The sequence below is a fragment of the Dendrobates tinctorius genome, unplaced genomic scaffold (assembly GCF_039654945.1).
Source record: "Dendrobates tinctorius isolate UK_male_01 unplaced genomic scaffold, ASM3965494v1 ptg000018l, whole genome shotgun sequence".
Classification (NCBI taxonomy): Eukaryota; Metazoa; Chordata; class Amphibia; order Anura; family Dendrobatidae; genus Dendrobates; species Dendrobates tinctorius.
Genome location: NW_027361686.1, coordinates 8,059,295 through 9,140,030, shown reverse-complemented (window position 1 = coordinate 9,140,030; position 1,080,736 = coordinate 8,059,295). Strand labels below are relative to the sequence as shown.

At 45.0% G+C, this 1,080,736-nt stretch overlaps 2 protein-coding genes across 5 annotated transcripts; both read right to left on the bottom strand.

Annotated features, from left to right (window-relative positions):
* Window positions 1–227,358: 227,358 nt before the first annotated feature.
* On the bottom strand, window positions 227,359–251,390 carry THY1 (Thy-1 cell surface antigen). The gene is made up of 4 exons (XM_073566435.1): window positions 251,297–251,390; window positions 239,999–240,054; window positions 239,053–239,400; window positions 227,359–233,589 (listed from the first exon to the last, which is right to left on the bottom strand). The coding sequence occupies exons 2-4, from the start codon at window positions 240,033–240,035 to the stop codon at window positions 233,483–233,485; spliced, it is 492 nt and encodes a 163-aa protein (XP_073422536.1). The 5' UTR covers window positions 240,036–240,054; window positions 251,297–251,390; the 3' UTR covers window positions 227,359–233,482.
* Window positions 251,391–442,486: 191,096 nt separating this feature from the next.
* NECTIN1 (nectin cell adhesion molecule 1) lies at window positions 442,487–985,111 on the bottom strand. Of its 4 annotated transcripts, none has more exons than XM_073566434.1 (10): window positions 984,634–985,111; window positions 894,527–894,653; window positions 876,786–877,136; window positions 856,807–857,109; window positions 855,711–855,828; window positions 839,507–839,658; window positions 540,567–540,714; window positions 537,412–537,499; window positions 529,237–529,347; window positions 442,487–444,262 (listed from the first exon to the last, which is right to left on the bottom strand). In XM_073566434.1, exons 3-10 carry the CDS (start codon window positions 877,036–877,038, stop codon window positions 444,044–444,046), a joined length of 1,392 nt encoding a protein of 463 aa, XP_073422535.1. In that variant the 5' UTR covers window positions 877,039–877,136; window positions 894,527–894,653; window positions 984,634–985,111; the 3' UTR covers window positions 442,487–444,043. The 4 variants fall into 4 exon arrangements, with proteins under 4 accessions (XP_073422535.1, XP_073422532.1, XP_073422534.1 ...); XM_073566433.1 differs by lacking the exon at window positions 894,527–894,653 and adding an exon at window positions 461,472–461,650 and having other exon boundaries at window positions 444,150–444,262; window positions 984,634–985,110; XM_073566431.1 differs by lacking the exon at window positions 894,527–894,653 and having other exon boundaries at window positions 984,634–985,110.
* Between the last annotated feature and the right edge of the window lie 95,625 nt (window positions 985,112–1,080,736).

Sequence of the window (1,080,736 nt, the reverse complement as noted above, 5' to 3'; positions counted from 1 at the left end):
CATTGAATGAGTTTCTACTGTTACAGTCCAAGGGTCTCCTTTTTTTGCCGTCAACTGTACGGTCTGTGATGCTATCAGCTCCTCGGACATGCCGACTATTGTACTATTTCATGCCTGAGGAAAAGTATCAGCGTGTCCTCTCTCAAATTTACACATCTCACGGGCACTTCCCCATCTTGTACGGTAGCCATTGTTCGGGCAATTAGGAGTCCAGGTGGTAGGTTCTCTATAGCTGCTGGTTCTAGTTGTACTTCCACTCCTTCCAGAGGGGTGCAGGCCCGGACAGGGACAGAGAGCATGGTCTGCCCTGGAGGTATTTCAAAACTGTTCGCAGCCGGAATGACCACTCTGCCCAGCACTTTTCCATCGCAGGATGATTCATCATCTCCCTCCTGTTGGGCAGGGCCTTGGAGTGGGCCACCTCTCTGTGGGAGCGTGGGGATCCCCTGGTACAGAGTGCCACCCATTTTCTGGTCACTCTGATAGTTACTATCAGAGTGGTGAATGGTGCGACACTACTGTCCCAGATCTCCCACCAGACGGCTCTACTGAGGCTCTTACTGTCTCCTTCTCATCAGGAGATGTTATCTCTCCTTGTTATGCCCTAAGGTATCGACCAGGTCCTCTTAGGGGTTCCCTGGCTACGATTTCATTCTCATATAGAGTGGTCCTCGGGGAAAATTCTCGGTTGGAGCAAGTCCTGCGAGGGTAGGTGTCTGAGGGACTGCGTACAGGTCGCTACCTCTGAGGTTCCCGCAGATCTCTCCTCGCTTCCCAAGCCCTATCGGCAGTATGCAGACGTTTTCTCCAAGAAGGCGGAGGAGACCCTTCCACCGCACCGCCCTTACGACTGTCCTATTGACCTTTTGCCTGGTGCTGATCCTCCTCGGGGTCGAGTCTACCCCCCTGTCTCTCCCAGAGACAGAGGCCATGTCTCATATATTAGGGAGAATCTGGCAAGAGGATTCATTAGGAAGTCAGTGTCACCGGCGGGAGTGGGATTCTTCTTTGTCCAAAAGAAGAATGGAGAATTACGCCCCTGCATCGATTACAGCGGCCTTAACGCCATAACCGTTAAGAACAAGTATCCTCTGCCCTTGATATCAGAACTGTTCGATAGGTTACGTGGAGTGAGGGTATTTTCCTAGTTGGATCTGCGGGGAGCCTATAATCTGATACGTATTCGTGCGGGAGCCTATAATCTGATACGTATTCGTGCGGGGGATGACTGGAAGACGGCCTTTAACACCAGGGATGGCCACTATGAGTATCTGGTCATGCCCTTCGGCCTCTGTAATGTCCCAGCCGTCTTCCAAGACTTTGTAAATTACGTCTTCGGAGATATGCTCTCCACCTCAGTGGTGGTCTATCTGGACGACATTCTTATCTTCTCTCCAGATTTGGCTTCACACCGGAGAGACGTCTGCAAGGTCTTCGACCGCCTGCGAGCGCACTCCCTCTACGCCAAGTTGGAGAAGTGCCAGTTTGAGCAGGAGTCCTTGCCTTTCCTGGGCTACGTCATCTCGGCCCAGGGTTTGGCTATGGATCCGTTCAAATTGCAGGCAGTAATGGACTGGCAAGAACCCCACTCGCTTAAGGCGGTGCAGCGCTTTTTGGGGTTCGTTAACTATTATCGCCAGTTCATTCTCCATTTTTCCACCTTGGTGGCTCCTTTGGTTGCCCTTACCAAAAAGGAAGCCAATCCTAAAGTATGGTCTGAACAGGTCTCCGAGGCCTTTTCCGCCATCAAGACACATTTCGCTGGCGCTCCCATCCTCCACCATCCCAATGTGGATAAACCATTTATCCTGGAGGTAGATGCCTCGTCCGTCGGTGCCGGAGCGGTCCTTTATTGGAAGGACGCTCAAGGTCGGAAGCATCCCTGCTTCTTCTTTTCTAAGACCTTTTCACCGGCGGAGAGAAACTATCCCATCGGAGACAGGGAGTTGTTGGCCATGAAGTTGGCCTTTTCTGAGTGGAGACTCCTTCTGGAGGGTGCGCGGTTCCCCTTCTAGGTGTACACCGACCATAAAAACCTTGTATATCTACAAACGGCCCAGCGGCTGAATTCCTGCCAGGCCAGATGGTCGCTGTTTTTCTCCCGATTCCATTTCACCCTTCACTATCTGTCCGGTGAGAGGAATGTCCGGGCCGATGCTCTCTGTCACTCCATGGTGTCACTGGAGGAAGAGGAAACTGAGCCTTGGCTAATCGTCCCATCTGAGAGCTTGAGGACTGTGGCCCCGGTCGCTCTAGAATCGGTGCCCCAGGGCAAGACCTTTGTCCCCGCCCGTCTGCGGCCAGAGGTTCTCTCTTGAGCCCACGTATCCAGGGTGGGAGGTCACTTTGGGATGAAGTGGACCACCGAACTCTTGGCGAGGACATATTGGTGGCCGCACATGGCACGAGACGTGGGACATTATATTCGGGCATGTGTTTCTTGCACCCAGAACAGGTCTTCTCATCAGGGGCATGCTGGGCTACTATACCCCCTGCGGGTGGCGGACAGACCTTAGGAGATGGTTGGCATGGACTTTGTGGTCAGCCTGCCCAAGTCCAGTGGCAGCACGGTCATCTGGGTTGTCACCGATCATTTTTCTAAAATGGTGCACCTGGTACCACTCTCGCGGCTACCTTCTGCACAAGGCCTGGCAGCCTTGTTCATAAAACACGTCTTTCGCCTGCATGGCATGCCGGACAAGATAGTCAGTGATCTGGGGTCCCCAGTTTGCGTCTCGATTCTGGAGAGAGCTCTGTAGTCTGCTCAGTATTTAGCTAAATCTCTCCTCAGCCTACCACCCCGAGACGAATGGGCTGGTTGAGAGAGCCAATCAGACCCTGGTCACACAGCTTTCACATTTTGTCTCAGCCAGATAGGATGACTGGGCATCCTTGCTACCATGGGTGGAGTTTGCGTTGAACAACGCTGTGGCTGTCTCCACTGGTCAGACGCCGTTCCTCCTTAACTACAGCCAGCATCCATGCATCCCTGTCCCTATGCCCATGTCCACTGATTCCAGGGTGGCAGACTGGGCGGTGGAGGCTCGTGACATTTGGGACCACACTCAGGATGCCATCCGGGCCTCTAAGGAGAGAATGAGGGCTTCCACCGACACGCATCGGTGCCCTGCTCCGACCTTTGCTCCTGGCGACTTAGTGTGGCTTTCCGCCCGTAATATCAGGCTTTGGGTTGAGTCCACTAAGTTCACTCCTCGCTGCATTGGCCCCTTCAAGGTTCTTGAGCAGATACTGTAAATCCTGTGGTCTACCGTCTGGCCCTTCCACCACACTTGGCTATCTCTGACACCTTCCGCGTGTCCCTCCTTAAACCTGTTCACATGTCCCGGTTCTCCGAGTCATCTGCCGAGACATCAGACCTGTCTTCGGACGAGTTTGAGGTCAATGCCATCGTGGGATGCAGGGTGGTGCGTGGTAAAAAGTTTTATTTGGTGGACTGGAAGGGTCATGGTCCAGAGGCTCGGACCTGGGAGCCAGTGGAGAACATCCACGCTCCGCTTCTCATTGAGGCATTTGAGCGTAGTGAGGCTCAGAGAGGAAAGGGCCCTGGGGGGGGTAATGTTAGGCATGGGGTTTCTGTAGCTGCACAGCAGATATCCCGAGTCTTGCATTCGGCGGTCTCCCATTCCTCTCCGGCCGCAGAGGAGGCTGCTCAGCAGACTCGTCGATCCAGGTGCTCTGCTCAGACCAGCTCTGTAGGTTTGGTTGCTGCTGCCACCTCTGGTCCAGCTATAGCAACGCATGCTGATCAGTAGCGAGCTACTCCAGGGACTAAGTCCTCCTTTCGGTCCACTGCTCTTGGGACGATCTCTCATTGGAGATCGGAGGTCACATGCTCAGGTCCTTCTCCAGCTCGGATTGGACCATCAAGAAGGTCCTGGAAGGACACTGCTATAAAAGAGCCGCATGGCCGCACGGCCATGCACTAGTAAAGACTCTTATGCTGATTTGTGTGTATGATGATGGATGCATGTATCTGGTGACTGACTCATTAAGAATCCCCTCCCTTTGATACGCATATTGGTTAGGGGTTCAGAGTGAGAGTCAGCGCCAATGGGTGGCTATGCTCATGCCACTGTGCTCCCAGTAGTATATGCACACTAGCGTCTGACTGTGCCTCCCTGCTACGGGCACTGTCATACCGCACCAGGTAGCTGTGACCGCCGTGCGATGCCATGCGCATTTCTAGCGCTTTCCTCCCCGTCCTGGGTAGTTAGAGGCGTCCGCCGAAGCGGCACTGTATGCACTTGGTGCGATTAAATATATTATTACCTTTTGCTAGCACCACAGCTGCGGCACCGAGCGCCGAAGGTCTAGAGGAGCTCTAATCCGGTGTCTCTAGGACAGGGCTCTGTGACCCTAATTAGCGCTCACTCAGCCGAGCTCTGTGAGTTTAACAGGCTCCAGCGTTTGTTTCAGCGGCTCTGTGAAGTAACAGAGTTAGCCTCTATTCACACTGGGTGAAGTTAACCCACGTGTAAGCAAGCGTTTAGCCACCATCTTGTTCCCCCATTACTCAGCAGCAGGTTCCATCTCAGCACAGTGGACCCCGGGCTGCAAACGCACCTCATATCTCCTTTCATATTATTTGGTGCGTTCCGCAGTCCCTAACAAAGGGGTCCAGTATGGTCTTGGAAAAGATGGCGTCCTGGATCCTGGCAGCGGCGGTGATTCATCGTGGTCCAGTGTAGTCCTGGAAGAGATGACATCTTGGCTCCTGGCGGCGACGGGGATTCCTTGTGGTCCAGTCGGTGATTGGTGTGTCAGGAAACGATGAGCCGGACAGAGCACAGTCTTTCCCCCTGTCAGCGTACAGGGACAATGAGCAACTCGAGTCACGTACAAAGGGAAACCCCTCACAGCGGGTGTCCCAATTCTCCCGTCAGTGCGTGCGCAGGCTTATGTCCTGACTGGGCGTCCTGTCACTCATGGTTAGTGATGTCAGCGGGGACCAGGTACGTCGTTGTCGGCAGTCTCTGTTAACAGTTTTTAGCCTCTGCTGGTTTTTGCCCGCTCTGGCAGTTGGCCCCTCTGCAGAAGTCCTGACACTGCCCTCCTGTGCAATGCACGTTCCCACAGCAACTAACTGATTTGCCGCGCACTGTGGCATTTTTATCTTAGCCACACCCCCTACTCCTAGGTGCAGAGATCAGTCCGGGGCATTAAGGTTTCCCCTGTGAAACCTGGGTGACAGCCTCGACAGTTCCGGATCCATCACAGAGTAGGTAGGCCTGGCCCGGGTCTTCTCCTTACAAAAGCATCACCTGAGAGAGGGTATCAGCCCATCATGGACAGGAAACCTAATAAATAAAAGGCTGGTTCCTCTCCTCTGCATCAGTTTTGATATCCTATCCTTGAAGGAACATAGAAGGAAGCAGTATGAGCTAATCCAGGTCTGGCGGTGTCTGTGGGATTCGGGATACCGTCGGGCCTGGAGATGTCACCTGGGCCAGGAGCTCAGGTGTGCAGTTGCGTTCAGGAGGAGACCTATTTGTAAAATGTCTCCTACTGACATGATATCCTGGGTCTGCGCATGCTGGGGTGCGCTGGTTGGTGTGCCCCATGGTTGAGTCCGCTGGTGACATGCTGCCTGGTCTGCGCTCACGCAGGCCGTGCTGAGGAAATATCCAGTGGTCCCTGGTGATGAAGCATGCCGAAATAGCAATGGCCGCCCAGGTCTGCACGCGTGTAGGACACGCTAGTGGAATATCCAGCACACCCTGATGATGCAGGAAACCAACACAGCCATCTAGGATTTGCAGATGGCCCCCTTCACACACCGCACTGGGGAAAAAATAGTCTAACCCGGTGATTCCTTGGGTGGGAACGGAAGGAGAGCAGGAGGAGTGTCTATGGTGTCACTCCATTATATAGTGGACTGATAGCCATAGGATGGCGGAACCTGCTGTCATCCTCTCAGTATGGAAGTACCTGAGAACCAGCAACGGCAGTAACCACAGCCTCCATTGCAGCATCATCATCGTCAGGGGCACAGCAGGAGAAGCCGTACCAGTGGTAGCAAGCCCAGCCAAAAGATCAGGACAGGTCATGAGTCCACCACCTCCAGGGGAGAACGATCATGTGAACTGATCCAACCTCCATTTCTTGTACCCTAGACTGAACGACAAGTAGGTTTCTTGTCCTTGATGAGTGCAAGCAACTCGGCATTTACCCTCAAACCCCTGAACAGGTATCTGGTCTTAAAACGTAGTCCACTGTATTGCTTCCATGGAAGAGCTGCTATCTGGTAGAGTGAACCACAGGCAAGAGAATAGTTGAAAAGCTGGATCAGAACCAGGAGGTCGGTGTAGGGACAAAATCGTACTGAAGGAGAATAGTCAAAAATTAGGACTGTCCAGAGGGAGACTGGCAAGGCACAAGCTACGCAGAAGCAAGTCAGAGTATAACTGGCAGAGGGCAGCAGGAGTCCAGGAGCTTAAATAGCTTGTGACCCCACCCAAACGACACAGCAGTTAACTCTATATCTTCCAGTCTGGATGGCACTACAAGTCCTAGAGGACATAAAACTATAACTATCACCCAGCTTCTCCCGTAACAAGAGTGCGGCGCCACCTGGCGGCATAAGCAGAGGCAGGAATGGCAGGTATCGATACAGATATCACAATTATTATATTCTTGTCCCATGAAATATGACTGTGTAGCCCAAACAAATCTATATGTTTTTTTAAAGCAAGTATTGTATTAAAATCCTACAGCAGTTTACAATGTATAGAAAACTTGGTAATGTAAAACATAAATAGAGATAAAGGAAAAATAATAAAATTACTTTCTCTGATTCTGTCCAGTCACACGTTCCCCACCGGAATAGATACGGTACATCTACCACTGGAATTTAGTTTTTAAAAACACTGCAATCCCTGATACCACATGAGACATTGAGAAATCTTATCCAGTGTCTGACCGCGGCGGGTTGGTCATCATGTAAAATATGTCTGAAATATTTCGCAACATTTTCAAGTGCACAGAAGAGTTGGAAAGTTATGGCAGTAAATAACTTCAGTAATTTGTCTCCTTGCTTTCTAGTCCTCGTATATAGTGAATCCAGACAGGAGACAGGAGTGCACAGAGCGAAGTATGTATCCAATAGAGAGCTCAGGCTTCATTGTCCATGCGGTCTATTGTATCTGTTCCCTGCCTACGTATACGTATGTAAGGTTCAGCCAGGACTGTAGTCGTGGCCGAGGACTCCAGGGCAACAGAGTCCTGGCCTCCCCTCACATAGACATGATAGTTTTCTGTCAGCATACCTGTCGCTTTCTTCAGCTCCCCCTCAGGGCTTTCTGTTATGCGCTGCGCATTCTCCTCAGACGATGTGGAACAAACAGTCACAGTCCTGTTCAATACTTGAACAATCAACCTTAGTGTTTCCTTTACAGAGCTCATACATATTCACTCCAGCATCAGCATCAGGGTTGGCAATAGACATTTTCTCCTCTGTCCCTGTCTTTCCCTCTCTCCCACTAAGCTCGCTTCCGGGACGGACCGTGCTCTCTGGTCTTTCAGCATCAACTCTGCTCAGCCTAAGGGTGTGTGCACACGTTGCGGATTCTGCTGTGGAATTTTCCGCATAGATTTGTCTAAATACGCAGGTACATCGGCAGGTCAAAAGACCTCCGGTTTATCTGCGGATTTTCTGCAGATTAGCCTGCGGTTTTCCCCTGCGGTTTGACACCTGTCATGGAGCAGGTGCCAAACCGCTGCGGAATCCGCACAAAGAAGTGACATGCTGCGGATTTAAAACTGCAGCAAATCCACGAGGAAAATTCCGCACCGTGGGCGCTGCGGATTTCGTTTTACATTGTCTTAAATGGTACTGTACACCGCAGCAGAAACTGCTGTGGATCCGCAGGGTCATTTCCGCTGCGGATCCGCAGCAGAATCCGCAACGTGTGCACTCACCCTTACTCCAGTAGGGGACCCTATTAACCGTTTAGCCCCGGTCTCAAGAATATCCACATATGAAATAAGCCGCCACATTCTGAGTGACCTGCCTGTACTGCTTAGTCTTCTTCTGGCAACTGCAGACCCACTAATTCTGCACTGTCAGCACTTCTCCTGGTGTTACTCCCCGATAAGATACTGGCCTGAATTCTGTATGACTGGGCTCTTGACTTTAACATTATGGAGCCAACAGTCCTGTCAGGGTGCTACTGCCCAACTGATTCAAATTCCACATGCTCCCTGGCTTAACTGCTGTTAGCCCCTCCTACTTTAACTGTTTACAAGCTGAGCATCTCTAACCCAATCTAGTGGGAAAACTAGGTACTACACTTTCCCTATCTATATAACAATATCCAATGTTAAATACATGTAACAGATACAATAAATAGACATTTACATGGTAAGTACAATAAATACAAATAAAGGGAAAGGGTACATAACATCGGACATTAAATATATACACTGCTCAAAAAAATAAAGGGAACACTTAAACAACAGAATATAACTCCCAAGTAAATCAAACTTCTGTGAAATCAAACTGTACACTTAGGAAGCAACACTGATTGACAATCAAATTCACATGCTGTTGTGCCAATGGAATAGACAACAGATGGAAATTATTGGCAATTATCAAGACACCCTCAATAAAGGAGTGGTTCTGCAGGTGGGGACCACAGACCACATCTCAGTACCAATGCTTTCTGGCTGATGTTTTGGTCACTCTTAAATGTTGGTTGTGCTTTCACACTCGTGGTAGCATGAGACGGACTCTACAACCCACACAAGTGACTCAGGTAGTGCTGCTCATCCAGGATGGCACATCAATATGAACTGTGGCATGAAGGTTTGCTGTGTCTGTCAGCATAGTGTCAAGAGGCTGGAGGCGCTACCAGGAGACAGGCCAGTACACCAGGAGACATGGAGGGGGCCGTAGGAGGGCAAAAACCCAGCAGCAGGACCTCTACCTCAGCCTTTGTGCAAGGAGGAACAGGAGGAGCACTGCCAGAGCCCTGCAAAATGATCTCCAGCAGGCCACAAATGTGCATGTGTCTGCACAAATGGTTAGAAACCGACTCCATGAGCATGGTCTGAGGGCCCGACGTCCACAGATGGGGGTTGTGCTCACAGCCCAACACCGTGCAGGATGCTTGGCATTTGCCACAGAACACCAGGATTGGCAAATTCGCCACTGGAACCCTGTGCTCTTCACAGATGAAAGTAGGTTCACACTAAGCACATGTGACAGACGTGACCAAGTCTGGAGATGCCATGGAGAGCGATCTGCTGCCTGCAACATCCTTCAGCATGACCGGTTTGGCAGTGAGTCAGTAATGGTGTGGGTGGCATTTCTTTGGAGGGCCGCACGGTGTTGGGTTGTGAGCACAACCCCCATCTGTGGACGTCGGGCACTCAGACCATCCTCATGGAGTTGGTTTCTAACGATTTGTGCAGACACATGCATATTTGTGGCCTGCTGGAGATCATTTTGCAGGTCTCTGGCAGTGCTCCTCCTGTTCCTCCTTGCACAAAGGCTGAGGTAGCGGTCCTGCTGCTGGGTTGTTGCCCTCCTACGGCCCCCTCCACATCTCCTGGTGTACTGGCCTTTCTCCTGGTAGCGCCTCCAGCCTCTGGACACTACGCTGCCAGACACAGCAAACCTTCTTGCCACGGCTCACATTGATGTGCCATCCTGGATGAGCAGCACTACCTGAGCCACTTGTGTGGGTTGTAGAGTCCGTCTCATGCTACCACGAGTGTGAAAGCACAGCCAACGTTCAAAAGTGACCAAAACATCAGCCAGAAAGCATTGGTACTGAGATGTGGTCTGTGGTCCCCACCTGCAGAACCACTCCTTTATTGAGTGTGTCTTGATAATTGTCAATAATTTCCATCTGTTGTCTACTCCATTTGCACAACAGCATTTGAAATTGATTGTCACTCAGTGTTGCTTCCTAAGTGGACAGTTTGATTTCACAGAAGTTTGATTTACTTGGAGTTATATTCTGTTGTTTACGTGTTCCCTTTATTTTTTTGAGCAGTGTAAATATACACGTATATATCTGTACACTTACGGACACTCCTTTGTGTCCCTTAAGCCCCCTTCACACATAGGGAGATCGCTATCGATATCGCTAAAGCGTCACCGATTTTGTGACACAACAGCGATATCGGTAGCGATCTCGCTACATGTGACACTTACCTCCAACCCGGCTCCCTGCTGGATATCGCAGATTGCGCAAGATCGGCCTGGTCCAATTCTCGTCACCAGCTTCCTGCTGGCGCCGACGAGCGACTACGTGGACACAGGCTGAAGACGTCACCCTCGCTGTGTGTGACATGTAAGTATCGACCGCCGACCGCTGCTGCATCGCTAGTGAGATCTGCCTGTTTGGCAGCTCACTAGTGACCATTTAGCGATGCACCAGCGATCCTGACCGGGTCGTATCGTTGTCGGGATCGCTGGTGCATACCAAAATGTAACAGGGCATTTACACGTATGTCGGCCTGTGTGCTCAGACAGAAGCTCTGCACTCCTGTCTCCTGAGCTTTATATCCTGAGTATCTACTCTCTGATAGCTATTCCATGATAGGTAGGTGTCTCAGGACCTGGACCTCCACCAATCTGCAAGCAATTCAAGTACCTGCTAAATATGAAAAATCAGGAAAAAAGTTTAGTAACTCTTCTACACAGCGTCTTTGATTCATTAAAGTGTTCATGCCAGAAAATTGAGATAGAACTCTTTGAAATTTTTTTGCCCATATTTTGCCACCTTTACCATTTTTCACGCCTGTTTCGGACAGCTCAGCCAAAATAGGTGGAGAGAGGGAAGGAAGGGGTGGCACCAACAAATCTAATTTATGACCAGATTTATGCCACAAACCTTACTTAGGTCCCTGATTGGAGTAATATTTGTGGTGAGGCACACGAGGGTGCACACCACTTTTAAGACACGCCTGATTCGTTAAGTGGTGTGTGCCTCTTCACGAATCAAGAGCATCTGACTCCAGTGTTCCTCCTCATTCAGACCAGTGTGAACATTGCCAGCCTTGGTGATTCGGGCCATTGTCATATTTAAGGGGTGTTCCGGGACCGCGTGATGCTACACTCCCTTTCCTCATGTTGATATTACCTTGTTCGTATAATTGTATATATAATTACCTGATGATGCTATGTGTGTGTATATATATATATATATATACTGCTCAAAAAATAAAGGGAACACTATAACATAGGATGTGGTATTTTAGTGTTCCCTTTATTTTATTATTTTAGTCTACAATTTTTCTTTGAATTGGAGTGCTGCCTGATTTTTTTCCATTTATATTTTGCGCTGGACAACCGCATTACTCAGGAAGTATTGCACCCAAAATTTGCTCAAGTTTGTGCTGCTATCTGTTTTTTCTATTCAGTATATATAAATATATATATATATAGATAGATAGATAGATACATACTGTGTAGATAGGGACAGTAGTTATAGGGTTAGCCACTAGAGGGGACATAGTAGGATAGCAATTGGAGTTTAGTATAAGAAATAGTTAACTTAAGAGGGGCATACTGTGGGTAAGACAAGAGTATTTCCTGATTGTAGTCAGTAGGGCCAGAGAGCCCAGACAGTCCTGTAGGGCCTTAGAGCCCGGGACAACACAGTGACCACGCAACGTTTTCAAGCTAGGAGCCCAGTCGTCCAGGGCTTGGGAACTGAAGGATGCAGCAACAGTGAAATTCAGGGCAGCACAAAGATTATGTCTGTGGTGAAACGAACAGGGGAACTCCTGAAGGTAGTTAAGCTGGACAGAAGGAACGCTGCGGTACCGGACGAGTCGGTACGACCCAGGAGCATTCTAGAAGAAGTAGGGAAAAGCACAGGAATAGAAAAGGATGTGTACTGTGATGCTGTAACTGAACTGGATGTACTGTGAAGGAATTCAAGTAAAGTTGTCTGTTACAAGTTGAAACTGGACTCTGTCTCGCTTTGTGTGAAACCAATTGGAGTGAACCCACAGCAGATCAGATGGGACCCTGATGGTACAGAAGGCGTTAAAGAAGGTAAGCTGCAAAGGGGACATTGTATGTATGCATGGGAGACCAGGGCGTGTTTTAGCAATCTATGTCAGCAACAACTACGGCCCTAGTTCCCCTCACACATACATGGCAGGAAGGGTGAGAATAATCCTTATTTTACAAAACGTTCTTACATTTTTGGATACAGAGCTTAGGGGGAATCATTATCCTTGACATGTGCGATCAGTTAAATGTCATTATTAAAACAAATGTATCGAGTGGGAGGAAAACATCATCAGCACATTTGTCTGTGTCAGTGGGAACAATTAGGTGATTTGAGGTGTGGATTAAAGAAATGTTTAGGGTGAATGTTTAGTGAGAAGTCAGTGAGGTGAAAAACAGCGGTCACACTGCCGGTCTACTTCCTTGGAAGGCCGCGGTCGGTCGTACACTGTGTTCTCGTCGTGATTGCAGAATAAACACAGCGGGCAGAAGACGGTCTATCAGGATCAGGCAGGAGCAGCAGTAAAAGATTTAATGCATTTCAGGCAGGTATACAGATTTGTCTCCAGGTTGATAAACCTTCCTATACGCCTAGTGTTGGGCTTTACACGTATTGTACCAGTGTTTAACCCCTTCCTGACATCCGACGTACTATCCCGTCCATGGGACCCGGGCCCCTATGCCCATGGACGGGATAGTACGTCTACCGCGATCAGCGGCACCCACGTGGTGAGCGCCGCTGATCGCAGCCGGGTGTCAGCTGATTATCACAGCTGACACCCGGCACTATGTGTCAGGGGAGGTCACGGACCGCCCCCGACACGTTAACCCCTTGCACACCGCGATCAAACATGATCGCGGTGTACCGGGAGTTAAAGGGAAGCATCGGCAGGGAGGGGGCTCCCTTCTTGCTTCCCTGAGCCCCCCACGGCAGCGCAATGTGCAGCGCTGCTGCGGGGGGCTCCTTTCCTCCAGGCCCCCGAATCCAAGATGGCGACGGGGGCCTTCGGGGGCCTGGAGGAAGCTGGCTTCCTCAGTGCCTGCAAAGCGCAGGCAAGAGGAAGTCTTCTTCAATGCCTGTGACAGATTGCTGATCTGTCACAGTGATCTGTGATGTGACAGATCAGCGATCTGTCACAGGACAGTGATGTCCCACCTGGGACTATGTAATAAAGTAAAAAAAAACTAAAAAAAGTGTAAAAATAATTTTAAAAAAATCGCCAAATAAATTAGTAAAAAAAAAAAAAAAATATTCCCCAATAAATTCATTTTTTGAAAATAAAAAAAACCCAAAACAATAAAAGTACACATATTAGGTAACGACCCGCCCTATAAAACTGTCCCATTAGTTAACCCCTTTAGCGAACCCCTTAAAAAATAAAAATAAAAAACGAAGCAAAAAATAATGATTTATTATCATACCGCCAAACAAAAAGTGTAATAACGCGCGATCAAAAAGACGCATATAAATATCCATGGTACCGCTGAAAACGTCATCTTGTCCTGCAAAAAACGAGCTGCCAAACAGCATCATCAGCAAAAAAATAAAAAAGTTATAGCTCGCAGAATAAAGCGATGCAAAAATAATTATTTTTTATATAAAATAATTTTCATTGCATAAAACCGACAAAACATAAAAAACAACCTAAATGAGGTATCGCTATAACCGTACTGACCCGAAGAATAAAACCGCTTTATCACGCGGAACGGTGTAAACGCACCCCCCAAAAGAAATTCATGAAACGCTGGTTTTTGTTCATTCTGCGTCCCAAAAATCAGAATAAAAAGCGATCAAAAAATGTCACATGCCCAAAAATGGTACCAATAAAAACGTCAACTCGTCCCGCAAAAAATAAGACCTCACATGACTTGGTGGGTCAAAATACGGAAAAATTATAGCTCTCAATATGTGGTGATGCAAAAACTATTTTTACAATAAAAAGCGTCTTTTAGCGTGCGACAGCTGCCAAAAATAAAAACCGCCATAAATAGTAAATCAAACCCCCCGTTATCACCCCCTTAGTTAGGGAAAAATAATAAAATTAAAAAAATGTATTTATTTCCATTTTTCCATTAGGGTTAGGGTTAAGGCTAGGGTTAGGGCTAGGGTTAGGGCTAGGGTTAGGGTTAGGGCTAGGGTTAGGGTTAGGGTTAGGGCTTGGGTTAGGGCTAGGGTTAGGGCTGAGATTAGGGTTAGGGGTGTGTTGGGGTTCGGGTTGGAGTTAGAATTGGGGGTTTCCACTGTTTGGGCACATCAGGGGCTCTCCAAATGCAACATTGCGTCTGATCTCAATTCCAGCCAATTCTGAGTTGAAAAAGTCATATGGTGCTCCTTCCCTTCCAAGCTCTGCCATGCGCCCAAACAGTGTTTTACCCCCACATGTAGGGTATCAGCCTACTCAGGACAAATTGCAAAACAATTTTTGGGGTCCAATTTCTCCTGTTACCCTTAGGAAAATAAAAAATTGGGGGCAAAAATATCATTTTTGTGAAAAAAAATGATTTTTTTATTTTCACGTCCGAGCATTATAAACTTCTGTGAAGCACTTGGGGGTTCAAAGTGCTCACCACACATCTAGATAAGTTCCGTGGGGGGGTCTAGTGTCCAAAATGGGGTCACTTGTTGGGAGTTTCAATAGTTTAGGTACATCAGGGGCTCTCCAAACGCACATGACACCCGCAGACCATTCCATCAAAGTCTGCATTCCAAAATGGCACTGCTTCCCTTCCGAGCCCCGACGTGTGTCCATACAGTAGTTTTCTCCCACATATGGGGTGTCAGCGTACTCATGACAAATTGGACAACAACTTTTGCGGTCCAATTTCTCCTGTTACCCTTGGGAAAATGAAAAAATTGGGGACTAATTGATCATGTTTGTGGAAAAAATACGACTTTTTTATTTTCATGCCCGGGCATTATAAACTTCTGTGAAGCCCTTGGGGGGTTCAAAGTGCTCACCACACATCTAGATAAGTTCCTTAGGGGTTCTCGTTTCCAAAATGGGGTCATTTGTGGGTGTTTCCACTGTTTAGGTACATTAGGGGCTCTCCAAAGGCAACATGACACCCGCAGACCATTCCATCAAAGTCTGCATTCCAAAACGTCACTACTTCCCTTCCGAGCCCTGACGTGTGTCCATACAGTAGTTTTCTCCCACATATGGGGTATCAGCGTACTCAGGACAAATTGGACAACTTTTGGGGTTCAATTTCTCCTGTTAGACTTGGGAAAATAAAAAAATTGGGGACTAATTGATCATGTTTGTGGAAAAAATACGATTTTTTTATTTTCATGCCCTGGCATTATAAACTTCTGTGAAGCCCTTGGGGGTTCAAAGTGCTCACCTCCCATCTAGATAAGTTCCTTAGGGGGTCTAGTTTTCAAAATGGGGTCATTTGTGGGGAGTTTCCACTGTTTAGGTACATTAGGGGCTCTCCAAAGGCAACATGACACCCGCAGACCATTCCATCAAAGTCTGCATTCCAAAATGGCACTGCTTCCCTTCCGAGCCCCGACGTGTGTCCATACAGTAGTTTTCTCCCACATATGGGGTGTCAGCGTACTCATGACAAATTGGACAACAACTTTTGCGGTCCAATTTCTCCTGTTACCCTTGGGAAAATGAAAAAATTGGGGACTAATTGATCATGTTTGTGGAAAAAATACGAATTTTTTATTTTCACGCCCGGGCGTTATAAACTTCTGTGATACACTGGGGGGTTAAAAGTGCTCACCACACATCTAGATAAGTTCCTTGGGGGGTCTAGTTTACAAAATGGTGTCATTTGTGGGGGGTTTCCACTGTTTAGGTACATCAGGGGTTTTCCAATCGCGACATGGTGTCCGATCTCAATTCCAGCCAAAAACGTCAAATGGTGCTGCTTCCCTTCCGAGCTCTGCCATGCGCCCAAATAGTGGTTTACCCCCACATGTGGGGTATCAGCGTACTCAGGACAAATTGCACAATAACTTTTAGGGTCCTGTTACCCTTGGGAAAATAAAAATTGGGGTGAAAAGATCATTTTTGTGGAAAAAATATGATTTTTTAATTGTACCGCTGTACGTTATAAACTTCTGTAAAGCCCTTGTGGGTTCAAAGTTCTCACCACATATCTAGATAAGTTCCTTGGGGGGTCTAGTTTCCAAAATGGGGTCACTTTTAGGGGGTTTCCAATGTTTAGGTACATCAGGGACTCTCCAAACGTGACATGGCGTCCGATCTGAATTCCAGCCAATTTTGCATTGAAAAAGTCAAACGGCGCTCCTTCCATTCTGAGCTCTGCCATGCGCCGAAACAGTCGTTCCCCTCCACAAATAAGGTATCAGCGTACTCAGGACAAATTGCACAATAACTTTTGCAGTCCAATTTCTCCTGTTACCCTTGGTAAAATAAAAAAAATTGAACCTGAAGTATTTTTTTGGGAAAAAAAGTTAGATGTTCATTTTTTTTTAAATATTCAAAAAAATTCCAGTGACGCACCTAAAGGGCTAATAAACTTCTTGAATGTGGTTTTGAGCACCTTAAGTGGTGCAGTTTTTAGAATGGTGTCACTTTTGGGTATTTTCTATCATATAGACCCCTCAAAGTGGCTTCAAATGTGATGTGGTCCTAAAAATAAAATGGTGTTGTAAAAATGAGAAATCGCTGGTCAACTTTTAACCCTTATAACTTCCTAACAAAAAAAAATTTTGGTTCCAAAATTGTGCTGATGTAAAGTAAACATGTGGGAAATGTTAGTTATCAAGTTTTTTGTGTGCCGTATCTCTGTGATTTAAGGGCATAAAAATTCAAAGTTGGAAAATTGCAAAATTTTCAAAATTTTTGCCAAATTTCCGTTTTTTTCACAAATAAAGGCAAGTTATTTGAATGAAATTTTACCACTAACATGAAGTACAATATGTCACGAGAAAACAATGTCAGAATCACCGGGATCCATAGAAGCGTTCCAGAGTTATGACCTCATAAAGGTACAGTGGTCAGAATTGTAAAAATTGGCCCGGTCATGAACGTGCAAACCACCCTTGGGGGTGAAGGGGTTAATATTTCATATTCTGCATGAAATATTGTGGTTCTACTGAGCTGAACTTACGGTACAATGGATCCCTATGATGCTCAAAGCTTACTTCAGTAGAAACAAATTGTTTGGATGACATGGATTATTAAAGTGAATCTGACAGCAGGATCTTACTATTTAATCTGAGAGCAGCATAATCTAGGGGCAGAAAGCCTGATTACAGTGTTATGTCACGTATTAGGCAGGGTGCTGTAATTTCAGTAAATCAATGTTTTATCAGCAGGAGATTATCACTAGAGGACAAGTTTCATGTGCATGGCAGACTAGCTAATTAGCGTAACCTCGCCCTCACCACTGATTGGCAGCTTGCTTTAGGGATTCGAGAGGGTTTATACAAAGCATTGTGATCACTGCTACATCTACAGAAGAGAAAATGGGGATTCTATCAAAACTAGAGCGATCATCCCAGTAAGTGACACATCACTGGAAACAGGGTCTCTACCCTTACATTATTCTGCTCTCAGACTACATAACCAAAACCTGCTGACAGATTCCCTTTAAACCTGAACACAGTATACTGTATCCTTTACTACAAATACTGAGATGGAGATGTGATATGGTAATATTTAAAATCGACAAGATTTATTATAAAAATAAAAAGTCAGGGAAAAGAAGTTATTCCAAGTAGAGATACAACCGCTTGTACAATTACAAGGGTTAGCTTGGGATATCAGAGATCATGGGACATTAGTGTTTCTTACACCCAGGCCCTTGGGCTGGTGGATTATTTTGGGTCGTGCACAAGCTCAGCTACATACTGTCTCACTTGCTGATTTTTTATATCCCTATGTCATAATAACATCAGACATTGTGAGTTGGAGATAGATTTTAACCTCTCCCAAATTGAACTATGGTAAATGTGGAAAACAAAAGTGAAAGGTGATCTTTCAGGCCAAGGAATGATCAGTCATTGTTCAGACACCACTAAGTTTAGTGTAAGTTTCCTAGTGCTGGTTTATTCTCCCACGTGCAGGGACTTAAAGGGAATCTGTCGCCCCTTTTTTCGACTATGCATCGACCGACATCAGGGGCTTATCTACAGCATTCTGTAGTGCTGTAGATAAGCCCCAATGTAACATGAAAGATAAGAAAAAAGAGTTAGATTATACTCACCGGGGGGCGGTCTGGTCCGATGGGTGTCACCGTCCGGTCCGGCGCTTTCCATCTTCTAACGGTGACATCCTCTTCTTTGCTGCCTGTCGTGGTTCTGGCGCAGGCGCACTGCTCTGCCCTATTGAGGGCAGAGCAGAGTCCTGCAGTGCGCAGGCGCCGAGACAGGTCTTGCGCCTGCGCACTGCAGTATTCTGCTCTGCCCTGATGAGTGCGCCTGCGCCCGAGCCACGACAGGCAGCAAAGAAGAGGACGTCACCGTTAGAAGACGGGAGACGCCAGACCGCAACAACCATCGGACCAAAACTGGACTGTCCCCCCCCAGTGAGTATAATCTAGCTTGCTTTTCTTAGGGTACATTTACACATAACGATGTCCCAGCAATCCCACCAACGATCCGACGTGGATGGGATCTCTGGGTCATTGTTAGCTGATCACTCGTGAGCTGTCACATAGACAGCCCCTCCAGCGATCAGGACCAGCGAGCAAGCTGGTTACCAACATAAACATCGGGTTTCTAAGGGCTGTGGGGCCCTTAGAAACCCGATGTTTACCCTAGATACCAGTGTGCACTGTAGGCAGTGCGGGAGGTGGAGGCAGAGCGGCGCAGACAGACTAGCGTAGCACTGCTATCTGCTACTCCGGTCTGTGCGCCGCTCTGCCTCCACCTCCCGCCCGGCCTGCAGTGCACGCTGGTATCTAGGGTAAAGATCGGGTTTCTAAGGGCCCCGCAGCCCTTAGAAACCCGATGTTTACGTTGGTAACCAGCGTGCAGCATCGGTCATCGCTGGCTCCCGCTGCCACACGCAGCGATGCGCGCTGGCCAGCGGGAGACCAATGATGAAAAAACGGGCCAGGACGATCCAGCACGATCAGCGACACCCCGCGGGGGGCTAATCGCTGCTGGATGTCACACACAGCGATCTCACTGGAGAGATCGCTGATGTGTCACAAAATCAGCGATCTCGCCAGCGAGATCGCTGTGTGTAAATGGCCCTTTATCGTTCAGGTTACATCGGGGGCTTATCTACAGCATTACAGAATGCTGTAGATACAGTTGTGGCCAAAAGTATTGACACCCCTGCAATTCTGTCAGATAATACTCAGTTTCTTCCTGAAAATGATTGCAAACACAAATTCTTTGGTATTATTATCTTCATTTAATTTGTCTTAAATGAAAAAAAACACAAAAAGAATTGTCGTAAAGCCAAATTGGATATAATTCCACACCAAACATAAAAAAGAGGGTGGACAAAAGTATTGCCACTGTTTGAAAAATCATGTGATGCTTCTCTAATTTGTGTAATTAACAGCACCTGTAACTTACCTGTGGCACCTAACAGGTGTTGGCAATAACTAAATCACACTTGCAGCCAGTTGACATGGATTAAAGTTGACTCAACCTCTGTCCTGTGTCCTTGTGTGTACCACATTGAGCATGGAGAAAAGAAAGAAGACCAAAGAACTGTGTGAGGACTTGAGAAACCAAATTGTGAGGAAGCATGAGCAATCTCAAGGCTACAAGTCCATCTCCAAAGACCTGAATGTTCCTGTGTCTACCGTGCGCAGTGTCATCAAGAAGTTTAAAGCCCATGGCACTGTGGCTAACCTCCCTAGATGTGGACAGAAAAGAAAAATTGACAAGAGATTTCAACGCAAGATTGTGCGGATGTTGGATAAAGAACCTCGACTAACATCCAAACAAGTTCAAGCTGCCCTGCAGTCCGAGGGTACAACAGTGTCAACCCGTACTATCCGTCGGCGTCTGAATGAAAAGAGACTGTATGGTAAGAGACCCAGGAAGACCCCACTTCTTACCCCGAGACATAAAAAAGCCAGGCTGGAGTTTGCCAAAACTTACCTGAAAAAGCCTAAAATGTTTTGGAAGAATGTTCTCTGGTCAAATGAGACAAAAGTAGAGCTTTTTGGGCAAAGGCATCAACATAGAGTTTACAGGAGAAAAAAAGAGGAATTCAAAGAAAAGAACACGGTCCCTACAGTCAAACGTGGCAGAGGTTCCCTGATGTTATAGGGTTGCTTTGCTGCCTCTGGCACTGGACTGCTTGACCGTGTGCATGTCATTATGAAGTCAGAAGACTACCAACAAATTTTGCAGCATAATGTAGGGCCCAGTGTGAGAAAGCTGGGTCTCCCTCAGAGGTCATGGGTCTTCCAGCAGGACAATGACCCCAAACACACTTCAAAAAGCACTAGAAAATGGTTTGAGAGAAAGCACTGGAGACTTCTAAGGTGGCCAGCAATCAGTCCAGACCTGAATCCCATAGAACACCTGTGGAAAGATCTAAAAATGGCAGTTTGGAGAAGGCACCCTTCAAATATCAGGGAGCTGGAGCAGTTTGCCAAAGAAGAATGGTCTAAAATTCCAGCAGAGCATTGTAAGAAACTCATTGATGGTTACCGGAAGCGGTTGGTCGCAGTTATTTTGGCTAAAGGTTGTGCAACCAAGTATTAGGCTGAGGGTGCCAATACTTTTGTCTGGCCCATTTTTGGTGTTTTGTGTGAAATGATCAATGCTTTTTGCTTCATTCTCTTTTGAGTTTTTTCATTTAAGATAAATTAAATGAAGATAATAATACCAAAGAATTTGTGTTTGCAATCATTTTCAGGAAGAAACTGAGTATTATCTGACAGAATTGCAGGGGTGTCAATACTTTTGGCCACAACTGTAAATCCCTGATGTCGGTGCCGGCAGCTCATAGTTCAAAAAAAGGGGTGCAGATTCCCTTTAAACATAACATTACTTTCCTCCTTTGTCTCTCTGACAACACTTTGTAATGTTCGTTCTTCTTTTAACCCCTTCATGTAAAAGGACATAAATATATGTCCTTGCAGGGGTCTTGTGTGTGGGGGGGGGTCAGGAGCTCCGGTTGAAGCTCGCTGTTATATAGTCGATATCTGTCTCTAGAAGCAGCGGCCAGAGCTAAGCTCTGATTGCTTGTGTTAACCATTTAGATACCACTGTCAATTTCTGACAGTGACATATAAATGGAGTGGTCACAGCCTGTGTGTTACCATGGCTAACGGGACTTTCTGAAGAACCTTATGGCTGCCGTCTTGGTCACTAACAGTGTAGGAAAGACTAAGTGCAACCCCTAGGCAGATCTAAAGTCACACTGTCTGCCCTATAGGTCCCTATATAGGTTCTGCACCTATCGCCGAGCAGGAGCCTAATCCCTACCTGACCCTGGCAATAAGTCCTACTTACGGAATGATGGGGTGGGCACTAGTCAATCCCTGCTACCACTAAAGACAGCTGGGGTAGACGAACAAGGGAAACACTTATCTTGAGTAGATTCAGAGAGGTAACACTGCCGTCCTCCAGCACACCAAAGAGGAAGATAGCCGACTGCTATAGCTCCAAACCTCAACAGGGGGAAATGGGAATATCACCGGCGATTCCCAGAAGCAGATAGGAAGTCTATAAACACCCAGGTCTAGGTGTGTCAATTAGAGACAAAGAAAGATTGCCACTGGGTCAAACAGGGGAACTACAGTGGCTCAGTAATTAGAACTGCAGCCTTGCAGCACTGGGGTCCTGGGTTCAAATCCCACCAAAGGCAACATCTGCAAGGAGTTTGTATGTTCTCCCCATATTTGCGTGGGCTTCCTCTGGGTTCTCCAGTTTCCTCCCACATTCCAAAGACATACTCATAGGGAATTTAGATTGTGAGCCCCATTGGGGACAGCGATGATAATGTGTGTAAAGTGCAGCTGAATATGTTAGCGCTATATAAAGATTATTATTATTAAGTCAGAAGAGTTAAGAAGGTGAGACCTTCTGCAGCCAGATGCAGTGCAACTGTCTGCAGCCTCTGACACACCAATGACAATATCTGTGAAGCCCAGCCATTGACTGGGCTTCATAGCTGACCTTCGTTTTCACTGTATACTACAGTACAAGACGCAAGCAACCAAATGATCACGTTCAAATGCCCTAACAGGAGTAAAAAATAAAAGAAAAAAAAAATCAAAATGTCAGAATTACAATTTTTCGGTCACACTTCCCTAAAAAATACAATAAAAAACAAAGTTGTATGTCCGCAAATTGGTGTGAATAAAACTGTCAATTCGCCATGCTTAATAGAAACTCTCACAAGTGAATTGACTTACAAATAAAATAATTACAGGTTGTGAAAAAAGGGGTCGCAATGCAAATGTTTTTGCTTACAAATCCAGAATTTTTGTTTATCACTTAAAGAAGCACTCCCAAGAAAATGAGCAATTGTAAGTACACAGTTAGAGTTGAGCGAAACGGGTCGAAAAAATTCAAAAGTCGCCGACTTTTGGCAAAGTCGGGTTTCATGAAACGAAACCCGACCCTAGGATGAGGTCGGCCACGAGGTCGGCGACTTACGCGCCAAAGTCGCGTTTCAAAAGTTTGTTTTGCGCTCTTTTTCAGCCAATCAGGATCCACGGACACTGTGGGCAACGTGATGACATAGGCAGGGGTCACCACCATCTTTCAGAAGGGCATGCAAGTGATTGGCTTGCTTTGGTGGGCGTCACAGGGGGTATAAAAGGGCGTGCACGCCGACCACCATCTTACTTCTGCCGATCTCAGTATAGGGAGAGGTTGCTGCTGATTCTGTAGGGAGAGCGTTAGGCAGGGAAGAAGACAAAAAAACTGCTTCTGCTGCTAGCGATTTGGCCTGCACAACACACCAGTCACTGTGTGCAGTGCAAGGGGAGGCTATATAGTGGTGTATCAGTGGTGTTGGTTGTTGGGCTGCCTTCTAAGGCTTCCTGACATTCCTGCATTGCTGTTTACCCACTGCTCCGCAAACTGCTTTTTTAAAAGCAATCCCAATTTTTTTTTTGTCCTGCTGAGAAGAAAAAAAAACTGCTTCTGCTGCTAGCAATTTGGCCTGCACAACACACCAGTCACTGTGTGTGCAGTGCAAGGGGAGGCTATATTGTGGTGTATCAGTGGTGTTGGTTGTTGGGCTGCCTTTTAAGGCTTCCTGACAGGCTGGCATTGCTGTTTACCCACTGCTCCGCAAACTGCTTTTTTAAAAGCAATCCAATCTCCCTTATCCTCTAGTCACTTTTGTCACAGCTGTGCCATCGAGCCTGTCACATAGCGCTCAGATATTCATTGGGCCTCACACAATCCAAAAGTGTCCAGTGTCCAAAAGTGTGTGCAGAGATTCAAAATCTCCCTTATCCTCTAGTCACTTTGGTCACAGCTGTGCCATCGAGCCTGTCACATAGCGCTCAGATATTCATTGGGCCTCACACAATCCAAAAGTGTCCAGTGTCCAAAAGTGTGTGCAGAGATTCAAAATCTCCCTTATCCTCTAGTCACTTTGGTCACAGCTGTGCCATCGAGCCTGTCACATAGCGCTCAGATATCAGTGGGCCTCACACAATCCAAAAGTGTCCAGTGTCCAAAAGTGTGTGCAGAGATTCAAAATCTCCCTTATCCTCTAGTCACTTTGGTCACAGCTGTGCCATCGAGCCTGTCACATAGCGCTCAGATATTCATTGGGCCTCACACAATCCAAAAGTGTCCAGTGTCCAAAAGTGTGTGCAGAGATTCAAAATCTCCCTTATCCTCTAGTCACTTTGGTCACAGCTGTGCCATCGAGCCTGTCACATAGCGCTCAGATATTCATTGGGCCTCACACAATCCAAAAGTGTCCAGTGTCTAAAAGTGTGTGCAGAGATTCAAAATCTCCCTTATCCTCTAGTCACTTTGGTCACAGCTGTGCCATCGAGCCTGTCACATAGCGCTCAGATATCAGTGGGCCTCACACAATCCAAAAGTGTCCAGTGTCCAAAAGTGTGTGCAGAGATTCAAAATCTCCCTTATCCTCTAGTCACTTTGGTCACAGCTGTGCCATCGAGCCTGTCACATAGCGCTCAGATATTCATTGGGCCTCACACAATCCAAAAGTGTCCAGTGTCCAAAAGTGTGTGCAGAGATTCAAAATCTCCCTTATCCTCTAGTCACTTTGGTCACAGCTGTGCCATCGAGCCTGTCACATAGCGCTCAGATATTCATTGGGCCTCACACAATCCAAAAGTGTCCAGTGTCTAAAAGTGTGTGCAGAGAATCAAAATCTCCCTTATCCTCTAGTCACTTTGGTCACAGCTGTGCCATCGAGCCTGTGACATAGCGCTCAGATATCAGTGGGCCTCACACAATCCAAAAGTGTCCAGTGTCCAAAAGTGTGTGAGGAGATTCAAAATCTCCCTTATCCTCTAGTCACTTTGGTCACAGCTGTGCCATCGAGCCTGTGACATAGCGCTCAGATATCAGTGGGCCTCACACAATCCAAAAGTGTCCAGTGTCCAAAAGTGTGTGCAGAGATTCAAAATCTCCCTTATCCTCTAGTCACTTTGGTCACAGCTGTGCCATCGAGCCTGTCACATAGCGCTCAAATATTCATTGGGCCTCACACAATCCAAAAGTGTCCAGTGTCTAAAAGTGTGTGCAGAGATTCAAAATCTCCCTTATCCTCTAGTCACTTTGGTCACAGCTGTGCCATCGAGCCTGTCACATAGCGCTCAGATATCAGTGGGCCTCACACAATCCAAAAGTGTCCAGTGTCCAAAAGTGTGTGAGGAGATTCAAAATCTCCCTTATCCTCTAGTCACTTTGGTCACAGCTGTGCCATCGAGCCTGTGACATAGCGCTCAGATATCAGTGGGCCTCACACAATCCAAAAGTGTCCAGTGTCCAAAAGTGTGTGCAGAGATTCAAAATCTCCCTTATCCTCTAGTCACTTTGGTCACAGCTGTGCCATCGAGCCTGTCACATAGCGCTCAGATATTCATTGGGCCTCACACAATCCAAAAGTGTCCAGTGTCCAAAAGTGTGTGCAGAGATTCAAAATCTCCCTTATCCTCTAGTCACTTTGGTCACAGCTGTGCCATCGAGCCTGTCACATAGCGCTCAGATATTCATTGGGCCTCACACAATCCAAAAGTGTCCAGTGTCCAAAAGTGTGTGCAGAGATTCAAAATCTCCCTTATGCTCTAGTCACTTTGGTCACAGCTGTGCCATCGAGCCTGTCACATAGCGCTCAGATATTCATTGGGCCTCACACAATCCAAAAGTGTCCAGTGTCCAAAAGTGTGTGCAGAGATTCAAAATCTCCCTTATCCTCTAGTCACTTTGGTCACAGCTGTGCCATCGAGCCTGTCACATAGCGCTCAGATATTCATTGGGCCTCACACAATCCAAAAATGTCCAGTGTCCAAAAGTGTGTGCAGAGATTCAAAATCTCCCTTATCCTCTAGTCACTTTGGTCACAGCTGTTCCATCGAGCCTGTGACATAGCGCTCAGATATCAGTGGGCCTCACACAATCCAAAAGTGTCCAGTGTCCACAAGTGTCTGCAGAAATTCAAAATTTGTATGTTGGATTTTGTCTACATTTCTACCAAAAATGAGGAAGGCTGGTGGAAGAGGCCGTGGAATTGGGCGGGGGTTGGCAGCTGGTAATGATGGTGTTGGTGGTGGATCTGATGGTAGTGGCCAGAGCAAATTAGGACCGAATGCAGGAGGTGCTGAGCCTGCGTCATCGTCTGGCTACATAAGGCCTCGAACGCTTAGTTTTCAAGGAGTTGGCAAACCGCTTTTAAAGCCAGAGCATCAGGAAAAAGTTTTGTCTTACATTGCTGACTCAGCCTCCAGCTCTATCGCCTCCTCTTCTTCAGTTGTAAAAAGTAAAAGCACTGAGTCGTCATTGGAGGCTCATGTTCATGAACCACACCTTTCCTTGTGTCCTTCACCCCAACCAAGATTGAAGGATGACGCAGGCCATACTACTGATTACTCCATGGAGCTGTTTTCACATACCATGCCTGGATTATCAAGTGAAATGGTGAATTACCCAGGCCAAGATGAATCTGACATGGAGTGCACTGATGCACAGCCGCTGATGGATGATTCTGCTGGTACATTCACTCAGAGCACTACATTGTCCTCGCAGTGTACAGAGCCAGATTCTGACCCTGATGAGACTCAGGTGCCCCTTCCCGCACACTATACCACCATACACGGTGACACAGAGGAAGGTGCACATGACATAGAAGAGGAGGTGATGGATGACCCAGTTGTTGACCCAGATTGGCATCCATTGGGGGAAGAGGGTGCTGCTTCCAATAGCTCAGATGAGGAGCATCCACAGCAGACATCGACATCGCAACAGCTGTTATCTGGCAGGCCCGGAGCACTCCAAAGACAGGTTCCAAACATCAAAAGAGTTGCTGGACAGCTTGTCCAGAGGGTCAAAAGATCACAGCGTGCTAGGCCGCAAAATGTCTGCCAAAGTAGGAAGAGTGCAGTGTGGCACTTTTTTGAACAAAATCCTCATGATCAGGCCAAGGTTATCTGTAAGAAGTGCGCAAAGACCTTTAGCCGAGGGAAAAATCTGAAAAATTTGAATACCAGTTGCATGCTTAGACATTTAACCACCATGCACTTGCAAGCGTGGACACAACACCAAACCTCAAGTGCCACATGTGCAACTGATCACAACGAAGGTAGTCAGCAACGCTACATTGTTTCCCCCACTGTAAGCCCACCGGTTAGCACAGCAGCAAATGTTGAGGTGTCGTTGCAAGGCCACAGCAGTCAGGGAATCCCACTGTTATATCAACGAAAGACTGATTCTAGGCCATCAGAAAGAACACCAACTCCATCACCATCATCAACCCTCTCTCAGTCCGCCCTGTCCACCGCTACTTCCACCATATGCCGCTCTCAAGTCCAGCTCACCCTCCCAGACACTATGAGTAGGTCAAGAAAGTACTCAGTCTCTCATCCGCGTACACTGGGTTTGAACGCCCACATTGCCAAACTAATCTCGTTTGAGATGATGCCCTTTCGGTTGGTGGAAAGCACAGCTTTCCGCGAACTCATGGCCTATGCAGTACCACGCTATGACCTACCCAGTCGCCACTTCTTCTCTCGCAAAGCCATCCCAGCCCTCCACCATCATGTGAAAGACCGCATTGTCCATGCCCTCAAGCAGTCAGTGAGCGGAAAGGTGCACCTCACAACTGATGCATGGTCCAGTCGGCATGGCCAGGGCTGTTACGTGTCCATCACTGCGCACTGGGTTAATGTGGTGGATGCAGGGTCCACAGGGGACAGCGGTGGTGGGACAGTGCTGCCTAGCCACGGTATAGGAAACAGTTGGCTGTAGGCGTTCGACCCTCCTCCTCCTCCTCCTCCTCCAGAAGCGAAAGCTCGTCCACAGAGCGCAGTCGTACGAGCACTCCATCTGCAGCTGCCACTGTTGCACACGATGTGTCCCCCTATCGAGCAGCTAGTGGAAAGCGTCAGCAGGCTGTGTTGCAGATGATGTGTTTGGGCAACAGACACACCGCCGAGGTGCTGGCCGAGTACTTGAAGCGACAAACTGAGTCATGGCTGGGCAGTGTACATCTTGAGGCAGGCAAGGTAGTTAGTGATAACGGCCGTAATTTTGTGGCAGCCATAGCCCTTTCAAAACTCAGCCACATACCTTGCTTGGCTCACACCTTGAACCTGGTGGTGCAGTGCTTCCTCAAAAATTATCCGGAGTTAACAGCCCTGCTCCAGAAGGTGCGAAGACTGTGCGCGCACATCCGCCGGTCGCCTGTACACTCCGTTCGTATGCAGAAGCTGCAGCGATTGCTCCACCTTCCCAACCACCGCCTCATTATCGACATTGCAACAAGGTGGAACTCCACCCTGCACATGGTGGAGCGGCTGTGCGAGAAGAGGCAGGCCATAATGCATTTGTGGGAGGATACACGGCCAGGCACTTTGAGAGCAGACATGGAGTTGACAGGTGTGCAGTGGTCGAAGCTGAAAGACCTCTGTAAAGTCCTTCAGTGTTTTGAGGAATGCACACGGCTGGTAAGCGCAGACGACGCCATCCTAAGCATGAGCATCCCACTTATGCGTCTGCTCATGCAAACTTTGACGCACCTTAAGGAGCAGGCTTCTGCAGCCAATGTTGATGAGGAGGAGGGATTCCTTGATGACATTCAGCCATTGTCTGCTCAGGGACCTCTCCTGGACGAGGTGGAGGAAGAAGAGGAGGAGGAGGATGATGGAGATGATTACTTAGGGGAGGAGGATGCATCTCGTGGGGCAAGTGAAAATGTTGGCGTGGCAAGGTCTGGTACAGGGTTTGTGCGTGACTGGAGGGATGTGGATTTGCCAGAAAGTGCTCCTCCAACCAGCACTCGCAGTGCATCATTGACACCGGGAACATTGGCCCACATGTCAGATTATGCCTTGCAGATCCTAAAAAGGGACCCCCGCATTGCCAAAATGATGAACGATGATGACTACTGGTTGGCCAGCATCCTGGATCCACGCTATAAAGGCAAATTACAAAACATCATGCCACAGGAGAACCTTGACCTAATATTGGCTAATAAACAAGCAACTCTGGTAAATCGGTTGCTTGAGGCATTCCCAGCACACAGCAGCGGTGATGGTTCTCACACGAGCCGTACGGGCCGGGGGCAGCTTGGCAGAGGTGTTCGTGGTGCACACAGCAGAAGTGGCGTTGGAGACAGGGGTTTCATGACAATGTTGTGGACTGATTTTTCAAGTACCGCTCACACAACTGGTAATACTGCATCGATGGAAAGTGACAGGAGACAGCAGTTGTCAACTATGGTTACAAACTACTTTTCCTCCCATATCGATGTTCTCCCACACAGGTCATTCCCCTTTGACTATTGGGCCGCTAAACTGGACACCTGGCCTGAATTGGCACAATATGCCTTACAGGAGCTCGATTGCCCAGCTGCAAGTGTGCTATCGGAAAGAGTCTTCAGTGCAGCTGGATCAATCCTGACAGAAAAAAGGACCCGTCTGTCAACCCAAAATGTGGATGATCTAACCTTCATTAAAATGAACCATGCATGGGTTTCCAAGGATTTTGTCCCACCTTCCCCTGATGACACATAGGGTGACAGAAAAATGGCTTGCTGTCCACCTCCTCCTGGGACTTCACCTATTTCGCCTTTTGCATCAGCTGAATGTCCAACATCAACATATGCCACTTTCTAAAACTCCCTAACTGTGCTGCCTCCCCCCCCCCATGGCCGGGGTCACCACCTAGCGCACGACACCGTGCGAGTGCCGTTGCCCTGAACAGGTGGGTAGGCCGACTCTTGGGCGCGGGCACTGGCACAGGGTCCCTCATAGTGCAATCAAGTGTCTCTGACGGTGGTGGTGCACACCCGCCGTCAGACACACCGCTGTACTATGAGGGGCCCAGTGCCAGTACCGACGCCCACGAGTGGGCCCGCCTTGCTTGGGCAGGGCCCCAGCATTTGCAATCTTTACCTCTCCCTGCTCCTCCGCTGTGTAATCTGGGCCGTCAAATCCATACTGTGCCTGACACCGTCTGAGCCTGCCTCCTGATGTATAGACATATATTTTGAATGTGTACGCTATCCATACATGTTATCCGGGGAAACGGTACCCTTTCTAACCTTTGTGCAATCACGTGCAATCCATACTGGGCCTAACACCGTCTGAGCCTGCCTCCTGAGACATATATTTTGAATGTGTACGCTATCCATACATGTTATCTGGGGATACGGTACCCTTTCTAACCCTTTGTGCAATCACGTGCAATCCATACTGGGCCTGACACCGTCTGAGCCTGCCTCCTGATGTATAGACATATATTTTGAATGTGTACGCTATCCATACATGTTATCCGGGGATACGGTACCCTTTCTAACCTTTGTGCAATCACGTGCAATCCATACTGGGCCTAACACCGTCTGAGCCTGCCTCCTGAGACATATATTTTGAATGTGTACGCTATCCATACATGTTATCCAGGGATATGGTACCCTTTCTAACCTTTGTGCAATCACGTACAATCCATACTGGGCCTAACACCGTCTGAGCCTGCCTCCTGATGTATAGACATATATTTTGAATGTGTACGCTATCCATACATGTTATCCGGGGATACGGTACCCTTTCTAACCTTTGTGCAATCACGTGCAATCCATACTGGGCCTAACACCGTCTGAGCCTGCCTCCTGAGACATATATTTTGAATGTGTACGCTATCCATACATGTTATCCAGGGATACGGTACCCTTTCTAACCTTTGTGCAATCACGTGCAATCCATACTGGGCCTGACACCGTCTTAGCCTGCCTCCTGAGATATATATTTTGAATGTGTACGCTATCCATACATGTTATCTGGGGATACGGTACCCTTTCTAACCTTTGTGCAATCACGTGCAATCCATACTGGGCTTAACACCGTCTGAGCCTGCCTCCTGAGACATATATTTTGAATGTGTACGCTATCCATACATGTTATCCGGGGATACGGTACCCTTTCTAACCTTTGTGCAATCACGTGCAATCCATACCGGGCCTGACACCGTCTGAGCCTGCCTCCTGATGTTTAGACATATATTTTTAATGTGTACGCTATCCATACATGTTATCCGGGGATACGGTACCCTTTCTAACCTTTGTGCAATCATATGCAATCCATACTGGGCCTGACACCGTCTGAGCCTGCCTCCTGAGACATATATTTTGAATGTGTACGCTATCCATACATGTTATCCTGGGATACGGTACCCTTTCTAACCTTTGTGCAATCACGTGCAATCCATACTGGGCCTAACACCGTCTGAGCCTGCCTCCTGATGTATAGACATATATTTTGAATGTGTACGCTATCCATACATGTTATCCGGGGATACGGTACCCTTTCTAACCTTTGTGCAATCACGTGCAATCCATACTGGGCCTAACACCGTCTGAGCCTGCCTCCTGAGACATATATTTTGAATGTGTACGCTATCCATACATGTTATCCGGGGATACGGTACCCTTTCTAACCTTTGTGCAATCACGTGCAATCCATACTGGGCCTAACACCGTCTGAGCCTGCCTCCTGAGACATATATTATGAATGTGTACGCTATCCATACATGTTATCCGGGGAAACGGTACCCTTTCTAACCTTTGTGCAATCACGTGCAATCCATACTGGGCCTAACACCGTCTGAGCCTGCCTCCTGAGACATATATTTTGAATGTGTACGCTATCCATACATGTTATCCGGGGATACGGTACCCTTTCTAACCTTTGTGCAATCACGTGCAATCCATACTGGGCCTAACACCGTCTGAGCCTGCCTCCTGAGACATATATTTTGAATGTGTACGCTATCCATACATGTTATCCGGGGAAACGGTACCCTTTCTAACCTTTGTGCAATCACGTGCAATCCATACTGGGCCTGACACCGTCTGAGCCTGCCTCCTGAGACATATATTTTGAATGTGTACGCTTTCCATACATGTTATCTGGGGATACGGTGCCCTTTCTAACCTTTGTGCAATCACGTGCAATCCATACTGGGCCTAACACCGTCTGAGCCTGCCTCCTGAGACATATATTTTGAATGTGTACGCTATCCATACATGTTATCTGGGGATACGGTACCCTTTCTAACCTTTGTGCAATCACGTGCAATCCATACCGGGCCTGACACCGTCTGAGCCTGCCTCCTGATGTTTAGACATATATTTTGAATGTGTACGCTATCCATACATGTTATCCGGGGATACGGTACCCTTTCTAACCTTTGTGCAATCATGTGCAATCCATACTGGGCCTGACACCGTCTGAGCCTGCCTCCTGAGAGATATATTTTGAATGTGTACGCTATCCATACATGTTATCCTGGGATACGGTACCCTTTCTAACCTTTGTGCAATCACGTGCAATCCATACTGTGCCTGACACCGTCTGAGCCTGCCTCCTGATGTATAGACATATATTTTGAATGTGTACGCTATCCATACATGTTATCCGGGGATACGGTACCCTTTCTAACCTTTGTGCAATCACGTGCAATCCATACTGGGCCTGACACCGTCTGAGCCTGCCTCCTGATGTATAGACATATATTTTGAATGTGTACGCTATCCATACATGTTATCTGGGGATACGGTACCCTTTCTCACCTTTGTGCAATCACGTGTAATCCATACTGGGTGTGAGAACGGCTGGCGAGCTGTTAAGCAAGCTACAGCACCTGTGGTTTGCACACGTAAGTTTTTCATTTTTTCAGGAATGACGGTTAGGCCTAATTCCGGAACTGCGGTTGACCTGCACTTACTGGGAAATCATTGTTCGCGGGTAATAATTGTAATCAGTGATCCCCATCACTAACGTTGTTCAGCGGGTTATCTGCACCTGTAAGCGACAAACGCTGGCCTTTTCAGTGTAGCGCACATGCAGCCACGGACATGTAAGGGCATGACACACCAGTTATTGGCCAATCTCATGTGCCAGAGCCTCACGTGTCCCTCTAGTAAGCCGGACTCGGACCGCGGGGCATGACGGAGTCTCGTTCGTTAACGAATTAAGCTTGCAATGTGTGCATCTGTTCTGTAGCTGGCATGGTTGAGGTTTCCCAGGTGGAGTCGAATTTAACCGTAGGCTCCACTCCTGGTGGTGCCCTTCTGGACATTCCTTTAAGGTTCAGCTTTGCAACCATACTGCCCACGTAAAACAAACACTTTGCCTTCATGAACGCTGTTTGGAGGGTCATGACTCGTGGGAATAACGCCGCCCAATCAGTTAACCTGCTAGAGAGATCCTTCGTTGCTCCCAAGCATGACATCACACTCCCTAGGAAGAAGGTAATGCCACTGTGGCGACCGTACTCCTGGGGGCGACACAAGTGCACTGATGCCCAGCCACTGCTCGATGAATCTGCTGGTACATTGACCCAGACCACTACATTCCCCTCGCACGCTACCCGGCCTGAATCTGACCCTGATGAAACTCAGGTTACCCTTCCCATATACAGTTCCATCTTACACGGTGACAAACAGGAAGCTGCAGATGAAAGTGCAGGTTCGGCCCACCCGCCATCAGACACACCACCGTACTATCAGGGGCCCTGTGCCAGTGCCGTCGCCAACGAGTGGGCCCCCCCTGCGTGCCCAGGATCACAGCACTTGCAAAGTTGAAATACTGTGCAGTGAGATGGAAGATGGGGACGACGAGGAGTCTAGACTAGTACAGGGATTCCCTAGCGAGGAGACTTATTTGATTGTTTTCAATGTTGGGACAGCAATTTTTGGGGAGCACTATACTCTGGAGAATGATAGATGGGGCCCACCATACACTGGAACATTCCAAAGGTGGACATCAGACACTGGAGCAGCATTTACAGGGCCCATTATACACTAGAGCATTAGAAATGGGGCCCATTATGTTTGGAGCATTATTTGGGCCCATAAGACAGTGGAGCTTCATCCATGGGGACCAACATATACTGTAGCATTATGTGGAGCTCATCATATACTGTTTCAAACATTATATGGGACCAATGATTCTGTATGGAGAAATAGATGGGCCTCGTCATGAGATGTAAAAAGTGAGGTATTTTTCATTGTACTATACCGCTATTTCTCTGCCGTATCGGAGCATGATGAGTTGTGGTATGTGTTAAAGGGGCGCTCTTTCGCTCAGGGCACATGAAAACCTGGAGCCAGCCCTCCCCCCCCACAACTTTAGCCAAATAACCCCCATTTTTCAGTGCGTAACTTGTATTATGAAGTTAATTAAGGTTGACAAGCTTAAGTAAGAAGAATTGATGCTTTTGGCATTCAAATGGGCACTGTAGGTGTGTTTCCTGTCCTCCTCTCACTGCCGACTTTTATTCCCCATTGACTTACATTGGGTTTCGTGTTTCGTGACGACCCCGACTTTTCCCTATAATCGGACGATCTTGCTCGACCCGACTTTTGGAAAAGTGGGGTTTCACGAAACGAAACTCGACCCTAAAAAACCAAAAGTCGCTCAACTCTATACACAGTGCCATATAATGTGATGATTGCAGTATATTAAGAGGATCAAAATTTTAATGAGAGCGCTTTTTTAAATAAAAAAAGTTCATGCACATTTGGTATCACAGTATTATACTGACCTAGAGAATCATGTTTCTGGGTCATTTATATCGTGCAATGAACATTACAAAAAAACAAAATCCCCCCCAAAAATGTTAGAATTGCATTATTTTCACCATTTTATCCTACATGGAATTAATTTCAATTTTATTTAGTACATTATATTGTAAATTGAATGTTGTCTTTCAAAGCTATAACTTTTCCTGCAATCCTTAAAGGATTAATTTCAACTTGCCTCTAGAACACATTCAGGTGTCAGTGGTTTGTTCGAAGCCTACACTGCTGTTTATTACTTATTTATTTAGCGCCATTAATTCTACAACGCTTTACAGTTATTATAACACTGGATTTATATAGAGAGAGATAACAGGGCATTTAAAAACACACTCTGCTCTGCACCGTGATTAGCAGAACTGCACTGAAAGCTGTGGGGCTGGTGATTTCATAAGATTTATAACAGCAGATAGTCAGGAGCTGAGAGGAAGTGGGACAGAGGGGAGCAGCTTACTACTGTATCGAAATCAGCTGGCGAGTGCTGACAGTGCTGTTAAGAGTTAGCTCATCTTCTAAAATGTAGCTACTGCACACACTCAGCCAGGATTTGCGCAAGTACTAGCCACTGAGCTCCATGGAAACCAGCTACACACTATGAAAGATAAAAGCTCTCATTGTAGGAGAATGACGGTAGATAGAACAAGTAAGTCCTTTGGAAACTGGCTTATTTTTATAATATCTAACTAGAGCAATTTAATAACATAAGAATACCCCTTTAAGAGGTTTTCAGAAATGGAAGTCATTATCCCTTTTAGTGACATAGTGTGTCTGTGTTTACTTTGTGTTCTGATGATTTTGACTTTTCCGAGTGTGTCCAGTCAGGTATTTACAGGACTTTCCCATTATATGAATACATCAAATCATACATCAGCTTGATCCTATGGAGCCCTCAGGGCAGAATCGAAAGCTCAGTTACATGGAAAAGGCACAAGTCCATAAAGTTCACCTTCTGCTGCAAAGTCACAACATCCCTGACCCCATCGTCATCTCTTTCCAGTACAGTTCCACTATTCTCTGCTCTCTTGAGCCCTGCACTTGTTTATGGCCCTGTCATCTCTATACACATCTATAGTGATAGCAGTGTAGACTTCAGAGCAAGCACTGATATACCATTATTGTGACACAGGAGCATAAGCCTGGAGGTGAATCAATCATGCTTTGGGGTTGTGTTGCAGCCTATAGCACAGGGAACATTTCACTGGTAGAGGGAAGAATGGATTCAATGAAATTTCAACAAATTCTAGATGCAAATATAATACCATCTGTAAGAAAGCTGAAGTTAAAAAGAGGATGGCTTCTACAAATGGATAGTGATCCTAAACACGTCATAATCCACAATAGACAACCTCAAAAGGCACAAGCTGAAGGTTTTACAATGGCCCTCACAGTCCCCCGAACTGATCATCATTGAAAATCAGTGGCTAGACCTCAAAATAGCAGAGGATGCAAGACGACCCAGGAATCTCACAGAACTGGAAGAATTTTCCAAGGAAGAATGGATGAAAATCCTGCAAACAAGAATTGTTTGATTAGTTCCCTAATCAAAGTCCTTTTTATATATAGTCCATTTTCTGCTTCTCTGAACCTAATTCGCCATGAAACTCCACTGCACCCAAAAGCACTACAAATATTGACTGGTGACCAGCTCATGCAGCCTTTATCTATCCTCCATTCCCTCAAAATGGCTGGACCATCATTGTAATAAATAAGCACCTGTACTTTTTGGCCTGGTAGTTTACCTGTCCTTCCTTAACAGATGTGTTTTTAGGTAGCGCCTAACATTGTTTAAGTCGTGGTTAGTTGTTGTGAATTCCCTGGCTCAGACCTCTGAGCCGAAGCTCCCCCTGCTCCCTCCAGTGGTTACTGGAGGCAGTGGAGTTGGCCAGATTGACAGAGATTTGCCACCTGATGATGATAATGATGATTGGAGATCTGGGGTTACGGATTGGAGTATTTAAGTCTGCAGACTTCCTGCAATCCCTGCTGGTGATTGCTTTCCTGTGCATTCAAAGGTCTGATGTCTCCTGCCCTGTTCCTGTATTGTTCAGCTAAGTGATTCATTTGCTAATCCTTTGCATCTGATCTGGTTTTGTCTATCTCTGCTTGTTGTGTGGGTTCAGCTTGCTCCTGCTGGGGGCTGTGCTGGACCACCACTCCATATGTTACTGCTTGTGTGCCCTGTTATATTGGTCTCTTTTGCTTTGCTTCCAGTTAATACTGGAGTGCTGATATAGTGGGGGCGAAGTCGTGTGACTTCAGTGTTTTTGTGTACATCAGATGTGTTAGATTTTTCAGGTTTTTTTTGCGTGATTGCAGACAGTGTCTTTTCTTTCCTATCCTGTCTAGCCAGTTTGGGCCCCATCATTTGCTCAGTCTATTTTTCTGCCTGCGTTTGTGTTTCATCTTGTCTCACCGACAATATACAGTTAGGTCCATATATATTTGGATAGAGACAACATTTTTCTAATTTTGGTTCTAGACATTAACACAATGAATTTTAAACAAAACAATTCAGATGCAGTTGAAGTTCAGACTTTCAGCTTTCATTTGAGGGTATCCACATTAAAATTGGATGAAGGGTTTAGGAGTTTCAGCTCCTTAACATGTGCCACCCTGTCTTTAAAGGGACCAAAAGTAATTGGACAGATTAAATAATTGTAAATAAGATGTTCATTTCTAGTACTTGGTTGAAAACCCTTTGTTGGCATTGACTGCCTGAAGTCTTGAACTCATGGACATCACCAGACGCTGTGTTTCCTCCTTTTTGATGCTCTGCCAGGCCTTCACTGCGGTGGTTTTCAGTTGCTGTTTGTTTGTGGGCCTTTCTGTCTGAAGTTTAGTCTTTAACAAGTGAAATGCATGCTCAATTGGGTTGAGATCAGGTGACTGACTTGGCCATTCAAGAATATTCCACTTATTTGCTTTAATAAACTCCTGGGTTGCTTTGGCTTTATGTTTTGGGTCATTGTCCATCTGTAGTTTAAAACGACGACCAATCAATTTTGCTGCATTTGGCTGGATCTGAGCACACAGTATGGCTCTGAATACCTCAGAATTCATTCGGCTGCTTCTGTCCTGTGTCACATCATCAATAAACACTAGTGACCCAGTGCCACTGGCAGCCAGGCATGCCCAAGCCATCACACTGCCTCCGCCGTGTTTTACAGATGATGTGGTATGCTTTGGATCGTGAGCTGTACCACGCCTTCGCCATACTTTTCTCTTTCTATCGTTCTGGGAGAGGTTGATCTTGGTTTCATGTGTCCAAAGAATGTTCTTCCAGAACTGTGCTGGCTTTTTTAGATGCTTTTTTAGCAAAGTCCAGTCTAGCCTTTTTATTCTTGATGCTTATGAGTGGCTTGCACTGTGCAGTGATCCCTCTGTGTTTACTTTCATGCAGTCTTCTCTTTATGGTAGATTTGGATATTGATACACCTACCTCCTGGAGAGTGTTGATCACTTGGTTGGCTGTTGTGAAGGGGTTTCTCTTCACCATGGAGATTATTCTGCGATCATCCACCACTGTTGTCTTCTGTGGCCGCCCAGGTCTTTTTGCATTGATGAGTTCACCAGTGCTTTCTTTCTTTCTCAGGATGTACCAAACTGTAAATTTTGCCACTCCTAATGTTGTAGCAATTTCTCGGATAGGTTTTTTCTGTTTTTGCAACTTAAGGATGGCTTGTTTCACCTGCATGGAGAGCTCCTTTGACCGCATGTTTCCTTCACAACAAAACCTTCCAAATGCAAGCACCACACCTCAAATCAACTCCAGGCCTTTTATCTGCTTAATTGAGAATGACATAATGAAGGGATTGCCCACACCTGTCCATGAAATAGCCTTGGAGTTAATTGTCCAATTACTTTTGGTCCCTTTAAAAACAGGGTGGCACATGTTAAGGAGCTGAAACTCCTAAACCCTTCATCCAATTTTAATGCGGATACCCTCAAATGAAAGCTGAAAGTCTGAACTTCAACTGCATCTGAATTGTTTTGTTGAAAATTCATTGTGGTAATGTCTAGAACCAAAATTAGAAAAATGTTGTCTCTGTCCTAATATATATGAACCTAACTGTATGTTTTGGGGCTATCTATTCCTTTGGGGTCTGCTCCGGGGCAGTTTAGATTTCACCTTTCTTACTTTAGGCTTAGTTAAGCTCTCCGGCTGTGCCGAGGCGTCTAGGACATCGTAGGTACGCTCCACGGCTTCTGCTAGTTGTGTGGATAGGATCAGGGCTCTGCAATCCGCTTAGTTACCAACCTCTCCAGTTTTCTGGTGGCTTAGCCTGTTCCTGCCATCCTCCTCTGTGACCCATTCAGAACAGTTAGTCCTAATTTCTAGGAGTTCGGCACTCCTAGATCGTCGGTGAAGAAATCGAGTTTGCGATGTGAGGCAGGGCTGTTTTACTCTGTGTTTGGAAGTTCTGAAGGTCAGGAGCTCTAGTTGGCCCGGGGTGCTTCTGAGAGTGTCATTGTAGGGGTGTACAGCCAGATCAGGACAGGAAAAAGAGGAGATTGGGGACAGTGATGAGTGTAGAGAGTCTGTAAGTTTATGAGGGTTAATAGTTTGTAGATTTCTGAATGTGTGATAGGTACGAGTATCCTGGGGTTGGCAGGATTTGTCAGCAAGAAGGAGAGCTTGTGGTCAGAGAGGAGAAGAGATCTTTTATCTAGGTAGGAGATTGAACATAGCTGGACAAAGACCAGATCAAGGGTGTTACCATCTTTGTGTGTCTCAGAGGTTGAGAGCTATGAGAGGCCAAGAGAAGTGTTTAGAGATAGAAGCTGGGATGCAGCTGGGTAGGTGGGTCTGTTTATGGGAATGTTGAACTCTCCCAGTATAAGGGTTAGTAGTTCTAAGGACATGAAGTGCAGCAGCCAGTCAGAAAAATAGTCAAGGAACTGGGTCGGTGAGCCTGCAGGACGATATATGACCACTACTCTGAGGGAGAGGGAATGGAAAAGCTTGATGGTGTGAACGTCAAAGCAAGAGAATGAGAGTGATGGAACTGGGGGGATGACATGGAAAGTGCATTATAGGGACAAGAGTAAAGGCCCCGTCACACTAAGCGATCTCGGTAGCGAGATCGCTGCTGAGTCACAACTTTTGTGACGTAACAGCGATCTCACCAGCGAGATCGCAGTGTGTGACAGCGATCAGCGAGCGGCCCCCCTGCCGGTATCGCTGATCGCTGGAAGAAACCTCTGGACATTTCTTTGGTCGCTGGTCTCCCGCTGGCCAGCACGCATCACTGTGTGTGACAGACAGGAGACCAGCGATCAGGTGTAAAAAATAATAAAAAAAATAAAAAATATAGTTATTCTCACCTTCCGACGTCCTGTTCAGCCATCCTGCCTCTCTCCACGCTCTGGTCCTAGTGATTCTTTGCACGAATGACCGCAAGACTTTGTTATCCCTCGAGACCGTGACATCTCACGGTCATTCTCGCAAAGGATCACTGGGACCGGAGCGTGGAGAGAGGCAGGATGGCTGAACGGGACGTCGGACGGTGAGAATAACAATATTCTTTATTTTGATTCTATTTTTACAGGGATGGCCAGCGATGCCGGGCGCTCGGCATCGCTGTGCTAATCGCTGGTGAAGCTGTCTGTGTGACAGCTCACCAGCGATCACATAGCGACTTACTAGCGATCCTGACACCTTGATATCGGTGTCGGGATCGCTGGTAAGTCGCTTAGTGTGACGGGGCCTTAAGCCGACTCCACCACCATGTCTGTTCGCAGGTCTCGGGGAAAAATGTGAGCTGCCATGAGAAATAGCAGAAGGGCAAACATTGTCAGAATGCTGAATCCAGGTTTTGGGGAGGGCCAGCAGATTAACTCCTTTCTGTCATATAATGTACTATCCCGTCCATGTGCCCTGGGACTTAATTCCCAAGGATGGGATTGGGTCGCCCTCCCAGGGCTGGCGGGGTACTCGGAGCCGGGCCCGTTGCTTTCAATGGGAGATGTCACGGTAGCTGCGACCCGGTCCATGGCGCTTGGCGCCCATTGTAAAAGGGAAATGTCGAGCTTGTGGGTGATGATTAGAGTTTGTGAATAAATGATTCGTGACGCCACCTGTGGTGTTCGGCAATGAAGATGTTAAGCCGACGCTGCAGACAGATCCTCTGGGACAGATGGTGTGGTGCAGCAATGATGGTGTGGCCCTCCACAGGTAGGGCAGTAGTCCCAGGGCAGTGTAGGTGAGGCGATAGGGAGGAGACGTGGATGGTGCAATGTTAGGCACAAAGATGTAGCAGTGCTGAATGTGTTGGCGCAGGGATAAGTGGAGGACACCAGGGCATGTAGTTCCAAAGCTTTACTCACAGTCTGTTGTGCGTACAGGTGCCCGTGTCATCCAGGTCAGGAACTAAGCCAACATCCAGGCAAGATGAAGTGCTTCTTTCCAACACTCCGCCAACATATGCCTTTTCTGAACATCTCCCTTTTGCGCCTGTAGTGAAGTACTCACAGTACTGAGTTACACAGGAGTTCCTCCTGTCAGATGTTCGTATGAACTCTACTTGTACAGCAGACAGCTGTAGCCTGCTTCGGGAACTCCTTGCTACCTAGTCCCGGCTCACTCACATTGCTGTTGTGCCCCCCAAGTCTGGTGTGGGAATAAAGTGGTGACAACTTCTATTCCTCCGGTGTCTGCTGTAGGACCATCAGTATCCATACAACCTCGGGGACCGGACCCCGGCCTTGCGCTGTGAACTTGGGAAGGGTTCTGCTCTAACCCTAATCCTTAGTCCTCCTCTCCTTACGTTCTGTACTAATCCTTCTTTCTTATGGAGAGAGTCAGGCTTTCCATCAATGTCCCATTCCTGTGCCAGCGGACCCAGGTCACTGAGGTCAGCTGCAACACTTCCTTCATCCATCCCACTCAGGGGATCTTCTCTCTTCCACTGACTCTGTCAGACCGACCAAATCCTAAACTCTTCCCGCTCTTTTGGTGCTCACTAAACTCCACCCGCCTCCCAGCACGCTTCGTGTTCCAAGCAGGGAGCCACCAAAGGGTGCTTTGCTACACTACTGTGTTGTGTGGGATGCAGGTGTTGGAGTGTGGTCAGGTGTCTCCACCTTACCTGGATGGTGGGGTACCACACCTCAGGAGGAGGTGCAGTACCTCTGTGGCGACTAAACCCTTCAGGGGCGCCACAGGATAGTACGTCATAGCCGATCAGCCATGCTCACAGATGGCTCCTGGCACATTAACCCCCAGCACACTGTGATCAAACATGATTGTAGTGTTCTGGTGGCATAGGGAAGCATCGCGCAGGAAGGGGGCTCCCTGCGTGCTTCCCTGAGACCCTCAGAACAACGCAATGTGATCGCACTGTTCAGAGAGCATCCTCCCTGCAGGCCCCCGGATCCAACATGACCGCGGGGTCCTTGCGGGTCGTGCAGGGAGGTGCCTTCTCAGTGCCTGCTGAATTCCTCAATAAAGAAAAAAAAATATTCCCTAATAAATTCATTACTTTATGTAAATAAAAAAAACAATAAAAGTACACATATTTAGCATCGCCGCGTCCATAACGACCTGCTCTATAAAACTGTCCCACTAGTTAACCCCTTTAGTGAACCCCTAAAAAGAAAAAACAAGGCAAAAAACAATGCTTTATCATCATTCCACCGAACAAAAAGTGCAATAACACGTGATCAAATACATGGATAAAAATAAGCATAGTACCGCTGGAAACGTCACCCTGTCCCGCAAAAAACAAGCCACCAAACAGCATCATCAGTGAAAAAATAAAAAAGTTATAGCTCGCAGAATAAAGCGATGCAAAAATGATTTTTTTTTATATAAAATTGTTTTTATTTTATAAAAGCGCCAAAACATAAAAAAATATAAATGAGGTATCGCTATCATCGTACTAACCCAAAGAATAAAACTGCTTTATCAATTTTTCCACACGCGGAACGGTATAAATGACCCCCCAAAAGAAATTCATGAATTGCTGGTTTTTGTTCATTCTGTGTCCCAAAAATTGCAATAAAAAGCGATCAAAAAATTTAATGTGCCCAAAAATGGTACCAATAAAAACGTCAACTCTTCCCGTGAAAAATAATACCCCACATGACTCTGTGGGTCAAAATATGGAAAAATTATAGCTCTCAAAATGTGGTGATGCAAAAACTATTTTTTGCATTAAAAAGTGTCTTTTAGCGTGAGACAGCTGCCAAACATAAAAACCCGCTATAAATAGTAAATCAAACCCCCCTTTATCACCCCCTTAGTTAGGGAAAAATAATAAAATGAAAAAATGTATTTATTTCCATTTTCCCATTAGGGTTAGTGTTAGGGTTAGTGTTAGGGTTGGAGTTAGAATTGGGGGGTTTCCACTGCTAAGGCACATCAGTGGCTCTCCAAACGCGACATGGCATCTGATCTCAATTCCAGCCAATTCTGTGTTGAAAAAGTCAAACGGTGCTCCTTCTCTTCCGAGCTCTGCCATGTGCCAAAACAGTGGTTTACCCCCACATATGGGGTATCAGCGTATTTAGGACAAATTGCACAATAACTCATGGGGTCTAATTTCTTGTTACCCTTTGGAAAATAAAAAATTAGGGGCAAAATATCATTTTTGTGGAAAAAAATATGATTGTTTTATTTTTATGACTCTACATTATAAACTTCCGTAAAGCAATTTGGGGTTCAAAGTTCTCACCATACATCTAGATAAGTTCCTTGGGGGGCCTAGTTTCCAAAATGGGGGCACTTGTTGGGGGTTTCCAATGTTTAGGCACATCAGGGGCTCTCCAAACGCGACATGGCTTCCGATCTCAATTGCAGCCAATTTTGTGTTGGTGCGTTGTAAAAGTCAAACAGCGCTCCTTCCCTTCTGTGCTCTGCCATGCACCGAAACTGTGGTTCCCTCCTACATATGGGGTTACAGCGTACTCAGGATAAATTGCACAATCACTTTTGGTGTCCAATTTCTCCTATTACCCTTGGGAAAATAAAAAAATTGGACCTGAAGTAATTTTTTAGTGAAAAAAGTTAAATGTTCATTTTTTTTAAACATTCAATAAATTCCTGTGAAGTATTTGAAGGGTTAATAAACTTCTTGAATGTGGTTTTGAGCACCTCACCTTGAGGGATGCATATTTTAGAATGGTGTCCCTTTTGGGTATTTTCTATCATATAGACCCCTCAAAGTGACTTCAAATGTGATGTGGTCCCCCCCAATATAATGGTGTTGTAAAAATGAGAAATCGCTGGTTAACTTTTAACCCTTATAACTTCCTAACAGAAAAAAATTTGGTTCCAAAATTGTGCTGATGTAAAGTAAACATATGGGAAATGTTACCTATTAAGTTTTTTGTGTGCCATATCTCTGTGATTTAAGGGAATCAAAATTCAAAGTTGGAAAATTACAAAATTTTCAAAATTTTCGCCAAATTTCCGTTTTTTCACAAATAAACACAAGTCATATCAAAGAAATTTTACCAATAACATGAAGTACAATATGTCATGAGAAAACATTGTCAGAATCACCAGGATCCAGGGAAGCGTTCCAGAGTTATTACCTCATAAAGGGACAGTGATCAGAATTGTAAAAACTGGCCTGGGCATTAACATGCAGACCACCCTTGGGGGTAAAGGGGTTAAGAGAATTGTTCAGAAAGTAGTTGTGCAGGTACCTAAGCTTGTTACATACAGAGCGTGGATTCCAGAGTTCACAATTAAAATAGGGAGATAAAGGAGTACAACTAATGTTAATAAGGTTAGCACGATTTTGATGTGAGGTGGGAGATAGGTTGGAGTTGGCAGAAGGTGGACTGGGGTTAAGAGAGCTATCCCCTGAAATAAGTTGTAGCAGTAAAAAGAGAAAGAGCAAATGATTTTTGGCATGGTTTAAGAACATGTGAGGTGTACATGGGAGAGGGAAGGGGAGAGGGGGTAATGTGGATGAGTGGTGATGGAGAGGAGATGTATAGGTGAATGTGAATGACAAAAGCACACAAAGAAAGATAGACTTAAAAATTAGCACATTGTTAAAAGGGAGTACAAATTGTGGGTTGCATGCCCTTACTTATTGCGAATGAAGCTTAGAAATTCTTCCATAACCAATGCCATCAGTATGTTTTGCAACAATAAAGTAGGAAAGGTCTTAGGGTGTGTGCACACGCTGCGGATTCTGCTGCGGATCCGCAGCGGATTTGGCCCTGCGGATCCGCAGCAGTTTTTTTGCTGTGGTGTACAGTACCTTTGCGACCTATGGAAATCAAAAACCGCAGTGCACATGCTGCGGATTTGAAACCGCAGCAAATCCACACGGAAAATTCCGCTGCATGTGCACTGCGGAATCCGCAGCGGTTTCACACCTTCTCCATTGTAGAGGTGTGAAAACGCAGGGTAAACCGCAGGCTAATCCACAGATAAACCACAGGTCTTTTGACCTGCGGATTTTGCTAAATCCGTGCAGAAAATTCCGCAGGTGATACCGTAGCTTATGCACACAGCCTTAAGACATTTCACTGGTTTTACCCATCATGAGATGTTTCTTGTGTGGCACCTTGGTAATGAGACACCTTTTTATAGTTCATCAGTGGAACCAGCTGATATTTTTCATTAAGTGGGAGGCATGCTTTCTAATTACTGATAGATTTCAGTTGGTGTTATGACTTCCTAGGGCTTTTTACACCTCTCTTTCTTGATATGTTCAATACTTTTCCCTGTGTCATTTCACATTGTTACACATAACTTATGTACATTTATAATAATAATTTTATTTCTATAGCGCCAACATATTCCGCAGCAGTTTACATTATAGAGGGAACTTGTACAGACAATAAAAGACATTACAGAATATCAATCTAATATATAAAGCTCAAAGTGTGTATGTATGTGTGTATGTATGTATGTGTGTGTGTATGTGTGTATGTATGTGTGTGTGTATGTGTGTATGTCCGGGATAGGCATCCGCACCGTCGCAGCTACAGCCACAAAATTTGGCACAGTCACACGTCTGGACCCCGAGAGCGTCCTAAGCTATGTTGTGAGGTGAAATTTTAACCCCGCACGTTCCAATTCACCAAACAATTTTGCCCCTATCTACATACTGGGGGGAAAAGTGTGTGCGTGTCAAGCCCCGCCCCTCATTATGATGTCACAATGTCCCTATTTGCATACTGGGGAAGCAGTGTGTGCGCGTCAAGCCCCGCCCCTCTTTATGATGTCACAATGGTTGCCATGGCGACGGTGATGTCATCATAGGTTGCAAGCCCCGCCGCCGCTCATTATGATGTCATAATGGTTGACTATGGAATGGAGGATGTGTGATGAGTATATGGGCACCGGACTATGGGATGGAGGATATGTATGACAGGTATATGGGCACGGGACTATGGGATGGAGGATATGTATATGGGCACGGGACTATGGGATGGAGGATATGTATGATGGGTATATGGGCACGGGACTATGGGATGGCGGATGTGTATATGGGCACAGGACTATGGGATGGAGAATATGTATGATGGGTATATGGGCACGGGACTATGGGATGGAGGATGTGTGATGGGTATATGGGCACTGGACTATGGGAGGGAGGATATGTATGATGGGTATATGGGCACGGGACTATGAGATGGCGGATATGTATGATGGGCATATGGGCATGGGACTATGGGATGGAGGATATGTATGATGGGTATATGGGCATGGGACTATGAGGTGAAGGATGTGTGATGGGTATATGGGCACTCGACTATGGGATGGCGAATATGTATGATGGGTATATGGGCATGGGACTATGGGATGGAGAATATGTATGATGTGTATATGGGCATGGGACTATGGGATGGAGGATGTGTGATGGGTATATAGGGACTCGACTCTGGGATGGAGGATATGTATGATGGGTATATGGGCACGGGCCTATGGGATCGTGGATATGTATGATGGGTATATGGGCACGGGACTATGGGATGGAGGATAATTATAATTTTCTATAACTAACCACAGTTAGTTACTATGCCCGGGCAGCGCCGGGCTCTTCAACTAGTAGTCACATAAAGCAACAGATACCAAGAGGAATGAGGGCCCTGCTTGCAAGCTTACAATTTATGAGGAAATAGAGAAGACACAGTGATGGTAACAATTGTTTGTATTGTACAGTCCAGCCATCAATATAATAAACTAGATCGGGTATTCTAGATAAAAAAAATTAAAAAAAGGTTATTCTCACCTTCTGATGGCCCCCAATCTACTCTCAACACTCCCAGCTTCTTCTGGTCCCAGTAATGCTTAGCGCGAAGGACCGGAGATGACGTCACTCTCGCGAGAGCGCAATGTCAACAGCGGTCTTTCACGCAAAGCATTACTGGGACCGGAAGATGCCGGGCGCATGGTGAGAGGAGGGAAAGAGTCCGGGGGCCGTCGGAAGGTGAGTATATCACTATTTATCTCCTCTCCACGCTCCCGGCATCTTCCGGGGCCAGTAATGCTTAGCACGAAGGACCAGAGATCACTCTCACGAGAGCGGGGGCCGTCGGAAGGTGAGTATATCACTAGTTTTTATTTTAATTCTATTTTTTACAGGTTTATGGTATCCAGGGTCTGGAGGAGAGTCTCCTCTCCTCCGGACCCTGGGTACCATCCGCACATTGAGCGCTGCGCCGGTGATCTCCCAGCTGCGTCGCCGCTGACCTCCGTGCGGCAGGACATGACCCGCGGCAACCGTCGGGAGATCAGAGGCTAGCGCCAAAGATCTCCCAACAGTAGCGGTGGCGTGCGTCATTCGAATGCCGCGCCAATTCGCGGCCGGACTGCGCCTGTCACTCATTGGTTGCGGCCGGCCGGGCGCGACCAATCAGCGACGCGGGATTTCCGTTACAGACAGACAGACAAACAGAATTAGACGATTATATAGTAGATAAGTGTTCACGTAATGCTTAATGAACCAGTATGTATACAGACACAGAGGACTATTAAGTACATGTAGAGGACTATTAAGTACATGTAGTGTGTGTGAACAGATGATGAGGGTCCTGGTTTTGCAGAAAAATTTGTATGGGCAAAACAGGTATAGTTAGATAAATATGTTGAAGCGATAGGTCAGTCTAAAGGAATGTGATTTTAGGACACAATTAAAACTGTTGTTATTGGGGATTAATCGATGCGTCCTGGGTAGTGCATTTCAAAGAATTGGCGCAGGTTTAATTAACATAAGCGGTTTTACTTCTTTGCTTGTGTGGATTGGATGGCTTGTTACCAACATTTGATGAGAATTTCATGACAATAGCACTTTTAGAAATATATTTATTTAGAAAATTGGTGACTTATTTTACCTACTGTATATATACAGACACCAGGGATTTCAATAAATAAAATACAAGTTATAATGAATATTTTCCAAGAGACCTATATATCATTCTGCTCAACGTCTCCTTTGCTCTACCCTGTAGTCCACAGATCGAACTGCATGTACAATGTGGCACCCCTGAGGGTTCAGTCACCACAGAGGTACTGCATCTCACCCAGAGGTGTGGTACCCCACTCTCAGGTAAGGAGGGAGCACCATCCAGGAATCCAGGACTCTAACACCTGCACCCAACACAGACTATTGCAGCAGGGCACCCTGGATATACCCTAAGGGAGGATGGTCTCATCCCAGGCTGGGTAGAAAAGGGTGTTGAGGGAGTGTGTGGAGAAGGTAGGAAGAGAGAGGAGAAGCTAACAGAGCCAGAAAGAATAGTGCAGAGAGAGTGCAAGGGAGATATCAGGAGAAAGTGAAAGTAAGCAGATGTGCTGTGAGGCTTCTCCCTGTTAGGAGGAGCTGCAGAGAGAAAGCTGAAAGGGAGAGACAGAAGGAAGCTCCCAGAAGAGAGAAGGGGTCCTAGGGGTACAGATAGTGAGCATTCCATCTGTGGGGCCCGATCCAAGAGTGGAGGGACCAGGTCGCAGTGGGGTACCAGCCCCCCAAGACTAGTGGGAATCACCAGACTCAGCTAGCAAGCCGTAGGCAGGGGCACCTCTAGGTGCTTCAGCCACAGCCACAGTTATATCGCTGAAAAGGCAGCCATATAGGAGCAAGGGGATGCAGAGAGGACATCACCCGACAAGATCCGTGGCTGCCGGCTAGTGACACTGACTGTGAGGTGTTGGGCAGAAAGGGAGGACAGCCAGCACAGTGAGACGGCCAGGAGAAAGTGAAAGTAAGAGATGTGCTGTGAGGCAGCTCCATGTCAAGAAGGAGCTGCAAAGAGAGAAACGGAGTGAAGGAAGCTCCCGGAAGGCAGAAGGGGTCCTTGGGGCACGGGAAGTGTGGAAGCCACCCATGGGGTCCATATCCAGCAGTGGAGGGACCAGGTCGCAGTGGGGTACTGGCCCCCGAGATTAGTGGAGAATCACCTGACTCGACTAGCAAGCCAGAGACAGGGGCACCTCTTGGTACTTCAGCCACAGCCACAGTTATTTCGCTAAAAAGGCAGCCATATAGGAGCAAGGGGACGCAGAGATGACGTTGCCCGACAGGGTCCGCAGCTGCTGACTTGGGACACTGACTGTGAGGTGTTGGGCAGGAAGGGAGGAAAGCCAGCACAGTGAGTCAGCCAGGAAAGGTATATACTGAGAGGAGTCCTGGAAAGGTGTATCCTGATCTACCTGGGAGTTTGGGTGAGTGATACATCATCTTCTTAAACTGCGGCGCCATTTCCAACCAACTCCATGACCAGCATCTTGGTTAACACAAATTCAGGTTGAAGTACAGTGTCAGTCCAATCCAGTATGTCAGTCACATCCAGTGGTACACGATTTTGCACAATTTCTTCTTGGCTAGATTTCAGGGGTACATCTTCCATCCCCACCTCACTTTTCATCTTCCTCTTTGCGGGCTCTCCACTTGGTGAGGTAGATGCATCCTGCCGACTAGGCCAACTGTAAGAGGGGGCAGGACGGTAGTCGTAGCCGAGGACATTGGGTCTTGGGTGTCCTGACCTCCTCCCACAGACAAATCATCAGCTTCTACCGGCGTACCTGTTCTAGATGCTGGTCCACCAACAGGGATTCCACAGCAGTGTGGCCCAGCTCCTGCACTATTGGTTCTAGTGCACAGAGCTGAAATAATGGACACAGATACCGGTTCTGATGCCAAATCAACAGTTTTACTTTCTTCTTCAACGCTCCCGGACACATCAGTTACGTTACCGTTCACACACAGCCTTCTTCCTGCACTGTCCCTTGCTTAGTTTCTACGTCCTCATGTACAGTCCAGGGTAGTACTGCCCTAGGCGTTACCATCACTCCAGTGAGACCTCAATGCATAGGGGAACCCGGTCATCTACTTCTCAAATTTGCAGGCGTCAGCCCTACTTAAGATCTGCTACATGGTGAATCCTCTGCACCCTGCACGACTCTTGGACCACTTTCTACTTCTCGCTCTTGCTGCTGTCATAAACTTTAAGTTCTACTGGTGCTCTGCTCTTATACAGCACCCGTCTGCCTGTGCCCGTGCTTTTCTGCTTGCTTCAAAATGTTACACAGCTGCTGAGCCTATAGCCCTTGTGGACTTGGGTGTGCTCGCCCTTCTGAGATACCCCTAAAACCTACACTAACTTAACCCACAGCAGCTCCTCCTACAGTTAACCCTTTTGTAACCTATCTCTGAACTATACCTAACAAGGCGCACTAGTATGCCTCCAAATAACGCCTACCCAGTCTATGGAACTATATACTAACAGTGCCCTCCACTACTGAACCCGAAGGATGCACTGACTTACCCTAATCTTATACATTAATATACAGCAGAGAATACAATATATTACAATATGGTAACACATAAAGTGGCAGAACCAATGAACAGGAGGTAATACACCGTAGTGTAGCAGTACCGAAACATCATAAAATCTGTACATTATTTAAAATACGTATTAACATTAGAACTCCTTAAAGAGGAAGTGGCATTAAAGGGATATTCTTCTCACTCTCACATTCCCCCTTTCCTAAAATTTTTCTACCATTAATGTAGTAACAAGATGAAAATGATGAACCAAGGTGAAATGATTTTTAAGCTTTCTTAAAGTTAATCATTCTCGGCAGCACATTGTCCTGTGTAAACAGGACTCGTGCTGCCGAGAACAATGACAGCATATCTATTGCAGATTGCTCGCTGTCCATCTGGAGAGCAATGTGCCTGTGATCTACAAGTAGCTGATCCGCAGTTGCTTAGTGCCACCAGTCTATATAAAGACCCCTAAACAGAAAACTATTTGCTAGCTGGAGGTCCTTAAGCGCTGTATATTGACTAATGTAAATGAACCCTTAGAGCAGCAGAAGCAAATCTAGAGATTACAATATTTGGTGCCAATTTCCATTGTATGCAGCTCATTAGTGGAGTAGCCTATCAAACCATGGGACTGAAGAAGAAGAAACTGGATGCCTCACATAGGCTCAGCTTCTTGAAATGCGCTGACTTGGTGCATGACTGCGGAACAGAAAGTGACTGCTGGCAGATTTAGGAGATCACAAACATTTCACAGAATAAAACACCCCCATACACATTGAACTAACAGCAGTCGCACACGAAAATATCAACGGGGTCAACCACCAGTCTATTGTGTATGGGAATGTGGGCCAACTGATCATTAGGGGAGATGTTGATAGGACAGGTCTGATTTCGGAAGGCCAATTGCTTTGATCTCCTGGAGAAAAGTCACTAGATGTCTGTGGGGGCTTTCTTAGAGATCAGCAAATGTGATTGGCTGAACGAGCATGCCTGAGTATGGGAGAGGCGACTGAATATAGTTTGCCTGACAGCCATCGAACGTCATGGGGGCTTTAAGGCTCTTCTGACTGTTTTATCTAAGTTCTATGTGCTCAATGTAAGGCGTAATGAATGACTGCTGGACATTCTCCCATCAATAATCATTGATGACTGACCGTTTATGAGGCTGAAGTGGCTTCACGGTGGAAAGAGATGACGGTGAAACAACTCTGGTAAGTCTAAGGAGTGAAAATTATACAAACTGATGTTTTTATGCTACAGAGATGAGTATAAGGACAGAATGAAGAGCTCTAGTGGCTTCCATCTATTGTACCTGGGGACCTAGCAATACACACTGATTTCTTTTAACATCTAGTTCTTCTTCATCTTGTTTCACATCATCAGACGATTCCATTTTCCTTCTCTGGAGAACCTACACTTGTGGCTCTCTTAATCTTCCAGAGTTTTCTAAATAATGTGAGAACTGTTATTACATTTACCTAGAGGAACTGGCAGATGGGATGTAACCTGTGCAACCATCATAGGCTCTACGAATCTACCATCTTTGAATACCTAGGGAAATCTGCTCCATACCAGATCTCAGAAGAGATGACGGTTTATGCAAAAAGGCTAAACTTTTAGTAACTCCCAAAAGGACTTTTTTTCTTTTCCTTATTATTAGACACACAAACATCTATACAATTCTGTGTCTCAAGTTTGTACAAACATTTGAATTTTCTTCATAGTAAATTTCTTGCCAATTCCACTCTACAAAGTTCATCAACAGTATGCAAGACATACGATTCTCAGTGACCAACCTAATAAACTAAACACCAGTGGAACCTAACAGAAATGGGTGAAAATGGGTGGGTGTAGGAAATACCTCTAGATCTGAGCTCCTGTACGGTCATTGTGTAATCGCTATGATGATTACATCTTTATATATTAACTAGATGTAGGGCGTTAACGTCACGATGGGGGCAGGCTTTGCAGTGTTGAGAATCTCTCCCCCCATGTGCTCACCCACCTATCCACTCTCTATTTCCCCATGTGCTGGCTTCTCCCATCTGTGCTCTCTTCTTTGACCTGTCTACCCCATGTGCTCTCCCCCTTGTCTGCTGTCTCTCTCCTTCCTGTGCTGTGTTCTCCCCTCATGTTCTGTATTGTTTGAGCTGTCTCCCCCTGTGCTCTGTCTCTCTCAACCCTGTGTCTGACAGTGTACAGAACATACCACAGCTCCTGGGCAGGGGAGGAAGCAAAAGACAATACTGACATTACAGCAGGAGATCGCAGAGGATACATTTTGTGAGGTAAAATATTGTTTAAAAACAGTCAGTGAAATATTTTACCTCACAAAATGAATCCTGTGTGATCCCCTGCTGTAAAGTCAGCATTGTGCTTTGCTTCCTCCCCTGCCCAGGAGATGTGGTATGCTCCGTACATGGTTAGACACAGACCATTTTTAAAATGAACTTTCATTCGTGGGAAATCCCCTTTAATGTGACCGGCTTCCTCTGCCTGTAGACACATCACGTATCTGCCACCTGGATGAGACAAATGATTTACTGCGCCAGCCTGTTCCACTGGTGGTACTGTGCAAGAGGCTGTGTGTGAGTCAGAGTGTGTGAGTGTGAGAGTCTGAGTGTGAGAGAGTGTGAGTGTGTGAGTGCGTGTGTGTGGTGCGTGCGGCGTATAGAGTGTGTGTGCGTGGGGCGACGGTGTTCCGCTGGTGGCATTGCGCAATAGTACCAGCAGCAGTTTCCATATTGAGACACCCATCACTTGGGTGTCCCAATATGGCGGTTGGTGAACTTCCTCTGCTTGTAATTCTGGGATACGGTGACATCTGGACAGAACAGGAAATGAAAACATTACAATGTTTTTATGTTGATGTTGCATATTTTATGTTGATGTTACTTGTTTATACTGTATATTGATGTTTTATGTTCTTATATTGATGTTACATGTTTTTATGTGGATTTTACATATTATATGTTGATGTTACATGTTCTTATACTGATGTTACATGTTTTTATGTTCATGTTACATGTTTTATGTGGATGTTACATGTTCTTATACTGATGTTACATGTTTTTATGTTGATGTCCATCTGGATGAGATCTGCATGCATTTTATAGGGACTATGGAGTTTTATCATTTACATTGCACTATACTCTAAACCACTTAACAGCTTCAACATATGGGATTTCCACCCTGATATTACAGCTAAATGGAATGTTATGCCACATGGTCTCTATTCTGGATGCTAACTACAGCGTTGTCTTTTCTGATAGTAGACTTTAGCATTGTTCATTAATACATTAGTGTACTAGTATATTGTATTTTTGCATGTATTGATGGTAGTTGATTTGGTTGGTCACAGCCCCAAGCGGAGTCTTTTGAATTTTTTTTTAAATTTTAAATGTTTTTAACATGTGGTTAGGTTTTTGCATATACTAAATAAACATTGAATATTGTATGGTGATCTCTGTGCTTTGTTTCTTTTCTTTTGGTACAATTATGTTTTTATGTTGTTGCTACATGTTCTTATATTGATGTTACATTTCTTTTATATGGGTGTTACAAGTTTTTATATTGATGTTACATGTTCTTATATTAGATGTTACATGTTTTTAAATTTCTTTTAAATTGGTGTTACACGTTTTTATATTGATGATACATGTCTTTTATTTTGATTTTACATGTTTTTATGTTGATATTACATGTTCTTATATTGATGTTGCATGTTCTTATATTGATGTTACATGTTTTTATGTTGATGTTACATGTTCTTATATTGATGTTACATGTTTTTATGTTGATGTTACATGTTCTTATATTGATGTTACATGTTCTTATATTGATGTAACATGTTTATATGTTGATGTTACATGTTTTTATGTTGATGTTACATGTTCTTATATTGATGTTACATGTTCTTATATTGATGTAACATGTTTTTATGTTGATGTTACATGTTCTTATATTGATGTTACATGTTTTTATGTTGATGTTACATGTTCTTATATTGATGTTACATGTTCTTATATTGATGTAACATGTTTTTATGTTGATGTTACATGTTCTTATATTGATGTTACATGTTTTTATGTTGATGTTACATGTTCTTATATTGATGTTACATGTTCTTATATTGATGTTACATGTTCTTATATTGATGTAACATGTTTTTATGTTGATGTTACATGTTTTTATGTTGATGTTACATGTTCTTATATTGATGTTACATGTTCTTATATTGATGTAACATGTTTTTATGTTGATGTTACATGTTTTTATGTTGATGTTACATGTTCTTATATTGATGTTACATGTTCTTATATTGATGTAACATGTTTTTATGTTGATGTTACATGTTCTTATATTGATGTAACATGTTTTTATGTTGATGTTACATGTCTTTTATTTTGATGTTACATGTTTGTTATGTTTGCATGCATAGATTTTACTTTGTTTTACATTTTGCTGGAATTATTTGAGCCCTTAAAGTAGTAAGTTTGACACACAATAAAATAAGTGAGCAGCGAGTCCAGCAAAGTAGATGGTCATGAACGGGTAGGGATAATCTCACCTTCTTTATGTTTGCTGCTGTTTGTGGTTAGATCGCAAACTCCATAAACGCCATTCGCCTTTTTTCAAGCAGAAATCTACGGCAATGTGAAGGATCTCCAGCAGATACTAGATCTGTCCTGCCAGGGTCTTGGAAACTGTGATCTGCTCTTCCCCCTGGAATCTACTCCTGTTACAGAAAGGATATATATAGCTGCTGACTCTGTGCACACTATCTCAAATTCCAGCCTTTCACGGTAATTAACCACTCATCTTCCAGACAGAGGACTGAAAATAATTAATATACAAAAACATAAGCATATGACTTTAAGAAAATGGAAGTCAATGTGATTTAGTTTGTTTTTCTTCACTTTAGGATATATATACTGCAATGTTGGTGGGTTTTTATGCTACACCACAGTGACTTGTTGCAATTCCTAGTCATGTAGCATACTTGGTTTGTTTATGGGTGATAGTATTTATTTTCTTTCATAATTTCACCATATCTCCCATATTTCTCATCATAACAGACATACAGGGATAGCAATGTATCAGTAACATGACACTGGATGCACATCCCACCGCTCAGTACTTATTACTTACTACAGATCTACTATGCTATAAGTTGGAGTTGTGTTATCCCAGGGAGAGAGGTGTACTGAGTATATATCACTCAGTATTAGCATAAAACATGGATGGAAACAATGGCTGCTGATTGATGAGTACTGCCTTTATATTAACTTGAAGGAGCAAAATTGAAGGACCATTTCTAGAAATGTGGAAAAATGTAACAAACCTGACTTAGAAAATAGTGCAAATAATAACCCCCCCTGTTAAGTTGATTTCATACATTGACATTTCAGGGCCTGTGTGTTGTCAGCAATCTCTGGACCAGTTGTTAGTCTTCTGGACCAAACTAAAGCCCTCATATATGTCAAAGAAGAAATTAGATTTGGCCAGAGAACCCATGTCCAATTTGTAAGTACAAAGAGCTTTAAATGCAGATGTGAGAAACTGGCGTTATTGTACTCACTTTAAAATCACTTTTTTAAAATAAATGTTAAAAATTTTGAATATATTTAATACTGAATCGGGTAGACTTAATGTGTTTAGTCTTCTGAATGAAAGGATCTCACAAACTGAGATTTCCTCTTTGTTAAAAGTGCGTTTGGTTTCACACCCAGCACTGCTGCTGAGTTTCCTTCTCCTTTGGTTCTTTTTCATAAATAATGCAGCCTGTTTAAACCATAGGCAAATATTGTCTACCATTATGTCAATGTACTATTTTTTTGTGGCATTTTAAAATACGACATGCCCTTGCAAACACAAAAAAATATATCATTTCACCACTAATACAAGAAATGCCAGAAGGTGAATAGTGTAAGTAATGCATGGACTCTCCAGGCCAGCAAATTGAAATGGAAAAAAATTGATCGTAATCCAGCTCCGCAAAGTAGTTAAAAGGACAAGCTTTAATGAACAATTGTCTGTATAAAATAGATACAAAAATCTATTAGGAAACAAAAATAGTCTATAACGCATTAGACTGTGTAGAGCTGGCATCCCTACATGCTGTTCCTTTCCTCCAGCAGGGACGCCGACTCACTCACAACTATGGCCTCCGTCCTGCACCCCCTCATCCTTCCTCATCAGCTGCAGCCTGGGGTACTCTGACAGCATGCAGATCCAAGGGCACCGGGCTTAGGGCGCTCTACCTCCCTCGTAAAGGAGCCACACGCACTGTCATAAAGTGTCCCCAGCCAATGGCTAGGAGACACTTATTATTTAAGGCACTTCCACCTGCATGGAGGTGTCTGTGCAACATTGTTAGCCTGTTCCCAAACACAATTGCTAGTTCTCAGGTCCCTGTCCACTAGTTACTGCTAGTCCCGCTAGTGACTGTCTGTCGCTAACCTCCTTGGTAGTATTTGCCTTGTCAGTCTGTATATCAGCCGGACCGGCCTGCACCTGCTGTGCCAGTCTGTATATCATCCAGATCCGCCTGCAGCTGCCATGCCTGTCTGTGTATCAGCTGGACACACCTACACCTACCGTGCCTGTCTGTATTACAGCCAGACCTGTCTGAACCTGCTGTGCCAGTCTGTATATCAGTCGCATCGGTCCGTGCCTGCCTGTATCATCTGTCATCTTCTTCCGGGCCATTTCAGCTATCAGTCCCTTGGGGGTCAGCTGCCATGTGTTCATGGTCTGTCCTGGAGTAGCACCTGGTGTTCATCGGGAGTCAAGCCTAACCCCACCATCAGAGGATCTAGTGAAAAGTCAGGTGCTCACCTAGTTATGCCCCTCCAGGTTCTCCATGGACCACGGCACAGTGGTTCCACCACTTCTGTTAAAGACATATATAATTTTCACGTTGGATTTTTACCTTTTTTATGGAGACACTTGTTCATCTTTTTAACGATTTTTGGAGTGCTGGATTACGATTTTCTTCTAAAAAAGTAATCGAAAATACTTGCAGAAATGGCATTTAAACCATGTATTTGTAACACTGCAAAAAATCTCTGTAAAGAGGTTCTGAACTTATAAAATTATTAATTACTCTTTACATAATAGCATTATATTTTTATGTTGTTTTGATTTCCAGGATTGCTGTTTAGAAAATATCCCAAAAATGTAAAACTGGAGCTCAGTGGGAGTTTTCTGTCATTGATATGTGCCATGAACACTCCTCTGCTGTGTGCTCACTATCTCATGACAGAAAACTGCACTGTGGCGCACACTAGCCTCCTCTCCCCCAGCAGTGTCTCATTGCTCCCGCACTGAAGGGGACACTACTTCCTACCCTGTGTCCTACTACAGACTGCAGTGTCTCCTCAGTTGTCACTGCAGCCCGCTGTGTGATATCAGAGGCAGCTTTGGGATCAGTCGCGAGATAAAACAGTGTGTGCAGGGTTATCTACTTCTCCTGACCGAACCTGACTACATGGGACACTTTTTGTAGCCCATATGCGCTAGTTACCCTCAGAGTTCTGTACAGCAGAAACAAATACAGTGATATAACAGACATCTTTATTTTATGACATTTTATGTTATAAATGCCTAGCACGTTCAGAATTTTAAAAAATATATGCCAGGGCCCTAGAAAAACACACTGAAATTGTTGAAAAACACACCGAAAAATTTAACTGTTTGTAATACCTTTTATATTTTCTTTTTGACATGAAGCCATCATATAATTCAGATTCCATGATTTCTAAAGGGAAAAATTGTACTGTAGGTCATGCGTTCAAGGGGTTGTCCACTAGAGATGATCACATGATAGCCCCCCTGACTGGCAGGGATAGATCATGTTATGTGATAGCTGCAGGGAATTATGTGGAAGCCAGACTGGCCGCGCCTGTCGTCAATAGCCCGCATTATGTGAAATGACGCAGGACATTTTTTGTTTTTGATCCGCATCACGCAAATTGAATCACAAACTGTTCAAATTTCTGGAAACTTGTGAATTTCAGAGAGTTTGATTTGCATTCGATTCGCAGTGGATCAATCCGATCATCTCTATTGTCCACTACCCCACTCTTGTCCATTACCGCACTATTGTCCACTTCCCCACGATTGTCCACTATGTAGGGTAGATCATCAATATAAGATCATTGATTTAATGCTGACTTCTGGCTGCCAGCTACGTTACATCGGCCCCTACTATCTTCAATAGTAGCTGATCTTCAGTACGTAGTAGCTGCCATTAAACTACCCAAATCTGAAATGTTCTCTGTACAATGCTTACATCCAGCCCTCGGTGATACCAGCTGATTGGTGAAGGTGCTAGGTATTAGACACCAACCCCTCAGGGATATGTCATCAATATAAAAGTAGTGGACAACCCCTTTATAAACACATTTCTTTGGCAAGTCTTATATGCAGGGTTGGACTGGCCCACCGGAGGACCGGAGGATTCTCTTGTGGGCCCCGGCACTGACATCTGCTGGCACAGTGAACATAAGTCACCTGTGCCAGCACTGTGTATACTGACCGCTTTCCTCAGTTGTCTTACTGGGCGGAGCAGTGACATAAAAAGTCATCAGAATGCAAGAGCGCTCTATTACTTACAAATAGTGCGCCACAGTGTGCAGCAGGAGAGCGTGTCAGCTGTGTTATCAGTGACGCCCGCACTGCTCACTGATTAACTGTGGGAGGAACCACAAGCAGGATGTAAGCAGTGTATTACCGCTGACTGCGCCACCTCCACTTGTATCCTCCTGATTGAGCCTTTCTCCCCCTGTATCACCCCTCACTGCACCCCCTCCATTTGTATCATGCCTGATTGAGCCCCTCTCCCACTGTATCACCCCTAACTACACCCCCTCCCTTTGTGTCATGCCTGATTGAGCCCCTCTCCTCTTGTATTACACCTGACTGATGCTGTCCCCTCCCCCTTTATCACCACTGACTAAAACTTTTTTCCCCTACTACTAACAAAATGAGGCCCTTCATAAAACTTTATGGCCTTATAGGTGGCAGAGAGATTTCTGTAAAACGTGTATGGGGGATTTGAGGCAAAGCGCTTTCGATATTACTAAAATATCATACATAAGTAATAAATAATAATAATAAATTTTATTTCTATAGTGCTGACATATTCTGCAGCACTTTACATTTCAGAGGGGATTTGTACAGACAATAGACATTACAGCATAACAGTAATCACATAGATTATAACAAATACCAAGAGGAATGAGGGCCCTACTCGCAAGCTTACCGTCTATGAGGAAAGAGGTAGACACGAAAGGTGGGTGGTAACAGTTGCCCTGATTGTATGGACCAACTATAATGCTAAGTGTGTAACAGTACAGACACAGAGGGCTAATGGATGCATAAAGCATGTGGGAACATGTTGCGGGGAACCTGGTTATGGTAAAACTTTTGGCTGTGCCACACAGGGATAGATTAGGTTAATGTGTTGAGGCGATAGGCCAGTCTGAACAAATGCGTTTTCGGGGCACGCTTAAAATTGTGGGGATTGGGGACTAATCGTATTGACCTGGGAAGTGCATTCCAAAGAATTGGCGCAGCACGTGTAAAGTCTTGGAGACAGGAGTGGGAGGTTCTGATTATTGAGGATGCTAACCTCAGGTCATCAGCAGAACGAAGGGTGCAGGTAGGGTGGTATAATGAAACAAGGGAGGAGATGTAGGGTGGTGCTGAGCCATGGAGAGCTTTGTGGGTGAGGGTAATAAGTTTGTACTGGATTCTGGAGTGGATGGGTAGCCAGTGTAATGACTGGCACAAGGTAGAGGCATCGATGTAATGATTGGTGAGGAATATGATCCAGTCTGCAGAATTCAAGACAGATTGGAGAGGGGAGAGTTTAGTAAGAGGGAGACCGATTAGAAGAGAGTTACAATAGTCGAGACGAGAATGAATAAGAGAAACAGTAAGAGTTTTTGCAGAGTCAAAAGTAAGAAAAGGTCGAATTCTAGAAATGTTTTTGAGGTGCAGATGACCAGAGCGAGCCAGTGATCGAATGTGGGGGGCAAAGGAAAGCTCGGAATCAAGTATGACCCCAAGACAGCGGGCATATTGCTGGGGAGTAATAGTGGAACCACACACAGAAATGGCAATGTCGGGTATAGGTACATTAGTAGAGGGAGGAAACACAAGGAGTTCAGTCTTTCACAGGTTCAGTTTCAGACATAGTGAGGACATGATGTTAGACACAGTGTTTAGACCATCGCCGGTGTTTTCTAGAAAGGCTGTTGTGATGTCAGGAGAAGAAGCATATAATTGGGTGTCATCAGCATAGAGATGGTGCCAAATCTACTGATTGTTTGACCAATAGGGGCAGTGTACAAGGAGAAGAGGAGGGGGCCTAGAACCGATCCTTGAGGAACCCCAACAGTAAGGGGAAGGTGAGAGGAGGAGGAACCGGCAAATGATACAGTAAAGGAGTGGTCAGAGAGATAGGAGGAGAACCAGGAGAGAACGGTGTCCTTGAGGCCAATGGAACGTAGCATAGTGATGAGGAGCTGATGATCCACAGTGTCGAATGCTGCAGAGAGCTCCAAGAGAATTAGCATGGAGTTAATGACCATTTGATTTAGCTGTTAGTAGATCATTCGAGACTTTAGTGAGGGCAGTTTCAGTAGAGTGTAAAGAGCGGAAACTGGATTGGAGAGGGTCGAGAAGAGAGTTATCAGAGAGATAGCAGATAAGACAGGAGTGGACCAGGCGTTCCAGGAGTTTAGAGATGAAGGGAAGATTAGAGACAGGTCTATAGTTAGCGGCACAGTTTTGGTCGAGGGATGGTTTTTTAAGCAGTGGATGTATGATGGCATGCTTAAATGAGGAGGGAAAGATACCAGAAGAGAGAGAGAGGTTAAATATTTTAGTTAGGTGAGGGGTGACAGCAGGGGAAAGGGACTGGAGGAGATGTGACGGAAATGGGTCACTGATGCAAGTGGTTGGGCGAGAAGATGCAAGGAGCCTGCTTACTTCTTCTGGTTCAAAATCAGAGAGTGAGCTAGATGCAGTGGGGGACGGAGGACAGTGCATGGTATGAGGCGATTGGGAGATAATTTCCTGTCGAATCTGGTCAATTTTTTCTTTGAAGTAATTGGCCAGATCGTCAGCTCGGAGCTCCGTGGTTGGGGCCTGTACTCTTGGGTTGAGTAGAGAATGAAAAGTGTCAAAGAGACGTATCGGGTTATTGGACAGTGAGGTGATGAGGGTGTTGAAATAGGTTTGTTTGGAGACGTGAAGAGCAGTGTTGTATGTTCTAAGCATAAACTTATAATGGATGAAATCTTCGTGTAGATTGGATTTTCTCCACAGACGTTCGGTGCACCTGTAGCACCGCTGCAGGAAACGTGTTTGCAGGGTGTGCCAGGGTTGTCGCCGTCTGTGTTGTGGTGTTCTATTTATAGGGGGTGCAAATTCATCCAGGGCATTTTGAAGTGTTTCATTGTAATGCTTTAGTGCAGAATCAGGACATGAGAGGGAGGAGATAGGGTCCAATGAAGACTGCAAGTTCTTCATAAGTTTCAGGGTGTTAATGGCCTGTATGTTTCTATAAATATGGACAGTGGGGGTGACCTGAGCAGCCTGGCAGTTCTTGATAGAGTATGAAAGAAGATTGTGGTCAGAGAGCGGGAGAGGGGAGTTTGCAAAATCATCCACTGCACAAAGCCGAGAGAAGACCAAGTCGAGGGAGTTTCCGTCTTCATGCATTGGAGAACTAGTAAGCTGCGAAAGGCCAAACAAGGAGGTTAGAGATAAAAGGTGAGTAGCAGATGGGGAGAGGGGAAGAGCAATGGGGATATTGAAATCTCCCATGATGAGGGTAGGGATGTCACAGGAGAGAAAATGTGGAAGCCAAGTGGCAAAATGATCCAGGAACTGATGGGAGGGGCCGGGAGAACGATACACCACCACCATTCGCATGGAGAAGGGGGTGTGGAGTCTGATGGCATGGACCTCAAAAGAAGGGAAGACTAGTGAGGGTAGTTGAGGGATAACCTGAAAGGTACATTTTGGTGATAGGAGCAGACCAACGCCTCCACCTGCTCTATTGTCTGATCTTGGGGTATGAGAGAAGTGTAGTCCCCTGTATGAAAGAGCAGCAGCAGCGGTAGTGTCTGACTGCTGGATCCAGGTTTCAGTAAGAGCCAGGAGGTTAAGAAAATTAGAAAGGAAAAAGTCATGAGTGAAGGAGAGTTTGTTACACACTGAGCGAGAATTCCAAAGGGCACAATTAAGAGAGACAGATGGCATGCAGGGAATATTAATAAGATTAGAGGGGTTTCTGAGTGTAGCAGTTGGGGGTTTGACATTCTATAACATGGAGGACCAGGGTTGGGAGCAATGTCTCCTGTGACTAGGAGAAGGAGGATAGAAAGAGTGAGCAGATGGTTAAGTGATTTGTGAGAGCGTCTCCTATGTTGAATGGTGGGACTGACTGGATCTGTGCAATTTAACAATGTGAAAAGAGCGTGAGTGCTATACATAGGAAAGGAAAGGAGTGAGGGACCGATATGGATGGAGTGTAGATAGTTAATGGCAGGGCGGTGGATGTGTGTGAATGCAGCGGCCAGGATATAAATTACACAAATGCATATGGTATATATTTGTTGTACTCCAAATGTACAGGGAATAGATTTGTTTGTCTTACCTGTCTCCTGCCCTGTCTAACTGCCATGTTATAACTGCCAGTACTTTGATACATGTACTTCGATTACATGTGCATAAATGTCCCCTGCATAAATGCCTTCCCCAAGCTATATCTGAATATATAGGAGGATAAGGCTTAGATTTTTTTTTTTCTTACACTCTCTCTTCTCTTTAATCAATCAAACTAAATTGAGACAGCAGGACCCAATAAAATGTTGTGGTCAGATAAACAGATGTCCAGCACTACATGGATCATAAAGCACTTTGAAAAGTTTCTTGACCTCACAACATAAGGGGACAAGCAGAGGAAGTTGAAATAACTATATACCAGATATAAGCTTGCATAGTTGAAAACACATATATAGCATTCAGGATTAACTGCTTGCTGACATTAAATGGAGTGGAGAAACACAGGAGTTGATTCAGAGCAGAGATTTAGGACTCCCAACACTAGAAGAGGGGACATTCACATAATGTATTTGCTGCAGAAATCAAACAGCAAATTAACAGCGGAAATATCCACACAGATATTGTGCAGATATTGCTGCGCTTACTACTATGTAATGTCGCACCTTTACCACTGACCTGATTGTTTGTATTGCAAAGGATGAAATCGGTGGGGAATATCCGCAGCATGAATTGACACATTGTTTCTGTTAAATCTCCATTGTTTAATTCACACCGTAGATTTTCTCAGAGTATACAGTTGTGGCCAAAAGTATTGACACCCCTGCAATTCTGTCAGATAATACTCAGTTTCTTCCTGAAAATGATTGCAAACACAAATTCTTTGGTATTATTATCTTCATTTAATTTGTCTTAAATGAAAAAACACAAAAGAGAATGAAGCAAAAAGCAAAACAATGATCATTTCACACAAAACTCCCAAAATGGGCCAGACAAAAGTATTGGCACCCTCAGCCTAATACTTGGTTGCACAACCTTTAGCCAAAATAACTGCGACCAACCGTTTCCGGTAACCATCAATGAGTTTCTTACAATGCTCTGCTGGAATTTTAGACCATTCTTCTTTGGCAAACTGCTCCAGGTCCCTGATATTTGAAGGATGCCTTCTCCAAACTGCCATTTTTAGATCTCTCCACAGGTGTTCTATGGGATTAAGGTCTGGACTCATTGCTGGCCATCTTAGAAGTCTCCAGTGCTTTCTCTCAAACCATTTTCTAGTGCTTTTTGAAGTGCGTTTTGGGTCATTGTCCTGCTGGAAGACCCATGACTTCTGAGGGAGACCCAGCTTTCTCACACTGGGCCCTACATTATGCTGCAAAATTTGTTGGTAGTCTTCTGACTTCATAATGCCATGCACACGGTCAAGCAGTCCAGTGCCAGAGGCAGCAAAGCAACCCCAAAACATCAGGGAACCTTCGCTATGTTTAACTGTAGGGACCGTGTTTTTTTCTTTGAATGCCTCTTCTTTCTCCTGTAAACTCTATGCTGATGCCTTTGCCCAAAAAGCTCTACTTTTGTCTCATCTGACCAGAGAACATTCTTCCAAAACGTTTTATGCTTTTTCAGGTAAGTTTTGGCAAACTCCAGCCTGGCTTTTTTATGTCTCGGGGTAAGAAGTGGGGTCTTCCTGGGTCTCCTACCATACAGTCCCTTTTCATTCAGACGCCGACGGATAGTACGGGTTGACACTGTTGTACCCTCGGACTGCAGGGCAGCTTGAACTTGTTTGGATGTTAGTCGAGGTTCTTTATCCAACATCCGCACAATCTTGCGTTGAAATCTCTTGTCAATTTTTCTTTTCCGTCTACATCTAGGGAGGTTAGCCACAGTGCCATGGGCTTTAAACTTCTTGATGACACTGCGCATGGAAGACACAGGAACATTCAGGTCTTTGGAGATGGACTTGTAGCCTTGAGATTGCTCATGCTTCCTCACAATTTGGTTTCTCAAGTCCTCAGACAGTTCTTTGGTATTCTTTCTTTTCTCCATGCTCAATGTGGTACACACAAGGACACAGGACAGAGGTTGAGTCAACTTTAATCCATGTCAATTGGCTGCAAGTGTGATTTAGTTATTGCCAACACCTGTTAGGTGCCACAGGTAAGTTACAGGTGCTGTTAACCCCTTCATGACCCAGCCTATTTTGACCTTAATGACCTGGCCATTTTTTGCAATTCTGAGCCTTTATGAGGTAATAACTCAGGAACGCTTCAACGCATCCCATCGATTCTGAGAATGTTTTTTCGTGACATATTGAGCTTCATTTTAGTGGTAAATTTAGGTCGATAATTTTTCCGTTTATTTGTGAAAAAATCAGAAATTTGGCAAAAATTTTGAAAATTTTGCAATTTTCACATTTTGAATTGTTATTCTGTTAAACCAGAGAGGCATGTGACACAAAATAGTTACTAAATAAGATTTCCCACATGTCTACTTTACATCAGCACAATTTTGGAAACAAATTTTTTTTTTGTTAGGAAGTTATAAGGGTTAAAAGTTGACCAGCGATTTCTCATTTTTACAACAAAATTTACAAAACCATTTTTTTTAGGGACCACCTCACATTTGAAGTCACTTTGAGGGGTCTATATGGCAGAAAATACCCAAAAGTGACAACATTCTAAAAACTGCACCCCTCAAGCTACTCAAAACTACATTCTAGAAGATTATTAACCCTTCAAGGGCTTCACAGGACCCAAAGCAACGTGGAAGGAAAAAATGCACAATTTAATTTTTCCAACACAAATTTTCTTTTAGCATAATTTTTTTCATTTTCACATGGGCAACAGGATAAAATGGATCCTAAAATTTGTTGGGCAATTTCTCCTGAGTACACCGATACCTCATATGTGGTCATAAACCACTGTTTGGGCGCACGGCAGGGCTCAGAAGGGAAGGAGCACATTTGACTTTTTGAATGGAAAATATGCTGGAATATTTAGCGTTTGCCATGTCGCGTTTGGAGAGCCCTTGTGCGTCTAAACATTGGAGCTCCCCAACAAATGACCCCATTTTGGAAACTAGACCCCCAAAGGAAGTTATCTAGATGCATAGTGATCACTTTGAACCCCCAGGTGCTTCACAAATTGATCCGTAAAAAAAAGGACTTTTTTTTCACAAAAATTATCTTTTAGCCTCAGTTTTTTTATTTTCACATGGGCAACAGGATAAAATGGATCGTAAATTTGTTGGGCAATATCTACTGAGCACACCAATACCTCATATGTGGTCACAAACCACTGTTTGGGTGCACGGAAGGGCCTGGAAGAGAAGGAGAACCATTTGACTTTTTGAATGGAAAATTAGCTCCAATCGTTAGCAGACACCATGTCACGTTTGGAGAGCTCCTGTGTGCCTAAACATTGGAGATCCCCCACAAGTGACCCCATTTTGGAAACTAGACCCCTTAAGGCACTTATCTAGATGTGTAGTGAGCACTTTGAGCCCCCAAGTGCTTCACAAAAGTATATAACGTAGAGCAGTGAAAATAAAAAATCATTTTTTTTCCTCAAAAATGATTTTTTAGCACGCTATTTTTTATTTTTACAAGGGTAACAGGAGAAATTGGACCACAAAAGTTGTTGTCCAGTTTGTCCTGAGTACGCTGGTACCCCATATGTGAGGGGGAACCACTGTTTGGGTGCACGGCAGGGCTCAGAAGGGAAGGAGCACCATTTGACTTTTTGAAATGAAAATTAGCTCCAATCGTTAGCGGACACCATGTCGTGTTTGGAGATCCCCTGTGTGCCTAAACTTTGGAGCTCCCCCACAAATTACCCCATTTTGGAAACTAGACCCCCTAAGGAACTTATCTAGATGCATAGTGAGCACTTTGAACCCCTAGGTGCTTCACAGAAGTTTATAACGCAGAGCCGTGAAAATAAAAAATATTTTTTTTTCCTAAAAAAATTATTTTTTAGTCCACAATTTTTTATTTTCACAATGGTAACAGGAGAAATTGGACCCCAAAAGTTGTTGTACAGTTTGTCCTAAGTATGCTGGTACCCCATATGTGGGGGGGAAACACTGTTTGGGCACACGTCGGTGCTCAGCAGGGAAGTAGTGACATTTTGAAATGCAGACTTTGATGGCATGGTCTGCGGGCATCATGTTACATTTGCAGAGCCCCTGTGTGCCTAAACAGTGGAAACCCCCCACATGTGACCTCATTTTGGAAACTAGACCCCCAAAGGAACTTATCTAGATGTGTGGTGAGCACCTTGAACCCCCAAGTGCTTCACAGAAGTTTATAACGCAGAGCCGTGAAAATAAAAAATCATTTTTTTTCCTCAAAAAAATGATTTCTAGCCCGCAATTTTTTTTTTCACAAGGGTAACAGGATAAATTCGACCCCAAAGGTTGTTGCCCAGTTTGTCCTGAGTACGCTGATACCCCATATGTGGGGGATGACCACTGTATGGGCACACGTCAGGGCTCGGAAGGGAAGTAGTGACATTTTGAAATGCTCACTTTGATGGAATGGTCTGCGGGCATCATGTTACATTTGCAGAGCCCTTGATGTACCTAAACTGTGGAAATCCCCCACAAATGACCCCAGTTTGGAAACTAGACCCCATAAGGAACTTGCCTAGATGTGTGGTGAGCACCTTGAACCCCCAAGGGCTTCACAGAAGATTATAACGCAGAGCCATGAAAATAAAAAATCAATTTTTTTCCTCAAAAAATGATTTTTTAGCTCGCAATTTTTTATTTTCACAAGGGTAACAGAAGAAATTGGACCCCAAAAGTTATTGTCCAGTTTATCCTGAGTACGCTGGTACCCCATATGTGGGGAGGAACCATTGTTTGGGCACACATCAGGGCTCTGAATGGAAGTAGTGACGTTTTGAAATGCAGAATTTGATGGAATAGTCTGCGGTCGTCATTACGTTTGCAGAGCCCCTGATGTGCCTAAACAGTGGAAACCCCCACAAGTGACCCCATTTTGGAAGCAAGACCTTCCAAGGAACTTATGTAGATGTGTTGTGAGCACTTTGATCCTCCAAGTGCTTCACAAAAGTTTATAATGCAGAGACGTGAAAATGAAAAAATCATTTTTTTTCCACAAAAATAATTTTTTAGCCCCCAATTTTTTATTTTCCCAAGGTCAACAGGAGAAATTAGTCCCCAAAAGTTGTTGTGCAATTTTTCCTGAGTATGCTGATACCCCATATGTTGGGGTAAACCACTGTTTGGGCACACGTCGGGGCTTGGAAGGGTGGGAGCACCGTTTGACTTTTTGAACGCAAAATTGGCTGGAATCAATGGTTGCACCATGTCACGTTTGGAGACCCCCTGATGTGCCTAAACAGTGGAAACCCTACAATTCTAACTTCAACCCTAACCTCAACACATCCCTAACCACAGCCCTAACCCCATCACATCCCTAACCCCAACCCTAACCATAACCCTAACCCCAACACACCCCTAACCCTAATCCCAACCCTAACCATAACCCTAACCACAAGCCTAACCCTAATTCCAACCCTAACCCTAATTCCAACCCTAACCCTAATTCTAACCCTAATTCCAACCCTAACCCTCTTTCCAACCCTAACCCTCTTTCCAACCCTAACCCTCGTTCCAACCCTAACCCTCTTTCCAACCCTAACCCTAACCCTCTCTCCAACCCTAACCCTAATGGAAAAATAAAAATAAAAATATTTTCTTTATTTTATTAGTTGTGCCTACCTATGGGGGTGATAATCGGGGGGTTTATTTACTTTTTATTTCATCTTGATTACTGTGAGAGTGATCAAAATGAAAGAATGGAATCTGCAGCCGGCAGATTCAGGCGGGCGCACTGCGCATGCGCCCGCCGTTTTCCAAAATGCCCACGATCCGGACCCGCGGGACACCGGGAGCGACAGGGGGACTCAGGAGGTACCAGGGGGGTGAGGGGGTGATCGGAAGCTGGCGGGGAGCAGAGGGAATGGGAGGGGGGGCAGATGATGACAGCGGCAGCAGATCGCCGCTGTCATTCAGTGGCGGGGGGGCGATCGCCGGTGGGGGGGGGATCGGATGGGTGTCTCCAGGCATGTCCGATGCTACAGCAGCATCGGCCATGGCTGGATTGTAATATTTCATCAATTTTCATTGATGAAATATTACTATCGCTCTGATTGGCTGTTTCACTTTTAACAGCCAATCAGAGCGATCGTAGCCACGTGGGGGTGAAGCCACGTCCCCTGTGGTGAATTACAAAGTCCCCTGTATCTGCGGGTCAGGTGACCTTTCATTGACACAGGTCACCCGACCCGCAGTGGGGCTTTGAAGTCATGACACAGGGTATGCGTCATGGGTCAGATTGGCACCGACTTTCATGACACATACGCTGTGTCACAGGTCGGGAACCGGTTAATTACACAAATTAGAGAAGCATCACATGATTTTTCGAACAGCGTCAATACTTTTGTCCACCCTCTTTTTTATGTTTGGTGTGGAATTATATCCAATTTGGCTTTAGGACAATTTTGTTTTGTGTTTATTCATTTAAGACAAATTAAATGAAGATAATAATACCAAAGAATTTGTGTTTGCAATCATTTTCAGGAAGAAACTGAGTATTATCTGACAGAATTGCAGGGGTGTCAATACTTTTGGCCACAACTGTAGATGAGATGTCATAAAATCCCCTCCACTACACCGGTGCTGTAAAACATTGGTTTAGTGGTTAATGAACATCAGGGGACATATATCATTGAGTTTGCACCAAAATGTGGGCGCCAACCCCTGCTATATCATTAAGACGTGTACTATCTTATGTTATGCCCTGATATTAGCGTGTTATATTGCACAATCGGTGGTCTTGTATTTATTTCTTTGTAGCTATAAAGTGGACTCCAAGAATGATTTTCTCTGGTGGGCCTGTGAGGAGACTGCAGGCACGTAGGATGCAGTAACAGACTGTACACAGACCAAGGGGGAAAGGGGTTTATTATACAGTAGAAACTCCACGCAGGGAGAAAACGGAGGGATAATATTCCCTAATACAGCAAAAGGCTAATGGGGATAACTTAAGGAACAGGGACAAGTAAAGCTGACAATACAATAAAATAAAACTTATCACTCAGGCGCCAGTCATGGTAGAATTTCTGTCTGTGACTGGTGCTGCCTAGATTGCATCGCAGTGGGGGTCTGTCACAATCCTGAAGTAAATGACAGGGCCGCCATCAGGGCATTACTGCCCTGACTGGCATATGGGGCCCGGTGGGCAGAGGGGGCCCGCATCGGGCCCCGTCTCATCTGCTCACTGGGCCCCTACCGGCACGCTAAACCGGGCCCTTAGCGGCGCTGCGCTGTGGCAGCTGAATGCCTTTGACATGCGGGCCCATCGGCCCGCACGTCAATAGTTAACAGCAGCCAGCCAATCGGAGGTTGGCAGCTGACGTCAGCTACAGCGCGCCTGTCGCCGGCGTCTGACGTCACGTTCAGTCGCCGGTGAGTGCGCACTTCGGCAGCATGGAGGGAGCACGAGCGTCGCCGCTGGAGCGCGGCCAGGTAAGGAAGAACTTTTTTTTAATTGAAAGCGGCGATCCGGGGGGCCCGGGACAGAATGCTGGACATAATGGGGCAGATTGCTGGACATGATGGGGCAGATTGCTGGTCATGATGTGGCAGAATGCTGGACATGATGGGGCAGAATGCTGGACATGATGGGGGCAGATTGCTGGACATGATGGGGCAGATTGCTGGACATGATGGGGCAGATTGCTGGACATGATGGCAGAATGCCGTACATGATGGGTCAGATTGCTGGACATGATGGGGCAGAATGCTGGACATGATGGGGCAGATTGCTGGACATGATGGGGCAGATTGCTGGACATGATGGCAGAATGCCGTACATGATGGGTCAGATTGCTGGACATGATGGGGCAGAATGCTGGACATGATGGGGCAGAATGCTGGACATAATGGGGGCAGAATACTGGACATAATGGCAGATTGCAGACATAATGGGGGCAGATTGCAGACATAATGGGGGCAGAATGCTGGACATGATGGTGTCATGATTCATGCTGGATCATGGCAGATAAAATGCACTAGTAATCTTTTTTTTGCTTAAGCTGTGGTGCTTAAAGATAGTTTTGCCCCCGGTGGCCATTAGCGTCATTGCACTGTGATGGTTTCAGTTCTAGTTTTGCCCCCGGTGGCCGTTAGGGTCATTGCACACTCTAGTTTCTTTAGTTTAGTGCATGTGATTATAGTGCAGGTGTGATTGCTCTGGCTCTGCTATAAAAGAGTGTCAGGTGTTGCAATCACGGTTGGTGATATTACTCATTTCAAGACTGGTGAAGGAAGGAGAGAGAGAGTTCCTGGCAGCTCAGTCAGAGTCCTGGTGTGGAAGGAGTCAGAGAGGATTTCCTTGCAGCTCTGGCAGAGCTTGGTGGCAGCTATTCAGGAGGAAAGCTGAATTCTGGTGGTGGACTCTGTTGCTGGGAGCAAGAGCAACAGAGCAAAGCTAAGTGGTGCCTCCCTGTTTGTATTTTTCCTTGGTGTGTATTAGTACAGCGGTGGGGCCAGTGCCTGCACCACCCAGCTCCCTAGCAAGGGATAGGTGTAGGGTGTGCTAGGGTGACAGGTTCCGGCTCGGCGACAGGTGAGGAGCCTGTATAGGGAACGTTAGGAGTGTGAGGGACACTGACTCAGGGGAGTGCAGGACGTCTCCACGTCCCCATTCCCTATCGCAGGGCTCACCATTGTACCTGTTTTTCCTTCCCCCGTGTCTTGTCTTTTTAGTTACCGGCCTGCGGGTCGTGTCACACGGGACAGGTACACGTGCTGTGTCTTGTTGTCTTAGGTACTGGCCTGCGGGCAGTGTCACACAGGACTGGTCAAAGTGACAGATGGGGCAGATTGCAGACATAATAGGGGCAGAATGCTGGACATAATGGGGGCAGAATGCTGGACATGATGGGGCAGAATGCTGGACATGATGGGGCAGAATGCTGGACATGATGGGGCAGGTTGCTGGACATGACTGCAGAATGCTGGACATGATGGGGCAGAATGCTGGACATGATGGGGCAGATTGCTGGACATGATGGGGGCAGACTGCTGGACATGATGGGGCAGATTGAAGACATAATGGGGGCCGAATGCTAGACATGATGGGGCAGAATGCTGGACATGATGGGGCAGGTTGCTGGACATGACTGCAGAATGCTGGACATGATGGGGCAGATTGCTGGACATGATGGGGTAGATGGCTGGACATGATGGGGCATGGGGCAGAATGCTGGACATGATGGGGGCGGAATGCTGGACATGATGGGGGCAGATTGCTGGACATGACAGCAGAATGCTGGACATGATGGAGCAGATTGCTGGGCATGATGGGGTAGATTGCTGGACATGATGGGTGCAGAATGCTGGACATGATGGGGGCAGATTGCTGGACATGATGGGGGCAGATTGCTGGACATGATGGGGGCAGAATGCTGGACATGATGGGGGCAGAATGCAGATGGGGGGCAGAATGTGACAGTGAGACACAGGAGGGGGCAGAATGGACACGGGGCAGAATGTGACAGTGAGACACAGGAGGTGGCAGAATGTGAGGCACTGGGGCAGAATATGGCAGTAAGACACAGGAGGGGGCAGAATGTGGCAGTAAGACACAGGAAGGGTGCAGGATCATGGGGCAGGATGGATATGATGGAGACAGATGGGGAGATCATATGGGGCACAATGGATACTCATGAGGACGGGATGGGAGAACATGTGGCTGAAGCCAGGAATGAGACACACGGGAGCCAGGATGGGGAATATTATTACCATAGGGGCTAATTAAGGGATATTATTACTGCAGTGATGTCTTTATTTTATTTTTTGAGTATACTGTTTTAAATGGGGGGATGGTTCTGTTACTGTGTACAGTGACACTGTTGCCTTTTTTCTTCATGTGATGTAATGTAGAAGTTGGGAAAAAAAATAAGAAATGTGTTCTGCAAGCGGAGCTCTAGATAACTGTTTTATTTCCTGCAGACGAGTCCTGGCTGGAAGACGTGATGGCGATCTGTGCTGGATGAAAGATGAAAAGCAAAGATGAAGGACTTCACCTAGATACATCACTGGTGAGTTAGTGTGATACCTATACACTGACACTATATACTGTATACTATATACAGAGGTCCTGTGTATAATGTCACCAGTGATCACTGTATTACCTGGATATTATACACAGAGCTCCTGTGTATAATGTCATTGATCACTGTATTACCTGTACACAGACACTGCATACTAAGTACAGGTCTCCTGTGTATAATGGCACTTATGGTGATGGTATTGTGTTTTTTTATTACTGATCAGCATTGTAGTATTCAGTCTCTATGTGGTGGTAATATGTGATCTGGACATGGTGTTGTCTTATTTGTCCCTTGTATGTGCTATTATTTGGTCACTTTGTGGTGGTAATATGTGGTCTGGTCATGGTGCAGTGGTATTTATTCCTTGTATGTGATATTATTCGGTCACTATGGTAGTAATATGTGGTCTGGTCATGGTGTGGCGGTATTTGTTCCTTGTATGTGGTATTATAGGTCGCTATGTGGTGGTAATATGCGGTCTGGACATGGTGTGATGGTATTTGTCCCTTGTATGTGATATTATTGGTCATTTTAAAAATTGAAAAATAAATAAAAATATACTGTACCTAAATTGTATTGCTTATTTTAACAAATATTTAATAGGTTACAGTAGAGTAGGGGTCGGCCAAAAGTGTCTACAGTGTTGTGATGGCGGCTTAAAAAATCTTTTGTCCAAAGCCAAAGCTGCCGGCTATATGTGTGATCTGGTGATGGGAACTGTTAGTGTGTGAGAAGTGGAGTTTTTCCAAGAGAGCGGTGGGACTGTGGTCAGTTTGAGGAGTGGAGGCGGGGCTGGGGTGGAGCCTGGGTGGAGTCTAAAGGGGACCCCGAAAATTTTGCCAGTATGGGGCCCCCCGAAATTCCTAGTGGCAGCCTTGGTAAATGATGTAGTATCTTTTGACGTTGGCAGTGTCCTCCCGTGGTCCTGACGATGACGGCGAATCCTCGGGTTCCTGAAGCGGGTCTTGGGTCCAGCAGATGAGGTGATGAAGAGGGATACGTCCTTATCCTCAGCGGTGAGTGTCCCAACACTATGGAAATTTGCAGTACTGCCCAAACACAGTTTACAATGGGCAGCCCGGTTCCCGTTCACAGACCTGGTATCTCACGGCCAGTACTGTCAGCGGGGGCGGCTGTGGCAGGGTTTTCGATTGTGTCAGCAGTCTCAACAAGGGCAGTGATGTCGGCTGGGACAGCGGTACTCAGTCGACGGTCTCCTGTGAAAGCGCTCTGCCGTCCCAGGCTCTGCTCTGCTCTGCCCAGATGCCTCTCAGCTAATTTTACCTCACAGGCATCCCATGCGCCTGAAGTTCCCACCCAAACTGGTCACTCGTGCACTGCAGCTCTGTCCGCTTAGTCACGCCTCTTTTCTCAAACACAGAGTACGGTCTGGAGTCTCAATCTTTCCACCCTGCAATATAGGTGACAGCCCCGACGGTTCCAGACCCTTCACGTAAGACGTGTACTACCTTATGTTTTGCCCTGATATTAGCGTGTTATATCGCACAATCGGTGGTCATTTATTTTTTTCTTTGTAGCTATATAGTGGACTCCAAGAATGATTTTCTCTGGTGGGCTCAAGGTGCTACAGTCTGCCGCTGCTTATATGACATCTTTATGATCTATGACTACACATGGGAGAATCAATATGCAGGTCTGCGGTCCATCAGCCAGGTCGGTAACCTGCTACCTCTGTACTGGAGGTCTTTGACACTCTTTACCACCCAGTATTCCCCACTCTTCTTTTGATTAGCATAACGTCATGTGGGCTTCATGCCACAATGATGGCATCATGCCAGAATGGCTAATCAAAAGAAAAGCCAGTCACACATTGCTGACCAGGTGGATGGACCAGAGACATGCAAATCAATTCTCTTGTCTCTATCTGTTATGACCCATACAAAACCTGATCTCAGATATCATCACATTAGTCAGACTTGTCATATTTGTCAAAACATCACATCTGCACGTTTTCTGTGCCGCACAGGTATTGGCTGGATGATAGGTTCATGCAACTTTATTGATACTTCTTTTTTCCAGAAAAAGCTGCCGCTCCCCAGTACGAAATAGTCACCGCTACGTGTCACACGTAGCAAGATCGCTGGTGAGGTCTCTGTTGCGTCACAAAATTGATGACGCTTCAGCGATCTCGCTATGTGAGACAGGGCCTTAACAGATCGTTCAGCGCTCATAGGCTTTATGAGAGAGATCTCAGCATAGGTTTATCTTGTATACAGCATCTGAAGTATTTCTAAGGACAACTCCACTATATGGAAGATAAAGATTTTATTTTAGAATGATCATAACAGATGAAGATGAGACTTGATTGTACCCCAACAAAATAATATATCTTATTGGTCTTAAATTTGTGTGCGTACTGAAGGCCATACACATTAAATAGAAAAAGGTTCTGATAGAACAACTAAAACAAATTATTATCTTGTATACAATTGATTAGCTAGCACAGCCTTAGTGGCCATTACAGTCGTTCTGATGGACCATACATGATCAATGACATGGGGCAAAGAATGAACATTTTTTCTGGCAACATTTTGGGAACGATCAGATGCAACGATTAGTTGAAAACTTCAAACATGGCTAACTTCTTTCTCATCTGTCAACAAAAATTTCAACTTCAACAATTAACTTTTTGTTTGAAATCAATCATTTTGCTCAACTTTAAGCTAAAGTATATTTCGCTATAAACCCAGGTTTAGCATATGATTGTAAAATAAGACCCAAGTACCAGCACCATAAATGGCAGAAAATATATATCACAACAATCAGCAAACATTATATATAGTTCCACTATACAGTGTCCACATAACATCAATCCTCCTGGCTGAAACACTGCAGCTATAGTTCTTACTAGAGTTGAGCGAAACGGGTCGAAAAAATTCAAAAGTCGCCGACTTTTGGCAAAGCCGGGTTTCATGAAACGAAACCCGACCCTAGGATGAGGTCGGCCACGAGGTCGGCGACTTACGCGCCAAAGTCGCGTTTCAAAAGTTTGTTTTGCGCTCTTTTTCAGCCAATCAGGATCCACGGACACTGTGGGCAACGTGATGACATAGGCAGGGGTCACCACCATCTTTCAGAAGGGCATGCAAGTGAATGGCTTGCTTTGGTGGGCGTCACAGGGGGTATAAAAGGGCGTGCACGCCGACCGCCATCTTACTTCTGCCGATCTCAGTATAGGGAGAGGTTGCTGATTCTGTAGGGAGAGCGTTAGGCAGGGAAGAAGACAAAAAAACTGCTTCTGCTGCTAGCGATTTGGCCTGCACAACACACCAGTCACTGTGTGTGCAGTGCAAGGGGAGGCTATATAGTGGTGTATCAGTGGTGTTGGTTGTTGGGCTGCCTTCTAAGGCTTCCTGACATTCCTGCATTGCTGTTTACCCACTGCTCCGCAAACTGCTTTTTTAAAAGCAATCCAATCTCCCTTATCCTCTAGTCACTTTTGTCACAGCTGTGCCATCGAGCCTGTGACATAGCGCTCAGATATCAGTGGGCCTCACACAATCCAAAAGTGTCCAGTGTCCAAAAGTGTGTGCAGAGATTCAAAATCTCCCTTATCCTCTAGTCACTTTGGTCACAGCTGTGCCATCGAGCCTGTGACATAGCGCTCAGATATTCATTGGGCCTCACACAATCCAAAAGTGTCCAGTGTCCAAAAGTGTGTGCAGAGATTCAAAATCTCCCTTATCCTCTAGTCACTTTGGTCACAGCTGTGCCATCGAGCCTGTGACATAGCGCTCAGATATCAGTGGGCCTCACACAATCCAAAAGTGTCCAGTGTCCAAAAGTGTGTGCAGAGATTCAAAATCTCCCTTATCCTCTAGTCACTTTGGTCACAGCTGTGCCATAGAGCCTGTCACATAGCGCTCAGATATTCATTGGGCCTCACACAATCCAAAAGTGTCCAGTGTCCAAAAGTGTGTGCAGAGATTCAAAATCTCCCTTATCCTCTAGTCACTTTGGTCATAGCTGTGCCATCGAGCCTGTCACATAGCGCTCAGATATTCATTGGGCCTCACACAATCCAAAAGTGTCCAGTGTCCACAAGTGTCTGCAGAAATTCAAAATCTCCCCTGTCCTATAGACACCTTGTACCTTGTTTTACATTACTATATAGTTTGTTGGATTTTGTCTACATTTCTACCAAAAATGAGGAAGGCTGGTGGAAGAGGCCGTGGAATTGGGCGGGGGTTGGCAGCTGGTAATGATGGTGTTGGTGGTGGATCTGATGGTAGTGGCAAGAGCAAAATAGGACCGAATGCAGGAGGTGTTGAGCCTGCGTCATCATCTGGCTACATAAGGCCTCGAACGCTTAGTTTTCTAGGAGTTGGCAAACCGCTTTTAAAGCCAGAGCATCAGGAAAAAGTTTTGTCTTACATTGCTGACTCAGCCTCCAGCTCTATCGCCTCCTCTTCTTCAGTTGTAAAAAGTAAAAGCACTGAGTCGTCATTGGAGGCTCATGTTCATGAACCACACCTTTCCTTGTGTCCTTCACCCCAACCAAGATTGAAGGATGACGCAGGCCATACTACTGATTACTCCATGGAGCTGTTTTCACATACCATGCCTGGATTATCAAGTGAAATGGTGAATTACCCAGGCCAAGATGAATCTGACATGGAGTGCACTGATGCACAGCCGCTGATGGATGATTCTGCTGGTACATTCACTCAGAGCACTACATTGTCCTCGCAGTGTACAGAGCCAGATTCTGACCCTGATGAGACTCAGGTGCCCCTTCCCGCACACTATACCACCATACACGGTGACACAGAGGAAGGTGCACATGACATAGAAGAGGAGGTGATGGATGACCCAGTTGTTGACCCAGATTGGCATCCATTGGGGGAAGAGGGTGCTGCTTCCAATAGCTCAGATGAGGAGCATCCACAGCAGACATCGACATCGCAACAGCTGTTATCTGGCAGGCCCGTAACACTCCAAAGACAGGTTCCAAACATCAAAAGAGTTGCTGGACAGCTTGTCCAGAGGGTCAAAAGATCACAGCGTGCTAGGCCGCAAAATGTCTGCCAAAGTAGGAAGAGTGCAGTGTGGCACTTTTTTGAACAAAATCCTCATGATCAGGCCAAGGTTATCTGTAAGAAGTGCGCAAAGACCTTTAGCCGAGGGAAAAATCTGAAAAATTTGAATACCAGTTGCATGCTTAGACATTTAACCAGCATGCACTTGCAAGCGTGGACACAACACCAAACCTCAAGTGCCACATGTGCAACTGATCACAACGAAGGTAGTCAGCAACGCTACATTGTTTCCCCCACTGTAAGCCCACCGGTTAGCACAGCAGCAAATGTTGAGGTGTCGTTGCAAGGCCACAGCAGTCAGGGAATCCCACTGTTATATCAACGAAAGACTGATTCTAGGCCATCAGAAAGAACACCAACTCCATCACCATCATCAACCCTCTCTCAGTCCGCCCTGTCCACTGCTACTTCCACCATATGCAGCTCTCAAGTCCAGCTCACCCTCCCAGACACTTTGAGTAGGTCAAGAAAGTACTCAGTCTCTCATCCGCGTACACTGGGTTTGAACGCCCACATTGCCAAACTAATCTCGTTTGAGATGATGCACTTTCGGTTGGTGGAAAGCACAGCTTTCCGCGAACTCATGGCCTATGCAGTACCACGCTATGACCTACCCAGTCGCCACTTCTTCTCTCGCAAAGCCATCCCAGCCCTCCACCATCATGTGAAAGACCGCATTGTCCATGCACTCAAGCAGTCAGTGAGCGGAAAGGTGTACCTCACAACTGATGCATGGTCCAGTCGGCATGGCCAGGGCCGTTACGTGTCCATCACTGCGCACTGGGTTAATGTGGTGGATGCAGGGTCCACAGGGGACAGCGGTGGTGGGACAGTGCTGCCTAGCCCACGGTATAGGAAACAGTTGGCTGTAGGCGTTCGACCCTCCTCCTCCTCCAGAAGCGAAAGCTTGTCCACAGAGCGCAGTCGTACGAGCACTCCATCTGCAGCTGCCACTGTTGCACACGATGTGTCCCCCTATCGAGCAGCTAGTGGAAAGAGTCAGCAGGCTGTGTTGCAGATGATGTGTTTGGGCAACAGACACACCGCCGAGGTGCTGGCCGAGTACTTGAAGCGACAAACTGAGTCATGGCTGGGCAGTGTACATCTTGAGGCAGGCAAGGTAGTTAGTGATAACGGCCGTAATTTTGTGGCAGCCATAGCCCTTTCAAAACTCAGCCACATACCTTGCTTGGCTCACACCTTGAACCTGGTGGTGCAGTGCTTCCTCAAAAATTATCCGGAGTTAACAGCCCTGCTCCAGAAGGTGCGAAGACTGTGCGCGCACATCCGCCGGTCGCCTGTACACTCCGTTCGTATGCAGAAGCTGCAGCGATTGCTCCACCTTCCCAACCACCGCCTCATTATCGACATTGCAACAAGGTGGAACTCCACCCTGCACATGGTGGAGCGGCTGTGCGAGCAGAGGCAGGCCATAATGCATTTGTGGGAGGATACACGGCCAGGCACTTTGAGAGCAGACATGGAGTTGACAGGTGTGCAGTGGTCGAAGCTGAAAGACCTCTGTAAAGTCCTTCAGTGTTTTGAGGAATGCACACGGCTGGTAAGCGCAGACGACGCCATCCTAAGCATGAGCATCCCACTTATGCGTCTGCTCATGCAAACTTTGACGCACCTTAAGGAGCAGGCGTCTGCAGCCAATGTTGATGAGGAGGAAGAGGAGGAGGGAATCCTTGATGACATTCAGCCATTGTCTGCTCAGGGACCTCTCCTGGATGAGGTGGAGGAAGAAGAGGAGGAGGAGGATGATGATGGGGATGATTACTTAGGGGAGGAGGATGCATCTCGTGGGGCAAGTGAAAATGTTGGCGTGGCAAGGTCTGGTACAGGGTTTGTGCGTGACTGGAGGGATGTGGATTTGCCAGAAAGTGCTCCTCCACCCATCACTCGCAGTGCATCATTGACACCGGGAACATTGGCCCACATGTCAGATTATGCCTTGCAGATCCTAAAAAGGGACCCCCGCATTGCCAAAATGATGAACGATGATGACTACTGGTTGGCCAGCATCCTGGATCCACGCTATAAAGGCAAATTACAAAACATCATGCCACAGGAGAACCTTGACCTAATATTGGCTAATAAACAAGCAACTCTGGTAAATCGGTTGCTTGAGGCATTCCCAGCACACAGCAGCGGTGATGGTTCTCACACGAGCCGTACGGGCCGGGGGCAGCTTGGCAGAGGTGTTCGTGGTGCACACAGCAGAAGTGGCGTTGGAGACAGGGGTTTCATGACAATGTTGTGGACTGATTTTTCAAATACCGCTCACACAACTGGTAATACTGCATCGATGGAAAGTGACAGGAGACAGCAGTTGTCAACTATGGTTACAAACTACTTTTCCTCCCATATTGATGTTCTCCCACACAGGTCATTCCCCTTTGACTATTGGGCCGCTAAACTGGACACCTGGCCTGAATTGGCCCAATATGCCTTACAGGAGCTCGCTTGCCCAGCTGCAAGTGTGCTATCGGAAAGAGTCTTCAGTGCAGCTTGATCAATCCTGACAGAAAAAAGGACCCGTCTGTCAACCCAAAATGTGGATGATCTAGCCTTCATTAAAATGAACCATGCATGGGTTTCCAAGGATTTTGTCCCACCTTCCCCTGATGACACATAGGGTGACAGAAAAATGGCTTGCTTTGGTCCACCTCTTCCTGGGACTTCACCTATTTCGCCTTTTGCATCAGCTGAATGTCCAACATCAACATATGCCACTTTCTAAAACTCCCTAACTGTGCTGCCTCCCCCCCCATGGCCGGGGTCACCACCTAGCGCACGACACCGTGCGAGTGCCGTTGCCCTGGACAGGTGGGTAGGCCGACTCTTGGGCGCGGGCACTGGCACAGGGTCCCTCATAGTGCAATCAAGTGTCTCTGACGGTGGTGGTGCACACCCGCCGTCAGACACACCGCTGTCCTATGAGGGGCCCAGTGCCAGTACCGACGCCCACGAGTGGGCCCCCCTTGCTTGGGCAGGGCCCCAGCATTTGCAATCTTTACCTCTCCCTGCTCCTCCTCTGTGTAATCTGGGCCGTCAAATCCATACTGTGCCTGACACCGTCTGAGCCTGCCTCCTGATGTATAGACATATATTTTGAATGTGTACGCTATCCATACATGTTATCCAGGGATACGGTACCCTTTCTAACCTTTGTGCAATCACGTGCAATCCATACTGTGCCTGACACCGTCTGAGCCTGCCTCCTGATGTATAGACATATATTTTGAATGTGTACGCTATCCATACATGTTATCTGGGGATACGGTACCCTTTCTAACCTTTGTGCAATCACGTGCAATCCATACTGGGCCTAACACCGTCTGAGCCTGCCTCCTGAGACATATATTTTGAATGTGTACGCTATCCATACATGTTATCCAGGGATACGGTACCCTTTCTAACCTTTGTGCAATCACGTGCAATCCATACTGTGCCTGACACCGTCTGAGCCTGCCTTCTGATGTATAGACATATATTTTGAATGTGTACGCTATCCATACATGTTATCTGGGGATACGGTACCCTTTCTAACCTTTGTGCAATCACGTGCAATCCATACTGGGCCTAACACCGTCTGAGCCTGCCTCCTGAGACATATACTGTATTTTGAATGTGTACGCTATCCATACATGTTATCCAGGGATACGGTACCCTTTCTAACCTTTGTGCAATCACGTGCAATCCATACTGGGCCTAACACCGTCTGAGCCTGCCTCCTGAGACATATATTTTGAATGTGTACGCTATCCATACATGTTATCCGGGGATACGGTACCCTTTCTAACCTTTGTGCAATCACGTGCAATCCATACTGGGCCTAACACCGTCTGAGCCTGCCTCCTGATGTATAGACATATATTTTGAATGTGTACGCTATCCATACATGTTATCTGGGGATACGGTACCCTTTCTAACCTTTGTGCAATCACGTGCAATCCATACTGGGCCTAACACCGTCTGAGCCTGCCTCCTGAGACATATATTTTGAATGTGTACGCTATCCATACATGTTATCTGGGGATACGGTACCCTTTCTAACCTTTGTGCAATCACGTGCAATCCATACTGTGCCTGACACCGTCTGAGCCTGCCTCCTGATGTATAGACATATATTTTGAATGTGTACGCTATCCATACATGTTATCCGGGGATACGGTACCCTTTCTAACCTTTGTGCAATCACATGCAATCCATACTGGGCCTAACACCGTCTGAGCCTGCCTCCTGAGACATATATTTTGAATGTGTACGCTATCCATACATGTTATCCGGGGATACGGTACCCTTTCTAACCTTTGTGCAATCACGTGCAATCCATACTGGGCCTAACACCGTCTGAGCCTGCCTCCTGATGTATAGACATATACTTTGAATGTGTACGCTATCCATACATGTTATCCGGGGATACGGTACCCTTTCTAACCTTTGTGCAATCACGTGCAATCCATACTGGGCCTAACACCGTCTGATCCTGCCTCCTGCTGTATAGACATATATTTTGAATGTGTACGCTATCCATACATGTTATCCAGGGATACGGTACCCTTTCTAACCTTTGTGCAATCACGTGCAATCCATACTGGGCCTAACACCGTCTGAGCCTGCCTCCTGAGACATATATTTTGAATGTGTACGCTATCCATACATGTTATCCGGGGATACGGTACCCTTTCTAACCTTTGTGCAATCACGTGCAATCCATACTGGGCCTAACACCGTCTGAGCCTGCCTCCTGATGTATAGACATATATTTTGAATGTGTACGCTATCCATACATGTTATCCAGGGAAACGGTACCCTTTCTAACCTTTTTGCAATCACGTGCAATTCATACTGGGCCTAACACCGTCTGAGCCTGCCTCCTGAGACATATATTTTGAATGTGTACGCTATCCATACATGTTATCCGGGGATACGGTACCCTTTCTAACCTTTGTGCAATCACGTGCAATCCATACTGGGCCTAACACCGTCTGAGCCTGCCTCCTGAGACATATATTTTGAATGTGTACGCTATCCATACATGTTATCCGGGGAAACGGTACCCTTTCTAACCTTTGTGCAATCACGTGCAATCCATACTGGGCCTAACACTGTCTGAGCCTGCCTCCTGAGACATATATTTTGAATGTGTACGCTATCCATACATGTTATCCGGGGATACGGTACCCTTTCTAACCTTTGTGCAATCACGTGCAATCCATACTGGGCCTAACACCGTCTGAGCCTGCCTCCTGATGTATAGACATATATTTTGAATGTGTACACTATCCATACATGTTATCTGGGGATACGGTACCCTTTCTCACCTTTGTGCAATCACGTGTAATCCATACTGGGCATGAGAACGGCTGGCGAGCTGTTAAGCAAGCTACAGCACCTGTGGTTTGCACACGTAAGTTTTTCATTTTTTCAGGAATGACGGTTAGGCCTAATTCCGGAACTGCGGTTGACCTGCACTTACTGGGAAATCATTGTTCGCGGGTAATAATTGTAATCAGTGATCCCCATCACTAACGTTGTTCAGCGGGTTATCTGCACCTGTAAGCGACAAACGCTGGCCTTTTCAGTGTAGCGCACATGCAGCCACGGACATGTAAGGGCATGACACACCAGTTATTGGCCAATCTCATGGGCCAGAGCCTCACGTGTCCCTCTAGTAAGCCGGACTCGGACCGCGGGGCATGACGGAGTCTCGTTCGTTAACAGAATTAAGCTTGCAATGTGTGCATCTGTTCTGTAGCTGGCATGGTTGAGGTTTCCCAGGTGGAGTCGAATTTAACCGTAGGCTCCACTCCTGGTGGTGCCCTTCTGGACATTCAGCTTTGCAACCATACTGCCCACGTAAAACAAACACTTTGCCTTCATGAACGCTGTTTGGAGGGTCATGACTCGTGGGAATAACGCCGCCCAATCAGTTAACCTGCTAGAGAGATCCTTCATTGCTCCCAAGCATGACATCACACTCCCTAGGAAGAAGGTAATGCCACTGTGGCGACCGTACTCCTGGGGGCGACACAAGTGCACTGATGCCCAGCCACTGCTCGATGAATCTGCTGGTACATTGACCCAGACCACTACATTCCCCTCGCACGCTACCCGGCCTGAATCTGACCCTGATGAAACTCAGGTTACCCTTCCCATATACAGTTCCATCTTACACGGTGACAAAGAGGAAGCTGCAGATGAAAGTGCAGGTTCGGCCCACCCGCCATCAGACACACCACCGTACTATCAGGGGCCCTGTGCCAGTGCCGTCGCCAACGAGTGGGCCCCCCCTGCTTGCCCAGGATCACAGCACTTGCAAAGTTGAAATACTGTACAGTGAGATGGAAGATGGGGACGACGAGGAGTCTAGACTAGTACAGGGATTCCCTAGCGAGGAGACTTATTTGATTGTTTTCAATGTTGGGACAGCAATTTTTGGGGAGCACTATACTCTGGAGAATGATAGATGGGGCCCACCATACACTGGAACATTCCAAAGGTGGACATCAGACACTGGAGCAGCATTTACAGGGCCCATTATACACTAGAGCATTAGAAATGGGGCCCATTATGTTTGGAGCATTATTGGGCCCATAAGACAGTGGAGCTTCATCCATGGGGACCAACATATACTGTAGCATTATGTGGAGCTCATCATATACTGTTTCAAACATTATATGGGACCAATGATTCTGTATGGAGAAATAGATGGGCCTCGTCATGAGATGTAAAAAGTGAGGTATTTTTCATTGTACTATACCGCTATTTCTCTGCCGTATCGGAGCATGATGAGTTGTGGTATGTGTTAAAGGGGCGCTCTTTCGCCCAGGGCACATGAAAACCTGCAGCCAGCCCTCCCCCCCACAACTTTAGCCAAATAACCCCCATTTTTCAGTGCGTAACTTGTATTATGAAGTTAATTAAGGTTGGCAAGCTTAAGTAAGAAGAATTGATGCTTTTGGCATTCAAATGGGCACTGTAGGTGTGTTTCCTGTCCTCCTCTCACTGCCGACTTTTATTCCCCATTGACTTACATTGGGTTTCGTGTTTCGGGACGACCCCGACTTTTCCCTATAATCGGACGATCTTGCTCGACCCGACTTTTGGAAAAGTCGGGTTTCACGAAACGAAACGCGACCCTAAAAAAACAAAAGTCGCTCAACTCTAGTTCTTACCATTTACTGCATTCACAGCCAATAAGTGTTTGGCTACAATCAATCTGTATTTGGTGCTCATCTTTAAATAAGTGTCATAAACGTAGCAATCATTTGTGTTTTTTATTTTATATATATATATATATATATATATATATATCTAATATATAAAGCTCAATGTGGGTGTGTATGTTTATATGTATGTGTGTATGTCCGAGATTGGCATCCGCACCGTCGCAGCTACAGACACAAAATTTGGCACAGTCACACGTCTGGACCCCTAGAGCGTCATAGGCTATGTTGTGAGGCGAAATTTTAACCCCGCCCGTTCCAATTCACCAAAAAATTTTGCCCCTATCTATATAATGGGGAAAAAAGTGAAAGGAAAAGTGTTGGAGGCAAATTGACAGCTGCCAGATGTGAACAAGGGGGACTCAAAGAATGAGAGCGATGGCGCCAAAGAGTATATACCGTACAGTTACTAAGGTGGGGCCCTGACATGAGATACTCACCACACATGGAGATATGAACACACACACAAAATGCGCCACACACTACCACATGCTTCAACACATATACCACCCTCAGCACACATTTCACCACACATACACCAACCTCGCCACATAAAAGTTGAAACACAAAAGTCGCCACTCAAAACTCACCACGCTGTCCCAGAGCTGTTTAAAAGATGAAAAATGAGCTGTGATTGGTTGCTATCAGCAACAGTTTTCTTTGTAGACAGTTGTAGTAACTGAGGCCTATTATTCTTATCATTTCTATGGTGTTATCGTCCTTCTGTAAAGCTGGGAATAACACAATTTATTACCGTGCCAACACAGACCACCCTCTGACACAGACTGCAGGGGGAGCCCAGTATCACACAGGATAGGATTAGATACACGGCTCAGCAGTCAGTATCACACAGGATAGGATTAGACACACAGCTTAGCAGTCAGTATCACACAGGAGAGGATTAGATACACAGCTCAGCAGTCAGTATCACACAGGAGAGGATTAGACACGCAGCTCAGCAGTCAGTATCACACAGGTTAGGAATAGATACACAGCTCAGCAGACAGTATCACACAGGATAGGATTAGATACACGGCTCAGCAGTCAGTATCACACAGGATAGGATTAGATACACAGCTCAGCAGTCAGTATCACACAGGAGAGGATTAGACACATGGCTCAGCAGGCAGTATCACACAGGATAGGATTAGATACACAGCTCAGCAGTCAGTATCACACAGGATAGGATTATATACACAGCTCATCAGTCAGTATCACACAGGTTAGGAATAGATACACGGCTCAGCAGACAGTATCACACAGGATAGGATTAGATACGCAGCTCAGCACACAGTATCACACAGAATAGGATTAGATACATGGCTCAGCAGTCAGTATCACACAGGATAGGATTAGATGCACGGTTTTTATGTGCAATGTAATCATTATAATTTGTTATAACTAACCACAGTTGGTTACTATGCCCAGGCAACGCCGGGCTCTTCAGCTAATATATATATATATATATATATATATATATATATACACACACACACACATACAGTGGGTATGGAAATTATTCAGAACCCTTTAAATTTATCAATCTTTGTTTCATTGCAGCCATTTGGTAAATTCAAAAAAGTTTATTTTTCTCATTATTGTACACTCTGCACCACATCGTGACTGAAAAGAACAGAAATGTGAACATTTTTGCAAATTCATTGAAAAAAAATTAACTGAAATATCACATGGTCATAAGTATTCAGATTCTTTGCTCAGTATTGAGTAGAAGCACCCTTTTGAGCTAGTAAAGCCATGAGTAGTGTTGAGCATTCCGATACCGCAAGTATCGGGTATCGGCCGATACTTGCTGTATCGGAATTCCGATACCGACTTCCGATATTTTTTCAATATCGGAATTCGGCATCGGAATCGGAAGTTCAGTTGATTGACGGCCTGACGTCATCATGATGCGCGGTGTGTGCGCATCATGATGCGCCGTCATTTCGGGCCTTCCGGGGGTCTCTGCCGGCCTGCCGGGGGGCTGTGCCGGCCTGCCGGGGGGCTGTGTGGACTGCCCGGGGTCTGTACCGGCCTGCCGGGGGGCTGTGCCGGCCTGCCGGTGGTCTGTGCACCCTGTGGGGGTCTGTACCGGCCTGCCGGGGGGCTGTGCCGGCCTGCCGGGGGGCTGTGCTGATGTCCGGGGGTCTGTGCAAGCATCGTCCGATGGGACTATAAGTCCCATCGGGCGATGCCTGCTACCATGACAGTGATTGACACATTAGCCAATGATGGGACAGTAGTAGTCCCATCATCCGGCTAATGTGGTAAATGTTAAAAAAAAAAAAAAAAAAAAAAATACTACATACATACTACATGCATGCTACATACATACTACATGCTACATACATACTACATATATACTACATACATACTACATACATACTACATATATACTACATACATACTACATACATGCTACATACATACTACATACATACTACATGCATGCTACATGCATGCTACATGCATGCTACATACATACTACATATATACTACATACATGCTACATACATACTGCATGCTACATACATACTACATACATACTACATACATACTACATGCATGCTACATACATACTACATATATACTACATGCATGCTACATACATACTACATACATACTACATACATACTACATACATACTACATGCATGCTACATACATACTACATGCATGCTACATGCATGCTACATACATACTACATGCTACATACATACCACATACATACTACATACATACTACATACTACATATATACTACATGCATGCTACATACATACTACATGCTACATACATACCACATATATACTACATACATACAATACATACTACATACATACTACATACCAACTACATGCTACATACATACTACATATATACTACATGCATGCTACATACATACTACATGCTACATACATACCACATACATACTACATACATACTACATACATACTACATGCTACATACATACTACATATATACTACATGCATGCTACATACATACTACATGCTACATGCATGCTACATACATACTACATACATACTACATGCTACATACATACCACATATATACTACATACATACAATACATTCATACAATACATACATAGACATACAGTACATATAACATAGAGTAACATACTTACCAATACTTGTCACATTGTTCCCCGAAGCCATTGTCTTTTCCGGAATAAATATTAACATAACAAACCACAAAAATACTCACCCACGATCCGAAGCAGTCCACGAGTGTGTCCCACGACGATCTTGGGTAGAGAACGGCAGCATCAGATGATGCTGCCGTTCTCTACGGGCTGCAGGAATCCAATGACGGAAGGTAGGTATCCTTCCGCACTGTATTCCTCCGCCACTTAAAAAAAAAAAAAGTCCCTAGTCTCACTTTATGCCATTGCTGCGTGGGAATTTCCCACACAGCAATGGCATAAAGTGAGACTAGGGACTTTTTTTTTTTAAGTGGCGGAGGAATACAGTGCGGAAGGATACCTACCTTCCGTCATTGGATTCCTGCAGCCCGTAGAGAACGGCAGCAACAGCTGATGCTGCAGTTCTCTACCCAAGATCGTCGTGGGACACACTCGTGGACTGCTTCGGATCGTGGGTGAGTATTTTTGTGGTTTGTTATGTTAATATTTATTCCGTAGACGACAATGGCTTCGGGGAACAATGTGACAAGTATTGGTAAGTATGTTACTCTATGTTATATGTACTGTATGTCTATGTATGTATTGTATGAATGTATTGTATGTAGTATGTATGTAGTATATATGTGGTATGTATGTAGCATGTAGTATGTATGTAGTATGTATGTAGCATGCATGTAGTATATATGTAGTATGTATGTAGCATGTAGTATGTATGTAGCATGCATGTAGTATATATGTAGTATGTATGTAGCATGTAGTATGTATGTAGCATGCATGTAGTATATATGTGTTATGTATGTGGTATGTATGTAGCATGCATGTAGCATGCATGTAGTATATATGTAGTATGTATGTAGCATGTAGTATGTATGTAGTATGTATGTAGCATGCATGTAGCATGCAGTATGTATGTAGCATGCATGTAGTATATATGTAGTATGTATGTAGCATGTAGTATGTAGCATGCATGTAGTATATATGTAGTATGTAGCATGTAGTATGTATGTGTTATGTATGTAGCATGTAGCATGCATGTAGTATGTATGTAGTATATATGTGGTATGTATGTAGCATGCAGTATGTATGTAGCATGCATGTAGTATATATGTAGTATGTATGTTGCATGTAGTATTTATGTAGTATGAATGTAGCATGTATGTAGTATGCATGTTGTATGTATGTAGCATGTAATTTTTTTTTTTTTTTTTTACATTTAACACATTAGCCGGATGATGGGACTACTACTGTCCCATCATTGGCTAATGTGTCAATCACTGTCATGGTAGCAGGCATCGCCCGATGGGACTTGTAGTCCCATCGGACGATGCCTGCACAGACCCCCGGAGCCTGCACAGACCACCGGCAGGCCGGCACAGCCCCCCGGCAGGCCGGCACAGCCCCCCGGCAGGCCGGCACAGCCCCCCGGAGCCTGCACAGACCACCGGCAGGCCGGCACAGACCACCGGAGCCTGCACAGACCCCCTGGCAGGCCGGCACAGCCCCCCGAAAGGCCCGTACAGACCCCAGAGAGGCTGTACAAGGGCAGGAAAGGGTTTTTCTTATTCCGATACCGGAAGTCCCATAGACTTGAATGGGACTTCCGGTATCGGAATCGGCGATACCGATACTTTTTTTAAAGATCGGCCGATACCATCCGATACGATACTTTGAAGTATCGGACGGTATCGCTCAACTCTAGCCATGAGTCTTCATGGGAATGATGCAACAAGTTTTTCACACCTGGATTTGGGGATCCTCTGACATTCTTCCTTGCAGATCCTCTCCATTTCTGTCAGGTTGGATAGTGAACGTTGGTGGACATCCATTTTCAGGTCTCTCCAGAGATGCTCAATTGGGTTTAGGTCAGGGCTCTGGCTGTGCCAGTCAAGAATGGTCACAGAGTTGTTCCAAAGCCACTCCTTTGTTATATTAGCTGTTTGCTTGGGATCATTGTCTTGCTGGAAGGTGAACCTTTGGCCAAGTCTGAGGTCCAGAGCACTCTGGAAGAGGTTTTCATCCAGGATATCTCTGTACTTGGCTGCATTCATGTTTCCTTCAATGGCAACCAGTTGTCCTGTCCCTGCAGCTGAAAAACACCCTCAAAGCATGATGCTGCCACCACCATGTTTCACTGTTGGGATTGTATTAGGCACGTGATGAGCAGTGCCTGGTTTTCTCCACACATACCACTTAGAGTTATCACCAGAAAGGTCTATCTTTGTCTCATCAGACCAGAGAATCTTATTTTTCATAGTCTGGGAGTCCTTCATGTGCTTTTTAGCAAACTCTGCAGGCTCTCATATTTCTTGCACTGAGGAGAGACTTCTGTCGGGCCACTCTGCCATAAAGGTCTGACTGGTGGAGGGCTGCAGTGACAGTTAACTTTGTGGAACTTTCTCCCATCTCCCTACTGCATCTCTGGAGCTCAGAGGTCTTGGGGTTCTTCTTTACCTCTCTCATCAAGGCTCTTCTCCCACGATTGCTCAGTTTGGCTGAATGGCCAGATCTAGGAAGACTTCTGGTGGTCCCAAACTTCTTACATTTAAGGGTTATGGAGGCCACGGTGCTCTTAGGAACCTTGATGTCATGGAGTGACTGACCCAGCATGAAACGACCCAACAGTAGGTAGGTCACCTACAGTACAACAAACAAGGGAACACCAGGGACACAATTACAACAGTGGGCCCTGTCAGTAGGGGGTGGGGAAAATGGACACCTTCTGCACCCACCTGAGGAAGTGCCCTGATCTCACTAACGTCCCTATACAGGTTCTTTCAACCTGTTGCCAAGCAGGGTACTTAAGGGTGTGTGCACACGCTGCGGATCCGCAGCAGTTTTTGCTGCGGTGTACAGTACCATAATATCCTATGGATATTAAAAACCGCAGTGCAGACGGTGCGGATTTTTCCACGCGGTTTTCCTGCGGTTTCTAAACCGCAGAAAGAATTGACATGTCAATTCTTTCTGCGGATTCCGCTGCGGTTTGCCATCTCCTCCATTGTGGAGATGAAAAACCGCAGGGCAAAATTGCAGGCTAATCCGCAGGTCTTTTGACCTGCAGATTCACCTGCGGATTTTACAAAATCCGCGTGGCCAAATCCGCACCCCAATCCGCAGCGTGTGCACATACCCAAAGCCCTCGCTTGCCCTGCACCTATCCCCAAGTAGGGAATTGGCAAGTGAGGACACTGGTCCCACCGCTGCACTAATACAACACAAAGGGAAGGTGTGATAGACAAGGTAAAGGAAAACAACACTTAGCTCTCTGCTGCAAAGCACTGCACAGCAGGAATGAAACACCAGATACCCCGGACTCAGCTGATGAACAACTGCTCCCAGCAAGCTCCTTCTCCCAGCTAGGTCGCTGCAGAATGAACTCTAACACCGAAGGTTAGCTGATGCATCAGATGACGTTTTGAAGGATGGTGGGAGTGGTCACCACCTGCATCAGCAAACTCAGCAGCAATATAATTACACCAGCGGCCACCGGGGGGGAAAAACTGACATTAACCCACGATGGCCTGAAAGGAAAAGAGTTTTAATGTGAGAATCCAGATCTGCCACAGATCCAAAAATGGATCGTGACAGTACCTCCCCTTCAATGAGGGGCCTCTGAACCCTCAAGACCGGACCCCACCTGAAAACAATCTACGGTGAGGACGCCTCAATCCACTAAAGTTCACCTTGGCAGTACTCTCACCCTCAGGTATATGGTGAACGCAGACAGATGGAAGTGACAACAAAGTATGCTCTGGAGGCACCACAAATCTCCAGAGCGCCGACCTGGGAAATGAGTTGTGTACGGGCCTTACTGGGGGGTAACTCCAGCTGGAAAGTCCCTGGACCGAGAATGGCCAACACCTGATAGGGCCACATCACCTGAGAACTCCAGGCCCCAGCAGCACACTTCCACTGGATGTCTTTGGTGGACACCCATACGTATTCATTCACACACAGGTCCGGAACTGAACGTTAATTGCCACGCACACGTTTGCCACAAGATGGTGAACTCTTTACAGGACTGACAACAGAGGCATCCCCCTGTGTTGTCACACTCATACCCCCACTATGCACAGAGGGAACCACCAACCTCCTCTGACCTCTCCTCCTAAGAGGTCTCTGACACACAAAGTTAGCTGGTAGTGAGGGTAGAGTCTTGCCCCTACTCCTTGGCAGCACTTCTGCTAACCCCACTAACGATGAAGGGGTAGGTTGTAGAAGGATGGAAGAGATCGTAGCTCCCGGGCAGCAGTCCTTACACAGTTGACCCCAGCTGACTACTTCACTGGACCGTCAATCTATGACCGGGTTGTGTTTTTTCAACCAAGGGAGTCCTAAGACTATGGTAGTTGACATACCATCCAAGACGTAGCAAAACAGGGACTCTTCATGACAAGCCCCTATACGCAGATGTATATTGTCTATGACTTGGGTTTCCCTACCCTGGCTGAGTGGGACGCTTAGGGGTCTCGCTAGCTTCCTACACCTCAGGCCATGGGTTTGGACAAAGCGAGCATCCACCAAATTGACTCCTACTCCACTGTCCACAAGCATCGATATATTCTCAGTTACCCCACCAACAACCACCTCAGCAGGTGGGTAAGGTACACTGAGATGAGGAAATGGAGGAAATATACACACCCTGGTCGCCTCCCTCCACATGACCAGGGGGATGTGGCTTTTTAGATGGTGCAAATACTTTGGCGTGCGCAGGGCAGACATTGATATAATGACCAGTTTGCCCTTTAACAGCTTGTCCCTCCCCCGGCCTGTGTTCCTGGACTTTAATATAATCAGGCCTAGGTCCACCTCACTTGTACTGCATCTAGTGGGGGATTCTGTCTTTGTTCTTCTCAGCATGGGACTTAGTCAATACACAAACCTGTAAGATAGAATGGAGCTGGTAGCTTCTGGAAGCTTCTCAATATAGCCACATGTTAAAAGTTGGTGTGAACCTCCCCCCTAGATGGGCTGATCTCAGGACACAGGACAATAGACTCATATGTTGGCTGAGTCAGTTGTGTGGTGACTTGCGAAGGGCTGGGATCTTATGCTGAGGCGAGAGCCTAGTGAGCTTGTGTATGGTTAGAAGCTGCCATGTGGGACTGTGTTGTGTCCCTCATAGAATCATAGAATTGTAGAGTTGGAAGGGACCTCCTGGGCCATCTGGTCCAACCCCCTGCTCAAAGCAGGTTTCGCTAAATCATCCCAGTCAGCCTTTTGGAAGTGCATTGAGCAGCAAGGTGGTGTGCTGGTAAAAGGGAAAAAAAAAAAACTCTTTTAAATCTTTTTCCTGAGCGAGTGTGAACGAGCTGAGTGTGACCTGAGCGTAAGTGCGAACTGTGGTAAGTGTGTGACTTGAAATTCAGTGAAGAGGTATTTGGAAAACCTATAACAAATACCTGTGTGAGTTGCTGAATTGTAAGTTGCTGAGTGCTTTCTACCTGTTCAATTTTTGCAGGGCTTTGGGGGCTTGTTTAACCTATATTTTCTCTCTTCAGGGTTACTCTCATTTTTTACTATCTGTGTTTTTAAGGGTAAACTATATTGCATTTAAATCTTGAGGTGTAACTATATTCACAAGGGGTTAATTAAGGGTGGGAGTTCATACAGTAATTAAGGGTTTATAAGGGGCAGCTGGTTGGGGCTCAACTCCTTTTGGAAGTGCATTGAGCAGCAAGGTGGTGTGCTGGTAAAAGGGAAAAAAAAACAAAAAAAAACCTCTTTTAAATCTTTTTCCTGAGCGAGTGTGAACGAGCTGAGTGTAACCTGAGCGTAAGTGCGAACTGTGGTAAGTGTGTGACTTGAAATTCAGTGACTTTAGATTCAGGGAGTTTCCAAGGGAGGTCTTACTGAATTGCTGTTATATTAATACTTTTTTTTTTTAATTTATTTTTGCTTATCTTATTGTGTGGTGCAATCCCCATTAGGATGTGCTCCACTATTGCCAATGCCATCCAGTGCACGTCTTGCCGCATGTATGAAATCCTTGAACAGCCGGTCGAGGGTGCATACTGCTGTGCAAGATGTGAGCACGTTGTGCATTTGGAAGCCCAGATACTGGATCTAAATGTGCAGCTGGCAACACTGAGATCCATAGACAATATGGAAAGGAGTCTTCTGCTCACTGAGCAGACGCTCAATGGGATAGATGGGGGGAGATGCTAGGTTGGAGCTGCAGGACAATGAAGCAGCTAGCTGGGTGACAGTTAGAAGGCGGGGTAGAGGGAAGAGCACCAGGGAGGCTAGTCCTGATCTGGCACACCCCAATAAGTTTGCTAAGTTGGCAGATGAGGGGAGTGTTAGTGCAGGAGTAGCACTGCTGCTGCAAGGCATGTCCTCTGAAAGCTGGAGGAGTGTCTGCTCCAGTAAGGGGGGAAATAGGAGAGCAGGGCAGGCCAGACAGGTTCTGGTAGTGGGAGACTCAATTATTAGGGGAACAGATAGGGCAATCTGTCACAAAGACAGGGATCGTCGAACGGTGTGCTGCCTACCTGGAGCTTGAGTCCGACACATCGCTGATCGGGTTGACAGATTACTGGGAGGGGCTGGTGAGGATCCAGCGGTCATGGTGCACATTGGCACAAATGACAAAGTTAGAGGTAGGTGGAAGGTCCTTAAAGATGATTTCAGGGAATTAGGCTGTAAGCTTAAAGCAAGGACCTCCAAGGTGGTATTTTCAGAAATACTTCCTGTACCACGTGCCACGCCAGAGAGGCAACGGGAGATTAGGGAGGTTAATAAGTGGCTCAGGAATTGGTGTAGGAAGGAGGGGTTTGGGTTCCTGCAGAACTGGGCCGACTTCTCAGTTGGCTACAGGTTCTACGCTAGGGACGGGCTGCACCTCAATGGGGAGGGTACAGCTGTGCTGGGGGAGAAAATGGCTAGAAGGTTGGAGGAGTGTTTAAACTAGGGACGGGGGGGGAGGGTATTCCTTTTATAGGAGGGGAAGACAGTGCAGATAGAGACCTGGGCACAAATAATGACATTGGGGGTGGAGGTGGCATGGGGGGTGGGGTTAGAACAGTTAATAATTTAAGAAAGAATAGAGGTACAGAGAGATACATAAAGTGCATGTATGCTAATGCCAGAAGTCTCGCCAACAAAATGGAGGAATTGGAGTTAATGTTGTTGGAACATAATTATGACATGGTGGGGATATCTGAGACATGGCTGGATGAGAGCCGTGACTGGGCTGTTAATTTACAGGGCTATAGTCTGTTCAGAAATGACCGTACTAATAAACGAGGGGGAGGCGTGTGTTTATATGTAAAATCATCCTTAAAACCCATCCTTCGTGATAATATATATGAATCTAATGAAAATGTAGAGTCCCTGTGGGTAGAGATAAGGGGAGGGGGGAAAAATAATAAATTACTGATAGGGGTTTGTTCTAAGTCTCCAAAAATAATGGAAGCAACAGAGAATATCCTCATTAAGCAAATAGATGAAGCAGCGACTCAAGGAGAAGTCATTATTATGGGGGACTTCAACTACCCTGAAATACATTGGGGAACCGAAACCTGCAGTTCCAGCAAGGGTAATAGGTTTCTGACAACGATGAGAGACAATTACCTTTCACAACTAGTTCAGGACCCAACAAGAGGGGGGGCACTGCTAGACCTAATATTAACCAACAGGCCAGACTGCATATCAAATGTAAGGGTTGGGGGTCACTTGGGTAATAGTGATCACAAATTAATAAGTTTTCATGTATCCTTTAATAAGATGTGTAGTAGAGGGGTTACAAGGACACTAAACTTCAGGAAAGCAAATTTCCAACGGATGAGAGATGATCTTGGTGCAATTAACTGGGACGATATCCTGAGACATAAAAATACACAAAGAAAATGGGAGACATTTATTAACATCCTGAATAGGACCTGTGCACAATATATACCGTATGGGAATAAACATGCGAGAAATAGGAGGAAACCACTATGGCTAAATAGAGCTGTAAGGGGCGCAATAAGAGATAAAAATAAAGCATTTAGAGAATTAAAGCAAGTAGGTAGTGATGAGGCATTAAATAAATACAGAATATTAAATAAATTCTGTAAAAAGCAAATCAAGACAGCAAAGATTGAGACAGAGAGACTCATTGCCAGAGAAAGTAAAAATAATCCCAAAATATTCTTTTACTACATAAATAGTAAGAAGCTAAAAAATGATAGTGTTGGTCCCCTTAAAAATAGTCTGGGTGAAATGGTGGATGAGGATGAGGAAAAAGCCAATATGCTAAATGACTTTTTTTCAACAGTATTTACACAAGAAAATCCCATGACGGATAACATGATCAGGGATAAAAATTCTCCATTAAATGTCACCTGCTTAACCCAGCAGGAAGTACGGCGGCGTCTACAAATCACTAAAATTGACAAATCCCCGGGCCCGGATGGGATACACCCCCGAGTACTGCAGGAATTAAGCACAGTCATAGATAGACCACTATTTTTAATCTTTAAAGATTCCATAATAACAGGGTCTGTACCACAGGACTGGCGTATAGCAAATGTGGTGCCAATATTCAAAAAGGGGACAAAAACTGAACTTGGAAATTATAGGCCAGTAAGTTCAACCTCAACTGTGGGTAAAATCCTGGAGGGTTTTCTAAGAGATACTATACTGGAGTATCTGGAGAAGAATAACCTTATGACCCAATATCAACATGGGTTTACAAGAGACCGTTCCTGTCAGACTAATCTGATAAGCTTTTATGAAGAGGTAAGTTCCGGACTGGACCAAGGGAATGCAGTGGACGTGGTGTACATGGACTTTTCAAAAGCTTTTGATATGGTGCCACACAAAAAGGTTGATACATAAAATGAGAACAATGGGGATAGGGGAAAATATGTGTAGGTGGGTTAAGAGCTGGCTCAGGGATAGGAAACAAAGGGTGGTTATTAATGGAGCACACTCGGACTGGGTCACGGTTAGCAGTGGGGTACCACAGGGGTCAGTTTTGGGCCCGCTTCTTTTTAACATATTTATTAATGACCTTGTAGGGGGCATAGAGAGTAGAATTTCAATATTTGCAGATGACACTAAACTCTGCAGGGTAATTAATACAGAGGAGGACAATTTTATATTACAGGAGGATTTATGTAAACTAGAAGCTTGGGCTGATAAATGGCAAATGAGCTTTAATGGGGATAAATGTAAGGTCATGCACTTGGGTAGAACGAACAAGTTGTATAATTATGTGCTTAATTGTAAAACACTGGGCAAAACAGTCACTGAAAAAGACCTGGGTGTATGGGTGGACGACAAACTCACATTTAGTGGCCAGAGTCAAGCAGCTGCTGCAAAGGCAAATAAAATAATGGGATGCATTAAAAGAGGCATAGATTCTCATGAGGAGAACATAATTTTACCTCTATATAAGTCACTAGTGCGACCACACTTAGAATACTGTGTACAGTTCTGGTCTCCGGTGTATAAGAAAGACATAGCTGAACTGGAGCGGGTGCAGAGAAGAGCGACCAAGGTTATTAGGGAACTAGGGGGTCTGCAATACCAAGACAGGTTATTACACTTGGGGTTATTTAGTTTGGAGAATCGAAGGCTTAGGGGTGATCTTATTACAATGTATAAATATATGTGGGGACAATACAAAGACCTTTCTAATGATCTTTTTACTCTTAGACCTGTGACGGGGACAAGGGGGCATCCTCTACGTCTGGAGGAAAGAAGGTTTAAGCATACTCACAGTCGCGGATTCTTTACTGTAAGAGCAGTGAGACTATGGAACTCTCTGCCATATGATGTTGTAATGAGTGATTCACTACTAAAATTTAAGAAGGGACTGGATGCCTTTCTTGAAAAGTATAATATTACAGGGTATATACACTAGTCTCTTTAATATTGCGTTGATCCAGGGAGCTAGTCTGATTGCCGTATGTGGAGTTGGGAAGGAATTTTTTTCCCCAATGTGAAGCTTACTGTTGCCACATGGGTTTTTTTTGCCTTCCTCTGGATCAACATGTTAGGGAAAGTTAGGATAGGCTATGGGTTGAACTAGATGGACTTAAAGTCTCCCTTCAACCTTAATAACTATGTTACTATGTTACTATGTAGATGTCTGTCCAGCCTCTGTTTGAAGACTTCCATTGAAGGAGAACTCACCACTTCTCGTGGCAGCCTGTTCCACTCATTGATCACTCTAACTGTCAAAAAGTTTTTTCTAATATCTAATCTGTGTCTCCTCCCATTCAGTTTCATCCCATTGCTTCTAGTCTTTCCTTGTGCAAATGAGAATAAAGTTGATCCTTCTACAATGTGACAGCCCTTTAGATATTTGTAGACAGCTATTAAGTCTCCTCTCAGTCTTCTCTTTTGCAAACTAAACATTCCCAAATCCTGCAACCTTTCCTCATAAGACAGGGTTTGCAGACCGGTCACCATTCTGGTCGCTCTTTTCTGAACTTGCTCCAGTTTGTTGATGTCTTTTTTAAAATGTGGTGCCCAAAACTGGACACAATATTCCAGATGAGGTCTGACCAAAGAGGAGTAGAGGGAAATAATGACTTCACGTGATCTAGACTGTATGCTTCTGTTAATACATCCTAGAATTGCATTTGCCTTTTTTGCTGCTGCATCACACTGTTGACTCATATTCAGTCTGTGATCTGTTAGTATACCCAAGTCTTTTTCACATGTGCTATCACTTAGCCCTATTCCTCCCATTCTGTATATGCTTTTTTCATTTTTATTGCCCAGATGTAGAACTTTGCATTTCTCCCTGTTAAAAACCATTCTGTTAGTTGCTGCCCACTTCTCCAGTTTATTTATATCTTTTTGAATCCTCTCTCTCTCTTCTCTAGTATTAGCTATCCCTCCTAGCTTTGTGTCATCAGCAAATTTAATCAGTTTACCCTCAATTCCTTCATCTAAATCGTTGATAAAGATGTTGAACAATACAGGGCCCAGGACAGAGCCCTGTGGTACCCCACTTGAGACATTCTTCCAACTGGATGTGCAGCCATTTACGACCACTCTTTGGGTCCGATCACTAAGCCAGTTATGAATCCACCTAACAGTTGCCTTGTCCATTCCATACTTAGTCATTTTTTCAATAAGGATTGTATGAGAGACTTTGTCAAATGCTTTGCTGAAGTCAAGATATACTATATCTACAGCATTTCCTTGATCCACCCAATCAGTGATTCCGTCATAGAAGGAAATTAAGTTAGTCTGACATGACTTATTAGTTACAAACCCATGCTGACTCTGTTTAATCACTTCATTCTTATCCAGGTACTGACATACATGTTGTTTAATAATTTGTTCAAAGATCTTTCCTGGTATAGAAGTCAGACTCACCGGCCTATAGTTGCCTGGGTCCACCCTCTTCCCCTTTTTGAAGATAGGAACAACATTTGCTCTTCTCCAGTCTTCTGGCACTTCTCCTGTTCTCCAAGAATTTTCAAAGATTATGGAGAGGGGTTCAAAAATTTCTTCTGCTATCTCCTTCAGTACTCTGGGGTGTAATTCATCTGGACCTGGAGACTTGAATTCATTTAGGCTAGCTAAGTGTTTCCTCACTATCTTTCTGTTTATAGATATCCTGGATTCTTCTATTCCCTTAATAGGACAGTGAAGAACAGTCGATGTTACATTTCCTTTCTGAGAGAAAACAGATGCAAAATAGGAATTTAAAAGTTCAGCCTTCTCAGCATCCTGTCTTACCATTTCATCATTTTCATCCTGTAAAAATCCTATAGCATCTTTGACTTTTCTTTTACTTTTGACATATCCCCAAAATCCTTTATTATTGCTTTTAACATCTCTTGCAAGCCTCAATTCATTTTCAGCTTTAGATAATCTGATTTGTGCCCTGCAGGTTCTGCATACAGCATTATATTCTTCTTTAGATATGCCTCCCTCTTTCCATTTTATAAACATTTTTTTCTTCCTTTTTAGCATGTGCTTAAGTTCTGTGTTCATCCATCCTGGTTTCCTTAAATGCTTCCTATTCTTCCCTCTTTTCGGAATTGTTAACAACTGTGCTTTGAGAATTTCATTTTTCAAGATTTCCCATCCTTCCTGGACATTTTTGTCTTTAAGGATATCCAGCCATTGGATCCCTCCAATTCTCTTTCTGAATCCCTTAAAATCTGCCTTTCTGAAATCTAACCTTGACGTCTGAGTCTTCACAGGTCTTCCGCCTCTAGTTATCCAAAATTCTAAAATAGCATGGTCGCTACCTCCTAGGGTCCCAGCCACTTTTACCTCCTCAACCATTTCCTCCCTGTTTATAAGGATTAGATCCAAGGCAGCAGTTCCCCTTGTTTTCTTCCCTACCTTTTGGAAGATAAAGTTGTCAGCAAGAGAGGATAAGAATTTCCTTGACCTGTTAGTTTTGCCTGAGAGAGATTCCCAACAAATGTCTGGATAGTTGAAATCTCCCATGACAACTATGTCATATTTTTTGGAGAACTTGGCCATTTGATGCATAAAGAGTTCATCCATATCTTCAGCTTGCACAGGCGGCCTGTAGTAAATGCCTACAATGGTGTCCTTTCCATTGTTCTTTCCTTGTATTCTTACCCAAACAGTTTCCACAGATCCATTGAATTCACCCAAGGACTATTTCTATTTTCCTGACATCAGATTTTCGAGTGGCGTCCCCGATCTGCTCCCTTTGTGTGGACTCATTGTAGACTCATTACGGACGCTGAAATACAACAAGAAAACACAAAATGACAAATTTGCAAAAAATACTCTGCAGTAAAAAATATGGCAGAGAGGGGTGGGGTCTCCCAAACCATGCTGAGCAAGGAAAAAATGGATTAAAAACATATGTGACATGCACAAAATGTGAACAAGTCGGTCAGACAGTGCTCACGCCACCCAATGGCTGAAATACAACAAGAAAGCACAAAATGACAAATTTGCAAAAAATACTCTGCAGTAAAAAATATGGCAGTAATCAGCAAGTGCTGGATAACAAATACAGTGTATTTAGTCGATACGTTTTTTGCAAAAAATATATGCCAAGCTGCTCCACCACGTCACGGTAATGTCACTGCACCAAATCTGCTGCTGAGTGAAGACATCAGTGACACAGAGCTGTCTCATTCACACAGCAGAGGCTTTGTCACACAACAGATTACATCAGTGACTGCCATCCCCTGTGCAGATTAGAATACAGTTTGATTTTACCTCCTCCTCACTGGTTTCACTTTCCATAGATATAGATAACTGTGTGTGTCTGGGGAGGAGCAGCTGGGTGGTCTGCTCTCTGCAGTGAGGCTACTGGAGGGGAAGAATTCATTACTGTGTGATGAGGGCTTCTTCATGTGGACGGGGAGGGCCTGTAGCTATGGAGGGTTGGGTTGTTGCTATAGAGGGCAGGTTTGGAGGAGAGTAGGAGGTTATGACTAGTTCTCATTTCAATGCCATAACACCCCTCCCCCTTGGACGTTCTGTTCAGAATATCTAGAAAACCGTGCAAACTAGTGACAGAAAGTAAATTACTTATTGTCATAATTCTACAGCCCAGATATGTACTGAGATTATGTGAAAAGCCCGGACAACCCCTTAAAAGGCTTTGGAAGCAGCTTGCCTGCAAGATGGCACTGAAGAAGGATTCCCAGAGCAAAGGGAGGAAAGACAGGAGCTGCATGTAAATACCCAAAAAAGTCTAAGGGTTGTTTGTACGAGGAGGAGATGGCATTGCTTGGAGAGCAGGTCACCATAGAATATAAGATGTAGGCCATTCATAGAGCTCAAAAGAGGGCATTGCTGGAGAGACAACTCACTGTGGAAGCAGCTGGAAGACACAGACAGACTATGTCCACAGCATCCACCATGAGAGAATTCCTCAGAGAGTCCCGCAAGGACTTCAAGCCATTTAATAAGGCTGCAGGTGACATTGAGGGCCTCTTCCAGGACTTTGAACATCAATGTCGATTAATGGAAGTCCCAGAAAGGGAGCGACTCAGACTTTTATTCACCATTGACTTACATTGGGGTCGGATTTCGGACGAAACTCTGACTTTTTTTGCCCTAGTCGGATCTGTTTCATCCGAATCAAATTTTGTTTCATTCGGGTTTCACGAAACCCGATCCGACCAAAGTTGCTCAACTCTACTGGTGGGGTTTTTAGAGGGTGGAGCTGATGAAGCCTATAGAGCTATGGACCCTCGGTGAAACTGAGTATGGGGAGGTAAAAGAGGTCATTGTAGAACATTATGCCCTAACCCCAGACACATACAGGACTCAGTTCCGCTCCTTAGCCTGTGATGGGGAAGTGTCTTTCAAGATTTATGCCCACAGGCTCAAGCAAGTATGTCATCGCTGGCTGGAGGGAGAGGAGGCCTTAACTTGGGATACTTTCCTCCAGGTCATCCTAAAAGAACAGTTTTACGCCAAATGACCCGCTGAGATCCGGGAATGGGTGCGTGAGAGGAAACCAGCGACAGTGGAACGAGCTGCTGCTCTAGCTGATAAGGTTCTCACCATCAAGCTGCAGTGGAAAAAATTACTGGTGGATGGAGTAAAAACTACCAGTCCCCCACCACCTGTGGTACCTTTTCCTTCAATCCCCATCGTATGCTGTCCCACTAGACAACCACCTAGTGGTGATACCCATGTGCATCACCTTTCAAAAAGTCCTGCCTCCTCCTCTGAAATGTGACAAGGAGAGAAAGTGGTGGAGTGCAGGTGTTATAGATGTGGGCATCCCAGGCATCTGCAGGCCACATGCCCAGCTGTACAGTGGAGAAATCGGTCTCAACCCCATCAACTACCTCATGCACATTCACATGGATATCAACCTCCAGGTTCCCTTACCTCCGTCCCTAGAGTGCACATGGGAATGAGTGCAATATTGTGCAGATGTTACCAATGTGGGCAGCCTGGGCATCTGCAAGACACCTGCCCTCAGGGTTAATTAAGGAATAACCCCGCACCAAATCGGCCTATCAATTATTTACGGCCAAATACCAAGGAGGAAGAGGTGCCACCCCTACAAATTGACTTGCCTAATGGCTCAGAAACCCAGGCTCGATCATTAGGGGTTTATGGGGTGCAGGCCACAGCCATGAGTTCCTTTAATCCTCAAGGGAAGCACTTACAGGAGGTCATGCTGGACGGTTGGAGAGTTCTTGGGTTTTGCGACTCTGGAGCATTTCTCACCAAAGCTGATCCTAGAGTGGTTCGGCCAGAGGCAATACAGCAAGGACCTGGGATTACCATTGAATTAGCTGGAGGCCAATGGAAGATTATCCCAAAAGCAAGTGTGGAACTGGACTTTGGCTTTGGGGTCAAGCAATGTGTGGTTGGAGTGATGAGGGGCCTGCCTGCGAATATTGTCCTAGAAAATGATGTTGCAGAGCTACAATGTCGATTTGTGGGTGCAGGAAGCAGAGTTTAAGTCAAAGAGGATGTAAAATGTAGCTCGAGCTTCAACCCTACAACTTCCCCATACAATAAAGAAGAGATAGTCAACACCAAAATGCTGATGGATTGCCAAGGCAGGAGGAGCCATGTGTCATGTTCGCCATGACCATGAGTACTTGACCAGTAACCTGTGGAGGTTACTAGTCTGTACACAAATTGAAGGGGGATGGGGTTGTAACAGCATGTCCCTCCCCCGGCCTGTGTTCCTGGACTGTAATATAATCAGGCCTAGGTCCACCTCACTTGTACTGCATCTAGTGGGGGATTCTGTCTTTGTTCTTCTCAGCATGGGACTTATCAATACACAAACCTGTAAGATAGAATGGAGCCGGTAGTTTCTGGATGCTTCTCAATGTAGCCACATATTAAAAGTTGGTGTGAACCTCCCCCCTAGATGGGCTGATCCCAGGACACAGGACAATAAACTCATATGTTGGCTGAGTCAGTTGTGTGGTGACATGGGAAGGGCTGGGATCTTATGCTGAGGTGAGATCCTGGTGACCTTGTGTATGGTTAGAAGCTGTCACTTGGTACTGTGTTGTGTCCCTCATCTGCTGGATCCATTGCATTCACCCAAGGACTATTTTTATTTTCCTAGCGTTGGATTGCCGGGTGGCGCCCCTGGATCTGCTCCCTTTGTGTGGACTTATTACGGAAGCTGCAGAATTACTCTAATTTGTGTTGCTCCAGTACACTGTTCCAATAAATCTTGTTGGATTGTTTATCGGCCTGGTGGCTTTTCATGCTCTGTGGCATACCCCGTCACATACCCACAGTAAAAACATGCCCTCACTCCACGGTGAACCCCTTTTCGGAACCGACTCCTCCCACCTGCATGCATTCGTCCCCCTGCTCAGAAGTGTCCTGCTCCCTAGCAAGCACTACAGGGGGCACATTTGGTGTATGCCTCTCCCTCAAGTGTCTATCCATCCGGATGGCAAGGGACATTTTGGCCTCCAATGACCTGGGGGCGGCATACTGCATAAGAGTATCCTGCAACTTTTGGGACAGACCCTGTGCGAAATGGCTCCTAAGGGCAGGGTCATTCCACTGAGTGTCAGTGGCCCAACTCCTCCACTCAGAGTAGTACTCCTCAGCCGGCCGGCCCTCCTGCTTGATTTTACGAAGTCGGGATTCCGCCAGGGAGATGCCATCAGGATCTTCATACACCAGAGCCAGAGCTTCAAAAAACTCATCAACTGACCATAGAGATGGAGAACCGGTCGGCAGGGAGAAGGCCCTGGATTGGGGATCTCCCTTAAGAAGGGAAACAATGATTCCCACCCGTTGTTCCTCACTCCCTGCTGAATGAGGGCAAAGCCTGAAGTATAGCTTGCAGGCTTCCTTAAAAACAAAAATCTTTTTCTCCCACCATAGAACCTGTCAGAGAGAGATAACTTGGGTTCTGGTTGAGCCTGTACCTGAGCCGAGGCCCAGAACCCCAACAACTGCTGCAGCACCTCACTGTGCAGCTCCTTATACTCAGTGGTGAGAATCTGAAGCAGTTGGGCCGAAGCCTGGATTTGGGCCATAGCTCACCATAAAAAATGGGAAGATCGGTGTTAATGTCATGGAGTGACTGACACGGAATGAAATGATCCAACAGTAGGTCGATCACCAAACAGCACAACAAACAAGGGAACACCAGGGACACAATTATGACGGTGGACCCTGTCAGTAGGGAACGGAGAAAATGGACACCTCCTGCACTCATCTTAGGAAGTGCCCTGATCTTACTAACATCCCTATATAGGTTCTTTTAACCTGTTGCCGAGCAGGATACCTAAGCCCTCGCTTGCCCTGCATGTATGCCTCATAGGGAATTGGCAAGTGAGGACACTGGTCCCACCACTGTGTAATGACCAGAGGTCCAAATAAGATCCTGTGGGTCACATACCGAGACTGAGGCAGAAATCCCAAAAGAGTCTTTACTCAAACAGATAACGTAGAACTTAGTATATGGAAGAAACAGATTGAATACCCTTATACAGTACACGCACTCAGCTGGAGCAGAAATCACTCTGCCAATCCAAGGTTCCCTGAAGAGTGTATTACACAGGGATTTGAAATAAATTTACCTATCAGAAAGGTCAATTCAGGTACTCATAGAACAGGTGTAAATAAAATGTAGTGATATCAAGGGACCCTCTGGAATGGCACACTGAGTATAACCTACACAAATCTACATTAACAATACATATAAATATAATACAAAGGTCCTTAAGCGCTTCAACTAGGGATACCCAGGTATCTATGACTATGGTACCATTAACCTAAGGTGAGTCTCCTCTCAGGCATATAAATTGCATAGGCTGCAGCCAGTCTCAAATCTTCAGCACCAATCAGTTGCAACAACCCAAGGTTCCTCGTCTTGTTGGCTGGTGCCGAGCCCAAATGCCGGGGACTTATAGTTCTGTAGCCTCAAGATGCCATCTCTCCTCCTGTAGTCTTCACGAATTCTCCTAGAAGCAGTACGCCTGTTTCTGTATAAAATGTCTGTCCAATATTGCTTCTCAGCTCATCACAACAGGGACTCCACAGAGCTCCACAGTCACGCAGCTCTCAGGAACGCTCAGTCTTTGTTCCACAGCAAGGTCTCAGGCTCCCAAGATGAAGGGTTGCAGTACACAGTCTCTTAAAGCGTTCAATCTCTTTGCTTCTCACAAGATGCTCCACACACACACAGTGTCTCTCAGGGCAGTCTTTCTTCTTGTTCTGGAAGTTTCCCTTACAGCTCTAGACAGCCAACACTAGGCCCCACCCCCCAGCACACACAGATTCTCGGGCACTGGCAGCACCTGCTGTTAGCTGCTGCAGGCAAACATCACAGGGTCCTAGTGCTCTCCTGGTGTAATCACAGTTCACCCTCTTACAGCTGCACTAATACAACACAAAGGGAAGGTATGACAGACAAGGTAAAGGAAAACAACACTTAGCTCTCTGCTGCAAAGCCCTGCACAGCAGGAATGAAACACCAGATATACCGGACTTAGCTGACAAACAACTGCTCCCAGCAAGCTCCTTCTCGCAGCTTGGTTACTGAAGAATGAACTCTAACACCGACGGTTAGCTGAAGCATCAAGTGACCTTTTGAAGTATGGTGGAAGTGGTCACCACCTGCATCAGCAAACTCAGCAGCAATGTAATTACACCCGCGGCCACTGGGGGAAAAAATCTGACATTATCCCTGATGGCTTGAAAAGAAAAAAGTTTTAATGTGAGAATCCAGATCTGCCATGGATCCATACATGGATCATGACACTTGAATATTGCAGAAATTCTTTTGTAACCTTGGCCAGATGTGTGCCTTCCCATTTCTGACTCTGAGTGCCTTTGACCAGTTCCTTTGACCTCATGAGTCTCATTTGGTCTGACATGCACTGTGAGCTGTGAAGTCTTATATAGATAGGTGTGTACCTTTCCAAATCAAGTCCTATCAGTTTAATTAAACATAGCTGGACGCCAATGAAGGAGCAGAACCATCTCAAGGAGAGTCACAAGGAAATGGACAGCATGTGACTTAAATATGAGCGTCTGAGTAAAGGTTTTGAATAATTATAACTAGGTGATATTTCGGCTTTTCTTTCTTAATTTGCAAAAAATGTCAACGTTTCTATTTTTTTTCAGACAAGATGGGGCACAGAGTTTACATTAATGTGAAAAAATTGAACTTTTTTGAAGTTACCAAATGGTGGCAATGAAACAAAGAGTGAAAAATGTAAATGAGTCTTAATACTTTCCATACCCTCTGTATATACTGTATATATACAATGGCCGTGGCCTCGCTCCATACACTTGTATTTAGAGAGGCCGTTCCCCTTCTAGAAACACAGCTTTAGTTTTGGCCAAAAGATTTTTTAATCCACCACTACGACAAGGTAGACTCTTTTGACTGTGCTCTATGCTACTGTAACTTATTAAACATTTGATAAAATATCCAATAAATTTTATGTATATTTTTATTTATTTTTCAATTTTTAAAATGACCATTAATATCACATACAAGGGACAAATACCACCACACCTCACCATACCACATTTCACCACCACAGTGACCAAATAATAGCACATACAAGGAACAAATACCGTTACACCATGACCAGATCACATATCACCACCACATAGTGACCAAATAATACAACATACAAGGATGAAATACCATCACACCATGACCAGACCACATATTACCACCACATAGTGACCAAATATTACAATACTGATCATTAGAGTTGAGCAAAACGGGTCAGTCAATTTCAAAAGTCGCCGACTTTCGCAAAAGTCAGGTTTCATGAAACGAAACCCAACCATAGTGTGAGGTCGGCCACAAGGTCGGCGACCAGAGCGCCAAAGTCGCGTTTCAAAAGATCCTTCCAGCGCCCTTTTTCAGGCAATGATGGAGGGCGCACACTGTGGGCAACGCGATGACATAGGCAGCGGTCACCACCATCTTTGAGATGGGCATGCAAGTGATTGGCTTGCTTTGTGTGGCGTCACAGGGGCTATAAAAGGGCGTGCACACCGACCGCCATCTAACCTGCTGATCTCAGAATAGGGAGAGCTGCTGCTGATGATTCTGTAGGGAGAGCGTTAGGCAGGGAAGAAGATACAAAAAACTGCTTCTGCTGCTAGCGATTTTGCCTGTACAACACACCAGTTAGTGTGCAGTGCAAGGGGAGGCTATATTTTGGTGCATCAGCTCTGTTGGTTATTAGGCTGCCTTATAAGGATCCCTGATAGCTGCATTGCTGTTTGCACACTGCTGTGCAAACTGCTTTTTTAAAAGCAAAAATACTCTTCATCCTCTTTTTTGCCCAGTTACCAAGCGTTCTTTTTTCCACACTTTTGTGTGCAGCAGTCCTGCTTATTAGGCTGCCTGCTGCCATACTTGGGATTGAGAGCATCATTGACAGCTTGCTAAAATCTCTAGGGAGATTCAAATTCTCCACAGTCCTATATAGACATTTTATACACTATCCAATTTCAGCCTATTATATTGAGGTGTAATCTACACTGGGCCTGAGATATTAGTTCAGTGTCCTCAAGTCTCTAGGGAGATTTAAATTCTCCCCAGTCCTATATAGACATTTTATACACCATCAAATTTCAGCCTGTTATATTGAGGTGTAATCTACACTGGGCCTGAGATATTAGTTCAGTGTCATCAAGTCTGTAGGGAGATTCAAATTCTCCCCAATACTATATACACCTTGTACCTTGTTTTACAGTTCCATATTGCTGGTGGTATTTTGGGTACATTTTCCCAAAAATGAGGAAGTGTGTTGAAAGGCCGTGGAAGTGGGTGGGGGTTGCCAGCTGGTAATGGTGTTGGTGATGGATCTGCTTGTAGTGGCAAAAGCACAATAGCACCTAATGCATGAGGTGTTGAGCCTGTGTCATCGTCTGGCTCCACAAGGCCTCAAAGGCTCCCTTTTCTGGGAATAGGTAAACCGCTTTTAAAGCCGGAGCTTCAGGAACAAGTTTTGGCTTACACAGCTGACACAGCCTCCAGCTCTATCGCCTCCTCTTCTGAACTTTCAAAAAATAAAAGCACTGAGTCGTCATTGGAGGCTCATGGTCAGGAACCACACCTTTCCTTGTGTCCTTCACCCCTACCAAAAGTAAAGGATGCGGCAGGCCACACTACAGATTACTCCATGGAGCTCTTTTCACATACCATGCCTGGGTTATCAAGTCAAATCGTGAATTACCCTGTCCAAGAAGAATCTGACATGGAGTGCACTGATGCACAGCCACTGCTAGATTTATCTGCTGGTACATTCACTCAGAGCTCTACATTGAACTCGCAGTGTACTGAGCCAGAATCTGACCCTGATGAAACTCAGGTGCCCCTTCCCGCATACTATACCACCTTACATGGTGACACAGGAAGGTGCACATGACATTGAAGAGGAGGTGACGGATGACCCAGTTGTTGACCCAGATTGGCATCCATTGGGGGAAGAGGGTGCCGCTGCCAATAGCTCAGAAGAGGAGGAGGAGCATCCGCAGCAGGCATCAACATCGCAACAGCTGTTATCAGGCAGGCCCGGAGCAGTCCAAAAACGGGTTACAAAAACCAAAAGAGTTGCAGGACAGCTAGGGCAGACGGTCAAATTAGCACAGCGTGCAAGGCCTCAAAATGTCTTCCATAGTAGGAAGAGAGCAGTGTGTCACTTTTTTGAACAAAATCCTAATAATAACCTTTGCCTTATCTGTAAGAAGTGCGCAAGAACCTTTAGCCGAGGGAAAAATCTGAGAAATTTGAATACCAGTTGCATGCTTAGACATTTAACCACCATGCACTTGTAAGCGTGGACGGACTACCAAACCTCACGTACCACATGTGCAACTGCTCCCAATGAAGGTAGTCAGCAACGCTACATTGTTTCCCGCACTGTAAGCCCACCGGTTAGCACACCACCAGCTGCAAATGTTGAGGTGTCGTCACAAGGCCAAAGCAGTCAGGGAATCACAATGTTATTGCTACGAAAGACTGAATCTAGGCCATCAGAAAGAACACCAAATCCATCACCATCATCAACCCTCTCTCAGTCCGCCATATCCACCGCTAGTTCCACCATATGCAGCGCTCAAGTCCAGCTCACCCTACCAGAGACTATGAGTAGGACAAGAAAGTACTCATCCTCTCATCCGCGTACACTGGGCTTGAACGCCCACATTGCCAAACTAATCTCGTTAGAGATGATGCCCTACCGGTTGGTTGAAAGCAAAGTTTTCTGCGAACTCATGGCCTACGCAGTACCACGCTATGACCTACCCAGTCGGCACTTCTTTTCTCGCAAAGCCATCCCAGCCCTTCACCTTCATGTGAAAGACCGCATTGTCCATGCACTCAAGCAAATCAATGAGTGGAAAGGTGCACCTCACAACAGATGCATGGTCCAGTAGGCATGGCCAGGGCCGTTACGTGTCCATCACTGCGCACTGGGTTAATGTGGTGGATGCAGGGACCACAGGGGACAGCGACGGTGGGACAGTGCTGCCTAGCCCACGGTATAGGAAACAGTTGGGTGTAGGCGTTCGACCCTCCTCCTCCAGAAGCGAAAGCTCATCCACAGAGCGCAGTCGCACGAGCATTCCATCCGTAGCTGCCAGTGTTGCACATGAGGTGTCCCACTATCGAACAGCTAGTGGTAAGCGTCAGCAGGTTGTGTTGAAGATGATGTGTTTGGGGGACAGACACACCGCGGAGGTACTGGCCGACTACTTGCAGCGACAAACTGAGTCATGGCTGGGCAGTCTACATCTTGAGACAGGTAAGGTAGTTAGTGATAACGGCCGGAATTTTGTGGCAGCCATAGCCCTTTCAAAACTCCGACACATACCTTGCCTGGCTCACACCTTGAACCTGGTGGTGCAGTGCTTCCTCAATAATTATCCGGAGTTAACAGGCCTGCTCCAGAAGGTCCGAAGACTGTGCTCGCACATCCGCCGGTCGCCTGTACACTCCAGTCGTATGCAGAGTCCTGCAGCGATTGCTCCAACTTCCCAAGCACCACCTAATTATCGACGTTGCAACAAGGTGGAACTCCACCCTGCACATGGTTGAGAGGCTGTGCGAACAGAGGCAGGCTGTAATGCATTTGTGGGAGGATGCACGGCCAGGCACTTTGAGGGCAGACATGGAGTTGTCGGGTGTGCAGCGGTCGAAGCTGAAAGACCTCTGTAAAGTCCTTCAGTGTTTTGAGGAATGCACACGACTGGTAAGCGCAGACAACGCCGTCATAAGCATGAGCATCCCACTTATGCGTCTGCTCACGCTAACTTTGACGCACATTAAGGAGCAGGTGTCTGCAGCCGAGGAGGATGAGGAAGATGAGGAGGGAAGCCTTGATGACAGTCAGCCATTGTCTGCTCCGGGACCTCTCCTGGACGAGGTGGAGGAAGAAGAGGAGGAGGATGATGATGGGGATGATTATTTAGGGGAGGAGGATGCTTCTCGTGGGGCAAGAGAAAATGTTGGCGTGGCAAGGTCTGGTACAGGGTTTGTGCATGACTGGAGGGATGTGGACTTGCCAGAAAGTGCTCCTCCACCCAGCACTCGCAGTGCATCATTGACACCTGGAACATTGGACCACATGTCAGATTATGCCTTGCAGATCCTAAAAAGGGACCACCGCATTGCCAAAATGATGAACAATGACGAATACTGGTTGGCCAGCATCCTGGATCCACACTATAAAGGCAAATTCCAAAACATCATGCGATAGGACAACCTTGACCTAATATTGGCTAATAAACAAGCAACTCTGGTAAACCGTTTGTTTGAGGCATTCCCAGCACACAGCAGCGGTGTAGGGGGCAAAATGGAAGAGGTGTTCGTGGTGCACACATCAGAAGTGGCGTTGGAGACAGGGGTTTCATGACCATGTTGTGGACTGATTTTTCAAGTCTCGCTTACACGACTGGTAATACTGCATCGACTGAAAGTGACAGGAGACAGCAGTTGTCAACTATGGTTACAAACTACTTCTCGTCCCATATCGATGTTCTCCCTCACAGGTCATTCCCCTTTGACTATTGGGCCTCTAAACTGGACGCCTGGCCTGAATTGGCACAATATGCCTTATAGGAGCTCGCTTGCCCTGCTGCTAGTGTGCTATCTGAAAGAGTCTTCAGTGCTGCTGGCTCAATCCTGACAGAAAAAAGGACCCGTCTGTCGACCCAAAATGTTGATGATCTAACCTTCATTAAAATGAACCATGCATGGGTTTCAAAGGATTTTGTCCCACCTTCCCCTGATGACACATAGGTTGCCAGAAAAATGGCTCGCTTTTGTCCTCCTCTTCCTCGGACTTCTCCAATTCCTCCATTTGCAGCTGCTGAATGTCCAACATCAACTATGCCATGTTTTAAACCTCCCTAACTGGGCTGCCTCCCCCCCCATGGCCGGGGTCACCACCTAGTGCTCACAACCGTGCGAGTGCCATTGCCCTGGACAGGTGGGTGGGCCGACTCTTGGGCGCCGGCACTGGCACAGGGTCCCTCATAGTACAATCAAGTGTCTCTGACGGTGGGGGTGCACACCCGCCGTCAGACACACCGGTGTACTATGAGGGGCCCAGTGCCAGTACCGACGCCCACGAGTGGGCCCCCCTTGCTTGGGCAGGGCCCGAGCATTTGCAATATTTACCTCTCCCTGCTCCTCCGCTGTGTAGTCTGGGCTGTCAAATCCTTCCCTGGGACTGCCACTACAAATTTGGCGAACTGATAGATGATGGTTAAGACGTAGCTATGCCCTGTCCTGCTGGCCGGGCTCTAGCTTCAGATGATCAATGGCTTCCATTTCTTATGGACGTCGACTCACAATGAGATGCAGTGGTGGTGTATCATCAGCTTTCACAGTTTTCCTACTCACAGACGTGTGACATTCCTGCCCACATTTTTAAATGTGCCCTCTCATGCCAATCCAATAGAATCGCCTACAGCCTGTGCCTTCTGTCTTTTACACTCCAAAGTGACCAGACACATCATGATAGGCAGTGAGGACCATGTCTACATCTCTCCCTGTGATCAAAATTTGATCGAGATGAGTAACGGTGATGGGATCAACGGTACTGCGATACAGCAACCCTTTCTTCACAAAGAACTGTTTTCGCTGTCTCCACACACAAAGTAATTGAGGGTCAGCATCGCCTCTGAGAATTCTCCTGGGAGTTTTTCCCCTGATTAGTAATTCCTAAATTTCTGCAATCACTCGACCTTATGTCTATACTTTTATCCATCTTGTTTCCTCTTGCGGAGAGTCTGGACTGTCTTACTGAGACAGAAATATATATGAAGATTTAAAAATACCCCAACAGTGTATACTGGTGTATGCTTCAAAAACATTTCCTTTTTTCTACTTTTTAGATTGTTGTCTAATCCATACTGAGGCTGTGAGTGTCTTTGTCGGACTCCGGAAATAAACACGGAGATTTTAAATGTTTAAACTATGCTATATATACCTGTTATATGGTGATACTGTACCCTCTCAACTTTCTGCAATCTTGTCGAATCCATACTGTGCCTGAGACCGTCTGAGTCTGCCTCCTGATTACAGATGAGTGGTGTTTGAGTGGAACTGTTGGCCAAGTTCAAATTCTAGCTGTTTTGGGCAGTGTTAGATCCGTTCGTCGAACTACAACACTTTGATTAAAATTCGGCTGTTCGAGTTTCCGTTCGAGAAGGTTTCGTCAAACAAAAGCATATTTTTTTTCACATTAATAATGGTTTTCAATGATAATAGACAGTTCTAGGGCATAATAGCGGTGTCTGGTAGCCAGCGGTGTAGTACACCTGTGAAGGAGCTACACCGTGTGTGCTTCTAATAATTTTTTACCGCATATTGTCCTGATAATCCTTTTGGGCCTAGTAACTGTGTCTGCTACTCAGAAGAGGAGCCCACCCGTGAACTGAGCTATGCCGCCTGTTTATGAAAGAACCAGTTTTTGACTGCATTTACACCACTTAATACTTTGGGCCTAGTAACTGTGTATACTACTCAGCAGAGTTGGCCACCCGTGAAACAAGCTATGCTGCCTGTTTATGTAAGAACTGTGTGCTACTCAGCACAGGAGCCCAGCTGTTAAGCAAGCTACAGCACCTGTGGTTTGGACACTTAATTTTTTCACATTCTTTCTAGAATGCCGTTTAGGGCTAATTCCGGAATTACGGTTGACCTGCACTTACTGGGAAATGCTTGTTCGCCGGGAAGAACTGTAATCCCAGATCCCCATCACTAACGGGGTTTAGCGTGTTATCCGCAACTGTAAGCGATACATGCTGGTCCTTTCATTGTAGCACGCGTGCAGCCCCGGACATGTAAGGGCATGACAGACATGTTATTGGCCGATCTCGCGTACCAGAGCCTCGCGTGTCCCTCTAGTAAGCTGGATGCGGACCACGGGGGCATGCCTGAGTCTTGTTCGCTAACAGAATTAAGCTTGCAATCTGTGCAGCTTTTTTGTGGATGGCATGGTTGAAGTTGCCTGTGTTGAGTCCAATTAAGCCGCAGGCTCCACTCCTGTTGGTGCCCTTCTGGACTTTCCTTTAAGGTTCAGCTTTGCAACCATACTGCCCCCGGAAACCAAACACTTTTCCTGACAGTGACATTCTGGTCAAAGAGAGATGGAAGATGGATACGACGAGGAGTCCAGACTAGTACAGGGATTCCCTAGCGAGGAGACTTATTTAATTGTTTTAAAGGTTGGGAGCAATTTTTGGGGAGCACAATACTCTGGAGAATGATATCTGGAGCCCATCATACACTGAAGGATTCCAAAGGTGGACATCAGTCACTGGAGCAGCATTTACAGGGCCCATTATACACTGGAGCGTTAGAAATGGGGCCCATTATATATGGAGCATTATTTGGGCCCAAAAGACACTGGAGCTTCATCCATGGTGAACAACATATACTGTAGCATTATGTGGAGCTCATCATATACTGTATGGAACATTATATGGGACCAATGATTCTGTATGGAGAAATATATGGGCCTCATTACTCTGTATGGCACACTATGCGGTGGCCATAATACTGTATGGAGGAATATACTGTCTGTTTTTGGAGCTATTGGAGAATTTAAAAAGGATATCAGTCATGTGATGTAAGAATTGAAGTATTTTTCATTGTACTGTACCGCTATTTCTCTGCCGTATCAAAGGATCATGAATTGTGTCATGTGTTAAAGGAGCCCAGTGACACTCTTTGGCCCTGGGCCCACGAAAATCTGGAGCCAGCCCTACCCCCCCGCAACTTTAGCCAAATAACCCCCAGTTTTTAATGCCTAACTATTATTATATAGTAAATTAAGGTTGACAAGCTTAAGGAATAAGAATTGATATTTTTGGCATTAAAACGGGCACTCTAGATGTGTTTCCTGTCCTCCACTCACTGCCGACCTTTCTTCCCCATTGACTTACATTGGGTTTCGTGTTTCAGTCGGCCTTCGACTTTTCACGATAATCGTCCGATTTCGTTCGACCCGACTTTTGCAAAAGTCGGGTTTTGTGAAACCCGACTCGACTCGAAAAAAGGCAAAGTCGCTCATCTCTACTGATCATGAATAAACAAAAACACAATACTAATGCCATTATACACAGGAAATCTGTACTTAGAACACAGTGTCTGTGTACAGGTAATACAGTGATCACTGGTGACATTATACACAAGAGCTCTGTATGTAGTGTACAGCTAATACAGTGATCACCAGTAACATTATACACATGCACTCTATATACAGTGTCAGTGTACAGTGATCACCAGTGACATTATACACAGGAGCTCTGTATATAGCATATAGTGTATAGTGTCAGTGTACAGGTAATACAGGGATTATCAGTGACATTATACACATGAACGCTATTTATAGTGTACAGGTAACACACTGACTCATCGGTGACGTCTCTAGTTGAAGTCCATCATCTTCGCTTTTCTTCTTCATCCAGTTCAGACTGTCATCACTTCTTCCAGCCAGGACTCATCTCTGCAGAAAATAACACAGATATCTAGAGCACATTCCTCAATTTTTTCCCAACCTCTATACTACACCAGATGAAGAAAAAACGACCGTGTCGCCTTTCACAGTAACAGGATCTTTCCTCCCCCACACTAAAAACAATAGCCTCAAAAATAATATCCTTTAATTAACCCCTACAGTAATAATATCCCACATTCTGGACCCCATGTGCCCTCCCATTCTGGACTCCACGTGTCCACCCATTCTGCCTCATGTCTCTCCATATTGCCCCCATAATCATCCATAATAGTTTAATACATCCTGTAGTCATATATAGTAGTACATGGTGGGCCATTTATATGGATACATCTAAATAAAATGGGAATGGTTGGTGACCCAGATCGGCGTGCTGAATTGCTGAATTTGCAGAATGGGCAAAGCAAAAATTGGAACAGGACCCTCAGTTTATACAGAACATTATGTTCAGTGATGTGATGAAGCAAACTTTTTTGGTTGGGCCATTTATATGGATACACCTAAATAAAATGGGAATGGTGACAGTTTTCTTGCGTAGGGTGTCTTGCATTGAAATCTGCTGCAATGACCTGGGTAATGCATTCACCAGACGTCAACACAATTTCTATCCGCTCCTCACGTGTTAAACTCTGTGACATGTCAATGGCTGTAAACAAAGAGAAACTTGAAAATAACTCATGAAAGAATAAAGTTACGTTAAAACCAAGCACACCATTGTTTTTCTTGTGAAATTCTCAATAAGTTTGATGTGCACATGACCCTCTTCCCATTTAAAAAAATAAAGATGGATCCAAAATGGCCAACTTTAAAATGGCTGACATGGTCACCACCCATCTTGAAAAGTTTCCCCCTCTTGTATACTAATGTGCCACAAACAGGAAGTTGATATCAACCATTCCCATTTTATTTAGGTGTATCCATATAAATGGCCCACCCTGTATAATGCAACCCCATAGTGGTATAATGAAGCCCCATAGCTGTATAATGCACCCCCATAAGGGTATAATGCAAAGACATAGTAGTATAATGCACCCCATGGTAGTATAATGCACTCCCATAGTAGTATATTGCGCCCCTTAGTAGTATTATGTACCCCATAGTATAATGCAGATCCATAGTAGTAAAATGCGCCCCATAGTAGTATAATGCACCCTCATAGTAGTATAATGCAGCCCCATAGTAGTATAATGCACCCCCATAGTATAATGCAGCCCCGTAGCAGTTTAATGCACCCCCATAGTACTAATACTGACCTACAAGGCCATCTATAACCTGTCTCCTCCATATATCTCTGAACTAATCTCCCGATATCTTCCCTCACGTAATCTCCGATCCTCCCAAGACCCCCTTCTCTCCTCCACACTTATTTGCTCCTCACCCAACCGCCTCCAAGACTTTTCCCGAATAGCCCCCATCCTCTGGAAATCTTTGTCCCAACACGTCCGGCTATTATCCACACTCGGATCCTTCAGACGGAACCTGAAAACCCATCTCTTCAGGAAAGCCTACAGCCTGCAATGATCCCCACTACTGTAGCTACCGCCTCACCATCACTGGAACTGCAACCCCCCTACTGTCTCCTTCCCCACATCCTGTAGAATGTAAGCCCGAAAGGGCAGGGTCCTCTCTCCCCTCTATATCAGTCTGTGATTGTTAGATTGTTTACTGTAAATGATATCTGTAATTTGTATGTAACCCCTTCTCATGTACAGCACCATGGAATCAATGGCGCTTTATAAATAAATATTAATAATAATAATAATAATAATAATAATAGTATAATGAAGCCCCAGAGGATAATGCACCCTATAATATAATGCACCCCATAGTATAATGCAGCCCCATACTGTATGGAAAAGAGAGCTAGAGGGCACCACTGCTTGAGATCACCCGTTACATGCTAAAGTGATACGTAAACAAACAACAAGAAAAGTAGCATGCAGATAACAGGGATCACCAATTAGATAATATCAAAAAATCTTTATTGAGATGACAACACAACAACACTGCAAAGTTAAAAGCATTTAAAATTGCATAATGCAAAGAAAACTGTACAATGGCCTATAATAGGGTCGTGCCCCTGCCCAACCCCAGATGATCAATATCCTCCTTACTACATCAAGAGCATAGCATTAGTGCTAATCCAAGTTACACACAAGCAGCATATATAAATGGTGAAGGTAAATAGGCTGCTGTCCAAATAATACAGCTAAATGGTTAAAGGAAAGCTGCCCAGAAGATAAGAGAAATGGGTAGAAAACAGAGATAAAAAACAGTCCACCATCTGTCACCATCCATTTTCGGATCTGTGGCAGAGTCTGGACTCTCTTATATGAACCTTTTTCCTTTCTGGCCTCGGGGGTTAATATGGAGTTTTGCCCCCGGTGGTGTTACCACAACTGTAGTTGGTCGGTTGCTTGGTTTTTGCCCCCGGTGGCCGCTGGTGTTACTACATGTTTAATTAGTGAGCAGGTGGTGACCTACCCCCTCCTTCCTATAAAAAGTCATCAGCTGCTGCTGCTCCCTGTTGGTAATACTGGTCATTCATTAACCAACCTTTGAGAAGAGAGGAGCTATCTGGAGCAGTGCTTTTTGCAGCCTATCTGGAGCAGTGGTGTTTCTGCTGAAATCTGAGTTCAGGTGCCATACTTCTGCTGCCTCAGAAGCATTGGCAGCAAAGAAAGCTAAGTTGTTTGTTTTTCCCTTGTCCGTTATTTTTCCTTGTATTTTACTAGTACAACGGTGAGGACCAGTGTCCGCACTTGTCAGTTCCCTAGTAAGGGATAGGTGCAGGGCAAATGAGGGACTGAGGTATCCTGGTCGGCGACAGGTTGAAAGAACCTGTACAGGGAATGTGAGGAGAGTTCAGGGCTCTTCCTTAGGGAGTGCAGGAGGTGTCCACTTCCCCGTTCGCTATTATAGGGCCCACCGTAGTAATTGTTTCCCCGGTGTCCCCTTGTCTGTCTTGTGGTTTTGTGACTGACCGATCGTTGGGTCGCGTCATGCAGAGCCAGACATACCATGACAATACCGTGACATTATCAAAGAAAGTGGTGTAGAAAAAAACCTCTCTCAAAGGCCAGGGTGAGCTTCTGCCAAATAATGCAATAATCCCCAAAATAAGGTGGCTGGAAAGTCTCATACAACTAAGCCTGGTACAGGTATCGCCCACGTGGAACAGTTGATGCTTAAAATGCTGATGATGCTGTGGGTAGGAGGAGTGGAGGAGGCAAGGGCACAGGGGTGCCTAACGCGTGTCGCCAGGGAACCTGGCTTCTTCAGGTGCAGTGTATAATGCACCTCCATAGTATAATGTAGCCCCATAGTAGTATAATGCACCCCCATAGTATAATGCACCCCCATAGGGGTATAATGCAGCTCCATAGAGGTATAATGCACCCCATAGGGGTATATTGCACCTCCATAGGGGTATAATGTACCCATATAGTGTATAATATGCCCCATACCACGGATTTACAAAAAAATAAAAACGTTTCTCCTTACCTGGCCAAGATCCATCAACTTGATGCATCTGAGGTGTGGACTGGCGACATGCCTGCTGACGTCAGCTGCTGGCCTGTCAATGGCTGATGGCTGTTAACTGTTGCCATGCGGGAGGAATCTCCCGCATGGAAACAAATTTTAACTGCAGATGCACAGGCACTTAATTCAGCTGGCAGAATCCTGGGGCACGCTGGGCAAAGCCCTCTGCTCATCATTGCCCATACGCCAGTAAGGGCAGTAATGCCCTGATGGCAGCCCTGGGTTTGGCCTCCAAATTAATTTGCTGGTTTCTAAATTATACAAACTCCCGGTCAGAGCCTGTCGAGTGGGCGTGGCCTCACTCTACACTTATTTTGATCAAGGCCGCGCCCCTTCTAGAGACACAGCCGTACAGTGGGCAAGGCCTCGCTGCATATCGAGGAAGGCCACATCCTCTAGTCGGCCACGCCCACTGTACAGCTGCATCACTAGACGGAGTGCGGTATTGTGATGATTGCAGTATATTCAAATGATAAAATCTTTGATGAGTGGAGGAGTGGTAAGTAAGGTCTGGAGGCCTGTGGTTGGTTGAAAACATTGTGGATAGGCTACAGAGCCGTCCTTCCATTATATATTGGAGCAATAGTAAGAAAATAAAGGGGGCTAATTAAGGGCTCCTGGCAGCAAATAATGAGATGCTGAAGTTTCATCCATTATAATAACGCAGGCGGTGTCGGTGAATTTCTGTGAATTTTACTACTTTGAACATAAGTCACATCATTCATTCCAAAGCAGCTCAGAAATAAGTAACTAACACTGAGGAATAACAAGTATAAGACAAAATGTTCATGTACACAGTGCTTAGCATTACGTTTCCAAAAATGTTTTCCTAGTGACAGCTACTGTATATAACAGCGAAATAACAGAAATCATTACGTAAGGCTGAGTCAGACAATAAATCATTAATGTCCCTGTACAGGAAAGACGGGTAGTACAGTATGGCTGTGTGCCAGGGCGCTCACCTCTATGGGGAGCAGTACGAGGACTGCATGTCATCTTCATTAGTAACTTTTCCCCTAGTTAACTCCTTCCGTGAACACAGTAAAAAATAAATAAAAAACAAGGCAAAAGCAATGCGATCAAAAAGACGAGTATAAGTAAAATGTTACCGCTGAAAACATCACCTTGTCCAGCAAAAAACAAGCCATAATACAGCACCATGAGCAGAAAAATAAAAAAGTTATAGCTCTCAGAATAAAGCGATGCAAAAATGATTATTTTTTTCTATAAAATAGTTTTTATTGTGTAAAAGCTACAAAACAAAAAAAAAAACATAATTGAGGCATTGCTGTAATCATACTGATTTGAAGAATAAAGCTGTTTTACCAGTTTTACTATACTCGGAATGGTATTACAAAAAAAACGCAATTCCTGAATTGCTGGTTTTTGTTCATTCTGTCTCCCAAAATTTGAAATAGAAAGCGATCAAAAAATGTCATGTGCCCAAAAATTGTACCTATAAAAACATCAACTCGTCCTACAAAAAACAAGCCATAACATGACTCTGTCGGACGAAAAATTATAGCTTTCAAAATTTAGTGATGCAAAAACTAGTTTTCGCAATAAAAAGCGTCTTTTAATGTGTGACAGCTGTCAAACACAAAAACTCGATATAAATCTGAAATTGCACCGACCTGAAGAATAAAGTCGCCTAATCACTTATACGGAATGAGGAGCAAAGTAAAAAATAAATAAAACCAATTCTTCACATGATGTTGATGTTTTCATTCTGCCTCCCAAAGATCGCAGTAAGGTTCAGCACACATTTATCCTGCGCTCTGCGCTGAGCGCTTACACTGGGGTTTCTGTGTAAATCTCTGAAATATGTGATTTAGACGGAAAATCCTGCAGAAAAATCCCTATAATGAGGCAGATGGAGGCACTGTGAATGCCATAGGACCTGTGATCCTGCGGTGTCCTCATTTTTAGGATTGTATAAAAGTGCCAACAGCCACAGTTTTGTGCACTTATGAAAAGAAGGACACCACTGAACAGAGGCCAGACGGAGTCCAGAGTAACTCTGCTGCTTAATTATAGTAAATGGATCCATCGAGTCACGTCACTTGAAGATTTAGATGGAAGCCACGATGTAAAAGTGATAAGCGTAGAGTGCCGGATAACCATGATCCCAAACGTTATGTAAAATGTTCCCAATAAAAGCTTCCATTCGATCCACAAAAAAGCAAGTCCTCACTCAGTTCTGTCATCTGTTCACAGTAATATAGGTGGCTTCCACAATACTGGTAGCACAAAAGTCTCTGGAAATTCAAAATGGCTCCATATCCTTCCAAAAGAAATTCATTAAATTCTCCACTCCCAAATCCAAATGCCCACCAACCTTCTGAGCCCCAGTGTGTCTAAACCACATTTAGCACCCACATGTTTGTAATTTCTGTAGTGGTGAGTAGAGTTGAGAGACTTTTGTTTTTTTAGGGTCGCGTTTCGTTTCATGAAACCCGACTTTTCCAAAAGTCGGGTCGAGCAAGATCGTCCGATTATAGGGAAAAGTCGGGGTCGTCCCGAAACACGAAACCCAATGTAAGTCAATGGGGAATAAAAGTCGGCAGTGAGAGGAGGACAGGAAACACACCTACAGTGCCCATTTGAATGCCAAAAGCATCAATTCTTCTTTCTTAAGCTTGTCAACCTTAATTAACTACATATTACAAGTTACGCACTGAAAAATGGGGGTTATTTGGCTACAAACTGTGGGGGGGGAGGGCTGGCTCCAGGTTTTCATGTGCCCTGGGCGAAAGAGCGCCCCTTTAACACATACCACAACTCATCATGCTCCGATACGGCAGAGAAATAGCGGTATAGTACAATGAAAAATACCTCACTTTTTACATCTCATGACGAGGCCCATCTATTTCTCCATACAGAATCATTGGTCCCATATAATGTTTGAAACAGTATATGATGAGCTCCACATAATGCTACAGTATATGTTGGTCCCCATGGATGAAGCTCCACTGTCTTATGGGCCCAAATAAGGCTCCAAACATAATGGGCCCCATTTCTAATGTTCTAGTGTATAATGGGCCCTGTAAATGCTGCTCCAGTGTCTGATGTCCACCTTTGGAATGTTCCAGTGTATGGTGGGCCCCATCTATCATTCTCCAGAGTATAGTGCTCCCCAAAAATTGCTGTCCCAACATTGAAAACAATCAAATAAGTCTCCTCGCTAGGGAATCCCTGTACTTGTCTGGACAGGTGCTGTAGCTTGCTAAACAGCTCGCCAGCCGTTCTCACGCCCAGTATGGATTGCTCGTGATTGCACAAAGGTTAAAAAGGGTACCGTATCCCTGGATAACATGTATGGATAGCGTACACATTCAAAATATATGTCTATACAGCATGAGGCAGGCTCAGACGGTGTTAGGCCCAGTATGGATTGCACGTCATTGCACAAAGGTTAGAAAGGGTACCGTATCCCTGGATAACATGTATGGATAGCGTACACATTCAAAATATATGTCTATACAGCATGAGGCAGGCTCAGACGGTGTTAGGCCCAGTATGGATTGCACGTCATTGCACAAAGGTTAGAAAGGGTACCGTATCCCCGGATAACATGTATGGATAGCGTACACATTCAAAATATATGTCTATACAGCATGAGGCAGGCTCAGACGGTGTTAGGCCCAGTATGGATTGCACGTCATTGCACAAAGGTTAGAAAGGGTACCGTATCCCCGGATAACATGTATGGATAGCGTACACATTCAAAATATATGTCTATACAGCATGAGGCAGGCTCAGACGGTGTTAGGCCCAGTATGGATTGCACGTCATTGCACAAAGGTTAGAAAGGGTACCGTATCCCCGGATAACATGTATGGATAGCGTACACATTCAAAATATATGTCTATACAGCATGAGGCAGGCTCAGACGGTGTTAGGCCCAGTATGGATTGCACGTCATTGCACAAAGGTTAGAAAGGGTACCGTATCCCCGGATAACATGTATGGATAGCGTACACATTCAAAATATATGTCTATACAGCATGAGGCAGGCTCAGACGGTGTTAGGCCCAGTATGGATTGCACGTCATTGCACAAAGGTTAGAAAGGGTACCGTATCCCTGGATAACATGTATGGATAGCGTACACATTCAAAATATATGTCTATACAGCATGAGGCAGGCTCAGACGGTGTTAGGCCCAGTATGGATTGCACGTCATTGCACAAAGGTTAGAAAGGGTACCGTATCCCCGGATAACATGTATGGATAGCGTACACATTCAAAATATATGTCTCAGGAGGCAGGCTCAGACGGTGTCAGGCACAGTATGGATTTGACGGCCCAGATTACACAGAGGAGGAGCAGGGAGAGGTAAAGATTGCAAATGCTGGGGCCCTGCCCAAGCAAGGGGGGCCCACTCGTGGGCGTCGGTACTGGCACTGGGCCCCTCATAGTACAGCGGTGTGTCTGACGGCGGGTGTGCACCACCGCCGTCAGAGACACTTGATTGCACTATGAGGGACCCTGTGCCAGTGCCCGCGCCCAAGAGTCGGCCTACCCACCTGTCCAGGGCAACGGCACTCGCACGGTGTCGTGCGCTAGGTGGTGACCCCGGCCATGGGGGGGGGAGGCAGCACAGTTAGGGAGTTTTAGAAAGTGGCATATGTTGATGTTGGACATTCAGCTGATGCAAAAGGCGAAATAGGTGAAGTACCAGGAAGAGGTGGACCAAAGCAAGCCATTTTTCTGTCACCCTATGTGTCATCAGGGGAAGGTGGGACAAAATCCTTGGAAACCCATGCGTGGTTCATTTTAATGAAGGTTAGATCATCCACATTTTGGGTTGACAGACGGGTCCTTTTTTCTGTAAGGATTGATCCAGCTGCACTGAAGACTCTTTCCGATAGCACACTTGCAGCTGGGCAAGCGAGCTCCTGTAAGGCATATTGGGCCAATTCAGGCCAGGTGTCCAGTTTAGCGGCCCAATAGTCAAAGGGGAATGACCTGTGTGGGAGAACATCGATATGGGAGGAAAAGTAGTTTGTAACCATAGTTGACAACTGCTGTCTCCTGTCACTTTCCATCGATGCAGTATTACCAGTTGTGTGAGCGGTATTTGAATAATCAGTCCACAACATTGTCATGAAAACCCTGTCTCCAACGCCACTTCTGCTGTGTGCACCACGAACACCTCTGCCAAGCTGCCCCCGGCCCGTACGGCTCGTGTGAGAACCATCACCGCTGCTGTGTGCTGGGAATGCCTCAAGCAACCGATTTACCAGAGTTGCTTGTTTATTAGCCAATATTAGGTCAAGGTTCTCCTGTGGCATGATGTTTTGTAATTTGCCTTTATAGCGTGGATCCAGGATGCTGGCCAACCAGTAGTCGTCATCGTTCATCATTTTGGCAATGCGGGGGTCCCTTTTTAGGATCCGCAAGGCATAATCTGACATGTGGGCCAATGTTCCCGGTGTCAATGATGCACTGCGAGTGCTGGGTGGAGGAGCACTTTCTGGCAAATCCACATCCCTCCAGTCACGCACAAACCCTGTACCAGACCTTGCCACGCCAACATTTTCACTTGCCCCACGAGATGCATCCTCCTCCCCTAAGTAATCATCCCCATCATCCTCCTCCTCCTCCTCCTCTTCTTCCTCCACTTCGTCCAGGAGAGGTCCCTGAGCAGACAATGGCTGAATGTCATCAAGGATTCCCTCCTCCTCTTCCTCCTCATCAACATTGGCTGCAGACGCCTGCTCCTTAAGGTGCGTCAAAGTTTGCATGAGCAGATGCATAAGTGGGATGCTCATGCTTAGGATGGCGTCGTCTGCGCTTACCAGCCGTGTGCATTCCTCAAAACACTGAAGGACTTTACAAAGGTCTTTCAGCTTCGACCACTGCACGCCTGTCAACTCCATGTCTGCTCTCAAAGTGCCTGGCCGTGTATCCTCCCACAAATGCATTATGGCCTGCCTCTGCTCGCACAGCCGCTCCACCATGTGCAGGGTGGAGTTCCACCTTGTTGCAATGTCGATAATGAGGCGGTGGTTGGGAAGGTGGAGCAATCGCTGCAGCTTCTGCATACGAACGGAGTGTACAGGCGACCGGCGGATGTGCGCGCACAGTCTTCGCACCTTCTGGAGCAGGGCTGTTAACTCCGGATAATTTTTGAGGAAGCACTGCACCACCAGGTTCAATGTGTGAGCCAAGCAAGGTATGTGGCTGAGTTTTGAAAGGGCTATGGCTGCCACAAAATTACGGCCGTTATCACTAACTACCTTGCCTGCCTCAAGATGTACACTGCCCAGCCATGACTCAGTTTGTCGCTTCAAGTACTCGGCCAGCACCTCGGCGGTGTGTCTGTCGCCCAAACACATCATCTGCAACACAGCCTGCTGACGCTTTCCACTAGCTGCTCGATAGGGGGACACATCGTGTGCAACAGTGGCAGCTGCAGATGGAGTGCTCGTACGACTGCGCTCTGTGGACGAGCTTTCGCTTCTGGAGGAGGAGGAGGAGGAGGGTGGAACGCCTACAGCCAACTGTTTCCTATACCGTGGGCTAGGCAGCACTGTCCCACCACCGCTGTCCCCTGTGGACCCTGCATCCACATTAACCCAGTGCGCAGTGATGGACACGTAACGGCCCTGGCCATGCCGACTGGACCATGCATCAGTTGTGAGGTGCACCTTTCCGCTCACTGACTGCTTGAGTGCATGGACAATGCGGTCTTTCACATGATGGTGGAGGGCTGGGATGGCTTTGCGAGAGAAGTGGCGACTGGGTAGGTCATAGCGTGGTACTGCATAGGCCATGAGTTCGCGGAAAGCTATGCTTTCCACCAACCGAAAGGGCATCATCTCAAACGAGATTAGTTTGGCAATGTGGGCGTTCAAACCCAGTGTACGCGGATGAGAGACTGAGTACTTTCTTGACCTACTCATAGTGTCTGGGAGGGTGAGCTGGACTTGAGAGCTGCATATGGTGGAAGTAGCGGTGGACAGGGCGGACTGAGAGAGGGTTGATGATGGTGATGGAGTTGGTGTTCTTTCTGATGGCCTAGAATCAGTCTTTCGTTGATATAACAGTGGGATTCCCTGACTGCTGTGGCCTTGCAACGACACCTCAACATTTGCTGCTGTGCTAACCGGTGGGCTTACAGTGGGGGAAACAATGTAGCGTTGCTGACTACCTTCGTTGTGATCAGTTGCACATGTGGCACTTGAGGTTTGGTGTTGTGTCCACGCTTGCAAGTGCATGCTGGTTAAATGTCTAAGCATGCAACTGGTATTCAAATTTTTCAGATTTTTCCCTCGGCTAAAGGTCTTTGCGCACTTCTTACAGATAACCTTGGCCTGATCATGAGGATTTTGTTCAAAAAAGTGCCACACTGCACTCTTCCTACTTTGGCAGACATTTTGCGGCCTAGCACGCTGTGATCTTTTGACCCTCTGGACAAGCTGTCCAGCAACTCTTTTGATGTTTGGAACCTGTCTTTGGAGTGCTCCGGGCCCTGCCAGATAACAGCTGTTGCGATGTCGATGTCTGCTGTGGATGCTCCTCATCTGAGCTATTGGAAGCAGCACCCTCTTCCCCCAATGGATGCCAATCTGGGTCAACAACTGGGTCATCCATCACCTCCTCTTCTATGTCATGTGCACCTTTCTCTGTGTCACCGTGTATGGTGGTATAGTGTGCGGGAAGGGGCACCTGAGTCTCATCAGGGTCAAAATCTGGCTCTGTACACTGCGAGGACAATGTAGTGCTCTGAGTGAATGTACCAGCAGAATCATCCATCAGCGGCTGTGCATCAGTGCACTCCATGTCAGATTCATCTTGGCCTGGGTAATTCACCATTTGACTTGATAATCCAGGCATGGTATGTGAAAACAGCTCCATGGAGTAATCAGTAGTATGGCCTGCGTCATCCTTCAATCTTGGTTGGGGTGAAGGACACAAGGAAAGATGTGGTTCATGAACATGAGCCTCCAATGACAACTCAGTGCTTTTACTTTTTACAACTGAAGAAGAGGAGACGATAGAGCTGGAGGCTGAGTCAGCAATGTAAGACAAAACTTTTTCCTGATGCTCTGCCTTTAAAAGCGGTTTGCCAACTCCTAGAAAACTAAGCGTTCGAGGCCTTATGTAGCTAGACGATGACGCAGGGTCAGCACCTCCTGCATTCGGTCCTATTTTGCTCTTGCCACTACCATCAGATCCACCACCAACACCATCATTACCAGCTGCCAACTCCCGCCCAATTCCACGGCCTCTTCCACCAGCCTTCCTCATTTTTGGTAGAAATGTAGACAAAATCCAACAAACTATATAGTAATGTAAAACAAGGTAAAAGGTGTCTATAGGACAGGGGAGATTTAGAATTTCTGCACACACTTGTGGACAGTGGACACTTTTGGATTGTGTGAGGCCCACTGATATCTGAGCGCTATGTGACACGCTCGATGGCACAGCTGCCTGTGACCAAAGTGACGAGAGGATAATGGAGATTTTGAATCTCTGCGTACACTTTTGGACACTGGACACTTGTAGATTGTGTGAGGCCCACTGATATCTGAGCGCTATGTGACACGCTCGATGGCACAGCTGCCTGTGACCAAAGTGACGAGAGGATAATGGAGATTTTGAATCTCTGCGTACACTTTTGGACACTGGACACTTGTGGATTGTGTGAGGCCCACTGATATCTGAGCGCTATGTGACACGCTCGATGGCACAGCTGCCTGTGACCAAAGTGACGAGAGGATAATGGAGATTTTGATTCTCTGCGTACACTTTTGGACACTGGACACTTGTACATTGTGTGAGGCCCACTGATATCTGAGCGCTATGTGACACGCTCGATGGCACAGCTGCCTGTGACCAAAGTGACGAGAGGATAATGGAGATTTTGAATCTCTGCGTACACTTTTGGACACTGGACACTTGTGGATTGTGTGAGGCCCACTGATATCTGAGCGCTATGTGACACGCTCGATGGCACAGCTGCCTGTGACCAAAGTGACGAGAGGATAATGGAGATTTTGATTCTCTGCGTACACTTTTGGACACTGGACACTTGTAGATTGTGTGAGGCCCACTGATATCTGAGCACTATGTGACACGCTCGATGGCACAGCTGCCTGTGACCAAAGTGACGAGAGGATAATGGAGATTTTGAATCTCTGCGTACACTTTTGGACACTGGACACTTGTGGATTGTGTGAGGCCCACTGATATCTGAGCGCTATGTGACACGCTCGATGGCACAGCTGTGACAAAAGTGACTAGAGGATAAGGGAGATTGGATTGCTTTTAAAAAAGCAGTTTGCGGAGCAGTGGGTAAACAGCAATGCCAGCGTGTCAGGAAGCCTTAGAAGGCAGCCCAACAACCAACACCACTGATACACCACAATATAGCCTCCCCTTGCACTGCACACACAGTGACTTGTGTGTTGTGCAGGCCAAATCGCTAGCAGCAGAAGCAGTTCTTTTGTCTTCTTCCCTGCCTAACGCTCTCCCTACAGAATCAGCAGCAACCTCTCCCTATACTAAGATCGGCAGAAGTAAGATGGTGGTCGGCGTGCACGCCCTTTTATACCCCCTGTGACGCCCACCAAAGCAAGCCAATCACTTGCATGCCCTTCTGAAAGATGGTGGTGACCCGTGCCTAGGTCATCACGTTGCCCACAGTGTCCGTGGATCCTGATTGGCTGAAAAAGAGCGCAAAACAAACTTTTGAAACGCGACTTTGGCGCGTAAGTCGCCGACCTCGTGGCCGACCTCATCCTAGGGTCGGGTTTCGTTTCATGAAACCCGACTTTGCCAAAAGTCGGCGACTTTTGAATTTTTTCGACCCGTTTCGCTCAACTCTAGTGGTGAGAGTCTGCCTAATTTACAGGTGCATGTCTCCAGAAGTACATTCTGGGCATAACGTACTGGTCGCTAAAACGGCAGTTTGCAATTTTCACTCAGCAACATCCAATGCTGCTTGTTTCTGGAAAACACCCATGGAGTCAAAATCGTCACTACATCTGTAGATAAATTCCCAAACGGGTATAATTTCCAAAATGGGGTCACTTGAGGGGAATTCTGCTTTTCTAGCACTTAGGGCTCTTTATATGGAATCCGCAAACTATCTTCGCTCCAGGAGGCAAATAGCGCTCCGTTCCTCCCGAGTCACTCTGTATGGCTAAGTAGTACTGTACAGCCACATTGTGCTGCTTCAACGCTGTGATGCGCAACCTCCACCAGGGGTTGTTGGTGGAGGAGGAAGGTTACACTAACAGTGGAGCATCACAACGCCACAGCACACGTGCCTCTAGGTGGCAGAAGAGTAGTCAGACAGGCCAGGTCTGAAACCAACAGGAAAAGTAGTACCAGAGGACAGAGCAATACACATGGTCACAAATAAGCCAAAAAGTCAGAGCAGAATGAGAGCAGGAACGCCAGTGATGGGAGACAGACAAACAGGTCAGAGGACAAGCAGGGTCAAATACCAAGGGGTCCCAACACGAAGAGCAAGCACTAAGACGAGCGTAGTCACAGGAGATTGCGAGAACGGGACCTAGGTAAATGGGCAGAGAACAAATCAGGGTATAACGCGGTCAGTCGTTCAAGCCGGAGGCAGGAACTATAACTGATGCTGCCTGCAGGCGGCAGCAGGCTGAAATAGCCAAACAGATCCCAAAACGAGGCAGGGAAAATTTACCCCAGCATGACCCATGACCAGACCGAGGAAAAGATAAACAAAAACAAACTCCAACTTGGATCATGACACACATGGGGTATTGCCACATTCAGTAGAAATTCTGGGACAAATTCTGGTGCCATTTTTACGCATTTCCCTGTGTGAAAATGTAAAACTTGGGGCTAATACACAATCTTGGTGGTAAAAATGCAAATTATTTTATTTTCACTGATCAGTAGTATAAAAGTCTGTGACACACCTGTGTGTCACGTGGACCTGTCCTGTGTGAACGCGACCAGTAGGCCAGTAACTCAGACAAGACACGGCACGCGTAACTGTCCTGTGTGACACGGCCCACAGGCCGGTACTAAAACAACAAGACACGGGGAAAGGGGCAACAGTTACAACGGTGGGCCCTGCGATAGGGAATGGGGACGGACGTGGAGACCTCCTGCACTCCCGAGTCAGTGTCCTTCCACTCCTAATGAACCCTAGGCCGGTTCTGCACCGGGCGCCGATCTGGATACCTGTCACCCTAGCACACCCTACACCTATCCCTTGCTAATACACACCAGGGAAAAATACAAACAGGGGAAACAAAAAGACTTATCTTGCTCTGCTGCAGAACCAGGCAGCAGACTGCATCACCGGATTAACTTTTCGCAGTGGCTCGACACCTCAGAGCCAGCTGCCAGCTTAACCATCTCACTCTGCTGCGGACACTGGGCAGCCAGAGTTCAACACCAGTTTCAGCAGTGGCTCCAACCTTCAAGCCAGCTGCTAATTTCACCAGGTTTCTGCAGTGGCTTCAGACCTCAGCCAGCTGCTCCCTTCACCGTGGTTGGAATCCCAAAAAGATGCTATCACCAACACCTGCTCATGGATCATGTTACCCTATATAGGAAAAGGGAATGGTCAAATGATCAGGGGCTAAAGGCTGCTATAATCCCAGTGACCACCGGGGGCAAAATGCAAAGCAAAGAAAACATCAAGTGTAATGACCCTAGCGGCCACCGGGGGCAAAACTAGAACTGAAACCACCACAGTGCAAGAAAAAAAAAAGGTTACTAGTGCTTTTTATCTGCCATGATCCAGCATGGATCATGACACTGTGGTGTTAATATAATAACTGCACCCCTAGATGACTTCATTAAGAAGTTTAGTTTGTAAAATGGTGTCACTTATGGGGTTTTTTGCTGTGTCGGCACCTCTTGGGCTCTGCCAATGTAACATGGCACCCTCAACCAAGTGCAGCAAAATCTTCTCTGTAATATGGCATTTCTTCCCTTCTGAGCTTTACACTGTGCCTCAAATGTAGTTTTCAACGATATATGGGCTATCAGTGAATGCAGGAGAATTTTCTCCTGGTACCCTTATGAAAATACAATATTTCGAGCTGAAAAAGATTTTTGCTGGAAAAATGTGATTTTTTATTTTCACGGCTTAACGTTATAAAGTTCTGTGAAGCACCTGGGGGTTCAAGGTGCTTAATACACATCTATATAAGTTTCCTAAGTGGTATAGTTTCCAAAATGGTGTCACTTGTGGGGGGTTTCCACTGTTTAGGCACATCAGGGGCTCTCCAAACGCGATATGGCGTCCACTAATTATGCCAGAAAATTTTACATTCAAAAAGTGAAATGACGCTCCTTCCCTTCCGAGCTCTACCATGCGCCCAAACAGTTGTTTTTCCCCACATAGGGGGTATCGGCTTGCTCAGGAGAAATTGCACAACAAAATGTATGGTCCATTTTCTCCTGTTCCCTTGTCAAAGTAAAAAAAAATAGGTATAAAGGAAAATTTTTTGTGAAAGAAAAGTAAATGTTTATTTTTTCCTTCTACATTCCAAAAATTCCTGTGAAGCACCTGAAGGGTTAATAAACTTCATAAATGTGGTTTTGAACCATAAGAGTTTCATGGAAACAATACCCATTTAAAAAGTAGTAATAGATGAAAAAATATACACTCAGGTATAATACTATGTAATGGGTCTATGAATGGACATAGTAGGACAATCGCAAAAATTATTGCATATAAAGAGAAAAAGGAGCGATCAAAAAGTCCAATACAATATGAAAATACCAAAACAATTTTATTAAAGTCAAATGACCACAAAAAGCACAAGGGCAAAATGGGGCACAAGTAGGGTAAAAGGCTTTATGATTTTGCTTTTAACCGCACATAGCGGTGCCGCCGGGCTACATCGCATATTAATTACTCCTTCTTCCCCTCCTGCTTTATTGTTGCTGTATATGGCACATATTAATTTGGTGGGGCACTATGTGTTATACAGCGGGTGTTTCCATGGTGACAAGCGCCATTTTATGGGAGGGATATTAGATACATGAAAATATTGGTTTATTTGATCACGTGTGTAAGCTACACAGTCTAATTCGTGGACTTTATATTTTAAATACCCCTTGTTTCCTACTTCCTATCACCCCTTGATAAAGGCCATCTCGCCGAAATGTGCGTGGGGGGGGCACGCCAGAGTGGACCTCATCTACATACCAGTCAAGATAATATACAGTATATACCTAGTCAATTTATCCCTTGCTATTGCCACATCATTTGTATACCACGTTTGGTTGTACTATAGTGACTTGGGTTAATACAATATATGTTTTGACTTTGCATACCATGACTGGCTATATTATTGTGATTTAGGATAATGCAATATATTTTTGAATTATGCTACTATGCTATGCTATGATTAATTATCATCCCCTTGGTCCTTTTACCCTCTGTGTGGCCCACTTTGCCCATGTGCTTTTTGTAGTCATTTGAATTCTATCCCACCATTTCCTTTTTTCCTGTTAAACTTTAATAAAATTGTTTTGGTATTTTCATATACAGTTGTATTGGACTTTTTGATTGCTCCTTTTTCTCTTTATATGCAATAAATGTGGTTTTGAGTATCTTGAGGGTGCAGTTTTTTGAATAGCATCGCCGGGTATTGTGTGCCATAGACTTTATTGAACTGTGTAGTTACAGCCATTACAGCACCATGCGGCGCGCGGGAAGCAGATGGGGCCTGCTGTTGTGGGTGTAACCCAGAAGAAAGAGCGCGAAGTGAAGCTCAGGGCACGCTCTGTTGTGAGCGGGTGAAAAGCAGGAAGCCCCGACTTGGAGACCGGAAGGAGTTCATCCAGACCTCCAGAGGAGCAGCTGCTGATTATGGTAACAATACCCAGAGTCTGGCTGAAGTTCACTGGGGGGGAAAGAACATATCCATCTCAGATGGAGATCTAGTGGCGGATGCAGCCGCAGCCCCCTTAGTGCCGCAAGATTCAGTGGCAGACGCAGCTGCAGCCCCTAGAGTACAGCAGAATCCGGCGACCACCACCGCAGTCCCTGTAATGCCGCTATACCATACATACCGGGAGCAGCCTGGTTACCGCAATACTCAGGGGAGTCGCACACCCTGAGCTATTTCAGGGAGAGACTATGTAGTTTGTTCAAAGTGTACCTGGAGCGTCCCGCCGCGTGCTCAGCGTAGCAGCACAGCAGCAGGTCTGTGGAGTACTCGGTACCGGGCCCGTCGACTTCAATGGGAAACAGTGTCACCCGGTCCATGAACCTGAGGCGTCTATTAAATAATAAAATAAAATATGGCAAGGGGAAAAGTTGTTTGATGTTGCTAAATGTGGTAAATATGAAGATAAAGTTTATAGATGATTAAATACGTGACGCCACCTGTAGTATTCTGGTCAGAGGTGACCAGCGCTGCGGTGTTGTTCCCCTGAGACTGTTGGTGTGTCGCAGCTGAGGTGAAAATATCTCCCCACAGGTAGGGCAATAGTCTCAGGTCAAAGATGCTAGATTAATAGTTAAGATGGCGGTGAACGTTGAGGTGCAGAGAAATGAGAGACGGACACAGAGAGGTGCAGTTTCATTACCTTTTAGGCTGAGTTCACACGTGGCTTTTTTTCACGTTTCCGCGGCGGTTTTAACCGCGCGATTTTGCCGCGAAAACGCGAAAAATAAGCATCCCATGCATTCCTATGGGATTCCGCAATGCTGTGCTAATGCTGCGGTTTTTACCGCGGCGGAATCGCTTCGCGGTAAAAACCGCAGCATGCTCATTAATTGGCGGAATCGCGGCGATCCCGCACCCATAGGAATGCATTGTTCCGCTTACTTCCCGCATGTGGCTGTGCACACCATGCGGAAAGTAAGCAGAACAATTGCGGATGGTACCCACGGTCTGGAGGAGAGGAGACTGTCCTCCGGGCTTTGGGTACCATATCCCTGTAAAAAATAGAATTTAAAATAAAAAATATTGTTATTCTCACCCTCCGACGTCCAGCGCAGCCTTCCCGCTTCTCTTCACGCTCTCGTTCCCAGTAGTCCTTTGCGAAAATGCTCGCGATGACGTCCGTTCTCGCGGGATCGCGAAGTCTCGCGGTCATTCGCGCGACGTCATCGCGAATTACCGCGAGACGTCACGATCCCGCGAGAACTGACGTCATCGCGGGCATTTTCGCAAAGGATTACTGGGAACGGATGCGCGGGACGTCGGAGGGTGAGAATAACACCGTTTTTTATTTTTTTTTTACATTCTATCTTTTACTATTGATGCTGCATAGGCAGCCTCAGTAGTAAAAAGTTGGTCACACTCGTCAAACACTATGTTTGATGAGTGTGACCAACCTGTCAATCAGTTCTCCAAGCGATGCTACAGATCGCTCGGAAAACGCTAATATTTTGCAAGCTAAATACGCTTGCAAAATGCTAGTTTTTCCGCGGGAAAATCGCGGGAATTTAAAATGCGATTTTCCCGCGGAATGGAATTCCGGAATTCTCGCGGTAATTTCCGCGAGAGTTCCGGTACGTGTGCACTTAGCCTAACTGGCAATTGGCTGCAATCCGGAATACCACATACAGGTGATGGAATGAGTCCGGCTTGCCTGGAGGCATTCAGGGGATCCACCCTGCCAGGTGGGGGTTTGGGATCTTCTTTCTGCGCTTTGTGTGCGGGTCTCTGCTGCTTATAACTAAGCTGAGACCCTCTATTTCGTGATGGCTTCTCTAACCTGTACGGCTGTCAGCTTGAGCCTATTCCACGGGTACTGTCCTTTTCACCGTCAGCCCCGGGCTCCTTATCTGCTGCCGTGCCCTCAGGTGTTCAATGTTGCACATGAGCTTACAGTCCCCAGTACTTTCAGATTCAGCAGTCAGGACATACAGCTCCTGACCACCAAGGACTCTGACGTCCCTTTTCTCTCTATTAGCGCTTCGCTCTGGGGTCTGCTATACGCAGTTTTTTAGCTTCCCCCGAGCCTCTCGGTCTCTGCTCAAGTCCTTTCCCTCTTCACAGATCAGCTCCCTTTCTTCAACTGACTGGACCTTCCAGAAAGATCTTTTTACCTCACGTTTAACTGTCTTGTCATTTGCTCACAGCTCACAGCTGCTCCCGTTTCCATGACAACTCCCTCAGCTCATTTCTAGCTGACTCACCAACCCCATCTGCTGGCAAGAATTTATAAGGCAACTCCCTTTTCTGACCTGCAGCAGGAATTGTGATTTAATCTATGTTACCTGGCATGGGGGCCCCCCTCCTGCCTCCAAACATTACTTCACCTCTTAGAGGGAGGCAATGTCATTGTGACAACCAGACTCTGGGGTGTCACATACCCCCTTTCTGAGGATCAAAAAGTCAACATCCCCATTGGTCAGTTAACTGGTGCGGCCCAGAGGGAAGTAAAGTCATGGCCTGGCATTGATAAAAGAACGGTCAAGCAAATCTTGGCCAGGCTGAAGGACACCTTTGACACCAGCACTGCAGCAGAAATAAAAATGAGATTCTTAGGGTGCAAACAAAAGGGTGCAGGACAGCAAAAGGAACTATGCTCTTAACCTCCAGGAGGTGTTACGGGCCATGAAGCAGGTTGACCCTGACAGTGTACAAGATGAGGATAAGTTGCTAACAGAGCAGTTTATAGAGGGACTCCTGTCTAACACCCAAAGGACACAGTTGCGCATTATAGCCCTACAAAACCCTAACCTGGGCTTTGCACACTTTAAAGATAGGGCCATACGGGCCATCCGGGTGCTGCATGAACCAAATTCCAGCGGCACAGCGACCCTAGGCACCCAGCAATTACGTACCAGCAGGAGTCAGCATCCTTTCCTCGGACCCTCGTTGGTGCCGCCGCACCAACCCAAGATACTGACTACTCTGCAGACCTACGTCACCAGATCCAGGCGCTGACTAAAAGTGTGGCTGCACTAACCAAAACTATGCAGTCCATGCATGTGTCCCCAAAGGAGAAGATCCAGCTGGCCTCTAGTCTAGATGACGTTCTGTGGCGACACAAGAAGAGGATCCCACCGACCAGAGGGAGAGACAACGATTGCTATGACAAGGATAGACAGCCTATTTGTCGCCACTGCAACAAAGCGGGGCACATTGCGAGATTCTGCAATATAAACTAGCGACCCCTGGGGCAGAGGGCCAACCCCCAGGAGTAAGAAGACCAGGCGGACAAAGCTGGCGAGACAAGTACGTGGGAGGACGGCCAGTCCTGCCCATTGTGATTGATGGTTTCCCAATGAACACCTTGCTGGACACCGGCTCCCAGGTGACAACGATGCCATATGTCCTCTTTAAGCGGTACTGGGCTGATTCAGTTATTACTCGCAGCTCACCTTGCCATCTTTGCCAGTAATGGTCAGCCCTTGCCTTAGGGTTTAAAGAGGTGACCATTAAGATTGGCCGAGTAGAGTTGCAGTCGCAAGGTTTAATTGTAATATAATAGTTTCATGGAAAATAACCCCATTTACATAAGTTAGACAATTATACAACTATGAAATACCATAGAGGATGGGTACATAAATGGACATAATAGGACTATCGCAAAAATATATAAAATATATGAAAGGAAAAAAGCGAAAGAAAGTCCAATGCAAAAAATTTTTGTACAAAAATACAAAGATAATTTTATTGAAATAAATCCAAGGTACAGGAAACAGTGAGATAAGAGTCAATAATGACCATAAAAAGCACATGGGCAAAAGATGGGGCACACACAGGTGTATAGACACAGGGATAATAGTGATTACAGCAATAAACAATACAAAATTTAAGAATCCTACATCATCCCTTAGTAATACAAACAACCAGTCATAATGTATATTGAGGCACATAGGTATCATTACCCCCCGTGGTGGAACCTGCCACCACACATACTATACACTGAACATGTGAGTATACAAGAAAAAGTTTTTACTACATAGTATTACCTCAGACTGGTCGATGGTGACGGTCCTGCCTGAGTGTACCCCCAAGGTTTAATTGTAGTTGATATTGACAAACAAGAATGCCATCCTATGATAACTCTAGACACTAATATAATAGAAAATTGTCTTACAGAAATTATTGTTTTGTTGCAACAGGTAGCTGACCGCCAGTTCCAGTCAGCAGCGTGACCTGCAGAAGGAGATCAAAGCACTGATGTAGAGACAACAGGTAAAGCTGTCTGGTGGAGAGGTCGGCAATGTCAGAGTGAGTGATCCATTCCCCATTGCAGTACCCCCGAAGGAGTGAAATGTTAATTTGGTGTTGGGCAGCAATAGGCCTCAGGGGTCAAGATTACCAGGCCCTGGTAGAACCAGTGTACTATGAAAGTAGGCCCACTGTCCTGACAGTCAGGGGGGTAGAGTACCGATATGCATCCTGAATTGTGGGGAAAAAGAGCTCCATTTACCCCGATATGCCACCCTTGCTAATCTGTTCACTGTCAGTAACAATGCAACAGAGGCAGCAAAACCCTTGCTTCCGTACGAACAGGTGGAGGACAATGGCTCTGAGGGGCAGCTTGAGGATTGGTGTCAGCAGCTACACCTGGGCACTGACTCCACCCCTTCGCACCAAAAGCATGGGGCTTATCGGGTGGTTCGAGAGTATGAGCGGGTTTTCAGCAAACACCCTCTAGACTTTGGACAGGCAAAAGGGTTTCAACATCATATTACCACAGGAGATCATCCATCCATTAAAGAGAGGTACCCGTCTTACCTCCAGCACACTATCAAATGTGTCAAGAGTATGTTATGGGTGATGAAGGAGGCTGGGGTAATCCGAGACAGTTGTAGCCCCTGGGCAGCACCATTAGTCCTCGTTAAAAAGAAAAATGGTACTATGAGAATGTGTGTTGACTACAGATGGATTAACAGCATTACACATAAAGACGCTTACCCATTACCTAGAGTTGAGGAATCATTGGCTGCACTGAGATCTGCTAACTATTTTTCGACTTTAGATTTCACCAGTGGGTATTGGCAGGTTCCCGTGGCAGAAGCAGACAAAGAAAAGACAGTGTTTATAACACCAATGGGACTCTGTGAGTTCAACTACTTGCCATTCGGACTCTACAGTGCACCGGGGATGTTCCAACGGTTAATGGAATGCTGCCTAGGACATAAAAGCTTTGAAACCGTTCTGCTGTACCTAGATGACATCATCGTCTTCTCCAGAACCTATGAGGACCACCTGAACCACCTAGCCGAAGTGTTCAAAGCCCTGTCCAATTTTGGCTTGAAAAGTAAAATCATCCAAATGTCACCTTTTGAACCCCAAGGTGCAGTACCTAGGCCATATGGTAAGCGTGGAAGGCGTGGCACCAGACCCTGACAAAGTCACCGTTATCCGGGACTGGCAAAAACCCAGCAACATTAATGATGTATGGAAGTTTCTTGGCTGGTGGGCTACTACCGGAGATTCATCAAGGGTTTCACCAAAATAGCTGCATGCCTGCAAGACCTGCTAATGAGCAAATCCAAGAAGACCAAGAACAAGAATCTTCAGTTCGAGTGGAACAACTAGCTAGAAGAATCCTTCACATGGTTGAAACTGTTTCTCACGGGAGATGAAGTCCTGTCCTATCCTGACTATGATCAACCATTTGTGCTTTACACTGACGCCAGCAAAGTGGGATTGGGAACAGTGCTGTCACAAGTGCAGAAAGGCAGAGAGAGAGTGATTGCTTACGCCAGCAGGAAGCTTCGTCCCACTGAAAGGAACCCCGACAACTACAGTTCCTTTAAACTGGAGTTCCTCACCATAGTCTGGGCAGTAAGAGAGCGCTTTAAGCACTACCCATTGCCCACCATGGGTGGGCAGAGATGCAGGATAGCGATCCAGCATTTTGCCTAGTAAAGGAGTTACTGACACAAGCTGACTCACCTCCTGGTCCAAATGCTCCACAGGAAGAGAAGCAATTGTGGAAGGAGAAGGGCAAGCTGTTCATCTATGAGGGTAAGCTGTGTTGGAGGAACATCAACTCACGCACTCATGAACTGGTCTGGCAGGTGGTAGTCTTGAAGTGGGTTGCGCCAATGGTCTTGGAGGAGTACCACGATGGAGTACGACATTTTGGGTGGAAGAAGTTGGAGGTCCTATTTCGTGAAAGATTCTACTGGGTTGGCAAGAGTAGAGCTATTGAGAAGTGGTGCCGAGAATGTGGCCCATGCAACCAGCCTAGGAAAGACTGCAACAGCCAGTGAGCCCCATTAAAGCCCATAGTCACCAAACAGCCGCTTGAACTGGTAGCTTTGGATCAAGTGAAGTTGACTTCGAGCAGGATTGGCTACACCTACGCTTGACCATCGTCGACCATTACTCAAGGTTCTTGGTAGTCGTGAAAGTCAAAGACCAAACAGCAAAGACGGCAGCCAGAGTGTCACGTCGCCGTCAGACTCGGGGCCTGCTGTTCCGCCCTCAGCCACTAGGAGGCGACGGACTGTCACGCCGCCCTCGGGCTCAGGGCCTACTGTCCAGGCCTCGGCCACCAGGAGGCGCCGGACTGACATGTCGTCGTCGAACTCGGGGCCTGCTGTTCCACCCTCAGCCACTAGGAGGCGCCGTGGCTCGCGCCCGAGTGATGGCGGCAACAGTGAAAGGGCTTCTGCGCAGGCGTCTAGTGGACGCAGACTCCGCTCCTCTGTCAGTCATGAAGGGGTTGGTGCATCGTCATCAGGTCTGGTCCTGGGGGCGGTCCTGATGATATCATCAGCCCGGGAGCCTGTGAGGGATGACCTGATCCCTCAAATACCTTGGGACTGGGCTTGCAAGCCGCCGGATATATTCTTGGTTCCCCTGTGTGTTACTGTGTGAATTGCTATAGTTGACTGACTCTGACCTTGGCCTGGACTTCTGACTCTGCTTCTGCCTAACGATTCTGTACCTCTGCTGCCCTCCTGGTTTATGACTGTGACCTTGGCCTGAATCTGACTCTGCTACTGTCTACTGTTTTTGTACCTTGCTGCCCGACTGGTTTAGACCTGGATACCACTACGTTTTTGTCCTGTTTTGCAACACCTTTCTGGCGACCGTCCTGCTCTGGCCACTGCTCCTATTCAGACAGCGCCTCCTGGGCTCTGCTATAAATCCAGATCCCTGTATAGGGGTAAAGGGTATCAGTGTTTCTCGGGGTGTTGGCTGGCTGCAGCCCAGACCGCAGACGGACGTCACACAGAGCGTTTCAAGAATACTTTTGTCGACTGCACGGTTACCCTGAACAAGTGCTCATCGACCAAGGCTCAGCCTTTGAGGCAGAAGTGTTCCAGGAGTTATGCAACCTGTACGGCTGCAAGAAGATCAGGACGCCACCGTACCATCCACAGACAAATGGCATGTGCGAGATGAACCAGGTGGTAATTGACCTATTGAAGACCTTGCCTCTGGGAGAGCGAAACCTATGGCCAGAAAAGTTGCCAGATCTGGTAGATTTATACAACCATATTCCAGTAAATTCCACCAACTGCACACCAGCCTACCTGATGAGGGCAAGACCTGGCAAGTTACCCATTGATTTGGACATGGGAGTTTTAACACCTGATGTGACATCACCAGATGCAGACTGGGATACAGAGCGGCAGCAGCAATACCGCAAAGTGCAAGAATGTGTGGAACGAAGTTTGTCCCGTGCATAACAGAAGCAGTAAAGAAACTTCAATCAGCACGCCCTTGCAGTTCCCTTGTCAGCTGGAGAACATGTACTCAAAAGGAAGAGACGAGTGCACAAACTAGATGACCAAAGGGAGGCTGAGCCATACACCATTTTTTAATGGAGCACACTCAGACTGGGTCACGGTTAGCAGTGGGGTACCACAGGGGTCAGTATTGGGCCCGCTTCTTTTTAACATATTTATTAATGACCTTGTAGGGGGCATAGAGAGTAAAATTTCAATATTTGCAGATGACACTAAACTCTGCAGGGTAATCAATACAGAGGAGGACAATTTTATATTACAAGAGGATTTATGTAAACTAGAAGCTTGGGCTGTTAAATGGCAAATGAGCTTTAATGGGGATACATGTAAGGTCATGCACTTGGGTAGAACGAGCAAGATGTATATTTAGGTGCTTAACTGTAAAACACTGGGCAAAACTGTCACTGAAAAAGACCTGGGTGTATGGGTGGACGACAAACTCACATTTAGTGGTCAGTGTCAGACAGCTGCTGCAAAGGCAAATAAAATAATGGGATGCATTAAAAGAGGCATAGATGCTCATGAGGAGAACATAATTTTACCTCTATATAAGTCACTAGTGCGACCACACTTAGAATACTGCGTACAGTTCTGGTCTCCGGTGATAAGAAAGACATAGCTGAACTGGAGCGGGTGCAGAGAAGAGCGACCAAGGTTGTTAGGGAACTGGGGGGTCTGCAATACCAAGACAGGTTATTACACTTGGGGTTATTTAGTTTGGAAAATCGAAGGCTTAGGGGTGATCTTATTACAATGTATAAATATATGCGGGGACAGTACAGAGACCTTTCTAATGACTTTTTTGCTCTTAGACCTGTGACGGGGACAAGAGGGCATCCTCTACGTCTGGAGGAAAGATTGTTTAAGCATAATCACAGATGCGGATTCTTAACTGTAAGAGCAGTGAGACTATTGAACTCTCTGCCATATGATGTTGTAATGAGTGATTCCCTACTAAAATTTAAGAAGGGACTGGATGCCATTCTTGAAAAGTATAATATTACAGGGTATATACACTAGTTTCCTTAATATTGCGTTGATCCAGGGATCTAGTCTGATCGTCGAATGTGGAGTCGGGAAGGGATTTTTTTCCCCAATGTGAAGCTTACTGTTTGCCACATGGGTTTTTTTTTGCCTTCCTCTGGATCAACATATTAGGGCAAGTTAGGATAGGATATGGGTTGAACTAGATGGACTTAAAGTCTTCCTTCAACCTTAATAACTATGTGTTACCATTTACTTTGATAACCCCAAGGTGTGCCTCATTAGTAAGAATGGAGGAAAAGCTTCAGCAGTAGTGTCAAGAGATCATCTAAAGCAGTGCCCTGACCAACTAAAGGAAGGGACTGAAGACCTAGACATTCCTCAGCCCATGGAAAAGGTAGAGAAAAAGATCAGCACAGTACTCGGAGAGTTCCCTCCAGATTGGACAAGACTGAATCAGGCCATATTTTTGCCCGTCTTGATCTTTGCCCAGCCAGTAGTGCCAGGAGATACCACTCAAGACCAGCAGCCTCAAGCAGCAGATACTACACCAGCAGAGGATCAAGAAAACTTAACCCCTGCCTGTGGCGAATCTGTCATGCCCACAGTGAGCATCAGTAGTCGTAGAAAATCAGGTATACCTGTACTACGTAAAGTCACTCGTAACGTAGCTGAAAAAGAATGCACTACACCAGTGGTAGCAAGCACAGTGAATCCAGCTAGGTCACCAGCAATACCAGTGCTACGAAAGTCTACCCATAGTACCCAAGTTAAAACCCCCATAAGGTTCCGCATGTAAGTAAATTGCTCAAGAAAAGATGTGTAAATATGTAATGTAAATACGTAACTTTCAAGCAAACGAGTATACAGAGACTCTGTAAGAATTGTTGAGTAATCTTATTTTACTTGTTTTGATGGACAATTGGGCCACAGGACTATGTGTGGCTAGGACTTTACTTGTATAGAGTTACCAACCTGCTCAGGAGTGGACCATAGACAATGATGCATGGACTAATCGTCACAAGGACTAATTCTGAGCTATGGTTTTTGTAATTTTTCATTTTTGAATTCTTGTAATAGTTATAATTGTTCATTTGTTAATATGTTTCTTTATGTTTCCTCAATCCGGGAATTATGAATTTCACTAGGGGGGAAAATGGCACCCCAGAAGTACGATTGCCACAATTGCATTGCTTCCCTCACAGGGGATGATGTCAGGCCTGAAGCAAGGAGGGATCCCCTGATAAGGTATGCACAGCATGTAATACAGTTCTTGCTATGTGCCAGCAGGGAAAGCGCTGAACCCGACTTCAGAGGTGCTGCTCTCTCTGGTCAGGAGGAGTTTCAGTCAGTCAGTGCTGGGAACTGGATGAGTGAGAAGCTTGTCCCCAGACTGGAGTGTGTTATGAATGGGTCACCGAGGAGGAAAACAAGACCAAGCCCAGTCACAGAAAACCAGAGAGGTTGGTAACTACGCCGATTGCAGTTCCCTGATACTAACCACACAACTAACAGCAGCCGTGGAGCATACCTACGATGATTCTAGACACCCCGTCACAGCCAGAGGACTAAATAGAATCTGCGGTATTGCTGGTGATTCTGTTATGAATGGGTCACCGAGTATGAAAACAAGACCAAGCCAAGTCACAGAAAACCAGAGAGGTTGGTAACTACGTGGATTGCAGACCCCTGATCCTAACCACACAACTAACAGCAACCGTTGAGCATACCTACAATGATTGTAGATGCCTCGTCACAGCCGGAGGACTAAATAAGCCTAAAGCAAGAAAAGGGGAAATCTAAAACTGCCCCAGAGCAGACCCCAAAGGAATAGACAGCCCCCACACATGTACTCACAGTGAGACAACATGAAAACACGAACAGAGGTAGGAAAATAGGCTGAGAAAACGATGGGGCCCACACTAGCTAGAAAGGACAGGAAAGGAAAGATACTGTCTGCAATTACGCCAAAAAACCCTGCAAAAATGTCCAACACTTCTGATAGCAAAAAATACCCTGAAGTCACTAGACTTCTTCCACTATATCAGCACTCTCGCATATTCTGAGAACAGAGCAAAAAGAGGCTAATCTAATAAATGACAAAAAGCAAACTGGCACATACAGTGACATGAGAGTGGACATTCAGCACAGCCCCATCCGGGGCTGGCTGACCACACAAAAAACTGAATAGACCAAACCAAATCAAATGTGAACATTAGCAAAGACAACTTAGCTTGAGAAGGCAGGAACTGAGCTGGAAACTAAGACCTCAGGAGGCAGGAAAAAATCACCAGCATGGGAATAGGGAGTCAGCTGCCTTAAATCCAGTCTGAGACTCCAGATGTCCACTCCTCTTCCTCATTATCAGGTGGCAGGTCTCTGTTAATTAGATCAGCTTCACTACCTCCTGCCACCACGAGAGGGAGTCGGGAAAGAGATCTCACAACTCCTCTGTCAGCACAACCAGCTCCCTCACCAGAAACTAGAGGAAGACCAGAAAATGAGTTCACAACAGTACCCCCCCTTGAGGAGGGGTCACCGAACCCTCATCCACACCACCAGGCCGATCAGGATGGGCCCGGTGAAAAGCACGAACCAATCTATTGGCATGAATGTCAGAGGCAGAGACCCAAGAATTATCCTCCAGGCCATAACCCTTCCATTTGACCAAATACTGGAGTCTCCGTCTAGCCAAACGAGAATCCAATATTTTCTCTACCTCATATTCCACATTGCCTTCCACCAATACAGGGTCAGGAGGCGCCGCCACAGGAACTACTGGCTCAACAAACCTCTTCAACAGAGATTTGTGAAATACGTTATGGATCTTAAACGTAACTGGAAGAGCCAATCGAAAAGATAGAGGATTAAGAATCTCCAAAATCCTATAAGGTCCAATAAATCTTGGCTTGAACTTTGGAGACGCAACCTTCATAGAGATATTCTTTGACGACAACCAAACCATATCACCCACTTTAAACCGGGGGCCAATGGTCTTATGCCGGTTGGAAAAACGCTGGGCCTTTTCCTGAGAGAGTGACAACTTATCCACCACTTGGTCCCAAATCTGCTGCATTCTCTCTACCACAGTGTCCACACCTGGGCAGGCTGAAGATTCCACTTGCCCTGAAGAAAATCGAGGATGAAACCCAAAGTTACAGAAAAAGGGCGACATCAAAGTGGCAGAACGAGCTCTATTGTTTAGCGCAAATTCGGCCAAGGGCAGAAATGAGACCCAATCATCTTGATCAGCAGATATAAAACATCTCAAATAGGACTACAAAGTCTGGTTTGTTCTCTCAGTCTGCCCATTGGTCTGAGAATGAAACGCAGAGGAGAAAGATAACTGAATTCCCAGATTGGAACAAAAGGCTTTCCAGAATCTGGAAACAAACTGGACTCCTCTGTCCAACACAATGTTCTCAGGAATCCCATGCAACCGAACCACCTGTTGTAAAAACAAGGGCACCAACTCTGAGGAACATGGCAACTTTGGGAGTGGTACAAGATGGATCATCTTAGAAAATCTATCACAAATCACCCAGATAACAGTTATTGTCTAGAGACAGGAAGATCAGAAATAAAATCCATTGAGATATGGGTCCATGGCCTCTTGGACACCAGCAGGGGCATCAACAACCCACTAGAATGAGAACAGGGTTTGGACCGAGAACAAGTCCCACAGGACTGCACAAAATTCCTGACATCACGAGATAAGGCAGGCCACCAAAAAGACCGACTCACCAAATCTTGGATACCAAAAATACCTGGATGACCAGCCAATGCGGAGCAATGAACTTCAGACATCACTCTCTTCCTCCACTGGTCAGGAACATACAATTTTCCAATAGGACAACGCTCAAGTTTATCCTCCTGAAATTCCTCCAGGGCGCATCAGAAATCGGGAGAAATGACAGAGAGAACTACCCCCTCACCTAGGATGGTAGTAGGCTCAGTCACAATAAGAGAATCAGCAAAGAAACTCCGAGAAAGGGCGTCCGCCTTAACATTCTTAGTGCCAGGAAGAAAAGAGACCACAAAATTAAAACGCGTGAAAAACAAGGCCCACCTAGCCTGTCTAGGATTAAAACATTTGGCCGATTCAAGATAAATCAAATTCTTGTGGTTGGTGAGGACCACAACTTGATGTCTAGCTCCCTCCAACCAAAATCTCCACTCTTTAAATGCCTATTTCATGGCCAACAATTCCCGATTCGCCACGTCATAGTTGCGTTCAGATGGGGAGAACTTTCAAGAAAAGAAGGCACAGGGATTTTTAGAAGTCACAGGATCTTTTTGGGACAAAACAGCTCCCGCACCAATCTCAGAAGCATCTACCTTCACCTGAAATGGAAGTGAGACATCAGGTTGCCGTAAAACCGGAGAAGTGAATCTCCGCTTAAGCTCCTGAAATGCCGAGACAGCCTCTGGAGACCAATTCAGCACATCAGCGCCCTTCTTGGTCAGATCAGTCAGTGGTTTGACAATACCAGAAAAATTACCTATAAATTTACGATAGAAATTAGCAAAACCCAAAAACTTCTGGAGAGCCTTCAAAGAAGTGGGCTGAACCCAATCATAAATGGCCAGTTCCTTGGCCGGATCCATTTCAATAGTCGACGGAGACAAAATAAATCCAAAAATGAAATCCTCTGTACACTAAAGAGGCATTTTGATCCCTTAACAAACAGGGAATTCTCCCTCAAAATCCGGAACACAGTCCGGACATGTTCCACATGAGAATCCCAATCACTGGAAAAGATCAAAATATCATCCAGATAGATGATCAAAAACTTATCCACAAAGTCCCGGAAAATATCATTCATAAAGGATTGGAAGACAGAAGGGGCATTAGTGAGCCCAAAAGGCATCACCAGGTACTCAAATTGTCCCTCCGGAGTATTAAATGCCATCTTCCATTCGTCCCCGTGCTTGATGCGAATAAGATTATACGCCCCCCTGAGGTCAAGTTTAGTAAACCAACAGGCACTTTTAACTCTGGAGAATAAATCAGACATCACGGGTAACGGGTACTGATATTTAACCGTCATCTTATTAAGGGAAAGATAGTCAATACAAGGTCTTAATGAACCATCGTTCTTGGCCACAAAAAAAACACCAGCACCTAAGGGTGAAGAGGATGGTCTAATATGACCCTTCTCCAATGACTCCTTAATATAGGATCGCATAGCATCATGTTCGGGTACTGATAAGTTGAAAAACCGACCCTTGGGAAATTTACACCCAGGCATCAACTCAATTGCACAGTCATAACTCCTATGAGGAGGCAAAGACGCAGACTTACTCTCACTAAATACATCAGAAAAATTAGCCAAATAATCAGGAATAGAGTTGAGCGACTTTTGTTTTTTTAGGGTCAAGTTTCGTTTCGTGAAACCCGACTTTTCCAAAAGTCGGGTCGAGCAAGATCGGCTGATTATAGGGAAAAGTCAGGGTCGTCCCGAAACACGAAACCCAATGTAAGTCAATGGGGAATAAAAGTGGGCAGTGAGAGGAGGACAGGAAACACACCTACAGTGCCCATTTGAATGCCAAAAGCATCAATTCTTCTTACTTAAGCTTGTCAACCTTAATTAACTTCATAATACAAGTTACGCACTGAAAAATGGGGGTTATTTGGCTAAAGTTGTGGGGGGGTAGGGCTGGCTCCAGGTTTTCATGTGCCCTGGGCGAAAGAGCGCCCCTTTAACACATACCACAACTCATCATGCTCCGATACGGCAGAGAAATAGCGGTATAGTACAATGAAAAATACTTCACTTTTTACATCTCATGACGAGGCCCATCTATTTCTCCATACAGAATCATTGGTCCCATATAATGTTTGAAACAGTATATGATGAGCTCCACATAATGCTACAGTATATGTTGGTCCCCATGGATGAAGCACCACTGTCTTATGGGCCCAAATAATGCTCCAAACATAATGGGCCCCATTTCTAATGCTCTAGTGTATAATGGGCCCTGTAAATGCTGCTCCAGTGTCTGATGTCCACCTTTGGAATGTTCCAGTGTATGGTGGGCCCCATCTATCATTCTCCAGAGTCTAGTGCTCCCCAAAAATTGCTGTCCCAACATTGAAAACAATCAAATAAGTCTCCTCGCTAGGGAATCCCTGTACTAGTCTGGACTCCTCGTCGTCCCCATCTTCCATCTCAGTATTTCAACCTTGCAAGTGCTGTGATCCTGAGCAAGCAGGGGGGGCCCACTCGTTGGCGACGGCACTGGCACAGGGCCCCTGATAGTACGGTGGTGTGTCTGATGGCGGGTGGGCCGAACCTGCACTTTTATCTGCAGCTTCCTCTTTGTCACCGTGTAAGATGGAACTGTATATGGGAAGGGTAACCTGAGTTTCATCAGGGTCAGATTTAGGCCGTGTAGCGTGCGAGGGGAATGTAGTGGTCTGGGTCAATGTACCAGCAGATTCATCGAGCAGTGGCTGGGCATCAGTGCACTTGTGTCGCCCCCAGGAGTACGGTCGCCACAGTGGCATTACCTTCCTCCTAGGGAGTGTGATGTCATGCTTGGGAGCAACGAACGATCTCTCTAGCAGGTTAACTGATTGGGCGGCGTTATTCCCACGAGTAATGACCCTCCAAACAGCGTTCATGAAGGCAAAGTGTTTGTTTTACGTGGGCAGTATGGTTGCAAAGCTGAACCTTAAAGGAATGTCCAGAAGGGCACCACCAGGAGTGGAGCCTACGGTTAAATTCGACTCCACCTGGGAAACCTCAACCATGCCAGCTACAGAAAAGATGCATACATTGCAAGCTTGATTCCGTTAACGAACGAGACTCCGTCATGCCCCGTGGTCCGAGTCCGGCTTACTAGAGGGACACGTGAGGCTCTGGCACATGAGATTGGCCAATAACTGGTGTGTCATGCCCTTACATGTCCGTGGCTGCATGTGCGCTACACTGAAAAGGCCAGCGTTTGTCGCTTACAGGTGCAGATAACCCGCTGAACAACGTTAGTGATGGGGATCACTGATTACAATTATTACCCGCGAACGATGATTTCCCAGTAAGTGCAGGTCAACCGCAGTTCCGGAATTAGGCCTAACCGTCATTCCTGAAAAAATGAAAAACTTACGTGTGCAAACCACAGGTGCTGTAGCTTGCTTTACAGCTCACCAGCCGTTCTCACGCCCAGTATGGATTACACGTGATTGCACAAAGGTGAGAAAGGGTACCGTATCCCCGGATAACATGTATGGATAGCGTACACATTCAAAATATATGTCAATACATCAGGAGGCAGGCTCAGACGGTGTTAGACCCAGTATGGCTTGCAAGTGATTGCACAAAGGTGAGAAATTGTACCGTATCCCCAGATAACATGCATGGATAGCGTACACATTCAAAATATATGTCTATACATCAGGAGGCAGGCTCAGACGGTGTTAGGCCCAGTATGGCTTGCACGTGATTGCACAAAGGTGAGAAAGGGTACCGTATCCCCGGATAACATGTATGGATAGCGTACACATTCAAAATATATGTCTATACATCAGGAGGCAGGCTCAGACGGTGTTAGGCCCAGTATGGATTGCACGTGATTGCACAAAGGTGAGAAAGGGTACCGTATCCCCGGATAACATGTATGGATAGCGTACACATTCAAAATATATGTCTATACATCAGGAGGCAGGCTCAGACGGTGTTAGGCCCAGTATGGATTGCACGTGATTGCACAAAGGTGAGAAAGGGTACCGTATCCCCGGATAACATGTATGGATAGCATACACATTCAAAATATATGTCTATACATCAGGAGGCAGGCTCAGACGGTGTCAGGCACAGTATGGATTTGACGGCCCAGACTACACAGCGGAGGAGCAGGGAGAGGTAAAGATTGCAAATGCTGGGGCCCTGCCCAAGCAAGGGGGGCCCACTCGTGGGTGTCGGTACTGGCACTGGGCCCCTCATAGTACGGCGGTGTGTCTGACGGCGGGTGTGCACCACCACCGTCAGAGACACTTGATTGCACTATGAGGGACCCTGTGCCAGTGCCCGCGCCCAAGAGTCGGCCTACCCACCTGTCCAGGGCAACGGCACTCGCACGGTGTCGTGCGCTAGGTGGTGACCCCGGCCATGGGGGGGAGGCAGCACAGTTAGGGAGTTTTAGAAAGTGGCATATGTTGATGTTGGACATTCAGCTGATGCAAAAGGCGAAATAGGTCAAGTCCCAGGAAGAGGTGGACCAAAGCAAGCCATTTTTCTGTCACCCTATGTGTCATCAGGGGAAGGTGGGACAAAATCCTTGGAAACCCATGCATGGTTCATTTTAATGAAGGTTAGATCATCCACATTTTGGGTTGACAGACGGGTCCTTTTTTCTGTCAGGATTGATCCAGCTGCACTGAAGACTCTTTCCGATAGCACACTTGCAGCTGGGCAAGCGAGCTCCTGTAAGGCATATTGTGCCAAATCAGGCCAGGTGTCCAGTTTAGCGGCCCAATAGTCAAAGGGGAATGACCTGCGTGGGAGAACATCGATATGGGAGGAAAAGTAGTTTGTAACCATAGTTGACAACTGCTGTCTCCTGTCACTTTCCATCGATGCAGTATTACCAGTTGTGTGAGCGGTACTTGAAAAATCAGTCCACAACATTGTCATGAAACCCCTGTCTCCAACGCCACTTCTGCTGTGTGCACCATGAACACCTCTGCCAAGCTGCCCCCGGCCCGTACGGCTCGTGTGAGAACCATCACCGCTGCTGTGTGCTGGGAATGCCTCAAGCAACCGATTTACCAGAGTTGCTTGTTTATTAGCCAATATTAGGTCAAGGTTCTCCTGTGGCATGATGTTTTGTAATTTGCCTTTATAGCGTGGATCCAGGATGCTGCCCAACCAGTAGTCATCATAGTTCATCATTTTGGCAATGCGGGGGTCCCTTTTTAGGATCTGCAAGGCATAATCTGACATGTGGGCCAATGTTCCCGGTGTCAATGATGCACTGCGAGTGCTGGTTGGAGGAGCACTTTCTGGCAAATCCACATCCCTCCAGTCACGCACAAACCCTGTACCAGACCTTGCCACGCCAACATTTTCACTTGCCCCACGAGATGCATCCTCCTCCCCTAAGTAATCATCCCCATCATCCTCCTCCTCCTCTTCTTCCTCCACCTCGTCCAGGAGAGGTCCCTGAGCAGACAATGGCTGAATGTCATCAAGGATTCCCTCCTCCTCTTCCTCCTCATCAACATTGGCTGCAGACGCCTGCTCCTTAAGGTGTGTCAAAGTTTGCATGAGCAGACGCATAAGTGGGATGCTCATGCTTAGGATGGCGTCGTCTGCGCTTACCAGCCGTGTGCATTCCTCAAAACACTGAAGGACTTTACAGAGGTCTTTCAGCTTCGACCACTGCACACCTGTCAACTCCATGTCTGCTCTCAAAGTGCCTGGCCGTGTATCCTCCCACAAATGCATTATGGCCTGCCTCTGCTCGCACAGCCGCTCCACCATGTGCAGGGTGGTGTTCCACCTTGTTGCAATGTCGATAATGAGGCGGTGGTTGGGAAGGTGGAGCAATCGCTGCAGCTTCTGCATACGAACGGAGTGTACAGGCGACCGGCGGATGTGCGCGCACAGTCTTCGCACCTTCTGGAGCAGGGCTGTTAACTCCGGATAATTTTTGAGGAAGCACTGCACCACCAGGTTCAAGGTGTGAACCAAGCAAGGTATGTGGCTGAGTTTTGAAAGGGCTATGGCTGCCACAAAATTACGGCCGTTATCACTAACTACCTTGCCTGCCTCAAGATGTACACTGCCCAGCCATGACTCAGTTTGTGGCTTCAAGTACTCGGCCAGCACCTCGGCGGTGTGTCTGTCGCCCAAACACATCATCTGCAACACAGCCTGCTGACGCTTTCCACTAGCTGCTCGATAGGGGGACACCTTGTGTGCAACAGTGGCAGCTGCAGATGGAGTGCTCGTACGACTGCGCTCTGTGGACGAGCTTTCGCTTCTGGAGGAGGAGGAGGAGGCGGGTCGAACGCCTACAGCCAACTGTTTCCTATACCGTGGGCTAGGCAGCACTGTCCCACCACCGCTGTCCCCTGTGGACCCTGCATCCACCACATTAACCCAGTGCGCAGTGATGGACACGTAACGGCCCTGGCCATGCCGACTGGACCATGCATCAGTTGTGAGGTGCACCTTTCCACTCACTGACTGCTTGAGTGCATGGACAATGCGGTCTTTTACATGATGGTGGAGGGCTGGGATGGCTTTGCGAGAGAAGAAGTGGCGACTGGGTAGGTCATAGTGTGGTACTGCATAGGCCATGAGTTCGCGGAAAGCTGCGCTTTCCACCAACCGATAGGGCATCATCTCAAACGAGATTAGTTTGGCAATGTGGGCGTTCAAACCCAGTGTACGCGGATGAGAGACTGAGTACTTTCTTGACCTACTCATAGTGTCTGGGAGGGTGAGCTGGACTTGAGAGCTGCATATGGTGGAAGTAGCGGTGGACAGGGCGGACTGAGAGAGGGTTGATGATGGTGATGGAGTTGGTGTTCTTTCTGATGGCCTAGATTCAGTCTTTCGTTGATATAACAGTGGGATTCCCTGACTGCTGTGGCCTTGCAACGACACCTCAACATTTGCTGCTGTGCTAACCGGTGGGCTTACAGTGGGGGAAACAATGTAGCGTTGCTGACTACCTTCTTTGTGATCAGTTGCACATGTGGCACTTGAGGTTTGGTGTTGTGTCCACCATTGCAAGTGCATGGTGGTTAAATGTCTAAGCATGCAACTGGTATTCAAATTTTTCAGATTTTTCCCTCGGCTAAAGGTCTTTGCGCACTTCTTACAGATAACCTTGGCCTGATCATGAGGATTTTGTTCAAAATAGTGCCACACTGCACTCTTCCTACTTTGGCAGACATTTTGCGGCCTAGCACGCTGTGATCTTTTGACCCTCTTGACAAGCTGTCCAGCAACTCTTTTGATTTTTGGAACCTGTCTTTGGAGTGCTCTGGGCCTGCCAGATAACAGCTGTTGCGATGTTGATGTCTGCTGTGGATGCTCCTCATCTGAGCTATAGGAAGCAGCACCCTCTTCCCCCAATGGATGCCAATCTGGGTCAACAACTGGGTCATCCATCACCTCCTCTTCAATGTCATGTGCACCTTCCTCTGTGTCACCGTGTATGGTGGTATAGTGTGCGGGAAGGGGCACCTGAGTCTCATCAGGGTCAGAATCTGGCTCTGTACACTGCGAGGAAAATGTAGTGCTCTGAGTGAATGTACCAGCAGAATCATCTATCAGCGGCTGTGCATCAGTGCACTCCATGTCAGATTCATCTTGGCCTGGGTAATTCACCATTTCACTTGATAATCCAGGCATGGTATGTGAAAACAGCTCCATGGAGTAATCAGTAGTATGGCCTGCGTCATCCTTCAATCTTGGTTGGGGTGAAGGACACAAGGAAAGGTGTGGTTCAAGAACATGAGCCTCCAATGACGACTCAGTGCTTTTACTTTTTACAACTGAAGAAGAGGAGGCGATAGATCTGGAGGCTGAGTCAGCAATGTAAGACAAAACTTTTTCCTGATGCTCTGGCTTTAAAAGCGGTTTGCCAACTCCTAGAAAACTAAGCCTTCGAAGCCTTATGGAGCCAGACGATGACGTAGGCTCAACACCTCCTGCATTCGGTCCTACTTTGCTCTTGCCACTACCATCAGATCCACCACCAACACCATCATTACCAGCTGCCAACCCCCGCCCAATTCCACGGCCTCTTCCACCAGCCTTCCTCATTTTTTGTAGAAATGTAGACAAAATCCAACAAACTATATAGTAATGTAAAACAAGGTACAAGGTGTCTATAGGACAGGGGAGATTTTGAATTTCTGCACACACTTGTGGACACTGGACACTTATGGATTGTGTGAGGCCCACTGAATATCACAGCGCTATGTCACAGGCTCGATGGCACAGGTGTGAAAAAAGTGACTACAGGATAAGGGAGATTTTGAATTTCTGCACACACTAGTGGACACTGGACACTTTTGGATTGTTCGAGGCCCACTGAATATCAGAGCGCTATGTCACAGGCTCGATGGCACAGGTGTGAAAAAAGTGACTACAGGATAAGGGAGATTTTGAATTTCTGCACACACTAGTAGACACTGGACACTTTTGGATTGTGTGAGGCCCACTGAATATCAGAGCGCTATGTCACAGGCTCGATGGCACAGGTGTGAAAAAAGTGACTACAGGATAAGGGAGATTTTGAATTTCTGCACACACTAGTGGACACTGGACACTTTTGGATTGTGTGAGGCCCACTGAATATCAGAGAGCTTTGTCACAGGCTCGATGGCACAGGTGTGAAAAAAGTGACTACAGGATCACAGAGATTTTGAATTTCTGCACACACTTGTGGACACTGGACACTTATGGATTGTGTGAGGCCCACTGAATATCAGAGCGCTATGTCACAGGCTCGATGGCACAGGTGTGAAAAAAGTGACTACAGGATAAGGGAGATTTTGAATTTCTGCACACACTAGTGGACACTGGACACTTTTGGATTGTGTGAGGCCCACTGAATATCAGAGCGCTATGTAACAGGCTCGATGGCACAGGTGTGAAAAAAGTGACTACAGGATAAGGGAGATTTTGAATTTCTGCACACACTAGTGGACACTGAACACTTTTGGATTGTGTGAGGCCCACTGAATATCAGAGCGCTATGTCACAGGCTCGATGGCACAGGTGTGAAAAAAGTGACTACAGGATAAGGGAGATTTTGAATTTCTGCACACACTAGTGGACAATGGACACTTTTGGATTGTGTGAGGCCCACTGAATATCAGAGCGCTATGTCACAGGCTCGATGGCACAGGTGTGAAAAAAGTGACTACAGGATAAGGGAGATTTTGAATTTCTGCACACACTAGTGGACACTGGACACTTTTGGATTGTGTGAGGCCCACTGAATATCAGAGAGCTATGTCACAGGCTCGATGGCACAGGTGTGAAAAAAGTGACTACAGGAGCACAGAGATTTTGAATTTTTGCACACACTTGTGGACACTGGACACTTATGGATTGTGTGAGGCCCACTGAATATCACAGCGCTATGTCACAGGCTCGATGGCACAGGTGTGAAAAAAGTGACTACAGGATAAGGGAGATTTTGAATTTCTGCACACACTAGTGGACACTGGACACTTTTGGATTGTGTAAGGCCCACTGAATATCAGAGTGCTATGTCACAGGCAGAAATTGGCTAGTGTATCACAAACTACAAGGTGTATGTAGAGTTGGGCAGAATAGGAATCTCCCTAGAGTGTAGGTCTGTAAGAATGGAACAAGTCCTCCACTTATCCTTCCACAGTGACACACAGATAGCTTCACTGTGGCCGTGATAACAGCCGTTACACGGTACTGAGAGGAGCGTGCACGTACACGGCTGTCCGGTGTACGTAAAATTGTCAAGCTCCGTGTTTTTTAAGTATACGGACTGACACACGCTGTCTCTCTATAGTTTTGAATGTGATCAAACAGCAAATATATTTAACTGTTTGAAAGCTAGACAAAACTAGTAGGTGCAGGTCTGTAAGAACGGAACATGTCCTCGACTTATTCTCACAGAGTGACACACAGATAGCTTCACTGTGGCCGTGATAATAGCCGTTACACGGTACTGAGAGGAGCGTGCACGTACACGGCTGTCCAGTGTACGTAAAATTGTCAAGCTCCGTGTTTTTTAAGTATACGGACTGACACACGCTGTCTCTCTATAGTTTTGAATGTGATCAAACAGCAAATATATTTAACTGTTTAAAAGCTAGACAAAACTAATAGGTGCAGGTCTGTAAGAACGGAACATGTCCTCGACTTATTCTCACAGAGTGACACACAGATAGCTTCACTGTGGCTGTGATAACAGCCGTTACACGGTACTGTGTGAGGAGCGTACACCGCTGTATGGTGTGAAAAAATGCACGCTCAGTACCTCAGCAGGACAAAAAAAAAAATTGGGATTGCTTTTAAAAAAGCAGTTTGCAGAGCAGTGGGTAAACAGCAATGCAGCTGTCAGGAAGCCTTAGAAGGCAGCCTAACAACCAACACCGCTGATCCACCACAATATAGCCTCCCCTTGCACTGCACACAGAGTGACTGGTGTGTTGTACAGGCAAAATCGCTAGCAGCAGAAGCAGTTTTTTTTTCTTCTTCCCTGCCTAACGCTCTCCCTACAGAATCAGCAGCAGCAACCTCTCCCTATGCTAAGATCGGCAGAAGTAAGATGGCGGTCGGCGTGCACGCCCTTTTATAACCCCTGTGACGCCCACCAAAGCAAGCCAATCACTTGCATGCCCTTCTGAAAGATGGTGGTGACCCCTGCCTATGTCATCACGTTGCCCACAGTGTCCGTGGATCCTGATTGGCTTAAAAAGAGCGCAAAACAAACTTTTGAAACGCGACTTTGGCGCGTAAGTCGCCGACCTCGTGGCCGACCTCATCCTAGGGTCGGGTTTCGTTTCATGAAACCCGACTTTGCCAAAAGTCGGCGACTTTTGAAATTTTTCGACCCGTTTCGCTCAACTCTAATCAGGAATATCATGAGACTGAGGAGAGATGGAGAAAACAGGAGTGTCCCTAAGAACACACTGACAACCCCAACTCTCCACAGACACAGATTTCCAATCCAAAACTGGATTATGAGTTTGCAACCAGGGAAAACCCAGAACAATAGTTTCATGAAAATTGTGCAGCACCAAAAATTTATAATTTTCTTGGTGGTCTGGGGCAACTCGCATTATCACCTGGGTCCAAAACTGAGGTTAATTCTCCGCCAAAGGAGTAGCATCAATACCCCTCAAAGGAATAGGCATCAGCAGAGGTATCATAGGAAAACCACAACGTTTAGCAAAGTCCAAATCCATCAGATTCAAAGCTGCTCCTGAATCTACAAAAGCCTTAGTGGAAAATGTGGATAAGGAGCAGATCAGAGTAATTGCCAAAAGAAATCTTAGGTTGAACACTGCCCAAAGCAAATGTGTGTGCAAATCGTCTCTCGTTTAGGGCAGACAGAAATAGTATGAGAGGCGTCTCCACAGAAAAAACACAGCTTATTACGCCTTCTAAACTCCTGACATTGCGCCCTAGACAAAACCCTATCACATTGCATAGGCTCAGACGTTTGTTCAAAAGGTGGCAACGCCTCTCGTGTAGTTTTACGTTCACGTAAACGCCGATCAACTTGAATGGCTAATGACATAGAATCATCAAGACCAGAGGGAACAGGAAATCCCACCATCATATCTTTTATGGTCTCTGATAAACCCTTCCGAAAGAGAGCTTCCAATGCACCATCATTCCATGTAGTAAGGACCGCCCACTTTCAGAATTTTTGACAGTATAACTCTGCAGAATCCTGACCCTAATTCAATGCCAATAGGGTTTTCTCAGCATGATCAATATCATTAGGTTCATCAAACAACAACCCCGAGGCTTGAAGAAATGCGTCCACATTAGTCAGAATAGGATTTTCAGGTGTCAGAGAAAAAGCCCAATCCTGAGGATCGCCGCGCAGCAAGGTGATGACAATTTTAACCTGCTGCACAGAGCTCCCTGATGAGTTAGGCTTCAAGGCAAGAAATAATTTACAATTATTCTTAAAATTCAAAAATTTAGACCGATCCCCAGAAAACACATCAGGAGTAGGGATCTTTGGTTAAACAGCATGTGACTGAGCGAGATAGGCGGAAATTCCCCGCACTTCAGCAGCGAGCTGCTCCACACGATCAGACAATTGTTTAATCTCCATTAGAGAAAAAATCCTCCTACGGCCCCAAAGAAAAAGAGGAAAAAATACATATAAAAAAAAAATTCTGACACTTTTTTTCCTTTATCAATTTTTCCCTGCTTTTGAGTACCCTAGAATCTGCGGTATGGCTGGTGATTCTGTTATGAATGGGTCAACGAGGAGGAAAACAAGACCAAGCCAAGTCACAGAAAACCAGAGAGGTTGGTAACTACGCAGATTGCAGACCCCTGATCCTAACCACACAACTAACAGCAGCTGTGGAGCGTACCTACGATGATTCTAGACGCCTTGTCACAGCCGGAGGACTAAATAAGCCTAAAGCAAGAAAAGGGAAAATCTAAAACTGCCCCAGAGCAGACCCCACACATGTACTGACGGTGAGACAAGATGAAAACACGAACACAGGTAGGAAAATAGGCTGAGCAAACAATGGGGCCCACACTAGCTAGAAAGGACAGGAAAGGAAAGATACTGTCTGCAATCACGCCAAAAAACCCTGCAAAAAATGTCCAACACTTCTGATAGCAAAAAATACCCTGAAGTCACTAGACTTCTCCCACTATATCAGCACTCTGGCATATTCTGAGAACAGAGCAAAAAGAGGCCAATCTAATAAGGGACAAAAAGCAAACTGGCACATACAGTGACATAAGAGTGGAAATTCAGCACAGCCCCAGCTGGGGCTGGCTGACCACACAACAAACTGAAAAGACCAAACCAAATCAAATGTGAACATTAGCAAAGACAACTTAGCTTGAGAAGGCAGGAACTGAGCTGGAAACTAAGACCTCAGGAGGCAGGAAAAAATCACTAGCATGGGAATAGGGAGACGGCTGTCTTAAATCCAGTCTGAGACTCCAGATGTCCACTCCTCTTCCTCATTATCAGGTGGCAGGTCTCGGTTAATTAGATCAGCTTCACTACCTCCTGCCACCACCAGAGGGAGCCCGGAAAGAGATCTCACAACTCTTCTGTCAGCACAACCAGCTCCCTCACCAGAAACAAGAGGCAGACCAGAAAATGAGTTCACAACAGGAGTGCATTCTGAGTCAGAGTAGAAGAGAAAAGTATAGGAAAGCTCAGGAAGAGGAGCTGTGACCATGCTCATCCTAGACCTCAGTGCCAGAACTGGACACTTGAGTTCGTGGCTGCAGAGCACTACGGTCTCATCAGCTAAATCCGGAGGGCAGAAGATTGCAGGTCTTCTGGCCCCCATCACACACCTGAAGGCACAGCAGCCGGTTAGAGCCTGGAGACGCCACGAGGAGTGACACCTGTGACAGGCCAAAGCTGCCTGACATGCGGGTAACTTTTTCTGACAGACAGTGAGAGGAACAGAGGACTGAGCAGAGCTTTAGGCAGCAAGGACCTCAAATAGAGAAGTGCAGTAAGGAGGTCTCCAACCCACCTGGCTGAGAGGATCATGAGTTGCTTTGTGTTGCCCGGGCCTCCATTGTCACCTGTAACCAGTGCTCCGGTCTGCACCTCTATACATCCAGTAAAGGTAAAGGAAACTACAAACCCGCTGTGTCCTCAGATTTGTTTGCTATACCATCTGCCCTGCAATCACCATCATCATCTCATCACTTACACAAACAGTTGCCTTGGGGCCTAGCGCTACCTGTGGAGAGCTGTAACAACTCTGCTGCATCACCATCAGCCCCAGCGGACCCTGAAGCAGCGTCGGCTAACACCTTATTTGCCAAATACCACAGGTGGCGTCTCGAACTAATTCCCTTTTAAATCATCCCCTTTAAACTTTATTGAACATTTTCAATGGACGCCCACGGCTATGCACCGGGTCTCGCTGTCGTGAGACTTCCCCTTTAAGAACTGCACTGTACCGACTACCCCACGGCCCTGGCGGGAACTCCATGTACCGCTGTGTACTGGTGCTGGAAGGTGTTGGGGTCCAGTGTCCACTGCCGTAGCTGTTGGACCTAAAGTGGAACCAGAGAGCGAGGAGAGTAGGATTTATTATCATAAAGGGACAACGCTCACACGTAATCTGGTTACACAAATCTCCTATATTTAAAGGCAGTCCGTCACCCCTAAATTGCCAACTAAGACACTTATACTAGTAAGAAGGGAGCACAGCCCCTATAAAAGTTCATGTCTGTAGTATTGCTTTTAGTGCTTTACAGTAGTTGGCATAAAAATTTATTTGGTTTGTATGTAAATCAGAGGGCCTCGGCGCACCCATAGTGTGGCCAAATGCACTGTGTACAAGGCCCTTATTCAAATTGCGTACTTAGCATTGCAATATCTTGAGTGACAGTTGCCATTACAGCCGCCCTCACATAATGCTATGGCGGCTCTCATTGCTCCTGTCTACAGCACAGTACTGAGATGTGGCAGCAGACAGGAGTCGGGGATCAGAGGCAGCAATAACCCTATAAGCGTGGATGCAGCGCATGTGTAGATGTGCAGAGCATGTGCTGACGTGTAGAGCATGTTTGAACGTGCAGAGCTGCTGATTGAGTTTAACGTTGTCAATTAAAATATGATAATTCGCACCTCTGCTCCTCAACACGGACACTGCGGCTGCTCGGTGCTGTACCTCAGACAGAATCAATGACAGAACCAATGAACCAAAAGCATGCGATAACTGAACACCGCCATGATTCAGGAGTCTGCAGTCTCATAAAGTAACTGCACTCTTGTTTGCTCAACCCCTTTATTGTAGAGAACATTGTAAAATTATAAAAGAACATACTAATCTGTTAATTCCCTCACTGATCCAGTGTCACTGCTCCTCTGGTCCCTGTCAGACTTTCATTTGTCCTGCGGTGGTGGTGTGGAATCCATCACTGATATCAGCACTGAGCTCAATCATTGTCAGCAGTAGTCACATGTGCATGTAAATTAAATCATTACTGGAGCTGCAATGATGGAGTCCGAGGAAATATGCCATTTTTTATTTTATTTATAATATTCCCCGCTTTAACTACATCATACTGTACATTTTGTTGTGGACTCAGGAAGGGCTGGTACTTGGTTACTGCTCTCTGCTAAGAGGATGAGTGGGGTGACGTATCCCACTATACCAGAAGATAGGGCATGGGTTCTTCTCACTACTCAGCAGATGTCCATCTTGGGGCTGCGTTAAACTATTCCAGGGACCTTCTTCCTCTCCTATTAACAAAGGTCTGCTCCTCAGCTCCGTCCAGTCTCTTCCCCATGCACAGTCACATATGGCCAGAACTTCCCCATGGCTCAGGGTGAACTAACATGTCAGGAGCTTACTCCAATGAAACGACATAGAGCGCTTATATAGGATGGGTGGGCAATGATCAATGAGGCTCTCATCAGTCTGAATGGGAAAGCTCACATTGGTCAGTGTTCTTACTGTGTGTTCTTGCATGGCACATGTGCCACCCGTCAGGATCTTGCACCCGTCATCACGACTCTAGTGTATCCATGCTAATCACAATTCAGTGTTGGGGCGGCTGAACTCCTTTACCTTTCTACAGCTGTGAATTGATCATTAGATGCTTATCCCACACCTTGCACGCTACTTCTAGCACTGCATCGATTGATCCGTTTTTTATACGAGAATTGCGCCCCTCTTTGCCTAAAAGTAGGTGGTGCCCTAGGTGACAACATACTATCGTATACTCATCGTCCCCACTGTGGTAGTAGGGACAAACATGTAAAGGTTAGGAATATTAGGACTGTCCTTATTTCAATCTAAAATGTCAAAATGCCAATTAGATCCTTTATTAGTAACGTGAAGTCTTAGCGACGGCTAGCACTGGTGTAACTTATGTCGGCACCAATGCAAAATCTCAAATAAGGACCCAAGTATCAATGGTCTTTAAGTAGTATTTGTCTTCTCATATGGCCCCCATATAGGCTGCAAGGTCCGAGTGCGACTACAACGCCTGCGCAGTCACATAGTCAAAGTCAGGGACGGACTGGGACTAAAATTCAGTCTTGGCTTTTGAAAGCACACAGGCCGATGCTGGCTCCATCCATTTCCCCAGATTGGGTTCTCCATTACCTAAATTACCGTGCCTGTAGGAAATCAAGATTTACTACTACCTATATTTCCAATAACACTTCCAGCGTCGGACTGGAACACCTTGGGCCCACCAGAGAAAATCATTCTTGGGGCCCACTATGTAGCTGCATAGAGTTAAATACCAGACCACCAATTGTGCAGTAAAACACGCTAATATCCTGGTATAATATAAGGTAGTACATGTCTTAATTATGTAGCAGGAGTTGGGGTAGCCCCCTCATAGAATATAAAGCAGCCCCCTCATAGAATATAATGTAGACCCCTCATAGAATATAATGCAGCCATCTCATAGAATATAATACAGCCATCTCATAGAATATAATACTGCCCCCCTCATAGGGTATAATGCACCCCCTCATAGGGTATAATGCACCCCCTCATAGGGTATAATGCACCCCCTCATAGGGTATAATACTGCCCCCCTCATAGGGTATAATACTGCCCCCCTCATAGGGAATAATGCACCCCCTCATAGGGTTTAATGCACCCCCTCATAGGGTATAATGCACCCCCTCATAGGGTATAATACTGCCCCCCTCATAGGGAATAATGCACCCCCTCATAGGGAATAATGCACCCCCTCATAGGGTATAATGCTGCCCCCTCATAGGGTATAATACTGCCCCCCTCATAGGGTATAATACTGCCCCCCTCATAGGGAATAATGCACCCCATCATAGGGAATAATGCTGCCCTCCTCGTAGGGTATAATGCTGCCTCCTCATAGGGTATAATACTGCCCCCCTCATAGGGAATAATGCTGCCTCCTCATAGGGTATAATGCTGCCCCCTCATAGGGTATAATACTGCCCCCCTCATAGGGAATAATGCTGCCCTCCTCTTAAGGTATAATGCTGCCTCCTCATAGGGTATAATACTGCCCCCCTCATAGGGAATAATGCTGCCCTCCTCATAGGGTATAATACTGCCTCCTCATAGGGTATAATGCTGCCTCCTCATAGGGTATAATGCTGCCTCCTCATAGGGTATAATACTGCCCCCCTCATAGGGAATAATGCACCCCCTCATAGGGTATAATGCATATAGATATATAGATATAGAGTTAGATAGATATAGATAGATAGATGTAGAAATAGATAGATATAGAGATAGATAGTAGATAATGGATAGAAAGTAGATAATGGATAGATATAGGTAGAAAGATTCATAGAGATAGATAGAGATAGATAGAGATAGATATAAAGATAGATATAGAAAGAAATATAGATAGATAGATAGATCGATAGGTAGATAGATATAGAGATAGATAGAAAATAGATAATGGATAGATAGATAGATATAGAGATACATAGCTATAGATAGAAAGATATAGAGAGATAGATATATAGATAGAGATAGATAATAGATAGAGATAGATAATAGATAGAGATATACAGATATAATAATAATAATAATAATATAGACATATATAGATAGATATAGAGATAAATATATATAGATAGATGGCTATAAATAAAAATAGATATAGAGATATATATAGAGATAGATATAGAGATAATAGATAGAGAGAGATAGATAGATATAGAGATAGATATAGAGACAGATAGATATAGAAAGATAGATATAGAGATAGATATAGAGATAATAGCTAGATATAGAGATATGTATAGAGATAGACAGATATAGAGTTAGAAAGATAGATAGATAGATAGATATAGAGAGAGATATAGAGATAGAGATAGCTAGATAGATAGATGGATAGATAGATAGATATAGATAATAGAGATAATAGATAGATGTAATAGATAGATATAGAGATAGATATAGAGATAGATGGATAGATCAATAGATAGATAGATAAAGAGAGAGAGATAGAGATAGATAGATAATGAGATATAGAGATATAGTGTTAGATAGAAAGATAGATATAGAGATAGATAGATATAGAGATAGATAGATAGATAGATATAGAGATAGATATGGATATAGAGATAACAGATAGATATAGAGATAGATAGATATAGAGATAGATAGATAGATATAGAGATAGATAGATATAGAGATAATATATAGATAGATAGATAGATAGATATAGAGATAATATATAGATAGCTATAGAGAGAGAGATATAGAGATAGATATAGAGAGAAACAGATATAGATATAGAGATAGATATAGAGATAGATAGATATAGAGATAGATAGATATAGATATAAAGATAGATAGAGATAGAGAGAGCGGTAGATAGAGAGAGAGATAGATATAGAGATAGATAATAGATAGAGATAGATAGATAGATAAAGATAGATAATAAATATAGAGATAACAGATAGATATAAAGATAGAGTAAGATAGAAAGATATAGAGATAGGTAGATATAGATAATAGAGATAGCTAGATAGATAGACATAATAGATAGATATACAGTAGATAGAGATAGATAGAAAGATAGATATAGAGATAGATGTAGAGATAGAAAGATAGATATAGAGATAGAGCGATAGATAGATAGAGATAGATATAGATAATAGATAGAGATAAATAGATAGATAGATAGATAGATAGATAGATAGAGAAAGATAGATATAGAGATAGATATAGAGATAGATAGATAGATATACAGAGAGATAGATATAGAGATAGAGATAAATAGATAGATAGATATAGAGAGAGATATAGAGAGAAATAGATATAGATATAGAGATAATAGATATATATAGAGATAGATATAGATATAGAGAGAGATACATACAGAGAAAAGATATAGAGATAAATAGATAGAGAAATATAGATAGATATATAGATATAGAGATAGAAAGATAGATATAGAGATAGAGCGATAGATAGATATACAGAGAGATAGATATAGAGATAGATAGAGATATATAGATAGATAGCTATAGAGAGAGATATAGAGATAGATATAGAGAGAAATAGATATAGATATAGATATAGATAGAGATAGATATATAGATATAAAGATAGATATAGAGATAGATATACAGCTAGAGCGATAGATAGCGAGAGATATAGAGATAGATAGATACAGAGAAAAGATATAGAGATAGATAACGGATAGATAGATATAGATATTAGATAGAGATATATATAGATAAAGATAGATAGATATAGATGGTAGCTAGATAGATAATAAATATAGAGATAATAGATATAGAGATAGATAGAGTAAGATAGATAGATATAGAGATAGATAGACATAATAGATAGATCTAGAGATATATATAGAAAGATATAGAGATAGATAGATAGATATAGAGATAGATGTAGAGATAGAAAGATAGATATAAAGATAGAGCGATAGAGATAGATATAGAAATAGATAGATATAGATAATAGATAGAGATAGATAGATATAGATAATAGATAGAGATAGAAAGCTAGATAGATATAAGAGAGATAGAGAGAGAGATATATAGAGATAGATAGATAGATAGAGAGACAGAGAGAGCGAGAGAGATATAAAAAAAAAAAAAAACACAATACTCACCTCTCCTCCTCGCTCCCACGCTGATCCCGGCTTCAGTGTCAGGAGCTGCCCCCTCTGCCAGACACACAGCGGGTGCGCGATGTAGTGACGTCATCGCGCACTGGCTGTGAGCCAGGAGCAGAGAGGACTGAGGGCGGCGCCGGCCCTGATGCAGAGCAGCTTACTGGGCTGGGGGCGGGGCCTCTGGGGGTGTAGAGTCCTGAAATGATATTCACTGCTTCGCAGTGAATATTCATTTCTCTTTAGTAGCGGGGACAGGGGCTCCTGCCTCCTGACACCCGCTGCTGTTCCGCTGGCAGGGGCCCCCATAGCAGCTGCATGGTGTGCGACACACCACTGGCTGGGGGCCCCTGGAGCAGCGGGGGCCCTAGGCAACTGCTGGCCCTGTATGCCTGCAGGTGCCAGGGCCCACCAGATGCCAGGGCCCACCGGAGAATCCTCCGGTTCTCCGGTGGGCCAGTCCGACGCTGAACACTTCTATATAAGATTGGATAATAATAATATTGCAATGTAGCAGACAAATAGCACCAGTATATACAACAGTGATAATACTCCCATACTATTAACCCCTTCGTGACACGTGCCTAGTGACTGAGTTAAGATGACTGCTGTCTCTGACAGCAGATAAATAACAAAAGACTGACCATCACTTCCAAACAGAAACCAGGTGAATACAAGTGCAAACTAAGAGCAGCCATCTCCATATACAACTAACAAATAAAGTAGCACTCTGTAGCTCTAGAGCATGAAAACATGAAATATATGAAATATGAATTGCATTACTGCTCTAGGAAATAGGAAAAATTGAGAATACTTAGCACATACATTAGCCAATTCCTGTGTGCCCAGCAGCCAGATAAGGCAATTCTCGTTGCTGAAAAACTATCTGATGTGAATCCTCTACTAGGCTGAAGCCTGTATTTAAATGGGTAGATAGAAACCTGCTATGATCAATCTGCAATGTGACAATACATTTTTGGTAAAAAGAAAATCAATGTGACGTGCTATGTTTGGTGCTGTCTGAGACAGCACCAGTTACAGCAGTCACAATGGATGGGGTGATCATGATGTCACCTCAACTTTTGGTGCTGATTGGCTGAACAATAATTACTCACCAATCGACACCAAAAGGGTGCAATCACCACTCTGTACGCCATCTTTTCCTCAGAGCTGGCGTGCAGAGCAGTTGTAGACTCCCTCTGTGTTCCTGAGAGAAAGGAATATCATTGGTTGCCAGTGCGATCCTCCTGCGATCTCCTGTGTCTCCTACCTCCTGCGATCTGTCTCCTATGCTGTGCTGTCTGTGTACTGTGTGCTTGTGTAGCGCCCCTGCAATCTCAGTCGCCACAGGGTACTGCACTTCATCCAGACGTGTGGTACTCTGCTCTCAGGTAAAGAAGGGGCACTGCCAGTACTCACACATCAGCACCCATCTTAAGCTTAAGAAAGTGACAGTTGGTGGGAGAAGTTAGTGCTGAGGTGAAGAGATTGTTCTGTAAAGAGTCAGTCAGTCATAGAGTGGTGTGAGAGGACAAAAGTCAGTCGAAGTCGCTTGTGGAGATTAAAGCTGAGTGAAGCTTGTCTCCAGACTAACAAGAGTGAGAGAGACAGAATGAAGATAGAGAAGAAAAGAAGGAAAGGTCCAGGAGGAGAGGAAGAAGAGGTCTTAGGGGCACGGATAGTGAGAGATCCATCCGTTGGGCCCACATCCACCGGCGTGGTCGGTGGAGGGACCAGGTCGCAGATAGAGGACCAACCCCAAAACTAATGGAGAAACTAAGGACTTAGCTAGGAAACCAGGGCAGCGATCGACAGGCTCCGGACATCAGGCTGCACCTCTCGGGTGCCAGCCACAGTGGACACCCGTGGCCCTGGAACTGCCAATCATCCCGTGGGCTCCACGGCAGCGGAGTTCCCTTCGGCCTGTGGCAAAGGCCGGCTGGCAGGAGACAAGAGGGAGCACCGCTGAATCATCAGACTGCGGGACTACTGTGCACGGTTGAGCAGCATGGGGACTGTTCCGCGTCCCCTCGGGGTAAGAAAAACCCTGGCTCCAGAAGCATGGACATATGCTGTACTCCCCACAAAGGAAGGGGGAGCACTACTTTTAGAAAATGGTAAAAATGTTCAAATGTTGAAGGTGTTGTAAAATGTTAAAGATGTTGAAAATGCTGAATATATGCTTTTGATAATTTGTAAATTGGTGTAACAGTTCAGCCCACGTATTGTGTCCTTGGTGGGAATACCCCAAATGGGAAAAGGGGAAACAGGCCTGGTAGGCTCCACTGCAGCCTCAGTTGTTCCACTCCACCCCTAAATTGAAAGACACGGATTATCGGTTGTAAAAGTGTAAAACCCTATAATGTACAGAAGGGGAAGCTTCCCACTGAGGAGTCCAGGTTGTCCTACCCCAAGCAGCAGGGTTGTGTTTAAAGAGTAAAGAGGGGGGAGACTTTCTGTTGAGGAGTCCGGGTTGTCCTACCCCAAGCAGCAGGGTTGTGTAAAAGAGTAAAGAGGGGGGAGACTTTCCATTCAGGATTCTGGATTGTCTTAACCAGTGGCGTTCCATATAAGGTAAATAGGGGGAGACCTCCCGTTGAGCCCAACCTGTGTCTGGGTCATCTTACCCCAGAGAAAAGTGTGGGAATTGTCATATAGGCGCAAGCGCCTGCGGGTAGCCTTTAGCTACTCAGAGCTTAAGTGCTCCAGGCTCTGCCCAGCACCCTGTGAAGAGCTGAGTTGCTCCAGGCTCTACTCAGCAACCTGTCTTCCAAGACAAACAGAGAATGGAAAAAAGGGGATACACTAAAAAGAGGAAAGGTACGGGATTGTCAGGGACGACAATGGTCAAAGGAAGGGAGTATGTAGGAGGGTGGACTAATAAGTGGACTAGGACAACTGTATATAGTTAATGTGTATATATGATGGGTGACCTATATCTCTGTAACTGTCTCGTGTAAACGTTAATGTTTTGTGCATACTGTGTATAAGATAGGAACAGTACAGTTCAGGATCCGGCCACTAGGGGGAGACATAACACCAGGGAAGGTCTGAGAACAGTCTGGAAGGTGGGCTGAGCAGGTAGGGGATTTCCAGATTCAGGGGATAAAAAGGGGAGGTTCCCAGACCTAGGGAGCTCAGAGAGGGGGGTGGCCCCTGGTAGACAGCGGAAGGAAAGGAGTGCCTGGGGTACTGGAGTGTTGGAGAGCTGCACACTGAAGAGAAATAGGTGTGGCAGCGGGTGGATGGGCAGAGTAGGTGATCGCTGTGGCCGGTAAACTTAGGCAGGCGCAGTGAAAGAGGCTGAAAAGATGTCGCACCGGGAAAGAGGAGGAGGGAAGGAGGAAACGTGTTACAGGTACCCAGGCAGCTGTCTGAACAGTTGCTGTGCTCTAAAGAAGAATAAACAGAACTGTTTGAAGTACTCCTGGCTTCGGTCTCCAATCTGTTGTACTACGAGGAATGGAGCGGCGGACGGAATCAGGAGTACAGAGTGTGCTCTATGGGCTACCCCCCGGTCAGCACACATATCTACACAAACACAGCGGCGTTACATGGACATTGTACTGCCACATGCCGGATTAAGTGATGGCGCTCGAAGCGGAGGCTTTGTGTTCTGCCTCAGCTGTTAACAGTACTGGCGTTCTGAGGATGCCGATACCGTTAGCAGAGACGCAATTGATATGGCCCACAGCTAATCTGACCCTGGTCACAGCCCTGCTGGCTAAAGGGACTAGTGGAGTCAAACATCAAAGTATTTCTAAATATTATTCCAATACTAGTAACCATCTTCCAAAAAGGCCATTTGTATGTACAGTATGTAATAAATTAAACAATAATATATTTCTGCTTATTGGAGTATTTGTATAAGAATTTCTTATCATATATGACAGCTACAGTATTAATTGCAACAAAAATGCACTTCACAATTAGTAACTGACTGCTAAATAATATAAATCTAATGTAGACCTATCAGCCATAAGAATAAATCCACTGATAGATGAGCGGGATAACACTGATTAATGGTTAAGCAGCAGAAGATCAAACAGTTCTTAAAGTAACTGACTTGGAGCAAAAAAGGACAAGTGACTTAGCCAAAGTCCGAATTGTGATGGCTAAAAAACTTATGTCAGAGTATCTCCAAAATGGAAGGCATGGAGTGTTCTAGGTTTGCAGTGGGTAACACGTACCAAATGTGGTGTAAGGAAGGATAACTGGGTAACTGACAATGGGATCATGGACTCCTAAGGCTTATTCATGCTTGTCTGCTCCAATGTCACACAAGGGCTGTATTAGCTGAAATTGTTGAAAATGATAGCCATAGAAAAACACTCTATGCATCACACCTTGCTGCATTGGGGGCTGCAGAGCTGCATACTGCTAGACGTGACTATTCTGACCAGTGTGAAACACCGGAAGTGACCATGCTGGGAATATGCGCATAAAATTGTATAATTGAGCAATGAAAAAAAATTAGCTTAGTCATAATTCATGTTTTTTCTTATGCATATGGATGACTGGCTATGTATTGCTTGTGTAGGGAAGAAGGCATGCTGGTAGAGACAGTATGTAAGAAAACTTGGCACTCATAGTAGATGGAATTAAAAAAATGATTTAATATGTAGTCCTACAATAAGGGGTTAACAGACATTTCAGTCTACATTAGACCTTCCTCAGTGTGCTTATTGTCCAATTGAAAAGATATTAGATTACGTTTTATCCCCAGGGTCAGGTGGGAAGTGCTGAGTGCGGTGTCCACAGTTGGTTCAAACACCACATTCAGTTTTTCCCCTTTTGATATAAAATAAGTTTCGGAGGCAGATTCTCATACAGATAAGTGTCTGACCCATAGTTCTAAACAGCTCATTTACATGTTTAAAAAACATGGATTACGCTGAAATAAAACATCTGATTGCAGATATTAACATATCATTGAATTCAGCTTTCTGTGCCCTGCGTGGCCAATATTGACGGCTTAGGAGGGTTGATCTAATTGACAGGTTCCTTTTAAGGACACGTTGCTAACATCCAGGGTCGGCATTATGGGGAACCAAACTGAGCAATTGCCCAGGGTCTGCATTCCCTTAGGGGCCCCTACTAGTGGTGTGCCACTAATAGTGGCATACTACGTGGCTGCTATGGGGCCTGTGATTCAGGGGGTGCCTGGTAAATGTGCCTGCTCCTGGCACTTCCCCATCCGGCATCGTACATTCAACTGTATCGGCATCAGGATGTCAATACAGTTGAAATCAATGATGAGGAGGGAAAGCTTTATACTCCCTCCCCATCATTCTCCCTCAGCGTCTGACATCTGAGCCAGCAGGCGCAATGACGTCACTTCATCACGCCACATTGTTCCAGGTAGTGGAACTCCTGAGTGAGTGCACTGTGGAAATTGAAGCAGTGGGGGAACTGGTAGAGGTGAGTATGTATTTATTTTTTTAAATCAGTGAGTACTTTATGGTGATCATAATGCTGTGTGGTGGACTATGGGATGTGCATTATACTGTATATAGGATTGTGGGGAGAGCGTTATACTGAGTGATAACTATGGAGCACATTATACTGCATGTAGGACTATGGGGTGTGCATTATACTGTATGGAGTACTGTGGGGTGCATTATACTGTATCAATGACTATAGCGTGTGCATTATACTGTATAGAAAAGTTTGGGGGTACATTACACTATATGAAGCACTATGGGTAAATTATAATATATAGAGGACTATTGGGGAGCATTATACTGTATGGAGAAATATGGAGTGTGCATTATACTATATAGAGGACTATGGGGAAAGCATTATACTATATAGTGAACTATAGAGCACATTATACTATATGGAGGACTATAGAGTGTGCATTATACTATGGAGGACTATGGGGGTGCATTATACTATATGGAGATCTATGGAAAGTGCATTGTACTATATAGACTACTATAGGTGGTACAGTATACTATACGGAGGACTATGGGGAGTGTTTTATACTATATGGAAGACTATACGGAGTGCATTATACTATATGAAGGATTATGGAGCCCATTAGACTATTTGGAGGACTATGGGGTCTATTATACTATGTCTCTGTATGTATGTACTCCGTCAATGCATGTGTTGATATGTATGTGGTCTGTCTATGCACGTGTCTGCATGTATGTGCTTTGCCCATGTATGTGTCGGTATGTCTGTCTTCCACAAACTCTTGTGTCTGTGTGTATGTGCTCCATGTGTGCTTTTGTCTGTACGTGCACTGTATACATGTATACATGTTTGTGCCTGTATGTATGTGCTCTGTGTATACATTTATTTTGTATGCATGTGCTCTATGCCTATATATGTATATGTGTGTGTGCTATGTGTACATACCTATGTGTGTAACATGCAGTTTGTATATAAGTATGTGTCACATACTGTGTGTGTTTAGCATCAAACTGGTAGAAAAATGTGTAACCAGCTCTCCTGGTTAGCCCAAGGCATGTAGAAGCAGGAAAATGTGTGACCGCACGTAGATAATCCAGTAAAAGGTAGGAGATTCCAGCTTCTTAAAATTACAAATTTATTTAAACACGTTTAAAAATTAATTGAATGAATTCCTAATGTGATGAGGAGCAACTTGTTTCAAACACTCTCCGGCATTCTTTCTCATTAGCGTTTGAAACGCGTTGCTCCTGATCACATTATGAATTCATTCAATTAATTTCTGTCCCCATCATTCTTCCTCAGCTATGTAAAGAGGGAGCGAGAACTTTAATATTGTAGATCTCGCTAGTTTAATGGCCTGAACTCAGGTAGTGCAGGTGTCCTTGCACGCTTCCCTTCTCCCCCGGCAGGGACTCTGACTCACTCGCCACCGTGGTCCCCATCCCGCACTTCCTCCTTCTACTACTACCTGCGGTCTGCGCAAAGCTCGCAGATCCCTTGGGCACTGTGCGTAGGAGCTCGTGCACACCATCCCTCTTAAAGGGACAGTGCAAGGCGCCTGTACCTGTTTTCCTGTATCTGCTGTGTGTTACCGTATTTCAGCCGTGCCTGCGCACACCTGCCTCCCTGTATATCAGCCGTACCAGCCGGCACCTGCTAGTTCATGCCTGTATACCAGCTGTACCTTCCTGCACTGGCCAGTGCCCGTCTGTATACCGGCCATCTCCGCCAGCACCTGCCGATCCTGTGTTCTTTCCGATCCTGTCTGTACCAGCAGATCCTTTCTTCTGGGCCTTTCCAGCTTACTGCCCTTTTGGAAGTCAGCTGCCAAGTGTCTGAGGTGTGTCCTGGTTTAGCATCGGGTGTCTGTCTGGAGCCAATCTAAAGCCCCTGTCACACACAGCGATCTCGCTAGCGAGATTGCTGCTGAGTCACAAATTTTGTGACGCAACAGCGATCTCACCAGCGAGATCGCTGTGTGTGACACCTATCAGCGACCGCCCCCCTGCCGGGTATCGCTGATCATTGTGGAAAGCCCTGGACATTTTTTGATCGTTGGTCTCCCGCTGGCCAGCTCGCATCGCTGCGTGTGGCAGGCGGGAGACCAGCGATCAGCGAGCTGGTAACTAAGGTACACAGAGGGTATCTAAGAGCCGCGCGGCGAGCTGGTATCTAAGGTACACAGCGACGCAACGCTCGTCGTCGCTGGTGCTGATCACTGGTGAAGATGCCTGTTTGGCAGCTCACCAGCGATCATGTAGCGACACACCAGCGATCATGACAAGTTCATATCGTTGTAGGGATCGCTGGTGAGTCGCTATGTGTGACGGGGCCCTAACCCCACCATCAAGGGTTCTAGTGAAGAGTCAGATGTTCACTTAGTTACGCCAATCTAGGCTCTCCTCATGGCGCAGTGGTTCCATCACTCCCGTTAGACCATGTAAATGCAATGTAAAAGATTCTGTGTGATTTAAACGTTTTCCCAGTACCTCGTTTTGTCTAAAACCGGCCATGCTTACACCTTGGTGCCAGATATCACAGGACAGCCTCTATGGTCTTCTGGCCTCTGTGTCTTGATGGGTCAAATGCTTTGTAGGCACAAATGGACCCAACCTAACACAATATTAGTCACATCGTCATTACCAGTACATGCGATCATCAGAATTCTGCCTGAATACAACCTCATTTTCCTTTATTCTGGTTCTTAATGTGCATTTTTTTCCTATATACTGCATGTTCTTATGTTCTGTTGCACTGGACCTTCTTTATGGTTTATCTCCCTCTAGTGGATACATGGGGTTATAACAACTTTGTTGCAGTGTTTTTACTCTTTATAGGTTCTGAAAACGACATCGTTGCCTCTACAAGTTCCCATCAGTTTTATGGAAATGTGTCTTACGTAGCTGGACAGGTTCTTTATGTGTTCATTAACGATGTATAAAGATAATAACTCCAATAATGGCCCATTTAGTACTAACAGCCTTGACATTAGCCTGTATGGCGGCTCATGATGTGAGTCACCTAACTCTCACCGTTATTATACCGGTTATAAAAGCACTTTCATTTTTCCTAATGGCTTCTCATCATACTTTACAGCATATTTGTGCTCCACTTCGGAGAATGAGGGCTCTGACTTCATGGTGGCTTGTATAATTATTCTGCACAGTACAGTAAAATGAATGAGATCCTGGCGGAATAGTCATTTTCTGGGCTCCTACACCTCTAGCGCTTGTGGGTATCTGTGACCCGCCAATCATATTTTTTCTACTGAGAGGATAGCCAAATATTGCTAAAGCAGCTGTAAATCACATTTCTGAGAAAATGATATCCACTCTTAGGCTCCCGGATTTCTTATCCTGGTCACAGCCTGGTATAGCCCTATAATCAGCATCATTTGTGACGAGAAGCTCTTGGTCTATAAGCTGACCCTATCAGAGACTCATTAACCCTGTCAGGACTGTCTCTTATGGCTCGCTGGGACACTCTGCATTGAAAATGGATTAGTGAAATGTAGTTTGCTATTCCATACGAAGGTACATCGTTAGAGAGAAGGGCATAATGCATGGTCTATGTATATGCTATGGGAACCTATTAGCCACTAATCACACTGCACACCGGTGGATTACATTGTAGCTTTCATTTGCAGTATGTGTCAGGAGATCCTCAAGAGGTATACCTCCACCATGATGTCTTAGGGTAATATGAACAGAGTCTTTATAGGGATTTTGTCCTCAGGTTTTTGCCATGTAATCTGAAAGCACTATGAAGTGGGGAGAGAGACCCTGATTCCAGTGATGTGTCACTTAGTTGCTGGGTTCTGCAGATAGAGTCACAGTTTCCTCTGCTGCAGATGCAACAGAGCTCAGTTGTTGAGCGGCGTAAAGCCTCGACCAACACCACAGCTCTCTGTGTACATTGTATACTAACAGAGAGCTGCTAATCAGTGCTGGGACCATGGTTGGACTAGAATGCACGAGGCACCTTGTCCAGTAGTAATAATATCCTGCTGATAAAATACTAATTGCATTTAAACATCAAAGTCAGCCTAGTAAGTGTGAAAAAGACTTGGGTATACTAATAGATCACAGACTGACCATGAGTCAACAGTGTGATGCAGCAGCAAAAAAGGCAAATGCAATTCTAGGATGTATTAACAGAAGCATACAGTCTAGATCACGTGAAGTCATTATTGCCCTCTACTCCTCTTTGGTCAGACCTCATCTGGAATACTGTGTCCAGTTTTGGGCGCCACATTTAAAAAAAGACATCAACAAACTGGAGCAGGTTCAGAGAAGAATGGAGACTGGTCTGCAAACCCTGTCTTATGAGGAAAGTGTTATGATTGAGTCACCGTAGGAGGCAAAAACAGAAATGCTAGCTAAGTCCAGAAAACCAGAGAAGTTGGCAGCTATCGGATTGCAGACCCCTGAACCTATCAACACAACTAGCAGTAGCCGTGGGGGGTTCCTACGATGCCCTAGACCCCTCGATCACAGCCGGAGAATTAAATAGGCCTAAAGAAAGAAAGGGAAAATCTAAACTGCCCCAGAGCAGACCCCAAAGCAATAGGCAGCCCCCAACATATAATGACGGTGAAGCAAGATGAAAATACTAACACAGGCAGAAAGATAAACTGAGCAAAGAGGGGCCCAAGCTAACTTGATAGAAAAGGACAGGAAGGCTGCTGTCTGCAATCCGTGAAAAACCCTATGAAAATAAGAGCCAACAAACTGACAGTGAAAAAGGCCCTGAAGACGCTAGGCTTCAAAAAGCTATGTTAGCACTCAGGAATATACTGAAGACAGAGCTACAGGCAAAAGGAGATTCAGCTCACCCCAGCAGGGGATGGCAGAATACTGAAAAGCAAGGAAAACAAAAAACAAAACAAAAAGGCTAACAGCCAAAACAGAAAACTTAGCTTTAGGGAGCAGGAATCAGACTGGTGTCCTAGAAGTCAACAGAGAAATCACCCCCAGGGCAGAAGGGCGTCGGCAGCCTTATATCCAGTCTGTGACTCCACTCAGCCAGTCATCCTCATTAGACTCAGGTGCCTGATAATCAGGCTTACTACCTTCCTTCACCAGAATAGGGAGTTCACCAGACCCCAGTGACGAAGGGGAAAATGAACTCACAACAGGAAAGGTTGCAGGATTTGGGAATGTTTAGCTTGCAGAAGAGAAGACTGAGAGGAGACTTAATAGCTGTCTACAAATATCTCAAGGGCTATCACATTGTAGAGCAGAGGTCTCAAACACTAGGCCCGCAGGCCACATGCGGCCCCTGAGGCAGTCATCTGTGGCCCGCGGTGCACCAAATGTCTCACCCCCTGAGGCAGGTAGAAGGGGGAAGGCATGCAGCCATCCAGGAGCGCGCGATGGCTGTGTGTTCTGTGTGCACAGGACCTGTGATGAGGTCACAGGAGGGGGAGGAGTTAGGGGGTCACATGATCAGGGGCCTCAGAGTATGCAGAACGCAGCTGTCTTTGTCTGTACTGGTTGTCATGGTACAGGGTAAGTTTCTGTGTGGGGTCAGGAGAGGGTTTACAGGGTGGATGTAGCAGAGCTGTGTGTACGAGGTGTACGGAGCGGAGCCGTGTGTACAAAAACCGAGGTGTGCGGAGCCGTGTGTGTACGAGGTGTATGGAGCGGAACCGTGTGTGTATGAGGTGTACCGAGTGGAGCCGCGTGTGTACGAGGTGTACGGAACGGAGCCGCATGTGTACGAGGTGTAGGGAGCGGAGCCGTGTGTGTACGGGGTGTGCGGAGCAGAGCCGTATGTGTATGAGGTGTACGGAGCGGAGCCGCGTGTGTGTACGATGTGCACGGAGTGGAGCCGTGTGTGTACGAGGTGTATGGAGCGGAGCCGCGTGTGTGCGAGGTGTACATAGCGGAGCCACGTGTGTACGATGTGTACGGAGCGGAGCCGTGTGTGTACGAGGTGTACGGAGCGGAGCCGCGTGTGTATGAGGTGTACGGAGCAGAGCCGTATGTGTATGAGGTGTATGGAGCGGAGCCGCGTGTGTGTACGATGTGTACGGAGTGGAGCCGTGTGTGTACGAGGTGTATGGAGCGGAGCCGCGTGTGTAAGATGTGTACGGAGCGGAGCCGTGTGTGTACAAGGTGTACGGAGCGGAGCTGCGTGTGTGCGAGGTGTGCTGAGCGGAGCCGCATGTGTACGAGGTGTACGGAGCGGAGCCACGTGTGCACGAGGTGTACGGAGCGGCGCCACGTGTGTACGAGGTGTACGGAGCGGAGCCGCGTGTGTACGAGGTGTACGGAGCGGAGCCGCGTGTGTACTAGGTGTACGGAGCGGAGCCGCGTGTGTACGTGGTGTATGGAGCAGAGACACGTGTGTACGAGGTGTGCTCAGCGGAGATGTGTGTGTATTTTGGTATGGGGGGCTCCATTTGAAAGTTCGCACCAGGGCCTATACCTTCGTAGTTACGCCACTGCTCACGCTAGAAGAGAGGAGGAGTGCGCCGCTCCGTAGTGGCTGTGGCCCTGCGTGATGACATCTCTCTGGTGCTGTGTAATGACATCACGCCAGCGTGCAGAGAGCGGAGGTGTGACTTTCCCCCCATTGTTGGATTTTGCATGTGACTGTGGCTGTGCGTGTACAGCGAGATGATAGCCCCGGCTCACATGCAGAGCCGACACTATCATCTGTTGAGGTAAGCTGTACATCGCAGCTGACAACCTATTTGAATGGCCACGATCGGTATTAGCGCCGATCGCGGCCGTTTAACCCCTTAGATACCGCTATCAATTGTGACTGTATTAAGTTTGAAAGGAATGCGACCCGCCAGCTTTAATTTTTTTTATGTGCAGCCCATTTACTCTGCCGAGTTTGAGACCCCTGTTGTAGAGGGATCATCATTATTCTCATTTGCAAAAGGAAAGACTAGAAGCAATGGGATGAAACTGAATGGGAGGAGACACAGATTAGATATTAGAAAAAACTTTTTGACAGTGAGGGTGATTAATGAGTGGAACAGGCTGCCACGAGAGGTGGTGAGTTCTCCTTCAATAGAAGTCTTCAAACAGAGACTGGACAGACATCTGACTGGGATGATTTAGTGAATCCTGTATTGAGCAGGGGGTTGGACCAGATGACCCAGGAGGTGCCTTCCAACTCTACAATTCTATGATTCTATGACATAGCTGGAATCACGGTCTCTGCCCCTACATCATGGTGTTCCTAGACTGCATAGCAAAAACCTTGTGACAGGTTCCCTTTAACTACTAGCTGATAAAGCAGTTGTATGAAGAAGGATGTATGACGTATTAAAGATTTTCTGTTCTGGTAGGATATAGGCTTCGGACAGTGGCAGATCGTGATCTCCGTGAGTAGTCTACGTGGCCTGTGACTATGGGGTACCTGGTGACGGAGATCCTTCCGCTAACTGCTGTGATTGAAGTCTATTCTGATTGCAGCAGCTTAACCTCTTAGGCCTGTTTCACACATCCGTTTTTCAGCTCAGTCGAAATCCGCTAAAATGGCGGAAAACATCCGTAGGCGGATTGAAAGAAACGGGTGGCACCGGACCGTTGTGTTGACGGATCCGTGTAAGGTTGAATTTTAAAGGAACCCATGCCTGGAAAAAGGAGAGAGAGAGAGAGAGAAAGGTTGAATTTTAAAGGAACCCGTGGAGAGAAAGAAAGAGAGAGAGAGAATTTCTCAGCCGCCAGAACGGGATTTAGGGTTAAATTTCTGGCAAAGGCAATTCTTCCGGGCAAATGCGGATCCGGCCAGCAAAAAAACGTTTCAGTGTCCATCCAGTCATGTCAACAGACGCCAAAATTTTGGCGGATCCGTGAAAAAACGGAACCTACGGATAACCATCCGTCAAGATCCACGAATAATGCAAGTCAGTGGGAAGAAAATCCGTTTTTTTTGCAAAACGGCGGATTTTGACTGATGGTGACAGACGGATGTGTGAAAGAGGCCTTAGATGCCTCTGTGGTTAAATAGGGGGCATTTGCCAGAAGCTGACAGGCTGTTTCATGGCAGCTGGAGGCCTATTGGGGGCTGGGACATTTGCTATGGGTTCCCTGGATTTCTATGTACGCCCCTGGCAGTGGGCTGTTGACTTATGTCCTGTCTGTCTTACATTTGTTAATTTCAGGCAACTGATCAACTATGACTGTGGCACCCCTGAGGGTTCAGTCGCCACAGAGGTACTGCACCCCCTCCTGAGGTGTGGTACCCCACCATCCAGGTAAGGTGGAGACACCTGGCCACAGTCCAACACCTGCATCCCAAACAACATAGTAGTGTAGCAAAGCACCCTTTGGTGGCTCCCTACTTGGAACACGAAGAGTGCTGGGAGGTGGGTGGAGTTTAGTTTGCACTAAAAGAGCGGGAAGAGGATAGGAGTTAGGCAGTTAGTCACAGGACTCTGATGAGGTCGGTCTGTGAAAGGAGATCCCCTGAGAGGGATGGATGAAGGAAGTGCTGCAGCCGACCTTAGTGATCTGGGTCCGCTGGCACAGGAAAGGAACACCGATAGAAAGCCTGGCTCTCCATAAGAAGGAAAGGATTAGTACGGAACGTGAGGAGAGGAAGAGAGCCAAGGATCAGGGTTAGAGGAGAACCCTTCCCAAGTTCTAAGCGCAAGAACCGGGGTCCGGTCCCCGAGGTTGTTTGGATACTAATGGTCCTGCAACAGACACCAGAGGAATAGAAGTTTGTCACCACTTTATTCCCACACAAGACTTGGGGGCACAACAGCAATTATAGTGAGCCGGGACTTGGTAGCAGAGAGTCCCCGAAGCAGGCTACAGCTGTCTGCCGTACAAGTGGAGTTCATAGGAACATCTGACAGGAGGAAATTCAGTGTAACTCAGTACTGGGAGTACTTCACTAATAGGCGCTAAGAGGGAGACGTTCAGAAAAGGCACATAAGTTGGCAGAGTGTTGGAAAGGAGTGCTTCACCTTGCTGGAAGTTGGCTGAGCTCCTGACCCGGAGGACACGGCACTGATGCGGGCTCTGGTGCCACAATAGACTGTGAGTAAAGCTTTGGAACTACATGCCCGGTGACCTCCACTTTTTCCTGCGTCAACCTGCCCAGCACTCCTACAACCCCTGCGCCCGACACTACATCATCTAAGTGTCACTACATCTACTCTGCCCTGGGACTACAGCCCTGCCTGTGGAGGGCTATAACATCATTGCTGCACCACACCATCTGTCCCAGAGGATCTGTCTGCAGCGTCGGCTTAAAATCTTCATTGCTGAACACCACAGGTGGTGTCACGACTTATTCATTCACACTGAACATTTTTGCCTTGTTACAATGGGCGCCCAGGGCCACGGGCCGGGTCCCAGCTGCCGTGACATCTCCCATTGAGGCTCATCGGGACCGGTACCAAAGTACCCCACAGCCCTGGGTGTGAGGGCGTCCCATGACCACGGTACAACACATATTGTCCTCAGCATCTCCTTCTTTGTTATTTCACATGTGTAGGAGAATAATGTATAATTCGTCATTAGGATGGACCAACCACACACCTACTGTATGTTTATACAACTGCTGCAGTGGTTTTAAGGAGTGTTTGCTGCTGCAAAAATTCTCATAAACCAATATCTGATACATCATATATTGTATACTGTAGTAAATCATATAATGTACAATTGAAATCGACGTATCCATTGGTTATGGCATCTTTGTGCAAGGCTGCATGCCAACTATGGTGGTGGCACGTGTTGCATGACCAGAGAGGACTGGATGCTTCCGCTTCATAGAACTAACATGCAAGTTAATGGGGTTGCACTGTGACCTGCCAGGTACTGCGACCTCAACAAGCAAGTTGTACGAACTGAATCATTATGACTTTTGGCACCTTGACGTCGTGGTCGCAGTATCTTTCAGGTCACAAGGAGACCCCATTAAGGGTACTTTCACATTGAGTTCCAGTCTCGTCAGGGGTTACATCCGAACCCCCGGTAAAACAGGATCCGCACGTATACGCCAACGGGGCCATAGACTGTAATAATGCCGACAGAGAGAATGAGTGCTCTGCCGTAGATCATTTTTGAGCGTGTACGAAAATGACTGCATCTGAGTTTTTCGCCCCTTGTAAGCGTACACTCCCAAAAATGATGTGTGTCAGAGCACACAATCGCTCTGCCGGCGCCATTACCATGGACACACATGTTCGGATCCCATTTTGCTGGGATTTCGGATTTATACTCTGATGGGATCAGCAAACGTGATCCTAGATGCAATATAAAAGCACCCTTCATGAACATTATGCTGCAATGTAGAAAGGGAACACAGGGATCTATGACCGCGCAATATGTTTTTAGTTCAGTGTTGCCGTATGGCTGCAACTAAAGATGGAGACATCACTTTTACTTCCTTGGATCTTCATGCTGGACGATCGTGCTTTAACTGTGTTTCAGAATATTTTAGATAAATCTGTTATACTCAGAGTCAGTTTTAGACATAATTTGAACTTGGGCAACTTTGGCCCCAAATGCTCACATATCATACCATCATACAGAAACATTTAGGGTGTGATCTGATTTCATGCAGTTATGTCCCAACACTGTATCATGAAATCTGCTGCACAATCTCCTGTGTACATGGGGCAATGTGTTGCTGAGAACATTGATTTTTATCCCAGCAAAAATTATATTCAAAAACCAAGACCAATATCACCGCCATATGGTGACCGTATAGTGGTACAGTATGTAAGCAGAAGGACCGGGCTGGGGGTACCTTTCCTGTGCCGGGTCCGGAACTGTCAGTGCAGTCTCCTCTGTTTTCCGGGGGAAAGCTTAAAGAACCGGACCAACCTTTACACTTGGCAGCAGGGGGCGTGTCTGAGGCTATAAAGCAGAAACAGGGAGACTTGGCGGGAACTGACAGCACGCAGCAGGGGGAGGTGAGTGCTCCATCCCTCGAGCACTGTAGCAGCGCAGGTCTGCGCTCCAGCATCCCCGCTGCTGCCTCCGTAATGCAAGGTGCCAAACGCTCCAGGCTCGTGACTACCACGCGTGTCGCCTAAGAAGTACCAAGTGTGTGACCGTGAACTGAATCCTGACCCCCCGATACATGTTTGTCAGGCCAGGTTGGGCTCTGACATTGCTGTGGCCTGTGCCTTACCCTCCATAGCATCCGCTAGACTGAGGATCCCGCAGAAGACACCAGAGACTCACCGCTGTCATTCTGTGCTCTGTTTGTGTTTGAGTCAGTGGGTGGTATGAACAGTGTCATGCCGACTTGTTCATATGTGTGCATGTCACATGTGTTTTTAACCCAGTCTTTTCCGTGCATATGCATGATTTGAGAGACCCCACCCCTCTCTTGTGTGACATGCACATAAAGAGCTGGCTTACACCATGTGCCCATACTAGGAAGCGCCTGTCTTCATCCTGTTCATTTAGACACTGTTCACATGTTCAGGTTTTAAATACATTAGATAGGGACTGCTTCAATAGGGGTTACCTTGACACGGTGGAGCAGCTTGGTATTCATTTTTTTGCAAAAAAACGTATTGACTAAATACCCTGTATTTGTTATCATCTTTTTAGCAGCACTTGCTTACTACTGGTATATGTTTTACTGCAGGATATTTCTGCACAATTGTCATTGTGTGCTCTGTTTGTGTTTGAGTCAGTGGGTGGTATGAACAGTGTCCTACCGACTTGTTCATATGTGTGCATGTCACATGTGTTTTTAACCCAGGATTTGTCCGCGTTCAGTTTGGCCTGCAGCAGCAGGCATTTTCCAGGGGCACCACAAGGAGGAGCGGACTCACTCCCATACACTGCTTAGACTTCTTCTGCTTATAATTTAGATAATATCTTTTGCTCTGATTTTTAGTCTTATGCTTAATGTTCTTCTGCTTTTTGTTCTTCTGCTTCTTGGTCTTCTGCTTCTTGGTCTTCTGTCACTTGTTGTTCTGTATCTTGGTGGTTGTCTTCATGTTCTTTGTCCTCTTGGTCATCTTCTTCAGGGTCATCTTTTTGGTCTTCTTCAGGGTGGTCTTCAGGGTCGTCGTTTTCAGGGTCATCATCTTCGGGGTTGTCGTCTTCTTCGGGGTGGTCTTCAGGGTCATCGTCTTCAGGGTCGTCATCAGGGAGATCCAGAGTGATTATCAAAAAAACATTTCAAAAAGCTTGAACTTGGAAATGTAGCAGAAGGTAAAAGAAGGCTGAGGAACTGCCGAAAACCAGCTGGAACCCGGATAGGTAGCAGAAGGAACAAGAGCCAATGGCACTATCGAGGACCAGCTGATGGTATTGGAACCCAGTAACTAAGCAGGAGGTACCTGTGCTAGAAAGCACTACCAAGGACCAGCAGACGTTGCCGGAACTCGGATACCGAGAAGGAGGCACCTAAACCAAAGGCACCGCCGAGAACCAGCTGACGGTACTGGAACCCGGATGGGTATCAGAAGCTACAAGAGCCAATGGAACTACCGAGGACCAGCTGATGGTGCTGGAACCCGGAGGGGCAGCAGAAGGAACAAGAGCCAATGGCTCTACCGAGGACCAGCTGATGGCACTGGAACCCGGTTACTAAGCAGGAGGTACCTGTGCTAGAAAGCACTACCAAGGGCCAGCAGATGTTGCTGGAATTCGGATACCGAGAAGGAGGCACCCTAACCAAAGGCACCGCCGAGAACCAGCTGACGGTACTGGAACCCGGATGGGTATCAGAAGCTACAAGAGCCAATGGAACTACCGAGGACCAGCTGACGGTGCTGGAACCCGGAGGGGCAGCAGAAGGAACAAGAGCCAATGGCTCTACCGAGGACCAGCTGATGGCACTGGAACCCGGTTACTAAGCAGGAGGTACCTGTGCTAGAAAGCACTACCAAGGGCCAGCAGATGTTGCTGGAACTTGGATACCGAGAAGGAGGCACCTAAGCCAAAGGCACTGCCGAGAACCAGCTGACGGTACTGGAACCCGGATGGGTAGCAGAAGGTACCCATGAAAAACAAAGTTGCAAGGCCACGAGCCGGCCGCAGTTACCGAAACCCTCAGTCCAACAGGGGGTGATTGTCCTATTGGCACTACGTAACCAGCCTTTATTGCCAGATCCCACAGCCCACATAGGAAGCACCTAAACTGCAGGCACCATAGAGTCGGCTAACCCGACCGAAACGCGACAGAACAACGTATTGGTGGCAAAGTGACGTTGACACTACCCGGAAACAGCTGGCGTGCTGGAACCAGGCTGGGCAGGAGGGAGTACCCGTGCCAAAGACACTGCCGGGAACCAGCCAGCGGTGCTGGAACCCAGGATAAATACTACAAACAGAGTGGAGACAGAGGCCTAATTGGAGTAAGTTTAAAATCTGTAGTTGTGTGAGTGTGGACAGAGCAGGAGAAATTGCTGGACACACAGCTGGGGTTCAGCTGACATTACTGAACCCCAATAACACTGGAGCATATGTTGACTATGCAGACGGCACTTCTGAGCAGCAACTGGCGGTGTTGGAGCCCAGGGTCAATCAGGGTGTAGGCTGAGGCCTAATTGGAGCAAGTTTAATATGTGTGGTTGTGTGAATGTGGACGGAGCAGGAGATATTGCCAGACACACAGCAGGGGAGCAGCTGGCGTTACTGAACCCCACTAACACAGGAGCTAGTGGTTCGCCCTCCCAGGGCTGTGGGGTACTCGGTACCGGGCCGGTGTCAGCGGGATATGTCACAGCAGCGGTGACCCGGTCTGTGGCCCTGGGCGCCCAATTAATAGGGGAAGTTGAATGGTGGAATGTAGTTAATGGAATAGTTCGTGACGCCACCTGTGGTGTTCGGCAAGTGAGATGTTAAGCCGACGCTGCATGCAGATCCACTGGGACTGATAGTATGGTGCAGCAAAGATGTAAACGCTCCCCACAGGTGAAGCTGTAGTCCCAGGGCAGTGTAGATGTGGTTGGCACGAGGATGTAGCAGTGCCGGAAGGGTAGGAAGCAGACAAAGACACAGCGGGGTGCAATTTCTGTACCTTTACTTGATAAATGCAGTCCAGGGTCCTGATTACAGATGGTACCGGAGCAGGCTAACCTGTAAGCAGCTCAGGGATTCTCTCTCAGCAGATGGGCTATGCAGTCTCCTTCTTAGCGCTTATCTAAGTGATGTACTCCTAGTACTGAGTTACACTGAAGTTCCTCCTAATTCTCTTCTACTAGCACTCCTCGTATGGCAGACGGCTGTAGCCGCTATTCCTCTCTTGGCTCACTCCGTGCTGTTGTGCCTCCGAGTTTTAGATGAGGGTAGGGCATTTACAGCCTCCTACTCCTCTGGTGTCTGTTGCAGGACCGTTAGTATCCGTACAACCACGGAGACCAGGCTGCAGTTCATGTGCGCTCGCTGTGAGTGAGCGCTCTTTCCTCAGCTCAACCTCCAGCTTCTCTCCACACGTCTGCACACGTGGACCTCCTCACACTAACTGACCACTCCTTCCTCTTGGCCCTCAGAGAGCACTCCTCCCTTCAATTCCGGTTCAGAGTCCCCCCTGCTGGCCTGGAGTGGAACTGTGTTGCATGTATAGGTTAACTGCGAGAGATACTCTTCACTGCTTCCAAGCATGACATCACCCTCCCTGGAGGAAGGCAAAGTCACTGTGGTGGCCATACCCCTGGGGGCGCCACACTAGTGTTTTTCTCTGTGCAGACGGCACTTCTGAGCAGCAACTGGCGGTGTTGGAGCCCAGGGTCAATCATGGTGTAGGCTGAAGCCTAATTTCAGCAAGTTTAATATCTGTTGTAGACTACTACTGTGGGAATGTGGACAGAGCAGGAGAAATTGCCGGACACACAGCAGGGGATCAGCTGACGTTACTGAACCCCAGTAACACAGGAGCAAGTGTTGATAGTGCAGACGGCACTTCTGAGCAGCAACTGGCGGTGTTGGAGGCCAGGGTAAATACTAGAGACAGAGTGGAGCCAGAGGCCTAATTGGAGCAAGTATGAAATCCGTAGCAGTATGAATGTGGACAGAGCAGGAGACATTGCCGGACACACAGCAGGGGAGCAGCTGACGTGAACCCCAATAACACAGGAGCTAGTGTTTTTTTGTGCAGACAGCACTTCTGAGCAGCAACTGGCGGTGTTGGAGCCCAGGGATTACAGTTCAGGTGGTAGAAACATGAACACAACTGGAGACCTGGATACTGTTGCCAACCAATTATTTAATCTGGAAGAGGACTGGCAAATTCCTGCGAGATCCAGATCTTGTTCATTTTCAGAAAAGTAAGCCGTTCAACGTTATTGGAGGATAGTCGCATGCGACAGTCTGTTAGTACACCACCTGCGGCACTAAAGACGCGTTCCTATAATACACTAGCAGCACCTCCAATGCATACTGGCTAAGCTCTGGCCATGTATCCAGCTTAGAGACCCAAAACTTGAAGGGGGAAGAGCCGTCTGGGAGTACACTGAGAGGGCAAGACATTTAGTCTGTCACCATCTGACGGAAACGTTGCCTCCTGCTGACTGGAGCCGTCTGTGATGGTGTAGACATTTGTGGCAGGGACACAAAACTTTTCCACATTTGGGCCATACTGGTCTTGCCTTGTGCTGAGGCGCTGCTTCTGCTCCCTCTTTGGGCAGAGCTTCCTCTACTGCCTCGACGCACAGAGCTGCTTTGTAAAGCACTAGCAGCACTGCTCTCAGGTGGAATGGAGAACATGATGGAATGCACCAGTGTGTCTTGGTACTCCCGCATTTTACGCTCCCGGTTCAACGGTGTTATGAGGCTTTGTAAGTTGTCCCGGTAGCGAGGATCTAGGAGGGTGTACACCCAATAATCAGCCGTGTTGAGAATGTGGGCGATGCGGCGTTTCTCAGGCACTGCAGCATGAAATCAACCATGTGCTGCAGACTCCCAACTGGCCAAGAAATGCTGTCCCCTGCTTGAGGCGTCATCTCTGCCTGCGCTGCATCACCCCACCCTCGCTCTACATACTGACTACTAGAGCACTGTGTACCTCCCTACTCTGGAGAGATGTCTTCCTCCTCCATTGACTCCTCCTCATCCTCCTCACAAAGTGTCCCCTGCCTAGGCCTTTGTGAGGAACCACGTTGCGCAGACTGTCCAGAAGCAGATGGCATTTGTGACTCCTCATCCTCCACCTCTTCCAAAACCTCCTCCCTTAGTGCTTGCAGTGTTTTTTCAAGCAGGCAGATAAGGGGGACTGTCATGCTGACTAGGGCATCATCTGCACTCGCCATTCGCGTGGAATCATCGAAGGCACGCAAAACGTGGCAGATGTCCTTCATAGAGATCCACTCAGTGGTGGTGAAGTGTGAACGGCGCACAGTGCGACTTGTTTGCGCCTGATGCAGCTGGTACTCCATTACTGCTGCTTGCTGCTCACACAACCGCTCCAACATATGTAACGTTGAATGCTGGAACGCCGCAAGTGAGCGCACTCTATGCGGACCTTGTGCAGTAGTGCATCAAGATCCGGATAGTCCCTCAAAAAACTCTGCACGACCAAGTTGAGCACATGTGCCAGACATGGGATGTGAGTGACGTTGCCTAGGCCCAGAGCTGCGACCAGATTTCGGCCATTGTCACACACTACCAAGCCTGGCTGGAGATTCGCTGGCACAAACCACACGTCGCTCTCCTGCTTGATGGCATTCCAGAGCTCCTGCGCTGTGTGGCTTTGATTCCCCAAAGAAATTAATTTCAGTACGGCCTGTTGACGTTTGGCCATGGCTGTGCTCATATCGGTCGTAACAGGTAAGCGTTCACGGGTCCATGTGGATGTAGACCGTGACGGTTCCTGCAGCGCTGATTCAGAGGAACTGGAATATGAGGAGGAGTCAATGTGTACAGACTGGATTCCTGCAATCCTTGGAGTTGGCAGAACACGTACATCGCCACTCTCAAGATCTGTACCCGGCTCCACAACATTTACCCAATGGGCAGTGAGGGAAAGGTATCGTCCCTGGTCCATGGTTACTGGTCCACGCATCGGTGGTCAGGTGGACCTTGCTACTGACGGCGTTTAGTAGCGCATGTTTAATTTTTCCCTCCACATGCTTTTGCAGGGCAGGGACGGCTTGACTGTTGAAATAAAAGCGGCTGGGCACGTTGTATTGTGGGACTGCCAATGCCATGAAGTTACGGAAGGTGTCAGTCTCCACCAGCCTGAATGAGAGCATTTCAAGGGACAATAGTTTTGCAATACCAGCATTCAGAGCCTGTGCTTGGGGATGGTTTGCCGAGTATGACCGCCATTTCTCCCATGCCTGTGCTACCGATGGCTGTAGAGTGGCCTGGGAGTGTGAGGATGACAAGGAACGTGGTGCTGTGAGTGGAATTACACTGGGTCTCTGTACAACAGTGCCAGTGGTTCTTCCATGGCAATCCTGTGAGGAAGCCGAACCAGCTGTGTGTGAGCTGGAGGAAGAGGCTACAACACGAGCTGAAGAGGTGGTAGGTGGTGCTGTAGGTTGGCCTACGCCTTCAGTGTGTCTTTGTAACTCCACCACGTGCTTGGTCCGCACATGTTTCCACGTATTTGTGGTATTGAGGTTGCTGACACTTTTCCCTCTTTTGACTTTCTGATTACACAGCTTGTATTTGACAAAGCAAATGTCATCTGCAACTGTGTCAAAAAGGGACCACGCACTGCAAGTCCTGGGAGCGCCCGTTTTGGGTTTTGGAAGAGGAATGCTCCTAATGGGTGCCGAAGTGGAGGCTACAGGCAACCAAGTCTGCCCCCTCCCTCTCCCTCCTGTTTTGGCCGTTCGGGGAATCTCTTCCTCAGAGCTGTTCCCACCATCTTCCTGTTCCTCACGCCATGATGGGTCAAGGACCTCATCATCTACACTACCCTCTTCAAACACCTGCTTCTCCTGGGTAGTCTCGCCAGCACAGTACGCACCAGAAAGTGGCACCTGAGTCTCATCATCAGATGCGTACTGAGGTGTGCTGACCATAGGTACTGGCCCACCCACCTCTTCAGATTCAGAGAGACAAAGCTGTTACGCATCACTGCATACTTCCTCTTCTTCACATTCTAGAATGCTGCTTGGCTGGCCCCCTGTTTCCAAGCCAAGAGATTCAGGGAACAGAAGTAGAGATGGCTCCTGTCCAGGGCTCTCTGACTGCCTGGGCAATTTGGCAGGTGGTGAAGAGACAGATGGTTGCTCTTCAGTGCTCTGGACCTGAGAGGATGTGGAAGTAATTGAAGTCGATGCGATAGCTGCCATCCATCCGACAACGGCTTCAATTTGTTCCTCCCGCAGCAGTGGGGTACGGCAAGCTCCTACAAAGCTGCGCATAAAGGACTGTTCCCTGGGAAAACTGGGGGATGCTAAGTCACTGGTGCCCGCAGCAGGCACAGAATCCCCACGTCCTCTCCCTGCTGAAACTCCACGCCCACAACCACGTGCCTTACTCCCTGCCTTCTTCATCTTGGTAGACTAATAAAGATAGGCAGAAAAGTGAAAAGGGGCGGCTTAGTGTGCTTATTCCTGAACAGCTGCTAACAGGTATAAGAAACACTAATTTTATAAAGTGTGGACTACACTTTAATATGAGCTAATGTAGCCTACACAACTGTAAATTGGAGTGTTTGGTGAACTTCTTTTACGTGTTTTTTTTTCACAAAAAAAAGGATGTGACCAAAGATGTAAAAGCGATAGTATCATAAACTTTTTGTAGCTATTACAATGCAGGAAGGTAACCCACAATGCAATAGATGAGGCTACAAAAAATAGGCTAATACTAATCTGGCTGGGGCTGCAGGGCACAAGACAGCAGAAAGGCTCCTCTATCTACTCCTATATAGTGTTTGCAAGCAATCTAGCTGGATACGGATGGAAGCACACTAAGCTGAGCGGACTACAACCAGAGGTGGTGCAGAACACACTACAGTGTGAGCTGCACTCACACACAGAGAACTCACAGACTGCCATGAACAGTGCAGAGAACTGGGCACTAGCACTGAAAGGCTGCAGAAAGGCTCTGCTATCTACTCCTATAGTGTTTGCAACCAATGTAGATGGATACGGATGGAAGCACACTAATAGGAAAAATCAGGAAAAATGAGCAGCAATAAAACAAAAAAAGAACTATGTATGAGGCAGTGACGCACGCTGAGTGGACTAGAACCAGAGGTGGCTGCAGAACACACTACAGCGTGAGCTGCACTCACACACACAGACCTTGCAGACAGCTGTAAACAGCGCTGCAAGGCAAAAGAAAGCTTCACACAGTGGTTGCGTTGCTGGGTAAAGCACAATATAGCTAATCGATATTTCTAACTGTCCCTCAGAGTCTTGAACAGCAGCGTCCTGTCCCTAACTGAATTCACAGCAGAGTGAACCCAAAATGGCGGCGGCGGCTTTTATAGTGCATCATGACATCATTTCAGCAGCCAATCACAGCCATGCCATTAGTTAATGGGTCGCCCTCCCAGGGCTGTGGGGTACTCGGTACCGGGCCGGTGTCAGGGGGAAAGGTGTCACAGTGGCGGTGACCCGGTCCATGGCCCTGGGCGCCCAAATCAATGGTGGTTTGTGATATAGTTTATGTGATAGTTCGTGATGCCACCTGTGGTGTTTGGCAAGCAAGATGTTAAGCCAACGCTGAGTGCAGATCCTCTGGGGTTGATGGTGTGTTGCAGCATAGATGGTACAGCTCCCCACAGGTGAAGCTGTAACCCCAGGGCAGTGTCATGGCAATAGATGAGAATAGGCACAGGCGGTGTGAGGAATGCTGGTACCCAGATGTAACGGTGCTGACGGTGTTAGCGCACAAATGAATGGAAGACACCAGGGCTTGCAGTTCCAAAGCTTTACTCACAGTCCATGGTACACACTGGTGCCTGCCTCCGTGCTATGTCCTCTGGGGCAGAGACTCAATCAACCTCCCGGGCAAGTCAGGATTCTCCTCTCCAACGCTCCGTCAACATGTACCTTTCCTGAACGACTCCTCTATTGCGCCTTAAGGTGTGAAGAGCTCCAATATCCTGGTACTCTGAAGTTCCTCCTGTCAGATGTTCCTAACAACTCTACTCGTATGGCAGACAGCTGTAGCCTCTCTCGGGGACGCCCTTCTCCGGAGTCCTGGCTCTCTATTCAGTTGCTGTTGTGCCCAAGTATTAGATGGGAGTAGTGCATTTACAGCCAACTACTCCACCGGTGTCTGCTGCAGAACCATAAGCGTCCATACAACCTCGGGGACCGGGCCCCGGCCTTGCGCTGAGAACCTATAGGCAGGGTTCCTCTTCCGACCCACAACTCCTCTCTGTTCTCCTACTCCTTCATTCTGCACTGTTCTTTCTCTCTCTTATGGAAGCTTAGGTTGCGGTTCTACGTCTTTCTCCTTCTTTTTCTTTCCTGTGCCAGCTGGCTCAGATCACTGAGTCAGCTGCAGCACTCCTTCTTCTTGGACCCGTCCTCAGACTCTCTTGACTGACTGTCCAGACTGTTCTGTAATTCTAAACCTTCCCAACCTTTTATATGGATCTCAACTCCACCCACCTTCCAGCACATCCAGTGTTCCAAGCAGGGAACCACCAGGGCATTCCTAATGTCTAGGAGGAGAGAGAACCCTCACTGTGGTTGTACTGAACTACCCTCTTGTGTGGGATGCGAGTGTTGGAGTGTGGAAAGGAGTTCCCAACTTACCTAGGTGGTGGGGCACTACACCTTAGGAGAAGGTGCAATACCTCTGTGGCGACTGAGCCTCAGGGGCGCCACATTAACATGCCTACATGCCTAACAGGAAGTGCCCACACGTCTTAGGATTCCTCATTGGCTTAATCAAATCACACTGGCTCATAGCATTATGGGAACTTCCGATTCCAGTATTCGATATGCAAAAAGTATCGGAACTCAGTATCGGAATTCCGATACCGCGAATATCGGCCGATACCCAATATTTGAAGTATCGGAATGCTCAACACTAGAGTTGAGCGACTTTTGTTTTTTTAGGGTCGCGTTTCGTTTCGTGAAACCCGACTTTTCCAAAAGTCGGGTCGAGCAAGATCGTCCGATTATAGGGAAAAGTCGGGGTCGTCCCGAAACACGAAACCCAATGTAAGTCAATAGGGAATAAAAGTCGGCAGTGAGAGGAGGACAGGAAACATACCTACAGTGCCCATTTGAATGCCAAAAGCATCAATTCTTCTTACTTAAGCTTGTCAACCTTAATTAACTTCATAATACAAGTGGGGGTTATTTGGCTAAAGTTGTGGGGGGGGAGGGCTGGCTGCAGGTTTTCATGTGCCCTGGGCGAAAGAGCGCCCCTTTAACACATACCACAACTCATCATGCTCCGATACGGCAGATAAATAGCGGTATAGTACAATGAAAAATACCTCACTTTTTACATCTCATGACGAGGCCCATCTATTTCTCCATACAGAATCATTGGTCCCATATAATGTTTGAAACAGTATATGATGAGCTCCACATAATGCTACAGTATATGTTGGTCCCCATGGATGAAGCTCCACTGTCTTATGGGCCCAAATAATGCTCCAAACATAATGGGCCCCATTTCTACTGCTCTAGTGTATAATGGGCCCTGTAAATGCTGCTCCAGTGTCTGATGTCCACCTTTGGAATGTTCCAGTGTATGGTGGGCCCCATCTATCATTCTCCAGAGTATAGTGCTCCCCAAAAAATTGCTGTCCCAACATTGAAAACAATCAAATAAGTCTCCTCGCTAGGGAATCCCTGTACTTGTCTGGACAGGTGCTGTAGCTTGCTTAACAGCTCGCCAGCCGTTCTCACGCCCAGTATGGATTGCACGTGATTGCACAAAGGTTAGAAAGGGTACCGTATCCCGGGATAACATGTATGGATAGCGTACACATTCAAAATATATGTCTCAGGAGGCAGGCTCAGACGGTGTTAGGCCCAGTATGGATTGCACGTGATTGCACAAAGGTTAGAAAGGGTACCGTATCCCTGGATAACATGTATGGATAGCGTACACATTCAAAATATATGTCTCAGGAGGCAGGCTCAGACGGTGTTAGGCCCAGTATGGATTGCACGTGATTGCACAAAGGTTAGAAAGGGTACCGTATCCCTGGATAACATGTATGGATAGCGTACACATTCAAAATATATGTCTATACAGCATGAGGCAGGCTCAGACGGTGTTAGGCCCAGTATGGATTGCACGTGATTGCACAAAGGTTAGAAAGGGTACCGTATCCCTGGATAACATGTATGGATAGCGTACACATTCAAAATATATGTCTCAGGAGGCAGGCTCAGACGGTGTTAGGCCCAGTATGGATTGCACGTGATTGCACAAAGGTTAGAAAGGGTACCGCATCCCTGGATAACATGTATGGATAGCGTACACATTCAAAATATATGTCTCAGGAGGCAGGCTCAGACGGTGTTAGGCCCAGTATGGATTGCACGTGATTGCACAAAGGTTAGAAAGGGTACCGTATCCCTGGATAACATGTATGGATAGCGTACACATTCAAAATATATGTCTCAGGAGGCAGGCTCAGACGGTGTTAGGCCCAGTATGGATTGCACGTGATTGCACAAAGGTTAGAAAGGGTACCGTATCCCTGGATAACATGTATGGATAGCGTACACATTCAAAATATATGTCTATACAGCATGAGGCAGGCTCAGACGGTGTTAGGCCCAGTATGGATTGCACGTGATTGCACAAAGGTTAGAAAGGGTACCGTATCCCTGGATAACATGTATGGATAGCGTACACATTCAAAATATATGTCTCAGGAGGCAGGCTCAGACGGTGTTAGGCCCAGTATGGATTGCATGTGATTGCACAAAGGTTAGAAAGGGTACCGTATCCCTGGATAACATGTATGGATAGCGTACACATTCAAAATATATGTCTCAGGAGGCAGGCTCAGACGGTGTTAGGCCCAGTATGGATTGCACGTGATTGCACAAAGGTTAGAAAGGGTACCGTATCCCTGGATAACATGTATGGATAGCGTACACATTCAAAATATATGTCTATACAGCATGAGGCAGGCTCAGACGGTGTTAGGCCCAGTATGGATTGCACGTGATTGCACAAAGGTTAGAAAGGGTACCGTATCCCTGGATAACATGTATGGATAGCGTACACATTCAAAATATATGTCTCAGGAGGCAGGCTCAGACGGTGTTAGGCCCAGTATGGATTGCACGTGATTGCACAAAGGTTAGAAAGGGTACCGCATCCCTGGATAACATGTATGGATAGCGTACACATTCAAAATATATGTCTCAGGAGGCAGGCTCAGACGGTGTTAGGCCCAGTATGGATTGCACGTGATTGCACAAAGGTTAGAAAGGGTACCGTATCCCGGGATAACATGTATGGATAGCGTACACATTCAAAATATATGTCTCAGGAGGCAGGCTCAGACGGTGTTAGGCCCAGTATGGATTGCACGTGATTGCACAAAGGTTAGAAAGGGTACCGTATCCCCGGATAACATGTATGGATAGCGTACACATTCAAAATATATGTCTCAGGAGGCAGGCTCAGACGGTGTTAGGCCCAGTATGGATTGCACGTGATTGCACAAAGGTTAGAAAGGGTACCGTATCCCTGGATAACATGTATGGATAGCGTACACATTCAAAATATATGTCTATACAGCATGAGGCAGGCTCAGATGGTGTTAGGCCCAGTATGGATTGCACGTGATTGCACAAAGGTTAGAAAGGGTACCGTATCCCTGGATAACATGTATGGATAGCGTACACATTCAAAATATATGTCTCAGGAGGCAGGCTCAGACGGTGTTAGGCCCAGTATGGATTTGACGGGCCAGATTACACAGCGGAGGAGCAGGGAGAGGTAAAGATTGCAAATGCTGGGGCCCTGCCCAAGCAAGGGGGGCCCACTCGTGGGCGTCGGTACTGGCACTGGGCCCCTCATAGTACAGCGGTGTGTCTGACGGCGGGTGTGCACCACCACCGTCAGAGACACTTGATTGCACTATGAGGGACCCTGTGCCAGTGCCCGCGCCCAAGAGTCGGCCTACCCACCTGTCCAGGGCAACGGCACTCGCACGGTGTCGTGCGCTAGGTGTTGACCCCGGCCATGGGGGGGAGGCAGCACAGTTAGGGAGTTTTAGAAAGTGGCATATGTTGATGTTGGACATTCAGCTGATGCAAAAGGCGAAATAAGTGAAGTACCAGGAAGAGGTGGACCAAAGCAAGCCATTTTTCTGTCACCCTATGTGTCATCAGGGGAAGGTGGGACAAAATCCTTGGAAACCCATGCGTGGTTCATTTTAATGAAGGTTAGATAATCCACATTTTGGGTTGACAGACGGGTCCTTTTTTCTGTCAGGATTGATCCAGCTGCACTGAAGACTCTTTCCGATAGCACACTTGCAGCTGGGCAAGCGAGCTCCTGTAAGGCATATTGGGCCAATTCAGGCCAGGTGTCCAGTTTAGCAGCCCAATAGTCAAAGGGGAATGACCTGTGTGGGAGAACATCGATATGGGAGGAAAAGTAGTTTGTAACCATAGTTGACAACTGCTGTCTCCTGTCACTTTCCATCGATGCAGTATTACCAGTTGTGTGAGCGGTATTTGAAAAATCAGTCCACAACATTGTCATGAAACCCCTGTCTCCAACGCCACTTCTGCTGTGTGCACCACGAACACCTCTGCCAAGCTGCCCCCGGCCCGTACGGCTCGTGTGAGAACCATCACCGCTGCTGTGTGCTGGGAATGCCTCAAGCAACTGATTTACCAGAGTTGCTTGTTTATTAGCCAATATTAGGTCAAGGTTCTCCTGTGGCATGATGTTTTGTAATTTGCCTTTATAGCGTGGATCCAGGATGCTGGCCAACCAGTAGTCGTCATCGTTCATCATTTTGGCAATGCGGGGGTCCCTTTTTAGGATCCGCAAGGCATAATCTGACATGTGGGCCAATGTTCCCGGTGTCAATGATGCACTGCGAGTGCTGGGTGGAGGAGCACTTTCTGGCAAATCCACATCCCTCCAGTCACGCACAAACCCTGTACCAGACCTTGTCACGCCAACATTTTCACTTGCCCCACGAGATGCATCCTCCTCCCCTAAGTAATCATCCCCATCATCCTCCTCCTCCTCCTCTTCTTCCTCCACCTCGTCCAGGAGAGGTCCCTGAGCAGACAATGGCTGAATGTCATCAAGGATTCCCTCCTCCTCTTCCTCCTCATCAACATTGGCTGCAGACGCCTGCTCCTTAAGGTGCGTCAAAGTTTGCATGAGCAGACGCATAAGTGGGATGCTCATGCTTAGGATGGCGTCGTCTGCGTTTACCAGCCGTGTGCATTCCTCAAAACACTGAAGGACTTTACAAAGGTCTTTCAGCTTCGATCACTGCACGCCTGTCAACTCCATGTCTGCTCTCAAAGTGCCTGGCCGTGTATCTTCCCACAAATGCATTATGGCCTGCCTCTGCTCGCACAGCCGCTCCACCATGTGCAGGGTGGAGTTCCACCTTGTTGCAATGTCGATAATGAGGCGGTGGTTGGGAAGGTGGAGCAATCGCTGCAGCTTCTGCATACGAACGGAGTGTACAGGCGACCGGCGGATGTGCGCGCACAGTCTTCGCACCTTCTGGAGCAGGGCTGTTAACTCCGGATAATTTTTGAGGAAGCACTGCACCACCAGGTTCAAGGTGTGAGCCAAGCAAGGTATGTGGCTGAGTTTTGAAAGGGCTATGGCTGCCACAAAATTATGCCCGTTATCACTAACTACCTTGCCTGCCTCAAGATGTACACTGCCCAGCCATGACTCAGTTTGTCGCTTCAAGTACTCGGCCAGCACCTCGGCGGTGTGTCTGTCGCCCAAACACATCATCTGCAACACAGCCTGCTGACGCTTTCCACTAGCTGCTCGATAGGGGGACACATCGTGTGCAACAGTGGCAGCTGCAGATGGAGTGCTCGTACGACTGCGCTCTGTGGATGAGCTTTCGTTTCTGGAGGAGGAGGAGGAGGAGGAGGAGGAGGAGGGTCGAACGCCTACAGCCAACTGTTTCCTATACCGTGGGCTAGGCAGCACTGTCCCACCACCGCTGTCCCCTGTGGACCCTGCATCCACCACATTAACCCAGTGCGCAGTGATGGACACGTAACGGCCCTGGCCATGCCGACTGGACCATGCATCAGTTGTGAGGTGCACCTTTCCGCTCACTGACTGCTTGAGTGCATGGACAATGCGGTCTTTCACATGATGGTGGAGGGCTGGGATGGCTTTGCGAGAGAAGAAGTGGCGACTGGGTAGGTCATAGCGTGGTACTACATAGGCCATGAGTTCGCGGAAAGCTGTGCTTTCCACCAACCGAAAGGGCATCATCTCAAACGAGATTAGTTTGGCAATGTGGGCGTTCAAACCCAGTGTACGCGGATGAGAGACTGAGTACTTTCTTGACCTACTCATAGTGTCTGGGAGGGTGAGCTGGACTTGAGAGCTGCATATGGTGGAAGTAGCGGTGGACAGGGCGGACTGAGAGAGGGTTGATGATGGTGATGGAGTTGGTGTTCTTTCTGATGGCCTAGAATCAGTCTTTCGTTGATATAACAGTGGGATTCCCTGACTGCTGTGGTCTTGCAACGACACCTCAACATTTGCTGCTGTGCTGACCGGTGGGCTTACAGTGGGGGAAACAATGTAGCGTTGTTGACTACCTTCGTTGTGATCAGTTGCACATGTGGCACTTGAGGTTTGGTGTTGTGTCCACGCTTGCAAGTGCATGCTGGTTAAATGTCTAAGCATGCAACTGGTATTCAAATTTTTCAGATTTTTCCCTCGGCTAAAGGTCTTTGCGCACTTCTTACAGATAACCTTGGCCTGATCATGAGGATTTTGTTCAAAAAAGTGCCACACTGCACTCTTCCTACTTTGGCAGACATTTTGCGGCCTAGCACGCTGTGATCTTTTGACCCTCTGGACAAGCTGTCCAGCAACTCTTTTGATGTTTGGAACCTGTCTTTGGAGTGCTCCGGGCCTGCCAGATAACAGCTGTTGCGATGTCGATGTCTGCTGTGGATGCTCCTCATCTGAGCTATTGGAAGCAGCACCCTCTTCCCCCAATGGATGCCAATCTGGGTCAACAACTGGGTCATCCATCACCTCCTCTTCTATGTCATGTGCACCTTCCTCTGTGTCACCGTGTATGGTGGTATAGTGTGCGGGAAGGGGCACCTGAGTCTCATCAGGGTCAGAATCTGGCTCTGTACACTGCGAGGACAATGTAGTGCTCTGAGTGAATGTACCAGCAGAATCATCCATCAGCGGCTGTGCATCAGTGCACTCCATGTCAGATTCATCTTGGCCTGGGTAATTCACCATTTCACTTGATAATCCAGGCATGGTATGTGAAAACAGCTCCATGGAGTAATCAGTAGTATGGCCTGCGTCATCCTTCAATCTTGATTGGGGTGAAGGACACAAGGAAAGGTGTGGTTCATGAACATGAGCCTCCAATGACGACTCAGTGCTTTTACTTTTTACAACTGAAGAAGAGGAGGCGATAGAGCTGGAGGCTGAGTCAGCAATGTAAGACAAAACTTTTTCCTGATGCTCTGGCTTTAAAAGCGGTTTGCCAACTCCTAGAAAACTAAGCGTTCGAGGCCTTATGTAGCCAGACGATGACGCAGGGTCAGCACCTCCTGCATTCGGTCCTATTTTGCTCTTGCCACTACCATCAGATCCACCACCAACACCATCATTACCAGCTGCCAACCCCCGCCCAATTCCACGGCCTCTTCCACCAGCCTTCCTCATTTTTGGTAGAAATGTAGACAAAATCCAACAAACTATATAGTAATGTAAAACAAGGTACAAGGTGTCTATAGGACAGGGGAGATTTAGAATTTCTGCACACACTTGTGGACAGTGGACACTTTTGGATTGTGTGAGGCCCACTGATATCTGAACGCTATGTGACAGGCTCGATGGCACAGCTGTGACCAAAGTGACGAGAGGATAAGGGAGATTTTGAATCTCTGCGCACACTTTTGGACACTGGACACTTGTGGATTGTGTGAGGCCCACTGATATCTGAGCGCTATGTGACAGGCTCGATGGCACAGCTGCCTGTGACAAAAGTGACGAGAGGATAAGGGAGATTTTGAATCTCTGCGCACACTTTTGGACACTGGACACTTGTGGATTGTGTGAGGCCCACTGATATCTGAGCGCTATGTGACAGGCTCGATGGCACAGCTGCCTGTGACAAAAGTGACAAGAGGATAATGAAGATTTTGAATCTCTGCGCACACTTTTGGACACTGGACACTTGTGGATTGTGTGAGGCCCACTGATATCTGAGCGCTATGTGACAGGCTCGATGGCACAGCTGCCTGTGACAAAAGTGACGAGAGGATAATGGAGATTTTGAATCTCTGCGCACACTTTTGGACACTGGACACTTGTGGATTGTGTGAGGCCCACTGATATCTGAGCGCTATGTGACAGGCTCGATGGCACAGCTGCCTGTGACAAAAGTGACGAGAGGATAATGGAGATTTTGAATCTCTGCGCACACTTTTGGACACTGGACACTTGTGGATTGTGTGAGGCCCACTGATATCTGAGCGCTATGTGACAGGCTCGATGGCACAGCTGCCTGTGACAAAAGTGACGAGAGGATAATGGAGATTTTGAATCTCTGCGCACACTTTTGGACACTGGACACTTGTGGATTGTGTGAGGCCCACTGATATCTGAGCGCTATGTGACAGGCTCGATGGCACAGCTGCCTGTGACAAAAGTGACGAGAGGATAATGGAGATTTTGAATCTCTGCGTACACTTTTGGACACTGGACACTTGTGGATTGTGTGAGGCCCACTGATATCTGAGCGCTATGTGACAGGCTCGATGGCACAGCTACCTGTGACAAAAGTGACGAGAGGATAATGGAGATTTTGAATCTCTGCGCACACTTTTGGACACTGGACACTTGTGGATTGTGTGAGGCCCACTGATATCTGAGCGCTATGTGACAGGCTCGATGGCACAGCTGCCTGTGACAAAAGTGACGAGAGGATAATGGAGATTTTGAATCTCTGCGCACACTTTTGGACACTGGACACTTGTGGATTGTGTGAGGCCCACTGATATCTGAGCGCTATGTGACAGGCTCGATGGCACAGTTGCCTGTGACAAAAGTGACGAGAGGATAATGGAGATTTTGAATCTCTGCGCACACTTTTGGACACTGGACACTTGTGGATTGTGTGAGGCCCACTGATATCTGAGCGCTATGTGACAGGCTCGATGGCACAGCTGCCTGTGACAAAAGTGACGAGAGGATAATGGAGATTTTGAATCTCTGCGCACACTTTTGGACACTGGACACTTGTGGATTGTGTGAGGCCCACTGATATCTGAGCGCTATGTGACAGGCTCGATGGCACAGCAGCCTGTGACAAAAGTGACGAGAGGATAATGGAGATTTTGAATCTCTGCGCACACTTTTGGACACTAGACACTTGTGGATTGTGTGAGGCCCACTGATATCTAAGCGCTATGTGACAGGCTCGATGGCACAGCTGCCTGTGACAAAAGTGACAAGAGGATAATGGAGATTTTGAATCTCTGCGCACACTTTTGGACACTGGAAACTTGTGGATTGTGTGAGGCCCACTGATATCTGAGCGCTATGTGACAGGCTCGATGGCACAGCTGCCTGTGACAAAAGTGACGAGAGGATAATGGAGATTTTGAATCTCTGCGCACACTTTTGGACACTGGACACTTGTGGATTGTGTGAGGCCCACTGATATCTGAGCGCTATGTGACAGGCTCGATGGCACAGCTGCCTGTGACAAAAGTGACGAGAGGATAAGGGAGATTGGATTGCTTTTAAAAAAGCAGTTTGCGGAGCAGTGGGTAAACAGCAATGCCAGCGTGTCAGGAAGCCTTAGAAGGCAGCCCAACAACCAACACCACTGATACACCACTATATAGCCTCCCCTTGCACTGCACACACAGTGACTTGTGTGTTGTGCAGGCCAAATCGCTAGCAGCAGAAGCAGTTTTTTTGTCTTCTTCCCTGCCTAACGCTCTCCCTACAGAATCAGCAGCAACCTCTCCCTATACTAAGATCGGCAGAAGTAAGATGGCGGTCGGCGTGCACGCCCTTTTATACCCCCTGTGACGCCCACCAAAGCAAGCCAATCACTTGCATGCCCTTCTGAAAGATGGTGGTGACCCGTGCCTAGGTCATCACGTTGCCCACAGTGTCCGTGGATCCTGATTGGCTGAAAAAGAGCGCAAAACAAACTTTTGAAACGCGACTTTGGCGCGTAAGTCGCCGACCTCGTGGCCGACCTCATCCTAGGGTCGGGTTTCGTTTCATGAAACCCGACTTTGCCAAAAGTCGGCGACTTTTGAATTTTTTCGACCCGTTTCGCTCAACTCTACTCAACACTACTCATGACTCACACTATGGATGCAGATGTAGCCCTCATAGCCCTGGATGGGGAGGCAAGGAGTTCTGTGATGCTCCGGCCCCCCTGTGAATGAGACACTTTTGACAAGGTTCTGAAAATTCTGGAGGAAATGCACGGAGACCCCACAGATGTTGTAAAGTTGCGCATGCGGTTGTTTGGCCGTGTTCAAAGGGAGGGGATACTGTGACCCACTACGTGAATGCGCTGCAGGAAAAGCACGCTGCAATTGCTAAGCTAGACGGTGTAGTTGTGGGCTCTCCTAATATAGTGCTGCGACACCAGTTAGTGACAGGCCTTAGAGATGAATTGCTGAAACAGGACTTGCATGAGCTCTTGCGGGTAAATCCGCGCATGACTTTTTTATAAGTTGGAGGCGAAACGCACGCAAGCAAGAGTAAGGGCTGACAGTCTTGACAGGGAAGGTCCGAGGCGAGGAGGTATCTATGCTACTGAACATCGAACCAAGTTGGGTGAGAGAGATGCGGAAAGAGATTTAGGATATGCGAGAGGAATGGTCTGACTTGAGGAAGAAATCGATGGTCCCATCGAACCCTTCTGGGTGCAGAGCTGGTCCTGAACCTCGTCGGGAGGTGAGAACGCCCTGCATGGAAGGACAACCCACTTGCTATAACTGTGGGGAAATTGGATATTTTGCTGGGGGATGTGCCCGGTGGGGAAGATCCTTTCAACGCCGTCCACTAAACTAAGAGGCTCCGTGGCTGGAGGACACCGCCCGGAGCCTGAGCAGTCAAGAAAGAGAGCAGGAAGCCCCACAAGTTTACCTTCCCTGAGTCCTCTCATTTGAGTCGAAATGGATGGTTGGGCCATTCGCTGTTCAGTTGACAAGTAACCACGATGCATGAGACCTACTGTACTTCAGGCGACACTTCTCCGGGATGATAAGGCCCGAATTGGGTTCGGTGATCAGGTTGACTGCTGCTAATCAGTTACCCATCCCGGTCACTGGAGTCGTCTGGATGCAAGTAACCGTGTGTGGCAAAAATGTAGGACAGAAAGGAGTGGTGCTGCTGACCGCTGGAGACCCTGGCAAATTCCTTGCTGTGACTCTGGGGATGAATGTATTGAACTAGGAAATCTCCCGATTACTGAGTCGACAGATGTGTTTCTAAAAAAAGGTGGAGCCCTCACACCCCTCAAAAGAAAGTGTTCCAACAGTTAATCTGGGTGGTTCAGGCCCGAGAGGCCTCCAGTGCAGGAAAAACATTGGGAAAAGTGACCGTCCCCGATGCAGCCAAACGTATTCTACCACCAGGGCAAACTGTGCTGACCTTACTCATTCGAGCCTGTATTCCGCTGGAAGGAGTTGAAGTACAGATAGAACCAGCCTTAATGGAGCAGATACATCCAGGGCTCCTCGTTGCATGGACGTTAGCCACTGTTCACGATGGTAATGTGCCAGTACGATGTGTCAATCTCGGGGAGGGCGATCTCACGCTTCAGCCCAAGAGTGAAATAGTGCAAATCCTGGGCAGGCTGGAAGAGCTGATACCACCGAAGGCTGACCAGCTGACAGTAAAACATGGAGACCCCTGGACAGTGGTCGTAGACGTAAAGATGAAGAAGAACAGCATCTCATCCGGGTGAAGAGTATATAAACATTTATTGTGCCATGACAAAATGCGACGTTTCGACCATCACATGGTCTTTTTCAAGCATAACATACAGCAGGATATGGCGGTCTTAAATAGGCCAATATGGCCAATCAATAACAAGTATCCGCCCACTTTATATGAAAATAACATAAAAAATATAAATAGAACATATAAATTACATTATACATACATAGTAATATAGTGCAAATACAACCATGTAACATTTAAAAAGAATTATACAGCATGTTGGCACATGGTGAAAATAAACAAACACACGGCGACCAAAGGGATGTTAGTATTCCCATATCGCCTAGCAACCCCAGCACCAATAACCAACATACATACATAAAGTGTCAACAACCAACCACCTCAGCCAATGATTATATTTCCTTATCAGGCGCCAAAGATCAATAGCCTATCAAAATTATCGGCACAAACCTGAGTGCCAGACTTCCCATCGCTAGCGTTCCATATCATCGCCCTCAGAGTGATCAAGTGACGTCACCCGCTGTCGCATAAAAGATGATGCACCTCACTCTCGCGATATCGCATCAGGGGATCGCACATGCGCATTGGAGCTCCATAGTGACACAGTCTACATTCCAGGGTACCCACAATCCACTGCAGACGGTCACGTGATTAATCACCTGGTCACATCTCCACCAACCGCAACACAGAGCGGTCCCATGGCGAAATCACATGACCGCACTCCCCGAATTTCAAACATATGCATCCACATATAAGAAAGAAATTATATCCAATGTATGTATAGCGATTCAAACGGGCACTTAACATACTCACTGAAAAACTCATGAGGGAACAAAGATATATGACCCCAAATAATCTAAATATATAATCAGTCATGTTGCCATAATGCTGGTAGTAACATAGTTATAAATAAGAAAAGATTCTACCAAATCAGCAGAATCCAAAATTCACTCATAGCAACATGACCATAACCAAATATATACTGTATAGTAATAAGTAACTCCCAAAATAGGAGATCTTATAGAGGCCAATATGGTGATGTCCACAAAAGAATGTCTAGCTACCATAATCCAATGGTCTAGATCCTCAATCTATCCTATATTCATGCTATAAAAAAAATATAATATAAATTATCAAACAAAGCGACAGAAAAAAGAAATAACTTTATTAACACCAAAGTGTACAGACAAGAGGGCACGGGGAATGAACCAAGGAACATATATGTCGATTCAATCACAATCCACAGAATTTCAGGACAATTCAGTCCCCATGTCCACAGAATTTCAGGACAATTCAGTCCCCATGTCCCCCGGTCATACCAACGCACCAACCTAAAAAGACAAAACAAAAAATCAAAATCAAAACCGCTATCCAAAAACCAGAAGAATGATGCTGTTGAGGCTACTATGGATCAATTAGTGCAAATTTGTAGGTTGTATTCAAGATTCAAACCTTTCGGCTGTAGTGTATCAAGAGTAGAGATCCACTTCAGCTCCTTTCTTTTCAACAATAACATCCTATCTCCACCTCGTCTCAACACAGGAACCCCATCTATCACCCTAAAACGCAACTGATTCACAGAATGTCTAAATTCTACAAAATGCTTCGGTATCGGTAAATCAAGAAGTTGTGTTCTAATTGTACTCTTGTGTTTACTGATGCGAGCTTTGACCTCCATAGTTGTCTCGCCCACATACAGCAATCCACATGGACAAGTGATCACATAAATGACAAAACTGGAGGTACAAGTGTAATATTCCTTTATCAAGAATCTCTTGCCAGTATGTGGGTGATAAAAACTATCTCCCTTGATCATATTACCACAACATGCACAGCCAAGGCACGGAAAACTACCACAACTCAAAGGGCCTAATGTCAGCTGTCGTAGAATCTTACTAGGTCCAACATCCGCTTTCACTAATTTATCTTTCAAGTTAGCTCCACGTCTATAAGACAAAATAGGTCTGTTAGTAAATTCAGGGACCTCTGGTAACCCCTTCCGCAGTAGACCCCAGTGCTTATTCAAAATACCACCAACTTTATTACTAATGGGACAAAAAGTTGATACAAACGGAACCCGCTTGATAGCAATTTTATCACGTTTACAATGAAGAGCTCCATCAGTCAAGTTAATGGCCCTCTCTTTGAACTGTGTAACTTTTTCAACAGGATAGCCCCTATTAATAAACTTATGGCACATTTCATCAAGTCTGTTAACCAGTTTGTTCTCATCTTTAACTATCCTCCGCACTCTCAACATCTGACTCCAAGGTAATGTTTCCACCATCCTCCTGGGATAGTTGCTGTTGTATAGCAGTAGACTATTTCTGTCTGTTTCCTTCACATAGAGATCCGTAATTAGCATATTCCCTTCTTTATATACCAATGTGTCTAGAAATTGAACTTGAGTTAAGGATTCCATTAGAGTAAACTTCAACTCTGGATAAACACCATTTAACTCAGTCTGAAATTTATATAGGTCCTCCACACTACCATCCCAAACACAGAAGACATCGTCGATGTAATGCCACCAGGCGCGGACGGAGCCCCAGTAGATGGATTTGTACACATAATGATCCTCGAATACCGCCATATAGATGTTAGCGTAAGTTGGGGCCACATTGGACCCCATGGCGGTACCCCTCACCTGCAGGAAGTAATCATCCCCAAAAAGAAAATAATTCTTCCTAAGGATGAAATCCAACAGGGAAAGGATCATCTGTGCACAATCTGGGGCAACGTCCGAGCCCGATAGCATCACATCGACAGCCTCAAGACCCCTCTCGTGCTGGATGGAGGTATACAGTGAAGCCACATCAAAAGAGGCTAACACTGTATTAGAATTAACCTGAATGTCCTTGATCTTGTCAAGGAAATCATTCGTATCTAGAATGTAGGATCGTGCTGTTGTTGCAAATCATCGTAAGATCTTATCCAAAAAAATAGCTACTTTATTAAAAAGTGAACCCCTCCCGGATACAATAGGCCGTCCGGGAGGGTTAAAAAGATCTTTGTGGATCTTCGGCAAAGTATACAGAATAGGTGTTACTGGACTATCCACAATCAAAAAATCAGACAACTTCTGATCTATGAGCCCATTCACATGGGCCTCATTTACCAGAAGTCGCAACTCTGAAAGAAAACCTGAGGTGGGATCACCAGCCAGTTTCATATAGACATCACTATCGGATAATTGGGTCATAATCTCAGCCTTGTACCTATCAGTATCCATAACAACTACAGCACCACCCTTATCCGCACTCTTAATTATGAGGGCTGTGTTATCAGATAATTGCTGTAAAGCTTGTCTAAGGTTACCTTTAACTGTAAAACATGTATTTTTCCTCAATAGTGTAATGTCCCTCTCTACAAGCTGTATGTAAGACTCTACAAAGCTATTTTTAACAGGGGGCTGAAAACTGCTTTTAACATATAGACCCACACCATGAAGTGTAAACATAGATACATCACCCTCCGGTAGTGCACTAGAAGTCTGGTGTTTATCAGAAAAATAAGATGTCAAACGTAATCTCCTAAAGAATGCAAATAAATCGCATTCAATCTCAAACCAATTAGGGGAATTCACAGGACAAAACGACAATCCCTTGGAAAGAACATCATAATCAACTTCAGTCAATTCACAGGATGAAATATTTACCACCAAATTATCATGTCCTATGGGCCCTTCCTCTTCCCCTCCATATGGCGAGTTTTCATTGGGGGGATATATGTCTTCCCCTGCTTGTGCACAGCCCTTCTTTCTCCTGTGTTTCCTACCACCTCTCCGGTTCCTTCTCTTCCCGTAACTCTGTAGACTGTATCCTTCCCTAAAAAAAGAGAGGAAGAAGAGGCTCCAATATTGGAGTCATCAGTGGAGTCTGACTCAGCTGTAGTAAAGCCGAAGTTCTGTTGTCGCTTATCATGTGGTTTCCTCCGGTTACGTGTTTGTCTCGGCCTATCCCTCCTATAATAAGAAGGAACACCAGCCACCACTTGCCACGAAAAAATACAGCCCACTCTATAATCCTCTGCATCACAAAACCACTTAGTCCTCTTCGTCCTTTCAATATCAGCACGATATTTCAATAGTTTTTCATCCAACTGGGTCTTATAGAGTTCCACCTCCTGTGTCGTCATCTGTGTCAATAATTGCTGTTCAAGGTCCATAATTGATTTTCTGACCACTTCCATCTCTAGTCGGAGAAACTCAATATTAAGAAGCATTAAGTCAAATGCATATTTATTTGTGATTGACTCAAACCTGTTGCAGAAAAGTGCATTGTCCGCAAGTAGAGTCGGACGTAAATGAGGTCTCAACCCACGTGGAATTCTATGTAACCTATAATATTCACAGAGGGTTGTTACATGCAGCTCAAAAGAGATGAATTTCCTTTTCTCATTCTCAAATCTTTTCTTAAGCATATCTGCAGTCGGTTTATTCAAAAATGACATATCTGTTTGGGATCCAGAAAGGATCCGTAAAGCATCATCTTCAGTATAAGAAAAAGTCATGGCATTGTCCAGTTCACCCACCTCTGGAGTAGCAGTATCCATATTGGAGATCCGGTGCAAGTCTGCCAGGGTCCAAATTGATCAGTAAGAAAAGAAAAATGGCTGACAGCAACTCATTGATCCAAGAGAGGCACGTTCAAAGTCCAAAGACCCAGTTGGACACAAAATCCAAAAGATGAAGAAGAACAGCATCTCATCCGGGTGAAGAGTATATAAACATTTATTGTGCCATGACAAAATGCGACGTTTCGACCATCACATGGTCTTTTTCAAGCATAACATACAGAAGGATATGGCGGTCTTAAATAGGCCAATGTGGCCAATCAATAACAAGTATCCGCCCACTTTATATGAAAATAACATAAAAAAAATATAAATAGAACATATAAATTACATTATACATACATAGTAATATAGTGCAAATACAACCATGTAACATTTAAAAAGAATTATACAGCATGTTGGCACATGGTGAAAATAAACAAACACACGGCGACCAAAGGGATGTTAGTATTCCCATATCGCCTAGCAACCCCAGCACCAATAACCAACATACATACATAAAGTGTCAACAACCAACCACCTCAGCCAATGATTATATTTCCTTATCAGGCGCCAAAGATCAATAGCCTATCAAAATTATCGGCACAAACCTGAGTGCCAGACGCTAGCGATGGGAAGTCTGGCACTCAGGTTTGTGCCGATAATTTTGATAGGCTATTGATCTTTGGCGCCTGATAAGGAAATATAATCATTGGCTGAGGTGGTTGGTTGTTGACACTTTATGTATGTATGTTGGTTATTGGTGCTGGGGTTGCTAGGCGATATGGGAATACTAACATCCCTTTGGTCGCCGTATGTTTGTTTATTTTCACCATGTGCCAACATGCTGTATAATTCTTTTTAAATGTTACATGGTTGTATTTGCACTATATTACTATGTATGTATAATGTAATTTATATGTTCTATTTATATTTTTTATGTTATTTTCATATAAAGTGGGCGGATACTTGTTATTGATTGGCCACATTGGCCTATTTAAGACCGCCATATCCTGCTGTATGTTATGCTTGAAAAAGACCATGTGATGGTCGAAACGTCGCATTTTGTCATGGCACAATAAATGTTTATATACTCTTCACCCGGATGAGATGCTGTTCTTCTTCATCTTTTGGATTTTGTGTCCAACTGGGTCTTTGGACTTTGAACGTGCCTCTCTTGGATCAATGAGTTGCTGTCAGCCATTTTTCTTTTCTTAGTGGTCGTAGACGTGTCCTCTGAACCGGAGCCCCATCACCTGCAGGAGGGATGCCGAATCCTAGAGCAAATGCGGGCTGAATTAACAGAGCTTTCACCACAGCAGGTGCGACAGGTGGAAGCTCTGCTCGGGCGGTACCAGGACGTATTTGCCCGCCATAATGATGATTTTGGATGTACTACAGCAATTACCCATGAGATTCCAACAGGAAATGCCGCACCCATTAGACAGCGATATCGGCAGATCCCACCACAACTCTACCAGGAAGTGAAGGGAATGTTAACATATACTGCAGAATGGAGTTATCCGAGAGAGTCAGAGCCCATGAACTGCCCCGATTGTACTCGTACAAAAGGAGGACGGGATTCTGCATTTCTGCGTAGGTTATCGGAAGCTGAAAGCCTGCACCGTGCGAGACTTGTATCAACTGCCAAGGATTGAGGAATCGTCTGCTCAGGGAAACGCAAAATACTTCTCGTCATTGGATTTGGCCAGTGGGTACTGGCAAGTGCCCATGTCCGAAATGACCAGGTGAAGACAGCATTCATACCACCTATGGGACTGTTCGAACTCAACAAGATTGCTTATAGGAAGGGAGCTGAGAACACACACGCTGACGCCCTATCCAAAGTAAAACATGAGCGACCTGGGCCTAACCAGGATGAAGAGTTGGAGGCGGAAGAGATTCCAGATTTCTGTAGCTCCGACCAGCACAGTGGCAGCCACGCTGGAACAGGTCCAGGCATCACCCAAAGAATACACCCTGGGGCAATCCTGTGACAAGTGGGTTTGACTCCAACATGAAGATGGGGAGGGTGCTCAGATGAGACATTGGGTGGCTCTAAAACAATTTCTCAACCAAAGGGAAAGAGATGCCCTGTCCCCGGGGACTCTGCAGATCCTTCGACAGTGGGAAAGGCTCCAGCTCCAGGAGGGTCTCTTGTACCGGAAGGTCCAGCTGAACCAAGAACTGGGGATCACTTGGCAAGTGATACTCCCCAAGACACTGCTTCTCAAGGTGGCTACGGAGGCTCATGAAAGGGGGGCCATTTTGGCCCAGAGAAGACATTTCAGTGGCTACAGAACCCTCGACTAAACACTGCAGTCGAATAGGCCTGCCGGCAAAGTAGAAGCTGCGAGTTAGCTAAACCTCCGGAACAGAGAGCTTCCACGCAAACCATTGTGACTTTGGCTCCCCTAGAGGTGTTGATGATAGATTACCTGACTATCGGCCCGTTTCACATGGGATACGAACACTGTCTAGTGATGACTGACCACTTCACCAAGTTCGCTGTAGTGATCCCATCCCAGGATCAGACTGCCAAGTCAGTGGCCCAAGTCATTTGTAGAGATTTCACCCAAGTGTACGGTTGTCCAAAGAGGATTCATTCTAATCAAGGTGCCTGTTTCCAGGGACGACTAATGGAAGAACTATATCGCATGTATCAGATTGAGAAATCTCAGACAACGCCTTATAATCCCCAGGAAAATGGAGCCTGTGAGTGGTTCAATCAAACCTTGATCCAGATGCTAAGGATGTTAGAAGACGACCGGAAAGTCAGCTGGCCTGAGTTTGTGGCTGAACTAGTCTGGGTGTACAATAATCGAGTACATCGCACCGCTGGGGACACACTTACACCCTGCTGTTTGGCAGACCGGGGCGAAAAATCACTGAGCTGGAGTTGGATCCAGAGGAGGACTAAGGCCTCTTTCACACATTTTGACAAAAACCGGATCTGGCGAAATGCAATGCCGGATCCGGTTTCCCCCCCCATTGACTTGCATTAGAGCCGGATGGCCATGCGTTTCATCCGATTTTCGCCGGATCCGGCAATGTGACGCGATCCGGCGTCTGGAAAAAACGGCTACTGTAACGTTTTTTGTCTCCGGCGAAAAAGCCGGACACGCCGGATCCGGCGTGTCCGGCTTTTTCATACAATGAAAGCCTATGAGCGCCGCAATGCGCCTGATCCGGCGGTTTTTTTGGTCTGAGCATGCTCAGTAGCTCTGCCCACAAGACATATATAAAAGCAAGACAGTGGGACCCTCAGCCACACCCAACATGCCACCCAAGCCAAGAACCAGGAGCAGGAGAAGGCAGCAGACATCTGCAGCAGCACCATCAGCACCACCCCAAATGGAGCAGCATGCTGAACAACGGGAGGGGAGTCCAGCAGCAGATGAGAGACGGTAATTATCAAATCCCCCATTCCTCCAAACTAGGGCTATGGAATATCAAGATATTCATTGGCCCTTTGTTTCTCTTTATTCAACAGCCGCCCAATAGATGCAGCAGCAGCAGCAGCAATGGCAGCAGCAGGAACACCACCCACAGCCATGGAGTCTGGCCAGCAGGAAGACAGCACATCTTCTTCTGGGAGCCCTCCCTCGCATCGTCAGCGTTTGACGGTAAGTTTTTATTTCCAAAATCCATCATCTCTGTAATATATGTCTATTCATTGCCTTTTATTTCAAAACAGGAATCACAAGATGAAGAGGAGCTCCCAGAAGAAGAAGGAAGGGGTGGACAGACACTTGGAGTGGGCTCACAATTGGTAAGTTTTTTGCATCAAACGCAGAAACACAACGTCACACTACACACAACACATAGAAAACAATGTTCTGCAGACCACACACAGCAAACAAATGCCTACATCCAAAGACATAACATTTTTTGTTTTCTTCTCTAGTCTTCCCAATCTGGTGCTCGGCCAAGAGGTCCTCGCAGTGCCTCCCAGGGTCGTCGGCGACAGCAACGCGGCGGTCACCAGCGTGTAAGTATAAATATTTTTGCTTTGTTTTTTTGCACTTTCTATTTCATTTCTTTTGTGGAGGCTAATTATGTTATTTTTGTCTTTTTCTTTAACAGCCTTCACAGCGTGCTCCCGACTCTGACGGTGAGGATGGAGGAATCGATGTGGACCACCTCATCGATCTCGTCAGAGAAAGGGAGCCGCTCTGGAATATGGCTGACCGCCGCCACGCTGACCTTATCGTTACCCGACGACTCTGGGAGGAAATCTGTTCGCTCCTTGTGGACCGCTGGGAGGACCTCGAAGCTCGGGCCCAGATTAAAGAGCGTAAGTATATACAGTACCGGTTGCTTGATTTAAACCAGTGTTTCCCGAACTCCAGTCCTCGTGGTCCCCACGGATCATGTGTTCAGGATTTCTATTTACTTTGGAAATCCTGAAAACATGACCCCTGGGGACCATGAGGACTGGAGTTTGGGAAACACTGATGTTGTATACTAACCACTTTGTCCTTTCTCGTTTCAGGGGAGAGAATTGTGAAGCGGTGGCGGTCTGTGAGGGATCGTTTCAAGAAGGAGTTCAATAAAGAGATGCGGGCCCCGAGTGGATCTGGAGGACGCAGGAGCAAGTACAAGTACAAGTACGCACGAGCCCTGTCGTTCCTCCGGGATACAATGCTCACCAGAAGGTAAATATTACACACCACATGTGACAAAAAAATGTTTAGATGTAACTTTTTTTTTTCAGCCAGGGCCATACCATGTCACTATTTTAATTGTTTTTTTTCTCTTTATTCCACAGCACGGTGAGCAGCACTCGGGAGCCTGCACGATTGGACCCTTCTGAGGCGATCCCTGAGGAGACCGGCACCGAGGGACACTTCGACCGCCCCGGTACATCTGCACCTTCCCAGCCTTCCCACACATTCGACCCATCTGTCCCATCCACCAGCACAGGAGCATCGTGGCCGCCTACATTACATGAAGCTGCTGGTGAGGAGATCGCTTTCCCTTTACCCCACCCTTCTGCCCCTGCCACCTCTAGTACACCTGCGGGTACTGGGCGGCAGCGGCAGAGGGGTCAGGAAAAGAGTTATGCGCCAGAGTTCTTGCATCTGAATGCATCTTTCCAGAACTGTCTAAAAGTCTTGTCAGAGCAAATCTCCGCAGGCTTTCAGCAGATCAACTCCAGCATTCTGGAGGTGAAGACACTTCTGCAAACCATGCATTCAGAAGCAAGATCTTCGCCAAACCACACCTTTTTCAGGTCTGTTGTGGAGCGCATGGCAACACTATCTCCTACCCAGCAGATGCATGTAATGCATTCGTGCCACGTTGCTCTACAGCAGGTTACCTCCCAACCTCCACCTCCCACCACTGTAGTTCCTCCACCTGCACCCCCTCCAGCCACTTTCCATCCTTCCCCTCCTATTACATCTGCATCCCCTCCAGCCACTTTCCATCCTCCCCCTCCTATTACATACCAGCAACCTCCCCAGTACCAGCAACCTCCCCAGTACCAGCAACCTCCCCAGTACCAGACATCTCCCCACTTCCAGCAACCTGCCCCTTACCAAACTCCTTCCCCGTACCAAACTTCTTCCCCGTACCAAACTCCTTCCCCATACAACTTTCCATCAACATCATCTGCTCCTACAGTCCCTGCCCAACCCTCCACTCCACCGCCCACCACCTCTTCTGCCTCCCACATGTCCACCCATTCTGTAGCTTTTTCCACACCATCACCTCTAACTGTTCCTTCCCCACCACGATCCCAGTCCTCTCTCCACACTCCCAGTGTCGAAGTGTCCCACAGCCCCTCCAGCAGTATTTCCACCCCACACTACACAGATTTATGATGTGTTTTGTAATAAAAATGCCCAGTTGGTTTCAAACCTTTATTAAAAAAGTTTTTTTAACTTTAAAAACAGTTTACAAAAAAAAAATATTTTAAATAAAAGTTAAATTATTGTTTACACTGGTTGTCTGTCATTTCTTTCTGCGGCGAAATTTGTTTAAAAAAAAGGTTAAATACAGGGTATTTAAAAGGTAAAAAGGTATTCAAAACCAGGTATATAACTGTGGGTAAATTTTAGCTTTTTGCCACAGTTGTGTTCCTGGTTGTGTTTGAAGCAAAGTATTTCACCTAAAAAGTTGTGTTTATTGTTGGTGATTTCCTAACAATGTACACAACTTTTGTTAAAAGGTGAAATACTTTGCATAAAACACAACCAGGTACACACCTGTGGCCTAAAGCTAAAAATAGAGACCATGACAAGATAGCCAACTTTGGTTGGCAAAGGTGTATACTGTTGGTACAGAAGGTACACAAGTTTGGTTAGGGCACAAATCTTTCACACTCTGTCATCCTGCCAGTGTACTCTGCCTTGAGGTGACATAAAGTATAGTGCAAAATTGTCCCTCATTACTAAAACCGTCACAGAACTTCTAGTGGTAATGTCATGGTAATCTTGCAAGGTGGTTTCTTCAGAGGTGTCCTCAATGGAAATGGGTTCCTTGCAGATAACAAAATTGTGGAGTACCACGCAAGCTTTGATAACCTCGTCAACAGTTTCTGTCTTGAGGTTGATCGCAGTCAATAGGACCCGCCATTTGGCTGTCAGAATACCAAAGGTACATTCAACCATTCTTCTTGCTCTTGTGAGGCGGTAATTAAAAATGCGTTTTGGTCTTGTCAATCCTCTGCTAGAGTACGGTTTCAAAAGGTGTTCTGACAGCTGGAAGGCTTCATCCCCTACACAGACAAATGGCATAGGTGGACCAGATGTTTGCGGCAGCGGTCTAGGTGGTGGGAACTGGAAGGTGTTTCCATACAGTTTACGCCCCATGGCAGACAGTTTGAAAACTTGAGAGTCATTGGAGCGGCCATAGGCCCCAATATCAACAGCAATAAATTTGTATTCCGCGTCAGCGATGGCCATGAGGACAATTGAAAAATATTTCTTGTAATTGAAATATTCCGATCCCGATCCGGCTGGCTTTACAATGCGGATATGTTTCCCGTCCACAGCGCCCAAGCAGTTGGGAAACTGACATATCTGTTGAAACTTGTCAGCAATTTCAATCCACCTCTCTGTTGTGGGCTCTGGTAAAAACTCTTCAGCTAAGGAGTCCCACAGTGCACGGCATGTGTACTTCACTATTCCAGATATGGTGGAAATCCCGAGTCTGTACTGGAAATGCAGTGACGAAAGGGATTCTCCAGTTGCAAGAAATCTGTGGGGAATTAAAAAACAATAAATTAGTTTTAAATCACAGCATTACATACCAAAACTCAGCTATAACACTTGGAGATACAAACTACCACCAACAAGATTGCAGTGAAAGTGTGCTCTGATGCGATCACATCCAATAAATGTGGCTTACCTTAAAGTCACCATCAGACGCTCTGCGGGTGAAACAGAGAAGTGGCAATAGGTGTCCGCTTTTCTTATGAGGTGTGCAATGCGCTCCACCAAGTAATCAAAATTCTCCATTTTCATCCGAACATATCCAAAAAATGTATCCGGGTTTCGTCGAAGGTCCATGCAGAGTGTAGAATAGACCCCACGCGTCATTCTCTTGGCTGTGATGGGGTGGATCCACAAACGTCGTCTACGATGCCTGATGCGCTGCTGTCTCGCTCTCTCCTCCAGAACAATCACCCTCAAACGATTCGCCTCCGCTATAAAATCCGCCAAATTCTTCAAAATATTTCCAATCACAACATCCATCTTCGCCAGTAACTTGCTCTTCTCTCCAACCTGCACTTTCTCCTCTACAACCTGTCAAAGAAGGGCTGTAGGAACATGCTATATATAGTTTTCCAGTAGCCAATCCCATTCGGAAGGCCACAAGGGTCAATTTTAAAAACCGGATCCGGCGTAATCCGTCAAAAAACGGATAGAAAAACGGATGAACCGGATGAGACGGATCCGGTTTTGTCTGTCAAGAACAAGACGGATCCGGCAGAAAACCGGATCCGTCACATCAGGTTTTACAAAACATTTGCCGGATCCGGCGTTCCGGCACGACGCCGGATCGCGCCTGACACCGAAAACCTGATGTGTGAAAGTAGCCTAACCGCGGATGGGGGTGTCCACCTGGGTTCAAGAACATCGTCATCATTTACAGACACTACATTGGCTCGTGAAAACTAAGTTTCGGGAACTAGAACATCCTGAGGTGACTCCCCTGCGCGGGACAGCTCTTAAGGTAGGAGACCATGTGTTAGTCTGAGACAAACGCCCCCGAGGCAAATTGGAGTACCAGTGGAAGAAGACCCCGTATAGGATAAAGCGAAGAATCAGCTCTGAAGGTCCGGTCTATGAAGTTCAACTGGAGGGAAAAGAAGACACCCCTGCTCGAATCATACATCGGAATATGCTACGTCCTTGCCCGTCAAGGGACCCTGACCAAAGGGAAGAGACGCAAAGTGTACCTGAAGCTTACGCCGCACTGAATGAACAACAGCTGGAATACCCCCCAACAGATACAGTCAATATCAATTTATTTGGCAGAGATTTGTCCAGGAAATGGAAGAATGTCAGCGGTTACTGCAAGAACTCTTGCCCGTGGAATGGCAAGCAAAAGGAGAGGGGGGGGTGTAAGCAGAAGGACTGGGCTGGGGGTACCTTTCTTGCACCGGGTCCGGAACTGTCAGGGCTGTCTACTCTGTTGTCCAGGGGAAAGCTTAAAGTACCGGACCAACCTTTGTACTTGGCAGAAGGGGGCGTGTCCAGGATCAAAAAGCAGAAGCGCGTGCGGAAACAGGAGACTGGGCCGGAACTGACAGCATGCAGCAAGGGGAGGTGAGTGCTCCATCCCTCGAGCACCGAAACAGCGCAGGTCCATGCTCCAGCATCCCCGCTGTCGCCTGCAGAGACTGTGAACTGAGACATACTGTGTGCCCATTGACCCCCGCAAAGCAAGGTGCCAAACGCTCCGGGCTTGTGAGTACCGCGCATGCCGCCTAAGAAGTACCGGGTGTGTGATCGTGAACTGAATCCTGACCCTCTCGATGCATGTTTATTGGGCCACGTTGGGTTTCGACATTGCTGTGGCCTATGCCTTACCCTCCACAGCACATGCTGGACTGAGGATCCTGCAAGAGACCCCAGAGACTCACCGCTGCTGGAAGGACGTAGATCTTCAGGATTAACATCGGATTAACATCTGATTAACCCCACGCTAACCGTTGTTGGCGGCAATGCTTGTTTCGTGGACTCTACAGCCTGGAAGTCGGCGTATCGGATATATGATGCCTTAAGAGCTGCTACCGTCATTGCCCCCCTGTATTTTGTCCAAACTGCATACCATTCATTACCTGCTACCTGCATTATCCTTGTTTAACTCTTTATCTCCCTGCGTGAAGTACATATCTGTTAAAGTAAAATACGTTAACCCTTGCTCTGTCTCCTGTCCATCACTGCATCCCCCAACCTGCTCGCACAGTACATACCAGTTCTGAAGAACATGCTAAGAGACTACAGAGCAGATATAGATGGTGACCTAAGGTGATGTAATTTCTCACGGAATCATTATCGTTTCCCATGTTTTCCATCTGGCTCAAACCATCATAGCTTCTCATCTGTAGAGTTTACATCAAAGACATTTGACTTCACATTTCCAGGACCATCCCCAGCTATTCCCAGCCTACACAAACTCTCCATCCTGGTGATACCTCTCTAGATTGTAAAATGTCTCCCTAGAAAATATTAAAACCCTCTGTGAGAGCCCTAGAAAGTAATATTATTCACATTTTGCCCAAAGAAAGTAATACTGCCAATATGTGCCCCATTGCCTTTAAAAAGTAATAACATCCAGTTATGCCCCAACAGTACCCCTAAACACAGTATGATGGTTCCTCACAGCTACCCTATATACAGTAGGATGTCTTCCTCAGCTATATACAGTACAATGTCACCCACAGCTCTCATATGCACAGTAAGATGTCCCTCACTGCTCCCTATACACAGTATGGTATCCCCAGAGCTTCTTATATACAGTATAATGGTCCTACAGCTCTATTTACAGTATAATGTCCCCATATTTTGTGTACACAGTATAGCGTCTCAAGAGCTCACTAAATACGGTATGATGGCACTTACAACCCCATATATACAGTATGATGTTCCCACAACCCGCTACACTCAGTCTTATGTTCCACACAGCCCCCTATGTAGAGTATGATGCTTCTTTAGCCCTCTATATACAGTATGATGGCTCCCACAGTTACGCATTCACAGTATAATGGCCTCCTCAGCTTAATATATAAATTATGGAGCCCCACAAATTCTTATAAATAAACTATAAGTCCACCACACACATTATATACAGTATTATATCCCCCATAGCTCCCTATGCAAAGTAAAATGGTCCCCACATTTTCCAATATTAAGTATGGGGTTCCCTTAGATTCCTATATAGAGTATGGAACCCCCACAGATACCCATATTCATATGCAGTATAATGTCCCCATAGCTCCCTACATAAAGTATGCAATCCACCACAGCTCTCTATACATAGTATGATGTCCCACTCTCTATATACAGCATGGGGTAAACACAAATCCCTATATATAGTATGATGGTCCCACAGCACCATATATGCAGAATAATGTTCCCACAGTTTTTTTATATACAGTGTGGTGTCCAAAGCCCACTCTACACGGTATAATGGCTCCCACAGGCCCCTATACTGTATATACAGTACGGAACGTATTCAGACCCCTTTACATTTTTCACTTTTTGTTTCATTACAGGAATTTGGTAAATTCAAAAAAAATTCACTTTTTCACATTAATGACACTCTGCACCCCATCTTGACTAAAAAAAAAACAAAACACAGAAATGTAGAAATTTTTGCAAATTTATTAAGAAAGAAAAACTGAAATATATGGTCATAAGTTTTCAGACTCTTTGCTCACACATATTTAAGTCACATGCTGTCCTTTTCCTTCTGATCCTCCTTGAGATGGTTCTACTCTTTCATTGGAGTCCAGCTGTGTTTAATTAAACTGATTGACTTGATTTGTAAAGGCACGCACCTGTCTATACAAGACCTCACAGCTCACAGTGCATGTCAGACCAAATGAGAATCATGAGGTCAAAGGAACTGGCCAAGGAGCTCAGAGAGAGAATTGTGGCAAGGCACAGATCTGGCCAAGGTTACAAAAGAATTTCTGCAGTACTCAAGGCTCCTAAGAGCACAGTGGCCTCCATAATCCTTAAATGGAAGCCATTTGGGGTCACCAGAAGTCTTCCTAGACCTGGCCGTCCAGCCAAATTGAGCAATCGTGGGAGAAGAGCCTTGCTGAGAGAGGTGAAGAAGAACCCCAAGATCACTGTGGCTGAGCTCCACAGATGCAGTAGGGAGATGGGAGAAAGTTCCTCAAAGTCAACTATCACTGCAGCCCTCCACCAGTCGGGCCTTTATGGCAGAGTGGCCCGACGGAAGCCTCTCCTCAGTGCCAGACATATGAAAGCCCGCATAGAGTTTGCTAAAAAACACATGAAGGACTCCCAGACTATGAGAAATAAGATTCTCTGGTCTGATGAGACAAAGATAGAACTTTTTGGTGATAATTCTAAGCGGTATGTGTGGAGAAAAAAAGGCACTGCTCATCACCTGCCCAATACAATCCCAACAGTGAAACATGGTGGTGGCAGCATCATGCTATGGGGGTGAAAAACACTGCAGGTGTAATAAAGTGCAGGTGTTGGGTGTGCCACCACGGAACAGACATACCAACAGTTAAAGGGGGGTTTATTTACAGGGGTTAACACTGGCAATATAACAGTGTGAGTATAAGAAAAGTGAAACAGGTTATCAGATAGGCAAATGATATGAACAATCATTAATGGTATCTCTTGGAAAGAACTTACCAGTCTGAAAGGGACTTGCTTGCAGGGTCAAACTTCTCCCACGTTGGCGCCGAACAACAGCGGCACTTGTCGTCTCCAGTCTCTGTGAACTCTGTGGTCTTTAATAATCCTCAGCAGGGGTCTCGGGTTACTGTGGGAGACAGAGGGGGTACGAGGCAAACGGGGTCCCCTCTGCTCCGAGTCCTTTGCTCCAACACTACAGTTAAGTTTCTCCACAGGAATCAGGGGCTCTGCACTAACACTGCGGGGACCGGGGCTTCGCGCGGGGGTCACTGTCTCTGCACGGGCCACAGTCTCTGCATGGGCCACAGTCTCTGCACGTGCCACAGTCTCTGCACGGGGGTCAGGACACACCTTTACTGTCACTGCAGACTGCGTCTCCACGTAGTCACGAGATGCAGTCTCTCTGTGCAGTCACCTGGTATTTGACTTCTGAACGGGAGTTCTTTCTCCTCAGAGCGTGGCTGCATCCTGTCTTGACAGCTGCACAAGCTGCTCTCTGCTCAGCATGCCTTGTCTTCCCGCTATCTGACCTGCTTCCTTCCTGTGCAGCACAACTTCCTCCTCCCCACTGCTACTGACAGGCCCATGATGCAGTCGGTCCAGTTCCAAGAATCCTCCCCCTTGCAACCCTACTGCACAGCTATATGGTTCCAGGCATGGAGCAGAGGAGGTAAACCCTTTCTTGTCCTTCTTATACTTCACCCCCTTACATTCTCCCTCTCTTAAATCTCACCATTCCATGGGCGAGGGGGCGTCGTACTCCACTATGTTCTGCCGAGAACGAACAACTGCCCACATCCTTCGCAACTCCTCTTTTTCTTCTGGCTCTAAATTCTTCAAGTGAGGCCAGTCGAAGATATCCCCATCTTCCTCCTCATCTTCATCAGCCGCAGGGGAAAATACTTTGGAAGAACTTGGCTTAGAATTCTTCTTTTCCTTCTTTCTTTTTGCCTTGCTGCTGGCAGCCGCTTGAGTAGACGATTCTTCCCTTCCTCTGTCGTTATTAACAACCTCAGGGGTTCCTTGCTTGGGTCCCTCGGTCTGGAAGCTTAGTACAAGTGGCACTTCTACACAGCTCCCCCCTCTTTGACAGGGGCACTCTTGTCCAAAATAGGACCGGATGGATTTAGACCATGCAAGGGGGAACCTTCACCATCTGCGCCGGGCTCTGCGGGTGTCACTTCCCAGGGCTTCTCAGCTACACTCCCTGTCTCACTCAGCTGTTCCATCTCCTTTGTCCAGCCAGGATCTTGTGAGCTGACAGCCGGCACATTCTCCACCTCAGAGGATGACACTAGCGGCTCCTTCTCATTGACCAGAACTGTAGGAGTGTGTGTCTCAGAAACACTTATCACCTCTTCTCCTTTGTCAGTAGCTTGTGGCGGGCCTATTAGTAACTCACTTTGATGGGCTGCTCGGGCAATCGTCTCTTCCTCCTCTTCGGGTTGAACCTCACCGTCGTGACCTCTAGACCCTGGTTGGGGTTCTACTAATCCGGCCTCCACATGTCGGAACAGTACAGACATTTGTTCGTGGTCAGTCGACATCCTCTCTACATCTTCTCGGCATCTGACACCATAACACTATCTTGCTTTGAGTGGAGCTCTCCTTCTCCCACCGTACCATTCTCTCCAGGGGCGATGCTCCCTCCAATTAGCAGGACCCTCAGAGGGGTTAGCGGATCTCTGCCACAGTCTTTCTTGGGTAGGGCTATTTCTGGACAGGTGTCCCACTCTTCTGCATGCCCAGCACTCACGTTTATGTCTGTCTGGCAGGCGCTTTGGTCTGGATCGTTGACCTCGGTGGGAAGCATCGCTCATCGCTGGTTGCTCTTCACTCCAGGATACGTGGTTACACTCTAGAACCGCCACTGAAGTCTTCCTCATGCTCCGCACCTCTCCTCTGTCTTCCTCTTTCTGCTTCCACATGTTACCCTGGGGCATGCCGCTGGTCCCCAAGACTTTGGTAAGGGCTCCCCCCAGACTCTCAATCTTCTCCCAGATTCTTGTTATCTTCAGCCGGAAATCCCGGGTCCCTGCTGTCTCTTCTTCATTCGGGCTGACTACTCCATAGTTGTAGCATGTAGATAGTCTCCTTCGCCGAGTGGCACTAGTCTTACATTGGGGGGGCAGTCTCTACAGCAGGGGCCCTGTTATATTCAGCCATTTCCTCACAGACCCGCTTAATCCCTTCTTTCAAGTCTTCTACCCATTGAGGGGTAGCTCCTTCCTCGCTCCATACCTTCCCCACCGGTGCCATTGAGGGGCAGCTCCCTCCTTGCTCCATACCTTCCTCACCGGTGCTATCACTCCCTGCTCCTGCTCGCGCGTGCGCGCCTCACTCCCAACCTGAGAGAAAGTCATGTCTGGCTTTTCCCGCATGCGCTCTCGCAGGGCCTGCTTCATCAACACGTCTCCCAAGCCCATCACCAATTGATCTCGTAGCACAACGTCAATTGGCCCTACACCTATGCCGTCCTTCCGTACGATGGCAGTATGGAGTTCCTGCAGGGCATTCATAAACTGCGTCACAGTCTCTCCCTTCTTTGTACCCGGCGAAACAGTCACATGTGCAGCTCTCCTACGTCAGTGGGGTCCCCATGCGTCTCTTCAAGTATCCGTAATACTTTGTCCAGGGTATCTCTCTCCCAGGGGGACCTATGCATGACAGAATCCTGTGCCTCCCCCACCAGGGCCATCAATGCAATTTCTGCCTCCAGAGCTGGTGTCATGGGATGCATCCGCATAATTCCCTGGATACGCTCCGTCCATCCCCACAAAATCACATTGCTCCCAGTAAACCTCGGCAAATTATTCAACATGGCTCCCAGGGGAATGCTAGTCCTGGGGCCTTCCCTAACTGCTTGGTCTGCCCCTTCCGCACCACCATGTGACATCCTGCCGACTACGCCAAATGTAATAAAGTGCAGGTGTTGGGTATGTCACCATGGTACAGACAGACCTACAGTTAAAGGGGGGTTTATTTACAAGGATTAACACTGGCAATAAAACATTGCGAGTATATGAAAAGTGAAACAGGTAATCAGATAGGCAAACGGTATGAACAATCATAAACGGTATCTCTTGGAAAGAACTTATCAGTCTGAAAGGGACTTGCTTGCAGAGTCGAACTTCTCCCACGTTGGCACCGAACAACAGCGGCACTTGTCGTCTCCAGTCTCTGTGAACTCTGTGGTCTTTAATAATCCCCAGCTGGGGTCTCAGGGGTTACTGCGGGAGCCAGAGGTGGTACGAGGCCCCCTCTGCTCCGAGTCCTTCTCTCCAACACTACAGTTAAGTCTCTCCACAGGAATCAGGGGCACCAGGGATTCACACGGGGGTCACTGTCTCTGCATGGGGCACAGTCTCTGCACAGGCCACAGTCTCTGCACAGGGGTCAGGACACACCTTTACTGTCACTGCAGACTCCGGCTCAACGTATTCACGAGATGCAGTCTTTCTGTGCAGTTCCCCGGTATTTGCCCTCTGAACCGGAGTTCTTTCTCCTCCCCAGAGCGCGGCTGCGTCCTGTCCTGACAGCTGCACAAGCTGCTCTCTGCTCAGCGTGCCTTGTCTTCTCGCTCTCTGATCTGCTTCCTTCCTGTGCAGCACAACTTCCTCCTCCCCACTGCTACTGACAGGCCCATGATGCAGTCGGTCCAGGTCCAAGAGTCTTCCCCCTGGCAACCTTACTGTGCAGCTATATGGTTCCAGGCATGGAGGAGAGGAGGTAAACCATTTCTTGTCCTTCCTATGCTTCACCCCCTTACAAAGGGACAGGACGACTGGTTCCAATTGAAGCAAACATGAATGTGGCCAAGTACAGAGAAATACTGGATGAAAACCTCTTCCAGAGTGCTCTGGACCTCAGACTTGGCTGAAGTTCACCTGCCAACAAGACAATGACCCTATGCACACAGCTAAAATAACAAAGGCGTGACTTTATAACAACTCTGTGACTATTCTTGACTGGCCCAGCCAGAGCCCTGACCTAAACCCAATTGAGCATCTTTGGAGAGACCTGAAAATGGCTGTCCACCAACGTTCACTATCCAACCTGATGGAACTGGAGAGGATCTGCAAGGAAGAATGGCAGAGGATCCCCAAATCCAGGTGTGAAAAGCTTGTTGCATTATTCCCAAGAAGACTCATGGCTGTATTAGCTCAAAGGGGTGCTTCTACTCAATTCTGAGCAAAGGGTCTGAATACTTATGACCACGTTAGATTTCAGTATTTCTTTTTTAATAATTTTGCAAAAATGTCTACATTTCTTTTTTTTTCAGTCAAGATGGGGAGTGTACATTAACGAGAAAAAATGAACTTTTTTGAATTTACCAAATGACTGCAATGAAACAAAGAGTGAAAAATTTAAAGGGGTCTTTATACTTTCCGTACCCACTGTAGTAAATTACCGTACATTTCCTGAAATGTAGTGACTTGTACCGACAAAAAAAATAATATATACACACCTACTCCTGAGTCTCTGGAACAGTCAGAGTCATGTGGTGACGTCGTCCCTGCAAGTGCGTTGGGACGCTGACGTTCTATGTGCGCTCCCAGCGTTCTGTAGACTGCTTTACAGAACGGAGCGCAGTAGGGAAGGGAGATTTGTTCATTTGCTCTACTGGAGAGTTTAAAGGGGTTGTCTGCCACTAGGACTAAACAAAATTTTCGGCTCTGATAAAATAGATTAACCTATGCTCACCTCCCTTACCAGCTCCGTTCCATTATTGTCTGCACTTGCGGTCCCAGGGCTGTGATGGGGTGAAAAGAAACGTGATGTCTGGCGCACAATCAGAGCTGGCAGCATTATCTCCACCTCCTGTCGAAATAAATATGAAGAGGAAGTCTGAGATCAGCTGCAGCCCGGTCTTCTGCTTCATGTTTAGTTCGTTTGGAGGTGGAGACAGTGACGACAGCGCTGATTATACGTCAGGCAACACGTATCATTTTACCGCATCACAGCCCGGGACCCAGAGTGCTGACACTGGAGCCAGCATGGGAGTTGAGTATGGGTTTATTTATTTTATCGGAACCAAACAATAGTTTATGAAGGGGTAGTCCTAGCGGACAACCCTTTAACTGTTTTGGTTTGCTGTGCATACCAATATAGTTATAAGTGGTGGTTGCTCCAGGTGGGCCCCTCAATGCTCGTGAGCATATGGTGATTGCTCCATCTGATCTCTATTGCTTGAGGGTAGGGATGGTGGCCCTGGGCAATTGCCCAGCACCCCTCACATGCCCTTGTTATATTTTTGTAGATGGTCTGTACATGTAGATATTATGCTAATATTGTGCAGACATGACGTCAGGTGTCAATGACTGTTCACACACACTTTTGGTAACATATTTATTTGCCACAAGTTGCACTAGAAAACAAATGACAATTTACTGGAAGCATGCAGGGGTTTCCAAGCACCATATTTAATCCAACACTATTTCATTCTTCTCCTTTTTAAGTTAAAGGGACTTTCCAGTGGAATGTATATAAAGTGCATATAACCATCTATAGTACAGGGCCATAAATAAGGAGAGGTAGAGAAAGGCATGAACACTCCTACTGTGACATGTAAATATATATACTTCATTTACCAAGCACAACATTTCAAAGCACAACACCGTATATTGCAAATAAGTATGTGTGTATATACAGTATATATGTACATATATATCATATATATATATATATATAAAATAAACACATGTGAAACAAACCAATATATGTGTTAAACCTCAGATTCTACAAAGTACTGCTCCGTTACTCTGATGACAGATTTACACACCCTTGGAATTCTCTCGAGCAACTTCATCAGGTCTTCACCTGAAATGACTGAACACAGTATTGAAGGAGTTGTCAAAGGAGCTGAGCACTTTTTGGCTGCTTTGATTTCGCTGTGTCCAACTCTTTTCAAACCATCTCAGGTGAGTGTGGAGGCCATGCCATCTGACACAGCACTCCATCCCTCTCCTTCTTGGTCACATAGCCCTGTAATAGCTTAGAGGTGTTTTTGGTCATTGTCCTGTTAATCATATATTTTCAAAATGCTGTGGTCGTCATGCTGGGTAAGTATATTCCTTAAATTTGGAATAAATCATCCACAGTGTCACCAGCAAAGTACTTCCACATGATTACACCTCCCCCTGTTTCACGTTAGGCACCACACCTGTAGAAACCATTCACTAATTCTAGTTTCACATTAGCGTTTATGTCTGCAGCGTGATGCTGCGGACTTCTTTCCTTAAACTCCGCCTACTTACGCATGCATCCTGCGTACCTATCTTTAACATTGTGCATGCAGGGACATGCGTTGTATGCGGATGCGTCCACGTGCGTCGTTTTGACGTGCCCGCCAAACGCAAGAAAATGCATCATGTTGCGTTTGGAGGGCACTTCAAGACGACGCACGTGGATGCATCCGCATACAACGCATGTCGTTGCATACACAATGTTAAAGATAGGAACGCAGGATGCATGTGGAAGTAGGCGGAGCTTAAGGAAATAAATCCACAGCACCACGCTGCAGACACAAACGCTAATGTGAACCCTGCCTCGCCTTTTCTGCATCTCACAAGATATGGCATTGTCTCCCCAGACTACATTTCAAACTTTTACTAATCTTCGGTTCAATTGTTATGTTGCGTGGTCGATACTGTAGTGGCATGTTTGCAGCAATTTGATTATAAACGCTTGCTTTTTGCAGTCTACCATGGACAGTTGATCCAGAGATGTGTCTGCTCCTTGATGTCTATGCATTATTTATGAGGACTATTTTCTGAGGTGCTGTCAATTTGTGTTTTCTGAGTTTAGTAACTCTAATGAACTTATCCTCTGCAGCAGAGGTAATTCTTAGTCTTTCTTTCCTGGGACTGGTAAAAGCCAGTTTCATCATAGTGATTTCTGGATTTCATGACTGTATTTCAGGATACCTTCAAGCTTCTATCAATTTTTCAGATTTACAAAACTTCATGTCTTAAAGCAATAATGGACTTCTGTCATCTCTCTTTACGTCATTGAGTGGTTCATGCCATATTGTGACTTAGAACAGTTTTATAATAGAGCTCAGCAATGTATGGAACCGTGTACCAATATTGCTTCTACAAAACACACCTCATGATTGCAAGCAGTATCAGCACGATGACTCATAGGATAGCATTATAACTTTGATAATGGGTCCAGAGTTCGCATCCCATCAAGAACAACCTCTACATGGAGTAGTTTGTATGTTCTCCCCATGATTGCATCAATTTCCTTTAATACTCCAAAAACATCCTGGTAGGGAATCTAGATTGTGAGCAGCAGTGGGGAGAGCGATGTTAATGTCTGTAGAATGCAGAGGAATTAATGGTGCTATATAAGAGAGTAAAATAAATAGAAAAAAAAGTTTCTGAAGGCAGATAATTTCACAATTAAATTTTGACAAAGTCATTCAAGATGACGACCCGATGAATTTGTTTGAGAGAATGCCAGGAGAGTATTTAGTCTTCATCAGAGTAAAACTTTGAGGACCCTAAAACATTTTCTCATGTTTTCTTCACTCCTTGTTTCCATATATGTTATTCCATGATTACATATACATACATACATTATAATATAGTATAATATACAATACTGTGGTGTTCAGGTGGTTTCTATGGTCCTGCTTTTAACTATCCATGCAAAGTGACTTTTTTGACTTATTCCATTCTTCACATTGTTCATTTTCTTTAGAGTTTCTTAAAAAGTGTTTATTTTGTGTCCTTTGTGTAGAGTTGTGAAGCCATACAGCAATACACTGCCATATAATGCTATTAAATGACAATGTAATTCTCTCTTATTCTTGTGGGAAAATGGCTTCATGACACAGCATCCAATAGAGCATGACATGACTCTGTGTGTGTACCCCTCGAGTGTGGTCACAGTTGGGGTATTTAGGGTGTTGTTGAAGTACAAAATGATGGGATATTCATTAAAATCTCCTCGTTTGGACGTACACATCTCCCTAATAACTAGATGTGTAGCTAGACCACTGGTGGTTTTTGGTTAGTAAACATAAAATCTTAATGAAATAATTTTTAACGTAACAGATCTCCCTCACTTTAATGTCATATAAAAGAGGATCATAGGCTGACTTTATATACTGTATGCACATAGTATAGATATATTTAATAATAAAAAAATATATACAAAGGACACTTATATGAAAAAAAAACGACAAAGCAACGTACATAATACACGACGGTGATTTTCTGCGAAAGGTTATATATTCTAATCTCCATACATTGTATACTACATTGTGTATATATAGTATAAGATCAAAGATATCATATAGGAGACTGACAAAGTTACCATTTAGGAAACTAACATTCTTGTAGATGAACAGAAAGGGGAAATTTTGGGTTGTACATTTGTTACATTTGGTGACAACATCAAATGTGACTTTTTACAAGATAATCATTAATGTTATTACTTGATTATGTGATTATGTCTTTCATAGAGCGGGGTTTTTCACTACTAGGACAACATCTTCTCAATCAAAATGTTTGGCCCCTATAAAATAATAAAGCTTATGCTCTCCATCCGTGCTGGCGCCATTCCCGCGGTGTTGGCACTCGTCCTCCTGATGCTCTCATGCGGTGTTGTGACACGTGATGCTAGTGCCCAATCAGAGCTGGTTTCACTATCTCCGCCTTCGGAGAAATCGAACATGAATGGGCTGCAGCTGATCTTGGACTTCCTCTTCATTGGACAGGGGCGGAGACAGTGACATAGGTGCTGAATGGGAACCAGAGTCACGTATGACAACAACAGCATGGGAGCCCCGTGAGAGTGAATGTTGACACCGTGGGAACGGTGCCTGCACAGGAGGTAAGTATAGACCAAGCGAGGGGTATGACAAGAAGTTGGCCAAGTAGTGGGCAACTTCTTCAATATTGCAACTCACGCAAGGACAGTAAAAACATATTTTGAAAAACAATGATGGTATTTTAAGATATGCACTGAATTAAAAGGTTGTATATTTCTTAGTTTTTGTGCAAAGTTAAAAGCGATTTTCCTTTTTGAAATATTTTTATTCCATAAGCCCAGTGACCTATACACTTAGATTTACTAAACCTCCCATGATCCAGTGATGCCACTCTGCGGCTGCTCCAGTCTTTGTTGATTGGCTGCAGACGTAATGTCACATCGAAGGTGCTGCAGTCAATGACTCAGCTCAGTGGCATATGCAGTGTACAACGGCTGAGCCACTGAGCTCAGTGAAGGGCTGCAGCACTGTCAAGGTGACTTTATCTTTGCAGCCGATCAACAAACACTTGAGCAGCCACAAAGAGGCTTCACTTGATTCTGGAAGGGTAAGTAATGCTCTTATTGTAATTTTAGAAGTCACTGGGACAATGGACTAAAATATTTCAAGCAGGACAACTTTTTACTTTATTATTTTACTTTTTCTCATTTTTCAAGGTGACCATGATCTACTGATGGCCCTTTTTTACAGGCAGAGCAGCGGCGCGTAAAACATGCTGAATCATGGCTTGGTTACGTATTGGCTTAAAAAATGACCACATATCCTTGTGCAAACAGATTTCCAGTGAAAAAAGTTTGAATAGTCGCAATTGTTTTGTGCAACACAAGATTCTTTTGGTCGATTTCATGCTATTTTTACCCAACTACAGCAAATTGAGTAGAACTGGAGTAGGACAGGGGAGTGGTGATCCTAACTCATCAAATTCATGGACTGGAGTAAGATTTGTTGTGATTAAAGCACACACAATAGCATTCCACTACGTGCCTCGTCTGATCTATTAAGAGGCAAACTACTCTTAACGAATCAGGGGCATTCTCCCTAACATGCCCATCATCAAGACCAGAAAGAAAACTCTGATCTTGATGAATCCAGGTCTGAATCTTTTCATTTAGTTCTTGGAGCAGAAACTGAGTCGAAACTCCAAGTTTTTAAGGACTTTAATCTTCTGAGAAGAATTTCTAGACTTTTTGCTCCTAAAATGTTGCTTCTAATGGATTGAGCACCCGTTCATTGCAGTGGGGTTTTATGGCAGTATAGTTGCTACGTGTGTTTTCTGCCTCTGTGATCCAGATAGAGGTTAAGGAACAACAGTGGTGCTTAGTGCTTTGCAACTTTGTATCGTTACTAACCTCAGAAGACTCAACCTCCTCTGACCTGCACTTACACACTAATCTTCTATGTCAGCCATGAATGGCAGAGATGGGAATGTCCATCTAGTTCACATTATGAAAGCTTTTTCTGCCATGGATTTTCCTGCAAATTTAACCTTATGCATTACAGCAATTCTGCAGTATGCAATTTCACTCAAAAGGAGATTGTTTTAGAAGGAAATAAATATAGTCTAAATGCAATATATATTCATTTTATTACATGTTAAAAGTTTGGCAAAGTCAGAGATAAATCCTACCTAACTACTGAGTAGTAAGCTCTGCAATTCTCTCATATACCTACTTTGCTATTTAGCTCTCTCACCGGATATCACTTTGGGAAATCTACTCTCCTGCTTGAGTTGCATACTTGCATTAAGCACAGTTGATCCTTGTTAAGGCTTTTCCATAATCTTCATAGTGAATTTTGCATTGACCAATAATAATATCAAGTTGCTATGATCCTCTCTCTCTCATTAGGAAAACTGTTTAGTTCTATGATATCATTCATCCCTTTGCTTTAGACTCTGCTATTTATTTAGTTACGGTATATAAAGTTACATTTTTCTTATCTTGCTTGATTATATAGCGCTAACATACTCTGTATTGTTAATATATTCTGCAAAATAAATTGACGCTGAGATATAAATATTTGATACACTGCCAATTTTGAAAGTTTTCCCACCTACTGAGAATGGAGAGGTCTGTAATTTGTATTGTAGGTACACTTCACCTGTGAGAGACAGAATCTAAAAAATAAAATCCAGAAAATCACATTGTATGATTTTTACACAATTAATTTGCATTCTATTTCATGAAATAGCTATTTGATCACCTACCAGCCAGCAAGAATTCTGCCTCTCTTAGACCTGTTAGTTTTTCTTTAAGAATCCTCCTACTCTGCACTCATTACCTGTCTTAATTACACCTGTTTGGTCTCCAACATTTCCACCATGGCCAAGACCAAAGAGCTGTCTAAGAACATCAGGGACAAAATTGTAGACCTGCACAAGTTTGGGATTGGATACAGGACAATTGGCAAGCAACTTGGTAAGAAGGCAACAACTGTTGGCACAATTATTAGAAAATGTAAGAAACACAAGATGACTGTCAATCTTCCTTGGTTTGGGGCTACATGCAAGATCGCGCCTCGTTGGGTAATGATACTGAGAAAGGTTAGGAATCAGCTTAGAACTACATAGGGTGACCTGGTTAATGACCTGACGAGAGATCGGACCACAGTCTCAAACATATGTGAATACAAGGTCCCCGTACTCATGTCCAGGCCCGTTTGAAGTTCGCCAATGACCATCTGGATGATCCAGAGTAGGCATGGGAGAAGGTCATGTGGTCAGTTGAGACGAGAATATAACTTTTTGGTATCAATGCCACTCGCCGTGTTTGGAGGAAGAAGAAGGATGAGTTTAACCCCAAGAATGCATCCCAACCAAGGAGCATGTTTGGGGAAACATCATACTTTGAGGGTGCTTTTCTGCAAAGTGTAAAGGATGACTACACCGTATTGAAAGGGGGATAGATGGAGTAATGAATCGTGAGATTTTGGATAACAACCTGCTTCCTTCCCTCAGTAAGAGCATTGAAGTTGGGTCATGGCTGCATGACAATAACCCAAAACACACAACCAGGGCAACTAAAGAGTGTCTGTGAAGAATTTCAAGGTCCTAAAATGGCCTAGCCTCCAGACCTAAACCCAATAGAAAATCTTTGGAGAGACCTGAAACTCAATGTTGCCCAGTGACAGCCCTGAAACCTGAAAGATCTGGAGAAGATTTGTATGGATGAGTGGGCCAAATTCCCTACTGCAGTGTGTGCAAAGTTGGCCAAGAACTACAGGAAATCTCTGACCTCTGTAATTGCAAACAAAGGTTTCTGTACAAAATACTAAGTTCTGTTTTTCTATTTTATTAAATACTTATTTCACGCAATAAAATGCAAATTAATTATGCAAAAATCTTACAATGTGATTTTCTGTCTCTCAAAGGTGAAGTGTGCCTATGCTAAAAATTACAGATCTCTCAATTTTTTGTAGGTGGGAACACTTGCAAAATCGGCAGTGTTTCAAATACTTATTTTCCCCACTGTAATTGAGATTTATATCTGTTTTGAACTGGAAGACATACATTTAGCACCATTTACGTCCGTTTATCTAGGGTCACATCAGACAGAATCAGGCCAATTATGTTAATCACACTTTAATCAGTGTTTGATCAGATCAGAGTTTGATCACAGTATGATCTAATTTTCTTGGATAAGGAGAAGATGGAAAAAAAATATCTCCATCTTCTCCATTGTGTCAGTCTGTGAAAATTGGTCTACACTCAGATATCATCCAAGTGCAATCTGATTTTTTTCCATGCACTCACTGATTTGCATGGCCGACTATCATCTGAATATCAGATGCAAATCAAGCTTGCTGTGAGGAAAAAATCAGACATGTTAACGTCCCCATAGAATAAGATTGGTGTGAGTACGATCTGATGTTTGTCAATTTGCACTTGGACCAAAATATGGTCATCTGTAAGAGCCCTTGGGGTGTAGATGGCAGGGTGACCATCTAATGGGAATTGGGGCTTCCTTACTTTAACACAAAGGCAAAAGTCAACAAAAATAAGGATCAGACAGTTGTATTTCAACAGCATTTTGTTTTCAGGAAGAAAAGCCCCAGTAAGGAGTCTGACAGCTGTGGAATACCCCCTTTCTACTACTAATATATGTAGGTTCGGCCAAGCTATGTAGGCTTGTAGATGGGCGGGGAGAAAAAGTCAGGAGAGAAAGTTGTTGGCTGATCTAGCATTTGGCCAACAGCTATCTGATATGTAATTCCAACCATAAAGAGATTGTCCACTACTTTATTATTGATGACCTCTGGAGCTGCTCCGTCTTCTGATAGTGGATGCAGAACCCTGCTGTGGCCACTATCAAAAGATCGAGCAGCTCTGCAATTGAGAATCTCCGTCTGGCTGCCGTCGACACCAAGAAGGGCTGATCGGCGGGGGTGCCGAATGTCGGACTCTGACCAATCAGACATTAATGGCTTGTCCTAAGGATTGGTCATCAATGATAAAGTAGTGGACAACGTCTTTAAGTCCCCCATCCATACATATGAGATGAATGTCCGAACCCATCAATTTCACTCGACAACCATTGGATGTGTATGGGGCTTCCTGACAGATGATGTTGGGGAGAGAAGGATAGGGAAGTTCAAATTTTAATGCCTGATCCTTTTTTTCAGGTAGCAGCTTTCTCTGCTTTACTTGCAGCAGCACATGAACACTCGTGTGTATGGAGGAACCGGGAGAGACAGCTGTCTGCCGAATGACACATTGTATGGCCAACTTTATCCGGTGAGTTAGTGAAATTGATACAAATCGAAGACTTTACAATATAATGTATAAAGAAGACATTAGAGAGATGGAGAAGAAAAAATATATAAAAATGTAGTTTAAAAGTAATACTGGGTTTTTATCATATATTTATATTGCATTATTAGAACTTTTCTTTTTACATTGATAACAATTGCTGTATGAAAAAGTGTCAGCATTACCCAGAGCAACTGTACCAATTTTTCAAGGGTAAGGCTGAAAATCAAAGCAGTATTATGATGAGTTGCTTTTCATACAGCGATTTTTATGCCAGAAGCCTCTGGAACCTCGGGCTTCAAAGTGTCTCCGAGACCATAGAAACTTGTTAGACATTGGCTTATTTTTTCCTAACTTCATTGGAAACTAATCTCCAGTTGCAATGGGTAACGAGACCTAATTTTTGCTCATACAGTTTTAATATATGAGATCCATCTTGTAACCTACAAATGTTCACATCTGACTATTACTTTTGCATATAGTAGTGAATGTTTACCTGATTTATTTCATATGCATTGCACTGAATAAAGATAGGACAAGGGCATAAGAATTTTCTGGTAATGACATTGGAACATTTTTCATCTTGTCCAATACCATAATGAAACAGAAAGAAATGATTTCTTGAAATGTTGACCAATCTTTACAGGAAGCCACCAGCTTGAAGTAAGGGCAGGAATAGGAGTGAGATGAGAGTCCATGATGTATTTAGGACAAGGAGACTGACTGCACCACATCTCTCCAGCCTCTCTGCGTAAGAAGAAAAAGAAGGAAATGTGTCAATCATTTGTTCACTTCGAGTTGAATACATAGAATCACTGTGTCAAGTCATACTGCATATTACTATATGACAAGTCCTTATTAATAGTCCCCACGTGCAGCATAACATAAAAAAACTATAAAAGGACCAAAGAGGCCTCATACATGAAAGCTGTAGGCCGAATGATTTTTGAGTGACGGTTCAGCTGGCAGCTATCTTTGCCGACTCTCCCATACAAATGAGCGCCCGCTCTGCCTAGTGATCCTGTGTTCTCTATGAGTGCCTCTGTCAGAATCCTAGGCTTATCTTGCTTAGAACAAAAGGATTGGCAGTCTGATGTTGAACATGCCAGATCCTTATTTCACATAGCATCATCTATCTGGTGAGAAATGAGAGGCTCCCACACACATCGAATTATTGAGTGAACCCAAATATCAGTGAATTTGAGTGTTGTCAGTCTAATGTGTAAGGGGGCCTTAAAGGGTATCCTTTAATAGGATCAGCTCTCCTAAGTCATCTATATGGGCATGTAGGTCATAGAAAGTTGAACAAAATGATACCTTAAAATCTGTGATACTGTCACGTGGACCCGTCCCGTGTGACGCGACCAGCAGGCCGGTAACTAGAACAACAGGACGTGGCACGTGATACTGTCCTGTGTGACACGGCTCGCAGGCCGGTAACTAAAAAACAAGACAAAAGGGAAGGGAAACAGTTACAACGGTGGGCCATGCAATAGGGAAAGGGGACGTGGAGACCTCCTGCACTCCCCTGAGTCAGTGTCCCTAACGCTCCTAACGTTCCCTATGCCGGTTCCGCACCAGGCGCGAATCAGGAATCTGTCGCCCTAGCACACCCTACACTTATCCCTTGCTAGGGCACTGGCCCCACCGCTGTACTAATACACAATAAGGAAAAACACAAACAGGGAAACACCACTTAGCTTTACTCTGTTGCACTTGCTCCTGGCAACAGAGTCCACCACCAGCATGCAGCTCTCCTGCATCGCTGCCACCAAGCTCTGTCAGAGCGACAAGGAAATCCCCCATGACTCCTTTCACACCAGGGCTAAGACAGTGCTGCAAGGAACGCTCTCCAGCTCCTTCCTCCACCAAGGATGGTTGAAATGAACACTATCACCAACACTGATTGCAACACCTGTGACTCTTTTATAGCAGAGCCAGCAATCACACCTGCATTATAATCATGTGCAGTTAACTAAAGAAACTAGAGTGCAATGACGCTCACCACCACCGGGGGTAAACTTAGAACAAATGACACCACAGTGCAATAATCCTAATGGCCACCGGGGGCAAAAACCAAACTTAAGCATAGCTTAAGAAAAAAAAAGGTTACCTGTGCTTTTATCAGTCCTGATCCAGCATGGATCATGGCAGTACCCTCCCCTTAATGAGGGGCCTCTGGACCCTCAAGACCGCTCCCCATCAGGGAAACACCTACAGCGGGGATGCCCAGACCCAGAGTTCTCCCCAGCAACTACCTGCATGTCAGGTTGATGAGAAACGAGCCCGCTGGTTTTGGCAACGTATGTTCTGGAGGCAACACACATCTCCAAAGCACTGACCTGGGGAATGGGTTGTGTATGTGTATGTTTGGTATTAGCTGGTAACACTCCACAACACACTTCCACTGGATGTTTTTTGGTGGCCACCCATACACGCTCATTCATACACAGGTACGGATGTGAACGTTTATTGCCACTCGTTCGTTTGTCACCACTTGGAGAACTCTTTCTGGGATTGACAACAGAGGCGTCCCCCTGTGTCACCACACTCACACCCCCGCACCTCACCAAGGGGTACACCACTCTCCAACCCCTTCCACCACGAGGTCTGCGCCTCCCAGGGTTGGCCAAGGGCGAGGGTTGAGACTTGCACCTACGCTCCTGCAGGACATCTGCTGCCCTCTCTGGAGAGGAAGGGGTCCGTTGAAGAGAGACAGCAGAGACAGTAGTTCCTAGGCAGCAGCCCTCACACGAGTGCCCCCAGCTGACCACTTTCCTCGCCCGCCAATCTATTACCGGGTTGTGTCTCTTCAGCCAACGGAGGCCTAAAGCAATAGGTACTGGCATTCCCTCCGAGACGTAGCATGACAAGTACTCCTCATGATGTCCTATACGCAGATGGATATTCTCTACGACCTTGGTCAAGCTCCCCTGGCTCAGTGGAACAGAGTTTATGGCCTGGACGCTTATAGGCTGGGTTAGCGTCCTACACCTTATACCATGAGTCTGGACAAAGCGAGCATCCACCAGACTGACTCCTGCTCCGCTGTCCACAAACACCAGTATCACCTCCGGTACCCCGCCAGTCAAGACCTCTGCTGACATGGTACTTTGGGAGGGCAAAATGGAGGAAATGTATACTCCCTGGTCACCTCCCTCCAAGCGACCAGGGGAATGTGGCTTCTCAGATGGCACAGATAATTTCGAGCGCAATAGGCAAGCCTTCAGGACATGACCAGTCTGCCCACAGTACAAACATGCCGACACCACTCCCCGAACCGTAGGCAGCTCCGAATACAAACTAGCTCCTCCTACTTGCATGGGTTCGTCAGGAGACTTGGCATGAACTTGGCAGGCTCTCATAAAATGGCCAGGCTTCCCACAGGAAAAGCATACCTCCCCACCACGACAAGCCGCAGACACCCCCTTTTTTGTATCAACAACACTGGGCTGTCTGGGTTCCTCCGTCCGCACTGGTGGGTCCTCCTCCCTAGCGAGGACATCAGGGGGCACTTTTTGTATATGTCTCTCCCTAAGACGTCTATCCACCCGGATGGCAAGGGACATGGCGGCCTCCAGAGACCTGGGGCGGCGTACTGCACCAGAGTATCCTGCAACTTTGGAGACAAACCCTGCACAAATTGACTCCTAAGTGCAGGGTCATTCCACTGAGTATTAGTGGCCCATTTCCTAAACTCTGAGCAGTACTCCTCAGCGACCTGGGCTCCCTGTTTACACCTACGGATTTGGGATTCCGCCAGGGCGACGCCATCAGGATCCCCATACACAAGCGCCAAAGTCGCAAAGAACTCGTCCACGGACTCTAAAGATGGAGAATCGTCTGGTAGGGAGAATGCCCAGGATTGGGGATCCCCTTTAAGAAGGGACATAATGATTTCCACCCGTTGCTCTTCACTCCCTGATGAATGAGGGCGCAGCCTGAAATACAATTTACAGGCTTGTTGAAACACCAAGAATTGATGTCTCCCTCCAGAAAATCTGTCAGGGAGGGATATCTTGGATTCTGGCTGAGCTTGTTCTTGGACCAAGCCCCCAGAGCCCACCAACAGCCGCAGCTGCCGCACCAACCCTGCGCGCAGCCCCCTAATCTCATTAGTAAGGGTCTACAGCAATTGGGCAAAGGGCTGAACTGGGTCCATGGCTCAGAAGAAAAAAAAGTTTGGTTGGTGATAATGTCACGAGGACCCGTCTTGTGTGACGCGACCAGCAGGCCAGTAACTAGAACAACAGGACGCAACACGTGATACTGTCCTGTGTGACACGGCTCGCAGGCCGGTAACTAAAACAGCAAGACAAAAGGGAAGGGAAACAGTTACAATGGTGGGCTCTGCGATAGGGAAAGTGGACGTGGAGACCTTCTGCACTCCCCTGAGTCAGTGTCCCTAACGCTCCTAACGTTCCCTATGCCGGTTCCGCATCGGGCGCCAATCAGGAACCTGTCGCCATAGCACAACCTATACTTATCCATTGCTAGGGAGCTGGGTGGTGCAGGCACTGGCCCCACCGCTGTACTAATACACACTAAGCAAAAACACAAACAGGAAAACACCACTTAGCTTTACTCTGTTGCACTTGCTCCTGGCAACAGAGTCCACCACCAGCATGCAGCTCTCCTCCTGCATCGCTGCCACCAAGCTCTGTCAGAGCTACAAGGAAATTCCCTATGACTCCTTTCACACCAGGGCTAAGACAGTGCTGCAAGGAACGCTCTCCAGCTCTTTCCTCCACCAAGGATGGTTGAAATGAACACTATCACCAACACTGATTGCAATACCTGTGGCTCTTTTATAGCAGAGCCAGCAATCACACCTGCATTATAATCATGTGCACTTAACTAAAGAAACTAGAGTGCAATGACGCTCACCACCACCGGGGGCAAACTTAGAACAAACGACACCACAGTGCAATAATCCAAATGGCCACGGGGGCAAAAACCAAACTTAAGCACAGCCAGAGAAAAAAAAAGGTTACCTGTGCTTTTATCAGTCCTGATCCAGCATGGATCATGACAGATACAATGTTTTATTCAGCAGAAATCACATTTTTTCTTAATATATAAATGAGCTGTTAAAATCTATGGGCCGGACACTGATCTTCTCTTCTTTTTCTTATGAAAGGGGGAGTTACCAAAGTGAGACATGTCATAGCGGATATTTAAATGAGCTGCTAAAATCTATGGGCCAGACACTGATCTTCTCTTCTTTTTCTTATGAATGGTGGAGTTACCAATGTGAGACATGTAATAGTGGACAGTTATAATCACATGCAGCAGTATTGCTCTTTGTCTCATTACAAACACATCTACAACAGCAGTTGTCCGCTCATAGTGCTGTTAGCTCTGCTGCAGAGCTGTACCTCACTGCAACTGACACTTATTCAAGTTCAGTCTCACAGATAGCCAGTGTTGGGGAGAGGGATTACAAGTGAGCTGACAGTAGGCGAGGAGAGCTACTGTACAACTGCAGTGGTGTTTGTAATGAGACAAAGTTCAGTTAGCTGTAATCACTCACAGCTTTGCAGTGAGATCAGGACTGTCAGTCATTACATGTCTCACATTGGTAACATTCCCTTTCATATAAAATCATCTATGATTGCAGATTCTTGGGGAAATCTATGTCCAGCCCATAGGTCTGAACAACTCATTTACATAATAAGAAAAATGTGAATTTCTCTGGAATAAGACATTGGATCATAGATATTAAGGTATTATTTTTTTCAGCTTCCTATGACCAGCGTGCTCATGTAGATGGGTTAGGAAGGTTTTTACTGACAGGTTCCTTTTAAAGATCAGGTAGTTCACCTGCCGATCATGTTCTCATGGAGAAAAGCGACTCCATAGGTTTCTAACAGCAGCTTACTGCACTTTTACAACGCAGAACACATGCACACATGGCTAAACTAAGCATGCATGAAATATCGCTGTCCACCACAGGAGTATTTGGCTGGCAGCTAATTAATGTGTATGTCTTAATTCTGCCATGAGTACATATGATCTTAATAAAGAGAGAAGAAAATCCACTCCTTGACCCCAGGATCAGACATTTTGAAATCCATTGGCCAATCCTCCTCTTCTCTGAAATCTGTTGCCAAAGGAGAACGGGAGGACCCCATACACTTCATTATGATACTTTGTGACATGCACAGAATTTGTTCAATTAGCCTTGGCTCAATGTACCGCTCAATTTACCTTTACTGACGTTGATGGAGACTGTTTGGTTGATGGTGAGGTCTTCAGGGATGTTTAAATTGCAAGTATACTGGCCCAAGTCAGAGGTGTTGTAACGCTGAATGTGCAGCTGCACTAGGCCACGCTCAGTATACACACTGGCACGGTTATGATATTTGTCATTGAAGTGATGAAGGTTTATGGTACTCTGGATGATCTCAGGCTCTTTTCTACGCTTCAGTCGGAATTCGTAGCGCAGAATATTGTTGGTAATGTTCATATAACGGCAGTCTAACCGGAGCGTTGGGCCACGACCCATCAGGCAAGCTGTGAACCTGGTAATTTTCTGAGCACTGCATGCCTGCAGTACTGCAAAATAATGATTAAAAGATAAAAAATAATTAAAAAAAGTTATGCTAAGTGTAATTTTTTTCCCAGGCATTAAAACTCTTTTTTACTAAAAAAAGCTTAAAGATTGTGCCAAAATACTGCTCAGCCAGCCCTCCATTACCCACACCTTCCACATTAGGGTACAGGCCTCTGTTATCTTGTACTGTGGGCATACATATTATACCTGTGCTATAACTATCCTCCAAAATAGCCTTTTAGTGGACACAGATCTCTTTCAAATAGCAAAGGGTTGGCCCTGGTGCTTATTCACACAGACAAGAGAATCTCCCATCTTCATAGATGGATATTGTGTGGTAGGCTTTGTAATAACAGCACTTTTGCAATTTACTGTTTACTAAAAGTTGAAGCCATTTTTAAGATAGTAACAGTTTTGTTTAAAGCTAGTTGCCTAGGAAACCGACCACCGCTGCTGTCTAGCTAGTAAGCACTGTGTTAATCTGGCAAGGATTAGGAGGTGACAGCACTCTCCAGAGGTCCTGGCCAGCTTCATAGCTCAATGACCTGGTGATGTCTCTTATTTATAAAGACAATTTTATCCTCATTTTCTATTACTTACAAGCAACTAGTGTCATCATTGGCAGTAAATAATTCATGTTTCTTCTTTATTGGCACCTAAGCAGAAAAAAAAAGAAATCTTAAATATATTAACTAGTATATACTTTTCAGTTAATCATGAAAAATGAAAGAGGAAAAAAAATCTTCAGCGTGTAATCCAATAAAATCAATTCTTTTATTCAACACATATTAAAATGTATGTATCAAAAATACAAATGAACAAAGGAAAGGAAGAATGGGGTCCCCATAACAACCAACGCGTTTCAACCTCTTGCAGTCTTAGTCATGGTATGACCGCAAGAGGTTGAAACGTGTTGGTTGTTATGGGGACCCCATCCTTCCTTTCCTTTGTTCATTTGTATTTTTGATAAATACATTTTAATATGTCTTGAATAAAAGAATTGGTTTTATTGGATTACACCCTGGAGATTTTTCCTCTTCCATTTTTCATTGTGAACCATGCCTCTGATCAAGGCAGCTCAGTGCGTACTCAATCAGAGAAACCTGCAGAAGACTTGTGAGCTGACTAGTTTCCTTTTCCCCTTTAGCTATGCTATTGATTTGAGTTAATCATGTTTCAGAATGAGAACTACTATGTTCAAGACAATTCATACAAATATTCAGAAACCATCTCATCATAGTTATAGTGGTTAGAGACATATATAATCTAGGTAGATTTCATTAAAACCAGCTTGTCCATTTAGGTGTCTCCCCTTGAGAAAGCAATAATGCGACACGCGCGTTGGGGTGGTCATGGCAAGCACTCACAGTCTGCTGATCCTATCATGGGTAAGCAATGAATTTAATTTTGCCTAAATAGACTAGCTGGTTTTGATGAAATCTATCTAGATTATATATTTATTGGGAATCTGGCCCGTATTATTTGTTTGGCATTGCACAACAACTATTAGAATACCCGTGACCAGTCCTGACTTACCACATCCTTTAACCACATCCTTTATCTACACTTGATCTATCTCCTTTTCTGAATCCTTATGCAAGCATCATTTATTGATAAGCACACTACCCCAGCCCATTTCCTTCACTGAGGAGTGGGCCACACTTTAAATATCAATAGAGCATACTGATCCTTGTAGAAATTAAACTACATCCGGAAAAGTGTGATAGAAACACTAATTAATTAAAATGCAAATTTTATTTCAACAACATATAAACATTTAATAAAACAGGATGCCTCATACCATAGAAAAATCAGAGTTTAGCATATGCACAAGTTAGGAAACATAGGAAAAATAATTAGAAAAATCAGAGTTTAGCATATGCACGAGTTAGGAAACATAGGAAAAATAATTAGCATATTTTAGCAAATATATATCTGTCAGAATTCGGTATATAAAGTCATAATACTAGGAATGTTTCCTTTTAGCGCTCAAAGAGGATTGTTATAAAATAAACAACCCCACGGCCTCATAAGATATAATTTACATAGCACTAAATAGTTAAATTGGTGCTTTAATACAAAGGTATGATATTACAAAAAAACGCAGGGTCTCACAAACTGCATTTGCATAATTTTTCACATGAGTAAAAGGCGCATTATTAAGCTGCAATTACTAACATAGTTTACCAGAGAAACTTTTTCCTCATTTTATTCTATATGTATGCTCATTAGAAAAAGGTTCCTTATTTAGCGCTCCTCTTTTTTTATTTATATTGCAACATGCCACATGTCCTCATAAATACGATTTGTATAACATGCACTAAAAATTAGCACTTCAGTTCAAAAACATGACTTTGCAGTAAACCGCATAGCTCAATGGAGTACATGCTTTACACATGGGCAAATGGGCGCACTTAAACGGTGCAAATACTGCCGTGTGCTTCACATAAACTGAACCATGTCGCAACTCACCGACAGATATATAGAAAACACTTTTTGTCTCATAAAATACATATTACCTGTTCCCAACTTTTTGCACGTGTACATGCCAAGTGGCCCGCTTAAACTTCTGAACCCCGACGTGTGTTTCACTGTCAATGATTCCTCAAGGGGGTGGAGGAAGCATTGACAGCGAAACGCACGTCGGGGTGAGGAGTTTAAGCGGGCCACTTGGCATGTACACGTGCAAAAAGTTGGGAACAGGTAATACGTATTTTATGAGACAAAAAGTGTTTTCTATATATGTGTCAGGAATGCCAGTTGACTGTGAATGGTGACCAAGTGACGGGACTTCTGGACTCAGAAAGATTGGCGACCTTGGTAAGGGCCACACTTTTGCATGTACGAGTCCCTGGGAAGGGGGTGGAGTTATGCTGTATCCATAGAGATTCTAAGAACTATCCCATAGCCCAAACTGATGAACGCACAGACTGTGGTTATGTGTCCCACCAAGTGTGAGTGGTCAAGTTATTTTTCATCTCTTACAGGTCGGATCGGAGGCTTATATGCACCATTATAGAATGCTGTGTATAAGCCCTGAAAGGTGATTGCCGTATCTTATATCAGCCACAACTGCTGACAGGTTCCCTTTAAATGGTTTTACGAGGAGACAGGAGCCAATATTCGGTTTCCACAAGAGACCAGATATAATTATAGGTTGAGTCGTGGGTCCAAAGTGAAGGGACAGGTAAAAGAGAGCTTCTTCAAAGCCCAAGAAGTAAAATCCTGGTGATATAATCGGTTAGTATGAGTGAGACAATTTAAGCCTAGGGATCGGGTACTTGTGTTAGTGCCCTGTTAGGCCTCTTTCACACTTCCATTTTTGACAATCAGTCAAGATCCACCGATTTTGAAAAAAAAACGGAACCGCCATTTTTTTGCGGATCCGTTTTTTCCCCCATTGACTTTCATTATTGGCGGATCTTGACGGATTGCCGTCCGTTGCAACCGTTTTTGTGCGGATCCGCCAAAATGTTGCTGTCCGTCAACATCCTCAAAGATTTCCAAACGGAGCTTGCAACGTTTTTTTGGCCGGCGGATCCTCCAGACACTGATTTAACCCGAAATTTTGTCTGGGTGCCGGACAAAAAAAACCTCTCTCTCTCACTCAGTCCTATGCTGCCTGAAAGGCCGTCGAGTGCTTCACCTTCCTCCTAAAGGACTGGAGGGCAAAGCAGAGTGCAAATTATGAAGAAACATAACATAAAGATTTATTGAAACAAACTGCAAAACAAATTAAAAACATTTAAAAATGTCCATGATTGACATAAGAAAAATACAAAATTCCACAATTTTAAAAGCCAGACAGTCTTACGGCCTGATAGAAAGTATCAACTAGGCAATACAAAAAATAGTGCAACCCAGAACCTGGAATCAGCCAGAAAGTATAGGCAGTCCATGAAATCCCCCACAAGAATCCCACAATAGAGATGTCCAATAGTATGTCCTGCAAATACAGATTAGATCACATGTCAAACCATGACTTACTGTACCCCTATTAGAATGAATAGCTGGCAAAAACAGCTAAGTGCAATAAACACCTAGAGAGACATGTATATACAACCACAATCAATGAAGCTGCAATTTGTGCAGTGGTCTCACCACAAGCTGATTTTAGCAGTAAATGTAATAAAGCCTGAATAAGAAATGCTGTAGCTGGTTTCAGTGGGAATCCTTCTTATCCTCATCAATGTGCCAAAATATGCTAAGATAATTGCTACCTTATCCTTTTACGATTTATGATATTTGATATGCCGGTATCATAGTTCATACTCCGTTTGCCTTAGTGATTTGTCCTCATGGTCCTTATAAACATTTCTTCTCTTTTCTCTCTCTTCTTCTTCTTGTTATTTAGTTTAACAGGTTGTCAATTGTCTTTTGCAAACTACTGTTGATACTGTATGAAGTTGTTTTTTTTCATGTAACTAAACAATTCTGTATTTCAATAGTTACTATTCCATATTGTGTGTTCGTTTGAACCTGTTGATATGTTTGTTTTAGCTGTGTATTGTATTATAAAACAATAAAAATTTTGAATAAGAAATGCTGTAGCAAGGGTTCTGGGAAAAAGACAGGGATAAAAGGAGTGGCAGGCCTGTGGTGAGACTGTTGCACAAATTGCAGCTTTTAGTGATCCTTGTGTTCATAGCATGTGTCGTTCATTTTTTTGTATCTTCATACTTGCAATTTACACATGCTGCGGGTTGATCCCCAATATTTGGTGATGCCCTCTTCATTGTTTTTGTTTAACAGAGTGCAAATTACCTACATAAGGGAAAGTCTGCTGAAACAGAAGAGATTTCAGAGTAAGCAAAAGAAACCACAAAATAAAAAATAAAGGATTAAATACGTACTGTTAGAGACAATACTGCCTACTTCCTAAAAAGAAACAGAAGATAGGTGCAGGGTAAAGAACATAAACAGCAAAAAGATAAACCCTTGCTAGTCTTTTACTGACTGGCTTAATCTGCAACAGTATGGCTGGACATCCAAATGAGACTATCACTAGCAGTGGGGAAAGTATAAAAAGCTGCACCTGAAAGGTGATAGGGCAGGTGAATGAGTAAATAAAAACACATGTTACCCTAAAAAGACTGAAGCAAGGATAACAGAAACTAAACAACAAAAGAAAAGGCGTATCTGCTGTGGCTTGGTGGACAGAGAAGCTGACCACAAAGCATAAGCTCAAAGGTTCGAACCCAAATACATAACATACCCATGGGGAGAACAAGTTCCTTACCCAATGGCAGGTTCTGGAAAAGGTGGGAGAGGTCAATTGTAAAGTACACCAGCCAAGGAAAAGGAATACCTTTACCATATATTGGCAACCTACTAAAGCTCTGGAAGAAAAGGGAATTGCTCAAAATCTCTGGCTGGTTGGCCCGATCAGAAGCCATCCTTCCAGATCTGAAAGTAGCAGGAAATTTGTCACCTTCCCAAAGTCAATATGGCCGGCAAACTGCTACCCAAAAATAGAGGCAGGCTCTTGGAGTTAAACTTGTGTCATCAAACATGACGCTCGTGCTCGGATTTATTTAAAGCCCTGTGCAATTCCTGAGGGTCAACTAGAGGTAGTCTCAGAGAAGGCAATCCAAAACTGGCTAGCCCCCTTACAAAGTCAGTTTTGGTAAAGTGGACCCCTGTAGGCAGATGGTGCCATACCCTCTGCTTTGGGCAGAGTGGAAGGGTTTGTAGCAATGCCAAGTAGGCTAGGGTTAAATCCTAGCTCATCATATGAACAGGCTTGGTAAGTCCGTCAGCTCTGGGAAGCTGCGCAGACTGGATGTGTCTTGGAGCTGAAGAAAGAGGCAAGCCAGAATCCCACTCTGAGAAGTGTCTGCAAAGGCCTTGTGCAGAGAACTGCAAATATCAGTGGTAGCTATGGACAATAACTGTTTTGTTTGACTGAGTTGGAGCGAGCTCAGCTGTGTATGAGTAGTTTGTTCTGTTTAGGTAGCATCTGTAAAAGGTTAGGGATTTATGTTTATGAGTTTGCTTTGGTGCTGTGCAACCTGTAAAACGCAATAACTGCATGTGTTTGACCCATAATTGCATTGGCTGTGTGAATGCTGCCTAAGGCCTAATGTCTACCATAGAGAGTGAATCCCTACAGTATCTAGAACACGTTTTCTAAGGTTTTCTGCTTTTTCTTAAAAAGAACAGGTTTGTCAGTAACCAGGCTTTATGTGTCTTTATTTAATAGTCATTAACCCTATTAAAATCACACTACCATTCTTATCTCCTTAACTGAAACAACTTTTACAAATCTTTTGAAAAAGTCATTAAAGGGAAGGTGCCACAATTTTTCATTTTGTATTAATAATTATTGATTTTATAATCTTTTTTTTTAATACAAAATTAAATGTACAACTTTAATCATTTTTTAAATTATTTTTTATTTCAGTCGCTGGGGGCTGCCATTTGTATTTGGGAGGTGTAAGTGTCTGAGTATGACACTTGCACACCTCAAATAGGGCAGCCCTTGGGCAAAAGAGCCTGCGGTCGCCGTCAGACCGCATCTCTTGCATTGAGGCTGCTTCTGCTGCCTCTAGCTGTGACTTGGGCTGTGCAGGTCACAGCTGTGGCAGGAGATTGGGGCCTATTTGTTGTAGCCTGCAGCATTTGCTGTGGGCTTTATTTTCCCTGTCATTGCACACACTGCTCAGTGCATGTGATGACATTAGCCAACGGGGAGAGGAGGTGCCGGGGGAGCAGAGGTTCAGGGTGAGATGAGTGTTTGCGGGGAACAGTGATCGCAGACTGTCATCAGTATTACAGTACAGGCTGCAGATCACCGCTCACAGAGCAGCTGAGATATGGTTAAACTTGATAAAATAATATTATACCATTTGCTAGGAAAAAGACACAGAAATCACCATAAGCTAGAAACATGTTGCAAATGTTTAACTAGAATATGTAAAAAAAATGTACTGGGCATTAAGGCTCATATGCTAATAAGAAGAGGAGTGAGGCTTTATAACCCCTTTATGCTCTGAAACTATTTTGTTTGAAATTTGGAGTAGCTCATCAGCTGGAGCGCTGTTTACCCCAGTCCTGCACAGTCTGCTCCTTCTGATACTAGTTTTCTGTCTTGTGAACTGAGTGCTCCAGGTTCTTGTAATTAGTAATAGCAGAGACGGAAAACATTAAAGATTGTGGCACCTTGTATCACATAATTTCTTCACAGCATTTCCCAACGTTGGGCGCAGCTCACCCGTCTCATCATGAGTGGAAGTTTAAATAAAAATCAAATAAAACAGTATAATTTTATGAATTTGAACATTTCGATGTTCAGAATGGCAATAATGGATAGAAATATCTTCAGTGTGCCATGTTGCACTTAGGGGCTTGCACAGAAATAACTGTACCCCCTAGCAAAAATACAAATTAAGCTACACCTATCCCTCTTATATATAATGGAGTAGGCGAGGTCATAGCACATTAGCATTGTTTACAGATAAAGACACTCACAACAATGACCCTTTCATATCGCCAATAGAGTATTATGCCCCCATTGACATTGTATAATAACCTTCCAATGAATTCCTCCACATAATGTGCCCTCACAGTAATGCCAAATGTACAGTATGATGACCCCACAGTAAGCCCAGCAAAGTATGCCACCGACAGTGCACCCAGCACAGTGTGATGACTTTTTTTCTATCAAATACAGTAATACCCCAACAGTTCCTCCACACACATCATGAAGCCTCCACAGTAACCTTCCCACAGTGTGATACCTCCACAGTTTCACCTCACAGATTATAAGGCCCACACATTGCCCCCTCACAGTTTGTTGCTCTTACTGTGACCTCCACACAGTATGGTACATACAAAGATAGCTCTCCACAGGTAGATGCTCGAATAGTGACCCCCAGACAGTATCATGTTTATGCCTCCACAGTGCCTTACCTAGAGTACGAATGCACCACAGTGACTGTTCAAAAGTATGAAACCCTTAAAGTGGCCTCTCCCCACTGTATAATGGTCCCAAAGTGATTTCTCTCCACAATATGATAACCTCAATGGCCCCACCATAGTATGATGCTCTTACAGTGCAGGGACCCCCACACAGTATCATGCTAATATCCCCACACTTACCCTTTCGCAATATAATGCCCCCAAAGTGACCTCTCCCACAGTGTGATGCCCCCACAGTGACGCCTAACAGTGTGATGCCTCCACATTGAATCTCCTCACAGTGACCCTCCCACAGTATGATGCCCCCAGAGTTCTCCTACAAACAGTATTATGTTCCCATAGTTCTGAAACACACAGTATGAAGGAATAACAGCCACCCTCATACAGTATGATGTCCTCACGGTTCTCCCAAACACAGTATGATGCTCACATAGTTCCACTGCAAACACTGATGCCCCATAGTAACACCGTTACACAATGATGCTCTAAGAGTGACCTAGAAAAGAGTCCCGCTGACTTTAGTAGGCATTCTTAGGTGTTCGGCGCACAGGAAACGCTGTGTCAAGGCGTGGAGCAATCAAAACAAGAGAAATCCAGGTCAACGAACTTGTGAACAAATTTCTTTCCTTATGCTCCAAAAAGTGCTCAGCAGAGTGTAAAACAACATCAGCGTTGACAGTTGCATGATATGTGACATCAATCATGTAACTGTTAACGCTGAACTGTCAACTGTCAATGATGCCCACCTCTGCTGAGCACTTTTTGGTGAATAAAGAAAGAAGTTTGTTCACATGTCCGTTGAGCTGGATTTCTCTTGTTCTAATAGTGACCCCCTTCAGTATCATGATTAAGTCCCCACAGTGATCCCTCATAGTTTGATCCCCCCACAGTGTAATGCACCCAAATTGACATCTTCACCACAGTGTGATGTTCTTACAGTCAATGCGCCAACGTAAGATGTATTTACAGTGAATCCACTACAATATCATGTGTATGCCCTCACAGTGACCCCTTCACAGTATGATACCCCGAATGTGACCTCTACCCACAGTATGATGGCCCATCACGATTCTTCACAGTATGATACCTCCATAGTAATCCTTCCCCCAGTTTAATGCCCCCACAGACACTCACACACAATATGATGCCCACACAGTTTCCCTAAATAGTATGATTCCTCCACAGTTCTCGCACACACTGTATGATTTCCAAACAGTGTCCCTCCACAGTATGATGGCAAAGTCACCCACACACAGTATGATACCCTTACAATACCCCACACACAAAGTATACAGTATGCTCTCTCATTTCTCCAGAACACAGTATGATTCCCCCACAGTTCCCTGGCAAATAGAATGATGCCCACCACTGAACCTTCTATACACAAAGCATGATTCCCTCACAGAAGTATCGGCTAGCAAATTAAAAATACTCACCTAACCCTGTTCCCCTAATTCACTGTGCCAGTTTGTGCTTTGAGGGACTGAGGCTCCACTCAGCAGGCATACGCTAGTGATGTCATTGCGCCTTCTGATCTCAGACTCAGACATACTGCATTTGTTGTATTCACTTGTATCCACATTGTGGGGATGCAGATACAATTTTAAAACTGAGTGTCTGATTGTGAGGTGGGGTAACATTACTCAACACTGGGCTCCGCCAACTCAATTTTTATAAGTCGAGACATTATAGTATACGGATGGGGAGGAGGGGAGTTATGAACATCATGTATTGTGAGTAGTGGATTCTTTGTTGTCTATACATAGGCGTTACCTTACATTAAATTCATAATGACTGCTGAAAAGTGATCTCTACATAATAAGAAGTGTCAGCTTATTGTTAGGCTTAATAACCAGAGTAAAAATTGCACAATTCCATTTTGTAATAGCCACAGTTATTGTTTGTTACAATTCTTTTTTAGGAGTCCTCCGTATTAAACACTTTGGGCCCGATTGATTGTTGTATTTGTACCTGACATTTTTTATATTTTTTGTTTCATGTCGTTGGGGTTCATTTGCCCTTATTCTATTAATTTACACTTTTTAAAAAGCCTATTTTATGTGTTTGCCTATTTTTTCTTTATGTTCGCCATTTTGGGAGCAGATTGGGATTTCCAGATCTTTTCACTTGATTCATCAGTTGTAGTAACAATTGTCGCAAATGTCCTCCAATTTCCCCTGGACTGATTTTGACATATGCCACATATTTTTAGTGCCACTTGTGTGACAATTTGCAAAACAAGTAACTTTTTATACTAAAAACCCAGAAAATAAGGCAAAGGGAAAAAGAAAAATTGACTTTGTGCAAAGTTCATGAACTGTGCGTGCCAAAAACTGGCAACAAGGCAACGCAAGAATACAGGAAAGTGACATAAAAATCCCTGCAAAGGATGAATAGGGAACATTTTATTTAAACAATATGTCATTATATAATAACACATTTCCTTTCCAGATAATAAACCTTCTTTGTGGCCAGGCGGCCGATGTGCCTCATGCTGTGTGTACCTTGATTTTCATGGACCATGCACACGCTGCGGATTGTCCTGCGGATTTATCCATGCGGATTTGTCAAAAACCGCAGGTTAATCCGCAGGTCAAATGACCTGTGGTTTATCTGCAGTTTTTCAGCGGGTTTCCCCTGTGGTTTGACACCTGTCATGGAGCAGGTGCCGAACCGCAGCGGAATCCGCACAAAGAATTGACATGCTGCGGTTTTGAAACCGCAGCAAATCCGCGCGGAAAAATCGGCACTGTCTGCACAGCGGTTTTAATTTTGCATTGATTTTAATGGTACTGTACACCGCAGCAGAAACTGCTGCGGATCCGCAGGACCAAATCCGATGCAGATCCGCATCAGAATCCGCAGCAGAATCTGCAGCGTGTGCACACAGCCTTAGGGACATATAGTGTGCCAGCTTACAATGATAGCATGGGCCACGATAAGAAATATAATAAAACTACTGCTAGCTTGTAATTAGTAAAATATCTTTTACCAAGAACTCTCCCAGCATGACACATGTGGCCACAACTCCTGACTTTCAGGAAATCTATATACTTTTTTTGCGTAAAACTTATCATTAATAGAAATGCTAAAAAATCCTGAATAATGAATATTCATACATTTGTACCCAGAGTTTTGTTCATTAGAGATGAAGGAAGAATTTTTATTTTTTGAAGAATGACAACCTGCTTTATATGTGCTTTAATATAATATATATCTTTTCTCAATAACATTTATATAAAAAACAAATATTTCAAGAAAGGTATCAATACAAATATTTCTAGTTACAACAGATACCAGACACTCGTTTCTACATATTTCTAGTATTCTGTTTCCTGCTTTCTGTAGATTTTTGCATTTTTTTTTTCTTGTGTTTTTCTAACAGGAAGGATTATGTTTTCTACCTACCATATGATATGTAGAAAAGACTAAAAGTGCAATTCAATCTGTCCCTTGATTGTCCTTTGTAATATTTTGACCTATTTGTGATTTTTTTTATTAGCCTTTCGTTGTTGCTCTATCGCATATGGAGATTGAAATCAATGTGATGACGGTTTTTCGATGTCTGTTCGGAGCATCCTGTCTCCTGACAGAACAGAGATATCTGCCAGATGAAATAGAGGCATTTCTGAAGGTCAATCTGTCCTTAGGTCTTGTCCACATGTTTCTACGTCAATCACATGTACATGCAGATATAGCCGTGATGGATTGTCATTTAACCCTTTGTATTTAGTAGACAGTCGTAGCACGTGGTGATACAATATCAAGATACGGAGTATGTCGGATTGTCTTGTCTTCCATAATTGAGTTTAGAATTTCTTGACCCCTCTACATACCCCCTTGGTCTCATGCATATATGTGAGTCATCCCAACACAAAGATACAGATGGTCTGTGATGACCCTTACAGTGTGCTGTGCATGGTCCTCATGTGTGTCCTACTTGGTACAATGGCATGCATGCATCTTTGCTCTCTTTACCTTGTTCCCTGAGTCTGCTCACAGGTTCTGTGACTGCAGTAGTCAGACCGCTGCCTCCCTCTGCCGCAATGTGCAGCTCCTTACTGCAGTAAGGGGAGGGATTGCTGGACCACATCCAGATGGGATGGGAGGAGGGGGGTGCTGTGAAGACACTGGAACTTTCTAATATGGATGTTTTAGGAAATATGCTTCATTTTGCCAGGCAGAATTGGTTGTATTCTAAGAGATAATGATGATATCATTCATACGCGCTTTAAAACAACACCATTTTTGATAAATATATCAGCAATTAGTGAAATGACAGTGTAGGTGTAATGCATCCAAATCACTGATGTCATGCATCGCTACATCAATATAATTACTATGGACTTTATGACTATGACTTTAGGACTAGTATGATTATAGAGCAGAAAGAATTATTTTCTCCTTTTGGGCAGCTGTGATACAGGAGCTTCCCAGGGTGAAAACTGGAGCATGGGCGTTCTGTGTATAACATGGTTAAAATGTCCCCAGTAGCAGCACCAAGGCAGCTTCTGTTATACTATTGCCCAAGACGCCATGTGGCAACGGAGTACTCTGCCAAGTCTGCAGCATTACATGTTAACTCATTCTCGGAGTGTCTTGTATGGGAGGAATGCTGCTGTCGTTTGGTCCCTCAGTCCATACCATTATATCACTGTGCTCTTGCGGGGGCCCAGCTTTATTTGCCTGGGGCCCCCTGACTGGCCAGCCCAGTTTATGATGGGGATTTTCACCCCTTTCTTCCCCCTTTTCCTCTGGGACGTGAGGAAGGGGTTAATGGCAATTTTCTCCTGCTGTATGATAGAGTGAGGCAGACAGTGTCACTTCCTGGATCGGGGTTCCCCCCCCCGGTGGGTACATAAAGAATTGCCTGAGGCGTTTTCTGCTTCTTTGAACCTGGAGCAGCGAGCTGAGCTGGTACCTGGTGTGAGCGCATCCTGGTGAGGCATGTCATCCTCCCTTGATGCTGTCGTTAGGGAGAGGGTTCAGAGGGAGTGAGCTGCTTGGCTCACAGCCATCTTGCCAGAGCTGGGTGCAGTTGCCATGGCCCTCATATGGCGCTTGGCGGTCTGTCTGAGCCCATTCCTTCGTCGGCCATCTTGCCTGGGTATCGCGGGTATCTCTTGGCCTGACGTTATCACCTGCGGATGATGAAGGTGCTTCTTTTGTTCCCCCGCCCCGCAGCCATGTTAGAGGCAGGAGGGGCGGGAACACAGTGAGGTGCAGTGGACTCGGTCAGCGAGGTCCTGGGTCCCTTTTCCCTCAGACTGTGTCACAGTGAAGAGCACCGGCTGCTTGTGTACTAGGAGCCGCTGTGGAACCAAATGCCTTGTTAGCCCATGGTTTAACCGGTCAATATATTAAAACTGGGGGTACTCTTCCTCTATGGAGGAGGCTGGGCATGGGAGGGGGTCTAGTCAGCAGCCATGTTCTTTACCTCAGTCAAATGGTGAGCGCTTTTTAGCTTATTCAGCGCTTGAAGGGAGTGAACCAGTACCAATTAACCATTATGTAGCCCCCCTTCCTCATAATTTGGGCATGGTTACCTCACATTCGACTCCTTTACAGCAGGTTGGAAGCAGCCAGCAGACTTTACCCCACATGTCTTTGGTGTCCCACCTGTCTAACCCTATGCAGCCAGTTACTGCACCTCCTTTGTCAGCAGGTTTGGGTACCTCTGTTCAAGTTGCTGGTGTTTTACCACTGGTGTCTGATACACACTTGCAGCCTGGGGCTCCATGGGGGACCTGGTGGCCAGTTCGGGTCTGGCTGGTAATTCATGGTCATTGGGTATTTCCCAGCATACAGGAGTGATGGCTGCTTCATCATCTGGGGCAGCCCCTTTAGTATTAGCGCCTACTGGAAGGCCAGATGACCATCCAAGGCAGAGGAGTGGCAGAAGAAGGAGAAGTTACAGGTTCACTTTCACGTCTTCTGATTCTGGTAGAAGATCTAGATGCCTTAGTCCTCACACCCATCGACGAAGGAAGAGATCAGTTTCTAGATGCAGTCGGCGTTCACGGTCTTCGCGCTATCATTCTTCATCTTCATCGGGGTCTCATGGTCGTAGTCATGTAAGGAATCAGCAATCTCTTAGAACATCTCATAAGGAACAGAGAGGACACAATGTTGAGGCGGTTCCTGCCCCTGAGGCGCAGACTGGTTACGTCTTATGATGTGCCAGACGAGCATGCAGCCCTTTCACTACAGGGCCCCTGGCCAGCAGACAGGCTCGGGGCCAGTCCCGTTTTGTAAGTTTCAAAAACTGACCGTCATATCCAAGCATAAAAATTGTGTAAACAGGTGCTTAGCCTAGAGTCACCAACTCATATGCATTCAAGCAAAAAAGGAAGCACACTGTAGCCCCATAACATGCAAAAATGAAAAATGAATTGCATTACTGAGTTCAATTATGCGGGAGCATGGGGGTTCAGGTTTTTGGGTGGAGATTGAACCCAAAATTCTTGTCCAAGGTCAAGATTGCTACCCCCCTTCCACCTTCGCGTTCCGATATTCATAGGGACGTATTTTATTGTGGTGTTGCTCCTTTGGGCTCTTATTTAGATCAGGAGATGTTAGAAAAAAATTTGGTCTAATGATTACATAGATGTTTGGTCACTTCTGTCTCCTGAACAAAGTTCAGTAGATCGTGAGCGGAGAATGGCTGACAGGCCGTATGAGAGTCGCCCAAAAGTGGCAAAATTATAAATAATTGGCTTCGGGCCTTTTTGTGTTAGGCTGTGTTATGGGTAGGAAACACCCGGAGCATTGCTCAAAATTGTTCCTTTATATGGGCACTAGAGTTGAGCGATACCGTCCGATACTTCAAAGTATCGGATCGGAATGGATCGGCCGATCTTAAAAAAAAGTATCGGTATCGCCGATTCCGATACCGGAAGTCCCATTCAAGTCTATGGGACTTCTGGTATCGGAATAAGAAAAACCCTGTTTTTGCCTTGTACACCCTCTCTGGGGTCTGTACGGGCCTTTCGGGGGGCTGTGCCGGCCTGCCAGGGGGTCTGTGCAGGCTCCGGTGGTCTGTGCCGGCCTGCCGGGGGGCTGTGCCGGCCTGCCGTTGGTCTGTGCAGGCTCCGGTGGGCTGTGCCGGCCTGCCGGTGGTCTGTGCAGGCTCCGATGGGCTGTGCCGGCCTGCCGGGGGGCTGTGCCGGCCTGCCGGTGGTCTGTGCAGGCTTCGGGGGTCTGTGCAGGCATCGTCCGATGGAACTACAAGTCCCATCGGGCGATGCCTGCTACCATGACAGTGATTGACACATTAGCCAATGATGGGACAGTAGTAGTCCCATCATCCGGCTAATGTGTTGAATGTAAAAAAAAAAAAAAAAAAAAAAATTACATGCTACATACATGCTACATACATACAACATGCATACTACATACATGCTACATTCATACTACATACTACATACATGCTACATTCATACTACATATATACTACATGCAACATACATACTACATATATACTACATGCATGCAACATGCATACTACATATATACTACATGCAACATACATACTACATATATACTACATGCATGCAACATGCATACTACATATATACTACATGCTACATACATACTACATATATGCTACATACATACTACATATATACTACATGCATGCTACATACATACTGCATGCTACATACATACTACATGCTACATACATACTACATATATGCTACATACATACTACATATATACTACATGCATGCTACATACATACTGCATGCTACATACATACTACATGCTACATACATACCACATATATACTACATACATACTACATGCATGCTACATGCTACCTGCATACCACATACATACTACATACATACTACATACATACTACATACATGCTACATACATAACACATATATACTACATGCATGCTACATACATACTACATGCTACATACATACCACATACATACTACATACATACTACATGCATGCTACATACATACTACATGCTACATACATACTACATATATACTACATGCATGCTACATACATACTACATGCTACATACATACTACATATATACTACATGCATGCTACATACATACTACATACATACTACATGCATGCTACATACATACTACATGCTACATACATACCACATACATACTACATATATACTACATGCATGCTACATACATACTGCATGCTACATGCATGCTACATACATACTACATACATACTACATGCTACATACATACCACATATATACTACATACATGCTACATACAATACATTCATACAATACATACATAGACATACAGTACATATAACATAGAGTAACATACTTACCAATACTTGTCACATTGTTCCCCGAAGCCATTGTCTTTTACGGAATAAATATTAACATAACAAACCACAAAAATACTCACCCACGATCCGAAGCAGTCCACGAGTGTGTCCCACGACGATCTTGGGTAGAGAACTGCAGCATCAGCTGATGCTGCCGTTCTCTACGGGCTGCAGGAATCCAATGACGGAAGGTAGGTATCCTTCCGCACTGTATTCCTCCGCCACTTAAAAAAAAAAAAGTCCCTAGTCTCACTTTATGCCATTGCTGTGTGGGAATTGTCAATCAACTTTGAACTTCCGATTCCGATGCCGACTTCCGATATTGAAAAAATATCGGAAGTCGGTATCGGAATTCCGATACAGCAAGTATTGGCCGATACCCGATACTTGCGGTATCGGAATGCTCAACACTAATGGGCACCATATATAATTCGTATAAGACGCACAGGGGTTCTGCGTGGTGGAGGTATAAGGATTATAGGCGGCGTTTGGCCATCAACCCGCATCTTGGTTGGGGAGTTAAGGCTACGGACTCTTGGTTACGTCTTATTATGTCCCAGACGAGCATGCAGCCCTTTCACTATGGGGCCCCTGGCCAGCAGACAGGCTCGGGGCCAGTCCCATTTTGTAGACCCGGAACTTGTTGGCTGTTCAGTGATGGCCACTGCAATTTTTTCCGGATTATGTAAACATAGGCATGAGTCCTCGGCATGTGGTGGATCGCACTCAGTCACTAAAAGCCCTCGTCCCGCCACAGAATTCATTCTCACAAGGCCGATTACCCAACATGAGAATAAGAACCCCAGTGAGTATCACAGCGATGGAGCCGTGGCTAAGTGAATATCATGATAAAGGGGCTGCAACTAGAGTTGAGCGACTTTTGTTTTTTTAGGGTCGCGTTTCGTTTCGTGAAACCCGACTTTTCCAAAAGTCGGGTCGAGCAAGATCGTCCGATTATAGGGAAAAGTCGGGGTCGTCCCGAAACACGAAACCCAATGTAAGTCAATGGGGAATAAAAGTCGGCAGTGAGAGGAGGACAGGAAACACACAGTGCCCATTTGAATGCCAAAAGCATCAATTCTTCTTACTTAAGCTTGTCAACCTTAATTAACTTCATAATATAAGTTACGCACTGAAAAATGGGGGTTATTTGGCTAAAGTTGTGGGGGGGGAGGGCTGGCTGCAGGTTTTCATGTGCCCTGGGCGAAAGAGCGCCCCTTTAACACATACCACAACTCATCATGCTCCGATACGGCAGATAAATAGCGGTATAGTACAATGAAAAATACCTCACTTTTTACATCTCATGACGAGGCCCATCTATTTCTCCATACAGAATCATTGGTCCCATATAATGTTTGAAACAGTATATGATGAGCTCCACATAATGCTACAGTATATGTTTGTCCCCATGGATGAAGCTCCACTGTCTTATGGGCCCAAATAATGCTCCAAACATAATGGGCCCGATTTCTAATGCTCTAGTGTATAATGGGCCCTGTAAATGCTGCTCCAGTGTCTGATGTCCACCTTTGGAATGTTCCAGTGTATGGTGGGCCCCATCTATCATTCTCCAGAGTATAGTGCTCCCCAAAAATTACTGTCCCAACATTGAAAACAATCAAATAAGTCTCCTCGCTAGGGAATCCCTGTACTTGTCTGGACAGGTGCTGTAGCTTGCTTAACAGCTCGCCAGCCGTTCTCACGCCCAGTATGGATTGCACGTGATTGCACAAAGGTTAGAAAGGGTACCGTATCCCTGGATAACATGTATGGATAGCGTACACATTCAAAATATATGTCTCAGGAGGCAGGCTCAGACGGTGTTAGGCCCAGTATGGATTGCACGTGATTGCACAAAGGTTAGAAAGGGTACCGTATCCCCGGATAACATGTATGGATAGCGTACACATTCAAAATATATGTCTCAGGAGGCAGGCTCAGACGGTGTTAGGCCCAGTATGGATTGCACGTGATTGCACAAAGGTTAGAAAGGGTACCGTATGCCCGGATAACATGTATGGATAGCGTACACATTCAAAATATATGTCTCAGGAGGCAGGCTCAGACGGTGTTAGGCCCAGTATGGATTGCACGTGATTGCACAAAGGTTAGAAAGGGTACCGTATCCCCGGATAACATGTATGGATAGCGTACATATTCAAAATATATGTCTCAGGAGGCAGGCTCAGACGGTGTTAGGCCCAGTATGGATTGCACGTGATTGCACAAAGGTTAGAAAGGGTACCGTATCCCCGGATAACATGTATGGATAGCGTACACATTCAAAATATATGTCTCAGGAGGCAGGCTCAGACGGTGTTAGGCCCAGTATGCATTGCACGTGATTGCACAAAGGTTAGAAAGGGTACCGTATCCCCGGATAACATGTATGGATAGCGTACACATTCAAAATATATGTCTCAGGAGGCAGGCTCAGACTGTGTTAGGCCCAGTATGGATTGCACGTGATTGCACAAAGGTTAGAAAGGGTACCGTATCCCCGGATAACATGTATGGATAGCGTACACATTCAAAATATATGTCTCAGGAGGCAGGCTCAGACGGTGTTAGGCCCAGTATGGATTGCACGTGATTGCACAAAGGTTAGAAAGGGTACCGTATCCCCGGATAACATGTATTGATAGCGTACACATTCAAAATATATGTCTCAGGAGGCAGGCTCAGACGGTGTTAGGCCCAGTATGGATTGCACGTGATTGCACAAAGGTTAGAAAGGGTACCGTATCCCCGGATAACATGTATGGATAGCGTACACATTCAAAATATATGTCTCAGGAGGCAGGCTCAGACGGTTTTAGGCCCAGTATGGATTGCACGTGATTGCACAAAGGTTAGAAAGGGTACCGTATCCCCGGATAACATGTATGGATAGCGTACACATTCAAAATATATGTCTCAGGAGGCAGGCTCAGACGGTGTTAGGCCCAGTATGGATTGCACGTGATTGCACAAAGGTTAGAAAGGGTACCGTATCCCCGGATAACATGTATGGATAACGTACACATTTAAAATATATGTCTCAGGAGGCAGGCTCAGACGGTGTCAGGCACAGTATGGATTTGACGGCCCAGATTACACAGCGGAGGAGCAGGGAGAGGTAAAGATTGAAAATGCTGGGGCCCTGCCCAAGCAAGGGGGGCCCACTCGTGGGCGTCAGTACTGGCACTGGGCCCCTCATAGTACAGCGGTGTGTCTGACGGCGGGTGTGCACCACCACCGTCAGAGACACTTGATTGCACTATGAGGGACCCTGTGCCAGTGCCCGCGCCCAAGAGTCGGCCTACCCACCTGTCCAGGGCAACGGCACTCGCACGGTGTCGTGCGCTAGGTGGTGACCCCGGCCATGGGGGGGGAGGCAGCACAGTTAGGGAGTTTTAGAAAGTGGCATATGTTGATGTTGGACATTCAGCTCATGCAAAAGGCGAAATAGGTGAAGTACCAGGAAGAGGTGGACCAAAGCAAGCCATTTTTCTGTCACCCTAAGTGTCATCAGGGGAAGGTGGGACAAAATCCTTGGAAACCCATGCGTGGTTCATTTTAATGAAGGTTAGATCATCCACATTTTGGGTTGACAGACGGGTCCTTTTTTCTGTCAGGATTGATCCAGCTGCACTGAAGACTCTTTCCGATAGCACACTTGCAGCTGGGCAAGCGAGCTCCTGTAAGGCATATTGGGCCAATTCAGGCCAGGTGTCCAGTTTAGCGGCCCAATAGTCAAAGGGGAATGACCTGTGTGGGAGAACATCGATATGGGAGGAAAAGTAGTTTGTAACCATAGTTGACAACTGCTGTCTCCTGTCACTTTCCATCGATGCAGTATTACCAGTTGTGTGAGCGGTATTTGAAAAATCAGTCCACAACATTGTCATGAAACCCCTGTCTCCAACGCCACTTCTGCTGTGTGCACCACGAACACCTCTGCCAAGCTGCCCCCGGCCCGTACGGCTCGTGTGAGAACCATCACCGCTGCTGTGTGCTGGGAATGCCTCAAGCAACCGATTTACCAGAGTTGCTTGTTTATTAGCCAATATTAGGTCAAGGTTCTCCTGTGGCATGATGTTTTGTAATTTGCCTTTATAGCGTGGATCCAGGATGCTGGCCAACCAGTAGTCGTCATCGTTCATCATTTTGGCAATGCGGGGGTCCCTTTTTAGGATCCGCAAGGCATAATCTGACATGTGGGCCAATGTTCCCGGTGTCAATGATGCACTGCGAGTGCTGGGTGGAGGAGCACTTTCTGGCAAATCCACATCCCTCCAGTCACGCACAAACCCTGTACCAGACCTTGCCACGCCAACATTTTCACTTGCCCCACGAGATGCATCCTCCTCCCCTAAGTAATCATCCCCATCATCCTCCTCCTCCTCTTCTTCCTCCACCTCGTCCAGGAGAGGTCCCTGAGCAGACAATGGCTGAATGTCATCAAGGATTCCCTCCTCCTCTTCCTCCTCATCAACATTGGCTGCAGACGCCAGCTCCTTAAGGTGCGTCAAAGTTTGCATGAGCAGACGCATAAGTGGGATGCTCATGCTTAGGATGGCGTCGTCTGCGCTTACCAGCCGTGTGCATTCCTAAAAACACTGAAGGACTTTACAAAGGTCTTTCAGCTTCAACCACTGCACGCCTGTCAACTCCATGTCTGCTCTCAAAGTGCCTGGCCGTGTATCCTCCCACAAATGCATTATGGCCTGCCTCTGCTCGCACAGCCGCTCCACCATGTGCAGGGTGGAGTTCCACCTTGTTGCAATGTCGATAATGAGGCGGTGGTTGGGAAGGTGGAGCAATCGCTGCAGCTTCTGCATACAAACGGAGTGTACAGGCGACCGGCGGATGTGCGCGCACAGTCTTCGCACCTTCTGGAGCAGGGCTGTTAACTCCGGATAATTTTTGAGGAAGCACTGCACCACCAGGTTCAAGGTGTGAGCCAAGCAAGGTATGTGGCTGAGTTTTAAAAGGGCTATGGCTGCCACAAAATTACGCCCGTTATCACTAACTACCTTGCCTGCCTCAAGATGTACACTGCCCAGCCATGATTCAGTTTGTCGCTTCAAGTACTCGGCCAGCACCTCGGCGGTGTGTCTGTCGCCCAAACACATCATCTGCAACACAGCCTGCTGACGCTTTCCACTAGCTGCTCGATAGTGGGACACATCGTGTGCAACAGTGGCAGCTGCAGATGGAGTGCTCGTACGACTGCGCTCTGTGGACGAGCTTTCGCTTCTGGAGGAGGAGGAGGGTCGAACGCCTACAGCCAACTGTTTCCTATACCGTGGGCTAGGCAGCACTGTCCCACCACCGCTGTCCCCTGTGGACCCTGCATCCACCACATTAACCCAGTGCGCAGTGATGGACACGTAACGGCCCTGGCCATGCCGACTGGACCATGCATCAGTTGTGAGGTGCACCTTTCCGCTCACTGACTGCTTGAGTGCATGGACAATGCGGTCTTTCACATGATGGTGGAGGGCTGGGATGGCTTTGCGAGAGAAGAAGTGGTGACTGGGTAGGTCATAGCGTGGTACTGCATAGGCCATGAGTTCGCGGAAAGCTGTGCTTTCCACCAACCGAAAGGGCATCATCTCAAACGAGATTAGTTTGGCAATGTGGGCGTTCAAACCCAGTGTACGCGGATGAGAGACTGAGTACTTTCTTGACCTACTCATAGTGTCTGGGAGGGTGAGCTGGACTTGAGAGCTGCATATGGTGGAAGTAGCGGTGGACAGGGCGGACTGAGAGAGGGTTGATGATGGTGATGGAGTTGGTGTTCTTTCTGATGGCCTAGAATCAGTCTTTCGTTGATATAACAGTGGGATTCCCTGACTGCTGTGGCCTTGCAACGACACCTCAACATTTGCTGCTGTGCTAACCGGTGGGCTTACAGTGGGGGAAACAATGTAGCGTTGCTGATTACCTTCGTTGTGATCAGTTGCACATGTGGCACTTGAGGTTTGGTGTTGTGTCCACGCTTGCAAGTGCATGCTGGTTAAATGTCTAAGCATGCAACTGGTATTCAAATTTTTCAGATTTTTCCCTCGGCTAAAGGTCTTTGCGCACTTCTTGCAGATAACCTTGGCCTGATCATGAGGATTTTGTTCAAAAAAGTGCCACACTGCACTCTTCCTACTTTGGCAGACATTTTGCGGCCTAGCACGCTGTGATCTTTTGACCCTCTGGACAAGCTGTCCAGCAACTCTTTTGATGTTTGGAACCTGTCTTTGGAGTGCTCCGGGCCTGCCAGATAACAGCTGTTGCGATGTCGATGTCTGCTGTGGATGCTCCTCATCTGAGCTATTGGAAGCAGCACCCTCTTCCCCCAATGGATGCCAATCTGGGTCAACAACTGGGTCATCCATCACCTCCTCTTCTATGTCATGTGCACCTTTCTCTGTGTCACCGTGTATGGTGGTATAGTGTGCGGGAAGGGGCACCTGAGTCTCATCAGGGTCAAAATCTGGCTCTGTACACTGCGAGGACAATGTAGTGCTCTGAGTGAATGTACCAGCAGAATCATCCATCAGCGGCTGTGCATCAGTGCACTCCATGTCAGATTCATCTTGGCCTGGGTAATTCACCATTTGACTTGATAATCCAGGCATGGTATGTGAAAACAGCTCCATGGAGTAATCAGTAGTATGGCCTGCGTCATCCTTCAATCTTGGTTGGGGTGAAGGACACAAGGAAAGGTGTGGTTCATGAACATGAGCCTCCAATGACGACTCAGTGCTTTTACTTTTTACAACTGAAGAAGAGGAGGAGATAGAGCTGGAGGCTGAGTCAGCAATGTAAGACAAAACTTTTTCCTGATGCTCTGCCTTTAAAAGCGGTTTGCCAACTCCTAGAAAACTAAGCGTTCGAGGCCTTATGTAGACAGACGATGACGCAGGGTCAGCACCTCCTGCATTCGGTCCTATTTTGCTCTTGCCACTACCATCAGATCCACCACCAACACCATCATTACCAGCTGCCAACCCCCGCCCAATTCCACGGCCTCTTCCACCAGCCTTCCTCATTTTTGGGAGAAATGAAGACAAAATCCAACAAACTATATAGTAATGTAAAACAAGGTACAAGGTGTCTATAGGACAGGGGAGATTTAGAATTTCTGCACACACTTGTGGACAGTGGACACTTTTGGATTGTGTGAGGCCCACTGATATCTGAGCGCTATGTGACACGCTCGATGGCACAGCTGCCTGTGACCAAAGTGAGAGGATAATGGAGATTTTGAATCTCTGCGCACACTTTTGGACACTGGACACTTGTGGATTGTGTGAGGCCCACTGATATCTGAGCGCTATGTGACACGCTCGATGGCACAGCTGCCTGTGACCAAAGTGACGAGAGGATAATGGAGATTTTGAATCTCTGCGCACACTTTTGGACACTGGACACTTGTGGATTGTGTGAGGCCCACTGATATCTGAGCGCTATGTGACACGCTCGATGGCACAGCTGCCTGTGACCAAAGTGACGAGAGGATAATGGATATTTTGAATCTCTGCGCACACTTTTGGACACTGGACACTTGTGGATTGTGTGAGGCCCACTGATATCTGAGCGCTATGTGACACGCTCGATGGCACAGCTGCCTGTGACCAAAGTGACGAGAGGATAATGGAGATTTTGAATCTCTGCGCACACTTTTGGACACTGGACACTTGTGGATTGTGTGAGGCCCACTGATATCTGAGCGCTATGTGACACGCTCGATGGCACAGCTGCCTGTGACCAAAGTGACGAGAGGATAATGGAGATTTTGAATCTCTGCGCACACTTTTGGACACTGGACACTTGTGGATTGTGTGAGGCCCACTGATATCTGAGCGCTATGTGACACGCTCGATGGCACAGCAGCCTGTGACCAAAGTGACAAGAGGATAATGGAGATTTTGAATCTCTGCGCACACTTTTGGACACTGGACACTTTTGGATTGTGTGAGGCCCACTGATATCTGAGCGCTATGTGACACGCTCGATGGCACAGCTGTGACAAAAGTGACTAGAGGATAAGGGAGATTGGATTGCTTTTAAAAAAGCAGTTTGCGGAGCAGTGGGTAAACAGCAATGCCAGCGTGTCAGGAAGCCTTAAAAGGCAGCCCAACAACCAACACCACTGATACACCACTATATAGCCTCCCCTTGCACTGCACACACAGTGACTTGTGTGTTGTGCAGGCCAAATCGCTAGCAGCAGAAGCAGTTTTTTTGTCTTCTTCCCTGCCTAACGCTCTCCCTACAGAATCAGCAGCAACCTCTCCCTATACTAAGATCGGCAGAAGTAAGATGGCGGTCGGCGTGCACGCCCTTTTATACCCCCTGTGACGCCCACCAAAGCAAGCCAATCACTTGCATGCCCTTCTGAAAGATGGTGGTGACCCGTGCCTAGGTCATCACGTTGCCCACAGTGTCCGTGGATCCTGATTGGCTGAAAAAGAGCGCAAAACAAACTTTTGAAACGCGACTTTGGCGCGTAAGTCGCCGACCTCGTGGCCGACCTCATCCTAGGGTCGGGTTTCGTTTCATGAAACCCGACTTTGCCAAAAGTCGGCGACTTTTGAATTTTTTCGACCCGTTTCGCTCAACTCTAGCTGCAACGCAGTTGCGAGTCGGGTTCAAATATGGTTTCTTTATACCTTTTAATTTTTCCAAGGACCCGGTGTTTTCTTCCAACCTAAAATCAGCCAGGGAGCTTCCTTTAGTTTTGTTGAAAAAAATTAGAAAAGAAGTGGCACTCGGTCGCATGATTGAACCTTTTTCTTCACCCCCTTTTCCAATTTGCGGGTATCCCCAATAGGTGTGGTTCCTAAAAAAGAGCCAGGCGAGTTCAGATGGATTCATCATCTATCGCACCCTAAGGGTTCTTCGGCAAATGATAGAATTAGTCCGGAAGAGTCCTCGGTGGCTTAGGCGTCCTTTGATGATGCGTTGATGCTGCTGCGTCAGGCCGGACCCATGGCACTGGTGGCCAAATCCGATACTGAGTCGGCTTTTCGTCTTCCAGTTCACCGGGATTGCCATCATCTTCTTGGATGTTCTGTGGATGGTGACTATTATTATGACACCTGTTTGCCCATGGGTTGTTCCATTTCATGTAAGTATTTTGAATTAGTTAGTAGTTTCCTTGAATGGGTAGTCAAATTTGAGACGGGCTCCAATTGGGTGACCCACTATTTGGGTGATTTTTTGTTTGTTGGTCCGGCAGATTCAGACCTTTGTGCGCAGGTCCTGATTAGGTTTCGTGAGATGATGAGGGTTTTCGGGGTCCCGCTTTCAGAAGAAAACATGGTTGGTCCATTGACCTGTCTATCTTTTCTTGGAATTGAGATTGAATCCGTAAATATGTTGTTCCGTTTGCCTTCGGAAAAGATTGCTAAGCTCTTGGAAAAGATCGATGGTTTCCTTTCCATTAAAAAAGTTACCCTGGTGCAGATGCAATCCCCCTTGGGTTTATTGGCTTTTTTGTGTTGTGTAATGCCTATGGGCAGAATTTTTTCCCACCGATTGGTAATGGCCATGCGTGGTGTCAAGCTTCCTCACCAATAGAATTAGGCTTGGTCTTCCATTACTTTTGTTACGACTGGAGGAACGCACCAACTTATAAAATAGTAGTAGGTGCGTTCGCAGCCCGGGATCCACCATGCAGAGGTGGTACGCTGCTGCTAGATAATGGCGGGAGACTTAAGCAGTGTGAAAACAGTCACACGTGGGTTACGTCACCCAATGTGAACAGTAGCGAACTCTGTTAACTCACAGAGCCGCACCACCGCTGAAAGTAAATGCCGGAGCCTGTTTACCTCATAGAGCCCGGCCAAAAAAGCGCACAGTGAACGGCCACAGAACTCTACCCCAAGGACACGGGGTCAGAGTCCCTCTAGGCACACTGAGCGCGCGGCGTCGCTGCCACAAGCGCCGCTAAAGACACTGACTATGGAATGTGGAGCACTCGCACTGAGGCGTGCCGAGTCACTGGTGTGGACTAAAGCCTGACTCCAACTCTGACCTACCTACACCTAAGCCTGGGCGCTAGCAGGCTAGGCTGCACAACACATGCATACCAAGGGTAGGGGTTTCTTAATGAGTCAGTCACCAGAGACATTCATACGTGCATACACCACTCACTCCTCGTAGTCTGAAATTACAGTCTATCCTAGCGCATGGCCGAGCAGCCATGCAAACCTTTTATAGCCACGATTGTCCGGGACCTTCCTTGCTTCTCGGATAGGCCAATCCGAACACGAGCAGGACCTGAGCACGTGACCTTCGATCTCCAATGGGAGATCACTCCACGGGCATGCTCAGTGGCCCAACATGAGGACTTAGTCCTTGGAGAATCTCGCTGCTGAGCAGCATGCATTGCCATAGCTGTGCCAGAGGTGGCAGCAGCAAGCAAACCCACGGAGCTGGTCTGGGCAGAGCGCCGGGACCGACGAGTTTGCTGAGCAACCTCCTCTGCAGCTGGAGAGGAATGGGAGACCGTTGGAGGCAAGGCTTGGGATTCTCGCTGTGCAGTGACAGAAATCCGATGCCTAACATCTTGAAGACCTTCAGGTGTGGAGGAGTTTCTTGTTGAATTATATTTGTTGCACTAATGTTCCTAGTGAGAAGTCGGGTCAGGATATTTCCCTCTTTGCGGATGCGGCTGGCTCAGTGGGTTTTGGTATAATTTTTCGTGACCAGTGGTGCGCTGAGTGGTGGCCAGAAAATTGGGTTACAAATGGATGGACGAAAAATCTTACACTACTTGAGTTATTCCCTTTAGTAGTGACAGTTGTCATTTGGGGTGAACAGTTGCATAATTCATGCATTTGTTTTTGGTCGGACAATGAAAGTGTGGTTCAAGCGGTAAATCATTTGTCCTCATCTTCGATCCCAGTAATTAAGATGATTCGGTTCTTAGTGTTGAAATGCTTGCATTTGAATATTTGGTTCCATTCTCGTCATGTACCCGGTTTTCAAAATGCGTTGGCTGACTCTCTTTCACGTTTTGATTTCCAGAAGTTCCAGGATCTCGCTCCAGCTTCCTGTCAACGAGGAACACTGTGCCCTGGATAGCTATGGGAAGTGCCAGAAATCTTCTAATGCCGCTGGTTCGGGTGTCAGTGGCTCCGTCAACTTGGAATGCCTATGGTAAGGTGTGGCAGGATTGGTGGGTTTTTGCGGTTAACCTTGCTGTACATACTTCTAGTGGGGCAAGGTTGGAGGCGATGGAGGTTTATTTGAGACACCTGCATGCCTGTGGTTCCTTGGCAGCGGTTGCCAGGAATAGGTTATCAGGGTTGTCTTTTCATTTTAAATTGAGAGGATGGGAGGATGTCACGAAAAATTTTCATTTTTCGCCAGGCTCTAAGGGGTTGGAAAAGTGCTCAAGATCAGAGCTTTGTTAAACTACCGATTTCTTTTTCTCTTTTGGCTCGTATTATTGGTTGCACAAATTCAGTGTGCAGCTCTCATTTTGAATCAGTATTGTTTTTGGCGGCTTCCGGAATCGCCTTTTTCGGGGCGCTGCAGGTTAGTGAGTTGGTAGCTCCGTTGGCACGCATGCCTGTGGGCTTACAACATAATGACATTTCATTTTGCAATGGTGGGATCCGTGTTCGGATTCGGCGTTCAAAAACGGATCCCTCGGGTAATTGCTTATGGCTTCCTTTGTTTTCCACTGCTGGTCCGGTTTACCCCATTAAATTGGTCTTGCAGTATTTGGCAATAAGGCCGGATAGTCGCTCTTTTTTCGCCCACATGGATGGGTCGTCATTGACCAGATTGCAGTTTTTGGCTCTATTACGGCGAACTTTAATGTTTTTGGGTCTGCCCCCTGGGGAATTCGCTACTCATTCCTTCAGGATTGGTGAAGGCATCGAGGCTGCTCGAGCAGGTTTTATGGAAGATGAGATTATGAGGTGGCGTTCAACATGTTTCTCTCGCTATATCAGACCTGAATTGTTAATGTCATAATAGCTTCATATGCATTTATATTTCAGTTTTTCTCATTTTAGGTTGTCCCAGGCCAAGTGTTTGGATCCTTGGTCACTCTTATGTGTTTTAGGCCGAGCAGAGAGCTGAATTGCGTCCAGGCAGAAGATCACTCGGTTTCCGCAATGTGGATGTAAATTGGAGAGACATACGTGGGTTGACATGGTCTCAGGTGTTGATTGAGGTGGTTCAAATATCAAGGATGGCGACGACCTAGACTGTCATCTTGGTTCTTCATGCGAGGGGAAATGATTTGGGTTAGATACAGCTGACTGAGCTCCTCACGTTAATGTGGGCAGATCTTGATGAGTTCCCGAGTTTTTTCTCACAACTCGTCATTGTTTGGTCGGAGATAATCCCCAGGGTGGTGTGGCGTGGTGCGCGTGATTGGGCTGGTATTGAGCGAGCATGAAGAGCGGTCAACCATCGTATTTCTCGGTTCTTGCATTTTAAGGGTGGGATTATTGTGAGACATAAACAGTTGTACGGTAATAACGCCAGGATGCTGTACCCGGACGGGGTACATTTGACAGACATTGGATTAGACATATTTTTGTCAAGTTTGCAAGGTGGGATTGAGGAGGCATAGTTTGTTTTGCGTGGGGGGGGTCGTAGTTCTGAGGTGTGATAACTACTACTTGGCAGAAGAGCAGGTCGGGTAACATGTGACGGGAGTCTGGCGGCATATCCCCACAACTACCGGTGGTTAACTGAGAGAGAGCTGCGACCCTACCCCTCCGACAAAAGGGTTTTATATAGAAGATGAGAGTTGTTTTTACCTTGTTACTCTCCAATAAATTTATGTTATTTTAAAAATACAGGTGTGTTTCTTTTGCGTCAGAAGGAAAAGGGGAAAGGGTTCTATGGTCTGGGCAGTCTTCACTCTTCTCCCAGCAGAAGCGTAGCTGGGGGTTCAGCTTGGGAGGATGGGGCAAACATCGAAGGGGGCCCCTAAAACAGGGGCGGACACTGACAACTTGGGGCCCCTGTGCAAGAAAGGTGTCTGGGCCCCCCTTCCTTTTATGGTGACAAAGCTACATATACTGTATATACATATATCCACACACATGCATGTATATATATTACATAGTCTCCTTTATTATGTATATTGATGTTCCCTATTATACAGTGCCCTCTCTTGTTATGTACAGCACCGTCCCTTAGGGTACCGTTACATTACACGATACGACCCGGTCAGGATCGCTGGTGCATCGCTAAATGGTCGCTAGTGAGCTGCCAAACAGGCAGATCTCGCCAGCGACATAGCAGCGGTCGGCGGTCGTTACTTATCTGTCAGACGCGGCGATGAAGACGTCCTCCCACCCGCGTCCACGCGTCGCTCGTCGGCGCCAGCAGGAAGTGGCCGACGAGAAACGGTCCAGGACGTTCTTGCGCGATCAGCGATAACCAGTGGGGGAGCCGGTCGGAGGTAAGTATCACACATAGCGATATCGCTAGCAATATTGCTGCTGTGTCACAAAATCGGTGACGCTTTAGCGATATCGCTAGCGATCTCGCTGTGTGTAACGGGAGCTTTACATATTGGATTATATAGAGCCCTGTTTTTTATGACATACCGTCATGTCTAGTTAGATGTATAATGCAATGATGGCTGATGGAGCATGGGAAAGCTTCTTATCCGCTGGAGGAGCTGATGGACTGGTCGTCTGTTCACCAGCTCCTCCATCAGCAGTCATTTTATATCTAAAAAGAGAGGGGACTATGTAATAAAAGAGGGCGCTGTGAATAACAAAATTAACAAGAATACACTATGTAAGAGCACTGTACAAAACAGCAGAGGAAGCTATATAATAAGGGACGGCACCACATATAACTAGAGAGGATAGTATGTAATAAGGGATGGTGTTATACATAATAAAAGAGGAAACTATGTAACTAAGTATGGTGTTATACAGAATTAGTGAGTACACTATATACTAAGGGACTGTGTTATACATAATAAAATAATAATGTCTTCCTCCACCTCCCCCTGTTCCTAAGTCCATTATAAGTCCCCCTTCCTCCAATCCCAATCCCCCACACCCCTTATTTTCCTCCTCCCCCGCATCCCATTACTGTCCTCTCCCCCACCCCATCATTGCCCTCTCCACCACCTCCATCATTGCCTTCTCCCCACCATTATTATTGCTTTTTCCACCACCTCCATCATTGCCCTTTCCACCACCTTCATCATTGCCTTCTCCTCCACCACCCCATCATTGCCTCCTTCCCCATCACTCCCATCATTGTCTTTTCCACTACCACCATCATTCCCTTCTCTCCCATCTCCATCATTGCCTTCTCCACACCCATCATTGCTCTTTCCACCACTTCCATCATTTCTTCCTCCCCCACCATCCCCATCATTGCCCTCTCCCCATCATCCCCATCATTGCCCTCTCCATCACCCCATCATGGCCTTCTCCCCATCACTCCCATCATGGTCTTCTCCCCATCACCCCCATCATGGCCTTCTCCCCATAATCTCCATCATGGCCTTCTCCCCATCACCTCCATCATGGCCTTCTTCCCATCACCTCCATCATGACCTTCTCCCCTTCACCCCCATCATGGCCTTCTCATCACCCTCATCATGTCCTTCTCCCCATCAACCCCATCATTGCCTTCTCCCCATCACCTCCATCATGGCCTTCTCCCCATCACCCCCATCATTGCCCTCTCCATTACCCCCATCATGGCTTTCTCCCATCACCCCCATCATGGTCTTCTCCATCACCCCCATCATTGCCTTCTCCCCATCACCCCCATCATGGCCTTCTCCCCATCACCTCCATCATGACCTCCATCATGGCCTTCTCCCCATCAACCCCATCATGGCCTCACCATCACCTCCACCTTGGCCTTCTCCCCCATCACCCCCATCATTGCCCTCTCCATTACCCCCATCATAGCCTTCTCCCCATCACCCCATCATGGCCTTCTCCCCATCACCTACATCATGGCCTTCTCCCCATCACCCCCATCATGGCCTTCTTCATCACCCCCATCATTGCCTTCTCCCCATCACCCCCTTCATGGCCTTCTCTCCATCACCTCCATCATGGCCTTCCCCCATCACCCCCATCATTGCCCTCTCCATTACCACCATCATGGCCTTCTCCCCATCACCCCCATCATGGCCTTCTCCCCATCACCCCCATCAAGGCCTTCTCCCATCACCTCCATCATGGCCTTCTTCCCATCACCCCCATCATGGCCTTCTCCCCATCATCCCCATTTTGGCCTTCTCCCCATCACCTCCATCACGGCCTTCTCCTCATCACCCTCATCATGTCCTTCTCCCCATCACCCCCATCATTGTCTTCTCCCCATCACCTCCATCATGGCCTTCTCCCCCATCATTGCCCTCTCCATTACCTCCATCAAGGCCTTCTCCCCATCACCCCCATCATGGCCTTCTCCATCATCCCCATCATTGCCTTCTCCCCATCACCCCCATCATGGCCTTCTCCCCATCACCTCCATCATGGCCTTCTCTGTTGTGAACTCATTTTCTTGTCTGCCTCTGGTTTCTAGTGAGGGAGCTGGTTGTGCTGACAGAGGAGTTATGAGTTCTCTTTCCGGGTTCACTCTGGTGGTGGCAGGAGGTAGTGAAGCTGATCTGTTATGAGCGGTAGCCGAGGAGGAAATAAAAAACAATACAAGCTAAGTCTCAGAAAACCAAAGAGGTATGCAGACTGCAGAACCCTGATCCTAACACGTAACTAGCAACAGTCGTGGAGCGTACCTACGGTGGTCCTAGACGCCTCGTCACAACCGGAGAACTAGATAAACTTAAAGCTGGAAAAGAGGAAAACTAACTGCCCCAGAGCAGACCCCAAAAGAGAGACAGCCCCCCACATGTATTGACGGTGAAAAAAGATGTAAACACAAACAAAGGCAGGATAATAGGCTGAGCAAACGATGGGGCCCGACTAACTAGAAAGGACAGGAAAGGAAAGACAGTCTGCAGTCTGCCAAAAAACCCTACAAAATGTCCAACACAACTGATAGCAAAATTAACCCTGAAGTCACTAGACTTCTCCCACTATATCAGCACTCTGAAATATTCTGAGACAGAGCAAAAAGAGGACAATCTAATAAGGGACAAAAGAAAGGTAATTTGGCAAATAAGAGTGGAAATTCAGCACAGCCCAGCCGGGCTGGCTGACCAAACAAAAAACTGAAAAGACCAGCAAGAGCAAGTGTGAACATTAGTAAAAAACAAACTTATCTTTGAGAAGACGAACAGAGCTGAGGCCTAGCTGAGTCCTAGACCTGAGAAGCAAACCGAATCACCAGCACCTGGATAGGGCGTCGGCAGTCTTATATCCAGTCTGATACTCCAGAGATCCAATCATTATCTTCCTCTCCAGGTGGCTGATCACTACCACTCAAGCCAACCTCACTACCATCTGTCACCACCAGAATGAGAACGGAAGGGGAACTCTCAACTGGTGGAGCAGAAAATGAGCTCATAACAGTACCCCCCCCTTGAGGAGGGGTCACCGATCCCTCATCCATGCCACTAGGCCGATCAGGATGGGCCCGGTGAAAAGCACGAACCAATTTATTGGCATGAATATCAGAGGCTGAGACCCAAGAATTATCCTCCTGGCCATAACCATTCCATTTGACCAAATACTGGAGTCTCCATCTAACCAAACGAGAATACAATATTTTCTCTACCTCATATTCCATATTGCCTTTAACCAACACAGGGTCAGGAGGTGCCGCCACAGGAACTACTGGCTCAACAAACCTCTTCAACAGTGATTTGTGAAATACGTTATGGATTTTGAACGTAACTGGAAGAGCCAAACGAAAAGAAACAGGATTAAGAATCTCCAAAATCCTATAAGGTCCAATAAATCTTGACTTAAATTTTGTAGATGCATCCTTCATAGGAATATTCTTAGACGACAACCAAACCATATCACCAACTTTAAACCGGGGACCAATGGTCCTATGCCGGTTGGAAAAACGCTGGGCCTTTTCCTGAGAGAGAGACAATTTATCCACCACTTGGTCCCAAATCTGCTTCTCTCTTCCACAGTGTCCACACCTGGGCAGGCTGAAGATTCCACTTGCCCTGAAGAAGATCGAGGATAAAACCCAAAGTTACAGAAGAAGGGCGACATCAAAGTGGCAGAACTAGCTCTATTGTTTAGCGCGAATTCGGCCAAGGGCAAAAATGAGACCCAGTCATCCTGATCAGCAGATATAAAACATCTCAAATAGGACTCCAAAGTCTGGTTTGTTCTCTCAGTCTGCCCATTGGTCTGAGGATGAAATGCAGAGGAGAAAGATAACTGAATTCCCAGATTGGAACAAAAGGCTTTCCAGAATCTGGAAACAAACTGGACTCCTCTGTCCGACACAATGTTCTCAGGAATCCCATGCAACCGAACCACCTATTGTAAAAACAAGGGCACCAACTCTGAGGACGATGGCAACTTTGGGAGTGGTACAAGATGGACCATCTTAGAAAATCTATCACAAATTACCCAGATAACAGTCATTCTCTGAGAGACAGGAAGATCAGAAATAAAATCCATAGAGAAATGGGTCCATGGCCTCTTGGGCACCGGCAGGGGCATCAGCAACCCACTAGAACGAGAACAGGGTTTAGACTGAGAGCAAGTCCCACAGGACTGTACAAAATTCCTGACATCACGAGATAAGGCAGGCCACCAAAAGGACCGACTCACCAAATCTCTGGTACCAAAAATACCTGGATGACCAGCCAATGCGGAGCAATGAACTTCAGACATCACTCTCTTCCTCCACTGGTCAGGAACATACAATTTTCCAAAAGGACAACGCTCAGGTTTATCCTCCTGAAATTCCTCCAGGGCGCGTCTCAAATCGGGCGAAATGGCAGAAAGAACTACCCCCTCACCTAGGATGGTAGTAGGCTCGGTCACATTAAGAGAATCAGCAAAGAAACTCCTAGAAAGGGCGTCTGCCTTAAGATTCTTAGTGCCCGGAAGAAAAGAGACCATAAAATTAAAACGCGTGAAAAACAAGGCCCATCTAGCCTGTCTAGGATTTAAGTGTTTAGCCGACTCCAGATAAGTCAGATTCTTGTGATCAGTGAGGACCACAAATTGATGTCTAGCTCCCTCCAACCAATGTCTCCACTCCTCAAATGCCCATTTCATGGCCAACAATTCCCGATTCCCTACGTCATAGTTGCGTTCAGATTGGGAGAACTTTCGAGAAAAGAAGGCACAGGGATTCATCTTAGAAGTCACAGGGTCTCTTTGGGACAAAACAGCTCCCGCACCAAGCTCAGAAGCGTCTACCTCCACTTGAAATGGAAGTGAGACATCAGGTTGCCGTAAAAATGGAGCTGAAGTAAACCTCCGCTTAAGCTCCTGAAATGCTGAGACAGCCTCAGGAGACCAATTCAGCACATCAGCTCCCTTCTTGGTCAGATCAGTCAGTGGCTTGACAATACTAGAAAAATTACCTATAAATTTACGATAGAAATTAGCAAAACCCAAAAACTTCTGAAGAGCCTTCAAAGAAGTAGGCTCAACCCAATCATAAATGGCCTGTACCTTGACCGGGTCCATTTCAATAGTCGATGGAGACAAGATAAATCCCAAAAATGAAATCCTCTGTACACCATAGAGACATTTCGATCCCTTAACAAACAGGGAATTCGCCCTCAAAATCCGAAACACAGTCCGGACATGTTCCACATGAGAATCCCAATCACTAAAAAAGATCAAAATATCATCCAGATAGATGATCAAAAACTTATCCACAAAGTCTCGGAAAATATCATTCATAAAGGATTGGAAGACAGAAGGGGCATTGGAGAGCCCAAAAGGCATCACCAGGTACTCAAAATGTCCCTCCGGAGTATTAAACGCTATCTTCCATTCATCCCCGTGCTTGATGCGAATAAGATTATACACCACCTTGAGGTCAAGCTTAGTAAACCAGCAGGCACTCTTAACTCTGGAGAATAAATCAGACATCAGAGGTAATGGGTATTGATATTTAACCGTCATCTTGTTAAGGGAACGATAATCAATACACGGTCTTAATGAACCATCTTTCTTGGCCACAAAAAAAAACCCAGCACCTAAAGGTGACGAGGATGGTCTAATATGACCCTTCTCCAACGAATCCTTAATATAGGATCGCATAGCATCATGTTCGGGTATAGATAAGTTAAAAAGCCGACCCTTGGGAAATTTACACCCAGGCATCAACTCAATTGTACAGTCATAACTCTTATGAGGGGGCAAAGACGCAGACTTACTCTCACTAAATACATCAGAGAATTCAGCCAGATAATCAGGAATATCATGAGACTGAGGAGAGGTGGAGAAAACAGGAGCGTCCCTAAGAACACACTGACAACCCCAACTCACCACAGACACAGATTTCCAATCCAAAACTGGGTTATGAGTTTGCAACCAGGGGAACCCCAGAACAATAGTGTCATGCAAATTATGCAGCACCAAAAATTTACAATTTTCCTTGTGGTCAGAGGCAACTCGCATTATCACCTGGGTCCAAAACTGAGGTTCATTCTCCGCCAACGGAGTGGCATCAATACCCCTCAAAGGAATAGGCGTCTGCAGAGGCGTCATGGACAAACCACACCGTTTAGCAAAGTCCAAATCCATCAAATTCAGAGCTCCTCCTGAATCCACAAAAGCCTTAGTGGAAAATGTGGACAAGGAGCAGATCAGAGTAATTGCCAAAAGGAACTTAGGTTGTATACTGCTCACAGCAAATGTGTGTGCAAAATGTTTCTCTCGTTTAGGGCAGACAGAAATAGTATGAGAGGCGTCTCCACGGAAAAAACACAGCTTATTACGCCTTCTAAACTCCCGACGTTGCGCCCTAGACAAAACCCCATCACATTGCATAGGTTCAGACATTTGTTCAAAAGGAAAGGTGGCAGCGCCTCCCGTGCATTTTTACGTTCACGTAAACGCCAATCAACTTGAATGGCTAATGCCATAGAATCATCCAGACCAGAGGGAACAGGAAATCCCACCAAAACATCTTTTACGGTCTCAGATAAACCTTTCCGAAAGAGGGCTGCCAATGCACTATCATTCCATGTAGTAAGGACCGCCCACTTTCGGAATTTTTGACAATATGACTCTGCGGGATCCTGACCCTGGTTTAATGCCAACAGGGTTCTCTCAGCTTGATCAACGGAATTAGGTTCATCATACAACAACCCCAAGGCCTGAAAAAATGCATCCACATTAGTCAGAATAGGATTTTCAGGTGTCAGAGAAAACGCCCAATCCTGGGGATCGCCGTGCAGCAAGGAGATGACAATTTTAACCAGCTGCGCAGAGCTTCCCGATGAATTAGGCTTCAAGGCAAGAAATAATTTACAATTATTCTTAAAATTCAAAAATTTAGATCGATCCCCAGAAAACACATCAGGAGTGGGGATTTTGGGTTCAACAGCATGTGATTGAGCGAGATAGGCGGAAATTCCCCGCACTTCAGCAGTGAGCTGCTCCACACAATCAGACAATTGCTTAATCTCCATTAAGGAAAAAATCCTCCTACGGCCCCAGAGAAAAAGAGGAAAAAATGCATATAAAAAAAAAATTCTGACAATTTCTCTTTTTTTTTCTTTTCTTTTTCCTGCTTTTGAGTACCCTAGAATCTTCGGTATGGCTGGTGATTCTGTTATGAGCGGGTAGCCGAGGAGGAAATAAAAAACAATACAAGCTAAGTCTCAGAAAACCAAAGAGGTTGGTAACTATGCAGACTGCAGAACCCTGATCCTAACACGCAACTAGCAGCAGTCGTGGAGCATTCCTACGGTGGTCCTAGATGCCTCGTCACAACCGGAGAACTAGATAAACTTAAAGCAGGAAAAGAGGAAAACTAACTGCCCCAGAGCAGACCCCAAAAGAGAGACAGCCGCCCACATGTATTGACGGTGAAAAAAGATGAAAACACAAACAAAGGCAGGAAAATAGGCTGAGCAAACGATAGGGCCTGACTAACTAGAAAAGACAGGAAAGGAAAGACACTGTCTGCAGTCTGCCAAAAAACCCTACAAAATGTCCAACACAACTGATAGCAAAATTAACCCTGAAGTCACTAGACTTCTCTCACTATATCAGCACTCTGAAATATTCTGAGACAGAGCAAAAAGAGGCCGATCTAATAAGGGACAAAAAAAGGTAATTTGGCAAATAAGAGTGGAAATTCAGCACAGCCCAGCCGGGCTGGCTGACCACACAAAAAACTGAAAAGACCAACAAGAGAAAGTGTGAACATTAGCAAAAAACAAACTTATCTTTGAGAAGACTGGAACAGAGCTGAGGCCTAGCTGAGTCCTAGACCTGAGAAGCAAACTGAATCACCAGCACCTGGATAGGGCGTCGGCTGTCTTATATCCAGTCTGATACTCCAGAGATCCAATCATTATCTTCCTCACCAGGTGGCTGATCACTACCACTCAAGCCAACCTCACTACCTCCTGTCACCACCAGAGGGAGAACGGAAGGGGAACTCTCAACTGGTGGAGCAGAAAATGAGCTCATAACACTGATCTAATTAACAGAGACCTGCCACCTGATAATGAGGAAGAGGAGTGGACATCTGGAGTCTCAGACTGGATTTAAGACAGCTGACTCTCTATTCCCATGCTGGTGATTTTTTCCTGCCTCCTGAGGTCTTAGTTTCCAGCTCAGTTCCTGCCTTCTCCAGCTAAGTTGTCTTTGATAATGTTCACATTTGATTTGGTTTGGTCTATTCAGTTTTTTGTGTGGTCAGCCAGCCCCGGCTGGGGCTGTGCTGAATTTCCACTCTTATGTCACTGTATGTGCCAGTTTGCTTTTTGTCCCTTATTAGAATGGCCTCTTTTTGCTCTGTTCTCAGAATATGCCAGAGTGCTGATATAGTGGGAGAAGTCTGTTGACTTCAGGGTATTTTTTGCTATCAGAAGTGTTGGACATTTTTGCAGGGTTTTTTGGCGTGATTTTAGACAGTATCTTTCCTTTCCTGTCCTTTCTAGCTAGTGTGGGCCCCATCGTTTGCTCAGCCTATTTTCCTAACTGTGTTCGTGTTTTCATCTTGTCTCACCTTCAATACATGTGTGGCGGCTGTCTATTCCTTCGGGGTCTGCTCTGGGGCAGTTTTAGATTTCCCCTTTTCTTGCTTTAGGCTTATTTAGTCCTCCGGCTGTGACGAGTTGTCTAGAACCATCATAGGTACGCTCCACGGCTGCTGTTAGTTGTGTGGTTAGGATCAGGGGTCTGCAATCCGCATAGTTACCAACCTCTCTGGTTTTCTGTGACTTGGCTTGGTCTTGTTTTTCTCCTCGGTGACCCATTCATAACAGTGTAGAGTTCCAACACATGGGGACATCACACACCAGTCGGTGAGCCGAAAGCTGCAAACGCTGCTGAAGCGTGGCAAGGGCGGCAGAAGCTGGAGCTGACTTTTGAAAATGTGCACACAGTTGGTGCACTTTCACAAGCAGATCCGGCATCTCTGGGTAGCTTTTGAGAAAACATTGAACAACGAGGTTAAGCACATGGGGCAGGCATGGTACATGTGTGAGCTTGCCTCGCCTCAGAGCCGTAATCAGGTTCCGGCCATTTTATCACACGATCAGGCCTGGCTGTAGGTTTAACGGTGTCAGCCACACATCTGCCTGTTCTTTCAGCGCTGTCCACAACTCTTCAGAATTGTGCAGTTTGTCACCTAAGCATATTAGCTTCAGTACAGCCTGTTGATGCTTGGCTGAGGCAGTGCTGCATGCTTCCAGCTTGTGACTGATGTGCTCATTTCAGAGATGGAGGCTGAAGAGTAGGAGGAGGAGGAGGATGAGGTACAGGAGCTATAGACTGTGGGGGCAACCCTGATTGACATAGGGCCCACAATCCTTGGTGTCGGGAGGACATGTTTCATTCCAACGTCCGTCTGGATCCTGGCTTCCACTGTGTTAACCCTGTGTGCCGTCAGCGAGATGTAGCGTCCCTGGCCACAAGCACTTGTCCACGTGTCCATGTTTAGGTGGACTTTCCCAGCAATTGCATTGTTCAGGGCACGGGTAATATTGAGGGACACGTGCTTGTGTAATGCCTGGACGGCACACCGGGAGAAATGGAGGTGGCTGGAGACCGAGTACCTTGGGACGGCCGCTGCCATCAGGTTGCGGAAAGCTTCCGCTCCACAAGCCTAAAAGGCAACATTTCGACCGCAAGCAGACGAGAAATGTGTGAATTTAGTATTGTGGCTTGTAGGGTGTTGGCTGCGTATTTACACTGATGTTCAAATGACTGGGGTATGGACAACTGAATGCTGCGCTGGGACAAGGACGTGGATGTGCTTGATGATGGTGGTAGTTGAGTGTAGGCAATGACAGGTGCAGGGCAGGAGGCATCTTCGCATGCACCATGGACAGGGGATTGGCTTACACGCACAACAGTGGAAGAAGCAGTGTTTTCACCCACAGACACTGTTCCTGGAGCCTGGGGTTCGGCAAGAGAGGTCGGAAATCAAAGACCAGAGGCAGGGAGAGAGGTCAGGGAATCAAAGACCAGAGGCAGGGAGAGAGGTCAGGGAATCACAGACCGGAGGCTGTCAGAGGGGCCCAATAATCACAGAGAAGACCCAGTGCATGGTCTGGCCCCTGTGCACCGAAATCTAATATTAGAAAACTTCAAATAGTGATTAAAAAAGGACCATAAAGTGTATTTATTCACCAATTGTATCAATGTTATCAGTATTACAGCAATATCTACACTTTACATTACAAAATCCTGCTGACAGTTTCTATTTTACTAATACAAACTCAATGGAAAGTCTATGATACACCCCTGTATGTACTCGTACAGGAATAATAGGAAATCTATTAGTACACCATTGTGTGTGCTTTCATACCATACTGGCTTAATAGAAGGTTTGTAGGTTCAGCACTGTGTGTGCTTAAAGGGGCTCATTAGCGAGTCTGCACACCATGCATTGTGTAAGCCCTACTGCCCAGTGGTTTGGGAAATCTGTGAGGGTCTCAGGACCCAAACCCAAGCCGCCTAACACAGCTTTTACAGGTGTTTAACAACAAAAGGTTTTTAAAAGTTTAGTTAAACTTTAAATCTAAGATTTTGTGCAACCTAATAATGGTTGACTGACATTGAATAAAATGCTCCAACCTGCAAATCTCCTGTCATATATCGCATGCCCTGGAGGAAGAGTTCTGACTGGATGATATAATCCACCATTTGCCTCAACCAGTAAAACTAGAAAGGTTTGATTCTTTTTCTATTATTTGTTAGCAGATTGACAGCTTGAAATTCGGCTTAAAGTGGCTGCAATGGCTATAGTCACATTATGCATATCGTGAGCCTTCCCTGCCATCTAGTGGCTATTTTCCAAAATGCACTCAGTGGTGCTGAATGTCTTTTGTTTTCTTTTCTGGATGGTGATAAACATATTTGGAAAGCTGTCCGTCACTCATGTCCATGCCTGCATTACACTGCTATTCGGATAGCATATACAAATCTGTCTGATTACTCTTCTATATGGTATTAAAAAAAGATTGAATGAATAAAGACTGTCTATTTGTTCAAATATAGGAATGTTGGATAACACTACTAGGTTTCATTCTATTCTTAACCCAATATTGCCAACTGAGAAAAATGGAGTTCTTTGAAACCTATATTAATCACTAGCTAAAGAGCCTGGCGTTGCCTGGGCATAGTAACCAACTGTGGTTAGTTATAACAAATTATAATGATTATATTGCACATAAAAACATTTCACATCATATATTCAACACTACAGATTTGCAACACAAATTAACTAAACGATTACCCAAGTATTGATAGTACTTTATTTTCAACTCATTCAAGAGCCTTTTGATAAACAACATGTTTGGTTTTTCCTTTCGGTGCAAAGATAAACAGATTTTTGGCAGTTCCAACTCTTGAACAGATCACGTAAAGTTGACCATGAGAAAAGCATGGAGATTGCAAATCGATCCCTACTACTTTCAAGGACTGTCCCTGAGCATTGTTAATGGACATTGCAAATAGCAGTTAAACTGGAAACTGGAGGCGTTTAAAATCAAAAAACAAATCAGATGGAATAAGTGGAATTCTTGGAATGAAAATGTCCTCTCCTTTGGCACATCCTGTATCTGAGCTGTGTATCTAACCCTATCCTGTGTGATAATGTCTGATGAGCTGTGTACCTAATCCTCTCCTGTGTGATACTTTTTGCTGAGCTGTGTATCTAATCCTATCGTGTGTTGCTGACTGCTCAGCCGTGTATCTAATCCTATCCTGTGTACTGACTGCTGAGCCGTGTACCTATTCCTATCCTGTATGTTACTGACTGCTCAGCCGTGTATCTAATCCTATTCTGTGTGATACTGTCTGTTGAGCCGTGTATCTAATCCTATCCTGTGTGATACTGACTGTAGAGCCGTGTATCTAATCCTATCCTGTGTGATACTGTCTGCTGAGCCGTGTATCTAATCCTATTCTGTGTGATACTGTCTGCTGAGCCGTGTATCTAATACTATTCTGTGTGATACTGTGTGCTGAGATGTGTATCTAATCCTATCCTGTGTGATACTGTCTGCTGAGCCGTGTATCAATTCCTATCCTGTGTGATACTGACTGCTGAGCTGTGTATCTAATCCTATCCTGTGTGATATTGACTGCTGAGCTGTGTATCTAATCCTATCCTGTGTGATACTGACTGCTGAGCCATGTATCTAATCCTCTCCTGTGTGATACTGACTGCTAAGCTGTGTATCTAATCCTATCCTGTGTGATACTGACTGCTGAGCCGTGTATCAAATCCTATCCTGTGTGATACTGACTGCTGAGCTGTGTATCTAATCCTATCCTGTGTGATACTGACTGCTGAGCTGTGTATCTAATCCTATCCTGTGTGATACTGCCTGCTGAGCCATGTGTCTAATGCTCTCCGGTGTGATACTGACTGCTGAGCTGTGTATCTAATCCTATCCTGTGTAATACTGACTGCTGAGCTGTGTATCTAATCCTATCCTGTGTGATACTGGGCTCCCCCTGCAGTCTGTGTCAGAGGGTGGTCTGTGTTGGCACGGTAATAAATTGTGTTATTTCCAGCTTTACAGAAGGACGAAAACACCATAGAAATGATAAGAATAATAGGCCTCAGTTACCACAACTGTCTACAAAGAAAACTGTTGCTGATAGCAACCAATCACAGCTCATTCTTCATCTTTTAAACAGCTCTGGGACAGCGTGGCGAGTTTTGAGTTGTGACTTTTGTGTTTTGACTTTTATGTGGCGAGGTTGGTGTGTGTGTGGTGAAATGTGTGCTGAGGGTGGTATATGTGTTGAAGCACGTGGTAGTGTGTGGCGCATTTTGTGTGTGTGTTCATATCCCCGTGTGTGGTGAGTATCTCATGTCAGGGCCCCACCTTAGCAACTGTACGGTATATACTGTTTGTCGCCATCGCTCTCATTCTTTCAGTCCCCCTTGTTCACATCTGGCAGCTGTCAATTTGCCTCCAACACTTTTCCTTTCACTTTTTCCCCATTATGTAGATAGGGGCAAAATTATTTGGTGAATTGGAATGCACGGGGTTAAAATTTCACCTCACAACATAGCCTATGACGCTCTTGGGGTCCAGACGTGTGACTGTGCAAAATTTTGTGGCTGTAGCTGCGACGGTGCAGATGCCAATTCCGGACATACAAACATACATATAAACATACACACACACACACACATTGAGTTTTATATATTAGATATGTATATATATATATATATATATATATATATATATATAGCCCGGAGTTGCCCGGGCATAGTAACCAACTGTGGTTAGTTATAACAAATTATAATGATTATATTGCACATAAAAACATTTCACATCATATATTCAACACTACAGATTTGCAACACAAATGAACTAAACGATTACCTAAGCATTGATAGTATTTTATTTTCAACTCATTCAAGAGCCTTTTGATAAACAACATGTGTATCTGTGTATCTGACCCTATCCTTTGCGATAATGTCTGCTGAGCTGTGTACCTAATCCTCTCCTGTGTGATACTGTCTGCTGAGCTGTGTATCTAATCCTATCCTGTGTGATACTGTCTGCTGAGCTGTGTATCTAACCCTATCCTGTGTGATACTTTCTGCTGAGCTGTTTATCTAATCCTATTGAGTGTCACTGACTGCTCAGCCGTGTATCTAATCCTATCCTGTGTGATACTGACTGCTGAGCCGTGTACCTAATCCTATCATGTGTGTTACTGACTGCTGAGCTGTGTATCTAATCCTATCCTGTGTGATACTGACTGCTGAGCTGTGTATCTAACCCTATCCTGTGTGATACTGACTGCTGAACCGTGTAGCTAATCCTATCATGTGTGATACTGACTGCTCAGCCATGTATCTAATCGTATCCTGTGTGATACTGACTGCTGAGCCATGTATCTAATCCTATCCTGTGTGATACTCACTGCTGAGCCGTGTATCTAATCCTATTCTGTGTGATACTGTCTGCTGAGCTGTGTCTAATACTATTCTGTGTGATACTGTGTGCTGAGCTGTGTATCTAATCCTATCCTGTGTGATACTGTCTGCTGAGCCGTGAATCTGTTCCTATCCTGTGTGATACTGACTGCTGAGCCGTGTATCTAATCCTATTCTGTGTGATACTGTCTGCTGAGCCGTGTTTCTAATACTATTCTGTGTGATACTGTGTGCTGAGATGTGTATCTAAACCTCTCCTGTGTGATACTGTCTGCTGAGCCGTGTATCTATTCCTATCCTGTGTGATACTGACTGCTGAGCTGTGTATCTAATCCTATCTTGTGTGATATTGACTGCTGAGCTGTGTATCTAATCCTATCCTGTGTGATACTGACTGCTGAGCCATGTATCTAATCCTCTCCTGTGTGATACTGACTGCTGAGCTGTGTATCTAATCCTATCCTGTGTGATACTGACTGCTGAGCCGTGTATCAAATCCTATCCTGTGTGATACTGACTGCTGAGCTGTGTATCTAATCCTATCCTGTGTGATATTGACTGCTGAGCTGTGTATCTAATCCTATCCTGTGTGATACTGACTACTGAGCCATGTATCTAATCCTCTCCTGTGTGATACTGACTGCTGAGCTGTGTATCTAATCCTATCCTGTGTGATACTGACTGCTGAGCCGTGTATCAAATCCTATCCTGTGTGATACTGACTGCTGAGCTGTGTATCTAATCCTATCCTGTGTGATACTGACTGCTGAGCTGTGTATCTAATCCTATCCTGTGTGATACTGCCTGCTGAGCCATGTGTCTAATGCTCTCCGGTGTGATACTGACTGCTGAGCTGTGTATCTAATCCTATCCTGTGTGATACTGACTGCTGAGCTGTGTATCTAATCCTATCCTGTGTGATACTGACTGCTGAGCCGTGTATCAAATCCTATCCTGTGTGATACTGACTGCTGAGCTGTGTATCTAATCCTATCCTGTGTGATACTGACTGCTGAGCTGTGTATCTAATCCTATCCTGTGTGATACTGCCTGCTGAGCCATGTGTCTAATGCTCTCCGGTGTGATACTGACTGCTGAGCTGTGTATCCAATCCTATCCTGTGTAATACTGACTGCTGAGCTGTGTATCTAATCCTATCCTGTGTGATACTGGGCTCCCCCTGCAGTCTGTGTCAGAGGGTGGTCTGTGTTGGCACGGTAATAAATTGTGTTATTTCCAGCTTTACAGAAGGACGAAAACACCATAGAAATGATAAGAATAATAGGCCTCAGTTACCACAACTGTCTACAAAGAAAACTGTTGCTGATAGCAACCAACCACAGCTCATTTTTCATCTTTTAAACAGCTCTGGGACAGCGTGACGAGTTTTGAGTGGCGACCTTTGTGTTTCGACTTTCATGTGGCGAGGTTGGTGTATGTGTGGTGAAATGTGTGCTGAGGGTGGTATATGTGTTGAAGCACGTGGTAGTGTGTGGCGCATTTTGTGTGTGTTCATATCCCCGTGTGTGGAGAGTATCCCATGTCAGGGCCCCACCTTAGGAACTGTATGGTATATGCTCTTTGGCGCCATCGCTCTCATTCTTTCAGTCCCCCTTGTTCACATCTGGCAGCTGTCAATTTGCCTCCAACACTTTTCCTTTCACTTTTTCCCCATTATGTAGATAGGGGCAAAATTATTTGGTGAATTGGAACGCGCGGGGTTAAAATTTCACCTCACAACATAGCCTATGATGCTCTCGGGGTCCAGACGTGTGACTGTGCAAAATTTTTTGGCTGTAGCTGCGACGGTGCAGATGCCAATTCCGGACATACAAACATACATATAAACATACACACACACACACACATTGAGCTTTATATATTAGATATGTATATATATATATATATATATATATATATATATAGCCCGGAGTTGCCCGGGCATAGTAACCAACTGTGGTTAGTTATAACAAATTATAATGATTATATTGCACATAAAAACATTTCACATCATATATTCAACACTACAGATTTGCAACACAAATGAACTAAACGATTACCTAAGCATTGATAGTATTTTATTTTCAACTCATTCAAGAGCCTTTTGATAAACAACATGTGTATCTGTGTATCTGACCCTATCCTTTGCGATAATGTCTGCTGAGCTGTGTACCTAATCCTCTCCTGTGTGATACTGTCTGCTGAGCTGTGTATCTAATCCTCTCCTGTGTGATACTGTCTGCTGAGCTGTGCACCTAATCCTCTCCTGTGTGATACTTTCTGCTGAGCTGTTTATCTAATCCTATTGAGTGTCACTGACTGCTCAGCCGTGTATCTAATCCTATCCTGTGTGATACTGACTGCTGAGCCGTGTACCTAATCCTATCATGTGTGTTACTGACTGCTGAGCTGTGTATCTAATCCTATCCTGTGTGATACTGACTGCTGAGCTGTGTATCTAACCCTATCCTGTGTGATACTGACTGCTGAGCCGTGTAGCTAATCCTATCATGTGTGATACTGACTGCTCAGCCGTGTATCTAATCGTATCCTGTGTGATACTGACTGCTGAGCCGTGTATCTAATCCTATTCTGTGTGATACTGTCTGCTGAGCTGTGTGTCTAATACTATTCTGTGTGATACTGTGTGCTGAGCTGTGTATCTAATCCTATCATGTGTGATACTGACTGCTCAGCCGTGTATCTAATCGTATCCTGTGTGATTCTGACTGCTGAGCCATGTATCTAATCCTATCCTGTGTGATACTCACTGCTGAGCCGTGTATCTAATCCTATTCTGTGTGATACTGTCTGCTGAGCTGTGTGTCTAATACTATTCTGTGTGATACTGTGTGCTGAGCTGTGTATCTAATCCTATCCTGTGTGATACTCACTGCTGAGCCATGCGTCTAACACTATTCTGTGTGATATTGACTGCTGAGCCGTGTATCTAATCCTATTCTGTGTGATACTGTCTGCTGAGCCATATGTCTAATACTATTCTGTGTGATATTGACTGCTGAGCTGTGTATCTAATCCTATCCTGTGTGATACTGACTGATGAGCCGTGTATCTAATCCTATCCTGTGTGATACTGACTGCTGAGCCGTGTATCTAATCCTATCCTGTGTGATACTATCTGCTGAGCCGTGCGTCTAACACTATTCTGTGTGATACTGACTGCTGAGCCGTGTATCTAATCCTATTCTGTGTGATACTGTCTGCTGAGCTGTGTGTCTAATACTATTCTGTGTGATACTGTGTGCTGAGCTGTGTATCTAATCCTATCCTGTGTGATACTGACTGCTCAGCCGTGTATCTAATCCTATCCTGTGTGATACTATCTGCTGAGCCATGTATCTAATCCTATCCTGTGTGATACTCACTGCTGAGCCGTGTATCTAATCCTATTCTGTGTGATACTATCTGCTGAGCTGTGTGTCTAATACTATTCTGTGTGATACTGTGTGCTGAGCTGTGTATCTAATCCTATCCTGTGTGATACTGACTGCTCAGCCGTGTATCTAATCCTATCCTGTGTGATACTCACTGCTGAGCCATGCGTCTAACACTATTCTGTGTGATATTGACTGCTGAGCCGTGTATCTAATCCTATTCTGTGTGATACTGTCTGCTGAGCCGTGTGTCTAATACTATTCTGTGTGATACTGTCTGCTGAGCCATATGTCTAATACTATTCTGTGTGATACTGACTGCTGAGCTGTGTATCTAATCCTATCCTGTGTGATACTGACTGATGAGCCGTGTATCTAATCCTATCCTGTGTGATACTGACTGCTGAGCCGTGTATCTAATCCTATCCTGTGTGATACTATCTCCTGAGCCGTGCGTCTAACACTATTCTGTGTGATACTGACTGCTGAGCCGTGTATATCTAATCCTATTCTGTGTGATACTGACTGCTGAGCCGTGTATCTAATCCTATTCTGTGTGATACTATCTGCTGAGCCGTGCGTCTAACACTATTCTGTGTGATACTGACTGCTGAGCCGTGTATCTAATCCTATCCTGTGTGATACTGTCTGCTGAGCTGTGTATCTAATCCTATCCTGTGTGATACTCACTGCTGAGCCGTGTATCTAATCCTATTCTGTGTGATACTGTCTGCTGAGCCATGTGTCTAATACTATTCTGTGTGATACTGACTGCTGAGCTGTGTATCTAATCCTATCCTGTGTGATACTGACTGCTGAGCCATGTATCTAATCCTATCCTGTGTGATACTGACTGCTGAGCTGTGTATCTAATCCTATCCTGTGTGATACTGACTGCTGAGCCTTGTATCAAATCATATCCAGTGTGATACTAAGCTCCCCCTGCAGTCTGTGTCAGAGGGTGGTCTGTGTTGGCACGGTAATAAATTGTGTTATTTCCAGCTTTACAGAAGGACGATAACACCATAGAAATGATAAGAATAATATGCAAAATTGTTTTTTGAATTGGAATGTGTGGGGTTAAAATTTCACCTCACAACATAGCCTATGACGCTCTCGGGGTCCAGATGTGTGACTGTGCAAAATTTTGTGGCTGTAGCTGCGACGGTGTAGATGCCAATCCCGGACATACACACACACACACACACACATTGAGCTTTATATATTAGATTTCACTACCAGATATTCCTGGACATATTGCACCTCTGGTTGCCGGAATAATTTGCACAATTCTGACATACACACATAGATTCTGAATTCTAAAATGAAAGAATATTTGGAATACCATATAACCTTATATTTTGAAAATACAGTTGTGGCCAAAAGTATTAACACCCCTGCAATTCTGTCAGATAATGCTCAGTTTCTTCCTGAAAATGATTGCAAACACAAATTTTTTGTTATTATTATCTTCATTTAATTTGTCTTAAATGAAAAAACACAAAAAGAATTGTCCTAAAGCCAAATTGGATATAATTCCACACCAAACATGAAAAAGAGGGTGGACAAAAGTATTGGCACTGTTGGAAAAATCATGTGATGCTTCTCTAATTTGTGTAATTAACAGCACCTGTAACTTACCTGTGGCACCTAACAGGTGTTGGCAATAACTAAATCACACTTGCAGCCAGTTGACATGGATTAAAGTTGACTCAGCCTCTGTCCTGTGTCCTTGTGTGTACCACATTGAGCATGGAGAAAAGAAAGAAGACCAAAGAACTGTCTGAGGACTTGAGAAACCAAATTGTGAGGAAGCATGAGCAATCTCAAGGCTACAAGTCCATCTCCAAAGACCTGAATGTTCCTGTGTCTACCGTGCACAGTGTCATCAAGAAGTTTAAAGCCCATGGCACTGTGGCTAACCTCCCTAGATGTGGACGGAAAAGAAAAATTGACAAGAGATTTCAACGCAAGATTGTGCGGATGTTGGATAAAGAACCTCGACTAACATCCAAACAAGTTCAAGCTGCCCTGCAGTCCGTGGGTACAACAGTGTCAATCCGTACTATCCGTCGGAGTCTGAATGAAAAGGGACTGTATGGTAGGAGACCCAGGAAGACCCCACTTCTTACCCCGAGACATAAAAAAGCCAGGCTGGAGTTTGCCAAAACTTACCTGAAAAAGCCTAAAACATTTTGGAAGAATGTTCTCTGGTCAGATGAGACAAAAGTAGAGCTTTTTGGGCAAAGGCATCAACTTAGAGTTTACAGGAGAAAAAAAGAGGCATTCAAAGAAAAAAACACGGTCCCTACAGTCAAACATGGCGGAGGTTCCCTGATGTTTTGGGGTTGCTTTGCTACCTCTGGCACTGGACTGCTTGACCGTGTGCATGGCATTATGAAGTCTGGAGACTACCAATAAATTTTGCAGCATAATATAGGGCCCAGTGTGAGAAAGCTGGGTCTCCCTCAGAGGTCATGGGTCTTCCAGCAGGACAATGACCCAAAACACACTTCAAAAAGCACTAGAAAATGGTTTGAGAGAAAGCACTGGAGTCTTCTAAGGTGGCCAGCAATGAGTCCAGACCTGAATCCCATAGAACACCTGTGGAGAGATCTAAAAATGGCAGTTTGGAGAAGGCACCCTTCAAATATCAGGGACCTGGAGCAGTTTGCCAAAGAAGAATGGTCTAAAATTCCAGCAGAGCATTGTACGAAACTCATTGATGGTTACCGGAAGCGGTTGGTCGCAGTTATTTTGGCTAAAGGTTGTGCAACCAAGCATTAGGCTGAGGGTGCCAATACTTTTGTCTGGCCCATTTTTGGAGTTTTGTGTGAAATGATCAATGTTTTGCTTTTTGCTTCATTCTCCTTTGTGTTTTTTCATTTAAGACAATTTATATGAAGATAATAATACCAAAGAATTTGTGATTGCAATCATTTTCAGGAAGAAACTGAGTATTATCTGACAGAATTGCAGGGGTGTCAATACTTTTGGCCACAACTGTAGGTGTCTGATACATTGACAAAATTGAAAAAAATTTTTTTCATGATTCTGCCTGGAAAAACACCGCAGAAAGTGAACATAATGCACAACAATGTAAAAACGACAACACTGTGCACATGTTCAGTCTTCTGTTACAAAGTAGCATGTTCATTCTCGGGATGAAAGCCGTCCTATGAATGGACCTGCTTCCTTGTAACAGCTTTCGCTCTCTAGTTATAGCTTAAATCATAGGAAAAAGACACCTGCAAAATAAATGATGTCACAAAAATGATGGCAAAACCACCAGCGAAGTGTCATCAGGAAAGCGATGGCGACTTTTTCCTAAAGTGGCTTCATCTAAGAATACTTTGACAGGTGCGCCGGCATCTTAAAGACTTCATGTGCACATACCTGAAGAATAATTTACACTCATGACTACCTTCATGCATCTTTTTACAAGACAGTTATCCTTAAAAGACCTCAAGGAGGGCATAATTCACTCAAAGTATGGCGCCTAAACCCGCTCGGTATCTTCATGGCATGAGCAGGTGATCGTTAACGTGAACCCGTTCCATTCACAGTCAGAATCACTGTACAGTCAGTTTCCTGCTGCAAACGTTGGGATCAAAGCTCGCTCTGATCTTGGCTTATACAAGAAATTAACGTTGCTCTATTCACCTATTCACTGGGTTTTTCTTTTCCACTTCATTCAATCCATACAGTCAAGCAGAGCAGTGGTATATCATAAAGCATCAGTTTTAGTTAGAATATTTCAATGAAACCTGTGAAACTTTGGTTTTGCTGAAATATCCCTATAAAGTGTCCTTCTATGTCTATCAATATCTTCTAGGTCTATATTGTACTAGCCATTAAAACTTTGCATGATGCGATAAAAACTACAGGTCGTCTCTCAAGAAAAGCAAAGCTTCATACAGATCCTGCAAAATAAGAACCAAAAAGTGCAACTCTTAGAATATGGTGACAATAACCACAAATGATGCCCCTAAAAAATGACTGGTTGTTAGAATGACCACTAGGACACAGATGCCGATCGGCGCCATATCCCACTTTCTGCATTAAATTGTCTTTAAGAAGCAAATATAACTAAAGATATGAGCACTGGTGCTGCAGGGGAAGAGGAGTATTAGGGGTAGAGGAGTATTAGGGGCAGAGGAGCATTAGGGGTAGAGGAATATTAGTGGCAGAGGAGCAGAGGATCAGCTCACTTCCTGACATGAAGTCTCATGATGCAAAAAGTAGTATGGTAAGTGCTCCAGGGTGGAGCTGAAGATTCATGGACTTTAATTGTAGACTGGGGGGCAAGTGGGTACAAAGTATAGATGGAGAGATAGGGTGGAGGCACAGTATGTGGGCGAGGAACAATGTTAGAGGACACTTTGGAGAGAGGACAGCATAGACGTGTTCAGTGTATGGGTGACAGTGTGAAGAGGGGGCACACTATGGAAGGGGAAATAGGGTGACACTGTGAAGATGGAGACAGCATAGAAGGAGGACAGTGTGGAGATAAGGACAGAGGGGAAACAGTGGAGAGGGTACTGTGTGAAGTGGGGACAGTGCAGAGGCCATGATGCATAAAGAAGGAATTGCTTGAAGGGGGGCAATATAGTGGCCATAGTTCATAAAGAAGGAAAGTGAGGTGGTTAGAGTTCATAAGGGAGGAAGGGGTGGCATCATAGTTTACAAGGCAGTTTGGTGTAGCAGCAGTAATTGTTCATAAGGGAGGACAGAGTGGTTGTTATAAACCATAAGAGCAAACAGTTTATAGTTATAATTCATAAGAGCTAGTGGTGGACAGTGTGACAATTATAGCTCTTATGGGCAGATAATTTGATGGCTATACAGTTCATAAGGATGGGTAATGTGGCATATAATTCATAAGGGCAATCAGTGTGGTGTTATAGTAAATAAAGGAAGACAATATGGCATAAATAGCTCATAAGTGCAGACATTGTGATGTTATAGTATATAACGAGGATTGTGTGGTGGTCAGAGTGGTAGTCATGGCAACGGGCTATACGATTCCCACACCCTGGCGCCCCACAGATAAGACACAGTGTCCATTCTGCTGCGTGTGCAGCGTCCGCAACAGTACACTTACATTCTCTGCAAAGATCCTTTCAGGTTCTGTCACTCCGGCTCCGCGTTCTCAAGCTACACAAAATATCTCAGAGTCACAGTTCTTTTCCAACAGTTTAACTTTACTATTCAGCAGGGCATTCATCACACTGGCAGCACAGGTTATGCGAACAGACATATTCTGATGATTCCTTGCCTTCTGGGCAGCCTATATCCTTTATACCAGCTCTGTCTCCCTTCTTCTGGCAATCCCTGCCATCTCTCTAGACAATCCATGTCCCATCCGTGCCTTCAGTATCACCAGATCTCTGCCAGCCCCTCATTCGCTTCCAATAGTGAAAGGTGCCAGGAACGCCATCTCAACTACTCCCGTCCCGGTCGTAGACCCCGGATCCTTCTTGGGAATGGTCCTTCTTAGCTGGTGCTCAACTACACAATCCTTTGCCTGGGGCCCCTTAGTGCCATACCAACTTTATCTTCACAGCTGGTAAACTGTCTGCGTCACTGCTCCTCAAACCTAGTCCTGGGAAAGGCTGCCCAGGCTTCTGCCCTCTATACAGGAAGAGCCTCTCCTATATCCCTATGACTTTGCCCTGCTCTGCTCTAACTTCTCCCCACTAAACAACTCCCATGTTGCCTGTACCTTACTAACACTCCTATGTATTTTATTCTATTCTATTTCCTATCTCTATGATGCCCCCCTCTGTTCTAATCCCCATATGGTCCTATACTGTACCTAATCTTATTTACAGTACATAAAAAATGCATCACATTACAGTAAATAACAGTATAATAACATAAGTGAACATGAAAAAATCATCAAGGTGCCGCACGTAATATATGTGTGCAGTGTTCAGGAGAGAGGAGGCATGTGAGGGTCCCTGCCACCTCCTTACACTCCTCCCTCCTAAAATTTTATCGTCTCCGACCATGCCGGCACCTGCAAGTTTACAACAGTTAGAAATTAAAAAAAAAAAAAAAACATATATAGAATTAGTATACAGGGTGGGCCATGTATTTGGATACACCTAAATAAAATGGGAATGGTTGGTGATATTAACTTCCTGTTTGTGGCACATTAGTATATGGGAGGGGGCAAACTTTTCAAGATGGGTGATGGCCATGGCGGCCATTTTGCAGTTCGCCATTTTGGATCCAACTTTATTTTTTTCAGTGGGAAGAGGGTCATGTGACACATCAAACTTATTGAGAATTTCACAAGAAAAACAATGGTGTGCTTGGTTTTAACATAACTTTATTCTTTCATAAGTTATGTACAAGTTTCTCTTTGTTTACAGCCGTTGACATGTCACAGAGGTTAACATGTGAGGAGCGGATAGAAATTGTGTTGATGTCTGGTGAACGCAGTACCCGGATCATTACAGCAGATTTCAATGCAAGACACCCTATGCAAAAATACTGTCCCCATTCCCATTTTATTTAGGTGTGTCCATATAAATGGCCCACCCAAAAAAGTTGGCCTCATCACTGAACATAATGTTCTGTGTAAACTGAGGGTCCTGTTCTAATTTTTGTTTTGCCCATTCTGCAATTTCAGCACGCCGATCTTGGTCACCAATCATTCCCATTTTATTTAGGTGTATCCATATAAATGGCCTACCCTGTATATGCAATTAGCACAGAGTTCAAGTTCTTCTAACTTGGGTCATCCGACTGACCCCGGTCCCCTTGTTCCTGGGACCCGTATACATAAAACGCTCATTAACAAGAGTCCAGGCTCTGAAGTCAGTCCGTTTCCTGTTTTGGGTATCCAAACACAGGAAACACGATAAGCAAACACACTGGTCCGATGGCCCTCTCCACAACAATCCATTTAGTCCTGACCCGGCTCGCTTCTCGGGTCCTCCGGCACAGGTTTTCCACCTCCCTCCTTGAGTTTAGTATGGACCCTTAAACACAAGTGAGCTGCTTTTGTTAGGGGACAGATCAGGGTTAAAACCAGTAAGTTCAGAGTTAAAACAGGTAAAGTTCAGGGTCAAATTAGTTCAGTAGTTAAAGCAGTCGCACACAGTACATTTTTTTTCCAAGGGTGATTAACCCTTTCAGGGTTTCAGCCTTGTAATACAGCAGGAGGTACGCAAACGTACGCATGTAAAACTTGGACGGGGGGGAAACAAAACAAAGTCACTTTACCGTGACTGTATTGGTCACCTACCGACACCCATTCCTGGCGCCGTCCAGGGCTCACTGACCTTTCAGAGATGCGGAACAGTCTCTCACTTAGTGCAACCTGCACCACCAGTCCAACTAAAGCATCTACCTTCACTCCTTGCTCTCCTTGCAGCATTCTGGCCCTGAATTATTATAAACAGTTATAAATAGAGAAATGCCCAACAGCTCAGGACATTTGAGCAGGAAAGACATTGGCCACAAGGAAAAGATCCCGGGATGGGACCTCTGGTACCAAAGGGGTTAGGAATCTCTGGAACGTATTGGCTACTAACTAGTAAATCTTTGCGTATATCGCTCTTGTTATATATTGTTTTCTATTTGTTATACTACTGTTACTACATCATTTGCTGTATTAGGGTTTGTATTTATCTGCTCATGTTGATCCTGTTCGGCTGTGCATGTGTGATGTTGCCCCCATCATTCTCGCATGGGGCCGGGCGTCTTTATGCCTCCGTTGCACATGGGGTTTTCCCCTCCCCGCTCATGCGCTGTGATGCCTGATGCCTAGTGTTACCCATGCTGAGGACCTGGCGGGAGCACTGTGCATGCGCCGCTACTGCCACGCTCATTGGTTGTACCTGGTGACCAAACATGTGATTGGTTGCTATGGCTTAAAGGTCCTTGTTACACTCCTGCTCCACATTCCCTTGAGAAAGCGGCGTGTGTGTACGCGAAAATTGCGTCAGGGTCCTACCATTTGCTTTGGGTCCATGCACATACCTTTGGGTAAATCCCTCTGTCCATTTATTGTGATACACCCACTTGGGTCTTTATATTTAGGCGACGGTAGGGTGAGGTTCGCCTATATACCATATATAGCTAGTCACATTTGTGTGGCTTTTATAATGGCCAGTTATATTGTTATCTGATGTGATGCACGGTATCCCCCCTTCTCCTGTGTCTGTCCTGTTTTGTGTCTTTATGTAACTTTACTGCATTTAAGCTAATAAAATTGTAATTTTACACTTTATTTAATCTTATACTCCGGTTGTTCTCCTATTTTTTGATTGTTATAAACATGTGGCCCGAAGATCTGCTGGAGGAGGACTCTCCACTGTTCCTCCTGCTTCCTGCCTCCATCAGCAGCTGACTCAGGGCACATGGGGTCTCCTGTTTCTGTGACCCGATTGCGGCCACCGATCTCTCTAAGAGTGCCTCTGCCCGCTGGCATTCTGTGGGAGCTGCGGCTGTTACAGGCGACCGTCGATCATGCTGTGCCTCCCGTCTCTTCTCAATGCCAGCAACCATGGTGACCGCCACAGCATATGGTCCCCGGTGTCCTTTCTCTTGCACAAATGTCACCTGGTCCCACTCTCGCAAGGGACCCCTGTGTGTAGTGGACCCAACATTCACATAAAGTTTGTCCTGGGTCCCGTCCTGGATGTATCCATACCCTCGGATATGGTTAAAGTATCTCAGCAGACCGCGGGTCACCAGCCGGACATGGCTCCTCCTCTCGGGCACCGCAGCTCCTTTACAATCCGGCGTTCCCATAGTTTCTTCTCCTAAATTACTCCCTTCACCCACCTGACCTCCTCTGCGGGATCCCAGGTTTTGTCCAGATAGACGCCGCGGATGATGCAGGGGCCAGGGAAGGTGACGGGGCAGGAGTCAGTGCGGGAACTAAGATGAGCGCAGGTCTTTCACTCATCACAGCTGCAGCCAGCTGCAGCGGTCCTCCATGGCAACTGTGCGAACTTGAAATCACTGCCTTGACAGTTCCTCTCTTCACGGCTTCCAGTTTCTTTATCATCACTTCTGGCTCCGGCTCCTCCGCGCCAAAGGTGTCTTGGCTCTTGGTGATCTTCTTTCCCAACTGAACGAAGGGGAACCAATCCTCCATCTCTTCCATCCGCCAGCCTCTGGGACGCGCACCCAACTTCACCTTGGCTACAGACCGCTCCCAGTCCTGTCAGCCAATGCCCCTGTGGAAGGACATGCTAGGTATCTCGCTGGGTAATGGCGTCCCTCTTCTGGTCACGCCGTCTTGCTCTACTGGGCTCCAACCGTTCATCGGTGGAGCTACTTCCGGCTGCCCCCCCATTCCTCAAGAATCTGCTGCAGTGGTCGGGGCTTCTTCTTCTTTTGCCACGCCCATCTCGGGTGGGCACCAGTCACTATGGGAAGTGGCCTTGGCTCAGGCCACTACTTCTTCCATCTTTGCGCCCTTTTCTATTTAAGATGCTCACAGTGGGCAGCACCGCTCCCAATTTTCGCGCCACTGACCGCCATCTTCTTGTCAGTGTTCGGCGCCATCTTAAAGTCTCTAATAGCTGCCATCTTTGCCATTTTCAAGGCTCCTCTGCTCTCTGCATTCAAGGCATCACAATCCTGCCAACTATGCCAATTCTGTAAGGCAGCCAGGGTGGTAGTCTTAGCAATGAGTTTCATGGTTCCCACACCCTGGCGCCCCACAGATAAAACACAGTGTCCATTCTGCTACGTGTGCAGCGTGCGCAACAGTACACTTACATTCACTGCAAGGATACTCTCAGGTTCTGTTACTCCGGCTCCGCGTTCCTGAGATCCACGAAATGTCTCAGAGTCACAGTTCTTTTCCAACAGTTTAACTTTACTATTCAGCAAGGCATTCATCACACTGTCAGCACAGGTTATGCAAAGAGACATCTTTTGATGTTTTCCTGCCTTCCTGGCAGCCTCTCTCCTTTCTATCAGCTGTCTCCCTTCCTCCAGCAATCCCTGCCATATCTCTAGACAATCCATGCCCCATCTGTGCATTCAGTGTCACCAACTCTCTGCCAGCCCCTAGTCCAGTTCCAATAGGAAAATGTGCCAGGAACGCCATTTCAGCTACTGCCGCCCCAGTCATAGACCCCAAATCCTTCTTGGGGATGGTCCTTCTTAGCTGGTGCCTGAACACTGCCATAGCAGCTTTATCCCCATGGCTAGTAAACCGTCTGTTCCACTGCTCCTCACACCTTGCCCTGGGCAATGCTGCCCAGGCTTCTGCCCTCAATACAGGAAGTGCCTCTCATATATCCCTATGACTTTGCCCTGCTCTTCTCTAACTTCTCCCCACTAAACAACTCCCATGCTGCCTGTACCTTTCTAACACTCCTATCTATTCTATTCTATTCTATTCTATTCTATTCCCTATCTCTATGATGCCCCCCTCTATTCTAATCCCTCTATGGTCCTATAGTGTCCCTAAGCTTATACACAGTAAATACCAAATGCATCACATTACAGTAAATAACAGTATAATAATATTAGTGAACATGAAAACCGTCAAGGTGCCGCACGTGATATATTTGCGCAGTGTTCAGGAGAGATGAGGCACGTGAGGGTCCCCGCCACCTCCTTACAGTTATGTTACATAAGTGAAGACAATGTGGAAGATATAGCTCATAAGTTCAGACAATGGAATGGTTATAGTACATAACGGTAACGGGGACTTTGTGATGGTTATTGTTCATAAGGGTGATGGTGCAATGTTTGTAGTTCATAAGATTGGATGGGGTTTACACAATATTTTGAAGTAGAGTACAATATGGAAGTTTTATAATGGGAGTCAGTCTGGTGGTTATATTTCATAATGAAGTACACTGTGGTGGTTATAGTTTATAAGGGCAGACATTGTAGCAGTTCTAATTCATAAATGTGGGCAGTTTGGATGTTATAGGTCTTAAGGTGGACACTGTATTGGCTATAGTTTATAAGGGGACAGTGTCAAAGTTACAGTTCATAAGTTGATGGTGTGGCGGTTTTAGTTCGTAAGGGAGATAGTGTGAACCAATACCATATATTTGTAATTTTTTTCTTTTGCACGTTATACTTTTATTCAGGGTGCAGCCAAGTGCATCACTGTTGGCATTGTAGAGTGTCTGTCCTGCTGAGGTACACTTACAGTTATGGATGAAAGTGTTGGCACCTTTGAAATTGTTCCATAAAATCAAGTATTTATCCACAAAAATTATTTCAATTACACATATTATGTTAGTGTAAGGGAGGGCCAGGGTGGTCGTCATGGCCGAGGACACCGGTGTATCTGTGCCCTGTCCTCCCATCATATGAAAATAGTGTCCATTAATCTGCATACCTGTGGCTTCACTTTCTGCGACGTCAGGGTCCTCTCTGCGCTGTTGAAGGCTCCCTATAGACAGTTCCGCATGAATAGAGACAGTCCATTTCAACTTTCAAAGGAACAACATTACTGGTTTCTTTACGCAGCACATTCATATTCTTCGCAGCATTAACAACATGTTCCACATTGCACATTGCTTCCTCTTTCCCTGCACTTCTCTCTCTGTCACACAGCACGTACCCGGGTTGGACCGCATCGTACGGTTCCTCAGTGTCCTGCCTGCTCACCTCTGTTACGGTTAGACATCCCCTAGTCTGTTTCACCCCAGACTTGATAGTATCAGCCTCTGAAGTCAGCTGCCACATGGTGAGCGACCAGCCCTTCTGTACTGTCTCCTGCGGTGACACAGCATCCTCACTGTATCTGAGAGTTCCCTCAGCCATTTCGGCCCGGATCTGAGGGCATCAGCCCAAGCTATAAGTTACCACATTACAGAGCCACCTGCGTTCCCATAATGCCACTGTTTTTGCTTTAAGATTCTGCTCAATGCTGTGGTCTGATACTGTTCTGGCCTGATGCTTTTCTGGCCTGGTGATGCGGATGGCTGGGCTTCTCCCTGGTCACTGCTATCATTCCGGGCACTTAAACCCATGCAGGCCGTTTGGGCACCCTGGCCCGACTGACTACTTTGAGGAAGTTCTCCCTCTGTTAGCTGCAGCTGACCCCTCCTATGTTTAACTATTTTCCAGCTGGTTTTCACTATACTAGATTACATTCACTATACGGCCCCATCTAGTGGCTAGAAATGGGTACTACACTTTCCCTAATAACAGGTACACAAAATAGCAAATACATATATCACATTATGTACATAGCAGAATTGTTACAACACTAAGGAAAGGAGTGGGATATCACACGGTCCCGGTACACCCCTTACATTATAGGCCTGTTTCAAATTTCAGTTATTTGACATCAGTCAAAATCCGCCAGGTTGTGAAAAAATGGATCCGTTTCTGTTGTGGCAAAAATGGATGTTTATTTCATTGAATGTATTGAAGCAACCAAAAAAACAGAGAAAAAAACCAAAGAGGACAAAATTTCTTACAAAACCCCAAAAATGGTCTGGACAAAATTGTCGACACCTTTCTAAAATTGTGGTAAGCAACTTTCATTCAATCTCACATGTGACAAGTAACAGGTGTGGTCAGTACAGTGGCATGTAAAAGTTTGGGCACCCCTGGTGACTGTAATTTTGAACAGTTAAGTAAAATGAAGATGAAATGATCTCTAAAAGGTCTAAAGTTAAAGATGACACATTTCTTTTGTATTTTAGGCAAAAAAAATATTGTGACCTTTAACATTTTAAAAATTACAAAAAGAAAAATTGGCAGATGCAAAAGGTTGGGCAACCTGCATGGCTAGTACTAGTAGCACCCATTTTTGCAAGTATCACAGCTTGCAGACGCTTTTTGTAGCCAGACAGGAGTCTTTCAATTCTTGTTTGAGGGATTTTCACCATTTTTCCTTGAAAAATTCTTCTAGTTTCATGGGTTATTATAGCTCATAAGGTGGTCAGCATGGATGTTATAGCTCATAAGGTAGACAGCGTGGATGTTATAGCTCATTAGTTGGTCAGTGTGGATGTCACATTATTCACACTACAATTATACTACAATAGTACCTGTATTACTCAATCTTTTTGAAGGTGAGACTATGGCATCCCCACTATGACAACCACCAGGCGCAGAGATTTGTTAAAGGGAATCTGTCACCCTTTTTTTGGACTATGGGCCACTGACATCAGGGGCTTATCTACAGCATTCTATAATGCTGTAGATAAGCCCCAGATGTAACCTGAAAGATAAGAAAAAGGAGTTAGATTATACTCACCGAATGGGGCGGTCTGGTCCGATGGGTGTTGCGGTCCAGTCTGGCGCCTCCCATCTTCATACGATGCCGTCCTCTTCTTCCCTTCCTGTAGTGGCTGCGGCGCAGGTGCACTGCTCTGCCCTGTTGAGAGCAGAGCAGAGTCCTGCAGTGCGCAGGCATCGGGAGAGGTCTGGAGCCTGCGCACTGCAGTATTCTGCTCTGCCCTCAACAGGGCAGAGCAGTGCGCCTGCCCCGGAGTCACAACAGGAAGGGAAGAAGAGGATGGCATCGTATGAAAATGGGAGGCACCGGACCGGACCGTGACACCCATTGGACCGGACCGCCCCTCCGGTGAGTATAATCTATCATGTTTTTCTTATCTTTCAGGTTACATCGGGGGCTTATCTACAGCATTACAGAATGCTGTAGATAAGCTCCTGATGTTAGTGGCGGCAGCTGATAGTCCAAAAAAAGGGTGACAGATTCTCTTTAAGCCTCCCTAGGTCACATCAGACTACACTCACTTATACTATTAAGCCATGCTTAAACCTCATCAGTGTTATATACAAGATTAGCAAGCAGTAAAAATACATGTACACTTTTTATATGTAGTTTGACAAATGACTTTGGTAGCCAATGATAAATGTCATTGTGTCATGACGTTGTGGATGGTTTCTGCACTCTGCTTGGCTGCCAGAATGTACATACATTGTTATTAAATCAAAAAATTAAAATTACACTCTGCCGCTCCTCTGACCTATACACACCCTCTCCCCTCATAAAATAAGTCCCCCATGGTCATCATACAGCACCACTATCCTAGCCAAAATCCTAACAAAAGTGCGATCATTTACCGAACTGTGATAGAATTTTGCCAACTTTGAGGAAAAATGCTCGGGAAACTGAACACAAATCCGAATGTGCTATGTTCATGTCAAATTTGAGATTGGCGAATGTTTTTGGAACAAGTTAGCTCATATCTATTTGTAAGCTTGAAATGGTTGCTATTTTTCAACAATTTTAATTCTCAATTCCTCAGATAGTTCTCTTCTCCTCTTTCTGTTCTCTGTGCTTGGTGTGGCACACACAGACACACAATGCAAAGATTGAGTCAACTTCTCCCCCTTTTCATCTGGTTTCAGGTGTGATTTTCATATTGCCCACACCTGTTACTTGCCAAAGGTGAGTTTAAACAATCATCAAGCTTGAAACAAAGTTGTTTACTCACATTTTTTGAAAGATGCCAACAATTTTTTTCAGGCCCGTTTTGGAGGTATTTTGCGTCCAATTTGCCTCTTGTTCTCTGTCTTTTTTGTGTTGTTCCAATGTACACAAAGGAAATAAAAGTACATAACAAAAGATGTGTAATTGAAATAATTTTCTGAGAGAAATACTTCATTTTTTGAAACTACTTCAAGGGTTTCAACATTTTCGACTTTGACTGTATTCCCCCCTCACACACAGCAATATGCTATCTCCATAGTCTCAATCACATAGTATGATGCCCCCACATACCCCATACACACAATATTATGACCCCACACACATTTGCCATTCACATACATGCTCAATGCTCCTGTGTTACTTTGCTAATTTAAGTGAGGCTTTAAAACCTACCAAGACTGTCAGGTCTTTTGACATCCTCAGGTTACAGTACTTTATGTTTTTGCAGGATCTCCAGACTCAGTCTAGATGGAATGGTGAAACAAGGACCTGTCAGCTCCCTCCTCCACCATTGTAATCAACTGTAGTTGTGATCTTAAGACACAAATGCAGGTGAAGTCAGGACATAACCTTCAATCTGCCAGGACAGTTCTGCATATATGAGACTGTCCCGCTGGATCTTGGACAGTTAGGAGGTATGTTTGCATGATTGCGTAAAATTTGTTCTCCAGTTATAAAATCCACAGTCCTATGTGCAGTACTGTTTATACTTTTTCTGTCCTTAATCTTGTGGAATTTTGCCACCATCTACTGGTAAAGGGGTGTAATATCAGCAGGCCAGTTACCACATGTACAGGACTATGTCTGAAAATGTAAAATTCTTATTGTGAGAGGATTCTTATGTGAGAGGATTCGAGGAAGCTTCAAAAAGAGAAGCGTAATGAATTTTCCATGTATGCCTTCCAAATGTATGACTCAAGGAGACAAATCTGGAGGATGAAACCACACTTCTCAATCGATCATAGAACTTTATCATTCTCATGTGGCCACAACTTGCTCCCATCACTTCCTGTTAGTAAAATGCCAAGAGGGAAGATGGACATCAACCTCAGGAGTGAGGGGTGTCACGGAAGCAGCCATGTACTGAGGATGAGTATCACGATTACACAGATCCTGACCTTAATGGAAGTTTTATTTCAGTCAGAAACACGGATGTCTACTTTTTCCTACACACAGATGCTACCTTTTCATGATTGGAGAGCATCACAGTAGGATGAGTGTACATGCCCGCTAAGCTGAACAAACTGAAACACCCAGATGAATGAGATATAAATTATCAGATTAGGCGCCACGAGCTTTTGTGCCCTGTTCTGCCCTCTGAATATAGGGCAAATATGTTTGTATTATGTGGTGGTTTAGTTATAGCACCATCTAGTGGTGGCTGAATTTATAGCTGTGTGTGAATTTAATAGCATTTATAGCCTGTGCCTTTAATAGCAGACAGAGTGTTGCATTGTGGGATTGAAGCAATGCATTCTGGGATAAGGAAGATGCCATTTTTTCTTCTGTGTATTTCATAGGACACACGTTGTTTATTTGTCCTCCTGTAACTCCCCTACTTGAGTCTCTATTCTGGTAAAGCATATCTGGTAAGGTTAATATCTTTTCTTGCAATGCAGTGTTGTACAGAGATGTTATTAACTGTATATCAGCCAATGCTCAGCAGATGTAATTAGCCACCTGTGTAATTCTATGTAAAGTTTGCATCACACTGTATACTTCCTGTAATTGTGTTAGCTGTGTGATCATCTGCCCAATACTTACCCATGTCATTTGTATTCTTTATAGTTTTACCACATGTTCTATACTCTTCACCAATAAACAAGTTAGACTACAGAGAATGATCTGCCTATTTTGAAAGATAGAAGGTGGTTTATGCTGTATGCTAGATTACACACTGTGTCAACGTGTATGAAGGCAGAACATGCCCTGTATATCCAAAGTGGAGTGGAGAAAAAATATTTTTTTTATGTACAATCCTTCTGTTATGTGCAGAAATATACAGTTTATAAGCTAAAAATTGATGAAAGATCCTATGTAAAGCGAAATACTATCTCAAATTGTGAGAAATTGTGGGCACTTTGGTTCGATGAATCAGTTGTGGCCTAAAGAAAATTATTAAGATGTCACATGGGGCTACTATAGGATCAGTTACCATTGCTTCTAGACATGTTCTGGCTATTTTTTGGGGACACACGGACAGGTAATTTTGTTGCGGAGGAGGGCATAGAAGGTGAAGGGATGGCAGATGAATTCTGCAAATGAATGTTCTGATATGTTCATAATTAGTGAATGAGCTAATTTTGACCTTAATGACATAGCCAAATTTTGAAAATCTGATTATTATCATTTTATGAGGTAATAACTCTGGAATACTCCAATGGATCCCAGTTATTCTGAGACTGTTTTATCATGACATATTGTACTTCATAACAGTGGTAAAATTTGTTTCGATATGACTTGCATTTATTTGTGAAAATATTGGAAATTTGGTTAAAATGTTGAAATGTATACACTTTTCAAACTTTTCATTCTTATGCCCTTAATGCCCTTGAAACAGAGATTTATATCACAAAAATAATAAATAACATTTCCCACATATTTACTTTACATGTGCATAATTTTTTAAACATTATTTTTTCTTCTTAGGAAGTTAGAAGGGTTAAGAGTTCATCAACAACTTCTAATTTTTCCATCAAAATTTACAAAACCATTTGTTTTAGGGACCACATCACATTTGAAGTGACTTTGGTGGGTCTACATGACAGAAAATATCCAAAAGTGAAAAAATTCTAAATCTGCTCCGCTCAAGGTGCTCAAAAACACATTATCAAAGTTTATTAACCCTTCAGGTGCTTCACAGGAACTAAAGCAAAGTGGAAGGAAAAAATTAACTAAAATTTTAATTTAACTTTACAAGAGTAATAGGAGAATATTTACACCAAAATTTGCTTTGAAGTTTCTCCTGAGTATGCTGATACCCAATATGTGGGGTGCCAGTACTGTTTGGTTGCATGGCAGAACTCGGAAGGGAAGGAGCACCATTTGACATTTTGAACGCAAAAATAGCTGGAATAGAGAGCAGGCATAATTTTGTGTTTTGAGAGCTCCTGATGTGCGTAAACAGTGAAACCCCCCACAAGGGACCCCATTCTTTTCAGCTCAACGGAGCCTTACCATGATCAAGGCTCCGTTGAGCTGAAACACGTCGGTTGTTCACACCACACCATGTTCTCCCATTGTTTATCGGTACCCATACATTGTGTCCCCATACAGCGTAGAGCCCCTATATATTGTAACTCCCCCATACATTGTGCCCAGCTTGTGCTTTTGGTGATACACACCCCTTAATTAAGCGCCTTCTCTCCTTTACAATAATGCCAAACATGTTGCTTACTGTGGTTTAGTCACAGTGGTGGTCAGATGGAGGGTGGCATTTGGATTTTGAAGCTCAGAATTCATTGGATTTTATCTGAGGGGGCGGGAGCCATGTGGTTTTTTCAGAGTCTTTGTTCTAGTAGTAACGCTGGAACCCCCTTTAGTTCTAGTGACAGATGACGAACCTGAGTGGGAGCTGGTTTTGTGTGGGATAAATGAGAATTTTCATTGGTAATATTTTGTGGTACATAATATTTTTCGATCCAGTATGAGGCTGGATCACATTCTTGTGTTCTATTCTGAGCACTTACATCTGTGTCTCTGTATAAATCGCACAAAAATGCAATTCAAATGAAACCCCCAACTGAACCACCTACCATAAAGAGACAGATGGAGACACTTTGGAGTCTGTTTGGCGTCTGCTCCGGTAGTATTCATCTTTTTCGATGTGCACAGATCTTTGGTCAAACACTTGTGCACGAAAAATACGCCTAAAATAATTAGGAACATAGACCAGTCTAAAGTGACACCATCTGCCTCATTATAGTGAGTGATCCTTCTAGTGGATTTTGTCTGAGTCGAGGTTTTGGGTTGTTTACACAGAAATCGAGAGGTAAGCACTCAGCAGAGAGCGCAGAGCGCAGGATAAATGTGAGCCTTATTCCGATTTTTGTGAGGTAGAAGGAACAAATACACAGCAGTACAAGAATAGTTCTTATTTTTATTTTTGCACTGTTCACCGTGCAGTAATATGTGATAAGGCGGATTTATTCTTCTGGTTTGTGAGATTACAGTGATACCAGATTTAGTCTGCTTTTTTTAGGTTTTGCTGCTATTACACCTTAAAAATGTTTTTTTTTTTATAAAAAAGGTGTTTTATTTGCTGCCTTATTCTGAGAGCTGTAACTTTTTTAATATTTTGGCAAACAGCGCTATATGAGAGCTTATTTTTTGCAGGAAGCATTGCAGATTTTTTTGTACCATTTTGTAGTGCATAATATTTTTTATCGCTTTTTATTCAGATTTTTCAAACCCAGGATTTTAATTATTGATTTTATTTTTTGTGCTGTTCCCCATGCGGTAAAAGTGATAAGACCGATTTGTTCGTCTGGTTGGTACTATTACAGGGATACCAGATTTATAAAGTCTTTTTTATGTTTTGTATTGACATATTCTCAGAGCTGTAACTTTTTTTTTTGCCAAAAGAGAAATATTAGGGTTTATTTTTTGTGGAACGGTTTGGAGTTGTCATTTATACCACTTTTTTTTTTACATACGACTTTTTGATCGCTCTTTATTCACTTTTTTGTGAGGCAATACAATGAAAAAGCATCATTTTTTACTTTTTTTAATTTGCTTTACGGCGTTCATCATATGGAATAAATAACTCGGCAGTTTTATAGAGCGGGCACTTTTTTTGGTTTATTCTTGTTTTATCACAAACACTGTGTTTTTCCGTGGTGAAATGGGTTGTAGTGATTTGTGTGCTCTTTTTGTGTTCTGTTTTAACTTTTTAAAATATTTTATATGACTTTTTTCACTTTTTTTTTTACTTAGAACTAGAGATGAGCGACTTTGCCTTTTTTCGGGTCGAATTTCATGAAACCCAACTTTCTCAAAAGTCGGGTCGAACGAAATCGGCCGATTATCGTGAAAAGTCGAAGGCCGACTGAAACACGAAACCCAATACAAGTCAATGGGGAAGAAAAGTCGGCAGTGAGTGGAGGACAGGAAACACACCTACAGTGCCCATTTTAATGCCAAAAACATCCATTCTTATTACTTAAGCTTGTCAACCTTAATTTACTTTATAATAATAGTTAGGCATTGAAAACTGGGGGTTATTTGGCTAAAGTTGTGGGGGGGGTAGGGCTGGCTCCAGATTTTCGTGGGCCCTGGGCCAAAGAGTACCTGACCTTGCCACGCCAACATTTTTTCTTGTCCCGAGAAGCATCCTCCTCCCCAAAATAATCATCCCCATCATCCTCCTCCACCTCCTCTTCCTCTTATTCCTCCACCTCGTCCACGAGACTTCCCTGAGCAGACAATGGCTGACTGTCATCAAGGCTTCCCTCCTCCTCTTCCTCCTCAGCTGCAGACACCTGCTCCTTAATGTGCATCAAAGTTTGCATGAGCAGATGCATAGGTGGGATGCTCATGCTTATGATGGCGTCGTCTGCGCTTACCAGTCGTGTGCATTCCTCAAAACACTGAAGGACTTTACAGAGGTTTTTCAGCTTCGACCACTGCACACCAGACAACTCCATGTCTGCCTGCAAACTGCCTGCCCGTGTATCCTCCCACAAATGAATTACAGCCTGCCTCTGTTCGCACAGCCTCTGAACCATGTGCAGGGTGGAGTTCCACCTTGTTGCAACGTCGATAATTAGGCGGTGCTTGGGAAGGTGGAGCAATCGCTGCAGCTTCTGCATACGACTGGAATGTACGGGCGACCAGTGGATGTGCGAGCACAGTCTTCGCACCTTATGGAGCCGGGGTGTTAACTCCGGATAATTATTGAGGAAGTACTGCACCACCAGGTTCAAGGTGTGAGCCAGGCAAGGTATGTGTCTGAGTTTTGAAAGGGCTATGGCTGCCATAAAATTCCGGCCGTTATCAACTACCTTGCCTGCCTCAAGCTGTAGACTGCCCAGCCATGACTCAGTTTGTCACTGCAAGTAGTCGGCCAGTACCTACGTGGTGTGTCTGTTGTCGCCCAAACACATCATCTTCAACACAGCCTGCTGACGCTTACCACTAGCTGTTCGATAGTGGGACACCTCCTGTGCAACACTGGCTATGAGCTCGCAGAAAGCTTTTCTTTCCACCAACCGGTAGGGCATCATCTCTGACGAGATTAGTTTGGCAATGTGGGCGTTCAAAGCCAGTGTACGCAGATGAGAGGATGAGTACTTCCTTCTCCAACTCAGAGCCTCTGGTAGGGTGAGCTGGACTTGAGAGCTGCATATGGTGGAACTAGCGGTGGACATGGCGGACTGAGAGAGGGTTGGTGATGGTGATGGTGTTGGTGGTGTTGCTGATGGCCTAGATTCAGTCTTTCGTAGCAATAACATTGTGATTCCATGACTGCTTTGCCCTTGCGATAACACCTCGACATTTGCTGCTGGTGGTGTGCTAACCGGTGGGCTTACAGTGGGGGAAGTGATGTAGCGTTGCTGACTACCTTCATTCAGAGCAGGTGTACATGAGGTTTGGTAGTCCGTCCATGCTTGCAAGTGAATGGTGGTTAAATGTCTAAGCATGCAACTGGTAATCAAATTTCTCAGATTTTTCCCTCGGCTAAAGGTCTTTGCGTACTTCTTACAGATAACTTTTGCCTGATCATTAGGATTTTGTTCAAAAAAGTGCCACACTGCACTCTTCCTACTATGAAGACATTTTGAGACCTTGCACGCTGTGCTATTTTGACCGTCTGGCCAAGCTGTCCTGCAACTCTTTTGGTTTTTGTAACCTGTTTTTGGACTGCTACGGTCCTGCCAGATAACAGCTGTTGCAATATTGTTGCCTGCTGCGGATCCTCCTCCTCCTCTTCTGAGCTATTGGCAGCGGCACCCTCTTCCCCCAATGGATGCCAATCTGGGTCAACAACTGGGTCATCCATCACCTCCTCTTCAATTTCATGTGCACCTTCCTCTGTGTCACCATGTAAGGTGGTATAGTATGCGGGAAGGGTCACCTGAGTTTCATCAGGGTCTGATTCTGCCTCAGTACACTGCGAGGACAATGTAGTGCTCTGAGTGAATGTACCAGCAGAAAAATCAAGCAGTGGCTGTGCATCAGTGCACTCCATGTCAGATTCATCTTGGACTGGGGAATTCACGATTTGACTTGCTAACCCAGGCATGGTATGTGAAAAGAGCTCCATGGAGTAATCGGTAGTGTGGCCTGCCACATCCTTCATTTTTGGTAGGGGTGAAGGACACAAGGAAAGGTGTTGCTCCTGACCAGGAGCCTCCACTGACGACTCAGTGCTTTTATTTTTTGAAACTTCAGAAGAGGAGGCGAGAGAGCAGGAGGCTGTGTCAGCAATGTAAGCCAGAACTTGTTCCTGAAGCTCCGGCTTTAAAAGTGGTTTACCTACTCCCAGAAAAGAGAGCCTTTGAGGCCTTGTGGAGCCAGACGATGACGCAGGCTCAACACCTCCTGCCTTAGGTGCTATTGTGCTTTTGCCACTACCAACAGATGCAACACCACCACCATCGGGACCAGCTGGCAACCCCAGCCCAATTCCATGGCGTCTTCCACCATACTTCCTCATTTTTGTGAAAATGTACCCAAAATACCACCAGCTATATGGTACTGTAAAACAAGGTAGAAGGTGTATCTACTATTGGTGAGATTTTGAATCTCACTATAGATTTGAGGACGCTGAACTATTGTCTCAGGCCAGTAGAGATTACACCTCAATGTAACAGGCTGAAATTTGATGGTGTATGACAAGGTGGAGGTTGTCTATAGGATTGGTGAGAATTTGAATCTCACTAGAGATTTGAGGATGCAGAACTATTGTCTCAGGCACAGGAGAGATTGCACCTCAATGTAACAGGCTGAAATTGGATGGTGTATGACAGGGTATCTATAGGATTGGTGAGAATTTGGATCTCACTATAGATTTGAGGACGCAGAACTATTGTCTCAGGATCAGGAGAGATTACACCTCAATGCAAAAAGCTGAAATTGGATGGTGTATGACAAGGTGGAGGGTGTCTATAGTATTGGTGAGAATTTGAATCTCACTAGAGATTTGAGGACGCAGAACTATTGTCTCATGCACAGGAGAGATTACACCTCAATGTAACAGGCTGAAATTGGATGGTGTATGACAAGGTGGAGGGTGTCTATAGTATTGGTGAGAATTTGGATCTCACTAGAGATTTGAGGACGCTGAACTATTGTCTCAGGCCCAGGAGAGATTACACCTCAATGTAACAGGCTGAAATTGGATGGTGTATGACAAGGTGGAGGGTGTCTATAGGATTGGTGAGAATTTGAATCTCACTATAGATTTGAGGACGCAGAACTATTGTCTCAGGACCAGGAGAGATTACACCTCAATGTAACAGGCTGAAATTGGATGGTGTATGACAAGGTGGAGGGTGTCTATAGGATTGGTGAGAATTTGGATCTCACTAGAGATTTGAGGATGCTGAACTATGGTCTCAGGCCCAGTAGAGATTACACCTCAATGTAACAGGCTGAAATTGGATGGTGTATGACAAGGTGGAGGATGTCTATAGAATAGGTGAGAAATTGGATCTCACTAGAGATTTGAGGATGCTGACAATGATGCTCTCAGTCCAAGTATGGACGCAGGCAGCCTAATAAGCAGGACTGCTGCACAGTGCACACACAAAAGGGTGGAAAAATGAACACTTGGTAACTGGGCAGAAAAGAGGAAGAAAAGTATTTTTGCTTTTAAGAAAGCAGTTTGCACAGCAGTGTGCAAACAGCAATGCAGCTATCAGGGAGCCTTATAAGGCAGCCTAATAACCAACAGAGCTGATGCACAAAAATAGAGCCTCCCCTGTCACTGCACACAAAGTGTTGTGTTGTAAGTGGAAATCGCTACCAGCAGAAGCAGTTTTTTTGTTCTTCTTCCCTGCCTAACGCTCTCCCTACAGAATCATCATCAGCAGCTCTCCCTATGCTAAGATCGGCATAAGTAAGATGGCAGTCGGCGTTCATGCCCTTTTATAGCCCCTGTGACGCCACACAAAGCAAGCCAATCACTTGCATGCCCTTCTCAAAGATGGTGGTGACCGATGCCTATGTCATCACATTGCCCACAGTGTGCGTCCTCCATCATTGGCTGAAAAAGGGCGCTGGAAGCATCTTTTGAAACGTGACTTTGGCGCTCTGGTCGCCAACCTCGTGGCCGACCTCACGCTATGGTCGGGTTTCGTTTCATGAAACCCGACTTCAGCGAAAGTCTCCGACTTTTGAATATGACCGACCCGTTTTGCTCAGCTCTACTTAGAACCACTGTGGGACATGTATAATTTTCAGTTTGTTCACTGGACTCATACACTGCAGTACTTGTATACTACAGTGCATGCGATCAGTCAGTGAGCTGGATCTCACAGGCCACCATATCCTGGGGTTGTCACATGACCTTAGGGTACCATGGTAACCATGGGGACCCATGATTCTCATCGCGGGGGATCTCATGTTACAAAGGGGATCCTGTGACCCCCCTTGTAACCAATTAAATACTGCTGTCGATATTTACTGCGGTATTTAAAGGGTTAATCACCTCCAATAGGCTTCAAAACCAGCTAGGCCTGATACTACAAGGTGTCAGCTGTCATGTACAGCTGACATACACGGGAAGAGTGGCCCCTGGGCAGCGCTATTCTCTTATTCCTCAGTACCTTTAAAAAGTGACGCTGAGGAATAAGGCCCCTAAAGACCGCTGTTAAAAGGTGTGTCGGCGGTCTTTAAGCTATTTTTATTCTGTATATAATGCACAAAATATATGTGTTGTGAATAACATGGGTTCCAGTAAGGGAAAAAAATAAAAATAAGAAATACCTTAAAAATCTGGTTGACACAACAGGAAACAGACTCAAAGCGCAATGAAATTTTGGTCAAAAACACTCTTATCGCACTTGTATTTAATGTGTTACCTAAAATTTTGATGCGAAAAACGACTGGGACAACCAATAGTGGCCTCTATGGATTCAATACGATCTTCTCTGTGGTTTGTATTAGAGAAAGTACTGACACCAAGCACACATTTCATTTTTATTGGATACAGGATCCTTTATGCATCAAGAGCATTGTCCACCTTTCAGAACAATTTTTTTGTACCCAAATACATGTGTTTTGTGCTGAAAACTCATTTTTGTAATTGAGTTTCATGACAAATTTTTCAACATTTTGCTATTAAGGCTCTTTGTTTCCCAAAGTATTCAACTTGAAAGTGTTCTATGGTCATAAATAAGGAGAGAGAAACTGAGGAAAAGAAAGATAAAAAAGTTGCAAACTCTCCTGATAGAGGCAGAATGATCTCATGGACAGATTCTCAGGTAAAGAGGTTGGCCACTTTCTTGTTAGTGCAACTTTCCTCACACTCTGACCAGCACTTCTGTCCATTCAATGTCTTCTGATGGAGGAGCATGTTGTAAGGGAGCACTCTGGCCGTGGCGTACTTTAGTTTCCCTAAACACCATATCACTGGGTACCTGGATGAGTGTGTGTTGTTACTTCTATTACTAGCAATTGCAGACTGCATACTGGAGAATAATACGGTGACCCAGGCCCCGATCACTTCACGATGAATGAGAGGCAAGAATAAGAAAATAAACTTCCCTTTACTGAACGAATTCCTAGGACTTATACAGATGCGGGAGCAGGAATGTCACTTTGGTAGCAGATCTGTACAATATAGAGGTACAATCTTGATGGCTACAAGTGGTAGGACATAACTTGTGATACACATTGAAAAAAGACAGTGAACTTGGATGAGGGTCTCCATGTTCCATGCAAGGGTCACATGGGTCGCAGTGTGTCGCTGCGACTCATTACAACCGGTAGATTACAAGAGCCTCAGGGGTCACAGTGTGTCACTGTGACTACTTATAAAAGAGAGCCCTAGCCTGGCAAGTCTAGTCTTTCTTCACTGTGGCTTCCAGGTCTGGCTAACACATACACCCTCAATAGATGTTATTCTCTATGTAGGCCCCCAAATGACTGCTTGTCATGATCCCAGTGCAGGTTTTTGAGCTGCACGTCAGGGGTTAATGTCTGGAGCTCAGTGCAGGTTTTGACCTGCACAACTGGGGTTAATGATTGTGGCCTCTTTCTGTTCCTTGGAGAGCATCTTAAACCCCTGGGAAGCTCCAATCCCTGTCAGTTATACTTTTGCCTTTGGCCGAGTGTGCTGACCTCTGTGTGCCTGTGCCTGTTCGTTGTTATAGCTTGTTTATATGGTTCTGACCCGGTTCTGTTCCCCGTTGTGAGTTTGCCTGTTGATTCTGTACTGCGCTATCCTCTCTGTGTATGACTCGTTGCCTGTGACCTGACTACTCTCTGCTCACCTCTCTTGTACCTTGCAGCTTTCTCTGTGTATGACTCATTGGCCACATCCTGACTATCCTGCCTGTCTATGCCCCTTGGTAACTTTGTCTCGCAGTTACCCTGCTAGGAGTTATCTTGCAGCTCCTAGCTCTCTGGAGTTTTGGCCACGCCCCTAGCAGTCACGTGCTTCAGGTCCTGCGGCTCTAAAGTACGCATCTACTCGGCTGCTGCCCGCTCCACAGGTATCTTTGAGCACAGTTCGCTTTACTCAGGACACGCGCACTGGCTCAGTGAGCAAGTTCAGTGCGGTGTTTCTGACACTGCTGTTGTAGAATTGAAATACCACTACTTGCAGAGGTTACTGGCTTGTTACCCAGGTATCTTGGATTCTCTCTGTTAACACAACACAACCCATAAAATGCTGGTCTGCCATAGGAATCCTTTTCCCTCACAACTTTCTAACCAACTGCTATTAGACAGGAACTTCATAATGCCCACTTTGACTCCTCCCAACCATGGGCTGACCCAATTATTAGCCAGGCCAGACCAACTAGACTGTAAAACCCCAGGGAACATAAGTAACAAGATAAATAGATTAGTATATTATTTTAAGGCAAAGTCACTTATCCACCCCTTGACAATGTGACCCAACCTGTCCATCATTGTCTTCCATTAGTAAAGCACCTCAAATGGGAAAGCTTTTTAATTTTCTTTGGAGCTATTAATTTCAGAGGGCACAGTGTGTAGAACCACAACAGGTTTGTCTTTGTATATAGTTTGAGAATGTGCTGAAGAAGTGAAACCTGAACATGTCTGGACAGCTACTGCAATAGCAAGACACAGCTGGAAGAAGTCATAAAGGTCTGGAGTGGATGGAGAAGAAAAAGATGGACAACTCCAATTAAGGAAGATCTTAATAGTAAGTCACTGAATGCTATTGCGTTTTCTGCCTATAACTCCAACATTCTTCTTTCAGACTTACTGACTGTTCTGCCATGAAATCCAGGATATTCAAGCTATATCCCTAAAGGAATGATTTATACATCTTATCCTTGTAAGATCTATATGAAAAAAAATATGAAAACAATTGAGGACTCCACGTACAAGACCCTAGTGCCTTCTGTCTTTTCAGTTTCTAGCAGCGTTTCAGCCTTGTGGAACAATAGATGGTAGACAAGACGCTCACGTTAACTTTTCTTTACAGCACTTGCCATTGTGCGCATGTAATTGAAATCATTGCTTAATAAATAAGTTGTGACTAGTTTCTCATTGTTCCCGCTTGTAGTGACTCGGTGCACTGAGCATATAACATTTTGATTATATTCTCTGTTTTGGGTGTCAGACTATTTTAATGTTTTGTCAAGAAAAGACCTGCATTGCTGAAAAATGCTATAAACTCTAGGCTTTAACTGGTGTTTATTAATGGCTGGTGAACGGTTACGTTTTTATAGGTGTTAAAGCTCAAATTAAATAAAATGATGGAAACATAGAGAGAAAGATTAAAAGCAAGTCTACAAAACTCAAGGATATAATATACAGTGGGGAAAAAAAGTATTTAGTCAGTCAGCAATAGTGCAAGTTCCACCACTTAAAAAGATGAGAGGCGTCTGTAATTTACATCATAGGTAGACCTCAACTATGGGAGACAAACTGAGAAAAAAAAATCCAGAAAATCACATTGTCTGTTTTTTTTTCATTTTATTTGCATATTATGGTGGAAAATAAGTATTTGGTCAGAAACAAGCAATCAAGATTTCTGTCTCTCACAGACATGTAACTTCTTCTTTAAGAGTCTCCTCTTTCCTCCACTCATTACCTGTAGTAATGGCACCTGTTTAAACTTGTTATCAGTATAAAAAGACACCTGTGCACACCCTCAAACAGTCTGACTCCAAACTCCACTATGGTGAAGACCAAAGAGCTGTCAAAGGACACCAGAAACAAAATTGTAGCCCTGCACCAGGCTGGGAAGACTGAATCTGCAATAGCCAACCAGCTTGGAGTGAAGAAATCAACTGTGGGAGCAATAATTAGAAAATGGAAGACATACAAGACCACTGATAATCTCCCTCGATCTGGTGCTCCACGCAAAATCCCACCCCGTGGGGTCAGAATGATCACAAGAACGGTGAGCAAAAATCCCAGAACCACGCGGGGGGACCTAGTGAATGAACTGCAGAGAGCTGGGACCAATGTAACAAGGCCTACCATAAGTAACACACTATGCCACCATGGACTCAGATCCTGCAGTGCCAGACGTGTCCCACTGCTTAAGCCTGTACATGTCCGGGCCCATCTGAAGTTTGCTAGAGAGCATTTGGATGATCCAGAGGAGTTTTGGGAGAATGTCCTATGGTCTGATGAAACCAAACTGGAACTGTTTGGTAGAAACACAACTTGTCGTGTTTGGAGGAAAAAGTATACTGAGTTGCATCCATCAAACACCATACCTACTGTAAAGCATGGTGGTGGAAACATCATGCTTTGGGGCTATTTCTCTGCAAAGGGGCCAGGACGACTGATCCGGGTACATGAAAGAATGAATGGGGCCATATATCGTGAGATTTTGAGTGCAAACCTCCTTCCATCAGCAAGGGCATTGAAGATGAAACGTGGCTTGGTCTTTCAACATGACAATGATCCAAAGCACACCGCCAGGGCAACAAAGGAGTGGCTTCGTAAGAAGCATTTCAAGGTCCTGGAGTGGCCTAGCCAGTCTCCAGATCTCAACCCTATAGAAAACCTTTGGAGGGAGTTGAAAGTCCGTGTTGCCAAGCGAAAAGCCAAAAACATCACTGCTCTAGAGGAGCTCTACATGGAGGAATGGGCCAACATACCAACAACAGTGTGTGGCAACCTTGTGAAGACTTATAGAAAACGTTTGACCTCTGTCATTGCCAACAAAGGATATATCACAAAGTATTGAGATGAAATTTTGTTTCTGACCAAATACTTATTTTCCACCATAATATGCAAATAAAATGAAAAAAAAAACAGACAATGTGATTTTCTGGATTTTTTTTTCTCAGTTTGTCTCCCATAGTTGAGGTCTACCTATGATGTAAATTACAGACGCCCCTCATCTTTTTAAGTGGTGGAACTTGCACTATTGCTGACTGACTAAATACTTTTTTTCCCCACTGTATATATATATATATAGCTTTTCCACCAAAGGGGTGGAACAGCCCCGAAAAACAAAGGAGGCCTTTTTAGGCCACTGTTGTATCTTGCATAGTTGGGCTGATACTGGAGGAGGACAAGTGAACATGAGAGAAGGCAGAAGCGGCCAGCACATCGCCTGCTCAAAAAAGAAAGGGGCCAAAATATAAGTGCTAGATAGCATTGTCTTACGGTCTTACCTACTGTGTTATGCTTTTCCCAGGTAGAGCGGGTCTTATGTAGCAGCGGGCTTCCTTCCTATGAGAGATCCTGAGTATCCGGCCACAGTGGAAAGTCCATCCAGTGGGAAAGGAAGACTTACAACCTTTTGCTATGGAGAACAGTTGGCAGGCAAGCATCAGCTGGACATATGCAAGGAACACAGCCTGTTGAAGAGTATTGTTGCAAAGAGGTTCTGCAGGAGGTTCTGGATTCAATGAGGAGAGACAGTCAGTGCATAGGTTTGGTGACATTGAGTCAATTTGAGTGTTTTCCTCAGGCTACATTCACACGTCCAATATTTGTTCAGTATTTCACATCAGTATCTGTAAGCCAAAACCAGGAGTGGAACAATCAGAGGAAAAGTAAAATAGAAACACGTCACCACTTCTGTATTTATCACCCACTCCTGGTTTTAGCTTTGAAATATTGACCAAATACTGAATGTGTGAATGTGGCCTTAGGCTAAGTTCATCCTGGGTGCTTTTGCTGCGCCTTTTTATGCTAATTTTCAGCTGCATTTTAGGCTGTGTGCACACGTTGCATTTTTTTTGCATTTTCGCTGTGCTTTTCCGCTGTGGAATCGTCGCAAAAACGCAAAGAAAACGAATCCCATGCAATCCTTATGGGATTCCACAATGCTGTGCTAATGCTGCGGATATTTCCACTGCAGAATCGCATAGCGGAAAAATCCGCAGTATGCCCATTCTTTTTGCGGAATCGCGGCGATTCCGCACCCATAGGAATGCATTGATCCACTTACTTTCCGCATGTGGCTATGCCCACCATACGCAAAGTAAGTGGATCATGTGCGGATGGTACCCAGAGCCTGGAGGAGAGGAGACTCTCCTCCAGACCCTGAGTACCATAATCCTGTAAAAAATAAAATAAAAATAAAAAATAGTGATATACTCACCCTCCGGCGGCCCCCGGAGTCCTTCCCTCCTCTCACCACGCTCCTGGCATCTTCCACTCCGAGTAATGCTTTGCGCAAATGACTGCTGATGACGTCGCGCTCTCGTGATGCCAGGAGCGCCGCAGAGTAGATCGGGGGCCGTCGGAAGGTGAGAATAACAATATTTTTTATTATTTTAACATCCTATTTCTAAGCGATGCTAATCGCTTGGAATGTGCAAGCATTCCGCAAGCGCAAAACGCTTGCAAAACACTCGTTTTCCGTGGGAAAGACGCATGCGAATTAGCATGCGTTTTACCTGCGGCGGGAGTGCAGAAATTTCTGCAGCATTTCTGCAACGTGGGTACATAGCCTTACAGTACCAGCAAAGCCTATGATATTTCAGAAACACACATTGGTTTTTTGTCATCAGGATTTTGGGCTTTGCATGTTTTTTTGGACATAGAGTATGTCACTTATCCTAAGTCATGTGACAAGGCTGGTTAAAGGGTCGACATTGACTTTTAGGATTGCTACTTCCAATAGGTGGCACTAGAGTTCTAGTCCTCTTCCTCTCTGAAGAGACATTTCACTTATTGTAACACTTTTTCAGTGTTTTTCACCCATTGAATTGAATGGAAAAAAAAGCATGAAAAACGCCCTGCATTTTTGTTGCAGCTACTTACCTACCAAGCACTCAGGTTTTGCTGCAGAAAAAAACGCAGAAAAAACGCCCAGTGTGAACTTACCCTTAGGGTCATTGTGCAGTGTGAAGATACAGATCAAACTGCGAGAAAAGGACCTCCAGCTGATGGCACTGGAGCAGCTGATATTGTAGTCCCTGAATAAAGAAGTTCCCCTCTTTACTAATGGAAGAAGGAAGATTACTGCAGTGCATACATTTGTGGCTAAGCGTCTTTAACCTCTTTACCCCCGAATGTGGTTTGCAGCTTAATGACCAGGCCAATTTTTACAATTCTGACCACTGTCACTTTATGTGGTTATAACTCTAGAACGCTTCAACGGATTAAAGGGTTAAAAGTTGACCAACAATTTCTCATTTTTACAACAATAATTAACGAAACCATTTTTCTTAGGGACCACCTCACATATGAAGTCTCTTTCAGGGATCTATATGATAGAAGATAGCCAAAAGTGACACCATTCTAAAAACTGCACCCCTCAAGGTGCTCAAAACCACATTCTAGAAGTTTATTAACCCTTCAGGTGCTTCACAGGAATTTTTGGAATGTGGAAAAAATGAACGTTTAACTTTTTTCACAAAAAATTTACTTTAGATCCAATTTTTTTTTATTTTGACAAGGGTAAGGCTGGAGTCACACACAACGATTAAAAAATCGGTCCCATTTTAACGGTCCGAAATCGCACAAAGGTATCTTAACCATTGATCCGTTTTTGATGCGATTTTTCTTCATTGATGTGATTTTAATCGCATGTAAGGATCCTTTTGACATCCGTCTGGTGAGATTTTCTCACAGGATAGCTAAATGGACATATAATGGAGCCCAATGACAGGTTTCCCCACACAAACGAATTAATAGATCTAGGCACATTAAATAAATATATATATATTTATATATATATATATATATTTTATACATGTCATATAGACAACTTTATATATATATTACAAGTTCATACAGTTCTTAATTGCAGAATAGCCGCTGAAACATTAGCCGGCTTTTGTATAACATTCTCCTGCCCGACATGAAATGACACAAGGTTTATATATAGTTAACCATTTCATTTCATGTATTTTTTTTATGTCTATGACTATTAATTATATGAGGGCTTGTGGGTAAAATTTTGGAGTTGTAGGGGTTCATTTAAGGGGTTAATTCGTTGTATTAAATTGCGGGGACTCCCTGCAGCCTCAGTGATGTCAGTGGGAGTCCCTGCAATTTAATACAACGAATTAACCCCTTAAATGAACTCCTACAACTCCAAAATTTTACCCACAAGCCCTCATATAATTAATAGTCATAGACATAAAAAAAAAACATGAAATGAAATGGTTAACTAAATGTAAACCATGTGTCATTTCATGTCGGGCAGGAGAATGATTATACAAAAGCTGGCAAATGTTTCAGCGGCTATTCTGCAATTAAGAACTGTATGAATTAGAAATATATATATAAAGTTGTCTCTATGACATGTATAAAATATATATACAGTCATATGTTAAAGTTTGGGCACCCCTATTAATGTTAACCTTTTTTCTTTATAACAATTGTGGTTTTTGCAACAGCTATTTCAGTTTCATATATCTAATAACTGACGGACTCAGTTATATTTCTGGATTCAAATGAAGTTTATTGTACTAACAGAAAATGTGCAATCTGCATTTAAACAAAATTTGACCGGTGCAAAAGTATGGGCACCCTTATCATTTTCTTGATTTGAACACTCCTAACTACTTTTTACTGACTTCCTGAAGCACTAAATTGGCTTTGTAACCTCATTGAGCGTTGAACGTCATAGCCAGGTGTATCAAATCATGAGAAAAGGTATTTAAGGTGGCCACTTGCAAGTAGTTCTCCTATTTGATTCTCCTATGAAGAGTGGCATCATGGGCTCCTCAAATCAACTCTCAAATGATCTGAAAACAAAGATTATTCAACATAGCTTTTCAGGGGAAGGATACAAAAAGTTGTCTCAGAGATTTAACCTGTCAGTTTCCACTGTGAGGAACATAGTAAGGAAATGGAAGAACACAGGTACAGTTCTTGTTAAGCCCAGAAGTGGCAGGCCAAGAAAAATATCAGAAAGGCAGAGAAGAAGAATGGTGAGAACAGTCAAGGACAATCCACAGACCACCTCCAAAGACCTGCAGCATCATCTTGCTGCAGATGGTGTCACTGTGCATCGGTCAACAATACAGCGCACTTTGTACAAGGAGAAGCTGTATGGGAGAGTGATGCGAAAGAAGCCGTTTCTGCAAGCACGCCACAAACAGAGTCGCCTGAGGTATGCAAAAGCACATTTGGACAAGCCAGTTACATTTTGGAAGAAGGTCCTGTGGACTGATGAAACAAAGATTGAGTTGTTTGGTCATACAAAAAGGCGTTATGCATTGAGGCTAAAAAACACAACATTCCAAGAAAAACACTTGCTACCCACAGTAAAATTTGGTGGAGGTTCCATCATGCTTTGGGGCTGTGTGGCCAATGCCGGCACCGGGAATCTTGTTAAAGTTGAGGGTTGCATGGATTCAACTCAGTATCAGCAGATTCTTGACAATAATGTGCAAGAATCAGTGACGAAGTTGAAGTTACGCAGGGGATGGATATTTCAGCAAGACAATGATCCAAAACACCGCTCCAAATCTACTCAGGCATTCATGCAGAGGAACAATTACAATGTTCTGGAATGGCCATCCCAGTCCCCAGACCTGAATATCATTGAACATCTGTGGGATGATTTGAAGTGGGCTGTCCATGCTCGGCGACCATCAAACTTAACTGAACTGGAATTGTTTTGTAAACAGGAATGGTCACAAATACCTTCATCCAGGATCCAGGAACTCATTAATAGCTCCAGGAAGCGACTAGAGGCTGTTATTTTTGCAAAAGGAGGATCTACAAAATATTAATGTCACTTTTATGTTGAGGTGCGCATACTTTTGCACCGGTCAAATTTTGTTTAAATGCAGATTGCACATTTTCTGTTAGTACAATAAACCTCATTTGAATCCAGAAATATAACTGAGTCCATCAGTTATTAGATATATGAAACTGAAATATCTGTTGCAAAAACCAAAATTGTTATAAAGAAAAAAGGTTAACATTAATAGGGATGCCCAAACTTTAACATATGACTGTATATATATATATATATTTATTTAATGTGTCTAGATCTATTAATTTGTTTCTTTATTTAACCGGACACTGTGATTTTACAGTATTTTGGAAAAAAAATGCCGGCTTTTGGTGCGATTTTATCGCAACTCACACATCGGGTCCGTTTGTAAACCAATTTTTTCTCGCCCCCATAGACTTGCATTGTCGAATCCGATCCGAAAATCGGTGACAATCGCAGCATGCTGCGATTGTCTCGGTCCTAGGATCGGATCTGATCAAAAATCGCATGATGTGAGCTGCCCCATAGAATAACATTGGGACGAATGCAATGCGATTTTTTATTGCATTGCATTCGTCCGTTTTAATCGCCAGTGTGACCCCGGCCTCACAGGAAATGATGGACCCCAAAATTTGTTGTGTAATTTTTGATGAGCATGCTGATTCCTCACATGAGGGAGAAAACCACTGTTTGGACGCATGGCAGAGCTTGGAAGGGAAGGAGCGCCATTTGACTTTTTGAATGTAAAATTTCCTGGAATCATTAGCGGACGTCATGCCCCATTTGAAGAGCCTCTGATGTGCCTAAACAGTGGAAACCTCCTCACAATTGACCCCATTTTGGAAGCCAAACCCCTCAAGGAATAAAAAAAAACTTTGTAGAAGAAATCCAGCTCACCGCATTAGAATCCAATGGCCGTATACAGAAAGAAGTTTGTGTTAGCAGCAAACAAGCAGTATCAAAGAAGGAAAGGTATCCAGCAACACATCCATTGGTGAATAATTATTTAAAAACAAAAATCTTTAATGTATAACATGGTTAAACTAATGGTATCAAACCATTAGTTTCAAAAAAAGGCAAGTAACCTGGTAAACTCATGGACTTATGTGTTTCAAACTAACCCGTTCTTAGGCTGGTTTCACACGTCTGTTTATTTCTGGTACGGTAAAAACCGGTACTGGAGATATCCGTGTCCGTGTGTCCATGTGTCGTGCGTGTAATACTTGCAGCACACCTATGGCAACTGTGTGCCGCCCGTGTGCCGCACAAGTACCACACGGACGGCCGTCTGGGAAGAAGAGCTACAGTAAGGCCGGGGTCACACTAGAGAGGAATACGGACGAGTGAGAGGCGTTAAAACCACGCATTGCACATGGACAAATGATTCTCTATGAGGCAGCTCCCAACAGCAATATATTTCTCGACCGTATTCTACGGTCCGTGCCAATCACAGCATGCTGCGATTGTCAGCGCACTATGCCCGTAGTACGCCAATGCAAGTCTATGGGTGCGCAAAAAATACGGATTACACACGGACCACACGTGTGACTTGCGAGAAATACGCAGGTCTTTTGGCAGATGACAAGAAATAGGCCAATCCATCATCAGGAAGCTTAGACATGCTAATTAGCTCAAAAAACGCTCCAGACATCCAGGAAGTATGCCTCCACAGAGTCCTGCAGCATCATGGTGCTATATTTCCTCAATGTGGAGATGCTGATTGTATTAGTGCAGGAGCGGCCGGAAATCTGGGACCAACGTGATGCCCATTATGCCAACCGGGCAAGAAAGGAGGCGTCATGGAGGCGCATATGTCGCCAGATGTTCCACGATTTTGGTGATCGGCCACGTGAGGAGCAGCAACAAATGAGTAAGTACAACCCAAAAACTGTTTAAAATTACCTCACATCAAAAAAGGCATTTAGAATCAGGCCCCCCCCTTCCTGTGCTTGGACTTTTTGCCTCATGAGGCAGGTAGATTTTTATGTGACCCATGGTTATACACTGACATAATTTGGCCCAGACCACAAGCTCCTCATCCTCCTAGCCAACCAAGTTATTAAGTGTAGTTACTTGATACCTGAACTATTGTGACCATTAGTGTTGAGCTTTCCGATACCGCAAGTATCGGGTATCGGACGATATTAGCTTTATCGGAATTCCGATACTGAGTTCCGATACTTTTTTCATATCGGATACCGGAATCGGAAGTTCCCATAATGCTATCAGCCCGCTCGCTTTGATTCAGCCAATGGGAATCCTCAGAAGTGTGGGCACATCCTGTTAGGCATGTAGGCATGTTAACTATTGGCATGGCTGTGATTGGCTGCAGAAATGATGTCATGATGCACTATAAAAGCCACCGCCGCCGCCATTTCTAGTCACTCTGCTGTGAATTCAGTTAGGGACAGGCTGCTGTTGAAGACTGTGAGGGACAGTTAGAAATAGCGATTCCACAAAACATATAGTGCTTAACCCAGGCTACATAAACCACCACTGTAGCTTGCTTTTCCCTAGCAGCAGTGTTCACAGCTGTATGCAAGTCTGTGTGAGTGCAGCTTACGCTGTGGAGTGGGTCCTTCAGCCACGTCTGGTTGTAGGACGCCCAGCGTGCATCACTGCTGCCTCATACATATTTTTCTTTTTGAGCTGCTTATTTTTCTTAAATTATATCTAGTGTGCTTCCATCCGTATCCATATACGTTGGTTGCAAACACTAGTAGTAGACAGCGGAGCCTTTCTGCAGCCTTTCAGTGCTAGTGCCCACTTAGCTGCACTGTTCACGGCTGTCTGAGAGGTCTCTGACTGTGTGTGAGTGCAGCTCACGCTGAGTAGTGTGTCCTGCAGCTACATCTAGTTGTAGGCCGCTCAGCGTGTCACTGCCTCACACATTTTTCTTTTATTGCAGCTCATTTTTTCTCCTATTAGTGTGCATCCATCCGTATCCATATACCGTGGTTGCAAACACTCTAGGAGTACACAGCGGAGCCTTTCTGCAGCCTGTCAGTGCTAGTGCCCACTTAGCTGCACTGTTCACGGCTGTCTGAGAGGTCTCTGACTGTGAGTGAGTGCAGCTCACGCTGAGTAGTGTGTCCTGCAGCTACGTCTGGTTGTAGGCCGCTCAGCGTGCGTCACTGCCTCACACATATTTTTCTTTAATTGCAGCTCATTTTTTCTTCTCCTATTAGTGTGCATCCATCCATATCCATCTACATTGGTTGGTTGCAAACACTATATAGGAGTAGATAGAGGAGCCTTTTTTCTGGCTTGTGCCCTTCAGCTGCAGCCAGATTAGTATTACCCAATTTTTTTGGAGCCTCATCTTTTGCATTGTAGGTTACCTGCCCGCATTGTAATAGCTCAAGAAAATTGGTGATACTCTGACTTTCAAATCTTTGGTCACATCCTTTTAGTTCCCCCCCCCCCAAAAAAAAACAACAAAGTTCACCAAACACTACATTTGAAAGTTGTGTAGGCCACATTAGCTCCCATTAAAGTGTAGTCGATACACACACTTCATAAAATTAGTGTTTCTTATACCTGTAACCAGCTGTTCAGGAATAAGCACACTAAGGCCCCCCTTTGTACTTTACTGCCTATCTTTCTCAGTCTAGCAAGATGAAGAAGGCAGGGAGTAAGGCATGTGGCCGTGGGCGTGGGGTTTCAGCAGGGAGAGGACATGGGGATTCTGCAGGGAGAGGACGTGGGGATTCTGTGCCTGCTGTTGGCACCAGTGAGTCAGCATCCCCCAGTTTTAGCAGGCAACAGTCCTTTATGCGCAGCTTTGTAGGACCTCACCGTACCCCACTGCTGCGGGAGGAACAAATTGAAGCCGTTGTCGGATGGGTGCCAGCTAATGCATCAACTTCAATTACTTCCACATCCTCTCAGGGCCAGAGCACCGAAGAGCAACCATCTGTCTCTTCACCACCTGCCAAAGTGCCCAGGCAGTCAGAGAGCCCTGGACAGGAGCCATCACAGTCTCTGCTTCTGTTCTCGGAATCTGTTGGTTTGGAAAGAGGGGGCCAGCCAAGCAGCATTCCAGAATGTGAAGAAGAGGGAGTATGCAGTGATGCGCAACTTCTTTGTCCCTCTGAATCTGAAGAGGCGGGTGGGCCAGTGCCTATGGCCAGCACACCTCAGTACGCATCAGATGATGACGAGACTCAGTTACCACTTTCTGGTGCGTACGGTGCTGGCGAGACAACCCAGGAGAAGCAGGTGTTTGAAGAGGGGAGTGTAGATGATGAGGGCCTTGACCCATCATGGCGTGAGGAACAGGAAGGTGGTGGGAGCACCTCTGAGGAAGAGATTCCCTGAATGGCCAAAACCGGAGGGAGAGGGAGGGGGCAGAGTTGGTTGCCTGTAGCCTCCACTTCGGCACCCGTTAGGAGCATTCCACTTTCAAAAGGCAAAACGGGCGCTCCCAAGACTTGCAGTGCGTGGTCCTTTTTTGACACAGTTGCAGATGACATTTGCTTTGTCAAATGCAAGCTGTGTCATCAGAGAGTCAAAAGAGGGAAAAATGTCAGCAACCTCAATACCACTAATATGTGGAAACATGTGCGGACCAAGCACGAGGTGGAGTTACACAGACACACTGAAGACGTAGGCCAACGTACAGCACCACCTACCACCTCTTAAGCTCGTGTTGGGGCCTCTTCCTCCAGCTCACACACAGCTGGTTCGGCTTCCTCACAGGATCGCCAAGGAAGAACCTCTGGCACTGTTGTTCGGAGACCCTGTGACATTCCACCCACTGCACCACGTTCCAAGTCATCCTCACACTCCCAGGCCACTCGGCAGCCATCGGTAGCACAGGCATGGGAGAAAAGGCGGCCATACTCGGCAAACCATCCCTGAGCACAGGCTCTGAATGCTGGCATTGCCAAACTACTGGCCCTTGAAATGCTGTTATTCAGGCTGGTGGAGACTGACACCTTCCGGGACTTCATGGCATTGGCAGTCCCACAATACACCGTGCCCAGCCGCTTTTATTTCAGCAGGCGAGCCGTCCCTGCCCTGCAGAAACATGTGGAGGCAAACATAAAACATGCGCTACTAAACGCCTTCAGTAGCAAGGTCCACCTGACCACTGATGTGTGGACCAGTAACCATGGACAGGGACGATACCTTTCCCTCACTGCCCATTGGGTCAATGTTGTGGAGCCAGGTACAGATCTGGAGAGTGGCGCTCTACGTGTTCTGCCAACTCCACGGATTGCAGGAATCCAGTCAGTACATATTGACTCCTCCTCCTACTCAAGTTCCTCTGAAACAGCGCAGCAGGAGCCTGTTACGACCGATATGAGCACAGCCGTGGCCAAACGTCAACAGGCCGTACTGAAATTAATTTCATTGGGAAATCGAAGCCACACAGCGCAGAAACTCTGGAATGCCATCAAGCTGGAGAGCGACGTGTGGTTTGTGCCAGCGAATCTCCAGCCGGGCTTGGTAGTGTGTGACAATGGCCGAAATCTGGTGGCAGCTCTTGGCCTAGGCAACCTCACTCACATCCCATGTCTGGCACATGTGCTCAACTTGGTCGTGCAGAGCTTTCTGAGGGACTATCCGGATCTTGATGCACTGCTGCACAAGGTCCGCATAGAGTGCGCTCACTTGCGTCGTTCCAGCACGGCAAGATCGCTCCTTGCTGCTCTGCAGCGCTGATTACGCCTTCCGGAACATCGCATCATATGTGACCTACCCACCAGGTGGAATTCAACGTTACATATGTTGGAGCGGTTGTGTGAGCAGCAGGCAGCAGTCATGGAGTACCAGCTGCATCAGGCGCAAACAAGTCGCAATGTGCGCCGGTCACACTTCAGCACCACTGAGTGGGCCTCTATGAAGGACATCTGCTTCGTTTTGCGTGCCTTCGATGATTCCACGCGGATGGCGAGTGCAGATGATGCATTAGTCAGCATGACTGTTCCCCTTATCTGCATGCTTCAAAAAACACTGCAAGCACTAAGGGATGAGGTTTTCGAAGAGGTGGAGGATGAGGAGTCCCAAATGCCACCTGCTTCTGGACAGTCTGCGCTACGTGCTTCCTCACAAAGGCCTAGGCAGGGGACACTTTGTGAGGAGGATGAGGAGGAGTCGATGGAGGAGGAAGACATCTCTCCACAGGAGGGAGGTACACAAAGCTGTAGTCAGTATGTACAGCGAGGGTGGGGTGATCCGAGCAGGCAGAGATCACGCCTCAAGCAGGGGACAGCGGTTCTTTGGCAGTTGGAAGTCTGCAGCACATGGTTGACTTCATGCTGCAGTGCCTGAGAAACGACCGCCGCATCGCCCACATTCTCTACACGGCTGATTATTGGGTGTACACCCTCCTAGATCCTCGCTACCGGGACAACTTGCAAACCCTCATACCAACGTTGAACCGGGAGCGTAAACTGCGGGAGTACCAAGACACACTGGTGCAGTCCCTCATGTTTTCCATTCCATCTGACAGCAGTGGTGCTAGTGCTTTACAAAGCACCTCTGTGCGTCGAGCCAGTGGAGGAAACTTGGCACAAAGAGGGAGCAGAGGCAGCGCCTCAGCACAAGGCAAGACCACTATGGCCCAAATGTGGCAAAGTTTTGTGTGTCCGCCACAATTGTCTACAACATCACTGATGGCTCCAGTCAGCAGGAGGCAACGTTTCCGTCAGATGGTGACAGACTACATGTCTTGCCCTGTGAGTGTACTCCCAGATGGCTCTTCCCCCTTCAAGTTTTGGGTCTCTAAGCTGGATACATGGCCAGAGCTTAGCCAGTATGCATTGGAGGTGCTGGCTTGCCCTGCTGCCAGTGTATTATCAGAACGCGTCTTTAGTGCCGCAGGTGGTGTACTAACAGACCGTCGCACGTGACTTTCTTCAGATAACGTCGACCGGCTTACTTTTCTGAAAATGAACAAGGCCTGGGTCTCCCCAGAATATGCCAGTCCTCTTCCCAACTAAATAATTGGTTGGCAACTGTATCCAGGTCTCCTGTTGTGTTCATGTTTCTACCACCTGAACTATAATCCCTGGGCTTTAACACAGCCAGTTGTTGCTCAGATGTGTCGTCTGCACAGAGAAAAACACTAGCTCCTGTGTTAGCGGGGTTCAGTAACGCCAGCTGCTCCCCTGCTGTGTGGACGGCAAAGTCTCCTGCTCCATCCACATTCAAACTACTACTGATTTTTAACCCTGCTCCACTTAGGCCTCTGGCTCCACTGTCTCTAGTATTTCCCCTGGCCTCAACCCCGCCAGTGACAGCTCTTAAGTGGCGTTTGCATAATCCACACTTGTTCCAGTGTTATTTGGCCTCAGTCACGTCAGTTGATCCCCTGATGTGTGTCCGGCAAGGTCTCCTGCTCTGTCCACATTCCCATTACTAGTAGTGTGAATGAGGATAGAGCAGGAGACCTTGCCGGACACACATCAGGGGATCAACTGATGGGACTGAGCCCAAGTAACACAGGAACAAGTGTGGATTGTGCTGACGCCACTTCAGAGCTGTCACTGGCGGGGTTGGAGGCCAGGGGAAATACTAGAGACAGTGGAGCCGGAGGCCATAGTGGAGCACGGTTACAATCAGTTGTAGTCTACTACCTCTATAAAACGTGCTGCAAGTTGGCCTCAGCCAGCTCCATGCCTCATCCTGGGCTCCAACAACGTCAGTTGATGTTCAGAAGTGCCGTCTTCGCAGAGAAACACACACTAGCTACTGTGTTAGTGGGGTTCAGTATTGCCAGCTGTTCCCCTGCTGTGTAGACGGCAAAGTCTAGTGCTGCCTCCACATGCCAACACCATCAGGCCTCAGCCTGCTCCATGCCTCATCCTGGGCTCCAACAGCGTCAGTTGGTGTTCAGAAGTGCTGTCTTCGCAGAGAAACACACACTAGCTCCTGTGTTAGTGGGGTTCAGTATTGCCAGCTGTTCCCCTGCTGTGTAGATGGCAAAGTCTAGTGCTGCCTCCATATGCCAACACCATCAGGCCTCAGCCTGCTCCATGCCTCATCCTGGGCTCCAACAACGCCAGTTGGTGATCAGAAGTGCCGTCTTCACAGAGAAAAAAACACTTGCTACTGTGTCTGTGGGGTTCAGTAATGCCAGCTGTTCCCCTGCTGTGTAGACGGCAAAGTCTCCTGCTGCCTCCACATGCCAACACCATCAGGCCTCAGCCTGCTCCATGCCTCATCCTGGGCTCCAACAATGCCAGTTGGTGTTCAGAAGTGCCGTCTTCACAGAGAAACACACACTAGCTCCTGTGTTAGTGGGGTTCAGTATTGCCAGCTGTTCCCCTGCTGTGTAGACGGCAAAGTCTCCTGCTGCCTCCACATGCCAACACCATCAGGCCTCAGCCTGCTCCATGCCTCAACCTGGGCTCCAACAATGCCAATTGGTGTTCAGAAGTGCCGTCTTCACAGAGAAAAACACACTCGCTATTGTGTCTGTGGGGTTCAGTAATGCCAGCTGTTCCCCTGCTGTGTAGACGGCAAAGTCTCCTGCTGCCTCCACATGCCAACACCATCAGGCCTCAGCCTGCTCCATGCCTCATCTTGGGCTCCAACAACGCTAGTTGGTGTTCAGAAGTGCCGTCTTCGCAGAGAAAAACACACTAGCTCCTGTGTTAGTGGGGTTCAGTAATGCCAGCTGTTCCCCTGCTGTGTAGACGGCAAAGTCTAGTGCTGCCTCCACATGCCAACACCATCAGGCCTCAGCCTGCCCCATGCCTCATCCTGGGCTCCAACGACGCCAGTTGGTGTTCAGAAGTGCCGTCTTCGCAGAGAAACACACACTAGCTCCTGTGTTAGTGGGGTTCAGTATTGCCAGCTGTTCCCCTGCTGTGTAGACGGCAAAGTCTCCTGCTGCCTCCACATGCCAACACCATCAGGCCTCAGCCTGCTCCATGCCTCATCCTGGGCTCCAACAACGCCAGTTGGTGTTCAGAAGTGCCGTCTTCACAGAGAAAAACACACTTGCTACTGTGTCTGTGGGGTTCAGTAATGCCAGCTGTTCCCCTGCTGTGTAGACGGCAAAGTCTCCTGCTGCCTCCACATGCCAACACTATCAGGCCTAAGCCTGCTCCATGCCTCATCCTGGGCTCCAACAACGCCAGTTGGTGTTCAGAAGTGCCGTCTTCACAGAGAAACACACACTAGCTCCTGTGTTAGTGGGGTTCAGTATTGCCAGCTGTTCCCCTGCTGTGTAGACGGCAAAGTCTCCTGCTGCCTCCACATGCCAACACCATCAGGCCTCAGGGTGCTCCATGTCTCATCCTGGGCTCCAACAACGCCAGTTGGTGTTCAGAAGTGCCGTCTTCACAGAGAAAAACACACTCGCTACTGTGTCTGTGGGGTTCAGTAATGCCAGCTGTTCCCCTGCTGTGTAGACGGCAAAGTCTAGTGCTGCCTCCACATGCCAACACCATCAGGCCTCAGCCTGCTCCATGCCTCATCCTGGGCTCCAGCAATGCCAGTTGGTGTTCAGAAGTGCCGTCTTCACAGAGAAACACACACTAGCTCCTGTGTTAGTGGGGTTCAGTATTGCCAGCTGTTCCCCTGCTGTGTAGACGGCAAAGTCTCCTGCTGCCTCCACATGCCAACACCATCAGGCCTCAGCCTGCTCCATGCCTTATCCTGGGCTCCAACAACACTAGTTGGTGTTCAGAAGTGCCGTCTTCACAGAGAAACACACACTAGCTCCTGTGTTAGTGGGGTTCAGTATTGCCAGCTGTTCCCCTGCTGTGTAGACGGCAAAGTCTCCTGCTGTCTCCACATGCCAACACCATCAGGCCTCAGCCTGCTCCATGCCTCATCCTGGGCTCCAACAACGCCAGTTGGTGTTCAGAAGTGCCGTCTTCGCAGAGAAAAACACACTAGCTCCTGTGTTAGTGGGGTTCAGTAATGCCAGCTGTTCCTCTGCTGTGTAGATGGCAAAGTCTAGTGCTGCCTCCACATGCCAACACCATCAGGCCTCAGCCTGCTCCATGCCTCATCCTGGGCTCCAACAACGCCAGTTGGTGTTCAGAAGTGCAGTCTTCACAGAGAAAAACACACTTGCTACTGTGTCTGTGGGGTTCAGTAATTCCAGCTGTTCCCCTGCTGTGTAGACGGCAATGTCTCCTGCTCCATCCACATGCAAACTACTACAGATTTGTAACTTTGCTCAACTTAGGCCTCTGGCTCCACTGTCTCTAGTATTTCCCCTGGCCAACAACCCCGACAGTTACAGCTCTGAAATGGCGTCTGCGCAATCCACACTTGTTCCTGAGTTACTGTGGCTCAGTCCCGTCAGTTGATCCCCTGATATGTGTCCGGCATGCTCTCCTGCTCTGTCCACATTCACATTACTAGTAGTGTGAATGAGGACTGAGCAGGAGAGCTTGCCAGACACACATCAGGGGATCAACAGACGGGACGGAGCCACAGTTACACAGGAACAAGTGTGGATTGTGCAGACGCCACTTCAGAGCTGTAACTGGCGGGGTTGTTGGCCAGGGGAAGTACTAGAGACAGTGGAGCCGGAGGCCATAGTGGAGCACGGTGACAATCAGTAGTAGTCTACAACCTCTATAAAACCAGCTGAAAGTTGTCCTCCGCCTGCTGCATGCTTCATCCTGGGCTACAACACAGCCAGTTGTAGCCTGGAAGTGCCATCCGCACAGATTTAAACACTCGCTCCTGTGTTAGTGGGGTTCAGTAACGCCAGCTGTTCCCCTGCTGTGTGGACGGCAAAGTCTCCTGCTGCCTCCAAACTCACACTACAACGCTTTTTCTCCTCGCTCCAAGTAGGCCTCAGCCTGCTCGGAGCATTGATCCTGGGCTACAACACAGCCAGTTGTAGCCTGGAAGTGCCGTCCGCACAGATTGAAACACTCGCTCCTGTGTTAGTGGGGTTCAGTAACGCCAGCTGTTCCCCTGCTGTGTGGACGGCAAAGTCTCCTGCTGCCTCCAAACTCACACTACAACGCTTTTTCTCCTCACTCCAAGTAGGCCTCAGCCTGCTCGGAGCATTGATCCTGGGCTACAACACAGCCAGTTGTAGCCTGGAAGTGCCGTCCGCACAGATTGAAACACTCGCTCCTGTGTTAGTGGGGTTCAGTAATGCCAGCTGTTCCCCTGCTGTGTGGATGGCAAAGTCTCCTGCTCCATCCACATTCAAACTACTACTGATTTTTAACCCTGCTCCACTTAGGCCTCTGGCTCCACTGCCTCTAGTATTTCCCCTGGCTTCCAACCCCACCAGTGACAGCTCTGAAGTGGCGTCTGCACAATCCACACTTGTTCCTGTGTTACTTGGCCTCAGTCACGTCAGTTGATCCCCTGATGTGTGTCCGTCAAGGTCTCCTGCTCTGTCCACATTCCCATTACTAGTAGTGTGAATGAGGATAGAGCAGGAGACCTTGCCGGACACACATCAGGGGATCAACTGACGGGACTGAGGCCAAATAACACAGGAACAAGTGTGGATTGTGCTGACGCCACTTCAGAGCTGTCACTGGCGGGGTTGGAGGCCAGGGGAAATACTAGAGACAGTGGAGTCAGAGGCCTAAGTGGAGCACGGTTACAATCAGTAGTAGTCTACTACCTCTATAAAACGTGCTGCAAGTTGGCCTCAGCCAACTCCATGCCTCATCCTGGGCTCCAACAACGCCAGTTGGTGTTCAGAAGTGCCATCTTCACAGAGAAAAACACACTAGCTCCTGTGTCAGTGGGGTTCAGAAATGCCAGCTGTTCCCCTGCTGTGTAGATGGCAAAGTCTCCTGCTGCCTCCACATGCCAACCCTGTCAGGCCTCAACATGCTCCATACCTCATCATGGGCTCCAACAATGCCAGTTGGTGTTCAGAAGTGCCGTCTTCACAGAGAAACACACACTAGCTCCTGTGTTAGTGGGGTTCAGTAATGCCAGCTGTTCCCCTGCTGTGCGGATGGCAAAATCTCCTGCTGCCTCCAACATCACACTACATGTTATTTTCCACTTGCTCCAAGTAAGCCTCAGCCAGCTCGGAGCATTGATCCTGGGCTTCAACACAGCCAGTTGTAGCTTGGAAGTGCCATCCGCACAGATAGAATCACTCGCTCCTGTGTCTGTGGGGTTCAGTAATACCAGTTGTTCCCCTGCTGTGCGGATGGCAAAGTCTACAGCTGCCTCCAACATCACACTACTACTGATTTTTAACCGTGGTCCACTTAGGCCTCTGGCTGTACTGTCTCTAGTATTTCCCCTGGCCTCCAACCCCGCCAGTCGCTGCTCTGATGTGCCGTCTGCACAATCCACACTTGTTCCTGTGTTACTGGGGCTCAGTCATGTCAGTTGATCCCCTGATGTGTGTCCGGCAATGTCTCCTGCTCTGTCCCCATTCCCATTAATATTTGTGGGAATGTGGACAGAGCAGGACACCTTGCCAGACACACATCAGGGGATCAACTGAAGTGACTGAGGCCCAGTAACTCAGGAACAAGTGTGGATTGTGCAGACAACTCTGCAGAGCAGCAACTGGCGTGGTTGGAGGCTAGGGGAAATACTATAGACAGTAGAGCCAGAGGCCAAAGTGGAGCACGGTTACAATCAGTAGTTGTGTACAACCAATATAAAACTCGCTCCAAGTTGGCCTCAGCCTGCTGGATGATTGACCCCTGGGCTTCAACATCGCATGTTGCTGCTCAGAAGTGTGTTTGCCACGGGTACTCCCTCCTGCCCAGCCGGGTTCCTGCACCGTCAGCTGTTTCTCGGCAGAGCCTTTGGCCTTGGTGCCTCCTTCTTGGTATCCGAGTTCCAGCAACGTCTGCTGGTCCTTGGTAGTGCTTTTTAGCACAGGTAACTCCTGCTTAGAAACTGTGTTCAAGCACCGTCAGCTGGTCCACGGTTGTGCCATTGGCTCTTGTTCCTTTTGCTGCCCCTCCGGGTTCCAGCACCGTCAGCTGGTTCTCGGCAGTGTCTTTGGCACGGGTACTCCCTCCTGCCCAGCCTGGTTACAGCACGCCTGCTGTTTCCGGGTAGTGTCAACGTCACTTTGCCACTGATACGTTGTCCTGTTGTGTTGCGGTCGGGTTAGCCGAGTCTATGGTGCCTGCAGTTTCAGTGCTTCCTATGTGGGCTGCGGGTTCTGGTAACAAAGGCTGGTTCCATAGTGCCAATAGGAAAAGCACCTCTGTAGGACTGTGGGTTTCGGTAACTGCGGCCGGCTCGCGGCCTTGCAACTTTGTTTTTCATGGGTACCTTCTGCTACCCATCCGGGTTCCAGCACCATCAGCTGGTTCTCGGCAGTGCCTTTGGCTGAGGTGCCTCCTTGTCGGTATCCGAGTTCAAGCAACATCTGCTGGTCCTTGGTAGTGCTTTTAAGCACAGATACCGCCTGCTTAGAAACCGTGTTCCAGCACCGTCAACTGGTCCACGGTTGTGCCATTGGCTCTTGTTCCTTCTGCTGCCCCTCCGGGTTCCAGCACCGTCAGCTGGTTCTCGGCAGTGTCTTTGTCATGGGTACTCCCTCCTGCCCAGCCTGGTTACAGCACGCCTGCTGTTTCCGGGTAGTGTCAACGTCACTTTGCCACTGATACGTTGTCCTGTTGTGTTGCGGTCGGGTTAGCCGAGTCTATGGTACCTGCAGTTTCAGTGCTTCCTATGTGGACTGCGGGTTCTGGTAACAAAGGCTGGTTCCATAGTGCCAATAGGAAAAGCACCCCCTGTAGGACTGTGGGTTTCGGTAACTGCGGCCTGCTCGCGGACGCGACACTTTGTTAATCATGGGTACCTTCTGCTACCCATCCGGGTTCCAGCAACGTCAGCTGGTTCCCGGCAGAGCCTTTGGCCTAGGTGCCTCCTTGTCGGTATCCGAGTTCCACCAACGTCTGCTGGTCCTTGGTAGTGCTTTGGAGCACAGGTACCTCCTGCTTAGTAACCGTGTTCCAGCACCGTCAGCTGTTCCACGGTTGTCCCATTGGCTCTTGTTCTGCTGCCCCTCCGAGTTCCCGCACCATCAGCTGGTCCTCGCTAGTTTCATTTGCTCTTGCAGCTTCTGCTAGCCATCCGGGTTCCTGCACCGTCAGCTGGTTCTCGGCAGTGCCTTTGGCCTAGGTGCCTCCTTGTCGGTATCCGAGTTCCACCAACATCTGCTGGTCCTTGGTAGTGCTTTGGAGCACAGGTACCTCCTGCTTAGTAACCGTGTTCCAGCACCATCAGCTGGTCCACGGTTGTGCCATTGGCTCTTGTTCTGCTGCCCCTCCGAGTTCCCGCACCGTCAGCTGGTCCTCGCTAGTTTCATTTGCTCTTGCAGCTTCTGCTAGCCATCCGGGTTCCTGCACCGTCAGCTGGTTCTCGGCAGTGCCTTTGGCCTAGGTGCCTCCTTGTCGGTATCCGAGTTCCACCAACATCTGCTGGTCCTTGGTAGTGCTTTGGAGCACAGGTACCTCCTGCTTAGTAACCGTGTTCCAGCACCGTCAGCTGGTCCACGGTTGTGCCATTGGCTCTTATTCATTCTGCTGCCACTCCGGGTTCCAGTACCATCAGCTGGTTCTCGCCAGTTCCTCAGCCTTCTTGTAACTTCTGCTACTTTTCAAAGTTCAAGCTTGTGGAAATGGTTTTTGATTCTCACTCTGGATCTCACTGACAATGACCCTGAAGACGACAACCCTGAAGACCACACAGAAGAATACCTAAAAGATGACCCTGAAGAAGATGACCAAGAGGACAAAGAACAGGAAGACATCCACCAAGATGCAGAACAACAAGAGACAGAAGACAAGAAGCATAAAAACCAAAAGCAGAAGAACATTAAGCATAAGACTAAAAATCTGAGCAAATGAGATTATCAAATTTATAAGCAGAAGAAGACTAAGCAGTGTATGGGGGTGAGTCCGTTCCTCCTCGTGGTGCCTCTGGAAAAGGCCTGCTGCTGCAGGCCAAACTGAACACGGACAAATCCTGTTGTAAATCTTTTGTGACAGGCTGAACGGAAGGTGTAATCTTCAAACTTTTATAGGTAACAACTACAGGAATGCCTGACACAAATAAGAATATGATGAAGAAGAATAGGAAGAAGATGAAGAAGTAGAATATGAAGAAGAATAAAAGAAGAAGAAGATACTGCTGCTGCTGCTGCTGAAGATGATGAAGGAGAAAGTGTGGGAGAAGTAAAAAAGAAGGTGAAGAGCATGGAAGTAGTGAAACATACATATCTGACAAAAAATTAAAGACTTTAACATAGTCAATATCTTTGTAACTAAGAACGTCTTTAAAAAAAAAAAAAAAAATCCTGCTATTCCATTTGATTGGGCTAAAGCTCTATGGCTTTAATGTCTCCTACACCTCCCACAATACATTCTACATTATTATTAGTTGTTTTTCTCCATGTAGAATTAACCGACAGGGAAAGAAAGGGTTTTTTAAATTCCGATATTTCTGTTCCATTGACTTGAATGGGACTTCCGGGATCGGAATCGGCGATACCCGATACTTTTTTTTAGATCGGCCGATCCATTCCGATACGATATTTTTCAGTATCAGGTGGTATCGCTCAACACTAGTGACCATGTGTATCTGCCTGGATGCCCTAATTATATATGCCACCCTGGGTAGAAAGCAAACCCTAGAAGGCCACATGCCTAGGCTACTTGTAGCAAATTTGACCTAGCAAATATGTGAAATTGAGAATATTTCCTGTCACATTGCAGTGGAAGATGTGATGAGATGCTCGCGCAGCATCCGCGACCAACACAGGCGGGAACATCAGCAGCATGCCAGGAGTGGTGATGCGGGCCACATAAAGCGGAAATATATATATTATGACCGCCTCTCCTTCCTCGCTCCAATTCTGGATCTGAGACCGTAAGTAGATACCTCACACCACATTACACAGATACTTTACAGGGCCAAAAAAATTTATTTATTTTTGGCTCTGTTCTATTTCATAACAGAACTCAGTCCAACCTTACGGAGAGAGAAACTGGCTCAGATACATATCCCATCATAGATCCTGGGTCTGTAGGGGAAGAGGTGGCTGGCCCATCTTCTCCCCCTCCAAGAAGCATGGGTGAAGATTCCGCTCATGAAAACCCAGTGCTTGCACCACAAACCCCACCACCAGGACCACATCCACGAGCAGGGCCATCTCCTGCTGCACCAACAGCCATACAGGAGGAGCAGGGCAGCATCAGCAGCAGCCCAACTGCCCAGATCCAGGGCTCCCCACAGCCTGCTGGACCATCCTGGAGAGGAAGAAGAAGGTGCCAGATCCCTGCTCAAGATATCCGTATCAATGTTGACACAGGGGTACTGAACTATCTGGCTAGAGTCAATAATGATGATGGTGAAGAGGCGTACTCACGCAGCCTGGCCTGTTATCTTTGGGCCCTTTCCCGTGAGGTGAGGCTACGTATTCGACGATGTTTTCAGATCCTGCTTGATGCAAGCACACACCCCAATACCCCATATGAGTTATTTGAATATCTGGAGAGGTGGCAGCTTTTCCCCAGGAATCTACTGCGCCTTAGACACCCCACACACATGCTTGCTCAAGCAGGCTCTGAGGATCCTCAAATACATGGGCCTACACTTCACCCCCTTCCTCCCCCTACTCAATCTTTCCAACATCAGCCACATATGTCTGGCTCTAGCCAACCTCACCAATATGGCCACTTGTTCCCACCCAGTGTTGGAAGCTGGTCCCAACCTGGTTTGGGACGACATGGCTATTTTGGTGGGTATGAGCCACGGGCCTACCAGCCCCAACAAGAGGCCCCTCTCCAGTATCAGTCTGCCCAGTACCAACCACAATCACAGGAGGCAGTACACTACCCACATCATGGGCAATAGTATGCCCCCACACAGGGCGATGGCCAAGTTGGGCAAAGTAGCCAGCAGCAAACACAGGCTGGTCTTCTGCCTTCAACTCCCCCGACCTACCAAAATTTATAATGTTGCCATTTTGGTATTGCCTAATGGTTTTGTGGTTGTTTTGTTTGTCAGAAAATGCACAAAGGTCAATTTGGCCCATTGCCACATTTATCATACGGCAATAATATGTTTTTTAAAAAAAAAAAAAATAAGGCAAAAGTAAACATTTGTCTAGTACATTTTACGTCTCTGTCTCAATTATAAAAAAAGGTGTCAGCATACTAACATACGCTTACCAATGCAATTAAACAGTCATAGAATCATAAGGGGTTTAAATATATATATTTACACAGACATAAACCAAAAAATTATAACATAGACACAGCATGCTCTTGCCAAGAAGTTTCCCCCTCAGGAGACATAAAGTAATTAGTGAAAATATCACGCACTTTGAGCCCAGAGAACGGTCTACGTTGAGGGTTGATAGGTGGTCTCGCCCTACGTACATTGTCTGACCCACGCACAACACCAGCAGAGGAGGAACAATCATGTATCCTGGTGAAGTTATGAAGAACGACACATGCTTTAATTACTTCATTTACATTTTGGTCACTCAGCTGAATGGCAGACTGTAGGACCCGGCATTTGGCACAAAGAATGCCAAAGGAACACTCTTCCAGTCGCCGAGCATGTGATAGGTGCAAGTTAAAAATTCTGCGCCGGTGGTCCAGGTTGCGCCGGGGATATGGCCTCATGACATTGCGCGTTAACTGAAACGCCTCATCTGCCACAAGGACATAAGGTTAAATACAACAAAAGTTCAAGGCACATGTACATATTAACCTATATTGTTTATAGTATAGACTAAAATAGTCCAATGCACCATTGGACCAATCGGAAATTTGAATTATATAACAGCGAAGAATCCGAAAAGCAAACGTCCAATAATTAAAATAGATGGGCGCATCCTAGGAATCCCTCACCATCAATACCAGGTACTTGCTGGGCATTTTTTTGCATATACTGCTTTGGTTTCGGGCTTAATTCTACTGTGATGGACACATAAAACGGCCATTGTGCCTTTACTTTGTATGCCTATGTATGCATGTTTTAATACGTATTGCCTATTTTTTCTGTGCAGCATATTTTCAATAGGTGTTTAAAATGGCTATTATGCCTGTACTTTTCTAGCACATATCACCTTTTTTTTATCGCAATACGTCTTAAAATAGGCGTCCAAAGTGGCTATTAGGCCTTTATATGCTCATATATGCATTTATTATGGCACCATTTTGCATTGCACTTTACATATTGAGTATTATATTCTAGCCCTCATTTATTATTTTTTGTAAATGACACTTCACATAATTTATGTATATTATCATTCTATGGGTATTCATAAATTTTTTTTTCTTCATTTGCACTTTAATTATTGTATTTATTTATATATTTTTGTGAATTGATCTTTTACCTGGTTAACACCCTGAAGCACTTTGGCACTTTATAGGTATAGTTACACAATTTTTTATTGATTAATTCATTTTTCATTCATTATATTTATATGCTTCATTGTGGTGTTATATGGATTCCTAGTTTTTACCCCTTTTTCCTTTTGGTATGTGTTTCCCACCAATTTCTGTATGTTATTAATTTTATGAATAAAATTTCTATTTTAATTATTGGACGTTTGCTTTTTGGATTCTTCGCTGTTATATAATCACAAGGACGTAAGGGACTGATTCTTGAGTGGAGCCTGGTAGCTAGCGTGGTGGTGGTAGATCCAACTGGTTGATGCGTAGCCGCCGACCCATAATGGAAGTATTGAAGACTCTAGAGTCTCCCGTCCTTCCATAGGCCCCAATGTCAACAATTATAAACTTGTATTGAGGGTCGGCCAGAGCCAACAATACAACAGAAAAGTATTGTTTATAATTGAAGAATTGGGAGCCAGAGTTCGGCGGCTTACGCACTCAGATATGTTTGCCATCAAGGAAACTGGCATTCCTCCTCAAAGTCCCTTGATATCCTCAACCAGTCTTCCATCCTGGGCTCGGGCATGACGAGTTGATGTAGTCTTGACCTTAATTGACTACATGTCGACCTGACTATGCCAGAAATGATAGATCTTCCAATGAGGAACTCATGGTGGAGGGTGGCATAAGACAGGCCAGTGGACAGGAAGCTGAAGAACAACAGAAATGCACAAATTAACAAAACACCAGGTACATACATACCAAACTTGTTAGTGATTCATATCTACTAACACACATATATTTGGTCGCACAATCACTATGTGATATTCAGTACATATTACACATAACATTCTGGTCTGTAAGTTTAAATATATCTGGAATAAGATGAGGGCATTAAACAGTACAAAAATAAAAAAAACATACTTTGGGCAACACATCATGAACATAGAGAATGTGGTTGTGTCGTACATACCGTAATGCAAGTAGAAGTCGCTCCTCTGCAGATATAGTTTTGCGCATCCTTGTGTCCTGAAAGTTTATCCCAGGGCGCACTGTCTCCAAGATTAGATCAAATGTTGCAAGGCTCATGCGACAGTGTTGGTAAAATTTTTCCGGATGATCCCGCAGAGAAGAATAGAGGCGGTGAAAATGACCTCTTGTGAGTCGTTGCCTCAAAAGTGGATGGACCCACATGCGTCTCCTCCTCCGCGGATCCACTATCACTGGGTATGGGTGACCAAAGCGGCGTGACAAAAGCCAGTTGAAGAGAACCTGCTCAGTTTGTGTTGAAACTCAGACTGTCTGCCATGTTGCACATACAACAGCAACACACCTAGTGAAGGCAAGGTCACAAATGGACAGAATGGAGGCAGCCACCTTTCCTGAGCCAATAAATAGGGTTTAGGCTAATGATTTAAATAGTTTGCAGGCCTCAAAACCGTTAAATGTCCATTTTGCAAGCCTGCGACAAAATCTCGCCATACCGATGCCATACGGATTACATACGGATTACATATGGATGCTGACATGCGCAAAATACGCGACCACACCTTGCTTGCGGATGACATACGGAGCACTATTTAGGGGTCATTCATCTGTATTACGCATGTAAAATATGGACCGTATTTTGCGTCGGTTAGTGTGACACCAGCCTAAGCGCTGTTCCCTGGCGGCGGTTGCTAAAGACAGCTTTCATCATTCTCCCTTGCTCTGCCGGCGATCGGAGCGAGCAGGGGAGAATGATGAGAGTTATATTAAAGTCAGAACGATGGGGGCTTTTGGGACTATTACTCCCAGTCCTTTAATTGAAAAAAATTACTCCTTTAATAATCTCAATTAAACCATACTTGACTTCACCTAATTCCACCAAAGCCCTCGATCTCCTCTAATAAAACTAAAATAAAAAAACAACAATATACCATACCTACAACACCTACAAAAGACAAAATGAAAAAAAACCCTGCTATAATTAAATAAGTAAAAGCAAAAGTACATTTAAATCATACAGAGTTCTTAGTAATGCTGTATTTGATCAAACATAGCATAAAAGCCGTCCCACCATCGACAAGGTGACTCTGTGGTCGGGGCGGTCCTACACTGTCTAGTATTAATAACCTTATCATGTGTCAGAGTTGACATCTGTGTGAATAAGGGAAGACAAGGACCGGGTCCCAACCACTGGACACCAGTCAGGGGAAGCCTTTTTATGCTATGTTTGCTCAAATACAGTATTACTAAGAATTCTGTATGATTTAAATGCACTTTTGCTTTTTACTTATTTAATTATAGCAGGGTTTTTTCATTTTGTCTTTTGTAGGTTTTGTATGCTTTTTGGCCATGTGAACATGCATTTATATGCTGCATGTGTACCAACTCAAACCAAGCTCAATTTTTGTGTTTTTTCTTTGTATTTTTGCATTCTGTGCAAGCTGGGGTGTGGCCTTCCTCTCCTGAGCTGGAAATTGTATTTAAAGGCTTCCCCTGACTGGTGTCCAGTGGTTGGGACCCGGTCCTTGTCTGCCCTTATTCACACAGATGTCAACTTTGACACATGATAAGGGTATTAATTCTAGACAGTGTAGGACCGCCCCGACCACAGAGTCACCTTGTCGATGGTGGGACGGCTTTTATGCTATGTTTGATCAAATACAGTATTACTAAGAACTCTGTATGATTTAAATGCACTTTTGCTTTTTACTTATTTAATTACAGCAGGGTTTTTTCATTTTGTCTTTTGTAGGTTTTGTATGCTTTTTGGCCATGTGAACATGCATTTATATGCTGCATGTGTACCAACTAAAACCAAGCGCAATTTTTGTGTTTTTTTCTTTTTTCAATATACCATACCTGTCAGTCGTTCTGTCACACACCATAATCCATGTCTGGGGAGAATTAGTTTTCAACCTGGACGGTGTCAAGATGTGACTGTTCCTGGCTGAGAACCACTGGTGAATGAGATGCTGCGAGCGCAGTCTCAGTGATGACACTAAAGGGGGTTTTACACTAAGCGATATCGCTAGCAATATCGCTAAAACGTCACTGGTTTTGTGACGTTATAGCGATATTGCTAGCGATATCGCTATGTGTGATACTTACCTCCGACCGGCTCCCCCGCTGGTTATCGCTGATCGTGCGAGAATGTCCGGCTCCATTTCTCGTCGGGCGCTTCCTGCTGAGACTTCCTGCTGTGACGACGAGCGACGCGTGGACGCGGGCGGGAGGACGTCAGGATCGCTGTGTGTGAAAGGTGAGTATCGTGCGCTGCGTCGCTGCTGCATCGCTGTGAGATCTTTCTGTATGAAAGCTCACTAGCGATCATTTAGCGATGCACCAGCGATCCTGACCGGGTCGGATCGCTGGTCGGATCGCTGGTGCATCGCTAAATGTAAAAGGGCCTTAAGGCTGTGTTCCCAGCCAGGCTGAATTGTGGTGACCTCAGGACCGTGGGAAAATGCCAGTGATGAGGTCACTGCTGTTCAAGCTCAGTGTCTTCACAGCAGATCACCGAGAGAATTTTTCATGGTGATCTGCAGTGAAGACACTGAGCTTGAACTACGGAGACCTCATCACTGACTTTATCCCATGGTCCTGAGGTCACTGCAGCTCTGTCCAGCTGGGAACCTCGATGATATCACCACTGGTCAAAGATGCTGTGCTCACAGCAGCTCTTTCACCATTGGATCTCAGCCTTGGTGGTCGCATCTTGGCACGTCCTGGTTGAAAACTAATGCTCCCCCAGACATGGATTATGGTGTGGGACAGAATGACCGACAGTTATGGTATATTGAAATTATTAAAGGAGTGTGTGTCATTTTTTTTAATTAAAGGACTTCATTCTGGGTGTCTGTGCTTTCTTACAGTGCAACTATGGGATTAGTAATGGGGGCATCTTATTGACGCCTCTCCATTACTAACCTCGGGGCTTGATGTCACCTGACAATACAAAGGTACCATCAACCCCCCTAACTAACACCACACTTGCCACCACTACAGGGCAAGTGGGAAGAGCTGGGCAAAGCGCCAGAATTGGCGAATCTAATGGATGTGCCTTTTCTAGGTATCTGCGGACAAAATTCACAGCTGGGGGCTGTAACCCTCAGCTGTCAGCTTCAGCAAGGCTGGTTGTCAAAAATGGGGGGACCCCACGCTGTTTTTTTAAAATTGTTTATTTAAATAATTAAAAAAACAGCATGGGGACCCCTTTATTCTTGATAACCCACCTTGGTGAAGTTGACAGCTGAGGGTTACAGTCCCCAGTTGTGAGTTTTGCCTGGATTGTTATCAAAAATAGGGGGAACCCACGTCGGGTTTTCATTCATTTATTTAGCTAAAGCGCAGGCGGTGGGTGAGGAATATCCCCATTATCCGCTCCTGCTGTCACTGTTATTAGCAGCAGCAGGTGTAGGTTTTTTTCAATTAAAGGACTGGGAGCAATAGTCCCAAAAGCCCCCAACTGCTGTCATTATTCTGACTTGAATATAACTCATCATTCACCTCTGCTCGTGCTGATTGCCGGCAGAGCAGGGGAGAATGATGAGAGCGTCTTCAGCACCTACTAAACAAGAAAAAGACCAATGCATAAGGACCCGTGCACACCCATGAACATCAAAACACATTTTATTATTACAACAAGCACAAAGAAAATCTAAAAACAAATTAAAAACATGATGTACACACCCTCCCCCCTCTACAGAGACACCCAGTGTATTGGATCATTCCGGGTGTATCTCATTGCCCAAGATCATGAAAGTTCACAGAAATGGTTAACAACCCGGTAAATAGCATGCAATGTGGTAAGACAAATCAAATAAGTGAGCAAATCAAATATAATAATCCTACAGCAAAACAAGTGAATAATATCAAGAATGTCCCATGAAGCATACAGACCAAGTGTGAGTGGCACTATGGCAAAATGGAACCAGAAGGCCCTGATAGAAATAGCCACAGAGGTGCTCCGGAATGGAAGAAGGAGCCGGACATGTGAGGGGAGAGGGTGTGGGGAGACCCCACGTGTATCGCTGCCGCAATGCAGCTTCGTCAGGGGAAGTGCCCAGTTGTGATAATGATCACCTTTATATAGTCAAATAATAAGTGCAATTGGTTACCGGTAAGCTGGCATCCGAATAGAGCTCATGGTCCGAAAGTGAGGGAGAGGAAATGCTTCACAGGCGCAGAGATGTGGAGAAGCTGAACAATGCAATGGAAATGCCGCGCGTGCGCAGCAAACATGTCCTGGAAGAGAAGGAGTCTTCAGCACCTCTCGCAGGAAAACCGCACTTGCTGTAGCGCTTCTTCCCCGGTGCCGATGTGTGTCACATGAATGACATCAATGTGTGTTCTCCATGTGCACGTGTGTGAGACGTTTTGCTGACAGTAAAAACGGACATGTCAGCGTGTTTTGCCCACGGACACACGGTCCATGAAAAAACAATGACATGTGCACAGACCCATTCACTTGAATGGGTCTATGTGTGTCAGTGTCTCCGGTACATGTGAAAACTGACATCACACGTACCGAAGACTCGGATGTGTGAAAGAGGCCTTAATCATAGTTGAGAGTCTCTCTGAACTAGAGCCGTGAAAATAATAAAATCATATTTTCCTCACAAAAATGTTATTTTAACCCCAAGTGTTGCATTTTCATAAGGGTAACAGGAGAAATTGTATCAAATAATTTGTAATGCAATTTCTCCTGTGTATGCTGATACACTATTTAAGGGAGAAAACAACTGTTTGGGCGTACGGCAGGGCTCAGAAGGGAATGAGCATCATTTGACTTTTTGGATGTAAAATTTCCTGTAATCATTAGCGGATGTCATGTCCCATTTAGAGAGCCGCTGATGTGCCAAAACAGTGGAACCACCCCACTAGCGACCCCATTTTGAAAACTGGAATTTTCATAAGGGTAACAGGAGAAATTGCACCATTCAATTTGTTGTGTAATTTCTCCTGAGTACAGTGATACCCCATATGTGAGGGAATACTACTTTTGAGGCACAGTGCAAAGCTCAGAATGGAAGAGGCGCCATATTGGAGTTCGGATTTTGCTGGAATGGTTTGAGAGTGCCATGTCACATTGGCAGAGCCTCTGAGGTGCTAGAACAACAGAAACCCCTTATATGTGAACTCATTTTACAAACTACACTCCCTAATGAATTAATCTATTGTAGAGGTGCAATGATCATATTGACACCACATGTGCCTCACAGAGTTTTATAGCACTGAGCGGTGAAGAAAGAATAAATTACATTTTTACCACTAAAATGTTGTTTTAGCTCCAAGTTTTAAATTTTTCTAAGGGCTAATAGGAATTTTTTTTTACAGTTTTTCCTGAGTGTGCCAATACCCTACATGTAATCGGGAAACATTTTTTATGCACAGTGCAAAGCTCAGAAGGCAAGGAGAGCCTGATTCTACTGTTATGGCTTGCAGGTGCCATGACCCACTGGGAGAGCCCATGAGGTGCCAGAACAGCAGAACCCCCCATAAGTGACCCCCATTTTATGAACTATACCTCTCAATGAATTTATCTAGGGGTGCAGTGATCATATTGACACCACGGGTGTGTCAGAATTTTATACCAGTGGGCAGTGAAGAAAAATTTATTTTGGTGGGTGAGGAGCCATTTTGTTTTTCCAGAGACTGTGCACTACCAGTAACGTGGAAGCCCCCCTATAGTTCCGTTAGCAGATCATGGGCCTGAGTGAGGGCTTGCTTTTTTGTGGATTGTGATGAAGCTTTTATTGGGAACATTTTACATAACGTTTGGGATCACTGACCACTTACTTTGGGGTTTCCATCTATGACATGATTCATCTGAAACCCCAGAGGGATCCATTCTCTAAAATGAAGCAGTAGAGTTACGTTGGACTCCGCCTGGCTTCTGTTCAGCGGTGTCCTTCTTTTCAGAAGTGCACAAAACTGTGGCCGACGGCACTTTTATGCAATTCTAGAAAGATGGACACCACCGGATCACAGGTCAGACGGCACCCACATTGTCTCCATCTGCCTCATTATAGAGAATTTTCTGCCAGAGGTTCTGTCTGAATCACATATTTCAGAGATTTACATGGAAATCTCTGCAAGTGCTCAGTGCAGTGCGCAGGATAAATGTGCGTTGGACCTTACTGCGATCTTTGGGAGACAGAATGAAAAAATCAACTGCATGTGAATAATTGGTTTTAATTATTTTCTTGCCTGTGTGCGCGTGAGATCACCATGTAGTAATAACATGTCCCTGGTGAGAAAGGCCCAGGGCACAGGGACATATTATTACAACAAATGTCAGAAATGGGTTAAAAGGTTCTTGCTGACACTATTCTTCTTATCAGGTTTTTTAATGTATTTTTTAAGATACATTTTTTATTTCAATTTTTTATTTCAGTTTTCACAATCTTACTTTCTTTTCTATACAGATGTTATTTCAGTAGTCTCATTATTATCATTACTATCACAGACAGGGGAAGGAGCAACTGCCAGGGCAGAGGCATAGAGGGAGTGAGTGGTGTCAGAGACGGACACATTGCTCCACCGCAGGGCCGGCTCCAGGTTTTTGAGGGCCCCGGGCGAAATAGTCTCAGTGGGCAGCTCCCTTGAATTTGCTTGCGCCCTTACATTCATAACGTATTAATCTTCTATCTTGATTTGTGGTTATTAATACGCCTTACATGTTGATTCATGATTGTATCTACATCACCATGGCATAGGGATATATTTTGTGGTCCTTTCTGGCAGGATCCTATTGTGTAGGCCCTAGTAGGGCACTATGGTTCCAGCCTTTGGGGAGTGGGGGCAATAGTAGCATATTTTAGGGTGCCAGCCTCTGTGGTAAGGCAGGGCTTTTCAGGGACAGAACTGGGTAACAAACATCGTCATTTTCCTGCTGTCCCTTACTTTGATTGTACATTTTGAGTTTGTGTTGGAACTCCGGTGAGTTTCCCTAGTGTGGCTTTTTACTGTCACTGTCATTTTCTTACATTTTTTTTTAATATACTCAATAAAGATTATTTTTCGAAAGTGCATTTTTTTGGTTTATGGACTCATAAAAACGGATGGTGTGCGACTACTCCTTACAACTTGGAGATGGGAATGGGAAGAAGCCATTGTACCATCAAGTCTGCAGTTTCTCGCTGTTGCACCATTATTCTAGAAACATGAAGACAAACTGCAGACAAGTCGCCTCCTCCCTGCACTGGAGTCTGAGCTGTAGAGTGGGACTTATGGAAGGGTGTAAATTCCTGGATCATCACTAGCTAGGTCCTGGAGAATGATGGTTGAGGCCGGGCCGGGGTCTGTAGTTTGGAGACATTGGAGGTTGTTGGTGTGCTAGGTCTGTTAGGTGGTCAGCCTATGTGGGTCGCTAGTGCCCAGAATCAGGTTACACCATTTTATGTGCACAACATGTAAAGCCTTGCTTGCCCTATTTGCAGCACTAAAAGCCATGAGAAAAAGGGTGCATAACCAAAATACCAAACACCTCACCGTGCAATGGCCTTTATGGCCTGGGGGCATTTATTATAGGGATGCCACACTGATTGATCCACCTTACCCTATATCATCACCCCCCCAAAGCTAGAACTCACCATTGTTGTGGTTTGAGATCAGAACTTGAGATGAGAAGCCGGTTGCCGGGAGATGTGTCAGCCAGTGTCCGGTGCGGCGGTGACAGCTGCTGCAGCCGAAGCGAGGAGCCACAGCAAGCGCCAGGGCCAGGAGCCGGGAGATCAGCCGCCAGTGTCCGGTGCGGCGGTCAGTGGAAGCTGCTGCAGCAGGAGCCGCCGAAGCGAGGAACCTCACTGAGCTCCGGGGCCCGGGTGCCACTGCCGGCTGGAGCTGTCGCAGCAGGAGCCGCTGGCACCACCACTCACTGTCTTGGAGCGAAAACCGAGGAGCCTCACTCAGCGAGCCGCAGCACCAGCCACTCACTAGGTGTCAGGACTCAGGAGATGTGCGCCGCCCGTCGCCGGTGTCTGGTCGCTGCCCGGTCCCTCCGTGTCCAGAGAGAGGCGCGCAGCGCGCTTCACAAGCTCCTGCTTCCTCCTTCCACCCCGTCCTGTCTCCGCCTCGTCGTCACTTCCTCCCTGCGTCGCACACGTGACAAGAGACAGGGGAGGGGAGCTCTCCACCAATCAAAGGACACTCTTGGGCTGCTGCTGGACTGCGTTTGGCTAACGGCGCGCGTCTCCTGCCGGCCGACAGTGTGTCACCGTGTGTGGGCCCTTCCGTCGTGCCAGGGCCCCGGCACTTGCCCGGGTACGCCAGGTGTTGACGCCGGGCCTGCTCCACCGTGTACCACGCCTCGGCCATTCTTGTGCTGAAAGCTGAATGCCTGTGACCGAAGGAAGGTGACGGGTGGCTGCAGGCATTTAGCAGGGTTTTTTATTTCTCCAAAATGAGCTGCCCTCGGGTAGGCAGGAGGTAGCGCCCTATGCAAGTGGCTACCCTGCCTACCACTTATTCCTGCCCTTAACCCTAGCATGCGTATTGGGGTCCTTTTAGGCTCCCATGCTTACTTTTTTGCTATTATCTGCAAAATTACTTAAGTTAGAATTTTGAAACTCTAGGTAATCCTCATGTATGTCGTTGTTGGTAATATCCAGTTGTTCATATAATTTTTTTCATAGGCATTTCGGTGTAACAATGCTTTTTTGGTGAAAACCACATCTGTATGGATTGGTGGCCTTTTAGGACCCCATGTATTTTTTATTATGTTCTCCGTAGTGTTTGTGTCTCAAGTTACTTTATTTGTACTCAGTAATGCTGGTGGAGGGGCCAGGGTGTGGATAATGCCATATGAGGATGTCATGTGTTTTTCGGAGGGAGAGATAAGGCCATGACATCATCTCAGGTCCTTCTGAACACAGTAATGAGCTGTGTAGAGTAATGAGGACAGCATACACTGTGAGCTAATTGTGAAGGACCTGAGATAAGATAAGATGTTGAGAGGAAGTCTGATTCAGTTTCAGTTTCTCTGATTCCAAGAAGCCTGCAAAGGGTAAAGCTATTGAGCTACCGACATCCAGAGAATTGTACAACACCTAAAAGAAAGTATAAAAGGGAAGAGAGGGTGAGAGGAGGGAGGGGGCACTTTACACTTACAGTGTGTCACACACAAGCAAAGAGTGGACAACCCTGATAGTGTTCATTGTTTTTTCTTTTAGTTTGCTAACATCTAGTCAGCAATGGCACAGTCTTCCTCCAAGCATCTGAGTGACCAAGAGATTGAAGCAATTGTGTTTCAAAGTGATGATTAAAGTGAACTATCTTTGTCCGATGACGAGTACCTGCCACCAGAGAATCAAACAACCTCAAGTGATTCTTCTGATGATGATGAAGAAGTGAATACAGTGGATCCTCAAGAAGTGATAAGTAGAACATCCAAAGCGAATGTTTTCTGGGACTGTAATCCTACATTAGTCGGAAGTACTGCAATCCATAATATGGGGAGACAGGCTCAAGGAGCTGTGGGAAGTCCCAGTTACTTGACCCCTAAAGACGTATTCTGTACTTTTTTTTCTGACAATATTGCAAAAGAGGTCCTTTTATGTTCAAACCTAGAAGGAAGACATATCGCTTCTGCAAAAAATAAGTCCTGGAAAAATATCTCAAAAGAGGAACTTTATGCATACATTGGACTTTTACTGCTGGCAGGGAGTCAAAAATCGTATGATGTTCCAATACGAGAATTATTTCTGGACCCACTTTCTGATCTACACTATAAGGCGACAATGTCAGTGGACAGATATGAGGAAATTAGAAGACACATTCGATTTGATGATAAGCGAACACGTGCATTGAGGTTTGAAACAGACAAATTAGCCCCTATCAGTTATATCTGGAACATATTTATCAAAAATTGCACCAAACTTTACAATCCTAGTACTAACGTTACAGTAGATGAGCAACTTGTACCGTTCAGAGGATGCTGCAAGTTCATACAATACATGCCCAGCAAGCCAGCCAAATATGGAATCAAAATCTTCTGGATGTGTGATTCTGCAAATTATTATGGCATAAATGGCGTAATCTACTGTGGCAAAGAGGTTGGTGCACCAGTACAGAAGGATCTGGGGTCTGAAATTGTCAAAACTCTTGCTGTTACAATACTCAATTCAGGTAGAAACATTACCATGGACAATTATTTCACCAATGTTGAACTAGGCAATTTTCTGCTTCAAAAAGCTATTACACTTGTTGGTACTATCAAGCCAAACCGACGAGAAATTCCAGAAGCACTGAAACACAAGTCAGTGAGCACTAGGGTGACCGCAAAAAATCGATATCGAAATTTTGTCCGTCTGGACCCCACAAAACGATTCTCCTTTCCAGATATTGAGATAGCCAAAATTTGAGCTCGATCAAACGACGTTAACCCGTGCCGCTCGTCGCTCAAAGTTTGAAAAAATCCAAATTGAGGTATTTTAAGATTTAGGTATTTTGCATAGTCTGTTAGACTATAAAGAATGTGACAACAACATTGCAGAAATAGCCCTGACCAAATTTTCGAACCATTTGTGGTATTTGAATGCAGAGTTGGTGGGATTATCGTTTTTTGATCCCACCATTACAGACAATGAAAAGTTGTTAATGGCTAATAAATTGCTCAGTAGCACAGATGAACCATCAGAGCACGCTAGGGTTGTAAATCCAAAAGTTAGGAAAGAAAAATTAAAGAGGTAGGAAGTAACCGACTTTAACGACCTTCTGACAAAAGATGAAGAACAAAAGCAATATGTCCTGCAAGTTGTAAGCAAATGCCGAGCATTATATTCTGACGTTTCAAAAACTACTTTAACAAAAGCTCTAGAATAGATTAGATAACTATGTAAAATTATCAACTCATGTAGGTTAGCGTGCTCTGATGGTTCATCTGTGCTACTGAGCAATTTATTAGCCATTAACAACTTTTCATTGTCTGTAATGGTGGGATCAAAAAACGATTATCCCACCAACTCTGCATTCAAATACCACAAATGGTTCGAAAATTTGGTCTGGGCTATTTCTGCAATGTTCTTGTCACATTCTTTATAGTCTAACAGACTATGCAAAATACCTAAATCTTAAAATACCTCAATTTGGATTTTTTCAAACTTTGAGCGACGAGCTGCACGGGTTAACGTCGTTTGATCGAGCTCAAATTTTGGCTCTCTCAATATCTGGAAAGGGGAATCGTTTTGTGGGGTCCAGACGAACAAGATTCTGACATTTTTTCCCCCCCATATGAGATCCGGTCACCCTAGTGAGCACTTTATGAGAGTGTCTTTGGATTCAATAACAAAGCGCGACTTTGGTATCTTACAAAGTGAAGAAGGAGAAATCAGTGATTTTACTCAGTACCATGCATCACAAATGCAGTATTGACAGCAATGACAGAAAATTAAAACCAGAAATCATCCTGCATTACAGTAAAACAAAAGGAGGTGTAGACAAAATGGATGAGATGGTGGGAGAATATTCATGCAAGAGGCAAACATAATGATGGCCTGTAGTACTTTTTTCAAATATGCTTGATGTAGCAGCCCTAAATTCATTCATCATTTATAAAGAAACTCATCCAGAATTCCATGATAAAGCGAAGCAACGTGAAAGGCTGGCTAAAGCAAACTAAAGAAGCAATGAAACAGTGTGGCGTACAGATTCAGATGATTCCAGGGCCAGGAGAAAGAAAAAGAAAGCGCTGTTTCATGTGTCCAAGAAACTTAGAAAGGAAAACTGAGAGATTTTGTTCAATTTGTAAGGAAAATGTCTGCAAAGAACATTCTTCCGAAAAAATAACTTGTCAAAATTGTTTGGAAGACTAATATAATAGAAAAGAAACATAATAGAAATGTTGGTATAGATTTCTATGCGTTTTTGTGCGTTTTTTCATATGTTTGTGTGAAATTTGAAAAAAAAAAAATTTGGGGGTGTTTTCAGTGAAAAATTATAATTAAAATTTTGTTTACTAATCATATTTTATTTTGCAGTTTTAAAATAAACTTGTAAAAGTTATATAAGTGTGTTTTTCCATACGATTTTCATGGGGGCCTAAAAGGCCCCCAATACGTTAATATGAAGATTTCTGATGTCACACATACTAGCTGGGTCCTCAAAACTAAAATATGTTCTTTGTAGTTTCTGTTGTAGATAAGGATCTTGAAGAAAGGATCTCACATTATTAGTTTAGGTATTGCTAGTAGCATATATGAAAATGGGGTTTTTCAACTCTGACAACTCACAAGATGTACCACGTGGAGATTTCTATGTAGAAAGCGATCATATAACTAGTAGTGTTGAGAGATACCGTTCAATACCCAAAAATATCGTATCGGATGGTATCGCCCGATACGAAAGAAATATCGGGTATCGCCGATTCCGATACCGGAAGTCCCATTCAAGTCAATGGGACTTCCGGTATCGGAATTTAAAAAAGGCCTTTATTTCCTTGTTGGCTAATTCTACATATTTGAAAACAAATAAGAATCATGTAGAATGTATTGTGGGAGGTGGAGGAGACATTAAAAGCATAGTGGTTTATTCAAATCACATGGCATAGCATTAATTCCAATTTTTTTTTTCAAGACGTTCGGAGTTAAAAAGATATTGACTATGTTAACCTTTTTTATATTTAGTCAGATATGTATGTTTCACAACTTCCATGCTCTTCACCTTCTTTTGTACTTCTCCCACACTTTCTCCTTCATGATCCGCAGCAGTAGCATTTTTTTCATCAACTTTTTCTTCACCTTATTCATCTTCTTCTTCTTCTTCATCTTCTTCCCATTAATTTTTTTTTTCCATTCTTCATATTCTTCTTATTCAGCTATTATTAATTTTCATATGCTATTTCTTCATCTTCTTCCTATTCTTCTTTTTCTTCATTTTCTTATGGTGACAGGCATTCCTGTAGTACTTATCTATAAAAGTTATAAGATTACACCTTACGTTCTGCCTGTCACAAAAGATTTACAACAGGATTTGTCCGCGTTCAGTTTGGCCTGCAGCAGCAGGCATTTTCCAGGGGCACCACGAGGAGGAACGGACTCACCCCCATTTACTGCTTAGTCTTCTTCTGCTTATAATTTTGATTTTGACACGGCAGCATGGTGGCTCAGTGGTCCTTGGTGGGTTCGAATCCCACCAAGGACAACATCTGCAAGGAGTTTGTATGTTCTCCCCGTATTTGCGTGGGTTTCCTCCGGGTACTCCGGTTTCCTCCCACACTCCAAAGACATACTGATAGGGAATTTAGATTGTGAGCCCCATCGGGGACAGTGATGAAAAATGTGTGCAAACTGTAAAGCGCTGCGGAATATGTTAGCGCTATATAAAAATAAAGATTATTATTTATTTATTATTTCTTCTATGCTGATTTTTTGTCTTATGCTTAATGTTCTTCTGCTTTCTGTTCTTCTGCTTTTGCTTCTTCTGCTTCTTGTTCTTCTGTCTTTTGTTCTGTATCTTGGTGGTTGTCTTCATGTTCTTTGTCCTCTTGGTCTTATTATTTAGGGTCATATTTCTGGTCTTCTTTGGTGTGGTCTTCAGGGTCGTCATCATCAGGGTCATCGTCATGGAGATCAATAAGGATTACCAAAGACAATTTCAAAAAGCTTGATCTTGGAAATGTAGCAGAAGGTACAAGAAGGCTGAGAAACTGGCGAGAACCAGCAGACAGTGCTGGCACCCGGATGGGTAGCAGAAGGAACAAGAGCCAATGGCACTACCGAGGACCAACTGACGGTGCTGGACCACGGTTACTAAGCAGAAGGTACCTGTGCTAAAAAGCACTACCAAGGACCAGCTGACGGTGCTGGACCTCAGATACCGAGATGGAGGCACCTAGGCCAAAGGCTGTGGCGAGAACCAGCAGACAGTGCTGGCACCCGGATGGGTAGCAGAAGGAACAAGAGCCAATGGCACTACCGAGGACCAACTGACGGGTGCTGGACCACGGTTACTAAGCAGAAGGTACCTGTGCTAAAAAGCACTACCAAGGACCAGCTGACGGTGCTGGACCTCGGATACCGAGATGGAGGCACCTAGGCCAAAGGCTGTGGCGAGAACCAGCAGACAGTGCTGGCACCCGGATGGGTAGCAGAAGGAACAAGAGCCAATGGCACTACCGAGGACCAACTGACGGTGCTGGACCACGGTTACTAAGCAGAAGGTACCTGTGCTAAAAAGCACTACCAAGGACCAGCTGACGGTGCTGGACCTCGGATACCGAGATGGAGGCACCTAGGCCAAAGGCTGTGGCGAGAACCAGCAGTCAGTGCTGGCACCCGGATGGGTAGCAGAAGGAACAAGAGCCAATGGCACTACCGAGGACCAACTGACGGTGCTGGACCACGGTTACTAGGCAGGAGGTACCTGTGCTAGAAAGCACTACCAAGGACCAGCTGACGGTGCTGGACCTCGGATACCGAGATGGAGGCACCTAGGCCAAAGGCTCTGGCGAGAACCAGCAGACAGTGCTGGAACCCGGGTGGGTAGCAGAAGGTACACATTGAAAGCAAAGTAGCCAGGCCGCAAGCCGGCCGCAGTTACCGAAACCCACAGTCCTACAGGGGGTCCATGTCCCATTGGCACTACGGATCCAGCCTTCAGTGCCAGTTCCCGCAGCCCACATAGGAGTCACCTAAACTGCAGGCACCGTAGAGTCGGCTAACCCGGCCGCAAGGCGACAGGACAACGGATTGGTGGCATAGTGACCTTGACACTACCCGGAAACAGCAGGCGTGCTGGAACCAGGCTGGGCAACAGGGAGTCCCCGTGCCAAAGACACTGCCGAGAACCAGCTGACGGTGCTGGAACCCAGATGGGTAGCAAAAGCTACAAGAGCCAATGGCACTACCGAGGAACAGCTGACGGTGCTGGACCACGGTTACTAGGCAGGAGGTACCTGTGCTAGAAAGCACTACCAAGGACCAGCTGACGGTGCTGGACCTCGGATACCGAGATGGAGGCACCTAGGCCAAAGGCTCTGGCGAGAACCAGCAGACAGTGCTGGAACCCGGGTGGGTAGCAGAAGGTACCCATTCAAAGCAAAGTAGCCAGGCCGCAAGCCGGCCGCAGTTACCGAAACCCACAGTCCTACAGGGGGTCCATGTCCCATTGGCACTATGGATCCAGCCTTCAGTGCCAGTTCCCGCAGCCCACAAAGGAGTCACCTAAACTGCAGGCACCGTAGAGTCGGCTAACCCGGCGGCAAGAAGACAGGACAATGGATTGGTGGCATAATGACCTTGACACTACCCGGAAACAGCAGGCGTGCTGGAACCAGGCTGGGCAACAGGGAGTCCCCGTGCCAAAGACACTGCCGAGAACCAGCTGACGGTGCTGGAACCCGGGTGGGTAGCAGAAGGTACCCATTGAAAGCAAAGTAGCCAGGCCGCAAGCCGGCCGCAGTTACCGAAACCCACAGTCCTACAGGGGGTCCATGTCCCATTGGCACTACGGATCCAGCCTTCAGTGCCAGTTCCCGCAGCCCACATAGGAGTCACCTAAACTGCAGGCACCGTAGAGTCGGCTAACCCGGCCGCAAGACGACAGGACAACGGATTGGTGGCATAGTGACCTTGACACTACCCGGAAACAGCAGGCGTGCTGGAACCAGGCTGGGCAACAGGGAGTCCCCGTGCCAAAGACACTGAAGAGAACCAGCTGACGGTGCTGGAACCCAGATGGGTAGCAAAAGCTACAAGAGCCAATGGCACTACCGAGGAACAGCTGACGGTGCTGGACCACGGTTACTAGGCAGGAGGTACCTGTGCTAGAAAGCACTACCAAGGACCAGCTGACGGTGCTGGACCTCGGATACCGAGATGGAGGCACCTAGGCCAAAGGCTCTGGCGAGAACCAGCAGACAGTGCTGGAACCCGGGTGGGTAGCAGAAGGTACCCATTCAAAGCAAAGTAGCCAGGCCGCAAGCCGGCCGCAGTTACCGAAACCCACAGTCCTACAGGGGGTCCATGTCCCATTGGCACTACGGATCCAGCCTTCAGTGCCAGTTCCCGCAGCCCACATAGGAGTCACCTAAACTGCAGGCACCATAGAGTCGGCTAAACCGGCCGCAAGACGACAGGACAACGGATTGGTGGCATAATGACCTTGACACTACCCGGAAACAGCAGGCGTGCTGGAACCAGGCTGGGCAACAGGGAGTCCCCGTGCCAAAGACACTGCCGAGAACCAGCTGACGGTGCTGGAACCCGGGTGGGTAGCAGAAGGTACCCATTGAAAGCAAAGTAGCCAGGCCGCAAGCCGGCCGCAGTTACCGAAACCCACAGTCCTACAGGGGGTCCATGTCCCATTGGCACTACGGATCCAGCCTTCAGTGCCAGTTCCCGCAGCCCACATAGGAGTCACCTAAACTGCAGGCACCGTAGAGTCGGCTAACCCGGCCGCAAGACGACAGGACAACGGATTGGTGGCATAGTGACCTTGACACTACCCGGAAACAGCAGGCGTGCTGGAACCAGGCTGGGCAACAGGGAGTCCCCGTGCCAAAGACACTGAAGAGAACCAGCTGACGGTGCTGGAACCCAGATGGGTAGCAAAAGCTACAAGAGCCAATGGCACTACCGAGGAACAGCTGACGGTGCTGGACCACGGTTACTAGGCAGGAGGTACCTGTGCTAGAAAGCACTACCAAGGACCAGCTGACGGTGCTGGACCTCGGATACCGAGATGGAGGCACCTAGGCCAAAGGCTCTGGCGAGAACCAGCAGACAGTGCTGGAACCCGGGTGGGTAGCAGAAGGTACGCATTCAAAGCAAAGTAGCCAGGCCGCAAGCCGGCCGCAGTTACCGAAACCCACAGTCCTACAGGGGGTCCATGTCCCATTGGCACTACGGATCCAGCCTTCAGTGCCAGTTCCCGCAGCCCACATAGGAGTCACCTAAACTGCAGGCACCATAGAGTCGGCTAAACCGGCCGCAAGACGACAGGACAACGGATTGGTGGCATAGTGACCTTGACACTACCCGGAAACAGCAGGCGTGCTGGAACCAGGCTGGGCAACAGGGAGTCCCCGTGCCAAAGACACTGCCGAGCACCAACTGGCGTTGTTGGAGCCCAGGGACAATCATGGTGTAGGCCGAGGCCTACTTGGTGGTAGTGTTAGATTGTTTGTAGGCTACAACAGACTGTCAACGTGCTCCATTTAGGCATCTGTCTCCACTCTGTTTCCAGGATTTCACGTGACTACCAACACCGCCAGTTTATGCGTACAGTAGCCGTCTGCCCAATCCACACGTGTTCCTGTGTTACTGGTGTTCTGTAATGTCAGCAGATCCCCTGATGTTTGTCTGCCAATGTCTCCTGCTCTGTCCACATTCCCACCACTTGCAGTGGGAAGGTGGACAGCGCAGGAGACAGTGCCGGACACACATTTGGGGATCAGCTCACGTTAGAGAACACCAGGAACACAGGAACAAGTGTGGAATGCGTGGACGGCAACTGTGAGCAGGAACTGGCGGTGTTGGAGGTCAGGGGAAATACTAGAGACAGAGTGGAGACAGAGGCCAAATCAGAGAATGTTTAAATCTGAAGTAGTTACAATTTGGAGGCAGCAGCAGTTTGCCCTCCACACAGCAGGGGATCAGCTGACGTTACCGAACCCCACTTTCACATGAGCGAGTGTGTTTTTCTGTGTGGACAGCACTTCCGAGCACCAACTAGCGTTGTTGGAACCCAGGGACAATCATGGTGCAGGCCAAGGCCTATTAGGAGCCAGGTGTAAAGCTGAGGTATTTTGACTTTGGAGGGAGCAGGACACTTTGCCCTCCACACAGCAGGGGATCAGCTGACGTTACTGACCCCCACTTTCACATAAACGAGTGTGTTTTTCTGTGTGGACAGCACTTCCGAGCACCAACTGGCGTTGTCGGAGCCCAGGGAAAATGAGGTAGTAGGCCGAGGCCTACTTGGAGCCAGGTGTAAATCTGAGGTTGTTTGACTGTGGAGGGAGCAGGACACTTTGCCCTCCACACAGCAGGGGATCAGCTGACGTTACCGAACCCCACTTTCACATGAACGAGTGTGTTTTTCTGTGTGGACAGCACTTTTGAGCACCAACTGGCAGTGTCGGAGCCCAGGGAAAATCAGGTAGTAGGCCGAGGCCTACTTGGTGGCAGTTTGCGATTGTTTCTAGACTACTACTAACTGTCAACGTACTCCAATTAGGCCTCTGTCTTCACTCTGTTTCGAGTATTTCCTCTGGCTTCCAACCACGCCAGTTGCTGCTCTGAAATGCCGTCTGCACAACCCACACTTGTTCCTGTGTTACTGGGGTTCTGTAACAGCAGCTTCTCCCTAGAGGTGAGTCAGGCAATGTCTCCTGCTCTGTCCAGATTTCCACTACAAGTAGTGGGAATGTAGACAAAGCAGGAGACATTGCCGTGCTCAACTCTGGAGATGAGCAGATGTTACAGGACCCAGGTACCACAGGAACAAGTGTGGATTGTGCAGACGGCACTTGAGAGCAGAAACAGGCGGTGTTGTAGGCCGGAGGAAATACTCAAAACAGAGTGGAGACAGAGGGCAAATCAGAGAACATATTAAATCAGAGGTAGTCAGAAGTTGTAGGCAGCAGGAGAGTTTGCCGTACACACAGCAGGGGATCAGCTGACGTTACCGAACCCCACTTACACATGAGCGAGTGTTTTGTCTGTGCGGACAGCACTTCTGAGCAACAACGGGCGTTGCTGTAGCCCAGGGAAAATGAGGTAGTAGGCCGAGGCCTACTTGGAGCCAGGTGTAAATCTGAGGTTGTTTGACTGTGGAGGGAGCAGGACACTTTGCTATACACACAGCAGGGGATCAGCTGACGTTACCGAACCCCACTTACACATGAGCGAGTGTTTTGTCTGTGCGGACAGCACTTCTGAGCACCAACTGGTGGTGTTGGAGCCCAGGGAAAATCAGGTAGTAGGCCGAGGCCTACTTGGTGGCAGTTTGCGATTGTTTCTAGACTACTACTAAGGCCGGAGTCACACTGGCGAGGAATACGGGTGCGTGAGAGGCGCAAAAAGCACGCATTAGACACGGACCAATGATTCTCTATGGGGTCACTCGCACCAGGCGTATATTTCTCCTCCGTATCCTCCGCTCCATGCCACTCGCAGCATGCTGCGATTGTCAGCGTACTACGCCCGTAGCACGCCAATGCAAGTCTATGGGTGCGCAAAAAATACGGATTACACACTGAACACACGTGTGACCTGCGAGCAATACGCAGGTCTTTTGGCTGGTGAACAGGAAATGGGCCAATCCATCATCAGGAAGCGTAGACATGCAAATGAGCTCAAAAAGCGCTCCAGACATCCAGTAAGTACGCCTCCACGGAGTACAGCAGCAGCATGGCGTCCACTTACATAAATGTGGAGATGCTTATTGTGCTGGTGCAGGAGCGTCCAGAAATATGGGACCCACGCGACGCAAAGTATGCGAACCGCACAAGAAAGGAGGCGTCATGGAGGCGCATCTGTCGCCAGATGTACCATGACTTCGGTGACAGACCACGTGATGAGCAGCAGAAAATTCGTAAGTGCACCCATAAAAATGTAATTAACGTTAGCGCACGCTATAAAATGACTCTACAATCAGCCCCCCCCCTTCCTGGGCATGTAATTTTAGCCTCATGAGGCCGTTACATTAGGATGTGACACGTGGCTTCACACAGCCATAATTAGGGGTTTAGGCCACAAGCTCCTCATCCTCCTAGCCACAAAAATTAGTTTCAGGGGAGCTAATGAGACCCTGGGTATCGGCCCAATTACATATGCCACCATGGGTAGAACGCACACCCCATAAGGCCCCATGCCTAGACTACTGTTTGAAAATGTGACCTCTCAAATATGTGATTTTGACAATCTTTCCTGTCACATTGCAGTGGAAGATGTGATGAAACGGTGGAGAAGCATCCGGGACCAGTACCGCCGGGAACGCCAGCAGCGGTCCAGGAGTGGGGATGCTGGCCATGTCAAGCGGAAATATATATATTATGACCGGCTGAACTTCCTCGCCCCAATTCTGGCTCTGAGACCGTAAGTACATACCTCACACCACATGACACAAAAACATTACACAAATACTTTACAGGGACAAAAATATTGATGTATTTTTGCCTCTGTTCTATTTCATAACAGAACTCAATCCAACCTTACGGATCGAGGAACGGCCTCAGAGGCAGAGCCAATTATTGATCCTGTAGGGGATGAGGTGGCTGGCCCATCTTCTCCCCCTACAAGAAGGATGTCTGAAGAGGAGGCATCACAAGAGCACACAATGGCTGCCCGACACAACACACCACCAGGACGGTCTGCAGCTGCAACCTCACCCATCCTGGAAGAGATGGGCAACTTGAGCAGCAGCCCAACTGCCCAGATCAGGCCCTCCCCACAGGCTGCTCTAGCAACACGGCGAATAAGAAGAAGGCGCCAGGTCTCCATTCAAGAGAGCAGGACCAATGTGGACACTGGGGTGCTGAATTACTTGTCCAGAGTCAATACAGATGATGGTGAGGAGGCCTATGCACGTAGCCTCACCCTTTATCTCCGTGCCCTTACCCGTGAGGTCAGGCTCCGTATTAGGGGGTGTATTCAGATCCTGCTTGATGCAAGCACCCCCCCCAATACCCCATATGAGGTGTTTGAATTTCTGGAGAGGTGGCAGCTGTCACCAAGAAATTTAATGCGCATGAGACCATCCACACAGATGCTTGCTCAAGCAGGGTCTGAACAGCCCCTAATACGTGGGCCAACACCTCAACCCCTTCCTCCCCCTACCCATCCTTCTATTCCGCAGCCCCAAATGTCTTCATCAAGCCAACCCCACCAATATGGCCACTTGTACCCACCCAGTGTTGGAGGCTGGTCCCAACCTGGTTGGGGACGATCTGGCTATCTTGGTGGGTATGAGCCACGGGCCTACCATAGCCAACAAGAAGCCCCTCACCATCATCATTATTACTCTGGCCAGTATCACCAACAGGCCCAGGAGGCTGGACAACAACAGCATCATGGGCAACAGTATGGCCCCACACAGGGCGATGTTGGCCACAATGTCCAGCAGCACCCACAGGCTGTTCCTCCCCGTTCCCCTTCCCCTACATATGAGGATTTATGAATCCAAACTTTGGAGATGTCCAGTGACATGTAACTGGTGCTTCTAATCTAGACAAAAAAACATTTAGAACATAATTTAACACTCACATTTGTAAACAATGTTTTCCAAACATATGAAACAATCCATCATGACAGGCAACGCTACCTCACGCCTTTCACACAGATATTACATGTGTGTATAAAAGAGAATATTTAAATGCGCTATACTGTTACCTGAAAGGATGAAAATACACTAATCACTTGTTAATGCATAGGAAAGTTGTGCTTGCCTTTAGTTAAGTAGTCAACTTTGTTATTAGCATTCTCTAGTAAACCAATTTGATGCGACCAGCATTCTCTATGTCTTAACAAGTGAGTTTTGTATTTTCATCCTTTCCAGTATAGCATGCTTAAATATTGTCTGTTCTACAGACAGGTAATATCTGTGTGAAAGATGTGAGGTAGCCTTGCCTGTCATGGTGGAATCTTTCTATGTTTGGAAAACATTATGAGGAAATGTGAGTGTTATCTTACTGACTTTATTTTGGTGATGGAGCTCACCCTTTGTTGCCTAATCCAGGTTAATGTAGGCATGCAGCAATGTTGTTATTGCATAATGTTTGTTGCAGTTTTTTTCTGGTATGTTAATGTTACATCAAGTTAACGAAGGCCCAAAGGGTCATTTTGGCCATTGCCAAATTTGTGTTATGGCAAAATTATGTTTGCCTTTAAGCAAAACCCAAAAAAAAAGGCAAAACTAAAAATTTGTCTACTCTAGTTAACGTCTCTGTGTGATTTCTCACTATCCCTCACAACATACTAACATACACCAACCAATGCAAAGAAACACTCATAGAATCATAAAAAGGCTTGAGTAATATATATTTAGACACACTTTGACCAAAAAAAAATTAGAACATAGACACAGCATTCTCTTGCCAAGACGTTGCCCCCTCAGGTGAGATAAAGTAATTCGTGAATATATCACGCACTTTGAGGCCAGAGAGCGGTCTACGTTGAGGGATGATAGGTGGTCTCACCCTGCGCACATTGTCCGGCCTACGCACAACACCATCAGAGGAGGAGCAATCATGTATCCTGGTGAAGTTATGCAGAACAACACAGGCTTTCACAACTTCATTCACATTTTGCTCACTCAACTGAATGGCAGACTGGAGTACCCGCCATTTGGCACAAAGAATCCCAAAGGAACACTCCACCAGTCGCCTAGCACGTGATAGGCGCAAGTTAAAAATTCTGCGCCTGTGGTCAAGGTTGCGCCGGGGATATGGCCTCATGACATTACGTGATAACTGAAAGGCCTCATCTGCCACAAGGACATAAGGGACTGATTGTTCGGGGGAGCCTGGTAGCTGGCGTGGTGGTGGCAGATCCAACTGGTTGGTGCGTAGCCGCCGACCCATTATGGAAGTATTGAAGACTCTAGAGTCTCCCGTCCTTCCATAGGCCCCAATGTCAACAATTATAAACTTGTATTGAGGGTCTACCAGAGCCAACAATACAACAGAAAAGTATTGCTTATAATTGAAGAATTGGGACCCTGAGTTCGGCGGCTTACGCACCCTGATATGTTTGCCATCCAGGGCCCCAATACAATTTGGAAACTGGCAGTCCTCCTCAAAGTCCCTTAAAATCCTTAACCAGTCTTCCATCCTGGGCTCAGGTAGGAACACCTGATGGAGTCTTGTCCAGATTTGTGCACATGTAGACCTCACTATGCCTGAAATGGTGGACTTTCCAATGAGAAACTCATGGTGGAGGGCGGCATAAGACAGGCCAGTGGACAGGAAGCTGTAGAACAACAGAAATAGTCCAGGTTAGAATGGCTAAAGTAAAAAAAAATCAGTTACATGCCGACCAAACTTGGTAGGAAATGAGAGAGAACAACACACACATATTTGGTGGCACAATGACTAAGTGATATGCAGTACATATTAGATGTAACATTGTGCTGTGTCAGGTGAAACATATTTTGAGTAAGATGAGGGTATTAAACATTGTCCAAGAAGGCCAAAAAACATAAATTAACACACACATTATGAACATAGAGAATGTGGTTGTGGAGTACATACCGTATTGTGAGTAGAAGTCGCTCCTCTGCAGATATGGCTTGGCGCATCCTAGTGTCCTGAAATGTGATCCCAGGGCGCACTGTCTCCAAGAGGCGATCAAATGTGGAAATGCTCATTCGACAGTACTGGTAAAATTTGTCCGGATGCTCCCGCAGAGACGAATAGAGGCGGTGAAAATGCCCTCTTGTGAGTCGTTGCCTCAAAAGTGGATGTACCCACATGCGTCTCCTCCTCCGCGGATCCACTATCACAGGATATGGTTGGCCAATGCGCCGTGACAAAAGCCAGGTAAAGAGAACCCGCTTGGTTGTATTGAATCTCAGACCCTCTGACATGCTGCACAAAGAACACCAACACACCTCGTGAAAGCAAGGTGCCAAATGTACAGAATGTAGGCAGCCACCTCTTTCTGAGTGTCTAAATAGGGTGCAGGCTAATGATTTAAATTGTTTGCAGGCCTCAAAACCGTTAAATGTCCATTTTGCAAGGCTGCGAGAAAATCTCGCCATACGGATTGCATACGGATTGCATACGGAGACACACATGCGCAAAATACGTGACCTCACCTTGCTTACGGATGACCTACGGACCACTATTTAGTGGTCATTGATCCGTATTACGCATGTAAAATACGGAGCGTATTTTGCGCAGGTTAGTGTGACTCCAGCCTAACTGTCAACGTACTCCAATTAGGCCTCTGTCTTCACTCTGTTTCGAGTATTTCCTCTGGCTTCCAACCACGCCAGTTGCTGCTCTGAAATGCCGTCTGCACAACCCACACTTGCTTGTTCCTGTGTTACTGTAACAGCAGCTTCTCCCTAGAGGTGAGTCAGGCAATGTCTCCTGCTCTGTCCAGATTTCCACTACAAGTAGTGGGAATGTAGACAAAGCAGGAGACATTGCCGTGCTCAACTCTGGAGATGAGCAGATGTTACAGGACCCAGGTACCACAGGAACAAGTGTGGATTGTGCAGACGGCACTTGAGAGCAGAAACAGGCGGTGTTGTAGGCCGGAGGAAATACTCAAAACAGAGTGGAGACAGAGGGCAAATCAGAGAACATATTAAATCAGAGGTAGCCAGAAGTTGTAGGCAGCAGGAGAGTTTGCCGTACACACAGCAGGGGATCAGCTGACGTTACCGAACCCCACTTACACATGAGCGAGTGTTTTGTCTGTGCGGACAGCACTTCTGAGCAACAACGGGCGTTGCTGTAGCCCAGGAAATAAAGTTCAGGTCATAGAAACATGAACACAACAGGAGACCTGGATCCTGTTGCCAGCCAATTATTTATTCTGGAAGAGGACTGGCAAATTCAGGTGAGATCCAGGCCTTGTTCATTTTCACAAAAGTAAGCCGGTCAACATTATCGGCGGATAGTCGCGTGCGACGGTCTGTTACCACACCACCTGCAGCACTAAAGACACGTTCCGATAATACACTGGCAGCAGGGCAAGCCAGCACCTCCAATGCATACTGGCTAAGCTCTGGCCATGTATCCAGCTTAGAGACCCAATACTTGAATGGGGAAGAGCCGTCTGGGAGAATACTAACAGGGCACGACAAGTAGTCTGTCACCATCTGACGGAAACGTTGCCTCCTGCTGACTGGAGCCGTCTGTGATGGTGTAGCCGTTTGTGGCGGTCCCACAAAACTTTTCCACATTTGGGCCATACTGGCCTTGCCTTGTCCTGCGGCACTGCCTCTGCTACCTCTTTGTGCAGAGCTTCCTCCACTGCCTCTACCCACATGGCTGGTTTGAAAAGCACTACCAGCAACACTTGTGGGGGGAATGGAGAACATGATGGCCTGCACAAGTGTTTCTTGGAACTCCCGCATTTTTCGCTCCCGGTTCAACTGTGGTATGAGGCTTTGTAAGTTGTCCCGGTAGCAAGGATCTAGGAGGGTGTACACCCAATAATCAGCCGTGTGGAGAATGTTGGCGATGCGGCGGTCATTTAACAAGCACTGCAGCATGAAATCAACCATGTGCTGCAGACTGCCAACTGGACCGGAAACGCTGTCCCCAGCTTGAGGCAGCATCTCTGCCTGCTCAGCATCACCCCACCCTCGCTGTACACACTGACTACTAGAGCCTTGTGTACCTCCCTCCTCTGGAGAGATGTGTTCCTCCTCCTCCATTGACTCCTTGTCATCCTCCTCACTAAGTGTCCCCTGCCTGGGCCTTTGTGTGGAAGCACGTTGCGCAGACTTGCCAGAAGCAGATGGCATTTCTGACTGCTCATCCTCGACCTCTTCAAAAACCTCCTCACTTAGTGCTTGTAAGGTTTTTTGAAGCAGACAGATGAGGGGGACAGTCATGCTGATTAGTGCATCATCTGCACTGGCCATCCGCGTGGAGTCATCGAAGGCACGCAAAACTTGGCAGATGTCCCTCATAGTGGCCCACTCAGTGGTGGTGAAGTGTGTCCGGCGCACAGTGCGACTTGTTTGCGCCTGATGCAGCTGGTACTCCATTACTGCTGCCTGCTGCTCACACAACCGCTCCAACATATGTAACGTTGAATTCCACCTGGTGGGGAGGTCACATATGATGCGAGGTTCTGGCAGGCGGAATCGGCGTTGCAGAGATGCAATGCGCGATCTTGCCATGCTGGAACGCCGCAAGTGAGCACACTCTAGGCGAACCTTGTGCAGCAGTGCATCAAGATCCGGATAGTCCCTCAGAAAGCTCTGCACGACCAAATTGAGCACGTGTGCCAGACATGGTATGTGAGTGAGGTTGCCTAGGCCCAGAGCTGCCACTAGATTTCGGCCATTGTCACTCACTACCAAACCTGGCTGGAGATTCGCTGGCACAAACCACACATCGCTCTCCTGCTTGATGGCATTCCAGAGCTCCTGTGCTGTGTGGTTCCGATTCCCCAAAGAAATTAATTTAAGGACGGCCTGTTGACGTTTGGCCACACCTGTGCTCATATCTGGCCTAACAGGCTCACGCAGTGCTGATTCCGAGGACCTAGAGTAGGAGGAGGACTCAATATGTACAGACTGCATTCCTGCAATCCTTGGAGTTGGCAGAATACGTACAGAGCCACTCTCCAGATCTGTACCCGGCTCCACAACATTGACCCAATGGGCAGTGAGGGAAAGGTATCGTCCCTGTCCATGGCTACTGGTCCACGCATCGGTGGTCAGGTGGACCTTGCTACTGACGGCATTTAGTAGCGCATTTTTAATTTTTCCCTCCACATGCTTTTGCAGGGCAGGGACAGCTTGCCTGCTGAAATAAAAGCGGCTGGGCACATTGTATTGTGGAACTGCCAATGACATAAAGTTCCGGAAGGTGTCAGTCTCCACCAGCCTGAATGACAGCATCTCAAGGGCCAGTAGTTTGGCAATGCCGGCATTCAGAGCCAGTGCTCGGGGATGGTTTGCCGAGTATGGCCGCTTTTTCTCCCATGCCTGTGCTACCGATTGCTGGTGAGTGGCCTGGGAGTGTGCTGATGACTGCGAACGTGGTTCAGTGGGTGGAATTTCACTGGGTCTCTGGACAACAGTGGCAGTGGTTCTTCCATGGCATTCCAGTGAGGAAGCCGAACCAGCTGTGTGTGAGCTGGAGGAAGAGGCCCCAACACGAGCTGAAGAGGTGGTAGGTGCTGCTGAAGGTTGGCCTACATCTTCAGTGTGTCTGTGTAACTCCACCTCGTGCTTGGTACGCACATGTTTCCACATATTTGTGGTATTGAGGTTGGTCACATTTTTCCCTCGTTTCACTTTCTGATGACACAGCTTGCATTTGACAAAGCAAATGTCATCTGCAACTGTGTCAAAAAAAGACCACGCACTGCAAGTCCTGGGAGCGCCCGTTTTGTGTTTTGGAAGAGGATTGCTCCTCACGGGTGCAAAAGTGGAGGCTACAGGCAACCAAGTCTGCCCCCGCCCTCTCCCTCCTCTTTTGGCCGTTCGGGGAATCTCTTCCTCAGAGCTGCTCCCACCACCTTCCTGTGGCTGACGCCATGATGGGTCAAGGACCTCATCATCTCCACTCCCCTCTTCAAGCACCGGCTGGTCCTGGGTTGTCTCGCCAGCACCGTACGCACCAGAAATTGGCAACTGAGTCTCATCATCATCTGATGCATACTGAGGTGTGCTGACCATAGGCACTGGCCCACCCGCCTCTTCAGATTCAGAGGGACAAAGCAGTTGCGCATCACTGCATACTCCCTCTTCTTCACGCTCTAGAATGCTGCTTGGCTGGCCACCTCTTTCCAAGCCAACAGATTCTGAGAACAGAAGTAAAGATTGAGATGGCTCCGGTCCAGGGCTCTCAGACTGCCTGGGCAATTTGGCAGGTGGTGAAGAGACAGATGGTTGCTCTTCAGTGCTCTGGCCTTGGGAGGATGCGGAAGTCATTGAAGTGGATGCGTTAGCTGCCATCCATCCGACAACGGCTTCAATTTGTTCGTCACGCAGCAGTGGGGTACGGCGAGGTCCTACAAAGCTGCGCATGAAGGACTGTTGCCTGGTAAAAGTGGGGGATGCCGGGTCACTGGTGGCCGCAGCAGATACCGAATCCCCACGTCCTCTCCCTGCTGAATCCCCCCGTCCTCTCCCTGCTGAAACTCCACGGCCACGACCACGTGCCTTACTCCCTGCCTTCTTCATCTTGGTAGACTGATAAAGATAGGCAGAAAAGTAAAAAAGGGGTGGCTTAGTGTTCTTATTCCTGAACACCTGCTAACCAGTATAAGAAACACTAATTTGGCTAAGAGTGTGTGTACTACACTTTAATATGATCTAATGTGGCCTAGACAACTGTAAAGTGGAGTGTTTGGTGAACTTTATTCCCTTTTTTTTGGGTGGGGGGAAAGGAAAGGATGTGACCAAAGTTTGAAAGTTATAGTATCACAAACTTTTTGAAGCGATTACAATGCAGGAAGCTAACCTTCAATGCAATTGATGAGGCTCCAAAAAATAGGGTGATACTAGCCTGGCTGGCCCTGAAGGGCACAAGCCAGCAAAAAGGCTCCTCTATCTAATCCTATATAGTGTTTGCAACCAACCAATGACAATGGATGCGGTTGGAAGCACACTAATATAGGAGCAAAAATCTGGCTAAATTAGCTGCAAAAAAAGGACTATGTATGAGGCAGTGACGCACGCTGAGCGGACTACAGCTAGCGGTGGCTGTAGAACACACTGCAACGTGAGCTGCACTCACACACAGAGAGACCTATCAGACAGCCAAAAACAGTGCAGAGAAATGGGCTATAGCACTGAAAGGCTGCTGAAAGGCTCCGCTGTCCACTCCTTTAGTGTTTGCAACCAACGTATATGGATACGTATGGAAGCACACTATACAGGAGAAAAAAAAAGCAGCAATAAAAGAAAAATGTGTATGAGGCAGAGACACACGCTGGCCGGCCTACAAGCAGACGTGCCTGCAGGACACACTACACAGCGTGGGTCTGCACTCACACAGCCCTTGCAGACAGCTGTGAAAACAGCGCTGCTAGGGAAAAGCAAGCTACAGTGGTGGTTTATGTAGCCTGGGTTAAGCACTATATGTTTTGTGGAATCGCTATTTCTAACTGTCCCTCACAGTCTTCAACAGCAGCCTGTCCCTAACTGAATTCACAGCAGAGTGACCAGAAATGGCGGCTGCAGCGCTTTTTATAGTGCATCATGACATCATTTCAGCAGCCAATCACAGCCATGCCAGTAGTTAACATGCCTACATGCCTAACAGGATATGCCCACACTTCTGAGGATCCCCATTGGCTGAATAAAATCGAGCGGGCTCCTAGCATTATGGGAACTTCCGATTCCGGTATTCGATATGAAAAAAGTATCGGAACTAAGTATCGGAATTCCGATACAGCTAATATCGGCCGATACCCGATACTTGCGGTATCGGAATGCTCAACACTAATAACTAGTAATGAGCAAAACATCATTTTATATTCCCAACATACAAGGAAATATAGGTTAAATTGCTTTATTACAGTTCAGTATTTCAGCCTTACTTGTCTGTGGCTCTGCAGTTTTAAAGCAATGGAGGGTAAAAATGTGATTGGAGTCAGGAGCACCTGCTTTGCAAAAAGAGGTGTTACAAAATCATACAGCCGACACAATTACTCACTTCTATCCATTTTCTATCATTTTATCCATTTGTTATTTCAACAGAGATTTTTACTAATTTTATGAAATTTTAACACTTCAGGATCAATTTTAAGTACAGCTATATAACGAATTGTATACTTCTTTAAATGGTGGATGGATAACTGTGAAGCAATAGCGGCACAACAGGGCCCTTGTGCCAGAAGAGTATATAATAATAATCTTTATTTTTATTTATATAGCGCCAACATATTCCGCAGCGCTTTACAGTTTAACAGTTTCAAAACACAAGTCATAAGTAACAACATTAACAATATAATAATTAAAGCAAAATAAGATGAAATAAGACGACCCTGCTCGTGAGAGCTTACAATCTACAATGAGATGAGGGAGATACAAAGTACAGGTGTGTATTTACAATTGTGTATTTACAATGATGGTCCAGCCATCTTGAGGGAGTGAAGGATGGATGGCGATAGTGAATGGGCTACACACGCACACTTAAAGCCCCGTCACACTAAGCGACTTACCAGCGATCCCGACACCGATATCAAGGTGTCAGGATCGCTAGTAAGTCGCTATGTGACCGCTGGTGAGCTGTCACACAGACAGCTTCACCAGCGATCAGCACAGCGATGCCGAGCGCCCGCCATCGCTGGCCATCCCTGTAAAAAATAGAATCAAAATAAAAAATATAGTGATCCTTTGCGAGAATGATCGCGAGATGTCACTGTCTCGAGGGATAACAAAGTCTCGCGGTCATTCGTGCAAAGGATCACTGGGACCGGAGCGTGGAGAGAGGCAGGATGGCTGAACGGGACGTCGGAAGGTGAGAATAACTATATTTTTTATTTTTTTATTATTTTTTACACCTGATCGCTGTTCTCCCGCCTGTCACACACAGCGATGCGTGCTGGCCAGCGGGAGACCAGCGACCAAAGAAATGTCCAGAGGTTTCTTCCAGCGATCAGCGATACCGGCAGGGGGGCTGCTCGCTGATCGCTGTCACACACAGCAATCTCACTGGTGAGATTGCTGTTACGTCACAAAAGTTGTGACTCAGCAGCGATCTCGCTACCGAGATCGCTTAGTGTGACGGGGCCTTTACACAGAGAATTACTTTGATTAGTGAACGTGATAGGCCGCTCTGAACAAGTGTGTTTTGAGGGAGCGCCTACAACTATGCAAATTGTGGATAGTCCTGATTTCTTGGGGTAGAGCATTCCAAAGGACAGGAGCAGCACGGGAGAAGTCTTGGAGTCGGGAGTGGGAGGTATGGATTAGGGCAGAGGTTAGTTGAAAGTCGTTTGCAGAGCGCAGCGATCGGCTAGGCCGATAGACAGAAATGAGGGAAGAGATGTAAGGGGGTGCCGCACTGTGGAGAGCTTTGTGGGTGAGAACAAGTACTTTGAATTGGATCCTATAATGAATGGGCAGCCAATGTAAGGACTGGCGAAGAGCAGATGCGTCCGAGTACCGATTAGCCAGATGGATGATCCTGGCCGCTGCATTAAGTATGGACTGGAGAGGGGATAGTCGAGCGACGGGGAGGCCAATTAATAGAGCATTGCAGTAATCCAGGTGGGAGTGGATCAATGCAACAGTGAGGGTTTTTGTTGTTTCCATAGTGAGAAAAGGGCAGATTCTAGAGATGTTCTTTAGGTGTAAGAGGCAAGAGTAGGCAAGAGATTGTATATGGGATGTGAAGGAGAGATCAGTGTCAAACATAACACCCAGACAGCACGCCTGCTGCTGGGGTGTTATTGTGCTACCACCCACGGAGAGGGAAATGTCAGATTTAGGGAGGTTAGTAGACGGCAGGAGCAGAAGAAGTTCAGTTTTAGAGAGGTTGAGTGTCAGATAGAGAGTGGACATGATATTGGAGACTGCGGACAGACAGTCACTGGCGTTCTGTAGTACAGCGGGGGTAAGGTCGGGGGAAGACGTATTATAGTTGTGTGTCATCAGCATAAAGATGGTACTGAAAGCCAAATCTGCTGATGGTCTGTCCAATTGGGGCCGTCTAGAGGGAGAAAAGAAGGGAGCCAAGGACTGAGCCCTGAGGTACCCCAACAGCAAGAGGAAGAGGAGATGACGTGGAGCCAGAGAACAAAACACTGAAGGAGCGGTCAGAGAGATAGGAAGAGAACCAAGAGAGAGCAGTGTCCTTAATGCCTAGTGACTGGAGCCTAGAGAGTAGGAGATGGTGGTCAAGAGTATCGAAAGCTGCAGATAGGTCAAGAAGAATGAGCAGAGAGTGGTCACCGTTACGTTTTGCTGTCAGTAGGTCATTGTTCACTTTGATGAGTGCAGTTTCAGTCGAATGTAGGGGACGGAAGCCAGACTGTGAAGGGTCTAGAAAGGATATGGACCCTCTGCAGTCCAAAAGCTCAGTATGATGCACAATTCTAGCTGCTTTGGACATGGAAGTGGCCCCCTACCTCTTGAGCAGGTATTGGTATGTCTGCCCCTGCTGGGTAGGCACAGAATTGTATATATCCAGCCATAAGAGTGTACACTGGATGTGTGAGTTGAGCCATAGTGTGTGATTTAGAGCAGGTGTAACATCAGTTTAACTTTCTGTCATCTATATCCTAACTCCCATATAATAAGCCTCTGATATTGTTGACTGTACTGTATAGATGCGCTGTGCTTCCATATTATGGACAGCAGGTGGCAGAAGACTAAGCTAGATGAGAGCACAGAATAAGGAGTAGGTGTCTGCACTGCTTGGCATTGGTCAGTTGTTGTACGCTCCTGAATAATCGTCAGCTGCTGCCATTCATATCTTCGCTGTCGATGTTATGGGTGTTCCTGAAGAATCGCCAGTTGCTCCCATCCATTCCACCACTGTCGATGTGATGGGCGCTCCTGAATAATCGCCAGCTGCTGCCATCCATTCCTCCACTGGCGATCTGATGGGTGCTCCTGAATAATTGCCAGCTCCTTCCATCCATTCCTCCACTGTCGATGTGATGGGCGTTCCTGAATAATTGCCAGCTCCTCCCATCCATTCCTCCACTGCTGATGTGATTGGTGCTCCTGAATAATCACCAGCTGCTCCCATCCATTTCTTCGCTGTAGATGTGATGGGTACTCCTGAATTATCGCCAGCTGCTGCCATCCATTTCTTCACATTCAATGTGATGGGCGCTCCTGAATAATCACCAGCTGCTGCCATCCATTCCTCCACTGCCGATGTGATGGGTGCTCCTGAATAATCACCAGCTGCTCCTATTCATTCCTCCACTGCCGATCTGATGGGCGCTTCTGAATAATCGCCAGCTGCTCCCATGCACTCCTCCACTGCCGATCTGATGGGCGCTCCGGAATAATCGCCAACTCCTTCCATCCATTCCTCCACTGCCGATGTGATGGGCACTCCTGAATAATCACCAGCTCCTCCCATCCATTCCTCCACTGTCGATGTGATGTGTGCTCCTGAGTAATCATCAGCTCCTCCCATCCATTCTTCCACTACCGATGTGATGGGCGCTCCTGAATAATTGCCAGCTCTTCCCATCCGTTCCTCCACTGCCGATCTGATGAGCGCTCCTGAATAATCACCAGCTCCTCCCATCCAGTCCTCCACTGTCGATGTGATGGGTGCTCCTGAATAATCACCTGCTGCTGCCATCCATTCCTCCACTGTCGATGTGATGGGTGCTCCTGAATAATCGAGAGTTCCTCCTATCCATTCCTCCACTGCTGATGTGATGAGTACGCCTGAATAATCGCCAGCAGCTGCTCCCATGCATTCCTCAACTGCTGATCTGGTGGGTACTCCTGAATAATCGCCAGCTCCTCCCATCCAATCCTCCACTGCTGATCTGATGGGTGCTCCTGAATAATCACCAGCTCCTCCCATCCATTTTTCCACTGTCGATGTTATGGATGCTCCTGAATAATCTCCAGCTACTCCCATCCTTTCCTCCAGTGTCGATGTGATGGATGCTCCTGAATAATCGCCAGCTGCTACCATCCATTTCTTCGCCGTCTATGTGATAGGCGCTCCTGAATGATCGCCAGTTGCTGCCATCCATTGCTTCGATGTCGATGTGATGGGCACTCCTGAATGATTGCCAGCTGCTGCCATCCATTGCTTCGCTGTTGATGTGATTGGTGCTCCTGAACAATCGCCAGCTGCTCCCATCCATTCCTTCAATGTCGATGTGATGGATGCTCCTGAATAATCATCAGCTGCTCCCATCTTTCCTCCACTGCAGATCTGATGGGCGCTCCTGAATAATTCCCAGTTCCTCCCCTTCATTCCTCCTCTGTTGATCTGATGGGGTCTCTTGAATATTCGCCAGCTCCTCCCATCCATTCCTCTACTGTCGATGTGATGGGTGCACCTGATTAATTGCCAGCTGCTCCCATCCATTTCTCCACTGCCGATGTGATGGGAACCCCTGAATAATCACCAGCTCCTCCCATTCATTCCTCTACTATCAATGTGATGGGCGCTCCTGAATAATCGCCAGCTGCTCCTATCCATTCCTCCACTGGCGATCTGATGGGCGCTCCTGAATAATCGCCTGCTGCTCCCATCCATTCCTCCACTGTCAACATGATCGGTGCTCCTGAATAATCGCCAGCTTCTCCCATCCATTTCTTCACTGCCGATTTGATGGGCACTCCTGAATAATCAACAGCTGCTCCATTACATTCATCCACTGCCGATGTGATGGGTGCTCCTGAATAATCGCCAGCTGCTGCTGATGTGGATTTTTTGGTTGGGTGAATTTACCCCTGTGCGTACTGTGGCCTGTCCTGATTAGACAGAGTCTTATTGAGCGCTCAAAGAAGGAAAGACGCCACACATGGTTAGCAGCAATACCTTCCAAAAAAACCTCTGGAAGCTTTATTCATATTCATGGTCTTTTATCAGTTCGTATAAAGGAGTGGTTACTCATTAACATAAAGGCTTTACTTCTTATCTAATTGGTCAGTTTGAATACATGAACATATATGGGTGTCCGACCTGGGGTTGCTTAGGCACCACATGATTTACTGTCCGGAGCCTTGCACTCGTCAGCAAGTCTCCAATATCGGCTGGACCATCTGGCCTTGCTTCCTCATTCCCTATGTCTGCTAGATATTTCTCAAGTCACAAGGCAATGAGATGACTGGGTAGCAGGTTATTTCCACCAACTAGTTATAAGGTTCAAACTGTGAATATGTATCTGTGTGCAGTATATATGAGTATATAGCAGTATATAGCCTATAGCAGGCAAGTGAGATCTAGATGAAATACATATATATTTCCATAACAATCCCCCCTTAGATATCACTTGCCCTAAAATCCTGCTCCTGGCCCAAAGCGCTGCAACTCTTTTATGCTGCCAGTGGACTGACATACTCCTAGTGCATACATCCTCCTCTGTACAGACTTTCGCAAATGGGCGGTCAGGAGATCTGTCCCTAAAGGGGTGTGGCGCAATGTGATCAAAGTCTCTTAGTTAGCAGTCTATGCAGTCAGTGCATGTGTATTCTCCGTCAGGTAGGTAATTTATTCTGTCAGGTAGGTCATCCACAGCATCATTCCAGCTCAGGTGTGTCCTCTGGTATGAAGGCTTTTTCCTGCAATGCAGTGCGTGGATCCAGGTGGGGGTTCTCCCTCCAGGTTTGTGGCATCAGCACTTGGTGAAGGGCCATTGGATCTGGGATTGAGTGCTTCTCTTTACGGACTTTTCCCACCAACACTCAGCAGTCTCCTGACTTCAGGGCGTGCATACCAGGCACCGAAACTGGACCTGGCAATGAAGGAGAAAACTCGAGAATGGACATTCTTGATAAATTCAGTTACACATGCAGACAAAGTATCATATTGCATAGTCAACTGCTAAGTAAAGAATACCCCTAAACTGGGTTTTTTACCCAAATAAAGTCTCATATTGGTGACAGCTTTTTTCTGAGCCTACGGGAGTGTCTAATGCCAGGGTTTGTCTGTCTCTTGGGCAAATTGTTTAGCATGCTGCTCTTAAGTGTCCCACCTAGTCTATGGTTTGAGATGGTGAGTAGTGTGTAGGCCTAAATCTGACCCTACTGCTGATCAGGTCTCTTGTGTTAGGTTTGCTGTGTATGCGGGTCCCTGATCACTTGCTATTGCTTCTGGAAACCCCATATCTGCACACTATTTTTGAGAGTAGCTTCTTTGCGGTAGTCTTCGCCAACTAGTTCCTTACTGGGAAGTCTTCAGGCCAGACGATGTGGGGGAACTTTTCCCGCTTGTCCGATGTTAAATTTGTCGGAGGCCAAATAGCTGCTGGGAATCTTTGCTGTTGAGGTGTGAGTTGAGTCCAATCAGGTCATTCATCTGTGTCTTCAATTCTGTGTGGGGGCCATGTGCCCATTGAACCACCGTAGGGTACACACTTTGAGATAGACTGGGTCTGTCTTGAGGTAGACGTTTTGATGTAGTCAGTTTCTTGGAGCCCAGTGCTTTTGGCCTTCAGCATCCAGCTTTCCTTCTCCTCCTTCCGAGTCTGATCCTGTTACTTCTTGTACAGGTTTCAGGAAGTCATTTTGTCAGGTTTAGTGACTGGTGTTATGATGAGTCACCGAAGGAGGAAAAAACAAAATACTAGCTAAGTCCAGAAAAACCAGAGAGGTTGGCAGATATCGGATTGCAGACACCTGAACCTATCCACAACAACTAGCAGTAGCCGTGGGGGGTTCCTACAGTGCCCTAGACCCCTCGATCAGAGCCGGAGAACTACATAGCCTAAAGACAGAAAGGGGAAAAACTAAACTGCCCCAGAGCAGACCCCAAAGCAATAGGCAGCCCCCAACGTATAATGACGGTGAAGCAAGATGAAAACACTAACACAGATAGAAAGATAGGTTGAGCAAATGATGGGGCCCAAGCTAACTAAAATAGGACAGGATAGGAAAGCTGCTGTCTGCCATCCGCAAAAACCCTATCCAAATGTGCCAACCGACTGATAGGAAAAACAGGCCCTGAAGTCGCTAGGCTTCAAAAAACTAAATCAGCACTCAGGTATATTATGAAGACAGAGCAAAAGATCAACAGATCAGAGATAAAAATGGAATTCAGCTCACCCCCGGCTGGGGATGGCAGAACTCCCAAAAAACAAGGCAAAACAAAAACAAAACTGAAGTGTACAAAGCAGAGCAGAAAAACTTAGCTTTGAGACGCAGGAATCAGACTGGTCTCCAAGAATCCAGCAGGATCACCAGCAAGGCAGAAGAGCGTCGGCTGCCTTATATCCAGTCCTCAATTCCAGCCACCCAGTCATCATCTAGCTGCCCAGGTGTTTGGTAATCAGCCTCACTACCTTCCTTCACCAGAGGAGGGAGTTCATCAGACCTCAACGGTAAAGGGAAAAATGAACTCACAACAGTACCTCCCCCTTGAGGAGGGGTCACCGAACCCTCATCCATGCCACCAGGGCGATCTGGGTGAGCCCGATGAAAGGCACGCACCAATCTTTCGGCATGAATATCAGAGGCAGAGACCCAGGAATTATCCTCCTGACCATAACCCTTCCACTTAACCAAATACTGGAGTCTCCGTCTAGCCAGACGGGAATCCAGTATCTTCTCTACCTCATATTCCATGTTACCTTCAACCAATACAGGGTCCGGAGGTGCCACCCTAGGAACAACTGGTTCAACAAACCTCTTCAACAAGGACTTATGAAACACATTATGAATTTTAAATGTGACAGGAAGAGCCAACCGAAAAGAGACCGGATTAATAATCTCCAAAATCTTGTATGGTCCAATAAATCTAGGCTTAAACTTAGGAGAAGCCACCTTCATAGCGATATTTTTTGATGACAACCAAACCACATCACCCACCTTAAACTGGGGACCAACGGTCCTACGCCGGTTGGAAAACCGCTGGGCCTTTTCCTGGGAGAGAGACAACTTATCCACTACTTGGTCCCAGATCTGGTGCATTCTCTCCACCACAGTGTCAACACCTGGGCAGGCAGAAGGCTCCACCTGCCCTGAAGAAAATCGAGGGTGAAACTCAAAGTTACAAAAAAAAGGTGACATTAAAGTGGCAGAACTAGCTCTATTATTTAAAGCAAATTCGGCCAAGGGCAAAAATGAAACCCAATCATCCTCATCGGCAGAAATAAAACATCTCAAATACGACTCCAAAGTCTGGTTTGTTCTCTCCGTCTGCCCATTGGTCTGAGGGTGAAATGCAGAGGAGAAGGACAACTGAATTCCCAGCTTGGAACAGAAAGTCCTCCAAAATCTAGACACAAACTGAACTCCTCTGTCAGATACAATGTTCTCAGGAATCCCGTGCAAGCGAACCACCTGTTGCAAAAACAAGGGCACCAACTCAGAGGAAGATGGCAACTTAGGGAGTGTTACAAGATGGACCATCTTAGAGAATCTATCACAAATCACCCAAATAACAGTCATTCTCTGAGAGACAGGCATATCAGAGATAAAATCCATTGAAATATGGGTTCATGGCATTCTGGGCACCGGCAAAGGCATCAACAAGCCACTAGAGCGAGAACAAGGTTTAGACCAGGAGCAAGTCCCACAGGACTGCACAAAATTCCTGACATCATGAGACAAGGCGGGCCACCAAAAAGACCGACTCACCAGATCTCTAGTACCAAAAATACCTGGATGACCAGCCAATGCAGAGCAATGAACTTCAGACATCACTCTCTTCCTCCACTGGTCAGGAACATATAACTTTCCACTGGGACAACGCTCAGGTTTGTCCTCCTGAAACTCTTCCAGAGCACGTCTCAAATCGGGCGAGATGGCAGAAAGAACTACCCCCTCGCCTAAGATGGTAGCAGGCTTAGTCACAACAGGAGAATCAGCAAGGAAACTCCTAGAGAGGGCGTCTGCCTTGACATTCTTAGTGCCCGGAAGAAAAGAGACCACAAAATCAAAATGTGTGAAAAACAAGGCCCACCTAGCCTGTCTAGGATTCAAGCGCTTGGCCGACTCCAGGTAAATCAAATTCTTGTGGTCAGTAAGGACCACGACTTGGTGTTTGGCTCCCTCCAACCAATGTCTCCACTCGTCAAATGCCCATTTCATGGCCAACAGTTCCCGATTCCCCACATCATAGTTACGTTCGGATGGGGAGAACTTTCGGGAAAAGAAAGCACAAGGATTCATTTTAGATGTCACAGGATCTTTTTGGGACAACACCGCTCCTGCACCAATCTCAGAAGCGTCCACCTCCACCTGAAACGGGAGTGAGACATCAGGTTGCCGCAAAACCGGAGCAGAAGTGAATCTTCGCTTCAGCTCCTGAAAGGAAGAAACAGCCTCCGGAGACCAATTCAGCACATCAGCACCCTTCCTAGTCAAATCAGTCAATGGCTTGGCAATACCAGAAAATTTTGCTATAAATTTCCGATAAAAATTAGCAAAACCCAAAAATTTCTGGAGGGCCTTCAAAGAAGTGGGCTGAACCCAATCATAAATGGCCTGTACCTTGGCCAGGTCCATTTCAATAGTTGACGGAGACAAAATAAATCCCAAAAATGAAATCCTCTGTACCCCAAAAAGGCATTTCGATCCCTTGACATACAGGGAATTCTCCCTCAATATCCGGAACACAGTCCGAACATGTTCCACATGAGAGTCCCAATTCTTGGAGAAGATCAAAACATCATCCAGATAGATAATCAAAAATGTATCCACAAAGTCTCGGAATATATCGTTCATGAAGCACTGGAAGACAGAAGGGGCATTAGTGAGCCCAAAAGGCATCACCAGGTACTCAAAATGTCCCTCCGGAGTATTAAACTCCGTCTTCCATTCATCCCCATGCTTAATGCGAATAAGATTATACGCCCCCCTGAGGTCAAGCTTGGTAAACCAGCAAGCACCTTTAACTCTGGAGAATAGATCAGAAATCAGGGGTAACGGATACTGATATTTAACAGTAATTTTGTTGAGGGCACGATAGTCAATACAAGGCCTTAATGAACCATCCTTTATAGCCACGAAAAAAAACCCAGCACCTAAGGGTGAAGAGGATGGTCCAATATGACCCTTCTCCAACGACTCCTTAATATAGGATCGCATAGCCTCGTGCTTGGGTACAGATGAATTGAAAAGCCGACCCTTGGGGAATTTACACCCTGGGTTCAGCTCAATTGCACAGTCATAACTCCTATGAGGAGGCAAAGATGCAGACTCTTTCTCACTAAATACATCATAAAAGTCAGCCAAATAGTCAGGAACATCATGCGACTGGGGAGAGGTGGAGAAAACCGGAGCCTCACTAAGGGCACACCGACAACCCCAACTCACCACAGACAAAGATTTCCAATCCAGAACTGGATTATGGATTTGCAACCAGGGAAACCCCAGAACAATGGTATCATGCAAATTATGCAACACCAAAAATCTGCAATTTTCTTGATGGTCTGGGGTGACCCGCATTACCTCCTGGGTCCAAAACTGAGGTTTATTCTTCGCCAAAGGAGTAGCATCAATACCCCTTAAAGGGATAGGCGTCCGCAGAGGTGTCATAGGAAATCCACAACGTTTAGCAAAATCCAAGTCCATCAGGTTCAGAGCTGCTCCCGAATCTACAAAAGCCTTGGCGGAAAATGTGGACAGGGAGCAGATCAGAGTAATTGCCAGAAGAAACTTAGGTTGAACACCACCCACAGAAAATGTGTGTGCACAACGTTTCTCTCGTTTAGGGCAGACAGAAATAATATGCGAGGCATCTCCACAAAAAAAACACAGCTTATTACGCCTTCTGAACTCCTGACGTTGCGCCCTAGACAAAACTCTATCACATTGCATAGGTTCAGACATTTGTTCAACAGGTGGCAACATCTCTCGTGTAGTTTTGCGTTCACGTAAACGCCGATCCACCTGAATGGCTAATGACATAGAATCGTCAAGACCAGAGGGAACAGGAAATCCCACCATAGTATCCTTTACAGTTTCTGACAAACCCTTCCGAAAGAGGGCTGCCAAGGTACCATCATTCCAGGTAGTAAGGACCGCCCACTTTCGGAATTTTTGACAGTACAACTCTGCCGAATCCCGACCCTGGCTTAATGCCAACAGGGTCTTTTCAGCCTGATAAATAGCATTAGGTTCATCATACAACAACCCCAAGACTTGAAAAAATGCATTCACATTATTCAGAATAGGATCATCAGGTTTCAAAGAAAACGCCCAATCCTGGGGATCGCCGCGCAGCAAAGAGATGACAATTTTAACCTGCTGCGCGGAGTTCCCCAACGAGTTAGGCTTCAAGGCAAAAAATAATTTACAATTATTCTTGAAATTCAAGAATTTAGACCGATCCCCAAAAAACACGTCAGGAGTAGGAATCTTTGGTTCAGCAGCATGTGAATGAGCAAGATAGGCGGAAATTCCCCGCACTTCAGCAGTGAGCTGCTCCACACGATCAGACAATTGCTTCATCTCCATTGAGAGAAGAATTACCCCTACGGCCTCAGAGATATAGAGGAAAAAATATGCACAAAAAAAAAATTCTGACACACTTTTTTTTTTTTTTTTTTTTTTTTTACAATTCTCTCCTGCTATTGAGTACCCTAGGATCTGCGGTATGGCTGGTGATTCTGTTATGATGAGTCACCGAAGGAGGAAAAAACAAAATACTAGCTAAGTCCAGAAAAACCAGAGAGGTTGGCAGCTATCGGATTGCAGACCCCTGAACCTATCCACAACAACTAGCAGTAGCCGTGGGGGGGTTCCTACGGTGCCCTAGACTCCTCGATCAGAGCCGGAGAACTACATAGCCTAAAGACAGAAAGGGGAAAAACTAAACTGCCCTAGAGAAGACCCCAAAGCAATAGGCAGCTCCCAACATATAATGACGGTGAAGCAAGATGAAAACACTAGCACAGATAGAAAGATAGGTTGAGCAAATGATGGGGCCCAAGCTAACTAAAATAGGACAGGATAGGAAAGCTGCTGTCTGCCATCCACAAAAACCCTATCCTAATGTGCCAACCGACTGATAGGAAAAACAGGCCCTGAAGTCGCTAGGCTTCAAAAGACTAAATCAGCACTCAGGTATATTATGAAGACAGAGCAAAAGATCAACAGATCAGAGATAAAAATGGAATTCAGCTCACCCCCGGCCGGGGATGGCAGAACTCCCAAAAAACAAGGCAAAACAAAAACAAAACTGAAGTGTACAAAGCAGAGCAGAAAAACTTAGCTTTGAGACGCAGGAATCAGACTGGTCTCCAAGAATCCAGCAGGATCACCAGCAAGGCAGACGGGCATCGGCTGCCTTATATCCAGTCCTCAATTCCAGTCACACAGTCATCATCTAGCTGCCCAGGTGTTTGGTAATCAGCCTCACTACCTTCCTTCACCAGAGGAGGGAGTTCATCAGACCTCAACGGTGAAGGGAAAAATGAACTCACAACAGACTGGGTTGTGGTAACTGACATTCTCTGAGCTGATTGTGGGATTTTAGCTGAGGTTTTGTCTATGTCCACGCCTCCCTCTGTATGAAGACTCGGGTTAGACTGTGTCAGAGGAGAACTTCGGACTCTTTGCATTGGTACAGATCCAGCCGACATTCTCCGGGGATGAGGGGGAAAGGTCAAAACTGTTGTAGCCTTGGGACGCCTTCGGACTCATGCAGCTCGTCTCGGGGAGTGTTGCCATGGACTGCCAATCGTAGGACTGTGCTGGAGAAGAAGCTTCCCCACAATAGGGTGGTGGAGGACAATCTTCTGTATTGTTCTCCATCAAATACGTCCTTTCTGGTAAAGGTGGGAACCATTCTTCTGCCTCAGAATTTATATCCACGTCAGAGTCTTCATCCTGGAAGTGATTCAGCTTGTTGGCTGGTGAAGGAGGAGGCAGCACTTCTGTCCAATTCAGAGATGGCAGCATCAACGGTTTTCCCATTGACTTCTGTTTGCCAGGTTTTCTCGTCTTCAGGCGTCATGTAGTAGCCGTCCGGCTCTACGACCTCTCCCATTTTCCATATTGTCTTCCTCCGGCTGTTTTTTTGGCTTCCACGTCTGCCATGTTGATGCCCCGTGTCTCTACTGTGTTCAGTTTTCTGTGTGCCTTGACCTTCAACACTGCCACCACTTTTAGTAGTTGAAGGGCGTCCAGTAGGTCTCTGATGGCTCCATGGTGCTTCACGGTCGATCCGCTTGCTGTGATGAAGTTTCTTGCAGCCCAGATGGGTCCGAAGTCGGGTGCCATGTCATGCGAGTACCTAGAAGTTTTTGTTCTTCGCAATCTGGCAGGTCTTTTGTCAGCTCTATCAGCTCCGCTCCTTGGGCTCTTGGGCTGACAACCTTCTGGACCATAGAATGTCTTGATTGTTGGTCGCTGCACATCCCGTGTGGAACCTTCCTTCATCATTTGCAAAACTGGAGCCATCTACGATATCTTGCAGACTTTTCATCTGAGGGTCTGTATCCGCATCCCCCCTTGGGAGTGGGAGTAGAGACAGGTAACGGCTGAGAGCACTGAAGAGTGGTGGAGAGCAGCCTTGTCAGGAGGCCGTGTGCTGCGGGTATTGTTTTCATGCAGGAGGGCCCCCCCCTTGCAACTGGATCCAGGCCGGCTGAGAGGTAGTCTAGAGGCCTCTGGTTTTCCTCTGTGGGTCTGTTTTAAGACTGGCCAGTAGCATGACCTTCTCCATCTTGGTCCTTCTTTTTCCGCTTTGGTCAGGACGGGATGGCTTCTCGTAGTCAGGGAGGCCTAGAGTTGGCGCAGAGAGTATGAAGTCTTTCAGTTTCCTGTACGAGATGAAGGTTTCAATGCGTTGGTGCAATTGTACAGAGGCTGCATTAAGTCTGGAGCACCAGGGATCCAAGTTCTGCAGTATGATACTAGACTAAGGAAGGCCTGCATCTTCGGAGTTGTTGAGGGAGCCATCTTCTCCTCCGCGGTCTTCCGGTCATCTGTCAAGTGTTTCGTCCAGTGGGCGATACGGTGTCTTCAGGAACTTGCTTTTGACACCACTGGACTCTGTTTTTGCAGAACTTACGTTGCTGCTCCGTCAGGCAGAGTAGAGGAGGCATGGAAAACGCTGTGCGGGTAGTGGTGTCGATGACTTCTGCATGCTCCGCAATCCAGTTGATGGGGACGGAGGGCAATGCTCTGGCGAGCTGTGAAAGGCTGTTCCGGGCCCTCTTGGGTCTCACTGTCCATTTGTTCCGCACCACCCTTGTGCGTTTTCAGGAACTGGTCGTCCAGGTGAGGGGGAACATTGAGGGGAGCTTCGGGCAGATCCATTGCCGTGAGCACCGTTGCTGTGGCTGGCACGTTTGTCAGCAGAGTGTGCAGATCTGGCACAACTGGGGTTTCAAACACGGTTGCTTTGCTCACAGTCCTCAGGTTATGCACCATTCAATCTGGTCTGGTTCTCCTTTCACAGTCTTCCTCTTGATCGAGAGAAGCTGGGACTGCATGATGATTCCTGTGGGTGAGGCGGCTCAATCTGGCCTTGCTCTTCACAGTGCCGTGAGTGACTCCCATCTTCTGGCACAGGGCTGGCAGGAAACCAAACCGTTTGCTGGGGTCCTTTTTTCATCAGAGGTGACGTTCAGCTGAGCTTTCTTGCTCTCACAGGGGGTCTTTTTTTGCTGGGGCATCTTCTTTACCAGCCAGCAGCAGTTCCTTTCACCAAGCTTGATCTCAGGTCAGCATCTTGTTAACCAATTTGAGGAGCTGAGTGGCTGTCTTCTGGTCCAGGGCCTGGATTAACTTCAGGGAGCACCTTCAGAATCTTGTCCAAGATGATCCTCTGGCGCTGGAGCCGGAAGCAGTGCAGCCATTTCACGAAGCGGGTGTGGTCCCTCTGGGTTGAGAGTTTTCCTGGCCCATGCCAAAGTTCTTAGGCCGTTTCTTGAACAGCAGTTCCACTTAGAACTCCAGTTGGTCAGAGGCAGTTTAGCTCTGGGTGATGAGCAGCGGATGCTGGGCCTTCTGAGCGTCCGGGGTTCCAGACTTGAGTGACACCCGCACTGGCGCAACTTGAAGTCTTGAAGTCTCCCTTGGGCTATAGGCTTCTGGGTGCCATGTCCAGCACCTCCTTGGGTAGGCTTGCACCGGTTATTCGAGCGAGGCTCTTGTAGGGCCACCAGCATGGGCATAATTGATTCTTCTTGGGTCTGAGGTGGAGAAGAGGTCAAGGTCACATCTTCATGGGACACTTTGGTCACCTTCAGTTCCTGCAGTAGGTCTGCGCTCACCAGGTGGGGTGGGCAGGTCTCCACCGTAAACTGGAACAGGATGGAGTGTCCTGGCAGTGTCCTCATGCTCAGGGGCTTGCAAGCTGGGGAACGTCTGTCTTGACCTTTAATCCGCATACAAGACACAGAGTGTTCTGATAGACTGGTGGGGTCAGGGATTTTCACTTCTGACTGCAGCAGTGTCCACAAGGAAAGATATGACAGCCCCCAGTGATTTGAGGTATTGGGTCCGCAGACAGGGTTTCACATGTCAGGGGCGTGACGTCTGGTGGACCTGGTTTTGCCTCTGTCCTATGGTCAGGGTTCTACATTGTCTTCTGTGTTTATTTCTTGGCCTACTCCTCTGCGTGATGACCTGGGTTGCCGGGGTGCTGTGCACCTGTTCCGGAAATGGCCAAGGTTGCCACAGTTGAAACACCTGACAGGTCTTCTGTCTCTGCAGGGTGGTTGCTCCTCCATGTCAGTGGCCATCACGGGAGGGCCTGTCCTCCGTACTCCTGGGAGGGACTCAATTCTTCTGGCTACTGTAAGCAGGACATCTACTGCTATTGTCCTGTACTCAGGCCTGGCCACTATCAGTAGTTTCTTGATTGATTCTCTTAGTCCATGCACCATGGCCTGTGCCAACATCTGTCCGTGTACCTGATCGTGAATAGTGAAGCCTAAAATTTGGAATACTTGCCTCACTCTGCCATGAAACTCGTCTACAGACTCTGTCTCGACTTGGCTCATGTTATGCAGGCTGAGTGATTGTCTGGCTTTGGCCCACTCTCTAAGCTGTTCAATTAGCTTTGATCCTGATTCCCAGGAATGCACATTTAATTCTGATGGAGGCTTGAAGTGTTCCTTCATGATTGGCCAGAATGTTTGACCTGCTTTAATCTCCATTATGGACCAGAGATCACTCCAGGTTGCAGCATATGTCTGCTGGCTCTGCTGCATTCTTCGGTAAAATGGCATGGGGTCCATAATTGGGTCTGGCAGATTTCTTAGAATACTGAACACCTGACTAGGGGTGAAGGGCACATAGTGTAAGAGTTCTGGCTCTATCTGCCCCTGCCTTCTTGGTGTCTGTGAGTTTCCCCTAGTACTATGCAGCATAATCTCCTCTTCATGTTCATTGGAGGAGAAACTGTGCCACTGTGTGATTGTCTTTCTGTGTGTGTATACTTCCCCCCCTGAGACTGCAGCTCCGTGTGGCACATAGGATCTTCAGTCTCAGCAAGTGCAGTGTCTGATGGCCCACACCTCCCTTCTGCTATCTGTTGTATCGGGAGGGCACCTGTGTTGTTATGTGTGGGGAGTGATTCACTTTCTTCTCCCGGTGTTATAACTGTCTCTTTAGGGAGAGTGCCCTGTGGAACTAGGGACACTTCATTGTCTGGATCTGGCACTGGGCCAGCGGGTGACGATGAACTGAGAGGTGGGAGAGGTAGAGAAAGCGAGGGAAGGGTGGAGGAAGTATTTGGAATAGGAGGAGAAGTAGGAGATAGTGAAGGAGAGTGGGGAGGAGATGGTGAAGACAAGGAGGAGGAGGAGGGAAGAGGAGAGGGATGAGAGGTGGGCGTTGGTGATGAAGATGGAGAGGGAGGAGAGATAGGAGAGAGAAAAGGAGGAGGAGGAGAAGGGATAGGAGGAGAGATAGGCGGAGGTGAAGAAGATAGAGGAGGGAGAGATGGTGAGGGAGGACGAGGTTGAGCGAGCAGGAGCTGAGAGAGCAGAGGGAGGAGGGGGAGCTGGGCGCTTCCCCTTTCCAGTATCCTGGGCGGGCATGCTGAGACTTGCAGTACTCGCTCCCTGTAGGGAGGGGCGCGGAGCACCACAGGCGGCACAGGTCTCCCTGTACAATGGATTCTGCTGAGAGCAGCCTCACACACCCAGTATTGCCCTTCACCATAGGGTGGAGGTGCAGATGGTTTCATTCGGTTTGCAAACTTGTACACATAAAAATAATTTCCTGGTGTGTCCACATATCTCTCAGTGGCTCCACACCGATGCAGGTCCGCTGCAACTCGGAACCATGCGGTGGCTTCATTTAACAAGTTGGCATCAACTAATTTTCCCTTTTTCTGTGTTAATACATCCTGCCATTCTGCTGCTTGCAATCTGCCCTTCTGGTCGATTTCACATATTCTCATGAGCAGTATGTAATTTTTCAATTTTTCAAAAATTTAACACCTTCCTGCTCGGCCACTACTTGGGTGGCTGTTCTTTCTCCAGGAAGTAAAAGAGCCTCCTCTTTGCCCAACTTATTCCCCATGGTAAAAACCTCAAAAACAGGGGATAAGAATTAAAAAAATTGACAAGAGGGGAAAAAGAAAACTCAAAAAAAAACCCGAAAACAGGCAATCACTCTTTGAGAAAAAAAAGGAATTGAACTGAAAAGACAAAAAGTAAAAACTAAAAAACTGATAAACTGTCACAAAAAAGGTGGAAGAAAAATTCGGAAGAAAAATTAAAAGAGATAAAAAAGGAAAAAGGAAAAATTTTAAAAGATTTTAAAAGGATAATAAACCAAAAAGTTGAAAAATCGGTAAACCTTGGTAAAATGCTGCAAAAAGAAAGAAAAAATCTAGAAATTAGTACAGCCTCCAACAAATAAAAGTGTTAATTCAGAATGCAGGCACCCAACTTCCTCTTTTTATGCCTGCGTCTCTGTAAAATCTGAGAAAAATGGAAAACCAAAAAAAAAAAAAAAAACAGATTGTGACTATGGTGGTATACTCAAAATGACCCAGCTTTCCTGAAAATTCTCATACTACAGTAACAAAAGCCTCTACCAAAAATACAAAATAAAACAAAATAGGGAAAAGCAGAGTCCAAAATATAACAATATGAAAAATATATACATATATTTCAGGGGCACACCCTGCAGGCAAAAGAGGAAGTTTACAATAATAAAAGGCAAAACTCTTTCTGCTTCAGATCTTTGCGGAAACCTGCAATGAATTCACATATAGACGTCCGGGGAGAGAGATCGAAAGCCCTTGTCTTGTGACGCATATGTGAAACAGCTGCTGGTAATCGATAACTGCCAACCACACTGGGTGCACTGCGCTGGTGACCCGGGAATGTTAACACGCTGTACCGGACTTCCTGGCTGGCTCGTCAGTATCAGTAATGTGATAGCTTGATGTGAGATTTGCCTTGTGATAACTCTGTAAGGCCCCCACCACTGTCCCTGGGCAAGGCTTCACCTGTCCTCCCCCTGTGTCCAGGTGTATTTGTGAGGACCTATCTGAGTGGGTCAAACTCCCCCGTTATCGGTCTACCATCAACCATAAACAGAAATCTGTCACAATTTCCCACCAACTCTCCCACCCGGATCTTAGACACACAGGACCACAGTAAACACTTAGCTTATCCCAGGGTTTGGATTTGCACGTGGACTTTTTAACACTACCTGGGTTTGGTGACCACACTGACCGGCTAGAGTTGCTGACCCGGACTGGGCACAGGGAACATTCAGGTAAGATAACTAGATTTTCTTACCTTACTTATGGAGTTGTGCAAATCTCCGTTCCCATGAGCCAAGACCTTGGCCGGCACCTCTGTCCTCTCCGGTCAGCAGGATCCCCGTGCGTTTTCGTCCATGGCCCCACTTTGGGCGCCAATTGATGTGGATTTTTTGGTTGGGTGAATTTACCCCTGTGCGTACTGTGGCCTGTCCTGATTAGACAGAGTCTTATTGAGAGCTCAAAGAAGGAAAGATGCCACACATGGTTAGCAGCAATACCTTCCAAAAAAACCTCTGGAAACTTTATTCATATTCATGGTCTTTTATCAGTTCGTATAAAGGAGTGGTTACTCATTAACATAAAGGCTTTACTTCTTATCTAATTGGTCAGTTTGAATACATGAACATATATGGGTGTCCGACCTGGGGTTACTTAGACACCACATGATTTACTGTCCTGAGTCTTGCACTCGTCAGCAAGTCTCCAATATCGGCTGGACCATCTGGCCTTGCTTCCTCATTCCCTATGTCTGCTAGATATTTCTCAAGTCACAAGACAATGAGATGACTGGGTAGCAGGTTATTTCCACCAACTAGTTATAAGGTTCAAACTGTGAATATGTATCTGTGTGCAGTATATATGAGTATATAGCAGTATATAGCCTATAGCAGGCAAGTGAGATCTAGATGAAATACATATATATTTCCATAACACTGCCACCCATTCCTCCACTGTCTATGTAATGGGCCCTCCTGAATAATTGCCAGCTGCTCCCATCCATTCTTCCACTGGTGATCTGATGGGCGCTCCTGAATAATCGCCAGCTGCTCCCATCCATTCTTCCACTGACGATCTGATGGGCGCTCCTGAATAATCGCCAGCTGCTCCCATCCATTCCTCCACTGTCAACATGATGGGCGCTCCTGAATAATCGCCAGCTTCTCCCATCCATTTCTTCACTGCTGATTTGATGGGCACTCCTGAATAATCAACAGCTGCTGCCATTCATTCCTCCACTGTCGATGTGATGGGTGCTCCTGAATAATCCCCAGCTGCTCCCATCCATTCCTCCACTGCCAATCTGACTGGCTCTCCTGAATAATCACCAGCTCCTCCCATCTATTCCTCCATTGGCGATCTGATCGGCACTCCTGAATAATCAACAGCTGCTCCTTTCCATTCCTCAAATGTCGATGTGAATGGTGCTCCTGAATAATCGCCAGCTGCTCCCATCCATTCCTCCACTGCCGATCTGATGGGCGCTCCTGAATAATTTCCAACTGCTCCCATCCATTCCTCTACTGTCGATGTGATGGGCACTCCTGAATAATCGCCAGCTTCTCCCATCCATTTCTTCACTGCTGATTTGATGGGCACTCCTGAATAATCAACAGCTGCTGCCATTCATTCCTCCACTGTCGATGTGATGGGTGCTCCTGAATAATCCCCAGCTGCTCCCATCCATTCCTCCACTGCCGATCTGACTGGCTCTCCTGAATAATCACCAGCTCCTCCCATCTATTCCTCCATTGGCGATCTGATCGGCACTCCTGAATAATCCACAGCTGCTCCTTCCCATTCCTCAAATGTCGATGTGATAGGTGCTCCTGAATAATCGCCAGCTGCTCCCATCCATTCCTCCACTGCCGATCTGATGGGCGCTCCTGAATAATTTCCAACTGCTCCCATCCATTCCTCCACTGTCTTCATGATGGGTGCTCCTGAATAATTGCCAGCTGCTCCCATCCATTCCTCCACTGCCGATGTGATGGCACCCATGAATAATCACCAGCTCCTCCCATCCATTCCTCTACTGTCGATGTGATGGGCACACCTGAATAATCGCCAGCTGCTCCCAACCATTTCTTCACTGCCGATCTGACTGGCGCTCCTGAATAATCGCCAGCTGCTCCCATCCATTCCTTCACTGGCGACTTGATGGGCGCTTCTGAATAATCAACAGCTGCTCCCATCCATTCCCCCACTGTCAATGTGATGGGCGCTTCTGTATAATCAACAGCAGCTCCTATCCATTCCTCCACTGCCAATCTGATAGGCGCTCCTGAATAATCGCCAGCTCCTCCCATCCATTCCTCCACTGCCAATGTGATGGGTGTTCCCGAATAATTGCCAGCTCCTTCCATCCATTCCTCCACTGCCGATCTGATGGGCGCTCCTGGATAATTGCCAGCTCCTCCCATCCATTCCTCCACTGCCGATCTGATGGGCGCTCCAGAATAATCGCCAGCTTCTCCCATCCATTCCTCCACTGCCAATCTGACTGGCTCTCTTGAATAATTGCCAGCTGCTCCCATCCATTCCTCCACTGCTGATCTGATGGGTGCTCCTGAATAATTGTCAGCTGCTCCCTTCCATTCCTCCACTGTCAATATGATGGGCACTCCTGAATAATCACCAGCTGCTCCCATCTATTCCTCCACTGTCAATGTGATGGGCACTCCTGAATAATCGCCAGCTGTTCCCATCCATTCTTCCACTGTAGATGTGATGTGCATTCTCTCCCTGCAGCCTCCAGTTATAAGGCAATGAGGATGGATTGCACTTGTACAGCTTGTTCCAGAGGCATAGCTAGGGTTTTGGTTCATGGGGGGCGAAACTTCTGAGTGGGCCCCTAACCAGAGAACCTAAGCAGATGACCGCGCTGTTGCCAAAAATAATCTATATCTAAAAAGACCAATATTGATATTACGTCCCCGCTGTGTGCTAGTCTGACTGCAGCGCAGCTCCTGACATCAGAGCAGAGTTGCCCCCGAAATCAGTGTGGGAGCGAGGAAGAGAGGTGAGTATTTTTTATTTTTTTTATTCATATAGTGAGTACTGGTTGCATGATTATGATACCCCGTATGGGAGGGGCGATGGCATGATACCCGTATGATGGGGCAGCATGATATACCCCGTATAAGGGGAGCAGCATGACACCCCATATAAGGGAGGGCAGCATGATACCACATGAGGGGGGTAGCATGATACCCTATGAGGGGGGGCTGCATTATATTCTGAAGAGGCTACATTATATTCTTTGGGTGGGCTGTATTATCCCATATGAAGGGGACTACATTATGAGAAAGAAAGAACAGAGAGAGAAAGAACAGAGAGAAAGAAACAACAAAGATAGAGAAAGAGAGGAAATAAAGAACAGAGAGAGAAAGAAAGAACAAAGAGAAAGAATGAAAGAGGGGAAAGAAAGAGAACAGACAGAGAAAGAAAGAACAGAGAAAGAAAGGAAGAACAGAGAGAGAAAGAACAGAGAGAGAGAAAGAAAGAGCAGAGAGAGAGAGAAATAAAGGAAGATTAGAGAGAGAGAGAAAGAAAGAAAGATGAAAGAGAGAAAGATTAGAGAGAGAAAGAAAGAGGGGAAAGAAAGAAAGAGAAAGAAAGAAGAGAGAGAGAAAGAAAAGAAAGATTAGAGAGAGAAAGAACAGAGAGAGAGAGAAAGGAAGAGGGGAAGAAATAAAGAACAGAGAAAGAAAGAAAGAAAGAAAGAAAGAAAGAAAGAACGAAAAGAGAGAGAAAGAAAGAACAGAGAGAGTAAGAAAAGAAAGATTAGATAGAGAAATAAAGAACAGAGAGAGAAAGAAATAAAGAAAGAAAGAAAGAAAGAACAGAGAGAGAGAAAGAAACAGAGAGAGAGAAAGAAACAGAGAGAAAGAAAGATTCTATAAAGATACTATAGCAGCCCGGCTCTCATTGTGGTGCCCATTCATTACAAAACCCGACATGAAATGACATATGGTTTTTGGTCAAAAACTTTGTGTATTTATTTCATTAAAATAATTTTTAATTAATGAGTGTGTGTGTCTTTTTTTTAACCCTTTACTATTCTAGGGTTAAAATCCGATAGGTGTCTTATTGACACCTCTCCATTATTAACAGTGCACATAAGGAAAAAATTCCCAAAAATTAAAAAAAAAAAAAAACATTTGAAAGGTTGACTCACCAAAACCCTGACTAATGCACTAGCAGGATGCAGCAGACCTCCATTGATAAAGGCTGGGGCAGCACAGGTGCAATCCACTGATGAGAACAGCCAGTAACCCAAAAGGCTGTTCTATATGCACACAAATAGAGCTTGCATAGGACATCAGACACACAGATAAGTGTGGTGCAAAGTGTCTGAACAGCCTATTAATGACACCCATAGTATTAGCTAGCGGGCTGCTCAGCAATATATATGCATCACACAGAAAAAAACAAGCCAACATGAAGAGATCTACTGTAGCTGCATCCTGCAAAAATGATAAAAAGTGCAAAAAGATAAAAAGATATGAGGTATTGGTTACTATTTTGGCCAAAGCAGATAAGCTCACAACCCAACGTCAAGGGTCCCCAAGTTTTGAGTCCCTAACACTAAATCTGAACAGCGCACAGTGCATTTTTTCCACTAGGCACCCAGACCCTTTTGGTGAGTCAACCTTTCAAATGTGTTTTTTTTTTTCACCTCTCCATTATTAACCCGTCTTAATGTCACCTTTCAATAGCAAGGTGACATTAAACCATTATTATTAACCCATGAGCCACCACTAAAGGCAATGGGAATAGAGAGGCTAAGTGCCAGAAAAGGCGCATCTTATAGATGGGGTGCAAAAATAATGGTCCCTCTCTAGGCTATTAATATTTGCCCTCACTCACTGGTTTTCCCTCTCAGTCTGGGGAGAAATTACCACGGGAGCCCATGCAAATGTTTTAATGAATTTACCCGTTAATTCAACATCTCCATGTCCAAAATTTTACACACATACCCTAATCTAATTATTAGTCAAAGACATATAAAAAACTAAATGAAATGAAATGGTTTACTGTATGTAAACCATGTGTCATTTCATGTTGGGTTTTGTAATGATTTTACAGAAGCCGGCAATTGATCTAGCGGCTATTAGGCTATGTAGAACTCTATGAACTATAAATATATATATATGTGCCTCAATGACATGTATGTACAGTATATATAAATATATATATTGTAGAGATCCACCAAATGAGTTGACGGGGATTAACTCGCTTGGCTGTGATATTGAGGCACACAGGAACACTTTTGCTTAAAGCCTTTCCATGTGCTTTTCCAGGAAGTAGTCCTAGACACTTCCAACACACACAGGCCTTCCGGGACCTTGCACTCTGACCACTCAGGATCAAACACACAACCCATGTGATCAGACCTCAGTCACATTATATATCCCAAACCACCCCCGTATGTGGGCAGTGTATGTGTGGCTAGCCGATCTCGCCCAGCTCTCTGACTAGCCCTACAAGCCACCCTTATAGATAAACAACCCGTGGACTAGAAGTCCCAGCATAAAAACGCTATTTTGGCTTATAGCGCAGAGTACCTCTGCGACACATACTGGACATTTACAAACATGCCGGTCACTGTAACACCATTAATGAAATGCCCACATGCATATTCTGAGTTGCATATGCAGCACCCCCTAGCTTTAACCCCTTAAGCCCCAAGGGTGGTTTGCACGTTCATGACCAGGCCAATTTTTACAATTCTGACCACTGTCCCTTTATGAGGTAATAACTCTGAAATGCTTCCATGGATACCGGTGTTTCTGACATTGTTTTCTCGTGACATATTGTACTTCATGATAGTGGTAAAATTTCATTCAAATAACTTGCGTTTATTTGTGAAAAAAACAGAAATTTGGCAAAAATTTTGAAAATTTTCACAATTTTTCAAATTTGAATTTTTATTCCCTTAAATCAGAGAGTTACAGCACACAAAAAACTTGATAAGTAACATTTCCCACATGTTTACTTTACATCAGCACAATTTTGGAACCAAAATTTTTTTTTGTTAGGAAGTTATAAGGGTTAAAAATTGACCAGCGATTTCTCATTTTTGCAACACCATTTTATTTTTACGGACCACATCACATTTGAAGTCACTTTGAGGGGTCTATATGATAGAAAATACTCAAAAGTGACACCATACTAAAAACTGCACCCCTTAAGGTGCTCAAAACCACATTCAAGAAGTTTATTAACCCTTTAGGTGCGTCACAGGAATTTTTTGAATATTTAAAAAATGAACATTTAACTTTTTTTCACAAAAAAAATACTTCAGGTTCAATTTCTTTTATTTTACCAAGGGTAGCAGGAGAAATTGGACTGCAAAATTTATTGTGCAATTTGTCCTGAGTAAGCTGATACCTGATATGTGGGGGGGAACCACTGTTTCGGCGCATGGCTGAGCTCAGAAGGGAAGGAGCGCCGTTTGACTTTTTCAATGCAAAATTGGCTGGAATTCAGATCGGATGCCATGTCACGTTTGGAGAGCCCCTGATGTACCTAAACAGTGGAAACCCCCCACAAGTGACCGCATTTTGGAAACTAAACCCCCCAAGGAACTTATCTTGATTTGTGGTGAGAACTTTGAACCCACAAGGGCTTCACAGAAGTTTATAATGTAGCAGCGGTACAATTAAAAAATCATATTTTTTCCACCAAAATGATCTTTTCACCCCCAATTTTTATTTTCCCAAGGGTAACAGGACCCTAAAAGTTATTGTGCAATTTTTCCTGAGTACGCTGATACCCCACATGTGGGGGTAAACCACTATTTGGGCGCATGGCAGAGCTCGGAAGGGAAGCAGCGCCATTTGACTTTTTGGCTGGAATTGAGATCGGACACCATGTCGCGATTGGAAAACCCCTGATGTACCAAAACAGTGGAAACCCCCCACAAATGACACCATTTTGGAAACTAGACCCCCCAAGGAACTTATCTAGATTTGTGGTGAGAACTTTGAACCCCCAAAGGCTTCACAGAAGTTTATAACATACAGCCATACAATTAAAAAATCATATTTTTTCCACAAAAATGATCTTTTCACCCTCAATTCTTATTTTTCCAAGGGTAACAGGACCCTAAAAGTTATTGTGCAATTTGTCCTGAGTACGCTGATACCCCATATGTGGGTGTAAATGACTATTTGGGCACATGGCAGAGCTCGGAAGGGAAGCAGCGCCATTTGATGTTTTTGGCTGGAATTGAGATTGGACACAATGTCGCGTTTGGAGAGCCCCTGATGTACCAAAACAGTGGAAACACCCCACAAATGACACCATTTTGGAAACTAGACCCCCCAAGGAACTTATCTAGATGTGTGGTGAGCACTTTAACCCCTCCAGTGCTTCACAGAAGTTTATAACGCCCGGGCGTGAAAATAAAAAAATCGTATTTTTTCCACAAACATGATCTTTAGTCACCAATTTTTTTATTTTCCCAAGGGTACAAGGAGAAATTGGACCCCAAAAGTTGTTGTCCAATTTGTCCTGAGTACGCGGATACCCCATATGTGGGAGAAAACTACTGTATGTGCACACGTCAGGGCTCGGAAGGGAAGTAGTGACATTTTGGAATGCAGACTTTGATGGAATGGTCTCCGGGTGTCATGTTGCTTTTGGAGAGTCCCTGATGTACCTAAACAGTGGAAACCACCCACAAGTGACCCCATTTTGGAAACTAGACCCCCACGGAACTTATCTAGATGTGTGGTGAGCACTTTGAACCCCCAAGTGCTTCACAGAAGTTTATAACGCTCGGGCGTGAAAATAAAAAAATCATTTTTTTCCACAAAAATTATATTTTTGCCCCCAATTTTTTATTTTCCTATGGGTAACAGGAGAAATTTGACCCCAAAAGTTATTTTGCAATTTGTCCTGAGTAGGCTGGTACCCCATATGTGGTGGTAAACCACTGTTTGGGCGCATGGCAGAGCTTGGAAGGGAAGGATCACCATTTGACTTTTTCAACACAGAATTGGCTGGAATTGAGATCAGACACCATGTTGAATTTGGAGAGCACCTGATGTGCCCAAACAGTGGAAACCCCCAATTCTAACTCCAACACTAACCCCAACACACACCTAACCCTAATCTCAGCCCTAACCCTAGCCCTAACCCTAGCCCTAGCCCTAACCCTAGCCCTAGCCCTAGCCCTAACCCTAGCCCTGGCCCTAACCCTAGCCCTAGACCTAACCCTAACCCTAATGTGAAAATGGAAATAAATACATTTTCTTTTAATTTTATTATTTTTCCCTAACTAAGGGAGTGATAACGGGGGGTTTGATTTACTATTTATGGCAGGTTTTTATGTTTGGCAGCTGTCACACGCTAAAAGACGCTTTTTATTGTAAAAATAGTTTTTGCATCACCATATACTGAGAGCTATAATTTTTCAGTATTTTGACCCACCGTGTCATGTGAGGTCTTATTTTTTGCGGGACAAGTTGACGTTTTTATTGGTACCATTTTTGGGCATGTAACTTTTTTGATCGCTTTTTATTCCGATTTTTGGGACGCAGAATGAACAAAAACCAGCGTTTCATGAATTTCTTTTGGGGGGGTGCGTTTACACCGTTGCGCGTGTGATAAAATTGATAAAGTGGTTTTATTCTTCGGGTCAGTACGGTTACAACGATACCTCATTTAGGTCTTTTTTTATGTTTTGTTGGTTTTATGCAATGAAAACTATTTTATATAAAAAATAATTATTTTTGCATCGCTTTATTCTGCGAGCTATAACTTTTTTGTTTTTTCGCTGATGATGCTGTATTGCGGCTCGTTTTTTGCGGGACAAGATGATATTTCAGCGGTACCATGGATATTTATATGCGTCTTTTTGATCGCGCGTTATTGCACTTTTTGTTCGATGGTATGATAATAAATCATTATTTGTTGCTTCGTTTTTCATTTTTATTTTTAAGGGGTTGGCTAAAGGGGTTAACTAATGAGACAGTTTTAAAGGGCAGGTCGTTATGGACGCGGCAATACCAAATATGTGTACTTTTATTATTTTGGGGTTTTTTTTATGTCCAAAAAATGAATTTATTGGGGGAATATTTTTTTTTTCTAATTTATTTGGCGATTTTTTTTTTATTATTTTAACACTTTTTTTTTTTAACTTTATTACATTGTCCCAGGTGGGACATCACTGTCCTGTGACAGATCGCTGATCTGTCACATCACAGATCACTGTGACAGATCAGCGATCTGTCACAGGCAGTGCAGCAGGCTTCCTTGTGCCTGCGCTTTGCAGGCACTGAGGAAGCCAGCTCCCTGCAGGCCCCCGAAGGTCCCTGTTGCCATCTTGGATTCGGGGGCCTGCAGAGAAGGAGCCCCCTGCAGCAGCGCTGCACATTGCGCTGCCGTGGGGGGCTCAGGGAAGCACGGTATGCAAGGGGTTAACGTATCGGGGGCGGTCCATGACCGCCCCTGACACATTGTGCCGGGTGTCAGCTGTGATAATCAGGTGACACCCAGCCGCGATCAGCAGCGCTCACCACGTGGGCGCCGCTGATCGCTATGACGTACTATCCCGTCCCTGGGAATTAAGTCCAAGGGCACATGGACGGGATAGTACGTCATATGGGATTAAGGGGTTAACAGAGGTTAGTGCACCACAATATATATGTACACTGTTTGCAGAATTATTAGGCAAATGAGTATTTTGATCACATCATCTTTTTCATACATGTTGTCCTACTCCAAGCTGTATATCCTTGAAAGCCAACTGCCAATTATGTAAATCAGGTGAATTGCACCTCTGTAATGAGGAGGGGTGTGGTCTAATGACATAAACACCCTATATAAGGTGTGCTTAATTATTTGGCAACTACCTTTCCTTTGGCAAAATGGGTCAGAGAGAGATTTGATGGACTCTGAAAAGTCAAAAATTGTGAGATGTCTTGCAGAGGGATGCAGCAGTCTTGAAATTGCCAAACTTTTGAAGCATGATCACCGAACAATCAAGCGGTTCATGGCAAATAGCCAACAGGGTCGCAAGAAGCGTGTTGATAAAAAAAGGAGCAAAATAACTGCCCATGAATTGAGGAAAATCAAGCGTGAAGCTGCCAAGATGCCATTTGACACTAGTTTTGCCATATTTCAGAGCTGCAACATTACTGGAGTATCAAAAAGCACAAGGTGTGCCATACTCAGGGACATGGCCAAGGTAAGGAAGGCTGGAAAACGACCGCCTTTCAACAAGAAACATAAGATAAAACGTCAAGACTGAGCCAAGAAATATGTAAAGACTGATTTTTGTAAGGTTTTATGGACTGATGAAATAACAGTGACTCTTGAAGGGCCAGATGGATGGGCCGGAGGCTGGATCAGTAAAGGCCAGAGAGCTCCACTCCAACTCAGACGCCAGCAAGGTGGAGGTGGGGTACTGGTATCGGCTGGTATCATCAAAGATGAACTTGTGGGACCTTTTCAGGTTGAGGATGGAGTGAAGCTCAACTCCCAGACCTACCGGCAGTTTTTGGTAGACACCTTCTTCAAGCAGTGGTACAGGAAGAAGTCGGTATCGTTCAAGAAAAACATGATTTTCATGCAGGACAATGCTCTACCACATGCATCCAAATACTCCACAGCGTGGATGGCCAGTAAAGGTCTAAAAGAAGAAAAAATAATGACATGGCCCCCTTGTTCACCTGATCTGAACCCCATAGAGAACCTGTGGTCCCTCATAAAATATGAGATCTACAGGGAGGGAAAGCAGTACACCTCTAGGAACAGTGACTGGGAGGTGGTGGTGACTGCTGCACGCAATGTTGATCGTAAACAGATCAAGCAACTGACAGAATCTATGGATGGAAGGCTTTTGAGTGTCATCGTAAAGAAAGGTGGCTATATTGGTCACTGATTTTTTTTTTTTTGTTTTTGAAAGTCAGAAATGTTTATTTCTAAATTTTGTGTTGTTATATTGGTTTACCTGATGAAAATAAACAAGTGAGATGGGTATATATTTGGTTTTTATTAAGTTGCCTAATAATTCTGCACAGTAATAGTTACCTGCACAAACAAATCTAAAAAAAACCCCACTCCAACTTCCAAAAATATTAAGCTTTGATATTTATGAGTCGGTTGATTGAGAACATAGTTGATATTCAATAATAAAAAGAATCCTCTCAAATACAACTTGCCTAATAATTCTACACGCAGTGTATGTATTCTGTGTTTATATAACTATTCTTTCTTTTCTTTATTAAACATGTCAGTGTGATTTTACTGTATTGCAAAATGAATTGCCGGCTTTTGTTAAAGGACAGCGGTGCATATTTCTAAGCAAGTCTGGCCCGTGTGTAACCCGTTTTTTTCTCGCGCTCATAGACTTGCATTGGCGAGTCTCGGCCAAGGATCGCTGACAATCACAGCATGATGCGATTTTCTCAGCCCATTTAAAACGGGTGAGAAAAAATTGGATGATGGGAGCTGCCCCATAGATTAACATTGGGGTGAGTGTAATGTGACTTTTTATCGCATAGCACTCGTCCGTTTTTCTCGCTAGTGTGACTCCGGCCTTTCATTTCCGTTCTCTCCACCACATCCATTGGATCTCTGCCTCTGCACACAGGTTCTGGGTACCAGCATTGTGACAATGTTATTAAAATCCTAATTGAGTCATCTATTTACCACTTTACCCCAAAGGCCAATTTTACTATTTTGACCACTGTCACTTTATGAGGAACGCTTATCTGGAACGCTTCAACAGATACCAGAAACTCCGGTACGAGTCGTGATGAAATTTTCGACACATACCGGAGACAATGATAAACACATAACCATTTGCTCGCAGTAGCGTGGATATGTGGACGTGATACACTGTCCTTACAGCGCATGCAGGTGCTTTCAGTGAATGGACCTACATACATTGTACAATTATGCCATTGCATTTAAAAAAAGCGTGGGCTCCGGCGCAATTTTAATAACCAGCAGAGGGAAAGCAGACGTTGAGGGCTGATATTATAGTCTGGGAACCATGGCCCTTTCCCTGGTTATTTATACCAGGACGCAGCAGTTATTTTAGCCTTTGCTGGCCATTCTACAGGGGCCCCCCAAAAAAAATGACATGGGGTCTCCCTACAAATTGAAGCCAGCAAAGGCTAAGCAGACAGCTACGACCTAATATTAATAGACTAGACAGGGGCCATGGTTATAGGCCACCCCAGGCTATAATATCAGCCCCCAGCCACCCCAGATTTGGCACATCATATTTGTGCACCAAATCTGGCGCTTAGCCCCACTCTTCCACACTGACATGGTGCGGTGGCAGGGGGGTAATGGCAGTGGGGTTCATGGCGACGCCAGCTGCCATGAAGCCCAGGATAATTATGAGGGTTGTCTATTTTAGACACCCCCATTACTAACCTACAAAGAGTTAAAAAAAGACACAACACCCAGAAAAAAATATTTTATTTGAAATAAAAGACACCATTTTAGTTGATTCTTAATTGACCCAAAAAAATTTACCTGTCCATGTTCATGCTGTGATCTCCCATGACAGCTGTCACATCCACAGATGTGGCAGCTGTCATGGCTGCTGCATACTCACACTGCCCGGAACACGTCCGCTCCCGGCAGCGTGAGCCTCCGAATGAGGTCACCGGAGTGCATTGAACTCGTGCTGCTCCGGTGACCTAATTTACGGCCCTGCTGTACCGTGAGAATTTCTCACGGTCTTCAGGTCCATGACGAGTTCACCCAAGCAGCGCGAGCAGCATTCGGGTTGAAGTCGTTATGCAATGAAGGGGGCCACTTGTTATGTGGCTGCTCTAAACTTTAGATCATCATGGGACACTCGATTAAAATGGATTCTACGGAAGGTAGGTATCATTTGTGGTTTGTTATTTTACTTTTTTCAGGTGAATGAGGACTTCGGGGAATTAGGTGTCTAGGTGAGTATATGCTTTTTTTTTTATTTTATTTTAGGTGGAGATCGGCGGGGACAGGTAAGTATAATTTATTTCCACAGGTAACCACCACTGGCCAACAATGATATTTATTTTTGGGGACAAATAAAAAAAATAAAATAAAAAAGGTGGACATAAAAAAGGGTCAAAATAATAATATTGGGCCATGCAAAAAAAAAAATAGGGGAAAAAATATTTTTAGAAAATAAGGGGGTGGGCGCTAAAAAATATAGGGGTAAAAAAAATATATATACCGTATATACTCGTGTATAAGCCAAGATTTTCAGCCCTTTTTTTGGGCTGAAATTCCCCCTCTCGACATATACGTGAGTCATATACCGGGGGTGGGCGGGGGAGGGGGAGCGGGGGTGTCAGAGACCATACTCACCCCCTCCTGGCACGTCTCTGCAGCCCATGCTTCTCCCTCGGTCGTCTGCTTCCTGCGTTCAGCGGTCATGTGGTACCGCTCATTAAACTCATGAATATGCGCATATTTATGAGTTTAATGAGCGGTACCACGTGACCGCTGAATGCAGGAAGCAGACGACCGATGGAGAAGCAGGGGCTGCAGAGAAGACCGTGCACCAGGAGGGGGTGAGTATGACGGGGGGCAGAGCAATATTCACCTGTCCCCATTCCATCGCCGTGCACCGCTGTGTCTCCAGGTCCTCCTGCTGTGACATTCAGGTCAGAGGGCGTGATGACGTAGTCAGTGCCCATCCTCTGCTGAACGTCACTGAACATCACTGCAGAGACCCGGGAGACACAGCGGTGGATGGCGATGGAACAGGGACCGGTAAATATCACCGGTGCCGGGGGCTCAGGACACTGGCACCTGGCCACCAGTGATGGAGAGGTGAGTATATCATTTTTTTTAATGGCAGCAGCAAATAAGGGGTATTTATGGAGCATCTCATGGGGCAGCATTAACCCTTGTGCAGCAGCATGTGGGGGTATTTATGGAGCATCTTATGGGGCAGCATTAACCCTTGTGCAGCAGCATATTATGAAGGGTATTTATGAAGCATCTTATGGGGCAGCATTAACCCTTATGCAGCAGCATATTATGGGGGGTATTTATGGAGCATCTTATGGAAAGGCATTAACCCTTGTGCAGCAGCATATGGGGGGTATTTATGGAGCATCTTATGGGGCAGCATTAACCCTTGTGCAGCAGCATATGGGTGTATTTATGAAGCATTTTATAGGGCAGCAATAACCCTTGTGCAGCAGCATATTATGGGGGCTATTTATGGAGCATCTTATGGAGCAGCATTAACCCTTGTGCAGCAACATATGGGGGTATTTATGGAGCATCTTATGGGGCATCATTAACCCTTGTGCAGCAGCACATTGGGGTATTTATGGAACATCTTCTTGGGCCAGCATTAACCCTTGTGCAGCAGCATATGGGGGGTTTATCTATGGAGCATCTTCTTGGACAACCATTAACCCTAGGCTTATACATGAGTCAATAAGTTTTCCCAGTTTTTTGTGGCAAAATTTGGGGGGTTGGCTTATACACGGGTCGGCTTATACACGAGTATATACGGTAGATATATATATTCTGTTTTTTTTTTACAGCAGGAACAGTTCGATGGGAAATACTGCTCCCATTGAGCTGCTCCTGCTGCCACTAGTGAAGGGGGAACAGACATAGGCTGATGGGCGTATTAGTCTCATCGGCCTATGTTACACACATACATCCCAAATACACCACACACAGACACACACACATAGACACACACATACACTTACCACACTTATCATGAACGGCACATTCAGCTTCATGCAGTCATACCCTTCTACGCTAGCAGCTATCATCCTGAAAGACGGGAATGATTTGGGATTCTCGTCTTCCTTGATTAAGGGATGCTCATGGGATGGCAGGACCGCCTCCCATGATGTCACATCCCATTTGCTGCAGTTTTCATTTACAAAACTCCTGCAAATGCGCTTGAAATCCGCAAACATTTTTCATATTTGCGTATTTCAAGCGTTCCAATGCAGGTCTATGGCTGCGGAATCGCCGCGATTCCACAAAATGAATGAACATGCTACGTATTTTTCAGCAATGCGATTCCGCTGCGGAAAAATACCCAGTATGGGCACAGCAATTGCGGAATGTATTTAAAATGTATGGGATGCGTTTTGTTAGCGTTTTTTAAGCGTTTCCGCAGTGGCAAGACCATTGCGGAAACGCTTAAAAAACGCAACGTGGGTACACAGCCTAAAAGACGCATTTTATTGCAATCACCATATTTTGAGAGCTGCTGTATAATTTTTCCATACTTTGGCTGACAGAGTCATGTGAGGTCTTGTTTTTTGCGGGATGAGTTGACATCTTTATTGGGACAATTTTCAGACACATGGCATTTGTTTGATCGCTTTATATTCCAATTTTTGGGAGGCAGAATGTACAAATAACAGCAATTCAGGATTTTGTTGGGGGGGTGGTTTATGTCATTCCAAGTGTGGTAAAATTGATAAGGCAGTTTAATTCTTCAGGTCAGTACGATTACAGCAATACCTCATTTATATAATTTTTTTATGTTTTGGTGCTTTTACACAATAAAAACTATTTTATAGAAAAAATAATTATTTTTGCATGGTTTTATTCTGAGAGCTATAACTTTTTTATTGTTCATCTGATTAAGATGAATGGCAGCTTGTTTTTTGCGGGACTAAATTATGTTTTCAGCAGTACCATGTTTATTTATATCCTTCTTTTTGATTGCATTTTATTCCAATTTTTGTTTGGTGGTATGATGATAAAGCATTGTTTTCTGCCTTATTTTTTTATTTTTTTATGGTGTTTGTCACGTACCCACTTCTCAACACGTGACTTGGGGGTTGCTTCTGTAAGGGTTAATCTATCTCCTCTCACTCAATCCAGCATTCAACCTCTGTTCTAGGGTGCAATGGGAGTATAAATCATACCCTGGCACAGATCACGCATCCCGCTTCACACATACTACCACCATTCTCCGAATATATGGGCGATGAGTCCAGGAAATACTACTACTACTGTTTGCCAGTCACCAAGATCACATACTCTAAGGTTTTGGGTTCTTTTAGAGTATACAAGATTCAAACTTATTAAAGTTTTAAGCTTTAATAGAAAAGGTACAGTGCTTACAATAAAAGGATATAAAAATATGGAAATAAAAACTGTCATACAAATATGCAAAACAGTTATAAAATGAAAGGGAGAAACTTATAGAAATATCTAAACTTTGCAGTCTGTTATTCTGTTTCCTGAGGGAGGAAATATGAAAATGAATCACATCAGCTTGGCTGCCCACAATCTCTGAACAACTTGCCTTGTGGAGGGCCCAATTTATAGGTTTAACCTGGAGATCAGATCTCTAGACCAGCCTTTCATGTTAATTTTTAATTCCTTATTTGTGACTGAACCATGGCTACTTTACCAATGAATACATTATTTTTCTAAATGCTCTTTGTTGTAACCTTCTATCACATAGTAAATAGAATATGTCAGGCTGCAACTAGGTCCCATTTGGTGTCTTCCTTCAAAGACATCAGAGGTGTGAAATGGTTCTTTTTCTGTGTGTTCTCAGGAAAGCACCCTGGGGTCTATGACCCAGTGACCAGAAAAGCTACCTTTGCTCAAGATAACATAGGCTATGACCTTTGTGAAGAGCTGCAGCTTAAGATCAGATGCTAATTTACTGCTAATCATACATCACCTACAGATATATATTTTCACTACAATGTTCGCTAAAGGGGTTAACTAGTGGGACAGTTTTATAAGTCAGGTAGTTCCAGATGTGGCAATACCAATTATGTGTACCTTTTTATTATTATTTTCATGATCACATTGGATTACCATGGCAACAATCGGGACCCTGTGTCAGGCTGCGGGGTCTCCAAACCAAGGGCAGAGGGGCTGTCATCCCTTTGACAGCTCCCGAAATGCTGTGATCAATTTTGATTGTAGCATTTAGATGGTTAAAGTGCAGGGAGTGGTGCGGGACCGCTCCTAGCACTTAGTGACGGGCATCAGCTGTCAGAATTAGCTGACACCCAGGTGCGTCCGATCGCCTAGATGTAATAATCCATCCCTGGCAAAAAAGGCCTAGGGCACAGAAATATATTATTGCAGCTAATGTCAGAAAGGGGTTAATCAGGTCTCTTCCTCCAGTTTGTTGTCATAGTTTGCGTTTATGTGGTGAAGTGAGGTCTGTTCTGTTCTACTTGGACATTTGCTGGAGGTGATAATGTTTTATGTTAAGCTTTAACACACTTGAGTCAATGCATCTAAGAGAACACGTTACTGTCTACTGCAGCAATGTTTGGCCCTGCTTCATTATGTGTCCTCTAATGTATCGAATCCTATACTTTACTGCACTTGACACAATGGAAAATAACACTGATTATTTGAAGCCATTGGTAGCGCATCATAATTAATAGAACGGTCTGTAAGCACTAAAGTGGAATATTCCCACCATTGGATGCACTGGAATATACCATAATTTCAATGGTTCAGAACGACCTCTGGCACTTCCACAGTAATGCCCGCTGCCAGGTATGCAAGAAACGGCAACACTGCTCCATTCACTGCCATAGGGCTGCATAGCCAGTCCAATCTGTGGACAGCATGGTATAGAGAAGGGGAAAATGAGCAGAATAACATATAGACCCCAAAGCATAATCAGAGACATTAAATTCATGGAGAATAACTTCTCTGCAAATTGAGTTTCCTAGGAAAACACAAACAGGTGAATTTGAATTTTGCGTGATTTGTTAATTTCTATTCAGAATACAAGATATTTTGGGCAATCGTAGATTCCAACTCTATGGCAACTGTTTGAGAAAGCCATTTACTGCTTCCCATTACTGAGCACAAGGTACATAAAGTCATATTGGTAAGTTTGGTGTCAAAGAACCCTGACTTCAACCCTATCCAACACCTTTGAGATGAACTTGAATGGATAATTTCAGCCAGGTCCTATAGTCCAACAATTGATTAAGACTTTTGTCCAGAGCCGATTTTAGACAAAGTGGGGCCCTGGACACAAGTTTAAAGTGGGGGCTCAAATGGTCACATATTGCACCATAACAAAAAAACATTTTTGTTGTATTTACACGCACTGAGTTCAGCCCCCTCAGAGTATAATGCAGCCCTCTCAAAAGTATAATGCAGCCCCCATCGAGTATAATGTAGCTCCCCACACACAGTATAATGAAGCCTCCTCAGAGTATAATGCAGCCCCTTTAGAGTATAATATAGCCCCTTCAGAGTATAATTCAGTCCCCTCAGAGTATAATGCAGCCCCCTCAGAGTATAATGCAGCACCCACAGTATATAATGCATCCCCACACACAGTAAAAGGCAGCCCCCCAGAGTATAAAGCAGCACCCTCAGAGTAAAATGCAGCCCCCTCAGAGTATAATGCAGCCCCACACACAGTATAATGCAGCCCCCCACAGTATAATTCAGCCCCCCACAAACACACACAGTATTGTGAAATCCCCTTACACATAGTATAATGCAGCCCCCACACACGGTATAATGAAGTCGCCCCCACACACAGTATAATGCAGCCCCTTCAGAGTATAAAGGCAGTCCCCTAAGAGTATAATGCAGCATCCTCAAAATAAAAATGCAGCCCCCTAACAGTATAATGCAGCCCCCCACACACAGTATCATGCAACCCCCTCAGAGTACAAAGCAGTACCCTCAGAGTATAATGCAACCCTCCAGAGTATAAAGCAGCTCTCTCAGAGTAAAATGCAGCCCCCCCACACACAGAATAATGCAGCCTCCCCCACACATAGTATAATTTAGCCCCCAAAACAGACAGTATAATGCAGCCCCCACACACACAGTATAATGCAGCCCCCCCACACACAGTATAGTGCAGTCCCCACACACAGTATCGGGCAGCAGACACACACACACACACATACACAAACACACACACTCTACTTATCTCTCCTCCTTGCTCCCCTGCTGCTCTGGCTTCTGCAGAGCATCTCAGTGTTTCATCAGCTCCATTGCTGACACGCTGAGTCAGAGGCAGAGGGGGAGCGATGGGAGAGGGAGCATCACTATGCCCGCTGCCAGGTATGCAAGAAACTGCAACACTGCTCCATTCACTGCCATAGGGCTGCATTTCCATCCCTAGTTGGCAGATGAAAGGAGCAGTAAATGGTCAAAGATCTGCCACGATTAAAGGGAACCTGTCACATTGTTCAGCCAGTCCGATCTGTGGACAGAATGGTATAGAGAAAGGGAAAATGAGCAGAATAACATATAGACCCCAGAGAATAATAAGAGACATTAAATTCATGGAGAATAACTTCTCTGAAAATTGAATTTCCTAGGAAAACACAAACAGGTGAATTTGAATTTTGCCTGATCTGTAAATTTCTATTCAGAATACAAGATATTTTGGGCAATCGTAGATTCCAACTTTATGGGAACAGTTTGAGGAAGCCATTTACTGCTCCGCATTACTGAGCCCTAGTGCACAAAGCACATAAAGTCATGGTGGGGAGTTTGGTGTGAAAAAATCTTGACCAGCTACAAAAAGCCCTGACATCAACACTATCCAACACCTTTGAGATGAACTAGAATGGAGAATTTCAGCCAGGTCTTCTCATCCAACAATTGATCAAGATGTTTTTCTTAATCTTTTGTCAGACTCTGCTGCAGAAATACATGTCAGCTTTTATGCCAATGTGTATATGAACTCGTAGATGGCACATTTTCTCACTCACTAGTAATCGAGTTTGTAACATGAAGAAAGGCTCCTTTATCTCCCCCTGGGCTCACTGGAGACTTTACATGGTCAGTAATGACAGGATAGGAATATGAGTTTTCTCCCTGATGTCACTTGCATCTTCCAATGCTTCCCACTGAATATCGTATCCAAAATATTGAATCTGATATTATTTGAAAGTTGAGATTTTGAGCTTTAATTTGATATAAAGCGCTATGCATTTACAATGCCTTGAAAAAAATATTCATGCCCTGTGAAATTTTCAACATTTTTACACATTACACCCACAAGCTTAAATGTTTTTTGTCTTTGGGATGTTACATAATATACCAACACAAAGTAGCAAGTATTTGTAAAGTGTAAAGGAAATGATACATGGTTTTCTAAATATTTTAAAAATGTAATATGAAAAATTGTGATGTGCATTTGTATTCAGTCCCCTTGCGTAAATGCTTTGTGGGACCACCTTATCTGCAATGACTGCTGCAGGTCTTTTGTGGTAATCCTTTACCAGTTTTGCACATCTAGATACTAAAATATTTGCTCTTTTTAACTTGAAAAATATCTCCAGCTCAGTGAGATTGGATGGAGAGTGTCAGTGAACTGCAATTTTCAAGTGTTGCTACAGATTCTCAATGGGATTTAGGTCTGGACTGTGACTGGGTAATTTCACACATGAATATGCTTTTAACTAAATCATCCATTCTAGCTCTGGCAGTATGTTTAATATTGTTGTCCTGCTGGAAAGTGAACATATGTCCCCAGTCTCAAGTCTTTTGCAGTCTCTAACAAGTTTTCCAGCAGGATTGCCCTGTATTTGGCTCCATCTATTTTCACATCTCTTACCAGCTTCTCTGTCCCTGCTGAAGAAAGACCTCTCCACAACATGATGGTGCCACCGCCATGTGTAACGGTAGGGATGGTGTTTACAGGGTGATGTGCAGTGTTATTTTTCCACAAATCATAGCGTTTTGCATTTAGTCCAAAAAGGTCTATTTTGTTCACTTCTGACCAGAGCACCTTCTTCCACATGTTAGCTGTGTTCCCTACATGTATTTTTGCAAACTGCAAATGGGACTTCTTATGTCTTGCATTCAAAAATGACTTTCTTCTAGCCACTCATCCATAAAGTCAATGATTTGTGGAGTCTATGACTTATATTTGTCGGACAGATGCTCCCTCCTGAGCTGTGTATCTCTGCCACAACTCCAGAGTGACCATGGGCAGCTTAGCTTTTTTTTTCTAATTAGTGCTCTCCTTGCTTGGGATATCAGTTTAAGTAGACAGCCGTGTCTTGGTAGGTTTACAGTTGTGCCATACTCCTTTAATTTTTGGATGGTGGATTGAACAGTGCTCTGTGAGATATTCAGAGCTTGGGCTGTTTTTTATAACCTAACCCTGCGCTACTCTTTTACACAACTTTATCACTGACCTAACTGATGTGCCTTGGTTTTAACGATGCTGTTTGATACTTAATGTTCTCAAGCAAACCTCTGAGGCCTTCACTATACAGCTGTAGCTATACTGAGAATGAATTATACAAATGTGAACTCAATTTACAAATTCAGTGACTTCTGGAGGCAAATGGTCACTCAGGATTTTTTTTTACATGTATTGTAAGGGAGGGACAGGTGTTGTGAGCTCATTTTCGGGTTTGCCTCTGGCTTCTGATGAGGGTTATGGAGCTGGCTGTGCTGACAGAGGAGTAGTCAGTTCTCTATCTGGACTCCCTCTGTTGGTGAAGGGAGGTAACGAAGCTGATCTAAATGGCAGAGACCGGCCACTTGAGGAAGAGGACGGCGATTGGACATCAGGAGTTTTTGATTGGATTTAAGGCAGCCGACTCCCTAGTTTTTTGCTGGTGATTTTTCCTGACTGTGGCTTCTGGTTTCCAGTTTGGTTCCTGCCTTCCTAAAGCTAAGTTTTCTCTGCTATTGTTCATATGAGTTTTTGTCTGGTTTACTTAGTTTTTGTGTTCAGCTAGCCCTGGCTGGGACTGGGCTGAATCCCCATTTTGTCTCTGATCAGTTGATCTCTTTTGCTCTGTCTTCAGAATATACCTGAATGCTGATATAGTGATTTGAAGTCTAGCGACTTCAGGGCCTTTTTCTATCAGACGTGTTGGACATTCTTTTTTGCAGACAGCAGCTATTCTTTCCTGTCCTTTCTAGTTAGCGAGGGCCCCATCATTTGCTCAGCCTATCTTTCTACCTGTGTCTGTGTTTTCATCTTGTTTCACCGACATACATGTTGGGGGCTGTCTATTGCTTTGGGATCTGCTCTGGGGCAGTTTAGATTTTCCCTTTCTTTCTTTAGGCTTATTTAGTTCTCCGGCCGTGACAAGGCATCTAGGACCACCGTAGGCACGCTCCACGGCTACTGCTAGTTGTTGTGGATAGGATCAGGGGTCTGCAATCTGCTAGTTACCAACCTCTCCGGTTTTCTGGGCTTAGCTTGCTTTTTGTTTTTTCCTCCTCGGTGACTCATTCATAACAGACAGGACTGTAGTCGTGACCCGAATAACCGCGATATCAAGGTCCAGTCCTTCCCCTACAGAAAACTGTACTCTTCTCTCTGGCATACCTGCATCTCCAGTTTCAGCTTCCTCTGGGCACTTCCCAGACAACAACGGTCCCTCTTTCTGGTGACCCCCATCAATGGAGACACTGTCCAAGTTAACTTTAACACTTTCTTTACTGAGTACTTCCCACGTTACATCCACAGTTAGTACATTGTGATATTTACTTGTTTCCTCATCTTTCCCTTTCTGGCTGTCGCTTCTGTGCAGTACACGCCCGGATCAGACCCAGTTCCTTCCTGGCCTAAACTCGCCATGATGACAATTCCTTCTACCTGTTTCGCCCCAGACTCTAAATCATCAGTCACCAGGTATGGGGTTGTTTAGTTTGGAAAAACGAAGGCTTAGGGGTGATCTTATTACAGCGTATAAATGTATGAAGGGACAGTACAAAGACCTTTTTAATGATCATTTTACTCTTAGACCTGAGACGGGGACAAGGGGGCATCCTCTACGCCTGGAGGAAAGAAGGTTTAATCATACTCACAGATGCAGATTCTTTACTGTAAGAGCAGTGAGACTATGGAACTCTCTGCTGTATGATGTTGTAATGAGTGATTCCCTACTAAAATGTAAGAAGGGACTGGATGCCTTCCTTGAAAAGTATAATATTACAGGGTATATACACTAGTTTCCTTGATATTGCGTTGATCCAGGGAGCTAGTCTGATTGCCGTTTGTGGAGTCGGGAAGAAATTTTTTTCCCCAATGTGAAGCTTACTGTTTGCCACATGGTTTTTTTTTGCCTTCTTCTGGATCAACGTGTTAGGGCAAGTTAGGATAGGATATGGGTTGAACTAGATGGACTTAAAGTCCTCCTTCAACCTTAATAACTATGTTAATGTGGACACTAGGACACCCTGGCCCTGTGTGACCTAACTTTCTACGAGGTCCCCGCTTACTTCCCGGCAGCCCCTCCTACAATTAACCCCCTATGAACATCCTATCCGCTATACCTTAAAGGCCCACTAGTATGCCCCCATCTAGTGGCCAACAACAGAACTACACTTACCCATCACTATGTAAACTATATAATAAAGTGCCCTCCTCTAATGTCCCTGAAAGGATGCACTAAATTACCCTAATTATACAAGCACAACAGGTACATTATATTATATAATAACATAATACAGAAACACAAGACAATATGTTACAGCTTTCTACACAATGGTAACACATACATGTGGCAATACCATTAAAGATGAGTGATAATACATATTTCTATGTAGCAGTACCGCAGGCATTTATCATAAAAATTATCAATTAGCAATATATACACAACAACATAGGAGGGGCAATCTGAGGCAGGGAAGCAAGAAACACATCATATCTCACTCTCTTACAGTATCAGACTACAGGGGAATGAATACAAATGCATGTCACAATTTTCAAATTATTATTTTTAAAATAGTTAGAAAACCATGTATCATTTCATCTACACTTCACAAACACTTGCTACTTTGTGTTGATATATCCCATAAAATCCCAATAAAATACACTTAAGTTTTTTTGGTTTAATGTGAAAAAGTCTGTTAAGGTTCATGGGGTACAAATACTTTTTCAAGGCACTGTAAAGCACCACTCCAGCATTTTTTTTCTGTACTGCTGGAGTGTTGCCACTAATCTAAGTTCCCTGCCCTTAGCATTATGCTCACCAGTCGCTGTCTTCATCTTTTATTGGTGCCAGTCCGTTTGGTCTCCATTATAAAAACAAAGAAGAAAACCAACCATATAGTCCACTAAAATAATTTTTATTATAATTCAGGTAAAAAACAATGGAAAATACAATATATAAAAAACAATGATAAACACAATGGGATGCAGCCCTGGGAGAAAATAAATATATATTGTTTTTTACATATGATAAAATTATTACCTATGCTGCAGAACAAAAATACTGGTATCATATCTTTTATTTTACTTTGGATAAAGTGACATGTGCAAGTGCAAAACCTAAAGTATATAATAAGTTCTACAAAGTATATAATCAGTACTGCTAATAATACCATATATTCAGTGAAAATAAAGTGACATGCGCAAGTGCAAAAATTAAAAGATATGACCAGTACTGCTAGGATATATTAGTGCCTAGTATTACTAAAAAAGTGGCATGTGCAAGTGAATAAAAAACACTATAGTACGCAAATAAGGGAAGTGGTAATACTATGCATTGTGTGATATCAAAAAGTGATAATTCCAATACTTATATACGCAGCATAGAAGATATAAGGAGGACACTATCTATCAATATGTGCAACAAAAACCCATACAAGTTAAAAGAATATATATTGAAAATAAGAATAGACTCCCTGGGTAATATGGCACGTCTGCTCCCGGATGGCGTCCACCCCAACACGCATTTCGGCATGTAGCATTCGAAGTCTATTGTTATTCTTGTTATATTTATTGCAATTGATTTCTACTTTTGAAAGCAATATTACATTGCAGCATTTTTCAACACATGCCAAAAGCTTACAAGTTTTGCACAGCACTGTTTTTATAATCTGTATTTATACATATTTGTACCTAAATATTTGCATTCATATATTTAAAATTAATGAATTTAATTAGAGAGATGAGAAGATCTTTAGTAATTTGGCTTTGCCCAAAAATGTGTGCAAATCTCAAAACTGGAAAGCTTGTAATTTCTTCGAAAATCCACATTATTGAGAGAAGAGAGCTAGAAAAAGAACTCACTAACCATAAGAGCTTACACTTTATAGTGTATAGTGTCAGTGTACAGGTAACACACTGACTCATCAGTGATATCTCTATTTGAAGTCCTTCATCTTCATTTTGCTTCCTTATCCAGTGCAGACCGTCATCACTTCTTCCAACCAGGACCTGTCTCTGCAGAGAATAACACAGTTTTCTAGACCACAATCCACAATTTTTCCCCAGCTTCTACACTACACCAAATGAAAAAAGTGACAGTTTCACCCTGCACAGTTGTAAGGGGGTGGCGGAGAGCCTCTTTGCTTCCCCTCTCTCCTATGTGCTGGTCCCATGCACTTTATGCGGTACCCAAATGGTGTACCTGTATGTTAACGTATTAATGTTTTGCGGCTTTTCAGTAATGTGTAATGCTATGTACCACTTATGCCTTAAAGGGAACCTGTCACCTTCCCCCAGGGCCTTTTAAGGTAAAAGAGCCACCTTCTGCAGCACTATCTGTAGCGGAGACCCCAGATCTCGCCCCGCAGTGTGTTATGATTTATTCACACTGCGGGGATGGGAATCTGGCGCCTGCACAGTGAGTCTCTCTGCAGCTGTCCCCATCTCCCTCCTGTGGGGCTGAATCTGCTGCCTGTCTAGTGTGGATCTCTGCGCCTGTCCCCAACTCCCTCCGCCTCTTTCCTCCACCATAATACGTCGGAAAGAGGTGGAGGGAGATGGGGACAGGCGCAGAGAGACTCACTGCGCAGGTGCCAGATTCCCAGCCCCGCAGTGTGAATAAATCATAACACACTGCGGGGCGGGATATGGGGTCTCCGCTACACGCAGGCGCGATCTCCGTGCATCAGTTGATGTAAGTTCCTGCTCAGCGCGCACGGCGCATGCCCGAAAAATGATTGTACAGCGCAGGCGCCGGTGACGTGACTGGACAAAGAGGAGGTGGCTCCCAGTGGCCAGAGGGGCATGATGGACGGATGCGATGTGCTTGAGTCAGGGTGAAAAAACATACCTCCCTGACTCAATACAGGTATGGAGTGAAATTTATAAAAGTCATTATTTCTACGGTAATATTGATAAAAAAACATAACAGCCACTTTCACAGAATGCAGCCTTAGTGCTGCAGAAGGTGACTCTTTTACCTTAATAGGTCCTGGGGGAGATGACAGGTTCCCTTTAATGTTATCCCCTTGTGTTTCGCACTGTTAAATGTGCTGTGTCTGCCATGTATGACTGTTGTGCTGTGTTTGTTATGCACATGCTAGTGGCAGGGACAGAAGGGGTTAATTTAGGGGGCTAAGCCAACAGCCTCCATTGAAGAGAAAGGTGAGGCTTCCTGGGCAGAGCCCAGGCAGGACTGCCTGAGGCAGGACACGGGTCCCCGTCTGGGAGAATATGTGTGTCCCCATTTGGGATGGAATCAACCCCTGGCTGGGGAGAATATTGGCTGCAAGGACTGCCAGGCACCGGGACTGAATGTGTGACTCACCAGAGACTCTTAGCTCAGGAGAGCTTACTGGGAGTTTTAAACTCTGCTGCTGCAGCCATTGCTGTGACTAGGGACAGAACAGGAATTATACATCTCTTGTTTATTTCTACATTCTCCTTATTAAAATACAAGTTGCCACTGTTGGGCCCTATACAGTGTGAAGTGAGGTTCATCCGGAGGACATCGTCCCATCATGGAGAACAACCGCAGGACTGAGGTATCCCACTGTGACCCAGGGCTGGGTTCATAACTGCTTATTCATGTGCAAGGGGCTGGAATGTGGACTGATTGTGCCATAGTGACCTCGTCCATGGCTACCACCCCATGCCACCTTGTTACACAGTAGCAGGACCTACCCCCACTAAAAATATTATCCTCAAAAATAAAATACATCACAACAGTAATACTATCCCTTATTAGCCCCTACAGTAATAATGTCCTATATCCTGGCACTTTCCTGTAATAACATCCCTATCCTGATAAACATGTGTCTCATTCCTAGCCCCATATGTTTTCCATCCTGCTTCCATATGTCCTCCCATCCTGGCCCCATATGTCTCCATCCTCCCCCATATGTCATTCCATTGTGGGGAGGTTGAGCTGGTGGGCAGCTCTGTCTGTAGTAAGAGACAGAGAGATAGGAAAAGAGGGTGTCATGTGGCAGTCTGTCCATTAGAGGTCAGTGGAGAGCACCGACGACAGTGGTTATGTAACTGCCACAGGTCAAGGTGACTCTGATTGGGCAAAGGTGACTGTCAGGTGACAGTGGGCGGGGCTATCCAGGCTAACAGTACAAATACTGAGGTAAGCTTCTAGAAGCTTCAGTCAGCCTGGGAAGCTCACAAGGAAGGAGGGTCTGTTGTACTGGGAGGAGCCCTCAGAGAGTTTGGACAGTGGAGACGGTCATGGGGGGTGACCCTAAAGGACGTTGGTCACAGACAGGGATGGCCTGTGAGTGCCTAGTGTTTGGTGGACTTTGTCGGGTGAAACGCCGTGGTGGATTGGCCTAGGGCAGCCATGGTGGGAAGAGCCACGAAGTACACCACGACGGTGACAATCAATAAGTGAAGGTACTCGGGCCTGTGTACAAGAGAGAACAGTGTGATACTCCTGTCCTGCATTGTGCTGGTCGTCACAAGGGCGGCAAATAAAGGCGGAACCTGTTGAATACTACTCTTGTTTCTGTCTCGTGCCTGCCGACGTCAAGAAGTGGGTCACCCCCCATTCCTGTGAGTACAGCACACCTTTGCCGCCTATCTGCACTAACATCAGCAGCACCACCAAATCATCGCCTCAGCTCAGCCCAGCCCGGCCCTCGACGCTACACTTGGCGTAGTCAGCAGGATACTTGCTGCCAATACAACATCTTCAGCGGCAGGCCTGCCACCAAGTAACAAAGGCCCCAAGCTGTGTGGGGGTGAAGAATTGGTTTTGTTCCCTGTGGATTACAATTTGAAATTGGACTGTGGATTGCTGGCTGCCAATAAGTGCTACCGGAGCAGAAAAGTGGACTGAAAAAAAAAATGGCTGTGGTGATTTGGTATCCTAAGAGAGAGAGACAGACTTTGCTGATTATACTTGGATGACCCGGGGCTTTATTACATCCGCCCCTGGGGGGAGTGGTGTTTGTCTGAAGAGAGCTGTTTCCTCATGCTGGACCCTGGAAAATGGATGGAGAAGCCCACCGCCGCACCCCCCAAGAACAGGAGTGGCCCAGGTGGAGAGACCTGCTGTGGCTGTTTGGCGCCATTCAGCTACTGGACCTCGGACGGCATGAGACGCTGTAGCTGTTGGGATATCGGACACCAGGAATGGCGGTGGCGCCAAGACTTGGAGACCTGCCCAGGGAGTTTCCCTGTGGAGCTGTCGGGCCTGGAGGTCAGCCCTGTCGGACGGCGGAGTGAAGATCAATGGCTGAAAAGGGAGCGGTGGGAAAGCCTGCAGGGAGCTGCGGCTGCTGTTAAGGTGAGCATGTCCCCAGTCCCGCCAACAGCACTCCAGCCAAACCTCATCTCCACGCTCCATGCATCAGACAGACTGCGGGGTCCCGACACCGGCCCTCGGCCTCCCCGCCCGACGCCTTGTACTGTGACGCCTACTGTACTGGATGACGGCGTGGCCCCCGCCAAGCTGACTGCCGCTTTATCCGCCATGCTCCCGGCCACTACTGAAATCGGGCCATCAACTGTAGTGTCCGACTCACCGGAAAGTGCGGCCGCTGCTTCATCAGTGATCCTGCCTGAGTTTGCTTTGCCGGAGCCCGTGGAAGTCTTGGTACCAGCTGTGGCCTCCCCTGCGGCCGCGCCGACATCGCTGCCAAAGCCGGCTGCGGCCTATACCACATCGGAGCCTGCGGCCGCTTCTGCCCCGCCCCCGACCTTGACTGCGACCCGCCCACCGGACTCTGCGGCCTATACCGGACCCTCCGCCTGGATTGCGGAGGTCATTGAGGGAAAAAAGGCCAGAGAGTTGGAGATCTGGGGGCTTCTGCATGAGAAAGGAGAGGCTGGTATGTCTGTCCCCCGATCATACGGGCGGCTGGTTTATATGGACACTGGCAAGGGCTATGGCTTCATTAGAGACAACACCGGCTACAAAGTATATTTAAATGTGGCCTCCATCAGACATGGCCAGGTTCCTCAACCGGGAGATTTACTTTCTTACTACAAGGAGTATTGCCCCCCCAGGTATTACGCGGTAGCGGTCACTGCCTACCCTGAGGGGTATAAGCCTCCATAAAAGGACGAGGACTCCTGGGTCTTGGGCACCAGGGACACATGAGACCCAGAGGTAATTTTGGCATCCCAGAGACTCCACGGCTGTGGAGTCCCACTGTTATGGCAAGACATCGGCCGCCAGGGGGTGGCCCGGAGTACCTACTGTTTTGGACTGCCGGGACTGTGGTGCACTGTTGCACTGATAGGGGACTGCTCCGTGTCCCCATGAGAAGCATATCCTCTGGTGTAGCAGGGATGCCTTATGATAGTGTTTTACTCAAGGGAAGGGGAAGCACCCCTGTCCTCATTCGATTAATGAGTTTTTTTTGTTTTTTATGATTGTCTATTTGTCTGAAGTATATTGTTTTGTTAGCAAGAAAAAGGTAAAAGGCTAAAGAAAAAAATGTTTTGAAAAAATAAACGTATTACAGCCAATTTGAAAAAGTGGTAGTGAATTTGAAATGTTAAAATGTTATTGTTATTTAAAAAAAATGTGTATTCAGCAGGTCCCGGGTACGGGGAGTATGCCGACCCTGACTTAGTTAAGATGAAAGGACAACGGGACAAGGAGAAGGCAGATGGACCGGGTACCTGAGCAAAGGAGTCTGTGTGACACAGGGGTCTGTGTGACCAAGGGTCTGTGTGACCAAGAGTCTGTGTGACCAAGAGTCTGTGTGACACAGGGGTCTTTGTGACCAAGGGTCTGTGTGACACAGGGGTCTGTGTGACCAAGGGTCTGTGTGACCAAGAGTCTGTGTGACACAGGGGTCTGTGTGACCAAGGGTCTGTGTGACACAGGGGTCTGTATGACCAAGGGTCTGTGTGACCAAGAGTCTGTGTGACACAGGGGTCTGTGTGACCGAGGGTCTGTGTGATCAGGAGTCTGTGTGACAAAGGGGTCTGGGTGACCAGGAGTCTGTGTGACAAAGGGGTCTGGGTGACCGAGGGTCTGTGTGACCAGGAGTCTGTGTGACTGGGGGTCTGTGTGACCCAGATGCCGACCATGTCAGTGATAGGTTCTTGACACCACTTTCACCCCCGGACGCAATTGTCGAGGACGACAATGGTCAAAGGAAGGGAGAATGTGGGGAGGTTGAGCTGGTGGTCAGCTCTGTCTATAGTAAGAGACAGAGAGATAGGAAAAGAGGGTGTCATGTGGCAGTCTGTCCATTAGAGGTCAGTGGAGAGCACCGACGACTGGTTATGTAACTGCTACAGGTCAAGGGGACTCTGATTGGGCAAAGGTGACTGTCAGGTGACAGTGAGCAGTGCTATCCAGGCTGACAGTACAAATACTGAGGTAAGCTTCTAGAAGCTTCAGTCAGCCTGGGGAGCTCACAAGGAAGGAGGGTCTGTTGTACTGGGAAGAGCCCTCAGAGAGTTTGGACAGTGGAGACCGTCATGGGGGGTGACCCTAAAGGACGTTGGTCACAGACAGGGATGGCCTGTGAGTGCCTAGTGTTTGGTGGACTTTGTCGGGTGAAACGCCGTGATGGATTGGCCTAGGGCAGCCACGGTGGGAAGAGCCACGAAGTACACCACGACAGTGACAATCAATAAGTGAAGGTACTCTGGCCTGTGTACAAGAGAGAACAGTGTGATACTCCTGTCCTGCATTGTGCTGGTAATCACAAGGGCAGCTAATAAAAGCGGAACCTGTTGAATACTACTCTTGACTCTGTCTCGTGCCTGCCGACGTCAAGAACTGGGTCACCCCCCCATTCCTGTGAGTACCACACACCTTTGCCGCCTATCTGCACTAACATCAGCAGCACCACCAAATCATCGCCTCAGCTCAGCCCAGCCCAGCCCTCGACACTACACCATCATGGCCCCATGTGTTTCCATCCTGCCCACATATGTTCTCCCATCCTGTCCCCATATGTCTCCATCCTGCCCCCTTGTCCCAATATGACTCAATTCTGCCCAATATAAATTTCCTCTCTCCTGCCCTCTATATGTATCTATCATGCCCCAATGTCTCCATCCTGCATCCATATGTCTCTATTCTGCCTCCCCATATGTCTCTATCCTGCCACCCATGTGTCTCCATCCTGCCCCACCATGTGTCTACCCCATATTGCAGATTTCAGTACAGAAAAAAAGGTTATCCTTACCAAGCCACAGTCCAGCGGCATCCTCTTCCTCAATCATTTGAGGCACGGACGTGTCGGCGCATGACAGTACCGTCGTATGCTGGCGACGTGCGCTCTGATGGCAGCTGCAGGTCCCTGATTGGATTGGGCTCCTATTGCAGTATAGGAAGAAAGTCTTGTCTTGCATGGCAATAGATTTCAACTGAACATTCCTCCAAGGACACATGTTCAGTTACTGAGCGAACAGCTAAATCCTGCCCCTGTGACCCGCCAATAAGTGCAATAATGCACTGATGGTGGCCCTGGCTACAGGAGTGAAAGAGAGAGAGGACCTTGATAACCACAAGAGCTTAAACTCTATAGAAGAGAGAGACTTAGGGCTCGCTCATATAAGTATAAATTGGATGGGTGCAATGCAAGAAAAAGACGCAATGCATTCTGACCAATGTTAGTAAAGGAGTCAGTGCTCATCTGCGAGTCTTCATGTTGGTTTCATGGCTGGTTTCAGATTAGCGCATTTTACAAGCAGCGCACGGTGCCGCTAAGCCCCGCCCCCTGCCTGCCCCGTCCGGTCATTTCGTCCTACTATCGCACACGACTGCATGTGATCTGCGCATCCTATCTTTAGCATAGGGTGCGCAGACCGTGCGCTGGCCATGCGCTAGTAGGATTTTTGCATGCACTGAGCACTTTTGAAGGTGCGTGGGTGTGCGCCGAACGCATCATGTTGCATTTTGGTGCGCCCGGCACACCTTCAAAAGAGCGCAGCGCGTGCAAAAATCCTACTAGCGCACGGCCAGCGCACAGTCTGCGCACCCTGTGCTAAAGATAGGGTGCGCAGATCGCATGCAGCCGTGTGCGATAGTAGGAGGAAATGAGTGGACGGAGCGGGCAGGGGCTTAGCGGCGCCGTGCGCTGCATGTAAAATGCGCTAATCTGAAACCAGCCTTACTCGGCTAGTAATGGGGGTGTCTGATAGATGCTTCTCCATTACTAATCCCTGGGCTTGGTGGCAGCTGACATTACAAACCTGATATCAACACCATAAACCATTACCTCGAATGCCACCACACCAGGGCAATCAGGAAGAGTGGGAGAAAATTGCCGAAATTGGTGCATCTGTGGTGCGCCAATTCTGGGGTGCCTGCAGGCTGGTATTTTTAGGGTGGGAAGGGCCCAATAACCAGAGACTTTCCCAGCCTCACTACATCAGCTATAAAATGTCTGCTTTACCTTGTCTGGTTATCAAAATTAGGGGGGGACCACTTCACATTTTTATTATTTATTTGTTTAATAGGTTAAATTAGGCTAATACACTCTGTAGTGCCACATGAAAGGCACTAACGGGTGAAAGTTTATTATATGTAGGGGCTTGTGAAATTATGTCTTCAGGATAGCTATATATTCTATCATCTATCAACTATCTGTTTATCTATCTCTATCTACAGTGGGTACAGAAAGTATTCAGACCCCTTTAAATTTTCACTCTTTGTTTCATTGCAGCCATTTGGTAAATTCAAAAAAGTTCATTTTTTTCTCATTAATGTACACTCTGCACCCCATCTTGACTGAAAAAAAACAGAAATGTAGCAATTTTTGCAAATTTATTAAAAAAGACAAACTGAAATATCACATGGTAATAAGTATTCAGATCCTTTGCTCAGTATTGAGTAGAATCACCTTTTGAGCTAGTACAGCCATGACTTTTCTTGGGAATGATGCAACAAGTTTTTCACACCTGGATTTGGGGTTCCTCTGGAAGAGGTTTTCATCCAGGATATCGCTGTACTTGGCCACATTCATGTTTCTTTCAATGGCAACCAGTTGTCCTGTCCCTGCAGCTGAAAAGCACCCCATAGCATGATGCTGCCTCCACCATGTTTCACTGTTGGGATTGTATTGGGCAGGTGATGATCAGTGCCTGGTTTTCTCCACACATACCACTTAGAATTATTACCAAAAGGTCTATCTTCGTCTCATCAGACCAGAGAATCTAATTTCTTATAGTCTGGGAGTCCCTCATGGGTTTTTTAGCAGACTCTATGCGGGTTTTCATATGTGTTGCACTGAGGAGAGGTTTCCGTCAGGCTACTCTGCCACAAAAGACCAACTTGTGGAAGGCTGCAGTGATGGTTGACTTTGTGGGACTTCCCCCATCTCCGTACTGCATCTCTGAAGCTCAGCCACAGTGATCTTGGGGTTCTTCTTTACCTCTCTCACCAAGGCTCCACGGCTCTTCTTGCATGATTGCTCGGATTGGCTGGACGTCCAGATCTAGGAAGACTTCTGGTAGTCCCAAACTTCTTCCAATTAAGGATTATGGAGGCCACTGTGCTCTTGGGAACCTTGAGTACTGCAGAAATACTTTTGTAACCTTGGTCAGATCTGTGCCTTGACACAATTCTGTCTCTGAGCTCCTTGGTCAGTTCCTTTGACCTCATGATTCTCATTTGGTCTGACATGCACTGTGAGGTCTTATATAGACAGGTGTGTGCCTTTCCAAATCAAGTCCTATCAGTTTAATTAAACACAGCTGGACTCCAATGAAGGAGTAGAACCATCTCAAGGAGGATCACATGGAAATGGACAGCATGTGACTTAAATATGAGTGTTTGAGCAAAAGGTCTGAATAATTATGACCATGTGATAGTTCGTTTTTTCCTTTTTAACCCCTTAGTGACGGAGCCAATTTGCAGCTTTATGTCCAGGCCAATTTTTACAATTTTAACCACTGTCACTTTGTGAGGTTATCACTCTGGAACGCTTTAACAGATCCCGCTGATTCTGAGAATGCTTTTTCGTGACATATTGTACTTCATGTTAATGGTAATATTTATTTGATGTGACTTCTGTTTATTTATGAAAAAATGGAAATATGACGAAAGTTTTTAAAAATTTGCAATTTTCAAACTTTTAATTTTTATGCCCTTAAATCAGAAAGATATGTCACATAAAATACTTAATAAATAACATTTCCCACATGTATACATTACATCAGCACAATTTTGGAAACAATTTTTTTTGTTAGGAAATTATAAGGGTTAAAAGTTGACCAACGATTTCTCATTTTTTCAACAAAATTTACAAAATCATTTTTTTATGGACCACATCACATTTGAAGTCACTTTGAGGGGTTAATATGACAGAAAATACCCAAAAGTGACACCATTCTAAAAACTGCACCCCTCAAGGTGCTCAAAACCACATTCAAGATGTTTATTAACCCTTTACGTGCCTCACAGGAACAGAAGCAATGTGGAAGAAAAAAATTAACATTTAACTTTTTTTACAAACATTTTATTTCAGAACCATTTTTTTATTTTCACAAGCGTAAAAACAGAAAATGAACCACAAAATTTGCTCTATAATTTCTCCTGTATACACCGATACCCCATATGTTGGCAGAGCTCGGAAGGGAAAAAGCAACATTTGACTTTTTCAATGCAGAATTGGCTGGAATTGAGATCGGACGCCATGTCGCATTTGGAGAGCCCCTGATGTGTTTAAATAGTGAAAACCGCCCACAAGTAACACCATTTTGGAAACTAAATGCCTTAAGGAACTTATCTAGATGTGTGGTGAGCATTTTTAACCACCAAGTGCTTCACAGAAGTTTATAATGCAGAGCCTCAAAAATGATTTTTTAGCCCTTCTTTTATTTTCCCAAGGGTAATAGAAGAAATTAGACCCCTAAAGTTGGTGTGCAATTTGTCATGCCCCATATGTTGGGGTAAACCACTGTTTGGGCACACGTCGGGGCTCGGAAGGGAGGGATTAACGTTTGACTTTTTGAATGCAAAATTGGATGGAATCAATAGTGGCGCCATGTCGCATTTGGAGACCCCCTGATGTGCCTATACAGTGGAAACACCTCAATTCTAACTTCAACCCTAACCCCAACACACCCCTAACCCTATTCCAACCCTAATCATAACCCTAACCATAAACCTTATCCCAACAAACCCCTAACCCTAATCCCAACCCTAACCATAACCCTAACCACAATCCTAACCCTAACACACCCCTAACCCTATTCCCAACCAAACCATAACCCTAACCACAACCCTAAACCTAATCCCAACCCTAACCCTAACCACAACCCTAACCCTAATCCCAATCCTAACCATAAACCTAACCACAAACCTAACCCCAACACACCCCTATCCCTATTCCCAACCCTAATCCCAACCCTAACCTTAATTCCAACCATAACCCTAATTCCAACCCTAACCCTAATTCCAACCCTTACTCTAATTCCAACCCTAACCCTAATTCCATTCCTAACCCTAATCCCAACCCTTACCCTAACCCTAACCGCAAATTTAGCCCAACTCACTATTGCCTAACGCTAACCCTAATGGGAAAATGAAAATAAATATATTTTCTTTATTTCATTATTTTCCCTACCTATGGTGGTGATAAAGGGGGTTATTTACTTTTTTTTATTTTGATCACTGTGATAGGGTCTATCACAGTGACCAAAATGAACCAATAGGAAAAATCTTCCTATTGTTGCCGGGTGATGGCCGGTAGATCTAGGCGGGTGCACTGAGCATGCGCCCACCATTTTCTTCCTGGAAGAAGATGACAGCACTCATGGGGGAAGCATGAGGGCCGAGGAGCACCGGGAGGTACCGGATCGGAGACCCTATTTCTCTCTCCTCTGATGTGCGATCACATCTGACTTTTTTTGCGGTCGCCGTTATACGGTTAATAACGGTGATCGCAAAACCAGAGTCGGTAAAAACCGACCTAAATCATGTTCTCTGGGGTCTCGGCTACCCCCGGCAGCCGAGACCCTGGAGAAAATCCGACGCTGGGGGGCAGTATACACTTTTTCCACAGCGCCGTTAATTAATTTAATTATTTCTGTAATTTAAAGCTAGTATAAAACTAATACATCGATCTTATATACACATATGCAGTGGTTACAGAAAGTATTCAGACCCCTTTAAATTTTTCACTCTTTGTTTCATTGCAGCCATTTGGTAAATTTAAAAAAGTTAATTTTTTCTCATTAATGTACACTCTGCACCCAATCTTGAATGAAAAAAAACAGAATTGTCAAATTTTTTGCCAATTTATTAGCTCCTTAACGACCTCCGATATGCCTTTTGACGGCAGTAGTTAAGGGTATTGTGTTTTAAGTGCCCTTAACTACTGCCGTTAAAAGGCATATCGGCGGTCGTTAAGGAGCTAATAAATTGGCAAAAAATTTGACAATTCTGTTTTTTTTCAGTGAAGATGGAGTGCAGAGTGTACATTAACGAGAAAAAATGAACTTTTTTAAATTTACCAAATGGCTGCAATGAAACAAAGAGTGAAAAATTTAAAGGGGTCAGAATACGTTCTGTACCCACTGCATATGTGTATATAAGATCGATGTGTTCGTTTTATACTAGCTTTAAATTACAGAAATAATTACAGTTTGTAAAAGATGATGTTAATAACACATTGCATATGGATGTCATAAAGATGTCATAAAGATACTAGTTGAGAAAATTTGCATTATACTCACATGACATGCGTCTTACTTTTCTAGATCAGTATCGAACTGATTTTTTTCACGCTAGTGTGACTTCAGCCTTACCCAGTAACTCTGGAGATGATCAACAATTCTGCCTCTCAAACTGTGCTCCCTTTGGGAACTGCTGATCTGTGATGGCCCAGGTACTGACCACTACTGTACAAGGAACGATCTGCTCATCACTATATTTAATCCATTCAGTAATCCTAGAAGAAGCTGGTAATGAAATATAGGTTAGGGTCTGAATTGGTGGCTATATGTACAAACATGATAACAATATGGGTTTTCTATGTGATCTGGGTGTCTCAAGGTCCTTGTCAAGGTTGTGCTACAGACGTCAGATTGAACCTGCACTTTTTTGGGGTATACCAATGACTGCTATGAAATTGTCTTTGGGGCAATTGACCTCTCTATCCTAGCATGCACATACTGTATATGTATCATACCTTGTGCTGTAGAAATTACTCTTTTTTTTGTTTTGTGATATCAATAAGTCTCACCTTCCTGTTTCCTTAATATATCCTCAAATGTTCAGATAATGTCCTATCAATAATTAATGTGGAATCAACATTAACATATTTGTACCAAGTGAACTTTCCAAATCTTCTGTCGTCTTTTAATGCACTTGCCAGATCTCCTTCCTGTGACCTTTGAATTGGCTGACTGCACATCAGCTTCTCATACAGCGCTATATGTGGAATACTAAATCATGTCTAGGATTTGCCAACATTAAAGCTTGGACATTTTACATTGAACTATAAAAATGGAAATTTTCAGAATTTGCTAATCCATCATATCTGTCACGATCACTGTTTCCTTCCAAAAATATATTTGAGTCAGTTTAATCTGTGATCACAGCACAGTAATAATGAAGATCTGTCTGACAATTTTCTTTATCTAATTATCGTTCTTAAAATACCCCAATATTGTGGATGTTTATTCCTAAATGTGCATAGGAACACGTCTCTGAACTGGAATACTGGGACTTGTAGTAGAGGATCTAATTTTTACTGAATCTTAGTGGATATTTATATTGTTAAAAAAGATCATTTATGAAAGGATTGTCCAGGAGCCCAAATTGAGGGAATTTGATGTTAATTTTTTAAGAAGCAGCACCACTATTGTATGGTGTGAGGCAGTGACCCCTGTTACAGCTAGGGGGAGCTGTATGTGCTCTTCAGGTTACGCAAGGAGGCGTAAGGGTGATAGTGAGACAGTGACTGGCATTGTTTTAAATGGCCAGTATGTTTCGCAGAGGAAGTTTGCACTGTAAGCTCGAAATCTTGCTGCTCTGGGACTTGTAGTTCCACAAGTTTTTGTGTTTGTTTACTGGGGGGGGCTTACAGGGTTAGTTGGAGAGCTGGGTGGGACTGACTAACCACACATACACCATCCACGTGTGGGGGTGGCTACAGCTACATAGTGTGACCTGAATGGTCTGTGTTCTAAGGTCCTGAAAGGTCTATGTGTTTGAAGGTCTCAGGAGGGGACGGACTTCCTGAAGAGCACGGGGTGAGACCATCGCCTGGCAGTGTCGGTGACGGCACTATTTTGGGGAGCTACCGTCTGTCTGAGAGTCTGGAACTGTCAGGTGGCCTGGTGGGCAAGGCATTGTCCAGGATGGTGATCCCAGGTCGGCAGCTTACCTGGGAACCAGGACTGATAAGAGGTCAGTGTGTGGAGCAGGAGCTCCAGGAAGGTAACGCCAGATAAAAGGGGTTTCTATGAACTGTGCGGTCACCCACGGTAACTGGATGAAGTGAGGTCCAATGTGATTAGAGACTACAAACTAATGTCATGTAATGCTGCTGGAGTAGAGACATTGATATGGCACACGGACACCCTCGGGAACTAGTCAGAAGAGGACTGACGGGTGTAGTGTCTGTCTAATGAAGGAAGTCGTGTATTATATACTATATGTTACAGTGGTTTATGAGTGGATAATAAACCGCATGAACTGTTTAATGGAGAAAACGTTCCTGTGTGACTGAATTCCGCGTCCAAGCGAGTGTCCCCAACGCATGCAGTAAGCGCTGTCTTACAATGGACATTGTCTGATATTGCATCACAGCATCCTTCACTTAAATGGGGGTACACTCCAATATAAAAGTTAAAGCACATGGACAAAATGTTATGTTAAAACAGCGGTCTAAGGTCTCTTTCACACTTCAGTTGTTTGACGTCAGTCAAAATCCGCTGTTTTGAGAAAAAAATGGATCCGCCATTTTTTTTTGGCGGAATCCGTTTTTTCCCATATATTTACATTACTGACGGATTGTTTGATGATTGATGGTCATCCGTTGCTTCCATGTTTTGACGGATCCGTTATAATTTTGGGGTCCGCTGTCTTGAGTGGACGGAAAATGAAACTTTTTTTGGCTGCGTTGAAACGGCGGATAGCAAAGGATCCGTCGCTGTCCGCCATGTGATATAATGGTTGTCTATGATCTCTCTCTCTCCTTTTCCAGAGTCCTGTTGCTTTACATTTCAAACATTAGCTGCTGCAGTGGATCCTGTTGTGAGTTCATTTTCCCCTTCACCATTGAGGTCTGATGAACTCCCTCTTCTGGTGAAGGAAGGTAGTGAGGCTGATTACCAAGCACCTGGGCAGGATGATGATGACTAGGTGACGGGAATTACTGACTGGATATAAGGCAGCCAACGCCCTTCTGCCTTGCTGGTGATCTCTCTGAGGGATTCTAGGAGTCCAGTCTGATTCCTGCTCCTCAAAAGCTAAGTTTTCTGCTCTACTTTTTGCATTTGTGTTTTGGTTTTGTTTTGCATTGTTTTCCTTGATTTCTGCCATTCCCTGCTGGGGTGAGCTGAATTCCTTTTTGCTCTGTCTTCAGAAAATACCTGAGTACTGATATAGTCTTTTGAAGCCTAGCGTCTTCAGGGCTTTTTTCCCTATCAGCTGTTGGCTCTTGTAGACTATATACTGTATCTGTCTTGTTAGATGTTACTTGTTGTATCTATTGTTATATATTATGTTGCCTCTTTGCCACAAAGAATTCCTTGTATACATGTAATATGTACTTGGTGAAAATAAATTTGATTGATTGATTGAATGATTGTTTTGATAGGGTTTTGGCGGATTACAGACAGCAGCTTTTCTATCCTGTCCTATCTAGTTAGCTTGGGCCCCATCATTTGCTCAGCCTATCTTTCTATCTGTGTGAGTGTTTTTTCATCTTGCTTCACCATCATTATATGTTGGGGGCTGCCTATTGCTTTGGGGTCTGCTCTGGGGCAGTTTAGATTTCCCTTTCTGTCTTTAGGCTATGTAATTCTCGAGCTGTGATCGAGGGGTCTAGGGCACCGTAGGAACCCCCCATGGCTACTGCTAGTTGTTGTAGGTTCAGGGGTCTGTAATCCGATAGCTGCCAACCTCTCTGGTTTTCTGGACTTAGCTAGTATTTCTGTTTTTGCCTCCTACGGTGACTCATTCATAACAGAATCACCAGCCATACCGCAGATCCTAGGGTACTCAATAGCAGGAAAGAATTGAAAAAAAAAAAAAAAGGTGAGTATATTTTTTCCTCTATATCTCTGAGGCCGTAGGGGGAATTTTTTTTCTCTCAATGGAGATAAAGCAATTATCTGATCGCGTGGAGCAGCTCGCTGCGGAAGTGCGGGGAATTTCCGCCTACCTTGCTCATTCACATGCTGCTGAACCAAAGATCCCTACTCCTGATGTGTTTTTTGGGGATCGGTCTAAATTTTTGAATTTCAAAAATAATTGTAAATTATTTTTTGCCTTGAAGCCTAACTCATCAGGGAGCTCCACGCAGCAGGTTAAAATTGTCATCTCTTTGCTGCGTGGCGATCCCCAGGATTGGGCGTTTTCTTTGAAACCAGATGATCCTATTCTGACTAATGTGAACGCATTTTTTCAAGCCTTGGGGTTGTTGTATGACGAACCTAATGCTATTGATCAGGCTGAAAAGACCCTGTTGGTAGTGAGCCAGGGTCGAGATTCTGCAGTATTGTACTGTCAAAAATTCCGAAAGTGGGCAGTCCTTACTACCTGGAATGATAATGCCTTGGCAGCTCTCTTTCGGAAGGGTTTGTCAGAAGCCGTAAAAGATACTATAGTGGGATTTCCTGTTCCCTCTGGTCTTGACGATTCTATGTCATTAGCCATTCAGGTTGATCGGCGTTTACGTGAACGCAGGACTGCACGAGAGGTGTTGCCACCTGTTGAACAAATGTCTGAACCTATGCAATGTGATAGAGTTTTGTCCAGGGAGCAACGTCAGGAGTTCAGAAGGCGTAATAAGCTGTGTTTTTTTCGTGGAGATGCCTCGCATATTATTTCTGTCTGTCCTAAACGAGAGAAACGTTTTGCACACATGTTTTCTGTGGGTGGTGTTCAACCTAAGTTTCTTCTGGCAATTACTCTGATCTGCTCCCTGTCCACATTTTCCGCCAAGGCTTTTGTGGGTTCGGGAGCAGCCCTGAACCTAATGGACTTGGATTTTGCTAAACGTTGTGGATTTCCTATGACACCTCTGCGGGCGCCTATCCCTTTGAGGGGGATTGATGCTACTCCTTTGGTGAAAAATAAACCTCAGTTTTGGACCCAGGTGGTAATGCGGGTCACCCCAGACCATCAAGAAAATTGCAGATTTTTGGTGTTGCATAATTTGCATGATACCATTGTTCTGGGGTTTCCCTGGTTGCAAATTCATAATCCAGTTTTGGATTGGAAATCTGTGTCTGTGGTGAGTTGGGGTTGTCGGTGTGCCCTTAGTGAGGCTCCGGTTTTTTCCACCTCTCCTCAGTCGCATGATGTTCCTGACTATTTGGCGGATTTTTATGATGTATTTAGTGAGAATGAGTCTGCATCTTTGCCTCCTCATAGGAGTTATGACTGTGCAATCGAACTGAGCCCGGGGTGTAAATTTCCCAAGGGTCGGCTCTTCAATTTATCTGTACCCGAGCACGAGGCTATGCGATCCTATATTAAGGAGGGGTTGGAGAAGGGTCATATTAGACCATCCTCTTCACCCTTAGGTGCTGGGTTTTTATTCGTGGCCAAAAAGGATGGTTCATTAAGGCCTTGTATTGATTATCGTGCCCTCAACAAAATTACTATTAAATATCAGTATCCGTTACCCCTGATTTCGGATCTATTCTCCAGAGTTAAAGGTGCTTGCTGGTTTACCAAGCTTGACCTCAGGGGGGCATATAATCTTTTCCGCATTAAGCATGGGGATGAATGGAAGACGGCGTTTAATACTCCGGAGGGACATTTTGAGTACCTGGTGATGCCTTTTGGGCTCACTAATGCCCCTTCTGTCTTCCAGTGCTTCATGAACGATATTTTCCGAGACTTTGTGGATAAATTTTTGATTATCTATCTGGATGATATTTTGATCTTCTCCAAGGATTGGAATTCTCATGTGGAACATGTTCAGACTGTGTTCCGGATCTTGAGGGAGAATTCCCTGTACGTCAAAGGATCGAAATGCCTTTTTGGGGTACAGAGGATTTCTTTTTTGGGATTTATTTTGTCTCCGTCAACTATTGAAATGGACCCGGCCAAGGTACAGGCCATTTATGATTGGGTTCAGCCCACTTCTTTGAAGGCCCTCCAGAAGTTTTTGGGTTTTGCTAATTTTTATCGGAAATTTATAGCAAAATTTTCTAGTACTGCCAAGCCATTGACTGATCTGACTAAGAAGGGTGCTGATGTGTTGAATTGGTCTCCGGAGGCTGTTTCTTCCTTTCAGGAGCCGAAGCGAAGATTCACTTCTGCCCCGGTTTTGCGCCAACCTGATGTCTCACTCCCGTTCCAGGTTCAGGTGGACGCTTCTGAGATTGGTGCAGGAGCTGTTTTGTCCCAAAAGGATCCTGTAAAATCTAAAACGAATCCCTGTGCTTTCTTTTCCCGTAAGTTCTCTCCATCTGAACGTAACTATGATGTGGGGAATCGGGAACTGTTAGCCATGAAATGGGCATTTGAGGAGTGGAGACATTGGTTGGAGGGAGCTAAACATCAAGTCGTGGTCCTCACTGACCACAAGAATTTGATTTACCTGGAGTCGGCCAAACGCTTGAACCCTAGACAGGCTAGGTGGGCCTTGTTTTTTACACGCTTTAATTTCGTGGTCTCTTTTCTTCCTGGCACTAAGAATGTCAAGGCTGACGCTCTCTCTAGGAGCTTCTTTGCTGATTCTCCTGTGGTGACCAAGCCTGCTACCATCTTAGGCGAAGGGGTAGTTCTTTCTGCCATCTCGCCCGATTTGAGACGTGCTCTGGAAGAGTTCCAGGAGGACAAACCGGAGCGTTGTCCCGGTGGAAAGTTGTATGTTCCTGACCAGTAGAAGAAGAGAGTGATGTCTGAAGTTCATTGCTCTGCATTGGCTGGTCATCCAGGTATTTTTGGCACTAGAGATCTGGTGAGTCGGTCTTTTTGGTGGCCCGCCTTGTCTCGTGATGTCAGGAATTTTGTGCAGTCCTGTGAGATTTGCTCCCGGTCTAAACCTTGTTCTTGCTCTAGTGGGTTGTTGATGCCTTTGCCGGTTCCCAGGAGGCCATGGACCCATATTTCAATGGATTTCATCTCTGATATGCCTATCTCTCAGAGAATGACTGTTATTTGGGTGATTTGTGATAGATTCTCTAAGATGGTTCATCTTGTACCACTCCCTAAGTTGCCATATTCCTCTGAGTTGGTGCCCCTGTTTTTGCAACAGGTGGTTCGCTTGCACGGGATTCCTGAGAACATTGTATCTGACAGAGGAGTTCAGTTTGTGTCAAGATTTTGGAGGACTTTCTGTTCCAAGCTGGGAATTCAGTTGTCCTTCTCCTCTGCTTTTCACCCTCAGACCAATGGGCAGACGGAGAGAACAAAGCAGACCTTGGAGTCGTATTTGAGATGTTTTATTTCCGCTGATCAGGATGATTGGGTTTCATTTTTGCCATTGGCCGAATTTACTTTAAATAATAGAGCTAGTTCTGCCACTTTGACGTCACCTATTTTTTGTAACTTTGGGTTTCATCCTCGATTTTCTTCAGGGCAGGTGGAGCCTTCTGCCTGCCCAGGTGTTGACACTGTGGTGGAGAGAATGCACCAGATCTGGGACCAAGTGGTGGATAAGTTATCTCTCTCCCAGGAAAAGGCCCAGCGGTTTTCCAACCGACATAGGACCATTGGTCCCCAGTTTAAGGTTGGTGATATGGTTTGGTTATCATCAAAAAATATCGCTATGAAGGTGGCTTCTCCTAAGTTTAAGCCTAGATTTATTGGGCCTTACAAGATTTTGGAGATTATTAATCCGGTCTCTTTTCATTTGGCTCTTCCTGTTACATTTAAAATCCATAATGTGTTTCATAAGTCCTTGTTGAAGAGGTTTGTTGAACCTGTTGTTCCGGGGGTGGCACCTCCAGACCCTGTATTGGTTGAAGGTAACATGGAATATGAGGTAGAGAAAGTACTGGATTCCCGTCTGGCTAGACAGAGACTCCAGTATTTGGTTAAGTGGAAGGGTTATGGTCAGGAGGATAATTCCTGGGTCTCTGCCTCTGATATTCATGCCAAAAGATTGGTGCGTGCCTTTCATCGGGCTCACCCTGATCGCCCTGGTGGCGTGGATGAGGGTTCGGTGACCCCTCCTCAAGGGGGAGGTACTGTTGTGAGTTCATTTTCCCCTTCACCATTGAGGTCTGATGAGCTCCCTCTTCTGGTGAAGGAAGGTAGTGAGGCTGATTACCAAGCACCTGGGCAGGATAATGATGACTGGGTGATGGGAATTACTGACCGGATGTAAGGCAGCCAACGCCCTTCTGCCTTGCTGGTGATCTCTCTGAGGGATTCTAGGAGTCCAGTCTGATTCCTGCTCCTAAAAGCTAAGTTTTCTGCTCTACTTTTTGCATTTGTGTTTTGGTTTTGTTTTGCATTGTTTTCCTTGATTTCTGCCATTCCCTGCTGGGGTGAGCTGAATTCCTTTTTGCTCTGTCTTCAGAAAATACCTGAGTACTGATATAGTCTTTTTGAAGCCTAGCGTCTTTAGGGCTTTTTTCCCTATCAGCTGTTGGCTCTTGTTTTGATAGGGTTTTGGCGGATTACAGACAGCAGCTTTTCTATCCTGTCCTATCTAGTTAGCTTGGGCCCCATCATTTGCTCAGCCTATCTTTCTATCTGTGTGAGTGTTTTTTCATCTTGCTTCACCGTCATTATATGTTGGGGGCTGCCTATTGCTTTGGGGTCTGCTCTGGGGCAGTTTAGATTTCCCTTTCTGTCTTTAGGCTATGTAGTTCTCCGGCTGTGATCGAGGGGTCTAGGGCACCGTAGGAACCCCCCACGGCTACTGCTAGCTGTTGTTGATAGGTTCAGGGGTCTGTAATCCGATAGCTGCCAACTTCTCTGGTTTTCTGGACTTAGCTAGTATTTCTGTTTTTTCCTCCTACGGTGACTCATTCATAACAGGATCCGTCCAAAAAACGGATCCGGTGCATCCGTTTGTTGCAAAGCGGAAACGGATCCGTCTTTCCACACTCTGATGATTTGTAACTGATGTCAAACAACTGAAGTGTGAAACAGGCCTAAGGGATAACGTTTCTCCTTGTGTAGAGTGACATACCAGTCCTGGTGATCACACACTTTGCACTGATGAGTGGCAATACCACAAAACACAGGGCATGCAAATTGAGATTCTGATTTGACTTTTATCCTAAGTAATATTTATTACAAGGCTCATCAAAGGGTTGACAGTGGCAAGTAGGATCACTCGCTGCTTCCAACAGTTGGCGCTATAGGGTTCTAACCCTCTTCCTCTCTGAAGAAGCAATTTGCATATGTAAAAATGTAAAAATTCTTTTTAATATTAAAGTGATCACAATTTCTTTCATATTCAAAATACATTTTAAATGGACAGAAATGAGATCAATCAGTTGACTTAAACTACTGAGGTCCTTGTCTTGCAGCTGCTCTCCGTTTCTCAATTCTCTTTCCCCTCTCCCTCTCCATAGACTTCAATATGTAGCTGTAATCTGACACCTCAGTGAACTCTCAGTCTGTCTGGTTTCGACATTGTTGGATTCTAGCAGTATTTCAGAGTGAATGGAAGACAATCAGGCTCATATGTAGGGAAAGAAGTACATTTTTTCTGGTAACATATATTAAAAAGCTTAAAGGGAATCTGTCACCAGGTTTTAGCCACCAAATCTGAGAACATCATAAGTTAGAGACTTATGATTACAGTGACGTACAATTTGTTAGGCTGTTTGCTGTATTTTTGATAAAATGACATTTTATCAGCAGATTTTCAGTAGAGGACCATTAAACCTGCTCCTATTTAGTCCTCCATATTCATGAGCTCTGTATAACCCCTCATCCACCAGTTATTAACAGGCTTCTGTGTACACTGTGCATAAGCAAAAAGCTGCCAATCAGTGGTGTGGGCAGGGTAATAAAGAGCTCTGCATTCAGAAAATGGCTCGATCTGCAACAAAGGATATTTTGATTTTTTATCAAAATGACAACAAGCAGCCCAGTAAGTGACACATTGCAGTAATCAGGTTCTCTACCCCTATATCATCCTGCTCTTAGATGAGGTAGCAAACACCTGCTGACAGATTCAATTTAATATATTTGATTGCATGATTGATTCATGCAAAGATTGCTGAAAGGATGTGAAAAACTAGGGTGTCACGACGATTAGATAATTGTCACGATCCATTTTTGGATTCGTGGCAGCTCTGGTCCCACTCTGTTTTAAAAGTAGACCATTGGGGGTTAGTGTCAGTTTTTCCCTGCTGGCAATCTGGTGTAACTGCAGTGCTGCTAGGTCAGTTGATGTGGGAGGTGACCACTCCCACCATCCTTTAAATGGTCACCTGATGCATCAGCTGACTGTTGGTGATAGAGTTTCTCTGGAGACCAGAAGATGTGTAAGGAGCTCTTTGGTGCCAGCGTGTATCAGCTGTTTGAGGTCCTAGTGGCGTATCCTACGCTGAGTGGAGTTTAGAGTCTGGCTTCAGTGGCATCTACTCTGTGGAGCTTGGCAGCTGAGTCTGAAAGCAAAGTTGTTATTTCCTCATTACCTTTCAAGTTTATCACTGTGCCCTGTGTGTATTATCTGCAGTGGTGAGACTAGCGCCCCTTGCCATCCAGTGCACTAGCCAGGGCAATGTTAAAAGACAGCGAGGGACAAGGTATCCTGACGACAGTGGGGGCAAGGACCCACTTAGGGCATTAGGGGAGTGCAGGGACAGGCTCAGGTTTGAGCTCAGGTGGTGACCATGCCCCATTTCCCTATCAATAGGGCCTTCCTCTCCCCAATACCATCCCGTTGTGTGTGTTGCACTGTCCACTGACTGACCACCAGTTGTGTCGTATCACTGTAGGGGATTGGGATAGAACACCCCTTTATTGCCTCCTCAACTTTAAGAGCTTTGATGTAAATACACTGTTATGCTTCGGTACTGCTACATGGCTGTGTATTACCAACTGTCTTATTGGTATTGCCACATGATATGTTACCATATTGTACATACTGTAATATATGCTTTATTATGACTATTGTATTGTATTGAATTTCTGTACTGATTAGGGTTAGAAAGTGCTATCTTTGGGAACATTAGAGGAGGGCACTTATAGTATAGAGTTTATAGAATGGGTAAGCGTAGTTCTGGAACGGGCCACTAGATGGGGCATACTAGTGGGCCTTATTAGGTATAGCTGTTAGGAAGTTTGCTTAAGGGTTAACTGTAGGAGGAGCCGCTATGGGTTAAGCTAGTGTAAGTTGTAGGAATTAGGCAGAAGGGCGAGCACGCCCGACAGGTCTACAAGAGCTCTAAGCCCAGGACAACATAGCAGCTACGCAACGTTGTTTAAGTGAAGAAGCACGGGCACGGTCAGATAGGTGCTGGATAAGACCGGAGCACGCGGGGAAGTTACAGTTCATGTCAGCAGCAGGAACGGAGAAGGAAATGTGGTCCAAAAGTCATGCAGGGTGCAGAACGTTCATGATGTGGCAGATCCTCAATAGGGCTGAAGCTGGCAAGTCCGGGGCGAAATGTATGAGCGGGATCCCCTGTGTACTGAGATCCTACAGTAGTGAAGCTGCGGTACTGCCAAGGGCGCTATTACACCGTAATGTACGTGAGGGTGAAAAAAGTAAGAAAGGGAAAGAGCAGGAGGAATGCTGTGTGGACTGTGATGTAACTTTTGTGTCCGAGACTGTTGAAGAAGAAAGTAAAAGCGTTAACTTTGCATTAGAACAGGTATCTGTGTCCATTATTTCATCTTCATGCACTGAAGTCGAGTGTGCCAGAGCTGGGTCACACCGCAGTGGAATCCCTGACTGTGGACCAGCAACCAGAACAGGTACACCGATAGATGCTGATGATATTCCTGTGGGAGGAGGTCAGGACACCAGAGCCCCGGTCTCCTCGGCTGCGACTACTGTCCTGACCCCCTCTTATATCACATCGTGATAGTAATAGATTGTGTAATAGGAAGAAATTTTATTTTACATGTGAAATATTGTTATTAATCATAAAATTTTTCCCTTCAATAAATATTAATGATTGAAAATTGAGTGTGTGTTTTCTCCAGATATTTTTGCTGTTGTATTAGTCTTTGGAAAGTGAAGTAAGAAAACTCATTATGAGAAATATGCAAAAAAAAAAATTAAAATAAATAATACGCAACAATTGTTGCTGCTATTTATGTGAACATTGATTTTCCTCTGTGAGAAGGCTAAACAATGCTAATGGAAAGAAGTTCTACCAGGCGGAGTGATGCAGCTATTGGCATTGGGACCATAAGTTTAACCATATGTCACAGATCAGGGGTGTAGTAAGGAAGAGCAGTTTGGGCACTTGCCCGCAGTAGACATGCGGAGTGAGGCACAGGATGCTGCAGTCTTCTTCCTTCTCTTGCCTCTATGTGGAGGGAGAGTTGTGATTCTCCTGTAGTCTGCACAAGGTTTGCAGGTGGAATGCCTAGAATCAGCGGAAGGAGAGCGGGGAAGGAGGATCCAGTTGCTCTGAGTCAAGCGGTAATATTTGTTTAGGGAAAGAGGAGACCGTTTTTCTCATGTACTGTGGGAAGACAGAATGCTTGAGTAGAATGACCCAGGCGGGAAGCTGCATCAGGCTTTGTAATCGTCTGTAGATGCAAAGTGTCCGGGAAGGGCGTCTTAAAGAAAAAGCCATCCAATGTTTGGGATATTTCGATATTAGAGGGTTATGGTTTTTTGCTTCCAACTTGGTTGCATCCTCTCCATAGAAGCCAGTTTAGCACAATTTATCCCCCAGTGTACAATGTTGAGCTTGTTATTTAAGTGCCAATGCTCATAAGATTCCAGGCATGCCTACTGAAATCTGGTACTACAGTATATGTGTGAATTATGTATGTATTAGTTTACTACAGTTAGGTCCATATATATTTGGACAGAGACAACATTTTTCTAATTTTGGTTCTAGACATTGCCACAATGAATTTTAAACAAAACAATTCAGATGCAGTTGAAGTTCAGACTTTCAGCTTTCATTTGAGGGTATCCACATTAAAATTGGATGAAGGGTTTAGGAGTTTAAGCTCCTTAACATGTGCCACCCTGTTTCTAAACGGACCAAAAGTAATTGGACAGATTAAATAATTGTAAATAAAATGTTCATTTCTAGTACTTGGTTGAAAACCCTTTGTTGGCAATGACTGCCTGAAGTCTTGAACTTATGGACATCACCAGACGCTGTGTTTCCTCCTTTTTGATGCTCTGCCAGGCCTTCACTGCGGTGGTTTTCAGTTGCTGTTTGTTTGTGGGCCTTTCTGTCTGAAGTTTAGTCTTTAACAAGTGAAATGCATGCTCAATTGGGTTGAGATCAGGTGACTGACTTCGCCATTCAAGAATATTCCACTTCTTTGCTTTAATAAACTCCTGGGTTGCTTTGGCTTTATGTTTTGGGTCATCGTCCATTTGTAGTATGAAACGACGACCAATCAGTTTGGCTGCATTTAGCTGGATCTGAGCACACAGAATGGCTCTGAATACTTCAGAATTCATTCGGCTGCTTCTGTCCTGTGTCACACCATCAATAAACACTAGTGACCCAGTGCCACTGGCAGCCATGCATGCCCAAGCCATCACACTGCCTTGGACAATTGACTCCAAGGCTATTTCATGGACAGGTGTGGGCAATCCCTTTGTTATGTCATTCTCAATTAAGCAGATAAAAGGCCTGGAGTTGATTTGAGGTGTGGTGCTTGCATTTGGAAGGTTTTGCTGTGAGGGAAACATTCGGTCAAAGGAGCTCTCCGTGCAGGTGAAACAAGCCATCCTTAAGCTGCAAAAACAGAAAAAACCCATCCGAGAAATTGCTACAACATTAGGAGTGGCAAAATCTACAGTTTGGTACATCCTGAGAAAGAAAGAAAGCACTGGTGAACTCATCAATGCAAAAAGACCTGAGCGCCCACGGAAGACAACAGTGGTGGATGATTGCAGAATAATCTCCATGGTGAAGAGAAACCCCTTCACAACAGCCAACCAAGTGAACAACACGCTCCAGGAGCTAGGTGTATCAATATCCAAATCTACCATAAAGAGAAGACTGCATGAAAGTAAATACAGAGGGTTCACTGCACGATGCAAGCCACTCATAAGCATCAAGAATAAAAAAGCTAGACTGGACTTTGCTAAAAAACATCTAAAAAAGCTAGCACAGTTCTGGAAGAACATTCTTTGGACAGATGAAACCAAGTACAACCTGTCTCGATGACCCGTCCTGTGTGACGCGACCCGCATGCCGGTAACTAAAGCAACAAGATGCGGCACGTGATACTGTCCTGTGTGACACGGCCCGCAGGCCGGTAACTAAAACAGCAAGACACGGGGAAAGGGGAAACAGTTACAACGGTGGGCCCTGCGATAGGGAAAGGAAACGTGGAGACCTGCTGCACTCCCCTGAGTCAGTGTCCCTAACTCTCCTAACGTTCCCTATGCCGGTTCCGCACCGGGCGCCGATCAGGAACCTGTCACCCTAGCACACCCTACACCTATCCCTTACTAGGGAGCTGGATGGCGCAGGCACTGGCCCCACTGCTGTACTAACACACTAAGGAAAAACACAAACAGGGAAACACCACTTAGCTTTACTCTGTTGCACTTGCTCCTGGCAACAGAGTCCACCACCAGAATGCAGCTCTCCTCCTGAATCGCTGCCACCAAGCTCTGTCAAAGCTACAAGGAAATCCCCTATGACTCCTTCCACACCAGGGCTAAGACAGTGCTGCAAGGAACGCTCTCCTGCTCCTTCCTCCACCAAGGATGGTTGAAATGAACACTATCACCAACACTGATTGCAACACCTGTGACTCTTTTATAGCAGAGCCAGCAATTACACCTGCCTTATAATCATGTGCACTTAACTAAAGAAACAAGAGTGCAATGACGCTCACCACCACCGGGGGCAAACTTAGAACAAACGACACCACAGTGCAATAATCCTAATGGCCACCGGGTGCAAAAACCAAACTTAAGCACAGCTTAAGAGAAAAAAAAGGTTACCTGTGCTTTTTTTCAGTCCTGATCCAGCATGGATCATGACACAACCTCTACCAGAATGATGGAAAGAGAGAAGTATGGCGAAGGCATAGTACAGCTCATGATCCAAAGCATACAACATCATCTGTAAAACACGGTGGAGGTAGTGTGATGACTTGGGCATGCATGGCTGCCAGTGGCACTGGGTCACTAGTGTTTATTGATGATGTGACACAGGACAGAAGCAGCCGAATGAATTCTGAGGTATTCAGAGCCATACTGTGTGCTCAGATCCAGCCAAATGCAGCCAAACTGATTGGTCGTCGTTTCATACTACAGATGGACAATGACCCTAAACATAAAGCCAAAGCAATCCAGGAGTTTATTAAAGCAAAGAAGTGGAATATTCTTGAATGGCCAAGTCAGTCACCTGATCTCAACCCAATTGAGCATGCATTTCACTTGTTAAAGACTAAACTTCTGACAGAATGGCCCACAAACAAACAGCAACTGAAAACCACCGCAGTGAAGGCCTGGCAGAGCATCAAAAAGGAGGAAACACAGCGTCTGGTGATGTCCATGAGTTCAAGACTTCAGGCAGTCATTGCCAACAAAGGGTTTTCAACCAAGTACTAGAAATGAACATTTTATTTACAATTATTTAATCTGTCCAATTACTTTTGGTCCCTTTAAAAACAGGGTGGCACATGTTAAGGAGCTGAAACTGCTAAACCCTTCATCCAATTTTAATGTGGATACCCTCAAATGAAAGCTGAAAGTCTGAACTTCAACTGCATCTGAATTGTTTTGTTTAAAATTCATTGTGGTAATGTCTAGAACCAAAATTAGAAAAATGTTGTCTCTGCCCAAATATATATGGACCTAACTGTATGCCTGCATGTGTAATGTGTGTATTTAATGTGTATATGTTTGCGTGTAATGTGTGTAGGTATGCATTGGTGTGAATATGCATGTATCTAGACTATGCACATATGCATATTTATGTGTAATGTGTATATATGTGAGTGAAAAGTGTGCAGCATGTTGCGAAATACACTCCTCAGGATTCAAATTACAACACTAAGGAGGAAAAGTCAAATAATTACGATATGTAACATACAGGATGGATAGACATGTAACTTATAGGCAAAAGTTGAAAAAATGGAAACTAAATATTAAAAACATCTTGATTTATGAACACCATGCACAGAAATACACAGTTACCCACCTTGGCTGCTATCAATGAGGTTACAAATGGTTGTCTGATGAGTGTTGTGCCATGCTGAATGCTCTTGGGCAAATCATCAAGATCCATTACTGGCAGCTCTCTTTTCAACTGCCGACCAATGGCATACCAGATGTGCTCGATGGGAGATAAGTCTGGAGACATTAGAGGCCAGGGTAGTAAGTTTAGGCCACACAGGCTGTTCATTTTTACATGAGAAACATGCGGCCTGGTGCTATGTTGAAAATTGGCTCCAAGGACACTTTTTAGAAATTGCTAGACCACTAGTTACACAATTAAACAAATGTAACGCCAAGCTGTTAGTGTACCTGGAATGAAAACCAGAGGGGTCTGACTACCATAAATTATGCTATCCCACACCATAATCCTGGGAGAAGTACTAGTATGACTTTCCATAGGACAGACTCGTAAGATGGTGTGTAGTTATCTATTCCTTACATAGCATTTTCCCCCATACTCGGAGTAACCCTTGACTCTGCCCTGTCCATCAAACCGCACATTCAAGCTCTTTCCACCTCCTGTCGCCTCCAGCTCAAAAATATTTCCAGAATCCATCCCTTTCTCAACCCTCAATCTACAAAAATGCTTGTGCATGCCCTCATCATCTTCCACCTCAACTACAGCAACATCCTTTTCTGTGGCCTCCCTGCTAACACCCTCACACCTCTCCAGTCCATCCTTAACTCTGCTGCCCGACTAATTCATCTCTCTCCTCGCTACTCCTCCGCTTCTCCTCTCTGCAAATCTCTTCACTGGCTCCCATTCCCTCAGCGTATCCAGTTCAAATTACTAATACTGACCTACAAAGCCATACATAACCTGTCTCCTCCATATATCTCTGAACAAATCTCCTGATATCTTCCTTCACGTTATCTCCGGTCCTCCCAAGACCTCTTTCTCTCCTCCACACTTATTCGCTCCTCACCTAATTGTCTCCAAGACTTCTCCCGAATATCCCCTATCCTCTGGAATTCTTTGCCCCAACACATCTGACTATCAACCACACTCAGATCCTTCAGACGGAATCTGAAAACCCACCTTTTCCAGAAAGCCTACAGCCTGCAATGACCCCGCTGCCTCCTCACCACTACCGGAGCTACCACCTCACCAACACCAGAGCTGCTGCAACCCCCCCCACCTACTGTCTCCTTCCCCACCATCCTGTAGAATGTAAGCCCGCAAGGTCAGGGTCCTCTCTCCCCTCTAAATCAGTCAGTTATTGTTAGTTTGTTTACTGTAAGTTATATCTGCAATTTGCATGTAACCTCTTCGCATGTACAGCACCATGAAAACAATACTGCTATATAAATAAATAATAATTTTATGCTGCAAGTGAAAGGCATCAATCAGTGTCTGCACAAACCTCCGAGATCTGGTCATGACCAGAAGACACTGGCTTACGACTGTGGAAAGAAGAGGTGCTGAGGGCTGGACATTGGGCAATTGGTACTGGAGACAGGACATGTGAGTATTAGAGTTTTTTGTTTCTTTTATCTTTTGCTGTACTCTCTCCTGTTAAAAAATGGCAGCTGTGGCATAGGGGTAATTCGTGCTGAACATGAGAACTCTGTGCTTTGTGTGGAGGATACAAGCGACGGAGGGTGCTATGCCAGACACTGTGTGTTAAAGATAGCTGTACTTGAACTGTTCAGTACAGACGAACTTGTTAAAAGGAACCGGGTGTCTCCTATTGCATGTGCGGATGTTCCTGGATCCGCGATTGTGGAGCCAGCGGAGGCCTGCGGCCAAAACATGAGTGAACTGCGCTGCACTTACAGTACATGGGAATGGGACACCGTTTATTTGCAATGTGCCAAAGCGTCATGGAGCAGCAGCTCGACCACTGCTACCATCCTGGTCACCTTACATTTTATTAGCGCAAAGGCTAAATAGTGCCCGCTAATGGGAATGCAATTCTAGGAGGTATGGTAAAGGGCTTTCACATATTTTTCATTGTAGGTCTCCATTGATGTAGAACTCTGACAATGACTAGGCCACTTGAAGGGAGATAAAATCAATGATGTTGTAGATGTTGCACTTGTAATGTAGACACTAAGGCCACGTTCACACGTTCAGTATTTGGTCAGTATTTCACATTAGTATTTGTAAATCAAAACTGGGAGTGGGACAATCAGAAGAAAAGTATAATAGAAACACGTCACCACTTCTGTATTTATCACCCACTCCTGGTTTTGCCTTACAAATACTGATGTGAAATACTGACCAAATGCTGATCATGGGAATATGGCCTAAAACTTGGCGTCATGATAAGTCTCTGGCATAGAGTAGGTTCACACAACCGTTTTCTCCACATCCAAAAAAATATATCTGATTATTCTGATCACACTTACATCAGAGTTTGATCTGAGTTTGATCACAGTGTTTTTTCTTAGACAAGGAAGGAAAAAAAGAAATAAAAAGATTCTCCATCTTCTCCATTTTGTGAGTCCATGATAATTCAGACCGATTTTTTTTCACAGACCTATAGACTTGCATTGATGATTTTGAACCAACACTTGGATCAAAATCGGACGTCTCCAATTTTTTCCGCAGACCACTTGGTCCAAGCAATAAATCTGATGTGTGCACAGCCCAATGTAATATCATAGGTACAAGGGCTATGCGTGAAGACAATGGGTAGCACTTGTCCGTGAAAATCGGTCCTGTGCATGAGCCCATAATGCTATAACCTGAATGTTTGTACATTCTCCCATGCACTCGTTTTTTTATAATCTTTCATGATTTTTATTATCTATAAATTACAGAGCCTCTTGTATGATAAACCGTCTTTATTCTCTGACAACACATATATATGAACTGTATATAAATAAACAGCAATGGACTGATACACAGCAGTCACCGTGCGCGCAGCATTTGGAAAGACATATCAGCTTGCACATTAGTTTTCTCTGATAATATTTAACACATTGTAAAAACCATTTTATTTCAGAAATATATGTGGAAAACTAGAGATTTGTATTTGCAAATCAATGTTACATTGATTTAGTTTTGGGTTCGTTACCATCTTTTCTAATATATCGATCTCCTGTCATTCGCAGGCGGTGAGTGCACCATTACAACCCTTCCGTCACACACGTACACCACCTTACTCTTACCGGTAAACTTGGGGCAGATGGGACAGTACTTGTAGGGTTTATATGAGACTGGCCTGTACCACTTCTGATTTTATGTACTTATACTGAACTTTTTGCAGCACAACATTATGTCTTTTGAAACAAGATAAAGCAAAAAGTATCTATAATAACATTATTAGGTATGTCTATTGGGCCAGTATATGTGTGCAGATGTTAGGCTTTGGCTCTCATGTATTGGAATCTATGTATCTTAAGATCGGATTTGTAAGGGCTGTACGGTGGTCCAAGGGTTAGTTAGCACTTTAGTCTTGGGTCCTGGGTTCAAATCCCAGCAAGGACAACATCTGCAAGGAGTTTGTATGTTCTCCCTGTTGTTGCGGTGGGCTACTCCAGTTTCCTTTCCCACTACAAAAGCATTCTGAATTTAGATTGTGAGCCCCAATGGGGACAACGATGACAATATCTGTAAAGCGCTACAGAAATTAATGGCGCTATATAAGTAAGTAAAATATACAAATCAATATACGCATTGTTATATCCTTTATTAAGAATGACAATTTTGCCAGATCTCTTATTGGTTATATTGTGCTAAGTGATTTTTTTCTCTGTCATTGGTTGACATTAGCTTTCATTAAAAGCTTATGGTTGTTTTTAAAATGTCATTCATTAAAAACTATAATTTTATCTTCTTCTTGGTCAACGTTTTGGCAGGTAATCAAGAAGAAGGTTTCATTTGGCTAACATTTCTAAAATTGAGACAAATTGCTAAATTACCCCTTTTGACTCCTGGTATCATTAAAGAGGGGCGGATGTAGATGTGTCGCCATATTTCGTCTCTAAATCTTATCTAGGTCCTAAATTGTTACTTTGACCAATCTGACTATGATCTGACTCATTTGACCAAGCGCGTGTCATTTGTGAAATGTATTTCTATGATTGACATAAAAAAGAAATGTTTTTGGAAAATCACGTGAATCTCTGATAAAATCTCTAATGTAAATTAGCCATACATCCACATGTTGTTCATCACACCAGCAGGTCAGAATACCTAAGTTCATTCTCAGACATACTCAATAAAAATAAAAGGCAAGCCCGCCTCTGGCAGTTTACCACGACAGTGTGGTGTGTAAAGGGGGCAGGCTGTAAGAAAGTGGTAGCATGTAGGAATATAGTTATACTGTAATAGTACTGGGTCATCGGGAATGACGTGCAGGGTCCTGCTGGTGGGCAGCCTCACACGTACTGCTCTTTAGGGCAGACATATGGCGCCCTGGAACCAGCCGGAGGGTAGCAAAAGGTAGATTCTGGAGCTTTTCTTGAGTCCTGTAAGAAGAATGAGAGGGGCACATAGCCAGGCTGTAATTGGTCTAAGTAATAATCCTCCTCGTGGACACATCGAGTGTTCAGGAAGTCACGGGATTCAGGTATTTCTGGACAACGCTCTCTAAACATCTGTAAAAGAAAAACGAGATATGTTGACATACATAGGGGGCTCTCCAGTGTATTCCCGTGGTGCGGGATGAAGTTTGGGGAGGATAATCCTTTGGTGAAATGTTGAATACAATTATGGTATATATTGCTCTCTTTCTATGGTTTCTCAGTGTATTTTGCATAGTGTCATGGCCTACATCTGACTACAGATATTCTCTCCTTAGCTGTTACTATCCATGTATGTAAACCAGTATAAAAAAAGGTGTCAAACTGGTGATTATATGGACCCAGCTGGTAAATTATGCTGCAGGAAAAAGTACAGATTACACAATATTTTTTTAGATCCCAGAAAAACTTTCAAGTTTTTAAGTTGAAAAGTAAATAGTAAAGTTCCAGTGTGAAATAGTATTATAGGGTGTGCTGTATCCTCCAGCACAGGGAACGCTTGAGGAATATGATGCATAGTATGGCACAAACTGGTGTTTATGGGGAACAGGAAAAGGTCTGAAACCTTAAGGGCACTTTATGTTTGATAACAGGAGTGTGCCAGTATACCCAACTCGTTTCTACTTTAATTGTGCCAGAAGTGTGCCAGTATACCCAACTAGAGTTGAGCGACTTTGGTCGGATCGGGTTTCATGAAACAAAATTTGTTTCAGATGAAACTAGTCCGACTAGGGCAAAAAATGTTGGAGTTTCGTCCGAAACCCGATCCCAATGCAAGTCAATGGGGAATAAAAGTCGGCATTGAGTGGATGACTTGCATTGGGGTCGGGTTTCGGACAAAACTCCAACATTTTTTGCCCTAGTCGGACCAGTTTCATCTGAAACAAATTTTGTTTCATGAAACCCGATCCGACCAAAGTCGCTCAACTCTATACCCAACCCTTTTCTACTTTACTTGTGCCAGAAAAGTGCCAGTGTACTCAACCTGTTTCTACTTTATTTGTGCCAGTATATTCAACCCATTTCTACTTTATTTATGCCAGTACATGCTGTGCAGTATTACATAGTGAAGGTCCGTTATCACCGATAATGGATGTGAGTAGTGTTCACAGTATTTGGTGTTAGGGACGGCGGAACGCACTAAATATAAAAGAACGTAAAGTGCGTTCGCCTCCAGGGGTCGACCGTGCAGAAGGTGTTAACACTGCTGCTAGCTGAAGGCGGACGCACAATATGGCGGTATTACGCATGCAGTTTGAAGTCACCCAGGTGCGCTGAGCGATCTCTGTTTACTCAAAGAGATGCCTTAAGTGAAAAACACAAAAGACTAAGCCTGTTAGCGTCACAGGTCTCAGAAAACTGCACGCACGGAAAATGGTTACAGGAGCTGGGGCCCTAGGCAGAGGGTCTGCGTCCGTCTAGACCTACCATGCATGCGGCGTCGCAACTGCGGACGCCAAGAGGAGCTGCAGACTGCAGCACAGCGACAGACACTGCCGCTAGTCGACAATGCCCTGAAGCAGGCACACTGTCAGACGCTAGCACTGTGGAGGATGCTGTAGTGGCTTGTAGCTTGCCACTGGCTGGCGCTGACTCTATAGCTAAGTCCCTATACACACTCGTAATATCAGAGGGAGGGGATCTTAATGAGTCATTCGCAGGTTCATGCATCCATCACCATTCACACAGTAGCAACTAGAGACTATAATAGCGCATGGCCGAGCGGCCATGCAAACCTTTTATAGCCAGGACCTTCCGGAAGCATCCAGATCCCAGAGCTGGACAAATCAGATCTGGAGAATGACCTGGACATGTGGCTCCCAATCTCCAATGGGAGATCGTCTAGTGAGTGGAGTGGCAGGAGGACTTAGCCTCTGGAGCGATTTGCTGCTGAGCAGCCTTCATTGCCATTGCTGACCCAAAGGTGGCAGCAATAGCCAGCCCCACAGAGCAGGTCTAGGGAGAGAGTCTGGGAAGCTGGGATTGCTGAGCAATCTCCTCTGCAGTTGAAAGACAATGGGAGACCGCAGAATGTGAGGCTCTGGATTCCTGTTGAACCGCTGCAGGAAGCCGACGCCCAATATTGCCCCCTCCCTCCTGAGCCTTCCAATCCACCAAATAAAGTTTTTGCCACGTACCACCTTGTGTCCCACAGAGACATAGGCCTCAGGCTTGTCCGAACACAAGTCTGATGTCCCGGCAGATGACTCAGAAAACCGGGACATGTGAACAGGTTTGAGAAGGGACACGTAGAAGGCGTCAGGGATGGCTAAGTCGCCAGGAGCAGAAGTTGGAGCAGGGCGCCGATGTGTGTCAGCAGGCGCCTTCACTATCATTTTAGAGGATAGAGTGACATGCGGGGTGCGACCCAGACTGTCGCAAACCTCCATTGCCCGGTGTGCCACCGGCAAGGGATACAGTAACCTAGTAACCCTGTTTAGAGGAGCTGCTCCGAGCACAAGAGGCGCATGCCTGAATGTATTTTTTAGTGTCCCGAGCCATGTGCGGCCACCAATAAGAGCTTGCCAGGAGTTTTGTGGTCTGCTTGAAGCCAAAGTGACACTCCACCCTGGACGCGTGTGCCCATGCGAGAACCTTGGACCGCAGGTGAGGCGGGACAAAGGTCTTGCCTGGCGACACTGACTCGAGGATGACCGGAGCCACGGTCTTCAGATTCCCAGTAGGGGGTGCGGAAAGATCCGCAGGCACCTCCGCAGAGGCTACTTGGAAGCCTCCCCCCATGCACCTTCCCACACAGTCTTTTCTCCTTCCCAGTATTTTCCCAGAGGACCACTCAATATGAGGGGAATGGCAACGGAGCCAGGGAACCCCGAGGAGCACCTGATCGATGCCCTCTGGCATAATGATCAGGGACAGCGTGTCCTGATGAGATGGTGGAATTGAGAGCCTAAGGGTTGCTGTTTGGTGGGTAATCTGGGATAACAAGCTCGACCCGTTTACCACTCTGATGGGCACTGGGTGAGGTAAAGGTACGGGATAGCATGCTGTTGGGCGAAGGACGAGGACATAAAGTTCCCTTCTGCCCCGGAATCCACTGTGACCTGTACCTCCCAGGAGGAATCACCGCTATCTAACGTCCCTTGGAGCACCGGTTTGGGGGAGAATGTCTCCATAGCGAATAGACCCCCACCAATTACCAGTGGACACGTTTGTTTTTTCGGCCGCTGCGAACACCTGTTAGCCAGGTGACCAGACTGTCGACACTGGTAACAGTGTGTGGAGCTTTGTGCCGGACGCGTCTTGAGACCGGCGCGGGACACCTCCATGGGCTCGGGAGGTTCTAGAGGTTCAAAGAGGTTGGGAGCCAAGATAACCTTCTGTCTGGATTGAGCACGCCCCAGCCCGCGCTCTGAAAAATGGAGATCGATGCGGGTGGAAATGGCAATCAGCTCCTCCAGACTTAGGGGAACCTCCCTGGTAGATAGAGCATCCGTGACATACTCCGCCAAACCTCTCCAGAACACAGGGATGAGGGTTTTATCAGGCCATTCCAGCTTGGAAGCCAGTGTCTGGAAATAGACGGCATACAGGCAGACCAAGAGGGATCCCTGTGTTAATGCTAGTAGCTGGAGAGAGGTGTCGTGAGTGACTCGTGGCCCCAAAAAGACCTGCTTCAGAGATGTTAGGAACTGAGCAGCGGTCCGAACCACAGGGTCACCACGCTCCCACAGTGGCGTGGCCCCCTCCAACGCCCTGTCCAACAGAAGGGAAACGATAAACCCCACCTTAGCCCGCTCTGTAGGGAATCGCGCGGCCAGTAACTCATGCTGGATAGAGCACTGGCTCACAAAACCCCTACAGGAGGCGCTGTCACCAGAAAATTTATCGGGCAACGGGAGGCGGGATACTGTCGGCGCAGGCGTTTACGTGGACACACGCGAGACAGCCTCTGCGACTGCCTGCGCAGCAGCCTCAGTAACCTTCGCAGCTGAAGCGGAACTCTCGAGAGTTGCCACCCTGCCCTCCAGCTGGCGAATGTACTGCAATAGCTGCTGCTGGTCCACCATTACTAGCCAGACCCTGGCGCTAGTATAATGTTAGGGACAGCGGAACGCACTAAATATACAATAACGTAAAGTGCGTTCGCCGCCCGGGGTCCACCGTGCAGAAGGTGTTAACACTGCTGCTAGCTAATGGCGGACGGACAATATGGCGGTATTACACACGTGGGTTGAACGTCACCCAGGTGCGCTGAGCGATCTCTGTTTACTCACAGAGATGCCTTAAGTGAAAAACACAAAAGACTGAGCCTGTTAGCGTCACAGGTCTGAGAGAAGTGCATGCACGGTTTATGGTCACAGGAGCTGGGGCCCTAGGCAGAGGGTCTGCGTCCGTCTAGACCTACTGTGCGCGCAGCGTCGCAACTGCGAACGCCAAGAGGAGCTGCAGACTGCAGCGTGGCGACAGACACTGCCGCTAGTTGACAATGGCCGGAAGCAGGCGCACTGTCGGACGCTAGCACTGTGGAGGATGCTGTAGTGGCTTGTAGCTTGCCACTGGCTGGCGCTGACTCTATAGCTAAGTCTCTATACACACTCGTAATATCAGAGGGAGGGGATCTTAATGAGTCATTCGCAGGTTGATGCAGCCATCACCATTCACACCGTAGCAACTAGAGACTATACTAGTGCATGGTCGAGTTGCCATGTGAACCTTTTATAGCCAGGACCTTCCGGAAGCTTCCAGATCCCTGAGATGGACGAATCAGATCTGGAGAAGCACCTGGACATGTGGCTCCCAATCTCCAATGGGAGATCGTCTCGTGAGCATGCTCAGTGGAGTGGCAGGAGGACTTAGCCTCTGGAGCGATTTGCTGCTGAGCAGCCTTCATTGCCATTGCTGACCCAAAGGTGGCAGCAATAGCCAGCCCCACAGAGCAGGTCTGGGCAGAGCATCTGGGAAGCCAGGATTGCTGAGCAATCTCCTCTGCGGTCGAAAGACAATGGGAGACCGCAGAATGTGAGGCTCAGGATTCCTGTTGAACTGCTGCAGGAATCCGACACCTAACAATTTGGTTTCTTTGCTGCCTCCATCACACACAAAAAAGAAGTCATATAGAACCCAACTCCGGACAAAAGAGGCCATACTTACAGTACTAATACTTGGCCATAATACCATTATATAGCAGGATGTAGTTGGCAGTGTCCTGTCTGCACCCTGCCATATAATGGTAATGTGAACATGCATTAATAAGTACAGCTCCTTTTATGATGTGTTTTTAGTGAAAATTTTATTTTAGCCATACACAAGACAATGGGTGGTCTTAGCACGAGGTTGCAATCTTGCGTATTTTGGCCAAAATATCAATAGCAACCAATCCTAGTCATATGTCAGGATGGGTTGTTACTTGAAGAATCACAGCTTGAGACATTTGTCTCAACTATCAGAGGAGCTGCATCGTGACCTGATCTGCTCATTCAGCCATAAAGCAGGACTGTAGCAAGAGAAAAGTAAACTTGTACTCAGCTAAGTGAACAAAATGGTTTATGACTTTATTCTTTTGTGCTCAGTAATTTGTCATGCCCGCCATGTCCGTTATGCCTGTCATGTCCATCATGCCCGCCATGTCTGTTATGCCGCATGACCCCTGGAGCAGTATGCACATGCACCGAACTATCATGCCCGCCATGTCTGGTATGCCGCATGACTCCTGGAGCGGTGTGCACGTGTACTGAATTCTCATGCCCGTTATGTCTCGTGCTGCAAGATGCATGGAGCGGTGTGCACGTGTGCCTTACCTCATGGCTGCACGCTGTTGCTAGGTAACCATCCGTCTCTGCTCTGATTCTGCAATCCTCTGTATTCCTGGAGCCCCTGGTCATGTGACCTTTCCTATGTTCCAACGCTGTCTGATTCTGCAATCCTTTATGTATTCCTTGACCCCCCTGATCATGTGACCTTTCCTATGTTCCAACGCTGTCTGATTCTGCAATCCTTTATGTATTCCTTGACCCCCTGATCATGTGACCTTTCCTATGTTCCAGCACTGTCTGATTCTGCAATCCTCTATGTATTCCTGGAGCCCTGATCGTGTGACCTTCTCTATGGTTCTGCCCAGTCTGATCTAGCAATGCTCTCTATGATCCTGGAGGATCTGAACCGGTAGTCCTTCCCTGATCCTGACCTGGAACTGCAGGTGCTATGGTTCTATATCAGACCGCCCCTTCCTATGGTCGGGGCCTGAGTATCGTGTTGCTTCCCTGCATGGCTGCTTGGTCTGCTCGGTCGCTCCCTGTATTCTGTGCCCCTGCACTCTGCTCTGTAGTGCGTCTCTGCACATGCTCTGTGCTTGTACTCTGCCTCTTGTCTCGTGCCTTGTCCTGTGTTTGTCCATTGAGCCATGTTTTGTCCTTGTCATGCTTGGACTTGTAGTCCTTCCGGTGTTCTCTGCCTTGCCTGCTTTGCCATGTCTTGCATTTGCTATGCTTTCTCTTGTGGTCCTTCCTATGTTCTCTGTCTTTGCTTGTTCTTCCTTGCTCTTACCTATGGTGCTCTGTTGTGCCTGCTGGCACACGCACCATTCCTCCTCTCTTACCTATGGTGCTCTGTTGTGCCTCCTGGCACACACACCACTCCTCCTCTCTAACCTATGGTGCTCTGTAGTGCCTCCTGGCACATGCACCATTCCCCTCCTTTTACTTATGGTGCTCTGTTGTGCCTCCTGGCACACGCACCATTCCTCCTCTCTTACCTTTTGTGCATAGGTTCTCCCGTGACCCGGCTCTGGGCTTCGGCCTATGCTCCGCTGCTAGCTCTGTTCTGGCTCTGACCTGGCTCTGTGTTTCTGCCTACGTTCCGCTCATTGTTCCAGACCCTGTCTAGCTTTGCCTTGTTTCTTGCTTTGCCTTGCCTTGTTATTCGTGTGCCCTTTGCATGTGCCTGGCCTTCCTAGCCTCCTGCTTGTGCCTCAGCCGCGCCCGCCCTAGCCGTGCCCGCCTACTTGTGCCTCAGCCGTGCTCATCGGTCAATGACAGCTGTGTCGCCTGCTATGCTCCAGCCGGGTTCACTGGAGTCTTGCCCGCCTGTTTGTGCTGCAGCCCGTCCAGCTAGCCAGTGCCCCAGCCGTGCTCTCTGTGCTTCCTTGCACCTACTCTGTCTCTGCACTGTGCTCTCTGTGCTTCTCTTAGCACGTGCAGGCCCTCGCCTGCTCTGTGGCATACCTCCCCATGCTTCTGTAAAAGTACGCGCAGGTCTAGCCATGTACCCTGTCGTGCCCTCTCGCACGCACAGGTTCTAGCCTGAACTCTGTCCTTGGCGTGCCCTCTGCACGCGCAGGACTCTGCTTTTAACCCTGACCCTGGCGTGCCCTCTGCACGCGCAGGACTCTGCCTTGAACCCTGACCCTGGCGTGCCCCTCTGCACGCGCAGGACTCTGCCTTGAACCCTGACCCTGGCGTGTCTCTCTGCACACGCAGGACTCTGCCTTGAACCCTGACCCTGGCGTGCCCCTCTGCACGCGCAGGACTCTGCCTTGAACCCTGACCCTGGCATGCCCCTCTGCACGTGCAGGACTCTGCCTTGAACTATGACCCTGGCATGCCCTCTGCATACACAGGACTCTGCCTTGTCCCTTGTGCTTTGGCGTGTCTCTATACACACATCCAGTCTTGTATGTTGAACTTTGAACCCTGGCATGTTCCCTACACACGCACCGTGTTTCGCTCTTTGAACCTGGAGTGTCCCCTACACACGCACCTTGCCTTGCACCTTGCCCTGGACCCTGGTGTGCCTCTAGCACACACCCTGCCTGGAATCTTGCCTTGGACCTCGGTGTGTTCCCTAACACGCACCATCCCTGGAGATCCGTCGTGCCTCCTTGCTTGTACCCTGGTTTGCCTGCTGGATTCCCGGAGCCTGCCATCCCTGCCAGAGATTGTAAGCATGAAGTCTACAGCCTGATGCCCTGATCCCTGCCAGCTGTCCGGAGTCCGATGTCATTGTGTCCTTGCCGGTAACCAGGCTTGCCTTCTAGCACGTACTATTCAATGGACCTTGGCGTGCCACGCACGCACCTTGCCGTGTTTGCTTGTTATCACGTTTTCCACTGAATGTTATCCTGAATTTGTCTTAATGAAGATACCTTGAACTTACGTCTTGTCCTGTCTTGTTTCCTGCATGTCCTTGTCATCAGACACTTGTACCTAGTGTCTATCTGAGCCGGCCGTCTGGTGCCAGCAGTCGTGGTGGCTCACCCCCTTGGTCTTGCCCCTGACACTCCCTGTATAGTGGGTGGTTCCGCACAAGGTCAGCTCGCCCTAGGTGGGTGGGTGCCACGACCCAGACAGTCCACTCTAAAGAAAAAGTCGACTCAGCGTAAGCTGACCTCGTCACCTAATTCTTCATATCCTGTAGTAAACCTGTTTGGCTGATTTAGAAGAACAGGTTTATAAATGAGCAAGAGGAATGGCTGAGCACAGAAGAGGAAAATCATAGATAATTCTGTTCACCCAGCTGATGACTTTTTTTTCTCATGCTACAGTCCTGCTTCATGACTGAATGAGCAGATCAGGTCACAAAGTTGTTCCTCTGACAGTTGAGACACATCTCAAGCTGTGATTCTTCATGTGGCAACCCGTCTTGACGTGACTAGGACAGGTTTCAGCTTGGCATATGTCACAGCGTCCATTTTTATAACATTCTCAGAGAACCCCTTAATTAAATGAGGCCTGTTAAGCATTATCATGTAAAAGTCCCAAAATGGAAACTGGGATCTGTTTACTGTGTATAATTTTTGTATTGATATAATGATCACATACTATGGTTATTAAAATTGATAAATTATTTTACATGTGATGTATATTGTGATAATTAATATGACCTGGTAATTATGTGGAATAGATTGGTGATTTTATTTTTTTTGTTTAACTTGTGCTAGAAAAAGACCTCTGTGGGGTGATATATGGAACAGTAAAATGTTTTGACACAAAGAAAGAAAAAAACAGATTGGAAATGCTGGCAAATCTATCTACTTGTGTTCATGTAAGGACTGGATGGTAAATGGGACCCTTGACTGTTGTTGCCTCTGTAACCTACAGGCTGCTGCTGTCTGAATCTCTTTTTAAACTTTACTTTGATACTGAATGCTTATGAAATACATTTATTTATTTGCCACTTATGTGAACACCTGTGATAATTTATTACTATGGCAGAACTTGGCTATATTGACCAGTCTAATGTTATAACTTATGATGAGAAAATGAAGGATATATGGTCATTTTAGAAAGTATTTGCTTGTTTCATTGACTTTTCAGGAATTATATCTACTGTAGGTAGATTTATATGTATGTTGTAAAAGTAAAATGTTAACAAAGGGATTCCAGTGAAACCTAAAAGACACAATTAGTGGCATTTAGAATCTTTCAAATGTTTGAAAAAAGGTTGATCCAAAAGATTATTGTTTCAATTTCAAACATAATCTAAAATCAGTCAAATACCATAAAAGTATTGCTACAAGTATGGAAATAACATCTTAAAAAAGGTGAAGAACACTAAAGTGTCCAAAGTAAAACTACCTGAGTGTTACAATTGCACATAAGAAAGTGAGTTTCACAGAATTTCAAAGGACTTATGGAAAATTATTTTTAATGTTTTTATTTTGCAAATCTATACTAGTACCAATTTAACATTTAACATACTCTGTATTAATAATTGACATTCATGAATGGGCAATAACTGCCAGCTATGACACAATAGAACTTTTTGCATACATGTCTCTACTAGAGTTGGGCGACTTTGGTCGGATCGGGTTTCATGAAACAAAATATGTTTCAGATGAAACTGGTCCGACTAGGGCAAAAAAAGTCGGAGTTTCGTCTGAAACCCAACCCCAATGCAAGTCAATGGGGAATAAAAGTCGGCATTGAGTGGATGAATGTCATCTGCTCAATGCCGACTTTTATTTCCCATTGACTTGCATTGGGGTCGGGTTTCGGACGAAACTCCGACTTTTTTTGCCCTAGTCGGACCAGTTTCATCTGAAACATATTTTGTTTCATGAAACCCGATCCGACCAAAGTTGCTCAACTCTAGTCTCTACCATTACTAATTGTTCAGCCATATGACATGGCACAGTGTCGTGAGAGTAAACGCCTATCGGTAACATAATATAGACCAAATATTATGCTCTGTTCACATCGGGTTGGAACCTGCCATATAGCCTGATGTATACCGCTGATGGAAAGCTCCATTGTATGGCAATGTACAGGCGAACAGTGGCATATATCGGCCTTTGACTCTCATTGTAAAAAAATAAATTAGCACACAGTAAACCTTTTTTGTAGAACACTTCTGCATAGAAAAGGACTGTCAACTACTCTTTTCTATACAGTAAGAAAAACTGTCTTCTTGGGTGACTGAGGCCAAAAGGAAAGTCTTTTGACCTCTGTCAGACATATGAAGCTTGGACTGGCCTAATGGATCTAATAGACTAGAATAAACAATCCATGCTGTAACTCCGGAACATTATGAAGAAACATAGTGACATTGTAACATAGTTTTGAAGGCTGAAGGAAGACCTTATGTCTATCTAGTTCAGCCTTTATTTAGTGCAACTGTTCTGCATTGTTGATCCTGGGGAAGGCAAAAAACCCACAGAGTAGAAGCCAATTTTCTCCATAGGGAAAAAAAATTCCTTCCCCTAAGCTGGGTCAACCATCTACCTATAATATTATGTTATTCATAACCTTCTATACTGTTACTCACAAGAAAAGCATCCATTCCTTTCTTAAATTCATTCAGTGAGTTGGCCATCACCACTTCCTCAGGAAGAGAATTCCAGAGCCTCACTGCTCTTACCGTGAAGAACCCTCTTCTATGCTGGTGCAGAAATTGTCTTTCCTCCAAACGAAGAGAATGCCCTTTTTACTCCTTTTTATGCAAATCATGTTGTAATTATATGTTGCTGTATATATTTACTTATTAATGGTGCTAGTGAGTGAATCAAATAATATATAAAGGTCGTCTGTCAACTTTTTTTTCCAATGAATCTCTAATAGAATCAAAATAAAAGAATCACAACACCCTAACAAATAAACAAAAAACCCTGTCCATTTTAGAATGGTTATAGTTTTAGCAATGCCAGTTGAGAGTCCACAGGTGATAAAAGGTGTTTCGCTTTTCACTGCTTGCTAATGACATTATAGCACTGCTGTGCTAAAAGATCCAACAGTATCAAAGTGTCAAAGATCCAACACTATAAAGTGAGCAAATCCAGCGTATTTTTCAAGAGGAAGACTCTTCAGTAAACACCAATTTTTTTTCTCTGAAGCGTCTTTTTTGGTGGTTTTATTTTCTTCTTCTAAGCACTTTTATGAAATTATGTTTTTTTGAGCATTTTTTCAGCATTTTTTATACGTCTTTTTACTGAAATTTTCCAGGTGTTTTTTTTAACATTATTAAACAGTAAGGAAGTTGCCAGCAGTTTATGAAGGAAAACTTTCAAAAAAATGCCCAGGAATCTTTCAGTGCCTCTTTTGAGCCTTCCAATTGACTACTATTTTAAAATATAGGATTTCTTCAGAGCAGAAAACATAAGAATATCAAGTCATTTTTAATTAGAAATACATAAGTTTCTTCTTTAAGCATTTAGTTAGCACTTTTCAGGACGTTTTTTGGAATCGCACGCTGTGTGCACATACACTACTGATATCACTGATCACATAGTTGCTTATCTACAACTGCTACTGTAGACAAGGCAAAATTGGTCAATTAGAAAATTGGGTTAATTTGTAAAATTAGAATTGTAATTTTTTTCTTAAATGGTTGAAAAAATAAGTGTGGAGCTTTACCAGTGTAAGGAGATAGACCGGAGCTCGGGGACCTGCATGCCGGGTCCGGGACTAGAAGGGCTGCATCCTATGTTTCCTGGTGGGAGCTTCGAGAAGGCGGACGTTCCCCTGCAGCCGAGGGGAAGCACTTGTGAGAAGGACCTTCTTGTGGACCCGGGGAGGCGAGGTGAGCTGACAAAGCGCGTGCAGCAGTCGGTAGATTAAAAGGGAAAGCAAGCAAAACAAAGGAGTTTGGTGCCAGGGCAGAGCAGCGCACAGAGCTGTGAGTGGCGCGCCCTGCTTCCTTTGTCCCCTGCACGGAGTACCAAAGCTGTGAGGGGTTGCAAAAAAAGAGCCCTGTCGTCTGCAGAGCCAAGCATGTACAGTAGCATGCCGGAGAGAGAGACTGCTGCAGAACCGTGCAGAGCAGAGCAGGGCTGTATACCCCGGGGCAGAACCATGCAGAACCGAGCCGTGTACATAGAGTAGAGACGTGCACACTGAATAGAGCTGAGCCAGCCTTGCAGAAGCTAGAGGGAGAAGCGCCATGTCTTGAGAACACCAGCAGCGTGCGAGCCACTGCCTGTCGTCATCCTCCGCCAACAGCGGGGACCAGAGAGAACAGGATGTACAGTGTGGATCCAGTGACTGTCAGAAAGCAAGGCACAGAATGCTCCGTGTCCGTGAGTATAACACACGTGCCCCATACGAGTGACCGAGGACAGGACAGACCCTTGTACTCTAACCGTGCCATTAAACAACTTTTGAGCCACGTGGGGCCTGTACCAGATCATAACCTCTTTTACTGTCAGCCACTTTGGGGTCGCTTGACCGAGACTGTGAGGAGAGTTGTGCAGGAGTCTCGTCAAGCTTAGACAGTAGTCGTGGCCCTTACCTTTGTAGGAAACTACAGTATATCGACTAGGAGCAGTGGAAGGTACCAGAGACCAAACACTGTCACCAGAAGATGGGGGTATTGTTGTCTTCTTGACCCCATTAATGAGGACACTGTGTCAGCCGTTGCCTGCACCATTGAATTTGCAACAAGAGCTGAAGTATTAGGATTTCCTTATATGTTTGCTAATATTTGAACTGTTGTATTGTACTATGCCTTTAATACTGTTTAACTCTTTACCTCCCTGCGTGGCATATTCCCCAGTAAATAAACCTGTTAACTCCTGCTCTGCCGGTATCCCGTCACTGCATCCCGCATTCCTGCTTGTCACCTTTACACTTTTTGTAGTCGGCAGGATGCAGTCTATGGGCGCAAAGGTGGCAGACCAAGCGGTTGCGGGTGCTCCAAGGGCCAGTATGCAGCTGACGACAATTTTGAGTAATCTCCCCAAGTTTACAGGGAGCAACGTTCTATTATGGAGCTGGACTGAGCAGGTCAGGGGAATGATGAGGATGTATCCCATGACTCCTGCGTTAGTGGCGAAGGTTGCTCTGATGGCTCAAGAAGGAGAGGCCAGGGATTATGTCATGCTACGACCTCCCCATGAGCGAGACACCTTTGACAAAGTACTGAAAATACTGGAAGAGACACATGGAGACCCCACGGACGTAGGAGAGTTATGCATGCGCTTATTTAGGCGTATTCAAAGAGAGGGGGAGACTGTGACACAGTACATGAATGCACTACAGGAGCTACACACTATAATTCTTAAGAAAGACGGCATAGGACCACCCCACATAGTGCTGCGGGACCAGTTAGTGACAGGCCTGAGAGATGCGCAGCTTGGGCAGGTTTTGCGTGAGTGCCAGCGAGCTAACCTGCGCATGACTTTTGCAGAAATTGGGGCAGAGATGCGCATAGGTGAGCAGGAGCAGGGGGTTGCAGCCTTGACAGGGATGGTCCGTTGTTGCAGAGTACCCACCCCGTACGAGGAAGAGCCGAAGTGGTCCTGCAAATTGCGGCAGGGAATGAGAAGAATTTGGGAAGAAGTCGAGGGCCTGAAGGAAACCCTTGCTGCTGTCCTGGAGTACAGCGTCCTATGATGAGGTAACTCACGGCTAAAGGCAGAAGAAGTCAGAGGGGAGGTGCAGAGCATCAGAAGCACCCCAGCAGTTGTCCAAGATTTGCTCCCAGTTTGTGGAATGAAGAGTGAAAGGAAAGGAGGTATGCCTCTCGGAGAGGTCGACGATCCAGACTGAGGTGCCAACCAGACAGGCTCAGAAGCGGGTTTTGGATATGTGGAGGAATGGGACACTTTTCCAGAAGTTGCCCTATCCAAGACAGACGACGAAGAAAATCCACTCATCCCTCCGAGGGACCTAATTGGAGAGAACGCCACCCCTGGGAGAAAAGTTACGGCAAGAAGAGGGGGGCCACCCCCAGAGCCAGACAGAGTCACAACGTTGAACACTGAAAATATATGAAGAAGGTGTCGACCGTCTGTGGTGAGATGTCTGCACTGTCCAGGTGCGTGGAGGTGAGCCTGGTGGAACTCAATCCTGGGTCTGAAGGTTTCATCTGCAAGACTCGACCCAAAAGGGAAGAAGGTAAGCCTGCCGAGAGGCCCATCAGAGTAAATCGTTACCTTGCCCACCACAAGCTCCCCACGGAAGAGAGAAAGTAATCAGTGTTTCTGGGATGCCCGCTTCAACGGTACCCGATTGTGGGAAGAATGGGCCATTTATTGCATCCTCTGGAGTGGAGAGTTTGCCACCCATCATTTCAAGGGACCCTGATCCAGTGGAAGAGTTGCAAGATGCTCCTGAGGTACCCCTGCCAGAAGTAGTGGACTGTGAAGAGGAAGTAGGTCCTGAGACACTACCTCCAGCAGCACGGGAGTATGGAGAGGGAGAGTTTCTTGACTTGTCAGATGTTGACCCAGAAGAGATTGCTGATCCATGAGACCTGGATGGACCCCTGTTTCCTGCCACTCTACCTGAAGTTTGGACCTTCCCCTGTAGCTGAGGGGAAGCACTTGGTGGGGTGAGCTGACAAAGCTCGTGCAGCAGCCGGCAGATAAAAAGGGAAAGCGCGCAAAACAAGGGAGTCTGGCGCCTGGGCATAGCAGCGGTGAGTGATACGCCCTGCTTCCCTTGTCCCCTGCACAGAGTACTGACGCTGTGAGGGGTCGCATAGAAAGAGCCCCGTCACCGGCAGAGCCAAGCGTGTACAGTAGCACGCCGGAGAAAGAGGCTGCTGCGGAGCCGTGCAACGCAGGGCAGAGGAGGGCTGTAAACCCGGACAGAACCGTGCAGGACCAAGCCGTGTACATAGAGCAGAGACGTGAACACTGAATAGAGCTGAGCCAGCCTTGCAGCAGCCAGAGGGAGAAGGGCCATGTCCTGAGAACACCAGCAGCGTGCGAGCCACTGCCTGTGATCGTCAGCTGCTAACAGCGGGGACCAGAGAGAACAGGATGTACAGCATGGGTCTGGTGATTGTCAGAAAGCAAGGCACAGAATGCTCCGTGTCCGTGAGTATAACACATGTGCCCCATATGAGTGACCGAGGACAGGACAGACCCTTGCACCCTGACTGGGCCGTTAACTTCTGAGCCACGTGGGGCCCGTACCAGATCGTGACCCCTTTTACCGTCAGCCACTTTGGGCTCGCTTGACCGAGACAGTGAGGAAAGTTGTGCAGGAGTCTCATCGAGCTTAGACAGTAGTCGTGGCCCTTACCTTTGTAGGAAACTACAGTATATGGAATAGGGGCAGTGGAAGGTATCGGAGGCCGACCACTGTCACCAGAAGACGGGGTTATTATTTTCTTCTTGACCCCATTAATGAGGACACTGCGTCGGCCGTTGTCAGCACCATTGAGTTCGCAGCAGGAGTTGCAGTATTAGCACTTCCTTATACATTTGAAAATATTTGAACTGTTGTATTGTACTGTGCCTTTAATACTGTTTAACTCTTTACCTCGCTGCATGGAGTATTCTCCTGTAAATAAACCTGTTAACCCCTGCTCTGCCTGTGTCTCGTCACTGCATCCCGCATTTCTACTTGTCACCTTTACACCTACAAGAAGTCGTACATATTACTATGTACTTATATAAATCTTGACCATCATACTGTAGATGCAGGATAGGTCAAATAACAAATTGTTCTATTACACAAAAAATTATTAAAGGTCATTAATCTAAATAGTGCAGTACTAGTGATGACCCTTGAATATGTCAGAAGGTGAAGGTTAGAAAAGCTCAAAAAAGAGAAGGCTCAAAACCCATAACTGTAAAGGGGAACAAATAACTATTTAAACTGGGAAACATTTCTAATAATTTAAATCAAGTAAACCACATATGGGGTGGTATTGTCACTTTCCGTAAAAATTGTATAACAAATTACGGGGTCCATTTATTCCTATTACCCATCATATAAACTATAAATTTGGTGCTAAAACAGTATTTTAGTGGAAAAAGTGTAATTTTTTGTTTTCAGATCTAATGTTATAAAATTTCTTGAATCGCCTGTAGATTAAAATTACTCAATAGACCATTAGATTAACTCATTTCTTGGTCTAGTTTCCAAAATAGGTTCACTTGTGGGGGGTGTCTGTTTTGGCACGGTTGCTGAAAAGTTAAAGATCAGTTTTGTGAAAATGCAAATGTAACTACTCTATTAATGCATATGTCAGAAGACAATCCTCCATCATATGCATCAATAGACTGGGAATTGGAGTTTGACATCACTGGACTTTCAGCTGCAGGTAAGCAACAACAAATCACAGCCCCTGTATACAATACCACCCTGTAGTATATCCTCTGTACCCAGTCCTGCAGTATATCCTATGAGTTGCACTATACAGCGCTAAGTCCTGCAGTGTATCTCTCCTTTCAGCTCCATTCTGTGGTGTATCTCTCCATTCAGTCCTCTTCACAGAGCCCTATCTTGCAGTAAATACTCTCAGCCTCTCTCTACAGAGCCCTATCCTAATAGTTTCCTAATTACCAGTACACCAACACACTGCTGTTTCTTAGTATGAGCTCTGCACTGTAATAGGGAAGGTTCTACCCCATTCTGTGAAGACATCCTCACAATAGAAGCTCTGTTCTAGACAAAACACAGCTATACTGGCAGGATGCCAGCTGAGAGACAAACTATATTGTGAATGATCGACCAGATCCCTTGGAATTATAAGACTGTTCCAATGGCAATTGAAGTGTACACAAAGCCTGGAGGAATATACTTAGGCTGATAATATGCTGAAAACAGGACAGAGTTAAAAATTGGTTACATTGGTACAAATTACATCTGTGTACATTATTATAAGACAACATTGTGATTTTGGGAATAACTCTTTTTCAGAAATAATTGCAGAATGCCACTAATGGTCTAAACTACTTCCAACTAACAGAAATTAAAATACTATTTAAGTCATGCTTTGGAGACATGCATGTAGGTTGCAGCATGCAGGACATGATTAATAGTTGCAGGGAAACAAACTAGAGTGGGTGGTAGATAAGTAGGAAAAAAAGGTAATGACATTTCACAGTGATGTGCTGATCACTACTGTTTGACGAGGAACATAGGGAGCAGAGTACCTTGAGGCCAGGTTGAGGGAAAGGCTAGGTTGCATGCTTTAGCGTAAGTGAGGCTGGATAGTTGCATACTCGACAAGATCTCCGCTGGCGTGGATGGAGCTCCCGGGGGTGGGAGGTGACGCCAGGACAGATGTGTCCAGCTCAGCATACTGGACATCTATGTCTGTGGGACCAGAACTCTGCAGATCAGAGCACCAGAAAGTGAGACTTTGGGACTAGTAAAGGTCAGTTGCAAGGAGAAGAAGGGAGGTAAGGAAGGCAAGGAACTGTGCACAAGGCAGGAATAGGGAGAGAAAGGATTAAAGTTGGAGGAACAAGGAAGAATAATAAAAGAAAACAGAAAAAAACAAATGCAGGAAAAAGTAATTTAACACAAATATTGTCAGCAGCAGTAAACCATCTGAGGCTTAATCACTTTCAGTTATAAAAGTATTGTTTTATTCTTTCAAAGTTGCAATAAACTGGCATATGAAGACCATACACCTGTGATCCGCCACATAATTCTTACTGTAAAATAAAAATCAATGTTAATTAAAACCACATTTCTATTTAGCCGAGTTTTCACTGTAAACAAGCATGAATAATGCAATAGTACAACATAAGCAAAACAATCGGAAAAAAAACATTTTTTCCTGGGATTATATCATCATAACAATCTATTTTGTCATCACCATGTTGGTAAACCTTTCAAAGCAGTTTAAATATTTTATAAGATTTTGTTAACCCCTTTACTACCAAGGGTGGTTTGCACATTACTCCCGGGCCAAGTTTTACAATTCTGACCACTGTCCCTTTATGAGGTAATAACTCAGGAACGCGTCAAAGGATCTTGGCAATTCTGAGAATTTCTTGTGACATATTTTACTTCACTTTAGTGGTAAAATTTCTTCGCTATAACTTGCGTTTATTTATGAAAAAAATGGAAATATGGAGAAAATTTTGCAATTTTCAAACTTTGAATTTTTATGCCCTTAAACCAGAGAGTTATGTGACACAAAATAGTTAATAAGTAACATTTCCCACATGTTTACTTTACATCAGCACAATTTTGGAAACAAATTTGTTTTTTGTTAGGAAGTTATAAGGGTTAAAAGTTGATCAGCGATTTCTCATTTTTACAACACCATTTTATTTTTAGGGACCACATCACATTTGAAGTCACTTTGAGGGGTCTATGTGGTAGAAAATACCCAAAAGTGACAACATTCTAAAAACTTCACTCCTCAAGGTGCTCAAAACTACATTCAAGAAGTGTATTAACCCTTCAGGTGCTTCACATGAATTTTTTGAATGCTTAAAAAAAAATGAACATTTAACTTTTTTTCACAAAAAAAAATTCTTCAGGTTCAATTTTTTTATTTTACCAAGGGTAACAGGAGAAATTGGACTGCAAAAGTTATTGTACAATTTGTCATGAGTACGCTGATACCTGATATGTGGGGGGAACCACTGTTTTGGCGCATGGCAGAGCCCGGAAGGGAAGGAGCGCTGTTTGACTTTTTCCACTGTAAAATTGGCTGGAATTCAAATCGGATGCCATGTCAAGTTTGGAGAGCCCCTGATGTGCCTAAATAGTGGAAACCCCCCACAAATGACCCCATTTTGGAAACTAGACCCCCCCAAAGAACTTATCTAGATATGTGGTGAGCACTTTGAACCCCCAAGGGCTTCACAGAAGTTTATAACGTACAGCCGTACAATTAAAAAATCATATTTTTTCCACAAAAATGATCTTTTCACCCCCAATTGTTATTTTCTCAAGAGTAACAGGACCCCAAAAGTTATTGTGCAATTTGTCCTGAGTACGCTGGTGTATGGCAGAGCTCAGAAGGGAAGCAGCGCCATTTGACTTTTTTGGATGGAATTTTGGCTGGAATTGAGATCGGACCCCATGTCGTGTTTGGAAAGCCCCTGATGTGCCAAAACAGTGGAAACCCCCCAATTCTAACTCCAACCCTAACCCCAACATACCCCTAGCCCTATCCGTAGCCCTATCCCTAGCCCTAACCCTATCCCTAACCCTAGCCCTAACCCTAGCCCTTATGGGAAAATGGAAATAAATACTTTTTTTTTATTTTATTATTTTTTCCTAACTACGAGGGTGATAACGGGGGGGGTTTGATTTACTATTTATAGTGGGTTTCTATATTTGGCAGCTGTCGCACGCTGAAAGGCGCTTTTTATTGTAAAAATAGTTTTTGCATCACCACATTTTGAGAGCTATAATTTTTCCATATTTTGACCCACTGAGTCATGTGAGGTCTTATTTTTTGCAGGACGAGTTGACATTTTTATTGGTACCATTTTCGGGTACGTGACATTTTTTGACCGCTTTTTATTCCGATTTTTGGGATGCAGGATGAACAAAAATCAATGTTTCATAAATTTCTTTTGGGGGGTGCGTTTACACCGTTCCGCGTGCGGTAAAATTGATAAAGCTGTTTTATTCTTCGGGTCAGTACAGTTACAGCGATACCTCATTTATGTCTTTTTTTATGTTTTGGCGCTTTTATGCAATTTTATATGAAAAATAATTATTCTTGCATCGCTTTATTCTGCGAGCTATAACTTTTTTATTTTTTCGCTGATGACGCTGTGTCATGGCTTGTTTTTTGCGGGACAAGATGACGTTTTCAGCGGTATCATGGTTATTTATATCTATCTTTTTGATTGTGCGTTATTGCACTTTTTGTTCGACGATATGATGATAAAGCTTTATTTTTGCTTCGTTTTTTAATTTTTTTTTCTGATCGCGCTAGACGTACTATTCCGTCCTTGGGACATAGGTCCCAGGTCACATGGACGGAATAGTACGTCCAATGTAGGAAAGGGGTTAAATAGCATATGCCCACCCAATTCTTCATATGTTATCTAAATCCTTCAGGTTTCTTTCTGTTAAAGGAATTCCTCCAGAATTTTCCCCTTTTTTGTCCAATTTTGTCTAATATTAGAATTAAATCTGACTAAAATCTGATTAACACATTAGAGTAATATGAACAAATCTTTGTAAGTCTCAGAAGTTCAAGACCCCTCTCAATGTCCTTTGTTTGGCAGTCAGACAACTGGATGCAGCAGAAGTTTCCTTTCTGCAGCAGAAGTTTCCTTCCTGCAGTTGGACAAAAGACCTATCAGACTGATATGGAAATAATCAGCAGAAGACTAATCTGTGCGTTCTTTGCAAAAATTTCTAGAAGAATGACTGTTTTAGGAGAATGCAGATAAAGCTTTAGACTACCAATATTTTTATGTTTGGTGTACATCTAAAATGTCATTCAAGTGATTGTCATGAAACCTCCAGTGGCCTAAATATTAAAAGGAAATCATGAAGGTCCCGGCACTCACAGCTTTTTCTTGCATCCTTTATTTTGCAAAACTGGGTGCTTTTCAGGCCATCCAAAGCTTTCATGAGCTTTGGATGGCCTGAAACGTGTCCAGTTTTGTTAAACAAATGAACCCAGAAAAAACCTATGTGAGTGCCGGGACCTTCTTGATTTCTCATTACCTACTCTTTTCACATGTACCACTACTACCAGTGGAGTACAGATTGATTGTAGATTACTACACTAAATATTAATGACTCTCTTGGCACTCAGAATGTACAGTCTACAAGAAGGCTGTAGAAGTAGCCAGTGAGAAGACCACCATGGACCATTTGATGAGTGAGGACAACATAGGTGAGATATTGAGGATAGTTGAGATATTGAGGACAGTATGCATCTTGGAGCGTTGTAATTTCGGCTTTTTCCAAGTGGATTGTTTTAAGTTATCATTTTAATTTTGTAATGACTGACTTGTGCCTGTTTAAGGTAAAAGCTCAATAAACCCAAAACAGCAAGTTACAGCTTCTACACGGTACTGTGGTTACTTTGCTCACACAGTCCTGAGTCATATATCTACATAAGGTGTTCCGATACAGTTTAGTTTTCATATCTGCCAGTTTATAAAAATGGTACCGTACTTTCTTGGCCTTATGTGTCCTGCCTTGTGTATATATGTCTTTTTGAAGATTGTAATTGGATGTAAACTATCTCCTAATGGAATAAATGTTACAAAATATCTACAATTTTATTCTTATCTAATATATCTGTAAATGTGACATATTTCAGCAGTCTATATTAGGTGAATTACAGCCATATTTTGGAGTCATGAATAAATGGTGGCCACTTTCAAAGTTTTTGCTGAGCTTTAAACCTTGACATCATATGACATCATATGAAATTACAGTGTAGACTCACAGTTGGATAATAGGGATGAGTGAATATGCTCAGTGTTATCAATTGAGTATCATGGTCCTCAGATGTACTCATTACTTGACAAGTAATGGGCAGTGCTCTATGTTAAACTCTATTCTCTGTCCCACGTTTGGCGCGTGTTACACAGCCAATAATTATGCAGGGATTGACTGCATATCACTGAAATGCCATACCCATCTTTGTTGTAGCATTACTGTGATTGGCTGGCCATCTGATATCACCAGGGATTATTCAAGAACAGGTGCCGCCTTGGCATACTGACACAACTAAACAGCTCTGTGACGCTACGTATTGGAGGCAGAGATTGCTTGTACAGGCATATGTGTGCACAGTATAACAAATCAGAGGCCTGTAGTTGATAGTGGTGCTGAAGCTGAGTCATCATACTAACAGTCCTTCTAAAGGCTAATCATTTGTTTTGCTATTTGTATCACATGCAATCTGCATTTAACCTAGGAAGGGAGGGAGAGTCACAGGAGAAGGGAGAGTGACAGAATCCAGTCTGTAGACAGAGATTAGGGCTGTGGGTATATATAGCTGCAGCTTTTTGGGGGGAGGGGGAACTTGAATATACTTTCATCCATCGAGTATTACATGATTTCTGTTACTTTTTTATTAAATAATATTCCAAATAATCATTAAAACATTTCCTTGTGTGAATTTATATATATACAGTGGGGAAAAAAAGTATTTAGTCAGTCAGCAATAGTTCAAGTTCCACCACTTAAAAAGATGAGAGGCGTCTGTAATTTACATCATAGGTAGACCTCAACTATGGGAGACAAACTGAGAAAAAAAAATCCAGAAAATCACATTGTCTGTTTTTTTTTCATTTTATTTGCATATTATGGTGGAAAATAAGTATTTGGTCAGAAACAAGCAATCAAGATTTCTGGCTCTCACAGACCTGTAACTTCTTCTTTAAGAGTCTCCTCTTTCCTCCACTCATTACCTGTAGTAATGGCACCTGTTTAAACTTGTTATCAGTATAAAAAGACACCTGTGCACACCCTCAAACAGTCTGACTCCAAACTCCACTATGGTGAAGACTAAAGAGCTGTCAAAGGACACCAGAAACAAAATTGTAGCCCTGCACCAGGCTGGGAAGACTGAATCTGCAATAGCCAACCAGCTTGGAGTGAAGAAATCAACTGTGGGAGCAATAATTAGAAAATGGAAGACATACAAGACCACTGATAATCTCCCTCGATCTGGTGCTCCACGCAAAATCCCACCCCGTGGGGTCAGAATGATCACAAGAACGGTGAGCAAAAATCCCAGAACCACGCGGGGGGGCCTAGTGAATGAACTGCAGAGAGCTGGGACCAATGTAACAAGGCCTACCATAAGTAACACACTACGCCAGCATGGACTCAGATCCTGCAGTGCCAGACGTGTCCCACTGCTTAAGCCTGTACATGTCCGGGCCCGTCTGAAGTTTGCTAGAGAGCATTTGGATGATCCAGAGGAGTTTTGGGAGAATGTCCTATGGTCTGATTAAACCAAACTGGAACTGTTTGGTAGAAACACAACTTGTCGTGTTTGGAGGAAAAAGAATACTGAGTTGCATCCATCAAACACCATACCTACTGTAAAGCATGGTGGTGGAAACATCATGCTTTGGGGCTGTTTCTCTGCAAAGGGGCCAGGACGACTGATCCGGGTACATGAAAGAATGAATGGGGCCATGTATCGTGAGATTTTGAGTGCAAACCTCCTTCCATCAGCAAGGGCATTGAAGATGAAACGTGGCTGGGTCTTTCAACATGACAATGATCCAAAGCACACCGCCAGGGCAACGAAGGAGTGGCTTCGTAAGAAGCATTTCAAGGTCCTGGAGTGGCTTAGCCAGTCTCCAGATCTCAACCCTATAGAAAACCTTTGGAGGGAGTTGAAAGTCCGTGTTGCCAAGCGAAAAGCCAAAAACATCACTGCTCTAGAGGAGATCTGCATGGAGGAATGGGCCAACATACCAACAACAGTGTGTGGCAACCTTGTGAAGACTTACAGAAAACGTTTGACCTCTGTCATTGCTAACAAAGGATATATCACAAAGTATTGAGATGAAATTTTGTTTCTGACCAAATACTTATTTTCCACCATAATATGCAAATAAAATGAAAAAAAAACAGACAATGTGATTTTCTGGATTTTTTTTTCTCAGTTTGTCTCCCATAGTTGAGGTCTACCTATGATGTAAATTACAGACGCCTCTCATCTTTTTAAGTGGTGGAACTTGCACTATTGCTGACTGACTAAATACTTTTTTTCCCCACCGTATATATATATATATATATATATATATATATATATATATATATATATATATATATATTCAAAGACATGAACAGTCTAAAATTTTAGGTGTAGGTTAATTTTAACATTGAGAGATAGAATATCAAAAATAAAATCCAGGAAATTACATTGTATAAATTATATACATTTATTTGCATTTTGCAGTGAGAAACAAGTATTTGATCGCCTACCAACCATTAAGAGTTCTGGCTCCTACAGATCAATTAGATGTTCTTAATCAACTCGTTACCTGCATTAATGACAGCTGTCTTACATTGTCACCTTTATAAAAGACTCCTGTCCACAGACTCAATTTAATCAGTCAGACTCTAACCTCTACAACATGGGCAAGACCAAAGAGCTTTATAAGGATATCAGGGACAAGATCGTAGACCTGCACAAAGCTGGAATCGACTACAAAACCATAAATAAGATGCTGGGTGAGAAGGAGGCAACTGTTGGTACAATTGTAAGAACATGGAAGAAATACAAAATGACTGTCAATCGACATCGATCTGCGACACCAAGCTAAATCTCACCTCATGGGGTATCCATGATCATGAGGAAGGTGAGAGATCAGTCTAAAACTACACAGGGGGAACTTGTTAATGATCTCAAGGCAGCTGGGACCACAGTCACCAAGAAAACTACTGGTAACACATTACGCCGTAAAGATTTAAAATCCTGCAGTGCCCGCAAGGTCCCCCTGCTCAAGAAGGCACATGTGTAGGCCATCTGAAGTTTGTCAGTGAACACCTGGATGATTCTGTGAGTGTTTGGGAGAAGGTGCTGTGGTCAGATGAGACAAAAATTGAGCTTTTTGGCATTAACTCAAATTGCCGTGTTTGGAGGAAGAGAAATGCTGCCTATGACGCTAAGAACACTTTCCCCACTGTCAAGCATGGAGGTGGAAACATTATGTTTTGGGGGTTTTTCTCTGCTAAGGGCACAGTACTACCTCACCACATCAATGGGAGAATGGATGGAGCCATGTACCGTAAAATCCTGAGTGACAACCTCCTTCCCTCTGCCAGGACATTAAAATGGGTCGTGGCTTGGTCTTCTAGCAAGATAATGATCCAAAACATACAGCCAAGGCAACAAAAGAGTGGCTCAAAAAGAAGCACATTAAGGTCATGGAGTGGCCTAGCCAGTCTCCAGACCTTTATCCAAGGAGTTGAAGCTCCGAATTGCCAAAGCGACAGCCTCAAAATCTTAATGATTTAGAGATGATGTACAAAGAGGAGTGGACCAAAATTCCTACTGACATGTGCGCAAACCTCATAATCAACTACAAAAAACGTCTGACTGCTGTGCTTGGCCTGGGGACCACCACAATGCAGGGAGACTACGGTACACAAGATAAGGTGCAAGCAACAAAGGGTTAATTTATTTACAGGCAAGGAATGCAGTGTTTAGGAAAATGCAGAAACAGGGGTATGCTATGGAAACAGACAATTTACAAGGATAATATTCTTTAGCTGGGCCGTCAAACAGCATGGAACAGTGTATTTATCCAACTGGCAAGACAACACAGTAAAGTAATGTATGATGCTACACTAACTATAGCCTATCTGGCCTTTGCTAACCTGGCCACACGGCTGCCGTGCTCTATCTATTGCAGCCTATCCTAAACCCTAGCATGTGAACAGAAGAGGTTACCACTCACAGTAGCGTTGGTATCTCAGTCCAATCCCGGGGTCCCTGCAGCTTTGCAAGATGGTGCACACTTCTTCCTGGAAGCTCTGTGCAACATGGTCTTTTCCTTGTGTGCAGGTACAGTGATGCTCCTAGAAACGGTGTATTCCCTCCTCTGGATTCCTTTCTTGTCTTTTCTTCATGGCTCCTCACGGCAACACATAAAAACCAACTTGTTATCCCCAGAATAGTTACAAAGTCACAGTCTCAGACTAAACGTTCTTTTATTCACAGCTTCAGGAAGGCACTTGTGCTTCCTGCAGAAATCTTGGCTCTCATCTCACACACAGAAAAGCAGCCCCTCCCCTCTCCAGTGCTGGCAGAAGAAACCACATAGTCTTTGCTGCAGGGGAGCAAGAATGCCCCATTGCTCTAACCAAGGGGGGGTGTTGTCTCTTAAAGTGGCAGCTTGTCTCTACGGTCCATAGCAACGCCACCCCCTTACATGCTTGCCAACAAAGGTTTTGCCACCAAGTATTAAGTCTTGTTTGCCAGAGGGATCAAATACTTATTTCTCACTGCGAAATGCAAATAAATTTATTTAATTTATACAATGTGATTTTCTGGATTTTATTTGTGATATTCAATCTTTAAATGTTAAATTTAACTTAAACTTAAAATTATAGACTGTTCATGTCTTTGTTAGTGGGCAAACTTACAAAATCAGCACGGGATCAAATATTTATTTTCCCCACTGTATATATATTTTTCCTTCGTACTAGGATATATATAAGCACTCCAAATAAGCATTTTAAAATTTTGCATGGTTAAATTGTGATATCTAACACTCCAAAAAAGCGTTATAAAAAATAAGCTGTATTACATCTCACCCATACACTACTATTCCACTGTCTGGGGTAAATTTCTGTGATATTATCTAGCACTACAAAAAAGCATTAGAAAATTAGCTGGATTACATTTCTCATTCTTACACTATTCCGTGGTCTAGGGTAAATTTTTGTAGCATTATCTTACACTACAAAAAAAGCATTAATAAATTGGCTGGATTACAGTACTCATTTATATAATTTATATACTATTTTGTTATCTGGGGTTGAGTAAGCCAAATTTTTAAATTCCTATTTTGCATCTATGTTCTCTAAGGAAGCAATTGTAACATCAACTGATCTTCACTGTGCCATCGAAGGAATAAAAGAAGCAACACTATCCATAAACAGAGAGATGGTGATGGAACACATAGATAATCTAATTTAAATCTACTTTTCCAGATGAATTTCATCCAATGGAACTGCAAGAGTTAGCAGATGAAATTGCAGAACCACTAGCTAGAATCTTTGAAATATCCTGGAAAACAGGAGAAGTACCAAAAGATTGGAGAAGGGCAAATGTCCGTATTTTCAAAAAAGGAAAGAAGATGTTGCCATGAAATTATAAGCCAGTGAGCCTCCTATACCAGGAAACTTCTTTGAACAAATTAAACAGCATGTTTTTAAGTACTTGGATAAGAATACAGTAATTAACCAGAGCCAGCATGGGTTTGTAGCAAACAAGTCATGCCAGACTGATCTAATTTTCTTTTATGATGGAGTCACTCACTGGGTGGATCACAAAAATGGGGTAGATGTAGTATATCTCGACTTCAGCAAAGCATTTGATAAAGTACCTTATATTATCCTTATTGAAAAAATGACCAAGTGTGGGATTGAGAAGGCTACGGTTAGGTGGATTCATAACTAGCTCAGTGATTGCACTCAAAGAGTGGTAATAAATTGTTCCACATCCAATTAAAAAATGTGTTTCAAGTTGGGTACTACAAGGCTCTGTCCTGGCGGCAGTGTTAATCAACATTTTTATAAATGATCTAGATAAGGGAACTGAAGGTAAACTAATCAAATTTGCAGATGATGCAAAGCTAGAAGGGATATCTAACACTAGAGAAGACAGAGAAAGGACTCAGAAGGATCTTGATAACCTTGAACAATCAACAATGACTAAAAGAATGGTGTTTAAAAGAGAAAAATGCAAGATTCTACCTCTTGGCAATAAAACCAAAATTTACATCTATAGAATGGGAGGAATAGTACTAAGTAATAGCACGTGTGAAAAAGACTTGGGTATACTAATAGATCACAGACTACATGCGTCAACAGTGTGATGCAGCAGCAAAAAAAGCAAACACAGTTCTAGGACTTATTAAGCGAAGCGTAGAGTCTAGATCACATGAAGTGATTATTTCCCTCTACTCCTCCTTGGTCAGACCTCATCTGGAATACTGTGTCCAATTTTGGGAGCCACATTTTTAAAAAGACATTGAAAAATTGGAGAAAGTTCAGAGAAGAACTACCAGGACGGTAAACGGACTACAAAGAATGTCCTATGATGAACGGTTAAAGGATCTAAGAATGTTTAGCTTGCAAAAAAGAAGGCTGATAGGAGACATAATAGCTGTCTACAAATATCTGAAGGGATGTTACGGTATAGATGGATCATCATTATTCTCATTTGCACATGGAAACATGAGAAGCAATGGAATGAAACTGAAAGGGAGAAGACACAGATTAGATATTAGAAAAAAACTTTTTGACAATGAGGTTGATCAATGAGTGGAACAGGCTGCCACAAGAGGTGGTGAGTTCTCCTTCAATGGACGCTTTCAAGCAGAGGCTGGACAGACATCTGTCTGAGATGGTTTAGTGAATCCTGTGCTGCATTGAGCAGGGGCTTGGACATGATGACCCTTGAGGTTCAACTCTAACATTCTATGATTCTATGATTCCTGTAATTTATAAAACTTAAAAAGCATTACAATTTTTTGGAAGATTACATTTCTCAGCCATACAGTATTACATGGTCTGGGTACATTTTTGTGATCTATAAAACTGAGAAAAAGGGTTTAAGAATGTTGTAGGGTTACATTTCTCAGCCATACAGTGTGTTACGTGGCCTGGGGTACATTTCTGTGATTTATAAGCCTTCAAAAAAAGTTTCAATTTTTTACTGTAATCAATTAGTCATTTATACAGTATAACGTGCTAAGTGGGCGACTGACAGATAAAGGTGGCAGAGGGACGTGAGACTTACGAGGGAGTGACCGGAAGAATATCGAAGCCAGAGGAAGCTGGCAAAACAGCAGAGGTGGCAGGAGGTTGTGTTTTTGATCCGGAAGATATCCTGGACCCGCCAAAGTCCGATTCCAGGTCGCATCCATTACCGCCAGGGTTCTTGCGGACTGCAGATGGGAGAGCCAGGATTCAGGTACTGGTGAGTGGACTGCAGCGCCTATGTTGGTCATAGTAGTCAAGCCAGGACAAGATCTGGACAAATGTTATTGGGTCCGCTGGCCGTAAAGTACCGAGAGTTGGCCTCTTGGGGGATAGTAGTTACTTACGACTGTCAGTGAAGAAGGGAGTCCATTGAAGAGTTTGTGAGACCCCACATCTCTTTCAACTACCGGGCAGTAGAGATGGAACACTTGCTTCAAAGGCTGCAAGACCTGACAGCTGGAACTAGGATTACGTTCCTAAAACTAGAGGGGCAACATTGCTGGTATGCATTGGGTGTGAAGGAAGGGAGCATTATGAACCCTTCTTGAGGAATGAATGAGCCTGGGCGAGGCTCCTTGAGGCAACTAGAGACAGGGCTACTACCAACTCCGAGAGATTGTACTGTTGTGAGTTCATTTTCCCCTTCACCATTGAGGTCTGATGAACTCCCTCTTCTGGTGAAGGAAGGTAGTGAGGCTGAATACAAAGCGCCTGAGCAGAATGATGATGACTGGGTGACTGGGATTGCTGACTGGATATAAGGCAGCCGACGCCCTTCTGCCTTGCGGGTGATTATTTTGAGGGATTCTTGGAGACCACTCTGATTCCTGCTCCTCAAAAGCTAAGTTTTCTGCTCTACTTTTTGCATTTGTGTTTTGGTTTTGTTTTGCCTTGTTTTTCTGGATTTCTGCCTTTCCCTGCTGGGTGAGCTGAATTCCTTTTTGCTCTGTCTTCAGATAATACCTGAGTACTGATATAGTCTTTTTGAAGCCTAGCATCTTCAGGGCTTTTTTCCCTATCAGTCTGTTGGCTCTTGTTTTTGAGAGGGTTTTGGCAGATTGCAGACAGCAGCTTTTCTATTCTGTCCTATTTAGGTAGCTTGGGCCCCATCATTTGCTCAGCCTATCTTTCTATCTGTGTGAGTGTTTTTTCATCTTGCATCACCGTCATTATATGTTGGGGGCTGCCTATTGCTTTGGGGTCTGCTCTGGGGCAGTTTAGATTTCCCTTTCTGTCTTTAGGCTATGTAGTTCTCCGGCTGTGATCGAGGGGTCTAGGGCACCGTAGGAACCCCCCACGGCTACTGCTAGTTGTTGTTGTAAGGTTCAGGGGTCTGCAATCCGATAGCTGCCAACTTCTCTGGTTTTCTGCACTTAGCTAGTATTTCTGTTTTTGCCTCCTACGGTGACTCATTCATAACAGAATCACCCGCCATACCGCAGATCCTAGGGTACTCAATAGCAGGAAAGAATTGTAAAAAAAAAAAAAGTGTGTATATTTTTTCCTCTATATCTCTGAGGCCGTAGGGGGAATTTTTTTTTTCTCTCAATGGAGATAAAGCAATTGTCTGATCGTGTGAAGCAGCTCACTGCTGAAGTGCGGGGAATTTCTGCCTATCTTGCTCATTCACATGCTGCTGAACCAAAAATCCCTACTCCTGATGTGTTTTTTGGGGATCGGTCTAAATTTTTGAATTTCAAAAATAATTGTAAATTATTTTTTGCCTTGAAGCCTAACTCGTCAGGGAACTCCGCGCAGCAGGTTAAAATTGTCATCTCTTTGCTGCGTGGCGATCCCCAGGATTGGGCGTTTTCTTTGAAACCAGATGATCCTATTCTGACTAATGTGAATGCATTTTTTCAAGCATTGGGGTTGTTGTATGATGAACCTAATGCTATTGATCAGGCTGAAAAGACCCTGTTGGCATTGAGCCAGGGTCGAGATTCTGCAGAATTGTACTGTCAAAAATTCCGAAAGTGGGCGGTCCTTACTACCTGGAATGATAATGCCTTGGCAGCTCTCTTTCGGAAGGGTTTGTCAGAAGCCGTAAAAGATACTATGGTGGGATTTCCTGTTCCCTCTGGTCTTGACGATTCTATGTCATTAGCCATTCAGGTTCATCGGCGTTTACGTGAACGCAGGACTGCCACCTGTTGAACAAGTGTCTGAACCTATGCAATGTGATAGAGTTTTGTCCAGGGAGCAACGTCAGGAGTTCAGAAGGCGTAATAAGCTGTGTTTTTTTGTGGAGATGTCTCGCATATTATTTCTGTCTGTCCTAAACGAGAGAAACATTTTGCACACAAGTTTTCTGTGGGTGGTGTTCAACCTAAGTTTCTTCTGGCAATTACTCTGATCTGCTCCCTGTCCACATTTTCCGCCAAGGCTTTTGTGGATTCGGGAGCAGCCCTGAATCTAATGGACTTGGATTTTGCTAAACGTTGTGGATTTCCGATGACACCTCTGCGGACGCCTATCCCTTTGAGGGGAATTGATGCTACTCCTTTGGCGAAAAATAAACCTCAGTTTTGGACCCAGGTGGTAATGCGGGTCGCCCCAGACCATCAAGAAAATTGCAGATTTTTGGTGTTGCATAACTTGCATGATACCATTGTTCTGGGGTTTCTCTGGTTGCAAATTCATAATCCAGTTTTGGATTGGAAATCTGTGTCTGTGGTGAGTTGTGGTTGTCGGTGTGCCCTTAGTGAGGCTCTGGTTTTTTCCACTTCTCCTCAGTCGCATGATGTTCCTGACTATTTGGCGGACTTTTATGATGTATTTAGTGAGAATGAGTCTGCGTCTTTGCCTCCTCATAGGAGTTATGACTGTGCAATTGAACTGAGCCCGGGGTGTAAATTTCCTAAGGGTCGGCTCTTCAATTTATCTGTACCCGAGCACGAAGCTATGCGATCCTATATTAAGGAGGCGTTGGAGAAGGGTCATATTAGACCATCCTCTTCACCCTTAGGTGCCGTTTTTTTTTTCGTGGCCAAAAAGTGTGGTTCATTAGGGCCTTGTATTGATTATCGTGCCCTCAACAAAATTACTATTAAATATCAGTATCCGTTACCCCTGATTTCGGATCTATTCTCCAGAGTTAAAGGTGCTTGCTGGTTTACCAAGCTTGACCTCAGGGGGGCGTATAACCTTATCCGCATTAAGCACGGGGATGAATGGAAGATGGCGTTTAATACTCCGGAGGGACATTTTGAGTACCTGGTGATGACTTTTGGGCTCACTAATGCCCCTTCTGTCTTCCAGTGCTTCATGAACGACATTTTCCGAGACTTTGTGGATAAATTTTTGATTATCTATCTGGATGATATTTTGATCTTCTCCAAGGATTGGGATTCTCATGTGGAACATGCTCGGACTGTGTTCCGGATCTTGAGGAAGAATTCCCTGTATGTCAAAGGATCGAAATGCCTTTTTGGGGTACAGAGGATTTCATTTTTGGGATTTATTTTGTCTCCGTCAACTATTGAAATGGACCCGGCCAAGGTACAGGCCATTTATGATTGGGTTCAGCCTACTTCTTTGAAGGCCCTCCAGAAGTTTTTGGGTTTTGCTAATTTTTATAGGAAATTTATAGCAAAATTTTCTAGTATTGCCAAGCCATTGACTGATCTGACTAAAAAGGGTGCTGATGTGTTGAATTGGTCTCCGGAGGCTGTTTCTTCCTTTCAGGAGCTGAAGCGAAGATTCACTTCTGCCCCGGTTTTGCGGCAACCTGATGTCTCACTCCCGTTCCAGGTAGAGGTGGACGCTTCTGAGATTGGTGCAGGAGATGTTTTGTCCCAAAAGGATCCTGTAACATCTAAAATGAATCCCTGTGCTTTCTTTTCCCGAAAGTTCTCTCCATCGGAACGTAACTATGATGTGGGGAATCGGGAACTGTTAGCCATGAAATGGGCATTTGAGGAGTGGAGACATTGGTTGGAGGGAGCTAAACACCAAGTCGTGGTCCTCACTGACCACAAGAATTTGATTTACCTGGAGTCGGCCAAACGCTTGAACCCTAGACAGGCTAGGTGGGCCTTGTTTTTTACACGTTTTGATTTTGTGGTCTCTTTTCTTCCTGGCACTAAGAATGTCAAGGCAGACGCCCTCTCTAGGAGCTTCTTTGCTGATTCTCCTGTGGTGACCAAGCCTGCTACCATCTTAGGCGAAGGGGTAGTTCTTTCTGTCATCTCGCCCGATTTGAGACATGCTCTGGATGAGTTCCAGGAGGACAAACCTGAGCGTTGTCCCAGTGGAAAGTTGTATGTTCCTGACCAGTGGAAGAAGAGAGTGATGTCTGAAGTTCATTGCTCTGCTTTGGCTGGTCATCCAGGTATTTTTGGTACTAGAGATCTGGTGAGTCGGTCTTTTTGGTGGCCCGCCTTGTCTCGTGATGTCAGGAATTTTGTGCAGTCCTGTGGGACTTGCTCCCGGTCTAAACCTTGTTCTCGCTCTAGTGGGTTGTTGATGCCTTTGCCGGTCCCCAGGAGGCCATGGACCCATATTTCAATGGATTTCATCTCTGATATGCCTGTCTCTCAGAGAATGACTGTTATTTGAGTGATTTGTGATAGGTTCTCTAAGATGGTTCATCTTGTACCACTCCCTAAGTTGCCATCTTCCTCTGAGTTGGTGCCCCTGTTTTTGCAACAGGTGGTTCGCTTGCACGGGATTCCTGAGAACATTGTATCTGACAGAGGAGTTCAGTTTGTGTCTAGATTTTGGAGGACTTTCTGTTCCAAGCTGGGAATTCAGTTGTCCTTCTCCTCTGCTTTTCACCCTCAGACCAATGGGCAGACGGAGAGAACAAACCAGACTTTGGAGTCGTATTTGAGATGTTTTATTTCTGCTGATCAGGATGATTGGGTTTCATTTTTGCCCTTGGCCGAATTTGCTTTAAATAATAGAGCTAGTTCTGCCACTTTGATGTCACCTTTTTTTTATAACTTTGGGTTTCATCCTTGATTCTCTTCAGGGCAGGTGGAGTCTTCTGCCTGCCCAGGTGTTGACACTGTGGTGGAGAGAATGCAGCAGATCTGGGACCAAGTGGTGGATAAGTTATCTCTCTCCCAGGAAAAGGCCCAGCGGTTTTCCAACCGACATAGGACCATTGGTCCCCAGTTTAAGGTTGGTGATATTGTTTGGTTATCATCAAAAAATATCGCTATGAAGGTGGCTTCTCCTAAGTTTAAGCCTAGATTTATTGGACCTTACAAGATTTTGGAGATTATTAATCCGGTCTCTTTTCGTTTGGCTCTTCCTGTCACATTTAAAATTCATAATGTGATTCATAAGTCCTTGTTGAAGAGGTTTGTTGAACCAGTTGTTCCTGGTGTGGCACCTCCGGACCCTGTATTAGTTGAAGGTAACATGGAATATGAGGTAGAGAAGATACTGGATTCCTGTCTGCTAGACGGAGACTCCAGTATTTGGTTAAGTTGAAGGGTTATGGTCAGGAGGATAATTCCTGGGTCTCTGCCTCTGATATTCATGCCAAAAGATTGGTGCATGCCTTTCATCGGGCTCACCCTGATCGCCCTGGTGGCGTGGATGAGGGTTTGGTGACCCCTCCTCAAGGGGGAGGTACTGTTGTGAGTTCATTTTCCCCTTCACCATTGAGGTCTGATGAACTCCCTCTTTTGGTGAAGGAAGGTAGTGAGGCTGATTACAAAGCACCTGAGCAGAATGATGATGACTGGGTGACTGGGATTGCTGACTGGATATAAGGCAGCTGACACCCTTCTGCCTTGCGGGTGATTACTCTGAGGGATTCTTGGAGACCAGTCTGATTCCTGCTCCTCAAAAGCTAAGTTTTCTGCTCTACTTTTTGCATTTGTGTTTTGGTTTTGTTTTGCCTTGTTTTTCTGGATTTCTGCCTTTCCCTGCTGGGTGAGCTGAATTCCTTTTTGCTCTGTCTTCAGATAATACCTGAGTACTGATATAGTCTTTTTGAAGCCTAGCGTCTTTAGGGCTTTTTTCCTTATCAGTCTGTTGGCTCTTGTTTTTGAGAAGGTTTTGGCGGATTGCAGACAGCAGCTTTTCTATTCCGTCCTATTTAGTTAGCTTGGGCCGCATCATTTGTCAGCCTATCTTTCTATCTGTGTGAGTGTTTTTTCATCTTGCTTCACCGTCATTATATGCTGGGGGCTGCCTATTGCTTTGGGGTCTGCTCTGGGGCAGTTTAGATTTCCCTTTCTGTCTTTAGGCTATGTAGTTCTCCAGCTGTGATCGAGGGGTCTAGGGCACCATAGGAACCCCCCACGGCTACTGCTAGTTGTTGTTAGGTTCAGGGGTCTGCAATCTGATAGCTGCCAACGTCTCTGGTTTTCTGGACTTAGCTAGTATTTCTGTTTTTGCCTCCTACGGTGACTCATTCATAACAATGTACTGTCCTTGGAGTTCCCCACCTCCTATGCGTGAGCAGCCAATGGTGCAGGTGACACAGGACGCTGTTGCCCATTTTTATACATCGGGGGCTCCAACACTGTTTGATGCCGGGTCACTTACAGCCAAGGCACCTGGGAATCTGGCTCCATGAAGCAGGTGGAGGCACTTTCTGCAAATCCTTTATGAGTGTTTAAGTACATAGAGTGTACTTTCAAAATATTTCCATTCAACATTTTTTAATGAATTCAATGACTCATCTATACAGTTTAACACGATTATTGTTGCATTACGGTGGTATGTAAAACTTACAAAAAGGGTAGAAAATATTTCTGGACTAGATTACTCATCGAGTAATAGAGTACAAGATGATTTCTGTCACATTTTTGATGGTATATAACTCTACAAAAAGCGTTTAAGAGTTTTGCTTGTTTGTTTACATTTATTGCCCATATACTATTCCTGTATTCTGCAGTACATTTTTGTGATGCATACCATTCAGAAAAAACGTTTCAAAATTTAGCTGTGTTACATTTCTCAACTATACAGTATTACATGTCCTTGGGTACATTTCCTTGGTGTATAACCTCAAAAAACATATTTACAAATATATTGGTATTATATTGCTCATCCATAGGGTATTATGTCTTCTTGAGTGCTATTCACTGCTATCTAAGCCTTTAAAAACTTTTTCTAATATTTATCAGTATTAGATTGCCCATCCATACAGTATTATGTGTTCTTTAGTACATTTCCTTGGTATATAACCAGCGTCGGACTGGAACACCTTGGGCCCACCAGAGAAAATCATTCTTGGGGACCACTATGTAGCTAGATAGAAATAAATACAAGAACGCCAATTGTGCAGTAAAACGAGCTAATATCCAGATATGATATAAGGCAGTACAAATCTTAATTATGTAGCAGAAGTTGGGGTAGCCTCCCTCATAGAATATAAAGCAGCCCCCTCATATAATATAATGCAGTCCCCTCATAGAATATAATGTAGCCCCCTCATAGAATATAATGCAGCCCCTCATAGAATATAATGCAGCCATCTCATAGAATATAGCCCCTCATAGAATATAATGTAACCGTCTATAGAACATAATGCTGCCCCCCTCATAGGGTATAATGCTGACCCCTAATAGGGTTTAATGCACCCACTCATAGGGTATAATGCACCCACTCATAGGGTATAATGCTGCCCCCCCATAGGGTATAATGCACCCCCTCTTAGGGTATAATGCTATAGATAGATAGATAGATATGGGATAAATAGATAGATCTATGGATAGATGGATAGATAGATATATAGATGGATGGAAGATAGATAATGGATAAAAAGATAGCTATAGATGGATAGATAGATAGATAGATAGATAGATAGATAGATAGATAGATAGATAGATAGATAGATATGGATAAATAGACAGATCGATGGATAGATAGATATAGAGATAGATAGAAGATAGATAATGGATAAAAAGATATAGAGATAGATTAGATAGATAGATAGATAGATAGATATAGAACTAGATGGCGATAGATAGAAAGATAGAGATAGATAGATAGATAGATAGATATAGAGATAAATAGATAGGTAGATAGATAGATAAGAGATAGATATAGAGATAAAGATAGCGATATAGATAGGTAGATATATATAGAGACAGATATATAAAAAAAAACAAATCACAATACTGACCTCTCCTCCTCGCTCCCACGCTAATCCCGGCTTCAGTGTCAGGAGCTGCCCCGTCTGCCAGACACACAGCGGGTGCGCAAAGAAGTGACATCATTGCGCACCGTCTGTGAGTCAGGACCAGAGGGGACTGATGGGAGAGAGAGCATCATCTGACACTCTCTCCCATTACAAATGGGGGCGGAGCTGGCCCTCACTTACTGCCGCATAGTGGCTGCCTGGGCTGGGGGGGCGGAGCCCCTGGGGGAGTGCGGAGTGGAGACTGAGAGTGAAATGATATTCACTGCTTCCCACGCCCATGTGGGCACGGGTAGCATTGAATATTCATTTCTCTTTAGCAGCAGGGACAAGGGCTCCTCCCTCCTGTCACCACTACTGCTCAGCTGGCAGGGCCCCTATAGCAGCTGTGTAGTGTGCCACTATTAGCGATACACCACTGGCTGGGGGCCCCTGGAGCAGCGAGGGCTCTAGGCAACTGCTGGCCCTGTATGCCAGCAAGTGCAAGGCAGCCAGGGCCCACCAGATGCCAGGGCCCACCAGAGAATCCTCTGGTTCTCCGGTGGGCCAGTCCGACACTGTATATAACCCCCAAAAAACTTGTTAAAAAATTGATCGGTATAATATATTGCTCATTCATAGATTTTTACATATTCTTGGGTAAATGCTTGTTGCTATATAAGCCTCTAAAACCGTGATCAAAATTTTATCAGTATTATATTGCTCACACACAGATTATTCATTGGTCTGGAGCTCATTTAGTTGGTATAAAACTCTGAAAAACCGTGTTTAAAAATGTATCAGTATTATATTGTTCATCCATAGACTTTAACATAGTCTTGGGTAGATTTAAGTGGTATAAAACCCTCACAAAACTTGCTCAAAATGTTATTGGTATTATATTGCTCACCCATATGCTATTCCGTGGTCTGGAGTACATTTAGTTTGTATAGAACCCTCAAAAAAATTGTTCAAAAATTTCTCGGTATTATAATGCTCACTCGATGACTATTCTGTGGTCTAGATGCCATTTTCTTGATATATAACCCTTAAAAAAGGTGTTAAAAATGTTATCGGTATTACATTGTTCATTCATAGACTTTTACATATTTTTGGGTAGATTTCAGTGGTATGTAAGCTTCAAAAAACTTGTTCAAAATTTTATATCAGTATTATATTGCTCACGCATAGACTATTCTGTGATCTGGAGTACATTTCCTTGGTTCACATCCCCCAAAAAACTTGTTTAAAAATTTATTGTTATTATATTGCTATTCCATAGGGTATTACATCTTCTTGGGTGCATTTCAGTGGTATAAAACCCTCCAAAAACTGGGTCAACAATTTATCGGTATTATATTTCTCATCCACACAGTTTAATGTGTTCTTTGGTACATTTTGTTGCTATAAAATCCTATAAAAACTTGTTAAAGAATTTATTGATATTATATTGCCCATCAGTACGGTATTACTTGTCCTTGGGTACATTTTGTTGGCATATAACCCTCAAAAAATGTCTTTAAAAATGTATCTGTATTATAATACTCACCTATAGTCTGTGCTGTGGTCTGGAGCACATTTCCTTGGTATATAACCCTCAAGAAACTTGTTCAAAAATGTATCAGTATGATATTGCTCATTTGTAGGATATTACATCTTTTTGGGTACATTTTGTTGCTATATACAGTTGTGGCCAAAAGTATTGACACCCCTGCAATTTTGTCAGATAATACTCAGTTTCTTCCTGAAAATGATTGCAAACACAAATTCTTTGGTATTATTATCTTTATTTAATTTGTCTTAAATGAAAAAACACAAAAAGAATTGTCCTAAAGCCAAATTGGATATAATTCCACACCAAACATAAAAAAGAGGGTGGACAAAAGTATTGGCACTGTTCGAAAAATCATGTGATGCTTCTCTAATTTGTGTAATTAACAGCACCTGTAACTCACCTGTGGCACCTAACTGGTGTTGGCAATAACTAAATCACACTTGCAGCCAGTTGACATGGATTAAAGTTGACTCAACCTCTGTACTGTGTCCTTGTGTGTACCACATTGAGCATGGAGAAAAGAAAGAAGACCAAAGAACTGTCTGAGAACTTGAGAAACCAAATTGTGAGGAAGCATGAGCAATCTCAAGGCTACAAGTCCATCTCCAAAGACCTGAATGTTCCTGTGTCTACCGTGCGCAGTGTCGTCAAGAAGTTTAAAGTCCATGGCACTGTGGCTAACCTCCCTAGATGTGGACGGAAAAGAAAAATTGACAAGAGATTTCAAAGCAAGATTGTGCGGATGTTGGATAAAGAACCTCGACTAACATCCAAACAAGTTCAAGCTGCCCTGCAGTCCGAGGGTACAACAGTGTCAACCCGTACTATCCATCGGCGTCTGAATGAAAAGGGACTGTATGGTAGGAGACCCAGGAAGACCCCACTTCTTACCCCCGAGACATAAAAAAGTCAGGCTGGAGTTTGCCAAAACTTACCTGAAAAAGCCTAAAACGTTTTGGAAGAATGTTCTCTGGTCAGATGAGACAAAAGTAGAGCTTTTTGGGCAAAGGCATCAACATAGAGTTTACAGGAGCAAAAAAGAGGCATTCAAAGAAAAGAACACGGTCCCTACAGTCAAACATGGCGGAGGTTCCCTGATGTTTTGGGGTTGCTTTGCTGCCTCTGGCACTGGACTGCTTGACCGTGTGCATGGCATTATGAAGTCAGAAGACTACGAACAAATTTTGCAGCATAATGTAGGGCCCAGTGTGAGAAAGATGGGTCTCCCTCAGAGGTCATGGGTCTTCCAGCAGGACAATGACCGAAAACACACTTCAAAAAGCACTAGAAAATGGTTTGAGAGAAAGCACTGGAGACTTCTAAGGTGGCCAGCAATGAGTCCAGACCTGAATCCCGTAGAACACCTGTGGAGAGATCTAAAAATGGCAGTTTGGAGAAGGCACCCTTCAAATATCAGGGACCTGGAGCAGTTTGCCAAAGAAGAATGGTCTAAAATTCCAGCAGAGCATTGTAAGAAACTCATTGATGGTTACCGGAAGCAGTTGGTCGCAGTTATTTTGGCTAAAGGTTGTGCAACCAAGTATTAGGCTGAGGGTGCCAATACTTTTGTCTGGCCCATTTTTGGAGTTTTGTGTGAAATGATCGATGTTTTGCTTTTTGCTTCATTCTCTTTTGTGTTTTTTCATTTAAGACAAATTAAATGAAGATAATAATACCAAAGAATTTGCAATTATTTTCAGGAAGAAACTGAGTATTATCTGACAGAATTGCAGGGGTGTCAATACTTTTGGCCACAACTGTAAGCCTCAAAAAACATGTTAAAAATTTTAGGCTGTGTGTGAACGTTGCAGATTTGGTTAGTTTTTGTCACATTTTTTCAGTGCGGATTTATGACAGAACCTGAAGCAAAACCTCATGCCAGCAAAGTGAATTAGAGTCCTAAAGTTTCATGTACACATAAAATATTTTTCACTTGCAGATTTGGTGCAGAAAATAATCTGCAGCATGTCAATTCTCTGTGTGTGTTTTTTTCCCTGCGTTTTTCACCATTGAATTCACCCAAATCAATCAAAAATGCAGGACAAAATGTGTATTTTTGCAGCTGGGTTTTTCCTGCCAAGAAATTAAGAAAAGATGCAGAAATTTTACTCAAGGTGTGCACATACCCCTATTGGTATTATATTGCTCAGCCATAGACTATTTTGTGGTCTGGAGTGCATTTCCTTGGTATATAGCGCTCAAAACTGCATAGCCTTTATGGGTCTAGGAGACCAATACCTGACAATGTGAACAGAATGTGTATGAGGCCTTCTGTTATGTCTAATACAGGGTGTAACTGAGTCCCTAATTTTTGGCAGTTCTTGCTTTCTTCATAAATTCAACTGACATTTCCTATTTTTTCTTTTTTTTTAGCAAAAAAAATACATTTTTGTTTACTTAAATTATACATTTTGCCTTATATACAAGTCATTATACAGGAAAAAAAAATTCTTAGTTTTTTTTTGTAAAATGCAATTTCTTGTCGATTTGGAATGTTTTATTGTCATGCCTTAAAGTGGAGTTAAAGTGTGACACCATTGTTCTCAGCAGAGATCTGGGAGTCAGAGATGCTTCCAGCGGTCTTCCCCATGCTGTTCTCCTTCCATTCAGTGTTTTTCCCATCCATTTGAACATTTTCACTGCCCCCAGACCTCTTTGTAGGGTCTGCAGGAAAAAAAGCTCCGCTTTCCCAGTGACTCCCATTATACTCAAAATGACCGTGCAAGTATTAGGAATTGGTCGGTTCGAGCAACGAGCACCCAAGCATTTCAGTGCTCGCTCATCTCTATTGGATAACATTTCACAGAATTTTACATTAAAAACAGAGGAACCATAATCTACATAAACAGACGTAATTTCATAGGGAATCCAAATTATTTTAATGATTAAGAAAGATTGGTAATATGCAAACACCCAGTCCACACAACTCTGAGGTTGAGACCTTTGGACACAAATAAGCTTATTGTTAAGTCCCAGAACCATTTCATAAGCACACAACCTTTTCTGTAAAGTGCATTGTCCAGCTCATGTGTCTATAACTACATCACTATGTTATGTGATGATGATTTCTAATCTTCAACGATGACCCCATCCAACAGCAAAGTGCCCTGTGGTGGTCAACTGTACATTTCCCACTGATATCACCCTACACAGTCATACAAATTAAATAAGAGTCAAACGAACACGTCAATTTCAAGGTGGCCAAGAGCTAATATAATGTGTATTAACTGTTTGACTGAAGTTTGGTCACCAGGTTTTGGTGAACGAATTACACACGGACCATGCGTGTGACTTGCGAGAAATACACACCAGTGTCCTTTAGAAAAGTCAGCAATTCAGTGCACTATACTGTAAAATCACACTGACAGGTTAAAACAGAATACATGTACAGTTGTGGCCAAAAGTATTGACACCCCTGCAATTCTGTCAGATAATACTCAGTTTCTTCCTGAAAATGATTGCAAACACAAATTCTTTGTTATTATTATCTTCATTTAATTTGTCTTAAATGAAAAACACAAAAAGAATTGTCCTAAAGCCAAATTGGATATAATTCCACACCAAACATAAAAAAGAGGGTGGACAAAAGTATTGGCACTGTTCGAAAAATCATGTGATGCTTCTCTAATTTGTGTAATTAACAGCCCCTGTAACTTACCTGTGGCACCTAACAGGTGTTGGCAATAACTAAATCACACTTGCAGCCAGTTGACATGGATTAAAGTTGACTCAACCTCAGTCCTGTGTCCTTGTGTGTACCACATTGAGCATGGAGAAAAGAAAGAAGACCAAAGAACTGTCTGAGGACTTGAGAAACCAAATTGTGAGGAAGCATGAGCAATCTCAAGGCTACAAGTCCATCTCCAAAGACCTGAATGTTCCTGTGTCTACCGTGCACAGTGTCATCAAGAAGTTTAAAGCCCATGGCACTGTGGCTAACCTCCCTAGATGTGGACGGAAAAGAAAAATTGACAAGAGATTTCAACGCAAGATTGTGCGGATGTTGGATAAAGAACCTCGACTAACATCCAAACAAGTTCAAGCTGCCCTGCAGTCCGAGGGTACAACAGTGTCAACCTGTACTATCCGTCGGCGTCTGACAAAAGTAGAGCTTTTTGGGCAAAGGCATCAACATAGAGTTTACAGGAGCAAAAAAGAGGCATTCAAAGAAATGAACACGGTCCCTACAGTCAAATATGGCAGAGGTTCCCTGATGTTTTGGGGTTGCTTTGCTGCCTCTGGCACTGGACTGCTTGACCGTGTGCATGTCATTATGTAGTCAGAAGACTACCAACAAATTTTGCAGCATAATGTAGGGCCCAGTGTGAAAAAGCTGTGTCTCCCTCAGATGTCATTAAATGACAAATTACATGAAGATAATAATACCAAAGAATTTGTATTTGCAATCATTTTCAGGAAGAAACTGAGTATTATCTGACAGAATTGCAGGGTTGTCAATACTTTTGGCCACAACTGTATACACAGAGTATAGGTATATATATATATATATATATATATACTGTATATTATATATATCTAATATATTAAGCTAAGTGTGTGTATGTATGTGTGTATGTCCAGGATTGGTATCTGCACCGTCGCAGCTACAGCCACAAAATTTGGTACAGTCACACTTCTGGACCCCGAGAGCATCCCAGGCTATGTTGTGAGGCGAAATTTTAACCCTGCGCGTTCCAATTCACCAAACAATTTTGCCCCTATCTACATAATGGGGAAAAAGTGTGTGTGTATCAAGCCCCGCCCCTCATTATGATGTCATAATGGTTGCCATGGCGACGCTGATATCATCATAGGTTGCAAGCCCTGCCGCTCATTATGATGTCATAATGGTTGACTATGGGATGGAGGATGTGTGATGGGTATATGGGCACTGGACTATGGGATGGAAGATATGTATGATGGGTATATGGGCACGGGACTATGGGATGGAGGATGTGTGATGGGTATATGGGCACTGGACTATGGGATGGATGATATGTATGATGGGTATATGGGCACGGGACTATGGGATGGCAGATATGTATGATGGGTATATGGGCATGGGACTATGGGATGAAGGATGTGTGATGGGTACATGGGCACTCGACTATGGGATGGCGAATATGTATGATGGGTATATGGGCATGGGACTATGGGATGGAGAATATGTATGATGGGTATATGGGCATGGGACTATGGGATGAAGGATGTGTGATGGGTATATGGGCACTCGACTATGGGATGGAGGATAGGTATGTTGGGTATATGGGCATGCGACTATGAGATGAAGGATGTGTGATGGGTATATGGGCACTCGACTATGGGATGGCGAATATGTATGATGGGTATATGGGCATGGGACTATGGGATGGAGGATGTATGATGGGTATATGGGCATGGGACTATGGGATGGAGGATGTGTGATGGGTATATGGGCACTCGACTATGTGATGGAGGATATGTATGATGGGTATATGGGCACAAGCCTATGGGATCGTGGATATGTATGATGGGTATATGGGCACAGGACTATGGGATGGAGGATATGTATGATGGGTATATGGGCATGGGACTATGAGATGAAGGATGTGTGATGGGTATATGGGCACTCGACTATGGGATGGCGAATATGTATGATGGGTATATGGGCATGGGACTATGGGATGGAGAATATGTATGATGGGTATATGGGCATGGGACTATGGGATGGAGGATGTGTGATGGGTATATGGGCACTCGACTATGGGATGGAGGATAGGTATGTTGGGTATATGGGCACGGGACTATGGGATGGAGGATAATTATAATTTGTTATAACTATCCACAGTTAGTTACTATGCCCGGGCAGCTCTGGGCTCTTCAGCTAGTATATATATATACATACACTGCTCAAAAAATAAGGGAACACAAACAACAGAATATAAATCCAAGTAAATCAAATTTCTGTGAAATCAAACTGTCCACTTAGGAAATAACACTGATTGACAATCAATTTCACATGCTGTTATGCAAATGGAATAGACAACAGATGGAAATTATTGGCAATTATCACGACACCCTCAATAAAGGAGTGGTTCTGCAGGTGGGGACCACAGACCACATCTCAATACCAATGCTTTCTGGCTGATGTTTTGGTCACTTTTGAATGTTGGTTGTGCTTTCACACTCGTGGTAGCATGAGATGGACTCTACAACTCACACAAGTGGCTCAGGTAGTGCAGCTCATCCAGGATGGCACATCAATGCAAGCTGTGGCAAGAAGGTGTGCTGTGTCTTTCAGCAGAGTGTCCAGAGGCTGGAGGAGCTACCATGAGACAGGCCAGTACACCAGGAGACGTGGAGGGGGCCGTAGGAGGGCAACAATCCAGCAGCAGGACTGCTAAGGCTAGTTTCACATTAGCGTTTATGGTCGCAGTGTTGGGCTGCGAATGGCCGCCGCTAAGCCCCGCCCCCTGCTGCGACTCCGTCGGTAGCTCCGCCTATGGACGCATGACGCTGCATGCGTCCTGTGTCCCCTATCTTTAGCACTGGGGACACAGGCCATGCGCAGTATGCGTTTGGCAGCGCATGCGTCCTTTTGTCGCTGCGCCGAGCAGTGCCAAACGCAACAGGTTGCAATTTGGTACGCTCGGCGCAGCGTCAAAAGGACGCATGTGCCGCCAAATGCATACTGCGCACGGCCTGCGTCCCCAGTGCTAAAGATAGGGGATGCAGGACGCATGCAGCGTCATGCGTCCGTAGGCGGAGCTACTGGCGGAGGCACGACAGGGGGTGGAGCTTAGCGGTGGCCGTGCGCAGCCCGACGCTGCGGCCGTAAACGCTAATGTGAAACTAGCCTAACTCTGCCTTTGTGCAAGGAGGAAAAGGAGGAGCACTGCCAGAACCCTGCAAAATGACCTCCAGCAGGCCACAAATGTGCATGTGTCTGCACAAATGGTTAGAAACTTACTCTATGAGGATGGTCTGAGGGCCCAACGTCCACAGATGGGGGTTGTACTTACAGCTCAACACCATGCAGGATGCTTGGCATTTGCCGCAGAACACCAGTATTGGCAAATTTGCCACTGGCGCCCTGTGCTCTTCACAGATTAAAGCAGGTTCACACTGAGCACATGTGACAGACGTGACAAAGTCTGGAGATGCCATGGAGAGCGATCTGTGTTATGAATGGGTCACAGAGGAGGATAGCAGGCCAGGCTAAGCCACAGAAAACCAGAGAGGATGGTAACTAAGCGGATGCAGACCCCTGATCCTGTCCAGACAACTAGCAGTAGCCGTGGAGCGCACCTACGATGATCCTAGATGCCTCGGTACAGCCGGAGAGCTAACTAATCCTAAAGCAAGAAAGGGGAAATCTAAACTGCCCCGGAGCAGACCCCGAAGGAATAGATAGGCCCCAAACATATAATGTTGGTGAGACAAGATGAAAACACAAACGCAGGCAGAAAAATAGACTGAGCAAACGATGGGGCCCACACTGACTAGACAGGACAGGAAAGGAAAGACACTGTCTGCAATCACGCAAAAAACGCTGCAAAAAGTCCAACACGTCTGATGCACAAAAAACACTGAAGTCGCACGACTTCGCCCCCACTATATCAGCCCTCTGGTATATTCTGAATGCAAAGCAAAAAGCAACCAATATAAAAGGGGACAAAACAAACTGGCACATGCAGTAACATATGAGCGGTGATTCAGCATAGTCCCAGACGGAGCTAGCTGACCCGCACAAAGCAGAGATAGACAAAACCAGATCAAATGAAAACAGAATAGCAAATGAACCACTTGGCTGAACCATGCAGGCAAAGAGCAGGAGACATCAGACCTCAGAAGGCACGGGAAGAAAATCACCAGCAGGGATAGAGGGAGTCAGCAGTCTTAAATCCCAATCAGAAACCCCAGATCTCCAATCGGCTTCCTCATTATCAGGTGGCAAGCCTCTGTCAATCAGATCAGCTCCACTACCTCCAGTAACCACCAGAGGGAGTCCAGAAAGAGAACTCGCAACCCCTCTGTCAATCTGACCAGCTCCACTACCTTCAGTAATCACCAGAGGGAAGCCAGAGAGAGAATTCACAACAGTGTGGGCTTTACCTCTTTAAATGTTCATGCTGCTATTTATATTTATCTGTAATATATTGCATTTTGTCGTATTTTCATATCTTTGTACTATATGTAAGATTGGAACAGTGCAGTTAGGGAAAAGGGCCACTAGATGGAGCACTGAGTACACTGTATGTTATGGTTTAGTTGTAAGACACTTAGAGGTTAATACTAGGAGGGGTAGCTGGGGAACAAGTCAGAGAGATTTCCTGTTCATAGTCAGTCAGGGGTAGATCCCTGTGTGCTGCTCAGGAGGCCTATGGCCTGGGCTGCCTGGCTATCACGAAACATTCTAAGCAGAATCCCAGCCATCGATGGAAATGAGTGGGAGTATAAAGAAGGAAGAGAAGAGTAAATAGCACTGTATCCACAGCAACGTAGTGAAGAGTGAAGAATTTATAGAAGAATTTAGAATGGGCCACCGTGAAAGTACACTGGCAGGATAACTGTATAAGGGGTGGACGATCCAGTAGATAGTATTTCCGAGTCTGGGACGAAGTCGGTTTCAGGGAGAAATATTGCAGTGGCGTTTTCACTGGGCTCCTCGTCCCATTATATCTTTGTGGCCTATTCCTTGAAGCAGAAGAAGAAGTTAGGGAAAGATGAAGAAAATGCATTGCTGGTACTGTGATCAATGTGCTGGAAGTGTTATTGATGTGCTGTGTCCTGAAGATAATAAACCTGTATTGTTTAAAGTTGCTTTCGACTCTGCCTCCTGTCCTTTGAATGCAAGGAGGAATGGGGGACACAGCAGGGAAGAAGCAGCTGCCAGCACAGTGAGTATGGATTGTGCTGGCATGACTACAACCCTGTCACTATTTTACAAAACCACAATCCAATATCTATCCTAATAGATGCTGTCTGATTAGAAGAATCACCTGGTCAAAGTATCATTATGAAAATGGGTGGTCTGTGAAGATTTTTATGATGTTATTCAGACTGTGATAGTGTTACTTTTTTACATTTACCGGTTTTCTCTGAGAACTGGTTTGGTAATTGATATTAAATGCACCCAAACCTGGCTGGCATTTTTGGGTGCAATATATGGAAAGCCTACAAAAAAAACTCATAATTAACACTGCAAATAAAACTAGATGTGTATTTCCTGCCCGGGCTGCCCCTTTAAGAGAGACTTGCCTGGTGCCCCTGCAAGACTTTCAACTCAGGATCCATTTTAACAGTGGGTGCCTCTCAGGGGTCACTTTGGCCTGTGGGGCCCCTCAGGGTCTGATTTGGTGGGCGGGGCCCCTCAGAGTCCGATTTGGTGGGCGGGGCCCCTCAGGTTGCAATTTGGTGGGTGGGGCCCCTCAGGGTCCGATTTTGTGGCTGGGGCCCATTAGGGTCTGATTTAGTGGCCGGGGCCCCTCAGGGTCCGATTTTTTGGCCGGGGCCCCTCAGGGTTTGATTTGGTGGCCGGGGTCCCTCAGGGTCCAATTTTGTGGGTGGGGCCCCTCAGGGTCCGATTTTGTGGCCAGGGCCCCTCAGGGTCCGATTTTGTGGGTGGGGCCCCTCAGGTTCTGATTTTGTGGGTGAGGCCCCTCAGGATTCGATTTTGTGGCCGGGGTCCCTCAGGGTCCGATTTTGTGGTTGGGGCCCCTCAGGGTCCGATTTTGTGGTTGGGGCCCCTCAGGGTCTGATTTTGTGGCCTGGGCCCCTCGGTGCGATTTTGTGGGTGGGGCCCCTTAGGGTCTGCTTTTGTGGGTGGAGCCCCTCTGGGTCCGATTTGGTGAGCGGGGCCACTCTGGGTCCGATTTGGTGGGCGGGGCCACTCTGGGTCCGATTTGGTGGGCGGGGCCACTCTGGGTCCGATTTGGTGGGCAGGGTCACTCTGGGTCCGATTTGGAGGCCAGGGTGGCTCAGCCTCCGATTTGTAGGCCAGGGTCGATCAGCCTCTGATTTGGAGGCCGGGGTGGCTCAGCCTCCGATTTGGAGCCTGGGGTCACTCAGCTTTCGATTTGGCCCATTAAGACTCATTTTGGTGTGCCGGCCCTTTAAGAATCACTTAGGCGCGTCGGCCGTTTAAGAGCTAGTTTGGCTCACTGGGCTTCTAAATCCACTTTGGCGCACATTCTCTCTCAGGGGCATGCGTCATGTGATGAAGCTAGATTTGCATTTGTGCTGTGGGTTTCGCTTTAAGAGCTGATATTATCTGGCAGAAACTGTGTCCTGGGGGCGTCATGTGAAGTTCGTAGGCGTTGGCATAGTAACTGGGTGTGCCTGCGCATATCAGTGAGCTTAACTGCCATTTGAATTGCCTCAGGGCATGTTTTGTCTGTGGCAACATTTCCCCATTGAAAAGCATTGAGAGAGTGCATTCCAATGACGGGAAAAAAAAATTTTCGAACGCAAATTGCGCAAAAACTACAAATCCGAACAACACGAAAAATACTTGGCACACCTCTCGTGGACGCTGGCTTCGAAACGACACCTCAACGGCGTCTGTGCGTGTAGCGGTTCGGGCCGCATTAATTGCAGAAATCAACTGAATAATAAGAATAAGTTAGCAGCGTTCGGATTACAAGATAGTGTTTTTTTCAAAGCACTATAACCAGTATGCACAGGGCAGACTACTACAGTACATACACGCATGCACCCATCAATATTAAAATTACAGCACTAAAGGAAAAATCATGAAATTATTGAAATCACAGGACTGATAGACTTACTATTGATGTGCAAATGATGAAAAAATAGAAACATTTTCAAAATATCTCAATTTATTGAATATCCAATATAACTATAGAAGAAATGTGGCATTGTCTTTTTGAAAAAATGACACCTGGGACACTGGAAAATGGTGTACCACTGTTGCCATGATTGATCCAATCTGTACTGCAAGTAAAGCTGGATTTCACATACTAAGCCCAAGGTGCCAATGTCCACATCAGCTATCAAACAGCAGCTGCAGCAGTCGAAGATACACAGTAGTCCACTCACTGAGATCTGGGCGCTTAACCCCTTTGCGACTTCGCCGTACTAGTACTGCACAGGTAGCTTCCCTCCCTTTGATGTGGGCTCCGGTGGTCAGGCCACATCTTTCCCAGCGCATATCAGCTGTTTTGAACAGCTGACATGTGCCCGGAATAGCTGCTGGTGGAATTGCAATCCACTCACGGCTATTAACCCGTTAAATGCCACTGTCAAACTGACAGTGGCATTTAACGTGTGCTTCTGGCCATTGGGCCGGAAATCCGCCCACCGGTGACCCCCATCACGTGATCACGGGTCACCAGTGGGTTGGCATAACAACCAGAGGTCTCCTGGAGACCTCTATCGTTGTTAGTGCCGGATTCAGCAATTCTGTTACATAGAGGCGATCTGATCATCGCATATATGTAGCAGAGCTGCTCGGGTTATGTCAGCTTCTTGTCTCCCATAGAGACTATTGAAGCATGCCAAAAAGTGAACAAAAATATAAAAAAAATATAAAAGTTCAAATCACCCAAATTTTGCTCAATTCAAAATAAAGCAGTAAAAATCAAACATACACATATTTGGTATCGCCATGTTCAGAATCACCCGATCTATCAATAAAAAAAAGGATTAACCTGATCGTTAAACGGCATAGCAAAAAAAAGTTAAAACACCAGAATTATGTTTTTTTGGTCACCGCTACATTGCATTAAAATGCAAGAACGGGCAATCAAAAGATCGTATCTGCATCAAAATGGTATCAATAAAATGTCAGCTCAATGCGCAAAAAATAAGCCCTCACCCAAACTGAGATTTAAAAAAATGGAGACGCTACGGGTCTCGGAAAATGGCACAATTTTTTTTAAACAAACTTTGGATTTTTTTTCACCCCTTGAATAAAAAAGAACCTAGACATGCTTGGTGTCTATGAACTCATAATGACCTGGAGAATCATAATGGCAGATCAGTTTTAGCATTTGGTGAACATGGTAAAGAAAAAATCCAAAAAAATGTTGTGGAATTGCACTTTTTTGCAATTTCACTGCACTTGGATTTTTATTCCCGTTTTTGAGTACACGTAAAACCAATGGTGTTGTTCAAAAGTACAAATTGTCCCACAAAAAACAAGTTATGGCTCCGGGAAGAAGGGGAGGGAAAAAGGGGAGGAAAAAATAGAAACACAAAAACGAAAATGTGCAGGGTGTCTAGGGGGTTAAAGCCCCTTCAGTGGGGACCCCTCCGAAATCCTGGGGCCCATCTTAAGGTCCTTAGTCCTTTCCGGTCCTTAGTCCGGGGCAACAGATCTCTCCCCTCTGGGAGTCTAGCAGTCCCCTGTCTCTTACTGCACGTCTGCTCAGGGCTAAAGTGCCCAAGCTTATGTCCAGGGACCAGGGACAGCAGCTTCCTCCCGCCTTTATGCTGCTGGCCCAGCCCCCAACTTAACCTTTTACTGGCCCTAACGACATACAGCACAAGCAATACAAAGGCAGGAAATAAAGGAAGATTACACAATGTACAATAGGACAAGTCAAACACAGCACCGCATAATGACACATAGAACAAACAGGCACATAACACATTAGGCACAACTTATTTTACAGAAAGTGCACTGGGGTCACACGGAAGGAGGAGAGGGCGCAACTGAGAGGACCTGCCACCTCCTTACACTCCTCCCCTCTTTAAACAGGGCCATCCCCGACCATTGCAACCTTTGTATAACGTACACGTAACTTCAGAGTCTCAGTCTCTCTGTATATGAGATCATATGTAAAAAAAAAACAGTTCATAGTCCACAAGAGCCGATTGGCCCTTTAACACTGGTGGACCTTACTCAGGCCCGGCAGCTTTCTCCTCTCTCCGTTCAGTGAATCACGGGCCCCTTAACGGTGGTGGGCTGCATTTGTAACAAGGGGTTAGTCCAAGAGTCAAGGCACCAATACATTTCAGGGCCACACATTCCAACAGCCGTATCTCAGAGTCCACGGTCATCAATCCTCATGGGGATCAGGTCCTGTGATCCAATAAGGGAGGCAAACAAAACTGGGAGGAGGGGGAAAAACAATAATGGTCGTTTCTGGGTAGTCACAATTGACACCATTGTCCTTGGGCGCCATCTAGGGCTTACTGCTCTCAGGGATGTGGAACAGTCCTTTACTCTGGGGTGCAACCGGCACCAATATTATGTCTTAAAGGGGGCCGCTCAGTCCATACACGGCCATTGAGTTGCATAGTGGGCCGCATTTGGCCCCTGCATCACCACGTACACCAGTGATGAGGACCCATTGGAGGAGGAGTCTCCACTGTTCATCTGGCTCTGCACTCCCTCCAGTGGTGGTCCGTTAGCTCCTGGAGCCTCCGGCTTCATAGACACATTGGCAACCACCTCATTGCTCTGAGGCACTGCTTTCTTCTGTGCAGCCGGGGCAGCTGCGGCAGTAGCAGCTGGCCATTCCACATATGGGGTCTCCTGCACTGAATTGGTCTCCCGGTCAGATGCCATTTTTATGGCCACTGCCTAGGGCCCCAGAGGTCTTGGCTCTTTAATGAAATCCCCTCTCGGAGAGGACCATGAAACATGAGGGATCCAGCTTTAATATCAACTTTGGCCCTGGTCTCTAGCTCCTGCAGCAAACCATAGCCCTTGTGTTGGTTTATATACCTGATGAGGCCATGGATCATCCAGCCTGCTGCGGTTCCTCCGCCAGGGTACTGTAGGTCCTCGAGGATGCGACGCTCCCAACGCCATTTCTCGAGAATCACCTCATGGATCCACTTGGCTTCTATAACCACGGGTACCCGATTCTCCTCTGGACGCAGGACGCAGATATCATCCGGAACAGGTACAACCGGTGGATACGCGGGTGTCTCCCGGGTGTCTTCGCTGCCAGGGATGATGACAGAGGGGATCGAATGGACAACTCCATTGAAGACGGCAGGTGAGCAGAGGGCAAAGTAGCAGGAGAGCCAGGTGAGGAACCTTTACTCACTGCTGCGCCAGGTGACAGTCCTCTAGCTCGGCTACCAGGGTCCGTAATCGCGACTGCCATGATGCCTCCTGAGTCTTCCGTATGCCTGCAGGCTCCCGTTGGGGTATCACCAGTCCTTCATTCGCCTTGTAGTCCTCGACCTCCACAGATGGCTGATGCGGTCTCTGGAAAAAGGGCCGCTCCTCCAGTTCCTCAGACCATCAAGCCTTGAAGCGTAGGCCCATCTTCGCCCAGGCCTTGGACCGCCTCCATTCCTGACATCCGGTACCGCCTCGGAATGACATGCTGTATCTCTCCGTGTCTGCAGGCAATGGCGCCTCATTTATTATCAGATAGTCCATGTTTGCTGGGTTCCACCCAATCATGATTGGAGTCATGCCCTACTGCTCCACCCGTTTCTCCTGATCAGGCTGAAAGGGGAGCAGCTCTTTCTTCACCCGCACCCATTTAGGGTGGGTACACTTCACCAAATGACGTGGTTTTCTTCTTTTTGGCAAAAAACTGCTTCATTGATGCCCACGAAAAGCAACCTCATCCTTACTTTTGGCCCCAACGGCAGCAATCTTTTCGGTAGCGGTCGGCGCCATTTGTAAATCAACAACATCCGTCATCTTTGCTTCTCTTACAGCGGTCCACTGCTCAAAGTCTCTGTTAACCGCCTGCAATGCTGTAACGGTGGGCAACAAACACAAATCCCAAATTTAAAGTCACATGTCTCAGAGTCGCTGTCAGCCAAGTTCACAAATTTTAAACTCACAGTCAGCCACCATCTCAAGAAGTCCCAGGGATGCAAGGCTGTTCAGGTCCATCTTACCGCACTACACCATGAGTAGCAAGGGCGACCGGGGCGGTAGTTGTGGCCGAATTACTTAAAGGCACAGTCCATGAACAGAGTCTACTGAGCAAACGGTCAGTGAGCACCCCCGGCCCCTTGTACATAAATAGACAGATCTGACACAGCTTCTTCCCATGGGTTTACCTTTTTCTCTCTCCAGCCATGGTAGTCCAAGGCAACTGTTGTCCAACAGGGAATAACTTTTTAATGAACAGGGATGGAATAAAAAGAAAAGCGTACAACACTGGCTCCCTGCTCCCTCCCTGACACTCTCCACAGCCGCACCCATAGCAGCTGCAGCCGAAGATCCACTCGCTGGGATATGGGCGCTTAAATCCCCTTCAGTGGGGGGCCCCTCCCAAATCCTGGGGCCTATGTTGTGGTCCTTAGTCCTTTCGGGTTCTTAGTCCTTAGTCTGAGGCAACAGATCTCTCCCTCCGGGAGTCTGGCAGTGCCCCGTCTCTTACTGCATGTCTGCACAGGGGTAACATGCCCGAGCTTCTGACTGGGGACAGCAGCTTCCTCCCGCCTTTATGCTGCTGCCCAGCCCCCAACTTAACCTTTTACTGGCCCTAACTACATACAGCAAAGGCAATACAAAGACAGGAAATAAGGGAACATTACACAATGTACATTAGGACAAGTCAAACACAGCACCACATAATGACACATAGAAAATACACGCACATAACACATTAGGCATAACTTATTTTACGGAAAGTGCACTAGGGTCACAGGGATGGAGGAGAGGGCACAACTGAGAGGATCTCCCACCTCCTTACAGCCACATGAGCATAAGTGTGAAAATCGCATATCAGTGAGCAGAGCTAAATCCTGATAGTGAGTATATTACACACTTTTAGGAATGACTATAAGGTTTTATTATATAAATAACGGGCTTGAGATGAAAGTCTGCAGTGACTCTAAGGCTATGTGCACACGTAGTTTTAGGTGCTGCGGATTTGGCCGCACGGATTTGGAAAAATCCACAGGTAAATCCGCAGGTCAAAAGACCTGCAGTTTACCTGTCGATTAGCCTGCGATTTAGCCCTGCGGTTTCACACCTCTACAATGGAGAAGTTGTGAAACCGCTGCGGATTCTGCACCAAGAATTGACATGCAGTGGATTTGAACCCGCAGCAAATCCGCACGGAAAAATCTGCAGCATGTGCACAGCGTTTTTCCATTGAAAACAATGGTACTGTACAACGCAGCTAAATCTGCTGCAGGTCCGCAGAGCGAAAAACGCTGCGGATCCGCAGCAGAAACCGCAACGTGTGCACATGGCCTAAGGCTAAGTGCCCACGTTGCAGAAAATTTTGCCCCCATTGCCACACCCGTTTGTTGTAGAAAAAAATTCACCATTGAATGCGAAAAAATTGTGAGACATCAAAAGTTGAACAACTTATACTATGTAGTTCTGCAATTTGGAAGAATATGTCCAAAATGGTAGAAAAAAGGTCAAAGTCCTGGTCAGAAACAAAGTTGAGACCAAAGGATAAAATTTGTGTCTTTTCCGAAGTAAGTTCAATGGACGAAAGATTCAGCACATTTTTATATTCTTCTATTTGTTCTGTTGAATTCAGATGATTACTATATGAAAATGATGGAGTTATTGTCTGACAGTTCTGTTTACAAGAAATTGAAATGTAATCCTCTGCATGATTTCAAGAAAAAAAGTGGTATCATTATTAAAGAGGGTCTTGACATAGGAGTATTGACAGTTAAACAGGCTGAATTTCTGGAGGTGAAAAACCATGTTCTCCCTATTATACATGGAGTCTCTAAAATCCACAAAACTGATGGTATTCCCCCAATGTGACCCATAGTATCGGGAATTGGCTCGACCAATGAACATTTATGTCATTGGGTCGATTCATTACTCCAACCTTTAGTTCAGAGAACACCAGGATATACTAAAGATTCAAAACAAATTCTTGAAATTTTTTCTAAAAAAATCTGGTCTTCTAAAACTGTATGGCTGACTTGCGATGTAATATTATTGTACACTTGTATTCCCCATGACATAGCTATTCGTGCATTATATTTTCACCTGCAGAAATTTAGCAATTTTTCTTCCAAATTGCAGAACTACATTGTACAAGTTGTTCAATTTTTGATGTCTCACAATTTTTTCGCATTCAATGGTGAATTTTTTCTACAACAAACGGGTGTGGCAATGGGGGCATACATGCCCCCCATCTCTCCACTTTCCCCTCATACTGTCGTTTCAAGTCCTTCCCGCTTTGCATAATGTGTCTGCACCTCTCCCTCCCTCCCTCGCTCCCCAAACTTGTGTCCTCAAATGTCTCCCCGTTACACTAAATCTTTACCCCACAGAATAAATCTTCCTCCCACAGAATAAATACTCATCAAAAAATAACTCTTCCCCCCACAGAATAAATCCTCCTCACAGAATAAATGTCCACACAGAATATATCCTCCTCACAGAATAAATCCCCCCACACAGGATAAATCCTCCTCACAGAATAAATTCCCCACCCCACAAAGAGTAAGTCTTTCCCCACAGAATTCTCCTCACACAATAATCTCCCCACACTGAATAAATCCCCCCACATTTAATCTTCTGTGTCTTCAGCTTCAGAGTGGGGCACTTACCACCAATGAAGACAAAGGATTTTTCCGGCACTGGAGAATTTTCCATAAAAAACATCTTTATTCAGAAAATCTTGATGGACAAAAAACAATACATGAGGGGGAAGCCCCCAACACATGACACGTTTTGGACTTAAAGCGGTCCTTCCTCTAAGGAAGGATGCTCTTTGCGCTTCTGGGTGCCGGCAAGTGAAGTCAGCAGCATGATCACATGACTTGATCATGCTGCTGGCGTCACTCTCACCCGGCGGTCAGAGACTCAATTGTACTTGCTTCTGTAAGACGCGAGTACAATTGAACACTGGGAGCCAGCGTGCAGCAGCTTCTCTATGTTGGCTGTCAGGTTGACAGCCGGCAAAGAGAACAGCCGACTCCCAGTCTGGGGGGTGGCAGAATGCAGCTGCCAAGGGAGACACTTTGTATTAGATCTATCTATCTATCTATCTATCTATCTATCTATCTATCTATCTATCTATCTATCTATCCCATAGCCATCTATCTAATATCTAACTATCTATCTATGGTATCAATCTATCTATCTATCTATCAATCATCTATATATCTAGTATCTATCTCATATCTATCTATCTTTTTCTTTCTATCTGTTATCTATCTATCTATCTATCATCTATCTATCTTTCTATTATCTTTCTATCTATCTATCTATCTATCCAGGGGTGGGATTTAACCGGTTCTCCCTGGTTCAATGGAACCGCAATCCGGTACTGCCACCAGGGGCGGGCTGGGCCGGGTGGCGGGGGGAGGTTTTTTTTTTAATATAAGTCAGGGGTCGGTCCCTCCTCCTCCCTCCTCCCCTCCTCCCCTAGACATCATACTAACCTCCTCCAGCAGTGCCTGCGGCTCCGTACTCTGGTATCCTCTGCCTGTGTGAGTGGTCACGTGGTACCAGTCATTACACTAATGAATATACAGTAGATGTCACTCCCCTCCCGTAGGCGTGGCGTCCATATTCATGACCTTAATGAGCGGTACAACGTGACCGCTCAACACAGGAAGAGGAAAGGATACAGGCACCTGGATTTACATGCAGGGACCGCGGGAGAACTCAAGTGAGAACAGCCATGCATACAAAGGGGGGGAGGAGGATGAGAATGAGCCCAGGGGCATGGGAGAGGATGAGAATGAGCCCAGGGGGACGGGGGGAGGATGAAAATGAGCCCAGGGGGATGGGAGGAGAATGAGAATGAGCCCAGGGGGATGGGGGGTGAGGATGAGAATGAGCCCAGGGGGATGGGGGGAGGATGAGAATGAGCCCAGGGGGATGGGGGGAGGATGAGAATGAGCCCAGGCGGACGGGAGGAGGATGATAATGAGTCCAGGGGGACCGGAGGAGGATGAGAATGAGCCCAGGGGGATGGGGGGAGGATGAGAATGAGCCCAGGGGGACAGGGGGAGGATGAGAATGAGCCCAGGGGGATGGGAGGAGGATGAGAATGAGCCCAGGGGGACGAGGGGGAGGATGAGAATGAGCCCAGGGGGACGGGAGGCGGATGAGAATGAGCCCATGGGGATGGGGGGAGGATGAGAGTGAACCCAAGGGGACGAGGGAGGATGAGAATGAGCCCAGGGGGATGGGGGAGAGGATGAGAATGAGCCCAGGGGGACAGGAAGAGGATGAGAATGAGCCTAGGGGATGGGGGGAGGATGAGAATGAGCCCAGGGGGACGGGGGGAGGATGAGAATGAGCCCAAGGGGACAGGGGGAGGATGAGAATGAGCCCATGGAGACGGGGGAGGATGAGAATGAGCCTGGGGGAAGGGGGGATGAGAATGAGCCCGGGGGACGGAGGATGAGAATGAGCCCAGGGGGACAGGGGAGGATGAGAATGAGCCCAGGGGGATGGGGAGGAGGATGAGAATGACCCCATGGGGACAGGAGGAGGATGAGAATGAGCCCAGGGGGACGGGGAGGAGGATGAGATGTGAGGCCATTATACAATATGGAGCAGTATATGGGGCCATTATACTGTATGGAGCATCATGTGTGGCCATTCTACAGAATGGAGCATCATGTAGGACCATTATACAGTATGCAGCATCATGTGGGGCCATTATACAGTATGGAGCATCATGTGGGGCCATTGTACAGTATGGAGCATCATGTGGGGCCCTGTTATACTGTATGAAGCAGTATATGGGGACATTATACTGTATGCAGCATCATGTGGGGCCATTACACAGTATGAGCACTGTGTGGCCATTATACAGTATGGAGCATCATGTGGGGCCATTATACTGTATGGAGCATTATATGAGGCCTTATACTGTATGAAGCAGTATATGAGGCCATTATACTGTATGCAGCATCATGTGGGGCCATTATATAGTATGGAGCATCATGTTGGGCCATTATACTGTATGAAGCAGTATATGGGGCCATTATACTGTATGTAGCATCATGTGGGGCCATTATACAGAATGGAGCATCATGTGGGGCCATTATACTGTATGCATCATCAGGAGGGGCCATTATACAGTATGGAACACCATGTGTGGCTATTATACAGTATGGAGCATCATGTGTGGCCATTATACAGAATGGAGCATCATATGTGGCCATTATACAGTATGGAGCATCATGTGGGACCATTATACAGTATGGAGCATCATGTGGGGCCATTATACTGTATGAAGCAACATGTGTGGCCATTATGCAGTATGGAGCATCATGTGGGGCCATTATACAGTATGGAGCATCATGTGTGCCCATTATATGGAATGGAGCATCATGTGTGGCCATTATACAGTATGGAGGAGCATCATGTGTGGCCATTATACTGTATGAAGCATCATGTGTGGCCATTATACTGTATGAAGCATCATGTGGGACCATTATGCAGTATGGAGCATCATGTGGGGCCATTATACATTATGAAGCATCATATGTGGCCATTATACAGTATGGAGCATCATGTGGGGCCATTATACTGTATGCATCATCACGTGGGACCATTATACTGTATGAAGCATCATGTGTGGCCATTATACTGTATAAAGCATAATGTGGGGCCATTATGCAGTATCGAGCATCACGTGGGATCATTATACAGTATGGAGCAGTATATGGGGCCATTATACTGTATGCAGCATCATGTGGAACCATTATACAGTATGAAGCAGTATATGGGGCCATCATACTGTATGCAGCATCATGTGTGGCCATTATACTGTAGGGAGCAGTATATGGGGCCATTATACTGTATGCAGCATCATGTGGAGCCATTATACTGTATGAAGCATCATATGTGGCCATTATACAGTATGGAGCATCATGTGTGGCCATTCTACTGTATGAAGCATCATGTGTGGCCATTATGCAGTATGGAGCATCATGTGGGGCCATTATATTGTATGTATCATCATGTGGGGCCATTATACTGTATGACGCAGTATATGGGGCCATTATACCGTATGCAGCATCATGTGGGGCCATTATACTGCAGAATGTAGTGCACAGCCTGGCCAGCCGGTCAGTCAAGTAAGACAGCTGCATAGAAATATATGCAGCTGTCACACTCGGGTCAGGAGGGCCGCTGGCCAGAATCTGCACTGTTCTGATCTCATTCCAATTTATTTTTTTTCAACTGTTTGACTGCGCCCCTACTTGTATATGTTTGAGGAAAAGGTGTGTGTAAATGGGTGTGGCTTAAAAATGGGTATGGTTTTCCCACACACACAGAACCTCTTGTTAAAAATTTGAATCCCACCCCTGTATCTATCTATCTATCTATCTATCTATCTATCTAAATAGAAAAAACAGACAGCAGCACAAACTTGAGCAGATTTTGGGTGCAATACTTCCTGAGTAATGTGGTTGTCCAATGGAAAATATAAATGGAAACAAATCAGGCAGCACTCCAGTTCAAGGAAAAATTGTGGGCTTTAATCCAGCACCAAGTGGTGCAACGTTTCGACTTCACAGCACGGTGCTTGACAACGACTATCTATCTATCTATCTATCTATCTATCTATCTATCTATCTATCTATCTATCTATCTATCTCATACCTATCTATCTCATATCTATCTATCTATCTATCTAATACTCATTCCAAATAGAGGCAGCACTCCACAGTTAGTTTTTCAAGTGGTAGTGAGTTTATTGAACCCACATATCAAGGCAACATTTCGGCTCTACTGAGCCTTTCTCAAGCTCAGTACAGTAGAGCTGAAACGTTGCCTTGATATGTGGGTTCAATAAACTCACTACCACTTGAAAAACTAACTATGGAGTGCTGCCTCTATTTGGAATGAGTATTGGATATTGTGGCTGAAAACAGGACTTTTTGTCTGGGGCCCTGCACCCGAAGCTAAATACTGTGCTGTTTCCTCTTTTTTCTAATTATCTATCTATCTATCTATCTATCTATCTATCTATCTATCTATCTATCTATCTATCTATCTATCCATCTACCGTATATACTCGTACATAAGCAGAGATTTTCAGCCCATTTTTTTGGTCATACTTACCGGTCCTGGCACGGTCTCTGCAGCCCCCAGCTTCTCAGCGATCTCCCTTCCTTCCTTCAGGGGTCACATGGTGCCGCTCATTACACTCATGAATATGCGCATATTCATGAGGTGTAATGAGCAGTACCACGTGACCGCTGAAGGCAGGAAGGGAGATTGCGGAGAAGCTGGGGGCTGCAGAGACTGTACAAGGACCGGTAAGTATAGCGATACTCACCTGTTCGGGTCCATCGCTGCTTGCTGCTCTCTGGCACGTCTTCTGTCAGTGACGTTCAGACAGCAGAGGGCGCGATGATGTGTTAGTGGGCGGCGCGCCCCCTGCAGTCTGAACCTCACTGACATATGACGTGCCCGACAGCAGCAAGCAGCGTCACCTTGCCCCAGAAACCTATTGAGCATTGTTACGCCCCCGAGCTTCACTTACCGGGCGGGCGCACTTCCCTGCGCGCTCCTGCTCTCCGGCGCATCCCCGCGCCCGGCCTCCGGCTTTCCCGGTGGCAGGCGCCTGCGCACTGCCTCCCTCCAGGCGCGCAGCTCCCTGGGTAACATGACGCGCTGGCCCCGCCTCCAACATGGCGGTGCCCAGCGCTACTTATGGCTGGCGTTTGGACAGGTAAGACGCCTGTTCTTCTAATGAGGTGACGCTATCTTTGCGGCACTCTCCGTGTTCCAGGCCCTATTAACCTGCCTCTGTTTGCGCTGTGCTCCTGTCCTTGCACCCTTATTCTTTCCCCTGCCTTCTCTGCCTTTGTCAGTTCCCCCTCTGCTCTCCTGCTGTACTGTGTCCTCAGTTGTTCCTACCCGGTCCTGCTCCTCACATCCTTCCACTTTTTGTTTCTTCTTTTGCAGCCTCCAGCCATTCGCACCCGCTACGCTCCGGTCCTGCGCTCTGCCTGATCTCTACGCTCTCTGTGCTCCCCTGTACGGATACGCCTGTGCCTCCACTCCTGCCTAGTCCTAGTCGCCCCTTTGGTTCCGGCTGTCGCGGTTCCATCTCCTGGGGGTCTGCCCCTAACACTCCCTGTATAGGGGGTGGTCCTCACCTGGGCGCTCGCCCTCGGGGGCTCTGGAGCCGTGACCCAGAGGGTCCACTTCCGGGTTGCCTCTCTGCACCTTCCCGCTACTGCAACCGCAGCAGTAAGAACAGGTCATGGACCCCGCTGGAGCCACGGCTGCCCAAAAGGAGTTGGTTTTCCTCTGGGAGAACCAGACGCGCATGATGTCCTTTATGAAAACTATGGACTCACGTCTATCCGCACTCCAATCCTCTGACCCTGGTAACGCCGCTCAGTTGGCGGGCTTACAACAAGAATTGGCGCAGCAGCGTGATACCCAGTCCCATATCCTCAGCTAATTGGCTTCGGTGGACGGTCGGTTGCTCGCTTTGCACTTGGCCGCCTCTGCCTCTCCTGCTGCGGGTTCTCATCCTCCTCCACGGCTGGCCAAACCACCCCGGTATAGCGGTGATGCTAAATTATGTCGGGGTTTTTTAAATCAGTGCTGCCTTCATTTTGAATTAATGCCCCAGCAGTACCCCACTGACCGAGCCAAAGTTGCCTTCATCATCTCGCACCTGGACGGAGATGCTCTGGCTTGGGTCAATCCCCTCTGGGAGCGTGATGACCCGGTAGTTACCCAGTTATCCGTTTTTATGGACACTTTTCGTCGGGTTTTTGACAAACCAGGTCGGTTAGCTTCCACCACCGAGGCTCTATTCAGCCTCTGCCAAGGTTCACTAACCGTGGGCCAGTATGCCATACAGTTCAGGACCTTGTCCACCGACTTAGGTTGGAATAACGAGGCATTGGTGGGCGCCTTCTGGCGAGGTCTCTCGAGTCGTATTAAAGATGAGCTCACTGGTCGAGATACCCCTACAGCTCTGGAGGATTTGATTTCCCTGGCCACACGGATAGATCTCCGGTTTCAGGAATGGGCCAGGGAGAGAAGGGCCTCTCGTCCTTTATCTTCTCTTCGCAGACCACTCAGTCCCCGACCCAGGATTCTCTCCTCAACCTCCGCCCCTGAACCTATGCAGGTGGACCGCCTGAAGGTCTCTGACCAGCGTCGCAGGGAGAGAACCCTCCAGGGCCTTTGTTTCTACTGCGGCAGCAGCTCCCATTTGCTCCGAACCTGTCCTGACCGTCCGGAAAACTTCTCCGCCTAGGCTAGGTAAGAGAGGCCTTCCTGGGCGTTTTTGATACCTCTCAACCCCTCACTTTGTCTGTCCTTTTGCATGTTGAAGGGAAGCGGGCTTCTCTGGTGGCCTATGTGGACTCGGGTGCCGCTGGAAATTTTATTAGGCTTGAGGAGGTCAACAAATTTTCTGTTCCTGTGAAGCCCTTAGTGAACCCCCTAAGCCTCGCTTCCGTAGATGGTCGACCCCTGCTAGAGACAGTTACTCATGCCACTCATGAGATAGAGTTGCAGGTAGGAGCCCTACACAGGGAGAAAATTACGTTTTTTGTCTTGGCAGGTATTTCCCATCCTATCCTACTCGGTCTTCCTTGGTTACGACTTCACGAGCCCACCTTAGACTGGCATAGTGGCAACGTTTTGCGCTGGGGGGAGTCTTGTCAGGCTCGGTGTCTGCTGCCGGTGCGTCCTGTGGGTACCCCCCTTCCCTCTCCTGTTCTCTCCGGATTACCGTCTGCCTACAGTGCCTTTGTGGATGTTTTTGATAAGAAAGAGGCTGAAACTCTACCGCCGCACCGACCCTACGACTGCCCCATTGAGCTCGCTCCCGGCACCACTCCACCTCGGGGTAGGATTTATCCTCTCTCCTCGGCGGAGACCCAAGCCATGTCTGAATATATCCAAGACAACCTGGCCAGGGGCTTCATTCGCAAGTCATCGTCCCCTGCAGGAGCGGGCTTCTGTTTTGTAAAGAAGAAGGATGGATCGTTGCGTCCCTGCATCGATTACCGTGGCCTGAATCAAATCACCGTGAAGAACAAATATCCACTGCCACTCATCTCTGAGCTCTTTGATTGGCTGAAAGGAGCACGTGTGTTTACAAAGCTTGACCTACGAGGGGCCTATAATCTGGTTCGCATACGTGCTGGAAATGAGTGGAAGACGGCGTTCAAGACACGTGACGGGCACTATGAGTATTTGGTTATGCCCTTTGGGCTCTGCAACGCACCTGCAGTATTCCAGGAACTCGTTAATGATGTCTTTCGAGATCTTCTCTACTCCTGTGTCGTAGTCTACCTGGACGACATCTTAGTCTTCTCTCCGGATCTGGCCACACATCGCCGAGACGTTCGCCAAGTCCTCCAATGTCTTAGGGAGAACCATCTTTTTGCCAAGTTGGAGAAGTGCCTCTTTGAGCAGACTTCGTTGCTGTTTCTTGGTTACATCGTCTCGAACTCAGGGTTAGAGATGGACCCTGAGAATGTCTCGGCAGTTCTCAAGTGGCCTCGTCCCTCGGACTAAAGGCTATCCAGCGGTTTTTGGGGTTTGCCAGTTATTACCGGCAGTTTATCCCCTTTTCTTCGTTGACTAAACCGCTCTCGGCTCTTGTTCGCAAAGGGGCCGATCCCAATCATTGGCCCTCTGATGCTGAAGCTGCCTTTGAAACCTTGAAGCAGGAGTTTGCGAAGACTCCGGTACTCCATCGTCCAGATACCAGCTGACCATTCATTTTAGAGGTTGACGCCTCTTCGGTGGGAGCAGGAGCAGTCCTTCTGCAGAAGACCTCCTCCGAGCGTACTCTCACCTGCGGACTGTTTTCAAAGGCTTTCTCCGCTCCCGAACGTAACTATGCTGTTGGAGACAGAGGACTTTTGGCCATAAAGATGGCTCTTGAAGAATGGCGCCATCTTCTCGAGGGTGCTCTCCATCTGTTCATCATTTTTACGGATCACAAAAATTTGGCCTATCTTCAGTCCGCCCAAAGGCTCTATCCTCGGCAGGCCAGATGGTCCATGTTCTTCGAACGCTTTGACTTCGAACTCCACTTCCGACCCGGGGATAAGAATATCAAGGCAGATGCCCTGTCACGGTCGTTCCAGCCAGTGGATAAGGAGGAGGGTCCAGCACATCTCATCGACCCCGCCAAAATCCTTACCGTGGCCCCTCTAAGCCTAGTCTCCCCACCATCTGGTAAAACCTTTGTTCGGAGTGGAGATAGACTCAAGGTTCTTCATTGGAGCCACTCGTCAAAATTTTCAGGACATTCTGGAGTTAAGAAGACTCTCTCGCTTGCCTCCCGCCATTATTGGTGGCCTTCGCTTCGCAGGGACGTCCAGGATTTCATCGCCTCCTGCCCTTCGTGTGCCCGGAACAAGGTACCACGACATCGTCCTTCGGGACTCCTACATCCGTTACTGTACCTACCAATCCATGGACTCATATTGCTATGGATTTCATTACCGATTTGCCCTCCTCTTCCAAATGTACGGTTATTTTGGTAGTCGTTGACCGATTTTCCAAAATGGCTCACTTTATCGCTCTACCTGGTCTTCCTACCGCTTCTGAGTTGGCAAGGATCTTCCTGCTCCATGTCTTTCGCCTCCATGGTTTTCCACAGCATATTGTCTCAGATCGAGGAGTCCAGTTTACCTCCCGTTTTTGGCGAGCCCTCTGCGGGTTGCTGAAGATCACTTTGGATTTTTCCTCTGCCTACCACCCCCAGTCTAATGGTCAAGTCGAGCGAGTCAACCAGGCTCTAACATCCTATTTCCGGCATTTTTCCAATGCGCACCAGGATGATTGGGTTTCACTTCTTCCTTGGGCTGAATTTGCATATAATAACCATCCAAGTGAAGCCTCCTCCAAATCTCCCTTTTCTGTGGTTTTTGGTCAGCACCCCGGCATTCCCCTTCCTGTGTCCCCTATCTCGGGTGTACCGGCAGCGGACTCTTTGTCTGTGGACTTCTCTCAGATCTGGAGGGAGACCAAAGTAGCCCTCGAGGGTGCCAGCCTCAGGATGAAGAGGTATGCTGACAAGAGTCGGCTAGACGCACCTCCGTATCGCCGAGGGGATAGAGTTTGGTTGTCTTCTCGGCATGTCAGGTTGAAGATTCTCTCCTATAAATTAGGTCCTCGTTACATTGGCCCCTTTGAGATCTTAAGTCGCATCAACGACGTGGCCTACAAATTGAAATTGCCCGCCTCACTAAGGATTCCCAATACCTTTCACATATCTCTCCTCAAACCTGCAGTATTTAACCAATACCACTCCGCGCCTTCCCAAATTTCCCAACCTTGTAGCTCGGATAACACCTTTGAGGTTCGGGATATATTGGCTATGAAGACAGTTAAGGGAAAGACCCTGTTTTTAGTGGATTGGAAGGGTTTCGGTCCTGAGGAGAGATCATGGGAACCCCAGGAGAATATTGATGCCCCTCGCACTATGAGACGATTTCTCTCCAGCGTGAGGAGAGGGGGACGTAAAGGGGGGGTACTGTTACGCCCCCGGGCTTCACTTACCCGGGGACGCGCACTTCCCTGCGCGCTCCTGCTCTCCAGCGCGTCCCCGCGCCCGGCCTCTGGTTCTCCCGGTGGCAGGCGCGTGCGCACTGCCTCCCTCCATGCGCGCAGCCCCCTGGGTAACATGACGCGCTGGCCCCGCCTCCAACATGGCGGTGCCCAGCGCTACTTATGGCCGGCGTCTGGACAGGTAAGACGCCTGTTCTTCTAACGTGGTGACGCTGTCTTTGCGGCACTCTCCGTGTTTCAGGCCCTATTAACCTGCCTCTGTTTGCGCTGTGCTCCTGTCCTTGCACCCTTATTCTTTCCCCTGCCTTCTCTGCCTTTGTCAGTTCCCCTCTGCTCTCCTGCTGTACTGTGTCCTCAGTTGTTCCTACCCGGTCCTGCTCCTCACATCCTTCCGCTTGTTGTTTCTTCTTTTGCAGCCTCCAGCCATTCGCACCCGCTATGCTCCGGTCCTGAGCTCTGCCTGATCCCTACGCTGTCTGTGCTCCCCTGTGCTCACTGTACGGATATGCCTGTGCCTCCACTCCTGCCTAGTCCTAGTCGCCTCTTTGGTTCCGGCTGTCGTGGTTCCATCACCTGGGGGTCTGCCCCTAACACTCCCTCTATAGGGGGTGGTCCTCACCTGGGCGCTCGCCCTCGGGGGCTCTGGAGCCATGACCTAGAGGATCCACTTCCGGGTTGCCTCTCCGTACCTTCCCGCTACAGCAACCGGGGAATAATCTATGGAGCATCTTATAGGGGCAGCATACAGGGGCATAATCTATGGAGCATGTTATGGGGCAGCATATTGGGGCATAATCTATGGAGCATCTTATGGGGCCATAACCTTTATGGAGCAGCATATGGGGCATATTATTCTAGGGAGCATCTTATGGAGCCATTATTAACCTTTGTGAAGCATTATATGGAGTGTATTTTGTATGGAGCATCCTATGGGGCCATCATGAACTGTATGGAGCATTATATGGGGATCCTGAGTCAATATGGATATTCAAAAACATTTAACCTACTGATGTCTCTATTAATTTTACTTTCATTGGTATCTATTTTTATTTTTTACATTTACCAGTAGCTGCTGCATTTTCCACCCAAGGCTTACACTCGAGTCAATAAGTTTTCCCAGTTTTTTGTGGCAAAATTAGGGGGGGTCAGCTTATACTCGGGTCGGCTTATACTCGAGTATATACGATATCTATCTACCTACCTAACTTTCTATCTATCTACCTATCTATCTTTCTTTTGATCTATCTATTTATCTGTTATCTATCTACCTATCAATTTCATATCTATAGATCTATCTACCTATTATCTATCTATCTATCTATTATCTATTATCTATCACATAATGATTGTTCTCTCCTAAATGTCTATCTATCTATAGATTTGCATCAACCTTTTATTATAAGGAGCGAGATCCCGCATTTTAGTATACTAGTTACATCCCAAGGATGAGCCAAGGAAGATGACATATTTAGGTTAATGATGGGACAAAACAATACCCAATTAATGATATTTCTTCCAAGACATGTCACATTTTAAAGGGAATCAATCAGCAGGTATTTGCTTTGGAGCTGCATGATGTAGGGGCAGAGAACCTGAATAAAGGAATGCATCACTTACTGAACTGCTTGGTGCAGTTTTGATAGAATCTGTGTATTCTCTGCTGTGAATGTAGCAGTGCTATGAATGCTGATCTGTGTATAACCCCACCCACATCCCTGAGCGGCAGCTTCCTGTGTACACTGTGCATTGTGAGCAAGCTGCCAATCAGTGGTGGGGGCGGGGTTACATAGATTAGCGTGACTGACCTGCACATGAGAACTAGTCCTCTAGTGATAACCTCCTGCTGATAAAACACTGATTGTATTGAAACTACAGCACCCTGCCTAATAAGTGACACATCGCTGGAATCAAGGTTTCTGCCCCTATATTATGCTGCTCTCAGATTAAATAGAAAAAACCTGCTGATAGATTTCCCATAAAACTGAATAATCGGGAAGGGCACTCCGCACTCCACAGCAAAGTTTCCGTAAAGGTTTTCTTGATCTTGCCCTTTCCAATATTAACTTCAGAAAATACGTATTTTATATTTTAAGGAGGAGACTTTCAGCCTTGAAACATGTGAGACCCTTGTGCATGCCAGTCCTAATGCGTGCAGTTACCTGTATAGTGATGACAGGCAGGGAAACCTCCATTTTTCCCTTCATTTATACAGCTCCATAGAATGCCAACACAGCAGTGCGCTGACATGGCTCTTGGCTATATCTCATGATAGAGCTTTTTTTTCCATTGGATCATTTTGATTAGCTGCACATATCAGTAAAAGCATTCAGGAATCGGGACATCCACCTACGGTATATATTGGAGGAAATGTTAATTTATATGTCAGGAGCATTGATGGGAGGCAGGCCGTGCCAGGAGGAGAATTCCAATAGGAAAGTGATGATGTACAGTCATTTCTGTAGAATCAGATATGTATTCATCTGGAAAAAAACATATTTATCAGCTGTCACACTGATAATACATGTCACTCAGGAGATATTACACCCTGACAAACACTGATACTAATAGCCTCCAGTAGTCAGAAGAAAATAGAATCGCTGACACAAATGGAGCCACATTGGCCAAGATAAACGGGCTATTTTGCACCAGATTTGACAATTATATAGTAGCAATATTTTTATTGCTCTTAATATTCCAAAGAAATTGCTTTGGGGAACATATTATTGGCCACAACCAGTCATCCAGTGGGCCGAGTTTTGGCTTCTTGGTCACTGGACCTTTGTGGTAACAAAGGTGCATCATGGCTGAGCCTTACGAACGAGAAACCCAGGCCTTACGTGTGAATGTAAGTATGAATGTGTACACGCCATTGTCTAAGGCTTTATTCTCACAGGACATATCTGCTGCAAAATTTTAGTCAGAGGACAATTTTCAATTAATCTGCAGAGTCCAAATCTTCACCACACTGAACATACTGCCAGCGGGACCCATTGCATCGCTTAGGGTGACATCCGTGCTGAAACTCCAGAAGAGTCCAATCGGCAGCACCAGCCAATATACCTCACAGATTATCATTGTATTGTGTTGATGAGATTTTTGTAAAATTGAATCCATAATGTTAAATAGGGAAATTTTCCTGGAAACTCCACTGTGCATATAACCCATGTATCATACACTTACAGATTGAGGAGTACTCCACAACAAGTCACTCAGGACCTGCTAGGCACCTGCCTCGTCTAGGCCGGATCCTGCTCCATTTCCCTACAGCTGTCATCCTATGCTGTGCCACATGTTGGGTTTTACACGTTACTCAGCATGTCTTAGTGGCCTCATCTCCCTATTTCAACACTCCCATGTATCTAGTGTTACGATAGTACAGTGTACAATGTCGGTTCTTTGACTCTATGTACAGGTGCTTCTCACAAAATTAGAATATCATCAAAAAGTTAATTTATTTCAGTTCTTCAATACAAAAAGAGAAACTAAAAATATATAGAGTCATTACACACAGAGTGATCTATTTCAAAAGTGTTTATTATTTTGCTAATGCTGATGATTATGGCTTACAGCCAATGAAAACCCAAAAGTCATTATCTCAGTAAATTAGAATACCATATACTGTATACTCGTGTATAAGCTGAGATTTTCAGCACATTTTTTTGTGCTGAAAACGTCCATCTAGGCTTATACATGAGTCATTGTCCCAGATAGCTAGCAGGGGAGGGGGTGCGGGAGCGGCAGGAGCCGGCACACCCCCTCCTGTCGCAGTCACTGCACGTCCTCCCTGCATCTCTTTTGTCCCGGTGAGGCAGCTTCTTCTTGTGTTCAGCACTCACGTGGTACCGCTCAGTAAAGTAATGAATATGCATGCATCTCCACTCCCATACGGGTGGAACGCATATTCATTACCTTAATGAGCAGTACCACATGAGCTCTGAACACAAGAAGAAGCTGCCTTGCCACTACAACGGAGACAAGATAGTCACAGCTGGGAAGTGCCAAGACCACACAAGTTGGGGTGAGTATGACAAGGAGGACGGGGGGAGCCGAGCCACGTATACACAGGGGAGGACGGAGGGAGGACAGGGGCCATGTAACAAGGGGGAGGACAGGGAGGATGCTGAGCCATGTAACAAGGGGGAGGACAGGGAAAACGCTGAGCCATGTAACAAGGGGAAGGACAGTGAGGACGCTGAGCCATGTAACAAGGGGGACGATGGGGAGGACAGGGAGGACGCTGAGCCATGTAACAAGGGGGAGGATGGGGAGGACAGGGAGGACGCTGAGCCATGTAACAAGGTGGAGGACAGGGAGGACGCTGAGCCATTTAACAAGAGGGAGGATGCTGAGCCATGTAACAAGGGGGAGGAGAGGGAGGATGCTGAGCCATGTAGCAAGCGGGAGGACAGGGAGGCAGCTGAGCCAAGTAACAAGGGGGAGGACAGGGAGGACACTGAGTCATGTAGCAAGGGGGAGGACAGGGAGGATGCTAAGCCATGTAACAAGGGGGAGGATGGGGAGGACGCTGAGCTATGTAACAAGGTGGAGGATAGGGAGGACGCTGAGCCATGTAACAAGAGGGAGGACAGGGAGGACACTGAGCCATGTAACAAGGGGGAGGACGGGGGAGATCAGGGAGGACGCTGAGCCATGTAACAAGGGAGAGGACAGGGAGGACGCTGAGCCATGTAACAAGGGGAGGACAGGGGGAGCCATGCATATGTGGCGCCCCCAGGAGTAGGGTCGCCACAGTGGCATTGCCTTCCTCCTAGGGAGTGTGATTTCATGCTTGGAAGCAATAAAGGATTTCTCTGGCAGTTAACCACAACACACGTGGGAGCCAGAAGAAGAAGGCTACAGCTGTCTGCCATATGAGGAAGTTCTAAAGAGAATAAGCAAGTGGAACTTCAGTGTAACACAGTACTGCAAGTACCTAAAACTAAGCGCTAGGAAGGAGACTTCACAACCCATCTGCCCATAGAGATTCCTAAGTTGCTTCCAGGCTAGCCAACTCCTGTGCCATCTGTTATCTGGACCCTGGACTGCATTTGCCAAGCAAAGTAAAGGTAAAGAAACTGCACCCTGTTGTGTCCTTGCCTTCTTCCTGCAAACTCTCCAGCACTGCTACATCTCTGTGCCAGGCACTACACCCTCTTCCTCAACACCTATCCTCACTGCCCTGGGATTACTGCCCTACCTGTGGAGTGCCACAACATCATAGCTGCACCACACCATCTGTCCCAGGGGATCTGTCTGCAGCGTCGGATTAACATCTCCATTGCCGAACACCACAGGTGGCGTCACAAATCATTCAGTCATAAACTTTATTCCATCACTTAACCCCTTTGACATGGGCGCCCAGGGCCACGGACCAGGTCACCGCTGCTGTGACATTCCCCTGTGAGAGACCGGCCCGGTACCGAGTACCCCACTGCCCTGGGAGGGCGACCCACATACAACAGGGGGAGCCATACATACCAGGACAGGGATGAGGGGACAATGCATACCCGGCTTATACTTGAGTCAATAAGCTTACCCAGTTTTCCACGGCAAAATTTGGTGCCTCGGCTGATACTCAAGTATATACGGTACTTTGTAACACCAGCTTGAAAAAATGATTTTATCTGAAATGTTGGCCTACTGAAATGTATGTTCAATAAATGCATTCAGTACTTGGTCGGGGCTCTTTTTGCATCAATTACTGCATCAATGCAGCGTGGCATGGAGGCGATCAGCCTGTGTGTCACGGACCCCGTGCCTCCAGCCATGCGCCTCGCCGCCCCCCTGTCGCGAGCGCTCATTCTTACCCGGCGCAGCAGCCTCGCTCTCCCCTGCTCCAGCGTTGCTGTCCTCCTCTGACCGACCCGCGGCCTGTGACGTCATTGCGTGCTCTGCGCATGCGCCATAGGCCACGGCCGGCCCTCTTCCTTTGATCTTATCGGCCGGCGGTGCCCTGACCCGGTAGCACTGCCGGACCAATGGGGGCACATCTGCAGCTATATCAGGCCGCCCTCCCTTAATTGAGGCGCCTGATCGTTGTTGTTTCTGACATCCATCCAGGTCCTGTGGATTGCCTTGCAGCTTCCACTCCCTCTCACTGCCTTGTGCTTCCTTACAGTCCTGTTCCAGTCCAGCCTACCCGTGTCCGTGCCTGCTGTCCTACTCCGGTCCTGCCTGTCCGTGTCCACACCTGCAGTCCTGCTCCAGTCCAGCCTATCCGTGTCCGTACCTGCTGTCCTACTCCGGTCCTGCCTGTCTGTGTCCGCACCTGCAGTCCTGTTCCAGTCCAGCCTACCCGTATCCGTACCTGCAGTCCTACTCCGGTCCTGCCTGTCGGTGTCTGCACCTGCAGTCCTGTTCCAGTCCAGCCTATCCGTGTCCATACCTGCTGTCCTACTCCGGTCCTGCCTGTCTGTGTCCGCACCTGCAGTCCTGTTCCAGTCCAGCCTACCTGTGTCCGTACCTGCAGTCCTACTCCGGAACCTGCCTGTCGGTGTCCGCACCTGCAGTCCTGTTCCAGTCCAGCCTACCCATGTTTGTATCTACTGTTCTACTCCAGACCTGCCTTCCTGTGTTAGTCCCCGCACTCCACTCCGAGCCGCCCCTCTTGGTTCCGGCTGCCGTGGCATTCGAACCCTTGGACCTGCTCCTAACGATCCCTGTATAGGGGTCGGTTCCACCGGGTTGCTCGTCCGGGGTCCCTCGGTGTCACGGTCCAGAGGGTCCACTCCGGGAAGTTCGCCTGGCCTAGTACAAAGCTAACAGTACGATCAGGCCATGGATCCTGCCGGTGCCTCGGCTCCCGGTCAAAAGGAGTTGCTCTTCTTACGGGAGAACCAGGGGCGCATCATGTCCGTAATGAAATCCATGGAGTCACGCCTGTCTGCCCTACAGGCTGTCGATCCAGGGAACAGCGTTCAGTTGGCCAGCCTCCGGCAGGAACTGGATCATCAGCACGACGCCCAGTCCCATATTCTGTCCTATATGGCCTCTGTAGACAACCGTTTGGGGGCTCTCCAGTCCGCCGCTGCAGCCGCGGCCGCTACCCCTGGTCCCGCTTCGCTTCCCTCTCCTCGCCTGGCCAAGCCCCCTCGGTACAGTGGTGACCCCAAACAGTGTAGAGGGTTCTTAAACCAATGTAGCCTGCACTTCGAACTTCAGCCTCACCAGTATCCCTCCGATAGGGCCAAGGTGGCCTTTATCATGTCCCATCTAGAGGGGGAGGCCTTATCCTGGCTGAATCCGCTCTGGGAGAGGGATGACCCCGTGGTTTCAAACATTCTGGTTTTTCTGGACACCTTTCGTAGAGTGTTTGATGAGCCGGGACGGGTAGCCTTCCTCACTGAGTCGCTTTTCAACCTTCACCAGGGCAACCTGACGGTTGGTCAGTACACCATCCGGTTCCGCACGTTATCTTCTGAATTGGGTTGGAATAACTCGGCATTGGTCAGAGCCTTCTGGCGTGGGTTGTCGGGCAGGATAAAGGATGAATTAGCGGGTCGGGATACTCCTACCACCCTCGTGGACCTTATCTCTTTGGCAACCCATTCGTCCACCTGTCCCCGCGCGTCCACCCCTGGAGCTTTCGGGGCTGCCTTCTGCTTACTGGGCCTATGCAGACGTCTTTGACAAAAAGGAGGCGGAGGTCCTTCCACCACACCGGTCCTTCTACTGTCCTATCGAGTTAATCCCCGGTTCCACTCCGCCTAGGGGTAGAATCTACCCACTCTCTCCCGCGGAGACTGCCGCCATGTCTGAATACGTCCAGGAGAATCTTGCCAAGGGTTTTATTCGGAAGTCCTCCTCCCCCGCAGGAGCCGGTTTTTTCTTTGTTAAAAAAAGGACGCGTCACTACGCCCATGCATCGACTATAGAGGTCTAAACAACATCACCATCAAGAACCGGTACCCCCTCCCACTCATTCCGGAGTTGTTTGACCGTCTCAGAGGGGCACGGATCTTCTCCAAGTTGGATCTCAGGGGAGCATACAATCTTATCCGCGTCCGTGCCGGCGATGAATGGAAAACCGCCTTTAACACCCGTGATAGTCACTATGAATACCTGGGGATGCCCTTCGGTCTGTGCAACGCTCCGGCAGTGTTCCAGGAATTCGTGAATGAGATCTTTCGGGACCTCCTGTACTCCTGTGTGGTGGTGTACTTGGACGACATCCTTGTCTTCTCCTCTGATCTTTCATCCCATAGGAGGATGGTCCGCCTGGTTCTTCAGCGCCTTCGGGAGAATCGTTTGTATGCTAAGATGGAGAAATGCCTATTCGAGCAGACCTCGCTGCCATTTCTGGGTTACATTGTCTCCGACGCCGGACTGCAGATGGATCCAGAGAAACTATCCGCCATTCTCAAATGGCCCCGTCCTGTCGGCCTAAGAGCCATCCAACGTTTCCTCGGATTCGCCAACTACTACAGGCAGATTATTACACACTTTTCTTCACTTTCCAAGCCTATTTCCGCCCTTACTCGTAAGGGGAGCTCTTCTAACTCCTGGACGCCAGAGGCCGAGGAGGCCTTCCAGTCGCTAAAACGGGCTTTTTCCACGGCTCCTGTGCTGTCCCGTCCTGAGAGCTGCAAACCCTTCGTGTTGGAGGTGGACGCTTCCTCAACAGGAGCCGGGGCTGTCTTATCCCAGAAGACCTCTTCTGGTCGCCTGCGGCCTTGTGGATTCTTCTCCAAAGCCTTCTCCTCTTCCGAGTGCAATTACTCGATTGGCGACTGTGAGCTTTTGGCCATCAAATTGGCCTTGGAGGAGTGGCGCCATCTTCTGGAGGGAGCCGTTCACCCATTTGTCGTTTACTCGGACCTCAAGAATCTGGCCTACCTTCAGTCCGCCCAGAGACTTAATCCTCGACAGGCCAGATGGTCCTTGCTTTTTGCTCGCTTTGATTTCGAGCTCCACTTTCGCCCAAGGGACAGGAACGCCAAAGCCGATGCCCTGTCCAGAGTCTTTCAACCGCCTGAGGTCGGGGAGGAACCGTCCCACATCATCAAGCCCACGAAGATTATCACCGTGGCACCACTGAGGCTGCTCTCTCCACCTCGTGGCAAGACTCTCGTGCTGGAGAGTGCCAAAAGAAAAGATCTTCTTTGGGGCCATTCCTCTAAATTGGCTGGTCATGCCGGAATCCAGAAGACCCTTGCTCTCATATCCCGGTATTATTGGTGGCCAACTCTCCGCCAAGATGTAGCTGACTTCGTTGCCTCCTGTTCCTCCTGCACTAGGAATAAAACACCTCGTCGGCCTCCGTTTGGTCTACTACATCCTCTGCCGGTACCTACCTCTCTCACCTTGGGAGAATGTCGCCATGGACTTTATCAGTGATTTGCCCGCTTTGTGGACCGCTTCTCCAAAATGGCACATTTTATCCCTTTATGCGGTCTTCCTTCTGCTCCTGGACTGGCCAAGATTTTCGTTCATCAGATTTTCAGGCTTCACGGCCTACCACAACGGATCGTCTCTGATCGTGGAGTCCAGTTTACTTCCAAGTTTTGGAGAGCACTTTGCCTACTTCTAAATAGGCCCTGGACTTCTCTTCTGCCTATCATCCGCAAACCAATGGGCAAGTAGAGCGAACCAACCAGACGTTGACTGCATACCTTCGTCAGTTCTCCAATGCCGAATGACTGGGTCGACCTGCTTCCGTGGGCAGAGTTTGCCTATAACAATCATGTCAGTCGCCCTTTTTTGTGGTGTACGGCAAACACCCCAGTATACCTCTTCCTGTGGTCCCAACCTCCGAGGTACCGGCAGCCAACTCCTTGTTCCAAGACATTTCTGATATCTGGTCCGAGACCAATACTGCCCTCAAAAGGGCTAGTGTCCGGAAGAAGAATCACGCAGACAAGAGGAGGCTGGATCCTCCACCATTTCGCATCGGGGATAAAGTCTGGCTCTCGTCCAAGTATATCCGGCTAAAATTACCCTCTTACAAGCTGGGCCCCTGGTACATTGGTCCTTTTGAGATCCTGGATCGTATCAATGAAGCCGCCTACAGGCTGAGGTTACCTGCTTCGCTCCGCATCCCGAACACCTTCCACGTCTCTCTCCTGAGACCTGTGGTACTAAATCAGTTCCACCCTTCACCGTGTCCTGCTCCTCGGCCAGTGGGTTCTGACGACACCTTCGAGGTAAGAGATATTCTCGCCATGCGGAGAGTCAGAGGGAAGACCTTTTTCCTTATTGACTGGAAGGGTTTTCGTCCTGAGGAGAGGTCCTGGGAGCCCCGGGAGAACATCAACGCTCCCCGCATTCTCAGGAGATTTCTTCTCAATCGCAGCAGGGAGCGGCTTAAGGGAGAGGGTACTGTCACGGCCCCCGTGCCTTCAGCCATGCGCCGCGCCGCCCCCACCGTCGCGAGCACTCATTCTTACCCGGCGCCACAGCCTCGCTCTCCCCTGCTCCAGCGTCGCTGTCCTCCTCTGACCGGCCCGCGGCCTGTGACGTCATTGTGTGCTCTGCGCATGCGCCATAGGCCGCGGCCGGCCCTCTGCCTTTGATCTTATCGGCCGGCGGTGCACTGACCCGGTAGCACCGCCGGACCAATGGGGGCACATCTGCAGCTATATCAGGCCGCCCTCCCTTAATGGAGGCGCCTGATCGTTGTTGTTTCTGACATCCATCCAGGTCCTGTGGATTGCCTTGCAGCTTCCACTCCCTCTCACTGCCTTGTGCTTCCTTACAGTCCTGTTCCAGTCCAGCCTACTCGTGTCCGTACCTGCTGTCCTACTCTGGTCCTGCCTGTCCGTGTCCGCACCTGCAGTCCTGTTCCTGTCCAGCCTACCTGTGTCCGTACCTGCTGTCCTACTCCGGTCCTGCCTGTCCATGTCCGCACCTGCAGTCCTGTTCCAGTCCAGCCTACCCGTGTCTGTACCTGCTGTCCTACTCCGGTCCTGCCTGTCCATGTCAGTGTACAAAGCTAACACTGTGGCACTGCTGAGGTGTTATGGAAGCCCAGGTTGCTTTGATAGCAGCCATCAGCTCATCTGCATTGTTGGGTCTGGTGTCTCTCATCTTCCTCTTTTTTATTATTATTATTTATTTATATAGTGCCATTAATTCTATGGTGCTGTACATGGGAAGGGGGATTACATACAAAGTTATAGATATCGTTACATACAAAGTTATAGATATCGTTAACAGTAAACAAATTTACAATGACAGACTGGTACAGAAGGGAGAGGACCCTGTCCTTGCGGACATACATTCTACAGGATAATGGGGAAGAGACAGAAGGTCGGGGGTGCAGCAGCTCAGGCGGTGGTGAGGCAGCAGAATGGTTATTGCAGGCTGTAAGCTTTCCTGAAAAGATGGGTTTTCAGGTTCCGTTTGAAGGATCCGAGGGAGGTGGATAATCGAACGTGTTGAGGCATGGTATTCCAGAGGATAGGGGATATTCGGGAGAAATCTTGGAGGCGGTTGTGTGAGGAACGAATAAGTGTGGAGGAGAGTAGGAGGTCTTGGAGGATCGAAGATTATGTGAGGGAAGATATTGCGAGATTAGTTCAAAGATATAGGGAGGGGAAAGGTTGTGGATAGCTTTGTAGGTCAGTGTTAGTAGTTTGAACTGGATTCGTTGGGGAATTGGGAGTCAAAGGAGGGATTTGCAGAGGGGAGAGACAGGGGAGTAGATCTCTATGGGGTTAAGGTCAGGCGAGTTTGCTGGGCAATCAAGCACAGTGATACTGTTGTTTTTACACCAGGAATTGGTACTTTTGGCAGTGTGGACAGGTGCCAAGTCTTGCTGGAGAATGAAATTTCCAACATCAAAAAGCTTGTCGGCAGAGGAAAGCATGAAGTGCTCTAAAATTTCCTGGTAGACAGCTGTGCTGATTTTGATCTTGATACTTGCAGATGCCATAGTTACCCAAACTATCAATGATTGTGGAAACTTCACACTAGACCTTAAGCAGTTTGGATTGTCTGTCTCTCCACTCTTCCTCCAGAATCTGCGATCTTGATTTCCAAGGTCTAGTGTGAAGTATCCACAATCAATGATGATTTCGGAAGCCATGTCTTCTGCTGGTGTAGGTCCACTGTGTTTTATCAAGACCAAAGTGAGCGCAGCCGTCTAACAGGAAATTTAGAACACTTCATGCCTCCCTCTGCTGACAAGCTTTTTGGAGATGGAAATTACATTCTCCAGCAGGACTTGGCACCTGTCCACATTGCCAAAAGTACCAATTCCTGGTTTACAAAGAACAGTATCACTGTGCTTGATTGGCTAGCAAACTCACCTGACCTTAACCCCATAGAAAATTTATGGGGTATTGTCAAGAGGGAGATGAGAGACACCACCAAACCCAACAATGCAGACGAGCTGAAGGCTGCTATCAAAGCAACCTGGGCTTCCATAACAACTCAGCAGTGCCACAGGCTGATCGCCTCCATGCCACACTGCATTGATGTAGTAATTGATGCACAAGGAGCCCCGACCAAGTATTGAGTGCATTTACTGAACATGCATTTCCTTAGACCAACATTTTGGATTTTAAGATAATTTTTGTAAGCTGGTGTTATAAAGTATTCTAACTTACTGAGATAATGACTTTTGGGTTTTCATTAGTTGTAAGCCATAATCATCAACATCTACAGAAATAAACACTTGAAATACAGCTCTGGCAAAAATTAAGAGACCTCCACATCAAAACCCTGTCATGGGGAGCCCATTCTCCAGACCTGAACCCCATTGAAAACCTCTGGAATTTAATCAAGAGGATGATGGATAGTCACAAGCCGTCAAAAAAAAAAAGAACTGCTTAAATATTTGCACCAGAAGCAGTGTGAAAGACTGGTGGAAAGCATGCCAAGACGCATGAAAGCGGTGATTAAAAATCATGGCTATTCCACAAAATATTGATTTCAGATCTCTTCCTGAGTTAAAACATTTGTATTTTTGTTTCTAAATGATTATGAACTTGTTTTCTTTGCATTATTTGAGGTCTGAAAGCACTGGGTTGTTTTTTTTAATTTTGACCATTTTTCTTTGTCAGAAAAAAATACAAAATTTATTGCTTGGAAATTCGGAGACATGTTGTCAGAAGTTTATAGACTAAAAGATCAATTTACATTTTACTCAAAAATATACCTATAAAGAGAAAAATCAGACAAACTGAACATTTGAAAGTGGTCTCTTAACTTTTGCCACAGCTGTAGATCACTCTGTTTGTAATGACTCTATATAATATATGAGTTTCACTTTTTGCATTGAAGAACTGAAATAAATTAACTTTTTGATGATATTCCAATTTTGTGAGATGCACCTGTATATTCAGCTTCTTCTGTTGCTTCTATCTGTTACTGGTATCTCCTTACTTTTCTATCACTCTGCAACTAGCCCTTAAAGGGAATCTGTCACCAATTTTGGCCGATATGAAGTAAGGCCACCACCTTTCAGGGCTGATATACAGCAATCTATAATGCTGTATAGCTGGCCCTAACCGAACTTGTAAGAAAATAAAAATAACTTTTTTTATACTCACTTGAGGGGCGGTCATGTTCGAGGGGTATCTTCTTACAATCGCCGTCCTTCTGCTTCATGTGGATTACGCGTCCTCACATCATCCACACAATCTCCTTAGCATTGCGCTCCTGCTCACGTGTACTTGTCTGACCTGTGAAAGGCAGAGCAAGGTACTGCATTGCGCATGCGCCGGGGCTCTTTGACCTTTCCCAACGCCTGCTCACTGCAGTACTTTGCTCTGCCTTCAATAGGTCAGAGAAGTACACTTGAGCAGGAGCGCAATGCCGAGGAGATTGTGTGGATGACATAGGGACGCTTCATCCACATGAAGCAAGCAGGAGGACGATGATCGTAAGAAGATGGGAGGTGCCGAACCAAGACCTGCGACGCCCCCAGGACTGGACCGCCCAGTAGGTGAGTATAATAAAAGTTATTTTTCTTCTATTACAGGTCAGGTTGGGGGCAGATGTACAGCATTATAGAATGCTGTATATCAGCCCCGAGAGGTGGTGGCCTTACATCAGGTTGGTCAAAACTGGTGACAGGTTCGCTTTAAAGGGAATCTGTCAGCAGGTATTTCCTACCTCATCTGAGGACAGCTTGATGTAGGCAAAGAGATCCTGAATTCAATGATGCATCATTTATTTTACTGTGTGAAGCAGTTCTGACACAAACAGAGCTTTTAGATTTAGCATGAAGCAGAGTTGAGAAAGCTACCCCCATCGACACCAGGCACAAAGTCCATAGGCAGTAAAGAGCATAGTTGCTGGACAGCGTCTATCTCCTGCTGTCTTCAGAATAAAAATACTGACAGATTCCCTTTAAGGCTCAAAGACCAAGCATGTTAACCCATAGTTTGAGCCAGTGCTATGAACTGACGTTTAAAGACTAATCACTATGCTGCATTTATCTTTGAAAATTCCTTTGATTTTTACAAACCCTCAGACTTGCTGACTAAAGGCCCCGTTACACATAATGATGCCCCACCAAAAATCTGACATTGATGGGATCGCTGGGACATAGTTAGCTGATCGCTGGTGAGCTGTCACATAGACAGCCCCTCCAGCGATCAGGACCAGCGAGCAAGCTGGTTTCCAATGTAAACAGCGGGTATCTAAGAGCCGCGCGGCTCTTAGATACCCGCTGTTTACATTGGAAACCAGCGTCCAGCGTCGCTGATCGCTGGTCTCTCGCTGTCACACGCAGCGATGTGCGCTGGCCAGCAGGAGACCAACGATCAAAAAACGGCCCAGGACGATGGAGCGCGATCAGCGATACCCGGTAGGGGGGCCGGTCGCTGATCCATGTCACACTTAGCGATATCGCTGGCGAGATCTCTGTGGCGTCACAAAATCAGCGATCTCGCTGGCGATATCGCTGTGTGTGACGGGGCCTTTCCCCTCTGTTAGCTATCTGCGGTTAATCCTGTTGTTTGCTGTGAGCACCACGACTGGCCATAGAGACTGTATATATTCATTTTGACATCTACATGTTTATGCTGCTTCAGACCTCCTATTATCTTAATCTGCTTTCCTGGTTCTGTTGGTTCTGCGATTTTCAGCATATCCTGCTTGGTTTTTTTGTCTGCCGCCTAGCTTAACTAGTTAGAATCATATAAAGTAAAGGTTGTAAGGGACCTCCAGGGTCATCGTGTCCAACTCCCTGCTCAAAGCAGGAGACACTAAACCATCTCAGACAGATGTCTGTCCATCCTCTGCTTGAAGATTTCCATTGAAGGAGAAATCACCACCTCTCATGGCACCCTGTGCCAGTCATTGGTCACCCTCACTGTCAAAAAGTTTTTTCTAATATCTTCTTCCTTTCAGGTTCATCCCATTGCTTCTCGTGCTTCCGTGTGCAAATGAGAATAAGGATGATTCATCTACACTGTGATATCTCTTCAGATATTTGTAGACATATATTAAGTCTCCTCTTAGCCTTATTTTTTGCAAGCTGAACATTCCCAGATACTTTAACCATTCCTCGTAGGACATTCTTTGCAGTCCGCTCACCATTCTGGTTGCTCTTCTCTGAACTTGCTCCAGTTTTTCTATGTTTTATTAAAATGTGGTGCTCAGAACTGGACACAATTTTCCAGATGAGGCCTGACCAAGGAGGAGTAGAGGGGGATAATTACTTCATGTTATCTAAACTCTATGCTTCTCTTAATATATCCTAGAACAGTTCACCTTTTTGCTGCTACAGCCCACTGTTTACTCATGTACAGTTAGTAATCTATTAGAATACCCAAGTCTTTTTCACACGTGCTGTTGCTTAGTTATATTCTTCCCATTCTATCGATGTAATTTTTGTTTTTCCTGCCCAGATGTAAAATTTTGCATTTTTCCCTGTTAAATACCATTCTATTAGTCACTGCCAATTGTTCCAGCTTATCTAAATCCTTCTGAATCCTTTGTCTGTCTTCTCTAGTGTTAGTTATCCCTCCTACCTTTGCATCATCTTCAAATTTGACTAGTTTGCCTTCAGTTCCCTTATCTAGATCATTTCTAAAAATGCTGAACAACACTGGGGCCAGTACAGAGCCTTGTGGTACCCCACTTTAACCCCTTAGTGACGGGGCCAATTTTTTAAATTCAGACCAATGTCACTTTATGTGGTGATAACTCTGGAATGCTTCAACAAATCCCATTGATTTTGAAAATGTTTTTTATGGCATATTATAATTTATGATAATGGTAAATTTAGGTTGATATGTTTTGTATTTATAAAAAATATCAGAAATTTGACAAAAATGTAAAAAAATTGCAATTTTCAAACTTTGAATGATTATCTCTTTAATCCAGATAGTCATACCACACAAATACATTAATATATAACATTTCCCACATGTCTGCCTTACATCAGCACCATTTTTAAAACGCTAATTTATTTTGTTAGCATTTTAGGAGGTTTAAAAATGTAGCAGTAATTTTTCATTTTTTCAAGGAAATTTACAAAATGTATTTTTTTTGAGGGACCTATCCAGGTTTGAAGTGACTTTGGGGGTCTTATATATTGTAAAACCCAACACAAGTGATACCATTTTAAAAACAGTGCCCCCTAACATGTTAAAAACTTCTGTCAAACAGTTTATTAATCCTTCAGGTAATTTTCAGGAATTAATGCAAAGTGGTATAGCAGGAATGAAAAAGTATATTTTTACCGCCTAAATGTTGCTAACTTCTGAACTGACCGGGAGACTCTAAGGCCACTATTTGGCCATGAACTGCTATGGCAAATATCAGGACCACACAATCATGATCTCGGTGTGTCAATTAGATTAAAGCGGAAGCCCCAACAATCTATTAACCATTTACTTGATGTGGTCACTTTTGACAGCAACAACTAAGGAGTTAAACAGATATGGATAATGCCAACACTGATCGTTTGTTATACAGCAAATTGTCAGCTATATTGTACAGGTGACAGCTGCTGGATTGTCACCTGTATGGGGATGATATTCTGTTATATCTCAGGTTAGTAAAAAGACGTATTGGCCGTCATTAAGTGGTTAAACACTTTTCCAATTGGATATGCAACCATTTATTACCATTCTTTGAGTTATGAATCCACAAAACTGTTGCCTTGCTAATCCCATACTTGGTAATTTTTCAACAAGGATAGTATGAGATACTTTATCAAATGCTTTACTGAAGTCAAGATATACCATATCTACAGCATTTCCCTGATCCATCCAGTCAGTGATTCCACCATAGAAGAAAATTAGATTAGTCTGGCATAACTTGCTTGCCTCAAACCCGTGCTGGCTCTGGTTAATTACTATATTCTTATTCAAGTACTTACATACATGCTGTGTAATAATTTGTTCAAAGAACTTTCTTGGTATAGAAGTAAGACTGTCTGGCCTGTAATATCCTGGCTCCATCTTCTTTCCTTATTTGAAAATAAGGATAACATTTTCCCTTCTCCAATCTTCTGTGACTTCTCATATTCAGGATTTTTCAAAGATTCAGGCAAGTGGTTCTGCAATTTCCTCTGCTATCTCTTGCAGTACCCTAGGATGTAATTTATCTGGACCAGGAGATTTAAATTCATTTAAATTAGCTAATCGTTCCCTCGCTATCTCTTTGTTTATAGATAGTGTGGATTCTTCTATAGCACAGTGAAGATCAGTTGATGTTAAAATTGCTTTCTTAGAGAACACAGATGCAAAATAGCAAGATAAAAGTTAGTTCTTCTCATCATTTTTGACCACTACACCCTTTTTATCCTGTAAAAATCCTAGAGCATCTTTGACTTTTTTTTTGCTTTTGACATACCCCCCAAATTATATTTTATTGCTCTTGGTCTTCCTTGCAAGCTTCGCTTCATTACTGGCTTTAGCTCCTCTAACTGTCACCCTGCATTCCCTGCAGACAGCATAATATACTTCTTTAGATATTTCCCCTTCTTCATTAGATATACTTTTTTTTCCTTTTTAGCAAGTGTTGAAGTCCTTGTTCATCCATCCTAGTCTCTTTAAATGCTACAAATTCTTCCTTCTTTTCAGGATTGTTACTAATTGTGTAGTGAGAATTTAATTTACTAAAATCTCCCATCCTACTTTGACATTTCTGTCCTTTAGATCATCCAGCCATTGGACCTTTCCTACCCTCTTTCTATGTCCATTAAAATCTGCCTTTTTGAAGCCCAACCTTTGGAATCCTCACTGGTCTTCCTCCTCTTGCAATCCAAAATTTGAGGATAGCACGATTGCTGGCTCCTAAATTCCCAGTCACCTTTACTTCCTCAACCATTTCCTCCCTATTGGTAAAAATGAGGTCCAAAATGGCAGTTCCTCCTATTTTCTCTTCTACCTTTTGAAAGATAAAGTTGTCAGCAAGAGAAGATAAGAATTTTCTGGACCATTATTTTTGCCTGAAAGACATTCCCAACAAATATCTGGATAGATAAAATCTTTCATGATCACTATGTCGTACTTTTTTTTGAGAAGAAAGACATCTGATGTAAAAACCTACAATAGTGTATTTTCTGTTCTTCTTTCCTTGTATTCTTACCCAAGCAGTTTCTACAGAGCTACCATTCACTGAAGCTTGGATCTCTCTGAAGATATACAGTTTCCTAACATACAGTGCAACACCTCCTCCACTTTTGTTAAGCCTGTTTCTAATAAATAAGTTGTAGCCTTCAAGATTTGTATTCCAATCATGTGTGTCATCACACCAAGTTTCAGTGATTCCTATGACATCATATCTCGCTTCCTGTATTAGCAGCTCCATTTCTCCTTGTTTCCCATGTTCTGTGCATTTGTATAAACACATTTTAGTTTGTAGTTGGCTTCTCTTGTTCCTTTTTTTTCATACAGAGTTTGTTGTTTTTATTCTTTATTTCCACTTCCAATAGCTGGGTTCTCAAAAGAATTCATTAGCTGCATACCTTTTCCTGTTCGTATATTTCCCATCCCATCTAATTTAAATCTATCCTGATGATTGTAGCAAAGCATTTACCAAATATGTGTTTTCTTGTTTTCCTAAGATGCAACACATCTGTAGCAAGGAGTCCATTGTACAGGCAATTCACTCCTTGGTCAAGAAACCCAAAATGTTGCTGATGGGACCATCGACATAACCATTTGTCAGGATTCTCTGGTCCACATGCCTCCAGTCTGCTATCCCAACGACATGGGTCTTTGTGTAAACCATGAACTGCAGCTTTGTGAATTCTCTTCTTTAGGTGAGCCTAATAGGAACCATATTAAGGGGCTCCTTAAAGTGTCTCTCCATCAGATTGTAGCTTATGCAGAAAGGACAACCGGGATGTTATGGTGTTACTAAAACAAGGGCCCAAGGTTAGATAACAACAATGACAACAGGATGAGATCCATTCGGCTAAATAATATTAGTCTTACTTTATTTTATTTATATTATTAAAAAATAATGTATTTTATGTTAAAAGACAAAAATGGTCAATAACAATTTAATCCCTGTATGATGGTTTATGTACTTTTTTGTACATCTACAGTACATATGATCATTTTCATACTAATGTCTTACCCTCTGGTCACAGTAGGGGGCGCTGTCTGATGCTGACATATCATAATATGATGTTTGTATCGGCAGTGTTATAATCTCCTCTTCGGCTTTCACAGGGTCCAAGTGCACAACCTGATGGGATAGTGATATACATAAACGCTTCTGCACTTCTTCTGCTACAACTTTTATGTCTATTACATAACGATCATGGAAAATTTACAGGCAGAGTTTTATTTTTTATCTTTCATCACATTTTATCATTTTGTAATTTGTTAGCTTAAGCAGGATAACTCTTTTTTATTGCTTTGCAAGTTTTGCTTCTTTCCACTCAGGACATCTAAAACTAGGGAAGATAAAAATTTGCAGTAATTTTTCTTGAAAGCAGTGATCTAATGATTTGCTTTGGGACTTATCGCTTTGAAATAGTTCTACAAAACTAATAATGTAAGAAAACCCTCAAAACTTTATTTTACTATATATAAAATATACATTTGCTCTACACACAATGGGCTAGATGATAGAAGCTTTCATGCCAGACTCATGAAAACTCTGAAAAGTTGCAAAATGTAGGTGCTACTTGGAGTTGTGTCAATAATTTGTGACTTTGGTGTTTTCACTCCTGTTTCTCCTAGCTCAAATAAAATTCATAACAGGTTGTGGCATTCCCTATGCCAGATATCTCACTCCAGTACCTGACTGGAGTAAGATCTGTGGTACGCTTGCCACCAGATTCATGAAGAGGCAAGCATCTAACTCCAGCGCGTTCTTGATGAATCGCACCCAAAATCTATAGGAGAACTAAATACATTCCTCTTTATCTGCACAACTTTGTAGACAAATTTCTTACACTGAGATCGAGCAGGCTGGGTAATTGTATTGTAAAAGAGTAATTAAACTTTTATTTAGTTTTTAATCATTTTTACCAGCCTGGAAAGTTATGAAACTTCTGCAAATCACTTTAGTAATTGGCTTCCAAACCTCTACTTTTTAATGGTCTATTACCTTGCTTTAGTTGCACTGGTATCAAAACATAATCCTTTGGAGTACAGAAGTTGGTAGTGATGGCGCAGCACCCGTCTCCTCTTCTAAGTTGCTGCATGGAAGAACAATCTCCTGCAGCATCTTCTCCTCAGAGTTAGGACTCGCTCACACAAGTGTATAACACGGCCTGATGTTTTGTCAGAGAGCACTCAGCCCAATGTTATACTGTGGGGCAGGTCAGATCAATGATTATTTTCTCATGCCGAGATTCATCATGAGAAAACAATCACAACATGCTGCGAGTGCTTCCGAAAACTGGATCCCACGTATACAAGTCTATGGGTGTATGTAAAACAACAAACTGAACTTGGATGTCATCCAAGTGCAGTCCGATCACCGTGGACACCTGCAATAGAGGAGATGGAGAAATTACTTTCTCTGTCTCCTCCTCAGAGCACTGAAACTTTGATAACATTCACCGCAGATTTTGGGCCTAGGGTCATTTGATATAGCATTCTTTATCTTCTTTATAGTATTCTTTAGAGAAAATCATTGGATACTACTTGCCAGTATGATCGAGCCCTTGCTGAACCAATCCAGTCACTGATATCATCTGTACTCCAAATGAGTACATTCTGCTATCAGTGCAGCTGAAGGCGGCCAATAGAATGGGAAAGGAGAAGAGTTTTGAATGCTACTTACATTCAATTTTTACATTAATCAAGACAACTCCCCTAATAAATTGATTTGCAAAATTTCATAACATAAATTATTATTTACAGGTATTTTACAATGTATTTACCCCTTTTCACTAAAGTTCTACAAAAGCTTGCTGCCCTCAACCACTATAACAAGTAAAAACTGCTTTTAGGGCATATACCCATCTAGTATGTCTAGGAGATATCCTTTAGTCATGCTCTGCAGCGGGTCATCCCCTCTTTTTCAATGGGAAGTCCTTTTTTCTCTTTGCTATTCCAGCATTGCACCTGCCATTACCCAATAGCTCGTCTACCCAGTACTGTTATTCCTGCATGGATTTTGATAGATAGGAAAGCAGGCCAGAGAGATAAAATCCTGCTCCCTCTTCCTGTAACCTGTCTTGGTGGATTACACTTTACAACAGGCAATAGGATACGAGTTACATGAATGGGAGACACTAGGTAGCCAGCTTCTGTGGGTGATTTTTTTGGGGGGCTAAGCGAATACAGTCATATGTTAAAGTTTGGGCACCCCTATTAATGTTAACCTTTTTTCTTTATAACAATTGAGGTTTTTGCAACAGCTATTTCAGTTTCATATATCTAATAACTGATGGACTCAGTTATATTTCTGGATCCAAATGAGGTTTATTGTACTAACAGAAAATGTGCAATCTGCATTTAAACAAAATTTGACCGGTGCAAAAGTATGGGCACCCTTATCATTTTCTTGATTTGAACACTCCTAACTAGAGTTGAGCGATACCGTCCGATACTTCAAAGTATCGTATCGGATGGTATCGGCCGATCTTTAAAAAAAGTATCGGTATCGCCGATTCCGATACCGGAAGTCCCATTCAAGTCTATGGGACTTCCGGTATCGGAATAAGAAAAACCCTTTCCTGCCCTTGTACAGCCTCTCTGGGGTCTGTACGGGCCTTTCGGGGGGCTGTGCCGGCCTGCCAGGGGGTCTGTGCAGGCTCCGGGGGTCTGTGCCGGCCTGCCGGTGGTCTGTGCAGGCTCCGGGGGGCTGTGCCGGCCTGCCGGGGGGCTGTGCCGGCCTGCCGGGGGGCTGTGCAGGCTCCGGGGGGCTGTGCCGGCCTGCCGGGGGGCTGTGCCGGCCTGCCGGGGGGCTGTGCCGGCCTGCCGGGGGGCTGTGCAGGCTCCGGGGGTCTGTGCAGGCATCGTCCGATGGGACTACAAGTCCCATCGGGCGATGCCTGCTACCATGACAGTGATTGACACATTAGCCAATGATGGGACAGTAGTAGTCCCATCATCCGGCTAATGTGTTAAATGTAAAAAAAAAAAAAATACTACATACATACTACATACATACTACATGCATGCTACATACATACTACATGCTACATACATACTACATATATACTACATGCATGCTACATACATACTGCATGCTACATGCATGCTACATACATACTACATACATACTACATGCTACATACATACCACATATATACTACATACATACTACATGCATGCTACATACATACTACATGCTACATACATACTACATATATACTACATGCATGCTACATACATACTGCATGCTACATGCATGCTACATACATACTACATACATACTACATGCTACATACATACCACATATATACTACATACATACAATACATTCATACAATACATACATAGACATACAGTACATATAACATAGAGTAACATACTTACCAATACTTGTCACATTGTTCCCCGAAGCCATTGTCTTTCCGGAATAAATATTAACATAACAAACCACAAAAATACTCACCCACGATCCGAAGCAGTCCACGAGTGTGTCCCACGACGATCTTGGGTAGAGAACTGCAGCATCAGATGATGCTGCCGTTCTCTACGGGCTGCAGGAATCCAATGACGGAAGGTAGGTATCCTTCCGCACTGTATTCCTCCGCCACTTAAAAAAAAAAAAGTCCCTAGTCTCACTTTATGCCATTGCTGTGTGGGAAATTCCCACGCAGCAATGGCATAAAGTGAGACTAGGGACTTTTTTTTTTTTAAGTGGCGGAGGAATACAGTGCGGAAGGATACCTACCTTCCGTCATTGGATTCCTGCAGCCCGTAGAGAACGGCAGCATCATCTGATGCTGCAGTTCTCTACCCAAGATCGTCGTGGGACACACTCGTGGACTGCTTCGGATCGTGGGTGAGTATTTTTGTGGTTTGTTATGTTAATATTTATTCCGGAAAGACAATGGCTTCGGGGAACAATGTGACAAGTATTGGTAAGTATGTTACTCTATGTTATATGTACTGTATGTCTATGTATGTATTGTATGTATGTAGTATATATGTGGTATGTATGTAGTATGTATGTAGTATATATGTAGCATGTATGTAGTATGTATGTGGTATGTATGTAGCATGTAGTATGTATGTAGCATGCATGTAGCATGCATGTAGTATGTATGTAGTATGTATGTAGCATGCATGTAGTATGTATGTAGTATGTATGTAGTATGTATGTAGCATGCAGTATGTATGGAGCATGTATGTAGTATGTATGTAGTATGTATGTAGCATGTAGTATGTATGTAGCATGTAGTATGTATGTAGCATGCATGTAGTATATATGTAGTATGCATGTAGCATGCATGTAGTATGTATGTAGTATGTATGTAGTATGTATGTAGCATGCAGTATGTATGTAGCATGTATGTAGTATGTATGTAGTATATATGTAGTATGTATGTAGCATGCATGTAGTATGTATGTAGCATGTAGTATGTATGTAGCATGCATGTAGTATGTATGTAGCATGTATGTAGTATGTATGTAGTATATATGTAGTATGTATGTAGCATGTAGTATGTATGTAGCATGCATGTAGTATGTATGTAGTATTTTTTTTTTTTTTTTTTTAACATTTAACACATTAGCCGGATGATGGGACTACTACTGTCCCATCATTGGCTAATGTGTCAATCACTGTCATGGTAGCAGGCATCGCCCGATGGGACTTGTAGTCCCATCGGACGATGCTTGCACAGACCCCCGGACATCAGCACAGCCCCCCGGCAGGCCGGCACAGCCCCCCGGCAGGCCGGCACAGCCCCCCGGCAGGCCGGTACAGACCCCCACAGGGTGCACAGACCACCGGCAGGCCGGCACAGCCCCCCGGCAGGCCGGCAGAGACCCCGGGCAGTCCACACAGCCCCCCGGCAGGCCGGCACAGCCCCCCGGCAGGCCGGCAGAGACCCCCGGAAGGCCCGAAATGACGGCGCATCATGATGCGCACACACCGCGCATCATGATGACGTCAGGCCGTCAATCAACTGAACTTCCGATTCCGATGCCGAATTCCGATATTGAAAAAATATCGGAAGTCGGTATCGGAATTCCGATACAGCAAGTATCGGCCGATACCCGATACTTGCGGTATCGGAATGCTCAACACTACTCCTAACTACTTTTTACTGACTTCCTGAAGCACTAAATTGGTTTTGTAACCTCATTGAGCTTTGAACTTCATAGCCAGGTGTATCAAATCATAAGAAAAGGTATTTAAGGTCGCCACTTGCAAGTAGTTCTCCTATTTGATTCTCCTATGAAGAGTGGCATCATGGGCTCCTCAAAACAACTCTCAAATGATCTGAAAACAAAGATTATTCAACATAGCTTTTCAGGGGAAGGATACAAAAAGTTGTCTCAGAGATTTAACCTGTCAGTTTCCACTGTGAGGAACATAGTAAGGAAATGGAAGAACACAGGTACAGTTCTTGTTAAGCCCAGAAGTGGCAGGCCAAGAAAAATATCAGAAAGGCAGAGAAGAAGAATGGTGAGAACAGTCAAGGACAATCCACAGACCACCTCCAAAGACCTGCAGCATCATCTTGCTGCAGATGGTGTCACTGTGCATCGGTCAGCAATACAGCACACTTTGCACAAGGAGAAGCTGTATGGGAGAGTGATGCGAAAGAAGCCGCTTCTGCAAGCACGCCACAAACAGAGTCGCCAGAGGTCTGCAAAAGCACATTTGGACAAGCCAGTTACATTTTGGAAGAAGGTCCTGTGGACTGATGACACAAAGATTGAGTTGCTTGGTCATACAAAAAGGCGTTATGCATGGAGGCTAAAAAACACAGCATTCCAAGAAAACACTTGCTACCCACAATAAAATTTGGTGGAGGTTCCATCATGCTTTGGGGCTGTGTGGCCAATGCCGGCACCGGGAATCTTGTTAAAGTTGAGGGCCGCATGGATTCAACTCAGTATCAGCAGATTCTTGACAATAATGTGCAAGAATCAGTGATGAATTTGAAGTTACGCAGGGGATGGATATTTCAGCAAGACAATGATCCAAAACACCGCTCCAAATCTACTCAGGCATTCATGCAGAGGAACAATTACAATGTTCTGGAATGGCCATCCCAGTCCCCAGACCTGAATATCATTGAACATCTGTGGGATGATTTGAAGCGGGCTGTCCATGCTCGGAGACCATCAAACTTAACTGAACTGGAATTGTTTTATAAACAGGAATGGACACAAATACCTTCATCCAGGATCCAGGAGCTCATTAATAGCTACAGGAAGTGACTAGAGGCTGTTATTTTTGCAAAAGGAGGATCTACGAAATATTAATGTCACTTTTATGTTGAGGTACCCATACTTTTGCAAAGGTCAAATTTTGTTTAAATGCAGATTGCACATTTTCTGTTAGTACAATAAACCTCATTTGAATCCAGAAATATAACTGAGTCCATCAGTTATTAGATAAATGAAACTGAATTAGCTGTTGCAAAAACCAAAATTGTTATAAAGAAAAAAGGTTAACATTAATAGGGGTGCCCAAACTTTAACATATGACTGTATAATATTTTATAAAATGGGTTGCAGGATATTTAGCACATCATCTATCACGTCAGATCAAGTTGACTGACTATACAATGGCAACAAGAAACATGCTAGCCAAAATGTATGATTTATGCCATTGATTTTAGACCCCATATTGCATATGCTACTCTATAAGCAAGTAAAAACTTCCTCTCATAATTTACATCAATTTTTAATCTAATATATAAATACTTTTAAAACTGCTCACAGGTAATAAAATATTATGGTATGAACTATCAATTTGATGCCAGAAATGAATACCCTTCTATTATATAATTTTTTTTAATAATGTACATTAAATACCCATATTCAAAAGATAGATAATATATAGATAAATCAACATGAATAAACATCGCTGGTAGTGTAAGGGTTAATCACAACTGTATTGTTGGAGATTTTTTATGTAATGTATGATTTGTCCAGTAGAAGGCACTTGGAGCTCAGGGATTTTGTCAGATGGTGGGTGATTGAGAAGAGTCAAAGGAGAGTTCGGGTAGTGAAGTTGCGGATCCTCGGAGAAAGTTGTTGGTGACTTTGGGACACGTTTTCGGCTTGACATGAGCCAACTTGGTGAGGACAACCAAGTATACAGCATCTTGGGCTAGGCCACATGAGATCTTATCTCTAAGGATTTAGGGAAGCCCTTTGCTGGAGAGATCGGTATTCCCTAAGAGCTTCAAGACAGCGTTTCTGATTATTCAGGACTCAGCCCAGCAAAGCTCCTTCTGCTTCAGTCTCAGAATGTACTAGTACCATCTTACATCTGAATATGTATGAGCGTGTATAAATAACCTTATAGAAGTCCAGTTAGTTAGGAGAAAATGCCTCTTCTGTAAGAGACACTTCAGAAACTGCTCCGAATAGATGATCACAACACTTTAGTTTTATTGATTTATGCATAGAAAGGGCGAATTGTGTTGTATTTTTGTCCCATATAACTAAAATCTGTTAAAATGTCCCAGTGTATAGTCTTAGTAAGTGTTATAGAGAGTTCATGCTGTCATTGTATTTGTTACTTATACACTGTTTACCTGCCATCCTTTCCATTGTTTTATTAACTGGTTATTATCTAACCTTTGTATGTCTGCTGATTGTTGCTGCACCCCTCAATCTGTGTCCGTCCTTTGTCCACGTTTCAGTAGGATAAAGAAGAGCTCAACAGAGGGCATAGTATTAATGCAGGAATAGGGGAGGTTCAAGTAGATAGTTTGCAGAAAGGGCTCCTGCCAGGAACACGGATTTATCTTTACATCGCTTATCTTTTAAATAAAGGGTATTTTAATGTATATCAATAATGATTTATATTTTAATAGTAGGGTATTCTTTTCTGGCATAATTTACATACATGTACTCAGCTTTTTACTGGGGGTTGTCATGAGAGAAATCCAATCATTGCGCTCAAAACAGAAAATTTTGGAAATAGCTATATCCACTTTACTCTGTTTTCATTCCCCGTCTTTCTGCGCAACCTTTTCACACCTCTCTACACTTGATTCCCTGCCTTTTAACCTTGTAATATCTGGATTTCATGAGCGTTCTGGCACTTGTGGCAGGGCACATGAGATTTGTTGACCATTTGGGAAGATCTGGCAATGATCAAATTTCAAAGTAGCCAAGTCTTTTTCTGGATCCCAGTTTCACCAAATACCTGAATGTCATGTGCCGTTAGATGCGTCTTCATCTCTACTCTCTTCTTTGGTGGAGGAGCTGGTTTATGAGATGGAGGGAGATCTGCCCTAAAAGTGACAAAGTAACGCATTACTGACACGTCATGATAAACTGATGATGTCCGTAAGAATAGGATAGATCGATCTACTTCAAAGTGCAAATATAAAAAGCAATCAATCACACTCAAGTCCTGATTGCCTAACGTTTATAGGTCTGATCATATAGTATAAGGAATTGGCTGCCATGGAGTAAATTTACTATAATATGAAAGATTATTACAGTTTAGTTCTGTAAACTTGACAACAAAAACAGGTTTATCATGAATGCTATTGGACTGATACTGGAAGTGTGTCAGCCCTTGATGGTTTAAAACCTGAAATATTGTAATTTTCTTATAATGCCCATGCTCCTAAACATATTTGGTCTCTAAGTAAAAAAATAAAAATAACCCTTATACTTACTTCACCTCTCCGGCCCCACTGCTCCTCACCGTCTGGTCCTTTACCACATCTTCAGATTACGGCCGCTCGTGCTGAAATTCCTGGGTCTCTCACATTGGGTTGGGACTTCCGGATTTGATGAATCCAAAGTGGGTGTGTGCACATGTACGTACATTGTCAGGGTGCTCGCCATGATGTTATGATGCCGTGACCTTTTATACGATTTTGCAGAACCCTCCCGGGCCCTCATCAATGCCAGAAGCATTGGCTAAGGCCTCTTTCACACATCCAGTTTGTGCCGTCAGGCACAATCCGGCATGTGTGTAAAAAAACGGATCCGTTTTTTTTTTTAACGCCGGATGTGTTTTTTTGTCATTGAGAAACACATGCGCCGGATTGAGCTGCATGTGCTTCCATTTGTTCCAGTTTTTACTGGATCCGGCAGAATTCTCCCGTCTGGCGGCCAGACAGGACGCATGCTGCAGCGTTTTTTAGTCCGGCGCAAAAAGCCGGACATGACCGGATGCAGCCCTCCCGGCTCTCCAGGACAATGTTACTCTATGGCACATTACGGCCGCCGGATCAGGCTTATACCTGATCCGGCCGCCGCATGCACCATTTGACCCTGTGCGCATGCCCGGAGCGCTCTCTCTCTCCTTCCTCTCTCTCTCCTCTCTCTCTCTCCTCACCGGCCTCGCTTTTCTTCCCTTCTCTCCTCACCGGCCTCGCTTTTCTTTCCCGCTCTCATCACCGGCCTCGTTTTTCTTCCCCGCTCTCCTCACCGGCCTCGCTTTTCTTCCCCGCTCTCCTCACCGGCCTCGCTTTTCTTCCCCGACTTCTTCACAGCTAATCCGGCGCCGTAAGTTGCGCCGCATACCCTGCGTTCCCAGCCGCATCCGGCTCTCCATCTTTTCGCCGCACCATGCCGGATTTCCAATGTCGGATGTGTGAAAGAGGCCTTAGTGTGCATAGCCCGGGGATTTCAGCACGAATAGTGAAGATACGGTGAGGACCAGATGGGTGAAGTTTAAGGTTCCAAAGAGGTGAGTATAAGGATTTTTTTTAAAGATTTTGATAGACTCTTTCAATTTAGAAAAATGGCAGCCACCACTTTGCTGAAGCCATATGGAAGCAAATTACTAAAAATTTCACATTTTGGTGAATGTGGAAATGCGAGTAGAATTAGTTTCCGCTCTAATTCTAATTTATTCGCTCATCTCTAAAGGTGAGTACCATTATGTTTAAACCTCATTAAGAAGGAATAATTTATTGGGACTGAAATAGTATACAGGAATCAATCCATTAAGAAGCTAATGAGGCTTCGGAAGCTAACTCTGCCAATTATGGTTTTTTTATTTAGTTATTGGGAAACTATAGCTAGAATATAAAGAAGCATAAAAAACCTGGAATAAAAACACACAATAAACCAATGTAATATGTGCAGGAGAACTTGTCATTCATTGTCACTGCTTACATTGAAGTTGCTGTAAAACACTGAAATATTTCCTAGATTATTGTGACCATTTTGTAATTTGGAAACAAATTGAGATAAAGGAAAATGCCACAAAAATGGTCAATATTTTCCTGAAAAGTGTTCTATCAAAGTTACGTGGAGGCATGAAGAAAAAAAAGAAGATCTGCAGCATTTTTTATAACAAAATCTCTATAGTTTGCTGCAGATTTTACTGCTATGATTTTTTCTGTGAAACTTTCGGTGCAATCAATCTGTTGATGTATTCTAACTCACAGAATGTACCTTAGTACAAATCTTAATGCCAAATATCAGGGCCAAAAATGTAATATATAGCATATTAAATATGTCTAGTATAACATCATTGCAGTATTTGTCCTCCTCAGGGGCGGATACAGGCAGAGGAGGCCCCTGTGCGATGACAATAAATGCCCCTTGAGTACATTAGTGTTGTCTGAGACGGAAGCTGCGGGAAGATGGAAGTTGACCCACCTGACCTTGTTGGACATAAAATATGTCCGCCCTTGGTCTGTATGGTGCCGCATTCTGCTCATCAGCTCCAATGGGGTCAAGTGTTTTTAAAAGAATGGACCGATGATCAGAACAATGATGGATGCAGGGTTTGCAACGGAACCCGAGCCCTCCAGACTATGGGGGCCCAAAAGGTCCCCTTGCCCCATATGAAAAGACTATTACTAATAAATAATTGAGGTAGTTGAGGGCCCCGTATTTTGCAAACAAATTTCACGTTACACCATCGTTTCTCTAATTATTTGTTTGGCAATTCGGCTTTTTCTTTCCATAAGGTTAGTCACAGCTAAAGGGGTCTCAAAAAAACATTTAGAGAATTGGATGAGAACCTTGTTGGCACGTGACAGCTGCTCATGTTGGAAATAGAGGGGGATATTGACAGTGTGCGCATTGCATACTGTCATGCTTCAGCAGTGCAGTCACACAGAGTGACTACAGAAATTTTTTTTGATCGTGGAAAACCCCTTTAATGCCCCCCCCATTTCAATCTAATAATCATATTAATGGTTATTGAGGAGAGAATGTCTTTTATAGTGAACATCTTCATCCATGGACGGTCCATTGGTTCTATGTCGACACTTTATTTGTTTCTCATAGTGATGTCACAGTTGAAACAGTAACACGTCTACAGTTGCGGATGGGTGGAAAAAGTAATACATAAAATAATATTCAGCTGTAGAGTGTAACACTCACATGTCGCTGTCTGTGTCAGATCGCTGCTTCTGCTTTTTCTTTTTCACCAGAATGGCGCTCACGGCAACAGTGATTATAATAAGAGCTGTCACCACTCCCCCGAGGATCCCAAGCAGACTTCCGGACAGACCCTGAGGTAGAGGCTTATCTGAAAAAAGCATCATTGAGTACAGCGTTAATAAAGTTGAGTAATGGAAATAATCGTTATCATTGCTACTCGTCCATTTTTGCCACTAATAGAATTGTTGCCAGCCTCTGTCAATAATGGCTTGTGGTTCCTATAGTATCACAGTATTCCCCTTTACTCATCACCATGTCTAATGTCATCAGCAATGATGATCCGTATGTGAGAAATATATTTTTCAGTTCGAAAGTCTCATTTAATCATTTTTAGTTGATTTTTTAGCACTTTCTACTAATTTTGGAAGGTTTCAAAAATTCCATTGCATTGTTAGCATTAAAGGAGAATATAGAGGAAACCCAGAGGCTTCAGCATGGGCTGCAGAATGATGACGGGTTCACAACTGGCAAAGGCCAATGAAGCCTCCATGTTTCTTTTCTGTCTTCCCTTATGTCCGTGTCCTGTCCTGCTCCTACTCCATACCCCCAGCAGAACTGCTGCCCATATCTAAGCAAAAGCTTCACCACTGTGCAAATGGATTTACATGTGATGCATGTATATGTCACTTTTACATTACTATTTTTTTGTTTTGGCTTTAGCATTAAAGGGAACCTGTAATGTTCCAAATACTACTAACCTCTAGATATAGGGGTCAATCTGCAGGTTAATAATGTTACAAAGCTACTGTAATGTAATTAGAAGTATTTCAAACGTAAAAGTATTATTTTATTAATTTTTGCCTCCATTGGGCTGCTGGTAATCTGTGCTAGCTAATAAAATAATACCATCTTCCTACTGCTCCTGAAGAACAAATCAAGATGTTTCACAAAGTTGCTTATTTCATGTGTAGTATTAATTTTTTAAGTACAAAATAAAATGACGTTTACACTCTGATGGTGGGACATTGCATCCGCATTCATTTGTCTTTTTTTACAAAAATCAATAGTTCAGAACATATGCCAAATTTACTATAGGAATCAAATGTTACGTAGGGAAAATAAGTTGTTTTCAGCACTGACCATAAAAATCAATCCTTAAGGTATGTAACTATGGGCATTCCTAGACGTGAAAAAAAAATGCTTTTTTTCACCACTTGTCCTAATGGTGGAAGCCTTGTGTACTACGTCCTTTGCCAGAGCTATTGATCGTCTGGCACCGGCCGCGCACACCTGCCGCTGGTAAGAATGCCCATATTTGTTTGTGTGCGCTCCGTATAAAGGAGCCGGGCTTTGTTTTATGGAATTGTCATTTCATATTGAGCCGATCTCTTTTCACAAACTACTCCACCGGGCCCGGCTGTTGTGGTTCCACAATGGTTTTCTCATATCATGTCCTAGAAAAATGAGATTATTTCTGTGTGAAGAGGCTTTATGTGTACTGAGAAATCATGTGAATGTTTGTGTAACTGAAGGATAAAAATCTCTCAATTTGACAAGCTGGGCTGCCGTCATAAAACAAGCGATAGCTTATTGCATGATGTATATATCAAATATGTCTTATACTCAAACTAAAATATCTCATGTGCCTTATATATCATACATATTACCCATACATACTGTATCTATATATTCCCCATTCATACAGCATATTACACATACATACTGCATCATATACGTTACCCATACATACTGTATCTATATATTCCCCATTCATACAGCATATTACCCATACATACTGCATCATATACGTTACCCATGCACACTGTATCCTATATATTATCCATACATACTGTATCATACATATTACCCACACATACTGCATGATATATATTATCCATACATACTGTATCATATGTATTACTCAAACATACTGTATCATATATATTACCAGTACATGCTGTATCAGACATATTGCCAATACATACTGTATCATATATTTAGCCCATACACACTTTTTCATATATACTACCCATACCTATTGTATATTACCCATACATACTGTATCATACATATTACCCATACATACTGCCTCATATGTTACCCATGCACACTGCATCCTATATATTACCCAAACATACTGTATATTATCCATACAAACTGTATCATATACTGTATATTACCCATACTTACGGCATCATACATATTACCCATACATATTGCATAATATATATCCCATACAAACTGCATGATATACAGTATATTACCGATACATATTGTATCATATGTATAACTCATACACACTGTATCATATATTACACATAAATACTGTATATTACCATACATACTGTATATTACCATACATCCCATATCATATATAACCCATACATCCCATATCATATATAACCCATACATACTGTATATTACCCATACATACTGTATCATATATTACCCTTATATACTGTGTATTACCCATACACACTGTATCATATATTCCCCATACATACTGTATATTACCCATACACTGTATCAAATATATTACCCATGCATACTGCATATTACGCATACACACTGTATCATATTACCCATATATACTGTATATTACCCATACATACTGTATATTACCCATACATCCCATATCATATATAACTGTGGCGCCCCCAGGAGTATGGTCGCCACAGTTGCATTACCTTCCTCCAGGGAGGGTGATGTCAGGCTTGGAGGCAATGAAGGGTCTCTCTAGCAGTTAACCATGTCATGCAACACAGTTCCCACTCCAAGCCAGCAGAGGGAGCTCTGAACCAGAATTGGGGGAGGAGTGCTCTCTGAGGGCCAGGGAGAGAAATGAGGAGTTAGTGTGAGGAGGGCAACGAGTGTAGACGTATGGAGAGAAGCTGGAGGTTGAGCTGAGGCTAGAGAGCTCCCTCCCAGTGATAGCACATGATCTGGAGCCTGGTCTCCACGGTTGTATGGATACTGAAGGTCCTGCAACAGAAACCAGAGGAATAGGAAGCTGTAAATGCTCTATTCCCAACTAAGACTCAGAGGCACAACAGCGACGGGTGAGCCAAGAGAGACAGAGGGCTACAGCTGTCTGCCATACGAGGTAGCTCTACAAGAAGATAAGAAGGAGGAACTTCAGTGTAACACAGTACTGGATGTACCTCAAGCCAGCGCTAGGAAGGAGACTACACAACCCATCTGATAGAGAGATCCCTGAGTTGCTTCCAGGCTAGCCTGCTCCTGTACCATCTGTAACCAGGACCCTGGACTGCGTTTACCAAGTAAAGGTAAAGAAACTGCACCCTATTGTGTCCTTGCCTCCTTCCTGCAACATCCTCAGCACTGCTACATCTCTGTGCCAAACACTGCACCCTCTTCCTAAACATTCCGCTACACTGCCCTGGGACCAACAGCCCTACCTGTGGAGGGCTACAACCTCATTGCTGCACTACACCATCTGTCCCAGAGGAGCTGCTTGCAGCGTTGGCTTAACATCTTCATTGCCGAACACCACAGGTGGCGTCACGATTCATTCATAAACTTTATTCAACCACTCAACCCTTTTACATGGGTGCCCAGGGCCACGGACCGGGTCACCGCTGCTGTGACATTCCCCTCTGAAGGACCGGCCCGGTACTGAGTACCCCACAGCCCTGGGAGGGTGAGCCATTTTGGCATCATGAACAGGATTACAGAGCCCGGTATCCCCGGGTCCTGTGTGCCAGAGACTGTTTTGTGTACTGTGGACTGTTGGCGCCATTGCCGCCATTATTCCGCTGCTTGGCGCGCGTGGGAAACCAAAGAGGCGGGCCTTCGTGGGCGGAGCCGGCAAAGAGCGCGAGGAAGTAAAGTGCCGTGCGGGAAGAGAGGACAGCGCGCAAGAAGGGAGGAGCTGAGGCCTACAGCCGGTAAGCCGCTCAACCCCGGGGCCTGGCAATCATTAACTAGGGGTGAAGGAGAATGTCTGAGGCAAGCGCTGATGCAGCGGCAGACGCCCCCGCCAGCCCCTCAGCGCCGCAAGATGCAGGGCCCAACACGGCTGCGGCTCCTATAGCACCCACCGCAGCGGTCCCCATAATGCCGCTGTCTATGCCTTACATACCGGGAGCAGCCTGGCTACCGCAGTATTCAGGGGAGTCACATACCCTGAGTGAATTTAAAGAGAGACTGTGCAGTTTGTTTGAGGTATATCCTCTATCTGAAAGCCAGAAGGTGAACATCCTTATTGGGCAGCTAACAGGTGCAGCACAGAGGGAAGTAAAAGCCTGGCAGGACACTGACAAAGAGACTGTTAAAAAGATTTTGGCCAAGCTAAGAAGCACCTTTGACACCCGCACTGCAGCTGAAATTAAGATGAGGTTCTTTGGATGTAAACAGAAAGCGCAGGACAATATAAGGGACTATGCTCTTAACCTGCAGGAGGCGCTGCGAGCCATCAAGCAGATTGACCCTGACAGTGTGAAAGATGGAGACGGACTGCTAAAGGAGCAATTTATTGAAGGACTCCTATCCAGCACCCACAGAGCACAGCTGCGCATCATAGCCCTACAGAACCCTGATCTATACTTTGCTGATTTCAAGGACAGGGCTATCCGGGTGCTGCAGGAACCAACTGTCAGCCGCCCAGCGCCCCCTAGGCACCCAGCGATCACCTACCACCAGGAAGCAACATCTTTCCCTTCCATCCCTGTGGAGGCTGATGCACAGACTTTGGATAAAGATCCAACTGAAGAACTGCGTCTTCAGGTCCAGGAGTTGACCAAAGGTATGGCTGCACTTACTAAAACCGTGCAGTCCCTGCAGGTGTCCTCCAAGGAGAAGACCCAGCTTGCTTCCAGTCCGGAGGATGTCCCGTGGCTCCGGAAGAGGAAAACCCTGCCACTCCGAAGGAGAAACAACGATCGCTATGACCAGGACGGACGTCCCATCTGTCGTCACTGCTTCAAGGCAGGCCACCTTGCAAGATTCTGTTATTTAAACGAGCAACCCCTGGGGCAGAGGGCCAACTCCCCCGAGTAGGACCACAAGGCCCAAGGAACTGGCGAGCCAAGTATGTTGGAGGGAGACCGATCCTTCCAGTGGTGATTGACGGCATCCCCATGAACGCTTTGCTGGACACAGGCTCCCAGGTGACTATTCCCTATATCCTCTACAAGCGGTATTGGGCTGACTCTGAACTCACCCGTGGCCCAAGTGATGAACTAACAGTGGTTGCCAGTAATGGTCAGTCTTTACCATAAGTAGGGTGTAAAGAAATTACTGTTAATTGGGTCGGGTAGAGTTAAAATCTCAAGGTCTGATAGTTGTGGATATTGATCGACGAGAATGTAATCCCATGATCACTCTTGGTACAAATGTAATTGAAAATTGTCTTTCCGAAGTTATTGTCTTGTTGCAACAGGTGGCTGAGACTGCTGGTTCCAGTGAACAACGGGTCCTGCAGAAGGAGATCAAGGCCCTGATGCAAAGACAGCAGGTAGAACTCTTTGGTGGAGAAATTGGCGCCGTCAGAGTGAGTGATGCTTTCCCCATTGCAATACCCCCCAAATGTAAAATGTTGATTTGGTGTCGGGCAGCCATAGGCCTCAGAGTAAAAGATTACCAGGCATTGGTAGAGCCATTATACTCTGATAGCAGGCCCACTGTCTTGACAGACAGAGGGGTAGTTGATGTATGAAAGGGGAGAGTACCTGTACGCCTTTTGAATTGTGGGGAGGAGGAGGCCACAATACCTCGGTATGCCACAGTTGCTAAGCTGCTCACTCTCAGTAACAATGGAATGCAGGCAGCAGAGCCCTTGGTCTCATCCGACCAGGTGGAGGACAATGGCTCTGTAAAGCAGATGGAGGAGTGGTGCCAGCAACTGCAGGTGGGAACTGACTCCACAGCTTCATACCAGAAAAATGGGGTTTACAGAGTGACCCAGGAATATGAGTGGGTATTCAGTAAACACCCCCTAGACTTTGGGAAGGCAAAAGGGGTTCAACATCATATCCCCACTGGAAATCATCCACCCATAAAAGAAAGGTACCTGCCTTTACCTCCAACACAATACCAATGTGCCAAAGGTATGCTGAGAGAGATGAAGGAAGCTGGGGTGATCAGAGATAGTTGTAGCCCCTGGGCAGCTCCAATAGTTTTTGTAAAGAAAAAGGATGGTACCATGAGAATGTGTGTTGATTACAGGAAAATTAACAGCATTACACATAAAGATGCCTACCCATTACCTAGAATTGAGGAGTCATTAGACGCACTTAAAACTGCTAACTACTTTTCCACGTTGTATCTCACTAGTGGCTATTGGCAGGTTCCCGTGCCAGAAGCAGACAAGGAGAAAACAGCATTTACCACTCCAATGGGTCTCTGCGAGTTCAACTACATGCCGTTCGGGCTCTGCACCGCCCCAGGAACATTTCAACGGCTGATGGAGTGCTGCCTTGGACACAAGAACTTCGAGACAGTCCTGTTGTACCTGGATGATGTCATTGTTTTCTCCAAAACTTATGAAGACCATCTGGAGCACCTGGCTGAGGTGTTTGAAGCCTTGTCCTATTTCACCCTAAAGGTGAAGCCTTCCAAATGCCACCTCCTGAAGCCCAAGGTACAGTACCTCGGTCATGTAGTGAGTGCAGAAGGTGTGGCACCAGATCCTGACAAAGTCACAGTTATCCGGGACTGGCCGAAGCCCAGCAACCTCCATGAAGTACGCCAATTCCTCGGACTGGTAGGCTACTACCGAAGATTCATCAAAGGCTTCACTGAAATAGCCACCCCTATGCAAAATCTTCTGGTGGGACTGTCCAAGAAAGCCAAACAGAAGAGTTCCACATTTGAATGGACTGAGGAGTTGGAGAGGTCCTTCACTCGACTGAAGATGGCTCTCACAGGAGATGAAGTTCTGGCCTACCCAGATTATGACAAACCGTTTGTGTTGTATACTGATACCAGCAACGTGGGACTAGGAGCTGTACTGTCACAGATACAGAATGGCAAAGAAAGAGTGATCTCCTACGCCAGCAGGAAGCTTCGTCCCACTGAAAGGAACTCTGACAATTACAGTTCCTTCAAGCTGGAGTTCTTGGCCATAGTCTGGGCTGTGACTGAGAGATTCAAGCATTACCTAGCTTCAGCCAAGTTTACCATCTTCACGGACAACAATCCGTTGACTCACTTGGAAACTGCAAAACTAGGTGCACTGGAGCAGCGATGGATGGCTCGGCTATCTGACTATGAATTCCCCATCAAATACTGAGCAGGGCACAAGAATGCCAATGCTGATGCGCTGTCCAGAATGCCTAAACTGCCAGATGCAGGAGAAGACCCTGAGGCTCTCGAAGAGATAGAGTTACCTCCCTTCCACCAGCCATTTGCGGCCCAACATGCCGAAGGAGTGAGAAAAAGAAGGTCTTGCTTGAAAGAGGCCACCCTAACTCCATTGCCCCATCATGACTGGGCAGAAACCCAGGATAGTGACCCCGCAGTCCGCCTGGTGAAGGAGCTACTGTCACAAGCTGACTCCACGCCCAGAGTCGAATGCTCCTGAAGAAACCCAGCAGTTGTGGAAGGAAAGAGGTCGGCTGTTCATTTATGAAGGAAAGCTGTGTCAGAGGAGTATCAATGCCCGCACTCATGAGCTGATCTGGCAGATGGTAGTCCCAAAGAGAGAGGCATCAATGGTCTTGGAAGCATGCCACAATGGAGCTGGCCACTTCGGATGGAAGAAGTTGGAAGCATTGCTCCGGGAGAGATTCTACTGGGCTGGTATGAGGAAAGCCATTGAAAGGTGGTGCCGGGAGTGTGGACAATGTAACCTGCGCAGAAAGGATCGAAACAGCCAGAGAGCTCCTCTGCAGCCAATAATAACCAAACAGCCACTCGATTTGGTAGCCCTGGACCATGTGAAACTGGTTCCAAGCTGTTCAGCCTACATTTATGCTCTTACCATTATTGCCCTCTATTCGAGATTCCTGGTGGCTGTGCCTGTCAAGGATCAAACAGCCATGACAGCAGCCAGAGTGTTCCAACAGCACTTCTGTAGACCACATGGATATCCTGAAAGAGTGCTTACAGATCAAGGTCCAGCTTTTGAGGCAGAAGTGTTCCAGGAATTCTGTAACTTGTATGGTTGTAAGAAGATCCGGACAACACCGTACCATCCACAGACCAATGGCATGTGTGAAAAGATGAAACAGGTGGTGATCGATCTACTGAAAACCTTGCCTTTGGAAGAGAGAAATCTGTGGCCAGAAAAGTTACCCGATCTGGTTGACCTCTACAATCACATTCCTGTGAATTCCACCAACTGCACTCCAGCCTACCTAATGAGAGGGAGGCCTGGTAAGCTGCCTATTGATTTGGATATGGGAGTCCTTACACCTGATGTGACATCCCCAGATGCTGACTGGGATACAGAACGGCAGCAACAGTACAGAAGAGTACAAGAGTGTGTAGAAAAGAGTCTAGCTCAGGCAAGACAAAAACAAGAAAGGCACTACAATCAACATGCACCTGCAGTTCCCTTGTCACCAGGAGAACAAGTCCTAAAGAGGAAAAGGAGGATGCATAAATTAGATGACCAATGGGAAGCTGAACCCTACACCATTCTACCCTCAAACTTTGACAATACCAAGGTGTGCCTTATTAGTGAAGATGGAGGAGAAACCTCAGCAGCAATATCAAGGGATCATTTGAAAGTATGCCCTAACCAGCTAATAGAAAGAATGGAAGAACAAAATAACATCCAACCCATAGAAGAAGAAAAGGTTATCACTATACTTGGAGAATTCCCTGCAAATTGGACTGAAGTAAATGATGCCATAGTGGTGCCAGTGTTGACATTTCCCCAACTGGTAGTACAAGAAGAAGTGACTCAAGAAAATCCTGAAAATCAGGCAGCAGATGCCACACCAGCAGTGGAGCCAGAGAACCCTCGCCCTGCAAGTGGTGAATCTGTCATGCCCACAGTGAATAGAAGTGGTTCTAGGAAATCTAGTATCCCTGTATCCCTGTGCTACGCAGAACCACCAGTAGTGTATCCAGTGCATCACACACTACAGGCAGTAGTTAGCATCAGGCAACCAGTAAGATCCTCAACCACGCCAGTGTTACGCAGATCTACACGTACTACACAAGGTATACCGCCCATCAGATATCGTGATAAGTTCATGTAAATGTTGAAATTGTGTGTATATATGTAACTGTTCAATTTTTGTGCCTACAGATATTCTGTAAGAAATTTCCTTTTTGAGTTTTCCCGTTTGTTTTATGGACATTCTGGCCACTGGACTAGGTGTTTTCACTACCCTTGTAAATAGTTCACCATTTGCCCAGGAATGGACCATGGACATTGATGCTTGGACTTATCATCATAGGACTATTTTTGGACCTTTTGGTTTTTGTAAATTTTTCATTTTTCTTAAATCTTGTAACCTTCATATTGTTTTTATGTTTATATGTTTTTCATGTTTTCTTTTATCAGTCCAGGAGTACTGACTTTCACTAGGGGGAATGTGGCACCCCCAGGAGTATGGTCGCCACAGTGGCATTGCCTTCCTCCAGGGAGGGTGATGTCAGGCTTGGAGGCAATGAAGGGTCTCTCTAGCGGTTAACCATGTCATGCAACACAGTTCCCACTCCAAGCCAGCAGAGGGAGCTCTGAACCAGAATTGGGGGAGGAGTGCTCTCTGAGGGCCAGGGAGAGAAATGAGGAGTTAGTGTGAGGAGGGCAACGAGTGTAGACGTATGGAGAGAAGCTGGAGGTTGAGCTGAGGCTAGAGAGCTCCCTCCCAGTGATAGCACATGATCTGGAGCCTGGTCTCAATGGTTGTATGGATACTGAAGGTCCTGCAACAGAAACCAGAGGAATAGGAAGCTGTAAATGCTCTATTCCCAATTAAGACTCAGAGGCACAACAGCGACGGGTGAGCCAAGAGAGATAGAGGGCTACAGCTGTCTGCCATACGAGGTAGTTCTACAAGAAGATAAGAAGGAGGAACTTCAGTGTAACATAGTACTGGATGTACCTCAAGCCAGCGCTAGGAAGGAGACAACACAACCCATCTGATAGAGAGATCCCAGAGTTGCTTCCAGGCTAGCCTGCTCCTGTGCCATCTGTAACCAGGACCCTGAACTGCGTTTACCAAGTAAAGGTAAAGAAACTACACCCTGTTGTGTCCTTGCCTCCTTCCTGCGACATCCTCAGCACTGCTACATCTCTGTGCCAAACACTGCATCCTCTTCCTAAACATTCCGCTACACTGCCCTGGGACCAACAGCCCTACCTGTGGAGGGCTACAACATCATTGCTGCACTACACCATCTGTCCCAGAGGAGCTGCTTGCAGCGTCGGCTTAACATCTTCATTGCCGAACAACACAGGTGGCGTCACGAATCATTCATAAACTTTATTCAACCACTCAACCCCTTTACATGGGCACCCAGGGCCACGGACCGGGTCACCGCTGCTGTGACATTCCCCTCTGAAGGACCGGCCTGGTACCGAGTACCCCACAGCCCTGGGAGGGCGACCCATAACCTAGACATACTGTATCATATATATGTATTGCCCATACATACTGTATATTACCCATACATCCCGTATCATATATTACCCATATACACTATATATTACCCATACACACTGTATCATATATTACCCATATATATTGTATATTACCCATGCATACTGTATCATATATTACCCATATATACTGTATATTACCCATACATACTGTATATTAACCATACATACCGTATCATATATAACCCATGCATACTGTATCATATATATTACCCATACATACTGTATCATACATGTTACCAATACATACTGCATCATACAGTATATGTTACCCAAAACGAAAATAAATATCGGCTGATATCAGCCTGATGAAGGGACATAAGCAGTCCCGAAAGCTTGCTTTGTAACAACATTCACTATTATTTGTTAGCCATTAAAAGGTATCATACCCACAAGATTCCTATTTTGTTTCTCTCACTGAGAGCACTTTATATATATGTTACCCATGCACACTGTATCCTATATATTATCCATACGCACTGTGTATTACCCATACACACTGCATTATATATATATTATCCATACATACAGCATCTTACATATTACCCATACATACTGCATCAGCATGGTATATATTATCCACACTTACTGCATCATACATACTACCCATACATATTGCATGATATATATATCCCATACTGCATGATATAGATTACCCATACACACTGTATCATATATTACCCATACATGCTGTATATTACTCATACATCCCATATCATATATAACCCATACACACTGTATCATATATTAACCATACATACTATATATTACCCATATATTCTGTATATTACCCATACATCCCGTATCATATATAACCCATACATACTGTATATTACCCATACATACCGTATCATATATAACCCATACACACTGTATCATATATTACCCATATATAGAGTTGAGCAAAACGGGTCGGTCAAATTAAAAAGTCGCCGACTTTCACTAAAGTCGGATTTCGCTGATCGAAACCCGACCATAGCGTGAGGTCGCCTATGAGGTCGCCGACTCGAGTGCCAAGGTCACGTTTCCCATAATGCTTCCAGCGCTTTTTCTCAGCCAATGATCAAGGACGCACACTATGGGCAACACGATGACATGGGGAACGGCCACCACCATCTTAGAGAAGGGCATTGCAGTGATTGACTGGCTTTGTGTGGCATCACAGTGGCTATAAAAGCCCTGAACGCTGACCGCCATCTTACTTCTGCCAATGTTAGCATAGGGAGAGGTTGCTGCAGCTCGTTCTCAATAGGGAGAGTGTTTAGGTAGGAACAGTGTTAGTGTGCAGTGACAGGGGAGGATATTTTTGTGTGCAGCAGCTCTGGTGGTTATTAGGCAGCCTTATAAGGCTACCTGATAGCTGCATTGCTGTGTGCACACTGCTGTGCAGACTGCTTTTTTCATAGCAAAAATACTTTTATTCCTTTTTTCTGCACAGTTAGCGAGCGTTCATTTTTTCACACACCGTATAGAGCTGTCCGCTTGTCAAACAGTATCCTATATCTGCTGTTTGATTACGGTCCAATCTATACAGAGACAGCATGTGTGTGAGTCCGTAAATACATAGACAGACATTTCCATTTTTCCATACACCGTACAGAGCTGTCCGCTTGTCAAACAGTATCCTATATCAGCTGTTTGATTACGGTCCAATCTATACAGAGACAGCACGTGTGTGTGTGAGTTAGTCTGCAAATACATAGACGGACATTTCCATTTTTCCTTACACCATATAGAGCTGTCCGCTGCTCATACAGTACCATATCTCTGCTGGTATTTTGTTACATTTTCCCAAACATGAGGAAGTATGGTGGAAGAGGCCTCGTACATGGGCGGGGAGGCGCAGCTGGTACTGATGGTGGTGGTACATCTGCTGGTTATGGCAAAAGCACAATAGCAGCTAAGGTAGGAGGTGTTGAGCCTGCGTCATCGTCTGGCACAAGAAGGCCTTTAAGGTTCCCTTTTCAGGGAGTAGGTAAACCGCTTTTAAAGCCTGAGCATCAGGAACAGGTTTTGGCTTACATTGCCGAAACAGCCTCCAGCTCTATTGCCTCCTCTTCTGAAGTGACAAAAACTGCAAGCACAGAGTCTTCAGTGCAGGCCTCTGGTCAGGAACAACACCTGTCCTTGTGTCCTTCACCCACACCAAAAGTGAAGGATGCCGCAGCACACACTTCAGATTACTCAATCGAGCTCTTTTCACATACCATTCCTGGGTTATCAAGTCAAATCCTGAATTCCCCAGTCCAAGATGAATCTGACATGGAGTGCACTGATGCACAGCTACTGCTAGATGATTCTGCTGGTACATTTATCCAGAGCAATACATTTGCCTTGCAGTCTAGTGAGCCAGAATCAGACCCTGATGAAACTCAGGTGCCCCTTCCCGCATACTATACCACCTTACATGGTGACACAGAGGAAGGTGCAGATGAAATTGAAGAGGAGGTGATGGATGACCCAGTTGTTGACCCGGATTAGCATCCATTGGGGGAAGAGGTTGCCGCTGGCAATAGCTCAGAAGAGGAGAAGGATCCGCAGCAGGCATCGACATCGCAGCAGCAGTTATCTTTCAGGCCCGTAGCTGTACCAAAACTAGTTAAATTAACAAAAAGAGTTGCAGGACAGCTTGGCCAGATGGTCAAATTTGCACACCGTGCAAGCCCTGAAAATTTATACCATAGTAAGAAGAGTGCAGTGTGGCACTTTTTTTTACCAAAATCCTAGTGATGAGGCAAAGGTTATCTGTAAGAAGTGCGGAAGGACCTTCAGCCGAGGTAAAAATCTCTGAAATTTAAACACCAGTTGCATGCTTAGACATTTAACCACCATGCACTTGCAAGCGTGGATGGACTACAAAACCTCAGGTAGCAGATATGCACCTGCTCCGACTGAAGGTAGCCAGCAACGCTACATTGCTTCCCCCACTGAAAGGCCACCGATAAGCACACCACCAGCAAGAAATGTTGAGGTGTCATTGCACGGCCAAAGCAGTCGGGGAATCACAATGTTTTTGCAAAAAAACACTGAATCTAGGCCATCACCAACACCACCGTCACCATCACCAATCCCCTCTCAATCCTTAATGTCCACCACTAGTTCCCCCCTATGCAGCTCTCAAGTCCAGCTCACCCTACCCGACACTCTGAGTAGGACAAGAAAGTACTCATCATCTCATCCGCGTACACCGGCTTTGAACGGCTACATTGCCAAACTGATCTCATTAGAGATGATGCCCTTCCGTTTGGTTGAAAGCGAAGCGTTCTGAGAGCTCATGGCCTACGCTGTCCCACTCTATGACCTACCTAGTAGGCAATTCTTTTCTCGAAAAGCCATCCCTGCCCTGCACCTGCATGTGAAAGACCGCATTGTCTATGCACTCAAACAATCAGTGAGTGGAAAGGTGCACCTCACAACAGATGCATGGGCCAGCAGGCGTGGCCAGGGCCGTTACATGTCCATCACTGCGCACTGGGTTAATGTGGTGGATGCAGGGTCCACAGGGGACAGCAGCGGTGGAACCGTGCTGCCTAGCCCACGGTATAGGAAACAGTTGGCTGTAGGCATTCGACCCTCCTCCTCCAGAAGCGAAATCTCGTCCACAGAGCGCTGTCGCACGAGCACTTTATCCGCAGCAACCAGTGTTGCACACGAGTTGTCCCACTATCAAACAGCTAGTGGTAAGCGACAGCAGGTTGTTTTAAAGATGATGTCTTTGAGCGACAAAAGACACACTGCGGAGGTACTGGCCGACTGCTTGCATAGACAAACTGAGTCATGGCTGGGCAGTCTACATCTTGAGCCAGGCAAGGTAGTCAGTGATAACGGCCAGAATTTTGGGGCAGCCGTATCCCTTGCAAAAGTCAGACACATACCTTGCCTGGCTCACACCTTGAACCTGGTGATTCATTGCTTCCTAAATAATTATCCGGAGTTAACAGCCCTGCTCAATAAGGTGCGAAGACTGTGCGCGCACGTCCGTCGCTCGCCTGTATACTCCAGTCATGTGCAGAAGCTGCAGTGATCGCTCCAACTCCCCAAGCACCGCCTAATCATAGACGTTGCAACAAGGTGGAACTCCACCCTGCACATGGTTGAGAGGCTGTGTGAACAGAGGCAGGCTGTAATGCATTTGTGGGAGGATACACGGGCAGGCAGTTTGCGGGAAGACATGGAATTGTCGGGTGTGCAGTGGTCAAAGCTGAAAGAACTCTGTAAAGTCCTTAAGTGTTTTGAGGAATGCACACGGCTGGTAAGCACAGACGACGCCATCATAAGCATGAGCATAACACTTATGCGTCTGCTCATGCAAACTTTGACGCACATTAAGGATCAGGCATCTACAGCAGAGGAGGCGGAAGAGGAGGAGGGTAGCCTTGATGTCAGTCAGCCATTGTCTGCTCAGGGAACTGTCCTGGAAGAGGTGGAGGAAGAAGAGGAAGAGGAGGAGGAGGATGAGGGGGATGATTTCTTTGGGGGAGGAGGATGCTTCTCAGGGGGCAAGAGATAATGTTGGCATGCCAAGGTCAGGTCCAGGGTTTGTGCGGGACTGGAGGGATGTAGATTCCCAAGAAAGTGCTCCTCCACCCACCTCTGGCAGTGCATCATTGACACCTGGAACATTGGCCCACATGTGTGATTATGCCTTGCGGATCCTAAATGATGAAGGATGACGACTACTGGTTGGCCACCATCCTGGATCCCCGTTATAAAGGCAAATTGCAGAATGTCATGCCACAGGAGAACCTAGAGATAATATTGGCGAACAAACACGCAACTCGGGTAAACCGTTTGTTGGAGGCATTCCCAGCACACAGCAGCGGTGCTGGTTCTACCATGAGCCGTAGAGGTCAAAATGGAAGAGGTGTTCGTGGTTCACACAGCCGAAGTGGCGTTGGAGACAGGGGTTTCATGACCATGTTGTGGACTGATTTTTCAACTACCGCTCACTCGACTGCTAAAACTGAATCTATTGCAAGTGACAGGAGACAGCACTTGTCAACTATGGTTACAAACTACTTCTCCTCCCATATCGATGTTCTCCCTCACAGGTCATTCCCCCTTGACTATTGGGACTGTAAACTGGACACCTGGCCTGAATTGGCACAATATGCCTTACAGGAGCTCGCTTGCCCTGCTGCTAGTGTGTTATCTGAAAGAGTCTTCAGTGCTGCTGGATCCATCCTGACAGAAAAAAGGACCCATCTGTCGACCCAAAATGTTGATGATCTAACCTTCATTAAAATGAACCATGCATGGGTTTCAAAGGATTTTGTCCCACCTTCCCCTGATGACACATAGGTGGCATTAAAAATAGCTCGCTTTTGTCCTCCTCTTCCTCGTACTTCTCCACTTCTAACTTTTGCAGCTGCTGAATGTACAGCCTACACATCAACATATGGCATTTTTTCAACCTCCCTAACTGGGCTGCCCCCCCCATGGCCGGGGTCACCACCTGGTGCACCCGGGCAAGTACCGTTGCCCTGAACAGGTGGGTGGGCCCACTCTTGGGCGACGGCCCTGGCACAGGGCCACTCGTAGTACAATAAAGTGTCTCTGACTGTGGGGGGGCCCACTCGCCATCAGACACACCGGCGTACTATGAGCGTCCCTGTGCCAGTATCGCCACCCACGAGTGTGCCCCCTCTGCTTGCACAGGACTCAAGCACTTGCGAGACTTACCTCTTCCTGCTCCACCGCTGTGTAGTCTGTGTTGGGGTAATTATAAATCTACAAATATATTTCTGGAGTAACAGACAGGCATTCACAGGCTCAGTATGGGTTAGACCAGAATCTAAATAGCAAAAAAGGGTACTGTAGCACAAGCGTACAGCTGTATATAGTGTTGGGCTAATTTTAAATTTCGGGATATATTTCCTGAGTCACCCTCAGACGCTCACTCAGTCTGGATTTCACCATATTACAAAATGTATGAAAAATATACTGGATAACAAGATAGCAAGTATATATATTATAGGGTACCATTTAAATCTCTATATATATTTCCATGGTCACCCTCAGACGCTTACTTAGTATGGATTTGACCGTAATACAAAATGTCGAACAGAGGTACTGTATCACAAGATAGGAGGTGTATAGAGTATAGGGTAAAATGGTTTTGGCCGTATATATTGAATGTGGGTCACCCTCCCAGGGCTTTGGAGTACTCGGTACCGGGCCGGTATCAGCGGTGTTACGGCAGCAGTGACCCGGTCCGTGGCCCTGGGTGCCCAATTAATAGGGGAGATTGAATGGTGGAAATACAATAGATTTAGATGAATAGTTCGTGACGCCACCTGTGGTGTTCGGCAATTGAGATGTTAAGCCGACGCTGCATGCAGATCCTCTGGGACTGGTGGTGTGGTGCAGCAAAGATGTTGAAGCTCCACACAGGTGGAGCTGTAGTCCCAGGGCAGTGTAAAGGGGATGATAGTTGGGAGACGTGAATGGCGCATCAATGTAGCAGTGTTGGGGATGTTGGTGACGGAATGAGTAGAGGACACAAGGGTTTGTAGTTTCAAAGCTTTACTCACAGTCTGTAGTACACACAGGTGCCTGCCTCCGTGCTGTGTCCTCCGGGTCAGGGGCTCAGTCAACCTCCAAGCCAGATGGAATGCTCCCTTCCAACACTCCGCCAACATGTGCTTTTCTGAACGTCTCCTCTATAGTGCCTTTGAGTGAAGTACTCCCAGTACTGAGTTACACTGGAGTTCCTCCTGTCAGATGTTCCCAAGAACTATACTTGTATGGCAGACATTACTGCTTTTTATATTTTGGTCTAATCAATACAGAGCCTGTGAGAGTCTGTTTCTGACTCTGGAAATATACACGGAGATTTACAATGACCCCTACACTGTATACAGCTGTACGCTTCTTATCCATTACCCTTTTACTGTTTTTTATATTGTGGTCAAATCCATACTGAGCCTGAGAGCGTCTGTGTCTGCCTCCTGAAATATATATGGAGATTTAGAATGTTTAAACTATGCTATATATACCTGGTATGTGGTGTTACTGTACCCTTTTTCAACTTTCTATATTCTTGTCGAATCCATACTGGGCCTGAGAGCGTCTGGGTCTGCCTCCTGAAATATATACAGGGATTTAGAATGTTTAAACTATACTATATATACCTTGTATCTGGTGATACTGTACCCTTTTTCAAATATTTTAGACATTGTCTAATCCATACTGAGCCTGTCAGCGTCTGAGTCTGACTTATGAAATATATACAGAGATTTACAGTTATCCCTAGACTGTATACAGCTGTATGCTTCTGATACAGTACCATATATCTGCTGGTATTTTGGGTCCATTTTAACAAAAATTAGGTAGTATGGTGGAAGAGGCCGCGGACGTGGGCGTGGGGGGCCAGCCTGTACTGGTAGTGGTGCATCTGCTGGTAGTGCAAAAGCACAATAGCAGCTAAGGCAGGAGGTGTTGAGCCTGCGTCATGGTCTGGCTCCAGCAGGCCTGGAAGGCTCTCTTTTTCTGAGAGTAGGTAAACCTCTTTTAAAGCCGGAGCATCAGGAACTGGTTTTGGCTTTCATTGCTGAAACAGCCTCCAGCTCTATCGCCTCCTCTTCTGAAGTTTCAAAAAATGCAAGCACTGAGTCGTCAGTGCAGACTTCTGGTCAGGAACAACACCTTTCGTTGTGTCCTTCACCCACACCAAAAGTGAAGGATGCGGCAGCCCACACTTCAGATTACTCCATGGAGCTCTTATCACATACCATGCCTGGTTTATCAAGTCAAATCCTGAATTCCCCAGTCCAGCATGAATCAGAGATGGAGTGCACTGATGCACAGCCACTGCTAGATGATTCTGCTGGTACATTCACCCACAGCACTACATTCCCCTCGCACTGTACTGACCCACAATCTAACCCTGATGAAACTCAGGTGCCCCTTCCCGCACACTATACCACCTTACACGGTGACACAGAGGAAGGTGCAGATGAAAGTGCCGGTTCTTGAATAGGTGGGGAGGCCTACTCGTGGGCGACGGCACTGGCACAGGGCCCCTCATAGTTCGCAAAAGTGTCTCTGCCGGTGGGAGGGCCCACTCGCCATCAGACACACCGGCGTACTATGAGGGGCCCTGTGCCAGTGCCGTCGCCCACGAGTGGCCCCCCCCTGCTTGGTCAGGGCCACAGCACTTGCAATACTTACCTCTCCCTGCTCCACCGCCGTGACGTCTTTCGCGTTTCCTGACAGTGACATTCAGGTCAGAGAGCGCGATGACATCATGTCTGTATGACTTCTGCCTAAACGGTCCAAGTGCAGAGAGATGGAAGTTGGCGACGCTGAGGAGTCCAGAGTAGAGCAGGTGCCCAGAGAGGAGAGGTATTAATTTTTTTAAAGGTTGGGAGCTATTTTTGGGGAGCACTATACGCTGGAGAATGATATATGGGGCCCATCATACACTGGAGCATCATCCATGAGGCCCATCATATACTGGAGCATTGCAAATGGGGGACATCAGACACTGGAGCAGCATTTACGGGGCCCATTATACTCTGCAGCATTACACATGGGGCCCATTATATATGGAGCATTATTTGGGCCCATAACACACATTATCCATGGGGCCTATCATATACTGGAGCATTCTAAATGGGGCAGATCAGACACTGGAGCAGCATCTATGGGGCCCTTTATACACTGGAACATTAGAAATGGGGCCCATTATATATGGAGCATTATTTGGGCCCATAAGACACTGGAGCATCATCCATGGGGACCATCATATACTGTAGCATTATGTGGAGCTCATCATATACTGTATGGAACATTATATGGAACCAATTATTCTGTATGGAGAAATATATGGGCCTAATTATTCTGTATGGCGCACTATGTGGTGGCCATAATACTGTATGGAGTAATATACTGTCCGGTTTTTGAGCTATTGGAGAATTTAAAATAGATATCACTCATGTAAGAAGTGAAGTATTTGTCATTGTACTATACCTATATTTCTGTGCCGTATCTGAGCATCATGGGTTGTGGTATGTGTTAAAGGGGAGCACTGACACTCTTTGGCCTAGGGCACACGAAAACCTGGAGCCAGCCCTACCCCCCCACAACTTTAGCCAAATAAACCGCAGTTTTCAATGCGCAACTATTATTATAAAGTAAATTAAGATTGACAAGCTTAAGTAATAAGAATTGATGTTGTTGGCATTAAAATGGGCACTGTAGGTGTGCTTACTGTCCTCCACTCCTTGTCGACTTTGCTTCCCCATTGACTTGTATTGGGTTTCGTGTTTCAGTCGGACCTCCGACTTCTCCCTATAGTCGGCCGATTTCGTTCGACTCGACTTTTAAGAAAGTCGGGTTTCATGAAACCCGACTCGACCCTAAAAAAGGCAAAGTTGCACATCTCTACCCATATATACTGTATATTACACATACACACTGTATCATATATTACCCATACATACTGTATCATATATATTACCCATACATACGGTATATTACCTATACATACTGTATCATATACAGTATATTACCTATACATACTGTATATTACCTATACATACTGTATCATATATTACCCATACATAATGTATCATATATATAAACCATACATACTGTATCATGCATATTACCAATACATACTCTATCATACATATTACCCATACATAATGTATCATACGTATTACTAATACATACTGTATCAAGCATATTATTACCCATACATACTGTATATTACCCATACATACTGTATCATATGTATTACCCATGCGTACTTTATCATATATTACAAATACACACTGTATCATATATTACCCATACATACTGTATATTACCATACATACTGTATCATATATTACACATACATACTGTATATTACCCATACATACTGTATCATATATATTGTCCACACATACTGTATCATATATAAACCATACATACCGTATCATGCATATTACCAATACATACTGTATAAAACATATTACCCATGCATACTGTATATTACCCATACATACTGTATCATATGTATTACTCATGCATACTTTATCATATATATTACCCATACATACTGTATCATATATATTATCCATACATACTGTATCATATATAACCCATACATATTGTATCATACATATTACTCATACCCACTGTATATTACCCATTCGTACTGTATCATATATAACCCATACATACTGTATCATATGTATTACCCATACATACTGTATCATATATAACAAATATGTAAGGAAGTGATGCGGACCCCTCAATTGCCTTCCCTCTCCTGAACAACTGTTCACCTGTACCACATGCGGCACCCTGATGTTTATTCAATTTTTTATTACTATGTGTATTGTAATGTACATGTACTGTTATGTGGCTTGCATAAGCTTAGGGATAGAAAGGAGTGTTAGGAAGGTATGAGCAACATAGGGTTAAGCAGCTGGGAGGAGTTAGGGTGTGACAGTGCAGAGCCACAGGGGTATGGGGGAAGCATTTCCTGGTTAGTGGCAGAAGCCCGGGCAGTCTTGCCCATGGCAGGACGTGTACATCAATGTGCACAAAGAGCTCCTCGGTCATGGGGGATACAGTGTCTCCAAGCCTGGAGATCAGTGGGAATGGGTATTGGCTCAACTGGATCATCCCCAGAAGGAATCCGGGGTCTGAGACCAGGATGGGAGCTGATGGATGCCTAATGAACGGATGGGACCCAAATGGTCCATAGAGACGGCAGGGAAAGCATAGGAAATGTTGACCTGTGTGAACTGTACCCCCTGGATGTGATGGATATCTTGCCATGTAGTAAAGTATAACCATTGGAACAAAGACTGTGACTCTGTGGTGCTTCATGGGACTAGAATTCCAGCAGACACAGTGAGCACTTATCTCTTCATGTGCAAGGTGCTGGGGTGCTCACTGACTGTTGCTTAATGAATTCGCCCATGACTACAACCCTGTGCCACCTTGTTACACATACTGTATCATACATATTACCAATACATACTGTATCATACATATTACCCATACATCCTGCATCATATATATTAACCATACATACTGTATCATACATATTACCAATACATACTGTATCATACAAATTACCCATACACCTCAGTCTCCTGACCTCAATATCATTGAGCCACTCTGGGGAGATCTCAAGCACGCAGTTCATGCTAGACAGCCCATGAATTTACAAGAACTGGAGACTTTTTGCAAAGAAGTGTGGGCAGCTTTACCATCTGAGAAACTAAAGAACCTATTCCACATCTACCACAAAAGACTTCAAGTTGTCATTGATGTTAGAGGGGGCAATACACGGTATTAAGAAATAGGGTATGTGAACTTTTGATCAGGGTCATTTGAATGTTTTGGGTTGTCATTATGATTTAAAAAGAGAAAACACAGTAGTTTAACAATAAATGGCTCCACCCAACCACTAAACCATGAGGGGAGAAAAAGGTTTGATGTTATCATTCATATTCTCTGAAAAAAAGGCCAAGAAAGCAAAAATTAAAAAGGCCAGAATAAAGGTTAATAGGACGGTGTGCAGTTTCCTCTGTAGGAATGGGGGTGTTGCGCTTTTTTGTTTTGATTTATAGAAAGGGGAGGATGATTTCTGGTTGGCAGATGGGGTTCATTTAAAAGTGGTAGGCAGTGATCTTTGGTCTCTTGGTTTACTGGAAGGTATTGAAAGGGCCATAGCATTTCAGTGTAGAGGGGTCTCGGGCATTTGAGGTGGTCAAAGACCCTCGTTGTGGCAGTTGGGCGGTCCTTGAAGTTGGTTCTAAATTGGTCTGGGGGATCCATTGGGATATGGATTCCTCAATTGGAGAAAAAAAATATGGTTCTTTGATCTGGTGAATTTGGGGGGATTTACAGCAATGGATTGTAGGATTCCCGGGAAGTTTGAATGGACAATGGAACCCTTGTGGTTATGATGCTCCCAAGCCAGTTGGTCTATTTATCTATGTTCACAGTTTATGTTTGGTAATCACCAGATTTTGGGAGCTTCAAGGACCCCTCCCAGCGTGTTATATTATCTTGTGTTTTTTACTGTATATTTGTTTAAATAAAAGCTTCTGTGGCCAGAATTATCCAAAGAATTTATGGTGTAATCGTTTTCATTTTAGGAGGTGGTAAGTGGGGAGATTATTAGGCAGGTTAGTCGGGATAAGTTAATATGGGGGTATCCCACCGGAAACATCGACAATACCAATGTTATGTTCCCCTAAAGACTATATCATTGAACATAAGTATCAGGCACTGGGAATTCAATTGCCCGATTCTGTATGTATAAAATGCTGAAAAGTAAGACTGCTTTCAAAAATAGAATTCTTAGCAACAGGACACCGACCCCAAATATACAGCCAATGTAATTAGTACTATCTTCAGTGTAAAGAACAAGGAGTCCTGGAAGTGATGATACGGCCCCTACAGATCCCTGATCTCAACATCATCCAGACTGTCTGGTATTACATGAAGAGACAGAAAGATTTACCCAATGACATCCACAGAAGATCTGTATTTGGTTCTCCAAGATGTTTGGAACAACCTTCTTTCATAAACTGTGTGAAAGTACCTAGAAGAATTAATGTTTGATGCTATTTTGACAGAAAAGGGCGGTCACACCAAATACTGATGTGATTTAGATTTTTCTCTTGTTCATTCACTATGCATTTTGCTAATTGATTAAAATAAACTGTTAACAATTTTATTTTTAAAACAGTCTAAGGGATCATTCACATGTCAGTGAGTTTTCACATATGCAAAAAAAAAAACAACTTTAATCAAAGCATGGTCAGGGTCAGTTTTTATGAAAAATACAACAAAACTGATGAAGGCTTCTACTACTTCTCCTATCAGTCTTCAAAAATTGGACAGAACAAGGAAGGAATCCTCGTGTTGACGAGTTTCCTTAGTGATTCACATCAACATGGACATATTTCCATGATTTTGAGACGACTAAAAAACAACCAGGGACGTGTGAAAAGGCTTTATCGTTGAAGACCATAGAATAGAACTTGTGGGTCAAATATTGCCTTTTGAACGAGACCCTACTTTGCAGCACTTCTTCACACCTATCTAAAACGTTGGCACAGTACTGTATATCAACACAGCCCCAAAGAAAAATGTTCTGTTGCTCAACACAACTAATTCTGCTTCTTTTTATTGTTTGAGCTCTACAGTTCAAATGAAATGTAGGGTTGGTTTCTATGGGCCACAGACTCCATTTTTGTAGCCACATTGGACCCATATATGTCACTTTTTCATTAGATGGAGTTACACGTATCCAATGTAACTAGTAATTATACAGCCGGTGGCCTTGAAGACATAATATCTTATACAATGTACCATCTACTGTAGATGGATTTAATAAGCAATGGGACTATATAGTGAATTACTTGCAGGTGGCGCGATCTTGTAGATTTTGCCCTATTTTCCTGTTTTCGAGGCCATGTCCATACTCGCCTGGAGATTATATTCATGCTTAAGAAATGCAGTCAAAGTAATGAAAAGTAAATGCATTTTTCCTGCAGATTTGCTGAGTTCATATTGTAGGTTTTATGCAGACTGATGCATATTTCATGAAGATTTGATGACGGTTATAATAGTCACTTACATACACGGCTTTTTTCATGTCACGCATTCTCTCTTGGAGAAATCTGCAAAGAAATGTTTCATGCAGCAGTTGACTGAGCAGGTGGGATCGCTGCCATGGACCTGACTTATTTATTTTATTTCAGATCAATTTTTCATTAGTTTTTCAAGCGGTCAAGCGGCATGAAATGTAGATGGAAAACCTGAATATATTCTAAAAGTAAAGAGCTGAAGAAACTCCTGCACCACATCTCACTCACTATGCAGAGCAGATGATGGCGAGTCCACAGATATAATGTTTCCACTTAGAATCATATCCATAGCCGCGCTCATCAGGAAGGATATAACGTTTCTGCCATCTTACGCATTCCCGCCATTTTAACGCTTTGTTCTTTGGCCGCTTTGACATCATACAGATTGACAGTAGTGACGAATTGAACAAGGACAGGGATCAGTTCTGTGCTTTGTGACAAATTGCAGCTCCAATGAAAGTGTCACCCCAGCTTAGAAAACCCTTCTTGACTCCGAGACAAGCTGCTTTGCAGTGTGAGTAACTGAGTGTGTAACTGGTAACAGAGAGCGTACACAGGGATTATGGGAGCTCGGACTCTCTAAGAACCATATAAACACCAAACAGGTGATGGCGGGTTTTTTTCACATTCAATTGCTGTTCCATATGTTAGGTAGAGGATGAAATAACATAGTTTTTTTGTAGAGTGGAAGAGATAAAATCGCTCTAAACCCTTGGTACCATGACAATATATTACACAGGCATCCTGTTATTGAAAGCATTTGCAATTTTATTTTTTGCATATATATGATATGAAGCATATGAAGTCACATTATATCCTTTGGTCTCATAGAAAGACAGTTATGTGACAATGCATTATTGAGACCAAAACTACGACATGGTCTCAGCTCCAGACCAAAGGATGATGGAGGAAGGAGTGGAATACTATTGCTAGCATGCCTTTATGGTTGCCCTTCTGTCTCCACGCAGGGAAGCTGACATACTTACCACCCCGGCCACGTGGCATGGTCCCCGGCGTGCTTCCTGCTCACTTTCTGTATTGAGTCTCGCAGCAGGCCTAGTGCATGTGCGCTCCCCTGTTCTTAAAGGGGCAGTGCGCATATGGTAAAATGCCCTCAGCCTATTGCTGAGAGGCATTTAGTGTAACTGTGTACACCTGCAAGATGACTTCCAGCCATTATCTGGGAGGCATCTTGTTTAAAAGGCACCCTACCCAATAGGTAGGTACCAAGTAACTCATTGAGTTATTACGTAGTAAAGTGTTCTACCAGTAAAGTTGTGAGGTCCCCTTGTCCCTGTGTAGCCAATGTCCTTAACCCAAACCCCTTGTCACTGTGTGGCCAATGTCCTTAACCCAAATCCCTGGTCCCGGTGTGACCAGTGTGCTGAACCCATAGTCCCTGGTCCTTGTACGGCCAGTCTTGAATCCAAAGTCCCTGGTCCTGGTGTGGCAAGTCCTGAACCAAACATTCCTGGTCCTGGTTCAGCCAGTCGTGAACCTTGTCACTTTGTCCTTGTGCGGCCAGTTCCTGAATCAGTATCTGAGACCTGTGTGTCTCAACATGTGCCTATTCTAGTACCCCATATACCAGTCTCCAAATCAGCCATGTCTAAGTCTCTGTATCAGTAACAGTTCTACAGATGGATTGTGAATCTAGTAGTCTGAATGGAGCCCGAGTCCTTTTCCGTGTCAGTAACCATTCTACAAAGGATCCAGAACTTGGTAGTCTCAACGGAGTCTGAATCCATATCTGTGTCTGCATGCCTGACCCCTGGGGTCTGCAGTTGCAGTACCATGGCCTGCCTAAGAGTGATACTTGGCGGCTGCCTGCAGCCAAGCCTGACCTTGTAGTCTGAATGCAGCCCGAGTCCTTGTCCATGTCAGTAACCATTCTGTGTGCATAACAAGGGGACAGAGAAAGGATACTTAAAGGGCTTGTCCGGTGAAAACAAGTTATCACCTAAACACAGGGGATAACTTATTGATCTGTGGGGGAGGGTCAACTGCTAGGACCTGCAATGAGCATGAGAATGGGCAATGTTTATTCTTGATTGGGCACTTTTACCCCTATTACAACCACTGCTCCATTCGTTCTCTATGGGGCTGTCAAAAAAAGTTGAGCACTAGGGATAAGCGGACCCATGGATATTCGGGTTTGTCGAGTTTGAGTGATGTTTAGTCCAAAGTTCCGTTCAGGTACCAGAACTCTACTCAAACTTGAATCCGAACCTCATAGAAGTCAACGGTTACCCAAAAATTGGTATTGCAAAATTGTTGTAGTAAAGGCTAGTGGGCTGCAAAAGTCTCACTCTCTTAAGGGAGAAGACAGTGTTCAAAATTCAGCATCGGGTTTTCTCATCTCAATTGAGCACAGCACTAGGCATCCCCACAGGAAATGCATGAATCGGCGGTAGAGCTGCTCCATGCTAAGAGCTTGTATAGATGACTATTTTAATAGGATGAGTGATATCCATGGTTTTGATGGATAGCATATGGATTCATATAGCTCCCAATGGCTGTGTGTCTACTATCTGGGTTACAGTGCTTCTCTACCCTTAACCACACACACATCACTTGACAAATGGTAAGGTTTGAATAATAGAGATTAGGACCATCCCAAATAGGGTCACAGTGATGTGGTAGGGCGACTTTTTGCATTTTTCTTAGTCAAAATTATGCTAACTAACCACTCTATGCTATTTTCATACACTATTGCTGCTTATTTACTGCTTATTTGCTTATTTCATTTTTAGCTTAGGTTTTTGTCTGTTTAGTGGCCAGTGTGAACATGCACCTGCACGCTACATGAACACCAACTTATATTCCAGTTCATCTCTTTAGGTTTTCTAAACACTAAAAGAAGTATACAATTATGTGTCATGATAAAACCACCTATAGCGTAATTTTTTTCTTATCACGATTATTATTAAAAAAAAAAAAAAAAAATTACCGTAGTTAGCTTACAATAGTCACACAGGCCACTGGGTCTATTTTAGACTCTTACTTCCTGCCCTTTCAGGAAAAGCTTTCTGCAGGCTCATTGTAAGCAGAGGCAGAATTACAATAACAGGTAATACCCCTTTGTACAGCTGATAACACAGGATCCACCAATCAGAATAGTCAACGCCACACCTGACCCTGCTCCCCTTCTCTTCACAATGACCCTTGCAGGCGCTCATTTGACACTTTAAAACAAAATAAAGGGTCAGAGTCTGTTTTTTATGGCTATATACATTAGAGACCAAAAGTTTTGCATTTTTTTCAAAAGTGTGATTACTTCTGTCTGCTTGTTGTGATGTCATTTTCCTGGTGATTTTAGTAAACTATAAAGATGAAAATTGTGTTTGACATTGTTTTATCTCTTTATGTGTTAATTTTCAAGATTTCCTGGGCAAAATGTTTTGCATATTTTGCATGGGTAGTCGAATTTTGCCTAAAATTTGCTTTTTATGTGTGTGTTTTTCGGTTAAAACATGGCAAAGATATAGCCAAACTTATCACCAGATATCAGGAAGCTTATTATTCTGAGAGTGAATTCAGTCAAACTGCTCTCAGAGTCAAGTGTCACTTATAATAAAGAAAGAAGGCTATGGAACAGCTGACAAACCTAGACGTGGACGACCATGGAAAACTTCCTCCAAAGTTGATCATATTATTAAGAAAAAGTCAGTATCTGATGTCCATAAAAGTGCTGTACAGATTTAGCAGGAAATGAACGAAGAATGTGAGGTCAAAGTGAGACGCCAAACTGTGGGTCGACGGCTAAGAGCAGTAGGGTTAAATGCATGAGTTTCAGTCAAGAAGCCTTTCATCTCTGCAAGAACCGGAAGGTCTGAATTGAGCTTGCCAAAGAAACAGATTGGTCTAAGGTGTTGAGGTCAGATGAATCCAAGTTCCTTCTGTTTGGTACTGATGGCAAGCACTATATATACACTGCCCAATTTGAAAACGTAATGATGTAAGGTGCCAATACCTACAGTAAAACATGGTGGGGGCAATGTCATGGTTTGGGGCTGATTTTCTGCAGCTGCACTTGGCCCTCTGCATAGAAATGAGGGAAATATGAATGTTGCCATGTACAAGGATATACTGGAAAATGTAATGCTGCCACATAGTAAAATCAAAGTAGGCAGGGACTGGAAATTCCAGCAACACAATGCTAAGCACACATCCAATTTATTAAAAAATTGGATAGCAAAGAAAAATGTTCGCCTGTTGCAATGGCCAAGCCAATCACCTGATTTAAACCCTATAGAGCACCTTTGGGATGAGTTAGTTGGGGCCTGTACCCATAGTAATAAAGATGAATTGTTTGCAGATTTGCAAATGGACTGAAACATCATCCCTCAGGATGCCTTAAACCTGAGTGGCTTCAATGCCCGTCGGTGCGGTGCAGTAATTAAAACAAGATGTTATGCTACAAAATTGTTAGGAGTCGGATTTCTGCGTTTACTCAGCAGGGATCCAGATCCTCACATTCTGCACTCTCCTCCTATTTATCCACTGCAGAGGAGATTGCAGAGGATATTGCCTTGCAGAAAATCTCTCCTGAGGCTAAGTCCTTCTGTCCTCTTACTGGGCATGCTCATGGGACGATCTCCCATTGGAGACCGGGAGTCATGTGCTCAGGACCCGCTCCAGTTCTCATTGGTCCATCTCAGAGATCTGGAAGCATGCAGAAGGTCCCGGCTGCTATAAAAGGCGCGCATGGCTGTTCCGCCATGCGCTAGTATAGACTATACTTGCTATGTGTGAATGGTGACGGATGTATGATTCTGGTGACTGACTCATTTGAAACCCCTTCCCTCAGATATTACGCATGGTGATAGGGTATTAGTTTATCAGTCAGCGCCAGTCAGTGGCAAGGCTTTTAGCCACTGTGCACACCGCACCGCTACCCTAGCGTCCGACATCGCGCTTGCTATCTGGCTTTGTCGTCGAGCGGTAGTGTCCTACACCGCGCTGCAGTTGCAGCCCTTCTTGGCGTACGCAGCAGCGACGCCGCACACACTGTAGGTCTAGAGGGACGCAGCTCCTCTGTCTTGGGTCCTGCTCCTGTGACCAGATACCGTGTGTGCATTTAGCTGAAGACTGTGTCACTAACAGGCTCAGTGTTTTGTATGTTTTTGTTGCGGCACCTCTGTGTGTGTGAACAGAGCCCACTCTGCACACTCCGGGTGAAGTTGAACCCGTGTGCATCATACCGCCATATTGATCCTCTGTCATCACTCAGCAGGGGTTGTTACACCTACAGCATGGTGGACCCCGAGCGGCGAACGCACTATATTATTTATTTTTATTTCGTGCATTCCGCCGTTCCTAACACAAAATACTGAGCTATGGCATGGCAAACAATGAATTACTCTTTGTGTTGTGATCAATAAATAGTATTTGTAAAACTTCTAGCAGTCAGTTTTCTTTAATTAAATGGCCATACCTATATTCTAAAGCATTTTGGTTAAAAATAAGGTCTATGATGACAACTTCAATCACTTTCAATTTATCACCAGGAAAAAGTCCTCACAACAACCTGACAGAAGTAATCACACTTTTAAAAAAAATGGAAAACTTTTGGTCGCCACTGTACATGTAGATTTCCTGGAAAAAGGAAGTCGTTACGAAATGACCTATTGTTTAAATCAGGATTTTGAGTTTAGACTACTTTTTTTATTTTCCAATATATTTTTTCTACATTATTAAAAAAAAAACTAAACATAGAAATCTTGCAATTTTCACAGTAGCCAATAGCAAGAGTAAAAATTGCAAGATTGCTATTATTCATTTTTGACCCCTTAGTGACCAATACATTTTAAGACTGACCTGAGATACAAGTGAATAGTAACCCTTGATGGGTGAAAATGTAGCAGCTTTTGGCTGTATACTACAGCTGACACCCTGCGGCATTAGTCACGATCAGTGTTGGCACCGACCATAGCTGTTTAACCCCATATACAGTTCTGGAAAAAATGAAGAGACCACTGCACAGTTTTATAAAAATCAGCTTCTATACATGACAGTCATTCCATTCCAGTGTCAGTTGAATTCCAACCAGAGTACACCTCATTCTACTTAATGCACTTCTGATTAGGTGATCACCTGAACCAAATCTTATTTAACGAAGGAAAGTATAAATAACCCTGCTGTGGTATTCACAATCCTCTTGCAATAGGACAAGCTGGATGGCAAAACAAGTGCTAGTAATATCCCAAAAGTAATAGGATTGAAAAAATAACAAAAGAAAAGTCATGAATGAGGGAAAAAAAGGGCTCAATTCTGGCTTTACTGGAAGAGGGATGCAGTGAACAACATGTTGCCTGCATCCTTAAAATTTCTAAGATGGCAGTCCATTACAACAAGGTCAAGCAGCAGACATTGGGGAGAACAAAGCTACAGACCGACAGAGGGTGAAAATGACTCTCCACTGACCAGGATGACGTCAAGTGACCTACAAAAGGAATGGCAAATGGCAGCTGGGGTGAAGTGCACAGGAAGAACAGTTGGTAACAGGCTCCAAGAGGCAGGGCTCAAGTCACGTAAAGCTAAAAAAAAGCCTTTCATCAATGAAAAGCAAAGGAGAGCCAGGCTGAAGCTTGGCAAAGACCATAAGGATTGGACCATAGAGGACTGGAGTAAGGTAATCTTCCTTGATGAGTCTAATTTTCAGCTTTGCCCAACACCTGGTCAACTAATGGTTAGACAGAGACCTGGAGAGGCATACAAGGCACAGTGTCTTGCATCCACTGTGAAATTTGGTGGATGATTGCTGATGATCTGGGGATGCTTCAGCGATGCTGGAATTGGGCAGGTTAATCTTTGCAAAGGACATACAGTGGGGCAAAAAAGTATTTAGTCAGTCAGCAATAGTGCAAGTTCCACCACTTAAAAAGATGAGAGGCGTCTGTAATTTACATCATGGGTAGACCTCAACTATGGGAGACAAACTGAGAAAAAAAAATCCAGAAAATCACATTGTCTGTTTTTTTTTCCTTTTATTTGCATATTATGGTGGAAAATAAGTATTTGGTCAAAAACAAAATTTCATCTCAATACTTTGTGATATATCCTTTGTTGGCAATGACAGAGGTCAAACGTTTTCTGTAAGTCTTCACAAGGTTGCCACACACTGCTGTTGGTATGTTGGCCCATTCCTCCATGCAGATCTCCTCTAGAGCAGTGATGTTTTTGGCTTTTCGCTTGGCAACACGGACTTTCAACTCCCTCCAAAGGTTTTCTATAGGGTTGAGATCTGGAGACTGGCTAGGCCACTCCAGGACCTTGAAATGCTTCTTACGAAGCCACTCCTTCATTGCCCTGGCGGTGTGCTTTGGATCATTGTCATGTTGAAAGACCCAGCCACGTTTCATCATCAATGCCCTTGCTGATGGAAGGAGGTTTGCACTCAAAATCTCACGATACATGGCCCCATTCATTCTTTCATGTACCCGGATCAGTCGTCCTGGCCCCTTTGCAGAGAAACAGCCCCAAAGCATGATGTTTCCACCACCATGCTTTACAGTAGGTATGGTGTTTGATGGATGCAACTCAGTATTCTTTTTCCTCCAAACACGACAAGTTGTGTTTCTACCAAACAGTTCCAGTTTGGTTTCATCAGACCATAGGACATTCTCCCAAAACTCCTCTGGATCATCCAAATGCTCTCTAGCAAACTTCAGATGGGCCCGGACATGTACAGGCTTAAGCAGTGGGACACGTCTGGCACTGCAGGATCTGAGTCCATGGTGGCGTAGTGTGTTACTTATGGTAGGCCTTGTTACATTGGTCCCAGCTCTCTGCAGTTCATTCACTAGGTCCCCCCGCGTGGTTCTGGGATTTTTGCTCACCGTTCTTGCGATCATTCTGACCCCACGGGGTGGGATTTTGCGTGGAGCACCAGATCGAGGGAGATTATCAGTGGTCTTGTATGTCTTCCATTTTCTAATTATTGCTCCCATAGTTGATTTCTTCACTCCAAGCTGGTTGGCTATTGCAGATTCAGTCTTCCCAGCCTGGTGCAGGGCTACAATTTTGTTTCTGGTGTCCTTTGACAGCTCTTTGGTCTTCACCATAGTGGAGTTTGGAGTCAGACTGTTTGAGGGTGTGCACAGGTGTCTTTTTATACTGATAACAAGTTTAAACAGGTGCCATTACTACAGGTAATGAGTGGAGGAAAGAGGAGACTCTTAAAGAAGAAGTTACAGGTCTGTGAGAGCCAGAAATCTTGATTGCTTGTTTCTGACCAAATACTTATTTTCCACCATAATATGCAAATAAAAGGAAAAAAAAACAGACAATGTGATTTTCTGGATTTTTTTTTCTCAGTTTGTCTCCCATAGTTGAGGTCTACCTATGATGTAAATTACAGACGCCTCTCATCTTTTTAAGTGGTGGAACTTGCACTTTTGCTGACTGACTAAATACTTTTTTGCCCCACTGTATGAATCAAGCCGCATACAAGGTTATCATGGAAAAACTGTTGACTCCTTCTGCTCAGGACAATGCACCATGCCACACAGCTAGGTCAATCAATGTGTGAATGAAGGACCACCACATCAAATCCCTGTCATGGCCAGCCCAATCTCCAGACCTGAACCCCATTGAAAACCTCTGGAATGTAATCAATAGGAAGATGGATAGTCACAAGCCATCAAACAAAGAAGAACTGCTTAAATTTTTGTACCAGGAGTGGCATAAGGTCACACAAAAGCAATGTGAAAGACTGGTGGAAAGCATGCCAAGATGCATGAAAGCAGTGATTAAAAATCATGGTTATTCCACAAAATATTGATTTCTGAACTCTTCCTGAGTTAAAACATTAGTATTGTTGTCTCTAAATGATTATGAACTTGTTTTCTTAGCATTATTTGAGGTCTGCAAGCACTGTTTTTTTTTGTTATTTTGACCATTTCTCATTTTCTGAAAATAAATACAAAATGTATTGCTTGGAAATTTGGAGACATGTTGTCAGTAGTTTATAGAATAAAAGAGCAATTTACATTTTACTCAAAAATATACTTATAAAGAGAAAAGAGAAAAATCAGACAAACTGAAAATTTTGCAGTGGCCTCTTAATTTTTGTCAGCGCTGTATATTGATGTCAATAGTGAATACGGCATTTAGATGGTTAACAGAGTGTTAGTGCTTCTTCATTAACTCAATCAGCACCCTGAAATCTTGATTGTGTGGTCCTGATGGTTGCAATGACAATTGACGGCTAAATAACGGCCTTAGAGTCTGCCGGCTATATTGGCCTGTTCAGGATTTAACAAAATCTAGGTGGTAAGAATAACATTTTTCTTTCATGTCATGCCACTTTGCATTAATTCCTGAAAAACACCTGATTTGTTAATAATCTACATGAAAGCAGTTTTGGATATGTTGATGAGTGCTGTTTTTAAAACTGTATCACTTTTGCAGTTTTTCCACTACATCGAATGCTTAGATTCACATCAAAACTGTATAAGTTCCTAAAAAATAAGAGTCAAGGGGTCCTTCTCTGATACCACACAATCAACAGAGCGAGGGAAAGGTGAACAATCCCAAGACCTTTATTATAGGCAAAGCTAAAAGGTCCATAAACAATCCACCACACTGAGGATACAATAGTCCAGAACACGAATGCAGTTCAGTAACAGGATGAATGTCCTAGGAGATGAGTCCAATAATCCAGCAGACAGAGGATAAAATGGGTCCATATGCTTCCCCTTCTCTCTGATGTGCTGCCTTCACACGATCATCACCACACAGGGTCTGACTTGAACAGTTCCTGTCCTCTCCTGCCCCCTTCTTATGTCCTGGGGTAGTTAGAGGTTGGGGAGGTTTTCAGGTCTCCCAGACCTGACAAAGGTGCCTTGGGGATTAAGGCACTACAACGGGTTCGTCAAGAGGCATAGATACAGTCAGGCTGCAGACAGTAAGTGAGCTAATTCAATTATCAGACTTTTGGAAGGTAATTGAGACTCTAGACAATATGGGTATACACGGAATGATACAGGGCAACAAGAGAACACTATGGAAATCCATAAACTATAAAAATACACAAAATGATACCCACATAACATATCACACCATCACAATAAGTTTTGTAAATTTCCTTGAAAAATTAAAAACTACTGCAACAATTTTAAAGCTTTTAACATCCTAACAAAATAAAAGAACACTTTCCAGATGGTGCTCATGTTAAGCAGACATAACGGAAATGACATTTTTTAACTATTTTGTGTGGAATGACTGTCTGGATTAAAGGGATAATCATTAAAAGTTTGAAATTTACCATTATCATAAAATATAATATATTGCAAAATAACAGTGCCTAGCAGTGCAGCTACAGTTATGGCCAAAAGTATTGACACCCCTGCAATTCTGTCAGATAATACACAGTTTCTTCCTGAAAATGATTGCAAACACAAATTCTTTGGTATTATTAACTTCATTTAATTTGTCTTAAATGAAAAAACACAAAAGAGAATGAAGCAAAAAGCAAAACATTGATCATTTCACACAAAACTCCAAAAATGGGCCAGACAAAAGTATTGGCACCCTCAGCCTAATACTTGGTTGCACAACCTTTAGCCAAAATAACTGCGACCAACCGCTTCCGGTAACCATCAATGAGTTTCTTTCAATGCTCTGCTGGAATTTTAGACCATTCTTTATTGGCAAACTGCTCCAGGTCCCTGATACTTGAAGGGTGCCTTCTCCAAACTGCCATTTTTAGATCTCTCCACAGGTGTTCTACGGGATTCAGGTCTGGACTCATTGCTGGCCACCTTAGAAGTCTCCAGTGCTTTCTCTCAAACCATTTTCTAGTGCTTTTTGAAGTGTGTTTTGGGTCATTGTCCTGCTGGAAGACCCATGACCTCTGAGGGAGACCCAGCTTTCTCACACTGGGCCCTACATTATGCTGCAAAATTTGTTGGTAGTCTTCAGACTTCAATATGCCATGCACACGGTCAAGCAGTCCAGTGCCAGAGGCAGCAAAGCAACCCCAAAACATCAGGGAACCTCCGCCATGTTCGACTGTAGGGACCGTGTTCTTTTCTTTGAATCCCTCTTTTTTTCTCCTGTAAACTCTATGTTGAAGCCTTTGCCCAAAAAGCTCTACTTTTGTCTCATCTGACCAGAGAACATTCTTCCAAAACATTTTAGGCTTTTTCAGGTAAGTTTTGGCAAACTCCAGCCTGGCTTTTTTATGTCTCGGGGTAAGAAGTGGCGTCTTCCTGGGTCTCCTACCATGCAGTCTCTTTTCATTCAGACGCCGACGGATAGTACGGGTTGACACTGTTGTACCCTCGGACTGCAGGGCAGCTTGAACTTGTTTGGATGTTAGTCGAGGTTCTTTATCCAACATCCGCACAATCTTGCGTTGAAATCTCTTGTCAATTTTTCTTTTCCGTCCACATCTAGGGAGGTTAGCCACAGTGCCATGGGCTTTAAACTTCTTGATGACACTGCGCACAGTAGACACAGGAACATTCAGGTCTTTAGAGATGGACTTGTAGCCTTGAGATTGCTCATGCTTCCTCACAATTTGGTTTCTCAAGTCCTCAGACAGTTCTTTGTTCTTCTTTCTTTTCTCCATGCTCAATGTGGTACACACAAGGACACAGGACAGAGGTTGAGTCAACTTTAATCCATGTCAACTGGCTGCAAGTGTGATTTAGTTATTGCCAACACCTGTTAGGTGCCACAGGTAAGTTACAGGTGCTGTTATTTACACAAATTAGAGAAGCATCACATGATTTTTCGAACAGTGCCAATACTTTTGTCCACCCTCTTTTTTATGTTTGGTGTGGAATTATATCCAATTTGGCTTTAGGACAATTCTTTTTGTGTTTTTTCATTTAAGACAAATTAAATGAAGATAATAATACCAAAGAATTTGTGTTTGCAATCATTTTCAGGAAGAAACTGAGTATTATCTAACAGAATTGCAGGGGTGTCAATACTTATGGCCACAACTGTACATGCGAATGTGTAGCTGCAGAAACGGAGATCTGGCTGCCAGAGAAAGCTGAAGTTCCCATAGGGAAGGCAGAGATGGTTTATTACTGTATGTGTCTGTAAGGGGAGGACAGGACATTAGTCGTGACCTGAATTACTGAAACATCTATGTCAAGTTCTTCCCCTACAGAAAATGTATTCTTCTCTTCAGCATACCTGCATCTCCAAATCCAGCTTCTCCTGGGCACTTCACAGGCAATGACGGTCCCTTCTCCAGGTGACCCCCAGCAATGGAGACACAGAACTGCTGTGACCTCAGCACCATGAGAAAATGTCAGTGAATTCACCGCAGTTCAAGCTTAGTGAGTTCACCGTAGTTCACTGTGAGAAATTTCTCTCAGTGAACGGCGATGAACTCACTAAGCAGAACTGCGGTAAACTTACTGAGCTTAAACTTCGGTGAACTCACTGACTTTTTCTCATGACGCTGAGATCATCGGAGTTCAGGGGCCTGACTGTGAACGCAGCTTCAGTGACCTACGGTAACCTTAATGATATCATCGCTAGTCACTGATGCTGTACTCACAGCCCCTGATTCCTCAGTGGTTCTCAGCCTGGACGGTCGCATCTTGGTACAGTCCAGGATGAAAACTGTTTATCCCCCAGACATGGATTATGGCGTGGGACAGAACCATGGACAGGTTAAGGATATGGTTGTTTTTTATTTTTGTTTTATTACAGGAGACGAGGGCTTCAATGGAATGGATGTTAAGTGAGTACAAGTGTTTTTGTTATTTTAATATAAAAAAGGAAAAGTGAGTTTTGCTTTTATTTTAAATAAAGAATTTATTCTGCCTGTGTGTTTACTTACAATATAAATCTATTAGTAATGGATAGGCGTCTTTTTACGCCTCTCTATTAATAAGCGATGGGCTTAATGTCATGGGACAATACAAAGGTGATATCAACCCCACAAATATGAACCCCACTTGCCACTTCCATAGAGCAAGTAGGAAGAGCCTGGCAATGTGCCAGAATTGGTGCATTTAATAGATGTGCATTTTCTGGGGCGGCTGTGGGCTGCTATTTTTAAGCTGGGGGAGGGGCAAATATCCAAGGCCCCTTACCAGCCTGAGAATAACAGCACCAAGCTGTCTACTTTAGCTTTGCTGGCTGCCAAAAATGGGAGGGACCCAATGCCATTTTGTTTTAATTAATTATTTATTTATTTTAGCCTTGCTAAAGCTGACATCTGAGGGTTACAACAAACAGCTGTCAGTTTTGCAGGACTGGTAATCAAAAATACAGGGGAACTCCATGTCATTTTATAAATAAAAATTAATTTATTTATAGCGCAGGTGGCGGCTGATGAATACTCCCATCAGCTGCCGCCTGCTCTCGCTATTAACAGTTGAGTACAACTCTCAACATTGTCCCCTGCTTGCAGCACTGTCAGGGGACAATAATGTGAGCTGTCTTCAGCACCCAGTACCGTGGAACAGCGCGAACAGTACCGTTGGTTTCCAAGGCGCCAGTATGTGTTACACTGATGACACTCGGATGCCATCAGTGTACATGTGAGAGGGATGTTTTGCGGCCTGTGCTGCTGTTAAAAAACAGATATGTCAATGTGTTTTGCCCACAAACACAAGGTCCTTAGAAACTGCGCAGACCCATTCACTTAAATAGGTCTACATGTGTAAGTGTCTCCAGTAGGTGTGAAAACTGTCACCACACCGGAAACACTAACGTGTGAAAGAGCACTTAAGGACAGTAACACAGGTGGTTGACTGAAAGTAAGTGCAGGCCTGTAGGTCTGGGAGCTCTACTGCTACAGGCAACACACATGAAGGAGACCCAACTTGGAGTCCAAACATTTTAAAAAATTATTGCCTCATACCACTAAAGTGGCATCAATTTCCAAAGAGTAGAAATAGTATAATGGGCCTCTGACACCCCTTCCACTACAGGCAACCCACCAGATGAAGACACAACTTGGAGTCTCCACATTTCCAAAAATTATTGCCAGGCACCACTAAAGTGGCATCAATTTCCTCACAGTATAAATAGTATAATAGGGCTCTGACTTCCACATTTCAAAAAATTGTTTGCAACATCAGCAGCAGTAGCAACAGCAGGCACTGAAGCCACGACAAAGGTGTCACAGACGGCAATAATGCGGAATCAATGCAGCACACTAAAAACTACACCATTGCCTAATCTGTTCAGTTTGGGTATCCATGACTTGTTCAACTTGATGAAAGTTAGGTGGTCTACACTTTCAGGGGACAGCCGGATGCGCTTATCTGTCAGGACACCACCAGCAGTGCTGAAGACACGTTCTGAGAGAACACTGGCTGCTGGGCATGACAAAACCTCCAAGGCATGACAAGTGAGCTTAGACCACTCTTTCATTTTTAAAGACCAAAATGTAAAAGGGGCCAAACCCCACTGATGGCAAAAATATTGAGCTTCAGATACTCCTACACCATCCTCTATAGTCATTCACAATGTGTCAGACTTGTACTCTGTTGTGCTGGTGAATGGACTGGTCTAAAAACATGTGAAACGACTCACAGAAATTGGTTATGCCCCATACACTGCTGCTGATAATGTTTTTGCGTTGACAACTCAACGTTCCCGGGGTTGGAAGTCTATAACTGCGTTACACACTGTGTGCCTCAATGCTGTCTGGAGGAAAGCCACTCTTATGATTGTCTGCAAGCATGTTTCGATATTCCATCGTGTGTGCATCCCTTTCCAGTTGGGAAAGCATCTGGCAAAATGTATTCTTGTACTGTGGATCTAACAGAGTGGCAACCCAGTAGTCAGCACTATTTCTAACCTTAAGAATACAGGCATCATGGTGCAGAAGGCACTCATGTGCTGGACGCTTCCATGAGGTCAAAGTCCATGATGTGTTGGTGGTGCGGTAGCACTCATGCTTGCTTCCTTCATCCCCTCCCGCCAAGCATGGACAACAGAGAGGGGATCATTATTACCTTCTTCATCTCCTGAGTGATGCATGCCCATCAACTCTTCCTCCTCCATTTGTTCCTCGGCTCCTGAACCTTCATTAACAGTTTGCCTGGTACCATGAACCCGTCTCAATCGCTGTAATTAACCCTCATATGGCACCCGCCTGTGCGAGGACAGTCCAGAACTTTGAGACAATGTTATCCCTTCCGCTTCCTCCTCTGCTTCCTCCTCTTCCTCTGGGACCACCACCTCCTCTTGCAGACTATTCAAAGTGCTCCAGCATATTGATGACTGGAACAGTGATGCTGATGATGGCAACATCAGTGCTAACCATCTTAGTAGCCACTTCAAAATTGTGCAGAAGGGCTCACTCCACAAGCGTTATTTGCACCATGTCCATACTACGATGGCCCAGGCTATGATAAAGGACATACTGCATCAGGGCTCTTTGCTGCTGCCACAGTCGCTGCAACATGTGCAAAATCGAATTCCATCATCGCATATCAAATGGTTAACCGGTAGACCGAAAGACCTCTGTAGCGGTGGAAGTCGATGACTTGCAGAGTGCCAACAGCAGAAGAGAACAAACAGTGACCGTGCTTTCTGCAGCAGCGCATCCAGGCTAGGATAGTGGCAGAGAAATTGCTGTACCAGCTGGATGAGGATGTGGGCCATGCAAGGCATGTGTGTGAGGTTGCCCCTGCCTGGATGGCTATCCACAACTCGAGCTGTGTGACTGCAATCTCCAAGGCATATTATTTTAAACACTTATTGATTGTAGTGAGACCTGGCAGCACAGTATGGAGGTGGAGGGATCCACTCTGCGTTTTTAGAATGTGTGTCTCATTAAGGGAGAGATTGAGGGTGCAGGTGGAGGCCCTAGAGGTGATGGAGAAGGCAGAAGTAGTGGATGAAGTGCTAGATACAGAGGTTTGTCTCGCAAGCATTGTGAATTCCAAGACTTGTGGAGCAGTCCCTTGACCGTTTGCCCCCACAGCCACCAAAGATACCCAGTGCCAAGTCAGTGAGATGTAATGCCCCTGGCCATGTTTGCTCATCCAGGTGTCAGTGGTGAAATGCACCCTGGCAGACATAGATTTTTTCAAGGAAAGAGTGATGTTGTCTGTGACATGCTGGTATAGCGCAGGGACAGGTTTCATAGAGAAGTATGATGACTGGGCAACTGGTACTGGGAGACTGCAATGGCAATCAGCTTTCAGAAACCATTTGTTTCCACCAGGAAGAAAGGCAGCATTTCCATGGCCAACAGATTGGAGATGGTGGATTTCAAGCTCTTAGCTTTACCATGTGTAAGAGGAAACATTCTTTTATGTGACCACAACTGTGGGACTGAGGGCTGGCTGTTGTGCTGAGAGAGGGTGAAGTAGTGTGAACAAGACAAACTTCTGGACTGTGAGTGAGGTGCAGGCAGAGATGTAATGGTGGCTGGAGAAAGATATGTTGTGCTCGGTGAAACAAAAACAGCAGGCACCTCCACTTCCGTAACAGCTGATTGGCTCTCACCGTTCCCGACTCTAGGGTGTAAACAAGTAGAGTTTCTGTGGCCAGAGACCTGTGTGAGAACACTTGCCACAGTGACGGAGGAAAAAGAAGCATATGCTGTTGATGGGGTGGCCGGCAGTTGGCAAGGCCCGCTAGTCCACATTTTAGTGCATTGAGTTTCCCAGAATAATGCATATTGATGAGGCAAGTGCCGGTTCATGCATGTAGTAGTCCAATTATTGGAACTTTTACCTCTACTGAGTCTTTTTTTTGCAAAGTTGGCAGATAATATGAGTTGTGTTATCCTTTACAGTCTCAAAAAAGCCCAGGCTAGGCAACCTATGCCGCCCCTGCAATTGGCAGACCTGCGACCGCTGCTGACCACCGCCACAGTTGTGGCTGAGGATGCAGTGCTTGTCATGGTCCCATCACTCCATGTCTGTGTGGCAAGCCATAACACTACCTCCTCATCTTCCTCCTCCTCCACCTCCTCTGTTGAGCTACTCAGCTGGGTGCCTCTCGGTTCACACCAAGTGGAATCTACAACCTCATCGTCATCATCTCTGTTCTACCACTCCTCACCCTGCGAGTCACCCTCCTCCTCTTTCTGCCCTGACAGCAGAGTACAGTCCGCAGGTATCTGAGTCTCATCAGGATCACCTCCAGCCCCATGGGTTAATGCCTGATGACGCTTGGACTCTGACTGGACTCTGCTTCATCCGGCCCCACATCTAACTAAAAAAAAATTTGGGCATCGGTGCAGATGCTTTCCTCCTCTTGATTTTCTGAATCTTTGGAGCAGACTTCTGATGCCCGTGGAATACAATGTGTGAACAGCTCTGCAGGCTCACACATCTGTGGTTCCCCACAGTCAGTTGGTCGGATGGAAAGTTGTGACGTGGGGAGAAACAAGTGTGATTGGGGTGCAACCTCTGAAGATTGTACTGTGTATGAAGTTAAGGTGGAGGAAGAGGAAGAAAGGCCACTTGATGCAGAGCTTGCCATCCACTGGAGCACATGCTCTTTCTGGCCCTCATCTACAAGGCGTTTCACTGTGTGGCTGCCAAAGAAAAGGCGTTGACTAGCCTGTCCAGTAACAGATGTTGTCAGTTGTCTTTGGATAGGATGAGACGTTGTTTGTTCAGTAGAGATTTCAGTAACATTACCACCTAACCCACGTACACCTTGAACATCAATCCTACTCCCCCATGATCTCGCTTTTTCCCACTCATATTAGATATACCTTTCCCCTCTTTTAACCAGCTGATTCAGAACTGTAGGCTCAGACCTGCCAGTCACATGTCGCTTAATTAACAAACAGTATTTATTTGTTGAGACAGTGTGTATGGAGCACAGTATTAGCAGAAAGGATTCAGATTCAGAAATGTGGCCTGGTGTCTGGACCAAACTATTAGCACAAACAAATTAGATTCTGAAGTGTGGTCTGCTATATAGCCCACACTATTAGCAGAAAGGATTTATATTCTAAAATGTGACCTGGTATCTGGCCAACACTATTAGCACAAACTATTTAGATTCTGAAATGTGGCCTGGTGTCTGGCCTACACTACTAGCACAAACGATTTAGATTCTGAAATGTGGCCTGCTATATGGCCCACACTGTTAGCACAAACAATTTACCGTATTTTTCGGACCATAAGACGCACTTTTTTCCCCCCATCATCGTCAAAGTGGGGGGTGCGTCTTATGGTCACAATATACTCACTTTCTGTGGCTGGTGTGGGTGCGGTGGGGCTCTGTGGTAAGGTGGTGGCGGCGGGCTGTTCTCCGGTGCAGGGCCGCTGTGCTCCGATGCAGGGGCGCTGTACTCCGGTGCAGAGGCAGAGGCTCCGGCAGCATTTTCTCAAAGACCGGAGGCTGCCATGTTGCGGTGGCCTCCGGGAACATGGAAGTCTGGAAGATGGCCGCCGGTCCGGGGATGGCGCATAATTAGGTACAGATCTCGTCCCGAGATCTCGGGAGACGAGATTCAAATTTCTGTGAGGAAAGTCCACAAATATCCAAAGTCATAATGAACCATTGGCCGATTCTGAACAAGGGGTGTCCACAAATAGAGGAATTAAAAAAAAAACAATTTTTGCATACAGAAAGAGCAGAAGTCTGGGTGACAGATTGATTAAAGCAGACACTGGGTCATTTAAGCAAACCAAGCAGTTGACTTTAACAAATACTCAGCGGAAGGGTTGTTTTCCCTGTTTATCATGTGTAAACTGCCCATTAATGCTTAAAGGCTCCACATTTCAAAATCCTCGTACAGGACAGACACTAAACATCAGACATTTTTTAACGTGCAATACAGATTATGTAATTTACATGTTACAATGTCCATGTCCACTTTATTATATTGGAGAAACAACATGTGGTCTGAAGACACAAATAAATCAGCATAGGTGTGACATACGGAAAAACGCAAAGATCTGCCTGTCCCTAAGCACTTTAGTGAACAAGGACACACAAAGAAAGATTTGAGATTTAGAATTATAGATTGTGTACGGGTACATAGACGAGGAGGGAACCGTACGGAAGTTTTAAAAAAATTGGAAATGAGATGGATATATGAGTTGGGGACATTAAAACCGGCAGGATTAAACGTTGATTTTAAGGTACATATGTTTTGAGAAACTCCTTTTTTTTATTATAACTTTCCATGTAACCTGACTTCTGTGTGATGTACAGTATGTGCTATTGATATTTTAATATATATGGATATTTTTATAATTATATCCTTTTTATTTTTCTCCAGATATATGATGCTGTGAAGAGAGTGACTACAAGACTATGAAGGGTACTTAATAACAGGCGTTAAGATAAGACGTATATTTTTCATTTTTCTATAGAATGAGTTTTATGGCCATTTCACTGCAGTATACTAATGCCTGGTATGTGTGAAACAGAGTGAATGGGAACTGCATAAAGAGGGACCTCTGGTGGTGAAGGGTATTCAGGAATGGTTAATGCTGTAAAGAGAGACTGAGTGTTGTTAGTCATCTCTTGTAAAAACAGCAACACAGCCACATTGTCACCTCACTGGGTGCCTCTAAGGTTTGTGACCATCCCAGGTATAAAACCACTACCCCAGGCACTAATACATGTATCTATATGGAATCAGCAAAAGGGCTGTGACGCCCTGAAGCAAAATGGCAGTTTTGAGCAGTGTGTCCAGTGAGCATGCTCAGGCACTCTGCAATGATCGGCTATGCAATGATGAATCACATGATGGAGCTGGGCGGCGGCAAGCAACACTGACCATAGCTAGTAACCAGCAGTGACAGAGAGCTGCATGGATATGAGTAAAGGATACCAATTTTTTAACTATATAAGCCTCAGTACCCTCATAGATTGTGTCATGATCAGTTTTATTGGCAAAGCTGAGTCTTTTTAAAGCACTGTATATGCACTGTTGCATTTTGTAATCTAGATCTTCGGGCATATGCACATATATTTTATGGAGCACTTGTAAACGTTACTATGGCAATGGCTATCTTGATTATGTAAAACAGATTAATTATTGGAATTGTATGCACATGTGTTACCACTATTTAAGTTTGTACTGACTATGAGCACGTTGCTTTATAAAGACGGGTCACCATTGAAACGTTGCCACCTGAGGATCAGTAAAGTATCCACTTTTTTTTCACATTTAATTTGGAGTTCTGCCTATTTTTTTACTTTTATTAACTTGGCTGTTTGGACACTGCTGAATAGGTTTTGCACCAATTGTATAATTTTGGTAGTGCTGCCCTTTTTTTGATATATATCTATATATATATATATATATATATGTTCATATAATATGACAGCGAAAAAAGAAATTTGGTCATTATGGCCCCTTCTTTTAATTATATCCATAATGAACTATTCACAAATACATAAGTACAAAGCTAGGGCAACACAAAAACATTAGCCAGTGTTAAGAAAAGGGGGTTGTCTGCTCTTCCCGATTTCTCACAGATGCTGCTTTGGTCATGGCGGGGTGGTTAGGCTCCTACACTGAAGCTTGAAGTACAGCTACTTCACAGTGATTTTGACAGACTGTGCAATGTGAAACAGCTGTTTAAATGGAGTCATCCTGAAATGATAGTCACGGTTTCTGTGGGATTTTTACATAATAAGTTGTGCTCCTGAATACCAAAAAATGATGCATTAATGAAGCGGATGTAGTTTTCTTTCTATGATAGAATCTGCTAGTTTGGTGCACCATGTCAATTGTCCTCCATGTCTGTAGTCAGGAAATGCAAAGGATGTAATAGAAACACATCTGGGGAGCCTACACCTATCATAAGGGTATGTTTACATTGAGGTTTTTTTCAGGAGTTTTTGGGGCAGAAAGTTTTCAACTCTCCCATCAAAACTCATGTTTTTGGAGAATTTTTGCTCCCAAACCTCCTGGAAAAAAAACCTAATTGAATACACATATAAAGTGATTTCCAAAAGTTTTCATCCCCTTAGGCTTTTTACCTATTTTGTTACAACACAACCTATGTTTAAATTCGATTTGTTCAAATTCGATTTTTTTAATCGATTTGTTTGTGATGCATCAGCACTAAATAGTCTAAGTAGGTGAAGTGAAGTGAGAAAAATATACGCATAAATTAAATTTATGGGATCAAATAACTAAAAACTGGCATGTGCATATGTTTTCACCCCTTTTCGGCTGGGATCACACATGCGAAAAACACGGCCGAGTCTCGCATGTTAATACCCGGCACTGCCGCCGGCACTTGGGAGCGGAGCATGTGGCTGCATAGCAATACATGGAGCCGCACGCTCTGCTCCTGAGTGCCGGTGGCAGTGCCGGGTATTAAGATGCGAGACTCGGCCTTGTTTCTCGCATGTGTGATCCTGGCCTTACTATGAAGCTCCAACAACTTTCTGGTGCATGCAATTACCTTTAAAAGTTAAATGCTTAGTGACAGGACATCCACCTATGTGCAGTCTAAGTGTCACATGGTTTGTCAGTTTATACACTTTACCTTTTCTGAAAGGTCACAGAGGCTGCAACATCATTATACAAGAGGCACCACTATCCAAATAACAACTAGAAGATGAAGGAGATCTCCAAACAAGTCAGAGACAAAGTTGTTAAGACATACAAGTCAGGGTTGGGTTATAAAAAAATATGCCAATCTCTGATGGTCCCCCGAAGCACCATCAAATCCATTATCATTAAATGGAAAGAAAATGGTACTAAAGCAAAACTGCCAAGAGAAAGCCACCCGAGAAAAACTCTGAGGCCGGACAAGGAGGGCATTCATCAGAGAGGCAGCACAGAGGCCAAAGGTAACCCTGAAGGAGCTGCAGAGTTCCCAAGCAGAGACTGGGGTATCTGTTTATACTACCACAATAAGTTCTATACTCCACACAGGTGGCCTTTATGGAAGAGTGAGCAGAAAAAAGCCTTTACTTATACACAAATATTGTAAAAATAATTTTGAGTTTGCCAAAAGACATGTGGGAGACACCCGAAATGTAGTAAGGAAGGTGGTGTGGTCAGAGGAGACTAAAATGGAACTTTTTGGCCAACAAGGTAAACGCTAGTGTAAGGGGGTGACATAGGATTACCGCCTTGCTCTGCTCCCCTAATGGTTCTTAATGTTTAACTGTTTACATGTTAGTTACTGTAATGTAATTGTTAATACTCGGTGGTACTGCTACATGTAAAATATGTATTACCTAGCATAGTCAATGGTACTGCCACACTCTTTTCATTGTTACCATTTTATGTACAATGTTGTATATGCGTTATGTTCCTGTATGTAATACTGTGTAAGATAGGGAAAGTAAGGTGCACCCTTCGGACATTAGACGGGGACACCTTAGTGTTATAGTTCTCATAGCTAAGGGTAAGTGTAGTTCCTTTGGGAGCCACTAGATAGGGGCATACTAGTGTGCACAGTTAGGTTATAGCTAGTTTGTAGGGGGTTAAATTGGAGGAGCTTGCCGCGTCGTAAGTCAGGAGTTTTAGGAAGTTAAGTCAGACGGGGCCAGTGTGCCCGAAAGGTCCACATGGGCTATAGGCCCCGGATGGCTCGGCAGTCATGCAACGTTAGGTAGCTGCAGCCCACATTATCCACAGCCACTGGGCATCATCGCAGTGGGCCAGTTGTGATGTGAGACTTTGGTAGATCTCCTGGAGTGGACCCGCTGGACCGTGGCAATGAACCTCCCACGGGCGAGCTGGCCAGGTGGACCACCCCCTATACAGGGAGTGGGCAGGCCCGCGGGTAACTATCACCACGGTAGCTGGTACCCAGAGAGAATACAGGCGAGCCGGCAAGAGGCCAGAGATGCTGGCGGAGGATCTCCCCAGGAACAGGAACACGGATGGCGGACAGGTCAGGAACACAGGCGAGACGGAGGGAAGCAGGCACGAATGGGAGAACTCAGTCAGGGGACCAGGACAGACCGGAGCATGACCTCAGACCTCCAGATCCTAGGAGAGAGCACAGTGGGGAAGATGGTAAGCTCAAGGCAGAGAGGAAACGGGGGTGCACACAGAGACAAGGACCAGAATCACTTAGCAGGGCACAAGTGATAATCAGCCACCGCCAGCAGGAAGAGGCGGCCTGATATAGGGAGTCGTGGCAGGGACTTCTGGGTCATGACCCCTCCCAGCGCAAGTTGAGGAGAGCGCGCGACCTCAGGAGGGGTAGAGAGCACACGTGCTCCCGACCACAGTGTGCGCGTGCGTCCGCTGAGGAGCAGGAAGCTGGGCCGGGGTGCGCGCCCGACGGGACACAGGAGACCGGGCAGGAGTGGGCGCCGGGTAAGCGGGATGGGGAAAGGGGGACCACGAGGAAGGCCGTGGCAGCTGGGACCGCAGCATGGAGGCCGCCAAAGAGTGGGCAGGCGTGACAGTACCCCCCTCCCTACGCGCCCCCCTCCGCAGAGTGGAAAAAAACTTAGCCAAAATTCGAGGAGCCCGAATATTCTCCAGAGGCTCCCAGGATCTCTCCTCAGGGCCAAAGCCCTTCCAATCGACCAGAAAAAAGGTCCTCCCCTTTCGCTTCTTCATGGCCAAAATGTCTTTAACCTCAAACTCATCGTCAGCGGAGACAGGCGGCGGCGACTGAGTGGCAGAGGTTTGGAAGCGATTGAGGATGACCGTTTTAGAAGGGAGACATGAAAAGCATTGGGGATGCGGAGTGAGGCGGGAAGTCGCAGTTTGTAAGAGACATCGTTAATACGAGCCAAGACCTCAAAGGGTCCAATATAGCGGGGACCCAGTTTATGTGAAGGGATCTTGAGACGAATGAACTTGGAGGACAGCCAAACTTTATCACCTGGGTGATATGGCGGGGAATCCAGACGCCTTTTGTCTGCGTGTCTCTTTACCCTGTCACGTGCTTACTCGAGAGCGGCCTTGGTCTCCTGCCAGATCCTGGAGAAATCCCCGGACTGAAGATCAGCCGCCGGTACACCCGAGGCAGAGGGAACCGGTAGAGGTACACCCGGATGCTGTCCGTAGACAACAAAAAAAGGAGACTTGCCAGAAGACTCGCTGACATGGTTGTTATAGGCGAACTCTGCCCACGGGAGTAAGTCTGACCAGTCATCCTGGTGGGCATTAGAAAAGTGCCGGAGATAGTTCACCAAATTCTGGTTAGTCCGCTCCACTTGACCATTGGACTGTGGATGGTAAGATGAGGAGAAGTCAAGTGTGACATCCATCGACCTGCATAGGGCTCTCCAAAATCGAGAGGTGAATTGGACTCCTATGTCCGATACAATATGTTGGGGTAGTCCATGGAGACGGAAGATGTGGTGAACGAAAACTTTTGCCAAGTCTGGTGCTGAAGGTAACCCGGGGAGAGAGATGAAATGTGCCATCTTAGAGAATCTGTCTACCACCACAAGGACGACGGTACAATCTGCAGACCTGGGTAGATCGGTAATAAAATCCATGGCAATGTGTTGCCAAGGGGACGATGTAACTGGAAGCAGATGTAGAAGACCGGAAGGCAACTGCCTAGGCACCTTGGTTTTAGCGCAGGATGGACAGGAAGCGACGAAATCTCGGACATCCAGGAGAAGAGTCGGCCACCAGTAGTAGCGGGAGACAAGGACAAGTGTCTTTTTAAGGCCGACATCACAAGCAAGTTTGGAAGCATGCCCCTAGCGTAGGATCTGTCTTTGGTCTTTCTCTGGCACAAAAGTCTTACCAGGTGGCGGCGAGACGAGAGAGAGCGGTGCCACCGTGATGAGCCTGGAGGGATCCAAGATATGCGTGGGTTCCTCCTCCACATCTGCAGAAAGGAAGGACCTGGACAAAGCGTCAGCCTTGAGGTTCTTGTTGCCGGGACGAAAGTGCAGATCAAAATCGAATCGGCCATAGAACAGGGACCACCTGGCTGGCCTGCCGAGGAATGAGTCTCTGTGCCAATCGAAGGTAAGCCAGGTTTTTATGGTCCTTGTAGATTGTAAACGGATGTACGGCTCCCTCTAATTAGTGCCTCCATTCCTCCAGAGCTAATTTGATGACAAGCAGTTCCCGGTCTCCGATGGAATAGTTTCGCTCCGAAGTGGAGAAGGACTTGGAAAAGAAACCGCAGGTAACAAGTCTACCGGAGGGAGATTTTTGAGACAGAACTGCTCTGGCCCCAGTTGCGGAAGCATCCACCTCGAGGATGAAAGGTTTATTGGCTTCTGGGCGATGGAGCATGGGTGCCGTGGCGAATGCGTGTTTTAGAGACAAGAAGGCGTTCTCGGCTTCAGGGGACCAGGCGTGCGGATTAGCTCCCTTACAGATCAAAGAGGAGATAGGACCAGTCAAACAGGAAAAATGAGGAATGAACTGCCGGTAATAATTTGCGAAGCCAAGAAATCGCTGAATGGCTTTTACCCCATGGGGACGCGGCCAGTTAAGCACGGCAGATTCTTTCTCCGGGTCCATGCGTAAGCCTGAGTCGGAGATGACGTATCCTAAGAATGGAAGGGAGGACTGTTCAAAGGCGCATTTCTCCAACTTAGCATATAGGCGATTCTCCTTTAGGCGTAACAGTACTCGACGGACATCTCTCCTGTGGGCGGGCAGATCGGGAGAGAAGACGAGGATATCGTCCAGATATACGACCACACAGGAGTACAGAAGGTCTCGGAAAATGTCATTTACAAATTCCTGAAAGACTGCGGGAGCGTTGCACAAACCGAATGGCATGACGAGATACTCGTAGTGCCCATCCCTGGTGTTGAAAGCGGTCTTCCATTCATCTCCGGAGCGAATACGGATGAGATTGTAGGCTCCACGGAGATCCAGCTTGGTAAAGATTTGTGCCCCTCGCAGCTGGTCGAATAACTCAGGGATGAGAGGTAGGGGGTATTTGTTCTTAATATTGACTTCATTAAGACCCCGATAGTCGATACACGGACGAAGGGACCCATCCTTCTTCTGACAAAAAAGAAACCTGCTCCGGCGGGTGAAGACGACTTCCGGATAAAGCCTCTGGCCAAATTCTCCTGAACGTACTCAGTCATGGCTTGGGATTCGAACGGACTCAAAGGATACATTCGCCCCCGGGGCGGAGTTGAACCCGGAACAAGCTCGATCGGGCAATCATATGGCCGGTGCGATGGAAGAGTCTCTGCCTCCTTTTTGTCAAAGACGTCAGCAAAGGCCCAGTAGACTGGGGGCAGATCCGCTGGACCCAAGGCAGGTAGCGAAGTCTTGAGAGGTTGTACCGGAAGAAGACATTTAGTCTGGCAGAAACGACCCCAACGAAGAATGTCTCCAGAGCGCCAATCCAAGATAGGTTCGTGTATCCTCAACCAAGGAAGCCCCAGAAGCAAGGTGTGGGACAGTGACGGCAGCACGAAGAAGGCTATCTTCTCATGGTGCAGGACCCCGATCTGTAACTCCATCTCTTCGGTGACCAAGGTGACGGTCTCGCGCAGGGGAACACCGTCGACTGAAGCTAACTGCTGGGGAACCTCCAAGGACCTGACAGGTATCCGCAATCTTTTTACCGCCTCGAGTTGGATGAAGTTCCCTGCAGCCCCTGAGTCAATATAGGTCACCTCAGAAAAACGTTTGGATCCCAGGACAAACAAAACAGAGAGGGTCAAGGGTAAAGAGGTATCACAAACACCTAGGGAGGCCTCTCTTACCTGTCCTAGGCGGAGGCGTTTCCCGGCCTCACTGGACAGGAACGCCGAAGATGGGAGGCGCTGCCACAATAGAGACAAAGACCATGTGTAAGTCTCTCCTGGCGACGCAGCTCCGCTGGTCCGAGTCGGTCCATTTGCATGGGCTCCGGGGCTGACACCATGGGGGAAGGTCGCGAGCGAGGAGGACTGCGTGTGGAAGGAGAAAAACGAGAAGGCCTTCTCTCCCTGGTGGCTTCGCGGGAGTGCTCCTGGAAACACAGATCAATTCGCGTTGCCAGAGAGATGAGGTCCTCCAAAGATGTGGGTGTGTCTCTCCCAGCCAACTCGTCTTTGATTCGAGTCGACAAGCCGCACCAAAAAGCCCCCACTAGGGCCTCGGTGTTCCATCCAAGCTCAGAGGACAATGTACGGAACTGGATGGCGCACTGCCTCACAGAGAGAGCACCCTGGCGGAGGTTAAATAAGGACTCGGTGGCTGAGACCAGGCGACCAGGCTCATCGAAGACTCTACGAAAGGTCTCTAAGAAGGTCGCAAGCTGGGTGACTATCGGGTCATCACGTTCCCACAAGGGGTTTACCCAAGCCAGCGCCTCACCCTCCAAATGGGATACCACAAAGGCCACCTTGGCCTGGTCGGTAGGATACTGCAGGGGCGTCAACTCAAAATGCAGCTGGCATTGGTTAATGAACCCCCAACACAGTTTGGGATCACCGCCATAACACGGGGGTTTGGCCAGACGGGGGGACGGATGAGAAACTGCCGCCTGAACAGGGGCAGCAGCAGCAGTCTGGAGAGCTAGTAGGCGGTTATCCACCGAGGCCATGTAATTCAGAATGTGGGCCTGGGTGTCGCATTGCTGGGCAAGCTCCTGCTGGAGGCCGGAGATCTGAGAGGCAGTCCCTGGATCGGAGGTTTGCAAAGAGGAAAGACGGGACTCCATAGATTTGAGGAACGACATGATCCTCGCCTGATTTTCTCGGAGGAACAAAAGTTCCTTCTGGGTCAGGGTCGGAGTACCAGCGGGATCCATGGGCTGATTATTCTGTGATGTGAGACTTTTGTGGATCTCCTGGAGTGGACCCGCTGGACCGTGGCAATGAACCTCCCACGGGCGAGCTGGCCAGGTGGACCACCCCCTATACAGGGAGTGTTTGGGGCAGGCCCGCGGGTAACTATCACCACGGCAGCTGGTACCCAGAGAGAATACAGGAGAGCCGGCAAGAGGCCGGAGATGCTGGCGGAGGATCTCCCCAGGAACAGGAACACGGATGGCGGACAGGTCAGGAACACAGGCGAGACGGAGGGAAGCAGGCACGAATGGGAGAACTCAGTCAGGGGACCAGGACAGACCGGAGCACGACCTCAGACCTCCAGATCCTAGGAGAGGGCACAGTGGGGAAGACGGTAAGCTCAAGGCAGAGAGGAAACGGGGGTGCACACAGAGACAAGGGCCAGAATCACTTAGCAGGGCACAAGTGATAATCAGCCACCACCAGCAGGAAGAGGCGGCCTGATATAGGGAGTCGTGGCAGGGACTTCCGGGTCATGACCCCTCCCAGCGCAAGGTGAGGAGAGCGCGCGACCTCAGGAGGGGTAGAGAGCGCACGTGCTCCCGACCACAGTGTGCGCGCGCGCCCGCTGAGGAGCAGGAAGCTAGGCCGGGGTGCGCGCCCGACGGGACACAGGAGACCGGGCAGGAGCGGGCACTGGGTAAGCGGGATGGGGAAAGGAGGACCGCGGGGAAGGCCGAGGCAGCCGGAACCGCGGCGTGGAGGCCGCCAGAGAGTGGGCAGGCATGACACCAGTACAGGAGAAGGAAATTGTGGCGACTCAGCCTGGGCAGACGCCTTTAGGGTGGGAGTCGGTTGGAGTGAGGAGCTGAAGGAAGTTGGCGCTTCAAAGGGAACTGTACAGACAGTCCAGATGCTTTACCAGAGGCAACCAAACCGAGTGGCTGATGATTTCGAGTCTGGGGTGAAACAGGCAGAAGAAATTGTCATCATGGCAAGGTTAGGCCAGGAAGGATCTGGGGAGCAGTCTAAGATGGTCCGGTCCGGACATGTGCTGCACAGATGCGTCAGCGAAGTAGGGAAAGATGAGGAAACAAGTTAATTCCATGATGTGCCAACTGTGGATGTAACATGTGAAGTTCTAAGTAAAGAGAATGTTTAAGTTATCCTGGACTGTGTCTCCATTACTGGGGGTTGCCCGGAAGATAGGCCGTCACCGCCTGGGAAGTGCCCAGGGTGACCTGAAACTGGAGATGCAGGTACGCTGAGAATTGAATACAGTTTTCTGTGATGGAAGGTCGGGACACAGATGCTTCAGTGTCTCTGGCCACGACTACAGTCCTGGCCTCCCCCAAACCAGCACAGTTCATCATACCGAGAACACCATCACCACAATGAAACATGGTTGTAGGGATGTTTTTCACCAGCAGGGACAGAGAAAATGGTCTAAGTCTAGAGGAAGATGGATGGTGTAAAATACAGAGATATTCTTGGGCAAAACCTAGTTCCGTCTGTCAGTGATTTGAGACTTAGACGGAGGTTCACCATCCAACAAGACAAAAAGCAACGCTCGAGTGGTTTAAGGGGAAACATGAAAATGTTTTGAAGTGGCCTAATCAAAGCCCAGACCTTAATCTAATTGAGAATCTGCTTTCAGACTTGCAGATTATTGCTCACCAGAGAAAACCATCTATCTTGAAGGAGCTGGAGCAGCTGTACCTTGAGGAACCGGCAAAAATTCCAGTGGCAAATTGTGGAAAGCTCATAGAGACTTATCCACAGCAAATTTCAGCTGTAATTGCAGCAAAAGGAGGCTCTACAAAGTACTGACTTTAGAGGGGTGACTATTTATTCACACTGAAGTTTTTAGTTATTTTGTCCTATTTGTTGTTTGCATAACAAAAAAACAAAATCAAATGTTAACAGTTTTAGACATGTTGTTTACAAGATGAATACCATAAAAAAACTGTGAAATTCGAGGTTGTGAGGTAGCAAAACCCCAAAAATGCTAAGGGCGTGAATACTGCCGCATTCGCAACCACTGTAGTCTATGTGCACACACAAGGAGATGGACATGTCGCCCACATTACCACTTGAACAATATGTAAATTGTTGTAATGTGTAATGCGAACGGTGATGTGCGTTAAAGATGTTAGTAATGTTGATAATGTGTGTAGTTTGACAGTAGGGGTAGTGAGGGTTAATGTTTGGAATGAGCCCAGGGTGGGAGGAGGAATGAAAGTGACAATTGATTAGTGAGTCAGATTGGGCCTGGAGTGCATAGAGAAGAGACCTAACATCCAATGTGAGCAGTGCCGCATCTTTGGTTGTCCCTAAGTGAGAAGAGAGAACAGGAAGAGATAGCATAATCCAGAGCAGAAGTGACTGAGAGGCAGAGTGACCTTGCAAAGACAGGTCCTGGGAGAGAACACCTAGCAGTAAGGCCCAGCGTTTGTAAGTCCTGAAAGTAATGAGCTAGACAGGACTGAGTACACAAGATGAGTTGAGTGACCCAGGTGGGAGTTCCAGAGCATCAGCATTAGGGAAGATAAGTTCCGATCACACTGGCACCATAGCTCCCCTAAGGGGAGAGAAGGCACACAACCTCAGGTTGAGTAAAGGCTCTTGCTAAGCAGAACTGTAGTGTTGAGCTGATTTGTGGAGAGGTAGTGAGAAACAATGAATATAGAGGACAAGTGAAGAATAGAGATCAGCGTACGTATTCAGAAAACGTTTGCCAATCTCAAATTTGTCACAAAGATTGTACATTTGGATTCGTGTTCTGATTCCCAAGCATTTTCCTCAAAATCAGCAAAATTCGGCCAAAGTTACATAAATGATCAAGTTTCCACTAATGCTTTTGTCAAGGCTTTGGCTAGGATAGTGGTACTGTATAATGATCAGTGTTTAATGAGGGGAGTGGATGGGCAGAGGTTAGAGGAGCGGCGGACTGTATTTTTTATTTATTTCTGAATCTAAATCCTTTCTGCTAATAATGTGGGCCATACCCCAGGCCACATTTCATAATCTTAATCATTTCTGCTAATAGTGTAAGCCAGAAAACAGGCTATATTTCAGAATCTAAATCCTTTCTGATAATAGTGTGGAGCATACACCAGGCCACATTTCAGAATCTAAATCATTTGTGCTAATAGTGTGAGCCAGACACCAAGCCCCATTTCAGAATGTAAATTGTTTGTGTTAATAATTTGGTCCAGCCAGGAGTCCACATTTCAGAATCTAAATCCTTTCTGCTAGGGGGAAGAGTCCTGAGGAGATCATTTGCATATTCCCAGTGCCTTCTGGGATAAGTGAAGAGTCTCCACGAGCTCAACGATCACTGGGTTTTGGCCATTGCAGCTGAAAAGAGGACATGCTAAAAAGGAAGAAAGAAATGTTTATAAAATGGAAAGAGGGAGGCATATCTAAAGAAGAATATAATGCTGTCTGCAGAACCTGCAGGGCACAAATCATATTATTAATGCTGACAATGAATTGAGGCTTGCAAGAGACATCAAAAGCGATAATTAAGGATTTTGGGGATATGTCAAAAGTAAAAGAAAAGTCAAAGATGCTATAGGATTTTTACAGGAAGAAAATGATGAAATGGTAAGACAGGATGTTGAGAAGGCCGAACTCTTAAATTCCTATTTTGCATCTGTTTTCTCTCAGAAAGGAAATGTAACATCAACTGTTCGTCACTGTCCTATTAAGGGAATAGAAGAATCCAGGATATCTATAAACAGAAAGAGAGTGAGGAAACACTTAGCTAACCTAAATGAATTCAAGTCTCCAGGTCCAGATGAATTACACCCCAGAGTACTGAAGGAGATAAGATAGCAGAAGAAATTTTTGAACCCCTCTCCATAATCTTTGAAAATTCTTGAAGAACAGGAGAAGTCCCAGAAGACTGGAGAAGAGCAAATGTTGTTCCTATCTTCAAAAATGGGAAGAAGGTGGACCCAGGCAACTATAGGCCAGTGAGTCTGACTTCTATACCAGGAAAGATCTTTGAACAAATTATTAAACAACTTGTATGTCAGTTCCTGGATAAGAATGTAGTGATTAAACAGAGTCAGCATGGGTTTGTAACTAATAAGTCATGTCAGACTAACTTAATTTACTTCTATGACGGAATCACTGATTGGATGGATCAGGGAAATGCTGTAGATATAGTATATATTGACTTCAGCAAAGCATTTGACAAAGTATCTCACACAATCCTTATTGAAAAAATGACTAGGTATGGAATGGACAAGGCACCTGTTAGGTGGATTCATAACTGGCTTAGTGATCGGACAGCAATAGAACAACAAGGTTTACCCGTACAGGCCTCCAAACAAATGCACTATCAGGGTGCAGTGGACCCATATAAAGATGGCAACACAGGTGCAAAAATACCAATCAAGCAACTGCTCCAGCCTACCAATACATGGAGGGGGCGATTGCCTGGTATGTTGATGCACAAAAACAACTTGTATGCGGCGCTGTTCACACTAAGGCCATGCACAGCGTCCAGGCCAGCCTAGTACCAACACTCTTCTATTAGTTCAGGCGGGCTGCCCAGCGCTAACAAATGCATGCCGTGTGGAAAACAGACACCACAGTTTACAAGACCAAATGAGCCCAACTGCACCCTGAATAAAAAGTGCAAAAAACACATTTTAAAAAATATATATAAATATATCTTTTATAAAAAATGTGGAGTATTGGTTAATATTTTGGCCAAAATACGTGAGCCCGTAACCTACGTCAAAGATCTCCACGCTATTATTTAGTGTTAGGTACCCGTAAGCGTGGAGATTTTTTAAAATGTGTTTTTTGCACTTTTTATTCAGGGTGCAGTTGGGCTCATTTGGTCTTGTAAACTGTGGTGTCTGTTTTCCACACAGCATGCATTTGTTAGCGCTGGGCAGCCCGCCTGAACTAATAGAAGGGTGTTGGTACTAGGCTGGCCTGGACGCTGTGCATGGCCTTAGTGTGAACAGCGCCGCATACAAGTTGTTTTTGTGCATCAACATACCAGGCAATCGCCCCCTCCATGTATTGGTAGGCTGGAGCAGTTGCTTGATTGGTATTTTTGCACCTGTGTTGCCATCTTAGTGATCGGACCCAAAGAGTGGTCGTAAATGGCTGCACATTCAGTTGGAAGAATGTCTCAAGTGGGGTACCACAGGGCTCTGTCCTTGGCCCTGTATTGTTCAACATCTTTATCAACGATTTAGATGAAGGAATTGAGGGTAAACTGATTAAATTTGCTGATGACACAAAGCTAGGAGGGATAGCTAATACTAGAGAAGAGAGAGAGGATTCAAAAAGATATAAATAAACTGGAGCAGTGGGCAGCAACTAACAGAATGGTTTTTAACAGGAAAAAATGCAAAGTACTACATCTGTGCAATAAAAATAAAAAAAGCATATACAGAATGGGAGGAATAGGGCTAAGCAACAGCACATGTGAAAAAGACTTGGGTATACTAATAGATCACAGACTGAATATGAGTCAACAGTGTGAGGCAGCAGCAAAAAAGGCAAATGCAATTCTAGGATGTATTAACAGAAGCATACAGTCTAGATCACGTGAAGTCATTATTGCCCTCTTCTCCTCTTTGGTCAGACCTCATCTGGAATACTGTGTCCAGTTTTGGGTTCCACATTTTAAAAAAGACATCAACAAACTGGAGCAAGCTCAGAAAAGAGCAACCAGAATGGTGACCGGTCTGCAAACCTTGTCTTATGAGGAAAGGTTGCATGATTTGGGAATGTTTAGCTTGCAAAAGAGATGACTGAGAGGAGACTTAATAGCTGTCTACAAATATCTCAAAGGCTGTCACATTGTAGAAGGATCAACTTTATTCTCATTTGCACAAGGAAAGACTAGAAACAATGGGATGAAACTGAATGGGAGGAGACACAGATTAGATATTAGAAAAAACTTTTTGACAGTTAGAGTGATCAATGAGTGGAACAAGCTGCCACAAGAAGTGGTGAGTTCTCCTTCAATAGAAGTCTTCAAACAGAGGCTGGACAGACATCTCTCTGGGATGATTTAGCGAATCCTGCTTTGAGCAGGGGGTTGGACCAGATGGCCTAGGAGGTCCCTCCCAACTCTATGATTCTATGATTAATAGTGTGGGCCATACACCAGGCCACATTGCAGAATCTAAATTGTTTGTGCTAATATTGTAGGCCAGACACAGGGCCACATTTCAGAATCTAAATCCTTTCTGCTATCAGTGTGGTCCAGACACCAGGCCACATTTCTGAATCTAAATTGTTTGTGCTAATAGTGTGGGCCATACAGCAGGTCTTGTTACACAATCTACCATATTTTTCAGACTATAAGATGCACCGGACCATAAGATGCAACCTAAATTTTTAGAAGGAAAATAGGGAAAAAAATAATGTGTCAAATGGGGGTCCGTCTTACAGTCCGAATTCAGCTTACCAGGGAAGGGATCCGGCACAGGTGGAGGAGTGGTCACAGGAGTCGTTCGGTGTTCCAGGCTGGTGCGGTGGCCTCTAGGAAACCCCATCCCAAGCTGGTGCGGTGGCAGCTCTGTGCTGGGGCAGGGGTGCTGTGCTGGGCCAGGGGCACTGTGTTGGGGCGCTGTGCTGGGATGCTGTGCTGGGGAAGGGGTGCTGTGCTGCAGTGCTGGGGTACTGTGCTGGGGAAGGGGTGCTGTGCTGGGGCGCTGCAGTTCCGTGCTGGGGCGCTGTGGTGCTGTGCTGTGGTACTGTGCTGGGGCGCTGCGGTGCTGTGCTGCGGTACTGTGCTGGGGCGCTGTGCTGTGGTGCTGGAGTACTGTGCTGGGGAAGGGGTGCTGTCGTACTGTGCTGGGGAAGGGGTGCTGTGCTGGGGCGCTGCAGTGCTGGGGTACTGTGCTGGGGAAGGGGTGCTGGGGCGCTGCGGTGCTGGGGTACTGTGCTGCGGTCCTGTGGTACTGTGCTGGGGTGCTGTGCTGGGCCGCTGTGCTCCAATGCAGGGCCGCTGTGCTCCGATGCAGGGGCGCTGTGCTCTGGTGCAGAGGCAGCGGCTCCGGCGGCATTTTCTCAAAGACCGGAGGCTGCCATATTGCGGTGGTCTCCGGGAACATGGACGCCAAGAAGATGGCCGGCGGTCCGGGGATGGCGCATGCTCCAATTCAGATCTCGTCCCGATAAGTCACATGTTGGAGCTGGGTATGTATGTACAATATGTACAGTATGTGTTTATGTCCGGGATTGGCATCTGCACCGTCGCAGCTACAGCCACAAAATTTTGCACAGTCACACGTCTGGACCCCGAGAGCATCATAGGCTATGTTGTGAGGTGAAATTTTAACCCCGCACGTTCCAATTCACCACAATTTTGCCTATTATTCTTATCATTTCTATGGTGTTATCATCCTTCTGTAAAGCTGGAAATAACACAATTTATTACCGTGCCAACACAGACCACCCTCTGACACAGACTGCAGGGGGAGCCCAGTATCACACAGGATAGGATTGGATATACAGCCCAGCAGACTGTATCACACAGGATAGGATTAGATACACAGCTCAGCAGTCAGTATCACACAGGAGAGGATTAGACACATGGCTCAGCAGTCAATATCACACAGGATAGGAATAGATTCACGGCTCAGCAGTCAGTATCACACAGGATAGGAATAGATACACGGCTCAGCAGACAGTATCACACAGGATAGGATTAGATACACAGCTCAGCAAACAGTATCACACAGAATAGTATTAGATACACGGCTCAGCAGTCAGTATCACACAGGATTAGATACACAGCTGAGCAGTCAGTAACACACATGATATGATTAGGTACACAGCTCGGCAGTCAGTATCACACAGGATAGGGTTAGATACACGGCTCAGCAGACGGTATCACACAGGATAGGATTAGATACACTGCTCAGCAGTCAGTATCACACAGGATAGGATTAGATACACGGCTGAGCAGTCAACACATGATAGGATTAGTTACACAGCTCAGCAGAAAGTATCACACAGGAGAGGATTAGGTACACAGCTCAGCAGACATTATCACACAGGATAGGGTTAGATACACAGATACACATGTTGTTTATCAAAAGGCTCTTGAATGAGTTGAAAATAAAATACTATCAATACTTGGGTAATCGTTTAGTTAATTTGTGTTGCAAATCTGTAGTGTTGAATATATGATGTGAAATGTTTTTATGTGCAATATAATCATTATAATTTGTTATAAATAACCACAGTTGGTTACGATGCCCAGGCAACGCTGGGCTCTTCAGCTACTATATATACTGTGTGTGTGTATATATATATATATATATATATACAGTATGTAGTAAGGTCACTGCTGGACACAGTCTATTGGAGGTATGTATCACAGAGGTAGTTGTCCTCTGTGATGTAAACCGGAAATAATGCTCTAGTGCACATAGTACTAAGAGGCTTCTTTGTGCACCTGGGTCAGGTTTATGTGAGGCCTGAGAGATGGGCTGGGTGTAGTTCACATGATAAAATGGATTCTGCTTGTTTGACACAAGGTCTGTGTGTAGGTAAGAAGATCTGTGTGATGTCTCCATACGGAGCAAGATTGACTGTCTCTAAAGTGACTTTGTTGAAACTGGTTACTTTGTTTTGCATGCATTGAAAGGTTATTTATTTTCCTTTGCTTGATGCATGGTTTATGAAGCAGCAATAAACCAGCCTGGACATTTAAATGGAAACGGTTCCTATGGTACCTCACTATGTACCCAAGTGAGTAGTATTCCACCAATTGGAGTTAGAAGAGCAAGCAACGTAACCAGGGAACACGTGTGACTGCTACAGAGGTACTGCATGTCCTGGGTGAAGACAGACATAAGCCAACAAACAACGTCAGACAGCAAGGAAGATGTTGTTAAATAACTGATGCAAGCCCAGCAGCAGCAAAAACAGTTGGTACAGCAGGAGACAAATAAGCTGCTTATGCAGCAGCAGCAGCTCAGACTCCAAGGTCAGCTGATGATTTTTCCATCAGGAAAACTCTAAGGAGAGCTCAGCAGAAAATGACCAAGAGTGACGACATAAAGACCCTCTTGACCAGTTTTGAAAGAGTGGCCAAGAAGGAGAAACTCCTGCTGTAGAAGGGAAGTGCTCCTAAATGTATATACAGTGTTATATATATATGTGTATATATACACACATATATAAATTAGGGTATTAGGGTAACAGTCAAGAATTTTTGCTAATTTTTATGTCTCACCACTAGGAGTATCTCCCTTTGTTGTGATTGTAACATACACAAACCTTTGTAACATTGCAATATTGTTAACTGGTGACTCAATCATCACAAAACTCACAATTATTTGTAATAGTTGTCTTGCAGCAAAGTAATTGTACAGTTTTACAGTAGTTTCACGGTATCACTTTTTTAAATGAAACACGCTTTATATGGTTCAGGATAGTCACGGCGATGCATGGCCACACACTGCAAAATCAACTGTTTCTGGTTTTCTTAAATGCTCAGTGACTATTTGAATGTACTCGTGAGTGCACTGGAGCATGCGGCGGCATCCTTCACGATTTTCAATCCGGCGATTTATGAGGATGCATCGATGTAACTTACTTACGTGTGCCACAGACAAGGATCTTGATTAAGAAAATCTTGGTTTATTTCCAGAGCAACAAACAGTATTTTGTGTTGGACAACATAAAATGATGAAGCTTCTTGTGTGAAACAAGGTCTTCAGCAAGCTGCACATGAGTTGAGCTGACATCGTTGCCTTCCTTCTGCAGAGCCAATATCATCTCAACCTTTTCTGTGGTTGGAACCTCACTGTCAAAAAAAGCCAGACCCACCATAATCTCACTGAGGTACCACAGGTGTCTGGTGAAAGTTTTTATTGCTATCTTGATTGCTTCTTTGTATGCTATGAATTTTTGCAGTAATGTCAAGTCATTTCACGGTAATGTGGCTGGGATCTGACAGAGGTACCAAGCCTTCAGTAAAAGTGCAAAATTGATGGAGATTGTTTAACTCTGTCAAGGTTAAACGAACTTGGTGACAAAACATGAAGATCTTCAGAGCGCATAACACTTTGGCCATCCATCGGGCCCGATGGTAAGTGCCTGGAGTATTGATGTGAACATCTGGATTTGTCAGCGAACCAAGGTGCAGGAATGCAAATGTTAGCAATTCCTTGCAATCATCTCTTGGATTGCATTGTGCAAGCTGGTTGGTGCAAAATTCAACTAAACACTCCTTAGGTGGACCTAACTCAAGTTGAAACTATGTCATCTTTCATTCCAGCTAAAAACTTGGCTTTATCCAGTTGATTTCAGGCTGCCAAAAAACTCTCAAACAACTTTATATTTGGACTTGTTGATGCCAGCCACAATTTATCGAACGCGCTTGCAATAATTCGCTCATGAATGCAGTGCCTACACAGCAAACGCAGTAGTTCTTTCTGCAGTTTCTGTTGCAAGAGGACGCACGCACAAGCCTTTGTACCAGTGTTACTACTCGTTGTGTCGAATGACAAAAACTTTACTTTATCCAAGAGCTGCTAATCCTGCAGAACCTCGAATACAGCCTTAGCTTGTGCTGCTCCTGTGCTGTTAGGCATCTTTGGGATCAGTTCCTTCTCCAGACACTAGTCCTGCCAGTCGCTCAGCAGTTTCATTGCAGGTCGTTTTCCTGTCCCAGTGTACAGTCAGTGTGCCACTGCTATCGAAGGAAGCTTTAATAGCATTTGATGCAATCTCTCAATGCCATATGAGACTGTCTGGACCACGGCCAAGAGACTGAGAAGCAGCAGCAAGCAGGTAGGTCGCTTTCCTATCACTGGCATTAGTTCTGTCAAGAGCTGCAGCATCTTCCAGAGTGACAATATTGACATATCTTACCAACGTATGTTTATTGGATCTAAAACGCCTTTCACCCTCATCACTATCGTTGTCGGTAGCACCATTGCAAAGTTCAGCCGATGCTGTCGACTGTAGAATTCACTCAGTTTCCTTTCTTCTTCGTTTCTCTACCTGTAATTCTCTCATAAATCCTCTTTCCTTGACCTTGGCCAGCTTTCTATCTAATAGTCCTATGCTTTTTTGAATCGAGTGTTACCCCCTGGACAGACTGTGCTTCCCCTACCTGTGCGAGCAGGAGTCCCACTAGAATGAGCGGAGGTACAGGTGGAGCCTAGCCCAGCTGATCAATTGCCGTCAGTGATACTAGTCGCACGGACCTTGGCCACTGTGCGCAATGGCACCGTACTCGTGCGCTGTGTGAACCTGGGAGAGGCTGACGTGACCCTGGCTCCCAGAGCTGAATTAGCCCTCATCCTAGGTGTACCAGACGAGCTGGTGCTCTCCGAAATTGTACAGCTGACTGCAAAGCCATAAGACCCATGGTTGGTGACGGTAACGGCGGAGGCCATCCCAGATCCCAGGGTGCTACAAGAAGGCCGACGGATTCTAGCGCAGATGCGGGCAGGACTCTCAGAACTGCCCTCTCATCAGGTTCCCCAGGTGGAGGCCTTGCTGGGAAAGTACCAGCAGGTGTTCGCAAAGGATGAAGATGATTTTGGGCGCACGACGGCCATCACCCATAAGATACCCACTGGGGACGCGGCACCGATATGGGAGAGATATCGCCAGATACACCCAGAAATGTATCAGGAGGTAAAGGGGATGCTGTCACAGATGCTGAAGAAGGGAGTGATCCGTGAGAGCCAGAGCCCGTGGGATGCCCCCATCATCTTGGTGAGGAAAAAGGATGGAACTTTACGCTTCTGTGTGGATTACCGCCGACTCAACGCTTGCACGGTGCGAGATTCATATCCACTACCACGGATAGAGGAGTCCCTATCAGCATTGGGAAATGCCTGGTATTTTTCTACACTGGACCTGGCCAGCGGGTACTGGCAAGTACCCATGTCTGAACAAGATCGAGCCAAGACAGCCTTCATTCTTCCGATGTGACTATTTGAGTTCGACCGCATGCCCTTCGGGCTAGCCAATGCCCCAGGAACATTTCAGCATCTCATGGAGCGATGTCTGGGAGACTTGAACTTCGAAGCCAATCTGATTTACCTAGACAATATCATCATCTTTGCTCCCACCGTTGAAGAACATCTCCGGAGACTGAAGCAAGGTCTGAGTCGGCTACAAAAGTATGGGTTGAAGGTGAAACTCCAGAAGTGCCACCTCTTCTGAATACAAATTGATTATCTGGGGCATGTTGTCTCCGCCGATGGAGTGAAGCTCTCGCAGGAGAAAATCGCTGCGGTGCAGGAGTGGCCGACCGCAAAAACCGTGACGGATGTGTGAGCATTCCTGGGACTCACGGGATACTTACAGCGCTTTGTGAAGGATTTTACCCGCATCGCAAACCCCCTCCTAGAATTGTTGAAAGGAGTGCCCTCATGTGCAAAAAACAGGAACATACACTGGGGAGAGCAACAGGAGAAGTATTCCAGGCTCTGAAGAAGGCCCTGACTGAAGCCCCGATGTTGGCCTATGCCGACTTCATGCAGCAGTTTATCTTGCATACTGACGGAAGTCTACAAGGACTCAGGGCAGTACTCTCACAGATGCAGGATGGGAAGGAGCGTGTCATCGCATACGTCAGTCGCTCCTTACATTACTTCTTAAAGAAATCCGGATAATTACAGCTCATTCAAGCTGGAGTTGTTGGCGCTGGTGTGGGCAATGACTGAGAAGTTTGCAGAGTATTTGGCCGGCTCAGAAGTCCACGTGCGTATGGATAACAATCCGTTGGCTCACCTCGAAACAGCTAAGCTGGGGGCCTTAGAACAACTCTGGTTAGCACGTATGGCAAAATTTCAGTACAGGATCTCCTACAGGAGAGGAGTGGAGAATACTCATGCTGACGCCCTTTCTCGAGTAGATTACCGTCCGCCAGCGCCCAGTCGAGATGAAGAGTTGGAGGCTATAGAGGTTCCAGAGTTTGGAGGGACTGCCAGGACGGTGGCAGCAACGCAGGAAACAGTTCAAGAAAGTACACCCAGGAATGTGTTGGAACAACCCTGTGATGAGTGGGTCCGAATACAACAGGAAGATAGAGAGATAGCTCAGCTGAGACCGTGGCTCATAGCCGAACAAGTGCCTGGCCAGAGTGAGAGGACAGTCATGTCCCCTGAGATGTTACAAATGTTGCGCCAGTGGGAGCGGCTACAGTTACGGGATGGTATCTTGTACAGGAAAGTGTACCTACAATCTGAACTGAGTTTCGTTTGGCAAACGATCATCCTCTCGTCCCTGGTAGAACAGGTGGCTAAGGAAGCACATGAGAAGGGAGCACACTTCGGGAAGGAAAAAACATTCCAGTGGCTGCATCGGTTGTTCTATCATCCCCACATGAGGACCGTGGTGGAGAGAGTATGTCAGCAGTGCCGGAATTGTGAACTAGTCAAGCCGCCGGAACAGCGAGCCCCCACAGAAACAGTGAGGTCCTCTGCCCCATGGAGTTACTGGCCATAGACTACTTGACGATTGGCCCAGTGCATCAGGGCTATGAGCATTGCCTTGAAATGATCGACCACTATTACAAATTTGCTGTGGTCACGCCTACCCGGGACCAGACTGCCGAGTCTGTGGCCTATGCTATCTGTAAACATTACATTCAAGTGTACGGGTGTCCCAAACGAATCCACTCTGACCAGGGAGCCTGCTTTCTTGGGAAAGTGATGGAAGAGTTACATCAGTTGTACAAAATCGATAAGTCTTGGACCACCCCTTACCATCCACAGGGGAACGGAGCTTGTGAGAGATTCAACCGCACCCTGATGCAGATTCTGAAGACACTTGAAGAAGATCAGAAAGTGCGCTGGACTGAGTCCGTCTCCGAATTAGTGTGGGCATACAATAACCGTAAACACAGTACCACAGGATTCATGCCCTATTCACTGTTCTTCGGCCGACCCGGGAAGGGACTGACTGAATTGGCGCTAGAGCCTGAGGAGGACTACCCGCGGATGGGGGTGTACTCCTGGGTTCGAGAATATCGTCGCCAGCTACGGACCATTCAACAGAACCAACTCCGTGGACTGGAACACTCTCTGGTCACCCCCCCAGAAGGGGACAGCCCTACTACCAGGGGATCGAGTCTTAGTAAGGGAGAAGCACCTTAGTAACAAATTGGAGTGTCGGTGGTAGAAGAGGCCGTATAGGGTGAAGCGACAGCTCGGTGGGCGGGGACCCGTCTATGAAGTTCAACCTGAAACGGGTGATGAACTCCCCACTCGTACACTACATCGTAATATGCTGCGTCCCTGTTTGTCTCGAGACCCTCCCGTGGTGCAATCTGCCCCGATGCCCACGGTGGTTGAACCAGTGATCGTTGCTGAAGACGAAGAAGAGGAAGACTCTACCCCTTCAGGAAAACCTGTAAACAAGGCTGGTGCCTGAAGCTACGGAAGTAACCGAGGAAACTCCAACTTCCACTTTCCCGGTGGCTGATTCCACAACCTCCACTGATCTGAGACGTTCTTAACGATCAACGGCAGGTGTGCCCACTAGAAGCTACAACCAGGACGAATTCATCTGGCAGCAAATGGTACGAGGTCTGGACAACTGTCAGCAGGAACTCCAGAAACTCTCGCCCGTGTAATGGCGAGCTCACAGAGAGGGGGAATGTGAGGGGGTGAAGCACTGAAGGAGCCAAGGGGGAGTTGCATTCCCAGCTCCGTGCCCGGAACCATTGAGCAGGGCGTTAGGTTCCCCGGGGGACACTTTAGAAGACTGGACTGGAGTCAGGAACAGGAAGAGGAGAGGACTGGGAGCAGGAAAACTGCATGTGCTTTCCTCAGAGGAGCGCAGAGACCAGAGAGGAGAGGACGCTGACGCAGGAGGAGAGAGTACATGGGTACAGCCGCTGGAGTCAGAGAGATCACAGACACAGGCGGTGGGCAGTGTGTACCTGAAGCCTGGGACTGCACTGTCAGGTTGCTGACTCACCTCCGTGATAAGACGTTGGCTCAGAGAGAGACTGTGTACCGCGTCCAGACGCTCCCTCGCACAGAGACCGGGTTATGTGCTGATACGCTCCCCTGTGACCAAGGGGCGTACAGTAACGGGACAGTGACCTGTACAGAGAGACTGTGTGACGTACATGCTTGCGGTGTTTTGTGTGTTAAGGCAGAGCCCCTGACCTCGGTGGGAGAACACTGCTGCCAAATAAGAGAGAAGGACTTGGAGCAAAGGGGAATAGCGCCAGTCTCAAACCCCATTGGCTCCCGCGTTAACCCCTCATACCCCAGCTGGACTATATTAAAGGCCCCGGAGACAGAGGACAGCAAGCACTGCTGGTGCCTCGGTGCTAACGCTGGACAAGAGTGATCCCTTTAATCAAGACCCCTGAGGACTGATAAGTTTGTCTCATAGGAAAATACCTTTATACTGTTTTGAATGCCGTATATGCCTCTCTGCTGTTGATATAATCTGTTCACATCATATTCTCTTCTATACTGTTTGTTTTACCACTATTATTCCCTGTAAATAAACCTCTCCTTTTACTGTTGGTCCGTCTGTTCCGTGGTAACATATTGCCATTCTTGCACGCTTTTACACTTCCACAATGACCTTTTTCTCTTTGAGCAAGCAAGAAGTAAAGTGACATCACACAAATCAACAAGTTTATTAACAAATACCTTCTCCTTGAATTCTTGTGCTTTGGTTTGGCGTTTAGTATTCTTCTTGAGACTCTTCCATTTACCAAACAACTTACTGATAATGTGATATTGTTGCCTTGTCGAGATTCTCGCTTTTTTCCAGAACCAAAGTAGTTAGTTGGCTGCGATGGTAGCACTGATACATGTTGTCGTGATTCTGTACGGCACAGGAAATAAAACCTGGCTAGCACCTGCCGACTCGACGGCAGCTTAAAACCGGTAATACTGCGTTCTGTCATGATTCATTATGGGATTCGTGGCAGCTCTGGTTCTGCTGATATTTATATTATGTTTTTTCCTTTTGGTCCAGAAAAAGTTAAAGTCAGTCTCTTGCTGGCTGTTCTTTTAGGCGGGTCAGCTAATGTTGGTTGCAAACCACTCCCACTTTCCTTTTAATAGTCACGTGTCCCATCAGCTGATCGTCGGTAATAGCGTTACATCTTTGCAGACCAGCTGGGGTTTGGAGCCCTTCTATTTTGGTGGTATTTCTGCTATGGGAGTGCAGGTTCCTGGTACTTTATGCTCTGCTGCTAAGCTCCAAAGCTGCAGAGAATAAAGTTGAATATTTCTCCCTTCTTATATGTTGGTCTTGTGTTTGCCACTTCACCTGTTTTACCATTTGCTTTGGTGAGGCTAGCGTCCTTGCACTAGCCACTAGGGTATATTGACTAGGTATTGACTAGGGACTAGGCATATGACGGTGGTGGGGGAAGGACCCACATGACGGTGGTGGGGGGAAGGACCCACATAGGGCATTAAGGGAGCTTGGGGACAGGCACAGGTTGGTGTCAGGAGGTGTCTCGTCCCTCACTCCCTACCATTAGGGCCTTCCTCTCACTTTTCCATCTCGTCGTATTTGTATGCTGTGTCGTCCACCGTACTTACCCGTGTCCGAGCGTGACACCTGTTGTCCCTCTAATTAATCACATTCCTCTAAACACTGCAATTTTGGCTTTGCAGTGCACCTTCTCCTTCGCTATTAGCAATGTATTCTAATGACTGAAGGAGGGGCTACAGGCACAGTTTGTTGATTTGGTGCCTTGCACTCAACCTTTCAACAAACTTTATTGTCCGGGATGGAAGCCGGGACATTAAATGGAGCATGAGTGTGTGCTACTGCGCATGCTCGCCCTCTGCTCCATTCACTTTCGGTGTGGGCTGAGCAGAGGCCAAATGTGTCCGAAGCAGAGTTCACAGGGGTTTGCTCATTCCTAGTTGCTGCAGATCACCCTTTTATCCCTTAACACTTGCAAATTACTAATATAAATACAAGTGAGGGAATTTCAGGCAAAAATTTAATAAGACATTAAAAGACACATGGGAGTGGTGAAGGCTGCTGCATAAATATTTAGAGATTAGATTTACTTTAAACAGGGATTAATACTGAATGTTGTCTGTAATCTGGCAAGTTTACTTTGAAACAGGAAATGTAAAATAATATTAAATATTATTTACAAATTACTTACAAATTACAAGTCCTGTAAGTTAATTGGAGAGAGTTTCAAGGAGCGGTGGGACCCTTATTGCTGCTTAATATTAAAAACTAGCTATGAACCCGTTCTACGCCCAGGTGGCGAGCATTTTTTATTGGTATATGGTCTCCCATCCTGGTATGTACTGCTCCCCTCCTATCCTGGTGTGCATGGCACCCCTCATCCCTATCCTGGTATGCATGGTACCCTCACCCCCCAAAAAGGCAGCAACACTTACCTGCCCAGGTCTAGAACAAATGCACTGCAGGGTGCAGCCAGCCCATATAGCAAGATGTCAGCAACACAGGTGCAAAATACCAGATTAACAGCCACTCTCCACATACCCATTCCTGGAGGGGGTGACTGCCCAGTATACAATTGCACAATGAGGGTCCGCATAGGGTACCGTTCACACAAGGGAACTGCATGGTGTCTGGTTCACAGCCTATTAGTAACGCCCCTACTATTCGATTAGGCGGGCTGGCCAGCACCCTCTCAATGCATTGAGAGGGTGCTGGCCAGCCCGCCTAATCGAATAGTAGGGGCGTTACTAATAGGCTGTGAACCAGACACCATGCAGTTCCCTTGTGTGAACGGTACCCTATGCGGACCCTCATTGTGCAATTGTATACTGGGCAGTCACCCCCTCCAGGAATGGGTATGTGGAGAGTGGCTGTTAATCTGGTATTTTGCACCTGTGTTGCTGACATCTTGCTATATGGGCTGGCTGCACCCTGCAGTGCATTTGTTCTAGACCTGGGCAGGTAAGTGTTGCTGCCTTTTTGCTTGTTGTTATAAATGAATTTTTGAAGACCTGAGTCTTCTTCAATGGCTTTGCTATTTAGTTTACCCTCACCCCCCCAATCCTTGTAAGCATGGCACCCTATTCCTCATCCTGACATGCATGGCCCCCTCACCCCCCAATCCTGGTATGCATGGCCCCCTCACCCCCCAATCCTGGTATGCATGGTCCTCTCACCCCCCTACCCTGGTATGCATGGTCCCCTCACCCCCCTACCCTGGTATGCATAGTCCTCTCACCCCCCAATCTTGGTATGCATAGTCCTGTCACCCCCCTATCCTTGTATGCATGGTCCTCTCACCCCCTATCCTGGTATGCATAGTCTTCTCACCACCCAATCCTGGTATGTATGCTACCCCTCACCCCCCAATCCTGGTATGCATGGCCCTCTCACCCCCAAATCCTGGTATGCAATGTCCCCTCACCCCCTAATCCTGGTATACATGGTCCTCTCACCTCCCCTTTTCCTGGTATGCATGGTCCTCTCACCCCCGAATCCTGGTATGCATGGTCCTCTCACCCCCCTATCCTGGTATGCATGGTCCTCTCACCCCCCCTATCCTGGTATGCATGGTCTTCTCACCCCACAATCGTGGTATGCATGGTCCCCTCACCCCCCAATTCTGGTATGCATGCAACCCCTCACCCCCCCAATCCTGGTATGCATGGTCCTCTCACCCCCCAATCCTGATATGCATAGTCCCCTCACCCCCCAATCCTGGTATACATGGTCCCCTCACCCCCCTTTTTGTGGTATGCATGGTCCCCTCACTCCCCCTTCATGGTATGCATGGTCCCCTCATCCTCCTTTCATGGTATGCATGGTCCCCCCACCCCCTTTCGTGGTATGCATGGTCCCCCACCCCCCTTTCGTGGTATGCATGGTCCCCTCACCTTCCTTTCGTGGTATGCACGGTCCCCTCTCTCCCCTTTCATGGTATGCATGCTACCTCTCACCCCCCAATCCTGGTATGCATGGTCCTCTCACCCCCCAATCCTGATATGCATGGTCCCCTCACCCCCCAATCCTGGTATACATGGTCCCCTCACCCCCCTTTTTGTGGTATGCATGGTCCCCCACCCCCCTTTCATGGTATGCATGGTCCCCTCACCCTCCTTTCGTGGTATGCATGGTCCCCTCACCCCCCAATACTGGTATGCATGGTCCCCTCACCCCCCTTTCCTGATATGCATGGTTCTCTCACCCCCAATCCTGGTATGCATGCTACCTCTCACTCCCCTATCCTAATATGTATGGTCCCCCTCACCCCTATTAAACTATGCACATACAAAAAAAATTATACTCCCCCTTCTTTCCTGTGCTCCAGTGCTGTCACATTCTGCTGGAGGCCAGGGGAGGAGTGCGGTGCCGGAGAACGCGCATGCCCATAGCGCTGTCCTGCGCCATATTGCAGAAGGCACACTGCAAATGTGTCTTCAATAAAATGACGCCGGATCGCGCTATGTGCATACGCGATTCCGGCCGCACTCCTGCCCCGGTCTCCGGCCAAAGAGAAGCGCCGCGGCAACGCTCCTCCCGGTCAGGTAAGTATGGCGCCCAAGATCGCGGTATGCAGTGAGTACACGTACCGCCATCTCCGACGCCATACACACTCTTCACCGCTGGATGCCTCATTCTGTCTGGAGCCAGACTGCGCAGGCGACAGAGTGACGCTTAGAGCGTTATATTATAGATATCAAAATCCTATTTTAACAGCTATTACATGTTCAAGGGCTGACATTGAGCCACCTTTTAAACACAAAAGAAATGATTTTTTAAAGGATATTACAGATTATTAAGTGTAATAATTACAGGGGCTAAGATTTTGAATAAAACTAATTTTTATTTTTTATATAGAACGCATTGTCATCCTAATATGTATATATAAAAATATAATGTATATTGCATGTCAGTCCGTGTGTGTGTGTGTGTGTGTGTGTATGTATATATACTGTATATATATATCATGAATAATGCCCCCACTTGATACTGTAATTCTCCTCATGTACAGTGGGTATGGAAAGTATTCAGACCCCTTTACATTTTTCACTATTTGTTTCATTGCAGCCATTTGGTAAATCCAAAAAAGTTCATTTTTCTCATAAATGTACACTCTGCACCCCATCCTGGCTGGAAAAAAACAGAAATGTAGAAATTTTTGCAAATTTATTAAAAAAAGGAAAACTGAAATATCAGATGGTCATAAGTATTCAGACCCTTTGCTCAGACACTCATATTTAAGTCACATGCTGTCCATTTCCTTGTGATCCTCCTTGAGATGATTCGACTCCTTCATTAGAGCAGTGGTCCCCAACCTTTTTTGCACCAGGGACCGGTTTCAAGCAAGACCATTCTTCCATGGCCTGGCAGGGCGGGGATGGAGGTGTGGCAGGGGCGGGGCTTAGGTCATAAGGGGGCAGGGCTATGGACACGGTTGTAGTGTAGCAGTGCATACTTATAATTAAATAACATTTATAATGTGACTCAACTCACCATAGGTTTTGAATGAGTGCTCCATCACCCCCTTCTCCCCATCATTGCCTTCACCCCATCACTCCCTTCTCACCATCATTGCCTTCATCCCATCACTCCCTTCTCCCCATCATTGCCTTCACCCCATCACTCCCCTCTCCCCATCATTGCCTTCACCCCATCACTCCTTTCTCCCCATCATTGCCTTCACCCCATCACTGCCGTCTCTCCATCATTGCCTTCTCCCCATCACTCCCTTCTCCCCATCATTGCCTTCACCCCATCACTCCCCTCTCCCCATCATTGCCTTCACCCCATCACTCCCTTCTCCCCATCATTGCCTTCACCCCATCACTGCTGTCTCCCCATCATTGCCTTCTCCCCATCACTCCCTTCTCCCCATCATTGCCTTCACCCCATCACTCCCCTCTCCCCATCATTGCCTTCACCCCATCACTGCTGTCTCCCCATCATTGCCTTCACCCCATCACTCCCTTCTCCCCATCATTGCTGTCTCTCCATCACTCCCCTCATGGCCTTCTCCTCATGTCCCCATCTCCTCCAGGGCCAGGCTACACAAACACAGACCAACACACACACACACACACACACACATTATATATACATACACACAGACACCACCTCTCTCCTCTCACCTGTCGCAGCATCGCCCGCGCTTCCTCGCTCTGACACAGCAGCGGCCGCGCTCTCCTCTCTGTGTCAGTCAGAGACAGGAAGCGCGGGCGGCAGGCAGGAAGCTGGACGCAGTGGACGGGTCCTTGCAGCTCCGCTCCTGCTATTCCCTCTTGCAGGCAGCGGAGCTGCTTGGATCGCTCCTTGGCCGCCGCTACACACACCGCTAAGAACTGCTGCGCGCCGCCCCAGCCCCCGCTATGCCACTGACCGCCCCTGGCTCCCCTTGTGTCCGCGGACCGGCAAAGGGCACTGCAGTGGCCCGGTGCTGGGCCGCGCACCGGCGGTTGGGGACCCCTGCATTAGAGTCCAGCTGTGTTTAATTAAACTGATAGGACTTGATTTGTAAAGGCACACACCTGTCTATATAAGACCTCACAGCTCACAGTGCATGTCAGAATAAATGAGAATCATGAGGTCAAAGGAACTGGCCAAAGAGCTCAGAGACAGAACTGTGGCAAAGCACAGATCTGGCCAAGGTTACAAAAGAATTTCTGCAGTACCCAAGGATCCTAAGAGCACAGTGGTCTCCATAATACTTAAATGGAAGAAGGTTGGGACCATCATAAGTCTTCCTAGACCTGACTGTCCAGCCAAACTGAGTAATCATGGGAGAAGAGCCTTGGTAAGAGAGGTAATGAAGAACCCCAAGATCACTGTGGCTGAGCTCCACAGATGCAGTAGGGAGATGAGGGAAAGTTCCACAAAGTCAGCTATCACTGCAGCCCTCCACCAGTCGGGCCTTTATGGCAGAGTGGCCCAACGGAAGCCTCTCCTCAATGCCAGACATATGAAAGCCTGCATAGAGTTTGCTAAAAAACACATGAAGGTCTCCCAGACTATGAGAAATAAGATTCTCTGGTCTAATGAGATAAAGAGAAATTTTTGGTGATAATTCTAAGCGGTATGTGTGGAGAAAACCAGGCACTGCTAATCATGTGCCCAATCCCAACAGTGAAACATGGTGGTGGCAGCATCATGCTATGGTGGTGTTTTTCAGTTGTAGGGACCGGATGAATGGTTGCAATTGAAGGAAACATGAATGCAGCCAAGTACAGAGATATCCTCCAACTCTATGACTGTTATGATTGAGTCACCGTAGGAGGCAAAAATAGTAATACTAGCTAAGTCCAGAAAACCAGAGAAGTTGGCAGCTATCGGATTGCAGACCCCTGAACCTATCAACACAACTAGCAGTAGCCGTGGGGGGCTCCTACGATGCCCTAGGCCCCTCGATCACAGCCAGAGGACTACATAGCCTAAAGACAGAAAGGGAAATCTAAACTGCCCCAGAGCAGACCCCAAAGTAAAAGGCAGCCCCCCACATATAATGACGGTGAAGCAAGAAGAAAGAACAAAACACAGACAGAAAGATAGACTGAGCAAAGATGGGGCCCACGCTAGCTTAGATAGGAAAGGACAGGAAGGCTGCTGTCTGCAATCCGTGAAAAACCCTATGAAAATAAGAGCCAACAAACTGACAGTAAAAAAGGCCCTGAAGACGCTAGGCTTCAAAAAAGCTATGTCAGTACTCAGGAATATTCTGAAGACAGAGCAACAGGCAAAAGGAGATTCAGCTAACCCCAGCAGGGAATGGCAGAATCCAGAAAAGCAAGGAAAACAAAACACTAATGAAAAAAGGCAAAGCAGAAATCTTTAGCTTTAGATGAGCAGGAATCAGACTGGTTTCCTAGAAGTCCACAGAGAAATCACCCGCAGGCCAGAAGGGCGTCGGCAGCCTTATATCCAGTCATTAACTCCACTCAGCCAGTCATCATCATCAGCCCCAGGTGTTTGACAATCAGGCTCACTACCTTTCTTCACCAGAAGAGGGAGTTCCTCGGGCCTCAGTAGTGAAGGGGAAAATGAACTCACAACAGTACCTCCCCCTTGAGGAGGGGTCACCGAACCCTCAACCACGCCACCAGGGCGATCAGGGTGAGCCTGATGAAAGGCACGCACCAATCTTTTGGCATGAATATCAGAGGCAGAGACCCAGGAATTATCCTCCTGACCATAACCCTTCCACTTAACCAAATACTGGAGTCTCCGTCTAGCCAAACGGGAATCCAGTACTTTCTCTACCTCATATTCCATGTTACCTTCAACCAATACAGGGTCTGGAGGTGCAACCCCCGGAACAACAGGTTCAACAAACCTCTTCAACAAAGATTTATGGAACACATTATTGATTTTAAATGTGACAGGAAGAGCCAAACGAAAAGAGACCGGAATAATAATCTCCAAAATCTTGTAAGGTCCAATAAATCTAGGCTTAAACTTAGGAGAAGCCACCTTCATAATTCCCACACAGCAATGGCATAAAGTGAGACTAGGGACTTTTTTTTTTTTTAAGTGGCGGAGGAATACAGTGCGGAAGGATACCTACCTTCCGTCATTGGATTCCTGCAGCCCGTAGAGAACGGCAGCATCAGCTGATGCTGCAGTTCTCTACCCAAGATCGTCGTGGGACACACTCGTGGACTGCTTCGGATCATGGGTGAGTATTTTTGTGGTTTGTTATGTTAATATTTATTCCGGAAAAGACAATGGCTTCGGGGAACAATGTGACAAGTATTGGTAAGTATGTTACTCTATGTTATATGTACTGTATGTCTATGTATGTATTGTATGAATGTATTGTATGTATGTAGTATATATGTGGTATGTATGTAGCATGTAGTATGTATGTAGCATGCATGTAGCATGCAGTATGTATGTAGAATGCATGTAGTATATATGTAGTATGTATGTAGCATGCATGTAGTATATATGTAGCATGTAGCATGTATGTAGTATGTATGTGGTATGTATGTAGCATGTAGTATGTATGTAGCATGCATGTAGTATATATGTAGTATGTATGTAGCATGTAGTATGTATGTAGCATGCATGTAGTATGTATGTAGCATGTAGTATGTATGTAGCATGCATGTAGTATATATGTAGTATGTATGTAGCATGTAGTATGTATGTAGCATGTAGTATGTATGTAGCATGCATGTAGTATGTATGTAGTATGTAGCATGTAGTATGTATGTAGCATGCATGTAGTATATATGTAGTATGTATGTAGCATGCATGTAGTATATATGTAGTATGTATGTAGCATATAGCATGCATGTAGTATGTATGTAGTATGTAGCATGTAGCATGCATGTAGTATATATGTAGCATGTAGTATGTATGTAGCATGCATGTAGTATATATGTGTTATGCATGTAGCATGCATGTAGTATGTATGTAGTATGTATGTAGTATATATGTGGTATGTATGTAGCATGTAGTATGTATGTAGCATGCATGTAGTATATATGTAGTATGTATGTAGTATGTATGTTGCATGTAGTATTTATGTAGTATGAATGTAGCATGTATGTAGTATGTAGTATGAATGTAGCATGTATGTAGTATGCATGTTGTATGTATGTAGCATGTAATTTTTTTTTTTTTTTTTTTTTTTTTACATTCAACACATTAGCCGGATGATGGGACTATTACTGTCCCATCATTGGCTAATGTGTCAATCACTGTCATGGTAGCAGGCATCGCCCGATGGGACTTGTAGTCCCATCGGACGATGCCTGCACAGACCCCCGAAGCCTGCACAGACCACCGGCAGGCCGGCACAGCCCCCCCGGCAGGCCGGCACAGCCCCCCGGAGCCTGCACAGACCACCGGCAGGCCGGCACAGCCCCCGGCAGGCCGGCACAGCCCCCCGGAGCCTGCACAGCCCCCCGGAGCCTGCACAGCCCCCCGGCAGGCCGGCACAGCCCCCCGGAGCCTGCACAGCCCCCCGGCAGGCCGGCACAGCCCCCCGGCAGGCCGGCACAGCCCACCGGAGCCTGCACAGACCACCGGCAGGCCGGCACAGCCCCCCGGCAGGCCGGCACAGACCACCGGAGCCTGCACAGACCCCCTGGCAGGCCGGCACAGCCCCCCAAAAGGCCCGTACAGACCCCAGAGAGGCTGTACAAGGGCAGGAAAGGGTTTTTCTTATTCCGATACCGGAAGTCCCATAGACTTGAATGGGACTTCCGGTATCGGAATCGGCGATACCGATACTTTTTTTAAAGATCGGCCGATACCATCCGATACGATACTTTGAAGTATCGGACGGTATCGCTCAACTCTAATCACGAGACAAAGAGGGCCACCAAAAAGACCGACTCACCAGATCTCTAGTACCAAAAATACCTGGATGACCAGCCAAAGCAGAGCAATGAACTTCAGACATCACTCTCTTCTTCCACTGGTCAGGAACATACAACTTTCCACTGGGACAACGCTCAGGTTTGTCCTCCTGGAACTCTTCCAGAGCACGTCTCAAATCGGGCGAGATGGCAGAAAAACTACCCCTTCGCCTAAGATGGTAGCATGCTTGGTCACCACAGGAGAATCCGCAAAGAAGCTCCTAGAGAGGGCGTCAGCCTTGACATTCTTAATTCCAGGAAGAAAAGAAACCACAAAATCAAAACGTGTAAAAAACAAGGCCCACCTAGCCTGTCTAGGGTTCAAGCGCTTAGCCGACTCTAGGTAAATCAAATTCTTGTGGTCAGTGAGGACCACGACTTGATGCTTAGCTCCCTCCAACCAATGTCTCCACTCCTCAAATGCCCATTTCATGGCTAACAGTTCCCGATTCCCCACATCATAGTTACGTTCAGATGGAGAGAACTTTCGGGAAAAGAAAGCACAGGGATTCATTTTAGATGTTACAGGATCCTTTTGGGACAAAACAGCTCCTGCACCAATCTCAGAAGCGTCCACCTCTACCTGGAACGGAAGTGAGACATCAGGTTGCCGCAAAACCGGGGTGGAGGTGAATCTTCGCTTCAGCTCCTGAAAGGAAGAAACAGCCTCCGGAGACCAATTTAACACATCAGCACCCTTCTTAGTCAAATCAGTCAATGGCTTGGCAATACTAGAAAATTTTGCTATAAATTTCCGATAAAAATTGGCAAAACCCAAAAACTTCTGGAGGGCCTTCAAAGAAGTGGGCTGAACCCAATCGTAAATGGCCTGTACCTTGGCCGGGTCCATTTCAATGGTTGACGGGGACAAAATAAATCCCAAAAAAGAAATCCTCTGTACTCCAAAAAGGCATTTAGATCCTTTGACATACAGGGAATTCTCCCTCAAGATCCGGAACACAGTCCGAATATGTTCCACATGAGAATCCCAATCCTTGGAGAAGATCAAAATATCATCCAGATAGATAATCAAAAATTTATCGACAAAATCTCGGAAAATATCGTTCATGAAGCACTGGAAGACAGAAGGGGCATTAGTGAGCCCAAAAGGCATCACCAGGTAAACCAGCAAGCACCTTTAACTCTGGAGAATAGATCAGAAATCAGGGGTAACGGATACTGATATTTAACAGTAATTTTGTTGAGAGCACGATAATCAATACAAGGTCTTAATGATCCATCCTTTTTGGCCACAAAAAAAAACCCGGCACCTAAGGGTGACAAGGATGGTCTAATATGACCCTTCTCCAACGCCTCCTTAATATAGGATCGCATAGCCTCGTGCTCGGGTACAGATAAATTGAAGAGCCGACCCTTGGGAAATTTACACCCCGGGCTCAGTTCAATAGCACAGTCATAACTCCTATGAGAAGGCAGAGACGCAGACTCATTCTCACTAAATACATCATAAAAGTCCGCCAAATAATCAGGAACATCATGCGACTGAGGAGAGGTGGAAAACACCGGAGCCTCACTAAAGGCACACCGACAACCCCAACTCACCACAGACACAGATTTCCAATCCAAAACTGGATTATGAATTTGTAACCAGGGAAACCCCAGAACAATAGTATCATGCAGATTATGCAACACCAAAAACCTGCAATTTTCTTGATGGTCTGGGGCGACCCGCATTACCACCTGGGTCCAAAACTGAGGTTTATTTTTAGCCAAAGGAGTAGCATCAATCCCCCTCAAAGGGATAGGCGTCTGCAGAGGTGTCATCGGAAATCCACAACGTTTAGCAAAATCCAAGTCCATTAGGTTTAGAGCTGCTCCCGAATCCACAAAAGCCTTGGCGGAAAATGTGGACAGGGAGCAGATCAGAGTAATAGCCAGAAGAAACTTAGGTTGAACACCACCAACAGAAAACGTGTGTGCAAAGCGTTTCTCGCGTTTAGGACAGACAGAAATAATATGCGAGGCATCTCCACAGAAAAAACACAACTTATTACGCCTTCTGAACTCCTGACGCTGCTCTCTGGAAAAAACTCTATCACATTGCATAGGTTCAGACATCTGTTCAACAGATGGCAACACCTCTCGTGCAGCTCTGCGTTCGCATAAACGCCGATCAACCTGAATGGCCAAAGACATAGAATCGTCAAGACCAGAGGGAACAGGAAATCCCACCATAGTATCTTTTACGGCTTCTGACAACCCCTTCCGAAAGAGAGCAGCCAAGGCACAATCATTCCAGGTAGTAAGTACCGCCCACTTTCGGAACTTTTGACAGTACAACTCTGCAGAATCACGACCCTGGTTCAATGCCAGCAGGGTCTTTTCAGCCTGATCAATGGCATTAGGTTCGTCATACAACAACCCCAAGGCCTGAAAAAATGCGTTCACATTAGTCAGAATAGGATCTTCTGGTTTCAAAGAAAACGCCCAATCCTGGGGATCGCCACGCAGCAAAGAGATGACAATTTTAACCTGCTGCGCGGAGCTCCCTGACAAGTTAGGCTTCAAGGCAAAAAATAATTTACAATTATTTTTGAAATTCAAAAATTTAGACTGATCCCCAAAAAATACATCAGGTGTAGGAATCTTTGGTTCAGCAGCATGTGAATGAGCAAGGTAGGCGGAAATTCCCCGCACTTCCGCAGCGAGCTGCTCCACACGATCAGACAATTGCTTTATCTCCATTGAGAGAAAAAAAAAGAAATTCCCCCTACGGCCTCAGAGATATAGAGGAAAAAATATACACACTTTTTTTTTTTTTTAATACAATTCTTTCCTGCTATTGAGTACCCTAGAATCTGCGGAGCAGGCGGGTGATTCTGTTATGATTGAGTCACCGTAGGAGGCAAAAATAGTAATGCTAGCTAAGTCCAGAAAACCAGAGAAGTTGGCAGCTATCGGATTGCAGACCCCTGAACCTATCAACACAACTAGCAGTAGCCGTGGGGGGCTCCTACGATGCCCTAGGCCCCTCGATCACAGCCGGAGAACTACATAGCCTAAAGACAGAAAGGGAAATCTAAACTGCCCCAGAGCAGACCCCAAAGTAAAAGGCAGCCCCCCACATATAATGACGGTGAAGCAAGAAGAAAGAACAAAACACAGACAGAAAGATAGACTGAGCAAAGATGGGGCCCACGCTAGCTTAGATAGGAAAGGACAGGAAGGCTGCTGTCTGCAATCCGTGAAAAACCCTATGAAAATAAGAGCCAACAAACTGACAGTAAAAAAGGCCCTGAAGACGCTAGGCTTCAAAAAAGCTATGTCAGTACTCAGGAATATTCTGAAGACAGAGCAACAGGCAAAAGGAGATTCAGCTAACCCCAGCAGGGAATGGCAGAATCCAGAAAGGCAAGGAAAACAAAACACTAATGCAAAAAGGCAAAGCAGAAATCTTTAGCTTTAGATGAGCAGGAATCAGACTGGTTTCCTAGAAGTCCACAGAGAAATCACCCGCAGGCCAGAAGGGTGTCGGCAGCCTTATATCCAGTCATTAACTCCACTCAGCCAGTCATCATCATCAGCCCCAGGTGTTTGACAATCAGGCTCACTACCTTTCTTCACCAGAAGAAGGAGTTCCTCGGGCCTCAGTAGTGAAGGGGAAAATGAACTCACAACATATGACCATTCTTGACTGGCCCAGCCAGAGCTGTTATGAATGAGTCACCATAGGAGGCAAAAACAGAAATACTGGCTAAGTCCAGAAAACCAGAGAAGTTGGCAGCTATCGGATTGCAGACCCCTGAACCTATCAACAACAACTAGCAGTAGCCGTGGGGGTTCCTACGGTGCCCTAGACCCCTCGATCACAGCCGAAGAACTACATAGCCTAAAGACAGAAAGGGAAATCTAAACTGCCCCAGAGCAGACCCCAAAGCAATAGGCAGCCCCCAACATATAATGACGGTGAAGCAAGATGAAAAAACACTCACACAGATAGAAAGATAGGCTGAGCAAATGATGGGGCCCAAGCTAACTAAGTAGGACAGGATAGAAAAGCTGCTGTCTGCAATCCACCAAAAACCCTATCAAAACAAGGGCCAACAGGCTGATAGGGAAAAAGGCCCTGAAGACGCTAGGCTTCAAAAAGACTATATCAGCACTCAGGTATTTTCTGAAGACAGAGCAAGAAAGGAATTCAACTCACCCCAGCAGGGAATGGCAGAAATTCAGAAAAACAAGGCAAAACAAAACAAAACACAAATGCAAAAAGCAGTGCAGAAAACTTAGCTTTTGAGGAGCAGAAATCAGACTGGTCTCCTAGAATCCCTCAGAGAGATCACCAGCAAAGCAGAACGGCGTCTGCTGCCTTATATCCAGTCAGCAATTCCCGTCACCCAGTCATCATCATCATACCCAGGTGCTTGGTAATCAGCCTCACTACCTTCCTTCACCAGAAGAGGGAGTTCATCAGACCTCAATGGTGAAGGGGAAAATAAACTCACAACACAGAGCCCTGACCTAAACCCAATTGAGCATCTTTGGAGAGACCTGAAAATGGCTGTCCACCAAAATTCACCATCCAACCTGACGGAACAGGAGAGGATCTGCAAGAAAGAATGACAGAGGTTCCCTAAATCCAGGTGTGAAAAACTTGTTGTATCATTCCCAAGAAGACTCATGGCTGTACTAGCTCAAAAGGGTGCTTCTTCTCAATACTGAGCAAAGGGTCTGAATGCTTAGGACCATGTGATATTTAAGTTTTTCTGTTTTAATAAATTTGCAAAAATTTCTACATTTCTGTTTTTTTCAGTCAAGATGGAGTGCAGAGTGTACATTAATGAGAAAAAAATTAAGTTTTTGAATTTACCAAATGGCTGCAATGAAACAAAGAGTGAAAAATGTAAAGGGGTCTGAAGAATACTTTCCATACCCACTGTGTATAGGGGGGCTGCTGTGTGGTAAACTAGGAAAATTCCCTTAGGGAGTCAAAAGGGCTCGGGTGCCCAAATAGTCCACATGGGCTCTAGGCCCAGGACACAACATCAGTCACATAACATTTAAAGGAGAGAAGCTTAGCCATTTGGAGTCTTTCGATAGAAGTATCATGTCAAGCAGCAGGATTGCAGCAGTTCATAGCTGGAGAAAGGAAGCGGTCCAGGAAAGAACAGGGCTCAGATTGTTCAACTTGTGGCGGATAGTAGCATAGGCCAGTGCTCTCAGGACTGGGGCAAAACGGGCCAGAGAATCCTGAAGCATAGGAAGTCTGAACAGGGAGAATGCTGCAGTACCGCCTAAGGCGCTATTACCCCGTAATTTACTGGAGGACGTGGAACTGAGTACAGGGAAAGAACAGGATGTGAACTGCATAGAACTTGCTGTTGATGTTGTAACTGACAAGAATGTGCTGCCAAGATGTTCAAGTAAAGTTTCCCTTGTTTTGGGCTATGAGCACAACTCCCATCTGTGGACGTCGGGCACTCAGACCATCCTCATGGAGTCAGTTTCACTTGTTGCATTTGAACCGGACTGTGTTTCAATTCTTGTGAAACCAAATGCAGAAAGGCTTCAGCACCTCGGTGGTATCCCTGATGGCACAGTGAGAGAAGACACAGGTATGCTGGAGAGAGAATGCTGTTTTCATCTGAGAGGGGGCCAGGGCTCAGATACACCGGAGTGCTCGGCCTAGACTACAGTCCTGGACCTCCCGTACAATGGCATATGAGGGGGGTGGTATATGAGAGGGAGAAGATGGCATATGAGATGGAGGTACAGATGTCATATGAGAGGGAAAGAGATGGCATATGAGGGGGGGAGATGATATAGGAGGGGAAGATGGCATATGAGAGGGGGGATATGGCATATGAAAGGGGGAAGTGAAGGCATATGAGAAGATGACAGAGATAGAAAATGAGAGGAAGGAAATATAGTATTTTAGAGGGGGAGAGATGGTATTTGAGAGGGGGAGATGGCATATGAGAGGGAGAGATGGCATATGAGAGGAAGGATAGAAATTGCATATGAGAGGGAGGAAAGAGATGGCATATGAAAGGGGGAGAGATGGCATTTGAGAGGTGTGGATGGCATATGCAAAGGGGGAGATAGTATATGGTAGGGGAGAAAGATGGTATATGAGGGGAAAATGCCATATGAAAAGGGGTGAAGAAAGATGGCATATGAGGGGGAAATGGCATATGGGAGGTGAGAGGGATGGCATATGAAAGGGGGAAGAAAGATGGCATATAAAAGGGGTTAAAGATGGCATGTTAAAGGGGGGAAAGCAATGGTATATGAGAGGGGGTAGAGATGGCATATGAGAGGTGGATGGCATATGAGAAGAAGGAGATGGAATATGAGAGGGGGGAGAGATGGCATATGATGGGGGTAAAAGATGGCATATAAGTGGGGAAATTGCATCTGAAAGGGTGAGAGAAAAAATATGGAAGGGTTGTGAAAGATGGCATATGAGAGAAGTGATGGTATATGAATGGGAGAGAGATGGCATATTAGAGGAGGAAAATGACATATGAGAGGGGAAAGAAATGGCATATGACAATGGAGAGAGAAATGGTATATGAGAGCGGGAGAGAGATGGCAAATGAGAGGGGGGAGCTGGCATACGAGAGGGGGAGAAATTACGTGGCGCGCTTGAGGGTTCAGTTGCCACAGAGGTACTGCACCTCTTCCTGAGGTGTAGTATATCACTCCCCAGGTAAGATGGTAACACCTAACCAGACTCCAGCACCTACATCCAGCACAGACACCTTAGAAGAGCAGAGCTCCCTTTATTGCAGCTGCTTTGGTTCATGAAGGGTGCTGGGTGGTGGGTGGAGCTTAGATTACACTAGAGGGGAAAGCTGACAGGAAGTTAGGTCAGAATCCAAATAGAGGGGGAGGATGACAGTTCCCCCACTGGGGGAAGGAGAGAAAGGATGTAGATGCAGCAGCATCCTGTGAGCTGGAGCGGCTGGCAAGGAAAGAGGAAGAAAGAAGGATCAGTTGTTCAGAAGGAAGATAGATAAGAACGGATCGTGAGGAGGAGAGAAACTGGGGATTAGGGCTAGAGCGGAGCCCTTCTCTAAGTTTAATGCGCCAAGGCCGTGCGCCGGTATCTGTGACTGTGTGTGATACTAATGATCCTACAGCAGAAACTGGAGGAATAGAAGTTGTGACCACTTTATTCCCACCTAAGACTCGAAGACACAGCAGAAACGTGTGTGAGCCGGGACAGCTGCCTGTCATGAGAGTGGAATTATAAGTAACAGCAAGAAAGAGGAACTTGAGTGTAAATCAGAACCACAAGTACTTCAGATTAGCGCTAGAAAGGAGACATTCAGAGAAGTCACACAAAAGGGAGTGCTGGAAGGGTGTATTCCATCTGCCTGGGAGTTGGCTGAGCCCCTGACCTGGAGGACATGGCACTGAAGCGGGCACCTGTCTGTGCCAGAAATGTGAGTAAAGTATCGGAACTGCATTCATCTGTGTCATTGCCTTCTTCCTGCACCAACCTTCTTAGCACTGCTACATCTCTGTGCCTAAGGGCCCCGTCACACATAGCGACTCACCAGCGATCCCGACAACAATATGAACTTGTCAGGATCACTGGTGTGTCGCTACATGATCGATGGTGAGCTGCCAAACAGGCAGATCTCAGCAGCGAACAGGACAGTGACGACGCCGGTAACAAGCGACGCATGTCGCTTAGTTACCCGCAGTGTACGTTAGATACCAGCGCGCTGTGCAGGGAGCTGGTAACCAAGGTAAACATCAGGTTTCTAAGCACCGCGCGGCGCTTAGAAACCCGCTATTTATCTTGGTCACCAGCTCCCTGCACCAGAGCCCAGGTATCTAACTTACACATCGGGTTTCTAAGCGCCGCGCGGCGCTTAGAAACCCAATGTTTACCTTGGTTACCAGCTCCAGCCCACTGATCACTGGTCTCCCGCCTGCCACACGAAGGACAAATTCTGACCTTCACTCAGGCTGCATCCTATCCCTACAATAATGAGAGCATAATAGCGGCTGTATAACACAGGTATTCGAATGCAGTGACACAGAAGCACAGAGCAGGGGTTAACAATTACTCGTTTTATAAGTACAGGGGTAACTTCCTCGCAGGGAACAACAGGGAATAAACATGTAAAGGCTGCAGGGTACAAAGGGAAAGAATAACTCAAAATGTCAATTTATATATATCAACTTCACTTAGCATGACTCGGTTGTTGTCCTCCTCTATTCCTGAGTTGGATGGTTGGTTGCCGGCTGAGGCTGGTATTGAGTTCTTCCGACTTCCCTGCCTAACAAGTTGGTCTCACTTCTGGCAGCAGCGGACGGTCACTGGCCTTACTCGCTGTTCCCCTAGTCCATTATGCTGCAGCGCCGCAAAGAGGAATCCACTGCAATCCTCCACTCGGCGTGTGTTCCTTCGCACACCCACTGAAGCCTGAGAGTCTTTGCTGCACCCGGCCTTAATTGCCGTTATGCGACCTATCTTTCCCCGAAGCCCGGAGACAGTCCTCACTGACTCCTCTCTCTGGGAAGCCCCTTTCTTTTCCAACGCAAACCCTTTTATACCTCCCTGGCTCCCCACGCCCTTTCTACACAGGTGAAGGGTCTGCTCCGTCTCCAATCTCCTTCCCCTCTGATACAGTAGGTTCGGCCCCAGGAGTTCCGAACCCGATGCCCTGTCAGCATCTACAGCCCAGTCTTCTCCTCTACACCTCCGTTCTCCTTTAACTCGCCATTCCACGGGCGAGAGCTCTTTCACCAAGTGTTCACATTTCTCAACTTCTTGGATGATTCTTTGCCAAATGAATTGATGTTGCTCATAACGGGTGGGAGGCACTCCAGCCGTGGTTCGCTCTGATCATCGTAATCGGGGTGGACTAATGGGAGGCAGGGAGCTACTCCGGTCCAATGGGCTCACCGCTTCCATGGCTTCAAGCATTGGTAACTCAGCACTCACTTCCCTGGGAGTGGCAGGCAGCGAAGCATTGGGGTCTAGGGGCAAGGCTGGTTACACTTCCTCTCCGTCGAAGTCTGGAACCATCAAAGCGTCTACCTCAGTAGTTTTCGGTGATTCTTATCCATCCTCTGGTTCTTTAGACAGGCAGGGCCACAGCATGCTATGGTGGACCAACCTGGCTAGGCGCTCCCTCCACCCGTTCAGGCTGAATTTCATACACCGGCCTATTAGAGCAGACTCGTCGTCTTACTCGATGCGGGGTTCGCTCCCATTGGCTTTCCAGTTTCCCCCACATCTGCTTATTTTGGACCATCACCCGATCCCTGGGTCTCAGAGCTGTCCCTTTGAATAGGTGTCGCCTCATGATGCTTGAGTTCTTGAAACTTCGTCTGTACCAGCTGACGGAGAGTCTGCAGTTGAATGCGCTCCTCTTGAACCCAGAAAGGCATTCCCGTCCGTGGGTAGTCCTCCTCCGGGTCGAACTCCAACTCAGTGATCTCTTGCCCCCTTCACCCAAACAGCAAGGTAGGCAGAGTGAATTTTGCACTCGGTTGTTGTACACCCACACCAGATCAGCCATGAACTCAGGCCATCGTATCTTCTGATCTTCCTCTAATGTGCGTAGCATCTGGATCAGTGTCCGACTGAAGCGTTCACAGGACTCATTTCCTTGAGGGTTCTAAGGAGTAGTTCTGGATGTCTCAATCCGGTATAAACAGTGTAATTCTTCCATCACTCTCTCGCCCCTGGAAGCAGGCGCCTTGGTTGGAATGGATCCACTTTGGGCAGTTGTACACACGGATGAAATCCCAGCAGATGGCCTGCACTGCTGACTCAGCGGTCTGGTCTCTGGTCAGGATTACCACAGCAAACTTTGTGACATGTTCGCTCATTACCAGACAATGTTCATATTGAAGATGTGCAGGTCCTACAGTCAAGTAATCGATCATCAGAACCTCCAAGGGAGCAGAAGTCACGATGGTCTGTATCGGGGCCCGCTGTTCTGGGGGTTTGGCCAGCTTACAGCTCTGACATTGTTGGCAAGCATTCACCACTGCAGTCCTCAATTGTGGGTGATACACCAGCTTCTGTAACCACCGGAACGTCTTCTCCGGATTGAAGTGAGCCCCTCGCTCATGAGCCTCCGTAGCCACTACTCTGATCAACTTCTCCAGGAGTACTACTTGCCAAGTGACCCCCACTTCTTGCAGCACCCTACGGTATAACAATACATCCTACAAATGGAGTTTTCCCACTGCCCCAGAATCCGCAAGGTTCCTGGAGGCAGGGAGTTCCTATCTCTCTGGCTACGGAGTTGTTTCAGTGTGCCACCCACTGTCGCAGCTGGGCAATCTCTATCTGTCTGTTGAAGTCGAACCCAGTCATCCTGGGGCCGCCCCAGCACCTGTTCATCAGACAACTCTTTGATCTGTCCCTACATCGCCACCAACGATTTGGCAAAGTAGCGGAAACCAGGGATCTTTTCTGCCTCTAGCTCTTCATCTCGATCACGTTCAGGTCGCTCGTAAGTCACCCTGGAGAGAGCATCAGCGTGAGTGTTCTCAGCCTTAGCCCTGTAGACAATCTTGTACCGATATTTCACCATGCGGCCTACCCATCGTTTTTCTAGGGCCCTGTGGGGAATATCTAATATATAAAGCTCAAGTGTGTGTATGTATGTATGTACAGTGGGGCAAAAAAGTATTTAGTCTTCACCATAGTGGAGTTTGGAGTCAGACTGTTTGAGGGTGTCCACAGGTGTCTTTTTATACTGATAACAAGTTTAAACAGGTGCCATTACTACAGGTAATGAGTGGAGGAAAGAGGAGACTCTTAAAGAAGAAGTTACAGGTCTGTGAGAGCCAGAAATCTTGATTGCTTGTTTCTGACCAAATACTTATTTTCCACCATAATATGCAAATAAAATGAAAAAAAAACAGACAATGTGATTTTCTGGATTTTTTTTCTCAGTTTGTCTCCCATAGTTGAGGTCTACCTATGATGTAAATTACAGACGCCTCTCATCTTTTTAAGTGGTGGAACTTGCACTATTGCTGACTGATTAAATACTTTTTTGCCCCACTGTATGTCCGGGATTGGCATCCGCACCGTTGCAGCTACAGCCACAAAATTTGGCACAGTTACACGTCTGGACCCCGAGAGTGTCCTAGGCTATGTTGTGAGGCGAAATTTTAACCCCGCGCGTTCCAATTCACCAAACAATTTTGCCCCTATCTACATAATGGGGAAAAAGTGTGTGTATCAAGCCCCGCCCCTCATTATGATGCCATAATGGTTGCCATGGCGACACTGATGTCATCATAGGTTGCAAGCCCCACCGCTCATTATGATGTCATAATGGTTGACTATGGGATGGAGGATGTGTGATGGGTATATGGGCACTCGACTATGGGATGGCGAATATGTATGATGGGTATATGGACATGGGACTATGGGATGGAGGATGTGTGATGGGTATATGGGCATGGGACTATGGGATGGAGGATGTGTGATGGGTATATGGGCACCGGCCTATGGGATCGTGGATATGTATGATGGGTATATGGGCACAGGACTATGGGATGGAGGATAATTATAATTTGCTATAACTAACCACAGTTAGTTACTATGCCCGGGATCTTAAGCTAGTATATATATATATATATATATATATATATATATATAGCTCAGCTGGGATCTTTGCTTTGGCACAGGCGGGAGGCTATGGAATCACAACAGCAGTCTAGCGAGTTCCACACGGATATGGACACGGCGTCTTTATTGTGCACATCGGTCATTCAATGTTACACATGCCAAAAATGAAATAAAATGTCTAAGACTGTCTGGCCACTAACTAACAATAGAAGGATAACTACAAAATAAACCTATACAACAACAAAGAAGTCCATGTACTCTTAGGGTACCGTTACACTTAGCGATGCACCAGCGATCCCGATCAGCGATATGACGAGGTCAGTATCGCTGGTGCATCACTAAGTGGTCGCTAGTGAGCTGCCACACAGGCAGATCTCACCAGCGACATAGCAGGGGTCGGGGGTCGTTACTTACCTGTCAGACACGGCGATCCTGACGTCCTCCCGCCCACGTCCACGCGTCGCTTGTCGGCACCACAGAAAGCCCAGCAGGAAGCGCCCAACGAGAAACGGTCCAGGACGTTCTCGTGCGACCAGTGATGAGCAGCGGGGAAGCCGGTCGGAGGTAAGTATCAGACATAGCGATATCGCTAGCAATATCGCTATAACGTCACAAAATCGGTGACGTTACAGCGATATTGCTAGCGATATCGCTATGTGTAACGGGGGCTTTACTGTGTCAGCTCCCAGCCCAGCAGTCGAGAGAGTGAGATCCCAGCTCCTCCTGATTATATCAGCTGAACCCGTCAGGAATCAAAACCTGGATTGAACGTGTGGAGGGGAATCACCAGTCTTTTCCACGCTGATCACTAAAGAAACCAGGACCAGATTACAGTGAAATAAACCGGCTTCACTATCAGTACAGGGAGACATATGAAATGAAAAGGGGGAATATATCTGTTTTCTAGTATCTCTCCCCTTGGTACCTCACACACCCCTCTCCTCTGTTCGAGCCCGAGGGGTCGGACACAACGAGTCACCAAGCAGTGCGTTCTAGACAACGCATCTGCATTTCTGTGCGCTGCGCCCGCCCTGTGCTCAATGGAACATTTAAACCCCTGTAATGCTAAGAACTCTTTTGCCCGGGACATCCATGCTAGGGGCGAATGGTCCGTCACTAGCCTAAATTGGCGACCTAGTAAATAATAGTGCAAGGTGTACAGGGCCCATTTCACAGCCAGGGCTTCCCGCTCAACTACACTGTAGTTCTTTTCTGCCTTTTCTTTTCTAGGCCACTGGGTGTTCTTCGCTGTTCACTTCTTGAGACAACACTGCGCCGAGGCCCACACCAGAGGTGTCCGTTTGGACAATAAACTCCCGTTTAAAGTCTGGTGCAATCAACACTGGTTGGTCACAGAGGACCGTTTTCGATCGTTGAAAGGCCTCCTCTGCTTCTGCGTTCCACTTTATTGTGACAGATTTCGACCCCTTAGTAAGATCTGTGAGAGGGGCTGCGATGGTCGAAAATGTTTGATGAACCGCCTGTAATAACCAACGATCCCTAAAAAAGCTTCAACCTGTTTTTTGGTTACCGGTTGTTGCCAATTCTGAATAGCATCCACTTTATTGGCCTGAGGCTTTACAACTCCTCTCCCTATGCTATATCCCAGCGAGCCTCTTCCAATCCCAACGTACATTTCTTGGGATTGGCTTTCAACTCAGCTGTTTTTAGAGAGTCCAAGACCGCTTGTACTTTTGACAAATGCGTGTCCCAGTCATCACTAAAGATAATGATATCGTCCAAGTATGCAGACGCATACTGGACATGGGGTTTTAGAACAATATGCATTAGACGTTGGAAGGTGGCTGTGGCACCATGCAACCCAAAGGGCATATCTCGGTACTGGAACAATCCCTGGGGCATAACAAAGGCAGTTTTCTCTTTGGCTGATTGCATGAGGGGAATCTGCCAATAACCTTTTGTTAAGTCCATAGTGGATATGTACCTGGCCGAACCCAGTCTCTCTATCTGTTCATCGACTCTTGGTATCGGGTAGGCATCGAATTTCGATACTTCATTTAATTTCCAAAAATCATTACAAAACCAGATAGTCCCATCGGGTTTGGGTACCAGTACGATAGGGCTAGCACAATCACTCCGGGACTCCTCAATGACTCCGAGCGCTAACATTTTTTTAACTTCCTGGGCAATGGCTTGTCTCCGAGCCTCCGGAATTCGATATGGTTTCAGCCGTACCCGCGCCTGTGGATCAGTGACAATGTCATGTTTAATTAGGTGAGTACGGCCAGGGAGTTCTGAGAAAACATCTGCGTTCCTCTGTATGAACTCCCTGGTCTCTTGTTTTGGCCTTCGGATAGCGTGTCCGCAATACCCACTTCTGGCGGAGCTACCTGGGGGTCATTTACCTTAGATGGTGGTGCCCCTCGGGGCCCATCCTCATGGGCAGCTCCTGCCACCAAACTCTCTCTGTCCCGCCAGGCCTTAAGTAAGTTTATGTAGTATATCTGTTCGGGTTTTCTCTTGTCTGGTTGATGTATCTTATAATTTTATTCACCTATTCTGTCCTGCACTTCGTATGGGCCCTGCCATTTCACAATGAAAATTTATTTTCTACGGTAGGTACCAATACTAACACCCTGTGTCCGAGTTGAAAGACTCGTGTTTTAGCTGTTCCGTTATATACCGTGCTTTGGGCATGTTGTGCGCGCTCTAAACATTCTTTAACTATTGGCATAACTGCTTCAATTCTGTCCTGCATAAGTGTTATGTGTTCAGTTACACTGCAATAAGGGGTCACCTCATGTTCCCAAGTCTCCTTGGCAATATTACAGGCCTCGAGGACACCGCCCATAAACCAACTCAAAAGGTGAAAAGCCTGTGGAGGATTGGGGTACTTCACGTATAGCAAACAGGATATATGGTAGGAGGGCATCCCAATCTCTCCCGTCCTTATCCACCACCCTTTTCAACATTCCCTTTAGGGCTTTATTAAAGCGCTCCACCAATCTGTCAGTCTGAGGGTGATATACTGAGGTGCGCAAGTGGGAGATTTTTAGTAGTTTACATAAGTCCTTAAGTATACGAGACATAAAGGGGATCCCTTGATCCGTAAGTATCTCTTTCGGAATGCCGGTGCGAGAAAACATATTAACCAGCTCCTTTGAAATTGATTTTGCATTGGCATTCCACAAGGGTACCGCTTCGGGATAGTGAGTGGCGTAATCTAGTACTACCAAAATGTACTGATGACCCCTGGCCGATTTAACTAATGGACTGACTATATCCATTGCTATCCTTTCGAAGGGCACCTCTATTATTGGCAAGGGCACTAAGGGGTTTCTAAAATGTGGCATAGGTGCGGTCAACTGACACGTAGGACAAGACCGACAGTACTGGGTCACGTCTCCCACTAGACCTGGCCAAAAGAAATATTGCAGAATAAGGTGTTTTGTTTTTTCTCCCACCAGGTGTCCTCCCAAGGGATGTTTATGTGCCAAGTCCAAACTATCTGGCGAAAGGACTTCGGTACCACTAGTTGTTCTACCACCACTCCTCGCACCTTGTCTATGTGATACAGCATACCCTATTGCACCGCCACGTGTGGGAACTCGTTTTGAGCCCCCGGGTACAATGGTCTTCCCTCAGAGACCTTTACATTTTCCCATGCCCTTGCTAGAGTAGGATCCTGGTGCTGAGCGGTCCCGAACTTACCGCGGGCCACCTCAAGACCTGGCATTTCTAAAACATCCTCTAGGTCATCTGCCTCTCCTGCATACACAGCCAGAGGAGAGTCTACATATTCTGGTGCTTCCTCTGAGATGGGTTCATCATCTTGCCATAATGGCCCAGGGGCTAGCCCCAGAGTACCGTCCTCCACTAGAGTGTTCATGCCATTTTTAAAGCTCCACAAGTCCCAAAATAAGGGAAAGTCTCTTCCCAGGATTACATTATGTCCCATAGACTTTATGACTGCCGCCTGATGTCTTTTGGTTCCTACTGGCGTGACAAGGGTAACCCAGGCAGTGGGGTAGTTCTTAGTATCACCATGGATGCAACTAATGCCCATGGTTAAGTTTGTTAGGGCCCTAGGGTCCACGAAACTGGCATGTACCAAAGTTACTTGACTGCCGGAATCCAAGGCGGCATTCACACTATAGCCGTCGACCTCCACGCCACACACGTGTTGTTCATTTCCCGTGAGGGTTTCTGCCACACAGACTGACTGTACATGTAACAAAAGATGCCTCATTGCGTTAGTCCATTGGCTCTGTAGTCATTGGGCAGTTAGCTGCTACATGGCCAAGCCTGTGACATCGCCAACACTGTATAGGCCCTTGCCTCCTCGATGGGGATCCCAGACGGGGTCTGTTGGCTTGCTGTGAGACCGTACCGCCTCCATAGTCCTTTGTAGGTCTGCTACCCTTCATTGCAGCGTTCTCTTCTTTTGAAGATGAAGTAGGTTTCGCAGGACTCACCGACAATTTCTTGGGGACCCAGCGGGGTGATAACGTCCCCTGGAGTAGGCTTTCAGAAGCATTGTAATGTTCGACTATACTCACCAACTGGTCAGCGGTAGTTGGGTCACCCTGTCCAACACACCTCTGGATCTTAGCGGATAAGGACCGCAGGTACTTGTCTAGAACAACTTGTTCCACCATCTGTGCGGACGTCAAAGTCTCTGGCTGCAACCATTTTTTTACTAGATGGATGAGATCATGCATTTGTGAGCGGGCTGGCTGATGTTCCACAAAATTCCATAAATGCACCCTCTGTGCCCGTATATATGTGTTTACTCCCAGCCTTGCCAGGATTTCGCCTTTGAGTTTGATATAGTCCATAGCATCTGCTCCACTTAGATCGTAATAGGCCTTTTGTGGATCTCCGCTCAGAAAAGGAGCAACTACTTCAGCCCATCTGTCATCTGTCCAGCGGTAAGTGCTCACGTTCTGCAATACTTTCAAACACGGTGAGATATGCTTCCACATCATCGTCCGCAGTCATTTTAAGTAAAGTTGCTGCCGAACCAAGGCCTGCTTTATTGCATTCAACTGCTCTTGCTGAATCTGGTGCTGCTGCTTCAGAGCCTTCTGGAAGTAAGTATTAGTCTGCTGTTGTTGAGCATTTGCTTGCAATAACTGTTTCACTAGTTCCTCCATTTTACTGGACTCTTGGCTCTTCAAAAGCATCGGAGCTTTCAACCAGGTCATACACAGAGCTTTTTCTCCACAGTCACAGTCCAACAGCCACAATTGCCCGCATTCGAAACACCATTTGTGGGGAATATCTAATATATAAATCTCAGCTGGGATCTTTGCTTTGGCACAGGCGGGTGGCTATGGAGTCACAACAGCAGTCTAGCGAGTTCCTCACGGATATGGGCATGGCGTCTTTATTGCGCACATTGGTCATTCAATGTTACACATGCCAAACATGAAATAAAATGTCTAAGGCCGTCTGGCCACTAACTAACAATAGAAGGCTAACTACAAAATAAACCTATACAACAACAAAGAAGTCCATGTACTCTTACTGTGTTAGCTCCCATCCCAGCAGACGAGAGAGAGATCCCAGCTCCTCCTGATTATATCAGCTGAACCTGTCAGGAATCAAAACTTGGATTAAACGTGTGGAGGAGAACCACCAGTCTTTTCCACACTGATCACTAAAGAAACCAGGACCAGATTACAGTGAAATAAATCGGCTTCACTATCAGTACAGGGAGACATATGAAATGAAACGGGGGGAAATATATCTGTTTTCTAGTATCTCTCACCTTGGTACCTCACAGGCCCCCAACTTTTTTTTTTTTTAAATTCGTTTATTGAACATCAGGACATAAAAGATGTACAACATATAAATTGGCTTATGATAACAAGCATTTTTTACAAAGCATACATGTTTCTATCCATTATAAAATATAATATATATAAAATATAGAACAGAGAAATTGCACACTCTTTATAAAATACAAGGTAATATGTACATAACCTTCCAAGCATATGCAAAGGACAGTTGGCTATACATTATAAAGCATGTATATCGATCAAATCTCACAAGCCTTTAACATATTATTCGGATAATAAAATCTAATCAGAATTTCCTAAACTAAACTACGACTACCACTACATCAACTAGTATCTACTATTTCGCAGCCTGGTATCCTTCAACATATTATCCCACACGTGATGTCTCAGCCTTGCAAGGTGAGATGAGAGGAATTCCACCTCCCCCAAATCTTTTCAAATTTACCCGGGCATCCCCTATTTTGGTATACCGTGCGCTCGTATGGAACAATCGAATTTACCAAGTCATTCCAAATTCTAAGGGAGGGGCATGAAGTTCCCATCCACCATAGTGCCAGTACCTTTCGTGCCATAAATAATGTCTCACGCAGGAAGACCCCACTATATCGATTCCAAATCTCCTCATCCCACACCCCAAACAAGCAAACCAGTGGCTCTAGAGGGACAGGGGCTTGTACTAGGAATGACAGTAATAATGTAACCCCTTTCCAGTAATGTAGGATAGTGGGACACTACCATACCATATGAATAAACTCTGTGTCGGGAGAGTGGCACAGTAAGCATTCTGATGATTGGAGTCGACCCATCCTAAAAAGTCATGTTGGAGTCAAGTATGATTGATTTATTATATATAATTGTTATAATTGTATAATTCTGTTATTAATAGATGCTGATACTCCAATCGGAGATTCGAGAATCTCCTCCCACTCCTCTTCTTGGGTATTAGGGATGAGTCGTTCCCACTTTCTCTTAATAGAACTTATGGCAGATTCTGCTCCCACTGACAGCATGTATGTATATAAAGAGGAGATGAGACCCTGGGGACCCTGCGATTTAAGGATTCCTATCAGAGGTAGAGATGAAATAGTATGGCCTACACCCCTACATCTCGTGTGCGATTGAACAGCTGATCTTAGTTGTAAAGATCGGAAAAATTGGGATCTTGGGATATCATGTGTGACCTGTAAAAGACTTTAAGATCCCTTGGTCATACAAGTCTCCCATCGAAGAGACGTTATGCTGAATCCAAAAACCAGTGGATGGGTGATTTAGCAATTCCCGAAAATAATCATTATTCCACAGGCGCATTTCAGCTATAAAATCTTTAAACCCAGTCACTTTCTTGATTTGCCTCCATGTTAAGCCCCCGTCAAGTTTTGTGACGCAACAGCGATCTCACCAGCGAGATCGCTGTGTGTGACAGCTATCAGCGACCAGCCCCCCTGCCGGGTATCGCTGATCATTGTTGAAACGTCTGGACATTTTTGGGGTCGCTGGTCTCCCGCTGGCCAGCACGCATCGCTGCGTGTGACAGGTGGGAGACCAGCGAGCAGGAGCTGCACAGGAAAATAATAAGGAAATGGTACGCTGAGCCCGTTAACAGCACAGGGTCACAGCGGCACACGTACGGTAGGCAGAGACCGGAGTAGTTAAGTAACGTCACTACAACCGAACGGACTTACCGTAACTGGACGTGTGCACGGCATCGCAACTGCGGACGCCAAAAAGGACTGCAAGCGCAATATCACAGGCGCAAAGCAGGACGCTGGCTGCTGCAATAGATGGAGCATGAGCGCGCTGGCGCTAGCGCTGCTACTGGCTGACCCAATCACTCACACACTCGTAATAACCAAGGAGGGGGATATTTAATGAGTCAGTCACCAGCCCAAGCTTCCATCATCAAACACACAGCAGCAAGTATAGAAAATACTAGAGCATGGCGGAACAGCCATGCGCACTTTTTATAGCGTACGGGACCTTCCGGAAATCTCCAGAGCCCAGAGCAGAACCAATGAAATCAGGAGCAGGACCTGAGCACCTGACTCCTGAACTCCAATGAGAGGTCGTTCCATGAGCATGCTCAGAAGCAGGGAAAAAGGACTTGGCCTCTGGAGATAAATGTGAGAATCTGGGTCCACTTTATTCCCACCTAAGACTCGAAGACACAGCAGCAATGTGTGTGAGCCGGGTCATGATGGTATCGAGTCCCCGAAGTAGGCTACAGCTGCCTGTCATGCGAGTGGAGTTATAAGTAACAGCAAGAAAGAGGAACTTGAGTGTAATTCAGAACTACAAGTACTTCAGATTAGCGCTAGAAAGGAGACGTTCAGAAAAGGCACATGAAAGGAAGTGCTGGAAGGGTGTATTCCATCTGCCTGGGAGTTGGCCGAGCCCCTGATCTGGAGGACACGGCACTGAAGCGGGCACCTGTCTGTGCCAGAAACGTGAGTAAAGTATCGGAACTGCATCTTCTTCCTGCGCCAACCTGCTCAGCACTGCTACATCTCTGTGTCTAACACTACACCATCAACCTCAACATCTACTCCTGCTGCCCTGGGACTACAGCTCTGCCTGTGGAGAGCTATTACATCTTTGCTGCACCACACCATCGGTCCCAGAGGATCTGCACCGCAGCGCTGGTCCCCTTTCTGACCAGATACCACAGGTGGCGTCACAAACTACCTACATATAAACTTTATTCCATTCCACCTATTTTATATGGACACCCAGGGCCACGGACCAGGTCACCGCCACCTATCCCTTTAAGACACCGGCCCGATACCGAGTAATCTCCACACCTGCCCTGGGGGGTGCTCCAATAGCGTATGAGAGGGGGAAAGATGGCATATGAGCTGGAGGAGAGATAGCATATGAAAGGGGGAGAGATGGAATATGAGAGGGGGAAAAGATGGCATAGGAAAGGGGGTATAGATGGCATATGAGAGGGGGAGATATATGGCATATGAGAGGGGGGAGAGATGGCATATGTGCGGTTGAGAGAGATGGAATATGAGAGGGGGAGAGATGCCATATGAGAGGGGGATAGATGGAATATGAGAAGGGGAGAGATGACATATGAGACGGAGGGAGACATGGCATATGAGATGGAGAGATGGCATATGAGAGAGGATGAAAGATGGCATATGAGAGGAGGAGAGATGGCAAATGAGAGGGGGGAGATGGCATATGAGCAGGCGGAGAGATGGCATATGAGAGGGGCAAGAGTTGGAATATAAGAGGGGGAGAGATGACATATGAAACGTGGAAAGATGGCATATGAGAAGGGTAGAGATAGCGTATGAGAGGGGGGAGATAAGGATTATAAGAGGGGGAAGAGATGGCATATGAAACGTGGAAAGATGGCATATGAGAAGGGTAGAGATAGCATATCAGAGGGGGAGATAAGGATTATAAGAGGGGGAAGAGATGGCATATGAGAGGGGGAAAGATGACATATGAGAGGGGGAAAATGGCATATAAGAGGCAGAGAGATAGCATATGAGAGGGGGAGAGATGGCATATGAGAGAAGGAGAATGGCATATGACAGAAGGATGAGAGCTGGCATATGAGAGGAGGGGAAAGATGGCATATGAGAGAGGGGGATAGATGGAATATGGGAGGGGGAAAAATGACATATAAGAGGGGGAGAGATGGTATGTGAGAAGGGGAGAGATGGCATATGAGCTGGGAAAGAGATGGAATATGAGAGTGGGGAGAGATGGCATATGAAAGGGGGAAGAGATGGCATATGAGAGGGAAGAGATATGTCGTATGAGAGGAAGGAGAGATGGCATATGAGTGGGAGGAGTGATGAAATATGAGAGAGGGGAGAGATTGCATATGGGAAGGAGAGATGGTATATGAGAGGGAGAGAGATGGTGTGAGGGACAAAGTAAAAGTCTCTCCCCTCCTGAAATGTGACCCCACCATTGGGATTCCACAGGATCATTCTTTTCTTTTAATTAAAAAGAGCTAGGAAGAAACTCTTTGAAGCTCTTAACACAAGGGTGCAAACTTTTTTTGCAGCTGCAGCCAGCTGGCTCCCTTTGTCTGATTGAAGAACATGGAGACAGCATGGAACAACAAGTAACAGCAGGCTCTGAAGTATCACATGGTCATAAGCATTCAGACCCTTTGCTCAGTATTGAAAGAAGCACCCTTTTGAGCTAGTACAGCCATGAGTCTTCTTGGGAATGATGCAACAAGTTTTTCACACCTGGATTTGGGGATCCTCTGCCATTCTTCCTTGCAGATCCTCTCCAGTTCCGTCAGGTTGGATGGTGAACGTTGGTGGACAACCATTTTCAGATCTCTCCAGAGATGCTCAATTGGGCTAAGGTCAGGGCTCTGGCTGGGCCATTCAAGAATGGTCACAGAGTTGTTCTGAAGCCACTCCTTTGTTATTTTAGCTGTGTACTTAGGGTCATTGTCTTGTTGGAAGGTAAACCTTCGGCCAAGTCTGAGGTCTAGAGCACTCTGGAAGAGGATTTCATCCAGTATATCTCTGTACTTGACCGCATTCATGCTTCCTTCATTAGCAACCAGTCTTCCTGTCCCTGCAGCTGAAAAACACCCCCATAGCATAATGCTGCCACCACCATGTTTCACTGTTAGGATTGTATTGGGCAGGTGATGAGCAGTGCCTGGTTTTCTTCACACATTCTGCTTAGAATTACCAACAAAAAGGTCTATTTTTGTCTCATCAGATCAGAGAATTTCATTTCTCATAGTCTGGGAGTCCTTTATATGTTTTTAGCAAACTGTATGCGGGCTTTCATATGTCTAGCACTGAGGAGAGGCTTTCGTCAGGCCACTCTGCCATAAAGGCCCGACTGGTGGAGGGTTGCAGTGATAGTTGACTTTGTGGAACTTTCTCCCATCTCCCTACTACATCTATGGAGCTCAGCCACAGTGATCTTGGGGTGCTTCTTTGCCTCTCTCACCAAGGCTCTTCTCCCACGATTGCTCAGCTTGGCTGGATGGATGGGGTCCTCTGTTAATGTCCAACTTCTGGTGCCAACGGGCGGTCTCTGGTTCTGCCCGCTGAGCAGTACGTACTCAGTCCACCGAAATTTCGAGTCTTCCTCCAATGTTCGAAGTATCTGAATTAACGTCTGAAGCGTTCGCAGGCTCCATTCCCCAGGGGATGGTAGGGCGTCATGCTTGACTTTTCAATCTAGTACAAACGATGTAACTCCTCCATCACTCAACCTTGGAAACAAGCGCCTTGGTCAGAATGGATCTTCTTCGGACAACCATACACCCGGATGAAGTCTCGGCAAATAGTCTGTGCAGCTTACTCAGCAGTCTGATCCCGAGTCGGAGTCACCACAGCGAACTTGGTAAAGTGGTCAGTCATCACCAGACAATGTTCATACCCGAGATGAGCTGGGCCCACAGTCAAGTAATCGATCATCAACAACTCTAAGGGGGCATAAGTCATGATGGTCTGCGTTGGAGTTCTCTGCCCCAGAGGTTTGACAAGTTCACAGCTTTGACATCGCTGGCAGGCCTCCTCTACTGCAGTCTTCAATAGGGGATGATATATCAGCTTCTGCAACCACTAGAACGTCTTCTCTGGACCAAAGTGAGCCCCTCTCTCATCGGCCTCCGCAGCCACTACTTGGATCAACTTCCCTGGGAGCACCACTTGCCAGGTAACCTCCAACTCTTGCACCAACTGTACCCTTCTGTACTGCAAGCGGTCTTCCAACTGGAGTCTTTCCCACTGCCTTAGAATCTGCAGAGTTCCTAGGAACAGAGCATCTCTTTCGCACCGGCTGGGAAGTTGCTTCAGGGTCACCCACTGTCTTAACTGGGCAAGTTCCTTATCTTCCTGCTGGAGTCGCACCCAGTCATCCCAGGGTTGCCCCAGAACCTGTTCCCCAGACACCTCTCTGATCTGTCCCTGCATTACCGCAAGCAACCTGGTGAGGTCCCAAAAGCCAGGAATCTCGTCTGGCTCCAACTCTTCATCTCTGTCACGTCCAGGTCGCTCATGAGTCATCCTCGATAGAGCATCAGCATGCGTGTTCTCAGCTTCAGCCCGATATGTGATCTTGTACCGATACTTCGCCATGTGGGCCACCCATCATTGCTCCAAGGCTTCCAGTTTTTCATTTTCCAGGTGGGCTAGGAGATTGTTATCGGTGCGCACCTAGATTTCGGATCCTGACAGGTATTCGGCGAACTTTTCGGTCATTGCCCACACTATCGCCAGCAATTCCAACTTGAAGGAGCTGTAATTGTCTAGGTTCCGTTCTGAGTCATGGAGTGAACTGAGTAGGCAATCACTCATTCCTTCCCTTCCTGCATCTGCAACAGCACGGCTCCCAGAACATGTAGACATCTATCAGTGTGAATAATGAAGGGCTGTGAGAAGTCCGCACAGGAGAGTATTGGGGCCTCAGTCAAGGCCATCTTCAAAACTCGCAAGGCTTCTTCCTGGATGTTTCCCCACTGGATAATCCGATTCTTTGAACCAGACGGCACTGCAGTGGATTAGCGATACGGGCAAAATTCTTCACAAACCTCCGAAAGTATCCAGTCTGCCCCAGAAAGGCCTGAACATCCTTCATCATCTTCGAAGGTGGGCCAGTCCTGTACCGCCACTATTTTCTCACATGCAGGTCTCACCCCTTCAGCGGATACTATGTGTCCGAGGTACTGGATTTGCTTCAGGAAAAGGTGACATTATGGGGCTTCACTTTCAGGCTGTGCTTCTGTAGTCGACTCAACACTTGCTCCATCTGCCGGAGGTGCTCTTCAAAGGTGGCTGCATAGACAATAATATTGTCCAGGTAGATAAGGGTTGCTTCAAAATTCAGATCCCCCAAGCACATTTCCATCAATCGTTAAATGAGCAGTATGAATGCTGACTTCGGCTAGTTGTGCTCAGCCATGGGAACCTGCCAGTATTCGCTGGCCAGATCCAGGGATGAGAAATACTTTGCCTTTCCCAAGGCAAATAGCGACTCAATTATGGGTAAGGGGTAAGAGTCCCACGACATACAGGCATTCAGTCGCCTATAGTCGACACAAAAATGCTGGGTCTCGTCTTCTGATCTAGGACAATGAGAGCTCTTCCATATGACTCCACTCTGCAGCATGGGTGCCAATATTTCTTTCACCTCCTCGTACACCTGAGGCAGTATCTGCCGGTATCTCTCCTGGATCGGTGCGGTGGGTATTTTATGGGTTATGGCTCTAGTGCACCCGAAGACATCTTCATGATTGGTGAAGACATCCTGGTAACACTCCAGTACAGCTTCCACCTGTTGCTTGCACCTGTTGCAGTGAGAATGCCATCAATTCAGCCTGCATTTGCTCCAAGATTCGGTGCCCCTTTTTCATGCTTCCAGGCAGGTGCTCCGGGATCATTGTAACGGCTACAGTGCATGGGTCTCCCTGTTTTACTGTCAAATGGACAGCCACTGGTTGCATCAACTTTTCTGGCATTCCCAGCACCTGCGCCACTTCATTCTTGGGCGGGAGAGTAAGGTTGTCCTCACCCAGGTTGACGCACCACACCACAACATTACCATCATGGACGATGGCTAATATGCAGGCAATGAGGAGTCCCAAGGGTATCTGGTCCATTAAGGTTGGCTCTATCTGGACATCCACTCCTTCAAGGGATGTACAAGCTTGTACTGGCAAGTTAGCACAGTCTGGCCAGGTGGGAGGACGAGTTTAGCAGCTGCAGGGACTATCACTTTTCCTAGAACTTTCCCTTCACTCGACTTTTCCTGGGCCTGGGCGACCCGTATCAATTGTTGAAACACGTTTCCCTGGGGTTCGTGGTCTCCATTGGTCCAGAAAAGCATCTGGTAACTCGCTGATCAAGAGAGTCTCGAGTTCTATCAGCACATTCATCCCCAGAGTCACTGGAGGTTCGTTGCTCTTTTCTCCGGCGGTCAACACAACTCCATTCCGGCCTACATCTTTGCCGCACACTGTAATTTGCATCCAGACTACCCCTGCGACCGGGATGGGCAACTGATTGGCTGCTGTCAGCTTAAATACTGGACCCCACTCCGGCCGCGTCAACTCAGGAAAATGATGTCTGAAATATGCTTCCAGCATGGCGGTCACCTGTGAGCCAGTATCAACTAGGCAGTAGAGTTGAGCGACTTTGGTCGGATCGGGTTTGATGAAACAAAATTTATTTCAAATGAAACTGGTCCGGCTAGGGCAAGAAAAGTCGGAGTTTCGTCCGAAACCCGACCCCAATGCAAGTCAATGGGAAATAAAAGTCAGCATTGAGAGGAAATTAAACTTTCGGGACTGCCTTCTCTCCTCCTTGGCCTCTCAGGCTCTGGGCATATGTGAGGGGGAAGAGATGGTATGTGAGAAGGGGGAGAGATGGCATTTGAGAGGGGGGAAAGATAGCATATGAGAGGGGAAGAAATGGTATATGAGAGGGAGGAAGATGGCATGTGAAAGGAGGGAGAGATGGCATATGAGAGGGGTAAGAGATGGCATATGAGGGGGGAAAGAGATGGCATATGAGAGGGATGAGAAATGGCATATGAGGAGGGGAAAGATGGCATATGAGAGAGGGGAAAAGATGGCATATGAGAAGAGGGGAAATATGGCATATAAGAGAGGGGGAAAGATGGCATATGAGAGAGGGGCAAAGATGGCATGAGAGAGGGGGATTGATGGCATTTGAGAGAGGGAGAGATGGCATATGAGAGGGAGAGAGATGGCATATGAGAGTGGGGGAAAGATGGCAAAGGAGTGGGAGAGATGGCATATGAAAGTGGAAAGAGATGGCATATGAGCGGAGAGATGACATATAAGAGGCTGGAGAAATGGCATATGAGAGGGGTAAGAGATGGCATATGACAGAGGGATGAAAGATAGCATGTGAGAGGAGGGGAAAATGGCATATGAGTGGGAGAGAGATGGCATATGAGAGGAGGGAAAAGTTGGCATATTAGAGAGGGGGAAAGATGGCATATGAGTGGGAGAGAGATGGCATATGAGAGGAGGGAAAAGATGGCATATTAGAGAGGGGGAAAGATGGCGTATGAGTGGGAGAGAGATGGCATATGAGAGGTTGGAGATATGGCATATGAGAGGAGGGAGATGAGAGGGGGAGAGATGACATATGAGAGGGGAGAGAGATGACATGAGGGGGGAAAGCTAGCATATGAGAGGGTGGAGAGATGGCATATAAAATGAGGGAGAGATGGCATATGAGAGGGGGAGAGATGGCATATGAAAGGAAAGAGAAATGGCATATGAGGAGGGGAAAGATGGAATATAAGAGAGGTGGAAAGATGGCATATGAGAGAGGGGCAAAGATGGCATATGAGGGGGGGAGAGATGGCATTTTAGAGGGAGAAGAGATGGCATATAAGAGGGGGGAGAGATGACATATGAGAGAGGGAGCTGCTGCTGTGGGGAGTAGCTCGGGCATGTCTCATCTGAGCAGGTGTGCAGCAACAGCCGGGGCATTACCAGACCCCAGGAGAGGATAAAATCTGTTGCCCCGGACTAAAGAACAGTGACACGGGCATTGCCAGACCCCCGGAGGGGATAGAGTCTGTTGCCCAGGACTAAAGGACCGCAACATGAGCCCCAGGACTTTGTAAGGGCCCCTCCGAAGGGACTTCAAGCATCCAGATTCAGGCGCATGGACTACTGCTTCCACCAGCCTCTGTGATTGTGGTGGGTACGGTCACGGACATTGCTAAGGAATGACAGGAAGCCAATGTTGTACTTCATTTCATCTCTTTTATTATATTTTGTTCCCTGCTGGACTGCAGCTGTGTCTAGAATGCGTTTTTCCTGCCTATTTATGTACAAGGTCCAAGGGTGTATACTGACTGTGGCTAAGTTGACTCAGCTGGGACCACCACCCCGGGCCACCTTGCTACAGGTGCACAGCTCCATTCCGTTAGGGCGATAGGTACCCACTATGAGGTTTGTTGTGACGTGGCAATGGGCCTCACACAGTCTGATCAGAATGTTAAACAAAGAACCTCATATTTATTTTTGGCTAGCGGCATTAGATCAATGTATGATTTTTGGAGGTGCTGTCCATGTTCTTTTTTTTTGTGTAAAAATTAATTTGCTATGCATTTGTTCCATCTTCTTTTAACCTCTTCAGGTTTCCAAACAGTTAAAATAAGTGACCCGCCTCTTATTCAGGCAGAAGACAGTCAGTAGTTAAATGGAATCTGTCAGCAGGTTTTTGCTATGTAATCTGAAGGCAGCAAAAGGTAGGGGTTGCAAAGCAGAATTCTCTGATGTGTCACATTTCTGGCATTTATATAGACCAAAGCGTTAAAGGGAATCTGTCACCCCCTCGGACGTATATGACCTATTAATATGGGCAAACAGGCAATAAAAATGTTACCCTAGTCCTACCTGTATGCCTCATATTAGTGGTTTTGCTGAGGAGAAATGTTATAGTCTGTCTTTATGCTAATGATTTCTTCCAGGCTCCAGGGAGTGCGGTGCATGAAAGAAATTCCTGCCTCCTCTCCTCATTGTAATATTATCCCCTCCCATGCACGTCAATTATGGCCCCGGAATCCTGCGCCCTGCAGTCCCTCAGAATTGCATCCCTCATAGGTGCTGCACGCAGGGATCGTCTGCGCAGGCGCTGGCGAATTACGCTCCAGTGACCTCCGGTGTGCACACAGATAAGATGATCTCCCAACTTCCTCCCTGCATAGTCTTCGTTAGAAACCATGTGTACATGGCGATGACTATGCAGGAAGAAAGTAGGGAGAGCACTTTATCGGCGTGCACACCAGAGGACACTGAAGCTGAAGTCACCGGCGTCTGTGCAGAAGATTCCTAAATTCAGTACCCACAAAAGGAAGGATGAGGTATGTATTTCTGAGGGAGTGCATGGTGCAGCCGAGGGATTCCGCAGATGGGAGGAGGTAAGTATTACAGGACAGGAGGCAGGGATTTCTTTAATGCATCGCAAACTCCTGAGCCTGGAAGAAATCATTAACATGAAGAAAAAATAAAACATTTTTCAGCAACAAGACCATTAATACGAAGCATATACAGTGGGTATGGAAAGTATTCAGACCCCTTTACATTTTTCACTCTTTGTTTCATTGCATCCATTTGGTAAATTCAAAAACTTAATTTTTTTCTCATAAATTTACACTCTGCACCCATCTTGACTGAAAAAAACAGAAATGTAGAAGTTTCTGCCAATTTATTAAAAAACAAAAAACTGAAATATCAAATAGTCATAAGTATTCAGACCCTTTGCTCAGACACTCGTATTTAAGTCGCATGCTGTCCATTTCCTTGTCATCCTCCTTGAGATGGTTCTACTCCTTCATTGGAGTCCAGCTGTGTTTAATTAACCCCTTTACCCCCAAGGGTGGTTTGCACGTTCATGACCGGGCCAATTTTCACAATTCTGACTACTGTCCCTTTATGAGGTATTAACTCTGGAACACTTCCATGGATCCCGGTGATTCTGACATTGTTTTCTCGTGACATATTGTAAAATTTCATTCACATACAGTTAGGTCCATATATATTTGGACAGAGACAACATTTTTCTAATTTTGCTTCTAGACATTACCACAAAGAGTTTTAAACAAAACAATTCAGATGCAGTTGAAGTTCAGACTTTCAGCTTTCATTTGAGGGTATCCACATTAAAATTGGATGAAGGGTTTAGAAGTTTCAGCTCCTTAACATGTGCCACCCTGTTTTTAAAGGGACCAAAAGTAATTAGAGAGATTAAATAATTGGAAATAAAATGTTCATTTCTAGTACGAAAACCCTTAGTTGGCAATGACTGCCTGAAGTCTTGAACTCATGGACATCACCAGACGCTGTGTTTCCTTCTTTTTGATGCTCTGCCAGGCCTTCACTGCGGTGGTTTTCAGTTGCTGTTTGTTTGTGGGCCTTTCTGTCTGAAGTTTAGTCTTTAACAAGTGAAATGCATGCTCAATTGGGTTGAGATCAGGTGACTGACTTGGCCATTCAAGAATATTCCACTTCTTTGCTTTAATAAACTCCTGGGTTGCTTTGGCTTTATGTTTTGGGTCATTGTCCATCTGTAGTATGAAACGACGACCAATCAGTTTGGCTGCATTTGGCTGGATCTGAGTACACAGTATGGCTCTGAAGACCTCAGAATTCATTCGGCTGCTTCTGTCCTGTGTCATATCATCAATAAACACTAGTGACCCAGTGCCACTGGCACCCATGCATGGTCTGTCCAAATATATATGGACCTACTGTAATTTGTGAAAAAAATGGAAATTTGGCAAAAATTTTGAAAATCTCGCAATTTTCCAACTTTGAATTCTTATGCCCTTAAATTACAGAGATATGTCACACAAAAAACTTAATAAGTAACATTTCCCACATGTTCACTTTAGATCAGCACAATTTTGGAACCAAAATTTTTTTTTTAGGAAGTTATAAGGGTTAAAAGTTGACAAGCGATTTCTCATTTTTACAACACCATTTTCTTTTAGGTACCACATCCCATTTGAAGTCACTTTGAGGGGGTCTATATGATAGAAAATACCAAAAAAGTGACACCATTCTAAAAACTGCACCCCTCAAGGTGCTCAAAACCACATTCAAGAAGTTTATTAACCCTTCAGGTGCTTCACAGGAATTTTCTGAATGTTTAAAAAAAATGAACATTTAACTTCAGGTCCAATTTTTTTTATTTTACCAAGGGTAACAGGAGAAACTGAACTGCAAAAGTTATTGTTCAATTTGTCCTGAGTACGCTGATACCTGATACCTGTTTCGGCGCATGGCAGAGTTCAGAAGGGAAGAAGTGCCGTTTGACTTTTTCAATGCAAAATTGGCTGGAATTGAGATCAGATGTCATGTCACGTTTGTAGAGCCCCTGATGTGCCTAAATAGAGGAAACAAGTGACCCCATTTTGGAAACTAGACCCCCCAAGGAACTTATCTAGATATGTGGTGAGAACTTTGAACCCCCAAAGGCTTCACAGAAGTTTATAACGTACAACCGTATAATAAAAAAATCATATTTTTTTCCACAAAAATGATCTTTTCACCCCCAATTTTTATTTTCCCAAGGGAAACAGGACCCCAAAAGTTGTTGTGCAATTTGTCCTGAGTATGCTGATACCCCATATGTGGGGGTAAACCACTGTTTGGGCGCATGGCAGAGCTCGGAAGGGAATGAGAGCTGTTTGACTTTTTCAACGCAGAGTTGGTTTGATGCCATATTGCATTTGGAGAGCCTCTGATGTGGCCAAACAGTGGAAATCCCCCACAAATGACACTATTTTGGAAACTAGACCCCCAAGGAACTTATCTAGATAGGTGGTGAGAACTTTGAACCCCCAAGGGCTTCACAGACGTTTATAACGTACAGCCGTACAATTAAAAAATCATATTTTTTCCACAAAAATGATCCTTTCACCCCCAATTTTTATTTACCCAAGGGTAACAGGACACGGAAAGTTATTGTGCAATTTGTCCTGAGTGCACTGATACCCCATATGTGGGGGTAAACTACTATTTGGGCGCATAGCAGAGCTCGGAAAGGAAGCAGCACCATTTGACTTTTTCGGCTGGAATTGAGATCGGACGCCATGTCGCGTGTGGAAAACCACTGATGTGCCTAAACAGTGGAAACCCCCCACAAATTACACCATTTTGGAAATTAGACCTCCCAAGGAACTTATCTAGATGTGTGGTGAGCACTTTGAACCCCCAAGGGCTTCACAGAAGTTTATAACGTACAACCGTAAAATTAAAAAATCATATTTTTTCCACAAATATGATCTTTTCACCCCCAACTTTTATTTTCCCAAGGGTAACAGGACCCCAAAGGTTATTGTGCAATTTGTCCTGAGTACGCTGATACCCCTTATGTGGGGGTAAACCACTATTTGGGAGCATGGCAGAGCTCAGCAGGGAAGCAGCGCCATATGACTGTTTTGGCTGGAATTGAGATTGGACACTATGCCGCATTTGGAACGCCCCTGATGTGCCTAAACAGTGGAAATCCCCCACAAATGACACCATTTTGGAAACTAGACTCCCCCAAGGAACTTATCTAGACGTGTGGTGAGCACTTTGAACCCCCAAGTGTTTCACAGAAGTTTATAACGCCCGGGCGTGAAAATAAAATTTTTTTTTCCACAAACATGATCTTTTAGTCACGAATTTTTTTATTTTCCCAAGGGTGAGGAGAAATTGGACACCAAAAGTTGTTGTCAAATTTGTCCTGAGTACGCTGATATCCTATATGTGGGAGAAAACTACTGTATGGGCACACGTTGGGGCTTGGAAGGGAAGTAGTGATGTTTTGGAATGTAGACTTTGATGGAATGGTCTGCGGGTGCCATGTTGCCTTTGGAGAGCCCCTGATGTGCCTAAACTGTGGAAACGCCTGAAAGTGACCCCATTTTGGAAACTAGACTCCCCAAGGAACTTATATAGATGTGTGGTGAGCACTTTGAACCCCCAAGTGCTTCACAGAAGTTTATAACGCCTGGGCGTGAAAATAAAAAAAATCATATTTTTTCCACAAACATGATCTTTTAGTCCCCAATTTTTTTATTTTCCCAAGGATAACAGGAAAAATTGGACAACAAAAGTTGTTGTGCAATTTGTTCTGAGTAGGCTGATACCCTATATCTGGGGGTAAACCACTGTTTGGGCGCATAGCAGAGCTTGGAAGGGAAGGAGCACCGTTTGACTTTTAAAACGCAGAATTGGCTGGAATTGAGATCAGACGCCATGTTGCATTTGGAGAGCACCTGATGTGCCTAAACAGTGAAAACCCTCCAATTCTAACTCCAACCCTAACCCCACCTAACCCTAGCCCTAATGGGAAAATGGAAATAAATAATTTTTTTTAATTTTATTATTTTTCCCTAACTTAGGGGGTGATAAAGGGGGGTTTAATTTACTATCTATGGCGGGTTTTTATGTTTGGCAGCTGTCACACGCTAAAAGACACTTTTTATTGTAAAAATAGTTTTTGCATCACCACATTTTGAGAGCTATAATTTTTCCATATTTTGACCCACTGAGTCATGTGAGGTCTTAATTTTTGCGGGACGAGTTGACGTTTTTATTGCTACCATTTTCGGGCACATGACTTTTTTGATTGTTTTTTATTCCGATTTTTGGGACGCAGAATGAGCAAAAAAAACAGCATTTCATGAATTTCTTTAGGGGGGTGCGCTTACACCGTTCCACATGTGGCAAAATTGATAAAGCAGTTTTATTCTATGGGTCAGTACAATAACAGCGATACCTCATTTATGTAGTTTTTTTATGTTTTGGCGCTTTTATGCAATAAAAACAATGTTATATAAAAAATAATTATTTTGGCATCGTTTTATTCTGCAAGCTATAACTTTTTTATTTTTTTTCTGATGACGCTGTATGGCAGCTCATTTTTTGTGGGACAAGATGATGTTTTCAGTGGTACCATGGTTATTTATATACTTTTTTTGATCGCGGGTGATTGCACTTTTTGTTCGGCGGCATGATGATAAAGCATTGTTTTTTGCTCTGTTTATTTCATTTTATTTTTTAAAGTGTTCACTAAAGGGGTTAACCAGTGGGACAGTTTTATAGGGCGGGTCGTTACGGACCCGGCGATACTAAATGCAGCATGTGTACTTTTATTGTTTTTTTTTTTATTTCTAAAAAATGAATTTATTGGTGAATATATATATATATATATATATATATATATATATATTTAAACATTTATTTTGGGTTTTTTTATAAATTATTTTTACATGTTTTTTTTTATTTTTTTTTACTTTATTATTTTGTCCCAGTGTGTGACATCACTGTGAAGTGTCAGATCGCTGATCAGACACTTTGCAGCCGCACAGCAATACATGGAGCTGCACGCTTCACTCCAGAGTGTCGGCGCCAGAGCTTGGTTTTAACCTGCGAGACTCTGCCGTATCTCGCTGTGTGTGATCCCGGCCTTAGCGGTCCACTCAGAATTCTCATCTGTGATAGAAGAAACAACCTTTTCCTGTAGGTGCCTAGAGAGGAAGCCTCCTCATGGTTACAGGATCAATAGAAATGTATCTGTACCATCCATCACATGGAATATTGTCATAGTTCAGTTTTTCTCCAAACTGAATAAACCCAACTTTCATCATTATTTTTACCACTGGAACGCACTCATTCACTTCTTTTTGAGGGGTTACTCTCCTTAGCATCTGCTCCAAAGTCACACGTGCCTAAATGTAGGTGACCACATTGAGTATGTTTGTTGTCTGTTACCATGGAGACACGTAGGTGTGCATAGGAGCTCTAAACATAAAATGGTAGGATATAATAGTTCATTCATTTTTTATCAGAGGTTTCAGAAATATTTTAGAAAATTGCTGGAAAGGTGCCCATAGCATTTAAAATTCACTTTCCACAAAATATGCAAGTCATTTTCATTGCCCTTTGTTATTAATTGCTATGGAACTGTAAAATTTGTTTTCCTGACACGAGTACATAATATGTGGGTAATTTAAGGCCAAATATAGATTTTAAGACAATCCGCTCCCTCTTTAACCAGTAAATACCAGAAGTTCTTAGAATTCACGAGATGCAGCAAACGACTTTGTAAACCCCATTTTACACAGGCATCCACAATTTACAATTTGTTTTACAATTTATACACAGCAGCAAACCATTATAATAATAAAGCTGGAGCGTGAAGTTACTTAATGTTAGTGATGTATCAATTTATCCTGTGTCAATGTTGCCAGTAACATACAGAAGTGAGTGTAGAGGCTCATTCAGACATCATTAATTTTTTGTTCAGAGCATCATCAAGTTTTAACCCCTTGCCGACATATGGTGTAATGGTACGCTATATGCTGGCTCCATGACATTAATGCGGGCTCATAGGTCAAGGCCCACATCTTTCCCAACAGAAGATGGCTGTGTTATTCAGTCATCATCTGATTGGAACAGGTGCGGCTGGAGCGGAGCGCCACCCACGACTGTTAACCTGTTAAATGCTGCTGTCAATATGTGGCAGAAGTAGCATTTAATGTGTACGTATTGGCAGGAGGGCACATCATCCTATGTGCCCTTCGGCGCCCTCGTGATGAAAATTGCAAGGGACCAGTGGGTTGCCATAACGGCTGGGGGTCTGCTAAAATCCCCCATGCCCATCATGACGGTACTCCTGTGAACGCCAGCCTGTAGCTGACGTACATAGGAGATCATGATTTTCGCTATACATAGCAATACTATGGTATTGCTGTCTATACTACAAGTGATTGGGTGATCGTAGGTTCACGTCCCCTAAGAGAACTAACAAATACAGCAGAAAGTAAAAAAAATGGAAAAAAAAGACAAAATAAAAAAATATATAAAAGTTTCACCCCTTTCTGACGTTAGATGTAAATTTACACCACTGTTAAACTCCCTCCCTTTGATATGGGTTCACAACTTTCCCAAGACAAGTAAGCTGTTTTGAACAGCTGGCATGTGCCTGGAATAGCCGCGAGTGGAATCGCGATCCAACCGCGGTTATTAACCCGTTAAATGCCACTGTCAAACGCTGACAGCACCATTTAACTTGTGCTTCCGGCCATCGGGTTGGAAATCCGCCCACCGGTGACCCTGTCACGTGATTGCGGGTCACCAGTGGGTTGTCATGACAACCAAAGGTCTCCTGGAGATCTCTACGGTTGTCATTGCCGGCTTGCTGTAAGCGATGACCCAGTGGTCGGCGCTTATAGCAAGTGAGTAATTCTACTACACAGAGGTGATCTGATCATCGCCTCTGTGTAGCGCAGCCAATTGGGTTATGGCAGCTTCTAGTATCTCATGGAGACTATTGAAGCATGCCAAAAGTAAAAAAAAAAAAAATGTTTTTAAAAGCATAAATATATATATATATATATGATCAAATCACCTTTCACCCCATTCAATATAAAATAATAAAAAAAAATCAAGCATGCACATATTTAGCATTTCCGCATTCAGGAATCGCCCGATCTATCAATAAAAAAAGGATTAACCTGATCGCTAAACGGCATAGCGAGAAAAAAGTCAAAACACCAGAGAAACTTTTTTTGGTCGCCGCGACATTGCATTAAAATGCAATAACGGGCGATCAAAAGAACATATCTGCACAAAAGTGGTATCGTTAAAAACTTCAGCTAGGCGCAAAAAAAATAAGTGTTCACCCAACCCGAGATCACGAAAAATGGAGACGCTACGGGTATCAGAAAATGGCACAATTTTATTTTTATCAAAGTTTGGAATTTTTTTTTCACCACATAGATAAAAAGAAACTACACATGTTTGGTGTCTATGAACTCGTAATCACTTGGAGAAACATAATAGCAGGTCAGTTTTAGCATTTAGTGAACCTAGTAAAAAAGCCAAACAAAAAACAATTGAGGGATTGCAATTTTTTTGTAATTTCACAGCACTTGGAATTTTTTTCCTGTTTTCTAGTACATGACATGCTAAAACCAGTGGTGTTGTTCAAAAGTACAATGCATCCCGCAAAAAACAAGCCCTGACACGGCCATATTGATGGAAAAATTAAAAAGTTATGGCTCTGAGAAGAAGGGGAGCGAAAAACGAAAACGTAAAACCTAAAATACCTCCGGTCATGAAAGAGTTAAATTAAAGCCCTTTCCCCTATTAAAAATAAAGAAATCTTATATCTAATGCTTGATGCCTCCTTCTGTATGAAGCCGGGGCGACGGCATCTATGCAGTCTCCCGGAGTCAGCACTATGGTACCATTTTATTGAAGACACTGTGTGTGCAAATTCGCAGACTCAGAGTCTTCAACAAAATGGCGCCAGATATTGCGGGATGCACAAGCACTGACTTCTGCACAATTGTATTGTAGAATTCTACTACAACGTCACTGTAGCAGTGCGCACGCGCCGACCTTCATCATTACCCCTGTGGCCGGCGTGTGCGCACTGCTATGATTTTGTAGTTCATTACTTCAATAAAATGGAGAAGTGTGGTACCTGAGACAGTGCATATGCATGTCGCTATCTCTGGCGCCACTTTATTGAAGACACACTGTATGCGCAAATTTGTAGTGTCTTAAAAAAAAATGGCACCAAATAGCGCGATATGTGCATGTGCTGAGTCTGGCGCCATTTTATTAAAGTATTGTACTGCAAAATTAAAATAGCACAAAATTCGCCAATAAAAATCCTCGCCATCCAGGCGTAAAATGAGATCATAGCACTGCGCACGCCCACACTCCAGCATCATTTTAATTCTAATACACTATGAGCAGAGCAATGCGCAAATGCCGCCCATAAGGCTTCTGGAAAAAGGGTTAAGATTACTTTAACAGTAGTAAACAAAAATATAACTAATGTGAGGCAGTGACCCCTGTGACAGCTAGGGGGTGCTGTATGGGCTTCCCAGGACATGCATGCAGGGGTTTCCTTTATTGTGATGGGGAAATGATGAGCGGCAGGATTGTAAATAGCCAATATGTATCACAAGGGTGGGTGCCTTGTGATGGAAGTTGGAACTTATATTGATCAGCAGAGGTACTGCTGAGGGTTTGTTACTGTGTATAAGGGAAGCTTCCAGGTGACTTGGTGAGATGGGTGGGACCAGTCACCTACAAACCCATCCAGGGGTGTGTGTCTGAATGCCCAAAGTAAAGCCTGTATGTGTATGGCTGGGTGTGTGTAATAGGACCTGTAGTGAGCTCATGACCATGTGATCCATACCTCACCTGTGGGTGTGGTTATGCACCGTATAATGTGCCTGAGGTCTGGTCACATAGAGAGAGAGCGTGTACCTGAATGGTTCAGGGTGCAAGGTCCTGGAGGGTCAGTGTTGGGAGATTCTGGGAGAAGATTCGGATCCCTGGAGCACGTACTGCGACCTTGGACCTGGTGAGGCGTGAGTGTTGGATGGTCTCAGGAGGGGACGGACATCCTGAATAGCACCCGCTGAGGCCCTGGACTTGGTGGCCGGTGTGTTGGAAGACCCTGGGAGGAGGGTTGGATCCCTGAATAGCACCCGGTGAGGCCTGTGTGTTGGACGGTTCCAAAGTGGGGACGGACGTCCTGATTAGGACATAGACAGTCCACGTGTGTTTGCAGAGTCAGTGACGGCACTGCATTTGGGGAGCTACCGTCCGTCTGTGGATCTGGACTGTCAGGTGGCCTGGTGAGCAAGGCGTTGTCCAGGATGGTGATCCCAGTTCGGCAGCTTCCCTGAGAGAGGACTACCAAAGAGTCGGCATCTGGAGCAGGAGCTCCTGTGAGGTAACCCCCGACATGGGGATATAACTGTTGGTGCTTGTGAGGTTCTATGAACGTTATTGCACTGTTTGGCGTGCAGTCGCCCATGGTCACTGGACAGAGAGTTCCAGCATGTTTAGGGACTGCAAGGAAAAGCCATAACCTGTAAATGTCCTGGACTATGTGTTAAGCCTGTGAAGTGTAACATTGCCTACAGCGGTTTATGATGTTTGAATAAACCAAACTGGACTGTTTATGTGGAAAAACCTGTGCCTGACCCTATCAATCTGCTGCTAAGTGAGTGTCCCCCAACACTAACAATAAGCGCTACCTTACACTAAAGATAAAGGATAAAGGGCACGGTGCAAAAATAAATAAATAAAAGGGAGGAAAGCAGTCAGGGGAGAATGACATACAGTGGGTATGGAAAGAATTCAGACCTCTTTATATTTCTCACTCTTTATTCATTGCAGCCATTTGGTAAATTCTAAAAAGTTCATTTTTTTCTCATTAATGTACACTCTGCACTAGAGTTGAGCAACTTTGGTCGGATCGGTTTCATGAAACAAAATTTGTTTCAGATGAAACTGGTCTGACTAGGGCAAAAAAAGTCGGAGTTTCATCCGAAACCCGACCCCAATGCAAGTCAATGGGGAATAAAAGTCGGCATTGAGTGGATGAATGTCATCCGCTCAATGCCGACTTTTATTTCCCATTGACTTGCATTGGGGTCGGGTTTTGGACGAAACTCCGACTTTTTTTGCCCTAGTCGGACCAGTTTCATCTGAAACAAATTGTGTTTCATGAAACCCGATCCGACCAAAGTCGCTCAACTCTACTCTGCATCTTGACTGAAAAAAAACAGAAATGTAGAAATTTTTTATTAAAAAAGAAAAACTGAAATATCACATGGTCATAAGTATTCAGACCATTTGCTCAGTACTGAGTAGAAGCACCTTTTGAGCTAGTACATCCATGAGTCTTCTTGGGAATGATACAACAGGTTTTTCACACCTGGAATTGGGTATCCTCTGCCATTCTTCCTTGCAGATCCTCTCCAGTTCCGTCAGGTTGGATGGTGAACGTTGGTGGACAGCCATTTTCAGGTCTCTCCAGAAATGCTTAATAGGGTTTAGATCAGGGCACTGGCTGGGCCAGTCAAGAATGGTCACAGAGTTGTTCTGAAGCCACTCCTTTGCTATTTTAGCTTTGTGCTTAGGGTCATTGTCTTGTTCAAAAGTGAACCTTTGGCTAAGGGCTCATACTCACAAGCGAGAAGCTAGGACAAGTCTCGCACGTCAATACTCGGCACTTCCGCCGGCACTCGGATCAGAGCGTTCAGCTGCATAGAAATACCTGCAGCTGAACACTCCGATCCAAGTGCCGGCGGCATTGCCGGGTATTGACGTCCGAGACGAGTTTCGATCTTATACAGATCTTTTTCAAAGCTTTGTACCATTACATGCCCACTACTTAGGGAGTTTTTACCGCACTAAAATATATTTTTTGAAAAGCACTAATAAAAGTTCAAGATTTTTTAAGGAGCTGGAACATTCTTTTTCTTCACTATTGGAAACATGACATCTATCCAAGATGGAGTTCTGTGCACCTGCAGGTCGAGTTGGTGAGCTGGCTTTTTTTTTCTTTCATATGTGTTAATTAAACACAGCTGGATTCCAATGAAGGAGTAGAACCATCTCAAGGAGGAAATGGACAGCATGCGACTTGAATATGAGTGTCTGACCATGTTATATTTCAGTTTTTCTTTTTTAATAAATTTGCAAAAATTTCTACATTTCTGGGGGGGTTTTCAGTGAAGATGGAGTGCAGAGTGTACATCAATGAGAAAAAAATGAACTTTTTTGAATTTACCAAATGGCTGCAATGAGACGAAGAGTGAAAAATTTAAAGGGGTCTGAATACTTTCCGTACCCACTGTACATAAGAGCCCATCCCCAACTCTCGCACCAACAACCCAACGTAAAGAAACACCACACCGTTTTTATTTTTATAAGAAGTTTACAGAGAATAAATTGAACAATAAATTCATTTTTTATCTGTTAACGCTGCAATATAATTAAAAAAACTGCAGACAAAATTTCACAACCTCATTCGTTCCATAATAATGCCATCCAAATTCCAGCATGTACCCTCTGAGGAGAAAGCTCAAGCAAAAAAAGCAAGAATGGCTTAAACTTAAACGGTTCATAGAAGTAAGGTTATAGAACAACACCTTCAATTGCTGTGTGAAGCCTATGCTATCAGAAAAAGGGCTGACCATCAAAATCTTACCCAAAAAGATCATCAACAGATGCACAAAGCTGGCGATGAAAGGTATAGGTACAGAGCATGATGGAAGGTGAGCTTCAGCAGCATCGCAAAGCCAATTCTGAGAGACACAGAGTAGCCCGTTCTAACCAATTTGCCCACTGGGGTAACAACTTGAGATCTCTCAACACTGCTTTGACGATGAATTTGAATCATGCTATCTTGGCCCAATGAACAAAAAATGCCCATTTTGTAATGCCAACCATTTCAAAAATGAAATTGCAGCAAACTGTTGTCAAAAATGGAGCCATCATAATGGAAGAAGTACGAAAGCATCTCTGAATTACTAATTACATGAAGGGGTTGGAACCAAACTCCAAGAATTTTATAGAAAACATAAGATCATGCAATAGTGTAAATGCTTTTGCATAAATGGGTGCACAAATTGACTAATTAACAGGCGATCAGGTCCTTTTTGTTACAGAATCAATGGGCAAATTTACTATGCAGCATCTGCATGAAACAAGATGAATCACCAACATACACCCAGTTATATATTCTGGATTTGGCTCAAGCCTTGAATAAAAGAATACACAATCCAGCCAACAATGGATACATTCGGATTGTAATTTCCAAAGAATTCCTGAAGATATCAATCCTTTCTCCAGAGAGTACACAAATATGTTGAAATTTGAGTTAGAACAAATGCCAAAGGCTAATCTGCAAAACCGAACACCAATTGAATATTGCATGACTTTTGTGAGAGAAAAAGTAAATGCTGTGCACCCCAGCAGAATCAACTCTCCAACTGCCAGAGGGGAAATGCCACACTCAGTGTAGGAAAGGCTAAGTGCAATACGAAGGGATAAGGGAACCAAACACTAGGGACGGGGGGGAGTGGAGACCTATAGGCAGATCTAACTTCACCCTGTCTGCCCTATCATCCCTATATAGTTTCTGCACCTATCGCTGAGCCGGATACCTAATGCCTGCCTGACAATAAGTCCTGCATAGGGAGGACAGGATAAGCTCTAGTCAATCCCCACTATCACTAAAAACAGGTGGGATACACAAACAAAGGGAACACTTAGCTTAAGAAGACTCTGAGAGAAACACAGACATCCTCCAGCAACACCAAGAAGGAAAATAACCGACTGCTATGGCTCCAAGCCTCAACAGAGAAATGGAAATAGAAATATCAACTGCAACTTCAAGCGGCAAGCTGGAAATTATATACACCCCAGTCCAAGTGTGTCAACTAGAGCCGAGGGAGGTTGCCACTGGGTCCTAAAGTCAGAAGAGCTAGGAAGAAGTCTGCAACTCCAACCACTGAGACCTTTTGTAGCTAGATGCAGCGCTTCTGTCTGCAGCCTCTGACACACCCATGACAGGAAATTGCTGCAATTTTACATAACACAGATGGTGCACCCCCTGAAAACCGTGACATTACAATTCATCCTAAAAGTGGAATTTTACAAAATATAGCTATATTGAATAAACTCTGTGACGCAATGTGCTACCTTTTGCTTTTCCCTTTGGGGGACTATTGCTGGACTACAAATTAAAAAAAAAACAGTTGGTCAAGGAAATCTGACTCAACTTCAGTGATATTCATACCACTTTGCCATTTGTGATGGTACTTTAAACCAGTTCCTTAGTGCAGGAAAGCTAACATACCAATTTATGGTTGATGCCTATTGTAAAGCTGAGGTAAACCGTTTGAATTGGGTGCGCAAGAATCAAAGTACCGTAAAAGCTGAAGAATATGACTTTATTCACTGATTCATGAGCAACCACCATTTCAAAGATGTAGATATCCTACCCGGAAAAAGGAATATTGCCCTGAACTTTCCAGTAAAGTCCAAGAAATATGGCACAAAACTACCAAGATGCCATGGCAATGATCAGGAAATATGGCAAGCCTGACCTATTTGTTACATTTCTGTGCAATCCAAAATGGAGGGAAATCAGGGAAAACTTACTTCCCAGTCAGCAACCATGCGACCGAGCCGATTCAGTAGAATGAGTATCTAACATTAAACTAAAATTGCTACTTGGAGACTTAACCATATACCAGATTTGGACGTGTGAATTGTATGGTGTATGTAGTGGAGTTCCTAAAAAGAGGGCTCCCTCATGAACACATATTGGTATTTATGGACCTACAATACAAGGCATGGGAGAAAGAAAGAATTGACAAAATTCTTGGTGTAGAGCTCACACACAAAGACACTCATCTGAGGCTTTATGAAACGGTAAAATCTTGCATGATAAACGGTTCATGTAGTCCACAGAATCGAAATGCAAATGTATGGATAATGGGGACTGTACCAAAGGCTTTCCCAAGGATTTCTGGTCCAAAAACTAATAGTAATGTAAATCGATACCCTAAATACCAACAACAGGACAATGACAATTTTGTTGAATTTGGTTGAAACATGGTTGATAACAGATGGGTTGTACCTTACAACACTTATCTTTTTTTTTAAATACAAAGCCCACGTAAAAGTAGGGATTTGCAGTTCCATACAAAGTGTAAAATATTTGTTCAAATACGTTTTCAATTTGCATGATTGTGCAAATATCAAATTTGTGATGGTCTCCACAGAACAAAAAGCTACAGTTGAATGGGATGAAGTAAAAAATTACATGGAAACTCGATATGTAAGTGCACCTGAAGCATGCTGGAGACTCGGGGAATATAAAATGCACCATCAAACTGATCATGTGGAAAGATTACATGTCCACTTTGAGGACAAACATACAATATGCTTTATACTATGTAAAGAAGCTGAAGCTGTGCAGCAAAAAGACACCAAGTCTAAACTTCTTGCTTGGGTTAAACTGAATCAGGAAGATCATAAAGCCCAACAAAATTTATACATTGAAATCCTTGAACATTACACATGGTATGATAAAAAAGGTATATGGAAATCACGTACCAAAGGTCATAAAACCACAATTGGCAGAATATTTAGCATTAGTCCATTAGACAGAAAAAAATACTTTCTCCGAATTCTCCTTCTCAATGTTAGAGGAGCAACATATTTTGAGGATCTCAAAACAACTAAAGGAAACCATTTTGCTACTTTCCAAGAAACATGTATTGCAAGAGGGTTAACTAGTGATTAATCTGAATGGGATATTTGCCTAAGAGAAGCTGCCACTTACCAAATGCCAATACATCTTAGACAATTGTTTGCATTTATTTGCATCATGTGTGCGCTGTCTAATGCAGCAGCATTGTTTCAATGGCAAAATGAAAATCTCATGGAAGACTATAAGAAGCATTTCCCTCATAAAGAAAAGGCCGTCTATATGACATTGCATGAATTTAAGTCTGTGTTAGTGTGAGAGAGGACCAGGGTAGTAGTAGTGGCTGCCAACATTTGCATTAGTGCACCTTGACCTCCGGACACATAAACACACTGTCCATCTGACTGCGTAACTGTAGCTCTTTCTTCTGCACCATCAGGGTCCTCAGTACATTTCTGGAGTATTTCTTGGTCTGCCTGGGGCAAAATGAGCCACAGTCCAGTTCAACTTTTAACTGAGTAACTTTACTGAGACTTGTACACAGCATATTCATATTCTTTCCAGCATCATCATCAGGTTTCACAACAACATACAGCTTTTCCTCTGTCCTTCTCTGTCACTAAGCTTGCTTCCGGGACAGACTATGCCATTCGGTCCCTCAGCATCCTTGGTACCCAGCCTTACTCCGATTGGGGGGTTCCCTCAGCCACTTTGCCTTGGTTCTGAGGGCAGTGGCCCATGCAGTAAGCTGCTACATGATTAGTGACCTGCCCATACTGCTTAGTCTTCCCTAGCAACTGCAGTCCCACTAATACTGCACAGCTAGCACTGCTGCTGTAGATCCCTCTGATGTAATCCTGGTCACGGATACTGAATGATTGGGCCTTAAGCTTATCCAAACGTTGCGTGACATGATGTTGCTCAGGGCTAGCCAGCCCACCTGAGCTAATGGGTGCCCTGGCCCCAAATAATTCCTGCAAAGGAAGTCCTTCCTGCCTTATCCACTGTGCCCCTGGTATGATTAACTATTACTACACTCCCAGCCAATATACCCTGTCTACAATGCCCCATCTATTGGCCAGTCTAGGTGATTCACTTTCCTTATGCCCAATATAATATAAAATATATGTATATTACACACAATTATTTATACATATAGCAGCTTCAAATGAGTATAAATGCAGTAACATGGGACGAAACCAAAGAAAGGAGTTGGGGAGATACCAACATTGCAACCCCTTACATTATGAACACCTGGAAAGTAATTAAAAGATTTTGGCCTACTACTTCCTGTTGGCAAGTACGATGAGCCAATCCATTCTGGCAAATATTACAAACCTGTTGCGGAAAAGGCTTTGAGGAGAAATTTCAAATGTTAAACCCAGGACACCGAAAGGCTTTCGACAAAATCAGGGAATCAATTGAAACTCCCAACTTGCCAAAATGCCTATTTTTCATTGACAGACCTGGTGCAATTGGAAAAACATTCTCATAGAATTAGTCTTGCCATGTGCATTTACAGGCATTGCAGCTACTTTGCTGGTGGAAGGCCGTACTTCACATTATCAGTTCAAACTGCCTATACCAATTAATGAAATATTACTTGCAATATTTGTCATGGCAACAATACTACCAATCAGTTAAAAAAATGCCAAACTCATAATCTGAAGCTTCTATAGCTCCAGTTCATGGTGTAAATGCAGTTGACACATTGTACAAAGGACTCATGGCTGAAGATCCAAAAGGTCCCTCCAAAAAAAACATTTGGAGGCGTCGGGTTTTTTTTGGTGGAGATTTTCGACAAATCCTTTCTGTGTACTGTAGCAATATGTTATATGTGATGTGGCCTCTAGGGGTCTCACTACGTTGATGTGTGTACAATAGAGTTTAAGAACTTGTTGGCTAGTTGTTGTTAGCAGACATCTTGTAATGGAGGAATGCTTCACAAGTCTCATGTAATAAAAAGGCTGGAGATATCCAAGGAGTGTGATCCATGACAGGAAACAAATAACAGAACATGTACCACATGGCAGCAGAACCAAAACAAATTTCAGCATGCATGAACAACAGAAATTGTTGATGGAATATTGAAGTCCTCAAATTGGACCAAAGCACGCGTGCCAGTGAGGACAATGTCCCTCAAGAACATCAAGGTTTTTCACAATGGCTTTTAAAGCATGGAGATGGAAAACTTCAAGATCCAGGGCTAGAGGAAGGAATCTTTGAAAGTCCTTCTTTGCGCATTGAAAATGAATGTATTGTTGTTTCTGACCACTGTCCTTTTATGAGGTAATAACTCTGAAACGCTTCCATGGATCCCAGTGATTCTGACATTGTTTTCTTGAGACATATTGTACTTCATGTTAGTGGTAAAATTTCATTCATATAACTTGCGTTTATTTGTGAAATTAACGGAAATTTGGTGAAAATTTTGAAAATTTCGCAATTTTCCAACTTTGAATTTTTATGCCCTTAAATCACAGAGATATGGCACACAAAAAGCTTAATAAGTAACATTTCCCACATGTTTACTGTCATGGTCACGTGTGTCAGGACGCAGATGATGTCGCAAGGCGAACCCATAACACACGTGACCCTGGATACACCGCCTCCAGTGGGGCGAATTTAAATAATAGAACTAGAGTTGAGCGATACCGTCCGATACTTCAAAGTATCGTATCGGATGGTATCGGCCGATCTTTAAAAAAAGTATCGGTATCGCCGATTCCGATACCGGAAGTCCCATTCAAGTCTATGGGACTTCCGGTATCGGAATAAGAAAAACCCTTTCCTGCCCTTGTACAGCCTCTCTGGGGTCTGTACGGGCCTTTCGGGGGGCTGTGCCGGCCTGCCAGGGGGTCTGTGCAGGCTCCGGTGGTCTGTGCCGGCCTGCCGGTGGTCTGTGCAGGCTCCGGGGGGCTGTGCCGGCCTGCCGGGGGGCTGTGCAGGCTCCGGGGGGCTGTGCCGGCCTGCCGGGGGGCTGTGCCGGCCTGCCGGGGGGCTGTGCCGGCCTGCCGGTGGTCTGTGCAGGCTCCGGGGGTCTGTGCAGGCATCGTCCGATGGGACTACAAGTCCCATCGGGCGATGCCTGCTACCATGACAGTGATTGACACATTAGCCAATGATGGGACAGTAGTAGTCCCATCATTCGGCTAATGTGTTAAATGTAAAAAAAAAAAAAAAAATTACATGCTACATACATACAACATGCATACTACATACATGCTACATACATACTACATACATGCTACATTCATACTACATAAATACTACATGCAACATACATACTACATATATACTACATGCATGCTACATACATACTGCATGCTACATACATACCACATATATACTACATACATACTACATGCATGCTACATGCATGCTACATGCTACATACATAACACATATATACTACATGCATGCTACATACATACTACATGCTACATACTACATATATACTACATGCATGCTACATACTACATGCTACATACATACTACATATATACTACATGCATGCTACATACATACTGCATGCTACATGCATGCTACATACATACTACATACATACTACATGCTACATACATACTACATACATACTACATGCATGCTACATGCATGCTACATGCATACCACATACATAACACATATATACTACATGCATGCTACATACATACTACATGCTACATACATACCATATACATACTACATGCATGCTACATACATACTACATATATACTACATGCATGCTACATACATACTACATGCTACATGCATGCTACATACATACTACATACATACTACATGCTACATACATACCACATATATACTACATACATACAATACATTCATACAATACATACATAGACATACAGTACATATAACATAGAGTAACATACTTACCAATACTTGTCACATTGTTCCCCGAAGCCATTGTCTTTTCCGGAATAAATATTAACATAACAAACCACAAAAATACTCACCCACGATCCGAAGCAGTCCACGAGTGTGTCCCACGACGATCTTGGGTAGAGAACTGCAGCATCAGCTGTTGCTGCCGTTCTCTACGGGCTGCAGGAATCCAATGACGGAAGGTAGGTATCCTTCCGCACTGTATTCCTCCGCCACTTAAAAAAAAAAAAGTCCCTAGTCTCACTTTATGCCATTGCTGTGTGGGAAATTCCCACGCAGCAATGGCATAAAGTGAGACTAGGGACTTTTTTTTTTTTAAGTGGCGGAGGAATACAGTGCGGAAGGATACCTACCTTCTGTCATTGGATTCCTGCAGCCCGTAGAGAACGGCAGCATCATCTGATGCTGCAGTTCTCTACCCAAGATCGTCGTGGGACACACTCGTGGACTGCTTCGGATCGTGGGTGAGTATTTTTGTGGTTTGTTATGTTAATATTTATTCCGGAAAAGACAATGGCTTCGGGGAACAATGTGACAAGTATTGGTAAGTATGTTACTCTATGTTATATGTACTGTATGTCTATGTATGTATTGTATGAATGTATTGTATGTATGTAGTATATATGTGGTATGTATGTAGCATGTAGTATGTATGTAGTATGTATGTAGCATGCATGTAGCATGTAGTATGTATGTAGCATGCATGTAGTATATATGTAGTATGTATGTAGCATGCATGTAGTATATATGTAGCATGTATGTAGTATGTATGTGGTATGTATGTAGCATGTAGTATGTATGTAGCATGCATGTAGTATATATGTAGTATGTATGTATGTAGTATGTATGTGGTATGTATGTAGCATGTAGTATGTATGTAGCATGCATGTAGTATATATGTAGTATGTATGTAGCATGTAGTATGTATGTAGTATGTATGTAGTATGTATGTGGTATGTATGTAGCATGTAGTATGTATGTAGCATGCATGTAGTATATATGTAGTATGTATGTAGCATGTAGTATGTATGTAGTATGTATGTAGTATGTATGTGGTATGTATGTAGCATGTAGTATGTATGTAGCATGCATGTAGTATATATGTAGTATGTAGTATGTATGTAGTATGTATGTGGTATGTATGTAGCATGTAGTATGTATGTAGCATGCATGTAGCATGCATGTAGTATGTATGTAGCATGCATGTAGTATGTATGTAGCATGCATGTAGTATGTATGTAGTATGTATGTAGTATGTATGTAGCATGCAGTATGTATGTAGCATGTATGTAGTATGTATGTAGTATATATGTAGTATGTATGTAGCATGTAGTATGTATGTAGCATGCATGTAGTATATATGTAGTATGTATGTAGCATGCATGTAGTATGTATGTAGTATGTATGTAGTATGTATGTAGCATGCAGTATGTATGTAGCATGTATGTAGTATGTATGTAGTATGTATGTAGTATATATGTAGTATGTATGTAGCATGCATGTAGTATGTATGTAGCATGTATGTAGTATGTATGTAGTATATATGTAGTATGTATGTAGCATGTAGTATGTATGTAGCATGCATGTAGTATGTATGTAGTATTTTTTTTTTTTTTTTTTTTTTTTTAACATTTAACACATTAGCCGGATGATGGGACTACTACTGTCCCATCATTGGCTAATGTGTCAATCACTGTCATGGTAGCAGGCATCGCCCGATGGGACTTGTAGTCCCATCGGACGATGCTTGCACAGACCCCCGGACATCAGCACAGCCCCCCGGCAGGCCGGCACAGCCCCCCGGCAGGCCGGTACAGACCCCCACAGGGTGCACAGACCACCGGCAGGCCGGCACAGCCCCCCGGCAGGCCGGTACAGACCCCGGGCAGTCCACACAGCCCCCCGGCAGGCCGGCACAGCCCCCCGGCAGGCCGGCAGAGACCCCCGGAAGGCCCGAAATGACGGCGCATCATGATGCGCACACACCGCGCATCATGATGACGTCAGGCCGTCAATCAACTGAACTTCCGATTCCGATGCCGAATTCCGATATTGAAAAAATATCGGAAGTCGGTATCGGAATTCCGATACAGCAAGTATCGGCCGATACCCGATACTTGCGGTATCGGAATGCTCAACACTAAATAGAACGTGCAGGTGGATACGCCGCCTCCACCTGGCGAATTTGGGTATTACACGTTATACATACAATAATCAAATAATAAAGGGGGAACCTGGGAAACTTTAACAATGGTGGGCCCTGCGATAGGGAATGGGGAAATGGAGACCTCCTGCACTCCCCTGAGCCAGTGTCCCTACACTCCTCACATTCCCTAAACAGGCTCCGCACCTGTCGCCGCACGCGTACCTTAACGCCCTTGCTCGCCCTGAGCCTAAACCCTCACTAGGGAATAGGTCGGTGCGGAGACTAATCCCACCACTGCACTAACAACACACATGAGGAAAGAGACAATACAGGGGAAACACCACTTATCTTTGCTCTGTTGCGTGCGCTCCTAGCAACAGAGCCCACCACCTGTGTGCATCTTCTCCTCCACCCTGATCCATCACATAACTGGATCCATCACCATCGTGCAGCCTGGGAGCAGAGTCCATCACCACTCCCAAGATGAGTCCAGTCTCTGCCAAGAATCCAAGCATGCTCGAGTCCAGTTCTCAGCAACCAAGTAGAGCATGCTGAGTGCAACTCTCTTCCTAGTCACCACTCCTCTAAGCCATGCCCGCACTTCCCGCCGACACCATAAACTGCGACTCCACCAAGCCATGCCAGTCCTTCCTGCAGACACCATTAGCTGGCACTCATTCTCTCTGGCTGACTGCGCAGGACTCCTATCCCGCTCCATCCTTCCACCAGGCTCTCCAACAACTCAGCAAGAAATATCACCAGCAGTGAGTGAACACCCTGAGCACACCTTTATAGGGTGTCACACCTGATCCATAATTAAGTGAACATTAACCTAAACCTAAGGTGCGATACCATTCCCCACCACCGGGCAACTTAGAATGAACGACACCACGTGTGATAATTCTAATGGCCACCAGGGGCTATCACGACACACTTTGGAACCAAAGGAAAAAAAGTTCACTTAATGCATTTAATACCGCCAGATCCAACACTGGATCATGACATTTACTTTACGTCAGCACAATTTTGGAACCAAATTTTTTTTTGTTAGGAAGTTATAAGGGTTAAAAGTTGACCAGCGATTTCTCATTTTTGCAACACCATTTTATTTTTACGGACCACATCACATTTGAAGTCACTTTGAGGGGTCTATATGATGGACAATACCCAAAAGTGACACCATTCTAAAAACTGCACCCCTCAAGGTGCTCAAATCCATATTCAAGAAGTTTATTAACCCTTCGGGTGCTTCACAGGAATTTTTTGAATGTTTAAAAAAAATGAACATTTAACTTTTTTTCACAAAAAATGACTTCAGGTCCAATTTTTTTATTTTACCAAGGGTAACAGGAGAAATTGGACTGCAAAAGTTATTGGGCAATTTGTCCTGAGTACGCTTATACCTGATATGTGGGGGGAACCACTGTTTCGGCGCATGGCAGAGCTCAGAAGGGAAGAAGCGCCCTTTGACTTTTTCAATGCAAAATTGGCTGGAATTCAGATCGAACGCCATGTCATGTTTGGAGAGCCCCTGATGTACCTAAATAGTGGAAACCCCCCACAAGTGACACCACTTTGGAAACTAGACCCCCCAAGAAACTTATCTAGATATGTGGTGAGAACTTTGAACCCTCAAGGGCTTCACAGAAGTTTATAACGTACAGACGTACAATTAAAAAATCATATTTTTTCCACAAAAATGATCTTTTCACCCCCAATTTTTATTTTCCCAAGGGTAACAGGACCCTAAAAGTTATTGTGCAATTTGTCCTGAGTATGCTGATACCCCATATGTGGGTGTAAACGACTATTTGGGCCCATGGCAGAGCTCGGAAGGGAAGCAGCGCCATTTGACTTTTTTGGCTGGAATTGGGATTGTACGCCATGCCACATTTGGAAAGTCCCTGATGTGCCTAAACAGGGGAAACCCCCCACAAATGACACCATTTTGGAAACTAGACCCCCCAAGTAACTTATCTAGATGTGTGGTGATCATTTTAAACCCCCAAGGGCTTCACAGAAGTTTATAATGCCAGGGCGTGAAAATAAAAAAATCATATTTTTTCCACAAACATGATCTTTTAGTCCCCAATTTTTTTATTTTCCCAAGGGTAACAGGAGAAATTGGTCCACAAAAGTTGTGGTCCAATTTGTCCTAAGTACGCTGATACCCCATATGTGGGAGAAAACTACTGTATGGGCACACGTCGGGGCTCGGAAGGGAAGTAGTGATGTTTTGGAATGCAGACTTTGATGGAATGGTCTGCGGGTGTCATCTTGCCTTTGGAGAGCCCCTGATGTACCTAAACAGTGGAGTGTACCTAAACACGTGAGCGCCGCTGATCGCTATGACGTACTATCCCGTCCCTGGGAATTAAGTCCCAGGGCACATGGACGGGATAGTACGTCATATGGCAGAAAGGGGTTAAAAGGTACAAGGGTATACATTCCCAGAGTTATTCTGGCACCAAGTGACCCCAATGTTCCTTTTACTTCAAAACAAAAATAGTTTCTCTTAAGACTTGATTATGCTATAGCCATCAACAAAAGTCAAGGTCAAACACTGGATTGATTCAGTTGGCATATATTTGCCACTACCAATCTTCAGGCATGGCCAACTTTATGTGGCCTTTTCAAGGACAAAATCCTTCCAGCAAGTCAAGGTCAAAGTTTTCGCTACTGATCAACAATGCAACTTAAAGAAAGACTCCAGCGTTTACACCAAAAATGTGGTTTACAGAGAAGTTTTTTCAGGATAAAAAAAGTCATGTTTTGGATGGTGTTCTTGCCCTGCACTCACAGGGTTAAGTGTATGTGGCCTCTTTCTGGATCTGGGAGGGGTATTTATACTCATTCTTTACCAGGATACTCTGTCAGCTGTACTTTTGACCTTGGCTTAGTTTAAGTGACCCCTGTGCATTTGTGCCTTGTGCAGTGTGCATGCTTCTGTGTTTGATATCTTGGCTTCTGACCCAGTCTGTCTATTTTCCTGGTTTCTAACTTTGACTACGTCTCCGGTGATTCTCCTGTCTACGCCCCTGGTACTTCTGCTGTTTGTATGGTTGTGACCCTTAGTCTGTCCCTGACATCCCTCCTGTCTAGCGCTCATCGGCACTTCTGTTTGTGCTATTTCTGCTGGTAGGATCTTTATTTCTGGCCAGCATCTCTCTCTGCTCTCTCTGGAAGACCTGCAGCCGGCTCCACCCCTTGGCAGTCATGTGCTTCAGGTCCAGTTTGCCTGAAGCACGCATCTCCACCGCTGCCACCCCGCTCCACAGGTATCTTTGAGCATAGTTTGTTCTGCTCAGGACACTCGCACTGGCTCAGTGAGCAAGTGCAGTGTGGTGTTCCTGACATTATAGCTGACCTGAACATTTAAATGAGGTTTTGCTCTTTTTTTTCCTTTGGTCATGGATCCGCTGCATGCTCTCATTGAGCAAGTGAATAACCTCACTCAAATGATGCAAAAACTGTCTGTGGAGAAGCGAACCCCTTGCTCAGTCGCATCAACAGGTTCAGAGGGAGGTTGCTGATGCCGTGCAGGGTTCTTTTCCTTCTGGGGCCCGGGGTGAGGGTACCACAGATGTTTTCTTAATATCTTCCCCAAACCACCTGTTAAATTGCCCAACTTTTTCTCTGGGGATAAAAAAAATTAAGGTTTTTAAGGAGGGGTGCAAACTCTTCTTTTCGTTAAGACCATGCTACAGGTAACTATGACATAGTGGGAATAACCGAGACATGGTTAGATGAAAGCTATGACTGGGCAGTTAACTTACAGGGTTACAGTCTGTTTAGAAAGGATCGTAAACATCGGAGTGGAGGAGAGGTTTATCTTTATGTAAATTTTTGTCTAAAGTCCACTTTAAAGGGAGTTTTACACTAAGCGATATCGCTAGCAATATCGCTAAAACGTCACTGGTTTTGTGACGTTATAGCGATATTGCTAGCGATATCGCTATGTGTGATACTTACCAGCGACCGGCTCCCCCGCTGTCCATCGCTGATCGCGCGAGAATGTCCGGCTCCATTTCTCGTCGGGCGCTTCCTGCTGAGACTTCCTGCTGTGACGACGAGCGACGCGTGGAGGCGGGCGGGAGGACGTCAGGATCGATGTGTGTGAATGGTAAGTATCGTGCGCTGCATCGCTGCTGCATTGCTGTGAGATCTTTCTGTATGAAAGCTCACTAGCGATCATTTAGCGATGCACCAGCGATCCTGACCGGGTCAGATCGCTGGTCGGATCGCTGGTGCATCGCTAAATGTAAAAGGGCCTTAAGTGAAGATATCAGCAAAGGGAAAGAGGATGTCGAGTCCTTATTGGTCGAAATACATGGAGGGAAAAATAGTAACAAAATTCTCTTTGAGGGTCTGTTACAAACCCCCAAATATAACAGAAATCATGGAAAGTTTACTACTAAGGCAGATAGATGAAGCTGCAACCCATAATGAGGTCCTTGTTATGGGGTACTTTAACTACCCGGATATTAACTGGGAAACAGAGACCTGCGAAACCCATAAAACTAATCCCAAGCTGTTCTTCAACTATATCAATAGTTAAAGAATCAAAAGTGAAAGTGTACAGTCATGGCCAAAAGTTTTGAGAATGACACAAATATTAATTTTTACAAAGTCTACTGCTTCATTTTTTCTAATGGCAATTTGCATATACTCCAGAATGTTATAAAGAGTGATCAGCTTAACAGCAATTACTAGCAAAGCCAAAATTTGCCCAGAAAATGAACTTTATCCCCCAAAACACATTTCAACATCATTGCAGCCCTGCCTTAGAAGGACCAGCTAACATCGTTTCAGTGATTGCTCCATTAACACAGGTGTGGGTGTTGATGAGGACAGGGCTGGAGATCAATCTGTCAAGATTAAGTAAGAATGACACCACTGGACACTTTAAAAGGAGGCTGGTGTTTGGCATCATTGTTTCTCTTCAGTTAACCATGGTTATCTCTAAAGAAACACGTGCAGTCATCATTGCACTGCACAAAAATGGCCTAACAGGGAAGAGTATCGCAGCTAGAAAGATTGCACCTCAGTCAACAATCTATCGCATCATCAAGAACTTCAAGGAGTGAGGTTCCCTTGTTGCCAAAAAGGCTCCAGGGCGCGCAAGAAAGACCAGCAAGCGCCAGGACCGTCTCTTAAAAGTGATTCAGCTGCGGGATCGGGCTACCAGCAGTGCAGATCTTGCTCAGGAATGGCAGCAGGCAGGTGTGAGTGCATCTGCACGCACTGTGAGGCGGAGACTCTTGGAGCAAGGCCTGGTCTCAAGGAGGGCAGCAAAGAAGCCACTTCTCTCCAGAAAAAACATTATGGACAGACTGATATTCTGCATGAGGTACAGGGAGTGGACTGCTGAGGACTGGGGTAAAGTCATTTTCTCTGATGAATCCCCTTTTCGATTGTTTGAGACATCTGGAAAACGGCTTATTCAGAGAAGACCAGGTGAGCGCTACCACCAGTCTTGTCTCATGCCAACTGTCAAGCATCCTGAAACCATTCATGTGTGGGGTTGCTTCTCAGCCAAGGGAATGGGCTCTCTCTCAGTCTTGCCTAAAAACACAGCTATGAATAAAGAATGGTACCAGAATGTCCTCCTAGAGCAACTTCTCCCAACCGTCCAAGAGCAGTTTGGCGATCAACAATGCCTTTTTCAACATGATGGAGCACCTTGCCATAAAGCAAAGGTGATAACTAAATGGCTCAGGGAACAAAACATAGAGATTTTGGGACCATGGCCTGGAAACTCCCCAGATCTTAATCCCATTGAGAACTTGTGGTCAATCATCAAGAGACGGGTGGACAAACAAAAACCGTCAAATTCAGACAAAATAAAAGCATTGATTTTGCAAGAATGGACTGCTATCTGTCAGGATTTGATCCAGAAGTTGATTGAGAGCATGCCAGGGAGAATTGCAGAGGTCCTGAAGAAGAAGGATCAACACTGCAAATACTGACTTACTGCATTAACTCATTCTAACTGTCAATATAACCTTTTGTTACTCATAATATGATTGCAATTATATTTCTGAATGTGATAAAAACATCTGACAAACACATATAAAAACCAGAGGCCAGCAGATCATGTGAAAATATAATATTTGTGTCATTCTCAAAACTTTTGGCCATGACTGTAGGCCCATTAAAAAATTGTGAGGAAAGTATGGTTGTAGATGATGAGGAAAAAGCTAATATATTAAACACCTTCTTCTCCACGGTATTCACGGTGGAAAATGAAATGCTAGGTGAAATGCCGAGAGACAAAGAAAACCCTATATTAAGGGTCGCTAATCTAACCCAAGAAGAGGTGCAAAGCCAGCTAAATAAGATTAAAATAGATAAATCTCTGGGTCCGGATGGCATACACCCACGAGTACTAAGAGAACTAAGTAATGTAATAGACAAACCATTATTTCTTATATTTAGAGATTCTATAGCGACGGGGTCTGTTCCACAGGACTGGGGCATAGCAAATGTGGTACCAATATTCAAAAAGGGCTCTAAAAGTGAACCTAGAAATTATAGGCCAGTAAGTCTAACCTCTATTGTTGGTACAATATTTGAATGGTTTCTGAGGGATGTTATTCTGGATTATCTCAATGAGAATAACTGTTTAACGCCATATCAGCATGGGTTTATGAGGAATCGCTCCTGTCAAACCAATCTAATCAGTTTTTATGAAGAGGTAAGCTATAGACTGGACCAAGGTGAGTCATTTTATGTGGTATATCTTGATTTTTCCAAAGCGTTTGATACCGTGCCACACAAGAGGTTGGTACACAAAATGAGAATGCTGGGTCTGGGGGAAAATGTGTGGAAATGTGTAAGTAACTGGCTTAGTGATAGAAAGCAGAGGGTGGTTATAAATGGTATATTCTCTAACTGGGTCGCTGTGACCAGTGGGGTACCACAGGGGTCGGTGTTGGGACCTATTCTCTTCAACATATTTATTAACGATCTGGTAGAAGGTTTGCACAGTAAAATATCGATATTTGCAGATGATACAAAACTATGTAAAGCAGTCAATACAAGAGAAGATAGTATTCTGCTACAGATGGATCTGGATAAGTTGGGAACTTGGGCCGAAAGGTGGCAGATGCAGTTTAACAATGATAAATGTAAGGATATACACATGGAAAGAAGGAATCATTATCACCATTACACACTGAACGGTAATCCACTGGCATGACATGGAGAAGGACTTGGGGATCCTAGTTAGTGATAAACTTACCTGGAGCAGTCAGTGCCTGGCAGCGGCTGCCAAGGCAAACAGGATCATGGGGTGCATTAAAAGAGGTCTGGTTACACATGATGAGAGCATTATACTGCCTCTGTACAAATCTCTGGTTAGACCGCACATGGAGTACTGTGTACAGTTTTGGGCACCGGTGCTCAGGAAGGATATAATGGATCTAGAGCTGGTACAAAGGAGGGCAACAAAATTAATAAAGGGGATGGGGAACTACAATACCCAGAGAGATTTGCAAAATTAGGATTATTTAGTCTAGAAAAAAGACGACTGAGGGGCGACCTAATAACCATGTATAAGTATATAAGGGGACAATACAAATATCTCTCCAAGGATCTGTTTATTCCAAGGAAGGTGACGGTCACAAGGGGGCATTCTCTGCGTCTGGAGGAGAAAAGGTTTTTCCACCAACATAGAAGAGGATTCTTTACTGTTAGGGCAGTGAGAATCTGGAATTCCCTGCCTGAGGAGGTGGTGATGGCGAACTCAGTCGAAGGGTTCAAGAGAGGCCTGGATGTCTTCCTGGAGCATAGCAATATTGTATCTTACAGTTATTGTTAGGTTCTTTTGAAGAACATAGATCTGGGGATTTATTCTGACAGAAATTTATAGGCTGAACTGGATGGACTAATGTCTTTTTTTGGCCTTACTATGTTACTATGTTACTATGCTCTTGTAGGGATGAGAGTCAGAGGGTTAGGGTCATTATGTCTTTGTTAAGGGGCTCCCCTCAGGCTTGGGTATTTTCCCTTCCCCCTACCACCCTGAGAGAATGTCAGTGAATGCATTCTTCGAGGCCCTCGGTCTCATCTACAATGAACCCGATCGTGTGAGTCTGGCCGAGGATATGGTGATGAGTGTATGCCAGGGGAAACACTCGGCTGAGTGGTTCTGCTCTGAGTTCAGACGATGGGCAGCGGAGGTCTCCTAGGATGATGCCACCCTATGGGGTTTGTTCCGTAGAGGCCTGTCTGAACGTTTGAAAGATGCCCTGGCCCTTCATCCTCCACCGGACTCTTTGGAAGATGCTATGATCCAGGCTGTCTGCATGGACTATAGGCTGTGGGCGAGAGGGGTCATGCTGCAGGATACCCCTTTATTCTCCAACCTGGGTTACTCTGCATCTAGTCCTGAGCCCATGGAAGTTGGTGCCACCTCGTTTAAGGAAAAAGAGAGGAGACACCATAGAAACAACCAACTGTGCTTTTTCTGTGGAGCCTCTGGACATTGGAGAAGGGACTGTCCCTCTTGCCCTTCTTCGGTGAAGCCATCAGCAAAACGACTGAGTCTGGGTAACGATTGCGGTGGTTTCCCAGACTCAAAGGTACTTTTTTCCTCACTTACTAAAATTCTGCTTCAGGTGGAACTGGAACTTGCAGGTAGTCCGGTTGTGACTACCGCCTTTGTTGACTGTGATTCTTCTATTAATCTGATTGATGCCCAAGTTGTCACTCTTAATAAGAGAGGGACAGTCAGGTTAAAAGATCCTGTTAAAATTGTGGCAATTGATTCCTCTCCTCTCACCCGGGAGGGAATTTGTTTCATGACTGATACCTTTTCTCTGAAAGTGGGTTCCACTCACGTGGAAAAATTAAGGTTTTTTGTTCTGAATAATCTGCCGGCTGGACTGGTACTGGGTATGCCTTGGCTTCAACGCCACAATCCTATCATTGACTGGGTGACGCGGGAGATCATTCAGTGGGGTTGTAAGGCTAACGGGCTATGTTGTAACTTGACACCTCTTGTCACCCCTGTAAAATATGTGTCAGTGTCGTCTGTCAGTCTGGAAGGTATTCTGGAGTACCTAAAAGACTTTGAAGATGTATTTTCCGAAAGTGAGGCTGAAGCACTACCACTACATAGACACTTTGATTGTGCCATTGATCTTATCCCTGGAGCCAACTTACCCAAGGCTCACCTGTTCAATTTGTCCGGGCCCGAACATCTAGCCATGAAGAAATACATCACCGAGAATCTCCGCAAAGGGCATATTCGGCCTTCTGTTTCACCTGTGGTGGCAGACTTCTTTTTTGTTGAGAAAAAAGATGGTGGTTTGCGGCCGTGCCTCGACTTTCAGGAATTAAAAAAAAATTACTGTGAAAAATACATACCCTCTTCCCCTAATTCCCGATCTATGCAACCAACTCATAGGGGCCAAATGGTTCTCTAAACTGGATTTACGTGGGGCATATAACCTTATAAGAGTCTGGGAAGGGGACGAATGGAAAACAGCATTCCTGATGTCTGAAAGCCTGTTTGAAAACTTGGTTATGCTCTTTGGTCTCACCAAAGCTCCTATTTTTCAGAATTCTATTAAAGTAAATTAAAGTAATTTTCTGTGATTTAATTGGGCATTTTGTGGTTATCTATTTGGATGACATTTTGGTGTACTCGGCAGACAGTCAATCTCACTTGCACCATTTGCGGATGGTTCTCATGAGACTGAGGGAGAATCATTTGTATGTCAAGTAGGAAAAATGCAGATTCTTCATGCAAGAATTATCCTTTCTGGGTTTGATTGTGTCAGGGAAGGGGTTCCACATGGATCCTAAGAAGGTCCAGGCTGTTACGGATTGGGTGCAGCCTCATGACTTAAAAGGGTTGCATCGATTTTTGTTCTTTGCTAACTTCTATAGGAAGTTTATTAAGGGCTTCTTGCAAGTGGTAAAGCCTCTACCATCCTCACTCTCAAGGAAGCTGATGTAAAAAATTGGTCTGCAGCTGCAAAAAATTCTTTCATGACGTTAAAAAAATGCTTTTCTTTAGCCCCTGTATTGGTATAACCCGATCCGTCAAGACCTTTTGTCGTGGAGGTCAACGCCTCGGAGGTAAGGGTGGGGGCAGTTTTGTCTCAGGGCCCTTCTACCCTTACTAATCTGAAGCCTTGCGCCTTCTTCTCTAAAAAATTTTCCTCTGCCGAGAGAAATTACGATGTCGGCAAGAGGGAGTTGTTGGTGGTAAAGTTGGCTTTTGAAGAATGGAGGCATTTTCTGGAGGGGGCCATTCATCACATTACAGTCATCACTGATCATAAAAATTTGGCCTATATCGAATCTGCCAAGAGATTGACCCCCAGACAGGCTCGGTGGGCGCTTTTTTTTCTACCATCACATTCCATCCGGGATCTAAAACCATCAAGGCTGATGCCTTATCCCCAAGCTTTGATTCTGTGTCTCCTCCAGAACCTCCCTCCTCCATTCTTCACCCTGGAATAGTTGTGGACGAAATCTCATCTGAGTTACAGAGAGGGATTTTGGAGGTCCAGGCATGGGCTTCTGGTGGTAAACCCCCGGGTAACTTGTTTGTACCAGAACGTTTCCGTCTCGGACTTATGCGGAAATTTCATGATTCAATATTGAGTGCTCATCCTGGGATTGCAGCTACCCGGGGGGCAATTGTGAGGGGTTTCTGGTGGCCCTCTATGGTAACATACAGTACATTAAAAGGTTTGTGACTGCATGTGGGGTGTGCGCTTGTTCTAAAAGTTCTCAGGTCCGGTTGGTCGGGGAGTTGGTGCCTTTGCCAATTCCGGATAGACCATGGACACATTTGTCCATGGATTTTATCATAAATCTTATGCCTTCCAGGGGCAACTCAATGATATGGGCGGTGGTGGATAGGTTTTCTAAACAAGCCCACTTTGTAGCTCTCCCTGCATTACCATCTGCTGAAACCCTGGCCCGCTTATTTATTCAGCATGTAGTTCGGGTGCATGGAGTGCCTGTAAATGTGGTGTCAGACAGAGGGGTATAGTTTGTTGCCAGGTTCTAGAGGGCTTTTTGTAAAAAGCTGGGGATTTTGTTGTCCTTCTCTTCTGCCTATCACCCGTAGTCAAATGGACAGACTGAGCGCGTGAACCAATCATTGGAGTAGATTCTGAGATGCTTGGCCTCTTCCAGACAGGAGGACTGGTATGAGGTATTGCCCATGGCAGAGCTTGCATTCATCGGTCATGTGAGTCAGTCTACTGGGAAGTCTCCCTTTCAGATCAACTATGGATTTATCCCACATTTTGGAGAGTTTTCCTGAATGGATTCAGGTTGTCCTGGAGCTGAGGGTGCGATACAACGTCTTAGAATTCTTTGGAGGGAGTTTCAGAGGAATATTTCCAAGGCCCAGGAAAACTATAAGCGGTTTCCTGACAAGAGGAGGGGGCCAGGTCCAGCATACAAAGTTGTGGAGGTCATTAACCCAGTAGCCTACCGACTGCAGCTGCCTGCCTCCTTTAAAATTTCTGATGTCTTCCATAAGTCCCTGTTAAAGCCTGTGGGGACGGTGAGAAAGGATTCCTCATCCAATGCTCTGCCAGTGCTGGTAGAGGGGCAGCTGGAGTATGAAGTAGGGTGCATCATCAACTCCCGATTGGTGCGCCGGAGACTACAGTATCTGATACACTGGAAGGGGTACTCTCTGGAGGATCGGTCATGGGTTCCGGCCAGTTCAGTGTATGCCGATCATCTGGTGCGGGCTTTCCATGCCAGATACTCGGAGTACCCTGGGAGTCCAGTGGCCCCCCATTAAGAGGGGGGTACTGTCATGGTTTGGACAGGGTTCTTGCCCTGCACTCACAGGGTTAAGTGTAATGTGGCCTCTTTCTGGATCTGGGAGGGGTATTTATACTCACTCTTTAGGCCTGTTTCACACTTCCGTTTGTTTCCATCAGTCAAAATCCGCCGTTTTGCAAAAAAACGGATCCGCCATTATTTTTGGCGGATCCGTTTTTTTCCCATTGACCTGCATTAGCGGCGGATTTTGACGGATGGTCATCCGTTGGATCCGTTTTTTGATGGATCCGCCAAAATTTTGGCGTCCGCTTACTTGAGTGGATGGGCAATGAAACGTTTTTTGTCTGCATGGGTCAGCTTTTTTACACTGAGCATGCCCGGAAGAATTTCCTTGCCAGAAATTTAACCCCAAATCCCATTCTGGGGGCATATCTCTTTCTCTCTCTCCTCTTTTCCAGGCTGTGGTTCCTTTAAATTTCTGACTTCAGGGGATCAAAGCAATGGTCCGGTGGCATGCGTTGGTGTCACAACGGAAACGGATCCGTATTTTGCATTTTTTCACGGATTGCAACTGACCAAAAAAACGGAAGTGTGAAAGAGGCCTTACCAGGATTCTCTGTCAGCTATACTTTTGACCTTGGCTTAGTTTAAGTGACCCCTGTGCGTTTATGCCTTGTGCAGTGTGCATGCTTCTGTGTTTGATATCTTGGCTTCTGACCTGGTCTGTCCCCATTGTGCTCTTGCCTGCTGATTCGGTACTGTGTGTCTACTTTCCTGGTTTCTGACTTCGGCTACGTCTCTGGATATCCTCCTGTCTACGCCCCTGGTACTTCTGCTGTCGGGATGGTTGTGACCCTTGGCCTGACCCTGACATCCCTCTTGTCTAGCGCTCATTGGCACTTGTTTGAGCTATACCTGCTGGTAGGATCTTTATTTCTGGCCAGCATCTCTCTCTGCTCTCTCTGGAAGACCTGCGGCCGGCTCCACCCCTTGGCAGTCACATGCTTCAGGTCCTGTTTGCCTGAAGCACGCATCTCCACCGCTGCCACCCCGCTCCACTGGTATCTTTGAGCATAGTTTATTCTACTCAGGACATGTGCACTGGCTCAGTGAGCAGTGCAGTGCGGTGTTCCTGACCAAAATTTTGTTTTCAGCTAATACTTTAATAAAATTAAAAATGTATCAATAAAAATACTCGCCACCCGGGCGTAGAACGGGTTCAATAGCTAGTAAAAAATAAATATATTTGGTTTTGCTGCTTCCGTAGAAGTTCAGTCTATGAAAATATAAATTAATTAACCCAGTCTTAATGAGAAAAAAATCGAAACTCCAGAATTACATTTTTTCAGCAGCTGCAACACAAATGTAATGAGAGGCAATGCGGAAAATCTGTAGGTAAAAATGCAAATGCCATTTTAGCTCATTTCTGCAGAAATAAACCCATCAAAAAACACCTGCAATCCGCACATGACTGTATCCAGAAAGTTTTGTCAATGCCCAATACCAGGAGAAATAAAAAACAAAGCAGTTTTGCATAAAATGTGGCATAAAAAGAAGAAACAAATAACGCAGCATTAAAAACGAGTTAAGAACACAATGAAAAAACACAAGTAACCTAATTTTTATAATAGGTGCCGAAAACCTGCAGCATCAACAACTCATCAAAAACTTATCGTAGGAATGTATAGCTTTAAGTGAAAAACTGACGTTTGAACAAGCCCTTACATGTAGCACATGAAAGCTATCAAAGTGCTGTAATATACTGAAAGATGACAAAAAAATGGGAGAAAATGTTTACATTCCATTCCATTCTAATGAAATGGTTAATAGCTGCAATGCATGCCAAGCAAGAGCTCCAGATATCCACAAAGTGACTATTGATTTTTACAGTCAATTTTACACTGGAGAATAAATGTTAGTTATTATAGTTGACAATTAAGAGTTGTTGAAATTATCAATTCAGTTCTTCTGTTGCTGTCATTGTGGACCTAGATCGAGTTTTGTCTTTGCTCAATATACCAGAGACCTTGAAAAAAGATAGTAACCCCAAACCATATATCATTAAGTTTCAAAACTATGATTTACATTTGAAGTATAAAATCATCCACTGTTCTGTTCACTAGCTAATGGATGTTTCTGAATGTTGATTTATGGGAGCATCAACATTTGAACAAACATGAAACGCCTTTAAATATATTTAGCTTTTTTTTTTATCCCCAGAGAATATAGGCCAACTCCATCATAAAGTGACTTTACTTGATGAGAAGCAACACCTCCTAAACAGTGCTGACTACAGACCTACCTGTGGTTTGGCTGATCAAGCAAGCCATGATTGCAGTCTCTTTTTTCTTTCCTCCTCTTTCTAGATTACAGCTTTTGGAGACTTTTCACCACTGACTTCTCACTAGCTTGATTTTCAAAAGCACTACCAGTACCTTCAAGACGCCAGTCCACCAGGCATCTCTCCAAGACACCCAGAACCCTACTTGTATGTCATACATCTGGGTTAAAACTCTTGAGCCTGCTCTTTGTGGTTGGCTTCTCTGTCTGCCACAGCAATTACATCTTTTCTCTGGGTGTTTAGTTTCTGTTATCTTTGCTTTAGGCTTTTTAAGGTAACAGGTGTTTTCATTTGCTCATTTGTCTGCACTATCATCTTTCAGGTGCAGCTTTATATACTTCTCCCCTGCTGGTATTTCGTGCTGATGATAATCTCAACTGTACTGCTGAAGTTTAGGTAAGCCAGTGAAAGGTCAGCTAAGGTTAATCTATCTGCTCTTTATGCTATTTACCCTGAACCACTTTTATGTTTCTTTTTAGGAAGTAGGCGTCATATTCTCTAACAGTACGTACTTAATCTTTTATTTTGTATTTTGTATCTCTTTCTATTTCATCACACATTCACTTCTGTAGGTAATTTGCTCCCTGCTATGCCCTCCGGTTCTTTAGACAGAATGTGAAGCGATCGACAGCCTTTCAGGCAGCATAGGTCTGAGTTGCCATAGTCTAGTCTGTGGTTAGGGCAATCTCAGCTCATGGAGGAATCACTAGGGACTATGGGGTCAGGATCTATAGGCTGTACATTAACCTGCAGGGTCAGTTGCAGTTTTTAGTGGATTACCTATTTTCACCAATGAGTTAGTATACGATCATAACATTATTACCAGTCCACTCCAGTTTTTGTGTGATCACACAATTGCGGTCTATATCTTTGGAGGTGTCAGACATCAAGTTTCAACATCCACCACTACACAGGTTCTAATCCACCCAAAACAATTTTCTTAACCTAAGGTAAATTTCCTGGATTGTTTTGCAAGATGTATTTTCATCTCCGTCCAAACTCATCCAGAGAAAGTCAATGCTTGGGTATCGTTCTGCCGTTGCCCTGTGGAAATCCTCAGGCTTGGACATTTTCTCTGCCTGAGGATTCTCCATTGTTTCCCTCAGTTGATGCCTTTTTCTCTGCTCTGGGGCTCATGTATGATGACCCCGATAAAGGTGTTGCTGAATCAATGATGTGCAGGTTGGTTGAGGGAAATCGTAAGGTAGAGACAATTGCTCTCAGTTCAGACAAAGGCCAGTGGAAATCTTCTGGAATTATTCTGTTCTCCACAGTCAATTCTGCCAGGGTCTTTCTAGCCAGATATGAGTAATGATGGCTTATACTCCTGCCTCCTTGTCCCTGGAAGAGGCCTTGTCTCTGGCAGTGCGTTTGGACAGATGTTTGAAGGATAAGTATACACTTGAGGGTGTTTCAGTGACGTCTCCCTTTCAACCTATTGAGGCAGGAGAACTGATGAAAAATAGTGCCTGCAGAGTCCAAGGAGTGAATTGAACTTGGAAGACCTGCTCATTTCTGTCTATACTGTAGTTGAACTTCATGAAAGGATTCAATGTTTCAGATACAATAATTAATTTCTTAAAGGTAAAGAGAAAGGAAAAAAATCATTACTAAGTATGGACTTTGGTTCTAAAGGTTTGTGGTTTTTCTTACGCATAGTGTGGGTTGTTTTTTAAGTGTCTTTATTTACCAAATCTAGAGTTATAGTTACCTCTGCATTTCTTGACTCAGGTTCCGCCTTGACAGATATTTCACTACCGAGTGTGGGTGCACAGTTGCAATTCTCGGTCATGCTATTCAAGTATTCACAATTGATAATTCTCCCCTTTCCCAAAGTCATGTTACTTCTAAGCATGAGAATGTTTGCATGATAGTGTGAGTATTACACACAGAAACACAATCCTACCATCAATTGGGAGACTCGCGAGGCTTAGTCTTGGGGGAATTTTTGTTTTCAAGTTGTTTATCTAAATCCGTATCATCTATAAGATCTCTTCTTTCAGATTTTCTTCTGAGAGTGAATGTGAAGTTGTTCCCTCGCATAGGTCATATGATTGTGCTATAGAATTTATCCCAGGGGCCAAATTGCCTAATTCTCATCTGCTTAACTTCTCTCTTCTTGAAACTGATGCCTTAAAAGAGTACATTGAAAACAGTCTCTCCAAGGGTCACATAAGGCCTTCCACCTCACAAATTGCAGTGGCATTTTTCTTTGTTAAGAAAGAAGATGGAGGTTTGCGTCCATCTTTGGATTTTAGAGAGATTCATAAGATTACTGTATGTAATCCATACCTCTTATTCCTAATTTGTTTAATCAACTAGCATGAGTCCAAGTAGTTTTCTAAACTGGATTTGAGAGGGGCAACAAATCTAAAATATTGCTACCTACAGACTGGGGTCATTAAATGTTGGACATTGGCATGATTAGCAGGTGGCACTATGGAATAAATTTGTATACTTCTAGAACAGGCCTATTTGCCCAAGTAGTTTAACCCCTTAGCGACAGAGCCAGTTTGCAGCTTAATGACCAGGCCAATTTTTACAATTCTGACCACTGTCCCTTTATGAGGTTATAACTCTGGAACGCTTTAATGGATCCCGCTGATTCTAAGATTGTTTTTTCGTGACATATTGTACTTCATGTTAGTGGTAAAATTTCTTCGATAAGTCTTGTGTTTATTTATGAAAAAAACGGAAATATGGCGAAAATTTTGAAAATTTTGCAATTTTAAAACTTTAAATTTGTATGCCCTCAAATCAGAGAGATGTGTCACACAAATTTCTTAATAAATAACATTTCCCACATGTCTACTTTACATCAGCACAATTTTGGAAGCAAAATTTTTTTTTGTTAGGAAGTTATAAGGGTTAAAAGTTGACCAGCGATTTCTCATTTTTACAACAAAATTTACAAAACCATTTTTTTTAGGGATCACATCATATTTAAAGTCATTTTGAGGAGTGTACATGACAGAAAATACCTATAAGTGGCACCATTCTAAACACTAGACCCCTCAAGGTGCTCAAAACCACATTCAAGAAGTTTATTAACCCTTTAAGTGCTTCACAGGAACTAAAGCAATGTGGAAGGAAAAAATTAACATTTAACTTTTTTTTGCAAAAAATTTACTTCAGAACCAATTTTTTTTATTTTCACAAGTGTTAAAAGAGAAAATCAACCACAAAATTTGTTGTACAATTTCTCCTGAATACGCTGATACCCTATATGTGGGGGTAAACCACTTTTTCAACACACGGCAGAGCTCGCAAGGGATGGAGCGCCGTTTGACTTTTTCAACGCAGAATTGGCTGGAATTGAGATCGGATGCCATGTTGCGTTCGGAGAGCCCTTAATGTGCCTAAACAGTTGAAACCTCCAACAAGTGACCCCATTTTGGAAACTAGACCCATTAAGGAACTTATCTAGATGTGTGTTGAGCACTTTGAACCCCCAAGGGCTTCACAGAAGTTTATAACGTAGAGCCGTGAAAATAAGAAATCTATTTTTTTCCACAAAAATGATATTTTCGCCCCCAAATTTTTATTTTTACAAGGGTAACAGGAGAAATCATACCCGCACAGTTGTTATGCGATTTGTCCTGAGTACGCCGATACCCCATATGTGGGGGGAACCACTGTTTGGGCGCATGGGAGAGCTCGGAAGGGAAGGAGTGCCATTTTGGAATGCAGACTTTGATGGAATGGTCTGCGGGCATCATGTTGTGCTTGCAGAGCCCCTGATGGGCCTAAACAGTAGAAATCCCCCACAAGTGACCCCATTTTGGAAATTAGACCCCTAAGGAACTTATCTAGATGTGTGGTGAGCACTTTGAACCCCCAAGCGCTTCACAAAAGTTTATAAACGCAGAGCCGTGAAAATAAAAAGTCTTTTTTTATTTCCACAAAAGTGATTTTTTAGACCCCAATTTTTAGACCCTCAAAGTTGGCAAATAGTGGAAACCCCTCAATTCTTGCTCCAACCCTAACCCTAACACACCCCTAACCCTAATCCCAACCCTAACCCTAATCCCAACCCTAATCCCTAATCCTAATTCTAACCCTAATTCTAGTTCACCCAAACCCTAATTCTAACCCTAGTCGTGACCCGAGCCCTAACCCTAGCCCAGCCCTAGCCCTAACCCTAGCCTAACCCTAGCCCTAACCCTAGCCCAACCCTAACCCTAGCCCAACCCTAGCCCAACCCTAACCCTAACCCTAGCCCAACCCTAACCCTAACCCTAGCCCTAACCCTACCCTAACCCTAGCCTTAACCCTAGCCTTAACCCTAGCCCTAACCCTACCCTAACCCTAACCCTAGCCCAACCCTAACCCTAACCCTAATGGAAAACTGAAAAAAAAAATATTTTCTTTATTTCATTATATTGGCCTATATAAGGGAGTGATAAACGGGGGGGTTATGTACCATTTTTTTTATTTTGATCACTATGAACGTTTATCATAGTGATCAAAATAATGAATGGAATCTGCCAGCCGGAGCCGGCAGATCCCCGGCGGGCGCACTGCGCATGCGCCCGCCATTTTCAAGATGGCGGCGCCCATCGGAGGATGCCGGCGGGACGTGGGACCACCGGGAGGGGACGGAGGGCCACGGAGAGGTACCGGGGGGGATCGGGGACCCTATTTCTCTCTCCTCTGATGTGCGATCACATCAGAGGAGAGAGAAATTAAATGTAAAATCGCGGCTTTTTTTTTTTTTTTGCGGTCGCTGTTATAGGGTTAATAACGGCGATCGCAAAAGCGGGGGTCGGTAAAAAATGACCGAATCATGTTCTCTGGGGTCTCGGCTACCCCTGGCAGCCGAGACCCCGGAGAAAATCCGACACTGGCGGGCGCTATTCACTTAAATCACAGCGCCGTGAATTAACGGCGCTGTGGTTTTAGTACCCTTAATTACCGCCGTTAAAAGGCGTATCGGCGGTCGTTAAGGGGTTAAAATTATTTTTTTTTATTATGGATATTATCATGCTAAACTTTTTAATTTGACAAAAAAAATGCAAAAATGGGTATAAACTATATTGCTTCAAATCATAAAAAAAGAAGAAAAATTATTCAGCTCATCCTCCTGTTGGCCAGTAATCACAGGGAACATGGTACTCAGGAGTATTTGGTAGAATCAATTCCACACAGAAGGTTCCAAGGCAGTAGGGAATCCAACAGACATTACCAGATAAAATCTATGTTTATTCCGAATTTATTGTCCTGCCTCAGCTTCTGGATTCTGATGAACGCTTGCTGTGTGGCCGGGTCCCCTTTCTGCTGAGCCAAATTAGCCAGTTTCTGGCCAAATTCTGATGGGTGTTTTGTCTTTTATTTCCTTTTTTTAGTGTGCTTATATTCAGGTATTTCTCACTTACCAATTTGGTTCTGTCCTATTATAACAAGGTAGCACGGGGTGGTAGTCATGGGCGAGCCCATTGGGTCACAGTCAGTGAGCATCCCGACACCTTGTACATGAAAGGGTTCATTCTAGTTCCAGCCCAAGGTCACAGTGGGTTACCTCAAAATCACGGCTGCTCTCCATGGTGGAACAGTGTCCTCTGGATGCACAACATGTCACACTCTTTAGGGCCTAACAGTGGCAACTTGTTTAATGAAGATGAAGAATAAAAGAAAATAACAATTCCTGAACTGTCCCTATTCACAGCACTGGCTGCAGCAACAAAGGCAATAGCTCCTAGTTGGCTTCCAGGAGCTACAAGTCCCTTGTGATGCACACGCACAGTCCTTGTGTCTGTTCTGTTCAACTCCAGCAAACCTTGGGGATTCCAAGACTTGTGGAGCAGCCCCTTCCTCACCTGCTCCCACAGCCACCAGAGTCACCCATTGCTCAGTTAGTGAGATATAATGACCTTGGCCATGCTAATATAAGGGGGTGAAGCACAAGAAGAATCAGAAGGGGGTTACCTCCTCTGCTCCGTGGCCAGAACCATATAGCTGGGCAGCAGGGTTGCCTGGGGGAAGACTTTTAGACCTGGACCGACTGCATCATGTGTCTGTCAGAAGCAGTGGGGAAGGTGAAGGGGCACTGGACAGGAAGCAGTGCAGGCTGAGGGCGCGAAAGCAGAGCAAGCATGGGTCAGAGCAGCATGTGCAGCAAAGAGAGCAGGTCACAGCCACGTGCACCAGAAGAGAGAGGACTCCCGGTCAGAGGGCTAAGACAGGAGGACGTGACATAGATACTGCTGTCTGTGAGTACGTGGATGCAGAATCCCCATTGACTAGAGGAGTACATCCTCCTGACCGTGCAGAGACGGTGACCCACGCACACAACCCCGGTGCCCGCGGTGACAGGTCAGAGCCCCTGATTTTGGCTGAGAGACTTAACAAAGGACAGAACATCGTTCCTGCAGAGAGACTGTTAGTTTGAAAGCAGAGACTCAGAGCAGGGGAGACCCAGTTTGCCCAGTGTCCCCTCTGCCTCTCGCTTTAACTCCTGAGGCCCCGGTTACCTGCTAACAGAGACGACAGAGCTTACAGAGACTACAGAGTCGTGCCGCTGTTGACGGTGCCTACGTTGGAGAAGACGACCCTTCAATCAAGATTTCATCAGACTGATAAGTTGCAAGAATACCTGTTAATTACCGTTGTTCTGCTTGACTATTTGATAACTTTGGCTAGTTTTCGCATACCGGTAAATCAATATTACCATGTCAGTTTAACTCCCACTGTTTTCTCCCTGCGAGGTGACCCCTGTAAAAAAAACCTTTAACTTTTGGTCTGTCTCTGTTCCGTGGTGACATACTCAGCACCTGCACGTTATTACACTTACTCATCAAAGTGTTTGTGGTCAAATGCATGCTGGCAGACAAAGGTTTAGTCATGGAACGGGTGATGTTGTCTGCGATATGCTGGTGTGGCGCAGGCATAGCATTCTTATAGAAGTAATGGCAACTGAGCAACTGGTACTGGGGTATTTTAATTGAATTGGAATTTTCTTTTTTTCATTTTAAGATTGTAACAATATGATAAAAAAATAACTTTTTTATATTTGGCTACATTTTGTGTATAAAGTATTAAAAGTATATATTTTTCATGTTTTACACTCAGATTTGCATTTATATTCCATAGATGATATTTTCTTCTTGTTTAATTTTAGATAAATGGTTTATATGGAATAGAGGGAGATTTGTCAGGAAAAAATGATGAGTGGTTGGCATAGTCACCTTACCCCAGGCAATAGGGTGCATTAAACCACCTCTGCTTCCTTTTCAGTAATTTCACAACACTTAAGTTTTCCGGATCTGCTGTTGATAAGGTTGTTTCAAATTACTCCCTATTTTCTGCTGTATATTTAATCTTGTGCCCTGGCTTGTAGCTGAGCACTTATTCCAGCACAATACATCCGGCACTGAATGACACATTCAATACACATTTTTTACGGTATTTGCCTGTACCTGTCTTGCTTTTTACTTCCAGGGCGTATAAATGGCTGCCAGAATCCACAATCTTTCAATGTGATGGTTGTAAATTCATTTTTTTAATCTGACATGATAATGATATTTTTATATTAGACACCTTTATAAATAAGCCTAAGGCCAATACTTTGAAGGGTCACCATTGAGAATACATTCTCCACTGTTGAAAAATGTGTCTCCAAATGTTTTTTTTACATATATAATCAACACAGCAGGAAATCATCTTCCCTGGTTCAATATCGGCTTGGTGTCTGTACTCGGGCTCCGTGTACTGCTTGCAGCAGTGACATCAAAACAATAGCACACATCACCACTGCAGGCAGTCACTGATATAAAAGATAAAAGAATTTGGGAGCATGTTTTTTGAAAGTGGAATACCCTTTAAAGGCTAACCTCTCCCTGTACAGTGACCTCTGCATATTAGAAAGCATGCCCACAATGTTATTGTAAAAAGGTTAAAGGGGTTGTTCAGGACTTTAACATGGATAGCCTATCCTTATAGAGGTCATCGATGTGTGGGGGTGTGACACCCGGCGCCTCTGCCGTTCCACTGTTCCTGGTGTCGGAGATTACCGGAACTGCTCAGCTGCAGAGCTGGACAGCACATCTCCACCGCCTTTATATTGGCCATGGCTGGGAACTATACATCTGTCACTTTTTCAAATCAATAGTGGGTGCCTATGCAGTACCTGGATGCGGACACTATTTCATCATTGGAGCTTCATTGTGCAGCTCCATAACTGAGCAGTAGTGATGAGCGAATGTGCTGGGATAAGGTGTTATCTGAGAATTCTCGGGTGCTCACCGAGTGGCTTCAGCGTGCTCGAAAAGTATGCTCGAATCTCGGCGCCTGCATGTCTCGCGGCTGTTCAACAGCCGCAACACATGCAGGGATTGCCTGTTAGTCATTGGGAAGAGCTAATCAGTAGAGGATGCAGAGTGTCGGATGCCCACCAATCAAACATTGATGACCTATCCTAAGGATTTGCCATCAATGGTAAAGTCTGTAACGACCCTATTAATAGGTGGGAGCTGCTCTTAGCTGTTGCTCGTGATAGAAGTCATTTTAACTTAATAGGGCATACAAATGCGTGAGGAGAATAGGTTGTCTTCATGAAATAGACACTCTCTGATCTGCAGGATTTTGATAAAGCCTTTGCACTTCACCAGCTACTGATGATGATTACTTTTGGGTGTCCCAGTTTGTCTGCTGTTAAGCAGGTGTTCTGGATTATAATATTCATCAACCCTTATAAAAGGCTATTTGCAAACCCGTATGTCATTAACATCTAGCTGCAACACTCAACAGCGTTCTCTTCTGCTTCTCAAAAGTAAAACCATTGACAAGTGGAAGAGAGTCAGTTGACACATGATCAATTACTTGCAAATTGCACGTGAAGTGATGAATTGAGGAGGACTGGGAGTGTGAAAACAGCACAATCTCAATGGTAAGTCAAAGCAAATTCTCTCAGACAACCCCTTTAAGGCCTCATTCTTTAGTCACATATTGTTCCCTGAGCTTTTTGCCCTATGTGTGTGTATCTTTAGTCTTTTTTTTTCAGTTTTGGATGGTTACTCTTGCTCACCACTATCTATCAATCTTCCAGGCCACACAATTGCCACCTTGGTATAATTTCTGTTTCATGTCTATGACTATACTCAAATTTCAAGCCTTATGCTGTATCTTGTCTCCTTCCTTTTCCTTAAGTTTGTTAGAGGATTTATATCTTTACTCTTGTTGATAATTGACCTCCATTTTAGCCCTGCTGTTTGGTTCAGTAGTCACATGTGAGGCTGGTATAAATACCAATGTGATTCATTGAAACCAAAATTATACTTTTTTACTGATAAAACCCAGTTAACTAAACCAGGTAGGGCTTTATTTTTTAAACCACCATTTTTTAAGCAAACCTGCTCTCATCTGCTCCCAAAAGTTCTCAGCTGTCCCTACTCATCTCTCCAGAGCTCAACCTCTAAAGATAAACACCTACTACTGGAGGAGCATATCAAGTGCACTACCATGGAATCTTCTGATCGTTCCTAAAATGTTTTCGATGGAAAATCGCTCTGTCTCTCATTTCCATTGCATGCAAAAATGAGATTGCAACCCCCACATAATGCCCAACATTGTCTAATAACTCACAAATGAGCTTGATTGATGGAGTGGCCCAGTAGATATCAATCAAGCTCATAGGGGAGTTTCTAGGTAAGGAACAATGCAGAGTACAGGTGCAGGAATTGCGCCACCCTTGGTGCACTTGCTGCCTTCTTATAGGTGGAAAATCTATAGTTCAGCTTGTTTTTCACTACATTATCTGGCAATATAATTAATGTTGTGACACCAAAGATATTAACAGATTTTCTTTAAAACCTGCTATCCGATTCATGCTGTGCCATGAGTAGCATACATCAGACTCGTTAATGTTATTTTATTCTGAAATGCTACAACAGAAGAAACATACTTTCAAATTCCGATTGAGGACTACGGTATATATCTCCGATGACTAGTCTGAGGCAGGTTCTTGGCAGCCTATCCACACCCCAATCAATTGGACTCATAGGTCATTCCCTATGTGTGTGCATCAAAGCAGAAATACATAGGATTTAAAGACCCCATATGGAACTACATAGTATCCCTCTTTTTCTGGTCCAGTCTACAAAGATTTTTTTCAGTTTCCAATATACATGGCGACATTCAAAACTTCAACCTGTCACGTACAAGCCCTAATATGGCCTGAGAAAGACAGTGATTCTCTTTCGAAAAACAACATCTAATATCAATAAATTGGATCTTGACTCAATCTTAAGCTCATACTTGTTTCTCTTTGTCCAATATCTCTCAGCTATTGCTGTGTTTTTCCACTTTTCTACATACTGATTTCCCTCAAAAGACCAAATGGACCTTGGCATATAGCGGGGATGAGGAGGAGCCTTGTAACCGCATGTTATTTTATGGAGGTGCCTAAAGAATAGCACAACCCCTATAGGTGACACCATACTGGGACACAGTTTAATCTTGGACTTACTACCTTAGAGGTATTGTGACAATTTTTTCTATAGTTCTGGCTTTGTGAAAGCACAAATAAACATACAAAACTTAAAAAAAGAATGTCCTAGACCTCATGGGGTTAATTTATTCCGCTGACAGATTGTAGTATTCTACTAATATCATAACTGTTCTTTATGTTATTAAAAGACCACTTTTCACCCCACACCATTAACTTCTCAGAAGTGAGGAACCTCAAGTGATATAATGAGGAGGCTATTAGCAACTTTTAAGATGGAAATCATAGGAAGTCTGAGCATTTATATGCCATGTTCTCATGCAAAATCATGCATTGATTTAGTGATATCATGCTACCAGAGGACTGACTTACATCTCCTGGGAACCGATGCTAAATCTGTAATGGGGGTCCCTATCTTCAGTACCATTTATTATCCTGGTATCTTCTTCTGTGGCAGTGAGGCCTGCGGGCCCCCTCAGGCTGAAGGCTTCTTCCGCACACTCCACAGCTATGGCACCGCATGCTAATGGCTGCACACAATGTGTGACTACTTACTATTTGCATCAACAGTTTTACTCAGTTTCCTGACATAACTGCAGAGAACAGCTGGGGTAAAAGTAAGAATAGATGATGTAATAAATATATACAGAATAACAACATCAACTAAAGATATGACACTTTTATGAGATCACTCAATTCCATGTGCGATCTGTCTTGAATGAAATGTCCTGTGTGTGGACCTAGCTGCCACCAGTTTATTCTTTGGAAATCACCATTGTCTATATTGATTTGGTATTGGTCAATCATCTATTCTTTCTTTCCTAAGATGGATGACATTGAGGGTACCTGGCAGCAATACCCTTCCCCTCAGAAATACGCCTGGCCAGGCCAATTGTGCATATTAAGAAGGTGCTCCAAGTATAGGATACTGATGACCGACTCTTGGAGATCATGAACATGACTATATTATCTGTCCGAGTGCGATCTGACAAACATCGTATCACACCCGGACCAATGTTATACTATGGGGTCAATCACACCAAGTTTGAGCCAATATTGCATTCTGGCAAGTGTTAGCACCACGTTGGATCCCTGCTTTGACAGGGTCTCCGGCGTGTCACTTCACTCACCCCTGCTGCGGACAATTCTTCTCTTTCCCATACTCTGCATCCTTCCAGCCAGTCCTCTAGCCATGCCCTTAAAACACTGGCGCATGCACTCCCGCCCTCTTAAAGGGTCAGCGCATACATTTGCTATTTCCTCCCCAGCCAATGGCTATGGGACATTATGTATATACTAGAAATAGGCCCAATGCTATTGCATCAGGAGTGGGGTGAAATGAACATCCGCCGGCGGGCGGCTCAGTCAATGAGCGGTGCCACGCGGCTCGGCGGGGGATTTGAGTCCCCCGTCCCGACGGATGAGCCAATGAGCGGTGCCGTGCGGGATTCGAATGCATGCATGGCCCTCTCACCCCCTATCCTGGTATGCATGGTCCTCTCACCCCCCCTATCCTGGTATGCATGGTCCTCTCACCCCCCTAACCTGGTATGCAAGGTCCTCTCACCCCCCTATCCTGGTATGCATGGCCCTCTCAACCCCCTATCCTGGTATGCATGGTCCTCTCACCCCCTATCCTGGTATGCATGGTCCTATCACCCCCCAATCCTGGTATGCATGGCCCTCTCACCCGCCTATCCTGGTATGCATGGTCCTCTCACCCCTCTATCCCGGTATGCATGGTCCTATCACCCCCAATCCTGGTATGCATGGTCCCCTAACCCCTCAATCCTGGCATGCATGGTCCCCTCACCCCCCTATCCAGGTATGCATGGTCCCCTCACCCCCTATCCTGGTATGCATGGTCCTCTCACCCCCCTATCCTGGTATGCATAGTCCTCTAACCCCTCTATCCTGGAATGCATGATCCTCTCACCCCCTTTCTTTGTATGCATGGTCCCCTCACCCCCCCCAATCCTGATATGCATGGTCCCCTCACCCCCTTACCTGGTATGCATGGACCCCTCACCCCCCAATCCTGATATGCATGGTCCCCTCACCCCCTATCCTGGTATGCATGGTCCCCGAACCCCCCTATCCTGGTATGCATGGTCCTCTCACCCCCCTTTCCTGGTATGCATGGTCCCAGAACCTCCCAATCCTGATATGCATGGTCCCCTCACCCCCTTATCCTGGTATGCATGGTCTTCTCACTCCCCAGTCCTGATATGCAAGGTCCCCGAACCACCCTATCCTGGTATGCATGGTCCTGTCACCCCCCTTTCCTGATATGCATGGTCCTCTCACCCCCCAATCCTGATATGCATGTCCCCGAACCCCCCTATCCTGGTATGCATGGTCCCCTCACCCCCCAGTCCTGATATGCATGGTCCCCTCACCCCCTATCCTGGTATGCATGGTCCTCTCGACCTCCCCTATCCTGGTATGCATAGTCCTCTAACCCCTCTATCCTGGTATGCATGATCCTATCACCCCCCTTTCCTTTTATGCATGGTCCCCTCACCCCCCCAATCCTGATATGCATGGTCCCCTAACCCCCCTATCCTAGTACGCATGGTCCCCTCACCCCTTATCCTGGTATGCATGGTCCTCTCACCCCCTGTCCTGGTATGCATGGTCCTCTGACCCCCAATCCTGATATGCATGGTCCTCTCACCCCCCCAATCCTGATATGCATGGTCCCCAAACCACCCTATCCTGGTATGCATGGTCCTCTCACCCCCCCTTTCCTGATATGCATGGTCCTCTCACCCCCCAATCCTGATATGCATGGTCTCCGAACCCCCCTATCCTGGTATGCATGGTCCCCTCACCCCCCAGTCCTGATATGCATGGTCCTCTCACCCCCCCTAACCTGGTATGCATAGTCCCCTAACCCCTCTATCCTGGTATGCATGATCCTCTCACCCCCCTTTCCTCGTATGCATGGTCCCCTCACCCCCCCAATCCTGATATGCATAGTCCCCTCACCACCTTATCCTGGTATGCATGGACCCCTCACCTCCCAATCCTGATATGCATGGTCCCCTCACCCCTTATCCTGGTATGCATGGTCCCCGAACCCCCCTATCCTGGCATGCATGGTCCTCTCACCCCCCTTTCCTGGTATGCAAGGTCCCAGAACCCCCAATCCTGATATGCATGGTCCCCTCACCCCCCTATCCTGGTATGCATGGTCTTCTCTCCACCAATCCTGAAATGCATGGTCCTCTCACCCCCCAATCCTGATATGCATGGTCCCCGAACTACCCTATCCTGGCATGCATGGTCCTCTCACCCCTCTTTCCTGATATGCATGGTCCTCTCACCCCCCAATCCTGATATGCATGGTCCCCGAACCCCCCTATCCTGGTATGCATGGTCCTCTCACCCCCCTTTCCTGGTATGCATGGCCCTCTCACCCCCCTATCCTGGTATGCATGTCCTTTCACCCCCTATCTTGGTATGCATGGTCCTATCACCCCCAATCCTGGTATGCATGGCCCTCTCACCTGCCTATCCTGGTATGCATGGTCCTCTCACCCCCCTATCCTGGTATGCATGGTCCTATCACCCCCAATCCTGGTATGCATGGTCCCCTAACCCCTCAATCCTGGTATGCATGGTCCCCTCACCCCCCTATCCTGGTATGCATGGTCCCCTCACCCCCCCTATCCTGGTATGCATGGTCCTCTCACCTCTCTATCTTGGTATGCATGGTCCCCTCACGCCCCTATCCTGGTATGCATGGTGCCCTCACCTCCCAATCCTGATATGCATGGTCCCTTCACCCCCTTATCCTGGTATGCATGGACCCCTCACCCCCCAATCCTGATATGCATGGTCCCCTCACCCCCTATCCTGGTATGCATGGTCCCCGAACCCCCCTATCCTGGTATGCATGGTCCTCTCACCCCCCTTTCCTGGTATGCATGGTCCCCGAACCCCCCAGTCCGGATATGCATGGTCACCTCACCTCCTATCCTGGTGTACATGGTCCTCTCACCCCCCTATCCTGGTATGCATAGTCCTCTAACCCCTCTATTCTGGTATGCATGATCCTCTCACCCCCCCTTTCCTTGTATGCATGGTCCCCTCACCCCCCAATCCTGATATGCATGGTCACCTCACCCCCCCTATCCTGGTATGCATAGTCCTCTAACCCCTCTATCCTGGAATGCATGATCCTCTCACTCCCTTTCTTTGTATGCATGGTCCCCTCACCCCCCCCAATCCTGATATGCATGGTCACCTCACCCCCTTATCCTGGTATGCAAGGACCCCTCACCCCCCAATCCTGATATGCATGGTCCCCTCACCTCCTATCCTTGTATGCATGGTCCCCGAACCACCCTATCCTGGTATGCATGGTCCTCTCACCCCCCTTTCCTGGTGTGCATGGTCCCAGAACCCCCCCTATCCTGATATGCATGGTCCCCTCACCCCCAATCCTGATATGCATGGTCCTCTCACCCCCCAATCTTGATATGCATGGTCCCCGAACCACCCTATCCTGGCATGCATGTCCTCTCACCACCCTTTCCTGATATGCATGGTCCTCTCACCCACCAATCCTGATATGCATGGTCCCCGAACCCCCCTATCCTGGTATTCATGGTCCCCTCACCCCCCAGTCCTGATATGCATGGTCCCCTCACCACCTATCCTGGTATGCATGCTACCTCTCACCCCCCTATCCTGATATGTATGGTCCTCTCACCCCTATTAAACTGCACACATATAAAAAAAACATTTATACTCACCTTTCTTCCCTGTGCTCCAGTGCTGTCACCTTTTGCCGAAGGCTGGGGGAGGAGTGTGGCACCGGAGTACGCTCATGCCCATACCACGCTGTCCGGCGCCATATTGCTGAAGGCACACTGCAAATGTGTCTTCAGTAAAATGGCGCCGGATAGCAGTATGCGCATGCGCGATTCCGACACTGCACTCCTGCCCCGGTCTCTGGTGAGAAGAGAAGCGCTGCATCAATGCTCCTCCCGGTTAGGTAAGTATGTAATCCCTTTGCAGCGCGGGATTTGAATCCCCCTGCAAGCCTTAGCCAATAAGCGGAGCCGCGCAGCTTGGCGTGGGATTCAAATCCCGAGAAGCAATGCTCATTGGCTCAGCCGGCAGGGCGGGGGATTTGAATCCCACGCCGCTCATTGAATCCCAGCCACCATATCGGAATACCCATAACTTGGGTGTTCCAATATGGCCGTGCCATTTTTGTCACAGCTTCTGGTCGCAGTGGATTGTGGGATAGCGATACAATCGCCGGAAGGTGTGACAGAGCCAATTGGCAATTATATATTAGATTGCTTCCTCCCCACTGGGGAGGTGCCTGAGCAGCCTTCCTGTTTTGCAGTCTGTGTTTTATACCAGTCCCTGCTGCACTCAGGTGCAAATCCTGCCTGCTGTACTCTGGTACAAATCCCTGACTGCTGCACTCTGATGCAGATCCTGCCTGCTGCAAAATGGTGCAAATCCTTGCCAGCTGCACTCTGATGCAGATCGTGCCTGCTGCACTCATTCAAATCCTGCCTGCTGCACTCTGATGCAGATCCTGCCTGCTTCACTCTGATACAAACTCTACCTGCTGCACTCTGATACAAACTCTGACCAGTGCTACACTAGGGTGCGAACTCTGTCTGCTGCACTCTGGTGTGAACTCTGCTGCACTCTCATTCACACTCTGCCTGCTGCTCCATCCAGTCTGTCCTCTGGGCCTAGCTGCTGCACGTCTCTTGGTCTCTTCTGGAGTGGCACCTGGCGTTCATCGGGAGCCAAGTCTAACCTCACCATCAGAGGCTTTATTGAATAGTCAGGTGCTCACTTAGTCACACCCCTCCAGGCTCTCCGTAGTCCGTGGCACAGTGGTTCCACAAACCACGTCTGTGACAGCATGCAAGTCACTGAGTCTAAGGAAACCATTGGACTGCAGTCAGATGACATTTGATTGCAGTCTGAATTCCACAGACTGACACAATGGAGAAGATGAGACGTTTAGACTGACACAATGGAGAAGATAAAGACATTCAGATTGACTCGATTGAGAAGATGGAAACATTTAGACTGACACAATGGAGAAGATGGAGACATTTAGACTGATTCAATTGAGAAGATGGAAACATTTAGACTGACACAATGGAGAAGATGGAGACATTTAGGCTGACTCAATGGAGAAGATGGAGACATTTAGACTGACACAATGGAGAAGATGGAGACATTTAGGCTGAGTTCACACGTGGCGTTTTTTTCGCGTTTCCGCGGCGGTTTTAACCGCGCGATTTTGCCGCGAAAACGCGAAAAATAAGCATCCCATGCATTCCTATGGGATTCCGCAATGCTGTGCTAATGCTGCGGTTTTTACCGCGGCGGAATCGCTTCGCGGTAAAAACCGCAGCATGCTCATTAATTTGCGGAATCGCGGCGATCCCGCACCCATAGGAATGCATTGTTCCGCTTATTTCCCGCATGTGGCTGTGCACACCATGCGGAAAGTAAGCAGAACATTTGCGGATGGTACCCACGGTCCGGAGGAGAGGAGACTGTCCTCCGGGCTTTGGGTACCATATCCCTGTAAAAAATAGAATTTAAAATAAAAAATATTGTTATTCTCACCCTCCGACGTCCCGCACAGCCTTCCCGCTTCTCTCCATGCTCTCGTTCCCAGTAATCCTTTGCGAAAATGCCCGCGATGACGTCCCTTCTCGCGGGATCGCGAAGTCTCGCGGTCATTCGCGCGACGTCATCGCGAATGACCGCGAGACGTCGCGATCCCGCGAGAACTGACGTCATCGCGGGCATTTTCGCAAAGGATTACTGGGAACGGCTGCGCGGGACGTCGGAGAGTGAGAATAACACCGTTTTTTATTATTTTTTTACATTCTATCTTTTACTACTGACACTGCATAGGCGGCCTCAGTAGTAAAAAGTTGGTCACACTCGTCAAACACTATGTTTGACGAGTGTGACCAACCTGTCAATCAGTTCTCCAAGCGATGCTACAGATCGCTTGGAAAACGCTAGCATTTTGCAAGCTAATTACGCTTGCAAAATGCTAGTTTTTCCGCGAGAAAATCGCGGGAATTTAAAATGCGATTTTCCCGCGGACTGGAATTCCGGAATTCTCGCGGTAATTTCCGCGAGAGTTCCGGTACGTGTGCACTTAACCTTAGACTGACTCAATGGAGAAGATGGAGACATTTAGGCCAGGATCACACATGCGAGAAACTTGGACGAGTCTCGCATCTTAATACTCGGCAGCGGAGTGTGCGACTGCATAGAAAAGCATGGAGCCGCACATTCCGCTCCTGAGTGCCGGCAGCAGTGCCGGGTATTGACGTGCGAGACTCGTCCGAGTTTTTCGCATGTGTGATCCCGGCCAAAGGCCGGAGTCACACTAGAGCGAAATACGGAAGAGTACTATGCGATAAAAAATCACATAGCACTCAGACCAATGTTAATCTATGGGGCAGCTCCCATCATCTGTTTTTTTCTCGCCCGTATTATACATGTGGAGGAAATCTCAGCATGCTTTGATTTCCACCATATCTCGGCCGAGACTCGCCAATGCAAGTCTCTGGGTGCAAGAAAAAAGCGAATTACACACAGACCATGCGTGTGACTTGCGAGAAATATGCACCAATGTGCTTTAGAAAAGCCGGCAATTCATTGTACTATACTGTGAAATCACACTGACAGGTTAAAATATAATAGATAGAATACAGGTATATATATATATATATATATATATATATATATATACAGTATATATATATATTTAATTTGATGCCACTGACTCAATCCCTAATGCTCAAAAAACTGGTCGACCCAAAACTGTAGCAGAGTGTATCTTTTGAGAATCCACCAGTACACAGGATAACTTCACTGAGCAAGTTATCTTGAATAAACAGCATTTACTTCTTATGGGTAAACAGGAGATAAGAATTCAGAAGCACACAGCTGTGCTGCTGGTATAATACAGTCAAAAGCAAAAGTAAAACTAGCATCAACAATAGAGCACTTCCCTCCCCACAATACAGCAAACATATAACTTCACACTACTGCTATCTGCTGTCACCCTAGGGTAAAGTCCTCCTTTACATAAACAATAAGCCCATTTCTGTTGCATATGCCAACACCCTTTCTCAACAGTAAGGACTTATTCAGTCAAACCCAACTTTTTTATTAGTCTCTGGTGTTTATCAGCATTCAACGCCTTCGTGAATAATAATAAAAATAAATTATATTTCTATAGCGCTGACATATTCCGCAGCACTTTACATTTCAGAGGGGACTTGTACAGACAATAGACATTACAGCATAACAATAATCACATAGATTATAACAATTACCAAGAGGAATGAGGGCCCTGCTCTCAAGCTTACAGTCTATGAGGAAAGAGGTAGACATGAAAGGTGGGTGGTAACAGTTGCCCTGATTGTATGGACCAGCCATAATGTTAAGTGTGTAACAGTACAGACACAGAGGGCTAATGGATGCATAAAGCATATGGGAACATGATGCGGGGAACCTGGTTATGGTAAAACTTTTGGCTGTGCCACATAGGGATAGATTAGGTTAATGTGTTGAGGTGATAGGCCAGTCTGAATAAATGCGTTTTCAGGGCACGCTTAAAATTGTGGGGATTGGGGACTAATCGTATTGACCTGGGAAGTGCATTCCAAAGAATTGGCGCAGCACGTGTAAAGTCTGGGAGACGGGAGTGGGAGGTTCTGATTATTGAGGATGCTAACCTCAGGTCATCAGCAGAATGGAAGGCGCAGGTAGGGTGGTATACTGAAACAAGGGAGGAGATGTAGGGTGGTGCTGAGCCATGGAGAGCTTTGTGGGTGAGGGTATTAAGTTTATACTAAATTCTGGAGTGGATGGGTAGCCAGTGTAAAGACTAGCACAAAGTAGAGGCATCGGTGTAACGATTGGTGAGGAATATGATCCTGGCTGTAGCATTCAAGACAGATTGGAGAGGGGAGAGTTTGGTAAGAGGGAGACCGATTAGAAGAGAGTTACAATAGTCGAGACGAGAATGAATAAGAGAAACAGTAAGAGTTTTTGCAGAGTCAAAGGTAAGAAAAAGTCAAATTCTAGAAATGTTTTTGAGGTGCAGATGACAAGAGCGAGCCAGTGATCGAATGTGGGGGGCAAAGGAAAGCTCGGAGTCAAGTATGACCCCAAGACAGCGGGCATGTTGCTGGGGAGTAATAGTGAAACCACACACAGAAATGGCAATGTCGGGTATAGGTACATTAGTAGAGGGAGGAAACACAAGGTGTTCAGTCTTTGACAGGTTCAGTTTCAGATATAGTGAAGACATGATGTTAGACACAGCGTTTAGACAATCGCTGGTGTTTTCTAGAAAGGCTGGCGTGATGTCAGGAGAAGAAGCATACAATTGGGTGTCATCAGCATAGAGATGGTACTGGAAACCAAATCTACTGATTGTTTGACCAATAGGGGCAGTGTACAAGGAGAATAGGAGGGGGCCTAGAACTGATCCTTGAGGAACCCCAACAGTAAGGGGAATGTGAGAGGAGGAGGAACCGGCAAAAGATACAGTAATGAGCGGTCAGAGAGATAGGTGGAGAACCAGGAGAGAACGGTGTCCTTGAGGCCAATGGAACGGAGCATAGTGAGGAGGAGCTGATGATCCACAGTGTCGAATGCTGCAGAGAGATCCAAGAGAATTAGCATGGAGTAATTACCATTTGATTTAGCTGTTGGTAGATCATTAGAGACTTTAGTGAGGGCAGTTTCAGTAGAGTGTAAAGAGCAGAAACCGGATTGGAGAGGGTCGAGAAGAGAGTTATCAAAGAGATAGTGGATAAGACGGGAGTGGACCAGGCTTTCCAGGAGTTTAGAGATGAAGAGAAGATTAGAGACAGGTCTATAGTTAGCGGCCTAGTTTTGGTCGAGGGATGGTTTTTTAAGTAGTGGATGTATGATGGCATGCTTAAATGAGGAGGGAAAGATACCAGAAGAGAGAGAGAGGTTAAATATTTTAGTTAGGTTAGGGGTGACAGCAGGGGAAAGGGACTGGAGGAGATGTGATGGAAATGGGTCACTGGTGCAAGTGGTTGGGCGAGAAGATGCAAGGAGCCTGCTTACTTCTTCTTCTGTGACTGGTTCAAAATCAGAGCGTGAGCTAGATGCAGTGGGGGAGGGAGGACAGTGCATGGTATGAGGTGATTGGGAGATAATTTCCTGTTGAATCTGGTCAATTTTTTCTGTGAAGTAATTGGCGAGATTGTCAGCTCTGAGCTCTGTGGTTGGGGCCTGTACTCTTGGGTTGAGTAGAGAATGAAAAGTGTCAATGAGACGTTTCGAGTTATTGGACAGTGAGGTGATGAGGGTGTTGAAATAGGTTTGTTTTGAGAGGTGAAGGGCAGTGTTGTATGTTCTAAGCATAAACTTATAATGGATGAAATCTTTGTGTAGATTGGATTTTCTCCACAGACGTTCGGCGCACCTGGAGCACCGCTGCAGGAAACGTGTTTGCAGGGTGTGCCAGGGTTGTCGCCATCTGTGTTGTGGTGTTCTATTTATAGGGGGTGCAAATTCATCCAGGGCTCTTGGAAGTGTTTCATTGTAATGCTTCAGTGCAGAATCAGGACATGAGAGGGAGGAGATAGGGTCCAATGAAGACTGCAAGTTTTTCATAAGTTTCTGGGTGTTAATGGCCTGTATGTTTCTATAAGTATGGACAGTGGGGGTGACCTGCGCAGCCTGGCAGTTCTTGATAGAGAATGAAAGAAGATTGTGGTCAGAGAGCGGGAGAGGGGAGTTTGCAAAATCATCCACTGCACAAAGCCGAGAGAAGACCAAGTCAAGGGAGTTTCCGTCTTCATGCGTTGGAGAATTAGTAAGCTGCGAAAGGCCAAACGAGGAGGCTAGAGATAAAAGGTGAGTAGCAGATGGGGAGAGGGGAAGAGCAATGGGGATGTAGAAATCTCCCATGATGAGGTTAGGGATGTCACAGGAGAGAAAATATGGAAGCCAAGTGGCAAAATGATCCAGGAACTGATGGGAGGGGCCAGGAGGACAATAGACCACCACCACTCGCATGGAGAAGGGGGTGTAAAGTCTGACGGCATGGACCTCAAAAGAAGGGAAGACTAGTGAGGGTAGTTGAGGGATAACCTGAAAGGTACATTTTGGTGATAGGAGCAGACCAACACCTCCACCTGCTCTATTATCTGATCTTGGGGTATGAGAGAGGTGTAGTCCACCATATGAAAGAGCAGCATATGACTGCTGGATCCAGGTTTCAGTAAGAGCCAGGAGGTGAAGAGAATTAGAAAGGAAAAAGTCATGAATGAAGGAGAGTTTGTTACACACTGAGCGAGAATTCCAAAGTGCACAATTAGGCTGAGTTCACACGTGGCGTTTTTTTTCGCGTTTCCGCGGCGGTTTTAACCGCGAAAACATGAAAAATACGCATCCCATGCACTCCTATGGGATTCCGCAATGCTGTGCTAATGCTGCGATTTTTACCGCGGCGGAATTGCTTCACGGTAAAAAACGCAGCATGCTCATTATTTTGCGGAATCGTGGCGATCCCGCACCCATAGGAATGTATTGTTCCGCTTACTTCCCGCATGTGGCTGTGCACACCATGCGAAAAGTAAGCAGAACAATTGCGGATGGTACCCACGGTCCGGAGGAGAGGAGACTGTCCTCCGGGCTTTGGGTACCATATCCCTGTAAAAAATAGAATTTAAAATAAAAAATATTGTTATTCTTACCTTCCGGCGTCCCGCGCAGCATTCCCGCCTCTCTCCACGCTCCCGTTCCCAGTAAGCCTTTGCGAAAATGCCCGCGATAACGTCCGTTCACGCGGGATCGCGAAGTCTCGCGGTTATTCACGCAACGTCATCGCGAATTACCGCGAGACGTCGCGATCCCGCGAGAACGGACGTTATCGCGGGCATTTTCGCAAAGGATTACTGGGAACGGATGCGCAGGACGTCGGAAGGTAAGAATAACACCATTTTTTATTTTTTTTTACATTCTATCTTTTACTACTGATGCTGCATAGGCGGCCTCAGTAGTAAAAAGTTGGTCACACTCGTCAAACACTGTGTTTGACGAGTGTGACCAACCTGTCAATCAGTTCTCCAAGCGATGCTACAGATCGCTTGGAAAACGGTAGCATTCTGCAAGCTAATTACGCTTGCAAAATGCTAGTTTTTCCGCGGGAAAATCGCGGGAATTTAAAATGCGATTTTACCGCGGAATGGAATTCCGGAATTCTCACGGTAATTTCCGCGAGAGTTCCGTTACGTGTGCACATAGCCTTAAGAGAGACAGATGGCATGCAGGGAATACTAATAAGATTAGAGGGGTTTTTGAGTGTAGCAGTTGGGGGGTTTGACTTTCTATAACATGGGGGACCAGGGTTGGGAGCAATGTCTCCTGCGACTAGGAGGAGGATAGAAAGAGTGAGCAGATGGTTAAGTGATTTATGAGCGCGTCTCTTATGTTGAATGGTGGGACTGACTGGATCTGTGCAATTTAACAATGTGAAAAGAGCATGAGTGCTATACATAGGAGAGGAAAGGAGTGAGGGGCCAATATGGATGGAGTGTAGAGAGTTAATGACAGGGCGGTGGATGTGTGTGAATGCAGCGGCCAGGATATAAATTACACAAATGCATATGGTATATAATTGTTGTATTCCAAATGTACAGGGAGTGGATGTATATAAATGTCTTGCCTGTCTCCTGCCCTGTCTATCTGCCATGTTATAACTACCAGTACTGTGATACATGTACTTAGATTACATGTGCATGAATGCCCCCTGCATAAATGCTCCCCCAAGCTATGTCTGAATATATAGGAGGCTAAGCCTTAGATTTTTTTTTTTTGCTCTCTCTCTTCTCGTTAATCAATCAAACTAAATTGAGACAGCAGGACCCAATAAAGTGTTGTGGTGATGTCTGCTGTCATTTCTTCAGTAGGACAATATTCTAACTTCAAGACTCCTTGTTCTTGATGATCTCTCAAGAAATGATACTTTACATCAATATGCTTGGTTCTTGGATTGACTCTTTCCATCTGAGCAAGAACAAGACATCCTTGATTGTCCTCTTTCAATTTTGTTGGTTCCAGCTGTGGTTGTCCTAAGTCTGTCAACAATTGTCTTAACCACATAACTTCTTGACTTGCATGTGCTGCGGCAACATACTCTGCTTCTGTTGAAGACAGTGTCACAATTGACTATTTCTTACTTGTCCAACTTATTGGTCCAACTGAGAGGAAAAAAATATGTCCACTGGTAGATCTTCTTTCAGTTGGATCTCCAGCCCAATCTGCATCAACGTATCCTGTTAAAATGCAATTGTCATTTGTGGGTAGTTTGAGCTTAACCCCTTCACTACCAAGGGTGGTTTGCACGTTAACTACCGGGCCAATTTTTACAATTCTGACCACTGTACCTTTATGAGGTCATAACTCTGGAACGCTTCTATGGATCCCGGTGATTCTGACATTGTTTTCTCGTGACATATTGTACTTCATGTTAGTGGTAAAATTGCATTCAAATAACTTGCGTTTATTTGTGAAAAAAACGGAAATTTGGCGAAAATTTTGAAAATTTCGCAATTTTCCAACTTTGAATTTTTATGCCCTTAAATCACAGCGTTACAGCACACAAAAAACTTAATACATAACATTTCCCACATGTTTACTTTACATCAGCACAGTTTTGGAACCAAAATTTTTTTTTGTTAGGAAGTTATAAGGGTTAAAAATTGACCAGCGATTTCTCATTTTTGCAACACCATTTTATTTTTAGGGACCACTTCACATTTGAAGCCACTTTGAGGGGTCTATATGATAGAAAATACCCAAAAGTGACACCATTCTAAAAACTGCACCCCTTAAGGTGCTTAAAACCACATTCAAGAAGTTTATTAACCCTTTAGGTGCATCACAGGAATTTTTTGAATATTAAAAAAAAAATGAACATTTAACTTTTTTTCACAAAAAAAATACTTCAGGTTCAATTTTCTTTATTTTATCAAGGGTAACAGGAGAAATTGGACTGCAAGACTTATTGTGCAATTTGTCCTGAGTACGCTGATACCTGATATGTGGGGGGGAACCACTGTTTCGGCGCATGGCAGAGCTCAGAATGGAAGGAGCGCCGTTTGACTTTTTCAATGCAAAATTGGCTGGAATTCAGATCGGACGCCATGTCACGTTTGGCGAGCCCCTGATGTACCTAAACAGTGACCCCATTTTGGAAACTAGACCCCCCAAGGAACTTATCTAGATATGTGGTGAGAACTTTGAACCCACAAGGGCTTCACAGAAGTTTATAACGTACAGCGGTACAATTAAAAAATCATATTTTTTCCACAAAAATGATCTTTTCACCCCCAATTTTTATTTTTCCAAGGGTAACAGGACCCTAAAAGTTATTGTGCAATTTGTCCTGAGTACGCTGATACCCCATATGTGGGTGTAAATGACTATTTGGGCGCATAGCAGAGCTCGGAAGGGAAGCAGCGCCATTTGACGTTTTTGGCTAGAATTGAGATCGGACACCATGTCGCGATTGTAAAACCCCTGATGTACCAAAACAGTGGAAACCCCCCACAAATGACACCATTTTGGAATCTAGACCCCCCAAGGAACTTATCTAGATGTGTGGTGAGAACTTTGAACCCCCAAGGGCTTCACATAAGTTTATAACGTACAGCAGTACAATTAAAAAATCATATTTTTTCCACAAAAATGATCTTTTCACCCTCAATTCTTATTTTTCCAAAAGTAACAGGACCCTAAAAGATATTGTGCAATTTATCCTGAGTACGCTGATACCCCACATGTGGGGGTAAACCACTATTTGGGCGTATGGCAGAGCTCGGAAGGGAAGCAGCGCCATTTGACGTTTTTGGCTGGAATTGAGATCGGACACCATGTCGCGTTAGGAAAGCCCCTGATGTACCAAAACAGTAGAAACCCCCCACAAATGACACCATTTTGGAAACTAGACCCCCCAAGGAACTTATCTAGATGTGTGGTGAGCACTTTGAACCCCCCAGTGCTTCACTGAAGTTTATAACGTCCGGGCGTGAAAATAAAAAAATCGTATTTTTTCCACAAACATGATCTTTTAGTCCCCATTTTTTTATTTTCCCAAGGGTAACAGGAGAAATTGGACCCCAAAAGTTGTTGTCCAATTTGTCCTGAGTACGCTGATACCTCATATGTGGGAGAAAACTACTGTATGGGCACACGTCGGGGCTCGGAAGGGAAGTAGTGACGTTTTGGAATGCAGACTTTGATGGAATGGTCTGCGGGTGTCATGTTGCGTTTGGAGAGCCCCCGATGTACCTAAATAGTGGAAACCCCCCACAAGTGACCCCATTTTGGAAACTAGACCCCCCAAGGAACTTATCTAGATGTGTGGTGAGCACTTTGAACCCCCCAGTGCTTCACAGAAGTTTATAACGACCGGGCGTGAAAATAAAAATATCGTATTTTTTCAACAAACATCATCTTTTAGTCCCCATTTTTTTATTTTCCCAAGGGTAACAGGAGAAATTGGACCCCAAAAGTTGTTGTCCAATTTGTCCTGAGTACGCTGATACCTCATATGTGGGAGAAAACTACTGTATGGGCACACGTCGGGGCTCGGAAGGGAAGTAGTGACGTTTTGGAATGCAGACTTTGATGGAATGGTCTGCGGGTGTCATGTTGCGTTTGGAGAGCCCCTGATGTACCTAAACAGTGGAAACCCCCCACAAGTGACCCCATTTTGGAAACTAGACCCCCTAATGAACTTATCTAGATGTGTGGTGAGCACTTTGAACCCCCCAGTGCTTCACAGAAGTTTATAACGACCGGGCGTGAAAATAAAAATATCGTATTTTTTCAACAAACATCATCTTTTAGTCCCCATTTTTTTTATTTTCCCAAGGGTAACAGGAGAAATTGGACCCCAAAAGTTGTTGTCCAATTTGTCCTGAGTACGCTGATACCTCATATGTGGGAGAAAACTACTGTATGGGCACACGTCGGGGCTCGGAAGGGAAGTAGTGACGTTTTGGAATGCAGACTTTGATGGATTGGTATGCGGGTGTCATATGCATTTGGAGAGCCCCTGATGTAGCTAAACTATTGAAACTCCCCACAAGTGACCCCATTTTGGAAACTAGACCCCCCACCGAGCTTATCTAGATGTGTGGAGAGCACTTTGAACCCCCAAGTGCTTCACAGAAGTTTATAACGCCTGGGCGTGAAAATAAAAAAAACTTTTTTCCACAAAATTATATTTTTGCCCCCAATTTTTTATTTTCCTAAGGGTAACAGGAGAAATTGGACCCCAAAAGTTGTTTTGTAATTTGTCCTGAGTAGGCTGATACCCTACATGTGGGGGTAAAACACTGTTTGGGCACATGGCAGAGCTTGGAAGGGAAGGAGCACCATTTGACTTTTTCAACGCAGAATTGGCTGGAATTGAGATCAGACGCCATGTTGCCTTTGGAGAGCACCTGATGTGCCCAAACAGTGGAAACCCCCAATTATAACTCCAACCCGAACCTCAACACACCCCTAACCCTAATCTGAGCCCTAGCCCTAACCCTAGCCCTAACCCTAGCCCTAACCCTAGCCCTAACCCTAACCCTAACCCTAGCCCTAACCCTAGCCCTAACCCTAACCCTAGCCCTAACCCTACCCTAACCCTAACCCTAGCGGGAAAATGGAAATAAATACATTTTCTTTTAGTTTTATTATTTTTCCCTAACTAAGGGGGTGATAACGGGGGGTTTGATTTACGATTTATGGCGGTTTTTATGTTTGGCGGCTGTCGCACGCTAAAAGACGCTTTTTATTGTAAAAATAGTTTTTGCATCACCACATATTGTGAGCTATAATTTTTCCGTATTTTGACCCACCGAGTCATGTGAGGTCTTATTTTTTGCGGGACGAGTTGACGTTTTTATTGGTACCATTTTCGGGCACGTGACATTTTTTGATCGCTTTTTATTCCGATTTTTGGGACGCAGAATGAACAAAAACCAGCGTTTCATGAATTTCTTTTGGGGGGGTGCGTTTACACCGTTCCGCGTGCGGTAAAATTGATAAAGCGGTTTTATTCTTCGGGTCAGTACGGTTACAGCGATACCTCATTTAGGTCGTTTTTTTATGTTTTGTCGGTTTTTTGCAATGAAAACTATTTTATATAAAAAATAATTATTTTTGTATCGCTTTATTCTGCGAGCTATAACTTTTTTATTTTTTTGCGGATGATGCTGTATGGTGGATCGTTTTTTGCGGGACAAGATGACGTTTTCAGCGGTACCATGCATATTTATATGCGTCTTTTTGATCGCGCGTTATTGCACTTTTTGTTCGGTGGTATGATAATAAATCATTATTTTTTGCTTCGTTTTTTATTTTTATTTTTTAAGGGGTTCGCTAAAGGGGTTAACTAATGGGACAGTTTTATAGGGCAGGTCATTACGGACGCGGCGATACCAAATATGTGTACTTTTATTGTTTTTGGGTTTTTTTATTTTGAAAAAATGGATTTATTGGGGAATATTTTTTTTTTTTTTTACTGATTTATTTAGCGATTTTTTTTTAATTATTTTTAACACTTTTTTTTTTTTTTTTTTTTACTTTATTACCTTGTCCCAGGTGGGACATCACTGTCCTGTGACAGATCGCTGATCTGTCACATCACAGATCACTGTGACAGATCAGCGATCTGTCACAGGCACTGCTGCAGACTTCCTCATGCCTGCGCTTTGCAGGCAGTGAGGAAGTCAGCTCCCTGCAGGCCCCCGTCGCCATCTTGGATCCGGGGGCCTGTAGGGAAAGAGCCCCCCGCAGCAGCGCTGCACATTGCGCTGCCGTGGGGGGCTCAGGGAAGCACGGAGGGAGCCCCCTCCCTGCCGATGCTTCCCTTTAACCCCCGGTACACCGCGATCGCGTTTGATCGCGGTGTGCAAGGGGTTAACGTGTCGGGGGCGGTCCGTGACCGCCCCTGACACATTGTGCCGGGTGTCAGCTATGATAATTAGCTGACACTTGGCCGCGATCAGCGGCGCTCACCACGTGGGCGCCGCTGATCGCGATGACGTAATATTCCGTCCATGGTAATTAGGTCCATGGTCACATGGACGGAATATTACGTCAATTGTAGGTAAGGGGTTAATGTTGCTGGTTCCTTTCAAATAACGCATTACTCTCTTTACAGCATTCCAGTCAGCTTTATTTGGTTTTGACACCTTTCTACTCAGGATTCCTACTGCTGCTGCAATGTCTGGCCTTGTTACAGTCACTAGATACAGTAGCTTTCCTATTGCTGTTCTGTACTCTTCATTATTTGGTAACATATTTTTCTCACTATTCAACTCTTTAAGATAATTAGTTTCCATTGGAGACTTTACTGTTTTTGCATCCTTCAATCCAAATTTTTCTGTTATGTCTTGAATCATGTGATTTTGATTCAGTAGGAAACTTTCGTTTTCTTCTCTTTCTATCTGTATTCCTAGGTACTGTTTCACATTTCCCAAGTCATTGATTTTGAAATGTTGCTTCAGGGTTTTTAGAATGTTTTCTTTATCCCTTTCTTGCTCAAAACAAATCAAAATGTTGTCTACATATATGAGTACATAAATCCATCTATTCATCAGCCTTTTCTGTGTACAAGCATGGATCAGCTTTGCTTCTTTGAAAATTTTCATTTGTAAGCACTTCCGTGATTTTGTCATTCCACGCTTTAGCTGCTTGCTTTAAACCATATATGCTTTTCTGTAATTTGCAAACTTTGAGTTTCTTTCATCTTTGAATCCTGGAGGTTGTTCCATGTAAATGTCTTCTGTTAAATCTCCATTCAAAAATGCTGTCTTTAAATCCAGATGTATCAGTTCCATCTGTTTCATTGCTGCAACTGTAAGTAAAGTTCTTATTGTAGTATGTTTGACAACTGGAGCAAATGTCTCATCATAGTCTTCTCCATATTTTTGAGAATACCCTTTAGCTACAAGTCTTGCTCAGTATTTTTCAGGTTTGCCATCTGTTTGGTATGTTACTTTAAAAATCCATTTACTTCCTATGGCTTTTCTTCCTTCTGGTAAATCTGTCAGTGTCCATATATTTGAGTCATGCATGGATTTCATTTCTGTTTCTGATGCTTCTATCCATTTATTAGCTTCTTCTTTAGGGAGTTTAGATATGTCTTCCCAAGAGGTAGGTTCATAAATTTTACTTGTGCTTGTCTTGTATGAGAGACGTTTTGGTGGTTTACCTTTGTTTTCTCTCATTGAACGTCTTGGTTCTGTGTCTTTTTGTAGTTGTATTTCTTCATTTTCATTTTTCTGTTCTTCATCAATTTCAACTACTTTCTCATCAGATACCTCTTCAGTTATGTCACTGCTGTTTTTCTCATTTTTTGTGTCAATTGAAATCTTAGTGTCTTCATTTAGCTCCTCAATGAATGTCACACTGTTACCGTGACTCTGTCTGTTTTGGGAACTAGGATTCTGTATCCCTTGCAATTTTCACTATATCCAACAAATATTCCCTCCATGGATCTGTTTTGAAGTTTGGAATGTTTCTCTGTTGGAATGAATACAAAAACTTTACAATCAAAAACTTTTAAATGATTGACACTTGATTTCATACCACAGTTCATATGGAGTTTTCTTCAGTTTTCTGGAAAAAAGTCTGTTTTCTAGATATGTAACTGTCATTGCTGCCTCACCCCAATATTTCTCTGGTAGTTTGGAATCTGTCAGCATACATCTCATCATTTCTGTCCGAGTTCCGTTTTTCCTTTCTGCTACTCCATTTTGTTCAGGTGTGTATGGAACAGTTTTCTGGTGTTCTATACCATTTTGTCTTAAGTAGTTTTCTATTTTGTGACCTGTAAATTCACCTCCATTATCACTTCTGATGACAATTGGCTTCCCTTGAAATTTGTTACTCGACCTTGTTACGTAGTCTACAAGTTTATCAAAAACTTCACTTTTGTTCTTAATTAAGTATGTGACTGTGTGTCTTGAGCAGTCATCTATGAAAGTCACCATGTATCTATTTCCTCCTGATTTAGTCACTTGCATGGGTCCACATGCGTCAGTATGCACCAAATCAAGTGGTCTTTTGCTTTTCATCTCACTTTCTTTTGGAATAGTTATTCTTGTGGCTTTAGATTTTATACAACATTCACATCTTACGGTAATTGAGCAATCTGATATCTTTAGATCTTTTGTCAATTCTTTTCTTTGTAGTTCCCTTATACTGTCAGGGTGTCTGTGTCCTAGATGTCTATGGCACATGTGCATACAGTTCTTCTGATCATGTGTACATACCTTCATCTGTTCCTTTGGTGTGTCAAGATGATATAATTGTTCATTGTTGACATTGGTTATCACCTTGTTTCCTGCTAGAGTTGCTCACTCATTGTCTTTGAATTTTACAGTGAGTCCATTGGCTGTTAAATGCTTCACAGATAACAATCTGCCTTCCAATTTTGGAACATACAACACATTCTGTACAAGTATCTTTGAATCTTGTCCGAACTTGTTTGAACAGTTTAGCATACCTTGTCCTATACCTTCTGCAGTTATTTTGCTCCCATCTGCAAGATAAATGGCTTCTTTCTTATCTAAATCAAGATCAGTGAAGAAATTCTTGTCACTTGTCATATGACTCGTTGCTCCTGAATCAATAAACCAACCAAGTGATGATTTCTTGTCTGTTACTTTAAATGTGCCATTCCAATTATTCTCACATGAATCGGAAATTGTGTTTTTCACTTTCTATGTATGCTCTTTATGTTGTAATTTTTGTTGTTCTGCTCTACATATGGTACAGTGTTTCTTTACATGACCTTTTTTCTTACATCTGAAACATTCTCTTGTCTCTTTATTATAGGGTTTTTTTTAATTCTGTAGCTTTAAGAGCATTTTCACTGTCCTTTTCAGTAGAAGAATCATTTGTTTGTTCTTTTCTTCTCTGATATTCATCTATTAGTCTGGTTTTCACAAAATCTAATGTGATGTCTTTTTCTGGTATTGTCTCTAGAGAATTTATCAAGGCTGTATATGAATCTGGTAAACTGCACAATAATATTGCTGCTTCATGATTTTCTTTAATGTCTTCACCAATAGACATTAGCTGTGATATTTAGAGTTGAGCGAAATGGGTCGGTCAATTTCAAAAGTTGCCGACTTTCGCAAAAGTCGGGTTTCATGAAACGAAACCCGACCATAGCGTGAGGTCGGCCACGAGGTCGGCAACCAGAGTGCCAAAGTTGCGTTTCAAAAGATGCTTCCAGCGCCCTTTTTCAGCCAATGATGGAGGACGCACACTGTGGGCAACACGATGACATAGGCTGCGGTCACCACCATCTTTGAGAAGGGTATGCAAGTGATTGGCTTGCTTTGTGTGGCATCACAGGGGCTATAAAAGGGCGTGCACGCCGACCGCCATCTTACTTCTGCTGATCTCAGAATAGGGAGAGCTGCTGCTGCTGATTCTGTAGGGAGAGCGTTAGGCAGGGAAGAAGATACAAAAAACTGCTTCTGCTGCTAGCGATTTTGCCTGTACAACACACCAGTTAGTGTGCAGTGCAAGGGGAGGCTATATTTTGGTGCATCAGCTCTGTTTGTTATAAGGCTCCCTGATAGCTGCATTGCTGATTTCACACTGCTGTGCAAACTGCTTTTTTAAAAGCAAAAATACAGTACTTTTCATCCTCTTTTTTGCCCAGTTACCAAGCATTCATTTTTCCACACTTTTGTGTGCAGCAGTCCAGCTTATTAGGCTGCCTGCTGCCATACTTGGGACTGAGAGCAACATTGTCAGCTTGCTAAAATCTCTAGGGAGATTTAAATTCTCCCCAGTCCTATATAGACATTTTATACACCATCTAATTTCAGCCTGTTATATTGAGGAGTAATCTACACTGGGCCTGAGATAATAGTTCAGTGTCCTCAAGTCTGTAGGGAGATTCAAATTCTCCCCAGTCCTATATAGACATTTTATACACCATCCAATTTCAGCCTGTTATATTGAGGTGTAATCTACACTGGGCCTGAGATATTAGTTCAGTGTCCTCAAGTCTGTGGGGAGATTCAAAATCTCCCCAGTCCTGTATAGACATTTTATACACCCTCCAATTTCAGCCTGTTATATTGAGGTGTAATCTCCACTGGGCCTGAGATAATAGTTCAGTGTCCTCAAGTCTGTAGGGAGATTCAAATTCTCCCCAGTCCTACATAGATATTTTATACACCATCCAATTTCAGCCTGTTATATTGAGGTGTAATCTACACTGGGCCTGAGATATTAGTTCAGTGTCCTCAAGTCTGTGGGGAGATTCAAATTCTCCCCAGCCCTACATAGACATTTTAAACACCATCCAATTTCAGCCTGTTATATTGAGGTGTAATCTACACTGGGCCTGAGATATTAGTTCAGTGTCCTCATGTCTGTAGGGAGATTCAAATTCTCCCCAGTCCAATATTGACATTTTATACACCATCCAATTTCAGCCTGTTATATTGAGGTGTAATCTACACTGGGCCTGAGATATTAGTTCAGTGTCCTCTAGTCTGTAGGGAGATTCAAATTCTCCCCAATACTATATACACCTTGTACCTTGTTTTACAGTACCATATTGCTGGTGGTATTTTGGGTACATTTTCCCAAAAATGAGGAAGTGTGTTGGAAGAGGCCGTGGAAGTGGGCAGGGGTTGCCAGCCGGTAATGATGGTGTTGGTGGTGGTGGTGGTGGATCTGCTGGTAGTGGCAAAAGGACAATAGCACCTAATGCAGGAGGTGTTGAGCCTGCGTCATCGTCTGGCTCCACAAGGCCTCGAAGGCTACCTTTTCTGGGAGTAGGTAAACCGCTTTTAAAGCCGGAGCTTCAGGAACAAGTTTTGGCTTACATTGCTGACACAGCCTCCAGCTCTATCGCCTCTTCTTCTGAACTTTCAAAAAATAAAAGCACTGAGTCGTCATTGGAGGCTAATGGTCTGGAACCACACCTTTCCTTGTGTCCTTCACCCCTACCAAAAGTAAAGGATGCGGCAGGCCACACTACAGATTACTCCATGGAGCTCTTTTCACATACCATGCCTGGGTTATCAAGTCAAATCGTGAATTACCCAGTCCAAGAAGAATCTGACATGGAGTGCACTGATGCACAGCCACTGCTAGATTAATCTGCCGGTACATTCACTCAGAGCACTACATTGTCCTCCCAGTGTACTGAGCCAGAATCTGACCCTGATGAAACTCAGGTGCCCCTTCCCGCATACTATACCACCTTACATGGTGACACAGAGGAAGGTGCACATGACATTGAAGAGGAGGTGATGGATGACCCAGCTGTTGACCCAGATTGGCATCCATTAGGGGAAGAGGGTGCCTCTGCCAATAGCTCAGAAGAGGAGGAGGAGCATCCGCAGCAGGCATCGACATCGCAACAGCTGTTATCTGGCAGGCCCGGAGCAGTCCAAAAATGGGTTACAAAAACCAAAAGAGTTGTAGGACAGCCAGGCCAGACGGTCAAATTAGCATAGCCTGCAAGTCCTCAAAATGTCTTCCATAGTAGGAAGAGTGCAGTGTGGCACTTTTTTGAACAAAATCCTAATGATGAGGCAAAGGTTATCTGTAAGAAGTGCGCAAAGACCTTTAGCCGAGGGAAAAAACTGAGAAATTTGAAAACCAGTTGCATGCTTAGATATTTAACCACCATGCACTTGCAAGCGTGGACGGACTACCAAACTTCACATACCACATGTGCAACTGCTCCCAATGAAGGTAGCACATCGTTTCCCCCACTGTAAGCCCACCGGTAAGCACACCACCAGCAGCAAATGTTGAGGTGTCGTCGCAAGGCCAAAGCAGTCAGGGAATCACAATGTTATTCCTACGAAAGACTGAATCTAGGCCATCATAAAGAACACGAACTCCATCACCATCATCAACCCTCTCTCAGTCCGCCATGTCCACCGCTAGTTCCACCATATGCAGCTCCCAAGTCCAGCTCACCCTACCAGAGACTATGAGTAGGACAAGAAAGCACTCATCCTCTCATCCGCGTACACTGGGTTTGACGCCCACATTGCCAAGCTAATCTCGTTAGAGATGATGCCCTACCGGTTGGTTGAAAGCGAAGCTTTCCGCAAACTCATGGCCTACGCAGTACCACGCTATGACCTACCCAGTCAGCACTTCTTTTCTCGCAAAGCCATCCCAGCCCTCCACCTTCATGTGAAAGACCGCATTGTCCATGCACTCAAGCAATCAGTGAGTGGAAAGGTGCACCTCACAACAGATACATGGTCCAGTAGGCATGGCCAGGGCCGTTACGTGTCCATCACTGCGCACTGGGTTAATGTGGTGGATCCAGTGTCCACAGGGGACAGCGGTGGTGGGTCAGTGATGCCTAGCCCACGGTATAGGAAACAGTTGGGTGTAGACTTTCGACCCCCCTCCTCCTCCTCCAGAAGCGAAAGCTCGTCCACAGAGCGCAGTCGCACGAGCACTCCATCCGCAGCTGCCAGTGTTGCACACTCGGTGTCCCACTATCGAACAGCTAGTGGTAAGCGTCAGCAGGCTGTGTTGATGATGATGTGTTTGGGAGACAACAGACACACTGCGGAGGTACTAGCCGACTACTTGCAGCGACAAACTGAGTCATGGCTGGGCAGTCTACATCTTGAGGCAGGCAAGCTAGTTAGTGATAACGGCCGGAATTTTGTGGCAGCCATAGCCCTTTCAAAACTCCGACACATACCTTGCCTGGCTCACACCTTGAACCTGATGGTGCAGTGCTTCCTCAATAATTATCCGGAGTTAACAGGCCTGCTACAGAAGGTCCGAAGACTGTGCTCGCACATCCGCCGGTCGCCCGTACACTCCAGTTGTATGCAGAAGCTGCAGCGATTGCTCCAACTTCCCAAGCACTGCCTAATTATCGACGTTGCAACAAGGTGGAACTCCACCCTGCACATGGTTGAGAGGCTGTGTGAACAGAGGCAGGTTGTAATGCATTTGTGGGAGGATACACGGCCAGGCACTTTGAGGGCAGACATGGAGTTGTCGGGTGTGCAGTGGTCGAAGCAGAAAGACCTCTGTAAAGTCCTTCAGTGTTCTGACGAATGCACACAACTGGTAAGCGCAGACGACGCCATCATAAGCATGAGCATCCCACTTATGCGTCTGCTCATGCAAACTTTGACGCACATTAAGGAGCAGGCGTCTGCAGCCGAGGAGAATGAGGAAGATGAGGAGGGAAGCCTTGATGACAGTCAGCCATTGTCTGCTCCGTGACCACTCCTGGACGAGGTGGAGGAAGAAGAGGAAGAGGAGGATGATGATGGGGATGATTATTTAGGGGAGGAGGATGCTTCTCGTGGGGCAAGAGAAAATGTTGGCGTGACAAGGTCTGGTACAGGGTTTGTGCGTGACTAGAGGGATGTGGATTTGCCAGAAAGTGCTCCTCCACCCAGCACTCGCAGTGCATCATTGACACCTGGAACATTGGCCCACATGTCAGATTATGCCTTGCAGATCCTAAAAAGGGACCCCCGCATTGCCAAAATGATGAACGGTGACGACTACTGGTTGGCCAGCATCCTGAATCCATGCTATAAAAGCAAATTCCAAAACATCATGCCACAGGAGAACCTTGACCTAATATTGGCTAACAAACAAGCAACTCTGGTAAATAGTTTGTTTGAGGCATTCCCAGCACACAGCAGCGGTGATGGTTCTCCAATGAGCCGTAGGGGGCAACATGGAAGAGGTGTTCGTGGTGCACACATCAGAAGTGCCGTTGGAGACAGGGGTTTCATGACCATGTTGTGGACTGATTTTTCAAGTCCCGCTCACACGACTGGTAATACTGCATTGATTGAAAGTGACAGGAGACAGCAGTTGTCAACTATGCTTACAAACTACTTCTCGTCCCATATCGATGTTGTCCCTCACAGGTCATTCCCCTTTGACTATTGGGCCTCTAAACTGGACGCCTGGCCTGAATTGGCACAATATGCCTTACAGGAGCTCGCTTGCCCTGCTGCTAGTCTGCTATCGGAAAGAGTCTTCAGTGCTGCTGGCTGAATCCTGATAGAAAAAAGGACCCGTCTGTCGACCCAAAATGTTGATGATCTAACCTTCATTAAAATGAACCATGCATGGGTTTCAAAGGATTTTGTCCCACCTTCCCCTGATGACACATAGGTTGCCAGAAAAATGGCTCGCTTTTGTCCTCTTCCTCGGACTTCTCCAATTCCTCCATTTGCAGCTGCTGAATGTCCAACATCAACATTTGCCATTTTTTAAACCTCCCTAACTGGGCTGCCCCCCCATGGCCGGGGTCACCACCTAGCGCACGCAACCATGCGAGTGCCATTGCCCTGGACAGGTGGGTGGGCCGCTCTTGGGCGCCGGCACTGGCACAAGGTCCCTCTTAGTGCAATCAAGTGTCTCTGATGGTGGGGGTGCACACCCGCCGTCAGACACACCGGCGTACTATGAGGGGCCCAGTGCCAGTACCGACGCCCACGAGTGGGCCCCCCTTGCTTGGGCAGGGCCCCAGCATTTGCAATATTTACCTCTCCCTGCTCCTCCGCTGTGTAGTCTGGGCTGTCAAATCCTTCCCTGGGACTGCCACTACAAATTTGGTGAACTGATAGATGATGGTTAAGACGTAGCTATGCCCTGTCCTGCTGGCCGGGCTCTAGCTTCAGATGATCAATCCATTTCTTTTGGACGTCGACTCACAGTGACATGCAGTGGTGGTTTATCATCAGCTTTCACAGTTTTCCTACTCACAGACGTGTGACATTCCTGCCCACATTTTTAAATTTGCCCTCTCATGCAAATCCAATAGAATCGCCTACAGCCTGTGGCTTCTGTCTTTTGCACTCCAAGTTACCTGACAGATCATGATAGGCAGTGAGGACCATGTCTACATCTCTGCCTGTGATCAAAATTTGATGGAGATGAGTAACGGTGATGGTATCAATGGTACTGCGATACAGCAACCCTTTCTTCACAAATAACTGTTTTCGCTGTCTCCACACACAATGTAATTTAGGGTCAGCATCGCCTCTGAGAATTCTCCCAGGAGTTTTTCCCCTGATTAGTAATTTCTAAATTTCTGCAATCACCCGACTTTATGTCTGTATTTTTATCCATCTCGTTTCCTCTTGCGGAGAGTCTGGACTGTCTTACTGAGACAGAAATATATATGAAAATTTAAAAATACCCCAACAGTGTATACTGTTGTACGCTTCAAAAACATTTTTTTTTTTCTACTTTTTAGATTGCTGTCTTATCCATACTGAGGCTGTGAGTGTCTTTGTCGGACTCCGGAAATAAACACGGAGATTTTAAATGTTTAAACTATGCTATATATACCTGTTATTCGGTGATGCTGTACCGTTCCTCAACTTTCTGCAATCTTGTCGAATCCATATTGTGCCTGAGACCATCTGAGTCTGCCTCCTGATTACAGATGACTGGTGTTTGAGTGGAACTGTTGGCCAAGTTCAAATTCTAGCTGTTTTGGGCGGTGTTAGATCCGTTCATCGAGCTACAACACTTTAATTAAAATTCGACTGTTTGAGAACGTTTCGTTAAACAAAAGCGTATCTTTTTTTTCACATTAATAATGGTTTTCAATGATAATAGACAGTTTTAGGGCATAGTAGCGGTGTCTGGTAGCCAGCAGTGTAGTACACCTGTGAAGGAGCTACACCGTGTGTGTTTCTAATAATTTTTTACCGCATATTGTCCTGAAAATCCTTTTGGGCCTAGTAACTGTGTCTGCTACTCAGAAGAGGAGCCCACCCGTGAACCGAGCTATGCCGCCTGTTTATGAATGAACTAGTTTTTGACTGCATTTACACCACTTAATACTTTGGGCCTAGTAACTGTGTATGCTACTCAGCAGAGTTGGCCACCCGTGAACCAAGCTATGCCGCCTGTTTATGTAAGAACTGTGTGCTACTCAGCAGAGGAGCCCAGCTGTTAAGCAAGCTACAGCACCTGTGGTGTGGACACTTAATTTTTTCACATTCTTTCTGGAATGCCGTTTAGGCCTAATTCCGGAATTACGGTTGACCTGCACTTACTGGGAAATGCTTATTCACGGGGAAGAATTGTAATCCCAGATCTCCATCACTAACGGGGTTCAGCATGTTATCGGCACCTGTAAGCGATACACGCTGGTCCTTTCATTGCAGCACGCGTGCAGCCCCGGACATGTAAGGGCATGACAGACCTGTTATTGGCCGATCTCGCATGCCAGAGCCTCGCGTGTCCCTCTAGTAAGCTGGACGCGGACCAAGGGGGCATGCCTGAGTCTCGTTCGTTAACAGAATTAAGCTTGCAATCTGTGCAGCTTTTTTGTGGATGGCATGGTTGAGGTTGCCTACGTTGAGTCCAATTAAGCCGCAGGCTCCACTCCTGGTGGTGCCCTTCTGGACATTCCTTTAAGGTTCAGCTTTGCCACCATACTGCCCCGGAAACCAAACACTTTTCCTGACAGTGACTTTCTGGTCAAAGAGTGTGATGACATCACGTCTGTACGCCCTCTGCCTAAACAGTCCAAGTGCAGAGATATGGAAGATGGGGACAACGAGGAGTCCAGAGTACAGGGATTTCCTAGCGAGGAGACTTATTTAATTGTTTTAAAGTTTGGGAGCAATTTTTGGGGAGCGCGATACTCTGGAGAATGATATCTGGAGCCCACCACACACTGGAGCATTTCAAAGGTGGACAGCAGTCACTGGAGCAGCATTTACAGGGCCCATTATACACTGGAGCATTAGAAATGGGGCCCATTATATATGGAGCATTAAGTAAATAGAGGAAGGCACCGCGCTCACAGGAGGATTCACAGATGATAACGTAAAAGTGAAAGTCCTGCCTTTCACACATAAGCCAAGCGTGCAGGAGATGAAAATCTGCCACAGCAAGATACACTGATGAATGGTCCCTGATGAAGAAGCACGTTTTGCTTTGAAACGCGTAGGTTTTTGGCCCCAGCTAGGCTCCGTAGCCTCAGCCTGTGACGTCACACGCTGTCAGTGCAGGACAGTGTCGGCCCCCCTCAGCTGTGCATCCAGGATGCTACCGGCCGGAGCTATCCTGGCTCTGCCCAGCTCTCTTCATTACTTGCACCCCAGTCAGCTAGTTCATTCACTTCATCCTCCCAGCTTCTCACCTGGTTTTCCAGCATTTCTGTGGATCATTCACTGGGATCAGCACAGCACCTTCATTTAGCAGAGCTAGGGTAAGTTTGTACAAGTCCTTTACCATTCATCAGTGTATCTTGCTGTGGCAGATTTTCATCTCCTGCACTGCTTGGCTTATGTGTGAAAGGCAGGACTTTCACTTTCACTTCTATGTTATCATCTGTGAATCCTCCTGTGAGCTTGGTGCCTTCCTCTATTTACTTATTTAACCCTTTTTTGGCAGAACAAGCACAGCTTCTGTCTAGGCACCAGCAGCCCTCCTTTTCTATTGGTAGCGCCGGTGTATATCTGTATACTATATATGGAGCATTATTTGGGCCCATAAGACAGTGGAGCTTCATCCATGGGGACCAACATAAACCTTAGCATTATGTGGAGCTCATCATATACTGTATCGAACATTATATGGGACCAATGATTCTCTATGGAGAAATATATGGGCCTCATTACTCTGTATGGCGCACTATGCGGTGGCCATAATTCTGTATGGAGTAATATACTGTCTGTTTTTGAAGCTATTGGAGAATTTAAAATGGATATCAGTCATATGATGTAAGAATTGAAGTATTTTTCATTGTACTATACCGCTATTTCTCTGCCGTATCAAAGGATCATGAATTGTGTCATGTGTTAAAGGAGCCCAGTGACACTCTTTGGCTCTGGGCCCACGAAAATCTGGAGCCAGCACTACAACCCCCCAACTTTAGCCAAATAACCCCCAGTTTTCAATGCCTATCTATTATTATAAAGTAAATTAAGGTTGACAAGCTTAAGGAATAAGAATTAATTTTTTTGGCATTAAAATGGGCACTGTAGGTGTCTTTCCTGTCCTCCTCTCACTGCCGACTTTTCTTCCTCATTGACTTACATTGGGTTTCGTGTTTCAGTCGGCCTTCGACTTTTCACGATAATCGGCCAATTTCGTTCGACCCGACTTTTGCGAAAGTCGGGTTTCGTGAAACCCGACTCGACCCGAAAAAAAGGCAAAGTCGCTCATCTCTAGTGATATTACTTCCATCATTGAGAATATGTGCTTCTGCATATCGTCATTTGCACTCAATCTCATACTGTAAAGCTTTCTTAATAGAAATAACTTGTGATTTAAACTGGGTCTTTCATGTAATTTTCTCAAGGCGTCCCACATTCCTTTTGCTGTATCCTCATTCCTTGTGCGTAGTAATTGAGCATCATCCACTAATAAGCCATGTCTGATTATCTTCATCAGGTCTATCTGTAGTAATTACTTCCCATAAATCATCTTTAGATAACAACATCTCTACTTTGAATTTCCATAACTGATAATTTTCACTGTTCTGCTTAGCTACTGTGAGTTTCAGCTCAGTGCTGCACATCATTTTTATATAATCTTACTTGTTTTATGAAGATATTCTTCTTTCTTCTTGAGGCTTCCTGTATATCCTGTGTGTGGTGATTATGTGTAATTATCTGCAGTGTGCAGTCATCCAGTTCCTGGAACATAAATTCCTTTGTCCCTCTGTATCTGGATTTTTTTTTCTTTTCAGCCTCTGTTCACTGGGTTTTATCTCCTTCTGTTAACAGAGCTTATCTGCTTCTCTGGTGTCTGAGGTTATCTCCTGGGTGTCTCTATTCTGGGTGTCTGGGACTATCTCCTGTTCTGGGCATCTCTGTCCTGGGTGTCTGGGCCCATAACCTGTAGCAGAGTGTATCTTTTGAGAATCCACTGGTACAGAGGAGAACTTCACTGAGCAAGTTATCGTGAATAAACAGCATTTACTTCTTATGGGTAAACATGAGATAAGAATTCAGAAGCACACAGCCCTGCTGCTGGCATAATACAATCAAGAGCGAAAGTAAACCAAGCAACAACAAGAGAGCTTCCCTCCCCACAATACAGCAAACATTTAACTTCACACTATCGCCATCTGCTGTCAGGCTAGTGTAAAGTCCTTCTTTACATAAACAATAAGTCCATTTCTGTTGCATATGCCAACAAAAACAGCCTGTACAGAAAATAACAAACAACTTGTTGCTGAAACATTTGTTCAGAGTTCAAAAAAGTCCACCAGAAGAGTCTCTTTAGAATTGGGAATTTCACGAGCTTCCATCATGCGAATCTTGAAATCTATTGGGTGGAAAGCTTATAGTCCACGTCTAATTCATGGTTTATTGGAGGATGATCCAGACAGGCGGCTGCAATTTAGTGAGATTATGCTTAACGAAATTGAAGAAAATCCAGTAATTTTAGATAACATTGTGTGTAGTAATGAAGCTTCTTTCAAATTATCTGGCCATATTAACAGACATAATTGTATTTACTGGTATAATGAGAACATGCATGTAACATTAGAGCAACAACTAAATGAGCCTGGTGTCAATGTTTGGGGTGATATTTCAAGTTTTGGTGTTTTTCGACCATTTTTTTTATGGAACAGTCACAGGAGATAAGTATCTCGAAATTCTAATGAATCAACTTGTTCCCAGTTACAGCAACAAACTAATTCAAATGACCTTTATTTCCAACACGATGGGGCCCCTCCACATTATTCAAGAATAGTCTGCAAGTATCTTGATAAAACATTTCCTAATAAATGGATTGGCCGAAGAGGCCCACTTGATTGGCCGGCAGTCACGTTCACCAGACTTGACCCCAATGGATTTTTTCTTTTGGGGAGTATTCAAGGACAAAGTTTATAGTCGAAAACCAAAAAGTGTCAGTGATTTGAAAAATTACATAAGAGATGCATTTCAAGAAATTAATACCCAAAGAGACTTGTGCAAAAATGTTTGTCGAAGTGTAAGAGGCAGACTTCAAAGCTGCGCAAATTGTGATGAGAAACAGTTTGAGCACCTGCGTTAAAAAAATTTAAGGGCTTTTGTATTATTGTTCAGAATAAAATTTAATTGTCAATGTTATGCTTGTGTTAGTAAATATAATTTTATATATAAATCAAAATAAATGCTATTATTTTCTGTCCACCTACTTTTGGACCACCCTGTATTTATATTTCATAGAGATATAGATAGCAGAATAGGTGAAAATTCAATTGTCGGCATCTGTAAAATCATTACAGAACCTGACATGATATGAGACATGGTTTACATGCAGTAAACCATTACATGTCCATAAGATTTATATATGGCCCGCACCAATAATGTTAGTTGTGTGTCTGTAAAATTTTGGAGCTGTAGGTGTTAAATTAAAGGATTTATTCAAGGAAAAAACTTGCGTGGGCTCCCGCGCAATATTCTCCACCAGAGAGGGCAAGCCAGTGACTGAGGGCAGAAATTAATAGCCTAGAGAGGGACCATTGTTTTTGGGCCCCCCCAGCTAAAAAAATCTGCCCCCATCCACCCCAGAAAAGGCGCATCTGTAAGATGTAGGTCAGTATTAGTAATTTGAATTGGATACGCTGAGAGAATGGGAGCCAGTGAAGAGATATGCAGAGGGCAGAAGCAGAGGAGTAGTGAGGAGTGAGATGAATTAGTCGGGCGGCAGAGTTGAGAATGGACTGGAGAGGCGCAAGGGTGTTAGCAGGGAGGCCACTGAAAAGGATGTTGCAGTAGTTGAGGCGGGAGATGATGAGGGTATGCACAAGTAGTTTAGTAGATTGAGGGTTGAGGAAGGGACGGATTCTGGAAATATTTTTGAGCTGGAGGCGACAGGAGGTTGAGAGAGAATTTGGATGTGCGGTTTGAAGGACAGGGCAGAGTCAAGGGTTACTCTAAGGCAGCGGACCCCCGTTACAGGGGAAAGCATGATGTCGTCAATTGTTATAGAAAGGTCGGGTAAGGAAGATCTGTGGGATAGGGGAAAGATAATTAGTTCAGATTTGTCCACATTGAGTTTGAGGAAGTGAGAGGAGAAAAAGGAGGATATGGCTGATAGACACTCTGGGATTCTGGAGAGCAGAGAGGTGACATCTGGGCCAGAGAGGTAGATCTGAGTATCATAAAGGAGGTACTGCAATCCATGGGACTTTATGAGTTGCCCCAGGCCAAGTGTATAGATTGAGAAGATTAGGGGTCCTAGAATAGAGCCTTGGGGGATTCCAACAGAGAGAGAGTGGGATGAGGAGGTAGTGTGGGAGTGGGAGACGCTGAATGTGCGGTTGGATTGGTATGAGGAGATCCAGGATAGGGCGAGGTCTTTGATGCCAAAGGAGGAGAGGATCTGTAGTAGGAGGCAGTGGTCAACTGTGTCAAAAGCAGAGGACAGGTCTAAAAGGAGGAGTATAGAGTATTGTCCGTTAGCTTTGGCTGTAAGTTGGACGTTGGTAAGGGCTGTCTCAGTGGAATGATGGGGGTGGAAGCCAGATTGTAGATTGTCAAAGAGCAAGTTAGATGAGAGGTGGGAGGAAAGTTCAGCATGGACATGCTGTTCCAGGAGTTTAGAAGCGAATGGGAGCAGCAATATTGGGCGATAGTTGGACGTGGCTGTTGGATCGATGGTTGGCTTTTTAAGGATAGGCGTGATTGTGGCATTTTTGAAAGCAGAAGGGAAGGTACCAGAAGTTAGTGATAGTTTGGAGAGGTGGGTTAGGGATGGGATGAGTGGTGGTGATGTTGGGGAGGAGGTGGGATGGGATAGCGTCAAGTGCACAAGTGGTGAGGTGTGATTTGGAGAGAAGATGAGTAAGCTCCCCTTCAGTGATGTTAGATAAGGAGGTTATGGGGTATGGGCATTGGTATGTAAACCATGTCTCGTATCCTGTCGGGTTCTGTAATGATTTTAGAGATGCCAACAATTGAATTATCGGCTAATCTGCTATGTAGCTCTATATGAAATATAAATATATCTCTATATATAAAAATGAATGTATGTGTGTGTGTATCACCAACCAATCACGAAGCATCTTTCATTTCACCAGAGCTGTTCAAAAGAAGCTGAACTGTGATTGGTTGCTATAAGCAACAGTTTTCCTTGAAAACAATCACTAAGCATCTCTCATTTCACCATTGCTGGTTAAAAGAAGCTGAGCTGTGAATGGTTGCTATGACCAACAGTTTTCCCACTTGACAACACCTCAGCAGACACTGACATGGTGGGAGAAATACAGCATCCCTGGGAACATAAGCTCCCAGCCATTGTCTGACCCCCAGAAGGGAGCAGTGAGTACATGACAGAAATGAATCCCCCTCCCGTTCCTATATACACATCACACATTCTCCATCCCTTAGGCACATCTTCCCTCTTAAAGGGATCATTGGTATGGAAGTCAGAGCAAATCCATCCAGCGCTTTGGTTTTGACCCCAGGCCTCTCTTAAAGGGATCCTGTTGTCAATTCTCTCTCTGGCTTCCCTCTGGTGATTACTGAAGATATTGGAACTGGTCAGATTGAGAGTTCTCTTTCTGGGCTCCCTCTGGTGGTTACTGGAAGTAGTGGAGCTGATCTGATTGACAGAGTCTTGCCACCTGATAATGAGGAAGATGATTGGAGATCTGGGGTTTCTGATTGGGATTTAAGACAGCTGACTCCCTCTATCCCTGCTGGTGATTTTCTTTTGGTGCCTCCTTAGGTCTGATGTCTCCTGCTCTTTCCCTGCATGATCAGCTAAGTGGTTCATTTGCTATTCTGTTTGCATTTGATCTGGTTTTGTTTATCTCTGCTTTGTGCGGGTCAGCTAGCTCAGGCTAGGGCTGTGCTGAATCACCGCCCATATGTTACTGCATGTGCCAGTTTGTTTTGTCCCCTTTTATATTGGTCTCTTTTCGCTTTGCTTTCAGAATATACCAGAGTGCTGATTAGTGGGGGCGAAGTCGTGCGACTTCAGTGCTTTTGTGCATCAGACGTGTTGGACTTTTTGCAGGGTTTTTTGCGTGATTGCAGACAGTGTCTAGTCAGTGTGGGCCCCATCGTTTGCTCAGTCTATTTTTCTGCGTGCGTTTTTGTTTTCATCTTGTCTCACCAACATTATATGTTTGGGGGCTATCTATTCCTTTGGGGTCTGCTCCGGGGCAGTTTAGATTTCCCCTTTCTTGCTTTAGACTTAGTTAGCTCTCTCGTTGTGCCGAGGCGTCTATGATCATCATAGGTGCGCCCCACGGCTACTGCTAGTTGTGTGGACAGGATCAGGGGTTTGTATCCACTTAGTTACCAACCTCTCTGGTTTTCTGTGACTTAGCCTGGACCTGCTATCCTCCTCGGTGACCCATTCATAACAGCTAATATAGTGGGGGGTGAAGTCGTGCGACTTCAGTGCTTTTGTGCATCAGATGTGTTGGACCTTTTGCAGGGTTTTTTGCGTGATTTCAGACAGTGTCTTTCCTTTCCTGTCCTGTTTAGTCAGTGTGGGCCCCATCGTTTGCTCAGTCTATTTTTCTGCATGCGTTTTTGTTTTCATCTTGTCTCACCGACATTATTTGTTTGGGGGCTATCTATTCCTTTGGGGTCTGCTCCGGGGCAGTTTTGATTTCCCCTTTCTTGCTTTAGACTTAGTTAGCTCTCCGGCTGTGCCGAGCCGTCTAGAATCATCGTAGGTACGCTCCATGGCTACTGCTAGTTGTGTGGACAAGATCAGAGGTCTGCATTCGCTTAGTTACCAACCTCTCTGGTTTTCTGTGGCTTAGCCTGGGCCTGCTATCCTCTCGGTGACCCATTCAAAACAGGATCCCCAGTATGGAAGTTAGGACAGTTCCACTCAGCTCTTTGGTTCTGACCCCAGGGTCTCTTAAAGGGATCATTGGTATGGAATTTAGGGCAAATCCACACTGCGCTTTGGTACTGACCCCAGGCCCTTCTTAAAGGGATCTCTGTTATGGAAGTCAGAGCAAATCCATCCAGTGCTTTAATTCTGACCCCAAGCCTCTCTTAAAGGGATCCCCGGTATGGAAGTCAGGGCAATTGCCTTCAAATGCTCTGGTACTGACCCCAGGCTCTCTTAAAGGGATCTCCTGTATGGAAGTTAGGGCAAATCCCTCGGCACTCTGATTTTGACCCCAGGGTTCTATTAAAGGGATCATTGGTATGCAAGTCAGGGAAAATCCACTCAGCGCTCTGGTTCTGATCCCAGGCTCTCTTAAAGGGATCCCCGGTATGGAAGTTAGGGCAAATCCACTCAGTGCTCTGGTTCTGACCCAAGTCCCCTATTAAAGGGATCCTCGGTATGGAAGTGAGGGAAAATCCACTGTGCGCTTTGGTACTGACCCCAGGCCTCTCCTAAAGGGATCTCCGGTATGGAAGTTAGGGTAAATCCCTCAGTGCTAAAGGGATCATTGGTATGGAAGTCAGGGCAAATCCACTCAGCGCTCTGGTTCTGATGCCAGGCCTCTCTTAAAGGGATCCCCAGTATGGACGTTAGGACCTTTCCACTCAGCGCTCTGGCTCTGACTCCAGGCTGATGGGATGATGTGGGATATTAGGAGTAGTAGTCCAGTGGCTCTGGTTGGCGGGATGATGTGAGATATGGGTAGTAGTCGGTAGTTCTGGCTGACGGGATGATGTGGGATATTAGTGGTAGTAGTCCGGTGGCTCTGGCTGACGGGATGATGTGGGATATTATGGGTAGTAGTCCGGTAGCTCTGGCTGACGGGATGTTGTGGGATATTAGTGGTAGTTGTCCGGTGGCTCTGGCTGATGGGATGATGTTTGATATTAGGGGTAGTGTCATGATCTCAGTGCTGGTTTGACTCGCACATGTGGGGTTAGTGTCTGGAACCAGTGCTGATGACTGGCATTTCTGGGGTTAAGGTTGTGATTCCAGTGCAGGCTAACCTGCACACCTGGGGCTTATGATTGTGGCCTCTCCCTGGTTCTGGGAAAGCTTTTTATAGCCTCAGGACGCTCCCATCCCCGTCAGTTATACTTTCGCCCTTGGTACAAAGAGAAGGCTGGTAGTGCAATAAGAGACTGCGCTGCTGTGGTAGAATTCAAGATATCTTTATTGCCAATGCGTTTCCTGAGCCAGTCCCAGCTCACTTCATCAGGGCCCTGATGAAGTGAGCTGGGACTGGCTCAGGAAACACGTTGGCAATAAAGATATCTTGAACTCTACCACAGCAGCGCAGTCTCTTATTGCACTACCAGCCTTTACTTTGTACCAAGTCCTTAGACCTCGTGCAGACTGCTGCAGCTGTTTTATGCGATTATAGGTGTTGTGACTCTCACAACTAGAGTTGAGCGAAACGGGTCGAAAAAATTCAAAAGTCGCCGACTTTTGGCAAAGTCGGGTTTCATGAAACGAAACCCGACCCTAGGATGAGGTCGGCCACGAGGTCGGCGACTTACGCGCCAAAGTCGCGTTTCAAAAGTTTGTTTTGCGCTCTTTTTCAGCCAATCAGGATCCACGGACACTGTGGGCAACGTGATGACATAGGCACGGGTCACCACCATCTTTCAGAAGGGCATGCAAGTGATTGGCTTGCTTTGGTGGGCGTCACAGGGGGTATAAAAGGGCGTGCACGCCGACCGCCATCTTACTTCTGCCGATCTTAGCATAGGGAGAGGTTGCTGCTGATTCTGTAGGGAGAGCATTAGGCAGGGAAGAAGACAAAAAAACTGCTTCTGCTGCTAGCGATTTGGCCTGCACAACACACCAGTCACTGTGTGTGCAGTGCAAGGGGAGGCTATATAGTGGTGTATCAGTGGTGTTGGTTGTTGGGCTGCCTTCTAAGGCTTCCTGACAGGCTGGCATTGCTGTTTACCCACTGCTCCGCAAACTGCTTTTTTAAAAGCAATCCAATCTCCCTTATCCTCTAGTCACTTTGGTCACAGCTGCGCCATCGAGCCTGTCACATAGCGCTCAGATATTCATTGGGCCTCAAACTGCTTAAGCAATCCCAATTTTTTTTTTTTTGTCCTGCTGAGAAGAAAAAAAAACTGCTTCTGCTGCTGATAGCAATTTGGCCTGCACAACACACCAGTCACTGTGTGTGCAGTGCAAGGGGAGGCTATATAGTGGTGTATCAGTGGTGTTGGTTGTTGGGCTGCCTTTTAAGGCTTCCTGACAGGCTGGCATTGCTGTTTACCCACTGCTCCGCAAACTGCTTTTTTAAAAGCAATCCAATCTCCCTTATCCTCTAGTCACTTTGGTCACAGCTGTGCCATCGAGCCTGTCACATAGCGCTCAGATATTCATTGGGCCTCACACAATCCAAAAGTCTCCAGTGTCCAAAAGTGTGTGCAGATATTCAAAATCTCCCTTATCCTCTACTCACTTTTGTCACAGCAGTGCCATCGAGCCTGTCACATAGCGCTGAGATATCAGTGGGCCTCACACAATCCAAAAGTGTCCAGTGTCCAAAAGTGTGTGCAGATATTCAAAATCTCCCTTATCCTCTAGTCACTTAGGTCACAGCAGTGCCATCGAGCCTGTCACATAGCGCTGAGATAACAGTGGGCCTCACACAATCCAAAAGTGTCCAGTGTCCAAAAGTGTGTGCAGATATTCAAAATCTCCCTTATCCTCTAGTCACTTTTGTCACAGCAGTGCCATTGAGCCTGTCACATAGCGCTCAGATATCAGTGGGCCTCACACAATCCAAAAGTGTCCAGTGTCCAAAAGTGTGTGCAGATATTCAAAATCTCCCTTATCCTCTAGTCACTTTTGTCACAGCAGTGCCATCGAGCCTGTCACATAGCGCTGAGATATCAGTGGGCCTCACACAATCCAAAAGTGTCCAGTGTCCAAAAGTGTGTGCAGATATTCAAAATCTCCCTTATCCTCTAGTCACTTTTGTCACAGCAGTGCCATCGAGTCTGTCACATAGCGCTGAGATATCAGTGGGCCTCACACAATCCAAAAGTGTCCAGTGTCCAAAAGTGTGTGCAGATATTCAAAATCTCCCTTATCCTCTAGTCACTTTTGTCACAGCAGTGCCATCGAGCCTGTCACATAGCGCTGAGATATCAGTGGGCCTCACACAATCCAAAAGTGTCCAGTGTCCAAAAGTGTGTGCAGATATTCAAAATCTCCCTTATCCTCTAGTCACTTAGGTCACAGCAGTGCCATCGAGCCTGTCACATAGCGCTGAGATAACAGTGGGCCTCACACAATCCAAAAGTGTCCAGTGTCCAAAAGTGTGTGCAGATATTCAAAATCTCCCTTATCCTCTAGTCACTTTTGTCACAGCAGTGCCATCGAACCTGTCACATAGCGCTGAGATATCAGTGGGCCTCACACAATCCAAAAGTGTCCAGTGTCCAAAAGTGTGTGCAGATATTCAAAATCTCCCTTATCCTCTAGTCACTTTTGTCACAGCAGTGCCATCGAGCCTGTCACATAGCGCTCAGATATCAGTGGGCCTCACACAATCCAAAAGTGTCCAGTGTCCAAAAGTGTGTGCAGATATTCAAAATCTCCCTTATCCTCTAGTCACTTTTGTCACAGCAGTGCCATCGAGCCTGTCACATAGCGCTGAGATATCAGTGGGCCTCACACAATCCAAAAGTGTCCAGTGTCCAAAAGTGTGTGCAGATATTCAAAATCTCCCTTATCCTCTAGTCACTTTTGTCACAGCAGTGCCATCGAGCCTGTCACATAGCGCTGAGATATCAGTGGGCCTCACACAATCCAAAAGTGTCCAGTGTCCAAAAGTGTGTGCAGATATTCAAAATCTCCCTTATCCTCTAGTCACTTAGGTCACAGCAGTGCCATCGAGCCTGTCACATAGCGCTGAGATAACAGTGGGCCTCACACAATCCAAAAGTGTCCAGTGTCCAAAAGTGTGTGCAGATATTCAAAATCTCCCTTATCCTCTAGTCACTTTTGTCACAGCAGTGCCATCGAGCCTGTCACATAGCGCTCAGATATCAGTGGGCCTCACACAATCCAAAAGTGTCCAGTGTCCAAAAGTGTGTGCAGATATTCAAAATCTCCCCTGTCCTATAGACACCTTGTACCTTGTTTTACATTACTATATAGTTTGTTGGATTTTGTCTACATTTCTACCAAAAATGAGGAAGGCTGGTGGAAGAGGCCGTGGAATTGGGCGGGGGTTGGCAGCTGGTAATGATGGTGTTGGTGGTGGATCTGATGGTTGTGGCAAGAGCAAAACAGGACCGAATGCAGGAGGTGCTGACCCTGCGTCATCGTCTGGCTACATAAGGCCTCGAACGCTTAGTTTTCTAGGAGTTGGCAAACCGCTTTTAAAGCCAGAGCATCAGGAAAAAGTTTTGTCTTACATTGCTGACTCAGCCTCCAGCTCTATCGCCTCCTCTTCTTCAGTTGTAAAAAGTAAAAGCACTGAGTCGTCATTGGAGGCTCATGTTCATGAACCACACCTTTCCTTGTGTCCTTCACCCCAACCAAGATTGAAGGATGACGCAGGCCATACTACTGATTACTCCATGGAGCTGTTTTCACATACCATGCCTGGATTATCAAGTGAAATGGTGAATTACCCAGGCCAAGATGAATCTGACATGGAGTGCACTGATGCACAGCCGCTGATGGATGATTCTGCTGGTACATTCACTCAGAGCACTACATTGTCCTCGCAGTGTACAGAGCCAGATTCTGACCCTGATGAGACTCAGGTGCCCCATCCCGCACACTATACCACCATACACGGTGACACAGAGGAAGGTGCACATGACATAGAAGAGGAGGTGATGGATGACCCAGTTGTTGACCCAGATTGGCATCCATTGGGGGAAGAGGGTGCTGCTTCCAATAGCTCAGATGAGGAGCATCCACAGCAGACATCGACATCGCAACAGCTGTTATCTGGCAGGCCCGGAGCACTCCAAAGACAGGTTCCAAACATCAAAAGAGTTGCTGGACAGCTTGTCCAGAGGGTCAAAAGATCACAGCGTGCTAGGCCGCAAAATGTCTGCCAAAGTAGGAAGAGTGCAGTGTGGCACTTTTTTGACCAAAATCCTCATGATCAGGCCAAGGTTATCTGTAAGAAGTGCGCAAAGACCTTTAGCCGAGGGAAAAATCTGAAAAATTTGAATACCAGTTGCATGCTTAGACATTTAACCACCATGCACTTGCAAGCGTGGACACAACACCAAACCTCAAGTGCCACATGTGCAACTGATCACAACGAAGGTAGTCAGCAACGCTACATTGTTTCCCCCACTGTAAGCCCACCGGTTAGCACAGCAGCAAATGTTGAGGTGTCGTTGCAAGACCACAGCAGTCAGGGAATCCCACTGTTATATCAACGAAAGACTGATTCTAGGCCATCAGAAAGAACACCAACTCCATCACCATCATCAACCCTCTCTCAGTCCGCCCTGTCCACCGCTACTTCCACCATATGCAGCTCTCAAGTCCAGCTCACCCTCCCAGACACTATGAGTAGGTCAAGAAAGTACTCAGTCTCTCATCCACGTACACTGGGTTTGAACGCCCACATTGCCAAACTAATCTCGTTTGAGATGATGCCCTTTCGGTTGGTGGAAAGCACAGCTTTCCGTGAACTCATGGCCTATGCAGTACCACGCTATGACCTACCCAGTCGCCATTTCTTCTCTCGCAAAGCCATCCCAGCCCTCCACCATCATGTGAAAGACCGCATTGTCCATGCACTCAAGCAGTCAGTGAGCGGAAAGGTGCACCTCACAACTGATGCATGGTCCAGTCGGCATGGCCAGGGCCGTTACGTGTCCATCACTGCGCACTGGGTTAATGTGGTGGATGCAGGGTCCACAGGGGACAGCGGTGGTGGGACAGTGCTGCCTAGCCCACGGTATAGGAAACAGTTGGCTGTAGGCGTTCGACCCTCCTCCTCCTCCTCCAGAAGCGAAAGCTCGTCCACAGAGCGCAGTCGTACGAGCACTCCATCTGCAGCTGCCACTGTTGCACACGATGTGTCCCCCTATCGAGCAGCTAGTGGAAAGCGTCAGCAGGCTGTGTTGCAGATGATGTGTTTGGGCGACAGACACACCGCAGAGGTGCTGGCCGAGTACTTGAAGCGACAAACTGAGTCATGGCTGGGCAGTGTACATCTTGAGGCAGGCAAGGTAGTTAGTGATAACGGCCGTAATTTTGTGGCAGCCATAGCCCTTTCAAAACTCAGCCACATACCTTGCTTGGCTCACACCTTGAACCTGGTGGTGCAGTGCTTCCTCAAAAATTATCCGGAGTTAACAGCCCTGCTCCAGAAGGTGCGAAGACTGTTTGCGCACATCCGCCGGTCGCCTGTACACTCCGTTCGTATGCAGAAGCTGCAGCGATTGCTCCACCTTCCCAACCACCGCCTCATTATCGACATTGCAACAAGGTGGAACTCCACCCTGCACATGGTGGAGCGGCTGTGCAAGCAGAGGCAGGCCATAAAGCATTTGTGGGAGGATACACGGCCAGGCACTTTGAGAGCAGACATGGAGTTGACAGGTGTGCAGTGGTCGAAGCTGAAAGACCTTTGTAAAGTCCTTCAGTGTTTTGAGGAATGCACACGGCTGGTAAGCGCAGACGACGCCATCCTAAGCATGAGCATCCCACTTATGCGTCTGCTCATGCAAACTTTGACGCACCTTAAGGAGCAGGCGTCTGCAGCCAATGTTGATGAGGAGGAAGAGGAGGAGGGAATCCTTGATGACATTCAGCCATTGTCTGCTCAGGGACCTCTCCTGGACGAGGTGGAGGAAGAAGAGGAGGAGGAGGATGATGATGGGGATGATTACTTAGGGGAGGAGGATGCATCTCGTGGGGCAAGTGAAAATGTTGGCGTGGCAAGGTCTGGTACAGGGTTTGTGCGTGACTGGAGGGATGTGGATTTGCCAGAAAGTGCTCCTCCACCCAGCACTCGCAGAGCATCATTGACACCGGGAACATTGGCCCACATGTCAGATTATGCCTTGCGGATCCTAAAAAGGGACCCCCGCATTGCCAAAATGATGAACGATGACGACTACTGGTTGGCCAGCATCCTGGATCCACGCTATAAAGGCAAATTACAAAACATCATGCCACAGGAGAACCTTGACCTAATGTTGGCTAATAAACAAGCAACTCTGGTAAATCGGTTGCTTGAGGCATTCCCAGCACACAGCAGCGGTGATGGTTCTCACACGAGCCGTACGGGCCGGGGGCAGCTTGGCAGAGGTGTTCGTGGTGCACACAGCAGAAGTGGCGTTGGAGACAGGGGTTTCATGACAATGTTGTGGACTGATTTTTCAAATACCGCTCACACAACTGGTAATACTGCATCGATGGAAAGTGACAGGAGACAGCAGTTGTCAACTATGGTTACAAACTACTTTTCCTCCCATATCGATGTTCTCCCACACAGGTTATTCCCCTTTGACTATTCGGCCGCTAAACTGGACACCTGGCCTGAATTGGCCCAATATGCCTTACAGGAGCTCGCTTGCCCAGCTGCAAGTGTGCTATCGGAAAGAGTCTTCAGTGCAGCTGGATCAATCCTGACAGAAAAAGGACCCGTCTGTCAACCCAAAATGTGGATGATCTAACCTTCATTAAAATGAACCACGCATGGGTTTCCAAGGATTTTGTCCCACCTTCCCCTGATGACACATAGGGTGACAGAAAAATGGCTTGCTTTGGTCCACCTCTTCCTGGTACTTCACCTATTTCGCCTTTTGCATCAGCTGAATGTCCAACATCAACATATGCCACTTTCTAAAACTCCCTAACTGTGCTGCCTCCCCCCCCATGGCCGGGGTCACCACCTAGCGCACGACACCGTGCGAGTGCCGTTGCCCTGGACAGGTGGGTAGGCCGACTCTTGGGCGCGGGCACTGGCACAGGGTCCCTCATAGTGCAATCAAGTGTCTCTGACGGTGGTGGTGCACACCCGCCGTCAGACACACCGCTGTACTATGAGGGGCCCAGTGCCAGTACTGACGCCCACGAGCATTTGCAATCTTTACCTCTCCCTGCTCCTCTGCTGTGTAATCTGGGCCGTCAAATCCATACTGTGCCTGACACCGTCTGAGCCTGCCTCCTGATGTATAGACATATATTTTGAATGTGTACGCTATCCATACATGTTATCCGGGGATACGGTACCCTTTCTAACCTTTGTGCAATCACGTGCAATCCATACTGGGCCTAACACCGTCTGAGCCTGCCTCATGCTGTATAGACATATATTTTGAATGTGTACGCTATCCATACATGTTATCCGGTGATACGGTACCCTTTCTAACCTTTGTGCAATCATGTGCAATCCATACTGGGCCTAACACCGTCTGAGCCTGCTTCATGCTGTATAGACATATATTTTGAATGTGTACGCTATCCATACATGTTATCCGGGGATACGGTACCCTTTCTAACCTTTGTGCAATCACGTGCAATCCATACTGGGCCTAACACCGTCTGAGCCTGCCTCCTGAGACATATATTTTGAATGTGTACGCTATCCATACATGTTATCTGGGGATACGGTACCCTTTCTAACCTTTGTGCAATCACGTGCAATCCATACTGGGCCTAACACCGTCTGAGCCTGCCTCATGCTGTATAGACATATATTTTGAATGTGTACGCTATCCATACATGTTATCCGGTGATACGGTACCCTTTCTAACCTTTGTGCAATCACGTGCAATCCATACTGGGCCTAACACCGTCTGAGCCTGCCTCATGCTGTATAGACATATATTTTGAATGTGTACGCTATCCATACATGTTATCCGGGGATACGGTACCCTTTCTAACCTTTGTGCAATCACGTGCAATCCATACTGGGCCTATCACCGTCTGAGTCTGCCTCCTGAGACATATATTTTGAATGTGTACGCTATCCATACATGTTATCTGGGGATACGGTACCCTTTCTAACCTTTGTGCAATCACGTGCAATCCATACTGGGCCTAACACCGTCTGAGCCTGCCTCATGCTGTATAGACATATATTTTGAATGTGTACGCTATCCATACATGTTATCCGGTGATACGGTACCCTTTCTAACCTTTGTGCAATCACGTGCAATCCATACTGGGCCTAACACCGTCTGAGCCTGCCTCATGCTGTATAGACATATATTTTGAATGTGTACGCTATCCATACATGTTATCCAGGGATACGGTACCCTTTCTAACCTTTGTGCAATCACGTGCAATTCATACTGGGCCTAACACCGTCTGAGCCTGCCTCATGCTGTATAGACATATATTTTGAATGTGTACGCTATCCATACATGTTATCCGGGTATACAGTACCCTTTCTAACCTTTGTGCAATCACGTGCAATCCATACTGGGCCTAACACCGTCTGAGCCTGCCTCCTGAGACATATATTTTGAATGTGTACGCTATCCATACATGTTATCTGGGGATACGGTACCCTTTCTCACCTTTGTGCAATCACGTGTAATCCATACTGGGCGTGAGAACGGCTGGCGAGCTGTTAAGCAAGCTACAGCACCTGTCCAGACAAGTACAGGGATTCCCTAGCGAGGAGACTTATTTGATTGTTTTCAATGTTGGGACAGCAATTTTTGGGGAGCACTATACTCTGGAGAATGATAGATGGGGCCCACCATACACTGGAACATTCCAAAGGTGGACATCAGACACTGGAGCAGCATTTACAGGGCCCATTATACACTAGAGCATTAGAAATGGGGCCCATTATGTTTGGAGCCTTATTTGGGCCCATAAGACAGTGGAGCTTCATCCATGGGGACCAACATATACTGTAGCATTATGTGGAGCTCATCATATACTGTTTCAAACATTATATGGGACCAATGATTCTGTATGGAGAAATAGATGGACCTCGTCATGAGATGTAAAAAGTGAGGTATTTTTCATTGGACTATACCGCTATTTCTCTGCCGTATCGGAGCATGATGAGTTGTGGTATGTGTTAAAGGGGCGCTCTTTCGCCCAGGGCACATGAAAACCTGGAGCCAGCCCTCCCCCCCCACAGTTTGTAGCCAAATAACCCCCATTTTTCAGTGCGTAACTTGTATTATGAAGTTAATTAAGGTTGACAAGCTTAAGAAAGAAGAATTGATGCTTTTGGCATTCAAATGGGCACTGTAGGTGTGTTTCCTGTCCTCCTCTCACTGCCGACTTTTATTCCCCATTGACTTACATTGGGTTTCGTGTTTCGGGACGACCCCGACTTTTCCCTATAATCGGACGATCTTGCTCGACCCGACTTTTGGAAAAGTCGGGTTTCACGAAACGAAACGCGACCCTAAAAAACCAAAAGTCGCTCAACTCTACTCACAACCCTATCAGGTGAGCCTAACACTTGCTGTGCACTCATCTAATTTCCATACAGACCTACGCATTGGAAGCGCCCTGTCTCCCCCTTTTCATTATACTTTCGCCCTTGGCATAGTGTGGTGACTCCTGAGTGGGTTTGTGCTGTGTTCTGGTTTATCTGATACTCTGTGTACGACTCGGTCTGTTCTCTGGATACTGCTTGTTGGATTCTGCTTGGTACCTTCTATGTCTGTTTGGCTTTGACCACTGCCTGTCCCCGACTATCCGTTCTGTCTCATCCCTGGTACTTTATTGTTATCTCTGTGTATGACCCAGTTTGTCTGACTTTGAGTATACCTGTATAGTATTTTGCCTATCTCTGACAGCAGGACGCTAAGCCCTGCCCCCTTGCGGCCACATGACCGTAGGTCCTTCACTGCTCACTGACTTTAGCTTCTCCAGGTCCTGTTTGCTTGAACTATCCGGCCGTGTCTGACCCCGGGCCCCACTGCAGTGTGGGTGAGTCCTTGCTCCGCGGTGACTGTACGCCGGTGCTGACAGCACCGTGACAGGTAGTAGTCCAGAGGCTCTGGCTGACGGGATGATGTGGGATATTATGGGTAGTAGTCTGGTAGCTCTGGCTGACGGGATGATGTGGGATATTATAGTGAATGTGGCTATGCGGAATGGGCGGGTATGTACACTCAGCTTTATATATATATAGATATAATCATTACAATTTGTTATAACTAACCGTAGTTAGTTACTATGCCCGGGCAGCGCCGGGCTCTTCAGCTAGTACATATATATATATATGTGTCTCACTGACATACTGTGTATATATACACTCACTGGCCACTTTATTAGGTACACCTGTCCAACTGTGTGTTAAGACTTAATTTCTAATCAGCCAATCACATGGCGGCAACTCAGTGCATTTAGGCATGTAGACATGGTCAAGACAATCTCCTGCAGTTCAAACCGAGCATCAGTATGGGGAAGAAAGGTGATTTGAGTGCCTTTGAACGTGGCATGATTGTTGGTGCCAGAAGGGCTGGTCTGAGTATTTCAGAAACTGCTGATCTACTGGGATTTTCACGCACAACCATCTCTAGGGTTTACAGAGAATGGTCCGAAAAAGAAAAAAAATCCAGTGAGCGGCAGTTCTGTGGCTGGAAATGCCTTGTTGATGCCAGAGGTCAGAGGAGAATGGGCAGACTGGTTCGAGCTGATAGAAAGGCAACAGTGACTCAAATTGCCACCCGTTACAACCAAGGTAGGCAGAAGAGCATCTCTGAACGCACAGTGCGTCGAACTTTGAGGCAGATGGGCTACAGCAGCAGAAGACCACACTGGGTACCACTCCTCTCAGCTAAGAACAGGCATCTGATGGCTACTTTCAGCAGGATAATGCGCCATGTCATAAAGCTCGAATCATCTCAGATTGGTTTCTTGAACATGACAATGAGTTCACTGTACTCAAATGGCCTCCTCAGTCACCAGATCTCAATCCAATAGAGCATCTTTGGGATGTGGTGGAACGGGAGATTCGCATCAGGGATGTGCAGCCGACAAATCTGCGCCAACTGTGTGATGCCATCATGTCAATATGGTCCAAAATCTCTGAGGAATGCTTCCAGCACCTTGTTGAATCTCTGCCACGAAGAATTGAGGCAGTTCTGAAGGCAAAAGGGGGTCCAACCCGTTACTAGCATGGTGTACCTAATAAAGTGGCCAGTGAGTGTATATATCTAATATATAAAGCTCAATGTGGATGTGTGTGTATGTATGTATGTGTGTGTATGCCACAAAATTTGGCACAGTCACACGTCTGGACCCCGAGAGCGTCATAGGCTATGTTGTGAGGCAAAATTTTAACCCCGCGTGTTCCAATTCACCAAACAATTTTGCCCCTATCTACATAATGGGGAAAAAGTGTATGTATTGGCACCTGCACCGTCGTACCTACAGCCACAAAATTTTGCACAGTCACATGTCTGGACCCCGAGTACGTCATAGACTATGTTGTGAGGCGAAATTTTAACCCCGCGCGTTCCAATTCACCAAACAATTTTGCCCCTATCTACATAATGGGGAAAAAGTGAAAGGAAAAGTGTTGGAGGCAAAATGACAGCTGCCAGATGTGAACAAGGGGGACTGAAAGAATGAGAGCGATGGCGCCAAAGAGTATATACCGTACAGTTGCTAAGGTGGGGCCCTGACATGAGATACTCACCACACACGGGGATATGAACACACACAAAATGCGCCACACACTACCACGTGCTTCAACACTTATACCACCCTCAGCACACATTTCACCACACATACACCAACCTTGCTACATAAAAGTCGAAACACAAAAGTCGCCACTCAAAACTCGCCACGCTGTCCCAGAGCTGTTTAAAAGATGAAAAATGAGCTGTGATTGGTTGCTATCAGCAACAGTTTTCTTTGTAGACAGTTGTGGTAACTGAGGCCTATTATTCTTATCATTTCTATGGTGTTATCATCCTTCTGTAAAGCTGGAAATAACACAATTTATTACCGTGCCAACACAGACCACCCTCTGACACAGACTGCAGGGGGAGCCCAGTATCACACAGGATAGGATTAGATACACGGCTCAGCAGTCAGTATCACACAGGATAGGATTAGATGCACAGCTCAGCAGTCAGTATCACACAGGATAGGAATAGATACACGGCTCAGCAGTCAGTATCACACAGAATAGGATTAGATACACGGCTCAGCAGTCAGTATCACACAGGATAGGTTTAGATACACGGCTTAGCAGTCAGTATCACACAGGAGAGGATTAGACACATGGCTCAGCAGTCAGTATCACACAGGAGAGGAATATACACATGGCTCAGCAGTCAGTATCACACAGGATAGGATTAGATACATGGCTCCGCAGCCAATATCACACAGGAGAGGATTAGATACACAGCTCAGCAGTCAGTATCACACAGGATAGGAATAGATACACGGCTCAGCAGTCAGTATCACACAGAATAGGATTAGATACACGGCTCAGCAGTCAGTATCACACAGGATAGGTTTAGATACACGGCTTAGCAGTCAGTATCACACAGGAGAGGATTAGACACATGGCTCAGCAGTCAGTATCACACAGGAGAGGAATATACACATGGCTCAGCAGTCAGTATCACACAGGATAGGATTAGATACACAGCTCAGCAGTCAGTATCACATAGGATAGGATTAGATACACGACTCAGCTGTCAGTATCACACAGGAGAGGATTAGACACATGGCTCAGCAGGCAGTATCACACAGGATAGGATTAGATACATAGCTCAGCAGTCAGTATCACACAGGATAGGATTAGATACACTGCTCAGCAGTCAGTATCACACAGGATAGGATTAGATACGCAGCTCAGCACACAGTATCACACAGAATAGTATTAGATACACGGCTCAGCAGACAGTATCACACAGAATAGGATTAGATACACAGCTCAGCATTCAGTATCACACAGGATCGGAATAGATACACGGCTCAGCAGACAGTATCACACAGGATAGGATTAGATACGCAGCTCAGCACACAGTATCACACAGAATAGTATTAGATACACGGCTCAGCAGACAGTATCACACAGAATAGGATTAGATACACGGCCCAGCAATCAGTATCACACAGGATAGGATTAGATGTACGGTTTTTATGTGCAATATAATCATTATAATTTGATATAACTAACCACAGTTGTTTACTATGCCCAGGCAACGCCGGGCTCTTCAGCTAGTATATATATATATATAGACTGTATATATATATCTTCACGAATATTTGAGGCCATGGATCCATTAAATGTCCATTTTGCAAGCCGGCGACAAAATCTCGCCTTACGAATGCTATACAGATGTCACACGGATGCTTAGATGTGAAACGGATGACATACGGATCACTGTTCAGAGAACATTTCTGCGATTCTCGTCTGTAGAAAACGGACCAAATTTTTACACGTTGTGTGTGACTCCAGCCTTAGACTGACACAGTGGAGAAGATGGAGATCTTTAGACTGACACAATGGAGAAGATTGAAACCTTTTTCCATCTTTTCCTCATCCAAGAGACTCAGATCACAATATGCTCACACTAGGTTCACCGTCTAATCAGAGTTTTGTCAGTGTCATTTGCATAGTTGACCAGTTTTCTCAGATGAGAGAACTTATGCCCGTGTGATCCTAGCCTTAAGATAAGTCATCAGATTGAAAGGGATCCAAAAGCAAGAATGCTCACTGATCAGCTCCTATTGTGGCTGGAAATTCAGCTCCAATTAGCGTGAATAGGAGAGTTTCTGCAGGATTGTAGTTTCGAAAATGTAAGTAATCACTTGTGAACTATAGAAGTAATATAGGGATCAAGAGCGTAACTAGAAGAAAGAAGGTCCCATAAGAGCAATATGAGCTGGCTTTGTTAATCATGCATTGTCTTGCCACCAAGGATGGAAGAGTATGATGTTCAATTCTATTTATCCTCTTTTCCGACCATTGGACCAATTCCCCCTGGTTACTGACACTGCACCTCCAGTTTCCCAGCCCCGTCCAGTAGTCGTACGCACTCTGCCTCTACAGTATGTACACCATTGAGGTGAAGTCAGACTCGTCACGTTTTTGGTTCATGGCACACTCAGCTGATAGTGGCTGCACTGTAGTAGAATATGGAAGAATTGAAAAGTGCAGCTTCAATGTCAACTTCACCATTATGATGAAGACACAAAGATCAGTTCATGGTAAATGACCTGTGGTTCCACCTACTCGTGAGATTCGGGTAGCAGAAGAACATGATGTGCAGTTTCAGCCTGCTTGCCATTTTTCATGTGACAACCAAATAGTTTTCTGAATAACTTTATCTGATGCAATTATATGCCGCAGGCGGTTCAGCCCATGTCAGTGGCCTGCGGAGCACACAGACGTTCACACCGTGCCCAGTAATGACTCGCTTCCTGTATGTCACTCGGGCATCTTTGAACCCATGATGTCACTTGTTCTATAAATGCGTCTGATTGCTATAATGGACTATTAGTCATCCAGAGCACTAAAAATACCAGATTTTCTTGTACAGTCCATACACTCATGTCTGCACCCTACGAAGCAATCATCTTGTCAGCCTGGTACCGTCTCATTCTCATTGACGCCGTCTTATAGCTTTGAACTGTGCTTTCATTACTTTCCTATAATTATGTATAAAAGCACATATAAAACAGAACTACCCCTCTCCAGCCTACCTGTAAATACTTTCCGTAATCCTCGTATATATGAGGATGCCATGTTATTGAAGCTGCGATGCATGGAGGAGGGGGTCGCTAGGAGGGAACTCTCATTTCTCTCTCGTTGCTGGCAGGAGATTTTGGAGGGTTTAATGTACCAACAGCTGTTGGCATACACTGGAAGAGATGCAGCTGGGGACATCTGGGACCAGATGTGACCCTCTCCCCTTCCTACAAGCCCACAGTGGCTCCCCTGACCTTGGATTGTGTATCTGAGGAAAGAAATCTAAAACCCTGCCATTGTTCAGCCTGGAATGCGAACTGTTAAACATGTGAGCGCATGTATCCGTCACCGCCATGCTTCATGAGATGAGAGAGAGGCTGGTCATGAACTGCATGAGAATCGCACAGGCCTCGAAGAACCGTCATCTAACACAAAAAGAAAAATCCCACAAATGTATTATACGATCAGCGAGCTAAATTCTTCCCACCTCGGCGTCTCTCCTGGATGCTACATTCGCATTAAGGCAACAATGGCAGTAACACTGTGGTAGATTGATCAATATCGGAGACGTAAACTGCAGCGAGAGCTTGCCGGAAAGTGCTGCAGGTGGTGAGCACAGCGTCCAACACACAGCTGACACAACATCTGACGCTTGGGGCAGAGAAATATAAAAACATTTGGTCAAACGTTAAATCAAGATATTTTTACCAAACGACTGTCATGCTCCCACTCCCCAAACAGTCATGTTTATTGCGGCATTATTTATTCGCTGGGTGTTGTATCTTCAATTATTTCGAATACGTTATATAAATATCAACCAACGGAATCTATTATTGTAGCGTCTCATCTATCATGGTGCCTGGAACTATGCTGACCTGAGAGTGGTGGTGGAAGCATTTTGGTGGCCCACAGCGACTGAAGGGGCGCGTAAGTGACAAGGCCGGCACAATGTCCAAGTGGACAGGGGGTAGTAGAGGAAAAGCGTCCACATTGCCTCATGAGCAGTCCTGGTTGGGAACTGCTGAGAAGACTCGTAAGGCCACGTTCACATGTTCAGCATTTGGTCAGTGTTTTACCTCAGGATTTGGAATCCAAAACCAGAAGGAAAAGTGTAATAGAAACACATCACCACTTCTGTATTATCACCCACTCCTGGTTTTGGGTTGCAGATACTGATGTAAGATATTGACTAAATACCGACAGTGTGAACGGGGCCTTAGAAGCAAAAAACTCTTGGGGTATGTTAACACTGTGACTTTTTTCTTACCTCTGTTTTTCAAGACACTGTTGTTTTGAAATCTCAAAGCATCCATTTTTTTTAACATTTTTGGGTTGTTTCCTGAATACTTTTTCTATGTTTTATTTCTTCCAGTGTTTTTTGAGTGTTTTTCCTTAGTGTTTCTTGGTGCATGTTTTCTGGCTTTTTTGGATTTTTTTTTAATCCATGAAGTAATGAAAAAAATGCTAGTGTAAATGCTTGCAAAACATGCATAAAAACACCCAGCCATCTTCAGGGGCATTTTTTCAGCCATCTGATTGACTTCTATTGTAAAGTATTGCGCCTCTTCCTAGTGGAAAACTCCAGAAGAAAGTGCTTGTTACTTTTTTTAAACACTTGATGTCTATATAATTTCTAAAGTGTTAAAAATCTTGAAAGTCTGAACAAATTAACAGCAAATCGTTTTCACATATAAATGAATATGTCCAGTCTTTTCAACATTTTCTGATTTCTTTTTTATGAACATAAAAACACAGGCAGTTGTTTATCAGTGTTTTGTACCCAAGTTTCATCTCTGTTTTGCTTCGTGTGTCAGTTTTTACTATTATTATCTCTCCAGTAATTTTTCAAGTCTAAGGCCAAAGTCACACACAACCTATAAAAAATCGGTACGTTTTTAACGGACCAGAATCGCACAAATGTTTCATGAACAATGATCCGTATGTCATCCGATTGGAATGCGAGGATGCGATTTTCTCGCATCTAAGCATCCATGTGACATCCGTATGACATCCGTATGACGAGATTTTCTCGCCGGCTTGCAAAATGGACATATAATGGAGCCCAATGACAGGTTAAAACACAAACGAAAGAATAGATATATACACATAGAATACATATATATATATACATACATGTCATTGAGACACACATATATATATAAATATATAAAAATATTTATATTTCATAGAGTTCTACATAGCCTAATAGCCGCTAAATCAATTGCTGGCTTCTGTAAAATCATTACAAAACCCAACATGAAATGGCACATGGTATACATACAGTAAATCATTTCATTTCATTTAGTTTTTAATATATGTCTTTGACTAATAATTAGATTAGGGTATGTGTGTAAAATTTTGGACATGTGGGTGTTATAAATTTGTTGAAAAAAAATTGCATGGGCTCCCTTGGTAATTTCTCTGCCAGAGAGGGAAAGCCATTGAGTGAGGGCAGATATTAATAGCCTAGAGAGGGACCATTGTTTTGCGATGGATAGCTGCACATTTCATCCGTCACGGATCCATCAGAAATTCTCTGTTCGTCCGACAACGGACATAGGAACGTTTTTTGTCTACGTCGAAAAGTCAGACAGCGACGGATTCAGCGCCATCCGTCGTTGGCTATAATAGAAGCCTATGGGCACAGGATCCGTCGCTGTCTCTCTCTCTCTCTCCAGAAACAAAAGGTACCAAGTTTACATCAAGCTACATCAAGCTACATGTGCTACGACGGATCCGTCAAAAAAACAGATCCGTCACATCAGTTTTTCCCAATCTTCGCAGGATCCGTCTTTTTCACACTTTGACGGATTGCGACTGATTGGAAAAAACTGATGTGTGAAAGAGGCCTAAGTAGTGGCCATATTAGCATAGAAAATGTACCTAAGGAAAGAAGGACATGGAACTGCGAATGGAATTACAGGACTCTGCTTGCTGGACTTTAGTGCCATTATTGGGGACAACGAGGCTCCCAGGATAGTATGCTGGGCTGTGTTGAGGCAGAAGAACTAAATGAAGTGGAAAGCAAGAGTGACTCCAGGAAAGTGAGGAAGAAGTGTGTGATAAAGTTCCATGTAATGCCAGAAACATCCATGAAGATGAATACCTACTACTTTCTGTACATAATTCCTCAAAAGTTTTTGTTCAATAAAAATATGTTTATTTATGGACTATGGCCTCTCTCATTGAACTCTGCAACACCTGATCCTAGCAGGCCAAAATAATGGCACCATATGGTCTGCAAAGGCATATCGCCATCACAGCTAAAGTCCATGCACCCAGCCAGCACCCCCTCTTTCATGTAGCATGCCAGAATGCAAAGCATGGTTACCTTGCTCACGGCTACCACCCTGCGTCACGTTACAATGCCTATATCAAAGCAGAACCAACACTGTACATATAGAACGGTCATGTGTTAACCCCCTGCATCCTTGTTGAACCTTACACCAATGAGACTACACAGAATCACAGTTTTGGATGATCTTACAACTATGACCGCATTGGATTTTTTGCAACAGGTGTAAGTTGCCTACAGCATGCCTCTGATTCTGTGACAGTCACAAGATATATGCGATTTTGCTACAATTCAAGTGGAACTAAATGTTGTTGTGCCGTCCTTACAGAAAGGTGCCGTAAACTATTTAAATGTCATATTTAAAAAGAACCATTCATGGTGTTTATTGGAAGCGTGAAACTGTGGTGTGTAATAATGATCAGAATTTTTGCAATCTGAAATATGGAGCTTAAACTCTTCTTAGATGTCTTTTTCACTACGTGTTATATCTGCGGTTTTCAAGAATATAAGACTAATCCAATATTATCTATGCTGCTGATTACATCTGAAGTTTTTTTGTGGACCCTGGGTCTACAAAACATAGAGACATGTCTGCTGTTTGGCGTCATAGACCGGTTTGCCAACCATCTAGAAAGTCCTGAACAATCTGTAAAAATAAGGCACTTTTTTCCTTTGTCAATAAAAAAAATTAATTGTTCAATAATTTTTGGGAAACAAGAGAAGCTTGTTCACATTTTTTACGACTACAATTATCATCATGCTACACGTATGACTTATAATCATAATGATTTTTTGTGATTTTCCAATGTATCCACAAAAAATGTTGTTTGTCTATGTTTTTTTTGATGAGCTGTCCAGAAAAAAATAAAGAGTCAATTTGGCTACCCAAGTCATGGGTCAAAATTAGCAATACAAGTCTGTGGGCCCTTGAAATTTACTGACAGCGCAAGGGTGGCATCAATGTGCAGTCCATGTGTTGTCCGTGATTATCATTGTAAGGGCTCATACCCATCAGTGTGAATAAAATCAATCCAATGTTGTTCCTGAAAAGTCGGATGAGTGTAATTCAATTGGCATACGATTTTCATGTGAGTACAATGCAATTTTTCTCACCTAACATCGATATGACCTCCGGATGACATGAGTATGCAATCTGTATACAATGTGATTTGAATATTAGTATCAAGGGGTTACCATGACAGAAAGGAGCCAGAAGACTGCGCTATCTGATTTCTCCTACTCTTGCTCTGACTAGAAGCACTTCACTTTCACATTAAAAGGTGCAGGTTTTCTCTACCATTGCAGATGTTAATCTACTGAGTTGAGAGCTCCTGGAAGCATACTTGCCTTAAGGCTCTCAGCTGTTCACTGTTGGCCACTCCCCTCTCCTATATAAACTGGACACTGGCAAGTAGGCGTTGCCAACGTTGACTTCATTGTTGCATGGTTCAAGAGTTGGTGGTGTGTTGTTTGAGAAGGCGTTTGATGGATTTATCTAAAACTGTTGCTAGGTTGGCTGTGTGCAAATCCTCTACTTCTCCTGCTTTGAGTTTTCCAATTATTCACTCCCCAGTGTCTCCCTCTGTTATTTGTGAATGCATTTTTGTATGATTGGCATTGTCCTTTATCTCTGTTTGTATTACCTTGCTAGTCTGGTTGGTGTATAACCAGACACTACTACTCCCCTCTTCCTTGGGTGGGGCGAGGGAACAAACTGAGGGCGGATTCAGGAGCTCAGCAAGGTACATGGCCCCAGTGTCTTCACCATTAGAAGTAATCTGGGTAACAGGGATAGCTAGGTTGCCCCTAGCATTAGGGACAGGGAATGACCCCAGGGAATGGCCGCAGGATACTTGACAACAGAGTCGTGACATTAAGGCTATGTGCACACGTAACGGAACTCTCGCGGAAATTACCGCGTGAATTCCGCAATTCCATTCCGCAGGAAAATCGCATTTTAAATTCCCACGATTTTCCCGCGGAAAAACTAGCATTTTGCAAGTGTAATTAGCTTGCAAAATGCTAGCGTTTTCCAAGCAATCTGGAGCATCGCTTGGAGAACTGATTGACAGGTTGTCACACTCATCGTGTTTGACGAGTGTGACCAACTTTTTACTACTGAGGCTGCCTATGCGGCATCAGTAGTAAAAGATAGAATGTAAAAAAAAACATAAAATGGTGTTATTCTTACCTTCCGACGTCCCGCGCATCCGTTCCCAGTAATCCTTTGCGAAAATGCCCGCGATGGCGTCCGTTCTCGCGGGATCGCGATGTCTCGCGGTTATTCGTGATGACGTCGCGCGAATGACCGCGAGACTTTGCGATCCCGCGAGAACGGACGCCATCGCGGGCATTTTCACAAAGGATTACTGGGAACGAGATCGTGGAGAGAGGCGGGAAGGCTGCGCGGGACGCCGGAAGGTAAGAATAACAATATTTTTTATTTTTTATTTTATTTTTTACAGGGATATGGTACCCAAAGCCCGGCGGACAGTCTCCTCTCCTCCGGACCGTGGGTACCATCCGCAATTGTTCGGCTTACTTTCCGCATGGTGTGCACAGCCACATGCGGGAAGTAAGCGGAACAATACATTCCTATGGGTGCGGGATCGCCGCGATTCCGCAAAATAATGAGCATGCTGCGTTTTTTACCGCGAAGCGATTCCGCCGTGGTAAAAACCGCAGCATTAGCACAGCATTGCGGAATCCCATAGGAATGCATGGGATGCTTATTTTTCACGTTTTCGCAGCAAAATCGCGCGGTTAAAACCGCCACGGAAACGCGAAAAAAAACGCCACATGTGAACTCAGCCTAACTCTGGCCCAAACTGTTTTTTGATCCATCATGGATCCTATTACTGCTTTGATAGAGCAGCTGCAGCAACTCAGTCTGGAGGTGACAGATCTAAGCACTGTCATTTTGCAGAACCCTAACTCATCAGGTTTGGGGACCATAACTCAAGTGGAGCCTAAGATAGCCTTGCCTGACAGGTTCTTTGGGGGGGGCAAGACAAGTTTGTTGATTTCAGAGAGCTTGTAAGCCATACTTTAAGTTACATCCTTACTCCTCAGGAACCAAGGAGCAATGGGTGGTGATAATAATCTTGCTCCTTCAGGGTGACCCCCAAGAATGAGAATTATCTCTCCTGTCGGACTCTTCGGCGCTCCGGATGGTAGAGGAATTTTTTCTGGTACTATGTCATATACACGACAACTCCAACCTCGTCCACTCTATGTCAGCAGGGAGACAAGCCAGCAGAGGAGTATTGCTCTTAGTTTTGGAGATGATCTACTGACACTGAGTGTAATGACTATCATCTGTAAAGGTGAAGGATGGCTATACCTTATATGAGACTCTGGTTAGTCTTGAGACAGCCATGTCTCTGGCTATCTGGTTTGATTGCCGTCTTCACCACAAACTTAAAGAGACACCCCAATTTTGGTGGGTCTAGGTTCAAGGGAACCGTGGTCTGAGTCATCTGAGAAACCCATGCAGTTATTGATTAAACTGTGGTTCGGCATAACGTGGGAGTGCGTTTTTACTGTAGTAGAAAGGGTCATTTCATTGGTGCTTGCCCTTCCCTACCTTATAGTAAACCGCCGGGTGTTCATGTCACCTCCGTGGGTAGGTCACAATTTTTTCTATCGGCTTTGATCCATCTGGACAAAAATAAGGTGGCTATTTCTGCCTTTCTGGACAGTGGGGCACCATTTAATTTGATTAATGCTAGGTTCGTCCAGGTCCAGGGCCTCAAATTATACACACTATCTAGACATATACCCATAATTGCCATTGACTCCGCACCATTAAGCCAGGGGTATTTTACTCAAGTCGCTCGAGAGATACATCTACAGGTAGGGGCCATGCACTTAGAATGTATGTATGTGACACTGTCACATCCACATCCATCTTTAAGCATCTCCTCTTGACACTTCACATCATCTGGTCTCCACCTTACCATAATTATTTCCAAGCCCCCAAGGCCAGAATATGCACATTCAGATATGCTCTTCTGTACTGGGCTACTCACAAAATTTACCATTTGGAAAACTGCTCTTCATAGTTGTTTGCTAGACCTGATGCTAATGCACTAAGTTGGCAACCAGTTGCGAACCACATATCAGAGAGAGCCACATGTTGGGGACCCGTGTGCTAGAGGGTTTGCCTTCTCCTATGGTTCTTGGCCTACCTTGGCTCATGCTGCAAAACCCTGTGGTAGATTGGCAGACTCGGGAGGTGGTAACATGGAGGGAATATTGTCAAGGACACTGCTTGGGCATCTGGTTTGCAAGGGTTGATACCCAGTATATGCCTAAATACCTATCTGACTTTGGGGATGTGTTTTCAGGCAGGGGTGCCAAGAACTTCCTCCCCATCATCCTTATGACTGCGCCATTAATCTTATTCCTGGGGTCAAGCTGCCAAAGCAGACTATAAAATATCTCTGGTCCAGAGAGGTAGGCCATGAAGAACTGAAAAGGGTCATATCAGACCATCCTCATCCATCATAGCTGTGGAGTTTTTCTTTGTAAAGAAAAAAGATGGGGGTTATGCCCATGCCTTGATTTCTGCAAAGTCAATCAGATCACGGTCCGGGTTCCGTATCGTCTCCCTCTCATTCTGGACCTTTTTAACCAGAACGTGGGTGCAAAATGGTTTTCAAAACTGGGTCTCAGGGGGGCATATAATCTCATTCATATTAAAGAGGGGGATGAGTGGAAAACAGCCTTCAATACACCAGAAGGACACTATGAGAACCTTGTGATGCTATTTGGTTTATTAATGCTCCCGCCATCTTTCAGCACTTTGTAATGACATTTTTAATCACCTGTCAGGTAGATTTATTGTGACCCCAGTGGCGTTATTTTCTAGAGGAGGCAGTTCTTTCGGTTATGATAATCACGGAACATAAGAATCTTGTATATCCAAAGTCTGCAAAATGTTTAACGCCTAGACAGGCAAGATGGGCGTTATTCTTCACCAGAATTAACTTTTTGGTACATATAGGCTGGTAAGCAATTACATTAAGGCATATGTGTTATCTCGTTGTTTTCCTGGGGTTGGAGATAATTGTGAACTGGTTCCTCTACTACAAAAAATGGGTAATTATTGCGTCTAAATGCTCCAATCATAAGAAGGAGGTTGTAAAGGCTCAGAGGGTCGCCCCTGCTGCCTGTCCTTTAGGTAAACTGTTTGTACCTGTAAATCTCCGACTTAGAGTTCTTAGTGAACATCATGATTCAGTCTTGGCCAGACATCCTGGTAGTAAAGTCACCACAGATTTTCTTACTCTGCGTTTTTGGTGGTCAGGGGTGCATCAGATTGTTCAGGAGTATGTACCAGCCTGAAGTGTTTGTGCGCATTCAAAGATTTCTCATACTCGTCCATCTAGGTCTCTCTAACCACTGGCGATTCCAAGTAGATCTTGGACTCATTTATCAGTAGACTTCATCACTAATCTATCTGTGTAAGCAGGTAATACTGTAATTTTGGTGATGGTGGATAGTTTCAGTAAGATGTCGCATTTCATAGCGCTACCTACTTTGGCTCAAAGTTTCATCAGAGAGATTATAAAATTACATGGGATTCCTACCAATATTGTTTCTGATTGAGGGGAGCAATTTCTTTCCAAATTTTGGAATGCCTTTTGCGCTCGTTTAGGGATCCATCAGTCATTTTCTTCAGAATTTCATCCACAGTCTGATGGGCAAAATGAACGTGTCAACCAGAATCTTGAGACTTATCTTAGGTGTTTTGTGTCTGAGAATCAGGATGACTGGGTTACTTACTTACCTCTATTTGAATTTGCATTGAATAACCGCTGTCATGAGTCTACTGGTAAGTCCCCGTTCTTCGGGGCATATGGGTTTCATCCTCAGTTCAGCTCATTTAATAGGAAGCATACTTCAGGAATACCTGAAGAGGAACGATTTTCATCATCTATTACGTATGTGTTGCAAGGAGTTCTTAATTATTTGAAGGACATGGGGTCCAAATATAAGAGTGTGACTGATCAGAGACATTTGGTGGGTCCGGACCTGTGTGTTAGTGATTTGGTGTGCGTAACAACTATAAGAGTACTACGGAATCTAATTGCATGGGATAATACGAGACTGAGACCAAAGTTGTTGCAAATAAGTATATTTAACAAGGGTAACACAACTAAAAGAGTTCTTTCTGCAATGGTAACGAAAACACAGCACAATATAGAATGATGCAGAATAACTAAAAAGCGGGGCGTGACCGCTAATATGAACCAGTCCAACAGTATATGATGCAGGTATGCACAAGGCACTAAACGTGGTGGTCCAGCCGTAAGTATGAAAGTAAGCACACCGAATCTAATGCGGCACTCCTGCGATGTTATGAATGAGAACGCTCACAGCACTAAAGTGTAGAAGTCCAGCAATCATAAGGGTGGAAATGCACATGGCACTTAAACGTAGAAGTACAGCGTGATACAGGATTGGCATAAACAGGAGAAGGTCATTATATGTACCCTTAAGGCTGAAAGTCCTGCACAAGTCCAGCAACGCAGGCCAAACAAACATAGACCTGGAGGAAATGGATATGTCAGGATTCCTTACTAGCCACAGCAGTTCCTGGGGTGAATAGCTCCACACGAGAAGTCCAGACCGTAGTTAAGCACAGACAGCATCAGGGAGATGCACAGGGGACTGTAGGCAGCAGAATGTGGAAAGGCAGAGCACCGAGTAACAAGCAGCAGCAGCAGGGAGTCCACCAACAGACGGGTAGGAGCTCTGGAGCCAACAACCACAAAATACTCAGGCACAGAGGAGCACATGACCTGGACTTAAATAATCAAGACAGACAGGAAGTTCCATGACAGGGTGAGATACAAGACTCCATCTTGAATCAGGGCAAACAGGCACAAAGGAAAGTCCGGAATCCTTACAGTGTGGTTGTCCACAAGAAACATTAAGTTGATGGTTCTCTCTTGGAAACAGGCTCCCAGGTTCATCTATCCTTATAAGTCTGTGGTCATTGTTTATCCTGTAATATTCCTCCTTGCTTTTCCACCCAACTTTAGGATTCATAATGTGTTTCACTGGTCTTTACTCAAAAAATATGTGGCATCCTCCATACCATCACTGCTACTGCTATCTCTGGTCAGTGCTGAGGAAATTTGGAATTTCTAATAGCTAAGATAGTTAATTCTCATTTTGTTCATCGGTCGCTTCAGTATCTAATACACTGGAAGGGTTACGGTCTTGGAGAGAGGATGTGGGTACCATCATCTGACGTTCATGCGGTCAGGTTGGTCTGGCCGGAGTTTCCTTGTAGAACTGTCATTGGGTTGCCAGAACAGAAAGGAGCCAGAAGACTGCATGGTGTGATTTCTCCTAATCCTGCTCTGAATAGAAGCACTTTACCTTCATATTAAACGGTGCGGGTTTCCTCTACCAGTGCAGGGGTTAATCTAATAAGTTGAGAGCTCCTGGAAGCTTACCTTCCTTAAGGCTCTCAGCTGTTCACTGTTGGCCAATCCCCTCTCCTATATATCCTGGATTCTGGCAAGGAGGAGTTGCCAGCGTTATATTCTTTGCTGCATGGCTCAGGAGTTGGTGGTGAGTTGCTTCAGAAGGCATTTGGTGGATTTATCTAAGACTGTTGCTAGGTTGGTGGTGTGCAAATCCTCTACGTCTCCTACTTTGGTTTTTCCCATCCTTCACTTCTCGGTGTCACACTCTGCTGTTAGTCTAGTTGGTGTATAGCCAGACATTACTCCTCCCCTCTTCCCTGGGTGGAAGGAGGGAATAGACTGAGGGCAGATTCAGGAGCTCAGCAAGGTACGTGGCCCTTGCATCTTAACCATTCGAAGTAATCCGGGGAACAGGGATTGCTAGGTTGCCCATAGCGCTAGGGACATGGAAGGAGCCCCTGGTCCCAGGATACCCGATAACTGAGACATGACAGTTAGGTTTAATATAGAGGAATTCTCTATGTCATTTAAAGATAGTTTTCAACGTAAATATTCTTCAATACGTAGGTAGGTACATAGATAAATACATAGAAATATGTGACTGACATATATAACCACTGCAGTGCATGTGTAGCTTACTGTACATGTATTTCAGTAATAAATCAATAAATTTAAGAAAAAAATGACGTGGGATCCCTCAAAATTTTCTCAACCAGAAGATGGAAAGTGGAGAGCTTGGGGCTTATTTTTATAGCCTGGGGAGGGGGTAATGCACTTGAAGGCTATTAATATAAGCTCACAGCTGTATACTTAGGCTTTACTGGTTATTAAAATGGGAACACTCCCAAAAATATGATGTAGGGTCCCCCCCATGTCCCACTGTCCAGGAAGACAGAAATATCCACCTTATTTTTGCCGACATGGATCTCAGCCGATAGAAAAAATTGTGACCTACCTGTTGAGGAGACATGTACATCCGGGTTGCTAACCTCCCCGCAACCCGGGATCCTTAGTTTTCCGGCAGCTGTTTACTATGTGGTAGGGAAGGACAAGCATCAATAGAGCATTATAGTGCTGTCCGGTGCCTCCACGCAGCCGAATTAAGCTGAGAGATAATGATCTTTATTCTGATTGACAGTCGGCCGCAATGTGGAGTCAGTGTCAATCAGGCCCGGGGGCGTGTATACAGTGGCTGTTCTGTATACTTAGAGCGCTGACGGAACCAGTGCCGCCCCCGCCCCTATGACTGAAATCGAATGCTGGCGGGGAGAATAGAGATCATTTTCTCCCCGCTGCATTCGGGTGCATGAAGGTGTTAAACAGGATCATAACGTTGTTAACCTGCAGAGTATTCCCATATCTTCAGGTTAACAGCGCTTTTCCTGGTGACAGGTTCCCTTTAAATGACATAGAGATTTACTGTATGTAAAAGCTAATGTTAAAATCACATTGCATATGCATGTCATTCGGATGTCATACGGATGCTAGGTGAGAGAAATCGTATTGTACTCGCATAAAAATCACTTGACTCTTGCATAACATTCGTCCGACTTTTCAGGAACAACATAGGACTGATTCTATTCACGCTGATGGGTATTAGCCCTAAGAGAACATGGAAATTAGGGAAAATTCTCATTCATTGTGCAATGTTTGTAAAAAAAACTCAGAGAAATAAATTGCAATGTGGTTTTGATTGCCTCTTACTGTGCAGTTTTTCATCTTAGTGCCTTGATGGTCCTAACCAGATTTTACGGATATTCCTACTTAAGCACAAACAAGTTAATCACCAGCTTAGTGCTTTTTACAAAGCTGTCTGGAAATAGATGACATTTTTTCCTTTCTGGTCACAGGTCAGATGGGTGCACTGGGGCTGACGCTGTATCCGTTCTCGTGCCCCCAGCATGGGCGATCGGCATCTTTTTCTACTTTTCTGATCGCTCTCCATATAGCACTTTTATTATCCTTTTATGTTGCCTATGTGTTTATGTGCATATGATCTAAATCTAAATGTGGCCAGAATGGTGCATTTCATGCATCATGCCATGTTGAAAAAACTATTCCTGGTTTTGGTAAATGTCACACTTGGACCCATTTCTTAACCCCTTAAGGAGGTGGTTCCATGACAGCTCTATTTAACTTTTCCCGTTTTAGGAGTCTCTTGGGTAGAAGGCGAAGCTCTGACACCCTCACCTTTGGTGAGAACAAGGGGCCTTTATTCTACATTGTCGTCTAGAGAGTTGGACGAGCACATCCTGCCATGTGGGCTTAAGAGTTTCCTTATGGGGCTTCCTCTAGTGATTTGCATTTTGGGTAATGTAGTTTTTACACCAGACATGATGCATAAAGCTGAAGATATATCAAACTAAGGCTCCCTGGATATAATCCTCATTGCGGCACAGAACACTGGAGTCCATGTCTGACAGCAAAGGTGAGAAGTTGTTACAGGGGTGAGCAGATGACTTGTGCATGCAGCTGTTCAATAGACTGGGGCCTATTACAACAAGGCTTCTCAGACTGTAAGACCCCCTTCCCTAGAGGCAATGGAGGCCAAGCTGGGGGCAGCAGTGATCATATACTGCACAGATCAGTCTCTGGTTTATTGTTTGTCATATTTTATCATTTTTTAGGACAGAATGTCTTTTTAAGGGCTTGTGCAGACAACCATAATATTTGAATGGGTGCTATCCGTCATTTTGACACATGGCACTCATCCCCATTTTATTCTATGGGGCTGTGCGCATGCCCGATTAATATGTGATAAATTGCATTAGCAGCACCTTAATAATACCATTATTTAATTCTTTACAGCCTAAAAACATATTGGGAAGTTAATACCTCTCGGTTCTAACTTGTACTAAATTTACTAAACCAAAATACTGAAAACTAGACTTGTGTGTCACAGTAAGGCTAAAGTCACACTAAACGTATGAAAACTCGGTCCGAGTCTCCCTGCCAATCCATATATAATGCTATTTTCACACCTAGCATCTGATTTACATCCCATTGCAATGCGTTTTTAACATGAGCTTTTACATACAGCAATTGTCTGTCATTTACACATCCACATCGTTTTCAAACGAAATATTTTTTAAAACACACACATACACATATATATATATATATATACACTCACTGGCCACTTTATTAGGTACACCTGTCCAACTGTGTGTTAAGACTTAATTTCTAATCAGCCAATCACATGGCGGCAACTCAGTGCATTTAGGCATGTAGACATGGTCAAGACAATCTCCTGCAGTTCAAACCGAGCATCAGTATGGGGAAGAAAGGTGATTTGAGTGCCTTTGAACGTGGCATGATTGTTGGTGCCAGAAGGGCTGGTCTGAGAATTTCAGAAACTGCTGATCTACTGGGATTTTCACGCACAACCATCTCTAGGGTTTACAGAGAATGGTCCGAAAAAGAAAAAAAAAACAGTGAGCGGCAGTTCTGTGGCCGGAAATGCCTTGTTGATGCCAGAGGTCAGAGGAGAATGGGCAGACTGGTTCGAGCTGATAGAAAGGCAACAGTGACTCAAATTGCCACCCGTTACAACCAAGGTAGGCAGAAGAGCATCTCTGAACGCACAGTGCGTCGAACTTTGAGGCAGATGGGCTACAGCAGCAGAAGACCACACTGGGTACCACTCCTCTCAGCTAAGAACAGGAAACTGAGGCTACAATTTGCACAAGCTCATCGAAATTGGACAGTAGAAGATTGGAAAAACGTTGCCTGGTCTGATGAGTCTCGATTTCTGCTGCGACATTCGGATGGTAGGGTCAGAATTTGGCGTAAACAACATGAAAGCATGGATCCATCCTGCCTTGTATCAACGGTTCAGGCTGGTGGTGGTGGTGTCATGGTGTGGGGAATTTTTTCTTGGCACTCTTTGGGCCCCTTGGTACCAATTGAGCATCGTTGCAACGCCACAGCCTACCTGAGTATTGTTGCTGACCATGTCCATCCCTTTATGACCACAATGTACCTAACATCTGATGGCTACTTTCAGCAGGATAATGCGCCAATCACATGGCGGCAACTCAGTGCATTTAGGCATGTAGACATGGTCAAGACAATCTCCTGCAGTTCAAACCGAGCATCAGTATGGGGAAGAAAGGTGATTTGAGTGCCTTTGAACGTGGCATGATTGTTGGTGCCAGAAGGGCTGGTCTGAGAATTTCAGAAACTGCTGATCTACTGGGATTTTCACGCACAACCATCTCTAGGGTTTACAGAGAATGGTCCGAAAAAGAAAAAAAAAACAGTGAGCGGCAGTTCTGTGGCCGGAAATGCCTTGTTGATGCCAGAGGTCAGAGGAGAATGGGCAGACTGGTTCGAGCTGATAGAAAGGCAACAGTGACTCAAATTGCCACCCGTTACAACCAAGGTAGGCAGAAGAGCATCTCTGAACGCACAGTGCGTCGAACTTTGAGGCAGATGGGCTACAGCAGCAGAAGACCACACTGGGTACCACTCCTCTCAGCTAAGAACAGGAAACTGAGGCTACAATTTGCACAAGCTCATCGAAATTGGACAGTAGAAGATTGGAAAAACGTTGCCTGGTCTGATGAGTCTCGATTTCTGCTGCGACATTCGGATGGTAGGGTCAGAATTTGGCGTAAACAACATGAAAGCATGGATCCATCCTGCCTTGTATCAACGGTTCAGGCTGGTGGTGGTGGTGTCATGGTGTGGGGAATTTTTTCTTGGCACTCTTTGGGCCCCTTGGTACCAATTGAGCATCGTTGCAACGCCACAGCCTACCTGAGTATTGTTGCTGACCATGTCCATCCCTTTATGACCACAATGTACCTAACATCTGATGGCTACTTTCAGCAGGATAATGCGCCATGTCATAAAGCTCGAATCATCTCAGATTGGTTTCTTGAACATGACAATGAGTTCACTGTACTCAAATGGCCTCCTCAGTCACCAGATCTCAATCCAATAGAGCATCTTTGGGATGAGGTGGAACGGGAGATTCGCATCAGGGATGTGCAGCCGACAAATCTGCGCCAACTGTGTGATGCCATCATGTCAATATGGTCCAAAATCTCTGAGGAATGCTTCCAGCACCTTGTTGAATCTCTGCCACGAAGAATTGAGGCAGTTCTGAAGGCAAAAGGGGGTCCAACCCCTTACTAGCATGGTGTACCTAATAAAGTGGCCAGTGAGTGTATATAGAACAAAATTGAAAAAACAGCACAAAATAGAAAAAAGATTCGGGTGCAGGCCCTCCAGGTACATTCCAAACCTCCAAATAGTCCATCAAAAAAGAAGGCAGCACACCATGTTGGTTTCCAATAAAGTGTTTTTTTTTAATAGCCCATATGGCTATGTGTCCATGCAGCAACGTTTCGGTTCAATAAGTGTGAACTTTTTTCAAGCCTATAACTATCTATTCTATTATTTCTAAACACTGTTTTTCGGTGATTTCTTTGTATCCCCGTTCATACTGCACATACACACAAATGATACACCATTTGAAATGTAAACTTGCCCCCTTCAGCAAGAGATAGCCAAACAAACCACACAGCCACAATTTGATAACAAAATACAGTTTAAACATTAATTTTCATAAACATTTCAGTAAGAAAAAAAATTGTGTCTAAAAGTGGACGGCTCCTTTAATGTATAAGGCCGTCATGTATACGGTTGAATCCCACACCTGGGAAGTCTTTAATGCCATCTCCACTCACTGCGTACTCTGCCCATTGTTTATCTATGTGCGTTAGTAGTGCGGCTTTTCAACCACACCCCAAGACCCCTATTGACCCATTTACGAACGAAGCATTAGTGTCTGTGGGATTATTCCATTGTGTGTCTGTGACTGGTGTGTGAGTCAGTCCTATTGAGTATATAAATCCTAGAAAATCTCCCATCTGTCACTGTCACAGCTCTTATACTAGGTGGGGACATGTTTATGGAGCATTGCCCTTTAGTAAAGTCTTGAAAACTTATATTGGGCGCTTCTGTTTCACTTTTTCCCTAATGAAGCAGAACATGTAAGAGATCCAGTCCTCCATCACTAACCATCATTTCTATGGCAAATTAAAACAGAAATCAATGTCATTTTGTATTTATTTTATTTCATCTATATAATTTTTCGGCATCAGAAAAGATATTTAAGGATTTTATATACTATAACAAATCGTTAGGATGATTGATGTCCCCATGAAGGTAATATCTTTTAATCTCATAAGAGTCCTGACAACATGACTTCCTGTCCTACCGAATATTAATATTTGGCTGGTTATATTTAGAAGAACAGGAATCAGATAGTAAATGTAATAGTTAGAAAAAAATTGAGACTAAATGACAATAGGTCAAGCGTGGTGTAAACATATTGTAATGATCTCATATTGGTATGAGACAACATCCCCTTAGTTTATGTGCACACGTCTGGAATTCCTGCGTATTTTATGCGTTTTTGCCGTGCTTTTTCGCCGCAAGAACGCCGCATAAACACTGCGAAAACGCATAAAATAAGCAAGCCATTGTATTCAATGGCATTCCGCACATGCTGTGCTAATGCTGCATATTTTTCAGCGGAAAAATAAGCAGCATGCCCATTCTTTGTGCGGGAATTCCGCACACATAGGAATGCATTGTGCCGCTTACTTTGCGCATGGTGGCTATGGCCACCATGCGCAAAATAAGCGGAAAACGTGCGGATGGTACCCAGGGTCTGGAGGAGAGGAGACTGTCCTCCAGGCCCTGGGTACCATATCCCTTCAAAAAATAGAATAAAAATAAAAAATCGTGATATTCTCACCTTTCGGCGTCCCACGCAGCGTCCTCAGGCCTCAGCGATGCTCCCGCCAACTCCCGTTCCCAGCGATGCCTTGCGACAATGACCTTTGATGACGTAATGGTCTTGCGAGAACGCTACAGTGTTGCGAGACCGCCGCGTCATCAAAGGTCATTGTTGCAAGGCATCGCTGGGAACGGGACTTACCGTGAGGATCGGGAACGCTGCATGGGACGCCAGAGGGTGAGAATAACACTATTTTTAAAATTATTTTTAACTTTATATCTTTTTACTATTGAGGCTGCATAGGCAGCCTCAATAGTAAAAAGTTGGTCACACTCGTCAAACACTATGTTTGACGAGTGTGACCAACCTGTCAATCAGTTTTCCAAGCAATGCAACAGATCACTTGGAAAACGTTAGCATTCTGAAAGCTAATTACGCTTGCAAAACGCTAGTTTATCGCAGGAAATACGCGGGAATTACACATGCAGAATTCTAGCTTATTTCCCACAGCAGGGAGTTGCGGAATTCCCGTGGAAATTTCCGCGGCAATTCCACAACGTGTGCACATAGCTAGAGATGAGTGACTTTGCCTTTTTTAGAGTCAAGTCGGGTTTCATGAAACCCGATTTTCGCAAAAGTCGGGTCGAACGAAATCGGCCGACTATAGGGAAAAGTCGGAGGCCGACTGAAACACGAAACCCAATGCAAGTCAATGGGGAAGCAAAGTCGGCAGGGAGTGGAGGACAGTAAACACACCTACAGTGCCCAGTTCAATGCCAAAAACATCAATTCTTATTACTGAAGCTTGTCAACCTAAATTTACTTCATAATAATAGTTACACATTGAAAACTGGGGGTTATTTGGCTAAAGTTGTGGGGGGGTAGGGCTGGCTCCAGGTTTTCATGTGCCCTGGGCCAAAGAGTGTCAGTGCGCCCCTTTAACACATATCACAACTCATGATGCTCTGATACGGCACAGAAATATAGGTATAGTACAATGACAAATACTTCACTGCTTACATGACATGACTGATCTATTTTAAATTGTACAATAGCTCAAAAAAAGGACAGTATATTAGTCCATACAGTATTATGGCAACCACATTGTGCGCCATACAGAATAATGAGCCCCATATATTTCTCCATACAGAATAATTGGTCACATATAATGTTCCATACAGTATATGATGAGCTCCACTTAATGATACAGTATATGATGGTCCCCATGGATCATGCTCCAGTGTCTTATGGGCCCAAATAATGCTCCATATATAATGTGCTCCATTTCTAATGCTCCAGTGTATAATGGGCCCCGTAAATGCTGCTCCAGTGTCTGATGTCCACCTTTGGAATGTTCCAGTGTATGGTGGGCCCCATCTATCATTCTCCAGAGTATAGTGCTCCCCAAAAATTGCTGTCCCAACATTGAAAACAAAAAAAGGACAGTATATTAGTCCATACAGTATTATGGCAACCACATTGTGCGCCATACAGAATAATGAGCCCCATATATTTCTCCATACAGAATAATTGGTCACATATAATGTTCCATACAGTATATGATGAGCTCCACTTAATGATACAGTATATGATGGTCCCCATGGATGATGCTCCAGTGTATGATGGGCCCTAATAATGCTCCATATATAATGGGCTCCATTTCTAATTCTCCAGTGTATAATGGGCCCCCGTAAATGCTGCTCCAGTGTCTGATGTCCCCCATTTGGAATGCTCCAGTATATGATGGGCCTCATGGATGATGCTCCAGTGTATGAGGTGCCCTAATAATGCTCCATATATAATGGGCTCCATTTCTAATTCTCCAGTGTATAATGGTCCCCATAAATGCTGCTCCAGTGTCTGATGTCCCCAATCTGAAATGCTCCAGTATACGATGGGCCCCATGGATGATGCTCCAGTGTCTTATGGGCCCAAATAATGCTCCATCTATAAAGGGCTCCATTTCTAATGCTCCAGTGTATAATGGGCCCCGTAAATGCTGCTCCAGTGTCTGATTTCCCCCATTTGGAATGCTCCAGTATATGATGGGCCTCATGGATGATGCTCCAGTGTATGATGGGCCCTAATAATGCTCCATATATAATGGGCTCCATTTCTAATGATCCAGTGTATAATGGGCCCTGTAAATGCTGATCCAGTGTCTGATGTCCCCCATTTGGAATGCTCCAGTATATGATGGGCCTCATGGATGATGCTCCAGTGTATGATGGGCCCTAATAATGCTCCATATTAGGGATGGGCGAATCTACTCGTTAGGACTCGTTACTCTGCGAGTAGTAGGGGACTCGCAGGAGTCGGTACTCTGCGAGTTTCCAAGCGATTACTCGCACAGTAACGAGTCCAATGCAAATCAATGGCAATCCTAGTTTTTTCAGAGTTTAATGCAAGCAATCCTAGTTTCTTAGCGATTTTGTGTCCCGCTGTCAGCAGCGAGTCTTAGCGAGTCTAGGACTCCTATATACTGTATTCGGGACTTGCAGAATACAGAATATGTTAATTTTCAGAGACAGGCTAGTTTGTTAGGTGAGAAAACTGTGAAGAGCACTACTATGATTGGCTGCTGTCCATCGTGATGCCTATGTCATGTATCACAGGCAAGGCTGTATATAAACCCTGCCCCCGCCATTTTGGGCACATTCCTGTGACGATCTGAGCTAGTGCAGGGCGAGTTGGAGACATAGAGCAGATCTAGGGACTGTTAGTCAGTGTAGGACCTCAAGATTCCTCACATATAACACAAAAGTTCTTTTCAGAACTACCAGGACGGAGTACTGTAGAGGACTGTAGGCAGGGAGAAAGGCAGGAGCAGCCTTACAGTGCATACAGCACCATCCTCAGAGCTTAGCTTACTCACTCAGCTTCCATCAGAGCTGAAATCAGAAGCATAGCTGAGCAAATTTTCTTTTTTTTTCCACCAGATATTATTGGGGTCATATTTACCCCTGCAGCGTTATTGTTTCTGTGGCAGACCAGTGCGTTGCTGCTATCTATCACACCAGCTAATAGCACGCACGCTGCCTGCTTGTGTGCACTAAACAATTTTTTCAGGGAGAGTGCGTTGCTTCTCTGCTAAGTTACAGCACACACTTCACCCCAGAGCGGTGACGCAGACAGCACCAAAGTCCACCTAGGTGACTGCCTTTGCGCACTAAACAATTTTTTCAGGGAGAGTGCAGGGCTTCTCTGCTACCAGCTAATAGCACGCACGTTACCTTCCTGCTGTGCCAATACGCATCACTAGCCTTGATTGTCCTCCTATTACAGTCCCCTGTAGTTATCCCCTTTGCACTGTGCATCCCCTGAGACTACAGCACGGGTCACATCACATCCCCCAGTGAAGCAGACCCCGGCCTGGTGCTGGGTACCACGGTTTCAGTGCGTCACAGACGCCAATGGTGACACAAGAAATCTCACTCTCTCCTAATCCAAAAAAGGGTACAGTAAACGAAAATAGAAGAAATGACATCACATAACTCTTACCCATGTTTGCCTGCCCATCTTCTCCAGCGTGATCAAATGACGGGAACATACTTCTGGCGATGGACCTCCAAGCCATATTTCGCTGTCTTTCATCACCATAGCCAGGGTGGGTGGGCTGCCACAGCTGGGGCCACTCTTCAACCAGGCCGATCAGCCTCTCTGTATCACGTCTGCTACACATCTTTGGTGGGCCTGTGTGTGCAGATCTGATCGCCCTGTGTGTGCAGATCTGATCGCCCTGTGTGTGCAGATCAGATCGCCCTGTGTGTGCAGATCAGATCTGCCTGTGTGTGCAGAATATCAGATCAGCCTGTGCAGTAAATCGGTTAGCACAGGCGACTTCCTGTTTAGCTTCTAGCGTGATGTAGAAATGATTTTCTGTGCTTTAGGGATGAATTCTAAATCGCTAAGCTAGGGGCCACTTGCGAGAGTAAAGAGTAAAAAAAATGGTAGCACAGGAATCGCTGCAATACTCGCATCCCCATTCATTAACATTGGACTCGCTAGACTTGCAACGAATAGCGAGTTTCCGAGTCGGACTCGTTAGAGTCTAGCGATTCCGAGTATTTCAGGATTCGCCCATCCCTACTCCATACATAATGGGCTCCATTTCTAATTCTCCAGTGTATAATGGGCCTCGTAAATGCTGCTCCAGTGTCTGATGTCCCCAATCTGGAATGCTCCAGTATATGATGGGCCCCATGGATGATTCTCCAGTGTCTTATGGGCCCAAGTAATGCTCCATATATAATGGGCTCCATTTCTAATGCTCCAGTGTATAATGGACCCCGTAAATGCTGCTCCAGTGTCTGATGTCCCCCATTTGGAAAGCTCCAGTATATGATGGGCCCCATTTTTAATTAACCCAGGCATGGTATATGAAAAGAGCTCCATGGAATAATCTCAAGTGTGTGCTGCTGCATCCTTCACTTTTGGTGTGGGTGAAGGACACAAGGAAAGGGGTTGCTCCTGACCAGAAGCCTGACGACTCAGTGCTTGCATTTTTTTAAACTTCAGAAGAGGAGGCGATAGAGCTGAAGGCTGTTTCAGCAATGTAAGCCAAAAACAGTTCCTGATGCTCCGGCTTTAAAAGCTGTCTACCTACTCCCAGAAAAGGGAGCCTTACAGACCTTCCAGAGCTACACCATGACACAGGCTCAACACCTCCTGCCTTAGCTGCTATTATGTTTTTGGCACTACCAGCAGATGCACCACCACCACCATCAGCACCAGGTGGCCCTCCACACCCACGTCCGCGTCCTCTTCCACCATACTTCCTCATGTTTTGGAAAATGGACCCAAAATACCAGCAGATATATGGTACTGTATCAGAAGCGTACAGCTCTATACAGTCTAGAGTTAACAGTAAATCTCTGTATATATTTCATGAGTCATACACAGACGCTCACAGGCTCAGTATGGATTACAAAATAGAATAAAAAGTTGAAAAAGGGTACAGTATCACCAGATACAAGGTATATATAGTATAGTGTAAACATTATGAATCTCCGTATATTTCAGGAGGCAGACACAAACGCTCTCAGGCCCAGTATGGATTACACAAGAATATGAAAAGCTGTAAATGGGTAATGTAACACAAGCGTACAGCTGTATACAGTGTTGGGGTAATCTTCAAATATATTTCCGGAGTAACAGACAGACGTTCACAGGCTCATTATGGATTACACTAGAATCTAAATAGCAAAAAAGGATACTGTATCAGAAGCGTACAGCTGTATACAGTGTTAGCCAAATTTGAAATCTCAGTATATATTTCCGGAGTCAACCTCAGATGCTCACTCAGTCTGGGTTTGACCATAATAAAAAATGTTGTAAAAAAGGTACTGGATAACAAGATAGCAAGTATATATATTATAGGGTACAATTGAAATCTCCATATACATAGTCCCATAGTCACTCTCAGACGCTTACTCAGTATGGATTTGACCATAATACTAAATGTCAAACAAAGGTACTGTATAACAAGATACAAGCTGTATCGAGTATAGGGTAAAAATTGGTATCTCCAATTCACCGTATATATAGAAAGTGTAAACCATACCTATGGATGATACCGTATGGATGATACCGTAATAAAAAATTTTGAACAAAGGTACTGTATCAGCACATACCAGGTGTATCCAGTCTAGGGGTAATTGTAAATTTCTGTCTATACTTCCGGAGTCAGACACAGACACTCACAGGCTCACTATGTATTACACCAGAATTTAAAAAGTAGAAAAAGGGAAAGGTATTCGAAGCGTACAACAGTATACAATGTTGTGGTACTTTTAAATCTTCATATATATTTCAATCTCAGTAAGCCAGTCCAGACTCTCAGCTTCTGGAAACTACATGGATACAAGTACAGACGGAAAGTCGAGTGTTAGCAGAAATTTGGGAATTACTCATCGCGGGAAAACCTCCCGGTAGATGTTGCAGAGGCGATGCAGACAATTACTGTGTCTGTGGAGACAGCGAAAACGGTTCTTTGTGAAGAAAGGATTGCTTTATCGCAGTAGCGTGGATCACATCACATCACCGTTACTCGTCTCCATCAAATTGTGATCACAGGGAGAGATGTAGACATGGTCCTCACTGCTTATCATGATGTGTCTGGTCATTTTGGAGTGCAAAAGACAGAAGCCACAGGCCGTAGGCAATTCTATTGGATTGGCATGAGAGGAGACGTTGAAAAATGGTGGCAAGAATGTCACACGTCTGTGACTATCACAACTGTGAAAGGTGATCATAAAGCACCACTGCATCCGCTTGTAAGTTGACGTCCATTACAAATGGTAGCCATTGATCATCTGATGGTAGAAGCCAGCAGGACAGGCCATAGCTACATCTTAACCATCATCGATCAATACACCAAATTTCTAGTGGCCGTCCCTGTGAAGGATTTAACTGGCCAGACTACACAGTGGTGGAGCAGGGAGAGGTAAGTATTGCAACTTGCAAGTGCTGTGGCCATGACCAAGCAGGGGGGGCACACTCGTGGACGACGGTACTGGCACAGGGCCCCTCATAGTACGCTGGTGTGTCTGACGGCGAGTGGGCCCCCCACCGTCAGAGACACTATTGTACTATGAGGGGCCCTGTGCCAGTGCCGTCGGCCATCAGTGGGCCCATCCACCTGTTCAGAGCAACAGCACTTGCCCGGGTGCGCCAGGTGTTGACCCCAGCCCTTGAGGGGGTGGGCAGCCCAGTTAGGGAGGTTTAAAAAATGGCATATGTTGATGTGTAGGCTGGACATTCAGCTGCTGCAAATGGCGGAACTGGGCAAGTCCGAGGAAGAGGTGGACAAAAGCGAGGCATGTGTCATCAGGGGAAGGTGGGACAAAATCCTTTGAAACCCATGCATGGTTCATTTTAATGAAGGTTAGATCATCAACATTTTGGGTCGACAGACGGGTCCTATTTTCTGTCAGGATTGATCCAGCAGCACTGAAGACTCTTTCGGATTGCACACTAGCAGCAGGGCAAGCGAGCTCCTGTAAGGCATAGTGTGCCAATTCAGGCCAGGTGTCCAGTTTAGAGGCCCAATAATCAACGGGGAATGACCTGTGAGGGAGAACATCAATATGGGAGGAGAAGTAGTTTGTAGCCATAGTTGACAACTGCTGTCTCGTCACTTGTAATCGATGCAGTATTAGCAGTCTTGTGAGCGGTACATGAGAAATCATTCCACAACATGGTCATTAAACCCCTGTCTCCAATGCCACTTCAGCTGTGTGCACCTTGAACACCTCTTCCATTGTGCCCTCTACGGCTCGCGGGAGAACCAGCACCACTGCTGTGTGCTGGGAAAGCCTCAAACAAACGGTTTACCAGAGTTGCTTGTTTGTTAGCCAATATTATCTCTAGGTTCTCCTGTGGCATGATGTTGTGTAATTTGCCTTTGTAGCGTGGATCGAGGATGCTGGCCAGCCTGTAGTCGTCATCCTTCATCATTTTGGCAATGCGGGGGTCCCTTTTTAGGATCCTCAAGGCATAATCGCACATTTTTCAACTCTGCAAGCTTCTATATGGTATATAGTTTTTTTTCAACTTACTCTGCTTGTCCCCTTATGTTGTGAGGTCAAGAAACTTTTCAAAGTGCTTTATGATCCATGTAGTGCTGGACATGTGTTTATTTGACCACAACATTTTATTGGGTCCTGGTGTCTCAATTTCGTGTGATTGATTAACGAGAAGAGAGAGAGCCCAAAAAAAAAAATTAAAAAAAAAAAAAAAAAAAAAAGTTCTAAGTCTTATCCTCCTATATATTCAGACATAGTTTGGGGAAAGCATTTATGCAGGGGGCATTTATGCACACTTTATCCAAGTACAGTTTATCAAAGTACTGGCAGTTATAACATGGCAGTTAGACAGGGCAGGAGACAGGTAAGACATTTATATACATCTACTCCCTGTACATTTGGAGTACAACAAATATATACCATATGCATTTGTGTAATGTATATCCTTGCCGCTGCATTCACACACATCCACCGCCCTGGCATTAACTCTCTACACTCCATCCACATTGGCCCCTCGCTTCTTTCCTCTCCTATGTATAGCACTCATGCTCTTTTCACGTTGTTAAACTGCACAGATCCAGTCAGTCCCACCATTCAACATCAGAGACGCTCTCACAAATCACTTAACCATCTGCTCACTCTTTCTATCCTCCTTCTCCTAGTCGCAGGAGACATTGTTCCCAACCCTGGTCCCCCATGTTATAGAAAGTCAAACCTCCCGACTGCTACACTCAGAAACCCCTCTAATCTTATTAATATTCCCTGCATGCCATCTGTCTCTCTTAATTGTGCACTTTGGAATTCTCGCTCAGTGTGTAACAAACTCTCCTTCATTCATGACTTTTTCCTTTCTAATTCTCTTAACCTACTGGCTCTTACTGAAACCTGGATCCAGCAGTCAGACACTACCGCTGCTGCTGCTCTTTCATACGGGGGGCTTCACTTCTCTCATACCCCAAGATCAGACAATAGAGCTGGTGGAGGCGTTGGTCTGCTCCTATCACCAAAATGTACCTTTCAGGTTATCCCTCAAGTACCCTCACTTGTCTTCCCTTCTTTTGAGGTCCATGCCGTCAGACTCTACACCCCCTTCTCCATGCGAGTGGCGGTGGTGTATCGTCCTCCCGGCCCCTCCCATCAGTTCCTGGATCATTTTGCCACTTGGCTTCCACATTTTCTCTCCTGTGACATCCCTACCCTCATCATGGGTGATTTCAACATCCCCATTGCTCTTCCCCTCTCACCATCTGCTACTCACCTTTTATCTCTAACCTCCTCATTTGGCCTTTCGCAGCTTACTAATTCTCCAACGCATGAAGATGGAAACTCCCTCGACTTGGTCTTCTCTCGGCTTTGTGCAGTGGATGATTTTGCAAACTCCCCTCTCCCACTCTCTGACCACAATCTTCTTTCATTCTCTATCAAGAACTGCCATGCTGCTCAGGTCACCCCCACTGTCCATACTTATAGAAACATACAGGCCATTAACACCCAGAAACTTATGAAGAACTTGCAGTCTTCATTGGCCCCTATCTCCTCCCTCTCCTGTCCTGATTCTGCATTGAAGCATTACAATGAAACACTTCAAAGTGCCCTGGATGAATTTGCACCCCCTATAAATAGAACACCACAACGCAGACGGCGACAACCCTGGCACACGTTGCAAACACGTTTCCTGCAGCGGTGCTCCAGGTGCGCCGAACGTCTGTGGAGAAAATCCAATCTACCCGAAGATTTCATCCATTTTAAGTTTATGCTTAGAACATACAACACTGCCCTTCACCTCTCCAAACAAACCTATTTCAACACCCTCATCACCTCACTGTCCAATAACCCGAAACGTCTCTTTGACACTTTTCATTCTCTACTCAATCCAAGAGTACAGGCCCCAACCACGGAGCTCCGAGCTGACGATCTGGCCAATTACTTCAAAGAAAAAATTGACCAGATCCGACAGGAAATTATCTCCCAATCACCTCATACCATGCACTGTCCTCCCTCCCCCACTGCATCTAACTCACTCTCTGATTTTGAACCAGTCACAGAAGAAGAAGTAAGCAGGCTCCTTGCATCTTCTCGCCCAACTACTTGCACCAGTGACCCATTTCCGTCACAGCTCCTTCAGTCCCTTTCCCCTGCTGTCACCCCTCACCTAACTAAAATATTTAACCTCTCTCTCTCTTCTGGTATTTTTCCCTTCTCATTTAAGCATGCCATCATACATCCACTACTTAAAAAACCATCCCTCGACCAAAACTGTGCCGCTAACTATAGACCAGTCTCTAATCTTCCCTTCATTTCTAAACTCCTGGAACGCCTGGTCCACTCCCGTCTTATCCGCTATCTCTCAGAAAACTCTCTTCTCGACCCTCTCCAATCCGGTTTCCGCTCTTTACACTCCACTGAAACTGCCCTCACTAAAGTCTCTAATGATCTGCTAACAGCTAAATCAAATGGTCACTACTCCATGCTAATTCTCTTGGATCTCTCTGCAGCATTCGACACTGTGGATCATCAGCTCCTCCTCACGATGCTCCGTTCCATTGGCCTCAAGGATACCGTTCTCTCCTGGTTCTCCTCCTATCTCTCCGACCGCTCCTTTACTGTATCTTTTGCCAGTTCCTCCTCCTCTCATCTTCCCCTTACTGTTGGGGTCCCCCAAGGATCGGTTCTAGGTCCCCTCCTCTTCTCCTTGTACACTGCCCCTATTGGTCAAACAATCAGTAGATTTGATTTCCAGTACCATCTCTATGCTGATGACACCCAATTATACGCTTCTTCTCCTGACATCACGCCAGCCTTTCTAGAAAACCGGCGATTGTCTAAACGCTGTGTCTAATATCATGTCCTCACTATATCTGAAACTGAACCTGTCAAAGACTGAACTCCTGGTGTTTCCTCCCTCTACTAATGTACCTATACCCGACATTGCCATTTCTGTGTGTGGTTCCACTATTACTCCCCAGCAACAGGCCCGCTGTCTTGGGGTCATACTTGATTCCGAGCTTTCCTTTGCCCCCCACATTCGATCACTGGCTCGCTCTTGTCATCTGCACCTCAAAAACATTTCTAGAATTCGACCTTTTCTTACCTTTGACTCTGCAAAAACTCTTACTGTTTCTCTTATTCATTCTCGTCTCGACTATTGTAACTCTCTTCTAATCGGTCTCCCTCTTACCAAACTCTCCCCCCTCCAATCTGTCTTGAATGCTGCAGCCAGGATCATATTCCTCACCAATCGTTACACCGATGCCTCTACCTTGTGCCAGTCATTACACTGGCTACCCATCCACTCCAGAATTCAGTATAAACTTATTACCCTCACTCACAAAGCCCTCCATGGCTCAGCACCACCCTACATCTCCTCCCTTGTTTCAGTATACCACCCTACCCGCGCCCTCCGTTCTGCTGATGACCTGAGATTAGCATCCTCAATAGTCAGAACCTCCCACTCCCGTCTCCAAGACTTTACACGTGCCGCGCCAATTCTTTGGAATGCACTTCCCAGGTCAATACGATTAGTCCCCAATCCCCACAATTTTAAGCGTCTCCTGAAAACGCATTTATTCAGACTGGCCTACCACCCCAACACATTAACCTAATCTATCCCTGTGTGGCAGAGCCAAAAGTTTTACCATAACCATGTTCCCCGCATCATGTTCCCACATGCTTTATGCCTCCATTAGCCCTCTGTGTCTGTACTGTTACACACTTAACATTATGACTGGTCCATACAATCAGGGTAACTGTTACCACCCACCTTTCGTGTCTCCCTCTTTCCTCATAGACTGTAAGCTTGCGAGCAGGGCCCTCTTTCCTCTTGGTATTTGTTATAATCTACTGTATGTGATTATTGTTATGCTGTAATGTCTATTGTCTGTACAAATCCCCTCTGAAATGTAAAGTGCTGCGGAATATGTCGGCGCTATAAAAATAAAATTTATTATTATTATTACATGTGGGCCAATGTTCCAGGTGTCAATAATGCACTGCCACTGCTGGGTGGAGGAGCATGTTCTGGCAAATCCACATCCCTACAGTCACGTACAAACACTGTATGGGCAGCACGGTGGCTCAGTGGATACCACTGCAGCCTTGCAGTGCTGGAGTCCTGGGTTCGAATCCCACCAAGGACAACATCTGCAAGGAGTTTGTATGTTCTCCCCGTGGGAACTCTGGTTTCCTCCCACATTCCAAAGACATACTGATAGGGATTTTAGATAGTGATGATAATGTGTGCAAACTGTAAAGCGCTGCGGAATATGTTAGCGCTATATAAAAATAAAGATTATTATTACCTGACCTTGGAACGCCAACATTTTCTCTTGCCCCCTGAGAAGCATCCTCTTGCCCAACATAATTATCTCCCTCATCCTCCTCCTCCTCTTCTTCCTCCACCTCGTCCAGGACAGTTCCCTGACCAGACAATGGCTGACTGTCAGCAAGGCTTCCCTCCTCCTCCTCCTGCAGACGCCAGATCCTTAATGTGCGTCAAACATTGCATAAGCAGATGCATAAGTGGGATGCTCATGCTTATGATGGCATCGTCTGCGCTTACCAGCCGTGTGCATTCCTCAAAACACTGAAGGACTTTACAGAGGTCTTTCAGCTTTGACCACTGCACACCCAACAATTCCATGTCTTCCCCCAAACTGCCTGCCCGTGTATCCTCCCACAAATGCATTACAGCTTGACTCTGTTCGCACAGCCTCTCAACCATGTGCAGGGTGGAGTTCCACCTTGTTGCAACATTTATGATTAGGCGGTGCTTGGAGAGGTGGAGCAATCACTGCAGCTTCTGCATACGAGTGGAGTGGACGTTTGAGCGACGGATGTGCGATCACAGTCTTCACACCTTATGGAGCAGGGATGTTAACTCTGGAAAATTGCACTGTGTGCAGAATTATTAGGCAAATGAGTATTTTGATCACTTTAGCCTTTTTATACATGTTGTCCTACTGCAAGCTGTATAGGCTTGAAAGCCAACTGCCAATTATGTAAATCAGGTGATTTGCATCTCTGTAATGAGGAGGGGTGTGGTCTAATGACATCAACACCCCATATAAGGTGTGCTTAATTATTAGGCAACTTCCTTTCCTTTGGCAAAATGGGTCAGAAGAAAGATTTGACGGACTCTGAAAGTCAAAAATTGTGAAATGTCTTGCAGAGGGATGCAGCAGTCTTGAAATTGCCAAACTTTTGAAGCGTGATCACCGAACAATCAAGCGCTTCATGGCAAATAGCCAACAGGGTCGCAAGAAGTGTGTTGATGAAAAAGGCGCAAAATAACTGCCCATGAATTGAGGAAAATCAAGCGTCAAGCTGCCAAGATGCCATTTCCCACCAGTTTTGCCATATTTCAGAGCTGCAATGTTACTGGAGTATCAAAAAAGCACAAGGTGTGCCATACTCAGGGACATGGCCAAGGTAAGGAAGGCTGAAAAATGACCACCTTTGAACAAGAAACATAAGATAAAACGTCAAGACTGGGCCAAGAAATATCTTAAGACTGATTTTTCTAAGGTTTTATGGACTGATGAAATGAGAGTGACTCTTGATGGGCCAGATGGATGGGCACGAGGCTGGATCAGTAAAAGGCAGAGAGCTCCACTCAGACGCCAGCAAGGTGGAGGTGGGGTACTGGTATGGGCTGGTATAATCAAAGATGAACTTGTGGGACCGTTTCGGGTTGAGGATGGAGTGAAGCTCTACTCCCAGGCCTACTGCCAGTTTCTGGAAGACAACTTCTTTTTTTTTTTAAACATCATTTTTATTGATTTTGTAATGAAGTTGCATATTACAAGTTATAAACGTTGCATTGAATTGTTACAAAGAACATATTTAAAGGTGCTTATCACCTAAGCCTGAACAGAAGTAAAAATAAACTCAACAAATATAAAATTATCAAACCCCCTTACGTCCACATTTTCATAGATTACATTGACTGAAATCAGACACCATATCTCCAGCTCTACCTTATCCTCCATATAGCTCATATAACACATTTCAGTTTACCCAGATTAACACACAAATCCTCTAATAGATACCAATCCGAATCCATAAAGGCGCTCATTAAGTCTTGAATTTCTCTGGTGGTCAGTGACGTTTCTATAAACACTCTCCATTTTTAAAAAAAAATTTTCGTCATTTTATCTTTATTTCTTTCTGTTTCTCTTTTTTTTCTCGATATAGGCGGAAAAAAGGTTATTTGGAAGATATGATATCGAATTAGCAGCTGAAAGATGCATGGAGAACGTCACACCCTATGGATCGGGAATTTTCACATTACTCTCATGCACACAAGACATGGTCGAGAATAGACATGTTCTTTGTGTCAGATAAGATACTACACAAAATGTGTGATCTCAATATTGAGGACATGGTGATATCAGATCATAGTCCTATATCTCTAGACTTAGCTGACGCACATCAGAAAGGGACGGACTATTTATGGCGATTTCCAGGAAACATGACAAAAGAGCAGGATTTTGTGAAACGGATGGGGGAATGGTGGACAGAGTTTGCAATGTATAATGAGGAGCACAAACCTAACCCTAGACTACGAGATGCTCTCACAGTATGTATTGGACCGTAATCCAACAAGCAGATATACGGAACTGTATCAGAAGTGTACAGCTGTGTATGTTTTTTGTGTAACTAACAATCTCCATATATGTATTTACGGAGTGTCACACACACGCTGACTCTGTATAGATGTGACTGTAATGCGAACGGCAGATATACATTACCATTTGAGAATCGGATAGCTCTATATGGTGTGTGTAGGGAAAACTGTCAATCTCCGTCTATTTTTATACAGAGTGACACACGCTGTCTCTGTATAATTTTGAGCGTAATCAAACAGCAGATATACGAAACTGTTTGAAAAGCGGACAGCTCGAGAAGGTGTAGGTCTGGAAAAATGGAAAATCTTCTCGGTTTGTTTTTCCAGAGTCACACACAGATAGCTTGCATTTGTCTGTGATACCAGCTGGTACACAGTAGTGTGTGAGGAGCGTACACCGCTATACGGTGTTTGTATGGAAAATTGTCTATCTCCATCTATTTTTATATGGAGTGACACATGCTGTCTCTTTATAGTTTTGACCGTAATCAAACAGCAGATATACGAAACTGTTTGAAAAGCAGACAGCTCTAGAAGGTGTAGGTCTGGAAAAAATGGAAAATCTCCTTGGTTTGTTTTTCCAGAGTCACACAGATAGCTTGTATTTGTCCATGATACCAGTCAGTACACGGTAGTGTGTGAGGAGCATACACCGCTATACAGTATCTGTATGGAAAATTGTCAATTTCCGTCTATTTTTATAAAGAGTGACACACGCTGTCTCTGTATAGTTTTGACCATCATCAAACAGCAGATATACGAAACTGTTTGAAAAGTGGACATCTCTAGAAGATGTAGGTCTGGAAAAATGGAAAATCTCCTTGGCTTGTTTTTCCACAGTCACACACAGATAGCTTGTATTTGTCCATGATATCAGCTGGAACATGGTAGTGTGTGAGGAGCATACACCGCTATACGGTGTCTGTATGGAAAATTGTCAATCTCCATCTATTTTTATACGGAGTGACACACGCTGTCTCTGTATAGTTTTGACTGTTATCAAACAGCAGATATATGAAACTGTTTGAAAAGCAGACAGCTCTAGAAGGTGTAGGTCCGGAAAAATGGAAAATCCCCTTGATTTGTTTTTCCAGAGTCACACACAGATAGCTTGTATTTGTCCGTGATACCAACCGGTACATGGTAGTGTGTGAGGAGCGTACACCGCTATACGGTGTCTGTATGGAAAATTGTCAATCTCCGTCTATTTTTATACGGAGTGACACACGCTGTTTCTGTATAGTTTTGACCATAATCAAACAGCAGATATACGAAACTGTTTGAAAAGGGGACAGCTCTAGATGGTGTTGGTCTGAAAAAATGGAAAATCTCCTCGGTGTGTTTTTCCAGAGTCACACACAGATAGCTTGTATTTGTCCGTGATACCAGCCGGTACATGGTAGTGTGTGAGGAGCGTACACCGCTATATGGTGTGTGAAAAAATGAACGCTCAGTAACTCACCAGAACAAAATAATAAAAGTTGGAGTGCTTTGAAAAAAAAGCAGTTTGAACAGCAACAGCAGTGTGCACACAGCAATGCAGCCATCAGGTAGCCTTAAAAGGCAGCCTAATCACCACCAGCGCTGCTGCACACAACAAAAATCCTCCCCTGTCACTGCACACTAACTGTACAGTGAAAAGCGCTATCAGCAGAAGCAATTTTTTTTTCTTCTTCCCTGCTTAACGCTCTTCCTGTTCAGAATCAGCAGCAGCACCTCTCCCTATTCTAAGAACGGCAGAAGTAAGATGGCGGTCGGCGGTCACGGCCTTTTATAGCCACTGTGACGCCACACAAAGCCAGCCAATCACTTCAATGCCCTTCTCTAAGATGGTGGTTGCCGCTGCCCATGTCATCGCGTTGCCCACAGTATGCGTCCTCCATCATTGGCTGAGAAAAGGCGCTGGAAGCATTATTTGAAACGTGACTTTGGCGCTCAGCTCGGCGACCTCATAGCCGACCTCACGCTATGGTCGGGTTTCGATCGGTGAAACCTGACTTTAGCTAAAGTCGGCGACTTTTGAATTTGACTGACCCGTTTCGCTCAACTCTACACATAGCCTTACAGTGTCATTTCTCCCAGGTAACATCCCTGTATAAAAGTTTAATTTCTACCAGCTAAAATCTCCATAAAGTCACGTTGCTACCAGATATCATCCCCGTAAAGTATCATCATTACCAGAAAACATCCCCATAAAGTCACATTGCTATCAGATAACATACCTATATAAAAGTTGCATTGCTACCAGATAACATCTCCATAAAGTCTCATTGCTATCAGATAACATCCCCATAAAGTCTCATTGCTATCAGATAACATCCCTGTATAAAAGTCTCATTGCTATCAAATAACACCCTCATAAAGTCTCATTGCTATCAGTTAACATCCCCATAAAGTCTCATTGCTATCAGATAACATCCCCTTAAAGTCTCATTGCTATCAGATAACATCCCCATAAAATCTCATTGCTATGAGATAACATCCCCATAAAGTCTCATTGCTATCAGAAAACATCCCCGTAAAGTCTCATTGATATCAGATAACATCCCCATAAAATTTCATTGCTATCAGATAACATCCCCGTAAAGTCTCATTGCTATCAGATAACATCCCCATAAAGTCTCATTGCTATCAGATAACATCCCCTTAAAGTCTCATTGCTATCAGATAACATCCCCTTAAAGTCTCATTGCTATCAGATAACATCCCCGTAAAGTCTCATTGCTATCAGATAACATCCCCATAAAATCTCATTCCTATCAGATAATATCCCCGTAAAGTCTCATTGCTATCAAATAACATCCCTGTAAAGTCTCATTGCTATCAGATAACAACCCCATAAAGTCTCATTGCTATCAGATAACATCCCCATAAAGTCTCATTGCTATCAGATAACATCCCCATAAAGTCTCATTGCTATCAGATAACATCCCTGTAAAGTCTCATTGCTATCAGAAAACATCCCCTTAAAGTCTCATTGATATCAGATAACATCCCCATAAAATTTCATTGCTATCAGATAACATCCCCGTAAAGTCTCATTGCTATCAGATAACATCCCCATAAAGTCTCATTGCTATCAGATAACATCCCCTTAAAGTCTCATTGCTATCAGATAACATCCCCTTAAAGTCTCATTGCTATCAGATAACATCCCCGTAAAGTCTCATTGCTATCAGATAACATTCCCATAAAATCTCATTCCTATCAGATAATATCCCCGTAAAGTCTCATTGCTATCAAATAACATCCCTGTAAAGTCTCATTGCTATGAGATAACATCCCCATAAAGTCTCATTGCTATCAGATAACATCCCCATAAAGTCTCATTGCTATCAGATAACATCCCCATAAAGTCTCATTGCTATCAGATAACATCCCTGTAAAGTCTCATTGCTATCAGATAACATCCCCATAAAGTCTCATTGCTATCAGATAACATCCCCATAAAGTCTCATTGCTATCAGATAACATCCCCTTAAAGTCTCATTGATATCAGATAACATCCCCATAAAATTTCATTGCTATCAGATAATATCCCCATAAAGTCTCATTGCTATCAAATAACATCCCTGTAAAGTCTCATTGCTATCAGATAACAACCCCGTAAAGTCTCATTGCTATCAGATAACAACCCCGTAAAGTCTCATTGCTATGAGATAACATCCCCATAAAGTCTCATTGCTATCAGATAACATCCCCATAAAGTCTCATTGCTATCAGATAACATCCCTGTAAAGTCTCATTGCTATCAGATAACATCCCCATAAAGTCTCATTGCTATCAGATAACATCCCCGTAAAGTCTCATTGCTATCAGATAACATCCCCTTAAAGTCTCATTGATATCAGATAACATCCCCATAAAGTCTCATTGCTATCAGATAACATCCCCATAAAGTATCATTGCTATCAGATAACATCCCCGTAAAGTCTCATTGCTATCAGATAACATCCCCGTAAAGTCTCATTGCTATCAGATAACATCCCCGTAAAGTCTCATTGCTATCAGATAACATCCCCGTAAAGTCTCATTGCTATCAGATAACATCACCGTAAAGTCTCATTGCTATCAGATAACATCCCCATAAAATCTCATTGCTATCAGATAACATCCCCATAAAGTCTCATTGCTATCAGATAACATCCCCGTAAAGTCTCATTGCTATCAGATAACATCCCTGTAAAGTCTCATTGCTATCAGATAACATCCCCATAAAGTCTCATTGCTATCAGATAACATCCCCATAAAGTCTCATTGCTATCAGATAACATCCCCATAAAGTCTCATTGCTATCAGATAACATCCCCTTAAAGTCTCATTGCTATCAGATAACATCCCCATAAAATCTCATTGCTATCAGATAACATCCCCATAAAGTCTCATTGCTATCAGATAACATCCCCATAAAATCTCATTGCTATCAGATAACATCCCCATAAAGTCTCATTGCTATCAGATAACATCCCCGTAAAGTCTCATTGCTATCAGATAACATCCCCGTAAAGTCTCATTGCTATCAGATAACATCCCCACAATGTCACATTGCTATCAGATAACATCCCCATAAAGTCTCATTGCTATCAGATAACATCCCCTTAAAGTCTCATTGCTATCAGATAACATCCCCATAAAATCTCATTGCTATCAGATAACATCCCCATAAAGTCTCATTGCTATCAGATAACATCCCCATAAAATCTCATTGCTATCAGATAACATCCCCATAAAGTCTCATTGCTATCAGATAACATCCCCGTAAAGTCTCATTGCTATCAGATAACATCCCCGTAAAGTCTCATTGCTATCAGATAACATCCCCACAATGTCACATTGCTACCAGATAACATCCCTGTAGACAAAGTCCTAATACTATTGATATAAAGTCATGTTTTATACGTAGATAATATGTGGGGGCGATTAGTTTTCCTATCACACATAGAGATCTGCAGTAAATAACTTATTCTGCACGTCTATCCTTGGGCAGAAATATTTGCTTTTTTCTAGACTTGCAATTACTTAAATTATATAAAATAGCAGTGTGGTTCACAGGGACATTCTAAATGACCCCATTAATAATTGCTGCGGCGTTCTGGACAGAACATGGAAGACCAGATCCATACTAAATTGACAATTTTGACAAGCACTTGCTGACAAGGCACACTGCATTTTATATCTGCTGTGACGGCTTTCATAGCATATTAAAAAAAAAATATTCCTTGCAATGACAAATCTTTACCCTGCCAAGGACAACAGTCAGATATATATGAGACGTTAGAAATGGCATCACTCATAAAGCCGATCCAAAAGAGCATCAGATTTCTGGCTTTACTCCTATAGGGGGGTAGTGAGTTCATAATGGGGTTCTAAAAAACTAAAGGAGGAGCTGTCACCGGACCAGAAGGGATAGATTTTTCTATTACAGAGAAAATAAATATAACCAGAAATGAATGTGCTGATAAAAATTTTTCAAGGCTGAATAATCAGATACCAAATGACCTTTTGAACACCTATTGTACGAAAGAAACAACCACCTAATGGAGTTGTTCCTACGGTAAAAGGGATCTGTTATACAGGCAAACATGCCACAACCTTCTTAGATGGAAAAACATTTATTTGCCTCTTGAATGGTAAAATATGAAGATAATACCTACTGTGGACGACTGAATTACAGTGCCATAATATAAACTGCATTGAAAGATAAGATAAAATCACAATTGTGTAAAGAGGTTAATCCATCATGGGAGAAAATGCAATGCAGATATAGGATGATAATAAGTACAAAAGTAAAATAATGTAGATTACACACCGTAAGTAAATAATGCACTTAGTTACTAATGGCACAATATGTCATGGTATACTGTGTGACGCCATGTACGTATATTGGTTGAAGGTAAGTAAAATATTCGACATAAGCGAAAATATACCCATCATAGGTAAATGTGCAAATAGGTGAGTAATAATAAAACTGAATTAGCAAAAGACCTTCAACAAATACACTGTAGATGTGGAAAATCAGTTGGATATATAGATTTACCCTCAAGGGATATTAACATAATAACAAAGTGCAAACATAAAGTGTACATTTTCATGGTCTTTACCAAGGGGACGTGGTTCACAAGGTAATATTACAAAATAACCTGAATACGATGTTTGCATAGGCAAACACTTGGCAGATGAGGTGTAATGTTGATAGCAGTAGAATAATGCACTGCGGCCGGAGTAATCGTATTGCTGCATATGCACTAAATGGAAATATTCTCAGGACTACAGAATAAAGGATTTTGTTATTGGGCTTCTTTAGCTGAGAAAAAAGACGCCTCAGAGGAGATCTCATTTACATCTATAAATACATGTGTGGCCAGTACAGAGGATGGCACATGACTTATTCCTTCCAAGGACCGTACTAAGGACCAGGGGGCACTCATTACAGGTGGAGGAAAGGCAGCTAAATAGGAAAGGATTCTTTACAGTTAGAACAGTCAGACTGTGGAAAGCCGACCACAAGAGGTAGTAATGGCCGACACTATAACAGCTTTCAAAAAAGGGCTGGATGGTTTTTCACTACAAATGCATTATGGGTTACAAATAGTCAAGCGATCCAAAATGTATTACTGGTGGAGAAAGGTTGTAATTGATGGACCTGTATCTTTTTTCATCTTATGCAACTATATAATAATGAAGGTTGTCCTCAACTTGCTGTTGTGTGACTAGGCTAGTGTGGTGAGTTTGGAGCAAAAAAAAAACAGTTAAACAGGTCGTAGACAAGACTTGCTACCATGAGCAGGAAATCAAACACATTTGGAAATATTGGTGATTCTGTGTCAGTCGTGGTCAGTTGCAGGTGTCAATGTAACACGATAAGAAATCAACAGATGCAATGTCGACACTGCAAACTCAATGTCTCATGACACGTTACTGTGTAGCCGTAGCCTAAATTTTATGTCGACCCTGCACTCAATCAGGGTTTATTACCCTCTGACCTACAGTGCTAGGACTATGGCCCCTTATAAGTCTCTTTTTTTCTGCTCCAAATCATTGACAAGTCCTCAACAAGTTCCACATTTAAAACGTAAGAATTTTACCAATATAATTTTTGTTTCAATTGACAAGACCTATGGATGTATCATGCGTGTTTCAACTCAGCTCCTGTATCACCACTGTGATGAAAGGCTCCCGTGATAATTGGACCAAAGTTGGCTGAGCCCGCAGATATTGGGAGGATTGGCCCATCTCCAGACAGAAAAAGATCTATCATGTTAGGTTTCCATTGGCTAATCCTTTTGTTTCCAGCAGGTAAGCCACCACCAGGGGACTTTATTACAGAAAGGGGCCAAGAGATGGACATTATAAATGGAAGAGGCCTAGGATGGAGATTATACTATTAAGTGGCCCAGGATGGAATGCTTTATATCAATATTGTGGCCCAAAATGGGGGACATTATACCAGCAAGAGGCCCAGGATAGGGGACTTTATTCAAGGAAATAGTCCAGGAAGGGGCCCAGGATGGGGGACATTGTTATAAGATGGAGGGGGCATTATTACAGCTAGGGGCCAAGGATGGGGGACATTAATTTAGGAAGAGGTCCAGTATGGGGGGACATTCATTCAGGAAGCAGCCAAGAAGGTGACAATATTACAGGAAGGGGCCACGATAGGGGAACAATTGTAACTGGAAGAGGTCAGGATAGAGGACATTAATACAGAAAGGAGACAGGACAAGGGATTTTATTACACGGGGGATGAATATGCATGCTTTTATAGATTCTAGAATATTACAAGCGCCTATGCATCTGATCAATGTACATGTGGGGGCAACGTCCAAATTTTGCACCAGGGCCCATCAAACTCTAATTACACCACTGGGCCTTAAAACTCACTTCCCAATCAGCGGATTGTCTATTTTGCTTTTAGATAATAGATGACAGTTGTGAATGGAGCCACCTCCCCTAAGCCGATAATACAGAATTCCCTTATAGGGTAATGAAAGATGGCTTTTATAAATTAGACATTACCTTTAAAAAAAATAAATCCATAAATCCCGGAAAGAAAACGGATTATATCCCTTTACTAGTTCTATGTGAAATATTTGTAGGATTATAACAACATCACAGTACAAGATAATAATTTATTACTTCAGGTGACGTTGGCTGAGGAGACGGGAATGTGCATAACCTTTACAAATCTATCAGACTGGTAGGTAAAGGGTGAAAGCTCCTTCTCCCTGTGAGTCCTCTAATAATTAGCGTTCCTCGTGGTCTTTGGAGACATTTCCTCATTACTATGTGAGTAGGGAACGTCTGCTTGGTTCTAATTTTATCCTCATTGACACTTCTTTTCTGCTCACACCTCTCAAGTCCCATATCGCCATTATCCTAGGTAAGCTTGCTTGGTCTCGGACTTCTCCACCTTTAGTGTTGAAGCAGTTACTTTTTCTTGATATTTTGCCATTGTAACTATCCAGGACCAGTCTGGAAAATTGTTGAGATTCAGGTAAAAGCTAATATCAGGAATAAAGTCTGTATACTTGGATGTTTGTATGAAGCAGATTTGCTGTGTATTTTCCTCATGAATTCTGCTCAGAAAATTGACAGTAAATTACGGAGAATTGCTGGGAAATAGGCTTTTTGTATAATACTACAGTTTCCCATTAAATGTGTTTTAGACCCTGAAGACATTATATAAATGAGGCACATTTCTTTGGGACAAATTGCAAATTAAAGAAGTGAATGTCTACTGATGTTTCAAAATTCAGCTACCGATTGGGGCCATCATCATTGCTGACATCTTAAGCTGTCTGCCATGTCTTCTGCTAAGTTATTAGTCATCGTCAAGGGACTCCGAAGGCCCGAAGATAGCGGAGATTTAATGCCATCATGTCAGGAGATTAATAAAGAGCGATGAAAGTAAATGTAGACCTCATCAATATCAGGGGTCTGTTGTCAACGAGTAAAATTCCCAATAAACATACGCAGACCTTGCAACATTTTACAGCCATCATCTCTAATGTCCTACTGTTGTTAAATCTAAGGGGCCCCATACAAACTAAATACAGCAGTGTTCAAAAACTTGAGTTAATCATAAATTTTTATACTAATTTATATTTCCATGCATTGGGAACATTGCACACTGTTTTCTAATTCAAAGCATGAAGAGAAATATATATATAATTATTAACTACTTTACAGAACACAACAAAGAATGAACACTGGGCTGTTCTAAAAAATAGCAGTGTCTGCATTTGTCTTTACATACTCACAATATATACTTTTTTATGATGATTTAGCATTCCTGTGAATCACTAATATAATTTTTAGTCATATACCCACAGTGTTTTAGAACTGCTTCACATCTAGGTTGCATAGAGTCAACCAAATTCTGACACCTGGATGCCCAGGATGCTTGGACTACATCCCACAATTTTATAGTATTTGTTGGCTTTCCCTCAGAAACGGCATTTTTTTTATGTCACCCCACAAGTGTTCTATCTGATTAAGGTCTGGGGATTGGGCTGGCCACTCCATTACAGCAATTTTGTTGGATTGCTCGTTTACTGCTGTGTTTAGGGTTGTTGTCTTGCTGAAAGACCCATTGCAAGGGCATATCCTCTTCAGCGTGAGGCAACATGACCGCTTTAAGTGTTTTAATAAATGCAAACTGGTCCATGATTCCTGGTATGTGGTAAATAGGTCCGGTACCATAGTAAGAGAAACATACCCATATCATGAAGCTTGCACCACCATAGTTCACTGTCTTCAGAGTGTACTGTGGCGTGAGTGCAGAGTTTGGGGGTCGTCTGACAAACCACTATTGTGACCCTAGGGTGCCAACATCCGCTGTAAGGTAGCGGTCATTATTAGGCTAAGACCCCACCTTTAATATCAAACTTATAACACAACCATTTTTTTTGCACCACAGCATATGGGCAGTTAAGACTATAAGTGATTGATTACTTTATTTCTGAGGGGTTAATCTGATAACTCTTGACTGTGCTTATTTGATAGAGAGCTTATTGGTTCTTTCAGAGAGATGTATTTAACTGGTAACCCCGTGATTGAGCGATACTTTGGGCTGATGGTTGTATCGATCCAGACGATGAGCAGGGGTACCACCCTAGGGTGCCAAACTCCATGGCTCAATACTAGGGTAAGAACCCACCTAAATGTTTAATATAGTCATCCTGACCATCTCTCTGCTTGAATCATCAGTCTGGGGAAATTATACTTATTGTGTTTTTAAAACTCACTTGAATTTTGTTGTTCTGTGTATATATGGGTATAGTTTATAAAGGATATTTAATAAAGTACCGTATTTTTCGCTTTATAAGACGCACCACAAATTTTGAGGAGAAAAATAAGAAAAAAATATTTTTTTAATAAAATGGTGGTGCCTTTTATAATCCTTGCATCTTATTGCTTACCAGGGTTAGTGGCTGCGGTGTAGTGGGATCCCAGGCTCGCTGCTGGAGGAGGCAGGCGTGGAGTGATGCTGCAGGCCACATTCAGGGATGAGGGGGGGCTCCGATGTGTGCCGTTGCTGTGGGGGTCTTTAGCTGCTGCAGGGCCTTGTGCTGCTGCCGGGTTTCTCCGGGTGTCCGGCGGTTGCTGGACGGTGCTGCGGGTGTCTCCGGTGCCCAGCGGTGCTGCGTTGTGTGCCCGGCGCTGCCGACATTGTGCGACAGGCCAGAGCCCCGACATTTCCTCGGTTCCCTGTGTGTGTGCAGTGGTGCCGGTAAAAAATGGCCACCGGCGCGTGCTCAGATAGGATCTCGGGACCCAGCTCTCGAGAGATGAGATCTCAGAGCTGAGATATCATCTCTCAAGAGCTGGGTCCCGAGATCCCATCTGCGCAAGCGCCGGCGGCCATTTTTACCGGCACCACCGCACTCACACAGGGAACCAAGGAAATGCCGGGGCTCTGGCCTGTCGCACAATGTCGGCAGAGCCCTGGGCTGCGCCGGGCACACAACGCAGCACCGCTGTGCACCGGAGACACCCGCAGCACCGGCCAGCAACCGCCGGACACCCAGACGCCCCCTGATCACGGCCTATGGATGGTAAGGCAGGTCCGCTTTGTAAGACACACCCCCATTTTCCCCCCAAATTTGGGTGAATAAAAGTGCGTCTTAAAAAGCGAAAAATACGGTAAGTTTTTTAAGGAGAATTTGTTATTGATCTTTGATGTCCTCTTCATAGATAAATACTGTTAGTCACTTCTGCCTGATATAGCGATATCATACAGTCTACAGAGGAGTATCGCACAGGTAATAAGAGCACACCCAGCCAGGACCCTTATTTTCATGTAGTGGGCTGGAGTGTGGAAGACAAATAAATCCTGACCTAGTTGTCAAATTGTCAAAGTGGCTTAGGTCCTTACTCTTGCTCATACTATTTATTCTTTTACTTTCAACACTTCAATACCTTAAAGGTAATCTGTCAGCACAAAATGACTGTTCAAACCAAATTCAGGAGCTCGATGCTTCATGGCAGGGTCAAACATTAAATTGCAGTTGACACCCAAAAGTTTACATATACTGTATAAAAAGACACATCTGCATGTTTTTCTCAATATCTGACATGAAATCAGAATAAACCTTTCCTGTTTTAGGTCAATTAGGATTACCATAATTATTAATATATGCCAAATGCCAGAATAATGAGAGAGTGTTTTAAGGCTGATGTCATGTGTTTGGAAACATCCCAGTTAATTAGAGACACATCTGTGGATGTATTTTAATGCACACCTGAAACACTGCTTCTTTGTGTAGAATCATGGGAAAGTCTCAAGAAATAAGCCAAGATATCAGGAAGAGAATTGTGGACTTGTACAAGTCTGGCTCATCCTTGGGTACAATTTAAAGCTTCCCGATGGTGCCTCGTTCATCTGTATAAACAATTATATACAATTACAAACAAGATGAGAATTTCCAGCCACCATACCGCTCAGGAAGGAGACGGGTTCTGTGTCCCAGAGATGAACGTGCTTTGGTCCAACGTGCATTTCAACCCAAGGATAAAAGCAAAAGACCTTGTGAAGATGATGGCGGAAGCTGGTAAGATTGTGTCAAAATCCCCAGTAAAACATGTACTGTATCAGAATGAGCTGAAAGGCCACTCTGCCAGGAAATAGCCATTACTCCAACATAAAATAAAAAAGCCAGATTGATGTTTGCAAATGCACACAGGAACAAGGCCTTAATTTATGGAGACATGTGCTGTGGTCTGATTAAACTAAAATTTAACTTTTTGAGCATAATGACAATCGTTATCTTTGGAAGAAAAAGGGAGAAGCTTGGAAGCCTAAGGGTCCCATTACACATAGCGTCGCTCCAGCGATCCCGACAATGATACGACCTGGTAAGGATCGCTGGTACATCGCTGCATGGTCACTAGTAAGCTGTCAAACAGGCAGATCTACTCAATGACACAGCAACAATACGGCGATCCATATAATGACCTCGGTGGTCATTGGGATCTTGTCACACAGCAGCTATTCTGACGACGCAGACCTCAATAGGCCTTTTCCACGCCCCTCTGCTCCGATTGGTGGCCACTACTGCGCTATTACTACGCGGCTTGCTTCAGCATCCCTGTCTCAGTCGCTAGTGTGCTATTTATTTGTGGATCCATAGTCACTGACACGGGGACACGCGATTATTATAACTGTACATGTTAAATGTTATGATTGCATATAATTGATAGCTGACATATAAAAAGAAACGCTACAAAGATCCTAATTTGAGACCACCCAATTGAAGCTGAGGCGGCGTTGAAAAGACAAAGCAAAATCACGCCTGCGTCCCTGAGTCGCCAACGAAGTTGCTCGTCATTGTAATGGCGTCAAACACAGCGATGCATGCTGGCCAGCGGGACACCAACGAACAAAAAATGGCCTAGGACATTCGAGCACGATCAGCGATATCGCAGCGAGGTGCCGTTCGCTGCTTTATGTCACACGTAGCGAGATCACTGGCGAGGTCGCTGTTGCATCACAAAACCTGTGATGTTTCAGCGATCTCGCTAACTATCTCGCTATGTGTGAAGTACCCTTTAGAATACCATCCCAACTGTGAAACACGAGGGTGGCAGCATCATGTTGTGGGGTTGTTTTGCTGCAGGAGGGACTGGTGCACTTCACAAAATAGATGGCATCATGAGAAAAGAAGATTATGTGGCAATACTGAAAAAACATCTCAAGACATCAGCGAGGAAGTTAAAGCTTGGGCATAAATTGGTCTTCCAAATGGACAATGACCTGAAGCATACTGCCAAAATGGTAACAAAGTGGCTTAACCCCTTAACCCCCAAGGGCGGTTTGCATGTTCATGACCGGGACAATTTTTACAATTCTGACCACTGTCCCTTTATGAGGTAATAACTCTGAAATGCTTCCATGGATCCTGGTGATTCTGAACCTGTTTTCTCATGACATATTGTACTTCATGGTAGTGGTAAAATTTTATTCAAATAACTTGTGTTTATTTGTGAAAAAAACGGAAATTTGTCGCAAATTTTTGAAATTTTGCAATTTTCCAAATTTGAATTTTTATGCCCTTAAATCACAGAGATACGGCACACAAAAAACTTAATAAGTAACATTTCCCACATGTTTACTTTACATCAGCACAATTTTGGAACAAAAAATTTTTTTTGTTAGGAAGTTATAAGGGTTAAAAGTTGACCAGCGATTTCTCATTTTTGCAACACCATTTTATTTTTACGGACCACATCACATTTGAAGCCACTTTGAGGGGTCTATATGATAGAAAATACCCAAAAGTGACACCATTCTAAAAACTGCACCCCTTAAGGTGCTCAAAACCACATTCAAGAAGTTTATTAACTCTTCAGGTGCATCACAGAAATTTTTTGAATATTTAAAAAAAAATGAACATTTAACTTTTTTTCACAAAAAAAATACTTCAGGTTCAATTTTTTTTCTCAGAAGGGAAGGAGCGCCATTTGACTTTTTCAATGCAAAATTGGCAGGGAATTCAGATCGGACGCCATGTCGCGATTGGAAAACCCCTGATGTATCAAAACAGTGGAAACCCCCCACAAATGACACCATTTTGGAAACTAGACCCCCCAAGGAACTTATCTAGATGTGTGGTGAGAACTTTGAACCCCCAAGGGCTTCACAGAAGCTTATAACATACAGCCGTACAATTAAAAAATCATTTTTTCCACAAAAATGATCTTTTCACCCTAAATTCTTATTTTTCCAAGGGTAACAGGACCCTAAAAGTTATTTTTCAATTTGTCCTGAGTACGCTGATACCCCACATGTGGGGGTAAACCACTATTTGGGCGCATGGCAGAGCTCGGAAGGGAAGCAGCGCCATTTGACATTTTTGGCTGGAATTGAGATCGGACACCATGTCGCCTTTGGAAAGCCCCTGATGTACCAAAACAGTGAAAACCCCCAACAAATGACACCATTTTGGAAACTAAACTCCCCAAGGAACTTATCTAGATGTGTGGTGAGCACTTTGAACCCCCCCTGTGGTTCACAGAAGTTTATAACGCCCGGGCGTGAAAATAAAAAAATTGTATTTTTGCCACAAACATGATAATTTAGTCCCCATTTTTTTATTTTCCCAAGGGTAACAGGAGAAATTGGACCCCAATAGATGTTGTCCAATTTGTCCTGAGTACGCTGATACCCCAAATGTGGGAGAAAACTACTGTATGGGCACACGTCGGGGCTTGGAAGGGAAGTAGTGACGTTTTGGAATGCAGACTTTGATGGAATGGTCTGCGGGTGTCATGTGCGTTTGGAGAGCCTCTGATGTGCCTAAACTATTGAAACTCCCCACAAGTGACCCCATTTTGGAAACTAGACCCCCCACGGAACTTATCTAGATGTGTGGTGAGCACTTTGAACCCCCAAGTGCTTCACAGAAGTTTATATCGCCCGGGCATGAAAATAAAAAAATCATATTTTTTTCCACAAAAATGATATTTTTGCCCCCAATTTTTTATTTTCCTAAGGGTAATAGGAGAAATTAGACACCAAAAGTTGTTTTTCAATTTGTCCTGAGTAGGTTGATACCTCATATGTGGGGGTAAAACACTGTTTGGGCGCATGGCAGAGCTTGGAAAGGAAGGAGCACCATTTGACTTTTTCAACGCAGAATTGGCTGAATTGAGATCAGACACCATGTTGCATTTGGAGAGCACCTGATGTGGCCAAACAGTGGAAACCCCCCAATTCTAACTCCAACCCTAACCCCAACACACCCCTAACCCTAATCTCAGCCCTAACTCTAGCCCTAGCCCTAACTCTAGCCCTAGCCGTAACCCTAATGGGAAAATGGAAATAAACACATTTTCTTTTAAGTTTATTATTTTTCCCTAACTAAGGCTGGTTTCACACTTGCGTTTTTTTGCGCTGGATTTTAGCGCTAAAGAACGCATGCGTTTTTTCCCTATGTTTTGCATGGGATGCGCTTATGTGCGCATACACATGCGTTTGTATGCGTTTTTCCGCGCATGCGTTTTTTTGCTGTATGCGCTCGGGCGCACAAAATGCATCCTGTTGCATTTTTTGGGCGTCCGACTTGCCTCAAAAAAACAAATGCACGCAATGCATTTTTTTACAGCAAGACACCCATTATAAGTCTATGGGTGCGCATATGTGCGCATTGGCATGCTTATGTATGTTTTTTTGCGCATGCGTTTTTGTTTTTTTTTACCATTAGTTAGACAATGGAATTTAGGGGTTTGGGTTAGAGTTAGGGTTAGTTAAGGGGGTTTAGGGTTAGGGTTAGGGTTAGCTAGGGTTTAGGGTTAGGGTCAGTAGGGTTTGGTTAAGGGTTAGGGTTAGTATGGTTTGGTTAAGGGTTAGGGTTAGTGTCAGGGTTAGGGTTAGTAAAGTCATGGTTTGGGTTAGTGTGAGGGGCCACCTAACGTTGGAAAAAAACGCAAACGCGGTAAAAACGCACTAAAAACGCATACAAACGTATAAAAACGCTGCGTTTTTTTCATGCATGCTCATAAAAATGCTTGAAAAAAACGCAGCATTTGTATGCATTTTTTCAATGCGTTTTTTTGCGGGAAAAACGCGCTGCAAAAAAAAAGCAAGTGTGAAAGTAGCCTAAGGGGGTGATAACGGGGGTTTTGATTTACTATTTATAGCAGGTTTTTATTTTTGGCAGCTGTCACACGCTAAAAGACGCTTTTTATTGTAAAAATAGTTTTTGCATCACCACATATTGAGAGCTATAATTTTTCCATATTTTGACCCACCGAGTCATGTGAGGTCTTATTTTTTGCGGGACGAGTTGACGTTTTTATTGGTATCATGTTCGGGCACATGACATCTTTTCATCGCTTTTTATTCCGATTTTTGGGACGCAGAATGAACAAAAGCCAGCGTATCATGAATTTCTTTTGGGGGGTGTGTTTACACCGTTCCGCCTGCGGTAAAATTGATAAAGCCCTTTTATTCTTCGGGTCAGTACGGTTACAGCGATACCTCATTTAAGTCTTTTTTTATGTTTTGGCGCTTTTATGCAATGAAAACAATTTTATATAAAAAATAATTATTTTTGCATCGCTTTATTCTGCGAGCTATAACTTTTTTATTCTTTTGCTGATGATGCTGTATGGCAGCTCGTTTTTTGCGGGACAAGATGATGTTTTCAGCGGTACCATGGATATTTATATGTGTCTTTTTGATTGCACGTTATTGCACTTTTTGTTTGGTGGTATGATAATAAATCATTATCTTTTGCTTAGTTTTTTATTTTTATTTTTTAAGGGGTTTGCTAAAGGGGTTAACTAATGTGAAAGTTTTATAAGGCGGGTCGTTACGGACACGGCGATACCAAATATATGTACTTTTATTGTTTTGTTTTTTTTTTTTCCAAAAAATGAATTTATTAGGGAATATTTTTTTTTTTTATTTATTTAGCGATTTTTTTAAAATTATTTTTACACTTTTTTTTTTACTTTATTACATTGTCCCAGGGGGGACATAGCTGTCATGTGACAGATCGCTGATCTGTCACATCACAGATCACTGTGACAGATCAGCGATCTGTCACAGGCACTGCACAGGCTTTCCTCATGCCTGCGCTTTGCAGGCACTGAGGAAGCCAGCTCCCTGCAGGCCCCCGAAGGTCCCCGTCGCCATCTTGGATTCGGTGACCTGCAGGGATTGAGCCCCCCGCAGCAGCGCAGCACATTGCGCTGCTGCGGGGGTCTCAGGGAAGCACGGAGGGAGCCCCCTGCCTGCCGATGCTTCCCTTTAACTCCCGGTACACTGTGATCGTGTTTGATCGCGGTGTGCAAGGGGTTAACGTGTCGGGGTGACACATTGTGCCGGGTGTCAGCTGTGATAATCAGCTGACACCCGGCCACGATCAGCGGCGCTCACCACGTGGGCGCCGCTGATCGCTGTGACGTACTATCCCGTCCCTGGGTATTAAGTCCCAGGGCACATGGATGGGATACTACGTCACATGACAGAAAGGGGTTAAGGATAACAAAGTCAATGTTTTGGAGTGGCCATCACAAAGCCCTAATCTCAATCCTAATGAGAATTTATGGGCAAAGCTGAAAAGGCCGGTGTGAGCAAGGTATCCTACAAACCTGAATAAGTTACACCAGTTATGTCAGAAGGAATGAGCCCAAATTCCAACCAACTATTGTGCGAAGCTTGTGGAATTATATCCCAAACGTTTGACCCAAGTCATTCAGGTTAAGGGCAACGGTACCAAATACTAATGAAATGAATGTAAACTTTTGACTTTGCAGTTAGTAATAAAAATGCCTTAAAACATTCTCTCTCATTATTCATGACATTTGGCAAATATTAATAATTATGGTAATCCTAACTGACCTAAAACGGGAAAGGTTTATTCTGATTTCATGTCAGATATTGAGAATAACATGCAGATGTGTGTTTTTATATAATGTATGGAAACTTCTGGTTTCAACTGTATCACTCTCTCTCTCTATATATATACACACACACTTGCTGACTCTCCATAGCTGCCATTGTAACAATATTATTCACTTCACAGTCACGAATACTGTAGGTGATATAATGTATGTGAAAGGATAAAAGTTAGGTTATGTAAAAGAAAAACGAGTTAGAGCAAGTAAAAGACAAGAGCACAGGAGTGTGTGTAGCATGTAAAAAAGGATGCTATAAAATATTGTGTCCAATAGATCACACCCACCAGGGTGATTACTGGAAAGAGCCTTTGATCATTCATATCAAGGAGCATTGCTACTCTGTATGAAATGCAAATAAGGGAAATGCATAAGAAGTGCTTCATTCTGGCAGAAGTTCATCTACTCTGTAAGTTGTGGTCTGAATCTTTGTTTTGTCTGTACATAATAAACAATATATTCTACAACATAGTCATCAAAAATATGAGATCAAGCCCTGAGACATGAATGGCATGGTAAAATCATTGTAGTTAATGGTAAACTTACTGCGACTGTGCCGCAACAACATTTTCTGACAACAAAGAGTTTGTACAAAAACTTAAAAGAAAACAACTAGGTCTAGTGCAAAACAATAAATGTGCCATAACAAGCGCATTTATTGTTCTCTCTTTTCATACTAGTTTGGGGTTATTGCTATTATTTGTGAACTTTATAAAGAAATCTAACTTCTCAGTGCTACAGGGTCTCAGTCATGTCTTCCCTTCTCCTCCTCACAACCCGGAGATTGATTGTAATACAACAGGCTGCAGCAGGAGCCTCCCCCCTCTAGTATGATGCAAAAATGGTTAAGCTCCCAGTTGGATCAAACCCAGTCAATCAATCGCTTTACAGCTTAATATTTAAGCGATCAGGAGTAAACTAATCCCTGGGTCCTTCTATAAGATTTATAACTGTCTGATTGTGTTACGCCGTGGCTACACTGCGACTTTGGCAACGACACGTGTCGCTCCAAAGTTTGCTAGATGTTACTACTACATTGCAACCCAAATCAAGTAAATGAGGTCTCATTGTAACCCTAAGGGTACAAACAAGTCCCAAAAATGGTACCATGCTGTGATGTAGCAGTGACAGCAAGCAAACTCTGACCGCGTGACAGGTGTTGTGGCCAAAGTCACAGTCCTAGCCTAAAGATGAAGGAAAGGAGGTTACACCTTCAAGATCTTCAATTAAAATCAACTTTATTAAGTAAATGTTAAAAAAGTTGCAACTCTTACCAAAAATAAGTACCAAACGTGTTTCAGACTGCCATCTTTAGTCAAGATCTTCCTGCTGGAACCTACTTTCCTTCATTTGTTTCTCTTGCGGCATCCAAAGTCTCCTCGCCTTGGATCTCCAGATGGGTGAGCTGACTTTCTTCTATTTTTATCTAGCCTAAGATGATGCAGAAAACTCTGCAGATTAACAATATGTGGGTCATTTTAGCTTATGTTTCTCTTATGATTCATGGTTTAGTGTTTCTGATTATATTAAAGGGTTTTTTCAGGACTAAAATTTTTTGGTGAAAATCATTTGAAGTATTTGTGTAAAAAAAAAAAAAAGATTAACCTTAGAAAACATTAAAAAGTATATTTAACCTTCCATGTGTCCATCTTCTATTCATTCTTTTAAATTAGGTATATTTTCTACATGCTAAAACTGGTATAAACACTGCTTTTCCTCTCTGGAATATATATATACATTTTATTTCTTGTTTGTTTTCCATGATTGTTGTATCGGATGGGATGAATCGACTCTTTGCTTCTTCTATCACTTATGTATATTATTTGTGCTTAAACATTACAGGACAAACCGTCCTTCTCTCTCTTATGTAAGCACGCAATATATTTTTTCACTTTTCTTTCTCTTAAAATAGGAAATGTTTGTTACTATAGTTGAAAAATCTAAAAAAAAAAAAAAAAAAAAAAAAAATCTAGTTAAAAAAAGAAAAAAATTCACAATGGTATTCTCTGTGAATATTGTTCACCCTGGGCACGATTTGTAGAAGTTCTTGGCTTGTATGGCTTCTTCTCTAGGATACACCTAGTCAGTACAGATAGAAAAATAAGGGAATGTTTGCGGGAGGAGTTGGCTCTCCCCCAGGTTTATTGAGTTTCAGAGATCTTATCTTCCATGTAAAATGTTTGTTAAGTAGTGTGCATAACAAAAACCCAACAGATAGGTAACATCTCTTTAATGTCAAACTGTGCAACAACTGATGGGATAAAAAAAGAAATACAACTGTCAGCTGAACATGTTATATTCTGCACAACTCGTCACAGCTTTTTTAGTAAGTTATTTTTTCAGTCTAAACTTACACTTCATGGAGACTTTGGCTTAAATTATGCAGTTGTGTGGTGTGCCACTCCTTCGCTCTACAGATTGGCCAACCTTCACAGTTCACTGCAATTATCTTTTGTTCTCAAATTCCACACACTGGTGTGCATATTGTTTTTGGTCTCCAGCTCTAAATCTCAATTTGTATAAGAAAAGCTGCACAGGTAACTCCCTAAAGGAAAGGAACAGGTTATTCTAAACAAAAAATATTAAAAAGTGAATGAACTGTCAATTTCTTTTCTTTGCTCAGCCATAAATCCGCCTTTATTTGAAAAAGTGGTTAGTCAGATAACTAATTTGCAGAAAGTTAATCTTGACAGCACCATAGACACAGATGTAGTAAAAGGCGTTATACAGGACTAAATTATTTTTTTACTATAAGCCAAAAAGACAGGCAAGATGGTTTCTAACTATTTATCCCGCCGACAGATTGGCCATGGACCACTCCTGCCGGCGATTCAGCTGCTTCATGTCAACGGAGGAGCTCTTCCCCTTATTGGCTGTTCTGTTGAAAGGGTGTGACTGCTAACATCATGCTGATTGACAGCCATCTCCTCCCAGATAGGCAGCAGGGAGCGGTCAGTCAATCAGCATGACATCAGCAATCAAGCCCCATGAACAGAGCAGAGCAGAAGAAAAGCCATCGCCCGGATGAAGTGACTTCAGTGGAAGCCGCAGGACCTCCTGATTGAGTGGTCTGTGATGACTCTGTGACGGCAGAGATCTGCTATGGGTAGAACAGTCAGGTAGCTAACAACTACCTGCTTATTAGTTCTTAGGCCCATAGTAAAAAATATAAATAGTTCTGGACAAGCCCTTTAAAGGCCACGTTACACATAACGATGTCCCAGCGATCCCACCAATGATCCGACATGGATGGGATCGCTGGGACATGGTTAGGCTGATCACTGGTGAGCTGTCACATACAGCCCCTCCAGCGATCCGGAACAGCGAGCAAGCTGGTTTCCAATGTAAACAGCGGGTAGCTAAGAGCCGCGCGGCTCTTGGATACACGCTGTTTACCCTAGATACCAGCGTGCACGCTAGTTTCCAACTTAAACATCGGGTAACTAAGAGCTGTGCGGCTCTTGGATACCCGCTGTTTACATTGGAAACCAGCATGCGCTGGTATCTAGGGTAAACAGCGCGTATCCAAGAGCCGCGCGGCTCTTAGCTACCCGATGTTTACGTTCGAAACCAGCATCCAGCGTCGCTGGTCTCTCGCTGCCACATGCAGCGATGCGTGCTGGCCAGCAGGAGACCAACGATCAAAAAATGGCCCTGGACGATCCTGCACGATCAGCGATACCCGGCAGGGGGGCCGGTCGCTGATCCCCATCACACACAGCGATATCGCTGGAGAGATCGGTGATGCATCACAAAATCAGCGATCTCGCTAGCGATCTCGCTGTGTGTGACGGGGCCCTTAGCAGGTACATTTTTCAATGTACAGATGGATGTAAGTCTCTGCCAGGCTCTACCTGAATGAGGAAATAGCAGTGACATGGGCTGCTTTGTCTGAATGAGAACCAGTTTGCTGTAGGAGAAATCCTCCCTCTTTGCTTTGTGTGTAAGGGAAAATGACATTTGTAAGGATTCACACAATTTCTGTTACACACTTTCTGTTCCAGTAGCCAAGAAAGGGGTCTTTAGTCAGATATATATAATATGCTTTTGTATGAGCTTTTAAAATAAAATCTTCTCTTTCTAGATGTCCTCTGGTTTGATATAATCATCTCAGTCACTTTTTTCTATCATAGAACAAAGGTACTGTCAGGAATGCTGATACCTACGCAGGGACCGCCGCACACTGGCTACCGGTGAGGAACGCTGCTCATAAATTAAAGTTTTCTGCTAATGTCAATCCTGAATTACCATCAGGTGAGACTCTCTATTCGGATGCGTTTAATAGAATGCGCTCCCAATTTACCAAGTCCAATTTAAGAAGGACAAAAATTAGATTCAGCAAATTGACACTGAGTTGTAATAAAGAAGAGCAAACTAATTTGTCAGACCTATAGAAGACTAAGGGGGATGAGATATATCTATCAAGTTATATAAAAGTACTCCTAACAGAATTTGGGCAAGGTCTGAGGATGTTCCCAGGGCCGGTTTTAGGCAAAGTGGGGCCCTAGGCAAAGTTTAAAATGGGGCCCCAAATGCTAACATATTGCACATCACACAGAAGCATTTCGGTTGTATTTACATGCGCTGAGTTCAGGCCGCTAAAGAGTGCGACAATATTGAAGTCATTCAACATTTGTTTCCCGGCCTCTTTACACGGTCTGGGAACGAATGATGGGGACAGAACGATCACTAATGGATCACTAACAGGTCACCATACAGTATCATGTTATCAGCAGCACATCTACAGTTTACACCCCATAGTCCTCTATATAATATAATGTGCCCCATAGTCCTCCATATAGTATTATACAGTCCTCAGTCCTCCATATAGTATAATACACTCCTCATAGTTCTCCATATAATACAATGACAGCCATAGTCATCCATGTAGAACAATTCACTTCCCATAGTATAATGCACCCCATAGTTCTTCACGTAATGTATTCCCCATAGTCCTCGATACAGTATAATGCATCCCACATATAGTATAATGCAGCCACCCCATAGAGTACAATGCAGCCCCGCCATAAAATATAATGTAACCCCCCATAGAATATAATGCAGCCCTTCTCTTATAGTATAATGCAGCCACCCCTTAGAGAATAATGCAGCCATTCCACAGAATATAATGTAACACCCCCATAGAATATAATGCAGCCCCCTCATATAGTATAATGCAGCCCCTCCATAGAATATATGGTAACCCCCTCAGAGTATAATGCAGTCCCCTATATAGTATAATGTAGCCCCTCCATAGAATACAATGTAGCCCTCCTCATATAGTATAATGCAGCCCCCATAGAATATAATATAGCCCCCCTCATAGTATAATGAAGCCCCCATACAATATAATCTAGCCCTCCATAGAATATAATGCAGCCCCCCATAGAATACAATGTAGCCCCCTCAGAGTATGATGCAATCACTCTCTATAGAATATAATATAATACAGCCCCCCATAGAATATAATGTAGCCCCAAATAGAATTTAATACAGCCCACCTCCCCATAGAACATAATGTAGCCCCCCATATTATACAATACAGCCTCCCACATAGAATATAAGGTAAAATGTACCCCCACAAGGTATATAACACAGCCACATAGTATATAGCCCAGCCCCACATGGTATATAGCACAGCCCACCAAGATATATAGCACAGTATCACATGATATATAGCACAGTACCACACGGTATATAGCCCAGTACAACGGTATACAGCCCAGCATGGTATACAGCCCACCAGGGTATACAGTCCAGCATGGTATGGTATACAGCCCAGTATGGTATACAGCCCAGCCCAGCATGGTATACAGCCCAGCCCAGCATGGTATGGAATACAGCCCAGCATGGTATACAGCCCACCATGGTATACAGCTCAGCCCAGCCCAGCAAGGTATGGAATACATCCCAGCATGGTATACAGCTGACCATGCTACACAGTCCAGCCCAGCATGGTATACAGCGACCCCCCCGGAGAATGGCCCCACAGTCCAGTACTCACACTGGTTAAAAAAAACAAACACACTCCTCACGCCCACGCTGCTCCCGGCTCCTGTCTCCTGCTCTGCCTGGCACACAGTGAGTGCGCAATGACGTCATCGCGCACCCGCTGTGTGTCAGAGGCAGAGCGGGGAATGATGGGAGAGGGAGCATCAGCTGACGCTCTCTCCTCCATCATTGCTGTGAACTGTACCGGCGTTTATGACGCCAGTATAGTTCAATGCGGCGGCGGGAAGAGTCGGCACTGGGGGCAGGCGGCTCCCCACCTCACAGGGGCCCATAGCGGCTGCGTGGTGTGCCGCTAGCTGGGGGCCCCTGGGGGAGTGGGGGCCCTAAGCAGCTGCCTGGTCTGCCTGTCCCTAGCGCCGGCCCTGGATGTTCCCTGGATGTTCCTAGGCACTACATTGTGTAACCTCTTATTTTTTGAAGGGGGGAGGGAGTAGAGTGATAAAACATAGACAACAACTGAAAGGTGAAAATTATACATCTATAAAGTATTATAATATAACTGGTAACGCAAACAGAATAGTGCTTCAGAAACTTTTTGCTTTGCTTTTTTCTTTTCAGTGGCTAGTGTGAACGTGCGCTTACATGCTGCATGCACACTAGTTTATAGTTGTGCTCAAAAGTTTACATAACACGGCAGAATTTTTTCTTTCTTTGCCTTTTTTCAGAGAATATGAATAACACCAAAACTTTTTTCTCCACTCATGGTTAGTGATTGGGTGAAGCCATTTATTGTCAAACTACTGGGTTTTCTCTTTTTAAATCATAATGACAACCCAAAACATCCAAGTGACCCTGATCAAATGTTCACATACCCTGGTGATTTTGGCCTGATAACATGCACAGAAGTTGACACAAATGGGTTTGAATGGCTACTAAAGGTAACATCCTACCTGTATGCATAAAAACTGAGTGAGTTTCTGGGATCCTGACAGACACTTGCATGTTTCATCCAGCCACTGACATTTTTAATATTAGAGATAGGATTGTTCCCATCACAGTCACCGTGAAGTGGTGGGATGACTTTTGCAAATTTTTTTTTTTTTTTACCAAAAACATGTTAATACATGATTGAATACCCTATTTTATTTTCATATACTATCACTGTTTACTTATTTACTTCAGGATATTCAATCATTATGTTTCTGTCTTTTGTTTTTTTTCTGTTCAATGACCAGTGTGAATGTGCGCTTACACGCTGCATGCACATCAGTTTATACCTTTAGGTTTTTTTTTTATAAATTGAACAAAACAAGTACTATGAAGAGTCCAAATAAAAGCACAATACAGTGCATAAAATAATTCTATCATTTCCACACAAGAGAGCTCTATAGTACCTAAATAATAATGCCACATTCTGCCCTAACAATACCTATTTAAGCAGATAAAAGCACCATTGGTAAAATCTATTCTTATTTCTGACCCCCAATAGTATTTATTAGAGTTGAGCGACTTTTGGTTTTTTAGGGTCGCGTTTCGTTTCGTGAAACCCGACTTTTCCAAAAGTCGGGTTGAGCAAGATCGTCCGATTATAGGGAAAAGTCGGGGTCGTCCCGAAACACGAAACCCAATGTAAGTCAATGGGGAATAAAAGTCGGCAGTGAGAGGAGGACAGGAAACACACCTACAGTGCCCATTTGAATGCCAAAAGCATCAATTCTTCTTACTTAAGCTTGTCAACCTTAATTAACTTCATAATACAAGTTACGCACTGAAAAATGGGGGTTATTTGGCTAAAGTTGTGGGGGGGGAGGGCTGGCTGCAGGTTTTCATGTGCCCTGGGCGAAAGAGCGCCCCTTTAACACATACCACAACTCATCATGCTCCGATACGGCAGATAAATAGCGGTATAGTACAATGAAAAATACCTCACTTTTTACATCTCATGACGAGGCCCATCTATTTCTCCATACAGAATCATTGGTCCCATATAATGTTTGAAACAGTATATGATGAGCTCCACATAATGCTACAGTATATGTTGGTCCCCATGGATGAAGCTCCACTGTTTTATGGGCCCAAATAATGCTCCAAACATAATGGGCCCCATTTCTAATGCTCTAGTGTATAATGGGCCCTGTAAATGCTGCTCCAGTGTCTGATGTCCACCTTTGGAATGTTCCAGTGTATGGTGGGCCCCATCTATCATTCTCCAGAGTATAGTGCTCCCCAAAAATTGCTGTCCCAACATTGAAAACAATCAAATAAGTCTCCTCGATAGGGAATCCCTGTACTTGTCTGGACAGGTGCTGTAGCTTGCTTAACAGCTCGCCAGCCGTTCTCACGCCCAGTATGGATTGCACGTGATTGCACAAAGGTTAGAAAGGGTACCGTATCCCTGGATAACATGTATGGATAGCGTACACATTCAAAATATATGTCTCAGGAGGCAGGCTCAGACGGTGTCAGGCCCAGTATGGATTGCACGTGATTGCACAAAGGTTAGAAAGGGTACCGTATCCCTGGATAACATGTATGGATAGCGTACACATTCAAAATATATGTCTCAGGAGGCAGGCTCAGACGGTGTCAGGCACAGTATGGATTGCACGTGATTGCACAAAGGTTAGAAAGGGTACCGTATCCCCGGATAACATGTATGGATAGCGTACACATTCAAAATATATGTCTCAGGAGGCAGGCTCAGACGGTGTTAGGCCCAGTATGGATTGCACGTGATTGCACAAAGGTTAGAAAGGGTACCGTATCCCCGGATAACATGTATGGATAGCATACACATTCAAAATATATGTCTCAGGAGGCAGGCTCAGACGGTGTCAGGCACAGTATGGATTTGACGGCCCAGATTACACAGCGGAGGAGCAGGGAGAGGTAAAGATTGCAAATGCTGGGGCCCTGCCCAAGCAAGGGGGGCCCACTCGTGGGCGTCGGTACTGGCACTGGGCCCCTCATAGTACAGCGGTGTGTCTGACGGCGGGTGTGCACCACCGCCATCAGAGACACTTGATTGCACTATGAGGGACCCTGTGCCAGTGCCCGAGCCCAAGAGTCGGCCTACCCACCTCTCCAGGGCAACGGCCCTCGCACGGTGTCGTGCGGTAGGTGGTGACCCCGGCCATGGGGGGGGAGGCAGCACAGTTAGGGAGTTTTAGAAAGTGGCATATGTTGATGTTGGACATTCAGCTGATGCAAAAGGCGAAATAGGTGAAGTACCAGGAAGAGGTGGACCAAAGCAAGCCATTTTTCTGTCACCCTATGTGTCATCAGGGGAAGGTGGGACAAAATCCTTGGAAACCCATGCGTGGTTCATTTTAATGAAGGTTAGATCATCCACATTTTGGGTTGACAGACGGGTCCTTTTTTCTGTCAGGATTGATCCAGCTGCACTGAAGACTCTTTCCGATAGCACACTTGCAGCTGGGCAAGCGAGCTCCTGTAAGGCATATTGGGCCAATTCAGGCCAGGTGTCCAGTTTAGCGGCCCAATAGTCAAAGGGGAATGACCTGTGTGGGAGAACATCGATATGGGAGGAAAAGTAGTTTGTAACCATAGTTGACAACTGCTGTCTCCTGTCACTTTCCATCGATGCAGTATTACCAGTTGTGTGAGCGGTATTTGAAAAATCAGTCCACAACATTGTCATGAAACCCCTGTCTCCAACGCAACTTCTGCTGTGTGCACCACGAACACCTCTGCCAAGCTGCCCCCGGCCAGTACGGCTCGTGTGAGAACCATCACCGCTGCTGTGTGCTGGGAATGCCTCAAGCAACCGATTTACCAGAGTTGCTTGTTTATTAGCCAATATTAGGTCAAGGTTCTCCTGTGGCATGATGTCTTGTAATTTGCCTTTATAGCGTGGATCCAGGATGCTGGCCAACCAGTAGTCGTCATCGTTCATCATTTTGGCAATGCGGGGGTCCCTTTTTAGGATCCGCAAGGCATAATCTGACATGTGGGCCAATGTTCCCGGTGTCAATGATGCACTGCGAGTGCTGGGTGGAGGAGCACTTTCTGGCAAATCCACATCCCTCCAGTCACGCACAAACCCTGTACAAGACCTTGCCACGCCAACATTTTCACTTGCCCCACGAGATGCATCCTCCTCCCCTAAGTAATCATCCCCATCATCCTCCTCCTCCTCCTCTTCTTCCTCCACCTCGTCCAGGAGAGGTCCCTGAGCAGACAATGGCTGAATGTCATCAAGGATTCCCTCCTCCTCTTCCTCCTCATCAACATTGGCTGCAGACGCCTGCTCCTTAAGGTGCATCAAAGTTTGCATGAGCAGACGCATAAGTGGGATGCTCATGCTTAGGATGGCGTCGTCTGCGCTTACCAGCCGTGTGCATTCCTCAAAACACTGAAGGACTTTACAAAGGTCTTTCAGCTTCGACCACTGCACGCCTGTCAACTCCATGTCTGCTCTCAAAGTGCCTGGCCATATATCCACAAATGCATTATGGCCTGCCTCTGCTCGCACAGCCGCTCCACCATGTGCAGGGTGGAGTTCCACCTTGTTGCAATGTCGATAATGAGGCGGTGGTTGGGAAGGTGGAGCAATCGCTGCAGCTTCTGCATACGAACGGAGTGTACAGGCGACCGGCGGATGTGCGCGCACAGTCTTCGCACCTTCTGGAGCAGGGCTGTTAACTCCGGATAATTTTTGAGGAAGCACTGCACCACCAGGTTCAAGGTGTGAGCCAAGCAAGGTATGTGGCTGAGTTTTGAAAGGGCTATGGCTGCCACAAAATTACGGCCGTTATCACTAACTACCTTGCCTGCCTCAAGATGTACACTGCCCAGCCATGACTCAGTTTGTCGCTGCAAGTACTCGGCCAGCACCTCGGCGGTGTGTCTGTCGCCCAAACACATCATCTGCAACACAGCCTGCTGACGCTTTCCACTAGCTGCTCGATAGGGGGACACATCGTGTGCAACAGTGGCAGCTGCAGATGGAGTGCTCGTACGACTGCGCTCTGTGGACGAGCTTTCGCTTCTGGAGGAGGAGGAGGAGGGTCGAACGCCTACAGCCAACTGTTTCCTATACCGTGGGCTAGGCAGCACTGTCCCACCACCACTGTCCCCTGTGGACCCTGCATCCACCACATTAACCCAGTGCGCAGTGATGGACACGTAACGGCCCTGGCCATGCCGACTGGACCATGCATCAGTTGTGAGGTGCACCTTTCCGCTCACTGACTGCTTGATTGCATGGACAATGCGGTCTTTCACATGATGGTGGAGGGCTGGGACGGCTTTGCGAGAGAAGAAGTGGCGACTGGGTAGGTCATAGCGTGGTACTGCATAGGCCATGAGTTCGCGGAAAGCTGTGCTTTCCACCAACCGAAAGGGCATCATCTCAAACGAGATTAGTTTGGCAATGTGGGCATTCAAACCCAGTGTACGCGGATGAGAGACTGAGTACTTTCTTGACCTACTCATAGTGTCTGGGAGGGTGAGCTGGACTTGAGAGCTGCATATGGTGGAAGTAGCGGTGGACAGGGCGGACTGAGAGAGGGTTGATGATGGTGATGGAGTTGGTGTTCTTTCTGATGGCCTAGAATCAGTCTTTCGTTGATATAACAGTGGGATTCCCTGACTGCTGTGGTCTTGCAACGACACCTCAACATTTGCTGCTGTGCTAACCGGTGGGCTTACAGTGGGGGAAACAATGTAGCATTGCTGACTACCTTCGTTGTGATCAGTTGCACATGTGGCACTTGAGGTTTGGTGTTGTGTCCACGCTTGCAAGTGCATGCTGGTTAAATGTCTAAGCATGCAACTGGTATTCAAATTTTTCAGATTTTTTCCTCGGCTAAAGGTCTTTGCGCACTTCTTACAGATAACCTTGGCCTGATCATGAGGATTTTGTTCAAAAAAGTGCCACACTGCACTCTTCCTACTTTGGCAGACATTTTGCGGCCTAGCACGCTGTGATCTTTTGACCCTCTGGACAAGCTGTCCAGCAACTCTTTTGATGTTTGGAACCTGTTTTTGGAGTGCTCCGGGCCTGCCAGATAACAGCTGTTGCGATGTCGATGTCTGCTGTGGATGCTCCTCATCTGAGCTATTGGAAGCAGCACCCTCTTCCCCCAATGGATGCCAATCTGGGTCAACAACTGGGTCATCCATCACCTCCTCTTCTATGTCATGTGCACCTTTCTCTGTGTCACCGTGTATGGTGGTATAGTGTGCGGGAAGGGGCACCTGAGTCTCATCAGGGTCAAAATCTGGCTCTGTACACTGCGAGGACAATGTAGTGCTCTGAGTGAATGTACCAGCAGAATCATCCATCAGCGGCTGTGCATCAGTGCACTCCATGTCAGATTCATCTTGGCCTGGGTAATTCACCATTTCACTTGATAATCCAGGCATGGTATGTGAAAACAGCTCCATGGAGTAATCAGTAGTATGGCCTGCGTCATCCTTCAATCTTGGTTGGGGTGAAGGACACAAGGAAAGGTGTGGTTCATGAACATGAGCCTCCAATGATGACTCAGTGCTTTTACTTTTTACAACTGAAGAAGAGGAGGCGATAGAGCTGGAGGTTGAGTCAGCAATGTAAGACAAAACTTTTTCCTGATGCTCTGCCTTTAAAAGCGGTTTGCCAACTCCTAGAAAACTAAGCGTTCGAGGCCTTATGTAGCCAGACGATGACGCAGGGTCAGCACCTCCTGCATTCGGTCCTATTTTGCTCTTGCCACTACCATCAGATCCACCACCAACACCATCATTACCAGCTGCCAACCCCCGCCCAATTCCATGGCCTCTTCCACCAGCCTTCCTCATTTTTGGTAGAAATGTAGACAAAATCCAACAAACTATATAGTAATGTAAAACAAGGTACAAGGTGTCTATAGGACAGGGGAGATTTAGAATTTCTGCACACACTTGTGGACAGTGGACACTTTTGGATTGTGTGAGGCCCACTGATATCTGAGCGCTATGTGACAGGCTCGATGGCACAGCTGCCTGTGACCAAAGTGACGAGAGGATAATGGAGATTTTGAATCTCTGCGCACACTTTTGGACACTGGACACTTGTGGATTGTGTGAGGCCCACTGATATCTGAGCGCTATGTGACACGCTCGATGGCACAGCTGCCTGTGACCAAAGTGACGAGAGGATAATGGAGATTTTGAATCTCTGCGCACACTTTTGGACACTGGACACTTGTGGATTGTGTGAGGCCCACTGATATCTGAGCGCTATGTGACAGGCTCGATGGCACAGCTGCCTGTGACAAAAGTGACGAGAGGATAATGGAGATTTTGAATCTCTGCACACACTTTTGGACACTGGACACTTGTGGATTGTGTGAGGCCCACTGATATCTGAGCGCTATGTGACAGGCTCGATGGCACAGCTGTGACCAAAGTGACGAGAGGATAATGGAGATTTTGAATCTCTGCGCACACTTTTGGACACTGGACACTTGTGGATTGTGTGAGGCCCACTGATATCTGAGCGCTATGTGACACGCTCGATGGCACAGCTGCCTGTGACCAAAGTGACGAGAGGATAATGGAGATTTTGAATCTCTGCGCACACTTTTGGACACTGGACACTTGTGGATTGTGTGAGGCCCACTGATATCTGAGCGCTATGTGACACGCTCGATGGCACAGCTGCCTGTGACGAAAGTGACGAGAGGATAATGGAGATTTTGAATCTCTGCGCACACTTTTGGACACTGGACACTTGTGGATTGTGTGAAGCCCACTGATATCTGAGCGCTATGTGACAGGCTCGATGGCACAGCTGTGACAAAAGTGACTAGAGGATAAGGGAGATTGGATTGCTTTTAAAAAAGCAGTTTGCGGAGCAGTGGGTAAACAGCAATGCCAGCGTGTCAGGAAGCCTTAAAAGGCAGCCCAACAACCAACACCACTGATACACCACAATATAGCCTCCCCTTGCACTGCACACACAGTGACTGGTGTGTTGTGCAGGCCAAATCGCTAGCAGCAGAAGCAGTTTTTTTGTCTTCTTCCCTGCCTAACGCTCTCCCTACAGAATCAGCAGCAACCTCTCCCTATACTAAGATCGGCAGAAGTAAGATGGCGGTCGGCGTGCACGCCCTTTTATACCCCCTGTGACGCCCACCAAAGCAAGCCAATCACTTGCATGCCCTTCTGAAAGATGGTGGTGACCCGTGCCTAGGTCATCACGTTGCCCACAGTGTCCGTGGATCCTGATTGGCTGAAAAAGAGCGCAAAACAAACTTTTGAAACGCGACTTTGGCGCGTAAGTCGCCGACCTCGTGGCCGACCTCATCCTAGGGTCGGGTTTCGTTTCATGAAACCCGACTTTGCCAAAAGTCGGCGACTTTTGAATTTTTTCGACCCGTTTCGCTCAACTCTAGTATTTATCATTACAACTTGCAATTAATGGAAAAAAAATATCACTAAGTGATTTCCTATATTTAGGCTAAATCTCTCAAAGTTGCTTTCTCTTATTTATTTTGCTGCATGTGGTTATTCGGTTTATAGCACACAGGGCTTTCTCTTTTGTCTACATCTAGGCATCTGGGGCAGCTCAGATTAAGTGCACCTTCCTCCTAGGAGGTCGTTGTCCCCACCTTGTTTTTTATTGCTATTTTTCTTTGTATGTATACCATAATAAAATTCACTGATGCTTTAATTCAGCTAGAGTCTCTTCTGATTTCTTGCAGTAATAGCCCCAGCTGTTAGGAATAGTGAATATTTAATCAATTGTGAGGCTGACCTGACATTACAATTGATCGCTGTGCTAAGCTTGGTGATGCATTCCTGCACTGATGGATCTGTATTTCTGTACTGATGGTTATTCTGGTGATGTATTCATATGCTGAAGGTGGTTCTAGTTATGTATTTCTGTACTGATGATGGTTCTGGTGATGTATTCATATGCTGATAGTGTTTCTGGTGATGTATTTCTAAACTGATGGTGATTCTTGTGATGTATTTATGTAGTGACAGTGGTTCTGATGAGGTATTTCTGTACGGATAGGGGTTGTGATGCTTTATTTCACATCTTTCCCTGCACTTGATGGATGATTTAATCAGCCATCAAGTGCCTCTAACAGCCGCGGGTGGAGCAGTTTACCGCCTGCGGCTGTTAATTAGTTAAATCCCATTGTCAATCACCGACAGTGGTAGTTAACACGCGCTGGCCAGAAGCACATCATTAATGCTGCTCATTGGCACCCCTGTCATGTGATCGTGGGGTGCCGATGGGTTGTCATGACAGCGGGCGGTCTGCTGATGACCTCCATGCCTATCATTGCCAGCCCATGGCCAATGTTCATAGAAGATCATGATTTCAGCTATACATAGCAGTGTCGCAGCACTGCTATGTGTAGTACAGGTGATCGGATGATCGCAGCTTCAAGTCTCTTAAGGGTACTAATGAAGACAATTAGAAGCAAAAGTAAAAAAATTGTAAGTGAGGCTGACCTTGTCAAATAAGTTGATCTGATCAGTAAAGAGCATTACGAGAAAAATAAAAACGCCAGAATTACGTTTTTTGTTGCGGCAACATTGCAATAAAATGAAATAAGAAATCAAAACATCGTATTTACCCCAAAATTGTATCAATAAAAATGGCAGCTCAGGGTGCAAAATATAAGCCATCACAATAAGATTATTACAAGGGATGGAGGCCTCTCATATGAGGAGAGGTTAAAAAAGTTAGGTTTGCTTAGCTTAGAAAAAAGACTCCTCAGGGGAGATCTCATTTACATGTATAAATATATGTGTGGCCAGTACAAAGGACTGGCGCATGACCTAAGGCCCCATCACACTAAGCGAGATCGCTAGCGATATCACTTAAGCGTCACCGATTTTGTGACACAGCAGTGATATTGCTAGCGATATCGCTATATGTGACACTTACCTCCGACCGGCTCCCCCGCTGCCTATCGCTGATCGCGCGAGAGCGTCCTGGGCCGTTTCTCGTTGGCGGCTTCCTGCTGGCGCCAAGCGACGCGTGGACGCGGGCATCTTCATCGCCGCGTCTGACAGATAAGTAACGACCGTCGACCGCTGCTGCGTTGCTGGTGAGATCTGCCTGTTTGGCAGCTCACTAGCGACCATTTAGCGATGCACCAGAGAGCCTGACCGGGTCGTATCGTGGTCGGGATCGCTGGTGCATCGCTAAATGTGACGGGACCCTTATTCCTTCCAAGGACCATACTAAGGAACAAGTTGTACTCATTATGGGTGAAAGAAAGGTGATTCCGGCAGCTAAATAAGAAAGGGTTCTTTACAGTTAGAGCAGTCAGACTGTGGAATATCGACCACAAGAGGTAGTAATGGCCGACACTATAACAGCTTTTAAAAAAGGGCTGGAGGATTTCCTTGATACAAATAAGGCCTGTTTCACACTTCCGTTTTTGACCATCAGTCAAAATCCGCCGTTTTTGCAAAAAAACTGATCCATTTTTTTGGCGGATCCGTTTTTTCCCCCATTGACTTGCATTACCGGCGGATCTTGACGGATGGCCATCCGTTGGATCCGTTTTTTTGCGTCCGCCGAGATGCCTGGACGGACCATGCAACGGTTTTTGTGCTGCAGGATCCGCATTTTTATAGTGCGCATGCCCGGAGGAATGAAGTCAGGCGGAAATTTAACCCTGAAATCATTTCTGGGGGACAGAAAAAATTCTCTCTCTCTCCTTCCCGGGCAGCGGTTTCTATAAAATTCTTCATTCGGCGGATCCGTCAAAAAAAAAACGGTCCGGTGGCATCCGTTCACTTCAGTTAGCAACGGATCCGCTTTCCGCCATTTTAGCGGATTTTAACTGACACAAAAAAACTGATGTGTGAAACAGGCCTTACCTTGCGGGTTATAGTTAAATTAGTGACAAAATGTATAACTGGTGGGGAAAGGTAGAACTTGATGGACCTAGGTCTTTTTTTCAACCTATGAAACTATGGAACTAAGTAACACAGCCCCATATCCCAAAAAACTAAAAACATTACAGGTCTCGGAAAATGGCGACAAAAACAAAATAAAAAGTTTGATGCACTTGGAATTACACTATATGGTAAAATCAATGTCATTCAAAAGTACAACTCGTCCCGCAAAAAACAACCCCAATTACGGCTATATGCCCAGGAAAATAATAAAAGTTATGTCTCGTGGAAGGGGAGGAAATAAAAGCAAAAGGAAAATTGCCAGGTCGTGAAGGGGATTGCGTTTATGCTAGCAGTATTAAAGGCTTGTCCAGGTTTGTGGTTAAAGTCTGCAGTCATTCTGAATCCTTACAACGCGCACACTGCAAGGTCTCAGGATTCTCCAATGCCGGTGGAGAAACTGGGATTTCACCTAACCGCAAGCATGCAATTTGCATACACATGGTCACGTAATGAGCAGAAGTGCGCTGCCTGCTATCAGTACCAACTTGAAATTTGGACAGCGTGCAGTGTGCACTGTGAGGATTCAGACATCTGCAGTCATATAGATAACTGCAGACATTCACACAAACCCAAACTCCTCCTTCAATTTTATAATTATGCAGTATAGCAAGTCCAGTCCTAACAGCGTGTACAAAGACTTCTCTGTTTTCTCCTGAAGAAGTCAGACCGAGAGCGAAACGCATTGAGAATAATCCGCACACCTGTTAAATATCAGGAATTCAGATTTTCTGTACCATGGCTCACGTTCCTGACAATTGTTTGTGACCTCGTTTCACAGATGGCAATTTTCAGCTGGCAAAATCCTTGAAACATTAATATAGAGAACTGCAGAGACAAGAGGTCAATGAGTTTCACAGAGTTCGGAGGGAGAAACAGACAGGAATATTTTATAAATCTTTATTTTATAAAATGTACATCACATTTGTGTTATCCATTTAATTTTTTTTGTTTTGTTTTTTTACAAGACCAAACTTTGACTTTCCCAAAGTCCAACATTGGGAGACCCACCCTCAACCTAGAATACATTACAAAAAAAAAATAACGGCAAAACTAAAATACAGAGCTCAAAAGAAGGTACCTGTACAAAATTACAGCACAAAATTCACTACGATGTGGAGTAGCTCCGTCCGCCCCACACCCTAAAAACAGGCTGGGAGAGGATCTGCATGGAAGGATAGCCAGTGGCGCGGTACATGTGTCTAGTTATACATGGGGAGCATGTACGTGTGCAGATGGGACATGTAACACTTGCTGAACACATTGCTATATACAAACAGGGCGGCATAAAATAGGCAACTTTAAGATATGTTAATCGCTTATTTCTTGGATCTTGACATTGATACCCCACTCTTTATACAGATGTAGCAGAGCCAAGTTTGTTACTTGCAACAACTGATCAGATTATACCAATTTATTCTATATGGTTTTCCTTAGGGTTGTATGTAAAGGTATTAAATTATCATGTTGTAAAGAAAGAAAGCGTAAAACAACATTCCTGGCTCTGCTACATGTGTAACGTTCATGGCATGGCTTGGCCAAGCATTGCAGAAACCTTTGTGTTCACATGTCAGCTGCTAGACAAACATTCATAGATGTGAGGCTTCACAAAAAGGAAATAAAAGCGCACGGACGTAGAAAACCAAGGCTGATGCACTTGATATGTGGGGTTTTATATTGATGTTGGCAGCTATTATGAAGAGACAGGTGTAGTGTTGTAGGGAACGCTGAGAAATAACCGCCGGTTTATTGTGCAGGACACGGCAATAACACAACGGCAACATATTGAGGAAATGGGCCAGTACTCGGATCTATACAGGTGCAGGCGTCCTGCGAGCGATGCATGGGCTTCAGGACTGAACTGGTCCAGAAGGGATTTATAGCCAATGAAACTTTTTTTTTAAAGAACTATTGTGATAAATGCTAATGAAGCCGTGACACGATGACCCCAAATCGCGTCAGACACACACAGACACAACGCCATATCAGCCCCATCAGAACCTGGATCCAGTCACTGCCATCATGTAATCCCACACTAGTGGCCAGTGTGACAAGTGCAAGATTTCAATTTTTTTCAGACAAAACCCTTTCTAAATACAATTAACACAAAACCTTCATTTGATCAATAGGTCATTTTCTGGTTTGTCAGAAAGGCGGTATGGTTATAAAAAAAAAAAAAAAGAAAAAATTGGTTGCACACGTCACATGCTACAACCCTTTATCTCCCATTGGAAGATGTTAATAAATGTCAAGCATGATATAAATATGTTGCATATATTGAATATGCAGGGGGTTGTCCATGATATAAAATATAAAGTCCCCCGACACTCCAGTCCTGCCAGTTTGGGGGTGTCACTGGTCTCTGCTTATTTCCTTGTGGGTGATCACATGCTTTCTACCCAAATGACCACTACTGACAATTACTGGCCTCAATAGTTTCATTCCATACGTACAAGAATCAAATCTGAGCCCAGCGATTGACTGCAGCAGTCATGTGGATGGATGCACGTGCCCACCTGCAAGTAATAAGAGACCACTGGAGACCACCAGCATCAGCTGTGGAATGTTTTGTTTCAATTATTTTTTAATTAAGATTTCCCTGAACAAATCCTTTAGGAGGACACTAGCTGTGAGAGCAGCTAACATTTTGATAGTAGAAGCCTTGAATCTCAATAAACCTTGACTAGAGAAAGTTGGGATGTTCCCGAACTGTGAAATATCCGGAAACTGGCATAAAATGCAAATAGGTTCAACATCTTGAATCACTTGATTTACTTCTTAATAAAAGTCCTAGCAGGATGCAGCAACCGGACTACATTTCAATGATTTTCAAGTTTATATCACTCGATAACTTTCTCTCTCTGGATTCATTTAAACAAATTAAAATATACTTACAATCTCCCTCCACAGACTTCCTTAGGGGATTAATCTTTGCTTCCTGCAGCCACCACTAGGGGAGCTGTGGAACTTAGCGCATTCAACATGCGAACAGTAGGCTCCTGAGCTCCCTCTAGTGGTGGCCGCAAATAGACAAACGTTTACAATTTAACCTTTAGGTAATGTAATTTGGAGGTTTTTTTCAGACATTGGAACTTTTGCCAATATATTTAATGATCACCCTACTAAGAAAACTTGTGTTTTTTAAAAGTAGACAAAGTTTCAGATCACCATACTAGAATCACAGTCAAGTCGGCCTGATATCCTATTTTCATAAGTGCAAAATAACGACGCTTAAAAGTCTCAACATTTGGATTAAAGTCATTAAAGTGAAGGGATTTTAGCAAGGCCTTTGGGTCTATTATATGAAGCACCTTAATGTAACAGGAGCAAAGGTGAGATTTCATTATCGCGGGTCTCGCTACAGATTAGGTTAATGAGAAAACTTATGAACGTCCCCCTGTAGCCATGTAAGCTTTCTCGCCATACCTCTAGTGACAGGTCTCATTTAAGGGCACCAGGCGTATGCTGCAGTTAACCTTCTCTGCCCAGGAGATCTGACCTTAATGTGTCTCATCACCACAGATGAGGGAACACAGAAAAATCAATATGTAACTTACAATGCCATATTTGACAGTCTGTCCCTAGGAAACACATTCGAGCATTCGTATGTATGGTCAGGTGTGTGCTCAGTGCCCTATAGGCAGCAAAGGAGGAATAAAAGAAAAACGGGGGAAGAAAAACCTTCCGATGACGGAAGCCTTCAGTCAACTCAGACGGCACCCTCAATGGATACAATGCAGCAAAATATAACATTGACTTCACATTTACAAGTAGGAAAAAATAGCACATTTAATATTAGGTTGTACATTTATTTTCACTTTTGCTTAAAGATGTTTGGCGTTACAGGAAAAATTTCAATAGAACATGACCTATTGTTTAAGTTTTGGATTTTATGTTAGATTATTATTAGTACATAATTTAGATTTTTTACATTTTCTATATCGGTATCTAAATTAAAAACACAAATTTCAGAAAACTTCTATTTACATTAATATTAATACTTCCTGTTCTGCACAGAAGACTTTTCAGCAGTCTCCTTATCACAGGCAGGGTTTTGATGAAAGAGAACAGTGCTCCTTAACATACAGTAGATAACACGGATTCCACCACTCACAATAGGTGAGGAATAATGAGCTTTGCCCAGATCAGAGCAATAACAGGACATACTTGTGTACAATTCATTAGGATCTGAGCCGGCCTATTGCTGTTGATGACCATGAGTCTGCTAAAAAGAACATGGATTATGATTCTAATATTTAGTCCAGTGTAAAAACTGCAAGATTTCTGAATGTAATTTGTAATATAGAGATTGATGTGGAAAATTAAAAATAAAATAAACCCAAAGAAAGACATAGCAATTTTTTTTTAAACAACATTTAACATTAAAACCTAATTTAAACCATAGGTAATTTATTCATATCCCCTTGAAAGAGATTTCACGTACAAAGCCAAAATATTACTCGGCTTATCAGCTTCCATATAGTTCATTCGGACTTATTATAATATATTATTTAGTAAAAATATATTTTATTAAAATCTCAATATAATCCGTATTCCTTTATCTTATTGCAACCCCTTTAAGACAGCAGTATACATTACCTAGCAGGTAAGCAGCTGTCAAAAGTTCATTTTTAGGGAAACAATAGAATTGCCTTGACAACAGCCCCCTTGGCAAGGATGTGCCAGACATGATTAACATATGATGCCAATCATCAGCCATAGAGAATTCTGGAGGATCTAGTGCTTCAGGATGTCACATCAACCGGTCAACCACAATTCAATAGATAGTCTGTATTCTGTGAAGCTCAACTTGTTTCCGGGCCCCCCTATGTCAGCTGCAGGAAATTTACACAAGAAATCCTGCATTCTTATGATGAGGCTAAACAAGGGGAAACTGCAGGAACAAGAAAAGCTAAAATCTAGAGAATATGGCAACCAATGTCTAAAACATATTTTACGCCAGTCTAAAAAGGAAAAAGTACTGTGTGACAGAGGAACCAAATTTAATTAAAGGAGGAAGCTTATTAATATATTTGTTAAATTGAGGACTCTCTGAGACAAGAAAAAAAATCTACGATCCTACAATTTTCAGCTCAATCAGTGTAGGGCGATTTCCTGACATGGAAGATGTTGGGGTAGATGAAAACCAGGATATTCTAAGTAGCTGTTTATTTAGACATTTATGGCACGTCTACCAGTTTGGTCATAAATGTATAATACAGGCGGGCCTCACATCATTTGTCTTCAGATCCTTCACATCAACCATTCTGACCAATGCCCCCGCAGCAGAGACAGGAGAGAGGGTCTCACACGCTCTGCGGTCACTGCTATGGGAGTACTGACGCTCTGCAGTCACTGTTAGGGTAGTACTGAGTACACACTTACTCGGCACAGTGACTGATGCAACAGTAAAGCTTATGGTAAAAAGTATCGAACAGTAAACGGTCGTCCTCTCTTCCAAGTGACGAATCTGCAGTAATCCCTGAAATGTATGTATTGATATCATGCAACTCTATAGTGTTCTGTGCATTACTGCATATTCTCACTATGTTCTCATATGATACACACTTATTTTATTCTATCCTAGTTGTATGATGATGTCACACAGACATCTTGCCTTCCTCTATTTCAGCAATATTACTAGCTAATACTGTTAGGGAAAACTGGGCCATGATAAGATCTGTTGGTTGTCTATACAAATAATTGTACTTATTTTCAACTGTCTTTAGTTATAAATAATGTATTTTGCTGTCAAAATGGTCCATGATATGTACGGGGTGAGCAGCATTGTCTTGTAGTGACGTACCCTGCCTGTGGGACATCAATCCATTCAGGAGGACGACCAGCCACTAGGACTCTTCCGAGCTTAGGCTCCACCCTCCTTGACTCCTTATCGGTTGTTACATTAGCGTGTCTGCTGTTTTCAAAGTACTTTTCCTATGTCATATAACAAAGCTGTCATCCTCCTGGATAACCCTTGTTGGTGGTTCAAGGGAGTTCAAATTCTCCCAACACTTCACCATTGTATTCCTCATGAAGAAGGTTTATAAAGTAAATCTAAAATCTTTTCGTTCAGTGTGATAAACATCTGATCCCAGTTTCTTGGGAAAAAGCAGGGACGTAAAAAGAGTTTTCTAGTTATTTGTAAAGAAACCCTTTGTTACTTTCTCATCCGTTTTAATATCTCTGCTTGCTATCAGTGAATAGAGATAATTTTGCTAACATCTAGAGGCTGAAAATCTGTCCTCATTAGCGCCAGTTCACACAGGTAAGTAACTTGTAACAAAGCTATTAGTGATGAGTGGCGTAATTTAGGATGAATTTGACGGGTCCCACCTATGTCTCACCCATGTTCCCCCCATACTGGCATAGATGGTGAGGACTGGTGTGTAAATGCCAACATTTGCAATATTTCCGCCAAGTTGTGCAAAAACATTGCAATTTGCTAAGGGGTTAAGATTTCTGGTATAAGACCTAAATGAATTGGCCTCCATAGTCTCTAGTCATTGGGCATTAACAAACACAGTTCTTTTTAGCATCAAAGCACAGACAGGAACACACACATGGGAAGGTGACAGTTTTCGATTGTGTATAATGTACATTATATAGATCTATGGTTATGTGATAGGTGGCCATCTGGCAATTCTGGAAAATGCCAGAAGAGCCTGTCTGGTTGTGGGCTGCCTTGTCTGTTACATTGTTAGCAGAATCGGTGTACTAAAGATAGCCATACTGTTAAGAGTTGTGATGGAGAACACAGTTGCTTACTCCGTATCTTACGGCCATGGGTGTCATTAGAAATATTGGTCATGTAGTAAATCTTGCTTTCCTCCATCCATATATCCATCCTAACATTAGTATTAATATATATTATCTGGTGCTTAGGAGGGGCACAGTATGGGCCTGTGTGGTTTCAAATGCCAGGGCTGAATTTCAGCCCCAGTCCGTACCTTGATAGGTGTGAGGAACACACGCTGAAAACTAATCATCCAATGGGAAATTGACCCAACGTGAAATACAATTCTTATATAAAATCTTGTACGTGTACCATAGTTGTAGAAAAAAAGTCAAGGATCGCACATCTAAGGACTCATTCAGATGTCTGACTTTCACATACGAGTGCGATTTGTTTTTCACTGACAGCACTCATACCTGTGATGGTCTATGGGACCACTGACATGTCCTTAACTTTTTGAGGACTAAGAGGTCCGCAGAAAATCTTGGCGACACGTCTGATTTTGATCTGAGGGTCGAATCAAAATTGGCAATGCAAGTCAATGGGTCTTTGAAAAAAATCGGGCTGTACTTGGATGACATCTGGGTGCGGTCCATTTTTCAAGAACTGTCAAAATGATGAAGCTTTTTTTTCTTATTTCTCCACGCACAAGAAAAACTGATGACACTCGGATCAGTCTTATCCAACTCTGATCAAAGTCTGCTCAGAATAATCAGTCTGTTTTTCTTGTACGTAGAAAAATAAGACATATGAAAGAAGCGTTGGTCTTATACATCGATCTATTTTTGTGAAGCGAAATTTTACAAAACTGACCAAGAGACAGGAGACATCAAGAGGGGCACCGCCTCTCAGTCAGCTCAGCGCCTTTCACTTGGTGTTGTAGTATGATGACCATTGTTGTTGGGGCGCTGTGCCTGTGTGCTGATGTGCCCTGGAGCTGTGGGCACTTTACCTTTGAGCATTGGTGCTGTGGGCCACCTAGGTCGCTCATCTTGCTGTCACGGTATTGATGTGGTGGTGGACAATTGAGGGGTGCAGTGGGCTTCATACATTTTGATCAGAAAGTTCAGTAAGAACCTTGCGTTCAGCTTTATACATTTTGCTTAACTCCAACAGATTATTGCATAAATGTTGGATGTGAGGTCCATGTCTTTTTTCTACAGTTATTACATCTTGTAAACGTACCCCTGAGGGTCATATGCCTGACTGGTAGGGAACTCCACAGCCTTGTTCTGCTGTCACATGCCACCATGTATGGAGATATTCTCCTCCACAAGCAGTTCTTCTAGAGGAGCATACCTCTGCACTAAATACCAGCAACATGACACATTTTTTAATGTCAGATTTATTCAAAACCTGAAGAAAAAACCTAAGCATGATATTAGAGCCATATAGAGGTATGGCAAGGGCCTATATATGGGAGTCATATTATAGCTCCATCCAACTCAGATTGTACCAAGCAATAGTATGGCCACATACTATGCCTTATACACATATGATGCAGCTTTTACTGCTTTATTGTCGCCTTAAAGAAAAATCATTAAAAAAATCAACTAAAACCATACATGTCATCTCAGTCTGTCATCTCCTGAAGCTACGCAGGTAAAACAATATGACACAGACAGTAATTCAGGTTTTTATGAATTATTGGTACCCACAATGTGATGATTAACAAAATGAAAATATTGTATTAATGTTATGTCAAAATAATAAGCCGGCTAACCCACGCACACTTGACATCATACTTTCTTAAAGTACAGCCAAAATATAGAAAGTAACATTGCCTTATACTACACAATTGCATTACTTTGTCAGGAACACAAAAATGTTCACCTCTTCGGGAGTCAGTCATTCGTAACCACAGAGCAGCAGATTACAGCAGGGTACAATTGTGTTGACCACTTTGGCAGTTTTAGATGTGGTGTTTTTGGGTGGAAGCCTCGAGGACAGGTGCAATAACATGTCTCCACATCAGTATGTTAGTACAGAAGTTTTGGTCAGAAATGTCCACTGTGATATGTCCAGGCGGAAATAAAAATACACAAAATTGTCACAGGCCTCCGAGACCACACATTCTTCTTAGATATGATCACCCTGCAAAAGAGCATTGTGTCTGTGGCAGCATAGCCACCTGTACCTAAAATAAAGTAAAAAAATAAAAGGAAAATCCCAACAAAAGACAAATAAAATAATCAAACAAAAAGTCTACAAAGAGGCCATCAGTAGATTCCAGTGTTTACAGCAATGGATGGCAGGATGCAATGTACTTAACGTAGGAGAGGGCACTGGACCCATTTCCCGGTTGCATATTTTTACTTATACATACATTTGTTGGTTAGGGATAGGTCTTTACGTAACTGAAGCTGTGCAGTTTCCATGTGGTCTGAATATTAGGACTCGTCTTTCCTTGCCTTTTCAGTAGTATGCTATGCACATCAGCATCAGTTTCAGAATTACGTTAAGTCATGGTTTCATATTAATGGCGACATCAAGTAATTGTGTATTCTGCACAACATCTACTGTGTAAAAAAAAAAAAAGAAAAGCATGCCGTGTCTGTGTGCCATCTTATGAAAATGAACTGAAACACGATGAGACAGTGACCCTGTTTGAAGGTTTACGTCATCTTACGATAGCGTTACATGAGGCTGCATGAATAATGGTTAGGTAGGGGGTTCTTTTTTTTCAGGTCACAAAGACCCTGAGGTTGTGACGCATAAAAAAAGACTTTATATTTATATATCAAGAAACAAGACAATGCTCTGATCACGTAATCCTAGCTCCCGACAGCCTTAGACATTCCCCATCTTAAGGGCCAGGGCATGTGCATGTGTCCAGCCACATATGTCAGTTTATTCGGTGAACCACTCTCACACGTACCACTCCTTCTTTGAGATGAAGGAACCATCATTCTGGGGCACAAGATTATCGGGGAGATCTTCGGGTTCATATTGGAAACCTAGAGTTCTGTCCTCACCATAACCACAACGATCCCCCTCTTCCACTGTAAAATACGGGCGCTTGGATTCATCGTCATACTTTGTGCTCAATTTACGCCCATCAATACCATCATCATCTTCTTCCTCTTCGTAGCTGATGCTTCCCACTGGGCCTGGTTTCTTTTCATCATCAGAATCCTCAGGGTATTGCAAACTCTGGGCCATCGGAGGGTGCTGCGCCACCCCAGCCTTACTGTAGCCATTCCCATAGACGTGCTTCTTAGTGTTGTAGTCCCCCTTGAAAGTGTGATGTCGTTTTCGAAGCAGCACAAACAAGATAACTGAAACAGCTAGTACTAGAACCGCTCCGCCGACAGCCCCTCCAATGATTGCCGCAGAGAACATGGAGGAGTCGTTCCTCAACGTCTGTCCTGTAGGAGTCGGGGTGAAAGGGAATTCTGGGTAGGAAAGACAAGGAAAGGGACAATATCAGGCTCTGGAGTCATGCTATAACCCATAGGCAGAGACGCAAATAGTACGTACTATTGGCTTTTGCCACCTATTTACTGATGTTAATTGGACCACATACACCAATACACATAACATTTACCTTGTTAGAAGTTGTAAAGGTCCATTATACTAAAAAAAGCTAGGATAAAATGATCCTTTGTGTGAAATTAATACAATTACTGTAGTGACGTTCTATATTAATCTGGGCTCCTTTGGAGGCCATTTTACTCTTTTCTTCTTTACTTAAATGCTTCTTTTTTTAACACTTTTTTTACAATATATTAAAAATATGTCGTATCGTTTAGCTTTTCCATTCTCTATGTATCAGACTACGTAGCAGAGTTAACAGTGAATCATTAGTGAGCTTGTCTCAATTCTGAACGATCTCCTCAGCTTACTTATGGTTCGTTGAAAGTCAAACTTTGATTTGGTAACGAATCAAGTTGGAAGATAGTTCAGGAGAAGAAAGGAAAGAGTTAAAACCCCAGATGGAGCTCACAAACAACATTCACTATTAACTTATTCTGCAGTCTGCCCTGTATTGTGGCACTCAGAGGTTGCAGAAGCCAAACACAACAACATTTGTAATAAAACGCTACTGTAAAAATGGATTTTAACAAAAAATACATGAATTTAGATAAAGCTAAAATTCTTCCTATAGACACCCATATCCTTAAAATGTTTTAAAGTTTAAAACTTTGTTTCCAGTTCCATTTCCAGCGATTATAAAAATACAAACAAATACGATAATTTTCAAAAGTTTTCAAAATACAATTCAATGAAAAAAAATCTATTTTCTAAGAAAAACATATTGTATCATCTTCATTGTTATTTATTGTCTAAAAATAAATTCAGACTAGCTCTTTATGTCCCGTAACAATTTATCAAATATCCATTACTGCGTAATTGCGTCCCTGCTAGGGTGTAAGAAGTAAGGAAGGGGAAAAAAGGAAAAAATGGGGATTTTAGGAAAGGAAGGGGAGGGAGGCAGTGGGCCACATAAGGACTGTTGGAATCAGTGAATTAATGAGAACAGAGTAGAAGCTGATACATAGGCTCCATGGCCAATTAAGGAGAATAACAAGCCACATGGTTCTCCGGTGATCAACAAGTCATCACATAAATAACAGAAATGGCAAGAAATAGCACTACAGCACACTCCTATATACAAACTAATAAGGTCAACGTGTCAATGATGCCCTGAAATAAAGAGAGTGAGTGCAGAAGGTTACACAACGGCAGAAATAGAGACTGGTGGAGCGGGGAAGGTTGTAGTCAAGTGAGAGACATAGTAGGAAGCTGCTACCACTACTATACATACTGTACCTTATTATCTAAGACTGTACTATCTTCATAGTCGAAACTGTCATACTGGATGTAAAATGGTGACTTGAACAGTGTTACCGAACATGGTGCTAAAGATATGGTCACCACAATACATCCCTTTGCATGTACCCAGTAACCTCAGAGATGAACTAGACACAAACTGCCCATACTAAATGCCAGACAACATGCAGGAACACACTCTATGCAGATAGATTTCTTAACCTTAAATGTGTGAGTGGTCAAAATGCCAGCATGCCATGTCCATAATGGTGCCCATAACCTTACACATGCATGATTGCTTGCTTTGACCAGGTGTACATAGATTTTCAATAATGAGAGAGGGATAAACTGCTGATAGACAACACTACCACATGTGTATTTGGGCCTTCAAACAGTTTGAAACAGGAGTTCTTGATTCACATGTGTCCAAAAATGGCTTAAGGACTGTTTACACTAACCGACCGGCGGCACTAAATGACTGCTGACTAGCTACTTGTTTTCTGATCGGTACTGGTTTCATAACATGTTTGCACAGGCCGACCCGCCTTCAGATTTGCACTGAACCATCAGTAATAGTTCATTCGGTGCACATAGGCCACTACTGTTTTCGGCAGTGCGAGGCTTGATTATACAAGACGATGTGCTGCTGAAAATGACTATTTTTGGATAAACAAAAGATCATTTCAGCAGAGCATTTTACTTGTTTGTCCGGTGATCGGCAGCCTGTTTACACTGCATGATTATCGAGAAACAGGGATTTTTGTGATAAACTCACCGTAAAATCCTTTTCTCCGAGACGCTCATTGGGGGACATAGATACTGTGGGTGTATGCTTCTGCCGCTTGGAGGCTGACACTAAGTGAAAAAAGAGGTTAGCTCCTCCTCCGCCGTATACACCCTCACCCCTATTGCGGGCGGAAATCAGTTTGGTGCCAAAGCAGTAGGACGACAACAAAATCAGCCTTAATACAGGTACAACATGTCCAGAAAAAAGACCACCCTTATATCACATAAATAAATGAGTATCAATTAAACAAAATAGAAGCCAACTTGGCTAATAGGGTGGGTGCTGTGTCCCCCAATGAGCGTCTAGGAGAAAAGGATTTTATGGTGAGTTTATCACAAAAATCCCTGTTTCTCCTTCGCCTCATTGGGGGACACAGATCCTGTGGGACGTCCTAAAGCAGTCCCTGGGTGGGAGATTGACTCACCGATCCAAGCCACATGCACCTCTTGTTTAAAGGTGCGCCACCACTGCTTGAAGAATGCTTCTACCCAGGCTCGCATCCGCTGAGGCCTGAGTATGGATATTATAATATTTGGCAAATGTGTGCAGGCTCGACCAGGTTGCTGCCTTGCAAACCTGTTCCGTCGAAGCCTGGTGCCGAAGCGCCAAAGAGGCGCCCACTGCCCGAGTAGAGTGCGCTCTGATTCCTGCTGGAATCGGCGTGCCTCTAATGCGGTAGGACTCCTGAATAGTCAAACGAATCCATCTGGCTATGGTCGATTTCAAGGCAGCGAGTCCCTTCCTGCGCCCTTCGAGGAGCACGAACAGCGTGTCCGTCTGACGAAAGGGTGCCGTCTTCGACACGTACTTCCGGAGGGCTCTTACCAGGCCTAACGTGTGAAGAGCCTTTTCCACACGGTGCACCAATGCTGGACAAACTGAAGGCAAGACAACATCCTCATTAATGTGAAATGAGGACACAACTTTTGCCAGAAAAAGAGGGGCTGGTCTGAGCGCCACCTTATCCTTATGGAAAGTGAGGAACGGAGCTCGGCAGGATTGGGCCGCCAGCTCTGAAACCCGCCTGATAGAAGTGATGGCCACTAGGAACACCACTTTCCAGGAGAGGTACCTCAAAGAAATATCCTGAAGCGGCTCAAATGGAGCTTCCTGCAGAACACTTAGGACCAGGTTAAGGTCCCAGGCATCCATAGGCGCCTTATAGGGAGGTACCAAGTGGGAGACTCCCTGGATGAAAGTCTTTACCTGCAAACTGGTAGCAATTCCGCACTGGAACAGGACGGATAAAGCCGATATTTGTCTCCTGAGGGAACTTGGGGCCAGGTCCGAGTCTAGGCCCGACTGGAGAAAGGCCAAGATGTTGGGGATCAAAAATCTCAGTGGAGAAACATCGCGGCCTCGACACAAGCGAAGAACACCTTCCAGGTGTGGTAAATTCGTGCTGAGGCCGGCTTCCGGGCGCTAACCATTGTAGCGACCCCCTTGCTCCCAAACCCTGCCTGGGTTAGAATCCAAGATTCAATGGCCATGCCGTCAAACACAGGGCCGCCGAGTTCGGGTGGCAAATCGGCCCTTGAGAAAGTAGATCTGGGCACTCTGGCAGTCGCCAAGGAACGTCGGCGAGCAGCTACATTAGATCTGCGTACCACGTTCGACGAGGCCAGTCTGGGGCCAGCAGAATCGCTGGAACCCCGTCTATCTTGATCTTTTTGATGACTCTCAGAAGTAGTGGCAGCGGGGGAAATAGATATGGGAGGCAAAACTGGTTCCATGGCAGAACCAACGCATCCACAGCGATTGCCTGCGGGTCCCTGGCCCGAGCGACGTATGTGGGCACCTTGGCGCTCTGGAAGCCGTGGCGTTGTCTGATTGAATTCAGACAGGGCGGCCTGCTAGAAAGTCATGAAACTGTTGCAGAGCCAGCCAAATTGCCCGTAACGCCAATACATTGATCGGGAGGTGGGCCTCCTCCAGGGTCATGTGGTGGCGAAACACTGCTCCCCAGCCGAGGAGACTGGCGTCGGTTGTCATCACCAACCAATGGTCTGGGGGAAAGGGTTTCCCCTGGGTCAGAGCGGAACTGGTTATCCACCATTCGAGCGACTGCCTGTCCTGAGAGGAGAGCCGGCACCGCCGATCGAGCGTGAAAGGATTCTTGTCCCAAGCTGACAAGAGAGCGTGCTGCAGGGGGCGAAAATGGAACTGGGCGAACGGTATCGCTTCCATTGTCACCACCATTTTTCCTAGAATCCTCATCCCGAACCGGATGGAATGAGGGACTGGTTGGCGAAATGTCCGGACTCCCTGCCGAAGAGCTAGCGCCATTTCCTGAGAGAGAATTACCAACCCTCGGCAAGTGTCGAAGATCATTCCTAAGAAGGAAATCCCCTGAGCTGGCACAAGAGATGACTTCTTCGCGCTGACCAACCACCCTAAGCGGGCAAGAGTATCCAGCGTGATGTTGACATTTTCCTCGCATGCCCGTATTGAAGGGCCCTTGACCAAGATGTCGTTCAAGTAAGGCAAGATAACTATGCCTCGAGAATGCAGTATGGCCATGACAAATGCCATAACCCTTGTGAACACTCTGGGAGCCGTGGCTAGCCCGAAGGGTAGCGCTACGAACTGAAAATGTCGACCGTTGATGGTGAAGCGTAGAAACCTCTGATGAGGAGGAAAAATGGGAATATGCAGATATGCATCCTGGATGTCGATCGAGGCCAAGTATTCTCCCTGCTCCATGGCCGATATAACTGAATGGAGAGACTCCATCTGGAAATGTCTGATCCTGATGAATTTGTTCAGAAGCTTCAGGTCCAAAACAGGTCTGACAGACCCGTCCTTTTTGTGAACCGCAAACAGATTGGAATAGAGAAACCCTGAGCTTTTTCGTGTTCTGGCACGAGAGCAATAACTCCGTTGTGCTGGAGCGATTCGATAGCCCCTAACAGAGCCCCTGCCTGGGTATCCACCCTGGGAAGACGAGAAAGAGAAAAAACCATCTTGGAGGGCATCTGACAAATTCTATTTTGTAACCTGAGGCCACCAAGTCCTTTACCCACGCGTTGCGTGCGACACTGAACCAGACGTGGCGAAACCAGAGTAGGCGGCCGCCCACCTTGCTGGTGACGTTTGGCAAACGCCTCGAGTCATTTAGCTGACGATCTTTGGGATCTGGATCCCCTCGATCTGGGCTGCTGAGTTCGCATTCTCCCCAATGGGTTGGTTCTATATGAGACTTGCCGCTCCCTATCCTGTTAGGGCGGCCTGAAGTGGCAGAATTGGCCGCTGTGGTCCACCCGGGGTTGCGAAAGGTCCAAAAAACGTGCCTGAAAAGGGTGGCGGTTTGACCTTTTGTTGAGGGGGAAAACCGCTCTTTCCTCCTGTGGAGTCAGAGATAAGTTTATCCAACTTCTCCCAAATAGACGGTGGCACTGATAAGGCAGGGAAGTCAAGGACTTCTTGGAAGAAGAAATCGCCCACCATGTCCTTAACCATAGAGCTCTTCTGATAGAAATTGCATTAGCGGCAGCAAGTGCCGAGCAATTGGCCGCATTCAAAGATGCATTGATTACATAGTCTCCGGCCATTGCCATCTGACTCGTGATCTCCGATATCTCAGCAGGTAGTTCTCACTCCTGCACGACCTTGTTTAATGATTCTGACCATGAGATCATGGCCTTGGCTACCCAAGTTGCTGCGAACGAGGGAGAGAGCGCTGATCCTGACGCCTCATATACTGAACAAGCTAAGCTCTCTATGAGGCGATCCGTGGGATCCTTAATAGAGGAAACACTAGGAACGGATAACAGGGTTTTAGTGGCTTAGACACGACACTGGTGGATCCACCGTCGGACATTCCGTCCATTTCTTACCGATGTCCGGGCAAATGGATACCTTACTTCGAGTGCCTTTTGACCTGAGAAACGCCTGTCTGGTCGTTCCCTATGTCGCTGCACTTATATCTGCAAACTCAGGGTGAAAGGAAAAAATTCTGTGCGGCCGCTTCACTCGCTTAAACGCCACCTTATGGCCTGAAGCTGTGGTGGAATCATCCTCAATCCCCAAGGTCTGATTGATGGCTTTCCATGAGACTGACCACTGTCTCACGTGACCCCGGAGCATCCAGGTCAAGGTGCTCGTCTGAGTAGAAATCTGAGGTCTGCTCGCTATCAACCACTAGTGACGGGGAGCGAGAAGCAGAACTTACGGACACCAAAGCACCGGATGGGCTGGGCGACACTTCCCCCGGGTCTGCCTGGAGTGAGAGCGGCCCCTGCAGGCCGAAGGCTCTAGTGAGGTGGAGGTACCCTCTAAGGCTGGCGAGCTTGTAAGCGACGCCATGGACTGTGACGGTCGCAGGGGAGGGCTCCTGGGCGCGTTCGGACTCACAGGCTTTGCATAACCGCTTGCTACGTGCCCGCGGAAATGCAGCTCGACAAGAGTTGCATGCAGCGTAACAAAAAAAAAAAAGCGTGTGCGTCTTTGCTTTTTCGGACATGCTGTATCTGTCCGTTGCTGGGGATGAGTGGGAGGAGGTAGCACCTAGTTTCCCTGTAGAGTGGCCTCTCAGGCAGCACTTACCCCAGTCCTGTGCTCCCCACGTTCCTGGACGCCTCCACCACCGAAATTGCGCGCCACCAACTGCGGGGCGGGCCGCCGGCATATAAACTGCCCCAGGGGTGAACTTCCGGGTCTGCGGCCTAGCCGCGCTCTGAAGCCGGGGGCTAAATTTATTCACCGCCGCCCAGCCTGGGGGGCGGGCCTCCGGAAGTGATGCGCGGCCTGGAGGTGGAACTTCCGGTTGCGGCCTAGCTCTGGCTAAAGCCCCTGCCTCGATTTTCTCCCCTGCTCACAACGGGGTGGAGGGGAACGGGGGGAGCGACTTCATGGCGCCGCAAACAATGGCGCTACTTACTGGCGCAGTCTTTATCGCACCTCGCTCCTGCAGCCACGCTCAGCCAGGAATGGCCGGTGGCATCTGACAGCTATGGGCTCCAGCCTTGGATCTTCGTCGCAGGAGCCCTCCCAGGCCCTCTCCTCACCAGCGATCCTCTTCAGCTTCCCAGCTCAGGTATGTGAGGGGGCCTTGACAATATAGGACAGTGCAGGCACCCTAGCTCCATCTAACCCCTTCAGGGGGTGAGGAGAGGGACTGTCCGCCGCCTTGCAGCACCGCAGTCTAAGCATTGGTGGAGCAGTGGGGGTCGCACGGACTAGTCTTGTGCCTCTGTACAGCCCATGGTTTCAATACCTAGGGGTGGTCAGGGCTAAGTCCGGCATTGTGTCCCACGTCGCGGGAGAGGATACGTGGAGGGACACTCGCACGTGCTCGCCCGTTGTTGGTTTGGGTAAATCGGATCCTTTCAATAGGATCCGTTGCCCCTGTCTAATCTTCATGGAAGAAAAAAAAAAAAAAAAGTCTGGGGAAAACAGCCCAGATATGTCCCACTGTGCAGGAGAGGGTACGTGGAGGCGATACTCAACACGTGCTCGCCCGTTGATAGTTTGGGGAGATCGGACCCTTTCAATAGGGTCCGTTGCCCCGGTCTCATCTTCATAGCAAAAAAAAAAAGGAGAAAAAGTATGGAGCAAACCAGACGTGTGTGCCTCCAAAGGACACTAAGCAAAAAACTGATTTCCGCCCGCAATAGGGGCGAGGGTGTATACAGCAGAGGAGGAGCTAACCTCTTTTTTTCACTTAGTGTCAGCCTCCAAGCGGCAGAAGCATACACCCACAGCATCTGTGTCCCCCAATGAGGCGAAGGAGAAATGAGCATTTCTGGGTATTATCCATTCACGATAACCGCACAGTGTAAATGGACCTTATGTATTTGTTTAATACAGATTGTGATATAAATAAAACAATGTCCAATATTTTATTCAAATTATTTTGTCCTAAACACTTGACTTAAACAGTAGGTCAACTCATATTCTGATGACAAATTCCCTTTAAGTAACATCTGTAATTTATTATCCCCATTTCGCCTTTCATGCAAGTGTATATCATAGAATCATAGAATCATAGAATTGTAGAGTTGGAAGGGACCTCCTGGGCCATCTGGTCCAACCCCCTGCTCAAAGCAGGATTCGCTAAATCATCCCAGTTAGATGTCTGTCCAGCCTCTGTTTGAAGACTTCCATTGAAGGAGAACTCACCACTTCTCGTGGCAGCCTGTTCCACTCATTGATCACTCTAACTGTCAAAAAGTTTTTTCTAATATCTAATCTGTGTCTCCTCCCATTCAGCTTCATCCCATTGCTTCTAGTCTTTCCTTGTGCAAATGAGAATAAAGTTGATCCTTCTACAATGTGACAGCCCTTTAGATATTTGTAGACAGCTATTAAGTCTCCTCTCAGTCTTCTCTTTTGCAAACTAAACATTCCCAAATCCTGCAACCTTTCCTCATAAGACAGGGTTTGCAGACCGGTCACCATTCTGGTCGCTCTTTTCTGAACTTGCTCCAGTTTGTTGATGTCTTTTTTAAAATGTGGTGCCCAAAATTGGACACAATATTCCAGATGAGGTCTGACCAAAGAGGAGTAGAGGGAAATAATTACTTCACGTGATCTAGACTGTATGCTTCTGTTAATACATCCTAGAATTGCATTTGCCTTTTTTGCTGCTGCATCACACTGTTGACTCATATTCAGTCTCTGATCTATTAGTATACCCAAGTCTTTTTCACATGTGCTGTCACTTAGCCCTATTCCTCCCATTCTATATATGCTTTTTTCATTTTTATTGCCCAGATGTAGTACTTTGCATTTCTCCCTGTTAAAAACCATTCTGTTAGTTGCTGCCCACTTCTCCAGTTTATTTAAATCTTTTTGAATCCTCTCTCTCTCTTCTCTAGTATTAGCTATCCCTCCTAGCTTTGTGTCATCAGCAAATTTAATCAGTTTACCCTTAATTCCTTCATCTAAATCGTTGATAAAGATGTTGAACAATACAGGGCCCAGGACAGAGCCCTGTGGTACCCCACTTGAGACATTCTTCCAACTGGATGTGCAGCCATTTACGACCACTCTTTGGGTCCGATCACTAAGCCAGTTATGAATCCACCTAACAGTTGCCTTGTCCATTCCATACTTAGTCATTTTTTCAATAAGGATTGTATGAGAGACTTTGTCAAATGCTTTGCTGAAGTCAAGATATACTATATCTACAGCATTTCCTTGATCCACCCAATCAGTAATACCATCATAGAAGGAAATTAAATTAGTCTGACATGACTTATTAGTTACAAACCCATGCTGACTCTGTTTAATCACTTCATTCTTATCCAGGTATTGACATACATGTTGTTTAATAATTTGTTCAAAGATCTTTCCTGGTATAGAAGTCAGACTCACCGGCCTATAGTTGCCTGGGTCCACCTTCTTCCCCTTTTTGAAGATAGGAACAACATTTGCTCTTCTCCAGTCTTCTGGCACTTCTCCTGTTCTCCAAGAATTTTCAAAGATTATGGAGAGGGGTTCAAAAATTTCTTCTGCTATCTCCTTCAGTACTCTGGGGTGTAATTCATCTGGACCTGGAGACTTGAATACATTTAGGTTAGCTAAGTGTTTCCTCACTATCTTTCTGTTTATAGATATCCTGGATTCTTCTATTCCCTTAATAGGACAGTGAATAACAGTTGATGTTACATTTCCTTTCTGAGAGAAAACAGATGCAAAATAGGAATTTAAAAGTTCAGCCTTCTCAACATCCTGTCTTACCATTTCATCATTTTCATCCTGTAAAAATCCTATAGCATCTTTGACTTTTCTTTTACTTTTGACATATCCCCAAAATCCTTTATTATTGCTTTTGACATCTCTTGCAAGCCTCAATTCATTTTCAGCTTTAGATAATCTGATTTGTGCCTTGCAGGTTCTGCAGACAGCATTATATTCTTCTTTAGATATGCCTCCTTCTTTCCATTTTATAAACATTTTTTGCTTCCTTTTTAGCATGTGTTTAAGTTCTGTGTTCATCCATCCTGGTTTCCTTAAATGCTTCCTATTCTTCCCTCTTTTCGGAATTGTTAACAACTGTGCTTTGAGAATTTCATTTTTCAAGATTTCCCATCCTTCCTGGACATTTTTGTCTTTAAGGATATCCAGCCATTGGATCCCTCCAATTCTCTTTCTGAATCCCTTAAAATCTGCCTTTCTGAAATCTAACCTTGACGTCTGAGTCTTCACAGGTCTTCCGCCTCTAGTTATCCAAAATTCTAAAATAGCATGGTCGCTACCTCCTAGGGTCCCAGCCACTTTTACCTCCTCAACCATTTCCTCCCTGTTTATAAGGATTAGATCCAAGGTAGCAGTTCCCCTTGTTTTCTCCTTTACCTTTTGGAAGATAAAGTTGTCAGCAAGAGAGGATAAGAATTTCCTTGACCTGTTAGTTTTGCCTGAGAGAGATTCCCAACAAATGTCTGGATAGTTGAAATCTCCCATGACAACTATGTCATATTTTTTGGAGAACTTGGCCATTTGATGCATAAAGAGTTCATCCATATCTTCAGCTTGCACAGGCGGCCTGTTGTAAATGCCTACAATGGTGTCCTTTCCATTGTTCTGTCCTTGTATTCTTACCCAAACAGTTTCCACAGAACTCCCAGTCTCTGAAGCTTCAATCTCTGTGCAGATATACGCATTTCTAACATACAATGCGACACCCCCTCCTCGTTTATCAAGTCTGTTTCTTGCAAATAAGTTGTATCCTTCTAGTCTTGTATTCCAATCATGTGTATTGTCCCACCAAGTTTCAGTGATTCCAATGACATCATATTTCTTTTCCTGTGTTAGTAGTTCCAATTCTCCTTGTTTGTTGCCCATGCTTTGTGCATTAGTATAGAAACATTTTAGTTTGTGATTGGTTTCTCTTTCTCCAATATTTTTTTTAATTAGATTCTTTCGTCTTTGTTCTTCCTTTCCACTTCTAATAGCAGAGTTCTCAGTAGCATTTGTCAGGTGTATGGCTTTTTCTGGTCTTTTGCTTCCCTTCCCATATGTTTATAAAGTTATAAAGTTAATCATGGTATGACATTTTATATGAAGGGTCATGTGTTGATAGGGTAGTCTTCCACTCACAGCCATGAAATCTGTTTTGGGTTGTGGGATTATGGGTATGTTCACTTGGTTTTTGGAGTAGGTTCAAGTCACATGTCCACTTGGATCTGCTGTTGTGACTATTAATTCTGCCACCTTATCCAGTTTGTGGTTGGTGCAGGTGAAAGAGGACATGTCAGGACCAGAAGATCTGAGCAGCCTGAGCTCTGTCCAGCCAGAGATGTGTTGCTGACCTGTTGGGCAGTATGGGTGTGTTCTGTCCAGCAGGAGTAATCAGCTCCCTGCTGTGACCAATGATACAACACCACACCTTACTTGAACTCCCATTATACAGGTGGGAGGTGCCAGTTATAGTTTATAGTTGTGCTGGTTCAGTTCTGCTTTTTTTAGCTATTGTTCAGCTTATTTGTTTCCAGTTTTTGACCTTGATCCATGTTTAGACTATCCTTCTGCCTGGTGATTCTTGTCCTATCCTAACCTTCTTATTTACCCAACCTTCTGACAAACCTCTACCAGCCCTTTCCATCAGTCAGTAGCTCCTCTTTGAACCAAACTCTGATGCCTCTGTATAAGCCCATATCTCTTTGTATAGCTTGAAGGGTGAAAGCCAGAGCAACCTCTTTGATCTGGTAGATGTAGTGGATAGCATGGAGCCTGCCCATGGAAGCTCTGATAAGAGTTGCCAGGCTACCATGAAAATTGCCCCCATGACAACTGTGCTCTAAAATCTACATCTAGAAATGCTTAAAATATGCAGGAAAGAGGGCCATAAAATATATAGTTTCTTAAACCCCCCCCCACCAAAAAGCACTTCAGAAACAGTCCTGTAAAATCCTTACCAAAAAGCTCCATGTGATTCATTCATAAGTTTCCTGTGCTTTCATTATTCTCTAATCATATGCAAGTATATGCTCAGAATGATGAGTTTTACTAAATATCCTCAAAAATCAGAAACCGAAGGATCTCAAACATGATAGCTCTGTCTATTAATCAGCTTGTGCCTAGATAAGCACATAAACTCAGTACTTTTTGCCCCACTCACTCCTGGGACAGTTTTTTCATCAGGAGCAGATATATTGGTGCTTTCCTTTCTTCTGCCAACACATAGTCTGATGCCCATTAATAATGCAATATTTGAGAATGTGATCAGAATCCTGACACATGCGGAATGCTCATTCTCATGTCTTATGGTTCAGCTGGAATATTCACGTTTCTAAGATTCTAATATGACATTGCATAGAGCATTTAACATCAAAAAATCTTCTGAATATATATGAAATTAATTATATATTTAGACAATTTTGCTCTGAAAACAGACTGGAGCTTATAGACTTGTCATCCTCCGTGATTAGATAACCTGGATATAGATATTATGATCCATTTTTGGATTCATGGCAGCTCTGGTTCCCCTATAATTTAAAGGGAATCTTCACCCTTTTTTTTTTTACTATCAGCTGCCGGCATTGAAATCAGGGGCTTATCTACAGCATTCTGTAACGCTGTAGATAAGCCCCCGATGAAACCTGAAAGATAAGAAAAAAAGAATTATATTATACTCACCGGAGGGGGCGGTCCAGTCTGATGGGTGTCACGGTCCAGTCCGATGCCTCCCATCTTCATACGAAGCCGTCCTCCTCTTCCCTTCCTGTAGTTGCTCCAACGCAGGCGCACTGCCCTGCCCTGTTGAGGGCAGAGCAGAGTCCTGCAGTGCGCAGGCATCGGGAGAGATCTGGCACTTGCACACTGCAGTATTCTGCTCTGCCCTCAACAGCGCAGAGCAGTGCGCCTGCGCTGGAGCCACTACAGGAAGAAAAGAAGAGGAGGAGTCGTCGGACCGGACGGCGACACCCATGGGACCGGACCGCCCCCTCCGGTGAGTATAATCTAACGTGTTTTTCTTATCTTTCAGATTACATCGGGGGCTTATCTACAGCATTACAGAATGCTGTAGATAAGCCTCTGATGTCAATGCCAGCAGCTAACACAAAAGGGTGACAAAATCCCTTTAAATGTAGTTTTTTTCCTTTCAGGCAAGCAGAAATGTCAGTTTTCCTTGCTGGCAGCCTGCTGCAGCTGCTGAGTTGCTGGTCAGCTGATGTGGGTGGTGACCACTCCCACCATCCTTTAAATAGTCACATGATGCATCAGCTGACTGTTGGTGATAGAGTTATTCTATGTAGACCAGCCCTGGAGAGTGCAGCTCTCTGGTGTCAGCACTGAATTGGCTACTTCTGTGGAGTTCGGAGTGCTGTTCACACGGGATGCATTCTAGTTGGCACTGGGCAGCCCCCTATATGGTGTTACTAAGAGATTGTGAACCAGAAGCCCTGCATTCCCTGTGTGAACACTGCCACATGCGGATTATTTCTTCTGCACTGGTGTACCACACGGCCAATCCCTGATTGTAGGCTGGCTGTTTCATTTGGTATTCATGCACCAGTGCAGCTGCTGTTTTACTTGGGTCCGCTGCACCTTGTATTAGTGCAGATGCATTTAGGCCTGTCTGGTTTGTGTCTGAATTTTTTGGAGGATTTTTTTCCTCTTTCTGTGGTTTTTATGTAGACCAGCCCTGGAGAGTGCAGCTCTCTGATGTCAGCACTGAATCGGCTACTTCTGTGGAGTTCGGAGTGCTGTTTTCCGTGTCCTCTGCGGTGTGGAGCTTGGCAGTTGTGCCTGAAGCTAAGTTACTTGTCTATTTTCCCTGTCTGTTATTATTTTTATTATTATGCATTTATATAGCGCCATTTATTCCATGGCGCTTTACATGTGAAAAGGGGAAATATAGACTAGTGTAATATATACAAGAGTAATATACAAGTGTAAGACAAGGGACAAGGGACACACAAGTACATAAGGAGAGGGGACCCTGCCCGCGAGGGCTCACAGTCTACAGGGATGGGTGAGGATACAGTAGGAGAGGGTAGAGCAGGTCGTGCGGTGGTTCAGTAGACCGAGGATCATTGCAGGCTGTAGGCTTGTCGGAACAGGTGGGTCTTCAGGTTCTTCTTGAAGGTTTCCATTGATGGTGAGAGTCTGATGTGTTGCGGGAGGGAGTTCCAGAGTATGGGGGAAGCACGGGAGAAGTCTTGTATGCGGTTGTGGGAAGAAGAGATAAGGGGGGAGTAGAGAAGGAGATCTTGGGACGATCGAAGGTTGCGTGCGGGTAGGTACCATGTCACAGATGTATGGAGGAGACAGGTTGTGGATGGCTTTGTATGTCATGGTTAGGGTTTTGAATTGGATCCTCTGGGCAATAGGAAGCCAGTGAAGGGCCTGGCATAGGGGGGAGACTGGGGAATAGCGGGGAGACAGGTGGATTAGTCGGGCAGCAGAGTGTAGGATGGACTGGAGCGGTGCTAGAGTGCTAGAGGGGAGGCCAGAGAGTAGGAGGCTGCAGTAGTCGAGGCGGGAAATAAGAGCGTGTACTAGTGTTTTTGTGGTTTCGTGGTTGAGGAATGAGCAGATCCGGGAAATATTTTTGAGTTTGAGGCGGCAGGAGGAGGCGAGGGCTTGGATATGTGGTTTGAAAGAGAGCGCAGAGTCGAGGATCACCCCAAGGCACCGGGCATGCGGGACTGGGGAAAGAGAGCAGCCGATGACATTGATGGATAGGTCTGGTGGAGGGGTAGAGTGAGATGGGGGAAAGATGATGAATTCTGTTTTGTCCATGTTCAGTTTGAGAAAGCGAGCAGAGAAGACGGCTGAGATAGCAGACAGACATTGTGGGATGTCAGTCAGTAAGGAGGTGAGGTTGGGTCCAGATAGGTAGATCTGCGTGTCATCGGCATAGAGGTGATACTGCAAACCATGGGATTGAAAGTGTTGAAGAGCTGTTTAGGGTTATGAGACAGGGAGGATATGAGAGATGCGAAGTAAGTTTGCTTTGCGGCAGAGAGCGTGGACTTAAAGCTGGCAAGGGACTGCTTGTATGTGTTGAAGTGCTCAGTAGAATGGGTTCTCTTCCATCTCCGCTCAGCGGCCCTGGAAACCCGTCTCAGTTCTTTCATCAGGCTGGTCAGCCAGGGCTGCCTGTTGATTGTTCGAGTTTTGCTCTGCGTGAGGGGGGCAGCCGAATCAAGTGTTGCTGCTATTGTGGTGTTATAAAAAGTGGCAGCAGCATCTGTGTCGTGAAGGGAAGCTATGTCTGTAAGGGGGAGAAGGGATTCAGAGAGTGATTGTAAATTGAGGTGTTTGAGATTCCTGCGAGGGTGAGCGAGTTTATGGAGCGGAGGTTGCTCAGTGGGAGAGGAGAGGGAAGAGAATGTCAGTAGGTTGTGGTCAGACAGGGGGAGAGGTGAGTTATTGAGATTAGTGAGGGAACAGAGACGGGTGAAGATAAGGTTCAGCGTGTGACCATCTTTGTGAGTGGCCGCAGAGGACCATTGAGTGAGGCCAAGGGAAGCCGTGAGCGATAGAAGTTTAGAGGCTGCCGGGGTGGAAGTGTCAATGGGGATGTTGAAGTCGCCCATGATGATGGTGGGGATGTCAGCAGAAAGGAAATGGAGTAGCCAGGTGGTGAAGTGGTCGAGAAAGGTGGAGATGGCTAGTTCTAGGGGGCGGTAGATGACAGCCAGCTGGAAGTTGGAGGGGGAGTAGATGCGGACGGAGTGCACCTCAAACGAGGGAAGAGTAGCGGAGGTTGGCAGAGGAATTGGGGTAAAGGAGCAGGTATCAGACAGGAGCAAGCCAACTCCTCCACCACGTTAATTGCTGGGGCGAGGGGTGTGAGAGAGATGGAATCCGCCATAGGAAAGCGCAGCTGGAGAGGCTGTGTCAGAGGGAGTGAGCCAGGTTTCAGTGATGGCGAGGAAGGAGAGTTTGTTGGTGATAAAGAGGTCATGGATAAATGATAGCTTGTTGCAGACAGAGCGTGCGTTCCATAGTGTCATGTCATGTTTTCAGGATTTCCTTAGTACGGTGCAGGTGATAATTGCAGTACCTGCACAGGCAATAATTCCATCACCTGAATGAAATCCTGAAAACATGACATGTTGGTGGCTCTTGAGGACTGGAGTTGAGGAACATTGTAAGGGATGTGCACACAGCGCATGAATATACTATAAGGTATGTGCGCACCCAACGCATGGATACACTGTAAGGGATGTGCGCGCCGAGGGCATGGACATACTGTAAGGGATATGTGCGCCCAGCGCATGGACATACTGCAAGGAATGTGTGCACTAAGCGCATGAATATACTGTAAGGGATGTGCGCGGCAAGCGCATAGGTATACTGTAAGAAATATGCCCGCCCAGCGCATGGACATACTGTAAGGGAATTGCGCACCTAATGCATGGACATATTGTACGGGATGTGCGCGCCCACCACATGGACATACTGTAAGGAATGTACACCCACCAGATGGACATACTGTAAGGGATGTGCGTCCACCACACGGACATACTGTAAAGGCTCCGTCACACACAGCGAGATCGCTGATTTTGTGACGCGCCAGCGATCTCGCTGTGTGTGACATGCATCAGCGACCGGCCCCCCGCTGATCTTGCAGGAATGTCCTGGGCCGTTTTTTGATCGTTGGTCTCCCGCTGGCCAGCACGCATCGTGTGGCAGCGGGAGAAAAACAATCAGCGAGCTCCCATCGCTGTAAGCAGACGCTTGGAGCTGGTATCCGAGGTAAATATCGGGTAACTAAGCATGCGCGTGGCCCTGCAGATTTAGGTGCATTGTACAGTACCATTGTTTTCAATGGTAAGCTGAAAAACGCTGTGCATATGCTGCAGATTTTTCCGTGCGGATTTGCTGCGGTTTACAATCCGCAGCATGTCAATTCTTTTGGGCAGAACCACTGCGGTTTCACACGTCATCCATTATGAGGTGTGAAACCGCAGGCAAATCCGCAGATAAACCGCAGGACTTTAGTCCTGCGGATTTATCTGCGGATTTTACTACAAAATCCGCACCACCAAAAAACTACGTGTGCACTTACCCTTAATGATGGGAAACTGTGTAATCTACATAGAGATGTCGGCATTGGTTATAATCTTAAATGCGATGATGTATCTCAGTGAAATCCCTAGTAAAATAAATAACTACTGAAGAGTCATTTCTACACAGCAGGAAATATCAGTCCATTATTAAGCTAAGTGGCCAGGGTGAAGATTGGAAATATTAGGATATTTTTATTGTAGACAGTGATTTTTCTGTTTTTGCCATGTATGTATTTGCTAAGTATCATAAATCTATGATGCTTGCGGGAAAATGTCCATTGGAGGCATGCCACAATTTTGTTTTATGTGTGAATTAGAGGAATAAGAAGATGCAGCAGACCCCATAATAGAGCCCGAATAGAGCTGTGTATAAAGCGAAATAAAAAAACTCCATGTGCATGGGTTCACTCCTTATTAAACTTCTTCCAGTCAATTTTCAATCAAGGTCATTCAGGGAGTTTGATAACAGATTGTTGACAGATTGGTCATTATTTGGGTAGGCTATCACAGTGACAGATATGACAATGACGACTGGAAACCAGCGGCATGGTGCGAGCTTGCCAGTGCTCTGGACAAGGCAGGTATTTTATACCCGTAACCTTTAGCACTCTCTCATCTACCCATCCAGTATTAGTCCTCTTATTCCCCATACACAGGTATTCTGCTTTTTGCTGAAATCAGACTTAAATATTTTTAAATAAAACTTAATACACTGTTATAATATTTTTACTTTATTCTACATGTTTTTGTTTCTTATATATCAATTGTAACAATGTAGCCTAATCCCTAACCATATCCCAAGCCTTTAGCCAAGCCCTTATCCTAACCATATCTCTAGCCTTTAGTCAAGCCCTAACCTTAACCATATCTTTAACCTTTAGCCAAGCCCTAACCTTAACCATATCCCTAACCTTCAGCCAATCCCTAACCATATCCATAGCCTTTAGCCATGCACTAATCTATCCATATCTCTAAGTTTTAGACAAGCCCTAACCTAACCATATCCCTAGCCTTTAGCCAAGCCCTAACCTTAACCATATCCTAACCTTTAGCCAAGCCCTACCCTTAACCATATCTCTAACCTTTAGCCAAGCCCTATCCATAACCCTAGCCTTTAGTCAAGCCCTAGCCCTAATCATATCTGTTGTGAGTTCATTCTCTGGTTCACCAGTTGTGAGTTCCCCTTCTGGACTCCCTCTGGTGGTGATGGGAGGTGGTGCGGCTGGTTTGATCGGTGGAGATCTGCCACCTGAGAATGAGGATGACGATTGGATTTCAGGATTCTCAGATTGGATTTAAGACAGCCGACTCCCTATTCAGTTGCTGGTGATTCCTTCTGGCTAGTCAGCTCTTGGTTTTCAGCTCTGTTCCAGTCATCTAAAGCTAAGTTTCTTTGCTAATGTTCACACTTGATTTTGTTGGTCTATTCAGTTTTTTGTGTGGTCTGCCAGCCCCGGCTGGGGGCTGGGCTGAATTTCCACTCTTATTTATCAGTATTTTGCCAATTGGCTTTTTGTCCCTTACTAGTTCGGTCTCTTTTTGCTCTGTCTCAGAATATTTCAGAGTGCTGATATAGTGGGAGAAGTCTAGTGACTTCAGGGTTAATTTTGCTATCAGAAGTGTTGGACATTATTTTTGTACGGTTTTTTGCAGGTTGCAGACAGTGTCTTCCCTTTCCTTTCCTGTCTAGTTAGTTTGGGCCCCATCATTTGTTCAGCCTATTTTCCTGCCTGTGTTTGTGCCTTCATCTTGTTTCACCGTCATTACATGTGTGGGGGCTATCTATTCCTTTGGGGTCTGCTCTGGGGCAGTTAGTTTTCCCTTTTCTTGCTTTAGGCTTATGTAGTCCTCCGGCCGTGACGAAGCCTCTAGGTTCATCGTAGGCACGCTCCACGGCTACTGCTAGTTGTGTGGTAGGATCAGGGATCTGCAATCTGCATAGTTACCAACCTCTCTGGTTTTTCTGGGCTTAGCTTGTTTTTTTTTTTTCTCCTCGGTGACCAATTCATAACACATATCCCTAGCCTTTAACCAAGCCCTAACTTAACCATATCTGTAGCCTTTAGCCAAGCCCTAACTTAATCATATCCCTAGCCTTTAGCCAAATCCTAATCTAACCATATCCCTAAATTTTAGACAAGCCCTAACCTAAGCATATCCCCACATTTTAGACAAGCCCTAGCCATATTTCTAGCCTTTATCTAAACCCTAGCCCTAACCATATCCCTAGCATTTAGCCATGTCCTAGCCCTAACTATATCCATAGCCTTTAGGCAAGCTCTAACTAAACCATATCCCTAGCCTTTAGGCAAGCCCTAGCCCTAAACATATCCCTAGCCTTAACCCTAAAGGCCTTTATACATCTTAGATAGCAGCTAACTCTCATGATACCTCCAAACACATGAACAATGCTGGTAGGAGCAGGGTGGAGTAAAATGTTGTGCTCCAGTATACTTGGATGCCTGGCCCATGTGGCCACCATTCTATCAGTTGTCATAGGATAGGAAAAATATTAGACTTTCTCATTGCATGTTGTTTTGTTGGTGTTGGACAAGGCAGGCAATTTCGGTCTTCCTCGCATTTATGAATGTGCAAACACGAAAATCTAGCAGGTACAATGAAGAAGACGGCTCATTTTCTTGCCTTTAGTCAGTGTAGACAACAATGTTTAGAAATTGTATTTATATAAAAAAATAATCTCAAGATGGCACATCCATTAGGAGCTCCCGCAGATAAGCAGCTCTCATTATCTGCTTTACCATGGATTCCGGACACCACAAGCAAAAATAAAAAAAAAATATTAAGCGAACATCCTTATGAATAAACACAATCATTAGGATTTTGTCAGCACTTCTTCCATTTGTTCCAATACGCTCTCCTTATCTATGTTGTAACCAAGACATTAATCAGAATATTCTTATTTCCGCAATGTTGTCTTTGGTGATAAAACATATTTTCCAATTACTTCACTCATGACCCATCCCATCTAGATTTCTTATATTCTTCAAGAAAAACAAATTGCAGTCGCAACATTTTAATTGTAACAGAAAGAGTTTTTCTTCTAGGTTTCCAGTAAATTTTCAGCACTTTCCTAGAACCTCCATCCCAATTCCGTAGATGGATTCAAGATAAACTGTGCGACATTTTTATGCAGTTTTGCTAATAAATCAAATATGCAGGTCCATTTATTTACCTGTAACGTTAACCTCCACCTGACCGATTTGGCTTCCAATGGCGTTTGTGGCTTCACAAAGATATGTTCCCGAGATGCTGTAGGTTACTGGGCCCCGGAAAAATATTGTGTTATTTTTCACATCTGCGCTGTCTGGAAGGGTCCCATTAGCCCTGCGTAAAGAATAAATCATTAATATCATAATGGGGATAAAGTAATAATGTTATTTTACATAGTAGGAGACATTATTTACTGATAGTAATGCTTAGCAGGTTATTAGAATTATCGATACTCTGTTTTTAACGCTTGGAAAAGTTTTAGCAAATTGACAACTGGCACCAAATAGTATGCAGAGACGCCACCATGTTGTCAATTTGCTCATCCATTTCCAATATGCCTATCAGAGTATCAGTACAAGGCATCTAGGAAAAGCTGCCCCGGCATTGTTATTTTATGGGGCATACTTTGGAGGAATTTTATAATCTAGCCATGTCATTATCTGCAAGATCTTTTTAATCCAATAAATTAATTATTGTTTTCTTGTCTTTCGTATTTATTGCAGGGAACTCGTTGCATTTGTACCGAGAGTTTTTTTTCCACCTAGGCCTGCTATGATGACAAGGAGCCTCCTCTGCGTCTGGAGGAAAGAAGGTGTAATCATCATCACAGACAGAGACTCTTTACTGTAAGGGCAGTGAGACTATGGAACTCTCTGCCGTATGATATAGTAATGGTTCATTCATTACAAAAGTTCAAGAAGGGCCTGGACGTCGCTCTTGGAAAATATATTACAGGTTATGGGTACTAGATTCGGTGATCGGGCGTTGATCCAGGGAACAAGTCTGATCGCCGTATGTAAAGTCGGGAAGCAATATTTTCCCTAATATGGAGCTAGTAGTGTCTGCCTCATGGGTTTTTTTGCCTTCCTCTGGCTCAATATAGGGTATAGGTTGAACTTGATGGACTTATGTCTACCTTCAACCTTAAAACTATGAAATTATGTTCCAGAACAGTGTAGTATAGAGGCAGGCCATATGGTTGATGTTGGAGTCCGGGAAAAGTTGCAGATTTCAACTTTCAGCAGAACCATTCAGCAAATTGGTTGTTTTAAGGTAAACTTAAAAGGAGCTGACCACTTTATTTTCCCACATGTGATGGAAACAGATAACGTGTCAGAAAAATACATAAACTCACTTAATAATATGAAATCATTCATCATATGAAGTCATTTGTATGTTAGCTTTCTGACTGAGCATTCCGCCCTTCATCAGGCTATGATTTTAATTACATCCAATCACATTTTGGTTCCTATCTTCCTATAAAAACAGGCTTTACCACGCTATTAGCCAGAGGTTAGTTCACACTAGGCAGTTAGTATAGAGACCCGTTCAATGAGATCACCTTGACGTTGGTGAATGGGCTCACATCTTTTGGCCAAATTTTGTGCTAAGTATCTCATATGTTTTTCTAGATTACAAAAGCAAAGCCATTATGCTATTCGTATTTCACATATTTCATAATTGCAATTGAGTGCAACCATTTTCTTATTTGATATGTAAGCTGTTTTTTGGTATGCACCTATGCAGACTAGTTCTAGATGTGCCGTCAGTTTTTTCTGTCATTTTTTTCTGTCATATGCAAATGAGCCAACCAGTGATGCCACACATATGGTCGACAAGTGCGGAGACGCTGTAAGTCATGGTAGCACATTTAGGCTCACTGTTAGCACACCTTGGAGAAATGGCCATACTACTGTTACATGATTTTGTCCATTCTGTATTGAAAGTGTGTATATATATATATATACACACACACACACACATACACACACGCACACACACTACCGTTGAAAAGTTTAGGGTCACTTAGGAATTTCCTTATTTTTGAAAGAAAAGCACAGTTTTTTCCAATCAAGCTAACATTAAATGATTCAGAAATACACTCTATACATTGTTAATGTGGTAAATTACTATTCTATCTGCAAACGTCTGGTTTGTAATGCAATATCTTCTTAGGTGTATAGAGGCCAATTTTCAACAACCATCATTCCAGTGTTCTTATGGTACTTTGTGTTTGCTAACTGTGTAAGAAAGCTAATGGATGGTTAGAACACTCTTGAAAACCCTTATGCAAGTATGTTAGCACAGCTGAAAACAGTTTGGCTGATTAGAGAAGCTATAAACCTGACCTTCCTTTGAGCTAGTTGAGAATCTGGAGCATTACATTTGTTGGTTCCATTAAACTCTCAAAATGGCCAGAAAAAAAGAACTTTCATGTGAAACTCGACAGACTATTCTTGTTCTTAGAAATGTAGGCTATTCCATGCGAGAAGTTGCCAAGAAACTGAAGATTTCCTACAATAGTGTGTTCTACTCCCTTCAGAGGAGAGCACAAACAGGCTCTAACCAGAGTAGAAAGAGAAGTGGGAGGCCCCCTGCACAACTGAGCAACAAGACAAGTACATTAGAGTCTGTAGTTTGAGAAATTGACACCTCACAGGTCCTCAACAGGCAGCTTCATTAAATAGTACACGCTAAAACGCCAGTGTCAACGTCTACAGTGAAGAGGCGACTCCGGGATGCTGGCTTTCAGGGCAGAGTGCCAAAAAAAAATCCATATCTGAGACTGGCTAATAAAAGGAAAATATTAATAAGGGGCAAAAGAACACAGACATTGGACAGAAGAAGACTGGAAAAAAGTGTTATGGACAGACGAATCCAAGTTTGAGGTGTTTGGATCACACAGAAGAACATTTGTGAGACGCAGAATAACTGAAAAGATGCTGGAAGAGTGCCTGACACCATCTGTCAAGCATGGTGGAGGTAATGTGATGGTCTGGGGTTGCTTTGGTGCTGGTAAAGTGGGAGATTTGTACAAGTTAAAAGGGATTTTGAATAAGGAAGGCTATCACTCCATTTTGCAACGCCATGCCATACCCTGTGGACAGCGCTTGATTGGAGCCAATTTCATCCTACAACAGGACAATGACCCAAAGCACAACTCCCAATTATGAAAGAACTATTTAGGGAAGAAGCAGGCAGCTGGTATTCTATCTGTAATGGAGTGCCCAGTGCAGTCACCACCTCTCAACCCCATTGAGCTGTTGTGGGAGCAGCTTGACCGTATGTTGCGCAAACAGTGCCCATCAAGCCAAACCAACTTGTGGGAGGGGCTTCTGGAAGCATGGGGTGAAATTTCTCCAGATTACCTCAGCAAATTAACTGCTAGAATGCCAAAGGTCTGCGATGCTCTAATTGCTGCAAAGGGAGAATTCCTTGACGAAAGCAAAAGAGAAAATTATTATTTCAAATAAAAATCTTTATTTTTTGAAATGTCTGGACTAGATTTTAAATTCAACTGGCAACCCTAAACTTATATATATATAATATATATATATATATATGTATATATACACACACACACTGTATATACATACACACAGTATATATGTACATATGCACACAAAATATAATGCATTAATAAGGAAATGAACCTATACTTAAGATAGGGTTGGGAGATGCCAGGAGATAAAAATCATGTCTAAGGCTAGTTTCACACTTGCGTTTTTTGCGCTGCGTTTTTGTGCATACATGCGCATGCGTCCTTTTCCCCTATCTTTAACATGGGTGCGCATGGTCTAGCGTTTGCACGCGTTCGTACGTGTTTGACATGCGCATGCTTTTTTTTTTGTAGTGTGCTCCCAAGTGCGCCGGACGCTACCTGTTGCATCTTTGGTCCATCCGACCTGTCTCAAACAAACGCTTGCGCACGGAATGCGCAAAAAACACATTACGGTCTATGGGAACGCAGATGTGCGCATGGACATGCGCACGTCTGCGTTTAAAAACGCATGCGTTTTAAGAGTAAAAATGGCTAAAAAATGGTTAAAACACATGCGCAAAAAAGCAGCAAACGCATACAAAATGCATGATGCTTCTTTTGTATGCGTTTGCGCTGCGCAAAAACGCAGCGCAAAAAAACGCTGGTGTGAAACTAGCCTAATGCTGCTCCCTGGGGCAGCTTAGTCAGTGGTGAGGACCTCTTTGTCACCCTCCCTTAAGTATTGCTTCATTTTCTTATTTCTTTTTTGTATTTTGGATACATACATTACTGATTGCTGATTTCTATTCATTCTGCGGCATTTATTATTTATGCATTGGTGTATTATTTTCATTGATGCCATTACTTCATTACTGTGTTATTTTTCATTATATCACTTTGGTATTAGAGGTGTTGTAGTTGAGGTTTTCATCCCGTATTTTACAGGTAGGTTATACTAGTTTTGTATAACTCAATTTAACAAATGGGATATCTTTATTATATTGTATGTTTGGGTGTGTGCCGGTTTTTTGTATGTATACAGGACAACACTGTAAACCATGACAGGTGTCTCCAGCACAGTTCCACTGCTGTTTCAATAAAGAATCCTTTCCTCTATATGCAGTACCTGCACCCCTAGTTATAGTCATAGTCCTAGGTAAAGTATGACTAGATCAGGAGAGAAGTCTCTGTAATAAAATTTGATCTAAGAGTTCATGACAAGCAACTCCAGGTTATAATGTTATTATAGGATTTACTCCCCCCTCCCCCTGTACAAGGAGGAATGACTCCTACAATTAAAATGGCAGATGGAGGAGAAATTAAATTACCCCATTAGGCATCATCAGCAGAGGAGAGGAGTCTTTCATTATTTTCTGACACGTCACATGATTGCTATTACTCCTAATTACGGCTGACGCTCCATAACCTCCTAATATGAGGCTGATTTCATCCACTGTCCAGACACTGTTTGGCCGTAACTTTATGTAATGTTGTCAACTCACCCCCATCATTATATCCAAAACACAGAGACCCTCGACAAGTCTCTGACATGCTCATCGCTGGTGTATGCGACAGGTTAAAAAGATGGTCGCTGCATCGTTAATGTCACTAGACATTTAGTGTATGTGGGAGCTGGAAGTCTCTTATTGACCTGTGAGAATGACAACTGGTAAAGCTGATTAAACTAACAAGAAGGTTCAACTAAATTTTTCATGTCGGGCAGGACGCATGTAATGGTGGCTGCAGAGCGGAATAAATCATTTTTTTTTTTCCAATTTTGCATCTCTGTTGAGAAGATATTGGAGATCAAAGTATTTGGCCCCTAATGAGTTGTTACCGTTAGTTAAGTCCAGGAGGAGTGTTATCATACAGGGAGAGAGAAGTATACGCCCCAGTAAAATCTATTTGATAACACCCACTTGGATTTAGCTATAGTTAACTCATTAGGTGCCAAATACTTTAAGTAATTATAAATAATAACAATAAATGCACTTATATAGCTCCAACATATTCTGTAGCACTTTACAATCGAACTTTGTTTGCCAACAACTCTGTGATGCAAAGGCAAATTTTTTTAAAAATTGTGTGTCCAGTTCAACATGAAAAATTTGATGACAGCCCTCTTTAATGTGATATAACATAATGCAGGGAGATAGGAAGCATTACGATATATCCACACACCTTTCTAGATTTATGCCCCTACACTAGCCTTACTAGTTGGGCTTACAGGTACTGGCTTTTGTTACAGCCTATTGCTGAAATCATACTGTCAGGAATATGGGTCGCCCTCCCAGGGCCATGGGGTACTCGGTACCAGGCCGGTGTCAGGGGGAAAGGTGTCACAGCGGCGGTGACCCGGTCCGTGGCCCTGGGCGCCCAAATCAATGGTGGTTTGTGATATAGATTATGTGATAGTTTGGGATGCCACCTGTGGTGTTTGGCAAGCAAGATGTTAAGCCAACGCTGTGTGCAGATCCTCTGGGGCTGATGGTGTGTTGCAGCATAGATGGTGTAGCTCCCCACAGGTGAAGCTGTAACCCCAGGGCAGTGTAATGGCAATAGATGAGGATAGGCGCAGGCAGTGTGAGGAATGCTGCTGACGGTGTTAGCGCACAAATGAATGGAAGACACCAGGGCTTGCAGTTCCAAAGCTTTACTCACAGTCCATGATACACACTGGTGCCTGCCTCCGTGCCGTGTCCTCTGGGGCAGAGACTCAATCAACCTCCCGGGCAAGTCAGGATTCTCCTCTCCAACACTCCGCCAACATGTACCTCTCCTGAACGACTCCTCTATTGCGCCTTAAGGTGTGAAGAGCTCCAGTACCGTGGTACTCTGGAGTTCCTCCTGTCAGATGTTCCTAACAACTCTACTTGTATGGCAGACAGCTGTAGCCTCTCTCGGGGACTCCCTTCTCCGGAGTCCTGGCTCTCTATTCAGTTGCTGTTGTGCCCCAAGTCTTAGATGGGAGTAGTGCATTTACAGCCAACTACTCCACCGGTGTCTGCTGCAGAACCATAAGTGTCCATACAACCTCGGGGACTGGGTCCCGGCCTTGCGCTGAGAACCTATAGGCAGGGTTCCTCTTCCAACCCACGTCTCCTCTCTGTTCCCCTACTCCTTCGTTCCGCACTGTTCTCTCTCTCTCTTATGGAAGCTTAGGTTGCAGTTCTACGTCTTTATCCTTCTGTTCCTTTCCCATGCCAGCTGGCTCAGATCACCGAGGCAGCTGCAGCACTCCTTCTCCTCGGACCCGTCCTCAGACTCTCCTGACTGACTGTCCTTCTCTCGCCTGACCTCCAGTCAGACTGACCTTCCAGACTGATCTGTAATTCTAAACCTTCCCAAACTTTTATATGGATCTCAACTCCACCCACCTCCCAGCACAACCAGTGTTCCATGCAGGGAACCACCAGAGGTGCTCTGCTACTCTCTAAGCACTGAGCCGCAATGTGGTTGTGCAGAACTACCCTGTTGTGTGGGATGCGAGTGTTGGAGTGTGGAAAGGAGTTCACCAACTTACCTAGTTAGTGGGGCACTACACCTTAGGAGAAGGTGCAGTACCTCTGTGGCGACAGAGCCTCAGGGGTGCCACAAATACATAATAAGGGACCATATAGTCAAGTGTATACTATGCATACAGCATATACAGATCTATGCCTACAATATCAGTGTCCTCCAGCTGTGTACCCCAGAAATATACACTTTCATCCAGTGTCGGACTGGGGAGCCACACCAGTAACCAACTCCAAGGCCCCACTTTTCAGCTACATACAAATGTGACATTGTCCTTGGTAAATTACTAAGATGCCGCCTTAGTCTGTGATTCAAGTATACTGTGCCAAGTACTGCTCATATAAGAGGCTGGTGGCCCACTCTTACACAGGGGCCTACTGGAGGATTCTACTGTTCTCCTTCGGGCCAGTCCAAGCCTGCTTTCATCCAGTGTCAGCCAGGACAGTGTCCTACAGGTTCAGTTTGGCCAGTAAATGTTAGGTATGCCCATAATTGTCAACTATTCTGGAACGTTCAGATCAGAAGACTCCTCGGAAAAAAGGGGAAACCTAGATTCTCAGAAGACAAAGCAAGCTCCCCTTTGAGGTTTCCTATGTGTAGAGCCATCACAATGCTCAGTCAACGGACAAGGAAACGGGGTGTACAAGGGTTTGTAAAAATTATTATGGAAAGAATATTGGCTGCGCGATTCACACATTGCACTACATAGTCTCTTGAACCGCCGTTTACAAAAATTGTCAAATATAGGTATAAATTTACTGCATATCTTTTTTTTTGCTGTATGGGACAGCGCTGCTCTTTCTGGAATTTCTTATGGAAGTATCCAGCAAATTTCATATAGTCCGACAAGCACTGCTAAATGCAATAAGAAAATAAAGAAGAGATCATCGGAGCCATGTGTATGAGCCCTTATTAGTGTATGAGACCTTATTTGTATATGAGCTCTTGTTTTGGCTGTCCGATTCCGGTTCAGAAGGTCAGATGACTTTTGCACAATTTACTGTTTTTTTTTTTATCCAAAGCATGGTGTGACTTAATGCTCAGTTTAGTGTAATTCTGGGGCCAATATTTCCTGAGGAAAATACACATCCACATTTCTGATGTAGCTCAGTGCTAAACAGCTAAAAACATCAATGCCACGATTGCATGACCAATTGGATATCGCGCTGGCTTCTATTAACAGCGTAATTGTCACACCATGCCCATTGTACCCTGGGAATTGGGAGTGAAGTACAACTTTTGTCAGCCGTTACGCACGAGCCCTAGGGTGCACCATCATTAAATGAGGCTTCACATGAACACTTAGGCCTAACTTTGAGCCTAACATAGGGCCTACTAAGAGGCGATGTAAGTGTAAGGCCGGGGTCACACTTGCAAGTGCAATGCGAGAAACTTGTGCGAGTCTCTCGCCTCAATATCCGGCACTGCCACCGGTGGTTCGAACCGGAGTGTTCAGCTGCATAGAAATACCTGCAGCCGCACACTCCAGTAATTCTAGCCTTCAGGACAAAACTAAGTTCAAACTATGGCTACAAGCTCTTACATAATATTTATTCTACCAATATAACGAAACAAGGATTGCGCACATTTCCATACTTTAGGTCCAAATGTGATCTGACAAAACACTGGATTTAACTCGGACCAATGTTATTCTATGGAGCAGTTTACATGTCTAATTTTTTCCTCTGACTAAGGCTACTTTCACACATCAGGTTTTCGGCGTCAGGTGCGATCCGGCGTCGTGCCGGAACGCCGGATCCGGCAAATGTTTAGTAAAACCGGATGTGACGGATCCGGTTTTCTGCCGGATCCGTCTTTTTCTTGACAGACAAAACCGGATCCGTCTCATCCGGTTCATCCGTTTTTCTATCCGTTTTTCGACGGATTACGCCGGATCCGGTTTTTAAAATTGACCCTTGTGGCCTTCCGAACGGGATTGGCTACTGGAAAACTATATATAGCATGTTCCTACAGCCCTTCTTTGACAGGTTGTAGAGGAGAAAGTGCAGGTTGGAGAGAAGAGCAAGTTACTGGCGAAGATGGATGTTGTCATTGGAAATATTTTGAAGAATTTGGCGGATTTTACAGCGGAGGCAAATCGTTTGAGGGTGATTGTTCTGGAGAAGGAGAGAGCGAGACAGCAGCGCATCAGGCATCGTAGACGACGTTTGTGGATCCACCCCATCACAGCCAAGAGAATGACGCGTGGGGTCTATTCTACACTATGCATGGACCTTCGACGAAACCCGGATAAATTTTTTTGATATGTTAGGATGAAAATGGAGAATTCTGATTACTTGGTGGAGCGCATTGCACACCTCATAAGAAAAGCGGACACCTATTGCTGCTTCTCTGTTTCACCCGCAGAGCGTCTGATGGTGACTTTAAGGTAAGCCACATTTATTGGATATGATCGCATCAGAGCACACTTTCACTGCAATCTTGTTGGTGGTAATTTGTATCTCCAAGTGTTAGGTCAGTTTTGGTATGTAATGCTGTGATTTAAAACTAATTTATTGTTTTTTAATTCCCCACAGATTTCTTGCAACTGGAGAATCCCTTTTGTCACTGCATTTCCTGTACAGACTCGGGATTTCCACCATATCTGGAATTGTGAAGTACACATGCCGTGCACTGTGGGACTCCTTAGCTGAAGAGTTTTTACCAGAGCCCACAACAGAGAGGTGGATTGAAATTGCTGACAAGTTTCAACAGATATGTCAGTTTCCAAACTGCTTGGGCGCTGTGGACGGGAAACATATCCGCATTGTAAAGCCAGCTGGATCGGGATCGGAATATTTCAATTACAAGAAATATTTTTCAATTGTCCTCATGGCCATCGCTGACGCGGAATACAAATTTATTGCGGTTGATATTGGGGCCTATGGCCGCTCCAATGACTCTCAAGTTTTCAAACTGTCTGCCATGGGGCGTAAACTGTATGGAAACACCTTCCAGTTCCCACCACCTAGACCGCTGCCGCAAACATCTGGTCCACCTATGCCATTTGTCTGTGTAGGGGATGAAGCCTTCCAGCTGTCAGAACACCTTTTGAAACCGTACTCTAGCAGAGGATTGACAAGACCAAAACGCATTTTTAATTACCGCCTCACAAGAGCAAGAAGAATGGTTGAATGTACCTTTGGTATTCTGACAGCCAAATGGCGGGTCCTATTGACTGCGATCAACCTCAAGACAGAAACTGTGGACGAGGTGATCAAAGCGTGCGTGGTACTCCACAATTTTGTTATCTGCAAGGAACCCATTTCCATTGAGGACACCTCTGAAGAAACCACCTTGCAAGATTACCATGACATTACCACTAGAAGTTCTGTGACGGTTTCAGTAATGAGGGACAATTTTGCACTATACTTTATGTCACCTCAAGGCAGAGTACACTGGCAGGATGACAGAGTGTGAAAGATTTGTGCCCTAACCAAACTTGTGTACCTTCTGTACCAACAGTATATACCTTTGCCAACCAAAGTTGGCTATCTTGCCATGGTCTCTATTTTTAGCTTTAGGCCACAGGTGTGTACCTGGTTGTGTTTTATGCAAAGTATTTCACCTTTTAACAAAAGTTGTGTACATTGTTAGGAAATCACCAACAATAAACACAACTTTTTAGGTGAAATACTTTGCTTCAAACACAACCAGGAACACAACTGTGGCAAAAAGCTAAAATTTACCCACAGTTATATACCTAGTTTTGAATACCATTTCACCTTTTAAATACCCTGTATTTAACCTTTTTCGCCGCAGAAAGAAATGACAGACAACCAGTGTAAAATAATTTAACTTTTATTGAAAAATGTTTTTTTTAGTAAACTTTTTTAAAATTTTAATAAACTTGTTTAATAAAACTTTGAAACTATAAAACTGAAACCATAAAACTGGTCATTTTTATTTAAATACACACATTATAATTCTGTGTAGTGTGTGGTGGAAATACTGCTGTAGGGGCTGCGGGACACTTCGACACTGGGAGTGTGGAGAGAGGACTGGGATCGTGGTGGGGAAGGAACAGTTAGAGGTGAAGGTGTGGAAAAAACTACAGAATGGGTGGACATGTGGGAAGCAGAAGAGGTGGTGGGTGGTGGAGTGGAGGGTTGGGCAGGGACTGTAGGAGCAGATGATGTTGATGGCAAGTTGTATGGGGAAGGAGTTTGGTACGGGGCAGGTTGCTGGAAGTGGGGAGATGTCTGGTACGGGGCAGGTTGCTGGAAGTGGGGAGATGTCTGGTACGGGGCAGGTTGCTGGAAGTGGGGAGATGTCTGGTACGGGGCAGGTTGTTGGAAGTGGGGAGATGTCTGGTACTGGGGAGGTTGCTGGTACTGGGGAGTTTGCAGGTACTGTGGAGGTTGCTGGTACTGGTGAGGTTGCTGGTGCTGGGGAGGTGGATGGTGCTGGGGAGGTGGATGGTGCTGGGGAGGTGGATGGTGCTGGGGAGGTGGATGGTGCTGGGGAGGTGGATGGTGCTGGGGAGGTGGATGGTGCTGGGGAGGTGGATGGTGCTGGGGAGGTGGATGGTGCTGGGGAGGTGGATGGTGCTGGGGAGGTGGATGGTATGTAATAGGAGGGGGAGGATGGAAAGTGGCTGGAGGTGGATGGTATGTAATAGGAGGGGGAGGATGGAAAGTGGCTGGAGGGGGTGTAGATGTAATAGGAGGGGGAGGATGGAAAGTGGCTGGAGGGGGTGTAGATGTAATAGGAGGGGGAGGATGGAAAGTGGCTGGAGGGGGTGCAGGTGGAGGAACTACTGTGGTGGGAGGAGGAGGAGGTTGGGAGGTAACTTGCTGGAGAGCAGCGTGGCATGAATGCATTACATGCATCTGCTGGGCAGGAGAGAGCGTTTCCATGCGCTCCACAACAGACCTGAAAAAGGTGTGGTTTGGCGAAGATCTTGCTTCTGAATGCATGGTTTGCAGAAGTGTCTTCACCTCCAGAATGCTGGAGTTGATCTGCTGATAGCCTGCGGAGATTTGCTCTGACAAGACTTTTAGACAGTTCTGGAAAGATGCATTCAGATGCAAGAACTCTGGCGCATAAGTCTTTTCCTGACCCCTCTGCCGCTGCCGCCCAGTACCCGCAGGTGTACTAGAGGTGGCAGGGGCAGAAGGGTGGGGTAAAGGGAAAGCGATCTCCTCACCAGCAGCTTCATGTAATGTAGGCGGCCACGATGCTCCTGTGCTGGTGGATGGGACAGATGGGTCGAATGTGTGGGAAGGCTGGGAAGGTGCAGATGTACCGGGGCGGTCGAAGTGTCCCTCGGTGCCGGTCTCCTCAGGGATCGCCTCAGAAGGGTCCAATCGTGCCGGCTCCCGAGTGCTGCTCACCGTGCTGTGGAATAAAGAGAAAAAAAAACAATTAAAATACTGACATGGTATGGCCCTGGCTGAAAAAAAAATTTACATCTAACATTTTTTTTCACATGTGGTGTGTAATATTTACCTTCTGGTGACCATTGTTTCCCGGAGGAACGACAGGGCTTCTGCGTACTTGTACTTGCTCCTGCGTCCTCCAGATCCACTCGGGGCCCGCATCTCTTTATTGAACTCCTTCTTGAAACGATCTCTCACAGACCGCCACCGATTCACAATTCTGTTCCCTGAAACGAGAAAGGAGTGGTTAGTATACAACATCAGTGTTTCCCAAACTCCAGTCCTCATGGTCCCCAGGGGTCATGTTTTCAGGATTTCCATAGTAAATAGAAATCCTGAACACATGATCCGTGGGGACCACGAGGACTGGAGTTCGGGAAACACTGGTTTAAATCAAGCAACCGGTACTGTATATACTTACGCTCTGTAATCTGGGCCCGAACATCGAGGTCCTCCCAGCGGCCCACAAGGAGCGAACAGATTTCCTCCCAGAGTCGTCGGGTAACGATCAGGTCAGCGTGGCGGCGGTCAGCCATATTCCAGAGCGGCTCCCTTTCTCTGACGAGATCGATGAGGCGGTCCACATCAATCCCTCCATCCTCAACGTCAGAGTCGGGAGCACGCTGTGAAGGCTGTTAAAGAAAAAGACAAAAATAACATAATTAGCCTCCACAAAAGAAATGAAATAAAAAGTGCAAAAAAACAAAGCAAAAATATTTATACTTACACGCTGGTGACCGCCGCGTTGCTGTCGCCGACGACCCTGGGAGGCACTGCGAGGACCTCTTGGCCAAGCACCAGATTGGGAAGACTAGAGAAGAAAACAAAAAAAGTTATGTCTTTGGATGTAGGCATTTGTTTGCTGTGTGTGGTCTGCAGAACATTGTTTTCTATGTGTTGTGTGTAGTGTGATGTTGTGTTTCTGCGTTTGATGCAAAAAACTTACCAATTGTGAGCCCACTCCAGGTGTCTGTCCACCCCTTCCTTCTTCTTCTGGGAGCTCCTCTTCATCTTGTGATTCCTGTTTTGAAATAAAAGGCCATGAATAGACATATATTACAGAGAAGATGGATTTTGGAAATAAAAACTTACCGTCAAACGCTGACGATGCGAGGGAGGGCTCCCAGAAGATGATGTGCTGTCTTCCTGATGGCCAGACTCCATGGCTGTGGGTGGTGTTCCAGCTGCTGCCATTGCTGCTGCTGCTGCTGCTGCATCTATTGGGCGGCTGTTGAATAAAGAGAAACAAAGGGCCAATGAATATCTTGATATTCAATAGCCCTAGTTTGGAGGAATGGGTGATTTGATAATTACCGTCTCTCATCTGCTGCTGGACTCCCCTCCCGTTGTTCAGCATGCTGCTCCAATTGGGGTGGTGCTGATGGTGCTGCTGCAGATGTCTCCTGCCTTCTCCTGCGCCTGGTTGCTGTCTTGGGTGGCATGTTGGGTGTGGCTGTGGGTCCCACTGTCTTGCTTTTATATATGTCTTGTGGGCAGAGCTACTGAGCATGCTCAGACCAAAAAACCGGATCCGGCCGCCGAATCCGGCTTTCGCCGGGTCCGGCGCATTGCGGCGCTCATAGGCTTTCATTGTGTGAAAAAGCCGGACGCGCCGGATCCGGCGTGTCCGGCTTTTTCGCCGGAGACAAAAAACGTTACAGTAGACGTTTTTTCCAGACGCCGGATCGCGACACATTGCGACACATTGCCGGATCCGGCGAAAACCGGATGAAACGCATGGCCATCCGGCGCGATCCGGCGCAAATGCAAGTCAATGGGGGGGAAACCGGATCCGGCATTGCATTTCGCCGGATCCGGTTTCTGTCAAAAGCGCCGGATCGCGCCTGACGGCGAAAACCTGATGTGTGAAAGAGGCCTAAGTCTGTCAAAGGAAGAAATATCACAGCATGAGTGACTTTAATCTGATATTCAAGTCTCACTCGACCATGCAACTCAATGAGTCTGTGGACAAATTCTGACTGCACTCGGATGACACCTGAGTGTAACCTGATTTCAACAGAATGGAGAAGATTAAGGATTTTTTTTTGTGTGTGTGGTTAGTATAAGTGGCCCAATTCTCTTTGATGAGATGAAATACTGTTGTGTGACCCCAGCCTAAAAAGTAAGAAATCTGCTGGTGTCATTTGCTTTAATGAAAAATTCCCCCCAGGGTCTCTATCTGCCACTTTCCATTAAAGTATAAACATATGACTGCATTTTTGCTCAAAGTGCGGTCTGAGACAATAACTGATGTTAGCCAGCACTCAGACCAATGCTACTCAATCCGCTGCTCAGGTGACTATTTTTTTCCCACGGACTGAACATCTGTGTGAGAAAAAAAAAAAAAATGCAGCAGGAAATGTTATTCTTTCGTATTTTTGAAAAAATCTCCTTAAGTCTATGGGTACACAACAAAAAATCGGATGCCATGAGGATTAACAATATCGCATCCAGTTTTTATAGATACATTGACATTATTACCTAGAAAAACTGGATTATAAATGTTATTAACTGATGTATTAAGATGGATGTCATACGGATGTAAAAATCAGACACATGGATGGCTGAGGATAGCATTCGCGTGAAAAATCATCATTTTTTCTGCATGTAAAGTGTTTTTTTGCAGTGTTTTTTTTTCCACAGATTTTTTTTTTGCAAATAAGACGCTGCGCTTCCCAGTATTAGTAAAAGCTATAAGACTGACTATATCTCACGCACCCACTTGTGTTTTTGGTAGAATTTGAGATGTGCAGAGATCTAGATATTCTTTCAGTGTTTTTGAAATAATTTTTCACCAATGAGAAATTAAGAAAAAAAAAAACAAAGCAAACAGAATTTTCTGCGTTTTTGGTGAATAAACAACAAGCAACATTACACAAGTAATCCGCACCCAACAAAAGGCAGCGAAAAAAAGCTGCAAAAAAGCAGAAAATGCTGCGCTTTTAATACCAAGAAAGCAGGTGTTGGCTAGAGAAAACTACACGGCAAAGACGCAGCATGTGAACATAGACTTAGTGGTAATGTCAGGCAACCTCTGGCTATTTTGGCAGCCCCTGTAGCTAGTGTTGCATTGTGGTCTACCAATAACCAGCTCTAGGACCCCACTGTCAGCTTCATACAAATGTGACATTATCCTTAATCACAAGTGTATATAACAATGGAATAGGTTGATTGCTACATGAATAAGATGCTGCCTTGGCCTATACAAGGTGATTCAAGTAGATAGTGCCAAGCACTGCTCATATAAGATGGAGGTAGCTCACACTTGCACAGGGGCCCACCGGAGGATTCTACGGTTCTCCCATGGGCCAGTCCAAGCCTACCTCTAGCTACACCCCTGCTGTCCTCATCATTTCCAGTCTTCACTAACATTTACGTGAAAGTTTCCATTTTGGGAAAAGTTTTGTCGAATGTCTGAACAATTTAATTAATCAGAGCCGAATATAAAACATCAATTAGCTCAGCCTAATATCTTCATGTAGAATGACACAGATGTAAAGCAGATGAAGCCCCTTGTTTGCTTGTATATCCCTTATCTGCAGACGCCTTTGATCTAGGCACAACAGCGAGACTTGACTGTCTGCGGCAGCCTCTATAGACTCATATATGAGCAGACATTTTAATAACCATCACATTATTTACAATCACTGTTGTACTTTGGCGATGACTGAAGGTAATAATGCTTACTAAAAAAGTCTATGGAGATAAGAACGAGGACAACGGCTGGCAGCAAACGCGCCGATCATTCCGTGCTGCCTCCGCTTATTAAATTGTTAAGTAACTGAAATGTAGAAGATAAAGTCAATTAATAATGTAAGATTAACCCAAGATTAGCTCGGATATCATGGATATATGCAAAAATGACTCCGTGCAGTTATCTGATATTCCTTTCTGAAAAATGGAAAAATACTTTGTGAACGGTATCCCATATTACAATATAAAGTGCATACATAGCAGCAACCAGAAATGGCCACGGCCCGAGAATAAGGAGAGAGAGCCATGCTTACGTTCGCCACGTGTACGAGTGAGCGGGGGGATTGGCATCCGCTCTGCATGTAAGCTTTACCTCCTGACGCTTCACGTACCAGTTACCATCAAAGCCTTCAATGGAGACTTGGGGCTCATCTGGAAGAATAAAGGAAGAATGGAAGAAACATTTTACAAACTCTCATGATTTGCTGGGGGTTGGACAGTTGTGATCCTCCTTCACACATCCGACTGTTCCACATACAAGCAAAATGGACCTATTATTCTGATTAGACTTTGATCAGTGTGTGGTCCGAGTGTCACCCATTTTTCTCATAAATATCTCGGTCTGTTTTTTTTCATGGACCTATTGACTTGCATTGATGATCTTGAGCCGACCTTCAAATCAAAATTGGACGTGCCTCTGATATTTTCTGCAGACCACTCGGTCCAAGGAAGAAAATCAGACGTGCACAGCCCAATAGAAGAGCATAGACAGGAGTGCTAGTCGTAAAAAAAACACGGATAGAACTTGTATGTGAAAATCAGGCATGTAAACAAGCTATTACCTCCTGGGTGCCACCGGCTTTCAGTCATGGTTGCATACGCAAGCCCACTACTGCCACGTGACCATGTGCAAGCACTTTGATTGATAGCTAACTCAAAAATGCATTTGTCCAAATTGAGCTGTCAATCAAAGTGTCTTGTCGTGCTGAAAGTCGGCATATAGTGACTGGTGCTGTAAGCGGTGACTATACATGCTCCATGCACAACCCCATAACTGAAAGCTGGCAGTTCCTGGGAGGAAATAAATTATTTTTCTTCCAGTAGCCACAATCTCGGTAAGGCATTACTAAATTAATAAATTCTAAGTCTGACATCAAGCAGTTTTGATGCAATTTGGACACAATGTTTGAGCCAAAGGTCAGAGTGTGTTGTAAGGAATGGAGTGGGATAAAGACCTATACCGCTGTGTTTGGCTCAGAAAGCTACACGAAAAACTGTAATGAAAACTACATGTATGACTTCTGTCCATAGGACTTGGCTCATCCCATACAGAATTCAACATCAGAGACTTACTGCCATTTTACGACAGATTTATATTTTTGCAAGCCCCCTTGGTTCCCAGGTACTTACATTGTACGCTCAGAGTGGTGTTCCTCGTGACTCGCTCCGTTTGGTAATTTATGACACAAGTAAGGGACTGCCGGTGGGCCTCTCGAGTTGGCAGGAGTTTGTAGCGACTGATCACGGTCACGGTGCCATTATCGTTCTTAATTTCTTGATACTCTGCCTCCCCTTTTAGCTTGGTCTCCCACGTTATGGTGCTTGGAGGTTTTCCATTGGCTGACATGCACGTGGCAACTACAACCTTCTCTTTGGACCTTGGATTTGCAACCAGCTGTTTTGTAGTTTCTTCCATGTTGTTGGTAGGTTTGGCTATAAAGCAAGCAATTATAGTTACAGTCAGCAAATTATGTACTAACCAAACATGGAACAAAACATGAAATGTGATGCAAAAAGACAAAAAACTACAATGATGAAAGCATAAAATCATCTGATCTGAAGTGAAAAGTTCTTGGAGTTCAACAACTATGAAACATTAATATTTTTTATAAATAATTTACTCATAAAATCTGTGCTTTCCACCTTTAAAGAACATTTCTGGAAACAAGGAGTATCCCAAACTGTTAATAATTCAGAAGAAAACCAATGATGTTGCCTCTGACAACCACCCGCTCTTCCACCATCATTTTGTAAGCAGATTGAAATTAAAAGTCAATTATCAAATTGGTCAATATGATGAGTAATATAATTCTGGTTACAGAAATTGAAAAAAAAGACACAGGTCCATCAAGTACAACCTTTCTCCACTACTTCTACATTCTCCATTGCTAGATTATTTATAACCCACAATGACATTTGTTGTGAGAGAAGAATCCAGCCCTTTATAAATGATGTCATAGTGTCCGCCATTACTACCTCTTGTGATTGGGCATTTCACAGTCTGACTGCTCTAACTGTAAAGAACCCTTTCCTAGACATCACTATTCTACCATACGTAATGAATGTTCACTGGGCCTTTGGAAGGAATAAGTCAAGCACCAGTCCTTTGCATTAACCACACATGTATTTATACACAGAAGTGAGATCTGGTCTGAGATGTCTTTTTTCTAACCTAGCTGCCAACATTATACGATAACATAACATATACCAGACTCATAGTAAATTAGCACCGGGTGTGCACAAATAACAGAGAAACCAGAGACAAACAAAAGTAAGACCGGGTATTAGCGAAACGCGTGTCGGGGTGTCCCGGGACGCGGTGGTGGCGCTCCATTTTGTGAGTATTCATCTCTCCCTGTTTCCCCCAGTCTTACTTTTGTTTTGACATTTTTTCCCATGCGGTTATCAACGGTGGGCTAACTTAGGCTATGGATAGCCAGGCCCTATATTAGTGCATGGGATTATTTCCACTTTGGGATGTTATTGTCTGACATTTAATTCCATGGGGGTCAATTATATGGGGAAAGTCACACTAGTTATGATGGTATGAGCGCTACACGTTTCCCGGTTCTGGTGTCTACTTGAATACATTGTCCGCATATGTGTTATGCATTTTATCCTTTTTGTATGTGGTAATAAAGTTTATACTTTTTATGTAAAACTCCTGTTGTTCTCTGGTTCCTCCAACATTATACGTTGTTTGCAGCAAAGGAAAATTCACCAATAATGAAAATATGTACTATATTAACAGCCACGTACACCTAGTTGTACTGTTAACTTGCATTTCCACAATGTAATATTAGTGCTCTCCGAATTAATAAATATCCTCTCCTGACTAAATAGTTAGGGCATATTCATATGTGCTGCAGAAATGTCGGCTCCTGAGTTCCATTCACTTAAATGCTAGCACTGATCGTTGGAAAGATGTCTGCTATAAACCTGCCGTACGTGAATGTACCCTAGTACGCGTGACCGAGGCTGAGTTACATGCACTAGTCTGGTCTGTAAATCAGACAATGGTCCGTGTGGAAAATCGGCACAATGGTATTATGGGTGCGTGTGCTGTCCGTGGGACACGCTCGTCTAAATAAGCCCTTAGACCAGGGGTGGGGAATCTTTTTTTTGCCAAGGGCCATTTGGATATTTATACCATCCTTCGGGGGCCGTACAAATTCCGCCCACAAAGTACATCCTGACTCTGGCACTGGTTTCATGACTTAATCTTTCATTGCATGCCCTCCAATGTTCAGTAGTGAACACTGCATGTGTGTGCTAACAGAGGAAGAAATTAATGAGCTTGTGGCAATCAAAATACAGCTCCCTGCCCAGGAATGCAGTCCATGAGAATCTGCTCGGGGGCCTGATAAAAGGTCATCGAGGGCCGTAAATGGCCCTGGGGCCGGAGGTTCCCCACCCCTGCCTTAGGCAAAAGTGAATCTTCACTGCTAATTGCCAAATAATGTGAGATGACGATGGACTCGTGTGTGCACCCATGTATTATCTATAGCCTTAAAACTTCATTGTATATTGTCTTTAAAGAGTAACCATCATTTTATTTTTAGCACACATGAAAATAAGTAATTTTTTTATATATATATTATCAAAGAAATCTGCTTCTTGCTCGGTCAGAATTGATCAGTCATTATCAAAATTCTCATTTCTGAGGTCTAAACTGTATTCACTGAAGACACGTTCCCATTACTGTGAACGTGAAAGTCTTAGTGGGACTAAGTAAAAAAAAAATCAGAAAATAAGAAAAATAAAAATATATTTTACCCATAAATAAATATTTTTATGACAAAAACAACACATATTTGGAATCGACGGAATGACCCAACCTATAAAACTGTACCACTGGTTAACCACTTCGGTGAACACCATAAAAAATATATATATTAATTATACTGCTGAACTAAAAGTGCAATAAAACGTGATCAAAAAGACAAATGTCAATAACAATGGTATAGCTGAAAACGTCATCTTGTCCTGCAAAACACAAGCTGCTATACAGCTCCATCACCGGAAAAATAAAAAAAAGTTATAGCTCTCAAAATAAAGCGATACCAAAATGTATTTTTTTCTATAAATTTATTTTTATTATGTACTGTAACAGCATCAAACCATAAAAAACATACAAATGTGGTATCACTGTACTCGTACTGACCTGAAGAAGAAAGCCGCCTTACCAATTTTAGTGCTTACACCGGGGTTTCTGTGTAAATCTCTGAAATCTGTGATTCAGACGGAGACTGCCTATAATGAGGCAAATGGAGGCACTGTGGCCGTTGTCTGGCCTGTGATCCGGCGGTGTCCGTCTTTTCAGGTGTGCATAGAAGTGTGGTTGGCCAGTTTTGGGCACCTCTGAAAAGATGAACACTGCTGAGCAGAGGCCAGACGGAGTTCACAGTGACACTTTAGAATTATTATAGTGAATGAAGTCCTTGGGGGTTTCATCTGAATCAAGTCATTCGAAGATTTAGGGTATGTTTCCACGTGGCGGATTGAACGCCGCGGCCAGATGTTACAGCATAGGGGAGGGGATGTTATGAAATCCCGTCTCCACTATGCGTACTAAAACGCGGGTGACACACCCATGAATCCGGACATGCGGCGCATCTTTATAGGCCACAGCATGTCTATTTATCTTGCGGAGATGCTCCGTCTCCGCAAGATAAATAACCCTGTCTATGGATAGGATGCGGTGATTCCGCTTGCGTTCAATGAGCTCCAGGAGGCAAATAGCGCTCTGTCCCTCTTGAGTCTCGCTTATGGCTAATCAGTACTGCACAGCCACATATGGGGTATTTCTACATTCAGCAGAAATTGTGGGACAAATTTTGATGCCATTTTTACCCATTTACTCTGGAGAAAATGTAAAATTTGGGCTAAAACATAATATTTGTAGTAAAAATGTAACTATTTTTTCTTCACTGCCCAATGGTATAAAATTCTGTGACACACCTTTGGTGTCAATATGAGCACTGCACCCCTAGATAAATTCAGTGAGAGGTGTAATTTGTAAAATGGGGTCACTTATGGGGGGTTCTGCTGTTCTGGCACCTCAGGGGCTCTGCCAGTGGGTCATGGCACCTGCAAGCCATAACAGTAAAATCTGCAGAGAGGCGCACTGCACATGTCTCTTTCTCTACAGCAGAACCTCCTTACTAGTGTGCTCCTGTCACTGACTGGACTTTCCAGAACCTTCCCTCAACCTTTTATACTCCCAGTTCTGGTAGCTCCGCCCACTATCACCTGACAGTTTCTTTGACCAATGGCAGTTATGCAGTCCCACTCTTACACTCTCCACTGCCCTCTAATGGTCAAACTATAATACGGCACCCTTTTTCTTTATCTCAGCGCTTTCACAACTACCCTGCGCTATCCCTCTGACTCTCACTACAGGCAGATCTGTCCGTCAGTTCAACCTCCCTACAAACAGACTTTAGAAATACTTTTACTACAGATCTGTTTATGTGTGTGTAAGATCATACAGGCACTGTTAGGCAAGGAATTTATATATGCAGACACAACTGCTGGTGATTCTGGGGGCACGGGGGACCTGACAAACTTATTTTAAATGCCATATTCACACATTCAGTATTTGGTCAGTTTTTTACGTCAGTATGGGTAAGCCTAAAACAGGAGTGGAACAGTCAGAGGAAAAGTATAATAGAAACATGTCAGCACTTCTGGATTTGTCACCCACTCCTGGTCCTGGCTTACAAATACTGAGGTAAAAAAATACTGATAGTGTGACTGTGGCCTAAATGTGACTTTCTGGCTCATGCAGAGAGCTCAGATCATATGTGAGTCGGAACAGAAGTTGCCTTAGGCTGGTTTCACATTAGCGCTTTTGTGCGCAGCGCATCGGGCGCACCAGTGCGCATGCGCACTGCGCACCTATATTTTACATGATGTGCGCATGGTCTTGCGCATATTTGCGCTTTCGTGCGCATGCGTTTTTTTGTCTTTCGCGCCAGGCGCGTCAGACGCAACATGTTGCATTTTTGGTTCCGCCCTGTCTCGTTAAAACAACGCATGCGCACGGAATGCGCACGGAATGCGCAAAAACACCACATTGGAGCCTATGGGAGCGCAATACTTGCGCATGGTCTTGCGCACGCTTGCGTTTTTATGCGCATGCGTTTTTTAAATAAACATGACTGAAATTTGGTCTAGACAGTAAAAAAAAAAAAAAAAAAAAACCAAGGTGATAAAATGGTGTGGGCACTGGGATTCCACAATACTTTAAGGATTGCTCACGAGTGGACACACAGCACAAGCTGCACCAATGTAAGTATGAAAAACCTAATGTCTGGCTGAAATTTCAATACATTTCTATGTACTTATGTCTCTTTTTTTTTTTATTGCAGCATGTCTTCATCTGGTGAGGAATATGTCCCCGGGACAGGGCAAGAGGCAGAAGAAGTGAGTACTATGCTTCCGTATGGATTTGAAAAAATAAACACATGTGATTAATTTTTTCTGTTTAATTTTCAGACCTCATCCTCCATCACGCCACCACCACCGGAGGAACGGCAGGAGCAGCAAGGCCAAGTGCGGGCGGGTAGACGTGATGTAAGTACAGACGGACTGTTTTTTTTACTTATTTTCTAGTCTGGTTTATTTATTTATTTTTTTTTTTTTTTTTTTTTTTTTTTTTTTTTAAATTTTCATGGTTGTTTTTTTCGATGTTTGTTGCTTTTTTTGCATTTATTTTCATTTAAAACAAATAATTTTTTCATGGCTTGTTTATCAATATCTAAAGCTCAAAGTGTGTATGTGTGTGTGTGTGTTTGTGTGTGTGTGTGTGTGTGTATATGTTTGTTTGTTTGGGTATATGGGCACGGGACTATGGGATGGAGGATATATATGATGGGTATATGGGCATGGGATAGAGGATATGTATGATGGTATATGGGCACGGGACTATGGGATGGCGAATATGTATGATGTGTATATGGGCACAGGCATATGAGATGGCGAATATGTATGATGGGTATATGGGCACAGGACTATGGGATGGAGGATATGTATGATGGAATATGGGCACGGGACTATGGGATGGAGGATATATATGATGGGTATATGGGCATGGGATGGAGGATATGTATGATGGTATATGGGCACGGGACTATGGGATGGCGAATATGTATGATGGGTATATGGGCACAGGCATATGGGATGGCGAATATGTATGATGGGTATATGGGCACAGGACTATGGGATGGAGGATATGTATGATGGAATATGGGCACGGGACTATGGGATGGAGGATAATTTTAAATTTCTATAACTAACCACAGTAGTTACTATGCCCGGGCAGCACCGGGCTCTTCAGCTAGTTTTCGATATTTTTTATTTTAAAATCTTTCAAAGATTAATGTTTGTCTTTCTTTTCTAGGCTCCACAGCGGGAGGAGGACCTCGCCCTGGACAACGACGAGCTCATCCGTCTAGTCCAGGAGCGAGTCCCGTTGTGGGACACCCGTCACCAACTGCACTCGGACAACGTGGTGATCCGGCGGCTCTGGAACGAGGTGGCCGCATCGCTGATGGATGGCTGGGACAACGCCTCTCCCCGGGTCCGCAAGGATTTTCGTAAGTATTTAAATGCAGTGTGATGCAGCAGTGATCTTGGCCGGGATCACCCAACTGTGTGTGATGCTATTAACTCCATGGAGTTTCTATCATCACACACAGTTGTATGATCACAGCCTCCAGTGCATAGTCTTACTTTTTTTCTTTTTTTTTTTTCCATCACAGTGAACAAAGTCAGAACCCGTTGGCGCTCGATGAAGGACCGCTTCAACAGGGATATCCGTCAGGAGAAGCAGGTTCGCAGTGGTGCTGCGGCAAGGACCGGCACGAAGTACAGATACCATCGTGCCTTGGCATTTTTAAGACCGGTCCTTGCCTCCCGAACGTAAGTATTTTCTAGTTGTATTGTGTTTTATTCTGTGCTTTTCTATTCCACAGGAGTTGGCGATTGTTAATTTATGGTAGTAATTTCTTTCTTTTCTTTTCACAGCACCTGGAGCAGCACCCTGCAACCTGGTCCCGAAGCGGTCCTTCATCAAGCTGCCCCGGACCCCTCCCAGCCATCCATCAGCGAGGAAGCACCTTGCAGGTCTGCACCACAGTCATCTGGAGACCAGGAAGCTGGTCGCTCAGGTGTTCCCCTGTCCCAGGTCTCTGCCACTGGTTTTGCGGGCACTTCCCGCCAGCAGCGGCAGAGGACCTTGGACAGGCCTCTCATGCCCGAGTTCGTTGAATTGAGCTCGGTCTTTCAGAGTAGCCTCAAGGCACTCTCCGATAGACTTGAGAGTGGTTTCCTCCTTTTGGACCAACGCTACAAGTCTATCGAGGGTCGCCTTGAGCGCCTGGAAGTCGACCTCGCCAGACCAGCGCATCATTTTTATACCCAAATAGCTCGGGACACGGCGGAACACCTTACCCCTGACCTCCAGTTGACTGTCATGCAGGCCTGCAACAATGCTTTTATGCAGGCTATGCAGCAGAGTAGGATTATGCAGCAGTCAGTGGTGGCATTTCCACCGGTGCCACCACTGACTCGTTTTACAGCATTACCTACTTCTGCTGCATATCACTGCACAGCCACCACACTTCCAAGCCTCGCCGGACACCAATATACCGCCACAAGTCCGAGTGCAGCTGGACACTTACCCGCCAACACCATGCCAAGCGCTGCTCCTGCCTGGCCCACCACTGCTGCCGCCACCACCACTGGATGGCCCGTCGTCACCACCCCTGCCTGTAGCGCCGCCACCACCACCACCAGCGGGAGGACCACCCCGGTATGGACCGCCACAGCCACCACGCCTGCATGGCCCGCCACCACCACCACCACCACCTCGGAGCAGCATCAGCTGGGGGACCCGCATTCAATATTTACGGCCCCTGCCAGGACATCCACCACCACCAGCATGCCACAGCTGGAACAAGATCCTGGCAGGCGGTCCACAAGCGCCAGGCGGTCCCCCAGCTCCAGCCAGTCCACAGCCTCCAGGCGTTCCAGAGGCTCAAGGCGGTCCAGAGGCTCAAGGCGGTCCAGAGGCTCAAGGCGGTCCCCGGGGTCTAGCCAGTCCTCAGGCTCAAGCGAGGACAGCAGGAAGACGACGGGCCACCGTCCTAAAAAAACAAAGAGGAGGACTCTTACCCTCCCTCCTCCCTCACCTCCCACTTCACAACTTTCCTTGCCTCGGCTCCCTTCCCCCACTTCTTTGGTTCCTCCTTCCCCTAGAACCCCTTACTCCACCCAAAGCCGTTCCTCATCCCTCCACACCCCCCAGTTTCCAGCAACTAAAAAATAAGTTAAATAAATGTTATATTTTTTTTTCAAAATAATGTTTTGTTATTGTGTCTTTCGCCGCCTGCACACACTGCGCCCTACACTATGGTTTGTTTTTCTTTACTTTATACCGGATGGTCAGCCATCCAACTCTGAAAGGGATACTATATTTCATTTTTTTTTATATATATATATATATATATATATATATATATATATATATATATATATATATATATATATATATATATATATAAATAAAAAAAAAAATGAAATATAGTATCCCTTTCAGAGTTGGATGGCTGACCATCCGGTATAAAGTAAAGAAAGGGAAACCACCAAAAAAAAAAAAAAAATTATATATATATATATATATATATATATAAATATATATATATATATATATATATAAATATATATATATATATATAATATATATTTATATAAATATATATATATATTTATATATATATATATATATATATATATATATATATATATATATATATATATATATATATATATATTTATGTTTTTTATGGTGGTTTCCCTTTCTTCAATTTAACCTGGGCAGATGAGTAGTGGAGTTTATTAAGACACAGTACACTGGGTACAGGTAGAAAAAACCATGTATTTTATTTTTAACAAACAACAAAACTATTAAACCATTTGATCCTGCCATGCTACACGACCAACATCGGATAAAAAGTAGTCCGCAAATTGGTCCCTCATTTGGGCAACTTCGACTGAGGACCGAAGAGGGTGCTGAGTAAAATCTGGCAAAGGGTTGGCAGCAGGCTCATCCATGTCAAAGTTCGGCCGCTCCTTTGCCATAACAAAATTGTGGAGAACCACGCATGCCTTCACCACCTCATCTACTGTTTCCATTTTGAGATTGATGGCGGTGCTGAGAATTCGCCATCTGGACACTAGAATGCCAAAGGCGCACTCTACAGTCCTGCGAGCCCTCGTAAGCCTGTAGTTGAAAATTTTCTTGCGGTGGTCCAAGTCACGGCTGGAGTACGGCTTCAGCAGGTTTGGGCACATCTGAAATGCCTCATCCCCAACCACTACAAATGGCAGTGGTGGAGTTTGGGTTTGGGGAAGAGGCCGTGCCAGTGGAAAATTGAAATGGTTGCCGTACAACCTCCAGCCCATATCAGAGTTCTTAAAAGTCTGGGAATCGTTGCCCCGTCCGAATGCCCCTATGTCCACCGCCACAAACCGGCAGTCTGCATCCGCAATGGCCATTAGGACTGTGGAAAAGTACTTCTTGTAGTTGTAGTACTCGGAGCCACTTCTTGCGGGTTTTGTGATGCGGATGTGCTTCCCGTCCACCGCTCCTAGGCAGTTCGGGAAATTGCAGACTGCCCAGAATTTGTCCGCTATTTGAAGCCACTTTTCGGCAGTGGGCAATGGCAGAAACTCCGGACACAGAACATCCCACAGAGCCCTGCAGGTGTCGGCAACAATCCCGGATAAAGTAGAGATTCCCAGCCGGTACTGGAAATGCAGGGATGAAAGACTCTCTCCAGTTGCCAGGAACCTGCAAAACATAAAAAGAAAAAATAATTGTATTTCTGTCTTGGGTATTACTAAAAACACTGAAAATAAAAAAGTACATGGCCTAACTATTTTGCATGTTTTTTTAATACAACATAGCAAAAAAACATTTTATAAAGGCTTGGGATTAGTACATGACAGAAGAAAAACCATTATGCAAAAAAGCAATTTCCCAAAAATAATGTTCAAATTCAATAGCCAAAAAAAACCAAATTTTTTGGACCAAAAAAAAAAAAAAAGCAAAAAGCCAAAAAAATTATGCAAACATAACAACATACATACCGTAAGGTGACAAGGAGCCTTTCTTCGGGAGGAATGGCACGCCGGAGCTGAGTGTCCCTTCTCCGGATGTTTCCTTCAACCATACCCAGCAAGTCAAGGAAGCTTTCCTGGGACATCCGTGTATAGTCAGCAAATTTCTCCGGGTTTTCCTGTAGCTCGCTGTACAGCGTGTGATATGCTCCACGGCTTGGCCGGAGTTCGATGATTGGATGCCTCCAAAACCGACGCCGCTGCCGTCTCTGCTGTCTCTCCCTCTCCCTTTCTTGCTGGCAACAAAAGACATACGCCTGAGACAGCGCAATGTCAAGATCCAGCTTGAAGCGGAAATTATCCAGACGCAGGTCCATCTTGACACCGGAAACAGCAGCAAAATCTGATGAATTCAGCAGTACAGGGTCTATAAAACATTCCAATGACACACGCCCACTGGTGACCCATTGGTGGTCAAGGATTTTTCTATTGTGAAATGTCACACCTAAAAACGCATGCGCATAAAAAACGCAACCGCATGCAAAAACGCATGTAAAACGCAAGTAACACTGCGTTATTTTGACGCATCAGCGTGCGCATGAAGAAAAAAAAACGCACATTTGTTTTGCGTTTTTCTTTGCGTTTTTTATGCGCACGATGCGCTGCGCAAAAAAACGCTAATGTGAAACTAGCCTTACTCAGAAGAAAACACAGGGGAAACCAGGGAAGACAGCAATCAGTGAGTATATCAATCCAACTACATTAGACTAGATGTACAGGGTGGGCCATTTATTTGGATACACCTGAATAAAATGGGAATGGTTGGTGATATCAACTTCCTGTTTGTGGCACATTAGTATATGGGAGGGGGAAACTTTTCAAGATGGGTGATGGCCATGGCGGCCATTTTGAATCCAACCTTATTTTTTCCAATGGGAAGAGGGTCATGTAACACATCAAACTTATTGAGAATTTCACAAGAAAAACAATGGTGTGCTTGGTTTTAATGTAACTTTATTCTTGAGTTATTTACAAGTTTCTCTTTGTTTACAGCCATTGACATGTCGCAGAGGTTAACACATGAGGAGCAGATAGAAATTGTGTTGATGTCTGTTGAACGCAGTACCCGGGTCATTGCACCAGATTTCAATGCAAGACACCCTACGCCAGAAAACTGTCACCATTCCCATCTTATTTAGGTGTGTCCATATAAATTGCCCACCCAAAAAAGTTTGCCTCATCACTGAACATAATGTTCTGTGTAAACTGAGGGTCATGTTCCAATTTTTGTTTAGCCCATTCTGCAAATTCAGCGCACCGATCTGGGTCATCCTCGTTGAGATGCTGAAGCAGCTGGATTTTGTAAGGGTGCGATTTGAGAGTAGCTAATATCCCCGGAAGGGATGTTCGACTGATGCCATTGAAAAAAATAAAGTTGGATCCAAAATGGCCGACTTCAAAATGGCCGCCATGGTCAACACCCATCTTGAAAAGTTTCCCCCCAACCATACACCAATGTGCCACAAACAGAAAGTTGATATCACCAACCATTCCTATTTTATTTAGGTGTATCCATATACACGGCCCAACCTGTATATATATTTACATAGGTTTAAGCAATCATCAGATTCATGGAAGAGGGAGTGCCTCTTTAATGGCCAATCCTTAGGGTGGGACATCAATATCATGTGGGTGTAGGTCTAACATCATGTACCCCAACCATCAGCTGATTCTAGGGTCCACAGCAATTACTGCACAAGTACTGGGGTCTCCAGGTATGACTCTGTATATTGGGTTGAGGCTGTATCTGCTATTGCAGCTATGTCCTATTCACTTAAAGTGGACTGAGCTGTACAGAGCTGCGGTATCCGTTACTGCCAGCACAATATGTACAGGACTATGCCTACTTAATAATGATGGGTGTTTAGTGATTACCAGAGTGTCATAGCCCCTCAAACAGTTGATTTGTCGGGGGGCCAGGCATAAGATCCTCACCCATCTTATATTCATTTGATATTAATGTCCTATCCTAAGAACAGGGCATCAATATTTAAGATATTCCTTTTAATAATTTAATAAGGAGGTCTCTATGTCTTGCAGAGGGTCTTGTTTTTGGTGAAGGCAGCTTTAATAATGAGGTACAGAGGACTGCAAAAATGAAAAGTAACAATTGCATGTGGGGCAGAAGATTCAATCTCCCTAAATGAATGTGACAGGTAGAACTCTGGTGGGTTTACACGTTGGCGTCCTGGGCTAGACATAATTACTGCAAATATGGGATAATATAATATTGTCTACTGCAGCCTATAAAAACACAAAACGTCGCAAGTTAAGAACATCCAAACCTGTACCTGGTGAGTCAGATGTACCGAGGGTGAGTCAAACGTCAGGAACCAATTAAATGTGTGCAAGATGTTTAGTGTTGGATTGATCTCATAGTCTCCATTATGTATATGGGTGTATAGATGATGTAGGTAACCCTCCTTAATTTGAGAAATCACATTGTTTTTGTATGTGGTGATTAGACCATATTACATCAGGGGTCTTTTAATGTATGCAATGATTGTAAAAACAATATGCCAACTAATATTATTACTGGAAGGATTTGGATAATAAAGGTACACCATCTCCTACCAACAAAAAAAGGTTCACCTTTCAAAGGGGCTGTGACGGAATTTATGCTGGAAATGGTAACGAATCAAAAACAACCAACACTTACAGTAACTATTAAATCCTCTGTTGCTAACTGGTCCTGCAACAGGAACATCTAAGGCCTGTTTCACACTTCCGTTTTTTCAAATCCGTCAAAATCCGTTGTTTTCCGTAAAAAAACGGATCCGCCATTTTTTGCAGGATCCGTTTTTTTGTCCCATAGACTTCCATTACGGTTACCGCGGATCCGTCAAAAAAACGGATCCGTTTTTAAAAAAACGGATCCGTTTGCATCAGTTTCCGTCAAAAAAACGGAAACGGATCCGTTTGGCGGACACAAAAACGGAAGTGTGAAACAGGCCTTACCCATCAATCACATGACTGCTGCAGCCAATCATTAGCCTTAAAACCAGTTATCACATATCCAATGACCACTGGGTCCTGCAGCCCCATGGAACCATAGGCCCCGTGAAGAATGAACAGAGAAGGAGCCGGGCATTCGACTAACGGGGATAAAAGTTTTCAGTCTGGGATATAAACTACAGTACTTGTTCTGTTGATCGGTGTGGGTACCACTGATCAACAAGGTATCACCTGTCCCCGGATAATTTGCTTTTGCCCGTTAACCCCTTTAAGGGTCACGTCCCATGCATGTAAGCATCATGGCTGAGTGATTGATTGCAGGTGTATAAAGATATTCAACAGTCTAATTTCTGAATGATTTGTTTACAGTGGCATGTAAAAGTTTAAGCACCCCTGGTCAAAATTACTTTTATTGTGAACAATTAAGCAAGTTGAAGATGAAATGATCTATAAAAGGGATTACAGTGAAAAATGACACATTTCTATTGTATTTTAGGAAAAAAATGTCATTTTTTACATTTTAAAAATATCAAAAAGGAAAATGAGCCAATGTGAACGTTTGGGCACACTGCAAAGTTAGCACCTAGTAGCACCCCCTTTAGAAAGTATCACAGCTTGTAGATGCTTTTTGCAGCCAGACAAGAGTCTTTCAATTCTTGCTTGAGGGATTTTCATTCATTCTTTCTTAGAAATCTCCTCCAGTTCTGTGAGATTCCAGGGTCGCCTTGCACATACTGCTATTCTGAGGTCTAGCCACAGATTTACAATGATGTTCAGATCAGGGGATTGCGAGGGCCATTGTAAAACATTCAGCTTGCACCTTTTGAGGTTGTTTTTTGTGGATTTTGATATGTATTTAGGATCATCAAGAATTTTTTGAAATTTAATTGAATCCATTTTTCCCTCTAGCCGTGAAAGGTCCCCCGTACCATTAGCTGCAACACAAACCCAAAGAATGATTAATCCACCCCCATGCTTAATGATTGTAGAGAAGTTCTTTTCATGAAGTTCTGTGCCTTTTTTTCTCCACACATACCTATGATCATTGTGGCCAAAGTGTTCTATATTAACCTCATCGGTCCACAGGACTTGATTCCAAAATGCATCAGGCTTGTTTTGATGTTCTTTTGCATACTTCAGACGCTGAATTTTATGGTTAGGACGCAGGAGAGGTTTTCTTCTGATGATTCTTCTATGAAGGCCATATTTGTGCAGGTGTCTCTGAACAGAAGAACAATATACCACAACTCCAGAATCTGCTAAATCTTTCTGAAGGTCTTTTGCAGTCAAGCAGGGGTTCTGATTTGCCTCTTTAGTAATCCTACAAGCAGCTCTCACTTAAATTTAGCTTGGTCTTCCAGACCTTATCTTCACCTCCACTGTTCCTGTTAACTGCCATTTCTTAATTACGTTTCAAACCGAGGAAAGGGAAACTTGAAAACACTTTGCTATTTTCTTATAGCTTTCTCTTGCTTTGTGGACCTCCACCATTTTCATTGTCAGAGTGCTAGGCAGCTGCTTAGAAGAACCCATGGCTACAGTTTTTTGGCACAAGGTTAGAGGAGACTGGGTTTTGATCAAGCTGAGAAATTTGCATCACCTGGACATTCCTAATGATGATAGTGATCAAACCACAACCCTAACATACTAATTAAGGTCTGAAACTTTGGTCAAACTTATCTGAGCACACAGGTGCGCAAATTTTTGCACTGGCAAATTTTTGGGGGGAATTTTTAAAATGTAAAAAATGACAATATACCATATTTTTCAGATTATAAGATGCACTTTTTTTCCCCCAAACTTGAGGGGAAGATGGAGGTGCATCTAATAATGCTAATATACCTTACCGGCCGCTATAGGGCAGGGTCTCAGGGTCGCTGCAGGAGGAGGCAAGAGTGGAGCATTGCTGCAGGCCATAGGCTGGGATGAGGAGGTGTTCAGTGGTGTGGGCGCTCCGCCGACATTTTGTGAAAGACGGGAGCCCCCACATTTTCATGGTTTACTATGAGGTGGACTCTGGGAAAATGGCTGCCCGGGGGCGGAGCATGCACAGATGGAGATCTCAGCACCAAGATTTCGGGAGATGAGATCTCAGCGCTAAGATCTCCATCTGTGCATGCGCCACCCATTTTCCAGGAGTCCACCGCATAATAAACCATGGAAGTGCGGGGACCGCAGGCTTTCACAAAATGTCGGCGGAGCCCCCACACCACTGAACACCCGCAACGTTGCACATTGGAACACCCCTTTCTCCCAGTCTGGGGTCCGCAGCATCGCCCCACTCCAGCTTCACCGCAGCCACCATCCCCTGGTAAGGAATAAGACGCATGGATTATAAGAAGCACCACCATTTTAATTAAAAAAAAAATTCCTATTTTTCTCCCCAAAATTTGGGGTGCGTCTTATAATCCAAAGTGTCTTATAAACTGCAAAATACAGTATATTCTATTTTTTGCCTAAAATACAAAGTAACGTGTCATCTTTAAATTTAGGCCTTTTATAGATCATTTAACCTTTAACTTGCCTAATTGTTCACAATAACAGTAATTTTGACTAAGGGTGCCCAAACTTTTACATGCCACTGTATACTGTATTGTACGGCAATCCCATGTGTACAGTGTGTACAGTTATGCAAAACACAAGCCGCGGAGACACCATCACATGTTTCTCAACACAAGCAATGACCAGCCAGGTCTTTCCCCGGGAAGGAACAACCACGGGAAGGGCAGTCTCCAATGAAGGAAACCACCTATGCCAAAACATGGTATCCATCCACAGACAGCTGTTTCGGGGTATTGCCCCTCATCAGTGTGGAGTAGGAAACCGGCTAGTAGGAGCAATGCCTTGTAGAAGACTGTGAAAAATGAGGATGAAGGAGGAGTGTTGGATGTTGATCTCCATGAGTTCATTCATCCTCTTTTTTACCGTGTGTACAGTGACGTTTCAGTCAGAAAACATGGACCTTCACCAGATACTGCATAGTATAGAAAACCAAACCAACAGGCTGTTAAAAGAATGTAACGAGAAGCAAAATAAAAATATTACATACTGAAACTTACTTAGACTAAAACATAATATTAGTGTCGACACCAAGTTAGTGGGCACCAACACGCCCTAGATGTTGGCACATGTCTATTAATATATTGGTTGATTCCATATATTGTAATTTGACGTTATGTTCTCTACATACTCTCGCGATGTACAGATTCATCTTTTTGCTGTGATTTTCTATACAACGTAGCGACTGATGAATGTCCATGGTTTCCGACTGTAATGTCATTGTGCACAATGTACATATGGGATTGTCTTACAATAAGGTATAAACCAATTATTCAGCGATTGGAGTGACGAGTACCTGTTTAAATTTTGGACCCTTCTCGAGCGCCCATTGGAGAGTCGTATATATCTCCAACATACAGTGGGGCAAAAAAGTATTTAGTCAGTCAGCAATAGTGCAAGTTCCACCACTTAAAAAGATGAGAGGCGTCTGTAATTTACATCATAGGTAGACCTCAACTATGGGAGACAAACTGAGAAAAAAAAATCCTGAAAATCACATTGTCTGTTTTTTTTTCATTTTATTTGCATATTATGGTGGAAAATAAGTATTTGGTCAGAAACAAGCAATCAAGATTTCTGGCTCTCACAGACCTGTAACTTCTTCTTTAAGAGTCTCCTCTTTCCTCCACTCATTACCTGTAGTAATGGCACCTGTTTAAACTTGTTATCAGTATAAAAAGACACCTGTGCACACCCTCAAACAGTCTGACTCCAAACTCCACTATGGTGAAGACCAAAGAGCTGTCAAAGGACACCAGAAACAAAATTGTAGCCCTGCACCAGGCTGGGAAGACTGATTCTGCAATAGCCAACCAGCTTGGAGTGAAGAAATCAACTGTGGGAGCAATAATTAGAAAATGGAAGACATACAAGACCACTGATAATCTCCCTCGATCTGGTGCTCCACGCAAAATCCCACCCCGTGGGGTTAGAATGATCACAAGAACGGTGAGCAAAATCCCAGAACCATGCAGGGGGACCTATTGAATGAACTGCAGAGAGCTGGGACCAATGTAACAAGGCCTACCATAAGTAACACACTACGCCACCATGGACTCAGATCCTGCAGTGCCAGACGTGTCCCACTGCTTAAGCCTGTACATGTCCGGGCCCGTCTGAAGTTTGCTAGAGAGCATTTGGATGATCCAGAGGAGTTTTGGGAGAATGTCCTATGGTCTGATGAAACCAAACTGGAACTGTTTGGTAGAAACACAACTTGTCGTGTTTGGAGGAAAAAGAATACTGAGTTGCATCCATCAAACACCATACCTACTGTAAAGCATGGTGGTGGAAACATCATGCTTTTTTGGCTGTTTCTCTGCAAAGGGGCCAGGACGACTGATCCGGGTACATGAAAGAATGAATGGGGCCATGTATCGTGAGATTTTGAGTGCAAACCTCCTTCCATCAGCAAGGGCATTGAAGATGAAACGTGGCTGGGTCTTTCAACATGACAATGATCCAAAGCACACCGCCAGGGCAACGAAGGAGTGGCTTCGTAAGAAGCATTTCAAGGTCCTGGAGTGGCCTAGCCAGTCTCCAGATCTCAACCCTATAGAAAACCTTTGGAGGGAGTTGAAAGTCCGTGTTGCCAAGCGAAAAGCCAAAAACATCACTGCTCTAGAGGAGATCTGCATGGAGGAATGGGCCAACATACCAACAACAGTGTGTGGCAACCTTGTGAAGACTTACAGAAAACGTTTGACCTCTGTCATTGCCAACAAAGGATATATCACAAAGTATTGAGATGAAATTTTGTTTCTGACCAAATACTTATTTTCCACCATAATATGCAAATAAAATGAAAAAAAAACAGACAATGTGATTTTCTGGATTTTTTTTTCTCAGTTTTTCTCCCATAGTTGAGGTCTACCTATGATGTAAATTACAGACGCCTCTCATCTTTTTAAGTGGTGGAACTTGCACTATTGCTGACTGACTAAATACTTTTTTGCCCCACTGTATATGATTGGCTGTCGGGCATGGATGTAACGTCATTGTGGAGACGGTGAATAATGCCTCGTATTATTCTTTTAATTTTTACCACATTCAGCTCTAAAGGGGGTTTTACACATAGCAATATCGCTAAAGCATCACCGATTTGGTGACACAGCAGCGATATCGCTAGCGATATCGCTATGTGTGATACTTACCTCTGACCGGCTCCCCCGCTGTCTGTCGTTGATCGCGCAGCTCCATGTCTCGTCGGGCGCTTCCTACTGGGCTTCCTGCTGGCGCTGATGAGCGACGCGGGCGAGAGGACGTCAGGATCGCCGCGTCTGAAAGGTAAGTAACGACCGCTGCTGCATCGCTGTGAGATCTTCCTGTGTGGCAGCTCACTAGCGACCATTTAGCGATGCACCAGTGATCCTGACCGGGTCGTATCATGGTCGGGATCGCTGGTGCATCGCTAAATGTAAAGGGGCCTTTAGGCAACTTTCTTCAAATCCTGGACAACCCTTTATCTCTGAGGTATAACAATGTCAGTGCTAGAGTATAAAGCCCTGAATAATGTCCAAGGCCGCTTTGTGAGGTAAACATTCAATGAATGAGGAGATTTAATGACTTTGTTTATTTCTAGACTTCCATCATACTTTCCATTCAGAGATTCTAGCCTGTCGGGTGCGGCTGTGATTTTCTACTAAGATTAAATGTGTTGAGATATTGTATAATAGGAATTATGACATCTGTAAGTCAGCTGTGGTCTGTTCATTACAATCCAGATTCCTAAACCCAAAGAAATGAGCTCATGTTGACCTTGTGTTATAGCTGCTGGGGCTGAAGAACTTACAATCACAGCTGACTCCTATCGATGTGTGCAGCGGACGTCCTTCAGCTGCACTATAAGTCTGTATTGTGCACACATACGGCATTTCTAGCTAATCTCACATTCTATACACTGTTAATATCACTCACCAACCTTTAGAATGCAAAATTCAAGACATTTAAAATGCACCCAAGTCCTGTGAATGCCCCCAAATAAGCCCTCATGGGAGTGGCTTTGCTACTCCGGCCCTTTTGTGATCAGGATTGTTCTTAGGTTGTCCCGGTAAAATCTGACCTGTTTGTATGATAAGCTCTTGTAGGCAGGACGCTCACTTCTCTTATTAAATTGTTATATTTTGAGCAAGACCCTCACTTATCTTATTAAAGTGTCTAGACTTTAGGTTTCAGAGTAAACCATATATTCTCCCTTCCTCCCCCTTTATCATTACAGGGCTTTGTAGGGGTAGAAGGGACAGCCGTCAAGGAGCGGGGTCACAGGGTGCCAACCTCTGCAGTTAATCAGGAAAAGTATAGCAACTTGGTAGGATCAGGCACAATCCCTGGTTCCTATCCTTTATTGTTAAAAGGGTGATGGTGGTTCCTTGTTTTTGTGTTTTGTCACATTAATTTTGGTATTCTTAATCTATAAATAAAGGTTATATTTTAATACACTAAAAAGTACAGAGGCTACTACGGTGATTTTTGCTCTATACCTGTACAGAGAAAATTTCTGGAAACTGTGATGAATAGTTTTGCGTTGTAGGTCCAGGCATAATTGGCGAACTAGTACATAGGATAATCATGATTGATAATTAAAGGGGTCCTCCTATCATTTGATAGGTCATCAACATCACATTGTTCGGTGCCTGGAACCCAGCACCTCCATCAATCAGCTGTTATAAACTATGACAGTGTCAGTTGGCTGCAGTGCACAATTATTTTCTATGTGTAGCTGCTGCTGCCGAGTGCTGCAGAACAACTCATATTCAGAGGAGCAAAAAAAAGATCCTGTATACCAAATATATGTCTGGACGCAGATCATGCCCGCTACTTAATAATAATCTTTTTTTCCACAGCCCTAAGGATAGGTAAATCAATACCATAAGACTTGATAATTCCTCTAACAATAAGGATAATCTTACCAAGTACAGTGAGGTTGAGCTGACTCTCGCGGTTTCCAGTTGGAAAAGTTGCAAATTCACAAATGTACGCCCCCTCATCTTCTAACTGTAGCCGACTGATTTGGATGGTGCCATCACGGTGAGAGGGATTCTGGAAGACCACGCGTTCTTTGTATGGAGAGAGGATAGAAACGCCCATGGAGGGGTTGAAAATAGCCACATTTTGCTTAGTGCCATTTGTTGATTTTTGCCATGTAACCTGAGTGATCTTCATGTTAGGTTGAGGATTGATTAAGCTACAATGAAGTATGACATCCGTGCCAATATATCCCGATACTGTGTCATTTACTTGTACTATTTGCGAATGAACACCTAAAAAGAAGGAAGAGACAAAAACATATTTCAGATTAATATGTCCAAAACCAAGAATAAAATGCATAAAGAGATACAACATATGGATAGATATATAAATGTGGTCACTTGTGTCATAGTATATCACGAGACAACACATGCACAGTATTCATATCCTGCAGCAATGTTACCCAAAAGTTACAGAGAAACCACATGACTCCTTTAAAGGGGGATGTCTAAAATTCGAAAAACATGGCTGCTTTCTTTTAGAAACAGCCCCTATATCCTTGTGTCGTGTCTAGTACTCAACCCATTGAACTGAATAGAAACAAGTTACAAATATGGTCAGCAGTGGCACTTTTTTAACAAATGTAGCCATGCTTTTTGCAGTCCTGGACAGTCCCTTTAATTATATGTGGATGAAAGGAAGGGTTGATCCAGCTTGCAAAAATTTTTGGCCAAAAAGCTTTTTATTTGATAGGAGAAGGTGCACAAAAATCAGTAAAAGGTCAGCATGGCAGCAACAAATTTCAATCGCACATGGCGCTTTTGGTCAGAGCTGAAATCTAACTGATCAAAGACATTTAACCAGAAATCCTCCAATAGACACACGTATAGAAAATCACATGATCATTTAAAAACAACATAATCATCAGGTGTGGGTAAAATACAGAAAGAACAATTCATCAGGTAAAACCACAAATGCAGAATAAAAAATATATAGAGAAGGCACTGGCATGATGCAAGAAAATGAAAGAAAAATAAATAAATTTTAAAAAAATTAATGGAATAATGCTCAATAATGGAACATGAGCTATATTAACCCCTTAACGACCACCGATTCATCTTTTAACAGCTACAGAGAAGGGTACTTATTTCCTCAGCATAGCTTTTTAATGGCGCTGAGAAATGTGATTAGCGCCCCCCAGCGTCGGAAATTCTCCGGGGTCTCGGCTATTGACCCAGGTGTTGCGGTCGCAAAAAAAAAGTCAGATTTCCCATTTAATTTCTCTCTCCTCTAATATGATCTAGCACATCAGAGGAGAGAGAAATAGGGTCCCCTATCACAGTGATCAAAATAAAAAAAAATAGTAAATCAAACCCCCTTTATCACCCCCTCAGTTAGGTAAAAGGGTTGGGTTAGGGTTGGGCTAAGGTCAAGGTTGGGGCTAAGGTTAGGGTTGGGGATAGAGTTAGGGTTACGGTTGGGCAAGGGTTAGGGTTGGGTTAGGGTTGGGTCTAGGGTTAGTGTTAGGGTTAGTGTTAGGGTTGGAGTTAGGGTTGGGGCTAGGGTTGTGTTGGAGTTAGGGTTGTGGTTACAATTTGGGTTAGGATTAGGGGTGTGTTAGGGTTGTTGTTAGGTTTATGGTTAGGGTTGGGATTAGGGTTAGGGTTGAGTTAGAATTGGGTGGGTTCCACTGCTTAGGTACATCAGGGGCTCTCCAAACGCAACATGGCGCCCACCATTGATTTCAGCCAATTTTACATTCAAAAAGTCAAATGGTGCTCCTCTGCCTTCTGAGCTCTGCCATTTACCCAAATAGTGGCTTTCCCCCACATACGGGGTATCAGCATACTCAGGAGATATTGCACAAGAAATTTTGTGGTCCATTTTCTCCTGATACCCTTGGAAAAATAAAAAAAAATTGGTTTCAAAGTAAAATTTTTTGTGAAAAAAGTAAAATGTAGATTTTTTCCTTCAACATTGCTTTAATTATTGTGAAGCACCTGAAGGGTTGATAAACTTCTTGAAAGTGGCTTTTGTGCACCTTGAGGGGTGAAGTTTTTAGAATGATGTCACGTTTGGGTGTGTGGATTTATAAATTTGGTTTCCAAAATTGTGCTGATGTAAAGTAGACATGTGGGAAATGTTACTTATGAAGTATTTTGTGTGACATATTTCTGATTTAAGGATACAAAAATTAAAAGTTTGAAAATTGCTAAATTTTCTAAATTTGCCAAATTTCCATTTTTTTCACAAATAAACGCAAGTCATATCAAAGAAATTTTATCACTAACATGAAGTACAATATGTCACGAGAAAACAATGTCAGATTCACCGGGATCCATGGAAGCGTTTCAGAGTTATGACCTCATAAAGTGACAGTGGTCAGAATTGCAAAAATTGACCTGGTCATTAAGTACCAAATTGGCTCCATCACTAAGGGGTTAATTATACATAGTTTACTTGTAAAATTTGAAGTCAAGTCATGTAAATAAATGATTTGGCTCTTTTTCATATCACAGATTATATACCGCACTTGGCACAAGAATAGGTCACCTACATAGAAAATGCAACACAGACACATCAGAAGGGATTACAAGGTAGAATTCCATAATAATTGGTCATGCCACGTCGGCCACAGTCCATAACACTGGTTGCCATATTCAGTCCTAACAGATCCCTCACTAATGTACTAGTCAGCGCTCCACAACCCTCCGGTCACAGCACTGCCAGTAAACTCCAGCAGCCATGTGATTATCGGGTACTGGACAGTAACAGGATGATCGCTTCTGGATTCTGGAAATCTATGTTATACATTGAAAAATGCATTTACCCGTTAACAAATTATTTTTCAGAACAAAAGAAAATGATGTTGCTGGTGGCACATGGTGGGAAGATGACCTTCAGTCAGCAACATGAGCCACTTACCTCTCACCCCTCCAAAGCATGAAGCTGAGCGAATACTTACATTGCATACTTTTTAACAACGTAACATTGAAATAAAGCTCCATACTTTGCAAACTCTAGCTGGTCTATTCAAGGGAATATTTCACCAGGTTTCTGCTATGTAATTTAACAGATGTAGGGGCAGAGACCCTGATTAGAGTGATTTGTCACTTACTGGTCTGTGTGTTGCAGTGTTTTATCAGCAGGAGATTATCACAAGAGGACAAATGGCCTTGTGCACCCTAGTCCAACCCTGACCCCAGAACTGATCAGCAGCTAACAATACACATTGTACACAGAAAAATGCTAATGAGTGATGAGAGGGGGATTATAGACAGAGCTGCCACTGTGCTCTGCTAGATCTGCAGCAGAGAAAACTATGATCATATCACAACTGCTGCACTCATGAAACAAAGTGACATCACTGGAATCAGGGTCTCCATCCCTACATCATACTGCTGTTATATAAAATCTGCCCTTTTGACAAATATAATTCTTGGCTGCCACACATCACTAAGATGTCACATTGAGAACAATGCAACATGCCATTAAAATATGACTTTCTAGAATCAGGAATGATTCTCCTACGGTTAAATGGAAAGCAGATCATGGCCAAATCCCTGCAACGTTAGTCACACTAACACTAGTCCTGTGCAATTTCACTTTCATCCTAACATAGGTAAAATGAAGGGGTGCCATACTGCGGTACCCATAGTCATGGCAGTGTCAGTGCCAGTAACAGGAGGCTGCCGCACTGTGGTGATATCCAGCTGCAGTTTGCTCTCAGGTCTGTTCCTTTGCTCGTCTCCAGGTATAATAACCATTCTCATTCTTCTCCTATTGATTCTGCACTATTGTTCCTGTACTCACACGATGATTGCTGAATCCAATAAACTGAATATATGAACTGTGCTTTCGCTATGTTCTATAGAAATCCCCAATCCAATCTATTGCCGGATTCGGCTCCTTCCACCCCCTGTGTAATTCCACACTTCGCTAGCCTCTCCACCACAGCCTATGAAATATTCATTGCATAATTAAGCACATGTCCACACAAATAATAAATCCCTTTCATATTTCATGTACTTATGATTGTTGCTGTCCTCTCATTTGACTGGTGTGTGTTTCTCCATTGCCATGACTCTTCACTCATTGTCAGTGGGATTATTCCATTGGGATACAGTTTACAAATCTAGCTGTGGCTGGGACCCTCAGAGCAGCCATGGAAGAACCCACCCTAGTGTGATAATATTAGGATATCATTTAATCGCTATCCTACATAAAATACCTGTCTTTTGTCCATGTCAACATATTGCTCCAATACTCGCACAGATAAAGTACCCGTCCGTTTGGTTCCCTGTTCACAGAGTGGTTTTCCTTGTTCTTGTCGGAATGTGCACATTGTAGATTCAGACTGAAGGCAGCAAAAATTGTAGAATAGGATTGGCCACTTCACAAACGAACTGTTGACGAGCCATAGTCATTCATTGGAAGTTAATCCAAGTGACTACGGGTGACGCTGCTTGACAGATCGCCAAGGGGCTATGAAGCAGTCATCAGAGTAAAAGGGGGGGACTTTGAGGAACAGAAGGTTTAACACATATTCTAAATGTTTGCACCCGTGTACTTTCACGGTTCTTCTTCCTTCAGTCCGATTCTACAATGTGCAGTCTAATAAGAACATCCGCTACATCCATCCATGTATGTAGTTCCATATCCGCACAGCCATCCAGTCCTAATCTTTTATCTCTCCATGTAACGTCTGGATGTCATTTACTACATGAGACCATGTGCACACGGTAAGGGGCAAGTAATTGGTGCAGACATTTCTGCATCTCTCGGCAGGAAAAAGCAATGTAAAATACACGCGTTTTTGACACTTTTTTTTTTACATGCGTTTTTGTTGCGGCTTTTGCTCACTCATTAGTATCTGGAATAATAACACGGAATGAATTGACTGCAAGTCACAAATAAGCAACGTGTGCATGAGACTGGAGGGTTTTCATTCACTTTTAAATTTTCTGGCATCAGGAAACCCTTCAGGTTTTGTGACAAAACGGAGCAGAAAAAAAGATGCAGCAAGAATGCAATGTGTGCACACAGCCTTAGTGTTTTAATTACAATATTAACTATTGCCACTAAATGTTGCCGTGAGGCCAAAATCACAACTGGCAGACAAACAACTTGCTTAGACGAGAAAAGAACGAGGCTTTAGACAAAGAGCATCTCCCGAGGAAGAGGAGTCTCAAGGGAGACTGATACAAAGGCTTCAGTTTTATAGGTACATGCTGGGCTCTGACTCAGCCCCGAGAGATTCAGTTGAAGAGATGAGAGATTAAAGGGGTTTTCCTGTACACATAGATTATTAAAGCAAAGACTATAATAAGAAACTGAGCCGTCACATATGGTGATGTGACCTCTATTTCTTTACTTTCTGCTACAGTCCAGTCCAACAGAGATATCCTGTCTGCGCTTTCAATGGCTCAGCCACCAGTGAGCTTTGAATGGTGATGTCAGGTGGGGCGTACACAGCGATCCTTGGCAAGATGTCAGTGACTAGTGGTGTGCACAGGGAGCAAGTAGAGGACATTGCAGGCTCCACACAGAACAAACAGTCTTATCAGCTTGTAACTTTAGCCAGGGGAAATTGGGCTGTGCCTCCATAGCCCTATGGTACTATGAGACAGCCAGTGTCAGCACCTGCAACACTGAATGCAGGTGAGTGTCAGAATAGCACATACCACAATTAAACTGGAAGAAATGTTAGGAAGGAGAAACTGTGAACAGCAATTTATCCATCTTGAGACTGTAAAAAAAAGTCTCAGGATGGCACTTTGCAGGTGGTACTTGCTGAGCACACAGGGTAGAAGAGTGCTAGACTAGGTTAGTGCCATGGTAATGCCTGCACAAGGTGTAGTCAGTTTCAGTGGACGCCAAGAAGTGTTATACGCTGCTTTGTGTGAGTGTTGCAGCTCTGTGCAACAGCCCTTTGGGAAAATTGTTAGACTAAAAAACCTCGGCAGCAGAAAGTGCAATGCATGCTTAGACTGTGAGGTCAGGTGCCTGGAGAACCGGTTGTTGGCCAGTGTTAGGCTTGTGTATTGTGAGAGAGTTGGTAACCAGTGGCCAGAGTGAGTATGGACGTTTTATAAGAAATGCCATGTAGTAGGTTTACTGGAGTTCTACAGGGATTTGAAGGACTGCCATTGCCTTTGCAGTAGTACCACACAACAAGACCTAGATATTGTCACACTTTACCAGATGGTAAGTGAACTGTGACCACTGTCATCATAGTGGTATCAGCTGAGAATACTATTGCCCTGGGAGAGATCAGCGTTGATAGGTCTATAAGGGTTGAGCAATATATAAAGCTCTATGGAAAGTCATCATTGAGTTAGTATTGTAACTAAGCCCTAGTGAGCATGGACAGGCTGATCTGTGAGAGGCTAGCAGCAACTGTGACTAACAGTACACAGGCATGGCTGAGAAAAAAAAGCCTTCATTCTATTGTGATAGCGTGCTATGCAAATATTGTCATGATTTACCGTGAAAGTGGCCGCTCACGAGACCACATGGACACATGTATATGATTAGCATTCTTGCAGTCATGTGCTGCAGAATAGTTTCTCTTGTGCTTCTCAGAAGTATCATTTCTCCTTGCGGAGAATGACATGCTAAGCATGCCAAGATGAGGGGACTTAAAGCCACAATGCTCCTCTGGGATATATGCAAATTGTCTTTTCAGAGAGGAAGAGGATTAGAACTCTAGTGCCACCTATTGAAAGTAGCAATCCTAAAAGTCAAGGTCGACCCTTTAATGAGTCTTGTCACATGACTTAGGATAGAAGCCAAACCAGAATCTCAATTTGCAGACACTGTGTTTCAGGGTACTGCCCCTCGTCAGTGCAAAGATCAGGTTTGGCTGTGAGAGGTGTCAGGAGAAAAGATACTTCTTGGATATCGGTCAGACGCCTCTCACACAGCCAAACCAGATCTCACACTTTGCACCAATAAGGGCAGTACCCCAAAACACAGTGTCTCCAAATTGAGATTCTGGTTTGGCTTTTATCCCAAGTCATGTGACAAGGTACGTTAAAGGGTCGACATAGACTTTTAGGAATGCTACTTCAAATTGTTGGCACTAGAACTTCTAGAAATATAACATTGAGAAAAGCAAAATAGAGTAGAAACCTGTCCAAAGATGCATGTTTACACTGAAGGATAGTAAGAAGTGGTCCACTGCTGCTGCTGCAACCTGACTCTCAGTGGACTAGCATTGCATTTCACAGTTCAAATGAAGAACCACTAAAAAAGTTATTAAAATAAAAGAAGCACTCCTCCTTCCATCAAATTTTTTTTATCCTCTTAATATATTGCAATCATCATATTATTTAGTACTGTGTACTTACAATTGCTCACTTTGCCTTTCTACTCAGTTAATTCTTCTCTTTTTTCCTTAGGTCTATGACATTACATGTTTAAAAACAGACTAGCTCTGTCCTTCTAACCTCTAAGCAGAAACAGGAAGTCTCTTTTCCCTGCATGAGTCAGCATTAGAACTACAATTCTACATCACTGCAAAGTCTCTGGCAGGGGGAGGAGCGGAGCAGCTGGGTCAGGAGTTGAAGATGAGGTAGAGCTGCGCTGCCATGGAGCTTAGGAGGATTCAGCTAGTCTGTTTATAATCATGTGATGTCATAGGCCTAATGGAAAAGAGAAGAATTATCAGGGTAGAAGGGCAAAATTAACAATTGTAACTGCACAGTGCTATATAATATGATGACTGCAATATATTAAGAGGATAAAGACTGATGGCAGTGCATCTTTGTTTAGTAACCTTTCTTTACTGCACATTTGTAAATTTGCTCTGCAACCATAAAGCATACTATACCATGTAGTGTGAACTGCCATCAAAGCATTTCATTTGCCACTGTGTGATAATATAATTATGCTTACTGTGGCTCCTTGTGAAGAAATGAAGACTTTAGTTATTAACTAGAGTCTTTGATCATTCTTAACGAGGAACATTCAACAGCGCATGCGAAGATGCTATACCCCCTTTCTACATACTGACAGTGCCGTGGGGTGAGAGCTGCAGCTGTAGGGGTGTTTGTAATGACACACGGCTCTACTCCTTTTACCCACTGGTAATCATAGTGAGATAAATGAAGAGAGAAAGAAGTAACTTAGATAAAGAAAAATAGGACCGTCACCAATGATGTTATCAATGGGCTGTAAGTCTATGGTCAAGACTAAGGGTACCGTTACACATAGCGATGCACCAGCGATCCCGACCAGCGATATGACGCGGTCAGGATCGCTGGTGCATCGCTAGGTGGTCGCTAGTGAGCTGCCACACAGGCAGATCTCATCAGTGACATCGCAGGGGTCGGGGATCGCTACTTACCTGTCAGACGCGGCGATCCTGCGTCCTCCCGCCCGCGTCCATGCGTCACTCGTCGGCGCCACAGGAAGCACAGCAGGAAGTGGCCGACGAGAAATGGTCCTGGAGCTTCTCGCGCGATCAGCGATAACCAGCGGGGGAGCCGGTCGGAGGTAAGTATCACATGCAGCGATATCGCTAGCAATATCGCTGCAACGTCACAAAATCGATGACTTTACAGCGATATTGCTAGCGATATCGCAGTGTGTAACGGGGGCTTAAGAATATATTGCAATATTGCTACAGTTGTGGCCAAAAGTATTGACACCCCTGCAATTCTGTCAGATAATACTCAGTTTCTTCCTGAAAATGATTGCAAACACAAATTCTTTGGTATTATTATCTTCATTTAATTTGTCTTAAATGAAAAAACACAAAAAGAATTGTCCTAAAGCCAAATTGGATATAATTCCACACCAAACATAAAAAAGAGGGTGGACAAAAGTATTGGCACTGTTCGAAAAATCATGTGATTCTTCTCTAATTTGTGTAATTAACAGCACCTGTAACTTACCTGTGGCACCTAACAGGTGTTGGCAATAACTAAATCACACTTGCAGCCAGTTGACATGGATTAAAGTTGACTCAACCTCTGTCCTGTGTCCTTGTGTGTACCACATTGAGCATGGAGAAAAGAAAGAAGACCAAAGAACAGTCTGAGGACTTGAGAAACCAAATTGTGAGGAAGCATGAGCAATCTCAAGGCTACAAGTCCATCTCCAAAGACCTGAATGTTCCTGTGTCTACCGTGCGCAGTGTCATCAAGAAGTTTAAAGCCCATGGCACTCTGGCTAACCTCCCTAGATGTGGACGGAAAAGAAAAATTGACAAGAGATTTCAACGCAAGATTGTGCGGATGTTGGATAAAGAACCTCGACTAACATCCAAACAAGTTCAAGCTGCCCTGCAGTCCAAGGGTACAACAGTGTCAACCCGTACTATTCGTCGGCATCTGAATGAAAAGGGATTGTATGGTAGGAGACCCAGGAAGACCCCACTTCTTACCCAGAGACATAAAAAAGCCAGGCTGGAGTTTGCCAAAACTTACCTGAAAAAGCCTAAAACGTTTTGGAAGAATGTTCTCTGGTCAGATGAGACAAAAGTAGAGCTTTTTGGGCAAAGGCATCAACATAGAGTTTACAGGAGAAAACAAGAGGCATTCAAAGAAAAGAACACGGTCCCTACAGTCAAACATGGCGGAGGTTTCCTGATGTTTTGGGGTTGCTTTGCTGCCTCTGGCACTGGACTGCTTGACCATGTGCATGGCATAATGAAGTCAGAAGACTACCAACAAATTTTGCAGCATAATGTAGGGCTCAGTGTTAGAAAGCTGGGTCTCCCTCAGAGGTCATGGGTCTTCCAGCAGGACAATGACCCCAAACACACTTCAAAAAGCACTAGAAAATGGTTTGAGAGAAAGCACTGGAGACTTCTAAGGTGGCCAGCAATGAGTCCAGACCTGAATCCCATAGAACACCTGTAGAGAGATCTAAAAATGGCAGTTTGGACAAGGCACCCTTCAAATATCAGGGACCTGGAGCAGTTTGCCAAAGAAGAATGGTCTAAAATTCCAGCAGAGCATTGTAAGAAACTCATTGATGGTTACCGGAAGCGGTTAGTCACAGTTATTTTGGCTAAAGGTTGTGCAACCAAGTATTAGGCTGAGGGTGCCAATACTTTTGTCTGGCCCATTTTTGGAGTTTTGTGTGAAATGATCAATGTTTTGCTTTTTGCTTCATTCTCTTTCGTATTTTTTCATTTAAGACAAATTAAATGAAGATAATAATACCAAAGAATTTGTGTTTGCCATCATTTTCAGGAAGAAACTGAGTATTATCTGACAGAATTGCAGGGGTGTCAATACTTCTGGCCACAACTGTATATCATTTGTTACTGGCTTTCTCTATCAATAGAGGTTTAATAAATTTGCTAATTTTTCATTAGTCTATATAGAAATAGAAGGTTTTTAATCAATTTAATAAAGGCTGCAATTTATACATCCATCAGTTGGTGGAAGAATCATTATTTATCCAATAGGAAAATTTGGAAATTGATAAAAAGCAGTGTCTGACACTGAGAAAACCGGATCTGATATTTTCTGGGGAGTGTTCTTTTTCCCCTCTGGAAAACACAGTGTGCATATGACTGGTCAGCTTCATGCAGGGGAAAAAGTCAGCACCCCCGTAGACATATCTCTGTTATCTCCTTTGCTGAAGAGTAAATCAGAATATGTAAATTTCACAATGGAGAAGATAAATAAAAAAAATGATTTGACCGGTTTGACAGGCTCAAATGGGTTAAGGGTCTGCTTTAAGATGTGACTTGGTACAAATTGTTTCATCTCCACCTACATTAAAGTTTGCCCTCATTCACCTGGCAGCATAAATGGCCTGTACTCTATACGCCAAAAAATAGAGCAAGTCTGAACAGAGGTTGTTCTCTTGGGATCAGATCCCGCTTTTAGCACATAGCACACGTCTCGCACATGGACCCTTAATGCGGCCATGTGAATGAAGTCTTAAAGGAAAAGCAGCTGGCAACAAACTAGCCAATAAATGCAATAAGATGTAATGTAAAATGTGCAATACCACTGATCGCTGATTAACACACAGAAGGCAAGAAATAAAGGCAAATATCTACAAATGCTGATAGGACATAGTACAGTCTGCAAAATACAGGCTCCAGTCCCATGGTAATTAATCCATGCGTCTTTTTACATCAATTAAGGAATTTGCTCCTAAGACCTTGTGGGGGCATCACAACACATTAGGAGACCCCAATCAGAGGACAATAAAACATCCAGACTCCTTATCTATGAACTGGTCCAATATTTATGTTTCTCCCTCTCCCACAATGATATTTCTGCTTCGCGTCACTTGTCTTATCTATTGCGTTATTTCTGTGCTGTCTTGTGTATAATTATGTGATTCTTCAGATGTTGTATTAGTCAGTGCCTGATGAAGAGACCTGAGTAGTCTCGACAGCTTGCAATGTGTTACCATCTTTTCAGTTAGCCATTAAAAGGTATCAACCACTGAGGACTCTCAATTCTGAATATCTTTCTTCACTGGTATGAGTAGACACTTTTATTTCAGATTCACTGTACACTCCTCCTAGTTAAGCAATGCTAATTCAACATAACACAAGTAAGTGAAAAATCACAGAGCGAAAAAAAATCTCTAGATAAATTCCACAACAAATCACTAAGCAAAGGCGCAACTATCACGTTATATTTAATTAAAGGGTAGTAAAGCGTGAGAGCTCAAAGCTACTCTCAATAAATGTTTATCTATATGCAAAGAATATACAGTGCCTTGCAAAAGTATTCGGCCCCCTGGAACTTTTTAACCTTTTCCCACATAACATGCTTCAAACATAAAGATACCAAATGTAAATTTTTTGGTGAAGAATCAACAGCAAGTGGGACACAATTGTGAAGTTGAACGAAATTTACTGGTTATTTTACATTTTTGTGGAAATTCAAAAACTGAAAAGTGGGGCATGCAATATTATTCGGCCCCTTTACTTTCAGTGCAGCAAACTCTCCCCAGAAGTTCATTGTGGATCTCTGAATGATCCAATGTTCTCCTAAATGACTAATGATGATAAATATAATCCGACTGTGTGTAATCAAGTCTCCATATAAATGCACCTGCTCTGTGAGAGTCTCAGAGTTCTGTTTGATGCATAGAGAGTATCATGAAGACCAAGGAACACAACAGGCAGGTCCATGATACTGTTGTGAAGAAGTTTAAAGCCGGATTAGGATACAAAATTATTTCCAAAAATTTAAACATCCCAAGGAGCACTGTGCAAGCGATCATATTGAAATGGAAGGAGTATCATACCACTGCAAATCTACAAAGAGCCGGCTGTCCCAATAAACTTTCATCTCAAGCAAGGAGAAGACTGATCAGAGATGCAGCCAAGAGGCCCATGATCACTCTGGATGAACTGTAGAGATCTACAGCTGAGGTGGGACAGTCTGTCCATAGGACAACAATCAGTCATATACTGCACAAATCTGGCCTTTATGGAAGAGTGGCAATAAGAAAGCCATTTCTCAAAGATATCCATAAAAAGTGTTCTTTAAAGTTTGCAACAAGCCACCTGGGAGACACACCAAACGTGGAAGAAGGTGCTCTGGTCTGATGAAACCAAAATCGAACTTTTTGGCAACAATGTCAAACGATATGTTTGGTGTAAATGCAACACAGATCATCAACCTGAACACACCATCCCCACTGTCAAACATGGTGGTGGCAGCATCATGGTTTGGGCCTGCTTTACTTTAGCAGGGGCAGGGAAGATGGTTAAAATTGATGGGGAGATGGATGGAGCCAAATATAGGACCATTCTTCAAGAGAACCTGTTGGAGTCTGCAAAAGACATGAGACTGGGACGGAGATTTGTCTTTCAACAAGACAGTGATCTCAAACATAAAGTAAAATCTACAATGGAATGGTTCACAAATAAACGTATCCAGGTGTTAGAATGGCCAAGTCAAAGTCCAGACCTGAATCCAATCGAGAATCTGTGGAAAGAGCTGAAATCTGTTGTTCACAAACGATCTCCATCAAACCTCACTGAGCTCAAGCTGTTTGCCAAGGAAGAATGGGTAAGAATTTCAGTCTCTCTATGTACAAAACTGATAGAGACATCCCCCAAGCGACTTGCAGCTGCAATCGCAGCAAAACGTGGCGCAACAAAGTATCAAAGTATTAAGTTAAAGGGGCCGAATAATATTGCACGCCCCACTTTCCAGTTTTTGAATTTTCACAAAAATTTAAAATAACCAATAAATTTCGTTCAACTTCACAATTGTGTCCCACTTGTTGATTCTTCACCAAAAATTTACATTTGATATCTTTATGTTTGAAGCATGATATGCGGGAAAAGGATGAAAAGTTCCAGGAGGCCGAATACTTTTGCAAGGCACTGTAAGTCCCAAATCAGAAAACTTTGTATGTGCACGATAATAGAAATTGTATGAATTACTATTATTGATGTTATTAATGTATAAACACTATATATACCTTGTTACTATTAGTCCTGCAGTAAATAGCCACATTATCTTACCATTTAAAAAAAAAAATTATATATATTGTGAGAATCATGTGGGAATAGTGGATGAGGGCAGGTATATCTCGCCCAGATTCCTTTCCTATGTGGCCTAGTCTGGTCAGTATCGCACCTGCTTACTAATGGATAATGGGAGGCGGATATAAAAGGATGCCAGGTGGTTGTGTGAGTGTCTCAGCCTGGGAACACAGAGAGCTTGTCTGTGTGAGAGACACACGTGAGTGGAAGCAGTGCCCACTGCAACTGTGGTTTGGCTGGACGGGAGAAGCCCGCCAGTTGGTAGTTAGGTTGTACTTTGTTTAGTTAGTGCCGGACAGGCAAGGATTTGTTTTATGTTTTATTTCTTTTATGCATTGCTTTCACCTTTAATAAACCTGACCCAGTGTCAGTTATACCCGAATCCCAGCTCTGCGCCTGAGTTTCATGCTGAACGCACGTGAGCTTTGACCCCAGCAAAGCCGATCCTGGAGTGTTTTATCACAATATATATATATATATATATATATATATATATATATATATATATATATATATATTGTCACAGATTCCATCCGCAGTTACTGCAATAGACTAACAGGCGAGGACAGTGTCACCAGAACTGATCATTTTGGTTGGTGTACCTTTAAGTCGAGCAATAAAACCTTAGTAATATCTAGCGATTTGCATTATATAAGGAAGCGGTAGATTAATGGACAGCTTTGTGCAATGTACGATCACTGCCGCTTGAACGGAAGTCGCAATTGGTAAGAAGAGTGTGAGATTAAATATTGCTTTTCCCTCCGGATACAGGTAATACCCACAAATTCCTATAGTTGTGAATTTGTATTTGCTAGTCTTTTGGCATAAAACACCATCAAATGTCTCAATTTTTTGTAAAACTTGAAGTTGCATAAACATCTTGCAACTTTTGGCATTTTTAAGCCTAATCCCCCAAATGGGTGAGACATGGGTAAGATGGGGTGTGGTTAGCTCGCCCATTTATGGAAATGTTGACAGGAGTAACACATCTGGCGGAGGCGATCCCCATTTATGGTGGTGGGCCTAAGTTATGACGTGGGCCTCTTCATGAGTTGGCTGCACCATACTCCAGCGCTCCCGTTCATCATGACTGGTGTGCACAGACATTTTTTTCCTCGAAGACCAAAAATAATTTTTTCAACAGGCTCTAACTGCAAAAAAAAATTATATTGCTGTGTTGAAATCAATTTTTTTTCCTGTTCTGCTGGTAGAATCCCATGGATGACTCGAGAGATGGAGATGAATAAAGTGCGTTTTTTATTGAGGTTATAATATCTGCACATTTCGAAGTTATCCAACTTCTTCCTCAAGATACAACCACAGACAGACTGATTTCCACCAGCTCATTGTTTGGTCCGATGACCCGTGGGTTGTAGCAGCTGGTATATGTCTAAAGATTGTTGCAAATGCAGAACTATCAGGTGGGTAAGGACTCATCTTCTTAGTGCACAATTATATTAGAAAAAAAACCCTATTTGTGCTTTTTCTCCCCAGTTTTCCTTTGCTAAAAAAATTAACTAATCACCCTCACCAATCCACCACAGCTCTTGTTCCAATGCTTACCTGGTCCCTTAAGGTCAGTACTTTCTGGTCCCTTCTAGACACAGAGGAAATGGACATAAATGCCCACCCAAGCAATGACTGACAGCAGTGGTGTTCAGCCTCAGACTGTGATTGGCCCAGTGTAACACGTGTGTCAGAGGCTGCAAGCAGTCGCACTGCATCTGGCTGCAGAAGGTCTCTGCGTTTTGCTTTGCAGACACCTTCTTAACCCTTCTGACTCTTTGACCCAGTGACAATCTTTCTCCGGCTTTAATTGACACACATGGACCTAGGTGTTTATAGATTCCCAGCCAGCTGCTGGGAGTTGCTGGTGATATTTCCATTTCCCCCTGTTCAGGCTTGGAGCTATAGCAGTTGGCCATCTTCCTCTTTGGTGTTGCTGGAGGATGTCTGTGTTACAACTCTGAGTCTTCTCAAGATAAGTGTTCCCCTTGTTTGTCAACCCCAGCTGTCTTTAGTGGTAGTGGGGATTGACTAGTGCATATCCTGTCCTTCCCTATACAGGGCTTATCACCAAGGTAAGGCAGGGATTAGGTTCCTGCTCGACGATAGGTGCAGAACCTATATAGGAACGTTTACGGGAGACATGCTGACTTTATATCTGCCTAGGGATCTCCATTCCCCCTTGCCCTAGTGTTCTTCCTCTTATCCCTTTGTGTTGTACTTAGTCTTTCCTACACTGTGCGTGAGACCCAGGAAGTAATAACCAGCAGGAAATGGGGATTTATGAAGTTCGTATTTTAGGCAATCTGTGACCTTAAAAATATCATTTTATTGGAAAACATCTTTAAAAGAACCCCAATATATATGATATATTAGTGCATAAAGGAATTATAGGTGGGGGCGCCGTACTCATTGCCCAGTCTATAAAGCCAGACTCACACTGAGTGTTGTGGTCTGTGAGCCATGATGCATGGACTGCCCATGGGTCTCCCGACACGAAATTAACAGCCCCATATATGCCTATGAGGCTACTGGGCTTGGGTGAACAGACATGCGTCCAGTCTCTGATTCACGGACCATGGTCACCCTGTAGGATCCCCCCTGCCAACTTACCAAATACATGGCTCTTACTTGCGTGGCCTTCATGTCAGGGGCGGACACTGACAGCTTGGGGCCCCTGTGCAAGAAATGTGTGAGCTCCCTTCCTTTTATGGTGACAAAGCTACATACACTCACTGGCCACTTTATTAGGTACACCATGCTAGTAACGGGTTGGACCCCCTTTTGCCTTCAGAACTGCCTCAATTCTTCGTGGCAGAGATTCAACAAGGTGCTGGAAGCATTCCTCAGAGATTTTGGACCATATTGACATGATGGCATCACACAGTTGGCGCAGATTTGTCGGCTGCACATCCCTGATGCGAATCTCCCGTTCCACCACATCCCAAAGATGCTCTATTGGATTGAGATCTGGTGACTGAGGAGGCCATTTGAGTACAGTGAACTCATTGTCATGTTCAAGAAACCAATCTGAGATGATTCGAGCTTTATGACATGGCGCATTATCCTGCTGAAAGTAGCCATCAGATGTTGGGTACATTGTGGTCATAAAGGGATGGACATGGTCAGCAACAATACTCAGGTAGGCTGTGGCGTTGCAACGATGCTCAATTGGTACCAAGGGGCCCAAAGAGTGCCAAGAAAAAATTCCCCACACCATGACACCACCACCACCAGCCTGAACCGTTGATACAAGGCTGGATGGATCCATGCTTTCATGTTGTTTACGCCAAATTCTGACCCTACCATCCGAATGTCGCAGCAGAAATCGAGACTCATCAGACCAGGCAACGTTTTTCCAATCTTCTACTGTCCAATTTCGATGAGCTTGTGCAAATTGTAGCCTCAGTTTCCTGTTCTTAGCTGAGAGGAGTGGTACCCAGTGTGGTCTTCTGCTGCTGTAGCCCATCTGCCTCAAAGTTCGAAGCACTGTGCGTTCAGAGATGCTCTTCTGCCTACCTTGGTTGTAACGGGTGGCAATTTGAGTCACTGTTGCCTTTCTATCAGCTCGAACCAGTATGCCCATTCTCCTCTGACCTCTGGCATCAACAAGGCATTTCCGGCCACAGAACTGCCGCTCACTGGATTTTTTTTCTTTTTCGGACCATTCTCTGTAAACCCTAGAGATGGTTGTGCGTGAAAATCCCAGTAGATCAGCAGTTTCTGAAATACTCAGACCAGCCCTTCTGGCACCAACAATCATGCCACGTTCAAAGGCACTCAAATCACCTTTCTTCCCCATACTGATGCTCGGTTTGAACTGCAGGAGATTGTCTTGACCATGTCTACATGCCTAAATGCACTGAGTTGCCGCCATGTGATTGGCTGATTAGAAATTAAGTCTTAACACACAGTTGGACAGGTGTACCTAATAAAGTGGCCAGTGAGTGTATATATATATATATATATATATATACACAGTATATATATACACAGTATATATATATATATATATATATATATATATATATATATATATATATATATATATAGCCACACACACATACATGTAAATATATATCAGTTTCCTTTATTATGTATATTGCTGTCCCTTATACAGTGCCCTCTTGTTATATAGAGTACCGTCCCTTACATACTGGATTATAAAGAGCCCTGTTTTTTATTACATACCGTCCTGTCTTGTTAGCTGTATAATGCAATGATGGCTAATGGAGCCTAGGAAAGCTTCCTTTCTAATGAAGGAGCTGATGGACTGGTTGTCTGGTCACCGGCTCCTCCATCAGCAGTCATTTTATATCTAAAAAGAGAAGGGATTATGTAATAAGAGAGGGCGCTGTGAATAACAAAACTAACAAGAATTCACTACGTAAGAGAAAGCACTGTACATAACAGCAGAGGAAGCTATATAAAAAGGGACGACACCCTATATAACTAGAGAGGATGGTATGTAATAAGGGACGGTGTTATAAGATAAAAGAGGAAACTATGTAACTAAGGATGGTGTTATACAGAATTAGTGAGTACACTATATGCTAAGGGACTGTGTTATACATAATAAGTACGTACACTATATACTAAGGGACTGTGTTAGACATAATAAGCAATAATAATGTCTTCCTCCACTTCCCCCTGTTCCTAAATCCATTATAAGTCCACCTTCCACCCATCTCAATCCCCCACACCCCTCATTGTCCTCCTCCCCCACATCCTATTATTGTCCTCTCCCCCACCCCATCATTGCCCTCTTCACCACCTCCATCCTTGCCTTCTCCCCCACCACTATCATTGGTTTCTCCCCTGCCACCCCATCATTGCCCATTCCACCACCTCCATCATTTCCTTCTCCCCCACCACCCCATCATTACCCTTTCCACCACCTCTATCATTGTCTTCTCCTCCACCACCCCCATCATTGCCTCCTTACCCACCATTCCCATCAGTCTTTTCCACTACCTCCATCATTTCCTTCTCCCCCACTCCCATCATTGCCCATTCCACCACTTCCATCACCTCCTCCTCCACCACCTTCCCCATCATTGCCTTCTCCATCACCTTATCATTGCCTTCTCCCCATCAACCCCATCATTGCCTTCTCCATCACCCCATTATTGCCTTCTACCCATCATTGCCTTCTCCCCATTACCCCCATTATTGCATTCACCCCATCACCCCCATCATTGTCTTCTCCCCATCACCCCCATTATGGGCTCCTCTTCCACCTACACACACAGACACACACAGCACCATTCACCTCTCTGCACATTCCCCTACAGCACTATGCATGCACGCACACAGACACACACACAACACACGTACATACAAAAAACACACGCAAACAGCACCTCTCACCTGTACGCACCATCACAGTCGCCTGCTGCTTCATCTCTCTGGCACAGTGGCTGCAGAATTATGACATCATCCAGCGATGCTGCTGTCTGTGTCAGAGACAGGAAGTGCAGGGGCCGGCAGGAAGCAGGACAGATCCCTGCAGACCCGCTATTTTCTCTTGTAGGCAGCGGAGCTGCTGGGATCGCTCCCTGCCGGCCGGCACATTAGGGCAATCTGGCCAGGGGCCCCCCGGAACCTCGGGCCCGGAGAAACAGGCCAGATTGCTCTCATTTTTAGGCGCCCTGCAGGGGCCCCCTAGAACCTTTGGGCCCCGATGCAGCCACTCCGGTTGAACCGGCGGTATGTCCACCAATGCTTCACATAAAACTGCAGCACATCTTCCTTTAGCGATAACAGATGGTTTCTGAGATCAGATCTGGGACGAGCAGCCGATTCCCACGCCAGGTTTAAAAACAATATTCTGCATTAATTAAGAAGTTAAATGATTGAAATATGGACATTGCTATCAAAACTAGGACATCAAATGTTCTGTCTGAAGTAAAGCATAAACTACTATACCACGGTGTATGTAATGAGAGAAGATCACTACTGGGCAAGAGGAAGATCCCCTGCGGTGCCGAGCATGTGGCCATCTTTAACCATCCGTGCAGACAGGCTGTAATGCTGCACAGTGTGCAGGCCATTTATCTCTAGGCTTGACCATTAGCTAGAACAGTAGGATCTAGTTGTTTAACCCTTCTCAGTATCATTCATTTATATCCACTTATCTCGCATATTCTATAAAAAAATACATGACTCTGATATGCAAAATTAATAAACTTCCTCTCCATGTGCTATAGATCTCCCACAATGACTAGGAGAAAATGTCCTGAAGAAATGAATAATCTTCCGGGATCACACATTACCTTGGCATTACATCTGGCAGGACAGCGGAGTACTGGGGGATGGAATTTACAAAGTAATAGATTTAAGGAAAGACTAAAATAATAAAACAGCACATTGCAATGAGATGTTAAAACACTGCCCTGGGACGAGAGTCGCAGTGCCGCTACACCACACATAGACGTGTCTCCCAACTCCTGCAGATGCATGCACTCTAGGCCAAGCGTGTGTGCTTTAATGGAGAGTCGAATAAGTCGCTACCACCCTCCAGCGGTGGCCGCTTATCTCTGGGAGCAGAAGAGGATCTGGCATTAATATGTATTTTGCCTGATCCTTCTCTCCTCCAACGTCATCTGTCAGTAGGAGTCGGGAGGCTCCCATAAATTTTAGACAATTGGCCGGATTCACCAAAATCGGTGCCTTTGGCTGACTTTTATTCCAAGGGTATGGGGACTTAAAGGAGTTGTCCATTACTTTATAAGCCCTTTTCACTGTCCCTAAGGCACCAAGTAAAATAATGAAATTAGCATGTGTATCTCCTTGACCAGCACCACTACTCTGCTCTGAGCACAGTCATCAGACAAATTTTTGATAATGTTGATTTCACATCAGCACTGCAGTCCATCAGAGTCTGCTGATTATTTGTTACGTCAGAGCTGCAGCCCATCAGTGTCTGCTGATTATTTGTCACGTCAGAGCTGCAGCTCATTAGTGGCTGTTTATTTCAAAAGACTGACCATCACTTCCTAAACATAAATCAGGTGTGTACAGGTGCATACTAAGAGTAGCCATTTCCATACATATCTAACCAACAAATAAAGTAGCGCTCTGCAGCGCAATAGCATGAAAACATGAAATATATGATATATGAATTGCATTACTGCTCTAGAAAATAGGAAAAATTGAGAATACTTAGAGAATAAATTGGCCAATTCATGTGTACCCAACAGCCAGCTAAGGCGATTCTTGTTGCTGGGAACCTACCTAATGTGAATCATCTTATCGTGGCTGCCGGGTACACATGAATTGGCCAATTTATACGCTAAGTATTCTCAATTTTTAAGATTTTCTAGTGCAGTAAAGCAATTCATATTGCATATATTTCATGTTTTCATGCTAAAGCACTGCAGAGTGCTACTTTATTTGTTGCTGATTATTTACGCGTATGTCACCTCAGAGTTGCAGCCCATCAGTGTCTGTTGAATACTTATGTCACATCAGATCTGCGGCTGCAGTATTTGTTGACTGTTTCTGCCATATCAGCGCTGCAGTCCATCAGTGGCCGCTGATTGTGTCACGTGTGTGCTGCGGGTGGGCTGCAGCACTGATGTGGCTAAAAAAATTGTCACAAGATAGCCGGGGGACACAGTGCTCAGAGCGGAGGTATAGTGCCAGTCCAGTATGCTTATTTTAATTTTCTTTTGATCAGGTTGAGTAGAGATTCCTCACAAATAGGAAATTGTTTGAGTGCATCGCATTTTGTGAGGCCATAAAGAACAAGAGTCTCTTCACTAAGCAGTGCTGCATCTGTAACTACAAGCTAAGCGGCCTGGAATTGAAATAATAGAGATGAAGTGATATAATATCCCTATGTCAGGATGACTGAACGAAGACTGAATGTAAAAAAATCAGATTAATTATCTGAGTGACCCATTTACACAAGCGTCTTTTACTACTAGAGTAACTTATCACAAGCATAAGATGAATGACCCGGGCAAACCATGACCTGACATCTCTCGTGTACTGGCCAGTAGTAATCAGCATCTACCTCTGTAAAAGCAGAGCAGTGACTGGGATGTGACTGCCAGATAGTAATACCGTGCGTGTTCTGTGACCACAGAGCCTTGTCTGACAACACCAGAGAACAAAGGGAAAACACATGGCCGAGAGACTGCACCCCGTACATAAAGCCCTAGAGAACACAACACTGTAAAAGCGCGTTCCCTGAATATACAACCTGCATTAAAGAGCAAAGAACAAAGCCTTGTTACCGTGCTCAGTAAAGACAGAACAATAGAGAACAAAGCGCTGTGTGAGGCATCATCTGCACTGAAAACACCCCCATACAGAAACCTGCAATGCACATTGGCATCATCTCTTCACTACACTCATTGGCATCTCTCCGCCCCAAGACCTTCAAGTGAGGGAGCTGGACGGTGGCTCCTACTATGCGACTATTGTTTGCCTGCAGCATTTCCTCTTCTGACCAGCAGGTGCCGTTTACACCGTGACCGCGAGTCAGAAGTAGTCTCTCAATAAGATTAAATAGTTACAATCGTATTGCTCTATTCCTACAAATCAGATATACAAATATACAGTATATACTGTATATTCCCACTGTTGCTTGTATCAAGATAAAACGTGGCTTAAAGGGGACCTTTCATTGGATTTTATGTTTTAAACTGAGCAGCACTTCTGATTGATGTTGCTCCACTGATTCTGGAGCAGTTTTTCTTTTTCTTCTGTGCCCCTCCATTCCAAAATTATGTCCCAGGGAATAAAGATGTAACTTCTCCCCATCAACTGGGCGTATACCACAGAATGTCTCTGTGGGCGTGGTCATGTTTTGATTGGCTAGGAGAAAAAGCAAATGCCCACAGAGGAGTTCTGAGGTATATACCCAGTTCATTGAAAGGAAAATTAGCACCTTTATTTCCAGGGACCATAACTTTGGAACAGAGGGGAGTATAAAAAAAAGAAAAACTGTTCCAGAAACAGTGGAGCAGCAGCAATTGGAGGGGGAGCTTTGTTTCAATTAAAAAATAAAGGCACTATATATTGGGTTATTCTTATAATTATAAATGGTTAAAGTGCTTGTAAAGACAAACAACGTTGCAATTTACTGATTTACAAAAATGCTCTCTGCTCTCAAGAATGTAGGAATTTTTAACCCTACTGTTTAGCCATTGCTACCAAGGTAACCAGTCACCTCTGCCGTTTATTAGTAGTGGACAATCTCCTAGGAAGAGAGCATAGCACTTACAAGCTTAATTTTAAAGAACTTGTAAGTGCTGCTCTGAAGCTTGCCAGATCTTTGGATACCGGCAGTATCAGTGGCTCTGCACTTCTCCGAGTCACAGCTGCCTCTGCTTGCAGCATCAGAAAGCCCATAATTTGGTCCGTTGGTGAAATGATGCCACTTGTCCGATCTGTCAACAAAGTTGGCGCGGAAACGGGGAGCCGGAAAGCCTTGCACTCCCGCTTCAGAAAATGTAACAACTCATTTAAAGGGAGGCTGTTATCTCTCAGTAAATACTTGTATTCCCTATGAAGAATCAATTCTGGAGCATCGTTTCTCATAACTTTACATTCTACTACTCCTCAGTTACTCCTCCTGCAGAGTCTGCAGTGACAACGCACTCCCCAACTGGCAACACTCCCCGGCCCATATAATCACACGTCTAGTAGGAATAGAAGAGGAACGACACGACACAGAGGTGTAAGAAAAGATCCTCCAGAAATGCTATTCAAACAGGAACATTCAGACACGTCAAGAGATGTGATCAGCTTTATACTACATGGGTGATATTTAGTTGGGTACATTAGACTCTATGGGTAATCAGAGATTACACTTGATTTTAGAAACTAGAGCTGCCAACAGCCACCACGAGCAAAAATGTGTATAGCACAGAGAATAGAATTACCCAGTAGCTATAGTTTTATGGTTTGTAATATTTTTATAGTTTAGAAGCAGAAACCCTCATTGTACAGATCATGCATAAACTTCTCTGTACACGGCTCGTCCTAGAACCACTGCAGAAATGTGCATGTATAAACATCCGTCTGCAGCAGAGGCCTGCAACATCTCCACCCTGAAGAAATTGCTCTAAGTGCACAGCGCACAGATGACTAAGTCTGTCCACATTAAGCACTGTTATTCTGTTCTGTCATTTTTACGGCAAAACATTTTCATTAATGCCCATTTTTATTGTAATGAGATTTTTTTCTGATTACAAATTGAAGCAGCTGGCTTCAGTTAGCCTCCGGTACATCAGGTTCTCAAGGTTTTGGGAAGTCCAGACAGACTGGGATTGTAGAAAAGCAAAAAGCAATTATTAATCCTATTGCATTACTGAAATCTATTAGGATCTATTGTGCCATGTTTTGCTCCATTGAAGGTAATATGTTATCAGAAAATGACTTACTGTTTAAAGAGAACCTGTCAGCAGGATTTTGTAAAGTACAGACATGGCTGTAATGGCGCCGTAATACAGATTAAATCGTTACCTTTGGCGAAGAAATCTGTTTTGTGGTTCTTTGGTAATCACTATCTGAAGTTTTCTACCGATTAGATTTCTGTGCACAGGGGCCGGACTATGCACGGGGTGTCTTCTGCTCCCTGTGATTCCCCGACACCTTTCCTTGCATCCAGCCTATGATTCCCCGGCTCATATGCCATACTCCGGGGCTTTGAATTCAGATAGCTGCTGAGACTTCACAAAGAAAAGGCAGGTCATTCACAGACCGGATGCAGCAGAGGGGCCCAATAATCACAGTAAGGGAGGGGAAGACCCCGTGCACAGTCCGGCCCCTGTGCACCGAAATCTAAATAGAAGAAAACTTCAAATGGTGATTAAAGAACAACAAAGCGGATTTCTTCACCCAAGGTATCAATGTAAGCAGTATTATAGGGCCATTACAGCCTTGTCTTTACTTCACTTTACTAAATCGGGCTGACAGGTTCTTTTTAAAGGGATATTCTCAAGTTTGGAAGTTAGGAATAGGATCAAGGAGGACTTCCCAATTGGTGAAGTCCGGACTACTCAGACCCTAACTATTCCGTCAACCAGGGATCTGAAGAGCCCCGTGTAATGGAGTGGAGGTCAATCATGTGCATTGCTGCCTCATTCACCCTTAATGGAGTGCTGAAGACCAGGTGAACTCATTAAGAATGAATGGAGAAGTAGTTTGCATAATCGACCAGCGCTCCATTCACACACCTGGTTCTCGGGATTGGTGGGGGTCCCAGTGGTCAGATGGGACCCCAGTGGAGGTTCTCTATCTCAAGGATAAAGGATAACGTCAAACTTGAGAGTACCCATTTAAATCAGGTTTTTATGCTAAATGTTTTTTGCAAAATCTTTGATAAATGTATTTTTTTCATATTACTATTTATAAAAATGTGTAGTTTTCACTGGGCCTAGTTTTAGACTCATACTCTCTGTTGGGCACATGGTCATGTTTCAATTCATTTGCAAATTAGGCTTAAATACTCTGGGTGTGACAAAGCACTTCGCAAGCATCTGCCTCCTTAAAGGTGTATTCCCATCTACAATATCCTACAACAACATGGAGTAGGTGTAATATTATAATAGCAAATACTTCCAATGCAGAAATGTAGTATAGTTTTTCTGATTCGCTGTCCTTTTCCTCATGTTCAGGCATTGCAGGACCTGAGGTATCCATGGTTATGACCACTAGCAACTAGCTAACTGTCACTATATTAGTGGTTGCAACCATGGATACCTAATCTACTGCAATGCCTGCACATGAGGAAAGACAGCAATTAAGGAAAACTATACTACATTTCTAATTGAAGATAATTCCTAATATTATTATTACACCTAGGATTTTGGAGATGGGAATACCCCTTTAAGTCTATTCTCCGACCAGCTCCCTCCATCCTTGCTTGACCGACAGCTGTGTAGGAAAGTGTCAAGAAAGGTGGAGCTGGACGAAGAATAGAGCCAGTGAAGCAGAAGCTTGAGAAGTGCTTTGGAACTTCCAGAGCACTTAAGCCTCATTTTAATATACACTAAAACAGTGACAACAGATTGTATGAGTAAAGGTGTGAATTGCCTTATCTTTTAGAGAGTGACATGACCATATAAACAGTTTGGGAGTGTGGGGGGGATTAGTTCTGACAGATTCCCTCAAATTTTCTCATCACAATGAAATTTAATGCTGCCTATCAGCTGATCAAATTAGGTTCATCTGCCCAGGCCTCTGGCAAATTGCAAAAACCTCATTTACCCTTTGGTGGCCACTAAATGGAAAAAGTAGCAGTACTTGCTAATGAATGGCCATCGTTGTAATATTTTCACCTCTTAGTGACATGTGAAGCTAGCTCTGGAGCTAAGCCTTCTTCATACACGACAGATGCCAGCTATGTTACCAACCTGGGCCTACCTGTAACTACAGGGGCTGGAGCGTACTAAAGCAGCATTTAAAAAGTGATGGGCTAGCACTGTAGCTGGGGACTACCGAAGACTTCCGGAACGGTCATCTTAGACCTCCAGTGAAGCTCAACTACAGACTGAGCTTCATAGGCCAACAGCAACTAATGTAGTATTGCAGTATACCGTACAAATGATTGAATGATGGAAAGTTCACGTCCCCAAGAGGCACTTAAAATGAGGTCAAAATAAAAAAATATATAAAACTACCGTATATGAAAAAGTTTAAATTACCCACCTTTTTCCCCTCAAAAATAAAGAAATTAAAAAAGTAAAAATTAAATATTCACCCAAAATTCAGATATATCAAAACGTAAAACTGTTTAACCTGTATATTAAATGAGTAAAAGGGAAAAACAAACAAAAAGCTAAACTTGGCATTTTCTATTTGCCACACTTACCCCAAAAATTCAATAAAAATTTCACATGTATTGCAAAATGGTAAAAATAAAAATGCTTATAAGCAGCATTCATCCAATCTTCAGGTCCTAAATAAACTACTGTAATTCTTAATTATGATTTTATTTTAAAACCCATCTTAAGAGTGGATAGATGTCTTAGACCTCATGAGGTTGCTGTACTCATGAGTCCAAGTGTATTCTTTTTCCACCCACCCTGCTTGACAGCTGCAGCTTGTACTGAGCATTGATATATTTAAGTAGCAGCAGGAAGGAGGGACACTGAGGAGCGACCAAACAAGCTATGTGGGGAGAGACAGATTCAAACAGGATTATCTAGCAATTCTAACTTATTTTTTTCAAAGGAAGTATACCAACCTCATCAGGTCTAAGAGATCTAATTGATAATTAATTCAGTTTGTATTTTAAAATCTGATGAAAGATTCACTTTAAGCCTTGGGCGGATATAAAAGCCCTGGTAATAATGCTTGTGTTGGGGCAGACCAGGAGAATGCAACATAAGAAAGCTTCAAAGTATCCGTGCACTTGGATGAATCTTTAACAAATTTAGAGATTTTCATATAGTTTCAAAATGTATTCAAGAAAATTTTGATTCTTTTAAATCTCAATACTTATCTAGTTAGATCAAAGACATGAAACAGTTAATTGAATTGCATGTTATTGAAAAGCATAAATCTAATTGTCTGGCTTAGTCCTTTGTGCTCCCACCCTAGGGCGGGACCGCAAACTTTCCTCAATAGTGTTTAATCTCACATCTGTTTTGTGTTTTAATGATTGTGATTGATAAATTTGTAACATTAAGTGAACCAAACCTTTTCACACAAAACCTGTAGTAAAGCATGGTCTTGCTGCTCCCATCTCACACAAGTTAAAACTGCTTTTGAGACAAATGCTCATCTAATTTATCAAGGAACTGATCTGATTCCCAAGGTCTTTAACTTGTTATCCTCTCTTTTTTAGTGGATAGCACAGCATTCTGCCAGTACCATGGGTGATGGAACTTCCTTTGTTTCACTTCCCAGCATGCATTCCTGTGGTCATTATCCAATGGCTTATCTGCTTCAAATTCAAAGCCAGCCTCTCAGCTACAGTATGACTGGATGCATTTGACTGAAGGGACAGAAGCAAAGAGAAAAACCTTACTCCTACTACCTGTAATTGGTTTTGCCCTGCCCCCACTTCCTGGAATTGGGCTTCTCACACACCCACTTCCCGTAATTGGTCTTTTCCCACCCACTTTTTGAAATTGGTCTTCTACCTCCTGCAAATCCTGTAATTGGCCTTGCTTCACCCTACTTCCTGTTATTGGTCTTGCCCTGCCCCACTTCCTGTAATTGGTCTTGACCCAACTTATTGAAATTGGTCTTGCCTCACCCAGACTTCCTGCAATTGACCTTGCCCCACCCCCTGTAATTGGATTTACCCCACCCATATTTCCTGTATTTTACAATGACCTGTACCACTTCCTGTAATGGGTATTGCCCCACCCCACTTCCTGTAATTGGTATTTCCCAACCCTCACCTCCTGTAATTGGTTTTACCCCATACATATTTACTGTATTTTACCATGACCTGCACCACTTCCTGTAATTGGCATTGCCCCACCCCACTTCCTGTAATTGGCATTTCCTTACCCTCACCTCCTGTAATTGGTTTTACCCCACCCATATTTACTGTATTTTACCATGACCTGCACCACTTCCTGTAATTGGCATTGCCCCACCCCACGTCCTGCAATTGGTATTTCCCCGCCCTCACTTCCTGTAATTGGTATTTCCCCGCCCTCACTTCCTGTAATTGGCATTTCCCCGCCCTCACTTCCTGTAATTGGTATTTCCCCGCCCTCACTTCCTGTAATTGGTATTTCCCCGCCCTCACTTCCTGTAATTGATATTTCCCCACCCTCACTTCCTGTAATTGGTATTTCCCCGCCCTCACTTCCTGTAATTCGTCTTGGCGTCTTTCATGACAGACAGATTACACTTGACAACAGACAGTGGACAGCAAGATAGACAAATGGGAGACATTTAATGGCATCTTTTGACAATTTGACATCATTTCTTAGATTAATCAACATAATTCTTACAAAAGGTGATGACTAAACAATCTGCAAATCACTTTATCCATCTACTATGTATCTATTATCAAATTTGCCCAAAACTAAATAAAAAAACCTTTAAAAAGAAACCTGTCACGTGACTCATGCTTCCCAAACCATAGTGTATTTCTTCTCTGAAACACTCCAGGATTTCAGAAAAAAACATAGTTTGAAGAACAGGATAGGGATCACAGGATTAGTTTGCTGCTGCCCTTGGCCGGCTGGTCCCCACACTGCGGCAGGTGACTGACAGACCTCTCCCATGTCTGAACATTGAGAGCGAGACCTGTCAATCACCTGGAATGAGGTGAGGAGCAGCCGGCGGGGCGTCACTGTACTAGCCTGAGGAGGAGTCACCAGACGAGTCCTTGTCTCGTCTTCAAACTAGGTTTTCTCTGAAACATCAGAACCTTTCAGGATAAACCGTATCAGGCTGCAATCGTGTAATCCAGCTCGAATTCTTTCTGCCCACGGTATGTGCAGCATGAAACAACTGACATTCCCTTTAATGTATTTTATATTTTGGCAAAAAATAAAAGAAATGAAATGAAAGAATTCATAACATAAAAACTCAGTATTTTGCCTGTTCGGCTAAAATAAAGCATCTGGACATCTATATAGTGATGGAAATCCTAGGAAGAACAGTCTTGAGAGCTTCTGCTGTGTTTACAGATCACATAGAAAATTATTCACACTTTTATTTATGTTTTAAATAGTGTCAAACAAAAGCGGACTGGATAATCCAGTTCTACCTCTGAAGTTAAAACTGACAAGATGGGGGAGGGGTGGGAGAGCAGCGCCAGAAGAAGGTAGAAGTGGCAGACAGAAGGATACATAGAATACGTAGGACACACCGATGTCCATGTTATTAGAAGGGAACACCGCCAGCACATTACACCCATTGTATGCAGTTTTGTCGTGGGGGCCAGAAGGACCTTCTGCAGGTTCCTACATTAATGCTGCAGGTGCTGGCGTGCAATACACTATAAAGTGAGTGATATAATAGGTGACCAAGAAAGCACACAATGAGCAGGTGTTAGGCTGTAGGTGTGTAGCAGCCATCTGCCAAAATGCCTCCTAATTCACAGGAACTGAATGATATTTCCAGCACATAAGTGCATAACGCAAGTCAAAACTGGCATTCGCATGTGGTGGTGAAAAAAAAGCTACCATGTAATTACATTTCTCCATTTATGATTCATTTTCCTAGTAGAAGAAATGGTTTACTTGTATGGTCTGTATATTGCATTAAAGGGACCGATGTTACGGGAGCTGTAGGAAAAGAAATGTTTGGGAGACTTGCAACCATAAAAATCCTGACCATTTCTAAATGAAGTTAGAGCTCTGCTGGCTCACCATCTTGGGGATTTGTAGAATCTGCATTAAAAGCATTAAAGAAGTTGTCCACTACTTGGACAACTCCTTCTCATACCCCTCGCTTGGCCCTGATAAAATAATAAAGCCTCTACTGACCTCCTGTGCTTGCGCCGTTCCCACGGTGGCGGCACTTGCTCTCCCCAGGGGCTCTCATGCGGTGTTGTGACACCAGCGTCCAATCAGAGCTGGTGTCACTGTCTCCACCTTCGAATAAATAGAGCATGAAGAGGAAGTCCGAGATCAGCTGCAGCCCAGAGAGATTATAGGCTTCATTAATTTATGGGGGCAAAACATTTTGATCAAGAAGGGATTGCCTAGCACTGGATAACCCCTGTAAGAGAAATTTATTAAGATGGGTGCTAAAGATACCAGTCCTAAGCAAACTGGCTGGAGCAGGAAGCACCACAATTACTAGGAGACCTGTGCCTGTTACAATTCTCTGGTTTGGCCAAGCTCATCTTTTACCTTGCCCTTTTCCATAGCCTGGTTACTCGTTCTTTGAATCTCTGTCTGTGTGAAGTGCGCTTACGCATGGCTACACTTGTCTCCTTTGATACTGAGCTGAACACTTTCTTCGTTTCTACACATCAGTTGTGGCTAATTGTGATCATTATAGAATAGCAACTTGGGAAAGTCAGTAAGTGAGTTGTGGAAAGGAAACCAGTCAACCATTTCAGGCTGGCCGAACTCCAGGCAGCCTACACAAGGGAAGGCTCCATTATTAGAGAAAGCTATGCTATATCCTGAAATAGAAACAGAAGGAGCAGGGCATTGGGGTGAAGAGGCTCCCTTTGGCTGTTTAGTTTGACTTAAAAGATAGGTCAGCCCATATCTGGGTACCAGAAGAAAACTTTTAATTAAGTCGGAGAAGCTAGAGATAACCACCTAGGTGACTACTCTTCCCATGCCTGGACTATTCTCCTCATGCCAAGTTTAGCTTTTAAGTTGAGACAAACACGTAAAAGCTGGAAGGGGTGCCCAATAAAGTTTTCTTCTTTAGACTACTCTTCTCTACTCTTACATATGTTATTTTTCATGCAAGCCTACCACACAGATGCTGGAGGTGTACCTCCAGCAGACACCTCTCTTTCAGCCCAGTCTTCTTCCCGTACCCACCGGTGTCCATGCTTCAGGACAGGTAATCGCCTAGATTCTGCTCCCTGGTGTAGCCAATGTCAAGTCCATTATTGATCCATTGGGTTCATTACCTCTTGGACTTGTGATAGGCTGTTTATCAGAGTTACTAATAAAACAAATATACGATATGTGTTGTAGAGAAGTCCATTTGCTACAACAGCACAAAACCCTTGACTATGCCCAGTTTTATTCTAAATACTACTTCTGGTTTTCTTGGTGCTTTCATCAGTCAGCCATGTTGTAATATAGGACTGACAAGCAGTACATAGTCTCCGCTGTCTTGAATATAGGGAATTTGATCATAGGTACACTTATTTAAATAAGGGAACTTTTAGGATATCCAAATAAGCCTGAGCTATGAAATGGTTCCCCAAAGTGTCAGTTACACGTACAATGTAGGACATCGCATATGAAAATGATGCATACTGCCTCTCAACAAGCTCAGCTGAGAATCCAGAAGCAACAGCACAGGTCTCATAATAGCCATATATAACAAAAGCCATTAGTTGCACAGAAGAGAAGACCAGGATGTGGGTGCTGACAAGGAGATTGGAGACGGAGCAGACCCTTAACCTGTGTTGAAGGGACGTGGCAAGCCAGGGAGATATAAAAGGGTTTGTGCAAGAAAAAAGGGGGCTTCCCACCAGGGAGAGGAGTCCGCCGGGCTGCGGGGAAAGCTAGGCCACATAGTAGCGATTCCGGCCAGATGCGGGGAGGTCTCCCACTTTTCAGCGGGAATGCAAAGTAACGCACGTCGAGTGGAGGATTGCGGTGAACTCCACTTTGTTGTACTGCAGAATAATGGACTAGGGGCTCAGTGGGTAAGACCGGTGACTGCCCACTGCAGCTAGAAGTGAGACCAATTTGTTAGGTGGGGAAGTCGGAAGAACTCAATACCGGCCTCAGCCGGCCGCCAACCAACCATATGACTCAGGGAAAGAAACCGACAACCGAGTCACGCTAAGTGGAATTAATATATAGACTGTCATTCTGAATTACCCTTTCCCTTTGTACCCCTCAGCCTTTACCTGTTAATTCCCTGTTGCTCCCTGCAAAGAGGTTACTTTGTACCTATAAAACGAGTAATTGTTAACCCCTGCTCAGCACTTCTGTGTCACTGCATCCGAAAACTTGTGTTACAGCTGAACCTTCATTTGACCAATAGTCACTTCACCATAAACATGCTGCTCAGTCTGGGTGTCATCCATGAAAAAGTGATAAGTCAATGGGAACCTTGGGATCATATTTATGTAACTAAGGTCAAGGTCATGAAATCCCAGAGATCTTCTTGAATACAACTGAATTTATTTAGTATGCAAAATGGCTGTATAAATGTTTGCCCGCATGTGATCATTGAGGATATATTATAAACTTCCTATAGAAAAAGTCAATCGCCGCATGCGGTTATCATTAGTCATAATCAGGAGCTGTGCCGGCAGACTTGGTGGGAAATGTGAACACAATAGGAGTTCTTATACATCACTCCTCAGGGTGTGGGACAGAGATGTAGACTGGTGCCTTCAGGGAACCAGGAGGCCAGGGAACGCTTGTAAATTCAGGGCAGGGCGGCCAAGCGGGTTATAACATGTTCTGAGAACTACACGTCCACACACACTGAAACTTGCTGCAATGTGCATTCTTCAAACAGGAAAATAGGATGGTGGTTTGACGATGAGTTGTGTCTTGATCACATCTTGCCGCAGGATAGACTTATATATTCTTGGAATAAATCTCTTTCCCTGGCCTCGCTTCAGCTGTTTAAGAGAAGGGCCAAAATGAAATCAACATTTTTTTCTCTGTTAAGATATTCAGTCAAGTAGCAGTTAAAAAGTTACTATTAAGGTGGACGTACACCTAAGATAGCCATCGGGTTGTTGACAACTATTTCTACTCCCATGCATGCGCAACTCTGCCAGGAATACATGTTCTAAATGGGGAGGGAGGAGTAAGCAACATCTCCTCATCTTCATGAGAACAAAAGGAACAAGCATGTTGAAATCCAACAGGTCATCTGCCGCCAGAGCTGGCGTCACCTAAGCATAACAATCATCACCAGTCCTCCTGAAATTGGCAGGTTTGGTCGACAATCATTTATTGTGTATAGCTTCCCTTATTATTTGGTGGAATAGGACAGAATTCTGCACTTATTAAAATTTCTGGAGTTTTCACATAAACTAATTTAAATCTGGCTGCTAATACACCAGGGCCACAAAAGACCATTATTTGGATCGGGACAGACCTGCTAGAGAATATTCAGATGATTCAGTTTTGATATACGCCTGTGTAAAGATATAGAATACCTCTAAGCCTATATGCCAGATGATGGGGATATTTTATGGTGCTAAACTGAAACCATGGATTTTTAAAGGGAACCTGTCATCTCGTTTTTCAGCTATAAGCTGCAGCCACTGCCTTTCGGGGCTTATCTACAGCATTCTAGATTCAAAGATTCACTCCAGTTTTGCATGAAGATGGGAGGCACCGGACCCGGACCTGCGACACCCATGGGACCGGACCGCCCCCCAGGTGAGTATGATAAAACATGTTTTTCTTATCTTTCAGGTTAGATAAGGGGCTTATCTACAGCATTATAGAATGCTGTAGATAAGCCCCGAAAGGCAGTGGCCGCAGCTCATAGCTGAAAAAGGAGGTGACAGGTTCCCTTTAATTCTAAAATATCTGTGTTTTCAATGAAGAGTTTAAATGGAATAATAATTTTGACATTGGGAGTTATATACAGTACTACGTCTAAGTCTAACCAATACAACTTTATATTTGAAATTTCTCTTTATTATTGATCTACACCATAGGAAATATTAGCACATTTCTTTAAGGCCTTATTCACTCATAAGTATATTTGATTAGTATTTATATACCCAAACCAGAATTGTGCCCAAAACACAAAACTAGAGTGAATAATTCAATAAAAGTTTTTCTCTGAAAGTTCCACTCCTGGTTTTGGCATGCAAATACTGATGCAAAATACTGACCAAATGCTGACATCCGAATAAGCCCTAAAAGTAATTCCACCACTTGGACAACCCTTTCTCAATCCCTATATTTATCTCCATTAAAATAATAAGACTTATGCTTACCTCCAGTGCCAGCACCATTCCAGTGGTGTTGGTGTGGCGCCCCTGAGGCTCAGTTGCCACAGAGGTACTGCACCTTCTCCTAAGGTGTGGTGCCCCACCATCCAGGTAAGTTGAAGGCTCCTGACCACGCTCCAACACTCGCACCCCACACAATAGAGTAGTTCGGCACAACCACATTGAGGCTCCTTGGTTAGAGAGAAGCAGAGCACCTTTGGTGGTTCCCTGCTTGGAACCCTAGATGTGCTGGGAGGTGGGTGGAGTTCAGGATATATATATATTGAGAGGGATGGTTTAGGAAGAGAGGTTGAGTCAGTCTGACAGGAGGTCAGTGAGGAAGGAAGCCACTCGGGAGGAGTGGGGATCCCTTGAAGAACGGATGGAGGAAGGAGTGCTGCAGCTGCCTCAGTGACCTGAGGCAGCTGGCACGGGAAAGGAAAGGAGAGAAGGAGAAGGACGCTGACCTGAAGTCTGAGCTTCCATAGAAGGGAAAGGACAAGTACGGAAAGTAGGCGTAAAAGGGAACACAGAGGACGTGGGTTAGAGGAAGAACCCTGCCTAGAAGTTCTAAGCACAAGGCCGGGGCCCGGTCCCCGAGGTTGTATGGACACTAATGGTTCTGCAGCAGACACCGGTGGAGTAGTAGGCTGTAAATGCACTACTCCCATCTAAGACTTGAGGGCACAACAGCAACACGGATAGAGAGCCGGGACTTAGGAGTAGAGAGTCCCCGAAGCAGTCTACAGATGTCTGCCGTGCAAGTAGAGTTCTTAGGAACATCTGTCAGGAGGAACTCCAGAGTACCACGGTACTGGAGATCTTCACATTTAAAGGCGTTATAGAGGAGACGTTCAGGAAAGGCACATAAGTTGGCGGAGTGTGGAAGGGAGCTTTCCATCTTGCCTGGAGGTTGACAGAGTCCCTGACCCGGAGGACACGGCACAGAAGCGGGCATTACAGACTGTGAGTAAAGCTTTGGAACTACATGCCCTGGTGTCCTCCATTCCTTCCTGCGCCCGTCCGCTTGACACTGCTACATCCCCTGCGCCAGACACTACATCACCTAAGTGTCCCCACATCTCCATTGCCCTGGGACAACAGCCCTGCCTGTGGAGGGCTATACCATCATCGCTGCACCACACCATCTGTCCCGGAGGATCTGCATGCAGCGTCGGCTTAACACCTCCCTTGACGAACACCACAGGTGGCGTCACGAACTATACATCCAAACCATTACATTCCCCCATTACTTGGGCGCCCAGGGCCACGGTCCGGGTCACCGCTGCTGTGACTCATCCCACTGATACCGGCCCGGTACAGAGTACCCCACAGGCCTGGGAGGGCGACCCATTGGCACTGGCTCTCCCAGTGCTCACATGATATAGTGTCACTTGATCCCTCTAAAAATCAGGATTGGCTTCACTCTACTCTTCTTCAGACAAAACAAGACATGTGGAGGAAGTGAGAGCTGCTACAGCCCTCTCACTTCCTTTCGATGTCATTTATGTTCATAGGAGGAGCGTGAAACCAGCACTGAGTGGCCTAAGGGATCGCATGACATTGGGAGCCAGTGCTGACACCACTGGAACAGTGTCAACACAAGAGGTGAGTATATGTGTTATTATTTTAATGGAGGCATACATGATGATTGAGAAGAGGTTGTCCGAGTAATGGACAACCCCTTAAATTTATCATCATGAAAGGATCAATTAGTAGGCTGAGAGTTGAATTTGAATCAATTGTAGGGCTGCTAGACAAAAAAAAAAATCAACCTCTTTCCTTTCATAGTATGCTTTTAACTGGAAATTATAAAAGTTACCCATGAAAAGGTAAAGGCAAAAGAGGCACACATCAGGTCTCTCCTGCACCTCCTATAGAAGCTCGGGTCTTCCAAAGCAACCCAACCCATCATTGCAAGACTTGACTTCTTAGTGAGTAACAGGTTTCAATGTAGCATTGGATGGATCCTATGAATATGGATAACAGAGATGACTTTGTAAGTATTTCAACAAAACTTCTCTAAAAGACCACCTTTTTGAGAAGACCCAGACAACCAAATCATTTCTAGGCATAGATGTCTTTTGTGATGAACACTGTTTTTTGATACAATTTTGGGTGTCCGTCCTTAGAGTAAAAGTCCTCTTTCTTTCTGAAGAGGCAATTTGCACGTCCTTAAAAAGATAACCATGGATGCTAGTTTTTACAGTCAACCTCCTGTGTATTACTGATCGAGACAGGGGACACTGAACATTTCAGTTCCTTGTCACATCTCTGAAGCCCAGGAGGCATTGTAGCAGAAGAATTCCCCATGCATCGTGGATATTCAGCATGCAGTTATGACTGATATGAACTTTGTTCTTTAAGAATATAGGATTATTTGGCAAAAAAAAACAATCATGCACTGAGGTTGTATATAACCATGTTTGGTAATATACCTATAAGAAAGAATTTCATGTTTTTTCTCCTCATTAACTAAATCCAAACTGCATCGTTTGAAGCCTGAAGGTTTGTTTGTATTTTATGCAAAATGGGATCGAGGTTAATTCAGACCGGGACATATTAATGGGAGTGAAGTTTACAGAAGCATAATGCATAATCACTGCATTGTTTAAAAACAATACCTAAACACCAAAGATCTTGGCAGAAGGACACAAAATACTAAACATATAGTAACATGCACACAAATGTATAGAATGCAAGGTTCAAAAACAGTTTAGAGCCAGCAGAATGCGAGGTGATAGGAGGTCCCTTCTCGAAAGCAGTCAAAAGCTTGGGAATCGGTCACAACTCCGTAAACTATAAGTAGGGCTTAAACACATTTGCTAAACGATGCACACTAAACAATCTGTGCTGGATCGTTCCATGCGCACAGGCTGTCACTTTTATCAGCAACCCAAGCCACGTTGACACAGGACGATGTGCTGGCGAGAACAGTGGTTGTAGGTTGAAAATCCTTTCACCCAACTATCACACGTTTTGCTCAACTACAAGATTCCCTTCAGGCTGTAAGATTCTCGTGAAAAGAGTGTTCAGAGGAACACACTCACAATAAATTTCCAGTGCTGAAATGCTGCATAAAGGGGTAGTCTGAAAGTTACATATATTTTAATCGAAAATGCCTATCTTTTTAATGTCGTAATCTAATCTCTTTTCTAATATACTTTAATAAATATTCTAACTGCTTGATTTTATTTTTCTACTACTTCTTCTTTGATGATGTTCTGAGGTTCCCGAAACTCAAACATGTCGTCATCAGGGGGCAGGGATTAAGGATTAAAATACATTTCAGTTTCGGACCACCCTTTTAAGGGATAGCAAGAAAGATAAGAAGAACGGAGTTACTGACACCATGTAGGAATGTTGGCCAGGCCTATAAACCTACATTGCGCTGGCTCTTTTACTACTTCTTCTTTGATGATGTTCTGAGGTTTCCCGAAACTCAAACATGTCGTCATCAGGGGGCAGGGATTAAGGATTAAAATACATTTTAGTTTCGGACCACCCTTTTAAGGGATAGCAAGAAATATAAGGAGTGGAGTTGGTGACACCATGTAGGAAGGTTGGCCCGGGCCTATAAACCTACAGTGTGTTGGCTCAGGTATGTTATAAAAGATACAACGAGTCTCAGGGAGGATCACAAAGGAAGCTACTGGCAGAGTAATAAAACCGTAAAAACGAAGTGATGCCGCTCATTTGCCTTTTCTCCTCGGAGCGTAGTAGGCCGAATGGTCAGCAGTCTTCGGATAAACCTTTTATAAATCGGACGTATTTCCGAAGCTTTCTTCCTGCGTGCCTTCATTTATATTTTCGGCACATTTCTTTCCTTCCACACTCCACAGTAAAGTCGTGTCCTGCATCGGCATTGTTTCTGACCATCATCCGATTCAATTACAGAATTGTCTCCTAAGAATACGGAGCAATTTACTAGAGAAATGGACAGTTGCACGTACGAGGCTCATATCAATATGCCTGAATGCAGAGAAAACCAGGGATTTGTGACTTACCAGAAGAGAAATGAGGTCTGAAAAAAGCTTATATTGTGTGTAGATGATTAGACAGAGACTGAAAAGCAGAAAATGAATGTAGGCTGGTTTGTGAGGCTGGATTTACATGCAAAGGTTTCACTCCAATTATACGGCCAGCGGGATCATTTCTCAGCTTTTTCACTTTCGCTGCTTATGGTCCTGCGTACAAGGTCTTTGCAGGTACAGAGACCAGGCAGCAATGAGATGAAATTATTCTGCACCTCCTAATAAAGGGAAAAAATGGAAGGTAACCACAGTGTGCAAACAAGTAAACTCCAAGATGCAGCACAACCCTCCAACGTCTGCAAACGCGGAACATTAGGATCCTTAAGCTCATAATATAATAATAAATTTTATTTCTATAGCGCCGACATATTCTGCAGCACTTTACATTTCGGAGGGGATTTGTACAGACAATAGACATTACAGCATAACAATAATCACATAGATCATAACAAATACCAAGAGGAATGAGGGCCCTGCTCGCAAGCTTACAGTCTATGAGGAAAGAGGTAGACACGAAAGGTGGGTGGTAACAGTTGCCCTGATTGTATGGACCAGCCATAATGTTAAGTGTGTAACAGTACAGACACAGAGGGCTAATGGATGCATAAAGCATAGAATCATAGAATCATAGAATCGTAGAGTTGGAAGGGACCTCCTGGGCCATCTGGTCCAACCCCCTGCTCAAAGCAGGATTCGCTAAATCATCCCAGTCAGATGTCTGTCCAGCCTCTGTTTGAAGACTTCCATTGAAGGAGAACTCACCACTTCTCGTGGCAGCCTGTTCCACTCATTGATCACTCTAACTGTCAAAAAGTTTTTTCTAATATCTAATCTGTGTCTCCTCCCATTCAGTTTCATCCCATTGCTTCTAGTCTTTCCTTGTGCAAATGAGAATAAAGTTGATCCTTCTACAATGTGACAGCCCTTTAGATATTTGTAGACAGCTATTAAGTCTCCTCTCAGTCTTCTCTTTTGCAAACTAAACATTCCCAAATCCTGCAACCTTTCCTCATAAGACAGGGTTTGCAGACCGGTCACCATTCTGGTCGCTCTTTTCTGAACTTGCTCCAGTTTGTTGATGTCTTTTTTAAAATGTGGTGCCCAAAACTGGACACAATATTCCAGATGAGGTCTGACCAAAGAGGAGTAGAGGGAAATAATGACTTCACGTGATCTAGACTGTATGCTTCTGTTAATACATCCTAGAATTGCATTTGCCTTTTTTGCTGCTGCATCACACTGTTGACTCATATTCAGTCTGTGATCTATTAGTATACCCAAGTCTTTTTCACATGTGCTGTCACTTAGCCCTATTCCTCCCATTCTATATATGCTTTTTCCATTTTTATTGCCCAGATGTAGTACTTTGCATTTCTCCCTGTTAAAAACCATTCTGTTTGTTGCTGCCCACTTCTCCAGTTTATTTATATCTTTTTGAATCCTCTCTCTCTCTTCTCTAGTATTAGCTATCCCTCCTAGCTTTGTGTCATCAGCAAATTTAATCAGTTTACCCTCAATTCCTTCATCTAAATCGTTGATAAAGATGTTGAACAATACAGGGCCCAGGACAGAGCCCTGTGGTACCCCACTTGAGACATTCTTCCAACTGGATGTGCAGCCATTTACGACCACTCTTTGGGTCCGATCACTAAGCCAGTTATGAATCCACCTAACAGTTGCCTTGTCCATTCCATACTTAATCATTTTTTCAATAAGGATTGTATGAGAGACTTTGTCAAATGCTTTGCTGAAGTCAAGATATACTATATCTACAGCATTTCCTTGATCCACCCAATCAGTGATACCGTCATAGAAGGAAATTAAGTTAGTCTGACATGACTTATTAGTTACAAACCCATGCTGACTCTGTTTAATCACTTCATTCTTATCCAGGTATTGACATACATGTTGTTTAATAATTTGTTCAAAGATCTTTCCTGGTATAGAAGTCAGACTCACCGGCCTATAGTTACCTGGGTCCACCTTCTTCCCCTTTTTGAAGATAGGAACAACATTTGCTCTTCTCCAGTCTTCTGGCACTTCTCCTGTTCTCCAAGAATTTTCAAAGATTATAGAGAGGGGTTCAAAAATTTCTTCTGCTATCTCCTTCAGTACTCTGGGGTGTAATTCATCTGGACCTGGAGACTTGAATTCATTTAGGCTAGCTAAGTGTTTCCTCACTATCTGTTTATAGATATCCTGGATTCTTCTATTCCCTTAATAGGACAGTGAATAACAGTTGATGTTACATTTCCTTTCTGAGAGAAAACAGATGCAAAATAGGAATTTAAAAGTTCAGCCTTCTCAACATCCTGTCTTACCATTTCATCATTTTCATCCTGTAAAAATCCTATAGCATCTTTGACTTTTCTTTTACTTTTGACATATCCCCAAAATCCTTTATTATTGCTTTTGACATCTCTTGCAAGCCTCAATTCATTTTCAGCTTTAGCTAATCTGATTTGTGCCCTGCAAGTTCTGCAGACAGCATTATATTCTTCTTTAGATATGCCTCCCTCTTTCCATTTTATAAACATTTTTTTCTTCCTTTTTAGCATGTGCTTAAGTTCTGTGTTCATCCATCCTGGTTTCCTTAACTGCTTCCTATTCTTCCCTCTTTTCGGAATTGTTAACAACTGTGCTTTGAGAATTTCATTTTTCAAGATTTCCCATCCTTCCTGGACATTTTTGTCTTTCAGGATATCCAGCCATTGGATTCCTCCAATTCTCTTTCTGAATCCCTTAAAATCTGCCTTTCTGAAATCTAACCTTGACGTCTGAGTCTTCACAGGTCTTCCGCCTCTAGTTATCCAAAATTCTAAAATAGCATGGTCGCTACCTCCTAGGGTCCCAGCCACTTTTACCTCCTCAACCATTTCCTCCCTGTTTATAAGGATTAGATCCAAGGTAGCAGTTCCCCTTGTTTTCTCCCTTACCTTTTGGAAGATAAAGTTGTCAGCAAGAGAGGATAAGAATTTCCTTGACCTGTTAGTTTTGCCTGAGAGAGATTCCCAACAAATGTCTGGATAGTTGAAATCTCCCATGACAACTATGTCATATTTTTTGGAGAACTTGGCCATTTGATGCATAAAGAGTTCATCCATAGCTTCAGCTTGCACAGGCGGCCTGTAGTAAATGCCTACAATGGTGTCCTTTCCATTGTTCTGTCCTTGTATTCTTACCCAAACAGTTTCCACAGAACTCCCAGTCTCTGAAGCTTCAATCTCTGTGCAGATATACGCGTTTCTAACATACAATGCGACACCCCCTCCTCGTTTATCAAGTCTGTTTTTTGCAAATAAGTTGTATCCTTCTAGTCTTGTATTCCAATCATGTGTATTGTCCCACCAAGTTTCAGTGATTCCAATGACATCATATTTCTTTTCCTGTGTTAGTAGTTCCAATTCTCCTTGTTTGTTGCCCATGCTTTGTGCATTAGTATAGAAACATTTTAGTTTGTGATTGGTTTCTATTTCTCCAATATTTTTATTAATTAGATTCTTTCGTCTTTGTTCTTCCTTTCCACTTCTAATAGCAGAGTTCTCAATAGCATTTGTCAGGTGTATGGCTTTTTCTGGTCTTTTGCTTCCCTTCCCATGTTGTTCTAGTTTAAAGCTCTCCTTACAAGTGTAGCAAGGCGACTTCCAAATACATGCTTACCAGTCTTCGTAAGGTGCACCCCATCTCTAGCAAGTAGTCCATCGTATAAGTAGTTCACTCCGTGATCCAGAAATCCAAATCGTTGCTGACGGCACCATCGACGTAGCCAGTTGTTCACCTGCAGAATCTTATTCCACCTCCTTGTTCCATGGCCATCCACTGGGAGGATGGAAGAGAAGACCACCTGCGCTCCCAGTTCTTTCACTTTCTTGCCTAAGTCTTCAAAGTCTCTGCAGATGGTTTCCAGGTCGTTTCTTGCAGTGTCATTTGTCCCCACATGTAGTAGCAGGAATGGGTAGTCATCTGTAGGTCTGAAGAGTCCTGATATCCTGTCAGACACATCTTTAATTTTTGCACCTGGAAGACAACACATTTCTCTTGAAGTAATATCCGGTCTGCAGATAGCGGCCTCAGTTCCTCTCAACAGGGAATCCCCCATGACCACCACTCTCCGTTTCTTCTTCACAACATTTTTCTTTCTCCATCCAGGAGGACTCTGAAGGCGTACAAGGTTGCTGCTTGTTGGTAAAGTCTTATCCTGATGTATTTCTTCATTGTTTTCCTGCGTGAGAGCCTGGTACTGGTTTCTGAGCAGTATGGGTGCTGACTGCCTCCTGATCCTCCTGCTTCTCTGGGTCACATGTCTCCATTCCTCTGTTTCTTCAGGTGCACTTCGAATTTCTTCTCTTTCTGTAACATGAAGAGATAATTCTGCTCTGTCCAAGAACTCTTCACCTTCCTTAATGATCTTCAACGTAGCTAACCTCTCTTCGAGATTTTGCAACTTTTCCTCCAACAGGGACACAAGCTTGCATTTGTGGCATGTGAAGTTTGGCTTTTCCACTGGTAAGTCTGTGAACATGTAGCAAGAAATGCAGCTCACCAAATGGCTCCTGGCCTCTTCCATCTTGAGATTTCTTAAAAACGATGAAAGATGAGCCCAAATTTTTTCCGATTTCCTCTTTTCAGCTGCAACAGCCAAAACCCAGTGATCGTTGAGCTCGCGGAGACTCTTCACTTATCCCAGAAGGCACTGGGAATATGCAAATGATCTCCTCAAGACTCTTCCCCTGGTTTTCCGATTTCCTCTTTTCAGCTGCAACGGCCAAAACCCAGTGATCGTTGAGCTCGCGGAGACTCTTCACTTATCCCAGAAGGCACTGGGAATATGCAAATGATCTCCTCAAGACTCTTCCCCTGGTTTTCCGATTTCCTCTTTTCAGCTGCAACGGCCAAAACCCAGTGATCGTTGAGCTCGCGGAGACTCTTCACTTATCCCAGAAGGCACTGGGAATATGCAAATGATCTCCTCAAGACTCTTCCCCTGGTTTTCCGATTTCCTCTTTTCAGCTGCAACGGCCAAAACCCAGTGATCGTTGAGCTCGCGGAGACTCTTCACTTATCCCAGAAGGCACTGGGAATATGCAAATGATCTCCTCAAGACTCTTCCCCTGGTTTTCCGATTTCCTCTTTTCAGCTGCAACGGCCAAAACCCAGTGATCGTTGAGCTCGCGGAGACTCTTCACTTATCCCAGAAGGCACTGGGAATATGCAAATGATCTCCTCAAGACTCTTCCCCTGGTTTTCCGATTTCCTCTTTTCAGCTGCAACGGCCAAAACCCAGTGATCGTTGAGCTCGCGGAGACTCTTCACTTATCCCAGAAGGCACTGGGAATATGCAAATGATCTCCTCAAGACTCTTCCCCTGGTTTTCCGATTTCCTCTTTTCAGCTGCAACGGCCAAAACCCAGTGATCGTTGAGCTCGCGGAGACTCTTCACTTATCCCAGAAGGCACTGGGAATATGCAAATGATCTCCTCAAGACTCTTCCCCTGGAAGACTCTTCTCTGCATCATGTTCCATGTGGGAACATGATGCAGAGAACCTGGTTATTGTAAAACTTTTGGCTGTGCCACACAGGGATAGATTAGGTTAATGCGTTGAGGCGATAGGCCAGTCTGAATTAATGCGTTTTCAGGACACACTTAAAATTGTGGGGATTGGGAACTAATCGTATTGACCTGGGAAGTGCATTCCAAAGAATTGGCGCAGCACGTGTAAAGTCTTGAAGACGGGAGTGGGAGGTTCTGATCAGGGCTGTGGAGTCGGAGTCGGAGTCGGAGTCGTGGAGTCGGAGTCGGTGCTCATTTTGGTGGAGTCGGAGTTGGAGTCGGTGTAAAATGGACCGACTCCGACTCCTAAAATATATAATAAATTGGGTACAGTAATTCAATGCAGGATGTGCTGAATATTTTTTCATAGGAGTTTGGGAAAGTTATGAAATGTCCTATAAATGGCTGTTATATTCCTGATCTAAGGCTACATTCACACACAGCGTTTTTCCTGTGTTTTTTGAGGATACGTTTTTCAGCTGCAAAAGCTGATCATCTTTTTAAAAAACTGCATCACCTGAAAGGTTTTTGAGCTCATAGATAATGTTTTCAATAGCAAAAGCAGATTAGAAATCTGCTCTATCCATTTATCCATATCTGTCTATCCATATCGCATCTGTACCAAAAAGAATGAAAACCGGGTAGTATACCAATATATATTCTGTTCTATCTAAATATCTTGATTATTGGATCATAAAAATGATTAAATGTCTGAGGTTCACATTGTACTACAATAAATTTTTCACTTAAATATAAGCAATATGTGTGGGAGTCGGAGTCGTGGAGTCGGAGTCGGAGTTGGAGTCGGTGTAAGGGAAATTGAGGAGTCGGAGTCGGAGTCACAGGTTTGGCTTACCGACTCCACAGCCCTGGTTCTGATTATTGAGGGTGCTAACCTCAGGTCATCAGCAGAACGGAGGGCGCGGGTAGGGTGGTATACTGAAACAAGGGAGGAGATGTAGGGTGGTGCTGAGCCATGGAGAGCTTTGTGGGTGAGGGTAATAAGTTTATACTGAATTCTGGAGTGGATGGGTAGCCAGTGTAATGACTGGCACAAGTGTAAGAGAAAAAAGACCAAGCAAAGAATGGCCTGCACACCAATTAAATCTGATAACACATAATAACCGTAGAAAAATGCTTTATTGGAAAACACAACACACGTGTTAAAAACAATTAAAAAGGACAAAGGAAGTCCATGTAACACCCCTGCATATAATAATCACATACAGCCATAATAGGTATAGAGCCCTTTTTGTATCATTAAGAGCACAGACAATGAAAAGCCATCACAATACACCATGTGTGCAGAGTTTTTTCTGAGACAAATGTAGTCTCCAAATATGATTCCTATATACCAGCCCAATGTACAAACTTTCCAGGACCACAATTCAGGAGCCTGCAAACAAATAAGGCTGTTAAGATGTAAGAAGTTGTAGCTACATACTTACTGAACCACCTAATGAGCACAAACCCTGAAAGCCAGCTCAGTATTACCAGATGATGTGCTGGTGGATGGCCAGGCACCCATGAAGTCTGTGGATAGCCAAGGGAATAATGCCCATAGGCATCCAAAATAGGACTGCTGGATTGTCGCATCTCGCCGAAATCTCGCAGGAAGACCGCGAGATCATTCCATATACCGCTGTATTGGTTTGTTTGCGCCTGCGCAGTGTATTCAGTTTATTCAGATCGGTCTGATACAGCAACTAGTGTTGCTGTGTATAAAGGGATGCAAACCAGAGGCTGCAAAGCCTTCAGCACAAATAAAAAGTATCCTTTGCCTTCGTATAATCACTAACCTGGCACTGTCTATGCATCACATGGTAGGAAAAAATGTATATAATCCATCAAAATCATGCAAAAACACAGTACCTCCCACATCTAAAGAGAAAAAAAAACAAAAACTTGTCGTTTGTCTGCATTGGAAATGAATCATCCCCTATTTGGATACATCACTATGTGCTCTATGATCAGGACCTGTCGTTTGGTTTTTATAAGATTAATATTTTGTACTGTTCCATAACTGTTCCCTTTGATACTATATAGGTAAAAATGATTTGTTATCTCTTTACCTAATACTTGTATATTCCTTCACAGGATTTTCTTTGTCAGCTGCCTCATTTTTTCATATTTGTATATGGTGGACACTGTCTATTTATACATTATACTCTCCCAACCTTCCCATACATTATACTCTCCCAACCTTCCCATTTTTAATGAGGGCGCTTTTTACACATACATCACCATTTGGATATAATGTTCAATTCCCAGATGTACAAATATGTGACCTTGGCCGTTTTGAGTGCGGTCAAGGTTTTTTGCTATTTTATAATATCAAAGCCATGGAGGTCTATATATATTGTTAACCATCTATTGTACATTCATTATTGTGCATACATATGTATACATGTGTGTGTATATATATATGTATTTTATTTTCGGTGTATGTGTATATACACACACTTCATGTGTGCATAGTGATTACCTTTTTTGCGCACTTATTGGTTGGAGCGCATAAAAATACATTTTGGCTGATTTGTTCTATATTTTTTTCTTTTTTTCTATTTAGATGTGGGAGGTACTGTGTTTTTGCATGATTTTGATACATTTTTTCCTACCATGTGATGCATAGACAGTGCCAGGTTAATGATTATACAAAGGCAAAGGATACTTTTTATTTGTGCTGAAGGCCTTGCAGCCTCTGGTTTGCATCTCTTTATAAACAGCAACACTAGTTGCTGTATCAGACCGGTCTGAATAAACTGAACACACTGCGCAGGCGCAAACAAACCAATAGAGCGGTATATGGAATGATCTTGCGGTCTTCCCGCAAGATTTTGTCGAGGTGGGACAATCCAGCGGTCCTCTCGTGAGATTTCGGTGGGAACACCGGGCTGCACGAGACATCTGCAGGGCCATGACAGCTGGGAAGTTTTCACACACCAGATGACGTTTAAGGTATTATCTACATGCTATTTAAATGCCGAGTTTGGGCCAGCAAGCACACCTCCCCTGATGAAGCTGCTTTAAGCAAGCGATACGCGTGGGGTTGCTCCTCACACCCCTGCTCCATGTCTTTAGCCCTGTCTTAGCTTGATTTTGGATGTCTATGGGCATTATTCCCTTGGCTATCCACAGACTTCATGGGTGCCTGGCCATCCACCAGCACATCATCTGGCAATATTGAGCTGGCTTTCAGGGTTTTTGCTCATTAGGTGGTTCAGTGAGTATGTAGCTACAACTTCTTACATCTTAACAGCCTTATTTGTTTGCAGGCTCCTGAATTGTGGTCCTGGAAAGTTTGTACATTCGGCTGGTATATAGGAATCAATTTGGAGACTACATATGTCTCAGAAAAAACTCTGCACACATGGTGTATTGTGATGGCTTTTCATTGTCTGTACTCTTAATGATGCAAAAAGGGCTCTATACCTATTATGGCTGTATGTGATTATTATATGCAGGGGTGTTACATGGACTTCCTTTGTCCTTTTTAATTGTTTTTAACACGTTTGTTGTGTTTTCCAATAAAGCATTTTTTCTACGGTTATTATGTGTTATCAGATTTAATTGGTGTGCAGGCCATTCTTTGCTTGGTCTTTTTTCTCTTACATTTCATGGTTCTCTCCATGCAAGGCTTTTGCACCCTCATATATAGAACTCATTGATTGTTTGGTGCACCCCACACCTTTTTATACAACATAATGACTGGCACAAGGTAGAGGCATCGGTGTAACGATTGGCGAGGAATATGATCCTGGCTGCAGCATTCAAGACAGAATGGAGGGGCGAGAGTTTGGTAAGAGGAAGACCGATTAGAAGAGAGTTACAGTAGTCGAGACGAGAATGAATAAGAGAAACAGTAAGAGTCTTTGCAGAGTCAAAAGTAAGAAAAGGTTAAATTCTAGAAATGTTTTTGAGGTGCAGATGACAAGAGCGAGCCAGTGATCGAATGTGGGGGCAAAGGAAAGCTCGGAATCAAGTATGACCCCAAGACAGCGGGCCTGTTGCTGGGGAGTAATAGTGGAACCACACACAGAAATGGCAATGTCGGGTATAGGTACATTAGTAGAGGGAGGAAACACAAGGAGTTCAGTCTTTGACAGGTTCAGTTTCAGATATAGTGAGGACATGATGTTAGACACAGCGTTTAGACAATCGCCGGTGTTTTCTAGAAAGGCTGGCGTGATGTCAGGAGAAGAAGCGTATAATTGGGTGTCATCAGCATAGAGATGGTACTGGAAACCAAATCTACTGATTGTTTGACCAATAGGGGCAGTGTACAAGGAGAGGAGGAGGGGGCCTAGGACTGATCCTTGAGGAACCCCAACAGTAAGGGGAAGGTGAGAGGAGGAGGAACCGGCAAAAGATACAGTAAAGGAGCGGTCAGAGAGATAGGAGAACCAGGAGAGAACGGTGTCCTTGAGGCCAATGGAACGGAGCATAGTGAGGAGGAGCTGATGATCCACAGTGTCGAATGCTGCAGAGAGATCCAAGAGAATTAGCATGGAGTAGTGACCATTTGATTTAGCTGTTAGTATATCATTAGAGACTTTAGTGTGGGCAGTTTCAGTAGAGTGTAAGGAGAGGAAACCGGATTGGAGAGGGTCGAGGAGAGAGTTATCAGAGAGATAGCGGATAAGACGGGAGTGGACCAGGCATTCCAGGAGTTTAGAGATGAAGGGAAGATTAGAGACAGGTCTATAGTTAGTGGCACAGTTTTGGTCGAGGGATGGTTTTTTAAGTAGTGGATGTATGATGGCATGCTTAAATGAGGAGGGAAAGATACCAGAAGAGAGAGAGCGGTTAAATATTTTAGTTAGGTGAGGGGTGACAGCAGGGGAAAGGGACTGGAGGAGATGTGACGGAAATGGGTCACTAATGCAAGTGGTTGGGCGAGAAGATGCAAGGAGCCTGCTTACTTCTTCTTCTGTGACTGGTTCAAAATCAGAGAGTGAGCTAAATGCAGTGGGGGAGGGAGGACAGTGCATGGTATGAGGTGATTGGGAGATAATTTCCTGTCGAATCTGGTCAATTTTTTCTTTGAAGTAATTGGTCAGATCGTCAGCTCGGAGCTCCGTGGCTGGGGCCTGTACTCTTGGGTTGAGAAGAGAATGAAAAGTGTCAATGAGACGTTTCGGGTTATTGGACAGTGAGGTGATGAGGGTGTTGAAGTAGGTTTGTTTTGAGAGGTGATGGGCAGTGTTGTATGTTCTAAGCATAAACTAATAATGGATGAAATCTTCGTGTAGATTGGATTTTCTCCACAGACGTTCGGCACACCTGGAGCACCGCTGCAGGAAACATGTTTGCAGGGTGTGCCAGGGTTGTCGCCGTCTGTGTTGTGGTGTTCTATTTATAGCGGGTGCAAATTCATCCAGGGCACTTTGAAGTGTTTCATTGTAATGCTTCAGTGCAGAATCAGGACATGAGAGGGAGGAGATAGGGACCAATGAAGACTGCAAGTTCTTCATAAGTTTCTGGGTGTTAATGGCCTGTATGTTTCTATAAGTATGGACAGTGGGGGTGACCTGCGCAGCCTGGCAGTTCTTGATAGAGAATGAAAGAAGATTGTGGTCAGAGAGCGGGAGAGGGGAGTTTGCAAAATCATCCACTGCACAAAGCGGAGAGAAGACCAAGTCGAGGGAGTTTCCGTCTTCATGCGTTGGAGAATTAGTAAGCTGCGAAAGGCCAAACGAGGAGGTTAGAGATAAAAGGTGAGTAGCAGATGGGGAGAGGGGAAGAGCAATGGGGATGTTGAAATCTCCCATGATGAGGGTAAGGGTAGGGATGTCACAGAAAATGTGGAAGCCAAGTGGCAAAATGATCCAGGAACTGATGGGAGGGGCCGGGAGGACGATACACCACCGCCACTCGCATGGAGAAGGGGGTGTAGAGTCTGGCGGCATGGACCTCAAAAGAAGGGAAGACTAGTGAGGGTAGTTGAGGGATAACCTGAAATGTACATTTTGGTGATAGGAGCAGACCAACACCTCCACCTGCTCTATTGTCTAATCTTGGGATATGAGAGAAGTGTAGTCCACCATATGAAAGAGCAGCAGCAGCGGTAGTGTCTGACTGCTGGATCCAGGTTTCAGTAAGAGCCAGGAGGTTAAGAAAATTAGAGATGAAAAAGTCATGAGTGAAGGAGAGTTTGTTACACACTGAGCGAGAATTCCAAAGGGCACAATTAAGAGAGACAGATGGCATGCAGGGAATATTAATAAGATTAGAGGGGTTTCTGAGTGTAGCAGTCGGGGGGTTAGACTTTCTATAACATGGGGGACCAGGGTTGGGAGCAATGTCTCCTGCGACTAGGAGAAGGAGGATAGGAAGAGTGAGCAGATGGTTAAGTGATTTGTGAGAGCGTCTCTGATCTTGAATGGTGGGACTGAATTAATCTGTGCAATTTAACAATGTGAAAAGAGCATGAGTGCTATACATAGGAGAGGAAAGGAGTGAGGGGCCGATGTGGATGGAGTGTAGAGAGTTAATGCTAGGGCGGTGGATGTGTGTGTGAATGCAGTGGCCAGGATATAAATTACACAAATGCATATGGCATATATTTGTTGTACTCCAAATGTACAGGGAGTAGATGTATATAAATGTCTTACCTATCTCCTGCCCTGCCCCACTGCCCATTCCCACTGCTGACAGTTTGAGTTATTGCATATTAATTTTTTCCCCCCCCCCCCTTCCAAGAACCTTAACTCCCTTATTTTTACTGCTGAGGAAGTTAGAAAAAGGTTTGTTTTTTTGTGGGAAAGAGTTGGACGTACATTTTACCATACAATGCACTAGAAAACGGGACAAAAATGACAAATGCAGAGAAAGTATTGTCATTCTGCTATTCGTTTTTAGAGTTTGTTTTTACAGCATTGATTGTGTGGTAAAAAAAAATAACCTGATTCTTTACATTACAATTACGGCAATACCAAACTTGAAAAGTTTTTCTTTAAATGGTAAAAAAAATAAAATAAAATTGAAAATTTGTGAAAAGTCTGTCGCCATTTTCTGAGACCCATAACGTTTTTATTTTTTTTGTCAATGTAGATGACTGAGGGTTTGTTTGGTTTTTTTTTGCATAGTGACCTGATTTTATTATTAATGCTACTTTGGAGTACTTTTTTGTTTTCATTGTATTTTTTATGGAGGAGCAGAGACTGAAAAATGATAGATGTGGCATTTTGCTTTTTTTTGCAATGTGCCAGTTACTGCATGGGTTAAAGAATGTTATGTTTTGATACAGTGAACTTTTACTAATGCAGCAACAATTGTTTTTTTGTTAAGTTTAGACTACGGAAAAAAGGGGTTATTCATAAAGTCCTTATGTAGTGTGGGTCGGCTCACTTCAGTTACCTCTTGCCTTCTGACAATGGTAAATTGAGTCACTGCGGCACTTACCTGAACTTCGATAACTGGAGCCTGGTCTGACATACAAGCTTAAGATCTGCACAGGAATAGCGACCACATACTACAAAGAATACTGTAAAATACCTGAATTAGCAGGAGTAGCAGTATGGAGATTGTTATACAGCAGTACTGAGCTAAGCAGAAGCACAACCTGCCCATCTATGTGAATGTATCTGCCCGGTCTCCCATTGTGTTGAGTGCTTCTCATTCCTCCTCTCCCCTCTTCTTTTTATAGAGTTGTAAACTGATATTTCTCTGTCCATCTTGTTTAGACCATGACATAATTGCGATGTTTTTTTTTTCAGAGTGGATTGTGAGTTCAGGTGACAGTGAGGAGGAAAAGAAGTGGCTCATAAGTGGAGGAAGAAGCAGATTGCTCTGACAAGATATATTACAAAGTTTATTACATTCACTTGTACTATTACATTTATGCTAATTTTTTGAAATAATAATTATTCAAGCCTGCAAAGATCCTGGTAGAAGTATGGCCTTTTCTGGAACCCAGTATATGCAATAGAAATTTGCATTCTTTACCAAAGTATAGACCACATTACCGAACTACAAAAACAAGATAGGATCACATATAAAAGCCGACCTGTAGTGATGTGACTCTTTATGCATGGTCAGACGTATATGTGGGTACAAGAATGTAGTATAATGGTACGCAATAGAAGCAGCACAGGGGTCCCCTATGTCAATGTTAGAAGAATGAGGATTGTAGACTCACTTTAGTCCTCGAAGGGCTGACAAGTCACACGGCTCTTATGTCCAGACATGGGGGCATACCAACATCTGTAACCAGCACCATAAGGGCAGGCAGCCATTTGTTGCCACTTTATGAACTCCTTATTAACAGTAAATTGTAGGAAAATCTGTTGTCCCAGTACATTTCCAATCTTTACTTTCTCCAAGCTGTATACACTGCGGCTGTCATTGTACCAGAAAAAAAAAATGAAGGTTCTATTTTCAGAATTGTAGCTTCGCCTTAGGCTGTGACTATATATAACAGGAGAAGGAGTTTGTAAAATAGTGTGCTTTAGGATCTGGGCTTCAGGAATAAGGATGAATCAAAGGCTGATGATTCTCTGTTTGAAGTAGAAATCGTGTCATTGAATTGCTCTGCTCACTGACGGCTGAGCCATGGAGTGGTGCCGCCATTCTCCTGCATGCAACGATCATCAGAGTACTGGAAAGTAATATGTCATAGCTAGAGTTTTGCGTTATCTTATCCTTGGCTCCCGGAAGCCAAGTATGTTGGTCAATAACCAACTGTGACCGGGCCACGATGTGGTAGGTCACCACCCAATCATGGTCTTATCTGCAATTATCAAATCCATTATTTAAAAATTCATGGTTAATTCAGTGTTTTTGCCAATGGCCGCATGGGTTTTGCTGAAACCTGCATGGACACGTATGAGAATCGTTCTAGGGCATAATCGTTCATTGTTCCATAGCTTTTAAGGATAAACATAGACTGAAAGAGTAAACATTATTTTAAGGTTTATCTCATAAATCAATAGTACACGTGAAAATAAGCAACTCTGTAATCATCTTCTTTCTCTGCTGGAATTGATCAGCCGTTATCAAACGTCTCAATTCTGAGGTAAAATCTGTATTCAGTGATGACATATTGTCCCATTACTGAGATAGGAGATGGTGGCCGATTCTGATAAGGCTCTGTGTAAATGGGAGGAGCCAGGGGCAGACTCCTCCTCCTATCTACATAGAGTCTCATCCGCAGCAACGCCATCTCCTCCGCTCAGAAATGGGACAATATGTTGTCACTGATTTTAACTCAGAATTGAGAAGTTTGATAACAACTGATCAATTCTGGCAGAGAAAGAAGCCGATCTGTCAGATAAGATAGTTCCCAGTTTATTTTCACGTGTACTAATGATTCATGAAATAAATATTACATCGAGTTCAACCTATCCCCTATAACATGTTGATCCAGAGATGGGCAAAAGCTCCATGAGGCAAACCCTAATAGATCCATATTTGTGGAAAATATCCCTCCTGACTCCACATACAGAAATCAGACTAGTTCCCTGGATCAGCGTCCGATCACAGAATATAATTCTCCTAACCTGTAATATATTTTTCACAAAAGGCGTCCAGGCCCTTCTTGAAATTTTGTAGTGAATTAACCATTACAACATCATATGGCAGAGAGTTCCATAGTCTCACTGCTCCTACAGTAAAGAATCCGCGTCTGTGATTATGATTAAACCTTCTTTCTTCCAGACGTAGAGGATGCCCCCTTGTCCCCGTCACAGGTCTAAGAGTAAAAAGATGATTACAAAGATCTCTGTACTATCCCCTCATATATTTATACATTGTAATAAGATCACCCCTAAGCCTTCGTTTTCCCAAACTGAATAACCCCAAGTTTAAAAACCTATCTTGATAATGCAGTCAACCCATCTCCTTAATATCCTTGGTCGCTCTTCTCTGCACCCGCTCTAGTTCAGCTTTGTCCCTTTTATACACTGGACCCCAAAATTGTACACAGAATTCTAAGTACGTCAGTACTAGTGGTTTGTATAGGGACAAAACTACGTTCTCGTCATGACCATCTATGCCTCTTTTTATGCACCCCATTATTTTATTAGCCTTGGCAGCAGCTGCCTGGCACTAGTCACTAAAGTTGGCACATGGCAGTGATTAGACTGATGCTTGATCACCCAGTGGCAACTAACTCAAATTCAGTGGCTTGTCTATGTAATACTGTATGTGGATGTGCCAAGTTTTCCAGTGTCAATGATGTTCCTTGGAGTTGCTCTCCACTATGGAAAATGGATCAAGTTCCTGAATGCAGTTATGCATTTTCCTCACTTACATAGCCCCATTAATTCCACAGTGCTCTACAGACATCATCACTGTCCCCATCGGGGCCCTCAATCTAAATTCCCCATCAGTATGTCTTTGTAGTGTGGAGGAAACCGGAGAACCCGGAGGAAACGCACACAAACACTGGGAGGACATACAAACTCCTGATTCATTCTATTTACTCAAAATTCCCAAAAAGTATCTTTGAAATCAAGTTTCCTAAACCAGCCAACTCTTTAAGCAAGGAAACTACATGGCTGACATGTGATATACCTTGTTTTTTAAGTAACAACTAGATGTCGGACTGGTTGAGTAACTCGACCTCTGTGTAGATGAGCCAAATGTAGACAAGAAGTAAAGATTGCCAAGTACCTGGAATATGACCTCACTAAAGGAAACCGCGATATGGATGTGTCCATCATATTTGCCCAAAATTCATGACCCTGAAATCGTGTTGTAATGTCTTTTAATTCACTTTGTAGTGGAAGCTGCCCTAGCTTGAATCTGTTTCCTTCCATCAAAAGACTTCAGATTCTCACGTTACTCAGAAGAGTTTCACTAAATAACCGGATACTTTGCTTTACAGACGTATTTGTGTACTTTTCCTAAGGTGTGACCACTGAATGGGAAAACAACCAGGTATGTCTGATACTCCATCTCCCCTGTCAGACGTGCCGAGATCCAAGCTGGAACATGTCTACAAGATCCAGTCCTACTGGAGGAGAAGAGAGAGAAAGGAGGAACCGCGATGTGCCTGAACCTGCACCATGGAAAACTCACAATGAGAATAAAGATCTCACGTGTATTCGCTTTGCACTCAGCCGGCGCGTTCTTCACACAGCTGGCCATATAGTGCTTTCAGGTCCGGCGCTTACAGAAGAAGAGAGCGGCTAATATCATTCACACATATGCAAAGGTTCCTGAAGGTTCCCAGAACTGGAGGTTTAAGATTAAGTGGTGATCATGAGAGCAGGGATTTTACTTGACTTTCAGCCGCTAATCCCATTGAAAAATGCTACAGTGACTGCACAGAGGCTAAAATGGCTGTAAACTGAGGACAATAGTCTGCTTTCAACAGCACAGCAGAGCGTGGATTTAGATGTCGTGTCCCCGTAACCTAGAACAAGGTACAAACACAAACAGCCGTGTTGCCAGTGGCAAACACCCACATTTGAGGTTGACTTTCCAAGTGAAAGTTAAAAATGGAATCAAACGCCTAATTGGTTGCCATAGGCAACGCCACCATTGTTCTCTGAACTTTTTTTGTTGGTCCCTTCAGTGTTAGGGATGTTTGTGGCCACAACAATCATAGGAATCGTAGGAAGAAAGGAAAAGTTGACCTCGGTCCGACATTACAAATGAACGTTGTACGAGAGGAAGAACCACCAAGAATGAAGCTCAGTTATCCTGGTCTCTGTATGGGTCAAATCAGATGCAAATGGCACCTGTATAACTGATAGAAGTGTCAGTCTGCAGTACAGGAATCTCCATCCCATAGACCCCACATCGCTGACACTACCCATACATATTAGTCACGTCCGCAAATCCCCCAATGTATGTGCTTTGATAGTGGCCCATGCTTTCCTCGAGTGCCAGGCTCTTCTGTCTTGAGTTTTTTTTCTAGTGTTACCACTGCTGGTACTTCCTCCTCTTCCCCCATAAGAGAGAAATGTACAGTATACATGAATGTGGTAGGGGGCGACTGGCTTCGATAACGGTCAATCGATTCACATCTGACCAATAGCTGAGCTAAAGCCGATGCACAGGAGGGTGAGCAAGATTGAAATAGTTTTAAGGTTGTATGAATCATAGAATCGTAGAGTTGGAAGGGACCTCCTGGGCCATCTGATCCAACCCCCTGCTCAAAGCAGGATTCGCTAAATCATCCCAGACAGATGTCTGTCCAGCCTCTGTTTGAAGACTTCCATTGAAGGAGAACTCACCACCTCTCATGGCAGCCTGTTCCACTCATTGATCACTCTGTCAAAAAGTTTTTTTTAATATCTAATCTGTGTCTCCTCCCATTCAGTTTCATCCCATTGCTTCTAGTCGATCCTTGTGCATATGAGAATAAAGATGATCCTTCTACAATGTGACAGCCTTTGAGATATTTGTAGACAGCTATTAAGTCTCCTCTCAGTCTTCTCTTCTGCAAGCTAAACATTCCCAAATCCTGCAACCTTTCCTCATAAGGCAGGGTTTGCAGACCGGTCACCATTCTGGTCGCTCTTTTCTGAACTTGCTCCAGTTTGTTGATGTCTTTTTTAAAATGTGGCGCCCAAAACTGGACACAGTATTCCAGATGAGGTCTGACCAAAGAGGAGTAGAGGGCAATAATGACTTAACGTGATCTAGACTGTATGCTTCTGATAATACATCCTAGAACTGCATTTGCCTTTTTTGCTGCTGCATCACACTGTTGACTCATGGTCAGTCTGTGATCTATTAGTAGACCCAAGTCTTTTTCACATGTGCTGTTGCTTAGCCCTATTCCTCCCATTCTTTATATGCTTTTTTCATTTTTATTGCCCAGATGTAGTACTTTGCATTTTTCCCTGTTAAAAACCATTCTGTTAGTTGCTGCCCACTGCTCCAGTTTATTTATATATTTTTGAATCTCTCTTCTCTAGTATTAGCTATCCCTCCTAGCTTTGTGTCATCAGCAAATTTAATCAGTTTATCCTCAATTCCTTCATCTAAATCGTTGATAAAGATGTTGAACAATACAGGGCCTAGGACAGAGCCCTGTGGTACCCCACTTGAGACATTCTTCCAACTGGATGTGCAGCAATTTATGACCACTCTCTGGGTCCGATCACTAAGCCAGTTATGAATCCACCTAACAGCTGCCTTGTCCATTCCATACTTAGCGATTTTTTCAATAAGGATTGTATGAGATACTTTGTCAAAAGCTTTGCTGAAGTCAATATATATTATATCTACAGAATTTCCCTGATCCACCCAATCAGTGATTCTGTCATAGAAGGAAATTAAGTTTGTCTGACATGACTTATTAGTTACAAACCCATGCTGACTCTGTTTAATCACTTCATTCTTATCCAGGTACTTACATACATGTTGTTTAATAATTTGTTCAAAGATCTTTCCTGGTATAGAAGTCAGACTCACCGGCCTATAGTTCCCTGGGTCCACCTTCTTCCCCTTTTTGAAGATAGGAACAAATTTGCTCTTCTCCAGTCTTCTAGGACTTCTCCTGTGTTAGGGCTGGTGGAACGCACCAAATTATAAAATAATAGTAGGTGCGTTTGCAGCCCGGGGTCCACCGTGCAGAGGTGGTACACTGCTGCTAAGCAATGGCGGAAGAATTAAGCGGTGTGAAACCTGTCACACGTGGGTTACGTCACCCAATGTGAACAGGGCGAACTCTGTTACTGCACAGAGCCGCACCACCGCTGAAAGTAGATGCCGGAGCCTGTTAACTCACAGAGCTCGGCCAGAAGGGCGCACAGTGTACGGCCACAGAACTCTACCCCAAAGACACGGGGTTAGAGTCCTTCTAGGCCCACTGAACGCGTGGCGTCACTGCCGCGAGCGCCGCTATAGACACTGGCTATGGAGCACGTGCACTGAGGCGTGCCGAGTCCCTGGTGAGGCCAGATGCCTGACTCAACCTCAAACCTACCTACGCCTAAGCCTGGGCGCTAGCAGGCTAGGCTGCACAACACATGCGTACCAAGGGTAGAGGTTTCTTAATGAGTCATTCACCAGAGACATTCATATGTGCATATATCACTCACTCCACAGTGTCTGTAAATACAGTCTATACTAGCGCATGGGCGAGCTGCCATGCGGACCTTTTATAGCCACGGGCGTCCGGGACCTTCCTGGCTTCTCAGATGGGCCAATCCGAACACGAGCAGGACCTGAGCACGTGACCCTCGATCTCCAATGGCAGATCACTCTACGGGCATGCTCAGTGGCCCGACATGAGGACTTAGTCCCTGGAGAATCTCGCTGCTGAGAAGCATGCATTGTCATAGCTGTGCCAGAGGTGGCAGCAGCAAGCAAACCCACGGAGTTGGCCTGGGCAGAGCGCCGGGACCGACGAATCTGCTGAGCAGGCTCCACTGCGGCCGAAAAATGGGAGACCACTGGGTGCAAGGCTCTGGATTCCTACTGTGCAGTGGCAGGAACCAAGAATTTTCAAAGATTATGGAGAGGGGTTCAAAAATTTCTTCGCTATCTCTTTCAGTACTCTGGGGTGTAATTCATCTGGACCTGGAGACTTGAATTCATTTAGATTAGCTAAGTGTTTCCTCACTATCTATCTGTTTACAGATATCCTAGATTCTTCTATTCCCTTAATAGGACAGATAAGAACAGTTGATGTTACATTTCCTTTCTGAGAGAAAACAGATGCAAAATAGGAATTTAAAAATTCGGCCTTCTCAACATCATGTCTTACTATTTCATCATTTTCATCCTGTAAAAATCCTATAGCATCTTTGACTTTTCTTTTACTTTTGACATATCTCCAAAATCCTTTATTATTGCTTTTGACGTCTCTTGCAAGCCTCAATTCATTGTCAGCTTTATTAATCTGATTTGTGCCCTGCACGTTCTGCAGAGAGCATTATATTCTTCTTTAGATATGCCTCCCTCTTTCCATTTTATAAACATTTCTTTCTTCCTTTTTAGCATGTGCTTAAGTTCTGTGTTCATCCATCCTGGTTTCCTTAAATGCTTCCTATTCTTCCCTCTTTTCAGAATTGTTAACAATTGTGCTTTGAAGACATAAGTCCATCAAGTTCAACCTGTAGCCTAACATGTTGTTCCAGAGCAAGGCAAAATCCCATGAGTCAAATACAAATAGCCCCATATTAGTGGGAAAAGTCCTTCCTTACCCCACATATCGCAATCAAACTAGTTCCCAGGAGAAACATCCCATTAACTTTTGTAGTGAATTAACCGATCATGTGGCAGAGAGTTCCATAATCAAACTGCTCTTTCAGTAAAGTATCGCCATCTGTGATGATGAATGTGTGACTGCAGTACCAAGATAGGTTAAAGGGAATCTCTCAGCAGGTTTCTGCTATGAATTTGACAGCAGCATGGAGTAGGAACAGAGACTCTGATTCCAGCAATGTGTCACTTAGTTCACTGGGTGCAGCAGTTATGATACAATTATAGTTTTCTCTGCTGATGATGTAACAAACTCAGAATGCTGGGCTCTGTGACACCCTTTCCACATTGATGATTGTCAGATTTCTGAGCACAATGTATATTGACAGAAAGCTGCTAATCAGTGCTGGGGGAGTGATTGGACTAGGATGCATGAGACACCTAGTCCTGTAGTGATAAATCTCCTGCTGATAAAACAGTGATTTTATTAAAACAGCAAAACACAGCATAATAAGTGACATCTCTAAAATCATGGTCCCAGGCCCTACATTATGCTGCTCTCAGATTACATAGCAAAAACTTCCTGCCAGATTCCATTTATAGCCAACCGGCAGGAGTAAGAAGAGGCGCAAAGGACTGTACAATGGAGAACGAGCAGCAGAGGTGGCTGGAAAGATGTGCAATGAGATATTAGTTTTTTGGACTGCAGCCATAAAAAGGAGGCATCGTCTAGGTCTAGAGAAAAGAAGGTTTCAACATAATCATCACCACAGACAGAGTGTCTTTACGAGTCAGCCGTGAGATTACAGAACTCTATGCCACAACATGTTATGATGGTCGATTTATTGAACAAGTTCAAGAATGGCCTGGATGCCTTTCTTCAAAAAAATGTTATTTCAAGTTATGGGCAATGGATTTCTGGAGATTGGACATTGATCCAGGGTTTTCTGGAGTTGGGACATTGTCCCATGTCCAGAAAACCCTGAATCAATATCCCATCTCCAGAAAACCCTGGATCAATGTCCAGAAAACCCTGGATCAATGTCCTATCTCCAGAAATCCCTGGACCATTGGATTTCTGGAGATAGGACATTGATCCAGGGTTTTCTGGAGATGGGACATTGATCCAGGGTTTTCTGGAGATGAGACATTGATGCAGGGATTTCTGGAGATAGGATATTGACCCAGGGTTATATTCAGATATGGAATTAATTTATTCCTTAATATCAGGCAATCAGCATTCATCTGTGATTTTTGGCTTTCTCTGGATCAACATGTGAGGATTATATATCGGACTTTCTTGATCTTTGTCTTTTTTCAGCCTTATTAATTCTGTAACCATGTAGGAGGCCAGTGCTGGGATGTTTTGATCATTTTAGATACTGCAGAGAATGATTTGTCACGTGTGGTTCACATCGCTCCGTATAGAGGCTTCATTTAGCTGCTACATTTATTAGCATCTGAAACCTTATAGGAGTGTGAATATCCAGACGTTCTCACTTCAGGGAAATCTTTTATGCTCCGAAGCTGTGAGAATCATGTATAACAATGTCATGTCAGATGGCAAAAACACAAACAACGTGCACCAAATATTAATGTCAGGTTTCTGCCTAATCTCAAGGCTGTATTCCTAGTAAAGTAGCAGGTTGGCCACGGCCATTACTGTATCATAACCCAATAAATACTCATTTACCACAGAACTTGGTTTTGTGTTTATCTTGGTTGCAGAGATGACATCCCGTGCGCCCTACGTCACTGCTGCAACCCCCACGACACATGATGCGAGACCCGTGAATGTGTGAGCATACACTATTTTCTAATTGTTGGTGTATGGGTGGATGTGAGCAACTGTGGTGGAAGACCAGTATAAGGAGCGTTCACACATTGCTTATTTCCTTCAGATTTTACACAATTTTCTTGTGGCAGAAATGCCCCATAACCATTTTTGGTGCATTTTCTACTCATTCATTCCAGGTTAAACTGCAGGTCTGCAATGAATTGTTGTGTTTTATTGCTGCACATAAAAACTCCCATATAAATCCATGAATAACTGCAGAAAATATCTGCAGATTTTTGAAGCAAAAAGGATGCAGATTTCAATTTTAGAAATATACTTGTAAAATTTGCACCAAACATGTGAACCTGGTAATAAACCGTTTTATATTTCTAATTTATTATGTCTATGGTCTTAGTCTATTGTCTTTTTTAACTTATTTTTTTTAAGGTGCAGGTACGAGGAGAGGATTTTTATTTCCTTACGAAACCCTTCAATGACTCTTAATTCTCATCTTTTCGAGCTTCAGACTGTCATAGAGAACTTTGATAGAAACCATGGCCTACAAGCGTATAGTCCCTGACAGTCAGTCCATATTTTTTGTGACACGTGTAAATCCAATGTCGGAATGGAGTGGCAAAGGCCAACCAGCAGCGCTGCATTTAGTGGCCCGTCTTTCAGCTACATGCAATAATACCTCTAGATCACAAATTTACTTAGGCTTCTATATAATATTAAACTGGCCAGCTCGTTTAAAGAATGGTTAGATAATGTTTTTCTCTCTAAATATTGAATCTAGTGTGTAGGCATCACTCATTAGCATTCTTTCAGAGTGGCCTCCCAGGGAATTCACCTGCTCTCCCGTGGGCCAGTCCGAGCCTGTGTACAATAATCATTCACTAAAAAAAGGACCAAAAGCAATAAAAGACGTCACAGAAAAAAACACAGAAATACCGTGTCCATACAAAAATGCACAACCTGATACAGAAGGTCCCATGTGATAAAGGCGGGGAAACACAGATGTAAAATACTAATAAAACAACCACTTACTAACCCATCAAACATCCGCAGGGTGGCTGCCTAGTATTAAAAATGCATATAGGCTTGATGCACCTCTTTCCTTATATCAGACCATTACCAACACCCCTGTGTACATGATAGTTAATGATAGTTACAGAATACATGTTAACTCACCAAAATTGAAGGATCTATAGGAGACACAAAGTTTAGAAGAAGGCTATGTGCACACGTTGCGGATTCTGCTGCGTTTCCACAGTGGTTTTGGCCCTGCGGAAACGCAGCAGTTCCGCTGACATGGTATAGTACAATGAAACCCTGTGGGTTTTCGAAAACGCTGTGCCCACGCTGCAGTTTTTTCCGTGCGGTTTTGCTGCGGTTTACAAACCGCAGCATGTCAATTGTTTGGGCGTTTTCCGCAGCGGTTTCACACCTTTAACATAGTAGAGGTGTGAAACCACAGGGCTAAACCGCAGACCAAAACCGCAGGTCACTTTAACTGCGGTTTTACCTGCGTTTCCGCGCGGAAAAACCCGCAACGCGTGCACATAGCCGAATAAGGTCTGGCTCAGACGGCCATCGTGATTACAGGGCAGACATGTTTAGCTCCATGTGCTTGTCCACATCATGGAGATCTGATCAGCTAAGAGTGTGGATGAGCGCTGCTGATGTCACATCGGCAGCCAAAGTCGATATTCTTGTGAGACCCAAGAAGCTGCGGAGAATCGGCGCTGGACCTGGGGATGATGAGTTCCTGCTCCGTGATTTATTTTACTGTAGGTATAAATATAATCAATTGGGATCCACGTTATTTAAAGTAGGAAATCTCTTTAATAAATATGTGGCACACAGCAAATCACTTTGGGACATAAATCCAGACATTTCCCGAATATTCTGAGCCCTTATTAAAAGCTCATCTGCATCTCTGCTTACAGTAATAATCACCCTAATGCAACCTATCACTGGTATATAAATATTGACTCCATGCCCCATGCATATAAATGCGCTCATTACCCATGCAAATCTTCGTTGGAGCAGGATATTTGCTGCTGGATTTACAGGTATTCTGCTTGTTTCCACAATTCTATGAATGGGGTTTTGTCTGAGTAATTAAGCTGCCAGTGTTAGCTGAGCAGATGAAGGAGGAAAACATTAATTAGAAGACACTGTTCAGATTAATTGGGACCTGCAGAAAATGGTAATGTATGCACTTCTGTGGAGCAATCAAAGAATGATTTTACAAAAGGTGTGGTATTCATTAATTCACAATGGTAATTGGATCTGCGTTTGAAAATTGATTCACAAAAAAAGATGTGCTCTCTAGCTGACAAAAATACAAAGGAAATTACTGTAGAAAAAGCAAACAAATTATTTGATTTGACACTTTTCTTCAGATCTGCATTAAAAGGTAAACCGCCCAGTAAGAATGGGGCAAACCTACTGGGCGTATGCCTCTGTGGGCGTATGCTCTTTCTCCTTTGATGCTGGCAAATCAAAACAAGGATTCACCCACAGAGATGTCTGTGCTACTCGCCCATTGGTTAAAGGAAAAATGTGCATTTTTATTGCTTGGGGGGCACAGCTTTGGGTCAGAAGGGCACAGCAGAAGAAAAAGTAAAAACTGCTCCAGAATCAGTGGAGAAATGCCAGTTGGAACAAATACTTAGCTTAAATTTAAAAATTAACCAAAAGATCCTCTTTAAAGTTAAATGGACACAAACCTTATCAATAGCGTATTGACAAATACAATATCCAATGGGAATAGATGATATTAATATGAAAGAAAACAAGAAACTAATGCAACATATCCAGACTGCATCTGTGAGAGGCTGGTTATAGGGTTACTGTACATGATCACACAGTTATGTCTCCAGAACAATATTTTATATAATTGGAGCATTAAGTGTTCCAAATAAAGTAAGATAAATTATTGTCGCTTTCGCAATACCAATTGCATAGATTAACCAATAGCTCTTCTAGACCTCATAAGACTGGTCTACTTACTGTGATGTTAGTCACTACTCATGGACAAGGCGTCAGGCAGAAGCGTCAGACATTTTGCGGTCAATACCAATCGAGTATGTAGCTAACCAAGTGAAAAGACGAAGGCGTAAGTCAGGTCACAGTCAAAGGCCAATAAGAGATAACGGATCAAAAGCTGAAGGACAAGACAAATGGATAGTCAGAACACGGTCAAAAAGAAGAGCATCAGAAGATCAGTGCTCAGCAATAGAATCAGGCTAACACTCACCAAGAAGCACAAACTACGTCAGGCAGGGATCAGGGGAAGACAGGTCAGTTAAGTAGCTGGGCAATCACCAGACCAATGAACACCTGCAGAAAGTCCCGCACGTCCCAGACACAGATTGGACAACTGAGCTGTCAATCAAGGCACCATCAGCACAGCAAGCCCATCACAGGATTGGACAACCAAGCTGTCAATGAAGACACAGACAGCTCAGCAAGACAGTTTCCATAGGACAACATAGCAATCACTTACTGAGTGGAGGAATCATGACATTTACTTTGTAAATGTCAAAAAGACACTTTTTTAAAAAGTTTCTGGCTTCATACAAAAATGGACATCTTATGTGTCCACCTCTAAATGACTTTATAAGATTTTTATCTTTACATCAAGGGAAAAAAAATATTTTGAAAAGGATTACATAATAATTTCGAAACAGATTTTCAGAATTGTAACCGCAGCCTCATCAGTCTAAGATGCATTTTACTATGGTAAAGTGTAATGAGTCAGGAACAGCCAGCCATTCATTTTATTACCACAATAGCAACGTCTGTACTTTGCGACACAAGTTAATTTTTTTTCACGTAAGTTAAAAGTTTGCGTTACATAATTTGTTTCTGTAAAATCAATACTTAATTACGCTATGTTTAGTTTCTACATTCTGAGTGTACAAAATGTAGAATGAACTGGTCAAAATCATTTCTAAAAAGTTTTACTTATCCACATCTTGTTCCGTCTAATGTTATGACCCTGGTATAATTACTTTAGTCCGTCTTATACATAGTGTTAATCTCTTTAGTAAAAAAAAAAATAACTCTAGGACATGGCTCAAAAGACGACTTCTTGGAAGACCCGAGTTTGGTCGTTTACACAATGTAAGGTTTTGGTTCCTTGCCTCTATTGTTCTCTTTATGAAGTTCCTAATCACAACCATCCATCTTCTCACATGATCATGACTGAACAGGTCAATGCCGGGCAGGATGAGCACACATCTCTTGCAGCTTTGAACACTTGGTCTACAGCAACTTCAAAGCAGAACACAAATGGAGGATTTTTATCAAGGGATGATGAATGCATTACAAATGGGTTCCCAAGTTTTACTCAAGTATTTATGTTTCCTTCACATGCTTTGTGCATAGAATTGTCTGGCTTGCAAAGACGGCACCATTGTTATGTGTTTCATACTAGTTATTTTGAGGGCTTTTTAATTCATACATGCATTTTTCCTTTATATATGCTTGTAGAAAAACTAAACCAAAAATGTAAAAAAAAAAAAAAAAATTAGCCAACTTTCAAAAAAAGGTACAAAAATACATTGTAGCTTGATTAACATTTTCTTATTAAATCACAGCCAACAAAAAAAGGTGACAAAAAAGGAGCAAAGAAACAAGTAGCTAAATGTAAAAAGAACCTCTGCAGTGCACCTTCAATAACGTGGAAGTGTAATGATTGCCATGATAAAACCCGTGGCTACGGCTAAGCACTGCTTTCAGACCTTTGATGGCACAGTCGTTTCCAATTGCCTGGAAGGATGTGAAAATGCCAAATTTCATAGTCCTAGACCATACACTGAATTACATGTTAACAAACCGGCTCACAAATCGTTTGTTCTCAAGCTCCCCATGGTACAGTCAGCCTGAAAGCTGAACCAGCGCCAACAGACTGGGCAGGGCTTTCTAATATCACTTCACAATTAATTCCAGCTTTTATCCGTGGGAATGCCGCGGTGATAAGCTTTGTTAATTATGTCAACACTATCAATGCAGAGGAAAGGACAGAGCACTTGTGTGCCTTCATAGAAAAAAAACAAAGGACCCATAAGGTGACAACGTTTTAATAAGGCAGATGGCAAACATCTTACCAAGGTCCAAAACCTGGACTTATAGGGGAAAGAGGACGGAAGGTTAAACCGCGCTGGCAACACGGCAATTAGAAGAAAAAAAAAGCTTCAAAGGACATTTACTGGGGACAGAAATGATATGACCAGAACATTCCTACAGTGCTGATGCTTGATCTCAAGTCTTCTGAGCAGGGTCTACAAGTCTTTATGGAGATGACCCCTCATTGTGGGAGATGAACTCTGAACTAAACTTAAATAGGTGTCATGGTGAACAATAGATTACTCAAGAGGTTACAAGGTGAATGGGGTTAAATGGGACCAAAAGGGGCCCCCACTGTAGACACATTGGTGGACCTTTAAAAAGAACATTATTTAAGCGCCTCGGCTGAGAAACTACTTTCCCTGAAAAAAACAAAGGCAGCAAAAAAAAAGAGGATTCAACAAAAAAAAGCAAAACACCCATTTCAGATCATAAAGGACTGGGTAAAACGTCTTGTGTCCTGCGGTGGTGCTGCCGAGGAACATAATAACACAATAATAATATTAGCAAATACCTCCAATTACAAATGTAGCTTTCTGATTTGCTGTGTCACTTACCCCATGTACAGGGCATTGCAGTAGTTTACGTATCCATGGTTATGACCACTAACGACTATATGAGTGGTCATAACCATGGAAGCCTAAGCTACCGTAATGCCCTGTACATTGGGCAAGCGACACAGCAAATAAGAATCTACTAGATAATGGGATAGGATCTTGGAGATGGGAATACCCCTTTAAATACAAATACAATAATAAGTAACCACCATATATTTCCAACCAACCCAAAAAGCACCCTAAAGCTCGTCATACTCCTGGTCATACTCCAATAGTTTGGTGACAGCAATCTCTCCTGATTCCCTGGAAAGGGGAGTACCGTAAAGACCCCGTCTCACATAGCGAAATCGCTGAAATGTCACAGATTTTTTGACGCAACAGCGACCTCGCCAGCGATCTCGCTACGTGTGACAAATAGCGGCGACCGGGCCCCTCGCTGCGATGTCGCTGATTGTGCTCGAATGTCCTGGGCCATTTTTTGATCACTGGTGTCCCGCTGACCAGCGCGCATCGCTGTGTTTGATGCCAACGAGCGACCTCGTTGGCGACTCCGAACTCAGGCGGGAGTCATCAGAATAGCTGCTGTGTGACAAGGTCCCAATGACCGCCGAGGTCGTTTTATACGGATCGTCGGATCGTTGCTGCATCGCTGAGTAGATCTGCCTGTTTGACAGCTTACTAGCGACCATTTAGCGAGGCACCAGCGATCCTTACCATGTTGTATTGTTGTCGGGATCGCTGGTGCATCGCTTAGTGTAACGGCACCTTAAGTTGCTGCCAGATAAATCTGCCATCAGCTTATCTCTCCTGAGATAAAAGTGATAAGGCATGTTGAAATCCAACTGCTTGATCCTTCTTTTCTAAAATCTCCCACTGGGGGAAAATTGGGGTACCATACTAGATGTTTGGCTGTTTTTTTTCACCCAACTGTTAATCCTGTTTGTGCGGTCACTTTAACTGTCATTTCGAGAAAATAAAGTACATTTCATTTTATCTGTCAATGTTCGAAAAATAAGCCGAAAACTAGATATACAGTAGTTAGAAATTGCATCTCGCATGATGTGATGATAGCTCTAACAATGTCAAAGTAAAACTGTGTGTAAAAACAATGACAATCTGCCACCTGCCAAGAGCCTTTCCCCGGGGATACATTTTAACTTCACGGTTCTTGCTCTTCTCAACACAGACAGCACACAGAGAAAATAAAGGGTGTCATGGAGGATCGGATACACAAGACATTGTAGGAGATTGGTTCTGTAACTGAAAGAATGACACGGCAGCAGAGGAAACGCTGCCTCTCCTGTAGATTATTCCGCAAAGAGAGAATTTAATGATAAATATCTATTATTGATCCGAATACAGAAAGACTGGAAATTAGGAAACGATTACATAATGTTACCTATATGGAACAGTACAGGTGTGAGTACGAGTGATAGCGATAATGTGATTGTCAGCACAGAGACGGATGCAATAACATCCCCCCAACAGAGTGGAAAAATGTATGATGAATAATGGATACAAAGGAACAAAAAATAGAAAAAATCCCCCAAGAGCCGAAGCAGAGATCCGACTGCTGGGACCCAATGGCTAAATGATGAGAAATGTGTGTAATATCAATGAATCAGATAGGAAAACCCTTATACAGGGTTGTGTGTGGACACGGACCCAACCAGAGCAGGTTTAGCGGATTTATGGGTCCTGGAACATTGGACTGTCGGAGGGAGACAATTTTCCATAATGTATAGAATGGACGCCTATTGATTTTCATATTGATACGCCATGTTATGTCTGGTGCCGTACCTGTACATTTACCGTATACTCTTCTATTTTCTCCGAGTCCCTGTGTCATGCGATTTCCCTTTAGACCCTCGACTTCAGGTGGAACACATTTTAATTTTTCACTTGAGCCAAGACTCATGAAGAGTGGATCAATCAGATTATGGCAGAATGACAAGAAAAAAGCAGATATGATTTCCTAGATATGAAGATTGTATACATTCAGGGGCTGGCTCGCAAATTCTGGCTTGTGGGGCAAGCACGAAGCACTGGCCAGGAGTGGCACTGGCCAGGAGGAGCGGCTGCTAACGACTCATTTTGTACAATCACAGCGTCTTTCTCATTAGAAATTAATCACAAATGGATTGCTTATTGTTAACGGCTGCAAAACCTTAATGGCAATGACAACAAGCAAGCAATTTGCACTTGATTTCTAATTATATAGTGGAAAGAGACTGCAATTTAATTCCCAGGTTATAACATAGTGCCCTGGAGTATTCAGCCGCCCCTTCCCAGCAATATAATTTATCTCCCTCCCCAGATTATAATAACATCCCCTACGCCATGTACCCTGCTGTGGAAATGTAGACATTTCACTAAAATCACTCAACATGCCCCCCTCCTAAAAAGCATTGCTGCTCTACTTTGCCATATGAAATACAAAAGTGCCGCTACCAGTGTGACACAGCCACATTCACACGCGACAGTGACCGAAAGACAGCAGCGCTCAGCAACAGGAAGAATACTGCATAAATGCTCAATCTCCACTGCTGTCACAGCCAGTCATAGGAAATGGAGTTTCCTGGCTCACAATGGCTTCTACATGGTAGATGTACAATCTTACAGACTGTGATGCAGCCATAGATGATTTATTCCTCTCAGCCCCCTCTATATACAATCCCACTGTGCAGTATATCATTTCGGTCAACCCCTCTATATACAGCCCTATCCTTCAGTACATAATACCTTTCAGTCAATATATATAGCCGCACCTTGCAGTACATCACTCCTCTCATCCCCTCTATATACAGTATCATCCTTCCATATATCTCTCCACTCAATCTCTCTATATACATCCCCATTATACATCACTTCTCTCAGTCCCTTTATATACAGAACCATCCTGCAGTATGTTCAACATCTCAGCCCCTCTATATACAGCCACATTCAGTAGTACATAACTTCTCTCAGCCCCTTTATATACAGAACCATCCTCCAGCACATCTCTGCCCCTCTGTATACAGCTCCATTCTGTAGTACATCACTTCTCTCAGCACCTCTATATACAGCTACATTCAGTAGTATATAACTTCTCTCAGCCCCTTTATATACAGAACCATCCTCCAGTACATCTCTGCCCCTCTGTATACAGCTCCTTTCTGTAGTACATCACTTCTCTCATCCTCTCTATATACAGTATCACCCTGCCATATATCTCTCCACTCAATTTCTCTATATACATCCCCATTGTGCAATACATCACTTCTCTCAGTCCCTTTATATACAGAACCATCCTGCAGTACTTGAACATCTCTGACCCTCTGTATACAGCTCCAATCTGTAGTACATCACTTCTCTCAGCTCCTCTACATACAGCCACATCATGCAGTATATTACTCTTCTCAGCCCCTCCATATACAGCTATGTCCTGCAGTGTACGAGTACATCTCCTTTCTACCTCATGCATGTAATGACTCCTCCTGTAATACAGTACTCATGTCATCCTCCTGTATTACAAAGCCCCATCTTATAAAATATGACTCATTAGCCTAAAGAATATAGACTCTTCCTGCAGTATATCCCTCATCTCAGACCTCTGTATACAACCCCCTTCTGCAGAACATAACTCCTCATCAGTCTCTCTATGCATAGAAACTCATCCTGAGCTACATTTCTCCTCTCAGTCACCTGTATGCAGCCCTTTCATGCACTTCACTTATAATCAACCCCTTTCTGTAGGACATCGCTTACTAGCCCCATCCTGCAGTACATCGCTCCTCAGCTCCCATTGTGCAGAACATTGCTCCTCAGCCCCCATCCTGCTGTACATTGCTCCTCAGCCCCATCCTGCAGTACAGTGCTTCCCAACCCCCATCCTGCAGTACATCGCTCCTCAGCCAATTTCTGCAGTACATTGCTTCCCAACCCCCATCCTACAGTACATTGCTCCTCAGCCCCCATCCTGCAGTACATTGCTCCTCAGCCCCCATCCTGCAGTACATTGCTCCTCAGCCCCCATCCTGCAGTACATTGCTCCTCAGCCCCCATCCTGCAGTACATTGCTCCTCAGCCCCCATCCTGCAGTACATTGCTCCTCAGCCCCCATCCTGCAGTACATTGCTCCTCAGTCCCCATCCTGCAGTACATTGCTCCTCAGCCCCCATCCTGCAGTACATTGCTCCTCAGCCCCCATCCTGCAGTACATTGCTCCTCAGCCCCCATCCTGCAGTACATCGCTCCTCAGCCCCCATCCTGCAGTACATTGCTCCTCAGCCCCCATCCTGCAGTACATCGCTCCTCAGCCCCCATCCTGCAGTACATCGCTCCTCAGCCCCCATCCTGCAGTACATCGCTCCTCAGCCCCCATCCTGCAGTACATCGCTCCTCAGCCCCCATCCTGCAGTACATCGCTCCTCAGCCCCCATCCTGCAGTACATCGCTCCTCAGCCCCCATCCTGCAGTACATCGCTCCTCAGCCCCCATCCTGCAGTACATTGCTCCTCAGCCCCCATCCTGCAGTACATTGCTCCTCCGCCCCCATCCTGCAGTACATTGCTCCTCCGCCCCCATCCTGCAGTACATTGCTCCTCCGCCCCCATCCTGCAGTACATTGCTCCTCAGCACCCATCCTGCAGTACATCGCTCCTCAGCCAATTTCTGCAGTATATCTACATCCTGCAGTCAACTCCATCATCCCTCTCTGTCCCGCACCCCTCGCTGAAGGGCAGTAGACGTATCTTCAGAAGTGCGGGCGTGTCCTACGGTAACAGTATTAAAGATACAGCACAGCTAAAGTACCCAGTGGCCAGATGGTTCTGAACAATTACTAGCTTACTATTGGTCACACGGCTGTTGAGTACTTTAGCAGGACAGTACTTTTCTGTAAATCATCTGCAGCCACATCACAATAGGTAAGAAGGACTATTCCTTTCACACATTAGAATGCAGTGATTTAAAGGTACCGAGCTTCAAAAGCACTCGGAAGCTGGACGGCCCTAAACAATTGAGTTTTGAAGAAACATATTTTAGGAATGGTGTAATAGTATGATGACTTTTTATTAGACAGAATAGAAATATTCTGTGCTAATATTATATGTACTATTAGTGTGACTGACACAAATACAGTCAACAGTAAGTAGAAAATAGCGGAACAGAATCACATGAATAACACATACCGTCAAAAAATAATCCCAATATGATGTCGGCATAAGCGGAATCACATCAGGTCTTAAACTGGGATCGCTCCAACCCCAGTAATCAATCACCAATTGGAATCACTAGAACCATAATTAACGTATAAATATTTCAGATGTTTTTCTCTTGATATATAAATTTTAAAGTCAACAGCATTTCGCCATGGTAAAGACTTGTGAAAAACAATTTAGATATAGGCACACAAAATTAAAGTAGTCCGATTAGTCAAAGCCCAACATAGCCCGTAAGACGCTGCATGGAGTAGTTGCAACGAGGGCACACCTGGGAGCTATGGGGGCGAGCCACCTTCCTCAACCATGTGTTGGGTATCTCATACCTGGGCTTTTTCTGGACTTTGACTAATCAAACCAGGAAATACATCAAAGTTGTTTTTTTCACAGCTGTTTGTCAAGGTAAAATATTACACAGGTCAACGAAAAAAATTTTTTTTTCTGGTGTCCAAAATATTTTAATGAATTTGGGGTATTTTTGGGGTGCTGATTCTGAATATGTCATCAGTTTTGCCAGATTGGCTCAAGTTTTTGAGATTTTTGGTATCTTATTTATAGCACTTGTTGGTAAATGCGACGCATCATCTCATTAATTTCTTTGGATTAGTACTTGAACTGAGCAGTTCTCAATATAGTTTTGTGTTAATTAGTGTTCTAAAAGTTTGTTCATAGCTTGATTTTTGCACTAACTTTATGTTGTTGTCTGTTTTCCAGTGAAAAGCATGAACTCATCATGAAGAAGTTGTCTTAACGATCCAGACTCATTCTGTTACATTTGTGGTGAATATACACTGCCAAAACATAGAAGAAACATAACACACTTCGTAAAAAAAGTGTATTTTGCCTATTTTGGGGTTATGCTTGGGGACCAAGACAAGTTTTGGGCACCACACATAGTGTGCAAAGCATGTATCGAATTATTACGAAAATGGAGCAAAGGACAAAGAAAAAGCTTCAAATTTGGTGTTCCAATGGTGTGGAGAGAGCCAAAAAATCATCATGATGACTGTTATTTCTGTGCAGTGCAAGTGCAAGGATTCAATAAGCATAAGAAACGAAAATGGGAGTAACATGGAATCTGCAAGAAGGCCTGTCCCTCATTGTGAAGATGTGCCTGTACCTGTGTTTACCATAAATAACAGTCATCATGATGATTTTTTGGCTCTCTCCACACCATTGGAACACCAAATTTGAAGCTTTTTCTTTGTCCTTTGCTCCATTTTCGTAATAATTCGATACATGCTTTGCACACTATGTGTGGTGCCCAAAACTTGTCTTGGTCCCCAAGCATAACCCCAAAATAGGCAAAATACACTTTTTTTACGAAGTCTGTTATGTTTCTTCTATGTTTTGGCAGTGTGTATTCACCACAAATGTAACAGAATGAGTCTGGATCGTTAAGACAACTTCTTCTTGATGAGTTCATGCTTTTCACTGGAAAACAGACAACAACATAAAGTTAGTGCAAAAATCAAGCTATGAACAAACTTTTAGAACACTAATTAACACAAAACTATATTGAGAACTGCTCAGTTCAAGTACTAATCCAAAGAAATTAATGAGATGATGCGTCGCATTTACCAACAAGTGCTATAAATAAGATACCAAAAATCTCAAAAACTTGAGCCAATCTGGCAAAACTGATGACATATTCAGAATCAGCACCCCAAAAATACCCTAAATTCGATGAAATATCTTTGGCACCAAAAATGCTGTTGACCAGTGTGATGTGGCTTTGAAAATGTTAAAATTTTCTGAAATAATTATCTCCGTGGTTCCAGTGTGATTTGTTCTGGTAACAAGTACCATAACACAAAAGGGTGGTTTGTTAAACGAGGAGAGATATGAAGAATATTTAGATGTGGCAAGATTCCCGTTTTGTGATCATTGATACCATGTGGTTCAGCAGGCGAAGAAGGAAATGTAGAATCCAAGGCAAAAATCAGATTTTGCCATGGATGTTAACCTTAGACCATCCTTCAAGCAATAACCGGTTGTCTTTTATTATAGGCAGTAATTTAATCCATGTTTTTCTTTCTTTCACAGGACAGACTTGTATCTCTGCCTTTAATCAGAAGTTTCACTGAAACCAGTGATCATATGTCAAGATTATGAAATTTCACCTCTCGACAGGCGCGATCTACAACTCGCTCCTTACAGTATATATCCCCCGCACCATTATTTAGTATAAGATGCAAATTTCATTCAAATCACTGCTAACATTTTTGGAGCCTTCGGCAACTGAACGCGATATTCCCGTCATGAAAATTATGGAATTACGGCCGGTCGCATACATATTTTAGAATTATGCTTTTCAGCTGGATTTATACATTTAATTATGGTTACATATGAAAGCCAGGAATAGAATCATATCTAGGATATAAGAATTTCATTTCTGGGGCTTGTATGTTTATTTTTTATATCATACATAGTAATGTACAATATTAACATAAAGCAAACATTGTTGGCATTATAGAGAATAACCCCTTCATGACCAGTTATTTGACTTTGACTAGCTGCCGCGCAATCTGCTTGATTTTTGGCCTCACATGGTTGTAACTAGTGTTGAGCATTCCGATACCGCAAGTATCGGGTATCGGCCGATACTTGCTGTATCGGAATTCCGATACCGACTTCCGATATTTTTTCAATATCGGAAGTCGGCATCGGAATCGGAAGTTCAAAGTTGATTGACAGCCGAAATGACGTCATCATGATGCGCGGTGTGTGCGCATCATGATGCGCCGTCATTTCGGGCCTTCCGGGGGTCTCTGCCGGCCTGCCGGGGGGCTGTGTGGACTGCCCGGGGTCTGTGCCGGCCTGCCGGTGGTCTGTGCACCCTGTGGGGGTCTGTACCGGCCTGCCGGGGGGCTGTGCTGATGTCCGGGGGTCTGTGTAAGCATCGTCCGATGGGACTACAAGTCCCATCGGGCGATGCCTGCTACCATGACAGTGATTGACACATTAGCCAATGATGGGACAGTAGTAGTCCCATCATCCGGCTAATGTGTTAAATGTTAAAAAAATATATATATATATATATATATATATATATATATATATATATATATATATATATATATATATATATATATATACACTACATACATACTACATGCTACATAAATACTACATATATACTACATGCATGCTACATACATACTACATGCTACATACATACCACATATATACTACATACATACTACATGCATGCTACATACATACTGCATGCTACATACATACTACATGCTACATACATACTACATGCTACATACATACTACATACATACTACATGCATGCTACATATATACTACATACATACTACATACATACTACATGCATGCTACATACATACTACATGCATGCTACATGCATGCTACATACAATACATTCATACAATACATACATAGACATACAGTACATATAACATAGAGTAACATACTTACCAATACTTGTCACATTGTTCCCCGAAGCCATTGTCTTTTACGGAATAAATATTAACATAACAAACCACAAAAATACTCACCCATGATCCGAAGCAGTCCACGAGTGTGTCCCACGACGATCTTGGGTAGAGAACTGCAGCATCAGCTGATGCTGCCGCTCTCTACGGGCTGCAGGAATCCAATGACGGAAGGTAGGTATCCTTCCGCACTGTATTCCTCCGCCACTTAAAAAAAAAAAGTCAAGTCCCTAGTCTCACTTTATGCCATTGCTGCGTGGGAAAGTATGTAATTTTTTTTTTTTTTTACATTCAACACATTAGCCGGATGATGGGACTACTACTGTCCCATCATTGGCTAATGTGTCAATCACTGTCATGGTAGCAAGCATCGCCCGATGGGACTTGTAGTCCCATCGGACGATGCCTGCACAGCCCCCCGGAGCCTGCACAGACCACCGGCAGGCCGGCACAGCCCCCCGGAGCCTGCACAGCCCCCCGGCAGGCCGGCACAGCCCCCCGGCAGGCCGGCACAGCCCACCGGAGCCTGCACAGACCACCGGCAGGCTGGCACAGCCCCCCGGCAGGCCGGCACAGCCCACCGGAGCCTGCACAGACCACCGGCAGGCCGGCACAGCCCCCCGGCAGGCCGGCACAGACCATCGGAGCCTGCAGACCCCCTGGCAGGCCGGCACAGCCCCCCGAAAGGCCCGTACAGACCCCAGAGAGGCTGTACAAGGCAAAAACAGGGTTTTTCTTATTCCGATACCGGAAGTCCCATAGACTTGAATGGGACTTCCGGTATCGGAATCGGCGATACCGATACTTTTTTTTTTTTTTTAAGATCGGCCGATCCATTCCGATCCGATACTTTGAAGTATCGGACGGTATCGCTCAACTCTAGTTGTAACTTTTAAGCAAAACTTTGCATTTTAATTATTTAATTGTAGAACGGATGAAGAGATTTTACTCTTTTGGATGAGTAAACATTTTATGATATTAGTGTAACCTCCTTCTTCCCCAAGTTCTAGATATGGGGTGTAAATAATATAACTAGAGTGGGTGCAGAAGGCTGTCTACGTTACAAGCTCCTTCGCCCTACAGAGAATCTTAACATCGGAGCTTAAAGGGAATCTGTCACCCCTTTTTTGAGATCTCATATAATGATATCATTCAATTGTGTGTCACATAAGGATTCTCTTAGCACTTTTGCTTCCCCCTGACCTCGCACCTTTCATGCATAAATACCTTTTTTATATCGGTTCAGATGTATGTAAACTGCCACAGTCCAGTCCGCTGGGCGGGGCTTATCTGCTCCACCCCTCCCTGTCTTGCTCTATGCATTTCTTCTTGCGTAGAGCAAGACAGGGAGGGGGGAGCAGTTGAATAAGCCCCGCCCATCGGACCGGACTGTGGCAGTTTACATACATCTGAACCGATATAAAAAAGGTATTTATGCATGAAAGGTGCGGGGTCAGGGGGAAGCAAAAGTACTAAGAGAATCCTTATGTGACACACAATTGAATGATATCATTATATGATCTCAAAAAAGGGGTGACAGATTCACTTCAAGCTGTAATCATAAATTAGATTCACTAAGTCGTAAAGCTCTTGTGGTCGAATAATATTGGTCAGTCAAAAGGGGTTGGAAAGTGTTAATTCCTCATGCAGACTTTGGTTGGTGCAACGTGACACGAAATCATTAAAAAAAAAGTAATCACGTATTTTTCCTTTTTTCTTTAAGTTAACATCACAGCACAAACTATTGATACTTCCTTCCATCCATGGTCCGCACGCAGTCTAATGAAAACAGGTAAAATTCAATGAAACTACCATTTTACCAATGCTTAGCAAAGGTGAGGAAAAGGACTACATATAAAGTGAATGGTACGCAGAGTGGTGCTTTAATTTCAAAGCCTGTTAAAAAGGACCTGTCACTTGCTCAAAAAAGTGAGTTAAATACCTTGAAAATATCCCTTAGCTCCATCTGATTCTGCTGCTTTTTTTCCATTTTGTGCTACATCGCTCCATTGAACAGATATTTGTTGCAATATGTGACATTTCTGCATGCAGTGCAACCAATCATTTACTCAGAGTTTTTGCTGTAGGTGCAAGCTTTCACCCCTCCCAGCTGCTGTCATTCACATCTTAGCAGCATCTGAGATTGATACACTCCTATATCAGCTGCTGAGTTTCGATTGGAAGCATCAGGGGGAAGGGGAAAAACTGCATGCCCCCAGAGAAGAATGAAGAAATGCCCAGTTGGACTGTAAGGAGAGATTTCACATACTGCGCTCCAGAAGCAAAAACAAAAAAACAAAAACGTGCAATGGAGTGACACACCTCAAAATAGAAAAAGTGGGAAAATCAGCAGAGCTCAGGGATTTTAACAAGGTACTTAACTTAATTTTTTCAGCAAATGACAGGGTTCTCTTTATGAAGACCTGCCAGCTCTCCTGATTTTTTTGCTGCCTCTGGCAGTGGGTGCCTTTACTGTGTGCAAGGCATCATGAAATCTGAAGATTACCAAAGGATTCTGGGTCGCAATGTAGTGCCCAGTGATAGAAGGCTTTGCTTATGTCCTAGGTCATGGGTCTTCAAGTAGGACAATGACCCCAAATATACTTTAAGAAGCACCCAGAAACAGATGGAAAAAAAAGCATTTGAGAATTTTAAGTAACAGTAATGAGTCCGGATTTAAATCCCATTGAACACCTGTGGTGAAAATCTTAAAATTGCTGTTGGGAGAAGGCACCTTCACATATGAGAGACCTGGAGCAGTTTGTATTAAAAAGACTGGTTCAAAATTCTGTGCAATTAAAACATGGTGAGAAAAAGCAAGAAAGATAAAAAAAATTATGGGTCCATCCATAAGCCTACGTGTTTCTGGTTAGCAACCCTGATACACAGCTATGAATAAGAGTTGCTAGTTCAAAATGCATAAGCACTTATGTATCCTTAATTTTTTTTTATCATCTTTTTTTTTTTGCTTTTTCTCACCGTGTTTTTAATTGCACAGTTAAATTTATTTTTTTAACATTTTCTCATTGGTGATGAAGCCGAGTCCTCATGGACCCTTCTTCCATGTCTGACCTTAAATGTGTGCTGGTGTTTTAAAATGCCTATGGAAAGATGCATGCCAATATACTAAAAAGGAGCAGTACTCAAGGCTCACACACAGGTCAGGATTTATATGTCTGGCTTCAATTTCTGAGAGTTGCTGCAGTTTGAAAGATGATTCAGTACTGTGATCTTAAGGGCCTGTCACACTAAGCGATATCGCTAGCAATATCGCTATAAGGTCACTGGTTTTTGTGATGTTATAGCGATATTGCTAGCGATATCGCTGTGTCTGATACTTACCAGCGACCGGCTCCCCCGCTGGTTATCGCTGATCGCGCGAGAATGTCCTGGACCGTTTCTCGTCGTCAGCTTCCTGCTGGGCTTCCTGCTGTGACGACAAGCGACGCGTGGACGCGGGCAGGAGGACGTCTTCATCGCCTCGTCTGACAGGTAAGTAGCGACCGCCGACCCCTGCGATGTCGCTAGTGAGATCTGCCTGTGTGGCAGCTCACTAGCGACCACTTAGCGATGCACCAGCGATCCTGACCGCGTCATATCGCTGATCGGGATTGCTGGTACATCGCTAAGTGTGACAGTACCTTTAGACTTGTTTGTAGTCCTAAGGTTGAGAGAAGACGTTAGTCCATCAAGTTCAATCTAGCCTAACATGGATTCAGAGGACGGGACCAAAAAATATGAGACAGATGCTAATAGCTCCATATTAGGGGGAAACTCATTCTCGAGTCCACATACGGCAATCAGACTCATTCCCTGGATGAACGCTCGATCACAGATTCTAGTGTAATATTATATTTTTTGCCAAGTGTTGGATCCTCGTCGATCTGATACTGATGACCTTTCCTAAGGATTGTCAATATGTCAATCCTGTGCGGCTCCTTTAAACAGAATGTTTTCTCGTGTCTTTCAGTAAATTGAAGCCTTTCTCTAGGATAACAAATGTAAATTATGGAGCCTGACAATGTTACAGAAACATATTAAACTAAACTACTACAATATACAATCAATTATGTCTCAAAGGAGAGTGTCACAGTGAATTGATAGATGGTCTTCTAATTAAAGGGCATGGGTTTTCTACGGAAGATACTTCAATTTGTAACATTTGTCAGATGAAATCTGGAATATTTTGACCTATCAAAATTATATATGTTTTGCAAATTACCAGGCTGTCAAAGCTTGTGTCTTCTTATAATATGCATGGTGCGAATTGTACATCAAAGCCATATTAAATGTCCCGCAGTCAGCCGTGTTGTCAAAGGCATATTCTTACTATGGAAGTTATTTACCAAGTTATTTTAGTTACCGCTCATTGAAATACTAGATAACGCATGTCTAGCAGAGGGTACAAGCAGAAGAAGATGCCCCTGAATGGACCATCACTGGATGCAAAATTTCTTCTGCAATGGTAATTGGACATTCCGTCTGTATTTTAAATGCGTCTTGCATTGTACCGAGGTCAGCAGAGACGTTCTCTGCATCATTACATGTCTCATAGAAAATACTAGAAATGGATTGTTTCCTATTGTAGCCATTGACAATTTTTCTAGATTTTATTTGCTGTCTTAGACCTATGTCACGTTAGATATTAAAAAGAATCAGTCACAGCTTCCTCTATCAGAGCGGCATGTTCCTCTCCTACCGCGACTCACTATCTCTAAGTCCTAAATCGACTTCTGTCCAGTATTGAAAATTCTACTGTTTTCCAAGAGAAGCAAGAAGAGGTGTTTGCCGGTACAGCGACCATACGTGTATCCACTTATCCCCATCATCTTGTTGTGCAGTTTGCATGCCACTCACTCACTTCAGGTGTGTGAATTCGAAAACCTATCTGAAAATACACTTTTAGAGCCAACGGAGGTATCGGGTCTTCATTTATTATGCAGAGTTATACAGCACCTACAAAATCTACTGCACGTTATCAATTGGGGCTCACAATCTGAAACTCTCTATCATTATGTCTTTGAAGTAGGAGATGAAGCCCACGCAAACACAGAGCGAACATACAAGTTCCTTGCAGAAGTTGCCCTCGGTGGGATTTGGACCCAGGACCTACGAGTCACAAAGTAACAGTGCTCAGGGCCGGCCCAAACGTATAGGCAAACTAGGCGGCCGCCTAGGGCGCCGACCCAAAGGGGGTGCCAGAGAAAAAAATAGAAAAAATTATAAAAAATCTTTTCAAAAGGCAAAAAGTTTTAGGGATGGAAAGAAAAGTGTACATATTTAAGGGCAAATATGACGCAAGAGAGGTTGGTTGGGTTGGCAACAATTTCGATAGAATCTGAAGTTGCTAAACAAATTAATCTCGGTGACTTAGTGTCATCCTTTTATAAAAAAAAGGCAAGGAAACAAAAATTTTAATTACCTATGGTCGTTTTTGTGTTATTGATTGCTTTGTATATATTTGTCCTATACAACTTCTCAGAAGATTAAAGAGTTAGGAGAGAGTTAATTAATCATTGTTGTTGTGGTTTATTTTGCTCCTAAATTTATATCCCAAGTTTTCATCTACTGCCAAGAATAGTAGGGGCGCAACAAAATAGTTTCGCCTAGGGCGCCGTAATCTCTCGGGCCGGCCCTTACAGTGCTAATCACCGTGCTGCCCATTGAGACCCTCATGTTGTAGCCAGAGCAGAGAGCTACTAAAAACAGCATCTCCCACTCCAACTTCAAACGCCTCCAGACATCCACACACCACCAGGACAACCTATGTAACTGACCTTGTACTATGTAATAGGCATTTTTTTTTACCCTTTGGTGGTGCTGTAGATGAACATTAAGGCTACATACATGCAGAGTGGCACATGGCGGCAGTCACAGGGTGAGGCACTCGTTTTCTCCTGTGATGCTCTGGCGTGCTACATAAGAGTGGGTCCTGGACGGGGGTTGGTGCTGTTAGGGTGTTGAGCCCATGCAGGTCACCTGTAGCCTGTGATGTTAGCTGGCAAGGACCATAGGTTTTAGAGTTCAATAAAGACTTATGATCTAGAACACAGTCTTTATTGAACGTTAACTTAGTAAGGGTTATATATAAGGAGTAGCGGGTACAAAGTCTTATGGATGTTTCCTTCTCAGTGTATACACACAGTATTCTTCCACTTTAGTCTACTCTAGGGATAGTAAGGCACACTGGTTCCCCGACTTTGTCACTGCCTAGCTTGTTGCCACAGTCCTAATCAGCAAGTCTCTCTACCTGCTCAACGGTTCTGTGTCCTATTTCTTCCACTACTGGGCACCATGGATCCACCATTCAGAACCCCCACTAGTCCCACAAACTCAATCCTGTTTAGATTCATTACCTTCAGTGTTTTTCAACTCAGGGTTTTTTGTGATACGTCGTCCTTTCCAAGGACCCCTTTTTCTGTGGAAGGCCTCTCTGTCTCTTCAGTTACTTCAAGGTCTTGCTACTTCCTTTTAACTTAATCTCCTTTTAGGTAGTTTACCCACAACTTCAGCACTGCTCACAAACACTTCCTACTTGAACTTGTCCCTATCTGCCTAACTACAGGAAGCAGTTACTTGCCCTACCACTAAGCTCCTCCCATGATGGGCTTGTCCCAAACATCTATATTACCCTAATGTCACTGTAACTACAGTCAATTATCTTAACCTACCTATCTTATGTCCTAAGCCCTAAACTAGGTCTAAAATGGACATTACTACACATTATAGACATAAATACATTACATATCACTATATATATATATATTTTTTTTTTTTCTTCACATCCTCTACATACACACATTGCATATAAGTAGCAGATATGCTCCACTTATTTTACGACAGCAATTCCCAAAAGAGTAACCCAAATGTAGATTTACTACATCTCAACCGCTATGAAGGTTTTTTGAACATTCTTGCACAAATCCTAAATTAATAAGTGGCCAATTACGCAGCTTGTGTAGGTACGCCATGACAATGCCGACAATTGTAGTATCGTTGCTGCATTTGTTCCCATTGCAGATATTTTACATGCGCAAACACACATGGAAATGTAATTATCAAATCCGACCACGTGTGAGATGCAGATGGGGCGACAGGATGTATATTTTCCTGGAATGCTCAGAGTGATCTGTCAATTCAGCAACACAGTTTGAGGCAGAACCCGCATTTTGCTGTAAATCTATTGGAACAAATATCTAGAGCAAACTTGTCATGGGTCAGACCCTACCACGTGCAGATTGTAGTATGAGGCCATGTTCACACGATGCATTCCCAAAGCAATTTTTTGCTGCAGTTTTCAGAACGTTAAGCATTTCTACAGCATTTTGTACAACTGCGGCAAAAAAAAACCAAAACACATTATGTGAACTTGGCTCAATCATTATTGTACGTGCTCCTGTTTTTCTTATGTTTTTAGTGTTATGCACTTTTTTTTTGCTTGAGAAGAAAGAAGATAAAAGAAAGAATTAGAAGAAGAGAGAGGGAAACAAAGAAGGAGGAGCAACAGGAAAAAGAACAAGTTGTAGACCTGGTAATTTTATTTTGCCACTTTTTGGAAAACAGAAGAAATTGATACAAATTCTGTTTGCACTAAGCCATTAACAGGAGAGGGAACACTATACTTATCTAGGTTTCAATATTTAGATAAAATATTCTTTGAGGACTGGAAACACTTAAATTAGAGCGATAGACAGGAGGAGCAGGGAGCTGAAGGTTTCTTCAATTACTGGCTGCTTTTGTCCTTCACCGTTTCGAGGTCGTTACTTGCTGAAAGCTGGTGTACCAACTTGGCAGGACTGGGAAGTGGTGAGATAATGTATTCGATAGCCAAGGACGGGGAGTGTACAGGTGAGTCAGGATGAGCTAATGCATGGCACACTGCAATGTCCTGCCTTATATACACAAGTCATTGAGACAGATCAGATTGCACTGGCTGAACTGCCCACTTTATCAAGTAAAATCAGCAGTATTCATTTTCATGAAATTTTAACATTATACACAAAAGCTTTTGCCTATTGAACATAATGTATAGTAGGAGCTGTTCTGCAGCACACAGCAGCGGACACTACACAAAGAATGGAGATGTCCACTATTCCCATACGACCACCAACAGAGCTAATAACCGATAGAGGGGTGGGTGTCGGACCCTGTAAGAATATTTCCAACGGATGTAAGGAAATAGGAGCAAATATCCATGACATGAGCCAAAATACATGGGACAAATACCAGATCTGAGATTTGATTCAAGGAAAGGAAGAATAGACAGTGCCCATATACTTTTATGAACTGGGAAATCTTTAAATCAAGTGATTCAAGAAAACAAGATCAGAAGGTGTAGATATGTACTAGGCAGCTTAAATGCTGAAGCACCAGCTATGCAAAATTAGAGGGTATATGGACACTATTAGGGTCAATGTTAATAAGTGAAATTTGGACAGAACGAGCACCTGTCACCAGGTCAAAAGTGCTCTTATTTTATTCCTTCTACTCCCGGGAATTACAATTTTCTTTTTTAAATACAATATACGGTCCCAGAGATATGGGCCCTTTTTGGGGCTTATTTTTGTGGTCTTTACAAGAGGGTGTGGCTCAGAAGGCAATAACGCAGAGCAGTCAATAGCTATGCCCCTAGAGAAGGGTCCTGAGAAAGCATCTTTTGCGACTTGGTTTCATTAATAGTTTTAGCCCATTAGTCTTCTATATCCTCTGTGTATCACAGTACATAGGAAACTGCAGAATGAGATCAATGACTTCCGTCAGCAACCTCGAACTGATGGGAAGATCCATACTCTTTCATTTCCTAAATCATCTTCTCATCTTGCTTATAAATTGGCTGAGAAGAGTCTGCTATGTACTTTGATACACTGAGGCTGTAGAAGACAAAACGGTCTACAATTTTTAATGAGATACTAATGAAAAAAAAAACATTTTAGCCCAAAAAATAAAATACATTTAAGTGACAAAAAAGGCCCAAATGGTGTCTATTTCCATTATGATATGGCCAAGTAAATCAAGCTGTACCATGCTTTTGGTTTCTCTAGTGGGAAATCTCACCATGTTGTTCACAAGGTTGAGACGTGTATCAAGCCAAGATACCTTTATACCAAACTTTAATGGTTAAAAAATAAATAATTGCCAACACCACTCCCCTGTGACTAATGTTCCTGAAACACCACTTAGGGTCTAAACTGTGACCGAGTAGGTTAGTGAACCTCAACACTTTCAGTACTTAGTTTTTCACTCTTATTAATGTTCTCTTCGTAAATGCCTGTGAGCAGACATTTAGTCTCTGCAACGGTTCCTCTAAAACCTACAGGTAATGGTATTAATTAGCCCTAATTATAACGTTCTAATAATATGAAATCATTCAGAAGCTGGTAGTCCTGTGAATAAGGTCACATCATTACTGCTAACATTCTTGTATAAAGAAAAAGCAGAAGATCTGCAGAACACCATTCATGTGTAGGTAGCACCGGCCGTGGAGCACGGTGTGATTAGAGCGTTGTTGTCTTGTGGAGGGTAAATTAAAATGTATAGATTTGTATTCTGGCTTGTGTTGGTGCGCTCATTGGGCTCAGGTGCACATTGCAGCAGATACCCAGTGTGTGACGCGGAGCGATAGATTCCATTTCTCCTCTTCTCCTGACTAATCTACCTAAATGAAGGAAATGTGACTCAACTCACGCACTTCTAGTTTAGATACTGCCTCTCACATTCACGGCTCCCACAAGTAGATACTGCCATAAATCCGGCAGCCCACCCCTATGCTTTCCTATCCATCCCTTTCGTATATATAAATGAATCTCTTCCTTTCTATCCTTGTCTTGCCACTTATTTTCTTTGCTTGAAGCTGTCTCTGTTCTGCTCCAATTATCCCTACCACTCCCTGGTAAGTGATGCCTTCAACGGCAAACCTTAATAGAGGCCACTCCACTGTGACAGTGATCCACCGTCCAGCGATAATCATGGATTCTGGGTAACCAGACCTAATCACACTCCTTACTGGGGTGGTTAACTGTGACATAACTTTCCAAAGAAGACGGCACTGAGGACTTTACGACATATGAGAAGATGAGAGTATATGTCTAGAGAAAGCTCAAGAATATTCTTATGTACATGGAAGAAACTGGAACGGATTAAGATAAATGTCCAACCTATAACACCTGCAATGCTCCCCTAGCTTTCATTGTAACAGAAGGATCTATGTATCTACATTGCCCATTGCTTCTAGTCTTTCCTTGTGCAAATGAGAATAAAGATTCTTCTACAATGTGACAGCCCTTTAGATATTTGTAGACAGCTATTAAGTCTCCTCTCAGTCTTCTCTTTTGCAAACTAAACATTCCCAAATCCTGCAACCTTTCCTCATAAGACAGGGTTTGCTGACCGGTCACCATTCTGGTCGTATTATGTGACGACTCCTGGAGTGGACCCTCTGGGTCGTGGCACCAACCCTCCCAGGGCGAGCTGACCTAGTGAAGACCACCCCCTATACATGGAGTGTCAGGGGCAAGCCCCAGGGGGTGAGGCACCACGACTGCTGGCACCAGGCGGCCGGCTCACAGGAGACACGAGTGGGTGAGTGTGTCTGCAGGAACGTGTAAAGCGTGGACACAGGAACACGTGGTATACAGAGACTTCGTACGTCCGGGTGTGAGTGAAGCAGAATGCGTGCAAGGAGCACGTCAGAGCACTGAGTCAGGCAGCAGGTGTGCCAGGAGATGTAACAGAGTACAGGAGCAGGGTGTGTGACAGAGGGCACAACTGAGCATAAGACAGAGTGCAGGATTGGACCGTGTGCCAGGAGGCACAACTGAGTAAGAGACAGAGTACAGGGTCGCAGCGTGTGCCAGGAGGCACAACCGAGTACAAGGCAGAGTGCAGGTTCAGAGCGTGTGCCAAGAGGCACAATAGAGTGCAAGGCAGGGGACCCGAATACAGCACACAGCCAGGCAGGGACACGGCAGACCAAGCCAGGAAGCACAAGAATAATCAGGCACCTCCCCTAGGAAGAGGTAGCCTGATACAGCACATGATCACGAGAGCTTCCGGGTCAAGTCCTCCAGTACATAGAGATGACTGACCTGGAGACCGAACTGAGAAAAGCGCGCAAGTGCAGACATAACATGGAGGAGACAGGGACCTAGGTACGAGAGGTGCGCGTGCGCACCCGGCGGGACCCCCGGAGTGACCGCGGCTCCGGAAGAGATGACGTCGGGACCGAGGTCCTGCCCCCAGGTGAGCGCGGCATGACATATTATCAATCTATCATTCATCTATCAATCGTCTATTATCTATCTATATAATCTATTATCTATCATCTAATCTATTATCTATCTCTCTGTCTATTATTTATCTATTATCTATTCTATCATCTATCCATCTCATCTATTATCTATCTATTCTATCATCCATCTTTCTATCTGTCTCTCGCTTATCTATTATCTATCTCTTTCTCTATCTATTATCTATCATATATCTTCTATCACATATCGATCTATTGTCTATAAGCAGCATTCCTAATGGTGTGATAAAAGCGAAGGACTTTTTTTTATTAACCCTGTGCTAACATTTTGGTTTTATAACAAAACCTTTCCTTTTGGCTTGAGAAAGATTCTGTTATGGAATAAAAAGTTCTTTACTTTTTCAACATCATTAGGAGTGCTGCTTATTTTTCTATTTACATTATGTTGGACTAAAGGTAAATGTCCAAAAAATATATTTGGTGCTGCTTTGCTATACTTTTTCTTCTTATTACATATTTTTTCTATTTATATATCTCTCTCTATTATCTATATCTCAAATAGAGATGAGTGGATCAATCTGCCAAGGATTTGAGTTGAAATTCTTGAAATATGGGATAGATAGGGGACAAACATGGGTGTCACACACGTGGATCGTAGACCGACTGTGCAACGATCCGGGCTTGCTGATTCAGGAACCGCCGGAGCAGCTTTAGGCTCAGGTACCGTCAGAGAGATTTCAGGCTCAGGTATCGCCAAAGTGGCTTGAGATTTAGGTATCATATATAACAGGAAAAGGTTCGGGTTCAGACTAGGCAGGTTCAACAATAGGTACAGGGGATAACAGAATAGGTCCAGGAATAGGTTCAGGGACCTGACAACTAACCAGCTGGAACAAACTCAAACTACCACTAAAAATGGCATTGTACAGGTACCTCCCTACAGAGGAGGATGCGTTAAGTACTAGATGCCTAACAGCTGTTGGCTGGGGGCACATTCAGCGTTCACGCGCAATCCCTTTAAGAAGCAGGAAGTGTGCGTGCCCCCTAACGGCACCCCTGGGAGACCCATGCACCATGCGCCTGCCCAGGATCAGGAAGCCGTGGCAGAACAGGGAGACACCGCTGAGTGGCTGTGGATGTGATAATGTTGGCATCCCTCCGGGACGAGGGAGAGGCAACATGCAAGGATGCCATTATTGGCAGTACAATGGGATAGATAGAGAAGACAGAAAAATAAAATCAAAAGAAACAACAAAATGATATTAAAACGCAAGGCAATATAACAAAATATACAAAAAATATTTTTTTGCCAACAAGAAACATACTTTTAAAACAAGTAAAAGCAATGTTAGGTCCAATTGCTCACAATAATATGGTATACCAAATCAATAATTAAAACTGCAGTCAGGGGAGGTATATGCAGCCTCCCAAATACTGGGGACACTGCTATGGTGTATACCCTACAATAATTCCCAAAAACCTATATATGTATCCAGAAACCAAGGAGAACCCTCCTATTCAAAACAAACCGGACAGCAAAATCACAAAAACAACAAAATTATATATATATATATATATATATCTCAATTGCCCACCACAATATGGAAGACGTAATAGCTGGCTGTATACTAAGACCTGGAATGTGGTGTAATGAGGCTCATAGGCTAACTTCTAATTCTGAGATAAGGGTAGTCTAGGCATGGAGGGGTAGGGGGGGAAAACCTGTAAGCAGGAAAACACTCAGGTCATCCAAGGAACACAAGGAGCAGGAGAGCAAGATTGGACCCAGCATATAGCCCGCCCAAAGGGCAAAGCCTCATTATAGCACATTCCAGGGGTTAGCATACAGTCAGCTATTATGTCTTCCATTATTGTGGGGGGCAATTGATATATACATGTCCTTGCTCCAGCTGACGCTACCCTTTGTTTTGATTTTGTTTTTGTGATCTTCAAGAAACAACATCATACCAACAGTAAAATATGTTGGTGGTAGTGTGATGTTCTGGGGTTGTTTTGTTTCTTCAGTATTTGTAAGACTCGCTATAGTAAATGGAGCCATGAATTCTACTGTGTAAAAAAAAGTCCTGAAGGAGAATATCTGGCCATCTGTTTGTAACCTCAAGCTGAAACACACTTGGGTTATGCAGCAGTACAATTATCCAAACAGACCAGCAAGTCCACCTCTGAATGGTTAAGAAAAACAACATTAAGACTTTGGAGTGGCCTAGTCAAAGTCCTGACCTTAATCCGATTCAGATGCTGTGGCATGACCTTAAAGAGGCGGATAATGCTCAGAAACCCTCCAATGTGGCTGAATTACAACAATTCTACAATGATGAGTGGGCCAAAATTCCTCCAGAGTGTTGTAAAAGACTCATTGCCAGTTATCACAAACGCTTGATTGCAGTTGTTGCTGCCTAGGCTGGCCCAACCAGTTATTAGGTTTAGTGGGTAGCTTCTTTTTTTCACACAGGGCCCTGTAAGTTTGGAGTTCTTTTTCCCTTTATAATAAAGACCTGCATTTTGCCTTTACTTGTGTTATCTTTGTAAAATATTATATTTGTTTGGTGATCTGAAACATTTAAATGTGACAAACATGCAAAAGAAAAGGTTATCAGGAAAGGGGCAAACAATTTTTCACACCACTGTATATAAAAAAAAATGTCTGTTTGATGTCTGTATTTTACAGTTAATGAGCAGAAGATGAGATCAGAAGCTAAGATTTTTTTAATTTTATTTAAAAAAACTGACACAGAGGCCAAAAATGACTGGCATTCTGAATAAAAACCACAGATCACATATGAGAATAAAACAAATATGTGAGAGACTCCAAAATGAAAGTAAATTTTAGATTTACAACAAAGATTGTATTTCACTGTCATGAGAGAGTGAGAGAAAGGTGGAGTTGTGCCCTTATTGCAATCCTCCTAGTCCAAAGTCTGAACTCCTTATATTATTGCTGCCCAGGAGCCGCATATTCTGTCCATTATATTTTTTATTACAATAAATTCTTACTATAAACAGTGGAGAAAATAAGTATTTGATACACTGCCAATTTTGCAAGTTTTCCCATCAAGTTTTCCCACGAAAATGGAGAGATCTGTAATTTTTATCGTAGGTACTAGTGATGAGCGAGTATACCAAGACCCCGAGGAAGCTATTGCGAAACGCGCGTAGAGGTACACGCTTGCTAATGGACACCAGCACGGGTAATGGCTGAAACCGTTCTCTGATTTTTGACCTCCCTCTTCCCTCCCTTTTTTGTCCTAGATATGACTATATTTTAGCAGCATACATTCATAGGTACTCCTAGTTATATGTATGGGGGCATAGAATGTGGAAGAGGGACTGGGTCCCACGATATTTCCCCCATTTGTTTGGGTTATTAATGTTACTGTGTTTTTGGACGCATCATACTACTTTAGATATATATGTGGGGTCCATAGGGTAGTATACTGGCCTTATCCCGGTGTTTGGTGCTCATTTTGCAGCGCGTTTTATTCCAACTTTGGTGCATTCTGACCTGTGTCTTTTGACTTTGTCTCTGTTTGTAACATTGTGTGATGATTTTTAAATATTTTTTGTACCAATAAAAGCAAGATTTATACTGAGTTCTTGTTATTTCTATGGATTTTTGGCTCCATTTCTCTTGTGTATTCTAGTTATTGGGGAGCTCCATAGGGAATTTTCCCATTAATATCCTGGTGGTATACCAGGATTTATTGCCACAAAGAATATGTGTTCTGCACTTGAGATCAAGTTATTCACGTTACAAAATTGTAGACCTGCACAAGGCTGGGATGGCATACAGGAAAATAGGCAAGCAGGTAGGCTTGGTAAGAAGGGAACAACTGTTGGCACAATTATTAGAAAATGTAAGAAACACAAGATGACTGTCAATCTTTCTCGGTCTGGAGCTTCATGCAAGATCTTGCCTACTGGAGTAAGTATGATTCTGAGAAAGGTTAGGAATCAGCCCAGAACTACATGGAGGGACCTGGTCAATGACCTGAAGAGAGCTGGGACCACAATCTCAAACATTATCAAGCTACACCATCATGGATTAAAATCTTGCAGGGCACGCAAGCTCCCTATGATCACACCAGTACATTTCCCGGTCCGTTTGAAGTTCACCAATAACCATATGAATGATTCAGAGGAGGCATGCGAGAAGATCTTTTGGTATCAACGCCACTTGCCATATTTGGAGAAAGAAGAAGGATGAGTACAATCCAAGAACACCATCCCAACCATGAAGCATGGTGAGGAAACATTATTCTTTGGGAGTACTTCTCTACAAAGGGGACAGGATGACTGCACCGTATTGAAGGGAGGATGAATGGGGTCATGTATCATGAGATTTTGGCTAACAACTTCTATCCCACAATAAGAACATTGAAGATGGGTCGTGGCTGGGTCTTCCAGCATGACAATGACCCAAAACTCTCAGTGGCAGCTAAGGAGTTGCTCCGTAAGAAGCATTTAAAGGTCATGATTTTCTATTGGATTCTCCAGACCAGAATCCAATAGAGAATTTTTAGAGGGAGCAGAAACTCAATGTCGCCCAGCGACAGCCCCGAAAACTGAAAGATCTGGAGAAGATCTGTATGGAGCAGTGGGCCAAAATCCCTGCTGCAGTGTGTGCAAAGTTGGTCAAGAACTACAGAAAATGTCTGACCTCTGTAATTGCAAACAAAGGTTTCTGTACCAAATATTAAGTTCTGTTTATCTATTGCATCAAATACTTATTTCATGCAATAAAATACAAATTATGTAAAAATCATACAATGTGATTTTCTGTTTTTCATTTTTAGATTCTGTCTCTCACAGTTGAACTGTACCTACATTAAAAATTACAGACCTCTCCATTCTTTGTAGGTGGGAAAACTTGCAAAATTGGCAGTGTATCAAATACTTATTTTACCCCAATGTACGCAGAACTCTTGTGTATATACAGACCAAGCATTTCCAGTTGCAAGTACGCAAACACCGCAGATGATAAACTATAAGTTTGTATCATGAGCTTTTTCTAGGACATTGCACTCATCTCCTACATAAACACAATGCTCTGAGCTCCAGCACTGACTGTGGTCTGGTGACCTACACCAGTCATGGGCCACTCTGCTGCAACACTTATTGCATTGTAATCCAACCTGCAATGTTCCCTTACATAAATGGTACCCACTAATATTAACTGTCTACAGTCTGGACACTGGGTCACTAAAATACCAGATCTGCACTCTCTCAGACATTATGCATGTCCTATAGAGTCTTGCGGAGCAGTAGTGCAAATTCTCACACCCTGCTCATGATAATGATGGTAACACCCATTTAACCTTGCAATTTCTTACCTACAGTAACATTATAGAATATTTCATATATCTTGCTGTGAATAGTAAAATGTAATGGGAAGTGAGGGGGCTGCTCTGACCACTAGGGAAGTGAGGGGGCTGCTCTGACCACTAGGGGAGTGAGGGGGCTGCTCTGACCACTAGGGGAGTGAGGGGGCTGCTCTGACCACTAGGGGAGTGAGGGGGCTGCTGTGACCACTAGGGAAGTGAGGGGGCTGCTGTGACCACTAGGGAAGTGAGGGGGCTGCTGTGACCACTAGGGAAGTGAGGGGGCTGCTGTGACCACTAGGGAAGTGAGGGGGCTGCTGTGACCACTAGGGAAGTGAGGGGGCTGCTGTGATCACTAGGGAAGTGAGGGGGCTGCTGTGACCACTAGAGAAGTGAGGGGGTTGCTGTGAGAACTAGGGAAGTGAGGGGGCTGCTGTGACCACTAGGGAAGTGAGGGGGTTGCTGTGACCACTAGAGAAGTGAGGGGGTTGCTGTGACCACTAGGGAAGTGAGGGGGCTGCTGTGACCACTAGGGAAGTGAGGGGGCTGCTGTGACCACAAGGGAAGTGAGGGGGCTGCTGTGACCACAAGGGAAGTGAGGGGGCTGCTGTGACCACTAGGGAAGTGAGGGGGCTGCTGTGACCACTAGGGAAGTGAGGGGGCTGCTGTGAGAACTAGAGAGGAAAGAGGGGGCTGCTGTGACCACTAGGGAAGTGAGGGGGCTGCTGTGACCACAAGGGAAGTGAGGGGGCTGCTGTGACCACAAGGGAAGTGAGGGGGCTGCTGTGACCACTAGAGAAGTGAGGGGGTTGCTGTGACCACTAGGGAAGTGAGGGGGCTGCTGTGACCACTAGGGAAGTGAGGGGGCTGCTGTGACCACAAGGGAAGTGAGGGGGCTGCTGTGACCACAAGGGAAGTGAGGGGGCTGCTGTGACCACTAGGGAAGTGAGGGGGCTGCTGTGACCACTAGGGAAGTGAGGGGGCTGCTGTGACCACTAGGGAAGTGAGGGGGCTGCTGTGACCACTAGGGAAGTGAGGGGGCTGCTGTGAGAACTAGAGAGGAAAGAGGCTTGTTGAAGCTACAGAGGAATTGAGGGAGTCAGCTTTAATTACAGGGAAAGTGAGCAGAGTCTGCTGAGATTACTATGGAACTGGGAGCGTGTATTGATGCATTGGGAACTTGGGGTTGATATAGAAATCATGGTGCTCGAAAGAAAAAGTCCTAATTTGGTCCCCACTGCCCTCACCTCCAAAATATATTTGGAGGAGTAGGTGGGCTTTTACCTTCTGCAGATGCACAACAATTATTACTCTACCACAGTGTTAGTGTTCTCACCCACTACAGTACCCCTTTCATGGTAGAGTTTGATGGCTCCCAAAAATGCCCTCCCACTGACAGTACGATATCCCCCACACAATTTGATACCACAGGGGCACCCAAACATACACAAATTATGATGCCCTCATAATTTCTCCACATACAGTATTACAGAACATCCCTTCACATATTATCATGGCTTCTACAGCCCCTCATATACAGTATGATTGCCCAAAAAGCCCCACTCACACATCATCGGTTCCACTTAGTATGAAGCCGCCACACACAATATGATGGCCATCCACAGCCCACAGACAGTGTTATGGCCTCGGCCCTCAACACACAGTATCATGACCTCTACAAAATATAATTGCACCCATTATAGCATCATTTCCCCAACACACAACATCATAGTCCACACAGTACTAACACTAAAATAATAAAACTACTCAACTAGTCCCATTCCCCCAATGTAGTGCTCTGCTCTGTGCAGTGTGGACTGAGGCATCGCACGGGTGCAATCTAGTGACTTCATCGGACTGCTGCACTGAGGCGCAGATGCACAGGCTGTATGGTGGCCTAAGAGCCCTGTTACACCATTGTGTCCATTGGTATCTGTAGACAATTACCTTTCCCAACTCCCCAGTAGACATGAATGCGCAACTAAGGCCTGTTTCACACTTCCGTCTTTTAGAATCAGTCACAATCCGTCAAAGTGTTGAAAAAACGGATCCTATGCAGATTGTAAAAAACCGATGCACCGGATCCGTTTTTTTGACGGATCCGTTGAAGCAGAATTTGGTGGAGAGAGAGAGAGACTTTTCAGTGCCAGAACGGCTTTTGGGGTTAAATTAAATAAAGAGAAATTGTTCTGGCTATGCTCAGTTTGAAAAAATGGAATCCAGCGATGGATTTCATCATATGACGGACGGCGACGGATCCATTGCCCATAGGTGTCCATTCTAGCAGATGACAGACGGCGACGGATCCATCACGGTCAGACTTTTCGACAGAGACAAAAATCATTCCTATGGACTTTTATCCGGCCGACGGACACCTATTTTCCAGTGGCCATCCGTCACTATCCGTCACTAATACAAGTCTATGGGGAAAAAGACGGATCCGCCAGGCAAATCTGTTGGATCTGTTTTTTTCTGCTAACGACGGATTTTTACTGACGCCAGAAAACTGAAGTGTGAAACAGGCCTAAGCTGAGAGTTCAGATGGTCGGCCAGTTTGAGAACTTATTCCTGTCTCACGACTGAGATGACGATCAGCGAAATCGACAACTATCTCATTAGTATGGCTGGCTCAGAATTGTGACGTATTGCTTATTATCTGATGTATTTATTGCTGAGTGACTCTAGTAGAGATATGTCCCACAGAAGGATAGAGCGCTGGCATTCTGGTCAATTTTTCTCCCCCTTGATATCTTTTGGGTGGGAGTTAGGAGACCCCACACATTTCAGATTGTCCAGTGGTCCTGACAAGAAGGATGGATTCAGACAAGTTTTTTTATCAAGGGTTTGGGGGTCTTTCAAGATTTGTTAAGGCTCAGCTTCTAGAGTAATTGAAAATTTTCCTTCCGCAGCAAATCCTTGTCCTAGAGCTGCCCGTGCTTCCTTTGTAATTGCTTTGGTGTCCTTGCTTTATTTTAAATGACGTAAGCAAATTCTCGATGCATAAAAAGCTACTTCCATTCCTGGTGCATAGCCCATCAGCCTATTTGCCATCATCTATGAAGCTGTATTTTGACCATACATTAGTGTCTATTCCCGCGATGTAAATTTGTCACTTAGCAATAAAAAGCAAACTGTAATTTTACCAGAGAAAGTCTTCACTCCATCATGTGATTCTGATTAGTCTTCAAAAATATCAGCTGCACGACTAAAAATGACTCCCACCCGTAAAGGTGCCAGTTTAATAGAAAGCCACAGCTTAATGAACTGGAATTAAACAGGACTAGCCTTTCCGCATGACTAAAATATTAATGGAGAAAAGTCTTACCGGAGCTCAATAACAGTGAAGACAAAAAAATATGTGGGTGGCAGATTATACTCGTACCGTAAAGCCCCATTTACACCGGCAGATAATCCCGTGTGCTGAACAGCGATATAAGCCTGTGATCAAGCAATAAACGAGTGCTCGCTTGATTGGCAGACATATTCACATTGGGTAAAGACTGGAAATGAACATTTGTGCAAACAATCTTTCAGAAATTTCCCAAAACACATTTTAAATAACAGTTTCTTTTCTGTTTCTTATACTTAAATATTGAAATATCAACATTACATCTCCCCATGTTAAGGGTACACTTCTATGGGCAAATTTCTGACGATAAAAGTTGATGGTGATTATTTAAATGCTCTTTTACATATTAACATGCAAACTGTAGAGTGATATACATGGGAAGATATGCTGCACATTATTTTTTAGGAAGCATAAAAAAAATGAAATGATTCTACAAACAAGCTGTCTACCAACCAGCTGTCATGACACAGCTGTCAGGTGACCCAGGATCAGGGTCTCCCTCCCTGTCCCTAACACTAGGGGGTGCCCTAGCTTGCCCTATTCCCTGGGATACTTCTGAAGGTGAAGATGCCAGGGCCACCACCCTTGCCTTATCTCCTAAGTTATCCCCCTGTCTGTTTCCTTCCTCCACCCAGGGAAGAGGGGTGCTACTGTGCACCGCAGTACACCAACCCAACAAACAAGGCTACACAAATAAGGGTTAACTGAAAACATCAGGCATACAAATATTCAATCATATATAACAGAGGAATGCATCGGGGTGTGGAGGATGGCGAAAAAAAACAAAGTAGAGGAGGGAAGGAAATTATCACACTTACAAACCATGAAACAGTCACAGATAATGCCTCCAAAACTCCTTTTCATATCCTCTTCCTAAGCCATGCAGCATAAGCTAGCTCTGACATGGACTTGAATTAGGACTCAGATTATAAAGGGAATGGCTAACCGAGCTCAGCTGAGATCTCACCGTTTCCAACGTGGCCGATTAACCCCTGTACTGCTAAAAGAAATAAACACCATTAAAACAAAGGAGAAATGCTTCATCTCAGTGCAGGAGTAGGAGCAAACAGATGCTGCGGTCTTCTGGCTCCTCTTTGGTGCGGTAACCCAGTGACATCAGAGATCTTCGGCTAATCTGTTAACGGGCCAATAATTATGAATGATTGCGTCTCGTTTGGCCCATTAACGACCTGATTAAAAGGGCTTTTACCCAATATATCCAAATGCTAAACAAATAATTCATCTGGGTATGTTCTATAATTAACATATAGCTTGTATACTTCCTTTGTCCAGCCTCTTGGCATGTAAACCATAGACATCACCTTCTCCTTTACAAGAAGGATTACGAAGCGTTCCGAGAGTTATTATGCCAACATGTCCCACATTTCCAACAATAAGGAAGCCTTTTGTTCCTTGTTCTAGACTTCTTATGGTGTCCAATTGTTTAAGACGCGACTACGAGCCTACAGGATGGATATATTATTGTTTGTTTCAGCCGACACGGCACAGTCCTCTGCCACACCATTTAATAACACTACGAGAGGAAGTGATCTGGGGCATCGTAGATAGAGAAAGCTCCCAGCCACAATAATTGGTTTTAACTGGCTCTTCTGGTTTATAGAGGCAAAATGTTTCGTGACATTCCTGTCTGAAGAACTAGGACAGATTGCGCTATAAAGCTGATGGATGTTACAGTTGTCTGCCACTTGACTGTATTTTCCACCTAGTAAGCTTGTATTGATTGCAAGGAGACGCGGAGTTGGCCTTCTATAAAGTTTTTCCCAGCATGTAAGGCCTGGAAATGGAAATAAAATTGGAACCCCTTGGGGGGGGGGGGGAGGCTGATGTAAAACATTTTTAGACAGGGTTTCTGAAATACTGATGCTATATACCATAAATAATGGGAAATTATCAGCCTCTGGCATGCCAGTGACTTTATACCTGTTGCTAAAATGTATAAGAAATTAGATAAAAGTGAACTAAAGTGTTACATATGACTTCTGGGCACATGCTAAAGGGAATTTGTCACCAGGTTTTTACCTGCCTACCTTATCTGATAGAAGCATGATGTCGGGGCTGAGATCCAAATTCCAGCAATGTATTACTTACTAGGCTGCTTCCTGCACTTTTGATTAAAAAAAGTTTTCTCTGCTGCAGATCTTAGCAGTTCACTGTATGCTAAGCTTTGTATAACACCGCCCACAACACTGATTGGCAGCTGTGTAGTGTGCATAGGCAGAAACCTGCCAATCATTGGTGGAGGCGGGGTTATATAGAGCTCATGAGTGTTGAGGACTATATGACAGCAGTGTTACTAGTCAGAGAAAAAAATAACTGATGAGCAGGAGTTTATCAAAACTACCGTATTTCAAGCAGTTCAGTAAGTGGCACATCAGTGGAATCAGGGTCTCTCGCTACATTATTCTGCTCTCAGATTATGTGGTAATAACCTTCTGACAGATTCCCTTTAATAGTAAAATGCAAATATTACACTAAAAGTCCCAAGTTTGTGTAATTCTCTTCAAAAATCCCTGATATATAGTGATTTGTAACCGGCTCTGGTCAGTGCACTCCATAGATAACAGGAGGTCAGTGATTACACTGATATAGTGCCAAGCTCTCCTCTGTTTCCAAGCCTTACATGTTTAAGATTTTCATTAGGAAAAGGAGTCTTTAGTCTGTGACACACGCACACACACCACACATGCGCGCACACGCACACACTCACACAACACGCATGCGCGTGCAAACACACAACTTGGAGAACAGAATACGTAAACAATGGGCGAAACTGAAGCTTGAACAAGTAACTATATTGATAAGTGAGCGTGTACAGATAAGGTCCCGTAAGTTGAAATATGCAGCAGTTCGCAAAGTTCCTTAGGGTGACCGTACACTTCACTGACCATGTGAGGATAAGGGAATTTTTCCTCGAGAAAAAAAAACGGTTGGGCATTTTGGAACATAACTGCCAATCCTTAGAGAGGCCAACATATACATTAGCTGGTCTGCCAGTTCCAGTTTCGGCCAACTTTGATCCAATGGCCTATTGTAAGGCCTCCATATACATTACACTAACCTGGCCAGACAGTCTAATGTGTATGTGGTATTCGTGACTCTCCCCCGACAGATGATGTCCGATGGAGGAGTCAGGAGAGAGATCTGCTGGCCGAACTATGAAAATTATCTACAATGACTTCCCTTTTGCTGACTTCTGATCAGCACCTTTATCCTCCTGATGAACTTTAGGAAAGAATGCAGAAACGCGTTGAGGCGATTTCAGCTATACAATAAGTGCTATATCTATTTTTATTACAAATCATAGGCGCCATATTGATTTGAATCTGTGTTGAATCCATTTGTATATATACTTTTGATCTACCCCTTACATTTATCAGGAAGAGACTTACCAAGCGATTTTATATCATTTCGTATCTACTGAATGCCATCTGATCTACTATATGCATTTCCACCCTTTCATTTCTTTACTATCACGACCTTAAAGAGATAGGGTAGAATCAACTAGCAGCACAGTGTGAATACAATCTGAGAATAGTTGCCACAATCAACAGGACTGGATAATGTTGATGCCACTGGACTGAAGGTACTGTCACACTTAGCGATGCACCAGCGATCCCGATCAGCGACATGACACGGTCAGGATCGCTGGAGCATCGCTAAGTGGTCGCTAGTGAGCTGCCACACAGGCAGATCTCACCAGCGACATAGCAGCGGTCGGCGGTCACTACTTACCTGTCAGACGAGGCGATGATGACGTCCTCCCGCCCGCGTCCACGCGTCGCTCGTCGCCACAGCAGAAGCCCAGCAGGAAGCTGACGATGAGAAACGGCCCAGGACGCTCTCGCGCGATCAGCGATAACCAGCGGGGGAGCCGGTCGGAGGTAAGTATCAGACACAGCGATATCGCTAGCAATATCACTCCTGCGTCACAAAATCGGTGACGCTTTAGCGATATCGCTATGTGTGAGGGGCCCTTAAGTGGCCACAACTAATAACAGACACAGATTCCTACTATACTAGAAAGCTTTTCTGTCTTCATTACATTTTCAGTGCTGGATTACAGGCAGATCTTACCAGGGATATAAGGGAGAGACATCGTCCATTTCTCGTCGGCCGCTTCCTGCTGGCACCGACGAGCGACGCGTGGACGCGGGCGGGAGGACGTCATCATCGCCGCGTCTGACAGGTAAGTAACGATCGCTGCTGCATCGCTGTGAGATCTGCCTGTGTGGCAGCTCACTAGCGACCATTTAGCGATGCACCAGCGATCCTGACCGCGTCGTATTGTTGTCGGGATCGCTGGTGCATCGCTAAATGTAAAGGCGGCTTTACTCTTTACTGTTTTCTATGCAGATAAACAAGAGGAGACTTCCGCTGCAGTAAGCAGCCCCCCGTAAGGTCTTCCAAAAAACATACGGTCTCACATGAAATACCAATGTAGTGAGATGGAGAGATGAATAACGCAATAGACAGTAATAGGATCGGGCAACAGTAGAACATGGCGCCACAGGAATGTTTTTATACACTAGTGTCTTTTACATTTCTTATGATTTATAAAGTAGCACATTATGTCCAAATAGTAACTGGAAGGCCAAAGACTACAAGTACAGGAGAAAAGCAAAAAAGACCGTCAGATCAGAAAGGATCCCAGTTCTTCAGATCAGCAAGGGTGCCAGAGGTTGGACTAGACCGATAAACATTTTGTGACATGCCATATCAATGCGCCATAATATTCAGTATTGGGAATACTCTTGTAAATGATCACTAGCTTAGCTTATATAATTAACCATACTATGTGATCAAGATTTTCCTCTTTTGATAGCTCCTTGTATCACGGAAACATTTTCCAAGCCATTAGTTTTACTATGGAAATGACTTTCCTCCCGTAGACTTAAAATTGCCCTTACATTTCACATGTACTGTCACCCTACTTGGTTTGGTTTCGCCTCCTGCTCCCTCCTCTGCTCTGGGCGGCGCTCCTATTCTCCATCCATGATGGCCGCCGCTGTGATATGGGAAGTTCAGTGGGAAGTCTAAACCACAGAAGCAAGCGCGGAGCTCCAAGTATGGTGTCCATACATATAAAATGTATATATTTCATTTTCAGTCCCAGGGTGGAGGATCGCTTTAATGTTCTTGGCCTACAACTCCGAACTTCGCATCCCCCGACTATTGAAGCAATAAATCTCCACGATGTCCCCAAAACTCTAGCAATTCCTGTCTGGTGCTCGGATTTATTGAACTAATATTCTTGCATCAATCTGTTCTGTTTTACGATTTCTGCTCTTCCAAAACTAATATTACTCTCAGCAAATAGCCAGAAGTGATGCAATAATTGCAAAATATCTCCCATTTGTATGGGGTGAATGATGGTGAAATCCATGCAGTTTGCCAGAAAACACTTTGCGGAGGTCTAGGAATTTTAAATGAAGCTCCGATATGGAGAAACTTATTAAAGGAACCCATGAACTCTGGAAATGTTGGTTCCTTGCAGATACAGCTGATCTGCAGGCTTATATGATGCCTGGATGATTGACACTGGATGATTATTTCTCAAATTCTCATGGTAGTGACTTATCGTTCACGATAACTGTGTAACGGGAGTGAGTCGAGCGACGGAATGATGTGTCCAAAAACGAGCGTCCATTGTGCATGAAATCATTTAGGGGAGCGAAAAAATTATCATTCAACTTTTGAAAATTGCATAATGTAAATGGAGATTGTTCTACGATTTGTTTGACAAAAAGGAGGAGAATAAATTCAAGTCCCCAACAGGGCTGACCGTGTTCCAAGGCAAGCATCATTGGAACCAATAAATATTTAGGATTACTGAAATTTTTTCTTTTCTAATTCGATTACATTTGCTTTATACAGAAATGTTTGTACAATACTTTATGAATTTGTGTGTTCAAGATATGGGAATGAACACTGAATACACATCATCCACTTCAGATTGTGTGAACGCAGCCAATTCCACGTAACAATGTAACCGTCGCTATTCCACCATCTCACTCACGGTTCTCGTCCTGTGTAAACACTCGTCTGATGTTTGCTAGTCGTCAGTTACGAGCTAATCATTAAGCGTTTACATGATTATTTGTTCGTGCAAATGCGCCCCTGTGGGAGCAGCAGCTAGAGGGAAAAAATGATATATCCTCCCTGCAGCCGCTCACTTCCAGTTATCAGGGCGGTGCAGGGAGTGGTCACACTCACTGCTCACTTTACTGAGAGCGCAATGTAATCATTCTCCGAAACTTTCATCAACAACCTGTGTGTGCAGTGTGTGTCCTAAACAGGCTGTCAATGTGCAGGGGACCGATTACGGTGCATTTAATGTATAGTATAGTATGTGATGACTAACTGCTCCCTGTACCACCCCAATGACTGGAATCCAGCAGGTGCAGGGAGGATAGAAGTTCATTTTCTCCCTGTAGCTGCTGATCCAGTACATGATTTAAATGCTGTTCACCCACAGATTTGCCCTATAACTGCAGGTTAATATTGTACTGGAGGTGACAGGTTCCCTAAAAAATTATATTGGGACATCATGGACAATACACTTATGTTACAGTTCCTAATCTGACATGTGCTGATATATAAGTGATTCATACAGAAGCTCTTATATCTGTGCCCATACACATTATCTGGCTGTTTTCTACTGTAAAATGTGCGGATTTCCATCCGGCTTTTACTCTTGCTGCAGTAAGACCCCAGTGACTGTGCCATATAGGAATTGGGCTTATTATGGGCATTATGACGTCCTCTATTTGAGGCACATACATGATTACTGCTCCCTTATATAAGCTGCACTCCCGCCCTGTGGCCATAAACGCTGCGCTGCAGTCTTTTCACAGTTCCCCTGAATCAATTCATTTTGCAGGTTACTGTATGGGTTGTCAGACAGTGATCCTAGATGATTATTTTTGCTAGAAGATTCCCCTAAAAATAAATAGTTCACAGAGTCCCCGGCCGCTGTGATCTGCGCAGAACGTGCCAGGTAAATGTTTGACTGCTCAGCAGCGCCCCCAAACGAGAAATGAAGCATTGCAGATGGGGTTACATATATGTTAGTACATATCAGTATTGTTTTTCTGTCTTCCTTCTGTTCCGGTTTTGCATTTTCGGAATGTCAGGCGTTCAGATAATTCAACTACACGAGAAATTGAATTGTACGCTGCACATGAGCTAATGCTGATACAACAGAATCATTGTCAAACGGTTACTGAAAATCCAAGAGGACGTTCTGTCCCCAGAATATGTCACTGCTAAACTCGCTTATAAAGAAAAGATGCTTAATACCAAATATACGAGAGAGTCGCCATTCATTGCATCAGCCGTATACGGCGTTTCCCCCAGGTCGGCTCCCTGGCACCGAGCCACGGACGAGAATGTGTGCTGTGCCAGGTAACAGTGACGGGATGCCATGCCTAAATATCAGGCCAGATACATATACATACTGTCCATTATATATATCATATAATATGCTCATCTGGACTCTTCTCACTACATACTTATGTAGCAGAGCTGAACTGGGCATTTAAAGGGATTGTTCACCGTTGGGGCCAATATTTTTTTTTCTTCACTAATTACATCTATTTGTAGCTAAAAATCATTTTTGTAATTGGATTTTCTTAGAAATGTTGCACGGTTTGTCTTCTGTAGCCTTCCTATTGCACTGGCTTTTGTTGGAGGCAGAACGAGTCAAATAAGAATCCCTCAGCGAGATCGTTCTGATGGCTCAATAGAAGAGTTACTAACTATTCTGTCATTTTCTGAGCTCTTCTCACTTGATTTATGACCACATCACAGTTGAAAGTGCAGGAAATAGAAAGCCTGTAGAAGCCAAAAGGTGCAAAATATTTAATGGAAGCCAATAGCAAAAATGATTTTTAGCCCCTAGTATGTGCATTTACGTGAAGGAAAAAAAAAATTGTAGTCGGAGGAGAATAACCTCTAAGTCTTTGGTGCATGCGGAGTTCACTATATAGAACCGCAGCTATCCTTATTCTCGTACGCTCAGCTCTGCTACATTTGGTATAGTAATGACTGTGTGCATGGTGTGTACATTATCGCACTGCCGTTATCCTCAGTCTAATCCGCAGCACGGACGCCCAGACTCCATCTGTCTAATCCCAGCATTTGTGTCAGCCTTGCGCCGTACAGTATTTGTGTGTCACCTCATGCGCTATTGTTGTGTCTGCCTCTCTGCAAGCTGTGGGGTTTTGTTCCTTCCTCACACCTGCATAGGATAGGGCCGAGGTGCAATTTGTCTATTTCAAGTGCATCACAGCCCCCCTATCGTCTCTGCGCTCCATATACCCGCCCGCTGTACTCCACTTGTCAGTCTAAATTAGTGATGTGCGAAGTAATTGCTTGACCTGATGTATTTGTCTGGAGGTTGCAGGAACCATTCACAGTACATTGCTGATGTGCCGAAAACCACTGCGCTGATGAAATCGATGGAGTTTAGTGCCTGAGCTCACGACTTCTAGTCTGTGTGCATCTAATTACAATAACGCTGAACTGTATCTAAGAATTGCATCTCATTCCCAATTAGAAGACATTTTTTGCTTCATGATGGCTGGAGAGCAGTCCTCCATGCAGAATAGGGGTCAGGGTTGTGCAGCGTCCTCAGCGGCAGGGTCTGAGGTCCATCAATGTTGCTCTGTATAAGTGAGCATACGGCCATGAGTAATAGAGGGGGGGGGCTCTGTCCAGAAAAACTTCTAGGAAAGGTTCCTTAAGACACCTCCATTGACCCCACATACAGTAATTCGGCCTAGTTGATAGCTGCTTACCAGCAGGTTTTACCCAAAATCGTCAACGAGGAAGAAAAGCTCGAAAACGTGCGTGCCGACAGTAAACATCCGCAAATCTGCTTGTGCCACAGGGCTTTTTCCATTTAGCACATCAACGTTAGGGCCAGTCGGGGTCGGACTACTGTGGGCGCCATCGGTTGTCAGAACTATCAAAAGTTTGTACCTCTTTGTGTTGGATACTTATTTCGGAGGCAGTATGGTCGGACAATGATAAATAGGCTAGTCACGTGATTTCCAAAATTAAAAGCCAGCAGGGGTATGGCTTGTTTTGTCTATGGTAGATATTTGGAAATCAGCTCAAGGTTTATCGAATTTGCCTCAAATTTAAAATAAAAAATTGATTTCGCTTGGATCAAATATTCTTCTGATTCGCTTTGAGCAAATTCAGCCAAATATTGGCCACTGGCCGCATATTGTGCTGACTAGGAGGCCGGGAAAGGATTCAAATTTTCTCTCTTTTACTTATCTGGCCCTCACCTGTCTTGTCGCACAGCCCCGCTCCAGGATGTTGCAGGATCTTGGCCGCTTCAAAGATGCAGGACATTGGAGGAAATGTCCACACAGGACCAAAGAAGAAGCTGCAGTATGTGTATATTTTATTTTTTATTATTTTACCTGTTTATTATATTCTGAGGCAGGGGGGTAGCTATAATCGGTGCAAAGTGGAGACTTGGAAAATAGGGAGTCCCAAAAAGGTCTCTTTGGCCCATATGAAAAGACTCTTACTATTAAACACCTGTGATTGTTGAGGGCTTGTAGGAGAATTTGCAATGGGGCCCACAAGTTTCAGCCACATCACTGGTCCTCAGCGTCAAAGGCTGCACATTTGATTCACCGAATTTCCTGGTGTAAACTGGAGAATCTGCTCATCCTTAGACCACAGCAATATGGCCTTCGCCCATCTGATAAACACAGCATATCTTAAAGTAATCTTCATTTTCTAACATTGCACATCTGGTCACAAAAGCATCAGACAAGCACAAATCTGCCAAACGGGGGGGGGGGGGGGGACGAGAAAAACAGCCACATTGATGCCAACTGCTGCTTTAGTGATCAGTTCTCCTAGAACCTAACTTGTAGGACCATCAGGAGACCCCTGAACAGCATACCCTGCACACCGTACCATCCACGCTGTACCCTGCCCACACCCATCAGCCACACGGACCTCCTGTACTCTGAACCTGGGTTTCCAGCCTCAGCTCAGACACTGGGTCGCAGCAGAGACCTGCAGTAGAGATACAGAGCCTCAGTGTCTTCTGCAGGGAGAAGGGAAGACAGAGATGTGCTGTTGAGCTTGTCAGGGGAATAAAATGAGGGAGTTTACGAACCATTACTGATTGGAGGAGTCTGTCATGACAACTGCAGAGGTGGCATTGCATCCTGGCCCCAATCATCCCGGTAACACATGGGGCCTTGTTAAAGCCCCCCCACACGTTTTATAGGATTATGCGGAGCTTTTTCTGTACAAGTCTGAATGCACCAAACAAACAGGATTTTCGATCTGCACACAAAGCAATATCACACGGAGGATGCAGCAGAGTCAAATTTGTAATCTGGCTATGATATCCTGACATATAAGCTGCGGGCAGGCATACTGCAGGGACTTAGTGACTTGTGCACCCTTGCTTTAGTTAAGTGACGCACTCAGTTCTGCGCCATCTGCTCAGGGTTATTGAGTGGCGCAGCCTCAGACCATTGTGAAACATGTATAGATGGAATGAGGATATGTGCGTTCAGTCATGTGTCCTAGAGGTCACGCTGGCTATTAGTGACCCCCTGTATTAAAGCTTTCCTGACCTCTGTGCCCCACTGTGCCGCCTAATAATGCCCTGGCCATGTCATAATTACATGATTGCTACTGTTCGCACCACCTGTAGGGCTAATGAGCAGCCGGCATTGCATCGCTGGCCAATATACTCTGCTAATCAGTGAAGATTTCATTAACAGGATTTATGCTAATACACAAGAGCAGGCTGAATATATCATTAACTCTTTTCTTACCATAATATACTTTAATTTTTTTTTTTTTTTTTTACCAGTTCTTTATGTGTCTGTCATTCCAGAGAACTGGTCATTACGGATGGGTCCGTGATTCAGCGGCACTCATCTATGATCCAGTGAATGGTGTGATGGGGACTGTGCATGACTACGGCTTTTAATAGACAGATTATTGTATTATGTCACTTTACGGCCTGAGTCAATGTCACTTGATATGCATTTATTAATTTCTAGGAAAAAAAAAAAATCTGAATATCTCAGCTTTGGCTATAGGTATATACGGTATATACACACACTGCAGCATGGACAGAACATGTAAGGTCACCAAGGTCCATTTATATGGCTTTATTGCTTTTCTATTAGCAGGAAGATTCACTACAATGTAGTATACGGAACAGTGAATGAAGACGTCCAAGCCATCTCTGCTCTATGTAGTGCTTCCATGGGGCTTACAGGCATCTACAGTTACACTAGTGTAAGGAGGACATTGGTGATTTCAGACAAATGACAATGGACATTTCTATCAGTTTGTCTCCAGTCAGTAATGATCTGCTGGGCACTTTCCGATGATCACTTTAGCTTTTTCTGTAGAAATGCAGGGTATGCAATGCCATCTGGACTCAGCCCGTCCGCTCCAATGGATGTCAGCAGGGAAATTAATGGGTTGTTGGATAGGAAATGAATATGATTGGGTTTGATAAGAACAGTACAAGTCAATGGACTGAATTGTGGTAAATGCAGAATTTGTGTTTCCGAGATGCCATTGACATACACCGACTGTGGCAGCCTAAGCTGTGTCTGGTGTCTGTCATTGTTCCCTCCAGTTCTCTGAACACACAGTCAAGTTTGCACATCTCATTATGACAGGAGCCTCTCCTCTGTCTGCTGCATGACTTGTTTTAGCCGGGTCCCTTTGGATACCTCATACGTTGTCGTTACAGTCATGGTGAATGGCATACGAGTGGTCCTACAGCCAGACCACCATCACCCGAGAGGTCGAATCGATTCACCGGGTTTCAGATTTGCAGTGAATTGAGCTAAATTGAAGTCAACAAAGAAAAAAAAAAATATTCAGAGATTCTCTGGTCTGTAGTCACAAACTTTACAGGGCGGAACTTGTTTGCTTGGGAGGATGCAGCTCAGACAGCTGTGGGGCGGCTGTATGGAATCTGCCAAGTCTACTCTCTGCATCCCAGTCCTATCTCATGCAGAATCACCCAGCCAAAATTAATTCTATCTGCTGCCCCCATGTCAAAGAGCAGCAACCCCCTTGGCAACACATCCCTTATTTTAATGTGATTGTGATGGAGGGAGGGACATGTCATTCTCCATATTGGCTGGCATAGATGCCTATTGCACCCTCCCTCCCCCAATAAGGGTCAGATCACAAAGAGCTGAAATTTTGCCTCCAGTTTTATTTTCCGGTCCAGAGAGCAGCACGATCCTCGTTGTCGGAGCGATCCAGTGGTCCTAATGCTCTCTGCACTATGGATAGTGTAGGCTCTGGGAAAGTTCCATGGCTCTCCATTCTCCTGGTCTCATACAAGCGGCGGAGGTTAGCATTTAGGTCCGACTTTGGGAAGAGCCATTTATGTAACAATGTCCGGGATGAGGTCACTCTCGATAAGGCGGCAGGGATACTTCTATTCTTGACAACCTGTTGCCTTCTGAAATTGACATCAGGAGTTAAATCACCACGTGTGATGTCCAGTCCCTAGAGATGGCAGAGCCACCTCCATCACCAGGTCCGACACCAAAATGCCATTCTTCTCAGTGACTTGTAGACCATCATTCATCCATATAAGAGAAGGAAGCCACTGTCTTACAGTCCAGTGCTGGGTCTAGATGGCACATGATGATCTTCTCTTCTCTGGTCACCTTATAAATTGCCAGCTAGAAATCCCCCGACTTCTACAGTGTGTCTTGTCTCTAGCTATGGGCCATTGTGTTCTGGATGCCACCATGCTATCCAGAGCTGAGCTTGGACTCCCAGGCTGCTCTAGATCTGCATGACTCACACACCTGAGTCCACCTGTACAGCACAGTCTGCTCAGCACCCATGGACTCCATTCATTCATTGCTTTATACTCTATATCACCCATCCCAATAAATGTTCTTACTTCTCTACTGCAAATCAAAGTTTGTCTCACCTTGGAAGACTGAAGCTATTACGAGGCTGATAGTCAGGGGCCACCACAAGCAGCGACAGCAGCAGGATCCTCTCCGATCTGGAGCCATAATCCACTGGATAAGCAGCAAATCCACGGATCTAAAGCAGGAGCAACTTAGAGACACTCTCCCCCCTCTTCTCCTCTTCCAGGGACATGTACCAGCAATGCAGAATGGCACAATCCCCTGTGCATGTGCCCTGGCTAACTACTGGGACCAGGAAGGCTGCATCCCCAGGGAGACCAGAAGCAGCAGTCTCCCTCTAAAACAAATGGGGTTCAGCTTTTTCTGGGTCCATGAGTGTTGGGTCCTCCTGAGCCTTGTGCAGAGCCAGCTTCCTTGGACACTTTACACTTTGTGCGTCTCTCCCAGCCCCTGCTCCTGCCTTCCCCTGTGTGACTCTGGCAGTTCTCTTTCCCTCCCCCTCTCTGTATGATGTCAGTGATTGGAAAGCAGGAGGGCTGGGCTTAGGAGACAATCTCTCACAGCTTTAACACTTTATTTTACTGTCCATGTAGGCAAATGCACACACTGTCGCCCATCCCTCTGGCAATGGGCTTTGTTTCACTGTTGCTGAGGGTTTCCATGCCCCTTCTGCTGGGAGCCACCTTAGGAGAGGCACCAGTGGACTTCTGGAGGTGCCATGGGTAGGAGGCTACAGGGTTAAACGCTCCCCTCCCCTCACTGGAAGGGAACAGTCTCTGGAAGGCTTGGTGTGTTCAGACTTGTCTTCTTTGTGCAGATCCAGACCTGAATTTCGGAATCTTCCTGATGTGCAGGGTTCTCAGGAGGTGTAGCTCCATAGGTGTATCTGATGGGGCATTGTCTCCAAAGTGTCTCCCAGGTACAGTGGATAGTGGCTGCAAGTGTGAACAAGGCCAAAAGTTTACAGTGAGCTTGAAATATTGCACATATTAATTCACCGGCTTCCACAGCATTTAATTCCTGTGGTTTTTGGTATAAAATCAGTTACATTATTGTTTCCCTGTGTTTATAAATACAGTTACATTGTTATATGATGTTTATAAATACAGTTACATTGTTATATGATGTTTATAAATACAGTTACATAGACTGAAAAAAGACCTGGGTCCAACAAGTTCCACCTTCCTCCACCCATTGTCCATTCCTGGTCACTAAATAGTTTTGTTTTTAAATAATTCGTGTTTTCTTGTTTTATGAATGCAACAAACATTTGACTATGTGCAGACATTCCATTTTTACAGCAGTAGGTTCCGCGTCATTTCTGCATCTCTTGGCAGGATAAACAGTATATAAAAGGGGCATTTATGCCGCAGATATTTCCCCACTTATTAGCACCTGTGAGATCTGCAGCGAAAACGCTGAAACAACTGACATTCTGCAGAGTTAAATCTTCTGCAAGTCTACAAGGAAAAAATAAGCAACGTGTGACTTCAGGAACCACATTCGCTTTGCTAGCACTAGGAAATCCTCCAGGTTTTGTGACAAATCTGTGCAGAAAATAAGGCAACAAATCTGCCACGTGTGCACAGGCCCTTAGACTTTTCTCACAGTGCACTAAATTTGCAGTTGCATTGTGGTTTGTTGCTTGTTATTATAGATGCAGTTACATTATTCTTTTCTTGTGTCTATTGATGCTACTGTAACAAAATGGTAAAGAGAATCTGTCGGCAGGTTTTTGCAGAGGAACTTGATGTAGGCAAAGAGACCCTGAATCCAGCAATGTATCATTTAGTTTACTGAGTGCAGCAGATCTGACACAGAGTTTTTAGATATAGCAAGAAGCAGTGCTCAGAAATCTTTGCCCAGCCTCACCAGGCTCTGTATATACAGTGTCTATAGACAGTGAGCTGCTTATCACAGAAAGGTGCAGAATTGGACCAGGAGCTTCTGTTGTGTCAAAGCAATGATAAGCTCCTGGTGCTAAAACAATCATTGCACATAAGCAAAACTGCAGAGCTTGATAAGAGAGACAGCGCTGAAATCTGTGTTTTAAGCCCTACTTAGGCTAGTTTCACACTAGCGTATTTTCCATGCAGCGCACGGCGCCGCTAAGCCCCGCCCCCTGCCGGCCCCATCCGGTCATCGCCGCTTGCTATCACACACGGCCGCATGCGATCTGCGCACCCTATCTTTAGCATAGGGTGCGCAGGCCGTGCGCTAGTAGGATTTTAGCGTGCGCTGTGCACTTTTGAAGGTGCGCCGAGCGCACCAAAATGCAACATGGTGCGTTCGGCGCACACGGGCGCACCTTCAAAAGTGCGCAGCGCACTCTAAAATCCTACTAGAGCACGGCCAGCGCACGGTCTGCGCACCCTATGCTAAAGATAGGGTGCGCAGATCGCATGCGGCCGTGTGCGATAGTAGGCGGCAATGACCGGATGGGGCGGGCAGGGAGCCAGCAGGGGGCGAGTCTTAGGGGCGCCGTGCGCTGCATGGAAAATACGCTAATGTGAAACTAGCCTTAATGCTGTCTTCAGATTACATAGCAAAGACCTGCTGACAGATTGTAAGATAATAAAATGATCCAAATTCTAATACATTTTCTGTTGTAACAGACATTTATGTCTCATCTTATGAGCAGGATCTCACATCAGATGTCTTTCCACTCTTCAACATGTGGGGAGGAAGGTTAAATACTCAGAAATAAAAGAAAAATCTTTTTAATCTTACTGCAATTTAACTATTAAATACACACACACACTATATATATATATATATATATATATACACAGTGGCACTTAAAAATGTGGGCATCCCTCGTCAAAAATTACTGTTATTGTGAATAGTTAAGCAAGTTGAAGATGAAATGATTTCTAAAATGCCTAAAGTTAACAATGACAAATTTCCATTGTATTTTACTATATATGTATATATATATATATATATATACTGTATATATCTTTTACATTTTAAAAATTAGAAAAAAAAATGGAAATGGGTGCATTCAAAAGTTTGGGCACCCTGCATGGCTAGTAGCACCCCCTTTTCAAAGTACAACAGCTTATAAATACTTTTTGTAGCCAGACAAGAGTTTTTCAATTCTTCTTTTAGGGATTATCATCCATTCTACCTTGTAAAAATTTTTCCCGTTCTGTGAGATTCCTGAGTCATCTTGCATTCACTGCTATTTTGAGGTCTAGCCACAGATTTTCAATGATGGGGACTGTGAGGGCCATTGTAAAACCTTCAGCTTGCACCTGTTCAGGTTGTCTTTTGTGGATTTTGACGTGTGTTTAGGATCATTATCCATATGTAGACACAATCCTCTTTGCAACTTCATCTTTTTTTCAGATGGTGTTATGTTTGAACCAAAGAGTTCTATTTTAACCTCATCGGTCCACAGGACTTGTTTCCAAAATGCATCAGGCTTGTTTATATGTTCTTTGGCACATTTCTGAAGCTCAATTTTATGGTGAGGACGCAGGAAAGGTTTTCCTCTCATGACTCTCCCATGAAGACCATATTTGTGCAATTGTCTCTGAATAGTAGAACAATATACCACAACTCCAGAGTCTGCAAAATCTTTCTGATGGTCTTTTGCAGTTGAATGGGGGTTCTGATTTGCCTCTCCTGCAATCCTACAAACAATTCTCACTGAAATTTTGCTTGGTCTTCCAGATCTTGTCTTGACCTCCACTGTTCCTGTTCAAACGAGCCTGTCATCAGGATTTTGCTAATTAAACTACAAACATTGTCAGGTTGGCGCTATTACACTGATTAAAATGATACTTGGGTAGATTAAATCCATCTTGTGGTAGTACTTTCATCTGTATTTGCAGTTTTCAAGGCTTTGGGGCGACCTGTGGGCAGGTCTTTATTTGGTGCTCTGTTCTCATATTCATATTTAAAAAAATGTAACTACAACAAAATGGCAGCGGTGCATGTGCAGTAGCATCTATCACTTGCTGATAGATCAGTTTGCGCAACCGGTGCTATGTTGTTGTAGAAAAAAAATCTATTTGCGATAGATGCTACTGCACAAGCGCCACCACCCGTGCCCTTTTACTTTTGTTATTTTTAAAATTAAAAAAGTCAATTTTTTTTTTGCCTACAATACAAAGGAAATGTGTCAACTTTACCTTTACAGTAGGCCTTTTAGCGATCATTTCATCTTCAACTTGCTTAAGGGTATGTGCAAACGTTTTGCCCTCTGTGGATCCGCAGCAGATATGCAAGTGATGTACAGTACCATTTTAGCCTTTGTAAAAAAAAAAAAAAAAAAAACGCTGTGCACATGCTGCGGATTTTTCCGCGGATTAGAAACTGAAGCATGTCACTTCTTTTGTGCAGATCCACAGCATTTTGAGACTTGCTCCATAATTAGAATCCGCAGGTCTCAAAACGCAGGAGAAATCAGCACAAAAACTTCCGCAGTAAATCTGCACTAAATCCAGAGGATTTAGCAAAATCCACTCCGATAATTCCACAGCAAATTCCCCAACGTGTGCACATACCCTAACTGCTCACAATAACAGTCATTTTGACTAGAGGTGACCAAACTTTTTCATCCCACTATATGTGTGTATTAGTAGAACGGCATAATAGAAAAGTAATAATGATGGCTGCAAGGCTTCCCAAACAATTCTCCACTTGCAATATACAGTATAGAGAAAAATAAAAAAATGCAACTCTCCAAAATATGCAAAGGGGATAGCGACCTTTGATGAACCCATGTGGCGTGGCAACGTTTAGAAGTTACATAAAGGCTCGGTGTAGCTGAAACGTTGCCTCGCCACATGGGTTAAATAAAGTCCCCACTCTTTCTTTTGCATATTTTGGAGTGCTGACTTTTTTACCTTGTTCTCTGTGTATATATACACACACATATATATATATATATTGTTTATTTGAGATAACTGGTAACTTGACAATTTTCAAGAAAACTTGCAAGCGTAAGGTTTGTGTAGCCCAGGGAATGATGCAGCGATCTTGCAGTTGTATCCCACAGGAATGCAGCACTGAGTCAAACAATAGTGCGGAATAGAACCCAATGCAACTGCAATTAATCAAGCGAGAGCTAATGTTGTGTAGCGAGATGCTGTCACGAATTAATTACACCCATGGAAGTCAATAAGAGAAACTGTTGCTGTCACATGACAGTAGTTTTACCGTAGGATAACTGTTCAGGCATTTCTAGACCCACATTACACTGCAGTCCCCAGAATGCAATTTCTGATTTAGGTAACAGCTGCTTCCATAGAATCGTATTGCGTCCAGCAATGTCTGATGTGGCAGGAACGAGATACTCAGGCGCACACAAGTTGCAACAAATTTTCACAATGTAGCGTTGCTGTAAGACTGTGATCAGTAGTGAATGTTGTGTAACAATTAGTATGAAAACTCTTAAGGCCACAAAACCTAATTACTTCTAGATATGGATCCAGCCCATCAAAAATTGCTAAGCATAAATCATACGGATCTCATTGTCGTTTCAACCTTGGGCCTAATTTCACATGAGTGTATCTCAAGGTCTGTATATGGATCACAATGGCCGACCCAAACTAACCGCCTCAAATACATCTATGAGTCTGTAGGTTTGGGTTGGGAGACTTGTGGTCATTCCGGGCACTGTGATCTTTTTACAGACTGCAAAATGAATTTGTTTGAACCTGGTCTTAAGATGAATTCAGATGTTCTTGAAAGGACTGGCCATTAATCTCCAGAATGTAACTGCTGAGTTCAAGTTAAAAGCCAGGCGATCAGTCCGTACACTATAGTCCATACACAGAACATGACTTCTGCAGTTTGCCTTATCTTGGCCATACACAAAATATAAAAGCTGGTGAACAGTCCTGGCGAGATCACCTGATGACCTTGTGGATAAAGCCTCCTGGTTCTCCTCAGACAAGAGAAGGATTGTGGGGTTTGGAATTAAGCATGAATTGGAGGAAAGCCAATGCCACAGGGATCTGTCTCCTATTAAAACAAACACGATCAACTGGGAATTTGATTTGCTGACACTAGGGAAAAAAAAAAGACAGCACTCTCTAAGTGTAATAATCATAGAATCATAGAATGGTAGAGTTGGAAGTGACCTTGTGGGTCATCTTGTCCAACCCCCTGCTCAAAGCAGGATTCATTAAATCATCTTAGACAGATGTCTGTCTAGCCTCTGTTTGAAGACTTCTATTGAAAGAGAACTCACCACCTCTCGTGGCAGCATGTTCCACTCATTAATCACTGTGAAAAAGTTTTTTCTAATATCTAATCATTGTCTCCTCCCATTCAGTTTCATCCCATTGCTTTTAGTCTTTCCTTGTGCAAATGAGAATAAAGATGATCCTTCTGCAATGTGACAGCCCTTGAGATATTTGTAGACAGCTATTAAGTCTCCTCTCAGTCTTCTCTTCTGCAAGCTAAACATTCCCAAATCTTTTAACCGTTCCTCCTAGGACATGGTCTGCAGACCGGTCACCATTCTGGTCGCTCTTTTCTGAACTTGCTCCAGTTTGTTGATGTCTTTTTAAAAATGCTGTACCCAAAACTGGACACAGTATTCCAGATGAGGTCTGACCAAAGAAGAGTAGAAGGGGATAATGACTTCATGTGATCTAGACTGTATGCTTCTGTTAATACAACCCAGAATTGTATTTGCCTTTTTTGCTGCTGCATCATACTGTTGACACATGTTCAGTCTGTGATCTATTAGTATACCCAAGTCTTTATCACATGTGCTGTTGCTTAGCCCTATTCCTCCCATTCTGTATATGCTGTTTTCTTTTTTACTGCCCAGATGTAGTACTTTGCATTTTTCCCTGTTAAAAACCATTCTGTTAGTTGCTGCCCACTGCTCCAGTTTATTTATATCTTTTTGAATCCTCTCTCTCTCTTCCTTAGTATTAGCTACCCCTCCTAGCTTTTATACATATTTTTCGTTACAGTCTATAATCAAGACTATATGACGACGTGGCGATTGGCTACTTCCATGTGTTCTTTTGTTTGGGTTCTGCTTGCTGCTCTGTCCTGTTGTGGTGGCCTGCTGTCATTCTAGACTTGGGGGTTTTTATGATTTTTGGCTCTTGCCCACTCTGTATTTCTCGGTTGTTTTCTGCTTTGCTCTCAATATTTAGGCGGTTATTTAAGTTAGTGCTGTTGTGGAGGTTAGCTCTCATTTTGTCTGCACTTCTCTTCATCCCTGGGTCCCCCTCCTGATTTAGGGGTGGTGTCTGGCTCTTTAGCTTCGCTATCTCTCCTCTTAGTTTTGCATTTTCTTGTTGCAGTTCATGTCATTCATGTTTGATTTCCTGCGAGTCCAGTACATACTTTAGTCTGGTTTTCTCTACATTTGTGTGCTCATTTGTCTTTCTTTGAAGTTGCTACTTAAAAAGTGTGAAGTCTATCTCCAACTGTGACAGGCAATCTATGAGCGTCTCCAGTGAAGGGGGTGCAACATTAGGACTTTGGGCAGCAGGGGAATCTCTGTAGAGGTGGGCCTTTTGCCGTTCCTAGACAGGGATCGTCGAACGGTGTGCTGCCTACCTGGCGCTCGAGTCCGACACATCGCTGATCGGGTTGACAGATTACTGGGAGGGGCTGGTGAGGATCCAGTGGTCATTGTGCACATTGGCACAAATGACAAAGTTAGAGGTAGGTGGAAGGTCCTTAAAGATGATTTCAGGGAATTAGGCTGCAAGCTTAAAGCAAGGACCTCCAAGGTGGTATTTTCGGAAATACTTCCTGTACCACGTGCCATGCCAGAGAGGCAACGGGAGATTAGGGAGGTTAATAAGTGGCTCAGGAATTGGTGTAGGAAGGAGTGGTTTGAGTTCCTGGAGAACTGGGCCGACTTCTCAGTTGGCTACAGGTTCTACGTTAGGGACGAGCTGCACCTTAATGCGGAGGGTACAGCTGTGCTGGGGGAGAAAATGGCTAGAAGGTTGGAGGAGTGTTTAAACTAGGGACGGGGGGAGGGTATTCCTTTTATTGGAGGGGAAGACAGTGCAGATAGAGACCTGGACACAAATAATGAAATTGGGGGTGGGGGTGGCATGGGGGTGGGGTTAGAATAGGTAATAATTTAAGAAAGAATAGAGGTACAGAGAGATACATAAAGTGCATGTATACTAATGCCAGAAGCCTCGCCAACAAAATGGACGAATTGGAGTTTATGTTGTTGGAACATAATTATGACATGGTGGGGATATCTGAGACATGGCTGGATGAGAGCCATGACTGGGCGGTTAATTTACAGGGCTATAGTCTGTTCAGAAATGACAAATGTACAAATAAGCGAGGGGGAGGTGTGTGTTTATATGTAAAATCATCCTTAAAACCCATCCTTCGTGATAATATATATGAATCTAATGAAAATGTAGAGTCCCTGTGGGTAGAGATAAGGGGAGGGGGGAAAAATAATAAATTACTGATAGGGGTTTGTTATAAGTCTCCAAAAATAATGGAAGCAACAGAGAATATCCTCATAAAGCAAATAGATGAAGCAGGACTCAAGGAGAAGTCATTATTATGGGGGACTTCAACTACCCTGAAATACATTGGGGAACCGAAACCTGCAGTTCCAGCAAAGGTAATAGGTTTTTGTCAACTATGAGAGACAATTACCTTTCACAACTGGTTCAGGACCCAACAAGAGGGGGGGCACTGCTAGACCTAATATTAACCAACAGGCCAGACCCCATATCAAATGTAAGGGTTGGGGGGTCACTTGGGTAATAGTGATCACAAATTAATAAGTTTTCATGTATCCTTTAATAAGATGTGTAGTAGAGGGGTTACAAGGACACTAAACTTCAGGAAAGCAAATTTCCAATGGATGAGAGATGATCTTGGTGCAATTAACTGGGACGATATCCTGAGACATAAAAATACACCAAGAAAATGGGAGACGAGAATAGGACCAATATATACCATATGGGAATAAACATGCCAGAAATAGGAGGAAACCACTATGGCTAAATAGAGCTGTAAGGGGTGCAATAAGTGACAAAAAGAAAGCATTTAGAGAATTAAAGAAAGTAGGTAGTGATGAGGCATTAAATAAATACAGAAGATTAAATAAATTCTGTAAAAAGCAAATCAAGGCAGCAAAGATTGAGACAGAGAGACTCATTGCCAGTGAAAGTAAAAATAATCCCAAAATATTCTTTAACTACATAAATAGTAAGAAGCTAAAAAATGATAGTGTTGGCCCCCTTAAAAATAGTCTGGGTGAAATGGTGGATGGGGAAAAAGCCAATATGCTAAATGACTTTTTTTCAACAGTATATACACAAGAAAATCCCATGACGGATAACATGATCAGGGATAAGAATTGTACATTAAATGGCACCTGCTTAACCCAGCAGGAAGTACGATGGCGTCTAAAAATCACTAAAATTGACAAATCCCCGGGCTCGGATGGGATACACCCCCGAGTGCTGCAGGAATTAAGCACAGTCATAGATAGACCATTATTTTTAATCTTTAAAGATTCCATAATAACATGGTCTGTACCACAGGACTGGCGTATAGCAAATGTGGTGCCAATATTCAAAAAGGGGACAAAAACTGAACTTGGAAATTATAGGCCCGTAAGTTTAACCTCAACTGTGGGTAAAATCCTGGAGGGTTTTCTAAGATATACTATACTGGAGTATCTGAAGAAGAATAACCTCATGACCCAATATCAACATGGGTTTACAAGGGACCGTTCCTGTCAGACTAATCTGATAAGCTTTTCTGAAGAGGTAAGTTCTGGACTGGACCAAGGGAATGCAGTGGATGTGGTGTACATGGACTTTTCAAAAACTTTTGATATGGTGCCACACTAAAGGTTGATACATAAAATGAGAACAATGGGGATAGGGGAAAATATGTGTAAGTGGTTTAAGAGCTGGCTCAGGGATAGGAAACAAAGGGTGGTTATTAATGGAGCACACTCGGACTGGGTCACGGTTAGCAGTGGGGTACCACAGGGGTCAGTTTTGGGCCTACTTTTTAACATATTAATGACCTTGTAGGGGGCATAGAGAGTAGAATTTCAATATTTGCAGATGACACTAAACTCTGCAGGGTAATCAATACAGAGGAGGACAATTTTATATTACAGGAGGATTTATGTAAACTAGAAGCTTGGGCTGATAAATGGCAAATGGGCTTTAATGGGGATAAATGTAAGGTCATGCACTTGGGTAGAAGAAACAAGATGTATAATTATGTGCTTAATTGTAAAACACTGGGCAAAACTGTCACTGAAAAAAACCTGTGTGTGTGGGTGGACGACAAACTCACATTTAGTGGCCAGTGGCAGGCAGCTGCTGCAAAGGCAAATAAAATAATGGGATGCATTAAAAGAGGCATAGATGCTCATGAGGAGAACATAATTTTACCTCTATATAAGTCACTAGTGCGACCACACTTAGAATACTGCGTACAGCTCTGGTCACCGGTGTATAAGAAAGACATAGCTTAACTGGAGCAGGTGCAGAGAAGAGCGACCAAGGTTATTAGGGAACTAGGGGGTCTGCAATACCAAGACAGGTTATTACACTTGGGGTTATTTAGTTTGGAAAATCGAAGGCTTAGGGGTGATCTTATTACAATGTATAAATATATGCGGGGACAATGCAAAGACCTTTCTAATGATCTTTTTACTCTTAGATCTGTGACGGGGACAAGGGGGCATCCTCTACGTCTGGAGGAAAGAAGGTTTAAGCATACTCACAGACGCGGATTCTTTACTGTAAGAGCAGTGAGACTATGGAACTCTCTGCCATATGATGTTGTAATGAGTGATCCCCTACTAAAATTTAAGAAGGGACTGGATGCCTTTCTTGAAAAGTATAATATTACAGGTTATATACGCTAGTTTAATTGATATTGCGTTGATCCAGGGAGCTAGTCTGATTGCCATATGTGGAGTCGGGAAGGAATCTTTTTCCCCAATGTGAAGCTTAATGTTTGCCACATGGGTTTTTTTTTGCCTTCCTCTGGATCAACATGTTAGGGCAAGTTAGGATAGGATATAGGTTGGACTAGATGGACTTAAAGTCTTCCTTCAACCTTAATAACTATGTTACTGTTACACGCTTTCCTTACTTCTTTATATGTTTGAGCCTTGACCTTGAAAAATGTCATCAAACGCCTGAAGGTTGTCCTCATTGCCCTGCATGACAGTTGTCCCAGACTGGTATAGATTAATGGTGAGTGTGATGTCCTCATTTTGTGTGTCTTTTCCTCTGATTTGTTGTCCCCTGTTGAAATCACATTTTAAAATTACTACTTCTGCTTTAGTCTTAAAATTCTAATGATTAGATCTGTCTGCCTGACCAGCCAGTGCTGGAAGCTTTGATGTCCCTTGACATAGTTCACTTATCATTAAAAATATATATATAGGTGATAAGAAGGTGGTGAATAGTGCAGGTCTAGGAGCTGGAGTCTCCATTCCAAATACATAAGATAAGAAGGTGGTGAATGGTGGAGGTCTAGGAGCTGTACTCTCCATCCCACATACATAAGATAAGAAGGTGGTGAATGGTGCGAGTCTAGGAGCTGTAGTCTCCATTCCAAATACATAAGATAAGAAGGTGGTGAACAGTGCGGATCTAGGAGCTGGAGTCTCCATTCCAAATACATAAGATAAGAAGGTGGTGAATGGTGGGGGTCTAGGAGCTGGAGTCTCCATTCCAAATACATAAGATAAGAAGGTGGTGAATGGTGGGGGTCTAGGAGCTGGAGTCTCCATTCCAAATACATAAGATAAGAAGGTGGTGAATGGTGGGGGTCTAGGAGCTGGACTCTCCATCCCAAATACATAAGAAAAGAAGGTGGTGAATGGTGGGGGGTCTAGGAGCTGGAGTCTCCATCCCAAATACATAAGAAAAGAAGGTGGTGAATGGTGGGGGTCTAGGAGCTGGGCTCTCCATCCCAAATACATAAGAAAAGAAGGTGGTGAATGTTGGGGGTCTAGGAGCTGGAGTCTCCATCCCAAATACATAAAAAAGAAGGTGGTGAATGGTAGGGGTCTAGGAGCTGGAGTCTCCAATCCCAAATACATAAGAAAAGAAGGAGGTGAATGTTGGGGGTCTAGGAGCTGGAGTCTCCATCCCAAATACATAAGAAAAGAAGGTGGTGAATGGTGGGGGGGTCTAGGAGCTGGAGTCTCCATCCCAAATACATAAGAAAAGATGATGGTGAATAATGGGGGTCTAGGAGCTGGAGTCTCCATCCCAAATACATAAGAAAAGAAGGTGGTGAATAATGGGGGTCTAGGAGCTGGAGTCTCCATCCCAAATACATAAGAAAAGAAGGTGGTGAATGTTGGGGGTCTAGGAGCTGGAGTCTCGATCCCAAATACATAAGAAAAGAAGATGGTGAATGGTGGGGGTCTAGGAGCTGGACTCTCCATCTCAAGTACATGATTCAGGATAGGAAAAATGTGGTTAGACAATCCGCGCTGCGAATCACTAAAAACTCGGATTATTGATACAGTGGTCTTTACTCTACGCATTTCAGAGTCACACAGAACTCCTTCCTCAGGAAAAAAACACCAAAAAAAAAAGAATTTTTTGAAAAAATAAAACTTTTTGAGAATTTTTTTATATATATATATATATATATATATATGTATAAAAAGATTTTTTACATATAAAATTTGTTTTATATAATTTGTTATATATGTATATTTTATGTGGATATGTGCAATCATATATATGGAATTTAAGGAAAAAAAATGAAATAGGGTTTTTTTTCCTGAGGAAGGAGTTCTTTGTGACTCTGAAACCCGAAGAATAAAGACCACTGTATTAATAATCCGAGTTTTTAGTGATTCGCAGCGCGGATTTTCTGACCACATTTTTCCTATCCTGAATCTTCTATATTGGTCCCTCGTGGATCTGTGGTTCTGCAGCAGCAAATCCTCCATTGCCTGTTACAAAACTCCATTTGGTGAGTGTATTACTTGCAATTGTTATCTGCACACCGGATAATGCACTATTGCACTATTTCTCTTTTACAGCAATCTTTCATCCCAAATACATAAGATAAGAAGGTGGTGAATAGTGCGGGTCTAGGAGCTGGACTCTCCTTTCCAAAAACATAAGATAAGAAGGTGGTGAATGGTGGGGGTCTAGGAGCTGGACTCTCCATCCCAAATACATAAGATAAGAAGATGGTGAATGGTGGGGGTCTAGGAGCTGGACTCTCCATCCCAAATACATAAGATAAGATGGTGGTGAATGGTGCGGGTCTAGGAGCTGGACTCTCCATTCCAAAAACATAAGATAAGAAGGTGGTGAATGGGGGGGTCTAGGAGCTGGACTCTCCATCCCAAATACATAAGATAAGAAGGTGATAAGAAGGTGGTGAATGGTGGGGGTCTATGAGCTGGAGTCACCACTGTCTTCAATATAGAGAAGCTTTATAGTACAACCACTGGTCACAGACATGAGAATTTTACCATCTGGATCCTAGGGTGTCCGCTGGACCTTTCCACCACCCTTACCATATTAAAATGTTAAATACCATGTTAGTTTTGTTGACCTGAAAGGACTTCTTTATGGTGGAGTTTGTAACATGGCAGATAGACTCCATCAGGGCTCTTGCACATGACAGTATTTTTTGTTCGAGTGTGATCCAATGTTTTGTCAGATCTCACTCTGACCAATGTAAAGGGGGCTTTACACAGAGCGATATCGCTAAAATATCGCTAAAGCGTCACTGATTTTGCTAGCAATATCGCTACATGTCATACTCACCTCCGACCGGCTCCCCCGCTGGTTATCGCTGATCGCGCGAGATCGGCCTGGTCCATTTCTCATCGTTGGCTTCCTGCTGGGCTTCCTGTTGTGGAGCGACCCATGGAGCAGGCGGAAGACGACACCCTCGCCGCGTCTGAAAGGTAAGAGCGACCGCTGCTGCATCGCTTGTGAGATCTGCCTGTTTGGCAGCTCACTAGCGACCATTTAGCGATGCACCAGCGATCCTGACCGGGTTGTATCGTGGTCGGGATCGCTGGTGCATCGCTAAATGTAAAGGGGCCTTTAGTCTATTGGGCATGACAATTGTTTCGTTGGATAGAGTCTGTCTGAGGAAAAAAAAACAGATCATACTATGCTGACACTCGCCTTGAGACTTATAATTTTACAACTATCTGTAAAATCTACTGATACCTTAGAAGGAGCATATAATTACAGAAAAGACCAGTAACCGAGACACATAAACAATCACAATGCTCAGTGTAAACAGACCTATTGTATGTGGCACACCCATTACCTGGGGGCTCGGGTTTAGGAAGGTCAGACCACTCAATGCAATGAAGTCAGATACAAACTGGCACATTTCTGTAAGTACGGCTCTGGTTTAAAGGGGTTTAGGATAGTAATCCCCAACCTATGGTTCTCCACAATTCATGTTCCATACCCTGTGAAGCTGTGAGATCTAGTTTTGCAACAAATGTAAGACGACGGCTTGGAAAACACATTTTTAGATAGTATAAATGTGGGGCCCCCAGGAGTATGGTCGCCACAATGGCATTGCCTTCCTCCAGGGAGGGTGATGCAATGCTTGGAGGCAATGAAGGGTCTCTCTAACAGTTAATCATTTACATGCAACACGTTCCCGCTCCAGGCAAGCAGAGGGAGCTCTGAACCAGGATTGGGGGAGGAGCGCGCTCTGAGGGCCAGGAGGAGAAATAGTGTGAGGACGCATGGAGAGAAGCTGGAGGTTGAGCTGAGGACAGAGAGCTCCCTCCCAGTGAAAGCGCATGATCTGGAGCCTGGTCTCCACGGTTGTATGGATACTGAAGGTCCTGCAACAGAAACCAGAGGAATAGGAAGCTGTAAATGCTCTATTCCCAACTAAGACTCGGAGGCACAACAGCGACCGGTGAGCCAAGAGAGATAGAGGGCTACAGCTGTCTGCCATACGAGGTAGTTCTAAGAGATGATAAGAAGGAGGAACTTCAGTGTAACACTGTACTGCATGTACCTCAAGCCAGCGCTAGGAAGGAGACTACACCACCCATCTGATAGAGAGATCCCTGAGTTACTTCCAGGCTAGCCTGCTCCTGTGCAATCTATAACCAGGACCCTGGACTGCGTTTGCCAAGTAAAGGTAAAGAAACTGCACCCTGTTGTGTCCTTGCCTCCTTCCTGCACCATCCTCAGCACTGCTACATCTCAGTGCCAAACACCGCACCCTCTTCCTAAACATTCCGCTACACTGCCCTGGGACCAACAGCCCTGCCTGTGGAGGGCTATAACATCATTGCTGCACTACACCATCTGTCCCAGAGGATCTGCTTGCAGCGTTGGCTTAACACCTCCCTTGCCGAACACCACAGGTGGCGTCACGAATCACTTATAAACTTTATTCCCAACTCAACCCCTTTTACATGGGTGCCCAGGGCCACGGACCGGGTCACCGCTGCTGTGACAATCCCCTCTGAGAGACCGGCCCGGTACCAAGTACCCCACAGCCCTGGGAGGGCGTTCCATAAACATCATCGGGGCGACTGTAGACTATTGTGAACAAGTCCACATTAGAGCATGACAGCATGGAGGAAGTCAGTACCTGCAGAAAAGATGTTAGCTCTTTCATTGCAAATATGATACATCAGAAAATACACACTTTCTTATTATAACAGTTAAGGTAACCTCTATTAAAAAGATAGGTTAAACCTCAGAAAAATGTCAGCCACTCTGCAGCAGGTAAACCCTGTCAATTTTAGTGCGGAAGTTTTGTTTGACATAAAGCCAGCAGGACACATTTCTGCTTTTCCAGGGACTGTTACATTGATTTGTGGCACTTAGTACACACAGAATGGTAAACTGCAGGCTCTACAGAATTACTATGCAGTGTAAACATTCATTTTGTAAGGGAGCATTTCAACACATCCATTTTGGATGATAAAGCACCTTTATAGGACACCGAACAGGTACATTTCCCATTACTGAATACAATTTACATCCAAACATTAAAGTACGGCCACTTTGGATAACTATATTAATGAATTATAAAAAAATGTTCAGTTCATTTATGTAACGGCTAAGCAGAATTTGTTAAAAGCATAGTTGTCTTATGATACCAAACCTGTAGTAATTCATGGTCTTTCAACCTTACGGGGTGGTCCGAAATCCAAAGTTATTTTCCTCCTACAGTTGTGCTCAAAAGTTTACATACCCCGGCAGAATTTTTGCATTCATGGTCTTTTTTCAGAGAATATGAATGATAACACCAAAACATTTTCTCCACTCATGGTTAGTGGTTGGGTGAAGCCATTTATTGTCAAACTACTGTGTTTTATCTTTTAAATCATAATTACCACCCAAAACATCCAAATGACCCTGATCAAAAGTTCACATTTCCTGGTGATTTTGGCCTGATAACATGCATAGAAGTTGACACAAATGGGTTTGAATGGCCACTAAAGGTATCCTCCTCACCTGTGACCTGGTTGCTTGTAATCAGTATGTGTGCATAAAAGCTGAGTGAGTTTCTGGGATCCTGACAGACTCTTGCATCTTTCATCCAGCCCCTGATGTTTCTGGATTGTGAGTCATGGGGAAAGCAAAAGAATTGTCAACGTATCTATGGAAAAAGGTAGTTGAACTGTATAAAACAGGAAAGGGATATAAAAAGATATCCAAGGAATTGATAATGCCAGTCAGCAAATACTGGAGGCAAAATTGCAGTCATTAGCCGAAAGCTGCGCATGGGACGTACTTGGATGTTCCAACATGACAACGATCCAAAATACAAGACCAAGTCAACCTGTCATTGGCTACAGCAGAACAAAGTGAAGGTTCTGGAGTGGCCATCTCAATCTCCTGACCTCAATATCATTGAGCCACTCTGGGAAGATCTCAAACACACAGTTCATGCTAGGCAGCCCAGGAATTTATAGGAACTGGAGGCTTTTTCCCAAGAAGAGTGGGCAGCTTTACCATCTGAGAAAATAAAGAACCTAATCCAGAACTACCACAAAAGACTTCAAGCTGTCATTGATGATAGAGGGGGCAATACATGGTATTAAGAAATGGGGTATGGGAACTTTTGCTCAGGGTCATTTGACTTTCTTCTGGTGACTTGACCATGCAGCCCATTTTTCTTCATTTGCCTCGTTATTGTGTATCTTGAAATAGCCACACTGCTAGTTTTCAGAGAGTCCAGTATTTCAGCTGATGTTATTCGTGGGTTTTCCCATACAATTTTCCAGGCATTTGTCATAGGTGAGGATGTTGCCTTTAGTAGCCATTCAAACCCATTTGTGTCAACTTCTGTGCATGTCATCAGACCAAAATCATCAGGGTATGTGAACTTTTGATCAGGGTGATTTGGATGTTTTGAGTTGTCATTATGATTTAAAAAGAGAAAACACAGTAGTTTGACAATAAATGGCTTCACTCAACCACTGACCATGAGTGGAGAAAAAGTTTTCTTGTTATCATTCATATTCTCTGAAAAAAGGCAAAGAAAGCAAAAATTCTGCCGGGGTATGTAAACTTTTGAGCACAATTGTAAATCCCTATCCTTTTAGTGCCATAATCTAAACTACTTTCTAATATGCTTGAAGTAAGCATCCCTTATCCTTTCCTAAATACACTATCTACCTGCTTTTCTCTTTTTTTTCAATTCCCTTTTGACAATGCTTTGTTTGAGAATCAGAAGCAAAGCCACAGAAAGAGGAAGTTAAATTCCGCAAATTTCAAGAATTTACATAACAAAAAGGGTATCAGTATTTACCTGCTCAGGTCACAAAAACTCATCATGATTAAAGGGATAGATGCAATCTTGCTGCAGTTCCATCGCCTGCCTGCAGGAGGTGATTTTTTTTATATTTTAAATATGCATAATGAATATTATGTAAATTTGGGGGCAGATCACTGAGGGATCAGTGACCTGTCAGTAGGCTGCATTATGAATACCTATTCAGAGCACCAAATAAAGTTAAAAATTAAATACACATTATATATGCTACAGCGCAGGGGACATTGCCAGCACCTGCCTGCAGAAGGTGATCTTTTTTTAAATATATATAATATTCATTATGTAAAATAAGAGGCGGGTCAGTGAGGGATCAGTGACCTGTCAGAAGCCCATACTGACGAATACCACGTAAACCCCCCCAGTGGCCACCCTGGAGCATGAGCATATAATTAACTCAAAACTGAAAATAAAGATTAAAGAAAAACGACAAGACAGATTTCACCACCAGGTATCATTTTAATCAGTATAACGGCGCCGACCTGACACTGTCTGTAGGTTATTGAGCACAGTCCTGCTGACGGGCACTTTAAGGATGGTTCTCATCTGAAACACCTAAATCTAGATTGTTTTTTATGGATTTTTGTACATGAGATTTAATGTCTGAATTTTAACCATTGGACTTTCTATTAAATACAATTTTCAGCACACCGTAGAGCTGGAGTTTTGCCTTGTTTGCTACCAACTACAGGTGCATCTCATAAAATTAGAGTATCATCAAAAAGTTAATTTATTTCAATTCTTCAATGCAAAAAGTGAATCTCCTATATTATATAGAGTCATTACAGAGTGATCTATATCAAGTGGTTATTTCTGTTAATGTTGATGACTATGGCTTACAGCCAATGAAAACCCAAAAGTCATTATCTCAGTAAATTCGAATAGTTTTTAACACCAGCTTGAAAAAATGATTTAAAATTCGAAATGTTGGCTTACTGAAATGACTGTTCAGTAAATGCACTCAATACTTGGTCGGGGCTCCTTTTGCATCAATTACTGCATCAATGCGGCGTGGCATGGAGGTGATCAGCCTGTGGCACTGCTGAGGTGTTATGGAAGCCCAGGTTACTTTGATAGCAGCTTTCAGCTTGTCTGCATTGTTGGGTCTGTTGTCTCTCATCTTCCTCTTGACAATACCCCATAGATCCTCTATGGGGTTAAGGTTAGGCGAGTTTTCTGGCCAATCAAGCATAGTAATACTGTTGTTTTTAAACCAGGTATTGGTACTTTTGGCAGTGTGGATAGGTGCCAAGTCCTGCTGGAGAGTGAAATTTCCATCTCCAAAAAGCTTGTCGGCAGAGGGAAGCATGAAGTGCTCTAAAATTTCCTGGTAGACAGCCGCGCTGACTTTGGACTTGATAAAACAGAGTGGACCTACACCAGCAGATGACATGGCTCCCCAAACCATCACTAATTGTGGAGATTTCACACTAGACCTCAAGCAGCTTGGATTGTGGCCTCTCCACTCTTCCTACAGACTCTGGGACCTTGATTTCCAAGGTCTAGTATGAAGTTGTGAGGAGATTGCAGACACGTAGGATGCAGTAACAGACTGTACACAGACCAAGGGTGAAAGGGGTTTATTATACAGTAGAAACTCCATGCAGGGAGAAAACGGAGAGATAATATTCCCTAATACAGCAAAAGGCTAATGGGGATAACGTAAGGAACCGGGACAAGTAAAGCCGACAATACAATAAAATATAACTTATCACTCAGGTGCCAGTCACGGTTGAACTTCTGTCTGTGACTGGTGCTGCCTAGATTGAGTCGCAGTGGGGATCTGTCACAATCCTGAGGTAAATGATGCAGTATTTTTTGATCTTGGCAGTGTCCTCCCGTGGTCCTGACGATGGCAGCGAATCCTGAGGATCCTGATGCGGGTCCTGGGTCCAGCAGATGAGGTGATGAAGAGGGATACGTCCTTATCCTCAGCGGCGAGTGTCCCAACACTACGGAGATTTGCAGCACTGCCCAAACACAGTTTACAATGGGCAGCCCGGTTAACTGTGCCAAATCGAAACATGCCTAAGTCCCGTTCACAGACCTTGTCTCTCACGGTCAGTACTGTCAGCGGGGGCGCCTGTGGCAGCATTGTCGGCTGTGTCAGCGGTCTCAGCGAGGGCAGTGATGTTGGCTGGGACAGCAGTGTCTGAGCGGTCTGGAGTCTCAAGTAGAGTTGAGCGACTTTTGGTTTTTTAGGGTCGCGTTTCGTTTCGTGAAACCCGACTTTTCCAAAAGTCGGGTCGAGCAAGATCGTCCGATTATAGGGAAAAGTCGGGGTCGTCCCGAAACACGAAACCCAATGTAAGTCAATGGGGAATAAAAGTCGGCAGTGAGAGGAGGACAGGAAACACACCTACAGTGCCCATTTGAATGCCAAAAGCATCAATTCTTCTTACTTAAGCTTGTCAACCTTAATTAACTTCATAATACAAGTTACGCACTGAAAAATGGGGGTTATTTGGCTAAAGTTGTGGGGGGGAGGGCTGGCTGCAGGTTTTCATGTGCCCTGGGCGAAAGAGCGCCCCTTTAACACATACCACAACTCATCATGCTCCGATACGGCAGAGAAATAGCGGTATAGTACAATGAAAAATACCTCACTTTTTACATCTCATGACGAGGCCCATCTATTTCTCCATACAGAATCAATGGTCCCATATAATGTTTGAAACAGTATATGATGAGCTCCACATAATGCTACAGTATATGTTGGTCCCCATGGATGAAGCTCCACTGTCTTATGGGCCCAAATAATGCTCCAAACATAATGGGCCCCATTTCTAATGCTCTAGTGTATAATGGGCCCTGTAAATGCTGCTCCAGTGTCTGATGTCCACCTTTGGAATGTTCCAGTGTATGGTGGGCCCCATCTATCATTCTCCAGAGTATAGTGCTCCCCAAAAATTGCTGTCCCAACATTGAAAACAATCAAATAAGTCTCCTCGCTAGGGAATCCCTGGACTAGTCTGGACTCCTCGTCGTCCCCATCTTCCATCTCACTGCACAGTATTTCAACCTTGCAAGTGCTGTGATCCTGAGCAAGCAGGGGGGGCCCACTCGTTGGCGACGGCACTGGCACAGGGCCCCTGATAGTACGGTGGTGTGTCTGATGGCGGGTGGGCCGAACCTGCACTTTCATCTGCAGCTTCCTCTTTGTCACCGTGTAAGATGGAACTGTATATGGGAAGGGTAACCTGAGTTTCATCAGGGTCAGATTCAGGCCATGTAGCGTGAGAGGGGAATGTAGTGGTCTGGGTCAATGTACCAGCAGATTCATCGAGCAGTCGCTGGGCATCAGTGCACTTGTGTTGCCCCCAGGAGTACGGTCGCCACAGTGGCATTACCTTCCTCCTAGGGAGTGTGATGTCATGCTTGGGAGCAACGAAGGATCTCTCTAGCAGGTTAACTGATTGGGCGGCGTAATTCCCACGAGTCATGACCCTCCAAACAGCGTTCATGAAGGCAAAGTGTTTGTTTTACGTGGGCAGTATGGTTGCAAAGCTGAACCTTAAAGGAATGTCCAGAAGGGCACCACCAGGAGTGGAGCCTACGGTTAAATTCGACTCCACCTGGGAAACCTCAACCATGCCAGCTACAGAACAGATGCACACATTGCAAGCTTAATTCCGTTAACGAACGAGACTCCGTCATGCCCCACGGTCCGAGTCCGGCTTACTAGAGGGACACGTGAGGCTCTGGAACATGAGATTGGCCAATAACTGGTGTGTCATGCCCTTACATGTCCGTGGCTGCATGTGCGCTACACTGAAAAGGCCAGCGTTTGTCGCTTACAGGTGCAGATAACCCGCTGAACAACGTTAGTGATGGGGATCACTGAGTGATTACAATTATTACCCGCGAACAATGATTTCCCAGTAAGTGCAGGTCAACTGCAGTTCCGGAATTAGGCCTAACCGTCATTCCTGAAAAAATGAAAAACTTACGTGTGCAAACCACAGGTGCTGTAGCTTGCCAACCGTTCTCACGCCCAGTATGGATTACACGTGATTGCACAAAGGTTAGAAAGGGTACCGTATCCCCGGATAAAATGTATGGATAGCGTACACATTCAAAATATATGTCTCAGGAGGCAGGCTCAGACGGTGTCAGGCCCAGTATGGATTGCACGTGATTGCACAAAGGTTAGAAAGGGTACCGTATCCCCGGATAACATGTATGGATAGCGTACACATTCAAAATATATGTCTCAGGAGGCAGGCTCAGACGGTGTTAGGCCCAGTATGGATTGCACGTGATTGCACAAAGGTTAGAAAGGGTACCGTATCCCCGGATAACATGTATGGATAGCGTACACATTCAAAATATATGTCTCAGGAGGCAGGCTCAGATGGTGTCAGGCCCAGTATGGATTGCACGTGATTGCACAAAGGTTAGAAAGGGTACCGTATCCCCGGATAACATGTATGGATAGCGTACACATTCAAAATATATGTCTCAGGAGGCAGGCTCAGACGGTGTTAGGCCCAGTATGGATTGCACGTGATTGCACAAAGGTTAGAAAGGGTACCGTATCCCCGGATAACATGTATGGATAGCGTACACATTCAAAATATATGTCTCAGGAGGCAGGCTCAGACGGTGTTAGGCCCAGTATGGATTGCACGTGATTGCACAAAGGTTAGAAAGGGTACCGTATCCCCGGATAACATTTATGGATAGCGTACACATTCAAAATATATGTCTCAGGACGCAGGCTCAGACGGTGTCAGGCCCAGTATGGATTGCACGTGAATGCACAAAGGTTAGAAAGGGTACCGTATCCCCAGATAACATGTATGGATAGCGTACACATTCAAAATATATGTCTCAGGAGGCAGGCTCAGATGGTGTCAGGCCCAGTATGGATTGCACGTGATTGCACAAAGGTTAGAAAGGGTAACGTATCCCCGGATAACATGTATGGATAGCGTACACATTCAAAATATATGTCTCAGGAGGCAGGCTCAGACGGTGTCAGGCCCAGTATGGATTGCACGTGATTGCACAAAGGTTAGAAAGGGTACCGTATCCCCGGATAACATGTATGGATAGCGTACACATTCAAAATATATGTCTCAGGAGGCAGGCTCAGACGGTGTCAGGCCCAGTATGGATTGCACGTGATTGCACAAAGGTTAGAAAGGGTACCGTATCCCCGGATAACATGTATGGATAGCGTACACAATCAAAATATATGTCTCAGGAGGCAGGCTCAGACGGTGTCAGGCCCAGTATGGATTGCACGTGATTGCACAAAGGTTAGAAAGGGTACCGTATCCCCGGATAACATGTATGGATAGCGTACACAATCAAAATATATGTCTCAGGAGGCAGGCTCAGACGGTGTCAGGCCCAGTATGGATTGCACGTGATTGCACAAAGGTTAGAAAGGGTACCGTATCCCCGGATAACATGTATGGATAGCGTACACATTCAAAATATATGTCTCAGGAGGCAGGCTCAGACGGTGTCAGGCCCAGTATGGATTGCACGTGATTGCACAAAGGTTAGAAAGGGTACCGTATCCCCGGATAACATGTATGGATAGCGTACACATTCAAAATATATGTCTCAGGAGGCAGGCTCAGACGGTGTCAGGCACAGTATGGATTGCACGTGATTGCACAAAGGTTAGAAAGGGTACCGTATCCCCGGATAACATGTATGGATAGCGTACACATTCAAAATATATGTCTCAGGAGGCAGGCTCAGACGGTGTTAGGCCCAGTATGGATTGCACGTGATTGCACAAAGGTTAGAAAGGGTACCGTATCCACGGATAACATGTATGGATAGCGTACACATTCAAAATATATGTCTCAGGAGGCAGGCTCAGACGGTGTCAGGCCCAGTATGGATTGCACGTGATTGCACAAAGGTTAGAAAGGGTACCGTATCCCCGGATAACATGTATGGATAGCGTACACATTCAAAATATATGTCTCAGGAGGCAGGCTCAGACGGTGTTAGGCCCAGTATGGATTGCACGTGATTGCACAAAGGTTAGAAAGGGTACCGTATCCCCGGATAACATGTATGGATAGCGTACACATTCAAAATATATGTCTCAGGAGGCAGGCTCAGACGGTGTCAGGCCCAGTATGGATTGCACGTGATTGCACAAAGGTGAGAAAGGGTACCGTATCCCCGGATAACATGTATGGATAGCGTACACAATCAAAATATATGTCTCAGGAGGCAGGCTCAGACAGTGTCAGGCCCAGTATGGATTGCACGTGATTGCACAAAGGTTAGAAAGGGTACCGTATCCCCGGATAACATGTATGGATAGCGTACACATTCAAAATATATGTCTCAGGAGGCAGGCTCAGACGGTGTCAGGCCCAGTATGGATTGCACGTGATTGCACAAAGGTTAGAAAGGGTACCGTATCCCCGGATAACATGTATGGATAGCGTACACATTCAAAATATATGTCTCAGGAGGCAGGCTCAGACGGTGTCAGGCACAGTATGGATTGCACGTGATTGCACAAAGGTTAGAAAGGGTACCGTATCCCCGGATAACATGTATGGATAGCGTACACATTCAAAATATATGTCTCAGGAGGCAGGCTCAGACGGTGTTAGGCCCAGTATGGATTGCACGTGATTGCACAAAGGTTAGAAAGGGTACCGTATCCCCGGATAACATGTATGGATAGCGTACACATTCAAAATATATGTCTCAGGAGGCAGGCTCAGACGGTGTCAGGCCCAGTATGGATTGCACGTGATTGCACAAAGGTTAGAAAGGGTACCGTATCCCCGGATAACATGTATGGATAGCGTACACATTCAAAATATATGTCTCAGGAGGCAGGCTCAGACGGTGTTAGGCCCAGTATGGATTGCACGTGATTGCACAAAGGTTAGAAAGGGTACCGTATCCCCGGATAACATGTATGGATAGCGTACACATTCAAAATATATGTCTCAGGAGGCAGGCTCAGATGGTGTTAGGCCCAGTATGGATTGCACGTGATTGCACAAAGGTTAGAAAGGGTACCGTATCCCCGGATAACATGTATGGATAGCGTACACATTCAAAATATATGTCTTAGGAGGCAGGCTCAGACGGTGTCAGGCCCAGTATGGATTGCACGTGATTGCACAAAGGTTATAAAGGGTACCGTATCCCCAGATAACATGTATGGATAGCGTACACATTCAAAATATATGTCTCAGGAGGCAGGCTCAGACGGTGTCAGGCCCAGTATGGATTGCACGTGATTGCACAAAGGTTAGAAAGGGTACCGTATCCCCGGATAACATGTATGGATAGCGTACACATTCAAAATATATGTCTCAGGAGGCAGGCTCAGACGGTGTCAGGCCCAGTATGGATTGCACGTGATTGCACAAAGGTTAGAAAGGGTACCGTATCCCCGGATAACATGTATGGATAGCGTACACATTCAAAATATATGTCTCAGGAGGCAGGCTCAGACGGTGTCAGGCCCAGTATGGATTGCACGTGATTGCACAAAGGTTAGAAAGGGTACCGTATCCCCGGATAACATGTATGGATAGCGTACACAATCAAAATATATGTCTCAGGAGGCAGGCTCAGACGGTGTCAGGCCCAGTATGGATTGCACGTGATTGCACAAAGGTTAGAAAGGGTACCGTATCCCCGGATAACATGTATGGATAGCGTACACATTCAAAATATATGTCTCAGGAGGCAGGCTCAGACGGTGTCAGGCCCAGTATGGATTGCACGTGATTGCACAAAGGTTAGAAAGGGTACCGTATCCCCGGATAACATGTATGGATAGCGTACACATTCAAAATATATGTCTCAGGAGGCAGGCTCAGACGGTGTCAGGCCCAGTATGGATTGCACATGATTGCACAAAGGTTAGAAAGGGTACCGTATCCCCGGATAACATGTATGGATAGCGTATACATTCAAAATATATGTCTCAGGAGGCAGGCTCAGACGGTGTCAGGCCCAGTATGGATTGCACGTGATTGCACAAAGGTTAGAAAGGGTACCGTATCCCCGGATAACATGTATGGATAGCGTACACATTCAAAATATATGTCTCAGGAGGCAGGCTCAGACGGTGTCAGGCCCAGTATGGATTGCACGTGATTGCACAAAGGTTAGAAAGGGTACCGTATCCCCGGATAACATGTATGGATAGCGTACACAATCAAAATATATGTCTCATGAGGCAGGCTCAGACGGTGTCAGGCCCAGTATGGATTGCACGTGATTGCACAAAGGTTAGAAAGGGTACCGTATCCCCGGATAACATGTATGGATAGCGTACACATTCAAAATATATGTCTCAGGAGGCAGGCTCAGACGGTGTCAGGCCCAGTATGGATTGCACGTGATTGCACAAAGGTTAGAAAGGGTACCGTATCCCCGGATAACATGTATGGATAGCGTACACATTCAAAACATATGTCTCAGGAGGCAGGCTCAGACGGTGTCAGGCCCAGTATGGATTGCACGTGATTGCACAAAGGTTAGAAAGGGTACCGTATCCCCGGATAACATGTATGGATAGCGTACACATTCAAAATATATGTCTCAGGAGGCAGGCTCAGATGGTGTCAGGCCCAGTATGGATTGCACGTGATTGCACAAAGGTTAGAAAGGGTACCGTATCCCCGGATAAAATGTATGGATAGCGTACACATTCAAAATATATGTCTCAGGAGGCAGGCTCAGACGGTGTCAGGCCCAGTATGGATTGCACGTGATTGCACAAAGGTTAGAAAGGGTACCGTATCCCCGGATAACATGTATGGATAGCGTACACATTCAAAATATATGTCTCAGGAGGCAGGCTCAGACGGTGTTAGGCCCAGTATGGATTGCACGTGATTGCACAAAGGTTAGAAAGGGTACCGTATCCCCGGATAACATGTATGGATAGCGTACACATTCAAAATATATGTCTCAGGAGGCAGGCTCAGACGGTGTCAGGCCCAGTATGGATTGCACGTGATTGCACAAAGGTTAGAAAGGGTACCGTATCCCCGGATAACATGTATGGATAGCGTACACATTCAAAATATATGTCTCAGGAGGCAGGCTCAGACGGTGTTAGGCCAGTATGGATTGCACGTGATTGCACAAAGGTTAGAAAGGGTACCGTATCCCCGGATAACATGTATGGATAGCGTACACATTCAAAATATATGTCTCAGGAGGCAGGCTCAGACGGTGTTAGGCCCAGTATGGATTGCACGTGATTGCACAAAGGTTAGAAAGGGTACCGTATCCCCGGATAACATGTATGGATAGCGTACACATTCAAAATATATGTCTCAGGAGGCAGGCTCAGACGGTGTCAGGCCCAGTATGGATTGCACGTGATTGCACAAAGGTTAGAAAGGGTACCGTATCCCCAGATAACATGTATGGATAGCGTACACATTCAAAATATATGTCTCAGGAGGCAGGCTCAGACGGTGTCAGGCCCAGTATGGATTGCACGTGATTGCACAAAGGTTACAAAGGGTACCGTATCCCCGGATAACATGTATGGATAGCGTACACATTCAAAATATATGTCTCAGGAGGCAGGCTCAGACGGTGTCAGGCCCAGTATGGATTGCACGTGATTGCACAAGGGTTAGAAAGGGTACCGTATCCCCGGATAACATGTATGGATAGCGTACACATTCAAAATATATGTCTCAGGAGGCAGGCTCAGGCGGTGTCAGGCCCAGTATGGATTGCACGTGATTGCACAAAGGTTAGAAAGGGTACCATATCCCCGGATAACATGTATGGATAGCGTACACAATCAAAATATATGTCTCAGGAGGCAGGCTCAGACGGTGTCAGGCCCAGTATGGATTGCACGTGATTGCACAAAGGTTAGAAAGGGTACCGTATCCCCGGATAACATGTATGGATAGCGTACACATTCAAAATATATGTCTCAGGAGGCAGGCTCAGACGGTGTCAGGCCCAGTATGGATTGCACGTGATTGCACAAAGGTTAGAAAGGGTACCGTATCCCCGGATAACATGTATGGATAGCGTACACATTCAAAATATATGTCTCAGGAGGCAGGCTCAGACGGTGTCAGGCCCAGTATGGATTGCACGTGATTGCACAAAGGTTAGAAAGGGTACCGTATCCCCGGATAACATGTATGGATAGCGTACACATTCAAAATATATGTCTCAGGAGGCAGGCTCAGACGGTGTCAGGCACAGTATGGATTGCACGTGATTGCACAAAGGTTAGAAAGGGTACCGTATCCCTGGATAACATGTATGGATAGCGTACACATTCAAAATATATGTCTCAGGAGGCAGGCTCAGACGGTGTCAGGCACAGTATGGATTTGACGGCCCAGATTACACAGCGGAGGAGCAGGGAGAAGTAAAGATTGCAAATGCTGGGGCCCTGCCCAAGCAAGGGGGGCCCACTCGTGGGCGTCGGTACTGGCACTGGGCCCCTCATAGTACAGCGGTGTGTCTGACGGCGGGTGTGCACCACCACCGTCAGAGACACTTGATTGCACTATGAGGGACCCTGTGCCAGTGCCCGCGCCCAAGAGTCGGCCTACCCACCTGTCCAGGGCAACGGCACACGCACGGTGTCGTGCGCTAGGTGGTGACCCCGGCCATGGGGGGGGAGGCAGCACAGTTAGGGAGTTTTAGAAAGTGGCATATGATGATGTTGGACATTCAGCTGATGCAAAAGGCGAAATAGGTGAAATCCCAGGAAGAGGTGGACCAAAGCAAGCCATTTTTCTGTCACCCTATGTGTCATCAGGGGAAGGTGGGACAAAATCCTTGGAAACCCATGCATGGTTCATTTTAATGAAGGTTAGATCATCCACATTTTGGGTTGACAGACGGGTCCTTTTTTCTGTCAGGATTGATCCAGCTGCACTGAAGACTCTTTCCGATAGCACACTTGCAGCTGGGCAAGCGAGCTCCTGTAAGGCATATTGTGCCAATTCAGGCCAGGTGTCCAGTTTAGCGGCCCAATAGTCAAAGGGGAATGACCTGTGTGGGAGAACATCGATATGGGAGGAAAAGTAGTTTGTAACCATGGTTGACAACTGCTGTCTCCTGTCACTTTCCATCGATGCAGTATTACCAGTTGTGTGAGCGGTATTTGAAAAATCAGTCCACAACATTGTCATGAAACCCCTGTCTCCAACGCCACTTCTGCTGTGTGCACCACGAACACCTCTGCCAAGCTGCCCCCGGCCCGTACGGCTCGTGTGAGAACCATCACCGCTGCTGTGTGCTGGGAATGCCTCAAGCAACCGATTTACCAGAGTTGCTTGTTTATTAGCCAATATTAGGTCAAGGTTCTCCTGTGGCATGATGTTTTGTAATTTGCCTTTATAGCATGGATCCAGGATGCTGGCCAACCAGTAGTCGTCATCGTTCATCATTTTGGCAATGCGGGGGTCCCTTTTTAGGATCCGCAAGGCATAATCTGACATGTGGGCCAATGTTCCCGGTGTCAATGATGCACTGCGAGTGCTGGTTGGAGGAGCACTTTCTGGCAAATCCACATCCCTCCAGTCACGCACAAACCCTGTACCAGACCTTGCCACGCCAACATTTTCACTTGCCCCACGAGATGCATCCTCCTCCCCTAAGTAATCATCCCCATCATCATCCTCCTCCTCCTCTTCTTCCTCCACCTCGTCCAGGAGAGGTCCCTGAGCAGACAATGGCTGAATGTCATCAAGGATTCCCTCCTCCTCTTCCTCCACATCAACATTGGCTGCAGACGCCTGCTCCTTAAGGTGCGTCAAAGTTTGCATGAGCAGACGCATAAGTGGGATGCTCATGCTTAGGATGGCGTCGTCTGCGCTTACCAGCCGTGTGCATTCCTCAAAACACTGAAGGACTTTACAGAGGTCTTTCAGCTTCGACCACTGCACACCTGTCAACTCCATGTCTGCTCTCAAAGTGCCTGGCCGTGTATCCTCCCACAAATGCATTATGGCCTGCCTCTGCTCTCACAGCCGCTCCACCATGTGCAGGGTGGAGTTCCACCTTGTTGCAATGTCGATAATGAGGCGGTGGTTGGGAAGGTGGAGCAATCGCTGCAGCTTCTGCATACGAACGGAGTGTACAGGCGACCGGCGGATGTGCGCGCACAGTCTTCGCACCTTCTGGAGCAGGGCTGTTAACTCCGGATAATTTTTGAGGAAGCACTGCACCACCAGGTTCAAGGTGTGAGCCAAGCAAGGTATGTGGCTGAGTTTTGAAAGGGCTTTGGCTGCCACAAAATTACGGCCGTTATCACTAACTACCTTGCCTGCCTCAAGATGTACACTGCCCAGCCATGACTCAGTTTGTCGCTTCAAGTACTCGGCCAGCACCTCGGCGGTATGTCTGTCGCCCAAACACATCATCTGCAACACAGCCTGCTGACGCTTTCCACTAGCTGCTCGATAGGGGGACACATCGTGTGCAACAGTGGCAGCTGCAGATGGAGTGCTCGTATGACTGCGCTCTGTGGACGAGCTTTCGCTCCTGGAGGAGGAGGAGGAGGAGGAGGAGGGTGGAACGCCTACAGCCAACTGTTTCCTATACCCTGGGCTAGGCAGCACTGTCCCACCACCGCTGTCCCCTGTGGACCCTGCATCCACCACATTAACCCAGTGCGCAGTGATGGACACGTAACGGCCCTGGCCATGCCGACTGGACCATGCATCAGTTGTGAGGTGCACCTTTCCGCTCACTGACTGCTTGAGTGCATGGACAATGCGGTCTTTCACATGATGGTGGAGGGCTGGGATGGCTTTGCGAGAGAAGAAGTGGCGACTGGGTAGGTCATAGCGTGGTACTGCATAGGCCATGAGTTCGCGGAAAGCTGTGCTTTCCACCAACCGAAAGGGCATCATCTCAAACGAGATTAGTTTGGCAATGTGGGCGTTCAAACCCAGTGTACACGGATGAGAGACTGAGTACTTTCTTGACCTACTCATAGTGTCTGGGAGGGTGAGCTGGACTTGAGAGCTGCATATGGTGGAAGTAGCGGTGGACAGGGCGGACTGAGAGAGGGTTGATGATGGTGATGAAGATGGTGTTCTTTCTGATGGCCTAGAATCAGTCTTTCGTTGATATAACAGTGGGATTCCCTGACTGCTGTGGCCTTGCAACGACACCTCAACATTTGCTGCTGTGCTAACCGGTGGGCTTACAGTGGGGGAAACAATGTAGCGTTGCTGACTACCTTCGTTGTGATCAGTTGCACATGTGGCACTTGAGGTTTGGTGTTGTGTCCACGCTTGCAAGTGCATGATGGTTAAATGTCTAAGCATGCAACTGGTATTCAAATTTTTCAGATTTTTCCCTCGGCTAAAGGTCTTTGCGCACTTCTTACAGATAACCTTGGCCTGATCATGAGGATTTTGTTCAAAAAAGTGCCACACTGCACTCTTCCTACTTTGGCAGACATTTTGCGGCCTAGCACGCTGTGATCTTTTGACCCTCTGGACAAGCTGTCCTGCAACTCTTTTGATATTTGGAACCTGTCTTTGGAGTGCTCCGGGCCTGCCAGATAACAGCTGTTGCGATGTCGATGTCTGCTGTGGATGCTCCTCATCTGAGCTATTGGAAGCAGCACCCTCTTCCCCCAATGGATGCCAATCTGGGTCAACAACTGGGTCATCCATCACCTCCTCTTCTATGTCATGTGCACCTTCCTCTGTGTCACCGTGTATGGTGGTATAGTGTGCGGGAAGGGGCACCTGAGTCTCATCAGGGTCAGAATCTGGCTCTGTACACTGCGAGGACAATGTAGTGCTCTGAGTGAATGTACCAGCAGAATCATCCATCAGCGGCTGTGCATCAGTGCACTCCATGTCAGATTCATCTTGGCCTGGGTAATTCACCATTTCACTTGATAATCCAGGCATGGTATATGAAAACAGCTCCATGGAGTAATCAGTAGTATGGCCTGCGTCATCCTTCAATCTTGGTTGGGGTGAAGGACACAAGGAAAGGTGTGGTTCATGAACATGAGCCTCCAATGACGACTCAGTGCTTTTACTTTTTACAACTGAAGAAGAGGAGGCGATAGAGCTGGAGGCTGAGTCAGCAATGTAAGACAAAACTTTTTCCTGATGCTCTGGCTTTAAAAGCGGTTTGCCAACTCCTAGAAAACTAAGCGTTCGAGGCCTTATGTAGCCAGACGATGACGCAGGCTCAACACCTCCTGCATTCGGTCCTATTTTGCTCTTGCCACTACCATCAGATCCACCACCAACACCATCATTACCAGCTGCCAACCCCCGCCCAATTCCACGGCCACTTCCACCAGCCTTCCTCATTTTTGGTAGAAATGTAGACAAAATCCAACAAACTATATAGTATGTAAAACAAGGTGTCTATAGGACAGGGGAGATTTTGAATTTCTGCACACACTTTTGGACACTGGACACTTTTGGATTGTGTGAGGCCCAATGAATATCTGAGCGCTATGTGACAGGCTCGATGGCACAGCTGTGACCTAAGTGACTAGAGAATAAGTGAGATTTTGAATCTCTGCACACACTTTTGGACACTGGACACTTTTAGATTGTGTGAGGCCCACTGATATCTGAGCGCTATGTGACAGGCTCGATGGCACAGCTGTGACCTAAGTGACTAGAGAATAAGTGAGATTTTGAATCTCTGCACACACTTTTGGACACTGGACACTTTTGGATTGTGTGAGGCCCACTGATATCTGAGCGCTATGTGACAAGCTCGATGGCACAGCTGTGACCTAAGTGACTAGAGGATAAGTGAGAGTTTGAATCTCTGCACACACTTTTGGACACTGGACACTTTTGGATTGTGTGAGGCCCAATGAATATATGAGCGCTATGTGACAAGCTCGATGGCACAGCTGTGACCTAAGTGACTAGAGAAATAAGTGAGATTTTGAATCTCTGCACACACTTTTGGACACTGGACACTTTTGGATTGTGTGAGGCCCACTGATATCTGAGCGCTATGTGACAGGCTCGATGGCACAGCTGTGACCTAAGTGACCAGAGAATAAGTGAGATTTTGAATCTCTGCACAAACTATTGGACACTGGACACTTTTGGATTGTGTGAGGCCCACTGATATCTGAGCGCTATGTGACAAGCTCGATGGCACAGCTGTGACCTAAGTGACTAGAGGATAAGTGAGAGTTTGAATCTCTGCACACACTTTTGGACACTGGACACTTTTGGATTGTGTGAGGCCCAATGAATATCTGAGCGCTATGTGACAAGCTCGATGGCACAGCTGTGACCTAAGTGACTAGAGAATAAGTGAGATTTTGAATCTCTGCACACACTTTTGGACACTGGACACTTTTGGATTGTGTGAGGCCCACTGATATCTGAGCGCTATGTGACAGGCTCGATGGCACAGCTGTGACCTAAGTGACTAGAGAATAAGTGAGATTTTGAATCTCTGCACACACTTTTGGACACTGGACACTTTTGGATTGTGTGAGGCCCAATGAATATATGAGCGCTATGTGACAAGCTCGATGGCACAGCTGTGACCTAAGTGACTAGAGGATAAGTGAGAGTTTGAATCTCTGCACACACTTTTGGACACTGGACACTTTTGGATTGTGTGAGGCCCAATGAATATCTGAGCGCTATGTGACAAGCTCGATGGCACAGCTGTGACCTAAGTGACTAGAGGATAAGTGAGATTTTGAATCTCTGCACACACTTTTGGACACTGGACACTTTTGGATTGTGTGAGGCCCAATGAATATCTGAGCGCTATGTGACAAGCTCGATGGCACAGCTGTGACCTAAGTGACTAGAGAATAAGGGAGATTTTGAATCTCTGCACACACTTTTGGACACTGGACACTTTTGGATTGTGTGAGGCCCAATGAATATCTGAGCGCTATGTGACAAACTCGATGGCACAGCTGTGACCTAAGTGACTAGAGAATAAGTGAGATTGGATTGCTTTTAAAAAAGCAGTTTTCGGAGCAGTGGGTAAACAGCAATGCCAGCCTGTCAGGAAGCCTTAGAAGGCAGCCCAACAACCAACACCACTGATACACCACTATATAGCCTCCCCTTGCACTGCACACACAGTGACTGGTGTGTTGTGCAGGCCAAATCGCTAGCAGCAGAAGCAGTTTTTTGGTCTTCTTCCCTGCCTAACGCTCTCCCTACAGAATCAGCAGCAACCTCTCCCTATGTTAAGATCGGCAGAAGTAAGATGGCGGTCGGCGTGCACGCCCTTTTATACCCCCTGTGACGCCCACCAAAGCAAGCCAATCACTTGCATGCCCTTCTGAAAGATGGTGGTGACCCGTGCCTATGTCATCACGTTGCCCACAGTGTCCGTGGATCCTGATTGGCTGAAAAAGAGCGCAAAACAAACTTTTGAAACGCGACTTTGGCGCGTAAGTCGCCGACCTCGTGGCCGACCTCATCCTAGGGTCGGGTTTCGTTTCATGAAACCCGACTTTGCCAAAAGTCGGCGACTTTTGAATTTTTTCGACCCGTTTCGCTCAACTCTAGTCTCAAGCTTTCCACCCTTCAATATGGGTGACAGCCCCGACAGTTCTGGACCCATCACGGAGGAGACATGCCTAGTTAGTTCCTTTCCTTTACATTATCACAACCCATAAAAAATGCAAAAGAATTAAGTGCAAACACATGCCAAGAAATATATAAGTTGGTTTTCATTAAGATTGCATATCTCTTTGCCACAGCAAAATAAAACATTGGAAAAATAGCACACAACTCCCCTGTTTGAATCGTCTAAAGCTGCCCAAAGCAGACGTCAATGTCCTAAAGATTTTTAAATGCGATATTGCTGATGCTTTTGCACATCTGCAGGAAATAACAGGGACGTTCACATTTTTCTTGCAGGTAAATTCTTGACTGCACATTCTCCATTGTTGGCTGCAATTTGATTCATTCTTAGAACTAGGGAAATAAGATGAATTCACTTTTGGGACAACTCCATTTAATGCACTTAGAATCAAAGTGTTTAAACCAACTAAGGAAATGATGGTATCTTGGAACACCTGGTAGAAATAAAATAAATCTACATATTGCTGCCCTGGAACGTGCCTTATGGTGTGGAGTATTTTTACTTCCATTGCCGGCTGCGTATTTCATGGTTCTGTGCTTTGGATTATTGTCCTCTAGATCGTAAATTAAAACTATGATCAGAAATCTCACGGGAACACAAAAATATCACTTGTGCTACTAAGAGGGTGAAATAAGAAAGGCATAAGTGTGATTGAGACTGGTCATGCTGCTATCATAGCAAATCTAGCTGAAAGGGATGCTAATACCTACTGGGAGTTATTATATTCAAAAAGGGAATCCAAATAGTCCCCACTGGAAATTAGGAGGAATTCATTATTTTAGAATGGCCCAAATTCTGGACAGATAAATGAAAAAAAAATCCATTTCACGATTTCCCTCACAAATTATCTTTTGTTTGGTGATCAGATAGTTTATGCCAGCATAAAATCCATCAATATTGGCAGACAGCAGCACATTACCTCGTGTACACAGAAAATATGCTGCTAACAACATGGTGCTGTCAGTGGACATTAATGAACTCTCCGTTCCTATTACTTTTCACTTTTCGCCAGTGTAAACTGTCCAGTAAACAACCGCCGACCAACAGTATACATTCATAGAATATAGTCCTAATAGCCAAAACTGGATCCCATATTCTAGATGTGGCCTCACAAGTGATTTATAAAGACGTAATCATATGTTGGGGTCTCTGGATTTTAACTCTCTCTTTATACACCTTAAAATCTTGTTTGCTTTTGCAGCTGCTGCTTGACATTGAGTACTGCTTCTCAGCTTGTGACCAGAATACCCAAGTCCTTCTCCTGTTCTTTAGTCCCAAATATATATTCTCATTTAATGAATAGTGGGTGTTCTGTCCTCACTAAATGAAGCAGAATTCATGTAGCTTATACAGGCAGCTAAACCGCTATACCGGTCCAATAAGGAGACTGTAGTTGAATCTGTGCTTTATTGAATGTGATGGTATATTGATGTGGTGAAACTACAAGTAAAACATATATATACAGGGTACATCAGGGAATCATATATACATAATACATTATAAATCAACATCTGGAATAATAGCTAACCAGGGGAGAACTAACTAAGCAGGCTAGTTATGAGACAGGAATTTGATACAGGAAGCATAGATACATACCAGCGATGCTATCACAAGGGGAGAAGAGAAATGAGATGATCCCTGAATGCAGCCAGAAGGAAAATGGAGAACTGGAGAGAAATAGAGGCTGAACTAACCATAATCCTTTGCAAAGGCTACCAGGATGCATTGCCATCTTACCAGACAGCACTGCAAAAGCTTACCAGAATGCACTGCAATGGAGGGAAAGTAAAGCAAAGTGGAAGTAAAACACAATACCGCTTTGGTTATGACTCTGGTCACTAGAGGGAGCCAGAAACAATGAAAACAATAACAAGCAGATAATCGAGGATTATGAATCAGATGTTGGAGACAGAATACTCCCTGTCTGGCATCAAACGGATGTCACTGTCCTTTTTCTCTGAAGACAACAATAGGACCAGTTCAGTTACTGGTCTGAAGAATGTCTTAAGTTCATTCCCTTTGGCCATCCTCAATTCAACTTTGCGGACATTGCCCTCCTTACTCGGGAATGTTGCGGGCACTAGACCAAGTGGCCACTGGTTTCAGTGGACTTGACAGTCTTTCACAAGGACGAGGTCACCTATCCTCAGATTAGGTCTGGTAGATTGCCACTTCATCTGTGGCTGCAGGGTAGACAAATATTGTTTGCACCACCTGTCCCAGAAAGTATTTGCAAGACTTTGTACCTGTCTCTATTGGCGCTTGTAGAGGTTCTTAACGTCAAATCCTCCTGGAAGGGCACTGGATCGTCCTGTTTTCTGGGTGAGGAGAGTAGCTGGAGTCATTGTACGAAGTGTAGACACCTGAGGGCGGATTTCAGCATCTGAGCCCTCTCTCACTAGTTCAAAGGTGTCTGGAAAACGTTCCTCAGTGTACATTAGTTTTGGTCCTGAGAGCCATGTTGTGCTTCCTAGTCAACTTGCGTCAGCTGCTCTATTTGCGTGATCTGCAGGGTTTTGGTCCGTGGGAATGCAATGCCACTTTTGGATGAACTGATCTCCTAATTCGTAGCACTCTGTTGTTGACTTTAACGTAGAATCGACTAGTTTCATTGTGGATGTATCCCAGGCTACTTTGTTGTTTGAGTAAAACTTGGCCTGTGTCAGGTCGATATCCATCTCGGATGTGATGAACTCAACGGCTAAGACTGCAGCACAAAGCTCTAACCTTGGTATAGTGTGCTCTGGTTGTGGAGCAAAATTGGCCTTCCCCATAATGAATCCAATGTGGCTCTGACATTTGGAGTCTACAGTTTTGAGATAGGCAAAGGCAGCAATTGCTTTGACAGAACCATCTGCAAATACATACTGTCTTTGGCTTTGTATTTCTGTAGACGGCACAGGGGTGTATGGTCTTGGCACATTCAGGTTGGAGAGGCTGCTAAAGAGTTCTTCCATACTTCCCATTGGGTTCTCTTATCAGGTGGCAGAGGTGCATCCCAGTCAGATGTCTCTTTAGTTAAGTCTCTTAGTATGACTTTGCCTTGTATAGTAACAGGAGCTGCGAAACCCAAGGGATCGTACAGGCTGTTGATGGTAGACAGGACACCTCTGCGTGTGAAAGGCTTTTCTTCCTGGCTCACCAGAAAGGTGAAAGTGTCTGACTGTAAATTCCAGAGAAGCCCGAGGCTGCGTTGCATTGGTGTGGGGTCTGAACCCAGGTCCAGGTCTCTAAGACCGTTACACAAGTCTTGTGAAGGGAATGCTTTCATGAGTTCTTGGCTGTTCAAGGTTATTTTGTGAAGCCTGAGGTTAGAGCAAGCAAGCATCTCTCGGGCTCTCCTGAGAAGACTGATGGCAGTCTTATTTGAAGGCATGGCTTTCAGACAGTCGTCAACATAAAGTTCTTTTTCTATGAATTGTCTGACATCTGATCCATATTCTGTTTCTCCTTCTTGAGCTGACCTTTAGAGTCCATAAATGGCGACTGCAGGTGAAGGACTATTGCCAAAGATGTGCACTCTCATGTGATACTCTGTGACCTCTTTAGTAGGATCATTGTCTCTGTACCAGAAGAATCTTAGGAAGTTCCTGTCTCTCTCTCTCACAAGGAAACAATGGAACATCTGCTGGATGTCAGCGATGAAGGCAATGGAATCCTTACGGAAGCACATAAGTACTCACAGCAGTTTGTTATTGAGGTCTGGTCCTGTCAGTAGAACATCATTCAGGGAGATATCATCAAACTTAGCACTGGATTCAAACATCACTCTAATCTGGCCCGGTTTCTTAGGGTGGTGTACTCCAAACATGGGTAGGAACTAGCATTCTTCAGAGTATTTGAGAGTGGGAGCTAGTTCTGCATGGCAATTCTCAAAAATCTTTGACATGAAGGAGAAAAAGTGATCTCTCATCTCTGGTTTCCTTTGTAGATTATGTTTGAGAGAGGAGAAACGTTTTAATGCCTGATTTCTGTTGTTTGGTAGATGTGGTCTGTGGGTTCTGAAGGGAAGAGGTGTAACCCAGCTGTTGGTCTCATCTTTTACAAGTCCCTTGTCCATTACCTCTAAGAACAACTTGTCCTCTACCGACATTGCTAATTGGTTGTCTTGCTTAGTTCTCTGGAAGACTGTGCACCCCAACTGATCCTCATAGCTTCTTGACACCATACTGCTGTCATGAGTAAAGTCTATCAAATAAATGGGTAGTTGAATGCTGTGTGGTAGTTCCTTCACATGGAACTCATTGTTGCAAGGTTGAAACAGAGATAGGCGTCCTTTCTCCAATGTATTTGTTAACATGCTTGTCACTGAAGATGGGGCGTGCATGTGTCACAAGCATACTTTTCCTATTATGACCCATCCTAGGTCTAGCTTTTGGGCATAGGGAGCATTGTGGAGTCCATTGATGTGACTTCTCACTTTATGAACCTGTAGGATATCTCTTCCCAACAGCAGTATTATCTGTGCCTGATGGTCGAGTTCCGGTATAAGGTGTGCTATGCGTTTTAAGTTAGCGTGATGGATTGCGACATCTGGCGTAGGTATTTCAGATCTATTGTCTGGGATCTGGTTACACTCGATGATTGTAGGTAGTGGTAGGCAGAATTGTCCATCTAAGGACTCAATTTGGTAGTCAGTAGCTTTCCTACCTGCTGTTGTCACAGTACCTGCACATGTCTTTAAAGAGTAGGGGGTGCTTGGCCCTTTGATGTTGAATAGGTCAAAGAATGTTGATCTAGCCAATGATCGATTACTTTGATCATCCAAGATAGCATACAGTCTTACAGCTTTGTCTCTATGACCCTTTGGGTACACTCTAACGAGGAATATTTTTGAACAGGACCTACTGTCTATTGTTCCTTTACAGACTTCAGTACATTGTGAAGTGATCTCTGGTGTAGCTGCATCAGTGTTCCTATCCTCCCCGCCATGCTCACTGTCAGCTGGCGTGTTCTGTGCACTCCATGGAGCTGGGCCAGGGTGTAGAGCAGTGTTATGATCTGTGGGGCCACACTCTGTGCATTTTACACTGACCTTACAATCCTTGGCGAGATGAGTGGGGGATGAGCAACACTTGTAACAGATACCGTTCTCTTTCAGGAAGCTTCTACGATCTGGCATAGATTTTCCCCTGAAAGCTCTGCATTTCAGGAGAGGATGAGGCTTTTTGTGGAGCGGGCACTGCTTGTCAGGTTCTTGTACCTTTGTCTCTGATTGGAACCAGCCAGCAGACCTATAATTGGAACTTGGAGAAGAAACATAAGTCTTGTGCACTGCCACGGACGTTCTGTGTGGGTTTGCAACTGGTGACGGTGTGGCATATGACATTGCAAAATCAAAGCTGGGATCATTTCTGATTGTCACTTGTTTGTGAATAAAGTCTACAAAAACGGAGAAGGGAGGGAATGCACTGTGTTTGTATTTGTATGTGGAACCATGTGTGAGCCACCTCTCCTGTAGATTGTAGGGCAACTTTTGGACTATAGGATTAACACCTTTGGCTATGTCAAGGAATGAAAGTCATGTAGGTCACCTTCACATTTGGCAACTAGGACTTCCTTTAGCAGGTCACCTAGTTCTCTAAGTTTCTGGAGACCTTTGTTAGATATTTTAGGAAAGGCATCGATTCTTTTGAATAAGGCTTTCTCTATTACCTCTGCTGAGCCGTAACACTCATCTAGCCTCTCCCGATCTCTTTGAGGCCAATTTAAGGGTGATTTATATTAATGTCTCTGATCCTTATTGTGTGTTTGACTGACTCTTCTCCTAGGTATTTGACTAAGAGGTCTATCTCTTCCCTGTGTTCTAGCCCCAAGTCTCTAGTGACATTTTGGAAGGAAGTAATCCAAGCTCTGTAACCTTCAGCGTGGTCAGTGAATTTCATGAGTCCCTTGGCAACCAGATCACATCGTGTGAAGAGCTTAGCAAATTCTGTTGTGAACTGGTATTCAGCAGAGTATACTGGTGATGGGTCACCCTGATAGTGATGTGAGGTGCGTTCATACCTGTTAGTATCCTCAGGGTGGCGCCAGCCGGTGTCATATTGCTTCGGTCTGACGTGCGGTGTGTCAGCAAGGTGATTCACGTTGGTTACCTGGTGAGGGGTAAAGGTAGACATTAGCAGAGTTGTTTTGCTCCACGTTTTCCTGGAGCTGAGCCTCATGATGACTCTCACTCGCTTCACTGGATGTGTCGTGTTCTTGGTTATAATTTGGATCAGAAAGTTGATTAACATTGAGATGTGCGTTGTGGTGAATCTTGAAATGGCAACTTCAGACTTGACGTATTGCTTCGGCTATGCAGCTCATGGTTTTGCGCGGCTTCAAGTGATTCTGCTTCGGCTAGGGTTGCAGCAGCTTGTCTTTTTGCTGCTAGGCTCTCTAAGGCGGCATCCACTCGTGGCTTTTCTAACTGCGACCTCTCTTGATCGGCTCTCTCGTCATCTATGCGTGCCTTCTCTAACTGCACCTTTCTTTCTTGATCGGCTCTCTCATTATCTATGCGTGCTTTCTCTAACTTAAGTTGCATCTCTTCTTCAGCATTCCTTGCTCGCATTTTGGCGGCTTCAGCATTTGCATGGGCAATGGTAACCACGCTGCTAATGGATACATTCAGAGGTGTAGCTAGGGTTTCGGTTCGGGGGGGGCAAAACTTCTGAGTGGGCCCCTAACTAGGTAACTGTGATTACAACTCGGTGACGCACCCTAATAGTGGATGTAGGAGATGACTGCGCTGTTACTGAAAATAATCCCTATATAAAGACCAACATGGATATTACCGCAATATGATCAGTGGTAAATACCAGCCCTACAAAACTGCACAGGTATAGTTACTGCACAGGTATAGTTGGTGTCTTACCGCTGACGTTCTTTCTGATGGAATCGGTCACTTTTCACGTCTTTTCCATCTGGCCCAGACCGACATGACAACTCCAGCCACAGCTCTGCTACAGAGAATACAACAGCGACATGTTTCACTTCTCATATTCCAGCCCCATCACCATGTATCCCCAACCTGCACAAACCACTCAACCTGCTGATACCCCAATGCTGAGCCGCTGCTGCTGTATGTGTCCCTATTACTGTACCTGATACCCCAATACTGAGCCGCTGCTGCCATATGTGTCCCTATTACTACACCTGATACCCCAATACTGAGCCTCTGCTGCTGCTGTACGTGTCCCTATTACTGCACCTGATACCACAATACTGAGCCTCTGCTGCTGCTGTATGTGTCCCTATTACTGCACCTGATACCCCAATGATGAGCCGCCGCTGCCATATATGTCCCTATTACTGCACCTGATACCGCAATACTGAGCCGCTGCTGCCGTATGTGTCCCTATTACTGCACCTGATACCCCAATACTGAGCCGCTGCTGCCATATGTGTCCCTATTACTACACCTGATACCCAATACTGAGCCTCTGCTGCTGCTGTACGTGTCCCTATTACTGCACATGATACCACAATACTGAGCCTCTGCTGCTGCTGTATGTGTCCCTATTACTGCACCTGATACCCCAATGATGAGCCGCCGCTGCCATATATGTCCCTATTACTGCACCTGATACCGCAATACTGAGCCGCTGCTGCTGTATGTGTCCCTATTACTACACCTGATACCCCAATACTGAGCCTCTGCTGCTGCCTTATGTGTCCCTATTACTGCACCTGATACCCCAATACAGAGCCTCTGCTGCCGTATGTGTCCCTATTACTGCACCTGATACCCCAATACTGAGCCTCTGCTGCTGCCGTATGTGTCCCTATTACTGCACCTGATACCCCAATACTGAGCCGCTGCTGCCGTATGTGTCCATATTACTACACCTGATACCCCAATACTGAGCCTCTGCTGCTGCCGTATGTGTCCCTATTACTGCACCTGATACCCCAATACTGAGCCGCTGCTGCCGTATGTGTCCCTATTACTACACCTGATACCCCAATACTGAGCTTTTGCTGCTGCCGTATGTGTCCCTATTACTGCACGTGATACCCCAATGCTGAGCCGCTGCTGCCGTATGTGTCCCTATTACTACACCCGATACCCCAATACAGAGCCTTTGCTGCTGCCATATGTGTCCCTATTACTGCACCTGATACCCCAATGCTTAGCCTCTGCTGCCGTATGTGTGCCTATTACTGCACCTGATACCCCAATACTGAGCCGCTGCTGCCATATATGTCCCTATTACTGCACTTGACACCCCAATACTGAGCCTCTGCTGCCGTATGTGTCCCTATTACTGCACCTGATACCCCAATGCTGAGCCGCTGCTGCCGTATGTGTCCCTATTACTGCACCTGATACCCCAATGCTGAGCCACTGCTGCCGTATGTGCCCCTATTACTGCATCTGATACTCCAATACTGTGCCGCTGCTGCCGTATGTGTCCCTATTACTGCACTTGATACCCCAATACTGAGCCGCTGCTGCTGTATGTGTCCCTATTACTGCACTTGATACCCCAATACTGAGCCTCTGCTGCCGTATGTGTCCCTATTACTGCACCTGATACCCCAATACTGAGCCGCTGCTGCCGTATGTGTTCCTATTACTGCACTTGATACCCAAATACTGAGCCTCTGCTGCCGTATGTGTCCCTATTACTGCACCTGATACCCCAATGCTGAGCTGCTGCTGCCGTATGTGTCCCTATTACTGCACCTGATACCCCCTATACACACACGGCTCTGCTCCACACCCCCTTGTACACACGCAGCTCTGTTCCATACACCTTGTACACATGCGGCTCTGTTCCGTACACCTAGTACATACGCAGCTCTGTTCCGTACACCTTGTACACATGCAGCTCTGTTCCGTACACCTTGTACACACGCACCTCTGCTACGTACACATGTACACACGCGCCTCTACTACGTACACGCTGTACACACGCGCCTCTGCTGCATACACGCTGCACAAATGCGGCTCCGTTACGTACACCTTGTACACACCTGGCTCCGCTCCGTGCACTTGTACACATGCGGCTCCGCTCCGTACACCTTGTACACACACGGCTCTGCTCTGCACACCCCGTACATATGCGGCTCCGCACCATACACCTCATACACATAAGGCTCCAATCCGTATACATTGCACACATGGCTCCTCTCCGTACACCCCGCACACACACACGGCTCTGCTCTGTACACCCCGTACACACACGGCTCTGCTCTGTACACCCCGACCCGTACACACTTGGCTCCGCTCCATACACAAACGGCTCCGCTCACCCCATACACACGCGGCTCCGCTCCTCTGTACACCTCATACATGCATATCTCTGCTCCGCACACCTTCTACACACACGGCTCTGCTCTGTACACCTCATATACACACACAGCTCTGCTACATCCAACCTGTAAACCCCTCCTGAGCCCACACAGAAACTTACTTCACTTCATCCAGCACCATGACAACCAGCACAGCAGAGCCCTGCAGCCGCTGAAGCCCCTGATCATGTGACCCCTTGACTCCGCCCCTCCCGTGACCTCATCACAGGTCCTGTGCGCACAGAATAGCCCAGGATGACATTGCTGGCTGTAAGTGGGGGGCGTACTGCTGGCACCGGGGCCCCCCAACGCCTTCTTAGGGGCCCATAGCGGCTGGGCGGCAGAGTAGGGAGATCGATTCTCCCTGCTCTGCCGCAGAATGTAACTGTATGGGCGCGCTGTGCACGCCGATACAGTTACAGTAGCGTAACTCTGGTGGGCCCCTTCAGAGCTCGGGGCCTGGGGTGACCGCCCCCTCTGCCCCCCCCCGGTAGCTACGCTACTGGATACATTCTTTGAGGAGACGGAAGTAACAGATTTTGTCCTGTGTGATTTGTGGGACACGGTGTCTTGGGGGAATGCTTGGCTGTGCAGAGATTGATGAAGCTGTATTAAGTCTCTCCACATTGAAGGAAAAAAGACTGTAGCACTCACCGATCCTGGTGAAAAAGTCCACTTTATTTAGCAATCCATACTAAAACTTCATGGCCGGGAGGCTGGAGGGGGGAGTGAGCAAACTCTGACGATGACCGTTTCGTGCCTAATAGCACATCAACGGGTCATGTGGATCTACATATATTGTGTTTTCTGCACCAGCACCGTGATCACGGGGTTCAGCCTCTATGAGCAGTATGGATTTGACAGCATAAAACCGGCAGCAGCATTGGCAGTGCTGACTGGCTTTTTCTTCACACGTTGACTGTATTAAGTCTCTGTGTAGCCGGTGACTTGAATCTCACTAGGCAGATTTCTGCAGTTTCACTAGTTCCTACAAGCTGGATGGAAGGCTGTCTTGTCCCTGAATTCCACTAGCTGGATGGCCGCTGTTTCACTGGCCCCTGCAGGATGGAAGACTAATTTCTCTTCTCTCCTTGTGATAGCATCACTGTTTCACTTTTCTGTCCTCACTAAATGAAGCAGAATTCATGTAGCTTATACAGGCAGCTAAATCGCTATACCGGGTCCAATAAGGAGACTGTAGTTGAATCTGTGCTTTATTGAACGTGATGGTATATTGATGCGGTGAAACTCTGTATCAGTCTTCACTGTTAGTTTGTTTACTGTAAGTGATATCTGTAATTTGTATGTAACCCCTTCTCATGTACAGCAGCATGGAATCAATGGTGCTATATAAATAAATAATAATAATAATAATAGTTAACTTTGTGGAACTTTCTCCCATCTCCCTACTGCATCTGTGTAGTTCAGCCACAGTGATTTTGGGGTTCTTCCCTACTTCTCTGATCAAGGCTCTTCTCCCACGATTGCTCAATTTGGCTGGATGGCCAGGTCTAGGAAGACTTCTGGTGGTCCAAAACTTCTTCCATTTAAGGATTATCAAGGCCACTGTGCTCTTAGGAACATTGAGTACTGCAGAAATTCTTTTGTAACCTTGGCCAGATCTGTGCCTTGCCACAATTCTGTCTCTCGGCTCCTTGGCCAGTTGCTTTGACCTCATGATTCTCATTTGGTCTGACATGCGCTGTGAGGTTTTATATAGACAGGTGTGTGCCTTTACAAATCCTAATCAGTTTAATTAAACACAGCTGGACTCCAATGAAGGAGTAGAACCAACTCAAGGAGGATGACAAGGAAATGGACAGCATGTGACTTAAATATGAGTGTCTGAGCAAAGACTTTGACCCCACATACTGGATAGGCACAGGAATATCCACTTCACAATATTCATTTTGTACTCCCATTCTGTTTTCTTATGCATTTACTGCAAGGCCTGGCCTGCTACCAAGTCATATGCACACCAATAACCCCAATCCCCCTTGGAAGAAACATGTAGGAGGACCTCTTAACAAAAAATGTCCCATTAAAAAGGAGTGGGTCTCCTAGACTTGTAATGGCCATACACTGACAAACATTTTCCCCTGTGGGGTACACCTCCACCTTTTCCATAACAAGCATTTTATGCCCAGCAAAACCACCCACCCTTGCTTGGAATTCGACACTGGCTGTAGCAGCACAGAACACATTAACACTGGTAATCTAGTGGCGGTGGATGATGAGACATGGGGGAAAGCCTGATTAAAAACTATGGCCAATTTAAAGGAGTAGGTCTCCTTGACTTGGAATGCCCATACACTTAGTGTATGGGCTGTCAAACATTTTCCCCTGTGGGTTACACCTCAACCTTTTTCAGAACAAGTATTTTATGCGCAGCATAACCACCCACCCTTGTCAAGCAGTCGTCATTGGCTGTAGCAGCATGGAAAACGTTAACGCTGGTGATCTATTGGCGGCGGATGATGAGACGTGGAGGAAGGCATGATTTAAAACTATGCCTAATGTAAAGGAGTGGGTCTCCTAGTCTTGTAATGCCCATACACTAAGTATATTGAGCTGGAAAACATTTCCCCTGTGGGGTACACCTCAACCTTTTTCAGAACAAGTATTTTACGCACAGCATAACCACCCACCCTTGTTAGGATTTCAACACTGACTGTAGCAGCACAGAACACGTTAACGCTGGTGATCTAGTGGCGGCGGATGATGAGATGAGGAGGAAAGCCTGATTCAAAACTATGCCCAATTTAAAGGAGCAGGTCTCCTATAATTGGAATGCCCAAAAACATATAGTATGGCCTGGCAAACATTTCCCCTTGGGGTAGATATCAACATAGTGTGTATATATTTTTTTTTGGGGGGGTGCATCATAAACACCTTGCGAAACTTTAACGTGTTTTCCTATACAGTTGCTGCTGGGAAGGTGCATGTTTTTAGTAACAATATGGCAAACGAATCATTGGATGAAGTCATCTGGAAAAAGGTCATGGTGATGACAGGATTGGGAAAGTACATGATTAATAACAGCAGTGGCTATGGGAGGTATGAGATCCAGGATACAGCCAACAATGATTCACCGTTTAGCCACCATCAATTACCAGAATCGGTTTCATGCCCGTTTGAAGATTGGTGTAACAGATGCGCGTGTGAGGCTGGGCCTAAGAAATGCCCGTCCAAAGTATGTTGCCAAAGACGCACGTGTCTGTATAAAGGGCAAAGTGCAACATGTTCGTGAGATGCTGAATTAGATAAAGCAGATCAGTGTTGGAGGAAAACCAAGCAAACTAATGGATGCTTGTGAAAAACAGAGTTTAAAGAGGAATGCACCGTCCGTAACTATAAACACACCCGTGGCACAAGCTTCTTCATCTTCACCCATACATATTGCCAATAATATCCTAATGTTCCAGTCTAAAATTAATTGTCATAGTGTAACGAACACTGTTAAAGGAATGGCACAAAACGTGCATAACCACGACCCTTGGAAACACCTGATTTCCTCTTTACAACATATGGACGATGATGGTATTGATGACGACTTAGAAATTTACCACATCCACACCAATAAGATGAAGATCACAGCTGCAAAAAATGTGCAAAAAAGGCAGTGAATGTCTGGAAAATCATTTTCTCTAAGGCAAAGTTTACCTCTTACTAAAGTGGTACCGAATGAGGCATACACAGCTCTCAGGTGTACTCAGCGTGAAATGCTTGAAAGATGATGTATTCTGATTTGTCCATGTCCACTTTTTGAAAGTGAGCAGAAAATAAGGATGATATAGTGGGAAGATGTGTGATTTTGGTCAGTAAGGAGGTGATGTCAGGTACAGATAGGTAGATCTGCGTGTCATCGGCGTAGTGATGATATTGCAAACAGTGCCATTACATCAGCTGTCCCAGGCTGAAGGTGTAGATGGAGAAGAGTAGGGGTCCTAGGACAGAGCCTTGGGGAACACCGAAAGACAGGTGTTGAGGTGAGGAGGTGGTGTGGGAGAGGAAGACAATGAATATCCCCCTACCAGTCTTATTGTTTTTTAAAGACTCTGCCGATAACCCCAAAAATGACATTTGCAACACCGGCCATGGCCGCATCAGCAGGAGTAGTAAAACTACCAGCCTTACCACCAGCAGCATGATCAGGCACATGGCAGAAAAGCACCTGACTTTGTTGGTTGAACACCAGGTTCCATGAATAGTGTCTGCGGGAGATACCACTGTTTTTCCCACTGTTGTGCGTGCGAGCCAATCCCCTGTCTGCAGTGCATGCGAACATGCCTCTTGCCCTGCACCTACCGTTGACCTCAGTCAAATAACACCATCAAAAAAGCACATCCACGTCCTTGTCCCAGTGAAGCCTTCAGTTGTCCATACCCCAGTCATTGGACTGTAAGCGGAAAGACGCAGCCAACGGCCCACAGGCCACAGTACTAAATTCACAAATTTCTCATCTGCTTGCACTCTAAATGTTGCATTTTAGGCTCATGGGAGACGGATGCTTTCCGCAACCAGATGGATATGACAGTAACAAGGTATTCGGTCCCCACCCACCACTATTTCTCTGGGTATCATAGAATCATAGAATCATAGAATCGTAGAGTTGGAAGGGACCTCCTGGGCCATCTGGTCCAACCCCCTGCTCAAAGCAGGATTCGCTAAATCATCCCAGTCAGATGTCTGTCCAGCCTCTGTTTGAAGACTTCCATTGAAGGAGAACTCACCACTTCTCATGGCAGCTTGTTCCACTCATTGATCACTCTAACTGTCAAAAAGTTTTTTCTAATATCTAATCTGTGTCTCCTCCCATTCAGTTTCATCCCATTGCTTCTAGTCTTTCCTTGTGCAAATGAGAATAAAGTTGATCCTTCTACAATGTGACAGCCCTTTAGATATTTGTAGACAGCTATTAAGTCTCCTCTCAGTCTTCTCTTTTGCAAACTAAACATTCCCAAATCATGCAACCTTTCCTCATAAGACAGGGTTTGCAGACCGGTCACCATTCTGGTCGCTCTTTTCTGAACTTGCTCCAGTTTGTTGATGTCTTTTTTAAAATGTGGTGCCCAAAACTGGACACAATATTCCAGATGAGGTCTGACCAAAGAGGAGTAGAGGGAAATAATGACTTCACGTGATCTAGACTGTATGCTTCTGTTAATACATCCTAGAATTGCATTTGCCTTTTTTGCTGCTGCATCACACTGTTGACTCATATTCAGTCTGTGATCTATTAGTATACCCAAGTCTTTTTCACATGTGCTGTTGCTTAGCCCTACTCCTCCCATTCTGTATATGCTTTTTTCATTTTTATTGCCCAGATGTAGTACTTTGCATTTTTCCCTGTTAAAAACCATTCTGTTAGTTGCTGCCCACTTCTCCAGTTTATTTATATCTTTTTGAATCCTCTCTCTCTCTTCTCTAGTATTAGCTATCCCTCCTAGCTTTGTGTCATCAGCAAATTTAATCAGTTTACCCTCAATTCCTTCATCTAAATCGTTGATAAAGATGTTGAACAATACAGGGCCCTGGACAGAGCCCTGTGGTACCCCACTTGAGACATTCTTCCAACTGGATGTGCAGCCATTTACGACCACTCTTTGGGTCCGATCACTAAGCTAGTTATGAGTCCACCTAACAGTTGCCTTGTCCATTCCATACTTAGTCATTTTTTCAATAAGGATTGTATGAGATACTTTGTCAAATGCTTTGCTGAACTCAAGATATGCTATATCTACAGCATTTCCTTGATCCACCCAATCAGTGATTCCATCATCGAAGGAAATTAAGTTAGTCTGACATGACTTATTAGTTACAAACCCATGCTGACTCTGTTTAATCACTTCATTCTTATCCAGGTACTGACATACATGTTGTTTAATAATTTGTTCAAAGATCTTTCCTGGTATAGAAGTCAGACTTACCGGCCTATAGTTGCCTGGGTCCACCTTCTTTCCCTTTTTGAAGATAGGAACAACATTTGCTCTTCTCCAGTCTTCTGGGACTTCTCCTGTTCTCCAAGAATTTTCAAATATTATGGAGAGGGGTTCAAAAATTTCTTCTGCTATCTCCTTCAGTACTCTGGGGTGTAATTCATCTGGACCTGGAGACTTGAATTCATTTAGGTTAGCTAAGTGTTTCCTCACTATCTTTCTGTTTATAGATATCCTGGATTCTTCTATTCCCTTAATAGGACAGTGAAGAACAGTTGATGTTACATTTCCTTTCTGAGAGAAAACAGATGCAAAATAGGAATTTAAAAGTTCGGCCTTCTCAACATCCTGTCTTACCATTTCATCATTTTCATCCTGTAAAAATCCTATAGCATCTTTGACTTTTCTTTTACTTTTGACATATCCCCAAAATCCTTTATTATTGCTTTTGACATCTCTTGCAAGCCTCAATTCATTTTCAGCTTTAGCTAATCTGATTTGTACCCTGCAGGTTCTGCAGACAGCATTATATTCTTCTTTAGATATGCCTCCCTCTTTCCATTTTATAAACATTTTTTTCTTCCTTTTTAGCATGTGCTTAAGTACTGTGTTCATCCATCCTGGTTTCCTTAAATGCTTCCTATTCTTCCCTCTTTTTGGAATTGTTAACAATTGTGCTTTGAGAATTTCATTTTTCAAGATTTCCCATCCTTCCTGGACATTTTTGTCTTTAAGGATATCCAGCCATTGGATCCCTCCAATTCTCTTTCTGAATCCCTTAAAATCTGCCTTTCTGAAATCTAACCTTGACGTCTGAGTCTTCACAGGTCTTCCTCCTCTAGTTATGCAAAATTCTAAAATAGCATGGTCGCTACCTCCTAGGGTCCCAGCCACTTTTACCTCCTCAACCATTTCCTCCCTGTTTATAAGGATTAGATCCAAGGTAGCAGTCCCCCTTGTATTCTCTCCTACCTTTAGGAAGATAAAGTTGTCAGCAAGAGAGGATAAGAATTTCCTTGACCTGTTAGTTTTGCCTGAGAGAGATTCCCAACAAATGTCTGGATAGTTGAAATCCCCCATGACAACTATGTCATATTTTTTGGAGAACTTGGCCATTTGATGCATAAAGAGTTCATCCATATCTTCAGCTTGCACAGGCGGCCTGTAGTAAATGCCTACAATGGTGTCCTTTCCATTGTTCTGTCCTTGTATTCTTACTCAAACAGTTTCCACAGAACTCCCAGTCTCTGAAGCTTCAATCTCTGTGCAGATATACGCGTTTCTAACATACAATGCAACACCTCCTCCTCGTTTATCAAGTCTGTTTCTTACAAATAAGTTGTATCCTTCTAGTCTTGTATTCCAATCATATGTATTGTTCCACCAAGTTTCAGTGATTCCAATGACATCATATTTCTTTTCCTGTGTTAGTAGTTCCAATTCTCCTTGTTTGTTGCCCATGCTTTGGGCATTAGTATAGAAACATTTTAGTTTGTGATTGGTTTCTCTTTCTCCAATATTTTTATTAATTAGATTCTTTTGTCTTTGTTCTTCCTTTCCACTTCTAATAGCAGAGTTCTCAATAGCATTTGTCAGGTGTATGGCTTTTTCTGGTCTTTTGCTTCCCTTCCCATGTTGTTCTAGTTTAAAGCTCTCCTTACAAGTGTAGCAAGGCGACTTCCAAATACATGTTTTCCAGTCTTCGTAAGGTGCACCCCATCTCTAGCAAGTAGTCTATCGTAAAGGTAATTCACTCCGTGATCCATAAATCCAAATCGTTGCTGACGGCACCATCGACGTAGCCAGTTGTTCACCTGCAGAATCTTATTCCACCTCCTTGTTCCATGGCCATCCACTGGGAGGATGGAAGAGAAGACCACTTGCGCTCCCAGTTCTTTCACTTTCTTGCCTAAGTCTTCAAAGTCTCTGCAGATGGTTTCCAGGTCGTTTCTTGCGGTGTCATTTGTCCCCACATGTAGTAGCATGAATGGGTAGTCATCTGTAGGTCTGAAGAGTCCTGATATCCTGTTTGACACATCTTTAATTTTTGCACAAGCAAGAAGTATTCTACTCACCCCTCTTCACTCCTGATCACACCTCCGACGCACGGAAACACCATGACCCGGGTGTATAGTGCATGCACAACATAAAGAAGGATTTTTCCAGCGTCTCCAGGAGATAAAATAATAATTGCTTTATTGAGAATATAAAATCTTCATACCATCAGGTAAAAACGACATAAAGAGGCGTATGGAGGGGAGCAACTTCCTACGCGTTTCACCCTGAAAGGGCTTTCCATGATTATGCCCTTTCAGGGTGAAACGCGTAGGAAATTGCTCCCCTCCATACGCCTCTTTATGTCGTTTTTACCTGATGGTATGAAGATTTTATATTCTCAATAAAGCAATTATTACTTTATCTCCTGGAGACGCTGGAAAAATCCTTCTTTATGTTGTGCATCTTTAATTTTTGCACCTGGAAGACAGCACATTTCTCTTGAAGTTATATCCGGTCTGCAGATAGCGGCCTCTGTTCCTCTCAGCAGGGAATCCCCCATGACCACCACTCTCCGTTTCTTCTTCACAACATTTTTCTTTCTCCATCCAGGAGGACTCTGAAGGCGTACAAGGTTGCTGTTTGTTGGCAAAGTCTTATCCTGATGTATTTCTTCATCGTTTTCCTGCGTGAGAGCCTGGTACTGGTTCCTGAGCAGTATGGGTGCTGACTGCCTCCTGATCCTCCTGCTTCTCTGGGTCACATGTCTCCATTCCTCTGTTTCTTCATGTGCACTTCGAATTTCTTCTCTTTCTGTAATATGAAGAGATAATTCTGCTCTGTCCAAGAACTCTTCACCTTCCTTAATGATCTTCAACGTAGCTAACCTCTCTTCGAGATTTTGCAACTTTTCCTCCAACAGGGACACAAGCTTGCATTTGTGGCATGTGAAGTTTGGCTTTTCCACTGGTAAGTCTGTGAACATGTAGCAAGAAATGCAGCTCACCAAATGGCTCCTGGCCTCTTCCATATTGAGATTTCTTAAAAACGATGAAAGATGAGCCAAAATTCGTTGAGCTCGCGGAGACTCTTCACTTATCCCAGAAGGCACTGGGAATATGCAAATGATCTCCTTAAGACTCTTCCCCTGGTTTTCCGATTTCCTCTTTTCAGCTGCAACAACCAAAACCCAGTGATCGTTGAGCTCGCGGAGACTCTTCACTTATCCTAGAAGGCACTGGGAATATGCAAATGATCTCCTCAAGACACTTCCCCTGATATTGCACAAGCAAGCACGTGTTCCACAACATTACCCGGGCCATCAACAATGCTGTTACAGGGAGAGTGCACCTAACCACGGACCCGAGGACAAGTGCTTGTGGGCAGGGATGGTACAGCTTGCTGATGGCACACTGGGTTTACATAGAAGAAGTCATGACCCAGTCGGACATTGGGAGACCAGGAAGACAGTGAAGGGGATGGCAGAGAACATAGGCTGGGGAATAATGGAGGGACAGTTGCATTACTCTGGCAGCAGAGTTTTGGATAGATGTGAGTGGTGCAAGAGTGCTAGAGGGGAGGCTATAGAGTATAAGGTTGCAATAGTTGAGGGCGTGCACAAACATTTTTGAATTTTCTTGGAATGTACAGATCCAGGAAATGTTTTTGAGTTATATTGGGCAGGAGGAGGCAAGGGCTTGGATCTTAGCTTGAAAGAGAGGGCAGAGTCGAGTATCACCCCGAGGGCACGAACATGCGGGAATATTTGTCCTGGTGTGCCGTCCCGCCATTACACAGGCACGTGTCCCACAATATTACCTGTGTCCTCCACAATACTGTTAGTTGGAAAATCCACCTAACCACAAACACGTGGACAAGTGCTAGTGGTCAGGTACGGTACATCTCTCTGAGTGCACAATGGGTTAGCATAGTGGAAGCCAGGACCCACTCCGACCTTGGTATAGTGCACATCCTCCCAATCCCCGAGTATTGCGGGCCTTACGTTAATTTGGGTTGCCCCCACAGTCTACAGCTCCTGCACCTTCTCCTTCTCCTTCGCCTCCTCTTCAGCCTCCAGCTACAAAAGGTAGCATATCAGTCACAAGCTGGAAGCACTGCCAAATGAAAGCGGGAACAGGCTGTGCTGAAGCTAATATGCTTCTGTGACAAACCCCAAAATGCTGAACAGTTGTGGACAGCTCTGAAAGAGCAGGCAGATCGTTGGCTGAGACAGCTGAACCCACAGCCAGGCATGGTTGTGTGTGACAATGGCTAGAACCTGGTGGCTGCTCTGTGTCGAGGCGAGCTCACACACGTGCCATGCCTGGCTCATGCGCTTAACCAAATTGGTCAACGTTTTTTGAAAAGCGACACGGAGCTGGCAGATCTGCTCTGAAAAGTGAAACGCTCTAAATACCCATTTTAGAAAATCAGCTACAGCTTCATCCGCCCTTGCCGTGATTGAGCAGCACTTGCAGCTTCTGGCTTAACAACTGGTGTGTAATGCCCCCAGGCCTTGGAACTCTACATGCAGATGTTGGAAATGATTTGTGAGCAGAAGAGGGCAGTTGATGACTAGTCTTCCAGCATCAACAAGCTTGTCAGTATTCAGTTCTGTCTTCACGCATAACATGTGAGGAGTTGACATGGATGTCTGACATATTTAACATCCTCCAAAACTTTGACGAATCCACAAAGAGGGTGAGCGTCAATGACACCATAATTAACGTCTCCATCCTGCTTATCTGTGCTCTAATTTGAAGATTGAGAGTTACTATAGAGCGAAAACATATTTACAGTTTATCAGTTTCAAACACAACAGTCCTAAGTAGCAACGATAGCAATAATCCAATAATTAAACCAAAACAAAACTACCCAGCTGGTGACATCTTATAATCTACACTAAGTAATAACAATAACAATAATTAAACCCAAACAAAACAATCCTGCTCGTGACAACTTACAATCTAAAATATGGTTGGGGAGATAAAAAATTCAGGGGTGTATTTACAAGAAGGTATTTACAATGATGTTTGTACAATGATATTACTGAGGTTAGTTCTAAGTGTTGGAGGCCTGAGGACAAGGAGGAGGAGGAGAGCATGGTAAATCGTCCTCTTGGTGAGGACACAGAAGTATTGACTGTTAGCAGTCATGCACGCATGGCTGAGTTTATGTTACGCTACCTTTCCCGTCACCCTCACGTTATCAAAATTTTGGGTGACGAGCAATACTGATTGGTGACACTTCTAGACCCATGCTACAAGGAGAACTTTATATCTCTTATTCCAGAGGCAGACAGGTGTACTAAAATGTTGGAGGAACAGAGGGCCATTGTTGTGGAATTATTAAAAAAAATTCACATCTGAAAATGCTGGCAGTAGAGGTCAAAGTTTGTTGGCCAAGCAAGGAGTACAGGGACACAACTCCAAGCCAGCAAAGGCAGTGGAATACTGACAAAGTTTGCGGAGCGTTTTCTCAGACCCTCCCATCGCCCTGTCCCTAAGGCGCAGGGGACTCTCACATGGAGTGCAAGTTTTTAAAATGTTGAGGGAGTACCTTGCTGACCGTACCAACATCCTCCGTCATTCCTCTTTGCCTTCTAATTATTGGTTATCCACACTGATCACGTGGCATGAACTGGCTCTCTCTACTGCACACGTGGACTGTACTCATGGTCAAGGAGCACACGGCGCCTCGCTGTCTGGCAGTTACTGGGCAAACGGCACCTTGGTAAATGGCAGTACCGCTTTTAGTGGCGGGAGGCAATGGGAACTGTCATTTGCAGCACCACTGCTCTAAGGTCGGAGCACGCTACTCAGCCTCCTATGCTTTGCTTGTCCACACCAAAAATCTTTGATGTCTTGCCCGCTTTCTCTTAAGCTGGTCCCATGCCTGTAGGTCACCGGATCTGTCTGCTGCATTTTGCCGCAGCGTTGGCTCTTCGATGCATAGTGCACTGCCCCCCTTGCTGCTCACAGCTGGGGACTCACTCCTGCATTGCTTTTTTACCCCCTCAGCTTCCAGCCAGGTTCCCTGTCTAAACACCACCCCTCTGTCTGTGTAATGGGGCCTGTCTGTTACCCTATTCCTTCCGCCGGGAAACAGAGGACGCAGCCTTGACAGTTCTGGAAATAGCGCAGCACAGGTACCTGCAGCCGAGTCATCCTGACTCCGTACATATCTGGCAAATCAGTTCTTCAACCCCTTTCTGTCATGTGACATACTATCCCATCCATGTGCCCTGGGTAGTGTTGAGCATTCCGATACCGCAAGTATCGGGTATCGGCCGATACTTGCTGTATCGGAATTCCGATACCGACTTCCGATATTTTTTCAATATCGGAATTCGGCATCGGAATCGGAAGTTCAGTTGATTGACGGCCTGACGTCATCATGATGCGCGGTGTGTGCGCATCATGATGCGCCGTCATTTCGGGCCTGCCGGGGGGCTGTGCCGGCCTGCCGGGGGGCTGTGCCGGCCTGCCGGGGGGCTGTGTGGACTGCCCGGGGTCTCTGCCGGCCTGCCGGGGGGCTGTGCACCCTGTGGAGGTCTGTACCAGCCTGCCGGGGGGCTGTGCCGGCCTGCCGGGGGGCTGTGCTGATGTCCGGGGGTCTGTGCAAGCATCGTCCGATGGGACTACAAGTCCCATCGGGCGATGCCTGCTACCATGACAGTGATTGACACATTAGCCAATGATGGGACAGTAGTAGTCCCATCATCCGGCTAATGTGTTAAATGTTAAAAAAAAAAAAAAAAATACTACATACATACTACATGCATGCTACATACATACTACATGCTACATACATACTACATATATACTACATACATACTACATACATGCTACATACATACTACATGCTACATACATACTACATGCTACATACATACTACATATATACTACATACATACTACATACATGCTACATACATACTACATGCTACATACATACTGCATGCTACATACATACTACATACATACTACATGCATGCTACATACATACTACATATATACTACATGCATGCTACATACATACTACATGCTACATACATACTACATATATACTACATACATACTACATACATGCTACATACATACTGCATGCTACATACATACTACATACATACTACATGCATGCTACATACATACTACATGCATGCTACATACATACTACATGCATGCTACATACATACTACATGCTACATACATACTACATACTACATATATACTACATGCATGCTACATACATACTACATGCTACATACATACCACATACATACTACATACATACTACATACTACATATATACTACATGCATGCTACATACATACTACATGCTACATACATACCACATACATACTACATACATACTACATGCATGCTACATACATACTACATGCTACATACATACCACATACATACTACATACATACTACATACTACATATATACTACATGCATGCTACATACATACTACATGCTACATACATACCACATACATACTACATACATACTACATGCATGCTACATACATACTACATGCTACATACATACCACATACATACTACATACATGCTACATATATACTACATGCATGCTACATACATACTACATGCTACATACATACCACATACATACTACATATATACTACATGCATGCTACATACATACTACATGCTACATACATACCACATACATACTACATACATGCTACATATATACTACATGCATGCTACATATATACTACATGCATGCTACATACATACTACATGCTACATGCATGCTACATACATACTACATACATACTACATGCTACATACATACCACATATATACTACATACATACAATACATTCATACAATACATACATAGACATACAGTACATATAACATAGAGTAACATACTTACCAATACTTGTCACATTGTTCCCCGAAGCCATTGTCTTTCCGGAATAAATATTAACATAACAAACCACAAAAATACTCACCCACGATCCGAAGCAGTCCACGAGTGTGTCCCACGACGATCTTGGGTAGAGAACTGCAGCATCAGATGATGCTGCCGTTCTCTACGGGCTCGGGCTGCAGGAATCCAATGACGGAAGGTAGGTATCCTTCCGCACTGTATTCCTCCGCCACTTAAAAAAAAAAAAGTCCCTAGTCTCACTTTATGCCATTGCTGCGTGGGAATTTCCCACACAGCAATGGCATAAAGTGAGACTAGGGACTTTTTTTTTTTTTTAAGTGGCGGAGGAATACAGTGCGGAAGGATACCTACCTTCCGTCATTGGATTCCTGCAGCCCGTAGAGAACGGCAGCATCATCTGATGCTGCCGTTCTCTACCCAAGATCGTCGTGGGACACACTCGTGGACTGCTTCGGATCGTGGGTGAGTATTTTTGTGGTTTGTTATGTTAATATTTATTCCGGAAAGACAATGGCTTCGGGGAACAATGTGACAAGTATTGGTAAGTATGTTACTCTATGTTATATGTACTGTATGTCTATGTATGTATTGTATGAATGTATTGTATGTATGTAGTATATATGTGGTATGTATGTAGCATGTAGTATGTATGTAGTATGTATGTAGCATGCATGTAGCATGCAGTATGTATGTAGCATGCATGTAGCATGTATGTAGTATGTATGTAGTATATATGTGGTATGTATGTAGCATGCATGTAGCATGCAGTATGTATGTAGTATGTATGTAGCATGCATGTAGCATGTATGTAGTATGTATGTAGTATATATGTGGTATGTATGTAGCATGCAGTATGTATGTAGCATGCATGTAGTATATATGTAGTATGTATGTTGCATGTAGTATGAATGTAGCATGTATGTAGTATGTAGTATGAATGTAGCATGTATGTAGTATGTATGTAGTATATATGTGGTATGTATGTAGCATGCAGTATGTATGTAGCATGCATGTAGTATATATGTAGCATGTATGTTGCATGTAGTATGAATGTAGCATGTATGTAGTATGTAGTATGAATGTAGCATGTATGTAGTATGCATGTTGTATGTATGTAGCATGTAATTTTTTTTTTTTTTTTTTTTTACATTTAACACATTAGCCGGATGATGGGACTACTACTGTCCCATCATTGGCTAATGTGTCAATCACTGTCATGGTAGCAGGCATCGCCCGATGGGACTTGTAGTCCCATCGGACGATGCCTGCACAGACCCCCGGAGCCTGCACAGACCACCGGCAGGCCGGCACAGCCCCCCGGCAGGCCGGCACAGCCCCCCGGCAGGCCGGCACAGCCCCCCGGAGCCTGCACAGCCCCCCGGCAGGCCGGCACAGCCCCCCGGCAGGCCGGCACAGCCCCCCGGAGCCTGCACAGACCACCGGCAGGCCGGCACAGACCACCGGAGCCTGCACAGACCCCCTGGCAGGCCGGCACAGCCCCCCGAAAGGCCCGTACAGACCCCAGAGAGGCTGTACAAGGGCAGGAAAGGGTTTTTCTTATTCCGATACCGGAAGTCCCATAGACTTGAATGGGACTTCCGGTATCGGAATCGGCGATACCGATACTTTTTTTAAAGATCGGCCGATACCATCCGATACGATACTTTGAAGTATCGGACGGTATCGCTCAACTCTAGCCCTGGGACTTAATTCCCAGGGACGGGATAGTACGTCATAGAGATCAGCGGCACCCACGTGGTGAGCGCCGCTGATCGCGGCCGGGTGTCAGCTGATTATCACAGCTGACACCTGGCACAATGTATCAGGGGAGGTCACGGACCGCCACGAACATGTTAACCCCTTGCACACAGTGATCAAACACGATCGCGGTGTTCCGGGGGTTAAAGGAAAGCATCGGCAGGGAAGGGGCTCCCTCCGTGCTTCCCTGAGCCCCCCACAGCAGCGCAATGTGCAGTGCTGCTGCAGGGGGCTCCTTCCCTGCAGGTCTCTGAATCCTAGATGGTGACGGGGACCTTCGGGGGCCTGCAGGGAGTTGGCTTCCTCAGTGTCTGCAAAGCGCAGGCATGAGGAATGCCTGTGCAGTGCCTGTGACAGATTGCTGATCTGTCACAGTGATCTGTGATGTGACAGATCAGCGATCTGTCACATGACAGCTATGTCCCCCCTGGGACAATGTAATAAAGTTAAAAAAAAGTGTAAAAATAATTTTAAAAAAATCGCTAAATAAATAAAAAAAAAAAAATTCCCTAATAAATTCATTTTTTGGAAATAAAAAAAAACAAAACAATAAAAGTACACATATTTGGTATCGCCGCGTCCGTAAAGACCCGCCCTATAAAACTGTCCCTCTAGTTAACCCCTTTAGTGAACCCCTTAAAAAATAAAAATAAATAACTAAGCAAAAAATAATGATTTATTATCATACCGCCAAACAAAAAGTGTAATAACGTGTGATCAAAAAGACGCATATAAATATCCACGGTACCGCTGAAAACGTCATCTTATCCCGCAAAAAACGAGCTGCCATACAGCATCATCAGCAAAACAATAAAAAAGTTATAGCTCGCAGAATAAAGTGATGCAAAAATAATTATTTTTTATATAAAATTGTTTTCATTGCATAAAAGCGCCAAAACATAAAAAAGACCTAAATGAGGTATTGCTGTAACCATACTGACCCGAAGAATAAAAGAACTTTATCAATTTTACCGCAGGCGGAACGGTGTAAACGCACCCCCCAAAGAAATTCATGAAACGCTGGTTTTTGTTCATTCTGCATCCCAAAAATTGGAATAAAAAGCAATCAAAAGATGTCACATGCCCGAAAATGGTACCAATGTCAACTTGTCCCGCAAAAAATAAGAACTCACATGACTCGGTGGCTCAAAATATGGAAAAATTATAGCTCTCAATATATGGTGATGCAAAAACTATTTTTACAATAAAAAGCATCTTTTAGCGTATGACAGCTGCTAAAAATAAAAACCCGCTATAAATAGTAAATCAAACCCCCCATTATCACCCCCTTAGTTAGGAAAAAATAATAAAATTAAAAGAAAATGTATTTATTTCCATTTTCCCATTAAGGTTAGGGCTAGGGTTAGGGCTATGGTTAGGGCTGAGATTAGGGTTAGGGGTGTGTTAGGGTTAGGGTTGGAGTTATAATTGGGGGGGTTTCCACTGTTTGGGCACATCAGGTGCTCTCCAAATGCAACATGGCATCTGATCTCAATTCCTGCCAATTCTGCGTTGAAAAAGTCAGACGGCGCTCCTTCCCTTCCAAGCTTTGCCATGCACCCACACAGTGTTTTACCCCCACATATGGGGTATCAGCCTACTCAGGACAAATTACAAAACAACTTTTGGGGTCAAATTTCTCCTGTTACCCTTAGGAACATAAAAAATTGGGGGCAAAAATATCATTTTTGTGGAAAAAAATGATTTTTTTATTTTCGCGCCCGGGCGTTATAAACTTCTGTGAAGCACTTGGGGGTTCAAAGTGCTCACAATACATCTAGATAAGTTCCGTGGGGGGTCTAGTTTCCAAAATGGGATCACTTGTGGGGAGTTTCAATAGTTTAGGTACGTCAGGGGCTCTCCAAACGCACATGACACCCGCAGACCATTCCATCAAAGTCTGCATTCCAAAACGTCACTACTTCCCTTCCGAGCCCCGACGTGTGCCCATACAGTAGTTTTCTCCCACATATGAGGTTCAGCGTACTCAGGACAAATTGTAAAACAACTTTTGTGGTCCAATTTCTCCTGTTACCCTTGGGAAAATAAAAAAAATTGGGGACTAAATGATCAGGTTTGTGGAAAAAATACGATTTTTTTATTTTCACGCCCGGGCGTTATAAACTTCTGTGAAGCCCTTGGGTGTTCAAAGTTCTCACCACACATCTAGATAAGTTCCTTAGGGGGTCTAGTTTCCAAAATGGTGCCAATTGTGGGGATGTTTCCACTGTTTAGGTACATTAGGGGCTCTCCAAATGCAACATTACACCCGCAGAGCATTCCATCAAAGTCTGCATTCCAAAATGTCACTACTTCCCTTTCGAGCCCCGACGTGTGCCCATACAGTAGTTTTCTCCCACATATGGCTTATCAGCGTACTCAGGACAAATTGGACAACAACTTTTGGGGTCCAATTTCTCCTGTTACCCTTGGGAAAATAAAAAAGGGGCTAAAAGATCTTGAAAATAGGGGGGGGAAGCCAGCACTGCTTAAGGTTAGAACGCATAAATAGAAGTGCATATGCACATAATATCCAGCTGTATTCAAAAATGAGATACTTGGCAAAAAAATTGATCAATTCAATTGAGCCACCCTGCCGCGCCAAGGCAATCTCATGTGGGGGGTCCTACTCTACATTTATAATAAATACTGTGCCATTACGGCCTCCTAAGAGCATGACCACATCAAGTGCAATCTGTACCTGAACATTGCTGGATCGCTCCCATGAAGCCAGATGAAGCAAGTGCAGATGAAGGCCAACCAGGTCTGAACACAGACATATCAGGATTGACCTCCACACATTGCCCAACCAGCAAACATAGATGAAGGGCGATATTGGCCCGGACACAGGTGCACAATTAAATAAAGCTTGGGGCAGGGCGGGGCTGCCGTGTGTGTGCACAGCAGCCTAAATCCATCATAATGAACACAGAAAAATTTATAGCGGACATAGCCAAGCGTGCACGGCAACAGTGGTGGTGAGCCACAAACCAACAACAAGAAAATAGGGGGGGAAGCCAGCACTGCTTAAGGTTAGAACGCATAAATAGAAGTGCATATGCACATAATATCCAGCTGTATTCAAAAATGAGATATTTGGCAAAAAAATTGATCAATTCAATTGAGCCACCCCGCCGCGCCAAGGCAATCTCATGTGGGGGGTCCTACTCTACATTTATAATAAATACTGTGCCATTACGGCCTCCTAAGAGCATGACCACATCAAGTGCAATCTGTACCTGAACATTGCTGGATCGCTCCCATGAAGCCAGATGAAACAAGTGCAGATGAAGGCCAACCAGGTCTGAACACAGACATATCAGGATTGACCTCCACACATTGCCCAACCAGCAAACATAGATGAAGGGCGATATTGGCCCGGACACAGGTGCACAATTAAATAAAGCTTGGGGCAGGGCGGGGCTGCCGTGCATGTGCACAGCAGCCTAAATCCATCATAATGAACACAGAAAAATTTATAGCGGACATAGCCAAGCGTGCACGGCAGCAGTGGTGGTGAGCCACAAACCAACTACAAGAAAATAGGGGGGGAAGCCAGCACTGCTTAAGGTTAGAACGCATAAATAGAAGTGCATATGCACATAATATCCAGCTGTATTCAAAAATGAGATATTTGGCAAAAAAATTGATCAATTCAATTGAGCCACCCCGCCGCGCCAAGGCAATCTCATGTGGGGGGTCCTACTCTACATTTATAATAAATACTGTGCCATTATGGCCTCCTAAGAGCATGACCACATCAAGTGCAATCTGTACCTGAACATTGCTGAATCGTTCCCATGAAGCCAGATGAAGCAAGTGCAGATGAAGGCCAACCAGGTCTGAACACAGACATATCAGGATTGACCTCCACACATTGCCCAACCAGCAAACATAGATGAAGGGCGATATTGGCCCGGACACAGGTGCACAATTAAATAAAGCTTGGGGCAAAAAAGTCAAATGGCGCTGCTTCCCTTCTGAGCTCTGCCATGCACCCAAATAGTCATTTACACCCACATATAGGGTATCAGCATACTCAGGACAAATTGCACAATAACTTTTAGGGTCCTGTTACCCTTGAAAAAGTAAAAATTGGGGGTGAAAAGATCATTTTTGTGGAAAAAATATGATTTTTTAATTGTACCGCTGAACGTTATAAACTTCTGTGAAGCCCTTGTGGGTTCAAAGTTCTCACCACATATCTAGACAAGTTCCTTGGGGGGTCTAGTTTCCAAAATGGGGTCACTTGTGGGGGGTTTCCACTGTTTAGGTACATCAGGGGCTCTCCAAACGTGACATGGTGTCCGATCTGAATTCCAGCCAATTTTGCATTGAAAAAGTCAAACGTCACTCCTTCCCTTCTGAGCTCTGCCATGTGCCGAAACAGTGGTTTCCCCCCACATATCAGGTATCAGCTTACTCAGGACAAACTGCACAATAACTTTTGCAGTCCAATTTCTCCTGTTACCCTTGGTAAAATAAAAAAAATTGAATCTGAATTATTTTTTTTGTGAAAAAAAGTTAAATGTTCATTTTTTTTTAAATATTCAAAAAATTCCTGTGATGCACATGAAGGGTTAATAAACTTCTTGAATGTGGTTTTGAGCACCTTAAGGGGTGCAGTTTTTAGAGTGGTATCACTTTTGGGTATTTGCTATCATATAGACCCCTCAAAGTGGCTTCAAATGTGATGTGGTCCGTAAAACTAAAATGATGTTGCAATGAGAAATCGCTGGTCAACTTTTAACCCTTCTAACTTCCTAACAAAAAAAAATTTTGGTTCCCATATTGTGCTGATGTAAAGTAAACATGTGGGAAATGTTACTTATTAAGTTGTTTGTGATTTAAGGGCATAAAAATTCAAAGTTGGAAAATTGCAAAATTTTAAAAATGTATTTAGTTAGTTATTTGAATGAAATTTTACCATTAACATGAGTACAATATGTCACGAGAAAACAGTGTCAGAATCACCAGGACCCATGGAAGCGTTTCAGAGTTATTACCTCATAAAGGGACCATGGTCAGAATTGTAAAAATTGGCCTGGTCATGAACATGCAAACCACCCTTGGGGGTTAAGGGGTTAATGCAAGAAACATAGAAGGCATGTTCTTCCAATTTTCTAGAGAAAATTCTACAGTACATCCAGAACAGTTTGAATTTGAAGGACTTTGTGGCTTATATAATTCCACAAGATGACACTAGTCTCATGCTTAAAATTTTTGGTGGAAAATAGTTTCCCCACTGATAGCTTGTGTATGTTTAGAATTATGTTACATCATTTGTATGAATAATTATTCAAACCTATTTGGTTCACAATATATTCATCTTTTTCTTCAAGGCTTTGGAATATAATGTTGTAAGAGTTAAAGCGACTTGTTGAAGTGTGTTTTATCTCAAATGTGAAACTACTTCTCAATTGTCATCTTTACTATTTCTCCATTCTGTGTGCGGCTAACCACCTCATTGATGTTATTGAGTTTCTTTGTCAAGAAAACAACAGCTCCACCAATACCCCGTGCATTTCCTATTAATTCATCATGCTGCTGAAGTAGAGGTGAGATTAGGGACCTACACAACATCTGTGGACTGTAGTCAACATGACACTGTGCCAACACCCACTGGGGTATAGCTACCAAGTTGACATAGTTTGTGCACAGCTGAACAGAGTTGTCAGAAAGAAAAAATTCCTTCAAGAACATGTTTGATAGATTGTCTAGTGGAAACATCCATATAGTATTATCATTATTATTATTTAGTTATTTATATAGCTCCATTAATTCCATGGTGCTGTACAGTCATGGCCAAAAGTTTTGAGAATGACACAAATATTAATTTTTACAAAGTCTACTGCTTCATTTTTTCTAATGGCAATTTGCATATACTCTAGAATGAGTGATCAGCTTAACAGCAATTACTTGCAAAGTCAATATTTGCCTAGAAAATTAACTTTATCACCCAAAACACATTTCAACATCATTGCAGCCCTGCCTTAAAAGGACCAGCTAACATCGTTTCAGTGATTGCTCCATTAACACAGGTGTGGGTGTTGATGAGGACAGGGCCGGAGATCAATCTGTCATGATTAAGTAAGAATGACACCACTGGACACTTTAAAAGGAGGCTGGTGCTTGGCATCATTGTTTCTCTTCTGTTAACCATGGTTATCTCTAAAGAAACACGTGCAGTCATCATTGCACTGCACAAAAATGGCCTAACAGGGAAGAGTATCGCAGCTAGAAAGATTGCACCTCAGTTAACAATCTATCACATCATCAAGATCTTCAAGGAGAGAGGTTCCCTTGTTGCCAAAAAGGCTCCAGGGCGCCCAAGAAAGACCAGCAAGCGCCAGGACCATCTCTTAAAAGTGTTTCAGCTGTGGGATCGGGCTACCAGCAGTGCAGATCTTGCTCAGTAATGGCAGCAGGCAGGTGTGAGTGCATCTGCACGCACTGTGAGGCAGAGACTCTTGGAGCAAGGCCTGGTCTCAAGGAGGGCAGCAAAGAAGGCACTTCTCTCCAGAAAAAACTTCATGGACAGACTGATATTCTGCAAGAGGTACAGGGAGTGGACTGCTGAGGACTGGGGTAAAGTCATTTTCTCTGATGAATCCCCTTTTCGATTGTATGGGACATCTGGAAAACGGCTTATTCGGAGAAGACCAGGTGAGCGCTACCACCAGTCTTGTCTCATGCCAACTGTCAAGCATCCTGAAACCATTCATGTGTGGGGTGGCTTCTCAGCCAAGGGAATGGGCTCTCTCTCAGTCTTGCCTAAAAACATAGCCATGAATAAAGAATGGTACCAGAATGTCCTCCAAGAGCAACTTCTCCCAACCGTCCAAGAGCAGTTTGGCGATCAACAATGCCTTTTTCAACATGATGGAGCACCTTGCCATAAAGCAAAGGTGATAACTAAATGGCTCAGGGAACAAAACATAGAGATTTTGGGACCATGGCCTGGAAACTCCCCAGATCTTAATCCCATTGAGAACTTGTGGTCAATCATCAAGAGACGGGTGGACAAACAAAAACCTTCAAATTCAGACAAAATAAAAGCATTGATTTTGCAAGAATGGACTGCTATCAGTCAGGATTTGATCCAGAAGTTGATTGAGAGCATGCCAGGGAGAATTGCTGAGGTCCTGAAGAAGAAGGGTCAACACTGTAAATATTGACTTGCTGCATTAACTCATTCTAACTGTCAATATAACCTTTTGTTACTCATAATATGATTGCAATTATATTTCTGTATGTGATAAAAACATCTGACAAACACACATAAAAACCAGAGGGCAGCAGATCATGTGAAAATATAATATTTGTGTCATTCTCAAAACTTTTGGCCATGACTGTACATGACAAGGGGTTACATACATAGTAAGAGATATCATTTACCCCCAAAAAATTACAATGACAGACTGTTAAAGATGGGAGAGGTCCTTGTCCTTGCCGACTTTCAGTCTGCGGGAGAATGGGAAAGAGACAGAAGGTGGTGGGTGCGGCACCTCGGGTGGTGGAGAGGCGGCAGTTTGTGTGGTGGTGTAGAAGTCACATCTCCGACCACCACACTCTCCAGTTGACATCTCTGGAAATGCATCCGAAGTGTCAAAATCTCTAGCTTCAGTTAAAGAAAATGCATAGGCTCCTTTTAAACATCATCATCCAACAAGTTCAGTATTAGTAGGTGAGGGCTTGTCTGAATCCTGCCCAGGAACAACAGGCTTCAGTAGTTGTGAGTCCTGTCCCCGTGATCTTCAACATTATCTTGCTATGGCTCTTCCAGGCATAATTTCATCAAGAAGATTTAGCCTTAATAATACAGAGAAAGAGTACAATACAGAGTACAACACCGCCTAAGCGTTCACCCTCTGCTATTCAGACTTTCTATCTGCACAGTGACTGCCTCTAGGCTGAAGATGATGATGGTGGTAGTAGTTGGAGCATTTAACACAGTCATGAAGCTGCCATAACAACTTGAAACAGAAATCTTTTTACCGACATACCCCATTGTAAATAACATTTTTTGGGGGGATAAAAAAGAGTGCTGGATATAATGAGAGTGACAGACTGCCCCAAAAATGGAATTTAGGCCTAAAGTGCCTCAATTTTTGGCACACAGATGTATGAGGTGTGTCAGAGATAGACCCAACTGTAAAATGTGGCCTGTTTTTTTAAAATAATGCAATATAGTGCTGTATATAACTTGAGTTCCAGACAGAAAAACACTGGAGTACCGGCGTAAAATCCACAAATTTTTATCACATGGACGTGTGAGGCGTGTCACAGATATACCACACTGTAAAATATAAATAGCAGGAAAAAATGGGAAAAAAGGGAAAAGGTCAGCTCATCCAGTCTTCAGTGTGTGTTCATACCTTCCAAAGCGCATGGCGTCGCCTGCATCACAGCGTTGTCAGAGCAAAAACATGAGAAAAAGGATCTCCAGCGTTGAATGAATGTTAAAATATAAACATTTATTGCATTTTTTTTTTCTTTTTAAAAAATACAAAAAATAACACCAGAGACACCACTTGCTGTTTTGTCCATCTATTTTTCACTCATGTATAGTGTTGAGCATTCTGATACCGCAAATATCGGGTATCGGCCGATATTCACGATATTGGAATTCCGATACCGAGTTCCGATACTTTTAGCATATCGAATACCGGAATCGGAAGTTCCCATAATGCTATGAGCCAGTTTGATTTGATTCAGCCAATGAGGAATCCTCAGAAGTGTGGGCACATCCTGTTAGGCATGTAGGCATGTTAACTAATGGCATGGCTGTGATTGGCTGCTGAAATGATGTCATTATGCACTATAAAAGCTGCCGCTGCTGCCATGTAGGGTTCACTCTGCTGTGAATTCAGTTAGGGACAGGCTGCTGTTCAAGACTGAGGGACAGTTAGAGATAGTGATTTGCTATATAATATTGTGCTTTATCCAGGCTACATTATCAATCACTGTAGCTTTCTTTTGCCTTGCAGCGCTGTTCACAGCTGTCTGCAGGGTCTGTGTGAGTGCAGCTCACGCTGTAGTGTGTCCTGCAGCCACCTCTGTTTGTAGGCCGCTCAGCGTGCGTCACTTGCTCATACATATTTATTTTTGTTTTATTGCTGCTCATTTTTCATTAATTCTCCTATTAGTGTGCATCCATCCGTATCCATCCACATTGCTTGCAAACACTATAGGAGTAGACAGCGGAGCCTTTCTGCAGCCTTTCAGTGCTAGTGCCCAGTTCTCTGCACTGTTCATGGCTGTCTGTGAGGTCTCTGTGTGTGAGTGCAGCTCACGTTGTAGTGTGTTCTGCAGCCACCTCTGGTTGTAGTCCGCTCAGCGTGCGTCACTGCCTCATGCATAGTCCTTTTTTTGTTTTATTGCAGCTCATTTTCCTGTTTTTTTTCTCCTATTAGTGTGCTTCCATCCATATCCATCTACATTGGTTGGTTGCAAACACTATATAGGAGTAGATAGAGGACCCTTTTTGCTGGCTTGTGCCCTGCAGCCGCAGCCAGATTAGTATTAGCCTATTTTTTGGAGCCTCATCTATTGCATTGTAGGTTACCTTCCTGCATTGTAATAGCTCCAAAAAGTTTGTGATACTATCGCTCTCACATCTTTGGTCACATCGTTTTTGTTTTTTTGAAAAAAAAACCACGTAAATAAAGTTCATCAAACACTCCACTTGACAGTTGTGTAGGCCACATTAGCTCATATTAAAGTGTAGTCCACACACTTTATAAAATTAGTGTTTCTTATACCTGTTAGCAGCTGTTCAGGAATAAGCACACTAAGCCCCCCCTTTGTACTTTTCTGCCTATCTTTATCAGTCTACCAAGATGAAGAAGGCAGGGAGAAAGGCACGTGGTCGTGGAGTTTCATCAGGGAGAGGACGTGGGAATTCTGTGCCTGCTGCCGGCACCAGTGACTCAGCATCCCCCAGTTTTACCAGGCAGCAGTCATTTATGCGCAGCTTTGTTGGACCTCGCCGTACCCCACTGCTGCGGGACGAGCAAATTGAAGCGATTGTCGGATGGATGGCAGCTAACGCATCGACTTCAATGACTTCCACATACTCTCAGGGCCAGAACACTGAAGAGCAACCATCTGTCTCTTCACCACCTGCCAAATTGCCCAGGCAGTCAGAGAGCCCTTGACAGGAGCCATCTCTACTTCTGTTCTCTGAATCTCTTGGCTTGTAAACAGGGGGCCAGCCAAGCAGCATTCTAGAATGTGAAGAAGAGGGAGTATGCAGTGATGCGCAACTGCTTTGTCCCTCTGAATCTGAAGAGGCGGGTGGGCCAGTGCCTATGGTCAGCACACCTCAGTACGCATCAGATGATGAGACTCAGGTGCCACTTTCTGGTGCGTACTGTGCTGGCGAGACTACCCAGGAGAAGCAGGTGTTTGAAGAGGGGAGTGTAGATGATGAGGTCCTTGACCCATCATGGCGTGAGGAACAGGAAGGTGGTGGGAGCAGCTCTGAGGAAGAGATTCCCCGAAAGGCCAAAACAGGAGGGAGAGGGAGGGGGCAGACTTGGTTGCCTGTAGCCTCCACTTTGGCACCCATTAGGAGCATTCCTCTTCCAAAACCCAAAATGGGCGCTCCCAGGACTTGCAGTGCATGGTCCTTTTTTGACACAGTTGCAGATGACATTTGCTTTGTCAAATGCAAGCTGTGTCATCAGAAAGTCAAAAGAGGGAAAAGTGTTAGCAACCTCAATACCACAAATATGTGGAAACATGCGCGGCCCAAACACGTGGTGGAGTTACAAAGACACACTGAAGACGTTGGTCAACCTACAGCACCACCTACCACCTCTTCAGCTCGTGCTGTAGCCTCTTCCTCCAGCTCACACACAGCTCGTTCGGCTTCCTCACAGGATAGCCATGGAAGAACCTCTGGCACTGTTGTCCAGAGACCCAGTGACATTCCACCCACAGCACCACGTTCCCTGTCATCCTCACACTCCCTGGCCACTCTACAGCCATCGGTAGCACAGGCATGGGACAAAAGGCGGCCATACTCGGCAAACCATGCCCAAGCACAGGCTCTGAATGCTGGCATTGCAAAATTCCTGGCCCTTGAAATGCTCTCATTCAGGCTGGTGGAGACTGACACCTTCCGTAACTTCATGGCATTGGCAGTCCCACAATACATCGTGCCCAACCGCTTTTATTTCAGCAGGCAAGCCGTCCCTGCCCTGCAAAAGCATGTGGAGGGAAAAATTAAACATGCGCCACTAAATGCCGTCAGTAGCAAGGTCCACCTGACCACCGATGCGTGGACCAGTAACCATGGACAGGGATGATACCTATCCCTCACTGCCCATTGGGTCAATGTTGTGAAGCAGGGTACAGATCTTGAGAGTGGCACTGTATGTGTTCTGCCAACTACAAGGATTGCAGGAATCCAGTCTGTACACATTGACTCCTCCTCATACTCCAGTTCCTCTGAATCTGCTCTGCAGGAGCCTGTTATGACCGATATGAGCACAGCCGTGGCCAAACGTCAACAGGCCGTACTGAAATTAATTTCTTTGGGGAATCGAAGCCACACAGCGCAGGAGCTCTGGAATGCCATCAAGCAGGAGAGCGACGTGTGGTTTGTGCCAGCGAATCTCCATCCAGGCTTGGGAGTGTGTGACAATGGCCGAAATCTGGTGGCAGCTCTGGGCCTAGGCAACCTCACTCACAGCCCATGTCTGGCACATGTGCTGAACTTGGTCGTGCAGAGCTTTCTGAGGGACTATCCGGATCTTGATACACTGCTGCACAAGGTCCAAATAGAGTGCGCTCACTTGCGGCGTTCCAGCATGGCAAGATCGCACATTGCAGCTCTGCAGTGCCGATTCCGCCTTCCGGAACATCGCATCATATGTGACCTACCCACCAGGTGGAATTCAACATTACATTTGTTGGAGCGGTTGTGTGAGCAGCAGACAGCAGTAATGGAGTACCAGCTGCATCAGGCGCAAACAAGTCGCACTGTGCGCCGGTCACACTTCAGCACCACTGAGTGGGCCTCTATGAAGGACATCTGCCACGTTTTGCGTGCCTTTGATTCCACACGGATGGCGACTGCAGATGATGCACTAGTCAGCATGACTGTCCCCTTTATCTGCCTGCTTCAAAAAACACTGCAAGCACTAAGGAAGGAGGTTTTGGAAGAGGTGGAGGATGAGGTGTCACAAATGCCATCTGCTTCTGGACAGTCTGCGCAACGAGGTTCCTCACAAAGGCCTAGGCAGGGGACACTTTGTGAGGAGGATGAGGAGGAGTCAAAGGAGGAGGAAGACATCTCTCCAGAGGAGGGAGGTACACAATGCTCTAGTAGTCAGTATGTAGAGCGAGGGTGGAGTGATGCAGAGCAGGCAGAGATGACGCCTCAAGCAGGGGACAGCGTTTCTTGGGCAGTTGGGAGTCTGCAGCACATGGTTGATTTCATGCTGCAGTGCCTGAGAAACGACCGCCGCATCGCCCACATTCTCAACACAGCTGATTATTGGGTGTACACCCTCCTAGATCCTCGCTACCGGGACAACTTACAAAGCCTTATAACACCGTTGAACCGGGAGCGTAAAATGCGGGAGTACCAAGACACACTGGTGCATTCCATCACGTTCTCCATTCCACCCAAGAGCAGTGCTGCTAGTGCTTTACAAAGCAGCTCTGTGCATCGAGGCAGTGGAGGAAGCTCTGCACAAAGAGGGAGCAGAGGCAGCACCTCAACACAAGGTAAGACCAGCATGGCCCAAATGTGGCAAAGTTTTGTGTGCCCGCCACAAATGTCTACACCATCACAGACGGCTCCAGTCAGCAGGAGGCAACGTTTCCGTCAGATGGAGACAGACTGCATGTCAGTGTACTCCCAGATGGCTCTTCCCCCTTCAAGTTTTGGGTCTCTAAGCTGGATACATGGCCAGAGCTTAGCCAGTATGCATTGGAGGTGCTGGCTTGCCCTGCTGCTGGTGTATTATCGGAACGCGTCTTTAGTGCCGCAGGTGGTGTACTAACAGACCGTCGCACGCAACTATCCTCCGATAACGTTGACCGGCTTACTTTTCTGAAAATGAACAAGGCCTGGATCTCGCCGGAATTTGCCAGTCCTCTTCCAGAATAAATAATTGGTTGGCAACAGTATCCAGGTCTCCTGTTGTGTTCATGTTTCTACCACCTGAACTGCAATCCCTGGGCTACAAAACCGCCAGTTGTTGCTCAGAAGTGCCGTCTGCACAGAGAAAAACACTAGCTCCTGTGTTAGTGGGGTTCAGTAATGCCAGCTGCTCCCCTCCTGTGTGTCCGGCAATATCTCCTGCTCCCTCCACTTTCAAACTTCATCAGATTTTACACTTGCTCCAAGTAGGCCTCAGCCTACTCCATGAATGACCCTGGGCTCCAACACCACCAGTTGTTGCTCAGAAGTGCCATCTTCACAGAGAAAAACACTAGCTCCTGTGTTAGTGGGGTTCAGTAACGCCAGCAGCTCCCCTGCTGTGTGTCCGGCAATGTCTACTGCTGCCTCCACATTCACACTACTACTGATTTCAAACTTGCTCCAATTAGGCCTCTGGTTCCACTCTGTCTATAGTATTTACCCTGGCCTCCAACACTGCCAGTTGCTGCTCAGAAGTGCCATCTGCACAATCAACACGTCAGCTGATCCCCTGATGTGTGTCCAGTAATGTCTCCTGCTCTGTCCACATTCCCACTACTAGTAGTGGGAATGTGGACAGAGCAGGAGACATTGCCGGACACACATCAGGGGATCAGCTGAAGTTACTGAACCCCAGTAACACAGGAACAAGTGTTGATAGTGCAGATGGCACTCCTGAGCAGCAATTGGCAGTGTTGGAGGCCAGGGTAAATACTAGAGACAGAGTGGAACCAGAGGCCTAGTTGGAGCACGTTTAAAATCAGTAGTAGTCTACAACAGATATTAAACTTGATGAAATTAGGCCTCAGCCTACACCTAGATTGACCCTGGGCTCCAACATCGCCAGTTGCTGCTCAGAAGTGCCGCCTGCACAGTCAACATATGCTCCAGTGTTATTGGGGGTCAGAAATGTCGTCTGATCCCCAGCTGTGTGTCCGGCAATTTCTTCTGCTCTGTCCACACTCACACAACTACAGATTTTAAACTTGCTCCAATTAGGCCGCTGTCTCCACTCTGTTTGTAATATTTTCCCTGGGTTCCAGCACCGCCAGCTGTTTCCCAGCATTGTCTTTGGCACAGGTACTCCCTCCTGCCAGCCTGGTTCCAGCACACCTGCTGTTTCCGGGTAGTGTCAATGTCACTTTGCCACCAATACGTTGTCCTGTCGTGTTGCGGTCGGGTTAGCTGAATCTATGGTGCCTGCAGTTTATGGGCTTCCTATGTGGGCTGCGGGATCTGGCAACAAAGGCTGGTTCCATAGTGCCAATAGGACAAGCACCCCCTGTAGGACTGTGGGTTTCGGTAACTGCGGCCGGCTCGCGGCCTTGCAACTTTGTTTTTCATGGGTACCTTCTGCTACCCATCTGGTTTCCAGTACTGTCAGCTGGTTCTCGGCAGTGCCTTTGGCTTAGGTGCCTCCTTCTCGGTATCCGAGTTCCAGCAATGTCTGCTGGTCCTTGGTAGTGCTTTCTAGCACAGGTACCTCCTGCTTAGTAATTGGGTTCCAGCACCATCAGCTGGTCCTCGGTAGTGCCATCGGCTCTTGTTCCTTCTGCTGCCCCTCCGGGTTCCAGCACCGTCAGCTGGTCCTCGCTAGTTCCATTGGCTCTTGCAGCTTCTGCTACCTATCCGGGTTCCAGCACCGTCAGCTGGTTCTCGGCAGTGCCTTTGGCTTAGGTGCCTCCTTCTCGGTATCCGAGTTCCAGCAACGTCTGCTGGTCCTTGGTAGTGCTGTCTAGCACAGGTACCTCCTGCTAAGTATCTGGGTTCCAGCACCATCAGCTGGTCCTCGGTAGTGCCATCGGCTCTTGTTCCTTCTGCTGCCCCTCCGGGTTCCAGTACCGTCAGCTGGTCCTCGGTAGTGCCATTGGCTCTTGTTCCTTCTGCTACCCATCCGGGTTCCAGTACCGTCAGCTGGTTCTCGGCAGTTCCTCAGCCTTCTTGTACCTTCTGCTACATTTCCAAGTTCAAGCTTTTGGAAATGGTTTTTGGTTATCACTCTGGATCTCCCTGATGATGACCCTGAAGACCACCCAGAAGAAGACGACGACCATGAAAATGATGACCCTGAAGACGGCGACCCGGAAGACCACCCCGAAGAAGACCAAAAAGATGACCCTGAAGAAGATGACCAAGAGGACAAATAACATGAAGACAACCTCCAAGAGACAGAAGACCAAGAAGCAGAAGACCAAGAAGCAGAAGACCAAGAAGCAGAAGAACAAAAAGCAGAACAAAAAGCAGAAGAACATTAAGCATAAGACTAAAAATCAGAGCAAAAGATATTATCTAAATTATAAGCAGAAGAAGACTAAGCAGTGTATGGGGGTGAGTTCGTTCCTCCTCGTGGTGCCCCTGGAAAATGCCTGCTGCTGCAGGTCAAACTGAACGCGGACAAATCCTGTTGTATCTTTTGTGACAGGCAGAACAGAAGGTGTAATCTTCAAACTTTTATAGATAACAACTACAGGAATGCCTGTCACAAATAAGAATATGATGAAGAAGAAGAATAGGAAGAAGATGAAGATGAATAATAGTTGAATAAGAAGAATATGAAGAATGTAAAAAAAAGAATAATAGGAAGAAGGAGAAGAAGAAGAAGATGAATAAGGTGAAGAAGAAGTTGATGAAAAAGATACTGCTGCTGCTGCTGATCATGAAGGAGAAAGTGTGGGAGAAGTAAAAAAGAAGGTGAAGAGCATGGAAGTAGTGAAACATACATATCTGACAAAATATAAAAAAGGTTAACATAGTCAATATCTTTGTAACTCCGAACGTCTTAACATTTTTTTTTATTCCTGCTATTCCTTTTGATTGGGCTAAACCTCTATTCCTTTAATGTCTCCTCCACCTCCCCAATACATTCTACATTATTATTAGTTGTTTTTCTTCATGTAGAATTAACCTACAAGGAAAGAAAGGGTTTTTTTTAATTCCGATATTTCTGTCCTATTGACTTGCATTGGGTATCGGTCCGATCCAATCCAATCCGATATTTCACGATATCGGATGGTATCGCTCAACACTACTCATGTATTTTTAGTACATCTTTTATTTCTTAAAAAGAAAAAAAATTTTTTCAATAAATGTTTATATTTATATTTTAACATTCATTCAGTGCTTGAGATCATTTTTCTCATGTTTTTACACAGTAAAATATATATTTTTTTGTTTGGTGGATGCAAGAGAGTGCTGGATATAAATAGAGTGGCAGACTGCCCAAAAAAGAGAATTTAGGCCTAAAATGCCTCAATTTTTGGCACACAGATGTATGAGACATGTCAGAGATAGACCCCACTGTAAAATGTGGCCAGTTTTTTAAAATAATGCAACATAGTGCTGTATATAAGTACTGTGACACCCAGGACAAAAAAATAAAACTGCCGTAAACTGACCAGACTTTGAGCGCATACAGATATGAGCTGGCACGTAGATACCACACCGAAAAATGTGTGGCCTGTAATTTTTTTTTTTTTGGCTAAATAGTGCTGTATATAAGTACACTGCCAGACAGCAAAAGAGAAAAAGAATTTAGGGCTAAAAAGATCAAAATTTTTAGCAGATGGATGGATGAGGTGTGTCACAGATATGTCACCTGTAAAATATATGGCCTGTATGTATTTTTTGGGGGGTGCAGAAAAATAGTGTCAAGAAACTGTGTAAGACACTCAAAAAAAATCTTCTCAGCTGAACCACATAAAAATTAAATATTTCTCTGTGCTCTCAAAAGAGATGTTTGGGACCCCTTTAAAATTGCTGGATTTTCACGCTATGCTAGGAAAAGGATCTGGCTGTATTGTGCATTGTCAAAAAGCAAATGGAGGAAAAAAAGGGCTCTGGATTGCTTTGCAATAAAATAAGCTCTATTAGCCCTGACCAAAAAAAATTTCAAAGCCAATTACACCTGAGGCTAGGTTTATATGGTCAATATATCCTACAGGTAGCAGCAGCAGCAGCAGCAGCACCGGAACACAGGAAGGGAATGGATCCTCTTGATGTATGCAATGATCTATATACACACATGCAGGCCTTGCACTGATGTGTATAGAACACCATACACTACCCTGCCTGCCTAACACTGCAACCTATATACTCCGGAATTAGTCCTTAGAAGGATTGTTGGTTTATCTGGATTTAGTTTATGATGGTAGAACCCACAATGACTAATAAATCCCCAGTTCTGACTCTATCTCGGCAGCAGCTGTCCCTATACTATCTAAATCTAGAGCTGAATGCGCCGAGCAGGGCAGCGTCCAGTCTCTTATACCCCTGATGATGCGGCGAGCCAATCACTGCACGACCACAGCAAAGATGGCTGTGGCGTTTCATTGCCTGGCAGACAATCCCTGCATCGTGATTGGGACCTGTACAGTCTGACAAAAAAGCTTGGTGGAGACCCGAGTTCCCACCGAGTAATCCCGGAAATGCTCGGTGCTCGCCGAGTGCACCGAATACCGTGATACTCGGGTGAGTAACGAGTAGTGGCGAGCACGTTCGCTCATCACTACTCGTAACATTCGCCTGAAAGTGCTGTGAGGTAGCGCTGTCATTCGGGTAGGGGATACTCGCTCAGCAGCCACAGAATCAGATCCAGCACAGATTTTCCATAAAGCAAGCATAGTCCATGTGGTTTATTCAACATCATAAACCCACAGCAGCATCAAAACTTCATATAAACAGCAGAGCGTCCATGGCAGAGTTTCACTCTGTAAACCCTGTGTTCACACAGGTTGTACAATGTCCAGCATACAGGCTCTCTTAGCCTCACTTAACTCACCCACGTCTGGGTTTCCTCATGGCTGCTTCAGCATACTGCAGACGTTCAGTCCCTCCCCTGGGAACTCTCAGACACGTGCAGCCATTCACCACAGCCACTTCACAGGCTGTTAGCCAGGAAGCTCCATCTCAGCGGGACCTTCCACACTGGACCAATCGGGTCCCAGCATTCACCCACATGTGACCTACCCTGGCCACATTATATGGTTCATAGCCACGCCCACCAGGTCACATGACTCTGAACTCATCACAGGTCCTTCAAGCAATTACACACTCTTTACAACAGTGTTCTTTAAACACACCCCCTGGGTGGGTTTGTAGGTAACTGGCCCGCCCATCTCCTTAGTTACCTGGAGACTTCTCCCTGTCACATTAAAGCAGCACCTCAGCAGTATCACTGCTGATCAACACATAAGTCTCCATCTCAAAGCCACCCACTTTGAGATACATAATGGCCATTCAGTATTCTGCCATTCATCCTTTCTCCTGGGACATCCACATAGCGCCCCCTAGCGGACACAGTGGTTACTACACCACATACCTCCCCCCTCTGTTCAAACTTGTGGGGTTGAACACACAACATTACACCAGAGTCTCGCTACCGGGCACTCACTACACCTTGCCCCACAGGTGGAGAGAACCATCTCCATCTGTCATACGGCCTCGTTCCTACGTTAGACCTCCCCCCTCCAGCGGTCAGAATATCGGTCATTGGCTTTGACCCCCTCAGTCACAGTCTGTCTGCGTCGTCAGACACTGGATAGTCACCATCCTTTCTCTATCTAAGCGTTTTGTAAGAAATAGTACCCCACCACATCTAAGTTTACTTTTCAGTGCATTAACCTCACAGTTCTTTGCATCTGCTGTCTCCGTAGCAACCTACAGTTCACACTGTAACCTACGGTGCAATGTATTGGCACGTTGAGCCTCTTTCTCTGCTTCTTCCACTTGGCATTTCAACTGTTTCAGACGCACATCATTTCCCTCCGTCAGGCCTTTGTACTCCTCAGAATTACGCCTTTCATCATCCATTTGCCTTAGTACATCCTTCAGTTTTTTCTCCGTATGACGTACTTGTTTGCTAGCAGATTGTCGCATTTTAATTTCTGCATCAAGCTGTTCCTCCAGTAGTGCAACCTTTGCTTCTAAGTCCTTATTCTGGCGAACTAATTGCTGACGGGCACTCTCATTCTTCTGAGCATTACTACGTTCTGTCTTCAGATCAGCATCCATCTGGTCAACCTGAAGTGTGGCCTTTCTCAGCTTGTCATTGGCTAATTCAACGTTGCCGTGTTCTTCCTCCACTACTTCTTCAAGCTGAACAATGCGAGACTCTAACCGCCTCTTTTCTTCCAACGCCAGAGCACCTTCACCTCTGTTGTTGGCAATCACATCAGCCAGTTCATCTCTTTCCTGCTGTGCTTGTCTTTTAGCACACACTGCAGCAGCAAGCTCCGTCTGCAAATGAATCACCTCTGCTTTCATACTTTTCAGTTTCTTTTTGTCTTCACACTGTTCTTTATTCAGGCCTGGCCACTGTAAGTCTTCGTCCCACTTCTTCTCCCGCAGAAGACCTCTTACAGTTTCTGTGAGTACTCCTACCTCTTCTCTGAGGGACTTATTCAGACCTTGCCACGATGCCAGGTGACCTTTGAGCTCGAAGACTTCTTTCTCTAGATCATCTAGTCTGTGCTTCGTTTCTCTCTCAGAGCCACAGTCTCCCATAGAGTCTGAGTCACGCAGATCATCAGAGTCAACCCTCCAGTTACCCTCTGATCGTGTGTCCACTCCAGTCACCTCATCTCCCAACCCACCATCTGTCTTATCACGAGACGTCAGGTCCATCAGTTGGGCAGATGTACTTCTTCTTCCTGTCAGTTCTACATCAGATCTGTCCACTTTAGGAGGCGTCACCGTCTCAACGTCTGTTAATCCAACAGTAGAAAGATCTCCCTCATTCGACCATACATCATCAAACAATACAAAGTCCCGGCCCCTCTCCAAGGCATAGACTAAGTCACGTGGCATCCCGCCCCCTTGGCACTCACCACCTTTGGTCCCCTCGAACATTACTCTGTCTACTGCATAGTTCACCGTGACCCCATGTTTACAGCGAACCCTGGCGTTTTTCTCGGTCAGAGATAAAACGAGAGGAGTTCCTGTCAGTCACCTGACTCTCTGAGTCCAGTCTATCAAAGACTCCTTCCCGGTGCAGCATCACGGTACACACCTGTGGCCCGTCATTATCCGGAAAATACATGCTGCACTCCTCAAAACTCATACAGACACACTGCTGTTCCCCAGACATACCCACTGATGCAACCAGTGCTGCCATTTCCTGAACCACTCCAATTCGGGTCGCCGCCCCCTCCTGGGACTCCACCCTTTTTTGGTTACCACCCTAATTTGGGACTCCACCCCTTTTGGGCTACCACCCCGATTTGGGCCACCGCCCCCTTTCGGGATTTCCCCATGTCCGTTATACCTGTCTTCTCAGACCACAGTTCGCACAACACAGTTTATGTCTCTTTTAACGATACCACACAAGTCCTTGTTGGCAACGCCACAGCTCCTGCTGTCACCGATCACCGACACCACAGGTTGCTGTTCACACACAGCGGCTGGTGTCTTCTTCGTAACCCCGCCGAGTTACAGTGAGCCGCTTGTCCCCTTCATAACCCCGCTGAGTTACTGGAAGACGCTTGTCCCCTTCGTAACCCCACCGAGTTACAGGAAGCCGCTTGTCACCTTCTTGACTCCCACTGAGCCACCGCAGGCTGAGTTGAGAAAAGAAAAAAAACACCACACAAAAAACTCACGTGTCCTGTCTGTGTGCTCTTCAGGACGTACCGTCTCCGCCTGAGACCGTCCAACACACAGGGCGCACCGGGTGCTATTCAGGGAGCCGACCCTCCTCCCAGGGTTTCCCAACACACCAGCCTCACCAGGTCCAGGGGCTCAGAGGGTGCTATTCAGGACATCCGTCTCCACCTGAGACTGCCCAACACTCACGCCTCACCAGGTCCAAGGTCATACCACGTGCTCCAGGGATCCGATTCTTGTCCCAGAACCTCCCAACTCTGACCCTCCAGGACCTTGCTCACTGAACCCTACAGGTACACAGTCTTTCCCACTGACCCAGATCAGTACAACACGACCACCTGTCCATTACCTGTGTCGGCCACACAGGTCCTCGGATACCTCTTCTCCACAGAGGCACCCTATAGCAATCACCAGTCTCTTTCTCACTGACCCCGGTCAGTGCAACAAAGCTTTCACCACCATCACCTGCTGGCCGCGCAGGTTCTCGGACCCCTCTACTGCAGTGGTATCCTATAAGTCTCTTTCTCCTGGGGAAATGGTCGCACTGGGCTCACCGATCCGGACAGTGCCTTACTCACTAGGCCACCCCACGGTTCCAGAACCACAGCCGGGCAGTGGCTTCCCCAACCGTCAGCCCTCCTCGCTCAGCGTTGCCAGCACTCCAACATACGCCTTTGGAAACCGTTGCTCTTAGCAACCAAAACTTTGCAGTCCTCTTCCATTGATCCTAGCAACAAGGCTACAACATTACCCATAGCTTTCTCCACCAATTGTGAGGTAGCGCTGTCTTTCGGGTAGGGGATACTCACTCAGCAGCCACAAAATCAGATCCGGCACAGATTTTCCATAAAGCAAGCATAGTTCATGCGGTTTACTCAACATCATAAACTCACAGCAGCAACAAAACTTCATATAAACAGCAGAGCGTCCATGGCAGAGTTTCACTCTGTAAACCCTGTGTTCACACAGGTTGTACAATGTCCAGCATACAGGCTCTCTTAACCTCACTTATCTCACCCATGTCTGGGTTTCCTCATGGCTGCTTCAGCTTACTGCAGACGTTCATTCCCTCCCCTGGGAACTCTCAGACACGTGCAGCCATTCACCACAGCCACTTCACAGGCTGTTAGCCAGGAAGCTCCATCTCAGCGGGACCTTCCACACTGGACCAATCGGGTCCCAGCATTCACCCACATGTGACCTACCCTGGCCACATTATATGGTTCATAGCCACGTCCACTGGGTCACATGACTCTGGCCTCATCACAGGTCCTTCAAGCATTTACACACTCTTTACAACAGTGTTCTTTAAACACACCCCCTGGGTGGGTTTGTAGGTAACTGGCCAGCCCATCTCCCTAGTTACCTGGAAACTTCTCCCTGTCATATTAAAGCAGCACCTCAGCAGTATCACTGCTGATGAACACATAAGTCTATATCTCAAAGCCACGCACTTTGAGATACATAATGGCCATTCAGTATTCTGCCCTTCATCCTTTCTCCTGTGACATCCACACAGTGCCCCCTAGCGGACACAGTGGTTACTACACCACAGTACCTTCCTATAAGTTTGCTCCTCAGAACTTTGGCCATTGAAAGTTCTCAAGCAGGTTAACCCGGTGGCTTCCATTCTCCAGCTCCTTGTCAACCTATGTATCCACAATTCCTTCCATGTCTTGCTCCTCAAGCAAGTGATCCTGAATCGCTTCCCAAAGCCTCTTACTACTGTTCCTGAGTGTCCTTTGGACATGTAGATCACCTGCCAGGGCAGTGGCGATACTCGGTATCGCTGCAGAGCAGATCCTCTGGGACTGGTGATGATGCAGCAGAGTTGGTACAGCTCTCCACAGGCAGTGCTTAGACTCAGAGCAGATGTAATATATTGAAGATGGTAATGATGTAGTATTTGGAAAAGGAGATATCAATGCTGAGTGGGTGTTGCACAAAGAATTCAGAGGACACAGCTGGGTGCAGTTTCTAATTAGGGTTGAGTGAGTATACTCGTTAGGTTTCGGTACATGGCGAGTAATGCGGTACTCGATCTCCGGCCCAGCATGTGTCAGCCAATCACAATAAAGCCACCGCCTTCTTTGTTGTGACGTTACTGTGATTGGCTGGCCGCACAGCGTCATATATGTGTGCGGGGGTCTGTGCGTGCTCTGCCGGGCTGATCGGGGGTTTGTGCGTGCTCTGCCGGGCTGATCGGGGGTCTGTGCGGGCTCTGCTGGGCTGATCGGGGGTCTGTGCTGCACAGACCCTCGATCAGCCCGTCAGAGCCCGCACAGACCCCTGATCAGCCCGGCAGAGCCCGCACACACACAGCCCCACAGACCCCCGTACTCATTCTCCGCCCACACACATAGTCTCCGCCCATTATTCGCATTTCCCATAGACATGCATTGGACTCGCTACTCGTTACGAGTACCCGAGTATTAGGAGCTATTTCACTACTCGCTCATCCCTATTTCTAATGCTTTACTCACAGTTCTTGTGTACACGGATACCCGCTTGGCACTGTGTCCTAAAGGTGAGGGGTCCAGCAAACTCCCAGGTACATCAAGATACATCTTCCCAGGACTCCCTTCAGTATATGCCTTTCCTGCCATCTCACTGTGTTGGCTGACTGCCTCTCCTGCCCAACACCTCACAATAAGTGTCCCAAGCCAGAAGCCGCGGACCTTGTCAGGTGACGTCCTCTCTGCGTCTCCTTACTCCTATATGGCTGCCTTTTTGGCGAAAATAACTGGGGCTGTGGCTGCAATACCTAAAGATGCTACTGCCTCCAGCTTTCTAGTTGAGTCTGGCGATTTCTCACTAGTCTCTGGGGCCGGTACCCCACTGCAACCTGGTCCCTCCAATACTGGATCGGGCCCCATGGATAGTATGGCCGCTATCTGTGCCCCTAGGACCCCTTCCCTCTTCTGGGATCTTTCTTCTGTCTGTTTCCTTCCCTGCAGCTCCCTCTCCTGCTTCACACACGTCTGCTTACTTTCACTTTTTCCTGACGTCTGACTCCCTCTCTCTGCACTGTTCATTCCAGCTCTCTAAGCTCCTCTCCTACTCCTACCATCTCTACCCACCTCCCAACACCCTTTCCTACCCAGCAGGAAGAGACGGAAGAAACTGCTGTGTGATGTGTGTTGGGATGCAGGTGCTAGAGTCTTGGATGGTTCTCCCTCCTTACCTGAGAATGGGGTACCACACTTCTGGGTGAGGTGCAGTACTTCTGTGGCGACTGAACCCTCAGGGGTGCCACATATGTTTGAAGTGAAGGGCATCCTTTATTCTAAGAATGTTCGAGGGAGGACCTTCTATCTGGCAGTTTGGAAGGATTCCTCTATTGGTCTGGCCTAAAAAATAGGCGGTGTAAGAGCTGTTACTGCCATACCGGTGTCTCGCATAGGCAATTGTGGTGATCTTCTTGAGTTCAATGCAGTTCATAGGACTGCTCACACTGAATTGTTGGAACACAGCTTCAATAACCGGCGGTCAACTCTATGATGTCACCGCTAGTAACTGGAGCTGTGCTCACAGCACCTCGTTCTCCCGTAGTTTTCAGCCTGGATGGTCGCATCATGGCACCATCCAGGTTGTAAACCACATATCGCAGACATGGATTACGGCATGGGACATCTTCACTTTGGACAGGTGAGGGATATAGTTATTTATTATTTTTCTTTTTTTACAGGAGTCAAGGAATCAATAGAATGGTCATAAGGTGAGTATTTTTGTTTACAATGTTCATTTTTTTTACAGATGACAAGGGCTTCAGTGGAATGGGCGTAAGGTGAGTATATCTGTGCTTATTATTTTTATTTCAAATAAAGAAGTCTGTGTTTTTTTTTCAAATAAAGGATTTTTTTCTGGCTGTGTCTTTTTTATAATCTAATTGTGGGCTTAGTCATGGGAAAATCTTACAGACGCTTCTCCATTACTAACCTGTGGGCTCGATGTCAGTGCCCATAAAACAGCTGACATCAGCTATTTTTAGGCTGGGATGGCCAATATCAAAGGCCCCTTACAAGCCTGTGACTATCAGCAATCAGCTGCCTGCTTCAGATTTTCTAGTTGTCAAACATGGGGGATCCCACACCATTTTTAAAAATTATTTATTTAAAACATTTTAAAAAATGGCGTGGTAACCCCTCTATTCTTGATAACCAGTCATGATATAGCTGACAGCTGAGGGTTGCAGCTTACAGAAATCAGTTATGCCATGCTGGTTATCAAAAATAGAGCAGACCCCCATAATTTTCATAAGCAGCAGAGGGAAAGCTGATGGCTGAGGGCTAATGTTGTTAGGAATCTGGTTTCTGACACGTCTATACAGAAACCCAGTTTCTCACATGCTGCAGCCTCTTGCCCATCTGCTGCAGCAGAAGGGATTTCTGAGGAGATTGTCTCAAAACAACTGTCTCTAGAGGCTAAGTCCTTTATTCCATCTATTGGGCATGCTCACGGGACGACCTCCTATTGGACTTCGGGAGTCAGTTGCTCAGGTCCCGCTCCGGATCCTATTGGCTCTTCCTGGACTCCTGGAGATTTCCGGAAGGTCCCGTGCACTATAAAAAGTGTGCATGGCCGTTCCGCCATGCGCTAGTGTAGCATATTATGCTGTGTATGTATGGTGATGGATGCATGGACTGGTGACTGACTCATTAAGAAACCCCTTCCCTTGGTTAATACGAATGGTGACAGAGTGTCGGTCTAGTCAGTTACAGCGCCAGCGCGCCATTGCATCCCTGCCACAGCAGCTTAGGGTCAGTATTGTGCTTGCCTGATAGCAGCGTCCTCTTTGCGGCTGCGTTCCTGCCGCGCTGCGGTTGCAGCACAGTGTACGTCTGCGTTTGTGACGTCTCTGCCACAGACGTGTAGAGTAGGTCTAGACGGAGTTGGTGCCGTCAGCTTTCACCTCTCCTGTGACCAATTACCGCGTCTGTGTCGCTGAGTCCCTGTGAGTTAAACAGACTCAGCGCTTTTCTATTTCTGTTTATGCTGGCAGCTCTGTGAGTTTAACTGAGCTTGCCCAGTGCACCAGGGTGACGTAATAACCCTGTGCACTCTACCGCCTTATATTCTGCCACCTCCTAGCAGCAGTCTTACCATCTGCCGCACGGTGGACCACTGGTGGCGAAGGCACTTTATTTATCATTTTTATTTAGTGCTTTCCGCCACTCCTAACATTACACTAGCGCCAGGGTCTGGCTAGTGATGGCAGAACAGCAGCAGCTCCTGCAGTGCATTAAGCAGCTTGGCGACCGGGTGGCCGCTCTTGAGAAGTCTCTCTCTGCTGCTCAAGCCACTGATGCTGCTGTCCAGGCGTTAACGGATGCAGCAGCGCGTTTGTCCATGTCCACCCTTGCGCCGACAGTTACCCGCCTCCCGTTGCCCGATAAGTTTTCCGGGAATGATGCCTCCTGTAGGGGTTTTATCAGCCAGTGCTCGATCCATCTGGAGCTGCTGGCTGCACAATTCCCTACAGAATGGGCCAAGGTGGCATTCATAATATCCCTACTGTCGGGCAAGGCCCTGGAATGGGCTACGCTGTTATGGGAGCGTGGTGATCCCGATATATGAACCGCAACGCACCTGCTGATGGCCATCAAGCAGGTTTTCCTCGACCCACGGGTCATGCACGACACCTCCCTCCAGCTACTCACACTCACTCAGGGATCTCTCTCGGTGAGCCAGTATGCCGTACGTTTTCGCACACTGGCGTCCGAGTTGGAGTGGACTGATAGGGCCCTTATCCTTGTCTTTTGGAAAGGGTTAGCGGAGCATGTTAATGACGCTCTTTCTACCAGAGAGATTCCTACGACCTTGGAAGAGTTGATTTCCATCTCCTCACGCATTGACCTCCGTTTTTCGGAGCGCTGCTTAGAGCGTGCTCACTCAAAACGGAAGGGTACTCCGCTCCCCAAATTTTTCGAGCCACTGGAGCCACCTGAGCCAGAGGTCCTACCTCCTGAGCCCATGGAGGTGTCTCGTACTGATCTTAATACGGACTCAGACCAGGAATCTGTTTGCGGTTGTCACCTCGTATGTGCGGTTTCTCCGGAAGCCAGCTCCCCGCAATCGTCTGAGTCTGAGCCGGTTGTCGAGACCTTTGTCCCTCCTCATCTTAGGGCTCAGGTACTCGCTTGGGCGCATGCGTCCAGTGCGTCTCACCACCGAGGCTACATGCAGGTCTCGAAGCTCTTGGCCGGAGCATATTGGTGGCCTCATAGGGCTCGGGATGTTAAGAGGTTCATTCAGGCATGTACCTCTTGTGCTCGGCATAGCCTCTCTAGGCGGAGTGGGGCGACAACCGTTGATACACGGCGGCATGCCATGGCCACTCCCGATCCTGCAGTTTCCCAGATTTCCCTCCTGAAACCGAGCAACCTTGCCTCTGCTGGTACCTTCCATGTGTCCCGGGTAACCATGTCACCTACCAGGACACCAAGCTCGTCTATAGGCGAGTTTGAGCCCTGTGTCACCGCTAGGCACAGGGTGATGGATTGGAAGGTTCAGGGAGGGGGGGGGCCCTAGGAGGTGGGGTAATGTTAGGAATCTGGTTTCTGACACGTCTATACAGAAACCAAGATTCTCACATGCTGCAGTCTCTTGCCCATCTGCTGCAGCAGAAGGGATTGCTGAGGAGATTGTCTCACAACAACTGTCTCCAGAGGCTAAGTCCTTTATTCCATCTATTGGGCATGCTCACGGGACTAGCTCCTATTGGACTTCGAGAGTCAGGTGCTGAGGTCCCGCTCTGGATCCTATTGGCTCTTCCTGGACTCCTGGAGATTTCCGGAAGGTCCCGTGAGCTATAAAAAGTGCGCATGGCCGTTCCGCCATGCGCTAGTGTAGCATATTATGCTGTGTGTGTATGGTGATGGATGCATGGACTGGTGACTGACTCATTAAGAAACCCCTTCCCTTGGTTAATACGAATGGTGACAGAGTGTCGGTCTAGTCAGTTACAGCGCCAGCGCGCCATTGCATCCCTGCCACAGAAGCTTAGGGTCAGTATTGTGCTTGCCTGATAGCAGCGTCCTCTTTGCGGCTGCGTTCCTGCCACGCTGCGGTTGCAGCACAGTGTACGTCAGCGTTTGCGACGTCTCTGCCACAGACGTGTACGGTAGTCTACACGGAGTTGGTGCCGTCAGCTTTCACCTCTCCTGTGACCAATTACCGCGTCGCTGAGTCCCTGTGAGTTAAACAGACTCAGCGCCTTTCTATTTCTGTTTATGCTGGCAGCTCCTCTGTGAGTTTAACTGAGCTTGCCCAGTGCACCAGGGTGACGTAATAACCCCGTGCACTCTACCGCCTTATATTCTGCCACCTCCTAGCAGCGGTCTTACCATCTGCCGCACGGTGGACCCTGGGTGGCGAAGGCACTTTATTTATAATTTTTATTTAGTGTCTTCCGCCACTCCTAACAAATGTTAATATTCTGGGAAGGAGGACAATATCCATAAACATTCACAGGCTATTAATATCAGCTCACAACTGTTTAGTTAGCCTTTACTATTTAATTTATGGGGACCCCAGAAAAAAGATGGCTTAGGGTCTCACCATGATTTCAAACCAGCAAAGGGTAAACAGACAGCTGTGGACTGATATTAATAGCCAGGAAAGTGGCCAACGAAATTGGCCCTCCTTACAGGCTAAGAACATCAGCCCTCAGACTCCCCAAAAATGGTGCATCAATACGATGCACCAAATCTGGTGCTTAATAGTGATGAGCGAGTATACTCGTTGATCGGGTTTTCCCGAGCATGCTCCAGTGATCTCCGAGTATTTTAGCGTGCTCGGAGACTTGTAGACAGGCTGAATACATGTGGGAATTCCCTAACAAACAGGCATTCCACACATGTATTCAAGCTGTCTAGCAGTCGCAAATCATGCAGCTGAGACGACGAAATCTAAATCTCAGAGCACCCCAAAATACTCAGAGACCACCCGAGCATGCTTGGGAAAACCCGAGCAATGAGTATACTCGCTCATCACTAGTGCTTAACCTCACTCTTCCCACTTGCCCTGTGGGGGTGACAAGTGGGGGTAATATTTGTTCAGTAGATGTCACCTTTGTATTGTCAGATGATATCAAGCCCAGTGTAAAGTTGTGTTTAAAAGTGTTGTTCAAGGTAATGAAAATATGGCTACCTTTTTCCAAATCAGCGTTACATCTGTCAACATGTTGTGTGTAGAATACTATAATGAATAAAAAAAAGGCAGAACACTGACAATAGGGATGATGTATGAAACTAAATGTAGAAAAATGTCATTGTTTGCTTACAATTAATGCTTTTCATTATATAAACCATATCTTTGTGTTTTAAACCTTTCTGTGCTAAAACAAGGTGTTGCTTTATGGAAGAGGGCTTGACTTGATGTGCAATATTGCGAGCCAAAAAAATGCACCAAAAGCTTGGAGCAAATTTCTGGCACACAATAAACCAATTAAAAGATGGTGGAAATGTAGGGTCCGTTGATACTTTTTAAATTGGCTATTGATTACATGATGAATGAGAAAAATGCTCATTCATTGGGAGCGTTGATTTTTAACCCCTTACCTACAATGGACGTAATATTCCGTCCATGTGACCCTGGACCTAACTACCATGGATGGAATATTACGTCCCAGCGATTAGCGGCGCCCACGTGGTGAGCGCCGCTGATCGCGGCCGGGAGTCAGCTGATTATCACAGCTGACACCCGGCACAATGTGTCAGGGGCGGTCACGGACCGCCCCCGACACGTTAACCCCTTGTACACCGCGATCAAACGCGATCGCGGTGTACCGGGGGTTAAAGGGAAGCATCGGCAGGGAGGGGGCTCCCTCCGTGCTTCCCTGAGCCCCCCACGGCAACGCAATGTGCAGCGCTGCTGCGGGGGGCTCTTTCCCTACAGGCCCCCGGATCCAAGATGGCGACGGGGGCCTTCGGGGGCCTGCAGGGAGCTGACTTCCTCACTGCCTGCAAATAGTAAATCAAATAGTAAATCAAACCCCCCGTTATCACCCCCTTAGTTAGGGAAAAATAATAAAACTAAAAGAAAATGTATTTATTTCCATTTTCCCGCTAGGGTTAGGGTTAGGGTAGGGTTAGGGCTAGGGTTAGGGCTAGGGTTAGGGTTAGGGCTAGGGTTAGGGTTAGGGTTAGGGCTAGGGTTAGGGCTAGGGTTAGGGCTAGGGCTCAGATTAGGGTTAGGGGTGTGTTGGGGTTAGGGTTGGAGTTATAATTGGGGGGTTTCCACTGTTTGGGCACATCAGGGGCTCTCCAAATGCAACATGGCATCTGATCTCAATTCCAGCCAATTCTGAGTTGAAAAAGTCAAATGGTGCTCCTTCCCTTCCAAGCTCTGCCTTGCGCCCAAACAGTGTTTTACCCCCACATGTAGGGTATCAGCCTACTCAGGACAAATTACAAAACAACTTTTGTGGTCCAATTTCTCCTGTTACCCTTAGGAAAATAAAAAATTGGGGGCAAAAATATAATTTTGTGGAAAAAAATGTTTTTTTTATTTTCACGCCCAGGCGTTATAAACTTCTGTGAAGCACTTGGGGGTTCAAAGTGCTCTCCACACATCTAGATAAGTTCCGTGGGGGGTCTAGTTTCCAAAATGGGGTCACTTGTGGGGAGTTTCAATAGTTTAGGTACATCAGGGGCTCTCCAAACGCACATGACACCCGCAGACCAATCCATCAAAGTCTGCATTCCAAAATGTCACTACTTCCCTTTCGAGCCCCGACGTGTGCCCATACAGTAGTTTTCTCCCACATATGAGGTATCAGCGTACTCAGGACAAATTGGACAACAACTTTTGGGGTCCAATTTCTCCTGTTACCCTTGGGAAAATAAAAAAAATGGGGACTAAAAGATGATGTTTGTTGAAAAAATACGATATTTTTATTTTCACGCCCGGTCGTTATAAACTTCTGTGAAGCACTGGGGGGTTCAAAGTGCTCACCACACATCTAGATAAGTTCATTAGGGGGTCTAGTTTCCAAAATATGGTCACTTGTGGGGGGTTTCCACTGTTTAGGTACATCAGGGGCTCTCCAAAAGCAACATGACACCCGCAGACCATGCCATCAAAGTCTGCATTCCAAAACGTCACTACTTCCCTTCCGAGCCCTGACGTGTGCCCATACAGTAGTTTTCTCCCACAAATGAGGTATCAGCGTACTCAGGACAAATTGGACAACAACTTTTGGGGTCCAATTTCTCCTGTTACCCTTGGGAAAATAAAAAAATTGGAGACTAATTGATCATGTTTGTGGAAAAAATACGATTTTTTTATTTTCATGCCTGGGCATTATAAACTTCTGTGAAGCCCTTGGGGGTTCAAAGTGCTCACCACACATCTAGATAAGTTCCTCAGGGGGTCTAGTTTCCAAAATGGGGTCATTTGTGGGGGGTTTCCACTGTTTAGGTACATTAGGGGCTCTCCAAAGGCAACATGACACCCGCAGACCATTCCATCAAAGTCTGCATTCCAAAATGTCACTACTTCCCTTCCGAGCCCCGACGTGTCCCCATACAGTAGTTTTCTCCCACATATGGGGTGTCAGCGTACTCAGGACAAATTGGACAACAACCTTTGGGGTCCAATTTCTCCTGTTACCCTTGGGAAAATAAAAAAATGGGGACTAAAAGATGATGTTTGTGGAAAAAATACGATTTTTTTATTTTCACGCCCGGATGTTATAAACTTCAGTGAAGCACTGGGGGGTTCAAAGTTCTCACCACACATCTAGATAAGTTCCTTGGGGGATCTAGATTCCAAAATGGTGTCATTTGTGGGGGGTTTCCACTGTTTTGGTACATCAGGGGTTTTCCAATCGCGACTTGGTGTCCGATCTCAATTCTAGCCAAAAACATCAAATGGCGCTGCTTCCCTTCCGAGCTCTGCTATGCGCCCAAATAGTCATTTAAACCCACATATGGGGTATCAGCATACTCAGGACAAATTGCACAATAACTTTTAGGGTCCTGTTACCCTTGGAAAAATAAAAATTGGGGGTGAAAAGATCATTTTTGTGGAAAAAATATGATTTTTTAATTGTACCGCTGTACGTTGTAAACTTCTGTGAAGCCCTTGTGGGTTCAAAGTTCTCACCACATATCTAGATAAGTTCCTTGGGGGGTCTAGTTTCCAAAATGGGGTCACTTGGGGGGGTTTCCACTGTTTAGGTACATCAGGGGCTCTTCCAAACGCGACATGGCGTCCGATCTGAATTCCAGCCAATTTTGCATTGAAAAAGTCAAACGGCGCTCCTTCCCTACTGAGGTCTGCCATGTGCCGAAACAGTGGTTCCCCCCCACATATCAGGTATCAGCGTACTCAGGACAAATTGCACAATAACTTTTGCAGTCCAATTTCTCCTGTTACCCTTGGTAAAATAAAGAAAATTGAACCTGAAGTATTTTTTTTGTGAAAAAAGTTAAATGTTCATTTTTTTTTAATATTCAAAAAATTCCTGTGACGCACCTAAAGGGTTAATAAACTTCTTGAATGTGGTTTTAAGCACCTTAAGGGGTGCAGTTTTTAGAATGGTGTCACTTTTGGGTATTTTCTGTCATATAGACCCCTCAAAGTGGCTTCAAATGTGATGTGGTCCCTAAAAATGAAATGGTGTTGCAAAAATGAGAAATCGCTGGTCAATTTTTAACCCTTATAACTTCCTAACAAAAAAAATTTTGGTTCCAAAATTGTGCTGATGTAAAGTAAACATGTGGGAAATGTTATGTATTAAGTTTTTTGTGTGCCGTCTCGCTGTGATTTAAGGGCATAAAAATTCAAAGTTGGAAAATTGCGAAATTTTCAAAATTTTCGCCAAATTTCCGTTTTTTTCACAAATAAACGCAAGTTATTTGAATGCAATTTTACCACTAACATGAAGTACAATATGTTACGAGAAAACAATGTCAGAATCACTGGGATCCATGGAAGCGTTCCAGAGTTATGACCTCATAAAGGTACAGTGGTCAGAATTGTAAAAATTGGCCCGGGAGTTAACGTGCAAACCACCCTTGGTAGAGAAGGGGTTAAACTTTCTTAAAAATAAATGATCTTGGCATCACATCGCTATTCTACACCCACAGAATGATCAATGATCAATCTGGACTCGTGGAATTGTGTTTGGCCTGTCTAACAGTCTACTAAATGACCAATGATCAGCTTCAGTAGTGTAGCTACTGGTGGGCAGATGGGGCGCTCGTCCTGGGACCCGTGCTCTGAGGGGGCCCACCTGGAGCTACGCTACTGAACTGTATTGGTGCGCACAGTGCGCTCATACAGTTACACTCTGCGACATTATTAAATGTAATTTGGCCACTTATTGTTATAGGGGAACTCAGGTTACTGTGACTATCAAAGGGCACACAGAGGGCAATATTACTTTCTAGGGGACAAAATGTGGGCACTGTTTTCTAGGGCATCTGGTATTACTACATTCTAGAGGTTTCTTTTACCATGTAGAGGCACACTGTTCCACAGAGCAGATGCAGTAATAGGGACACATACCCCAATGCTGAGCCACTGCCGTATCAGCAGGATGAGGAGATTATGCAGGTTGGGGATAGATGGAGACAGTGTCTGAAAATGTGAGAAGTGAAATGTGTCTTTGCTGTAATCTCTGCAGTCGAGTCATGGCTGGAAGAAGTTGTCATATTGGTCTGGGCCAGGTGGAAAAGACGTGAAAAGTGAACGATTCCATCAGAAAGAACGTCAGCTGTAAGTTACTATATATAACTGTACTGTAATCATGTGTATGTTCTGCAGGACTAGTATCAACCACTGACCATATGGCGGTAATATCAATATTGGTCTTCATATAGAGATTATTTTCAGCAACAGCGCCATCATCTGCTGAGTTTCTGTAGTATGTGTGCTGACTGAGGGTTGGTCCCTTCTCATGCATGAAAAGACTGGAGTGAGATGCAGATGAATGTTCAATCAGGTCCTCTTTATTGGGTGTCTTTTCCGACATCCACAGCAATATTACAGCTCCTGCAGACTGGCCTGGGTACTTGTCACCTCCTTCTCCTGTTTGCTGACCAGTCAGGGCCACCCCCCGACTGTCCATCTCTCCCTGGCACTCTTCCTCCTTTTATTCCCTTTCTCTGGAATTCCCCTTCTCAGTTCCCGTAACTCCGCCCACCATGACTTGGCGTTTCCTAGCTTCAGCTGCAGTTAGGTTCTCTTCTCACTATCCCTATGTCTCCATCTAGAGGCCAAAACTCAGTACTACACCGTCTCGCACTAATTCTAGCTGTTTCCTCACCCATATATACAAATTCCCGTCAAGCATTGTACATTGCACATTTTACATTCACTTTCTCCATCAGACAGGTCCACATATCAGTCTACCCTCCTACAGTTCTCCTCCATTATTAGGGTGTGTCACCCAGTTGTAATCAAGGTTACCTGGCTAGGGACCCACTCAGAGGTTTCGCCCTCCCTGAACCAAAACCCTAGCTATGCCTTTGATCTGCATGCATGCATACGATTAGTGGTTGTTTAGTGGCTGCATTTGGCCAGTGTAAATACACCATTAGATTAGGCAATCTAAATATGTGCCAAATGTATTATTCAGCACAAGCCACTTTGATATGTCAGGTGCATTTTAAAGACAATTTTTCATCTGTTTTTTTGCCACCTAATCTGAGAGCAACATAATGTACTGTAGAGATAGAGACCTTGATTCTAGCAATGTGTCACTTACTGGGCTGTTTGCTGTAGTTTTGATATCACAGCTGGAGATTATCACTAGAGGATTAGTAAACCTGGTGCCATGTAGTCCTCCTTATTCTTGAAACTTGTATAACCCTGCCCTCCCCAATGATTGGCAGCTTTCTGCCTATGCTCAGTGCACACATTATGCTGCCAATCAGTGGTGTGGGCGGAGTTATACAGAGCTCACCATTCAGAGAACTGATAGATCTGCAACAGATTGATTGAAACAGTAATTTCATCAAAATCATAGCATGCAGCCCAGTAAGTGATACATTTCTGAAATCAGGGTCTCTGCCCCTACATTATGCTGTTATCAAATTACATAGCAAAAACCTGGTGACAGATTTCCTTTAGTACTGTCTCATCTAATGGTGGAATTTATTGAGGGGACTTTTTAACCCCTTAGTGACGGAGCTAACTTTGACCTTAATGACCTGGCCAAATGTTTTAAATCTGACCTAAGTCACTTTATGTAGTAATAACTCTAGAACTCTTCAATAGATCTCACTGATCCTGAGTTTCTTTTTTCTTGACATATTGTACTTCATGATAGTGGTAAATGTTGGTGAATAGGATTTGCGGATGTTTATGAAAATATAAAAAATATGACAAAAAATTTGAACATTTTGCAATTTTCAAACTTTAATTTTTTATGCACTTAAATCAGATACCACGCAAAATATAATTAATAATTAACATTTCCCACATGTCTACTTTACATCAGTACAATTTTTGAAACATATTTTTTTTTGGTAGTTAGTTAAAAGGGTTAAAAGTTGACCAGCGGTTTCTCATTCCTAAAACAAAATTTACAAAGCCATTTTTTTAAGGACCACCTCACATTTGAAGTGACTTTGAGGGGCCTATATGACATAAAACACACAAAAGTGACACCACTCTAAGACCTGCACCCCTCAAATTCCTCAAAACCATATTCAAGAAGTTTATTTACCCTTCAGGTTCTTCACAGGAATTCATGGAATGTGGAAGGAAAAAATAAATATTCTACTTTTTCTCACAAAAATTTTGCTTTAGCTCCAATTTTTTTCACTTTCACAAGGGTAACAGGAGAAAATGGACCTCAAAATTTGTTGTGCAATTTCTCCTGAGTACTTGAGCGCAATTTCACATTTGGAGAGCCACTGAGGTGTGGAAACCCCCCACAAGTGGCACCATTTAGGAAACTAGACCCCTCGACAATTTTATCCAGGGGTATAGGAATATAGGCATATATATCATTTTTAATTCAAACCTACTACAAAGATTTTTATAACATTGGATTGTCATATTGAATAGGGTCGTTAGTGTTGAGTATAATTGTGCTCACGATTAGAGTTTGCAAACTCGAGTAGTGAGCACTTGTGCTCAACACTAGACATCATATTATCATAATATTTTTAACTTTTGAAAAGACACTAACCCCATTGCTGATCAAAATCCAACCCCAACCCTAACCCTAGCCCAACCCTAACCTTAGCTCCACCCTAACCCTAGCCCAACCCTAACCCTAACCCTAGACCCAACCCTAACCCTAGACCCAACCCTAAACCTAGCCCAACCCTTACCCTAGCCTTAGCCTAACCCTAACCCTAGCCCAACCCTAACCCTAACCCTAGACCCAACCCTAACCCTAGCCCAACCCTTACCCTAGCCTTAGCCTAACCCTAACCCTAGCCCTAGCCTAACCCCAGCCTTGATGGTATAAGAAAGAAAGAAAGAAAAATTATAAAATACAAAAAAGTAACCTGACAAGGGGGAGGGGAGTGACATACTAATTATTGGTCTTTGACCACTGTGATAGGGTCTATCACAGTGAACAAAATGAATCAATAAGAAAAATCCCGCTGTTGCTGGGTGCTGTCAGCAGATCTTGGTGGGTGCACTGAGCATGCGGGGGTCATTTTTTTCCAGAATGAGTTGTCAGAGGGCCGGGGACTGAGCTGGAGGGTCTGGGGGATGGCAGAGGTACCAGGGGGCTGTGATCGCCGTTATTCATTGAATTAAGATTGGAGAATTTCCAACGCTAGGGGGCGCTATACCCTTATTCCTGATTGCTACTTTAAAATAGCAGTGAGAGAATAAGGCCCCTTAACAGCCGCCATTTTAATACCTACTGACGGTTGTTAAGGGGTTAAAGTCACTTTTCCATGGGTTGTGTTGTCATTATTTGCACCAAATCTTTCAATGTTATGTCGTGGTAATAATTTGTTAATCATTTTTCCATATTAATATATTACAACTCATAGAAATGTTGCTTCACCTTTCACTCCACATACTTACTAGAGTGAGTTTGTGACTTATTTACATTTTTTTTAATTCACAATTCATGAGTCTGGCTAAAACCTCTATTTGCATAGCTAACTACTCCCACTTTTGAGTATGTTGTAACCTGCGTAAAATTGCAAATCTTTGGGCAAAAATGGTACAATATTTAT

Bases quoted from the DNA above. Each gene is read 5' to 3' on its own strand.
- NECTIN1 (XM_073566431.1), bottom strand. From the start codon at position 984,721: ATGGCTCCAGATCGGAGAGGATCCTGCTGCTGTCGCTGCTTGTGGTGG. The intron at 877,137-984,633 runs GTGAGACAAACT...CCTTCTTTTTAG, and splicing joins AATAGCTTCAGTCTTCCAAG to GTGTTCATTCGCAAATAGTA. The intron at 839,659-855,710 runs GTAAGCATGGCT...TTCTTTACGCAG, and splicing joins CACTCGTACACGTGGCGAAC to GGCTAATGGGACCCTTCCAG.
- THY1 (XM_073566435.1), bottom strand. From the start codon at position 240,035: ATGAATTATTTACTGCCAATGATGACACTAGTTGCTT. The intron at 239,401-239,998 runs GTAAGTAATAGA...ATTATTTTGCAG, and splicing joins AATGATGACACTAGTTGCTT to TACTGCAGGCATGCAGTGCT. The intron at 233,590-239,052 runs GTAAATTGAGCG...CTTCTTACGCAG, and splicing joins CTCCATCAACGTCAGTAAAG to AGAGGCTGGAGAGATGTGGT.